The sequence below is a fragment of the Exophiala bonariae genome (assembly GCF_035927105.1).
Source record: "Exophiala bonariae strain CCFEE 5792 chromosome Unknown scaffold_3, whole genome shotgun sequence".
NCBI classification, from domain to species: Eukaryota; Fungi; Ascomycota; class Eurotiomycetes; order Chaetothyriales; family Herpotrichiellaceae; genus Exophiala; species Exophiala bonariae.
The window spans coordinates 1-1,057,810 of NW_027042478.1; the positions used below are offsets into that span (position 1 = coordinate 1).

Below are 1,057,810 nucleotides of genomic sequence, written 5' to 3' on the forward strand. Positions count from 1 at the left end.
TCTCTCTCTCTCTCTCTCTCTCTCTCTCTCTCTCTCTCTCTCTCTCTCTCTCTCTCTGCTTACAGGGGGAATACAAATTTCGTAAATCGCGAACCCTATTTCCTATCCTGTTGCACGGCGTGCTCAACGATCAAAGGGCGGAGTGTTAGCCTGAAGCCCGCCTGGGTGACAGTATTCTCTCCATGATAATGATGACGATGCTAGATCGTTTCAGAAGATGCTTTTCTCAGGACAAGAGAAAAGCCACATCACTGAAAAGATACCATGATGATTCTATCCGTTCTGGCTAGATCAAGTTTTTCTCATGTAGAAATGCTAGGACACCATCGCTCACACCTTGTGGAGTTGGCTTTGATGCGCAGACATCTGCATCAAACCCGAATTGATCCTTTAGATGATCTCTGGTAGTTGGGCCGATAGTTGCGATGACGACAGACAACTGCCTTTTGCCATCGCTGCCACTCATGCTCGGAGATGTGTTTTGCCATCTCCCTTTACCCAATGCTGTCAGATGACCCTCTTCATTAATGTAGCGTAAAGCCCGAAGCATTGCCTCGCAGCCTTGCGGTGAAAAGACCACGACAACGGCGAGGCTATGTCCTGCTTGCCTGACTTGATCGATGTGGGAGCTGAAGTCGTCCTGGAACGACTCCATAATCCCTGTGACATAGACTTCTACCTCGTCGACATCGATTCTTTCATTGGGTGCTAGCTTACCTTCCTGGTCTGTCAGCGTTCTGGGAATGATATCTCTCCTCTGCTCGCCCACCAGGAAAAGAAGAGCCTTCTTCCGAAGTTTCTTATCCTCCTTATCGAAACGCTCTCCACCTGGAGGACCGATTAGAGGTGTGATGGGTAGTCGAGGAGCATCGTAAAAGGTATAAAGCCTTCGCGAGTGCAAGCTGTTATAATGGGAAAGGATGTATTGCGCCAGGTTCGCGCCGTTACCTGTATGTTCCCCGAGAACACTCGGGCGCAGGCGGGAGAATGGAGATGAAGGATCCTGGCCAGAGATCTCAACCACAAGCGTGTTCAGTGCACGCGATGTCGCTGGTCCTACAGAGTAAAGTGGAAAGACAAAGTCACCATCCACGAGACCTTGAGGATCATCGAAGGAAAGCTGCTGAGTCGTCGTCGGATGACTTTTGGTCGGTGTCTCATGATCTTGGATGGGTCGACTCACCCCTGTCACTTTGAGGGAACAGAGCTCCCATGTCAGTAATTACCACTCTCTTTTAGGGTCTGGCAAATCCCATTTGAAGGCGGAAGCGGGCGAAGTGGAGCTGGTTGAGAAGGCGCCGAACGCAAGAAGAAATATCCATACGGAGGAGGGCAAAGGAAGCAAAAAAAAGGGAACAAACCTTACCATGCTTCGAAAAAGTATCCGTATCAACCTCGCTTGTCTCAGATTGACCCTTCATTCTCTTGACAACCTCGGTCCATGCTTCAACGGCCCGCTGACTGGTGAAGATCATCCCCCCATATTTCTGACCCAATTCTTCGCTACGCAGACGATCCTGCAGCCAATCGAGGTTCCGGATATTGGGGTGATGTTCTAAGACAGGGACAAACAAGGGGTGGAAGCTAGGGGTAGCAGAGGAAGCAGCGGTATCCGACGAGAAGGAGGCATCCTGAGTATGAGCATGGCTTGGGTGGCCTGGCGTTTTTGGCAGCTGTAACGCGGAGAAATGATCAAGGTAGGAATCGTGCGGTTGAGATTCAGTCTTGAGTAGGAAAAGAGGAACGGAAGCCAAAGGAGGAAGGGTTGGAGCTGACGACGATGACAGCAGTGGCGTGGACATTTGGATGGCGTGCAATTCCGGCGGGACCCCTGGAGGAGATCTTGTGGCTTAATTTTATTGTCTTTTGACCTCGCCTGCGAGCCGTTTCGATAGTCGAAACGCGTGTAACAGAGTTGGAAGAAAACGACAAGGCTCTGAGGCAGGCGCGTAAGTCGACAAGCGCAGCGACGACAACAAAATTGTCCCGTTTAGGCGATAATGGATTATTTCTTCATTGGATGGTGTGCATCAGTGTAAGACATCCCCAGGGAAACTTCCATTCTAGGGACGAATTTCAGACTGGGCAATATCAGGCGTGGAGACGGTGGTGTGGGTTGGTGGAGGAACTGGAGGGAGAAGTTTGAATTGAAACGGCCGGAAGGCTGACTAGTTGGTGTCCGGATGGAAGCTTATAATCTGCAGTGGGGAGAAAAGTATGCGTGAACCACTACTCATACCTTGCACGACTGGCACGGATGCCGGAACTTGTGGGAAAAGGTCCGAATAATATCATCATCAATAATGACCTACAAGGATTGGTGACGGATTATGATGTGCAGGATCAAAGCTCGACAACTTTGGAGTTTGAGATCTTCGATTTGAGATTTCAAGATCGGAAATGGTCAGGTCGCTGGCTGCCCTGGACTTCTGGACTTCTGGACTCTGGAGGACTCGATGATCAGATGAAAAAAAGCCACGGTTGATACGCGACGACATGAAAAATGCAGGCAGAGCAATCCTGCGACAGAAAAGATGTCAGTGTGGCAGTCAACCGAGGATGTTGACCTCGATTAAACCAGGGTCGTCGAGCACGGACGGTGGTCAGTGGTCACTGCTTTTGCAATATCCAAAGTGGTAATTTCAACGTCATCTCGTGACTGGGGTCTACTCTTTCGAGTAAATGCATCCTAGAGCTCCTGGACCGGGACTCTGTCGCATGTACCAAGGTACCTGCAAAGCTACTCCCTCGCTGGTCGGTACCCACCACGGCGTCTGCAGACGAGGCTTTGGCTTTGGCTTTGGCTTTCACTTTCAAAAGGTCGACGGATCATCCGGCATGATGGGAGCTCTGACGATATATGTATCAGCCCCGCCCCAGCCGACAAAGCCCACCACGACTGCTGACTGCTTGATCCATCCTTATAATCTCGCACTGTTCTCCATGAATCATAACAAGCCTCTGGGGGGAGTAGAGTTTAATCATCTGACCTTCCAACGATTCATCTCAAAGAAGCCGAGAAAAAGCTGCGAATACGAATTGCGCAAGAATCTCACAAACGACTCATACAACCGCCCGCTGAGCCTGCAATCAACCTCGATCTCAATCCGAGCCTGGTAACCCCATAAATTTGTTTTCTTGCCCTGTTCAACGCTTGCACAAGCTGGCTCGATCGTTTAATGATACAGCCCCTTCCCGTTGAATATCGACATCAATCTCTTCCAGCCTGACCTTTCTCATGGGTTTGACGTCAAAATTGCATGCTTTTGATCAAGACACAATCTCCCATCATACTCCCATCGTCTCAACAAGACCATCATGAGGACAGTCATTGAGTCCTTTTGCCGCCGGACGTTCTCCAGCATCCTGTGAATGCCATGTGGTTGCCAAAAGGGGTTTCGACATCGTGTGCAAATCATTCTCTGCCACTCTCCACCAAGGGAGAAGGAAGTCCTTTGCCGAAATAGTTTCTTGCTTGAGGACCTCATTCTCTGTTTCGGTGACGCCTGTTCTTTAACCCTCCAAGGACAGATACATCTCAGGTGTCACAGACACGCGGTTACCTGAAGCTCAATGCTTGGGCCGTCAGCGGCTACACTCGTACTCCCGGCTGACATTTTGACAGGTCACACCACAGCTAACGGTCCGAGTGCGTTCTAGGCCGAAGGACATGTCGTCAAGCGAGTCCTGTACTGGTCGTTTCCTTCTCCTCCCTGGCGCACCACAACCCACTTCGGCCAGGGAATACAGTTGCACATTCAACAACCGCCAGGCAGCAGAGGAAATGCAGTCAAGAATTCCAGATGTTGTTTGTCAGACCAACCTTGGGAAACCGTTGTGGAGGCCCAGACTGTATTTCAGGTTCGTCAGGTGATTCCCCTTCCTTTCCCACTGGTCCAAAGGCAAATACATACAGCCTCACAACGGGGCTCACCTGTGTCAATATGCTCGCTGCTAGAGGGAGGCTGCGTCGTGATAAGTGAAACTGGGAAGGGAATCTGATTGCGTTGAACCTATTCTCCAATGGGTAAATAGAAGAAATGACGAACGCCAAAAGCTTTCTGGATCCACTACGAGGTGTTGTTTGTTCATTATGCAGGTCTTGGTTCTGCTCTCCACGTAGCAAACAACCAACCAGAATGGTGAACACTTCCGCGATTCCGCGAAAAATAGAGAGAATAGAACAACAGCTCATTCTATTCGACTTGGCTGCAGCTTTTGTTGATGAGGAGGGAAAAACCTGACGAGAGGCTGTGTAGAGTGTTGTGGCACGACAGCTGTCATATTGACCTTGAGCAACCGAAGGAGAGGTCGTGATCGGTTTAGGCAGGTACAAAGACCACTGGCAGCAAAGCCAAACCTGGTCGATTGATGATAAAATGGGCTCCGTAAAAGGCACATTTCCCTAGAGGGAACCATCATCTCTCGATCTTCTAAAGTTGCTTGATCGTGGGACCCGATGTGTCGACGGGAAATGAGAAACGGAAAGGTCAAAAACCAAAAAAACCAAAAAACAAGCACTCGGAGTTACAAGTCGAAAAGCCACTAAGATCGGCAAGGCCAATTATGAAACAAGATAGATACCTGAGTAATATGGACTTGTTTGCTGCAGCTCGGCGTGTCAGATGTCTGATAACCAAGGGGAACGAGGGACCTTGACCTCTGTCTCGGCGAGTTAGAAACACGATGATCAACGTCCCTTAGCGCCTAGGTAGATACAGACAGTATGATTGTAGGGCTGGGCCAAACCTTGACGTGTAGCCTTGGGTACCACTGTACCTCGTACCAGTCTACCTGAGGTACCTACCTGTTTGTTCTGGAACGTGGAATTTCGGTACATACGGATACGGACGGTGGGGGTCAGGGATTTAAGATATCCAGGACAGAGGCCACTCGAGGCTGACCCCCTGGGCCTTGGTTAGAGTAACGAATACTGACATCGTAACTCTCGTACACTGCTGTACCTGGCCCTTACGACCTTCTCGTCCTTGGTCCGAGGTCTCCAGATTCAAGACTCCCCCTCGCATGCCAAACTCCATCCCTTGTCCGTCCCATGCAAAGGTTGGGAATCAAAAACACCATACTCACAATCAGTACAATCACATCATCAACGGCGTGCCGGGCGGCTTTCCATAGCCGTTGTCCGGTTTGAAGCTGGTCGTGTTCAGAGCACGCCCTTGCCCTTGCCCTGGCCGGTCCTTGTTCCACATTTTAACTCGCCACGAGGTGCCCTTGCACACACCAAGTGGCATATCGGATACTCGCAGATATGTCAAACTTGCTAAAAGAGCTCACACTTCACACGATTACGGGTGTTTGTGCAGACGCCAGACCACTTCAGCACCACACGCAGGGCCCGCATTGGCACACACTCTCACGCCGCAGGGCTTTTGTCGCGCTCTCTCGCCTCGCCTCGTAGCCTGATTAGTTCCCGCAGGCCAAAAGGTTCGACGATTTGAAAACCGCCCTGGCTAGACTAAGGTAGATGCCCAAATGAGGCTCAGGAGCGTGCTTCTTCCTGGCCGGCCCTGCGTGGACATGGGGAAAAGGGCTTGGGATTGGGCAGCGCTTGTCTGCTGCATCATGGAATGAAAATGCATTTGCCATGTGGATAGTGGATCGACGTAATGCTTGCAGTGCAGTGCAGTGCAGTGTGCAAGTGTTTGCTCTGCTGTTCTCCCTCGCGCCTCCCACTCTCCAGTTCCGCTGCCCAGATTCGGAGGGGAGGGGGTGCTTTCTGGCCTCGCTTGTGATATATAGATTGCGCTGCAATGGCGAACACTCGCCCTTTGTCAACGTTCCGTGACACTCACTCGCTGTGCTCACGAACTTCACACCTTCGGTCCCACCCTCTTCACCCTTTTGCACATACTTTTCGGGCTTGTTTCCTTACATCCTCTCTTCAATCCATATCCAATCCCGTATCCAATCCCCCCAGTATCAACCATGCCTCCAACGCATCCTGTAGGACCCCGAGCCCCCAAAGACGATTTCATGAGGGCCTTGGGTTTAAGCACATCTGATCCAAAGCACGAGGGGCACTATCGAGCCATGCGCGTACGGAAAGACGATCAGTCAGGCAATGGCATGCTATGGTTCACAAAGACTGACAAGTGCAGGAGGAAGCAATTGCTGTGTACAACAAATTGAACTCGGACCGCTCGAATCTGTTAGACGACAAGCGCAATGACCAATCCATCACCCCTCCTTTCTTCTGGCATCACATTCGGCAAGAACGTCGTCGTCAAGCCGTCATCGACACATGGCAGCAAGCTAAGCCCGGCACTATTCAACGAACCCTTTTCGATGCGGGTGCAACAAATGGCGAACATGCTCCCAATTGGGTGACCTTGTGGTTGCTCTACAGCGTCTTTCGGTCACGCGACATTCGAAACAACCGTAATCGTCGAACTGGAGAAGGTAGTGGAGGTGTGTATTCTTCTCGCTTTCCTCTCATTTGGTCTTCATCCCCAGTGCTAATCAATCGTGGCAGGAGCAGGTCAGAATCACACAGCCGCAGACACCACAATCTTCGATCCTGCAAGAAACAAACATGTCCGGCGATGAGGTGCACGAGAAGAAAGGTCCTCATGTATGCGATGGTTCGAAGCGGGTCCAGAAACGCAAATCCAGGCTGTTGTTGACTATTTATTCATAGTGCTTAATCGTCATTCTTGTCGTCGTCGTCATCCTTATCATCCTTCTTCGATTTTTCCTTGCCGTTCGAATTTTTTCGTTCGTCCTTCAACGCCTTGGTGACGGCCGGGTCCTTTTCCTCCGCACGTTCGTCCCATTCAACATCATACTCACTGGCCACCGCCTTAATTTCTTTTCTAATGGCATTGCCTTCTTCAATTAGATTTTCCCACAGCTGAAGATCGAACCCCTTCAACTCATACAGTCGGCTCTGGCGGCGACTGATTGTGAGGTTAAGAGCTGAGCGGTAAGAGACTTCGCGATTATGGTATAGAAACCACAAATAGCCACAAATAATTCCACTCAAGCCCACCAAATACGTTACAGGCTCCATAACGTCCCAGCCAAGGTCGGTTTCAAACGTCAATCGATAGACGAGATACCAATAGCTAGCAGATAGTCAACAAACGAACGAATACTTGAAGGACTGACAGGTGAGACATGAACAGGGGAGGAATGGAAAGGGGAGATTGAACAATGCTGAGGAACATACCCGACCAGAATGCCACAACCGGAGAGTGCTATTCGTTGGCCAGTTTTGTGGGCAGCGGCATCACACTCCTTCTTGAGCTTTGCCATGTCTGAGATCTTGCTTGATGTCCTGCGTAGTTTTTGTCGCAGATAAAAAGTTCGATCATTGAACGAGGGAACGCCGACTTTGATAGTGTCTGGCCTCCCTTCAATCTCGACTTCAAACTCTTTGGCTCTCGCAGCATCCCGAATGAAGTCGCCAATATCAGTCGATGCACTCCATTTCACAAATTCGCCTTCATTCTTTCCAGAACCCTCCCTACCTTCACCACTATAGCTCTGCACAGAGCCTTCCCCCAGTGTTTTATCCGATGAATCTTCTTCGACGTCGTCCTCCTCTGCCTTGCGTTTCTTGGGTCTGATTCCATCATCTTTGGCTTCTTTAGCCCGGAATGTTACTGCAGGAACCCGATTCTCGCCCTTGTCGTTGGTGATAGTGGGTAATTCAGATTGTATAAGTCTCTCAAGGTAAGAGAGAGGCTGTTGGGGATGGACCAGTAAGGCCAGAGGCGCAACATCTTTTCGATCACTATTCACATCGACTGTGGTCAATGGAAGAACAAGTTTGAGGAGTCTTGCCGGCGTCGTCAGCAGCTTTCCTGGGATTTTGGTCAGTAAATGTCTGCATGGTCCAGGGCACAGGATAACCTGCCTTTGGTCATCGCGCCGGCAGATCGTTGACGGCGGACTGGAGGGGTGTCTGCCCCTTGACGATGCCATGGTGCTCGGGTTTGTTTGTCCTTCTCCTCTTCGACGGCAGTATCAAAGTCCGAAAGAGCTTCATCAACTCCTTGTTGATTGAGGTCTCGTGCAGTCTGCTCGTGTGAGATGAATCGTACGCCAAAAGTGACGGAGCCGACAGCGTTCCCACGAGTTGCAGAACTCGGGATTAAAGGTTGATAGATACGTCGACTCAATTGTTGCCCTTGACTAATTGATAAAACGTTTGGCGTCTGGTGAGCGCGGTTGAGTGTCGTTATTAGGTATCGGGTGGTAGGAGCGAGCCGCATCTTGTTGAATCCGAGTCTGTGCTAGCCCGAGTCTGCTTAAAGTTCCGTCGAGGCAAAACAGTTCATAGTCCTGAATGGCCCTGCAGAGCGCGTGGAAGCAGTACATTCATTGCCCTTCTGTTCAATGTCAACTGTCTACTGCAGACATCGAGAAGTAGAAAGCTCCAAAAACTTGATGTTTGGACGTGCCGGTGCGCTCATCGTCAAATAAAAGGAGGACGACGTCACAGCTCAGCGTGGTTTACAACTACTCCGAAGTTAGCAAGGCTGCTGGAGTTTTTGGTTAGGCCTAGGCGGTCGACTGCGCCACTCATGCTGTCACTCCGTGCTCAAAACTCGGTATCTGAGGCGTCAGCCAGAGATGGTTAGGAAGCCGTGGGGACACCTGTGAGCTGTCAATGGGGCGTGACGGGCATCATTATTGACCCCTGCTGGCAATCTCAAGTTAGGCCAAGGAACAATGAAGTGGGTGGCTGATTGCTGTTTCAAGAAAAAAAGCATGTAATCGTTATCACTCTGCGCACGAATCTTGACTCGTGCCATAGAATTTGGAATTGCAATGTTCATCATTATTGAGGCTCACTTCGGATCTTTTTTTCTCGTCAATCTAAATATCTAAAATGAAAATGGTTGAAACATTCCTCCAAGCTGGATCAAAGAATAAAGCTCGAGGGCCAACCTCCTAATACTTACGAATCGTATGTAGATTCGCTATGCTTGTAAATCAGAAGAAAAAACAGGACACAAACCACAACTGTACAGTTGCCTGCTTGACTCTTTTCTAGTACGTTTTGTCGTGAAGGAGAAGGAGATGCGTCGTCATTGGTCATTAATCCGTAACCCAGGTTCGGTTTCGTTTATTCAGTCATGATATCGTTAAGTCGTAAATGGTTCATACAATGAATCGCCTGAGAAGGAAAAGGCGTGCGCGGGCAGAGACATGGAACTCCAGAAGTTGCTGCTTTGCCGTCGACTTGGACCACCAAGAGGCAAATATGCCTTTAATAACGCGTGCCAGCGCGTCGGCCGCTAGAGTAATTTGATTCGTGAGATGATGCTGAAGAGTAGACAAGTCGACGTCCTCCTGATATACGGTGTGGATCAGAGCGACGGCCATCTGCCCAGTCTGGAGAACTACCTCCACTTCGACTCCCAGAACTGTCCGTATCACCGTATCGATAGTCTGCTCTGTGGTCATTCCCACTACCACGGCTATGCCGGCCGGAACCTACGGGAACTGGATTTCCCTGAATCACTCCGCCGTGCGCAAAACCTGTGGGATACATGCCATCGTTGGCAGAGAAATTTCGACAGATATTGAAAGCGATCAAGGCAGCCCCTTCTTTGGCCGATGACTCCGAGGTATGGTAGGTCGAGGTCTGGTATTCACGATTGTTGACTCGGACAATGCATCGAAATCCTGCAGGGGTATAGGATGTCTGATATGATGGTTCGGGCCATCGACGACGCTGGCAAAGACCTGGATTTTTCTTCATCAGTATTTTGGGGATGACAAGCGCGTGGAGCCAAGTCTGGAGAGAGATAGGCGCCCAAAAGAATGCATTGGCCATGACAGGGCAAAACCACGAGGCTGATTGGCGTGGCTAGCCCCTGGCATCCATGGAACTCGTTCACACATTCGACGTTGCCAACACAGATAATATTGGTTTACAGCCATTAAAAAATGTAAGACACGCATCGACGCCAAAATAGAGGTAGAAAGGCGTTGGAGAAAACGTACTGGCCAAATAAACGGTATGCAGCATGTTTGCCTCGACTGACCGAGAAAATTCGAGCCCAAAAAGTTGTGCATCCAACCGTAAAGAAGAGAAAAGCAAAAAAACCAATTCGATGCCGTCAAGTTGTCGACGACAGATGAGTCTTATCAACCGACGGGTTTCCGCTTGGAGCTTTTCTCGCCTGAATCGAAGACGTGGAGAGGATCTCTCCAGGCAAAACAGATGTCAGGTAGCAAAAAACCAAATTTTGTCAGTATACCTAGCCCTTTTTACAGGTGAATTGTAGTGGCACTTCCACATAGTTTAAAGCTCGATGGGAAAGAGACCCTGCACTGACAGCGAAGCATGCGGCACTGTACGTGGGGCAAAGGAAGGATTTCCACTGTGGCCAAAAAGCCGCGCTGGTCAGCGGTTAGGTATTGGTTGATCGCGGAGGAGAGAATACTCTGCTCTTTTGGCATCGTAATGTCTCTGATGTGTTGGCATGCTTTCTAGCCAGTACGGGAAGAATGATGTCGGGACCATTCTTAGCACCCATCGCTGTCGAGAGGCTTATGCAGATCTTGACGCGGGTCATGGTTGGCAGCAGACAATCTTCTGTCTCTCCCCCGCAGACTCGAGCCCGCCAGAGTCCTGCGATTAGACACAGCTCACTGAATGCTCAGGCCTCTAGATCGTTCGTTATGGACTAGCACCTCCACTGACGTGCACGACCGGTGAGTCTTGCAGAGTGGTGACAGGCTTGGGTGATTGACCTGGATCCGGGGAGACGATCAATCGGCATTGCCCAAAGAATTTGAGTTGACGCAATCAGTACGGCTGCAGAAACACCTGGCAGGTGGGGAATGGAAAGATGTGTTGAAAGTCATTGGAGCACAATGCTTTTTCTGGTCGGGCGGAGGATGTAAGGGTGGTTTTGGCTAGGTACTGGCCAAGTACGACCATCCCGACAATATTTGCTGTTGGTGGAGGATGTCATCTTGATAGGTGGCTAAACGCGAGGGATGGGTGCAACTCTAAGTCATGGTGTCAATAGTGGTCCGCCGTGCCATTTGCTAGCAGTGCCAGGAAGCAGTTTTTGGCGTCCGTAATCTAGATCGACTGGAGCGCAAAAACGCTTTCTGGAAGCGCTTACAGGCATCAGCTAACTGCCCAAGGCCTAGTAACCAGGTTGGTAGTCAGTCTTTGCGGGCAGCTTCGATGCGACAGCGAAGACCGGGGCCTGCATGCATAGTTGACTGGCAGAACTCGGAGGCAGACCAAGTGAGCGGAGGCAAAAGACTGGGTCCCGTTCTCTGCTCGTCGACTTTCCAGACTTTCCGATGTATGCGTTGTCAATGCTGAAGGTCTCGAAGCAAGTCCAAACCGCGGCTTCTTGCAAGCTACGCATTATAATTCGGTGTTTCGTATCCAAAGATGGCAACTAAAACCCAAGTCTGGAGAGTTCATTGATGTTGATCGTTGGTGATGATCGAGTCGATAAGTAGATGCCTAATAGGCTGGGTCAGAAAGCGTTGATCTTTCAAGGCAAGAGAAGCACTGGCATGTGCTTAATCCGCCTCAGCATATGGGAAGGTCATCGCTTCCCCACAAGCTTTCTATGATAGCCTGCACGAATATGCTGCAACACAGAGGCACGGACACTGGACGACGTCTAAGTTATTCAGGCTTTATCTGTTGCTGCAAAGTGCATTCCTGCCAACCGCACAAAAATATATCTTGGAAGCCACGGACCAGCGAGCATGGATTCCCCACTTGCCTCAACCCTCACATTTATAGGTTGATGAAGAGGCCATGGGCGTTTATGAAGCAGAATGATTTCGTCATGAACTTGGGCTCAACAGCATCCTCATAGTCCAACCAACTGTGGTCTACAACTTGTATGGTTGATCAAGCGATACCTCGCGGAAACTGTTCCATGACCTTGCAGTTCTCGAATTTGACGGCATATCATGTCGTAAGCTGAATCTGCACGACACGTTCCTTACGTATCTATCAGGTTGACGCAGGCATCTTGTAGTTCCATTTTAATCACCCGAGGTGAGCTAGAGCCTGTGGTGATCCAAGAATGCATGTCTGGACAACGCCTAGCTAGGCATTAACTACCCTCTGGTGGCTACGACTCATTGGGGATTTGGACGAGATGCTCATGATCAAGAGAGTGAGAGCGACTCCATTGGCTCATCCGATGAGCAGCCTCATATGGAATCATAAATACCGGATGGATAGCACGGAGGTTTGCCCCAGTCTCGAATATTGTGCTCCCGTCTTTCTCGCTCGGAATTTGTGCCTCCTCAGATACCCAGGAGAAGGCAGATGAGAATGGATCCGTGAGGCCTTCGTCCGTAAATGTATGTTGATGCTCAACCGTACTGACACCAATCAGGGTGTAGCATGTGTGGTATGAGTCTGGGCGTCTTTTGATGTTAGTGAAAATCATAGCCAGGTCGTAGGAGAGCTAGCTCACTTGGATGGCTTGTCACGAAGCCCGCCATGTTGACCCTGACAACACGACAAAATGTATCTGGCCAGGCCTTCGCTGCTGTAGAGATTCTGCTTGATAACAGCATCAGATGCCAGGTTAGATTGTTTTGGACCGCTCAAAGCGGCCTGGACCAGAGGCCAACATCCTCCAAGCCAGCCACTGTAGCAGCCATCCACGAGTTTATTGGTCCGTCCTGCAAGTCCTCCTTCAGGCCCGTATTGCCGTGTGGAAAGCCACCATAGAAGGGTGTCCATGTCAAGGTACTTTGATATTGCTCTATGGGGTGCATCATAGAGGCATAAGCATGCGACAACACAGAATGCATATGCTCCATGTGCTTCACTCCCCGGCGAACTTCCTATCCCCCCTTCATACGTTTGGCATCTTGAGAGGTATTCGCCGAGGCCATCGAAGAACGTTTCCAATCCAGCTTCCCGAGCAGGCGACTCAGGTGGGAGAGTAAGTGGGAGATCGAGAAGGGATATGGCAACCAAGGCACAGTACGCGCCACGCACGTCTTCTTCACCCCCCTCTGTCACTCGAAATCCACCATCCGGTTGCTTAAGCCTCCCCAGCCAATGCCACATGGCACTACGGTCGACAAGACTATAGGCCTCTTCACCTCCCACCAAGGCAAGACTGAGTAGAGCGGCATAGGTTCCAGCAAGATGTGAGTAATGGCCGTAGCCTCCACCGAAACCTCCGGTCTTATTTTGAGCGGGGTAGAATGTTTTGACGACTCTAGAATCATATTAGCAAGTTTGGTCCTTGGTTAGGTATTCAATTGTTTCTAATCCTGAGTGTCTCAAGGTCACTCGTGTCAGAGAAGGGATATAGTACCTCGACCGGAAAGATGTTATATCTTCTCCTAGCATGTAAAGCGCTGCTAAAGCCCAATAGACCATCCATGGCCGACTAGCATCTATGCCGACAAATGGTGCAGGGAATTCCTCAAGATTGTCGTGAAGAAAGCTAACATGATCTTCGCGTTCCAAGGCTGGAATGCCAAAGGCATTGAAGTCAAAAGGGTTGCGATTGGGATCAGCTAGTGCTCTCAAGAGCGGCAGGCATTCTTTCAGAGTGGCGTCTTGGAGCTTTGAGGTTTCCGTCTCAAGGCTATCCACGATACTAGGCTTTTCGCGGAAATATGAAGGTATTGAGGACAAAGGGCTCTCGGAGTCAGCCATGTTGTTTTGAGAGCTAGAGCTAGGTGCGACAACCACGCTCGGAGTATAGAGCAGACGACGAACTTCAATTCATGTGATACTCATGTTGCTCACCATCAAAAGGCAGGAATGTGAAATAGAGTGGATGTTGATTTAGTATTGTTCACAAATTCCTGGTAAGTTGGCAGTGGTTGGATCCCCTTTCGTCATCAGTGTATTTTGGACTTATCGTTGACGGTTCTTTACTGACTTGGGAGGGCAGATAACCAATGCTGGTGAAGGTCTTCCTCATTCAATCAAGGTTGCTTGCAGACCTACTCTCTTCAATTCGGGCGTGTACTTGAACTTCATCACAATGCCAAGGGTCGGGAGAGTGGTTCATGTAGTACCGTTTACGGAATTGCATGACGCTGTTCTGAGGCGGACGGTCTAAAAGCAGCATTATAGAGCAGCCACTTTGGGCTTAGACAATACTTGATCATTCTTGCTTGTGCTATGAGACTTTAGTCTCAATGCTACATCTGTATAGTCACCATCAATACTTTCCACGACGTTCATGAGACTCGTGCCGACACACTGATGAGAGATGTTGAGTTTATTGCCGAGGAAGCTTGGATAATAATTCGGGCGGGTTGGGTAGAGGATCTCTTGTTGCTGAAAACAAGTCGACGATAGCAAACTGGCCTCCTTTGCCTAGTGATAAGGCTCAACTGCAACATTGTATGATCTGTCTGTGTACGAGTAGCATAGTATGTTCAGTAACGCTAGGCATGCGGGACGAGTGCGTTCAGGAGCACGCGTTACGCCCAACGCCTTCAGCAACTCATCGAGTCTCTAGACGGCGATACCTCTGGCGGGTTTGACTGTTCAAACCTCAACAGCTTTCGAAGCCAATAACTTCGCCAAATACGAAGACGGTAAGTCCACATCTATGTGCATCAACACCCACGAGACTCTGACAGTCTAGATAGTCGTTTTCGTCATCAATTCTTATGTCAGCATGTATAACTTCCTGAAAAACAGTGCGGCGGCCATCGGATCAGGCACAATCAGAGATCTTGAACTCGTAAGCCTCTCATGCCTGAGATTTGCCACACATATCAACTGAACGGTACGACAAGAAGTTCATTGAATTCATGCGTAATGACATTAGTCCGCCGAAGAACACATTTGACGAAGCACTCCCCATCTTCCTGCAAGTTGCTGTATCAGTAATTCCTGTTGGAGCGATGGAGGCCGCTGTAGTCAAAGCGGCGATGAAGTTTTTCCAGAATGTGGTAAAGTTGTGGTGCACGATCCATTTTGGCATTATCTAGGTCGAAAAATGAAGCGGTGATGTTGAGCTCGAGTCAGGTACGAGAGTTCTTGGCACTTGGACACGATATGTTGATTCGTGTTCCCTTGAGCTCAAGTCTGCAATATCCCTGAAATAGAATTCTACGATCTCAGTACATTCTTCGTCCAGGTTCATCATCATTGTTACGTTGGAAAGTGCTACTAGTTTCGAGCTATTGCTGAGACACACGAACGTGCAGGTGGCAGGCTTCAAGGTCCGAGAATGACAAGACTTGACTCGTAAGTATTCCTTACCGCCAGAGTGTTACGGGCAGCTCCCATGAAACAGTAGGTTGTGAATGATCTCTCTTCAAGGCTATTCTCGTGAGAGAATATGCACATTAATGCACTCCTGAGATCTGGATCTTAAATTATCATTCCCTTGCCGTTCAGTAAGGGCCCGAAGCTTTTGCCGGTCCATATTTTCTTGACCGATTTCCACACCGCTCTTCACCATGGCGCCTCTGGATCGAGACGCGTATCAGGTACTCGTCTCGACTTCTCCAGCTGGATGAGAAAGTCCAAGGTACATCAACATGACCCCATTGCAGCCTTGCATAACGGACAGAGTATTTTTGATGACTTCTGCAAGAGATTTCGATGTTTGGATTGTCTGAACACCCTACAACAGAAGATTCCAATGCGGGGCGCAGCGACATTGTTATCTGGTTGGGATAGACAGCAGATACGAAGTCAAGGACTTACTTAGGTAGGACTAGTCGTAAGCACCAAGAGGATTACCTGCATAAGCGTGAGCTTGTTAATTGTTCACGGCTGGTTAGTGGTGGCGATGAATGGTTCAAGACCCTGGGCGAGAAAACCCTGGACTCAGGTGTGTTTGTGACTCGCTTGAATTCGTGAGAGAGGGCTCATACAGTAATCAATGATTTGACCTGCTGTGCCACGGGAATGGAGCCAGAAAACGGCTGCTCAATGCTGTGGCACAGAACCGGCAATGGTCCTACCGCCCCGTCGCATTCTCGCCGCAATGGCTGAGCACGATGAGCAGTCAAGGGAATCGAAAGGCGACCCCGACGGCTCAGAAGTGTTTGTCAATTCGTGTCTGTATTGTTGTAGGCGGAGTCACATTTGATTCTACAATGGCTTAACAAGAGCATGACTTCCCTCAGGCTCGTTTCCTAAACCCTCTCGTACTTTCCATGCTGTATTGACGCCTTTGAGAAATTCGCTGAATGCCCATTCTTATCAATTTCGGGTTCTGCCTGAATCAACGCTGCAAGACGGACTCCGAGAGAATCTTTCTAAACACAGGACGATCAATTGCCAAGCTGAACGGCCTAGTCTCCAGAACCAAGGTCCATCTGGGACCCAACTTTGTGTGAAGTCAAGACTCAAGACCCAAGAGGAAAAGTTCCTGCCACCGCTGAAGCGCCTTTGAGAGATCCCGAGGTTTGCCGAGTGAGCATCGCCCCTCCGGCCTTCAGCACAACCAAACCCGGTTGCAGGCCAGCTGTTCTAGGGACCGTGGGGACCGTGTCTAGCTGGAATGAGGCTTGAAGTTCTTACTATCAGCACACATTCGACCCAGTCAGGGTGGTTGAGAAGTCTGAGATCCAGATTTTCAGAGCAAGCGAGCAGCAGACTACCACCAAAACACCTTTAGCCCTCTGCAGCTGGCCATCCACTTGGAAACAGTACCAGGCCTAATGCACTCTTCACTGGCTGGGCGGTGATTTCGAACCACACAAAAAGCTGCAAAGGCCCTTCAACTTCCAAGCAGCCCTCATCCTTGATCTCCGAATCTCCGACCGACGTGACCAGCCCACGGGTCACGGGTGCCCGTCCCATTGAAGTCGCCATCGCTGCCCACTTTTGTCCCCCGCCAATTCGACGATCCCCAAAACTTGCGTGCGCTGCTCACCGCTTCTTCTCACCCTCACTCCACCTCACTTCAGAGGCCCGCTCCCTCACCACCGCCTACAGAGAGGCGGTCACTCTCTGTAAACTCTAGTCCTCCTCGCCGTCTCCTCGTCCTTCAGCTTCCTCTTCCTGCTTCACGAGGCCAGCTCGAACTCTTCCCTCGAGTCTGCTGCCTTCTGACAGGACCATTCCATCCCATAAGGCTACCTATCTGACTGTGTGATTTCAACATGGACGGAAACATGGCCCTGACAGGCCCTGATCTGACCTACGACCTCGACTCTAGAAATCCAGCCTATTTCCGACATCAGGCGTGGTCAATCGATCAGATGCCTCCCCAACGGCAAGACCCGAGAAGAAACATCTCTCCCATCGAGACCACCACACATGGCCTTCGACAAACAACCATGGCCGAACATCCCATGATGGGTACCTGGCGGTTCGACCAGCAACAACAGACCATCGATTTCCAGGCTCAGCAGACCGCGTTCGATATGCAATACGATCCTCGGTTCCACAACCTCCAGTTGCATCACTCACAGTTGGCCATGATGCCTGTATCACAAGCTCCCATCTCCTCTGGTCTTCCTATGGAGCCATCCTACCTACACATGGACCAGGGCATCGATGGCATGCCTCAGAATTGGCAAGATTTCCAGACCGAATTGATCAACTACACGACAACCGACTTTGGTCCTGCCGTGTCTCCATACCAACAATTGACAAACTCACCCACAGGGTCTCACCTCGAGGTTTTGTCACAGCCCAGCTCCTGCGATGAAAATGCCTGGACCATGGTAGATCATCGAACCTCATTCGAGTCCTATGAGGCCCACTTCTTTGTCGATCCCACCCACACGATACACAACCGAACACTCTCAGAGTCCTCCTACTCGGACCTTGAACCTCATGGCAATGGTGTATTCATGGGTAATCTCGATATGACAAACACTCAAGCCGTCTATTCCCCAACAAGTTTGTCAGATAGTGACTACGAATGCTCAGGCCATAACCATGGCCACCGACTATCTATCGACTTAGGTACCACCTCCATCAGTGTCAACCCTTCCGCTCTAGTCAGACCTATCCCTATTCCTCCAGCCAGGTCGTCGGCTCCATCCATTCGATCTCCTGGCTCTCAAGGTTCTGCAGGATCACCGGGCCGGAAATCGTCGCGAAAGAGCCCCATCGCAGCGAAGTCGACCGACAAAGTGATGAAGAAGACCCCGCCTGCAGCTAAAGTTGAAGGAGAAAAGCGGGTCGGCCGGAGGAAGGGTCCTCTACGACCAGAACAGCGCAAACAAGCGAGTGAAATCCGGAAGCTCAGAGCATGCTTACGTTGCAAGTTCTTGAAGAAAACATGCGACAAGGGTGAACCATGTGCTGGTTGCCAACCTTCTCATGCACGATTGTGGCAAGTCCCATGTACCCGCATTGACATCAAGGAGATCGGGTATTTCCTAAAAGATTGGAAGTTTGATTATGAGAGACATGTCTCCCTTGGCTTCTCGGTTGGAAATATCAAGGGATTCGCCGACACTGAAGAGACACTTTTCATTACCCATGGATATGGCCACATGCTTCCTGTTACTGCCCGTGAAGTATATGTCCGTGATGATTCCTGCCTCAAGATGGATTGGATTGAAGCCAACGACCAGTCTCCTGAAGGATACGAAATCTCCACCGCCAGGCTGTCCGCCGGTATGGAAGGCATCTCGACCACCATGTTGAGTGATTATCTGGACCGACACATTGATGGAAGTGGAACATTTGAGAAGTTTGTCGACGACTACTTTGAGGGTACACCATTCCTCTCACAAATGCTCAAGACTGCATATCGATTCTACTTCCGGACTGGATCCAAGATCATCAAGAAGGCGTTGAAGCTCATGCTTGCCTATAACCTCACGCTGCATGTGACTATGGTTGAAGGCGTACCTGTCGAAAAGAATCTTGCAGGAAGAATCGAAGAAGAAACCTCCAAGTTCTTCGGCAAGACCATGGCTCCCGTCATGATCAACTTCCAGATCAAGTGCGCCATGGCGGATATGTGGCGTGAGCTACACAAAGACGTGCTCGAAGAATTATCGAGCCTGTACTCAAGTGTGTACAGCGGCGACAAACTCAAGAATTGGCCTACCATCTTCATATTGGCATCTGTCTTGTTGGCTGTGTGGGAGTGCATGCAATTCGACTGCCATTACCGTGTACCCGATGCCGTTGCCGTGGACAAATTCTGCAATGATATGGAGACCACTCCTGTCGGAGTTGTCGTTGGCTTGTTCCAAGCCATTTCACAGAAGCTACCATCGTTCCTCGAATGGGACACGAGCAAACACCACACTTTGCTCGGTTCCAATGCCGATGTATGCAGTGCGATGACCGAAGTGCGCGAACATGTTACGAGATATGGTGAGTGTAGTTGATGCATTATAGAGATATCCAGACTAACCAAAATTCCAGAAAACTACCTGCGTGGACGACCCAATGCCAAATTTGAACGAAAGGATTTTGACTCCTTGTCGAACAAGTTTTTGGCCAAGTTGGTGATCCGAGCCAATTGAGCAAGCGAATGCATTTAAACATATTTGACGAGAACTTTGACAGCAGATTTAACGTTCCTTTGACGTTGTGACGATAACACGCCCCTGCTTTTGATTCTTGACGAGATCCGAATGGATGAATGATGAATCTCTACGCTTTACGACTATACATGGTTTATTGCATGAACCTAGTGGTGACCGATTTTTTACGTTTTTCTTATGTCCAAAGAATGCAGAAAGCATGGAAGTGCATTATATGGGAGGTTGAGGAGAAGGGAACGGAATGGATGGGCACGGATTGGGGTGGGCATGTGCGAGCGCGGCGCTTCGGAAGCAGGTGACAAAGGAGCATTTCGCATTCGAGCGTGGCATCGGAGAATTGGCCATTCATTCTACCATGTGCGAACTGGGTGGCTCTAAGCGATTGAATTGATCGAACTTCAACTCAAGCAAGCAATGGGGACATATAGATGACATGGAAAGAGGAAGGACTGTGTTAAGGCCATTTTCTCAGGTAGCCATGTGGTCCACACCGCGGGTTATCGTTGAATGAACTGTGTACTCGATATTAGCACGTCGTCTGATGTGATGGGAGGATGTGTATCATCCCAGGCGTGGTTACAACGTGGTCGGTACGAGTCGGAGACTATTCTGCACTCAGTCTTCCTAAATGGCTAGCAATAAAAATGCAACCCGGCTTTGTTTTGCTCCCAGAAAAGTGCCATCCGAATATGTGCCGGGCGAGGCATTTTGCTTTGAGTTGTTCGTTTTGGGGCACCATGAGCGAGATTCTTGCCCTTGGTGTCATGATTGTCGTGTTGGACATGCTCTGTCTGTGCCTGGCGGGATGTGCATGTGCAGCTCCGGAACTCTCATCCGTTTATCGTTCATCGTGTTTGGAATTTCAAGTTCGCTTGGTATTGCCGGTTGACTCTGACGTACGCCTGCCCCCGACAGAATGGCTGCACTGGTAGCACTGCAATTGGGAAACTGGTTGGGCAGTGGAACTTTCCGAATTATCAAACCCTGCAACAACAGCCTTGAGCTGGTTCCAACTTCCAACTTTGACCCTTGGATTTTGGTCACTCTGGCTGCTCTTCTAACCATCGTACCCCAACCTAGAAACTCTTTATGAAGGACAATCGAACACAGTTTCGGTGCAGTTTTCTTTGTTCAGAAATCAAGGTGCACATTAACCCAATCTACTCCCAATACCAAAACTCAACAAACGGAGGCACCCAGATCTCAACTTCCAACGTGGTGGCTCCACTGGGATCTCGAGTCTACCACTGCAGCGTTTGAGGATCCATTGGGCAGGAACTTGACTACTTCGTTCCATCACGACCAGGGCCTGCAGCTGCAGTGCAGTTACACGTTACAACAACATTGACTGAAGGATCGTAACTTCCTCGACGGAAGCACTTTCCACTCCCGGGTGGTTCATTAACCTCCTCCCCCCAGGTAATACACGACCGTCACCAGCCTCTGCAACTTCCTTCTATTCTTCTTCTCGAACCAACTGGATTCCTTGTTACACCTCTGCAACCATTCACCGCCGAGGATATCACTTATTGATACTGGTGTCCTCTCCAAGCCAATACTTCACCAACTGGTCGTAACCTTTGGTGATTGGTCCGGAAGTTGTCACTGTGAGCCGGCAACTGTCTGTTTGTTCTCGTTTCTTCACATTCTTGGTATCCATCACTTTTACACAACATCAAACCAATATCGCGCACTTGTTCACTTGACACAGAGATCGGTAATCTCCAGACAAGATCGTGGTACACACAAATTTTGAAGCTTTCAATCAATCGCGACAGTCTCTCAACATGCCTTCTGTCACTTCTGAGCCACCCAAGGTGGAATCCCGTTTACTGCTCGTGTCAAATCGTCTTCCCATCACTATCAAACGATCTCCAGACGGAAAATACGACTATTCCATGTCATCTGGTGGGCTGGTGACTGGTCTCAGTGGCTTATCAAAGACCACGACATTTCAGTGGTATGGCTGGCCCGGTTTAGAAATTCCAGAAGCTGAGATCGAGGATGTTACAACGAAACTGAAGGACGAATTCAATGCCGTTCCAGTCTTCATGGCTGACGAATTGGCCGATCGGCATTACAACGGGTTCTCAAGTGAGTTAACAGCCATCGCTTCAGTGTGGACGACATATTCTGACACGTTACAGATTCCATCATGTGGCCCTTGTTTCATTATCACCCAGGCGAGATCACCTTTGATGAATCAGCGTGGAAAGCCTATGAAGAAGCGAACCGACTCTTTGCTCGTGCGATCGCCGAAGAAGTGCAAGATGGTGACCTCGTATGGGTTCACGACTATCATCTCATGCTTCTTCCTCAGATGCTTCGACAAGAAATAGGCACCTCCAAATCCAATGTCAAGATCGGTTTCTTCTTGCACACACCCTTTCCCTCAAGCGAAATCTACCGCATATTACCCGTTCGCAATGAGATTCTCCTTGGTGTTCTGCATTGTGACCTGATTGGGTTCCACACTTATGATTATGCTCGACACTTCTTGAGCAGCTGTTCTCGAATCCTCGGCTATTCAACAACCCCAAACGGCGTCGAGTTTGGAGGCAAGATTGTTACAGTTGGCGCCTTTCCGATTGGTATTGATCCTGAGAAGTTCACCGAAGGCCTGAAGAAGGAAAAGGTCCAGAAACGAATAGCAGTGCTGGAAGAAAAGTTCAAAGGGGTCAAATTGATCGTTGGTGTCGATCGTCTCGACTACATCAAAGGAGTGCCACAGAAGCTACATGCATTGGAGGTGTTCCTGACCGACCACCCCGAATGGATTGGTAAGGTTGTACTCGTGCAAGTGGCGGTTCCAAGTAGACAGGATGTCGAGGAGTATCAGAATCTTCGTGCCGGTGTCAATGAACTTGTTGGACGGATCAACGGCAAATTCGGTAAGTCTCCTCACCGAAAGCCTCATCACCTGTTGTTGACCACACTGACGCATTCCAGGTACCATTGAATTCATGCCAATCCATTTCATGCATCAGTCAGTCAATTTTGACGAGCTGATTGCCCTCTATGCAGTTTCAGATGTCTGCTTGGTCTCTTCAACACGTGACGGCATGAATCTAGTTTCATTCGAATACATTGCCAGCCAAGAGAAACGCAACGGAGTCCTTATTCTGTCCGAGTTTGCTGGTGCTGCACAGAGTCTCAACGGTAGCATCCTCGTCAACCCATGGAACACCGAAGAATTGGCAGGCGCAATCCAAGAAGCCGTCACTATGAGCCCTGAGCATCGTGCCATAAATTATGCCAAGTTGCACAAATATGTCTCGAAATATACTAGGTGAGTGATTTCTAGGTCGTAGTTGTTGATTGACCACAAACTAATCCAGCGAACAGTGCCTTTTGGGGTCAATCATTCGTTGCAGAATTGACGAGGATATCTGCTCAAGGCGAGCGAAAGCTAAAACTCCGCCGTGCTTCTCTGATCAAGCCTCAGCCCACAATTTCAGAAACTCAAGAGCCCAAGTTGGACAACCTCAAGGCAGATGAAGACAAGGAGGCCGGAGAAGCACCAGAATTGGAAAAGGTCCAAAGCCGATCACAAACACTATGAACTCGTTCTTCATTACATGATGAGTATGTCGGTTATTCGGCCCTTTCGAATCTTTGTGATGTCCATTCTCGATGCATCTGAGCAAGCCCTGGATCTCATCGGATGCTTATACCAGTGGAGCTTTGCCGCCCTGGGGCTGTCGACCCATTTCATCTGCTCCATAGCAGAACCTTAGATGTCCATCGCATTGATGATCTTGCGACGCCCCACCTCGTCTTCAAATTTACCCGGATTCCAGATGCAGGATGCCATCGAGAATGGGGCAATGTCTGTGTTGGTCGTGGCGTATCTGGCGTGGACATGGCCACGGAAATAGATTTTGAGTAGAATAGAGGCATTCGGTACTTCACTGCCGAATCGAGATGAAAATGATTCAATTCAGCCACCCTAGGAAGCCCGCAAACATCTAATCCAAAGTGTCTTTCAAACAAATTAAGTAGACTTCCTTCCAACATGTAGTTTGCGCTTATCTAAATCTATATCAAGCTTGCAGTGGGCCACTTTCTCACATCTTCTTCATCCCTAGTTGCGCGATCTATCTACGAGGCCTTATCCTGGTTTCACATTAAGCAGGTGGGAGAGCACTCTATTGATATGAAAGATGGAAGCCGGAGGATTATGCAACTAAGCGAGAGGATCATGGAAGACTGCGAGCATTGTAAACAGAGCCGACAGCCAAGATGTGATGATCTGTTCTAGGTATTGGTACAGTGATATATACATATCTACTTTGCCTTCTTGGTTCTTCAATCAGCTGGATTTCTCCAGCGGATGCTTCTTGTCTCCAATGCGGTCATAAGTATTGCGCCTTCTCGTCCCCTTTCGCCAATGAAAAGGTGGTGGTGTAAGGCCTGAAGCCGTCCGCTGAAAAGATACATCTTTGGACGGGACAGACGCTGACGAAGATAATCATCCTTTTGCTTTCGATAGTCAGACTCGGCAGGAAACCTCGTGTGGTGTTCAAGATATGCTCGCTCACACGACGGGTGTTTGGTCAACTCATGAGCTGTGACGATTGCTGACCCGGTAGACAGCGCTGCGAGAAAGCGGTCGCGTTCGACGAAAAGGTCAAGACGCCAGCTTCACGGACGCTGCACCATCGACTGACGACCTCGCCTGAACGCGTTGCGCAACAGTGGAGCCAAAGGGGGTCAAGACATCGAAGACACAGCAGCTGACCCTGCCCTTGGTGTCGACAGGTCTGCCCTTCTCGAGGCGGGCCTTAGCAATGCTGGGTGGGAAGCCACCGTAGCTGACCAGGTCGCCCTCGACCAACAGGTCGTCCGGGTCGTGCACCAGAGCGTGCTTCTCCCGTGTATAGTATTTCTGCAGGTGTGCATCCCAGACCTGGACGTTGCGGCTCACCCGCACCGTCTTGCGCATCGTCCCTGTCCGCGACACCCGGCCGATGAAGCTCTCGCTCGTCTTGACAAAGTCCTCGTCTTCCCCTCGCCATACCCGGTAGCTGTCGGGCTCATATCCTCGCGGTTTGGATTGCTCGTGGAACACCGTTGAGGATTTCTCGGTGTCGGGCGCGGGAGGGTTCGGTGTAGCAGCAGTAGTGGTAGTGACTGTGGAAGTACTCGTCTCTGCTTGGACATTCCAGGTGGCTCGACTTGTGGAGAAGTGGTGCGGTCGCCCGAGTCTGTTTTGCTGCTGGCGTTGAGAAAGCTGCCATTTTGTCTTGAAATGAGCTCGAGCGGTGCATGAGGATGAAGATGAAGGCGGTAGATGGACGAGAGTGCGCGACGAGGATGGTCGACAAGCACGGAGCAAAACTTGCGCCGATGAGGTGTTCATTTTGACTGCACTTTAGAAGGACGGGATGATTGGGGGCGTGCCTAGTTGATAGGATACATCTTCTGGTGAAGATTGGCAGGAGTTGGCGGTGATGGAATAGATGACTACGAAACTCGGAGGAAAGTTCGAGGCTCGAAGTTGGGTGAGGTTGAAAGTGCTGGTGCGGATGCGACCCATCTCCAAAAATTATTGAATTTGGAGGCACTTGCGGAAGCCCACACGACGCAGTCCCCTTGGTCAGTCATAAGTCGCCTCGCATACCAGATGGACTTTTAGTTCCGAAGCTATTCGTTCTAGGCCGTTCAAGTTGTATTGGAGACCTGATTATCGATCTAGTTCTACAAGTAGGTTTTGGATACTGGAACTCTTGCAGTTCTCACCACCATCCAAGCTGAGCCGCCGGGGTCTCAGAACGCCATCGCAAATCCATGTATGAGATGCCATGCCATGTTACTTTGCTAGAATGGTTCTCATGATGCCCAAACATCCTTGCCCACTCCTTCTATCCAATGACCAAGATCATTCACATTGCTGTCCCATTCTTTGAGTCGAAGTCGCATTCCCTCGATTTGACTGCGTTCCAGAACCTTGGGCTGAACCCAATTGATCCTTGCGATGCCCGCCACCTGGTCAATCTTTCCTCGTAGTAGCCCAAGGCTGAGTGCCTTCATGATCAAGTGCTCAATCTCATCCGGCTTGACATTGGTTTCTTGACTGATGGTCTTGAAAGTCATGGCCCGGTCATGAGGTGGTCGCTTGAAGACCAATTCTGTCAATGCAGAGAGGTTGATCTTTTGCCAAAGGAAATTGCGGTGTGAGCTCAGGGTTTCATCCTTGTTGAGACTGTTTGACATGCGATCAAAAGCAGCTAGGTCTCCTCGATTGAAGGCAAAGAGAAGCTCTCGCAACCAAGACTGAGAATGAGGAGGCTTCAGAACATCGAGGATTGGGTGTAAAAGCAATTCACCAAAGTTGTAGATTGAATCGGACACCAAGGCGGCAATGGCTAGATCGTAGGCTCGATGTTGTTGTTCGATTGGGGACAATTCTGATTCTTCAATACAGGCCAGGTAGAGAAGAGAATTTCGGTAATATGCAGTGTAGTCGCCCTTGGCTTGGAAGTAATCGGCATTGACCCGGTAGAAGGCGGCATGGACGACATTCTCCACAAAATCAAACTGGTCCAATATCTTCTGCGCTTTATCCAGTTGCTCCTTTGCTTTTGATGCCTGGTCCAGTCTCAGATACACACTGGCAAGTTCCGTGATCGCATAAACATAGGCGTCTTCAGAATCAGGCTGCTCGACTCGCCCAGAAAGGGTCTTGAGAAATTGACTTCGCTCATCATCATCTGGACTTTTGTCAGATGGTGCGGCATTCTAGAGGCACACATGTCTTACCTTTGATTTGCGCAGAAGCACTCAAAGCAAGTTTGACCAACTGTAACTGGTTGATCTTGTCGGCGAAACTGATGATGAAAGTGTTGTAAATGGGTAATCTTTGAGCAGTGCTTTCGGGGTTCTGGAAGTAGTCGAGCAATTCCACGGTCAGTTGATGCCACAACTTTCGTTCCCATAGCTCTTCTAATGAGAGAAAGATGTGTTGGAGGTCTGCGGGCGCTTCATCTCGTTGCTCTGTCAGGAAGTTGAGGATGGTGTCTGGGTCTTGGTGTTTTGACATGGTGGAAGATCAGAGCCACAAGAGTTGAAGAGTTACGGGGTCGTCGAGATGGATGGCGTTTATTTAGATTGGGGTAGAAGGTGAAGAGAGAGTGGAGAGAGGGAGAGGGAGAATGCGGTCGTGGTCACACTGTTGTAAAAAGTGATTGATTCAGAAACCATAGAATTGGGGAAGTGACGCGCCTGCGCTCAGCCTGGCCGATGGTGGTACTTCTTCCGTACCTGCGACTTTCAACAATGCCAAGCCATTAACCTGGGGAGCTCTCGGTCCTCGACTGTTCTGCGACAGCAACGTCGAGTTTCGTGACTACTGTCCCCAGTCGCCACAACAGCTCACTCTGAGGTTGTCCAAATCCCACAGAGCATTTCGAATACTCTCCTGTCGCCTGTGGGAGTTCCCAGGGAATTGCATTCAAGATGCAGTCCTGTCGACCAACTACTCTCGCTCTCCGGGCCGCCGCCAGATCCTCTCGACCTAGAACCATTCAACGCCGAAATCTCCAAGACATTGCAATCACAAGAACAGGCAAACCTATCATTCGTTCGCAGGGTGGAAGATCATCACTAGGAGGTCATACAGCTACTGTCTTCGGCGCCAATGGCTTCCTTGGCCGATATATCGTCAATCGACTTGCAAAGAGGGGGGTACAGGTTGTCATTCCATACAGAGATGACATGGGCAAAAGACATCTCAAGGTCTCGGGTGATTTGGGAAGGGTCTCTTTTATGGAATTCGATCTTCGCAATACCCAGTCAATAGAGGAGAGTGTTCGACATTCTGACATTGTCTTCAACTTGATTGGTCGCGACTATCCAACCAAGAACTTCAGTCTCTTTGATGTCAACGTTGAGGGTGTTGAGCGCATCGCGGAAGCTGTTGCCAAGTACGATGTCGACCGTTTTATCCATCTCTCCTCATATAATGCCGACATTAATTCCCCGTCTGAGTTCTTCAGGACAAAGGTATGCTCGAATCCCAAACTCACATCGACAACCTTTTTGACCTGCTGTTAGGCACAAGGAGAACAAGTTGCAAGACAATTATTCCCCGAAACCACAATTGTCCGCCCAGCTCCCTTATTTGGCTTCGAAGACAACTTGTTACATCGATTGGCTGGTGTCACCAACTTCTTGACCTGCAATAACATGCAAGAACGCTTCAACCCTGTCCATGTGAGTCCCTTGCAAGGTCGGCTCTCTTCATTCCCTGACGTTTCCTTAGGCTATTGATGTAGGTGAAGCCTTGGAGAAAATTGGTTATGACGACTCTACCGCTGGCGAGACATTTGAGCTTTACGGCCCCACCAATTACAGCATGGCCGAGATTGCCCAGCTTGTCGATAAAGAAATTATAAAGCATCGTCGCCACATCAACCTCCCCAAGACCCTGTTGAAGCCGGTTCTTCACTATCTAAACAAAGTCATCTGGTGGCCAATCATATCCGCAGATCAACTCGAGCGCGAATCTCTCGATCAATACGTTGACAAATCGGCCAAGACCTTCAAGGATCTTGGTATGCAACCAGCAGAGCTCAGCGAGCTGACATATCACTATCTACAAGATTACAGAAGCAGCAGTTACTACGACTTACCTCCGGCTACAGCAAGGGAGAAGCGAGACTCGAAGAAGTACTTGCATGTTATCGATGATCAATAGTTTGTGTTTTGATTTAGTTGAAACTGGCTTCGGGATTGTACATAGGCGGAAATGGTGAAACACTTTTCCAGAGACTGAGAGCCAAAGGTTGCTTCTCACAAAATCACAAGACTAGGAAATCTATTTTTCTCTTTGTTTTGCCTGTATCTCGCATGGTTGGGCTTACCAGGTGACCATTATTTGACATCGTGACCTGAAGCCGTTCCTGCAATTTGTTCTCCAGGAAGCATGAATCAAGCATATGGCCAGGCTATCAATGCTCCATACCAGGATGTGGAAATGCTTCGAGCGGACGTCGAATCCATTTCATCTCCCCTGAGCAGGAAATCCAAATCATAGTCTCTCCCCATCAAGCCATTGAAACGTAAGCCTGGTTTCCAACCTGTTTGAAACGAGTACAAATAGGTGCTTGGCCGATGGCTTCGGTGTCTAGGTATGTCAAGCTGTATTCTTGTGCCATCTTTGCTAGTAGTTACCTTACTAGGTCACATGGCTTCCCCGATGACAAGACGTATTAAGAACATATCAATAACCCCAAAACGTGATACTCGGTCTTCCCGAGCGAGCTCTACGGCTTTCAACATCTTCTACAGGGCCCATCGCGAGATCCCCGGCTTTCGATACCGCCTATAATGCTCACGATCAGGTGCCGAGTCGGCAAAACTCCGGCACATGTATCTCGACGTATAGATGTCCAAATTCTTCACTTTTTGGACTAAAATGTGTTCTAGAAGGCACAGAATGTTAGTGACAGCATGGCCGAGTGGTCTAAGGCGCATGACTTGAAACTGGGCCCTTCGGGGTCCAAATCCACGATATCATGTCTCTTCGGAGGTTAGTTATGCAAATACGTGTTTTCTGTCGAAATGTATCCTAATTTGTGTTTCAGGCGCAGGTTCAAACCCTGCTGCTGTCGTCTCTCTTCTTTTTACCTTTTTGATGATGAGTTCTATATAGACACGCCCGATTTAGAGAGTATACGAAATTCTTTCCACTATAAACGAAGAGGTCGCGTATATATGGATCTAAGAAATCAAGTCCCGCCATGATATATATTGCTTCGGCTTATAATTGTGAGAATCAGAATTGTCATTTTACATTCGAGCGAGTCTAAACCCTGGAAAAGTGAGCAGAGACACAATATTCAGTCAGATGCCTGGAAAGTGAGACGAGATACAATATTCAGTCAGATGACAAAGATCCAGTCATTGCTCTCTCGCAATCTGTTTTTAGGGTGAATTGTTCTTCTATATCCATGGATGAGTCTTCTGCCTTATGCTCGTCCATTCATGGAGCATTGTAATCGAATCTGCCTCTCCTTTGTCTCTCCCTTGCCTTTGGCCAACTCCACTTCATTTCGACAATCCATGAGATGAGTCCAGGCACAGTATCATTAGAAGATGGGACGGAGACACGAATCTGCATAATTCGCACATCACTGATGTGACTTTCTTTGGTCACGGGAGCATGCCAACCCACAAAAGATCATGGCCGTCAAGACCTCCGTTTCACTCAATGCATCATACATCGGTACCGAGTTACGCGCTTTGAACCGCCTCCTTCATCTCATGATCTCGTTCCATATCAGTGCCTTGAGTTCCTCTTTGCTCAGTTGATCCTTGTTTCGGTCAAAGTCGAAAAATTCCTCTGGAATGGGGTCTGCAGTTGGCTCATCATCCGGGTCATGATAAGGTTCGAGATATGGGTGTTTCAATGCTTCTTCCACCGTAATCCGCTTGACAGGATTAAATGCAAGAAGTTTCTCCAGAAGGTCCAAAGCAAGGTCGGAGGTCTTGGGGAACAATGCTTTCAATGGAATCTTCTTCTTGAAAGGCAGCGATCGAATATACTCCCGGGCACGCCGAGACTTGATGCCATAATAATCCTCCATGGTTGGCGTTCCAAGGACGTCAAGGATCAGGGTGAGCTGATGATGATCTGGGGTCAAGTCAGCACATGATCGCAAAACCAGCCAGGTTTTACTTACAGTCCTTTCCAGGGAACAAAGGCTTGCCGCTCAACATCTCTGCGAGAATGCAACCAACACTCCACACGTCAATGGCTTTGGTGTATTCCTTGAATGTCAACATGATCTCTGGAGCACGATACCATCTCGTAGCAACATATTCGGTCATGAAACCCGAGTTATCATCTGTGGAGGCGGCAGATCGAGCAAGACCAAAATCGCACACTTTGAGATCACAGTTGGCATTCAGGAGCAGATTCGAAGGCTTCAGATCTCGGTGAAGGACATTTGCTGAATGCATGGCTTTGAGAGCTCGGAGAGTTTGGTAGATAAAGTATTGGCAATGGTCATCGGAAAGATCCTGTGTTCTGATGACTCGATGCATGTCGGTTTCCATCAATTCCTGACAGGACCAGATTAGTTTTCATCCTCGGTTCTTGTATAGATCGACCTACTTGGATGAGATAGACTTCTGTGAATGTTTCGTAATTTCGTGGCTTTTGAATGTCGAGAATGGAGATTATATTCTCATGATTGAAATAGCGTAGCAGCTTCATTTCTCGTAATGTGCGCAAACAGAACATGGAATGATCGAATGGAGTGATCTTCTTGATGGCAACCTTCTGACCTGAGGGTTTATGTAGTGCAGAACTGTGCAAAGGAAGGGGTTCAGTGTTGCTCTTGTCCTCGTTGAAGAGATATCACTTACCAAACAACCCCATAAGCTCCTTCGCCAATGACATCCTGAATATCATACTGATCCGAGACGTTGAACGAGATTTTCCTGGAACCTCCGGCTTGGGAAGCCTGTCCTGCTTGTTGAGCCATGGTGTTGTGTATAGAATGATTGTGCGACTCGAACTTTCGAAGTACTGATCACTGACGAGGATGTCGGTGAGTTGAAGAAGCCTTGGATTATCCAAGAGATCGCTCAATATTCAGCACAGTGTAGTCGCGACGAGAAAAGGTCGAGGACAGTCAAAGATTGGGTAAAGTGAATGTGTCTGCAGAGAAATTGTGCAATCTTGGAACGACTGTTATGTGCGCTTGGATTGGCGGCAGCGGGTAATATTCGAGGAATGCCTAGGGTCGGACGGACTTCGCTAATAGTGAAAGGACCAGGCGTGTTGAGAATTTGGATGGAGAGTGGGAAACGCAATCAGGGATTGGACTCGATCCAATGACTGAGATTAAGGTTAGTGTCAAGATGTTTGCAGACGTTGACATTCTTTGTCTGAATGTGACATGGAACTAGAACAGCCTTACATGAATAAAGCAGTCTTTAGCTCGCCTGCGAGAGGTAATGAATATGAGAGGCGGTAAGAGGGAAGAATGGCGAACAAAGAACCGTTCGTCTGGAGGGGAATGTGGTGCGGATGCCGGTGAAGATGTAAGGTGCAGAGACAGTGTAGAGGTAGTGATGGTGGGGTAATATCACTGAATAGTGCGGTGACTGCGGACGGGTGTAGGCTAGAGCCAAGTGGCAGCGGCAGCTGAACTGGAGACGTACGTTCCTGAATATTGGAGAAGGTAGAGTTGATGCTGGATGTGTAGTATGTGCAGATCAACGGCGAGATCGGTCAAGGGACGACCACTAAGTATGTACTGGTGCTCTGGTCGGGAGAGTTGCCAGTCCGAGTGACGAGTCAAGGACAAAGGAATGGAAGGAATGAGGGTAGAGGCGAGAACGCGAGAGATTGAAAGGATACCAAGTTCAACTTGAACCAGCAGAAGCCTCGTTCGAGCCTTGGAGGGTGGTATGCCAATTATCAGAACTTCACAGTGTGCAAGAGGTGATATGGAGCTGCTTGACGAGGGCGTTTGGCTGGATAGGCGCTCTCGGGATGGAGCTAGCAGGGCTAGAGGAAGCCTATCCATGGCCTATCCACCCTCATACCAGCCCAAGGTCACGCTAAATGGGTACTCTTGCGGCCCCTTGGCCCTATTCAGTCTGGCCTGACATCCCTGGGACGATTGTCTCAAACTCCAGAACACCCTTCCAGAGGTCGGATCAGTGTTTCATCTGCTCGTGTCGCAGACCTCAACTCCGAAATAGCTCAGGACCGTCTACCAAGATACCAATACGGATAAGGTACCATGATCGAACTTAATCTGGAGTCTCGACTCAGCGGCTCAACCTGCCTTTGCCCGTCTTTGCCATAATGCCCAGACCAAACACTCGCACGGGGTACGTGTACTCTTGTACGAGTCCCGAGTACGTCCATTCATTGTCACCACTCGTTAGGACAGAGCTCTCGACATGGAGTACCAATACCAGCATTGATACCTAGGTACATCAGCCAGCTTTATCACTCTATGATGATAGTAAACAAATGGAGTATCTCTTCTTGTATTTGTCTATGGACTATTGCATGACCTGGTCGTACTCGTTCGCTGCTCGTGCCCTGGCATCTTAATGTATCGTCATCACTGTACCTTCTCACGGAGCATTCCCATCCACTGTTGAAGACTGACTCCCTGATCCGCACGGTCTTCCACAAGTAATGTTTGCGCCCACAGTCTCAGTCCTGGTTCACCATCTTCCTTGACCACATATAAATGAGGTACTATAATGCTGCCAACACCTTTCGCCCGATGGTCGCGGCTTTTGGAGATGACTGCTCGTACTCGTTCGTTGAAATCATTGTCCAACTCGGGCAAGCGTTGCTTTCCCACTTTCAGTTGACTCTTGTCTGGAAGACCAAAGACGTCCATGATCAGCTGTGGTACGGCATCGCGACCAACCCATAGAAATTGTGTCTGTCCATCGTCGATCAGATATAGTCCATAAGGTGCAACTCTTTCCGAGGACAGGTTCTGTGGCGGCGGGAGAATTATCTCGCCTGTCTTTTCATCCACGGTGCCGGCATCGTCGGGCATGTCATGAAGGGAGAACAACTTGGGATACATGTACTGGATCAGTAATGGAAGTGGCAAAGTTGAGAGGAGGCACAAAGCCGCAGATCTCATGTCGCTTGGAATCTGGGAGGATTTTCGCAATCCCAAGTTCTTGGTGAGCGCAAGGAACAATACCGGCAGAGCTCGAAGATTGGCAGGGAACTGCAGACCTCCTCCACCCATGCTGCCACCTGCGAGTTCTTTCTTGTATGTTGCAAGAAGCTCGATCAACTTGCCCTGTATAAGATCACGCGCACTTTCGAGCCCGCCATTGAGAGTACGCTCAACAGCTTTGTGACTATAGTATGTGGTGATGGCTTGTTGATCAGCCGATGCATATACGTCGGCCAATTGCTGGGTGGTTGGCAAGGCTAGCGTCATGACACGGATTCGTCGCTCGCCATTGCAGGTGGTGTGTAAAACCGCGGTCTGCATACACACCACTGGCTTGGTAATGGTTTCATCGATAGCCACCTCAACCACGTACGCCTGATCCCTGGGGAATGCGGGGAATGCGCATAGGTCAGAGCTGCGGTTGAAAAAGTTGCCATAGAACGTGCTCATCCTCAAACCTGTTGTGGCTCGAACCCGGAGGACTGCTTCCAGCCCAATTTCCGAAGATAGGTAGTCGGAAAATTCTTTGGCAAATTTCATAGCATCATCCTCTCTTGCCGCGTTCCATCCAGGGTAAAAGTACGTTTGTCCACCAGTGTACCTTGGAAGGTTGCTCAGAGATGCCACATCTTGATATTGTGATGAAAACAAAAACATGTCAACCGAGATTTGCTGCTTAGAACATTCAACGGCGAAGCTCTTATAGAAGCTGTTGCCAGTTTGGAGAAGACTGCTTTCTTTGCTGGTTCCTAAGAGCTTCTTGTCCTCGCGCATATCCAATTTACCGTGGCCAATGTTAGGAAGTGACGCCGTTACCACAGTCATCTTCCCACCAACCGGTCCGATTAATTTGTGACCAGCTCGAAGGGCCGATCCCATTGCCGATGCTCCATTTTGGGTATTCTGAAACATTTCTTGCAACTTGTCAAGGAAGCTCTCAATGTTCTCGCGGCATTCAGAAAGGGTCACAAGCAAGTCAGCAGGGGTGGGTAAGAAGGCCTCTTCCAAGTCACTGACTACCAGCATGCTAGTCTGCACATTCTCGGTGCCATCACGAGGAATGTTAAAGAAATGTAGGCTTGAGTCAACAGCGATGAATCCGAGTCGCGTGCGGCGGTCTGCGTTTGGTATCCGATCCAAACTTTCCCTGATACATCTGGCGGTAGTCGCAAGTAGTCCACTCGTGACCGCGGCGTAGCTCACGTCGAAAAGAAACAAGTACACCAATGGCTGTGGAGGTCGGACCATGTATTCTTGTGGAGCAATAAACTCTACCACAGCGTGGTTGAGATCAGGTCTTTGCCATCGATCGAGACTCTTCTGGGTTGTAGCATCCCAGTCAAATGCCTGCGGTACGTCATTCGTGAGATTGCACATGTTACACCGCCATCGGTGACCATGGTCAAGGAAGGTGACAAAAGGATTGATATAAGATCGACATCTTCTGCAGCGAGAGATTACTTGATCTGGTACCACAGGCACTGGATCCTCAACGTCGTGTAATGATGTATAAGGTTGAATTACCAACGCGAACGGAAGCTTGGATTTCTTGAGAAGAGAATGAGTGGTTGGCACAGCGTTCAAAGTAGAGCGAACGTATTTCGGGGGGCAATTGGCATATGGCGAAGGAGTCACACTTGTCTATGAGGGAGTTAACATCGCTTTCATGGATCTGGACCAACAGGACTTACATTGGCTGGCAGAATAGCTGGTGGAGGAGGGTAATCCAATTCGGCCACGTTCAAGGGCTGATTCGATAGGTCTGTTGGGTATAGTTGGTTTAGGACGGGTGCCCGTTGTTGTTGTTGTTGTGGAGGTGCCGCGGCAGGCACCGGTTTTTGACCAAGGTCCATTTGACCAAACTGCTGAGTGAGTCCTCCCAACCCGCTCACTCCTCCAGGGGCAGGATAACTTGCTCCAGGGGGCTGGTAGCCTCCTACTGCAGGCTCTTGACCCGGATACATGGGGGTGGCATTCTCCTGCACGGCTGCGGGATTTTGTTGATAGCCTCCTTGGGGATATCCGGCAGCATCTTGTTGGCTGGAAAACCCGGGATAGGGTGCAGCGCCTCCAGCTTGTTGTTGACCACCTAGACCGGCGTTGGCTCCGGCCCCAAACTCATATGCCTGGCCAGCATAAGCACGCTTCTTTCGGCCGGCTTGAGAAGCAGCGCCACCGGGTGGAGGGGCTACTGGAGGAGGAGAATGGTCATAATTCTCGTATTGCTGTGCAGGAGGTTGTTGACCATATCCATCCTGTCCGGAAGTCGGATACTGTTGCGACATGATTGACGAATCTGGTAGACTATTTGTGAGATGTGTGCGCGGAAGGAAAGCGATTTAAGGAATAGAGAAGTGCGGAGGAGGGATGGAAGAGTCGTTTGTGTGGGTGAGGCTACAGCTGGACTGTGGGACAAACAACGTCCATGCCGAGTGCTGTAGAGACTTGAAAACACAATTCCTCCCTTTGAGACAGTCGGGTGACAGGCAGCTTTTGTTGTTTTGTGATGCTGCTCTGGTGACAAGTGGTCTTTACTTGGTGACCACCAGCAAGGAACAATTTGGAGGGATTCAAAGCACTCTGTCCTGTGCCGTGGGACCCAATCAGCAAGCGGTATTTCTACGGTGGAACTCTTAGTCAAGTCACGTAAGCTCAATTACACTCAACCGTAGTTGTCATCACAATTTTGACAATTGACTTCTAAATATCTTGATTCGCAATTTTGAACGCTCATTAAAACTTCATACACCCAAATCAATTCCTATTCGAAATGTTCTATAAATATCAAGACGCTAATGAAATGTATTGCACAGTTGATCACCGATGTTTGACAAACGCTCATTCCCGTTAGACCTGTGGCTTAGAACTTTCCGAGTCTATCTGATAGACGGCTGGCCCGACTTTCCGACGAGGTGATGTGGCCCTGGGAGCCGGTACTGTGGTGAAGCCGGCCCAGAGGAAGATTCCAACAATGATGGCCTCCATTAAAACACCCAGGCATGCGTGGACCAGGATTGCCTCCCATTCCAAACTCCAGGAACTGAAGTATCTTGGATTGTTCGCGAAAGCGCAAAGAAGACTGAAGCATGTTCTCGTTGCCATGAAGAAGATTGCCGCTGTCACTGCAAAGAGCAGTCGTCGGTCACTCTTTTGAACATGTGAAATGTGGAAGTAGCTGTGAATGGTGATCAAGATATCGGCAACGAAGACCACCAGGAACAAGATCATGGCTACCCTGAAATATGTCAAGCCATTTTTCTGATCCGATGTGTCGTCACTGAATATGTTGATGCTACCGAGGATGCAGAGCACGAGTCCAGCAATACCGGGCAATCCGAGAAGTCTGAAAATTCGAGGAGGAAGGCCATGAACATCCATGCCACTTTGAACTCGCGCCAAGAGGCCCAATGCAGTATAGATGACAGCGGATAGGCCAAAGCTATTCATGATGTCGTATGTGACGGTTAAGCCTGTCGATGGGTGGTGGACGGATGCGAGAGAGGTCGAGGCTCCAATGAGACGAAAGAGACAGATCATCACCAGAAACCGCCAACCCAGCTGCTTGCGATGGCCATGTTTATACACAACATAAATTGATGCAACCAGTCCAGGAGTGAAGAAGATCAGCTCGAGAATATCCAGAATTTCAAAGCCTGAGAGAGTCATGGCGAATCGTAGTTTGGTAGTAGAGAGAGGTTATAGCAAAGGGAATGTTTTTGTTCAAGGGCTTCGGTAGTAGTGTGCTTGAGATGAAGAAAGTGAGTGCCAGCTGGACAGAAAGTCTTACCATATATATGTCCATTTTTCTCAACCGGAGCCTTTACCATGGTGCTCAATGCATTTAGTGACGAGGGCATGGACCAAAAGGACCAACTTGGACTCAAGGTCTGTTCAGTCGCATTCTTACCAAGGATTGACTTCTGGTTGCGTCGCATGCGGCTGAGCAAAGGTGTGTGCTGCTACGGATTGATCCAATATTCCCTCGCATGGCTAAGAAATAAAGTTTCGTGCTAAGGTAGAGGCTTCCGCTTTGGGGTCTTTCGACGAGGCCTTCCTACTTACTACCTTCGAGAACTCCCAACACGAGAATGGCGATGTCTTGTCTTGATCACTACATGCTAAACAGTATGTCACAACCGAAATCTCCAGTGTACCTCACAACCTGAAGACTCTATTTACTTGTTCTTTCGCAGCTCATGTTTCGTACCCAAATTTAGAGTCTTCAAGAACTTGGTCAGGTCATGAGATTAGCATCCTTTTACCATCCCTACCCTGATCTCGAGTGAAAGATTGGCATGCCCGAACGGAACAGAAAGAAATGGCTTAATGGAAATGGAGTAAAATGAAAGCTTAACATGAGGCTTTCTGTTCTAATTGGAAATCATCTTCTTATAAAACCCAGCAACTTTTACAAACTATAAAAAGCACTGACGATCTATAATTCAGGAGCTTGGCAGGATCAACATCTCCAGTATCATGCGGACGATGCATTCCAGTACTGCGGCCAGAGGGTTTGTTCACCACCAGAAAGCGCCTTGTCATCGAAAAGGCAGGGCTCGTCAACTTTTCGAGAGGAAGTTGCTGGATCAACATGATAGTCATTGCACAACTAAGATGAACCACGGCAGGAGACACGTCCAACTAAGTTCGGTGTGGTCAGTGCTCCTGGAGTGACTATCTGCGGGGTTTGAGGCAACCAGTCTTGTCCTTTCGAACCTCGACGCCAGATTGGCGAGTAACAGCGCGGTTGTGTGTTTTGCTATCTTCAAGGGAGCTCATCACATGTGCCGGTCCCACCGATAGTTCCACCACAAGACCATACTCGCTCTCTAGTTGTTAGTGCATCTTCGCCTCCCAAAATGTCTGTCGTAATCAATGCAAAGGCGACCGTATTGTCGACGGATCGGCGCAGACTCATCCTCGACATCAAAACCTAAGTTGCGACTCAGGAAGCGCGCCGCTGTATACATATTAGTGGTTGACATTGAAGATGCACCAGAGATACTGGGTAACGACTGCGTTTCGATCAGAGCGCAAATTCGTTGATTCCTGGTCAATTGCCAATGAATATTACTGGTTTGCGAACTCGATAGCTAACATCTCCCATCAGAATGACTGAAAAATGGCGTTCCTAGGAAAATGCTGTTTGGGTGCTCTATGTTTCCAGTAGAAATGCTGCACCAGAGCGTGGTACTCCTAGAATCTTGGACAATTGCATAGCTTGCTGCTATATAGATAGCGCTAATAATCATGTAGGAAGTCTCCCTACTTCGTACCTAGGTACTCGTAGGCAGCTAACGCCAGTAGTTGGGAACATTCATGTTCAAAATGCTGAGACTCGCCTGACAAAAGGCGCTAGACCCTATCTGTATGTGCCAAGATATTGATGCACTAACCCCGAACGGATTATTCTCTAGGCATTTTTTGCCCACACTGCGAATCTCTTCGAGATTGAGACAACGACGACACTTTCACGAACTCCCCACAACCTCTCTTTCCGACCACATATCTGATTGCGAGACCGTATAGTCTCTATCGTCGCAATCATGGGTGGTGTTACCGTTCGAGATGTCGATGTGAGTGCGAACCACGAACCGAACTTCCCACAGAAACCCTCGAAATTTGCCTATCACACTTGTGTCCAGCTGCGGGCAGACTGAGGCTTTGAGACCGAATTTTGCAACAGGAGGACCTTACTGACATGTTGGTATTATCTAGGCGCAAAAATTCATCATAGCATATGCAGATTTCCTGAAGAGACAAGGCAAACTTCAAATCCCAGGTCAGATCTCCTTGAACCCTCGAAATGCACGCCTCTTTCGACCTCCTTCCGAACGCCCTTGACTTCCATGTGTAATCGAACATCGACGTTTTGGATCGTCGACGCAACCTTTGTAGAACGGCTTGCTGACTAGCTTTCCAGGTTGGGTTGATACCGTCAAGACCTCCCACTCCAACGAACTACCCCCACAATCTCCCGACTGGTTCTACGTACGAGCGGCTGCCGTTGCCCGACATATCTACCTACGAAAGTCTGTTGGTATTGGCCGTCTCCGAAAAGTCCATGGAAGCACCAAGAACCGTGGATCAAGGCCATCGCATCATGTTGATGCCTCCGGCTCAGTTGACCGCAAAGTCGTGCAAGCACTAGAGAAGTTGGGAATCGTTGAGAAGCTTGAGGATGATGAGGAAGCTGGCAGTGGAAAGGGCGGACGAAGAATTACACAGGCCGGCCAGCGGGATTTGGACCGAATCGCCCAGACAGCTGTTGAGGGTGACGAAGAGTCGGATGACGAATAGATTTCCCCTCCACGTTGCGTGTTATGTGTTCAAGATGTGAAAACCAACGACCACGGCAGGCGAAGGTCAGTCTCCAAAAAGGAGATTCCCCCCGAAAGCATTTGCATTATGGGGAGGCAGCCCGAGTCAGACGGCTATTCCAGAAGGCGTGCCAAAAAATGGAGTTCTTTTGCGCAGTCTAGGCAGAGGACTCAATGAAACCATTTCAAAATTCGATTCTACTTCTTCTTTTCTATCCTTGCTCACGGGAAGCCCCTCTCCCTGCTTGCCCATTTTTCCGATGCTGAGGTGCCTAGAAAGTTTCACAACTCCAACTCAGTTACATAACAATGGAAATACCGAGGTACTTCATGAACTCAGAGCAGACAGAACATGCATGACGATGTGTTGTGGTACGGCCATCAGTGAGTATCGATCACAACTTCCACGTGACCACGTGACTGGGGATTTGGTCGGCTGGGACAAACTGCTCGGTGGACCGATTCCTTGAGGCTTGGCGAGTCTGCCTTACCAACTGCCAGGAGAACTTCGCCGCCTGTTTGTTGCAAGGTACATACGTCTAGGGTTCAACTTGACTCGCTGTTCCACTGTGTATCAGCCTTGTGATGGCGCAAGGAGCCAGTCCCAGTATCTAGTGAAGACTGGCGTTTTAAGCCTTCGGCATAGGCTATCGTGTTTCTTTAATACGTAGGCACTTGCTCGCTTGCTAAGCTCGATGCCTAAGTGTTTCCCTCTTGCACAGCCATGCAAGGCGTCGATCACGAGATGGACGGCTGATCTTCTGGGACTGACCGTTAACGGGGAAACCAGGAAGAACAGCCGTGGACTTACACCAACTCTTATACTCCTCCACTTGAGTGCCTAGGTTGCCGTGGATTCACAAATTGACTATTGAAATGCCCTGACTCTGCCGCGCCAGGCATATTTGCAGATCAGTGCTATGTGTGTAGGGTCTGTACAACTTTGACTCAGAAACGAAAAGTTGTTTGGCGTCCAGATGCTTTGGTCAACTCCCCGCTGTGCGTTTGCTGGCTCGAGGCAGTGTCACGTCCATCAGTCCGCCCAGCCTTACCCCAATACCCAATATTTCCATGGCCCGACTGCCTTTTCCTCAATGTTATTCCTCCTTCGATGTTACAAGAGCTTTTACTCTGCATAGCGTCTTTGCTCCTGCTCGTCTCAAGCGTCCGAATTCAGTTGCAAATGGCTGAAATGAACACTGAAGTTTCAGAGCCTAAAGACTGTATCCATCTACAGCCCTGGAGAGCCTTTAAAGCACAAAACAAGTTGCAACCAAGATATGACTGGCATAAATCAAAAGTACCTGCTGAGCTACAAATCGTCCCGGACGAGATCGTACTCCCAGTTAAACTCAAGGAAATTCTCACCTGGTCTTTGATACAGCCTCTACCATCATCACCCACCAGGCCCCAACAAAAGGCTGATGACGAAGTCAAAGATCTGATTATCACTCAGCACGGCGCGGAACATGCTGAGGCTGCCAGTGAACGCTTGCCAACGGAGTCAACCATTAGCGACAATAAATATGATTTAAATTCGCTCGGCCCCTTGGCGGCCGTGGGAAAGCCATCTGGACCCCATAAACGACGACTACACGCGCATCACAACAGTATAGGACAAGGGTTGTTTACATCAACATTAGACTTGATCATCACCTTCAACCCGACGGCTGAAAAGGATGACAGAACACAAACCTCGACGAAGAAGGCACCCCAGGTCGAATGTGTCAGTTGCTTTGAAGAATTTCCTCTCAGTGAGACACCGGTTCTTCCTTGTAGTCACTCATACTGTCGGAAGTGCTTGAAGGAAGTGGTGCTGACAGCCCTTCGAAACGAGTCCAGCTTCCCACCAAAATGCTGTCTCACAGAGATACCGCTGCAGACTGTCTTGCTATCGCTTGATAGGAAACAAAGAGAGACCTACAAAGACAAGGCTGCGGAGTACGCCGTGCCAGTTGAGGAGAGATGGTATTGTCCCAACAGCAAGTGCTTGAAGTGGATACCTCCGAGAAAAGCTTCACGTTTCATGAGTTCCGCCGTGAGATGCGGCCATTGCTCCACGAGAATCTGTGTCACGTGTCGTGGTCTATCACATCGGCGATCGCAAGAATGTCCACAGGACTATGGTCTTGAAGCCACCTTGTCTCTTGCTGAGGCGGAGGGCTGGCGACGTTGTTTCAAATGTCGTGCTATGGTCGAGGTATTCACCACGAACCCTAATCCACTTTATCCTGGGCTAATGTTTTTGCAGCGTACTGAAGGCTGTCGACACATGGCGTGTCGATGTGGTTCTCAATTCTGCTATTATTGTGGCAAGAAATGGAAGACGTGTAAATGCACGGATATGGAAGGAATGCAGCACATTGCACAACGAAGACATCAGACCGAAATGGAAGAAGCGATCGCAACCATGGAAGCTGAGGAAATTGCTCGTGCCATCGCAGAGGTCGAGGCCCTGGAGCAGCGTGAGGAAGAGGAGCGACTAAGAGAAGCAGAGACGCTTCGACGAGAACGATTTAAGGAGGAAGAAAGGCTCAAGGCTGAGAAATTGAAAGAAGAAGAAGAACTGCGACGATTGGAACAGGAGAGACTGGAAGAAGAGGAGCGGAAGAGACTCGAGAAAGAAAAAGAGGAGATAGAATGCCGTCGTGTCCTTCGAATCTCGGTTGACGAGCAGATAGAATTATTACGGACAGCATTTGCAGAACTCCGGCAGTCGCAGCAACACACACTCGATAGCAGACACCTTCTCGCGGAGCAAACCCACGCAGAAGCCTGTGAAGTGGAAACCACAAGACAGAAGCAGAGGAGCAAGGATCTTGTCACCAAAATGGAGGCGAACATTGAGAGACGAACCGCCAGCATTGGAGAAAAACGCCAGTCAATATTAACGGCATTCGAGAAAGAGTCGGAGCAAACAGAAGACGACATGTTTCTTCAGATCCAGCTTCATCTCCAGGGCAAGCCGAACAAGGACGCCCGAGAGCAACGACTACGCGATGAACTTGTGAAGCAGCGAGACCAAAAACTTGAGGCAATCGACAAGCGGTTCGTGTCCGAGATTGCGGCATTGAACCAAAATGCCACGATGGAGATTGGGATACTTGAGCGGACTGCCGAAAGCAGACTTGCAGAGATCAAAGCCAGATACGAACATGAGTTTCGAGATATGCTGGCCAATGTGACCACTGACCGCGCCTGGTACGACTATCTTCTGGAGCGACGTCAGAACATGCTCTTGGAGAATAGCCGATTGATGTTGGAGGCCATTGACAACCATCAGGAAGTCGTTGGTTTGACTGAGGATATTGCAATGACCATCGGGCCTTTCGCTGTTTCAGAGCCATCGCCAGCATCCAGTGTCACGGAGTCGCCTTCTCGGTCCTTCGTGGAGCTAGCTGAGCAATCACAGACCCTACTGCAGAGTTTGGCTCCTGGTGAGGTTATCAGTGCAGGCAACCGTGGAAAGAGGGCCAATCAAACCGAGAAGAACCAGGCTTGGGAATTTATGACATTGGGAAGCGCTCTAGCAAGTACGGGGCCCGTTCAGAGATGGACAGCAGGCGGCAGCCATCCGCAATTGGGCCTCGATTGCCCATCGTTTCCCGTCACAAAAGCCCCAGCATATCAAGGAGACTTCACAATGTCGGGAGCACTGAGTCCACTCGATGAGCAGGCTTCAACATCTCCTATCCATCACTCCCGACGCTTCAACGCCACTCCACCCGTGCCACCGATTCCCAAGATATACTTGTCAGGTGAGGCGCAGCAAGCCGCCGATGCAACCAGCTCAGTTCCATTGTTTCAAAAATCAATGCCGGGGGAAGGAGTATTGTCTGCGCAGTCCGGATTTTCTCCAAGCGAGCACGATGACCATAAATTCATCGTCATTCCCAGCCTGCACTCACGGCAGTCATCTTCGGACAGTTCCGGCGCAATCACGAACAGCAGCTCCACGTCCATGACTAGCTTCGATAGCAGCTCAGCGGCATCGGTACAACAGCGCCATAGCGCTGGAGCGGCCAAGCAGACTGCGAGACGAATGTGGTCGTTCAGAAATCTAACAGGTAAAGGGGCAGATAAGTACACGGAGGAAGAAATCAGAGAACGGATGAAGCGCACCGTGGGCGATGCTTTTGGTATTTAGGATATGAGAATGTTGAATCGTCTGTGGGTCTCTGGGTTTGTGCTGATTCGCGAGTCGGGCCTGACATAGTGTGAGCTTTCTTAATGGTCATAATCAATGTGTACACATCAATGCGTAACCTATGATGATGTTGGTAAGGGTCTGGAAACGGCCGAACCACTCGCAATTTGAGAGACGAAACTGTAGGACCACCATCAAAAGATGGCCCTAAACACACGGTACAATAATAGGACATCCAGCTGACTTCGCCAATACCATGTGCCAGCAATGGTGGTAGCATGTCAACGGGACGACTTAGTTAGTACATCCTTTGAAGCCTTATCCGCTGAGCTCCCGATCGAACGAGAGCCCCGGCGAACGTAAGCACTCTGTGAGAAGCTGAGCAAGTCGTCTGGTAAGTCATCACACAGTGGTATTCCACTTGATTCTGAAGTATGCCGTACTTGCCAGAACACGGTGTGTTGGTCAAAATGACTTCGAGGGGGAGGCGGACAAGTCTGTGCTCCAGCTAGATAGGCCTGAGTCGATCACAGGGCTTGTGCCAATGTGTTGCCAAAAATGGACTGTCGCTTGTGACACGTTGTTAGTCAAGTTGCGATGGTGCATCGTGGTGAGAGGAAAGTGCACCATGCAGCCACTGGCCCAAGTAGAATTTAGTCGCCACTTCTACATAGCCTGTTGGCCGCAGCCATTGAAGCACAGTGCGCCAGATGTTGTGCACACGAGATCTAGGAGAGCCATGTGATCAAAAGCTCCGAATTGATGGATTCGGAGCGAGGCGTGCCTGGGTACTAATGTGCGACGTGACCAGCGGCAACGGCTTCTCATTCTACAGTACTCAAACTGGTTACTGTGCTGCTGGCAACGACAGTAGTTAATGGCGAAGAGAGCCTAGATCCGAATTCCAAGACAAACAATCGGGTTGCGGCCCTGGTGTGCTTGGGTACCTGTCCGATGCACGTTCATATCGACTCACTGGATATTGCCGTTTCTGGTAGTTGACGAAGCCAGCAAGAAGACTTGGCTGTATATCTGAGGGGAATGTATGCAAAGACGACGGACAGTACCAAGTTACCTACATCCGGTCGCTGCAAGCGCTCGCTTAGACGCATGAAATCTGGGGAAAGAGGAGTCATAACCCCGGGGATGAAAGTCTGGGGCGTGCAGCTCTCCTTGTTGGATGGATTGGTGCTCTCTGCGAGGTGTATCTGAACCTGAGGCAGGATTGAATCTGATCTTGCATCGAGTCTCGACCAAGTAGAAGGATGTTCAGCGACCAGATTTTAGATGAAACAAGACTTTTTACGGGAGATAAACCGGGGTGTGGAGCTGCGAGCTACCCTTCCGGGCATGGTTGTTGCCTAGACTTAACTAGAGTCGATCTTCGTTAAGCTCTAGAGCTTGTTTAAATGACCACCCTAATACCTCGGGATATGTCTCATTTTGATAATCCAGCAAGTGATATTTATGACTACAAGCAGGTGGTTACGTTGTGCAAGTAGAATTCAACAACAAATACCTACTACCTAGGTAAATGACTGTGCTTACTCAGTACCTCGCCGATCAATTCGATGAATTTCCCGTAGCGCGAAACCGGCAAGTTTCCTATCGGTCCCCTCAGTAATTCGGACCTGCGAGAACACTATGGATACACGTCTGGAGCACTACATGACTTCCAAAGTTTCGTTGGCAGCCGTATTTGCTGAAGGAAGAACGCAACGTGTCAGATGAACCTTCGCTCACTGCATCATGATCTCACAAAGTCCCTGTTGTCCCCTCGACGGGAAACTTACGCTCAGCTTTCAGTCCTGCCATTGCCACTGGTCTCTTCCACACCGCAATTGCCCATTCTTCTGTCCGACAAGCTTCTGTGGAACGGACATTACGAGACTGGACTTGTACTTCGTAAGACGCGAAGTTAGGTCAGCCTGATGGGTCCAGCTCGCGTTGTCTAGGATTAGCAACATTTTAACCTTGTCCGATGTCCGCCAAACTAGGCCAATGAGGGTAGTTGAGGCCCTCCTTGCTTCCTCTATTCTACACCTGGCACGTCCTTTCTGTCAAATCAGTACCCATTATTTTCGCCACCCAAATGCCCCTGAATCCCTGGCCATCATAGGGAACGCCCCCATCAACCAGACGATGCTAGCATCACCCCGGGTTTGTCAATTTTTACAAGGCTCCTGAACCTACCTTGAGTGAAGTGTCCTTAATTGCCCTTCCCGGACTCAAGATGTCCCAGTGGCATCGTAACTTTCTGATTGAGACCCTAACTCGTACGGATATCGCACCTGGTCTGGTTGCTGCTGATCTAGTGGGCCATCCCTGGAGGTTGGGTACCAAATTGAGAACGAGCACGCTCGTTGGAGAAGTCGAGTAACCATAAACCCGATTGTCATTCGTTGTCGATTCAACAATTTCCCGACCCACTTACGAGTATTCTAGGATTTCTTACATTGAGGTAAGCGTTGACATTGGAAGTTGGAACACGAACCTACTCAGACAGAACACTCTCGACCATGCATGCAAGGTGAGCCACAAGTTGAGTCACTCTTATTTTAATGGTCTCCCCCTTCTCCCTTCGACTGTCACTTCTTCTTGAGCATTCTTTGCTCATATCCCCATCATTCCTCTGTCTTTCTTGTCTTCTTCATTTGTTCCTGTGAAACAAACAACACAATGGCGACCAAAACCTCAGGAGAGGACAACTCCAACCTCAAGCCACCTACCCCATCTGCTCATTCAGTCTCTAGTGCAGAGCCAGTGGAAGGCGAAAAGCCGGTCACCCATCCAACCACCGTAGATCTTGAGCGTGTGGGTGAGACCGAAGGCTACGTACTCGATGAAGCTCAACTTAGAGACCAACTTGGTCTCGGGGCAGATGTGTCCTTGAAGAAGTCAAAGAAAGGTGTCGTCTTGATCCCTCAGCCAACAGATGACCCGGCAGACCCATACAATTGGATCCCCTTGAAGAAGGGTCTTATTCTGGTGGTCCTTGCCGTCAATGCCTGTACTGCAGATTACTCTGCTGCTACAGGTGCCAGCGCACTGCTTCCTCAAGCCCAAGAGTGGCACATTTCGCCCGATGAAGTCAACCATGCTACCGCTGGGTAAGTTGCCTACAATTGTTCTAGCCTACAGGTGCTCACAGAAGAATAGAAATACTTTCATGCTCGGGATTGGAGGCCTCGCAACCGTATGGCTTGGGGCCTACTTCGGACGGTTGCCAGTTCTGTTTTGGTTCAGCTGCTTGTCCGCAGGAACTGCCGCCTGGTCAGCGGCGGCCAAAAGCTTTGAGTCCTATATGGCTTCCCGAATTCTGAACGGAACCTTCTGCGTCGCTGGTGCCGCGAGTGGACTATCGTGGATAAATGATGTCTTCTTTTTCCATCAACGTCCACGAAAGATCAATATCTGGTCTACCGCGATCATCTTGTCACCTTTCCTGGGGCCGCAGTTTATGGCTGCAATCATCAGTGTGGACAGCTGGAGAACTGGCATGTGGTTGAATTTCGGTATCATCATGCTAGGAGTCGCGTTGATTGTGGCCTTTGGAGACGAGACCTTCTACCCACGTCATCTTCCCAAGGAACAGGTCCCACCTCGCAAAAACCGACTGCTCAGAGTTGTGGGCGTCGAACAGGCTCGAACTCACTATACCACTAACACTTTTTTGGAAGCCGGAAGTCGTTTGGCATATACCGCCACCAAGTTACCAGTGTTCTTGATCTGCCTCTTCTACTTTTTTGATTGTAAGTTCCATCAAAGGTGGAACTCATTCTGAATACTGCTGACTCCTTGATAGTCCCATGGACCATCGCGAACAACACGACCATTTCCGTCTTGATCGTGCCAGCATATAACTTCAACTTCCGCAACCTGGCGGCCATCTACACTGCTCCAGTGGTGGGTGCAGTCCTTGGCCTTGTGGTAGGGCACTTCCTGTTCGATCTCATTGGGAGACTATATGCCAGATACCACAACGGAAGACTCGAGCCCGAGAACCGTCTAATCATCTTGTACCTGATTCTCCCATTGAAGATCATCGGATACAACCTCATCGGGGTGACACTTCACAATGCGCAAACCTGGTCCTGGTGGGTTCTTGCCATCGGCTGGGCCATGCACAACTTTGCGACCATTGTAACCACCACAGCCGTCGGCGCCTACCTCCTCGATTCATATCCCGAAGCTGGTGGCGAATGCGCAGCCTGGATCAACTTTTCACGTACACTCGGTAAGTTAGCTCGTCAATCTCGCAGATTGGAGACCCCGATATCCATCTTATTGTTCCCAAACGTTACCAATGCTAACATGTACACCACCAATAAACCAGGTGGCTTCATCGTCGGATACATCCAACTCAATTGGGCCGCCAAAGCCGGCACACAGACAGAATACGGCATCCAGACCGGCATCATGGGCGCCGCATTCCTGATTGTAATTTTCCTGCAGTTCTTCGGCGCAAAGCTGAGACACGCTCAAGGTCCGCTGAATTTCCGAACGAATTAGGTCGCGTATTGTGGATTGAGTGGTGGAGGTAGGACAGGATAACGAATGAGAGGAATATACTTATTGCTTTTTTCGAGAGCGATGGCTCTGCGGAAAAGGGGGGATTGAACCCGAGGCGAAGATCCTAGGAACGCAGATCATGGCAAATCTGACTCAGATCTGCCTTTCAGATCTAGCCATTACTACTATGTTACGTTGCGGACGGACGAGACTTGCGAAAAAAATCATGGACGAGAGGAACTGCCTACAGCATAGCATGCCTGGCCCACCCGTCATCAACCACTATATACCACAGATATTTCTAGCTTGTCAAGTTAGCGCTGATACCAGAATCCAATAATGAAAGAAACTGTACAAAACGAGCCTTGCTCTTGACATGATCATGAGCTTTCCACTGGCTGTTCAAATTATGCGGCGAGTGAAAGTGAGAAGCATGGACTGTCTTGCCTCCACTTCAAATCCGTCCAGTTCAGGTAAACGATGCGAACATACTATGTAATTGACATGGGTGTGGCTGGACATGGTTCAGCTGTATACTGTGGATGGATGGAATGTTCTTCGTGCTGGGCGTAGATTCCGAAGGGATGGATGGTCGTCTTGCTGTGTGGCTGATTCACGAATCAAGTTGTCGGGAACAACGAACGCACCATGACGGGATGTGACACACTGGATATCGAATATGAATTGATATTCATGCACGCTGATCTATACAGATCAAGCGCTGGCTCATCAAGAGGCCAGGAACATGCGCCCTTCTCCTTAAAAGGGGAGAGAGGGCCGACTTAGACAAACACCCATCCATCCCAATCCATAGTCCGACCCGAATGCAAGCTCCCTACACCGTACAGGGTATACACCAAAACGCTCGTGCCACACTGCCTGCCACAAGATCATCGAATCTAAAAGCACAATAACGCTGTATTACTTTTTTGTACAACCCGTTTCCCGCCGGAGAATATTACAATACCGTGATATATTAAGCAGAGACATAGACTTTTTTGAGCGAAGATTCTTTTTGGTGTACGTCAAATCATTTATCGGCGTTAGTAGGTGACAGATCAAGCCATGTTGCCTGCCATTCCCTGCAAGAGAAATCCGGTTAGACCCTCTCCATCAAGACGAGGACTTGAGAAGGTGGTACTCACTAAGAAGATGGCCTGCGCCGCTAATTGCAGACTCCACAAACCGACTTTCTTGAAGCGTCGCAACCGTGCTTGCTCATCTGTAACGTCTCTTGCGAAAGCATCGTACACCTCGGCCGACAAATCGTCAAGAAGAGCCGAGTCGAAGAGTGTCCAGCTCCCATCAAAGTCTGATTGTCGTTTCACCACACGGCAGTTAATTGGGATGAATGTCCGTCGGGAGTTGATGTACGCAACGATGGGACGAATGAGTGCGTTATTGATGTAACTCAGATCACGGGTGAATAGAGGGACAACTGCGCGAACATCATTCAGATGAATTCGAAGATCCATCACAAGAAATCGTTTGTCCTCGTCTTTTGGTCCCAATGATCGAAGAATGCCTTGAGCTTGTGGTGTAGTTGGATCGTCATCCACAGAAGGTGTCACAAGGGACATGTCATGGCGTAGTTCCTCTAGATGCTTTTTCGAAGTCAAGGTCTCTTCTAATCGTTCATAAAAATCTGTCATAACTTTGATCACGGAGTCATCGCTGTCATTGGGAATCATGATGTCAGCCACAATATCGACATTGCCTTCAGTAATCCAGGAAAGAGGGCCTTCTGCACCTCTATTGAGATGATCAATGTTTAATGCATCGACACGAACACGAGACTGTTTTTTCCACGGCTCATTGGACGGGTCATCAGGGTCATTGAGCTGCGCGCCAGTATAGGAATGTGTCTGGCGAGGATGAATTGTGAAGAGAGAACGGTCAAACTCTCCAGTCATGCTGTTGGCAGACAGGAAATCGTAGAAGAGCCACTGTTTTCGCAAGCGTGGCAGGTCTGCATGGTAGATGCTGATGGGAAATGGTCTGAAATCTTGCGGTTGGAGGACTGTGACAAGTAGGTCCTCGATCTTGAACGACTCGATTTCGAAGTCTCCAGGGTTATGCTCATGTCGATAAGATTTCGGATCGAGCTCTTCACCGGTCCAGAACACATGAGTCCGGTCGACGACTCCTCGGACATGTTTAACTTCAACATTCTGCAAGGGACCTTTGGAATTCCACCATTTGTTGAAAGACAGAGTCACATTAATCTCTCCGATAGTTATATCGAACTGAGTGTAGTTTTGCTCTTCGGGAGGTATTGGGTCTTCACGAGAAGGAGCTTGCGCTGCGGCTTCAGGTGACCCTTTCTTCATCTTTGACTTTTGTTGTCCTGGCCTCCTCGACACGAAGACGTTTCGAAAAGTGATGACGCCATCGCCCCATTTGGGTACGATGGCGGACTCGAACACCACTTGGAGCCCGGAGGACTTGGTGAGATAATTACCAATCCAACCGGCTAGAGTCTCTTGTGCAAACACAGTGTTGATAGCCAGGATAGCGAGTGAAACAAAGGTCGTGGTCCCGATCACGATCCAGATGACATGGCCCAGCGCGATCCAGGAGATGAACCCCACGATTTCGTCCACATTGAACGGCCGACTGCTTTTGATAGTCAGCCACTTGAATCGGACTTTCATTCTCGACCAGAATCCCGTTGCGGCTGCGAGTAGCTCTTCCTTGGTCGGACGGTGAAATTGCGGCAGATGAATGCGGTCGTAGAAGTGCTCCTGGTGGGACGGCTGTTGAGCCCCAGCTTGGTCGGGAGGAGGTTTATGTGAGTTGGATGGATCCACAATGCCAGGTTTTTCCGGCTGTTGGTTTGGTCCTTCTCCTTTCTGCCCGTCCAAGGTCTTATCGGAGTGCCTACCACACGAATGGAATGCGCGAGATGGCAGGAATGAAGGTATTGGTCGCCGAAGAGCGACATCGACACACTTGGACAGAAGTGCGCCATCTCTCCGAGTGCTTGCCAATATTTGTTGTGTTGTAGGTCGCGAGGAGTTGGGCCCCGTCGACCAAGTGGACCAATTTCTAGAGAACGATGGAGTTTCGGATGGTATTGGCATATGTAAATATGGAATTGGCTCCCGGGGTAACCGCAGCCTGGTCACCGTGTGTATTGAGCGACATAAGGTTGGTAACCGGTTGGGAAGGTGGTATCGGAAGGTCTGGTCGACAGAGATATGCAGTCTCTGCATGATGGTAGACATCTGTGCAGACGCAGAGAATTTGGAGACATTGCTGATGCCTCGGACAAAGGCGTCCTTCATTGCATCCGACTCATGCTGGATGTGAACCCTCTACCTGGGTAAATGAAACAATCGGGCAGGAGTGGAGGAGATGGAATCTTCGCGGAGTTGGTAAAGCGCCAGGTCACCTTGAAAGTTGGAGGTTGGAAAACAGGCAAGCCCTTTAATTCCGGAGACAGAAGCGCATGTGAAGGGAGCAATAATTAAGAGGAAATCGATGATGCAACAAGCTTGGGTAAGTGAGCCGACATAGCTGGGCAGGTTAAGCGAAGTCACGTGCCAACCACCTCACATCACCTGCTTATTCCCCCTCAAAAGCCTCGTCGGATGTTCTTTGAGAATACCCAGCATGCAATCTCGCTTCTTGACCGACGTCTGTCCAAGGCAGAGTATTTGTCTGGCTGGTGCTCTCACGCTTTTGTTTAAGACCCTTGCAAGTTGCCACTGACTTGGTTGACTGAGAACGATTGACCATTCGAGAGGTTGTGTGACTAGTCTAGATTTCAATGTAGGCATTTCAACCAAACTTTTAAAGTGTGGCCGATAGGGGTTCCATGTTTCGTTCAATGTATTCTTATTGCGGTCTGTCATTTGAAGACATCTCTAATTCTCTGCTTCCAGGTCCAGTGTGCTTGCCTTTCGTCTAGTCATGTCATCAGCTCACGTCTCTAGTTCTACAAGCAAGCAATTCCAAAACATTCATTCCCCGAAAGGCTTTCAGTTGGTTTCAAAGCAATAGTTGATGAGTAAGTGCATGGTTCGACAGCGTCCACTTACTTCTTGATCAAGAGACTCGTGCCGCCCATCTCTTCAGGTTGGTCCAGCCCCATCGCTTCCAAAATGGTAGGTGCAACATCCCCGAGGACTCCGTCCTGCTTCTTCAGACTCCATCCTTCAGGCGCGTTTGCCATGACAAAGGGCACCTTATTGGTGGTGTGAGAGGTCTTTGGTTTACCTTCCTCGTTCAGCATCTCTTCTGCGTTGCCGTGATCGGACGTAACAAATAGTATATAACCTTCTTTCTTGCAAGTCTCATACACGGATCCAATGGCGGCATCTGTGGCAGCCACGCCCTTGATCGCAGCTTCATACACGCCTGTATGGCCGACCATGTCTGGAGGGGCAAAGTTGTTCATCAAAAACTCGAACTTGTTGTCCGAAATTCTTTCGCTGAGCTTGTCAGCCACCTTTTGGGCGCTCATTGGAGGCTCGAGATCGTATGTTGCGACCTTGGGGGATGGGATCAGTTCTCTTTCCTCGTGGTCAAACTGCTTTTCCACTCCACCATTGAAAAAGAAGGTCACATGTGCATACTTCTCGGTTTCCGCGACGTGGCATTGCTTGACGCCCTTCTTGGCCAGCCACTCTGCAAGGACGTTACCCATGTGCTGTGGAGGGAATGCGATGGGGAAGGGATAGTCGGTCTTGTATTGGGTCATGGTCGTGATGGAGATATCCTTAGGATAGGGGAATTCAGGCTTTGGAGATCGGTCATAGTCCCCGAGAAGCTGAGTTACCTCTCGAACGCGATCGGATCGATAGTTGAAGAAGAATAAAGTGTCACCGTCCTTGACCCTGCGGTCATCGCCGCCAATAATGATGGGCTTTAAGAACTCATCGTTCTCACCTTTTTCGTACCTAGCCTTGATCGTGGCCACAGGATCACTCGAGTCTTCTCCTTCTCCCACGACAATACCTTTCATGCCAATCTCGACACGGTCCCATCTCTTATCCCGGTCCATGATGTAGTAGCGGCCAACAATGGTAGCGAGCTCTCCCACCCCGAGCTCTTGAAGCTTGTCGAGCAGTTGCTGCAGGTATCCCGCAGCACTCTTGGGATCGGTATCTCTCCCATCACCGAAGAAATGGATGAAGATCTGGGGTACCTTGTACTCTTTTGCAACTTGGAGAAGGGCGTACAGGTGGTTAATGTGGCTGTGCACACCACCGTCACTGACAAGGCCGAGAAAGTGAAGTCTTCCATTACCATCGATGGCTCGTTGAAAGGTACTTGTCACGTTCTTGATTTTATTCAAATCGCCTTTTTTAATGGTTTGATCAATCCGAACAACATCCTGCCACACGACTCTTCCAGCCCCGATGTTTAGGTGACCGACTTCAGAGTTGCCCATAAGCCCTTCCGGAAGCCCGACTGCTAGAGACGAAGCTTCGAGCTCGGTGTAACCCTGTGCAGTATCGGATCCTTCTTTTGCGAAACCGTCCATGTAAGGAGTTTCTGCTGCAGCAATGGCATCTCCCTCTGGTGGGGATTTCTCTGATGGTATACCCCAGCCATCGATGACAACTAGATGTGCCGTTAGAAATCATTCTTCACAGCGAGAAGGTCCGGTATTGGCAGCATACTGAGGACGGCTTTCTGATCGACCTTTGCCATTGGGTCGGTCCTGGGGATAACTGGAGCCGCTTGCTAGAGTACGTCTAAAACAGAGATGTTGAGATCTCCGGAGCAGGGAAATAACGAAGTGGTAGCTAAGGAGAGTTGTCCTTATGCTATGTGTATGTTACAGGGGCAAAGTGCGTGAGGCTTCTGTGATGGGATTTCTTTTTGTTGACGGAGTGGAGCTTCATTTGGCGAGCAGGTCCCCCGCAGTCAGGAACATGAGGGAGTGCCCCTCTAGAGCACGTGATGACGTTGGGGTGCACTTCATGTGACCCACGTCACTCTTGCCTGTCAAAAGCTACGACTCACCGTAGCTCCTCCTCACCAGAAGCTTGCTTACCTACTATCATTACCTACATATCCAGCACTACTACTTCCACACCTCACCTCGTCCGTACCAATAGTATTTTGCCCTCGGATGCAACTCCAGCTCTTCTGGTAGGCCCTTCCTGCTGGGGCTATGGCTCTTTTTAGGATCCCACCATCTATCGTACCAATTAAAACGTCTGGAATTTGATCCCTAGCTTCTCGTCGTTGGAAGGAAAAAAGGGGCCGATCGACACGCTCGTGCCCAGATATGAAGTACAAAGTATCAGCTAGATGGTCACTCACGGTCTCCACAATAAGACTTCTGCAGAAAACCGACGATCCCAGTGCCGAGGACCGCTACAGATTTTACCGTGCTCCCTCATTTTGCGTGTCTCTACCTTCCTGTATCACATTTCCATTGGACGATCCTCGACCGAAGGCATCAGGATTCGATTCTTGACATGGAATTCCGTCGAATCTTCAGAAATTGCCATGTGGATTCAAAATCCCTCGATCATCATGTTCTTGCACTCCAATCCACCGCTCCGATCCCTGGTCGACGTGGTCATGACACTATTTTACTCCGGAAACATCTTCCGGCTATCCCAAAGTCTAATTTCCTACCGCCACGCGCGTTTCGTTGTCCACGCGAGTCTGACCGAATCAGAATTCTTCTGATGGGTTGACACTACTCAGACCGTTGGAGCGTGCCAATTCCCCGTACAATAGGTCGTCATCTTGTCTCCCATTAGGTTGTGTATTGGCACTAACCGACATACCATATCCCACTTTTCCCTTCTCCCAATGCCGCCTCCTGGGACAGACATGAATATTGCACTTCCGGATTTTATTTCGTCAACGACAAGTTCACTCCTATTCTCGAATCCTATAACGTCAACCCTCCGCCGTGGCTCGTCCAGCAAAGGAATCATTGCCATAGTCTTCGTCTGTCTGGGTCGCATACAAGAACCACCATCCGTGCCCCGATGATCAAGCAGGACACGTTGTGTACGGTAGTTTGATATAGCTCCTGCTAGCATGTCGTCCTCGCAATTACCCGACCTCGGCCCTCGACCTCCTGGCTCAAGTTATGCAGAACGCAGACTGCAAGGGCCGATATTGCCTCAATTGTCTATGAGTACTCCTTCACTGTCTTCCAAGTCTCGCACTTCCCATGCCTGTGATCGGTGCCGCTTGATGCGCACCAAGTGCACGGGAGGCGATCGTTGTGTCAAGTGCACCAAGGACGATGCCGACTGCTCATACGGAGACCGTAAGAGAGAGAGAAATAAGAAGTCTGTGTAGCCGACCTGTCGGAATATGCCCCAGAGATCTGACCTTTTACAGAGATCTGGTCGAGAGCCTCGAGCGAATAGATGTGTTAGAAGGGGAAAATCAACAATTGTTGAGTGCACTCCGAGCGCTGGCCACAAGTCCAAGCTTTCAGCCATCGGAGCACGACAATATCGTTCAGATTCTATCAAAGGTTTGTCTTGGCAATCTCCTTCAGTAGCAATGCCTTCCGCTAATGCTCAGGAACTAGTACTCGTCACAAGAGCAACAACAGGAAAGCCAGGGAAGCTCAAGCAGTTGGGCGCAAAGCAGGCCTAGCCCGACGAGGGAGAGCGTTCGACCGACCACTGGCACGGATGATACGACCGTACATCTACAGGGGTCCCGCAAAGATCAAATCTCCGGAGAGCATGGCGTCTCGTCAAAGGTTGGATCCCCTGGTAGGCAAGATGAGCTGGCCATGGTCGTGAATCTGGACTCTGGGAAAGGTGCCTCGGGATATGTAGGTAAAATGTCAGAGATCACTTGGATCCAGCGGGCATGGGAGCACTTATCCGATCCACCGCGTGGAGGCGACCGCGCAGTCCGCCCAGAAATTGACCACCCATTCTCAACGACGCAGGATTGTAACTATTTTATGGACGATCACAATGTTTTAGCTATCGATGAAGATCATATCGGTGAGATCGATCGGCCACCCCTCGAAACCGCCGTAATACTATCCGAAGCATTCTTCCATGCTTTGCAAGGTGCCTTTCATTTCGTGGGCCGGGATCATTTCCTGACTACACTTCACTCTTTCCCACAACAGGATGTACCACTCGAATGGAGTCAGCGCCGCTGGCTTGCGCTAGCGAATCTTGTGTGGGCTATTGGCTCAAAGTGGCTGCAAATGTCAAAGCTGGACCACATTTACCGTTCTGACTCCCACCTGGTCTACTATGCCAGAGCCAGGAGACTGGGACTCGACCACCGGATTATGTTTGATCATCCGGACATTGAACGCGTCCAGGCGATGGGTATTCTTGCCTTCTACCTGTTCATCAATGGATCAATCGCCAGGTGAGTTCAGATCGATTTCGTGTTCAAGTGCCACAAACTAACCCATCAGATCATGGAACACCCTGGGACAGGCTACACGCCACGCCACCGCACTTGGAATGCATCTCAGAATAGGTGACCCTAGCACCAGAGATGACGAGAAGGATAGGCGGGCACGTACCTGGTATTCTTTGTACAGTCTGGAAGTCCTCATCGCTGAAGTAACAGGACGTCCGAAGTCAGTCTCGCTGTCAGATGCGACAATACCAATGGATGCTTTCCGCAACCTCGATGATCCAAGCGTCACGCCCTCGAGAAGGCTGAGCAGTTCGGAATCTTCGTCGAATTCCCGGAAGTTCTGGTTGGATTTCTTGAACACAGATAGAGACATTCCACAAGGGATGACTGGCGGTGTGATTCCGTGGAAAAATTTCGCCACCGTGGGACGAAACTCACCGGTCTCACATTTTCCGCAAAGACTTCTTCTGTGTCGGCTGAGTGACAAAATCGCATCGGAGCTATATTCTGGACATTCGGAGATGTCATGGGCGGAGATTCAGCGAAAGATTGGTGAACTCCAAACTGAGCTTCGACATTGGGTTGAGAATCTGCCTGATGATCTTGCCATTCAAAGCAAGACTCCAACAGATTCGGACCCAAGGGTTAAAATTGAACTGTCGATGTATTATCACAGTGTTCAGATGATACTGCATAGACATTGTCTATGCGAAATCGTCATCGAAAATGAATCTGTACGATCTCAGGAGTTTAATCGCAGCTGCGCTCGAGCATGCGTCCATGCCGCCATGTCCATGTTGGCCGTAATGCCAGACAATCCGAGCGCGCACGAGGCATATCAACTACTCCCTTTCTGGGCTCTCCTTCATTACATAGCACAGGCTGCCGGGGTGTTGCTGCTGGAACTCTCACTTGATAGTCAGCATTTCCCCAATGAAAGCAACGAGGTGGTCAATTATTTGCGCAAGGCAATGGCGTATCTTTGGTGTATGACCGAGAATTCCTTCTCGGCATACCGAGCCTGGAGGATACTCAGAAAGCTGCTGACTGACGTTACAGAGAGATATGATGATCTTTACGTCGAAGATATCCCGCAAGAGGCTCGGCAGCCTACTGGGTGGATTGAAGAGGACGACGACGCTAGAGAACTTCCTTATATAACATGAGCTGATCTGCTTAGGCGTTCGATCCGGAGCATTTCCCTCGCACGAATGCTACATATACATACCCTAAACAAAGACACCTAGCGCAATTACATATATTTTGGACTATGGAAGAATGGAAACTCGGAAATTTGACTCGTAGATTATACTTGGTGTTATATTCGTATGCAGCCATGACTTGAGGCCTCATGGAGTCACTCCGGCGCACCGCAAAAACTTAAAGGGTGAGCTTTGCACTAATTCATATTGGGACTAGCACATGCTCCAACTTCGGCAGCCACTAAATGTCGCATTGTCCATTCTTACCTGGACTATTGGCGGTTCTTCAATTCATAAGGCTGCGTCTATGAAACCTCTCTTCGTGTTCGGTGGAATTTCAGCAATAGCAATTCGCACCGGATTTCCCCTAGGACACGTCTTCCACCAGATGACAATGACATCGTCCCTTCCCTCCCACTCCATCCAGCCCTAGTCATTGCCGATTGACTTCTCTTTGTCAACATCGACCATGAGGACCACTTATTCGCTCAACAGCCTCAATCGGTGGTCTTGCAAGAGCGGTAACACTGCAGACATCGCATCGATCAAGGGCATTCATATCTACGACTTTGACAATACCCTCTTCTCCAGTCCCCTGCCGAACCCTCAAGTATGGCAGTCGCAAGCCATAGGCATGTTACAAGCGTATGAAGTCCTCGCATATGGAGGCTGGTGGCACGATTCGACTATCTTGGCTGCCACTGGGCAAGGGATAGAGAAAGAGGAGCCCCGAGCTTGGGAAGGTTGTTGGAATGAGACCGTGGTTCAACTTGTGGAACTAAGCATGCAATCAAAAGATGTTTTGACCGTGCTATTGACCGGAAGAGGGGAGACAAATTTTGCAGAACTGGTCAACCGGATTTTGAATGCCAAAAAGCTCAACTTCGATCTGGTCGTGCTGAAACCTGAAGTGGGTCCGGCAGGCCAGCGATTTGAATCAACCATGTCCTTCAAGCAAGAGTTTCTCAAGGAAGTCGCGTTCACGTACAAGAATGCGGATGAGATTCGCATCTATGAGGACAGACCCAAACACGTCAAAGGCTTCCGCGAATTCTTCGAAAGAGTCAACAAGAGTCTGATTTCACATCCTGCAGACCAGCCCCCACCACCTCGAAAGCCGATCACGGCCGAGGTCATTCATGTCTGCGAATTGAAAGCGACCTTGAACCCCGAGATGGAAGTGGAGGTCGTGCAACGAGCGGTGAATCGTCATAACCACGCGGTCGAAACTGGTGGCCCAAACCCCTCACGCTCGGTCAACAAGCGAATGAAGATCGTGGATCATTTCCTCTACTTTGGCTATTTGATCAGCCAGACAGATTCCTCACGCTTGATTTCCCTTGTCAATACTACACCGCACCTGATCGACTCAGGTGAAGTTCGTCTGCTTGCTTCCAGCATCCTCATCGCCCCGTACTTTCCCAAAAAGGACCTCGTCAGAAAGGTTGGAGGGCGAGGCAAGAAAGTGACATGGCAAGTCACCGGTTTCGCCAAATATGAAGATCGGATCTGGGCTGCTCGCGTGGCGCCTATCACGGATACACAAATTTCAACTCAAGATCCAACACCACTTGTTGTTCTTGCTATTCGGAAAGGCTCTAGGCAAGTCGATGCGGCAAAGATTGTAAAGTGGGAACCGGTAGCCCCCGAGAAGGCATTTATGTTTGAAACCACTGTGGGAGACAAGGTTCTGCTCAAAATTGAACCCGATAACATGTCTAGAGGCCATGGAAAAGGTCGTTCTCAGCACGATCGCGGCTTGGCGGACACGCCTCATAAGCGGAAGTTCGATGAACAAGACTATCGTGGCAAAGAGAACTACGGCGGTGAAAGAGATGATCGCTCATGGGTCCCCAAAGAGCAAGGTGGTGGAAATTCACGATCTAATATGCGATACACGAGTAAGGCGCAGTTCAACAACAAAAACAACCAGGCATCAGGTGGCGCGAGAAACATGCACCAAGGTGCACCGGGCAACCCCTCTCGGACACGTGGCCACGGATCTGGTCAAGGCGGTAATAGAGGTGGCAGAGGTGGCCATGCAGCTCCACGCGGTCCTCCAGCCTACAAGAGTCTTGATGACTATGGTCCGGGCAATTTTGACGGTGCCAATGAGTCGAAAGCCGGTGGTACCAATGTGGAAATGGTTATGAATTATTAGGGTTATAACGATATTGTCTCAGAAGGGTGCGGCGGTTCAGTATGATTTCATGTTGTTGGGACTCTTCTCGTTTACATCAGGCGCCTCTAGTTGCACACATGATGCCAGATGGCTGTGGGACTGCAAAGTATGGCGTTGAACAATGCATCGACATGAATCCTGCAAGGTGCTGGATTGGGTATGGAATCGTTACAAACTGTGTATCCACAGATGGATGACTCTAATCAGAAGGAGTGCTTCAGGCCCAACTTTACTTGTGCTATCAGTATCTTAAATAAGACTTGTCCACCTAGATATGCAGACACCTTGTTCGACGGGTACCTAAGTACCTAGGTATTAAGTATATCGGCATCGCCTCTACATTTTCCAAAATGGTTGTTCCCTAATTCAAAGCATACAAAGTACAATTTCTGACTGTAAACTCTCTCTGCTCTATTTTCTTCGATTGCACGAATTCCATCAAAGTTCAAGTCTATGAATGGCGCCTCAATTCTACAAACAAGTTTCCTATGTACATCCCAGGGTCCTTTTTATCCAAAATTGTACATAGCACAATCCCAATATCCACAGTAGCGCTCACTTCCGTCTCAAGAATAGATGCATGACTCCCACAGGAGACTATGTGCACCAGGCACGCACGCACGCACGCACAGCACAGCACAGACCCACCCCTAAGTGGACCTCAATAGCCATCACCGTCCTTCCACTGCCTGCCGCACTCTTGGGCCCTGATTTTGGGATCTGCGCCACGCCGCAGAGCCTGTTCCCTCATCCAGTCGAGCTGCTCAGTGTAGAGGTTGCTCTGGCCGAGTAGCTGCTTGTACTTTGGGGAATCACTGCCGGCTTTGTCCCAAGCGGCAAGGCGCTTCTCGTCGACCCTCTCACGCTGCTTGAGCACGCGCAGCCACTCGTCCAGGCCGCCGTCGCCCTCGAAGCAGATGCCATACCCGTCACAGTAGCACCGGTGCATGTTCGGGCAGAACTCGAAGTTGCCCGTGAAGATGTACTGCCAGCTGTATTCCAGCAGGCGGCCCGAGTCTTTATCGTCCAGGTCGGTCTGCAGGATCCAGTCGCGGTAGTGCACGTAGAAGTCGCGGGGACGTTGGGTGATGCGGTCCCGCGACACGGCAAACTGTGCACAGCAGGGCTGGGAGATGGCGGCGGGGATGGCGACGTCGGCGCCGTGCAGCTCATGGAAGAGCTGTGAGGTCAGCTTCGGCTCCTCCGGTTTGTGCTTCAGGTCCCACCGCCATTGGGGCCGGTCCACGTGGAGCCAGTTCGGGCATCCCGGATCCAGGTGGCAGCGTGAATTGAAGTAGCCCTGCCGCACGACGTGCGCCGAACTCATGAGTTTGATGGTTTTGGCCGTGTCGATGTCCAGGAGGATGTTGTTGTGCCAGGCGTGTTGGTGCGGATGGAAGAAGAGGACGACATCGGGTAATGATGCGTAGTGGTCGATGATGTAGGTCAGGTACACCATTGCCTCGTGTCCTTTGTTGGCCGGGATGGCGCTGTCATCCCCCACAGATGAAGCATTTCTACTCGGGATATCATCCACCGTGTAGATCTTGGTCGGGAGGTCAGGTAATTCTCGGCCCACCCATGAAATATCCTCCGTCGCTAGTCGTCCCATCACGAGGATTCGAGTATAATTCTCTCCCGTCGGCTTGAGAACCCCCGGCTTGAAGACCGTGGGGTTGTATAACAGACCTTTCTGGCCATAGTAACGGCTCCCAAAGGGGTTTAGGTCGAGTTTGTGTATTAATAGAACGATTGTTAAGAGCCCAAGTGTTAATGCGAAGAACGAAGACCGCCGGAAGAGAAGCATAGTATATAAATACACTGAAAAGTCGTTATAGGTGGGAAGTCCCAAGCCAGCATCTCTGGTCCGTCGAGGATAGTGGAATTTGGCGGGGGATAAGGCTGGGGCAAATCTCAGCAGAATCTTCAGGGGCTGTATTCACACCGGGCAGGAAATTACGACGAGTGTGTGAATAGCAATGATGGGGCCAAAAAGAAAATCCAATTGGTGTTGAACTTTATACAAAATAGAAAAGGTGAATTTGATTCGACAACAGATAAAAACCAAAACGATGAATAGCAGAGGAATGGAAAGTAAGTAGACACTTTGTGAAAAGGGACCTTGTAGGCACAAACCCGCCTATGCCACTTACGACTCGTTTGACGTATTATTGGCATGATGGAGGTGGTAGCCGAGTGGACCTCAGGGCTGTCGTGCATGAGACCAGTTTCACATGCTTAATGTGCATATCATTCTTGGTGTCCATTTTAAGTGCTCACGCCTTTTGCACTTTTGAAGGAGGATCCATGAGATGTGTCGAGACAATGCCTGGATTCGATGTTGGATGGCATTCTGATCCTGCCGTGTGAAGTGAGAATTGTACCAAATAACCCATTCTTACCTACGAGTGTAGAGACCACGACCGGCACAATGATGGTCCAGCTGATGGAACGAGGAAGACGCTCACCTCATCAGCAATTATAGTATCATCACTGACTACCTGGGTACTCTGTACTTGTCTGCCTATTCCCCCGGCGACCTCGATCGGTAGATAACCAGGGGTTTTGACTAGTCAAGTCCGTACTCGTAAGACCTCTTTGGGATGTAGTGCGGAGGGTTCGGCAGGGGCCAAGGACTCCGTAGTGGTTGGTTTGGTGTCTGCCTTGCGGGGCTGGGCGGGCAATGGCCTGGGGAGCACCCGGAAGCCTGATTCTTTTAAGTAGACATCCTTACCACCTAGAGACTCAGGTATCCTCACATCATCAACATTCCTACCCACAACGTTGCCAGATGGAAAGATGACATTCCTATCTTCTGTGTTTTCTTGTTGTACATCACAATCTCTCTCTGAAAAGACTGAACAAGAGACTCGACACGCTCGCATTGTTTCCGCAGTTCGACAGCATGATGACATCCAAACCCGGCCTCGCTCCCGGCCCCAGTCTCCTCGATATTACGATGCGCCTCCAAAGTACGGAGATATAGCTCAAAATCCTCTTATCACAATCGATGAGAAGAATCCAGCCGATTTCGAGGAAATCGAGTATGACAACAGTACAGAGGAAAGAGAAGTTCCAACTGAGAGCGACAGTCCCCCACCACCTGTCTCACCACATTCCTCCGTCGTCTCAATACCGAGCACGCGGCTGACCGATCTCACGTCCCTGCCGACTGGCGATACCGTTTCTATACACGGTAGACTCAGCCTAGACAGATATCCCAGTCGAAGCACGCGCCCACCGTCATATTACAACACCCCCAGGCGGACACCAAGCCCCGCAATCTCTACTGAAGATGAGACAGGAGACGAAGTCTGGTTGCATCCTGTAATGCAAAATAATTGGCTCGAGGTCCTTCAGAACCATGCAATAAGGCGAGCGAATGCACCTCGACCAACAAACACACTTGGTGAAAGAAATACTTCGAACCGATGACTTTCTGTATGAAGTACGACCTCATCTATCTCTCCCTCACGACTATCACGAAAAATGACCAACTACGAAATGAGCACTCCTGCTCCTCCTTGCTCCCACATCTACCATTGAACACGCAGACACGAGGGTGCAGATGACGGCCCCGTCCACGAATATATAAGGGGTTACAATGTTTGCCCACCTCAAGCCTGGACTCACGCTCAGGGCTAGAGCTGTGTATAAAACTAGAATCTAGAAATCCCTTCAGGACTGGCAAATAACCATCGGACCGAGAATTAAGTCCCAAGTTTCAATGCCAAAACTAGCTTTTGTCTGAAATCGATGTGCTTGATTTCTGCTACAGAATAACTACAAGCTCTCCTTCCGAAAGCATCCAAGAGATGGGGCCGGCCCAGGGCCTCATTACAAACCAAAACCGCTCCATCTCGAGAGTACCTTCTTCTTGATCTCCTCGGGATATCCATTTTCAAAGTCACAAGTGACCCAACCCTGCTCGCCTTTGTATTCGCTTGGCAAGAGACAATTCCCAACCACTTTCCCGCCCGTCAACTTTGTGCCTATCCCATGAGACATATACGGTACCAATGGGTAAGCAGGCACGTCCTCGAAATGGAATTCATCCACACTAGGCCGACATCGCGAAGCAAAGGCCCAAGTCACGTCTTCGAACTTGAACGGATCGATATCATCACTGACAATCAGGAGACGGTGGATCTGCATGCCACATTTATGGCGGAATACCAGATTTCCAATCTTGTTGCAAAACTCGTTGGCATTTGTGTTGAGCTTTGCCAGTTTTAGTCGGTCGACCTGAACTGCCGCCCATATTACCTGTGATTCGAAAGGAGTGAAGACGTTCATCACTGGAAGTCCACTATCCTGCAATAGTTGCTTGATCTCTGCTGCAGCCAGTGTGCCAATCATCGTGTGCGTCTCGTCTGGCCCTGTCGCTCGTCCCGGTACACAAACAGGCAGGATTGGATCTTTCCGGTGTGTGATCGCCGACACCTTGTACAGTGGCTGTGAAGAGTTCTCATCCAAGAAGCTGTACCCGTGCATTTCACCGAACGGGCCTTCTCGGCCTCTGTCTTTCACTGAAATGGTACCCTCCAACACAATCTCACTGTTTGCAGGAACGTACATGTCATTCGTCTCACATTTGACGAGTTCAAGAGGAGATCCGCAAAGTGAGCCTACGTACTCTGCTTCCGAAACACCTTGAGGTAAGGGCATGCTGGCTGCCATTACAGCAATCGGTGGTGCACCAAGGGCTATGGCGTATGGAACGTCCTCGCCTTTGTTTTGCCACTGCTCATAAATTCGCGCAATGTGCTGGGGTTTCATGATCAAACCGCTCATGCGATTCTTGTCGTGAATCATAGCTCGGGCAATTGACCAATTCGTCCATTTTCCTGCCGGATGAGGGACGATATTGATGCCCAGAGTCTGGATGTAATTTCCGCCATCGGCTTTGTTGAGGAGCGGCACCGGAAGCTTTGTCAGATCAATATCATCACCGAAGATCTTGATCTCTTTGCAAGGCCCGCTGGAGATATGAACCGGTGGGATGGGTGGAGTGCCTTTTGCGGCGAGCATTTTGTCAATCACATCGTTCAAACCAGCTGTTGGTGGAAGGGCAAGATGACGCGCCAAGCGCTTGTATGGATATCTCGAGTCACTCGACAAGCCTCCTGGTGCACCGATGATGCGGAAGAGTCCATCCTTGGCCCCTTTGACGTTATTAAAGAGGGGTGCTTTGGATCGCACTTCATATGCGCGTCGAATGATGGCGGCAACTTCCAGATGAGGGTCAACCTCTGCGTTGATGTCTGCTAGGTCATCATCTGAACGAAGCTCGTCGACGAATGAGCGGAAGTCGAGATGGGGAGCTTGGTTTGCAACATTGTGAGCCAACCTTACATGCCGCTCTCCTCCATAAATGACAGATATCGACGACAGACCCTCCTTGCGGATTTGCCTGGAGAACTGCTTTGTAAAAACCAGTGAACAGCCGGCCATGGCAACGTGAATGACAGTATCTACTTCTGCTTCTACATCGACGTTACAAGGCATGCATCGTCATCTTGTACTACGATTAGTTTCCCCTGTTGTCGATCTCTTAACTGGTTATGCATCCTGATTGGGAATGCCAAGCTGAGTCATCTCGCAGCCTTGTACTAAGCCAGGGTCCTTGAGTTTCAACTTCAACTTGCATCAATCGGGCAAAACGATGATTGAGATAAATGATATTGGGGGATCTGCAGTGCAGATCGCAGCGATGGCGCCCTAGTGATTCGATGGAGGAGACGGTGAAAAGGCAGACCGTCGACGCTTCTGCCTCGCCACCATCCCATTTTCTAGAAACACCCAACAAGCTGTTACAAAGTTGCCTTGCACCAATGTCCCAACGATTAAGTCGTCTCTTCAACCAGACATTCAATGGTTTTGCAAGGTCAGGGTGCGGCCAAGGTCGGCTATCCTGGAGCAAAACCTGTGGCTTACGCAATACATTTATAGCGTCCCAAAAGAGGAGCGTGGCTACTTCACGATCATGTTGGCAACAATGTCCAAACACGACCATCCCACTACCACGGCGTAAGAAACGCGTTGTCGTCGCTGTCACTGGTGCCACAGGTTCACCACTGGCGGTGGCCCTTTTACAACGTCTTCGCCGACTAAACGTGGAGACGCATCTCATTCTCTCGACGTGGGCAGTGGCCACGCTGAAGTATGAGCTTGATGCTCCTGATGACCGATCATCATACTTTGCGTCACTAGCCGACTACAGTTATTCACCGAGGGACGTCTCGGCCTCACTTTCTTCCGGGTCATTCCGAACCGACGGCATGATCATCGTTCCATGCAGCATGAAGACTCTTGCGTCCATCCGTATTGGTTACGATACCGATCTGATCACACGAGCGGCGAGCGTGACACTGAAGGAGAGACGAAGACTTATCCTTGTCGCCAGAGAGACCCCCCTCAGCTCCATACATCTTGAAAACATGCTTAGGGTCAGCGAAGCTGGGGCCGTGGTGATGCCACCGGTCATGGCGTTCTACACACGACCGCAGTGTATCGATGATATGGTGCAGCAGAGTGTGAAAAGAATGTCGGATTTGCTTGGAGTTGGTGAAGACTTCGATGAAGAAGAGGAGCAATCAAGGAGTGATGTTTGGACTGGTTTCGATTGGGAGACGAAGAAAGCAGGGGAGATCTCTCAACGTGGTGAAACTCAGATCGAAGGCGAGGTTCAGAAAGCGTCTAATGGGGCATGATCCCTTCATCAAGTCATCACGCCCAGATATATTTGAATCTGAAAAATTTGCACAAAGCATTATGCTTGACGCGCTTCGACTCTTTCCGACGGATTCTACAAATATCTCTCTCTCCCAATTGAACTAACATCGACGCTCCATGATCCTAATCCATCAAAACGATCCACTACCCATGCATTTCAACGACAAACGCTCTGTCATGTTCGCTACGTTCGCAGCAGTGTCATGAAGGGCTACCAGAGTCCTGAGAGTTGAACTGCCGCAAACACCTGTTCGTTTGACCCGAGGTTCAACATCGCAGATGTGCAGCACCGAAAGACTGGTGCCGCAACGTCACCTACGAGCTCCGATCAAAGAATCAGTTCCGTTTGCTCGCACCTGCTGTTATGTTGCGTCACCTGGGACTGTTTTACTCTTTGTTCCTCGTTGTCCCAATTGCTCGAGAGCGGGCTAGATACCTTTCTCTGTCCTGGTTCGCATTTATCACTAGCTACCACATCTCAACGACCATTTCACGGTATTTTCGTGACAATGGTTGGTCAACAGCATCAGTCCCTATCCCGCGATTCATGTACAAAATGACTCTTCCCCAAGGCGTGGACTCTCCGTGCCGTTGGGTTCGTTCCCATTATTGCCTCGCTTGACACGATAACCCGGGCTTTGTGCGCCACATATCTCTTTTTGTGACACGGATACAATGGGCCTCTGGGAGATGACTTGCTCGAGCGATACTCTGAAGTATTTAAGCCCGCAGCGGTATAAGACTACCTATTTTGTTTTACCAAAATGTTATTTCGACTTCTTGAAGGGTGAAATTCAGCCACAAACGAAGGTTAAATCCTCCGAACTCATACTCGATTCTTGTATTCGACAAGGAGTACACAATCGCACAACGAAGTTCGGTGGCATGTCGATCCCCAAAAAGGCTCCAGTCCGCACGTGGGCTGCTGTAGTGAAAAGTTTGGCAGGTACTCCAGATGTATTGTCAAGATCCTCACGACAGGGCGTTTCACCATCACAGGAAAGCCTATGCACTGAGCCCAGTCCTCCAGCGTCTATTCAAAGCCCAATTACCTCCTCAAGCCCGGATGTGGAGTCCCCCGTAAGCGCTGGCGACTGGGCTTTTGACATCGACGATGCAGTGCTAATATGTATAGACATCAAGTGTCATTGTCGCAACCAGACGTTCGCAGAATTCTCTAAGGGTATCAAACGCTCGGAAAGAAGAGTTTGCGAAATCGGCATGGCATCATTTGACAGTCGAGAAATAACTATGGAAGAAGCCGGTGATCGTGCCCACAAAGCGTGGCCCAGGATCAAGTCAGAAAATCTGGCTATAATTGAGAATAAACACGTTTTCTGTAAGAAGCATCCTTACTGGTGTAAAGTGCGGGACGCGAACAACTTCCAGTTTGGCAAGACTCGCTGGGTGCGGAAGGCCATTGTCAAGGACCAGTTCATCAAGCAGGTCAAAACATGGATTGGCGAGAGCACGGAACTTAGGTCTGCACCGAAGTCCAAGCCTCATGTCAATAGTCGTCCGATCGTATGGGTGTTCTTCGCAGATGCGAACGACCGAACATGGCTTGAAGAACTTGGTATTTCCCTAGAAGACGAGTTTCCAAACTCTCGGAGACAGGACATACAGAATAACGGGCCGAATAACCTGGCACGGAGGATTGCACATCGAACTGGCAAACCACAGATCGGTGCGCCAGTTTTATTTCGGTTCTTAGGCCTGGACTGCGATATCGAGGGACTGCACAATGGCGGCAACGATGCCACTTGGGAATTGAGGGCATACCTCGCTGAGTGTGCCCTCACCGGTGTACAATTCCAAAATGCTCTGAGTAGGCGACTACCTGGGTTGAAATGAATCAAATCGCAGCAGGGACGCGATGGTACCTCTCAATGGGACGACACGACCTCTTACAAAGCTGAAGAACGGTCACAATAGCCAAATCCTTGCGAATCGCGCTACTACCTTCCACCGTCCTTTTTTGCTGTCTCTCGTGTGGAATTTCGGGGTTATCTGTCTAAGCGAGATGGCGGAGCATGGCCAATCCTTGGAGAGGTGTATGCTGTGTTCCGAGCCCTGGTTTCTCGCTTGAATATTGTGTTCTTCTGTCCTTTGGGAAAATGAAGGCGACTTTGATAGTCTGCCTTCACCAGCTTATTGATTAGGATGGACTACTTAGATTCAACTTAATACTTGGGATAAATTTCACATCTTCAACTACTTGAAACCGGAGTAGAAACCTAGTCACCACACGCTCTCAATGCATCCTTCACTCTCAATAACCACCTTGTGTCGCTTCATCGTATCTTGCCTTCACTTATTCTTCTCGATGCAATCTGTCTCCCTTCCATTCAACTGTTCTCCTAACGTCACCCTCAACAGGACCCTGGATTCTCTTCGGGTATCGAGACCGATAACTATTGCCCATTCATTAACTCCAAACCTTCGACTTTCGAACTCATTTTTAGTCTTCGTCTCTTTTTTTTACCTTCTTTCGATTCCACTCCTTCTCATACCTCTTCTACTTCCGATATTACACCTCTTAGAAAGCCGATCCAACCATGGCGGGTATAGTCCCCTCATCGGACGACATGACTGCATTCTTACAGCGCTACCAACAGCAAGGTCTGGCGGCGGCGCTTAAAGAGTTCAGCACTACCATCGCCCATGATCCAAACTTCTCCGAGGCAAGGCCGAACAACAAGATGAACAAAGCGCCGGTGAATGAATACGCCTCCCAGGGTATCGCGCTGATCGTTGGCCCAGAACGAGTCCGCATGATGGTTCATGAAGCCGTGTTGACCAAGCACCCAAACTGCTTTGCAAAGCTTCTCACGGAAACCCGGCGCCTTTCTCATGAGGAAAACAGGCTCACAGTACCAGATGAGAAACCCCAAGACGTTCAGATGCTTCTCTCATATCTGTACGCTGGCGTGTTGGTGTTTCCCACGGGGCGACCAACCCTTGAAGAAATCATCGACTGCCACGTCCTTGCAGTCAAGTACTCTGTGAGCAAGATGGCCGACTGTGCCACCGATCGTGCAAAGAGCTCGTTGGGTATTGATGCAGGCACTGGGTATATCCAGTGGTCTCATTTCAGGCAGTTGGAGGAAGCGGGGCTGCGAGGTGGGAAGATGTGGCGGGAACTTCTGGGGTGTTTATGCACCCAGTTCCTTGACAAAGGTTTAATGGATATTGTGAGCCTTCCTCAGGACTATCTGGAGTTCGAGACTGGCGTTGCCATGGACTTGCTACGTACAATTTTCAATCGTTGGGGATTTGGATCAGCCTCATTAGTGTCTCACGTCACAGCTCGACCTGAAGTTCCAAAATATGACAACAAAGCATCTGACGGGAGCCGGAACGACAATGGAAATTATACGAGCTCGATCGGCTACGAGCCTCACCAGAACAGTAATCCTACGGCTCAGCCGGACCACAGCAAATCATTTGTTCAATCCGCCTGGCCAAATACCGAATGGGGTCGACCATGTGCTGGACCATACCAAGAAACCACTTCTGACTGGCTGCCCCCAATAGCTGCCCAGAACGCAGGCTGGGATTGATGGCAATACGAACCGCTTCTAAAGGGAATTGATTTTGGATCTTCTCGATCGCGGTGCTTGGGAACGGGCTCAACATGGCTGAAAGTATGTGTGTAAGGCAGCAACATGGGCTTCCTTGATATGGTCGACAGAGCGAATGCCATGCATCTTGAACATATACAATTTGAAACGACAGTTTTGCAGTGCTTGAGCAGAACCAAACTCATGAAGTCGGAAACGCAACAGGAATTCCGTACCCCCTTGCACCTTCAGTGCTTAGAAGAACCACAACTGCATTCGCATCAAGCAACACTGAGCTTGATTTCGAGAGAGCCATTTTTTTCAGAGCACATAGGCTTGCAGCTCCACATGGTCCAGCATTTATTCCCAGGGCTCTGAGATAGATGATAGCATCATGGCATTCCAAATCTGAAATTGTGACACTTGCATCCACTCCTTGCTTCAGTATTGGCCATGATATTGGGGATACCGTTCCACAATTCATTCCGTTCATTATTGTTGCAGTAGTTTCGATAGTCGTCCACTTGTCTGCTTGTAGGTTTTGATTCAGGCAGGCTGCCGTTTCAGGCTCGACGGTCAAAACTGCTATTTTTCTTCCTTCAGACTTGGAATATGCAACGACTGCATGACCAAGAGAGCCCACTCCTATGGGTGTCACCAGCACTGTTGCTTGTAATCCTTGAGCAGCAAGCTGACGTTCCGTTTCGAAAAGTAGTGTCGAATATCCCTCGACAATCCATCCAGGAATTTCCTCATAACCCTCGAACGCATTGTCTTGGATCAAGAGCCCGTTAGGTGTGGCAATCGACTCATTTGACGCCGTAGCGACGGCTTCATCGTAGTCTCCAGTAGTGACAGTAACGTGCGCGCCTTCGCCTTCAATTTTCTGGACTGTCTCGTCATCCGAAAATTTAGACATGAATATCCGCGTGGGAATATTGAGGATCTTTCCCATACGAGCGACTGCACGCCCGTGGTTTCCTTCTGTGGCAGCAAACAGAGTGATGCCTTTGCTCCGCGCAGTTTTTGACATCTCTTCAAGCTCGGTGTCCAGGGGCAAACCAGTCTGAGCCGCGATGGCCCGAAACGTGCCCCACGATGCTCCGAGAATTTTGAAGGCTGGCAGCCCCAAGCGGCTACTCTCGTCCTTCACAAACACTGCTTTCACCCCAAATTCCTCTGCTATACCGGACAGAGATATGAGTGGGCTCTCTTGATACCCTGGAAGTCGACGGTGGAATTCCTGGGCCTGGGTTACTCCGGCTTCGTAAGTATGTAACCACACCTTTGCAGATGGGTTGATATATACATCTGACATGATTGCGTGGTGTGGCTAGTCTATCACCTTAGATCAATCTGGTTTTTAAGAAGTGACTAGCAGAGTTACTAGCCCTATATTGAAGAATCAAGGCTTTGAGTCAAAGCTGGATGTGACAAGGCGTATGAGATCCACTCCACCATTTCCAAAGTCTTATGCCTAACCATTACCTAACGCAATGGACAGATAAATCCCAGTCCACGCGTGGAGTACACCGTGCAGTGACCGTGAAGGTAATTTCTGTCAACGTAGAGTTCTCGAAACAGCAATTCAGCTTTCTACAGCTGTGCATGTTTCCAATATTGTACGCCACACGTGTGGCTGAAGCTCATGGGTGGCTCACCAACTCAGCCTTGTTGACGTCACACCGCACGCGCCGAGGCGCCCGCGCTTCTGACAACCTTGACACCGTCCACGCGTTGCTGAAAGAGCTATCATTGACTTGACCAATAGTCCTAAAGAGCCAAACAAAACATCTGTGTTATCAAATCTTGTTCTCTATATACATTCAAATGCCGTCTCTATCTTATCTTCTCGCGCAAGTGCCGATCCTGGGCTCAGTTCTGCAATCAACCCCTGACACTGGAAAATCGATCCATATCAACCAGCATTGCCCCAACCCCGGTGGTATCTCATGTCCATTTCCACCACCGAAAACAACACCCGATGCCTGCTGTGTCAATTACCCTTCCGGACACTTTCTACAGACACAATTCTGGGATACCTCGCCCCCTCTAGGTCCGAATACATCGTTCTCGATCCATGGGTTGTGGCCTGACCGGTGTGAGGGCGGCTTTGATCAATTCTGTGACTCTGCTCGTTCGGAGCATGGAATTCGATCCATTCTTGCCTCAATCGCAGGCAAGGATTCCGAATTATTGGAGTTCATGGATTTGTACTGGCTCTCAGCCGACGGTAATAATGAGCACCTTTGGGCTCATGAGTGGAATAAGCACGGCACTTGTATCTCAACCATCGAACCTAGCTGTTATGGGAAGGACACCATTCCTCATGCGGACTTGTATGACTATTTCGTGCAAACAACTTCCCTATTCAGGACGCTTGATACATTCTCCATCCTCTCAGAAGCTGGTATACTACCGTCTTCTGAACGAACATACGATCTCGCGGAACTGGAGGAAGCTATCGAGAGCTCTTCTCATGGCTTTCCAGTGACACTACGCTGTCGTTCTGGGGAACTAAATGAGATTTGGTACCACTTCTCCGTTCGAGGCTCACTGCGAATTTCCAACAAGGTCCCTTCTTCAGCGGAGTCCTCGTCACCAGCTTTCCCGTTTCTGAGTGCAGACACAATACGAGAGCATTTCGTTCCTGCCAACCCCGATGGCGCCAAGTCAAACTGTCCTGCTCACAACATCAAATATCTGCCCAAGCATTCCTCTAAAGGACCTCAACACCCGCCTATCAAACCAACCCCAACCACTACCTCCTCGGACCCTTCCGCCACGAGTACTCCGTTCAAAGGCAAGGGGCATCTCGAGATCCATTTGGTAGATGACTCTGCCACTCCAGGCGTATCCGAAAGAAAAGGTTGCCTGATTCGCAATGGGCAATGGTATACCTCGGGTTCATGCGCGACCTACCTTGCACAGCCAGATGTAATTGATCCTGGCCATCAGCCTTTGTTTTCTTTATCATCCTCCTTCTCACCATGTTCGATCAATCCATCGACAGACGTATTTGAGTGCACCAAGGCATCCGTTATACAGGGAATTTTCTCCTCTGACCTTGGTGATAGCACTTTGTTGAGTTATAGGAACAGCAGCAAATTCTTTGCTAATGCCTTGCCAGCTAGGTTTGGAAAGGCCGACATCTTTGCAAATAATGATGGTGGAAACAGAGAAATTGAGTTGGAGATCCGCTGGGTACCAGTGTAGCTCCAATGGGGCTTCGAAGCAAGTCCGTGATTCTATCTCACCGCCAGATACTACCAAGCTTGACATCATCCGAAGCTTTGACACTTCATCGCTTTTGGACGCCTAATCGTACGGATTCTACGGTGGAGCACTGAAAATGCCTCATCCCAACCTTATTTTGCCAATAGAACTGTTCTCCTCGACAGATTGGATATGCTCATCCAGCTTTCACTTAGCATTATGTCGCCTCAGAAATCGCAGCCCCAGACTCGTCTGAATCACCGAAAGTCGAGAACAGGATGCGAGCGATGCAAGGTCCGGAAGGTCAAAGTGTGTTCATCTCGAAGGAATCCCATATGTCTAAGAGCGGTTCTGAAAGTCTTTAACAGTGCGATGAGGCAAAACCGGCTTGCCGTTCATGTCAACGTCACGGGGAACCATGTGTATATAACATTTTCAAAGAACCGGTCATGAGCATTCCTGGGGCGACTGAAGAGCGGAACTTCGATGAGCCAATGCCTGATTCTGAATCTATCCATCAGACGCAAGACCAAAGCGACTGTTGCCTGGTTGAAACCCGACAGAGACCTGACATCTGGGAAATAAGCGAAAGCAAGGACGAGCGAATGATGCAACTCGAGCTTTTGCACCATTACCACATGTACATCTGCACACCATTCAAGGTCGCACAAAGCCCAATCGTGGAAGCTACATGGCAGAACGACGTACCGACGATCGCGTTCGAGAACGATAATCTTCTTTACGCTATCTTCACCATCTCTGCAACCTTCATGCTTCGCGCACAGCCGCTCAACACGGAGCTGCAGATCCGTCGTGACAGATACCTAGCTTTGACCCTCCAATGTCAACGCAACGCCGTCGACGAACTGAGCCAACGGAACGCGGACGCCATTTCATTTACGGCATTGCTGATCCAGATGAATTCTTTCGCAATGCTCCATGAACGAATCAACCCCATCTGCGGCCACGAAGCCATCACAGAATGGCTGAAGACGGGGCCTGGTCTCGGCCAAATCGTCGCCATCACCGTCGCAATGGCCCGGCAGAACCCATCCAGCAAGTTCAAGATCATTATGGACGCACCACCCGCATACGCCCCCAACATCGACTACCACTTCCGGCATGCCATCCCTCCACAATCGCGACCTCTCCTGGATGGCCACCTAGCCCAACTCGAGAATCTGACCCCCAGCTCCAGAGAGATCTACGAAAGGACCTTACGATTCCTGGGCACGATCCACCACTCCAACGAGGAGGGAAAGCCGAGTTTCTACGCGGCCCGACAGACGCAGGGATTTTCGCTGTTGGTTCCGAAAGCGTTCGTCGAATTCGTCGAGGAAGGTCGTTCGCTTGCCTTGGTCGTGCTTGCACATTTCTTTGCCCAGGTTGCACTGGTGAAGGACCCGCCGTGGTGGATGGGGGATGCGCCTATAAAGGCGATCAATGCTATATCACAGACACTTCAAGGCAATCACGATACCGTGCTGCAAGAAATGGAGTGGCCATGCATGGTTGCTAGAGACATGCGGCGTGGCTGTTCGTAGGGCGAAGGGCGTCGCATTCGTCTCTAGCGCACCTACCAGTCACTCTGGCAGGGGGGGTTTCCAGAGCGAGTTCAGACGAATCTGGGGCAGAAACTTGATAGTATACACTCGCTGGTCTATTTCGGTAGTTTCAAGTTCGAGATTCACTGACAAGGCCGCTCGAAATAGGATGAGGTGGGAGGAGAACATTATGACCTCTTAACAGGCATGTGCGTCCAGCCACCGCCGCTCTTCCGTGGTCTTCGACCCAGGACTTATCTATCGCTGGACGAGGATAGGTCTTCATGACTTCCTGACCACACCATGCCTCCACCCACCCGTTTCCGCATCTTCTTCATCCCTCTCATTCCAGCCCCAAACAGACTCTTCACTATCTCACCGCTAAACTGTCGTTCTGCCTTGCGACGCCCTCTTTCGAGCTTCTCCGCACCTGCTGTTTGAGCATGCATATCGACTCTGGTGCACACAATACGAGCTGACCGAGCCGATGATTTTGTATCATTTCTTCCTCCAGCTAAAGTGCTCCCGCTAAATGCTCCGCCATTTCTGCCAGTGGCGGGCATTGCAAGGGGATAGGCACGATGCGACTGCGGAGACTGCGGTGTTGTTATGGTCGTACATGGTCGTGGCTGGTTGTCTGAAGTCTTGCTGGTTGTCAGCGACTGCGCCTCCAGTCTCCGCCTTACTTCGGCGACTCTGCGAGCAGCACGATCTTCTCTTTCTTTCATAGCCCGAGCCCGAGTTTGTGGGGAACAGTCGAAAAATGAAGTTCTGCGTCGATGAGACAGAGGTTCCGTGGACCCTTGCCTCGGGGTATTGCTGGTAGTGGTTGTTGACCTCGTTTGAATCATTGGAAGGAGAGAGGCCAAATGGCCAGTTGTCTTACTCTTTGTAATTCCTGCACGTCCATAGAACAGCTTAGGACCAACAGCCAAAGTTGCTTCTGCGTTGACACTTGACACCCGACTCGTCGAGATTGAGGCGGTCTCAATAGACGATGGCGATGTCCAGATGCTTTTGGACTTGAGCTCTGGACCAGCAAATTTCGACACTTCGTCCTGGACTTCTGTCTTCGACCTCAAAGCTTTTGGAGTTAGAACAAAGACATTGGTTTTGAGTTCTTGGAATAGTTGTGTTTCAAAACGTGCAAAGCTGTCCTGGGCTTGCGTCGTCCTGCAGAAACCTCTGAGCTCGTTGATAGCATTTTCAACCCTCAATCTATCCTTGGACTCCCAGAGCCGCTCATCCGATTGGTTGTCGGCAAAATCCATGCCATCGAGTTCTTCCATTCTTAGACGATCACAAACACTCACATAACGGCCTGTCCAATACGCAGAATTTTCAGCACAGTACACCTGACAATAAGTTGTTAGCATTAGTTGGAAAGGAACATATGCCAGTGGAGTTGGAGTTTTACCTCTTTGGGGTTCAAAGATTCCTGTACCGACGAGCTACTCGTTGGCAAGGGGGACAAAGGAGCCAGATCTACAGGATCCGCGCTCTCCAATGTACCATGGGCAGACGTGGCCAACAATGATCGATTCCTGATGGTTCTCCTTGACAGCCGTTCGGTCGAAGGCTGGTCATCAAGTGGCCTTCCCACTCCCGAGATGCACTTTGGTGAGTGAACATCGCTAGTAAAGTCGCTCGAAATGCTTGCTCTCACGTCGGTAGCTGTTCTTAGCATCGTGGGGCCCTTCCCCAGGGAATTCCTCATTCGCGTACGCGTTGCAGCAGCCTCTCTCTGGACACTCTTCATTAACTTCATCTCTTCCTGTGCCATCCTCTCCTTTGATACTTTGGAGATATCCAGTTGACTTTGGGCGTGCTTAGATGGTCTTGGAGTGTATGGGTGGAGTTGTGTCGGTTTTCTGGATGATGGGGTCAACCCTGGCTGGCTGAAGCATGAGATATTCCCAAGTGTCTGGCTCCGAGGCAGTGGTGGTTGAATGGGCTGCATGAGTCTTCCACTAGGAGTTACTTCACGAGATGAAGCAAGAAGACTACCGAAAGTCCTGGACTTTGGTAACTTTGCGTTTGGTGGTGAGCTTTTCGTCGGTGGAGACGACAGGTCAGAATGCTCCGTGGACGGCAAAGAGATTGAGGAGAAGTGTGCAGTGTCACTTTGATGCCATGACTTGCGGTGTAGGTTGGGGATTTTCTTTTGATACTGAACATAGGAAATGGAACCTGATTTCCAAATACGGGACCCTGTGGGGGTGGCCCGACGTGAAGTGCCTGATGTTGGCCGTGGAATGGCCGAAGCAGAGGATCGATTCCTGAGTACATGATAGGGAGCAGAGTCCATGACGGACGGCGTTCAGGGCAGAGCGATACTGCTTGCTTAGAACACCGTTGCTATTTGATGAGGATAAAGTTGAGGATAGATATGACTTTTGGTGGTGGTGAAGGAGTCAAACAACCCACCCCGTTATCTTCACATTCAAATGCCACAGACCCGAAGAATTTAGGCAAGAACGACCCTCCTTCCCCAGAATATATCATGTTACAGCCCTGGAACCATCTGCACCTTCTTTTAAGTTCGATTCGACTTCCATTATTACTTGCTGTGAGATCTGCCAGTGGCCTTTTGTTTAGATTACTCGCCGCCACCAGTAGACCGACTTGACCTTGGTGTCGGCATGGCAGGGCCATTCCTGAAATATTGTGCCGGGAGGCAGAGTAAAGCTGTCGGTTAGACAGTCATGGTATCGTGCTCGACCACCTCTGCTTACTCACTCCTATACTGCCCAGGTACCACTGGTAGTCCTTCTACCGAGTAGGTACGAATGCCTCCAGCTTCAGCCTCGTCTTGGCAACCAAATCTAGCGCTTTAATTCTCGGAAACTGAACCTTACCTACAATCTGGGATGAAATGGCTGAATCATCTTACAGAATGACCAACTCAAAGCACAAGGCTAGGTGAAGAGCTTTGACTTCAATGTGCTTGGGAAGATTACACCCATTTCAGCCTTGCTTTTCTTAAAGGGGCCATTGAGGATGTGGTTGAAACGGAGTTGGCTTCCGCTACTAGTTATGCAATGACGTTAACCAATTACATCACGGTGATGTACTACCGACATACGGGCTTCGCGGTGTTAGTATGTGTCAATTTCAGAAGGGTGATGTAACGGACGTCATAAAGGTGGTGGTTCTTCAGAACTGCAACTGCACAATAAGTCAAGAACTGTAGTAGCATTTACCGCCCCAGAATTCTACGAACAGCCCTCAGCCATTATCACTACAGACGACAATAAAGATACTCCCTTGAAATAGCCAAAGACAACACACTGGATACAATGTCGAAAGAATACGAAGGTCAAGACCTTCGGGACATCGCCAAAAAGGCTGAGCAAGACCTTGCCTCAAACCACCTCAAGCGTGGCGCACAAGACGGCGGATTTGGAGGGAAGACGGACAAAGGTGGAAGTACGAGCAGTAAGCAGAAATCTCTTCAAAAAGCTAGGAACTCCTACTCACCTTATCCTTCTCCGAACAGCCGATGAATCCGGTATCGACACATCTGTGACCAACAAATTCCCAGGCAGCACTGCTGAGTACGGAAGCAAGGTTTCTGGTGCTGGAAATAATCGAGAAATCCCCATAGAAGAAGGTGGCGATATTCAAAAAGGCACAGGTCGACCGACCAAGGCAGGTGACTTCGACCAGGGTGAAGCTGGTGAAGGACCAGAACATGTCGCTGCCAGGTATGCGCAGGACCAGGGTGGAAATGATGATGTGAGGAGCAATATCAGGCAGTGAGCGCACAGGAAGAATCTTGTGTCAGCTCCTTCTCAAGCTCATGACATCTAATCCACATGAGTTTGAGATCACGGAACCAGAACCGTAGATTACACGAGTTCTGTACTTGGACATGATTTTGCGCTCTTTGATAGTGTACATATAGCCGAATCCTCCAAAGCTCTGGAACCAGTAACACCACGCTAAGTCCATCATGTAACCGAAGAATTATCCTCACAGGCTTTGGATCGATTGGAAAAACCGGTTGGCCATTAACTTTTCGTCGTTCTTCACCATTGATCTCATAAGCTTCAATTTCTCGTCCTTGCTTATTTCTTGTCCTTCGACTTGTTCTTTCCACTTCTTGAGCATATCTTTTAGAAGTCTGCTACCTTCTTCTGCTTCCTCCTTCGTGTATTTTTCTTTCTTCTGCGGTTCATCGGTGCTGGTAAAGTCTTCAAGCTCCTCGGCCTTCCGTCGCGCCATGTTGACAACCTTGTCTGGAAATCTCACCAATTCGGCAACATGTATACCAAAACTTTGGTCACTGATGCCTGGTTCGACGCGGTACAATAATGTGACCTCTCTCCGTTTCGTGGAATTCTCTGGGCCCTCAGTCATAGCGACGTCTTGTTGATCACCCACGAAAGCCACAACGTGTAGGTTCTTTACGGCTTTGGGAAATTTGTCAGCCAGAGCCGTAAGTTCATGAAAGTGGGTGGCGAAGCATCCGAATGCCCCGATCTTCGCAACGATCTCTTCACTGATGGCCCAGGCAAGTCCAAACCCGTCGTAAGTGCTTGTACCCCGACCAAGCTCGTCAATTATGATCAATGAGTCCCTGGTGGCACTCTTCAATATATTTGCCGTTTCTAGCATCTCCGCCATGAAAGTTGAGACGCCTTTCAACTGTGAATCTGAAGCTCCAACACGTGCAAGAACACAATCGAAGATGGTCAACTCCGCTTCCGAGCAAGGAACAAAACAACCAATCTGAGCCATGAGTGCAACACAACCAATCGTACGGATGTATGTTGATTTACCACCCATGTTCGGACCTGTTATGATGAGGAAACTGGACTCATTGCGTTTCAGCTCGACATCATTGGTGATGAAACTGATGTCATCCTGAGCTTCCATACAGGGGTGACGTGCTTCTCTTAATATGGTATCACCCGTTCCTCGCTGGTGCATTTTCGGACGAACATATGCTGTTGGAGCATGAACGGATACATGAGCCAGGCTGACCACGACGTCGAGGTGAGCAATAATGGCAGCGAGTTGCTCAATTACTGGAGTATATGATGCTGCGACTGACACGACCTCGGTCACGAGACCTGTTTGTTTGCGGTTGTATGTGTCGGAAAGCTGATCGTGTTCTCGACGAAATTCTTGTAGCGCCTTTGTCGTGAAGTAGACACCATTTTTCTGGGTGGAAATTTCCTGATAATTCGATTTGTTGCGAATGCATCCTGCCTCGGTTCTTGTAAGTCTGAAGCAGTAGCCATGTACTCGGTGATTTTCGAGAAAGAGTTTCTTATCCAGGTCTTGGTTGAGATCTTTCCCGGCTCGACGATGTTCGGCGTCCATTGCGTTTCTCACCTTGTCAAGCTTTGCCCTAATTATGCGAAGATCATCATCAAATTCTGGCTTGATGATGAACTCGTGGCGATCAAGGGCATCAAGATCAACCGTGGTCTCTACCATCTCTGCAAGTTTGCCCAAAAAGTTGGAGAGATCCTTGAGTTTCGAGGTGTATTCTTCTTCAAGAGGTACTTGATATTGTTCATCAACAACTGTCTCCAAGGCTTCGATAAATCCTGGGAGCCTGATCACCACTTGATAAGTACGCACGACGTCTTCTAAATTTGCCTGTTTTCGTTGAAACTTTTTGGCGAGACGATATAGGTCAGGTATGGAGCGAAGATGCTCTTCTTGCATGGTTTGTCGGAGCTCTGTGTCGTTAAAGAATGCTTCCACTAGTTGGTGGCGTTTTTCGATTGCGAGAAGGCTCATGAGTGGTTGTTTAAGCCACTGTGCTAGCAGTCGACCACCAATTGGTGTTTTGCAGTGATTCAAGAGACCAAAAAGACTCATATTTTTGGATCCATCTCTCGGTCCCGGCATCAGATTGAGGGCCCTAAGTGCGGCTGCATCTAGTTTCATGTATTGACTGAGATCGTGTTGGTATAATCGATATTGACCAAAGTTGCTTGGATCTGTCAAGACACCCAAGTATTTGATGAGTGCTGCGGCGCTGCCCATGGCAAGTTTGAGGTCAGTCTGCGGTAGCAACCCCATAGCATTCTCGCCTTTCAATAGCCGAGCAAGATCCTGCTCGATGTCTGTAACCATATAGTCGGAGGCAGGTTTCTCGGTGACAGCAATGTTGCAAGCGTCGGCGATTTGTCGCAGCTTCGCCAGTTCGGGATCTTTTTTCTGGCCATCGGTCGTGATCACGCATTCCTTCACGCCAAGCTGAATAAGCAGGCTTTCGAAGTTTGAGTACAAGTCGTTGTCGAGGAACTCGCTCACTCCGAGCTCCCTGACACTGGCATCTGCAAAGCATACACCCACATTTCTAGCCTCGCCGTTTTTAGCGCTGATCTTCACTGCCAGTATGGTTGGTGCACTTTCTCCCTGACTGTCTAAGCCGGTTCCAAGCTCTTCTTCGACCGCCTGCAGATTTCCAGGGCTTGCCTGTCGAGCAAGTTTCCAACTTCCCCTTCCACCACTTTCCCAGATTTCCACCCTTTTCCCCAACTTGAAAAGAGCTTCGCGAAGGAGGTTGCGGAAGACAGTCGTTGACAAGGTTACACTAGGTAGAGCATTGTCACTTTTCCCCAGATTCCTGATTACGGCAGTAGTCTTGTAGACTGACGTTGCGATGAATTCGGCGTCGTCGCCATGTGCTGAATAGTAGTCACCGCGATCGAAGACTCTGATGGTGCCAGTGCCATCTGATTTGGTAGGAAGTGATCGAAAGGTGCGGATGAACCCACCCTCATCATCGACCTAATCGTGAGGGTCAGCACTGAATTGGACCGTTGAAAATAACACTTACCTTGAGGTCTGGTCTTGAAGCCATGTCTTGAGTCTTAGGGCTAGAGTACACTTCAGCGGTATCTAGACCTTCTCGGAATCTCACCCAGAATTCTCAACACTGCAAGAGATGTTGCCAGCCCTGGGACGCGTGCTCGACGCGTAAAGTGGTTCGCGCTGGGAAAAATTGTCTTGGCACAGTTGTCACTTCCCCACGAAAACCAGAAAACGGGAAAGTGCAGGGTCGGTGTGGAGTGGAGGGGGATTCGGGAAGAGCACAAGACTCATGCAAGTTTTTGGTCAAAGCCTCTACTACTAGCCTGGAGATCATTCACGGCCTTGCTTCTTTAGGCGGTTCCCGGAGTACCTAGGTAGCTAATGAAAAGAGTCGGCCTACCAATTCGGATGCTGTTGCGTTGTGGACCTGTATCTGGATTTCTTGTTGTGACCTTCTTCTCCAACATGATCATTCGTTCCTTAGGAACAATCCAATGTGGTCACTTCTGTTTCAACAGCCATGGCAAGGCGCTACTGCCTTCCAAGAGTCTCAATCGTCATATGCATGTGGCGTGCCTACCTCGCCTTTGCTTCTTTCACGCTCCTCAAGTTGCCGTCAAGCCTCGTGGCTTCCAAAGAATTGGCCTCGTGCTTACTTAGGTAGTCAGCTGCCATGAGATCTTCCCTCTCTTGGTCCACAGCCTCTTCCACTTCGTACATTCTACCATTTATTATCCATCCATATACCCAAGTCAGCAGCTTTTCCATTCTCTCTTCTGCGTCCTATCGTTATCTTTTCTCCCCATCACAAGCTCTCATCACCCATAACTACATCAAACCATCCCTGAGTTCAAAACCTGCTTCCACAATGACCAAATCAAAGGACAAGTCAGCAGATGTTGATCGTCTCGATCAAAAGGTCAATGCATCCCCTCTCGAAGAGCAATCTCGCAAAGACGCCAACTTTGCTGAGATCGAATCCAAACTGCCTGAGCGCTTTTCAAAATCAGACATGAGCTTCATTGATAAAGGCACAAGTAAGAAGGCCAAGCTCCTGCACACCGCAACACTTTACTAATATCTACGATGGCAGGCTTGCTTGGGACTCATAACCCTTTTGGCAAGAAAGCGAATCCTAAAGACAATGAAGTCTGGGTCTTAAACAATACTGCATACAGACCCCAGAAGCCTGGCAATGATACCCTTCAGCCTTGGGAGGCAGAATTCGTTGCTTGCTTCTTCCGAACTGGTCGGAAGGACATCACAAAGACAGTCAGCACTATTGCTGATCTAATTGGCCTGGACGGTAAGGCAGGATTGGACCCGGAAACCAGTAAGCGAATGGAAGAACGTCTCAGACCTTTCGTTCAAGCCATTGCACCTGCTCGCACTGTGGAGGTTGTGCTTCCCTGTTCAGATGGATCCAGTCCTCCTCATAAACGACACCTGGGTCCATCAAATCAAAATGGAATCAGCAGTCAGATCTTGCCGACTGGAGGCTCCGCCGACATGGATGGGAAAACCATCACGGGTGAAAGTGCGGATGGTCAATTTCCAGCCTTGACATTCAAGACCCGTTTCGTGGAGCCCCACGGTTGGGGAATCATCACCGATGTGGACGACACAATCAAAGTCACGCAAACATCCAGTCCTACTGGCCTCTTGAAATCTACATTTGCCGACATCCCAAAAACCACTGAAGGCATGCCAGAGTTCTACAAGGTGCTAGAGGAAGCGTTTGGACACCCGCCATGGTTTTATCTATCTGCTTCCCCGTACAATCTTTATCCTTTCCTCCACAAGTTCATCTCTGAACACTACCCTGAAGGCACAATGATCCTTCGTGATTCCTCATGGATGTATCTTGGGGGCCTTCTGCAATCCTTCACTGAAGGTGTCAAGGAGTACAAGACCGACCGGATTGAAAAAATTCACTCATGGCTACCTCAACGTCAATTCATCTGCATTGGGGACTCCACACAGTCTGATCCTGAATCATACGCGGAGATTTACGCCAAGTACCCTGACTGGATCAAGGCTATTTACATCAGGAAGGTAACCGATATTCCTCACATGGAGGCCAAAAACAGAAATCAGAGATTCATCGACTGTTTCAAGGATGTGCCTGATCATTGTTGGAGGGTGTTTGAAAAGCCTCAGGAATTGGCTGAGCACGTTAAGCATCTCGCTGGACAAGCTCATTCTGGTGTTGTTGGCTCGGTTTTGGGTATGTAGTGCCAGACCGCGCAAGACATGAGACAATCATCCACACCGACCAAATCCCAAAGCCATACTCCTCAGTCCCGAACACCAGAGGCAAGAACACCACGGTCTCCAAGTCCGGTTTACCTTAGAGACACCAGAACACCGCGATCCTCGGGTCCCATCCATGGGACATCCAGTTCCAAGAAGAAGGACAAGTTGCACGTGGGGAGGGAGCTGTTCGTGCACAAGAAATGAATATGTTGAGAGCGGAAAAGGCTACTTGATTGAGAGTCCTAACATGGGATTCCTTCTCGGAGGTATTATCATAGATCCTTGAAGTTCAATTTGTGCTGTTGTCGGCATCATTGGAGTGTTGAAACTGGCGTACCCTCCTTACCTAGAACCCGCGAAGGTGATTGATTACAAGTCTGAAATGTAATATCCATAGGTCTTTGAGGCTGGCACCTCTGAAATCATTGTTCCCACCAGCTTGTCCCATTAGAAGCCATGACGTAGCTTTGCTGTCACTACGTGAAGCGCGATCATGTTCATGTTCGCCACGTTGTATCCGAGCTGAGTTCAATCACATAGTCATGCAAGCGGACACCAGGTAGGTGAATACTGAATTCCGGTACTTCTAAGCGGGATATACAGTAGTATAGTAGTGGAATACATGGCAACCTCCCCTTTGGCTCGAATCTCACGCCAGTGCTATTGCAGCCGGAAAGCCTTGGCAATCTCGCCACAAACTGCCCTTTGGGGAAAATCGTGCACATCCGAGTCGTTGCAGCGAAATTCATTTCGCTGCGCGGAGGCTGCGATCTTTGGTTCATCAGTGCATCCCATTCTCAATCTTCCCTTCTCCAGCAATTCGGCAAGATGCCTCAAGGCTTCGACAAGTGTAAAGAGCGGTCGGCGCATATCGATGAGATCCTAAACGGCCTGAATCGCTACAATCCCGAGACGACGACGATATTTCAAGAATATGTTACCCAGCAGTGTGAAGAGAAATTCTTCGACACGTACGCATGCCTTGCGCTGTTGAAATTGTAAGAATCAGCCCCGAGAAAACACGGCCTATGCTCTACTATACTGTGATGAAGAGAATTTCTATCACGTTTCCTATTACCTGACAATCTCTCGGGAATTATGAAGACTTGAAATATTAGCTCTATCTGAAATTAAGAGCCAGCCATCATGATGTTTCTTTGCTCTACGAAGCCTTTAACAAACGGAGCTGACGTCGTCCACACTAGATACCAATTCAACCCTCAATTATTGCACCCAGAAACTGTCACCAACATCCTGGTGAAAGCACTGACAGTCTTCCCATCTCCATCATTCTCTCTGGCGCTGGCCTTACTCCCACCTTCAACCATCCCCTACCAGCCTGGCAATACTTCAATACCCACCACAGACCTCACAGAGTCGATACAAAAACTTACGAATCTCAACACCCTCCTTGAATCCGCGCAGTACGATGCATTTTGGTCGACACTGGAATCAGACGACCTCTACGCAGATTTGTATGCTGATGTGGCAGGATTTGAAGATCTAGTGAGAATCAGAATCGCAGGCGAGGTTGGCAAGACCTTCCGGCAAATTGACCTGGGTGTGCTGAGTGGATGGCTGGACCTTCGAGGAGACAGTTTGACCAAGTTCGCGCAAACGGCTTGTGGCTGGAAAGTTAACGGCTCTCAAGTCGACATTCCAGCAAACGCAGAGAACGAGGCCAAGAGTGAGATCAAGGGTGAGAGAGTCGGTGTCGACATGTTCGGTAGGGTGTTCAGACGCGGCTATGAGGCTCCTGCCTAGGGGTGCTGCAAACTACGGATATGTGCGGATGAAATGTTATGAGGATTATGAGACATCAACTGGGCTGGGTTGAGATGGGCTGGGTCGAAGTCACATGTTATGGCTCGGATTTGGCACCAGTTCTACGACTGAAATGAATGTGAGTATGCTCATGACTCTTGGCCCCCTCCAGGGGAAATCAAGCGTCCAAACAAGAACGTGCCGTAAAGCAGCACTATTAGCTTGGCCACTCTACGCAAGGCATGTCCCATATGGCCGATGCAATGCCATGACTGAGGAGCGCGGGCCATGCGCACCTGCCTCGATGGTACTTCAAAACAAATAAACACTTATGATGTTGGCCCCGTTTTCTTGATCCCTTGGTAAAGGACTTAGGAAGTCTTTGTACGAAGCAAGGAGAACATGATACTATCATTGAATTGACACAAGGCTGTGTTTTGTGACTGCCGAGCCGTGAGAAGAAATTGGGTGGATGATCTCGCTTGTGGCGTGGACTTATTATGTGAGACGAAGAGGCACAGGCTTTGAACAGGATGCCTTTGGCACACTGCCGCACCTGGACAAGTTGCCCTACGATGCCGGGGGACACATGCCGGGGGGCAAAGGCCTGCTTGGCATTCATGGGGGATTGGAAGCGATTCAGCAGCGTTGCCCCTAAGGTTTTAACTAAACCGTGTTTATGGTATGGCGCAGGTTGGGGTCAAGGCTTATTACACCGCTGCCACGCGCCTAACTAGATACCTGAACATCCCTAACTGGTGAAGTGTTGCTGGCTATCCGGACACCCGTGACCTAACGTACCAGAGTGACAGGGTCCAGGCGAGATGGCAATAATGACATCTTCCTCCACACTTGATTCTCATCCAACATCCATCAACACCCATACGCGTTAACTCTTCAACTTCTTCCTTTCAAGTTCAATTAGAATATCCGATTTCTATATCATCCTCACTTATTGCAAGTTCTATTCTGGGTGCGTCAAACACCAGGCACAGGACATCTCCATGACATCACCCTGAATTAGCACGGTTGGTTAGCTTCGAAGTGATCAGGTCCTCCTCTTCGAGCCCGCCCACCTTGAATATGATCGCATCAACTCCACTATCACTCCTTCTGCTGCACCTGCCAGACGAGGTACTTATCACTATATTCGGCTATCTCGATTTCAATACTCTGAGTGATGCCAGTCTGGTTTGCAAGCATTTCAATGATCTTGTTGAACCGTTTTTGTACCACTCTATCGAGATCCTCAATGGGTATCAGGCCTCCGTCTTAGCCGCCAGTCTTCACGCCAATGATCGGCGAGCCACATGGGTCCGTTCCTTGATGGTATCAGTCAAGTTTGGTGACGATATGGGCTTGCATACCCTGCCACCATATATCAGTCGCATGTGTAATCTTCAGGACCTTTGCCTCGAAACTCCAGATTGCAATGCCAAGTTCCCGGAAGAACGGGTTTCATGGGTCAACTTGCAGGATCGATACGAACGTATCTTTGAGAGCGCCTCTGCAGTTGTACCAGCATCTTTTGGGAGGTTGCTTCCAAACTTGAGGAAATGTGAGCCTTCTTTTCACCCCGACTGGTCGTGTTATTGACCTTTAATCCAGGTACTTTACATTTCGTCGACAGTCAGAAGGAGATCCATTCAATGACGAAATACCCCATGATCTTTTTGCATCCGAATCTTAAATCTCTAACCGTGTCATGTGCAAGCACTGATTATCCACATCGATTACTTGTCGACTTCCAGGACGATGAGGCACTGATGAAATCAACCAACCTGGAACATCTCCATCTTGAAGAGTGTGACATCTTCGAGCCCTCTCTCGCAGTCCTCCTAAGCTTCCCGAAAGCTCTAAAGTCTCTCAAAATTAGTGAGGGAATACGTTATGACGGTGTCTTCAATGCCAGGAGCAGCCGCCTGCATGGAAATGTGTCACCGGGTCCTTTTGTCGATGCTGTCGCTCAGAACTGTGTCGACTCGCTCGAGCATCTGTCTTTGAGCCTTGGTTTCCAGAGACCAGGCCATCAGGAAATTGACCATCGTGGTCAGTTCTTGGACTTGACGCCTTTCCACGCAATGAAACGACTCGATCTAGATAACCGAACCGTCCATCTAATTCGGATGAGAAGACAATGCGATCATGCCACGTGGCGAAGACTTCCCCCGAACTTGGAGACTCTAAAGGTTTTTGGCATTCCCCTCGGCGAAAGACCACCATTTCAAGCCCGCAGAAGAGCTTGGTTTCCTTTCGAGTCATGCTTCGTCACCGAAAAGGCTAAGCATGGAGTGAGACTGCTGAAGAACCTGGTCTGCTCTTATGAATATTACCGCGACGACGACGAGGTGCCACACTTGAGTATCTCGGACGATGAAGATACTGTGGAGGAGGTTAGTCAGGTTCTGATCGCTCAACGTCGGATGACCGACAAATGCAAAGAACTTCAACCCATCTTCAAAAAGGCAGGTGTTAGGCTCGAAATAGAAATGGTTGCCTTGCCCAACGGCTTCATTCCTCCATATCTGTTCCCTGAGGACCAACCGAAATCTTTTGTGTTATGGGAATCTGCACGAAAGTGAAATTGATTCTTCACGATTTCTCGCATGGATAGACGACCCAAAACCAAACAGTTTGGCTTCGAACTTCAGACCTCAGATCAGTTCCACTCGAATATGCAACGCACTCGCTATTCAGTGTGTGCTATCCCCACTTCACCTCACGACTCTAAGGCGCAGCATAACCTGGTCGTTGACCGGATCCACAGCTCATACGGCGGCATGGAATAGTGCAAAGCCAACGAGAACTCCCGGGAGAGTCGCCTGGGCCATGTCGCTGAAAGTCGAAACCCCGGATTCAAGTGTCCAGAGCATTTTAGCATTTCCATTGAGCCTGTGGGATCCATGCCTGTCACTGGCTTGTCCACCTTGGATCCACCCGATGCAGCAGTGGGACCAAGCGGTAGACACACCAATTTTCGACCATCACATGTCAACCCTCTCGACGGCTTGAGTCCATCCTCCTACAGCCAGGTCTTGTAGAAATCTGGTCCGCTTACCGAGACACGAAGGAGGCAAAGGCTCAGTGCTTACATCACATCCACCAGACGTGCTCGGACGATGGAAGCCCTTCCATTCCATTCCGTGTGATGGGTCATGATTTATCACCAGCCATCCCGGCGGATGGGTCGGTCATCATCACAGGAAAATCATGGCTGGCAGGAGGATCATACATCTCTGTCTAGTCGGGTTGTCAAAAAATTGCACATTCCAGCGATGGATGCGAAATCCTTCTTCGCACCATTTCAAAAATGCAATGCTTTACGACTTCCATTCTTCAATTTCTGTCGAAGTTTTACAGATCGCTCGCTTGCTTTTGTGCTCTTGCATCATATTGCGTGTTCTCTCATAGGATAGGCGTGGGATGACTCGGGTCTGGAAAGGGCTATCTAGGCTGTGGGGAGGGACTATTGTTTGCTGTCGGATGAATCTCCTTACGCTCATCTGTCTGTGGCTGGTTGAACTGTGGTGATGGGACGGAGACCACAGACTCTATGATCGAATACCACTTATCAGTGATAGGGAGCCGACTAATGCAGGGGCTCGGTGCTTTCAGAACAAGGTGCTATTAATACAGAGTCTAAACTACTAATCAAGTCATACACTACCTAGGTAATCAATCCCGAATACGATGGTGTCTGCCATCTGCATTTTGCAATTTTCCGCCTTCTGTGCTGCTTCTCCAACACACTCTGAATCCTCTTCATGGTTTCGTTTCAAGAACTTCTTTCTGCTTCGTCCTTGGTGCTCAGCTCCTCGAGGTCTCGGTGTGAAGCCCACTGTTTGTACTTCAATGGGGAGAATCTCACGATGAGATCGGAGACTTCGTCGTTTGTCGTGACCAACCACTCACGCCTTTGTTGCTTGGATCCGTTGTTTTGTTTCGGTGGCGGAGTTTCGTTCCCCCTGCTGTCTTTCCGCCTCTGAATCGTTTGTCTGGACACAGTTGTCATCCGGGGCAGCAGCTCGTCTTTTTCTGGTCGACTAGAGTCCTTGTCGCCCTTCGAACCTAGTCTATCGACGTCATCTTTGGCCTCATGGTTCTCCTTGCGCCTGACCACAAGCCTGGCATAGTCTCTGCTGTGAACTTCAATCTGGTACTCTGAACGGCGATATCCACCACTCAACACATCCCTTCCCGGTGACGTTGGGTTGTATGATGCCGGTTTGTCTTGCGGGTAGACCTTGTCGGCTTTCCATTCATCCAGGACTCGGCTCCGGAGGCGCGTGCGTTTCTTGCTTTTTTCGCGACTCTTAAGCAGAGCTGCATGTTGCTCGACGAGTTCCAGAGAGTCACGTGGCATTGGGGTGGTTCTCTCACCAAGAAATTCGCTCGAGCTGAAATATCTTAGGCTGGTCAAAAGCCTGCTAGGACACAGCTAAAAATCAATAAGCCTCGCTTGTCATGATCTGATTATAATAGGTTTGTGTTTAGAAAGTCGTTGCTGGATGAGTGGACCTTGCGGTCACACATTGATTTGTCAACGCACTGGGACATTTGTAGTCGTTGAAGTGTCTGGAAAATGCGTCGTTTGACATTTCGAGGTCGGCCGCATTGATCATCGTCACCGCCGAAATGGTGTGATCACGAACTGGAGGTTGAGTAAGTCATCTACTACCGCCTGAGATGAAGCTTATCCTGGGTCTGCAGCTCGGTTGTAGAAATCAACAAACAAGGCTTCTCCAAATACGGTGTATTTGTCGTCTATTCCGAAATCCGCTGGCAAAAACGCGGTCCACGGATTGTGCTTGAGCATCCATGAACCAGGCTCGCGAATCCACATTGTTGATGGTCGTGCTTTTGGGTGTGACAAATTTTTGACCAAGTTCACACCTTCATGCCCCAGGATCGGGCTAAATTGAGGCTATTGCCTGCCCAAAATCCCACGTATTGTCCAATGCCTCCTGCTGTGCTTCCTAGGCTCTGCGCATCTTTCAATCTTCGTTGGAGAAATTCCTCAGTGGCACTGAAGTTTGCTGAAGAGTCCGTGGTCATGAACATTTCTGAGCTTGCATAAACCGCTGCCAAAGAAGCCCTCTTTGTATACCACGAGAAGTCCACGGCAGTGTCGCCAGCGAGGTACCAGATCTCGTCCGAGAGCGCGTTTAACTCTTTCAATGAGGCAGGGATGTTGCCGAGAAGTGACATGTGGCCAAGAGCCTGGGGAGAAGAAGTCAGAACTGCGATTTGTACGGGAAGGTGGAACTCATACTCCTTGCCATTGATGAACGATGTCTGTGTTCGCGCGTAGTCGAGCCATGGCCAACGCCTTGACTTTTGAGGTCAAGCCTAGATTGGCAGCTGTGGAGAATTGCACCGTGTCTTTCAGTGCAAGTCTTTTGGTGATCAGATGATAATTAATCAGGTCGAAGACTCCACGTGGGAAAAGCTGAACGGTGACATCCAGGTAGCCGGCATCTTTGGCACCGAGGATGATTGCGTCTTCTGTGAATCCATATTGTGGCACCCTAGCAAGGGCGGCCGACAGGATGCGTTCTTGAGTCGGTGGGAAAGGGCGTGGATCTGGATGGTGGATGGAAAAATAGGTGCGTACAGGAGAATGCGTCTGTTTGGAAAGTGTATGGGCGAGACGGAGGGGTTTGATGAATGACATTGATAAAGGCGATGTACCTGTAGGTACTAGGTATCTCGAACAGGTTTGGTTGGTTTGTGGGATCGATTGTACTTGCACAAGAGAGTGTGAGGTAAGTGTCTGCGGTGGTCGGTTGCAAAGAAAATTGGGTTACGCGACAGGTGATGTAACTAAAACGGACGGAGCCTGACGGACTTAACCCAAGGCTGTAGTGTCTACATCACAGTTTACGTCTGGCAATGAATTACAACTAACTGGAGTAAAAACAAAAGATGCTGATTTTCATGGTGAACTCAATCAAGGTTGATACATGTTATCCTAGAGTCCGAATACCTATTCATCTATCCATAGGTGCAGTTCAAGAGAGCCACACTGCAAGTTCGCCGTGATCCTGTGCTTGGCGGAGGCCGCGGCAATATATTTCCGGTGTGTGATAGCAGGACACTGGTGATGGGGGAATGTGTCTCGGTCTCTTAAGCAAATATGCCTTCTTCTGCTCAACAGATGATCTGCTACTATTCTTACTGATGTGTATTCGAAGAAGTCTTATTCAAAGAGGTTGCTCCAAGAAGGTCACCCAAGACCAAGAATGATGGGCAACTTCGTCCATGGTCCTTTAAAACAGTGTCACCCCAGGTAGAATATCTACACAACTCCAGGCTCATCTAGGAAAATGGAGCTTTCGAAGATCACGGAAGCAGGCGGGCAGACAAGACCTGCAGAAAAGCATACCTAGGTACAGGAGGACCGACGTACTCGTAGTTACGATGTTGAAAAAAAGGTGCTGGGCAGCGGGGATGGGCTGTTCCGCTCAAACCATGCCGACCTAAACACGCCTAAACACAGCTAGGGACGCGCTTATGCCTGCCGAGGCTTTTTGGTCCTTAAGCCTCTCCTGCTCGCCCTGATTATCCGTCTTCCGAACTCATTCAAGCCCCTCGGTCTCATGCACGAAGTTTCGACATCTTTTTTGCCGCCACGACAACAAAAGTTATTTTGTGGCTTGCTGAAAAAGCACACTAAATTATCCCTTGTATTGTCTCTGAAACTCAAACCTGCTGTGAGAGAGGCTTTAGTCAGTCTGTTTACCGTTGTACATGGAGGGATGCTCAAAGACACGTAAAGCTATTTGATTGCTCGTTCAGTCTAACATCTCGTTATGTGAACCGCAGAGCGGTTTGAGAGTAACGATGGGGATGTGGTCAATTATGCAGGACATGCACTACTCGGTACGTTGTAACCTGACGCTGTTAGTTCGAGGACGTTTGAAGATCAGTATCCGCACAAGTAAATGCGCCACTGGCCCTCAGTATGTCTCTTTGACTCACCCCGAGCCTAAAGGGTACGAGTGTGATCCTATGAAGTAGTACACCGTAATGGGTAAATTCAATGCCACATGTCGTGTCCTGATCTCTCAGGCACTGGCAAGTGATTCAATCCCTATCATTGCTGCTTATTCCTCCCTCTGGTAGAAGTCACGACTACGAAGTACGGAGTAAGCTGCAAAGGAGATCGGTTTGGCTTGCGCAATCGGGCGTCCGGAGGTCAAGCCGTGGGTGATCATGCAAGTGTAACTGGAATAATAACACCGGCACCCACTTCTCGCACCAGTTTGGAGGACGGATTCTCGTTGCGAAAAAGTATCAGGGACCAGGGTGTTTCGTTGGCCTTGGTCCTTCGACTTGCAGCTTTAATTACGGATACCAGAGGACGTGGAAGGAGAACCCGGACTCTGAGAAGTATCGGGTACTTGGAAGAGGTGTCTGGTACCTGCTGCAATATTCTCGTCCCGTATCTCTATTACCCTCCTTCAGGGGTGATAAATAGTACCAATTGAACCTGCAACTTGAAGATGATTCGGAGGACCTAGCTGGAGACTTACCTGAGGGACCTACCTAAGCCAAGTAGTAGTGTGTGCAGTGGGCATCTAGGTGGCATCTAAGGTAGGCGCGGATGATGCAACTCGGTGCGGTGCGGCAGTCACAGAAACTTGAATGGAGAAGGTGTGATCCATCAAGATCAAGCACTTGGTGCAACTGCATGACTTGACTAGCGCCAAGCCGCCTTGTCCACTCACGCTGCCTGACTCTGACAACACCTCCCTCAGTCACACACTGCCAGTGGCACTCTCACCCACTCCAATGCAGTCCTGCTCCTCCTTCTATCCCAAATCAATCCAAACTCGTACCTACGGATCCCGTCAAGGCATCAACGATCCCCGTCCTCCTCAACTCGTGAATCTCCAGATTCAGGTTCAGTTGCGGTAGCCGTTCGCCGTTCGCCGTTCGCCTGATTTTCGTCACACACCTGTCATCTCCTACTACTGCACACACTGGCAGTAGACCAAAACACAGAACACACACCCGCGTCTGTAGTGCCTCCGCCTGGCACCACTCCTGCCGCAGGTAGTCGGTACTCTCCCTCCTCGTACCTGCACCTTAATTCTTCTTCTCACCATCTCTGATCTCACCTTACTTGGCTCCCATTCGTTGTTAGCCCCCTGCTCTTGCCAGACACTGCCTCGTTACCTCCTCCGTCCTCGTCCAGCTAACTCGATCGCCTCCCAGGTCTTCCGCACCTCCACTCTCCTCACTCTTGGCTTCCTCATTGGACATTGACACGAGAGCAAGGCCTGCCTGCGCCCTCCTTCCCTCCCTCGGGCACTTCTGCCTTTTCATCATTGGTGAGTGACAAGACCAACAGGCTGTGGATCAAGAGAAAGTCATCAAATCAAGCGTGCGTGGTGCTCAACTTGGTCTCATCGCAAGAGGACACCCGACTGAACGATTTTGCATAGGTTAAGCAAGACAGCACTGTCGCCACAACAAGCGCACCACCACACTCACCATAGCTACCGAGTAAAGCCACACCACAATTCGCGCTCCAACCATAACGCCTCATTGAGTCCCTGCGATCAGTTCCGCAAAGGACTTCTGTCGGGCTTGCCAAGGGCCTTTCTTCAGTCTCCACCAGACCTCGCTGGACCAACTGTAACTGCCACCACCTTTACTCAACTCTGCGCTCGCCCGCTGCTGCTTGACTCGACCCCCGCCTAATCGCTGCACTTTCTCCTGCCGGAAAAAGTTCAATCCGACCAACTGTTCCTCGTGCACAAGCATTTGCGACAAGCGCTCAACGCTCGGCTTCAAGACTCTCCGCTTGAGGCTCTTTCAGATTTCGGGCCACAAGAGGTCCTGTCTGCTTGCCTGTCCGTTCCTCAGTTTCCGCGAACCTGCGAGGCCCTGCTCTGATCTGTCGCTCCACTTGCACACAAATCGAGCTACCCGCGTCCTGCGAACTGTCCGCAAAGGCCCCTTGTACTACTCGGAAAACCTTGTTAGCTGACCTATTCCCCCTCCCCTCCTGCATTTTCGTGCATGCCATCCTGATCTCGTAGACTCAACAGTTGAAACCAGCCGCACGTCCTCTCGGCAATCGATAATCATGGGTAAGGTCTCTCTGTTCATCAGTTCTGCTGCCCCGGCCTAGCCATTCTGGCAGACGCCGTCCTTTGCATGCTCACCCTGTCATCACCTCGTCCTGCCCTACATGTGCTTCTTCACCTTCATTGCATCAACTTCTTTCCTGCTCTTCTCTTCTCACCTTCACCTTTTCTCCCAGTCTTTCCTCTTCCCTGATTGAAACCTTATCGTTGGCTAATTCTTGTGATATAGTAAGTGACACGATTCCTCCTTCGCGCCATTGCCAGACCTCAACCTCTCCGATCCTATTTATGAAGCTGGCCCCGAACTTACCTGGGTCCATTCCCATTTGGCCTGGGTCCACTTCTTTTGCCTGGCGTCCTTCACTCGGATGACTCGAAACTGGTTGGCGAGATTCACCATCTTCCTTTGTCCTCATCTATCACACACACATTCACTGCGCGTGAAACAAACCACGCTACAAACCACGCTAGTGACTCCCTGCACCCTTGATCTTTCCTGACTTCATCTTCAAAATCATGATTGCCACCACGCCTTCCTTTGCTGACCCTGCACAGCGGGACCGATCTCGTTCTCCTCGACGCCGTTCGCGCAGTCCTCGACGTACTCGACGCTCTTACTCGCCCAGAAGCCGCTCCCGGAGCCGTGGCGACGACTACCACCGAAGTGATCGCCGATCTCGAAGTCCCATGAGCGGTGCACCCAACGCATCTGGGGGATACGCGGGGTCAGGCTACGCTGGTAGTAGAGGCGGAGGTCCACCAAGATCTTTCGAAGATCGTGCCGCCGCAAAGGAACAAATGATGCAGTCCGTGCGCGATTCATCTCAACAAGACCGTCGTGTCTATGTTGGCAATTTGGCCTATGATGTCAAATGGCATCACTTGAAAGATTTCATGAGACAGGGTTCGTGTTGTCGACCCCCTACATCAATCTCAGTAGCTAACGCTCCCCACAGCTGGAGAAGTTCTCTTTGCTGATGTCTTATTACTTCCGAATGGAATGTCGAAGGTGGGCGCCATTGTGTGATGCGGCTGGTTTCACTGGTCTTCCTTTTCCTGGTTTTGTTCTTCTTGTTGGACGTTGGATTGACGGGTTGGACCTGGTCCACGGGTTTATGTAGGGATGCGGGTAAGAGTCAACCTTGAGCTCCCACAATCCTTCTCATCTAACGTTTTAAAGGATTGTGGAATACGCAACTAGGGAACAAGCCCAGCAAGCTATCCAAACACTCAGCAATCAGAGTCTCATGGGCCGTCTGGTCTACGTCCGAGAAGTACTGGTCCCTCACTTCCATGTTTCCTTTGGTTACTGACACGTATCCCTCACTATCAGGATCGCGAGACTGAACCTCGATTCACTGGACCATCAAATCGTGGAGATTTTGGTGGTGGTCCTAGAGGTGGTGGTGGCGGCGGAGGCTATAATGCCTACGGCATGGGTGGTGGCGGCGGTGGAGGTGGCCGTCAACTCTATGTTTCCAATGTCTGTGCCTCCCATTTCTGCGGTCCTTTTGAAGAAATCAAGCATGTTGACAATCAATTTGCAGCTTCCTTTCAATGTCGGTTGGCAAGATTTGAAGGATCTTTTCCGCGGCGCTGGTATGGTTCTCTGCATCTCATTCGATCTACTGACCCCTATCTCACAATGTTATAGCCCAGGAAGGAGGTGTTATTCGCGCAGACGTCCATATGGACCCTACTGGTCGACCCAAAGGCACCGGCATCGTCGCCTACGAATCACCAAACGATGCACGCAACGCTATCCAGCAGTTCAATGGTTACGATTGGCACGGCCGAGCCCTCGAAGTCCGAGAAGACCGCTATGCGAGCAGTGGTCCGATGGGCGGAGGCTACGGCGGAAGGGGTGGCTTTCAAGGCGGCTTTGGAGCACGTGGTGGATTCGGGGGTGGCCGTGGAGGCTACGGAGGAGGTCGTGGGGGCTTTGGTGGTGGTTACTCTCGGGGTGGTTACGGAGGCGGCGGATATGGCGGCGGCGGCGGTGGCCCTGGCAGTACCGGTGGGTATGGTGGCAATCCCCAGGAGCAAGCTGCACCGAACCCTTTCACCGACTTCGCCACTTCCGGAGGAGAGAGGAGCACGATCATCTATGCCCGAAACGTGAGAGGACCTTGACACCCACTAGTCAAGCAGAAGACTGACACTTTCTAGCTTCCTTGGTCAACCAGCAATGATGACTTGATCGAGTTGTTTACCACCATTGGCAAAGTCGAACGAGCAGAGATCCAGTACGAGCCTAACGGACGTTCCCGAGGAACCGGAGTGGTTGAATTCGACAGCACTGAGAACGCTGAAACTGCAATCTGTAAGTCTATCGGCCTTTGGTGAGATGTTGCGATTAACAGTGTTCAAGCAAAATTCACCGGCTATATGTATGGCGGTCGCCCTCTTGGCCTGACATACGTCAAGTACACGAATGCCAATGGTCAAGACGCAATGGAAGGGCAAGAGGCGGCAGGCGGAATGACACAAGATCAGATGATGTGATCAGCAGCACCGAATCTTGCACCGGCATCTCTTGCCTAGTGATTTCATTCACTTTACCTTCGCGCGACTCCTCGACAAAGCCCAAACCAGGCTCGACGTGACGACATTCAGATTGTATTCTACGACTTTTCTTTTGATGCTCAGCACACAAACTGGTGCAGATGCTCGGCCCTTTTACTGGTCGTCCTACACAGCCTCTATTTCCTTTCCTATGTCTCGAGGTTACAACTACAATGTTGAACCCATATTCACCAATTCCACCAGTTCTCCAGAAAAAGTTTGTGTTTAGAGCAAGGTAGCCTGCCAGCTTGGGAGGTGGATCAGTGAATGCGTAATGAATGCGCGATCATGAGAGGCCCATGAGGGGCCATTTCTACATAGCTGGAGAGCTGGATGCAATCGAGAGTTGGTGAAAAGCAATAATTGAGTAAATGAAAACCATAATCCTGGGCGAAACACGTGGATCTGATCATGGCTGGCTCTTTCGATGTGCCACACCGGGGCTGACTGCGTACTGATCAGGCCTCAACCTAACTGATGTACTCAGGACTACAAAATAGCCTCTGGGTCAAGGGCTTATGGCTATGGCGATTTGCAGACATCCCTGTCAGGACGCGCACGGAATGAAGGTTGTATGAGTACACTGCTCGATGTGTGAGCACGATGGCATTGGTTTTCGCAGATCAATCAATTCTACATGATCCCTGAACAAGTATTATTATTGACGTTTTTTTGCCCTGCTTCTTTCTCCTGCTTGTGAATCAAGTATCACAGCCCATCGATATTTTATCTTTGCCTCGCTAGAAGCAGCGTCGAGTTGTGGCTCCCTCCAGAGCCAGGTCCCAAACCGGTGATTGTCCTAGTGATTGCGATCATTGGAAACCTTTTACGGATATCTCATGGACTATGTCCGGCACGCATTGATCTAATGTCCTCAACCAACCAACGTAAGGCTTCTGCGCTCTACTGTGCTTTATTCGTTTAGGTAGTAGTACGAGCGAGCAATAGAGGGATCTTTCCAGACCGAGTAGGAAACTTGAACCCATGTGTGTAGTATGCACGTATCCACTGTGATTAGTTTGCATATATTCACTGGACCACTCGGAAGGAGAACGGAAGCGGGACATGGCTGTCAGTGCGTAGTATTTAGTCTGCTCTCGCGCCCTCGCGGAGAATTCCCATATTTGTCTCCATCCGGACTTGGGTACGGAGTTTTACTTGGTCCATTTGAATTGAGTAGATTTCTCCAGACGGATCACTTAGAATGCTGAGAGGGCCCGCGGAGACCTCTCAGTCACCTTGTTACGGATATCTAAGGTAGCTAGATAATGCAGGTACTCCATCCGCATACTTGTGCAGGGACACGCTTGTGTTGAAGAACTGGCTTGGGGACCCACATGAATGATACGTCTGCGATATCATGTGTATTGCAGTGGGGATGGTTATGGAATTGACCGGACTGCGGCAGCCCATCGTAGGAAGCCCATATGCTTCTCTCGACGTTCGGTGATGGAAGTGATGTGCACCAATCTGGCTGTGCGTATGAAAAGACCAACCTATTCTGGCAACCATTCCAGTTCTCTATCAGCATCAGACGAATGTGTTGACCTGGTCGACCATGCACAGAATACGGAAGACTCCTGCAGACAGGGAACAATCACCCTGTCCTTCTCAGTGCTTCTCTCGCTTGGGTCGACTCGGGGACTAGTGCCAAAACTTATCCTCGTTCAAAGTCTGCTATTCATAGCAATTCGTGCACACCGCCATTCTCCTGTTTGACATAAGTAAAACATTCTTGTTCTTCCTCTTCTAGAGGGCCTAGAACTCGCACGCTCGTATGGCCACCATCTAGACTTTGAGTCTCTGACTGGCCCTGATCCCTGGGGGTGGGAGGTGTTCCAACAAAAAGTTTTTCAAACCTTTGCCATGTCGCACAGGGCTGACGCGCTTGACCGGGTCCGAATAGGGTTCTGCCGAACACGAGGCGCTTGGCTCACCTTTTTACTCACTGTATCTAGATAGAGAAAGCGCAATCTGAGTGGCAGTATTTTCTTTTGACCCTTGTACGTCGCCCAGATTCGAGGAAGGGTCTTCCTTCTAGAGAATAAACTTGTGAATAGGGCTCGGCGGTAAGGCTGACCGAGTGTCCACTCGCTTTTCATCGCCAGCTGCATGGGCTCCAGACGAAGAGTTCAATAGGGCCAGATGTTTGAACCGGTGGTCGATCTTCCACTGTCACATACAAAGGCAAGCCCTTGTCGGAATGGGGAGTGCACTTCGACACTCCTTCCCAATGCAACTGTTTGCGGTCCAGTACCAATGCTTGGGCTAAGCATGGATGATCTTCACTACACAGCGGCGCATACAACAGAGACCAGTCAGCCTTTGACACAATCGGCTTCTAGCGAAGATCACCAGCTCTTAAGCATCATATGTGATGACACTTTTCCTCTCATGACGAACCCACCTTGGTTCATAATGATCAAGCGCTCATGATGTTCTTTTTCAAGGCCTCATTGTGAATCCATTTGTCGATACACTCTGACACAGCAGATGAACAACGATTACCCCGAAAAAAGTACATTTCGAAGACAGCGTTCCCGCTTGATGAGCTTTCGCGCTCTGAACAAGTCAGTTGGCAGCTGACAACTCACTGTTGGAAGACTTGCGATTCTCGAAGCCTAGGTCCACGAGCGCTAACTTTCAATACCGACGACACGTGTCGTTGGTAGTGTCGCTGTCAGAAGTACTCGTAAGACAGGAATGCATTCTGCCGGCGAATCCCCGAGGCCTTTCTCCTTCAGAAGCAGCAAAAACCATCAAGACAGAAGGTGGGTCGGTCGCTTGGGCGATCACCCATCGCAACATTTTCCGTACCTCCGGAATCTTCTGAAAGGCTCCAGCCTCATGAGGGTGAAACGGGACAGTTTGAGATCTCTTGGTAACACATATATACCGGGGCGAGGCACTCGTGGCTAGACCTACTCGTGGCTCATAAAAGATGGTTGTAGTATCTTGCATTCGCATTCGAGCCCAGTGAAACCTGATTTCCACTCTCGTCAGCCCTGACCACTATCTATGCTGTTACTTGGGACGTCGGATTGCTCCACATCTTAACAACATGTGAATGGAATTTTGCAAGCAGACCCCAGGTAGGAGAGATTGACTCGTGGGTTAGCGAGGGGAACTGGAGGGTGTTCATGGGGTATTTCCCCGCCTTCCGTTGATGCGGGGTCAAGGACTGGGGATTGGTTGCAGGCTCCGATATCAGGCCCGGCCGGCCGAGCCTGCGGACAAGAATGTCACTTCGACAGTGCTCTCGCTTCAAATTTGCAGCATGTATTCAAGTTAGACATCTGTGTCCCTTGCCCATCTCCGCTTTTGCCATCAATTATGGAGCAAAGAAACGTCGTTATCAAGCGGGTCCGAAGGAAACAACACAGCAGCTGTGATCAATGCAGAAAAGCGAAGCGTGCTTGCGACGCTGCTTTACGGGCAGAGTCTTCTGACGAGAGTAGTACACAGCATTTATCCGCCAGTGTACAGGTGCCAGTAGCAAGTTGTTCCAACTGCCATAGAAGTGGCAAAACATGCACCTTCGAATGGCTGAAGTTGTCACTGCACAAGTCTACCGCAGGAAGCAACAAACAACATCAGGGTCGTTCTAAAGGCACTCGGAACGTAGCGAGACGCAAAACATCCCTTGGTGTAGAGCACATCCTCCCACAATGGTCACCGGTGCAGAAGGAGCCCACCGTTATCTCTTCGCTGAACCAGGACTGGGAGCAATTCGACATTGATTCCCTTGACACCTGGAGGCCGTTCAACAACACCAAAGACCTTCCAGGACAACTGCAGAAGTTCTCGCCATCTATATCCTTTTCTTCAGATTCGAGGACGATATCTCACGAAAACTCGGGCTGCTTGGTGGGTGCTTCCTTTCAGCTTCCTAGTCGCATCGCGCAGGGAACCACAGAAGCCCTCAGTGAGGAGCGACCCGAGAATTCCTGGTTCTCCTTTGATCCAGATTGCTTGACGGAAATGGAGCTCAATATGTTACAATCATCTGGAGAGTCTGCTTCTGCTTCAGCCTCGGGACCTAGCTGGACAACATGTCTCGACCCGACTGACCGACAACCTATCTCACGAGAGAACTCGGAACAGGACGACCCTCTCAGTGTGTTCTCGCCCTCACTTTTCCTGTCTGATCAGGTTTCATCTGCAACAAATCGATTGGCTTTGAGCCAGAATTGGCTTCATGTGTACCATGATAGTCTAGAGAATGCATTGTCATGCTGGCTCACAGAACGAAACTGTCCATACAGTGAAAAGAACTCGGATCGTCTTGTCATCAGGACCAGGCCCAAGTCTTTCGCGATGGATAGCGCCCAGGGAGAGTGGGGACCAAAATGGTCGAATCGTATTTATGCGAGAGTTTGCCGACTTGACCAAGCCTCCTCGAGTCTGCCTGGGAAGCAACTGTCAAGATTTGAGCAAGACCAAGCAGGCAAGGCCTTAAACCTAGCTATCATGGCGTTTGGGGTGCAGTGGGCGCAGTCCGGCGCTCGTGGCAAGATCAAATCACCGCGTTCTTTCTTACAAGATGATTTCAATCTTCAGCAGGACCAAGATCTGCCTGCAGCCGACGCATTTGGCCGATCTATGCAAGAGACCCTGTGGAATCAAGCTCGACAAGCCTTACTGAGTGCATCTGGCGTTCACTCGTATAAGGTCGTCTTTGCCAATCTCATCTTCAGTTTGACACAAAGGCCGCTCGAGATCAATCAGTGGCTCGAAAGTAGAGAGAGAAAGTCACCAGCTGGGATTTTCGGAAATACGGGCGCCGAAAACAATGATCTCGAATCGAGTTGGAGGACTCTGCAGGAGCTCCTCGAGGCTGATGGACCGCCAATCTTCCTCGAAACAGCGCTACGTGAGTTGGCATCTTCACGCTGGAAATGGGACGAACAGGCTAGGAAGAAACTCAAATCAAGATCAGAGGGTCCAGATAAAACGACGAGCCCTTTTCAAACATCAGCAGCACCCACACTGACAGCGGAACACCAAGAAACCTTCAAACTTCTCTCATGGTTGGCGATAATGTTCGACACGCTCTCTGCAACCGTCCTGCAACGCCCTCTTGTCATCTCCGATGAAGATACGGCTGTTGCGGCATCGGACCCCTGGAAAGAAGGCACAGATTCCAAGCCGACGGGCATGGGTGAAGACGGAACGGACGTCGATGCCCTCAATGTCGACCTTGACGGATGGCAGCCGCCAGCCGGGCAGCCGGAGATTGATGTCGAGGCCGCTTCTGGTGATATCTGGGGCACGTTTTTCACTCATGAAGAAGACCTGCTCAATGTACAGACCCTTGAACGAGGAGATTGGTCGTGTACGTTTGATGAAGGTGCCGCTATCCTTTGCGATGCAGCTCCCGTCAAGGTTCTCCTCTTCCGCAAGATTGGTCGTGTTCAAAAGCTCATGTCGAGAAAGTGCGGGAGTTTGGTACTTGAGGCTGCGCTGGAGGATGCCATCAAGGTGTACAGATTTTGGAATAAATCATACGGACGATTTATCGAATATTGTATGAAGAACCATCACGATTTGCCTGCACGGATACAATCCTGGTATGTTGTTCTCGCGGGCCATTGGCATCTTGGAGCCTTGCTGCTTGCAGATGTCATCGATGAGCTGGACAACGCTGGCCTGGGGGGCGTGGAACATCGACAAAAGCGGCGGATTGCCACCCTGTCAACTGACTTGAGACGGAAGAACGCGATTGCCATCTCGGATCTATGCCGGTGCTCATTGAGTGGGTCATCGTTGTCGTTTTCCAATTCACGAGAATTTGCATATCCCATCAATCAATTTGCACTACTCTCGGAGCCGTGGACGGTCGTGCTCGTCCAGGCTTTTAGTAGAGCAGGATATATTTTCCTCGATCAACTCAGCCGGCCTCCAGCTCCGAGAACTAATACGCGAGTGAGTCTAGTAGATGAGCGCAGCATGACGAGGAGCCGTTGTGAACATTGCATTGATGGTTTATCGAATATTGGGAATAAATCTGACATGGCGTACTTGGCCGCGAAGCTGCTGACAGATGCTCTGCAGTCTCTGCATATTTCATAGTTAGGATATAGTTTAGCTAAGCACGAGAAAGTAGATATGCTCTAGTACCGCCTCTAGAGCTCTGTCGAGATGCAAAATTTTATCACTTTCGAATACTCTATGATCTTCACTAAATAACAGCTTTAGCAAGCAGTGTTTGTTTGTCCCAACTTTCTAGCATGAATGCTCGAAAGTGCATGCTAGATGTACGGTGAAGCAAAGCTAGTCTTTGACGCTACTCTTGTGGCTTCCACGACTTCCCATCTTCATGTCTTTCTCCCAGTCACGATACTTGGTCAATGACTGAAACATGGAAGCCATCGGATTCCGCAAGAGACGAGTCTACATGCGGAACTCGAGCATACGTACTCTGTCGAAGCCTTTCTTGACCTAGCCTTACTTGGGCGACGGATGCCTCTGTCCTCTTCCGACCAGCCAACTTCCCCCCATCCAAATTGACCTACGCTGCCAATGGTGATCCACTGGTAAGTCAAATCCCTACGTGTACATCTATGGCTACATAGTTAGGTATGAGTTATGCCATAACACCTTTTTCACAAAAAGGCGGCGGTTCCGCAATTCACGCGGAGTCTGGGGAAGAGGGGGTCATCCTTGTTCATTGTTACTGCCTAAGCCTTTCCCCTTGCGGCAGTGTATCAAACAACGTCTCTCCAACTTGAATTCAATGGTATGAAAGATCAGTGAGCAGTACGCCTTAGTACTTTGCCGTTGTACACACGGTTTTTTGTGCTTCAGCGATGCGGATCCGCATTCAGGGAACTCCGCGGAGCAGAGCGCGGCCGTTGAAGTCTTTGTCGCGAGAGATGATGGGACTCATCACTTCAAGGTATCTATATATGTTCATCCTCTGTCTGTGACTGTTCATGAGCATACCGTCTTCGTGCACAAAGCTTCTTGAAGTTGTCGTATAACGTCATTGTCCATCAATATGCCTATCAAGACTGAGCTTCGGGAGTATGCACAGAGGAGGAGCAAGACCGGCCCATATGCTGACAACCTAGAAGTGGATGCTTTGGTTGTTGGTGGCGGGTTTGGTGGTGTCTTTTGCTTTTATTCGTTGCGCAAGGCCGGTTTCAAGACTGTAATATATGAAGCTGGTAATGATCTCGGCGGTACCTGGAGGTGGAACTGTTATCCGGGAGCGATGGTGGATTCAGAGATCCCAGAATATCAGCTGTCAATTCCAGAGACCTACAAGGATTGGACTTGGCCTTCGAACTACCCTACCTACAAGGATCTCAGGGCCTACTTTGACCACGTGGACAAGGTCCTCGACATCAAAAGCCACACTGCATTTGACAGTGTTGTCGTTGATGCTCAATTCGACACGAAGGAAGGTCGTTGGCACGTCAAAACGGCGGACGGCAGAATCGCCAGGGCAAAGTATCTCGTTGTTGCGGCTGGCTTTGCTGCGAAAAGATATGTCCCGGACGAGTTTGTTGGAATAGATTCTTTCAAAGGGGTCATTCACCACTCCTCTTTCTGGCCGGACCTTAACATCGACGTTACCGGCAAGAGATGTGGTGTCATTGGCACTGGCGCTTCCGGGGTCCAAATTACTCAAGCCTGGGGTCCCAAGGTGATTATGTTCCTATGAGAGCCGTTGTTGTATATGCCGCTAAAAATTCATAGGCGGGCCACCTTGAAGTTTTCCAACGAACACCGAATCTGGCAGTCCCAATGCGAAAGCGAGATCTAACTGCCGAAGAGCAAAACAAGACAAAGCCGTATTATCCGGAATTGTTTAAACTCAGAGAACAATGCTTCGGTGGGTTTCTCTATACCTTCTCCGAGCGCAGTACTTGGGAGGATACCCCTGAGGAGCGAGAGGCGTTTTACCAAAAACTGTGGGGTAAGTGTTAATACGACTGTATCCAGCTCACTGTTCAAATAAACTCACATTGCAACATAGATGATGGCGGCTTTCGGTTCTGGCTTGGCAACTACAAGGATTATCTTTATGATCCCAAGGCAAATCGTGAGGCTTATAATTTCTGGGCACGAAACGTTCGCAATCGTATTGGGGATGCGAAGACAAGAGACTTGCTTGCGCCCTTGGAGCCTCCACATCCATTTGGTGTCAAACGTCCTTGCCTCGAGTATTCTTATTATGAGCAATTCAATCGTCCGAATGTCGAGCTTGTTGATATCAAGAACAACCCAATTGTTGAGTTCACTGAGAAGGGCATCAAATTGAAGGATGGGACTGTGCACGAGCTTGATGTCATTTGTATCGCTACCGGATTCGACGTTGTTACTGGTAAGTCCACCTACATTGAAAGCATTGTCATTATGAGCGCGCCATTTGCTAAGACAAAATCTCAGGTGGTATGACTGCAATGGGGCTTCGCAACATCGACGGGGAATATCTCGCGGATCAGTGGAAGAAAGCTGCCTATACATACTTGGGAACCACAATCAGTGGCTACCCCAACATGTTTCACCTGTACGGCCCTCATGGACCGACTCTTCTCTCCAATGGACCCACAAGTGTTGAAGTTCAAGGACGGTGGATTGTCGATGCCATCAAGCAGATCGAACGACAAGGCTTGAAATACATCAATCCCACCAAGGAGGCATCGGAGCAGTGGAAGAAACATATCAATGAGCTATCAGACATCAGTCTGTTTCCCACGACAAAGTCTACCTACATGGGAGGTAGTAAGCCAGATAAAGCGTTCGAGCAGGTGAACTACGCAGGTGGTCTTGCTCACTACGGGGAAGAAATCAGAAAGGCTCTGCCGGCTTTTGACGGGTTCGAGAAAGTCAAATAGGAATGTTGGACAATATCTGAAAGGGATAGGTAAGCCTGCTGGGCTTGCAAGGACCGATGCCGTGATCAAATTGATAACTCTTTCGTTTCAACTCTGCCACGGCCATTGCGTTGATCCATTGTCCGTGATACAAAGTCGTATACTTTCGTGCCATTCGTTAGCGACCACAGAGCCCACGCCAATCCCTACTGACCATGAGGTATCAAGTCGACGTAGATTTTGCTGATGGTCTGATGAGAGGCCCCATACGGATAGATCTTCCCAACTGTTCCATCGACCTCTTCGTCTTCAGTATATTCCCAGTTATTGAATGACGAGATCCGCTTTGCTTTGAAGGGTGGCGGTGGCTCAGACCAGACTTTCTCAACGCGATCATCAAAGGTTTCGATCTGAACGCCACGAAATCCTTGGTCGGCGGCATATCGCATGACGAAACGAGCCAGATTCGACATGAGTTGCGCTCCTTCGCCATCATGTCGAGTGCTTGTGCCGTTGCGCATGAGGACCTGGTTCGGCCCAGTCGCACGCCACGATTCATCGCGCGGGTCGAGCTCCTCGAGCACATGATAAGCCGTTCCAAACAGGGGCAGCTCACCAACAAAATCGGCCATTTGCGGATAATCCAATGGGTTGATTTGGTCGTAAGAGAGCGCGATACCGAGAAGTGGAAAGTCCATTTGCTCAAGCAATTCGTCCGCTCCGATGTCCAACGTCTTGAAATCCCAATAAAGCTTACCACCGGTGGCTCTGCTCTCCTCCCTTCTGAATTTATACTCGAGATCAAAGACCCCAAAGCTATGGCCAGACTCCACCTGATGCTTTGCGAAATATTCCCCCTTTCCGAAGCAGCGGTATAGTCGTTCCGTCTTATTGTTGGGATACGTGAGTGACCAGACCGTTGAGCAAAAGATGTTGGAATGAAGCATGATGGCCAACACCCATGGTAAGTCCTCAGTGGTCAATTTCCGGATCTCATACCTCGACGGCAAATTGGTTGGGTTTGAGGGGGTCGCGGCTGAGAGTTTAGACATTTTGACTGACCAGAATAGCTTCTCTCAAACGCATGAAGTCCGACAAAAGCGATAGGAGCAAAACTTGTGTATGAGTACAATCTCATGGTGAGGATTGGCCGAGTCTCGCCGTTCATATATGCAAGCACAGTCTGGCAGGTCAGGCCACCAACCTTGACGCGTACTTAAAACCCAAACGCTGACAATGGATGGAGATCGGAGTGGTTTTTGGGATGTCCTTGGCCATCCTTCAAAAGTAGCTTTCAGTAGTGCAGGAAGGATTGCTGACCGTCATGGAGCCGCAACATGAAGTGGGAGGTCCGTCATCTATAACGAGGCCACGTCCGCCACGTCATACGGTCCAGGTTAGCTCTTAGTAGAACTCTGTGAATTTAACTAGTTCGAGGAAGGGGGTCGATCCTCGAAAGGATTTCCTGAAACCGAAAAGCATCGCCATGTGTGCAGGTAGCAGACCTAGTTAAATATTTATGCAACTTCAAATGCAAACGAGTACGCCTCGATAAGCCTGGCTAAGAAGTAATATTTAGCATCTAAGAGTTTGGGTAGTGGTGGTACCTCGCCCGGGCTTCTGGGGCAGTCCGGGCACCCGGCATAATACCTGGCGGTACAAGATGACTACCTAAGTACTCCTTTTTCAACGAACTCGGCCTTGGCTCAGGGAGTTGAGCCTCAGGAAGGCGCTCCCTCCACAGCCTTTCATGTGACACGATTCCAAAACACCTGCAAGTCACCTTTGGTATCTTGCACTACACCACATTGAGGGAGCTACAAGCGTGTAACTGACCCGCACAGATACATAATACTTTCCCAGCCATCATCACAAATGCCTGAATCGCTGATTCTCGTTTTCCAAGATGTCTAAGCCCCTGTCTCATCAGCAAGAGTCCTATGAACCGGATATCACGAGTTCGTCATCTCGGCATAGCTCAGTGACGAGCATGCTGGACGATGAGACCAGAGAAAGTACCCATGAAGCTGTTCGACTATTTCTTGGTCAACACGACCTAGTGCCATGGTCTGCGATATTCTACAAGGCATCTCTCATTTTGCAGGGTGATTCGCCACCAGAAGAGATCGAGAACATTACCCATGACGAACTGCAGGCATTGCATAACGAGGTTCAACGGAAATGGCACCAGCCAAAGGCACTGTACTTCACCATCCTCGTCTGCTCGATCGCCGCCATCGAGCAGGGATGGGCGCAAACAGGGATGAATGGAGCCAATCTGACATTTCCCAAAGCCTTTGGTATCGGCTCCAATAGCAGCCATGACAACTTTCTCGTTGGTCTCATCAACAGCGGTAACTACCTCAGCGCCGGCTTACTGTAACTACTGTCCTTTCCAACTTCTACCATGGTATCTGATACTCACATTTGCAGGGGTGCATGGTTGTCCGACCCGATCAACAATCGACTTGGCCGTCGCGGAGCTATATTTGTCGGAGCGATGTTCTGTCTGTTGGCAAATTTCGGAGCTGCTCTCAGTGCAAACTGGGTACAGCTTTTACTGTTTCGTATTGCTCTCGGTATAGGACTGGGCATCAATGCAAGCACAGTATCAGTTTTTGCCGCTGAATGTGCTCCGGAGAGGATTCGAGGTGGCCTCGCAGTTTCGTGGCAATTGTGGACAGCTTTTGGAATATTCGTGGGCTTTGTAGCCAACGCTGCAGCCTACAATGTAAATGTGGATCCCTCTGCTGGTGAAAGATGCTGATATTTTCCATTAGTTGAAAAGCGAAGCTTGGAGATGGCAGCTTGGTGGTCCTGCCATTCCCACAATTCCCCTGCTTTTGACGGTCTACCTATGTCCAGAATCTCCACCATTTATGATAAAGCATAGCAGCCGTTATGATCGCGCATTTCACTCACTCTGCAAGCTGAGGAACACCGAGTTGCAGGCAGCAAAGGAAGTGTATTCTGCTTTCCTCCAACGACGAGCCAGATTTAAACTGCCACCCACTGAAGTGTCTCTCCTCACAAAGGTGCTAGAGCTCTTCACCATCCCGCGCATTCGACGAGCGACAGCCGCAGCATATGTTGTCCAGCTTTCACAACAGTTATGTGGCATCAATATTATCTCATTCTATTCTTCTACTGTACGTATGACCTATTGCTTGCGAGGCTCTATCGGTCCTAAGGTTGATTCACTAAGATGTTCTGACACCATTTGTGCCTTTACTCCGCAGATTTTCTCTGACGCTGGCTTTTCAACATATGGAGCTCTCCTGGCTTCCTGTGTCTTTGGCTTTGTCAATTGTCTCGGAGCTTTTCCTGCTATATGGACCATGGACACCTGGGGTCGACGATCTTTGTTATTGATGACTCTCCCACTGATGGCCATCACAATGTTTGCCGCTGGACTCAGCTTTCGTATTCCTTCAGAGAGTCCGGCTCATCTCGGGGTTCTTGCCACATTAATCTACTTGTTCTGCGCCCTCTATTCGCCAGGGATGGGGTATGTTACTATTCCCCCGATGCCATAATCCAAACTGACCAGAGTTCCTCGTGAAGGCCCGTTCCGAGCACATATTGCGCAGAAGTCTTTCCGCTTTCCCATCGAGTGGTGGGAATGTCTTTTGCCGTCGCAACGGCGAATTTCTGGGCCACCATTCTTTCCTTGACATTCCCACGCATCTTGACTGCACTCAAGTCTGAGGGGGCATTCACTCTCTATGCAATGTTGAATGTCTTGGCTGTGGTGCTAGTCTTTCTTTTCCTCCCTGAGACTCGGCTGAAGACACTGGACGAATTAGATGAAGTCTTTTCAGTTCCCTCGCGGGTATTCATGCAGTATCAGCTGACAGAATATCTCCCCTACATAGTCAGGCGATATGTACTGAGGAAGGAAGGGACTAGTTTGAAAGAGCTGACACTTGAACGAGAATACCACGAGCTTGATCAGGAGGAAGACCACACGGAGGATATCTAGTCAAGCCAAGTGTCTGAATTCAGGTATTGTGGCATCGTGCTTACCGGCGGCTGGTACATGTCTTTTGATCGTGCGCTGATCCAAAGGGGACATGCAGCAATCAATGCAGAGCAAGTATTCCGCCTTCTTCTTTGCCTGATAATCATTGAAAATCAATTAGTGTTGCGCCTTTTGATATCATGGCTTCACTTGCTGACCTGGCTCTCGAGGTAGGAGGCACCCAGAAGGGCACCTGCTAGTAATTAACACTACGTCATCGATCACGCCTCAAAAGGTCCAGACCGAAAGGTTAGGCTCAACCCGTCCCAGGATCTGACGCAGGGCAACGATAAGCACTTCCCAAGCTCGTCTTTTATGCCGAGAGCTCTGGGGCGTCGTACGATGTCGGTCACCTCCGGCCGCCTCAAACCAGTTCGCAAATTGACTATCTATAACATACAAAGGCATCGCTCTACCTCTGAGCCTTTCTTTTTTTGCTTCTTCTGAACTATTTACTTAACCAGCATGGCTTCTCCTATCACCTGCCACGTTCTGAACACACTCTCGGGCACTCCAGCCAACAATTTGAAGGCCACTCTTACCCTGCTTCCCACCGATCCAGCCTTGGGTAAAAGTGGCGAGAGCTTCGCTGCAACCACAAATGAGGACGGACGCGTGAAGGAATGGGAGGCATCGTCAGGCAACACACTGCTTGAGGTGATGGAACAGTTCGCAGCTGGCGAACGAATTCCGTGGAGCATCAAATTCGCCATTGGGCCTTGGTACGAAGAACGGGGAGTGGAGAGCTTCTGGCCAGAGATCGAAGTCAAATTCTACGTCAAGAAGGGAGAGCGGCATTACCACGTACCTGTGCTGGTCGGGCCTTGGACGTACACAACGTACAGAGGGTCCTGAGATCTTAGACGTCTAAGGCAACCAACTAAAGTCCAAGCAAGAATCTAAGCTGTAGTTGGTCATGTAGGCATTTTATTCACTCAGCCGCGAAGATTGCTATGATATCAAAAGTCCTAGGAAACGCCGCCATAGCCTGAACCAGGGGAAACCAACAACAGTATCGCCGGCAATGCCTGACAAGTATCCACAACGCCAATGCATTGTCGCTTACAGTACAATATTTTGTGCTTTTTCAACATGCCTCGGATGCCAAATTTCAACGTCGACAAATCCAACACCATGGAAATATGGCTTGGGAGCACGCGACAATATTGTCCCCAAGGTAGACTTCCCGGCATTCTGAGTCGATTATGCACAAGAGTTACCTAGCGGGATTCAACTTGGTTCATAAAAGCTCGTTCCGTCCTCAAGTAAAGATGCAAACTCAGAGACGTCAGATGCAGCTCCAGATAACTTCTGTCACCGGTGCCTCCTGCTCCATGAATATGACGAATCTCTATCTCTATCTCGCTCCCTTTCTCTGTCCCTTTCCATCGAACCTCCATTGCGGTCCCTGTCTCGGTATGTCGGGCTATTGCGTCTGCTGATTTTGACAACCACGGGTTCGTTGATATCAGTCTCTGTAGCATCCGCTACTGCTTTGCCGTTCATGCGAATGGTCTGCTGCCGTTCATATTCGTGGGATTGACGTCGGAGATCTTCAATTTGTTCCTTACAGATTTCTTAGTGCTTAACTCGAAGAGATTGCTGTCACAGCTTACCTTGGTAAGGGGTGTTCCATTGATCAAGTAACCTTCCCGGCCCTAGTAGGAATGAGCTTGAGTACTTTGGGGCGGGATCTTATGATTCATACATGTAAAGAGTAAGGCCTTACGGTTGCCGACGGGCCCAAGAAGTATTGCAATTGTCGTAGGACGATATGTCGAGAAAGCTGGTATCCAGGAAGCCAGTATTCGCCCTGGGCGCCTGCCGATTGAGGCATGATTGTAAATAGAGGGCCTTGAAGCGGGCTCAAACGTATTTGAGATGATAGAACTCAAAGTGATTTGATTGCTGAGTTACCTCTTGAACTGCATTTCATGTTTTAGTATTGCCATGATAGAGAAGTAAATTCCCTCAAGAGAAGCCTTGAGGGATATTATAAGGCTGGGAAACGCTGCATCCCACCACTGAACCCAGGCCCTCCGGCGTCTCTCCTGAGGTACGATCAATATGTGTCGGCTCCTCGGGGACAAGCACCCTCCGCCCATAGGCAAGCGAAGAAACAGTGTCAAGTTGTCGAGCAAGCCCATGCAAATGGTTGCCTTGATCTGAGCGGAGAGGTGTCGGTTATCCTGGACAATTCCGATATCAACCAATCAAACACCAGAGATGCACCCGGGCGACGTTGACAAAGTGAGGCGGAAAACCGAGACCTTGTACACGAATCATCCGTCATCTCCATTCCTCAACACTCATTCTCAACACACCCGTAACACCTGACTGCTGTGCGCCTCCCTGTTCCCTTACGCCAGCGTGCTCCACTGAGACCTGCACCATCTTCTGCCAAACCTCCTCTGGTCTCCGCTGTCCGTAGGCGGCAGTCCTGAGCTCTACACGTGGCGACCATGAACCACACTTTTTGCCCTGCGAGTCAAGGAGTCAGACCATGAATATCGCGTATATTCGGAGACGATATTCATGATCAATGCCTGTATAGGTGCCAACAAGGTCCATCTGTCAGTTTTGGCATCATAGACATGACCGAGCTTCTCAGAAGGGCATCAATTGCTTAGAATTCATCACCACTCCAAACACGGGGCAACACTAACTCAATACTGTCCGCAGGCTATCCTATCTCCTGTAAGTAAGACTAACTAATGACTTGCAAAACACATCGTCTTATCAGATCGAGTGCAGACATGCAATTGTCCTGCATGGATTATGCAGTGGGTTCACCGCCATCAAGCAGCACGGCAACGAAGGCACCGCCTCCTCTTAATTCACCTGCTCGCTGCATCTCGCAAATACGGCCTTCACACGTGGTACCTTTGACCGGAGCTTTGAACGGGCAAAGAGTGTCGGCGAAGTGTTGATGCTTCCACCTTGTTGTGGGCCTATGGCCAGTTCCTCAGAACTTGGTATCTACCAACTACATCTGCAATCGTACGGAAGCCGCTGACTAGTGGTAATAATACTGGAGCATGGCACTCTGCAGCTCTCGCTCAGTTGCGAATTGTTAGCATTCGGTGGCGATGAAACACGTCCACCATGACCAGTTACTTCGAAACGAGCTCCTAAGTGGCTGAAGTCCTTTTCTTCCGAGTCACAGATCGGTTATTCACAGTGCTAGACTCACTTTCCGTGGGAAAACCAAGCCCATCGACCTACTGTTCCGTCGCACCCAAGTACATTATTGGTTGTGGTTTTTGCATCACTCCTACCTATTGCCATCCCTGCTTGGGTCGGTACTTGATGGTCGACACACAATTTCGGAACGCCCTCAATCTCTCTATCATCACAGATTGAAACATTGAATTCAATGCCATTGTCCCGAAAGAGTCTCTCGATCTTGCGACACTACGTCATGAAATGCAGAATCGCCCAGTTATCTGGCAACCACCTCTGGAGTGGCTTAAGGAAAGAGTGCTCGAAATCGAGTGGCGCCTGTCGAACATGAAGATCCCGCCAAGAGAACCAGAGCTAGTGAGGTTCTGCAATGGTGCGACAAATGGCAAGGGACAAGGCTCTGAGTTTGGCATTGCAGATCAGTGAGAATCCGATGGCACCATGCTGCTGATCATCGCTCAATGGCCAAGTCTGGCAACAGCGGCCTATGCGAGTGAGTCGATGAGTGTCACTCAGGTTTCGAGCTCCCAGTTGACTTCATCTCGAGGAAGAGATGAGCATCACCTTTGAATACTGCCACAGTAGCTCTCCGCTGATCTGCGCTTGACGATCAATGCATATCATTCTCCCGGCACTTCGTGCTGTCACCTGAGCCATATGATTGAGGAACATATCATCGTGAATCAGTCTGCACGACATGTGCCAAGGCCGTGGGGGACACCGATTATCAGAGCCCTTAACTTCGGATCTTCTCCTGTTCGTCAGATGTGATCGGTATGGATGGGCTTTCAGTCCATAATTCTCGGTTCCATCGCCTGCATCCACACCTGGACCATTGTGTCGGCACCCAGCTGGAGTCACTAAGACAATCCGACCCGCTCTACCTTCGGTGCAGTCATGCTCGCTTGATGATGTCCTTGAGTCCACCAGTTCGAAGCAGGCCCACTTGGGCCCAGCCTCACTCTCAACTGATCAACAGTAGTTCGAACACTAGCGCCATCGTGATTGGTGAGCTCTATACTTGTCGAGTAACTTCTTTCCATTTATCCGTTACTTCGTCCTCACCATTCTTGCCTGACCAACATCTCTCGCGGCCAACCGGTACTTGGTGCAAGTGTGGCGCTTCTATGATTTGGCTTACGACCCGTACCGATAAAACTCGGCCAGGGGTTTCAGAGGTCCGTGGTTAGGACCGTGACGAAACTTTGCACTCCATAAACTCTGTCTCGGTTCATCGTCGCCCTCTGAGCCAGGTGAATGCCTAACGTGAAGCCTAAACCTGCCTTGTTCGCCACTTTCATATAACGGACAAGATCACTTTATATTATGGCGGAAGCCTAACATCTCTGTCCGGGCGCATTGCCGTTCTAACGCTGCCTGTCAACTTTGTTGCTGTCTATCAGCCTTCGGGCTCCTTTTTAACTAGCGCCGCATTGTGAGCAAGGTATAGATCTGCATATAAACTCAACGCAAAGCTATTTAAACTACCGATGACAGTCAGCTCCCACAGGAACGCACACTCAAGTTCGAGCTCCACGTTCTTGCCAACCCTGGATGCTTTTTGACCCTGTCGACCCAGAGGTGGTCAGCCAGAAAGTCCAGATCAGATGGGTGCTTAGCATGCCTCACTTTCCTGTCTCATGGGAGATTGACTTCCGATACCATCTGCACACTGCTTCCCGTGGTCAAACATTTGGGCAGGACCCCTTTCCTCAGCTGCTGGTCCCCTCCCGCAGCTCATGGTGACGATGAATCCCCCGAATGCCAATAAACTAAGTGACACGTTTGTATACGCCTACCGGCCCGACGGATTCAACGCAAATTTCAGACCCTCCCATGTGGTCGACACCTCAATCTCAAAAAGGGAAAGGGCGAGAGTTCCACGTCACCACACATCACAGCGGCTGTCTCGATGGTCCCTATTCAGGGCACGAAGCTCCAGAGTCATCTTGACAGCCTTGGAAAGAGCGAAGCCTTTTGCAAATCAATGATTGGTGCCAATGGAAGTGAGGCTTTACTCCTAAACTACCCTATTTTACGTCACCCATCAATCATTCAATCTTTCCCCCATAGACGAGTCTGTCCCTGTCTGCCATCCCTCGGAAACCAGTGGTCCGTCCCTGTTCGGGCCCGACAGAATCATGCTCTTCATGCCGAAGTGGACTTGCTGGGGGAAGCAGTATTCCTCGACAGACAATATCTCTTCACAGCATGCCTCCTTCTTTCGCCGCCAGACTCGCCCCTTATCTGGAGGTGAGATATGTTCCATTTTGAGGGATGTATTAGACCCGTCTCCGTACATTTTTATCGTGCTGTGCAGCAAGCTATGGCCTCAAAAAGTGGAACTTGTGTCTGGTGCAGTATAACAAATCATGAAACGTGTTTAGGACCGAACTTTTTAGTCTTGAGATTGAACTATTCTATTCTGGAATGGTAGGTATGGCATGTCAGCGGTTGCGAGCGTGATTGACCGACCATGATGATGTCCACGACTGCCACCGTGTTCAGTCAACGTGGGACCAAAAATCTCATCAACGCCAATGGATCAATTTCATCAGATGTCAACTGGACCAATCTCCACCCATTTCCACATCATATTCCAAACTGCATGTTCTTCAAATAACAGGCACAGGCGTGCATAGAAGAAATCTGGTCTTCCCAAGATAAAACGATAATAGTGAATGTAAGTGTAGTGCCAGCGCCATCGCTTCTCTTTGGCCTTTATTGGTATCCGCTCCATTGCTTCGCGTTGCTGGAAGCCGGAGCGAATGGATCGATCGAACCAAAGGACCCGCCCTGGCGCCAACGCTGAAGGTCAAAAAATCATCACGCAAATGAATGGAATGTACAGTCCCAAGAAAATTTTTCATCGCAAGAAAAGTTGTGAATTCCTCCCATTCCCATACACATCACAAGCATATCACAGGTCTTGAACTCAATGCGATCCAATACCAGTCGTTAAAACATGTGGACAAATCCCATTCCTGTCGTAAAATAACACCACTCAAGTCATTGATTAGTGTACAAGCAACGTAGCATACTATGACGAGACCGGTACCCCTCATTCTTGTCATTTCTTTCTATTTCATCATGAGAGATTGGCGAAGAAATCTTGGGATGAAGCATCGAGGCCCATGTCTAAGGATCCATAGTCGAGGAATGTATCGAATTCATTTCTTTCCTCAAGCTTCATGGGCAGCTGCGAAGTGTTTGCTGAAGAAGGAAGACCACTTTGGAATTGGTCGGAGAAATCAAAGACTACCACGTCGGCGGCAGGTGATGAGCTCGAATGTGAGAGGCTTGGTAGGCTTTGTCCAGAAGTTGGCAGAGACAAACCGCCGACCATAGTCATCATGGGTAGACCTTGATCCATGGCAGGTAGCTCTGGAAGCATCTGTGACGAAGTACTGGTTTGGAAGCTTGTCAAATCCCCGAGCTCTGCAGGGGTCAGCTCGCGATAATTCGGGCTTGGTTTGTTTCCTGTTGAGAAGCCGGGACTTGCAGGTGGCGTAAATGAGAAATTGTCGGGAGGGAAGCTCATCATGGGATCGAGAGTCCCATCATTGGGGGCAACGGCAAACAATGGCATGCTTTCATATGGTGAAGATCCTCTGATGCTTAAGCTCTCGAAATTTTCTGTTGGAGGTGAGCCCCAGCTGGAGATTGAACAACTTGAAGCGGACGAAGTATAATTGTCCTGGAAGTCTGCGATCTTTTGGCGAGTGCGGTCAGCCTTGTCGAGACGTTCATCCATTTCTGGTCTATGCTTCTTCGGTCTTCCTCGTTTGATAACTTTCTTGACAACACCATCGAAAGCTCCAATGCACATTCCTCTTTGCCGATGTCTTGTCAAGGCATCGTGACGAGCGAAAGAGTTACCACACAAACAAGGGTATGGTTTTGTGCCGGTATGGATTTTTGCATGGCGTTTTAGATCGTGACCTCGAACGAAGCACTTCTTACAATGATCGCAACGGAATTGACGGTCACCAAGATGAGTCTGAACATGTGACTTGATGTTCTCCTTTCGGCCAAACTTCTTGTTGCAACCTTCGAATTTGCAGATCCATTTGTTATCTGCGCCATCTGGTCCTTCAATATACTGGGCAATGTCGTCCAGCGTAACGTTGGTTTCCTCGATTGAGGCCTCAATGCCCGGTTCGAGATTGAGGTCTGAGATTGACATGCGGCGTGGTGACAAGGCAAGCCTCGTGGGAGAACTACTTCCAGACTTGATTTGATCCGAGGTCAAGACAGGAACAGAGTTGATGTCCAGATTCGGTAAATTAGCTGGGCTATCGTCATTGGAGAAGTCCAGAGCTTCATTAAACACGGCCTGCTCAGTCTTTACCTTGGCTGGTTCCAGTTGTCTATGCGGGGGAGGGGTCTGTCGTCGCCCACGAGGTTCAGGGACGGGCATCTCGGCCAGCTCAAAAGAGGTACCAGCAGGAGTGGCCAAGAAGTCTTGTCGTGATTCGTCGTGTTCGATGATGCCTTGCAGAGATCTACCTCTGGCCATCGGAATGGGGTAGGGTGATTGCAAAGCGGGAGAGGCTTGCAAGGATCTGGAATACTGGACATGCGAATTGTGATGGCTGACTGGAGGGGTGAGAGGAAATTGTGCTGAGACAGAGTGAGTACAAGAGCCATGACAGGACAAGGATTGTGCAGAGTCGAACTCACCAGTCTGAATTTGATTGGAAGGTGTATGGGGTCGCAACTGTGTCTGAACCCGCAGATCTGGTTGCGACATCCTCCGATTATCGAAGGAAATGCCAGTGGTGGGATGTATTTGCAGTACATGATTGTCTTGGAAATACTGGGCATTATTCTCGTCCATAATTCCCATATTTTGAATGTTGGAGACTGGCATGTTCATGTCGGAGTAATAGGGTTGAGTCTGTGAGAAATCTAAGCTCTGGGAATTCTGGTGCATGATCTCGTTCATTGTCATGTTTTCGTACGGGGTTCCAGGTAGAGAATTTGGCATTTGGAACATGCCGCACGCCGGCGAGATGGGCATATCAATGCTCATGTTCATTTGGTTTTGTTGGAATTGTTGATGTTGTGGGTGTTGCTGTTGGTGTTGCTGGCCCGGTCGTGGTATTCTTTGCTGCTGCGCTTCTCGCAAAATTTGTTGTCCGTGGAATTGTCCTATGTCAGTTATACTTACTGTGCTGCCATGGTGGTGCTTCCGGATGGGGCTTCGTTGTTGATCAAACGATTGGCCTCGTCGGTGGAAGTTCTGTCGTTGTTGTGGCAAGCTAGTGTTCACCCTCATGGCTTCAAAAGATGCAACGGGCGTCGAATTCTGCCTCCGATGCATCCTTTGTCGTTGTTGAAGAGACGAGGGTGGGTTGGACATCATCTTGGGCGAGATGAGTTCGAAAATGGTTCTTGTCGAAGGATATAAAGTTGTCGATTGGTTGAAAGTTGACCTTCTTGTTCGAGACTGCGAAGCATATGGGGTTAGTTTTCACGGTCGCCATATTCTTCAAGGTTGGGAGAGAACGAACCTCACGCAGCGCTATGGCTGCGGACCGGGCAGCGGTCTGGTTATTTCAGCTTCACCAGTCGCAGCAGAGTGTGCTGTCGACTATTTAGAAATGAGAAGGGGCCCTCTCAGGGCAGGAAGTATTGATGTTCAGGACTGACTCCCGAGAGGCTTCTCGATTGATGTGGATGTAGTTTCTTGTGTCTTTTGGTCTAGGTCTGAGTAGTGTTGTAGAGGAGTGGGATTGGTATGGACAGGAGGATTGAGATGGAGTGGATGTTGGAGTGGTGTATGTAGAAGCTATCAAGTAATTGAATTGATGGACGTCACCAAAGTGTGGACTGGTGCTGCGTGGAGGCATCGCATCCCTGCCGCGTCAACAAAGGCCCGTCGTCAAAGGCAACCGCTACTACGGAAACTTGAACTCGCACGTGCTAGTCGCTTCATCGTGTATCACGTGATTATATATATATGCCAAGAGTCCCTGGAAAAACACAACCGCCGAACCTCCGACCTGACGAACCATCCAAAATTTGGCAGGGTTCCCATGGGCTCCTTGCTTCTAACGTCACAACTTGAATAATAATGATCAGTGCGTCATTGGCAAAGTTAATAGGTACTGGGCAACCTTTAGCAGCCTGAAGGTGCTTGAGAGGAGTAGGACTTCGTAATTGATGGGGGACAGTCGCGGGGCCGGCAAAATGCTCCTACAAGGGCTCCCAATCTGAGACCCTCCCTCCTGCCCGTGCCAGTGCGAGCGGCCCTAGACTCGAAAGTCCATACTATTATTCAACTACAACTGTCCTGACTCCAAATAATCTCAATAATTACCACTATCCATACTCATTCCCTTTGCTACTGTCTCTACTTCTAGACTTCCTTGCTTTTCTCCCATCCTACTCTCTAACACTATTTTTGACAACGATCGCGGCACTCTCCTCGTTATCTGCAATCACTCTTCGCTGCTTCACCGTGCTGTGTCCTCCGCCACCCCCTTCCTTGCTCACCACCCCACCAACGTTCGTCTACCATGTCGAGGCACTCGAAAGAATCAACTCGAGAGGTCACTCAGATCGAGCTGGATCCCAAATACGATCACTACGAGTTTCCTACCGTCGCTCCCGGGAATCAGCCCGGTCATCCTGGCCACACAACCAAAGAGCAGGATGCTCAGGTCTTCCAGCTGCGTGCCATGTTAGAACAGGCCGGTTGCACTAACTTGGACACCCTGACTCTGTTGCGGTTTCTAAGAGCACGGAAGTTCAATGTTGAGCTAAGTAAACAAATGTGAGTGTGCCTGCCCTCTTTAGTCCTGTTAGGCACTGACACAACATGCAGGTTCCTTAATAATGAGAAATGGCGCAAGGAATTTGGTGTCGAGGACCTCGTGCGCAACTTTGAATACAAAGAGAAACCTCAAGTGTTTCAATATTATCCCCAGTACTACCACAAGACTGACAAGGTGCGTATCCAATTTGGACCATATATTTGTCCTTGCAATCCTACTGATATGTACATCTTAGGATGGCCGACCAGTCTACATCGAATCGTACGGAAAAATTGATTTGAACGCCATGTACAAAATCACCACATCAGATCGCATGGTCCAGAACTTGGTGGTCGAATACGAAAAAATGGCCGATCCACGACTGCCCGCCTGTTCTCGCAAATCAGGAAAGTTACTTGAAACTTCGTGTACAATCATGGACATGAAAGGTGTGGGCGTGGGAAAGATATCTTCTGTTTATGGCTATCTCAAGTCGGTCAGCGCCATCTCACAAGACTACTACCCTGAGCGACTGGGCAAGTTGTATATCATCAATGCTCCATGGGGCTTCAGCAGTGCTTTCAGCTTCGTCAAAGGTTTCCTTGACCCTGTCACTGTCGCCAAAATTCATGTTCTCGGATCGGGCTACCAGACTGAACTCCTCAACCAGATCCCCGCTGAGAACCTTCCAAAGCAGTTTGGTGGCACATGTGAGTGCGAGGGCGGGTGTGAATACAGTGATGATGGGCCATGGCATGACCCTCAGTGGGCTAAGCCTCCGAAATGGCAACAGCAAGATTCAACTCCGGGTCAGACAAGCGGAAACGTGGTTCAACCTGCCCCTACCGACGGCGCACAGGATCCTTTGGAACAGAAGGAAGATGCGGCTCCGGCCTCAGCTCCCACAGTGGTAGAGAATGCGCCAACCGACGGACCAAAGATCCCACTACAGAATCAGTGAGAAAAAGCACTCAGGACAAGGAAAATGGCCAGATGCGAGAACGCTTGGCGGCTTTTGTTGAGTAAAGAAGCAACAAGATTAGACTCAAGCCTCGAAAGTTTCTGATGAGTTATCGACCGACACATTATCAGAGGCTATTAAATCTCTACCTAGAGGTCGATTATTTGTATTTGCAACGGAGAATATGTTGAGCTAGATGGATACATTTGGTGCTCCATAATGACTCCAGTTGTATTTCCAATTGATACTTGAGTTCCAGTGCGTGGACTACAGTGCGTGGGCTACCACATCTGCGTCCTTTTCATATGGATGCTGCGCCCAATTTGGGTATGTCTCGAATGCAAGCATACACAAGATCTTTTTGTTGCTTTCTTCCTTTGTTACTACATACATCCAATACTCTCCCACAACAACCCTCGTAAAAGAATCATAGTGACACGCGACCCCAGTGTGACCCTTCCGCTCCATATCTTCCCTTGCTTGTTTGAGGTGCTTACTGAGTTGCGTTGGAGCGCAACGTGTATCTCTCTGTCGACTGGCCCGACATCCCCACTCCCCCAGTTTGACACTGGTCTAGAGCTTGCACGACGGAGTCGACACCGCCAGTGATTTTGCAGGCTTGTCTTCTTCTCGGCACCCCATATGGAACCGTGCAATGCCTCGTAAGTTATCGATACTGAATAAATACAGCCACACTCGCATCAGATCACCGACATCTGAATTCCCACTTGCTTCCTGGAAGCGACAAGGGTAAGGTGTTGGCCAACGACGCTCATCGTTTCATGTGGACTTTTTCTGGAGCTGTGCGACGAAGATTTATTCCGCAGTAGGCTTTTCGGTAATTATGCTTGAGAACAATTAAGTTACTGTAGCCCATGCCCGGGTACGTCGACTGTTGATCTCGTGGAGGTTGATCGCACCAAGTCCAGTGCCTGAAACATGAGAAGGTTCTCGCGGTGGTAGGCGTGTACAGCTATCAATGCTCATCGGTCTGCTGGCAATTGCATGAGACATTTTGAACAGGCGGCAGTCTTGGTGTTTTGTTTTTTTGGCTCTGTAACCTTAGCGGCCCATTCATTCGAATTCCATGGCCACATTCCTGGCACGTTGGACTTTGCCCACGGTCTCGGTGAGACTGGCACCATTTGCAATCGAAGTCCCGGCCGAAGTATCATTGGTACTGGCTGTTCCTAGCCCGGCAAGACCAGCCAGTCCATTCGTGCCTCGTTCATACATCACCTTGACATCGTCGTCCCAACCATCTCTCTGCGCCCTCAGTCCCAGTGGGTTCTGATCAGCCGTTGCTGCCCTCTCACGGATCGCAGACATCTGTGCTTCGAACGCTGCGTCGTCACTCGCGATATCCGCAGCCAACGCTTCCTGAAACGCGCCGGCACCCTGTTTCGGCGTCGTCCTCCTTAGTCGGCTGACCTGTGCGGTCAAACCCTCGAGCTCCCCGTAGAGACCGGCAAGTTTGAATTGTAGATGACTGTCGTAGGCTTCGTAGACAAAATCCACGCCTTCTTTCTCCTCCTCGGGTGCTTTGGGCTCCGAGTCCGCCTGATTCAACTGACTTGTCGCAGGCTGTGGTAACGTCACGTCCAATCCGTTCACAGTGATATTCTTCGCGGCGCCCTCCCAGGTGCGAGCCATAAACGCGTCGACGAGTTCTCTCACGCGCGCGCGCAAAGGGTCTTTGTCCGCTTCATCGCCGGGGCCAGTAGCCGCGGTTGAGGTGTCTTGCGCGTTAACAAGGTCGGCACCTTTGATGCCATCGAGAGAGATGACCGTGGCGGGCGGTGCAGATGCAACTTGACTGTCAATGTAGGCGGACGGTGGGAAATGAAGGTCAAGTTTCTGGCGCGCGGATTTGGAGAGATTGGCTTGGAGGTATGCAAGGTCGAGTGGTGATTGTAGTTCGATCTTGCGATGATGAGAGTTGGCGACTGGATTAGCTTGTTGATCAATTTCGACTTCCATGATTATTCGCTTCTCCTCTGAGAGGTTTTGGATGTAGAGTGACAGGAGTAGAGTCGTTTGTTGCAGATTTCCTTCAAGACCTGAGAGTTTCTGGCGGGGCGTGGTTCAGGTAAACAAATGGGAAATCCTCGGCTCTTTAATCGATAAAGAACCTCGAACCACAGAGGGGGGATTGGCTTCACAAGCACCCCTTCACCTTCAATCTGTTCAGTCTGTGTCTGCAATGATAAAATTCGGTCGCGTATGGTGATGTTGTTGTCAGGGCTGAAGACTTGACTCTGATACTATCTCTTTAGACCTACATCGATCATTTACTCTACAGATGAAAGAAGATTGTATGGTTCCACAATTCGCTGGCTGATATTGAAACTATCTGAGTGGTATTCGAGACCTTGTGTCGGATACAACTTGCCCGTGATCGAAACCCGTGGCATCCTTTTTCTTGTTCAGAATATCATCAAGAAATATTTGAGTGCCTAGATGAACCCTCAATAAACAATACTTGCATCGTTCAATGTGGTGGTCAGGAGGGAGTCATCGTTGGCGCCGCAAGCTTATTTGGAATCATCGAAGACATAGGTCAAATGGCAGCGACCGCAGTATTGTCGGTTATGCATCGCGGCCATGAAGACGCCGGCACCGCACTCCTTGGTAGGACATTCGCGGCGCAGACGCTCGATCTTGCCATCACCATCGACCTTGTAGTACTTGAGAACAGCCAACTTGGTCTTCTTGCGCTTGTGCTTGATCTTCTTGGGGGTGGTGTACACCTTCTTCTTGCGCTTCTTGGCACCACCACGTAGGCGGAGGACCAAGTGAAGAGTGGACTCCTTCTGGATGTTGTAGTCGGAGAGTGTTCGGCCATCCTCGAGTTGCTTGCCGGCGAAAATCAATCGCTGCTGGTCGGGTGGAATTCCTTCCTTGTCTAAGGAAAAATCGTCAGACTATGCTGCCATGAACAAGAGGGGTGCGCATCTTATTCACCTTGAATCTTGGATTTGACATTGTCGATAGTATCGGACGACTCCACCTCGAGGGTGATAGTCTTACCCGTGAGGGTTTTGACGAAGATCTGCATGATGAAGATCTAGAGTAAAGGCAGTCAGTTCCTTGCTCTTGAGGAGGGAAATGTTGCAAGCATGTATGTGGCAACTGCCCGAGATGTGTGAGTACGAGTGCAAAGGGTAGACTTACCTCGACAAAATGTGTCTTCCTCAATCTTCTATACAGAAGCGGCTTGGTAAGAGGGAGAAGCAGAAAGAGGAGGATGGCGTAAAGAAATGTTAGTGTGCTGGAAGACTTGGCACTACGAGATCTTATCTTATCAACAGTCACGTGATTACAGGGCCTGACGATTTCTCCGGAGGCACTGGCACTCTAACCACATTTCTGAGTCACTCAACCCATACGGAGGCAATCAAGTCGTTTTCTTGCAGAGTGCCAGCCTTGCTCTTGCTTTATTCCCTATTCCGTTCAGATCTGAAGCCTGTCCCAAACAACTCAAAATTACTGCTACTAAGTGATATTGACCATGCAAAGAGATTCGATTCAATTATTACAATTGCAAGAAATCTCAGACACGTAATATTCAGGTTTAGCCCAAAATGCCACCGAAAAATCAGAAGTCTTCTGGTGGGAAGGGTCGGGCAGCAGAAGAAGCCAAAGAAGACCCCCTTTCAGCAGTTGTTGTCGCCGACAGTTTCGAGACAAGATTCCGGCCTTTTACTCTGGAGAAACCTCGATGTTTATTGCCCTTGGCCAACACCCCTTTGATCGAATACACACTCGAATACCTGGCTAGTGCTGGCGTTGAAATTGTCTACATCTACGCTGGGCCCCATATCGACCAACTGGAAGCCTACATCAACGCATCACGATGGCGGGCATCAACATCACCTTTTACAGAGCTGCTCTTTCTCAGGTGTATAGCAACTTGTGTCGGCGATGTCATGCGTGATCTAGACCAGAAGCACTTGATGTCAGGGGATTTCCTGGTCGTCGGGGGTGATATTGTCTCCAATTTTCCTCTTGAGAAGGCTCTGTCACAGCACAAAAGTCGCCGAGAGAAAGACAAGAATGCCATCATGACGATGGTGCTTCGTGAATCAGAACCTGGCGTGCACGAGCACGGCGAAGGAGTGGTCTCTACCTTCGTACTGGACCCTTCAAAAAACAGATGTTTGCACTACGAAGAATCACTGCCTGGTGAACAATTTACGGCTCAGATTGACCCAGAGATTCTGAAAACGCCAGAGATTGAAATCAGGCAGGACCTTATTGACTGCCGCATCGATATATGCACCCCCGATGTGCTCAGCCTGTGGTCGGACAATTTCGACAATCAATCACCCCGCAAGGACTTCCTTTTTGGTGTCTTGAAGGACTGGGAACTCAACGGAAAGACCATTCATACCTTCATCGTCAAGGACCATTACGCTTCCCGGGTTGCAGATTTTTGGTCGTATAATACTGTCTCCCAACACTTCCAGCAAGATATTGTCAGCTCCATCGCAGTCGAGAACAATGTTTTTGGTGAGACTAAGTACGATCGGTCACAATCTGGCTATATCAAAGACCGCGCAATTATTGTCCACCGACCGGCAAAGATTGACGGTGGGTCCATCATTGGTGGTAATACCAGTCTCGGCCGAGGGTGCTCCTTGACGAGTAGTGTCGTGGGTCAACGCTGCCACATTGGGAAGGACACTCAATTGAATTCTACTTATGTCTGGGATGATGTTGCAATTGGCAATAATGTCAAGATTACCCGTGCAATTGTGGGTAACGAGGTTTTTATTGGAGACGACTGCATCATTGAGGAGGGCGTCCTCATCTCTTTCGGCGTAAGGATAGCGCCTGGCACTACAGTTCCCGCAGGATCAAGAGTATGCAAGGGTCAAGGTGTATCAGACGGAGGAGCACGAAATGATGGGCTTGTGGGCGGCTTGGGCGGTGATGGCCATGCGTACTTGGAAGAAGAAGACGATTATTTCGGGTCAAGTGCATCCCGGCTGGTCTTCGACAAACTCGATTATGCCGAATCAATATCTAGCCAGGGGTCTGATTTGTCCGAGGATGAAGCATCATCCTTCGAAGGCTCAAGAAGTCACAGCTTTGCTACATCTATGTCGGATGATGATCAAGGGGACCGTTTCCAACACGACACGGTCGCCATTCTCTTCCAAAGAATGAAAGAAGGGCAGAAGGCTGACGACATGTTGAGTGAACTCATGGGACTGCGCTTTAGTGGTGGGGCAGATGAAACCCAGGTCCGCCATGCAGTCGCTGTTGCACTGATGAAGCATATTCATGGATGCATAGAAGAAAATCTGTCACCCGCAGAAGCCACAAGGAAAACTCTCCAGGCATACAACACCTTGATACGACGGACAGGAGCCACTCAAGCTGTCCACGAACAAGTGTCATTCCTGTTAGATGCTCAGAAAGATCTTACACGACGCAAGGAAGGTGGAAAGACACTGCTCTTTGTCGTCAAAGATCTTTATGACCTTGAAGTCTTTTCGGAGGATGCATTTGTGTCTTGGTGGGCGGATGAGAGGTCTAGCAGTGATGCAGACATGAATGCAGTCAGACAGCAAAGCGCTCAATTTATTGAATGGCTTGAGAATGCAGAGAGCGAAAGTGAGAGTGAAGAGGACGAGGATGATGATGATGATGACGACGACGAAGACGAATGAGACTCCCTGGGAAGGTTTCATCATAGTAACACGTAGATTATCGTGCTTCCAGGGCCGTCGCACGAGGCTGTACTGATAAAATTCTGGACCATCTCCAGTGTCTTATCAATCATCACTTTACCGCCACTGCATCATCATTAAACCATCGTTTTTAGTCGTTGATCTTCTCGTGTTCCATTCACCTCCGAGCGTCATTTTGGCCATGTCCGAATCCGATGCCCTGCAACCTGCGAGGCAGCCGCCACCGGCTCTATTGCGGCAAGTATGGCGAGTTCCGCAGATGCCAACTTCCTATCACCGTTCGAACCCTCCGTCAGTCAACCCTCCAACGCCATCATCACCACCTGCAACTTGCCCGTCTCGTGGTTCTTTAAACTTCGTACCCAGCTCTTTGCAAATTCAGGCACATTGTCTGTATCTTCTTTCAACATTCCTCCAGTCACTCATTCATTGCTTGATCTCCCATTCAACTCATTGCCGCATACAACGAATCGTTTCAAAGTCGATCAAGAGTCCCCCCATCATCCCCCACTAGCAGTCTGTCGTCTCGTCCGGAGACACAGCTGCTCGTCTCAAAGCCACCACGCCACCTCAACTCAAGAAACGAAAGGCTGAAGAGTGCGTCACAGACGCGTCGATTCCATACTCTTCCAAGTCTCGAAAGACTTCCATCCCTCAACTGCAGCAGGGTCCTACCACTCCAATAACTGAACACGGTTCGCCGGCCTTGCAAGCCATGGATTCCGAAGATGACTTCATGTCAGACCCCCCCAGTGGAGATGAGCTGGATTTTGATGAAGGAACCCAGGATAGTGATGTAGGAAGCCTAGGAGGAGGTGGGTCCATCATTTGCTCGTACTTGACGTTCACTGACTAATGGTGGTAGACTTTGACCAAGACCAAGACGGAAGTTTTGGCTACGAGAAGGACATCCTCACACACCCTCAAAAGCCATACGAAGTCGATTACAAAGTCCTAAGTCCCAAAGATATACAAATCCAGCAAACTCGTCAGTTCGAAGAAGTATCGTCGATCATTGAATTACCGGCCGAACAGGCGGCGATCCTACTACGATTCATGCGTTGGAACAAGGAGAGGCTCATTGAATCTTATATGGATAACCAAGATAAAGTTCTTGAGTCTGCAGGACTAGGGTCGATCTTTGGTAACACCCCCAAGTTGCAAACTGTGATGGGCTTCACCTGCGACATTTGCTATGAAGATGATCCTTCATTACAAACATTCGCAATGAAATGTGGTCATCGATACTGTGTGGACTGCTACACCCATTACCTCACCCAGAAAGTTAAGGAGGGAGAGGCAGCAAGGATCGAATGTGCTTTTGATGGTTGTCACCGGATTGTCGACTCCAAGTCACTCAGACTACTGGTAGAGCAAGCCGTCCAAGATCGATACGAAGTTCTGCTCAACCGAACATACGTAGACGATAAGGACAATTTGAAGTGGTGCCCGGCACCGGAGTGTGAATACGCTGTGGATTGCGCTGTGAAGAAACGAGATCTCAGTCGCATTGTGCCCACAGTCCGATGCTCGAACGACCACAGCTTTTGCTTTGGCTGTACCTTGTCAGACCATCGACCAGCGCCATGTGCGCTGGTGAAGAAGTGGATGAAGAAGTGTGAGGACGACAGTGAGACCTCAAATTGGATATCAGCCAATACCAAGGAGTGTCCCAAATGTAATTCAACGATTGAGAAGAACGGAGGCTGCAATCACATGACTTGTCGAAAGTGCAAACACGAATTTTGCTGGATGTGTATGGGACCATGGGTCGAACATGGAACTAGCTGGTACAACTGCAATCGATTCGAAGAGAAGTCTGGGAGCGATGCTCGAGACGCTCAAGCTCGCTCTAGACATTCATTGGAGCGCTACCTCCACTACTACAATCGATATGCCAATCATGAACAATCGGCCAAGTTGGATAAGGACCTTTGGCTGAAGACTGAAAAGAAGATGACGAGCCTGCAGTCGCAGTCGAATATGTCGTGGATCGAAGTTCAATTTCTTGACACGGCGTCAAAAGCACTGCAGGCTTGCCGACAAACCCTCAAGTGGACATATGCATTCGCCTTTTATCTTGCGCGGAACAACATGACCGAGATATTCGAGGACAACCAAAAGGATCTTGAGATGGCAGTGGAGAACCTCAGCCAGATGTTTGAAAAGCCTGTGAACGAGCTGGGAGGCCTCAAAGTGGAGATTCTTGACAAGACGACCTACTGCAATCGAAGAAGAGAGATTCTGCTAAGCGATACTGCAGAAAACCTCAAGAAGGGTGAGTTTTGATACAGGGTTGATCCGCCAAAGGTTGAAATCATGCTAACTGTCAGTCTCAATAGACCAGTGGAAATTCAACGTTGATTTATAATGGCTGGGAACTAGCACAATCGGTATGCACACAGAAACGACATTCACTTTTGCCACGATGTATGATGGGAGCGCGGCGTTTGCATTTGATGGGTATAAGGCTGGCTCTAGTTAAGGGGTGCATTGTAGAGTATACACTGAGAGAATCGCTTCCTTGGCAGTAGCAAGACACAGCAGACACAGCGTCGTGAAGGACGTAACAGCCTCGTTTGTGTTTTAAGTCAAGCGCTAGACTTCGGGATATAGTCAAAGTGAGAATATTGAGAATTGCCTCTGCTGATTCTAGAGTAACTCACCGTGTTCATGTTGCCGAATGGCAATCGTGCGCTTTCGGATACAAAAGCCGTTGTTGATGCAGGTTGATCCCGACGATGAGCAGCCACAGAACCCGAGGCTCAAAATGAAGCACGGTCATGGCTCCCACTCCGGCATGCCATGGAAGCTCCCCACGTGTGAAGATGACTCTCGCATCTATCTCATCGAGACCGAGGTGCGAGGCCGAAGATGACCGGAGATAGAAAGAAGATGTCGAAAATCTACGAGTAAGACGATGGGGTCGTGACTAAGTAAAGGAAAACGGAGGGCTGCCTAGAACAAAGTCGACTTGCACGATTTCGGTAGTGAACAGCGAGGGAGGGAGCGATGATCGGAGGTGCTAGTTAACTCAAGGCCGGGCAGCCGGGGTTTACTGCCCTGCAAGAGGCTAAAAGCTCCCTGGGTGACAGCAGTGGCAGTACTGCCGCGGAGACGGGGACCAGACTGGAAGGCTGGAGCGTCATTGATTGCAGAAAAGCCCAAAGGCGCCGTAAAAGCAACGCCCATAGGCGGTGGCCCATCCCCATTCCGTCAATCATTAGCCAAATGACTATCCCAGGCCCAAAAGTTTAACAAATTCATTTCAACTCTGCTCGATTATTGCCGTCTCTCTTGCGGTATCAGCCACCCTATCCTTCTCTGGCATCCTTCTTCTTCATGTGCACCCGTCACTCTCCCACTGATCCTTAGACATCCAACCGACCCCTCCATCCCGTCCTGATCGTGCTCTTTTGGGAGCATCCCAGCTGTTTCTACTCCGAGCACCATCTACCATCTGCAAACGTGGCGACGTCAGCAAAGTTCCCGGCGGCCCTGACCGCGGAGAATATGACAATATCAAGCAGTCCTGATGTCGTTGCTGATGATGATTTCGAGTGAGTCCACTGCTGAATTGCTGTGGTTGGAGTGCTGATCAAGTTTGGTTGTAGCTACGAAGCTCTCCCACCAAATTATGGGCTCGGACACAACATGTTGGCCGGCGCATTCGCAGGCATCGCTGTATGGGAACCACAATCAATGGAGCAAGAAACCGAAGCTGACCGTATGACTAGGAACACACGGTGATGTACCCGGTGGATTTAATGAAGGTAGGTATTCGCCAAATTTTCCGCCGATTTAAGAAGCATTTCAGCTAAGAGATATCGGACAATTAGACCCGGATGCAAATCATAAACCCGTCGGCGGGCGGTCTCTACAATGGTCTTTCACATGCGGTCTCCACAATCTATCGGTTAGAAGGAATACGAACACTGTGGCGAGGCATGACCAGCGTGATAGTCGGCGCAGGTGCGTTTTGCCCCGGAAGAGATATAAAACCCAAGCCACAAGCTCTGACACGAAACCAGGTCCTGCTCATGCCGTGTACTTTGGAACATACGAGGTTGTGAAAGAGTTTGCGGGTGGAAACAAACAAGATGGCAAACATCACCCGTTGGCGGCCGGTATGGTGTCCTTGACTCTGCAAGGACAGCAAAAGATCCGACACTAATGTTGTATAGCAACGAGCGGAGCATGTGCAACAATCGCAAGCGATGCTCTGATGAATCCTTTTGACGGTATGAACAGCACATTCTGGCCGACGATCTGGAATGCACCTACTGACAACGAAGCAGTCATTAAACAGCGGATGCAGGTGCATGGCTCTACGTATCGATCCCTGGGCGACTGTGCAAGATCAGTATTTCGCGCTGAGGGACTTGCAGCTTTCTATGTTTCGTACCCGACGACATTATGCATGACGGTACCGTTTACAGCTACTCAATTCATGGCCTACGAGTCCTTGTCCAAGGTGATGAATCCTCGGAAAGATTACGACCCTATTACACATTGCGTGGCTGGTGGCTTGGCTGGTGCGTTTGCTGCCGGCCTCACCACGCCTCTGGACGTGATCAAAACACTGCTCCAGACAAGAGGATTGAGTCAACAGGATGAAATTCGAAACGTGCGAGGGTTGTTTCATGCCGCATCTATCATCAAAAAAGAATTCGGATGGAGTGGCTTCATGAGAGGTTGGCGACCCAGAATCATCACAACCATGCCAAGCACCGCCATTTGCTGGTAAGTCGTAGCACTGCGCCCCTATAAGCCCTTCGGGCCTCTCTCGGAATTTCAGGCCTCTCCTAGCCCCCAGAATCTCCCCGCCCCTCCATGGAAAGTCCAGTTCAACGAGCTGACTCGCATCCAGGTCTTCATACGAGATGGCCAAAGCATACTTCAAGCGAACATTACGCGACGAGCACAATGCACAACAAACGAGCAAATTGTGACCCCACCTGCTCTGTCCTTCACAGTACTAACTAACCTTGCACGATTGTTCCCACGGTCGGCCCTAGGAGTGATTTCCGGCCGCGCTCAAAACAGCGCGATGCACACGAGACTCCTATCTAAAAAGTGATACCCACCACCAGGATGATGAGCTTTCCCCCAAGCAGCATCATGGTCGTGATGAGCGGTTTTCTTTCTAGCATGACCCGGTGGTTGATTGAGGAACCCACAGGCCAGCTTGATGTTTTTATTCGGAGAGCGGAATGCGAATTGCGAACTGCATGGTAATGGGCGTTTACGAGTGAGTCCCTGCTGGGCGGGTTTTCGCTATAACCTGATCAGATGCATGATGGATGTATCGGTTGGCGCTGGGTCCAAGGGCTTCTCTGGATAATCTTGTATATCTACCGGAAAAAAGAACGGGGACGGTTGGAGGGCTCGTCAGCTCTCGCCATTTTCATAGACCCGGGTGCACCAGCAATGAGAATGAAAATTATGCCACATAATAAAGTATTTGCTGCTATTGATTGATGATTTTGCCGGTGCTTAGTCGATTGTGGTTGTACTTCTAGGACCGCCCGGACACGTGTCCGGAAGGATAGTCAAGAACCAGAATGTCTTTTGTGTTGTTTATCTGAATTCTTTCTATCCTCCCAGAATACCACCTTGAACGTCGGAAGCCTCAATAAGTTTGAGGCACATCGTATATGGCGTACACGGCGTACTCCTGTATCACTGTGGCTGGAGAAGAGTCACGGGCTGGTCGGGCTCATGTGACGTAAGTTGGTGGAGTTGGAAGACTGGTGACTTGTGCTTGTCCCTTGTGTGCGGGTCAACTCGTCAATGTCCTGCCTCTTGGAGTCCGCAAGTTATTCCAATCCACATCAGAATGAGGCTCAGACTTCAAGTTCTCTCGATCTGCCAGAATTAACCAGGAAATGTCCTTTTGACTGACTACTCATCTTCATGAGATGATTGTGTCATTCCGAGCCAACGACTGCAATCATGATGCGGAACAAGCCCTCTTCTTTGATGCAAAAGATCTACGATGAATCTTATCTGCATTGCTCGACCGCAGTCTTCTTCGAGGGTCAGGTAGGCACTTCTGATCGCCTATCTACGCACAGAGAAGACCGGAAATGCTGACTTAACTCGTGCCCATAGGCAAATGAAGCAGAGGCTCTCCGATCGTGGAAATCTGCCTTGGACGGCATCACCTACTTTAAAGCCTACAAACTGCCCTTCAACTATCAACCCAAGTCCGAGACCGAGAAGGCACTGTACGATTCTCTTCGTCAACTGGAGAATCAATGCAAAGAAAGAGTTGACCTTTTTGAAGCCCTCAGGCTTAGCCGTCAAGATATCGTTAAAGACTCTCCAGATGACAGAAAGTCGGAATCGGGCAGAAGACGGTTGGAGAAGTCAAGAGGAGGGCACGATGTCACACCTACTCCGGAAAGGTCGTCGGCGTCATCATGGCTAGGAGACGAGACCGTAAGACCCATGCAGATGTCGGAACTTCCAGCTCCTACTCCCGCACTTCCTCCACGACCCTCAATCCTCACCAGTCGATCGAGCGAAAGGACACTGAAGAAAGAGGCCACGACGTCCGACTCCCGCAGCCAGTCATCATCTAGTAGAGTGCCTAGCTTGCCCGTACCTGCGACCAAAGTCTCCAGAAGTCCGAGTCCAGAACATGGTAGGAAGACAATGCGAACCACACTTCGCCCGGAGAAGAAGGGCTTCAGGAAGTATCGATCGGCTCCAAATAAAGACAGGCTACCTGATACTATGAGGGCTGCCGGACTGGCGTGGGAATCGCAGCCTCGCCTGAGTGCACAAAGTCATCCCCGACCAGAATCAGACCCATCGATAGAAGCAAGGCTCAGTGCCACCGCCGCTAGACGCAGCATTGACCAGGATGCCGCTTCAAGACCTAGCGATCGCCGACGATCTAACCCTAACCCCACATCACCTACATTAGAGCAATCATCACAGACTAACCCTCGAGATTACTTATATGCAACGTCATCAAGGTCTTCGATGCAGAAATCCATGGAGAGCCTCCAGCTGGGAGAGACGCAACTCGCGCCGTCGGTCCCGAATCTGATTGATTTTGATCCTGAACCTGAACGACCACCTCCAGTACCAGCTCACGCACTGCTGCCAGGCCCAGGTCTGTCCAGGACGAGACCGAGGTCTCCCGCATCTATCCCCAAAGCACCTGACATCGTCTATCGAAAAGAATACCCTGCCCGCCAACATAAAGTCCCACCGACGATTGCAAACAACATACTTGATAAAGCATACCAACGAGACGACAAGCTGTCTCCTTCTATCACGCGGAAACCGGTTGCGAACAGTGGTGCCACTCTGGAAATTCGAGGTCGGTCACCCGGTCGGCGTGAGCAGTTATCAGAGAGTGAGGAAGAGCCTCCGAAATCTACGATCAACAAGCCAAGACGGCCTCGAGCAGGTCGGACCGAAAGCGCAAAGACGATTACCCCACCATCGACAGATGCCGAGTCTCTCGAAGATGAAGGTTCAGTCTCCTCGTCAGAGAAGAAGATGGCACACGTGCTCAAAAATCTACCCAAGGGCTTGGATGAGGGTTCTGCAAAGCAGATTCTGAACGAGATCGTGGTCAAAGGCGATGAGGTCCACTGGGAAGACGTGGCAGGTCTGGATGCCGCCAAGAAAGCACTGAAGGAAGCAGTTGTGTATCCATTCTTGAGGCCTGATCTGTTTATGGGACTGCGCGAACCCGCGAGGGGAATGTTATTGTTTGGCCCACCGGGAACTGGTAAGACAATGCTCGCACGTGCGGTGGCGACCGAGAGCAAGAGCACATTTTTCGCTATCAGCGCAAGCAGTCTTACGAGCAAATGGCATGGTGAATCGGAGAAATTAGTCCGAGCATTGTTCGCCATGGCAAAGGCATTGGCACCCAGTATTATCTTCGTGGATGAAATCGACTCATTGCTGAGTTCGCGAAGTGGGTCGAGCGAGCACGAGGCGTCCAGGCGCAGTAAGACCGAGTTCTTGATTCAGTGGTCGGATCTTCAGAGAGCCGCAGCAGGCAAGGACACGACGGTGGGTGATGCCAGCCGGGTTTTGGTACTTGCCGCGACAAATTGCCCTTGGGATATCGACGAAGCTGCACGACGGCGTTTCGTGCGGAGACAGTACATTCCCTTACCCGAGAAGGAGACACGGGAGGTCCAGATCCGGACACTCATTGGCCATCAGAAGCATGAATTGAGTGGTGAAGATATCGAGAGGCTAGTGGAGCTGACAGAAGGTTCGTGAGCACGGATTAACGTTGAGAACATATTGCTAACTGCCATGAACAGGGTACTCGGGATCAGATATCACTGCATTGGCGAAAGATGCAGCAATGGGCCCCCTGAGGCACCTGGGCGAGGCGCTGCTCTTTACGCCTATGGATCAGATCCGACCCATCCACATGGTCGATTTCGAAGCCAGCTTGGAAAGCATCCGACCCAGTGTGAGCAAGAAAGGCCTGGAAGAGTTCGAGGAGTGGGCACGAGACTTCGGTGAGAGAGGCGGGTAGGCGAGGACAATTGATGGGATTACGGCATACATGATTGGAACTTCAGGATACCAGGCGATTGACGGATTATCATGATCACTTAAGCACAGAAATGAAACCGAGGCTTACGATGCAGGACACGGGTGGTTTGATAATGAGATTCGTAAAGCACGACACCCTATAGAGGGCTGCAGAACATGAGTCTTCATCACGAATTCGGAGACTGCTATATGGAATTGTAGCCTCATAGCCTCGTACCACATCGATTAGGATGAACTCGCACGATGCAGCCACTTCAGCCACGTCAGCCACCCGGTTGCCATACACTAGCCTATCGTGGGTTAGCGCCTCCGGCTGCAAGCTCGCTCCCGGAAAGCTATCGACACCTCCTATCTTGTGAAGGCTGTCTGTCAACTGCCAGTCAAGTCGTTCTTCCGCCTTCTTAACGATGAATCTGCGTAGTCAATTTCCCATCCCTCTATGTCTTTGCTACAGGAGAGTGCTTCATCAGATTCTCTGTATCTTGAGCTTCTAGTATTCTTGGTATGAGACCCAACCTCTGTTACGCTGCCTGAAGCTATGCGGCACCACAGGTGCTATGTGGACGGTGAGAAAATGGGAACACGATATTGGTTGGACAAGATGCTGTCACCATCTCGTCATGGTAGGGAGTTCGTCCTTGGGATACCCAACACGACCTTATGCTTTGTGCTTTGGTCATTTACCCCTGTGAATCTGTTATCTTCTGACAGTGGTCTTGATGGGACCACGACGTTGACGGTCATGTTGACACTATTGCACAGGAGATGGTACATATCACTGTGACTGCCACCCGTTCCCGTTATCAACGATAAGAACAGGGCAGGCTGAGTGATGCTTGCCGTATACAGGGTTACCTGGGGGAGGTTGTCATCCGAATCGTGGAGACCCCCAGACTGGTAGATGACTCTCACTTGTTCGCAATATCACCTTGTATAAGAGGACAAAGAACCCTGGAAGTCTTGTGATTGAGGTAAGTAGTCAACACCTTCACGATCGTGACTGCCAAGATGTGGTGACATGAGTTGCGTGAAGGTCGTCGCGACTGCACGTGAGAAGCGCACCCTATATAACCTGTCGCGACTGGACTTCGCGCATTCCAACCACTCACCCAACCTACTTTACCTCTACATTCCTTACTGGCAGGACCACAACATTGTCATTCCTTGCACTGGATATCCTCCACTTCTGTCCTATCCATTCCTCATCGTTCGAAACGATCACCTAGGTATCAATCAGCCTCGGGATATTCCAAAAGGTAAGTGCTGGTGTTCATTCCGTGTGTCTTCACTCTTCCCCGAGTTCTCCGTTTGCGGGTACCGTGGCGGCCTGCGCGCAGCAGGACTCGAGAGACTGCAGAGACTGTGGACAGACAATCTGTCTTTCATTTCTTCGTTTCTCTGGAAGCGGGTTCGAGATCTTCCATCCTGTTGTCTGTGCTTTGTCGTCTGTCTCCATGTCAACAAAGAGGCAGTGCCGCTACTCAAGCCTACAACCACCGCGCATGGACCCCTTCCGCATCCACTCGCAATCTCTTTGTCCTGCTATATACTATACCCAAGCCGTTTACATCTGCATCCCCCCGTCGACCGTATGGGCTGATGTCTTGGACACTGTGCTTTTGCTTGCCCTTGAACCCTGCTTTCGTGCACACCACTTGAACTTTCTCTGCCTTTCTTGACTGACCGCCGGCCGGTGAAAAAGCTCTCGCTTCTTATCAGACCTTTCTTCGAATATAGGTCCTCACACAGTCGTTGTTCTTTCTATCACAATCATACACCCACTCCTACGACCATGAAGGCGATCTGTCTCAGCCTTGTCGCCTTGTGCGTGCAGGCTGGATTAGCTATTCCTCATGGTAGGTTCAATGCGCTTCTGCGTCGATCCGCGAACTCACCATCACAAGATCATCACCAACATCAGCATCTTCATGCCGCGCGTGCCCAAGTCACTCAAACCAACACCGTGGTCAGCGTGGTGACAGTCACAGCTTCGAACGCCGTCGTCTGGGTCGATCAGTACGGAACTATTATCTCTACCGACTATCATGGTGGTCGACCCAGTGCTTCCACCACCAATCCACCACCTTCTCAGAAATCTGCAACACCGTCTCTCCCAGTCCCGTCAGCTTCTTCCAGCACACCCGTCTCCATCTCAACACCTCAACCACCTGTCAACCAAGCAGCAGGCGATGCTATGCAATTCAACCCTCAACAAGGCACTCGACCAGTTTCAACTACTCAATTGGCTCCGCCCGCTTCTAGTGCCCCACCCGCAGCGCAGCAATCCAGTGCGGCTGCTAGTAATGGTGCACCATCAACATCTGGCGAGAATAAATTCTTTTCAGATATGGGTGGACTCGGCATTTGTTACGAATTGATTGACAATGGTTCCAAATGCAAATCCAGAGCGACCATGGACTCGGAATTCGGCTTCTTGAAAAGTCAAGGCTTCACCAAAGTTCGTGTTTACGACATCGGCTGTCCTCTTGACGATGTTGCAGGAGCAGCTAGTGCACAGGGCTTGGCTCTGATCGCTGGTATTAATACTGTCAGTAATGTTGCAGGTGACATTGGGAAACTGATCAGTCTTTTCGGAGGAAATCTGGGCGCGGTTGACACTATCGTTGTTGGTAACGAAGTCGTTAATAGCAACCCTGGTCTGGTTCAAGCAGTTGTTGACGGCATTGGAATTGCACGTCAATTGCTCTCAGCAGTCGGATACAAAGGTCACGTCGTTACCGTGGATACATTCATCGCTCATTCGAACCATGCTCAACTTTGTGCCGCCTCAGATTATTGTGCCGTCAATGCCCATGCTTTCTTCGACCCGAACACTGTTGCTATTGGGGCAGGCGACTTTGTCCTTAACACTGCCATCGGCATGGTGAAAGCAGTCGCTAATGGAAAGCCTATTGTGATTACTGAATCCGGTTGGCCACACGCAGGATCAACCAACGGCCAGGCTGTACCCTCTCGACAGAATCAACAAGACGCGATCGGTTCTCTCAAGGCCAAAGTTTTTGGCAGCGGATATGGGCTTTTCCTCTTTCAGGCGTACGATGCACTCTACAAGCAGCCTGGTGGTTTAGGCGTAGAGCAGTTCTTCGGTATCTACGACTGAGTATAACCACCTCCCGACCTTTTGGGTATTCTTCTTTGTCATCTCCCTGGATATCACTCTCAGCGCGACACTACTTCTTGAGCATTAGCAGACAACACGGAAACCGTGGGTTACAAGAGTGTCTCAGGAGTGCGGCGATACCAAAGCACGGCACCTGGCATTTGGAGCACTTTGGGATCAAAATTCACTACTGGCTAGGTGGTGATAAACTCAGTATGCATGCCGAGAATGCTCATGTACAATAACTCGAAAACTAGGCATATGCCGAAACATCTCCCTGCTTACAGTCGCAGGAAGCGAGCTAAGGGGCAGACAGTGGCATCATAGCGCAGGCGTTCGTTCGTTTTTTTCCTTCACACACAAATGTCGTCTTTCTTCATCCGAGTTGTCTCCCTTCGATAGGGACAACGAGGGATATCAGACAGACTGTTTCTCGCATTGGGTTGGCTCGATTGGATTGGACTGAACACAACGAAGAACAGATATGACCATTCAGATGACAATTACCCTTCGAGCAATGCAAATCAAAAGATTCCTATGAAATCCTCCTCTTTTCCTCTCTCCTTCTCTCCTTCTCTACTTCTCTTGTGCTCCTTTCTCTATCTTTACGATGTTACGCACATCGATTCTAGCGCGTCACTGTATGTAGTAGACGGAAGTGGACAGGGCTTTCCAGGCGCATCGGCTAGCGGACGCAAGGTTGGGAACTGTACGATCTAAAGCCGGTATGGGATGGTTGGGCGATTACGCGCGTCTCGTCTCATTTCATTCCGCATTCTAAACTAGACTAAAATCGTTCCTTCTTGAGTGATCATCATCCATCGTTGCAATGCATTGCATTTTTTTGGCTTTGGTCTTCCGACTGCTGCTCTCGTTACTCGTTCATGCGAGATTGGAACCCAGTGGTCAGCACGCGATAGACGCAGTAATGTTCGTGTCGAATCAGTTCTCTGATCTCAGCACATGACCTTCATGTTTGCTCCGTAACCATATACCTGCGTGCTCGAGGGCATTCGTGTCTTCGTAAAGAGCTGGCTATTCAGAGACCTCGACTTGAGAAGTTGCTGGGGTGGCATGGCTTCCCATTTCCTGCACACAGGGTAATAAGACATCCCACAGTATGACTGTGACTCTCCTGACGAACAACTTGCTCTTCATTAATCACTCTCAGCTTCTTCCTCATCGGTCAAAAAGGGACTTCGTTCCAATTCGATCTGCGGACCGGGGACGCCGCGAGAGGGCTCCTGACCCGGTGGTGTGAGAACAAGTCGAGGTTGAGGTTGTGGTTCAGGGATCACCACTTCTGGAGCATCACTGACGACTTCTTTCGTCTCGGTGTGCCGGCGGGACATTGGTGGTCGAGGCGGTGGGGGTGGGAGGGTTTGCGATTGCGACCCTAACTCAGGTTGTGTGAGAAGGGCATCGTGGAATTGGCCTGACTCTTCTCCCAATGGAGAATTCGTCTCTGTAGAAGATCTTTCGTTTTGATCACCATCAATAATTCCCTTGCCATCCTCTTTTGTGGTATTCTTTTGTCCTACTACAGCCTCCACAGCAAGATTAACTTGTTCCATGGTTTCTGTGATGTTTTCAAGTGCAATAGCTTGTGCCTTTTCCAAAGCCTGACTTACACTCGCCTTTTCTGGATTTGTGTCGGCTGAACCTGGGTCTGGTGGGGAGAGAGTTTTTTCCAGGGGTGAAAAGGGGGATTGAGCAGGAGCTTGTTGTCCAGAGGATGTAGTTGTAACAATTGAGGGTAATTTGGGGTTGAATCTTCCAGGTTCTCTAGGAGTACTGGCGCTGCCGCCTTCGTCCTCATCCTTTCCCCTCCTACCACGCCATCGACGAGCTTTAGGCATCGGTGGCGGCTTCCTAAAATGTGGCATGTGATGTTGATGATGACTGACAGAGAGCGCCGGAGATTCTATGTGGGAAATGGAAGATGGATTTTGTTTGGCCTGTTGCTCTGCTCCCTTTACGAGATCGCCATGGGAATGTGTATTTTCCTCAGCAATTGGAGGTTGATCTGTGGCATCGTTCTTCAGATCCATATTTGAAGCTCGAACACTTGCAGCCTCCGACTCGTTCAAACTAACTTGCGTTTTCGGCCTACTCCAACCGGAGCGTCTAGCTTGTGGTGGTGGCGGCCGTTCCTTTTTATTGTGCATAATTGCTGCGCGGAGATTGTGCCTGAGACTCGGATTTCGACTGGGAGTGATTACTCCTGGTTTTTCCCTTTGGGCAGCAACCTCCATCATGCTGAGACTGGAATGTCGGGCACCTTCTAACTGCGGTGTTAGATACTGTCCAATTGTAAGGGTCGAACCTTTTGAGGAGTTGCGCTTTTTTAGTTTCCGAGGGGCTGGTAGTGCTGGAGGAATTGATCTCACGGGTGAGATTGGAGATGCCGGGTTTGAATCTGTCTCGGGGGTAGGGGAATCTACACGCTCAGGTGGATCGATTTCGGGATCGATCAGCCAACTGACCCCTTCGCATCGCTTTACCAAGCGTTTTGTCGTCTCATCGACGGCTTCAAAGTGACCCCACGGTGCGTCGGCAAGATGGCCTCCACCCAATACAAGTAGAAGCTTTCGAATGGCGTCTCGTTTATAATGCGGAGGGTATTGTAGCTGAGTGTGTTCGAGCAGGGGATATAGGACGCGCAAGTAGGTGTGCCGCAGAGAGGAAGCCTCCTCGGGTAGATCCAAAAGATTGCGGACAAGAATGTCAACCAACACATGAAGATCGTTGGTGTAGAAGTACTCATAAGTTGGAGGAGTGGTGAAAAGTAAATATAGTAACTTCAAGGTTAGGAGTTGTAACGATGTTTCGTCTACAGTTGATCAGTATGCGGACCGTGTGACTTGGGAGTAAAAGGAGTAGCACTACCCTCTCGATTTAAAAGAAGAATGATATTCTCCCCAAACGTTTTGTATGCACTGCCGTGTGAAGAGAGCACTTTGATGACCTTGTTGGTCAATGGGACAGCTTTCTGAGTATTGGAAGGATCATGTGCAGCGACCATGAACTGTTCATTCAGGACCAACTGGAGAAGGCGTTAGAAGCGACCTCCTTAGTTAGGGCGTCAGAGGCTTACTAAGACACGGATGGTCGGATAATGATAAGGATCGTTGACATCGTCAGAAACTTGTTCTATGATTTCGAACAGCATTTTAATGAAGTCGTCACCAATATGGGCTAGTTTTTAGACGGATAGTCAGTCTAACGAGGTGGGTAGAATCGATACAGGTAGCCGACGTACCGAGATCAGTGAACTTGATCTTTTGAATGCGCGACATTTCATAAAGTAACTCCATGAGGAGTCGGTGTATTCCTTCGTGCCCATGCTGTCGGGGACTTAATATGAGGTCCACCAATCTAGGAAATGCGCCTTGGTCATTCAACAACTCATATGTCTGATCGTGACTTTGTGCATCGGTAAGCAGAAAGATGGTCGATATGAGGATGACATCGGGCTCGTCATCCTACACGACTAGTTAGTGCCGGAGGAGCATAACGACCAATTCACATACCTCTATCAAGCACTGAACGAATTGGCGCCGGATATAGTCAGAATGTGTATTGAAGAGCGGCGAGTCTTGCAGCTTAAATGCGCATCGACCAAGATCATGGTCGCTGGGAAGAAAGCGCTCTGGCGAGTGGTGTATTAGTCTCCAATATGTTCTTCTCCCCTCTTAAAGTATACTCTAGGCTTACCACGACAAGAGCTGATTATGGCTAAGTAGGAGCGCAACGAATCGTCGATAAAGGTATGGTTTTGGCATTCGCGGGCAATGATGTCGTCCAGCGCTGAATTAGAGGGACAGATGCATTAGCCGGATGTCTTGCCAACGTATATCGCAATGAACTTGAACCAAATTTACCTTGCCAGAAGTGATCTTCGTGGTCGAAGTCATAGTTAACCTCGTGTTCCATGCTATGAGCAGCTTCATATCGCCCTGGGAACAGACCGGAGCAGAAAGAGATTCCGGCCTACAGAGGAAGGGCTCTTGAAATGCGGCGTTGCAGGAAGAGGCAGAGGTGGGTGCAGCGCATCGGCATTCATTTCATGATGAGCAGTTGACTTGTGACCAAGTTGAAGTGGGAGGGAAATAGAGTGGAGAGACCGAGTCAACGCAGTTTGGCTTGACTCCTCCGTAGTTGAAGAATGACGATGCCGGTGATACGGTAGTGGAGTGGCAGTGGCAGTGGCACGGCACGTGTGACATGCAGGTGCAGCTGCCAATACTAACTGCAGTAGATTAAGGCGGCGAGAAAATGTCAAAAGGCTGTTGAAGCGGCAAGGGTTCTTATTTTAGAGTGTTTGGTGGCGGCTTAGCTCATTAGCCTGGCACTAAGGAATGCATCCTCCTCCTCGGGCTGAGGGTGCCAAGTCATGCCCAATGTTCGTATCTGAACTTCTCGTCGAACATCGGCAATCTGATCAAAGGGCTTCATCAAATCTGTCGAGAGATGTATGGAGCTTAACTCTCAGATATCAAACTTTAGATCGCGCCTGCCCTTTTTCGTGTGAGTGCTAGAAGATGAGGCGGATCTGATCTTCTGCTGAAGGCTCAGTCAAGTTACCACCCCCCGAACACGATTCGACCCCTGATCATCGGATGTCGTATAAACTCAACAGGATGTCGTCGCTATGTACCCGCTGCACCTTGTTCTGGGTACGAAACTAACATCCATCAACGCCTTCAGCGCAAAATGACAGCCAGCCCTTTTGATCCACGCTCTTATCAGGTGGGCTGGATATCAGCTGTCCAAACAGAGTATGTTATTGCCTGTGAGCTCTTGGACGTGGAGTATCACAGCCCTCCTCAACCTCGCCTATGTTCCGACAGCAATACATACTCTTTTGGCCGTATAGGTGATCACAATGTGGTCTTAGCCTGTCTTCCAAAGGGCAGCTATGGACTCTCTCCAGCCACCGCAGTAGCAAAGGACATGTGCCGTAGCTTTCCGCTCAGGTATTTGCTCATGGTCGGAATTGGCGGCGGAGCACCTTCGGAAGAGAATGATGTCCGACTGGGAGATGTCGTGGTCAGTTGCCCAACTGGTAAATCTGGTGGAGTTGTACACTACGATTTCGGTGTAGCCATGCAAAACAAGGAGTTTCAGCGGACTGGAGTGCTCAATACACCGCCATTCAGTCTTCTGACGGCTGTCCAACATCTGAGCTCTGTTCACGAGCGACGAGGGCATAATCTTTCTGAAAGCATTAATTCAACCTTTACAAGTAACCACAGGCTCAAACAGAAGTATGAACGCCCTCCCCCAACGACGGACATTTTGTATGTGTCCAACTTCGTGCATTCCATCGCAAATAAGCCATGCCTAGGGCTCTGCGATGGTGACCTTGGCCATCAGGTACCTCGACCTCAACGTGAATCTCCGGAGAATGAGCCAATGGTGCACTATGGGCTAATTGCTTCCGCGGATAAGTTGATGAAAGATGCTACAGTCCGCGACCAGTTGGCTGAGACCGAAAAAGTCTTGTGCTTTGAAATGGAGGCTGCAGGTCTTTTGAATGCATTCCCATGTTTGGTTATTCGGGGAATTTGTGACTATTCAGATACCCATAAGAATGACATATGGCAGGGCTACGCTGCAGCTGCCGCTGCCGCCTATGCGCGAGAGCTTCTTCACATCATACCAGCATTGTCAGTAAGTAGCTTGTGGTGCTGCGCTACAGCAGCCTTTGACTGACCCCAGGCAGCAAGCAGAAGCAACACCGCAGAGTGCAGACAGTGCATCTACCACTGGAATTCATGATGCCCTCAAATCCTTCGTATCCGAGTTGGCGGAGTAAAGCTTTTTCACTGCTAATCACTTCGGCGAATGCTAACTTCGAAGCAGAGCTATGAGCCAGCAACAACAAGACATGCGTCGCTTTTTGTGATAGACACGGTGTTAGGAACCATGATCTGACGGTTGAGTCTTTTATTTATCCCGGCAAGCTGACTTCCAGATATAGTAATACCCAAGCTCAATCGCTCTCGCGATTACGATATGCAATACCTCCTCAAGTTCTCCGCCAATAGCCTGTTTATTTATGGTACGCCAAGGGGGCACCAGCTCCATTCTATCTCGAATTTATCACTTCCATGGAGGTCTGCGTATATTCTCATAGGTCAATCACTCTTGCTAAACGAGTCTTAGGTATTTTTGTTCGCTTTGAAGCAGAGATTCAACAGCAACGGAGCCCGGAAAGTTGACAGGCATCAATTCGCCGTCACCGATGTGCATGCAAATCGTGACATCAATCTCATACAGAAGTGGGAAAAATGCTTCCGTCCTGGGCAAGTAGTGAACATGAGTATGATATTTGGCAATGTCGGGGCAAAATCCTCCTGTCCTGGCTGTGGAACTCCAAGCCAAGGCAAGGAAGACGAAGAGACAAAGTGGTAAGTTCATCCATCCGTGGAATGGTGAAATTCAGGATAACCTAAAAACTCCCCCAAGTGACAACTGCGATATGACATACCAGAGGATCACGGTGATAGACTCACCAGATCCATTAACTCCACCTTACGATCAAGGAAATGGATATACGCGGAATCCCGAGTCCCAGAGCGATGCTAATGATCGCATTTCGAGGGGAAGCGAGACTGACACCTCCACCTTGGAAGCTACACCAACTGACAATGATGACGACGACGGCGGCGGAGATAAAATCAGCGAGTATTCTCGAGTCCGACTTCTTGTTCCCCCAGTTATCGATCGGGAAGCAGAGAAGAGAGGTGATATATTTAGCTCAGATTTGCGAAAAGATAGCCAGAACCCTCTTTCAGACAGGAGCGAGAATGGGAATCCATCCTCAACAATTGCACACGTTTACGACGACGCGGATGATGACGCCAACGACGACTGTAAATGCAAGTCTACCGGGGTTCGCTCCCCCCAGCCGTGGAGTCGGATACTGTGTCGGTTGATGAGCAGCAGAGTGGGTTGTCAACATGGGAGATATTGCGGCGAGTTGCACGCAACGCTCGTGCGGGCCGGCCTGAGGCACCCGCTGTGCAAACCGCACAAGAGCGCCTAGATCCTGTTCCCGGCGCCTTTCCATACGACGATGAGAATACAGCGACAACCTCTGGGTACAGTCCCTTCCATGGCTCTACCTCAGTTGCCATGAACGGAGGTCGAGGATATCCAAGTCCGCCAGGACATTTACAAGGAGGCCTCACAACAGCAATGGCACAATTTTCGGGGATGGTTCATCGCGCCAATCGGAATCAATCTAGTATCTTTGGCTTGCAGCAAGAATGGGCTGACTCTAAAAATCCCTGAGATGCAATCACCATTGGTATCATCGCCAAAGACCAATGCGCCGGGGGCATCAAGGTGCTGTCACGGTGTACGTCTCATAGGGCGAAGACGTTCGATCGATGCTTCGAAGCAATGCAGCGAGCTTATTGATGAGTCCCGATGATGATTCTACTGCCTCTTGAAAATGGGATGCCGGGACAACAACAGAAGCCAGTCATCATTCATTGGTGGATCAATCCGCAACCAGCTGGGATGGACGGGAGCATCGGTCTGATATCTGTAGGCAGGAATTCAGCCTTTCGTAGATGTTGATTCTGGAATTCACTCGATGGCCTGTCATTACACAAACAAAACTTTTAATACTGGAGAATGTAATCATGACTGCTGCACCTCACTACCTATCCATCCCCCAACTGTTCCTCTACAGTGACTTGACGAACCAAATCGTCGTCTTATCTCTCCCCTCCTCACCACTCTCGCCATTGTCAAGGATCTGTGGGAATCTGGAAAACCCGACCTTGGGGTAGAAAATCTTAGCCTCTTGATTCGATGCTGCCATGATCAGATGAATGCCAGGTGTTTGGAATCGCTTTGCAATTTCCAAGATTCGTTCAATCAGCCGACGACCCCAACCATGCCTTTGGTAAGGAGCTAGAACATCGATATGCAAATGGCCTGGGTAGCTGTCAATCAAGTCGGGTGCTTCCCGGTGTAAGGCTCCCTCGGGAGTGTGCATTATCTTCTTCAAGGCGCTGGGCAAGTTCGTGTCCCAGTCTGATGGTTCACCTACTCCAGGCTCGAGGTAACCTTCCGAGATCAGATGTGGTATATATACTTCTTTGTATGACTGAACATAGGCACGAGTATCTAGCGCTGCTAGGATGTAACCGACGGCACGTCCATGGTCGTCGTCCAAGACGAAGCACGTTTCCGGTCGTAGCATCAAGTATGGGCGACACCAGATATGGCAAGCCAAGTCAAGAATAATCTCGCCTCCTGCACGCAAGTCAGGTGCTGCAGTCTCGTTGAACTTGGAGAGGTCAGAAGCAGGTCACTCGCCAAATCAGACTGGGTATGCCCACGATGTGTACCACCTCATTCAGATCTGTGGCTTGATACTGCCGGATGAAAGGCATTTTGGTCAATTCTTGTCTCGAAGCCAAAGTACTTTGGTGAACCTGAACCCCATTGATGACAAAGGATGGAACGCCAGATCTTCTAATAAAAGTTGCTTCATGTGTCAGATGGTGTTGACGATCAGAGCTGCCCAGATGTCACGTTCACATCTTGAGGAAGCTTGTCTTCGTTCGTGGCCTCAAGCTCCGATGTTCAACCGGAGGCGCTGATAACATCAATAATATCTCGACATGGTTTCCCTCATTGACTAGTCAAGCGCTCCTAGGCAGAGCCTGACGAGGGTCGAATTTCAACCACTTCCATATCAAACACTTGAACTACGTTTCAGGTTCATGTCGATGCAACTGGACCCGGTGAATATACGTGGGTTGGACCTCATTCCCGTATCGGCCCCCTAAAACACCGCCAGAGTTGACGGAGAATACGATTGGCTCCCAGACGCAATAGTGTCTCAAAGGAGTCTACCGCTGTGTTCTCCGAAGTCGAATCGCTTTTTGGAGAAACAATAATAAGACGATTTGGCTCGAACAGGATGACAGAGGAACATCGATACCTCGGTATATCATCGGCTCGGATTTTACGGCCAAGACACCGGAGGACTCGGAGTTCGTTCTTATTGCCTTTACTAAAAGTGCGAGGAAAGGAAGGGAAGTGCACTCAAACTCTCCAATAGCGGTGCGCCAGATCGACACTGCATCTGTCCAATTAGTTCAGCAAGCGAGTGTGACTCATGCACCGAGTGCTGCAGGACGGCTCGCAGCAGAAGTGACTGTGCATGGAAGTGCCCAGGTGCCTCTGAGTGCTGCATCATTCCTGATTGCTGATGAAACTGACCGCCGATTCAAGCTACAGTACGAAGTATGCAGAGGACGGCGGATGTGCCGAATCGTCTTCGTTCTTCTGAAAGTGTGCCATGGCACGTTAGATAGGGGAATGCAGTGTGTCCTCGTTGGCAGGCGCAGAGATGCCCAACTGTGAAAGTGCTTGCATTGTCACCTTAAGAGACAGACCGGTGTAAGGGGACAACCAGCGAAGGGGACGAGGAGTGAGAACCTCGTGTTCGAGTTCTGAGGGAGTATCTTTACTTCGTAGACCCCACTCGTCGTGACCATCCTATTGGAGTACTCAGTAGATTGCAAGGAAAAGTGTCCGAACGGTGAGGCCAGGTGATATCAACAATGATGGTGGGGGTTTCAACACCCCACCAAATCTTTCCATGTCAACTTATGTACATCCATCGTGAAGACTGCCATGAATGCTTAGAGAGCTCCCTACTCAACCAAAGACATCGCACCTGTGCAAGAATCTCACCACCGTGTGATGGTTTAGAGCGCTGATGATTCTCGCCCGGGCCCAGGCCCAGTAACTTTCTACACGATAGATAGACAGACTCGTAACCCTCGGCCAAGGCGCAACTCGGGTTGCCTTTCGCCGAGGAAGTAAGAGTGATTTCCTTGCCAACCATCAATGATACTTAGGTAACTCTGGAAGCTCGCGATGGCCTGTAGGAGTTATTCGTGCATCCCGGAAACCGTATGTGCTCTTACTAGGGACGAAAATCAACCCAACTAGTGGACAAACATGGAAAAGCATACGAGGGAAAAGGCATCGAGGCCCGCGGAGGGCTTGCTCGCCAGATTCTCGCCAAGTCGGGAACTCGCAGCTCTAATATGATTTTCGCTGTCCTCGAGTCCCCAACTCGGATTCTTAAAGTTCGCAAGTTACTTGGTAGTGATCTTGTCCTCGTACGGTTGTAGAGAATCACGAGGTCAGCAAATTACGATGGGCAAAGGGAGAATTGATATGACAAGCTGAATGATCTTCTTGTACGAATACCGGTCTTTTTGAGCAGGTACGGGGCAGTAGTCGTTGTACGAAACACATGCGACACTACCAACCGAACATTGTCTTCAACCATCCCACGAATCCTTCCTGACCGACAAACCTATAGCGTCCCCATCAAACACAAGTTGCAGAAGAACATTTCCCATCCAGTTAGTCGTACTCGTCTCGACAGATTTTCACAGACCGCCATCGCAAAACATAGGATAAGAGGAAAAGGGCAGCGGATCCCTGTTCCTGGATCACGACGATAATAAAAAAGAACACTAAGTAATGGATCCCTCAAGAAGTCTCAGGGTGGGGCACAGCTGATTGCAAAGAAAACTGAAAAACTGCACCTGCAGGGTCCATCTCCCGTCACAGGCTCGCACGGATCTGTGTCGGCATCTTCAGCGAACAGACGAAAGGGATCCGCTATCGATTGAAGCGGAACCTTGATCCCAGAAAAGGTCCAAATTTTTTGGGGTGAGACCACCAGTTGATATGATGACCCTTTTAGGTAATGCAACCGCCGCACGGGCGGCGAAGCCTTGCCTTGCGTGTTCGCGGTCTTGGGGGGTTCTCAACACATGCCAGGTCTCAGCGTCGTTCAAAGGCCGACACGCCACGCCACGCCACGCTCAAGGTTCTCGTTCCTGATTCATTCCAGGGGGAGGCGGTGTTGAGACGCACGAATTCGTAATGTTCAATACTACTAACAACAATGCCACCTCATTGTCACAACAATGTCAAATGGCTGCTGAGATCCACCACCGAGGTCAACCAAATCAAAAGACCCAAAAAGGTTTCATTGCCGGTCCCGGTGGTCCACCCACGTGGTAATTTCTTCATGTTCTCGTTGGCACGGGCCGCGCGATTATTATTTGTGGCAGGAGGTTTCCGGCGGGTTGGGTCTCGGTGGATGTTGATGTGGATAGGGGATAGGGATTTGAATGGTGCCCTTTTCGAGCTAGCATGCCTAGAAAAATTTTCTATTAAGAGTCATAGTCTTTGGTCGGAGTAAGGCTCTGCTAACTGACGGATGGGAAAAGTGGGACGGAATTTGTGTGCGTGAAGGAGTCGGTCAGCCTTGTTGAGAAGGGAAATGAGATGGTGGTTCCTTATCGGGTGCGAAGGTGCACGCAAATTGGGATGCAAGAAGGTATGGCTACGGTGAATGAGAGAGGGACTATGAAGTAGAATGAAGAATCGAGAGATCGAGAGTAGATATTTTATATTTTATTATATGAGGTATTCCTAATCTATGAGAGAGGGAACTGTTCAGTTTCAATCTCTCAGTTCGCTACAACTGGATTCCTCGACGCAAGCAGATTGCAGTAGCTGCAAGATCAGTCGAACAGTGCAAACAAGGGTGTAGAGTGCATAAGCCTCATCCAATAGCCCTTGCCAACTGCATTATCCTTTTGATCTGACATCGTACTTTGAGTCTGTAGCCATCATTGGAACCAGGAGCTATCACCGGTCCTTCCTTTCTGTGCGAGCTGACCGCATCGCCAGATTTTCCTAGTCTCTGCAACACAACAGTTGCCTTGATCAACGAGCTCATCGTCCTCTTATAATATCGGGACTTCTCAGAAGATCGGGTGGGAGCTTCCACCGAGCGGGCTGGATTTGCGTGGGCAAATCCGCCGGGAGGTCGATCCATAATTTGGATCTGGTAGCAATTTGGGGTATCATCGAGTCGAATAGATTAAAAATGGTCGTAAAAGTCGTTCTTTTGGAAACAATGCAGTCGTCTAAAACCAAAACAAAAGGCGCTGGTTTCTTCAGAGTTCATCTCGTGGGTCTCCGCGAGTGAGTCCGCATTAACGACAATCCGCCCAAGTCTTCCTCTCCGTCGTCTTGGTCGAGAGGGAATCCGTACTCGTCCAATTTGGGTGGTTCCGATATCCTCCTTTCCTGCTCCGGTCGCTTCCGTTGTTGGCGTTCCTCCTCCATCAGGTACTTGTCTTCGGTGGGTGATGTTTGGCGTTCTCGCTCGGTTTGAGCAATGTCTTGTAGTAGAAGTTCCAACAGGTGCTCGTGGCTGAGTTTGAGTCTGAGATCGTCATGGACGATTTTGTTGGACGACTTTCTCCTTGCCGTCTCGGCCAGATGATATGTTTCCTCGCGAGATAGTCGGCGTGTGGGTGATGGTGGTGTCAGATCACGTGAAGGTGGTCGACTGAGCGGCTGCATCATTGAGAGAGGCATGGTTGAGTTTTTGACGATTGATTGATCGGGTTTGTAAGAGATATACAAGGGGACAATGGTATATTAAAGAGTCCCGGTGATGTGGATCGTTGGTAAATTTTCTTGGGTCCCAGTGTGGTGCCCGGAGGATTTAACGTAGTATTGTAGATTTCGGGTAGCCTTGTCTTTTTCACATGCAGTGAGTGGGTGATGACGATAGCCGGATGAACTTTAAACGTTGTCCGTGAGTAATTTCCAATATGGGAGGCGGCAAAACTTTTCCGGAAGGATCAGTACCACAGAAGGGAATGTTCAGGTGTTTGTGTTTGTGTGAAGAGAGTCCAAGACACGAATCGACTTGATGGAGGAGAAGTAGCGGTATGATATATTATCAATCGAAGAATTGACACGGATTAGGTTCATGGATGCCTGAGTCACTGATTTCCTATCACCGTCGTATTCGCCCGTTAAGTTGCAGGGCGTAAAGCCCGTGAGCCGAAGAACGGGGGCTTAGAAAGAGACCTTTGCGGCACCGTGGACACAGGGCGTTTGGCAGTCAGCCAGTTTGACAAGAACAATCAAATCATCGTCAGCCTTTGACTCACGCCTAGAAAGCCAGCGAGGGCAGTGCATGAGATTGGTTGATGGGGATGGCGTAATGCACGACTCGGGTCAAGAATGCCGTGTGAAATGCCAAAAAATGCATAGAGTTTCCCACATTGGCTGCCTGGGAGCCCGAGGGCTCCTTTACCGCAATTGTCAAGAGAACCGGCCGGTGAATGGTCCGAGAGTCGTTTACGGAGATACGGATACAAGAGCTCGTCCGGGCTCGAGTTCGCAAGACAATGGGAAGTCCACTGGGCGAGACGGACTTATCTTGGTGTGTTTCATCAACGGCCCAACCCATGGAGACCTCCGCTAATCACCATGACTACCTGACTCATCCTTTAGACGGAGATATCTGCTTCAATCTGTCCGTAGTATTTACAACCAAACTGTCCGCCTGGCAACGAGACCTCGACTCCGTGTAATTCATGAGCACATGAAACATGCACTCTGAGGACAATGTCGTTATGAATGATGTGAATTATCCTCATACCCAAGCATCCGGAAATACGCCAAGAAAGTCCCAGACTCGGGGCACGAGGCACCCTGAAGGACCCGAGCTCCCGTCCGCGAGGCGCGGTCACGAGTCACATACAAAGTGATGTGCTCGTACAACAACTACTGCCCGTTTGCGACGGGTGAATACACTCTCCGAGGATTCCATCATCCATAATACGAAGTGTTATCACCAGTTTCAAAGTGGCTTATAGCCTGGCGTAAGACGTGGATGACCCGGATGGCAAAAGTCTGATTTCACAGGCAGGCAGCAAGGTAATCCTTTTCAGGGGCCTCGGGGTTGATTTGAATGATTATACGCGTCAGTCAGACGATGCGCAGCAAGCAGCAAAGAACTACCCAGGTACATACGAAATACGAGATGATCGTGAGTGCGTTTTTCGACAAGACCCTCCAAGGCTCCAACTCCGCGGCGCCAAGGAAAGTGGGAAAATACGACTGAGTACGACTCTTCTTTCTTGGTTGCACCACCGAAACTTCCTCAACTTTCATCCCCTTCCAGAACATTCCTTGTACCTTCCCCTTTCGGATCATTTATCCCAGTCTTCAAAGTTCAGCCGGAAACCAAAAACAGCATCAACGCCCTGCTGCTCAAAAGATAGAGCACCGATCAGCTTGACTTAGAACACACGGGAGAATGGCCCCGTGAATCATGGAAACAAGCAAACTACCTTCCTAGGCAGTGTATCCGTACCACCTTGGCTTACAGAACAGAGTTCATCTGCAAGGGTGTGGTGTGTCCCCAAGCTCCGTCCTGCTTACCAAACATCAAAGAAAAAAGTCCCATTATTAATACTCCTCCTACCAACGATGATCGCTTCTCCGCATTCCATCCCCGAACTAGATCATGCATCCATCATCCACTGCACATCATGACTCCGTCGATGATGCTTCCGGCTGGGCGCCAATAGACCTTTGTATTTATCAGCCAGCATACCCGCTTGACCATCTGCCTCAGAGAGTCGACAGTCGTTGTACGACATCAAATGACAGACCGTGTGGCGAGTTCTCGTACTGCACTGCGCAAACGATCTGTGAACTCCATACTCACAACCTACAGGCTACAACTCGTGATTTGCGATGGGTTAATAAGTAATAGACTTCACCAACAGACTCGAACAGACGTCTGATTATTGAATTCTGGGGACCACAGATGATTTCCATTGTCTCTGTACGCATGCTTGGGTATTTATCATTGAGACGTATGATCGATGGCGGCATCACTGGCCCGTAATTCAGCCATGTTCAGTCATCACCTATATCTAATTCAAAAGTCAAAAAAGACACTCTCCTTCCCATCTGCCGTAGAATGTTCAAAGATTCTTGGTCTCTCGATTTTGTGGATATCCAAAACTTGCGGCGGAATTTGGCAGATAATAGTAGATACATATATGGGGGGTTAATGTTTATTTCCGCACGCTTCCACGTCGGGAGAAAAATTTCATGAAGCCTGCCTGGTCCTTTCCACCACCAGCTGAGGTAACAAATCGCTGCGGTGGAGCTTCACTCCCAGGCGGAGGACCAGAGCTCTTCAAATATGCAGCAAGATCAGCCGTGCCACCTCCACCTGACGCCATGGCATCTCTCGGTTCTGCCCGGGTCTTTTGTCGGTTGCGATCAACGTGAGCTGCGTGTGTTGGTTGAGTGGGTCGGTATTTGTCCATTTTGGACCCGACTTGGGTAAGGTGTGGAGAGTCTGCTCGAGCACCGTTGGTGCTTTTGACGGCATTGGGTCCGGCTTTGGCACCCGTTGCACCTTGAAGGTAGTCCCTCAATTTCGAGCTACTCCCCGTTCGCTTCAACATGGACGAGGGATCTGGTTGGGTCGGATTAGGATTCAGCCCGAGAATGGGAAGAGTGGTGCTCCCCGGGGGTGGAGCCGTATTTCTCAAGAAATCAACTAATGATTCTTCGTCTCCTCTCCGTTGTGGCCTTGGAAGTTCCTCCTCAGCTTCTTCTTCTTCGTCACTGAAGTCAATGGCGTAAGGATCACGTATCCTCCGTCGCGTGCGAGGAGGCATGCCATCAGATTCCGGGATCACAGGTTGTCGTGACACGGCTGCAACCCCTGCACCATATCCGTTGCCAAGCTTGCTAGATCCACGGTTCGAAGAATCCAGTAGCCCAGTACGCGAGTTCATCGACGATGGCATCGACTTGATGGTCATCGCACTTTCTTGCGCACTACCGTCAGAATAGCGTCCATTAGTGTCAATATCTGGTGGAGGTGCAAGCGCGTTCAGGTCATCCGAGTCCATGGTAGTCCGGAAAGGCGCCACATTTCTGTCGATACGGTGATCACCAGTTGCACGCGGAGGGCCCTCTCGGATAAAGTCGATGAGATCGGAGCTCTCAGCAGTTCGTGGGGCACGTGCATCTCTCGCCTGGTACTTGAGCCTATTGGTCGTTTTGCTTGATGTCGTCGATGGGCGAGTGACAGTCTCCGCCGACGTTCCCGAATTGTTCTCATATGAATGCCCATCATATCCTGTTTGCGAGGTACCAGGCCGGGCATTGAGAAACTTTGGAAGCTGCCTGTCATTCTCAGGTCCAGTCGATCGAGCATAATCAGCGAGGTCCCGTGTAGTTCCACGTGCCATTCTTGCATCACGCGGCTCACCGAGCGGATTTCTGACCTTGGACGGCGAGTTTGTGGACTGTTGCACCCCTGACTGTGAAGGAATGACCGGCACTGGAAGTTGTGGAGATCCAGGCGGATTTGCTCGCAGCCCGTTCATGTTATCTTTGTTGGCTCCAGACGATCTTGGACGAGCGACCGCTTGACCTGGAGGCGCTGTAGTTCGGAAGAAATCCGCCAATTCTTGCGCTTGAGTCCTAGGTTTGGGTCGGGACAGCTATGCAAGGTTAGATAGAGTTATTCAAGGGTTGACGATATCTTACCTCTGCATCAGCTCTTGCTGATTCTGGAGTCAGTGTGTAGTGAAGTGTCTCGTCGCTATCAATAAGTACGTCAAGGCTTTTCTTGGCTCGATCTGCCTCTTCTGGTGGCGTTATCCTCTTGTGTCCATCATCCGTGCTAGACCGCAGGCGTAGATGCTGGCGTTTCGCAGTGGCAGATCCAGATGTCCCAGGCCTACTTTCTTTTGCGCTCGATGTTCTGGAATGCGAGGTTGACGGGCCTGCCAACGCTGAAGTGGCGTAATGAGATACTGTGTCTTTCTCGACACCCTCGGCTCGCTGGTACGTGGGTATATGTTGAGGAAACCTGGTTTCCGTCGGAGATTGCCTACCTGCTTGTCTCTCCAAAGATGATCGTCTGTCAGGAACCACCGCAGGCCAGGCGGAAGTTGTTGCAGTTCGAGATGTGTTTTGATCGGTGGTGGGGTGTCTGCTGGGGCGGCCCGTGCCCTGAATAATTGCCACTCCATGATCATTGCCTGCTTCAAGATTGCGATAATTTGCCACGTGCCCCTGATAGGGAACCCTACCGACTGGCCTGCTTGCCATGTCGGTATCGTCGGGATTGCTCAGTACAGAGTCGTTTGTTGCAGGTAATGTCTGATCCTGAGGGGGAACAAGGGCATCTGGGAAATCACCGTGATGGCCATGTTGTACGTTGTCTGGCACATCGACCCCGAAGCCAGAATCACGAGGGTTTGCTCTGTCGGCGGGCTGAGCCTCCTCCGCGTCGGCAATTGTAGTTTCAGCTACAACTTCCTCGTTCGTGCTTTCAACTGGGCCTGCGATAAAATTCGAGGTATCTGTGGTTTGCGATCTAACCGGTATGTGAGGTTGTTGGAAGTCGTCGACGGTCGTTGTTGAGGCTTGTGGATTCATTTCGACTCCGGAAGCACGGGGTCCAAGGTCATTTTGGCTGGCCCTATTTCTACGCAGAGCTCTGGAGGCCTCCACGCTCAACGCTCCCGCGATAGTTGCGACGGTCGCACTGTCAACGTCGGAACGAGAGGGTGTGGCCACGCGCTCCGTTTCCGCATGTGTAGCCGCCTCAGCTTCATCGTGCCCTTCCGTCACTTGATCAGGATTGTTGGGACGTGCGACCTCAGTGACGTTGGAAGGTACAGCAATCTTCGACGAAGCGATCTCATCAACACTTTTGTCAAACTGTAGAACGGATGGAGACTGGGCGGGCGTGGGAAGAGAGTGCGATCGAGTCCGGCCCCAAGAAGGTCTATTACCGTCTTGGTCGGTGGTCGTGGGCGTTGGAGGACTGGGAAAATTCCCAGGCATCACCAGCATGCTTGATGGTCGACGTTTTTCGAGGGTGGGTCGCGCTGTCAATTCTCCCTCATCCGGGTTGTCAGGGTCGTGTGCCACTCCAGGAACCTCAATCTCCCTCACATCATTGTCAGACATTGGTAAAGGTATATCAGCTGGCAAGGGGAATGTTACGGGTTGGATGGATGGACTGTGCTCCTCTTGAATAGTGGAGAAAGCTGGTGCAGTCGGGGTCTTCCATTCGAAAGTGGGCGAATCGGGACTGATGGGGGTCATTATGTTAGGTGTTGTAGGTCGAGATGATATGCTCCCAGTAGTTCGAACGCTGCCCTTCCACGATCGCCATAGTCGAATGAGAGGGCCTTCTTTCCCAATTCCCGACATGTCAATGTCGTCCAGAAAGATGACAGAGTTTGCGGACTGGTGAGCTGCTTGACCCTTTGTACTGTTATGTCGCCTTCTCGAGTGTTGGGCGGCGATACACAATGCCTGTTCGGCTAGAAACTCCAATATCGTTGTTAGGAATATTGCTGAAGCAGGCATTATGGTCGCAGCGGCTCTCAAAGACTCCTTGACTCGAGTGACGTGGTATCTCAACTCATCATCTTCGAGGAGATCCTCTTCATCCTCCTCTTCCAGGTCTCCCAGCTTGGCGTAAACCATGCATCGCAATCTTGTCAGCATCCAAGCCAGTTCAACATCAAATTCTATCTTCGGATCCAAGGCTCCCGCAGACAATTGCAGCTCAGCAAGTTCCTGTTCATCGAGATAGTCTTGCAATTCCTCGTCGGCAGCCTTTATAGCCGATTGGCCCAGTCTCTGCTTCAATACCACGGGAATCGCAGCCCTCAAGGCTCCGAGTGAAGTGGAGTGTGCTTTTGCCAGTATGTCATATAGAATTTGATCGAGAAAACCATTCACGGACGCCAAAGCACTCGACGAGACCTTGACAGGAACTTCGATCTCTGCATAGAGCAGGCTCTCCGCAGCGGGTACTGCGACGTAAGCGGGAGCAGGGCTTGCATGAGGTAGGCTTGCTCGCGTTGATCTTGCAGACAAGGATAATACATCGCTCGAAGAACCCATGCTCCGCAGACCTCTGACGGGCGCGGTGTCCGGTCCATCGCTCCGTGGTGTACGTTGCGCCATGTCTCGTGTGTGGTAAAGCGACAAGACTTGATACTGGCTGTCTTCAAAGGCAATCAACAATCCATTGGAAAGGACTTTCGTCGATAGTGAGTTGTGGGAGAAGATCGTTCAGGAGGCGAGGCAGATGTCCCACGAGGGAGGACGCAGCTGTGATTGATGATGTCAACGGCTATAGAGGAAGCGATTTTGATTTTGGTTTCGGTCGAGGATGATGCCGAGCGAAGGGAAGCGATTGGGATCGTTTGAGGACAGCAGGTGATAGCCAATGTTGGTCCGGTGGTTTTGCGATGCTCCGAAAGTGAGAGAGGAAGGCACAGGCAAAGGACAATGAGGTTAAGATGCCGATAATGGAGAGGATAAAATGAAAGAGAGAAGGTAATGGTCTCAGACTAATGAGACGCCGTCATGGACGCATAACAAGTGAGTTTGCAACGATTTTGAGAACCGAGATGGCCAGCTCTGCGTCTGGAGTCTGGGAGTCTTGACCTACCCCGTAAGTGATGAGGCTGGTGTTTCAATGGAACATGGGAGGCAGTTTGAACAGGGTCGACGGCAGAGGCTAAAAGTCAACGACGGTGGCGGACCATAGACCAGAACGCCAATGCAGCCGTGCGGAATCGTGGATGGTGGAGTGTCACTTGGTGGTACTGCGTCCTGGGAGCTGGATGGAGCGGATAGACCTGGAAGGGGTGGGTTCTTGTTCAGACTTGGGGCCTTTAGCGACCAGGTTAAGCCCGTCCGCTGAACTGGCGTGGGATCCGGCGCCCACTACCAATCAAACCTGGGTCGTCTCGGGGTTGGTCCTGGCCTAGCACAGCTCTTCTGCACCTAGAAGCGTGGCTGGAAAATCGTGGCCTTCCTCTTAGGCTCTTCCCCAAGCCTGCAGATATCATACGGGTACCCCTGAGATGCACAGATTCCTCGCTTAGTGCCTTAGACTTCTTGAATGATCCATTCTGATGCTAGCTGTGAATTGATCTGCCGATATGGCTGATCATCCTGACTCCGTACGAGGGTACGAGGTACCATTTCACAATGCAAGCCTTTTTCAGGCTTCGAACAAGATGGGATCGACAATCGTCTACCACTTGAAGAACAAAATGGCTGTCGCAAACTCAAGGTAAACCTTGAAACAGTAACGGTTGAACGCTAACCTAATAATCTAATAATCCATGGATGACAGATCCTACGATTCAGGTCCCAGTCGTCTCTCAAACATGTGGTTGTGCGTCATCTTCAGGGCCACACACTTTCGACTCCATAGTCATAATCCATCTTCAAATGAATCTGACCCAGGCCGAATACTCCTCCTGCAAGGTGTGGCATCAACTGGTATATTTTCCGTACTGATCAATGCAAACTGTCATCAATTGCAGCCGTTGCTTTCTACATACCGGCATATGCATTGTTAGGACACCCCGGGTAGTTTAGCTGACTCCAATTTCTACAGTGGGCCGTCCCAAAGTAGCAGAACAATAACTCGTCATAGTGAAGCTCTATCTCCCTTGCACTAACTGGGCTCGGCGTTATACTTCTCCAGGCCTCCCCTCTGTCCATATCTAGTGTGGGACCGATCACAGATGGATCATCAAGTCAGATCACAACTGCTCTTCACTTTTGACAGGTCCCTTATCGAGGGACATCAAGCACAGACAGCTGTCACTTCTTGATCCACACCATCGACGAGCGATAGGCAACCTCCATACCTACCATCATGACATCGCAGCCTTTGAGGTGACTGCCTGCAGTCCATGGTATCCCCCGAGGGCTACACCATAGTCAGCTTGATGCATATCCGTCAGTGCAGAAGACTTGGTTGCTTATTGCACCAGCGACGACTGGCACGGTGTCTCCCATCCGCTTTTGTCCAATAGCCGCATAGAATCTGTGTTCTTCACACTTATCAATCGCGCCATACCTAGGGATTCACAATATGGACATTCATATAGGCCCAAGGATGCGGACATGGCGCATATTGTCTTGATTTCGAGACATGTTGATGCATTGAGCTTATCACCAGGCAAAAGATCATGGTCCATGGTTCTTGTGCGGGTAGAATTCCATGTATCCAAGAAACCGAATATAAATCTTCAGATCAGCGGTACTACCTTAGACCACCAAGATCTCGTTCAATACCAGAAATTCGGTCTTCTAAGAGCTTCTTTCGGGCTTCGAGCTCTCGAATTTCGGCTTCTTCGGCTTGAAGATCTTCCATAGTGAACGTAGCAGTATCTTGCGAGTCCGCGTTGAACTCCTCGTCCGCAAATCCATCAGTTGTCTCGTCCTCACTTAAGCCTTTGTTTCGACGATCCGACAAAGATTGCTGTTGTCGAACCTTCTCTTCAAGCAAGAGCACGGATGCTGAGATATCTCGATGTCTCTTTCGTAGCGGTTGGATTTTGTCGGCCATACCTGGAACAGTGTAGACCTGACATAGTTTTTCTGCTCCTCGAAGCAAGACTTCGATATTGACACGCTCTTGTGATCGTGCACTATTGCTAGTTGACTGTCTGATCTCTCGTAGCATTTCACTTCCTAACAACCTGGTCACCGCAGATTGTTTCACTGGCTGGGCTGATGGGAGCATGCTCTTTCGACCATGAGTGGCATTTTCAGCAAGAGGATGTCGGGCGGAACCACTCTGAGTAGACCTACTGATGGCGCTAGGATCGATGGAAAACAACGCCCGCTCATGTGGTTCAGTGTCACGAATTAAAGTGGTAATTTCATGTTGTCCAAGTAGCGCATTGGTGAAGCTCTTGGGAGGAGGAAACCTGTGAAGAGCACTTCAGTATGAAGCGGCGGGCTCCGGTTTCTGAACTTACTCCAATTGCGCAATGGACTTTGAGGATAGAGCTATCTGCTCGAGGTGACTTGCGAGCAATGCCATCGTGAGGTCAATTGGCTGATTGGGTTGCTATCGTTTACAAATGTGCAGCATGAACCTATGCTAGGTGGTAAGCCAGAGCCTAGATTGAAAACAGGTGTGCAGAGCAATCGACACGACAATTCTAGATTGTGGAGGATCGCACTCCTAACTAGTCGCGCATCATTTCTGAAGGACAATGTAAGAGTATGTTGTGGTTATCGTAGTTTGGGGGTAGCCACGGTCAAACGCGTGTTAGGCTCTGCCTGCGCTTGACATCCTCGGATTAACACATTTATCCGGAAATCACATCACATCCAACCTCCAACTTGCACTCCAGTCTCCCCAGACACATTTCCACCTTGCCTCATCACTCTAATCAAGAACAACTTCACATTCCTGTTACTCGTTAGTGTCTCCTCTACTTCACTAAGGTCACTGTGACTATCTCACTCTCGGAGGTCAACCTGTTTTTCTGGTAGATAAAGAGCTCTTGCTCATTCGATCTGTTATCTGGCAGCGACAAACTGACATTCAACCTTCCAATTGACAAGATAGTCACAAACTCCGCGAGATAACTCCCTCAGTGTCCCGAACATCTTGGCTGCCGACCATTCCCCCTCCTCTTCGCCATCGAGACCATAGGAGAAATCCATACCTCTCTCCGTAAAGATGAGCGGCGATAAATCTCGCCTGAATGGCTCCAGTTCAAATGGCGTCAATGGTTCAGGAAGCAGTCAAAACAACACAAAGGATTCAAAAGGCTCAAAAGACAAGGATGGCGACGATGAGATGACAGTAGTTGTTCCGCCTTCCAAAGGATCTAACAAACCCACCGCTCCTACTAAAGCAACCGAAGCCGATGTTGCGAATGGAGCCGACGAAGCCGATGCCGCGAATGCCAAAGAAATTCCGGTTGATCCCAAAGAGAAAGCAATCACTGGTATGTGGGTGGTGTCTTCACCTAGATATGTTACTGACTACCCGTTGCAGATATCAAGGCCAATCTTCCGCTGCTTGAGCGAGCTGTCAGTCAATTTGACCCTCGCTTCAGCCTGAGAGTTCTCCGGTCTATACCTTCGGTGCGGAAGCAACTTACTGCAGACGTATTGGCCTCTGTCATCACCGAGACATATCCCATTCCTACCGCGACAGCCATTTCGCTTCTCAGCGCAGTAAAGGATGACCCGTCATTTCCCAGGGATAAGGTCGGGGATTGGCATAGCAAGAAGGACGCTCCTCCAACCAAGACTGCTCAGAAAGACGTTTTACCCGAGGTTGATGTTTACCTGTCTATTCTTGTTCAGGTCCATCTCTACGACAAGAAGTCAATCAATGCCGGGTCTCAATTTTCGGGCGCCCTTGTCGAGCACCTTCGCACGCTGAACAGAAGAACTCTTGATTCACTATCTGCACGCGTGTACTTCTATTATGCCCTTTTCTTCGAGGAATCGGCGCCTCTACCACCATCTCCATCAGCAGCGGTTATCTCAATCCGAAAAAATCTCTTAGATGCACTGAGGACAGCTACTTTGCGCAAAGACCAAGACATTCAGGCTGCAGTCACTACCTTACTCCTGCGGAATTACCTCCTCACGTCACACATCACACAGGCCGACTTGTTGATCTCCCATACTAAATTCCCAACTGCTGCTGCAAACAATCAATATGCACGATACCTGTACTATCTGGGACGTATCCGCGCCATTCAATTGAGGTATACTGAGGCTCATGAGCACCTCACGGGTGCCAGTCGCAAGTCCCCAACATCATACAAGGCCAGCGGATTCTATCAAGCATCAACCAAACTGCTCATCGTGGTTGAGTTGTTGATGGGAGACATCCCAGATCGCGCCGTTTTCCGTCAACCCAGCCTAGAGAAATCCCTGCAGCCATACCTCCAATTGGTCCTGGCCGTCAGCTCTGGTGATGTCAGCGGCTTTCAAAATCTGGTTCAAAAGTACAACTCGACTTTCCGGAAGGATGATACATACACATTGATTCTAAGACTCCGACAGAATGTTATCAGAACAGGTATTCGCATGATGTCGCTATCCTATGCCAGAATATCACTGCGTGATATGTGTTTACGTCTCGGACTGGACAGCGAGGAGTCCGCGGAATATATTGTGGCCAAGGCAATCAGAGATGGGGTTATCGAAGCAAGCCTTGACCACGAGCGAGGCTATATGAAGAGCAAGGAAGTTGGCGATGTGTATGCCACAAGAGAACCAGGTGATGTCTTCCACGAACGCATTCAAGCCTGTTTGGCTCTACACGATGAAAGTGTCAAGGTATGTCTAACATTCTACTTCTGCTTTGTTTATTCAGCGACTTACATGTCCACAGGCTATGCGATTTCCCATGAACCAGCACCGATTGGAACTCAAGAACGCCCAAGAGGCTCGTGAGCGGGAGCGTGAGTTGGCAAAGGAAATCGTGGAAGGTGAACTGGATGAGGATGATGGCCCAGGTGGTGACTTTGACGGGTTGTGATTCGCTGTTCTCAATAAGGGCTTGTGTAATTCGGGCCTGATGTACCAGTAGAAAGTGACACGGCTTTTTGAGGATGTTGCATTGATACAGCATCGGTCTGGTCCGTCTGGAGTCGGTAGGGTCGACTAGGAGTGGGATCATAACACTGCATCCTTCTGCCCTTAGAACATGATCACTGGTTATCAGAATCTTAGAGGTCATTGTGATCATGATCAAGCTATTGCGGGCCGAATTGGTTATCAATTGACTGTGCTCACTCCCGTGTTTCGCTTGACGACCAAGCCTTGGTAAATCTGTAGCCAGCTTCCTCTCGATGCGGTAACTGGGAGTGGCATGCCAGAATTTGATGGAGCTCTGCTCACGATCGAAGCTCAGAAGTTCGATTCGAATCAGGTCTAGACGTGCTTCAACTCCGAGAACACCACATAGAATCCCATTAGCCACCTAGCACTACTTCACACCTCGACCTCTCCCACGCGGCAGGCCACTCCCTCTCCCACCACGGTTGACACCTCTGACAGCCCTACTCGGAATGCCGCCACGCGTTGAGGAGGAGGATGTCGTACTCTGTTTGGCGGTTGAAGCCGTGCTGGGCGTCACTGTCGACCCGATGGTCCTCCGACGTGGCGTGGCCTTGAGACTCGCAAAGCTGGCATCGGCCCCCATGAATGTCGTCTCCGCGTCGCCGGTCTTACCATCGCCGCCGCCGGTCAAGATCGTCGTGTCGTCCACCGCTCCACCCTCTTGAGCTCGCTGTCGCTTCTGGTATCGCTTGATGGATTCTGGGAGTGGTGCCTGAAAGAACAAAACATGCGCTTGGGTCAGAATGTCGGGTTGAATAGAGCATGGATTGGACGAGTACTGTAGATGTATCAAGACGGGAGCAATCCATTCACTTACCTCGGGGAAGTCCACGACGAATGCATTCATGTTCAGTCCGTAGAGGAAACTCGCAAAACTCTCTCCGAACCGGCTGAGGCTCTCGTGCATGAGCTGGAGATGCATCAGGTTCGCTTCGAGGTCGGCCATCGAGTCGCTGAGTTCGGCAAATTGGGGCTCGAAGGCGTCGAGCGGCGATGGCCCGCTGAAGGTGTTGTTCTGTGATGTTCGGAACGAGGAGCGCGATGATGGTCGAAGTGGTGTTGTTGGTCTGGAGGCTACGGGAGAGCGTGATCGAGCCCTTGACGGGAGACGCGTTTGCGAAGGGGCGCGGTTTTGTGACATGTTGGTTGATTTTATTTTTGTTGAGGAGTGTTAGATGCGTTTATGCGTCGTCTTATATCTCTTTGTATGATTCATCGTCCAGTGTGCAATTGTCGTGGTATCTTGGTATGGAGAACGCGCGTATGGGTAAACATCGGCTCAAGCCGGTTGGTTGACTTTCACAGGTACATCTCAGCCTCTTGGCCTTGCGTCGGAGGGAGTTGAACAGCCTTTGTGGAGATGAACTGGGAATGTATCGGCATGCTCTATGTTTTCAATCATGGTATTGATGATGAACCTACTTTCTATGTGATATTGCCCGGAAAAGAGAATCTACAAGTTGATAGTCCTGACCTGGTCCCAGCCCTGGCGTATGACTCGTTGAGTTATTTTCTACGGGGATTAAACTTGACTTGGGACACTTATTGGATTTTAAACTACAACGGAGTGTCCAGTCACAAATATCAAAGATCAGGATGAAGATATAGTGAAGACATGCTGGTATGCAAGGCTGGAAGATCAAGAATAATGCGAGTCTTAAGGCAGGTACTGCCGATCGCGTGGAGCTTAAAATTTAGCGGCTGGGCGGCTCAAGTTTAGCCTCTGACCTCCATCAGGTCATCAGAACTTTTGAAACCAGTATCCCGACATCCATCATTCACTTCAACTGTGCTATTCAACCTGTTGACATTCACCTTCTGCAGAGTGAATCCTATTGTCCCCGCTGCCTTGCTATTGTGCTATTGAGTAAAAGGCCAGCACTCTGCCCCGGTCTTCACTCGTCGAGGTCATCTTGCCAGGGTGGCGGACCTCAATCTTTCACTCCTGACAGATGCTAGATTCCTTCTGGACTACTAGAGCTTCAACTTTCTCTTAAAGCTCACCATCGTAATCATGGCTCTTGCCTTGCATATGCCAATCGCCGGATGCGAGCATCTGGACAACGACAGTATTGAGAAGATCAAGCAATTTCGGCAATCACCAAACAACCTCGACCCAAACTTTGCTCAGTATTCATGTATCTCATGCTCCACCACTGGCAGTTTTCTAGCCCTCGACAAACACTTCTCCAAAACAAAACATGACTTTGCCATTGGTCAGAAATCGGTCTACTGTGGGCGTTGCAACGATCTTGTTTACGACCCTAGCTTCTTTCCCTCCAGCAAGAAACGGAAACTTGCAGAGTCCATTGGCGAGGAGGATGACTCTTACCTGACGGCCAACACCTCTCAGCGGCCATGTGGCCGGAGTGGAGTACGAGGTCTCTTCAATCTGGGAGAAACGTGCTACATGAATGCTGTGTTGCAGATGATGGTGCACAACCCGCTTCTCGCCAGCTACTTCCTCGGCATGGGCCATCCCACCCACACTTGTTCAATATCCAAAGAACCCGAGAAAAAGAACGAATCAGACTCGGAAGACGATGATTCGGAAGAAAAGAAAGAGCAACAAACTTGTGTTGCTTGCGGCATGACTGAATTGTTCTCGGATGTCACCATGGTCGATCAACCACTTCCTGCACACGCTGTGAATCTCTTATTTGCCTCCTGGAAGAACATCCCGGTAAGCTTGCTTCATTCATTCTTACTTGGTTTGCTGGATTGCTAACAAAAGACGATAGGAAATGTCCGGTAAAGGCCAGCAAGATGCGCAAGAATGGTTCATGTGTATTATTGATCGTCTCCATGAAGCGGTCCAGCAATATCCAGCACCAGGTACCACCACCGATAAAGGCTCCACGATCATCAATGGCTCTTCAGACAAACAGTGTGTATGCTTCTTCCACAAGGTGTTCTATGGTCGGTACAACAGTCAGATCACTTGCGACACGTGCCATACAGTCTCAAGTCGGGAGGATGAATTCTCGAGCATTGGCCTCGATTTTAAGAAACAGCTCAAAAAGAAGAAGAAGGCCGCGGCCGCCGAGAACCTCAAAATCGCCATTCCTACCCTCTACGAGTGTTTGAAGTCCTTCACCACTCCTGAACCATTAAGTCCCGAACAATATAGCTGTCAGGAGTGCAACGAGCGAAGATCTGCCAGCAAACACACACGGATCCGCAAACTACCCGCCATCCTCTGTGTGCACGTCAAGCGCTTCGGCATGAAACAACTCGGCACCGGTACCTTCATCCCTGAGAAATATGAAGGAAAGCTCGACTTCCCACTGCATCTCGACATGGCGCCTTGGTCGACCAAACCTCCCGCTCCACCGGGCTCAGCACCAGCCACCAACGGTAAACATAACGGCAAAGATAAGGACAAGGATAAGAAGCCGAGAAACGACTACATGTACGACCTTGATTGTGTGGTGGTGCATCAGGGCGAGCACGCGCAGAACGGCCACTACTTTGCGTTCTGCCGACAGGACAACAAATGGTTTCGCTTCGACGATGAGATCGTGAGCGCCACCACGACCGAAGATGTCATGCGGCAAGAGGCGTACCTGTTGTTCTACTCCCTGAGGAATCTGGATCGTGTTTAATCATGTACTGTATCGCGAGTTTCGGGTGTCGGGTGCTATACTCATCTCACTGGTTTTATAAGGTAGATGAGATACCAATGAGGTCTGTTTCTTCGGTATGGTGGAGGACGGCCCTCCTTCAGATCAATGAATGATAACGTTACCTTTCGGAAACCGTCTTCTATTCACTTTTTCCTTTTCAGTTGACCTTGATGCCAACAAGATCGATCGCCGTGATGGCGGTGGCATTGATCCGAGGCTGGATGACCTCTCTAGCGAGCTCGCCAGCCACGAAGGCTCTGGGATTCCGTCGTGGGGCAAGAGATGCTGGTCAGAAGTTGGTGCAGATGATGCACTGCAGTTAGTCGTGAATCACCTACCTTATGCAAGGAGAGGAGAGGAGGGCGATATGATGAGACAATCTCAGAACGCCGTGAGAAAAAAGAAAATCAGTCCGGCAACGATGGCCCGGGGTGATGAAAACTCCACATGCTCCACGAGTTCTGCAAATGCACTTGAATATCACGACTTGTACTTGCTGTTTTTCGAATACCGATCCCGTGAAATGGTGTTCGAGGCACAGGCCTCAAATTCGATGCATCGGCGGAAAGCACCGATGGCAGGGACGCCGTGGTCATCTCAAATACTGGGAATAGTTATCGTCATGTTTAGCAGGTATCTTGGTCGATGGGCACGCACTCGAACGATCAGGAGATCAAATGTTGGAGGATTCAATCGCAGTCCAACAATGAATAGGTAGCCTGTCTGGTCATGCCTTTGGTGTGCTACAGACTGCCTTGACGCAAGTGTAATGGACCGGTCGTACAGCTAAGATGGATGTTGAATCTTTCATTGTGCATAAAACGATCTGAAAAACGGCAGGAGGGTAGTTAAAACGTACCTACCTATCGAGCATAACTTGAAAGCCATACATGGGATGATGGACCTAGCCAAAAAATTACGGCCCTGTGGCGCATTTTATGCACGCCTTTCGGAAGGATATTGATGCCGCTGCAAGGCTGGCCGCTTATTTTTATGTTCTGCGTGCCGAGTACAGAGGACCGACAGAGAGCCGACAGGCGGTGATGAATAATGCCGGGAATAGTGGTCGATCTGATCACTCGGCGACGGGTCGGGTGTCCTGGTGACCTCGTCAGACGAGCTTGCAGTGTGGACTATCAGTACGTTGACGAGTCTATTGGTGCAATAAGTCACTTGAATAAGCCGAGGGATCGGACAGGAGACCCGGACTACTTGACAAGCCCGCCGTTCGTCATGTAGGGTGGGGACTTGCATTGTCATGGCAGGAGTATGCGGTATGCATGCCCCATTGCTGTATTACTCTAGGAGCATGAATGGAGTACTTACTCGGGAGGTATGGTGTGCGAGCATCAAGTATAGGTGAAGGGCTAGTTACTTGGCTCCATGGAGTCTCCTGTCGCTTGACTCGCGTTTCTCTCAGGCTCTCGTGGATGGAACGGGTTGAACGGCACCAAGCATCGGGTTCGCTCTTACGGTGGCTTCATTCCGGGCTTGGAGTACAAGACATTTCACATGTGATGTGGAAAATTTTCCTCCTGAATGCGAAGAACGTTCTAGTCATTAGTAATGTATTTGATAGAGTCATGGAATAAGCCGCACTAGGTGGATGTTGCTAACTTGATTGCTGAGTAGCCACAGAATTTTAGTCAAGTGTATCAGGCAGAGAGGTGAGATGGTACTGTCATTATCGCTCTGAGAGTACGCTTGCCTCAATTGTGGCCGTTGATTGCACACGCCCAGTGTGGGTGTCGAAGCAAAGGGCGCTCCCAAGCAATGCATAAGTAGCACGACGTGGTAGGCATAATTATTGAAGTATTACGAGGTACTTGGTAGGGGTAAGGCTTGGGTGCGAACATTCGTCGCTTCATGAGGCGGGGAGGCAGACAGGATTCTATTGTTCAAGCTTTCGTCAGACCAAGTCGGCGTTAGCGTGTGATTGCGAATTGGTCTTTCCACCAGACACCACCTCCACTGTCATGCTCAAGCGTGCGGCTTTTTCATGTAGTTGGTGCAGTGATCTGCAGATTGAAATGATGAGGGCTCTGCAGGACATGATAGGCAAAGGCTGAAACGCATTGACGGATAGGCGAGGGACTTTTTAGTACGAACACCGATATCGTAGAGCAAATAGGGTGGAAAGTCGCAAAGCACCCGTGTCAAGTGATCTGATTCCATGGACGCTCGGTTGAGGTAAGTCACCCATCTGGGAAGTTGTGAGCAGGAGATGATTGGAGGACAAGACAATGAAAGGGCGGAAATTGAGGCAGACACGACTCGGGAGTGTGGTCCGCCCGAATACTTCGTGACCAAACGAGGGGAACTGTTTCGAGTAAAAGGTACGACTTTTGGCCGAAGCGAAATCGATGGCTGGGATTCTGGCCTGAAGTTTGATGATCCAAGTCTTCCACGGATCACGATTACTGCTGAAGGATCTGAATGTAGCACATCATAGCCATCATGTTCTTAGGCCGGCCACTTGGAAGGAGGAGTGATCCAACTGATGCTTAGGAGAACAGGCGGGTCCCACAAGCTCAATGCGAGTACGCCAGTCCGAAGTAGTTGGAGAACACCATCACTTGTTAACACGATAGACTCCTGGGCTTCCTGGTCAAGCGAAGAATGCGGGCGTCGATGTCAGTTTGTAAGCGAACGAGTAGCACGCAAATGGAAGCAGCGTACGAGTACAGTGCACAGGGATCAGGCAGTCAGTGCCAGCTTCCACTTTTTAGTGTCCCATATCAGTGTACAGCTGACCATCTCTCATTGCCCAGGGGCTCGGTGGGCATGAGCGCTGAGTCACCAAGGATTATCGAACAAACCACACTGGCACCAACACGTCTTCACCGACTAAAACCAACTGAATTGACCTAATCCAGGACTGGAACTCGGATAATGGATTACTGTCAAGGTTTTTAAGGCCAACAAGTTCAATCCTTATCGACCATAAAGTTGTCACGTCGACTGATGTTAGTCAGTGGCCTGACGGGGTTGATGGAGTCATTGCGATGTGTAAGCTCATGGAGATACTGGCAGGCACTCAAATCTGCGAGATCGATGTCGATGTCGATGCCCTCTGTCAGCTGGTTCATACCAGATCTCATCAGTCCGAGGCATCTCAGACGAAATCTAGCGGGTGTATAGCAAAAATGGTGATTGAGGTGCTGTTGCCTGAACTTGGGCTGGCCAGGGTAGGTATGTGAATTGGCGGTGCATGTTGTGGTGTCACGAGAACAACGGACGAAGCGACGGTCCAGGATGCGTTAAAAAAGTCCTCGTCAAGGAAAAAAAGTTCAGCCTTCTCAGGTAGATCATCGATACCGCGTTGATACCCGACCTTGGATGAGTAACGCAGCCGCAAATGACATCATTCCGGGGCCATCTTGGATAGCGCTCCTCCGAAGAGTCCGCGACTCAATCTTGATAGAGATGATCATATCGATACATCTAGTAGCCCTTGTTAGAAACGTCAGTCTTGTTAGACTCGGCTTTATGTTGAGGCAATCAAGGTAAGGGATCTGGTAAAGACCGAATTCAATCGGGTAGCTCAAACGAGGATGAAAAGGATTGATCAGGCTCCAAGGAAGCGACCTCCCTCTCACCAATAGTGACTACGTTTACTTCGCAGCCTGATGGTACCAAGAGCTTACACGTACACATACGTAGACTACTATACTAGGTACCTAGATAGTCATCCCACGATTAAATAGAACCTTAGTTTAGGAAACCCTTTGGAAGGGCTAATGAGTCTGCGTAAACCCCCGAGGCTGCTGTCTGGCTTCGTAGAGAAGGATAACTGGAGGACTCCACCAGAAGAGCGGAAGAGTAGAAGAGCGGAAGAACGGCCCAGGAGAGGATAGGTACCATAGATAGGTACCTTGTAGTCTATTGCTCGTATGATGATGTGCCTATTCCATTTTCCAGTTGGCAGTGGAAAAAAGTTTAGTCTGACGCAGGACGCTCCGAGGGGAAGAAACTGGCAACGGCTTGGCGGTTTTCGCCGCAACATTCCGCCAATCAAACCCGCGACCGCTCAGGACCACCACGTCGCTGCTCAGGTTCCTCGTACGTCCGGCACGGCGATACCAGCACATGCACATCCGAGAAATCCGGTCCTCCAAATGCAGTAAACCATACCACTATTGCCAGCATGCGCCATTGCTGCATTGCTGACCTATGACCCACGGACTCCCCCATCGCGTACTCGCGCAGACCATGGCCGATGACTCGTGTTTGACCCGTCGCTTTTCTGTTTTTTTATTAATCACCGGAAGCGCCATGCCTGGCGTGTCTTTGCTCTTCTCTGTCGTCTCCAAGTTGCACGTATTGTTTGCGTTCGCATCCATCATAGACATCTGTGGTCACTTGTAACACAGATCGGTAGTGTCTTGCATTCATACCCTGTCTCCATACCCGCATCGCATCGGGTTTCCATCTCTTTTTCATCGTTCCACCGTAAACGATAGGCTATTTTACAACCGCGCGCTGTCTGTGCGACCTGGTCGGTACAATAAGTCAGCTTCGATTGCTCTCGGTCTTCAGAGACCGGATGGGGTTCTCCCGACACAACATAGCAGCAGTGCTGCTGAATCTTGCTGTAGTCGTCCTAGCTCACGGCGATGACGAGCATGATGGCATGGACATGGGAAACGTGAGCAACTCTGAAGTGCCTGACAGGCAACCCGGCACCAAGGAGATCAACAACTATGACGCCCCGAGTTATTATGGCCTCGACTTGCATGCAAATATGATGCTGGCTCACATCGTCCTCATGGTCGCAGCGTGGTTCTTTGTCCTCCCCTTAGGTAAGTCAAGCGACAGGGTATGAATAAAGGTTCTCTAACACGAACAGGTGTAATGTTGAGCGTCGCCAAATCGAGGTTCGCCCTACCGATCCAATTCTTGTTCTTGGTGTTGAATGGAGCCGGCGTCGTGTTTGGAACAGTATACAACGTCGACACTCCGGATCTTTATGAAAACAACGCTCACCACAAAATCGGATGGATCGCGACGTGGGTCATGACCGCGCAGTTGATCATGAGCTTGCTGTTCACCTATTCCGGGCGCGGCAAGAGAGCCAACGAAACAAATTACGAGCGCGCTGCATTCTTGCATCTGCCCGCAGCGGACTTGCGAGAACACACCATGCGACCATATTCAGACTATCGATGGTCGGGTGACAGTGGTCAGGGGACCGAGCGGTCTTCGGTGTCGAACAGCAGAGACATTTCTCCCACCGGTCCACATCGACGAGACACTTTTGATGACTTTGAGAAGCCCGAGCCACTGCCTGCGGATGACGATGACGATGACGATGAACAGGATGACCTCCCCGCAGAGTCGCATGAGGTGCCTCAGTCGCCAGGATCTCGTTGGTTTCGCATCCGTCGTGTCGACGCCTTTCTTTCCGCACGAGTTCCGAACCTGCTCTCGGCCAAGATTTTGCGCTTGATTGAGGTAGTGTACGATGTTGTCGACAGGACCATCCTGATCCTGGGATTCATCGCGTTGGTGACTGGCGGGGTAACGTACGCAGGCATATTCGTAAGTCACGCTTGAACCGTCGCAAGGTCTTTTCCCGGGAGACGGACCTAGAACTAATGATTTGCAGAGAGGTGAAAATGTCTTGAACGGCCTGGCACATTTCGTCAAGGGAGGAATCTTCTTCTGGTACGGATTGCTCACCCTTGGACGTTGGATGGGGTGCTTTGCCGACATGGGGTGGAGCTGGAACATTAAACCGGATCGTAGCGAGGTTGGCCAATGGAAAGCCAGCATGCCCTCGGCTGAATTCGTCGAGTCTTTCGTGATTTGGCTATACGGCTGTACCAATGTGTTCCTGGAGCATTTGGCTGCTTGGGGGGATGTATGGACTGCGCAGGATCTTGAGCATGTGTCCATTTCCATCATGTTCTTTGGTGGTGGACTGGTGAGTTGACAGAATTTGATCAAGTCTGAGACTCAACATACTAACATCTTCGGTCAGTGCGGTATGCTCATCGAGTCCCAAACCATTCGCCGATGCCTCAATGTGAATGTGGAAAACATGTCGGGTCGAACAGAAAAACATTCCGGGGATGGACACAAAGTGCGCGATGGTCCAAAGGCCTATGAGGCATCCCTCAACCCGATGCCAGCCTTGATCATTCTGCTACTCGGAGTCATGATGTCTTCTCATCACCAAGCATCAATGGTGTCGACCATGGTCCACAAGCAATGGGGTAATTTGCTTGTCGGTTTTGCATTTGCTCGGATTGGAACATACATCCTCACCTACATCTCACCACCCACGTCCATCTTCCCATCGCGGCCACCTACCGAGCTGGTTTCGGGATTCTGTCTCATCTCAGGTGGTCTTGTCTTCATGGCCAGCACCAAAGACATCATCCACTACATGGAATCAGCCGATTTGATGGCCATGTTTGTCTTCACTGTTGTGATGGGCTTGACTGCCTTCATCATGGCTTATGAGATCATTGTTCTCTCCCTCAAGGGATGGGCCACACAAAAAGAGCTCAAGCGGGCTTCAACGCCAGGTCGATATTGACGTCTCTCCTGAACTTTTGTTTTAGCAACGACATTGAAAAGAGGAAGGTGAGGAGGAAGTAATGCGTACCCAGGATTAACGTTCTCACGATCATTCTGCTGTACTGGCTGGAGCAACTGTTGCATAGCCTGCGAGCGATACCCCATTGTCGATTCCGTCTGGAAGAGCTTGATTGTCTTCTGACTTGAACAAGGAATCGCAGATTTGGTTTTTTTGGCACGATACCCTGGTGTTTCATGGGATTTTTCAACTGGTGTTGCAAGATATTTCTACCCATTATCTACCTACTTACCAGAGGTACATACCTAGTAATCATAATGATAGAGTTGGATGCAGTTTCATGACAGAACTGAAAAGCCGGAGTATGTAATTTGTGACTCTGCTGGGAGTCTGAGATAACTAGTTACATTGATAGGTATGTTGGATGGACAAAGATCATAGTACTCACTTCGTAGGTGCCGCATGGCGAGGTAACAAGCTTAGCTAGGCGGCACTTTGGGCGCCTCGGGCTGAACAGGCAGGTGGTTAAGGCCGGCAGAGGCGGAAATCAGGGGGGGCTAACATCCACCAAGGGGAATCTTATTTTCTCCACAACTCTAAAAAACAGGTGGACTAACCTAACAATATACGAGTAGCCAACTCTTTCGACTGTTCCAAAGTCGCAGCATCGACAACCATCACTCGTACTCCACGATTGACCATGACTGTTAGGCATATGTGGTTTGCACACATGCTTTAAACCAGAACACCTTCACGCTTACCGCATTCACCCATCTCGATCCAACAGCAATCAACAGCACCCTACGACTGGCGATTTGATTCAACAAGTCCCCTGCTCTCCTAGAGCATAACGACTGCGAGCAAGCAGCTTATATATAATATGGCACCTCCTGCGAGGATAAGCATAGGAAATCTGCCCATCCGACCACCCTCCTTCAATCCCGTGCGCCTACGAACATATATCCTTCGATTACCTCTCTTCACCCGTCTCATCCTCCTCGCAATCATTGCCTTTTGGATTCTCGAGCTTCAAACTGTCTGGAGCGTGATACAATGGGGCGCATTGATCCCCAAAGAAATCGGATTCAGCAGCATGTATAGATTGAATACATTTCCACTGATCCATCTGGGATTCTTCCACATGTTAATGGACACGATATGCTTGGTTCCCCTATTGGAAAGATTCGAAGCGGAATGGGGTACTTTGACAAGTGTTGCTCTGTTCATGGGACGTGAGTTGCCCTGATCTATATGCCCAAAAGATGAATAAAGATACTGATCGCGTGATAGCCTTGGGTCAAATACCGGCCGCTCTGTATCTGCTTTTGGACTATGTGATTCTACGAGATAACACGCCTGTCTTGGGCGCAAGGTATGTGATATGTAATTCAGAGGGAGGTCATACGCTGATAGTCATTGCAGTATCTGGGTTTTCCTCCTGCTTGCATCCGAAGCCATCAAGACGTACCGAGCGAACCCTCACTTCGAGTAAGTTTCCGAGTCAATTGGATACATGTACTGGACCAAGCTAATCATGATAGCATCGCCGGGCAAAAAATACCAACCTGGATAACACCTCTAGTCTTGCTTGTGGTCATTTGGATATTGATCCCTAACACGTCCTTCCTGGGCCATCTTAGTGGCTGCATAACAGGCTATCTATGTGAGTCTTGGGATCCACTGCCTCCGCTGGCGAGAAATGTCTTCTAACATTTGATAGGGGGTCTTGGTTACATACGATTCCTGGCACCACCGGAGAAAGCTCTACGGTGGATTGAGGGCAAATTGAATCTACTCGGACGGCTGCCTTACTATGTCTCTGTTGACCAAAAGACATACGGCAGATATGGTGTACTCCCGTCAAGCTCGACAAGTGGACCCAACGAACACATGAGCCCAATTGGACTGGGCTGGATTGGAAATGGCTCAAGTTCAGGGCCTGGTCAGAGACTTGGACCGTGAATTTTGGAATTCAATGTTTTGAATATGCCCTCTCTTGAGGCGCGCACCCATTGATTGAAAGCCTGCATGTATACAATATTCGCCATGAATCCATGAATAATGTCCAAGTATAAACAAAGAGCCCTTTCGTAAATGTGAATTGCGCTCAGCAGTACCAAATCTGAATGCAGGCCAACAGGCGGATAATATTCGGAGAAATTATTGAGTGTTTCCATTATGGATTTCTCCGTACACATGTCCTTTACCAAGTAGCCAGAAACACCCATTCTTGCACGCCCGTCATTAGGAGCGCGGAGTAAAGCAGGAGCTTCTTATGCGAGTACAGAATGGGCCTTTTGCGTACGTATCTCGGATATCTCTCTGAGGTCTACTCAATCATTAACGTGGTCTCCAGGAAACGCCCTCTCTAACCTCCGCAAAGACGATCCTCGACTGCGGCGCCTCCCTCCTTTCTTGTCCTTCCTCTGCGTCCTTGGGGGCATTGCTTGGGTCCTCCTCCTGCCACTGAACGAGTATTCTCGTCAAACATATATATCCGAGAACGCCTTGTTGCCCGGACAAGTCCACACCTATTTTGGTGGAAGTGAACAGAATGTCTTCCGAGCATACAGACATGAATTAGAGTCCGCCCTGGACCCAGCCCTGGGGGCAAACCAGACGTTGACGCAGGATGAGATTAGAGCAGCAGAGGACAAGAGAAATACCAAGATCCAGGATCTGTTCCGCAGTGCTGGTCTGAAAAGCGCGCGACAGCGCTACTCTTTCACTTCATCGGGTCAAGTCCACGAGGGCGAGAATGTCCATGCAGTCCTCCATGCACCACGTGGAGATGGTACAGAAGCCATTGTTGTACTCGCCGCCCTCAGGAACATTGATGACGTCTCCAACTTGAATGGTGTGACGCTGCTGATCTCTCTGGCCCGCTATTTCAAACGTTGGTCACTGTGGTCGAAAGACATCATATTCCTGGTCACTCCGGACTCCTCGGTTGGTCCGCAGGCATGGATCGATGCTTACCACTCCGCTCACAATCCAAAATACGTCCAGGACCTATCTCTAAAGTCCGGTGCTCTTCAAGGCGCCGTTTGTATCGACTATCCATTTGAACATCGATTTGAGAATTTCCACATTGCATACGATGGTATCAACGGTGCACTTCCAAATCTCGATCTGTTCAACACCGCGGTATCAATCTCAACGGGTCAGATGGGAATTGGCACCACTATCCAGTTCCAGCAAACCTTTACCCAGCAAGACAAGCAGGGCGCCTACCCTTCGCGCGTTCAGACCTTGATGCGAGGCATGTCATCTCAAGCTTTGGGACATGCGACTGGTCCACATTCTAGCTTCATGAGTTATCACATCGATGCCATCACCTTGACTGCGATTGGACAAGGCTGGCAAGATGAGATGGCTTTTGGGAGAACTATTGAAAGCATTTGCCGAAGTCTGAATAACTTACTTGAAAAGTTACACCAAAGCTTTTTCTTCTACCTGCTCATGCAATGCAACCGTTTTGTCAGCATTGGAACATATCTTCCGAGCGCCATGGCCATCGCTGCTTCATATACTCTTATGGCGATCTACCTTTGGGTGGAAAGTGGCTACCAGCGGGTTGAAACGATCTCGTCAAAGCCTGAAGGCAAATTGGAGACACGTTTAAATGGGAAAGATTCTTCAACTAAGGGGACTTCGGTGCCTGATACCAACGACAAGGCTTCAACTACTTTCGAGCCAGTCGACAGGCAACTCGTCCTTCCAATTGCTCTTCTGACTGGAATTCATCTTGCCTCGCTCGGCCCGTTATACCTCCTGACCACGCTCGGCTCCACGTCTTTACCTTCAGCATTTACCCTATTCTCCGTCGTTCTTCCACTTTTGCCGGTATTTCTAGCTTCGAGCTTGCCAAACGGCTCACAAGATCCGTCGAAATCAGCCACTCCTTCCTCTACACACTTCCAATACACCCTTCTCAAATCTTTGAGCCTTTTAGTGCTAGGCCTGTTCTTAACGGTTCTCGCGACACTGAACTTCAGCCTGAGTATGTGTTTGGGTATTATTGCTACTCCACTCGCCATGGTGAACAGGACCCCAGGGAAACCAGTTCTAGCAGTCCTTCAATACGCACTTCTCACCATCTTAAGTCCGTCTGCACTATTTTTCGCTGCCTCATTTCTTCTGGGAAATGACCAGATTCAATGGCTTACACGACTTGCCTTTGGTTGGAATATCTGGGGTAGTTGGGGCGTTCCAGTCGGTGTGCTATGCATTTGGCTTCCAGCGTGGGTTGTCGGAGCGACGGTGGTTGCGAGCACTTGGTTCAAGGCCGAACATGAATCTGTTTTGAGAGTGCCAAAGACGCCCTAGAGTCCCAGCTTCAAGCATCAACCTTTCAAAATACCAACATCAATGGTCACTAGTGACAAGTATGTTGTTACTGACACTGTTCTCTATGCGAAGCACGGCCAAGCATTTGCCCATGCCGAAAACAATAATCAGCTTGATCAGCCCTGATGGCTATCTTTAATGGGAAATCTAGCTTTCGGGGACAAGGAGCAGCTGCGGCTTGAGAGATTCCTCAACATCTCTTGATCTTCGGCAAGGGCCGGACTCTATGCACCAGGGAGCCGCTCCCCACCCAGCTAGAAAGGTCGCTGTGTGCTCGAAGAAGGAGGCAGAAGCGAGAAGCCTGGGTCGATATGCAGTCGCACCCCTCGGAATTGAGATCAACAAACTTTCAGGGAAACGTGAGATGCTGCGAGCAGCTTGAGAAAAACCTTGCGAGTTCAGTAGTGCTGAACACTGTGGAATCGGAATTGTGACGAGTATCGCTTTGATCAGGCAAACATAACCCAGGCGCAGTGGAGTTCTGTGGAAAATCTTGCTGCGATACCTGCGTATTGTGCTCGAAGAGAACTTGAATGTGCGAATGGACGATAGTCGATAGTGTTGGTCCGTATTTACTGCTAAAGGCGCACAGCGACAGTTCTCCGACGAGAAACCTAAAAGCCATCGGAAACTGTACGTGATACTGTTGAATGAATTAATTCGACACAATTTTGACTCTGGCCGAGGGGTGTCTGAAATGTGGAGTTGAATTCCCTCGGCAAATACATATGCAACTCCACTGTCCTTGAGCCCCCAAGGGATACAGCATGAACTGAACAATATACATGGCATTTCAGGTGGCATTCTGATCATACCTCGCATTTCATATACATTCCGTTTTGACCACACTGCCAACCCCTCCCCGATCGAAATGGCGGCAAATACAGCAGTGCACTCCAGCAGGAGCGACAGCGGCCGATGTCTCTGTGGCGCAATTACCTTTACAGTCACCGGCGAGCCCATTTATAACGTCATCTGTCATTGTGTCAATTGCAAGTGAGTACTGTGTTTGTTCATGTTGACCCCTGCTCCACTGAATGCTGGTGAACGATGGAATCATCGTAACCTTCGAGGAAGCCAATGTCGTCTCTGCCCAGGTCAACTGGAAACGATCGAGATCGTGGCAATGTAGTAGCTCGCTAACTTGGTGTCATCTACGTGAGGTAGACGACAGGGCGGGAGTACATTCCACACGGCCAGTATCTTCCTTAAGAACGTGAGTTGATGTCCCCCCATGCCCATATTCGGATCGCCAAGGCTCAACCGCATGCATCTCATCTACCTGCCTCCTCATCTTCTCACCCAATTCCCCAATCTAGCAATATACGCTCCACACCGGCGCCTCTAGCCTGACCAGCTACACGGACCGCGCGACGCAATCAGGCCAACCTTTGTACCGCGCGTTCTGCAAGATTTGCGGCTCCAAGATCTCCGCGACCACACCCCTAAACGAAGACATCATCAGTGTGCCGGCGGGGATTCTCGACGAGGCGGGCCTGGAATGGGTTCCGCAGAAGGAACAGTTCTGCACCTCAAAGGCCGCCTGGGTGCCGGAGTTTGCGAGAGATCTCGTCGCTCAGAGGTTTGTGAAGGGCCCTTTTGGAGAGGAAGTCCGGGAGGGCCATGGGATGCGGGATGGGAAGGGGAGAGGTAAGATGTAGCTAGCTATCTGGGTAGGCGATTACCAGAGAGGGAGGACTGGTGTCAGGAAACCGAGCGGAAGGCCGGAGAAGGAGTGGGAAATATGAGACAGAGATTCTCTGAGGGAAAGAAATGTTCAGACTTGTCGTTGTCGGTAAAGCGTTTGCATAACGATCGAAAAAAAGTAGATGCAAGTTTCAGAATCGGAATATATCTTATGCGCGCCATATTCCGTCTCAATCGAAAGCCTATCTACAGGAAACAAGTGAGCATCTAAAAGTCTTACTAGGCCCCCAAGTGAATAGAAAACTGTCGATCAAGAAAAGCTGGTTCAACAGCACCAGGGGCATCGGCATTCGCTGCATTGCACGCCCACTTGCATCTCGACTTTAGTAATCAGTTCACTAGAGTTTACTCGAGCTCTCCTTCTTCTTCTTCTGGGCCTTTTCACTCCGATTGGCCTCTTTCTTCTTCAACAGCGCATACAAAGTCTGCAACCGGGGCATCTCGATGCCCTTGGCCCTCGCCAGTCGGATCGGGTTGCCCAGGATGACTTCCAGCTCCATCGGCTTCCCGCCTTCCCAATCAGAAGCCATGCTGGGTTTACTCCCGCTGTTGTTCTTCTGTGTCGAGCGTAAGAGAGCCTCGGAGGTGGCGAATTCGGACGGCAGCGGTGTCCCGATCACTTTCGGGGCTGTCTCCAGAACCTCATCCATGACGCCCTTCAGGTGTCTATAAAGTTCGGAGTCCAGAGACATCGCCTGGCTCGCCGTGCCGCCTGATAGCACAGATGACGGGTTCATGGCGGCGTTGATGGCGATTTTGTGCCACCGCACCCATTGGAGTTTCTCGTGTGTGTCGGCTTTGGCGTCTTTGATGCCTCCTCGCTGTAAGAGGTCGACGAGCACTCGATTTTGTTCTGTTGCTTGCGACCTGGCGGCGGTCGAGGTTGGCTCAGAGTAATATGGCCCGATGTTGATCCTCGTCCAGCGGTTGTGTTCGATATGACCGTTGGTTGGCTGAGCCGCGGACGCAATCGTCACAGCACTTAATATCGACGATTTTGAGAACCGTTGGGCATATGGTTCTTCAACACCCAAGCCATTCTGGATCAGAACGACAGCCGTTTTGGGCGTGATCAGGCCTTCGAGCAGTTTTGAGTCGTCTGACACATTGGGCAGTGCTTTCGTGGTTACAACCACATAATCCCAGGATACACCACTCTGACGAGCAGCGTCAGGCGAGTTGAACGTCCTCGTAGGAGTCCATTTATACTCTCCATACTGCGGAGATGTGACTTTGAAGCCGTTGGCCTTGACGGCAGCGTAATTCGATCGACAGATAACCGACACGTTGGTGTTGGGTACCAGAGCCAGTCGAGAGCCGTAGAAGGCACCGATGGCGCCGGCGCCGAAGAACAAGACTTCCAAGGCCATGTCTAGCAGTTCTGGATCCCAGGCATTAATATAATGCTTGTGATTGAGACTTGGGAGTTTTCAGATCGAGGGTTTCCGAGCTGTTGATGAATGGATCTTGATAGCACTTTGAGACAATCCATATTGCCAATGCCGAGGCGAACTCGCCTAATCGTTTTTCCCCATTCGACCTTTCCATTAAGCGTTAGTCGGCCGAGCCACAGTTGACGCTTCGAGGCTTCAGCCACCGTTGCGCACCAGCCCCATGATATGATCTTCTTTGGATTCTTCCCACTGTGATATGACGTGTCCTGCTCAGCTCCCAAGACTCCCGGGATCCAGTCAATTCGGCGTGATCAGCCCATGGTCAGCGCTCACAGGCAGACGAATTCTCAGGATTGAAATAAACATCAGGAGTCAGCTGAACTTCGACATGAGAAGACCTGGCTTTACTCCGCCTCCCTATGCTTGAACCGGTAAAGTTTGCTTTGCTTGTCCCCATCTTAAACGTGTCTGGTGAAGAAGAAACCAGACACAGGTCGTTATTAATTCTCCCATTTCCCTTATTAACCTGGCATGCGTCTATTTGCTTTTCTCACGTCTGTATTTCTCCTGTTCCTCAATATCTGCATCTGCGTTCCAGATTTCATCCCATACTCCCCTTCTGAACGACTAATCGACTTCAGTATGGGCGGAGGACACGGTCTTCGCTCGGTGGTATATTATGTCAACTGGGCGCCATATGGACGCAATCATCATCCCCAAGATCTTCCCGCTGAAAATCTGACACATGTTCTCTATGCTTTCGCCAACGTGCGTCCTGAGAGTGGCGAGGTGTACCTCACAGATCCGTGGTCCGACACCGACAAACACTACGACGGCGACAGCTGGAACGACGTCGGCACCAATGTTTACGGCTGTGTGAAGCAACTGTTCCTTCAGAAGAAAAAGAACCGCAACCTCAAGGTACTCTTGAGTATCGGAGGGTGGACGTATTCGGCCAATTTCGCACAACCTGCCAGTACGGATGCTGGTCGCAAGAAATTCGCGGAATCCGCTGTCCACTTGATGGAAGACCTCGGCTTCGATGGGTTGGACGTCGACTGGGAGTATCCCAAATCGGCGGCTGAAGCTGAGGACTTTGTAAAGCTACTGCATGAGACCAGGCAGGCTCTCGATCATGCTGCTGCTAAACGCCATCATCACCACACCCGCTTTTTCTTGACCGTGGCTTGTCCTGCTGGGGCCACGAATTTTGAAAAGTTGAAAATCCCCGAAATGGATCGTCTACTTGACTTTTGGAATTTGATGGCATACGACTACGCGGGTTCCTGGGATCAACGATCGGGACATCAGGCAAATCTATTCCCCTCAAGATCACATCCGGAGACGACTCCTTTCAGTACCATTGCTGCCCTCGAGCACTACACCAGACATGGGGTACACCCTTCCAAGATAGTGTTGGGCATGCCACTGTATGGCCGAACTTTCACATCGACCGCAGGACCAGGACAATCATACAACGGCGTGGGTGAAGGCAGCTGGGAGCAAGGGGTCTGGGACTACAAAGCACTGCCCAAACCAGGGAGCTCCGAGCACCACGACCCCCATATCGGCGCCAGCTGGAGTTACGACCCTTCATCGAAGACGATGGTCAGCTACGACACTCCACAAATGGTAGCTCAGAAGGCTGCGTTCGTGCGAGACCATGGCCTCTCGGGGTCGATGTTCTGGGAATCATCAGGTGACAAGCCCGCTGGTGCGGGAAGTTTGATCGAAGCGTTCTTGACTCACAGTGGCGGCTGCACGCGGTTGGAAGACGTCAAGAATTGTCTGGATTATCCGGAGAGTAAATACGACAACCTGAGGAATAAGTTTGAATAGGGAGTGTGAATCGGAATCCTCTCGCACACATCTGGGTCACATGGGCCATTGAACCATTTCTTGTCTATTGGATTCTGGTCTGAAGAAGCGACCTGACACTGGAGTTTTAATGATAGAAATGAACGACTCATGCGCTGGCATGGTGGGGTTCATTGAAAAGCTGAAGGTCGGAGATTCGCTGAGCACAGGTCACGTTCACTCGGCCTAGATGCACATGTAATACGCGATGACAGCAGACAGACTGGAGCAATGAGTTACCCTTTTAGTCAAGCTGGCTGAATACAATAGCCAATGCACTTTCTCTTTGACAGCTCGAGTTCATTGTAAAACCATGAAAGCTGTGTCACTCCCCTGGAATCTCGGACATCCAGTTCCGGCAACAGAAACTGCGAGGCACACAACAGTCTCATGATGCACAGGTCATCCGATGGTGTCTTACGGCGACACGGAATGTGGCGATATCTAAACATCGAAGGATTTAGGAACCCCTCTGGTCTATCCTTCAAGGTTCGGTTCAAGGTTCCTAAAGGTGTAAGTTTTGCCCCCGGGCTGCATCCAGTGTTCCTGGTACCTGCCAAGGAGTGCCCCAGGGGTTTGAGCTTTAACGACGGCGAGCGGATCTGACCGTCGGAAGTTTGGCGCCTTGGGGGAGGGTCAGGACTCTCGACGGGGCGACACGTTTTTGAAAGCCCCGCCATGCATCGAGTGGTGCTTGCCACTTGGTGGCCAGTTTGGAGCACGGGATGGTAGCTGCTGACACTAGTTACTACTGGCAAGATCCGTGAAGTTATCAGACTCGATATGTATTCGTAGGGCAACTGGACTACTTGTGTGCCACTCCCTTGCAACTTGGTTAGGTATCCTAGTTGAAACTACAATAATATGGAATATGGTACATAGGTATTTGCCTGTCAGTGATCGCCGATCAGATATTCGTAAGTAGATTAAGCACCGAAAGCGTCGTCCGTGCTCGAGGAAGAGACCCTCGTCAGGAGCATACAAACTTGATGCCATGATTGACAAATACTCGATCTTGCGGCTGCTCCGCATCTTTGTGGAGAGTCTATGCATGTCGCCTCAGGCTAGAAGATCTGCGAAAGCTGGACAGATGTTCTTTTGATCTGCAGCACTAATGCTGCAGTGCTCGATTGGAGGGCTGAGACACAATCTGATCAAGAAGGAAGTCAGACCAGTTTACTCGTGTCGAGGACATCTGTGAAGTATTTGCGCGCGACCTGTTATTCTGGTCTGAGCAAGAATATACAGTATCAGTGAATGGCGTGGTAATTTGGTATAGATTTATTAGCTAGCTTCTATATCTACCCACTAACTACGTATTCTTGAAAAAGGCTACTCTACATAGGATAACTAGAGTATAAAGGATAGATCTTATAAATTTAGAAGAATATAAATAAATGATTCCTAGAGAAATAGGCACATAAAAGTTCGAGAATTCGAGTAAGGGTTCTCACCGTTCGACTTAGGTATTTCGTGGATGGGCGGCCGCCATTTACATCTGGCGTTATTCGTGCTCAGACCAGAACAGACTCCCCAAAGATCAATACTTTTGGTCAAGCATAAGAACATAACTGCCATTCCTTCACTGGCGATGTCTGTATGAGGTACCTTGCACGGCGTATGCATATGCCTACGGAACTCGCCGCTCCAGGTTCCTCCTGCAGTCAGCCGAGTGTCAAAAACGTGCCCTGTCGTCACTTTGACCACTTCTACGAGTAAGGTTCTTCATCCACGATGAGTTCTCCGCCACTTGCGCCGAATCGAAAGACAATAGGGTCAGCCATCTGACTGATTAGGATGCTCATCCGCAGATCTCGTGACTTGATGCCGAAGAAACACAGGAATTGACGTGGACATCAAGAGACCAGCGAATGTTGAAAACCCCCCTCTCGGATCTGAATCCGACTCAAGTGTTTTAGATATGCAGCAAAGTTGTTGCGAAGAAGATCAGGGACCAACAGGCTGGCGAGGAATGCAGGGGCTTTCCTCGTAGAGGTCAAGCGCTAGGCTGCACCGTCCTGCCTCCACAAGTTTTTGTTCATGTGTGAAACTCAACAGCTTGAGCCAATGACAAGGTAAGCCTGGCGGGTGGCTCTGTCCCAACTCCACGCGGGACTCGCGAGGTGGCTGCACTTGGACAGGGCGGCTCATCTGACTATTGAAGAAGCCATGACTATCGTCGTCCGGTGACCTGAACCATCTTACTTGGTACAAATTGCTTGGAGTTTGTGGTCTAACCGACAAGGACGAAAACTCTCGAATGCTCACTTCAGGCAAGGTGCAGATTAAAGCGGTTTTGTTATCTTCGGTTGGAAGATCAACGTTAGCGAAGGTCCGAGCTTGGATAAACGAAATGGCATCTGACGAGTTTATTGGTGTTGAGTCGATGACAGCTGCCACGAGGAGTTCTGAGATCGCTTGACCTCTCACAGCTTCTAGAGTATTTATATATCCGTACAGACAGACAGATTGCTTGCCGGCCAGACTGGAATGTGTAGATTCACATTGGGCATATCGCAACTGAGTGTTACTGAGCAAAGTAGTGGACCACTGAGTTCGCCAGAAGAACGGGAGTGCCGTTCGAGATTGTGTCGATCGTGGATGCCGTGGGTTGAACTCAAGGCTCAAGTTTATGCTTTGATGACGTTCCAGTACTCGGTACGGAGTACTGGACTCCATAATGAAGAAATCTGGAAACGGACCTCTATCGTAAATTGCGTTCCTCAGAGTGGTCTCAGTCACCCTTCCAATGCAGGGCAACTGGGAACCACAAAGCCTCCCCCTCGTACGGGGAGTAGTCCTGATCGAGCCATGACCTCCCAGGAAATCTCATCCTTCCAGTTAGTCTATCTGGAGAGCGGCGGCTAGGTTGGTTAGCTGTTGCCGTGTTGGTGGGTGCTGGGCACTCCTTTCCCGAGATGGATGGCCTCGTAAGTTGCGGGTGCCAGCCTGCCAGGGATGGCGCTGAACGCCCTCCCTGGGCTTCGGGCTTATCGTTCCTTTGGTGGCCTAGAATTGAGTTTGATGCCCCCTGAATGTGACTGCCTCGGCTGCAGTGGCATAGAACCGCTGAATAAGAATGGGTCCGTGGGTGTTCAGGGCTGTCATGGCAAGCCTAGTTGTCCCCTTGGCAGGTCCCTGTTTCTCTGTTTCTCCTCTAACTCGTCCTCTCCTCAGATGTGTCTCCCTTCCGACCATCCACAATCATGCTTGAAGCCTGAGGTGTGCTCCGGACGCGGTACCTCATCTTCACCCTCGAGTTAGCACCATCGTCCACCACACCAACCATCACCACCGCGCCGCACCACCACCTCCATCATCCATCCACTACCCACCACCATCTGAGGCTCAGGCTCAGGCTCAGGCTTCTCCCCTCTCTTTTCTGTGTCCTGTTTTCGCTGCATGACTGCTGCTGCTGCTGCTGCTGTCAAAAGACGCCGACACACTCAACTCTGGCCTGCAGCTGCATCACACCCTGGCGCTCCATGCTCCTCATTGTCCAACGCCTTGTCAACTCTCTCCATTCTCCCTGTCGCTAGCAGTCCAACCCGCAGCCAGTCGCTGCCCTCCTCATCCCTATTCGCCCACAACATCCTCCGCCGTTCCTGGTTCCTGACTGTTTGACTCCTTTGATAACATCTCTTCTTGCAATACCGTTCGCCCATTTCCTTGGGTCTACGATCCAACCACCAGGATCCCTATATCTCTCTGACAACCCGCGTCCACGCCTGACGCATCCAACCACTCGACTGCATTCTGCTGCTGCCCAACCAAACCAGAATCCTTCAATTCCTCGACAACCCTGCCGGTTGACTCTGCAAATTCATATTCTGTTGCCCACCAATACGCTCCTATACTGCCTCCAAGATATCACCATCGCCCCTCCGGTTCTTGCAAACCTTTCACCCGTCCTCACGCCTACCCCCACATCCCCTGCGATAGCCTTGAGGTGGAGTCGTTGCTGGCTTTGCTGTCTCTGCTCACCTTTGGGAATTCCGGCCCCGGTCCCTTGCACGCGCATCGCTTTTTGGAACAATCATCTACAAACACCCTCGGATCCAATCCTGGAAGTCGCCCCGTTGTAGGCACATGAACCCAATACCGCCTGTCTAGACCAGCGTGGGATGTGTTGTATGCCACTGTTCTGCGGTCACTTCTGAAACACAACCTGCAGCACAATCCTCGAGCTTTCAACATATATATTGTCGACCGCTAGTTTATTCCTCGATGAGCTCCTCACGCCGTACCGACGTCCCTAGACGTATCTCTAGCGCCAAGGAACGCTCCAAAACTCAACGCAATAAGAATAGCGAGATGTCGGTCGCAACAATGCTTCAGCCTTCCTCACGAGGCTCGACCTCGACCAATTCCTCTTTTGAGCCTGTCAGTCGTCAGAATACTTATTCGAGTCACGATGGCGCCCGATCCCTCCGACAAAGCAAGCGTGTCAGTATGACCGCCTTGTATGTGAGCATGAGCGCAAAAGATAAGGATTTGGAAATCAGCGACGAGTTGGCAAGAGCACAACGAACATTGCGAGATCTAAAAGGAAAGATTTCCAATCAATCAAAGAAGAATTTCGTCCTGGAAAAGGATGTTCGATATCTAGACTCCAGAATTGCGCTATTAATCCAGAATCGAATGGCTCTGGAAGAGGTAAGTGTGAACTACAGGGCAAATGATAACCGTATTCTCTAACCTATGGACAGCAAAATGAAGTGGCCAGTCACCTCGACGAAGCTGCAGACCTGCAGGAAGGCTCATTTCCCAACGATGAGAAAACCCAAAAATATGGCAATCTTCTGTTTATGCTTCAATCGGAACCCCGCCACATCGCCCACCTTTGTCGACTGGTCACGATGGCTGAAATCGATTCTCTTTTGCAGACTGTCATGTTTACCATTTATGGAAATCAATACGAGAGCCGGGAAGAACATCTTCTCCTAACCATGTTTCAGTCGGTCCTGACCCATCAGTTCGAGACCACGCCTGAGTATTCGTCTCTATTGAGACAAAATACGCCGGTCTCAAGGATGATGACTACTTACACCAGAAGAGGGCCTGGCCAGAGCTTCCTCAAAGAAGTCCTGGCGGAAAAAATCAATTCACTCACAGAACTGAACGATGTGGACCTCGAGATCAATCCTCTCAAGGTCTATGAGGCAATGGTCAAGCAGATTGAAGATGATGGGGGCGTCCTTCCTGAGGACTTGCCCCGGTCTGTCACGGCCGAATTCGCGGCAGAGAACATTCAAGTCCAGGCCATTATCGCTCCGCGTCTGAAAATGCTGACTGAGATCGCCGAGGGATTTCTTTCCGCCATAATCGAATGCTTGGAGGAAACACCATACGGCATACGATGGATATGCAAACAAATTCGGAACTTGTCACGCCGGAAGTACCCTGACGCCCAGGATCAATCGATCTGTACCCTGATAGGTGGTTTCTTCTTCCTGCGATTTATCAATCCCGCTATCGTCACACCAAAATCTTACATGCTTATCGAGAGGGTGCCTGAGGACAAACCCAAACGGACACTGACATACATTGCCAAAATGCTCCAAAACTTGGCCAACAAACCATCCTACGCCAAAGAGCCATACATGGCTAAGCTTCAACCTTTTATTCAGAGGAACAAGGACCGATGCAACAAATTCATGCTTGATCTGTGTGAAGTACAGGATTTCTACGAGAGCCTAGAAATGGACAACTATGTGGCGTTGTCCAAGCGTGACCTTGAGCTACAAATCAGCTTGAATGAAGTTTATGCGACACATGCTCTGCTCGAAAAGCACGCCATCGAACTCGCCAGCGATCCTTCCTCACACCTAGGTATCCTACTACAGGAACTTGGACCTGCACCGCCACAAGTACCACGAAAGGAGAACAGAGCGATCAATCTACCCCTCTTTAGCAAGTGGGAGACGTCTTTCGATGACCTCACCCATGCACTGGACATCACACAAGAAGAGATCTTCTTCATGGAGGCAAAGAGTACTTTTGTCCAAATCATGCGGAGCTTGCCACAAAACGCCCACGTGATGCGTCGACCCCTACGACTTGATCGTATTGCAGAGGCCGCGGGGACTCTCAAGAACGATGCAGTTATGGTACGCAAAGGCATCCGATGCATGGAACTCCTGACTCAACTGTCGGAAATGGGAGCGATTGATCGAGGCGATGATTATGCTGTCCTTCGGGATGAGGTCGAGCAAGAACTCGCTCACCTGGGCTCCCTTCGAGAGAAGGTGGTTGAGGAGACAGGCAAACTGGAGGATGTTTACAAGACCATTCGAGACCACAACGCCTATCTACTATCACAACTTGATACATACAAGAATTACTTGCACAATGTCCGGAGTCAATCGGAAGGCACTCGAAGGGGCAAGACGGAGAAGGTGAGAGAGCTGGGCCCGTACAAATTTACCCATGGACAACTGGAGAAAGATGGTGTCATCACGAGGAGCAATGTACCGGAGAATCGACGTGGCAATATTTTCTTCATGTTCCGAAGCCCATTAGCGGGCACCTTCGTCATCAGCTTGCACTACAAAGGTTTGTTCTCGGTATGCCTGGTACGTGGAGAAAGTGGAATGCTGACATTTAACTCAGGGCGTGCTCGTGGTCTGTTGGAATTGGATCTCAAGCTTGATGACTTGCTCGAGATGCAGAAAGACGGGCAAGACGACCTCGACCTCGAATATGTCCAGTTTGATGTTTCGAAAGTACTTGCCTTGCTCAACAAACGCTTCGCAAGAAAGAAGTGAAACTGATGCAAGCGACTTTGTAACAACATGGATGCTATTTGATGTGCAGCAGCCAAGCATCACCGAGATTTCGACGACGACGACGATGGGCATACGAACAATAACTACCTGGGCATGAAGAAGTTGCAGATTTACGAGAAGATTGCGGAATTCCGAGACGATTGCCTTCTTGATGCATGTGTTAGTACAATCCAGGTTCCCCTTATAGTGTAATATATAGTACGTGGTGGAGAAGGGTTCAGGGTGGCAGGGACGTGTGACTCTTTCAAGCTCATCTCGTTCGCCATAGGTCTAGCAGGCTTTTCGTGTGTGGAAGTGGTGGAAGAACACACCTGAGTGAGGGGTAGGTGGATGGATGGATTTTGTTGTAACAATAGCAGGGTTGAAGCATATTTCTCACAGATTATGCCAAGGCAGGCGTTGAATACTGGATTAGTATCAGTAATAATTGAAACTTTGAGGCTTGTTTTTATGATAGCATTTGGATAAGGCGATGTCTTCCAAGGTTGTGGCATCCGTACCTAGTATTACATACCTATTCCTCCCGATGCTCTGCACATTGTACTTGGTAGTGTGGAGGTGCTCCGTAACTTTGCGTAATGCGGGGTCCTTGTTGCCACCTCTGAGCTAACGGCACTATCCGTGCTAGTCCCCCGGACAGGGCGAATAGGCACCAAAGGGCTTGCCCCTAACCTTGGAACTCCGGCCAAACTAGTCCTAATTAGTCCCACCCTGCTGCCTGGAGTTTCAACTGCCAGTGCCCGCAGCCAGACGTCCACATGGCACCTGAGTTACAACTTACAACTTCAACTCAAACTGCAGCCTTGTTACACTGGCACCTCCTCTGCCGTACCACTCACCCTCACTTCTATTTCATCCTCACTCATCTCTACTTCTCCTCCTCGAGAGAACCTGACTTCAACTCAACCACTGCAACTACGGGCCAGTCATGGCTGACTGTAATAGTCCTAAGCGTCCTTCTTCTCCTCTCCTCCCTGCCTTTGGCATCCGCAATCTCAACGGGCCCGAGGCTCCTCCAGGCCTCATTCAAATCACGGGAGGCCAGTACAAGACCACCATCAAATCCCAGCCTGATGCCACCTTGCGATACTTCGACGACGACGACGGCGATGTCATCACCGTTGGAAGTTCACTCGAACTTCGGGAACGCCTTGATGATCCTGTGAGACGATCTTCGCGCTCCTTTCGTTCTACCCTTTCCGAAAATCAAATGATGCACATATTCGACATTCAGAAATCTGCAGGGAGTCTGGCTGTCTGGAGAGACCATGAGGCATACTCAAGCAAGAGCCTGCGAGAGGACTCTGCATCCAAGGATGACACTACTGTTTCCTCTGTGTCTGCACCTGTCTCGCCTATCTCTTTGGAGTTTTGTCCGCCACCAATTCCTAGCCACTTGAAGTCTGAGGCAAGCGTCCTTGATGACAGCGAGCAACAGCCGCCTCCTGCCGGGAGAAAAGCCGCCGGCCATGTTTCCCTGCCTCATGAACATTTAACCGTTCAGCTCGATAAAGTTCTTGATGATGTCTTCGGAGGTATTCAGACTCAACTCGGGCCCCTTGCCGATTTCCTCGACACAGCTGCCGATGGTTTGCGAAAGGCAGCAGAAAAGACTGCTGAATCTGACACAACTGCCGTTGAAAATGTCTTGACTGGATTCATGGGCATCTGGTCGGAATTAGGACAAATGGGCCGCGAGTTTCTCGAATCCATCGATGAGCAAATCCCAAAAGAGAACGAAACAAAGGATAATACATCCATAATCCCAAAAAGTGCCGACGCTACCCAGTTTCCTCCCCAACAGGAATCGAATGCGTCCCCAAGAACGGAAACAGCCTCAAAGAGGGTGAGCTTCACAGAGTCGCCAGCGATCCCTGTTGGGTGCCATTCCTACACAGCTCCACCTACCCATCATGATGCGAAGAGCACTCTTGGTCCATTACCCTCTTACAATGCAGTTGTACAGAAGCCTATGCTTCTACCCACGAAGCCACCCTTCGAAAAGGCACCTTTCAGACAGAGTCTCTCTGGCAATTCCACAAAGCACTCTATCCTCGACTGGGAAACATCAGACCCCGACTTTTCCACTCGATACCCTCCTCTACTTTCATTGCGTAAAGCTAAGAGTGTTAGTGGAATCCATGGGAGAGGCCAGTTTCCTTCATCCTCCGGCGATAGCCTTCCCGCAGGCTCCGCTTTGAGTCGATTCCCCAGCATTAATCAGTTGGAGCAGCAGAGTAGGTCGCAAGGCAAGCCTCAAGATGCGTCATTGAAGCAGGGGAATGCTTCTTCCTCTGGGTCAACCGGCTCAACTCCTAAGTCAACCACTTACAAGAAACCCGCCGTCGAAGATACACGCACAGCTGACCCTTTGGATGCGTCTCCAAGGGAAATTTCTGTGAAGCAGCTAAATCTCCCACGTCCATCTTGGTCCCCAAAATCACTTCCTGGGTCCTGGCCCGAACCAAAGGGCGGTGATGCTCAATCATCTCAGTGCCATATATCAACCAAACCCATGTCATTGCCAAGTCGCCACATTCAAATCGCCGAAACCAACGACGATGCATTCGTACACCCGTTGCCTGGTCGACTTAGCAGTCCAGTCAGCGAGACATACTCGAGAGCACCCATATTTCCCAGAAGACACCAGACTGTCTCGAGTGCAAATCCCGCTGCAAGACTCAACGGCCCTTTCGATCCTCTCGCTAATTTTCCCGCCCTTCAACCTCGACCCCAGCGATCACAGCCTGACTTGAAACTCCCACACAATATCGGCAATAACAGACCGACATTTGAACCAGGACAAATCCACATCCCAGGTGCCTTTCCACAGCGTAGCCGCACTGTTCATCACACAGAAAGATACAAGCCGCACCCGGGATTCAACTACCCCAACAACTATCCGAGTCCACTCGTGTATGGCCCCAACTATCGAAGCTATGCAAGCAATGTTGCACCATCTCTTTCACCCCTCCCGAGGCTTGATACCACTCGACCCGACTTCCATCGACAAACACCGCCGCAAACCACCTCTGACGTGGCCAATAATCACATGTTCAACCCAGCCCTTCAACGACCCACGCGGTCCGACACACAGCCACAACCTCTGGTGGCAGAAAGAAGTGAACCAAACTTGTCAGACTTTATCGCAAGACCGCCTCCTACCAATGTCACCATGCCGACCACACGCTCTCCATACTTCCGAGCACCTCCAGTTGAACAAATGGCATCTGCCACCACAGCTGTGAAGGAGTGCATCCACACCCTGCGATCGATGGGCTACGGAAATGACGCTCATGAACTGGCACGCCTGAATGTCTATGCGGGAGCCGCCGCTGGAAACATCGAGGACGCCATTGAGATGATCGAAGAGGATCGTGAGGCCGTCAAGGAGCTAGACGACAGCAAAAACCTGGAGCAGATCAGGGACATGGAGGTATGAATGGGAATCCACGGCTTTGAGCATGAAAATATTGTCACCCCCGCATACGAGCAACGAACGGCGCTTGGGAGTATAGATTAGGATCTAACTAGTGGGACGGCGGGACATGGAGTTTGCTGGCGATAGTGATAGGGGTGCTGATGATATGATTTGCTTGCTGTTTATTCCATCACCAGACAGTTTTCTCGACATGGCAGGGGGAAAATGTCATTTAGAGACTAAAGTAAAGTCTTTGAACTAAATGTGCTGGATTCTTTTCGCAAATCAATCGACGACGATCGGTTCTCCCATGTCCAGGTCTCTTTAAATTTGTCCGCCTTCTCCCCCCGCCCCCCCTCTCTGGATTGATTTACGAGTCGACCAGGTGCATACGAATCAATGTCCTTCGGCGAAACAGAGGACACTCGATCGATGCCTTATGAATTGAGAAAAATAAAGAAGACGTGGAAATAGACCGAATATTAAACACATTTTCCAAGGACCCTTGCAGGAGCAAGAGGCCTGTTCGTGACATGTCCGACTGATCTCGCGAACTGAAATAGACTAGGATACCTGGTATTTTCAACTATGAAAAATGCATGACAACTCGAACATACCCCAGGGAAGTATGAACTATGACGCCCGCCCGCACACCTACCTGCCATTATCCTGTGGTGGCAAATACTCCAACTCCAATGCTTTTAAACCGTCCCGGGAAACATAACACGACATGATGGAAAGAGATGGAACATAGGGGAGAAAGTCGTAGGGAACTCCCGGGCTCGTCGATCGAACGACCATGCGAAGCTGAGTTATATCATATATGCTGGGATTTTGGTGGTTGATTCTTTTTTTAAAATGTCTTCAAATCGTCTGCAACCTTGAATGGGGCGTCGGTCTTGCTCTTGACTTCATCGACGGTGACGCCGTCAGCAACTTCGATGAGGGTGAGGCCGGAGGAGAAATCGACGTCGAAGACAGCCTGAAGAAAAAAGATTGGTTAGCTTTTTGTGGTTTTGGAAAATATGAGCGCAGTCGGATGGGTTTTCCATATAACTTACCAATTCGGTGATGATTCTGCTCACGCAGGCTCGGCCGGTCAGTGGGAACTCGCACTGTTTCAGGATCTTGGCGTTTCCTTTCTTGTCGGTGTGTTCCATGAGCGCGACGACCTTGGTTTTCTCGGGGTTGCTGACGAGATCCATGGCGCCGCCGAAGCCCTTGACCTTGCCAGGCAACATCCAGTTGGCGAGATCACCACGTGCCGAGACCTGCATGGCGCCCAACATGCTCATATTGATGCGGCCGGAGCGGATCATGCCGAAGGATTCTTCTGAGCCAAAGCACGATGCGCCTGGGTTGAGTGTCACGGTTTCCTTGCCTGCGTTGATCAGGTCCGGGTCTTCTTCGCCCTTGACTGGGTAGGGACCGAGGCCGAGGATGCCGTTCTCGGATTGAAGTTGGACTTCGACTGATGCGTCAACAAAAGATGGTGCGAGCATAGGCATGCCGATTCCGAGGTTGGCGTACATGCCGTTCTTGAACTCTTTGGCGGCACGCTTGACGATGCGTTCACGCTTGGATGCAGCGTCCCCTTTGCCCAGGCTGTCCTTGACGGAAGCACCCTCTTCTTTGCGGTTCACGTACTTCTCGATCTTCTTCTCAGCTGTAGATTGGATGACCTTGCTGACGTAGATACCTGGTAGATGGATGGCGACTGGGTCAAGCTCGCCAACTTCGACAATGTGTTCGGCTTCAACAATGGTGACCTTTGCATTTCGGCCCATAGCTCCGTTGAAGTTATTGGCTGCGAGTCTGAATTGGCAATTACCGAGCTTGTCGGCCTTGTAGGCCTTGACGAAAGCATAGTCTCCAGGAATGGCTTCCTCCATGACATAGATCTTGCCGTTAAAGACCTTGACATCTCGAGGCTTGCCGTAGTGCTTGACACTGCCGTCTGCGTTGTGTTGCAGAGGGATTTCGCCCGTCTGAACCACAGTTCCGGTGGCGGCAGGGGTGTAGAAAGCTGGGATACCTTTTCCACCAGCAGCACATCTCTCGGCCAAAGTACCCTGAGGGGTAAGCTCTAGCTGGATTTCTCCAGTCAGATACATCTGCTCGAGGACCTTGTTTTCGCCCACGTAACTGGCAATCATTTTATTGACCTGCTTGGACTCAAGGAGCTGTCCAAGCCCGGCTCCTGGAATACCAGCGTTGTTGGAAACAGCAGTCAGGCCGGTTATGGAGGGAGTCCTTGCAACTTCGTTGATCAGGGTGTCAGGGACACCGCAGAGACCGAAACCGCCGCATAGGACGATCGAGTCTGATTTCATGTCCTTGATGGCCTCTGCGGCGGAAGGAACGATCTTGTTGATCTCATTGCGTCGAAGCGTGGAAGAAAACGAGCGGGCGAGGAGGAGATTCCGCTGTGAGGGAAGCCGTGGATCAGTATGGTCTGCAGTTTAATTGAGAATGCAAGGTCCACATACCTGTCGCTGGTCGCGAGTTATATATCTAGCTGTTCGCAATCCCCTGGAGGATGCTCGGAATGAAGACTCGAGAAAGGACGACATTTTGGAAGACAAGCTCCAAGCAGGTTCTTTTAGTCACTGGGGTAGAGGGGGGAGGGGAAGTGGTATAGAGAATTTGTGAGTAAGAGTAACAAGAAAGAGACAGAAGATGTTCCCAGGCTTTAGGAAGAGATTTAAGTCGGCGTTCTGTCCAAGGTGAAAACACGGAGATCTAACTGTTACGATGGTGCTGGGTGCTGGCTACTCTAGTTAGTTGGCTGGGTGAGGGACATGAAGTGAAGGTCCCATCGGCAGGCACCCCGGAATCCAACCGTGGTTCAGGTTCTTGGTGATGGGCAGGAGAAAATGGGACGGCAGCCGATGACAAGGATAGTACGGATCCGAAAATGTGGGGAGGTGCTCGGTCGACGAGCGCGGAATGATGTGCGTTTTTGGACCACCAGGTGAAGGGGGGTGGTTTCGGAAGCGGACTGCAAGAGTCAAGACTTGAACAGCTAGCTAGAACTCGATCTAACAGACTCACAAATAAATTACTCGTGGCGCCTAAGCCTTGGTAAAAAAATTGCTGTACAATTCCACGGTGTAAGCAGAGATCGATGACTCTGTAACCAATACTGGTCAACCCCGGGATAGTAGTAGCAAGTGTCAGGTAGCATCAGTGTACAGTTCACTCACATCTTGTAGCGAGCTGATAGACACCCTACACTGGCAGAGCAGCCAAAGTGATACCTACCCAAAGCAAGCACAGGAGCCCCGGGGGCGGCAACGGCAGCGTTGGCTGACTCCCCGGGCGGCCGATAGGGGCCTGGGGCCCGGGGATACCCGAGCAACCAGTGGCGTGGCGGTTGAATACATACCCATCCGCCAACATGATCTTTTCCGAGAGACTCAAAAATTATGATACATTATTAGGAATACCTGCTTAGTAGGTCAGGTAGGTAGGTGAATGTATAGAAGTCACACAGAAGTGAGCAATGTACACTCCTTCAATCGATGCCCAAGAATCACAAACCAAGGTATCTCATCATAACCACTGCGATTTGAGATACCTCTAATGCCAAGCTGATCTCTGTATCGTCGCTCGTCCACATAATCCCTATGTTGTAACATTTATCCGTCATAAAATCCCATATTCGTGTTCTGTCGCGCCTTTCATCTTTCTTATTGACGGTCTCCCATCGAGGCCGCGCTGCAACTGGCTCCAACAGTCGCTACCAAACTGCCGCTGACTATTCTTTGAGGTTGAAAAACCATGTCTTCTTGTTCTTGCGCGGAATTCCGTTGTATTTCTTGACCCGTCTGTATAACATCAGACATCAAGCTGTCACCCGAGATGGAATCCGAATCTTCTTCCTCGCCTAAAACTTCCTGTGAACTCGAAGTCCACTGCCACATATAGCCTGCTGGTGCCGCAGACTCGTCGGCTTCAGAGGACGTGTCACTCGAGCTGCTGGAACCGATTCCTCCATCAGCACCAGAAGTAGAGCTCGACGTGAAGAAAATGTAACTCGGCGGTGGTAGTCGGGATGGCCGCAAATCCAATTTTTGATACCCAATGATTTGGTAACGGAAAGAAGATCGTGGTCTTTTTGTGATACCGCATCCTCTCCACAGCGGGGCCTTCGACTGCGGCAAAAGCTGCTCTCTCGTCCTAAGGATCTTGACGTCGATCGCAAAGTTCTCTTCAGGCTTCACACCTCCTATGCCCGACGCAGGAAGTTCTGGCGGCTGAGTTTCGTCCTCTCCGGCACTGGTGATAGTACCCAAGGATATGTTAAGTTCAGAATAATACCCCTCAGGAAAGTCTTCAACCTGATCTTGTGATCCGTCGCCGTGGTTGAAATAGCAGGCTTGAGGGTCTCGAAGGTTGTCGTTTTCCAAAAAGAACGCATCACCTAGTCCCAAAACATTCTTTGAAGCCACAAATGGCTCGGAGTCCCCATTACTGAGATCTCCATCGCCACTCAAATCCTCACAAAAGAAAGAGTGATTGAAGAATGTTACGACTCCTTCATGGTCGTCTTTGTTAGATCTTGCGACTCGTGGGCTTGCGCCATTTCCTGCCCTCTTTGAACGTGGCGTATCACTCTCGCTCAAACTGGGAGAATCAAGGTAGGATCGTGTCACATGACTTCGTTTGCCTTTGTACACAATTGGCTTGTAACCGAAGGCCGACGATCTTGAGGGGTGAGATGAAAGTCCAGACTTAGGCAGAGTGGAGTTGGACGAGTGCATGCTCTTGGAATTGCCGTTCCGCGCGACTCTTCCCTCCACGGTCGACATTGAATTCTGCCCATTAAGAGTACTCGTAGCACTCCTGCGACTTCTTCCACCAGTCTCGTCCCCTGGATGGTCTGACATCGATTGTGTCCCTAAGCTTGGACTTTGTTGTAGAGGCGCGTCAGAATTCTCACCGTAGCTTCCCTTCCAACGGATTTTCTGCTGATCCTCCGAGATCTCGAACCGAGAACTTAGCTTCTTCAGAGCTTTGCGAATGAAAGCGGGCGTAACGTTCAGTGTATGTAACTGCGCCATACCGACCAAGAGATTCAGAAAGATCCATGGCTGCTCCTTCTTATCACCTGAGTGGCTTTCGGGAGGTGTCGTAAATCCGAGATGCCGAATATAATTGATATTATCCTCCACGATTTGGGCACGTTCGATATCGAGATCAAGTGGTCGAGTAGGTCGCTGGCTAGGAGAGCTATCTTCAGAAGCACCGGCAGCATCTGATGTCGATTCAGATCCTGGGTCGTGTTTGGGCTTAACATCAGCTGGTCCGCTATTGCATTCATCCCCACCAAGTTCAAGAACCGCTTTGGTGTCATGGGGTAGCATCATCGCTTCACGTAAACCTTTGCCACTGATAGCCCTGTTTTGTTTCATGTCTTCTCGACGGTCCGCTCGTGCGGCTGATCGAGAGATTTTTTGCTGTTGAACCGAAAAGCTGTGTTCGCCCGGGACTGCAGATTTGCCCAAAAAGAGTTGTTCGAGCCGCTGCACCACCAATGCCATTCTCGCATCTTCATTGATAGCAAGAGTGCTCTTTGGAAGAAGAGAGTTGGGAATATCGTGAAGGTAATCCTTTATTTCTCTGTCTCTATTACCATGGGTGACGGGATCCGTAGCATTCGACGCTGGTTTGACTGCTGACGTAGTGTTGGAGGCATACCCCGAATCAATTGCGGATGTAGTCGTAGTGGGAAGCGTCGCTTTCGAACCTGCATGGTTGCTTGCAGGATCGATGAAATCGGTTGCGAACGAAGGGCTAGCCTCGGTGATTCCAAGGGTAAATTTCTTCAAGAGTTGTTCCAGTTCTCGCTTCTTGTCCGGTGGCAGCCCATGCGTACGAATCTCGAGAATTTTATCTGGGCTGGATGTAAAGGTTTTCTTATTGCCAGGCGCATTTTTCAGCAGATGTTTCAACCTCTTGTTCTCAATGGTAAGATCGTCAATCACTCCCCTCAGATCCTCATTTTCGGTGTCGTTCCGGTGAAGGAGTCCAAAGCTCTCACCGTTGGCCGATCGAACTTGAGCGAGCGGGCGGGCAGTGTTCTGTTGGGTGAGGAAAAATGGTTCTTCATCTGCAATAGCGTTAGCTGTCTCAACTGCGAGGAGGAAGTGTCAAATTAGGGACCTTCAGGTGCGGCTATCCTTTGCCCTGGTTTTGCGACATTTTCATTCACCCCATCAAACCATTTTGTTGCACTTTGGTCACTACTTGACTCATGGGGTGCTAAAGGACTTGGAGTATTCGCTGACGGTAAAGATTGTTCGGAACTGATCTGGTCGTCTGTCGGGTCTTTTGAGGCCCTGGAACAATTATCTAACTTTACTCTTTTCCTGTGTCGCAGCGACACAGAGGCGGTCGGGCCTGGGCGGCGGAGAGCCTTCGATAGCGCGGAGAAGGGTCGTTTTGATGCATTCGCCATCGAATCGGGGTCAGCACTATCCATATTGAGACATGGCAGTCGCGTTATTGCAGAAGGTAGTACTGCAGCAATTTATCGAAAGGCAGTGTTGTAAAGAGGTCAGGAGGGCGACTCAACGTGTACTTTGTGACTTAGCACTATGAGTAAATACTCAAAAGTATGAGGTGGTGTCGTGGTCGAAGAAGCGTCGATGCAGTCTTGGATCGATGTAGGCGTAGGGTGATGGATGATAGTTTGTGGTCGTCGCAGTTGGATGAATGATAAAACGAGTCAAAGGCATACTGATGCAGCCAGAGGCAGGAGAAGTCCCCAAGAAAGCCATTGTGGGCACCTGCTGGGTTCGTGGCAGCTGGAACGTGGAGTGAGAGTCGAGCATGGCAATTCTTCACGATGTTTGGCCCGATCTTGAGAGCCTTGTGATGGTCTGGAAAACGAGGGTTCACGATCGAGAACTGGCAGCATGGATCTGCGATCCGGGCTTGACAACGCCAAGCGATCGTTCCCACAATCCGTCCTAAAAGGACAATTCCCGATTCCCAGTCACTCTGGACCCTGAACCGGAAACCTCAAAACAGACTCATCGACGATCTCACAGCCTCCAAAGCGAACTGGATGCACCTTGTTTGCGTCATTGTTCCGGGCCGTGGATTGAACCCAAATCTCAATTCGTGTGATGATCTGAAGGTCTGGACTCACCGGAAATGTTGTCCTTTAGTCCAGAACAAACTTTTCTACCAAACATGCCCCGTTTGTGCGTCCTACAATCATCATGATTTGAATGATCTGATGAAGCTTGGGTCAGGGGTTTATTGTTCACGAGGGGTGCTGTTGTGGTCCATACGGTGGAACTCTTTTTCCGCTACGCCAGGATTCTTGTTAGCAAATCCCAAAGTGTGTCTTCGATCTCGATGCGAATCTTCGATGGCAGTGTCACATGTGCCGGCGTTTCTCACCATCATACAATCCTCCACGCGGTGCTCGGTAAAGATCACGAGATCCAACAAAGCTTCCTCTTCCCCATGACATCATCCAGCACTCCAGCTCTGACACGTGACCTTATTCAATAAGTAGATACGGGCAAGCATAGGGCACCTCTGCTGCAAGACCAAATTTCGTCTCAAGCGCCAGAGTACTCCACCGTACCTGGATCGATGAAGTGCTGACCTTGTTGGTTGATCTAATGCGTCGCATTCGGTATCGTTTGGAGGGAAACTTTCAACACTTCTCGTCAACGGGATGAATCAAGGATACTTCTAGTTCAAAGAACTTCCAAAGCGGCCTAACTGGCATGGTCACTTCGGTGTCTATACACAGGCATTTCAAGTTTATACAAGTCCTCAATGCCGAGGCACGGCCAGATGAAGCAAGGATTGTGTCCATGCGACTAAATCTGTGGTATCGGTACTCAAAGATGATGCTTTCGGCGGCTTCGAAGTTGGATCTTGGGGGGAGGGGTAAGCGTCACTGAATTCATGCCTTAGGGAAGAGAAATAGGCGTGAGGCGTACCCAAGCTCTATCAAGCTCAGGTGTCCCGAAAGCTTAGCTGATAGCCCAGCTACTATTGTGAAGCGAGATAGGCCTCAGGCCTTGAGCTGATCAATTCAGCAGTACGGATATCTACGACAGGAATAATCGCTACTGATTTGAGATCTAAGCATTTATTACTGGAGAAGTGCGATCGCATCATTTTGCCCACTGCGACTCTGCACCATTACACTGGGAATCAATCCTGGTGGGTCTAACTCTAGATAGATACCTGTGGCGATCCGCCAGTCAAAACTCTGCAACCGTCGTCACCTACGGGGTAAATGTTGTCAATCCACCTTCATTACTGGGTAGAACTGTGACACTCCCCTGCGGGCTTCCCGTACCACGAGCTTCCCTAGTACTAGAGCTGAAGATTTCAAGGGGATCGGCACCTAAAACACCTCTGTGTCGTACGTAGATGGCCGACTTAAATAGCTTATAGCTCGCTCCGTATTCTCAATTGTCAGATTGCACTACGCAGGTCTTCCGAGAAAAGTACATCATGTCAGTCGCAAACGCTGGCATTGCCGCCGCGGCAACCTCAGCTCTGGCCGAAGACCCGTTTAAGGACGATAAGCTCGATAACCCCACCGGCCTCGAGGATGAAGACCATCCTGTAGCCCCCGATCAGTTCATCACCAAGTATCAGACATCCAGGTGGGAGCGCTGGGCATACTATTCCTATTATGTCGGCAACAATGGCTTGACTCTCTTCAACTTTGGCCCAACCTTGTTTCAGGACTTGCTGTACGAAGCTGCCGGAGAAAGTGAACGCTTGGTGTTTCTGGGCGCCAATCGAACCATCAACAGCATAGTTCTTCTCGCCAATGGCATCTCTTTCGCAATCCAGGTGGTATTGTTCCTCATTCTAGGAAGTATGGCTGACTACGGCACCTGGAGGCCCTGGATCCTGATATTCTGGTCCATTGTTGCATTCGCTCTCGGGTTTGGCTGGCTCGGTGTACACACAGAGGAAAAATGGCCCATTGCCACAGGTTTGTATATGGTGGGTTTGATCGCCTACCAGATGTGTGTCACATTCTGGACTGCAGCATTCCCAGGCTTAGCAAGAAATACTCCCGAGATGCGTGAACAGGCCCAGAAGTTTGAAAACCGAGAGATTACTCGTGACGACTATGATTTCGCCGACATGATGCAGCGCAACCGCATTTACAATGTGGCCTTTATCTGGCAATCCGCTGGAGAGATTGTCATTCTGGCAATCCTGGTTGGAATCCTATTCGCCTTGGATGTGAACGCGAGCGCTGCCAACAATCTATGGGGTTTAAGTGTGCTGATTGCCTATGCGACTGGGGTTTGGATTCTCCTCGCAATTCCATGGTTCATTCTTGAGAAGCGTCGACCAGGCCAACAACTCCCAGTGGGTATGAACATTGTCAGCGTTGGATTTTGGAATATCTATCGCGCAATCGTTCAGATTTGGGAGTTGAAGCAAACTCTTCTTTATCTCATTGGTGAGTGTGTCGGATCGGGTCCTCCGCGATATCAAACCTGACATCAAGATAGGCTACTTCTTACTCGGAGACTCCTTGAACACGACCGTGACCGTCATCGCGACTCTACAGAATACGGTAGTGTCTTACAATACCTTAAAGTTGACATATCTCCTCATTGTCGGAATCGCAGCGCAGCTGATCGGCATTTATGGGTTTTGGATAGTCCAGAAAAAGTTTGGACTTAGCACCAAAGTCATGTTTGATGTAGTCATGATTGGTATCCTCTTGCTCGATGGTTGGGGTATGGTAGGTATTTGGACCCAGAAATTTGGCTTCCATAACGAATGGGAGTTCTGGCTGTACCAAGTGGTGTACGGTCTCGTGGTAAGCCCCATTGGTTCTTCTGCAACAAGATGTCTGTACTTACCCACATAGGTCTGTCCGTGGTATGCATACAGCCAAACGATGATTAGCGAAGTCACGCCCAGAGGAAAAGAGTTCCTATTCTTCGCTTTATTCAGTATCATGGGCAAGACTAGCGCATTCATTGGGCCCATCGTGAGCAGCGCAATCATTACGGCCTCGCCCAATGGGAACAACAGCCTTCCCTTCTACTTTTTGTTTGGATTGAGTCTGCTCAGTTTTTGTCTCCTTTGCTTCTTCGTGGACCTGAAGAAGAGTAGAGCTGAGCAGGAGATATTCTTGGCAAAGGAAAAGGCGGCGAAAGAGCGAAGAGCAAGCGTGATCAGCGGTACCGAAGTATATTGAGCCTCAAAGAAGTTCAACCATCCGGTTGTGAAGGTAGCTCTGTTTTATAACGTGGCTAGGAGGCAAGTAAGGAGAGATTTGGGTCAAATTATTTCGATCGAGTCTCATGTGTGAGATGACAACGACCGGAGGAGGGAAAGGAAAGAGTCCATCCTGTTGCGAGGCATGAATAGTTTGGCCGCCATGTAACGATTGAATGCACACTTAAATCAACACGGTATGGAGGACAGGATCTCTAGCACTCGTATATCGCCGCTAGTTTTGGATCTGAATATTTACTGAGAGAGGAGTCGAGCACATGTCTGAGTTCAACATAGGAGGTCGAAAAGGGGCCGCAAGCTCTCACCGCCTTTGCCACGTGACCAACCATCTGTCGACCGTGGTTTCTGCCAAAATGCCCACCGCGCCCAAAACTCCTGAACATCAAAACGCCCAAAAGTTCGGGAGACAACTCTGACAGCGGTGCGCTGTTCTTCAAGAAATACAAACCCCCCATAGCCGCTTGTCGGCCGATTCATTCATCTCCAGCCGTTTTATCGGGATTTAAAGTCCACGACGAGACCTCAACATGAGATCCTTTCTCAACTTCGCCGCTGTCCTCCTCCTGCTCCCCTTCTCCGATGCATTGAAATTCGATCTTGTGGCCCAGGCGGGTCACAGCAGTAAGAATGAGCGCTGCGTGCGGAACTTTGTCAACAGAGATACCCTCGTCGTCATAACTGCCATCGTTAGCGGCCATCGGGGCGATGGACAGATGGTCAATATGCATGTATGTCGCCAGACATGACTGCGATGAACGAGCGTTGTGCATTACATGAGGTGCTAATCTATATGTTTCCAGATCAAAGACACAGTTGGCAACGATTTCGGCCGACCCAAGGACGTTGCAGGCGAGCAGAGGACGGCATTTACAACCCTAGCTGATTCCCCTATCGATGTCTGCTTCGAGAACACCTTGACCGGAAGATGTATGATTTCGACTTCCATTCGCTAGCTACGGACTCTCAACTGACCCATGCTGTAGCAAACACTCCCAACCCAACTCGGCATGTCGAACTAGACATCGACATTGGTGCCGACGCACGAGATTGGTCCAGCATCCAGGCCTCTGAGAAATTGAAGCCTGTAGAGACCGAACTGCGGCGGATAGAAGAGACGGTCAATGAGATCGTTCAAGAGTTGGAGTATTTGAGAACGCGCGAACAGAAGCTACGTGATACGAATGAGAGTACGAATGAACGAGTCAAATGGTTTGCATTTGGAACAATGGGTATGTTGGTCGGTTTGGGAGCGTGGCAGATTGTATATTTGAGGTCGTATTTCAGGTATGATATTTTGAACCTCCCCATCTCCAGCATCTCTGTATATGTGTGGCATTTGGACTGCTTGCTAATGTTTTGTTTCACTTAGGTCGAAGCATCTGATCTAGTGGCCGTTCTTTCGGCATCGTCAAGCACATACACTCATCAAAGCATAGCTTTCGCAGGACACGAATCCATGTCTCGATAGAGGACCAAAAGTACACTTACGATCTGTTCATGTATAACTATTCCACTGCCAACTATTTTCTTGCCATGGGAAAAAGATGCGGGATATCTTACCGTGTGTCCGACTTCCCATTTTCTTCTACAAATTGCAGCCACTCGCATCCGTATATTCGATATACGATATTATCTGCGAGTAAGCATTGACTATCCCCTTGTAATCCACTGCTCAGCATCAGGATTAACCGATGAACTCGCGCAGACCCTCCTCTGGCACAGGCTTGGAAAATGTTGTGTGTCTATTATGTATAAGAGTGAAAGCTTTCCTTGTCTTCCTTGTATGCCGTGCCGAGCCTTGCCTTCACACGCTGTCCTCACGAACCAAAAAGCCCCGAAAAGGAAAGTACAAACAGCACATCCGGTGGAATGAAAAGCCTTTTTAAAGGGATGTTCCCGCACCGTCACTATACCCCCAACCCTTTTTCTTTTTTTCCAATTCAGGATATTGCTTCAGAAGCGCCCATTAACTCTAGAATCTATTGTTGTCTGCCTCCAGACTAGACCAAGAAGCGGATGCACTGTTGTCTTCTTGATTGTACTATGACAGTATTTCCAGGATTTAGACTTATCTGCTATTGACGCAAACGTGTGATTTAGGGGCATGCCGTCCCTGGAATGAAGGTGAGGCAATTACTGTCACTAAAGGACGCAGGAAGGAGGTGCTTTGCGTTTCTTACCCAGTCTGGGTGCCACTGCACGGCTGAATCCCCCTTTATCTGCTAAACCAACTGCTGGTTGATTCCAGTTTGGAGATCTCTCGCTATTCAATCCAGCTCAATGCACGCCACAGATGTTTTTGTTTTGAGACCATCGCTCTATATCGTTGTCTACTTACATGCGGCGACAGATTTCCATACTTGGGTTTCGGGTATCTCGATGTCCGTGAGGCTCCCTACTGCACCAGGCTATACTTCTGTTTCGTGTTGATCTCGCCATAGTCCACCGTCGGCCACATCTGTCTCTTCGAGCTGGTTATGTCTTTCTGAGGAGGAGATCTGTCACGTCTATTTTCAGTTGAACGTAGGGTAGATTAAATCTTAAGTCTGATGCTAGTGAATATGCCCACAGAAACACACATATTGTATTCCATGTTTCTGATACCTGGTGACCAACATGACTCTGCTCAGGGGTGTTCAGCCTTGAAGTCCTTTGTTCAGCTTGCTCCATGGAGATGGCATCTGTACGACCGAATTCACATGTTGGAACTATTCCCTTTTCCCGAATGCTATATATTTGGGGCCGAGCAGGACTCTTTGCGTGCTGAATAGATGTCGAATTCCAGGGATTGATCCCTATCTCTCAGCGTCCATTGGACTGGTTAATGTTTCTGTGAAAAATAGACATGTATATGTCCTTCATTGGACATTAGCCCGCAGCGCTGTCTCTGATCGCTCCTTGCAGGCTTATGCGTACATAGCGAAAAGCTCCGTCGTCCATTTGCTAAGTGGTTCTTCTTCTATTGGTCCAAAAGAATGAATATACTTTCTCATCTTCCAACACCTTGTAGCAGCCACGAAGGCCATCAAATAACGTCGTGTAGCTGGAAGGATGGTATTGAGCGCCGGATAATGCTAGTGTAGATGTTCATGAGAATGTTTTCCAATCCAATGCTCCAGCAATTGCAGCCGCGCCCTCCTGAGATCTCCAGGCACGCTGATGACCTCTACCGCCCCTCAATCACGGTTTGGGCTTGGCTGCTTTTATCCAGACACCCGGCTCTTTGTTAAACAGCTTGCTACTCCGATTCTTCTCGTGAGACCATGCATACGCCTCTGACTGTGCATTTTGCTGAGCTTCCACACTGAGTATGAAAAGCACCACTACACTCATGCACTTAAAGCTTATCATTCACCTGAGACATTGAGACAGCATATTCCACGCTCACCATGGCTCCTAGTAATGTCAAATTTCTACCTGGTGGTGTGCTGTATTCTGACGGGCTTCTAGAACCCCGAAAGACTCTAAAACCCAGAACAACCCGAAAGACTCAAGAGATCCGAAGGATCCAGAACCCGGTCCCAAATGCTCTTCGTGCAATCAAAACCTTAACAGCCTTCTCCAGAAGAAGCCACAAGAAAATCGATCCTAAGTGGTAATGATATCGCGGAATTCCTCAAGAGCTATCCTTCTGACAGTGGTATAGTTATGATTGCTCTCCCATCATCACCCTTGTTGTAGGCGGAGAAGAGGTGCAGTTGAAGGCCCACAAAGACCTACTGGTCGTCCAGTCGGCATTTTTCACCACATGTCTGGCTGCAGGCATGCGAGAGAGCTTGGAAAATAAGATAGAATTCCCTACAGACGATCCGATGGTCTTTAGAATTTTGATTCACTGGTTGTATACCAGACGCTTGCCATCGGTTCGAAATGAAGACCAGAATCTCATCATGATGATGGCGTGGATACGAGTAGACCAGCTTATGATGCTCCGCTTCTTTCCAAACGATCTGATCGATGAGATAGCAAAGTATTGGCAAAAGAACCTGGTGTCTCCTCGAGAATTTACCCTGGTCTTAGATCACCTCACACCCCATCATCAACTCTACCGCCTGGCAACAGAATGCTTCGTGCACGACAGCACTCTCAAGCCGAGGCATTACGGCAACAATGACGGTAGCATACAGGCTTGGGGCCCTCAGATGAAAGCAATCGTCTCCAGATCTGATTTGCCGGTGGAAGAGATGGCCAACACATCATTAACAGTATTGAATGTTTCACAAGCTAAACGGGGTTCTAAGAAACCAGGCTATCGCCCTGAGGACTACTACATAAGAGATGGTACGAGGCAGCCAGCAGCCAGATAATCTACTGCTTCAAGACCGTCCACACAGCCTAAAAACCTGTATTCTCAAACAATAGCCAGCAATGATAGCAATTAATGGCCAAAATGCAGGCAAGCTGCCTCCTGAACTGCTCTTTATGCTTCACCTGTGCTTTATGATGACCTATAAGCAAGCCATATACTCTTTTGCCAGCCGGATACTCCATTCCCATGCCTACAAACCACAAAAATCTATCTTTGCCGCGCGAACCCGATATTTCTTGCTGTGGTGAGGTGTGTCCGCGCCAAATCTGTGATGTCGGAGTTGAGCGGCTCGCGCGAGGCTGCAACCCCCTAAATCGGGTTCCTCCAATGCATCTTGCAGGGTCAAAACAGTGCATGCCCTCCACAATGGAATTCTTTGAAAGCAAGGAACGCCGGGAACACAATCCAGACTGCCTTTGGCTACTAGTCATAGCTTGATATCTACGACGGAGAAATGACATCCCAACGTGTCTTTCTCACACAATTTTACTCAATGAACATAACGGGCAACCCCGGCCCATCCGCATAGTTCCAGACTAAAGAACTCCAGACACACAACCAGAACTACCTTTGTCTAACGTTTGCAGCTTGACATGGGTCACAAAGACATTAGAATCCGGGTGGATCAGTCCGATATCTTTTGCTTGATACAGCTAAAATGCCCACCAGAGCTACTTTCAGCTTTGCAGCCTCGTGAGGTTCAAAATATCATCGGAGAATGTTAAGTGGTGCGTTCTGTGCATAAGACTCAAGCCACTGTGACGGATGGGCTTTTCGAGATGATGACGCTTGAAACGGCCTTGGAGTGACAGCATAATCTGTCTTTACAGATTGGAGTGGCAATAAGTCCCTCCTCTTGTCCGTGGTCTTGAAGTCAATCGAGGTGGACTCCATCTACCCATACTGTCAGTCAGCATACCATATACCCATATCAAATGAATGGAGATGGATTCACTTGACGACACCGCCTGCCTGTGAATTGTTTTGTGAAGTTGTTCTTTACAGGCAGTCTGGGGGTTATTGAGGCAGCTCTAAGCTGAAAGTGCCTCAGCATATGCATCTGCCTCAACCACAATATATTCTTCTAAACTCTCGCACAAAATTCTAGCCTTCCCATCCTCATACAATATATCTACCTCAACCTTTTCAAGCCAGGTTAGCTATTTCCCCGAGCAACATTCAAGTGCAACACTCAAAATGGCGTCTAGCTCAGGACTGAGCGCGAAACTCAATGCCGCGAAGGCAAAAGTTAGTCCCTCATCTCTCCCAATGTAAGTACCCCGTCCCAGGAAAACTGGTCAAAGTGAATTGAAGTTAACATGGACGCAGTACATTGGCCACATTCGCAATCATCACGCTCGTCGTCGGCGCAGAAAAGCACGTCTTCACGGCTCACAAGGAGATCTTGATGCGAAAATCTCCCTTCTTTGAAAAATGTCTTTCCTCGGGAATGAAAGAAAGCATGACCAATATGATTCACCTCCCAACAGATGAGTCTGCAGAGTTCAGCTTGATACTGTCTTGGATTTATGGTGATACGGACCTGAAATTTACCGAAGCTAATTCCCAAAAGTACATCGAAACATTCCCAAAAGCGTGGCTATTGGCGCAGAGACTGTGCATGCCGGATTGCCAGGACTGGCTCATTGATTGCATGATGGTATGGCTTCAGAGCTCTAAAGTCCCAAAAAACCTGATTTTGTGGTTGCTGGATCCCGACAATATTGACTTGGAATATGATGAGCTGAAGGAATGCCCATTATTCAAACTGTTTTATGATGAACTGGTCTGGAACTTTCAAATTTACGACAACCACCCCAATGAGGATGAATCCTCACGATGTGAATTTGTCCAGAAACTCAACGAGCTGACAAAATGGTGGCCAGACTGCAAGGTCAGTATTGTACAGCTCGTTTATGATATTGGTGTGGTCTCCAAGAAGCAATCCACAGAGCCGGCAAGGAAGAGAGGATGTCAATACCATGTGCACCCGAAGTACGAGCCTTGTGCCCAAAAGAAGTGAGCCTTACGTTGCGGCAGAGATACCAGACTACGTGTCATTCCATGTCTTCAGCTTTGCACCGTTCAAATCGCCCTCTTCAAATCATAGGTTTATGACTGTCACCGCGAGCTCAATGCCTTCCTTTCTTCAGCTTTCGTCCATAGATAGAAAATACCGAGCTGAGATATTCTCGTAGTCAATGCGATTGCCCACCTCTCTCTTACTAGTACTTTCGTAGTTTTATATCACATCCCAGATTCAAAGGCCGGGCAGTTCGAGCGAGATCACACATTTAGTGACATTCCGTCGCCCATACCATGCAATATCTTCACGATCCTTGAGCAGTGACGTGTCACAGAGTCAAGTGATATGGAAGTGAATTTGCTCTCGAGTGAAGTTCTCTGTTGCAAGTCTGCATTCAACCCACTTCAGGAAGATTCTCTTCCTCAATCTCTCCTCGATCACTTTCTTCCAACCCACGCGGACCATCCCAAAACACCACAAAATTACACTTTCATTGGCGCATTCCAATGAAACCCCAGTCAAAAGTCGTTGCGACGGCCGATAGAGTAGAAGAGAACCAAGCTGCGGCTACATCTTCTACTAAGTGGCTTCCAACGTAGGTGTGGCACTCTGAGTCCCACATCCATCCTCGCTTACCAAAATCTAGTGCCTTTCCCTCATCCACCATCATTACGATCATCGTTGGCTCGAAGAAACATAGTTTCTCAGCACATAAGGATGTGCTGACCGCAAAGTGCCCCTTCTTCGCTAATTGCCTTGCTTCTGGCCTCGAAGAAAGCGTGAGCAACACAGTAACTTTCCCGGATGATGATGACAGCAGATGCTTTCTTCATTTTTTCCAATGGATATATCATGAGGCCGTCCCGGACCTCTATGAAGCAGACAAAGGTGCGCGGGGGCTGAGTTTGGACGTCAAAACCTGGGTGTTGGCCGACAAGTTATGCATGCTAGAATGGCAGGATCGGATCATGACAGAAATTGGAAAACGCACCAAGTTGATACAAGCGAGTAAACTCCTTTGGTTGCTTGAGAATGGTTCGCAGAAGTCCATGATTTTCAGATTTGTCTGGGATCAATTGGTATGGACTCTGGCTCGCTATCCCAAGCACTACCGTAAGAAGGACGAAGCAGAGCATGGCACGGGGGCCAATGGACTTCGGAAACTAGTGTCATCGTGGTCAGAATGTGACATTTGCGTGACAGAATTCCTCCACGACGTTGTTGTCGAGGCGAAATCCTTGGAATCCCCGCGACCAGCAACTATGGGATGCAAATACCACCTACATCCTGCTGACCAGCCATGTGAACAGGCAATGAAATCGTGAGGAGTCCAATGACAACAGTGGCAGGTCACTGGAAGATGCTCGATCCCTGAAATGGCTGCCGACTTTGCTGTTGAGCTTAGGGGTCCAGGAAGGAAGCGGAACCCTCACGAAAGCATGCTCAACATCACTTAACGACATGGGGCAAAGTGGTACTGTCAGATTTTGGCGGAGATATGAAGGTGGTTTGTAGCTGGATACAGAAGATTTGAGCAACCAGCGAGCAGAGTAGCCAAATAGCTCCATAGAAAGGATCGAGCTTGGGGCACAATTTTTTGCTGGTCACAACGAGCTTCCACGCGCTTATCAGGTCCATGAGAATAGACAGGCATGCTTTGCCGCTGCTATTTCCTCATAAGTCAACGCTCTCATAGATTATGTGTCTAGAGTTTGCTTCCTGGCATTGTTGGCACCGATAATGGTTTTGCTCTATGGGTCTACTTGAGCAATTGCGGAGTCGCTTGATCCGTGGCAAGTTGGCGCTCTTCGCAGGCAACGGTATTTTAACTCAATCATCTTGCCTCTAGGAAATGACTTTGCGACGCGGTATACAAAGACGGCGGCAAGGGAAATTGAAAATAATGAGCCTTCATCTTTCTGTCATCTCTCAACTTTTCGCTAGATTTGACTTTCTTTTGAGCTCCTTCTCCCAGAATTCTCGAAATTCAGATCCACATCTTCATTCTCCCCATCCAATCTTCTTGAACCATCTGCACGATGGCTTCGGACAGCACAGTCAATCTTGTTTCAGCTGCGGCTAGTGATACCGTGGATGAGGCTGAAGTGGCAGATGAGCCTGTTCCAAAACAGTGCGTCAATCTGCTAAGAGTAATCGGGCTGTGCTAACAAATTCTCAGTTTCGCAGCCTCTCCGATTGTCACAATCATCGTTGGAGCCAAACGTCACTGCTATGCAGCGCACAAAGAGAAGTTGATCGAGGAAAGCCCATTCTTCAGACTGTGCCTGAATCCTCAAATGAAAGAAGGACAAGCCAATGAAGTCGAATTCCCCGAAGATAGCTGTGTGTCATTTGACAGCTTCTTCCTTTGGATCTACAGCCGGAATGTTCCAAGTGCAGCGACCCAAACAGAAGTGGCCGGAATGATGAAGGCGTGGGTGCTCGCAGACAAGCTTTGTATGCCTGAATGGCAGAACAAGTTCGTGGATGGCTTGGCGGATTTCTGGCGCCGGTGTGTTTTTCAACCTCAGCACCTGATCTGGCTGTTTGATAACGTTGATCAATCATTGCCTCTCTTCCTACTGGGCTTCAGGCAATTAGCGTGGGACTTGTCGAGTGACCCTGGGAGACACCAGGACGACTATGCAAAAGAGCTTGAGGTTCTGTTGGCAAAGCAAGAATATCTTCCTGTCCCTATCCTCTTTGCAGTCGTGAACGCGAAAGATATAGCAAAAGAACCTGCGACGCGGCCTGAGAAATATCACGTCCGCGCGAACGAGCCTCATCAAGCAGGACGGATTGAAGATACCGAGTGGTGATGTCAATACTTCCTGGCTCGTGGTCGCCGATACCGTTGAATAGGCTTCCTCGGCACGACCAGGAAGCGAAAGCACACAGGAGGCGCTGCGAACATCGGCAGAAGTCGAAATGGAGTGCTGGTGAACATGAATTTTCATTAATTAGGCAGTGAGAATTTGCTGGCTGCGTTTGATTTGAAGCAAGGTTTGACGATCAACCAAGAAGGCTGATAGCATGAATCGATCGTCGTGAGCGAGATCTCTCATGGTGACTTGATGGGCTTATGGGATGGGCAAGGTAGTGGAGGCTCGGTCAGCGAAAGGATTCAATTCGTGGAGGTGAATGGCATGACAAACCACGACCAAAGCCAGTTCACAAAAAACAAGAAAAGCGCAAGAGGCTCCTGGAATGGGATAGCAGAACAGCTGATCAGTCATCCTTGCAACTTAATTTGACTTGCCTCATGAGCGCTCGAATTCCAGTCCCCTGAACCAGTCGATGGTCTTCACATTCAGACCATGACCCTCCTAGCTTGGTCTACAACTTTGCTTCCGTTTACCACAATCTCCCAAGGTTGTGCAATTTGATTCATGAGTGAGGGCACTCATCCAATTGTTCCTTAGGCCAGTGATCCCTCTCCCAAACCCATGCATTACCTTTGACCTTTGCTTGGCATGTGTAGAACGAGAGGTGTAGCTATTGTCCGCAGCGATTGTGTATTGGAGGACCGGAAGGGCAGAACGATGGACCAAAAAAGCAAGACAATGAAGGGGAACTGGACACTTTCTGGACCAGGATTGGTCAGAGGCATAGAATGTACAGCATTGATTGCAAGAGAGAAACATTGAATTTATGAATTGTGTTCTCATGGGTCCCGGGATGGTTATTACGGGAGACAAATGCGCTGTTCAAGCCATGGGAATGTAGCTTGCTCGATGGCCATGGGCAAGACAGGAGGTCATTGCATGTGGTAATGTGATGACGATTGTCCAAGAGTCGCCCAACGTATCGTGATGTTTGTAAGAGAAGAATCGTAGCGTTGATGGTGCTGGGTGAGCCACTTAATTTGGGACCATGCACACCCCGGTGGTTCCATGGACATGGTATTTGCAACCTTGCTTCGATGGATTGACAGGAGTGCTTTTGGCAGCAGTGACCAGATCTAGAATCATCCTGCTATCGACGACACCGTTACCGAGCAAACCATCCCAAGTTTCTTCGCTCATTCCCGAATATACTGCTCCCGATAGGGTTCCAGCCGCTCTGGCCATATCGTGGATAACTTGATCTCGCAGAAATTTGCCGAGAATGGAGTCCGGGTTGAGTACGATACTGGGGTCGGCAAGGTAGCCCGGGAAAATGTAATTGTACTCGGTATATCTCATCATTCTGGCCATGAGGATATCCTGGAAGTGAGGCATGCATAGCTTATCCGCAAGAATCCAGGCCTCGATGTTGTCGAGGACATTCAACATGTGAGTGAGAGCGGGAATTGTTTTTCCGTAGAGGTGCAAGGTGAGGAGGTGAAAGGCGCGGGTTGTATCTTCCGGCATTCTGACGATGTTCGCTAGATGTTCTTCCATATTCACTGAGAGACACTTTGCGAAGAATGGGCACGAGTCGACCAGTATGTCTTTATGGAAGTAATACTCGACCTCATCTGGACCCACAAGGACGGTCACGATCTTCGAGTTGATAAAGCTAATTCATTGGAATCAGAGATTTGGAGGGATATGAGTTGCTGTAGTTACCTGCTCATGATGGTGGTTTTTGAACGGCATGAAGGATTGGTCGGAGGTGGATTGCACGACATGCAGCAATTCTGCGTTCTGTCTAGGCTCAAGGAATCCGTCTTTGGGCAAGGTTGTAAAAGCAGAACTCAGTTAGCATGTCATTTCATGACAGCAGTGCTGTTAGGCGCACGTTGTCTTGTGAGTTAGTGGTGAATTTATTGTGCACGGCACTGCAATGAGAATGGAGTTGGACATTGGTACCGGCATGAAGTCAGCGATGTGGTTGCCCGTTTGTTTCACCACCACCGTCACCATTGCTCTTTGTACTCACATTGTTGAAGGATGCTGATTTGTTAGCTTTGTCCAACGACATCTGATCACTTTAGTAGCAGATTCTGTGCGCATGAGAAATAGAAGCAAGACAAGGCTGGCTGTGATAATTGTCATTGCACCTCACCTTGAACCTATACTATAATCGGAGACAAGGAGGTTGAAAACAACTTCGAACAAGAGTGGGGATAGACCTGACTGTTTAAAGAAGAAGAGGAGGAGGGCTAGTTGCTCTCGTGCATGAGTGCTCAACTGAATTGTCATTGCTCAAGTCCTAGGGAGATGGGAGTTTAATATTATCCCTGAAGGGCTATGTGCCCGAAGTCATCTAGACATATGTTTCCTTGCAGACAGAGGAGGGTACATACTCGTCGCTGCTTTGAATTCATCCATGGCCATCAGAGTCTTTGCATCAGATATCTGTGACTGACCTGACGTGGATAAGAACATCCTCAAAGAGCCCTTGTGGCCAATAATGGCGCGACTAACTAATGCTCGACGCGATGGATGCCTGGCCAACAAACAACAACATTGCTGGACCAGGGATCAATGGTGCCTTGCTGGTGGGGGTTAATGATCCAGACCACTTTATCGCAGAGTACTAATCAGTGTTCATCGTTCTGGAACACAAAGGGAAGAATTGAATTATCCTCTCCTCGGCGTCACTGACACTGGCAGTTGATAGAAATTGACGCATCTCGAGAGTCATTCAAGTTTCCCCAATTCCTCGGAACCTGGAATCTCCACAACTCGGCATTGCTGGATGACAGGCGACGGACTGGTCACTGGTTCATGGCAGCTTACCAAACACTTTGATTCTGAACCTGAACCTGAACCTGAACCCGAACCCCGGAGCTGAACCACTGCACGCCTCGCCAATTACTTGTGCCCCAATCCGCACGTCGTCCATCCATGTCAATTCATTTTATGCTCTGATTCTTCCTCTCTTCACTTTCGCGCACACAACCTTTCATCGGCCCATCTGATTTCTTCTCCTCTGGGGATTCATCTTGCCTTATTTATTCTTCTTTACAGCGACAGAGGCTACCAAGGTCTGATCATCAGTTCTTAACCCGGTACTTGCAACCGGAGATCTTTGCCTACCAGTACGGCGTGTGGAGAGAACTTTACGCCATTCCTGGTTGAATGGGTCCCAAGAAGGAGAAAAGCAGCCTCAAGCGGAATAGGGTATTTTACTCAGCTGTGCCTGCCTTTGAAAGCCTCAACCCTAACCGGTCCACTTATAGTATAGTACCAACGACGAACATGATACCAAGAAGGTGCGACGGTCCGAGAGGTTGTCCTCACAGTCTCAAAAAGACCCGAACCAACCTCACAACACACCTCTAAAGGCGCATTACCTCCCATCGCCTTTGACGGCACAAGAATCCACCGCTACAGAGCCTTTCAAAGAGCGAACCGCAAGTCCGCCCGAAGGCCGTCCCAGTCAGCTGCGTCATGTTACTCCCCCATCTCCCCCCCAGCTCTACGCCCTCTCTTCTCCTCCACAAGACACACAGCCATTGTCACAATTTATATACCCGCCCCAAGACCTCCAAGCTGATTTGGACGATGACGACGGTACTTGGGGCTACCTATTTCCCTCCGCCGAGGTTGGACATCGCTTGACCATGAAGAGAAGAGCTTTTTGTCCCGCCCCAATCAAACCTCTCGAAGTTTCTAGACAAACAGTCAAGAGCAAGAAGCGCGGGAAAAAGGAGCTCGCAGGCGACGAAGATCAATATGAAGCCGAGAAAACCGTCCAAGGTTTTCCCGCCGGAGGGTATCTGATAGGTAGACATCCCGAATGCGACATGGTCCTTGATATTCCCACCATCTCCAACCGTCACTGTTTACTCTTCAACGAAACCCGAAACGGCGATGTCATTGCTGTCCTGGAAGACCTGTCCATCAATGGCACGTTTGTACAAGAGCAATTGGTCGGTCGGAATAAGCGACGGGAATTGGAAGACGGCGATGAGATTGCAATATTGGATGAGGCTCGCTTCGTGTTCCGTTATCCCCGCAGCCGGGATTCCAGTGCCTTCAACTCGCGATACCGTGTCCTTCAGCAGCTCGGTAAAGGTCATTTCGCTACAGTCTATCTATGTGTCGAGCGATCCACCGGCTTCAAATTCGCGGTCAAGAAATTCGAGAGGCGTATGGGTGACTCGCAACGCTCACAAACCGAAGGTCTTCAGCAGGAGATCGCCGTCCTCATGAGTGTCAGTCACCCAAATGTTCTGTGCCTCAAGGAGACTTTCGATGAGCCTGATGGCGTCTTCCTCGTTTTGGAACTCGCCGCAGAGGGCGAGCTCTTTAACTGGATTGTAACGAAACAAAAACTCACAGAGGCGGAGACTCGGAAGGTCTTCATCCAGCTATTCCAAGGCACAAAATATCTCCATGAGAGAAACATTGTACATCGTGATATCAAACCGGAAAACATTTTACTGACAGACAAGAATTTGTCGATCAAGCTGGCAGATTTTGGTTTGGCTAAAATCATTGGCGAAGAGTCGTTCACCACTACTTTGTGTGGAACCCCTAGTTGTAGGTGGACGATCACAATTACTGTTGATCATCCCCAGCTAACTATTGTTCAGATGTTGCGCCTGAAATCCTAGAAAATACCCGACATCGAAAGTACTCCAAAGCGGTCGATGTGTGGTCTCTCGGAGTTGTCCTGTACATCTGTCTGTGCGGCTTTCCACCCTTTTCTGACGAGCTCTACTCTCGAGAAAATCCATATACACTCGCCCAGCAGATCAAAATGGGACGTTTCGATTACCCTTCACCGTACTGGGACCCCGTCGGCGATCCGGCATTAGATTTGATTGATCGAATGTTGACAGTCGATGTCAGCAAGCGCATCACGATTGACGAATGCCTCGACCACCCTTGGACTCGCGATATTAGTTACATCAATCCAGCAGACTCGATTGACGGCCTTACTGGTGTGATGAACTCGCTCGACTTCTCTAAGCGTAAAGTTGAGCGTGAGCGTACTCTGCTGGCCAACATCAACGATATCAAGGTGAGCAAAGTTGTGGATATCACAGCGAATCGATCAAAAGGTGAGAATGGCTCCTGCCCACCTCCCGACACAACGCCTGCCCATGTCAAGGTGTGGGACAAGAACCCCGCAGGCAAGAACCGCATGGTCTCTCAAGGCAAGGGGAAGAAGGCAGCGGCCAACGCCAAGGAAGAACATCCTGCTGCGAATCGGCAGGAGATGGAGTTTATGGGCATGGGTGGAAAGGGTGACATGCAACTCTTTGGTGATGATGTCTCGTCCAGATATCTACCTGAGGAAGTCCCAAAGACCGCTGGGAAGAAGAAGTGAACGATCGTCACATGGAATACTGTACATGCCTATACGTGCGCCAGGAGTAATACTTTCGTTGCAAGTTGGAGTTGGCAGTCAGTTCTGGCGTGGAAGATGGTTGGATGTTGAATGCGGAAGGAAGGGACTGCGATCATGGATAGGAGGGGTATGTTTTTGTTATCAAAAGCCATCAGACTTTCGGACTGGACCTGCATGTATTATACATACATGACTTATAGGCGTATATGTGTCCATACTCAAAACAAGCCGTAGTTTGATTGCACATAGGTAGCTAGGTAGTCAATGGGATTGGAAAAGAAAAACATAGTCCGACAATCCTGCCTCCACACTAAACTTGCTGGTCATGCTCTCATCACATTCATGAAGCCCATGTAATCTGTATCTATCTATTCTACCAAAATTCATGCAACAGCATCCATTTCCTTCTCCACGACCCCCTGGGTATCTACCCATCATCAACATCAAACCTCACGACCTCGACCTCCAACGTCTCGGCATCCACCAACACCAACTCGCCCGTGACGCTAAAACTCGGCACGGCGACGAGTCTCACCGTCTGCCCACCGGGCCCATCGATGACGGCCGTGTCAAACCGGGGCTGATTGCCGACGAAGAAAACGTGCGGGCACGCATCGATGACGAACTGGTCGCGCTCCTGGAACGGGTAGCAGTGCAGCGTGTCCGGGGCGGTTGGGGCGCCGCACCGCCAGCGCAGCATGCTCTCCATGACCTCGAGGCGGCCGTCGGCGCCGCTGCCGTCCGGGCCCCCCAGGTCCACGTACTTCAGGATGTCGTCGACCGGCTGTCCGGAGTTGCCCATGAACCGCCAGCCGCTGATGTCGCCGTCCCAGGGGTTCGTCACCGAGTCAAACCAGCCTGGTTGGGTGTTTGATGTGGGGATCGTGTCGAGGGAGGTGATGGTGGTCGTGGAACTGTAGGCACGGGAATGCGGGAAGATGGCGGGGTGGATGGGTTGTTGTGGGAGAGACGTGTTGGCCGGGTCTTGTTCTCCGGACATGATGGTTATCGGGACGGTGGGGAGGAGTTCGGATAGGAAGGCGTCCAGGAGTTGTGTTGGGATGGGATTGTACGAGGACGCGTCGTAGCCGTATTTCTTGTTGGCGTGGTGCGTCGATGTGGCTTTGTCGCTTTGCTGGTTGGATGCGTTGCTGATGATGGCGTCTGCGGCGATGGAGTTGCCCGCGATGACGAGCCGTGTGATTTGTGCCGAGGATTCTTGGTCGATTGTGTCGAGGGATTCTCCCAGGAGGAATTCGGAGAGCAGTGAGAGTTGTAGTGTGTCGGCCGAGGTGCCGGAGATGTTGAGGCCGCTGACCAGCGCAATTTTCTTCCGGGGTTGGTTGTCGAGGTCCATCTTGGATTCCTCATCCTCTTCTTCGTCTCGCTCGCCACGGTTGGGCTGGCGAGGTAGTTCTGGGATGTGGATGTCAAGGACATCGAAGTCACCGTTGGCATTCTCTGTTCCGAGGACGGCTATAATGACACCGGTGACGAGTAATGTGTTTTTAAGCATTGCGCCCGACAGTCGTAATCTCCCAGATTCATCCTCCAACATGATCTGTGTCTCGCCATCTTGAGAGAAGTAGGATTTCCTCGGAGGTGGGCCAGCGATCCAGTGCTCTCTGGATATGTCTTCGAGGATGTTGGGTTTTAGAGCCATGTCGAGGTAGACTGTTCCCACGACCCAACATAGCTGGCCTTGTCGCACATCCAAGACTCTATCGACCCTCTGCGCATGCTCCCCGGCGATCTCAAAGTCTTCCCAATCTGCTTCGGCAATCTTTTCCACCACGGGCTTCAACTTGGCTAGCCGCAAGAAGTACATGTCGCCATATTGTTGAAGGTATTGCTTGGTCTCCCCGCGCGGTAACCGGTAGGAATAGAGAGGGTTGTAAGTGTCTGGTAAACGGGTTTTGGTGCCAAATTTCTCGTTCTTGTCGTGAGGCCGGAGAAGACCTTGTGTTGGCGCCATGGTGGCAAGAGTTGAGAAGAGGGAGCGCTTGATAATCCTGTGAAGGCTTGTCAAGTATCGACCAGGAAAACACACTGAAAGTTGTTACAAAAACGCAATTACTTTTACTGGTCACTCGTCCACACCAAAATCCCATGACGCGAAGTCGGAGATACGACGCGTTGGAGGTCGCGTGCATGGCTAATTGATTTTTGCAAGAGGAATGTTTGCCGAGCGTAGTTAAGTTTGCTTCGCTCCATTTCATGTCCAACTATTCCAGTTGAACTTGCAACTCATACTACGAGTACGTACCTGGGAAGCACCCTAGGTAGGTCAGTTCTATATCCCTCACGGCGATTTCCAGTGTTTATGAGATACCTCGTACCTCGTCACATAACATGGGTAAAGTAGCGAGGAACACGCTGGCTGTAACTGTGTTTGCGCACTCCGGCTCACGCTCTAGCAGCCTCGGCTTGTTCTCAACCACAGCCGACCCCACACTTGAGTCCCTACCAACTTATCTCCAGCATCCATGGATGGTTTTTGGAAAGTCTCCAGTCCCAGATACAAATTCTATTAATTCAATTATCACTTCTTGCTCGAACAACGCTCTTCCCTAACATTGTGTCTCCCACTGTGATATCGAAGCCCCATCACTAACTGAAGTTATATCAACTTCTCGTACAGCACATCATCATGGCATCACCACCAGCCCTCAACACACCGCTAACCAAGCTGCTGGGTATCAAATACCCAGTTATGTTGGCGGGAATGGCTCGAACATCGGGCGGCCCTCTCGCCGCTGCAGTGTCCAATGCAGGAGGTATTGGAACGATAGGTGGCCTGGGCTATACTCCCAAGCAACTCCAAGAGGTAAACATTCACCAAATCTATCAGTACAATCCACTAATTCCACACTCAGATCATCGATGAGCTCAAAGAAAACCTCACAGACAAATCCCTCCCCTTCGGCGTCGACCTAGCCCTCCCACAAGTTGGCGGCAGCGCTCGTAAGACAAACCACGACTACACGCACGGCCAGCTAGACGAGCTGATCGAAGTCACGATCCGCAACGGGGCCAAGATCTTCGTGTCGGCCGTGGGCGTCCCTCCGGCGCGCACGATCAAACGCCTGCACGAAGCCGGCATCCTCGTGATGAACATGGTCGGCGCCCCCAAACACGCCGAGAAAGCCCTGCAAGCAGGCGTCGACATCGTCTGCGCCCAGGGTACCGAAGGCGGTGGCCACACGGGTGACATCGCGAACAGCATCCTGATCCCTGCGGTCGTGGACGTGGCGAAGAAATACAAGTCCCCGTTGACGGGCGAACCTGCTCTCGTCGTCGCCGCCGGCGGCATCTACGACGGACGCAGCCTGGCCAGCTCGCTGATGCAGGGCGCAGTGGGCGTATGGGTGGGCACGCGGTTCGTGGCGGCTGACGAGTCCGGTGCCAGCAGACTGCACAAAGAAGCGGTCGTCAGCGCCGACTTCCTCGACACGCAGCGCACGCTCGTCGTGTCGGGCCGCCCCCTCCGCATGAAGCTCAACGACTACGTGCGCAACTGGGAGGCGCAGCCAGAGCGCATCAAGGAGCTCACTGACAAGGGTATCGTGCCCATGATGTATGATATTGAGCAGGAGAATGAGATTGATATGCCGTTCCTGATGGGTCAGGTCGCCGCCATCATCACGGACATCAAACCCGCCAAGGATATTTTGGAGGATATGGTCCGGCTGGCCGTTGAGCAGTTGCGCCTCGGCGCTACGTATATCGAGGGTGCGAGGAGTAGTAAGCTATAATTCGCTGTGCGTGCAGATGGATACTAGTAATCTTACCCATGTCAACGATTCCAAGTCGATGGAGTTGCGGGTTTACATGTACGACAATAGAAAATCGTTCCTTTGAATAATAGATGCACCAGTTCTTGAGGATCCATTCAACTCTGCTCTCTACTGAAACAGCGCGAGGTATGCAGATGCACATGGATAAGAATGTCATATTTTCTGTACGGATGTGGAGGATCGATTTGAAAATCAAGACTTAAACCCATCTTAATGACAATGACAATGTCAATGCTTAACGCCATTAACCACGCCACTGGCCGAAGCAGATGTCGCACGCTGGCCGTTGGCTTTACCCGCCAGCATCTCCGGTGGTGGTACAGGTCCGAAGACAGGTTTGGCGATTTCGGCGGCCAATTCTTCCTCCCCTTCATAGCTGCCTTCGTCGTCCTCATCTTCCTCATCGTCATACTCTTCGTCGTATTCGCTTTCGGTGCCTTCTTCATCGACCAAGTCTTGCTGGATCGGACCTCCTCGACCTTGTTCTTGCATGGATTTGATGATGTTCCGCATCTGTTGTTCCTGCTTGCGAAGTCTTTCGAGGTCTTCCTTGTCTCGGGTTCGCTCCTCGGCCATTTCCAGAATATTCCGGTTGGTCTGGTCGTGTTTGCGAGTCAGAGTGAGATTCTCCTTCTCTAGTCGTTTGGTCTTTTTCGACATCTCTTCCATCTCCTTGCGAAAGGTGAGGAACAGCTCATTGCTGTTGTTGAGAGTATCTTCCACCTGCTGCATTGTGAGCAAGAATATTTCAGCTAATGTCTTGGAAGAATAAAGTCGGAAGTGGTGACAAGAGTGATTCTTACCTGTTTGAATTTCTCGACGTAGATATTGAGCTGGCTTCTCAACTCTGCTTCGGTGTGGGAGAAGGTGGATACTTGATTGGTCAGAGTACGACAGCGGGCGGCCTCAGCATCGGCTCGTCTTCGTTCCACCTCATGTTTTGCCTGCAGATGAGCTATCTCGGCGTCCTTGTGGCGAAGGATGGCCTTGAAGTGGGTTTCACGGATATCGGCCTGATCGGACAAGACTTTGCACCTCGTCTTGAATCTATAATTGGGTTAGTATGGAAAGGGGAAAAAAGATACTGGACGACATGACATGGAGGGAGATACGTACAATTCGTCGAGTTCGAGGTGTAAATTTTCGGCATGGGTGGTGGTCTTTGAATTCATGGCATCCTGGACATCATAGAGCATCTGATCGAGCTTTTCATTCATCATCTCACGTGCCTGCTTCTCGTTTTCATCCAACTTTTTGTTCTCATCCTTGAGCTTTTTGTTTTCCTTTGTCAACTCTCTGCATAGTTTTTCCAGCTTATCTTTCATGGTGGCGGTCTTGTTGTGTTCAGTTTTTGCCTTTTCCGAGTCCTTTTGTAACTGATCTGCACGCTTCTTGCTTTTGGCATGGTCACGTTCCAGCTTTTTCATGTCGGATAGAAGTTCCTCATACTTTCTCTGGACGACATCAAGACGATTCATGGGGCCTTCGACGCTGCTTATTAGGTCGTTGAGATCTCTGGTTGCTTTTTTCACCTCACGGTCGACCTCTGCCTGCTGATTTTTCTCGCCGGCTTTCTCCTGCTCCAACTGAGATAGTCTGGCTTGAACGAGTTTTGCATTTTCCTCGGCGCTCAAGTGCTTCTCTTTCTTCGCTTTGCCCTTCTTCGCGATAGGAGCAGGGGGAGGCAAATCTTGGACATCGCCATTGGAGCCGGAGTGTTGCAGGACGGGGGTTTGGTGAATGGGGAGTGCAGTGGCCATGGTCCGTCGGGGAGCGACAGATTATGAGGGCCTTGCAATGTGGGTGGAGGTGTTACCAATGAGTGGCGTAGCATGAGTTGTAGAGCCCTAGAACGACGAAGATTGCGCCTTGCACCATGGGATCCGCGGTTGGAGTGGCTTGTAATGGCTCCTGAAATCAAGCGTATTGAAGTGACGATAGATTTGGTGAAGAAACACTGGGGTGATGAAGACCATGAGAGGTCAAAGTGTTGGTGAGAAGTTAAGTTGGACGTGGATGCGGATGTGAGTCTTGAGTGTCGAAATCCAAGTGTCAGTTCGAACTGGAAGTGCAGTCGAAGCCGAAGAGGAAGTGCAGCACTGGCAGGTGCAACTCAAAAGTCTAATCTTGGGTGATCCGCGCCTGCCACCCGCGAGTTGCAAGTTGCACCTGCAGACACAGGGCCTGCCAGATCTGCAAGGCGACTTCCCCGATGAGAATTATTACAACTGCACCTTCCCTAATATCCATAATTTACTACTTACCTGTAAACACTTACGACATTTAATTCCTTCATCTCCCACTGCGTCTCCCACTGCACTCCCCTTTCAAGCCATCAATATCGACAATCAAACACTTCCAAACATACCGAGATTGTCGCTCCTCTCTCACATCCCCTCTGCCGGCGATGCTAAGGCGTGGCCTCGCTCGCCATGGTCTGAAGCCACACCACTCCCGACTCTTGTCTCCATCCGCCAAACTCCATTTCTCCAACAAAAGAGGCTATGCGTCGGTAACAGACCTCAATGCCTATCCTAAGCCTGGAGAAACTCTCCATGGCTTCACCTTGAAAGAGATCAAGCATGTGCCCGAACTCCATCTGACTGCCTTGAGTCTGCAACATGAGAAGACTGGTGCCGAATATCTACATGTCGCTCGAGATGACAAGAACAATGTCTTCGCAATCAATTTCAAGACAAATCCCACCGATAGAACAGGCCTGCCCCATATCCTCGAGCATGTCACCCTCTGTGGCAGTGAGAAATACCCGGTCCGTGATCCATTCTTCAAAATGATGCCCAGATCTCTGGCAAATTTCATGAATGCCTTCACCTCCTCCGACTATACTTCTTATCCCTTTGCCACCACAAATCTACAGGATTTTCGCAACCTGTCGGAAGTCTATCTCGATGCCACCCTGCACCCTTTGCTCACACATTCCGACTTCTTGCAAGAAGGATGGCGTCTAGGTCCGCAGGATCCCCGTGATGTCGCCACCGAGGACAACGTCCAATTCAAAGGTGTCGTCTACAATGAGATGAAGGGCCAAATGTCCGATGCCAGCTATTTGTTCTACATCAGGTTTCGAGAACATTTATTTCCTTCTCTATACAACTCTGGAGGCGATCCCGAAGTCATGACCAATCTCACTCATGACCAATTGGTCAAGTTCTCCCGCGAGCACTACCACCCCAGTAACGCAAAGATATTCTCTTATGGCAGTCTAAGCCTGGCTGAGCATCTGAAATACGTCAATGAAACCATCTCAAAATTTGAGAAATCCACTTCGGATTCAGAGGTCAAACTGCCAATCGACCTCTCCACTGGGCCACACCTTTTCGAAGTCTCGGGTCCTTTAGATACCATGCAGCCACCAGACAGGCAGACAAAATCATCCATCACCTGGATGGGCTGTTCATCTTCCGACGTTGTTGAGTCATTCTGCATCAGCATCATGATGTCTCTTCTGATGAGTGGTTATGGGTCTCCCCTCTACCAGGGCTTGATCGAGTCCGGCTTGGGTACCAACTTTAGTCCTAACTCAGGCTATGATGCTTCTGGTCGAGTTGGGGTCTTCTCAATCGGCCTCGATGGCATGAAGTCCGACGATGTGTCTGGATTAAAGGATACCATTCAAACAATTTTACGAGAAAACGCCCACGAAGCATTCCAACCTCACAAGATAGAAGGCTATATGCATCAACTCGAACTTAGCTTAAAGCACAAAACTCCTTCTTTTGGAATGGGGTTACTAGAAAAGACTTTGCCGGGTTGGTTCAATGGCGTCAGTCCTATGCAAAGTCTGGCTTGGAACGACATAGTAGATGCGTTCAAAAGTCGCCTGAAACAAGAGAAATATCTTGAAAACCTTGTACAGAAGTATTTCATGAACGACCATACCATGCAATTTGTCATGCATCCCTCTGACATGTACGCCAAAAATCTAGAAACTCAAGAGGAAGAACGAAGACTATCGATCCTCGAGGAACTCAAAAAATCCTCCAAGTCCCCGGAAGTTGCCATATCCGGACTTGGAAAACAGGAACTCGAACTTCTTGAAGAACAAGAATCTGCCCAACAAAAGAATCTCGACACCCTACCAACATTACGCGTGGATGATATTTCTCGCACCAAAGAGAGTAAACCACGCCACTGGGACCAAATTGGTGATGTGAAATGTCTTTGGCGTGAGACATCCACAAATGGCATCACTTATTTCCAGGCCAAGCATGTTTTGCATGATCTACCAACTGAACTCCGGCTATTACTTCCCCTGTTCACTGAGTCTTTGATGAGACTTGGTACCAAAACAAAGTCCGTTGGAGACCTTGAGGCCGAGATGCTCCTGAAAACTGGCGGCATATCGATTTCTCCATATGCGGCTCCAGAACCCTGGAGCCTCGACAACTACACAGAAGGCTTGATGCTAAGTGGCTACGCCTTGGATCGGAACATCCCAGCCATGTACGACTTAATTCACACCTTCCTTCTTGAGATAGACTTCTCTGATCCTAAAGCAATTGCGGCAATACAAGAGTTGTTGGAATCCAAAGCATCAGGCGCTTTGGATTCCGTTGCAGAAACTGGTCATCACTTCGCGATTACCAGTGCATCTGCTGCTCTCACACAACGTGGCCTGATACAAGACCAACTGTCGGGCCTAGCACAGATCGAAGCTACTGCCACCTTACTGGATGCTGCTCGGCGAAACCCCGGAACCTTACAAGAGGTCGTCCAGAAGCTCCAAAAGATCCAGTCCTTCGCCATTAGCAACTCTGCTGACCTTTCAGTCCGAATTGTTTGTGAGCCTTCCTCGACAACCACTAATCATTCTGCACTTGCGAATTTCCTCGCTAAACTACCCAAAGGAAGCCAGAAAACTCTCTCTGGTTCAAAATTTGCCGAATTTGTCCCTGGGTCAGCTCTTTCTAGACGTGCTTATTTCGACTTGCCCTTCCAAGTTTCATATACCGGAACTTGTCTCCAGACTGCTCCATATGCTTCTCCTGACAAAGCTCCGCTTACTGTCCTCAGCCAACTCTTGGTACACAATTTTCTTCATCCAGAAGTCAGAGAAAAGGGCGGTGCCTATGGTGCATCGGCCAGCGCAAGCCCCGTCAGCGGCCTGTTCACAATGTCCTCATACCGCGACCCCAACCCCAAGAACTCTTTGAACATCTTCCAGCGCGCAGGTGCCTATGCACATGATAAAGCATGGAGCAGTCGAGAAATAGAGGAAAGCAAGCTCAGTATTTTCCAGGGCATTGACGCTCCAACAAGCGTGGTTGGCGAAGCTAGTAAAGAATTCCTTTATGGCATCACCGAGGAGATGGACCAGCGAATGCGTGAAAACCTCCTAGACGTCATCAAGGACGATGTTCAGAGGGTCGCACAGAAATATCTGGTCGATCTCGCTCCGGAGCTCAAGTCGACCTGCATTCTCGGAGAAAAGAAGGAATGGGCCGAGCAGGAGTCGTGGCAGATCAAGAGCCTAAAGGTGACAGCAGCATAAGGATCATATGCCTAGAGTAAGTGTTGCATGTCATCTGATACTGTTTTCATTATAATCCCCACTTCACGAAGATACCCCGATGGCCGTTGTATATACATATGTACAAAATCTTTCAACCATATTCAATTGTTCGTTTTCCCTTAGCCGCCCCTTCAAAATACGCGCGACTCAGAACAGAGCAAAATACGTCTCCGACCGCAAACCACTACCATGGTCGAAGATCACAAGTACAGAGGAATGTGAAGGAGCAATCTTTCACATTTCTCCCTACGCGCAAGAGCGAAGTTGAATCCTGTTATCTCGGAAGTCATTTGATGCCCTGAGTCTTTCTGATCTCCAGTAGACTCTTGCTCTTTCTTCCGAGAAATTGCAATGATGTTCACTAGAAAAGAAGCTCAGTGTTTCAGTTGTTCTGAAGAGGTGACTAGTATTCAATATGACAGACTTATTTCAGACCTGCCCGTTCGATGAGATTTACGAACTGCAGACTAGTTGTTTGTCAACATACCCAGGTCTTGAATAACATTTAAATTTTGTGCGATCGACCGCATCCTTTCCCTCCTATGAAGATAGCTCTTAAGAGCACTCATGATTTATCAAGTTCTGTTCCATGTCCGTTCATCAGGATACTTGAGAAAAGAGGATGTTCTCCACGACACCTACGTGCATCACTAGTTCATTTCACTTTCGTCTTTATTCACCTTCAGGCAGTGAAGTCCATCAACCTGAGCTAATCCCCTCCCTTTCTATTTCTATCTTTCTTTCTTTTCCCACCATTCCTTCTCCTCTCTCCTCTTGATCTCCTCGTCGTGGATCTCAAAACCTTCTCATCCACTAACAACACCTCTTCTTCTGTTCAGTTGTTGCCCTGCGATCCTCTCTGCCACCACCATGCAGGGTAGACACTGCTTGCCATCAAATACCAGTGAGTCCTATTAGGTACTTCCTCAGCTGATCTGCACACTGTCGCAAAGACGCAAGTCATATCTTCATCGAGAGCCAAGTCATCAATCCCGAGCTCCAACCCATCTCTGAACCACCCATTTTCTTCTCTTCAACGATAAACCTGCCAATCCACCGAGGCCACCAACATGATGCCTCCAGAAGACAGTGACCTCCGTACCTTTAGGTCGAGTCTCAGACAAGAAGCCCAACCTGACTTCACATTGATCATCGGCGACTTCAGTTGGACTGTTCATACCAAGAAGCTCCTGAAGTCTACCTTCTTCAAGATGCTCTGCACTGGCAACGGCGCTAGTATCCAGCGTAACATCACTCTTAGCAATGTCGAACCAGTCCTGATCGGCCATTTGATCCTATGGCTTTATACAGGAGACTACGTCGATGGAAACGGTACGGACGATGATAGCGACGTCGTGTCCAACAAGGCCGGCATCGACATCAACATTATCATGCGCAACGGAAAAGCCAACAAAATTGCTCAACAATCTCACTCATCTCCAGAACTTGGATTGGCCGGAGCACCCTTTCCATTCACAAAGGAAGAGGAGACTTGGCCGATCCCGGTTGCAATTCACGCCAAGATGTACGTCCTGGCAGAGAGATACGGTATCAGCGAGCTTTCCATCATGACCGTCGAAGAACTCACCAACGAGCTCAGCTGGAATGACACCGTCTTCCTCCCATCCATTGAGTATTTGTTCGCAACCCCAAAACAAATCACCAACGGTGGCGACCCATCAAACCCAACCACGAATGGCACGAAAGGTACGAACAGCACGAACGACGACAAATCCACCATCTGGAAGAACCCCGCGAAAGGCTCCAACATGTTTGAGCTGCTGGTCAACAATACCTCAAGCGATGCATCCCGGCTGCACCAGACTTATCTGGCCGACCCGATCTTCCAGAAGGTGTTCCGGGAGAATTCGGATTTCGCCCTCGAGGTCCTCAAGCGCGTGGCCGCCGAACTGCACGACACCAAAGACCAGTTCGCCAAATTGAACGAGACGATTGAGACGCCCAAGGCCAAGAAGGGTCGCAAGAAGAGAGTCGCCAGCACCAGCTTGGAGAAGGAAGGTGGTTGAGTTTTTGAGGGGGTTTCAGCAAGGGAGTGTACTTCCGGTATTTACGCCTGTTGAAGATCACTCACATTGACATGGCTGTGGAGGCATGAGTCGTGCGACCAGAATGCATGCATGGACTGGCCAGAGGAGAATTGACGAAATTTTGGGATCATTTTCTTTCTCTGGACTTGGGTTGGGTTGAATCGGATGCTGACTTTTCGTCGTCGCCTGTTCTAACTTATGAGAAACTGGAGCACAGGAAAGATCATCTGGACGGCGGGAGGACAAAAGTTGTGCGGCACCTTGAGCTTCGGTGGTTGAATTTTGGATCAGCAGGAGCTGGATACCGAAGGCCTCGAATGCAAGTTGCGATGCCAGTGGCTCACTTTCGAGATTCTTGAATCTGGACTTCGGCGTTGCATTCATTGGGAACGAGAAAACAACAAGAACTTCAAAGATTGAGAGCCCAAAAGGACTTGAAAATTGAAAATTGAAAATGAAAGATGCAAAAAAGCGAGGAATTGAAGACAAAAACAATCCAGTTGCACTCAATCTAAGCACGCGCCTTCGTCCATGTAATTAGGTTCGTCTTCTGCGTTTGTTTCCCGTGACCTGACAGATCCTCCTTCCTGACAAATGTATGATGGTCTGTGGGTGGCATACCTTTAAGTGTGCACAAATATTGGAAGAGAACTACTTGGTATCGAAGGACAAGGAGTGTAGGTAAATCTGGCGGGTAGGAGTGGTTCAACTGTGTCTTCACTTCGTCACAATTCATATCATTTCATCGTCCCCAGTTCTACCTATGTGAAGTACCTAAGCTCGACCTGAGAAGGCTAAGGGACAGCATGAACAAGGGTTTCATGCATTTCATTCTCCGTGCCCAAAGTCTCCTTTCCCCTCCTTCAACCATGGTTCATCATCCTTCATCCAACCCAGTTCAAGCCCTCATTAAACGATTTGATCGATTTGACATTTGGTATCGAGGAGAGGGAAAAGAGGATATCCTGCCCTCTCTCACCCTCTCCATAAGTTTCGACAGCAACATAGCAGGTGAGGAGAAAGAAAGTACACAATAATGGTAAGCGGGGGGTCCTGAAAGGATCCGTGTCGCGTCTATGCCGTTCGCTGAAATGCTACTCCAGTCTGGAGAAGTACATGATGCGGTAGCTGTAGCAGGAAAAGAAAAAGGTAGTAATCTTTAGACAGAAAATAAGCGGAAGCTCAATCAAGCTATCCTCTGCTGCATCATTGGGGTATTTTGGTAAACAAAGAGTGAAGATGAGAAGTCTGGTTTATGGTGGCGCGTACAACGTAAAAAGTGGCCGGTCGAAATAGAGTATCATGTCACAGACCTGAGTTTCGAGTTTCGATGCCTTTTTTCAACTACAAAAATAGCATACTGCTCTCGCGTCTCTTGGCCTTGACTGTGGCAGCGTTCTCAGGCGTCATTAATAAGGTCGATCCGGAGTAGTCGACCTGGCCTCCATAAGGTGGCTGTGGTGGCGGATATCGTGGTGGTGCAGGCATATCTTGAGGATGAGAGACATAATTGCGTGATTCGTAGCTTGGTTGCAAGGGCGCAAAGCCAAGATCATCGCTCGGATCTCGATGGTGCTCGGGGGGTGGTGCATGAGAATGAGGATGTGAAGCTCCATGACTAGCGCTAGCATTAGAATTCGCGTTGATGGCATTATTTGCGAAGCTGTGCTGGTTATAAGCAGGGGTTGGAAGGTCGGTGAACATCTGTCGCCGAGGTGATCGGATGTCTTCTGGGGTCAGAGCACCACCAGCCTCGCGCTCGATTTCCGTCGACCGAATTGAATCTCTTTGTATGGGTGCGTCAAAGATTGCTTCGAATTCTGTCAGGAACATCGAGAACACAGGTGCCGGTATGTTCAAAGTCGGGGAAAAAACGATGCCAACGTTCTTAACGCTCATTTTGTTTCTTTCTGAATTTGAGACCACTTGAAGAAGATATTGAGACAGGCTTCGCAGTAAGGCGAAGTTACAGGTGGGTAGGTCGTGTACAAGTCCATTGAAAGCCTGAATCTTCCTTTGCTTGTCTGGAACTTCTAAAACTTTGAGAAACTCCAGATGTAACTCTCGGGTGAGAATCGTTGCGGGCAATTCGCGGAGATACATCTTGAACAGAGAGGCCACGGCGTGAACATCATAATCCTCATCCTCTGCAAGCAGATCGATGTCTCCTTCACTGTTGAATCGATCTTTCAGCGACCGGATCACAATGTTAGATCCACTGAGCCTGAAGAGACCTTCCTCGTTGGCAGCGTCCTTGGCTTCCAAGTATCTAATGCAACGGTATACCACGGCGGGTAAGTATACGTCCACATCCATCGGGGAATAGTGTGTAGTTGCTTCAGAGAGTTGCATGCCAAAAACGGGTCGGATGGGGCCTTGTCTCCGAACTTGGAACTCTGTCTTTTTTGGAGGAGCGGGATGGTGTTGAGATTGGGCTTGATGTTGGGCCAGTTGCTCTGACGATGATTTTCTGAAGTGGAAAAGATTACGCATGCCACGATCTCCTCGGTCACGGTCTTTGCTACCACCAGGGGCAGCTGATCTGTTACCCCAAAGTCCAGCATCTGAGATTTTGGAGCCGTTGATCGGACCTGAAATCATCGATTTCGATGCTGGTATCGTCTCGGGAAGAGAAGGATCGGGAGTGTGACTGGACGCGTTCGATGGCGATGGTGTGTCGCTGTAAGGGTGTCCTAGCAACGGGCTACTAGCTGGCTTGGACTCCGTATCGTCATGGGTATGAGTGCTTCCACTTTTGTGAGTCGACTTGGATTCTTTTCCTTGAGCGTTCTGCACACCTGCTCCATATTGAGCCTTCATTTCGGTTGGTCGCTCATCAATGTAATGCAGAAGAGTCTCAACCCACTCATCTCGTTCTTCATCACTCTCAGCACAGAGAACATGCCGCAGGTGGCTGTTCATGTCCTTACGTTTCGGCTCCAAAATGAGGAAAGCATGGCGATACTGATTTTCTGCATCTCCTTCGGGACGTCCTGGAGGATCGGACTGTGTCTGGCGTCCAATGCGAGCATTGAGCAGTTTGATGGTGCCTAGATGTGCTCCGCCAGGAGCTTCAAAGTATCTCAACTCGGGACTATCCAGCACAAAATATCTCGACTTCCATCCTCCGAAATTTTTGCCCTTCTTGGTGAGATACCCTGACTTGGTGGGGATTCCTGATGACTGTGGAGTGGGGATCGACTTCGCTTGTGTCTCGTCGACAGATTGTTGGGCTGGTGGGCGGACATGATGATCCAAGACATCAGTGGATAGGTATTTACAAATGAATGCTGCTGCCTGTTCATCCATCGGTGTGTCTAGAAGTTCGTCGAAATAATTATCGATAGCTTGTCGCCGAGCATCAACAATGACTGGAGAATGGCCCGAAAATAGCTTTCTCTCTGGCAACTTGGGTAACTCAGTGCACTTGGTTCTGAGTTGCTGTTCAAGGGTAGGGAGTGACATGGGGAGTTTTTCAAGTCGCCAGAGCTCAGAGGCGCTTGCGCGCTCGTAGATCGACAAACTGAAGACTGATAATTCCTCTTGGGGCTTGACGCCGATGACACTGTTGCGGGAAGGCTTCAAGCGAGACGATGCGACTCTGACTTGGATGGAGGGGAGAGCGTTCGGAGGAAGTAGTAGATCAGGCCAGGTTGGACTAACCAGACTGCGATTCACCAAGGGAATCTCACCTGGACTCAGAAGTGAATCGTGGATGGGAGGCTGATCTGAGGAACTGTTGGAATTCATCTTCGCTAGAGGAGACGGACCCAAGGATGGAGCCGGCCTCTTCTGAGCGTCGAGAGTATGCGGAGCAGGAGCATGTGTACCAGGTGTGGTAGGATTTGGAAGTGCTTGTTTTGGTGCTCGTGGTGAGAGAGGGAAGTTGCTTCCACCACCGACACTGCGAGGCGACATGGGTAGTGTAGCGCCGAGAAGTGCCTGGCCAATAGGGCGTGGGCTCAAAGGAAGACCAGGACTGCGTAAAGGAATTGACAATTGTGCTGACGACCCTGCCGACGTGATCGACTGAGGTGACAGTTGAGCTTGCATTCTTGTGTGCATCTGGTCCAGTGCAACAGTTGATAGAGGTTGCGGTGCCTGGCCCTGAATGTCGACGATGTCACTATTTTGTTGTTTGTCTTTCTTTGATCGACTCCGTGCTTCTTGCTCTTTAAATGCAATGATTTCACGCTCACGATCGTCTTCTTCACGTGTCTTGCGTCGTCCGCGTGGGACTGGCTGTCGCATTTCTTCCTCTGCATCGCTAACAATTGCCTCGCCAAGGGGGTATTGCTGTGCGACGGGAAGATTTTCCTTGGCCGAACTGAGCTTCAAAGGGCGCGGAGCAGTCTTTCGCGAGGCCTGGAAAGATTTTGGAGCCTTTTCACTGAGGGGACTTGACTCGGTGACTGTGGCCATCGGGTTTGCCAACTGTGTCGAGATACTTTGAAACTTATGTGGCTGCTGCATGTGGAGTGGGGATGGCATCATGGAAGAGTCCACGGGAGAACTGTGGATGGGCGGACTTGAATGCTTTTGAGGGGTCTGATGGTCCTCATGCAGGTTGGGCCTGGTATCTCTCCCGATGACAGCCTCATTCGATGACACAGACGCACCTCCTTCGGACTGAGGTGAATGACCCTCCATGTGGATTGTGGGTATCGATGGGGCTTTGTCTTGCAGTTCCTTCAGTTTCTTTCTATACCTGTCTCTCTCCTTGCTCGCCCTTTCGAGATCTTTGTTCAGACCGAGCAACAACGCTCGCTGTTTGTCCACCAGTTTCCATAACTGTGCATTCTGTGCAGCGGCATGGCCTTTGTCCCTGAGGAGATGCTGTACGAGATTCTCCGCCGATCCCGCCGTGGCAATCAAATTGCGAACTTCTTGCGGACTGGGGTCCTTTGTGTCGCCGGGCAGTTTCTGCGGCGCTGATGGATTGGAAATATTCGAGATGGCCGAGTCGATGGACGAAGTGCGCGGCATGGTAGCCTCGTGCTGGACGCTCGTCAAGGACGAGACGAAAGATTTGGGTGATTCTGAGATCAGGGATGGTCCCGGCCCAGATAAGGAATCTGCCGGCGCGGTTGTGGTATTGGTACTGCTGGACTTGACAGATCTTTGGTCTGGAGACGGTCGCAACTCGGATCCAGATGGAGGGTTGTGTTTCGTCCTCCCCGTCAGCAGCGCTTCGCCGGGATGTGCCTGTGCTGAACCACTTCTGCCGAGCTCATGTGTACTATTAAAAGCAGGGCTTGTGGTAGAGGAGGGAGCGTCGTCAAGGTTCCGTCGCGGCGGAAAGCCAGGGGATCTTGAGCCTGCCAGTGAAGATAGATAGTCCCTGGGAATAAGATTATTGCTCAGAAGTTGGTGGGCGGGTTTTCGAGAAGCAGAGGCTTGCGAATGAGGATCGACCGGCGATTCATTCGAAACATCAGCGGTTGTTGGAGTCAGACGAGTCTGGGGAGATCGAGGGGCTATGGAATTGCTGGTCGGATGCAGCATTTTGGGCGACGATTACGAAGTAGGCTGCATCAGCACAGGAACCAAGCATTAAGCCATTGGGAACAGGGGCAAACACATGGAGGACGCTGACAGGCCAGCGGCGATGAGCAGCATGAAACCGAGGAGTAGAGAAGAGGGAGTTTCACAGGCCGTCTAAGGTAAGGACGGAGGCGTGTCGAAAAGTTGGATGGAGGAAGCCGTGCAAAAGAACGAGTGGGAGACGATGCTGGAGATGGAGATGGAGATGGATAGTAGTGAGTGGTCCAGTCGAGAGTTGTGAGCAAGCTTCGATATGCCTGTAAGCGCCGGGAAGGATGATTATGGTGATGATTGGACACGCGACAGGCATTGTGTGTTGGCCATGGGTGGAAGTGGAGCCCTGGACTCTGGAGGCTTCGGGGGTGGTCCCTCCCTAGAGGCTACTAACTACGGGCACTTGGACGCTCGAGCAGCTACCTAACTACACTAATTAACCCTCCAGCTTGGAGTGTGGAGTTCTGCCAGCTGTCATTATTCAAGACTGAGATGAGAGGCTGAATCACATCTGAGCACTGTTGGGATGGACACACCAATCATCCCAAGCCACTGCCAGATATTGACATGGTCGAGAAGGAATTGCACCCCCCAAGATTGAATCCGCCACACCATCTTCTGACAATACTTTGATCAAAGCACTCGTCTGCACTACTACTGGCCAACTCGGGTCACGGATATCAGCTCAGGTCGCAGTCATGATCATACGGATACGCGTCGACAAGGAGGCAAGAGCGATGGTTGAAGACAGCCTGGAACGCTGTCCGAGGAATACTATCCTATCCAAATGCGTGCCCCTTTCCCCTGCCTCGACACGAACCGAGATTCCCTCTGACGCGGGACAGCAATTCAGTAAACGGCAGGCGCAAGATTGATGCTGTTGAACCACTATAACAAGAACGGGTACCCCATACGAGGCGGTCGATGGATTCCGATTGTGCTTCATGAAATCGAATCTCTGAAATGAGATGCTCGCTCCGACAGATGATTCTCATGAAACATGCAACCCCTCAGCCTTAGCGACCTCTGGCACTTAACGCTTGCGCTTAGAGCCCTGACTACTGCAAGCCTAAAGTGTGGGTAAGCTGCAAAGGGCCGCTTACTGACTCAAGCCCCCTTCACATTTCTTTTTTGATTGAAACATGCCCCATTAATGTTTGATCATCACTCTCTGCCTTTCAGATCGGGTTGGGATCTTGCAAGTTGCAACTTGACAATGTCCAGAAGGAAGAGCCAGATATCAAGGACTTCCCCTCCGCATTGCCCTGCTGGTGACGAGACCATACCAACCCCCCCCGCGCCATTTTCCATTCTTCAATCACTGCTGATCATCATGCAAATCGATGCTCTGGCCGTTTCAGCTGCAGGAACCCGCTTGGCCCAAACATCACCACGTCCTTCCGTGTGATTGGTGTCCCCCTCAATCCAATCACCAGCGCCATTTCATGGTGTTCGGTGTTGCACGAACTGTTTTCACACCTACCAGATCCTTGGGCGACCAGTCACTGTGTAGTATCCAGACCGAGTGCTTCTCTCCATGACATGGTCTACTCCATTTTCGGGTTCTGCGTGACCTGGACTTGGCCATACGAACGCCACAAATCATTGCCCACTTCCGACCGCTGTACGAGGTACTCGTATACCTCTCTCTCATCTACCGATGAACACCGCGATTGAGGCCACCATCTTCGTCGACGACTCAGACTATGACACATCGTCGCCGGTCTAATATATTGGGATGCATCCTGTGACAGGCTCGCTTAACAATTCGGAGCGCGTCTCTACTCCGCTGGGACTTCGGATTCTCACGAAGCGAGTGGATTACTTGAACAAAATGATTTGTTTGGCATCCCGTTCCTCTCAGCCTCGTTTCCGCTTACTCGGTAGCCCTGGTGTTGAATCCCTGCTGTTGTGGCCGGATGTACCACCTGACGTGAATTCAATAGATCGTTTTCCAGCTGCTGATTGACTTTTCTTAACAGCCTGTTGCTGCTCTCGAAGTGCATGCTGGCTACGCAATAACTCTTCCCTGAAAGCATGAGGCGGGAAGTCTAAGGGATCCCATATCGATGGAGGAAGAGAAGTCTTATACTGATCATCACTCTCTAGCCCTGCCCGATCCATCAAAGTGGCAAGAAAGCTTGGATTTCGAAATGTCGATTTCTTGCCGAGGTCTTCGTTGAAATGGACTCCCTTTGCTTTGAGTTCCAGGAATCGCTTGAATTTCGTATTCAACGCTGGGTCTGGTGATCCAGGTGGAGATGGTGGTATGGAAGTCATAGGGTGAGAAGGCTGTGTCAGATAGCGGACAGTATCCCGTTGGGATAGTGAGTCAAGTTGGTCCCGGGAAGAGTCTTGCTCTAGCTGGGTATCTGTTGTCGTGGGCATCGCGGGACCAACCAAGGGCCCGACCTCGACCTCAGAGTTGCCCTGCGGGTCACTGTTTAAAAGAGGTGCATGGTGCCCATGATCATGCCCATGCCCGTTTGTGCTATGAGTCGAACTGCTGGACACGATTTTTGCACTACTCGTAGCAGTGCTAGGCACAGGTTGTTCAACTGCATCATCCTCGTCACTGCTGCTGTTGTACCCAACCAGTCCACTCATTTCGGGCAATGATTTTGGATTACCATGGATCCAAGTTCTAGCTGATCGAGAGTTTGCCAATTCAATCCTGAAGGCGAAATCATGCAGTGGATGAAAGTGAGATTGCGCTAAGATCCCAAATAATCCGACGAATACGGCAGATCAATTGAAATGGGGGTGGCGCCAATAGTACTCCGCCGTAGCGTGCAGGCCGCATCAGTTGCGTACTCATCGTCCAATATCTGAAGTTCAAAGGTCATTCTACAACCACCCTATACTAAGACAATACAGTTCCTCGCACTCTCACAGTCTTCTGCACCTTTCAGATCTCCTTTCAAAATGGCGTCCCTCATGAACGTCGGACCTATAGCATCAGACCAACCCAGTTACTCCTTCGCAAACACATCAGCACCCAACGAGGCCTCAGGACACCGACAACATGGCTTCTATCCGTAAGTTCACCTTCACATCTCCCCCTACCAGACCCAACTGACCCCAATTATCAGATACACAGACAACGGCGGCTCAACGCTAGGCATTACCGGCAAAGACTTCGCGATTCTCGCAGGCGACACACGTTCAACGTCCGGATACAGCATCAACTCACGGTTCGTGCCGAAACTGTTCAAGATCGGGGATGACGGAGAGCAAAGCTCGCGGATCGTTCTGTCGGTCGTTGGGTTCGCCGCCGACGGCAACGCGCTCAAGGAGCGCCTGGATGCCATCGTCAAGATCTACAAGTACCAGCACGGCAAGCCCATGAGTGTCAAAGCCTGCGCCCAGCGCCTCTCCACCATCCTTTACCAGAAGCGTTTCTTCCCGTACTACGTACATGCCATCCTGGGTGGAATCGACGAGGACGGTCAAGGTGCGCTATACAGCTACGACCCTGTGGGCAGCTACGAGCGTGAGCAGTGCAGAGCGGCAGGCGCTGCTGCAAGTCTGATCATGCCGTTCCTTGACAATCAGGTCAACTACAAGAATCAATATATTCCCGGATCAGGTGAAGGACTGGCGTTGGCGGAAAAGCCCAAGGAGAGCTTGCCGAGAGATATCGTGCTAGGTCTGGTCAAGGATGCATTCACCAGTGCCACCGAGAGACATATTGAAGTCGGTGACGGTTTACAGATCTTCATCATTACCAAGGAGGGAATCGAGGAGCAGATTGTGCCTTTGAAGCGCGATTAAGTTTCTGATTTGTGCAAAAGATCTCAATACGAAAGATGGTCCGACTCGGCACGACATCCTTTTCCCCACGGTAGTGATGGGTAATGGCTGGCGTCGTGGGATATTGAATGTATGCATAGTAGCTCGGCGAACGGGTATTCAAATCACCAAGAAAGTGTACTTTTGAAGAGGCTGGCTAGAGGAGCCCAAGATTCAATCATAAAATTCAAGTGCTACTTGTGACCTTTCAGTCTGTCAAACGTGTTTGAATTGTGTATTTTGGTCGTGTGAAAAGTGACCAAAACTGTTGGACAATGCCGAACGATGAGAAATCTCGACGGCTGATCTCTATAACAATTGCATAACATGAACTCCCCCTGTCCGGTGCATGCAACCATTCATAAATCGTGTCATAAGAGGAAAGAGAGGCGCAGACAAGAAATGGCTCTCAATATCTAAAACCTCTCCTTCATCCGACTCGCCACCGTCCTCAAATTCCCATAGACCTTCCCGGGCGGCGCACCGAGAATCAAACTAACCACCGCTTCACGAGCGATGCGGATATTCTGGAACCCACCGAGAATATGAATCTTACTGTCGGCCAACACCACCCTCGTCTTACTCGTGTTCTCAATCGCGAACTTGGTCTTCCCATCCTTGCCGGCAATTCGGCCAATCGCACGCCCCAGATGCTCGCCTTGCAGGGTCTTGACGTCCTTGATCTCGAACGTCTCGATGTAGAGGTCGTCGAGCCGCAGCAGGGCGATGGCGTCGTCGACGTCGAAGCCTAGCGTGAAGGCCTTGACGAAGTCTTCGCCCTTCTGTAGCGCGCCCGTGTCGGTTGTGAATTTCGAGGTGCGCAGTTCTACCGCTTTCGACTTGATGTTCATCCGCACTTGCAGTTTCAGGTGCTCCACCAGAGGTGGGTAGATCTTGGGCCAGCTGGTCTTTAGAGGCGTCATCCGGTGTGGTGGGATCGGTACTTTGCGAGATTGTATCCGTATTGAGTTGGGTGAGTTGGGCTGTGAGGGTGATGAAGATGTGGTGGCAGCGGCGGTGGAGGAGACGGGTGCAAACCGTGGTCGGCCCTCTTCGTCTATTTGCATCGAGGTGTCTTCTAACATGTGATCTGGTTGGAAAGGTATTTCTGGTTCGGCGGTTATGATTTCGAGGTCGATATTCTCGTCCACTGTTGAAGGTGGGAGGGGGATTTCGTGTGCATTGTGGACATCTTCAGCGAGAGCATCAGGTGCGCGTTGCAGCGCAGTTGGAGCAGGCATCGTGTTATTCTTGGTTGCAGTGATCCAGATATTTGAAGAATAGAGCGTGGGGTCTGACTTCTTTCGAGAAGGGCTGCAGGCTGAAGATTCTTGTTGCTGGCGGGCAAAGATGGTTCGATTCCTTCTCCGCACAAAAAAAAGTCCATGGGTCGGCTAAACTGTGGGTGACAGACACCGAAAGCAGCAAGAGATATCTCCAGTTCGGAATCAGCTATTCGTGTCATCCAACGACTCGGGGTTTGCCAATATGCCTTGGGACCTGACATAGTATCCTAAGTTGGCACAGCATACTACTGAGTAACTATTGTCAATTAGAGAGCAAGTCCTATGTTTTTTGAGCGAAACAATTCCTGTTGTTGCCTCTCAAAGAGGAATGGCTATGGCTCACCTTCGAGGAACCCTATCCGAAAACAGCCACACGCCGCTTTTAAAGACTTCCAGAGCGCCAGACATATGACTCCCGCCCTTCGAGTTCCTTGGGCAAAGAATTAATCAAATCCAACTTCTCGTCGTATTCTAGCGCTTTATACATAGACAACTCGTCAGTCAGTGAATCCAAGGACGTCTCACTCGCGAACGAGCCGCCGTAAGCCTTCTACAGTATCTTCTTTGTTTGGTACTTCCCCGGCTGTAAATTTGTCTCCTCGGTGTCGGACTCAGTATTCCCTGAAATAAAGCATTCATTCAACGAGTCTGCAACATAAAGCTCAGGACAACAAGTCCGGACCCAGAATGTCCCTGACAGAGTCGACGCCGGAATCGGCAGCGAAGGCAGCGTCTTTCTCCGCCCAATCATTGGCAGTACTCCCAGTATCAGCACGCAATGCAGCACTTACATCCATCCATGATGCTCTCTCGGCCAGCAAGGACACTATCCTCAAGGCCAATGCGCGGGATATGGAACTAGCAACACAGGCATCACAGTCCGGCCAGCTATCCCAAAGCGTGCTGAAACGGCTGGACCTATCCCGACCAGGAAAATACGACGACATGCTCAGTGGGATCCTGGATGTGCGGAAACTCGAAGATCCAATTGGCCAAGTCACTCTGAAGACACGGCTGGATGAAGGTCTCGAGCTGGAGCGTGTTTCCTGTCCGATTGGCGTACTACTCATCATCTTCGAGGCTCGTCCCGAGGTCATTGCCAACATTGCCAGTCTGGCTATCAAGTCCGGCAATGCTGCCATTCTCAAGGGTGGCAAGGAGTCTACACATTCATTCGAAGCTATTGCCACTGTCATTGGGAGTGCCTTGCAGAATACAGAGGTCCCCATTGCGGCAATCCAGCTCGTCAAGACTCGCGATGTCATTGATCAGCTGCTGGACTTGGATCGATATATTGATCTGGTGATCCCACGCGGTGGCAACGAGTTGGTTCGATATGTCAAGGACCACACCAAGATCCCTGTACTGGGACATGCAGATGGTCTGTGTAGTGTATACCTGCACAAGGACGCCGATAAGGACATTGCCGTCAAGGTTGTCATCGACAGCAAAACCGACTATCCTGCTGCATGCAATGCGGCAGAAACACTGCTGGTTCATCAAGATGTGCTGAAGACCGTCCTGCCTGACGTAGCAACTGCATTGCTACAGAAAGGCGTGAGCCTACGATGTGATGAGACCAGCAAAGCGGCACTGAAGGAGGTTCTACGTCCAGAGAACGCAGTACTGCTGCAAGACGCCACGGAAGAGGACTACAACACCGAGTTCCTCGATCTGATCCTTGCCATCAAAACAGTCCCTGCCACAGCATTCTCTTCGCCCTCCTCCACTACAAACGGCAACACAAGCTCCGATCCCACCACCACGGACGAAGAAGACCCGTCCCTCAACCTCGCCATCGCGCACATCAACGCCCACTCATCCAAACACACCGACTCGATCGTCACGGCCTCATCCCAAGCTGCCGAGAAATTCATGTCCGCAGTGGACGCCGCCGGCGTATACTGGAACGCATCCACACGTTTCGCGGATGGCATGCGGTACGGCTTCGGCACCGAGGTCGGCATCAGCACGAATAAAATCCATTCCCGCGGACCCGTCGGGTTGGAAGGATTGACCATCTACAAATACAAGATTCGGGGTCGCGGCCAGGGCGCGAGCGACTACGGAGTGGGAGAGGGGAGGAGGGAGTTCAAGCATGAGAGGTTGGATTAGTTGACCTTGTGCATACATTCCTCGTGGGACTAAATGGGAAGACTAGCTGGTGTAAGGGTATGTCACTGTATCTGCAGGGAGGGCGCTCAATTGCAATTCCTCAGGAATGGCGGGGTCGTCAATGTTGTTCAAAAGTTGGAATAATGACAGCGAGCCGAAAATCTAGTACTCGATCGAAGAATTTCGAGGACATAATAACACAGTCATGAATTTCAATGCCCACGAATGAATTTTGAAAATCTTTTGTCTTCATTTCAGTATCTGCCCGATAACGAGGAGTCCGAAGACTCTGATGCTCTGGCTCAACACCTGGTAACTTTGCAGCATAATGAGCTCAATTCTTTTCCCATCCCCACAATCATAAAAAGGATTTGTCACACTGGCGTTGGATTTTCTCGTGCGCCATTGATGTCGACCGAGCAGTGTGCTGTAGTGGTTTCCATGATCATCCACCACATGATCACAGTAACAAGTTTCGCATGCTTCACCTATTGATCCTGATGATTTAGACCTTGAAACCCTTGCTTCGTCTTCGGCCTCTGCCCTTCTCGAATTTGCGTCCCTTGCTCTCGATGTAGGGCTTCTTGTGCTTGTGGGGTCCCATGCCAAAGTGCTTGACGGCCTCACGAGCGTTCTTGGGACCTCTAAGCAGAACAACATTGCTTCCGGTGGGGTGTCTCAGAGCCAATTGATCCAGAGTGATAGCTTCACCGCCAGCCTTCTCGATTCTGGCACGGGCAGTAGCAGTAAATCGTAGCGCGGCGACATGCAATTCGGGGACTGTGGTAAGACGGTTGTCGTCGGTAACGGTGCCAATGATAGCAACTGTCTTGCCCTTGTAGGCCTTTTGAGCGGACTCGGTTTGGGTCTTGCCAACGATGCGCGAGATGGAAACTGGAGGGCGGTTGATGCGGGATTGGAACAGGCGCTTGAGAACGACTTTGTTGAAGTTGGCGTCAGTGCGACCTGTGCATGGGCAAAATTGTTAGTTTCTTGTTTGTTGCTTAAATGACCCCAGCATCGTATCTAACAGATCAAATGATTCCCCGGGACGACAAGAAGAGTGGTATCTGGATACGTACGGGCAAGGAAGCGGTAGAGCTTCACCAAGAGCTTGAGATAGACATTGTCGCTCTTGGGAGCCTTCCGATGGGTGTTTCGGACGTGATGGCGATCGAGATCGATACCTAAATGACAGTAGTGTTAGCCACACCGAATCCTGGCGAAACTGTCCTCATCAAGGATTTCAGATTCAACATACCCATGATCGCTGTATTGTCGGAGTGGTGGTGGGATATAGAATTGGTCGACAACGTCCTCTTTCTCACTACAAAAAGATCTAAATTGCGGAAAGTGCAGGTTGAGTGCGATTGCCAAGAGTGACTCTGCGCTAGAGACTGAAATAGACTAGTGCAAAATTAGAAACTGAAGAGCCGGATCAAGTCACGTGCTGAATTCCATCAGTGCTTGGCAAGATGTTACAATTTGAGCTCCAGATGGCCAGGAACACGATCATCAAGCAACTTGAAGAGAAAGACTCAAGGTGGGGTGCTCTAAGCTCGAAATCAATTGCGCGTGCTCAGCTACCTAGCTATTCGTCCGGCACATTTTGTGATACTCCTGAAAATGCCTCCAATCCCACTCGTCTTGTCTACCAAGTACCCTGGTACCCTCGACTCCTTCTAGATGTCAACACGCCGTAAATGCGACGTGCTCGAAATGTACATAAGCACTATTGAAAATGTGGATGCAGTTCTTCTGGAAGACTTTGCTAAGACTGATCGCCGTTGTCGTTATCGTCAATGCCAAGCTTGCTCCCTCTGCAGCTGCTCCGTAATCCTTGTCCCCACCATGAAACCGTGGTCTATAGGAATAATATGAATAATAAAATCGGGTGTCCTGTTCCGGGATATCAATGTTCTTAAATAGGGTCGGGCTCCTGAGGATTCAAGCTGACAAGGAAATCTCTAGCCATCTCGAAGCTCAACCAACTGCTTGCCATGCTTGGAGCGACTTTGAGAAGATTGGGTACAAGACCCTTGTAGAGACCTGCGATGCCTTCTTGACGGACAATGGTGGCGATGGCGTCCCCTATCGATTTGTACTGGTAACCCATGCCGGACATGGTATTGATCTGGAATCGACGTCGTAATACATCAAAAGGATATGTGCATGTTTGCGCAACGGCTCCTGAAATGGCACCAGCTGCCAGCTTTCGGTACCAAACAGGATTTTTCTCTCCAGGCTCGGTAAAATAATCCCTGACAGACTCATAGACCATGAAATTGAGTCCGACGTAGGGAGCAACCCCGGCCACCGTGGGTATGATGCCACGATAAAGACCGAGTACGCCACCTTCTGTTTTGTACATGGTGACCATGGTTTGCCACATGCCCGGAAGCTTGCCTTCATGTTTTCCTAATGATGCAAATGAGGCTGACTGTATGGACAAGCGTGTTCGGACGATATCGAGGGGATAAGTGCAGGTCACGGATGTGATGCCAGCTAGACCGCCACATACTAATCTCCGTAAAGGATCGAGGTCTGCACCAGGTGAACTCTCCGCAAAGCGTTTGTAAATGTTATAAGCTCCAAACTGTACAGCCGAGTAAGGGACAATTCGAACGCAGTTGGTGCCATTCCCCCTCATAAACCCTCGCCAACCCTCGTCTCGGTACATTTTTCTCAGAGCCTTGGCGATCGACATTTTATATTCACTGCGGCCAGCGTCTTGGATTTGATACAGGATCTTCAAGCGCTCCAGCGGCGAAACGACCGTCCGAGATACAGCACCAGCCACGCCCCCAGCGCAGAATGCGGCCGTGAAAGGAGTTGAAAAGAATTCGGCACATCGCGTGGCGAGAGACTGGGGAGATACCGTGGCGGGATTCTAAGTATATCAGCATAGATCAAAAATTTGCCAGTGGTGTATAGTTCAATCAATACTGACCTCTGGAACATTGGACAGATCAGCTAGGGTAGTCGAGCTCTGTCCTATGCTACCATTTACGGTAGCCGGTTCCTTTTCACCCAACCGCATCTTGATGAGCACTGTAGCAGTGAAGCAAAGGTAATAGCAGGGTATCTAGACACTAAGATGATAAAGAATAACGATATGGGGCCAGCCGATAGAGAATGGAAGAGTGTAACGGCAAGAGAGATTTGTGAGCGCTGGCCAGAACTTCGCCGTCCATGGAAATTTTTATGACGGGCGCTTGCAAAAGAGCATTGTCAACAGTACAGCCTCTTTCTCGGTGAGTCAACGACCTATACCATGCACGATGGTGTATAATCGAGGTGAACTGTTTGCAATAACAATTGGAAGAGGTGATCAGGTGGTCGGGAGAGCTCAAGGAATGAGTGCGGGTTGACCCGGACGAGAGGATGGCGGTGCTGCGGTTGATTTGGGGTGAATGAGCTTGATATTGGTAGATAAGAATAGGAGATGAACGTTCAGCTGTCGAGTTATTGATATGACAGGACCTGAGTACAATGCTGCGTGTGATATTCACAGAGGAATGTGTAGATTGTTAGAGAACGGTCCTAACCATAATGCTGAGGCCAATTTTGTCCTGCAAAGTCGCGAGTCGGTCGTCAGTAGTCGAAGTGAGAAGATTCTGCCTTGACGGATAGGTACTCGGATAGGTATCCTGACTTGGTACCTACCTAGCTACCTAGTTAGGGGTTTCTACTACCCGCAAAGCTGCTCCTTTAGGTAGCGTGGGCATAAGCGCAGGCATAGGCGCAGGCCGTCCCAGGGCTATTTTTCTCTTTCTCCCGCCGGCTCACGCGCTGCGCCTGCCTCTGACAAGGTTAGTGAAAGGTTCACGTGCTATGGTCTTGGCATCAGGATCAAAGGTCAGCTGACCTCAACGTCTGGCAACTTGTGTGACAACCTGAGCCTTTGCCTGACATTCAAACCATCCTTTCACTACAAATGCTGTGACAGCTAAATCACATTTCACTCACAAGATCTACTGTCCTGAAAAAATCATCGTCGCCTTGTGATCTCTCTTGTCGGGCATTTGATCACAGCTTCCTTGTCTTCTGATATCACGCACCTCCCAATCGCACCACAAGCTTGCCATCATGTCCAATCGGTCCGGAACTACTCTCTATGTCACTGGCTTTGGTCATGGCACACGAGCTCGTGATCTGGCCTATGAGTTCGAACACTACGGCCGCCTCGTTAGATGCGACATCCCTGCTCCACGAACTGCTTCCAGCCGACTGTAAGTACCCATCCTTCCCTATGACATACTCTACTCCAGAATTCATCGACTAATTATCCTGAACCAGTTTTGCCTTTGTCGAGTACGAAAGTCGCCGCGATGCAGACGATGCCTACCATGAGATGCATAACAAGCGAATCGGTCGGGATGATCTTCTAAAGATCGAGGTACGAATCATCTTATAAAATGCATCACCTATTATTGACAACTCCCTCCAGTGGGCCCGTACTCCTCCTTCTGCAACATGGCGATATGAAGCCGGACGAGGTCGCGATGGCGAAACTCGTGAGCGTCGCGAAGGTGGTCGTGATAGCCGAGACAGCCGTGATCGTCGCGATCGCGACCGCTCCCCGGCGCGACGTGGTGGCCGTTCACCTTCGCCTCGCCGTCGTGACTATTCCCCACGCAAGGACGACCGACGTGACCGTGGTGATCGCGACCGAGAACGTGATCGAGATCGAGACTATGATGATCGCCGCCGATCACGAAGCCCTGCCGACCGGGATCGTGACCGGGATCGCGACATGAAGGATGACCGAGACCGCCGTGATGACGATCGAGACAATGCCAATGGTGAAGATCGTAAAGGTACGAACATGATGGACATTGATGTCTTCAAACAGGCCAGGTGGATATGAAGCTGACACCCGTATCAGTCCCGGACTCCCCTCCCGCTGCACATGATGAACTGGACACCGCAGAATGATCGATCACATTGAATTTCGGCCCTACATTTATTTTCTTTCCCGATATCAAGGTTGCAATTTCGGTGTGCAGGCTCGAGTATGAAATTGCTATTGGCGAAGGGAGTGCTAGGTTTTTCCTCATCAAAAGCGGCGCTGTCTAAAGTCTAACAGAACAGCATGAGAGGCTTGAACTTTTCGGGCGGGTTTTCAATAGTGACAGATTGACTTGACATGAGATAGAACGATCTTCCGAGCGAACGGTGACAGACACAAATCAGAACCGACAGAAGCATCAGCAGACATCTCCCCGATCAATCCAATCTCTTCGATAGCGATAGCATATTCCGTCGAGGCCTCGATTCGAAAATATCGAACGATAGATTATCACCAAACCAAACGTGTTGATCGCCATCTTCCCCCCAAATGCCCCGTCCCGCGATCCGCCCGATATCCAAGCAGCGTTCCCCCGTCATCCACGTCGCCGTTAAACATTCATCTCGAGTTCATCCCGCCACCCGTTCTTGACCACACCTCCATCCGAAACGCCCCCTCCCTCCGCGCCGGCCCCTCTTCCGTCCTTTTCTCGATTCCCGATGTGCGCCGATACTTATCACCACTGAGTGCTACAGCATCCTATGCCTGGTCCCCGTCCAAATCTTCCGCAATAAATCCTAGCTCCCTTCCCGTTTCGCCTGATTTCGTCCACAGCAACAAATTTCTCCCCCAGACCGGGCTTCCCTCTTTTCGAGCTTGAAAAACTGCCACTATGATGGTTGGACAGTTGCAAGGCGTGATGATGTCCATTGCAACTGAATCCACATCGCAAGTTGACGTGGTTTATGACGGTAGGCAGTAGCAAGTGTATCACTACACATCATTTAGTCATGTTTGGAGTGTATTAATGCGCTCTGCGCCAGTATTCACCTGGTTGAGCTAGACTATAGTCTTATCAGATCTAATATCCTCGTACTCTAACAAAGTTGAATTTCCCAATCTCCAATGGTCATGTTGAATGGTTTGCCACACGACTGCGACAGATCAAGGACCAGCACTTTGTGCCTAAAAATCGACGACAATTCCATGAACCCCCTTTCCCCTCCCACAACTCCGAATGGCTGTCTTTCTACACGAAGACTTTGAAATCGACTAGGGCACAGATCCCAGTGCACCAGTCATGCCAATGAATCATCCATCGAGACCGGCACCCATCATGCTAACTAACGTATCTTGTGCTCGGTAAGCAACCAAGTAAGCAGATCGACCTTGGTAACAACGCCGACGGGTTTCAGCGCACCGCCTTTTCCAGAGCTCTCACTCGAACTCAAGTCACGTTCCGTGACGATGGCGGCGCTCTGCCACTCGAAGAAGCGGTTCAGAGCACTAAGTGGCGTGTCGACGGTAATCTCGACGAACTGGCGGGCTTTGGCATGCTGGTGGTCTTCGTCGCCGGTATTGCCGTTGGTGCGGTCAGACAGCTTCGCCGCGCCGGTAATATCGCCGATGTGGCGCGGGTCGGTGATGACCTCGCTGATCTGCGTGAAGTCGAACATGACGTCCGCAACAGGCGACTTGCCTGTGGCGCGGCCGTGCGAGATCCGGCTGAGAAGATTGCCGAGCGTGACGAGCCCGACGAGGCGTCGGCCGCGGGGTGCCAGCACGGGCAGCTGGTCGAAGCCCTTCTCGCGCATCACTTCGATGGCGGAGCTGCAGGTCGAGTCGCTTGTCACGGTGGAGACCGGTTTGAGGCGGAGGTCCTTGACGCGGGCACCGCGGAACTGGTCATTCTGTCGCAATGAGTCGGTACGGCTGCGGGAGAGGCGGGGACTTTCCACGGACTCGGAGGGTGGTGTTGGTGGGAGGAGGTCGTTGGCTGCCAGCCAGTCGTCGTCGATGAATTTGCTGAGGTAGGAGCGGATGCTGTCGGGGAGGACCACTACCACGACATCGTCCTTGGTGAAGGGGGTTTCTCGATGTGCTGCAACCAGGCCGGCCATCGCAGAGCCACTGCTACCTCCAGCCAGCAAGCCTTCCTCGGCAATCAGACGGCGGGCATAGTGGAAGGAGTCCCGATCGTCGGTCTTGTACCATTTGTCGACAGCTTTTTGGTCCAGTACATCGGGAATGAAGTCGTACCCGATCCCCTCCACTTTGTATGGTTGATCCTTGAATTCATCGTTGAGTTGGGAGGGAAGGGCGAGAATTGAGCCTTGCGGGTCAGCAGCAATGACCTTGATGGCCTTGTTGTGCTTGTGCAGCCCTCGAGCCAGTCCGGTTATTGTGCCGCCTGTCCCCGCGCCTGCAACGATCGCTGTAATGTGTCCTTCGGTCTGTTCCCATATTTCTTGGGCGGTTCCGAGTTCGTGGGCCAACGGATTATCTGGATTTCCGTATTGATCGAGAATATGTGCGTTGGGAATTTCCTTCTCCAGACGTTTTGCAACGCCGATGTGCGATTCGGGACTATCGAAGGCGGCTTGTGTCGGCGTACGAATGATGGTTGCATTCAAGGCTTTGAGGACAGCAACTTTCTCGGCGGACATCTTTTCTGGGAGGGTGATGATGGTTTTGTAGCCCTTGACAGATGCCACGAGAGCAAGACCGATTCCGCTGTCATCGAATCAATAAAAGTCGATGTCTTCGGTTGTTCTCTTTGTGTACTCACGTATTTCCACTTGTGGGCTCGATCAGAGTATCGCCGGGCTTTATGCGGCCAGACTTCTCGGCTTGTTCAATCATGCGTAGAGCAATTCGATCCTTGACACTCCCACCGGCATTGAAGAACTCGCATTTCGCATAGACAGTGGCTTCGATACCTAAGGATTGAGGAATCTTCTGGAGTTTGACGAGAGGAGTCTGGCCGATGAGCTCGGTCACGCTGGCGTGGGTGCCTTTGGCGTGGAATCGAGATGTCGGTTGTGCCATGATTGCAAGACAAGGGTCAGATGAGTGAACGTCAAGATAGGGAATTGAAGCCACCAGTTGAGGGTCGTCGATGGTATGGATTCAATGAAAGATGTATACAAAGGGAATATCCGTGTCCTAACTAACAGTCGCGCCACCAATGCATAAGATTTCAAAATGTTCGAGAGAAACTTTTGTCGTCGCAGTCAACTGAATGGTGGTAGCCGTGGCTAAGCGGCGCTTGGAGGGGAAAACGCGTCAAAAACCCTTCTTGCGGTCGTGGGGCACAACACGTGATCCTGACCCCTCTCCAAAAATCATCGAAGCATCCAGCCCTCAGGCGGGCAGGGCAGCTGTCGGAGTACTCCTGCTTAACGAGGACTTCATTGTCAGGCCAGCTGCTCATATACATGAGTTGAGAGTTTGTGATTGTCTGATTCTCGAGATTAACGGCCACCAATTGCCAAGAGCACAAGGATTTCTCTGTATTGCATACGTAAGTACGAGGTAGATGCTGAGGAGTACCCCGATCTCCACACATGCTCTGTTCAAGGTCTTACTCCCGACCTACCCAGTATATAAGGTATCCGTACGACACCAAAGATCCATCTGTGTCTGGGTTGAACGAGTACCACTGTAGTCAAACTGTATTCCAAGTGGTACCCCTCTTAACGGTCATATTTCCAACAAATCCCCAGAATCATCCTGCCTGAGTACAACTTCCAAGTTATATCATAATCCCTATATTCTACAACCATCCCCTAGCCCGAAATGTCTAGTCCTTCATTCACAAAGATTTACCGACAGGACACTTACCCCGCCATTGATCCAAGCCGACCTGAGAATTCGGTAAAGGATAAGACTGTAATCGTCACAGGCGCCGGGATAGGGGGTATTGGTTCTGAAGTTGCCCTGTCTTTCGCCAAGGCAGGGGCGACAAAGATTGCCATTGTAGGCAGAACAGAAAAGACACTTCAAGGGACAAAGACCGCCATCGGCAATGCTTACCCAAAAACGAATGTTTTTATAGCGGTAGCTGATGTGGGCAAAGCAGAGAGCATGGGTTGTGCTGCGCATGACATTCGAGTGGCCATCGGGGCATGGGATATCTTCGCCAACTATGCCGCAGCACTACCTCCTTTGTCAACAATTGCTGGTGCAGATGAGGATACTTCATGGGACGCCTTCGAGGCCATCGCCCGGTTTCCTTTCCATTTTGCGAAGCACTTTGCACCCAAGGCCAGGCCGAATGCAACCTTCATCAACGCCAACGCAGGTGCCAGTCATCTGCCAGCCGCGCAACTGCCAAAGTGTTCTGCATATTGTAAGTCTCCAAGTCGGCGTGTTCAATCCGGATCCAAGACATCTCTTGATAGCAGCCTATTGATTTACAGACAGGTGCCGCCAAGCTTGCAGCGGCGAAGCTCGACGACTACTTAGCAGTCGAGAATCCCAACCTTCGGGTATTCACCGTTCATCCTGGGGTTATTGACACTTCTATGTTGAAGCAAGTGTTCGGGAATACTGGAGGGAAGGAACTGCCGAAGGGTATCAGTGCTGTTCTGTCTCAAGTCGCTCTCCCAGCACATTTTACCGTCTGGCTGGCGAGCGCCGAGGCGGACTTTCTCCGAGGGCGATATATTTGGGTCAATTGGGATGTGGAGGAATTGACATCGCGGAGGCAAGAGATCGAAAAGGATCCTTTGCTATTCAAGATTGTGTTGGGTGGCTGGCCTTTTCAGGAGACCAAGTCATGATAGCTAAACTGGCGACCACTGAAGTGTCCGCGAAGTTCCAGATTGGGTGAGATTTCACGCCGAGTCCAGGGACATCGGACAGTAGCATGCAGTATATAGGGTATATATCAGTGAGATCTTGCTGGCCGTGTCGGTATTCGGACAAGCAGCACGAGGTACTCTAGTAAGCATCCACTTATCGCCGACTCTCACAGTGAAGTCCCGATACCTGGAGGCTGTGGGCCACGGAATCATCGAGTCTAAAGCACGAAGATCTGCGTCGACTAGAATTAGGGTGGACAATTTTAGACCATGACTCTGATCAGTGTTTGCTACTGCTGACATGAACAGCCTTGGCATGGAAGTTTCGCGGGAAGGATCGCAATGCTCCATCCAGGACTGTCCCATGTCAGCGTATCAAGTAGGTTAGGTACGAATAGGTATAACCTCGTAGTTGTTGGTTTCAGATCTCTGACCTCTCGGTAACGCTGACGAAATCAACCTCAGGTGTTTGGGATTTTGAATGCTCCGTATCGATATAGTGATAGACCCGACATCAGTTGCTTTTTCTTTTCTACATTCGTTCCCATCTGCCGTGGCCAAGGCCCAAGGATCGTTAGATGGCATCTACTCGGTACGAAGCTAGGTGTGTTTTTTGTTCAGGTCGCCAGCTGGCAGCCCGACATCTTTAGCTTTGGGACGCCACCTTTCAGCCCCCTATAACAGAAGTTATAATTGGCCTTAACCCACTAGCTTCACTTGGCGCGCCAGCAGACACCAAAACTCAGCAAGGGGCTTCCTATTTTGCGATGTGCCCTTCAATCTCGGCTTCCACTCCACCTTTCTAATTGGTCTTGAGCACCTCTTTTGACACAGCAGAGCCTTGTCCAGGCCTCTCATCCTTGCCCGCTTCTCGTATTTTGGTTCAGCAAGCCTCCCGCGAAGAAAGCATGCACCTGGGCCTGAAAGAACGAGGTAGCGTTCGGCTGTTCGCCTACGCCCTAGTGAGAACAGGATCCAAGGACCAAGAGTTGATGGCCAAAGATTGCAGAGCTGCGCGGTCCCCGACCGATCTTCTGCCATTACCCGTATTAGAATTCTTGCCCTGAGAATGGCTGAGTTCAAGTCTATGAAGATTCTGTGAGGCCATCCTTCTCTCGATTTATCCCTTAGCTGTCGGCCCAGAATCTTCCATTCCGTGCTCCGTCCTGTCTCTTCATTCGTACTCGTACTGGTGAGCAATCCGAATCCTCTGCCTCAAGAGTCTCGGTTGTTGACCCAGACCCTCGAGACCGCGACTCAGCCGCACCTTGGAGACCCTAAGAACCCTCGTCTTAGCCCAGCTGGAGCCCACCGTTTTCTCGTTCTCTACTAGAGCATTTCTCAACTTCGGGGAACATCGTGAGCGAGCTCTCAATTTTCAATCTCAACATCGATTGCATCTCAATCCACCTGGGCCTGCTCGATCTTGCTTATTCCGGCTACCCATATCGCAACTATGAGGTTGGCTGCTCTTGCACTGGTGGCATTGCTCCAGCTTGCCTCGGGGCAAGATACTGGCCCAACGTCCACAGTAGACTCTGCCGCGGCCACCACCTCCACCAACAGCGCGAGTGGTACCACTGCAACTGGTGCTGCCGCCACTCAATCAGCGAACACCACAACTGCAGACCCAATTACCAAGACCATCGCTGTTGGTTTGGGCGGTCATGTCTTCAGTCCAAACGTCGTACAGCTTTCTCCATCAAACTTTGTTGAATTCCAATTCTATCCGACAAACCACTCAGTTATCCGGGCTGAGTACAAATTTCCATGCATACCCTATGAGATGACGGGTAAGTACAGCCACAGGCAAACTCGAATCTACCAAGATTGATGTTGTTGTTGCCCTCTTTGATTGACGCCGCTAACCTCTTCCTCCTCCCCTAGGTGTGGACAAGGTTGGGTTCGACTCGGGCTTCAAGATCGTCGACGCCATTCTGCCCGATCCGCCAAAGTTCACATTGCAAATAAATGATACTGACCCAATCTTCTTCTACTGTGGAGCTCCGGGATCTTGTATAGACTGGCAAATGGTTGGTGTGATAAATCCAAACGCAAGCGTCAGTCTGGAAGTACAGAAGCAATATGCAGCGAATTCATCGTTCATGCTCCTTCCCGGCCAGGACTGGCCCGACGAGTCAACAGACCCCTTCACTACCTCGAGTACGACTTCTGCACCAACCGGAAGCTCGACGACAGGCTCATCTGCTGGTTCAACTTCGACATCAGGAGCAACTGAAAGCCATAGCCATGGTCTCTCTACCGGTGCTATTGCTGGTATCGCCATCGGTATGTTCGATCCATCTCTTCTCATCTTGCCTGTGTTGACTGATCTCTCTCTTAGGTGCTGCTGCAGTTGCAATCGCTGGAGCGGCATTTCTATTCTTTTGCGGCCGCAAATCCCGTCGCAGCGACAAGAACGGTCCCGCCCCATCGCAACCAGCCATGGCCCCAGCTCCCCCTGCATATGTGCCGCCTGGAGGTTTCGACTATCGCAGTTCAATGCAACCGTCAGTCATGTCGCCTGTGATGAACAAGCATATGTCTGGTGTTTCAGCCGCTCCTGTGCCTATCACCGACGCCTTTGGAAATCCTACCGGGCAGTATGCTCAGCCACAGTACCCTGCTGCTTATCAGCAGCCAGGCTACCCACCACATATGACCCCTCAACAGCCATATGGCTGGCCAGGCTCCCCCGCGCAGGATATTTTCGGTCAAGTATCAACACCACTTGCGCATGAAAATCAACCTCTAGTTGCAGGTAGTGAATTACACTCTCAGCGAGCCAGCAGTCCAGGATCTACTGGTGTTGCTCCTCAACCGCAGAGTGGAGGTATTGAAGGATTCCTACAACGACAGAACAGAATGAGCCCTGCACCTGAGCATGAGCTTCATAATCAGCAAACAACACCGTAAGTCACTCATTGACGCCATCATGCCTGGGATATATGACTAATTTTCTCCTCTCCAGTCTGATGAGTCACCAACGACAGACTTCAGCATCTGGACCTTTCGAAATGTCTGCCAACCGATAATCGACATTTTATAAACAGAGAATGATTCATTTGATGACTACACTACGTCGGCTCGCATAACAGTTTGTTGCTCTACCACTTCTACACTTATTTGTACTTGGCACGCATACAATTTCCAGCTTGGATGAAGTCGTCGCGGCAGGAAGTCAAAAGGGGTGAAGTTTTCTTCCTTGTGCTTTTTATTGCATGTCTTAGCATTGGCGTTGTAAAAATTTGTTCGATAAATCGGTCGGAACGGTGGTCTTCTGCCGAGACGGGATGAATTGACATGTCCCCCAACATGGGCATTCGCACCTTCGTGCTAATGAAACCTCAGATTAAACTAGTTATAATGCCATGAAGAATTTGTATATATATCTACCGCCCGTTGGTGTTGTTATCCTATCTTGTAGATCACCCAACCATATCTAGCCTTCAGTCCTCTAGTGCTCGATCATGTTGGCCATGCCACAAATCTCTATGAAATGCCACCCCTTTTACCTCTAATCAAAGGTTCAACCTATCAAACCCCCATTTTTTTCAACCACATCTCACACACTCACCCCTTCCGCAAATAGTCTTTCCCACCTTTGAAAACACTCAGCACCCCGTAGACCCCTGCAAAGGGCCAAATGCTCCAAAAGCCCTTCTCAACACCAATCTTGGCTCCCCTCCCATCACCAAACAATAGGTCCTTCTCATCGACTTTCGTCCTCACCTTCTCATACACCGTCGGCAGTCCTTCAGCGTGGTATTTCTTCCGTAATGCCTCATACCACCTGCGGTCATAGATACCCCAGAACTCATCCTCGGTGTAGAAAGTCTGAGCGTACAACCACTTCATGCCGCCAAGCGATGACAACTTCGACTCGATCTTGCGATTAATGCCAATTTGGGTGTATCGGGATGGAGTGGGGCCCCAAACGCCGATGTTGAGCAGGATGTCGTCGCGGGTGTTTGCGGCGGGAGCGCTGTGCGGATGCATGCTCACGCTCTCGTTGAGTTTCAACGGGCACAGCCAGCGTGGATAGATGTCGGGGAGTTCCGCATCGAGCCAGTGGGAGAACGCCGGGATGTTGCGATTTGGAATCGCCATGTCTTGGATGATGAAGCGTTGCATCAGGCCCGACCGATGCAAGGCATGGTACATGACGCGTGTGTGGAAGCAGTAGTCGAAGGCGTACCGCATCAGGCGTGTGAAAGGCGTGTAGAAGTATTCGAAAGCCCATCTGCCGGTCCAGAAGGCGCCGCGGTCGTAGCGGAATAGATAGTCTGTCAAAGGGACCAGTTCTCTTGGTGGTGGTTGTACAGAAGAGGAAGTGGTGGCCCTGATACTCTTCAATTGAGATTCGGCGTGCAGATAAAACCAGTCATCCCACGGTCCGGTGAAAGTTGCGACTGGAAGATGTTGATCTTTGTCCTTTTGCTCCGCAAATCGTCCTGCCATAACGACACCGCCGTCCGGAGCGAACATGATCCCATCCAAGAAATCCACACTCTCATCCTCTGCCTGTTCGGCAATCTCTCTCTGAGCGTCCTCAATGCTCCTGACCGCAAGATACGTCAACTCGACATAGGTTTTGGCCGGCACAAGTCTAATCTCAAACAAAGTCGCCACACCCAGCGTGCCAAACGTGCCCGCCGCACCGTCAAACAAATCCTTCCTCTCGGATCCTTCTTCAGAAGAAGCAACCACCACCTGTCCGTCGGCCAACACCATCTCAAACCAATTGATGCATCGGTCGAAGAACCCATGCCGGAAACTCGAGCTCTCGCCCGCTGTGCCGGCATGGCCGCCGCCGACCGTAATGCCCGGAAATTCAGGCACGACGGGACATACTAGTCCTAACGGTAGGGTGCTGGCGACCAGCAAGTCCATTGGCACATTCGGCTCGACGAGACACGTTCGCTTCTCTGTGTCGACAGAGATGACGTGGTTGAGATCCGAGATGTCGACTGTTTCCGAGAGAGTTCTAATGCTCGGTCTGGTTGAATTGGTGTTCCCATGAAAAATCCGAAAGGGAGTTCCAGCCTTGTGGAATTGGGCGACTCGTGCTGAGATTCGTGTCACGGCGGTATTGTGCCGGCTGAGCGCGGATGGCCCATGCGAGTTGGATTTCTCAGGCTCTGAGACGTCGACCATTATGACCTGTCGTTTGGATGTTTCAGGAGCGAGCAGGAGGATGTAGTCCTCTACCCGTCCTCGATCTCAAGCCGTTGGTGATCGAGATGCTTTCTTTGGTCACCTTTATGTCCAGTCCTACGACTATTTCCAACGGTCTTCCGGCCGAATAAACTCTGGTCTTACTATCTCAAAATGGGCCTAGCGCTGCGCCTGTCTTTTTAGCCCCAATTCAGGAACGTTGAAGCCTGTCCTCTACCCGATACTTGATCATTTCCTCGACAAGTACTGCGGCTCTGGCCAGAGGATCTTTGCCCATGGTAAGTATTCCCCGGATGTACCTGGTTGTTTCTGAAACATCCTTCCACTGAAGCTCCTAAGCCACTTCTCAAAATGTCATCTTCATTGTGCCACTATCGACCTCCGACTCTACGCGGGTACTAAGATGAACTCGGGCCACAGCTATCGTAAGACGGGATGTTTCATGCTATGATACCCGTTCATGGCCTGTGTTCATTGATACACCCTTCGTCGTTCTCTTGAGCTCTTAACATCTGTCTGTGAGCTAGGCCTGCCTAGCATGCCCCAGTGTACTGCAGCTGAATGGAAGTGCCATCAACGCCTCATAACTCATCTCTACAACATTCAACGCAAATCATGCAAGGAAGTAGCCGCAATCTTGGCCGCGCAAGGGTTCGTCGTCAGGTAAGTCATTTAGTCGCATGGCTAACTTGACACTGACGCAGTGACAACGAAGTGACCGCATGTTAAGGGGCAAAATCCAAGAATGGGGACTTGGAAAGAAGAACACTCATCCTGAGATGATCACTGCAGTTAAGATTGTGGCAGACGCCGGGCTTTTGCATTCCTTCTCCACCGATCCGCAACTCCGCATACGGGGTCGCCTCGTGCCCTTCTCTGAAGTCAGGCGATATTTTCATCGCAAACATATCCACGATCTGGGTGAGATGATAAAAGGCCCTACGTTTGAGAACTATCAACCCTCACCCAATGTGATGCTCGTACATCAAAACAATGTTGTTGACCTGAATGATGAATTCCCGGGCTCTACCGCTACCAAGCTTCCAGACAAAATTGAAGGCGACAAACGAAGTCCAGGTCTTGAAATCATCTCGAGACCGCTACCAGACTTCAAGATAGCGCAAGTTATGAATAAACTTCCACGGAGTCCCTCACCCCCAACACAATTTGCTAGACTCGAGGATATGCTGAGGCACATCGACTCATACTGCCTCAACTACCTAGAAGCGACACAAGAGCCTGTAAATGATGAACCACAAGTCCATATGCTGACAACTCATGGAAGATTTGCCAGCAAAATTCAGGACACCATCTTTCATATCCAGTATGGAGATACTCGTTCAGGGTTCACTAGCTTCGATACAGCACTCAGCCTGTTATCTGGTTTTCTCGAGGAAGTCAGTCCACCAGCAATTGCTCAAGGTTTCGCGGTGATTTGCGAATTGGAAGTTGCTGCACAAGCATCAGCATCGCGACATCCAAGCCAGGAGATAGCTCCATTACGGGACTTGCATAGAATACTTCTAAGACACCTTTCGCAGCTCTCAATGGTCAAATTGGGTCATATACATCCACTCACAATGATATTGCGTGAGCTTCGCAGCGCAGATTCCTGCACAGACGACCTTGTGCGTATCATGCACAAGATGATAGGCTGTTTCACACAGGCATATGTGGAACCATCTTGGAAACAGTTATATCTCAGAGAACGATATTGCGATTGCCTGTTTTATGCCAACATCACTGGAGAGCGACAGAGCATCCGCCAAGACTTACTCGTTGATCAAGAAGCTCTCTACGGGAAGAACAAAAGCAACGTCGTGTGGACTCTCACCAACGTTGCTGACGACTTCTTGGAGAGCCATCAGGTTCAGCGGGCTGAGGCTTATTTCATGGAGGCAATTAGCCGAGCTGATAGACTCGGTGGCTTCGCCAAAGCAAAAAATCGGTTTGCGGCGCTCGAGGGCCTGGCCAAAGTTGCTCTCGTGAGGCTTCACCTGGAGGAAGCGACACAGACGTGGGCTCGTAGTCGTACGGGGATGTTGCTAGGGCACTCGCTGGGCCCCATGGCCAAACGTCAAAGACTCAACGAAGCGGTGGCCTTCCTGGAACAGGCTGCGACAGAAGCTGAATTATTTTTTGAACCGTCCGGTCGACGATTGGCTCGGGTTCGGCGATTGCGTCAAGACATTTTGAGCCAGATATCTCAGATTGATGAAGCATTTCCCCCGGAAGCCGCATGAATAGTTATTATCTGTACCGATGTGAAACATGTGCTCTGGTGAAGGCGAGGAAATTCCATCCTGGCGACCCCTGAGAAGCTCTATGAGAACGAACTAGCTCTGCAATCTGGCATCGAAACTAGCATCCTTATATGGCTGTCCAGTAGATACAGCTTAATGAATCTACACGAAATAATACCATTACTGCCTCCTTACTTCCCTATCTATTTCTTAGGTAGTAAGGTTCGCAGTGAGATGTCCTGGCACTCGCAAAGATACCACCCATTACCTGTGCTTAGTTTCATGGAATTAGCACCCGAGTCCACATGCGTTAAACAAAAGTACCTCCGATCCTTCTATCAGATAAGTTGACAAGTTCAGAACACCTCTGTTGCCAACAGTTCTTCAGTCTCCTTGTGATGCAGGGCTCTTGCTCGGATTTTGAGCCTTTACATCTTAGCAGAAGCCGTTCTGCGGCGGCGCCGGATTGCGCAGACATAAGGGTGGTTGTCAGAACCTTGAAAGACGATCCCCCACAATCAGCTTCCCCACACTTTCCTGTCCGCGTTAACTCCGCAATATAGTTGAAAACAAACATAATTCTCGACCGAGTGACGGCACAGATTAGGTCCATCAGGCCTGGCCCAAAGCTAGTCCAGAATGACTCGGATTTATAAAGTGGAGCTCTCGGGTCGGTTGACAGTGTGGAAGTCCAATATCTCGAACTTTGTCATTAGTTGCTCAGAGTTGATAACTTTGAGACCACGAAGATGATCAGCAAAGTAACGGCACCGGAGATCGCGATCGTGGGTGGTGGGCCCTCAGGGCTGGCGCTCGCAGGTATGCTCGAACGTGCAGGCTTCGACTATGTTGTCTACGAACGAGAATCGAAGGAGTCTCTTCCTAGAGGTGGCTGTCTGGACCTCCACCTTGGCAGTGGTCAGCGCGCCATGAAGGAGGCGGGGTGTTTTGACAAGATGAACAAATATGGCAGACGCGGAGACGCCACGATCCATACTGTGTTTGACCCAGCTGGGACAAAAGTGGCTACCTGGGGTGAGGGACACGACAAGCCAGAGCTGGATCGCGGTCAGATCAAAGCCGCTTTGCTGACGACCATCCCTGATAGCAAGATCAAGTGGGGCTCCCGCGTGAAGGAGGTCGTCAGAGACGAACAAGGGAATATAGTGCTACAATTTGAGGGTGGAGAGAAGGCCACTGGCTTTAAGCTTGTTGTAGGTGCAGATGGAGCGTTCAGTAAAGTTCGGCATCTGGTATGGAATGCTATCTTTTCCTCGAATCTGCTTCGGAACGTGGGTTCACTGATAACGCTACAGGTAACAACAGCGACGCCACAATATGCCAAAAGAACGTTCATCAACGGTACTATTCACCCGGATAACCCGTTCTATCCAACGGTGCTCAAGAGCGCCGGAGTCGGCCCTCAAGTTGTGATGGGCAAAAAGCTCAAGATATGGAACCAAATGCAAGGTGATGGCCACTATCGAGTTGACCTGGGATTTGAAAGACCGGTTGACTTTACGAGAACTGGAACCTTTGATCTTTCAGACACTGAAGCCGTCAAGAAGCTTCTTCTTACGGAAGAGTTTTTCGGTCAGTACAGCCAATATTTCCAGGATTTGATCAGCGCATGTGAAGGTCCGCTCTTCGCATGGCCTCTGTGGCACATGCCTACCGATAGATTCAACTGGGCACCGAACGCGGATGTTACAGTCATCGGGGATGCGGCACATGTGACACCTCCCTTCGTCGGCGATGGGGTTAATTGCGCAATGAGAGATTCCATCATATTGTCACAGAAACTCAAAGAATTTGGGATTACGAAAGATGCTGTAGCGGCGTATGAAAAGGAGATGTTTGGCTGGGCGACCGACCTCATTGAACGAAGTTTAGAATGCGGAGATCTGTTCTTTGATTGGAATGCGCCAGGTGTTTTTTTCGAGACATTGGCGAAGAAGCCACTGATTGGTACTACAGACAATGTTTGAAAACGATATTGAGATCCAGTTAATACATGGAAAAGCCTTTTTGTGCGCAAATGTATTCCACATCTTTTCCTGGACTTGTTTCTCAGACAATGTTGACGTATGTGACCACGGAAAATTCGAACCAACGGCCTGGCTGCTCGTAAATAAGTATACGACATATTACACAAACCCCTTTCCACGGCCACAATGCGCATCGGGAGGGGGAAAACTGAATTGATCCATCTCCCATCTTCAAGAGCACTTCAAGTGGACATCAATCTCTGAGCTTCTGATTTCTTACTACATGAAGAGGGCGTGCCGCACGATCGTTTGACTAACACGTTGCTTGGCAGGAATTTGCGGGGTTAAGGCGGGTAAATCGGTCAAAGAGAGGTCCATCACCATGTTGGCTGATTAATTACTTATCCATAACTTACTCGGAGTATTTGTGGCGACGGTTTTTTATGGGATTACCTAACATGATTCGTTTTCTCCCCGGACCCCGCGCATGCAATTGAGGGGTTCTGCTTCCTTCCGCGTCATTGAGGAAGGATAAGACTCTTTCAACATCACTGCTCTGATAGTGATAGAGTAGCAAGTTTGGCTCCTCTCCCGAATATGAATCAGCCATCCCAGAAGCGCAGAGGCGATGCGCCGAACAAGGCTGAGCCACCGCCTTCTAAAAGGACCATGGTCCGCAAGCGGGCAACATTGGCGTGTGAAGAGTGTAGAACGAGAAAGAGACGTTGTGATTCTGCTTTCCCTGCCTGTGGTGGCTGCAAGAAACGCAAGTCAGATTGTGTCTACTCTGCAGAGATTGAAGCAAAGCAATGGAACTTTAGGTTGGCTAATTACTTGAGGAGCACTTGCCCAGATGCCTCATTCACTGATAGGTGATGCTGTAGTATGATCCGATCGCTGCGTGCCCATCTTGAAGAACTCGAAAAAGAAGCAGAGATACTGCCAAACGGACAGGAAAAGGATGTGTCACATATAAGGAATGTCCCTCGACCACAGCAACCCTCACAACAGCCCCTGAGGCTTACTCAACTTGATGATAATTGCTCAGATGCCACTCCCACCGTAATCCATTCTCAAGCTCAATTGTCTGACCCAAGTGGACACGGAGCTTCTTCGCGATGTATAGAACCATATGGCTTCGAACAGCTCATACCTCCGATCGACCTTCCTATCGACCAGAGAGCCGACACGTGCGTGAGATCAGCTCTGCTGTTTGACTCGATCGGTTCACCTCAAGTCGGCACACCTCCTGACGATAACAACAACGATGATAACGCTGACTGCAAATGCGATCGTGCGCTCGATGCGATGCAATGCCGCTTGCCGCTGCGAAGACACGCTGATAGCCTCGTGGCCATCTTCTTCTCCAGACACCAGCGTATGCTTCCTGTGTTACATGAACCGACATTTATGAAGCAGTATCATGCGTTGTGGGAGTCAACGTATACCACTTCCCTGAAGAACACACGAAAGCTACCCTCGTGTCTAGGATTGTGCAAGCAGAAGAGTAAGGGCACGCTATTTCCTTCGACGTTAAACGTCGTGCTTTCTCTAGCTTCCCTTTTCGCATCTCGAGATTCGCAACACAACGCTGAGCAAGCCCAAGAATATTTTCGCTTGGCTGAGAGCATAGATATATTTCGAATTCTAGATGAAGAGGTGGGAATTGAGCTAGTTCAACTGGCATTACTGATGGGCTTCTACTTACAAAGCACCGAAAGATTCTCGAAGTGCTGGAATATTGGGGGTTTGGCCATTCGAATGGCTCAAAATATGGGTTTGCATTTCAGCATCCCCGAGGCTCGCAGGAGGGGACTTCTCCCATCCTTCTCAACTCAGTTGGACTGTGAGATGCGTGTACGAGTGTGGTATGGCTGTGTTATACTGGAAACGTAAGTTCCCCCGTATCCCCCACCTTCTGTGCTCAATCCCCGAGCTTTATGCTACCTCAGCATCAGACCAATCGAATTTGCAGTGCAATTTTTTGGTGGTCTCCTCCTCTCTGACATGGACTAATGAACATTCTAATATAGGGACATCTCTATCTCTTTTGGTCAGCCATTACTGGTTTCGACTAGTAGGAAGCTCTTCAAATTGCCCGAGCCCATTGACGATCAACTTCTTAGCGACAAGGTGGGCAAACCGAATGCCCAACCGAAAGACCTCCATAGTTTCATGGAGTATTACACGGAAACGATAAAGCTCTACAGAATTCTAGGCAGGGTCTTAGAGGAACAGGAGCAAGAACTAATTTCCGATTCATCTTCGACTACACAATCCATCTTGGGACTTGATGCAAAGATAATGGAGTGGCAAAGTAATTTGCCCCCATACTTAAAGCAGGAGCCTTTGCCAGCAGCCATGGACTTCTGTGGCGACCATATCTCAGAATTCCTTCTTCCAGAGTCCCTCGGCATGCTTGATTTCCCAGCCTTAGCAAGGAGGTTACACTGCAGGTCAGATACTTGTCTTTAAATGTTGCTAGGATACCATATTGACTAGTATCTGCTTAGATTCCTTCACACTCGAATACTCATCTTGAAACCTGCACTGGAGTTGTTATTCCAGAAACAGCAGCGCCAGAAACCAGATGTTGTTTTCGGACTTTCCAAGAAGGGAATCATCCAGGATTCTCTGGTGCGCAGTACTGCAGCACAATGCGTGCTTCTCGCCATCGACCTGGTAAATTATCTGGCAACTCAGATCCGCACCGAAACCTTTCTATGTTGGTGGTATAACATTAGTTGTAAGTGGTTGAATAATCTCTGATTGATCTCTAGAGTGTTACTAATATCATTATGCGTCCGAACAGTCCTTCATGTTTGCGGTAGTGCACTCTTAATGGGCCGCCTCTGCACATTTGAGAAGGGCGAGATCCCCCCGGGCTCTTTATGTCGCAGTTGGACGCTGTGCCTGCAACACCTTTCCAGATATGAAAAGTTAAGCAAGATTGCAAGAAAATCCTCATATCTGCTTCACGAAAGTGCATCGCGCCTCATAAAAACCCAAGATTTGCAGGCAGCAGAAGGTGACGATAGGGCTCTCCTGAGGGAGCCATTCCATCAAGAGTTCACAGAACCCGTTAGACCCTACGTGCCAACGAGCTTGTTGGGCTTTGAACAATCCTCATACCCAGTAACCCTGGCAAATCAACTCGACACGACCACGGCCGTCGCAAAGAACGTATCCCCACAGACGATAAAAGACTCAGTTAATACGTCCGCACCCAGCTTTACGTTTGGCCAGGACGTGATGGGAGATCCATTTTCGGATCTCATAGATCATGACTTGTGGGATTGTAGACTCGATGGATACTCGTCATGGCCTCTAGTGCCGCCAATATCTCAATTGGAGACGCTTCCACTACAGTTCGATGGGCCAGATAGCTTTTTGTAACGTAACTGTAACTTACCACTCTCTTGGTTCTATTAATCGATCGAGGTCTCCCTTGCTCCACGTTTCAACTATCTTTCAATGATGTATAGAGCCAATATTGAACAAGTTTGGCCGTTCTGGGCATTTCTATCTGTGGTTTTCCCAACCTTAGGCGCTCGTAGATCGAATGGTTCACCTCCACCAAGACACATGTTGGACTTATGAAAGCCCCTACAGTCGCGGCTGTCTGGCTGCTGATAGTGTTCAACTCAGCCATGGACTTCGAGCAGATCCAAGAGCTATGACACATTGGAGGTGGGTTTGCACCGCACCATGAGCATATAATCGATGTATCGTGGACTAGAGAAGAAAGACTTGAAAGACTGGTACATAGGCCACTACGTCATCCTCCACAACACAGGCCACAACACTCAAGGCTTCTCCAGACGTCTGCGTCATCGTTTCATCTATGGCAGCGTGAGTCGAGGAGACTTAAATGCTGAATCATTTTCAATAGTCAAGTCAGGAACTCCAATCTCCTGCGCTACGAATTTACTCAGCCATGTCCTTGTATGTTGGGATTCAACGGGATTGGAAAATGGAGCGGAGTAGGAGAGCCTAATTGGGAACTAGCCGGACCTCCCGCTCAAAACCGTTGACAAGTCCAGAAGCTAACGAGTCTCCTATGGTAAGCGGCTCCTCTGCGGTAATTCCGTGGTATGTCCCGTGAGGACCAAAGCATCTACCAAGAATGGCTCCTCGTGTCCATACCGTCCATGGGACTTGGTAAGGTGCCCATGTAGCATCAGATGCTTAGAAGCATATTGGGCATCAGGTGGGACGACATGTGTCTTATGATCCCATGCTCGATAATCACGCGATACTCAGATCTGGTCAGCCAGGATAACTTTTTACCAATTCGACGACAAACACTGTCGACGGTTCCACAACTGTATCTTGTGCGTCTTTTCCAACAGCTAATTCGTCGTGCATAACGACGGCCGCCATATGCAAACTCGAGATATGGCGATTCCAAGGGTCCAAGCTGCCGTACTTGCCTCAGAGACAGGAGGACCCGAAGTCATGCAATACAAGACTCATGCACCAGTTCCCGAACCTAAATCTGGCGAGGTCTTGATCAAGAATACTGTTTCGAGCATCAATTACGTTGATACATACTTCAGAACAGGCTTCTATCCCTCTACAAAGCCTGAAATTCTTGGTCGAGAAGGCGCTGGTGTGGTGATGGCTCTAGGTCCAAACACCGAACAATATGACATCCACGTTGGCGATCGTGTGCTTTGGCTAGGAACATCAGGATACGCGCAGTACACGGCGGTACCGGCACTGAAGACGTTGAAGCTGCCAGATGCGGTTTCGGAAGAAGTTGCTGCTTCTTGCGGTCTTGCGGGCCTGACAGCACTTACTCTCGTCGAAGAGTCATATAAAGTTGAAGCGAACCACTGGGTGATGCTGCATGCCGGTGCTGGCGGTGTGGGCATTCTTTTGACGCAGATCCTCAAGGACATTGGGGCAAAGATAATTGCCACGGCGGGTGGACCAGAGAAAGTCGCGCTGGTCAAAGCGCTGGGAGCAGACCATGTCATTGATTATCGCAGCGAGGAAGGCAAGGATTGGCCTAAGTTGGTCAAAGAGATAACGGGTGGTAGGGGAGTAGACGTGGTATATGACTCGGTGGCAAAGGATACCTGGGAAGGTAGCTTGGATGTGGTCAGGCGGAAAGGCACAGTTGTCTGGTATGGCAATGCTAGTGGCCCCGTGCCTCCCTTGACATTGCAGTAAGTGAAGATACAATCGGTTTGAGGTGTTCTCCACTAATCGGTTTGTCACCAACCGCAGTCGACTCGCACTCAAATGCATCAAAATTGTAAGGCCAACCTTGCTTGGCTACTTAGAGACGCGAGAGGAGTTCGACTACTACGGAAGCCGGCTGCTTAGTTATCTGACCTCAGGAAAGCTGAAAGCGAGGATTCACAAGATCTATCCGCTTTCAGAAGTGCAGCAGGCCCATATCGTGAGAACTCCTTTCCGCTCAAAGTTTGAAACATCAATGATCAAATACTGACCAGTGGATTTGGTTCACTCCAAAGGACGTTGAGAGCAGGAAGACCATTGGCAAGTTGTTGTTGAAGCCATAGTTGATGCCAAGACTGGGGCCGCTTTTCCCACAGAGCCTTTGGGGCAGTCATAAGAGGAACGCGAGGCTTGGTAACGGGGTCAGTGAGGTATTGAGATAACTGCTACTGGATCTAGTCCAAGTCGTCTCTGACCCAGCCTGTGGTAAAACTACGTCTTTCAGTCCTAATTGCTCCTCACAATCTTGAATGATTTTACACTGGATCGCCCAATACAAGAAGAACTCATCGTAGATCTTACAAGCCAGCGAACTCTCAACTGCCTTCAAGTCTGATCTGTTGCTTTCTCCCATAGTAGTGCCTCGCAAAAACTCTTCGGTTTCAAATTTTCCTCCGCTGGATCTCCTATAACGTTGAAATTGAATATCCCGACAGCGGAGATAGTTAAGAAATCCTCGTAAGCGACTGGCTCGTATTCTATGAGCGTACGATTATCAGCTGCTCAATATCCGTATGCTGTCCCTACGATGGTGCGGCCTTGCTTCTTCTGACGAATCTCCGACCGGCAGAGGTGGGGTGATACTGGAAGAGCACCAATCCTTGAATTAGGAGCTCTGCCCACGAGTCGGGAAAATGAGCTGCAAACATCTGCGCGAGATCAGAAACAAAGTCTGTGTGCTCTGCTTTGCTTCCCTGAGCGCAGACTTCAAGCAGTTGATTATACAAGCTCCGCCCCCAGCGTGTCACAGCCGCGCCTCATTGCTCAACCTCTCCGAACCGTGCAGTGTGTGTTCCCTTGTTGTGAACTTAGTTCGGATAAACTCTGTCGAAGAGTATGTTCTCCTCCAGAGTTTTGTAGCTCGTCTGAACTTCGTGCGAAGCTCATCCGCGTCACATCCAGCCGGACATGTTAGCACATGATACTGCTTGATACCAACATAATTCTGTCCAGCGTTGAGGTGACTCATATTTCGCTCTTAATAGCTTCGAATTCCACTATCAAACAAACGAAGACTAGACTTAATGTCAAGCTTCACGACCGGTAGCTTGAAACCTCGATAACACCAACGGTGGTGATTGTCTTTTCGTCATTGATAGGCGGACCCTCTCCTACAGCGAAAAATGTCTCTAGCCTTCACTATACAGCACCGATAGCATGTATACAAGAAAAAATTCATACACGTATTGATGGAAAATTGTAGTTGAAACCGCGGCATCTGCCATGATTGACGGCTGAAGTGTGCGGACTTGCCGCACTGATTAATTGCGGTGTGCTCTACTGGGGATGGGTGAGCAGTATGAACGCGGGAATGCCATCACTTCACAGATATAGTTTATCTGCAAGTATGATCGCATAATCGTTTGAGAAACATGAGCCTATTCTAGTACATATACTCTCAGGTGATTAGATTGAATTTCGGGGTTGCAGTGAACCGGGTTAGCAGGATTGTGAAGGCCATCATTGCTTTTCTCCATTTCTCTCCTCCATACCAATTACAAAAGGCTTCAAAGTTGCTTCCATATCCAGTCATTATGGCGAAGATTGCTTACCCAACCATCTCGCAAAGGGCAACTTTTGACTCACGCCATTTCAAATCCCCCTTGAAAATAGCTCTAGAAGAGCACATCAGCACCAATATATTCAATCCCACCGAAACGCTTCCGCCGCAAAGTCTCACAGCAGAACTCCCCTACATGAACCCCGACTTTGTGGCGGATACGAAGGATCGTCTCACAAACATTGATGTTCGGGTTCAGGCGATGGATCGGGCCGGCATCGCTCTGACTATCATTTCGCTGACGATGCCCGGAATCGAGGGCATTTTCGATCCTGCCATCGCCGTATCGATGGCAAAGAAAGTGAATGACGAGATCCACAACTTGTATACAACTGGAATCCACGCGAAAAGATTTCGTGCATTTGGAGTCGTCCCAATGCAGGACCCTGAGGCTGCGACTGTTGAGCTTGAGCGATGCATCAAAGAGCTAGGCTTTGTGGGGGTTTTGGTGAACGGATATTCTAATGTAGGTGGGGAAAGTATGATTCAGTATCTTGATGAACCAGCTTGTGCGCCCTTCTGGGCTAAGCTCGAAGAACTAGATGTTCCTCTTTACCTTCATCCACGTATTCCACCACCCGACCAGATGCGCATCTATAAAGGATATGAGTTCCTCGCAGGTAGTCCCTGGGGCTTTGGTTTAGAAACAGCTACACATGCTCTTCGACTAATAGCTTCCGGGCTGTTTGACCGTCATCCTCGCCTAAAAGTCATCCTCGGTCACTGTGGCGAAGGTCTTCCATTCTCACTTTATCGGATTGATCATCGAATCCGTCATTTTCAAGATGGCCTGCTTCACTGCAAGTTGCGGATGCAGGACTACTGGGAAAGGAACTTCTGGGTAACGACATCGGGTGTTTTTAGTGATGGAGCATTCGCGCAGACTTTGAAACATTGTGGTGAAGACCGTGTGTTATGGAGTGCCGACTACCCATACGAGGATTATGATGAAGTTTCTCATTGGTTTGACACCTTAGAGATTAGTGAGCACACTAGGGCGACAGTGGGATGGAAGAATGCAGAGAGGCTCTTCAATCTGAAAGCAAGCGACGCAATCGCATAACTTTTAAGAAGGGCGTGGAACACAGAATTATATAAAATCTGCAACGAAGGGCACTGTCTTGCTTAGTATCTCTAGGTGGTCATGGTCACGATCATTCCTTGAGTGGCTTTTCTGCTGATTGGAAACAATAAGAATATGCAATGTTTGATACTGGTTTGTGCATTGTCAACACTGTCCACCTCAACCTGTCGGAGATTAACTTGTTCGTGGGCTATTTGATATTGAAGCACTCCCGTCTTGCACAGCAATTAAAAATGAGCATCAATGATCCACTAATAGTGAGGGTTTATGTGCCTCATTGAGCCTGACTTTCACATCAGGCTCAGCTAAGTGCTAGTTACCATGCCTAGTTATCCCACTTATTCTCCTCCTTGAAGAATAGTGAATTTTCCCATCGAGTTCCTCTCTTGCCAATGATGGGCCTTCTCTTGAGCTCTTGATCTGTTTCACTTCCACTCCTTACTCGCTGAACAAAGTCCTCAGGCACAAAATCCACTCCAATAGGGTTCAAGGCGAATTCATCTGTGGCCATAAAGGCATGAGCCTCCTCCGCGGTGTCAAAATTATCGACCTGAAACTCGAATTCGTTCCTATCTGGGTCGAAATAGTACATTGAAGTAGAGATTCCGTGGTTGACAGGCCAGTGAGGCACAATTCCCTGATTCTTCTTCTGCTCGTAGCTCGTGGCCAGCTGCTCAAGCGTATTAAGAGCAAAAGAAATGTGATAGATGCCACATGCCGCTCGCTTATCTGGGGGCTGCTGATGCCCTTGATCCGCAATAATCACGATCCGATGATGCTCATCGTCAAACCTGATGAACGCAGCATGGTCCGTTTTGAGGACTACCTTTCCAGCGAAGAATTTGAGATGCCAGTCAACCATCTTTTCGAAATTCTCAGGCGTTGTTCGCAGGCCAAAATGTGCTATCTTCTCTGGCGCAATCAGCTTGCCGTTGCTGCTGTTGATACCATTGACTGTGGCTTCTGGAGAAATCATTGCCATTCTATCCTCTTCTTGAGGCCTATAATATTTCCTAAGGTGGTTGTGGATAGTTCCTGTTACCAGACTCGACTACTTCTCCATGCAAATACTCTTATATCAAAAGTGTCAGCTAATTAAAGCTCAAGCAGAGGTAGAAATGCTCTAGAGTGGTGGCGTGTAAAGCAATCTTCCGTCTAGGCGGGATTGCCGCACCAACTAGATGGAAATACTGCTCGAAGAGTACTATCAACCGCTCATAACGTCTTGCTTAGCTCCCATAGATCTTTCTAGACGGTAAATCTGCCACCCATTCAATCATTTGAGAGCCGCCTGATAGAGATGTCAACTCCGAGTTCGGCGTCATAAGAATTGATGAATTGGCTGTTCGATTGGTGCAAACACTTTCGAGAGGTAACGGTCGGTCGGGTTAGATTCAATACAAAGCCGCAACATTAGCCAAGGCACTAGTGGCAGAAAAGCTCTGAATGGGTAGAGCGGATTTATTGCGGAATTACCCTTCTGCTGAGAACGTCGTACGCACCTCAAGGCTTAGTGTGAAGGCTGATATGTGGAAAAAACATAGGCAATGGATATGCCACGCAGAAAGCCTGCTGCAGGCCCGTGATGTTACAACCACGCTAGTAGAAGCACGTAGGATGCTTCGATGGATAAATGTGTGCTGGGATCGTAACTTCAAACGACAGAAAATACCTATGACCGCTAGAAAATCAAGAATGGCTGATCCTACGATCGAGCATCCTTTACTGGGTAGTATTCTTGGTGTCAAGAAATCAGAGGAGGTTGTCCAGTTTCTAGGTATCCAATATGCCACTCTGAAAGACAGGTTCTCTCGTGGAGTTCTACTCCGCTCCTTGACACGCATGCCTGGTAATAACGTTGCAAGTGTTTTTGACGCAACGAAGAGTGGGTAGGTAAAGCACGGCTGCAGGGTACAAATGTAGTCACTGATCTCTGCTCCCAGACCTATCCCACTGAATCCTCCAAATGCGTGTGCACTGGAGCAATCTATTTTCGTTCAGAAAAGCATTCCTTTTACACCGTGCGAACAGTCGGATACGGAAGGGTTGACGCTCAATATCAGTGTACCAGCAGTCGTCCGTAACTCCAATGGCCTACCGGTCTTCACCTTCGTGCATGGTGGTGGTTGGGTGACAGGCAGCACAGTTTATCCCCAATATGACTTGGCTGCAATTACAAGACTGAGCGTTGAAGCGGGTATGCCCATGATCTCCGTGGGAATCAGGTTTGTTCTTGGTCCATCTAGGTCCTGTTATTGCAGCCAGAATACTCCTGCTAAATTTGATGCTTGAAAAGTTATCGTACTGGCGCCGCGGGTTTCATGCACTCATCAGTGATGGCACAGCACGGCTACTTGCCGAACAATGGTCTTGATGACCAAAGACTTGCATTCCGCTGGATCAAGCAGCACATCTCTGGCTTCGGTGGCGATCCAAACCGTGTGACATTCGTTGGGGAAAGCGCGGGAGCTGGTACGAACTCCTTTAGCATTATCTGATATTTGAGGCTGACGCCAAAAGTGGCTGGCTGGCTTCATTTGCAATCATCCGAGTCGCTCTTTTCTCAGATGGTTTCCATGAGTGGATCATCATTCATACAACCGAGACCTATGGTGATGCTCGAAAAGTCATTCTCATTGGCCGCTGCAGCTTTTGGTGCTGAGGACGTCTCACCCGATGCTAAGCTCCAGAAGTTGCTAGAAGCACCACAGAGTGACTTGGCTGCCCAAGTACTACCTGTGGGGCCATTGTTCGATGGCGATCTCATTCGCAAGATAACGAGGTTCAATGAATTGCTTGAACCCCATGATTTTGAAGATTCTTTTCCGGCCATGCTGCATTGCAAGAAACTTGTGATGGGTGACTGTCAGATGGACGTAAGTTGTGCTCTAACCCAAAGAATATCACTAAATTCCCCTTTCCAGGGCATGGGATTCTACACTCGAGTCAAGACAAGGACCGATGTGCTACCGCAGGCATTAGCTGAATCCCTAGGCATGGAATTTGACCGTACTGACCCCAGCATAACTCTTGGAATGCTGGCGGCTTATGGACTGGACGCTGATGCCTCATGCAACACCCAAGAAACAACAAGGTCGGTTGTCCAACTTCTCGCGGACGTGTTATTCTCCCTTCCATCACGCTATTTAGCACAAGCATGGGCTACCTCTCCCCGCCCTGGGGTTAAAGCGTACCTTTATCATTTCAATTGCCCGAATCCGTGGGAAGGGCCATGGCAGGGTCACGCTACTCATGCCTTGGACATTATGTTTGTGCTACAGAACTATGCACAATATCTTGATAAGGGTCAGGAGGAATGTGCACTACGATTCTCTAAGGACTTGATCTCATTCGTCAACGGCAATGATCCGTGGCCCGCATGTGAGCCTGGTGGGCAATCAAACGCAATGGTCTACTATGCACCCATGGAAGGTGACCTTGACCAATCTAAATATGTCGTGGACGGCAATCCCGCATCAACAGGTCGTAAGAACGACCTAGTTGAGTTAGTGGGGGAAGAGAGGCTAGATAAGCTGGTCGAAGCCTGCCAGCACTTTCTAATTGGCCCTCACAAATAAGAAGAAATCATCAATTTGCGCTGGTACGAAGTGAACAAAATCAAGTACGATCCATACTCTTTCCTATTCGACTCTTCCGGTTCTTGGCGCTCTCAAACCCGTTTTTCGCAGTCTGGAAGTCCATTAAAGCTTGGTGACTAGCCTCATCGCTCGTAGTGACAAAGGGTCCTTACTGTACGATCTTCTGATCCAACGGTGCGCCTGCAAATAGAATGAAGCTTGCGCCCTCGTTAACACCATCTTTGACACTGACCTCGGCGCTATCGCCAGCCTGCTCGAACACAGCGCTGTATTAGGGGCCGATCGCAATAGTCTGTTCTGAGCCATTGGAAAAGGTTACTACACCTTGTAGTGTGTAGGATGGGGAAAAGCCGAACAACCCCCACATGTATATCGATTGAGGGTTCCTGGTGGCTCAATGCCCGCCGCATAATTGGATTACACCCGTCGCGGTAAAGATTTGTAATAGAGTGGAGAATGCCGACTTGAAATCCAGCTTCCGAGCGCCTTATAGGAGTAAATGGCCGGATATCCAGAACGTCAAATGCATTGTGTCTTAGACAACACCCTCATATTGGTCAAAACTATTGCAATTATTAAGCTTGCAGCCCTATGGGCGAAAGAGCCCCCGATGGAAAAAAATCCTGATTACCTGATGTCACCGAGTTTATCTCGCAGTAAATGGTATATGCTCCACCAATAAGTTTGAGTGAACCAGTATTAGCTAGAGAAAACGTGATGCTAGAGGACTCCTTTCGTCACTTTTGAAGCATGGCGGCAAGATATGGCTTTTAAGGGCTTTCCTATTAGCCTGCCTACCTGCTGTATATGATATAAGCAGGACGCCGAGTGGACTGAGCCAACATATACACCTACAGCTCAAGAACTGTCTTGATCCCGTTATTGAAATCACTATTTAGAGGATATAACAGTAACTGCCTGGGAGTTCAGGTTTCAATGGCTGCTGCTTTCAAGTGCAAGGCGGTTGTCCCAAGGTCTGATCAAGCTCTGCTTGATATTGTACCTCGATGGTCAGAAACCTCAGTCGAGCTTCCCGCGTTGATTTTAGAGCCAGAAATTGACGAAGACATTGTTGACGCAATCAAATTCGCAAAGACAAATGGACTTATTCTGGTAGTCGCGAACGGCACCTGCGGACCTTTTGTTCCTATTACTTCCAAAACCCTGTACATGAAAATGAGTCGATTCAACCATGTCGATCTTGACATGTCGTCCGAGACGGTTCGAATCGGAGGAGGTGCCACAACAGCAGCAGTCATGAAGGCGATCACGAAAGCTGGATACTATACATTGTGGCCGAATTCTGATGCCGTGGGATATGTGGGATGTCTCCTTGGCGGAGGTTCCAGCACCATGAACGGTTTGCACGGATATATGGTTGACGCAGTCGTGTCGATACAGTTAATCACGGCCGATGGCAGTAAGCTCGAGGTTGGTCCGTTCTCAACCGGGAAAGAAAGGGACCTCTTCAACGTGCTTTGTGGTGCTGGCTTTGGCTTTGGAGTGATAACATCCGTGGTCATGAAAGCATTCCGCATTTCCAACCTGCACTTAGACAACAACAACAATATCTGGACACGGCGCGTCATATTGCCTGCGAATGCAATTGAGATTGCTGCTAGAACATTCGCTGTGATGCACCAGGTGCCACCAGCTCTGACAATGACTATGGTGTGCACGAGGAGCCCACCGACATCGGAGGCCCCAGGTATTCCAATTACCATGATAACTGGTACTTATTTTGGACCTAGCAAGGAAGGGGAAGTAGCGGCCGCCAGCCTCTTTGACGAGGAGCTCATCACAAGTGCTCTCGAGTCAGTTACAGAACTGGTCTCTCTCGCAGATATCAACCTCCCACTAAAACCGTTGAGTATAAATGGCGGGCATAAAGGTTTCTCCAGTACGTTTTTGGAATCGATCGATGCAAAGGCCATCCAGGAAGCCTTTGATCTGTGGCTTCAACTAGGTGACCGACATCTCGATGCATACCCAACTTCCTTGGTGTTCAACAGATGGAACACCGAAGCAATCATCCGAAATGGACAGGCAGAACCCGGTCGTGGCAAATTCTTCGAGCATCGTACTCAAAGTATGGTGGCCAATGTTATGCGATGGTCCATCAAGAAAGAAAGTGTGCAAGCGGTGGAACAGTTTGGTGATAATTTCTTGAGGATTGTGAGGAGTGGTTCGGCTGGACCACCCAAATCCATTCCAAACAACCAGCGTCCAGATATGGATCTTGAGGAGCTTTACAGCCGAGGCAAGATTGCAGAAATCAAAGAGATCAAATACACTTGGGACCCTCTTGGTATGTTTTGGTGTCCTGTCTAAAAGTCGGTGGTCAGTATTATTTCAACAAGATGCAGCATAAAGCATCTAAGAATTTGAGAACCGCTGAGTAGCCGGTAGCTCTGGGTGCAGGGCGCTTGGTGCCTCTGAGTTCCTTTGATATTTGCCAATGAACTAAGTTATCACACTCTATGCTTATGGTGGCTATGATTGGAACTGCAATTTTCCACTCGTAAGATGAGGTGAATGTGGTCTTAGCATAATCACCTGTCCTTACCCCTATTTTGTCAGCCTCGTGCGAGCACCGTTGTTGCCGCCTTTGACGAGCCGAAGTGCGTCCTCAGTGGGGCAACTCTGAACTCAGTGAGAATGTTCTAATTTCATCAACCGTTTGCTTTTTGTAATACCAGGCATAATTAACCTCGCAAGGCGGATGCAGCGCGATCGGAGAGATCCTAGAGAAGTGGGTGGCACAGCAGACCCTTTGCCCTACACAGAATTTGAGCGGGGATCTGCATTTATTTAAGGTGCGGCTGTTACCAGAAGCGAATCTATATCAGCTATCCAGCTAACTACTCTGCTTTTGTAAATGTGCCCTTAACTCAAATTTCATAGGATGATATGGAATATTGGTAGCCTAATGCTGCGTCGGTGGGGGGGCATGCCGCTGAGAGCCTCCGGATATACGTCCCGTTAGGGCTGACACGCTTTCGGCGTTATCGATAACATCCTGCGCGTGGTAACTTTCCCGCTTTCTTTCTCGTTCTCATTCTTCCTCACCTTCAAACCTCAGTTGACTGCACACCAAGTTGTTCTAAATTCCATATCACCAGCTATTCCAGATGAGATACTGAAAACCGGGCTCTTGCATCGTCGGCGGTGAATGAAATCAGTCATCCGCGTAGGCAGCCAGAACGGAGAGTAGGATTCTCAACATGATCACAAGAGCTGACACTCAAACCGTTATCTACTGTGCATTGATCTAGTCACCTCGGCAGCCGGATATTCAGTCGATGAGTAAGTTCATCAGCACTGGAACGATTTAGCTACATTCGCGTGCTAAAAAAAACAACGACAACATCATCAAGCATTGCTGTATGAATTTTAAAATAATTGTCAAAATCTCCAGATACACTTGTTCCAAATTCACTGTCTTATAATAACTTGGATGCAGAGCACTCGTTAAAGGAATGGGTACTTCTGCAACAAGATATATCAAAAACTCCGCCCCGCCGTTCAAACAAGCAGATGCACATGCAGAGCTTCTAGCATCCCTAACACGAATCAATGCCTACAACCCACCAGTGCAAACGTGCTCGACAGGCTGGAACTTTGGTGGATTCTACCAAGGTCCCACATCCGTGGCATACCTATTCTACCGACTCGGACAGATCTATGGACCGGAGTTCAACTTCAAAGGCCAGTCACTGCTAGACTGGGCTCAAGCGTACCTCGACCTGGGGATCTTTGGTAAGCAGCATAGCGTGGACGCGAATCACTGTGGTATTGCGGCAGAGGTTCTGGCTCAGCTTGCACTGCGTGCTGTCATGGAGGAGGATCCGAGCCTGGTGCAGAAGCTTTGCTCCTATGAAGGTATTGTGAATAGCAGTGATGCTGAGGGCTCGAATGAATGGCTGCATGGGCGCGCTGGGTATCTCTACTTACTACGCCTGGCGCGTAGCGGGTTTGAGAATGACTCGAAGACACTGACGATGATCGAGAAGACCGTACAAGCGACCGTTCAGCGTATTCTGGCTTCGAAGCAACCTTGGATGTGGCATGGCAAGCACTATCTCGGCGCCGCACATGGGACATTTGGGACAATCTGCCAGATTGCACTGTCGGCTCCAAGTTCTGCCTCATCTCTCGAACCTATTCTCTGCCAGCTCCTCAAGACACAACTTACCAGCGGAAACTTTCCCTCTTCCACACCAGTGGGTTCCGACAAGCTCGTACAGTTCTGCCATGGCGGACCTGGAGCAATCATGGCATTGAGATCCATCCGACCGCACTTCCCATCATTAGAAGGCCAGGTCAATACTGCCATCGCTGAAGCACAAAGTGATGTGTGGAGGCGTGGAATTTTGGCGAAAGAACCATGTCTTTGCCATGGGACTCCCGGGAATGCGTTGGCTTTCGATGACGATGAACGATTCCAGCATTTCATGGCGTTGTCAGCGAGTGAGGTTCTTGAGAGCCAGGGGTGGTTGGAAGAGGCTGGTAGGAGTGATGGGTTTGTGGGCTTGTTCACAGGAGAAGCGGGTAGAGCGTGGGCTTGTGCGGTAGCAGAGAAGGGACTGAAGAGGGCATGCATTGGATTTAACGATATATGAAGACATGCTATTCTTATCAAGTGTCAATCAGCGCACAAGCACAACCATTACAATATACTGCTGGGAAACCCCCTGGAGTTTCACTTAGACACTAGCCAATTGTCTGTTCAACCAGTGGAGGAGAATCACGCCGCTATGAAACCCGGCTCCACGGCTTCTGTCATCACCTTCGCTGGAAGCCATATCAATTAGAGGACAAGATACGGCAGATCAAATCGGCGACAAGCAGCCAAACAGCATGCAAGGCAGACTCCGCGCCCACGAACAACACAGGCTTCTCCCAAACTGAAGAAGCTGAATAAGCGAAGTTCCTCATCCCCAGCCACTGGCACGATCCAGATATGCTCGTCTCGTCTGCAGTCAAGGGCGGGCCATGAGGGCTCGACAAATTGACATTTGGCATCTGGTTCGGGTAGTACACTTGTCTCTGGATGTGGACAGCCGGCAACTATGATGGAACCGTCAAGAAGCTCGGGCAACCTAGAGGCGGCATACTGCACCGTGTCGTTTTCTTTGACACTCCAAGCGAGTGACAACAAGTGTTCCATTTCAGCAACATGCCAACTGAGTTTCATTTTATGGCTGCACTTTAATACTTTGTCGACCGGCGAATTAATGAAGCCTTCCGTCCGGAACAATCGCACTTTGTCCGGGCTATAGACACTGTCATAATTGTTGCCTTTGTAGAGTATTTTGCCGGGGCTTACACTGAGGTGGAAAACCCCATCATCTTGAATCTGCATGGTTTCAAAAGCCGCAAAGTATGCGACTTGACCATGAATTTCTGTGGCAATCCACCCAGAGGGTTCTTTTTCGAATTCCAAACGTCGACCGCCCATCATCACTAGCGCATCGGCGAGCAATGTTCCTGTCTTGAAAAGAGGGCTGAAGTCGAAGTCGCCATTATAGATGATGATTTCAAGCAACTCGAATATCGAAAGCTTGTGGTTGATTAATCGTTTGACAACAAACATGGGCTCTGTGTATTCAAACAGTGCATGCACTATCACCAGTGTCGCGATTTTTACGACTGATTCTTCAAAGCGTTGCACCCGACATTGCAAAGCGCTATTCTGCTCATTATGAGGACCACCGCAATCTGAGCAGCAACAATTGAGTTCTTTGACATACTCTGTCACAAAGGTCAAGCCTTGAAGATTCTGACCAGCGTTCAGCTTTTGGAAACTACAGATATCGACATCAGCCTCGAAGTTCTGATGAAGTTTTGCAAGGCTTGCATGAAGCGATGCATCATCCGGGTACATGCTAGTCCGCTGATATGAAGGCTTAGAGCTGCCGTGTGCAATTTCTATCCCATTCACCTCGGACGTAGACTCTGGGGCCATGCGTACGGCATGTGTTACAGTGTTGACTAAGCAGCAGACAGCCTGGTATAGTGTACTGTCGCCACTTTGCCAGTGAGCATAGGCAAGTAGCCACTCGTATACATGCTCAATGGTTACCAAACCACTCCATCGTATTGGAAAATCCTTTGAAGCGGTACACCAGAGTTGGCTTGGGCGCCCGAGGTTGTGGAACACCTCGATTTCGGATCGACCTGGGCGCACAGTTTTCGAAATAAGCAGGGCGACTCGGAGATTTTTTTGGTCAACCAGAACAGATCCGTTTTCGAGGATTATCATGGGTGGTTCTCCCATACACCATTTGATAAACGCGACTACCCATTGACAGTCGGGACAAGTCTTGATCCTCACTTGCCAGACATCTCCTAGACGATCAAGACTCCTCAAGGCGTCGACCAATCTCTCAAGGAACTCGAGAGAAGGACTGTGTTCGGCTTGTCCGAGGATTTCCTTGTACTCGAGATCGACTAGTGGGTGATTCATGAGAAATGTACCCCAACCCAAAATGCTGTCGCCAAACCCGACTCTATTCAATTTGTATTCTAGCACGAGAAGCAGCTTCTTGAGCTGTTTCGCGGTGGGCAGAAACTGATCAGCTCCAGCAGATGATCTGATCATCATCTCAAGTGATTGAGCTGCTCTGAAGGTGTCCCCAAAGCACAGTAAGGCTGCAGCGAGACCGAGGAAGCGCACACCAGCCGATGAGGATGCAAGATGATAAGCCGAGTCGTCCTTGGAGTATCCAATACTGCTTTTCAGAAACCTAACAAATCTTGTATGGCTTTGTTTTGCGGCAATCTCAACTTTCATTTGAGTCTCCTGACACATGGCAAGAGTCGCACCAAATGCCTCAGCCGCCATGATAGCTACTGGTTGGACATCATCAGTGGTAGCAGCTTGAAGGACTCCTTTTGCGATCGAGAACGCAGAATCTGTTGTTTGATTAAGCGACCACTGCAGTGCCACTGCGGACGTTGCAGGGCTTGTAGATGTCATGGGTAAGGATGTCTAGGTCAATTGCTGAGGAAGAGAGCACTGGAGCATGGACAAGGCTGAGAAGATTCAAGATTGGAATTTCCAACAAAGAGAGTCGAAGTTGCAGGCTTGGCCTTGCGAAGGTCTTGCGAACATATACAAGCGATTGGCCAGGTCAAGTAGACCTCATGTCGTGAAGGTCCAGGCCAGTCTGGCTGACCTCGCCAGTCGCTGAAACATGATTGGAGGTCTGTTGATGCGACGGAATCTCATTCGACGTGGCGCCCATGAGGCGGCCTCGCCTGCAGACGCCTACCTGCTTGATACAGCATGGAGGTGATGAGCAGCGGTTCTCAGTCGATAGCCGGGCGATTTCTCCATAAACATATGTCTCGGCTTTTCACGTCCCTCCCAAGTAAAATAACAATAAGCCTTTGTTGTTACGCACCTACATGTTTCCATCAGACTTCGAGAGGACGAGTTGAAGATTCGTTAACCACAGGCGTCCATGAGTCAGATGCGTCTTGCCTAAGTGACGCGCGCGAGATATTTCCCTGCGATCCCGAACCTCCATGGGTGCCTGTCAAGAAAATGTTACAGGCTTACAGCATCATTGGGGTGCACCGCCCAGCGCCACCCCCGGAGTGCCCAGCCACCCCAACCTGCCACCTGAAGGCTCCAGCTACTTAGCTACCCCGTGCCTAAGGTTAGGTAAGTACTGTACGTGTCGACAGCAGGCTCCCCAATCCTAAGGTCTGAAGGCTCGGTCCTTGTCTCATGGAAAAGCTGTTGTGAATACTGCTCACGCTCACAGCTTTTTGAATGACTATCCCAGACGCCGCTTTTGCATCCACGCGTCCCGAGAGAGCTGGCCGCAATGATAATGTTTTATTCGTGCGCGTGAGGGGTTTTTGTTTTGGTGCTGGTCTTACAAAAGTTATGAGCAGTAACTACGTCAGCGAGCCCCTTTGTTTCGTTTCTCTTCTCACATACGTGAGAAAGTCTATGTCTGCTCTTCCACATATCATACCTTGGCGATATGTGGGTATGTCTGGATTTTGCATCCGGGAAAATTGGAAGGCGATGGTCCGAGCAATACTTATTTATCTGTATTGAATCGCATTTTCCCCTACCATGGTATCAGATGGAGTGCGCTATTTTGTGGAATGAAGTGCGGACTCTGCTTCGATAACGAGTACTGTCATTGCCAGAGACTGTCTGAGCATTCAAAACCCTTATCAATGACAAGATGCCCTGGTTTCAAGCTGCGTCCTTGGATGAACCCGGCATACAAATTCTGCATTTGCTGACCCAATCTGTCTAATTCCTCCTTCGACCCAGGACCCTTTAACATAGGTGCATCTTCCCACGCGCCCAACTGGCCCAAGACAAAAGGGATATCGATGCAATGATTTGCCTGGAGTTGACTCCCATTCGGATGCCACCGGAACTCATAACTTGTGGCCCTGCCACCAGCGTGATCCTCGGCCTGCCTGCGAAATTCCGCCGATGGCCAGGCAAAGTAGCTTTTGGTCACCCACCAAGTACCTAGTGACTCCAGAATCTGACCGAACACAGGCAGATTGTACAGGGACCTGAGGGGGCCCATCCAGCTGGCGAACGGACGTCCATCGTGCTTAGTCCATCCAATCATGATTGGGATGTTCTTGAGACGGCGGTTGAGCCGAGTATCCAGGTCTTTTTCCTCCGGCAGAGGATAGTGGCCGATTGCAGGCCCAAAAGGCATAATCTGTAGCCGGACTGGGTTCAACAAGATATTTTTCTGAAGACCTAATAGCTCAGATGTAGACATTTTGCGTGGATCGACGGTCAACAGGTTTGTTGCCTGACGTGCAAGCAAGTCAATCGTGGCAGTTCGTTCACGGATCTCTCGCAATGGAGGACTCATCAGAACAGCTTGGTGAAAAAGACCTTCCGCGTCGTCTGCAGCGAGTAAGCATATGATAGAGTCTGCCCCTGCAGATTGTCCCACGATAGTGACTTTGCCCGGGTCGCCGCCAAAACTCGAAATGTTGGCTTTGATCCATTGTAAGGCCGATCGTTGATCAAGCAAGCCCAAGTTGGCGGGTGAAATACCGTCAATCATGAGGTATCCAAATACACCGAGGCGGTATGAGATATTGACGCAAACAATCCCATGGTCTCTGGCAAGACTGATCGGCGCGTAACAATCAAGGTCACCACTGCCACTAATAAATGCACCTCCGTGTAACCATACCATCACGGGAGCTTGGCTGGTGCTTGCAGAAGCGAAGATGCTAAGGTGTAGGCAGTCCTCGTCCATACGTCTACCTGCGGAGATAGGCCCTAGAACAGACTCTAGGCGTGATGGCAGCTGTGGGCACATCGGCGGGAGTTCTGTGCAGTCCTTCGGTTCTGTCCACGCTGGCAGATGTCTTGGATGCTCAAAGCGCGATGCACCAGCGTATGGGATGCCATGTGCAGCTATGAGATTTTCATCCTTGTTGACAACACATGGTCCGGACGGTGTTCTGATAATTGTTGACTTAGACTGCTCCATTTTGGACTCTCTTGCACAATTAAATTCTAGAGCGGCACAATTCGTAAATCTTTGGCAAAATGTTCAGAAATCCACGCGATAGAACAAGGGTAAGGGCCGAGATTTTGTGATGATGTTAAGGACTGCATCCGAAATCTGCTAGTGAAGTGCTTTGGGTCATGTTATTCACACTACGATGAGTCGGCGTTTCGGCAATGGCAATTTCTAGACTTCACATGCCCTATCTCATTCAGCATCCTTCCACGCCTGCATCCCAAATAACCGGAGTAGAGTGTCCAGGGGCGACTAACGTAGTTTACGTTTTTTGCTTGCATCAGTGAGACAAAATAACTAGGAAGCATCTTCACGTGACATGACAAGCACTGCAACTTCGGACTCCCCGTCTTGCTCTCTTGTTAGGCTAGACAATTAACTTGATGTTGACTCTGCTGTGGATGCCCACTTCCATCCATCAGCTCTCCTATCTCTACAGTCAAAACCTAAATTACAGCTACAGTCATGCTACAATTTCTGCTGGCATTGGTGTAGGACCTGGAGTCAAGTCGAATACCGCCCTCTCTTCCTTAACCCTTGCATTGAATCCTGAGACTTGGAAGACCTGGCTGTCATCACGGAGATTTTCAAGATCATGGCACTCCAGGCACGCAAATCTACTCAGAAGTACTGCTTCATGTGTCCGCTCAACGACTTCGGTCTGGAAATCCTTGAGAGCTTCCTGACGAGATTTGAGTCCCCTCCGCCACTGGTTGAGCTGGTGCACGAGTGCAGCCGCATCATACATTCCGTGGTTGGCTGCTTCCCCACGATCTGTGTAATTTGATTCAGTGGATTGCTTAAGACAAGAAAACACTTGGAAACGGATAGACTCACACATTGTCATGGTATGCGCTGCATCCCCAAGAAGTGTCACTCTACCCTCACTCAACGGCCAAGCTTGGGTAGGCCAGTCTTCCAGTACTATCTCCAGAGCAGGGGTGTCTTCAGGAATGTCGAGAATCGCCTGCCGAAGTAGTGGGAACATTCCACTTGACGCACAAGCAGCTTCTTTCGCTTTTGCTAATTGTTCTTTTGGTGTTTTGGGCGTTTGCCCGTGCTTCTTCGTCAACCAACTCATGTTGAATTGACCTTCGTAGTAGGGGTTCTCAGTTTTGGCGCTACCATTGCTCTCGGGCGTTGACAACATGGAGAAGAAGACAAAATAGCCAGAGCCTGGATGGCAACCCTGCCACAATACAGGATGGATATCCCTGTAAGGCTGCATTTTCTTCGGTGGGAGTTGCAAAGTCAAGCCCATGAAGGCGACAGGTAAGGGATTGAGTCGTGATTTCTCCTCTCCTAACAGCTGGCGTTTTATCCTGCTGTTCTTGCCATCAACACCTAGCAGCATGGAGCCTTCGACAGAGTGGCCATCATTAAAATGGACGACTACTCCATCCTCTCTCAGCTCGACAGACTTGAAATATTGTCCCCATTTCACGGGAATATCTATGCACAGCAGCTGGCGCAACTTCTGTCGATTGAGACGATAGTGATGACCCGATGGCATGGCATATTTATCTTTGCCAGTCTCAAGATCTAGAAATCGGTAGTAGTCGTGTGCTAATGGGCGTGTTGTTAGGCCACTTTTCTATCAAATGCAACGAGGATGGCTCACCTCGATCACCCGCAGCAGGATCAACCTGAATAGAAGGTATCTTATCATATAGCTCCTGAGGCAGACATGCCTGTAATGAGGGTAAGCTCCAATGAACTGTTATGCCCCATCCGGCCGGTCTTGCATTGAGTGATGTGTCTCTATCGTATATCTCAAAAGGAAAGCCAGCCTTCTTCAAACCCTGCGCGAGTGTGAGCCCGACAAGACCAGCACCAATCACAATGATAGGTTTTGAGGGAGTTGAAGCCATATTGTTAGGCAGCACAACTGACAACTGATAAGCAGTCACCTTTACGGACGTGTGACAAGGGACTTCAGACAAGACTCAAATGAGCTTCTAGGCATTTATTGGCTTACTCTATACAGTAGACTCAACATCTTTGATATAGATTTCCATTTTGTGACAAGACTGCCTAGAAATGAGGGGTCCCATCCTTAGGGGGCATGGCAACCGTGGGAAGCAGCAAGTCGCCGACTTAAAACCAAACCTTGGAGGTAAGTAGCCGACTGAACTGTATGGCATTCAGAGTTCTCGCTTAGCTTCAACGATAATTTGGCGCCACCGCCAATGCGCTACTTGCTGCCAAACAGTCACCACCGGCCCGACAAACAAGTTGTGCAAGATGGCGGGAGTACAGATAAGTAGGACTGCCTAAGCCTACCTATGTAAGGACTCAATACAGACGCAGGTACGGTGGACCTCTATCTCTTCCGCCTTATCACGATTCACTAGAGACTATCAAGAAGTCAAAAATAATGCTCACCAAAACCATTAACGGCATCGAGATAGCCTACGATGAGTCTGGCTATACATCAGGACCGCCTATTGTACTTCTAACAGGATGGGCACACGATATGGGCCTCTACGATGAAATGCTGCCACTACTTGTCCCGACATACCGTGTGATCCGGATGTGCTGGCGTGGGCATGGTCCAAACCGCAACGATATACCCGACTTTGGAGTTGAGGAACAAGTACAGGACGTTATTGGCCTCCTTTCAGCATTGGAAGTTAATGAATTCTACTTGGTCTCTCACTCGCACGGTGGCTGGCCAGCTCTCGAACTTGCCGATCGATTAGGCAAGGACAAAGTCTTATGCCTCTTAATGATCGATCAAATTATGACACCACCTCCCCCAGCATTTGCAGAAGGTCTGCAGGCCATGCAGGGCAAAGACACCTGGCTCAGGGCTCGCCAGGAGTTGTTCGAGCACTGGCTTTCCGGCAGCACGAATAAGGCCGTATACGACCATTTCTACTACAATATGGGAAGCTTTGGATATCCGATGTGGTCCCTTTCGTGTCGGGTCATCGCTACGGCATACAAGGCACACGGGAGTCCAATGGACAGAATGAGCAAGATCAAGAACCCACCGCCGATCCGGCATATCTTTTCGCATCCACGCCAAAATACTGAGTATCGATCACTACACGAGAATTTTGCATCAAAACATCCTTTTTTTTCACATGCCGATCTGGAGGGAGAAACACATTTTCCAGACCTAGAGATTCCGGAGAAGACGGTTGAGCAGATTGAGGATCTGATTCAGAGTATTAATGATGGTGCAGTCAAGGTGAATGGCACCAGTTAGTGGAAGATAATTCAAAATGCAGGCCCATTGATCCAGTGTGTAGTCAACCATTATATCACCACTTCTCGATTTATCATACTTTGATTGTGGTCGTGATTTATGAAATCCCTTTTCTCCAATGTTACCTAGTAACTGATATAACTGCAATTGTAATTATAATCTCGTCATCCACTCATACTTCAAACACCAAGCTCAAGCTGTAGCTTCTGCTTCTGCTCAGTCCCGGACCGTGATCCAACGGGATATCATCGACCTGGACCATATCAAAGCGAAGCTGATTTACCAGAAGTCATAGTGCACGGACCGTGTCTCGTTTGGAACATAATCGCGGGTTTGTGTATCTTTGTGGCGGATATCACACGGGTCTTTGTTGGCCCTGGATCATGGACCGTAGAGTCTACATCCCGAGCCTTCAATTTGTGGCCTTCTCCACATTTCAACTTATCAGTGGGGAAATTGGGGTGCAGGCCCCTATCCTATTGCGACTAGCTAGTGAGAGATAAGGAATGGCATTGGGGAATGACTCTGAGATGGACTCTTATCAGCACCTCGAAAGTCAATGATTCAGGTTAACCTTTCTCTGCCTGGACTCCACACAAGTGACCATCCCCAAGTCGCCGATATGCTGCTTACCAGCCCAGCCGACGACCAGAACAACCACTCGACCAACTCGAGGTTCTTCGACTTGTACTCACAATCAAGCTACTGTGTCGCATGCTATGTGCCTATATCAACGGCTCTCGCCCCACGTGGTGTGATTGTCCCCTCCCTGTCACCATAGGATGACATTGGAATACCTGATCACCAGCTTAAACATGTCCACCTCCGCCCCGGTTACTCGCCACGAGACCAATACCACCGAACCCACTTCACAGCACGGCAAGATGGCCACCAGTGACGTTGAATGCGCCATGCAACCAGAGTCCAAGCTCGAGATGGGTTCGAGCATCGAGGTTCCGGAAGAAGGCACCATCATCGACAACTATGTCGCGCCCCAATCACTCAAGAGCTTCCTCAAAAGTCTGGCGACTGCTGGAGTTGAATTACGTGGACTCGAGCCAGTCCCGCTTCACGAGAGAACGCATACCAGATACTACAACATCTTCACGCTTTTTGGTGGTAGCTTTATTTCATTGTTACCGTAAGTTCGAGCTCCTTCAGTCTTTGGCATGCCTCATCACTGACCGCCTTGCTGTGCAGGATTTCGATCGGGACAACGCCAACCTTGGTCTTTGGTCTATCGTTCAGCCATGCAGCAGCCATGATTGTGACAATGCAATTCATATTCATTATGCCCACCCTTTATATCATCACCCTTGGTCCGCTACTTGGCATGAGACAGTCTGTCCAGTTTCGTTATGTCTTTGGGTACGTTGATTCAACCTCCAAACCGAGTGAGAGATAGATCTCCTGGCCTTACGGTTTACTGACTCGTGTACTATGACCAGAAAATATCCAAATATATTCTTCTGTCTGATTGTCGTCGTTGAAATCGGTATATTCGGTATCCTGGCTGCAGTTGGAGGTGCTGAATGTTTGGCCGCAGTCAGACAGGGCACTCTTCCCGTGGAAGGAGCCATAGCCATCATCATGGCTACTGCAATCCTCATCAGCTTCTTCGGGTACAAATGTCTCCATATGGTCTGTCAGTACATTTGGATCCCAAATACCATTTGCATCTTAATCCTGGTCGGCTGTGCTGGCAAAGGCCTGCAAAATCAGGTCGTTCCGGTATCGACCGGTAGTGCGGGTCCATATTTATCGACTCTGGCAATCTGTGCTGCCAATATGGCTACCTGGGGAACCATTGTTGGTGACTATTCATGCTATATGCCTCCCACGGCTCCAAGAAAGCGACTGGCGCTGTACTGTTTCCTGGGCCTGTACGTCCCTTTCACCTTGATGATGTTGCTTGGTGCTGCCATTGGTGGTGCGATCCCGACCAACGAAACCTGGCTCGCGGCATATGGCACAGGCAGTTTCGGTGGAGTTTGTGCTGAAATACTAATCTCCCGAGTTGGAAACTTTGGACGCTTCCTCCTGGTTGTTCTTGGCTTCTCCATCGTCACCACCTCGGCGCGAGACATGTACAGTATTTCCATCTTCGTTGTTGGCATCGTTCCGTGGTTGCACAGGGTTCCACGCATCCTTCTGTTGTTCTTAGTTGCGGGTGCCATGATCGGGATCGGTATTGCAGCCTCGCGGTCCTTCTTGCCCAGTCTCACTGCTCTGGTCAGCATTGCGGGCTATATCACTGGGCCAACAATTAGCATCTTTCTGGTCGAGTGGTTTTTGTTCCGGAAAAGCGATCCCAACAGTATGGATCCGGCAATCTGGAACAACCGCAAAGCCCTGCCATCTGGATTCTCGGCACTGGTTGCATGTACTGTGCCATGGGTGTTGATTGTTCTCTCCATGGCAACAACGTGGTACGTGGGACCCATAGCCAAGCAGTCCGGAGATTTGGCATATTTGCTCGGCGCAGCATCGTCAATCTTGATATACATTCCCTTGCGAGCAACCGAGATCAGATACCGAGGCCGGCTGTAGTCAATAGAGGTGGCAGTGAAACCTGAAATACATGCCTGAGTTTGAGATAATTGACACGTGTTTTGCCTTGGAATCGTGACTACACCTCATACGAGCCATTGATCAAGCTCTGTAACATCCTCGAGCAAGCTATTCCAAGGATACATGAAAGGGATTGGAGAGAAAGTTCCGTCCATGCCAGTGTCGAATCTCAAGTGATCGTGTTGGTCAGAATGCGTATCCTGTGGAGTTGCACTTAGATTTGTGCTCCTAGTAGGGTCGGCAACATTTGGAAGATACGGAGGCAACGAAGCAAGCCCTAGTGCATCATCTTCTGTCCCTGAATGATTGGTGAGTTCTGATGATCGATGGATCTCGTCATGTTGGCCATGTTCCGAGGATGATAGTGCTGGCGGCTCAGTATTCTTTAGAAGCACATCAAGCAGATAGCGCGTCCATACAACAAACGGCCACCTATCTTGCAACTGATCCAGAACAAGCATTGCTAGTCGAGCTCGGCTCTCTGCTACCAGGCGGATGTTACCCGATTGCTTCCGCAGAAAGATGATATGGACGAGTATCGAACAAAAAATTGCCGGAAACGCGACGTACGGGAGTCGAGCCACCAAGACCGAAGGACTCGATAACAGATCTTCCAGCAAATGGCAGATCGAACCTGCAGACTTGAAATACGATTGCATTCCTGTAGAAGCTGGAACGTTCGTGTCGGACAACAACATTCGCTCGACTACGATTGAGTAGTCGAGATAGATTAGATTAAGTAAGGCAGGATAGAAGCCTCGCTCGGTGGTCAAAGATCCGGTGGTATTAGTGTTGTTGGCGGAGAGTGTTTCACAAAAATCCTTCAGTGCCAGCCGAGCTTCGCTTTTCATGTCCGGGCTTGAAGCTGCAGAGTACTTCGCGATGAGACATTTGTCGACCAAAATTGCAAGTTGACAGTACTGAGTCAGGAAGGAGTTGGACTCCTCAGAATTGTTGTTGGCAGGCTCCGATATCTCCATGTCTTCAGGAAGAAGAGCCTGAACATCGGTATACTGGGAGTGAATATGTGGTGGACGACCAAAAACAGCGGCATGGTGAATGTCGTTGATAAACAGCACCCACCAAATTCTGCGCCAGAGCTTCTGACGCTTGTCGTCAAGAATCTGGTAAGATTTCCTGACGGCCTGAATGAGCGGATGCAGATCAAAAGAGTCAGTGGCACTTACGCTCTGTGCATACCAAGTGCCTGAGCCAGGTTGGAGCCCACTCCCAACCAGTACCAGGTGTCTTTCTGCTCCATTGGACCTTGCCACCAGTTCATTAGTAAGATGTATGCTTGAATACTAGCTATACCATCGGTCTCGTAATTGGCGTCGTGGAGGGCCTTGGCACGACGATAGAACGTCGAGCAAGTAATGTAGCGAGAGCCGTAGCCGAGTCTTCTCGTCAGTTCGTCAGGACAGTGGATAGCTGAGACACAGAACAACGCATTTAGTACCAGCGGTGATATTTGACCCCGTTTGTACGCAGCGGAGAATCCCGCTCTGTCAAAAATTGGAAAGAAGGGGTACACATGGTCGAAGAAGACCTTGATTAACTCGTCAATAAGCGAGGCTTCGGGGAAGTCCAAGGCCCCAATACGTCGCAAGTGCTCTTCATCCGTTGTCCGCAGAGCTGCAAGCTTGCATTGAGTTGACGGGGAGAGTCGATCCATAAGGCTTTGTTGCAAATGATCGCCCCAGAGTCTACTACGTCTAAAGTTCTTGAAAGGATCGCCAACCTCGTAAATGAGGTACTTCATGTTGCCAGAGTCTCCCATGTAGACGACACGATCGCCATTCCCTGAGCTGCGGTCGAACACTAGATCTGGGAGAGACGGGCTAGCGAAGCGATTCGCTTCCGGTCCTTGGCCTGGGGATAGTCTGTGGCTTGATGCATCTGGCGAAAATGACAAGGCCGGATTTCGAGACTCAGAACCATCAGCTACGTCCTGTCTCTGGTGCCTTTGCCTTCTAGGCGTTCTTCTTTGATATCTAGATTGTGCGGGGTCAGCGCCTATCTTGTGGACTCAAGGAGAGACGGTGGAGAAACTCGTACTTCCCGCGCTTCGACTCGATCAACTCGCATTCCAGGTTGAGTTGTTGACAGCTGGTACACGTTTGCCCGGAGAACGGGCGATGGCACCTCACGCGCCTCGCATTGCAGTTCTTGCAAGCGACTTTGGTGCGAGAACCCTGCTGGACTGCACCAGCGTTTTGATGAGCGGCCATGACTTCTTCTCGCTAAATCTGCCTGGCCAGGCAGGGTCTACACTCTTGGAGACATGGGCCATGATGCCAGGGAGGGGACATTATGCCAAGGTTTGGGAACTCTGCTCTCAACTCATCCGGTTTGAGAACTAGAGTGACGCCGCCCTGTGCTCACCTCAGGCGCACTAACCCGCATACGCGCAGCCTGAAGCGTGCCTGGATAGCAGGGGCGGAGCCAGTCCCTGGGTTCCAATTTTCCATATACGAATACCTCGGTAACGCATCCCAACCCGTGTCTAGTCGGCTACACTTCTTGCAAAGCCCCTTCTGGACCAAGATGTTGCATTCTGGACCGTTGACGAATGCGAAGGTATTGGCTGGGTATTGAAGCGGCGACAATTATCTTGCCGTTACCACGAGATTCGGCCGATCCCAAAAAAGAATATTCGGCAAATCGCGTGACCGCGCTTGGCCAAGGTTTTGGTGTTCTGCCCAACTACCAGCCGAGATGGCATTATGTTCGACCCGGACTGTCCTTCCATGGGTCCCACCTTCATACCTTACAGAATTGTAATGCCTATGCAGAGACGAAGGGCGCCTAGAGCGTGCATAACCTGTCACAATCGCAAAGTAAGGTGCGATGTCTCGAGTAAGGGCACTCCGTGTTCGAATTGCTCGAGAACTTTGGCTGTCTGCTCCATCGACAACGGGGTGAGAGAAAGAACCATGCAACATCCTGGCAAGACGAATCTGCCTCATGCCTACGTCCATACATTCAGGATTGGTGAGCCTTCGGGTTGTAACAGAGAAAAGGACAACAGTGTCTCTACTGAACTAACCCCTGGTGGGCAAGCCTCGTTGGCATCTCTTTTGGACAATGCTACGCCAGTGGAATGTTGCAACGATGGCGCAAAAGCAGATGCGGCTCCATCATCAGATCAATCCGACCAGCTTCCCAGCTACATCGCACGTCTGCCAGTGGGGCTTGACGATCACGTCGTGCAGTTGCTATTGCACAAGGGAGCTCTTACAGTTCCCAGCAAAACGACGATCGATGAGTTACTGAGAGTATTTGTCTGTCACGTATATCCCTTTCTGCCGGTCTTGGATTTGGGAAATTTCCTCGGTGCAGTAAAAGGTACCAACAGCGACCGTATCAGCCTGCTGTTGTTTCAGGCCGTGATGTTTGCAGGAGTCACTTTTGCAGATCTGTCACATTTGCAACAAGAGGGGCTTCGAACTTATGACAATGCTCGAAAAATCTTTTTCGACCGGGTGAAGCTGCTGTACGAAATGGATGTCGAGTCAAATCCCACGACGATGATACAGGTACTGCTTCTTATGACATACTGGTATGGTCGGCAGAATGATACAAAGGGTCGGTTTTACTGGCTACGGACCGCTTTCTCTTTGGCCACTGATATTGGCTTGGACAGGTGGCCAAATTCTCCAAATCCGTCGACCCGGCAGCGAATGAGGCGTAAGTTGTGGTATTGCTGTCTGATGAGGGACAAGCTTCTGTCTATAACGGAACGGCGGCAGAGTGCGCACTGTTGCAAGACTGAGGACATCGAGGACATCGACCCAAAAGACTTCGAGGACGCGGCTCTTACTCAGGTATTCATAAAATACAATGTGCCTGGTCACGGGATTGGAACACCCAGCCTGAGTCGGTTATGCGCACAAAAGGTCAAATTATGCCTTATTATTGGACATATCTTCAATTCACAATATGAGTTGAGTGGCGTACGGCTCGTGGATTCGAGTGATCCTTTCATGGTCTTGATCCCAAAAGCAAAAGTTCTCAGCACCGAAAGTGCTGCTCGGGACCAAGACCTTCGCAATTGGTGGAGGGAGACTGCTTCTATTAAAGAGGCAGCCTTAGGTCAGAATCATAGCCAGAATGGAAGCTTGCTAGGCTTACATTCTGCAACCCTCGAAATGTTGTATTTGACTGCACTCTGCACCGTTCATCGCCCGTTTCTCCTCCTTGACCCACTCAAAGGCTCTGCCAACGAAGCTTTACAAAGCTTCTCCCGGAATACTCTTCGATCTGCCGCACGTCGAATCTCGGAAATTGCGAGGGAATTGGATGAGAGTCATCTCCTACGGTTCATGCCACCACTAGTTGTGGGAGCCCTTATTGTGGCTTCTGTTCAACACTTGAAAGATGCCCTATCTAGTGAGGCAGAGCTTCGTGGGATTGGAGACCTGTACCTAGGGCAGACTCTCCAAGCATTCGCAGCATTAAGACACAAGTACAATTCCGCAGATTGTGCAATCGGTTTCATCGAGAGCGTCAGGAGCGGCAAAAGCGTATATCGGACTTTCGAGTGGGAGGATCGAGCTAACCCTCGGGCACCTGATGATGAACATACAGTGATGAGCACGGGCAGAGAGTCAAACTCCGTCACCATCGCACAGACAGACACAAGCAGCATTACCTCGCCGTTCATTTCACAAGGCGCCAACGTTGAGTTGCAGAATGGCGTCAGACATCATCCCATGGACATGTTCGGAAGCTCATTCGAAAGCGAGGTGGACTTCAATGTACCCGACTTTCGATCACCAAATTTTAACGCTATTTCCGAGTTGCTACTCTCGGCCCCATTTGATGCCAACAACATTGACTGGGCAAGGATGGACTGGTATGATGTCGGAAGCACAGAGATTTGAGCTGTGAAAACCGTATTCGTCGAACGTCAGAGCTTACTAGTCGGCACTGCCACGATATGTGTCTACACCTATAACATATGTAGAAGTAAAGTATGCTTTTCCCAAGCAAGCACAGTTCTCAGTTGATTGTGATTGACTGACAGTCGAGGACCCTGAGAAGGTGCTGAACATGAAGCATTGGTTGGATCATTCATATATTTAGGATGAGGTTGATGCCCTGGTTAGCCTCAATCTGACCGCTTCACCTACTTATGACGCCAAATGTCCGAATTCATGGCCGAATGACCGCCGTTGTGGTCTGCATTGCTCATGTAGCATCTATGAGGCAGCAGCGATCTTCAAGATGACCTCCGCCACAGCCTGAGGCGAAGTCAGATTGGGTACATGATTCGAGTCCAGCTTATGCACGTCCACTGCCTTGCCAGCCACAGCTTTCATGGTCTCGATATATTGTTCTTGCATTGCTGGTGGCACAACCTTGTCCTGCTCACAAAATATGTATGAAGAAGGTATGTCCTTGAAAGCGGTATAGGTCACCGGGCTAGCAAAGCTGAGAGCGGATTGCATTGGCGCAGCGCTTGCCCACGCGACCGCTCGGTCTTCTGGCCAAACATCATACATGCGGGTACCTGACAAGGCGGGATCGGCTAGCCTCATGAAGCCGTACTGCGAGAGTTAGCTTCTTGAGATTCAGTGATCGAGGGAGTGGCTCGAACCTCATCTGTCTTTATGATCGACGATGGAGGCTTGCCTTGATGGCCCACTAATGATTGTCCTTCCGGCAGGACAATGGCAGCTAAGAAGATTAACCTGATGATACCGCCTTTCAGACCTCTGGCGCCCCGCTCCGCTTTGCGATGGCCTTTGGCTGATTCAGAGGCAACTAGCCCACCATATGAATGGCCGAGAACAACAACATCCTTTCCCTGGTCTGCGATCGTTCCAATGATATTACTGATGAACTTTGCATCATCACTCAAACTTGCGGGAGCTTCTGGACCATTCCGACTCCCTGATGGCAGGTTGTTCACGTACACCTCGTGCCCTGCTTTGATCAGGATGTCCTGAAGAGGGAAATACATGGCTGAATGGGCAAAGGATCCGGGGATCAGGAGGATGACGGGTTTCGAGGCCATGGCTTAGATGTTGGTGGGGGGAGAAGGAGGGCGACGAGATGAGAAGTGTTGAACGCTTTTCCTCATTTTTACTCTCAGCGCGTGCGGCTACGGCCTCTAATAACTCCAGACATCATGACAGGTCTGGATCTTTGTGTGAGAAAACGGATGGAGGGTCGCTTTCCGTATGGTGATTGAACGACACGTCAGTAGCACGTCCGAATAGGCAAATCCGAAATTGTGGACCGTCAACTTGCCTCATTAAGTTTCGGCATCGGTAGCCTGATATGTTTATAACCGATCAATTCTAGTTCGCCGAGGGTAGTCTCAGTCTGTATAGGCTCCATCAAGGCAATATCCCATGGCTTAGCCACTGGAGCAGTACTGCAGGCCTGTCCTCTCCCCATGGGGTATTCTATGGCTTACAACACTCAAACCCTCTTAGCGGCTGTAGGCGGGTTAGGAAGTTCCTATAAAGGAAAAGGGTTCTGCCCATCTGCGTCTGTTCTTTTTATTCTATACCCCCAGTGACAGATACCTCGATATGGCTGTTGCAATGGAGCAAAAGGCCCGACTGCCAGATATTTCAATGGTGCATACGGAGACGATTGAAGGCGTTCCCCAGGATAATGGTGGCTCCTATAACGAGGTTCAGGACTATGAGTCACGGTCAATCGACTTGCGCACAATCCTGGGTCTATTGGTGATAATCCCCGCCGTTTGGACAATTGCAGGACTAATTCTGCTCTAGGCCCTCGGCGTCACCTATGAAGCGTGCGTGTTTTCGCTTACTTTGCCTGCGGCCATCCTCCTCACCATCAACGAAGGGGTCGGGCCGTCCAACAACATTGCATGGGCAGTAACCTCATGGGCACTTGCGAGTGCGGTCGTCATGACTATCGCCGGTAGATGTGGCGACATCTTTGGACGCAAAAACTTCTTCCTTGTAGGGAATCTGTTGGGTGCCGTAGGATGCGCAATTGCTTCCAGGTTTGTCTCCTTAGAAAACTACACAGCTAAGTTCTCAATCAAATAACTAACTGTCAATGCAGGGCGACAACCGCATCATTGATCATACTCGGAGGCGCATTTTTAGTAAGCTGGAGGTAACCTTTCTGGTCATCCCTTGACTGACATTCTTTTGAGGGCCTTTCGGCAGGGCTTCAACAACTCGCATTTGCAGCGGCAAGTGAGATCGTACCAAAGAAGAACCGTGGGCAGTCTTTTGCTTTCATGAGTCTTGTATCGATACCCGGTTCGTCCTTTGGAGGCCCAATAGGTAAGCGAGGTTCTCCCTCTAATTTTTTTGTTCTATTTCGCTCAAGGACTGATACATCATGTCTCTTAGCGAACCAACTGGTCGCCCAAGGGTCGTGGAAGTGGGCCTACTACGTATGCCTGATTGTCAACGTCGTGGCTTTCATTCTCATATTGGTCTTCTACTGGCCCCCTGATTTTCTCGGATTGCATCCAGACGGCAAGACGCGACGCCAACAATTCTTCGAGCTAGATTTCGTCGGACTACTCCTCTTTGGTGGCGGCTTGACCGTGTTTCTCGTCGGCATCGGGTTTGGAGGTAATCCATATCCTTGGACGAGTGCCGTTGTCCTCGCTCCGACAATCATCGGTGGTCTATTCGTCTTCGTGGCCTTTCCTCTTTGGGAGGTGTACGGTCCTAACAATATTGCAAAACTCTGTCCACCTCGAATATGGCAAGATATAAGAGCAGTCGTCGTCCCACTAGTAGTTTCATTTACAGGTGGCATGGCCTTAATCAGTACGGGTATCTTGTGGCCTCAGCAAGTACAACGCCTATTTACGACAGTTCCAAGAACTATAGGTTGGTACAATATGGCCACTAATGCCAGCGCAACTGGTAAGAGAACATCATTCGCTTTATCTAATAGATTATGGCTAACACCCTAGCTTAAAGCCGGTGTTATCCTAGGAGGTCAGTTATTCTCGACAGTTCCGAAGACTAGATATCAGTATATATCTATCGTCATAATGATGACGATATTCCTGGGAGTAAATGCAACGAGCAACGAGCACACTCCCGCTCGCGCGATTGTGCTCGTTGGTCTCGCATCTTTAATGATTGGCGCCACCAACTGCATGAGTATCCTCATTGTGCAACTCGGGGCGCGCGACGAGGACATTGGACTCGCCACTGGCCTGGTCAACTCCGTGCGAGCCACGGGGGGCGCTATCGGCGTAGCCATCTACTCAAGCTTGCTTACGAACCGGGTGAGCAGTACATGGGCCAAAGACATCGGCAGAGCACTAACCCAGGCTGGCTTACCTGCTGCTTCCCTAACACCATTTCTCAGTGAGTTCTATATTGTGCTATCTGTTCTGGCCCCGGCTCACATTTGATAGCGGCTTTACCGGCGGGGGTATTTGAAAATATTCCAGGTGTAACTCCGAGCATTGTCGCAGCAGCATTGGGTGCCCAGAAGAGTGTCTACAGCAATGCGTTTCAATTGGTCTACTGCGTCACTGTGGCCTTCGGAGGCGAGTATAATTGCCGGCCCTTCCAGGAGGAAATCTAACTCTGCTACTAGGTCTTGCAATCATTGCTGCGCTGTTTGTTGCGGACGTGGACAAGAGACTCACAAAGTAAGTCTTCTTCTTGCAAAGGGACGATCTTGGTATGGTATGCTAATCGCTGACGCTTTCCAGGCAGGTCAACATTCAGCTTGCCCGACCGCATCTCGGAGGCAGCGGAAATAGTAAAGCGAAGGTATTACACGAGCCGGAGGATCAGTGCAACAGGCATTAGAATACTACTTCAACACACTGTCTCATCTTACGAATGTGGGGGTGCAAACAGAACCGATCGATCCAATCTGCAGTCGTAGGGCTTTATGTCACGCACTCGCAGCCTAGGTAGAATTGGCGGATCATTCATAGAACTCTCCGTACTTCGATTGATATCATAATTGATCCCTATTAGTTGAGCCTGGTAGTGAGCACAGTGATACTCGACATGTGCTGAATCAATAAGCGGGTTCTCCATACATAAGTTTGTGGCGATGTTAGGGCCGAAGCGAGAATAAACTGCGTCCTCGAACAGCGCCAGTCCACACGTGCATATCACGAAAAGTCATACAATGCTTTCAAGACTTCAAACTCAGAAGGGCCTTATCTACGACTTCGTCCCTACAAGAGGTGTCACGCGAGTCAGGTGTCCCCGGCTTTGTTGAACTCTGCGAGTCAATTCCGGACGACCTCTCTGAGCATCTCCAAATTCAATTCCCATCCTGGCAAGCAAAGCACTGAGAAAGGTAGAGCATCGTCATTTCGCGATACTCTCGCCTCGTTGTCGAGCTCTCAAGATGCCGTCCTCAACTTCACCTTCGCAAATCCCCTCTCACCCGGACATACCACCCTTCCCATCGCCCTCGACCTTCTCCATCCTCCCAGACATCTACCTGCTCATCGCACGGCTCAACATCCTCCAAAACCCCGGCCAACCCAATTCACACCAAACGCACACCCAAGCTCCAACCCACACACAATCCCAATCTCAGTTCCAGTCTCAACAACTCCTCTCGACTCCAACCCCGGCTCTGAGCCAAGCTACCCCCACCGGCACACTCGCAGGCGGCTCAAACACCCAAGCCGCGCCCCCGTCCACACAGTCCACGACGACGCGACACATTCAGACGAGCGGCCCGCCCATCGACGTGAAGGAGCTACCTGCGCACGTGTACCCGATCAAGCAGAAGCTGGTCAAGGCACGCGCGGCCGTGTCGGCGCTGCCGGACCTCGACCGCAGCGTAGAGGAGCAGGAGATCGAGATCCGCCAGTTGGAGCGAGAGGTCGCGCTGCTGAACGGCCGCCTTGCCAAGTTGGGCGGCATTGCTGGGAGGTCTGCTAACGCCGCTGCAGAAGATACGGACATGCTGGCTGTCGATCGCTGAGAGGAGCAAAGAGAGGATGGGGTTTATTTCATCAACGTTATGGCTCGCTCGCTCGCTGGACGAGCATGGTCTACGAAAGGTATGGCGACGAACTGGCAAACGTCCAGCGCTATGCTATCAAGAACCTTTACGTGAAAACGATGAAGGGGAAACTGATTCATGCGGAGTTGAAATGCTTGCCAAAAAGTATCGTTGAAGATACGCCTAATACCCTAGTTTTTGTGGTCTCGGCCTGGAACCCTCATTCATATCAAAGTCCGTTGAAAAAGACAACGACAAGCCAAATTACCCCTCCGACTGCACCGCAATCTCTCCACCAGCCCGAAAACGCCAACCCTGGTTCATATCCATCGTCCAAGATCATGTATGTACCCACACAACTTGCGTCTCCTCTAGACGGGGAGAGGGAAGCTGGAAGCCCACTCGGAGATCTCTTGTCTGAGCTTGAGGATCTCGGGGACCGAGTCGTCAGAGGCCTTGGCCTTGAAGTCCTTGAGCTTGTTGGCTTCCTTGGGCAGGTCACCCTGGATCTTCTTGCAGAGCTTAATGCTGGTGTCGATGTAGCGGGCAATGCGCTTGAAGTCCTCCTCGCCGAGCCCACGCGATGACATGGCGGGCGCACCGATCCGGATGCCGAATGGTGTCAATGCCGACTTGTCACCGGGGATGCTGTTCTTGTTGCATGCGATGTTGATCTGCTCGAGCACGGTCTCGAGGCGGGCACCGTCGACGGCTTGCGGGCGGAGGTCGAGGAGCACCATGTGTGAATCGGTTCCGTCAGAGACCAGCTTGTAGCCGAGCTCCTTGAATTCGACTTCCAGGGCCTTTGCATTCTTGATGACTTGTTCTTGGTATTGGCGGAACTCTGGGGAAGAGGCCTGCTTCAGTGCCACTGTCAAAGCAGTGATGGTGTGGTTGTGGGGGCCACCTTGATGGCCAGGGAAGACGGAGAAGTTGATGGGTCCTTCAAGATCGTATAGGACCTGCTTGCCGGTCTTAGCATCGGTGCTTCGGACACCCTTGCGGAAGAAAATCATGGCTCCTCGAGGTCCACGCAGAGATTTGTGGGTGGTGGTTGTGACAACATCGGCATATTCAAAGGGAGAGGGGATGACACCGGCGGCAATCAAGCCGGAAATGTGTGCCATATCCACAACCAGATATGCTCCGACCTTGTCTGCGATCTCTCGCATGCGCTTGTAGTCGATCAAACGGCAGTATGCGGAGGTTCCGGCCACCAGGGTCTTGGGTCGGTACATGAGAGCGTTCTCCTCAAGTCGGTCATAGTCGATTATGCCGGTCTCAAGGTTGACTCGGTAGGGGAAGGTCTCGAAATAGGTAGATACCGCTGAGATCCTGTTTGGCCAGACATGTCAATACCATCATCACTCCTTTGGTAGCAGAAATCAAATCTCAAAAGCTTACTTCTTCTGTGGTGTCTGATAACCATGGCTCAAATGTCCACCATGTGGCAAGTCCAAACCCATCAACCGATCATGCGGCCTCATGATAGCCTGGTAGACCTGCAGATTCGCAGGCGAACCGCTCAAACACTGAACATTGACGCCCCACTGCTCAGGATCGAGGCGGAATGCCTTCAATGCTCTGGCCTGGCACAACAGCTCGACGGCATCGATGTGCTGGTTCCCGCCGTAGTAGCGGGCGCCCGGGTAGCCCTCGGAGTATTTGTTGGACATGGGCGAGCCCAGGGCGTCGAAGACCGCGCGGGACGTCACGTTCTCGGAAGCGATCAGGATGATGGACTCGCGTTGACGTTTGATTTCTTTTTTCTGGAGGAGAGAGAGAGGCTCGAGTTAGATTGGGGACTCAATGGCATGGGAAAAGAGGATTGGTACATACCATTATCTCTGCGACTTCGGGGTCGGACTCGATGAGGGACTTCTCGAGCATCTGTTGAATCGTCAGTTCACAGTCTTTTTCTATCTTGCCGTTGGTTCTGCGGGCTTCGCAGTAGAGAGAACTCACGTTCTTGTGTTCTTCGGACAGAGCATAGCTGCTGCTAGTGGTAGGGACGGTGACGGAACCCATGGTTGATGGTGGTTTGGGATGACTTGTTGTTGGGAAGTTTGAATTGGTAGATACAGAGTATGTGTACACTTGTAATGTACCAGGTGGTGAAGGGAAAGGAAATGGAAAAGAAAATAGAGGACTGCGGGTAAGCTTTTGAGCAGAACGGGATGTGCAGTCTATGTGTGGCTTTTTCTCAATGCCCGTGTCTTTTTCTTCGCAACTTTTTTTCGTGCAGTGAGTCAAGTCGTCAGTCAAGTGGTTTGTTCTCGTGTCCCTTCCCCGCGGCGTGCGAGGGGTAATTTTTGGGCTGGGCTTGGTTTGCTTTTAACTATTCTTGGTTGGATCTGTTCCTCTGGTTAGGTCACTTCCTAGCCCAAATGGACTAGACTATTGGCGACGAGGGCCTCTAATTAAAGCAGCAGTTTCTAGGGTTCAGCCACCCATTCGAGTGCCTGAACCCCCTTCAACCTCCAGCTCTGCTGGTCTCTTCGCCCCTCAACTTGAGCTTCCATGTACGAATTGTCCTAAACCAGTAGTCGAATCCATGCCATATCGAGGTCGACACCTATTCAATTAAATTGTGGGGTGAAACCAATACCACTCCCACTATCCACCACGGATACATATTCAATGCTAGGAAATGCGATACCTTTCACGCATTTGCGTGGTGTGCTAACCGTCCACTCTCATTCATCCACCAGTCTCCGATTCTTCTTCTTCTTTTTGATGTTCGAATCCGTGCCTCTATCTTCATCCCTGTCTTTCTTTCCCCGTTTTTCTCCACGCGGCGTTTCGGCTGCCTCATTTGTCGATTTCTTCCCGCTTGATCGTTCACCCACTATCTCTTCGGGTACTTTGAACGCTGTGGTTTCCGTGGTCATCTCGACGTCCTCGTCATCCTGGCCAGTAGCATTCTGGGGTGCAGGAGGGGCGCCGAATGGGGTGTATCGCATCTTGAGGCCTTCTGGCTGCTCTCGGGGTTTTCTCGCCTTTCCTTCTTCCATCGCTGTGAAAATGAGGGGTGTCTCTATGTCGTCTTGCGTCTCGTGCGTGGGCTTGCTGTTCATCTGCCGAAGATGAAAGCTCTTCGCTATCCTCAATTCGCTCTGCTCGTATGTCGAATGCTTTCCTCCCGGTAGTAGTAGCACATCGTTGGACAGATGCGTTGGATGCATGTTATAGTCGATGCCATCTTTGGTCAGGATGGCTTTGCCTTGTAATGCTGCTTGGATATCGAGCTCTTTGATCACATCTAGGGGGACCGAGTCTGGGGCAGAGATGTGCCAGACCTGCTTGCCCTGTAGATTTTCAAATAGTGACGCACTTTGTGATGCGAAATCCGAGGTTGACAAAATGACGGGCTCGTAGCCTTGGGGTGCTTTGAAAGCCCTGGGAGCTATTTGTACTGTTGAAGTGGTTGCTGTTGCTGTTGCTGTTGCTGTTGATTTGCTTTTCTTCCGTGCTGGTTGTTCGGCTTCTCTTGCAGGGGACCTTCGCTTACTCGATTCAGAGCTCGACTCCTGACTCCCGGTCTCCTCATCTTCATGTTCATCGGCATCACCTTGGCTCTCGCTTGATTCGTCTTCACCAGACGACGTTGTATCAGAGGGTGGAGGCACAGATTTCTTTTGTTTTGAAGGTAGCTTGGATGACGATTTTGGCTTGTTTGTCTCCCTCAGTGGTAGCTTCTTAGCCTTGGAAGTTAGACCTGACTCAACATCTGAGTCTTGACTGTTCCCACTGCCACTCGAATCATAAATTCTTTCCTCACTCAGATGACTCGGTTGGGGAGTTTGCTTTGATTTAGCCATCGTGCGTAGTCTACAAGCTGGAAGTCAATGTTCGGCGTGTCAGGTATCTGGCTGACACACTCAGATAACTTTTGGCTCACTTCCTGGTCTTCCACAAATTTTTTCCCCCAAGAAGCTGTTCTGCGAATTATCGAGAATGAAAAGAAGTGGGTCAAGAGCACGGAACCGCCCGCCACTAGTGTCTTAGTGTTGACATTAAGAAAAACGTGAATTTATTCATGAACTAGGATTATTGACATGAACAGTTCACCCAAGTATCATGCATGACGTCTAGTAAGTGAAAGACCTACCTGAAATCCAGGCCACAGGCCACAAGCCGCTGATCAATTCACAGATGGGACTAGGTTAAGCGCAGTTGCCAGGCGCCGGCTGCAGCAGGTACGGTCTGGCAGCTCAACTCCAGTAGGACCATCAGCAGCACCTGAATTGGAGAAGAGCCAAACCCAGTCACCCTCGAGAGACTTGACTTCAAATTCTTTACAAAAAACCGATGATGTAAAGCCTACAGAGGAAGCCATTTCTCAAAATCAATTTACACCTCTGGTGGAAGCATCGGCAGTTCATTTCAGTTCTACTCGAGAAATTGAGCAAGTCAACAAGGCGTCCATCAAAATCAAACTTTCTCGATCACAGGTATGCTTTCATTTCTAGCATATATACTGCTTATTGACGGGTGTAGAAATGCTTCGTCCTGGGTATATGTGATCTCTGGGTCAAGAATGGATCTATACTTGTGTACGGCACCACCATACGAGCATCGCCCGCAGTTTATCGCATCTATGCCCCAAGCAGTCATGCCCTGCCCTCAATAGAGGCATGTGAGAAGCAAACAGAATTTCAGCTCGACTCGGTCGGTATTGGTCTCGGAGAGCTACCTTATGTGGGCACAAGGAACATATGGGCGCCACCAGGAGTGGAACAGTCTGCATTGACCTTCTATGTCCTTGGTCACACATTTGACCACGATGCAAAGGCGCCGAAGCGGTTTAAAGAGCTCAATATTGATCCTTGGAAGTCATTCTTGGGTCCACTTGATCGAGGTGGCAGCAATCCCGCATCTGTTCCACCACGCCTCCTACTTTGCGGCCGACGGTCATCGGGCCTTTCAACCTTCTTCCGGTGTTATGTCAACCATGTTCTGGAAACAAGTGCAGGTGGTCCGGGCCGCAGCAATAGACGACCACAACAAGTGACGGTACTGGACCTTGATTCAACCATGCCCGAGTTCTCTCCACCCGGCACCATCAGCCTTGTTCATTTGAGGACCCCTATCTTAGGTCCGGCTCTTACCCATATGCTTCCGACTCAGGGTACTTCAAGTCGGATACTAAAGCTACATTTCGTAGGCGACGTTGAGGCTGCCAATGTCTCCGAGTCTCAAATCGAGTGTATCTTGGACCTACTCGAGGTTGAGAAACACGCTCGAGACAATCTCGGGGGAGCTATCATGGTGATTTTAGCACCGAAATGGCTGAATGAGACAGATGCGGTCACAGCTGGCAAGCTATGGGCTAAGATGGCACCGACGGAAGTTGTCTGTCTTGACAACAACACAACTTCACCGCATCTGCGACCTTGGAGATCATTGGCAGAGGCTGCGGATTGCTCGATCCGATTTTTGCCAGTACAAACCTTTGATAAGCTACCCTTGTTACGGGAACACGACCTTCAGATGCAATCATATTTTCACTCCAAGGCCACTCGAGCAGGACGCATGTGGTGGGATGACAGGCCAATTCTGGCAGACACCGGAGCACAGATAACACTCACTTATCGAGGCAGACACGCGCAAGTCAAAGCTATTGCCCTCGTTGGTGGGTATGTTGGGCTGGAAGACACGTACGATGCTCTTGAAGGTAGTGTTGTTGCTATCGTGGCGGTGAAAGCCAGAAGGAGTCACCAGTCAGATAGTGAGCAGAATCATGTCCAGGATCTTGAGAGTGGCAGCCTCGATGCAGAAGATAGGGATATCTTACCCGGTGTGGCGCGGACCGAGGAGGGGCTTCCCCGGTTAATGACCGGCGAGGAAGGTTATGGCGTACCGGCAAAGAGGTCTGAGTGCATGGGCTTCGGACTCGTTACGAGGATCGACATCGCACAACAACAGATCAGACTCCAAGCCGGTGGTACATTGCAGGTGATTATTCAGGAGCGAATGCAGGGGCAACAGGTAGTACTGGTGTTGCAGAAGGCTACATCGGATGGACGTTACAAGCCGGATTGGGCGAGGAGAGAGATTGAAAAGCCCGGGAAAGAGATGTTGGACAGCCAAGGGACGATTGGTGCTGAATTGAGGTAGTTTCAAGAGAGTAGTCAGGGTTATCATCCGGTCTGTCACGAATCACGACCCGCACAAGGGTGGCCCAGGCATTCTGATTGTCTGTACGGACGCTGGTCCTCCAGCACTGCTATTGGTATGCTAGTACTAGGACGGACAATTGATGCAATGCAGGGCAGGTTGACTTTGAAGCGCGGATGCGGTAGGCTTTTACCGAAGTCGAAAAGAGAAGAAGAAAAGTTGTTCGTACGAGTAGGTAGTTCATAGCCGATGTGCCGTTGTTGCCAACTTTTGAAAGGCGCTGTCTTCCCCGTAAAGCCAGTTGGAAATGTGTGTGTATGATTTGTTGAGACGTGTACAGCCCGGTCTTCCGTTCGGAGTTTAGTTAATCAGTGTCTGTTGATTGGAGGATATCGGATGCATTAGCAATTTAGTTTCTTGGCGAGGCAGTTGTTCCTTGTTCCTTCCCTTCTAAGTTCTGGCCATGTGTGCCCTGTGCAAGTTCCTTTGCCCCCCCGGTCCACCCATCGCCACTAAACAACGCCCAAGGGCTCCTCTGCAGCCTGCCATGACCTGCCTGGGAATAGCCCCCTTAGCCCTGCGTTCGCTGACTCTAGCCTGCTTCTAAGCAACTTGGAATGACATGCTTCCGGCTTCAAGTTGAATAGGCGGTGTGCCACCCACGGCCGCCTTGAACTTCCTACTGGGGGCGGTGCGGTGACAAACTGAGGCGACGATGACTTGGTCTCCTAGATACATACACATACCTACTCATAGTCGTCGTCATCGTCATCTTCACTTTACACCCTCATCCCATCTACATATTTGCCTCCGAGTTCATCACCTCTCCAGAGTCGCATGCCGGCTTACCTAGTTGATTTACTCGATCCACCATCCCGAATCCCGATTTACAGCGTCCCCTTCGGCAACAGCCGCGACACGACGACTTCACTAGATCAAAGACATTTTCTCCCAACAAGCTCCATCTGCTCTGTCGTGAACTGCGCCCACAATAACGACCTCTAATCCGTTGATACTTCCCTCATGGCCGGCTCTGGGACTTCCGCTATACGTATCGCACATCTTCCAAGACCTTCGAATGAATATGAGTGCGACAACAAGTCATAACAGCAAGGGTACAAACCAATTTTAATCTCAAAGACAACCTTGGAACCTATCGCAGTCATGGATTTCACGGTATGTTTCCACCCAGATAAAGTCATCACTCCTCGAGATTGCGCAATCCCTTGTATTGGGCTCATGACCCTACGCATGACCAACAACAATCAGCCTTGGAAAACTAACAGTACTCACAGCTTGCTTTGACCCATTTCTGCGAAACCCACGGTCCCAAATCCGTTCTCTGTACACAAGTCCTCCCAGTGAGATGCGCTTCATGCCTCCCACCTTCACCACCTCTGCGGGCACAGCATTCCGCAGACTCTCTTAGCACCCAAATTCACGATGATCCCTTCGATACCCATCCTCATATGAGCACTCCGCCGCCCTTACGAAAGACCGATACAAATTTCACTCTCCCTACCGATTTCTCCGGTGCCTCAACCACGGTCGACTCAGAGACCGAACCAGATAGCCCCACCATCGAAAAACATCCCTTATTCAACCCTGTTAACCGCAAGCTTGACATTCACTCTCAATATCGCTATGGTCGTGCACAGGGTGATACTTGTGCAAGCTGTAGCCTCTCTGTGCCTAATCGAATCGCCGAGAAACTCCCAGCTGGAGCTCCAGGAAGCAGAAGAACCGATGGTAAACAGACCACCGCCTCATCAGGAGCACCCGTCCTCAGATCTAGAGAATTTGTGTGTCTACGTGAGCGCGAGCGACGACGGACTAATAGCAGTAGCGGCACACAGCCTTCTTCGTTAGGCTCCTCCTTGGGTTCTTCAAATTCAAATACACCTTCCCATATGCATTCTCACCCCGAGGATTGCCACGACCATACCCTCACATATCTGACCGCCAAATCTCCTGACGATCCAGACAACTTTGCTCAACTCCGGGCTTCCGTCATTCGAACTTTGTCGTGTGAACTTCTTCCACGCGGTATATCTGACGGTCCCTTCTGCTTTGGCGACTCAAATACGGGCTATACGATTGCCTACGTTTTCCGTCTTACAGATCCTAAAGCACGTGGCAGGCGGCGCTTATATGCTTTTGTTGCCCTCGCCGGAAAAGATGCAAGTCGTGCGTTCCAAGCATGCCCGATGCTTTGGGAAGCTTTCGCAAGCATGGCTAAGGGGATTGAATCTGCCGCACAGCGCCATCAAGAATCTCAAAGAAGAAAAGAGGAGATCGATGCAACTTCACCCGAACCCAAAACTCGAAATTACACACCCGTGTCGTCATTCCTCACCTCTCGGAGTGCTAATCCCGATGGAAATCCTCGACGAGCTGGACACGCCCCTCCTCGTTCTCTAGCTGAAATTGTAGGGGACGAAAATATATTCACGATCCTTCATCAGTATTTTGTTGCTTTACTTCGATGTCTCGGAGACGAGTTTGGTGGCTTGCCTCTGGTCGAGAAGCCATCAGTATATCAATCACTTGGTGAGGAGACGTCTCGCTTCGCCAAAAGCAGCCCTGTGAGCGCGGAACATCGAAATAGAAGGCGACAGAAGACAGAAGACAAGCTCGACATCGACGTCCGCCACCTTGAAAGTCTACGTGATGACGATGCCACACCTACACCAAAACCACCAACCAAGGGACAAAGTGTGCCTACAAAGCCCCTGTCGGCACCACCCCCGAAAGACGACCTCGAGGTCGCCAAGAAACGAGCAAACAAGGCGTTCAAACGAAATCCTCAATGTGCGCCCCTGGCGGTGGTAGAAACTGCACAACGCCAGGTCCACGTCGGTGTTGGAGGACAAAATATCGCAGTCAGATGAGCTGAGTTGATCTTATCTGACCCTCGTTGAACCCGTCTGACGTGAAGCGGAGGATATTTAATTAAATTTTATGACTAATGATACACGTGTACTATATGTGGGATACAAGGGAGTTTCTTTCGACGAGACTTGCGCATACATGATGCTTGGAGATGTGCTTATATGAGGAGATGAATTAAGTGGCCACGGAACGGGTTTATTATCTCAATCAGATTAGTACTCGATATCGTACCCATGGACCGATGAGAGGAGTGGGCTGTCACTTGGCTAGCCCGCCCTCCCGATCTGAGCTTGACTTGGCTACATAGCTATATCGAGGGGATTTGACTGCTCAAAGGTGGTTATCTACTGTTAGAGAACTGGGGATAGTTTAACAATTACGGCCTTTCTCTCTCTCTTTTCACTTTCCTTTTTCTCCCTGTCGCTGTCAGCTGTCCATTCCTTAGCCTTTCTTTTACTCCCTTCAAAAGCACCGAGATCCTTTTCAAATCAGAAGTCCCAGCAGTAACTAGGTATCGATACCTGGGCAGGCGCCGACTCGAAACCGATTCGTTCGTTGGAACCCTTTAAATACCCCCCCCCCCTGCAACTGTTGTTGTGCTCGTCTGTCGGCCATACCATGTATGTACGGCTATTATCCCCAGAGGTTTTGAGGAGCTCCTAGTAATTGTCGCGGCGGGCGCTATGGGCGCTATATACATATGTATATAGTCAGACCTCCCTCCTCGGCCTGTCACCCGGCAGGGAAGGGCCAGGGCGATGTGCTTTCTTTCTGTGTCATGCATGCAGTAAGTGGTTGCACACTTACACTGCGGACAGGACGCCACCGCGGGCACGCGCACGGGTAACTCCAGCGTTCATGATTGTTGAACACGAATGGAAGCACGACGAGAGCTTCTTTGGCCAGGCTAGACAGACAAATTGATTGCACTTGCTGTCATTTGACGGGGTCATGGAGGTTGCCACTGGAGCTGTCTCGGTGATCTACCTACCTCTGATGACTAGTTGTCTACAGAGTAGATATGGAACAAACATGCATATATGCAGGTCCGATGAAATACTAATTCACTCATCATTATTCACCTCGCACCCCTCCTAGCAGGACCGGCGGATGACCAAGCATCCTCAAAAAGACAGGGCCTCCGCTTCTTCAACTCCCGATGATCGAGATTCAAATACCTCACCACCTCGACACTGCCGGTGCCGACACGCATCGTTTTGCCCACAATCACACTCTCACTCACACCCTCGATCTTATCGACCTTGCCAACCTGCCCGGCCTCGAAGACATGGTCGGCCGTCTTCTCGAAACTGGCCAGTTGCAGCACACTGTCGCGCATCTTGGCGAGGCCGAACCGCGTGATCCCCAGGACTTCGCCTTTGTACGTCATGACGTCGGCGAGTAGCGCCATGTGCCGCGGGTCGATCGACAGGTCTTTGGTGACTTCTTGGATCTCGGTGATGATTTTGGAGCGCGCCGCTTCGATGCCCAGCACTTGGAGCGTTTCGACTATCGAGTTGGTTTGTGTCGTGTTCGAGTCCACCCCGTCGGTGTTCATGCAGTAGCGGAAACCGTAGCCTTCGACCATCACTTTGTGCATTTGCACCGGTTTGGACGGCGCGGCCGGGGCAGCGGTAGCGAGGGTCGATTTGCTATTGCCTGCTTGCGATGGGGGTTCGACTTTGACTAATGGCGCCGCGCCATCCGCGGGCTTTGTCGTGCTCTCCTGCTTGATTTCTGGCTCTGCCGTCGATGTCTCCGAGTTCACGGTCTGGGTTTCGGCTTCGGCTTTGGCGCGTTTCGCGGCGTTGCGTAGCGCCAGGATATCGTCTGAGAGCGGGTCGTCCTCTGCCATTACCACGGCTCGTGTGGCAGAAGGATGGCCCAAGACGTGGACGGCGGGCAAGATTCGACGCAAGGCCTGCAAGCGGAGTAATCCTTCATGTTGTTGGCCTTCCTCATCGATCTTGGCGGCGGAGCCTCGCTTCGCGGATTTGATCGCAAATCCGGCGGTGATCTTGAGTTCGTCTCTGCCCTTGAGTTGGATTCTTAACTTGGCGGCTTTGAGCTGTCTGTGTTTCAAAATTGAGTTGATGATCTCCGGGACGGTGATATCCAGGCCGAGATCGTCGATCGTGTCCATAGCAATCTTTAGATGAATGCAGCTGGGGCGGTCGCGAGAGTGGCTGAGCTGGATGTAGGTGGTGATGTCTTCCAGATTCAAACTTTCAATTCTACCCTTGACGATTCTTGCCAAAGACTCGGGAATGGTCATATCGCGGCGACGCTCCAACCGACATGTGATGACGGGTGTGCTGATATCCTTTGAAGCATTGATGATTTCTTTGATACGTGGTACACCTGCAGTCAAACTCATACCAGCAACACCAGCAAAATGGAAAGTCTTCAGTGTCATTTGAGTACCGGGCTCTCCGATCGATTGAGCACCGACAGCTCCGACAGCGTGTCCTGGTTCGACACGTGCTCGTTCATACTTCTCAAGACAGAGGTTGACGAACGCTTTCAACGTTCTCTCGGACAATTTCGACGTCAGTTCGAAGCGATCTTTTGTTGAAGGTCCAGCAAAGATTTTGACGTATTTATCTGGATGAACGGACGCCTGCTTCTGTTTCTTGGCTGTCTTTGCGGCAGGCTTGCGTGGTGCAGCTGGCTTCCTACCAGAACGTCTCGCTGAAGCTGATTCAGCAGCCTCTTCTTCCTCAGGGTCTGCATCTGCTTTACGTTTTGGTGTGGAAGATGATGGGCCAGACGAGGATGGAGGCAAGGATGGGGGCAAAGCAAAATTCTTTTTCTCAGCTCTTGCTTTGGTGAACGATTGTGCTTTTGCCATCACGAAATCGTGAATCGATCTTAAGAATGCTCTATGACTTTCATGGCCATCGGCCAGGCGGTCATCATCAGTCTCATAAGGTAATTCAACCCCATTCAGATCAACTCTGTTCAATAGACTGCGCTTGGTGGACAGAATATCTTCCATGACAGTATATATCTCGGTGTCCTTGAGCCCAGCTTCAGTTGTATCATAGGTTGTTGCCTCAACATGAGCATATGTACGCTCGAAGTCGACAGGCTTAGCGCTCGCTTCCATATCGACAGGATCGAGTTCATCGTCACCAAATCGAAATTGAACAATGTTTGAGGCTGAATTCCGCACGGTACGGTCATATTGAGTCGATAGATCTTCCAGCGATTTCATCAATCGTCGCGACATATAACCTGTTTCTGCAGTCTTCACGGCAGTATCGACCAAGCCAACTCGCCCACCCACGGCGTGGAACAAAAATTCGTAGGGCAACAATCCGCTAAAGAAGCTGTTGGAAACAAATCCTTTTGAAGGGGGAGAACGCTCATGCTTGTTGAAGTGCGGTAGCGTACGGTCTTGAAATCCATCTTGAACACGTTTACCCTCAATATCCTGTTGACCCAGGAGTGCAGCCATCTGTGTGACGTTGATATTTGAGCCTTTAGACCCTGATGTAGCCATAATCATTGGGGTGTTCCGCTTGCTGAGCTGGGTAGTCAGAACTCCTGCAATATTGGTTCGGACAGTACTCAGCACTCGAACCTGTTCTTGTTCGAGAGTTCCAGCATCGTCCAACCCGGCCTTCCGCTTGAGTTTGCCAGCTTTAGAGTCACGAGCGAACGTATTGCATTCCTCGAATACCCTTGAGATCATGTCGGCCTTGACTCCCACCAACATCTCTGTAGGAGTAACGTCGCTGATGCCAACAGTAAAACCTTGGTTCCCAAGCCATCTTGCACAGAGTTTTGATAGTCTATTCATGCCTTGGGCGGCTGCATCTGGACCGAAGTCACGATACAAAATGTAGAATAACGAGTTCTTCTTGCCTGAGCCAACAGTAGACTTGTCCATACGACCACACATGACCTCGGAGTTTCGAATACATAAGAAGCTGTCGTTTTGAAGATCTCGGTGAAGGTCTGGGTGATATTGCTTATGGTCACGACAAGTAGCATCAAGATTGACGGTGACAGGAGATCGTTTGTTCGGTCGCATCAACACGTTGAAAACTTGCTTGCCAGTCCATAGAAGCTCTGGCTTGATGATCGAAGGGGGTGGAAGGTCGAATGCAGTCTCTGGTTCCAACATCCCAACACATAGCGTAACAAATGTTTTTCTGTCATAAAATTCTTCGAGACTGCTGAGAAGGAAAGATGCAGTTATGAAATCCTGGATGGCCGAGATAATAGGTTCACCGTTCTTTGGAGTCACAATGTTGTGTTTCACACCCATGAGCAAGGTGGCCTCAGTTCGTGCTTCTTCGGTTTGTGGAACATGAAGATTCATCTCATCACCATCAAAGTCTGCGTTATAAGGATTGCAAACACATTCGTTGAGTCGAAATGTTCGATGGGGACGGACCTTGACGAAATGGCTCAGGATACTGAGTTTGTGTAGAGATGGTTGACGATTGAAGAGAACGATGTCACCGTCTTCTAGATGGCGCTCGACAATATCGCCTTCCTTCAGGTCTTTCGCCACGTTCTTTGGATTTCCGAATTTTAAGAAAATCTTGAAGTCACCATCTACCTTCTGGACATAATTAGCACCGGGCCATCGATTCGCTCCATTTCGAACTCTTTGCCGTAGCTTTTCGATATTGATCTCATTGACCACTTCTGGATATGTCATGTTCTTGGCCACCAAGATTGGGACAGCAACTTCATCAATTCGGAGATTGGGATCAGGTGAGATGACAGTACGACCGGAGAAATCAACTCGTTTCCCTGACAAATTTCCTCTGAAGCGACCTTGTTTGCCCTTAAGGCGCTGGACAAAGCCTCTGATAGATTTTCCAAACTCTCCTTTTGCGAGACCTGGGACGTCACTATTAATGTACATGGCCAGTTGCAAAGAAAGATAGTCCCAGTGTTCGATGATGGACTGAACAGGAGCACCCTTCTGCAAAGCCTCATCCAGGGCAGCGTTGGCGGCGACAATATCACCAAGTTTGGCAGTGATATCATCCTCGGTACTGGCAGCTTCTTGCCCTACCGATGGACGGATGCAGACGGGTGGAGCAGGCATGTAAAGCCATAAGAACGATTCAGGGCTGGCAGAGCGGAGTCCAAGGAGCTCGCGATCTGAACGTTTGACACGTTTGAAAAGCTTCAAAGTACGAAGCGGATTCAGGTCGTCCATAGCCTTCTTCATATGCTTCTCCAACTCGGTGTTATTTGATTTGGCACTTTCAAAAGAGCTGTCAAACGCAACTTTCTCGGGCGGAGCAATCTTTTTGGCGGAAGTCGAGGAGTTGAAGGATTTGAATTTGTCGTGGGCGATTTTCATGGAGTGTGTACCCGCCTTGCGCACGAGGCCGTTGATGGCACCGCACTCATAGCAAGTCTTTGTTTTTCGAGCTTGATCTGCGACTTTTCTGATGATGGCGGCTTGTCTAAGACTGTCTTCTCCCGCACGCCGAAGGGCGCCTATGAACTTTCGTCGGTCGGTTTCGGATAACAATATGCAGGAACAGTCTTTGCAAATGCTCTGAAGGATCTGAATGACTTTTTTGAAGTAGCCAACGTGAAAGACTGGCAGGACTAGTTTCACATGACCGAAGTGGCCATTGCAAGTTTGCAGGGGTTCTCCACAAGTCGCACATGAGTCTCTTTTGCCGGAAATTCCCATGCGCCTATCCAGAGGGCCAAACTCGCATAGAGTACGGCGGCCGGTCTGTGGAGGGACTTCGAACATGCGACGGTCGACGAGCTCGACTTGGGACTGGTTGAGGATATCTTGATCGGACAAGACTCCGAAACTGAGTTCCTTGATAGCCTTAGGGACATTGTGTATTACCTGCTCTTTGCCCGGGCCAGGCTTTTGCAGTTCAGTTGCCACGGGCATGGTGCGGTCACCGACTTGGACGGTGAATTGGGTTGTTTGAACAGAGTCGAGATGTTGTAGAGGACATGGAGTGTGGTACGATGGGTTTTATCGGGATGTGAGGCAGTAGAGGAGATGATAGCAGATACTTGATCAACCAAGCAAAGGTTTATGCCTGTGAGGTTATTGTGAGAGATGAGTGGAACAAGTGAGAGTCACTGACTCGTGTGATAGTTGGTAGTGTGGTGGGTGTCGCTCTCCCCGCTTGAAAAATTGTCTCCAAAAAGTTCGAGATGAACTCAGCCTTGTCACGTGGTCTGAGCCTCCGCCCTCCTAACTTCAGGCTGCAAGTAAGAGCCTCAAATAACACACATTGGAATTAATCATGCTTCACATTTCTTCATGTCATGATGCTATAACCACAAGAATCCCATTCGACCCATACTTGAACTCCACGCTGATAGTATGGGACTTCAAATTCATTCTGCCAACCGATAACTGACCATGGTATCGACCTTGTGGTTACTCGTACTGAAAGACCGAAGCTGGACCTTTTCTCCATTTTTGATGTCCTTCGCGTCACTATCTCCCCATTCAACGGGTACATCAGAATCTGCATCTGCATACACCAATACGTTGAAAGTGCAATTGCCATCTAGGATCGGAAGAAAAGTCACAGATGCAGTAATTTGGCGAAAAATGGCCTGGATTTCCTCCTGAATCTGAGCCTCGGTCTTTTCAGGCTCTGCTTCTGCTGGTGTAGAGTCTCTGTATGCAGTCAGTATTGCTTCTGGCATAGCACCATACAGGATTCTTCCTCGTAGTCACATACTCGGGTGCTGTATTCTCCTTGTCTGAAGTCTTTTTAGATGATCGATGTTTGGCTGACTTGCTAGTCATCTGAACATTGAATTGCCATCTCTCAACGTGTTCGCCCGTCTCTTTACTCGTTATGACCACCACTAATCTGGAGATTTTGCCGCCAATCATCCATTTGTTGAGTTGTGACATGATCTTTTTGATATATGCTTTGACTTGGTCGTCGGACGAAACTTGAGATGTATTAGTGAGAGGTTGGCCACCATCTTCATTTCCCATACCGAGCATATTGAGTCCATATTTCTTCACCGGCGTAAAGTCTTCTGCGGGGTATACTCCTCTCTGAAACCTGTTGCCTGTTACTAGATGCTTCTTTTTCTATAGTAGGAGATCGATCCATACAGAATTGTGTTGATGGAGTATTCAAACTAAGTCTTGTAAGTTCGTGTCTTGCACCAGAGGCTCTCTAGGCGTGCAAGGACTCACAAATTCCGCAACCGTCTTTGACGAGCCTATCTTCCCGTTAGAACAACAAATTGATTTCGTAGCTATCCCCATGTTCGGTACTCACCACGCAGAGCAAGCTTATGGACTTGCGATTTGTCTTTCTTTTCAGCGGCCATCTTGTTGGTGTCTTAATTCAAGATTTTGCGTGGGCTGCGGCGGTGAGGGGAAGGATGGGAAAATGGGAAGCCGCGATGTTGACATGGCGAGTTGGCAGGGGAACCTGCCAATTCCGGGCGCGACACGTGCCTGCGTTGTCGATTCGGAGAAACTCTGCGGAACTCGAATAAATGTCTTTTAATTTTGTCAAGGAAGGACCACAGAGGGTCAACGACATGCGTTCGCCATCTCTGTAGATTCTACCCATGCGACAATGGCTGCAGCTCTTTGCACGGCGAGGAGCTGCTACAGGGACCCCATTCGCCTCATCATGCTCCCGTCCTAGCAACTTCCTCCATTCGAAGTTCTTTGCCTCCTCGTCTTTGCGACTCGCTGTGGCCATCAAACCCATTACCGATCTTGAATTACGATTGGCAGCCATTCCCATCGACCGCTATCGGAATTTCTGCATTGTTGCTCATGTCGATCATGGCAAAAGCACCCTCAGCGATCGATTGCTGGAGCTCACCGGCACCATCCAAGCTGGTTCAAACAAGCAAGTTTTGGATAAGTTAGATGTCGAAAGAGAACGTGGAATTACGGTCAAAGCCCAAACATGTTCGATGATATACAACTACAAGGGACAAGGCTACTTGCTTCATCTTGTTGACACACCTGGACATGTCGACTTCAGAGCCGAAGTGGCTCGAAGTTATGCTAGCTGTGGAGGTGCCCTTCTCCTTGTCGATGCAAGTCAGGGAATCCAAGCACAAACGGTCGCGAATTTTTACCAGGCTTTTGCTCAAGGCTTGACGCTCATCCCTGTGATCAACAAAGTCGATCTGCCTCATGCAGACCCGCCTCGTGCTCTCGAGCAAATGAAGGACAACTTCGAGCTGGATCCGAACACTGCTGTTCTTGTGTCTGCCAAAACCGGGCTCAATATTGAGAGTGTCTTGCCTGCAGTGATAGAGAATATTCCTGCGTGAGTCTGCGTACCCATGCATTGTCTCGAGTCATTCCACTAATTATGCATAGACCTACTGGAGACCATCAAGCCTCTTTGAAGCTTTTCTTGGTTGATTCCTGGTATTCAGCATACAAGGGTGTTATCCTGCTTGTCCGCATCTTCGAAGGATCTGTAAGTGCAGGCGATCAGCTTATATCCTTTGCCACCGGCAACAAATATACTGTTGGCGAGGTCGGCATTATGTACCCTGACGAAACACCTCAGAGGGTTCTTCGGGCAGGTCAAGTTGGCTATGTTTACTTCAACCCTAGTATGAGGAACAGCAAAGAGGCAAAGATTGGTGACACTTACACCAAAGTCGGCTTTGAGAAGCTAGTCCAACCGCTACCTGGCTTCGAGGAACCGAAGCCGATGGTTTTCGTTGCAGCTTTTCCTGTGGACCAGGGAGATTTCGAACATCTTGAGGACAGTATCAACCAACTTACCTTGAATGATCGAAGTGTCACCGTGCAAAAAGAATCATCAAATGCCCTTGGAGCAGGCTTCCGGCTTGGTTTCTTGGGAACCTTGCATTGCTCTGTGTTTGAAGACCGGCTTCGACAAGAGCATGGTGCCAGCATTATCATCACTCCTCCCACCGTGCCTTTCCAGATTAGGTACAAGGATGGCAAGGAAGTGACAATCACAAACCCCGCCGAATTCCCCGAAGATGATTCTAGTCGTCGACATATCACCGACTTACTGGAGCCTTATGTGCTGTGCACTTTGATTCTGCCACAAGAATATCTCGGAACGGTTATCGAGCTATGCGAGGCAAACCGTGGTGAACAACAGTCTCTCGAGTACTTCAACTCTACCCAAGTCATTCTCAAATACGAAATGCCCTTGGCTCAACTGGTGGACGACTTCTTTGGAAAATTGAAATCTGGAACCAAGGGTTATGCCACACTTGACTATGAGGAATCTGCATGGCGCGTCAGTAATATCGTCAAGCTCCAGCTTCTAGTAAACAAAGAACCAGTTGATGCTGTTTCTCGAGTCTTGCATCGGTCTCAAGTCAGGCAAGTCGGAAAGCGCTGGGTTGAAAAGTTCAAAGAGCACGTCGACCGACAGATGTTTGAGATCATCATTCAAGCTGCTGTTGGCAGAGAAATTATCGCACGGGAAACGCTGAAACCATTCCGAAAGGATGTTTTGGCGAAGCTGCATGCTAGCGATATCACCAGACGGAAGAAACTGCTCGAGAAACAGAAAGAGGGCCGCAAGAAATTAAAGGCAGTGGGGAATGTAGTTATTGAACACTCTGCGTTCCAGGCCTTCCTGGCAAAATAAAGAAATTATGCTGCAACTTGGCTATTTCGAAGTTTGGCTCCCCAAACAGGACTAATTTTCTTTTTTCCATTCACAAACCCAAGATCATGGTCATTCCCGTTCACTGTCGATGACCCCTTCCAAAATTTGAGTGCTGAGATTTGCGTGAGGCAGGAACTACGAAGACTCGAGATCACGACTTATGGTTCAAATCACAATGACCAAGATACAAACTACAATCTTGGCTTTGACGATACAGGTGCTCTCTTTCGACTGAGTGATCTACTCCAATAAATTTGAGGCAGACCCACACCAAATTTAGACAGCGGATACCTGTTTGCCGGGCGCAAACAAGGCTGAGGCGGAAGCTTCTGCAGATGCCTCTAAGTGTGGTCGACACAGCACCCAATATTCGCAGTCCAGAGCTTGAACATGGAAGTATTGGCTATGGGGCTGACTTGGACTGTGTGGACTTCCTGCAAACTAATCCTGACCAGGGGGCACACTTTGAACTTTCCAACTTCAACAACGAATGAACCCTGTATATTCAGTTCTGCTATGGCTACCCCAGGGCGATTCCGTCCCTTGTGGTGATCCGGACAACACTTTCCATTGGGGTGTATTTTTGTATCTTGATCAAGTGCCGAATGATGAGATCGCTGCGTATGAAGTTCAAGCTTCTGTGTCAAGACCAAACAGCCCAAGTGAAATACCATTCCGGAATTCCCAGACCAATGAACAGCAAATTGTCCTCGCTTGGCTTGGTGGTCGATGGAAGAACAAGATGGCCTCATTCCCTTTCGGTTTCAATCCGACGTCGAGTATGAATCCTTACTTTGAGTATAATGCGACGGTTATAGCCTGCCGCCCTCGTCTCAAGACCGAGAAGTCGATCTTGCGCACAGATATCGAAGGGAATGTGCTATCAGAACTCCTTCAGGGAGATCCTGATTATAACACCGAACATCGACTAAATCTAACGGAATACACTCCGGGCTACTATTCAAGCGGTTGCGTACAAAGAGCCAGAGACGACCGTTGGGTGGCATACAAATATCATCGCTCAGGGTTGGCCAAACTACATGTACAAGATCATTCTCAACACCACTAATATGATCAATCCAGCAAAGCCAGTTCCATCCGTGGAGCTCGCAGGCACAGCAGCCTCGCAAGCTTTCAGTCGACTCTTCGCTGCGCAGCTTTCTCTCGACAGGGAATATCTCCAACCCACAAGTGCGTCGTCGAATGTTTCTCATAGTGCAACCCTTTATCAAACCGTCCGCCGGTTCCGCCTTTCCCGCCCGATGTTCATAATAACCCAGACAATCCTGATACTGGACGTCTTCGTCCTTTTGATATTCAGGATGACACTCCCAAGGCCGTTCCTTCCTCGGCAGCCTTTCACAAGTGCATCTCAGATTGCGTATGCGGCCGCATCTCATGTCATCGACGATGTAGCTGCTGCTGTGAACAGGGCAGGCAACTACAGCACTTCATCTGATTTACAGAAGCAGTTCAAGGGGTATCGATTCGGGTATGGCAAATATGTTGGGAAGGATGGGAAGCCACATATCAGGATCGAAAGGGATCCTTTTGTGCAGGAGCTTAAATAGACCTGAGTTGAAGGCGCCGCCACAGGCGAAAGCCACGGCGTGCTGCGAGCAGCAGGCGGCAATCTTGCAGCACTCGCAACGCCCGAAGTCCAGCCAAGAATACAAGACCCGACATCGCTTGACTGCCTGACTGCCTGACTGCCTGACTGCCTGACTGCCTGACTGCCTGACTGCCTGCCTCTCCTTGCGTTCTCACAGCACTAGGCCAAGTGAACAAAGTCCAGATGATCAGTCAACCTATCACTGACCTGTTCTGTTCTGTCCAGATGCTCGCCTCAGGTCGAATTGACGATCGGATGGAACTCGATAAAACTGGCTACGTCGACTCAGCCAAACTGAGCAGAACGGCTTTGAATAGTGAAGTTCCATGTATTCAGTGATTTCGTTGGAAAAGATCGGCGATTGGGTGGAGGTATAGTTGTGCCTGGTATTGGTGGTCACGGGTGCGGAAACCTGGACATGGCAGGACGATCATGAGAGAGTCAGTGCCACTTATTTCCTGGCTTCGCGTCCACTGTCAATAATATTCAGAGCTGTTCGTAGAACTGAACCCTGACATCTTACCTCACTCTTGAAATGCTTGGCAGTCCATCAGAAAAATACGGCGGAAGGGAACACAGTACGGCGCTCTTGACCATACTCGGCGTATGGGGCAAGCAGATGACAATGGGATCCATGGCATCATAAGTGTAGTCACGATAAAGCGGTCTTTCATGGATATCTCTTATCTCACAGTGCCATTTTCTTTGGAAATATGTACAGGTATTGTTTCCCTTTCGTTCATTTGTCGCTCTTTCCCAAGGTCTAATGTCAACCAAGCGTCGAGGGCTGGATATCTTGTCTGATCAGTGCTGACCGCGGCAAAGGTGGGAAGGCGATGGCGATATTGGGTCGTCTTATGGAGTGATGGATGTGATTTTAAAACTTTGCTGGCTGGTCGGCTGATTTATTTGAATCCTGCATCTCTGGCTCTCTGATCCTCCAGCTTCGCGTAGTAGTTGTCTCGTGCCCGAACGCGGGGCAGGTGATATCCTTGATGCAAAAGTCAGTACTTCCGGATCCGCTGCAGATTCGTATCGGTTGCCAGGTGAATGTTGCTATCATGACCTGGAGAGATTCGTTTCACGTACCGTACCACCACAGATATCCGAAGGTTGTTCCCAAACCTGTAATGAAACTTCGCGTTAGCTCGCCTCTTCCTTCCAACGACCATTCGAATTCCTCCTTTTCAAGGTTCAATGTAGATTTCTTGCTGTCTAAACACGACCGCTCTTGTCCACTTTCTCTTTTTCCCTTCATGTATCCAATTTTCCTTCAACAGGGGATGGAAGTGTCGGCTTACCCCCAGCAATACTTAAATCAAGGACAAGCCCTCGTCGGAGCATCTGTAGAACTGTGTGTCAGTCTTCGGCTCATATCCATAGCGAGCAATATGAGGAGTTCGAGTCTGTTGCAGAGATGGTCGCGATTGGAACGGATGAACGTACTCCTTCAATCGGTTTGATAGGCATGGTGCCGGTTTAGCTCGCGTAGAGCTTGGAGAGTAGAAGGAACAAGCTCAATCGAAGTTGCGTATAGCTTCAATAGACGTCCAGTAGCGATCTGGACGTGTGTAGAGGAGAGTTGAGAGGAGAGGGTGGTGAGTGGGAGCTGTAGAAGCTGGTGCAAGGATCAGTTCCACAGGATCAGGTGAGGTTCAACTGATCTTGGCATCAGGGCCGCCGCTTACCAAACTTGAGAATCAGCTAAACTAATTACGTTAGTGCTCAGGGCGATGCTGAAATTGGCACGTACTGCCTCCCGTTCTGGACTGATAATTCTCGCCGACTTGGATGGAGCCTGGAAATCCGTCTCCGATGCCTAAGATGCATAAATCTAGTTGAAATCCCCACCATACTGCAGCCTGCCTGTGGCCTGAGGCCCTCTAAAGTCAAACAACTGACAGCACTTCTTCACCGAGTATTTCTTGCATAACCCCTGATTTTCCTCGCTTTTGCAAGCCTCTGCCCCTCCTTGTGAATCACCATGAAAGCAAAATGAACACTACCACCAGTAGTAACGCAAAAGATCGCCTGTGGTCTCGACGGCAGATCGAGGGGCTCATAGCTGAGGGGAGAAAGATCATTATCCTCGATGGACGAGTGATCAAAGCCGACGCATGGCTACCATACCACCCTGGAGGTGAAAAGGCCATTTTGCACATGGTTGGAAGAGATGGTACCGACGAGATCAGGGCGCTTCACTCGCTCGAGGCTCAGGCACAAATGCAAAAGTTTGCAATAGGGAAGATTCAAGGAAGATGGTCCAATTTCTTGCCGCCCATCCAGGGAGGGGTTTTCCGACCATTGAAACAAGGTACAGAGGACGAACAAGATGATGTTGATGGTACAGAGGTCCACTTCGAGCAGAACTCAAGCTCATCCAGCAACAGCAGCATACCTCCATCGCCTGTCTTTGATGCGATCGATGCTGCAACTTCAACTACTACCTCTCTGTCTTCGGCATCTTCTATTTCTGGTCATGAAAGCTCAGTGTCCATATCCAGTCCTATAGAGAGTCGTCTTGCGGCAGAGAAATCCTCAGATTTACTTAAATATCCTTCCTTGGATGCTGCTAGCCAGGACTGGATCGTTCAAAAATATCGGGAGACCGAAAGCCGAATTCGTGCTGCAGGTCTGTACGATTGTCCTTACGGATCCTACGGCATTGAATGCATTCGATACTTCATCCTCTTCTCGGCATTTCTCACTACGCTCCATTACTCGTATTTCGCGTTGTCAGGTCTGTTCCTCGGTATGCTGTGGCATCAACTGGTCTTCACGGTCCACGACGCTGGCCACATGGGCATTACCCATAAATTTCACGTCGACACTTGTATCGGCATTTTGATTGCTGATTTCATTGGGGGCCTCTCAATCGGCTGGTGGAAACGGAATCACAATGTCCATCATATCGTCACGAACTCACCAGAGCACGATCCTGACATTGAGCATCTACCTTTCTTTGCCATCAGCACCCGCTTCTTCACCTCTCTTCGATCTAGCTATTATGAGCGCGTCATGAAATTCGATGCTTTTGCCAAATGGCTCATTGCAAAACAAGATTGGCTGTACTATCCCATCATGGCCTTTGGGCGCTTCAACCTCTACAGACTTTCTTGGGAATATCTCCTCCTCGGTCAAGCCCCGAAAAAAGGAATAGCGTGGTGGCATCGTTACCTGGAAATGACCGGACATGTATTCTTCTGGACATGGTTCGGGTACTTTCTGCTCTACAAGTCCATTCCTACGGCATGGGATCGCTTTGTATTCGTCATGGTCTCCCACGTCATCACCGCGCCTCTCCATGTTCAAATTACTTTGTCGCACTTCGCCATGTCAACAGCCGACATGGGAACACACGAGTCATTCCCACAGAAAATGCTTCGAACGACGATGGATGTGGATTGTCCCACATGGCTCGATTTTTTCCACGGCGGACTCCAGTTCCAAGCAGTCCACCATCTGTACCCGCGTATCCCGCGCCATAATCTCCGCGCGGCGCAAAAATACGTCAAGGAGTTCTGTGCAGAGACCAAGATCCCCTATGTCATCTACGGGTTTGGCCAGGGCAACAAAGAAGTCATCAGTAGACTCGGTGAAGTGGCCAAGCAAGTCAAGGTGTACGAAGAATGCCGGAAGACATGCGTCAAGGAAATGGTCGAGGGCCACGGGTTCGGACATTGAGTTTCCTTACCCTAGCAGTTGATGTGGCTACATAATGATTGACGATAACATAAGGAACATAAATCACTAGAGCTAGACAGAATTTAACCGTAGACGAAGCAGATCAGACCACATAGAATGGAATGGCTTTAACGGCAGGCGCCTCATTTGCCCATACATTGGCGAAATCTGTATGACTTAATAGGTAGGTAGGTACCATTCCTAGGCCATATAACACAGGTCATAGAAAAGCAACCCTCCTCCATTTCAAGATACATCACCTGAACATCATGATGGCTTCCCGACTCTGCCTAATTGTACAGTGCATTTATAGCCATTTAAGATTCAATCCGGACTCCAGCCTCAGTAACACTCAAAGTAACATTCCCCGTGCCCCTAGCCTTACCCCTGCTAGAATCCCTCCGTTGCCCCAATACCTCAACAGTAAATCTCCCTCTCCTCACCACCTCCAGCCTCCTCTCGGCATCGTGCAAACACTGCTCGAGATCCATGTACGGCGCGAACTGCGCGACACGCACTCGCTCGACCTGCAGCGTCAGGGTCGCGAAGCGTGTCCAAGGACTGATGATGGGCGAGTCGTTGATGGCGACCCTGCTGGGGTCATTCGGTGTGGCGGCTTGGTTGGAGGTGTTGGCGGTCATGGTGCTCGTGTTGGTGGTGAAGAGTATGGTGCATTCGAAGCGTGCTTGAAGAGCACTCAGGCGTGTGATGATTACGGATGCTTTGGATGTTGGATTGGGTTTGCCGGATGGCTCGCGCTGTTGGAGAGGCAGATCGAGACGCGCCATTTCGGCGTCGAAGCGGTCTTGTGCGTGGAAGGCCGTGGCGGAGTCGAGTATCAGTAGGCCTAATTGGCGGTGGGAGGATTTATGTCGTGTTGGATCCAGGAGGTAGCGTGGAAGGGAGTCCAGGATGTTGAGGACTTGTGTTGAAGATTGTGGGCGGAAGATATGGATGTGGTTTAGAGCTTCGAGGGCTGTTGGGCTCGTGATGCTCGCACCGCCGGGTTGTTGTGTGTTGCTCTCTGTTGAGTCGGTCCTTGCCATAGAGAGGTGATACTCAATCACCTGTGCCAACCGAGAGGCGGAGACACGTCCATCGCTGTCGATCCACACAACGGCTGATTGCTTGCCACTAGACTCGTATGGGAGTGTCGCGAGTCCAGCCAGATAGTACAGTATGCTTGTCTTGCCAGATGCCGAGTGTTGGCTTGTGAGCTCGATGATGACAGGCTTCGTTTTCGTCTTTGCTATGGCCGGTCTCTCTGTCTCAATATTGGCAGCATTATCTTCATAGCTAGCTCCTTCATCGTTGATGGCATGTTCTGGACTTGGTGCTCTGGAAGATGTCCATTCCGGGTACTGAGCTGATGGTGGTTCATCCAAATGCCTAACACCTTCCAACAGGTCATCTAGTTGTTCCAACCCTAGGACGGACTGTTGCCGTGGATATAGTAGGCGTCTAACATCTGCCAGAAGCTGATCATGCTAAATCAGACCCGATATCGATGACAGTGACCTTGACGAGGCTGAGGTGGATGGGGATGGAGGGGTTGTCTGAGGGAAGGTGTAGCGGAGAACCCCCAAACCTCACCACTCAGATTCTCACCAGACTCACCTGTTCTAGACTTTCCTCATGCACGCCATCCAGGAGACTAGATCCATATTGTTCAGCCGACATGATCGCGCCATGACCAGCCTGAGTTTTTACTTGCCAGCCGAGCGCTTTGTAAGATTTTCTTGAAAACAGAAAATCAAGAAGAAAGTGCAGGAAGAGTGGTAGAAACCAAAAGCCATCGATCACCCCAACCATGGCTCCACCCGAGCACACGTTCCCGGTCAGCCAGCTCGAGCAACAGATTCACTACCACAGTGTCAATCAAAAGGTTAAGTCTCGTAAGTTGGGCGATTTCGATCTTCAACGCGACTGCGAATTACTTGAGCTAGTGCAATATAGTTGCACCACACCGGATCAACAGTATGAGCGGGCCTTGAGAAGCCCGACGGGTACGGCGCAGATGGAGTGTTTCCCGTTTGTAAGGTTGTTCAGGAAGTATGGCACTCCTTCCATCTGGTTCTACATTACAGGGCAGAGCATTGACAGAACTTGGTTGGTTTAGGTGCAAGAAAGGGAATCAATCGTTCCATGTCGAAACGACTGCATGGGAGGGCGAGCACGCCTGGTCTCCTCCGCCAAAAGAGTCCCGTTCTGCGGCACTAACAGTAGAGAAGAACTCAAAGAATGCCAATGAATCCAAGAGTTGGTTCTGGTCCTCGACTTGAGCAATTTCTGTACCCTGGGGATATCACTTGTGAAATGTTATACTTTCAATTCCTCGGTCGGCCAACGCCATCGCTCGGCAATACAGTCTTGAAAGCTGAAATCACAGCTCCATCACATCCGCATCCGCCGCGGCCGACCCACGAGACCCAGATCCAGCTGTGGTCTCGACCGGTGCCCGCCTTTTCACCTGTATATCATCTGGCATGCGGTACGCCTTTTCACACGTCACTATAGGACCCAGCTCAAACCCTCCTGGCTCTTTCGCCAGAAGGTCTCTCAGCGTCTCTTCAAAGACAGCTTCCTCGGAAAGCGTGACAGTATTCTTCCATCGTTTTCTGCGCACTGGCTCCGGCTGCGTCACTACTGTTTTCTTTTGCCTGACAACGTCGGACTCCAGCGGATGTGTCGCGTCCAACTTGACCGCTCCGGCCAATTTACGCAGCGCCTGCTCGCCCAATTTGCCTTCCTGAGTTGCCAATTCTCGGATCTTTCGCGTGTCTTTCTCCAATGTCGGGTAGAGGGGGGTCTCTCGGAATGTGTGTGCAGAGGGCAGAGCGGGGAAAATGGATGTGTTGAAGCCGAATCGCTGCAATTCTCCATGCCCGTCGAGCTCAGGACCCAAAAAGTCCGGGGGTAGTTTCACCGTATTGTGGAACGTGTCATCGGGAGGAGGAGTGGGCAACAGCTGCGGGTTTATGGGAGGCTTCGTCGTGTACGGCTTCAACTGATCGTCAGGTCTCGGGATATCAAGAACGTGGATGGCAGTCTCGAAGTCGGTCGCGATCGGAGCAGTTCGGCGAGCCACGAGCATCGACCGCCGGACTTTGGAGAGGAATTTGAGGATGACTATAGGGTGGGACCAAGTTGTCAGTATAGAGTTGACAAAGTCAATCACTTCAACTCAATTGAACAGATCTCATAGTACATTCATCCACCGCAGCCGAAAGTGACTCCAAAGCCACAGATTCAATGACGGGGCATTCTATCTTTTCTTTAACAGCCACCTCTTCGCATATTGTCTTGATGCTGCCGATCAGTAGTTTGTCGACAAGCTCGCGATCGAGCAGGGCGGGTTCTCTCGTGGGCACAGTCGGAGGCTTGTGTCGGAGCACATGATGATGGTGGTATGGAATCTTCCTCGCCGGCGAGGTTGCAGACATTTGTTGTTCGGGAGGCGCGTATGAAGTAGAGATGAGGATTAGGAGGGGACCACGGCGAGTACGGTTTATGAGTGCCGATGTTTATAATATTGGAATGAAACCAGAAGCGAGCGGACTGAACTGCCAGTGACGAACAACTTGAACTTGAGAGGTGCCAAGAAATTATATACGGCCCATAAAGTCAAAAAGCATGCTGCTCTAACAACGGTGATGTGAACTTTATTCAATGTGACTACGAGTACATCGGCTAACGGCTAAGGCTCCCTAGCATTCACGTTGACTCACTCAATGCATGGATGGCACTTATAATGTTGTGCAGAATATATGCCTGTCGCTAGAGGTTACAAGAATCGAGGTAAGCTTTGCTAAACATAGTGGTCGGCTCTGCCTTGTATGCGCCATCCCCTAACTCTCTAGGCGGCAATGCTCTTGTGGCCATCAGTGGAGTGGAATCTCCTGGGTAGCCTAAGTCACCTTTGTTTCCATATCTCATATTCATCTGGTCCATCGAAATCTGTGAAAAGTCGCCTCAAGACTGTGGAATGAGACGTTCATGATGCTCCGACAGTAGGCCTGTAAGTAGTCATTGGCAGCAAAGCAGCTGGCCATCTCATTGCCGAGATATGCACAATATGCCAGAAGTGCCAACGCTACGAGAATGTCGTACTGTTATAAAGGACTGGCTCCTCGGATTAGCCATTGGCATCTGGCGGTGTGTAAATGGCGGTCTTTGCCAATACTTTGGTATAAAGGGTCACGAGGCTATCGTATGAGTCGTCGAGTAGTGACTTATTGACTTCGAATTTCGACAATTTTCCGACGTCTTAACTTAGAAATATAGTAACTTCTTAACTACTAACTTATACTTATCTACTAATAATTACTATAGCTAGTATAATATCACGGGACGCCGTACTGATTACTGCCTAGATAGCCGACGGTTATATACTACGAGTAAGGCCGCGTTAGCTACCGAGAGTTAGGTAGCAAAGGTATTAGAGTAAGGGAAGCACGCTATACACATACTTCCCTCTTACTCCTCAAGTTCGTGGAGTCGCTGTTATCTAGGACTCCAGAATTTTATTAATTACAATTACTACTAGCCATTTTAACTAGGATTTCGTGCTCTAATGCTAGTCGATAATTAACCTAGAACAAGATTTTCAAATACTTCATGGTTACGGTTAAGCTTGATAGGTCGGCTTGTCAGAGATAAGAAGGTGTGTCGAGGACAATACTGGAGGATCAGCTTTGTTTGTGACGTTGTCCAGTCTGGAAAACTCCCTGATATCACAAATAAGGAGTGGAATATCGACCTTGTGTCATTCCAGAGATTTGATTGAGATCGGACAACCTGACGACTATCTCATCTAGGCCTCTGAACTTCGACGGGTAGATCACGCGCAATCTGATTGCCTTTGCCTGATCGCTCTGAGGACGCCAACAGCCGTATGCTGAACAAACCGTCTTAACCGTAAGTTGTCGGCTGTCGGCTGTCGACCTCGACTCGGAACGGCCAATCCACCCGAAGCGGTCTAGAACCCAAACAGCCTCATTCCCGCAACTGATCTAATAAGATATCTAGATGTCTCAAGCTGCCGTTTACCATTGTCAAGGTTGATGCGGCGCGTAGATCATGGCAGCACTTGAGCACGAGTACACAGATGTTAGCCGAGCCGAAACGCGTTCTCACTTCGAGCAGCGGAAAGATTTCAGTGACTCTTAAAGACCTCTATCTATTTCTACCCAGGCACTTTTCTCATTCCAAATGTCCCGTTGTGTGAATTGTCGTTTTAAATCTTGGTTGATAGAATGGCACCTAGAGATTTGAGACCTTCTGTCGAGTTTATCAATGTTCCAGGGTGGGATGCGTCGCCCCTTTACCATCATTCTGCAACGGCCACAGCAGCAGGGCGCCTGGTCTTTACCTCTGGCGTTGTCGGAGCCAAAGATGGTCAAATTGTCAAAGAACTCGGACCGCAAGTCAAGCAGGCTTTCGAGAATCTGGCCTCCACTCTAGCCGCTTCAGGTGCGCGACTGGTCGACGTCCTCCATCTGAGATTCTACGTGGTCAACTGGCGATGGACCGAGACGGAAACTCTTGTCAAGGAATGGATGGATCTCGTAGGACATAAACCTCCCACGGCCCTGGTGCCGGTCCCCAAACTGTTTGAAGACGGGGTATTCTTAGAAATGGAGGCCGTGGCAGCCATTGGAGGCTGCCAGAAGACGTGGAGTAAGCCCGGGCCTTCCGACTTGGGCCTTCAGGCACCACCAACCAAAATAGACGTTATCGTTGTCGGTGGCGGATTCAGTGGCGTCCAGGCCGCCTATGACTTGCACAAGAGTGGCTTGGGAGTCATTATCCTGGAAGCGACTCATCGTATCGGTGGACGGAGCAAAACCATCAAGCTCGCAAGCGGCCCGGGCTACACTGAGCTCGGAGCGACGTGGATCAACAAGACTACACAGCCCAAGATATACGCTCATACCCTACGGCTTGGACTGACGTTGATCGAACAATACAATCCGCCGAATGCCCTTGGAGTCTTTCAGAAGAGGGATGGCGTTGTGGCACGTGCAAAGGTATCGGATCCAGCTTATTCAGGTCCAGAGGTGAGACAATTCGTCCCTTGAGGCTGGCACACGGTAGCTGACTGCATTTCCGATATAGTTTTCCAAAGAGGAGACAGAGTCGGTCAATAAATTCCTGGAAGCGTTCCAATGGGAACTGAGCGAGAATCCAGACATTGATATCAATAATAGCAGCAGCTATCCCACGGGGGAAGATCTCACTGTGGAAGAGTGGGCGAAAACGCGCCAACTGGGCCAGATGGGCGAGCAGGCTGCTGCTGCGTTGTGCCGTGCCAACGTGGGTAGAGAGGCCTACGAGGTGGGGATTCATTACTGGGTCGACTATGTGAAGTCTGTGGGAGGCCTGCTCTCGCTGATCTCAGATGATGAAGCAGGAGCTCAAAACCTGTTCATCAAAGAAGGGACTTCTGCAATTGCCCAAGGTCTTGCTGCCGAACTGAAGCCTGGTTCGGTCTTGGTGAACAGCGCAGTCGATGAGATCAATCAACATGGGGATCAAGTGTTGCTTACCACTGTCAGCGGGTCTCGATTTCTGGCTAAGAAAGTCATCATGGCGAATCCCACCAACACCTACACCAAAATCAAGTTCACTCCTCCGCTTCCACACGCCAAACGTGCGTTGGTGACCCAGACTCAGCCAGGATTTTATGCCAAGGCTTGCATCACATATGCGAAGCCGTGGTGGAGAGAATTAGGTCTCTTGGGCAAGTTCAGGAGCTATCATGGCCCGATCTGCTTTTCCTGGGAGTTGTCGGTTTTTGATCTCGAGGCGTACACGCTGGCATTGTTCATTGCTGGTAAAGCTGCTGAGGATTGGTACAAATTGACCCCCATTGCCCGTGAACAAGCCGTTTTCGATCATCTGCGTCAGTTCCTCGAGCCAGAACAGAGACATCTTGTCGATAATGTTCTCGAGTTTAACGTAGGAACATGGTGCGAAGAGGAATGGATGGGTGGAGCCCCAACATCTGCAATGCCTCCAGGGTTGTTGTCTCGATATGGCGAAGAGCTTCGTGCTCCATGGAAAAATATTCACTTCGCTGGTGGTGAAACTGCGAGAGAGTGGAAGGGCTACCTTGAAGGTGCATTGAGGGCGGGAAGTCGTGCAGCTGACGAGGTCATCTCCATCATGGGCTCGAAAGGGAAGCTCTAATTGTATAGAGGGCACAGGTTGACAGACACAGATACTTGGGTTACAATGATTGCGTTCGAGCGGACAACATATAGTGTGCATATTGTAGGGACTGGCTGTGGTGACATCTTTTGATGTCTTATCTTCGCGATTCGCGGTGCCTCCATGGCTGGCGCTTAGATACCTAGGTACCGATAATATCTCGGCCAAGACTTTATCCCGAGGCAAGATGACCTTGGAAGATCCGCGAGCTCGGAGATAATAATACTTAGCAGTCACTTCATCTCATCCACATCCTTACGTAATTGACACCTCGACGTTGGCTCAGTCAGAGAGGCACACTGCTCTGGACCTCGGTGCTGACGCGCAGAGTCACCTGGTACATTGATGTTGCGGCACATGGACTACCAACCGAGCAAAGAGCGTGCAAGAGTCGTATGTGTACGGTGTCACCAACGGAAGGTATAATACCAGAGCCATGCCATTTCCAGGACGATATTTGTAGCGATATGGGACTGATTCTCCTTAGATTCGATGCGATGTCCAAGATGACCGTGATGGGTGCTGTGGCAACTGTCGCAAATCTCAAGCAGCTTGTCGGTCTGTAAGAAACGAGATGCTCCGCCGTCACCTTTCTGATCTCTACTCTATAGAATCTTTGAAGGCAGACGAAAACTGCGCCAGCACAGGCGCAATCGTGACGCTGATTCCAGTACGGTGCCAAAAGAAATATTCCCTTATGGCGGGGACATATCTGGAGCCAATTTTCCAAGTCCAGTCAAACTCACTACTAGTGGACATGGAAGACTGTCACTAGCAGAGTCCGAATCGGACCCACCAACTGTGCCAGCCGCTCAAGCAGCGAGCACGACTGCGGCGGCGAAGAATCATCAGCTCAGGGCATTCGAAACTTCTGCCAATGACACAGCGTACATTGCGGATCACTCGATCTTGCAGGGGGCGGCTGGTGGTGGGCGAGAACCAGATGTCTCCATGGGAGAGCCATCATTCTTGCCAGACACCCCAAAAACTCTGGCTATGATCCTTCAGGTATCAGAGGCCGACATTCTACCTGCGCAGCCCCTTCGTGGAGCTTTGATAGACTCCTTCTTTGGATGTCTGGCCGACGGTTTCCCCATGATTGAACGAGAAGAAGTTGAATCGCCCAGAGCATCGGTTCTGCTCCAACAAGCGGTTTGCTTCGCCGGCAGTCTTACGCGGCCATCTAGCCCGCAATGGTCTCTCGTCGACACAAAGACGCTGTACGATAAAGTCATGCTTTTGATCTCACTGAATTACGAGAGAAATACTATCACAATTCTCAAGGCCATGTGTCTGATGACTCTTTGGAGTCCCAAGTCTCCTAATCGAGTCAGTCTCGTCGGGCCCTGGCATGTGACTGGCTCAGCTCTACGTCTCGCCATACAGATGGGGATGCATTGCAAGTCTACCATACTAGGTAAACCAGATACAAGTTGTCGCCTGAAAATAATTTGGATGCTCCATGTAAGCTAGGCCCCTTTCTATTTGCTCATACACAACTCTAAACCTTTCCAGGCCAGCGATTGTGTGCTATCCATGATCTTTGGTCGACCCCCGCTATTGCGATCAGAAGACCTCGACATTCCTGTTTTGACCAAAGACGACTACAATGTCCTCACAAAAGGGGCGCAAGTCTTCATGGCAGATATGTTGCTGGCTCGGATCATGGGACAGATCGCAGAATTGACATCCAAGGGTTGTCTGACCCCACAACAACGGTACCATTTCAACCAGTCTCTCAAGACATGGGTGCGTGATCTTCCCCCTGAAATCCGCCTCTACACACAAGGGACCAGGATGCCGTACCACTTCGCCAGCATTGAGGTTCACATAGCATACCTTGGGACCATTATTCTCTTGCAGGTCCTCACGCCTGGGTCCGGGAAACAACCGATATGCTCAATCACATCGATCATCGCCGCTGTCACGATGGCAGATCTTTACGAGGACATCCTCTGCAGGGATCAAGCACCGTATCTCACTGCGGTACACGGTTTCTTTTGCACAGTGGCAGCCATTCCGTTACTACAATACAGAGCGGCGTCACCAGAGTGGGAGACACGACGAGTTGCCAGCTTAGACGTGATCTCCTCTGTCGTGAGCAACTTGCAGAACAAGTTTGGTGTGGCATTTACGGCTAGTCGGAAGATCGCTCAATTGAAGTCTGACAGAGCATGTGCCATTGAGCCTCAACATCCTGCAATCGACACATCTCCCCAGCCAGCCAACCGCAGGCTGGCCGCTCACGAAATTGATGAGCTAGAGGCGCTTTTCCCGTCATTAGGTCACTGGTGCCCCGGCCTCGAGACCATAGCTGCAGGTATGGATGCCGAGAACGTGCAGGGTTCAATGACACCTAACATGGGTTCCTGGAATCTGGACACGCTTCTTCGTGAACCGAGGTCTATCCTCGATGAGCTGGGCGGTCCCTCCGCATTCATGGACACCTTGTTCGACAGCAACGACGCTTTTGGCGATATGGCCTTCGAAGACGCAACGGTGCAATCGTTTGAGTCACGAGGTGACTTTCAAGTGTGATTGTCGAAATTCAAGCCTGGCCGGAATGAGTATTAGTTGCATCAATGGCGCTGCATCTTGTGTGATGCACAAACGACAAGGTGTGACACCAAGTCAGGCAGGGGGCCGTGCAAGCATGAGCACGACACTCTACTTCCGAGAGGATGTTACACGATGTTCTCAGGCTGAATCGCACACCGCATGTGGCGTAATGGAGGTTTTGGCCGGCATTCTTCTTATCTAATCGCGAAAACTCAAAGGCACTAAAAGCGATGATGCTTTCTGAGCAATGACAGAATCTGATGAGACTATGATTCCCCCTTATACTGGCACTGGGGCTTTGAGACGGGTCACACTATGTGGAAGCAATTAATGGGGGGAATGGCTCCTTAATTTGAATTATCTTTATTCAATTCAGCAGTGCGTCTTGGGATTGACTCCGAAATCACTGTCATCAACTTTTTTTTTCTGGCTTTGGAAACTATATAGTATCACCAAGGGGCAGGTGCTAGCTAGTGGTACCCGTTGGTCTTGGGGACCTGGGACGGCTCGTCCACGGAGTCCAAATGAAGGAAATCTGCCAACTCTGCATAATCACATTGCCACAGGCCACCCGAGGAGGCTGGATACTGCGATCGGTACCCGATGAGCCGCTGAGCCTTCTTAGTCATGGTGTTCGCGACATCGCGACTGATCTGGAACGGGTAAGCCTCTTCTGGGGTGAGGTAGCTGAGACTAAAAGTGAACGCGAGGCCTCTGCGCTTTTCGTCATTGGTTCTATTGGCACCTCCACCATGCACTGTTTTGCCGGTGATCAGCAAGGCGTCACCACGGTTCATCTCCGCAGGAATGGTGTTCTCGGGGCATCCCATGTCAGTGAAGTCTGTCCACTTGTTCGACTTTGGAATGACCCGCGTTGCGCCATTGATTTCGGTGAATGGGGTGAGTGCGATGAGGAAATTGACCACAGCCTCAGGGGCCTCAGGGCCGAGTAAGTTGAAGACTCGAAACTGACTCTGATCGCGATGCAGTCTCTGTGCCTTGTTCCCCGGGTGGATCTCGATGGCCTGAGCCGCTGACATCCAGTAAGAGCAGTTGTCTTGGGCGTAGACAATTTCGAGAATGCTGTGGAGGAGTCCTTTGTTCAATATATTATGTCGGAACAACTTGCTGTAGGTGACCAGATTGGTCAATCGTTTCGTTTGGTTCCCGTGGAATTCCTTCAATGCTTGCACGTCGCTGAGAGAACCTTGCTGGATTGCCTCGAATGGAGCGTCGATGTCGCTATTGAGCTCTGTAACCTCGGCAGGGGAGAGAAATCCTTCAATGATGACTCCGCCATACTCGAGCATCAACTCATGAATCTTTACTGCGCCCACAGACGGCTTCACGCGCGGGATTGTGGCGTCTGTCATCTTCGGCTGTGTTGTTATAAAGTTGTGGTCTTGTAGAAAGAGGATACATCAGTCGGAAAGGGGTTCAACTTTGTAGTCTCGACGGCTGAGGGTTTTGGTTTTGGTAGCGATACGTATGACATAGATAAGAATGCCTGACCACCTTGAACGGTCGCCACCAAACTCAGTTACCCGAATATGGCTTGGGAGCGAATGAATGCCCCGCCGACACTCTTTGCCGAGTGCCGTCGAACGCCCAAGATGGGACAGCCGAAACCAAACCTTGAATTCCACAAAGCCGGGCGGCATTCAAGGTTATGTCTGACCTCAAGGAAAGGGCAACAATAGCCGTCCTGACTTCGTCGATCGTTCCGTCCAAGACCCCAGACCCTGCTGTAGAACTGAGGCTCCATAGTTGTTATCACGTATCTATACCGGCATCCGGGACGCACGAAGCTGGTACTTGTATCGCACCGCTAGGTCTCCAAGAGTTCTCTGGTTGGTGTAGGCACTGTCTATTTCGGTGGATAGTGATCGACTTGACGCATACAAAGATCTTGAAGATATTTTTTCTTTGGTCATGTCTCGTCCTTTACAAGGAAAGGTGGCTATCGTCACGGGAGGGTCGCGCGGTGAGTGAAGGCGAACCCAAGACATCAATGGGGCATTTCTAATTCTGCACGCCTAGGCATCGGCGCCGAGATTTCGAAAGAGCTGGCGCGGAGAGGTGCTTCTGTGGCTCTGACTTATGTTTCATCGCCCGAAGGAGCGCAGGCGACAGTATCACAAATCGAGTCCGAGTCTGGTGGGAGTGTGCAGGCCATTGCTATACAAGCGGACTGCAGTCAGCCGACAACGGTGGTCGCGAAACTTGTAGCAGAGGTTGTCAAGAAATTCGGCAATCAGATTGACATTATAGTCAACAATGCCGCAAACGGGAGCGATCAAACACTGGATCAAGTCGACGCCGAGATATTCGACACCATGTTCCACACAAACGTCCTCTTCCCGTTGTTGCTGGTCAAAGAGAGTGTTCCATACTTTAGCAAAGGAGGACGAATTGTCAACATCTCCTCTTCTGGAGCTCGAACGCGTACGTTGTTGTTTCATGCTCGATCTTGCCGAGTTATTTGAGGTCGGGTAACTAACCAACCACTTCTCTCTAGCCATGCCATACTCAATTCTCTACTCGGCAACCAAAGCTGCTCTGGAAAGTATCACAAGAACATTGGCGCAACAGCTCGGTACGTATATGACGACATATCAAGTCTTGATTCACATCATATCTCTAACCCTCCTACCTTCGGTGTTGCAGGCGAATCACACGAGATTACAGTCAACGCTGTCAATCCTGGACCAGTTAAAACTGACATGTAAGGATTCAACGGCGTGGGCGAGAGCGAATGTATGCTAACGATGCACTAGGTGGACTGGAACGGATGGGGTTGAGGAGGTTGAAAAGGCGATTATCCAACGAACCCTAGCGGCGAAACGCATTGGTCTGGTAGACGACATTGCGCCCATTGTAGCCTTCCTGTGTGATCCTAGTGCGAGATGGATCACTGCCAATGTCACTTGCGCCAATGGAGGATTGATCATACTGTAAATGTGGTCTTGGTTCGGTCCCCAAGGCTCGTACGCGTTGATCCGTGGTAGAGGTCAAGAACCTGGTCTTATCCTCATGGACCGTATTGGAATTATGATAGGTACTTAGTATCTTACGACAAAGAATGCTCGATCACATGAGTGCTTCACAGCACTTGGATATAGTGAACGTGGCAGAGATGTTAATCAATACCCACTTTCCTTTCCTAAGTAGACGTTTGATCTTAGCTTACCTTAGTGTGCATTATCTTATCTTATCTAACCGCCGATCTGGCTACTCTAGGTCTAGCGTAATATCAACCAGGAGGAAGTTGCCACCCCCGCAGTTGTCCTTTCTCGACTTGTCCTACAGTAGTCGGTAGCTCCTATTGCGAGTAACACCTGCGCTTCCTTGCACCAGGGGTGGTTATTCTTCTGTAGACACTAGAAAGCTCGCGATGCACTTGACACGAATGCTCATGCATGCGATCGCCTAGAATGAGACCAGATGGTGCTCAAATTGAACACTATCATTTCGACTTCCTCAACACTCATTCAAGCCTTGTCAGAACAAACAACCTGTTATTCTATCTCGTAAGCAACGTTGTACTCGGTAAACTGTTCCCATAGATTTGACTCCACTCAACTTCAACAATGGCCGACCACCAGCCCTGTAAACAACCCAGCCGAGTTCGATATCCACCAAAGGCCATCCGACCTCGTTTTTCGCGAAGCAAGTCGGGATGCCTCGGCTGCAGGATTCGACGTAAAAAGTGTGACGAGCAGAAACCAGCCTGCAAAAGCTGCAAGAAACAGCGACTGATATGTTCCTGGCCGAGTGCTGAGCAATCCATTCCACTGTCGCGCGGATTTGCATGGCAAATCAACCTCAAGGCTGGAGGGAGAGTTTCAAAAACAGCCACATCGATCAGCAGGCCTGATATTGATCAATTCTCGTCGCATGCGACCTCTCAGAGTACACAAAAGTATGCACCTGAACAGCACGAGGTCATTCGCAGCCTTGGTTGGCCTGGATTTTCCCTCGGTGTGCAAGCTTCGCCTGACTTCCACATGCTCCTCGAACACTATGTCAAGATCACCAGCCACGCCTTGACTGGCCGTGGGCATCTTGCCAATCCCTTCTTGTCCCCAACTCTGGAATTAGCAATATCAGATAACTTGGTCATGCACGCTGTGTTGGCTGTCAGTGGCATTCACTGTCAGCACTCCACCAAGGATTCGGAGGTGCTCCTGGCAACGTACAAGCACTACGGGACCGCTCTCAAAGGGCTCAAATATGAGTTGACACATTGGGTGGAGGGATCCTCCTCTGAAAAATCTCTCAATCTTCTTCTGGTGGCTATTTTGATGTGCATGTACGAGGTAGGATGCACCGTTGCATTTCTCCAAGTGACCTACTTGAATTGATCTGATTGTGTTCTGTTACAGGCTCTCGGAGGTAACGACAATGGCGCATTGTTACACCATGTGCGAGCCGCCCGTGAATTCTGCTCGCACCTAATCGCGAAGGAGCCGGTGGTACAGAGTTCGCCACTGGCCGGAATGCTCTTCGAAGCTTACGCCTATTTTGCAGCCCTTTCCCACCTGGAACAACGCCCGATCCTCGAGTTGGCGCCCGAGTACGATCCGATTCTGTCAAACTTTGACTGCATCAAACAGTGTGAGACATTCGGCTCCTACATGGGCTGCGCATATCGACTTTACGAGTTGATCCCGACAATCGCTCGATTGGTCCTGTATGAGAAGCGAAGCATTTCTCGGAACCACAACCCGAAAATCCAAGCTCTGTACGAGGACATGAGAAGAGCCGTCACCGGGTGGTCAGCAGAGGAAGACCGAGTATGCAGTTGTGCCGAGAAATTGGCTGGCATGATTGTGCAGAACGTGCTACTCATGCTCCTTCACGAATGTCGCATTGATGAAGGCCAGGGTCCCCAGCATGTCATGCAAGACATCCAACCCCTCATTGAAGAGACCATGTCTCTCTTCGAAACCATAAGTCAATCTCCCGTCAGTTCCGTCCTTGCATGGCCTATGATGATTACGGGCTCGATGATGCTTGAATCAAACCAACGCCAGCGTTTACTCAGCCTCGTGGGAACACATCATACGCACACTGCGCTAGCAGATCAAATAGTCCGGCTACTCCACTGGGTCTGGGAAGGTGGAGACGAAGGTACGTTCGGGATCACGGGTCTTGGAAAGGTTGCTAGACAACACAAGACGTATTTATGTTATGCATGACTTAAAAAGTGGCTTGTGGCATGTGTGGGCTAAACAGTCCCAGGTTATGAAATTCATGAATGTACCATATTCTTCGTCTTCCGGGCAATAGCTAGAATTTAAAGTGAGTTCTGTTTGACCATCCGAGTCAACCTTTTTGCCTGGCACTGGAACACAGCTGGTCACCACCGAGCCCACAATCTCGGTGTGGTGCCTTCAACCTCAATCCTCGTTTCGGTTCTCCTCGGTGAAATGTCGAGTCGGACGTACGAACCAGTACACGCTCGCTGCTACGAGAACGCCAGCCACGACCACAGAGGCCCAATTCATGTACTCGAGCGTGACGGGAAGGTACAGCGGGAAGCATAGCCACACACTGATGAAAAGGCACCAGATGAGGGCGATACAGGCGATCGGGGTCCCGAAACGATGGAGGTTGAGCCACCTCTGAGCAGGGAGATAGTCTCGGCCCCGGTACAGCGAACAGCCAAAGGTCAATGAGAAGCTGACCGTCCCGAGCACCACAGCTCCTCCCAAGATTGCATTCAGCGCCGTTAGGGAGCCGATTTGGATCGCGCCCAGCGCAATGACGAGGCCCAAGTTGACCACCATGGCGTTGCACGGGAGGCTATCTGCGGCCGACAATTTCGACGTCCACCTCGAATAGGGGAACTGTCGCTCCCGCGAGAGGGACCAATAGAGGCGGCTCCAGCTGGTGAACGTCGACACGTTGGCGATGTAGAAACTCAGGATGACGCCGACGCTGCCGATGGTTGCGAGAGCATTGGAACGACAAGAATCGAACAAGAGCTGGATGATCGGCTGGTGACCCACGGGCGCCAGTAGATTTTCCGGCTTGGTTATAGAGAACGAGTAAACGATGGTCATGGCAAATCCGGTTACCGCACTGATGACCGACGATCCGATGATGACCTGTGGGACCTGTTTCGATGGCCGATCGAGCTCGTCCGTGATGTGCGTGATGGCATCAAATCCGCTGACGCACAGGACAGATGGCAACAGGGCTAAGAAGAAGACGACGCCGTTGGATGACCAGCCGGATTCGTTGACCACGTCTACAAAGACCTCTCTGGGTGATGGTTTGGGCGTGGCCCGTACGAGGAGGCTGACAAGGATGAAGATTGCCGTGATGTTGATGACGCCGAATGCGCCGATCAAGGTCGGCCCCAGCACGTGGAAGATGTGTGGGAGATTGATCACGAAGGCTGCCACGGCCCAGGCACAGTAGACGAGATAGTACTGCCACTGAGGCGGCACGTATCCTGGGTTCAGTGCCATTGCGAGCCCGAGAGTGAGCTGGGCCAGATAGAGGTCGGAAGCAACGCCGATGAACCACCATGTCGCAGTTGTGGTCCAGCCGACGAGAAACCCGAAGAATTTCGCGCATCTCGGGGGTCCAAGGTACTGGACCCAGTATGCCGGGCCTTGTAGGTTCGGATTGTCAGTCTCGTTGAACGAGTATCGATAGAAAAAAACAATGTCGCAGGAGGATGGTGTATCATGTGCCGCAAAGGCAAAGAAATAGGGTAAAGCATGAAGTGTTGAGGCCACAGATCACTCACCAGAAGAATGTGGGATCGCGGAAGCAATCTCTGCCACGGCCAGCCCAAGAACCAGTTGGAAGGAGGCGCCGAACAGGAACGCCCAGATGTAGTATGGCGACCCACCGAGGCCTATGACAAGAGACAGATAGGCCCCGACGGCGAGAGGAGTGCATGTGATGGAGAAATTCATGGCCAAACAGTGCCAGAGGTTGAAATGGACCTTTGGCTGGACTTCGCCGACCATTTCGCCCTCGCCGCTGCGAGCCGAATACCCCGTGGAAGTCATGGCAAGATCTTTCTTACTCATACCGGTGTCGTCCATGTTGGTGTAGGTGTGAACTGTAACAATCGAACCGTTCCAGTGTGGCGACTCTCTTTCCTATGGCACGCATGGTCTCCCATCGAGTCTTTATATTGATCTGCTGAGTACAGGCCGAGCTCGATATCAAGATACGAAGGCTTCGTATCAGCGGTTCAAAGAACCAATCGGCAATTCTTCTCCCCCGCAAAAAGGCAAAGTCGCCACAATGTACCGCATCGGCCATCAGATCTAGCTGTGCGCCCAACGGTTGTTTAACCAAGCCAGGGTATGAGGTTGGGAAGAGTGTCTGTGTGCCCTTCCCCTCCTGAATGGACTTTCTCGCCGAGGGTTGTGGGTTGCCACTCGAAAGCATTGTCGTGGAAGATCCACAGCTGCACTAGTGTTCTATTGGTCAGTCAAGCCCGAAGAATCCGGGGTAACGCTCGTTATCTAACCGCCATTTCCAAACCTCTCTCCTCATCTGGGAGAAGCGCGACATTGGGTAGTTTATGGTGAGTTTTCCAGTCAAAATGCGACATTAGTTGGGTGGGGTCCCAACCATCGATTTGGATCAGCTGGTTACCCCTAAAGATATTAATGATGTGAGACGGGAGAGTAAAGGTAACACTTCCCTTCACACCAAGTCTGTTGTTGAATCCGACTTTCCATCTTTCTTCTCCTCTCATTGCAAATCATGGCTTCGTTCACCGTCAACTGGCCTGCCGTCGTCGTGGCATTGAGTGTGGCCTATGTTACACGCTACATCTGGCTCGAGGCTCAGCATTCACGAAAAGCACGTCGACTAGGTTGCAAACCGGCCTTTGTGCGGCCCAGCCGATTACCTTTCGGGATTGATATTATGCTTCGCTACGTGAGAGCCACTGAGGCACAAGACCAGCAAAATGACGATCTCGCTCTCTACGATGAACTTGGTCGGCGGCCCACCTGGTACCAGAACATCATGGGAAATTGGCACCACTATACCGTCGACCCGAAAAACGTGCAAGCGATCCTGGCAACGCAGTTCAATGATTTCGAACTTGGTCCCCTGCGATCTGGCGCATTCGGGCCATTGATCGGAAAGGGTATCTTCACGAGCGACGGCAAAGAATGGTACGTTGGTTATAACTCCTAACCCCGGTCAGGAGCACTATGCTCATGTCAAAACCCAGGTCGCACTCTCGAGGGCTCTTAAGGCCTCAATTTACCCGGTCACAGGTTGCCGACTTGGCTCTGGAGGAGAGTCACGTCCAGTCTCTCTTCGACTGTTTGGCCGTGGGAGCGGATTCATGGACTGGCACGGTCGATCTTGCCCCTCTGTTTTTCCATTTGACACTTGATTCGGCCACGGAATTCCTCTTTGGACAGAGCGTGCACTCCCAGAAAGCTGCCATGATGCGGACAGAGAATCAAACCACGCCACGAGAACTCGAATGGGCATCGTTTGGGCAAAGTTTTGACAATGCGAACTTGGCGGTGTGCTATCGTTCACGATTGATGGACCTTTACTACCTCTACTCGCCCTCTTCATTCCGCAGAGATTGTCAAGCAGTCCATCGATTTGCGGAATACTACGTGAAACGTGCGCTGGAAACGGATGAGCCGATGAGCAGCTGTGGAGAGAAGAGGAAGACCTACGTCTTCTTGGATGAGCTTGTGAAAGTGACAAGAGACCCTCAAGAACTCCGGGGTCAGCTTCTAAACATTCTACTTGGTACGTTTGACTTCTCCCTCGCCTTCGGTGCAAGACCGTTCCCTCTTCGAACTCGTTCCGTTTTCTCGCTGAGATGTTGACAAATTCCAGCCGGTCGAGATACGACGGCAGGGTTACTGGGCTGGACGTTCTACCTCCTTGCGCGCAACCCAGAGGTTTATTCGACCCTTCGCGAAGCCATCGTCGACCAGTTTGGTGCATACCCTTCCACGGCCGCCATCTCATTCGAGTCTCTCAAATCGTGCACTTACCTACAAAACGTCATGTCTGAAGTCCTCCGTCTCCACCCGATTGTGCCAGAGAACGGGCGACGTGCTGTTAGAGACACGACCCTTCCACGAGGGGGTGGGCCTGACGGTACTTTGCCCATCTATGTTCGTAAAGGCTCCGAAGTCGGCTACAACGTACACATCATGCATCGACGTACAGATATCTGGGGACCTAATGCCAACGAGTTTAAGCCCGAAAGGTGGAGCCATCTCAAGACCGGCTGGGAGTATCTCCCTTTCAACGGTGGTCCACGAATCTGCCTGGGTCAACAGTTTGCTCTGACCGAGGCAGGCTATGTCATTGCCAGAATTGTCCAGAGGTTTGATCGGGTGGAAAACATGGACCCATCGCCCGTCACAAAGCACCGCTTTACGGCGACCACGTCACCTGTCAACACGCTTGTGAAGCTGCACGAGGCTGTATCGTCATAGTGGATGATGAGGAAAAGTCCTTAGGTCGCATAGAAAACGAAGTTCCTATAATTTATGCTTAAAATGTCCAACTCTTTTGCGCATATTCTATGCCCAAGGAATCCTTGATTTTTTCACAAATTTAGCTAGTTCGCTGGCAACACAACCCATGGTGAGTTTCATACTTTGAAATGCATGCCAGTCCGGTTCTCAAGAACGCTTCGCAAAGCTGCGACCAAGGTTCCAACGAGTTCTGCTATTTCAAGCTCGGTGATTGTGAAAGGAGGGCACAGAAGAGTTGTATCGACCGCAGGAGAGCAAAGCCCCAGCACATACTAGAGGGTGGTCTTGGAAGGTGTGACCACTAATAAAGGCTCCTTTCCCAGAGCTATGCTGCTGGAAAATCTGCTGGACTTTATCGCTGACTAGGACAGCAGAAAGTGTTAGGTATCCTGCACCCAAGACCTTTTCCGATTCTTTAGGTCTGGAGGCACGCCGCCCAAACTCTGCCAGGCACGATAACTACCAACACGGCCCATACCGCACATGACCTCGTCAAACACGGTGAGTATTCCATATCGGTGGCACAACTCGATCAGCCTAAGGCAGGAAACGCTCGAATCACAACGTGTTTCTCGTATCCTAAGGTTGTTAGTTCTGGAACCCCCTTTCTCTTAAGCGAAGCTTAGCCAGCGATGGGCATTAACAAGAGCTTGATATTTCTTAATCTAGTAGCTACCACGTCAGGCAGTTGAGCACAATACGGTGCGACGTGGTGGGTACGGGACAAGGATAGAGAGGGTGCGTGACATCTTTACTGCTACCTATTGAGTGGCAGGGAGAGGAAAGCCCAATGGTCCCCCAGAATGCGAGACGAGGCTTGAGAGAAAACACTGCTTCGAGGGACTCCCGTTGATCTTTATGCCAGGCCCTCGTCCTACTTGAGCCCCTTTCCCCTTTTCTTGCCTGGGTGGCGATGCGCAGCAGAAATCCCCAGCTGTTCATGATCACATCTGGTATTTGTAGGAAGGATCGCGATCAGAGATCTCAGTTCCTTCCCTCACATGCCCTTCGTTTCTAGCTGTTGCCTTCCACACCTCTCTTCTAGAGAACAAGACGCGAAGGAATGTCCATCCAATTGCGGCAAGAACAATGCATGCCAAGCTGCAAGCATGCCCAGTAAGAAATTGCGGGGCTTCGTCGAGGATGTATATCTGACCCGATATGACCCCTCCAATATTGCAGAGGGTCAAAGTGATGCCCACAGTGGCTGCTCGTTTCCCCTCAGGCGCTGTATTGCTGGACAGCCATGCAAAGTTGCCGGCTGCACAGCAAAATATGCTGGTCGTGATGAGGAAGCATGCGAAGTAGCGGACTCCCACGGGAACTTTGTCCGCTGGTGCCAATAATATGGCATATCCGGCCATTCCAAAGGGTGTGGTTGGCACTGTGGCCAGGAATTTCTTCTGATACCGATTGGATAGGTAACCGACCACTGTCAGGACGATAGCACCCCAGAGGAAAACTGATCATACGTTAGCTAAATGCTTCCATATTCCCCAGAGCATTTGGCTTACCTGGTACAGCAAGGTACTGTGCCTGCTTGGTATCATATCTGAATCCGTTCTTCAGGATGATAGGAAGGAAGACGGAAAATCCTGCAAGATCAAGTTATTGGTCTTGATCTCTGTCACGATCGACACTCGGGACTTACCATAGACAAGCGTCATACAGAACATGTGGTTAAATGCATACACCCACGTCTTGATATCAGCCATCGCCATCATCACGTCCTTTTTCTTATAGTGCCCACTTCCGCCACTATATGCCCGAGTCTCATCATCCCGATGCTTCATGATCTGCTTATCCTCCTGGTTCAAAAACCATGCACTTTGATAATCCTTGGGTATGAGAAAGAAACAACCAAAGGAGAAAATAACAGTAAAGGCACCCTCGATAATGTACAGCCTATTACGTCTATGAGTCTTCATGCAAATATGATGTGATATCCCCGGGAAGACGCCGGGCTCAGACTTACCATCTCCACCCTGGATACCCTGCGAGACCATTCATATGGAGGATGGCAAACGCGATAAGTCCTCCAAAAGCACTCGATACGGCAATGCAGACTGGCTCAATTTCAGTACGCTGGCTTTGTCAATGATCTTACACGGCATGTTGCAACTTACTGTACACCCAGCTGACGCGGTAACCTAGTTCTTCTCTTCGATAATAGTTTGCCATCATAAGCACCATGCTGGGAAACAAGAAGCCTTCGAAAAGGCCCAGAAGCAGCCGACAGACCACGAGGCCGGCAAAGTTATGGATGAACCCATTCCCGAGACATACAAGGCCCCATGCCAGACTAACACCAGGGATGACTCGATTATATTGCAGCCTCTTTGCCAGGAGAGACGACGGCAATTCCGCGAGAATGTAAAAGATGTAGAAAACCGAGACAGCGACCTGCATGAGAAGTAAACTTCATGACCATCACATGATAATAGGACCTATCATCGAGAAGGAGTCTCACATTCAATTGTTTTCCCTTCAAGCCAATGTCCTTGATCATACCTTGTGAAGCCGCAAAACCAATATTACCTCGATCGAGGAACCCCAAGAGCATCAATATCAATAGGGTAGGCATGAGGTAGAGGTCAATTTTGCGAACCACACGAGCCTCTCGGCGCTTCATCTCAACATCCGCCTCAATTTCGGTTGGGTTCTCGACAATGTCGAACTCCTCCACATTGGCTTTCATATCTGAGATATTCAACATAGCTGATGAAGGCTACAAGCAGAAAGGCGTGATCGTATATCTCAAAAAGTAACTGTTTGATGGCTGATTGCAGGATGAAGCTAAACAAGAAGTGCCGTTCTCCTGGGCTCAAGATATAGTCCTGCGAACAGCATACACTATTCTATGTTGATGGTTCAAGTCGTCCTCATTCTCTGAACTCCGAACCGAACTGCTGCTTCCCCTGATTCCGGAGACAACATACCAATAGAAACTGGAGACCCCGGTTTTCGAAACCTGCATTCCACTCCGCTACCCACATTTTCGGACCTACTGCTCCTCATCGCCCGGCACAATAGTCAGGCATCCGCGTCCACCCGCTTGGGTCTGATCTCGCCTAGAAGGGAGGAAAGTTCAGTGGACCGCATTTTCCAACCGAGTGTTTGCCCGCGCGGGCTAGGGGGAATAGACTCTCTCTAGTAGACTAGTGGGGACAAAGTTCAAACTTCTGGGGAAGCCTGCTTTATTGCGATTTGCAGAAGTGGCCACGGAGGAGGCGCGGAGGTCGCGCTCACGTGTTGAGCCCGAAAGGCATTGCGCAAGGCTGGGATCGTGAAGGGGCATTCGGCTTCGCTGCCCCGCAACCCCGCAGTAACTTAAAGAGAATACGAGGTCCGCCATTCATGCATGCCCGTAACCACCGAACAGAGCGTTCGGCCACAGCTAGCCATTCGGAAGCTCTCAGAATAAATTTCTTTGAGGTAAATTTCCCGTGAACTCCGAAAGCATGGGTGCTATGCCAAATTTCGTCTTCCGGTGGAATTGGAGGCGACCAATATTAGTCACTCCGAAACGACACGGTTCAAAATGGCTGTTGGGCCATCCGCGGGGATAAATCTCTTGCCATCATGTCGGAATGACATGTTTTCCCTGATTGTTTCTTTGTACAGAACATCAACGCACTTCTAGCCGAAAAGAAACTGCTAACTCCTCGTGCCTAAGTCGTCCTACTGACATGAAAGGAAGGAGTGGCACCTCTTTCTGGACGCAGAGAAAGACGATGATGTTCATTTCAAGAATATACAAATACAGCTGTATCAGGGCATAAGGAAGTTTGAAAATAAACTAAGGCTGTCACTAAGAAACAACAAGAACATCCATACAATTTGTCTTAACCTAGCACAACTCACAAGCCCCCCAGACTGAACTGCAGAACCATGGCACAAAGACCAGATTTCGAGGCCGTCCCCTATCGAGGACCACCGCTATCCAACGTCCCTGACGACCTCGTTGTACCGGGAGTTCTCAATTTCGACGATGACGAGAAATTATGGGTGCCGCAGGCGCCCGATGTCTGGTTTCGCCCATTACTCTTCAGCACGTCGCAAGGTTACTTCGTCAATCTGCTGCGCGTGCGTAAGTCCGGCATCCTTTCAAGACATCGACACGCCGGCCCAGTCCACGCCACAACGTTGAGGGGTCGATGGCACTACCTCGAGCATCCCTGGTGGGCGACAGAGGGGAGCTATGCCTTTGAACCTCCTGGTGATATCCACACATTAGAGGTCCCGGACGGGGTCAAGGAGATGATCACCATGTTTCATGTCACTGGGGCGTATATTTATGTTGATCCTGATGGGAATCCCGTCGGAGTTGAAGATGTTTTCAGCAAGATTGACACCGCGAGAAAGCATTATGAGAGTGTGGGTCTTGGTGCAGATTTTGTAAATCAGTTTATCAGGTAGAAAAATGGGCGGACTGTTTACTTCTCTTGGACATTCCCTTTGAAGATGAGTGACGGTATCGCATTGCTCTTGTATCGAAAGAAATGGGAACAGATCCTCTGAACGCGTACTCTGGCTTAATCTTTCGACACAGTGAACTATTGATATTTCTTGGACGGAGCACGGGATCATGTACCAGTAGGCATGCAATATGTTCACTGAGCTTGGGAGAATGGAACAATCGTTAACCGTGAGAAGGCATTTCAGCCATCAAGCTCCGCATCAAGTAGTACATGACCAAAGTATCTAGTAGTGATAATATGATACTGATTTAGTCTAAATTTTGCACCAAATGAGTTTCTACCCTATTCCCTTCTATGAACACAGCCCATATCCCACACCGTACGCGTTCACCAGAACCCAGCATTCTTCGTGAATAACACTCGCTGCCGATCCTGTTGAAGCTTCTCAACCTCATCGGACCTCAAACGCTTCGCCAGGCGAGGGAAAAGCGCAAGCGCATTTGTCCGCCCAATCTTCGTCACATCTCCATGACTGATGGGCAATGTATCTACCCAAGTCGACCCTTCTGTGATATTCTCGAACGGTGTATCTACTGAGAACAGAATCCTATCTATCCCAATTTCCGTCATCGCGTGAACAAGCGCTGGGGTAGAGAAGTGACCCGCTGTCGTCACATATACGTTGTTCTCTAGATATTCTCGTACAGTTTTCTGGCTTGGGAGGTCTTTGCCGCGATTTCTCTTCTCGAGCCAGTGGTCGATACGTCCAAGATGTGCTAGAAGCATTTCACCTGTAATTGCATTAGCTGAACAAATCGCATAGTTTGAGATATCCAGCGCCTACCGAGGTGGCCTAGCACAAGCTTCACTCCTGGATACTTATCGAAGATACCACTGGTAATAATGGCTAGCGCATGGAAACTCGTGTCTCTAGCATAACTGTAGACTGGGCCGAGGAGCCATGGACGAGCACTGTATAGCCTCGAGATCTCATCAGGTAAGGGCGACTTTGGATGAAGATAGACAGGCACGGATAATTGTTCCACCGCGGCCCAGAATTCATCATATCGAGGGTCATCGTAATGATACTCTCTGAGCTGGCCTTTGTCGTCGAGGTAGAGTTGGGAATCATGTAGCAGGACACCAACCATTCCTAGTCGTTCGACTGCCCTCTTCAATTCGACAACAGCGGCTTCGGTGGTGTGCATCGATACAACGGCAAATGCTGCAAATCTCTCCGGAGCCTGATCGACTAGCTCAGACACATAGTCATTGGATCGAGTCGCATAGCTGGCTGCTTCATTAGGATCTGTGAGGCCTTGAGGACCGGGCGTGTTCTGTGAAATGATGGCGAATTCGACTCCGTTGGCGTTCATCTCCTGTAGACGATCCTGGTGCAGGTCGAGAAGAGCGCGGCCGAGATCCTGCGCATTGCTTGACGCAAACTTGCTGCTTTCGACTTCTGCTTCCTCCGGCAGACAGACGTGCTCTTCGAGGATGATTTTGCCGCGCATTATGATACTAGCTCTGTGGAAACGTCGATCTGCTTGATTGTAGATCTCAATTGTAGGCCAATCCCATGTTGCCTGTTTCGTGGCCTGGATGTGTATCGAACATATATGGCCATGGCTCTATGCAAGACAGTGAGACTGGCCGATATTGCCCGAGTGGTACTGGTTGATCTTTCGACAAAGCAATGGTTCAAAGCCAGAGACGAGTTGGTACGAAAGGTATCCGAAGTGTGACACCGGACATCACGATCACATGATCGCACCCGAATCCGAACGTTCTACCACACCTCGGACGGACTTTCAATCGGTGATATTGTAGTGTAACTCCAGATTCCTGAGTGATTTCGTGGAGTTAATCGCGGTTATTCATTTTGCAATATCCGGGATGAAGCTAGCGATCGACCCTGGAACGTCGTACATGAGTGAGATACGGGGTAGCAGATGTCGTTTCAGGAATCGGCGCGAGAACTTGAGTTCAAAAGCGCAAGACGCCCAATCCCCATTGCACAAAGTAACGTAAACTATTCCTCAATTTCCAAAATGATTTCCAAGATCACTGCACCTTCGTATGGAAAGTTGTCTCTGTTCCCTCTCTCTTCCGAGGAGCCTTCTCACCGTTTCGAAGTCCACAACCCAGCTACTGGCGAAGTAATCACTACCGTCCAGGGCGGCGGTGTTGATGAAGTCGAAAAGGCCGTCAGCATTGCACAGAATGCTTTCAATGAATGGCGATGGGTTTCACCTCGGGAGAGGTCTCAACTACTATTCGCTGCTGCCGATCGATTAGAAAGTCACTCAGAAGAGCTTGCGCAATTATTGTCGCTAGAGAACGGCAAACCAGTATCTCAAGCTCGTGAAGGAGATGTGCCTTTCGTTGTGTCAGTATTCCGATACTTCGCATCCCTAGCCGATAAGCTTCCGCACGAACTATACGACAATGGAGGTATCTACTCGCAAGTTATCCACGAGCCATATGGAGTTGTTGTCGGCATACTACCTTTCAACTGGCCACCGATTCACGTCGGAGGTAAATCGGCGCCAGCATTGGCTGCTGGAAACACCGTCATCATAAAACCTGGGGAACAAGCGCCTTTGACCGTCTTGCGTATTGTCGAGATATTACAAGGCGTGTTTCCGACCGGAGTGATACAGGCGATCCCGGCGGCAGGAATCAATGTTCCCCAAGCTCTGGTCGCTCATCCTGATGTAAAGAAGGTTTCATTTACTGGTTCCACGCGTGGAGGGGCGGCTGTCGCGAAAATAGCTGCAGACACGATTACACCTTTATCTCTCGAGCTCGGAGGCAAAAATGCTTTGATAGTCTTTGATGATGCTGATGTCGACCTCGCTGTTGGCTGCACTATTGATGGGGCATTCTTCAATCAGGGTGAAGCTTGTACAGCATCATCGAGATTACTGGTACAAGCAGGCGTCCACGATGAGTTTGTCCAAAAGCTATCAGCTGCAGTTAGTTGTCTCAAGGTTGGCCATGGAAGCGATGAAGATACGCATGTTGGCCCATTGATCACCCAAGCCCATAAAGAGAAGGTCGAAGATTATATCAAAATTGGCCTTGAAGAAGGAGCGACAGTCATAGCACAGGCTCCGAAACCAACAGATCCAGCACTAAGTGGTGGCTTTTATGTTCAGCCAACTCTATTCAGCAACGTCACAAAGGATATGAGGATAGCAAAGGAGGAGATCTTTGGACCCGTTGCGACCATCACTCGATTTGATACTTATGATGAGGCGATTTCAATCACAAACAGCTCAGAGTATGGGCTCACGTGCGCCATATTCTCTCGTGACCAGACAACAGCAATGAAAGCGGCTAGACAGATTGATGTTGGAATGGCGTTCATCAACAACTTCAGTCGGCTGGCACTTGGCACTCCATTCGGCGGAGTAAAACAAAGTGGATATGGCAGAGAACACTGCATCCAAACGCTAAGAGAATACAGCCGACCCAAGAATATGTTTGTGCCATCGGGAGTAGGGCCTATTCCCGGTTGGAGGAAGGTGCCTGAACTTTTGAAGAAAGCAATCTGATTGTCATAGATTCTTGGGTTGTAGCTGATCAACTCGCGATACTAGATTCAAAATCCTCAGGAGTATAGTGATGAGATCCTGGGGCGTTTCCTGAGTCGCATGGACCTAAGCTTGCGTGTAACTGCATCTCTCGTGTCAAATCGTCAGCAAAAGCGGCGTTACACATAGACAATGTTGATATGTGCTCATCTTTGGCCTTCATTGCTGTAGAATACTCCTCACTCTTTAACTTCAGCCCCGCAGAAGCTCCGATGGTTTGGAACGATGAGAGCACAAAAGATGCTGTCTGCGAAATGTGACAGAGAACATTCAAAGCTGTGCAAACAACGGAGAGCATGATTTGGGCAGTGTGAGATGGGATTTCGTTATCTTCGACGCATGTGAAGATTGCCTTGCCACATCTTGATAACACCTCGACCATGTATTCAGGTGTTGGATCAAAAAGTAACCGGCTTCCCCGATGATTCTCCTCGGATGAGTATCTATCACAGCTCAACGCTAGGTTTATGGCGTTGACAATCGAGTGACAAGCTCTTGAACGTGAAAATATGGGGTCCTTCAGTGGTTCTGGGACATATTCAACGGCATTCAAGACGTCTGCGAGGATGAGAGACCCCAGGTGGTAATGTGCAACCAGCAATACTAATGTCATCAGCTTTTGGTTTCCTGCAGTATCAGGGACAAAGTGCGCCTACCGTAGTTCAGCTGACTTGCAGCACTCAAGATCAAATACTCACTCCCACACATTGACAATAGTGGATCGAAGATGTCACGGTATCGGCGAGACTCGAGCCGTATACGTTCTGCCCCCTTCTCAATCGCTTCCTTGTCGTGGTGGAGCAATGCATCACAGAATTGGCTGATGATACCTAAAAACATCGTCTTACAGGAAGTTGCATGCTCGAGAATTGTGACAATGAGATCGGCTGACAGCGAATCTTGGGATCCATGAAGCGATCGAAAAGATTGATCAAAGATGACAGCCCTCTGCAGAATGAACTCCCATACTTTGGCATCGCCATGCTCTCCCAGAAGCACCATAGGAACTTGGTTCACCAAAGAGCGACTCGTATCACAGACAACGCCAATCCAGAACATTGCATCTCTCATTCGTTGGCGGTTTTCGTTGGCTGAGAGATCCTCCAAGACCAAATCCAAGTCATGCTGAGTTTTTCGCGCGATTGGCAAGACTGAAGTGCTGAAGGCTAGTGGTCGTAATTGTCGCCACCTTAGTGGAGAGCGCAGGATGCCAAAATGTGTCAGCAGAACCTGGGTGCATAATTGGCCGGTCCCCGGATGGTCATTGGTCAGAGGCATCTCAGTAAGTGAAAACAAATATAGAGCTAGAATAGACCTGTAACTTGGACGGGACATTGCAGCGGAGATAGTTGTTCGTGCTCGGTGCCATAATTGATCACGGAAGTCTTGTTCCTTTTTCACCGCGCAATCGTAATCATCCCCCATCTTAAGAAAAGCATCCTGCAGAGGAAGCCAGCGAGCTGCATACGCATAAATCGCGTTTCGAAGAGCATTATTCAAGATGCGATTATTGCTAGTTTGATCAGTCACCTCCGGCTTACCGGATATGGAGCTTTTAAGGGCTGCAGTCTCGTCCTCGAGCGCATCAAGCTGAAGCACAAGATTCCATGCGGACACCTTTGTTCCCTTGTAACGGTCCAATGTATTAGCCGGAGAGATTGTACGAGTATGCCCGACCAAATTCATCCATATACTGAACGAAGAAACTCACAGGAGATAATTTCAAAAATGGACAGCAGCTGTCGCCAAACCATATGGCAAACCTGGCTTCAAATGTGGTGCTGTAGATCTCCCAGAGTATGTCATTTAGTGCCGACACCTGAACACGGCGAGATGGAGTGAGCTCGGCATCGAGGATGGATATGGAAGGTGATGGAGAGGTCTGCGGATCAGAGTGGTGTCGAGCCATGATCGGGGCAACAGATCCTATGGGGTCTGCAGCACGAGTGTGTTGCTGATTTTGCAATGCGTACACAATATCCTAAACGCCAATGGTCAGCCACACATTGGGCGCGGATCTTCCAGGAGAAGGGCGAGTAAGGGCAACTCACGGGCGCATCACAGATTTTTCCGCGACGAGTACAATTGCTACATCTATTACCCATCTGGAGTAGCGCATCGCATCCGATGCGAGCCTTACGACATGATTTGCAGCTCGTTCTCAAGCGGCGCGCACTCATACTGATTGTGGGCGTGGCTGAGGCTTGAAAGTGGTTTCGAATTGGGGAAACGTGGTGGCCTAGTCTCGATCGTATAACAGGCGGGTTATTTGATCGTGGGGTCGATTAGGCTAGCATTCACTTAGCATGAGATGGTGCTAAGAGCAGGGAGCCTTTTGTTGCTGGCTGGAGGGCAAAGAGGCACAGATTCGGTGCAGGAGCAGGATATCCTGGAAAAGAAGTCGACCGAAGACGGAAACGACAACCATGATTCTGATTGGACTTTGATGAGAATAGTGTTTGATATTAGTAAGGTGGAATGGGTATTCCATTGTGGGAGAGTATCCCGGAAAATAATGCTTGAGGTAACAAGATTGAATGGTCTCTCCACTGATCCGAATCACGTTGTTGGAAGAAGGTTTGCCGTGGCGACCTGAGGTCCAATTGGCGAACACTTGCCGACTCCGACTCCGATATCATTTCGGACCGAATTTCAGGCACACTGGAAGGGGACAGCATCGGTTCGCATGCCGTGAATGCTCGACATACGAAAGAGAAAGACAACGGCATGGCGAGCTGCTTGGTGTACGAGGTAGTTGACAGGATCTCGAATATATTAATATCGATAGCGGTCATCTGCAAGGAATCGTTTAGCAACAACACCATCAGAATCAACTCACCACATCATCTCCGCTTGTTACACTAGGGCATCATCCCATTATGTCTTCTACTAGTAAATCTCTCGATATTGCCATTATTGGCGGATCTCTAGGTGGTCTCTTTGCTGCAACGCCACTCCTGAGGATGCCACAAAAGCACCGAGTCACTATTTTAGAGCGAAGCGGCACTCCATTACTGCATGATCAGGGAGCTGGCGTTGTAGCTGGGGGCAATGTTCAAAAGTGGGTGGAGCAGTTTGATGTCTTTGGAAAGGAAGCAAAAGTAGGTCCATCACCTTTCGTATAGACCTCCCCCACAGGGCTGACAATATGAATTGCTAGGTTACCTCAAAAGCAAGGACATATCTCAATCGTGAAGGTGAGACAGTTGAGAAAGAAGAGTTCACCCAATGGATGACAAGTTGGGATCTGCTGTACCATCTTGGTCGAGCCAATTTCGATGGGCAACTTTCGGAGCACGTAGCTAGCCAGTGGGCGCAAATGAAGGATAGTCCAGAAGGCGAAAGGGTAAGGGACGCCTGGGGGAGAGCAAAGTATGAATACGGCAGATCTGTCGAGAGTCTCAAAGTCGTCAACGACAAGGTCGAGGTGACTTGGAGAGACACAAGGGAGGGATCGCCCAACAAAGGGGAACAAGGCACCCTCATCGTGGACTTTGTGGTCTGTGCCGACGGACCTTCTAGCGGCATGCGAAAGATGCTACTCCGCGACCATGCCGCACAGAGAAAATATGCGGGTTATGTTGCCTTCCGGGGGACCGTACTAGAGACCGAATTGGAGACTGCTGCGCAAGATGTCTTTGTTGAGAAATTTACCTTCTTCCACACACAAGGAACCCAAATTCTTGGCTACGCCATTCCCGGAGCAAACGGAAGCGTGGAACCTGGGAAAAGATTGGTCAATTGGGTTTGGTACTGGAATTTCCCAGAAGACTCTGAGGAGTTTAAAGAAGTTTTGACGGACTCGAAGGGTAATAGACATCGATACACCCTGCCCACTGGTGGTTATATTGGGGAAGAGGTGTGGAGACGACAAAAGCAACGGGCAGAGGAAGTCTTACCCCCTCAATTTGCCGAGCTGGTTAAGAAGACCAAGAAGCCATTTGTCCAAGCTATCACAGACGTCACAGCGCCAGAACAGGGAGCCCCGGTTGGTAGATTGCTGGAAGGGAAAGCTGCGCTATTGGGGGATGCTCTCGCAGGATTTCGTCCACATACGGCTGCAAGCACCAGCCAAGCAGCATTTGACGCTCTGATGTTGGAGAGGGCGTTTGCTGGAGAGATCACCTGGAGCCAATATGAAGACAACGTCCTTCAATATGCAAATACTTGGCAACGCAAAGGTGTCATGCTGGGGACGTGTAGCCAGTTTGAGAAGATCTCGACTCATTCGACACCCTTGAGCATGATGGCAAGAGACTAGGCAACTCGCGAACTGTAGTCTTTGACGAGTTGAATTGCATTTAAATCTTCGTTGGCAGCCACACTTCATCGGTCCTTGATTTCAAACCAGCCACATGGGAATGTGCAGCTGAAAGTTATTAAGAAGATGCGATCTATCGAAATGTCGATCCTGCTGGTAACATTGTAGATGAGATTGCGAATTATCAAATCATGAAGCATACCTAGGTACTGTAGATACGATCACTTTGCCGTCCATTAAACGCGTCACTGGCGCGTTCTAAAAGCGGCGATTCAGTTTTCCACGTGATCTGATATCAACCGGGATTTACCCGGTTACTGGAAGAGGCGCGAGAAATGTTCAGACGGCAAACCAGTTGCAAATTACCAACCTGCGCCCATACGTGTGTCCCAGCACTACTTTGGTTCAATCGCTTCGTTCGCTGATCTCGGTCAACTTCCTCCACCCTGTCTGACAAGATTCAATGGATGGTCAGGGTGTCTCAACTATATTCTCTGTGCCTCAGGCATAGCGCTCGACATCCTTCAGTCACCAGGCCAAATCTAGGATACGCACCAGCGCAGGTCGTGGGATGGATCTTCGTGAAGCCGCTTTTCGATAGTCCACGACTGATCTGCCGACGCTCTCCAATCTCCTACTTTGCGAGAACTCGATCGGGCAAGGAACATCAAAATCCCAGTGGTAATGGCAAAGAAATCAAGCATGACGCGAGCCCTAATCAAGATCTGATCGATCGCATCAATTCCTTGAGCGACACCCTAGACGATCATGTCCCGTCCGACAAGCCCTCCGAACGAAGCGACGATGTCATTGATCCTGTGGACATATACACTGCTACGGAGCTAGAAACTGGAAATCAAGACACCCAACCCTTTTCGGCATTACACGATGCACTGGGCCACGACCACTACGATGGCTTGAGCCGCTTTTTGCCTTCGAAGATAACCCGCAACAGGAGCAATCTATCATACATGAATGTCATTGAATTCGAGAATGCGCCATTTGAATCGCGGAAGAACGATGCGACCTCTGTGTTCAAAGGTACAGGACTGCGGCGAATTCTGCTCGCCTTTATGCACGATGTCGAACCAGTTCTCAATGCTCAGCCATCCTCTATTGACCCGGAAACTCGTGATATACTACTCGAGGAAGCGTTGCGCTGCGTATTTGATGACAAATATCTGGTAAATCGCAGAACCCTTGCAGTAACACATTATGATGTCTCAGATGTCGCTTGTTGGTCTTGGGTGTTCAGCGCTCCATCAGTTGATCTCGCAGTCTTGAGATATGTTGCTTTGATGGAAAACAAGACGCCTGACCATCGGCCTACCTCGATCCCAAAATTTGTGCTGTTACAGCTCGTGAGGTCTGACTCCATCGGCCTATACGCCTTGAGAAGACTCGTCGAGTGTGTGTTGCGAGAATTACATATCTGTCGTGACCAACGGCTATATGGTTCGTGGAGATCCTGGATTACAAGGGTCATTTTTGTTGTTCGACTTCTGCGCCATGCTCATCAAACCGATCCCAGTCTCTTGAATGAGATTGCCTCGATTGTTCGCATTTTGTTTTTGGATTTCTACCGTAACCTTACTGATGTGAGAATCCCTAAAACCACGGAAAGTCAATCAATCCCCACAACGCCGAACAAGGACGAGCTGATAAAGCTCGCACACATCTTCAATCGCTTCCTGGGGTTGATGTCATTGGCCTCGCGGACGCATCCTTTCAAATGGTCTCTCGAACAGCAAAAGGCACAGTTGAAAATTGTTGGCATCATGGCCGAGTTCAAACCACAAATGCCTGTTACTCGTGAAGGTTTTCGTGCACTTATCAAGGTACAGCTCATTCACAAGAAGACCGACGATGAACGAGCATGGGCGGAAGCGAAATCTTTATCCTGGCCACCATGGAGACAAGATACTATGGGTATTCAGAGGGATCTTGAGTACAGTGGCAAAGAAAGTCGTGCAATGAGACTCTTGCGACGAATGAAAGAGGCAGGCTATTCGCATGGCATATGGGAACAGAATGCGTCCGTTCTTGCGGGATGGGATGTCGATTCCAGTCCTACTGTTCAAACAAGGGCCATTCTACGACGGCCGAGGGTGAAATTCTTCCCCGAAACAGAAGATACGGAATCTATAGACCCGACAGTGTGGGCTGCGCGTGTACGTTCCACACGAACAAAGCTTGAAGCCTGGGCTGCCTTCAGTGCTTACATAAAGTCAACGCCCTTAGCACAACGTCAGTATACGCCATACTATGCTATGCTTGATCGACTACTGGCCCCAATCATCACACCAGGCTCTGTCCGCGGATCAAGATATCTCCCTGGTGATGTGAAAGCGACTTTCCCAGAGCCCAACGATCCCAATCAAAGGGTCTACGTCGAGACCAGGGTTCCATCAAGGCATGAGTTCTACAAGTTCATGCTTAAAGACGGGTTCCAGCCTGCCGGAGCAATACTATGTGCACTTCTAAAATCTGCTATGAATCTTGAAATTGGGTTTCAATATATCGCCGAGAGCAAGTATCATGAGGTGATTCGAGACGTGTTGTTCCATGCCGAGAAATATCCACATGCTATGTTGAAGCAGAATCTCAATCAGCTACGTGCTGACTTTCTTGCTGCGTTTTACGGCCTCCTATGCAAGTATGGCTTTGCATCGTATCCGCAATTTCAGATGCCGGGATCCCTTACCGAAGAAGCACGAAGCCATAGGTTGGTCAAAATACTCAAAGAGAGCGATCAGGGCTTACCAGGTCTGGCTACCGCAAGATATGACGTTCAGCCAGTGGACTATGCTTCCCGGCTGCTCGTCATATCTGGCGAGAAAGACATTACTGTTTGGAACGGCTTCCTCAAAGGTTTGCTCGACTGCGTGAACGACACTCTCGATCGCGTCTTGGGTCAATCACTGACACAAAGCGAGGCAGTCAACATCAAGATCGAGATTTGGCGACGTGTTGAAGAAATGTTCAATATCTCGAGGTTGGAGTCAGAGGGAATCCATCCAGACTACGATACTTTCCAGCATGTCGCCTGGCTAGTCCACAGTTTACTCAGGGATGCACATTTCCAATCCTTCGGCAGTGCTCGTCTCGTCGACTTGGCCAAATCACTATTCGCGGTCGCCTCATATGGTGAGCATTGTGCTGAGTGGGGTGGGAACACCATGCGCCACCGTCCGCTAAGGGTACCTGACCCCCCCACTATCCGAATACTGGTCCGTCTCTTAATCGCATCCCACGACGTCAAGGGTATTCTGAGCGTGATCCAATGGCTGGCACACCACGCCAACTTCTTCGAACCAATGGTCAACAACGATGTGGGAACAACATACTTGACCCTTACCGAACCTCAACACGAGCATCTCGAAATACCACACCTCAGGGGCACTCTGTGCGCGATCCGCCTGTTCCTCGAGGGCGGCAAAGCATTGGGAGTCGACCACTCAAGCAGCTCGCCCGAATCGCCCGATTCTGCAGGGCTGGGCGGCGAAATGTGGTTCGATACACCCTTGACCGTTTCCAGAGAGCAAATCGAACAGGCGGAAATTTCATGTCGACCCTTGCGATGGCCGAGCGATGAGGAGGTTCGCGACTTTTTGGCTCGGAACGTCGACTTCGTTCTCAAGGTGGCGCAAGCGGCAGATTTCACTATTGGGAAGGAAAGAATGTATGCTGACAAACATGAATAATACTGCTTCCGCACCACCGAATCTTTCGCCCCGGCACGTATGAGGGTCCGATACGAACATAACCACAAGTCTTGTGAAGCACAATGAAAGCGGAGCGGACGAGGCGAATATCTCCCAGAGCGGGTGGTGTTTTGAGACGAGTACAAACTAGTTAATTCAACCAACTGTAACATATGAAATGGCATGATTTGAACAGCAGTGCGGAGCATAGGGGTTTTCTGCAGTCAGATAAATGAATGTATTAAAATAAAACAGTGCGAGGGGGCAAGCCATCCGGACAGGATTTGCTGTTGTGTGCTATCTCTTTCTGCAATACGATCCCATTGCGGGTCCTTTACTGATGAATCGAAGCCCAAGCACGACAGGCGCCGACCCATGTTTCTGCCGAATTGTATGCCCCTGAAACGAAAACCCGAAGATGAATGAACCATAACTATAAATTCAACCACAATCAATCATACAACAGACAGCTTCAGAATCATCAATGTTGGTTGAAGATATCTTCGTATACTAATATCGAAGCGACAATGATTCCACCCGATCTATCCTTCGCTCTGGCAAATCACCACTTTTCAACTGCTTGGTTTCTGTTCTCAGAGTAGTGTAGAACATCAGAGCCTGTAAAGCCTCTGAGAGAAGGCACGACATCTTTGCAGGAACGAGACGACGTTGGTACTGCTGCGACATACTCCCTGGTGGGTTAATGCCGTACGCGGAACATGAAAGGGATGATATCATCTGGAACCATGGAATCTGGGTTCCGATCGACAACTGGAACTGGGTGGTAGGCTTTGCTCTTCAGTGCGCGCCTTCCACGCTTCGAAGTGGTGTCGTCTCGGAAGGGGTCTAGCGAACGCTTGTACGCGTTGACATTGGCCGCTGTGAATTCATGGCCGCTGTTTGCTCGTGACCATCCCGCAGCGAGCAGCCCGGAGTAGCTGAAAGCAGCCGTTGCTGCATTTCCTGGTTTTGTGGCGTACATCTTGCAGGAATTGTTGTCGTACCAATACCAAGCTCGACAGTTTACTGCCGAGTTCGTATTCCCGTCAGCGGATGCGATACTATGTGTGATACAGAGTCGTGCACAATCGTCAGCATTCTGGGGGTAAAATCCGTAGGTTGCGGAGAGAGCGACCTCGTCTTGTGGGTTGGTACCCATCCCGATGGCTTTACCAAGGCAGTCAACCCGGTAGCTGTCATATCTTCCGGTGACAGGGAAAGTGACGGAGTCTCGCAGTGTATTGGTCCTGCTGTAGACGGTGATTTCAGCCCTGTCATAATTGCCTGGTGAGGGACCCAGGCAGAGTCCAAGATTTGTATTGTTGGGAAGTAGGTAGCTGCCAGAAATAACCTTTGGATTGGCCGTTGTGATCAAACGAGCTGAATAAGCCCCGAATACCATCGAATTGGGTGTGTTTACCCGCTGCGTAGTAGCAAGCCTGCAGAGTTTGGTGGTAGGCACCCATTGTGCCGCTTGGCATGCAACAGATGTGCATTTTTGGATACAGTGTTCAAAAGAAAAATATGTACCACTTTGATCGACAAAGCCTGTTGCAGGTGCCTGGTAGCATTCAATCTCGTATACTACGTTTGGCGCGTCGTCCAGCGCGACCTTTCGCAGATTGAAATCACCTGGATTAATCCCTTCTGAACCTTGATTCTGTTTGACATTCGTATTGGCGCAGAGAATTCCACCGCCAGAATTTGTTGCACTTGGGGCGGCAGCATAACGAGTAGAGGCCAAGTTCGCGTAGTTCGGAGGGTTTCTGTAAGTCGACATGTCCACTGTAGTAGATGTTGACAGAGTGGTTGCAGATACTAGATAAGATGAAGCAGTTAGCACAGTGCTGACACAACGGTACCTTGGGTGAATGGAACAGAAAAAATTTGTAGAATCAGTTTCACGAAAATGATGCCCACAGACGACATACCCGAGCTTGTCGTCGTTGCTAGTGGGCTTGTTGTGGTAGTTGATGCGAGTGATGTTGTAGTTACTGAAGTCGTTGTTGCTACGAGTGATGTTGTGGTTGTGGTTGTTGACGTCGTCGTTGAGCCCGCTGTTCCTGACGTGGTTGAGCTCGTCGTTGATGTCGCTGTTGAAAGAGACGTTGACGTGGTAGTTGTAGGCACTAAATACAAAAAGCAATTAGTACAATCCTTGACCGGAAAGAACTCGAATGAATGGAAAAAGGAAATGTGGAACAAGTTTCACGTAGAGGATGTCTGTCAACGACATACCCGAGGTTGTCGTCGTCGGTCGTACTGTCGTTGTCGTTGTCGTTGTTGTCGTGATGCTCGCTGTCGTTACCATGAAGTAGCTGTTGTAGTTGTCGAGGAAGACGTCGACAAAGAAGTGCTCGTAGTATCCTGAATGGTTGTCGAGAAAGACTGCGACGAAGAACTGCTCGTACTGCCCTGAATATTGACTGACGATGTAGTAGTTGCAAAAGACGTGGTAGATGATGTAGCGCGACTCATTGATGTCGAGGTCGACATGATATTGGAAGAGCTCGAACTCGTTAACGTCGAGGTCGTCTCGATATTAGAAGACGTCGAACTTATTGACGTCGAAGTCGTCGAAATAATCGAAGAACTTAGAGAACTCGAAGTCGTGGACGTCGAGGGCATTGAAGAGCTCAAACTCGGTAATGTCGAGATACTCGAAGAGCTTAAGCTCGCGGACGTCCCAGATGGTGAACTTGATGTTACTATTGCCGAGGTGGTGGTCGAGGCCATATTCGATGCGGGCGTAGTACTGGTGGACCCAGTTTGGCTTCCATAGGACGAAGAGGAGGTTGTGGTTATCACCGAAGAAAGACTTGAAACAATTGTGCTACTTGAGACAATGTAGCTTGCCGATGTAGAGGAAGTTGTAGTCATAGTTGAGGTGGTTGAGGCTGTACTTGACTGAGTAGTTGTACTGATCGAAGTAGGAGTACTTTCTGGTGATGCAGAATCAGTTGTAGTCCCTGCTGAAGGAGTAGTCGACCCAGCACTACTGGTCAAGCTAGTACTACTTTCCGAGGACGAAGAAAGTGTTGCAGCTGTCGAATAATTCGTGCTAGTCAAGCTTGGGTTACTCCCTGAGGATGAAGACCCAGTTGTGGTCGTTAAGCTAGTCGTCGATGTACCACTGCTTGTTGACCCAGTATTGCTCTTTGAGGAAGAAGAGTCGGTTATAGTTGTACTAGATCCGCTGGTACTCGAATCAGCAGTGCTCGACGTACTGACGCTTGTTGTGGTGCTCGAGCCAGTGGCGTCCGATCTGGTAGTACTAAATTCAGATGTCGACGTCGAACCCGAAGACATTGAACTTATACTAGGGATTATACTAGACCCCGTGGTGCTGGTCTTCAAGCTGGATGATGTAGTTGAAGTAAGAGTAATAGAGCTCGGGGTGCTGGTCGACATGTCGCTCGCTTCACTAGTCGTTGACGCTTCACTCGAAGTTGAAGATGGGGCAGAGGATAACGATAAGCTGACGGAAGTGCGAGTGATCGACGTACCTGGAAATGAAGTTGTCGTATCTGTGCTCATAGAAGAACTTGTTGTTTGAGTGGTCGCTGTGTCAACACTTGTCGTGATACTGGAGGTGCTTGCTGTGAACGACGACATAGAGCTCTCGCTACTTGTCACTGTAGTCTGCGTTGAGGGTAGAATACTCGTGGTCGTGGAGGTGGATGTGCTCGCACTTGTTGTCATTACCATTGCAGTAGTACTCGAGGTAGTAGAGACTGAAGTGGATAGGCTCCCGCTCGTCGTTGTTCCTCCCATGGTGGTGCTGGTGCTCGGCGTGGTCGAGATGGACAAGCTCTGACTTGTTGTTGTCACTTCTGTAGTAGTGGTTATGCTTGTTAGCGTAACGGAACTAGTCATAGATACAGAAGACGAGGTGCTAGATGAGGAGCTCGCATCCCCAGCAGATGTAGAGGTCGAAGTTCTCAGCGATGCAGTACTTGTAGTTGTACTTGTCAGGGATCCTGCAGCACTAGTCGTGGAAGTTGGAACTCCTGTAGATGTCGAGAACACTGTGTTCAATATTGTCGATGTCGATAGGCTGGTTGACGGATTATTGATCGCCGTCGTTGTTGATGTATCGAAGCTCATCGAAATGGAATTTCCAACTGAAGTGGTAGAAACTGGGTTGATTGACGAACTTGTCGTAGGTGTAGGTGTGCTCGTTGTTGTAAAACCCCCGACATTTGTAGATGAGGTTTGTGAGCTTGTGGATGAATGATTTTCGCTCGTTGTCGTTGTAGAAGCGACAATTGAACTTGATGGATTACTGGTGGATGAGGACAATGTACTTCCAAGTAAACTCGTTAAACTAGAAGCTGTACTAGCCTGCGTCGACGTAGATAAGCTCGCAGAACTCGTCCCGGTTGGCACAATTGAAGAGCTCGTGGGTCGGTCATTCTCAGCCGTGGTGGTCGTTGAATGGGAAGTGCTTAAACTCGAGGGGCTAATAACTGAAGTTGACGTACCTCCATTCGAACTCGTCAACGAGGTGCTTGTCATCAAATCAGTGCTCGACAGGGAAGACACTGTCATAGTAGATGCAGTCGTTGACTCCGTCATCGTTGTTGATAGACGGCCAGATGTAGTCGTGACCTCTGATACACTAGTCGTTGTCGAGCCTCTTGTTGAAACACTTGTGCTGATTGAGTGTGACCCAGAAGCCATTGTGGTGCTTGCCTCCGTCGACGTAGTTGTACTACTTGTACCTGAGGGAGAAGATGTTGTCGTACTGGTAGTTATAACAGCCGACGTAGTTGTGCTGGATCCCGAAGTGATGATCTGCGATGATGTCGTTGAAGCCAGAGGCGAAATTGTGCTGCTAAGAACAGAGGAGGTTGTGCTTGGACTTGGGGGTAGACTTGATGAACTAGAAGGGGGTTCCACTGTACCTGTATTACTCGTAGTTGGCAGCACGTCAGAAGTGGTGCTTGATCCACTATTGAGTCCTGAAGACGTCGTGCCGGTGGTTGGGTTTCCGCTGGATGTCGCAACAGGGGTAGTAATCGAAGTCGTACTTGCTGTGGTCATTGCCTGCGAGACGCTGGTCGTACTTGTGGTATTGGGGCGACTCGTTGAGCTGGTGGTTGTGCTGACCGAAGGTCCGTTCGAAGAAGTGCTTGTTATGACTGGAGGCACAACAGATGAGCTTGATGTGGTCACTGGCAGAACGACTGAAGAGGTGGTCATCACTGGTGGGCTGATTGAGCTGGTGGTTGTCCCTAAGGAAACTAGAGGGCTTGTCGTCGTCGTTGGTGATACTACCGATGTGGTTGTGACTGGCGGGGTAGCAACAGACGTTGTTGTCGATGATGATGGGCCTGGAGATGAAGTGCTTGTGGCAGGAGGCACGACTGGAGGCGAAGTAGACACCAGTGGCACGATGGAAGATGTAGTCGTAGATCTTGATGTTGTGGGTGCTGACGTTGGCACAAGCGATGTAGCTGATGATGACGGTGCAACAGGGAATGTAGTCGCTGGTGGTGCAACAACTGATGTAGCTGATGATGACGGTGCAACAACTGGAGTAGTTGGTTGAGGCGGCACAGATGGGGATGTAGTCACTGGCGGTGCTACAACCGAAGTAGTTGGAGAAGGCGGCGTAGCTGGGGATGTAGTCACTGGAGGAACAACAACTGTTGTGGTTGGTGAAGACGGCACGGCTGGGGACGTAGTTGGTGATGGCGGCGCAACCGGGGACGTCGTTGGTGAAGACGGCACAACTGGGGACGTCGTCACTAGCGGTGTAATAATCGATGTGATCGATGTGAATGGCACTCCAATAGAGCTTGTCAGTGGTCTCGATGTGCCAGCTACACTCGGCGAGACAGTAGAGGTCATTACCGGGGACGATGGGGGCACTGGCAGCGTTGTTGAAGGCTTGCTGGACACCGGAGTGACAACGGGGGAATTGGTCGATGCGACAGGCGGGGAAACTATGCCTGTTGTTGATGGCGTTGGAACGATATCACCTGGTGAGGTGGTCATAGGGGTAGGGGTTGACACCGGCGGTAGAGGCTCGTCCGGAGTAGTGCTGAGAGGTGTCGGTGTTGATGGCGGTGTCGAGTCTGGCGTTGCTGTCGGCGAAGTGGAACTCGACGTTGATGTATCGACCGGGGTCGGATCAGGCTGAACCTCGTCTGGGATGTTATCTGTGAAATCAACCGGACAGCTTGCAGCAGCAATGCCTCCAAGAATGACACTGTAGCAGTTGGGAGTAGGAGGATACGGAAATCCAACATATAATGGTCCTCCATCACATTGATAGAATGAACCACCACCTCGATCTGGAGACTCCCATTGCAAGAGACCGTCCACGAAGAAAAATTTTGTTGCGATTTCGTTGTTATTGGAGACTGCAGCTAGCTTGACAGCATAATCAGTTCGGTTGCGTCCGACGGTGTCGTTGCCGCTCATCAGCTTGCCACCCGAGATATAATATCTTGCTGCATAGCCACAATTGTTCAGAGAGCCTCCGGTTTCCGATGAGAACCCATTTGCTGGAGGGCCAGCAAGGGCATCATCAGGGGGCTGACTTCCTTGTCTCTTTACCTTGTCAAATTGCGGAATTGCCATTGCAATCAAGACGGGTGAAGTTGCAGGAATCTCTGTTTGAGTACCACTTTCCAGGCCTTCACCGATAGTGAAAGTGGGCTGTTCTGAAGTCACAGTGATAGTATGGCCTTGTCCGTCCACGGTTACGTACACGAGGGTCACAGGAGGGGTTGGCGTAGCGACTGGAGGTAGAATGGGGGTAAAGATTGTGGGTGGAGGTCCAAAAGAAGTCGTTCCGCCCGAGGTTGGAGGGATGCCAGCAGTCGTTGTGAATGACAGGCCAGTGGTTGTAGGGCGACTCGAGCCAGTTGTTGTTGGCAAGCTCCCGCTGGAGACCGAGCCTGATGTGCTGGTCGTCGATGCCGTGTTAGAGATGACTCCTGTGATGCTGGTGGTTGTCACAGGACTGACAGGATTCGTGATGGTCGTGATAATTGTGCTCGTGATATATGTGTTCGTAATATACGTCGTTCCGCCATTACCAATATTAATTGTGGCTCCATTACCAAAGACATTGATGATTTGCGAAGCTGACTGGATAAAAGAACTATAAACGGCTGGAACCACCACGACTACCGATGTGGTCTCGGGTGGTGGACATAACCCGTTCGGCCCATAGGTGACGGTAGATAGAGCGGATTGCGCGTAAGCGGCCGCGAGATGCAGAGCCAGAGAAGTAGTAATGAATGACATTGACGGCCACATGGTGGTGGCCGTTCTTTTTTGGGACAAAAGCAAGACAGAATGCCAAAGCAAGAAAGAGGAGGACTGCAGAACTCCAACAAACGAGTGACTGCTAGGCACAAGAGATGAAGAGGGAACCAAGACGAGTTTTGCCTTATGAAGCGCGACCAAAACATGACAACAGAAGGATCATCAGAATGCCACATTCCAAACGGGAGATCTCGACGACGAGGCACAGACCTCGTGCCTCAGCATACCAGAAACGATCGACCCAGGGGTCGTATGAATTGGAATGAGCTTGATCTTGCCCATCTTTGAGAAGGGATAATCCAGGTCCACCAGGGCAGTTGTCTGGACCCTTCAGGACGGATGGGGTGGTGATAAGACCTTACGTGGTTGTCCATCGCGGGTATGAGTCGAATGAAGCTCAAATGCAGCGATCGAGACTTATGAAGTTAAAGAGGATTGGTACCTCTTGAACAACATATGCTGTTGTCCAGACATCACGCCTTCCACACGCAGTGTATCTGGATTCGAGCTCTTACCTTGATTGATCATTGTAGCCTGCCCTTTCTCCTGAAACGTGTAGCTTCAGAAGAAAGCAGGTCCATCCATGTGGTTGAGGAAGGTGATTCCACCTTAAAGCACCCTTATATGTGTCTGAGGAGATATTCAGTATCGAGCAGACGGTATATAACATCTAAATCACGTTTATGGGGTAAGATCGTGAATGTCGTTGGAAGCGTACGCGTTCTCTTCAACTCAGACACATGGTGACGGGGGGAAGGTCATCAGTGGCCACACCCACTTGAAACCTAGGCCAGCTTTTGCCCGGGGCTATAACCAATTGGGACTGGAGTCTTGACCTCTAGAGCCTATTTCGATTAAGCTTGGGGCTTGAATTAAGCCCGTGGTGGCCCAGAGTGGCCCCCTTCGGCCCATCTCGTGTGACATTGACGTCATGCCGCCCCGAACAACCTTGGAAGCGATCAACTTGGATGAATCCTTGTATCGTTGCGTTGCTCGGCACTCGATCGCCCAATGTTGACGCTTTCGATCATCTTGCAGCTTGATCATCAACTCAATTTTAGTCTCTGCAGTAGTGCTACTCGTAAGTGGTAAGTCGCAGTTCCAACCAGGAGGTGACATGCCAGTGTCTCTATCCCGACTTTCAAACCCATCACGTCTCACTTATATACTTTCCTCTTCCACTCAGTTGGGTTCCCATTGATACTCCGAATGCTTTCCTCTTCCATCCACAGGGTTGTTCCAACACCATGGCTCTCCCACTACTGTTGACCTTCCTACTCCTCAATGAAGCCCAGGCATCCCCAACCCGCGTCTCACCTCAAGAGATCGCCCTCATTACTCCAGCTCCAACAGCAACACTTGCAGTCTACGCTCATGCCGGAGCCAAGCGTGGTATCGTTGGCGATATCACCTCAAAATTAGACTCTTATGTGAATAGCGTCTTCAGTGAGCTCGGCTCAGCCATTCCATCCTATGTCACCGAAGGCATCCTCCCGAACGAGGTGGATCTACCAACCGGTAGTCAGGTCCTGAGTTCTGCTGGACTCAGCAGTTCCGATATGGATGCTGTTCCTACACAAGTGTTGAATATCCCGGGTTATGGAAATTGGACGAACAACGGTTGGAACCTCCGGGTCCATGGCAACGTCTTTAAACAACCCAATATCTCTCAAGACACTATCGATGACCTGGCAAATTTCTTCCTCATCGACACTAGTGTCGCAGACTTGCCCGCTTCCCAGCAAGCGCAGGCGCGCAATTTGACACGTGAGATTTATGTCGTGCAGCAAGGCGATGTCAACGTTACGGTGGATATCCTCCCCGGGCCGTCAAATGGTGCCAGTGGCCAACCTGGTGGTAGTGGTGGAGTAACGCCTGCCGGGGGTGAGAATCTCATCACGTTGCCTTATCCAACGACCGACGAGGGAGACTTCGATGTCTTTGTTCCAATCGACAACACAACCCTGAACGTACAAGCTGGAACTGGAGACGTCCCCCCGCAAAGATTGAATGTCTATGCCCAAGGGACAGATACCGGGAACGCAACATCGTATCTCGTATCAGATCAGGGCCTCACAGTCATCAGCGACATCGATGACATTCTTCGCATCACCAAGATCTACGATCCAAAAGAAGGTCTCCTCAACTCCTTCGCTCGCCCATTCACACCATGGATGAACATGCCAGACATCTACCGCAACTGGTCCGTCAGTCTGCCCAGCATGCACTTCCACTACCTCACCACGACCCCAGAACAAATCACTCGAAACTACATGGAATTCATCTACAACACCTACCCAGGAGGCTCCTTCGACACGCGGCCCCTCAACTTCAGCGACCTGTCCGCGACACTGAGCATCCGCAAATTCCTGCTCGACAAGATCTTCCTGACCTTCCCCAACCGCAAATTCATCCTGGTCGCCGACACCAGCAATAGCGACGTCATGAGAGATTATCCCGCGATGGCGACCGATTTTCCTAATCAGGTCCAGTGCATATTCCTCCGCAACACCTCGTCCACCGATCCGACCGATAGATTCCCGTACGACACCAAGGGCTTCAAGAACCTCAACCAGCAGAGCTACATGTTCTTCAACGTTCCCGACGATCTGACCGGCTTGGACATCAGCAATGGGCAATGCTACAATGCCAGCGTCAAGCAGAACCTGACTTTCGGGTACCAGGGCTTGCCGTTCGGTATCGATGACCAAGGAGACGGTCAGAGCGGGAATAGTAGTGGCAGTGGAAGTGGAAGTGGCAATGCCGCTCCACGATTACTTGGGGCTGGGAGCGGATGGATGAATACCATCGGCTTGTCTGCCCTTGTGTTTGGAGTTCTCATGTTCAACGGTTTATGATTTTGATGAGTCGAGGCCTGCTCTGGATAGTGATGGCATGGCATTTTGTGTAAATATGGAGTCGGAGAAGCTAGAATACAGTTTCTGTGGAGATCAAAATTATATCAAACTTGACGATACTTGGTACTATTTACTTCCTTGGAGAATATCCCCTGTCCAATACCTCGAACAGTTTTGTGCTACGTCCAGAGATTCTTCTTCTCAACGAATACTTACTTGACTTCCTCCTCAGCTATTGAGATCTTGCGGAGATCAGACAAGGGTTTTGCAAGGCTCAGTATCTCTGTCAGCAGTGTTGGATAATCCCACTCGAGACCTGCTGCGCCAATGGCAGTGAGACTCGCTTGGTTCTCACGTCCTGGTCGGCCAGGACCAGTCATGTTCTTTACAGCGGTCAGTGATCGTAGTAAAAGCTCGGAAGGACCTACCGGTTTCATATTGATGTCAAATGCCGCAAATGCAGATTCACTGCTGTCCTTGAATCGTCTTACATCAACTCGAATCGGGGCAGTGACTTGGAGCAGGCGAGCAATGCGCTCGCACTCTTCACTGATCCGTGCATAGTTGGAATCGCAAGATAATTCTTCCGGGGAAAGTAGTCTTGAGTTTGCAGTGACTGCAACCACACCATTGTATGGCGCTATTCCGTGTTCGTGATTGAATCGCACAACGATAGGCATCGACCAATATTCGGGGTGTTCGTCAGAGGGCGGCATGACAGTGATGGTGCCTTCCTGCCCAGAAAGGTATTCTTCCACCATGACGATAGGCGATTCTTCGAAAAGTCGGGACACGTGGTGGGACAGCTCGGCCTCTGTCTTGCATAACTTCACTCCGTGGCTTCCTCGACCACGGATAGGTTTGGCAACCACCGGAAATGGCAATGTGGATAAATCTACTTGAGACGGCTGGCTCGAATTGATGACCCAGCATCTAGGCATGGTAAAAGAGCCTTCAGCTCGAAATAGATCATTCACATAGTTCTTGTCATCGTATTGTTCGACGAGCTTGGGAGGCTGACCAACCATTTTCACAGCGTCCGAAAACTTGTCTAGTAATGTCGACTTCTGTAGAGGATGGTCTGCAAATAAGATTGTGTTTGCCCACAAAGTAGTCGCACCTTTTCTGATGGCTTCTAAAACACCATCCTCGGTATCAGGAAAGGTCCAACCTTGATCCCGACTGGGGCTTGGTTCTCTTTTTGGTGTAACGACCTTTATGTTCTTTGACTGGAGAACATAAGCAATATCTGCCCCTGAGTCCTGATAACCACCGGGTTTCTGTGGCTTTCGAACACCATTCACGACTGGAGGCTCGCAAGCTTGATGGAGCACTGCGACGCGTCTTTGGTCAGACATGTGTCGCCTCGATGTGATATCCAGTTGTCGAGAAAGTCGTCGACCACCACTTGAGAATGGACGAGGTCTACTTGTGCTGAGGAGGGGGGCTTTCATCCCGACATTCCAAGACAAATTTCAGTATCACTCGGGTCTCCGCGAAAGATATCACTCATCGTGTTACTTCCTTGAACAGGCGTGGAATGGTGTAGAGTGTGATGAAGTTTGGAAAGAGCATACCCAAAGTTACATGACGTCTACAGGAACAACAATTCTCCGAGGAATGCCAAGAATCCAGGTTGATCCTGCAGTCAAACTCTCAAAGACTGGATTATTGCGTGGCTTCACCTTTGAAGTTCAACTCGAGTAATAATAATACTCCCGCAAATGCGCGTTCTTTTCAAGTTGGTTTCGTCTCCTCAGTCACCTGCATTGCTCAAATAATAATCCGTCACCATTTCGGGCCTACTACCTATTAGCCCATCACAAAAACCGTGTCCGGGCCCCATTATTGTTTCTTTGCACCCCTCAGCCTGCAATCTTGAACCTCCACCCTTCCAATCCCCCCTGCCATTCCCGATCCTGCAGATCTTCCTCTTTGACTCTTCGCTTGCTCCACGCCGTCGCATCGCAACACATCGTCAACCATCAGCTCGACACAACCGCACGGTGCTCACTCGTCCTTCACTTGTCGCAGCCTCTCCCTTTCCAAATGCTCATGCTCCGGCACAAGTGTTCCGGAACAGACACTCGTTGATTTTGGGGGGAGACACTGGCATATCTTCACATCGTCCAATAATTCATCTCCGACGCCTCAGGAAAACATTGACGCGCCATGGAAACCATAATGCCCGAAACTAACGGTATTTCTTCCAGCCATGATAATGACACCATCGCAATCGCAACATCTCACTTGGGAAAGAGGAAACGAACTGTATCTCCTGAACCAACCACTCCTTCCGAAAAACCTCGCGATGCTTCACTTCACGAAACACTCCAGAAAGTTTTACATGTATTTCGAAAGTAAGTTGACATCTCCAAATGCGCGGAATAATGCTCACGTATTCGATCAGGCATGACACGAAGCCATCCCTCCTCAAATACCCTCTACCACCATCTGCCTCAGACAGTCCCAGCGTCAAAAAGGCACGCCTCACAGAGTCCGAGGTTACGAACGACACCATCGAGCAACGTATCCTTACGGAACGCTATCACTCACTAGATGCCTTGTCGGAAGATGTCAACACTGCTAAGAACGCCCTTCTCAACGAGTTCTCAAGTGTCACTCCCAATGGACAAGTGGAACACGTCACAGTACCCGATGTCGATCTCAAAATGCAAGCGTCCAATCTCGTCACACTCGTGCTCAACTGCCTGAAAGAACCCTCGCCTTCACTGCTCCCCAATGGTGGAACATCAAGCGGTGATGCCAAAGACTTGGACGGTCCAATTCAGTCAAATCCGCGCAGTTGCCAGGTCCTATCCCTTCGCACCCAGACACATGGCCAGACACCACTTTTGTACTCTGGTTTACAAAATAAAGGAGAGGAAAATAACCATGAGGGAGACACAAGTTCTGCGGACGATGGTCTGGCCTTACCGAATGGCTTCGAGTTGACTGACTTTGCTGCATTGAATGCTGTCATCAAACCGCAAAAGCTGGCCCCCCGAACCTTTGGCGAAGTCTTTGGTTCACATGCCAGTGCCCATGTTACGCCACTGGACGAGCCCAAGCCATCGAGAAATTCTACAAGATCCAAAGAACTCAACTTCTTACCAGTCGCCGGTATCAGCAAGAATCCTTCAAAATCAAAGATTGATTACAAGGATGCTGAATTGTCTATCGGCAAATGGATTACGAACCGCTTTAGCAATTCTCGGAATCCCTCTCTATCTACCACAACCCTTCACAGGTCAGAAAAAGCGTCTCAGGCGCGTTCAGCAGATGACGAGGAAGCGCTATTTCGCAGCGCATATTCTTCCTTTGCACCTACTTCAGACAATACCGATGCTGTCATTTCGTCAGAAGATATGGCTCAATACTGGTGGCGGAAATCAGGAGTTCGAAAACTATCGACCTCATTCAGTACACCTGATACCAACGGGAATGGAAAAGAAGAGATCACACCAGAAATCCAGGACTTTGAGAACATCCTTGAGAACTGGATTCCAGCCCAAAACGAGGGATTTCCAAGTACGGAGGTGAAAGAAATCAATGATGCCAATGATCTACTGGAAGAAGTGTCTGAACTTATCCAGACATTGAGCTCATATCAACGAAACCGGAGCCTAGACGGTTCAGGACGGATACCGGAACCATCTGAGGCCGAGTTTGATGTCTTTGCATTGCTCCGGACCCAGCTCCGCCTCCTCGTGGATGCTTTGCCTCCCTTCGCAATCGCCAAGCTAAATGGTGATCAGCTTGAAGAATTGAACATCTCCACCAATCTCCTAGTCAACGCACCCGAATATGCCGGCACTGGACAGCTTGATGAATATGCATCAAGTAGGAAACGAATCAGTGCAGCAGCCGCAGCCGCAGTGGCCCCTAGTCGACCAGCAGTACCACCTCAGGTGCGACCCAGTTATGTACCACCTCAGGCCTCTACTCCTACCTTCAATGTCCAGGCACGGAGCTACAATGCGTCGATACCTGCGGCAACACCTTATGGTATGAGACCAGCTACAAACTACCAGACACCGGCATCCGCACGGCCGCCTTACACGCAAACACCATATCAAAGTCAGACTACGTCTTACAATGCTAATCGCGCGACGATTCAACAGTATCAGCGGGCATTATCGAATGGTGTCGGAGGTTATGCCGGTACTCCGGGACAGGCGCAGACACCTACCCTGGCGCAGAGACCTACACAACCAGGATATCAACAACGAGCCCAGGATAGCGCCATGGCACTTTTGGGTCGGTCTGGGTCTGGGTCGCCCCAGAAACCATTGATGAATGGACAGACTTACACCCCACGGGGGCTTACACAAACCCAGTACTCTTATCAACGGCCCAATTCAGGAACCCCTGCTACGCCAACGTATGCAAAAGTCGCGGCTGTCAGGTACGAGGGTGCAGTAGATACCAAAAACGGGGATCTCGGCAGTACTGGAAGAGGGCAAGCGCCAGGAAACTCGCAACCACAATCTCCAGCAGTTGCAGCCGCAGCGGCGATGAGCCAGTCCCAGACCGTGGAAGTGTCTCGGTGATGAATTCAGAAACCACTACTATGTTTTCCGTCAAGGATGAATAAGGTTGTATGACTACTATGTAAAGAGATATTAAGTGTGGGGGAATATTTTACTAATTCGCCAACCTGCTTGCAGTATTTTGGGTCGATTGGCGAGGTCATGCTTGCTTTACAGGAATAGTCTACGTCTCGACCAGAATAAGTCTAGAGAAAAAAGGATTGATTCGACTAGTCATTCGGAATTCATACTATTATACCTTTGATTATATTGCTTGTGAAGACAATTCAACACACTTCTAGACCGGATCAATGCCGCCTTGTAAAGACGAAATGTTGACATCCTTGCCAGCAGCCGGGGCCAGTAAAGCCAGTTCTTGGTCCAAATCGACGACCCTCTCTCCACCGCGTCCAGCAGGCCCCAAAGCGGCAACCCGCTCACCCACGGCCGCCGTGACAAAGCGCCATTTAACACGATGCGTCGCCCTGACGGACTCGGACCTCGCCGCCGGCGTCGTCGTCGGACGATGAAAGGGCCGCTGCAAGACACAGCGCAAGAGCGGATGCTTCAGACAGATGTCCTTGGCGGCCTGGCACAGTTGGCGCTCATACGACTTATAGTCGCGCCAGAGGAAGCTGGAGCCGCCGAGGACACGCATGCGCCAGTTGGCGAGGTGCAGCTCCTGGATGCCGCTGGTGGCGGCGACCTGGGCCGGCTTGGCCAGCGACCACGCGAAGTCCTGCAGCTGGTCCCAGTCCAGGACCACATGCCGGATGTGTGCGCTCGTGCGCGTGCTGGGCCGGAGCTGCGTCAGGAGCAGCGGCAGTGCGGACCGCGACGAGCAGTCGAATCGGTTCAGGCTGTATAGGTAGGGCAGGCCCGTGTCGTGGATTTCACGGCTCACCCGCAGGAATTGTGCTGAGAGCCCGTTCTGTGGTGTTTTGGGGCGGCGAAGCGTCCATGATATTGTGGCGGTGGTGGCGGTATCAGGGGAGTCTTGTTCTTGTTGTTCTTGAGGGTCGTCGAAGAAGAGGTCGTGCTCTTCGTGTGTCGACTCGATTTTTATCGGGTCCGGACATTGGAAGAGGTGCCGGAACAGCGTTATGCGGATCTCGAGTGGCAGCGTCAGAAGGTGTAGCTCCGGGCGGTGTGTAAATGGTTCTCCCATTTCAGCTTCCACTACTATTGTTGGAGATGCCAGTGGTTGATCGAACGTCATGGTGAGGTCGTGGAGATAGAGATGCTCCTGCTACTCGTCGCTATACTATGGCTGTTATCAGCAACTACCTCTTGATAGTACTACGGAATATGGCAAGGTTGTTATGTTCGGGTTGAATGACGATATCATTAACTTTGATGCTGAATACTGTCTCCAACTTTACGGTGCGGAGGAGATGAATACTTTTACTCGCCTTCAGCATCATTTTCGCTCTATCGACAATTCACAGTATGGAGTGAGAGATTTCTTCAGGGGTTACAGCCCTCATCTCTAGAATGTTGCTGAAAGGGAAGACCTTGTACTTGGACATCAAGAAAACATCCTATCATCCACGTCCAGAGGTATTGACTGGGTACGTTAGATAAGCGAACCAAGCAAAGCCGTTGAAGTTATGCAAAATGTGATCATACACCAAGTTTTGCCTGGTCAATGTTACACTAAGAAAAAGTATAATAAATGTTATAGAGATCAGTATCCATACATTGGGCGTCTATCAATGGATCTACATATGGGGCTACTCTTATGCAACGACACTATCACTCAACGGTTGGCAAGTTCCTGAATATCTTGTTTATCGCAGATTCGAGACATGGTTTGACGCTTACCGGTAACCGAGATCGTTAGCCATGGCTTGGTGGACAAAGGCATCCCTGCCTCAAGGCGAGGATTCGCCTACGAAGCTAGGCCGAAAAACCCACCCACAGTTCTGAGAACATGGATGTCTTGCCCAGCCACTCTATGACATCGTCCAAGTCGGAGAACAAGCAAACAAGGCGTAATCAAGGAAACCTGGTGATGGAAGATTTGATCACGTCCGAATGTATATATCAAGGGGGGTTGTTTTGCTGACCCCCATCTCGAGTCTCCTAACGCACATCTATTAGTTCTGTATTGTTTAATATTCCGTCTGCCTTGGGCATATACATAAACCCTCGCTCGGATCATCTGATAGTGGACGACCAAGACTAGCCTCACTGTACAACTATACAACACTCAAGAACCACCATTAAAAGAGCAGCCGATCATACCTCCGAGCAAGACATTCCCAACACAACCACATCCCACCCTCGCAGCCACAATGTGTTTCGGCGGCAGCAGCAAAAATGAAGATCGCGTGATCATCAGAAGACACGAATACAAGCCTCGTTATTCACGAGAGTACGTCTCACGTCCCGAAGTGGCCACTTACCGCAAAGAAACGGTGACTCGACGCTCGACATCTGGCCATCGTCACAGCCACGACCATCACCGTCATCACCATCATGATAGCTTCAGCGACTCACCTCGACGCAGTGGCAGCCGGACCAGAGTCATCACCGAGGAGAGAAGGAGCCGACAGTATCGTTCGTGAGACAGTGTGATTTGCAGCAATCATCTCCCTTGTTGAACAGGATGTGAGGTGAATTCTTTTTGGAGGGGGATTGGTGTATGTCCCCCATTGGATTCTTTTTAATGAATGTGTAAACGAAATGACGCGTGTTATGATGAGCGTTGTGAGTTTTTGTTTGTGCTGGTGGATTGCGTGACTGGCAATCCAGGCTGCATAGCGAATGAATGTCAATATGCATATTATCCAGAGCCTGGTTCCCTTGTGAAATACTGTCGGTCAATCATAGGACTATTACTATTATTACAGACAAACAGCTTAATCCTCAAATGCCACGTCAAGAACGGGTGGTGTGGTGCTTGAGGTGGGGGGAATGAATCTGGATCTGGACCCCGCCGCCATTTCCCGTTGGTGACATTCCACATACGTCATGCCCTCTCATCTCATCGCCCAGCTCGCATTCCATCATCGATCGTCCTTGGTCTTTCAAAGGCTTGGGGAATACTACTTTCTACTAACTGACTCTAGGTCTTGCAGCTCAAACGCACGGCCAGCTCCAAGCTCTAATCCCCAGTTCCAGCTTCATAGCCTAGAAATTTCACCTTTCTTCCCTCTATATAGCTCATTCTAAAACATCATCCCGGTTCACCAGCAGTCTGCCCTAGTAGCCTCACCCTGTTGCCAGTATACTCCACTTGCATTACTTCCGTACAGTCAGCCCTAATCCTGCCCACCATGAATCGCGCTCTATCCATTCGCTCCCGCAAGAAGGATGACCATTCCAAAGCTGCCTCGAAGCACACCTTCTCCATATCTACCCTGAGAGGAACCACCCAGGCCGAGCTCTCCAAGAAGCTGTTCAAGATCATCAAGACTGAGAACCACGCGATCAATGCCTACGAGACCGCGGGCCGCGAGCGTTTGTCCATTGCCTCCCAGCTCTCCGATTGGGGCGAGTCGACCAACGATGATTCGGTCTCTGATATCTCGGACAAAGTCGGTGTCATACTTTCCGAGATAGGAGAACAGGAGGATCTGTTTGCTCAGAACCTCGAGGACTACCGAGCCATTCTCAAACAGATCAGAAACATCGAGGCCAGTGTACAACCTAGCAGAGACCAGAAGGCCAAGATCAGTGATGAGATCCAAAAACTCAAGTACAAGGAGCCATCAAGCCCCAAGCTGGTTACTCTTGAGCAAGAACTCGTTCGAGCCGAGGCACAGAATCTGGTTGCTGAAGCACAGTTGACCAATATCGTAAGTAGCACTTGACACATACAGTCCAGGAGAAGCCAGATATGCTAACTGCTTGGTAGACTCGTCAAAAGATCAAGGAAGCGTACGATGTCAATTTCGCCGCGACCATCGAACGAGCAGAAAAGCAAATCATCCTCGCCAAACACGGACGACGACTTTTGAACTTGCTTGATGATACACCTGTGGTTCCCGGTGATGTGCGCCAGCCTTTTGCACAGGTCAACGAGGCGAGACAAGTTCTTGCCGATGCAGAGCACGATCTACAAGCGTGGCAACCATCTTTGGAACCAATTCACTCCAATGCAGGTGGCCTGGGTTCGAACTTGATGCCCACGGAGAGGGCTAGCACACGAGCGACATCTGAAGCTGGAACTGCCGAACCCTCAATCTCAAGCCCTACGGCCGAGACCCCAACGGCGGAGCCTCAGGGTCAAGGTTCACGACTTGAACAAGCAACCGCCTAGAAAGTGGAGGCATGGAACGGGGAGGATGAAGTAACGAGAACTTGGAGACACAGTCAGAGCGATAATACTATCTGTGACCACGCTATGCACCACAGAAATAGTGTGAGAGAAATGCGAAAGAGTCGCTAACTCGGCGACTGGGACGGCAGATATCTCGGGTCATGGGTATGTACAAGGTCGTCTGAATTCCTCAAGCAGTGTTGGGATTGTTGTGTTCGACTGGCGCGAAGAATTTGATCACTGGTATTAGTTTCCCATCAATTATCCTTTTGAAATTCGTTCGGAAATCTTGGTTTTCGGAGTACGAGTAAACAATAGAAACACGGAGTTGCAGGAGGGAAAAACCTCGTATTGTTCAAAGAATCGTAGTAGCAACTCATGGATGAGCTCGCTGGGTATTAGCTTGGGTACCTAGGTATCTACGTAGGTAGTTAGAGGGCAAAGTGCCTAGAGGCTCCGTACCTAATTAACAAAGGGTGCCCGCCGTGGAAACGGGCCTAGGTACCGAGTACGGAAGCCGCCCTGCTGGAAGTCGATTCTTCCTCCAATAAACCCCGTTACGATTACGCTGGAAGGCGCCCAAGGATCAGAGGTGCTTAAGCGCAGTTCGGTTCCATTGCACACGAATCATCAAAGCAGCTTGCCGACCATCAATCGACAATTATTGAATCCCTGCAACACCGCCGAGGTACACCCAGATGCTTGCCCAGTCGATTGCCTCAAGAGCCCCTAACGACTGAACTGTGCCCTAACCCAGGACTGCGCAACCGACCACCTATTGGATCAAGCAATCGTTAATCGGTCTCCTCTAGTTAGATCCTGGTGTGAGTACCCCCGTCTGTGCCTGTATCAACACCACCACCACCTAAAATTGTATGATGCTTGCGAGAATCATGATGGTCATGATGATCAACAATAGTGCCACGATGACGAACAGCTGCCCTCGTGTTTCTTTCCTCTTTCTCTTCTCTCTTCCTCCTGCTGTTCATCCCCATTCCGTGCTAACCACATAAGGGGGCATCTTGTCACGGAAAACTGCCGCCCACGCTCATTCCGTCGACTTCAGAATTAGCAGTGTAAGTACGGAGTACAACTCTTTTTCTGGTTGTGCGCCTCTAGGTTGTCTCTATACCGCCTGATACCAGCGATCGATTGGATATTCTTGAGAGGCTCCGCCGCTGATCGTGGTGGTCTCGACTTCCATTATTTAATCCCTGTCCTCTTAAGACCACAATCCCTTTCTCGTGTGGGAAAATTATAGGGATTGCCCAAACGTCCAACGTCTCAGAATCCTCTTTAGGTCCAAAGAGACCACCTCTCCTCTCTCTACCCTTATTCTTTCATAATCACGTTCCCTGAATATTGTTTCTCTCTTTGCACCTTAGGAACCTGGACAGCTGTGCTTCCTCTTCCTCCTAGCATTCAACAAGGTGACCCACATTCGGATAATCAATCGACCGCCCGACAGTTTTCACACAGCTCGGCCACCAAGATGCCTTCGTTACTGGCCCTTGGGGTTCTGACATTTATCATCTACTATATAACCAATTACTATCTCGCACTGAGTCGGAACATCGCCAAAGCAAAGCGATCCGGGATTCATTATGTTGTTCTCCCGGTCTACTTCCTCAATCGATTTTGGCTGATATTCCACCGCCTATTCCTACCTGTACTGGCCAGACTCCCTCGCAAATGGACCACATGGGTGGATTTCTGCATTCCAGATTTTCCCTTCCTCAACAGTGTTGAGACTTTTGAGAAGATCGGCCATGACACCTTTCTCACCGTCGCTCCTGGTGGTATCATTTTGAACACTATTGACCCGGCCGTGATTACACAAATCACTACAAGGAGGAATGACTTCCCCAAACCCACCAAAATCTATCGCTCTCTCGATGTTTATGGCAAGAACGTTGTTTCCACCGAGGGAGCTCACTGGCGACAACATCGAAAAGCCACAAGCCCACCCTTTACTGAGAAGAACAATCACCTGGTCTTTTCCGAAACCATTGACCAAGCTTCTGACATGCTGACGTCCTGGCTGGGCCCTGATGGTAAGGGTAATGTGACAGTGGATCGCGTCATGGACGATACGATGCGATTGAGCTTGTATGTCATCAGCAGAGCGGGCTTTGGCCGGAAGCTGCAGTGGCCAGCTGCTGATTCCAAGGCGGACGTTGACACCAGCTATGCCGACCCATCGAAAATCCAGAACGCAAAAGATGAGAGAGATCCGGGCCATTCCATGAGTTACACTTATGCCATTCATTGCTTATTGGACAACATAATTGTTCTTTTTGTCTTGCCTCCGTGGCTCATGGAGCGACTCCCTATTGCTGCACTTCGAAAGGCCAGGGAGGCGTACGTCGAATGGGGCAATTACATGAAAGAAGCGGTGGCATCCAAGAAGAAGCTTCTCGGTGCAGAAAATACAAACAACGAATCAATGGATATTCTGGGGCAACTGGTCAAGGGTCAGCTTCAGTCAGAAACGAGCAAGGACGTGCATCTTACAGACTCTGAGATCTTGGGCAATATGTTTGTCCTGATTCTCGCCGGCCATGAGACGGCTGCAAATTCGATCCACTTTTCTTTGCTCTACCTGGCACTCAACCACAAAAGTCAACGAGCAGTTCAACAAGACCTTGACCGAATATTTCAAGGAAAACCACCTTCGGAATGGGATTATGACCGAGACCTGCCCGCATTGTTTGGGGGCATGGTTGGTGCAGTGTTGAATGAAGAGCTTCGTCTACTTCCTCCCGTCATTGGTATTCCAAAGTCAACATTCGGCGTTAGTGACCAAAGGCTCAACATTGATGGGAAAGATTGCATTGTCCCGAGCGACATATACATAAGCTTATGTGCAGTGGCGGTCCACCGACATCCAAAGTACTGGCCATCCGGGAAACCAACATTACCTGGTGGCAGACCGATACATCCGGTAGCCAATACCGATAATGATCTCGAGGAATTCCGCCCGGAGCGGTGGCTTGTGGACGAGGACGGAGAAGTTCAGACACTGGCAAATGGCAAGAAGGAAATGCCGGGCGAAACCGTCACTTCGGATGGTCTAGCAGTTAATGAATCGGCTGATACTTCGGATAAGCTGTATCGACCTCCGAAGGGAGCGTATATCCCGTTCAGTGAAGGCTATCGTGCGTGTCTCGGGCGACGCTTTGCGCAGGTCGAAGTCCTGGCCGCTTTGGCCGTGATCCTACAAAACTATTCCGTGGAACTAGCTGTGGACGAGTGGGCCAGTGATGAAGAGGTCATCTCCATGGATGAGGACGCTCGCGCAGATGTCTGGCAGAAAGCCGCTGCCCACGCCAGAGATTTGATGCTTAATGGTCTCAGCGTGATTATCTCACTGCAGATGCGTGGAGGTCATGTCGCAGTCAGGTTTGTGCCCCGAGGGAGTGAGAGATTTCCTGATGATGCAGACGATATCTGGAAGAGGAATCATCCGGACTTGGTTGTCGGAGCTGTGAAGACTCCTGACTATGTTTTCTGGAATAAGCAGACACGAGCCAATGTTGGCGCTGTAGGAGTAGCATAGTGTGATATCAGAAAGGGCACCCTTTTGAGGAGAAACTGAACCTGGAATACAATTGCATTTTTACGGGAAGTCATGGAAGACCACAGTTTTCGAGTGACCTTTTTCAATTTCTTGCTTGAGTCAGCCGGGACTTTACTCCCTTTCCGATGTGAACCAGGAATCGGAGTCTGACACGGTTTCAAAAACCGAACTCGAAAAGAATATCGGCATCAATAATTGAATCTATATAAGAGTCCAAAAGAAAGGTCGACTCATCCATCATTCGACCTCGGAAAGGTCCGTAGCAGGGAGCTGCGTCCGACTTGCAGGTCCCCTGCCTAAGCGGGCTTTGCTGGCCGAACATGAATGGCTGCCTTCTTTTTGAAAATGTCGACTTTTTCTGCATGCATCAACCCGCTCAGGTTTCGTGCCAGTTCAAGGTCGTCAATTGCTGGATCCTGATTTGACTGTCCTTTTCCGAATTTTTGCGTCCACGTCAATATATCATACGTGCTCTTTTGCTTGGTCTAGGCCGAGGAGAGGAGCCCCTTCTCACCGTGTTCACCCAAAGCTTGATTGATTGATTCAAGCCGGCCCTCTCTGGACACGCTCTTCCCCCACAGGTTTCTTGCCAGCGGTGAATCACGTTCAATGAAAGCTGTTGCTTTCTTATCGAGCCGTCAGTTCTACCGTGTCATTTTACTTCTGGGCTTTTTCCGTCGTCCCCGATTGCCTGGATCCCCTGGGCCGTTGGATGGGAACTACATGGAAGTGGCGATGTCAATCGGGCTTGCGCAGTTCGTTGGCGCTCATCCGGTTAGGCATTGTTGGGCACAAATGTCATCCCAAGCAAGCAGATTCGCTCAGATAAAGCTGTGGGCATTCCTCTGACTGGAGCACGTTTTCCCAGTCCCTCTGCTGCTCCTACGCGGCTTGGGTTGTTGGACCCGGCGTTCCAATCTCTCCTTTCCCTTCCCCTTTTAATAAACCTGTACCACCCTTCTCGTGAGACTTGATCTCTGAGAGGTTACAGGGAGGTGCTTGTTTCATTCGCAGACCTGACCATCTGGGCAAAGGTGGTGTGGTTACTCCAGAGGTGCCCCTCCATTTCTGTCACATCCCCCTTCTTCCATCCCGCGTTTCAACATACCTTGCTTGCAAGCAAGGAGTAACCACAATACACTCATGACGTTCACCACCTTGGTCCTGCTTTCAGCCTTTCTGATTCATCCCATGCCATGCCAGTGTCTTTTTTGAAGCATGGAGAATGAGTGTTATCATTCTCCCCTGTCTATCATTACTACCAAGCATTCACTACCTGTTTGACCTACCAATTGCCTGACGAGGCTGTCGACCTCATCTGACAGGCCATTGAGCCCAACTGCATCTTGTTCCACTGCATGTTCATCTCGGGACGCGATCAAGGCGCTCGCCGACGCCGCAGTCATTCTTACGGCGTTAGCAAGGCCGCCCGGTCATCTAAACTGTCCCTCCTGTCTGCAATTACCAACGTGTCCCATGGCTCCGATGATACGGTGACCCAGGAGTCTTACAAGAGGTCTTCGTCCAGTCCCGTGAGGCGACGAAGGTCCTCGAAGGCCAAGAAGCCGAAAGAGAACATGCCTCTACCGAAGTTCCAACCCGAGAAGATGATCAAGGAGAAAAGCATGTCCAAAGAGTCGGTCGATGTCTTTGCGTTTCTTGTTGAGGATGAGGGTCAGGAAACGCCCGTACCTCGTGACGAAGAGAAATCCGAGGACGTTGTCAAGCCATGCGAGCCTGCACATGCCGAAGAGTCCGATGATGAGAGCTATGTCCGCAGCCTTCATAGCGACTCAGGGATCTCTATGGGATCAAACAGTGTCTTCTTGACCAATGGTGACTCTGCACTTGATGATCGGTTACCTTCATTGCCAGAAGACAGCCAGGGAGATGATGACCACCAAGGTCAACTTATCGATCGACCCACATACCCTCGCCGGTTACGACTGAAATGGCCGGAGGTCCCACGAGCGACGCATAGACATCACCACATGGGTGGAGATATGAGAACACCAAGTCCAGAACAAAGACGTGCCAGTATCCCCAGCATCCCGGAAACTTCTGAACAAGACTTTGCTCTTCCGAAAGAACTTCCCTTATCCGGGTATGATCTGGTGGCAGACAGACTTGCTCATGGGCATGTGCCTCCGGTGTTTCGACGTTTCAAGAGGATCAACTATCGGGTTCTATTACAATTGCAGGATGAAATCATCGAGATGGAAGCCCAGCTGACCAATATCGACATGGCTGATACAAGGAGTCGCCTTAATCCGGATGGCAGCACTTCACCAGCTTCCCGTCGGCTCAATTGGCAGTGGAACCACTCCGAGCTGCATGCACATCGTCTTGAGATCCTAGGCAGATTGTACATCAAAATTGAGCAGTACTGTGAGTTCAAAGGTACCAAAAGGGGGTTTCCCAAAAGGTGGCTAACAAATGGCAGATCAAGCACTTCTATCAGCACAAAAAGTGCAGAGCATGTGCTCCACGGCGATACCGAGCGACATCGAGCAATTCCGCCGTTGGCTACAAACCAACAAACCACTATCAGGGCCGGAATCACGGTTTCTAGACGAAGACGACGATTTGATGACACTACTAAACAACGACGGAGAAAACCCCTGTACTAGAGCCGGACGGACCGCAAGGTCAAACTTGGTACCGACAGACCTGGTGCCATTGTGCATTCTGACGACGACGCTTTTCCCACTGCTGTGTTTCAAGCTCACGACGGGCGTGCTGAACCGCATGATCATCCTGGTCGCCGTTCTGACGGCGGGACTGGGCAGTCTGGAGAAGCTGGATCGGTCGAAGGTGCCGGAACACAAGCAGTTGATTGTGGCGTGTTTTGGGGTTTCGTTTCTGGTTGCTTTGCTTTTCTGAGCTGTTTCTTTTTCTTTCTCCCAAGACTAGATAGATTGAGCGGAAGTGCTCTCTGCGTTTCTGGGACTGCTTGGGTTGTTATTTCCCCGACCAAAGAATAATTGATGTGGAAAAGGTTGCATTGGCATGAGATACCCCACGTTGGAGTCATCCTTGTGATTGCATAAGAGGTTTGACACGATTGTTCACTTTAATTACCCAGGTACTAATAGAGACTATGGGCCTCAAGGACACTCTTGGATAGAAGAACGATCAAGGAATAAATGTAACATAGGCACCTCTTTCACAGTGGCCGGTTAATCTTCGGCTGGTGGCTTCACATCCCCAACTGCATCCCCAGGTTTCTCCTCATTCCATCGTTGATCTGTTGATGATTCAACTTGAACTGGACCCAAGTGGTTGACCTCCGAACAATACAAGCCGATTACCACCGTCTGTGTTGCTCTTTGGGTGTTCTGTAAACCAGACATTCACACTGTAAGGTCTGCTGGTCTGGTACACTTTGACTGTCGCCGCCGACCATTGTTGTCAACCGCCCACCTGCTTTCTGCCTGCGGGCAATCCTGTCATGTGCCTGTGCCTGCGTTCAAGTTGCAGCCACAATCGCGGCAGACTCGAACTCGAACTCGACTACCTCATCATGTCGTGATTTGAGACTCAAATCGCCATCGTCAAATCTAGACCTGCTGAGTCTCACTCAAATCCTTCCATCCTCACGACTCGGTCTTGCCCTGCTTCATCCGCAGGCAACCCCTCTACTCTCGCTTCACCATGACCTCCAACTTCATCTCCAGATTTACAGGTTCTACCAACCCCTCCAACTCCATCTATGAGACCATCCGACAGCACGATCAAGACTCCGATGGGTCGGACCTTGAAGAAAGAGGCGGATTGGCGCCTCCCTCTCAACCGTATCGTGATGGCTTTGAGGAACAGGAGCCCGTCATTGCCAGTTTACAGAATCCCCGCAACCAGTCATCCAGGCAATCTATGAGGAAAGACAAGGGCAAAGGCATAAGCAGGTCAAAATGGAAGAGCTCCAAATCTCATAGGTTGATGGAAGTCGAAGAGGCAGACGACGATGTCCCCGCGTCTCTACTGATCGAGGATGCCACTGGGGTCCACAGATCCATTGCACTTCCACCTCCGCCCAGCTCGATCCCAGATGGACTACCCAACTTCGAAGATACTGGATTTGCAAACCAACTTCCAGACCACCGAACCTCCCATTCCAACCCCCCGAGACCTTCAACCCTCACCAATCTCTGGGGCAGCCTTGCCAACCAAGACCCAAAAGAGAAGGCGATGTATCGTTGGGTCAATGTACTCAATTTGGATAACTTCCTCCTTGATGTATACACCTACTACATCTATCATGGCTTTTGGTCCACGGTGCTCATGCGCTTCTTCAACATTATCACAATCGGCTTCATTGTCGGTTTCTCTCTGTTCCTCACGCAATGTATAGACTACAGTGACTTCAAGGGAAAGACCAAGATGACAGAAATCCTCGTCCCGCAATGTGCCAGCAACATGGGCTTCATCTCAAAATCTCTCCTGTGGCTGACCACGTTCATCTGGCTGTGGAAATCCGTGGGGTATATCGTTGACATTCCACGTCTGAGGCATATGCATGATTTCTACCTGTATTTGCTCGGTATTCCCGAGGATGAAATTCAGTCAATTTCGTGGCAAGAAGTCGTCAGCCGTCTCATGGCATTGCGAGACTCCAATCCGAACACTGCGGAAGCAGCTGCTAGGAAGCGTGGTGGTTGGATTCGAACACAAAGCAAGCAAAGAATGGATGCACATGATATTGCCAGCAGGCTGATGCGAAGGCAGAACTACATGATTGCCATGATCAACAAGGATGTTCTTGATTTGACGATCCCGGTTCCGTTCTTGCGAAATAGGCGGTTGTTCACACGTACACTGGAATGGAGCATCGATCTATGCATCATGGACTTCATCTTCAACGACAAGGGTCAAGTTCGTTCTCTGTTCTTGAAAGACACCCATCGAAAGGACCTCTCGATCGCTCTTCGCAACCGGTTCCTGATGACTGGAGTAGCAAGTCTCATTTTTGCTCCTTTCCTGGCCGCTTTTTTCGTCATCAAGCACATATTCTTGAACTTCAATGAGTATCAGAAGAATCCAGCGCAAATCGGTACGAGAGAGTACAATCCGTATGCTGAATGGAAGTTCCGGGAATTTAACGAGTTGTACCATTTGTTTCAACGCCGGATTTTCATGTCATACCCGTTCGCAAGCAGATACGTTAATCAGTTTCCCAAAGACAAAACTGTCCAAACAGCACAACTTGTGACTCTGATCTCTGGAGCTGTTGTTAGCGTCCTGGGTTTGGCAACAGTCCTGGATCAAGAGAACTTCCTCAATTTTGAGATCACTTCCGGCCGGACGACGATCTTCTATCTCGGTGTGTTTGGTACGATTTGGGCAATCGCTCGTGGATTATTACCGGATGATAACATGGTCTATGACACTTCCAATTCCTTGCAAGAGGTAATCGATTTCACTCATTATGAGCCGGCTCACTGGAAAGGGCGGCTTCATACTACCGATGTGAAGCAAGAATTCTCTCAGCTATATCAGATGAAGGTCATCATTTTTCTCGAGGAGGTTCTGAGCATGATATTCACACCATTTGTGTTATGTTTCACCCTCCCTAATTGCAGCGAGCGAATCATTGACTTCTTCCGGGAATTCACAATTCACGTCGATGGAATTGGATATGTTTGCTCTTTCGCCGAGTTTGGGTTCTACAAGCCTGGAACAAAACCACCTTCAGCTGATCCAACCAAAAATGCCCGAGACGAGTACTTTGCTTCCAAAGACAACAAGTTAGAACACAGCTATTGGGGCTTTATCAACGACTATGCTCGCAATCCTAAAACAGATGTCCGCTTTAACTACAATACTAGTAAGCGACGGTTCAACATGCCACCCCCCGTTCCTGGACTGCCTTCACCAACATTCCCAACTCTCGACCGTGAGAGCACTTTTAACAGCGGCACTCATCGAACAACTGTGCTTTCACCACCACATCGAGCAATCTCTGGAACCCCTGGCTTTCAAGCCCAGCAACATTCAGCTGGCTCACCACTTCAATCAATGTTACTCGACCCACACCATCAGCCCTCGGCTAGCGGATTCGCTACCTCGACACAAGCCCAGAGATTCCCTCGAGGCGGTCAAGGCTCTTTACTCGCCCGACCCCGTCGGGCCCCACTACCCACCGACGTCGCTGAAGAAGAAGGACCCGAATCCTCAAACGAAGTCCAAGGTCGCAAAGATGCCCAGACCTCAGCCGAACGCAGACTCGGACGCAGAGGTATCGGAGCTGAAAGCTCCAATTCCAAAGCCACAAGCGGCAGCGCTGGCCTCGGCTTCCCACTCCAAAACACCGGCACCGTAAATCAAAGTGAAGGCGAGCTGGGATCGTGGAAATATGAGAATGAGTCAGATGACGAGAACACGGGGGCCAGCGATGACGACGATGACGATACTAATGTCGAGAAGCTGACCAGCGGTGGCCCCCTCGGTCTGATACGACAGTTCCAACGTGCTCATCAGGGTGAGGTCAGGAATGCCGGTGGTGTTGGCGGTACGGGTATTTGAGATGAAACTTGATATGGGCTTGGGAACTGTATCTGAGCTTGGTTCTTGCATCTTACAACGGAACGGGGTGAAAATTGCTCGCTGCTGGAACATTCGGACTAGCTGTATTCTAGCGTACGCATTTCTCGGAGTGTGTGGGAACATTCATCTGTGGCGGGTTCTATTGCATTGTTGGCGGTCGATTGCATCTTGTCATGCCATGTCATGCCATGCTGTGCCCATTGCACGGTGTATATGACTCCTACACACGGTCTGCTTGACCAGGCCACACTGTGTTGTCAAGGACGTTTTAATCAATAGAAAACCCCATTCCTGGGTACCGCGAGAGACACATAGTGTAGTCAACGCAGTCAATCGAAAGTGCTTGTGTTCCACGATTCTCGAAACCACCTAATCGATGCATAAATGCATGCATGCATGCATGAGTCCACGAGCATGGAGCTTGCGAAATATCATTACAGATACTCATTCGCCACAAAGGACCACGACCCTGTCCAGCTACGCAAGCGGCAGACGATTTCTACAAGTACAAGGCTGATTTGAGATTTGGGGTTCTTGCGGTAAGGTAAGGTAAGTACAGTCCGGTCATCACACAGTCAGTACCTAGAGAGGAAGAGAGGTAAGGATGGCAATCTGGAGAGAGCCAGCTTTCGGAAAACCTGCACGCGGCGTAGGCGTACTCGTCCTGGTGAAGGTCCCGCTGGGGTCACCGACGGTGATTCTCATCTCAACGCGCGGCGTACTCGTTCGTGGGAAGGTCGAGAATGACCGACTGCGATTCTGCGTCGCAGGCGGATTTTTCAGCTCTTTCAGCTTTTCGACACCTACATACACGCCATAACGTATCTAGGCCCGTGGAGTTACCTACAGATCTAGTGACGGTTTATCACTAGGTGGCGAGATGCATGTAATGCATACACAGGTGCGCGAGGAGGAATCGTTGTGCAGTCGGCCGGACTTGACGAGATGCCATCGCCTTGCGTGGCTGGCTTGCTGGCTAAGTTAGGCAGGCAGGCAAGGAGAGCGAGTTGCTTGTGCAAGTTCTCTCAGTTGCTTCCTGCGATTTCAGTGCTGGTTCAACATACGTGGTGTATGCTCTTGTGGCTTCTGACTTGACTTTGTCGACGGAAAACCACGCCATGGCTCCATAGCGCGTTCCCTTCCGCTGCGTCTGGAGAAGCTTCGATCCGTGTGCCATGCATGCTTGTGGAATCGTGGAAGCGCAAAGGATACGATAGGTTCGGTCCTTCAAAAATGGGAGATGACAGACAAAAAAGATATCACTCTTCTCCTTTCTCTAGTGAGGGTCTGTCGCTGTTGGCTACCCAGTACCTCTACCTGTAGGTACTTGGATTAGCTCGAGACCTGATAGGTACGAGATACTGAAGCGCTCGGTGATAGTGGTGTCATGGGGTTCAGTGTAGGTTAAGCTTGGACACGAAACATAGTTTGATTAGTGAGGCGCTCAGGTGCAAACACGGATACGAGAAGTGAGTGGGCAGGTATATTGTACTACCCGTACAGAGTATACGAGTAGGTAGGAAGAGAAACGAGGATACTTCCTGATTATACCGTCTGGGCGTATTTTCCTTCGCCCGCTCGGTTGCCAAGGTGAGGCTGAGAAAGGCTGAATATGACTTTTCGCCCAAGCCAGGCTGGAAAAAGCATCCCGCCCCATCAGATTAAGGTCTAGGGCGTGCGGAAATCCCAATGCGTAGATGACACGAGAACTGGTGCACCTTTTTAGGTGTGCTTGGCTTTTCCCACTCACAGGAAATTTGGTTCTATCTTACCATTTTTCTTGTTCCTGCTGCAGACTCGTATTCGCCTACACTGGGCTGTGCTTAGCTGTATTGGGAAGAGCTGACGAGAACCGAGTGCCGGATACGACGAGGTCGAGATCAAGCTTCTCTCGCTTTGAAGCTTCGAATTCGATACGGGGAGAGTACTTGGTTCAAGATGATAATCAGTGCGAATGTGAGATCATCATGATCGTAAAAGGGCTGGATCAGGAGGCAGAGATTGGTGAGAGAATTAGAATTCTCTAAGTGGATGTAGAATATCTGTGAAGAAGCCAGAAAACCAAAGAATCACGCGTACCTATCCTTCAATTTCGAGCCCGTACAAGACGTTGATCTTCTTCGCACACCATGTACCCAATCATCCTGCATGGCATTGCATGCTCAAGATAAATATTCGATTCGTCAATTTTCGGATTGAGTTTGGGAAACACGAGTGCTTGCGCTTGGATATGTAGGAAAATTCGTGCAAAAGGACAAGACAGCTTTGCTTTGTGGCCGAATCCGGCAAAGACTCATAGGGCTGTAAGCCAAGTCAAATAAAGGATTTAGAGGCTGCAGATGCTCGACACGAGAAACTTGCTAGCTGTACATCACAACCATTGGGATTGTGAAGAAGCACGTGTCGCACAACTAGCTGCCTCGAGTATTCTCGTAGCTAGGAGCCGACCTCTGTGCGGACGGTCCCTTGGGCAAGAGGAGCTGAGCGTGGGATGTGCCTCTCTTCTCATTTGCAACTTCAATTTGGAAAAGAAAATTGAAATTGAGAATCTGGACTCCGGACGTCAAATCCTTCCTGAGTAGCGAGGTGGACCTCCATGGATTGATGCCTATCTTCGGCCTGTTAATAAGCTTACCTGTTGTGATGGTACATTCTTTCATGAGGAATTCAATAGACTCCTGATTTAGTCCAAGCTGGCGCCCGTTGAAGATGGATCTCTGTGGTTGGTAAGCATCTGCAGTCGAGAGACGTAATTAGCCCTTATCCTGTGTGCTTGAATACGGCCGATGTTAGGCTACTTCTCCACAGGTTTCGGATGAAGCCCGAGATAGGGCGCATGGTGATGAGAGTAAGTTACGCCCTCTAGCCGTTGTTAGATCGCATTGTTGCGCTCCATCCTCAAGAATGAAGTCACGAGATTGCGGCGGCGCTTATGCATTAAGCGGCCTGTGCATTGAACATACCAACATGTAGCTGAGTAGTTGTTGGTGCACTATCTTCAGTCTCGGCCGAAATCATGCTACCCTTGGTTCTGGGTGATCCTTGGAATCCAGCAAAAGAGGCTTTCATGATGTAAGACTCTGTTGGGAGGGTCTCTTAAGGTCTTCCAAGCTCACAGTACGTGTAAGATTGGATGCCTTGATATTGATAGCTCGTATATGCAGCCAACTTAATCGTGACGGGAGGGACTGGGGTGGCAAGAAGATCGAAAGAGCTTCCAGAGCGACACATATGATACTTTGAGCCGCTCAAGTTCTTAGGGCCGCGAACCGAATCGCCCAGCCAAAGCAACTCGGCCGCCTCGAGTCACCCTGGACGCTCGCCAATCAATACAGAGTTCTTAGCTACAAAACTGGTACTTAACTCGCGAGGTTCTCCCAATGCAGGTTATGATTACGAAGTGGCAGGTCTGCGGAGAACGGAGGTCGTTTCAAAGCAGGCCCTGGGCATCATGTATGATGATCGTTCCTGCTGCCCCCTGATTCAACGACAGGTATTGATCTGTCAGACAGCATGAAAGATAAATCATAGAAAATAAGGCCAGCAAGGCCGCCCATATTGTCGCGAAGCTCCGCGTATTCTAACCCACGTTTCAAACAATAACCAAGCGGAAAGCCTGGAGGAGAATATTGATATCCGAATGGACCAATAGAATCGACTATTGCCCGTTATTAACATGCTTCGACTCTCTCACCGATTGCTGTCCCATTCCGTGATTGCGTTGCGAAACCGAAACCGGGTGGACCTAATGACCCGAGGATTTCTATTCCCTAGCACGAGTGATCAATATGCTTCCCTCAAATTCAATAGTATTGGACCCTGCAGACTGATAAGGCCCACCCTTGCAGTCCTTTTGATTCTGCGCCTACCGCGGTTGGCCATTCATGCCTGACTATTCATTTCGGTGATGTCGTAAGACTTGCCTCGGTGCTGACAGAACCACGATACAGTTCACAATCAAGCATTGGGCGGAATCTAGAGTAGCTAGGTGGCACATTCTTGACGTCGGTCTGGGAGGCCTTTTCCTCCCAGGCCCGGCTATTGGAGGGACATCGGTCGAATGCGGTTCAGAGACTGGGCGTCCATGGAGTTTAAGATGATGATCCTTCGTTATTGGGAGGTTTCAGTGCACCGTGGGACACCATAGTTATGATTGTTGGGCATTTCTGGCACAATGGTAGAGTTCGTCTGGGAGCAATTGGCAAAGCTTAGCCTCGAGCCGCCGTTACGCTCCCAAGCCCGCGCAAGGACATGCCGACTTCTTAGGCAGAATATCTCGCATGTTTCAGTCCACTATTAAGGATCATTAGCTTGACCTGAGCCGTGAATAATAATCAATTGCCATCGTCTTGAAACTTCTCCGGCGAGGGAGTTGATCGCTCCACTGCGTCCACTCAACTTAATAAATGTTTAGTTAACTTTTCGGCACCGGTGAAATGATTTGGATGGATGCCACGAAACGTCCCTCGAGGTTGAATCTGATTTGTTCGTGTTGACTGGCGGCGAAAGAGGCCGAGATGGAGATGGCTCGACAAATCATTCCAGCGCCGATCAGCATGCCACCATACTCGCATATGTGGGTGCGGATACTGGATCATTCCGCGGAGTGGAGATGGATGGATGACAGTCGAAAACCATACCAGACTCGGTTGTTGCATTTCATTGAAGTTGCAGAGTGCGTTTTGTTCCCAGTAATGACAAAACGCCATCGACTTCTCATATGGAAAAGCTCACCTGGGGTCAAACTAGCCCGATACTAATCATCCATTTACTCATCCAATAGTTTCCGATCGCTGACAAGCTGGACGCCATCTGAGCCTTGCATTGCACGGTTTTGGGCACTATGCATAAATAATATGGTATAATCCCATCGCTCAGCCTCCTTTGGGCAAGCAAGCTTGTCGGCTTCATTCTATTGTGTGATACTCCCGTGAGGACCACAACATAGTCTTCATGAACGTCATGCACACGAATTCGAGGGCGAAGCAGTACTGGACTTTTGGTTGAATCCGTAGTATCACACGGCCCCAATACAGCGCTGCTGATCCGCGGACCCGGAGATAGGCATTTCCAAAGAATCTGTTGCTCAGGTGTCAGACACAAGAGCTTGCGTTCGAAATTAATGGGTCCATGAGTGACGAGCAGGTCCTTGGTCCCGAAGTGTAAGCGATTTCGAAAGATGTACAAGATCAATCTTGTCGCACAAGGGGCAGGGGCGAGAAACCGAAGAGAAGGGCCATCATACTGGTGAGTGAGACCACTCCAGGGGTTGATCAATCAGCATCAAGACCCTGGTGAACTATTCTCGCCTGGTGAATTTGGTAAAGATGTGCCGTATTATCAGGAGGTCAAGGTCGACTCCAAATAGAAAACTGCTGATTAACACTCATCAACGACAATGATAATCTGAAGCTGGGCAGAGAAATCCTTTGGGCGGTGAGTGAGCGTGCACAGGCCTGCAAGTTCGTGTAGCTTGGCCTGGCTCGCCTCCATTAAAAACTGGGTATCATGTCGACCCCTCACTTGTGTTCTATAGCGATTGGTAGAGCAGTTGGCAACGTGGCTGGCTGCATCTTTTCTACGGGGCACCGGTAAGAGCACTGGGAAGGACGGTCAACCTTTCAGCGGAGATCCGACCGCCTCGCTCTGGAGCACAAGCACACAATAATGCAGTGCACATTGCGACCTCGGAGGTGACGGACAGGGAGTCCGCTAGGGTGGTCATCACGCAAGCATAATGTCGGGGTGCATGTTCTGGATCCTCAAGGGTGTGTGTTCGGTTCCATGCTGTGCTTCACGCTGTGCTCGGTATATGCTACCGTAGCACTTGACATATGCTGAAGCCTAGACGAATGTGCCGCTGCCCTTGAGCACAGCCAGCCCAACAGCTCGGTTAGCTGAGACTTGATTGGGATTCAAGCGGCAGTGACAATCTTCAATCACGAGGTAATGGGAATTGCAGTAGTCGGTTTTGAACAATTGGCGGCTATCGTCTTAACTCTCGTGATGCGACTTGGCAGCTGGAGGTCCAAAGATTCGAGTTTCCTAGTTCGGGTTCGCGTTTTCGGTTTGAAGAGCTCGCTACTACTTCGATCCAGGGTCGCAATGCGTTTTGTCCAGTGGCCAATTCATGCCGCAGGATACCCAGATAGTGATGTGCCGGCTGAATTGAGAACGGCAGGGCTGTGGTGTAGGTTGGTTGAGGTTGTTAGTTGTCCTCGGGCTTTAAATAGTAAACTGGGGTGATTTATCATGTAAGCAATTTAGCACGGACTAAAGCTCCACCGCCCTACCCCTGGATCGACTAGCATCGGCACTGACTTGAGGCTGAGAGCCTCTTGGACGCTACGTTGTTGGTAAGACCTAAGCTGTTAGAGATTCGGAAGTCTGCAAAGAAGGGAAGAGTTTGACGATGGTTGGTGCTGATGAATTCAATATGCACTTTCGCATATTGAGGTTTCTTGGAAATTGTGATGTCTGACACGGCGTCCTCAGTTTTCGTTAGGACTCGCAAAATTGTGTCTAGTGATGATACTGATTATGCTTTGCGTGCGACTTACGAACTGGGTGTTTCCAATTTGATGTTGCACTCTCTCTTCAGCAGGCAAACCCATATCTCGTATCAAAGTATGGTTCATGGCACAAAGCTAGTGTGGAACAGTGTTACAGCCCTACCGGTATCTCTCCATATCACTATGTCGCTATCTGAAATCTAGTGAGAAAAGGGGCTCAGGGAGACCAAATGATCTGTTTTGAGAGACGATCTGCATGGCAAAGCGCGTGGAAAAAGCCACTGTTTGTGACTATGGATGGCCTGGTCAAGCTCCCGAGATTGCGGATCTTGACATGTGGAGTTCCTCGACCAAATTTGTGGAGCGTGATATCAGGCTGGAAGATAATATCCGTGTCAGTGCAGAAGGAGCGATAAGACAACGGGTGTATTATGACTAAACCTCAAAGAGGAAAAGTGATCAATTTGATGCCAGTACTAAGTACTTTGTTGTACGAGGGAGGTGAAATAGGTGACGCTTGATTATTGATGGTTTCATTAACCCGCGGCGGGGGTAAAAAAACTTGTTCTTGAGAGTCAAGACAGCAATCTCCATTACTGGTTACGTCGTACACATGGTCAGATGCTACAAGGTAAATGTCTTGCATAGAAGGTGGATGCGTATTTTTGCATCCTGCCGTTGTATTTGTTCAGAGAACAGACGCTGCGGTCATAACTTCATGACCGGCAAATTTCAGGAGTTGAGGTGTTCCACGCTGACTACTTGCAGATCCCCGCCCACATAACTAATAATGATTACTTGCTGAGTCGTACATTACGAGCAGTCGCCGCCTCTTCGAGAAGAAGCTGCTTCACCATAAATCGAGAAAGCAAGGGTACAAGGATATCTACTACGTATGAAAGCACAAAACCGCGCAAGGAAGTGCATTGCCTTGAGCCTTGTACGGCGTATGAAGTCAACAGTCCTAATGTTTTCAATGCTTTCAGTGCACAGCCATAAGTACTTTGGCTTCAGTATCTTTTGGGGAATTGTCAGAACTGTCATAAAAGTGCTCCGTATCCTCACTCCAGCAAGAGTCTCCATACAATAGGATTGTCTTTGTGATAGGGGGGTAGTGGCGCTTCAGTTCGTGCCGCATCTGGAGTAATCCGTTTAACTCGAGTACGAGTAAGGTAACCTGGGGGCTCGATTTAACGACAGTGGCACCAATATAAGAGCAACGCCATCCGAATTGATGACCGAAAAGGTAAATGGAGTAACCTGGTGGCTTTGTTCGAAATACTGTACCTCGTATGCGGATTATCATCGAGTCTCAGGAGAATTGGATGAAGAGCCCAACCTGCCCCAAGCTTCAAGCAAGTTCAAGCCTTGTCACTCTAAACACTAAGTTGGGCAAATCCGCCATGTCCCAATCTCAACAAGTCGCTGTTTGCGGCTTAGGGAACTGCGGCCCGTACGGCTGAGTGCAACAACTTGTGGGCAAGAGTCAGCCATTCTTACTTTGGGCGTGAAGTAAATACAAAGCTCGTATATGGCTGTGAAGAGCGAGCATGTAATCCTCCATACTCCACATCGACACGGGAAGCCGTGTTGAGTATCGACAGAGGGTCTTCGTGGTGGAAGCCTTGTGATAGCCCTTGCCGCGATGTGGTTCAGCAAGCCAAAGGCGTGCCGAGGCTCAGCGCGGCGTTGGTGATTAGAGATTAATGGTCAACGTCGTTCCCCCAGAGATGTACTGAATGCTTGAAATCTCCTGTACACATAATTGCCCGATCTAGTATCGATAGATGATCAAGCACACATGACCCTAGTTGGTTTGATGCTGAGCCGAAGGGCCGTCGAGTCAGCTCCACGATCGACTAGTATTAGTATTTGATAGCCAGCGTGCATGAGTAGCCTCAGACCAGCAAGTGTTTGAAATCGAACGCTTGGAGATCTTGCTGGGACTCGGGAGTAATGCACGAGTCACTCCGTAAGCAGGCTCACTTTGGGGCCCTTGGTCGGACTGGCGTGGACAGGGTAATCCAAGGATTGTGTCTGACAGGAGTTGAAATCTGATGGGCGTGGATGGGTCCAAAATGGACATGGTCACCAATGTCAATGCCCCACCAATCTTGTTCGCTTTGCTGATTGTGTTGCTGCTAGAGTCTTGGGGCCTGGCTGGCGCTGACTGCTAACCAAAACCCTATGACCCTCGTATCCCACGCGGGAAAGCGATTAAACCTTGGTCCGTGGAACGGCGATACTGGGTACGAAGAACAGTAGCTGCCCGCCCCACCCCTAGGCACAGCTCTAGGAACCCCTGTCACTCTCCCCCCTGGTCCAAAGAATTAAACAACCAGTTCGTAAATGCTCATCCACCATACTTTTCTATTCTAATATTTCAACAGCCACGCCCGTCATGCATATACAAACAACGTGCCCTGTGCCACCAAGCTGAAGCCTGTCACTCTATCAATCTCAACCTTAACACTCATCTAATCCTTCAACACCAAAACACTGCAACCATCCTCCACCTACCTACCTACCCACCTACCCACCTTCACAACAACCTGCCACTTCGACTACGAGTACTATTCGCATATTGAATTGAACTATACTTCAACACTCTTTGACCCCGTTCGACCGTTGTTCTTAGCCACCATGGTTGACCAAGCTGAGTGAGTGCATTGTATTTCCCACCTGACGCACCCTTTTGACAGGATGCTAGGGTGACAGCAACATCAACATCAACATCAACCGCGAGCTCTCCGCCAGTCCTAACAAAATCATCCACCGTCTCGACGTCGTCGACGTCCCCATCAGCTCTCCCCACGCCACCATCCAAGTCGGATGCAAAGCCCATTAAATTGAGAGCCGCGTGTAATCATTGCTTTTCGGCCAAGGTGAGTGAGAGTGATACCATGTCTGTCCAACTCGAATCATTTCTGACGGCCATGGGACAGGTTCGATGTGATGGCAATAAGCAAGGCTGCCGGAGATGCTCCGAGAAACGACTATCTTGCGTCTATAGCGAGTCGAGAGTCGGCAAAGTTGTGGGTAAACGACGGAAACGACCCGTAGACGACTCAATCGGCAACATTAATTCCCAATCATGGATTGTCAACACAGCCCCTGTTCAATCAATACCTTCACCAGCCAACACTCAGGGCTCCGACGAACCAGTGAAAAGGCACTGTAATGTAACCCCATGGACCTCTTTCATCGCCGGTCCGGAGGAACCGGGATTTCTCAGCTTCGATGAGACAGCGGATGCTCTTCATGCCATCGACATGGCCGACAACCGAAGTTTTTCCATGACCAGCGAGATGACCTTTTTCAATAATAGTGGGCTGCCTACGCCAGCTCTCAGCCCACCGCAATTCACAAGGTACCTATCACCGGCCCAACTGGAAACTCGTCCCACTTCCAGGCATACCTTTGTGCAAGCCGATGCATCGCAATTACAGCTACCTCAGCGAAGCCCAGCGGCAACCCGCCAAGTGGACAGCGTGCAGGAAGACGAAGAAATGGTTTGCATCAAACTTCTGGCCCACATCAAGAAGCATGCGAGTGATGAGATGCAGCCACGGGAGTTGCAGATCGATCTTCTTCGAAAGTGCAATGCTGCGATGCAGAGAATTCTGAGAAGTCAGACGATTCGATCGGATTACGCTTGCCATTTGGTACTATCAAGCATCATCACTCATCTCGTGCAGTTATGTGAGAGGCTTTGCGTATGCAAAATGGAGGAGCCTCGAGCTCTGGATTCACAGTTTCTTCAAGACCAAGTGCATTTCGCCGAGGCGATGCCTGGCTTCTTTGATGCAGCCATGTGTTCTACCATGGTGACGGCCGAACAGGACCAGTTGGTCCACCTCGTCTCGGAGGTGATGACATTCGTTTCCGCCGTTGGGGAGATGCTCAAGCAAAAGCCGATGCCAGGATTTCAATATCTGGGCAGGCATGAAACCCTACACTTTGAATTAGAACAAAGATTACGGCAAGCTTCGATGCAGCTGCAATGAGAGCCCTGCCTTGTGCAATTTTGTATTATTGAAAGGAGTGCGCAACAAGAGCACGTCATGAACAAATGGGGGATGGGGTTCGGCGGATCAACAGGGGATAACCGCCCAGTAAAAGACTTGATACCAGATGTGACAACAAATGACTGATGAGAAAAGTATAACGGACGATCGAGACAACTTAATACTATGATTTTCTGTATATGTTCCCACGAGTTGATACTGTACTGAAGTGCCCTTTGAAAACATAAGGTGTCGGCATCGGATAATATATAGAGCCGCTCCGGTCCCCGTCGAATACAGCAGGTACGCCGACATCAGTCACGTGATTCTGTATCCCGGAGAAGGAACAAAATTGTGGAACCTGATTCGCGGACTGGTGTCGTAAGCCTCGTTCCCGCCCAGCCAGCGTGCGATGGTTGAATCCTCCCCATGCTCCTCATGCCCTCGTGCGGCTACAGACTTCGGATTTTGTGTTACATTTGCTTATTGTCTTGTTCCTTGTCTTTGTATAGCTGATTCCTCTTGACCTGGGTGAACTGGCTTCGCTCGTGCTAATCAAGACCACCTGATAATTTGGCTTGCCCGGTTGCAGTATCCAACCATCAATGGGATTTAATTCATGAGTTTATCTCTCTCACAGTCATACCTCCAAGCATTGAAGCATCTCCATTGTTGAGACGCAGTCATGCTACGCCTTCGTCGTTACCGAGTCTTCCTTATCGTGGCGTCCCTGGCCATCTTTACACTATATCATCTCGGTCGGGTCAATAAATGGGACGGTTCGACATTAGGTGCTGCCATAGGCTTCCACCCAGGGAGCGCAAAGCCTACGCCGCCGACTTTTGACTCCCTCCCAACTCCGGTACCTCGACCGGAAGAACCCCTGCTCTCTATTGAGCCTGTGATCCGTCCAGTCTCTTCTGCAGCCCTGCCTACCGAGTCCCGCAACGTAGGACAATCCCAATCGAGTTCGTCCCGTGCCATCGCCCATCCAGATGCACGGCCGACTGTGACGGGCGAAGAGTTCCTGGTGAAACAGCCCACACTAGGAGATGACTTTGGTGAACGAGGGCAAGGTCGATTGGAGGTTGAGCCTCGGCCACAAGGACAGAATAGCGCATATTGGAAGCAGCAAAAGGAGAATTTCCCTGTGCCTTCGCAAAGCCTGATACAAATGCCAACTGGACAGCCAAAGGCTCTCCCCCGCGTCCAACATACCTTTGGTAAGGAGTCGTCAACCAAAAAGAGCGAAAGGCTGCGAAGACAAACGGCCGTGCGAGAGTCATTTAAGCATGCTTGGCATGGCTATAAAAATGTTTCATTGCCTCATGATGAATTGAAGCCCATATCAAAGGGAGCAGGAGACCCCTTCAACGGTTGGGGCGCCACACTCGTCGACTCCCTGGACACATTATGGATCATGGGGCTTCACGACGAATTTGAAGAAGCTGTTGGACATGTAAAGAACATTGATTTCAAGACGACCACCAGGAAGGATATTCCCCTTTTTGAGACCACTATTCGGTATCTCGGTGGTCTCATTGCAGCCTATGATCTAAGCAAGTCCAAACATAAGGTCTTGCTGGACAAAGCTGTTGAGCTGGCTGATGTTCTCATGGGAGCGTTTGATACGCCAAACAGAATGCCCATTGGGTACTACAATTGGGCTCCCTCGTATGCGTCACAGCCACACCGTGCCAGTACACATATGGTGCTGGCAGAGCTTGGATCTCTCTCTGTTGAATTCACCCGACTGGCGCAGATAACCAAAGAGGTAAAGTATTATGATGCGGTGGCGAGAGTGACGAATGCCCTCGAGAAATGGCAGCCGCAAACCACTCTTCCTGGTCTTTGGCCTCTGAAGCTTGATGCTTCTGGTTGCAAGAAACCTGAGGTCGTTCGAGAGGCCTCGACTGAGACGGCATCATCGTCGCTTGTGAATGGTGAAAACAAGGATATCCCTGAGCTCGACGAACCTTCACTTCCCGCGGGTCGTCGCTCCGAAGGCCTCTCCGAAGGTTCTTCATTGTCCAAACGACAAGTACGTGGACCATCACGAGATGTGCCAGATCTGATCAGCCATTCAGAGGAAGCAGTAGGATCAGGCGAAGATCAGAGCGAAGGAGAGCAAACAAAGCCAGAAAAGCCAGTGGTGCCTGAATGGGCGGAGGAGTTCAATGACATCGATTGTGAGGCACAAGGCCTCAACACAGAGCCACATGCGACAAGTCACACTTATGGCATCGGTGCTATGGCCGACTCCACCTATGAGTACTTTCCCAAACAACACGCTTTGTTAGGGGGACTTAATGGTCAGTACAAAGCCATGTACCTGGAGGCAATGGAGGTCGTAAGGGATAAACTACTTTACAGACCTATGACCAAGGAGGAACATGACATTCTTTTCGTAGCGAAACAAATCATTTCCCCAAAAGAAAAGAACGAGTCCAAGCGAAGAACCACCAAGTACGAGGGAACTCATCTTGGTTGTTTCGCTGGAGGCATGTTTGCTCTGGGGTCCAAAATGTTTGACATCCCTAGTGATATGTCGATTGCAGAGAAGTTGACCAATGGCTGTGTATGGGCATATGCTTCTACGCCTGTTGGGGTTATGGCGGAAGAATTTGAACTCGTCCCATGTGGCAGTTTGAATTCCTGCGAATGGGATCAAGCCAAGTGGCATAAAGCCTTGGATCCACAACTCAAAGAGCGGTTTCAAGCTGTCGAGTTATATAACTTGCAACAACAGGTCTTGCACGAAGAGGCAATTGCAAATGCTGACAAGGCATGGGCTGACGAAGATGACGATACTACGTTGGTGTTGACCGATCCCAGCTCCAAAAGGAAGCGTGACACGGAATCCAGCTCTGATGATGCACCAGAAAAGACATCTCCAGCCACTCGTGATGAGGAAGACGATGATGATTTGGTCAAGGTGCAACCTTTTGTTCCTAAAGTACCACTCTCCCACGAAAAGTATGTAGCAGCAAGAATATCCGAGGAGCGATTGCCGGCAGGGTACACGAAAATCAAGGCTCGAGACTATCGGCTCCGTCCCGAAGCAATCGAGTCAGTCTTCATCATGTATCGACTCACCGGTGACGAGTCATGGCGTGAAAAAGGATGGACCATGTTTAATGCCGTTGACAGGGCCACCAAAACCGACATTGCGCATGCAGCGGTCAAAGACGTGACAAGCCAGCTCTTGGAGCAAGATGACACGATGGAGTCATTCTGGCTGGCGGAGACTCTGAAGTATTATTACCTCTTGTTCAGCGATCCCAGTCTCATCAGCCTGGACGAATTTGTTTTGTAAGTATTTTCCCCAACCAGCCAACGACACCCCCGAGGAAGATTTTCACTGACCTTGCGCCACAGGAATACCGAAGCGCATCCCTTCAAGCGACCTGTGTAAATGAAGAATGACTGTCACGAGTACAATATCGTATTTGGGCCAGTTAAATTTGGGAGTTGGCAAGATATGCCAGTTTCGTTTTGGGATATCCTGTAAAAGTGGGTATAGAATCATTGTATACAAAACTTATGACGGCTGAAGGCGTCTTGAATTAAATGAGATTACGACATACACGTCGCACCAAGGTCATCCGTGATGGGCGCCGGGTGCCTTTACGAACGGGAATAAGTACTAATCAACTGTTGAACTGGCTGTTGCTGATCGACGAAAGGGCACCTCATTGTTTTCCATCTTGCTTATGTTTTGACTTTCAGCCACGGCCTGGACAGAGAGACTCATACTTGAACCCAGGTTCCAAGGCGGGCAAGGTAGGTAGCTCGCTGGTGAGAAATTGCGTTTCATCTGTCCAGGACTGCCTGCCTGCCACGCGCACACACGATAAGAAATCACTCCGTGCATAACGGTACAGGTTGGTAGAGAAGCCACCACTGTTGACATGGAGGCAAAGTGTAAAATCTGGTGTTTGTGGCAGGGATCCTGCGATGTGTTTCGTTGGCGCGGATTTATATGTGTTGTGTACGTGATGCGCCCGGATTCCAGCAAGGGCTGCTGCTCGAGAAGGGGGGGGGAGCGACAAGTGAGGCAAGTTGTTCTCGAGGATCTCAACGGATCGGATAGCTAGTGCCCAATGAATGTGAGTTTTCTACACCTGTCTCGCTCTGTCTTCTTCTCTCTGGAAGTGGTGAGGTATACATGGATGGGTAAACTCTTTGAGCTCAAGAGGTTTTGCGGGCCCGAGCCTGATACTCCTTGAAACCAGACGGGACGGCAACAACCAAGGCAGCCAGAATTGCTGCACCCCCGGCGGCGAGTGGAACGAAGTGACTTGTCTTGCAGCCCTGGAGATAAGATTCCAATATGTCATTCGTTTGTTGATGGTTGAATGTTGTTCGAATGCCCGTCACACCGGTTTCTAGAACAATTCTTGGGTTCAAAGCTGGCAGGAGACGAGACAAGCTAGATATGAGGCTGTTGGTGAAGGCTGCTTCTGTGGATGCAATGAAGAGGGCTTGGCCGACTGTCTCGATGAACAATGTCAATGATGTGACTGCAGCAATATCTTCGGCGCCGACTTGCGTTTGGTTTGCGATCATGGGCACTTGTAGCGAGAGCCCTACCCCAGTAGCAACAATAATCTCATACCCAATCCACCTCGGAATGCCAGCATCAGCATCCAAAGAGTGCACCATTGCCAAACCCACTGTCGCGCTTATGGCTCCGACCACGAGGAAAGGGGTATAGTGTCGCCAGAAAGTGAGAATGCCATTTGCGACCATGGTAGCAACCGATACTCCCAAGATGAGCGGAATGAGGCGAATACCACTTTCAGATGCAGTTGTATTTCCCACCGACTGGAATTGGATAGGCAGGGCAAAGCTCAGAGGAAAGAACAGGCCAGCAAGGAAGAAGATGTAAACAAGATTGAGTACGATTGCGCGTTTCCGCAACAGATGTGCTTGGATCATGGCTTTGTCGCCTAAGCGCCATTCATTTGCAACGAACAGGATAGTGAGTAAGGCAGCCCCGACAAGGCAGGTTATGACACGCCAGTCGCGCCAGCTTGTCGATACTCCACCGCGCTGCAATGCTAGAACGAAGCATGACATCGCCGCTAGAAAAACCATCAATGTTGGTTAGTCCTCTGGACTTGAATCCTAGGCATCATTTGTTGCTTACCTGCCACGAGAGAAGCCCCAGGCAAATCCAAGGAGACAACCTTCTCCTTCAACGAATTCGGATTCGGTTGAGCGGCAGTTGGTACCTTCAGTGACAAGGTCATGAGAATTGCAGCACATGCTCCGATCGGTAGATTTACCCTGGGAGGGTGAGTTCTCAGAGTTACATATTTTCAAGGGACATACCAGAAGCACCATCTCCAAGTGAGATATGAATCAGTTAGCACTCCGCCGAGGAGGGGACCAACCACACTTGCGCAGCCGAATGTGACGCCGAGAACTCCCATGTATGCTGCACGATACTGTGGTTTGGCAGTGAGAGCGATGATGATAAAAGAGCCTGTCATGACACCACCTCCGCCGGCACCAGCCACGATCCTACCGATGATCAACATAGTACTGCTATTAGCAGTCGCACTGATGATGTTTCCCAGTTCAAAGACAGTTATGGCAGAGAGAAAGACCCGCTTCATTTGAAAGTGTTTATACTGTAAAGCAAGGATTAGCTGAAGCCTCCTAGTAAAGCTGGCCAACGAAATATGTTAGACTTACACCCTTGCCCCAGGATGACTGGAAAGCAGCATTCGTAATGGCATAGGCACTGCCGTACCAGCCCACATCTTGAACAGCACCAAATTGATCAGTGATTTTTGGTATCGCTGTTGAAATGATGGTCGAGTCCAGGGCGGAGAGGAATATGCTCAAGATAAGTGCGATGGTGATCAAGATGAATCGAAGCCCGGTAGGATATTCCTCTTCAGAAGAAGGAGTAGGAATCATTATTTCTACCTCTTCGCGAACCTCTGAAGCGTCGCGCATCTCCATCGTTTGACCAGCCATCATGTTCAGGTCGATCCAAGTAAGAATGAATGATGAAGAAGCACAACAAGGACCACAACTCCTTCTTGAAGACACAATGTGCCTTTTATCATACAGTTTGCATTACTTGAAGAACTGCCTTGGGTGCTAGCGATGGTAGTCATACGGCCTCTTGTTTGGTCATAATAATGGCTGGCCCAGATCGCGCCCTCCAACGCGACGCCCTGTGAGTGCAACTTCGTACTAACTACAGTATCATAAGGACAGGGGTTACGAGGTACAGTAACTGCTTACCTGGGTAACCAGTCAACGTAGTTAAGTACTACCCTAACCCTCGGGTTCCCATCACGAGGTGCATTTAGTATAGTTAACTCATCACGGGAGGTAGCACCAGGCCTCGGCATAACCCAGGGCACTACGCCCTGTGGAAAGCGCCACCAACATGCCCGGAAAGCCTGATGCTGACTTTTCATTCGCGTTTTGAGATGTACGTCGGTTGTGCTCTTCATCTCCTCGTTACCACGACAGGAGAAAGATAGCATTACGAGGTTTATCTCGCGACCCCATCTAGGCGTCTAAGGAAGTATTTTCGAGGTTGCTCCTTTTGGTCTCGGCCAACGCGAGCCCGGCTGTCCTAAAGGTCATCTGAATTCGTATATTCTGGGTGACTGGGTCAAATTTCAGTCAGAGCAACACGACCCTACTGTGAACATGAATGGTGTCTTACCATCGTCCTGAATCTCACTTGGCTATTTAAACGAGAAGTTACTCAAATCCAGAAATTTTTAGCCCAGCAGATGGATGAGGTTGGCCACTTTCATACGCCAAGGACCAAAAACCTTGCTCGCATTGCAGCGACAGAGGGATGTTGAAAGACAGTCCTGCGTCACGGGCCTTTATTCGGATTTCCATCTTTCTATTGAGGTCCGTAGCTCCATTGAGTACGACATACTGTGTCGCCAGAGTCGCTGGTTGGCGACCATTCGCATCGTCTACCACTCTGCATCTAGTAGATGCCTATGCTGCAATTGAAGTGAGCTTCTACCTACTCTGCCGTTTGAGGAAATGGTGGTTGAATCGTCCTGCTCCAAAACATAACTTGCCCTTTTCTTCTACCGAACGCAAGGCTTTGTTCCTCAGAACATGGGAATCGACACCAAATCCTCGGAACTATCTCAGCCTTTGGTTCAAAGGTGTCCCGATCGAGGACTTGGCCCGTGAGGATGTCAAGGCTTGGATTTCATGGAGGATGTGGAATGCAATCGAACGATGGCCTACGAATGAGGACGATTTAGAGGAGTACCTTGCACACCTGGAAGGAGTTCTCAAATGGAAATTCCCTGATGGCCGATCTGAACATACGTCGATGGCCGTGACGTTTGAGCCATTGCGCATTATCCATCGGCCATTGCTGTGGTATGTCGTAAGTCTAAAGCTCTTCCCAGAATTTGGCATCACAATACTGAAAATCCGTGGAAGTGTTTCATCGGTGGTGCAGACTTTGAGATGTGTGCCTTTATGCGATATTACGGCTTTGCCTTCTACAGCACCGGCTTCTCGAACCTGCTCAAATCTCTTCCCGTTCGGCCTTGGTCAATTTTGACGCGTCACCGTTCTCCGTCTTCACAAATCCCATACTGGTATCTACCTCATGATTCTGCTGAGCGCATTCCAATCCTGTTCATCCACGGTGTTGGCGTAGGTTTGCACTTCTATCTGAACTTCTTCAAGGATTTTCTCACCAAGGTAAGACCGCAAGGTGTGGGTATGATTGCTCTCGAGATTCTTCCGATCAGCTCCCGCATCACTGGACCTTTCCTTCGAGAAGCAGAAATGGCATGTGAGATTCGGAAGATCCTGAGCAAACACGGCTGGACCCGATGCGTAGTCGTTAGCCACAGCTATGGTTCAGTGGTGGCTGCGCATATGCTGCATGATCCAACAACAAAAAGCATGATCGGCCCAATGATCTTTGTGGATCCTGTTGCCTTTTCCTTCCACCCTCCTGAGGTAGCATGGAATTTTCTGAGGAGAAAACCAACTACCGCAAGCGAGATTCAACTACACTACTTCGCTTCCACAGACCCCGACGTGGCCTACACTTTGACCAGGCGCTTCATTTGGTCCGAGAATTCGCTTTGGCGTGAAGACGTCGAGAAACGGGCAGCTACCGAAGACGGGAGGAGTCGAAGCTGCACTGTCACTTTAGCTGGCAAAGACATCATCACTGAGACCAATACTCTAGGACGCTATCTCACTCGATCACAGACCGATCAACAACCATGGTACGAACAGGATGACGCACTCAAAGATGATTGGAAAAGATGCCAATGGACTGGAACCGAGAACTTAGAGGTGATGTGGTTCCCCGAATTGAATCATGCCGAGATATTTGATGACGCCAAAGACCGGCAAGCGCTATTGCAAGTCGTAGAAAGGTACTCAGTTGAATGAGCTTTCAAGGCTCAAGATATCAATTGAGTTGTGTTCATGAGCACTCTGAAATGCTATCCCCTTCCAAGAGAGCCCAAAAGTACAAAGTACATCTGGTGGCTTAGCTAACTAACTTCGACTTACTTTTGACAGTGGCTCGGCTTGGATTGGCCCTTAACTCAATCGTCGAGGCGACGGATCGAGTATTGCCGGCCACTGACAGATGTGCCGCACGATCGGAGGCGTCAGGATGTCCAGAGCCTAGAATGACTGGCTACGTTAGCACCAAACTCGGGATTAACGGGCCTTGCAAGCCGCTGGAAACCAGGGGTGGAGCTTCCAAACGGGTATCCCTCCACGTCGTTGATTTCTGACGTGGCGAAGTACGGAGTAGTGGTGCTCGACAATAGTGAGTTGTAATGTCTGGCTGCACCTAGACTGCAACTTATCTCAATTTTCCATAGTTGTAGGGTATCGGCAAATTCAACTCCAATGACATGCTGGATGATGCTAAGACATGCGAGCAGCATACCCCTCCACCGCTCGTCCTCAACTGCAACTCAAAACAGGTTGCTGTGCGCAGAATATCATCGTGTGAATGGATCGAATTCTTCCATTGATACGGGACAGTAGGCGAAATAGAGATAGTGGCCAACAAACGAAACGCCAGTAGCACTTGTACCACTTACCCTTTTGCTCAACATCAGCGGTCACCTCACCCTCCGAAGTCCCTGGCTGTGAATTTCTTCAGCGTTTCGTCTGAGATCTTCAAATTCATACATTCATTCCCAGGTGCGCCTCACTAACATAGGAGAGTTGCTAGACTGGGAGTATTTGTTCTTGGATTTAGGTCAAGGAGCCGCACGGAGAGGTGCTTCGAGTTCATCAAAACGACTGACAATTTGACGCCATGCCTTCATCTGCGTTGACGATACTGCCGCTGGCTTTAGTTGCTTTCGTGATATATCACGGCCTCAAGGCTTATAGCACCTATCGTAAACTCGCGCACTTCAAGGGTCCCCCACTGGCCGGCTGGACAAGCCTTTGGTTGGCAAAGCAAGCTATTACGGGCAATATGCCCACGGCTCAGAAGGAAGCTTTGCGGATTTATGGTTTGTCGCAGATTCAATCCTCATGTAAATACTTCCAACATTCTGACAAAATGTTGTCCCAGGCTCGCCAGCTCGTATCGCCCCAAATTTGCTTGTCACCGATGACCCGGAGCTTCTGAGGCATATGAGTGCGCCACGATCTAAGTTCACTCGTGGAGGTTGGTACGATGGTGTGCGACTGGATCCGAGGATGAATAATATCTTGTCTGAGCGCGATGAGAAAAAACACGCTGAGATGAGATCAAAAATGATAGGCGCAGTAAGTCTGTGCATTATGAACAACACGGCTGCGAACTTCGCATAACTAAATTCTCGTTCAAGTATTCGGGAAGAGAGGTCGAAACCCTGGAATCCGATATCGATGGGGTCCTCGTCAAAGTCCTCGACCTCGTTCGACGCGAATATAACGGAACTGTCCTAGATATGTCACGGATTGCCTCTTATTTCACCCTGGATGTTTTGAGCCTGATTGCATTTGGAGATTCATTTGGCTTTGTCGAGGCAAACGCGGACCTGTACGACTTTCACAAGATTGCGAACCAGTTCTTCGGTGTCCTCGAATTGATCGTCAATCATGAAAATCTACGGTCTTTCATCCAAAGCGGTTTTATCCAGAAATTAATAGCCCCAAAAGGGACGGACAAAGTTGGTCAAGGAGCCATCATCGGGATTGCCCAGAAAGCTGTCGCTGAAAGATATCGACCCGATGCCAAGGTGAAGCGAGATATGTTGGGACATTTCATTTCCAAAGGTATGACTCAGGAGCAGGCTGAAGTGGAATCACATTTACAGATCCTTGCTGGGTCGGATTCTACAGCGAGCGCATTGCGAATCACCATGATGCTGCTTGTAGCGAACCCTGTGGCATATCGGAAACTTGCCCATGAGATTGACAGTGCCATTGTGAATGGTAACGTCTCGTACCCAGTCATCAAGTACAGCGAGGCGCTGGAATTGGAATATCTCCAGGCTGTTATCTGGGAAGGCCTGAGGATGTATCCACCCCTTTTTGGTCTCCAGAGTAAACGATCGCCCCTTGAAGGTGAAACTATAAACGGAGTTTTCTATCCTCCTGGATTAGAAATCGCTATTTGCGATGAAGGTATCGGACGTCGGAAGGACATTTTTGGCCATGATGCCGATATCTTCCGACCTGAGTGGTGGCTTCATCCAGATCCGTCCATTCGGGCGAGATATCTCAGACACATTGAAGTAATCTTCGGCAGCGGGAGATTCGTTTGCCTCGGCAAAGATATTGCCATAATGGAACTCAACAAGGCCATCGTCGAGGTTTGTTTAATCTATTCGTTAAGTATGACCTTTTGCTAACATTGTCAAAGTTCTTGAGGAACTTCGACTGGTCAGTCGCAGACCCCATCAATGGAGCCAAGTCGATAGCACATGGAATCTGGGTGCAGGAAGACATGAACTTGGTGGCATGGCCTCGACAATAACAGCAATCTCTACATCTTGAGGCTTGGTTGAACAAGTGAGGACACATGATATCAGCGACGGCTGAACAGGTGATCTCACGACTTGCAACTGCACCTCACCCGAAAGAACCATAGAAATTTAGGTGTTCGTTTTCATTCCTCCATTCGCCTGCGAGTGCTGGTTGATTCTCATCTGGTGTCAAAGTGGAGTCCGGACTGAGTGAGAAAATATTCGGGAGGGAGTGGTCCGCAAAGATGAGCCCAGGATCACTCATTTGTGACAGGAAGTCTAATGGTTGATCTGAAGGCTCAAATGACATATCGATGTTATTGGATGAATCCGGAGAGCTACTCTGAGGGCGCTGGTGATTGTCTTGAATTTTATCAATAAGACGCGCGGTCTTCAAGACTGCAGACTGTGCAGTAGAAGATCCATACTTATGGACGTCGAAGAAATCCATCGCGAGCTTTACGTGCTTCATTGTATCTTCATAGTGAATCCCCTTCTCAGAAAGCATCGCATGTGCTGACTTGTTCTTCGCATACAAGAGCAGTGTTATCGTAGCATTCCATAGGTACCCGATAACATGAAAGAGGGCAGCTTGAATTATACCGCTACTTGTAACATGGACAGATTCAGTTGTTGTTTTGACGAATGATAACGCCAGCTGGACGCAAGTTGCCGCCACCGAGACCAATTCGTCTCGAACTTCTTTCCTCTTCTTCACCCTCAGTATGGTCAAATTGAGGAAGGCGCGATACAACAGGATCCGTATGTTTCCGTAACGAAGTCTGAGGATCAGACCGTATGGCTCTCGAGACCACAAATCTGAACGTACCCACATATCGTACCATGTCTCAAATCCTTGATCATGGGTTCGCAGGGCCTCGATTCGATGTTCTGGGGTGGCGTATTTGAAGGGAAGACCATAGACCTTCTCGTAAGCGTCCCATGTCAGGTGGGAAAATTGTCGCATGGCCTCAATGTACTGCAGGCTGGCAGGCGACGTTTCAAGAGTAAATGGCTGTACGTCCATTTCGTGTGGCTGGATAGCGCAGGGTCTTCCTGACCACGTTGCCAACTCAGTCTCATAGATGAAAAGACTCCACCACAACGTCTTGACAGCTGAAAGTTCCTCATTCTTCTCCTGAATGGTTTTTCGATGCAGCCCGATAGCATAACCAACACGGGTCGCGGCACCTAAAATAGCGTACGATTCGTGAAATCGCTGTTGATTGTAGAGCCATACAAAGCCTAAGAACATGCTAACGGCTGCAGAAATGTCGCCACCACGAAAGGGAACGTCGGCAAATGTTGATCTTGCCATCAGAAAACACATCTCGCCATCTGTGCGTTGGAGAGCTTGATATCTGGTAGTAGAATCTGGGTCGACCAAACTGGATTGATGGCCCAATGCAAGGACCATGTACATAATTCCAACCCAGATGTGTCCTTCAGTGGAAAGACCCAACCAGAAGTCATCATAACGCCGCATGAAAGACCGTCTTTCCACAACAGGGTAAATGTTATGTGAGGTCCGGAAGTAAGTCTTTACGTACCAATCGGCAGTTTGCTTCAATGGCAGAAACCAATCTGTCATGTCTGCGAAGCGCAATTCGTCCGCCTCAGCCGACCATAGGTGGTTATCGGCTGACACTAATGCGTCTTCCGGGTTTTGTGATGGTTCTGCTTCTTCGGACGCCTCTACGTCGTTTATGATGGCATTTAGAGACGATCCCCCGTAGAACTCTGGATTTTTAGATATGGTCAAACGGTTGACACCTCGAAGTACTTGATCCATATCGTCTTCTTCAGGTAGCGTTGCACTCTGTTCCTCTACATCTTGTGGACTAGCGCCTTCGAAAGTCTGGATCACATGTGCAGAGGTCCGGTTCAGTCCAAGCCCTTCATAGAGCCGAAGGCGCTCTTCAAGCTTAGCTATTCTCCTGCGTGACTGCCATCAGTCTACCAAAATGAATGCCTGCCCGGGGAAATATTCACCTGACTGCCCGGGCAAGTGTCAATCGTTCTGGTGGTCGAACATAGCCTTCATAACCACATTTTAGACCATTTTCTAAGCAGGTCTGGCAGGCAGGACTTGCCCCATCGCACTTGACAGTCTCAGCTCAGCTAGAGATGCCTGACTATGGGTATAATACCTCTTACCTTTCGCCGAAGTTTACGACAATTAGTACATGCTTGTTCAGTTTTCCTTTTTGGGGCAATCTTGGGCTTTTGGATAGGCCCTAGATTTCCCACAGCACCTCGTGTCAGGTCTGGAGCTATAGGCCGAAGAGGTTCCATGTTGTTGCTTTCAGTATTGAAGAGTAGATGAGTTATCCTCACTGGCACGAGGAATTAGGGCATGCTGCGTACCGGAGGCGAGGAGCTTGGAAATGAATTCGGGCCACAAGGGCTCAGAGAGAAAAGAGGTCAGGTTCTACAATTGTATGCAGGAGCCAACCAACCTTCGATAGCCAAATGATCTGAAGAATTTATGGTGGTCACTGGTCATAGCTATGAAGTCCCTAGGTACCATGCCAACCACATGGCACTCTTAAGGAAATCACACCCGAATTACTAAGCACTAGCCCCGAGTCAGTCACTCGTTTGCATTTGCAATTTGAACGACGCGTTTCTGTTGGCGATCAGGGCCTCAACATTTAGTCCCTTCGTGGACAATCTAGTTCTCAAGCATCGCTCTCTTTCAATAGTAACCTGTTTCCGCCCTACCACAGCACCAACGCTAAAGAGTATGGACATGAAAAGTCCGTGACATCTCGAATCATCTACGCGCGAAGGCGATCAGACTCTACATCTTCGTGTCGGGACATCGCTCGCGGTTGGAGCTGAGCTCCCTAAAGGATTGTACCAATTCATGTGTAACATGATATCCTTGCATGTAAGCGCAGTTCGCCGTTCACCATGGAATCATATGCCTCAGTTGATAGGCCGCTCTTACGCAGCAATGGAGGTCTTATGCCCTTCTAGATGGCGCACCATTTCCGATTTTTCACCCAGAGTCTGTGTGAAAGTCTCGTCCTTTACAAAGAGGGTATCGATGTCTTCCAACGATCGGCCCTTGGTTTCAGGGTACAAGAACCATACTGCACTCGGTCAGAAGGCCAGACGAAGCTAGCCAGGAGTTCGCTCACCTATTGGAAATTGGAATGCAATGAAAATAATGAACACCTAGAGGATTTAGCGCTAAACCGATCACTGCAGAAGTTGACTCACAATGTACAGCCTCCAACCAATGTCAGCCAGGCCAATCGGACCAGTCTTGACTATAATGAAAGTGAAAGCCCACTTTCAGAGAAGCAGTTTTAGTAGTTGTTCGATCATGACCATCATCAGTGTGATTCTTGGCGACTTACGTTTGTGAAGGCATTCATTGCCGAGCCAACATGCCTGTATCGAACTGGACAGAGTTCGGCGCCAATCAACCATGGTCTGGGAGGGTCGTTAGCACCGGATTCTTTATCTTCCAGAATGCTGGTGACTCACACAGGGAGCCATGACCATCCGAACGAAACACATATCAAGCAAGTGCAACCAAATGCCACCCAGAGCTGGGTGTCCCCTCCGGATTTAACCATGGCACAATACACACATGTTGCGATCAACATTGGAAGTGAACCGGAGAGAAGAAGCTTCTTCCTCCCAAACTTCTCGACCGCAGCGATGCCCACAAGGGATCCTAGCCAGAAACACAAGGATGCAACCCCTCCTAGTATCAAGCTGGTGTTCGCAGCAATTCCGAGATTCAAGAAGATACTCGATGAGTAGTATATGACCATCTGATGTATGCGCCATCAGTCATGGACATACGGATGATAACGACGACCCCCGACGACCAACACGGCACCGAAGTGGGCGTCGTTGCGCATCGAAGAGACATTGGGAATACTTACATTCACTCCAGGGAGCTGTTGAATGGCTTGTATGAGGCAGACGAGACCGATGCGAAGAGGAATCTTCTGGCCAGATTTGTCATAAAAGATTGTTTTGATGTTGTACTCCCCGAAATGGTCTTCTAATGCAATAGCTGCTAGGATTTCGGCGCGTTCCGCTTGAACAATTTCATGTTCCAGTGGGAGTGCTTTCAAGGCGCTCATGACAATGTCGGCTTCCTCGTTGCGCCCTTTGGAGTACAGGAAACGCGGGCTTTCTGGCAATGATGGGATAACGCACATAGTGATAAGTGCGAAGACAATTTGAAATGCTACAACCGTTAACTTCACCAGAACACATGCTCTTGTAAGGAGAAATTGTACCGATAGGGAAGCGCCAAACAATCTGTCCGGAAAGATGAAAGAAGCCATAGCTGGAAGGATCTATCAGCACACTTCTTGCACACGTCAAATTTTATGGCTGACTTACTTCATCCAGTAGGCAATAACTATGCCGAAAGCCGCTATGGATAATTGGGTCGCGACCAGTTTGCCTCGACTACGTGCACGCGACACCTCTGAGATATAAGCAGGAACCGTCCCGGTATTCACTTTAGTCGATGTTCTCAGTATGGATATCGTACGTTTTCGTCCCATACCAGAATAAACTCACTGCCATTTCCTATTCCCTAAACAAACAAGTCAGCGGCTGTTCACACAGATATGGAAAAACATACGGATACAACTCGGCCTGCAATCAGCTGCGCTACACTGTAAGATGCAGTTTGAAGGATGGCACCTTCTCTGGTTTAGCAATATGTCATCGAGTGAGCAACTTGCATGCCTACCAACAACCATGATCCCCATTCCATAAAAGATCGTCCGTTTACGCCCGAGGGTACCGCCCCAGACAGCTGCTACCAAGCACCCGACCATGCATCCAATGTCATAAATGGACACAACCGTGGAGATGGTTTCGGCATCGCTTGCCTTGGCACCATTGTTAGCAGCTTGTGATGTCGGATGAAGTATACACTCACTTCGATGTTAACAGCCTGCAAAAAATACGGTGTTGCGATTATGGATCCCATGATACCTTGATCATAGCCTTGGGAACAGGTTTCAGTATCTCTCCCCATTGCTCCATCGGGCGGTCTTACCAAATAACAGGAACGCACTCGCAGATGTTAAGCTGATTGCCCATGAGAGTGCAGTCCCCTCAAGCCCTAGGAAAGGTTTGCGTTGTCCCATTGTAACCTATATTTGAAAGACCAAAGACTCAGCTATCAATCAGCAAAGCAATGCGAACGGAGCATGCTTTACGTTGGACTACCGAGCTGAATGCTGAGTATTATAGTACTTAGAGCCATGCAGACTGTCGGATACGAGCCTACAAAGCCCCTCAGAACCCCTGCGAGTGTCCTTGCTTAGGCACTGGCTCCAGACGATCCAATTGAACATCATTCTGCCTTCGCTTACCCTCCAGGTATTCCAATTGGTTTAAAGCCAATGTCAAATCTTGGCACCCCGGACTAGTCTGAAGTGAGCGATATAGCTGTAACTCATAGCCCAACCCGATCGTCTGGAACCGATTTTTGATCACCAAAACGGATATAGAGCAAAACATCATTGCAATGTGCATGATCCGAGGCCTTGAACCCCACGGAGGACTTTGTGGGGTTGGCGGAGACTCAGCGTTCCATCAGCCTTTCTCACTCCTGTGGTATGCTCGACCAGTTGGAATCTTGGGAGAGGCCGTAAGTAGTACTGGCTAGAGCATCTTAGTATACTTATTATGTCCTTCATACCGCTCATCTCGAAGCAAACTCTCTGCCTCCAGTCCAAAAAGCCTTCATATGGTTTACCACTTGTGTTTGTTGACTTGGCATAAACAACTTTATTCCGACATCTATTACTCGCCAATGGCACCATCACCGAACCAGTCGGAAGAGATTACAGCTCTTCGAGCTCAGCTTAGTCTTCTACAACGTCAAATCTCAGAGATCCAAGATATCCAAGCAGTCCAATGGCTTCTTAACCATTATACGGCTCTCCATGACGATGCGTGTTTCGACCTATCCAAGCGACAAGAATGGGAGAACCTGTTTGCAGAAGACGGCGTCGCAGTGTATCCTTTCGGTCAGCACAAAGGTCGTGCTGGAAAGGGTAGCTGGGCCTTTTCTTCAGTCCAGTATTTCGAAAGGTGTCAATTGCTGAGTAGTAATTTCGACATTACTTTCAGCCCCGACAAAAGTAAGGCGTATGTACGCACCAACTGTATCGCACAATGGGTAAAGAAGAAAGAGATTCATCATGATCATTTCGACGAAGGTACGTTCTAGTGACTACGTTCATCTCCTCTCAATCTGGTTGTATGTTGATGAAGACTTCAGGAGGCTTCTACAACTGGGTCCTCAGAAAGGAATCAAATGGCAGATGGCAGATTGAATACGTGCGACTCACAATTCAATGGACATCTGGGGAGGACCCAACTGGAGTCGGGCCTTCTGCGCATGGAGCAGCACGTCTTTGAGTAGAGGTTTACCGAGCTGAGGTCTGACTTGTTCTATCCCATAAGTGTTTAATGTTTGGCCTAAAGCACTAGTTATCAAGACATCAGGTCAGGGAGTCTATTAAATTACACAGTAAATTCTGCTGCCACTGCTCGCGAAATCATCCAAATCAACCACAGGCTACCTGTTCTCGAAGGCGTTGTGTGAATCTTGGCAAATATTCATAAAGCGATGGTCTCAAAGTCAGGCTGTTTGCAATGAAGCTCACGTTGCACCTCTAGCCAGCTGCCAGCAGACATTGAGGACAGATGAGATCCCGAAAATGTGTGAGAAGGTCCGTGGTGGCGGGACGTCCAAGAGATACATGGGATAGAACACGAACACCTTGGCTATCACATGAAATCCCAAAAGATTTACTAGTAACTGGTTGTTTGGCGCCAATGCCTGCGTCAAAGCAGCAGCGACTGCAAAGCTCGGGAATGTTTCCATCAAATTGCTGTGGGCTGAAAACAATCGCAGTGGCAAACCTCTCATCTGACCAAGATACTGTCGAGGAGTGCTGCTGTCGAGACCTTCCTGTCGAGCCATAGCCTGGCCTGCGGCTGAGCAGGCACCGCTTGCGCCGAAAGTCCAGAACAAGTAGAGAGCTGCGAGTGCTGGTACGGCGCGGTCGGATGTAGTGTTCCCAGTGATCGTACGCACAATTGCATTGGTGAGTTTTTCGAGCATTCCGCCAGGCTGCGCCAGCCAGGAGGTGAGAGGGATCCCAGCCACGTATAGCCCGCTTGCGGCGGCGACCAAAGCCCCGGAAGTATTCTGGCTAGAGGAAGTTCAACACAAGCGATCATACTAGGTCAAGCTGATGGATCGAGATTGTGGACTTACATCCCATCGCTAGCGGCCGCCTGTGATTTCACCTCCTTTGACATGGTAGTATAGTGCTTCCGGTACGGCCTTGAAATACTGAGAGTAGATATTTCTATGTTGCAGTACCAATGTTTGTCATTTCGCAATTAAGCGTTCTTGACGACGTCGTTGACAGATACCTATACTTATACTTCTTAGGCGTGACCCCTCAAAGCCAGCCTTTCAGCCGACCGAGGCTATGTGACGTCAAGATATCCACAGCCATTCTTCATTGATGCTTAGTTGAACCTAATTATATGCTGCGGTGAGCTATGTCGGAGTGTCGGCTCTCGAACACGATGCAGACTTCTCCTAGGATGAGGATTTTTGGAATTCAGGACTTGAATCAGGAAGGAGTATTTCTTTGGGGCAAAATATGGTGATTACCTACCACGCCAGAAATGTAAGGTGGGGGCGTGCGGGTTGATTACTGCCCCTTCTAGTTAGTTGACCTTTTGATCTTGACGTGTAGCAACCTCAGATGAGTCTATGCAGTCGGCCTCTTCATCGACTAAGATAACTGTGATGTGATGTTGGAAGGTGAACACCACGTTTGTGATGCTGCTCTGGTTCACATCCACCAGTCGATGATTCGTGTGTAATCAGGGTATGATTCATGGACGCCATATTTAGCAAGTACCAACGATGGAAAGCTCGAATCATTAGCACGATGTTCATTGTGGTCTCTTCAGTGTACACCCCAGATCATCACTCTGCGTATTTGGGTTTTCGTTGGTCTCCAAACGTGATTTCATGATCCGGCAAAGAGGACTTAACACGATCTCACTGAAGTCACGTGAATTTTGTCTCTTGTCTTGGCGAATTTGCAACAAGGCTGCCACTAGCGGCCCCGGTGCAAGAGCCCGCCCCGGTCTTCACTTCCCGCACTTGGAAGTCGCATTTCCTCAGTCTCACAGCACTATGCGTTATACTGCGACCATCAACATGACGCAGTATTACCGATAGATCCATGCAATGTCCAGCGGTGTCAAACGATCCCTGTTCAGCAAACCCGCTTGGGCGGCTACTGCGCCCGGCACTTCGACCAAGCCTGCCAGCGGTGACTCGATCTTCGGGCGAAACGCAGTCTACGAGGATTTACTCGTAGCCGAGCAGAGGAAGCGAGAGAAGAAGCAGGCGAAAGCAAAAGAGCGCGCTGAGAAGGCCAAAGATATTGAAAGCAGGGACACAAAGAGGAGGCGGATCTCATTAGATGCCGAGGATGAAAATACTGTTACCCTCGATGACTCGGACGTGCAAAGCAATGCATCGAGTCCCGTCGGCAGAGAACGAGAGTCGCCACTAGTGGAGGAGGAACGCCCAGTCACCCGAAGTACATCCAAGTCGAGCAAGAACCTGCACATGGGTCTAGATGATAAAACGAAGATATCTCCCTCTCTATGGCGTATTGTATCCCCGAGGCGCACACCAGTGAATCTTGATGACGATGAACCGGCAGACGACGACTTGATTATGCTAACACCCCCTAACCCGAAATCAGGACCCTCGGCTTCAACTAAGACCAAAGCCCAGTTGGACGATGACGAATCGGATGAGGATGACGAATTCTTACAAGAACTCAAACGAAAGGCACGAGAGAAGGCACGGCGGCAGAAACTTGGTCCAGCAGACTCCAGCCCAGATAGAACATTAGCCCCTGTCGTCAAAACAGCAGGAGCAGCAGCACTACCAGCCGCGTCCGCTGCGAGATTGTCTCCCACAATAGGACTACCGCCCTCGCTCAAGCAAAGGCGATCCGAACAGGACATCAAGTCTAGCGCCGCACAGAATGACAAAGAAAGGGTAAAGATCGATGACCCAGAAGTCCGAATCATGATCATATCCTCGATACCAGACGCGCAGGCACTGATCGTGAAACGCAAAGTCTCACAGCCGCTCAAGCAAGTGCGAGAGTTCTGGTGCACCAGGAACAAACTCGACCCGAAGGTGACGGCCAAAGTCTTCTTCACATGGAGAGGGACGAGGCTATTCGACTCGACGACCATGCGCGGGCCGATCCAGAAGTTGAAGAATGATCAAGCAGCAAAGCAGCGGGATATCTTCGAGAACGGGGACATGGATGACGATGACGATGATGACGGCGACGCGAATTCAGAGGTAGAAGACCCGAGTCATGGACACATTGAACTAGAAGCAATGACACCAGAGATATTTGACGAACGACAGCGCGAAAAGGAGCGCAAGGCCCAAATGTCTGATGACGAGGATGACGATTACGACGAAAGGGAGCAAGAAGCGGCGGCACGGGAAGAAGAGGAGAAGCTGAAGGGTTCGATCATTATCCGCCTCGTCAGCCAATCCTTTGAGCCGATGAATTTGCGTGTCCGGCCGCATACATCGGTTGGAAAAATGATTCAAGGGTTCGCGGCGACCAGGCAACCAGATGAAGGGAAAAGCGTATGGTTGGTTTTTGACGGTGAAAGATTGGAACCCGAAAAAACGGTCGAGGAGATTGGACTCGAGGATCAGGACGAGATTGAAGTTAATGTCCGTTGACGGACACCTTTTACCTCCATCGAAGATATCAGATCCGGGGAGTTGTTGAAGAAATATCTGTTCACGCTCGAACGAATCATGAGGCATGATCTGAAATAATACACTGTTTTGAAAGTTTTCATTGATTCATGATTTGGACCTTGATTGTCTCTCCCAAGGTGTATTCTTTGGGTGCATATGAATCAGTATGACCACACCTCACGAGGTTTGTTTATCATCAAGGCAGAAATCTTCTTTGCAGCATTCAAGTTTCATCCCGTCGAATTGGTTCTTGGTCGGTCCCTAAAGCGCCTGCCTTCCAGTCCGACGACAATCAAGGATGCCATTTCAGTATTCCATTGAATCTTTTGTAGTTCGCCAATGCCATAAAAAAGACCACGTTTAATGAGCACCGGTTCTTCTCGCCTCGGCGATGACTCGCTGCAGTTCGTCAACCTTCCTCTTTGCGCGGCCGAAGGTACCAAGCTGGGGAAGACTATGTTAGTAATTCTGTCCAACAATAAATGTGCATCAAGCACAGCAATGAACAGTCTTCTTCGTCCTTCACAATCAGTTGAAACATCGAAGTCTGCCGTTGATTCTGTGACCCTTCTCTTTATGCCAATACCATACAGAAACCAAAGGTGTGAGGGGTAGAACATACTCGCTTCTTTGCCAGCTTTCTTGCGCGCTTATCCTTGGAGTTTCTCAACAATTCGATGACACGACGCTCATAGGGGGCAAGACCGGCGACCTCCTTGACAATTTCTCGGACGAAAGCGGTGCGCTTGCTGAGGTGACCCTTGGTACGGCTAATGCGAGGCTTTGGTGTGATAACTGTGACTTTCTATTCGAGTGAAGGTAGATTAGCATGTTATCCTCGAACGCAGTACCGGTATAGAGATAAGTAGCGGAAGGTCCATGAGACGATGATAGGTTTGTGATCATGAGATTGTCCAGTCGACCAAATCATCTCGTGGTAATTTCGATCGAATGAAGGGTGAGTCGGTGGTGCATGGGAGACTCACATGGCCTTTGTTCAAGCCGACAGTGAGACCTGTCTTCTCAGCAACTTCCTTCGCCATCTTGGATGATATTGGCGACGGAGACTGAGGGTGTGCAAGATGTCGTCGTTGGTTGTGGGAAATCAATCTTCAATTGATGTTCACCGGGAGGTGCAACTGCAAAAGTTCGGCAGCGCCAAGGAAAATGTGGAAAGTGCGAATGTGGCAGCCCAAAAGGGAAAAGCGCCAGCCATCCCTTGGCGAACGCTTGAGCTCACTCACGAGTAGTACTCCTCCGTATTCGATGCGTGATTCCATTCAAGTCTCAAGATTTTGGAACTGGAACCTACCTAAACTTACCTGGGTACTCGTAGGAGAAATGAGATACATGTTGAATGATACTTTTTGATAGCTCCAGTACTATCTGGAGTTCCATAAGCGGACAATACTACGAAAGCACGATATTTTATCACTAGTAACTTTTCTGGTGCAGCTATTTTCGTAGACTCAAAGCTTCAAGGCGTGATGAACGAGCCTTTTATAGCCATCAAGTGCCTCCTCCAAATCCCCAACCGTCAATCCTTCATCTCTGCCGTGTGCGACGAGGATGCTTCCAGGACCATACAAATACCTCTTGACCTCAGGTGCCAACTCCAGATTTGGTATATCAGTTCCGTAGTTGACAGTAATCGTCTCAAAGCCCTCGACATCAGCATCCAAGCTAATGGGGCCATACCCCAGGGAGAACTTCAAGTCCAGTAGGTCCTCTGGATCAGTAGCCCGAATCGCCTTGCGGACAATCTGCTCAATCTCTTCTTTCTCACCAGCCGCAATTCTGAAAGTCACGTCCGCGGTTGCAAATTCCGGGACGACATTCCCAGCCACACCGCCACGGATGTATCCTACGTTGATAGTGCTCTTTCCGAATTTCTCGCTGCGTGGAAGACCACCCTCTGACACGGGGAGATCGCCCAGTCCGTCTAGAGTCAACAAGGTAGGTAGAATCATGCTGGTTGCACTCCGCCCAAGCCAGGGATATCCGGAGTGCGCTGCCTTGCCATATGCATTGACTCTGAGCCCAAAGACACCCTTGTGTCCCGTAGCCAGTTTTCCCTCAGTTGGTTCGCCAAAGAGAACAGCCTTGTAATTCGTGTTCGTCTTCTGAAAGAGCTCCGAATCGGAGAAATGTTTCATTCCATCCCCACTGTTCTCCTCGCCCACAACAAGCAGAAGCGCCACATTAGAAGGATGAACTTTTGTAGATGGGTCGGCGAGCAAGTCCAAGATTGTCTGGATCTGGACCGCGACGCAAGCTTTATCGTCTACCGTTCCACGGCCAGATACCAGAATATCCTTCCTCGACGCCAACAAGATGTCATTATCCGCCTTTCCGGGTAGTGACAGGGAGTAAGGGATGTGTGGAGGCACAGTGTCGATGTGCGAGGTCAGTAGCACCTTTGGAGACGGATGCGATGTTTCACTTTCGCTACCACCATACTTTAAAGGATCCGGGTACGCGTAGATATTCCATCGTGCCCGGGTAGTATCGGTATCCGTTGTGGTGTCTTGCAGTGGCACACTTTGTGTCTGCACTGTGAAGTTATGAGCCTCCAAGAACGAGATGATGAGCTTTGCGACGGGCAGTTCGTGGTTCGAGACAGATTCAATCTCACAAATAGCCCTGTGCAACGAAAGCAACGGCGATGATGAGATCACTTCTGACAACTTGTCGTGGCTGGCAAGACCCGCATATGGAGCGCGAATGGGCTCCTGGATATCGCTTAGAACATACGTATATGCCTGGCCTGCTAGCAAGAGCAATGCCGGTGTAGCTTTTAGCATCAACATGGTTTCACAATTATATCGGCTTAGAGAAATTGTGGAAGCGAAGAATGCTTGCTGCACAAAACACCCGTAGAAATGTTTTTTAAGTTAGAGATCGGCCAGTACTGAGGGGATTCGTCATTCGAGGTCTAAAACGTATCATCCGCATTGCACGATAGCTAAATCGCTAGCTAGTAATTAGCGATCTACACAGCATATCTCAATCCTTGTGTAGTCGAGAAGGTCGGTACGGAGTACGCCGCTTCCAATTGTAGATACATTATGTTTCGCTTACGATTTTAAGGCTCAGAGTACGATGTGGCAAGATATTCGACTCATCAGCCAGGAACTAGATCGGCCGCGTCACCTGATAGGTATACTTCGCTAATGTCATGCCCTAGCCTTGCCCTTCTGCGTACCATTCGTAGCCTTCGGCTTTTCTCTTTTACGCTCCCATACCATGAGATAACCTTCCCTTGTAAAGAGTGTCTCGGCTTCAGCGCGTTCGACCCAAAGATCTTGGATCTCCAGCCACTCTGGCACATTGGATTTCTGAGAAACTGCCGCGGCTTTATCTCGAAGCTGGACTTTCCAGGCGAATTTCTGCCCGTCGCCTCCCACAGCTTTGTTTGCTGCATCTGCGGCATTCGAATCTTCGCCACCACCAGTAGAGACAGATGTTGTGTCCAAAATGATATTTGCGACCATTTCGTAGTGAATGGGCTCGCCTGGCGGATGGAGGGCTGGGTTTGGCTCCACATATGGCGACATGTCCAGTCCTCGAGGCGACGGGAATGTTACAATGGTCGGGTTTCGTTCGGAGACGAATTTGTTGACTGAGAATCGCTTGATGTGGAAGAAAAGGTATGGAGGCAAAGGATGCAAAAGTCGGTGTCGAATTCGATGGGCTTGTTTCTCAGACGCACTGATGCCATTGTACTTTTGCAGTAATGAGGTCAAGGGTACTTGAGGAATTATATTTTTCGATTCCACGGCGTCACGGAATAGGGGAACTGGGGGTAGGTCGAGTGTGAGTATTAAATATGGCGACACATTGGTTGTGATGTTTGAAGACTCCTCAAATCTCAGACGATCACCAGTGGTGTCTGATTTTGCGGTAATTGCCTGCGATTCCACTCTCAGCTTCCCTTGAAAAGTCCTCTGAATGATGGATGAAAGAGGCTTCGTCTTCGATCCCCCCAAAGCAAGATGCAAGTTGTTCAGAAACCATGAGAGAAATTCCACAGGGTCCGACTGGTGGGTTAATGTGAACCTCTTAGATGATCGCAGCGCGATCTCCTGCAGTAGCTCATGCGGTGAGACATGAGATCGGAAGGCTCTTGAATTCCACAGCTTGCGTATCAATGTGCTCGTTCTGACAGGTAATTGTGGCGTTGTCAGCGGAAATCTGTGAAGGAGAAAGAAATTCCGTAGAGGCGCGATATGTGCAAGGGTTTGTACCACAACATTAAGGTAATCGTTGGCCTTGATATTGTTCATGCCCATGAAGCCTGGACGGTATCTCTTATTCCCTAGATCTGTGCATTCCTTGACTTCTTTGTCCAGCTTCTTCACATCATCTTCGGTGAATCTTGGATCGGCCACATATTTGATATCGTCCAAGCTCTTGTTGTGTACCTCATAGCCTTCCGGCAGCACATAAACCTTTTGTGTTTCCAAGCTGATATAGACGTGGTGATCAACTTCGAGTGCATGAAAGTATGCAATGGACTTTGGGCCTCGTCCTTGAAAGTACTTTCCACACACTAAACATGCATAGACATTGATGTTTGAGAGTGTAACGGAACACAGCTTTTCGAAATCGAAATCGAGGAGGGAACGGTTGACTGTGTCTAGGTACAAGTCGTTGTAGCCTTCGGTGGGCGCGCTTTGCCTGAGAGGAGCTATTGGTGGCGCATCGTCATCGTCATCTGCCGAATTTTGGTCATGGTCATCTCGCATCGGCGCATTCGCACCATCAGCACCGTTCAATCTCGTCCTCTGCGGCCTAGGCTCATCGTCAGATGTGCCAATGGCAGTGATCGTGCTTTCCTCTGGGACGTCTTCAATGCGCACCTTCTTGCTGGGAGGAGGCGGAGAGAAGCCCTCAACGTGACTCTCCAGAGGCTCTTCAGACTTTCTTTTCGCCATTGTGGACAAGTCGAGTCCGCTGCAATTACGAGGTCACGCGGTTCGTTTGTGCAGGCGAAGTTGAGCAAACTACACAAACATTTTGTTGCGTGGGTGCGGGGACAGCCTTGCATGGCTGACTCAGCAATCTCGCAAGGCTGTGCTTTTTCCACCGCCCACTGGATTATCTATTGATCCCATCACATGCAACAGACTCAAATACAGACTAATGGGTACAGCTTCAATCCCAGTCCCTGCGAAATCTCTATTTATGCCACTTGAACCAATGAAATTTGCGCTAGAATTTACCCCACCCATACCACTCTCGCCCAAGGTGCAAGGTCAAGTAAGAACTGCTAGTCCATGTGAGCAGACTGACCATGCCTTGAATCCCGAGACTCAGAAACCAATTGCCCCAGAAGTTTCGAGATCTCAAAATACCAAGTTCTTCTACGCTTGTTCGTGGTGATAAAGGCCAGATGTGAGCGAGTGGTGGACTGCGTCCTGCTAATGCCTCATCATTGAACCTAAGGATCAGAAAGGTCCTTGTTAGTGATCTCAAGAACAGTATCTCAAGCGGTAACATCAAGATTGGGGTGACAATTGAGGCAATATCACGAGCGAGCGCATCTGCAGGATGGTTTGATAGGGTCGTCACACGATAGTGGGTGTCATCACCATCTGCTGTCACTTGTGGCATGGCTTGATGTCGATTGAGCTCCTCTCGTAATGGGCGGCTATCCTCTCCGAGGTCGGTAGGTCGACGGACTGGTCGTGGTGTAACTTGAGGCAAGCTAGCAGATCGTGAGAAACCAAATTCTGGGGTCAAAGGACGTAGTTCAGGGGTTGTTTGGGTGCCTGAGGGTCTCTCTCCAAGAAGAGCTTCAAGAGGCATGATGGGCGCGAAAGCCAATGTCGCAGGTGCATCCAATGGTTCAGTATTCTCTACTAGAGACAACCCAGTCAAAACTGCCAGTCCACTGTTGGCTCTTTCTTGCTCTTCGGCGCTGATTGTATGATCCGGGATCTGAATGGACTCAGTAGCGTCATCATTATGGACATTTGTTGAGGGGTGATCTGGTAGTGGATCTACCAGTTGATCGTCTGAGAAAAGGTCCTGCGGATCAGGAGTTGACGTGGACGCGCTGCTGTCGTCAAAGCGCCTGACTGCTTCGTCTACCCAATCGCCACCAAGCATACCATCAGCCACCAAACCATAGTAGCTGAAAGCGGATCTCACGGCTTGAATGCGTAGCGTCCGGCGTGGGCGACGCTGCTCTGGAAGCAGCCCGCGCTCTTCCTCAAGCAATGCTTCATAGTACTCGGAACTTCGATTGATCAATTCCTCTTCCAGAGCTGGAGGTAGATCCACAAGCATCGTAGTTTCTCGACTCTGCAGTATTCCCTCCCACACTTGGAAGACCCGCGCGAATAGGTCTCTGAAGAAATTAACAAATTTATGCGGTCCGTGATCTTGGTACGCATAATTCTCCTCCCCGGCAACCGGTCTCGCGAAGCGTTGATCAAAGAGAACAGCAGTGTATCCAATGGTCTGCAACGAGACCCGATCCGGACGATCAGGCTTGAGAATAGCTTTTCGTACAAGTGCATGGGTCGATAGATAAACATGTCGCCCACATATCTCTCGAATATATGCTAAGACAAAGGGATGCAGCAGGAAATTTCTAGCAGCACGCAAAAAAGATGGCCATGAGAGTAAGGTATCATTGTCAAAGGGTCTCAGGGGCGGGCCAATGTCGAACGACACCAAATCCGAGACAGATGGGATAGTGTTTTGAGGAAGCAGGTAGAGTGACTGCAGGATAGAGGTAGCATAGATTGGATACTCCAAAGCGAACCATGTTAACTTCAAGCTGAGAAATGTTAGAATGCAATCGCATGGTACATAGATGACCTACAATTGCTTGAGCAGAATCCCAGAAACCCCCTGGAATCGAAATACAGGGTGGAAAATCCGAACTGGATTGGGGCGTCGCTCTAGTATATCATCCCTTAGATCTTTGCTGAGACCTGCCAGAGCGGCCATGGAGTATCCTGGCAGTAGAAATGCTCCTGTTCCGGCAATACTCCATTCGGATTGCATTATGGTGAACACCGTGAGACCAAGATAAGACTTATAAATCTAAATTGATCAGTGAAGAAGCACAGCGAGAGTATCTCATGCTCACAAGTAGTCTCTTACGAAATGCTTTGATCCACCTCAGGGCCAAGCTTTGAAACAAGTCATGGATCTCATTGTAATTATGACCAGCGAGATCTTCGTCCACGACGCAATTCTGCTGTTTGTGATTACGCAGGGATTGCCATTTACTTCGGGTCATTTTGGCTTTGCGAACGACAACTCCAACAGTCTCCAGAGCATCATTCTGCGCTCGAACAAGCCGAGTTTTGGAGTACAATGCCCCGAGATTGTATGGGTGGCCAGTTGAGTCAAATTGCTGAACATAGTTGCGAGCAGTGTCATGTTGTACGTTTGGCCCCACGATGAACTGATCATGATCATCTTTGAGTGGGGGATCAAAAGGCGATCGACCCTAGAAGCACTTGGTCAGACAGTTGATGAGTGAGCAAGGTAGTTCATCCGAAAGATGTCAACATAGACCATAGAGCAGAAGGGAGAAACTCATGTCCCTAGTGAGTTTAGACAGCGAAAAAGGTTTGCGGGCCTACCAGAGCTAATCTTATCAGGTAGGATTGTCTACCCATTTCATAAGATTTATTTTGATGATACTAGATTGAACCATTAGTATGGGTGAAGATGAACTCGCCATTCATCAATCGAAGTCGCTAATGTCGCGTAACATTGGCGAACAATAAGGCACCATAAAGGAGGTGCGAACAGCATAAGTCGCGCAATGTTGTATGACTATGAGAGAATCGCTGATTGCTGATGTACAGTATTGAGGTATCTTGACGGGTGTATCCGGGGACGGATTGCGAGCTACCACTGGATAGAGACTCGAGAGTTTATGTCGAGTTTGGTGGCAGCGGTTAACAGTGGTACTTCATGATATCGGAGGTCGTTGTCTATGCCAAGGCTGTGACGCGGGAGGCGGCAGCTAGTGTACTAGCGCATAAACTCTAAACCCATACATTTTTTGAAGGCGAGTGGTGCTGAGGAAAAATTTGGGACAGGATCACCACCTTTGAAGCCGAGAAATCCAACCTCTCCAGGTGCTTCATAATCCAGAGAACATGCGCGAAATAAACTTCTCCGCTTGTTGTGTGTATTGAGAAGACATTGGAAGGTTTTTAAAACTTCATTTAAATGGCGACCAAGGTCAATTTCAAGACAACTTTTGAAGTTGCCAAGACCATTCAGCCAATCTACACCGGCGGCGATATATCTGGCAATTCCGACGGCTCACTGATCGCTACATGCGTCGATGAAGATGTGCTGGTGGTGGACACGATATCAACGGCGGTTCTCTGCCGGATTGAAGGGGATGGAGAACCCATTACGAACGTATGCCTGTCGCCGGACAGTTCACATCTTGTGATTTCCTCGAGATCTCTATCCCTGCGCATTTACACCCTTTCGAGATCTGCTGACACCGACGACATCTCATTTTCACTTGTGAGAACGCTGAAACCTCACACCACTCCGGTTGTCTCTTCTGCCATCGATGCCACTAGTTCCCTACTCGCAACAGGTGGCGCGGACGGTAGTTTAAAGGTATGGGACGTCCGAGGTGGATATGCCTCGCACACATTTCATGGACATGGAGGTGTCATATCTGCGTTGACCTTTTTCAAAAAGGAGTCAAGCAAAACTGGCTCACAGGCAATAATTGAGTCAAGTCGCAAGAGGAAGATCCGGAATGACGAGCAGCCAGAACTACAATCAACGACATCGAGCTTAATTTACCTTGCATCCGGCGACGAAGACGGCAAAGTCCGAATCTGGGATTTGGCCTCTCGAAAGTCAGTAGCTCTGCTAGACTCTCATGTTAGTGTCGTGCGAGCGATATGTTTCTCAGCCACTCAGGAGATGTTGTTATCCGCGAGTCGAGACAGAACTATTATTCTCTGGAATTCCAATACTTGGAAGCAGCAAAAAGTCATTCCTGCCTTAGAAGTGCTTGAAACAGCCGGCTTACTAGAAGATGGCAGGTTTTGCTATGCTGCAGGCGAAAGCGGAGTTTTGCGATTCTGGAAAACTAGCAATGGACGAGAATTGACCCCAAAGCAAAAATCAAAGTTGGAAAATGATTCAATTTCGACCATCATACAACTCCCCAGCAACAGTCAGCTCTTATCAGTCCATCAAGATCATACCATGCGATTGCACGATATCTCGCATCTCCAGAGTTTGGGAGACAGTGCTTTAGTTGAAGTGCCCGCAATTGTTCGCACTATATCCGGCAACTATGACGAGATCATCGACATGGCATGCGTTGGACCGGCTAGGACTATGCTGGCCCTTGCTACAAATACGGAGAGCATCAAGTTGATTTCAATTGCAGACAGTCCTGGCCAACAGGATCCTTCAGCAACTTCACCTTCATTTGGCAGTGATGTTGCTGTTCTTGAGGGACATGAAGACATAATAATCTGTCTTGATGTGGACTGGTCCGGTCACTGGTTGGCTACGGGCGCCAAAGACAACACCGCCAGGCTATGGAGATTGGACCCGGCATCTTCAACTTACAGTTGCTTTGCTATTTTCGCTGGCCACGCGGAATCCCTCGGTGCAATTGCATTACCGAGAAGCCAACCCACAGACGCCCTTGCTGCAAAGAATCCGGCTGCATATGCGCCCGAGTTTCTACTGACAGGCTCACAAGATAAGACGATCAAGCGCTGGGACACGGCGAGGTTGAAGTATGATCCCACTGTGACTGAGCCACATCGTGGAGTCAAAGCTTTGTTCACACGAGTAGCACACGAGAAGGACATTAATGCAATTGACTCAAGTCCAATTGCTCCATTATTCGCGTCTGCTTCACAAGACCGAACTATCAAGATTTGGTCAATTGAGGATGGGTCCGTTGCTGGTATTCTGCGCGGCCATAAGCGAGGTGTCTGGTCAATTCAATTCTCGCCAGCTGCAACGCCAGCTTTGAACTTACCTGAAGGTGGTTCGAGTGGTTCCCGAGGACTACTGATCAGTGGCTCGGGTGACAGAACCGTCAAAGTATGGTCCTTGTCAACATATACCTGTCTTCAAACATTTGAGGGTCACAGCAACTCTGTGTTAAAAGTGATATGGCTTTCACCAAGGACATCGACTCGTGACAATGAAGCCGTGCCAGACGCGAAACAGCCTCTAATCGCTTCGGCCTCTTCTGATACACTCGTCAAGCTATGGTCTCCGTACTCTTCCACAGACTCAGATCACCTACTTGCGACACTCGACAACCACAGTGACAGAGTCTGGGCGCTGACATCCTCCACGTCTTTTAGCATACAACGAAACAAGTCGGGAGGAAACGGCTCTCCAAACTCGGTTTTGTACCCACTGATCTCTGGCGCGGCTGATGCAAGTCTGACGTTCTGGGCTGACACCACTGTTGAAACCGCCACCCTGGCATCGCAGCGAGCCACCGAACGGATTGAACAAGATCAGCTTCTACAAAACCACATCTTCACCAAGAACTATCGAGAAGCCATAACCTTATCACTTGCTCTGAATCATCCTGGCCGCCTCCTCCGAATTTTCCAGGACGTGGTAAATTTACCAGAATCCGAGAAAGATCCCGGAACTATTATGGGCCTGCAAGCCGTGGATGATGTCCTTGCGACTCTCGATCACCAGCAGGTCTTTTCATTGCTGCAGAACATTCGAGATTGGAACACAAATGCTCGAACAGCAACAGCAGCCCAGCAAACCCTGAACTGTTTATTCAAGAATTACCCGGCAAACACCTTCATTGAAATGGCGAAAGAGAGGAGGTTTGGAGGTGTCGATAAGGGAATGAAGGAGATCCTTCGAGCATTGGAAGTCTATACAGAACGGCACTACAAGCGGATAGAGGAGTTGGTCGATGAAAGTTATTTGATCGAATACACCTTGAGGGAGATGGATGAGATCGCTGGGCTGGTCGTGGGGGCCGATAGCCCGGAATCACAAGATATCGTAATGGTGTAAAGGGCTTTAGCATGGCATTAGGACATATTCTGTAGACTACTATTTGAGTGTGATTCCTCGCTGCATACTGTTTCGGAAAATGTGCCTCGGCTTTTTTCGCCATTCTGGTGACTGATCGAGAATTCTGCATATATTCCTTTGCGACACCCTCCATAGAGTCCAAGGTCTTCATACATTCCCAATACAAGGGAAACAGATATATGATTCTATGGGAGTTCGAACATTATGGATGGAAACAAAGGTTGACGTTGAAACTCTGTTGCCAAACAGCTCTAAAAGCTGCGCTAGCATCTCACTAAAAACTTAGCGCGCTTAGCCAATATCAGCCCGTTCTCACTCCTACACCTTGACACCCATCTCCATCGCCTTTCACCAGACCGTCTTGATGAGTTCTTCGACTCTTGGTGTGCGAGTGTACGTGGTCGCGCCTTCAAAACAATAACGAAAGACAATTGACGCACCCGCAAGCTTCGCAACAGAACAACCATGTCGTTCGCGGCAATCAACTCGACAGGCGTTGTTACGCGTCGTCAAAGCAACCGGTCTTCGATGAAGCAAGGTACGCGTGACGAACTTCAAGTTTGGTCTTACCATGGAAGATTAGATCTGACGCGAGCGACTAGAATCTAGCGATGCTACAGAAGCGAGCTTCGAGGACACGTTGGAGGGCAACTTGAGTAGAACGCAGAATCGCATGGGTGCACAAGATGCCACGCAAAGCTACCAACAATCTACACATCCTCCTTGCCATAGGTGTGTCCGTTCACTACGCTTCCCGAGATCGGTCGGCGTAATTGCTTGTGTCTACCACCATTACACCCCAGGGATTCGATGTAGTCGATGCAAAGATGCTCACAGACCATGTGCCCTGGTAAGAGCCACTGACCACCAGTTCTTTATCACGGATGTTGCTAAACCTGGCAGGTCCCAGCGCGTTTGAGGCAAGAAGCAACGCGCCTAATGGCGATGAATGAGCTAGTGCGCAATCGTGCACCTACGGCTCCTAGTATCAATGAAGTCATTCAGCTTGCCAACTCTATTGGTGCAAGTCTTGGGAACAACCCTGAATACAAAAGATCTGCTCGGGAACGCACGAGTATTGCTCGTCCCAATGCCTCAACGATCCCTGCAATCCCTCAGGTCACCACGAACCTTCGCCCTGAAGATATTCCCCGCTCGCCTGTGTACATGCAGATTCCGGTCGTAAGTCAGCTTCGGGGCATCGGCCGAACCTCTGACAATGGCTCGATCCATGATCCTCCTCCTGCAAGCCCTAGTCCTATCGATGCCGTGGCAGCGTTCCTCAATGGGAGGCCCATTCCTAGTACTGGTGCTGCTCAGCATGAGTGGTCGTTGTCAGAATCAGAAGCCGAACAACCTCCAGCTGTCGATAATCATGCCATGGTGCTAACCAATATCCTCGACGCCATTCGCCAAGGAGTCGAAATATATGCTCGAGTGGCAAGTACACCATGAACGAAAATTCATTGCACATACTGAAAGTTTCCAGAACGGACAACAGCCACCAATTTGGCCGGACAAAGTGAAGTGAGAAAGCCCTGTGATTTATATTAACACCATGTGTTAAAAATTGCAATATCTCGGGTGGGTCACCAGGCAACAGGCCATTCGGAACCAGGTTCGCGCGGAGCACTCTCAATGACAAATTGTGTTCTCTCAATAGCAAGAGCTTCATCAAAACGACGAGTGAGATGCCATAACATCTTAGCAGTTTTGGGCATCTCCCAGATTCTGTACTGCTCGCCTTCAAATCACGGCTGAATTCCCAATTTGAGGCAATGGTGTGACGTAATCGCCTTCACCCCTGTGGACAGACACAAACAACATGAAACTCTGCTCTCGATCGAGCAGATCAAGCCGACAAAACATCGGACGTGGCTAAATGCTTGGTCACATGACAAGCGTTTCAATTGGAATCGTGGCCGTCATAATTGGAAGCTATTATAGCTCGACGAACGACATTTTTCCTTTTGTGTATCAGAAGGTTTCTCGGCTTCATCAGGTGCCTAGTTGATCCCCCCTCTTCACACGAGCCCCAGGATCCACGCCTTTTGTGTGCGGACGACACTCGGTCATAACACCTTGGGTGAGCGAGGTCGCATAGTTCAAACGAGCCAAAAACCATTGGTCAAAGCACTGTATACGATCCTGGGTTTGATCTCTAGTCTCTTTGTCAACAAATTGTCGGCAAGGGTACTTGGGTAAGGCGCACGACCATGCTCAGTGCAGCGTTCGGGCAGCTGAGTGAGCTATGTGGAAAGAAACAGGACATACTCTACATTCAAGGAAATATCTGCCAGACTTTGAATAATATTTGTCTCACAACAAGAACCCCCGAACATGAAAAAATGACATGACATGACATGATGCTCGGTCCCATTTGCATCAGTGCTGTCGAAGATCAGGCTGGTGGTACGGAGAAGACCCGCGCATTTTGTTACCTGGCGTCCATATTCTAACGGTGCTGTCAAACACATTCGTAGGACTTCGACTCCGACACCCTTGTGGCCGCCCACATGCCACCACGTCGGCAACGGCAACGGTAATGGCAATTCGACTTTCCCGAACCGATTCCACGTAGTCACCACACCGCCTTACACCAGCTGACCTTCCTCTGTATGTATGTATGTATGTATGACTACTTCTCACTCAATCCGTTACTCAACGAATACGACAAACGACCACGGCAAAGAAAGCATCCGTGCAGAAAATAGCAAAAGAAGGCAAGGACACGCCTCATTGCACCAGTTACCAAACACCGTTAGCAGAGTTCATCTGCCGCTAGCGCGGACCAGGGCATGCCGCACGACGCGGTTTGTGTTTTGTCTAGAGTTGGGACATTTGGAATTTTTCCCCATATCATGACCCGTGCATGCATGTCTCGAGGTCATCAACTACCACTAGTACTGAGGTGGTCGTGACGGGTGAGCTAAGAGTTGAGCTTTCCTGGGGTCGCATAACTGCCGCAAAGAGAGAGAGGACAGAACAGCTCTCAAATTCATTGTCACCAGGCATGGAGGGAGACAGGGGCATAGAAAAACAATGTCCAGATCAAGAAACACAATTCTCGAATTTTCAAGGTTGAAATATGGAACTCCCTTAATTCATTGGATCCTCAGGCTGGGTATTGCGCTGGCAATCCTCAAGCATGTTGGTCTGAAGGACCTTATCTGGAGTTTTCGGTCGATTTTCGTACAGTAAAATCTCGACCCTTCTGATTCTAGATTCTGTCTTTTTGCTTTCCCCGTGGACCCAGGGACATTTCTGTTCCCAGATGATTCTCTAAAAATGATTCACTCTTCTTTCTTCTTTTCACTGACATCCGCAAAACACCCCAGTCCCCATAAGGATTCTGGGCTTTCTCCACTGCCCTCAACAGAAACTGCTTTTTTCGCGCACAGTTTCGATGAGCAGATCAAATAAAAGCACAACAAAACTCCTCCCCATGCATACCGAGTAAGCATGGGTCTTGACAGACCTCGCTAAGAAAATGACATGCAACACAAAGGCAACACTCCCACAAGCAAATGAGATCAAAAATGTTTAAGACGTAAACCTCTGTCAACGAGAGACATGAAAGTTAGTTAGGAGAGATTCCTCGCTCCCCTAGTTATCGCTGGCTCGAAACATTTTGACCTCTTCCCTTCTCGTAATAGACAGTAAATGATTCAACCGTTGATCGAGCAAAGCGCTTAAAAGCTAAGTGTAGGGACTCTGGGTGCAACTAGGGAGGATAGTTAGTAAAAGATTCAGATAGACAGATTTGATAGCAAGTAGAACCTACCTTCCATGATGGCGGGTCCAAACAGGATGTCCGAATCACTAAGCCGACGGCCTGTGATGTCGACGATGGTGATGAAAACGAAAACCTGGCCACCAATTCCAGTGGGGATGTTGACATTGATACCTCCACGGTTGAATTGCGCAGCGACGGAGATGACGTTGAAGCCAGAGACGAAGGTAACAAAGACCTGGACGATGCGGCTGAAGTCATGTCGAGATTTACCGAAATCCGGAATCAAGTTGATGGAAGAGCCACCAAAGGGAGCAGAGCAGCCAAGGCTGTTCTGGCGGGTGGATAGGCCTCGTCGCTCTGGAGCGGCAGTGGGGGCGGCAGTCTCAGATGTGGTGGTCTCGCTGGTGGTGGTCGCAGCCGCGCCATCAGCAGCAGTGGTGGTCGTGGCAGCGGCAGAGGCCTCGGCACTTAGGGTAGTCTCGATCGCGGAGCTGGTCTCAGAAGCGGTAGCGCTCTCGGTGCTGGTCTCACTGACGACCGATGAGACGGCAGCCAAGTTAGCTGGAGGTGGGGGAGGAGCCTCGCCAGCTGGTGGTGGTGGAGGTGGCCGGCTTGGGGACATGGCGTGACCACGTTGAGGAGCCTGGCCATCAAAGCTGTTCTCACGGAAGCAGTTCTTGTTGTCGGAAATTGCGAGACCGGGGAAAGCAGTGAATGGCAATGCAGGGTTGTTTGATGGGCAAGATACAATGAATTGAGCAGCAAGAGTGAAGACAGCGTTGGCTCCGAGAGGAGTGGCGAATGGGTCAGGAGCGCCAATTGCTCCAAGGCTGTTTCGCTGGAGAGAGGTGTGGAAAGCCTCAACACCCATGATTGATGCAGCAATGCCGAGGATGTCCTTGCTTCCGACGAAGGGAGCGGCACCAAGATAGGCCGATGTGCCAACGGACTCGAGGATGGCGGACAAAGTGACGAAGGATTGGACATCAGTGACTGGGAAGTTGTACTGGCAAGGCTGAACAGGGAAGACGCCAGCAGACTGAATTGCGCCAAAGAGTGTCTCGACGTGGGCGGCTTCGTCAGCAGCAATGAATTGCAAGTTCAGGAAGAAATCCTGGTCATATCCAGCGTCAAGGAAGTGCTGCAGAGTGAAAGTGCGGAAAGCGCTGCGGTAGAACTCGTTCTCCAAATGTTCGAGGGTCAAAGCAAACTGAAGAATAGTAATATCGACATCGCTGAAGCCGCCTTGGCGAGCCTTGAGATCGACAGGGTGGGCCAGCGTCAAGCCAGCGAAAAGAGTGCTCAAAGCAGAGAGAGTGAATGCCTTCATCTTGAGTGATTTGATTGATCGGGTTTAGAAATGATTTCCTGGGTGTAAAAGTGGGGAAAGATTGATGAAAAGGTGGAATGAGAGTGACCGGCACAAGTAAAGAAGTGAACAGACTTATCAAAAGTCGTAAAGATTGAAAGAGACTTATCAAAAGCCTTGAAAGGAATGAAAGACGAGTGCTTTGGAGTTGATGATGGAGAGGATTGGAATAGAACGTGAGTATCCAAAGGGACTATATACTCATCAACATACACACATCCCAAGATCCAGATCAAGGAAGTGGTATCTTCCGAAGTCGATCACGAACTTTCTGCCTGCAAATTGTGATACCGGATAGTCAGCTATGCTGTTTCAACTTGCCTTATGGTGGTGTATCAACCACGAACGCCAAGAACTAAGGGACCTTGTCAAAGATCACACCGGAGAATGATGGGATCCGTGCTAGGCGAGGCTTGGAAGGAAGGTCGTTGGGCACTTGGGAGCTTCAGCCTCCTCTGATCTAGCCTTGAGAAGGAAATGAGCCTTGATTGTTGCCATGATGCGGGCGGGTACAATGAGTGGGCACAAATCTGTGAGAGATCTGGATCTGCGCTTGCAACATGGCCGAGGCTCTCGTTTGTCCGATGAGGCTAGATACCAAATGGGAGAGGGCCTGCGGCTAACGGTCGCAGAACGGTTTCTTCTCACGGACCTCCAATTTGCAGCGTCCGGGTAGGGTAGGGTTTTTGTCTTGAGGAGCTCTGGGGGACTCCCATATTGAGTCAGCCGATGGGGTCAGATATTGCCCAAAATATCCCAATCCAGTCCATTGCCACCAGATCAGGGTGCGAGTTTTGTGATGATGAGACAAATAATGTCTCTCAGTGACTTTCTCCGTCTCCGAATGGCTTGAGAAGGGGGGTTGGTGGAGTCCAGACCGGAGGCTGATATAGCCGGACAATGGTGAGGTGGATGAACAGGCATGAAAAAGGAGCTAATCTGCCCCGAGTGTTTCAAGGAAGGAAGCGATGCCGACTTTTTGCTGGGAATTCCTCGTCACGTGCCCAACAACCGCTTGTGAACTCGCAACAAAGTTCCAGATAATGCTTGGCAGGAGCTTAGGTGAAAGCACTAGGCCTAAATTGGTCAAGCCTGAACCCAGCACAGACATCAAGCTCCAAGTTTTTGGCTGATCCATCGACGTCGACGAGGCCGTCGCTTGCCATCAAAGAGAGACATTGCCATCTCTTGGGGCTTGGTCTTTGTTCGGTACGAGGTATCCGCACGGACTGCCATGATTTGAGATCTCACCTCTTGCCAAATTGGTCATGGCAACCCGACAATCTTCTTTGCTCGGCAGTCTTTGCTAACACTAGGTACCTAACCACTTATCGCGCTGTGACACAGCATTGTCTTGGGCAACTAGGACTCGGCAGGTGAAATGCCGGGCTCAGCATCTTACTAACTGCCTCGACTACTGACTTTCTTTGAGCATACTTTCAGCATACGCAACATGAATCAGTGTCCAACATACCCTAAGGGACGATGCCAACGCCGACTTTGCTAGAGTATTCTTTTGGTGTGCAAGCCAATAGATCAGCAGGATGATATGTGTTGGCAGAACTCTTGGAAGCTCAAGAGCTCGCTCTCCATTCGGACGCTTGAAAGCTATTCCAATGCCAGACCGTATCCGGAAAACCCGTTACTGAACTTTGAAAGTGATGTCGGAGAGTAATGGTTGCGCTTTCTGCTTCGCGTTAAGATTCAGCGAATGCTGATGAGCCAAATAGGTCAGTCCGTCAAGAGCCTATGTACTTACATTGGTGTATAGAAAATTTCTGGACGGCAAAGTATCACGATGTCAAACTCAATGTGCTGCTTCTGTTTCAATCTCGAGCCTTGTGGTTTCGTTGGTCGTGGCATGTTGCGTCCTACGAAGCACAAGCAGCTACCTGAATCTTCAATAAAAATTGCATTACACGATCATCTCCTTTTGCAGCTGGCCTTGTCAGTCATCCTTCCACCTCCGAAGTTTCGCCTCGACGGCATTTAAATGCTAGGTATGACGAATCGATGCTCCGAGCTCAGTGTGCGTACCCTGTTGGAAATCGAGATTGAGAATGATAGCGTCAAGAAGGAATGAGACCATCATGCATGCCATCAGAGCCACCAGCCCTTGGGCTGGTTGGGCGGACGATGGATGAAGGAACAGGAGTCTACACTTGGTGAGGGTTTCGCGAAAAAACAACTGTCTCCCAGGCAGCATACCAACTACAATATCCCAGCCCGAGCCTCTTCAGTGCAGAACATTGTATGCCATGCAGCTTGCCCGAGGAGTCGCAGGTATTTATTTTCATGGGCAAAAGGGACAGCCCTGGCTTTTGTGCACGCGACGGCTGGGGTCGTCTAGCAACAGCAAGAAGCCCAAAAATTCAATGTGTTCCTGCACTGGGTACGGGGAATACCAAGCTAGAAGTGCTAGTAAACAAAAGTACTCATTCATGTTCGTTCCCAATCGGCACCAGTTTGAGTACAGTGACGACCCATTAGCTGGAGTTTACAGCAACAACCTGATCCGATACCTTACGTACTTGATGGATGTCCTGAGCATAGGAGATTGGTCACTCCCACAACATCGAATGGCCTCATAATTTGACTTATAGATCGCATCGATCGGTCGGTTTTTGAGTTGACTTCCGCCCACCACGGACTTTTCGCTAAATATACGAAGCAATCTATCCTCTCAAACTCTAAGTGGGTCTCTGAGGCTGAAACTGCAGAGCATATGCCAGCTGCTTATATGCTGAGGGATGTTAGTACATTCATACGTCAACTTATCATCATCCTCCCGCTCTGCTCTGTACTCAACGAATGATGGATGACATTATGGTCCGCATGATCATAGAGATGTTACCAAACTCGCTTGACATTCGATTCTTGATAATCTAATCTGACGGGAGTACAGTCGCAAAATATTCCCTTGAATGCTTTCACTGGCCTCGGCCTTCGTCGTCTGGTTCACAGCTACGGCCAACAACAGAACAGTACGTCGGCGTCCATCTTCGCACCTGGCCATCTCCCTCTTTGCGAATTATGTTGAACGACGGCTGAGCTTGAAACCTGTCCCGATCATCAACAGTGCCTACAAAACTGCCTACCCCGACATCATGATAGCTCAATCAACCCCCCCTGACCCCGAGTACCGACGAGTAGAAGCTATCGTGCAACGAAGCATTTCAGCAGGAACGACCTTGTGAACATGGCAGCTCCCCCCCGTTTGCATGGTATGCGTTTCTACGACGTTATGGCTGCTTTTCTCGTACCCCAGTCCGACAGCGCGATCCTAAGCCATCGAGCTCGTCCTCCAGAAGGAAATCTACTAGCATACATACTCCATGAGACAAGGGTCGATTATAAGATCGAACCTACAAGATGAGTGCACATGACAAAGAGATTTTAATTGAAGATGAGGGGTGGCCTGTTGAAGGAGTCACCACGACCTGGGAAATCATGCCCCACCTAGCTCCACGAAGAACTCGATGTAGTAGCTTGACGATTTTCAGAACTCTAGTAGCCCGCTACCGGCTTGTAATACAATATTCCTCTCGCTCGTGATTGATCGGTGCATTTATTCTGTGTCGAGCGAGAGCACGAGTGATGCCGAGTAAGTGAACCAACAGATACGGTTTAATATTCAACTGCCACCTTGTGAGCTACGCGAGTGGGAGTCGAGATAATTATGTAAAACTTGATCATCAACATGCTGCACTTCAAAGAGACGTAACACGTACGGAGAAGCTGAATACTTATTCTGCATGGGAATTGGGAACCCGTAAGGATTGTTGCTGTAGTAAACAGTTGGACAACGGGAGGTTGCGTGATTATTTATTCAGCTTTCGGTATTTAATAGCAAACATTCCTATCGAACCTCAACCCCATCACATTGTAAGGACTCGGTAGGTACATTCGACAGTCTACGTTATTTCTCGCTGTTGATCCTGAAACTTCAGATCTAGAGAATAAATGCCGAATCACGCTGCAAGTGCTTAGTTTTGAAATACATAAATCTCGCCGTCGAGATGACCTGAGGGGTAGGGAAATACACATTCTTGCTTGACAGGATGAGCGGTTTATGGGGATATATCTCATCCGCAAATAGCTACGTAACATGGCATCTGCCTTCTCGCCATCGCAGGTGTGGCTTTCCTGGTCCAAAGAACTCAGCCCATGCATGACGACATAAATCATAGCTCACTACCCGATTTTTTTTTATTGAAAAAAAAACGCCAGATACATTCCAAGCCACGTCCGCACTACACCTACTCGCGCAATTAATCCTCCCTTCTAGGCTGACGGCCCCAAACCTCATCGGCGTCCTTCTTCCCTTTCGTCTCAGGAACATACCAGCCGACAAAGACGAAAAATACAGCCGCAAGCCCAGCAAACACGAAGTACACGACACCCAGCCCTAGACGCTCGTTGACGAGAGGGAAGAACTGGGCGATGATGAACGTCGAGATCCAATTCGCCGCGAGGGCCCACGATTGAGTTGCTCCGACGGCCTCAGGGCCGACGAGCTCCGAAGCTAAAATGAAAGGGACAGGGCCCAGACCGAAGGCGAAGCTTGCGACGAAGAGCAGAACCGCAAGGGCGGAAAGGATGGGGATTGCGGCACGCATACCAATTGCGAGGAGGATGCTTGAGGTACCCATGCCGCCGATGCTGGCCAGGAGGACTGTTTTGCGACCGAGAATGTCGGCGAGGGGAGCGAAGCCCGTGGTTGCGATGACGTTGAGGACGCTGACGAGGATGTTGAGTAGGGCGGAGTTTGCAGCGAGAAGATCTGCGAGGAGTGAGACGCCATACATAATGATGCTGTTGATGCCGCAGAGCTGTTGGGCCATCATTACCACCACGACAGCGAGGATGGCCCGGTTGTTGGTGGGAGAACGGAGGACCCCGATAATGCTCAGTGGCTCTTGTTTGCCGGGCTTGGAGAGAGATGGGTTGTCATCGGGGCTAGATAGTAGGGTTCGTTGTTCCTCTGTATCATCAACTTTGTAAGATTGTATATTCCTTGAGATCTCGGAGGCAGAGAGGATTTTATTGGCTTACCATCACCATCATCGGCACCATTCCAACCTGCAGTCTCATCGTCAATGTTGGCCGATTCACCTCTGATTTTGCGTAGATCAATTTTTGCCTGTCTAGTATTTCCATTCTCTGCTGTCCACTTCGGACTGTCGATTGCGCCAAACAAGGCCAAGAATTGAATTGCGCCAATGCCACCCGCAACCGCGAGAATGACTCTCCATAACGAGCCATGACTAAGGAAGTAACCTAGCAACTGCGTCGTAAAGATGCCCATATTTGTCATGATCTGAGTGAATGCGCCGAAGAAACCCTTCTCAGCTGGTGGAGCAATCTCACTGATATAAATTGGCACGACGACAACAGACACGCCAGCACCGAGACCAGACACGAAGCGTCCAAATGCCAACGCGCCAATGTTGGGAGACAACGCTTCAGCCAATGGGCCCAAAGCCAAAAGAATCGTGTTCACACGCATCACATGCAGTCGACCATAGCGGGCTGATAAAGATCCCGATGCCAACGCCCCCAACAAGCCGCCAAGCGTAAAGATTGAGGATACAAGGCCAAGTTGAGTGGCATCCATTGGAATACATTGAGGCAGGTTCAACGGTGTTGATGACGGAGTCTTAGGTATTCCAATCTTCCTTACGCAAGTAAGCACATCTTGTGGTGCATTGAGTTCTGCCTGTTAATAGAAGTTAGCGGCGTGGCCACTAATTTGGCTTTCGGAGCCGAAGAGCTTGGAAAGAGGAATGATTTGCAGATTGTTGTACTGACAAGATGGTATCCGAACAGTAGTGGTCCCAGGGTTGCTGAAAGGAGCAGGTAGATGAAGTAAGGGGTCAACTTTGACGACCAAGCGCGGAATTTCGATATCAACGTCATGGCTGCTCGAATATCATCAAACTCCAGTTGATGTGTTTCGTGGCCTCTAGGAATAGCAGGGTATGTCGATTAACTTTTGGGAATGTCAATGTGTCGTCTAGAGAACCTGCTGGGCGGGGTCGAATAGAGTCCCTCGATCACGGGAAGGCGACTCTTAGTTGAAACTCCTATAAGTGTTCTTCAGTCTAGCTGACTGGAGAAGATGCGCCTGTGAGAAGGGACGCCCAAAGAGTAAGTGAATGGTGGTGGTGGTGTTGTTGTTGTTGAAAGTTAAAGTCAGTGGTTCGCAGTAAGCCGGTCTTCCAAATCGGTGTCACGTGATAGTCTTTGGGCCCGCTTATGTAATGCTCAGATGTGAAGGCGCTTGCTGGGGCGACTAGACTCAGTCAGCAAGAAGAACAATTCCATCTGTGGTCAAAGTGTAGCGAGCTTGCGTTTTGTTTAGTAGATGGCTTATTTGATGTATCAAGCTATGAGTTCTTAGTGAGTCACTATCTATTTCAGCAAAGTGATGCATTTTAATTCTCTCTGAATGCTCACCCGCTGGCGAAATCAGTTATTTCACTCTAAACAATAATACTACTTCAGGGTATCCTCTTTTTCAACCCTGAGACTCAGAGAGCCAGCCCATTCCATTACAGACCCATCAATACCCGAGCGCCTCATACTTCATGATCTGTTGAATTGGAAATTCTGAATCATACACGCAACATAATCCATGCTGTCCTGAATCTTCATGATACCGCTCATGCACTACCGCCCCACTGTTGCAAGTTAGGAATTGCATGATATTAGTTGAGTGGTATGGTCAAAAACTCACCAGCTGCGCAACCAGATCGCTAGCCACGTCAAGATAGGGATAAGGACTTGAGATCTCCTTTTCCAGATTCTTGTATCGCTTGCTAACTGGTCGCCAATATCCTCCCGTGCCTTCCTCATCCACTCGATCGGAACTTGAGTGACTCATTTCTCCAAACCCACTAGCTGGCCTGCTAGTCGCAGGACTTGTGACGGCGCTGTTGCTGTTAGGTGTCTTGTTCTGATTACGGTCCTTCTTGGGATCGTGCCAGATGACATTCTGATAGCCATCGCACTTGAAATCAACCACAAAGGTTTGACTTTCCAATGCGTAGAGCTGAATGTCGAGGAAGACCCAAACCCCAATGTTTTCGCTTGGGATCTTCTTGTTTAATGCCGCCAAACTATCCGGTCGACTCAGTGGTTGTCCTGGACCCGTGAAAGAGTCTTGCCCCAGGGAACCGTAGTCGCCGGGACCAGTATTTTGTCGGCTACTGTGTCCACTGCTCAAGGGGGATTTGGTCTTGGATGACGAGCCGTTCGAAGCGTTTATGCCATTCAGTTGATTTACGCCCAACATAGACTTGAGGTCATCTTCTGCGTACAATCCAAGTTGTTCGATGTGCTTCTTCAATTGATGCTGAGCTTCCTGTGGCAAACTCACGGCCGAGCTGTGGGCTGAGAGAGATGGCGCCTCTCCAGGCATGAGCATTCCTTTCTTTAAGACCCGAGCTCGAATGTTGTAACTATCACGAGGAATGTAATAGTCACTACCCACGAAATCATATCTTTGCTGAAGGATGGTGTGTCTTTCTCCAGGAGCAAGGTCGACTGGTAAGGCCGGGATATTATCTCTTTCGTCTTCACCATCGGCAAAAACGTCTGGCCTTAGCCATGGGGTTATAGCCCAATCTGCGCCTTGTGCGTTAAGTGCTGCATACAAACATTTCATCGCTTCATATGGTTCGTTTCGAGATCGAATACCGAATTGCCATTTTCGAGTCTTGGCCTTTGCAGCAGCGGGGCGTTTCTCATCTTGGCTGGCAGTTGTCAAACCCTTGGGTTTGTCTTTGGTCTCACGCAAAGAATTCAACTGGGTGACAGATCTTGAATGGGGCTTCAAAGCTCTTGAGGTAGCTTCTTGCTCTTCTTTGGATCGGTAAATCGGATTTCCTTCTGCGTCCTTGATTTCCTCAGGTATAGGACTTTCTTGATCCTTTTTGTCAGTATCCTGGGAAGGATGAAGGGCAAGATCTGGATCATCACCCCGGGCCTTGGCTCGTTCGCGGATTTGCATGAGTTCTTCGTGGACGTGGGGTAAGGATGTGGCAAGAGCGCGAACAGTCGACACTCTTGGCTTCTCTATTTCCTTCACAGGTACAGGGGTTTCAGAAAGCGTGCGACTTGCTCTGTGTGCGTCTCCTCTCGAAGGTGTTAGAGGTTTGACCTCCTCAAATTTCCGCCCAGCGAGAGGTGAGCCCGGGAAATTTGGATAATTGGGTTCGACTGGAGGGGAAGAAGCCATGAATGACTCCAACTCGGGATTCTCAGCCAGATATTGGGGTGTGTCGACCATCAGCTGGTTTTCTCGCACAATAAGATATGCATCTTTGATAGCACTCGGTTCATCTTTGCTCAGTGCATCCTTGACATCTTCTTTCGCATAACCCATTGTCCGTCCGAGTTTACCCACAACTGACTCGTGTATCTTTTCAACAACTTCGAGAGACATGCCTGGCGCGAGTTGTCTAGGATCAATTGCTTTGGAGGGATCAACACCGGTATCCAAGAACTCCTCCACTGGATCCACGAGGTAAGGAGGTAGATCCTTGATAAACCACTCATCTTGTCGAATTTCCGGAATGGTGATTCGATGAACGGGATGTACTTGGAGGCATCGTTTGATCAAGTTCACCGCTCCTGGAGGCGTCTGGGAAGGAATGTGAAAGGTGCCTGCCTGAATTTTCTTGAACAGTGCAGGGATGAACTCATCGTCGAAGGGAAGTCTACCAACGAGGAAGACATAAAGGATAACACCACAACTCCAAACGTCCACCTCGGGACCAGCATACAATTTTCCGCCAATAACTTCAGGTGCAGCATAGTTTGGACTTCCACAACTGGTCTTGAGAAAATTGCCATCAGTCATGATATTGCTGAGACCGAAGTCGGCAATTTTGACATTCATGTTCTTGTCGAGCAGCAGATTTTCTGGTTTAAGATCTCGATGAACAATCTTGTGGCGATGGCAGTACTCGACTGCGCAAATGATCTGTTGAAACAGTTTCCTTGCTTTGGCCTCTCCAAGACGACCATGCTTAACAATGTAGTCAAACAATTCCATGGGCACATATTCCAAGACCATGTAGATGTCAGTCTTGGTCGTAATCACAGTGTAGAGCTTGATGATGTGAGGGTGTCGAAGCAATTGAAGATACTGGATCTCGCGCTCGATGCGCCCCGCCATATCTCGACTGATCAATTTCCTTCGACTAATGGTCTTCATTGCTACCTCTTGACCGGTCACTTTGTGTCTAGCCAGCTTCACTTTACCAAAGGAGCCCTCTCCGATATTGCGGACAAAACTGTATTGATGCAGGCGGTTCATCGCTCGAGCGGTACCTGGGGACTCGGAAACAGGTGTTTGCCCTGCAATTGACCTAGCAGGTGGGGAAACGACAGGAGGAAGTGAGGTGCGTACTCGAGTCGAGTCCCCTTGAGGAAGAGACATGGACAGCTCATCATCGTTAATGGTGGACGACATGGTGGAGTAATGGAAGGGAGTTGCTCAAAGGACAGGATATGACCCGCCAGTGAGGGACGGGATTTGGTTTTGGGTTATGCCCTCACTAAGAGAGAAGAGTGTGATTGTTAGAAGCGCAGTTGATTCTTCACCAATAGTCGCTGAATTGGTGCGTGAGCATCTCCAGGCTCAAATCGTAAGCGGCTTGTGGTCGCACGAGGTGCAGGGCACTATCAGTTGTTGATGGGTGAGGCCAAGCCTCCCAACAGGGAAGACTATCAGTGTCTGTAGACGGATCGATCGATGGGTGAATACGAGGTGTGGGCAATGATAAGTTGCGTCAGTGGAGGGTTAGAGGTGTTGAGAGAAGATCAAGGTCAAATAGAACCAAAGATGAAAGCCGCAGAATTGGTTAGGCTAATGAAGTGTCGTGTGAAGCAGGATGACTGCTGCGGCGGGATGAAGCGTCTGCAAGTCATCTCAAAGTGACGAGACTTTAAAAAGAGGTGGGAGGGGAAAATGGGTAAAGTGAATAGTGACGGTGGACTCGAGGCCCGAAGGCTAAAGGACAGTTGGTGTGCAAACCACGCCGAGTGCCTTTGTAATTAGAGACTACCCACCTAACACCACCCATGGGCTTCCAGCTTATACGCTCCTATGTCGGTAGTGAGCCTGGCTCTGAGGTTAACTCTCCACCATGTGGATGGCCCTCTGGGCGGTGCCTTTGCCAACAAACGTCACTGAAGCCTCGCCTAAGTTACTGCTAAAGGCAACGCTTCCACGCGGCACTCATTCTCTCCAGAGGAGCTTGGTGGGGTACTGGTGGGCGACTGGGGGGCATCTCGGCACTAAGTTACTACGGTGGGAGGAGGACCAACTTGAACTCCGTGTTGAGTGTTCACTAAGCTTTGGGAACAAGCCATGGCCCGTCGCCTTCAAACTTCCAATTAGTTGGGCCATCATTTTGTACTCAACACCTCCCTTCCAACCCACTTCACGTTTTCGGATAGTCTCTACCAGAGAGAAAATGATTGTGATTGATCTCAAGTACACTGAGTTCGTATTATCTACCAGAATTGGGCAGTCCTGTAGCATTAATGTCCCCTTCCCCTTCCATTTGGATATTAAACTCTCACAAAGAAGCTATGCTGTTTTAGTCCCGACAAATGACATTTTTGCGCACCCATGTGCTAAAATGAAATCATCCATGTTGGGAAATCTCCCCGACTTGATCCAGTGTTGGTAGAATTAGTTTGCCATGTGCTTCTCACCCGGTGAAGAAGTTGGGTCATCAGTTTCAGCTCTTCAGTCCCCTGCCAGTTTCCAGCACCAGTAATCCCTCGCTCACCCAAACCCTTGAATTGAGTTCTGAACCCCGTTCATATGACTTCATATAATCATCTTTGTGGTTCGTGGGTCTTCCTCTGTATTCTGCGAATCATCGTCATCAACATCTGTCAACAAGTCTTCCCCTTCTGAGTGATAAAACCAGTATTCTGCAGCGTAGCCAATTTCCATCGTTGTAGCCTCGTTTCTGCAGACGGGTGGAACACCACCGACCACCTCGACGCGATAGATGTCCCAAGAATTGGCACGACTGCGTGAATGAGCCCAGACTCCATTGGATGCCAAATCCTCAGGTGGGAGTACAAACTCATAAGGTCGAGCTTCAAACGTAGCGATTTCAAACAGGTTCACGAGCGCAGTATCGTTGATTGTTCCAATTGTACCCATGCAATCCATTGTCGAATTCTTGATGTTCATGTAGTCGAACTGGTACAGCCGCTCAACCAGTGAGTGGAAAGCCTCCTCGTCGACAAGTCCGGGAATGAGAGGTGCTGCGTCGTACAACTGCGTGGATTGTGATTGAACTTCAGGAACCTCACCGACACCACGGCCGTCGCAAGTGTATGTGTAAATGCCACGAGCCAGTGCCAGGTAGGAGAGTGGTTTGTTTGGGGGTGGCGGGGTAAGTAGGTTAGTGCCTGGGGAACATTAGATACATCGTCAAGGGTGGCCTGTAGTGATTTGGACTTACAGAATCCACTAGGAGTGCATGTCGTGCTTCCTCTCAAAGGTACAGTCCATCCTGAGGCTGACACCGGAGGTACATCGGCGACGTCCCCGCGTCGGTTGTGTCTTCTCAGTGATTCTACCCCTTGAAAAGCACTGAGCAATTGAAGGGCGATTAACCACCACGAACGGCGGCAGAGAGTGACCATAACGGCCCACTGGGTTGGAAATGAATGAAAATAGGAAGCAGTCGCGATAATGAGTGATGAAATGAATGACTGTGCACAATGGCGGAAGGATTGTGTCTGAAAAGGTTGTACAAGGTAAGATGACAATGTGTTCACTCCATCATCAGATATAGCAAGGTCATATCAGCTCAGAGATTCACGATATTCACCCTCATCAACCCAGTGAATATTCAAGGCGGTGAGGTTGTGCCATTAATATCAAAGTTGCTGATGATCGTCTGCAAGGTTGATGGTCAGTCCAGATCAGATCCCGATGGTTTTGGGGAGCACTTGCCTTGTCAACGCTTCGAGTCCATCGCTCCTGCCTCACTTAAAACGGAACAATTTTCTTCCAGTGACCAACAGAAAACTCCTTCCAGTGCAGTGGTAAGAGAAATTTCAACCTCAGATTGCAGTTGGTACAAAGAGTGGATCTTATTTCGTGTTTCTACGTCCCACTACAGACTCTCATCTGTGCTGGTACGTCCTGTTCCAACCATAAGATAATAGAGACAAAAGTTTTCCGCCTCCCAGCGCCTTGCTCGACCCAAAATACAGAAAAATCAACCTATAGGTAGTAGTGGTACATGTTCATGTCAGTGTTGACAAAGAACACCTTATGAGAGTTGCTCAATCGGAGTCTTGGTCACCATTCGGCCCTTTCAGCCAGGCCCGTTTATAGGGACCATCTGGGCCTCCAAGGGCTTCCTGACGATCTCTTCTCATACCCTCCAGGACTGCAACCACCCCTCCATTTCTCAGTCTTTCTAATACAACATTCATGCCTTCCTTTCCGTTGATCAAGGCGGTCTTGGTTCGTTTGACGCCGATAAGTTCGACAGTTCTCTGAATGCCAGCTGTGGACCAGGAAGCAAAGAATCCTTGTTTGGGGGCTTCATCATCCTCGGAACTGCTTGCTTGGTCATGCTTCTTGCGACCCAGGAGTTTGCCCTGACCTAGCTTTGATACAAAAGTGACCACGGTCCGGCAGGATGTGGTCTCTTTCGGTTGGGGCCCATCGATTGCCGGAGAGTCTGGGAGACGTTGCCGTCTATAGCTTTGGCGTTCAACAACACTCAAAATTCCAGTCCATTCCATGTTTTTGGATTCAGTCTCCATCCAACCTTCTTTCACATCAATTGTGCTTCTTTCAAGAATGTAACTTTGGCTGGAGCCATTTGGTCCTGCGAGTCCACCAGGGAGAAATTTCAGAATGCCTGCAGGGACTTTCGATTTTTTGAGATGAAGTCTGAGGGTGTGTAACCGCTGGGTATCGGGATCGACATAGCGATCAATGACATCGGTACTCAAGACATGTCTTGAATAAGGGTTCGGGTACCTGAGAAAATAGGCTAAGGTGACGGCGGGAAAGGTATAATCATAATTGAAAGAGCTTTCGTAAAATTTCATGCTGCGTCAAGAGTGTGAGGCAAAGAACTATAGACGGCGCAGTTCGTGGACAACAAGAGAGGGGAAGTTAGGAGATAGAGGGTGATGGTGATGAAGTGATTTTGCCTCTCGCGTGAGCTCTCTCGGACTGGCTGGAGTAAAGACCGAGAAGCCACATGGAAAAGAATTGGCTGCGGAGGTGGAATGCCTGATTCCAGCACTGACCCGGCGCGGGCGATCTATTCCGTCCACTGCTGGCCAAGTCTGGTGCATGATCACGTGCCCATCGAGGCTGAGTTATCCAATGTCGCCAAGATATCAGTCGGGCCTATCCGCGCCCTAAGTGGTAGGAGGGGTGACAGTGACTTTGACCAAAATTCTAGCGGGCCATACTGTGACCCTGCTCGCCCTTGACTCATTCCATAACAATATTCTAGAGCCAAAGTGTAGGTTTTCAGAAGATTAAAGGAATCCATTGTATTCGCAAGCATGGCTACTCCAGCAGATGAGCCGGGTCAGCCACCCAATCTCACCACTTTGTCCCTTGCTGAAAAAGCACCTGCACAGCCGATCGAACAAAAGATCACACCCTTCGAGGTTTCTGGTGGTGTCGACGCGACAGGTAAACTGCTGCCAGTGGACTATGAAAAACTCACAAAACACTTCGGAGCTACTCCGGTCACAGATGAGTTACTAGAACGATTCGAGAAAGTCACCGGCAAGAGACCCCATCGCTTTATGAGGCGGGGTATCGTATTATCACACCGAGATCTCACCAAAATCCTGGATCGCTATGAGAAAGGAGAGCCCTTCTACCTCTACACAGGTCGAGGTCCGAGTAGCGACAGTATGCACGTTGGTCACTCGGTGCCTTTTGAATTCACCAAGTACCTCCAGGATGTCTTTGATTGTCCTCTGATCATTCAGCTCACGGACGACGAGAAGTTCATGCACTCTCCTGAGAAGTTGAAGGTGGAAGATTGCCAAAGATTCGCCCAGGAAAACGCAAAGGACATTATCGCCATTGGCTTCGACCCTGCCAAAACATTTATCTTCTCGGATTTCGGATTCATGGGTGGCCCATTCTACGAGAACGTGACACGCATGGCGACAAGAATCACCATCAACCAGATCAAAGGAACCTTTGGATTCGGCGACAGCAACAACGTCGGCGAATTCTTCTTCTGCGCCATCCAATCCGCAACCGCATTCGCAACATCATTCCCCCATATTTTCGGTACAGGCCCATCGGTGCGGACCATCCCCTGCCTGATACCTTGCGCGATCGACCAAGACCCATACTTCCGACAGTGCCGCGACAATGCCGAGAAGATGAAATACAAGAAGCCATCCATCATCCACTCCATCTTCCTGCCGGCACTACAAGGCCCGGGCTCCAAGATGTCCGCGAGCGTCGACTCATCAGCGATCTTCCTCACCGACACGCCCAACCAGATCAAGAACAAAGTGAATCGCTTCGCCTTCTCCGGCGGCCAAGACACGGCCGAGAAGCAGCGCGAGCTGGGCGGCAACACCGCAGTCGATGTGCCCTTCCAGTATCTGACGTTCTTCCTTGAGGACGACGACGAGCTCGAACGAATCAAGAAGGCCTACGAGTCCGGCGAGATGATGACCGGCGAGATCAAGCAGATCTGCATCAAGTACCTGCAGGAATATGTGGCGGGCTTCCAGGCTCGGAGGAAGGCAGTCACTGATGAGATCAGGGCGGATTTCTTCGATCGGAAACCACTCGTCTACAAGGGAAATCCCAATCCAGTCAAGGTGGAGAAGAAGGAGAAGAAATAGAGTTCTGAAGTAGATAGATACAAGATAAAATTCTATCTTTCTTGATCCGAGTCCATAATTGTGCCGATCTCCCGTTTTGCTTTTGCTTCGTCCAAATGTTGAGCTGTTATACTATGTTGGAGACGTTGGGTCTGAAGTGCTAATTTGCAGTGGCCGCCTGTGCGCGAAATATCTACAGAATAGACTTGCTTTATCATTCCCTTCAGTCTACAATCCATACCTGTTTGTCACAAATATGCCATCTGCTCTTCATTTAGTCCAATAGGAGGATGTCAGTCGCGAAAAGCGGGTCATGGAAAATGAGAGGAGTATATCAGGACAATGTGTTTATTGACGGTGGAGAGCTCCAGGAATCTAAGTGTGCTACCTACATTAATATCCTCCAGGAGGGCCCCGTGCCTGGAAGATATCACCACGTGACAGAGCACAGATCTACCCTTTAGTTCTTCGCACGAACAGTCCGCTTTTTGTGTTCGGCAACTTCCTCGGCTGTTGGAGTCACTCGAGCAACAGCAACACGGTCATCGGAGATCATCTTGCGAGTGTACTCGCCAATGTATGACATCTTCGCAATTCGACCTTTCCTTGCACCTGTCTTGCCGACCGTGGCAAAAAGGCTTCCTTGGAGAAGGTTTCTGTTTACAACAACCCAGAAGTATTCTCGGGCCCGCGTGCTTGAGATCTGATACCTCGTTTGCCCAAGCGTAAAAGCGAATAGGACTTTCCTCGAGGAAAGCATCGTGGCCAGAGGATACATTGGTGGGATCTTCAGGAACTGCGTGTTGTTCTTCAGCGTTTTGGTTATGATCTTGGTCTTCATTGTCGACAGGGAGCGGAGTGGCTTGTAGCGTCTCAATGCCGGTGTAGGATGCATCAACTGCAGAATTTGAAGTAGCAATGCCAATGACGTGTGTACCGATTCGTAAGAAATAATTGACGACAACAGAACTCACTCTTGTCTTGCCGGTGCCTGCTGCTGCCTTGATAGCGGCTGCTCCAGCAACGTTGCGAAAACAAGCGACACCAGCGGCAGCCATCTGAGACTCACTGAGTTGGGCTTTCTTGCATTCTTCCATGAAAATCATGGCCTTTTCTACATCGCTGAACTCCTTGAAAGCTTCGGAAGGGTCATTGAATGGCTCAATACAGGCGTCTTCGTTGACAAATAGTTGGTTCCAGATGGTCCGCTTGCTGGTCATCTCAGACGAGGCGTGGAGCTGCCATTTGATATGACTGTCATCAAGTTCGGCAGAAATAGTGCAGGTAAAAGTAGGACCATCTTGTTTAGGGAAGACAGAGCACATTCCTCTGAAATGCTCGGCTGTCTTGTTGACGACGAGGAGTGCTATTTCATCAGGACCTGCGAGATGGAGGACATCTTCTTTGATGGCTGCTTTCACTTTCTGCATGCCTTCAACATGTGAAATGCCTTCAGGAGTGAACATGATTTGCAGGGTGACATTATTGGTAAGAGGAAGCTTATCCAACTTGACACCATTGACTTTGACCTTGACAAGCATGATGTCACCTTGAAGAGCAACAAAACTGCAATCGTGTTTTCCATCTCTCCAGTTCTCGAACACACTTCTCTGATATGTCCACTCTTGGTATTCTCCACAAGCATGCTGGATGACGTATTCGTTGATGTTACTGAAGGTGTTCTTGGCAGTATACATAGCAAAGTCGTATTCTTGATCCGAGTTGTTGTATTTGCACTTGGCGAGTTCATCAACAGGGCGAATCATTCCATACTGAACGAGAGGAATACCGGTCTTCTCTGAGCGGAAGGGGTTGAAAGGCATGTGTCCGGCTTTGCCTAGCGAATAGATGATCTCTTTCAATTGATCACGCTTCCCTGCGTCAGGAAAACTGAACTTTATTTCGATCACTCGATCTTCATCGGCGAAACGAAGGCTGGCCATCCAATTCAGAGGAGCGTGGGCATCAGGCGTGGCCCAATCATGGTCACGGTTGAAGACATCGGTTGTTGCAGCCTTGCCAAAGAAGTTGCACTTGATGTGAATGTCTCCAGCACCCTTGGCTTCCTCTCACATCTTTGACTTTCCATGTAGTCTCCTTGATAATTTCGATTTCTCTGAAGTAAGGCTTCACGTCAAGATGCCAATCAAGTGTTCCGGTATGGCAGTGTTCACTAGAAGCATTGTTGAATGTGGCAACAAGTGAGACTCTTGCATTGCTAACACCACCACGGCGATACATTCTGAGTCCGAGTCCGTTCTCATCCTTGGAGAATTTGGATGGGATGAATTTTCTTGCAACATTGACTTGTGCTCAGGGAAGCGGCATTCCTCGTAGAGTTCTTTTTATATATACGGCGGGCGCCATATTCTCAAGTGCCCAACAGTTTCAGTCTTCATGGCGATCTCAAGAGCAAAGCCAATGGCACTTTCGATGTACTTTGCACCATCAGCATCATCTTTATTTTCGATGCTGGAAGGTACACCAATATCATCGGTGCCATGGCGCTTGTTGAGATCTGCGCCCTCTTGGGCGATGAGGCGAGATTGTTAGAAATGATGCCATGTTATGAGTATGCAAAGACGAAAGACAGATTTTGATGACGGTGTCCTTTTTGAAGCCAATCGACGAGGCGAAATCGATAGGAATTATGCCGTATTATAAGAAGACGAAAGAGATATGTTGAGATCGGTGTTCTCTTGTAGGAGATATTGAGGCGAGATGAGTACAGATTATACCATGTGATGAGGAGGTGATGGAGATTGAATAAGAACTTGCGAAGAGGAATGAAGTATGGGCAGAGAGAAGGAAAGAAACAATTGATGAGGAATGGACATGTGGAAGGGAGAGAAAGAGGGATTATATAGCCTGAGAACTTCGGACCATGAGAGAGGATGATTCACCACGCCGGGGTGATTGAAACCTTAACCAATCCAGTCATCAATGTGAAACTACACCGTTCATCGTTGTTTGGATCAAACGTCGTTTGTTCGCTTCACCGAAAATCCCGTGCCAACTTGAAGTGTTTGACAGTGCGTAGTGAAGCCTGATGGGAGGCTAAAGCAACTCAGTGAAAAACTCGGGGGAAAGATGCGGAAAGGGGATAATCACATGACTATTGCCAAGAAACTGGGGAAGACCGTTTGACTGGCGTGTCAAGTGCGGGCAGGCACGATCAGGCTGGACGACGCAGGCCCAGCTTGAAACAATTGTCACTTTTCTGATATCATCACCACAAACATCTCCTTCACGCTTCAAGAACTTCTCATCCCCCGTACCGTTTCGGTCCGGCCTGAAACAGGATATCCGTCACTGCTCACCGCCCTCACATCACCAATATCTCAAATCCCGAATCGTTTCGTAACCCTACAGAACTCACCCATTTACATGGCAGCCTCATAACCATTGACGAGCCTCGAGCGTGCTCACGCGACCTGCCTCAATGGATAAGATCCTTGAGGACAGCGGAGCTCTGACTCCTGCTTTGCTTCTCGCAGATGAAGGTCAATTCGAGCAGAAAGCGTTGGACTTGCTGTCGAAGTTGAGCAAACTCTCCGCACAAGACTTCGATGCCAGAGATCAGCTTGATGTATGGCACACGAAGAAAACAATGAAAATAAAAGCTGACCTTATTCATAGGCATTGCAACCCTCCACGCACACAATCACATTCCTCTACTTGCTGACCGTGAGCATCGATACTTCCGCCGCGAGCGGAAAAGCCGCACCTCGCCAACTTCCATCGAGCGTCCTACCAGAAGGGTCTCTTTGGCCATACATCACCCAAATCCTCCTCGACTTCGATTTTATCCAGGTGCGATATTGTGGTACGCAGCTTCTACGTATCATCGACATCGTGACCCTTGGTGCGGAACAAACCTCAAACTACATTCCAGCAATTCAACTACTTCATCAAGTCATTCTTCGGCTTGATAGCACATCTTCAATATTGACTTCCACTCATCGAGCTTTCATTCGGCTCTGTCTTCTGGCAGAGGCATATACGGAAGCAATCCTCATTCTTGATCAACCAATATATCACATTCCTACTGTTCTCGACAATCGCTCGAAAAGTTACCTCTGTTCGAGTGGAGATCAAAACTCTACCTACCTCAACCCAGCCACAGGTCTCACTCAACCCATCACCGTTCGAATTTTCCTTGAGTATTATCTACTAGGTGCGCTGTCTTACCTGGCTGTGAGACGCTACAAGGACGCTTTGTTCTTCTTGGAGATTGTCCTTTCTACGCCTACGGCACAAAATGCAGTAAGCATGCTTCAAATCGAGGCATATCGGAAATGGACACTTCTTAGTTTGATTCTGAAGGGCTCCATCCCAGAATCTCCAAAGAACATCTCGCAGGGAGTTTTGAAGTATCTCAAAGCCCTCGCCAAACCATATGATTGCATTGTCGAAGCTTTTGTGAGCAATGACATCGAGAAGCTGCGGACTGAGATTGAGGCGGGAAGCGCTTTGTGGCAAGAAGATGGGAATTACGGACTCATGGTCGAAGTCTACCAGGCCTTCAGAAAATTCACAGTCATTCGTCTGGGACGAACATTTTCAGCTCTTCCACTGGTCGCAGTGGCAAACAAAATGCTCGCTGATGAACAAGATCTGACCGAGACTCGGGCATACCTTGATTCCCTGATCGCTGAGAGAGCTCTTCACGCTGTCGTCGTCAATTCTGATGATGGAGATCAAATTCTGCGCTTTCTGCCTCCTTCGGTGTCTCTCATGAATGAAAGTGAAGTCGATACTGCGCTCAGTACCCAAACTCTACGCCTCCAGCTGTTACTGAAACACATCCAAGACTCTGAGCACCGCATGGAAACTACCAAGGAGTACATTGAATATCTTAAGAAGTTGAAGAAGGCCAGAGATGATGACAAGAAGGTGAGTGGAAGTGGGAATGGAAGAACAACGACAGTTGATGATGTGGATGAAGACATGATGGAGGAGTTCTAGCCGCACCCTGCCAGCATATTCCAGTTCCCCACGTATGATGATGTATCTTGGGAAATCGGGCATGGGCCTGGGCATGGAAATTCTCCAGACTCTGCATAAGCGGTTGACATTTCATTCCAGTCACCTGTGCGCACATGTCTGCATCGACATCCCCTTTGCATCTTTCACCGAGAACCAAGATGTAATCCGTGCATTACCCGAGCCCGACTCAGTGCAGAAGATTTGGCCAGAGACTTCCGCTTGACAGCCAATGTGTAATGATATGGAGACGTGGCAGTCAGAGATGACCTAGCGCATGGCGAACAGGGTAGATTTGTCGATGAGTCATGAAGACCAACACGAACTTGAAGCATTCCCAGCAAGCGACTGGCGTTTTATGACTTTGCGGGGAGTGGGAATTTGCTCCTCCAGACCTTGCACTTAGAGAACAAAGACAAAATACAATAAACGTGGAAATACAATAAACGTGGGCATGCAATATTCGTGTGAAAGAAGTCTGTCAGACTTTTGACTCTCGATCCCCCATAGACGAGAGTAGCAGCCAGCAGTGCATCACGTCGAGATCACGGTACCAATACTTTTCAAATGTTTTTCCGTATTTCATTTATCGAGGAAGGAAAAGACCTAGCTAAACACCAACTTCATGGGGGAATAGGGTGAGATTCCAGTTCCCCCAAAACCTCCCAAAAGAAAAATAACCACACTGCATAATAGCAAACTCGACACTTTCCAGTGCTGAGAAAGTCAGACGAATAAAGGTATAAGCGAGAGCATGTTTTCAATAACATTCACTTTTCCTCCCTTGTCCTCCCCTCTGCAAGGTCCATGGAGATGTGGGTTGAACGTATTCCCTCCGTCAGTTGCGTGTTCCGTTCTCCTCCACCGCTTCTTTTTGATCATGTACCCGACCACTCCGTTCAGAAAGACCGTTGCATTTCAAATGTGAGGACTCCGGGACCCTGATAGGAGATGAGTCGTGATTCGAGCACCTTTGAAAAATACAGAATGATTGTTTGTTGGAACGATTGACATCATTTGCTCAATACGTTGAAATGTTACAGGTATAGACAGTTTGGGCTGGTTTTGCCACCTGGGTGTTTGTGGAATCGCATGGGTTTATACTGTTGCACTTGCGCCTGCTGTCGTGGTTACCTTTTCGATTTCAATCTTTGGCATCGTTGATGCAGATCCCAAATCAGTTGCCTTAGCACGAGGGTCTGGAAGATAATTAGTCAATTGCTCATCACCTGTGATAAGATACTGCATACTTTTGCGGGTATAGTCTTTGATGGCAGACTTGATAGCATCCTCAGCAAGCATCGAGCAATGGAGCTTAACCGGGGGGAGACAGAGCTCCTTGGCTATCTGCGTATTTTTGATCTTTCCGGCTTGCTCGAGAGTCATGCCGCGTACCAATTCCGTCAAATACGATGACGATGCAATTGCCGATCCGCAGCCGAAAGTCTTGAACTTCACATCTGCGATGGTCTGGTTGTTGGGGTCGACTTTGATCTGGAGCTTCATGACATCACCACAGGCTGGGGCGCCGACAAGACCTACATACAACATTGATAATCAGTATTCATCGTCAAGGAACAATCGGGTCGTCAGCGGTGGAGTGCGCGGCCTTCGGCTTCGGGGATAATAGAGAGACAAACCGGTTCCGACGTCGGAGTCGTTTTTATTCATGCTTCCGACATTTCTAGGTTTTGAATAGTGGTCCAAAACCTTCTCATGATATGATCTTCGTTGTGATGGTTGTGTGGCAGCAGGCCTTAAAAGTGGTGATGCGAGTGAAGGGCGGACGGAGGGTTGGACCGATGTGGTGATAATGCGCGGAACGCTTAGAAGAGCTCTCCGAGACATCATGTTTGATATATGTGGATGTGTATGATGGATTTTATGGCGATTCAAGAGTACTCAGGAGAATGACAAAATTGTAGGTGGGTGTAGAGTGTTGGATAGGTGGGAGGGAATGAGTAATTGCAGTCTGTTTGATAAAGTGAATGATTGACGACAGAAGGCGAACTGCAAGGCAAAATATTTGGGCAAGTCGAGCGAGGAGGGGATTATGATCTGGCGCTAACCTCTTTGAGTGATAGTGCCAAGATTCTAGAAGTATGACGTTTTGGGTTTCACGGGTGTCTTGCCGCGGTATATTCTTTCCACTTTAGGCGCGTCTTTGCAGAGACGCGTTTGATCTCTCACTCCAATATCACCGTCGATCTTGGTTTTACTCAAAGATTGAATCTACTTTTCCACCTTGCCGCCGCTCAACGGCTATCTTGAGAATGCCTTTTCCGTCCAAAAAGAGAAAGTCCTCAAACCAGACTCACGACGACAGTGACATTGACGACGCTCCTGCTAAACGCGGAAAGGCTTCGTCTGGAACCTCGTTCAAGCCTTCTTCTCAGCCTCTCGTCGACTCAGACGGGAATCCATATTGGGAAATCTCGAAAGCTAGACGTGTCACTTTGTCCGATTTTAAAGGCAGGCAATTGATTGGTATCCGTGAGTACTACCAAAAGGATGATGAATGGCTACCCGGCAAGAAGGTGAGTGCTAACAAGTCACTTTGCTCGAGGAGCATTGTTGACAAGCCTCACAGGGAATCTCAATGAGTCTTGAACAATATTCGGCCTTGATGGACATTCTACCTCAGATTGAAAATGCTTTGAAGGATAGGGGCGAAGATGTTTCTCGGCCCAAATATGGCAAACAACAAACACCAGACGTCCAAGATGACCAAGATGACCATGAGGACGAAGACCAGTCTCTACTCAAGAAGTCAAACATCGAAGCAACGAGTGACGAAGATGAGTGATACTTTGAGGAAACCCTTACTATCATAAAAGACTCAGACTTTGATCCATGGGTCTCTTGTCTTATTTCGCTCAACTTATCTCCTCTCATCCGCTTGATTTTGCCGTCGGTTTCATTTGCTTGAGCCTGCCGCCCATCGAATGACTTCTTGGGATTACCATGAGACAAGGAATGAGTAAATGGATGGTTTCAAGGTTCTCTTAGACCTTAGGGATTGGGAGCCCGCCATGTACACCTGGCTATAGGTGACAGGGCATCTTTGGGGCGGCGGTGCACCATCACAGTCTTAACAACTACTCCCGTAATTGCTTGTAAACGACAGCATTGAAAAGAAAATCCTTACACATGTCCGGAATGTATTTTCCACAAATTCGAATAGGAGAGTGTCAAGAACATGGAAGTTTGAGAATCCACTGAACTTGTCAATAGCGTCTCCAAGGGCCAGTCCTTGATGCCAAGATCAGCACAGCCAAGGAAGTGGTCCACTTGCTTCAGGACATCAAAAAATGCCTATTGGAAAGGACCTAAAGTGGAGACTCTCGATCAACAGCAACCAGTGATAGCGGATGAGATGTGTGAAGCAATGGCATTGCTACACTTCCAGAACCTTCAACCAAGCGCAAACAGTCAGGGACAGAAAGAATGGCCACAACCTTCGCTCAAAATACGTCCGAACCCCCAACTCTACAACAAGTCTTTCATAACCATCAGCCAAAGAATCCATCTTTACTCTTGATGGAGGCCATCCACCGAAAGATAGAGAGCGAACGGCCTCCAGATGTAATCTATGCACAGCGCACAACACGTCCCCGTCATTCGTTTAATAGCACATCCAAGATAAACCGATCTCACATTTTGGTTAACTTGCCACCGGGCTGTTCATTGAGATGCAGGTCGTCGACCTCGAGAAGAAACGAAGACAGACAACCAGCTTGCTGTGTCAACCTTACATTTCCCCAAGCCTGCAAATGGTCGTTGTCAAAATCCAGATGGCCATTGAGAGCGTGATCGCATGGAAGAAGGGCTTCTCCAACTGGCGTAGTGCTGCGCCTAGAAGTCATATGGTACTTGATGCGACTCTTTTCGGTGGTATGGAGCAGTCGTTGCCTCAAAATATTCCGAGCAGCAGTCTTGATCTTCTTCAAATCTCTCCTGAGCTCCGCTCGCTTTGGTCTAGGCATATCTGGCGTTTCACGAGCTTGTAGTTCATGATAGGATGATGTGAGTAAGGCATCTGCACGCTCGAGTATACTTCGGTAATCGTCGAGGTATCGGTCGGCGATCTTCTCGTCGCTTTTGATATTTTCTCTCGATCTTTCTGCAATGTCCCTCAAACTCTTCTCGATACTTTCAGCCTCGTTGTTAAATGCATCGCTAATACTCCGAATAATTGTGGGAAATGTCATACTTCGATGAATTATACAACGACGCCTCAAAGCCCCTTGCTGATACTGCCGCAAGTCCCGAGACTGGAAACGTGAGACGAGTTTCAATCTGGCTGAAAGCGTGCTCAACGAAGAAGGGACCCGGAAAAGGCGCAAGTTCTACAAGCGCGATCCCAAAAAGGGCAGATGGGAAATTCACGAGCACTATGCACTCGCCATCTACCTTATTTAAGAAGGCACCGTCCATGATCTCAATGGCGTATACTACCAGAAATATCTCATGTCAAACATGAACAGCATGTCCTGATCTGGTGCACTCTGGGATATGAAGTATACGGAATGGCATTATCTAGTGTAGCCAAGAGGGTTAGAGAGAGAAATATATATAGAGGTATATGCTCAGGAGCGGCGAAGCGCGCAGCAAATGCACTCACACACAGCGATGCAAAGAAGTGGAAATCTTTGTCGACATCGACCACGGATTCGGCGGGTACAAGCACAGCCCCTGTGGAACTCGGAGCTGAGGATCTGGGGTGGTTTCGATCACTACGTACGCAGGAAGAGTCTGACCACCCCATCTTCGAACAATCAGCTCAACAAGATCGGGACGCTTCTCAATGAACCCAATGATAAGGTCATATTCGTTCACCGCCCTGCAATCTGCGAATTCACAAAGGCCGAGCATGAATTTTACCATGGACTCGCTGACATTCATACCAAAAGAAAATCCCGGCATGATCCCAAGACCGACCGGCCTAGCTGGAGTTGGAGACACTACCGCATGCTTCTCCTACTCTTCACATTGATTTACCATATCGAGAAAAAGTCAAAGGCATTCGAGACAGGCAAACTCCTTAAGAAAAACAATCTGCTTAGTACTATGCTTGGGTGGTATTGTGCTGTTAACAAGACACTCAAAGTTCCTGATGGGGATGATGTGGAGGCAAGTTGGTATACTTCGGTGCTCCAAAGATACGCGCTCTTATGAAATTCATCCGACAATTTGTCCTGAGCGACCAGAAAAAATGGGTCATCTTTACTTCTCTCCCTGCCCGGCAAGTGCTCCTATATGCAATACTCCAAGCCCTCAATCCCCTGAACTATCTACGGCGCGCATCTAAATGCGACGGAAAAAAGCAACCTATAAGCCAGGTTCAATAGCGGAAAAGAGCCAATGGTGCGTATTGGTTCCTACGCAGTGTCTTCGTGTGGACTCAATCTACAACGCAGCTGCCATTGGGGGGCATTCTTGGACCCACCACCTTCGAAATCGATTGGTGAGCAATCTGGCGCACGCATCCACCGCGTCGATCAGACTGAGACAGTGGAACTTGTCACGTCTTCTACTAAGGGCTCGTTCAACGACCGTCAGTACTTTTCAAATATAAACAAAGCAGTTCCAGATCTCCTGGCATTTCTGAGTAGAAATGTATTCAGGACTGAAATTCAAACTACCACGGACATCGACGGTGAACTATAACCCGAGCTAGGAGAATCGGTCAAGTGGGGAGTCTCATCCAAGCCGATGACCCTAGGCTTCCTGTGGATCATGATCTGAAGCGACTAACGGATTTGATCTGGTCGAACAAATTCTTGCCAATCAAATGGGCACGCCTCTAGAGGTGAATAAGATCGACGGATTTGGAGACATTCCAGATATTGATATGGAAACTTGGGCGGGTTTCGGTGATATTTGAGGCTGCGGGAGGGACTTCCCAGCACTCTATGCACACCTGTTACACAGCGACATTGGATTGTGCTCACATCTCGAGTTTTGATTTTCACTCTGTGGCTGGTCCACTCGCGAGTTTACACCACGTCTATTCTTTGCGATTTCCCCTTACAACAAAAACAGAAATACCATCAGGACACCAAGAAAAAGGCTTCCATTTGAGTACGGGTGGTTTTTGCACAACATGAAATTGAAAAGGGAGGTCAGCTACAACGATGAATTTCCCTTCTGGCTCTCTCTATTGAGGTCACCAATGATGAACTCGCTGATATGCGGTCCGAGGTCATTAATTCCCTTGTCAATAGAAACAATGCCGTCTTCACCGAGACCACAGCTACCCTGTTCGCGGAGCTCTTCTTTGGTCAAGTGTTCAACGCGAAGCCCGCCAAGCGACTCGCTGATATGGTGAAGTCCGCAAAGGCAGAGAAAGAAGGAGCGCAAATCAAAGTTGTCATCGCTGCACGTCAGGCGTTAAAGTAAAGAAGCCTCACAAAGAAATCTGGAGACTTCTTTGAAATCTGGAGTATTGTGGAGGAGAGCAATATCCGTATCACACCAAAAGGACATCAACAAAGACAACATCAACAGAATTTTCTATCAGTGTGAATAGCATCGCCGCCAAATTCTCAAATTCAATCATATGGGTATCGGATGGCTCGTGGGCAATATGGCAACGAGGGGCAACCGCGCGAAGCAATCGCAAGAAGAAGAAGAAGAAGAAGAAGAAGAAGAAGAAGAAGAAGAAGAAGAAGAAGAAGAAGATGACGACGACGACGACCTTATATACGTTGGTATTGGAGAAAAGGGCTTCTATTTAGATATTTGACTCCTCCTCGGTCCGGTTTCGTCAAAAGTAATCTAGAAAGCAAGTATCGCGTCTGCACCGAGACAAAAAGATAGTAAATAACAATTTTTCTGCCCAATACTAAGTGGAACAGCGTTCTAAGAGTCCTTCCTGATCCATAACTTGTAGTATAGTGAGCTATCTACAGGAAACACTTGGAGACACCTCGTTGCCATAGCATTTCCCAACCACGGCGGTCCTTGTTTGTCACCATCCTTGATACGGTGATGGTGATGGTGATGGTGAAGAAAAGTTGCAACAAACCACTTGAAATCCTCCAGTGAATAACGAGCAACATTTGCCCAGCCCTCGAGAGCCTGTGTGCTTGGTGAAATCCGTAGAGAATTCCAAAGAATATCGCGACTTATACTGGGGGGCCTCCTTGTACCTAACAAGTACTCTGTCGACCGAGTACAGTCCTGTATCTGCTTAGCATCACCTCCTAACCGTCTAAGGATCCCAAAATTTTCAAGAGCTGCTCTCCCACTCCGCCAGTCGAGATCCCAAGCTGCCCTTTTTCCAATGCTTCTCAGGATCTTCTCGGACCGTGATCTTGCCTTGCTCTCCGGGTCTTCCATACCCACCACCTCCAGGAGTCAGGACAATAATTCTCTCCCCAGGACTCATGGCTGCAGTGTTTTTCCCTCCGAGACTACAGGTCGTCAGCCAACTTCTTCGGAGTGTACAATGAGTGCAGGAGTTGAGGGCCCCCGATAATCGGGCGAACTCTCGCGGATATCAGAAACAACGCGAAGACATACCTGATATATTTCTCTTCAAACTCCTCTCCTTCCCCAATCTCTCGTTGTTTTCCTTCATTCTCACCACCCAGGCCCTTTTTCTTGGCTTTCTTAATTTTCCTGACCCAGATATTCTTACCGCATTGTGCATCACCACCGCCGTGCAGGCCATAAGGCCTGTAGGTCCGGCGTTCGCTCAAGATGCTGACTTGCATCGGAACTCGAAACTCAATATCTCGAATAACGCCATCGCCTCCTTTGTTCGCTCCTAGTCCGCCGCTGCCTTTCCGAATGCCAAACTGGCGCAGAATGACAGGATATCTCCTTTCAAACACCTCGATGTCCGTTGATTTTGTGTTAGTGCTGTGGACTTGAACGCCTGAGGTGCCATTCCAGCTCGGTCCAGCTCCTGAGCCACCACAGATAGTCTCGTAATACCCAAGGCTGCCCTTTTGTGGGTTTGCGACTCCTTTAAGGTTGCCTCCAAATCCAAAGGTGAGGTTGTTGCAATCTCCTTGACTTGCAGCACAAGCCTCGAAACATTTGAAGACCACATCGGTCACACGTTGACTGGTCAGTACATTTCCACCGACCACTGCTGCTGTTTCACTTGGACTTAGTAGACTTCCAGGTGGAATGCGCACATCGATGGGCTTCAAACAGCCTTGGTTCAGTGGGATATCCTCGTCGATCAGACAGCGAAGGCAGTAAAGGATCATAGAGTATGTCACGGCCTCAGGTGCGTTGATGTTGCCATACACTTCAGGCCCTGTGCCTTCGAAGTCAAATACGGCTTCTCCCTTTTCGGCATCAATAGTCACTCGTAGACAGATAGGAGATCCATCGTCCATGTAATCGATGGCCTCCAAATGCTTGCCTTCAAATTTCTTGTTGACTTTCTTCAATAGGTCTCGCACGCTTCTTTCTGCGTTATCTTGAATGCCCACCATGTAGAATTGCACAACATCTTCTCCGTAGTCTTGTATAAGAGTGCTGATAAGGTTGATTCCTTTCTGATTTGCCGCGATCTGGGCTTTCAGATCGTTGATGTTATCTGCAAGATTGCGTGTCCCACTGCACTCTGGATATTCCGCTGGGTCTTCGTAAAGTATCTTTGTGATGCGTTCTTCGTCAAAGTTACCTTTGGACACCAATTTCTCAGACTTGATCACCGCCCCCTCCTGGTACAACTCTCTCGAATGAGGCGGCATTGAACCTGGAAGGATACCTCCGATATCCGCGTGGTGTGCGCGACTAGCCACATAGAAAACGATTTCCCCGCTTGAAGAAAAAGCCGGCGTGACCACGGTGATATCAGGCAAGTGAGTTCCACCATACTCTGGGTGATTTGAAACTATCACATCGCCTTTCTCCAGTTTTCCTTGCCATATTCTGGCCTGGGTCCTAACGCAAGTGGACATGGACCCCAGGTGGACTGGCAGATGCGGAGCATTGGCGACGAGGTCACCCTTGCTGTCGAACAAAGCACAGCTGAAATCTAATCGCTCCTTCACATTGGTGCTCACTGATGTCTTTTGTAGCGCCCGACCCATTTGTTCTGCAATCGCCATGAACCTGTGACCAAATATCGAGAGCAAGATGGGATCCACCTCCTTCGTGTCGGCTTTCTTCGCAACACCTTCGTCGCCAATGTTAATGACCACATGTGTCTCAATGACCAACGCCGTTGCATCTGGTGTGACCACAATAGTCTGGGTACCATCCGCGATGATCGCTGGGCCGGAGATTTTCGTACCTACTTCAAGGTCTTCCAACTTATATATTTTGGTCTCTTGGCGTCCGCCCTCAAAATACACCTCTGAGGTCTTATAGGCCTTGTCCTTAGCAACCTGTATAGGCTTGATCTCCTTTAATTGCTGGTCTGGTGTTTTTGACATACCACGGAAGGCTTTACCAATACCTCGTACCCGTACATCATCAACAATGATATCCCGGTTCGGCAGCGTAAAGCCGAACTCCTGTTCGTGTTGCCGGATGAAGGCCTTACCGAAAGCGAATTCATCGCCTTCATACAGATGCTTAGACTCCTCTGCTGACGGCTTGATAACCATTAGTGCAGATTCGGTACCGCGGTAGCGCATGTTCAAGTACTCTTCGTACTCAATAGAGTCATTGTCAAAGCCTTGCTCTTGAAGGCGTTTGCGTGATCGTTGCTTCAACTCCTCTAGCTTCGAGTGCAGGCCGTCACGTTTCCCACCCGAGAGATCCCACACGTGGGATTCCGGAACCTGCGACTCGTCCACGACGTCTGCTAGGGCCATACCATAAGCAGAAAGAACTGAAGAATATCGGTGAATCAAGATCTGGCGGATGCCGAGTGACTGAGCAATTGCGACTGCATGTTGACCCCCAGCACCTCCGAAGGTTGCTAATCTGTGGAGGCTACTATCGTGGCCTTTTGCTTCTGTCAGAGAGCGAATTGGACGAGTCATGGTCTCATTTGCGATCTTGATGAAACCATAGGCGACCTCATCCGTAGACATGTTTTTATCCGTTTTGCGGTTGATTTCCTGGGTAAGTTCCTCAAAGAGCTTCGTGCTCACATCCAGATCAAGACCCTCATCTTCATTTTTACCAAAAATCTTGGGGAAGAAGTCGGGTAGAAGCCTTCCAAGCACAAGATTTGCGTCCGTCACGGTCAAAGGTCCCCCTTTGCGATAACATGCTGGTCCGGGATGAGCGCCTGCGGACTCAGGTCCAACCACGAACATGCCATTCCTGAAGAACAGTCGAGATCCACCACCAGCCGCGACTGTATTGATATCTAATTGGGGCGACTGGATTGTAACTCCCGCTGTCGTAGTCTCGAACACGTGCTCATATCGACCGGAGCCATATCTGCTGACATCTGTACTCGTACCACCCATGTCGAACCCAATCACAGGCGTCTTTGTCTCCGGATCGTAGGATGTCAAAGCATATCCGACGACACCCCCAGCTGGACCTGAGAGAATGGCACGCAGACCTGAGAATTTGTCGACATCGACCAAGCCGCCATCAGATTGCATAAATTCACAACGAGCAGCTTTCTTGTCACCTCCCTGTTCTTTCACACTCTCTGATCCGAGTCCGCCCTCGAATCCAGCCTGAAATCCTGAGATGTATTTCTTGATGGTCGGCGTAAGATACGCATCTGCGCAAGCTGAGGTCGCGCGGGGAACGAGCTTGATCATGGGCATGAGCACATGACTTAAGCTTACGTGCTCAAAGCCGATCTCTTCTGCCAGTCTACCAACCAATGCTTCATGCTCCGGGAATGTGTAGCCATGGACAAGACAAACAGCAACACTCCTGAACCCCTCATCATAAAGACTTTTCAACTGCTCTTTGACTTTGTCCTCCACTGGACGTTTCAAGATCCTGACTACCTCACCCGAAAGACCACGCACTAGCTCGTTGCTCTTGTAATCTTCATGGCTAGCCTCCACCTGGGTCTTGTTTCGCTCTGGATCCTCGGCATAATCCTCGAGCGTGACACGTTCATCAATCTCAATGACCTTCTGATATAACACATCCGATCTTCGGATAGCGAGGTCAAAAATCTTGGGCCGCGTTTGATTTCCGATCACGAGACAATCCTTGAATCCGGCGGTGACGACAAGCGCCATCTTCTCACCTTTGCGCTCCAGCAATGCGTTCGTCGCCACCGTCGTGCCCATCCGAATACTCTCGATCTTGCTCGTATCAAGTGCCTCGCTGCGCGGGATCTCTCGCCCAGTGAACTTGGACATCAGGCGCCGGATACCTTCCAGCGGGGCATCCGCATAATTCGAGGGGTCTTCTGAGAGCAGCTTGATGATAATATCATCCTCCATGCGTCCCGTACCAGGGTTTCCGACGCAATCAGTGAAGGTCCCTCCTCGCTATTTAATGTCTGTGTTAGAGACTCGTTGATCCTCTCCTCTCCACTCATGAATGAGGCATTTGAACACGAGTTGTTTGATTAAGCAGAACAGAAATGAAATTCAACGGCTGAACAGTGGATAAACTCACATCAATGGCAATCCGGATGCCCCTTTCACTACCACCTGCGTCCCCCATTATGCTCGACGGGTTCGGAAACAAGTTCGATGGATGACTGATGAGGACTCAAAGATTCCAGCTTTGATTCTCAAATTTAAAAAACAATCCTGACGCAAGTGCGAAATAAGTCAGAGATATAAATCCGATGATGGAGAAGCCCGCCTCGGCGATTTTGCTCCGGCAAGAGATATTCTGGGAACGATATTGATAGGGAAAATTCTCCTAGCAGCAATAATCAGAAGAGACCAAAGCTTACTCTGAAGTCCCAATATCACGGAACAAGGTTGTTTCTCTTCAGCGAGAAACAGACTCGTGAAATATCATATCAATATAAAATGCTTCCCTGCACTGGGCGCCACCGATTACTTATTGCGTCGTTCGATATCGATTTCTACCTAAAGAGGCAATTCTACGTCTGTGGAATAACTCTATATCGGGTCACGCTTCCGAATGTCTTCGTGCAGCAGATAAAGCCATTGTGATCCTCTCGATTGAGACTTCCCATAAAATGACATGAACGAACTGGATCTTGACCCTTCACACTTGGTTGTTGCTGTGTAGACTCTCAAGCAGCAATTGAAGAAGGTAATCGTCTGGTGAATACTTAGCGGAAGCAGTCTACTATGGCGTCATTCGAACGAGCTACCTGACATTTGGTCAGTGGGTAACCGCCATGATCATAACGTGGTTTGAACCCTAACAGCTCCATTTTCTATGAAAGGTCTTGAGGCATCTGGACTATCCCGGCATTTCTCACCAAAGAACTCATTGATGTTGGTTCATTTACGAGTATGATGGGAACATGCCACCATATTGACGCTTAAAATAATCTTGGCTGTGTCAATCCTGAAGTTTTGGACCGAAGATGGAATGGTTGTGAGTGGTACAGCATTCTCTCTTACAACAGCTCTTGCAGATACGAGGGTTCTTTGGCTTTTGGACCCCATAAGCTTTGGTGCCATAGAAACCTACTCAGGCCTGGTACAGTCTGCGCGATGCCAATGATGCCAAGGTCAAACCAAGACCCGATATCAGCCCATGAAGGTTGATTAGCCAATCTCTTCCCAAGCAGATCCGTTGGCAAGAGCTTGGACACTCGTGCAAGCCAACTCATCTACTCCTAGCCACTTTGCCGGGTTTACTATCCCTCGGGGAGACCCATATACAATACTTGATATATCTACAGGTCACAGTGATTTGTATGATATGCAAGGAAGGAGTGCAATCCGGATGATCTACAAACATGAGAACAGGGTTCACGGTTGGTGGCTTCCAGGGTGACAAGATCTCCGACAATAATGTCTGGGTGAAGACGCCTTGAGGCCAGCAGCTCGTGTTGCGAGGACAAACACGAGGCGAAAGCAGCTCCGATACGAAGACAGCATGTACGCCCGACAAGATACTGTGCTGTGCATCAGCAGCTTAAGATCCTCATCGGGCCCAGGCGAAGCCAGTCACCCAGTTAGTCGAGTATTGAACAGTGCATACTCGTTCTTCAACTTTTGCATACCCAGCCATGATTTCGGACACTCTGATACTATCGCTTCTGTTGGCTATCTTTACGGTCACTATGGCATTTGATGGCGCGTCTCACCACGCACATCAATCTTTCATGGACCCCCTCATCGGTGCTCCCGGGACCACAGCGAAACCATCTCTCCACCATGACCTCCTCCGACGAGACTCTGGACAGATTCTGATGGCTCCAGATTACACTTGTGGCTACATTGACGGCCGAGCTGGTGAGTATCTTCACTCTGCAAGCTCATCACCCTATGTTTATCTCTTCTTCAGGCGCCCTTGTCACTTGTGAGAATTACGGAAATTGTGCTGTTTCCAGCGGAGCAATTGGATGTTGTCCTGGCGGCCTCGAGGCGAAGTGCGAATGGCAGCAGATCTGTATCGATTTCGTTGGCTTTTACACCTCCTCTTTATGTCCACAAGGTTGCATAATGGATCCCAACACAGTGAAATGGTATGCCAGTCTTCACTCAGCTTTTACAAAAGTCCACTAATTCTCTATAGCACAAATCAGGGTTGGCCCTATTGTGTTCCACACACCTTCCCCGATCTATCTGCAATCTACTATACTTGCGAAGACTCAGTCATCGCTACACTCGCGGTTAGCACGAATCCCAATGGCCAAGTCCCTGCACGCGTATGGAATACACTGCTTGACAATGCCTTGTCCTCAGGCGCATCGGCCTCTGCTAGTGCGGGTATCACTACATCAGCGCAGACTCAATCAACTGCGTCAAGAGGAAGCACTGGGACCACGTCAGCGTCGCCGACATCAACGACATCAAGCGTTGTTCAAAGTATAACAGAAGGGACCCTTTCGCGGAACACCATCATTGGCATCGCTGTAGGAGGATTTGCAATCATATGTGCAGTGATTGGTTCCGGAATCTGGTGGTGCATGCGTCGTCGTCGAAGGGCACACCAAGCCAGCTACCGTCCACCACAAGGGTCCTATCACTATGGAGCCCCTCCCCCCATGCCACCACCCTCATTTGTTCCTCCACCTTACCCACATCCTGGCTCGGTGCCGAAGCCCTTTGACGGCCGTCCAAATCCAGGATACGGAGCCGGTGGACCGACGGGCCAGGCCCATTCGCACGTCAATTACCATGCCACCAGCCCAGTCTCACCCGTGGGCTCGCCGCCGCCTCCTCCATCGCGATACGAGCTGACCTCTCAGACCTCAATGTCGGTTCCGACGTCGAGGTCCGAGCTCAGTTCGACACCAGGTGCACCCCGTACCTATGCCGAGTTACCTGCAGCGAGGGAGCTTAGATAGACCGATTACCTGACCTGACGACGTCCAGGGATCTGTATACCAAGATGGTTTCAAATGGTTTAGGATTCGTGGATGGATTGACGGGTTCATAAAAAAGACCTATGGACTCGATTTGTTGGGCGTCTTTCAGTAAGAATAAGTCCTCCCGCTGCATGAGCATAGCACATAGCAGACTATGATACGATGATATGTGAAGCCAGTACGGATATGATTCGAAGGAAATTCTATGATTTTGTACACTCATCCCTTCTCTGTTGCCACCCTGCCTGCCTGCTCCCTTACTGGACGATGCGGAGCAGTATGTCGCCGACCAAGAGAGATGGCAAGCATGTTTCCTCGATTGTCGACTATGTTGGTGTTGAGGTTGTTCATCAGGAGCACGTTGATGCTGCGCTGGAACTTTAGCTCAGGAGTGTCGAGAAATTAATGGATATGATTGACCGATATTTCTAGTTCAATTAGCAAGCAGCAAGAATAACCGAGAATGAGTCCAGAAACTCATTGATTGGTATTTGTTGCTTGTTCACTGTGCTACAATAAAATATTCCGCGAGTCGCTATGATATCCCACGTTCTCTATAAAGGACCATACTGTATGATGGCGAGAAACGAGCAAATATCATATGAATGGTTGAATCATGGTACCATTAAAGCCTAGCACTGGCTGAGGAAGCCCGAATTGTGGCCGTTCACTAATATTGCCTGTCCAATACCGCATGGCGTCATCTATCGGATCTTAAAGAGCTATCTACCTGTTGCACCAAATGGGGACCGGCGTCGAGAATTACGCCAATTCAATCAAATGATTGCTCAATCAATAGTGATAGTAGAAGGAAGGAAATTCGTTACTCGCTGTAAATCTCTCGATCATGATTTTTCTGGATTCGTATCCTTATTCCCCGATGGTCGTCGTTCACCCCCTTTCGTTATGCAGTGCTTGATAATCCAAGGGTGACGCATAACATCATCCAAAGGAATTCTCTTCTCGGGGTCGAGAGTCAACAACTGAGAAATAGTTAGCGTCGGCCTGAAGCAAAAGAAGGAATTAAACATACTCTATGTATCAGGTCCTTGGCTTCTGAGCTGACAAAACTGGGGACCGTCATTTCTCCCCTGGCTATTCTTCTCTGAGTCATGACAGGAGTGTCTTCGAATGGTGCCTCTCCAACTAAGAACTCATATGTGAGAACACCCAAACTCCAAAGGTCCACCTTCTCAGTGTAAAAGTTGTCTGAGGTACCCGGCTTGAGCATCTCAGGGGGAAGGTAATCCAGTGTACCACACATGGTTTTCCGGCGGTTGTTAGGAGCATGTACAGACCAGCCGAAGTCCGAGATCTTGATCTCGCCGTGAATTCCGACGAGAATGTTTTCAGGCTTGATATCACGATGCATAACGTGCTTCTTGTGTAGGTATTTGAGAGCAGCAGCCATTTGGGCGATATATTGGGCGGCTTTCCATTCGGGGAAACGATTCTCCTTTCGAAGATGTTTGTATAGCTCTCCTTTTCCGGCAAACTCGAGGATTAAAAAGACACGCTTACTATCATGGAAATGACCGAAAAGTCTCAAGATATTGGGATGCCTCAAGTTTGACTGAATTTCGATCTCGCGACGAACTTGCTTCTCGACTTTTCCTTGCTGTAGTTCAGATTTGTGAAGCACCTTCAGAGCACAAACAAAGCCCGAAGATCTTTCTCTGGCAAGATAGACACGGCCAAATTTCCCTTTGCCCAAGGGCTTTCCAATCTCGAACATGCCTAGATGGAAGTTTTTGGGGGCTTGTGGCTGGTCGAAGAAGTTGGTGGAACTCGAGTGCCGTTGTTGGGAGTCATCGCTTTCATCTGATGTACGAGAGAATTGTGCAGGCTTTCTAAGAGGTGATGGAGGGAGGGTCGGCACAGTTGAAATGGTGGTTGTTGTGATAACTTGGCCGGCATTCTGTCTAGATTCATTCGAGGCTTGCAGAGCGTACTTGACGAGATTCGCGCGGGACTGGTTGGAGGGGAGAGTCGCTATCGTTCCCTGGTTTGCAGCCTTTGAGGGCAATGTGAGTAAATTGCGATGACTGTAGTGAATTGCAAGGCGACTTACCTTTGATTTCAGAAGCGTGGAGGGAGGTGCATCGTTTTCGTCGTTGACAGAGAGGTGCTCAAAGCGAGCCTCAAGAGTTTTAGAAGCCATGGGCGGAGAAGCGACGGAGGATGATGGCGACCGAGGGTGATGAACTATTGTCGATGTCGAAGATCAATGTATTGACTCAAAATGTGTAATTCAAATTGAAGTTCAAGTCATGATGAAGTGGAAGGTGTAGGCGTTGTGAGTGGCTGCCACAATAAAGTGCTGTCGGCCGGGCAACCGATCAACCGATCGTTCTTTCCCCAATTCGAACTGCCTGGGAGCGCACCTGCTTTCTGAAGCATCCCCCGCATTATCTAATCGGATGTCCTGCGAAGTTCCTCTTGTTTGAATGATTCTACATGATCCCTTCTCACCTTCATGTCAACCTCGTCCGACACTGTACGAAACGACTATTGGACTTGAAACAGTTGCTCTTACCACAGGATTGTCCCTAACTCAGCTCAACTCGTGGTTCTGTCCTTCACTACCCACCCAAACATTGAGTGAGCACTTCACCCACCATGGCAACTAACGGCCATGCATCTCGTACTAGCGACAATCTCGACACCAGCTTTCCCGCTCCTTCTGCTCACGCACCTCGAGTCTTCTCGGTGGAAGGTTTCCGTGTGACGACGCAAAAACTCCCCATTCTAAAAGCCGGGCCCATCGAGGAGATGACTTCCAAGCTCGGGATTGCCCCGCCAGAAATGATCTTCGGCGACAATTTGGTAGCCATTGAACATCCTGCTTCCAATTGGGGGATCAAATTTGATGCCTTTGGCGCTCTAGATCGTGTGGATAAGACGGGTGAGAAGAGATTGAAAGTGGCATATTCCAAAGAATGGCATCAGAGTCGGGAAGACACTCATGATATCAAAGAGGTCATCAAACCATTTGACTGGTCGTACACCACTGACTACAAAGGTGATCTCGCCCCTGGCTCTCCCGAATTCACCACTTCCTCAGATCCTATTCCTCTAGAGCTTTTGAAGAAACCAGATCCCATCTTGTTCTTCGATGATGTTATCCTCTACGAAGACGAACTCGCTGATAATGGCATCGCAATGATTTCATGCAAGATTCGCGTCATGCCAGCACGCTTGCTCTTATTGTGTCGCTTTTTCATGAGGTTGGACAATGTCCTTCTGCGACTTCGAGACACCAGGATATACATTGATTTTGGGAGGAAAGAGATCATTCGAGAGTATGTGGAAAAGGAGCAAGCATATGACACGGTCCGAGAAGATCTAGCAGGCCGTAGGGACGATGTGACTGCGGTGCTGAGAGACTCCAATCAAATGGCCGAACTTCTACCAATTGTCAACAAAACCCTCGAAAGCGTGCAGCTGGGCAAGTGAAGCATGGATATCACAAGGATAATCGCCTCCTCTTCCATACAAGCCCCATCGTTGAGCTACGAACCTGAATGATCGCCACTATCAAGATCATCTAACCGGAGCATCTAACCGGAGCATCTCTCAACGACTGAAATCACAGGCATCTCAGAAGGATTCGAAACAGCACTCTCTCGATGTTGCCGTTTTTCAGACAGTGCACGCACCATTGACGAGATTGCCACTAAACGTTGGCGTGGCTGTGCCGGCTTAATGGGAATGCACGTGACGATGACGCGTCTCCCAACGCGTCGAGGTTTGTCGGGATTCAAAAGACCGACCCTGCACAACGGACCTGAACTGGACAACTCGAAATGGGCCCTCCAGAATTGTTACTACGAAAGTATCTCCCAAGGTCAGGTTTACAGGCGCTACGTACCTGTAGCTGTGACCTACATAGGTAATCACGCCGACGTTCATAATGATCCGGGCATTCACGTCGCAGTGTTGACCCGGCACAATCATCCATCGTTTTGACCTATGCACCAAGCAGCATCATTGGAACGCATCGATAACCCGCACGATATGAGTACCTCCTGTTGTGTAGCCCAAATTAAAATCCTACTATGCTGCTTGAGCAGTGGCTGCTGGATTTTGGGCCCCAAAAAATAATAATAGGTATCCAAATATCCGTAAAAGGGTCTTATCAACCGATGCAATTTCCGTGTGTTCCAGAACAGGAGGAATGGCGTCCAAGGCTGACCAATTATCATCCACCCCAGGTCATCTACTTCTGAGACCATTTGAACCATTTTGAGCCACTTCCATTTTCCATCGGTTTAGCGAACCTGTCATCATGAAAATCTCCCTCATTCTTGATGCCAACCCCAACGCCCTCTCGCTAGGAAGTTCGGAAGGAACATGTTCTCAGCTGTGAGCCTATGGCATCGCCTCATCTACGAGGCACCGCATCCACTGCCGTCCTGAATCCGGGCTCTCTTTCCATACAATCTTATCCTCTTTACTGCAAAGGCGATATGCCATGCTACCGAGTAAAATACGGTAGGTTCTCGTGCAGCTTCTCCTCTCCTTCTCTCCTCCGCTGCACTGTGTATACCGATTTCGCTTCACCAAACATTGCGCGACTGCAGCCGCCTTCACCACTCGTGCCATGGGTGCCATCAATAGCTGCAGAGTCCTTTGGGCTTTGCTTTCCATTCTTTTACTATGCAGCGCGCAGTCGTCTGTGCCCGTCGCAACTCAACCTATTGTGTCGGCCGTAACCGTCACCTCTGTGATTCCTTCAGTGCAGACTGTCTACTCAGTTATCACGACGTCATCGACGGAGCCTGCTGCCCTCTCGATAGCGACCATCACCAGCATAATATCAGGACAGACAACGACCCTTCTGTCGACTTCGACAGGGGATGCCAACGCGCGACCAGTAATTATTCAAACAATTACGAGCACTCTACTATCGACAATCTCCGTCACCACAACCCAAGTTATACAAAGCACCATTGGCTTTACCACCATTCTCGAACCAGGAACCACCGAGTCTACAGTAAGTTTGACTGAAGGATGACTACTCAATTGGTCTTACTGACCTATCTATTATAGACAGATGTTCCTCCCGTTGGCACTGGTACAGCATCATCAATTACTGATGCCCTTCTTTCGACAATCGTTGGAGCGACTAGCCTAGCGTCCACGACCGAGATCCCTTCTGCTACAAGCTATAGCACCGACTTGGTTTCTGGAGGTTCGAGCACATCCACCACCGAACCTGCATCTGCGACCTCTGGAACAGTCTCTATATCTCAAAGTGATGGATCTGGTGGAGGCCTTTCTGCAGGAAGCAAAGCTGGTATTGCCATTGGGGTTATTCTCGGTGTGACCGCTCTTGTCGTTGGCGGTTTTCTACTTGGTCAACGATATACGCGAAGACGTGGTGCTGGGCCAGACCTGGCTGAAAGTCCGCCCCCCATGGAAAAGGACGCCTTCCGAGCTGGTCGTCCGTATGAGCTTACAGGTTCGAATCGATTACCGACTGAAATGTCTGTTGGCAAAATGCACCCGTACTCAATGACTACGGCTGAAACCATCAGTCCCGCCGAGTCTACGAGTGGCAGATCCTATGAAATGCCTGGAAGCAGTGTTTCTCCCTACTCTGAGCCTGCAGAGCTATCTGCACTGCCGCAACTTGATGATAAGGATCCGTCACCCATGTATGTTGGTGTACCTGCTCATATGAGTGGTAGCAAGCGGTGGAGTATGAAAGAGTATGAGAAAAAATTATAAAGCTATTATGCATTCTCAAACCCAACTTTGTTCCAGTTGCCGAAACACCTCGAGTTACAGGCAGCCTGCATCACTGCAGTATTATTGCCAACCTACACAGTCTCGGGGCAAATGATAGCAGAGTACTACTGGCACTGCCAACACGCACAGCTAAGGAGCATACAAAGTTCGGCTTATCGGTTTACTCACAGATTGTCATAGATGATAGCGATCTGATGTCTACCTCTCGGACAAGGATTGATACGGCCGAAGCAATTCTCCTTCAAGACCAACACACTCTCCTCTGGGAGACTTGGCCCATCATACACCAGTGTGTCTCCCTCAATTTGGATCTTGAATGCTATTCTCGGCCGATAGGTCAGATTACTATTCACATTCAAAAACGACCACAGTCAATACCAGCCGTACAATTTTGGCAGGCGACTGCCAATCTGAACAAGATCCCAGTGTCAAATCAAACAAGTGGACAAAGCCAATCCACCGAGTCAAAGCAACTTGAACACTCGCAAATATGGCATATGAACTCTGAGAAGTCAGGGTTCACGCATTACGAGATACGAAATCAAATACGATATGGATAGAGGTACTATACGTTATATATTAAGAATAATTAATACATACAAGAATGTGAGAATTGCAACTTCCAATCATAAATTTAGAATGATTTTCGGAACGGATCAACGTAGTTCCCTCACAGCCAATCGGTCATTGCTCAACTGCCAAGGTGAAATCACTTCGCCCGTTTCTTACGACGACAATTCAACTTTTTTTCCTTATTCCATTCACATCCGAATCAAACACCATTAATCAGTATCGACCATCGAAGCGACAATTCCAAAACTGCGCGGGTGCTGAGGAGATATCCGGTGGGCTGGGCGGTTCACGATGCCGGCGCTATTGGAGGACCCAGAGTCTGGCGTGATTTATCGTGCATCCGGCCAGGGTCCGTACCCAACTGCAGATAATCCACAGATACCATCGTCGATATTCCCAAGACCGGTGACTTTAAGAGATCGGGTCACGATTGCGACTTTGATTCCATTCTTTTCTCCGGATGCTGTTCCGAAGCGCCTTCTCGCCTACCTGGGCGAAAGTCTTAACAGGGAAATCGAGGGCGGGGACACTTATCCCATGATCAATACCCTTCCTCTTGAGACGTTTGGACCTTATTGGTTTGGAAATTTTGGTGCGGTCATGGTTCTGGGTGATATCGGGGGGATCGAGGCTGTTAACGACATGGAGCGTGGAGGTGCCGATTGGAGCAAACTTTGCCTCGGAAGTTTCTATGTGAAACCCAATTATCCAGGTAGAAGTAGCCATGTTTGCAATGGTGGGTTCCTGGTTACACATGCCGCTCGAAACAAGGGGGTTGGAAAGTCGATGGGTCAATGCTACCTGGATTGGGCGCCTCAATTGGTAAGTCCAGATCTTTTTCAGTTCTTACGTATTATCGCTGACACGATGAATTAACCTCAACTAGGGTTATTCATATTCTGTCTTCAATCTAGTGTATGAGAGTAATACTGCATCGACAAGGATCTGGGATTCACTCGGGTTTAAACGCATTGGGAGGGTCCCTGGCTGTGGAAATCTGAAATCTTCCGAGGAACCAGTCGATGCGATTATCTACGGAAAGGATCTCAAATCGGAGAGTGAAAATGTACTATCAGAAGAACGCTTCGACAAAATTCGATACTATCTACGACATTCACTCTATCCGCAAGGAGCCGATAGATCAGAGAAAAGCCGGCTAAGGAGTGCCGCTACCCATTATAAACTTGTCGGAGGACAGGATGGTGTTCCAGAGAAACTGATGTTGAAGGACAAGGAAGTCATCTCGGACCCTCAGGCACAGTACGAGATTGCCAAGCAAATCCACCTCCAGGCACATGGCGGAATCAACAAAACTACAGCCATCATAGCCACCAAATACCATTGGATTCGCATAAAAGAAACAGTCAGCCACGTCATCAAGAACTGTCCAGAATGCAAAGACACCAACAAACCCCCGATATTGCGCTCCGAAAACCGACCAGGACGAAGTAAAACCATTGACGAGCCACCTGCAACACTCCCACAACCTCTCCCCACCCCCGACGTCCTCGTGCAACCCCAGGAAGACCTTACAAACAACCACCTTACCAACCACGACTTCACTTCGATCCAACAACCCATGGATCTTGCGAACGAACATCTCCCGGACGCCGACGCACACCTACACGCCTACGACGACATGGCTATCGACCCACAGATCATGGAGCAGATTCAAGCGCAACTCGACTCGGAGTACGCGCAGAATCCACACAATTTCGTCCCCGCGGGGATGCCGACGTTTGCAGACACTTCACATCTACAGGCTCATCACGATCCTCACGACTTCACGGCCCAGCAGACAGACCACCAGTTCATGCATGATCCCACATCGACCATGATGGGCCATGATCACGTCATGGACGACGGTGGCGCGGGCACCGGCCTCAATAACATGCAGCCCATGCAGCACGTTCTGCCCATGGATTACATGAATCCGCAGAATAACCAACAATACAAACTCGAGCAATAAAAATCAATCCTCCGGGCTAATGGGGTAGGTAGCCATTGCTCGGCCGCGGAACGAAGGGTTTGGAGAAGCATCAGACGAAAACAATCAACACAGCACAAGGAAACAAGCGGAAGACTTTAACCGCCTTTTCGAAGAGGATTTCATCACTTCCTGCTGGGCGGGATACGATTTAACAGGTGTTGAGCAGCCTCAGCACACTATATTCCTGGGCATCTAAGTACATTTTTCGCGAATTTGGGAGTGGCTAAACATACCTTTCTCAGCTTAGACGGGGGTTCATATTATAGACGAGAAGAAAAAGCCTTCATTATTTAAACAGATTCTTGGTGATAATTTTCTGAACGCGTGCCGTGGGTTTGAGACGTGGACGGGCTACCGTAAATGGTATATCTGTGTAGTGGTACTTCAACATGATAACTTTGATTTCATTGAAGATCAGCCTAGAGCTAACTACGAAGTACGAACCAAGCATGCCTTCCCGGCCACAGTCTATTATCTCCATTGCTTCGCGGGGGAACAGTGGCATTCAGCGACAGAATAATCACAGAATAACAGTGAGAGGGGGTGTAGCCGATTTCCGAGGATGGCTCGGCTGGAGTTCCGGATCGTGGCCACAACGAATCTCAAACAGGGTCCTGGGACTAACCTTGCATCTCGACCGGCCCACCGTGTTCTCCAGTCAACTACAAACCCACCCAAAACCTGATCAGGTTGCCGCCATTGTACGCATCAAAACTACCATCGATTACGGGTAATGACCATCTGAAGTAAACTATGAGTTTTGGATGTCCAAATCAGGGCATGCAATCCTCGTCAAACCTGTCATGGCGACCAAGAGGTTCACCAGGCCGCCTCCGAAACTGCGGACCAAGACTGGTTGTAGCACGTGCAGAACGCGACGCAAGAAGTGTGATGAGGTGAGACCGATCTGTTCAGCGTGCCACCGGTTAAACATCCAGTGCGTTTATCGAGAGGCGTCGTCTTCTTCTGAAGAGTCCAGAGACTCATCAGAGCCCACTACTACTGCTGTCGTTTCGCGGCGTGGCTCTGGGTCCGGGTCTGATAGCGACTCGGTCATCGAAGTCTTGAGACCTTCGCCGTTTACTTCGTCGGTGTGGTGTGGCCCCTACGGACTAAGGACGAAACGCGATTTCGACATCCTCCGGTACACGACCGAGACATATATGAATGTTCTGGTCTACCCAGAGGCGGACGTGGAATTTCGGAAACCTTACTCCATTTTCGCGGCTAGCAGTGAAAATGCCTTCGTGATGCATGCCGCCCTTGCTCCAGCTGCTCTCCATGCATCAGCTGCTGGCTTGATCCCGAGAGAAGATGCCATGATTTATACCCAAAGCGCGCTGCAAGGTCTCCGCAAAGTGACGCGTGATTTGGCCGATACACAACTCGAACGAAACTCTTTTCTTGCCGGCTCTCTTTTTATGGGCATCTTCGAGGTGAGCCACCCTGACCTTTGATATGCAATCGTTCGTCTTGCTGATCTGACCGAGGACTTCTATCCTTCGGAAACTAGTTCGAGTTTGACTTTTTATCGCGCCATAGGAAAAGTCCTCGAAGAGAGTATGGCCGATGTTCCGCGGTTTCAACTATCGAAAATGTCCATTTTTGAGCGCACACTCTTGGATAGTGTGCTTTACCACCTGGCAACTCGATTGGTGATGGCGGAAGACATTGAGCCAACCGTTGCTGCATTTCCTACTGGCGCAATTGCGAAGTACATTGAAGCCTGGGATTCAGAAAGTGAGGTCGATGCAGCACGTGCTCCCATCCGTCCGGTCATTGGAGATATCCCACCTGCTCTGTTCTTGATCATCTATCAAATCACCTGGCTTAGTAGACAGCTTCCATTGGAGGAGTATCATCAAGATCTTGCTCTACAATGCCTTGCAGACTTGGATCGCCTCCAAGCCGCCAAGCCCAAACTGTCACATGAAGTTGTTCCACCATTTATCAAACTGTCAAACTGTCAAATTGCCGCCAAGCTCTATGCTCTGGCCTTGAGGATTTTTATCTGGAAAGTCATCGATCCAGAACACATCTCCAACGCTTCCCCCCGAATAGAATCATTGTTAGCAACAGGCCTTGATCTGTTAAAGCGCTATGACGGGGAGCTCCCGTTTGGGCAGTTCATTTGTTGGCCGATCCTCGTTCTCGGTTGTGCAGCCTGTCCTGTAACTTCGGCTGAGTTTGTTCAAGGTGGAAATGCAGGCTCTGGGCAAGCAGTGCGAGCGCATACGCGACAATTGATTAAAAAACTCCTGCAACAGATTTGGAACGTGGCGTATTCGGGCCACGTCACGCGCTGCGAACTTGCCCTTGTAAAGATCTGGCAACTTCCAGGAGTACTAGTCCGCAGTGACAGCCGTTATTACAACGCAAATTCAGGCAAGGAGATCTTGTATGATGGTCTTCTTGCATTGATATCTAAAGGTGGCCCAGGGACTGGCCTTCATCTTGTTTCTTGATCGAGGCCAGTCTGTATTTTTCCACGTCCTAATGACCGGCAGCAGCAAGACATTGCTCTACTTGAAGGAACACCTACTTGAGACAAGCGTCCACCACTCCGGCCGCGACGAGACATTCTTCATCTCGCATGGACCTTGTGACTACTTGAATTGAGCACGGGGCGCCGTCGAAAACTACGGGATCATCTGTGACATGGCTTATCAGCATGGGATGAAAGATATGACCATGCGACTCACAATTTGGTCCCGCCTGGCCTGATTGAATGGTCAGTGGAACATTGTCTTGTTCCTTTGATGCCTTTGAGTATGGTATCACACATGCAGGATACTAGATAGGTCAGTAGATGGAACACTCATCATGAGGAGCATCATCTTACATCCAAAAGATTGAACAGGCAGGTGTATGGTGGGAATCCGAAAGTATCATGTGGCACTGCCGTATTCTGAGCGGAAGGAGCGATGATGGCGTCCAATCTGTGCTCTACCCATATTTTACGCCAGGCTTCAACAAACTCAGCACGCTTCACACTGACTGCGGCAAATTTATGCAGCGTGTCCAAGTCTTCGAGATTTGTGACATATGAATACTTTCCCTGATTTGCAGGTCCGAGGTTCTTCGCAACTGAGGGTACTGGAGGCTCACCACTTGCCTGGATATGTCGAATGGCGGTACCTGGCGCCAGGCTGAACAATTCAAACGCAACCTCAATAGCATCAGATGTCCTGGTCTCATCTGACCTCAAGGTCACAACTTCATGACCCTGAGCTTGGATTTTTGCAACTGCTTCCTTGAGCGCTCTTTTAATCGGAGGGTGTAATGGGTAGGCTGGATCCTCTGGTACCAGGCCGAACCGCAAGCCGGATTTCTTCGGTTGGTCAAGTTTCCGCCAGGGTACATCAATTGCAGTTGAATCAAGCAGTGCCGGGGTCGAGTCCACGACAGCTTTAGTAAATATTTCGAGTGCTGCAAAATCATTTGCGAGCGGACCTGCGGATGCAACAATAGGCTTAAATCCAGCAAGACCCGGAATAGCCTGCCCACCATACGGGACTCGGTTGGAAGTTGGTTTGAATCCATACGTACCGCAGCACAGTGATGGAATACGGACACTGCCTGCCACATCCGTCCCAACACCTATTGGTGAGCCTCGAAATGCCACAAGTGCACCCTCTCCTCCACTTGAGCCTCCGGCATTGAGCGCGGTATTGTGAGGGTTCAGGCAACGACCGAAGATGTTGTTGTGCGATTCAGCGGTCATGAGCGTCATAGGTATGTTTGTTTTGACATAAAGTACGGCACCGAGGTTGAGTAGTGTGTCTACCAAGGGTGAATTCTTCACCGACTTATTCCCTAGGAAGGAGACATATCCGATACTTGCTTCCTTATCAACCAGTTGAAAACCATCTTTCAGACTGACGGGAAGGCCATGTAGTGGACCAAGTGGTTCACCCGCTGCTCTTCTTTTGTCCAAGGACTCGGCTCTTATCAGTGCATCGTCAAAGAAGATCTCTGTGAGACATGAAGTCTGTATCCAGAAAACTTTGTCAGAATCTCTCCACGGCAAGCAGGGGGATATACGGGCGCAAATACCAGCTGTTGTGCGATTGCTGCCCGTTTGCAAAACGCCAGTGTCACTTCGACCGACGTCAGTCCTCCAGACGCTAGCTTTGATAGCAGTTGAGCAACTGTGTTTTGTTCTGTAATTTCCAATTCCTTATCAGAAAGGATACCTGACTTTCGGGGAATATCAAGTTCGATCAAACGGTTCGGCTTCTCTTCCAAAGGGTATGACAGTCCCTTAGTGATCGATTCTGGCAGACGCCATGCCTCGGGTATGGCAGCGAATGATTGTTTTTGCTTTTCAGCAACCTTTATCTGCCAGGATGCGGGCTCCTCTTGATGACCGATTGAACCCATGATCGCCGACGTATGATGGTTCTCGACAAAACACCAGAAAATCGGAGGGCTCTTTCTTTCGTCTATATATGATGAATAGTGATTTATGTACTGCCCCTGTCGAATCTCAGATGTCAGCTTTGGAACTGGAGATAAGTGCCAGTAAGTTGTCGATCTTATAGTTCCGGCACAGACCCCCCAGTACACAGTTATTGGGCATAGCAATGCACGTCATGAACTCAGTTCCTCGGCATTTGCACTTCGTCCGAGACTCTAGAACTGGGGAAGATGCTTCTATGAGCAAATCAAAAGCCATCGCCCTTCTCCGCCAACTCTTTCACCAATCAAAGTTGATTGCGCCCTTCAATGAAAGAGATTTGCGCTGCCTCGTTGTACGACGTTGCACGCATCTTCAAGCCTGTTCACCAGGGCTGACTATTCATGAGATGAGGTTATGATACACTCATTTACGAATTATACCTCCGGCATTCATCAAAGGCAGATCTAAATCGTGCTGCGTGCATACCCGCTCCCAACGCTGATCGAGTATCCCTGGCTCAGCGGACAGTCACAACGAACCATCATCCATTGTAACCAACGCACCTTCCCGCTCGCATCGAAAGGCTAGCCGAGTATAACGCACGTACCAAATCAAGCTAACGGTGACCGAGGGCGCCGTACACGCCAGGCGCCGTCCTATAATAGCCACTCTAGGAGAACAAGCCTTTGCATTCTTACGTCCGTTGAAACCATCAAACAACCAGTTCCTGCAATGGCTTCTCCGGAAATACTCAGGACTTTAGCCGCCCGCCTCGACAAGGACCCCGGATTCCCTGTGGAGAATGCAACGCCCTCCTTCTGGCAAGATCCGCCACATGCGTTCGCGAATCAACGATCCGAGCAACTGCCTACAGAGGCGGATGTAGTCATCATTGGCTCCGGAATTACGGGTATCAGCATCTCACTACATTTGTCTCGGATAGATCCATCTCTGAAGATAGTCATGCTTGAGGCTCGAGCTGCCATCTCTGGAGCCACGGGACGAAATGGTGGACATATCAAGACTGTACCGTTTTCTGATTATGGCTCGCTCAAGGCTAAGTCTGGGAAGGAAAGTGCCATCAAGATCACCAAGTTCAGATTGTCACATCTAGACGTCATTGTCAAGGAGGCTGAATTGCTGGGCAAGGCTGGGGAGGTAGGCTTGGTACGGAGAGTGGAGGCTCTTTGTGGAGTATATGACCCCGTTGCATGGGATGCCTCCAAAAATTCCCTGCAAGATTGGTTCGAAGACTTCCCGGAAGAGCGAAGTAACTGGACGGCCCATGAAGATCCGTTGAAGTTAAAGGTTTGATATTTTGATGGAAAAAATGCTTCGATTCCGAGAGACTGACTTTGAGTGGCAGGAGTTAGGCCTGATTAATGCATCGGGCTGCATTATTGGACCTGCTGGTGCGGCTTGGCCATATCGCTTTCTGGGGGTGGTGCTGTCAAAACTCATCGAAGAGGGGCATGTTACGCTTGAGACGCATACACCAGCTACTGGGGTGGAACGAACACAATCAAGCACACATCCATATCAGATACAAACCGCAAGGGGTAGTATATCGACTAAGCATATTATCCACTGTACCAATGCCCATGCGGCACACTTACTTCCAGCACTCCGAGGTGCGTTGTGGCCTCTGCGAGGTCAAATGACAGTACAGGCCATGCCTCCTGACTTCCCACGTGTTGGAGCCACACGTTCATGGAGTGCGATCTATGCAAATGGGTTCGATTACATCACACAATCTCCAGGTGAGGATGGGTCCTTATACCTTGGTGGAGGATTCGGTCAGGGAGGACTAGAGAACGAGGAGGACATTGGGAGTACCGACGACAGCCAACTCAGCATACATCCACTCAGACATCTCGAAGCTGTTCCTGGAAAAGTTTTCGCCAACGCAGAAGGGTCTAGGGTGGAAAGGAAATGGACTGGGATCATGGGCTTCACAGGCGACTATATGCCCGTGGTCGATCGCCTGACTGCTGATATCTCGGGAAGAGCAGAGTGTGATCCTGCGGTGGGAGGCGAGTGGATTGCCGCTGGATTTAATGGATATGGTATGGTGCATTCCTGGCTGTCTGGTAAGGCTGTTGCGAATCTCTTGACTGGCCGTGAGACGGAGATTCTTGACTGGTTTCCCAGGCAAGAATTTGCCTGCTCAAAGGAGAGGCTGGCGGAGTTGCGTGCAGGGCCCTTGGATCACTTTTTCAAGTAGACAGGGACGGGTCTCTTGATTATGGAATTTTGTCTAAGAACAGTTGACATGGGTACCTCACTAGGTATAGATATATCACCAACCGTTCACAGCTAGGCAGGCACGAGGATTTTAGTCAAGTATCTAACTGTAGTCCACCCTCCTCGTGTCGCGCCTCCAAGCAACTTCCACACGTGCTGATCGTGCGCGATAGACACATTTTCTCCTACCTGGGTAATAGCTGTCTCCCACAGTCAGTACTACAGTCGATCTGCTTTCATCATCTGTACCCTATGACTACTCCGTACTCGGTACTTGATAGCTCACTTGCATCAGTTTTCGTTCATGACGGGCAATCTGGATGGGCTCGCTGACTCGTGCCCCTAGCGGGACCGCCTGCCGGGCTTTAGCATGTCACAGGTGAAGCCTAGGGAATGAATCTAACCGAGACAAGAAGCAATAACCAGTTCCTGCCCCCAATTGGCAATGCCTAGGGAGCGGTGGCCCAAACCTTGATAACCTTCATTGCGAGTCGTCCCGCTCACTTCAGAGCTAACAAGCCTAAGAGGCGTTCTCGACCCAGCGTTAATACAACTGATTGGACCATGAAGGACGTCCAACTCCTCTCGTATTGATTAAACGGAGGGTTTTGGTTTTCTTGGGACTTCGGACATCAGCATCAGCCTTTCCCAACCCCGCCTCCCAAGCCCATGGCGCTGAACTGGCTTCGGACCCTGGGTTCTAAGGAGATGGCCTACCTCGTGGCAAATCTCTCTGCTAATCTGGGGTTCCAGGTCGTCGATGATTCGCGACAAGATGGAAGATAAGTACCAGAAGCGACGGCTGATAACGCAGATTGACAGACCACGATGAATTCGAGTCGGTTCTTATTCTAGGTCGTCGTCCATATAAGTTCTATTACTTTTATCGAGCTCTCCTCCAGTGGACTGCTCCTACCGTGTGGTCTGCCTGCGGCCTTTAAAAGACCAAAGACACTGGTTGCAACTTTGTTTGTTTTGAGAACTTTTGCGTATGCTTTGATTTCCCAACCAGCAACACCGAGCTTCACCATCCACCATGTCATCTCTCGAGAGGCTGCCTCCCGGCACGCAGCGCATCGAAGATTCGGCAGGACAGAACATCTTGCTTGCGCCTCAACCAAATGCAGACCCTAACATGCCCTTGAACTGGAGCAAGCTCCGAAAGAGCGTTCACATGGTCATTCTCTGCTTCTATGCATTGATGGTGTTTGCGACGCTTTGTGTCTCGGTACCTCTATGGCAGATCTTCAATGAAGAGCTAGGGATCAGCTATCCCGACCTCAACAACACCTATGCTACCAATATGGCGGCCCTTTCCGTCGGGTGTCTCATTTTCATCCCATTCGCACTTCGATTCGGAAGACGGCCGATCTATATCATCACCACGCTTATCATGTTGGCTTCTGCAATCTGGCAGGCCAAGATGAAAACCTTGGGAGATATGATTGGTACCAATCTCATCATGGGCATCGCGGGTGCTGTCAACGAAGCCCTTTTCCAGGTCACCGTGAGTGTCTCTTCGAATACTTGATGCATGACGCTACCAGAACAGTCAAACTGACAATGGATTGTAGGTTGCCGATTTGTTTTTCGTCCACCAGCGTGGAACCATGAATGGTATCTACCTCACACTCGTCATTATCGGTAAGTCGTACCTTTAGCTTCGCTATCGAGTCATGTGGTCATGGACTGATGACATTTCAGGCAATTATTTCGGTCCTGTCGCCGCCGGCTATGTCGCGGTTTCGTCTCAAGGCTGGAGATGGGTCTTTTGGTGGTGTACCATCTTCCTTACCATCTGCAGGTAAGCAAAGCTCGTTCCATAATCCTCTTCCTGTCCACTGATCACGATTTACCTTCACAGTGTTGCCATGGTGTGCTGCCTCGAAGAGACTAAATACATTCCCAAAGTTATTGAAGGACACGACGTGGCACCCCCAACCCAGGACGACAACGAGCTCTCGAAAGTCAACAGCGTGACCAAAGCGCCTGTTCGTGGCTCCATTTCCGTGGATGCGACCGAAGCGGCCAACAACGAGCGTCGACGTCTCGTTGAAATCGATCATTCCATCCCCATGGACTCGTACAAGAAACGCCTCGCCTTTTACAGCCTGGACAAGCAGACTACCTCGGAGAAGCGAAGCGTGTGGATGCACGTCTACCAGCCGTTCCAGATTTTGGTCACGTTCCCTGCCGTCATGTTCACCGCGCTCCAGTACGGTTTCCTGATCGCCATGTTGGCCGTGTTGGCCGTGACCCAGGCGAGTTTGTATCCTTTCGAGCCGTACAATTTCAGCGCTGCCGGCGTTGGTAACATGAACATCCCACCGGCGATTGGTGCTATCATCGGTTCGGTCTTTGGTGGTCCATTGAACGACTGGTTTATTGTCCAGGTTGCTAAGCGAAGAGGCGGTATCTATGAACCAGAGACAAGATTGTGGCTGTTTTTGGTCCCTGGTGTTTGCTTGCCCATTGGATTGTTCATGTATGGCTTGACTATTTCAAAGGTATGTCCCACCCTGAAGTCATGGATGGAAATACACCCCACAAACAATGTGACATGTCCAAAACCCCAAGCTAACCCTCGTCTTCCTCATCTAGGGTATGGCATGGCAGATCAACGCTGTAGGTGCCGGCTTCATCGGTGCCGCCATCGGTGGCTGTGGTGATATTTCCTTGACTTACTGCCAGGATTGTTATCAATTCGTAAGTTCTAACTCCCTCTCTCCCTTTCACCGACGAGATACCGAAGTGAACTAACCAATTTTTTCTTCTTCCTCCCACAGATTCTCGGTGACGCACTGACATCCGTGGTATTTGTGCGCAACATCATCTCCACGATATTGGTCTTTGCCATCACGCCCTGGATGGAGGGCATGGGCGTTTACAACATGTTTGTGTTGCTCGGCTGTCTCGGTGTCGCTGTGGCCTTGACATGTGTGCCGCTTATTATATGGGGCAGGAAGTGGAGAGCGAAGCTGGCACCCAAATATGAATATTATGCTGCTAAGCAGTGGTGATATTGACCTGCGATATATCTAATCTATATTTGAGAGAGGTCAGGTTCACGTTATATGGCAGAGAGGAATGCAGGGCAGGGCAAGAGTTGACCTCTTCCGCCTGGCTCTCTTTCCAAAGAATTGGGGGTTCCAACCATTTCCAGTTCTGGTCCATATTAGCTAACTGTCTATGTCACTATTTTACTTACTACTCATGCCAAGTGGACGCATACATGGTTAAAAACAGTTCCTCAGATTCTCGGGCTTCAAGAACAACTGGATAGTCTTTTTGGATCAATCCAGGAAAGTCATACATACCCTTACATACAGGAACCCGAATTCCAGGTCCTCTGCTGTGCTTATTCAAGTGACCACAATGACAACCTCGCTCTCCCCAACAGGCGCCTCCCACCCTCTCAAATACGTGTCGAGCAGCTCCTCACCAACATCGAACGCGGAATCAGCATCCCTGCCCTCGGTCTCCGCCCTCGCCTTCCTCGCACAGATGCGGCGCCACAGCACCTCCCTCGAGGCTTTCAGGTAGACCAGCACGACGCGCGCGCCGGCTTGCTCCGCCAGCGCGCGGTATTCGTCGCGGTCTTCTTTCGCGTAGAAGGACCGGTCGAGAACCAGGTTCGTAGGCGGGGTTGTTTGTAGTAGGCGGATCGTTTCCGAGTGGAAGGTTGCCGCCGCGTTGGTCAGGTGTGTGCCGTACTCTCTGGCCGGGTAGTTGATCTTGTACAGTCCGTGCTGCGCGTGGAGGATCGTGTCGACTGAGAGGCGCGTGAATGGTGGGATTGTGGTTGTCGTGTTACTTGCGATGGCTTTGGCGAGCGTGGATTTGCCGGCTCCTGTTTTTGATGGATGTCACGTAAATGAATGCCTATTATAAATGAAATGAATGCATGGATGTGTCAGGTGAATTTGACCCCAGCATGTTTTAAACATCTCCGCAATGCTCTTTGGATTCTGCCTTTTAGGCATTGCATTGTCTTGGGAGTGTATGAAGAATCTGCGTGGTGTCCGCCTACCTGCGATTCCACAAGTCATGACCACGAGGGGTCGCGGATCAACCTCGATGATTTGTAAGAAGGGTATGAGCACATCAGGGATGCAACTGGTGTCAGCAGAATGGTCTGGCAATGCCATGGTTTATATCTCCTCTTCTGTAAGAGCAAGCGGTGCTGGATGAGCGGCAGGGAAATTGTTGTTGAATATGTTGAAACTGAGCGATGATGTTGAATAGTTGTTACAACACCTTGACAATAGGCCCGCATATGTATCATGCGATGATTCACCTTTCATGACACGTATTCCCATTTATGAATCAAATATGGCCGGCGCTGGGCTGGTTGAGTATGAAGTATGACTCGACTCATTGATATCACCCCTTCGTTTCACGCGTGAATACTCCACCGTTCAAATGCCAAGAGTTTCAATGGTCGAAGCCAAAAAAGTTCTGTGGATTGAGACGCAGGCAGGCCGACAAGATTCAAGAAATCACCCCGCTACCGATTCCTGGAATACTGCTCATTCACCTTTCTGAAAACACGGAACCAACATGGCAGCATTTGGAGGGCAAACGCCCACAATCATTGTGTTAAAAGAAGGTTTGTGGTCCCCATTTACAGACCGTCCTGCCGGGTCGTCCTCTCCATGATCCGCAAGGCCTGCATATCACTAATACTCAAATTTGTTCTTGAACCACAGGCACCGATGCATCTCAGGGCAAAGGCCAGGTTCTGTCAAACATCAACGCATGCCTGGCAGTGCAGAATACGATCAAGACCACTCTAGGACCTTATGGCGGAGATTTACTACTCGTGGATGCCAACGGCAGGCAGACCATTACCAACGATGGCGCCACTGTCATGCGCCTGCTCGATATCGTCCACCCAGCGGCCCGGATTCTGACAGACATTGCACGCTCGCAAGATGCCGAAGTGGGCGACGGTACGACGAGTGTGGTTGTTCTTGCAGGGGAGATCCTGAAGGAGATCAAAGAGCAGGTTGAATTGGGCGTCAGTACACAGACTATCATCAAAGGCTTGAGGAGAGCGTCACAGATGGCTATCAATAAGGTCAAGGAGATCAGTGTCAGTACGAATGAAGGGAACAAGACCGAGACCTTGAAGAAGTTGGCTGCCACCGCCATGAGCAGTAAACTGATCCATCGCAATGCGGGCTTCTTTACAAAAAGTAGGTCTCCTGCGTACGCACATATGATCGGTTGACGGAAGTTGCTGACTAGGTATACAGTGGTCGTCGATGCCGTCCTCTCACTAGACCAGGACGATCTAAACGAGAAACTTATTGGCATCAAGAAGATCACAGGTGGCGCACTGGAAGACTCGCTATTCATTGACGGTGTGGCGTTCAAGAAGACTTTTTCATACGCAGGCTTCGAGCAACAACCCAAATCATTCAAGAACCCCAAGATTGTGGCCTTGAATGTCGAATTGGAGTTGAAAGCGGAGAAAGATAACGCAGAGGTGCGGGTGGAGCAGGTTTCAGAGTACCAGGCCATTGTGGACGCGGAATGGCAGATCATATACAACAAGATGGAAGCCCTATACAAGACCGGTGCCAAGGTTGTGCTCTCACGCTTACCTATTGGCGATCTCGCCACACAGTATTTCGCCGACAGAGATATCTTCTGCGCCGGAAGAGTGGCCGCCGAAGATCTGGAAAGATTGTGCCAAGCCACAGGTGCTACGATGCAATCGACATGCTCCGACATCCTACCGTCTCATCTGGGTACCTGTGGTGTGTTTGAGGAACGTCAAATCGGTGGTGAAAGATATAACCTGTTCAGCGACTGCCCAGAGGCCAAGACATGTACCTTGGTCCTGAGAGGTGGAGCCGAACAGTTCATCGCCGAAGTGGAGCGGTCACTACACGACGCGATCATGATTGTCAAGCGGGCTCTGAGAAATAATACGATTGTGGCGGGTGGTGGCGCCACCGAAATGGAAATCTCCGGCTACCTGCACCAATTTGCAGACAAGAATGTGCCCCATAAACAGCAAGCAATTGTCAAAGCATTCGCAAAAGCATTGGAGATCATTCCCCGACAGCTGTGTGACAATGCCGGATTTGATGCGACAGACATCCTGAACCGACTGAGGGTGGAACATCGCAAGGGAAATACGTGGGCTGGTGTGGATTTTGACCTCGAAGGAGTTCGCAACAACATGGAAGCGTTTGTCTGGGAACCGGCTTTGGTGAAGGTGAATGCCATTTCTGCCGCAGTGGAAGCGGCGTGTTTGATTCTGAGTGTGGATGAGACGATCAAGAACGAAGAAAGCCAGCAGCCTCAAGCACCCCAAAGAGGTCTTCCCCCTGGAGCAGCACAGCGAGCACTGAGAGGAAGAGGGCGAGGAATGCCCAGACGGTGAGAGCATTTGGGCTAGTCGCAGGCCAAAGAGAGGCTCTTCGTCATGAGTGCGTCTTTGGTATGTATAACTTGTCGGTGGTGAGTGTGAGATACCCATCAATTGGGGCAGTGCCGCACGAGCATCATGAGACCAGCATTAGAGCACCAAGAAGACACCGAGTTCGAGGCGAGGAACAGCATGTCTCGAATGTTCGATCAGCCAAATGAAGTCTCGCCTGGAACACCTAAGACATACGCGTCAAGAGGAATCGATGTTCACGTGCTGAAGCGAACCCGCAATGATATCACCGAGGCGGAGTGTTCCTTCTAGACGAGCAGCAATATCCGTATGGCTTTGCTGGAGGCGCGCAACTGTGGACCGGCCCAAGCCACCCAAGGACCCTTTCCAAAAGTACCGGGCTAGCAAGGTCACGAAAAGAACATCGAGCACCTCAGATAGAATAAACACCCCACATTGAAAGAAATCATGTGGAAGGGTCCGTCACAGTAGAAAGTACCTAGGTAAAGCAGACGTCCAAGCCTCAAGGCTATTGTTGCTTCAGAAAGTCTGATTTGAAGTTGAACGTGAGTCGTGACAGAACCGAGGTCGGGCTAAGCATTTGCGATCAACACGGGCTTGCCGATCGATTTTTCCTTTTCCGGCGTCTTTACCGCGTAGTATGTTTTGATGGATCCGATCATCCATGAACATGATGGGAAGTTAGTTAAGGGACTGACAACAGGGTTTGACTGCTGCATGCAACAAAACGACACCGCCCCCGTCAATGCCTCAGATGGCATTTCCGGGGAGTGGGAAGTTAGAACACGACGAACACTCCAGCGTGATTGGACGAATCACTTTCCTCGGGACCCCTTGGGACTCGGTGTGGGCTACGACTACTCGATTTGGCGTGGATCTCAACCGACCAGCTTCCTCGACCGGGTCGCTTGAGGCTTAGGAGTGCCGTGGTGGAATGGCTTGATGGGTTAGAGAGTTACTGTATTGGTTGGAACTTGGGTGGTTAGATGCTGCAGAGCAGAGCTGAGCTTGAGGTTGAGAAGCTTGATGGAGAGAGCCAATGGGGGGTGTGGATTTGGTGGTCGAAGGGACTCAAGGGGGTGGTGGCGTCGGCTGAAAGATTGTATCATTTTTGGGAAATGTCATGGACATGGAGTCGGGAGATGGAAGAGTTGTCATCTGGGAAGCGAAAAGGCTAGGCTCGTCGATGACGGCTCTCTGGCTACGCGAGGAATCTGAGCATGCCACGTGGATGTTTTCTTGGGATGGATTGTCACAGCCACAAGATGGGTACGGCAAGACGTTGTTTACTTGGGCATTGACTCCAAGCCAAAATGATGGGTGATGTGATGGGTGAAGCGCTTTGACGGCCGTCTTGTAGATGAACTTTGCTAAGCACGGTAGATCTGAGATGAGTAGATCGATCTATGTATGAACTACGAGTATGGCAAATGGTCTTGTGTTGATTTCACGGATTGAACCACCTGGGCAGTAGACACCTATTGATGGTCTGTTGATGGTTGTTGTTAATACCAATGCAGGGGACAGGGATAGATCATGATGATAGAGGCCAAGTGAGTTTGGTTTCACCTGGGCTTGTCTATCCCCCCAAACACCTTCTCAAAGAAGCCATTCGGGGGCTGATTTGGGCATTGGTCTCGCCAAAAGCTGACTGCTTAGGGCCTGTGGGAGACTAGACTCGGCCATCACTGATCAGTCATGCCCCCCGTGCTTCGACAGTCAGGGCCTTTCCGAATAGCCGAGGATTGGACCAGGATGACCGTTTTCGATATCGGTGTGCTGGTGTGCTGTGCCTCACAATTATTATTGCTTTCGTCAGCTTCTTCCTCCACCTTCTTGGCCGTGTCTTCGTGTCGATTCTATCTTTTGACTGCGAGGCTCAACTTCACCTCTCTTCTAGGTTCTCTCCCACTCTCAATATTATTAACAGACACGACAATCCTGGTCTTCTACAACTCCTTCTCCCAAATCTCTCCTCTCCTACCGAGGACGACAATAAGCGCCCGTGTGCACACTCAATCGCGTCCCACACAAGTACCGAATTACTCCACACCCAAAGGACCCTTTCCGGTTAAGTGATCAGGGACTTACCACCACTCTTTTGCCCGCAGGATCTTTCGCCTTCTTACTAGTTGCCTATCTACACAACCTCACTCCTGCACATCCAAGTCGATCAGGGATATACAAACACCTCTGCTTACTGGTCGATCTTACATCACAGGCAATGTCATACTATCCAGGCCAAGGTGGCTATGGTGCCCAACAGCATCAAGGCGGCGGCGGTTACGGTTATTCACAATCCCCTCAACCCGGGTATCCTTCTGGAGGTTACAACCAGGGCGGATATCCTCCTCCATCGCACTCACCACAACCCCAATACAATCAGAACTATGGCCCTGGCTATGGTCAACCTCCCCCACAAGTAGCACCTTATGGGTATAACAACCCTCCTCCACAGTCACAAGGAGGTTACGGCGGTTATGGCTCCCCCAGCCCTCAACCGAACGGCTATCCAGGTATGTTCCCTCGAGAGTTGGTAATGAGAGAGACTGACTGACTATTTGTTTCAAGGTCCTCGGCCTGGAATGCCCACGACGTACAACAATTCGGGATACCAACAATCAAACCAAAATCACGGGGGCCGCACCAATCCCCCTCCCCCTCCCAGCGCACCCCAACAGTTTGGTCATGGAGCGCCTTCGAACTACAGTTTTCAATATTCCAATTGCACGGGCAAGCGTAAAGCTTTACTGATTGGTATCAATTACTTTGGTCAAAGAGGTCAACTTCGGGGCTGCATCAACGATGTGAAGAACATGTCTACATATCTCAACCAGAATTTTGGTTATGCAAGGGAAGACATGGTTATCTTGACCGACGACCAACAAAACCCCATGTCACAACCCAACAAACAGAACATTCTGCGGGCAATGCACTGGCTTGTCAAGGACGCGCGACCCAATGACTCGTTATTCTTCCATTACAGTGGTCACGGTGGTCAAACACCTGATCTGGACGGTGATGAAGAAGACGGCTACGATGAAGTGATCTATCCGGTTGACTTCCGGACCAATGGTCACATTGTGGATGATGAAATGCACAGAATCATGGTCAAGACATTAGCACCTGGTGTTCGACTTACGGCAATCTTCGACTCTTGCCACTCTGGATCAGCACTGGATCTGCCATACATTTACTCCACCTCTGGTGTACTCAAAGAACCCAACTTGGCCAAAGAAGCTGGTCAAGGTTTACTCTCTATTGTGTCATCCTATGCTCGAGGAGATTTGGGAGGTATGGCATCGACGGCAATGGGCTTATTCAAGAAAGCCACCAACGGAAGCTCGACATACGAACGCAACAAGCAGACCAAGACATCTCCTGCTGATGTCATCATGTGGTCCGGCAGCAAAGACGAACAGACAAGTCAGGATGCCACGATCGGAGGAGAAGCGACAGGTGCGATGAGCTGGGCATTTGTCACTTCGTTGAAGAAGAACCCACACCAGAGTTATGTTCAGCTGTTGAATAGCATTCGAGACGAATTGGCGACGAAATATACCCAAAAACCACAGCTGAGCTGCTCTCACCCGCTGAGTAAGTGATGATGGTCCTTTCTACGTTGGAAACTCGAGGCTAACATGAAACCAGACACGGATCTATTGTATGTGATGTAAGATGGCAATGAAAGGATATGCGATACCCTAGAGCAGAATCAGGCTCTACTTAGTTTTGGGGGCAGGGAAACTGCATTGGGAGTGGTAGTAAAAGTGCCTTTGGCTTGGCAGTATATTCGAGAAGCATGGGACTATGAATATGATGGCAGCCCTACCTGTCTACTATGCAGTGTACTTGATGTTTGGTGTAACATGAATTAATTCTTCCATGTGACCCAAGCCATCAATTGTCGTCAGTTGATCGACAAGGTCGGCCATGTGATATAAATCCCCTTTGCAGGCTCCCTTTGATACTATTTCTGGAGCATTGGCAACGGACCATGATCTGCACGTGACACTCCCAGACCCCGGTCACTTTTTGCCTGTTTCCTCTCATTCCCCATTTCAAGTCCCCTGCTTATTCCCTTTCCAATGATACTCGGTGCCCCTCTATCGCTTGCGGCTTGACCTATAATCTCTCCCACTCCCAGAAAACCGTCGTCTCCACGGCGCGCTCCGTCGTCATACGAGTTCGAGTTCGAGTTCGATTTCTCCCGCATTTCTTTAGTCTAGTCTGCCTCACCACCAAGTCAGGGCAATCAATACCTCGACAGCTCTGGGGACAACTTGGACCGTTCTTTTCAACAATTGATCTTCTACTAAATGTCGCCGTCTTTTCTGTTCGCCTGATCACAATCTCACCCACTCCGCAGCCCATCATGCAACAACACCTTCTCACATGTCAAAATGAAACCTGATGTGCCTCCCTCTTACGAAAGCGCGGTTAGTCGTGAGGCCTGGTCTATCATTGCGCCTTGGATCCCCTCTCGCGACCTCTGTTCAGCATGCCTCGTCTGCCAGAAATGGTATTCCATCTTCATTCCCTTCCTCTGGGGTGATCCCGCCTCCCACTTCGGCATTGCCAATGACGCCGTCTATGTCGCCCTCACTCGCTTCAAGAGAATCCTGCGTAAAGCCCGATTAACCACTCGGACCCTCACTCACACCCTCCACCTACCCCCTGCCCTGAGTGAAATCTACGGCGGTCCCCACCCCACATGGCTGCGCGAAGTCCTGGAGTTTCTCCCCAATCTGCAGAGTTTGATCGTCACCAAACTGCCTTTCTTCGACCACCACAGCCTCATCGCGCTCAGATCTACCACTATCAATAGAAGATTGTCACAAGGTGAAGAGACGACATTGCCTCCGTTTGGCCTGAAACTACTACTGGCTTCGAGCGAGCCCAACAGCACGTCGCTCGGCTTGTCTATCGCCTTGCCACGATTTCCACACTTGGTCTACCTCGACCTTTCATATACCCCACCGGCTCGTGATGCAGCAGTCCTGGCGACCCTGGCACACCAGCGTGATCTTCAAGTGTTGAAACTACGTGGTGTCGGTCTCAAAGATGGGGAGGCCGAAGTCTTGGCTAATGCGATTGGCATTCGAGTGCGGTTGTTGGATCTACGAGACAATTTCTTGACAGATATGGCCGTAAGATCTTTGATGCAGGCTTGTTTCTTGCCTTCCGAAGCCACCACTCATGGTTCCCTAAACGTCGAAGATTGGCCGGTTGGAATGGCACCAGGTCCGGACTTCTTCAGTCTTGATGCTCTCCGCAGCGAAGAACTCGATCGTGAGCTTCTAAAGCAGCTGACTAATCCACTCACGGGACGACTGGCCTTTGAAGACATCCCTCATCGAGGTCTGACCCATTTATATGTGTCTGGGAACCGTTTGTCTGTCGAAGGACTGTCAAGTCTCTTGAAATCCGAACGCTTACATATCCTCGACGGAGGGACTGTCGATACCGTCAAAACTATTGCCCGTACCATATCTCTGAACACCGAAAGCGGCTATATTGATGAGGTTCGCTTTCCCGGTGCTGAGAAACTCATTCCGGTTCTGGCCAAGTCGGCAAGTAGGAATTTGACCTATTTGCGTGTAGATCATGCTTTGATCACGGCCAAACTTGAGGCTGTCCCAGATGTTCCCAAACCGAAAGGCTCCGTTGTGGAGCTTGCAGGCTCTGAACCACTTTCAGCAGAGCTACCTTCTGAGGAGAGGCATGTTGTGGAAGCACCAGCCCCAGCACATTATGCCGTCGAACTACCACCAGGGGATCAAATTTTCGAAATGGATGCTACTCCGGCTGCACCACGGGCCGAGCTGATCGGAGATGTTATTTACTTTGCCATCAGTCCCCCAGTAGGTGACAGGCCTGAGGAGAGTAGTCCTGTTGTTGAAACACAGACTCCCATCCGAGGAGAAGGGCCATATGCTCCAGAAGTGGTTGGCGATGCAGACCTCGAAAGTGAGCATGGGGGAGACCATGCAACGATAGCAGATTCTGAAATTTCCGACGAGACAGGGACAAACAGTACGACAAGATCTCTAGCTTCGCCTATATCTCCCATGACTCCCCATCCAGGACATGGCACTTTTCAACCATTGATCGCTCCTCTTAATATCAAGTCTAATTCAACTGTTCCGCATGCGGCAAATCCGCTTCCACAAGCAACAACCTCTGCTCCAGCTACGGCTCCAGCGGCATCTTCAAATCCCACACAGATATTACGGCAGCAACAGAAAAAGGCTCTCCACATACCTCAGTCGAATCAGCATCGCCATGCTCGGATAGAAACACTTCTTTCCAAGCGGCCAGCTGGAACTTCTGCCAAGTCTTACCAACCAGGTCAAAAACCGCCGCAAATTACTGCAAATAACTTGAGCATTCTCCACCCCTGCCTTCTCCCAAACCTCCGAACATTGATATTGACCAATGTTCCGACCAAAGTACCGCAGTCGTCTCCAGTGGTTTCAGCTTTGAAAGCGTTCATTTCTTCTTGCGCAGACGAGTCCGCATTGTCACATCTCCTGGCTCGAACAGATTATTCTTTACCACCAGGAAAGGCGCGCCATTTGGCGGAGATTGAGCACGCGCGCTCTTTGTTTGCTCTCCGTACTCTTGTTCTAGAGATGGAATTGCCTGGAGCGAAGAAAACCGATCCCACACAGCGCGCTTGGCAGCACTCACGTCACCGCATAAGCATGAGCAAGTCTTCCACGGGAGACATGGACAGTGAGAATCTCTGGTCTGCGGCTCAAAATGATTTCAGTTTCTTTGGAGAAGATGGTGAGGAAAAGGACGAGTGTGGCATCTATCAGCACGATCCGGAGAAATATTTCCCCACCGCTCGGTTTGATGATAAAATCCTCCTAACACCAGATGATGCCTCGTTTGACAATAGTGGGACGTCCAGTCCACATGGAAGTTTTCAAGGCCATGGCACTTTGAATCCTTTCTTGATGAACTATGGTGGTGGTAATTCTACACTGCAAAGTCCAAGGAATCTACCACTGGGTAGAAACAGAAGGCCTTCGAATGAAAGTCAACGAAGTGGTTTTGGAAACTCTTTCTCCAATGGAGACTCTCGAAATATCGTGTCGGAGATGCAAGGCGCGCCACTGTCACCAAAGTACATGCAAAACCGGATGGCACCAACCTCCAACCCCAAGCAGAATTCTGCGGTCGAAGAAGACGAGCCCGAAGTCGACGTCGTTGCAGAATTGGCAGCTTGGAGAAAAGAACGCAAGCAAGCCTACGAACAAGAGCTCGCTCGCCATCGTGCCGGCAAAACTAACGGTCACGTCAACGGAGGCGGTTCAGGGCCCTCCTCTGCGGCAGGCCCGCGAGGATATGGCTATGGCTATGACGCTGGCGCGACTTCATTCGCAAACGGAGGTGTAGCCGACCCTTCCAATGGCACGTTGTCTACTTCTCGCCCAGCCACTTCTTCCGGACCCGCTGCACCTGCCGAAATTAACGACATCGACATGCAGTTCATCGAAGGGCACTGGAAAGGCGAGATTAAAGTGGTGAGGAACTCAAATCCGAAAGGCCGCACTGGTGTGGTCGACATGTATGGGAATTACTTCGAGAAGGGATATCTGTATCCTTGATCACCAGGAGTGATCGATGAGACGGGACTATCGAATTGTTTGAAATGATATGAAATGATTTATTGGTTGGGAAAGATTGTACTCTTCAATGCTGTCGATGAGAGCGAGTGGATGAATGACTGGGATGAATGATGTGACATTCCCTATGATTATGGTTCTTGGCCACGACCCGAACAATACCTTTTAAGACTATTGACTATTTACTGCATTAGTTACTGTCATACATATATACCTGTATTGAGTTCATATAAAATGTACCTACCTAACTTGAGTTTAGATACCATGAATCTGCATAGCACCTTCCTCTTGAGCCTTCTTTCCGTCGCAGGCTTCGTTCTTGCCCTGTATTCAAACGATATCAGTACCCGGCCCTTCCAGCTTCCTCTCGCCATTCGAATCGTAACGTGAACTCATAGACTTTCAAATGGCTTGCGTATTCGATGCAGAGTATCGACAGCGTTCATTCTAGTTTAATCTGGTTACAAGTGCATCTGGTCCAAATAGCTAATCAAGGGCTGCCCCGCCGACTGAACCCCGGATAACATGCTCCGGCCTTTAATTACTGGCGCTCCACTGCGACATTCCTCAGAACTGCTTGGCGGCTTCGTGTGGTCTAACAAGAGCGCTAATTATCTTTCCTCAAAGAACACCTCAGGTGTGTATAAGAGAACATAAGCTCTGATTACCACGCAATACTCGTTGAGCTCAGGTCTGTCAACACACTGTCAAGATCAACGACGGCATGGCTTTCACTGCCACTACCGATGTTGCGGCCGTGTCTGCAAGCCTACCTACGGAGGGCAGTGCAAGTATGACAGCGTGGAACTCGATTGGTATGATTCGCTATCGCTTGCTGGTGGCTTCTGCTAGCTTGTCTACCTCCCAATCATGGTTGCTTGATCGAGAATACCTAGTCAGGCTGGTCAACTGGGGCAATGCATGCCCAAGCACAAGCTGGCGGGGAATAGAGGCTGCCTCTCAGCCTTACCTGACAACAACGCCTGTACCAACTTGCCCTCCTCTCTCGACCACCTTTCTTACTTCACTCATGTGAACAATTCGGAATTCTGTTTCTTATTCAAGAATCTCCAATCTTGACGCATTGCACTTTCTACCGAAAGAGGTTGAAATCATATTCGACGTCCAACATCTTCGCCAACGATGTCGCCCACGACTGCAGATCTTTCTGCAGGTGATGAGTCCTCGTATCCTCTTAAGTACGTTCACGATTCTTGACGACGCATCCAGTTGCGCTATTGATACTGCTTTATATTAACCTTACCTTGCAGACACCATGATAGGATGATCGTATTGATTGGCTCAACCATGAGCTCGATCAATTCGTTCATTCAGCTATTTGCGACTGAAACGATGACTACTGTTGCTACATTTGTCGGTCTAAAGTGCCGTACGTGTACACTCGAGAAATTCGTCGCAAACCAATAACGTTGCATTATAGCACTGCATCGATGCAAAATGCCACACTCGAATCAAACATTCTACATCCTGCACGCACCTGCATCCGGTGATAGGGTCGTGGCTAGCCTCATTTTGCCGGTATTGGAAGAAATGAGGTCTTTGGCTATCCAGCCTATTGGAGTTCTTTGCCTCTACACCATATACGAAGATGATAGTATAAAAGAGAAGACGAAAGCCTTTGTCGATGTAATAGACATGGCTGGAAACTTACTAACATCGACTGCCATTAATAAGCCAACAATTGCCTTTGCTACCGTCAACTATGCTACCACCCACTTCTCAAACTCAGGCCCAGATGATATAGATCATCTTGATGACGAAGTCAAGTTGCCCATTGCCGAATTTTGGGCTAGAAGTCCTACGATTAACAGTACTTTATACGTTCATGACGGCACAAGCGACTCGGGAGCAGAAATAATACAGTATCTGATCGATCACGGAAACCCAGCACTATATTCCATGTCGAGTGATGGTGCAACTGAGACGGACGACGTTAAAGGAAAAATGGGCGTCCAAGAATCTCCACACTACCAGCAGAGGCGCCATGCCACTGCATTCGAACCTCGGATAAGCGAGGGTACGCCGCGCATGATGCAGATGGAAGACATGGAGCCGCTGTCAAACGAATCTGTGGCCGAAGCATCGAACACGAACCCTTTTCCGAGGGACGAATTCGAGATTGAGAGAAGTCAAGACTATCTCCCGAGAAGCGTCGATACTCTTGAAAAGCACCCCTTCGAGACAGAAACTCCTACGTTTATCGATACCCATCCAGAATATAGAACCGATTGGTTGGAGATGAAGATGCATCTTGCCGAGATGGAAGAGCAAATCATTGAGGTACAAGACATGTGGCGACATGATCATGTAAACCTGAGGCGACGCGTATCAGAATTGCAGACACGAGTCACGTCATTGTCGCCGAAGACAAGTAACCACGAAACAGTACTGGACTCTGGTGGCGGTACCCAGAATTTATATCCTAGTTTTATGTCTCGTCGTTCTGTACTCACAGGGCCAAAAACATCGGGAACAACACTACCAGACTCTTCCACAGTGTTGCCAGATAGGCTAGAGTCAACCACCAGCGAAGTGACTGTACCATTAGGTGAGCTTGCTTCTCATTCCACGCAAGTGAATCAAGTGTTGGCTGGCATTTCAACAGCCAGCAGCCTTGCTTCGCCTAATGGACCTGCATTTGAGAGTCACCCTTTGAGATCACAAGGGCATTCGATGGGGGTTTCAATTGATGATGACCTTCACATCGCAGCAAGATCTACCACTGAGAGCGGATTACATTCTCTTGATGCTGTTCTCAACACGTCACAGCATTATCGATCTCTTGAGGAGCTGGAGCACAGAGTTGTTCAATTTCTTGGTTTGGACAGACCCCGTTGGAGCGAATCTCAAGCATGGTTGAATGCTAACTCGACCGACAACAGCTACAAGCAAGGCCTGGCCAAGCTTGTGGGTGCTTTCTCCATCATTCATGACACGGGATTCTGTGGTGACGAATTCAGTATCCTGATTGAAGATCAAGATCGTAAAGATGTTGCTCTGGCATGTGCTATCACCAGCGATGAACTTCGGTCTCTGCGCGACTCTTTCGCAGCAATGACCGATTCATACTCAGCCAGGGCAAGGGTCACCTTCGACTCTCTAAGTATTAATCTGTCCCGCAGACTTCAAGGTACCACGCAGAGTGAATATATCAATCGTGAGATCAGACCTGTTGGCGAAGTTCCAAACTCTGGAAGATCATCAACATTGAAATTTATTTACAGGGTTTTGGCGCTTGGACTTATATCATTTACGGGTTCTCATGTTTGCAGGTTCGACCAAAGCACTTTGGATGAGTCATGTGAGGGCTTTGATGTCGGAGAGGGCTACAAATTCGTCCTTCGAGATCTGGCTTGCTTGGAAAGATTCATTGGTGGACCTGTATGGGTTCTAGTGAAGGATACTACGATCCTGGAAGCTCCCAAGTTGAAGGTCTCCCTGACATTACAACAATTTGCTGGTCTTTGGGGACCGCTGTGGACCATCAATGGTCCGCAAGACTCAAATCCGCTTAGGTGCCTGATTCGCACGGAACGTGGATACATCGTTCCTTCGCCCGATGACAACTCGAAGCGGGATCAGTCTCGGGAAGTCGAGTGCCATTGGATGGCAGAGCTGCCAGTTTCGACGTACAACGGATTGCTTTCAACACCTGAGCTTAACTTGTTCGAGTCGTCGCAGCTATTGATTGGATCCGAAAACGCTGGGCAAGAACCTTTTCATGTGAATGCAAAATGCTGTACACGGATTGAAATGGCAGGGCAGCGGGTTGCCAAATACCTTCAGGTTTCAGGAACTTCTGCTGCTCACTACATCAGCGACGGATATGAGTTCGGACTTAGTGGGAACCAATATATTGGTATGATAGGGACTAAGACGTGGAAGAGGATTCCCGCCCGAACACAGAAAACTGTGCTCGTTGAGCAATGTACAAAGCCGGAAACTCCACTTGTCCCAATCCTCAAGTTACGTATTGGACTAGAAGTCAGTGCCTGTACTGGCAATGCTCAGAGAACAACGCTATGGGACGCGCTGCGCCTTGCTCAGAAGCGCTCAAAGGACACACTGCTTCCGGCCCCAGGACAACATGATACCGCAAAGACATGCAGTCACGGTATCGGTGATATCGACTGTATGCAGTCATGTTGGAACATTCAGCGAAACCTGGACGGAATTGATGCCGTTCCGAATACTCAACTCGACCAAAAAACTCTCAGAAAGACCATCATACAGTCCATACTTATGCTTCAAGACACTGGCGTCGACCACAATGAAGAACTACAAGCATGGTGGCCATTCACCGATGCACCGATGACGCGCAGAATCCCACAACTCGAGCCCGCAGATGGCATCACCAGCTACTGGATCCCGATTCTGAAAGACACCAGAGATTGCTCGACATTTGCAGTCCTGAGCCAGCGTTGCTTGGAATTCCGGGACAAGGGACTTCGTCGGGCGTGTTATAAATCAAAAATATCGTCATTCACAATCGAGGCCAGCGGTGCTGCCAAAGACAAATCACTCACCATAGCTCCAAACACGTCCGCTCCCATTGACACCAGCTTTAAAACTGACAAAAATCCCAAGGACCCGACTGTTCTCAAAACACGGTTTGCACTTGAGGTACCCTTGACCTCGAAAAAACTCTGGCCAGATCCGACTACCACCATGCCATCCTCGTCCGCAGTGACACAAGCCAAAATCGAGGGACCACTGCTTGGGAAAGGGGCCTGCCTGGAAATCGGCCAAGGCACCATCCTGACCGTGGCCAGAGCCATGGGCAAAGCGCCGCCGCCGCAGCAGCAGCAGCCGCAGACCTTGATCCTCAAGCGTGCCCGTTTGACGATGGATTTCAGCCATGCATCGCGTTGGGTCCAGCACAGAATCCGCGGCAAGGCGTCTCGCGGCTTCGAGCAGATCTGCGACGATGTCTCAACGGGCTACTCTGTAGACGTGTTTGTGTATTAGCGTTGCAGAGTAAATATATAGGTATCTCTCTCGCCCCTGATATTTCCTTGAGGTTATTTATCATCTCGTCCCGGATTGTGACGTCGGAGTTGGTAAAGTTCCTCCCTTCCTTCATGCAGGGGAAAGTATCTCGTCGCCTGCTCCGCTTCGCTCTGCTCTGCTCATTCAGAAATATCCACCCTAACTAGTTTGACAGGTCCGCCTCAGGCTCATCGTGACTAAGTTACTGGACGTAGTTTGTTGTCCTCAAGCCAATGCGTCAGGCATTTCATGAATAACGGCTAAAGGCACCGCGTGCGTGGTTCCATCACCCCCATCATAGGTGTGGGTTCACGTACAGCTGGGGCTAGCGTTGAGGTATGATCTAGAATTTATCACAGCTGATTGACATCCATTGCTAGGTTAGGTTTGTTTTGCACCAAGTAAAAGGGACGATTGAGTGGGGAGAAAAGTAAACCGACCGCCGCCTATGCCTATGCGCCAGTGCTTTCATTCATTGTCTTTTGCTGCTGGAAGGTGTGGAACTTTCAATGTCCATCCGATATCTTCTTGAATACTACTATGTCAATTGCAAAAAGTCTCTCATGCTGCTGATTCGGTCCAGGCCTGTGTCCATACCCTTTGCTTGACACGCAGCAAGAAGATACTCAAAGCCTCCGAACTTGCATTGCCTCTCACATCGCTGTAAAAAGAAACCCCTTTCGTTGTAACTTCGCGCGTTAGGCACCTTCACTACCAAACTCCGCCGTCCATTCTGAATTACGTTTGAGATCTTCGCCTGAGACGGTCGGCCGTGAGGCTTTGATGGCACGGATGAAATCTTTGACAACTAACGGCGGCTCGAGAAGTTTTTCCGAGTCGACATCTACCCACGTCATCTCCATCGCACCAGTATCCCCTGGGGAGCAAGGGGTAAGTTTCTCTTCATCGTCGACAATCACCTGGTTGCGTGGAAATCTTGGTCAGTACTGTACTACTTGAAAGGAAGGAATGAGATCCCCAGGGCTTACCTTTTTGTAGTGTGTTGCGGTTTGGATCTTTCTGACAGGCTGCATCAGGGCGTCTTGGACAGCAATACTGATATCACTTCCTGAATAGCCCTCACTCAGATCGGATAAGGTCTTGTAGTCGGTCTGGGACAATTCGCATTTCGTGTCGCCTACAGCAAGCTCGAACATTCTCATTCTGGCTGGCTTATCGGGGAGAGAAATGTGGACTCGTCTCTGGAAACGTCTTCGGATGGCTGCGTCTAATTGCCACGGAATATTTGTCGCACCAAGGATCAAAACACCCCTCGAATCTTTGCCGACACCATCCATCTGTACGAGCAATTCGGTCTTGATGCGCCTTGAGGCTTCAGATTCGCCTTCTCCTCTGGGACCGCAAAGAGCGTCGACTTCATCGATGAAGATAATTGCCGGTTTGTTCTCTCTTGCCATGTTGAACAGTTGCTTCACAAGTCGTTCAGACTCACCCATCCATTTGCTCACTAGATCTGAGGATGAAACGCTAAAGAATGTACTGTTGGCTTCGGTAGCGACGGCTTTGGCAAGATATGATTTTCCAGTACCTGGTGGACCATAAAGTAGAATACCTTTCCAGGGTTGTCGTTTGCCTTGGAACAAATGGGGGAATTTGATGGGCAATATGACAGCTTCCTTCAGGGCTTCTTTAGCACCTTCCAAACCAGCAACATCCTCCCATTTGACGTTGGGTTTGTCGGTCAGGATAGCGCCGGTCAGCTGTCCTCTCAATTTCTTGCTGTCTGCATCTTCCTCGTCCTTGTCTCCTGCATCACCCTTCCCAGCGCCATTGACGGCCTTGCCGTTGGTACCCATAGCGGCTGGTTTCTTCTTATTGTTTGGATCGTTCGACTGGATGTGTGTCTTTAACTTTTCTGCGCGGTCCATATACTCAGCAGCCTTTGCACGAATCATCTCTTTTGATTTCGGATTCTTTTCCCATTTGAGAGCGAGCATGAAAAGTTCAAGGGCGGCATAGTATTGTTGATATGCTTGTTCATATGACCCCGCGGTGTCCATATCAATCGCCTTCTTTACGGTGTCGATTGCTCGACCGAGGAAGTCGGTGTTGGACATGGTGTTTAGAGGCGCAATATCTCGCGCCTTGACTGAATTGTAACTCCGAGTTTTCTTTGGATGTATATCAAAGCGGTATCTGAGGGTGAAGACCAGCCGACCTGATCAGGAAACACCAAGGCTGCAGGATGAAGTATGGAGGAGTGCGATGGGTCGTTGCGCGCTGTGATCAAAGACGCTATAAAGCACAAACAGGGATGTCAGAGATTCTGTGGGTGCAAAAAAAGGATCTCTGTTTCGGTATGTCGTGAGTAAAGACAAAAGTACTTTGGAGGACGAAGATCGGAACAACTTGAGACGTGGAAGGGCAGATGTTGCAGTGATTACCTGCGGCGACCTTGTACTTAGTCACGTCTAGACTCGATGTTTAGTGGGAAGGTGGGATGTTTAGTTTAGGCGGTAAAGCGGGTGGCTCCTGCCCCAAGTTGAAGTTGACTATAGTGATTGCCCCGCGCTTTAACCAGATCTTGGACGTGTTGAAAACAGCCTCGGGTTAACGCTAATCAATTAGCTAGCCACTAACCAAGTCTGTCACCCCACTGCTACCACTTCAGGCATTCGCCAACAAATCAATTGGAAATCTCGCCGTTCTTCTCAAACACCAATCCTTGGTCAGCGCACCATGGAAGAAGACAGAAAGAAGCTGCAGACTTTGTCTGAGGCTCTGCAAAGGTTTCAAGATGGTTAGTCATACTTGAACATACTCCGGGAATGAGATACTAACCTTCTCACCCAGATCTCCAATCCGCCATAGACGCACGCCAGAAACTCGAAGCCCAACAACAGGAGAACAAGTCGGTCCAAAAGGAATTCAACTCACTTGCTGAAGATGCCGGAATCTATAAACTTGTTGGACCGGTACTATTGAAACAGGATAAGACCGAAGCCACATCTGCGGTTGATGGACGTCTCGAGTTTATTGGCAAAGAAATCACCAGGACAGAGACTAGGATCAAAGACCTGCAGGAAAATTCCGAGAAGAAGAGGATGGAGCTGATGCAACTGCAACAAAAACTACAACTGGCTACTCAAGAACAAGGAGGTGGTTGAAGAATCGCTTTCCTGATCAACTCCACGCTCAAGCACGCGAGTCGACGGGCCTTCACAGCCCACCACAGCAGGATACGGTCGACACCGATTCTCGGCGTGAGATACCTTATCAGCGTACAATCTTGCGCCGGTAGATCCATTATAGACTCTGGACCATTGCCTCTTCATGCAAGCCCCAATGAGACCCGAACGCAACGCGCGACGTGGCCAGTTCTTCCGGTGAGACCTGATGGGTCGGAGGTCTCTGCCTGCTCCATTGCCCCTCATTACGAGGTAAGGACTAGCCCTCTTTCTCAACACGCCATCGGCCACTGGCCTTGCGATTGAAAGTGGAGAGGTGGATGATGAGGTTGGGCCGCCGTATTCCAACATTCAAGCACTTGGTCTTGTAGCCAAGGCCAGTATGCAGGGATGATTTGTCGCTTGAGCAGATTAATTACCAATGATGAGATCCGAAAGAGACCAATCTGGACATGTCTTGAGACCAAGTTTACAATCCACAACCACAGCATCAACCCTACTTTAGTCAGACAATACATGAGGCGAGACTCCTCTTCTACACGTCTGCCAATCTGCATGAGTAAGTTGCTTTAGATGAACCGTTGTACGTACAAAACACCAGTAGTCTCAGTTCAAGATAGCAAAGCCATCCTGGCAAGGCTGTGTCAAAGCCTCGTCTCAGGCGGCGGCGCGGCACAGCCTAATCCGATTGGCGGAAGGATCAATTTCTTGGCAAAGACTTTTCTGGAGAACATCCGTCGAGCCTTAAATCTTGCTCTTGAATTGCATGAAATTGCACCACCAATGCCAGAAGCAGATTTATCCACGCAGATCATCAACTTGTAACAGGTAATCACTCTTCACAACATGCCTCAGGAAAAAAAGAAACGTGGTCGGCGGGAAGAAAAAGCAAGTAAGAAACGAAAGCTCAACGATGTGTCCGAAAAACCTGCAAAACGACTGAAACCGGGGGACCAGCAACCAGAAGATTTTGAGGAAGAACTTGTGGTCAGAGGCGACGCTGGAGATGACTTCATCAGCTTCGATATGCCAGCGCCAGAAGGAGTTGAAGCCCCACCAATCGAAGATGAATTCCATGGACTTCTTGACCCTCAAGAACAGGAATACTACACAAATATTAATAACAAGATTGTAGCAAATGACTTTGAGTCTGAAGAAGATCGAATCTTGTTCATTGACGCTGTCCACCGAGAAACTGAAGGCAAAGAGTTGAAAGTCGCGTCGAGTCAATCTTGCTCTCGATACTTGGAGAAAATCATCCTACTGTCTACACCACTTCAATTGCGAGGCCTTTTCAGTAAATTTTTGGGAAATCTCACATCTCTTGTTCGGCATCGATTTGGCAGTCACTGCTGCGAAACACTATTCCTCGAAGCTGCTAAATATGTCGGTCACGAAAAGCGATCATCGAAAGACGATGCGGAAGATGGTCCGGCATCCTTAGAGGACCTCTTTCTGCAAGCAGCAGAGGAATTGAAACCAAATATGGGCTTTCTACTTACAGAACGATTTGCCTCTCATACCATCCGGGTATTGTTCTTAGTACTTTCGGGACTGCCTCTCGATGATACATCAGTGAAAGCTATGCTAGCAAGCAAGAAAAAGGAAAACATTGAAACACCTGGGACGACAAAACCCAAAGTCTCCGAGACCAAGCGAGTAGTGCCCAAAAGTTTCAACCAGGCGCTATCAGATTTGGTTAACAGTGCTATATCTTCCCTCGATACCACCTACCTACGCGCCTTAGCGACACATCCTCTCGGTAATCCAGTCCTGCAACTGCTGCTCAAGTTTGAGCTCTCCGATTCCAATAAAAGCAAGTCTTCCGAACAGCCGTCTTTGTTCAGCAAGTTGCTTCCAGATGAGTCTCTAGATGAAGATTCTGAGAGCGCCAAATTCCTCTCGGGTTTGATCTATGATCCAACAGGTTCGCACTTGGTGGAACTTCTTGTTCAGAAACTATCTGGAAAGAACTTCAAGAATCTGTACAGAGTGGTTTTGAAGCCAAAGCTGGAAAGTATGGCAAAGAACGATATCGCAGGTTATGTCGCAATCAGAACCCTCGAGAGACTTGGAAAAGATGATCTGAAGGAGGCGAAAGGTCTCTTATTACCAGTAATCCCAACTTTGATCGCTCGAAGAAGAACGGGCTTGATTAAAGTCCTTATAGAACGATCTGGAGTGCGTGGTGTTGATTTGCAGGATTTGGCAGACTTGATTAAGGCCGAGTATGAGAACAGCAACTCTTCGTTCTTGTCCGCAGTACTGAGTATCACATCGGTGGAGAGCAAGCAAGACCAATCGTCGACTGATATTGAACAAGGCCAAACGAAAGCTCCAGTCATTAAGACCGATGTTCACGGTTCGCTACTGGCACAAGCAATGCTTCAAGCAAAAGCAACCCGGGATGTGGTTCAAGACGGTCTCCTGCTACTCTCCACCGAAGACCTGATGGCTCTTTGCCGTGACCCCGCTGCATCTCGCCTGATTCAAGCAGCCCTCAACCCTTCCGACTTAAATGCCTCCTTCCGCCGAAAATTCGTTCCCAAATTTTCTGGTCAGATGGTCTCCTTGTCCCTTGAATTGACAAGTTCCTACGTTGCTGACGCACTCTATCCTGCCACCGATGGTTTACACTTTATGAAAGAGAAACTTGCCAAAGAACTGGCCGGAAGTGAAACACAATTACGAGAATCTCCTTTCGGAAGAAATGTCTGGAAGAATTGGGCCATGGATCTTTTCCGGAGACGACCAGGTGAATGGCGAGGTATGGCAAAGAATCAAGCCTCTCAAATCCAAAGTCAAGACAGGCATGGAGGCGAGACTACACAGGGTGAGACCGCCTCAAAACAGAAGAAGACTCCAATTCAGCTCGCGCGAGAGAGACATGCACAACGCAAATCACATGAAACAACCTCAAAGCCATCGAGGTTTGGAACAGGCTCCAACGCTGTGGTTCCGACAAATGCTTGATGGGTATGCACACTATGCTAGCCAACCATACAGCTGTTTGCACATAGCGTTCTTATGTCACGAGGATGTTGTTGAAATGCCGACCCCACCGCCACAGCCTTGTCAAATGGCATATTGCGTCATTTGGAGAAATTTTACTCCATCGGGCTTTGATTCGGCGAGAAATGTATCGACGAACTTCATGGGACTCATTAGAATTGAGCGATGGAGATTGGAAAAATATGTAACGCCTGATCAACTGTCTTTTGTTTGTACAACAAGATTGAATTTGTCGTCGTAACTATTCCTTTATTTGTTTCACAGGGCTAGGATCGCTCGCATCACTCATCACTGCATAAGATTTGCCAATAGACCATGACCACTCTGCCACACCAAGACCAGAGCACGAATGATCCTCTTACAAACGGGAACACCAGCAATGGATATGGAACAGATAAGTTGTCACGAGCCACTGAAATAGAACTCCTCCTCAAAGCGGTTCTTGCTCAACTAGTTCCGTTTCTCCACTCTGCCGACCAAGAGCTACAAGCGCATCAGGCCAATGATGATGTGGACGAAACCTCTCTCGTAGACACAAAATCACCGTCCGAGCTGAATTACACCCTCACCGATGACGGGACATTATCTCTGCCTAAATATGGTTCTAGTCAGCTAGGTCTACTGCATTCCTTGCGCTCCATACTGTCATATTCAGTCAACACGTCTTCGCCAGGTTTTCTTGACAAACTCTACTCTGCGCCACTTGCACCAGGGATTGCGGCAGAACTGATACTTAGCATACTGAACACGAACGTTCACGTATACCAAGTCAGCCCTGTCCTCTCACTTATAGAAACTCATGTCACCAAAGCCCTCGCCTCTCTCTTCGGGTTTACAGGTCCGAGGACAGGTGGAATAAATGTCCAAGGCGGTTCGGCAAGCAACACGACCAGTATCGTTGTTGCCAGAAATACGCTCTACCCCGAAACAAAGATCCATGGTAACAATGTTAACGGACTAGACCTCGTACTCTTCACCTCCGAACACGGCCACTACAGCATCAGCAAAGCTGCACAACAATGCGGCTTCGGTAGTGCTGCTGTCATTTCCATTCCAGTTGATGAAGTGACCGGTCAAATTATGCCCTCTAGGTTCGAGGAATTGGTAATCGAGCAGAAGACCAGAGGCAAGACCCCTTTCTATGTCAATGCAACTGCAGGTACGACGGTGCTTGGGTCGTTCGACCCGTTCACGGAAATCTCTGCGATTGCCAAGAAGCATGGGCTGTGGATGCATATCGATGGTGCATGGGGCGGGGGCTTCGTATTCTCCGACGCACTCCGACAAAGATGGTTAAAAGGAACGGACTTGGCTGATAGCATTGCCATCAACCCACATAAAATGCTGGGTGTTCCTGTTACCTGCAGCTTCCTGTTGCTGAAGGATTTGCGGAGGGCTGAAAGGGCGTGTACATTGCGAGCAGGCTACCTGTTCCACGATGTTGAGGAGGAACAAGATTCTGAGAACGATGAGACTTTAGAACAGAGGCAGGTGGAATCAAATGGCCAGGACTCTCTTCAAAGCACCGTCGATGACGACGAGAGCGATTGGAACGCACCAACCGATCTTGCAGATCTCACCTTGCAGTGCGGCCGCCGTGGCGACAGCCTGAAACTCTTCCTCAGCTGGCAGTACTATGGAACATTGGGATACGCGTCAAAGATCGAGAATGCGTACTCGATCGCAACGTATTTCGCGGATGTGGTTTCGAAGAACCACAACTTCCTACTTGTCAGTGAGAACCCGCCGCCGTGCTTGCAAGTATGCTTCTACTACGCACCTGGTCAAAAATTGGTTTACGGCGTCTCGAAAGATGCGACTGAAGGCGATAAAACCAAAGCTGGCAAGAAAAACTCGGTGGTGACATCGAGGATCACACGATCCTTAGTCCGGAAGGGTTTCATGGTTGACTTCGCACCGGCATTGGGACATGAAGTTGAGAAGGGGACATTTTTCCGAGTGGTGGTCAATATCAGTACGGTCAGGGAGACAGTGGATAGAATCGTCAGGGATATAGAGGCAGTAGGCAAGGATGTGGTGAGAGCGCTGGGTACTGCTCGTGCTTCAGCTTGAAAGTGAGATTTCTCTGATACATATGGATGATTGATTCATGACTTATATGGCGGTCAACATATGCTTATAACGAGGTGCATACCTAGTCCTCGTACTTAAAATCTAGCTAGAATTAGATACTCATAGAATAATACCTTGACTTGGACGCTGGTGTGTAACGCTGAAGTCTGGATAGGTAAACATAGCAGCCCACTGCCTACAAACAGCTACTCGCCGCCTTAGCCGGCATGAAGGCTTAGAGGCACTAGAACTTCCCCTTAGAGCATCGGCGAATGATGCTCCAGGGAAGCAATTCAAACAGCGTCACCACTAAGCCGCAATCAGGAAGTGACCTTGGCGCTGAAGTGCGCCCGCCACTACATGGCTGAACTGCATGGCTTCGGTGTCAACTGACAATTATCCCCTCGACAAGTACAGCATTACCACGCACAGGGAGCCATTCCAGACCTCCCTCAACCCTCCCTCCAACCACGATAGCACGTTTTGGTATCCCAGGAAGTGTGATTTTCGATTACTTCCCGACTTCATTCATCATTTGCCATGGCACGATAGGCTGCAAGTCCCCCCATTACCTGAGAGAAATTGACGATCAAGACATCCCCATCTACTTCACGACTTAACGACAATGGCGATGAACCGGGTGAGGAGCGCCTTTGCGCCTCCTCGGAAGGGTGAAACTTTCGAGTTGCGCGCTGGACTTGTGTATGTTGTTAAACTCCTCCGCCCTCCGCTTGTCTTGCTGACCGAATGATGCCAGATCACAATATGCCTACGAACGGTGAGCAGCCCAGCGACCTCACTCGCCACCACAACCATCTTCTAACGACATGATTTAGGAAAGAAGCAATACAAAAGACCATTATGGCCATGACCTTGGGTAAAGACGTCTCACAATTATTCCCGGATGTCCTGAAGAATATTGCTACTGCGGACCTTGACCAGAAGAAATTGGTCTACTTATACTTGATGTTTGTTCCGTCCCTGTCTCTCTGACTCCTCTGGTATTGATTTGTTTCGAGGAATTACGCCAAATCGCACCCCGATCTTTGCATTCTCGCCGTCAACACTTTTGTCCAGGATTCGGAAGACCCGAACCCCCTCATTCGAGCCCTGGCCATCAGAACCATGGGCTGTATACGAGTCGACAAGATGATTGACTACATGGAGGAGCCACTACGAAAGACCTTACGAGACGAGTCGCCATACGTTCGAAAAACGGCAGCCATTTGTGTGGCTAAGTTGTTTGATTTGAACCCTTCGATGTGCCTGGAGAACGGCTTCTTGGAGATCTTACAAGAGATGATTGGTGATCCTAATCCTATGGTGGTGGCCAATTCCGTCCAAGCCCTTGCTGAAATTGGTGAATCAGCACCAGAGACAAACGCCCTCCAAATAACGCCCAACACATTGAAGAAGCTTTTGATGGCTTTGAACGAATGTACGGAATGGGGTCGAGTGACTATTTTGAGTACATTAGCAGACTACAAAGCAAACGATGTCAAGGAAGCGGAACACATCTGCGAACGTGTGTCCCCACAATTTCAACACGTCAACTCAAGTGTGGTTATTTCCGCTGTGAAGGCTGTGTTTCTGCACATGAAGTACCTGCCGAACGAGGCACAAAAGTCATATTTGAAGAAGATGGCCCCTCCCCTTGTCACCCTGGTCTCTTCCGCTCCAGAAGTACAATATGTCGCGCTTCGAAACATCGACCTCCTATTGCAAAAGCAACCCGATATACTCAGCAAAGAAATCCGAGTCTTCTTCTGCAAATACAACGACCCCCCTTATCTCAAATTCCAAAAACTCGAAATCATGGTACGAATTGCTAATGAGTCCAACGTTGATCAATTACTGGCCGAACTGAAGGAGTACGCAATTGAAATGGATATGGATTTCGTACGAAGGGCTGTTAAAGCAATCGGCCAGGTCGCAATCAAGATTGAAAGCGCAAGTGAGAGATGTGTCAATGCTCTTCTCGATTTGATCAATACCAAAGTCAACTATGTTGTCCAGGAAGTTATTGTGGTGATCAAGGATATCTTCCGAAAGTATCCTGGTTACGAAGGCATCATTCCGACGCTGTGTAAATGCATAGATGAACTTGACGAGCCCAATGCCAGAGGATCACTTATCTGGATTGTGGGTGAATATGCTGAAAAGATTAGCAATGCTGGTGACATTCTCGGTGGTTTCGTGGATGGCTTTGGGGAAGAATTCACCCAGGTATGTTATAGCCTTGAGGCTATTATTGAGCAATTTACTGACAACCCCAGACACAATTGCAAATATTGACTGCTGTGGTGAAATTGTTCCTGAAACGACCCCAGGCCGCCCAGGGTCTAGTTCAGAAGGTACTAAATGCTGCTACGGCCGAATCGGACAATCCTGATATTCGCGACCGAGCCTACGTTTATTGGCGTCTGTTATCGAATACCACAGACCAAAACGCGGCAAAGAATGTTATCCTCTCCGAGAAACCACCTATCACTACGACTATACAATCTCTGCCTCCTGCACTGTTAGAGCGACTATTGGGTGAGCTCACCACACTAGCATCGGTCTATCACAAGCCTCCGGAGCAATTTGTTGGCCAAGGTCGCTTTGGTGCTGATGCTGTACAACAAGCTGCCATCGAGGAGGCCATGGAAAATGCTCGGGAAAATCCGATTGCAGCAGTGGTACAAGGCAAAGCCTCGGAATCTCAAAACAATATTGAGAACCTGCTTGACATTGATTTTGATGGTGCTGCACCGGCTTCCTCGACCGAGAAGCCTTCCAATGGTCTCTCTGGTCTCGAAGGGCTTGCAGGTACACCTCAAAGGGTAGCCTCACCCACGGTGAATCAGCCTGCCAACAACATGGATGATCTACTGGGAGTGTTTGGCAACGGAGGCACATCAGCTGGCCCATCCGGCTCTTCGGCTTTTGGTGGAATGTCTGACAGTGATATAATGAATGGATTCGCTTCAATGGATCTGTCCGGATCACAACCACCGCCACCAAAGCAACAATTGGAAAATGCAGGGCCTAAGAAGACGAACGAGGATCTTCTCTCATTGTTCTAAGCTCCTCCGGTTATGCCAACTGGCACTAAAAAAACCCAACAGCTCTTTTGGTACCACAATAAGACTTCAGTCCACCAATCGAACAGATGAACCATTCGGACTCATGGCAAACGCTATCCCAGTGACATAAAAGCGCAAACTCATACTGGAGCTTTTACTCTTCATAAGTCTCGGAAATGAAGAAATCCGTCCAGACACTCAATGCCATGTCATTGGGAGGCGACTAGAGATTGAAATACTTGCCCTCTTAAGTCTCGAACCGACCCTTCCCACACAGCCTGAAGTGACGCGGAACCATGGTAGTGGACTGCGCTTCATAGACGAGATCCCAGTGGCCTACTGCAGTAGCAACAATACTTGGGAAAGGTCCCTCAGAGCTAAACTGTACATGGTGGCCGCAATGCCTCAATATCATTTGGCCCCGAAGACAATCGAGCTATATGATGTCTCAAATTGGCGAAGACCCTTTCTGCTCAGCCGGTACGATTTATGAAATGAGTCCTTCCTAGGAGGCTGGTACGAACGTCCAAAGGCGAATTGACGGCAGTGGCGTCAAGAATGCAACTTCTCATTCTCCCAGTGTCAATGGCACCTTCTCTGACTTTGACTCGAAATATTTGATACGTGCCTTCCCATTGCCCTCTGTTCCATAACTTCACACCTTTTCTTTACCTGCCTATCGATCTGATCCTTGTTCACTTTGTCGAGGCTAACCAACACATTTATCTCCACCAGCTTTTCTATCTTAACTTCCAAACACTCCTTTTAATTATCTGTTCGTCGCTCAATTACGCTATATGAATCTGCTGCTTTGCTTTATTCTCGCCAACACAATCTTTGACCAGAACACCCTCCCCTCCCGTACTCTCAAATCTACGGATGCACATCACGCAGTGGCTTTGTCTGTTGAACCTACTTTACCGCTACTTGATCCTAGCATCGTTGGTTAAATTCGAACCCCCTTTGACACAATACAGCCAAGCCATGGAGGACACCGCAGGGTATGGTGCGCCTGATCCGCCGAACACCGAGGAAAACGGTATTGTTGAGAGTCGACTTGGTCTATGGATACTTGCGAATCTGGAAGACGGACCTAGCCACGCCCAACGGACATTTCAATCCAACATTGCTCTTGCTGAGAATCTGGTTATATCTCTCCTGTCAGACAAAAGTACACATTGCGAAGGTTTCCAAGTTACTGACGTGCTCCGAAGGTATCTTGCTACGAATCCCAACCCTGACTTGACCCTTCAATGCTGCGGCCGATACTAGAAGGTTGACCGTGAAAGTGTCTGCAGATCACTGTACTTCGATTTCGTGAGTGACTAGCATGTTATCCTTGAGAGTGGAGTGTTGAAGCTGATTGAGAACTCGGAAACAGAATCACCGTGCGAAGACTCAGAACGCATTGTTGAATCTTACTGATCTCGACGACTCCGAAGATCGGATCGAGACATACATTCTATGGACATATACCCAAAATGTCGAGATCACGATGCTTTTAGTCGATGAGCTTTGGCCTACAGCTCTTGAAGGCTGTCTCGATATGCTCATTTGGCTTATTAGCTTGAGCCATGAACCCGATCGCATTTTGTGCTATGCGCTCGAAAGACGAATCTGGGATTTGTTGGACCATTCAGAAGGAGGGCTGTACGAACACAATGTCAAGACCTTGGCCAGCTTTGACAGATTCATCGATCTGCTCTACTACCAAGAAATGAAGAATAAATATTTGTCGCACTTGAGATACACTGCTGCCAAATGGGTGGTGCTCAGAAGTGATGAGTTTTTTACGAGGTCCAGCTTCATGAGGGAGCTGCTTCAAAGGTTTCCTGGGTTCAAGTACACATTTGCCAAAGTCTGGGTCAACACGTGGCGAACACGCCTCCCTCACGGCTGGGTTGACACACTGCACAAGGTTCCCATCCGTGTGACTGCTGTGGACACGGACTCCGACGACCCCGCCGATTTTGATGGATTTAATGCATGGGAGCAGGACGAAAACCGCCAAATGCTGGACCCTGATTATGTCCAGCCCAATTCGGAGCAACCAAAACCAGCGCCTACTCATGACTTGGGGCACCCGAATTTGAGATTCTTTTTTTTCAATGGCGAGGGGGCACCTACAGAGCAGAAAAGTGTTCGATTCGAGGCGCAAGGTCTACATGATCTCCACGTGCTTGCAGAGCTAGCAACACGACGCATGGAGTCACCGGAGAACTGGAGCGTGTCTGATGGTAGTTCCGGTCTTGAGAACGGATCAAGTTATGAGTTGTCGCCTCAGAATACTGCTCTCATGCCTGACGAGGACTTGGCACCGCTGCAACAATACGCTGTGAGATCCAATCTCATCTCCGAGCTAGATGACGAGATAAATGCCGAGGATGGGTTATGATTCTGGGACGTGGAGATACTTAGACGCTCGAGCTCAGCAAGTTTGTGAAGTCAGCTCATGCCCCATGCATGAACGCTTGCTCATGCAGTGCTGAGGAACTTTCAAACTTGAAACTTGTTGACTAGGTAGCATTTCACAGTCATGTGGCTGCAAGATGACCCGTTCTGATCAGAGTACTCACTCAACCTTTTCACCACAACTTTTGACCTCCATGAATCTTCTTTAAACCTTGAACCTCAAAAGTGCGAGTACTCTGAACCACGAATATCCCTGAGAGGGCGCTTCACTTTCGCTTCCGCTCACCGACTTGGACACGCATATTGGCCAACACCGTCTGACCCACATGGAAGGTGCAGTAGCGGGCGACGGAAGTATCCCAACGGGCTCCTTACTCCTTAGACCTCTCGGCTATTGGTAGCGCGTAGACTCTTTGGACCTTCGAGTACGGAGTACAACACCTCGCGGGTGGGCATTCGCAGTGTGCGTGTCCACGTAAATATCGCTATCACTGTTCGGGTGGTGGTGTTGTCGCCCCCCCCTCTCTGGGTCTCTGACACTTACAGACAGGTACAGATACAGGTCTGCAAAGTATCAGTGTCTTGTCTACTCGTACCTCGGGGACTCGGAGGTACATGTCCAAGAGGGGCCCTGTAACTGTTATTGTTATTACTAGTAGTACGTGCATGCAGTAGTTGACTAGCATTAGGTTTACTGTGTCCTATCCTGGGGCCATCAGGAGGTTGGGCACCAGTTAAGCTAGTTGCTAGTAAGTCCGGGTTTGGTAATCTAATCTGAGCGCACACCGTATACCTCGTACATATATTAGAAAGCTAGGTGAGAAGGGTCTCTCTCTTCTCCTTCTCTTTGTTCAAGGGCGACCGGGGAATAAATCAGCGATGTTAACACCATCGTTGGGGAAGTCCCCGGGAGAGGCAGTTATTTGGCTGCTGGTGGCCATTCTGGCTGTCTGGTCTACTTCTGACCAGTACCAGGCCAGCAATCAGTATCAATACCAACACAAGCACAAACGTAATCAACAACAGCATCTATATCACGGCTACAGCTCAAGCTCAGGATACTCGGCACTGCGTGTCGGAATCATGGTTGAAGCACATCCTTACCAGCCCACTCCGCCAGCGGTCGACGCGACAGCAGACGAGACACGGGACTTCGTCGAATCCCTCTTCACAGCGGTGGCGCTCGATGACTTCGGACAGTCGTTTACCGCTGCTCTCTCCGATAGCCTCGTCTGGACCGTCAAGGGCAGCAGTCCCATCGCCGCAACCTACTCTGAGAAGCAGTTTTACATTGACAAGGTGCTTACGCCGCTCTGGGCGGTGTTGGTTTCGCTGCCCGTTCCGATCGTTGAGCATATCGTTGTGGATAAGGAGTGGGCTGTGATTAATTGGAGGAGTGAGGGACTTGTGGGGAAGTGAGTATTCTATACATCCATCCTGACATGTTTTGTGTGGGAGGAATGAGATTGAGGATTCAATGATGCTGACATGGATGCAATCAGGAACGGAGCGAAGTATGACATGCAGTATGCTGTGGATCATGCGGACGGAGGTGGTGGATGAGAACTGTGCGGTCGGCAGGAAGATCGTCGAGGTCACTGGATTTTGTGATTGTCAAAAGGTGGCGGCGGTCTTTGAGAGTTACACATTTCCTCCGAGTGGGTAGAGATTGAAGCTGGATGGAGGAGGAGGAGAAGTCGGTGTGAAGTTCAAACAGGGACGTGAGATGAGACAATGGCGGAGATGATGTTCCGAGACGGGGAGGAGGTCAGTCGTCTCAGAAAACGGAAAGTGAGCCGAACTCACTAAAATCTCGACGCTAAGCCATTTCGGCTCACGCGTTTGTTCTGCCTCGCGAATTCAAAGTTGGGCGGACGGAACCGACATTGGGGCCCTTTGACTGGCGGCTCCGCAAATATTTCCTTTGTTTCTTGAACTTTGCAACGACATCAACATTATCTGTACATACACCGACATTCTTCACCCATGACAGCAATCGGCTACGATACAATCAGAGACGACCAACAGGTTATCACGACGACCACGCCTTGACGGCCACGAGTTTTCTTTTGTTTGGGATCGGATGGTGATCTTATGAGAACAATCAGTAATACTATTACCAGTAATGACCACAAAAAACATATCCAAAATTTGTCGTTTCTAATATTCTGTCAAGTTGTTTTGGGAGGTTGTATGAAAACTCTCTCAGTCAAGACAGTGCAACTTCGGACTATCTGAGGAATTCCACAACCAACCGCACGCGCACATCATGCAAGCTTGACAAGCAAGAACCATTATCCACGACGAGCGACACTTGCGATTTCTCGTCATTAAACGGCTCACAGGCCACAATTCACACAATGGCCATCTGCAAGTATTTTCTCCAAGGCAATTGTCGATTCGGCAGTAAGTGGCCACAGGCCGTGTCACTGACACTGTTAATCATGATTGTGTACTGACATGCTTTACGCACGAAACAGATAACTGCAGATTCGAACATCCTAGCGGCGGCAGTGGAGGCAACTCCTCACGCAACAGGTTCAGTCCACTTTCGGGCGGCGGTAGCAGTCGTCAGGGCGGTGGAAATAACCCAGGTGTGTGCCCTAATACTCCGAGCGACAGCACCTCATGTCCTCCCGTTTTATTAAATGCTGACCTGGAATCGGCATAAATAGAATACATAATTACCACAAGTGAGATCACAAGCGACCTGACGGAAGGTAAAGGTCGCCCAAAATGGATCTTGAGCTCATGGGGCGTCAAAGAGGGACCGAAATCATTCTTTGAAGATTACAGCCCGGAAGAAGTCAGATGGCGGTTCTACGAGCTTGCAGCCCAAGGGAAAGAAACCGAAGCCGATCAAGAGGCAATTTCGCTTTGGAACAAGGCCGACTCTGAGATTAGGCAATTATCGAACCGTGTCGATGATATCGGTGGCATGATGAGAGAAGCAGAGAAGCAGCACCCCAACAGATGGGACTTTCTAAACTGGGACGGCTCCAAGACAAGAGAGCAATTCATCGCTGGGTTTCAAGGAATGTCTTCGAACTCCGGAAATGCGCCATTTGGCTCGAATTCTACCAGTTCTGGTTCTGGGTTTGGCTCAAATTCGACTTCGAACGCCAACCCTTTCTCAAAGCCTGCCACTTCAACCTTTGGGCAACCAAGCCAACCTTCTGTTTTTGGCGCCAGCCAATCCTCAACCTTCGGAAAGCCCTCTTTTGGCTCAGGTGTCTTTGGTGGCAGTTCTTCAAATTCGTCCAGCCTTTTTGGTCAAACAACCCAAAACAGTACATTCGGGAAACCCAGCTTTGGCGGCACTCCATTTGGCCAATCGACACAGCCAGCATCGACTTTCGGCCAACCGTCACAACCAACATCGTCGTTTGGTCAGCCTTCACAGCCCTCCTCCGGCTTCGGGTCTACCGGCTTTGGTACACCTGCTCAAAAAAATCCTTTTGCTGCAGCCTCGGCATCAAGCGGATTTGGGCAACCTAGTTCAACCTTCGGACAGCCTACATCAACCTTCGGACAACCATCTCAACCTACATCAACCTTCGGGCAACCATCTCAACCTGCATCTGCCTTCGGACAGCCGTCTCAACCGACTTCAACCTTTGGCCAACCATTGCAATCGATTTCAACCTTTGGACAGCCATCATCAACATTTGGCCAACCAAGCCAGCCAGCCTCCACATTCGGACAACCTACACAGCCGTCATCGGCATTTGGACAGCCTTCACAACAGACATCAGCATTCGGCCAGCCCACAACATTCGGCAAAGCCGCATCACCCTTTGGTCAACCAAGCCAGCCCACATCCAGCTTCGGCCAAGGCTCACAACCCACCTCTACGTTTGGTCAACCTACCCAAACTTCCTCTGGATTTGGTCAACCGGCATTTGGTGCGAGTGCCACTCCCTCGTTCGGACAACCATCAGAACCCACCAATCCTTTCGGCAACAAAGCTGTAGAGCAGCAGCCACCAAATGATCAACCTATGGATGCAACCTCACCTGGCACATTACGCCCTGCGACTCGGGGCAACCCGTTCAGTACTCCGGCCGCCAACGCAAACCAAACAACAGCTCCCGCTTCTTCGCAACCAGCGGCTCCACCAAAGCCTATTGTTAACACATCGTCAACCCCACACCCGTTAACTGGGAATCCTCCTGCCGCTGTGCTGATCACACAATCACTTCCATTTCAACCTCCCCAGAAAAACGGAGATCGCTTGGTATCATACCGCGGCCAAAGAGTTGAATACGTGGATGGTGAACCATGCTATCGACGGCCAGATCGCAAAGGATTCCAAAAGATCTGGTTCCCGGACGGAGCGGCTGCCATGGAAGTGGTCGCATTGAACCGCGAAGATAAGCTGGACGATATTCAAGGAGCATTGGAACAATACACAGATGCGGTCAAGGAACAATACAAGTATTTCTTCGATCACGGTAGTTTCCAGAATGGCAGAATTCCCCTCGTGCCTCCGATGAGGGAATGGGCAATTTACGACTTCTAAGCATGCTGTTTATCGACTAATATCCAGTTGGCTGGGCTTTCAAACAAGGAGTTCTAATCATACAAATAGGAAAACGAGAGCGACTGGTCGTGGTATTCATAGCGTTGGGCGTCATGGGAAATGGAAATGGAAATGGAATGTTTGGTAGACAACGTTCTTTTTGAACTTGTAATTCTACCCCGTCTAGTGCGATGGCGCAGAAAGAATGTGCCGCTAGAGCAGCAAATACAATCTGCATTATCCCCTGTCGCCAGCAATTGTTCGTAATCACAAGTAGCCCGTTCCCATTTTCCACCACATGTATGTTTTTGTCCACCACTGGACTATCTCGACTATCTACCACATCTAAGCAGCGATAGTAACCTCGACCTCAACACCGGCCTCGATGTTGATGATGATCTGCTTGACGACCTCGGTTGGCGCATTCAAATCAATGAGTCGCTTGTGGATGCGCATTTCGTACATGTCCCAGGTCTTGGAGCCCTCACCACAGGGTGTCTTGCGGGTCGTGACTTTCAGGGTTTTGGTGGGCAGGCGCACGGGTCCCTTGACACGCAGTTGCTTCGACTTCGCACGCTCAAGGAGCTCCGAGCACACCTTCTCGAGAGACTGCACTTTGCGCGAGGTCAGGGTGATGCGGATCTTGTGGATTTTCTGGAACGAAGGTTTCTGGTTAGCCTCATTCCTGTTGTTTCTTTCTTGTTTTTTATCTTCAAGCGCCGTGCACAGGGAAACATACTGGGCCCTCGCCGAAATCCTTCTCGGGTTTTTGGAAAGACATGATGATTGTCGGTGGTGGGTTGGGTTTTCTCTGAAAAGATTTCTGTTTGAAGCTCGAGATAGTGTGTTGCTGGGAGCGAGAGTAGGCACCAATCAAGACTCGAACTACTGTGGCTCGGTAAAGTGATGAAAGGCTGAAGAGGAGGAAAAGAGAGGTCGTCGAGGTGCTGATGTGCAAGTTGATGTTTAGAAAAAGTTGCGTGTGGGCGGAAATCTTGGCGATTGCACTAACTCAAATACAGGTCTAGCGTGGCTGCACATCAACTTCGGTGGAGCATAGGGAACCTTTCCTTCCACACTGCCGCCTTTGTTAGTCACAGGCGCAACGACAGTGATGACATGACTTATGAGTAGAGAAATTTCGACAATTTACAGAGAGCAGCATAGCGGGACAATTCATTCAGCAAAGTGTATACTTTCATCTCAAATTCTCTCAAATCAATGGAGGAGTTTCCAGGGATCACGGGCGGGGTTCCTCCACTGATCATTTACCCTGGTCGGAATGTCATCTCAAGTCTCTCGTCCTCCGAATGGGAAGGATTTCTCGACTCCTGGCTTCTCAGTCTCGAGTACCGATTACGACTCCCGGACCAGCAATTTCGGAGTTTCAAGTTCTCTCAGAGTGCGAGTGGCATCCCTTTCTTGACATCGTTCCACCGCTCGATGTTGGAGCATCTGGAAGCGTCGCCCTCCTCAGCGACACAGAAGGAGCGACTGTTGCTCAAGCGGGCGTATCTACTACTCAGAAGACTTCTGCTTGTCACTCAGCTGCCATTTGATTACGATAGTGCAGGTCTCGTTGATTTGCTTGGCCGTGCAAGCCAGATCTACTCCGGGGTCGGGGATTGGAGAACAACACTCGATGCTGTGTGGAAGAGGAACAAATCACAGTTGTCATCCGCGATAGAGAGTGTGCAGAAGACAGCACTGAACGACTTGACTGTACAATTGAAGTCGGCCACGCTCTTGGATACGTACAGACGTCTCAATGCTCTCGTCAGATTGTCCGCGGAAACTGGCCTTGTCTTGATGACCGGATCAGATTACCTTGAATCTCTCATGGAGGCCTACGATCGTACCCTAGCGTTATCGGACCCAGCTCTCTTACAGAAAGCATTCACTGAGCATATCTTCTATTGTCTGCGGAGTCTCATGTCTGATGGTTCCCGACATGGCTCAATGCTTCTAGACCATCTCTATCATATGAAGTCTGAATCTGAACGACGGACAAAATCTAAACCGGCCGGCCGGACACTTTGCTCAAGTTTGATCTGCACCACTTCAATACTGAGGCACCTTGCAGCAGACGATGCTGTCAACGGTGGAAAACGAGGGCAAGGCTTGTTAGAATTTTTCATGACTTACCGCCAAAATAACCTTCACTTGCATCCCCCTGCTGCGCCCAGAAAGCGAAAGATCTCAAAGGGGAAAGGAAAAGCCAGCGCAACCGAGGAGATGCACATACACAAAGCGTCACAGATATCACAAGTACATGAACTCTTTCCTGACTTATCAAATCAATACATCCTCGGCCTCCTGGATCACTTCAATGACGACACAGAGGCTGTCATTGCCGGTCTTCTTGAACCAGGATCTTTACCCCCTGACCTGCGTAACCCAGAAGAACACCAAGGACAATCTACATCCTATGATGGCCCGGCTCATGATCTTGCACCTCATTCCACACCACCACTCTTACCGCAGAGAAAGAATGTTTTCGATGGCGACGATTTTGACAAGCTAAGAATATCATCATCTCGATTACATAAAGGCCGAAAAGAGATGACAATTGACCAGCCTCAAGATGCAGGCACTAATGCCCGCAGCAAAGCTGCAATTATGGCTGCTTTGGCGGCTTTCGACTCAGATGACGACGAGAGAGATGATACTTACGATGTTGCTGACGTTGGGGGCACAGTCGATTCGACAATCGACACGGACAGGAGACCACGGCCGGAGACAAATGCTGAAGGCGAACCCCACGAAGAGTCACTGTTCAAAGCATGGAAAGCCAACGCGGAGCTCTTTTCACGTGACAGTAAAACCCGTGTCTCAAAACCACGACAGGACTTGAAGCGTGAAACGGGCATGAGTGATGAGCAGATTGAAGGTTGGGCCATCATGATGAACAGAGATACAAGGTTGCTAGAGCGTTTGGAAAAGAAATACTCTGCATCAAGCACGTATGCTGGCAATCAACCTGCGCTTGCCGCATCTCGTTGGCACGGTGGAACCCCTGACGACAGTGAAGAAGGAGAAGCTTCGCATGACAATCGGCGCATGGGGCAGGCACAGATCCGAGGCAACCGCAGTTGGGGACGTGGTAAAGGGGGCAGTACTGCAGGTCCTTCTGGTGATGTCTCGACTCAGAGGGCGAGAAAGCGAAAAGAACAGGGCAGAGGTAGAGGTGGTGCCAATCACAATCAGAGAGAAGGAAGGGCACGAAAGATGGGCCGAGGCATGGCGGGTCCTGCAGCACAGTAGATGTATAGATCATTACATATGAATCAAAGAAATGATAAGGGAGTGAGTGAAGCCCTTGTGAGCCTGGTGAGCTTCGTGAGTTTTATGACTGGGAGTCGTCTGCCTGGAGGGAGGGAGCAGAAAAGGGGATGAAATGACACGGGTAGATTTCCGTTCTGGGCAGCTCCTGCCGACATGGTTGCGCTAAAATTGTTTGCTGCCTTTGGATGAGAATTGGCCCCCTGGAACCCCAGATTCTATCGTGTGCCATCTGCAGTAGACAAAATAAATCATCAAACTAGTCATTTCTTAGGCAGCATCTGACTGTTCAGTGCTTCATCATTCCTCACACGTGATTGTCTGCCTTCAGATCGTCAACCGCCTCTGTCTATTTGTGTTGAGCTACAACGGTCACCGCCATCGGATTCTCCACCTGCAAATCCTGAGATCTAAGACTCGAACGCTGCCTGATATTGTGGATTGCCAGAGTTCGTCTTGGTTCAAAGCGATAATCTAGCGTTTTGGTCTGCCTCAATATAAAATTCCAAGCGGTGGCGCATCTGATTTGAATCGGTCTCCAGGGACTGCCTGTATTGGTCTCTCTCCAAGCACCACCCGATATGACACCCACCACCTAAGCTTCATCAAGTAGCAGGTTCAAATCGTGTGGCAATGTCAACGGCGCCGGCGACCAATGGTGCGCCTGGTGGTCAACAATCAACCACTTTTGACACCTCAAACATATTACAAGCCTTGGAGATCATCCACAACCCCAGTACCAAGAATGATGTCCGAAGGCAAGCATCAGACTACTTGGAGCAGTTGAAGACCAGTGATGATGCCCCCGAATATGGCTATATTCTCTCTACAGATCGGTCGCAGCCACCTCTGGTCCGCCACTTCGGCTTATCGTTACTGAACTACATTATTCGCCATCAAGGTCACAAGTTCTCCGAAGAACAGAACGATCAAATCCGGAATTGTATTCTTGAACTTGGTCGCTCGATCGACCCGTCAGACCTCGCCTTTATCCGCAACAAGATTTCTGAGTTATGGATCGAAATGGCGAAGAGAAGTTGGGCCTTGGATTGGTTTGATCTGGACGAGCAGCTGGTCCAGTTGTGGTCGCGAGACATGATTCACAAAGATTTCGTTCTGACAGTCCTCGAAAACCTTTCCGAAGATGTCTTCGTACGAGACGATAGTATTGCCATTCTACGTGGTCGCGATCTCAACTCAGCGGTAGTAGAAATCTACACCTCGAGTTCCAATTTTGCAGGCGGCATCAAGATGGGGGATGTCACGCGACATATGAGGTGCGGAGATGAGGGCTGGCTCAGCAGGATCAACCAATTCCTCACTCAGAACCTCGAAACTCGACCTGGCGATAAAATCGTCAAAGAAACCATCCTCAAAGCTCTGGCTGCTCTACGATCTTCATTTGCCTGGATCATGACTGCTTCCATTGTCAACTCTATGGCTCTGGTCACCACATGCAACTTCTTGACAGTCAATGATTCAGATCTGGTAATGGGCGCCGTGCAAGCACTTCTCATTCTATACGGAAGAATTCGTCTTGAGGAAGTCGAAGTACATGCACTTGTACATCCTCTTCTTCAGCCTGACAGCATTGCAACATTGAGACAGCTTTACTCGGTCTCCATCGTCTCAATCGATGATATTGACAGCAGCAAATACGTTCTCTCGAAAAAGCTATCCGAGCTCATGTCGCTTCTGTCGGACCATATCTGTCATTATACAGCACCTGACCCAAATACCCTTGATCTCACACCTTTCCTACACTTTCTAACTTACATGGCCGAGCATGAGAGTCTTATTGTCTCCATCCCAATGATCCACTCCTGGGTCAAGCTGCTTGAGGTACCCTCATGGCGTAAGACGCCTGCAGTTTCTTCTTGCATTGGCCCGATACTACAAGTGGCGTCCGAGCGGTTGATTCAGTATGATCAATTACCAGAAGATACTCAAAATCCTGTTGTCCTCTTCGTCAACGAGGAGATAGAGCTATTTCCCGAACGCCATGGATTCTACCTCAACTACCGTAGGCTTTGTTCTGGAGTGATTGAATGGATCTGCTATGCACAGCTAGAGGATGCAATGCAGGCGGTCATGAAGAGAGTCGATGACCTACTTGATGAGATCCAAGCCATTGAGCAGCAGCTTGACCTTCCGAGATACGAAAGATATTCAATGACATTCCTCAGAGCCGATGCTGATTTCGCCATTGTCGATGCAGCTTTCAAAGGATTTGATCGTTGGCAGTCCGCACACAAAGATGGTTCAACACCCGAACAAGAGCATTTGGCAAATCGAGTCAGAGAAAACGGAAAGAATTGGATGCTAGAGATGATGAAGAAGAGAGTCTTCAGAGATCCGCAGATACGACACCGTCAGATAAAGACTGCGGTTGAAGTATCCAACAGAGCTCTACAGAAGGATACCGAGTTTGCTTTCAATGTGTTGGAACATATTCTCTCCTCCTTCATCGTCGGCCATCATCAACCGCCGCTATTTGCAGAGGCAGTCCATGAACTTCACAGCTATGCTGTAAGCGAGCTTAGAAGGCTCTCACTCCAGCATGCTGATTATTTCGTCACGTTCTACGATCAACTCCAAGCAAAATTCACCGACCTAATCAATCAGCTCGACGCTGATGAACGACTACAGATCGATCTAAAATCGACGCTTTTCTCGGTCGTGCAACGTGCATCAGCAGTCGATTATTCGCAACGTCTCGCGAAGCTGCAAGGATTTCTCGAACCGCTCGCTACAGCATGGGCAGACCAGGGATTGCAGGCGACCCTTCAAAATCTGGAGAGTTTTGCACGTTCGCAGGCATTCGATAAAGTCGCTCCTTATCTGGAGTCGATAAATGCTGCAAACACAGAAGACTGGTCACAAGTTTCATACGACGAACGTGGGTCACAAATCCAGCAGGACATGCTCAACGGATTTGCCAAATTGCCCCTCAGAGAGACTAGGATTCTATTGAGCATTTCGACAGAAAGACTTGAACAGGACTCGCCTCTTCATGAAATGATCATCAATTTGTGGTCCCCTTTGATTCCAAATATGCTTAGCCATGTACTAAGCCTAACGAGATACAATCATCAGCTTCATGATCCGGGCCACTGGCCAAATGTTTCTCCGGTCACGCAGCTTGTTATTAGGAGGTTGTTACGAGATAGGTACTGGCAGTCTGGAATATCAGCAGGGTCGATGAATGAGTTCCACAACAAGGTGAAATCGACACGCTCAACGCTCGAAGGATTTGCGTCTTCAGTCCGTGGCAGGGTTAGAAACAACCTGGAGCAATGTTACAGCATCCTCCACACTCTCGGCAGGTTGGGAGATTCGTTTTACAGCTTACAACAACTTCCTGTCATGATTGCCAACGCTGCCATTAGCACCGCTGATCCATTGAGTCCCCACCACTTCTCGGTGATGCTGCAGATGTTGCCCAAACTTATAGATGAATGTCCGCCTGTTCGACGGCAAGATTTTTTGACACCCATACTGGTAGCACTTCTGCAACAAATGGACACCAAGCTTTCCAGTCAGTGGTCTGCCATGGATCAGAGAAAGCAGACGAAGCACGATGAAGAGAATCTAAGCGACGAGATGAGAGACGACTCAGTTCTCCGACAAACCACTTACAAAGCGGTCAATCTGGTGGCCCACTGGCTGAACCCCAAACGTGAACAACAACTCAGCACGAAGAAATCGGTCGTGAATGGCGCCTACCTGGGCCAACCAAATCAACAGTCGATGCGAGACTTCCTCCTGTCCAACACCGACGTCCTTGATCGACTCCTCGTCTTCATCGACCACTCCCTAGCCTTCAAAGACACACGGTGCTGCTACACGATGCTTCTCGTGGCACAACGCCTGGTTCCAGACTTCGCCACAACGAATTACATCTCCGGCGAAGCAGCCGACGCAGTCCGCGGCTTCATCTCGACAGAAATGCTCAAGACTTCCATTACATGCCTCAACGACGGCTACTTTGCCGACCACCAACAACATTATGCGCACCTGATCGCCACCATCTGGATCTCCTACGGTCTGCCTACACACATCCCCGCTACAGATTCAGCGCCTGCACACGACCGGCCGCCTCTGACGCTCATTCCGCGCGACGTGGTCCTCAGCCTGCCGGGGATGACGGAGGCGAAAGTCGACCACGCCGCCACACAGCTCTTACAAGAGGGGCTGGCCACGCGCTCCAAGAAGCTGCGTGCGATTATTCTATCGCTACTCGAGGGTGTGCGAGGCGTGCGGCTCAGCGAGCTCGGCAAGATCGATATGCGTCAGCAGCAGTCTCGCATTCTGGAGAAATACAAACAGCGTGAGCTGTTGACTATGCAGGGTGTGGACGATGCTGGGAGAAACGCAATAGACGGCGGTGGCAGTGGCGCCGATGATGTCGATCTCGGTGGCGTGGCCGATATGTTCGCTGGCTGATTTGGCGCTGTGCTGGACGGGAAAACTACACCTGTATTGTGTACTGCCCCGATCGCTTGTGGACTCGAGAGAGGTGTGATTAGATGCTTTGGTGCATGGCCGGAGTGGTGCGGTGCGACACCATTAAACATCCAACAAAAACAAAGAAAGTAAGAATGGAGAAAAGGCAAATAGAGAAGAAAGGAAGGAAGAAATCAAACTGCTTGGACTGAGCTGGCGAACAGTCTTGGAAGGATGTTTTGGAAATGGATACTCAAGATATCCCACCGTGTGTGTTCGTGTACATAGATGTGAAAATGCTCCATGCTAGCTAACCTTTGAGCTTCGTGTGAGCTTGGTCTTCTTCATCCCGCCCCCCGTTTCTCTATCTTCACTGCTCCTAGTTTTTATGTACAATCGTGATCAAGCTCAACTAGGTGTTGTCTTGCTTGGCTCCCCAGACATAAGACCATATACCTTGTGGCTGTGATACTCCCTCCCGGACGGCTTATTAGACATCCGCTGCTGCTGCGCATTCTGATTTCTTTAGAAGTCCAAATCGTGCGGGCACATACTGTGTGGTGCGTAGAATTTCTTTTGATCATGCTTTGTGGTTCACTATGAAGTTGTGCTCCGGGGAGTGGGTGCATATGTTGGCCGGACAAATCTGAGGGAGGAGAACTAGTTGTCAGCTTTCAATTCATTGCAACAAAGATACACTGCTTCCATCTTCATGGCGTCTCCGATCACAGATAGACTCGACGGGTATACCCATATCTTTTCCCCCCAACCCATGTCCCAAGGCTCCGCTCAGCGACACACAATCCCCCGAAGTTCCTCTCTCTCCCACACCCAACCAACGTCCCTAACACAACAATCCACGGGGAAAGAAATCGTCACATACCTGTCACTATTATACGCCGTGCTCTGGCTGCCCAGTAACTCCTGCTCACGCGCCAAATCGGCATAATGTCTGCGGACCTGGTCCCTGTCCTCCTCCGCCTGCAACAGTGGGATCAAATGCAGACGGGCCCAGATCTTCTCGCGACCGAGCTCGAGCTTCTCTCGCTGCCCGATGAACGTCTGCCGCCATCCGTATGCCATCACCGCGCCGAACGCGAGCATGTAGTAGACCGGCCGTAGTCCGCGGACGGGGATGTTGCGCTAGAGATTGAAGATGGTCGTGTTAGTTTGCGGTCAGAGATATGGGTATATGGTATGACAGTGCAGGGTGTTCAAGGGAAGAGAGAGGAAATGTGTAGAGGGGTGGACTCTAGAACGGGGATGGCTCCTCGCGAGGCGCGGGAAGGGGAGAGATCGAAGAAATGGTGGGAGGATTGACGAACTCTGTATTGGACGGGCTCGTAGCCTCCGGTGGGCGGGAGATCTTGAGGCATTGTTGTGTCGAGGTAATTGCCTTCGTGCAGTGCAGGTTGGTGTTGGTGCGGCTGCAACGAGGACTTGGAGTGGAAGCTCGCAATTGAAATGATGTCGATTGGCTCGATTGGCCATCTTCTGCGCTAAATTCTGCCAAGAGTTATAGTGGCTCTAAATTCGAGGGTGAGCGCCTTAGCAAAACTATAAGCAAGGCTGAGAACGAGCCTCGTCCCTCGTGGCAGTGTTATCAGCCACATCGGGAACTGGATGGGTCTAGGTAGTCGTTTCACCAAGAAAAGGTATGCCCATTATACACGAGAAGTTTACTACGTCGTACTAACAATCAGATTGGGTATCCGTCGACTATTCTAACTATTCTAACTGTCCTTACTGTACAAACTGTTCTCATCTTGGTTGATAAAGCTGGGATATCACATGGTATAATTCAGCCCAGGCTGGCAATATCAATAATTTTGATCGGTGGTGCAGGATTCCAAATCGTACCAAGAAAGGTCTGGGCAGAGCTTCGCACCGTTCCACAAATAAGCTGGGCTCCCCAGCTACTTCTTCAAATGGCGAGTGGAAGACGACTCGCTCCCAATCTCATCTTCATCAGACACTTTCTGGACCACAGTTGTTGAGATGGTTTTTCTAATGCCACCAAACTCATGCGTCTTTTGTTCCTGTCCCAACTCCTCATTCTCACGATAGCTCTCTGGCTGAGTGGCGGTGATGTGTGCCGAGTATCCCTTGTTGCTGTTGTGGTCCGCTGGCCTCAGTGTTGCCATCCGAGTAGAGCGTGAGTGCGTGGCACCAGCACCAGCACCAGTCCCCGTAGAGGGTCTGTCACCGCTGCTAGGACTAGTCGCCTTGACAATCTTTGCGATGAGGTCGGCGATCTTCATTTCGATATGGAGTTTCAGGAGATAGACCAACGGGTGGAATTGTACGTAGCTATACAATTGTTAGTGATGATACAAATGCCTCATCTCTAGAGAGAAAGATTCGTCAAGGTCGGAATAAGACATACACAAATCCGTTAGGTAATGACATGGTTCCAATAAGAGCAATCTTGGTCGCAGAAGTTAGCTAGGTAATTTCAAAAGTAATAGGATACTTACATCGAGGGTCAGTGATATAGCGACCATGAAAAGAGTGAACCTGAACAACACTGTGTACTTGGTGAGACCATTGGCCAGCAATTTTGCCCGGACCATATGGATGAAGTAGAGACTAAGCCCGGCGTCAACAAACAGGAAAAGAACCTTCTCAATCCTGTCCCAGATTTCATTGATGAAAATAATCTTTTTCGATATCTGTAGTCGTGCAGGAATCCATATGCAAAAAACACTGACATTGATGAGGCCTATAATGAGGGCTACAATCCACTTGAGCTTTGTTATCTGACGTTGGTCATATACCAAAAGCGCGATCCGATTGATGATGATCTGCATGAGCATTTGGACCTACACGCAATGAAGCAGGTCAGTACCTACTAGATAGTTTCGAGGGTCTAGACATGGACAACTTACTTGAACGACCCAAAGGCAGACTTTGGTGGTCAGAGAGTTAGCTAAGGGTCCTGCTCAACTCAAGGGAGAAAATTTCCTACCGAGTAAGAAGTAGAGTTGAAAACTGGATTTCAGTCCGGGTCAGTACGGCTCTTCAGCAGTGGTCGATAGACTGTCCTTACCTTGGTTCAAGGGCGCCATAAAGAAAAAGCCAGGATAGTATCCCCATGGTGCTTGATGCCAACAATTCCAACCAAACCATAAAAGCATATACAGTTACTCGACGAGCTCGTTTCCATGCGACGCTGGTTTGGCGGACGGCTTTGCTGAAGGTGAACATGCCGCAGGCCAGCGTGAAGCCCCAGACAATGCTTGCGATATACATATCCTCGTGGCCCGGAGCCACCACTTCATACCATGGCGGTATGAGAAAGCCCGTCATGTTGGTCGAGTATTCCAGAGCAGACAAGATACAAGTGCGTGCTTGACACTATTCTCTTGGTGCAGAGAATTATCTGAAGCAGGAGATGATGCTGCAAGTTGGTGTTATCATTTATCCAAGGGTAGTCGGTATGGAAATACTCTTTTCTAGCATGGATATGCCTATGAGTGCTTGTGACTGGTAACGAGGCACCTTTCGACGATCCTGGTCTGAGGACGATCATCACTACTGCTCCGTAATGATGAGACGTTGGAGTATTTGTTCTCTTACTCTGGTAGAAAGATCCACAACGCCATGCGACAAGGTCAGGGCCATCATCAATATCACGCCAATGGCATAATCCCAGCGGAAACAAGACTAGGCTTTCGTTCGGCCTACCTCTCTATCGCAGAGTCTTCATTCAGACTAGGCTGGAGCAAGGGATTGTGGCGTCTTTAGAGACAGGGCTAGCAACTTCGTACATTTGGATGCGGCGACTTACGTTATCCCTTCAAGAGCATGTCCGATGATCTTATATCAAGGCTGGCCATTAGTGTGCCAGCAGACCTCGAAGAAGCCTCAAGGAAGCACTGGTGATGTGGACGTGTATGGATACAGTGTAGATCATTGACATTTGAAGAAACAAGGAAATGGCTCGTGTCGACCACTGCCAAGTCTCTATGGACTTGTAGAACGTGGAGTGCAGGGGGTATTTTATCGGCGGGTCGATCGCCCGTGAAATTTGGCAACCTCGTCTCGGGCCTAGAACGCGTCCCAACCAACAACATCCTCTTTCTTCCATTCGTAAGCCCATGAAACCCTCTCTTACTGCTCGGAATCTTTCTTCAGGTCCTTCCGGTAGCAATTGTGGCACCGCAAAGGAGAATTCCGTCGATCCTCTCCACTTCTCGCTTCATTTGTGGTCCTGGGGAAAACAGACCATGCGCAAGCTCCTTATCACCTGAGTCCACTCTGATACAACTCCTCCGTTGTGAGTCGTGAGGTACTATACCTGAGCTCGTATGAGAAATTTGCCAAGGTGCTACTTTGGACTAATATCATCTTATGTGCCCAACCTTTGCCTTTCAGCTGTCACTACATACGAAGTAAGTTCTTCCATCTATCTGGAACAAAGGCCCTAATGGGTACGCAGCGCTCACGTTACCGGAGGAGGCCCATTGCTGAGACTTCCCAGCACAGCCAATTTCGACACGAAGTCTAACTGCACTGGCAACAAATTGGGTTGGCTATGTGCGAAAGTGTTGTCTGGCATAACAGCAGGCGCTCAATTGAACGTGAAACCGCCCTGAAGGTGCATGGGATGTTGATGCAGATCAGGTACGCACCAAAGGATCTCTCCATTGCAAGGAGTCTGGCGAGACTTGGCGCGTCATCAGCAGGGGTTCTGTGGCATGGTCCACAGATTGGTCAGGGTCTCACAGCATGGTGAATCGTTGGGTTGCAACCCCTGATCGAATAATTCAACGGCCATTCTAGACCCTCAGCGCCGATGTGTACAGGAGCAAAAATTGTTATCAGAATTCGACAGACGACAGCTTAGAAGAGACCGCATGTCTCGACTGCGAATTAGCAACTAGCCTTTTTCAAAGGAGGTTTCGCGCCACGACCGGGCTTACCTACTCGTACTTCTTGCATTTTTTCAAGAAGAGATTGCTTTCCTGGGGAAGAATCACTTTCGCATCCCTCTCTGTGCCCAACTAAGGTGAAGGCCCACCACTACGCCCAGTCGCCCCGCGCTTTCCGGTCTACAATAGCTGGTAACTTGGCACTGGCATCAAGGAATGCTGAGCTGCAAATCTGGCATGTGATACTTCTTTCTATGGACTCGATCGCTTCACAAAACACCTGTAACAAGTTTTAGAGAATTGAATCCCAGTCCTGAGAAGGTCAAGGCACTCCACAAGCCTCTTTGCGGAGAGCTTCACTATCAGTGTGCCGAACAGATGTATCATCAACATATCAGGGAGCCATATAAGGACACGGCTTAATTTAAGGGCCCGGAGAAAATCCCGACACTTCACATAATGTTCTGACCAGGCACCTCCATGGAGTCAGCAACAAGGAGAGGTCGATGCCGAAAAGACCCGACTTGGGAAAGTCGATCAACATTCATGAAAGTGGGACCAAGATTCGGGCTTTTGCCTACTAGAGCAGATTGGCGACACCACATTTTACAAGAAATCATGCATATCTTCATTGGACCTCGATTTCCTTTGTGCTCTAACAGATCCCAAAACCCCGAAACCAGAGATGCCCAGCCGGGCTGGAAAACATTGGGAAGGCCGGGAGAGAAACCCTTAGCTCCAATAATGGAGCCCCATGCGCATGATGATGGCTAGCCTATGATAGCTCAATGTGAAGATGTCTTGGACTAGCTGGTCTTCACATCGAAGTATCTCGTGTCCTTGCGCCCATGAAACTGAAGCAGACCAACAATCACTGGCACGCCTGTGTCATCTTTCCAAGCATTCTCTCCGCTCCTGGGTCATGTGAGCGACTTCCCAAGTGGCTGAATCGCATTCTCTTGGACCACAGTCGTCGAGAAGCCGAGGCTTTCTCGTGAGTTGCGTATTGCCAGCTGTAAATGCTAATTAGCACAGCGAAATACCCCTGGTATTGGCGGCTTCGATATCTTGTCTGCACTATCAACTTGATTTTAGCAGGTGCGACTTGCATCAATCATACTCATACGAAAGCACAGTATGCACAGCATCACGATCTTGAACAGCGCCGCCACAGATAAACACTTTTCCCAGATTTCATAATGCAAACCCGTGCGATCTAGTGATTGCCAGGATTCTACACCTCTGCAGCATTGTGGTAACACGGAGACCGAGCCTTGGGCCTGATCGGCCATGGTGGTGCTCGATCCGGTTATGACATGGTAAATTTCGTTGGCATGGCTTGAGGGACTTAGATGGATCTATTTGGATGTCTAACAATGCCTCCACACCATTGACATGAACAATGGAGTTTCACCCAGGTAGGAATTCCCTCGAACTTTATGCCTTACCCCACCGGGATTTTTCCGAACCTCGCTCGGGCGACATCCGTCTCCAAGAAATTGAGGTACCATGCACCAGCAATATTGAGGTTCAGCCAGTCAATGGTATTGTCGATATGAGCAAAACCCTTCCGCAACGTCGCATCTCGAGCTGTGGCTCCAGATAAAGAGTGAGACTGACCAAAAGCCGAGAGAATTCGAGCGGGTTCCCCCTTTCTGCGGTGTGAAGTCCATGGAGGCCAGTCCCGATAGTCAACAAGGAAGACTAAAGCAAGAGACTCTCTATCAGACTGGTATTCCAGTGTAACCTTTATCCATTTCCTCATCAGTTTCTCAAAGTGACCTCACATTGATGGCTCGCAGGGGCGATCAAAAAGTAATTCTCCAAAGCCATCGACTCTTCAGTGACCGAAGGAGCAAGTCGTGCGCCAGGGAGACTTCTAAAGAACTCTGCTACCGCTAATCTCATCTCCATTCTTGCCATATGAATACCTAGACAAGTTCGTGAGCCGAATCCAAAAGGCGAGTACATCGCCTTTGCTACCTCGGTAGACGTTGCTGGGATTCCTCCGGCGGGATTCTCCTTGTTTGGTATCCAACGGCCAGGATCGAATTTGAAAGGGTCGGGGAAGACGTTGGCATCTCGGTGAAGCGTGTAACTTTGTGTCGATACGACAGTTCCCTCGGGAAGGAAATGGCCTTTAAGGTGGGCGCCGTTCGGGGGAACCGTCCGAGGCAGACAGCCCGGTGCGGCACCATACAAACGTAACGTCTCTTCAATGATGCCATTGAGTACCGGCAGGCTCTCCAGTTCCGCATCCGTGAAGTCAGATGCTAGTCCGGCGACCTCGTGCTCGAGGGCATGCTGCCATTGCGGGTGGCAGAGAACTGCCCAAACCAAATACGTCAGCGTCACAGCAGTTGTATCAGAACCCGCCACGAGCAAGCCCTGGGCTTCGAGCAGGACGTCCGTTTCGTCCATGTAGCCCCCTTCCTTCTCGGCCTCTTTGTTTGAATTCGAAAAGATGGTCTTGTCATCGCCTGATGACCTGCTCATCTGCCGTGTTTCTAGCCCATATTTCATTAACAGTCCGGTCGAGTTGAAGACTTCTTGCCAGCTCTTGATAGGGATGTACTTTAAGATGGCTCGAATCCACGGTAATTCGAATCCAATCCCACTGCCCTTCAAATTCGATTGAAGGATACGAATATACTCATTAACCTACACTCGGTGGGATTAGAGCGGCGACAAGGGAATGGAAGGGCGTCTGGTGGACCGACTTACCTCTCCCCTCTCAATCATTTTGAAGGAGTCCCCAAACATCAGCAGAGCAGAGACATCAGTCGCCATGAATGTCCACCACTTGAGAATATCTGCATTTCCATGTTCGGCCTCCGACTTCATCCTAGCCACCACTTTCTGGACCATTGAGTGCACAGTTGACTCATAAGTCTGACGCAGATGTGATTTGGTGAAAGCACGAGCGAAGACTCTCCTCCGCGTGGAGTGCGCCTTGACATCGCTCATGGAGAAGAGAATCGGCCTCGGAAAATTCGTCGACTCGATATACCACGGGCTTTTGACGTATCCAGAATTGATCTTGTGGATTGTTGTCACCGACTCGGGATCTGAGATGGACACCTCATTGGGGCTAACGCGGACGAATTTTCCATACTTCTCATGTAGCGAATGTACGTAGTGGATACGTTGCCCTGTGATAGTGGCAAATTTGAGTGCCCAGTTTGACCATGCTGCATACCACGGTCCTGGTATTGACCTCAAGGGCGACCTGAAGTTGTGAACTGCTTTCTAACATGGGATTATCAGTGATCCGGTCATATTGTCCCTTTCTTGGGAGGAACCAACCTGAATTATCCTTAATATCAGGGCAAGAATGAGCACACAAGGTGCGACGTAGAAGGCATTGAACGATGCCATGTTGCGATATTCCGCGACTGTTTTCTGTGGACTCTCGTTCCGACATGGAACTTGACTGTAAAGTCCAAGTCGTGCTTTATCTACCGCATCTGCCCCGCTTTTTGCCCTCCCGGAGCCCAGATTCTGTTCGTCCGAATCATCATCCTACGGAAGTCACGATTCTGTAGAGGTAGAGCAAACCTCGGGACCCCACAAACTTCATATTCAACTCCGGAATGTGTGGAGACCAATCGGATCACGCTTTGATTTTGGCTGACCATTATAGCATCCCTGTTACATAAGCCTCGAATCTGGCTATTCCCTCGGGTTTGGCTCATGGTGTTACCCTAGTGCCCAGGGAAGGAGATGTATCTGCGCCCAAGACATTTGGAGTCTTCAAACAATGGCTCCAGCCGGTACTGTAATTGTTCAGGAGTCGTCTGAGCTGCATAATACCACGGTCGTTGGTGGCCTGTCCATTCCTGGACCCAACACGCCCAACTGACGGCGTATCTCATCTGTGTCAAATTGAGCTTCGACCGGTTCCAAGTAGCCGTAGGTTCTCTAGTCCTACATCGACGCTGAATTGACCGATCCCTTAACAGCAGTGGAAGAGCCGAAACGTAGAGAAGCCTCAACATGCCATGCTTGGATCCGTGTAATTGTACATACCTACCACTCATTCTGTGGGCTTAGGACAAGTTTGTCGTAATTCTGGTCTTGACTGAAAAAGAAGCCATCTGAGTCACTGAGACCATAATCGTGTTGTTGAAGGACCGTCATATTCATCAGTAGATAGCTTCTGCCGGTAAATAGGGCGCCGGATTGTTGACCAGACTATGAGAGGGTAGGTGCAAATAATTCCCGTTGCCTCACGAAACACAAGAAGAGATGTGACTAGTAAGCACAGCGGGATATTGCGGATCAAGAGCAGATACCAACACAGGCCTTTCTGTCATCAACCTCTTGGGGTGGCGATGAGTTCCAATACCGAGCAGAAGAGCATTGAAGTGGCAATGGAAAGCCACACACTATTGCCCTTACTGGTGCCAGAGGTTTTTCACGAAAAGCACGGAAACCTCACAGCAGCTGGTGTGACAATTGCAGTCTGAACTGTGATAGTGGTGCTTGATCCTGAGAACTTTCGAGACCAGGATATAAACTCGACAGCATTACTCGTCAGCCGAGTGCCGGATGAGAGCTTGGCTCTTGTACCAGTCTCTGCGCCTGATCTTGATGTAAGCCATCTAGACTTGATAGATCCAACAAAGACCCAATATCCTTGATCGAGACTACTGATTGTGAATAAGTTGAGACTTTTGGACGTGGATCTCGAGGCCAGAAACTAGAGAGACACTTGTTGGTTACGAGGCCGAGATAATAGGAGATTGACAGCGAGCAACTGCTGTCGTTGTGTCTTCGCTGGGCTCTCGTTCCTTGGTCTGGGGCCGTGGTGGATGGCGGCACGGGTCTTTAATGGCGGTCAACACCTGGTCAGATCCCGTTGGACCGTTCAAGGCAGCTTGTCTATAGTCAATTTTTGATGGTGCTCCTCACGTACCTTGCATCCTGCTAATGCTGGATTGGACCGCGGCTTTCGCATTCCCACAGGCTCACAGACTTGGAGCGCTCAGCCTGATCCCCAGAGAGGTCGAAGGTTGACATCATGCCAACTCAATGGCCTACAATTCAACCAGCGCTTCTCTGAATATGATTGAAAGGCAACATCTTTTTCCAGCCATTTCCCTGCGACAGCAGAATTTCCTGGTGATGGGTACAAGGAAAATATGGAAGGAAATTGTTGACCCGGCGCTCTTCGTCCCTAGAATGCTATATGGTGTTCAACATATCGAAGACAAAGGTAGCAATTGCAGATGTTGCAAATGTGTCAAATGGGCTCTGCCGTACAGCGCTGCTGCACATGTGAGAAGTTGATATAGCAAGCTCCAATCTGCATAACCGAAGCCGGCTCGCGTGGATCTACTCGCGGACATATTGTGCAACCATACTGCGGCACGTTTTCCCTTTCCAGTGATGCGAGAGGATAACAGCCTCTAGCCCGTTATATGACATGGTCATGATGGGCCTCGCGAGAGCTTCGCAAAAAATAACCCTAACTTCAAAGTAGAAGTAGCATGAAACTCGGAGAATGATGAGCAGGCTCGGCAAGGCTGGAGCGGCGTCTGCTCGCAGCCTCGCCAAGATTGTAGATCGACACTAACACAAATCGAGAAAGTTAGCCGCAGACATTTTTTGCGAACTTCGACGACTCGGAGCATGAGTCGATTGCAATCCTTGGTAGTTCATGATTTCTGTTGAACAAGAGACTCGCCGGCGTCATGGATACTGAAGAGAGGCCTAGCAAGCTCAGGAAGCTCGAGACCCACGTACAAGACACACCAAACTCACAACCATCTGCCGCTCTCTTGCCACGTTCAACGGAACATGCGCCCTCAGACCCAGAGAATAGTAAGCCACAGAAGCATGCTGCTGACGACGCAGATGCAAACGGTTCAGACTCGTGCACTAATTCAGATGTCGAACTCTCAATAAAAGAACAGGCAAAAGACCAAGATCCGCTCACCAAGGACGGCGAAGATGGTGCCAAACCCATGTCCAAAAACCAGCTCAAAAAGCAGCGCAAGAGAGACCAGTGGGAAGCAGGACGGGATTACCGGAAAGCCAAGCGGAAACAGAAGATACAGGAACGTAGACAACGGAAACGAGATGCGAGGGAGGAGGAGCGAGTCCAGCAAGAGAATGGCGGCGCCTCAGCCACAACAGCCCTTACCACCAAGCAACCGCTTCCTCGTCGACGCCCGGTCCTTCTTCCAATCACGATCATGATAGACTGTGGCTTTGACGACCTGATGATGGAGAAGGAGCGAATCTCCCTGGGTTCACAGCTCACACGTTCGTACTCGGACAATTGGCGTGCGCCCTTCCAGACCCATCTGGTGATCAGCTCATGGGGCGGGTTGCTGGAAGAGCGATTCAATACGGTGCTCAGAAAGTACCACTTGAATTGGAAGGGTGTGACGTTTGAAAAAGAAGGTTTCGTCGACGCGGCGCAGAAAGCTCACGAATTCATGCGGGGACCCAAGGGAGGCAAGTTGTTGGGCATCTTCAAACCCGCCGAAGCCGAACCTGAGGGGACGAACGGTAGCGAAGCACGTCAACCCTCGACTGATAAAGTACAGCCTCATCCTTCCACTACTCCAGGCGCCACTGACCCTTCCTCTACGACAAGTACCACATCCGGGAACCTTGATTCCGCACAACTCCAAGCACCACCCCCAACTCCTCCTGAGCAATCGCCCACATCTACGGCACCTTCACCAGACTCAGGCGAGATCATCTATCTAAGCTCCGACTCCCCCGACACGCTAAGCACCCTGCGGCCCTACTCGACCTACATCGTCGGCGGTCTAGTGGACAAGAACCGGCATAAGGGGATCTGCTATCGCACAGCGTGCGAGCGCGGCATCAAGACTGCGAAGCTGCCGATCGGCGAGTACTTGGAGATGCAATCGCGGAAGGTATTGACGACGAACCATGTCGTCGAAATTATGATCCGATACCTCGAGTGCGGGGATTGGGGAGAAGCATTCCTGAAAGTCATTCCTAAGCGGAAGGGTGGGAAGCTGAGAGGCCATGGGGATGGTAAGGATGCAGGTGATGGACATGATGACGGTGAAGATGTCGATGACGACGAGGATGATGAATATGGGGCCCTTGCAGATGACGATGCCGGGCATGCAATGAGTGAGCATATCGAAGGCGTCTCGTCAAGCGCAAACGCAGAGGTTTCGGTTATGGACGAAAAGTAGTATCTACTGGCTGATGTACTCAAGGTGTGGAGTCCATAAACGTTCAGTACAAAAATCCATCCCTCAACACAACAGCAAGCTGATGTTAACGACGTACATGCGTTCCAACGACGCTAAAGTGTTGCTATTTGTACGTCAAGAGACGATCATAATTTCCCACGCTATTCCGTCCGCTCAGAAAATGAACAAAGCCAGACTCCCCAAACGGCCAAACCACTGACAATCGACATTTCATGATCATCACAACATCACATAACCGAACAATTCTGAACAGTCTTGGTCATCGTCTCAAAGTACCCGGCTTCAGCATCCTCGTCCACCTGGAGTGTACCGGCTTTTCTAACAACACCCTTGACAGTGATACTTTGTTCGCCAGCACCATGCCACCATTTCATGATTTGCATGCCCTCACCGTCAACATCAACCACATCAATCCTCCATCGACCACCCGTGACACTGACGTCAATTTTGCCTGAGGGGTAGTGGAACTCTGGGAGGAAGATTTCAGTCGGGACGTCTTCTGTTGTAGGATTCGGTGCCGTAAGGCTGAATTTGAAGGTTGCGCTACGAAGGTCAAAGCCGTAGCTAACAACGTCACCCACCGTAGCGATGGGTGAGGGACGTACATAAGCTTCAGCAGATCGGAGGCCGTTAGGATTCGAGGTTGAGTCGGATGGTGCATTAGACCGTTGTTGAGTGATGGAAGGACTCCGGAGAGCATTCTTGAGGTTTGCTGGTGTCACTGTTGGTTCGGTGAGGGTTGTGTCAGAGGAAGACAGGTTTTTCTGCGGTAGTGAGAGTGTGGAGGGGTTGGCGGATGGTAGAGTTGATGAGCCGCTGGGTAATAGTTGATCGTCAAGAGATACAATGGACAAATCCTCGCCATTCCACATATCGCCCCATTGGTGGTTGTTCTATGTTAATTAGCAATGTCCTTGGATTCGGAGATACATGTGAGCATACCTGGCCAACGTATGTCCACCACGTGAACCCCTGAGCACCTGAACCTTCGACCGCAAAGTGGTTGGCGTCCAACGACGAGGTTTGACTTGAGTAGTCCCCTGTCTTATATGCATATTTGTCGTCCATATCATATGGAATACCAATCTCTGTGAACAATGTGGGATGATTACCCAAGTATTGCATGCCTTCCTCCCTGATAGCGATCAACTGATCCCGGAGGCAGTTTCGAATGGCAGTCTCGCCAAGCCGCACAGCGAACACTGGATTGGAGTAACGATGCCGTAGAAGGCCGAAGATGTCGACGTTGTAAAACTTGTTCCAATGCTTTTGAATTAGTGTAACACCATCATAGTAGTGCGTTGCGAAGATCAATCGTTGATCATCATCAGGCGTGCCTTTGATGTTCGGGGGAATTTCTAGGACAGCTGACTGGACTAGAATGATAGAGTTCTTGTGAATTGCTCGAATAGCATCTCTGTATTTGCGGAAGTGATGCATGTAGTAGAGGTTGGTGAATTTCTCGTAGTCCAGCTTCTCACCAGACTTGGGTATGCTAGCGAAGTAGTCTTTCTTCAACAGCAAATCCTGAGTTGGGTCCCACACGCCATTCTGTGCCCACAGACATTCGCCGAGTTTCCAGCCAGGGTCCCTTTTCCACCCATATTTCGTGTCATCATAATCTTTTGGCAACCAGGCCTGTACACCTTCTGGGTCGATCAGCTCTCTCCCACTTTTATACGGCCCAAAAGTATTGAAAGCGTATACATCAACCTCCACGGCACGACCAGACCCTGTAAGAATGGCTTGCCATGGAGTAGGACATGTGCCTTTCCTCATCTTTAATTCGTCCGGCAAGGCATCTAGGTCCTCCCATCCGACCAGTCCTCGATGCGGCTCGTTCATGGTTTCCCACCCGATGATACATTCGTCTTCTAGCCCACCTGCTTCATGGATGCGTTGTGCGAGGTGTGCACAAGCCCCAATGAAGTGATCTGTGAGGTAATCTTGAATATTCTTTCCGTCAATAATGGCATTCGGCGCCAGGTCTTTTCCAGCATAGAAGAGGGTAAATGTTGTCTCACACGCTAAACGCGTATAATTCGTAGGCCATAGCATTTTGGGATATTCTGCAGGGTTTGGCCATGTATTGTGAACGACGGCAGCTTGATTGACAGTAAAGGTTCTGGGATCAAGACCGCAGGCATATAGGGTCCAAAGAGGAGCTCCTGAGCCACCGCTGAACCTTGACCAGACATCCTGATGTGGGTCCATGAATACATAGAGACCATATGATTTTGCGATTCTCAAGATTTTGATCGTATGCTCGATAAATGGTTCGTCATACTTCCCAGGGCCGGCATGCTCCAAAGCCTCCCATGTGAAAATGTATCGAACAACGTTATAACCCCATCTTTTTAACCTCGCAAAGTGAACGTGTGCCTCCTCCTCATTAAATGGTCGTCCAACGAATGAAACATTCTCGGCACCGTCAAAGAAATCGTCCGACTTATGGGATGGTTGATCCGGATAACGAGGGAACTTGCAATCGCCGGCAACGTTGATACCTCTGAAGGTCACCTCTCGATCACTTGAGTCGCGCAAACGGATGCCATCAATTCGGATGCCTTGAAGGGCCATCTTGGGCGACCAAATATGAGTTGAACGGCGGCAGCATGCGGCAAGTGTGTTTGATGTTGCAACACAGCTTCTTGTCTTTGATTTCAGGAGCAAGCGAGCACAGGATTGTGCGGAATATATTATGTAGAGAGACAGGGCCTCTGTCGTGGTTATATAGTACAAATCAAGTGAACGAGACTGCTAGATCCTGATTAATTTCATGGCCATCGTGGTCATGTTCTTGGATGATGGCATCGCTCCCGTAAATCAACTACGGTTGCGTATTCGTAATCGTACGGTATTTCCGGATATGGTACCAAACTGCGCAGGCCATCTGAATGCTCCGCCACATCTGCATGATCGCACGATATTGCCAGTTTAAGGCAGGCTTCAGTCCGCTTTCAATGTGATGACGACCACTCATCCACTATTCAGGCATGTTTATCTGATATGAAAGTGAAGTGAGTCTTAGGAGACCGAGATTGAATTGTGTAGATTGGACCTAAAAATGTCCCCTGCACTGAACCTAGGCTCCTACGCACCATCCACGTACACCCAAGATTCGTGTGACCCTTGATATCAAACTTTCACAATTTTCTTTGACCCCTGTCCAACTAAGAACTGATACGAAGGTACGTCTTTCGAATGCTGACCGCCTGGCATGGCCCCAGCGAAAGTAGCTTTGAAGGCTATCAAGGCTTCTCTTGATGCCAGTCAATTTGCCAAGGCCGCTGAACAGGCTGAAGACTTGATCAAGGAAGACGGCAACAATCACACAGCCCTGTTATTTTTAGGGTTTGCGAGAGAAAAGCTCGGTGATTTTGATGCCGCAGAAAAGGCAATTGAGAAAGCTGCCCATCTCAAGCCACAAGATGCTCAGGCATACAAGGGTCTCATCACACTGTACGAGAAGCAGGCCAGTCTCAAGCTCAACCAATATCATGATGCTGCTTTCCGCTTGGCAAGTTTGTACGCTCAAGCTGATGACAGGCTCCAATGTCAATCGGTAATTGACAAGTATGAGCTATTCGCCAAGAAATACGGAAGTCCTTCGCAGTATCGTAAAGCCTTGGAACTGATACTGCCAACATCAAACCTCTATCCTATTCTCGAAGGCCGCGTTCTTCAACCCAGCCTAGCGTACCAACGTATTCTCGAATCTGCGCAGGCTGAAGAGAAGGAATGGATCAATTCCCAAATTGGAGAGAGACGAACACGTATAGGCTCCAAGATCGACCAGGTGACCCGACAGGTCAAGTATGAAGCAATTAGCAAGTTTCAAATCGAGCAGAAATACGCAGCAGTTATCGACTGGACCAGAGATGATGATGCCCGTCATGATATCGAACAAAAGCTCTTCCAGCGTATGTACGACAATCTCCTCGTACTCCCAAGCGGAGCCAAGACCGAGCAACGAGATAAAGTCCTCAATATGGCAAATGGCATGGTAATCATCAAACAGCCATATCCACTGGCGTGGAAGATAGCCCTTGAATGGGTGGATGCAGAAGAAATCGACCATTGGGACGTCAATATCTTTCGTGACTACATCGAGTATTTTCCCGATGAGGGCCTCAGTAAAATTCTCAGAGGTTTTCTTGACAGCGATGCCTCACCCTTCCCATACGTGCCTACAGAGGGCGAAGAGTCAAACAATAATGGAGAGGATGCACCCATCCGCCTGTCTGAAGCAGAACAATTGATTATCATGAATGAGGGCTTGGAGGACGCATCTGACTCACTTCTGGGCCATCGACTGCTGGCCTATACCTACTTGCGCCTCGAAGAATGGCAGAGTGCAGTGGACATCGCCCGCAAAGCGCAGACTCTACATATCAATGCACAGACACAATTCTCGATCGACTTACAAAACAGCCTCGATGGAGTCAACCTCATCCTCGCAAATACACTCATCACCTTTCAATCACCAAGGCATCACCCCGAGGCCAAGGATCTCTTCCAAGAAATCATTCACCGTAAACCACTGCTGACACCGGCACTCTTGGGCGTCGGACTGATCTACGAAGACGACGAGGACCATGCGGAGGCCGTCAAATTCCTCGAGCAAGCCGCTCAGCGCGATCCTGATAATGTCCGGATCAAACTGGAGCTGGCGTGGTGTAGAGCGCAAAACGGAGAAGTGCAGACCGGTCTGGACGAGCTCCAGAGTGTCCTCTCGTCGATCGAAGCAGAGAAAGTCAAGAACCAGCCCATGAAATCTGTCACACTGTATCGAATCGCCTATTGCCTGTGGCAGATGAATACCTCTTCAACCGCTCGCAAAGACAAGTCTGGCCCATATCGCTACCTCATAGACTCTATCAAATCGAACTCTAACTATGCTCCAGCCTATACTCTCCTTGGCATCTACTTTCAAGACTACGGCAAGAGCAAAGCCCGGGCACGAGTAGCTTTGCAGAAAGCATTCGAACTCTCCACATCAGAACTCGAAGCCGCACATCGCCTCGCTAAAGCATTCTCATCCACATCGGAATGGGACCTGGTAGAACTCGTGGCTCAACGAGTGGTCACATCCGGCAAAGCGCGACCAGCGCCGGGATCGAAGAAGCAGGCGTACAGCTGGCCGTACGCAGCGCTGGGAGTTGTACAGATGAACAAACAGCAGTACACACAGAGCATTTTGTCGTTTCAATCCGCATTGAGAATCTCCCCGAATGATTACTATTCCTGGGTTGGCTTGGGTGAGAGCTATCACAGTGCAGGCCGCCATATTGCTGCGACGAGAGCGTTTGCCAAGGCTGAGAGCATCGAACATGGTCTGCCAGCTGACGAGACTTGGTTCGCGAAGTACATGCTCGCAAACGTGCAACGAGAAATGGGCGCTTTCGACGAAGCAATCACTGCTTACCAGGGTGTCCTCGCTCTCAAGCCAGGCGAATTCGGTGTGCTGATCGCACTGCTTCAAACAATATCAGAAAGCGCATGGGCAAAAGTTGCGTTGGGGATGTTTGGCGAAGCATCCAGACTTGCCGCTCACGCACTCGACGTTGCTGAAGAGATCGTACTGCAGAACACCGATATCTTCAACCTGTGGAAGTCTGTTGGTGACGCATGCGCTGTCCTCGGCCATGTCAAGAAATTCACTGCAGCCGCTGCAAATCTCGAGACTATCATCTCGCTGCTACAGACTGGAGAAAATGCCAGCTCTGACAATCTTAGCGAGGTGGATAAACTCGATATCGACCTGTTGTCCAGGAAGGACGACAAGGAAGCCGAGTCCGACGAGCTTTCATGTCCTAACAACAACATCGCAGATCAATGGCTCATTGCATCCGTCCTCGCGCACAAGCGTGGCGTCGCTGCATCAGCCAACGACACCCACGCTCGAGCCGTGAGCTGGTACAATCTTGGCTGGGCGGAACACCGAGCACATGTCTCCATGTCCACATCCGACACAAGCTCTCAGCAGGGGAAGAAATCGCAGCGCTTCCTACGCGCCGCGATGAAATGCTTCAAACGCGCAATCGAGCTCGAAGCCGGAAACTCGGAGTTCTGGAACGCCCTGGGCGTTGTGACCATGACGCTCAGCCCGAAAGTATCGCAGCACTCGTTCGTGCGGAGCTTGCATCTGAATGACCACAGTGCAAGGACGTGGACTGATCTGGGAGTGTTGTATTTGATCAACAACGACAATGAGCTTGCGAATAATGCGTTCACGCGAGCGCAATCTGAAGATCCAGAGTATGCAGATGCGTGGATTGGGCAGGGGATCCTGGCGACATTATTTGGCAAAGTGCAGGAGGCGAGAGGATTGTTCATGCATGCTTTTGAAATTGCGGACTCGTCTCTACTCCCTGCGAAACGCTATTTCCCTCTTTCAGCTTTCGACCACCTTCTCAAGGACCCTTCGAGATCTCTGGAAGTCAGCACGCTTCTTCAACCGCTATTCGCCCTGCGTCAATTACACACCCAGACACCCGGTGACACAGTGGCCACTCATCTGATGGCATTGTTCGCAGAACGAGTCAGCGACTTTTCTACCAGTGCCGAAGCTCTCGAGGAAGTATGCGCTGCAGCTGAAGCGGAATACGAGAAATCCGAGTCCAACGAGTTATTAGTGAGATTCGCCCAGGCCAAAGCAGATCTCGCTCGAGTACAACTAGGGAATTCCGAATTCGAACCAGCAATTAGCAATGCGGAGACGGCTCTTGACCTCTCTGGCGACGCGGATGACTTCGGTCCTGCGTACGCTGACATCCGACGCAAATGGAGGCTCTCGGCACACATCACAGCTGGTCTTGCGCACAGCCATCTCAAAGGAGTCGAAAACTCGATCAAGTTGTTCCAAGCTGCGCTCGAGGAATCCGACCACGCTCCGGACGTGGTGTGCATGCTGGCTCAGGTCTTGTGGGCGAAAGGTGGCGAAGCGGAGAAGGACGCAGCGCGGTCTCAGCTGTTTGACGTGATTGAAAGTCACCCAGATCATGTCCAAGCAGTCGCATTGCTGGGGGTCACGGGCCTGCTCGACGCGGATGAAGATGTGCTGGAGGCGGTAGAGGACAGCCTGAAGACGTTGAGGCAGAGTGATAACATCACTGTGTTTGACAAGATCCAGGTCACGAAAGTCCTAGCAGGTCTCATTGGCTGCAATTCCCAGCGTCGCGATGGCTCACAAAGTAAAGAGGATCGAATGGCTGTCGTTACCGACGCGCTCTATGGGATCATGCTCGCGCCCAGTCAACCACAAGGCTGGATGGAATTGTCCCAGGCAGTGGGAGGGGACGCCGCATCCGACTCATCGTATGCTGCTGAGATGGCAGTGCTCAACGGACACAAAATGGTGCCTCCGGGTGGAAGTCTTGCTGCTGACGATCTGTCGAGAGCATATGAAGGCACGGGCCGTGCTGAAGATTTGTTGAAGGCGAAGATGTTGGCGCCGTGGGTTGTGGACATCGCGGTCGATTCATCATAGTTGATGTCTTTTCGAAATATGTAGGACTCGCTCCTGACTTCAAGGTGACGTCCAGGATATTGTATGATTTTACGACCCGGGATCCAGTTCAGTTCAGAAGCTGACGCTGACGCTGAAGTGTATCATCGACCTTGGTGCAACCCACAGAGTCCATGGGTCAGTAGCAATTGACCAAGTACTGGTTTCTAGCTCATTGAGAGTGAGCCAGAACTTGAGTACCCATAAATCCGATTCCCATGTAATCCATCCATCCCTTCAATAACTCGTTTCTTCGTGTACTCCTCCGTGCCTGCCCAATTCCAACCCCATCCCCATATTCCCATTCCCACGATATCAACCCGCCGCGGCACCCGAAGCCCCTTCAACCACCAGGGCCAACAGCCTCTCCTTCCTCTCCGCCTTCCACTTCCTATCCCAAGTATCGACCTTGCCACCCAGCACGACACAATCCTCCGGCCTCAGCATGACGACACCTCTCCGCACCGCTGTCCCCGGCCGAAGCAACAGCTTACATCCGATGAGCATTCCGGGATCCTCGATCGGCATGTTCTGCAGGGGAGCCTGAGCCTGGTTCATCGCTGCAGTAGTAGTAGCAGCAGCAGCCGACGCAGACGCAGACGCAGAAGCGGCGATCGAGAGCGCGATCTTCGGGACCTTGACCACTTCGAAGGCGAACACCTGGGTGCCCCGGGCGTCCTGCACGAGCAGTTTATGCGGTCCACTGGTGAGTTTCTTGGCCGTAGCTGTCGCCGTGGGAGCGGTCGAACCAGACGTAGAAGTAGACGTAGTCGAATTTCCTCCACCACCGCCACCAACATCCTCAGCAACGGTACGGATGACCTCGCGACCACGGACCTCCTCGCCGCGCTCGACGCGCTCGATCGCCTCGACCTGGCTCCACTTACTGCTGCCGACGTCGACGACGTCGAGGACCTGCACGACGACGGCGCCGTCGAGCCGCCGTTCCTTGACCGTGACTTCGGCGACGTCGGCGGGCAAGACGTCCAATGCCTGTTGGCAGAGCGACGTGCGGATGTCGCTGGCCAGGACCCGGAAGTGCGCCGTCGACGTCAGTGCCGGCAGAGGGGGGAGTGTTGCGTTCGGCCCCCGCGACGACAGGAACTCGCTCAGCCATCCTGGCGACACCGCAAGGTGGTGCCGCGTGAGGAGTGACGTGCTGAGCTGCGCGTGCAGTGGGTGTAGGGTTGCTGGCGGTGCTGGTGGTGGTGGTGGCATTTTCCCTCTTCTATCGTTTTGGCCCCTGTCTGCTTGACTGTTTATAATGTCAAGATTTGAAAATTGAGCCTCTTTTGTCCCTACTAATGATTCAATTTCCAGTTCAGCATCAAATCCTGGGTTTTTTTTATGTGAGTGGTGAGAAGAGGCAGCCTTGCGTTTTTCACGACGCGTCGAGGAGGGATGGTACAATAGCTAGCCAGCCCCGCGTCAACCGCTGCAAACTGCCTCCAGAGTTTTTGGTCCGGACATTGTGTGCTTATCCGTCGATAAATAACACTGGAGTTTGTCGTTTCGTGGTATTGCTGTAATTGTCCAAAGATGTCGACAGCAGATTGGAAGCCGGCCGGAGGCACTGATGGTGAATTGAAAAAAGAAGTTCCAGCGAACATACGACCTTGCGGCAACAACCCCCAGGAGAAGGCCTCTAGTACAATTAGGGTTTGTCTTGCTCGGTGGTTCAATATGACTACTGGAGGGGTTGATAACACCACTCAGTGTAGATGAACGACTTCATATGTTAAAGCGAGGTTCACTCTGAGATCAATTGGAACGAGAAGAAGTAAAGTGGTTGATTTGAGCTCTTGACGGTCTCTTCCTGACCTTGGGTTATCTCAACTGGTATCGTGAGTAGACAAATAGCATACTGTCCTCCTTCTATTTATGTTTTATCATAAGTCATTCTCAAGCAATTAACTTTTGCACCCGATGATGTCGTGATATTGTGCCTTGCCTCCAAACTTTTTAGTAGTCATAAACATTGTCATATACATCATGTCTCATCAAAATGACTTTGAGAAGTGATTCCTCCTCCAAACAGTCCTCTCGACTTGCAGATCAACATCAAATGGCAGACCAGAACTCCCACTGGAAGGAATGCCCAACTGGATGAGATCTGTTTCAAGTTGTTCTAGACCAGCGACCAAGCTCTCTCACAACTCTGGTCTTGAACCAGTAGGGCGGAGCAAGAATTAAGCAGTTGCACGGCAGACTCACGTGACACCCGGAATCCTTCACGTGCCAGTGCTCCGGCGGAGGAACCGTAGGCTTTTTGCATGGCTTGCGTCCCGAGATTCTGCCTTGGACGGTTGAACCAAGTGATCTCGGCCACGTACGAAGTATATTCACAAGCCACACTGTCTCATCGTCGATCTTAACCAGTTTTCCACCGATTCTGGCAAAATTTGTGCCCGGCCAATTGTCACCAGGAAAGCTTTTTATCCGACGCAAAATACCCGACCCTGATTGTACTTGGTCCTCGTAATCGTAGATTGGGCATGATGTGCACCAACGTTGCAACACGGAGTTCGGGACGACGTGGTGGTTGTAGCGGAACGATGTGTCAATTCGGAATATGTATCCGCTAAAGTGAGGTTGCATGGAATTTTGAGCCGAAAGATCCAATCAAAATGATGGTGCTTTACCGAGGCGGAGGGAGAGAGAAGAGCGGTGGTTTTCATCCGAACCCACGTCGGAGGCTCCACAAAGCCCTGCATAAGCGTCACAAAGCATTGGCGCCCCCTGCTTCCCACATTTCTTTTCATTTTTGCCAGTTGCACTCATGGGCATTCCTCCTGCCCCAGTGATCCTCCACACAACTGCCATCTTCATGTTAGTCTGGCCGATCTCCAACCAACACAGGCTTTGACCAAGCACAAGATCTCGATTCCAACAGGATCGAAATGACAACAATTGCCATGTTCTTGTCCAACAACGCCCAGTAGGAAAGGGATTCCAAGCTGTGTAGTGATCGCTGATGATTTTCGGACGACTTATCCAGAACCCGACAAAACATTTATCGCGCTGTCGATCGTGCTGCCCCCGGACTCTAACATGTTGCTCTGCAAGTTCTTCCTTTTCAAACGTCGGACCGAGACTTAGACTGGCTGCCAATGCCCCGCCCTTTCTCTTGTCAATATTCAGGCGGGAAAATTCGCGGACCTGTTAGACGATACCCTTGCGGTGTAACGTGTTATGTGAGATCTGCCGGTGGACTGGTCGGAAATTCAATCGGCGATGAAGTCGACCAGGAGAGTGCTATAATTGCGTAGGCGCTTTTCCTCCGTCAATATTTGTTTGCCTCATGGTCCTTGTGAGCAAACCTACTTCCTGACGATGTCTGACTCTTTGGAGATCCGGTTAACATTCCAAGTCGTTCAGCTGCGAAGTCTGGATTTGCCTCATTTAGTCGTTGTAGCTTCGGAGGTGAAAGCTCGCGTGAATTTGGGTCGATTAGCTGGCCATCAGGTGTAATCGATGGCAATCGGGTCAGCATGCCCGCATCGATTGAGAGTCGGGACTGCGATGACGGCATGCCCGGTGCAGGACTCGGGCCAGCCGAAATGGGGACAACTGGGGGGGTTGGGACAGAGTCAAACGTCCCTGGACTGGGTGTTATTCTGGCCGAGACTGCTGTAAGAGGGCTAGGCACAGGTAGAGGAAGTAGTAGTCGACTACTTGAGCTTGACATTGTGGACTCTGATGTGAGAGAAGGCATCGACGGGTATCCTTGCTCAGTCTCGTTCGTTTCAGATCCATTTGAGTTGGCAGCATCCTGATGACCTGTGAGCAAAGTAGACAAAGGGAAGAACGATTGGTTGAAGTCCCTACTTGATCGCGTGCATCTTCAATCAGTTCTCTAACCTCAGTCGACACCATGGGTAGGATTTCGGCCAAGAGCGCCTCGTATCGAGCCAGACGTCGCGACGTGGCAGTGAGATCCTCAGCAGTTCTGGCAAAGAGGATATGGTCAGCACAACCATACAGTAAATTGCAGGATCGCGGGTAAGGATGCGGAACAGAGGGGAGATTGTGCAGCCATGGAAGTATAGGCAGATTTACTTTCGTTTTCTCCAGCCTTTGCCATAGCCATAATGACAAGAAGTTCCGGTGTGTGAACAGCGACGACAAGAGGGACGCTCGCCGTCGCATTTGGTCTTGCGCTCACGACAAGGTTCGCAAGCGTGACTGGTACGCGCGCGCTCAGGCTTTTCCCATGTCGAATTATTTGAGCGGGAGATTGGTAATTGAGGCGGGTTTTTGGTGACACCGGCCGAGGACGCAGCCAAGGGTGGTGATACACTTGCTGTGATGCTGAGTGGCTTCATGGTGCGTCGCCGTGGTGGTATGACGGAAAAGAAATCCGCATCGGCTCAGGAAGGAGGGACGAGGTCGCGGTAGGAGGGATGGGTGATGACCGCTCGACCCAAAAAGATTGATCAGAGACAAGACAGGAGAAAGGGAAAGCAATTCACAACACAAAATCCCACGAGAAGAGAGAAAGAGCGAGTGTGAGCCAGTGTAGTGGGACCCGAGGTGTTTTGTCTAGATCGAACGATGTAGTAGTGGAAGAATATCGGGAGCGGGTCAGAAAGTGGAGAGAGAGAGACGCAAATTGATCTCGAGATGAGTGTGGTAGGGCATGAGAATCAGTGGTAGCATGAGAGTTTTGGAGCGGCAAGACGGGTGTGTTGAACCAACACAGCGCATGCCAGTGGTCCAAGGGTAGCGGCGGGCAGTCGAGGCACGGGATACGGATATGAATACCAACCTTGAAGAATATCATCGAACTGCACTGCAGTGATTGAACAACTACGAGTAAAGTTTTAAGCGGCCCCCAGCGGGCAGGCCACAGCGTATTCCATACCCAAGGCAAGGCGACAGGCTCCAAGCTCCAAGTTACAGGGTGTACTACGCGGCAGTACTCGAAGTTACGGGAGTAACGGAGAAGTGGGTCGCATTTGATGGACTGGGAGAGGATCAGTGACAGTTGAGATCCGGGTGGTGGGATGAGAGTCAGGTTTAAAAAGGATGTGGATAGAGGGATCTTCCGATGGCCAGGAGGCGAGGTGGGATAGGCTGATCTAGACTCCAGACCTGAGAATTGAGTACTCGGTACAAGTGCCGATGGTCTAAAGCTTCATTTCTTCAGCAACCATTTGAGTGTACAAGTCTGGAGAAGGATGAATATCTAGACCCTTCGCTTACTGCCATTGATATGATGGTGCCGAAGGGCGACAGCCTACCGAGTACGGGGAGTTGGTCCCGGGGATCGTGAAGCACGTAATTTGATTGTTTGAGAAATATGGTACAATACTGGACCTTGGTTACGGCGTAAGGATACTCCGTAAGTTCCACTGCCAGTCACGGAATCACGGTCGAAGTGCATACGAGGTACACACATAGACACACATCAAAAACATACTCCGGATAGGGTGGAGGTACCTGTATCTAGAAATCCCAAGTGAGGGTCGAATGAATCTGACGCACGGTGGCAACGGAAAGAAGTCGTCTTGCTCCGGACGCTGCACGAGATTGCTTAGGATTGCCCAGCTGACAAGTTACAAGTTACAATTGACAACCAACGTCCAACCTGACTAGGAAGAGAGTACGAATCTCTCATCTAAAAGCGCAGAAATGAGGGGGGGCGAAGACTCCGAAGAGTCTGGGGTTCCAGTGGGACTTGCTCCATAGCAGAATTTTAGTAGGCTGTCATTAGTGAAAGGAAGAGAAGGAGCTACAAAATACTACCCAGGACCCAGGTATTAGGCAGTGTCAAAGTTGCCGGCGCAGACGACTACGTTAATAATAAGTCACACCCAGTGCAGTGAAAAGGACAATCACAAACTTGATGGGCACGAAGTACCTAGGTATCTAGGTAGGTAGCTACGACGTGATCTCCCTATGAACCCAAAGTATTATGCGGCAGGTGCAGTGGGAGTAAATCTAGACGTCTATAAAATCATCTACAGGCTTGGTTTAACAACTAGTAGTCCTCGTCCCTCGCTAGGCATCTAAGAGTCCTCCCGACACATCCCTCGACGACAAAATACAGACTGTCTCCTTCATTCGTGCTGAAGAAACGGTGAGGACTTCGTATCAATTCACTTCTCCCCCACCATAGTGGATCCTCATCAAAGAACTGCGGATATGCCTCTCCCGGGGCAGACATTCCTCATTGAGCTTAACGTCGGCACAATCATCAAACAACGAATGGTCGCCAGAACTAAAGGTGATGACCTCGGAGACTTGGGTGACGGGGAAAACGAATCATAGCTGAGAGTGAGACGATCGAGCATGCTAGGTCGCCCATTACCCGCAGCTACGGCCTACTGGACGGCGAGAACAACCGTAGCTACCGCTACCTGCTTATTGTTAGTGACACTCTCCAACGCAAAAGAAGTCCAAGTCTCGCACAGGACGCATACGGTTTGCAACGAAATTGTTCCGAAAGCGCACAGAACATGTGGTCAGCATATATCGTCGAGCATCTCATTGACTTCGCCTTCAACTAGTTACATTCGTCCCATGGCTCGAGGTCTCGGTACGAGCTTTCCAAGTTCTATGCTTGATCGACATGACACCGTCGAACCCAATGCTCCAATGTACTCACGATGGAAAGCTTGAAGGTAGGGAGATTCTCTTTTCGTCCATGGAAATCGGAAAACGTACCCCACTTATCGCCGCCACCAATATCTCATCTGTGCGCACAATCCAATTACAGCGTAAGGAGAACTGCTTCCAAGTTTCTCCGTTGCTTGTGATATGTCCAACATGCTCTAGTCGACTGTGCGCCACCGCTGACGCCTCGACTTTTCTCTCACATCTTGGGCAGTGAGCCGTGACAGTCCTGTCTTTGAGCTTAACGCTTTCTACTCCAGGTCTAGTCCGCGCACTCACTAGCTATTGCTCCCACGTGTTAGGTAGGATGAGTTCCTCGTACCTAGTACTCGTAAGATCAGGTATCGGCTATGGACAACCCAATCTTCTTCTTATTGACCAACTATTGGCTACGCGACCGATCCGGTGTGAGATAGAAGGAGGATCCGTCGGCCTTTCAAATCCTCTCGATCATCGATCATCGCCTTGCTGACCCGTACTCCACACCCGAATCCGTGACATGCTTCATAAAAGAGTTCAAGACAGCAGCATCTCTATCTACGAGTATCTAGGTACCTACGGAATATTCCAGCCTCCATGTCCTTGGCAATACTCCATTCTCATACCCACTCCAGGCTCTATCTTTGCGAGCATGGACCCAACAATGTGGCTCAGCTTGTGAATGTGCGCAACATCTGTCCTGTCCGCACAATTAAATAATGCCATGATTTGTGGAATGACGAATGGAACAATCGTGCGCGTCACTTACGAGTACTCGTACGTTTTCGCGATATCCCTGAGCGTCTACATTACCTACGAAGTAGTAGTGCAGTAAGTTTGACATTGATACCTGTCGTCGGCGCCTTAATCCGTATCATCATTATCCTTATTACCTACTGGAGACTCCTGCAGTGACAACCACAATCCCATCCAGGGTTATCCGTAGCTGGGAAAGCTGCAACAAAAACACCCGGCCCACACCCCCGAATCCAACTCTCCTCGATGTCTCATCACTCTGGCAAGTCATGCGGTGTAGTGCAGCAGTGGGGCCCAGTCTCTTTGGAAAATGATTCCGGACATACAATGCAGATCACTTTAGTTGACAACCGTGGAACTTAGGCAAATGAAATCCGCCAAGACTCAAGCCATCAGTCGGCAAACACAGACAGCTTTTAAAGTCCAAAAGCCTTGATCTCACGAGTGGGGCAGTGGAATCGATCAATACTAACATCTATCGCTATGCTGTGTCTGCATTCTCTTCCGCTTCTTGCTTCCGCCTTATGGCCACGCGCCCAGTCGTGGACCGGAAGTAAATAACGAGAGTCTTTGCTCGTATCCGATCCTATCCTACTCTCAATTCTGCAGAGGTGTGAGATCCATGTCATCTCGATTCACGCTTCAAGTCGTTCATTGTTATTGATCGTCGTCGTCATCGTCACTCAAAACGCCCAAATCCAACATCAACATCAGTATTTGCAGTGCCATCCATCTGTGGACAACATGATGAACTCGGACGCAGCCACCGTAACTCATTTCCGGTTTTAAAAACGCCCGAGAGTTGGGGAAAGCCCCACTGCAGTCCACTCCGAACATCTCCTTCCGTACGATGTATGTTGCTGCAAGGTTGCGTGCTCCTTCCTTCCCGGTATGTGACTCGCTCGCCGGAAAACAAGGCCGCTCGACTCCATGACTAAATCCGAGTTTCCCATGAATTGATAAAAGATATCATGGCTCGTACCCCGTGTAACTTCCACATCATCACACACGAGTGATTTGCATTCAAGCGTTTGCGTCTCGGAACTTGCCTTCCACTCTGCACCGGAATAGCGGCACCTGAAAGCTAGGCTTCTCATCCGCGCAGCCATGGACAAAATTCCGCCCAACGGATTTCATTTCCCTCCAGTCACTGCATGCACTGCAGACTATCTCTTGATATTGAGACTACTCTTCCTGGCCGGTTCAACCCCCTGGACGGCTCGCAGCCCAGCAGCTAAATCCAGACTGACCCGAGGGCCACGTCCGCGCGAAGGAACATCCCAGTCTTGGATGCGCTTCTGCAGCTCCGGATCGCTCTCGTCGCCAATAAACGTCCAGTTCTCTTCGATTTCGTTACCGTCATCGAGATCGTTCGTTGCGCTTGCAAGCGCTTCTTGTGTTGCAACCCGTGCATTCACCAAACTCTTCGCGTATTCTAGATCGCGGTACAGTGCTTGAATGGCATTGGCGACTCCGTCTTCCTGTTTCACCGTTAGTGTCTGAACCCAAAAGTGGCATGGATTATCTGTAGGCGTGATCCACAGAAGTATAATCAGGGGAGGTTATTAAACTTACTTTTCGGATGTGTTCTCCGAGCAAACGGGCCTTGACGATCATTCTCTCGCTGTGCACAGCTTCCCATAGGGCACGGGAGAACACGCTGACATTGACTTTCTTGAGACAAATGCCGACGCCAAGATCTTCAACGCGCGACCCGAAGAAAAACTGATCTCCAAAAAATGGCTTGATGACCGTGGGCAGGCCTGCACGCAGACTTGCCCCTGTTGTTCCCGCACCGCCGTGGTGCACGGCGGCGTCAATTTGAGTGAAGAGCCAGTCGTGCGGGGCTGACTTGATCTGATGAATATCCGGTGGTAAGGGCACTTCAGTCTTGACAGCGGAGGGGTCACCCAGTCGGTCACTCCAACCCTTAGAGAGAATGCACCGAACGTCGGCTTTCAGCACGGATTCCACCACTGTCTTGGTCAGCGCGGCAGGGTCTGACACGACGATCGAGCCAAACCCGATGTAGACGAGTTTCTTCTTGTCGGTCCTGGCTTTCTTGATGAACGCAGTCAGTTCGGGGGATGGTGTCCAGTCCTGTGCTTCATTCAGAAACCAGTATCCTGTCACCCGTACCCAATCACTGTAATCCAACGGCGGTACCACCACATGAGGCGAAAAGTTGTACAAGAACGGCACCTTGTTTGGTTGCATCTTGTCTAAATTCGTGCTGCGCAGTCCGAGCTCTTTCTTGCGCCAACGGTTGACCTGACCCGCGATGCCTTTCCAGAAGACATTGTCAAACATGACATACGTGTAGTAATTGTAAGCTCCCCCTATCTTGTGTTCTGGAACGGCAAATGCGTGAGGATAAGCCCGGGTCCGCGTCCATGGCATGGTGAAAGCTCGAAAGTACGGAATTTTCAATGCCTCTGCAATGTGGATACCCGCCATCGCGCTCGGTGACTCAATCAGTAGATCACTGTCTTGACATGCTTCCCAGGCTGAAACGAGGAGCTCGTCGATCCAAGTGCGGAACTTTGCTGAGGCTTCTCGGAGGAAAGAATAGGTAAACATGCCATTCTCCACACAGATCCGCATCAATTCGGCCGGGTCACCATCAATCGCCTTGAAGTCGATGCCGTGTTTCATGACCCATGGCCCAAACTCAGCATGGGTTGCAATTCTCGGTTTGTGTCCCTCTGCCAAGAGTCCCTTACACAAAGCAATGTATGGCTGCACATCTCCCCTGGAACCAATAGTTAAACAGGTGATGCGTAGAGATTCAGTCGGCTTGAAATTGATAATGCTTGCTCGAGGGTCATCGAAAAGAACCGCAGAACGCTCTTCGTGGCTATAAATCGCTTCAGCAGTGTCTGGTAGAACCAGTTGATGGTCGCCAGCAGAGTTTCGGCGTGCTTCCTGGAGAAGACGATGTTCTTCCTTTGCGATTTCTGCATCATCCTCGTCGTGATGTGCAATTATGCTGGACTCGCCCATATATCGAACACTTTCTAAACTGTGCAACAATGTGATGGTGCAGTCGTCGCGGTGCTCTGCCGAATTGAACTCAAAGAACAACTCCTCGTGTCCACGGATCACAAGGACTAAGCCGTGATAGCCAAATCGGAAGCCCTTCTCCTTGTCCACATTTTCGAGATCTTTGAGGGGTAGCACCAGCTTTGTTCTGGTGCCAGGAAGCAGGCTTCGAAAACAAAACTTGCGATTGCTGATGTAGATCTTGCCGTAGAGGGGGAGGACACGGTGTAGGAAGGCAAAGTAAGTCGCCTGCAATTTCTCCGTAGCAGGTAAAGCAAAGTGGGCTCGAAACCTGTCACCATGACCGACGTTTGCTTCCTCATCCTCGGGATCGATGCCTCGATCATCAGGAATGACTCCCTCATTTTCGCCATAGTGTTTTCTGCCACCGGTCCACATCCCAGACACCTTCTCTAGGTAAGTCATGGATTCTGTGGCGAGAAGCTTCCTCATATTGGTTGAACGATTTTTCAAATAGTCTGCAAAGGCTCCTGCACGTTGTAAAGGGTAAGAGCCTGCCTTGACAAGGTCCTGTAGAGTCGGAGAGCTGGAGTATTTCTTGTCCTGGTCCAGATCCCCAATCTCATCCTGTAAAGCGGTGCGACGATCTCTGGGGGAGCGTCCACCTACTTCGATCTGACCTCCAATCGGTATTGGAGCACTGCCATCGGCAGGAGACGTAGAGAGTATTGTCCCTATCTCAGATGATTTTCTGCCTGCATCACTCGACATTGAAACAAGTGTTTCCATACGGTTGACTGCAGGAGGATGAAACATATCACTTCGTGTCAATATCTGACTGGCTGACATTTGTGCTTCGACTGTAGGTGACAGAGGTGCATTGGATGAATCGGTTTCCTTGTCAATTGACTGAACGTATGAATCTTCGGAGTCCTGATGTCGAGCAAGTGGAGACCGTCCAGTACGTCTCAGCTTGCTCACGTCAAGTCGACTAGTACTTCCACTTCTACGGCCCCGATCAAAACTTGCTCGCCCATATTCAGCTCCAAAATCGCCACTAGAGCGCGATGGGCTGTTCCCACGTTGAAACTCTCCACTCATTCGAGGGGACATTCTGCCATCTTCTCCAAGCGAGAATGGCATCAACGTTGCTTTTACAGGTTCCTTGAGTGGAGGGCTAGATACCGCTCTCGAGTTGCTGACTGCGCCTTCTGAAGCAGTTCGTACAGGATTCGGTCTTGTTCTCGGACTCGGGCTATGCTCCCCTCTGCTCGCCGATGACTGTTGGCCATCAGGTGACCGGCCGCTTGGAGCCTGCACGATCAGATCTCGAAGAACACTCAACGCATCAGCGCCGAAGCTGAAAAAAGAAAAGAAATACTGTAACGTCCATTAGTCATTCACTCAACTATGGGGGCCATCTCTCGCTTACCTCGTCAATCGCGTACGAATCATCATTCTCAACGACTCTGAGTTTCACCGTCTCAGCAAATTCCACAACAGGACTTTCCTCGAAGTCGATGATGTTTTCTAATGGTAGAGAAATTTTTACACTATCGCCGTCGTTGTGTGATCGAAAAATAGTCTTTTGTAGAGATTGCACCCATTCCTTTGCACTTTGTGGAGTATCACAACGGAGATTGTATGTTCGGTGGTCAGTGGTAATCGTGAAGTCTCTAGCATCCGATTGCTTGTTCTTGTCCGCAGACACTGCAGCAGCAATCCCGTAACGTAGATCAATATGTCCAGTAGGAAAGTAGAGACTCGAAGGGTCGGAATAGTAGGATAGAACGTCCCCTTTCAATGAGAACCAATATCTCCTGTATCTTGCATTGTTCCGACCTCTCTTAGCCATAAATCCGGTTTTGGCGACAGTGTGAGACTTTTTGGGAAGATAGGCATAAAAGCAAAGATGTTGTTTGGTGATGTACAAGTAGCCTTGTAAGAGCACACTTTTGAGCAACCAGCAGGGGTATTCGGCAACCACTTTCTCCGGCTTTTCAAATCCGAATATGTCCATCAACCTCAAAGCAAGTAGCGTCTGCGGTGAAGATTCACCTCTGCTTCTTGTGGTTAGGCGATCTGGGGACGAGGTCATCTCTGTAGTGGCTTCGGCATTCTCCTGAAATTCTGCTTCGGCTGTCAAGATTCTGCTCATCACAGGTGCGTCCCGTGGATTACTTCTTCTCGATTTCGAAGTCGAATCGCTTGGAGGACTAGGGCTGGATTGTTGGGCCGCTTCCTTTGATTTCTTGGTCAAAGGTCTTGCTGACAGACGTGGGAGAGACTGGAAGAGGTTTCCCGAGAGACGCTTGGTTTTCTTGTCACTAGACGTCTTGCCGGCTTCACGCGGGACAGTTTGGGAGGCTGTGGCAGGCTGATCAGTTGGCACGGTATGGGCTTGTCCTTCCTCCAGTGCCTCATCTTCGCTGTCACTTGACTCGTCGAATCTAGCATTGAAATCGGTTCGAGAGCCAGCAGCGGCAATCATAGAGAACACGGATTGATGCATGTATTGTGCAGGGTTGTTCGTGCCTCTATTCGGAGCGGTTACATCCTCTTGAGCATCATCACCCAGGCGCAAACGAGCGGGAATGTGAGCGGAGGGCAATCGGCCCAGCTTGGGATTTCGTTTTTGGAGTTTGCGACCAGTGGCCTTTTTCGGGGGAGGAGTATCATCGTTGGCCATGGTGGGCGATGTCGTTGGGTTATTCACAACTAGCACAGGTAGGGACAATTGAGGGCTGAGCGGCCCAAGGAGACTGGTAGCAGGCTCAACAGCGGCAAGGCATCGGAATATAAGGGTGATCAGAGATTGGTGAACCGGAACCAAAAGGATCACAGGCTCAGCGTCGTCGGCTCACCTGACGACGGAACTTTGAAAAACAGAAGGCAATGAGCAACAAGGACAAACTAGTCGGCGTGGTTGAGCGTCTGACATTATGAATTAACGCCGAGAGGCTAGAACAGAAAGGGACGCGACAGTAAATCAGACATTAGAGGGTCATGGGCTTGTGCTAATTGAACATATAAAGATAACGCGCAAACCCAACGGCGACAAAGCCTCAAGGGTGTGGGTGTAGGTGTGGGATGAATGGATGGGGATGTTGCTGGCACTGGCATGCGGGATGCTGGGAATCTTTGGGGCAGCCTGAGTAGGCAAGTCACTCGGACTCATCGTGGACTCATGCCACAGGCAGCAGCAGGCATCTCTTGCCGGATGGGTCTCGCTTAATGTCACCCCATCTGCCTCATCTGGGTATGTCACGTGCAGTCTCTTTGATGGCGGCGTCAAAGACCAGGAGGACAAGAGATTGTTCTTCTCACTGCCAGTCTGGCTAAGCTTCTCAGAAGGTCTATGCTGGTTATGATAATAATAATTCCAGACTTCTGATCTAGTTTCAACCGTAAGGCTTTTCAGCTCCACTGTATCAATTCTACTGTATCCATCGAACTCCCTCATTTCTTCGCATTCAGCCTCGCAGCATTCGCAGCAGTCTTCCTCAATGCAACAGGTGCATCGTCTCTTGGCATATACAGCTCGACCAGTTGCAAGTAAGGTGCGCTCGCAAAGTTCTTGTCTTGGAAAAGAGCGTTGACATCGTCCTTGGTCTTGATTTGATAGGTCTTGTAATTTCCCTCTTTGGCCCCAAATGCTGGTAGCAGGTCTTTATAGTTCCAATTCTGAATGTCGTTATACCCCGCATCCGGACCATGAATGAGTCTTTCGATCGTGTACCCATCGTTGCAGATGATGAAAAGAATGGGGTTGAGGTTATGTCGAATCATGGTACTCACCTCCTGGCAGGTGAGTTGAAAACTGCCGTCGCCAGTGAATAAGATCGTACGGTGTTTTCCACCAAGGTCTTTAGCTGCAAGGGCGACGCCTTGGGCTGATCCTGTCGCATAGCCTATACTCCCCCATAGGATTTGACTGATATTGGTGACATTCTTTGGGAACCGAGTATCGAAGATGCCATAGTTTGAAGTTCCTGTTTCGGTGAGGACAATATCTCCCTCCTGTAAGAATTGACCAAGTCTTGGCCAGAACCAGCTGTGAGTGATGACCGATCCTGTAGAATCTATATCCTGGGGAACATTGTTTTGCGGAGGTGTAGGTCCTGGTTGTATGCTGAGTGGTGGTAGAATGTCGACCAACTTCCGTAGCACGCCCTTCATGCCAACACCTGGGTACTCAGAGTATCGCACTCGTGTGGATGTGCTATGGAGGTCAATGGTCTTCAGCTGCGACGTCCTGTATGTAAAACCTGCAGTGTTGAAATCTGATTTGACACTACCAATTGTGATGAGCAAGTCGGCTGTCTCAACACGCTCCTGTACTCCAGGGTTAGAGCCATCGCCAGCATAAACACCTCCAAATTGAGGAATGGTCTCGTCCACTGCTCCTTTTCCCATGGGGGCAACAAAGACGGGAAGGCCTGATTTCTCAATGAATTCGTGAGTCTCTTCCAGCACCCGATGGCGTACAGCGCAGCTGTCGACGAGAATAACAGGGTTTTTGGCGGCGGTGAGGTATTTCAAAATCACTTCAACCACATAATCTTCTTTTTCCGGATCGTTCTTGTGTGGACTCAGGTCGATGTTGGTCTTGAGCCTTTCGCCTTCCACTTTTTTCTGTACAATATCCGTGGGAACAGTGATGTATACGGGTCGACTTTGAAGGAAACACTCACGAAGGGCGTGGTCGATTTGCGAAGGGATATCTCGAGGATCGACCAACTTGGCTACTTCCACGGCGAGATAAGCAGCCATGTCGGCAAATGTATGGAAATTGCCATTTCCTAGCGTGTGATGGAGTAGCATTCCATTGGCCTGAGATTTCGTGCTGGGTGTGCCGACGATATGGATGACAGGGACGAATTCAGCATATCTGCTGCATTCAGAACAAAAGCTTGGAGGTGATGGACGATCAAACTTACGCTCCCGCGATCGCATTCGGAAGGGATAGCTCTCCTACGCCAAATGTGGTGATGACTGCTGATATGCCCTTGACGCGAGCGTAGCCATCCGCAGCATAACCGGCATTGAGCTCGTTGCAATTGCCCACCCACTTGAGCCCTAGGCCCTCCAGGTAATCAAGAGCCACCAAGTTGAAATCTCCAGGAAGACCATGAATGGAGTCGATTCCAATCTGCTTGAGTCTTGTGAATAAGTAAGTTGCCACATCAACGGGCTCTCTCAGCTCCGAAGTGCGAATATCCGTGGTGGAAGTCATAACGAAAGATCGTGGAAAAGAATAAAGAACAATGTCTAGGTCAGTATCAGCCAAAGGAGGGTGTTCAGGTTAATAAATATGCATCTGTGGGTTCACGTCATCATGGGAATGCAGCATGAGACATGGCACAGCAAGGTTTGGAGTACCCAATAACTCAAACTGCTCCAATGAACAAATGGAAGGTGCTCGTGGAGTCTGTCTGTCACAGCGTGAAAGAGCTCAAGATACATGATACATGATACACCAGGGCAAGAGCAACCATGGACAGACCAAGCAAGGGCAATCGATGCACCAATGTAAGTCGGCAGGCAGGCACAGACACTGCAGAGGTGGTCTGATGTGGACCTTATCAAAAGGCTCATGTAATCCGATCAGAAGCTCATGATGGGTGGTTGCGGTCTCTTGTATCTAGATCCGGATACCACCTAGCAACAGTCGTGACTCGCAAGAAACCTGAGAGTAATTGTGAGACATGAGTACCGGAATTGTACGTTCCTCCGGCGTGTATTGAGGACGAGGGAATTTACCTTGGGAAAGTTCTCAAGAGCTTTTAAAGGAGTGCCTCGTCCCTGCCAACCTTACCCATCTTATCTTATCACCTACGCCGGTATCGTCTTCAGTTCTGGTGGGGGGCCATTGGGGAGCCCCTCCAAGGCTTTCGACGTTCAACCGGCCACCCCGATTTCGGCGTGAATTTATGCCCATTCACGGAGGGTACAATTCTAAACAATTTTGACGAGAACAGGAGGCCTCACAGGTGATATTGATATATCACAACGCTCAAGATATTTTATTCACCTCTTCGCCATATTGCTGGTTTCCTCCAACATATACAACGACAAGCTAAAACCCGCACAAGATGCCTACCTACAATATTGTCGTTCTCGCAGGGGATTATGCAGGCCCTGAGGTATGTTGTGTGATATAAAGGATCAATCGTGCTGCGGAAGGATCTCTCACTCCTTGTCCTTCTCTTGGCTAATCAGAAGATAGGTGACGGCTGAAGCAGTCAAGGTCAGTGAAATTCCACGTCTTATTTGTGGTTAAAGGGTGTCAGTGTGAGGGATATGCCTTGTCTCGAAGCATTGCCGTTCCAATTTGCAGTTTAAGACCGCCATAAGCGAGGACTGTGTCGTGCTAACAGAAGGTCTTCCATGGACAGATCTTGAAAGTCGTCGAGAAGTCTTCGAAAGATATCAAGTTCAATTTTCAAGACCACTTACTTGGAGGTGTACGTCTCCCTTTCCCTGTTCCTCCACATATCATGATGTTCATTACAAGACCAGGCTTCAATCGATGCCCACGGTGACCCATTGACCGATGAGGCTCTCTCCGCTGCCAAATCAGCCCACGCAGTTCTGCTAGGTGCAATCGGTGGACCCAAATATGGAGTCGGAAAAGTTCGTCCAGAGCAAGGGCTACTGAAACTCCGCAAAGAAATGGGAACATTCGGCAATCTAAGACCTTGTTTCTTCGCTTCACCCAGTCTGGCCAAGAACTCCCCTCTCAAGGAATCCGTCTGTGAAGGTACCGACTTCATGATCGTCCGCGAGCTTACAGGCGGTATCTACTTTGGAGACAGAGTCGAGGGCAACCCCGAGGATGGCGAGAACGAGTGGGCAGAAGATCGAGAACCCTACTCACGAAAGGAAATCGAACGCATCACCCGTCTAGCAGCATATCTGGCACTGGCAAAGAGCCCACCCAGCAAAGTCTTCAGCTTAGACAAGGCCAATGTGCTCGCGACAAGCCGACTGTGGCGGAGAGTATTTACCGAGACAATGCAAAAAGAATTCCCCCAGTTGGAGTTCGAGCACCAATTGATCGATTCGGCTGCGATGATCATGGTCAGGAACCCACGGGCACTGAACGGCGTGATTGTCACATCAAATCTCTTCGGCGACATCATTTCTGACGAAGCCTCTGTCATCCCCGGTAGTCTGGGTTTGCTTCCTAGTGCCAGTCTCAGCGGTGTACCGGATGGCAAGGGACTTTGCAACGGCATCTACGAACCCATCCATGGATCTGCACCTGACATTGCAGGCAAGGGCATCATCAACCCTGTGGCCGCCATCCTTAGTGTCGCCATGTTACTTCTGTACAGTCTGAACCTCCCCAAGGAGAGTGTATTGGTGGAGCAGGCAGTAAGTCTTGTCATCGACAAGGGTATCACGACAAAAGATATTGGTGGCAGCAGCTCAACCGTCGAGGTGGGTGATGCCGTGGCTAAGGAGCTCGAAGGTCTATTCAAACAACAATAAGCATCTGAAAGGGAGCGGGTTGTCACAGGAGTGACTCATAATATCTCAAAATCAAACCTGATTGTGATTTAGGCGGAGGGGGGGAAGAGGCATGCCTCATGAACCTAACTCGTGTTCAAATTCAAACAACACCATCAACTCGAGACAAAATGGTTTGGTAATCACACGTCTCGCAGAAGATAGTCGTAGAGACAGACCCACTCGACAAAAGTACAAAATGTCATTATATTTGATATCACGTTCATAAACTATTCGAGTCCGTAAAGATTTTTGTAGCCATCGCACTGCACGGCTGGCCAACGTATAGTTCCATTCCATTCCATGTACAGCAACCACATCCTATAACATCCGATTCATTCCAGGCCCAATCACATTTCCACAATTCCACCTCAGCTCCAAGCTAAGTGGTAGTCTCCAGAAGGCCATAAGCTAAGCAGAGCACGATAATAAAAACAGGAACAGGCATGCCATAAATAGTCACAGAATGTCGTAGCATGAAAAACCCAGAGCACACAGATCGCAAAGCAGAAACACATTTCGTGAGTACTGTCGTCGTCGTTGTCGAATGATGTCAGGTAAGGAAATGTAAACAGCAATCAACAAATAACAAATAGTAAGCAGCCGGTGAACGAGGTGGTCCCATCGGAGTAGGACAGCGTCGATAAGGGCGGTGATCGCTTTGCCGCCGCTTTGACGCCGCTTTGCCGCCGCTTCTTGGTTCCGGCCAAACAGCCCCCGGTAATTCATCGAGTCCTTTTCCTCCTGCCAGAGCCGAAGATTCAGCGCCGAGTAAAGTGGTCGGGTGACATACGAGTCGATATCGACACCGGCGGACGACATCACGATAAGTAAGACTGCGCAAGCACTATCGAAAAGTTCAGTGCAACTAAGTGGCTGGCCAATGCAATCCCACCTAGTTCAGTTCGCCACACTATTCGCCCAGTCCTGCAGACGGCGCTGCTCGTCCGCCGCGGCCGCATCTCTGGCGGCATTCCTGCGACGCGAGGCTGTGCCGCGGCGCGTCGGAGTCGGCGGCTGCATCATGTGGTCGTCGACAACGTTCACGTTGCCATTGACCTGCTGAGGCGGCTGCGCCCTCATCGCGTTCAGCGCAGCAGCCACGTCCCCAGGATATGCGGCCGGCCGGTTTTCTCTGCCGATAACGTAGTTCTGGAGGAGGTCGCGCGCGGCTTGCCCGGCTTGCGGCCAATTCGCAGTCAGGGCCTCTCGGGCCTGTTGGAGGAAATTGTCGGCCGCGCCGTTGCCGTTGCCGTTGCCGAATGCGAAGTACCCGTTCTGCGCCGTGTTGGGGCCAGGGTGGGCTCCGGCGTCGAAGACACCCATGCGTTGCATGCGGCGGGCGAGTTCCTCGTCGCGGGTCTCCTGGTCGCGGCGTCGGTCCATCTGCTGTTGGACCAGGGCTGGGTCACCGAGATGGGCGTCGACGTTCTCGTAGTTGAACCAGGGGCAGTCGCAGGACTTCCACTTCAGGCCGCACACCATGCAGAACTCGGCGGTGCAGCGGCACGTCATGTGGTTGCAGCCTTCCTTCAGTTCGACCATCGCCGAGCAGCTGTAGCAACGCTGCCAGCCGGATTGCTTGGCCACCTCAACGAACGCCTTGGTCTCCGGGTCTTTCGGACAGTCACGCGTGGTGTGCATTTTCTGCGAGCACGTTGCGCACACCAGAGTTTTGCAGTGCTTGCATCGTCCGACCTTGCGGCCTTTTTCGGTCGTGATGTACTTCGGTTTGATCCAGGCGCCGCATTTTCGGGCTGGGCAGTAGATGCGGTTCTTAGTGTGATATTCGTCGAATTTGCGGTTCCAGAGGACTTTGAATTTGTCGTCAAAAAGCTTGTCAACATGCTTGAGATCGATATGCTGCTCCGTGCAGCATCTTGGTGGCATGTGGGCGGGATCTTTCACTGACATGGTAAAAATGCGCTTCAAGCATGAATGGCACATTCGATGTGTGCATGGTAGTTTGGCGGATAGATGGATAGGCACATCGTCCGACCCGCAAGTCAAACACGCTACCTTTTTCTGCGGCATCGGTGGTCGAGGGCTCAAGAACGATCCAAGTACCCCAGATGGTTTTCGGCTGTGAACACTCGGGGGTTCTGAATGCTTGCTACCAGCGGCGTCGGTCTTTGGCGATGCCGTCACTGTAGCGTTTCTCTTCAAAGCCGGCCTTTCGTGCTTGCTGGAGGATCCATCGCCCCGAGACGTATTTGTGTGAGTCTTCGCAATAGGCGTGGCCGCGCTATAAACAGGGTTAGCCAACAATAGTCTTGAGTGGTATGAAACAGCGTACCCTTCCTCATCTTGACCACGTCTTGTCTTCCCACGTATCGGCTCGGTATGTCTGCGTTCAGGTTCTCGCCGCGACTCGTCCTTCTTTCTTGTCCCTGTATGACTCGGTGAGGGCCGCCGCGGTCTTCGGGCATCAGAAGACCTCCCCTGGATATCACCATGGGATTTATCTGGGTCTGCTCTTGGATAAACGTATTCATAGTCGTCTTCAGATTCATCGCGCCGTTCGCCGCGCGTGTGTTCCTCTGTGCGACGTTTCGATTTATGAGAGGATCTCGATTCTTTTCGTTCCGATGAACGATCCGTAGTGGTTTTGCGACGACTTTCATTGTCCGCGCTCACATGCGCCGCCGTCTTGATTCGTTTCTCGTATACATATTTCATGTCTTCTGGTAGATCCTGAGGGGTGTCATGAATATGGGCAAGTCTGGCTCTGCGCAAGGCATTTATATCGGGAGAACGGTCGTTTGCAGCGGGGGCGTTGATTGCAGTGGATTCATCGTTGGGAAGAGGATGTGATTTGGAGGATCTCGGTTCACCATGTCTGCGATGTGTCGTTTTCTTTCTCTTCACCTCGTCCCCAGCCATGAACGCCCGTTTAACTATGTCAGCAACCCAACGGCTGAGTGGGCAAGGTGAGGGTAAGGAATTTTGGGCTCTCTGGCACCGGGGCCAACCAATCACTTGGGTGCATGAAATCTGGCCCTGCAAATGGTGAGAGGAATGGGGTGGCGTGGTCCTAAGGCCATGCGCAGAGAATTGAGCAAGTCATAAGTTGGCCACCCTGTTGAGAGCCTTGTAATGGGGCAACCAATAAATGACGGCCATGTGGCAATGCGGCCTGAAGACAATGAAACCTTCTATTCAGTCTGGAGTTTCAGTGTTTTTGTCAGACTATAATTTACAGGCGATCTGGATCATGAAAAGTGGGTGGAAGCCGCGTCAGACATCAGAATATCCCAAAATGGCAATATACAAGTATTTCGGACTCGTGGTGTAAGCACCTTTGGATAATGGACTCTGCGTTGCTACTGAGACTATATCACTGGCAGTATATCAAACTATAGAAGAACTCATGAAGCAGAGTAGAAGCCTAGATTAGGGGCTTCGCTTTGTCCACCTTCATTTTAGGAACCATTCCAAGCTTTCCAATTTCATAATACATCTCGAAGAGAGCCTGTCCTCCAAGTCAGTTATGATGATAAGTGCAAGTGAGCCTTTGTTACTTACTTCCATAGTATCCACAAAGCCGGTCCATCCTAGTCTCTTCGCCTTGTTCATGTTCATACTCTGAACCTTGATGAAGGCGGCATCTCCAAAGGCAAAGTTGGCAGCGACGTCCTTGAAAGGATTATCGGTCAATTGCCCTCCAGAGGCACTCATCAACTCTTCCCATGCTTTTGCGTTCTCAGGTTTCGAGGCCCAATCGACAAGAGTCCACAAAGTACGGATCTCTGGCGCGGGTCCATAACTAAAATCCAAGATCAGCAAACCCGCTGAACAGTCAAGCGATAGCGCGGAAGATCTTACCCCATAGGTGTGTCTTTACCCTTCCTTCCCTCGATGACGGTGAACTTGGAAAGATCTTCCTCCGGGTGTACAATACCCTTTTCCACGCCGAACCACCTCACCAGTTCCTCGTAGAAGCGATCCCATGTCATTGGCCCGCCATCTTGGGAGTTAAATGCTTCGTCCTTACACTTATCCTCTAAAGCAGCCCACTCCGATAGATATCCGGTCAACATCGCAGACGAGTGGTGTGACTCATATTGCCAAACATCAAAGTCAGCAGGGAAATAGAGCGGTTCGCCCTTGTGCGCCTGAACAGCAGAGTAGTATGCGAAGGGTAGCAATGCATTCATCTGTGCATTATTCACAGCACCAAGAATCCAAGCTGGACGGATGACATTCCAGTGCGTGTTGTTGCTTTTACAGTATTCGAAAAGCGATTTCTCTTGTGGGTAATAGAAGTTTGGCTCAAGATGGGCTGGCTGAGGGTCAGACTCAATCGCTGGTGTCCGCGAGCGACCAATGTGAATGCCGTAGTTCTTTGCACCCGTTTGGAGTAGAAAGCGTTTTGGTGTGATTCTAGAGATAGTGAGCGACTTGAGAAAGTTGTCCAGGAGCGCACTGTTAACTTTAACGAGTTCTTCAGCATTGGACCATACGGCGGTACCTGGCGGAGGCTTTGGTTGCAGGTACGAGTAGAAGAAGATGTAGTCCGCACTAACATTGGCTGATTTCATGGCGTCTGCAATTTTCTGTGGATCTTCCAGGAAGTCCACCGCGACATGTTGGACACGGGATCTCTGTGCTTCGCTCAACAAGGCCATCATCTCCTTGGGGGGCGGTCGGCGAGACAACGCGAAAACCTTGCTCCAACGATCAGGGCTCTCGAGCAGTACTCGCATTGTATGAAAGCCTGATATTCCATTGGCTCCGGTGACTATCGCAGTCAGACCTTTGAGAGCCGGATCAAAGGTCGGTAGGTTGTGGTAAATCCCACTGTTCTTAAGAGGGTAGTTTTCGGAGCCCATTGTTTTCGCAAGTACTATCTCGATTTGAAAATCGATGTGGTGTTATCCCTGCCTTATGGATGGATGATAATTCACGAGTTAAGTTGTGGTAGATGATCTGACTGACTGGCGGTTACTCATCAAACAGTGCTTGAGGCAGCTTACCGTTTGAGATGAGGGTGTCTTGGGGAGAGGATTCATATATCAATTTCCCCCCATGTAGCGAGACTCACCTCGGCTATCGTCCACATGAAGATGGTCTCCTTCTGCGAATCGACGACACAGACACGCTTGGCTCCGGTGGAACATCAATTTGCTGCTGAAGACTGAAGCAGACGTTCCGATCAAATCGTGGTTGGAAAGGCGGGGGTTGATGGTCTCCAACGTCTTCGTGCAGGTTTGAGTTCTCCATAATCCCCAGATTTTGACATCATTGTTCATGGTCTCCGAGTTTAGCTCAAACGCTCGGAAGTCTGGATAGGCGAAGTCAGCTTGGCCTTCTTCCTGTCTTCCACAGCGCCGGAACAACGCCGGCAGCGAGTTTCGCGTGCGAGCGAGCACACTCAGTATCATGAAGCCTCAGTTCTGACGTTAGCTACGTAGGTGCTCATCAAGCTGGACATCCGTTATGGTAGATCCATGCAAGTTGGAGTTGAACTTCCAAGTCCTGGGATGCCAAGTAGACCTGCCAAAGTGCATCTATGCTTGACCCTAGTTTATACTGTGGAGTGTTTGGTGATCCCTTCGCGTCGATTCCAAGATTCAACGCGTTGATTGGAGTACCCAGTACAATAATGATAAGTCGAGGGTTGTGCCTTACGATCGCCCTGGAATGATACAAGTTTGGTCCCCTGCTATTCATCATGATCCTCGACTGGCACAACTTTGATGCTGTGTTTCAGCAGAAACCAGACTATGCCCTGGATCAGAAAACGGTGGAGAACATCTTGAGACATCGAAGGGAATTTGGAGACGAATTGTTCTTCGATCGGATATGGAAGTCGATTGGGCTTACCCAACGTAAGGAAGTTGATCAGAGCTCTCGTCAAACTCGACTTACTCTCTACAGCCTCGAGGAAAAACTACCCCGCGAGGTCGAATCAAGACTTGAGGAATGTTTGGTCCAAAATCGTCCAGTCACCTGCGCCCGACGAGCAGAAACTCGCCCTTCTCTACTATGTCCTACTCGACTGTCGTGGGATCACTGGTGTAGACAATGTCTTCGTCCGGAGGACATATCTACCACAGAAATACCAGCTCCTCGTCCAAGGACTTTGGGAACTCGACCATTCTCAGTTCTCCAAAGCCCTAGAGCACCTTACCGATCCATCCCTCGCCCTTCCCTTCGCTGACGAAGTCCTCCTTTCTCTCCTAAAACATCCGAGATGTGAGCCTGCATTGGCAACCGCCTTTTACATCACTGTATCGCCGCCATTGCGGGATCCCAAGACCGTGGATGCATATTTCGATTTACTATCTTCCAATAATCTGCCGGAAGCGTACTATTTCGCAAAGAGACAAGACAAGCTGAATCATAAGTCCTTATTTGAGAAACTGGTTGCAACAGTACATCAGGAAAAGGGAGGCCAGCTTCGTGCGACAAGAGCTACCATTCTGGTCGGCTTGCCGTTCAGCTCAGAGGAGGACGCCTGGTTCGAGGACTTTTTACTTCGCGGCAAAGGAACCAAATTTCCAGGTGCCAAAGACACGGTGATGGTCCGGCGATTAGCTACTGGCAAATCGGTTTCCGCGGTCACCGAAAATACGATGCTCAATAGGTTGAAGGGAGAGAACATCGATGGTGTTAGCTGGGAGACCATTCGGAGATCAATTGCAGAAGCTGCGCCAAGCTGAGTATTGACGGCATCAAGCAATTTTGAGTTTTTTCTTTTGCGAGATGCAACGCCGAAAATAACAGACGCACGAGCCTCGTGCCTGTCTCGGACGGAACTGAATTGGAGTCCATTATTATTACTCGCCTGCGAGTCCACCAAGTGGTGCAAGCTTTGTGCCTCTGGAGTAGGTCAAGTTCAAGTTGCGTACTCACCTGTGGAAAACTCAGGCCCACGGCCGCGTGTGTTTGAGGCTGGCTGATCTTCGCGACTGGATTGGGCCATGCTTTGCAGCAAAGACCCCAGCTGAATGATTCACCCGCTGGGGTTCCAGCCCTTCAGACGTGAAGGTATCCATAGATTTGATGGTGCATATTTCTTTGCGAGGGAATTCGACCTTCCCCGCATAGGTTAGCTGTTACGGGATCCGTGAGACGGGATGTGCTTCCAAGGCTCGCAAACGGTGTTCCGCTTTGGCTCCACTCGTGCAATTTCGACACATCGTGGAAACATTCTTCATCATCTAGCCAAACATTACTGATCTCTAGATCATCAATACAGTGTTTGTCCGCTGTCACCATTCTATATTTGATCTAGTGTATCCATATCTGTCGTTATTCTTTTCCATGTGGTATGTATAGGCTTCAGATTACTGATGCTGCGCCTCTGACCCTCACCACTGAAACAATTGATAAGCTACTGGGTAGCTACCCATCTCTGCTGAAGTAGAAATTCGACCGAGCCAGCATTTCTGTGCCTGATTATGAACTTGAATACCTTCGACCCAGGATTGATCAGTGCATCATTGAGAATGCAAACTTTGCATCTTTCGAGATTTATCTGCTGCACCCAATAACGCTACGTCTAACCACACCTCGCTATCCTGCTTGAAACAGTCAACAGGCGGGGAAGATGGCTTTTTTCTGTCTGTTGTATCTTTTTATGACAGCCGTTACAGCCGTTGAGCCTGTTGTCAGTCTCAAGTATGCAGGATACAGAGGGGTGCCGCTTGAGAACGGGATCACACAGTGGCTCGGCATGAGATATGCTGCTGCTCCATTGGGACCCTTGAGGTTTGCACCACCTCAAGATCCTCCACCTTTTGATGATCAGATTCTTGCCATTGAAGCTGCTGACAAGGTGAGTTCTTCACTTTGTCTACACTATCGAGCCAAAGCAGACTAATCTATATTAGCACGGCCCTATATGTCTCGCCACGGGCGACAATCCAGCGAATACAGCTACGTCTGAGGACTGTCTGTTCTTGGACGTGTATGCACCAACGAATGCTGCGACTGGATCAAGATTACCCGTCTACGTTTTCATCCAAGGAGGCGGCTTCAATTCTCTCTCAAATGCCAACTACAATGGCAGCGGCCTGATAGCCGCCGCCGAACACGAAATCGTCGTTGTGACTTTCAACTATCGTGTCGGTCCGTATGGGTTCATTGCTAGTCGAGAAATTAGCGACTCCCCTTCTGCCACAGTGAACAACGGACTGAGGGATCAGCGCAAGGCTCTCGAATGGGTTCAAAGTTATATATCACTATTTGGCGGTGATCCAGACCATGTGGTTCTGGGTGGCGACTCAGCAGGTGCTGCGTCCATCGCTCTACATCTCACTGCATTCGGTGGCCGCGATGACGGCTTGTTCGTAGGTGCCGCTGCTGAATCAGTTAGCTTCGCAACCGTCCTCACGGTTGAGGAAAGCCAGTATCAATACGACAACTTTGTGGAGCGTGTCGGCTGTGCAAATTCCATAACAGGCAATTCGGATGTCAACACCCTCTCCTGCCTCCGATCCAAAACTTCACAAGAACTTCAAGCCCAGAACAAGAACATCCCATACCCGGGCTCTCAGGGTGCTCCTCTTTTCATGTGGAACCCGGTCCTGGACGACGACCTGATACAGTATTACACATACGACGCATTCGCACACGGTGACTTCATCAAAGTGCCCGTAATCTTCGGCGACGACACCAATGGTGGCACAGTTTTCACTCCACGAGGCACACAGTCGCAGGCGCAGTCAAGCCGGTTTCTGCACGACCAATTCCCCTACCTTACCACCGACCACCTCGAACGCATCAACACTCTTTTCCCCAACCAGGGTCCCAATTTCCCAGATTCCGGCCCATTCTGGAGACAGGTCAGCAACGCCTACGGTGACCTGCGATACATGTGCCCGAACCTATTCATCTCCACCGCCTTCGCTCGCCACGGCAACCCAAAGCAGAACTGGAACTACCGCTTCAACGTGCGCGACCCGGCCCTCACACAACAGGGCCTAGGGGTACCGCACACGGTGGAGATCGCCGCGATCTGGGGTCCAGAAAACGTCCACGGCGGTTGTCCAAACTCATTTCGACCTGGCGCTGAAAATGCCTGGGTCGTGCCTTTCATCCAGGGCTACTGGACGAGTTTCATCCGCACCCTAGATCCTAATCTTCATCGTCAACCAGGCACACCCGAGTGGAAGCCCTTCACTTCTGTTGGGGGTGTGGCTGCTGAAAGTCAAGACACCGCACTGAATCGGTTGCTCTTTGACACGAGTAGTACCAGCGGTATGGAGACTGTTGATGCTGCCAAGAGAGGTGCTTGTCAGTATTTCAGCTCCATTGGAGCCCAGATCCGCCAGTGAGGGGGTGACTGCATCGATGAACTGTGTCATGGAATTTTTTGTCAGATTAAAATGGGACGAGAAATTGAAGGCACTGCATCGGAGGATTTCCTGAACTGCAGATTGTCACTGGGCAGCCCCAGGGGTGATCTTTAACACTGCATTAGAATAGCCATAAAAAAATTGAAACCCATCGCTCCAACCAGATCCTCCCCACTCCCACCTCGCATGCGTTTCATCTCATAGCCATACCTACTAGTATTCCTACTGTACACACCAAATGCCATTACTCGCCACCATTGCCCCAATCCACGACAGAATCCCATCCTACCAAATAGCGAGACACCTCAACTCCAAGCTCTCACGGGGCTCCTCAGCCTCGGTGCCCGGCAGATCAACACTACTATGGAGGGTGCCACCGGCGGCGACGGTCTCGGCGTCCCGATCGGAATCAAAGAGGCCAATGACCAACACCTCCTCGGGCTCCTGCCTAGAGATGAAGTACCACTTCTGGCCCGCAGACCAATGCGCGAGGTAACTCTCGGTGTCGTGGGTGGATTTCTCGCCGGGGATGCCGAGATCCGGCGTCTTGACGATCACCGGCACGTAGTCGGACTCGAGGAATGTGCGCGCATCACCCAGCGCCAGAGGGTCGCGCGTCACCGCCTTCAGTGGCCGCCAGATCGAGAACAGCGCCCAGCGTGGGCCGAGCCCGGAGGTCGCGTAGTCGTCGCGCAGTGACTTTCCTCTAGAGAGGAGGTCTTCTTCGGCACGGATGACGGCGCTTGCGGCGCTCGCCATCATCGGGTGGAATCTGCGGATGTGCGTGCGTGCCCCGTTGGGTGCGTAGTCGAGGTGGACTTTCGGCGCGGGGCTGGCGCCGCCGGTCGTGGGTGAAAATCCGATGAATTGTGGGAAGCCGAGTTCGAGGGCTGTGGCTTCGGATGTCTGCTCCTCTTCCTCCTTGGTTGCTTCAGCCTTGTCGCCGTGGCCGGCGTGGGCTGCGAGTGCGTCGGTCTCTGACCAGATCTCGCTGCGCAGGAGAAGAGATTCGGTGATCACATTTTTGGCTCCAGTGATCTGCTTGACCATTTCTTCCGTTTCCGGGATGTAGAACTGCTTCAGTAGTGCTGGGCTCTTCCAGCTGTCCTTGGTGTATGGCGCAGAGTTGAGTGTTGTCGGGTGTCTGACGGCAGCAAAGCCGTGAGAAGGGAGCCTTGCCGTCCCTTCTGGTGCGTTTGGAAGCTCTGATGTTGTGGGGACGGGTCGCATGTCTATCAGGGATTGTAACCGTACATCTCCAAATTCGGACATGGCTGGCAAATGGAAGTTATGAGGGCTTGCCTTGGGTGTTTGGCCAGGTGGGATGAACCGGAGTTTTCCATAGTATTGGTCGGCTGAGCCTGGCGATGTAGAAACGTCCTGGGTGAGAGTAGTCGTAGTGGTTGACATGATAAACTGAATATTGGTAAGCTTGGAACAATGGGCGGCGTAAGAGTGGATGTTTGGGACAGCTGAAAGGCAAGGATTTTGGGAAGTTCAATGTATATCAAATATACAAAGCGCTGGGGAAGATCAGGAGGAGCGCTAAATCAGAATGTATGATATGCTTCATATATAGAGTATTTAGACTATGATTGTTCATATCACAATCTCTGGCTGCTGTGATCAACCCTAGACTTGGGCGTATCGTGCTACGCGGCGATAAGATCGAGCGAAAGTGTGACAAAGGCCGGAGTAGCTAGAGTCGTGTATGAGGGCGTGCCGCGCCTGGGAGGGGATCTCCGCATTAGCACTCCGCAGATTTTGGTTCGAGATAGGAAAGAGAGATTAGCCTCCGGTCATTCTGAAGTTGATCGTAATTGGATACTTCTTCTCGCTCGATGCAAGGCGTTAGCTCTGGTAGACTTGAACTCGAATGCTCCTAGCGATGCCAAGGCAGACATTCGATATACTATTCATTATTAGTACTCCAGGTTTCACGACAAAACATCACCAATATCGTTAGTGACTTGTGATACCGGCGGGTACTTCAAACAGCAAGACATTGTCGAGACGTTGCAGCAAAAAATCCATATTACGCCAGTGTTCTGCTTGGATACGAGGTCGCCAAAACCTCGTCACAGATGGTCCTTCATTTCCCCAAGTGATGAACTCAGCATGACTGTATGCTCTTCGCTCTGAATGACGAGCTCCATCTCAGTATGGTGAGAACACTGACGAAAGTGCCGCAGTACGGTATGGTGGCAGATGGTGATGGTGCTTACCTTGACTCTAGCTCCGCGTCAATCCAGTGCTAAGACTTGCTTCGAAGAGGCAGAAAGTATGTTGCAATTGGTCCATTTCAAGGGCCTGTGATGGATTTGCAGAGACATCACGTGTCAAAAGGCTATTTCTTAACACGAGGTAAGAATCTTGGTGTTGAAGTGCTTGAAACCGCCATTACAGCATACCAAGTTAGTGGCATCCGTCCCCGGCCAATTAAAGGTACATCTCGCTCTCTGCCGACTCGACTTACTGAATTGACAGGGTTCTGTTTAGCACACAAGACTGGAAACGGGTCCTGCCATCCTTATTATTGCCACGAGATGGCGGTTTACAGACCCACAAGGAGTGACACCCGCCGGTTGCCTTCATTCAGAACAAACCAGAGGCTGGCCAGTCTGTGCCATGGCGAAAACATATAGCCCCTCATCCTGGGTGGCTGGTATAACAGCTGATCCGCGTCTGATCTGATCACTCGCATACATGAGATCCTTAAGCTGCATGCATCGATCAAATCTGGGGTAAGCCAATTGTTTGAACGCAGGACGATATAAATCTCGGGACACAATAGTGATCGCCAAGGGCTTTGACTGATCATCACAGATGCATCGCCATTTATGTTAATCAATTGGACAGGAAATACCCGTTATACTCCTGTGTCGTTGTTGATGCTGGTATTGAATCTGGAAAGCCATCCCAGGAGAGAAACAACGATTTGGAAGATCATCATAACACCATTCAAAGTGCTATCGGTGGCCATCATCAGAATCAAGGCAACGAGATCCGACTCACAACACTGAACCATAGGATGAAAATTGCTAGACAAGTCCATAATTGGCTCACAGAGTAAGTAATACCACGGTTGAGGATGCAGAGGTGACTAACGGCAGGGTCCGGTAGTTGACCCAGAAGATCTCCAGACGTAGTACTCGGATCGAGCATGGGCCTGTTGTCCATGTGCATGCAACATACTTGATTGTTGGAAGCTGTTTGTTAGAGGCAATAAAAAGGGAGTGTTTGGTTGCGTGGAACGTTCGGTTTCTTCGGCAAAACCATATTGCGCTAGACCTGATCCGACCAACATGGTGTGACTTCGTATTGTCAAAAACGCTCTCCAAGAATTCCACATGTCGTCGACCATCTCATGATAGAGACCCTGACCCAATCACGTTGTGTCTTGCTTGTCTCCCTCCTGTTATTTCCTCATGTAAGCAGCGAAACATGCCTGGAGCCATCTATGCCACCAGCAAGCCAGTTCTGCGAGTGGACAGTTCTACCTGCACTATCCCGGGGACCGCAAAACTTACAGTCAGCCTGACGATGCAGATCAAAACATGTGTATGCTGCTTCTGCTTCCTATTGGGGACACGTGCATGGTCGAAAGCTCGAGATACAGGCGGCACGTACCTCTGTACTGTGGCTCTGTGGCAAGAGCTTGAAAGGTAAATTCTACGTATTGCATCGTCCGATCGAGGACGGCAGCCCTCACAGCCGTCGTATTTCTTATATATAGCTACTGCGTCCGTTGTCTGCTTCTCCTTCCTACCTTTTGTCTCTCTCCAAAGGACTTGTCATATATCTTATCACAACTGATCAACAGGAGCTGATCGAAATCATGGCTCCAGCGGCTGACGCAGACGTTGAAGTGAAGAGTATCTCGCCCTTTGGCCAGGCTCGTTCTACCGTTGAAGGCACTCCTCTTAGCAAAGAGGAATTGAAGCTTACCGATGACTATATGAGAGCCAGCTTATATCTTTGCTTGGGCATGATCTACTTGAAGCAAAATCCCCTGCTGAAAGAACCATTGAAAGTCGAGCACCTCAAAGCCCGACTTCTCGGACACTGGGGATCGGATGCAGGACAGGTCTTCGCCTACGTTCATTTCAACCGTCTCATCAAGAAATACGACATCGACGGGCTCTTCATCTCTGGCCCAGGTCATGGTGCTCCAGCAGTCATCTCCCAATCATATCTTGAGGGGGTCTACAGTGAAGTCTACCCAGATAAATCGGAAGATGAGGAAGGTCTCCAAAGATTCTTCAAGCAATTCTCTTTCCCAGGAGGTATTGGAAGCCATGCCACTCCAGAAACTCCAGGAAGTTTGCATGAAGGCGGTACGTTGCGGGATAAAAGGCTCTTTGAACTTTTGGATCGAGAAACTAATGATTCACAGGCGAGCTCGGATATTCAGTTTCACATGCTTTCGGAACTGTGTTCGATCATCCGAATCTGATTGCGCTGACTATGGTCGGGGATGGAGAATCGGAGACTGGGCCCCTGGCCACCAGCTGGCACGGTACTAAATTTCTCAACCCAATCACAGACGGAGCCGTTCTGCCCGTGCTCCATTTGAATGGGTACAAGATCAATAACCCCACTATTCTGGCCCGTGTCAGTCACGACGAGCTCAAAGCTCTCTTTATCGGTTACGGATGGACACCATACTTTGTGGAAGGCAGTGATCCTGAATCCATGCATCAAGCCTTTGCTGCCACCCTCGAAAAGGCCGTACTTGAGATCCGAGAATACCAGAAGAAAGCACGTGAGTCGGGCAAAGCATTCCGCCCACGCTGGCCCATGATCGTTCTCCGAAGTCCTAAAGGCTGGACTGGTCCAAGAAAAGTTGATGGCCGCTATCTTGAAGGATACTGGAGATCCCATCAAGTTCCAATCCCTGATGTTGCTTCCAACCCGGACAGTTTGAAGGTGCTGGAGGAATGGATGAAGAGTTACACACCAGACAAGTATTTCGGAGCGGACGGCAAACTGATCCCTGAATTGAAGGCACTGGCTCCAGAAGGAACCAAGAGACTGAGTGCAGCTCCGGTGGCCAATGGTGGGCTGATTAAGAAACCTTTGCAGCTGAATGACTTCCGCAGCTATGCACTGGACGTCAAGAAAGGTGGTGTGAATGAAGGACCTAGCATGGCTAACATGGCCAAGTTCCTTCGTGATGTCATTGAGAAAAATCCCACCAACTTCCGACTGTTTGGGCCGGATGAGACAGAGTCCAACAAGTTGGGTGAAGTGTACAAAGCTTCAAAGAAAGTCTGGCTAGGAGAATATTTCGAGGAAGACGCCGATGGTGGCAACCTTGCCTTTGAAGGTCGGGTAATGGAGATGCTCAGTGAACATACTGTCGAAGGCTGGCTCGAAGGGTACATCCTGTCTGGAAGGCATGGCTTACTCAACAGCTACGAGCCATTTATCCATATCATCGACTCGATGGTCAATCAGCACTGCAAGTGGATCGAAAAGGCCTTGGAAGTTGAGTGGCGTGCGAAGATCGCCTCTCTCAATATTCTTCTGACCGCAACTGTCTGGCGACAAGACCATAACGGCTTTACGCATCAAGATCCTGGTTTCCTCGATGTTGTTGCCAATAAATCACCTGAAGTGGTTCGCATCTACCTCCCTCCCGACGCAAACTGTTTGCTCTCGGTCACCGACCACTGTCTCCGAAGCAGCAATTATGTCAATGTCATTGTCGCAGACAAGCAAAACCATCTTCAGTACCTGGACATGGAAGCGGCCATCGAGCACTGCACAAAGGGTGCTGGAATATGGGACTGGGCATCGAACGACCAAGGTGAAGAGCCAGATATTGTGATGGCCGCTTGTGGTGATGTGCCCACCATGGAATCTCTCGCTGCCACAGCTCTACTCCGAGAGTATCTCCCAGATTTGAAGATTCGTTTTGTGAACGTCGTGGACCTATTCAGACTCATTCCTCATGGTGAACACCCACATGGAATGACAGATCGCGAGTTCACAGCCATCTTCACCGACGACAAGCCAGTCATCTTCAACTTTCACTCATATCCTTGGCTCATCCACCGTTTGACATATAAGAGAAAAGGCCAGCATAATCTTCATGTCCGGGGCTACAAGGAGAAGGGCAACATTGATACGCCTTTGGAGCTCGCCATACGGAACCAGACCGATAGATTCAGCCTTGCCATCGATGCACTCGACCGGATGCCTAACCTTGGCAATAGGGGTTCAAGTGCAAGGGAGAAGCTGTTGAACGAACAGATAAAGTGTAAGAACGAAGCGTTCACCGAAGGTATTGATCCCAAGGCCTTGAGGGAATGGGTTTGGCCGTTTTAGATGGGTTGAAGTTCGGAGTGGCAGGGACGCGCCCGAGTAGACGACATGCTGATGATTGGGAGGTTAAGTTGTTGGAAAAGCATCGCTTTACCTATAATTTTATGAGTACAACGCTTCGTAGACTTTTCATATGCGTAATTCAGATTTCAAATCAAAGGAAACTACAACATTTTTTAACCACCTGAGGAGAGAGTTCGATTTCTTCCCGCACGAAAGCACGGTAGTGTGCAGTGTTGACCTAGCATCCATGTTCGTACACCTTCAGCCGCCGCTATAGAGATGTGGGGAAGCCGATATAAAGCGGCGCATGAGAATGAATTTTGGGTAGCGTGTTTTCGTCTGGCCCGCTTTCGGCCTCTCCAAGTAAACAATGTCGATGGTCACATCTTATTCCCACCAAAGATTCACATTGCACCACATACTAACTCGACAACAGCATACAGAATGTCGGCTGAGTCTCCGGTACGACCATCGCGTCGGGCGACGCGTCGCCCTGTCGTTGTCGAAGAATCCGACGATGAATTGAGCCTCATCCATGAAGATAATGATGAGGAGTTTACACCTGCGCCGCCAAAGAGAAGCAGTCCACGCAAATCCACCAGACGTCAGACAACAGCCAACATTAGCGATTCGCCAAAGAAATCGGCGAGAACGCGCAAAGTCAAGACTGGGGATGCGATTGAGCCATCCGAAATCTTCGATCCCGAAGAGACCATGGGTCATAACGAACCCGTTTCTCCCACCAAGCGAGCGTCGCCACGAAAAAGACAAAGCACGGCTCCTCCAAAAAGCCGCAGGACCTCGCTTGCACCTTTAGAATGTTCTCAGGGAGTCGAACTTGGCGATGAACTCGCTCCAAGCCAGCCATCCTCTCCTACAAAAGCCAGCTCCCCACGGAAGCGTACGAGCACTGCTCCTCGAAAGGGGAGAAGGTCATCCGTCATACCTCCAGTGCCATCACTTCCGACACCTGCTCCCTCCATGTCGCCAGAGAAGGATGAACCAAGTCCGTTGCATGATATAACAGCGAACGCATTGAACAAGAAGCCTTCACAACCACTGTTGCAAGAGAAAGACACGCGCCCGATGAACATGATGATGGAAAAGCCGATGGATATCGTCATAAGAGCACGAGCACAAGCAGTTCCACAAGTGGAGGAACCCACCGGACCAACCTCTCGAATGGTCATTAGACAGCTGGTAATGACCAATTTCAAGAGTTATGCTGGCCGACAAGTTGTAGGACCCTTTCATGCGTCATTCTCTGCGGTTGTTGGTCCCAATGGCTCTGGGAAGTCAAACGTTATTGATTCACTCTTGTTTGTGTTCGGCTTCCGTGCCAGTAAGATGCGACAAGGGAAAATATCGGCGCTCATCCATAACTCTGCCCAATATCCAAACCTCGACTTTTGTGAGGTTGAGGTCCACTTTCAGGAGATTATTGACCTTCCTGGTGGGAAACATGAAGTGGTCCCTGATACAGAACTTGTTGTTTCGAGGAGAGCGTTCAAGAATAATTCCAGCAATTATTACCTGAATGGTAGAACCACAAATTTCACGACAGTCACGACTCTGTTAAAGGACAAAGCCATCGATTTAGACCACAAACGATTTCTCATTCTCCAAGGTGAAGTCGAGTCTATCGCTCAGATGAAGCCCAAGGCAGCCAACGAGCATGACGACGGACTCCTCGAATATCTGGAAGATATTATTGGCACGTCCAAATACAAGACACCAATTGAGGAAGCCGCCGTAGAGTTGGAAAGCCTCAACGAGGTTTGCATTGAGAAACAAGGTAGAGTTCAACATGTCGAAAAGGAGAAAAATGGGCTCGAGGACAAGAAGAACAAGGCCCTGTCCTTTATCCGGGACGAGAATGAATTGGCTGAGAAACAGTCTGCCCTGTACCAGATATATGTCGCTGAATGCGAGGATAATATCAAGGTGACAGAGGAGGCAATCGGCCAAATCCAAGATCAGCTGAATGCCGAGCTTGAAAAACATGCTGGAAGTGAAGACACAATCAAAGAGCTCGAAAAAGCATACAACAAAGCCTTCAAGCAGTACGAACGAATCGAAAAGCAAGCCCAGGAGTTCAGTAAGGAGTTGGCAAAGTACGACAAGGAAAATGTCAAGTTTGAAGAGAAAAGAAAGTTCATTACAGGCAAGCAGAAAAAGGCAGAAAAGACTGCGACCACGAGCAGATTAGCCGCATCCGAAGCTAGAAGTTCGGTTGAAAAGCACACCGAAGACATTGAAACCAAAGGCTCAGAGGTTGCTGAACTTGAGAAGCATATGCAAATTGAAGAACAAAAGCTAGCGGCAATTCGGGACGACCTTAAAGGCAAGACCCAAGGCTTCTCAGACCAAATCGCTTCGAAACAAAAATCTTTAGAGCCCTGGAACAAGAAGATCGATCAGAAGCAGTCGGTGATCGCTGTTGCGAACTCCGAACTTGACATTCTGAAAGAGAAAGCGAACAGTGGTCAAAGAGCAATTGATCAATCCAACGCAAAGATCGAGGCCATCGAATCCAGCAGAAGCGAAAAGCTCGAAGAAATCGAACAGCGTAAACACGAGAAACTCCGACTAGAAAAGGATGTTAGGAAGATCCAGGATGCACTTCAAAAACTTGCCGCCAGTGAACCAGAAGTGCGATCACAGATTTCATCAGCACGACAAAAGGCCGATGATGCACGGGCTAGTCTATCCGCCACACAAAACCAAGGAAACGTTCTCAAAGGTCTCCTACGACTGAAGGATTCTGGTCGAATTGACGGATTCCATGGACGACTTGGAAATCTGGGCACGATCGACGAACAGTTTGACGTTGCGGTATCAACGGCTTGTGCAGCACTGGAGAATATGGTTGTTGACAATGTCGAGGTCGGTCAACAGTGCATTGAGTACCTTCGCAAGAACAATTTAGGACGAGCCAATTTTATCCTACTTGATAAATTGGCCCATAGAGATCTCTCGCCAGTTCAGACTCCTGAAAATGTCCCTCGACTGTTTGACTTGATCAAACCCAAGGATCCTCGATTCGCTCCTGCGTTCTACAGCATTATGCAAAATACTCTGGTGGCAGAAAATCTCGAGCAAGCGAACCGGATCGCCTATGGTGCTAAACGATGGCGCGTGGTCACCTTAGATGGTCAACTCATTGATGTGTCTGGTACCATGAGTGGAGGTGGTACTCGTGTCGCACGTGGAGCCATGTCTTCGAAGTTGGTTGCTGAAACAACAAAGGAGCAAGTACAAAAGCTCGAAGCTGAACGCAACCAGCTAGAAACACAGTTTGAGGCCTTCCAGACGCGCCAGCGAGAACTGGAAGCGAGTCTTCAAGAGAAACAAGAAGAGATCCCTCGATTGGAGACCGCCATCCAGAAGATCAATCTAGAAGTGGAGAACTGCACTAGGAATCTTGCCGATGCAGAGAAACGTGTTCAGGATCTCATTGCTGAACTTGCCTCAACATCTGCCGATGACTCTCAAATCAAAGCACTGGACAAGCAGATTGACTCTTTGAATAAAGAGCTTGAAAGCCTGCACTCTGAGACTGCGAGCGTTGAATCTGAGATCCAGGCATTGCAAGACAAGATCATGGAAGCTGGAGGTATTCAGCTTCGTAGTCAGAAGGCGAGGGTTGATGGGTTGAAAGAACGAATAGACTTATTGAACGAGGACATTTCTAATGCCGAAGTGGCAAAGACGAAGAACGAAAAGCTCGCCGATAAGCATGAGAAAGCCAAGGCTAGTTCAGAAAAAGAGCTCGAAACACTGTCCAAGGACTTGGAAAAACTCGAGAATGATGTCGAAGCCCACAAAGCTGAGGCTGCAGAATCAAGACAGCGTGCTGAGCAGGCGCAAGAGGAACAGGCCAATCAAAAGGAAGAGCTGGCGACACTAAAGAAGAATCTCGACGCGCAGACTACTGAATTGAACTCAACTAGGGCCCAGGAGATTGAAATGCGCAATAAGCTTGAGGAGAATCAGAAAATTCTGGCTGAGAACAATGGCAAGAGCCGCCACTGGACCGAGAAATTGTCGAAATTGTCGCTACACGATATTGCAGATCTGGAAGGATCTAGTCCAGAGGAAGAACAGCAGCAAGAAAAGGAAGAGGAAATGCCAGACGCTCCCCCCCCAGCCGAAACTGAGGCTGTCGCTGAAGCGGATCCAGATGCTATGGACATTGATAACGAAGATCCGCAGCAGCCGCAAGACTCAGATGAAGCTCCAGAGGAGGGACAACCAAAGACTACACGCCGTCAGCTACAAACATTCACCCGCGATGAACTCCTCGACAAGTCCAAAAATCACTTGATTGCCTCCATTGCCGCATTGGAAGAGAAAATTTCTCACGCCTCGAGCATCGACCTTGCCGTCATCGCCGAATACCGACGCCGATGCGAAGAAGTCGCCTCACGAACCACGGATCTGAAGACCGCCGTCAAAGCTCGCGACGGAGCAAAGACTCGCCTTACAGACCTGCGTAATTTGCGCCTCACCCAATTCATGACGGGTTTCACAACGATCTCATCTCATCTTAAATCAATGTACCAACTCATCACCCTGGGAGGCAACGCTGAGCTCGAATTGGTGGACAGTCTCGACCCCTTCTCCGAAGGCATCCTATTTAGCGTGATGCCGCCGAAGAAGAGTTGGAAGAACATCGGGAACCTGTCTGGCGGAGAAAAGACATTGAGTTCCCTGGCGTTGGTCTTTGCACTTCACGTCTACCGTCCCACGCCATTATATGTCATGGATGAGATTGACGCAGCTTTGGATTTCAGGAACGTAAGTGCTGTATCCAGTCCTCCTATCCCTTTGATTTTTTGAAAACCTATACTTACATCACTTCTGGATCATAGGTCTCAATTGTTGCAGGCTACATCAAGGAACGCACCAAGAACGCACAGTTCATCGTCATTAGTCTGCGGAACAACATGTTTGAACTTGCCGAGCGGCTCGTCGGCATCTATAAAGTCAACCATATGACCAAAAGCGTCACGGTCGAGAACCGTGATTATCTAGCTCTCGGGAGGCAGGCTCAGGCTCAGGCCCAGCAGGCCCGGGCAATTGAGCAACAGCAGCAGCAGCAGCAACTGAATGGACAAATGAGCCAGATGGTCCCGGCGCCAATTCGGTAGTGGAGGCGTTACAACTTTGGAGGTTCAGAAATGATGTTGTACATAAAATGCTCATGGATACGAATAGGTCTAACTAGGTGGTGGAACGTAATGATGACAACGACTGCATTTTGAGTGTTATGGATGGGAACCTGCCTTTTGTTGTTAGCTACCTAATCTAGGCAGGCAGTATTTGCGATTGGTGGTTCAATAATAGCAATACACTGGTGATGGGCTTTTAATCATGGAACCGTATATCTAGTATATCTGAACATCTGTCCGTGAGTGGCGCAGAATTTTGTTTTATTCTGCACCGCTCCTTCAAGATGCAATGAAACCCTCTTGGCCAGTAGTGATACAGACAACAGGATACGTATGTAATTTGGTGGTTCCTCTTTCCGTCGGGTTATTATTTCCTCGGTCACTCACTCACTGCTGGGACAGCTCGACCTTGTCCCACCAGAAATGGCACTGTTCCTCGGCCCACAGGTCCCGGGACATCTGCGCCGCAACACCGTCGCCACCACCGATGAGCTCTTCGTTTCCGGCGCCGAACAGCATGGTCTTGGGCTCATCATGCAGGTACGGTTGCCACGTGGGGCGGTCGCGCCATTCACCCGCCAGCGCGTTCGGGTCGCCTCGGTTGCAGATGAAGCTCGTCATGTACGCGTGCAGGCTGCCGGCGAGGTTGCGCTGGTTCTTGGAGCGCGACACCACGTCCGGGTTGCACGTCTCGTACCGCATGTTGTCGCCGTGGCTGGCGCCGCCGACGACGGTCGTGAGAGGCGTCCAGTGGTAGAGGTATGTGGGCGGGGAGGCGCGGTTGGATGACGCCAGGTGTGCCGTCTGTCGGACCGGCGCGGCGTACGCGTAGTGTGCGTATGCGGCTTCGATGCGACTGTACTGTGATCCGACGCCCTTGATGGCGCTGGGGACTTTGTAGGTTGTGTCGTTGGTGGAGTCCGGATCCGGGTAGAGTTTGTTGATGGTGTCGATGTCCTGGGCTGGAAGTGTTGGCAGGAGGGTTTGGAAGAACTGCGTGAATTCTTCAGCTGACGACATTTGCTTGTTGACGTAGAGAGACCCTTCGTTGTGGCAGAAGCCTGTCATGATGGGGATTTTGTAGTAGTTGCCGAGTTTCCAGGTCTCGAGCGGTGCGCGTGGGATGATGTCGCCGTCGATGACGGGCTGGAATGCCCATCTCAATGATGGATTGTATTTGTCGAAGACGGCGTCTTGCGCTCGCGTGATGACCTCGAGGGGTAGTGACCTCAAGAAAGGAAAGATCTGATCTTCAGGAGTGTCGGCTGGACAGCCGGTTTCTTTCAGGTAGTCCTTGAATTGTTGCTCATGGATGGCGGCATCGTATCTTCGCACAGCTCTTGACGTTGGTGAACCCGACTCGATGATGACTCGATGAAATGGGCCAGGATTATCCTCAGTGTGCTTCATCATATGATGGCCTATCTGTGGACACGTCAGGGTTTCCAGTGCTTGGAGGGGAATGAACGTACCGAATGTGCTCCAGCCGATAATCCTGACAGCGTGATGTTGGATTTATCACCTCCAAATGCCGCAATGTTTTCTTGCACCCACTCGAATAATAGTTCTTGATCTCTCAAGCCCAAATTGAGAACTCCTTCCTTCTCACTCAAGCTGCAGGGGAGAAATCCCAAGGACCCAATCCTGTAATTGAACGAAACAGCGACGAAGGGCTGCTCTGACCAAGAGATCATGGAAGCGGTATTGTGCATCGCCGAACTGCCACGATTGAATGCGCCTCCATGGACGTAAACCAAAACAGGTAACAGGCCAGGAGAACTAGACGATGAACTCTGACGGAACACATTTACGGTCAAGCAGTCCTCGCTGTACGAGTACTTCAAGCCCGGAAGAAGCTGCTTTCCTGGTCCTGCTGGCCCATACTCGGTGGCATGTATTACCTTTGACGATGGAGAGACCTTGACGGGACGCTTGAACCGGAGGTCTCCTACAGGAGGCAAAGCATATGGGATACCAAGAAATGCATCCACTTCTCGATTTAGATTCTTTTTCAATACGGTGCCGATGATTGTCCCTTGAGGGAGTGTCACAGTTGGGCTCTCTTCTGCCTGTATTGATCCCATGTTGAAGCGCTTGACGGAGGACTCTGGATGGGGATTGTTTCGTGTTGTTTTCGATATGTCCAGCACGAGATTCTTTCCGATATTGTGCAAACCAGTGTGATATTTGGTGGCACCGCTGGACATGTCAACCCCAAGACGTTGATATCTGGTCACTGATATGCGAGAACTTGGTGCATGGATCTAGACAGAGGCCACGACCAATTATCCAATCGCAGGCCTGCATCTTCCTGGTTGACAGCGATCGGTCATTGAATGTGGTCCGACGGAAAAGAGCGAGCTTGATGTCTATCAATGGGTAGGGTAACTGACGTCGGCAGTCAGGGGTGGCAACCAGGGCTAAGACAGAGTTTCCCGAGGGCTTCTCCGACTTGGGATTTATTGATTGACCAACTGACCTTCAAAACATCGACGTCCTGTCTCTCGTCAAGAGTGAGGGTATTGACATGAGCAGGCCCATGACCTCGACTAGAGATTGGGATATATCTCTACTGCAGGGCTATCAGGGCATTCACACGTGGGACACCATGTTTAGGAAAACGTGGTTGAAGTTGGACAATTGAAGTACATCGGACAACTTCCGCGGGCCAAGGAGGAGGATACTGGTCTTGACCCACCCAGATTCACATCAGGAAGCTCATAGCGGCAGACCAAGATAAATATCTGCGCTATGAGGTACTTCCGAGATCCCTACTTTGTACCTCATAACTATCCAGGTGATACATTTAGTATGAGCCTAGTATGTTTGCCCCGGCTATCATAACCACCTACTGACTCGATATCGAGCACGATGCTGATCGTTGTTAGCAACACCCAGCCCCTTGGTAAGATCTAATACTTCTCCAGTGCCTCGGAAATGAACAATCTAGGATATACATATGTAACCTGTAGCTGTCGTCTTTACAGAGAGCTCAATCCCATTCAGAACAGAATTCTCTATCTTTCCTGCGATGTTATCATGGGAAGTGGGCAACGTAAGTATACATTCGTTCACCGACCATGACCAATGGCGGTCAATCCACATATCGACTTTCTCGGTGGAGAGATAGCCTCGCATCGAGGCAAGGAGGCACTAAATCGTACACGACGGCCGACGAAACCTCAATCGTCTATCCATGCATTCTCCATATCAATCAGGCACGCTATACTCCGTTTTTAGACTTTCCGACGGGCATTCGGTCCCAGTTCTGTGCCCGAATCAGTCGATACCCATGTTTCTAGGCATCTTGCTTCTCGGCATCAGTGGAGGCTGGTCTGATATCAGCTTTGGAGATAGGATGTACTCGTATCTATATTTTGCGGGGTTGATCGATCAGGTCTCTGATAAGCCAATCCGCAGGTGTATATATGCTGTGTCCCAACGTGTCTCCATGAAGCAACAGAGCTGAATCCATCAGTCGAACTTCTCACGATCGACCAAGGACACCATGGCGGAAAAGTCGCAGGACCTCAGCAAGCAGGAGAAGGCCATCATCGACAACGAGGATGACCAACTCAAGCCAACCCTGACCACGAATGTTGGTCAGGTTGAAGAGCTGGACGAAGCAGGCATCTTCCTGCGAGAGCACAACTTCTCTCAAGCATACCTGGCCGAGCTCCTCGAGGACAAAGAGCTCAACAAGAAAATCATCCGCCGCATCGATTGGACCCTCATGCCTCTGCTTTGCGGCACCTATTTCCTGCAGTATATTGACAAGCAGGCTCTCAGCTACTCGGCGGTCTACGACCTATTTCCCAGCACCAACATGTCATCCAACCAATACTCCTGGTTAGCCAGCATCTTCTACTTTGCCTACCTGGTTGCCGAATGGCCAGCGAGTTATCTGGCGCAGCACTACCCGACAGGTCGCGTCGTCGCCTGTTTCGTCTTCATCTGGGGCTCGATCATGCTCATTACCGCCTCCTGTCACAATTTCACGGGCATGGCGATCTGTCGATTCCTCCTCGGAGTCTTCGAGTCGGTCATCACCCCCTGCTTCATGATGATCGTGAGCATGTGGTACGTTAAGGCCGAGCAGCCGAGCCGCGCAGGCACGTTCTACTGCTTCAACGGCGTCGGATCCATGACGGGTGGGATTCTCTTCTACGCCGTCGGACACGCCAAGGGTTTCCCCATCTGGAAGATCATCTTCGTCCTCTGCGGCGGCGTCACCGTCCTCTGGGGCATCTTACTCTTCTTCTACCTTCCCAGCAGCATCATGTCGTCCAGGGCGTTCAACCCGGAACAAAAAGCGCTTCTGATCGCCCGAAGTCAGACCAACCGCACGGGCGTCTACAACCGCAAGATCAAGTGGTCGCAAATCGTCGAGGCATTGAGTGACCCGCAGGTCTGGATGTTATTCTTCTTCACACTGCTGAATGAAATCATCAACGGCGGCATCGCGAATTTCGGCAAACTCATCGTCAAGGGCGTTGCAGGCGGTGATCCACTGCTTGCAACGGCATATGGGATCCCTCAGGGCGCGTTCCAGGTCGTCTTCGTTTTCTCCGGTCCATGGCTGGCTTCCAAGTTCAAGAACTCCCGCACCATCATCATGGCCCTCTACCTTTGCCCGACAATCATCGGCGCCACCATCATGTGGCAAATGCCTCGATCCAACAAAGTCGGCTGCCTCCTCGGCTATTACATCGTAAGTCCACTTACCCAACACCATATACCCTTCAACTTTTTTTCCCAAACCCATCGATCCTCCAGACCCCCAAAGACTAACCCATTCTTCCACCCAACCACAGACCGGCAGCTTCGTCGCCTCACTCGTCCTCGCGCTCCAACTGCCCGCGACCAACGTCGGTGGCTACACGAAGCGCGTGACCGCCACAGCGTTCGTGTTCCTCGCGTACTGCGTCGGCAACATAATCGGGCCGCACGCCTTCCTTGCCAAAGAGGCCCCCATCTACCAGACCGGCTGCAAGCTGATCCTGGCCTGTGCGGCGGGCCAGATCGCGCTCGCGCTCGGCCTGCGCGCTCTGCTCATCTGGCGCAATCGCCAGCGTGACAATCTTGCTGTAGAGGCCCAAGGCTCCATCAATCTGGATATCGAGGCCGATGATGCCGACTTGCTCAATGATTTGACCGACTTCCAGAACCCGAAGTTCCGGTATGCTTCTTAGTAACTGGGAGGTCATTGAGGTGAAGTTGGGAGGAGCGTACGGGTTTAGTTCAAAGATGAAGAGAGGACCAGATATCTTTCTTTTGGGAGCCCTTGTTATATGTCAGCGGTAAATGAATGCATATCGGGAATTCCGAAGATTTTTCTGCGTGTCCTGAATATTATCGCACCCCCTTACTCCCTTCAAAAAAAGGCGGGGGCCGAGATTTTCCGCGTCATGCCCATGGCTCTGTATATCTGGGACCTCAGCACTGTATCTCCACAAGTTGCCACCTGACAATATCTCGCCCTAAGTGGCTCGACGAAGAAGGCTCCGCACCCCTGAGATAGGTAAAGTGCAGGCCTAGCGGTTTTAAGTGATTGTGGCATAGCTCAAACTCCCATGGCCAGTCACAGTCCCGGGATCTAGTTAGCCCGGCTCGCAGCACATGATAGTGGCAGATCGGATGTTGATCGAGGACGAGTGTATGGTATCACGGAGCTGGGAAGCGAAAGCCAGGTGTTTGTGGGCGATCGCAATGCCTGTGAACGTTGTATAAGTAGCCGCTAAATCACATACCTAGTTAGCTACGTCTTCATCGATATGAGACGACATGGCCGTGCGGTTGACCAGTACACTGTGAGGTTTTCCGGAAGCCTGTTCCCTGGTGATAGCGAAGGTGAAAAGAGTATGAATTGTAGGCATGGCTGTCCCCTCCTAGCTTTCTCTTCCAAGGAATGACAGTCTTTCAATCAGGAAATATCACGTCCCCTACCAGGGAGCTTGCGTTTAGAGGAACAGCGGAGGTTCGTTTGGGACAGTTGATTCAAACAGGCACTGCGTCGTGAGATGACACCCCTGAAAGACGTTTCTCTGCACCATGTCCGTTTGCCAGAAGAGTAAGACAAACGGGGAGTGCAGTGTTACACCAAGAAGCATATAAAATGGAACTGTCGTTTGAGAGATACCAAGATATGTTCGATATCCAGTACCACGAGAGTATCCTTCGCATTGGGATTGAAAACCTAGAGGAATCGAATTGAAATCCCTGATCAACTAGCCACAAGGAACACAGAGTGATCGGCATAAATATCTCTGAGAGACTACCAGACTTTCATTGAGGATGTTGAACTCAATATCGCAAGCCTATAGTGTGCTATATATAATAGCAATTGTCCTTACCACCAACTCATACCTCAGTGCGGCTCTCGCCATTCCGGCCCCACAACATCGGCAGCAACAACAGTCCAACAACACCCTTGCAATAAGAGGGGATTGTAAGGACCAAGGCATCTGTCCACCAGATACATTCTGGTCATCGATCGAAGGCACGGAGACTGGCATGGCAACCTGCTGTCCAGAAGGCTATCAAGCTGAGTGTGGTCCTGCTGACGAACTGCCCAACCTGACCACCTTTTTCTGCTGTTCCGCAAACGCACAGGAATCTCCATGTGCGGCCAGCGAGCGTCATTTGCCCAGTGCCCCTGAGACTTGTCCTTGCGGGTCTCATCTGGTGGGAGCACAGTGCGAGGGAGGAACAGTGCCTCACGCAAACGCCGCGACGGATCTGAACAGCCGATCTGCGGTCTGGCCGTTATTGGGATCACTGGTGTTTGCGTATCTGTTTTGACGGAACAGTCACCTAGGCTGGGGCGCTTGGGTTGACTATCGGCTCAGGGCGTACAGGGGAACCTTCGTGCATAGTAAGTAGCCTGACGGATCATAGATACAAAATCAAACATGATCTATTGTACTTCCCAAATTAATACCTTTTCCGTTGGGTTTGCTCGTGAAGTCGCAGTTGTCAACGCCATCCTGAGATTTTCGTGTTTGGCCATTCCAATGCAGATTTTCCAGTCACTTCGCATTCCCGGGATCTGAAAACCGAAGACTCTACAACGAAACACAGCTTACAAGAACAAAAAGACTGAAGTATTTCGAAGAGTTGATCTCTAATAGATGTTTAAGCATTCTCGTTCTTGGGATAATTAATTGTTTGATTTTGGACAATCGTAGAGGAGCTGAGATTCGTTGGTGTCGGTGTGGCAATCCGGCGAGGCAGCTTAAAAGGGGATTCAGCGCTTCCCCCGGCTGCTTAAGAATTGATGGAAGTTTATGCAACATGCAAGACTTGTCACACCTGACCGAAAAGAAGCTTTTTGAACATTATCGAAGAACATGGGGAGCGAAAGTCTTGATAACGACGACAGAAACTGTTCGCAATCAAAGGAGAAGCCGTCTGCTATGGCAGACAATAACTCATCCCTTCGTGAGCCTGACAGCTTTCTAAGCTGGATAACTGCACAGCGCAGAGGCGCTATAAGCGAGGGACATTGGACCCCTCCTGATGAGAATATGGAGTCCGGTCGATCAACGACAGATGGCACGGCAGGTCAGCCCCAGCATAATGCAGGTGAACCGACATTTTCGAATACCATGGCGACCTCTTCACAACCACAAAGAACACATTCGACCGTCAGATTTGGCGATGGGTACATTGACGCTTGGAAGAAACGACACAGTCCGAAAATGCATTCACCACCAGCCAAAAGCCACGGAAAGTGGGAAGGAGTTTGGCTTGCTCGAGGAACTCTGCGACGGACCGAAAATGAGGGGAAAAGGCGAGCAGAGGACCTCTGGAAACTAGTCTGGAGGAAGCTGCGAACGAAGACTGCTGATGCTGCGCCGGTCGAAGACGGGAAGAGCTGAACGCAAGTTGACTTGTCTTTCTAGTGGAAGAATTGGACGATCCCTTATTAGCGGTCTCAATTCAGGCTTGCGTAGTGCTTGACTCCGTCTTGTCGTCTGCAAAATGGCTCGAGTGGATTTCTGAAAGATTGTATCTTTTGAACGTTTCAAAATCATTTCCAACAATGCTCATGCCGATGATATTTCGATAGACATCAACGAGGATTAGCTTGTCGTAGCCTTTGAGATCAACCTTGTGTATTCCCTTGCCCAGTATTTCGACCTTGGGAGCAACTGTCTGAATCACTTGATCGCGGTCGATCTTGTTGTTATTTCGAATTGTTGGCCGGATTGCAAACTTTAGTCCTTTCGATTGAGGTGTTCCTGCATCATCTGTCGCAGTACCCTCTACTGATCTCTCGTCTTCCACCTTGAAGTGAGCTGGCAGCAGCTCATCACAAAGGGACTCAAGCCCATTAGCCATCGTCTTTCGCACGAGAGACACTGGGGTCAATCTCTTGATATAACGACTGCGAGGTCCTTGAAAGTCCTTGTTCGCTGCTGTTGCGCAGAGAGTACGGACGATCTCCACAGGATTATGTGAGGCGGACAATCCCCCTGGGAAGCGCACGAACGAAACACAAGGGATATCGAGCTCGACGCATGTCAATTTCTGCACTGGCGCATTTGCAGTGCTTCGTTCTGGCTTTAGTGAATCGAGCTCTGCCTGGATATCTGCTTCGATATCGCGATCAAGATCCTCACGAGGTTTCTCATCTTCCGCGTTGCTCGGTGCCTGGCCACTTTGGTCGAATTGCTATCTAAATATTAGTAGATGTGGTGGTCAATGGCTCCTCTTGATGAAGAGCGTACCTCGCCCAGTAAATCGACAAGTTCCTGCAAGCATTTCTTTTCCTGGCCCTTGTCACTGGTGACAAAGATGCCCACATCATTGTTATGTATACCAGAAGCGCTAATGACAAGTGCTTGCCGATTCTTGCCTTTGCCATCTCGCCCGCTCTGTGGGCGATATTTGCCCTTGTTCTGATGTGGTTGTTTGGTGTCTGAAGTATTGTTCTACGGTGCATCATTAACGATGCGTTTGCTTGACGGGGGAAGACCTGATGGTCTGAATACATCCGGTAAGGACTGAATCCACAGAATATCACCTTACCTGGTCCATTTTCAGACGTTTGGCTGGTCGTTCCGAATCTTCAACCATGATGTCCTGCTGCGGAATGGTCCGCACCTTCAAGTGTCAGATTTGGAAGTTCTGGGCGTGCTTCGAGATTCTCAGGCAGAGATCGAGGGTACAACGATTTGAGTGATGTTGAACAAGTCACTGGCAAGCAATGGATTTTAAAGTAAGTTCTCATGTCGTAAGCGGTCGCTCACTCCACCCTATGTGTGTACGGCGCAGTCTTTATCACACCTTCTCGTCACTATGTCTGGGTCACTGTTCGGCGTTCCTGAAGAGGCTACATAATTATCACTTGAGCATTGTTATATATAGCCATCCGATGCAGAGAGGGAGTGTTGGTTGAAATGTATCGTTATCTACAGATAGGCATGATGCGCCAAGGTGCATCGCGCAATTGGCGATCTGTATGACCCGTATGCGCCAGGATCGCAGGGCGTGAAATTGACATATCCAGCTGGCCAGCTGCTGAACAGGCAGAACTCAAAACCAACGTATATAAAAGACGAGCCTTCCTTATTCTTATCGCTTATTCCTTGACAGTTTCAGTGTTATCACAAAGATGTCCCACCCACCAACCATCTCATCGGCGGCGAACACCCCAACAGCGTTACTGCTGATTGACATCCAAGTCGGGCTGAATACTTCTAATGGATACTTCGGATCTGAGCGATCGACACCAAGTTTCGAGAACAACGTTCAATCGTTGCTCTCAGCAGCTCGCCAGTACAACGATAAACCAAGTACCACGTTGCCGATCACAATCATCCATGTTTTCCACAAGTCCGTGAATGCCGACTCGCCGCTATTTCCACACTCGAGCGATCACCCTGGTGGAATCGACTTTCAACCATGTGCTCAACCAGTCGAATCGTCTGAATACGAAACTGTCTTCTCCAAGTCAACCAATTCAGCATTCATCAATACACCTCTGGAAACACACCTCCGGTCCAAAGCGATTGGGCAACTGATTTTGGCAGGAATTGCATCGGATCACTGCGTGAGTACTTCTACTCGCGCAGCAGCGGACCTTGCAGTGGTTGAACGAAGGAACATCTTCATCGTGTCGGATGCAACAGCCGCATTCAACAAGGGCGGATTCGATGCTGAGACAGTGCATCGAGTCAGCTTGGCAAGTTTGGATAAGGAATTTGCAAATGTAGTCAGTACAAATGAGGTCCTGACGGGGCTGGCTTTGGCAAATTGAACAAGCATGAAGCTCGAAGATTTGGACACTCAATAAGTTGGCAAGGAATCTGAGTTATCGATGGAAGGATTGACAGGGCATCACGAATCAACCCTCATTAGGGTTTGAGTCGATGGTCGAAAGGGCCACTGCTCAAAAGCGACGGCTATCTCGACAAACAAATTGGTCGGCAGCGACCTGATTCTTAACATCTTCAGATCATACCATCCACCCTTGGTTGGATCATGGATGTCCTGAATCGTTTGGAGGAAGTTTTCGACGTCACCGGAGATGATCATAGAGCAGACTTCATACACACTCTTTGATGAGTAAATCGAGACAAAACTCATGAGATGACCAAAACAGATCAGTTTCTCTTCAGTGTCAAGCCGATGGTTCAAATCGGCGGTTGGAACGAGATCGAACAAGGCCATCTGGTTAGTTGAGGGTGAGAATTCGTGTTTGTGAACCAACAAAGGTTCTGCCACTCGATTGTTCCACGCAAGAACTCGAGGCTGATGGTCATAGGCTCTGTAGTCGTCGATGGCTTTTTCTGCAAATACTTTGTTGTTCTTGGCCAGCTTGTTCAATTTCGAACCTAGCAGGTCTGCTCGTTCTTGCAAATCCTTTTCAGACAAAGCATCAAGCGAATTTGTCAAGATGGCGTCTTTCCACTCGCGCTCTAGTAGCCTTTGCTGATTGACCAAATCAATGGCCCGCAAGCGTGTTTTGTGCTCTGTGTAAATGCGGGCCAGGAGACGACGCCAATCCCTACCCTTGGGGTGTTCAAGAAGAAATGCATCTTTTGCTTTTACACCAGAGTAGACTTTGGGCTTCTTCGTAACATCAGGTTCGGGCGGTTTGGCCTGGGCCTCCAAGCGTGCTATGGCTTGCTTATATGTTTGAGGGTACCGTGCCCTGGCATAGGAGTCTAATTCCCTCAGTTCTGGCAACCACTTGGCATCAGAAACGAAAGCAGCCTTCTGGCGAATAGCTTTAATTGGGCTTACAGCGTTAAGAGACGGGGGTGGAAGAGGTTGCTGGCGAGATAGCGGTGTGGAAACACCCGAACCCTCTTCGGAAGCCTTGACGCGTTGATGGTCCTCTAGATCAATGTCGGCGAATCTTTGGCCCTGGCCGACGTGTTTCCGATCAAGCCTGGAGGGTGCGGCAAGCTCATGGACAGCTGTGGTGGCTTCCAAGAGAATACTCTGTCTACGGCGAAGGGCTACGGAGCGTGGAACGATGACGAACTTGTCCTCGTGAGGGATCCAGGCGAGGGTTCTGAACATTCCATGTCGGTAGAGGTCGCCGCGCTGGCCCCAGTGTGAATGCCAGAGGTTGTTGATGAACAGCTTAGAGACAGTACCCATATAGCCATGATGAGATATCTTGGGTCCAGAAAGGTTGACAGTCATCAAGACGTTCGGGTTCAGCTGGGTACGGTTTGGAGTGGTAGAAGAAGATGGTGGGTAGTGTGACAGGAGGCCCTTTGCTGGGTCGAAGACATCATCGAGGACTGTAGCATGTCGGTATTTTGAATTGGGAGCATCGAGCAAAGTAGATAGATGAGGCGAGGAGGCCTTGAGATTCGGCAGGACAAGGATGTGACGCCGAGGTTTCAAGATGTCATGTAGTTTCTGAGACCATAGTCCTAGACCTGGGTTGACATCGATGAGATCGCAGGTATCTTCTGCTGGCAGAGAAGGACGTAGACGGGTAAGAATGTTGTCTAGCAATAGAGTGATTAGAGAGAACAACGAGACGGAATAGTATGGGCGAAGCTCACCACATAGCTTGGGGCTCACAATATTCTGGAAATGCGAACGTGATGAGGCCGCGGTGTGAGAGGGATAGGGTAGGGAGCGGATTGCAGGGCAGGCTTGTCGCAGCAAAGACGGCGTGGGTTTGATCTTTACCATGCAGGCTGGAGGAGGGTTAAGGAAGACGGCGTCGCTGGAGAAAATAGTCAGGGTCCTGTCCTCGAGGAGTTGGGAGTGTGGTGTTGGTTGTTGCGCTTAGAGAAACTTTGGCCGTGTTGGAGTTGGAGGATGATGAGATGAGCAACTTGCATGCAGACTCCAGGGAACGCGGTGAGGAGAGTCACTGCAGCGGCTTCTTCCCTGGAGTTGCGCTGCGTGGCGGCCTGCTGGCCACTGGCATGGCGGTTCTAGGTGGGAGCCTCATCTCCAATGCCCAGGCTTAACTAAATCGCAAGGGCGGCCTCTAGGTGGTGTAGGCTTAGTGAGCCCCAACTCCTTAGCTAATCTGCACCCCGCACTTGGCCCTCCGCCGTTGGACCTCTGCCTGCCTGCCCCTCTTTATCGACATTCCCATGACGCTGTAGCTTGCAAGTAAGTGACCTCAACCAGAGTTCCAGGATATTCAAGGAACTTTCTTTTTGTTTTCCAATACCTATCATTCCTTTTGCCTGTCCTTCCATCGTCTACTCCATCATTCCTTTTTACAATTGATTCCTTTTCAACTCGCTCGCAACGATGGCGGAACTGTCCAACCAGCAGCGTTTCTTTCACTATTTCCAGCAGGAGATCACAGGTGGGCCTGGCTATGTATAACGGCATAATACTCTCAATACTGATGAATGATCCTCACAGCCCTTCAGGAGCAGATGGACCGACTCGCCGACACTGCCCTCATCGGTGGCGAACGTTCAGACGCAACTGATCACTGCCTCGCAGGCATCACGCGACTCTCCTCCGAAGTCAAGGATGCTTCGGGTTATCTCCCATCCTACGACCAAAGGACATATGCCCAGGTATGGAGTGCTCTCGCTAGATTCATACATCCCGAGATACGGTCACCAACATGGGAACGGCCACTTACCATGTCTCACTTCTAGGCCGTCCAAGCACTCCAAGAGAAACTCGAAGAATCCAAACAGACCTTCGCTCCCAAACCAAAGTTCTCCTTCAAATCTACCCACAAGAGTCCTTCGGCTCTCTCCTTGAGCGATGCCGCTGAGCTAGCTGCTCAGAAGCGCCGAGATATCCCTGGCTACCTGTCTCCCAGCTCCCAAGACACCCCGAATGCCTCCTTTCCCAACACTCCGCCCAACGAGAAATCGTCCTCCTCGGGTCAGATTTCATCAAGCACCGCGGAGAAAACTGGTATCGACGAGGAAGATGACGAAGGCCTGACGACCAAAGACCGACCTGCACTGTCCACAACCGCGACCTCCATCTCGGTCGCGAATCAAAAGAACACGCACATCATCCTCCCATCCACCGCCCTCCATTCGCATACGCCTTGTAATCTTCAACGCCTCAGCAGTTGTGTCGTCGACCTGTCCGTGCCCAGCACCGCCACTAGCCCGTTCGCGAGCTTGACGATCAACTCCACTACCGCCTCGCTCTTGGTCTGCGGCTCCGTCGCAGGTCCAGCCCACATCACCGGCCTCAAGAACAGTGTACTGGTACTGAAAGCCAGACAGTTTCGAATGCATGAATGTCAGGACGTTGATGTCTATCTACACTGCAGCAGCAGACCCATCATCGAAGACTGTAAAGGCATCCGTTTCTCCCCTCTGCCCAAATTCGAGGTATGTCTCTACTCTAAGCACCCCTATTTCAACCCGTTCATCTTGCAACAACCGCTCACTCTCAACTTGAATAGACCGACCTCCTAGCATCTTCCCAGCCCCACTCAGACCAACAAGCCGAGCCAGCAAATCAGTGGGACCAAGTCGACGACTTCAAATGGATCAAATCAGAGCCTTCGCCAAACTGGTCCATCTTGCCGCCCGGGGACAGCATCCCCGATGAGACGTGGCGCGAAGTCGTACCGGGCGGACCAGGCTGGAGCACCACGCAGATCCTCAAGGCCGTTGGCATCACGGGTTGAGATGTGAAACGTGGCTGAGAAGATATCTAACAAGACTCATGGTTCCAAGGCTTCAAGCACGACCACACGGCATTAAAAAAGGGGGAAATTGTCCAACGTTGTGAACGAAACGGTACAATACGATTCGATTCGACTCCATACTCGGGCAAGGCCACCAGTAGTACAAGTGTAAGGACCCAAACTCACCAGAACGGGACGGTAATCGAGAACAGAGAAGCAGCAGGAGCCGCGCCGCAAGTCAACTCAATTCGCTGTACTCACTCACCCATTGATCCTCTTCCCAAGGTACCTAGCTAATCGATAAGCGGTTCGGATGCTGAGCACCTGAAAGTTGAGTGAGAAAGGCATTAACTGGCTGTTTACTGAGACAAGGCGACAACAGGAAATCACCTACATTAGGTAGACAAGCCAGGTGATGCACACGAGTCTACGGCAAGAGGAAGTAATGGGAAGGTTAGGGTTGTTGGTAGTAGTAATAGTACAGAATACCTAAAGGACGACATGACCGTGCGGTTGGGTTGGTTCTGAACCGGGATGATAGATGGCATGGAATACAAACGGCATCCAAGACCATCAAGCCACCACAGCATCGCCAACCATCACTTCGATCATCCGTCCATCGGTCGGTCATAACTCTGGATATAAATATGAGTAGGTTGGTAGGTAGGTAAACAAGGGCAAAGGGGTATAGACAAAGCCCGTGTCCCAATCGTGACCACGGGAGATCTTCTCACACAGCCGTTCAGATTCCGGAAAAACGCTTCTCTTTTCTGTCTCACCCCAGCCATATATATATCCATCCATATACCCCCCTATACTGTGTCACGGTATTATCCTCAAGATAATAATCTGGGGATTTGGTCGCAGTGGCCATCCCAAGATATATCCGAATGTTCGATATATCCCGATGTGTATGATTGAACCACTGGCACATGAAATCATCCCCACAAGTCCTCGACTGGGTGGTCGTCTCTTCCCTCTTCCTTCTATTCTGAACACTGTCCAAACACAACCGGACTTCGAGTTTGTTGATACAAACCGCGAGCCACCAACGCCTGAGCTATGCCATCCGCCACTGATAAGGAGCGTCTTACTCTAAATAACCCCGTAAGGAAACCAACCGGTAAATAAGAGAAGGATCGTAGTCATTTCAATTGTTACTGCTGAAATGCAAGCAGCCCGTATATTGCAGGAGAATCAGATTGCAGGATCTTCAGATCACGTCGTTATGAGCTTTTGTTGTTGAAAAGCTGTAAGAGGTAAGGATGGGCATCATGTTGGTTCAGTTCCATCATCATGGCAGGCGTTGTAGGCCTCATATGACGTGGACCGTACTCCAACGAGCAGACGATAACAATCGACATCGACCAGGGTGACGAGGTCGGTTATGCTGCCATGCCAGACCGAACTGAATCGCGATCCGGATTTCGTACCTAGAAGAGAAATGTTAGCCACTCAATACCACATCCAGTGATTTGAGTTAACGTACCTGCAAGATCCTCCTTGAGAAGTCTCGCTCATCGGCAATACTGCCAATACTTTGTCGTTGGTGTGAATATATTGAGGGATCCAGTCGTTGATCGGTTGCGGACTTGTCTGACTTGCCGGACAAGAATGAGTTGGCGGCATTACGACGATGCTCTTCTTCGATCTCTTGGTTTCGTTTTCTCTTGATGATAAACACCACCGCTCCGATGATACCTGCCAGTACAAGAACTCCGACTACTACCCCAACAGCGATTCCTATTTTGTTGACGCCGCCATCAGATGATTTTTGTACCGAATCGGAGCTGCCGGTCGGGGTGACGAACACGGTCTCGTTGGGCTTTGTGGGCGCTGGGGCTGAGGTCGAGCTTGAGCCAGAGCTGGAACTTGAAGTGCTGTTGGGAGCGGTGTGGACATTGGCACCGAGACCTGTGAGGTATATTTGATAGAATCCCATGCCTCCACAATCCTCGAGACCGTAGCCCATGCATTTGACGTTGCAATTGTCCGGGTCCACTAGGGTATCCAAGGCAGGTAGCTCGTTGCCACAATAGCAGGTTACTCCCCCTGTGATGGCCATGACAGGCTGGGCCAAGTTTGTGCAGTTGTCTCGACAATAACCCGATGATTGACCAGTGGCATCACCAAACTCTGTCAGTCCAGGCCCTGGGTCTGAGTAGCAGCCCAGTGTCTGAATCGCGCCGGGAGCGATTGTCGCTGACTGTGCCATGACGGGAGCCGCTGTGAGTGCGAGTGTTAATGCCAAAGCAATGGCCTGTCGAAATAGGTGCGACATTGTGAATGTGAGTGTATGTTGCTCGATTAAGATTGGAGATCGAGGACGCGATTTCGATGAGTGATCAGATGCTGGGATATAGAGAAGCCAGCATGGACCGTGATCGAGTCGAGAGTCGCAATGAAGGAAGGCTCAACTCGAAATAAGAGCTGCTTGGGGTGATGGATGTAATGATGGACGAGAGGTCGAAGGGATAGATTGTCGTTCTTTGTGTGATTCAAGGCAGCGACCTGCACTGCTCCTCTGCCGTCTTTTGTTGTTGTCTGAACGATGGAACAGAGAGAATGTACAAAGAGAACAAAACCCTGAGAGGAAGAAGTGGTTGCTGGAGGAGTTTGAGGAGTTGAGCTGGGCGATCTTGGCTGGGAATGCGGGTTGTTTCAAAGTTGACGCGGAGGCCCCTGAGATGGGCCAAAGCAGTAATGCAGCTAAGCGGTGGTTGAAAGAGTGACCAAATAATACGACGTTCCTGCGTTGTTGTTAAAATGATGTAAAACGATAGAACTGCCTCGATGGCGATGTGATGTTGGTTTGTTGAGGTGAGGGTTGGAAAGGAATGTGTGGTGGTGAAAGTGTGTATATCGGCAGCAAGAAGGGAAGGAAGGGAGCAGAGTGAAAACACCTGAAGGACGGAGGAGCGAGTTCAGGAACCAGCTTGCCAGGCACACGCACCCACTCCACCTGCGGGCTCGAATTGGAAAGACGTGGTTTGACGAGGGCACTTGGCGCGAGGACAGACGAGACAAGCTCAGGGCAGGCTTCAGTTGGTGGTCACACTGGTAGGGGTGCCCATGCCATTGGATTGAGGTTTGGCTGGTGGACCTTCCAACCCGGAAGCAGGAGAATGCGAGCGAAGCACAGCCTGGCAAAGCAATGTGAGGCCTTCTGGGGGGCATGAGGAAGAGTCGGAAATTGGTTTCAGAAGACTCCTCCCGCCTAAGCACCTTTCCGGTTAGGTGGCAGGTCACGCCTAACCGTGTCCACCTTAGTGCGATGCTTAGCCAGGTACCACCTAAAGCCACCTTCCCATCATCCGCTCTCAATCCATGTCGGCACTGGCTCTCTGGGATCTTGCAATCAGCTATCCGCAATCTTTTGAGACCTTTTTAATTTTCAATCGCTGCACAGCCTCGACCATCGATAATCTGCTGCTGCTGGTGATGATGAAAATTATGATGCCTATGCGGTACAGAGTTGGGAGTAGACAACAGACGTGGTACCGATAGAGAATCCATCTCATTCGATTGTACTGCGTGAAGAAGCACACTGGGCACCTGGGCACTCGTGGAACCGTCATGTTTCGGTACGGGACATGTCCCTCCGCCGAGGCACCAGAGACGCGTTCCTGCATTGGCGCCGATTATATCCATACAGATAGGCGCAGTGCCAGCCAGGACTGAGGAGTCCCGGGCGGCGCCGCTGATTTGTGTGCGTGTGCCATGACCGTTGCATCTCTCTTTCCCCCGCAGGCCTCACTATCCTCATTTTCTGGTGGCGCCGCCATGGCGTTCCAATGGCGTTCACTAGGAGCATGGCGAGACAAGGCCACTGCTTCAAAAATTCCCGAGCCGGTCACTCTCACCCTCCTGCGTTTGCTTCTCTCCGACCTCAGCTGCTGTCTTCTCGAATCAGTTGCTGATTGTCCTATCTTATCCTCGATATGAATATGGCTAGACATCTGGACCACTTTTAATCCTCTTTGAGTCTGGTGGACGCCACTCGAGGCAGATTTTCACCATGCCAGAGCATCTGACACTCAAGCTCGGGCAAGCATGTGATGCAGACTACCTCGTACTGCAGTCTTATTGCAAATACTGCGTCTAACGTGTATCAGTCCGCAACTCGAACAGGTAGATCAGAAGCCTATACAGGAACACGGATAGCGTTGCTCTCAGTCTCTGTGCTTGAACTCCTTGGGTCCGCGTCGAGTACACGATATCGACAATTCATACTGGTTGCACCTCCCAGAATCCAGACCTGCCTCAGGCTCGCGAAGCTGCAACCGGCTTGCTTGTCCAAGGATTTGGGCAGGCAACGTACTCCGTAATCACAATAATAATCCCGTATGTTATGATGCCCTGTCAGTGTCTGACCAGTGATCCCCATTTATATTGCGGAGCTCGCTCACAAGAAATTATTTTCGTCATGACTATTGCTCTCTCAGGTCCACCATCTCAAATTCCATGCCTTTGGCCTCCACCACATGTCCTGGCCGCAATGCGTCGGTGTAAATATTGTCAACGTCGTGTGGATGAAATATCCCGGGTTTTTCGCAGCTGAGAATGGCTTTCTTGCCCGGAGGGTCCGTCAACCGATACACTCCCCAGTCCCCACCATGGTACGTGTCTCCTTTATTCGGTGCGCATACGATTGCCACGCTTTCGGCTAGCATCACTTGATATCCCGCATGTGTATGCAAGTCTCGACTGCTCATGAAGCACGTCTGGCTCGGATGTGTATGGATCCATCCAAGAATCATCAGGTCTTCTGTGTCCACATAGTCGAACAACTGAGACTCATTCGTCATCTCACAAGTATCCGAAGTGGCGGTTTGTGAAGGAATAATCAGTCGGCTGATGAAGAACGCGTTGGCGATCAGTGTGCCAGCTAGAAATCCACACGTCTCCAAGTTTGCCATTGTATTCTTATGCGCTACCCTCAAAAACGTCGTCCGCAGGGTGGGTGGTAGGAACACCGTCCTGAGTGGAGTTCCGTTTTCAAGATATGCTGCAGGTGCAAAGATTTGGGTCACTTCTGGGGTCGCAGATCTTGCTGGTGGGACACCTGGGACCTTGCCAGGACGCGGCGGTGCGGATAAGCTCGCCATTTCACCCTCTTTAGGAGGAACTGTGGGCGGCAGTGATAGAGAGTGTTTGTATGTCTCATTAAAGGGCTGCCTTTCGGACGCCAGAGGGCTCTGTAATGTGTGTGTATGGTGTGAGGGAACACTGGGATAGCGGTAACTGGCTGGGTTCTCTCGAGCGGACCGACCACCTTCGTCGTGACCCTTGCCCTCAACACGGGCACGAATCTCTTGTAGTCTCCTCGAAAGGTCGTCCCCATCAGAACCTGAAGTCAGTGCTGCTTCTCGGTTCGCTGCTCTTCTCGAGATCTCTTTTTGTGCTATCTTGACGGCCAATTCCTGGTTCTCATGGCCATGTATCCGTTGAGTCTTTCGCTGATCCAGAGAAGACTGGCGCGAGGTATACGTTGCGGAGGCCCGACTCTCCGAATGGGCGGCTCTCCTGGCATCCCTTTCCTTGATGATTTTTTGGAAACGTTCGAATCGGTCATTAATCCTGGGCTTCAGTAGGTCAAGTACCCTAAAGTTGTTGTTCACGTCCTTCTCGGCCTCTTTGAGGAGCAATTTATTGGCCTTGTCTCGTGCTTGAGGATGAGCGGGCAGTTGGGAGAGAATCAGGTGGGCATGACGGAAGAGCAATAGGTATGTTGTTTCCTCATCTCCTTCGCGGACGTAGATGTCTGCCTATATGGTCAATCAGACAACAATTCTCAGGTGGGAGAAGGGTAGTCAGCGAATCACCAACCTCTTTCAGCATGGCTTGCGCGGAGCGCAGCCAGTATCGTAGAGGAATGGCAGCATCATATTCGTATTGTTGAGCAGCTTCTGTAATCTGTTGGACATTCCGGGGATTATGGAGGGCGCCGAGCTCTCCCAGGTTGCCCGACATCCTTTACTGATGGTATTCTTGTTGCACAAGAAAGTCTTGGAGGGGTAACGATTCATGTGAAGTTTTTCGGGGCTCCGTTTGGATCAGCCAGCATCGAAGGTGAACAGCGATTTGGGAGAAAGAGAGGAAGCATGCACATGCTTCTTGATACCAGGAGAACACCAATCCACGTCTGAACTGTATGTGAGGATGATATGACTTTTCATCTTGGGCCAGCGCTGGCTTTAAAGCCTTGTTGAACCCCAGTGATCCCCGAGCCAGGCCGCAGGCGTCACCCATTCGTGCTTGCCACTTTTGACTCTCGGGGAAGGTTTGCCGGAGATGAGCTAAGCTCGACTTGTACTACTGGACTGCTAATGTCGTGGCTTCTCTAAGGCTCCCTCCAGCATGGGAACATGCTCTCCTGCTGGTGGTCTATGCATTCGACGATAGGAGTGTAACATTGCGTGCTGCGATGGCCCGGTTAGGCTGTTATGATCACTGAATAACTTTGACCTCGTTGTAAAGGACATCGACATTCCATCGGCAGGCATCCTCACGCTTCGCAGGAGGAATCTACAGCGATGACCAACATGACGTTTGGTCGCACTGCTCCTCGATTGTGATTCGACCACGCGCATAAAACTTGGCCGAGGTGACACACCGCCGTCAATTGCATGATTCCCTCTTCAAGGGTATATCTTTGCTTTGTGGAGATAGGGTTTGACTTCATCCAGGTTGCATTACCTAGATCTGCCTACCCAGGGTCACCTAGGCTGGTTCCGGCTGACAAAAGACCGCGTTCTAAAGTCCTATCGCGGTTTGAACATGGCCCGAGGTCCAATCTATATATGAGGCGACTTCTCTTTACAAGTGCTAGATATTTCCCTGTCTCTCCATATACTAATCATCTAATACAATAATTCTGGCCCGTCTCATCCATCCATCATGGCTTTCCCCATCGAGCCCTATCAAATCTCAATTTCTGACGAGCGCATCGCCGACCTAAATGACAAGCTCGATAATGCTCACTTTCCCGACGAGCTCGACGCAGCCGAGTGGGACCTCGGTGCTCCTCTTGCGGATGTGCAACGACTCACGAAGTACTGGCGCAATGACTTCAGCTGGCGACAGGCGGAGAAGAAGCTAAATCAGCTCCCATCGTTCGTGACTTCCATTCAATGCGAAGGTTATGAGAGTCTTCGAATCCACTTCCTTCACAAGAAGAGCAATATCAAGGGTGCTATTCCGTTGATCTTTGTCCATGGCTGGCCCGGAAATTTCCTCGAGGCCACAAAGATTATAGACTCCCTGACCAATCCCGGTGAAGGGCAAGTTGCCTTTGACGTGGTGGCGCCATCACTGCCAAACTATGGTTTCTCAGAGGGAAGCAAGAAACGCGGCTTCTCCATGGATCAATATGCAGAGACGTGCCACAAACTGATGATTCGACTTGGCTATAATCAATACGTCACCCAGGGCGGTAAGTTATACCTCCTCAGCAGGGTCTCTGTGTTCAAGTGCTAATGATTGTAGGGGACTGGGGCTACAGCATCACCCGCGCAATGTCAATCTTATTCCCCGGCCACGCCAAAGCCACACACTTCAACATGGATGTTGGTGTGGCGCCCGAATTCTTGAAGAACCCAATACTCGCCGCAGAGAACGCGCTGGTCCCTCTCACCAAGCGAGAAAAGGACGGCATCGACCGCTCGGAGTGGTTTATGAAGGAAGGCTTTGGCTACAACCTACTCCAACGCACGAAACCCCAGACCATCGGGTACGCACTGGCCGACAGTCCCGTCGCACTCCTCGCCTGGATCTACGAAAAACTCCACGACTGGACCGACTCGTACCCTTGGACCGACGAGGAAGTCTGCACCTGGATCAGCATCTACTGGTTCAGCACCGCCGGACCCGCAGCCAACGTCAGGATCTATTACGAAAACGGTCGCAGCGGCTTTTGGGGCAAGAGACTCAGTCGCCGAGAAATCATCTCATGGGTCTCGAACGTCAAGATTGGCATCAGCCACTTCCCGAGAGACATCTCTGTCTTGCGGAGTACCTGGACAAGGACGGTCGGGAATTGCGTCTTTGAGAAGGAGCATGCAAGTGGTGGCCATTTCGCCGCTTGGGAACGCCCACAGGAGATCGTGGAAGATCTGCGAGAAATGTTTGGCAAACGCGGTGGTGCTTATAACGTGGTTTCAGGACGTAGTGGGTATGGACCTTTGGCTTCTCAGTTGTGAAAGGGTTTATCTAGTGGGAGGGAGTTTGATGCTTAGAAAAGTTGATCGTTATTCGGTAGAAATGGGGGGAATAGATGGCTGTTTGACCCCACGAGCTTCAGTTGAGCGAACGGGCAACAACAAACCCCATGGTTATACTACATAACATTTGGACGATGTACAATGCCGTGAACAAGACCAGTTCAATTCAGGCTCTGTAGTATACACTTTTAGTCTTCTGCAATCCTCGTAACTAGCAATCACTTTTTACCTCTCGGCACTCCGCTAGGACCAGCTTCCCCATCGCCACCTTTACCCGGATCACGCATATCATGTTCATCTCTGGGGAGCATACCCAGTCCAAGCATGCCCATCAGATTGCCGCCAGGCCCTGCCATGCCGGCTTGTGACTTCAAGCTCTCCAGCAAATTCCGCGCCAGATTGACGTCGATTTCGTTGTCGATATCCTCGTCATGGGAAGACAGCTCGTCTCCGTCCTCGTCTATGTCTTCCAGTTTCCCACTCATCGTATCCCTAATGGCAGCTGCTTGCTTCCCACGGCTCGACGACGATGACGACTGGTTCAGATCGAGCACGCCTGTCCCTCTCAGTTCCGCTTCCATCTGCCTCATGAACTCCTGCATGTCCTCGTCTTCAGCACTGCCATCACTCAGTCCAGCTTCCAGATCATCTGCATCGTCCCCCTCCCTCACCACCTTCCCAGTGCCGGCCGCGGGTTGACGCAGGTTTGCACGATTCGCGGGATCGTGCGCCCCGGGCCCAAGCGCCCCCGACATGATCTCCTTCATCACCTCGGGCGGCATGCCCATCATTTCTTGCATCATCTTGGTGAAATCGTCTTCGTTGAAGCTGGCGTCCTTGTCTTCTCCTTCGTCATCTTCATCTTCATCGTCATCATCCTGATCGTCGAGTTCGTCATCGTCATCATCACTATCTTCGTCAAAGAGACCTGCTCCGTCAGGTCCCGCAGTATCATCATTCAGGAACTGTTCAAACTGCTTGACGATCCTTTGCAGGTTTTCCTGTGCCGCCTTGTCACCGAAATTGCCCTTCTTGGTCGTACTCGTCTGTCCTTTGCGACCTCCAAGCTCGTTGTCGAGGTCGTCGAAACTGATGTCCAGCCATTTGTCGTCATCCTCTCTTTGATCCCATGTTTCAATGTCGGAATTGGATGGTAATCCTTCATCACCGGTTTCGAGGTCTTCGAGTAATAATTTCATTTCCCGCACAGCTGCCCTGTCCTGGAATTGAGCATCAGATACGAGCATCTCAAAACCACACGTCACCTTCATCCCTGTGTTCGCTTGGGAGTAGGCTTTCGAATCGGTTTTGGAGGGCATGGCACCACTGAATACCGCAGGAGGCGGGAAGTCCTGTGACTTGACTTGGGCATATGCAACCCGCGGAAATTTTATGCTGACGTTGACAAGGTCTGCAGGGACGAATGTCATCTTGTCCTTATTGTCCTTGGACTGTAGTGGTTTGAGCGCGATGGGGTCTCGGAGGTAGAATGCTTCGACAGCAGGGCTAATGTATGATGGATTTTGGTGTAAGAGGAAAGCGATCTTTCTCGGGATGGTGATGATGGCGTGGTGCATATTTTCCGCAATCTGCGCTGGATAGTTTCGGAGTCGAAAAAAAGCTTCCTCCTCCATACTCGTGGAATGCATCAACCGCTTCGGCTCCGTCAAGATGACCGTCCTGGCTACTGGTAACGATAGTTTCTCATCGGTCCGCTTGGAAGTCCGAGAACTTGCCGTGGGCTTGATGATTCGAAGTTCCGCGTTGTTGATCCACACCCGATTCTCTGCCACTTCAGGCTCTAACCACGCCGGAAGCGTACCTGAGGCTTCAATGAGCAAAAACTCGCCATCGCTATCCGTGACCTTGGCCCAGAGGTCTTGGAAACTTTTCGTCAGTTCTCTCAAGATCCAGACGATCACCCATTCGTCCTCGACCGAGTCACCGTACTCGGTACGTCCACGGAGAAAACTCAGGCCTGGAGACCGTGTTAGTCTATTCCCGGCCTTTCTTTGCGCGTCCAAACAGACCTCACCATCTTCTTTGTTCAGTTCTAGGGAGAATCCCTGGCGTTGCCAGATGTAATCTTTCAGGTATCGCTTCTGTAAATCAGTCGCTTGCTTCTGGACATCTCGCAGGCGCAGACGTAGTTCCGAGTCATTGTTGGCATCAAGTGAATCGGACAGTATGTAAAGAGAGTATTCAATGCAGTCGTCAGGCAGAGCGGGTTTTGGTATCGGATGGAACGTCGACTTCAACCATGCCAAATCTTCCTCCGAGGGCGGCATTGTTGCCGCAGTCAAGTCAATTGCGAGAAGAACGATTTGCGAAGAAATACACAAAGACAGCGACGATATTCTCTACGTTTTGCCACAAAATAGTTTGCCGTGCAAAACTGGATGATGCTCAAGCGCCGGCTTATGTAAATAAGCCAAGGGCCGCGGCGGCACCACCCGTATGCGCTTTTCCCTTTGCGGAATATCAATAAACATCCAGGACCGGCAGTGCCATGCATCACCATTCAACTTGTCTGAGACTAGACAGTATGTTTAATTCTAGTCCTTAACATCTTCATCCAAATTTCTTGAGTCAGTCTGTTGAGCGTCACTCTTCCATCGGCGCACCACTCAGACATCATGGCCGATTACATTGGAACACCACAAGCGAGCGAAGCGTCGATCATCACCAGAACACTCAATGGCCTCGACTCTCTCTCGCCGGAGAAGTCTTTCGCGGTCCCAGCACAAGGAGGAGACCTCATCAGCCAGATGCGAAATGCCAAAGGCCGCGGCATGAACCTGAAAACCCCCAGAGCTGGAGCCGGAATTCGTGATCCTCTGCGACTACTTCCAAATGGCGATCATGGTAGATCAGAATTCACTCCCTTGATGAAAAGCGTAACGAAGAACAACATTGCGAGGCGTCTGTCCAGCCGCAAAAGTGGCAGTGCCTCGACGCCGCGATTTTCCCTGTCAAAACCCGGCGACCTCTCCGCCCTCGATCCCGAACACACATCCAGCTCCGCAGGCAATGTCGCCGACGATACGCCCATGCCTCATCAAGCCAGCAGCGCGCAGAGTACGCCCCTGGCGCAACTCCCTACGCGCGATGGCGGTGGTCTCGTCAATGATGGGAACATGATGACACTACGAGAGCAAGAAAATATCATCGACAAGATTGAAAAGGAGAATTTTGGGTTGAAGATGAAGATACATTTTCTAGAAGAGGCCATGTCCAAACGCGGTGGTGAATTCAATCAGGCGGCTCTCAAGGAGAACACCGACTTGAAAGTCAACCGCATCACAATGCAACGTGAACTGCACAAGTTCAAGAAGAATATTGCTCAGGCCGAGAAGGACGCAGAGGTGTACAGACTACAACTAGAGGAATTTAAAGAACGGATCAGACGAAAACAGGTCGACGAAAGTATCCGAATTGAGCTTCAGCAACTACGCTCGGAAGTTGAAGCTAAAGACCAAAAGTTAGAGAAGCTAGAGCGCGAGTCGAGTCAAGCAGCCCGGGAAGAGCAGTCACAATTGCAAAAACTCAAGGACGAGCTTGAGGACCTGCAGGCCGAACTTCGGGAGAAGGACCGAGCGATCGATGAGCGAGACGACCAAATTGATTCTCTGAAAGCAGAGGTCAGCAAAGACTCCAATGAAGTGGTCGAAGTGGAAGAAGAACTGAGATACGCGAAGGAGGAAGTCGAAGACTTGAAGCAGAATCTCGATCAGCTTAAAGCAGAGCTGCAAGAGGCAAAAGAAGATCGAGAAGAGGCGGTTGACGAGAAGAGAAGAGCCGAAGAAAACCTTGACGAACTTCGCGATGAAATTGCCAACAAATCCTTTACGACCAAGGGTCTGAGTCGACAGCTAGAGGAGAAGGCGAACAAATTGGACGACGATTTTCAGGACCTGCAAGAGCGATACGAAGCACTTCAGGGAGAGCTTGAGTCAAAGTCGGACGCAGAGAAGCAGTTGCGAGAGCGAGTGCGCGAGCTCGAAAAGGAAGGTGCCTCTGAAACACGCAAAATTCACCAAGAACTCGAACTTTCCCAACAACAACGCGACACACTCGAACGAAAGTTGAGCAACATGGCCAAACAACTTGAAACGGCGGAGCGAGATCTGCAAGAAAAGACCGATGAGAAAGAGCTGCTTCAATCTCGTCACGATGCCTTGACCAAGGAGTCTGCCGAACTTCAGAAGGACCTTGTGCGATCCCAAAAGGCCGTTCGAGAGCTCGAGCAAAGTCTTGAAGAAGAACGACATCAATCCGCAAAGAATGACAACCTCCTCCGCACCCAGCACAAGAATGAACTCGATCTCCTCAATGAACAGATCGATAGCCTTCACCGCGACGTCAATCGCAAGGAGAATGAGCATGCCGCTGACTTGGAAGAATGGGAGGCGTTGAGGAGTTCGCTCGAGAGTGCTTCCCAGAAAGCCGAGGAAAAGGCCAAAGGGCTACAGCGGACGGTGGACAAACTGTATGACTCTCAGGGTACCTTGTCTGGTCGTGAGACTAAGCTGCAGGAAGCCATGGAGAGCGAAACCCAACGTCATCTACGGGAAGAAAAGATTCTGTCCAAGCAGATCCAAGAGCTACAACAAGACCTTGCAACGAAGAGACAGGCCACAGAAGACAGCCGAAACGAGCTTAACAACGCGCGGGAGGAACTTCGCATTTCCATCCGAGAACAGGCATCACTCAAGGAGAAGGTGCTTGAGCTAGAGGACGAGATCGAGATCCTGCAAGCGGATATTGAACAAGAGCATGAGATGGCACAGATGCAGCAACAAAAATCCTCCACTCATGCCGACGCACAGGTTCAGAAGCTGAGACAAGAAAAGCAATCTTTGCAAGAGCAGCTGGCCACGGCCAATCTGGAATTGAAAGACGCCCGCTCTTGCTTGAAATCTGCCGAGCGTGAACGTGACGAGTCTGAGAGGAAGTTGGAGAAGATGCAAAAATCCAACGACGACACCTTCAATGTTGATCAAGAAAAGCGAGAGCTCAAGCGGACCCGGGTCAAATTGGAAAAGGATGTTGCACGTCTGACATCGGAACGCGACGCTTTGATACAGGCCAACAATGTCCTAGAGAACGAGATCAACGCGGAAATCGAGCGAGCTAGTGAAGAGGAAAACCGTCTCAACGCGGAGATCGATTCTCTTCGGAGCCAGAAATCCTCGGGAGTCGACGTCAAAGACCGTGAGATCTCGTCTGCCCGCAACAAGGTCGCCCGATTGGAGGCCCGTGTGAAAGATTTGGAAGAGAAGCTCGCGAATCAATCACATGTGGTATTGTCCCCAGCGTCGGACGCATCCGGGCTCAGAAACGACCTGACCGAAGCCCGAGAGAATGTGACTGCGTATGCCAAGCGCGAGACGGAGTTGAAAGCTTCGAATCGAGACCTCAAGATGCGAGTCAATGATCTCGAGAAGGACCTGCACGAAGCTCGGCTCTCCCAATACAAGGCTAGATCTCCATCGGCCTCGCCACCACCTTCGCACTCCAAGGCATTGGCACAGATCCGCCAAAACTTGGTCGAAGCTCAAGGGGAGATCAAAGTGCTGTCGTCGGAGAATCGCGAGCTGAAACGTGCGGCACGGCGCTCCTCTTCAAACGACACTGAATTTGCAGAGCTACAGAGTTTGGTTCGATCTCGTGATGATGAAATCCAGACCTTGAACCAGAAGATCTCCGAACAGGACGATCTGATGGGCAACCTTCGCGAAAAGCTAGAATCCCTCCAAGAAGAGGATGCCGACGCACATGATTTGGCCGCGAGCATCCGCAAACGCGACCGACAGATCCAAGATCTCAAACAACAGATCAAACAGCTTCAAGAATCTCAGGAAGAACTTAATGACGTCTCCATCCGCCTTACGGTACGCGATGGCGAGGCTCAGGAAATGAAACGACAGCTCCGACGGCTTCGAGAGGAACGCAGCCGGGCAAACAAGAAATCCGAGCAAGTTGAGACCGAGCTGGAAGCACTGCAAAGCAAGTACGAAGACGTATTGGAGACGTTGACGTTAGCCAAATCCACCAAGGATGACGTTCGTGAGAAGGAGATGAAGGGACTGATCAAGGAGATCATGTGGTTGAAGGCGAGATGCAAGAGGGAAGAGCGACTGAGAAAAGACCTCGCCTGGAGCAAAGGCTTCCTCGAACAGGGCGAGGTGATGAGAGCTCAATGGTATGTTCCCTTTCTCTGCCTCCTGCTTCCCTTCTCCTGCTAACCAAAATTCCAGCAATCAAGTTGACCTTCGAATCTTGGGTGAGATGGGCGTCTCACTGGATCAACAAAAGTATGAGGCAAAGCTACGACCGGTCCAGAAGTTCAGAGCGGGTGTTTTCGCTGTTATTGCTGCCATTCGAATGAGCAATATGGAGGAGTCATGGAGGGATGCCAAATTCATGGGTGAAGAGTTGAGGTTGATGCGTGCGAGGCAGACTAAATCACGGACCAGAGTAAGGATCATGGAGGTGTAGGTGTTTGAGTGCAGCCAGCATTTGCTTATTGCATCCTTCTCTATCAAGTTGGACATTGCATTCGTTCGAGGGTTGGAAAGTCATAATTGTATAGGTTGGTGGTTTCAGGCGTTGTGTGAAGTACAGCATTACGAAGTCACGAACATGCATAGCATCGGAGTATTGGAAGAAGCATAGTTGTCTCCGTTTGAGAGTATCGTGTATTTGACCAAGTTGAATCAGATGAAGGACAAATTTGTGACTGTCGGGGTGAATAACTCGAGATTTGTTCTCAGCCTCGTTGTGCCCCCCCTTCCCTGTGCCAAGACAAGGCTGTGTGATACGGATCCCCAAGCCGTTTCGTCATCGACACTAGCAAAGTACGAAGCCATCCGATTCTGAACACATAACGGGCAACAGGCGTGAATACACAACAAAGCCTGGAAGTAGACAACTACTTGTCTGTCAACTACGTAAGACCTTTCGAGTCTCAAACAACAGTTTAAAGGAAGTGGGGATAGACTGCTGGGGCCGGCAGCGGACAACTCCTGAACGAAGACAGGCTACTCCGCACCGAAGAGATATATTTATTCCACCAAGTCGTTGTCGTCACATTCGGCCATCTACCACCGAGGACTTTACAGGCGATTGACCGCCCTATCTACCTCGACGACATTGACATCTAGTTTGTACTCGATCGTCAGCAAAAATGTCACAACCACCACTCTATGACTCGACCGGGATCGAATACTACACGATCCCACAATTCAGCTTCAGCAACGGGACGACGCTGCACGACGTCAAAGTCGCGTACCGACAATTCAACGCGTCGTCCACGGCGGGCACGGTACTGATCCCGACATGCTACGGCGGACACATCAACACGACGCTGACGCTGACCAACGGGCCTCATGACGCACTGGCGCACTACCGGGTGATCGTGGTCGCGATGCTCGGCAACGGCGAGAGCAGCAGCCACAGCAACAAGGCGTTTTTCCCGGAGCCGGGCGAGCTGCGGTACCAGGACTTGGTGCGGGCACAGCACGCGCTGCTGACCGAACACCTCAAGGTCGAGCGTCTCCTCGCCGTCATCGGTTTCAGCATGGGTGGCCAGCAGGCGTACCACTGGGGCGTCATGTACCCGGAGTTTGTGGGGCATGTGGTGGCGATCTGCTCGAGCGCGCGCACATCCGCGCACAACTATGCGTTCCTCGAGGGCCCGATCGCCGCGCTGACCAACTCGATCGACTACATCGCCTGGCGCGCCATGAAGAAGAAGGTCGCGGACGGCGAGGATGTGGGTCAGAACTTGAAGGACGTGGTGCCCAAGCACGGCATCAGGGCGTTCGCGCGCACGTATGCCGCGTGGTTGACGAGCGCGGCGTGGTTCCGGGACCGCGAGTGGAGTAAAGGTGTTTTTGCCGCGTTTGGGAGCCTCGACGAGTGGATGAAGGCCCGCGAGGACGGGTATTTGATCTGGGATGCGCAGGACCTGTTGGTGCTGGCCCGCATGTGGCAGTTGGGTGATGTCGGGGATGCGATGCCGGGCGAGGAGGTCACGGGCGTCAAGAGCCTCGGGTACAAGGTGCCGGACGATGCGAGATATGAGAAGGCCTTGAGGAGTATCAAGGCCAAGGTCCTCCTGTTGCCGTGTCGCTCCGATCAGTATTTCCCGCCGGAGGACTCGGAGATCGAGGTCGGGTATCTGCAGAGTGGCCGTGTCGAGGTCATTGAGAGTACTTGGGGCCATGTTGCGGGTGGTGGGTTGAATCCTCCCGATACGGCGTTTTTGAATGAGAGGATTGGGAGGTTTCTGGCGGAGAAGTAGTTAGGAGGATTACCGGAGACCGACTGACTGATGAGGCCACGACTACGATGGCGTATTTTATGATTACATAGGGATAGCTTATGCTCAAATTACAAGAGCAAGATTTGGTTGTGATCATACTTCCACGTACTGGATTCAACACATTTCAGAGCATATGCAGAACTGTCATAGTTGTCATCACAGTCGACAATCTTGATAGCCAACTCAAAATATTGTCGCTATGGGCATCCTTGATATGCAAAAGCCAGATGGAAAAGCGGCACTGTAATCCGCTCCGCGCCGACATTCGACTGTACAGATCATCCACATCCCACCGCGCTCCAACGATTTTGGTACCCGAAAACAAAACTCCATGCCAAATGCGTATATCATATCATGTGCAAGGCCATCAGATCAACAAGGAAAGATCCATCAATGCATGTTCTCCACAAGGTGGGCTGGCAGGCATAATTGTCCCATGTCGACATTAAGAAAACACAAGGAAAGTAATGACGGCAAAAGATGACCCAAAGATATCAGACATGGGTGGTTGGTCGTAATGATTTCTTCACGAGTGGCTCAGTCATAGTTCTGTACCTGCCAGGATAGAACCATCATCCACAGGAACAGGACGGCCAAGATGATAGTCCATGCGAAAGAAGCTTTCCAACATGAACATATGTTGTTCTGGGTCAGCCAGGCCAAGGTCTCTATCGAGACACCGGTGTATTCCTGACCCGTGACATAGTTGTTGCAATTTCCGTTGACGTTCCCGCGACCGTACAGCTGGATGGCTGTCTCGATCAGTGTTGTCACCCAGAGGACGAAGAGTATGAATGCGCCAAGTAATATGCCGCCTGGTATTAGCATACGGCGGCCAGCGAGGATGAGGATGATGATGAGGAAGATGATAGTGAGGCCTCCAGTGACCACCGCGAATGTAAATAGCCTGTGAGGAGTGAGTGTCAGTGTTGGAGGATTCTTGAGAAGAGTTGAACCCGACATACCATGGGATCCCAATTCTCATTTGTTGTTGTACGGATATGAACCAAGCATTGATACCCAAGACGGTCGATGCGCCTGCCAGGACAATGAAGATCCATAAATTCAGCTGTACTTCAGGCCACCGGTACCGTCGACGCGTCTCTCGGTATACAACTTCGGTCGCCATGTCGGGAGTTTAGATGTTCTGGAATGGGTCGGGTTGTATTTTTGGTGGATTGAGATATGTGATTGAAGAGGTGCGTTTCCGAGCAGCGGTTTGACGACAGTAGAAAGAGCCAGTGGCTGTTATTGCTATAAGGTGAAGCGCATAAAGTAGGTGGTTTCAGGGAAATGAGGGGTCTGGAAAGTAAAGGCGATCACACTCTGGCGTCGAGTCTTATAACGTGCAGAAGTGATGATGATGATGATGATGATGATGCGCGGTCGCGGAGACCCAGGTTGTCGAGTTGGGTTGCAAGACGGTGAGCTTCAGCAAACGGACAGAGAAGACGTGGTGTGGTGTGTTGTCATTCGTTGATGGTAAGGGCAAAGGCAGCACGAATGCGATGGCATGCGATGAGACGCAGCGTGCGGTGCGGCGAGTGGGTGGCAGCGCTCTGAGAAAACCGTTGTTGTTTGGTTCTGGGGGGGTTTCCAGGGCTCCTCGGGCTCCAGTTCCAGGTGTTGGGTTCCAGTTGGTCTCGCTTGGAATAGCCACTTGGCACTTGTCTGGCCCCAAGTCAACAGTCGACGAGTTGCAATGAGAAAAGTGTTTCCAAGAGTCACAATCGTATGGAAGTGGCACTGCAGTGTTCCAGATATGCACCAACTCAAGAAGAGGTCCGTGAAGAGGGATGATGCAATTGTTGATTCTTCGAGGGCAGGTTTGGGCGGTTGCGGGCTGCCCGGGGCTGCTGGGGGCTGTAAACCACCGCTGCTTCCCGGTTGCCGGTGCAACGCATCATGTAGAAACCTGGAGGTGGGATATATTTGTACTTAATCCGACACCGACTGTCTTCTTGAGAATGGTACCGAGTAGTGTAGTAGCCTTGCTACTTTAAGTAAGCAATGAATCTTGCACTTCTACCAGTGCATGGCTGGTTCTTCTGAGCAAAAGAGGCGGACAAGCCCAAAGCTCAATGGTAATTCTATGCCCCCTTCGGGCCCCCAGAGTTGATATATTCACCATTTCACCTATATATTTTTGACTGCCGAATTATCCCCTCGCATCAAGCCTGTTGAAAGATTCATCCGAAAGACCTGCCAAGTCAGACCTGATGGTGTGGTTGGCTGGAGGGGTTCTCAGAGTATGATCGATAGTCATTGGCAGGTGTACTCTTGAATATGGTGAGCAGGCTGCGTCCTAAGCAATGATCCATGAAAAAGTCCAATGGGCGAGAACTTTGAAAGGTCACCACATATATTTTTTATCGATCCTGGGTTCGAATCTACTCGTCGTCGTATTCTTTTTGCGACGTTTTGCACAATATAATTCACTTCGTAGTAAGTACGCGCTTTCTTGAATGTGAATATTCGCAAGGCTGTGGCCTTTCCCGCAAGGCTGACGGTTGCCCCGCGCAACCACAGCGGTCTTGGCATCAACCTAGGATGATACTACGACTGCCCTGCGCCTTGCTCCCACATATCGAAAGTCCAAGGTTCAGCACAAAGGCATCTTTCCATCACCATCAACTCCCCAGCCCAAAATGAGTGTCCGAGTGGTCGCTCGCATACGACCTCTCCTCAAATCTGAAATCGAAAAGGACCAGATACTCACCACCCACGATGGACCCGAAGGAAAGCCGGCAATCGTCAAGCTTCCCAACCCCAAAAACCTGGCCGAAGAATACAGTTTTCAATTCAACAGCGTCTACGGTCAAGAATCTACTCAACAAGAGATCTTTGATGCCGAGGGTATGTTGTATCGTAGTTAGGTCGACCAAGAAATGCCACTGACACCCATACAGTAACTCCCACGGTCAAACACCTTTTTCTCGGTTATGATGTGACAATCTTTGCCTATGGCTCTACCGGTACGGGCAAGACTCACACTATGAGAGGCGGCAAGTCACTACAAGAGAGAGGAATGATCCCACGTCTCCTCAGCAGTATCTACCGCAAGAGTCGTGCGTTGGAGAAGAGCAGTCAAGGCGACACGTCAGTCTCTGTCTCCATGAGCTACTACGAGATCTACAATGACCGCGTCTTTGATCTGTTTGACGGTCCCGAAAAACGCACGCCGACCGGTCTCCCTATCAGAGAAGCCGAAGGCGGCAAGACCGTGGTGGTTGGGCTCACCGAAGTTCCCTGTTCGTCTCTGAAGGAATTCGAGGTCCTCTACGACAAGGCCAACTCCAACCGCAGCACGGGTGCCACCAAACTCAACGCCCACTCTTCGAGGTCACATGCCATCCTCTGCGTCAAAGTCACAATCTCCACACCCGAGGAAACTAGGGTGTCCACGGCTTGCGCCATTGATCTTGCCGGTTCCGAAGACAATCGAAGAACGGGTAACGGCAAGGATCGCATGGTGGAATCTGCCAGCATCAATAAATCCCTATTTGTCCTCGCACAATGTGTCGAAGCCATTAGCAAGAAACAACAACGAATCCCCTACCGAGAGTCTAAGATGACCAGAATCCTTTCCTTGGGCCAAAATAACGGCTTCACCGTCATGATCCTCAACCTTGCCCCGGTCAAGGCATATCATCTCGATACGCTTAGCTCACTGAATTTTGCCAACCGGACCAAAAAGATCGAAGTCCGTGAGGTGGAGAACGAGCCGATCTTCAAAGGCCCGCCACGTCCGGTCGCGGGCGTGCCGTTGGAAGGTCCGACCATCCAGCGCCAGCCTCTACGGCCTCTCACACATCATATTAATGTCAATATCATCGCCAACCGAGACACGGCGGCCAAGAATGAGAAGCCTCCAAAAGCCTTTTCCGTATATTCGGACCGAAGTAAACCGGGCGTGACCTCAAAAGCCGCTCCCCCAAGACTTTCTCCTCTCAAACGCGCCGCTGATGCCTCGACCTTTTCTGCACGCCCTTCCAAGATCTCACGTCCTACTCCGACCTTTATTCGACGGGCGCCAGAGCCAAAAGCTTTGACCCAGGCGTCCATCGAGAATTTGGTGGAGAAGAAGGTCTCTGAAATCCTTGCAGCACGTGCGATGAATGCCCCAGACCCCGTACCGACGAAGACGGTGTCGGATGAAGTACAGAAGCGTTTGGACACCATCGAGAAGCGGTTGGAGGGACAAGACGGAGAGAGAGCAGAAGGACTGAGCTACCTCTTCATGGCCAAACAACATCAAGCACGTGGGGAGGAATTCAGTGCGTTGAAAATGTATGAACTCGCACAGCCCTACTTCCCGGAGAATACAAAATTGGAGGGCAAGATTGAGAGGCTGAGAGAGCGACTAGCGAGGAAGAAGGAAGAATCCGAAGTCGCCATCCCCGAGGAGGATGACACATTACCTCGAAGACCTACCAAGCAATTGACCATTGATGGCATTGGAGCGGAGGAGGACGAGAGTTACCACGAAGAGGGAAACGAGTCTGAATATCACAGCGACGACGAAGGAGGTTCATTCCGTTCTCGTCCTCGAAGACCAAAGCCAAAGCGAAGACAACGGCCTTCGTCTCCAGATCCCTTGACCGAACCTTCATCCCTCGCAATGACGCCTCGGACACAGCATCTCCTTGATGTCATCAATACTCGAGACGTATCACAGATCAAAACCCTGAACGGCCTTGGAGCAAAGCGGGCGGAAGGCATTGTTGAGTATTTGAACGCGATGTTTGAAGCCGAAGGTGAAGCCGACTTGACATGTTGGAATGATTTGTCAAAGTTGAAAGGTGTGGGCAAGAAGACCTTGGAGACCATGAGGGAGGGTGTTATTGTCTGATCTCTGGGTCTTCATTTCCATCGGAGGCATTCTATTACTTAGCAAGCGACGTGCTTATGAACTTGCGTACCTGATATTTGGTAATCAGTACCATCATCAGTCTTGAGATTAGAGAGTAAACGGCTTTGGTTATCTTGATTATTCTGTAGAGCTCGCAGTGCAGTGCTTCGAACATATATGTGCAGATCTAGCTAAAGGCGGCGTCATCCTGAGCCGCTAACGACCGTTTAACCAGCTGCACTCCTTGGCACCGTCTTCAACTGGAACAGCCCATACGCTCCCCATGCCAGACCACTCTGTCGTCCACCCCTTCCATCCCACCCACCCCATATCAACAACCAACCTCATGACCATGGCGACGAAGAAAGCGGCCCCCACCGACGACGAGCTCCTCGCTCAACTTGACGACCTCGGCAGCAAACCCACGACCCGACCATCCAAACCATCCACACGCACCCCCCGTCAAGGCGGCGGCGGCAGTGGCGCCCAAACATCACAGACGGAACAGGACCTGCTGGCGGAGCTGGGCAGCCTCGCACACCACCGACCGGGCAGCCGGCCTGGCACGCCCTCGCTGAAGCCCAACGCCCCCTCGACGGCCGGCAGTCGCTCTCCTAACCGCGCCGCCACGGCCACCCCGCCCGCCGGCCGCTCGAGCGAGGAAAAGTCGAGCAACGGCCAGCGGAAATCCGGCGACAGCATGCGCTCGTTCCATCAGAGCTTCACACCCGCGACCACGACGACAGAGGAGTCGGTCGAGACCGAGTCACAGCCCGTTACGCCGGCGCCTGCACCTGCACCTGCGCCAGCCGCGGGCGGCGGCTGGTGGGGAGGTCTACTCTCCACGGCGTCGGCGGCGGTGAGTCAAGCTCAGGCGGCGGTCAAGGAGATTCAGAAGAACGAAGAGGCACAGCGATGGGCGGAGCAGGTGCGAGGCAATGTGGGAGCGCTGCGAGGTATTGGTAAGGACAGACAGTTTGAACAATTTTTATATTCGATGCTAATCTCATGCAGGTGGTGACCTCAGATCCATGGCCATACCCACCTTCCAAAACATTCTGCAGACCATCGCCCCTCCCATCTCATCCCATGAACGACTGCAAATTCACATCACACATGACCTCACCAACTACCCCACCCTCGATCCTCTCATCTACCAAGTCTTCAGCCGTGTTATGGCGCAGGTCGAGGGCGGTGACCTGATGGTCGTCCAGAAAGGTCAAGAAGCCGGACCCAAGCGCGGCTCGTCCGAACTCTCGAGACCGTTGGGCTCGTGGCACGACGGACCGTGGTGGAGAAGCGGTGAGAGACGGAGCATCAACGCAGTTAAAGGCGCCGTTGAAGGAAGCAAGCTGGTCCGAGCATCGGCGGAATCCTATGCGAGTGAATACTTCGCTCCCAAAGGAGGCCTCGAGGAAGCGGCCAAGCGCGCCGCGGAAACCCTCTCCGAGTCGAACCCTACCCGTGACAGTCAGATCTTCCTGGCCGTCCAAGCGATTTCACAACCAGTCTCCAAGGACCTGTTCGCCACGGCCCCGAGCTCCGAGAAGGAGCAAGGTCAAGTGCAGGAGGTTGCCGAGGACGAGAAATCCGAAATCATCTTCGCCATCTACTTGCACGACCCCGTCCACGGCATTGCGTTCCAGGCCGTCTCCCAAGCTCTCCCCGGACAGTGGCTCGAGTGGCTCGACGCACCGAGCGGTGGTGAAGGCACTCTGCCCGAGAGCATCGAGGATATCATCGAGAGTGGAGGCATCGATCCCAGAGAATGGGTCAGCGAGTGGGTGGAGGAGAGCTTGAGCTTGGCCGTCGGAGTCATTGCCCAGAAATATGTCGCCAAGCGAATGGGCGTCGGTGAGGGTGGTGGCCGGAAGGGAAAGCTGAAGGCCGACTTGAATCAGCAGGCCATTACCGAAAGTGGCGGTGGTGAAGCTGCTCGGGCCCTGGGGTGAATGGGAAATCTTTGCGTCTTTGTTTGCGGTTGCTGCTGCGGAATCGTTCGTATACCACATGGAGTCTGGATCTGTGGAGTTTGGTGCTGCATGGTTTCCAGACCGTCCTTCCCGTCATGCGGAGTGTATCATTAGGAGATCAGGTAATCAATCAGGCTCCCTTGCCATCGAGGTGATTTTTCCGTGATAGTGATTGCATCTAAGCTTCTTGGCCACCTGCTTCTCTGATTCGCTTCCAGTTGACTTTCTCCGCGTCAAAGCTCTCACAACCGCTTCTTGAATCATTGCAGATGAAGATAAACTTTCGGGATATCGCCTGGTGGAAGACACGACCGAATCCCCGCCTTTTCGAAGCCCAAGATGTCCCTCACTGCCATTGCTGCACCCTTGAGCATACTCGTCTTCATAAACACCAATCCCATCCCACCTCAGGACTTCTTGATGCCCTTCTTCGCACCCTTCGCCTTATCCGCCGCGGCCGCACCACCCGCGGCACCCGAAGTCTTCTTCCTGCCCTGGCCCAGCAATTCGAGATGTCCCGCGCGCTGGCCCAACATGGCCTCGGTCCTGGCCGTCAAGCCGCCCGTGTACTTCTTGTTGATCTTGGCCTGCTTGAGCAGTTTGGCCTTGCGCGGCGTCACGGCCCGCGACCCTTTCTTGGTGACGCCGGAGGTGGACGAGGCGTTTTTGTGGTTCGTCGTGTGTTTGCCGCCGCCGCCGCCGCCTGCGGAGGTCGTGCTCGCGCTGGCCTTTTTGTTCTTGAGGAGGCCTTGTGCCATTTTTCGGTGGGGGTTCGATGTTCGGTGGTTGGGGTGGGGATGGGTGGTTGGTTGGTCGAGATTGCTGGATCAGGATAGATGCTTTAATAAGTAGGAGAATGTCTTGAGAACTGCAGCCTACTGGATCTATCTGGAAATGTGGTCGTAGTACCGAATTTGAGAAATTGAAATTATTGAGATGCGCTCACACAGCAGGGGACCACGTGCGAGCCCCGCATTTTTCTCCTCACACGTGACCCCGAATCTCGTATTCGTATAAGGTCAACCTTGCCGCACTTATTTTCCGGTTTCCATCGCCGGCGTCTGCGCGGAAAAGAAATGTGTCGGCTCTTCAAGACACAGGTCGTTTACAGCGCATCGGATATCGTAATCTGAATGTTGGCTCGGAGTCTTGCTTTAGGATCCGTGTTGATTGTTTCAGCACACTCTACAGGAGGACACATGGTTACGGCTGATGTGCTATATCGATATGGCCCCGGTCGGGTGTGCACGACACTTGGTCGAAGGATCTGGCAAAGAAGGGAGTTGTGAAGGGAAGGTAGTAGCTGAACATCGAGTGAGATCTCGCAATGCATTTCCTTAGCTACCTGAGTACACTCTGTTCTGTTCTTGTCCTTTTTCTCTCCCTTGTGATGTCTTCAGACACGAACCTATGTAGCCACATCCAGGCAATCGACGTCGACTCGTCTCCAGAATCCCTGAAAAGACCTTGAATACCCACACAATCTCAGTTGACCTTGTCAACGAATTCACATCCTAGGCCAACCAACCACGACCAATCCATGTTGGCTCTGATCCAAGACTACCTCCAAGACCATTGAAACCACAGCATGTCCCACAATGTGTTGTGTTGATCCAAGTCTCCAACATTCGATGGACGCTCAGGCATCATCTTTTCCAAAGACCCTGCTCTCACGACGCTGTGCGCGAGCTGCGCGGTTGTTATTCTGCTTGACACGGAGCTCTTGCTTTGCAACTTGGTTCTGCTCGGCCTGCACCTTGGCTTTCGTCTCGTTGGCGCGACGGGTAGCATGACGCTTCGTGGCAGCAGCCGAGATGCGCTTCTCCATGGACTCTCTGAGGTTTATGGGCATCACGTGTGGTGCTTTGCCAAAGGTCAACTTGCCAGGGAACTTTGTCACTGGTGGTGGCTTGCTTCCGTTCTTGATCGACTTGGCGAGATCTGGATCGGTCACGGTAACGTCCAATGCGGTTTGCACATCACGAACTTGAAGGGGCTCTTTATTCTTCTTCTTTCTGGCGACGACAGAGGCCGGGGCCCTGGTGGCGGTCTTGGGAAGCTCTGGGACCGGCGCTGGGACGGCAGCACTGGTTTGAGGTTTCTCCACAATTACCTGAGGCACCGTGTTCTGAACGTTGGCTTGCTCCACACCTTGTCGATTCAGTGCAGCGATCTCGGACTCGGTCATCAGGTCAGTGTTGACTCCAGAGACTGTGGTCCAATCTCGCTCGGCACGAGGGTATTGAGGTTGCACGCCATATCCATAGGTCGGAGGGTGGGCTTGAACTGGACCCATCATACCCGGATATCCCCCAGACTGCATGTGTGGTTCAAACATAGGATGATATTGTGCATTTGATTGAGGAGGAATTGCCGAGTCCGAGTAAGGCAAAAACTCCCGCGTCTGAGCTTGATGATCCTCCATCATATTGAAACCAGGACCGGCGCGGTTGCGCGACCGACCAGTCTGACCTCGGTACATCTGATTCTCACTGCGACTTCCATCTCCACGAAAGGCTCGATTAGCAAAATCAGCCGAGCTTTTGCGGCGACCTCCATTGCGATTTCCGCTGACGTGGCCCTGATCATTGCGTTGACCAAAGTTGTGTTTGTGATAGAGGCGATCATTGGAAGCATCACGCTGTCCAAACTGATAGCCGTTGCTATAGCTTTGAGCATCACGTAGACCATTATTGTTCTTTGGGTAGGAGTAATCATTCACATAACCACGACCTCTGCTTCGCGGAGGGCCAAACAATCCTGGGGGTGGTCCTTGGTCACGATTGGAGTAATGACCCGAATTGTATTGGAAAGGTGCCACATCATGTGGTGGCAATGGATTGAATGTTGCAAGAGTGCTATGAGGTCCGTAGGGGTATGAGACTGGCTGGTACTGGGAGAGACCCGGCGTGACTTGGTGCACAGTCGAGGTGGGCATGGTCGAAGCAGGGATCATCTCCAAAGGCGGAAAGCTCTCCAAAACATCAGCCTCGCGAATAACGGAGCTGTCCACCACAGGCGGGAGGTGCATGCGGGTTTCTCTCGACTCATAATGAGCCGTAGCCCCGAGGAGGGAATCAGAACCTGGCAAGACAGGCGAAGATGCAGGAAAGGGGGAGACGGTGGGCTGACCAGGGGCCGTGACGAGAGCGTGATTGGTGTTGCTGGACGAGCCGACGAATGTGGAACTCACTCCTTCGGTAGGAAGAGAAACACCAGTGGGTGGTCCCCGAAGGTCGGGATCAGTCATGAGGTCTGGGAGACCGTAAGGAGTGTGAGGTGCGCTATGTGTTTGTGGGTAGAGATGGCGACCAACAGGCAGATTGAATTCACGAGTCAACAACCGCATCGGGACCTGTGCGCCACCTCCCATGTTGGGTTGACGAGGCACTTGTGGTCCAAGTCGAGGTTCTCCATTATCTTGAAACTCCATACTGGTGACTCTTGAATCGTAGCCTGAACGGATGGTATCTTTGACGCGTTCCAGTGCCTGGTTCAGATTGACTTCTATAAGTTCTCCTTCGTCGCGAGTCTTCTGCTGGTTCTGATTGATGGTCAGTCTCAGATGTGGGTAGTGAGGGGGAATTGACATCTTACATGCTCGACCTCAACCCAACCTCCCGCAGTGTCGACGCCCATGGTCATGTCACCGAGCAGGAAATCAAAGGCAGCTGCGCTGTTCAAGATACGCCACACCACTTCACCGTCGTCATCCCTACCCGCAGGCTTGTGACTTCCGTCAGATCTGACGATACGATACCACCATGGACCGTCAGAAGTGGTGAAACCCTGATTTGGGATCGGTGGGCGGGCAACACCTTGGATGTGCTGAGCGACTTGGCCGGAGACTTCGGTCAGGAGACACAAAAATTGAGGGAAACCGGTGTTGGGAGCGATATCGATTCGGTGCTCTAGATGTGAGTAGAGATCGATGAATCGAACACTGATCGGGCTATCACGAGGCATGATAACGGGAGACATAGTCGATGGATACCAAGCTCACCGAGCGATAATGATGAAAAAGCTTTTGGGAAGAAGCAAAACATACAATAAGAGAAGAGAACTTAAAAAGAAGAGGTGCGAAGTGACCCGCAAGTGATGTGGTTCTCAAGGTCAGAGGCAGTGAATGAATCAGAGGAGAGTGAGATTTAGGAGTTCATTGTCGCGGTGTACGCCATCAAGAGTAGCGACACTGAGCTGGCCAAGGGAGGGAATGAGATGACCACAAACGTACCTCAGTTCGCGGGCAGATACAGGTCAAAACACACTTTAGCAAAGTCGACATAGTAATTCAAAGTATGCTCGTTTGTGGGTGGGCCTTTACCAGTGTCTTTATGAGCCAACGGGTAGCGACTCATCTTCATCCTGCACGCCGGGGCGCATCCAACAAGACACCAATCGCTGTGATCCTGGGTAGTCTTTGGATACAAACACAAAATACATAACATAATAGTCATTGTCAGCAGCAGCAACCAGCATGAAGCCTTGCAGTTGCAGATATAGCAAAGAGCAAACAAAGAGAGGTCCCGACAGCTACGGAATCTTGGTCTTGTCGACGTGTGGTGTTTTCTGCTGTGGCTGTTGCATGATCGACTTCTTCTGCAGCCGAGTGATTGTATATCAGACTGGTGGTAGAATGTGTTCATGTTCATGTGGTATCAGCATACGAGAAGCATGTTTTATACCAGGAGAGCAACCTTAACTCAACATCGCTTTCGTGGCGGGTAACAAGCCGATGGAGCACTGGTACTTGATCATCAATGGCCTACTAGTACGAAAGGTGATGGGCCTGTACCATAGCCGAAATGTCTCTTGAACCAGTACGCAAGCATTGCGGGATTTTATGGAATTCATGATTACTAGTAGGAGGGTTCTGTTTGATAGAGCGAAGGGAAGGCGTCGGGGAGCGAGAAGCACTCCGAAGGAAGGAGCAGCTCCACTGTCTGACAGAAAGAGTGACAGCACATTCCTGTCACATTTTGTCTCCTTCCGTCGTCTGACAGCACAATAGATGGTTATTCGCGGCTGCCCCTTCGCCAGCATTTTCCCAAACGCACTAGCCGGGTTTGGCTTGCACTGCATGTTGAGCTCTGAGCCTGCTGCTTGATACCACGACTGCTACCGGCAGCACCAACTCGCCTCCGACGACGACTATCTTCCATTTACTACCACCACTCTTTCTATTGTTCAGCAAGTTGGCCTCTTGACTTGTGGCTTCGGTGACATAGAGCACCATTTTCATTTTCTTCCCTCTCGGCCACCTCTCAACTTGTCCCTCCACTCATCCTCAACATGCTCAAGACTTTGGTTCCCAGGACCGGCCGGTCACTACTCTCAACCAAGGTTCCGCAGTTTGGCCCAGCAAACCTAAGGGTCGCCCCAAGCTTCCAGATCCTCTCCCAGAACCAACAGAGAAGTAGAGGTTACGCTTCGGAAGCTTCAGAATATGATGTTCTCTTCATTGGAGGCGGCGTTGCTGGTTATGTCGGCGCCATCAAAGCTGGACAGGAGGGTTTCAAGGTGCGCAGTGGCGTCCGGGCAACCTCTGATTCAAGTCTCTAACCCGCAAACAGACCGCCTGCATCGAGAAGCGCGGTGCCCTTGGTGGTACATGCTTGAACGTCGGCTGCATACCCTCAAAGTCCCTCCTCAACAATTCACATCTCTACCACCAGATATTACACGACACGAAAAAGCGAGGCATTGACGTCGGCGATGTCAAACTCAACCTGAGACAAATGATGAAGGCAAAAGAAGAATCCGTCGCCGGTCTGACCAAGGGCGTCGAATTCCTCTTCAAAAAGAACAAGGTTGACTACATCAAAGGCACTGGATCATTTGTCGACGAGCACACCGTCAGGGTCAACCTCGTAGACGGGGGCGAAGCAGACATCAAGGCCAAGAACATCATCATCGCCACCGGTAGCGAATCCACTCCTTTCCCTGGACTCGAGATCGACGAGAAAAAGGTCATTACAAGCACTGGCGCTATCGCCCTGGAAGAGGTTCCAAAGAGACTCACTGTCATTGGTGGCGGCATTATCGGTCTCGAGATGGTAGGTGAACCCTTCCGGTCCTCCAAGTCAGTGTCCTAATCCAATTCCCAGGCATCCGTATGGGCTCGTCTCGGCTCTCAAGTCACTGTCGTTGAATTCCTCGGCCAGATTGGTGGCCCCGGTATGGATGCTGACGTCGCCAAGCAAGCCCAAAAGATTCTAGGCAAACAAGGCATCAAGTTCAAGTTGAACACCAAAGTCACATCGGGCGACCCGAGTGGTGAAACCGTCAAGCTCGAGGTGGAGGCTGCCAAAGGTGGTAAGAATGAAACTCTGGAATCCGAGGTCGTTTTGGTCGCAATCGGCCGCAGACCTTATACCGATGGTCTCGGCTTGGAGAATATCGGTATCGAACTCGATGACAAGAAGCGCCTCGTCATTGACCAAGAGTATCGCACCAAGATTCCCCACATCCGCGTCGTCGGAGATGTGACTTTCGGCCCTATGCTGGCGCACAAGGCCGAGGAAGAGGGAGTAGCCGTCGTTGAGTACATCAAAAAGGGCTTTGGCCACGTCAACTACGGCGCCATTCCCTCCGTGATGTACACACATCCCGAAGTCGCGTGGGTGGGCCAGAACGAGCAAGAACTCAAAGCGGCCGGCGTCAAGTACAAGGTCGGAAGCTTCCCCTTCACAGCCAACTCGAGAGCCAAGACGAATCTGGAAACCGACGGATTTGTCAAGTTCTTGTCAGACGCCGAGACGGACCGCATCTTGGGTGTCCATATCATCGGGGCTAATGCCGGTGAGATGATCGCCGAAGGAACACTGGCCCTGGAGTATGGCGCCAGCAGTGAAGACGTCGCTCGAACATGCCATGCTCATCCCACATTGGCAGAGGCGTTCAAGGAGGCCGCCATGAGCACTTACTCACAAGCCATCCATTACTAAAAACGAGGGGCGTTCCTTTTGTATGATGTGATTCGAGGGTCAACTGGTGATCTATGTCCGACCGTCAAGGCTGGATGACCATGACCTTCTATACAAATGGCTCCCTCACTTTCCAGACCACTAATGTCACTAGAGCATGATCGTGTTTGGCTGTTGATTCGATGCGGTTAATGCTTGCTTAACTGCAACAGCGGGAGCGAGGTGGAGGCGCGGCAAGGCAAAGCGAGGACTGGTAGTGGCAAAGTACCGATAGCTAGCTACTTTTAAAAGAAGATTGGCCTAGGTCCGAGAAGGCCAACCTGTTCAAAAATGAATGTAAATTATATCATCTGAGCATGTCGCTCCATCGTTGTTTTGTCTTCCTGCGTGTTCTTGGTGCATCGCCGTCTCCCAAGATATAAGTCCATCGATACCTCAAATTGACAGCCAAAACCCGCAAGCGCCGGGACTGAATTCAAGAATGTATTCACTCCTTCGCCGGACGATGCAATACCGTGTGGCCATGACACTCGAGAGTCCACTGATGGAAGGTATCGTGGAGTACCCGCCGGCTAGCAATGGTCTATCTGTTTGCAAGGACCAACACCGGTAGCTAACCACAACTCAAGCTCGAGGCGACACGACACGTACCTACGATCATTGCACTCGGGATGGATCAAGGGACCGACCAGAAACACACCGAGCAGGGGGTGACATGGAACAGAGAGCGTGTTTTTGCAAGTTTTGACTGTAGTGACTTGTGACATTGCTATCTACCTGGGTAGGCGCTCTACGACAAGTAGCAAGCCATATATTCGGCGTTGTTGCTCATGCACGAGAGCACAACTGGCACCAAGAGCTGAGTTGACAATCGTTTGGACAGAGCCACGCATAACAAAAATCCACAATCGATGCGATATTATTGTTGATTCAGAAAAAAACTCCATGGCATCGACCTGTCCCTCCCCTTGACCTTTTTTCATACACATTAAGACTAACCAACCGTGAAGGTTATCTGTACTCTGGCGTTGCAATAAAAGCATCCTTTCAATCATAAGCTTATTTCTTTCCTTCCATGATGTTTTTTTTTGTTTCTGTCGTTTACTTTTTTCGATTGTCCCATGCTCCCGAGACGTCCAGCTTTAAGCGAGAGCCTTGTGGTCGCAATGCGGGCGCTGGGTACCAGCCAGTGAACGCACTTTTCAACCGACACTCCCTTGGCTAGATGATCAGACCGTGGGACAAATCTCCGAGACTCCAACACCACTGGCGTATGTACATCGCAAGCAGATTCGGCGTAGGAGGCAGATATTTAGCCTGTCGCAGAATTAGTACAAGTAAGCTCGCATAATAGAAAAGCTGTCTCATAGCATACGTGATGCAGATGTGTGGGAAGTTGTAGGGGCTCATTTCCCAACATCGAACCCTCTGCTCACTTTTCTACACCTGAGACATGGCTGGCCCACCTCTTCGTCCAAGGCCGCCTCTCAGATTGACACCACCACTTCGGGCTCCAAGGAAGGTGAAAGCCAAGCTTGCCGTCCAAGCGGCAAAGGCAAACCACAAGAACGCGGTCGTGGCTTGGGCCTCTCGGCATCGACCCCCGGTGTTGCGAGAACCGTTGGTGATGTGGTTACTTTCAGTATAGGACTGTTCACAAGTTAGTACAGCCGCAGAGACACTGGTCAGGACAAACAAACCCGATTGCTGCAAGAATGAGCACCAAGCTCAGCAGCCATGGCGACAGCGGCGCAGAAGAAGAAGAGAACATTGAGAGTGTCGAGGACGACGGGGATGATTGAGTGGCCGGTGAAGGAATCGTTGAAGGCGATTGCTGTCAAGTAGAACAATGACAGCATGCCAAAGACGGCCACGAACATATCGTAGTTGATCAAGGATGGGTTGCCGGCGAAAGCGCTTGCGATCATGTTGCCCACCAGGGCCAACACGATGAGGGTGCATAGGAACTAGAACAGAGGGTGATCAGCAACCAAGTTTGGGTCAGAATAGGTGGGGATAGAGCTACCTCAAACCCTCTCAGGCCGAGATTTACTACTCGGGACACCATATTGACGAAGATGTGGTGCAAGCGAAGATACGGGATGCGAGAGAAAGAATGTTGGAGTGTGAAGCTGAAGTGTGAGCGGTGTGTGTAGAATAGCTAGGTAAGTTGGAGAATTTGGAAGATGTGTGTAGCCTGGTAGGAAACGAGGAAGGAAGGAGAGGGAGAGGAGAAGTTGAGGGCGGAAGGCTGTGGGATGATGATGATGTGAGTGGTGACGGAGCTGCCAGTGCTCTTCTCTTTTTCTGCAAGAGCTCAAAAGTCCAAGCTCCAGAAGTGACTCGGTACTGACGCGGCGGGCAAGAGAAGACGACGTCACTGGAGTGGCACCAGTGGGCGGTGGGCGGTGGGCGGTGGGCAGTTGGTGGTGGCACTCGGAGGGGGAAGACGCTAGTAGCCGGGGGGTGTTGACTTTGGTGGCTTCAGCCTTAGCGATTTCAGGAACGAGCTCTACGAAGGAGGTGTACCTCCGTAATGCTGTATGGAGTCGGTATGACAGAGGACCAAGAGAACGTGCAGGTGGATATAGCCAGTGTGCAAGTCGTTGGCAACACAATTCAAACGATTTATTGTGTCAAACACTACTCGGTACAGTATTTTAATCGAGACTTGTTGATGTTCTGCAATGGCCCAGCAACCCCGTCAACCCCCCCCCCGAACGGGCACCCCTGTAAAGAACTACCCAGGTATGGATACGGATTATCAACACAAAACCGCACAACAGGACCATAATCACGTGCCTAGATGCCCCCAACGACCACACCAATCCCGCCAGCATCCGGCAGCACGCCCATTTCTTCGTTTGGAGCGTGTCGCCCAGAGAGACGCCTATTTACCAAGTATTGGCATAGAAACAGCCCCAGACTTTCCTATTTTCCAGTTTCACCAACCGCCTGTTTGAAATCTGGTTTATCAAGGCACGATGTATGGGCACAAGTAGATACGGATGCACAATTCCCTGTCCAACCCTTTTCTCTCTCCCAATCAAGTCAGGTGGCATTACCATCTTCAAACTTTCCACTTCTTGTTTTCCACTGTATTCTCTCCACCCGTGCCAATGTTGCATGTCATAAAGCTCCATCCGTCGATTCAGTACTCCGTAATGATCAGCATGCAGGAACCACCCACTCCACCATGATTATCAACACTTTTTCTCCTTGTGGCGTCACTGAAATTGACCATGGTCCATCTGCTCCTTTTAGGTTCACAACTTCTCAAATGTTGGTGTGCGCTTCTGCAATCCACTCAGGATTGCTCGCGTCACGTCCGAGCTCTGCACCATGGCCGCATTCCATACTGCCGTGTAGTTGAGATTGTCCTCCACAGTCCTTCCCCACGCCGCATCCAGGATATTCTTGGTTCCTTGCACAGCCACAGGGCTTTTGCTCGCCAGGTATTTGGCAAAGTCGAGTCCCTCGTTGATCAAATTGGCTTTGCCCTTGACCACTCGACTCACAAACCCGTGTCGCAGGGCCTCTTCGGCGGAAAATGGTCGTGCCGAAAGCGTGACCTCCTTGACCCAGCTGGTAATTCCACCGACCACTTTAGGAAGGCGGCTCAATGTGCCAACATCAGCAGCGATGCCAATATCGACCTCCTTGACGGAGAAGTTGGTGCTGCTCTCGGCGAAGCGAATATCGCAGGCCGACGACAGATCAATCCCCAAGCCATACGTGTAGCCGTGCAGAAGTGCAATCGTCGGTTTCTCACAACGCGCCACTGCCGAGATAACGTCTTGCAGCTCGAAGACATGTCGTCTTATGTTGGTTGCTTGCCGTGAGGGATCGCTCTTCCCATCACCGCCATCGGCGCTGAGTGGACTTCCAGACTTTGCCGCTTCTTGTACGTCAAGCCCTAAGGGTGCATCGCCAGTCAGTATACCTGCAACTCCATTCCCAGAAAATAGAGGTTTGTTACACACCTGCGGTAAATGCTCGATCTCCTGCACCTGATATCAGAATGCACCGGACCTCTGGATCTGTAGATAGCTGCTCGAAGATCCTTTTGAGCTCCACCCACATGGGCTCATAGAAGGCATTGAGTTTTTCAGGTCTGTTGATTTCCACGTGTACCACGAATGGTGCCGGGCTCGTCACGTTAAAAAACTTGATGTTGGACACTGGTTTGAACGACATCGTGTGACGTTTTGACTGCCGCACCTGGAGAGGGGAATTCTATCTGGCAGCTGCACACGTGGACTCTTTGACTTGACAGTGATGGATGGAAACAGTTGTCAGTAAAATATTGTCAATGCAAGAGCATCTTTTAACAAGCTGAACTGGCTAGGCTTTTGTCCTCGAAAACTTCAAGTCGCTTCTTGAGGTCAACACTCTGGCCGAGCCTGGGCTTAACCGACGTCGATACGTACGAAGCGGGAAGAGCCTCGGCTCACTCACGAACACGTGCTTCGCCACTCCCACCACCACCTCTACCTTTAGCTACTTCTACAGGTATCCCTTGCTGGTAAATCATGCTTCATCAATGCTAATGTTCTTGTTGAACCGTTGGACGATCATAATGCCACCTTCTCCAGCTGTAACCGCTTCACTTGAGATCTCACACAACCCTCTCCAGTGGTACTATTGCTTCTGTGGTACCCTCCTTTACTAGCAAGCTTTTGGTCGCTAAGCCCACGCCCTGTGTACCCACTGGTTTTGGTACAGCGCACAATTCTCATCTTTGTCCTCAAGGTCGGAAATGTATCATGTCCTATGATCAAGAATCTTTGCCAAATTTCCGTACAATTGCGGATCTCATCTGGAGTGGTAGAGATTCCAATGTCGCCATCTGCTTTAGGAACAAGCCATTCCTTGTCCTGTATCACGAACGCCGCCGGGCTCTGCTAGATTTGATCACCTGCCGAGACCCCGTGCTTACCTCAAGTATCCATGGATACTGGTCTAATTGAATTACAGGTCGGTTCGTCGCCGTCAATATCATGGTGAATCCAGCGAGACAAAATCATCAGACACTCCGAGCCGCGCATGGCTACAACATCTACAGGCTCAAGACCGTAAACGCTCGTCACTCTACCTCGACCGTCTTGTAGGAGGCGTTTGAGCTGATCGAGAAGTGTTACAGTCCCAAGTTCCCCCAATCTCCCAGCTTCCAAATATCGTGCAGCTTTACTGGCCCAGATTAGTCTACCTGATATGGTTGGTCTTCCTGCCGCCAAGATCGAATACCGGAATTGACATTGGAATGAATGTGGCCAGAGGGTCCATACTTCTATCACCATTTTACATTCGCATCTCTAGGTATGGCGCTTACCCGGCCCTCCCAGCCTAAAGAATTCAGCAACCTAGTAAGAGCTGCGTTCAGGAACTCTGAGCCTTTCACAAGCCATTCGCCTACTTCGATGATCTTGAGGTGAGGATCAAGCTCTTCCACCGCAAACATGGTCCAGATCTTGCGCGATGTATCTTGAACTCATCAAGTCTGATCAGTATACCTCGTCCACGTCGTGCTACCTGCACCGATTGGCCCAGTTGAGCACGACCCAGGTTCACCCTTGAGCCAACATCATGGTTCAGGCGTATTGACTGGCTTCTTCATCGCTACACGTCGTATTTTGTGTTGTCCAATGAATGGATTGCATTCTAGGATAACTAATACATTCAAGCCAAAGGTCCGTGCCACTCTTCATATCATGACCCTACTTCACTGCAGAAGTCTCTCCGTCATGTTCATCTATTCTGAATATCCTTGGGACCCAGAGGAAGCAAAATGGAATCAACGTCGAAGGCTTAATTTGCCACATTCCATTCCACCCTGCTTGACACGCTGTCTCCTCTTGTTTTAGGTGATACGGGCTTTTTGTCTCGTTCATTCATATGCGTGTAATCTTCAAGGCAGTAGTTGACCTGTCGATGAGCATGTTTTCCATCTCTGGCTTTGAACGATCGATCACTCTCATGGAACCTTACCAGCCCTGGTCAACCCTTGGGCTTGTGGCCGCGTCTAGGCCATGCTTATGGCCATTGACCACACGGTCTAGGTCACGCCTTCCAGTACACCACTATACGCAGACCATACCGTTTTTAGCCGACACCTCAATAGCCGACATTTCCGTGTGGACATCACGGTCATGTTTGGGCTTCGGAAAGAGAAGGTCACAGCTGGTCTCCTTCGTATCGCACCTCTCCCTTTCGACCCTTTGGTCGTGGCACACAACCTCCTCGTGGATTTGAGGTATTTCAAATGGGTGTTGCGATCGCACAAACCTCAGAAGAGAGATGGTGTATGTCATATGCATGGCGAACGTGGCCATATAAATGCGAGCCTATCTGACAGTCCTGGCAAAAAGCAGTCGACTTCTCAATCTCATCACAGTTCGACAGCGATTTATCTTCGACTTTGATTTCAACAATCTATCAGCAATCCCCTCGTTATTCCAGCCAACACACTTACATCTCACTCAATATGTGTGAACATAAAAAGCGATGGATTCAATGCACCGGTTGCGCCGGACACCCTCCAAGGTCAGCCATCTCACTCATACTTGGAATAGATGCAGCTGCACTCCAGAGATTTGATCTGACACTGACAACCAACTCAGGAACAACAAGAAATGTACAGAATGCGATGGAAAAGGAGCCTTGGTCAGCCCCTGTCAGCAATGTGTACCAACACGTGGCGGGCCAGCTGCATCGACAGCTAGTCCGCAGAAGCGCGCCCGGATTTGATCTGCACGAAATGACATGGCATGAGACCTCCATCGATCATAAGTGCCCCGTGTGAGAATTCACCATAGAAAACGGCGTCGTGGGCGGAGTTATCGGCGCTTGTGTCCAAAGCCTGTTTGTGTACGCTTGATCTTGCTGTATGACTAGCCAGAAGCAGCATGTTCTATCCACGGCCAAATACACAGTACTCTGGATTGACCTCCATTTCCGTCGCATAATTCGCGACTGTATCTTGCAATGACGAGTTGTATCGGGTGCAACGCTACAGACACTTGCTGTCTACACATGCCCAAGACAAGCCCTAGGTCATGAAAAGACCTGGCTCCAAGGTCGACGGAACGTATCCTTGTAACTTATCTACCTTCTTGCGGCCACACATTCGTTTTGACTCGTGAACCTCTCGCCGGGGTGTCTTCCTGAGAGGGGGAACCCCTAGCTGTACCAGTCCAAAAGTTCAATGCAGTGTCTTCCTCCCAGAGAATCGGGATTTTGTCCCGGATGCAACGTGTCATCAACATTGACCAGCCTACGCTCAAGCTTCACATTGTGCGATTCATCAACAACTAAGTGGATGGACATGTAATGAATCTATGGGGTGACTCAGACTCTGTTCCTCGTATCACAGCCTGCAGGTCAACTTCGCGGGGAACCGGAAGGGAAGCCCACGGATGGACTGTTCCTGCCTGTGCCAACCATCCTCGGCTCGGTCGCACATCTGCCATGTTTACAAAAGGTCACCCTTCCGATTCCAGATAAATTCCATCACCAAGCCAGTTGTCAACGCGTCAACTGCCTCCCTGAGCCTCGAGTTTGGGAAAGGCTCGTACCATAATTTCCTTTACAACGATGACACAAATTATCTCATAGTATCGCAACCGGAAAGACGGCCCGCGGTCAGATATATGCGACACTGACATGGCGGTGGAATTGGAACTCTCAGCCTGCCGAGGACGAGGATTCGTCCTAGCAGGAAATAACCCAACCAAACAATAACCTTCACCCCTGGTATGTCTGTGCCACCAGCTGACGTCGCGACGGAGATGGGAGTTGCACGATCTCACAACACATGAACTCGCATCCTCTGAAGAATACTGGCTCTCTAGAATCACTTGCGAGCCTGAGATCATATCCCAGTCAACCTTCAACACTCACATTCGCACGGCCAAGAGGATCATTGCTCCGAAGGGTCACATGCTCAACATCGCTGTTCGGGCGATCATCCTCCTCGCAGCTATGCCATCATTCTTTCATGGCGTCTGACGATCTGAACTTAAGGCAACGTCGCTCAGTGCCTGAAAAAGGCGGGTGTGCGGCACCTTATGCAGCGTTGTAACCCAGTACTCTCCATGGTAAACATGATCCAAATTGACTCCACTCCGGTGAGAAGTATGATGTTGAAACATATCTGTCATTGTTGCTGAGTTTACCAGTCCGACCACACAATCAGGTTACAATAATCTCTTTCTTGATTGTTCCATCACGAGAGCAATGCTCACGGGACTCGATGCTGACGCGGCATTGGTTTGTACTCACTGTGGTGGATGGAGTATCTCATCATTCTTCGTCACAGCTACAACGACAATACTGGGAAGTCAACCCACGACGGTGATAGCTCTGCTATTCTGGCACAGATCATATCGGAAATGGCTGATCACAGATGTGAAGAGCTACGATCGCCTCACCGGCTTGGCTTCCATCCGGAAGAATACCTACCGTCACTAAGGTCGCATGGTAAGCCAAAACAATTACAGGTTTCAACATCATCTCACGCTTGCAGACAGCGTACAGGCCTCACGATTTGTAAACAATCACGAGAGTCTCATGGCATGACCTCTTGATGCGTCTCAAGCTGCGCCTGGTCAGATGACACCGTTAAAATCACGAACGGCTGATTTGAGCTGAGGCCATCCGCTAAGTGTGAGACAAGAACAGTGTGAAAGTCTCGTTGGAGAACCATCACAACTACCGAGCAATGAGAAGCGTTCTATACCTGGTAAGCTCGCGCGTCATACAAAGATCGTAATCATTCGGTGCCCAAGGGTCCTTTCTGTTGCTAAATCTCTTTGTCTAGGTAACCTACTGCGGACTCAAGATCAAGGTCAATGGACATGGAACACAGACCTCCGTGCAAGTGATTTGCAATCTTGGGTCACAACAGCGTATCTGGTTTGAGGGACCAGAAGTCTGCCTTGCGTATCTCGTATCTCGTATCATCGCATTGAAGCTTGGGAACTCTTGAATAGAAAGCGAGGCTGTAATACCATGCCAAGCACTTGTACCCCTTTTCCAGGTCATCATGAAAAGCCAATCACGTGTCCGTCCGTTTCCTAGAAACTGCTCTTGGTTGACATGGTTGACATGGTTGACATATGCTGTTAGTCAGACATACTTTTAAGACTGTATAGGGAGGTAGAACGGTATGCCATTTACGCTGTAGGCTAAAGCTTGAATGTCGATGATGAAAACATTGTTAGGGGTGTGTTCGAGATGGTATTTAACATGAAATCGAAATATAGAAGAAAATATAATTAATAATGCATGATTAAAACTCATTAAGATCTGGGCTCCAAACTTCGTTACCTCCACCGATAAAATAATAATCTTAAAAAGTCATCAAGTTGACTCCAGTTAAAACTGTGTACAGCGTGTTGCAAACTTCATCTCAAAATCATGCGAGCCAGATGTACACTGAGAAATTGCACGAGGCAGAAATTATCATCCCAAGTCATGATGAAGGTAGCAAACATTCCCAGCGAGGGTATTATGATGTCAACAAATATCGTTAATATGTTCAGCAATGGAACAGACACAAAAATCACTCCGAAACGTGGTGTAAAAGGTTCCAAAGTCGGTTTTTGCCAGGCATTCCGTCACAATCCCATCTTAGACCGTAGGCGCAGCCGCAGCATTCTCCGCCCTAGGACTAACATGATCGTGAGACTGCAAGCCAGGAGTGCCGTTACGACCGACATTCGGGAGACCGCGCTTCTCGCGCTCGGCGGAGCTCAAACCCTCATTGCTGAACTCGTGGATCCGCAAACCCAAGCGCGCGGGATCGATATTCCAATGTCCCCAGATCAGCGCGGCAGAGAAGCAAGGCTTCGCGAGGACGTCGAGGATGCCGTAGAAGATCCCCTCGGAATCTGGCGCAATGACGTTGCCGCCCTCGCTCAGGCCCCACGCGATGGGATACAAAGTCCAGACGACGAGCGTGAGCACGCCACAGCTGACGTAGACGCGGTGCACGTCTTTGCCGAGCGCGAGGGCGTGGCGCCGCGCGACGAACCCGAGCTCGTAGAAGATGTACAGCATCGCCGCACACCCGAACGTGTAGAAGCCCCACTTGTAGCGGGTGCGCACCAGTGCGCCGAGCAGGCCGGTGACGATCATCAATTCGTCCAGTCCGATGACCCAGAGAATCGAGGGCCACGGCATCCCCGCGGTAAGGAGCAGGTCGGTCAGCAAGAGCGGTGTCGTAATGACCCTGAATTGGAATGTTAGACAGCATATTTGAGTTAGCTTTCCAGTGTACTGAGCTCACCAATCGATATATCTCGCATAGAAGATCTGTCGGTTCCTGCCAGCGACTTTGGGGTTGCTGCGTTGGAACTCGACGTCGATGGGTGTCCATCCGAGATTGGAGCCCATGGAGAAATAGGCGATACAAGCGACGAAGCAGAGCGTGGAGGACAGGTAGAAGAAGATTCGGTCCGTGCGGGGCTTGCGCCTGCTCAGCACCATAATGGTCAGGGCAGTAGCCCCCATCAACGCGCACACGGCGTAGTACCAGTCGGCGCCGCGGACCGTCTGGTGGATCACCACATCCCGGTCGTTGACGCGGAAGGGATTCACCGTGGTGGCATCGTTGCGCCGGTCGAGGGTTGACATTGTGTTGTGAGTTGGTTTGGCTGATGTTGGTGCAGCAGGTGTGGTCTCGAAGGTTGACCTGTAAACGCTGGGGAATAGCTGGCAGGGAGGATGTACATATACTACCGCAAGATCTTTCGATGCTGTCATCAAAGCCCGGATGCACGGATATGCTTCGACATGGAAAGGCAGAGTTCGAGGTGACGTTTTAAGATAGCGATATGGTTAGAAGGTTTGATGGCCTATGGATGAGGCGGCAGAGACGGTGGGCAGACATGTGGATCTGCCAGATAAGTCATGGTCACACACGAAACTACTCAGATGCCATATTGCCCCCATGGCAAAGAATCAAACGGGCCACACCACGTAGTATAGACTTCCGCGGGAGTCTTGCTAAAGGAAATTTGAGCCGTTTTCTGATGAGCTCATACATGAGTGAAGCGTCCGGGCCATGCTCTGCGCGCGACAAGACACGGATCACATTGCCATAGGACCTGCATGGTCGAGCGTAGATTCCAAATCCTCAGGGAGACATTCGAGCACCCCTGGAGCAAATGGTGGACCTCCATAAGCCATGTCATTCACCGGATCAACCACAGACGAAAGCTCCGAGCCTTGATGCTGGCCCTGTATGATGCTTGATTGTCGTCATGAACATACAAGCATGAACTAAGCAAAGCTTGAATCTCATGAAAGGTCGGCATGGAAGAGATCCCTCCCAGTTCCACTCCGGAATCTGTTCTGGCCTGCAAGCTTACGCAAATCTTGCAAGGCTGCGATATCATGTCGTCATGATCTAGAAGCGGACCAGATCACGTGAGAATCTCATGGGCTTTCCATCCGAGGGACTTGTTGGAAAGTGGATAAATGGTATGTCATTTCGGTACGGTCCGGGTACTATCTAGGAAATATCCTGCGTCATGGAAGGATAGAAAACGTCAAAAATTGTGGATTTATCAAATCTCATCCGGCAGCGTATGTGCTTCGCTCTCTTAGTCCCTCACCATACTTCCAAAGCAAAAATGGAGACGGAATACCAATTGCGATACCCACGAATGCGAGGAGCGAGTTTCCCCAGTTGAGGTGGAGCGCCGAGTACAGGTAAGGTGCGAACAGCGGGAAACCAAATCCTGCCAACGAACGGAGTACAACTGCCGATGCAACTGCTGAAGCAGCAAATCTAGGGTACGCATCGACGATGTAGGTTTGCGTACACTGGAAGCCCATGATAGATCCAGCAGAGAAGATTACTGCACCAATGTTGGGTGCAATCCAGTGGATGTTTCTGTTTGCGGTCCACCCATAAATGAAGAGTCCGATAGGCACTGTCGTTTGGTTAGCAATTCCCACGACAAATTTCGGATGGCCACATACCAAGCAGCGCACCAGGAATCATGAGTGGCACTCGAAACTCTGGCCGTCCGATGTTGTTATTCCGCTGTTTGAGCTTGATGTAGATCTTGTCGTTCATTCGTGCAGTTGATTGTGCACCGATGAAGAAACCGACCCCCAACGAGATATAGTTCAACCCACCGATGCCCACCGACTCGTGATAAATGCCTTCCCATACAGATGGGAATGTCGATAAGACGAGGTACAGGAGACCATACAGGTAGGCCATGTACAGCGCCAGGACTTGGATGATGATCTGTGTACCCAGCAAACGAAAGGGACGAACGAGACTAGTCCTCAAGACCTTACCAAAGGTTCGATCGGGGAGTTCCCATTCGGTGTGAAGTTTGGGGTTGCCAGTCTCTTTGCGAAGCCGTTTGGCCTTGATTGCTAGGATCTTGGGTGCATATGTCTCGCGAAGATAGATCAGACCTAGACATTGGATTCCAGCATCTACAAGGGATGTTGACCAGAAGCACCATCTCCATGTTGTCTTGAACCAGTCAGATATTGAAGATCACTTTAGGGGAAGACTCACATTTTCTGCTATGAAACCACCTGCGATAGGCCCGACTATTATTTGCGTCAGTAGAGATTTAGTTGAAGGAGGCGGCTAGATATCACTAACCGGCAGGTCCAAGTAGTGGAGCAAGAGAATAAATGCTGATCGATTTCCCTCGTTCCTCTGCGTGCCAAACATCAGAGAGGACACCACCGCCAATACTCAGAGGAGCACTGCCCCCTAAGCCGCTTAAAAACCGAAAAGCGATCAATTGACCTTTGGTTTGAGCAAATCCACATCCAATGTTGAAGACGAGAAAGAACAAGTTCGCTAACTGAATGACAATCACTCGGCCATAAATCTCTGATAATGGTCCCAACAGTAGTGGCCCAACGGCGTAAGCAAGAACGAATATGGACAGGGTGAGTGATTTTTCGATGTTGTTATTGATACCAAGATCTTCACCGATCACATTAAGAGCTGGTGCTGTCATTGATGAGGAGACTGGTGAGATGAAGGTGAATGCCGAGATAATCAACGTTGCTGCCCATTTCTTGCGATAGGTCCAATTCTTCGGGTTTTCAGGATCTTTGTCAGACTCCCAACTGACCTGTGATCTTTATCAGCACGGTAGTGAGGAGAAGTACGCAAGATTTCTAACCAGTGTTGCGTCCTTGATGGACTTGGTTGACTTTTCCCTTCTTATCTGCGGACGATTTGCCTCGACATCTCGGTCTTCCTTGTCATCGATGTCTACGGTTTGGCTAGAGGAGTCAGAAGGACTATCCTCATCGATGATCTCGTCGTCATCGGAGTGAAAATGATAGCGGTGCGATCCATGGTCGTCGAGCTTAACGTACCCTAAGTCAGCTATCACGCCTAAAGAAATCCAAAATGCGAGACAATGTAGCACTTTTTTGCTCACTGCAAATGACGGGACACCTGCTGGCTGGGTTCGGATTAAAACTTACGAATTGGGGTGGAAACAGTCGATTATTGGTTTCATCCTCTGGTGTAGATCTGGCACGGCTCAAGTGTTGATCATTTTGAGCGTGCTCCGGACTCTGTTCAGGAGCCGTGCGCGTTCTTTTCAATTCGGTCGTCATGTCCCATAAGATGGCAGATTCGAGTCAAGGGCACCAAAAATGTTGAGTATTGCAAAAAGATACCACGGTCAAATCTTTGGGGCAACGTAGTAAGAATAAATAAAAACATTCTGCATCACTATGGGCGTGTGAATAAATTTGTAGGGGTCGGATATAGCGGTATTATTGCCACAGTCCGCATCTGGCCTCCTTAAAAAGGCATCCGTGGACGTTGAAAAAGATAAATTCATGCCTGTTGGGCACTTGAGGCACCAAGTTTGTCTGCGCCACCTTCCCTTTGTAAAGGTTGAAGCCTGTTTACTCGGAAGTCGGCACAACTGCGATGTGAGGCGATTGGTGGACTTGCCTAGGTACAGGCCTGAATGGGCTGCGTTGTGGGTGTTCTACCAGCCGGCCCGTTCTTTTCGAAAGACTTTAGATTTTCTTTGTCGAAAGCCTGATGATTGTTACCAGAACCACGTAGTATCGATGAGTATCTCGACATGGCTGATCCCAAAAGCACATATCAAATGCCTTAAACGAGACAATTTGCATTCAAGGACCGAGTCGGTATGTGAATAAGTTAATAATTGCGAGCCGGTGTGTTGCTGGACATTTTTGCACGACCGGGGCTGGTTATGACATCATGAAAGCTCCGGAACCGGCCATGCTTCCTGTACCGGCGTCTTTTGTTGTTGGTTCTTCACTTACCTAGGCAAATACCTAGGCATCTTGATTGCAGAAACGGGATGACCTATACCCCGGGTTCATCACTTCAACACGCAGCAGAACATATTGGGTGCAGACCCTTCAATGGTATGGGAGATGGTCACAGTGCACTTCCACATCCAGCGCGTTTCGATCAAGGTGAGCAATTTCAGATCGAGACAATCCTCATCTCACATTTGGTCGGCGAAAGAGGAAAAGGACTCTATGGAGCAGGGCCTTCGAGAAAGAACAAACCCGTCATTAAGCACCAGCTGATGACAGATCGCGAGTCACGCGTCACAACTCAAATGTTGACGAGCTCGAAAGCCACGTTGACCTTTGAAAAGATCCGATCGATGGTGGCGTGCTCGTAAACCTATCCCCTTTTGACGAACAAAAGTGCAGGGGCCCTCGGGCACTTTCTGGGCACCATCACGCTTAACGCTTACCGAGGTCTTAAGGGTTTACGTAGGTCACCGCAACTTTAAGTCGAGGCCTAGGACGAGCAACCGAGATTCAATTGACCGCCAGCTCTTGTGAATCTGATCCCAGCATGCTGACCACCGCTCCTTGCAGGAGACGAGATGGGTGGTTTGAAGCACCTTTGTGTTGCTCTGAAACTCACCCGTACTTGAGTCGGGTCAGAACTTTCGGAGCACATGCACTCAAATAAAGGGATTCGACCGCCTCACAATTTCGTCGAGGGTCCAGACAAGCGAGCTTCCACAAATCCAATCACATAGAGCTTGCCACGCCTTGATTAGCGCACATGTGCAAGCGAACACCCACAAGGTGCATTCGGGCATTTAGCTCATGCCTGCTCTCCAAGAACCACGACCTACTCGGTAGAGTTCCCTTCCACACACACATTCACCTCGCTTACACAATGGTCCAATTGATGAAGTAGCATCGCTTGGAGAAGCCTGGGGCACCATATCCAATGACTGGTCTAACTTCGGGATGCTCATTGTGGCACGGCTCTGTCATTGCACCTCGAGTCTCAAGAGTCAAAATGTCACTGCACCTCTTCATGCGGAAATCGATTCATCTTTCATCCCACTCGTGCCGGACAACTCGTTCTGATGACCTAAATTGAATACCCGGAGTGCTCATGGGAATGAGGCTTTCACTGTCCAAGCAGTGACTACGATGAAGTCTGGTTCTCGATAGACTCGCGCCTATTGCTGACTTCGTCATGGCGGAGGGCGAGGCTCAAGAGGGAAGTATTGAAGCCGTGGAAGCAAGACAAAATTCTCATGAGCCAGTGTCTACTTCGTCTATCAGCGAATCGCCCCCCAGCGGCCAACCGCCTAGCCTAGAAACTTATCAAGTTCATGTCAAAGTGCGAAGTCTCTCCATCAAGGTCGACCCAGCAGCTTTGTCGCCATTCTCGTCCCTGAGCGCATTACAAGCCAAGCTGTTCAACCAGAGTGCCAAATTTCCCCCTAAGCACATCCTACGAGATGTCTCGGCAGATTTACAGGGCGGCAGTCTTACCGCGATCATCGGGGCAAGTGGTAGTGGAAAGACATCTCTCCTCAATGCCATCTCTCACCGAGTCAAGGATAAAGCATTTCAGAAATCGGGAAGCATTTACTATGAACCAGTGGAGCCATCATCGAACAATCAACTGTCCAATTCCCGCACCGGAACAGCATACGTGATGCAGCAAGACGTACTTCTTCCCAGCCTGACCGTTCGGGAGACATTGCAATTTGCCGCTGACCTACGCCTGTCCACGACCAGATCGAAAAGCGAAAGACGATTGATGGTCGAAGATGTGATCCAAGAGCTTGGTTTGAGTGCATGTGCTGCCACCAGGATAGGTGATGATGCTCACAAAGGCTGCAGTGGTGGTGAAAAGAGGCGCACCAGTATTGGAATCCAGCTGCTGGCGGACCAGCCTGTCCTCATTCTTGATGAACCGACAACTGGTCTGGATGCTGCTTCTGCACTGCAAGTGGTTGAGACGCTGAAGGGTCTTGCCCAGAAAGGGAAGACTGTCATCATGACCAGTGAGTTTACACTCCTGCTGTGACCACAGAAATGTCTAATCATCCCAGTTCATCAGCCAAGATCAGAAATCTGGACGCTCGTTGACCACCTTATCCTCCTCTCTCGAGGTGAGGCTGTTTATTCTGGATCTGTAGCAGGTTGTCTACCGTATTTCGAATCCCTCAATTATAGGATGCCCGCCTTCCATAACCCATTTGATTTCGTCATTGATCTTGCTGCGGTAGACCTTCGATCACAGGACTTGGAAAAGACATCACTCGAACGGGTGCATCGCCTTCAAGAAGCCTGGAGAACAGCTCCATCCCATGCCTTGGAGCAGGTATCTACTGATTACACTGTTTCCGATGTCAGGAAGAGCACGAGCTCGGGCAACAAACTCAGCGGACTTTGGCACGAGACAATCACGCACACGCGTAGGACATTTATCGTCACATGTCGAGATCGTCTTGGTCTCCTCGCCAGCATGATCGAGTCCCTGAGCATGGGAATCATGAGCGGTTGGATCTTCTACCAGCTTGACACCGACCTGGCGGGCATCAGATCCAGGCAAGGAGCGATGTATTCAGCCTGTGCGCTGCAAGGCTATCTGATTTTGCTCTTCGAGACCTATCGCTTGACGATCGATATCACGACCTACGATCGCGAGCGGATCGAGGGTGTTGTGAAACCCATCAGCTTTATCGTCAGCAGGCGTGCATCTCGCTTTATCCTGGAAGATTTGCCCGTCCCGTTGTTCTACTCGATTTTGTTCTACTTTATGGCGGGGTTCCGATCTGAAGCCAGCCAATTCTTCACTTTTTTCGCCATTCAGCTCCTGCTTCATCTAATTGCTGTCAACTTGGCCACCGTCTGCGTTGCCTTGAGCCGGCAATTCATGGTTGCGTCACTCTACGCAAATTTATCCTTCACACTTCAGAGCACGGCCTGTGGCTTCTTCGCCAACACCCATTCGATCGCAATTTGGCTGCGCTGGATCAAATGGACGGCTTACACCGTGGGTGAAAATTCCTCATTTGATCGCAAAATGTGCTAACTCATTTGACAGTTCTATGCATTTGGTGCCCTTTGCACAAACGAATTTTACAACAGAGTCTACGATTGCCCCAGTCCTGATGGACTTCTCGACCCAGTCTGCAAGGAGTATACCGGAGCGTATATCCTGGCCTCACTAAATCTACCCTCAAACTGGCTATGGCGACCGATTGTCGTGCTGTTTGGCTTCGTCATCTTCTTCTTCGTCTTGTCGGGAGTCATACTGCACATCCAAAAGACCGAGGTGGAGATGGCGAAAATCCACAGCAGTGAAGCTCCAGAGTCGTCCGAGGGTGTGCAGCTTGGACGAGCGCTCGGTGCGGAACACGGGATCAGGGTGAGTCTCGAACACTTTGGGCTGGAGGTGGATGGTCTACGGCTGTTCAATCCCAAAGTCACGAAATGTATCTTCGAGGACATCAACACGACGTTCGAACCTGGAGTATTGAACGTCATCATGGGTCCTTCAGGGTCAGGCAAATCTTCCTGCTTGAATGCGATGGCGAGACGCTTGTACGATTCCTCACTTGTCAGATATTCGATTTCGGGCAGGATGCTTCTGAATGGTTCTACAGCCACAAATGAGGTCGTCACTTCTATCTGCTCCTATGTCCCACAGGACGATGGCGGCCTGCTGTCGTCGCTGACGGTCCGGGAGACGCTACACTTTGCCGCAGGTCTTCGCCTCCCGCCATTCTTGAGCCACAAACAGAAAATCGAACGCGCTGAGTCGGTGCTGCTCAAGCTTGGCCTGAAAGACTGCGCAGACACTCTCATCGGAAGTGACCTGGTTAAAGGTATTAGTGGTGGTGAGAAGCGACGTGTCTCGATTGCGGTCCAGATCCTGACTGACCCGCGTGTTCTCCTGCTGGATGAACCGACCTCTGGTCTAGACGCGTTCACCGCCTTCTCCATCATCGAAGTCCTGAAGGGTTTAGCGAACGAGGGTAGGACAATCATTTTCTCCATACATCAACCACGCTCGGACATGTTTAGCCAGTTTGGTGGAGTGCTCCTCCTCGCCAAAGGGGGAGATGTCATGTACAACGGACAAGCATCGGATATGCTCTCAACCTTTGCCAACCAAGGCCACATGTGTCCAGAGTCGGCCAACCCGGCTGATTTTGCGCTTGACCTTGTCTCACGCCGCAGTTCGGGGTCTTTACACGTTCAAGAAAAGGCAGTAGCCCCGAACCATGAGGCCTCTGACATCGTATTGGCACCCCCTCGGTCAATGACTTCACCGGCCCCATCCAAAGAAGCCCATTTGACTCTGACCGCCGGCCTGGGACTCTACATGCGAACGCAGATCCCATTCAGCCATGCGTTCCCCATTCTCTTGCAAAGAGGGATGAAGAACCTGATCCGGCAGCCAAACCTCCTCCTCGGGCGAATCAGCCAACTGGTCGGACTAGGGATCGTGCTGACGGCCTTCTTCGCACCGCTCAAAACAGACTACTACTCCGTGCAGACGCGAGTCGGCTTCGTGCAATCCATGTCGAGCATGTTCTTCATCGGCATGCTGAACAGCATCGCGCTCTACCCGGCCGAGCGCGACATCTACTACCACGAAGACCGCGACGGCACGTACCCCCTCGAAGCGTTTTTCCTGTACTACTCGGCGATCGAGATCCCGATGGAGCTGATCGCGTCGTGCATCTTCAGCCTGTTGACCGTGTTCGCGGTGGGGTTGAACCGGACGGCGAGCCTGTACTTCCTGATGGCGTACACGTCCTTCTGCGTGGTGTCGTGCGGCGAGAGCTTCGGCATCATCTTCTTCACCATGTTCTCGCACACGGGGCTGGCCGTCAGCGTCATGACGGTCGTGCTCTCCATCTCGGTGCACCTCGGCGGCGTGCTGAGCATCGGCATCGACCGGTTCCTCTCCGCCATCAACCACATCAGCCCCATCAAGTGGCAGGTCGGCGCCCTCTCGAGCTACAGTCTGCGCGGCATCCACTTCTCCTGCACTCCGGCGCAGGAGCTCGGCGACGGCCGCTGTCCCATCGAGACCGGTGAGCAGGTGCTGGATCTCTATCAGTTGGACGTCGATACGACCACGTTTGCACTGGCGCTGTTGGGCGTCACGATCGGGTATCGCTTGCTGGCTTACGCTGGGTTGAAGGTCAGGAAGGTGCACTGGAGGTCGCTTGGCTCGAAGTTGGCGACGACGGGCAAGTCGGCTACAAGTGAATGAATTTGAGATCCTCGGTCTTTCCAGGTTTGAGTGATGTGAAATGATATTACATGAAATTGAATTAGTCAGTCGAGCATATGAGAGCTCTCTTGGCTTTTGTCGAAAAACTGGAGACATCGATAATCGATTTAATGATATGCTTACATTACATGAAAAAAGCCTTCTACATCGTACTCTAACGTTGTTTCGCATGTGCTGCTTCCGCCTCCTTGAGCTTCTTCGCAAAGACGTCCAGCCCACCTATCTGCCGAAGTGTCCCGTTGAATGTTCCGGACGGGAGTAAAGTGGAAAGCCACACCTTGAACGCGCCCGTGCCCCGCCAGATATGCGGAGGAGGGTTCTTCTGACTCAAGTCCTTGACCACGTCACGCGCCCAGATGTCGGCATCCAGCATGCTCAGGCTGACGTCTCCACCCATGACCTTCTCGATTTTTTCGCGCGCAAGCTCGTAGGCTGTGTTTTCTGGTAGTTTCGCACCCGAGCCACCAAGGACGTTTTGAAAGAACTTGGATTGCACACCACCGGTCTTGAGATCCACCACTTTGATGCCGAATGGTTCGATCTCTAGTCTCAGATTTTCCGAGATCATTGCCGCGGCGGCTTTCGATGCGTTGTAGATTCCTTGCATTGGCACACCAACGACACTCGCTGCAGAAGTGTTGTTGACCAATAACGCTCCATTTCTGGAGTTGCGGAGGAGAGGGAAGAACACCTGTGTCGTTCTTAGGACGGAGAAGACATTCAGGTTGAACACTTTCTGTGCCTCCGCCATGTCTGCATCTGTCATCGGCATCGAATAACCAGCACCGGCATTGTTGACCAAAACGTCAAGCGAGCCGTTTGTGAGAGTTGAGACCTCTTTTAGAGACGCCTGGAGGGAGTCTTCAGAAAGGACGTCGAGCGTGAGGGTTTCGATGCCTTGGGATTTGAGATGTGCCATCTTGGAGGGGTTTCGTGCTGTGGCCAGTACGCGATCGCCGTGGTGGTGAAAGGCGAGCGCCAACGCAGCGCCGAGGCCACCGTCCGAGCATCCTGTGATTAGGACAGTTCTAGGCATGATGTCCTGATACTTCTCTTGTGATGACAACAGTGAGGGAGGCTAGGAGCTGAATTGTAATTATGCAGGGTCGGTTGTTGTAAATGCAGCTAAACACTTCTACTTCGACAGACAGAATCAGGTTTGAACTGACTACTCGTGCTGCTACTGGCAAGACTGAAAGATACAGCAATATGTAGGTAGCTCACTCTAGCTGTCCAAGGCGAAGAATTTATTTCAACCTCCCGTCGAGTCGGCACAAAGTGTGGCCTCGTCGTGGTCTGAGCGCGGATAGTTGTGAGTCCGACATGGCGAGGGTGAGGTCTGAGAACTTTTGGCGTTCGTTTATCCATTGGACGTTGAAGCCGAGATACCATATGGTCGGCGACACTGATAAAACCCGAGAGCAGGAGAAGCCAATTGAACCCTGGCTGGCAGTCAAGTCTCCGCTTCACGGATGGCTGGGCAGTATGACTAGTCCAGAAAAGGTAGGTGGAGAATCAAGCCACGCTTGACCTATTTCGATAGAATGAGATCCGCGGAGTAGAACATACGAGCATATAACCAGCCACATTCAGCGCTTTGTAATGCCTCGAGGGCAGTTCACAAAGTCTGCTAACCTAGCATAGTGAGGGCAATTTTATCCCGAGATTGCAGTATCTTTCTGAAATGCAGGCTGAAACCGGTCAATGTCGCCGGCCAGAAAAATTGTCGTGGATTAGCATCATTGCTAGCGTTCGACTGATCTCTCGGACGGAATATGTCCGCCAGAATATGTGTAATGGGAGTTACCCGTGCAATTCCACGTGCGGCGCGTCACACATCAGGACTTGAATAGTATCGTCAACTGATTTGCAACTCACCTTTGCCTCGTGAACATTGAGCACACCTGATCAGATTTCGGGTGTAGGGGCGCAAAAACCCTACTACCGCATTCGTGAGTTATTTTGCAAGATTCTGGCCTGGTTTGAGGACACCTCTGTCGCCGCCGCCTCCCTGCCGCCAGAGCCATAGAGCCTCGGTGGCATAGGCTTTGGCACTGGCATGGCCGGATTGACGATTGGCTTCACTCATCATAACCTCGAGTGGCTTTTCATGCTCAATGGTGTACCAAAGCGCCTCTTGAAGGTCGCTTCCGCGGGCGCCAAAATCACCCCTCCCTATCCTGTACAAGATTCGCCCCAACACTTGGTATGCCACACATCGCTGGTTCGGTAGAGAAGATCTGGCCAGTAGTGAAAGCTCGGGAATAGTATACCCAGCGCTGCTCGGTGCGTCACCATGATGATGAAGACCCTGCTTCACATCGATATCTAAGCTTTCTTTTGGGGGAATCAGACGGCCGTTGAAGCCAAAACGCAAAGCCGATGGGGGAAATGAATCCCTCTCAGGATTGTATAATGATTCTTGTTCTTCCGTATCCGTAGGGTCTTGGAGCCAGGACAGCGACTGTGGGTCATGAGATATTTCGGGAAAGTAGTGGGATTTGAGTTCAGAAAGGAAAGAAGGGTCGTTGGTGTCTAGGGGAACATATTCCGACTGCAATCTTGGGGGCGCAGGAAAATGGACTGTAGGACCTGAAGATGTCTGGTCAGGCTTTTGGACAGGAGGATCCGAGATAACGTTCTCATGAGCCGGGTGTCCTTGCAGGACATTTTCTGCGTCTTCGGGCCATGAATTCTGGTTCGAAGAGTCTTCGTCGATATTGGCTCGCTTCAACAGGCGTTCGAGAAAGGCAGGGTTGAGTGTTTTCATGAGCTCAGCACGCGCTTCTTCGATATCTTCTGAAGACATTTCAGCAATTCGTCTCTTGTTTTCCTCTTCTATGTCCGCTTTCTGCTGTGAGTCAAAATCGACACCATATTTTTTGGCCACCTGATGGGTAATGGCTCTATCAGAGGGTTCCAAACGAGAAGCGGCTGTTGGGGGTATTCTCGCCCTCGCACCCTCTTGTCTCTGCTTGAAAGAAGATGCGTTGAAGCGAGATTTGTGTTCAGGAAAGCCCGACTTTGTAGACCTGAAGACGGGGGGAGGTGGAGGAGACTCGGAGTCGTGTTCTTGCAGATCCTTGATCATGGAAACAGGGCTCGAGAAGTGATCATGCTCACTGAGAGGCTTTACGGTAAAATCATTTGCGTCCAGATCCAGTTCGAACCGCTGGCCGGGGATCGCCATTGCACGTGGCCGAGCTGTAACCGTTGTAGAATTGGGACTGGGATGGGAACTCGTGAACTTCAACTTCAACTTCAAGTTGGAGCGCAGGCAGATTCTGGGTGCCAAGACATGTCGTTTTTAAGGTTCTCCTAATCGAGACTAGGTACCTCGTCCCTAGCTCGGCATACCCGTTGTTCAGTATCCCCTCAATCCTCATGCAATGCCAGACAGGTGACATGTGGGTTGGTTTCATATCGCTGAAGCTCTCAGGTCGCAGCGACTGATATCTATGAAATCGGCGACCCCAAAACCTTCAGCAACTGTACATGATCCGAATTGGAATGTTCAATTTTTGAAACCGAATATGGTAGAATACCACTGTCACTTCCGGAGTGGTCTCCATGCGGAGTGGATTTCCGGGACCTGGCATCAAGCCACCGAAGCAGGGATTCTCTGGATCTGATCGGTGGGTCGGAGCTAGGTCCCTGTTAGGCATGACTGGGTATTCTGAGGAACAAGACAGAATATCTAGGTAGACACTGATGGATGGGACAACTATCGAAAGATGTAAGATATATTAAAGGACGTCTCGTCATGCGTGTCTGGAGAGTGATCCATGGATGTCCCCTACATCGAGACTTGCACGGTGACGATGACGCCTATATCTTTTGCTCATGCCGTGGGTGCAACAGGTCGAGCGTGAAGTTTAAAAAGGGATCATGACTAACCCAATTCTCCAAGTACGGAGGACGAGTAACAGAAGCCTCGCTCTCCTCGTAGCCCAGGCTCGGGCTCGTTCTCAGACCCAGGCTGCGCATGCACGTCTTTTGATTTTCCACTCCTCCAATTCACCTCTTGTGTGCCTGGAGCCATTTCGTCTTTTTGATGTGTACCATTTTCATTTCACCCTGGGTCCTCAGGCTTCGGCTGATAGCTCGTCCATCTTGACTCTATCGCTGTATCATTCGGGGCACTTCCCATACGGATATGCCTACTCGTTCGTTCCCAGTATGCCTCCATCTCATTCCTTTCCTGCCTATCCCTTCTCATGCTCTTTGCCTTTCGCGCCCTCGGTGCGCCTATGATGATTGATCTTACGCTTTGCTTTCACTTTCAGAGCTGGCTCCTCTCCTCGCTTCACCCACCGCGGTGTTCTGCAATTCCCTGGATCGTATTGCCACTGCCACTACCACCACCCTTTATCCACTTTACTGTCTGGTCTGTCAATTATTCAAAGTCTGGTGTTTCGTTGCCTTCGTCCTGCTTTCTGCTCCAGTCCCCCTTCTTCATTTCCCCGTCCTTCCGTCGTCCTTTGTCAATTCACTAAACCATCTTGTCTTGTTTGATTCTCCGGTTACTTATAGGTTATCCCTCTTCCATGCACCGTTTCCTCTCTTTTAACCTCCTTTCTCCCAATCTTTCTCACTTCTCCCTCATCTTCGTCCAGCTACTTGGTGTTCCTGCTCGAATTCGAACCCATCTCAGCTTCCGTGTTCGTCTCACGTCCTTTCACCTTCCGCCATCGCATGACGTGTTGCTAGCCTTCTCAACCGCTTGACTGCACATTGACTTCTCTTGACCACAACTTTGAACTGTGCAATAATTTCGACGTGCATAACAATCCATTCGGGGTTTGTAAATCAACCACGACTGCCTCCTGTCCGACTATCCACCACTCTCGTCGTCCTCAAAGAGAGAATTTCCTGCATTCTACACCTTATCCATCTCACCCTCTCCCGCTATCCGGTGCTCTCGACACCCTTTGAACTGAGACTTGAAAGCCGTGGCTTCAATGTGCTGTGCAGCTGCCTAAGTCTCGATTGGTTGCAGATCACTAGAGCTGCAGGACTAAAAATGGAGGTTGGAGATGGAAGAAGCTCCTCCAACGACTTATCAAGTGCACCGCCCAGTGACACCGAGGGCACACCAGCACTCGCTGGCCATCTCAACTCTCGAGATACAGGCATGACGACAAATCTTGGTGTTGCTGGCAATTCCAGCACGCGGACTTCCCTTGCCAGCAATCTTTCTCCAGCCACAGTTGCAGGCTCACGCCAAGACCAACCTCCAGCCACAGGCGTCAAAGTGCGCAAGCCGAGAAAGAAGCGGGAGCCAAATGTTGGTGCTGCAGATCCAGAAAAGAAAGAACGCGCTCCTCGAAAACCACGAGTCGCCTCGAGTACGGTCACGACCACCTCCCGTAAAAAGCCCAAGATCGAACAGCTGGACAACAAGAACACAATTGATATTCCTCGTCACTCGGCTCCTGCCTTGCAATCTTCAGTTCTCAACCAGCCTGTCATCTTGAATAATTCCCCACTCCACAGTTCTATCAGCAACTTGAAAGGCAATGAGGTCGCCAAGACTGCCGAATCCGGCGTCTTGACACACGATTCGACGATGCCACGCCCGACCATTCACCACCCCCAGCCTTATGAGTACAATCGTGACGCTCCCAAGTCCCTGCCATTGGCGTCAAACAATTCCCGCTCGACTCCCATGTTCGATCCCATCCGATCGTCCTTGCCCATTTCAATCTCCCAACTGGTTGATCCTCCACCCCCTGCTCCGTCCCCACAAATCCTACATACACCACCAAGACCGACTTACAATCCTAGTACATCACCGGCTATCTCAGGAATCATCGACCCTCCATCGCAAAAGACCTTTCCACAATCAGCAACGCCGACCAATCATTCACCATTGATCACATCGGCACAGCCTCAGACAAACGGGAAAGCGAGTCACTCCCCGCTCATGAATGGCCACGCATCCAGCATGGAAATCGACTCAGGCCCCATCGAACAAGGCTCACGGAAAGTGATCAAAAAGGTCCCATCCGAAGTTCCAACTCGTGCCAGCTCGCCTAAACCAACCCGAGCCAAGGAGCAGCCGCCTCCACCACCACCTGGGTCTGGTCTTCTGTCTGCCAGCTTGTTCGGAGGTGATGCAAGCATGGACGGTGCTGCCAAGGACGGCGGAAAAGCACCCAGTATTGTGCTTCACATCGACCTCAAGGGAGCAAACAACAGGGTCATCAGTTTTGGTCGGTTAGCAGAAGAAAAGTACGGGTTCGCTGCCTTGTATCCTCGTCAGGCGGCTCAGAAGGAACGTTTAGCCAAGGTCGCCGCAGCAGGAGCGGCATTGGAGCGATCGGCATCGGGCAGCAAATTCGGAGGGACGTCGGCGGGCGAGAGTGGCGACGAGGATCTCAGTGTTGACATTGAGCGTGACTCGGACAACGACGGCGATGTTGCCATGTCGGGAATCAACGGTGGTCAGGAGACGACTAACAGTGGCACTGACGCACCGGGACCCAAACGAAGACGAAGGCGCAAGCAAGAAGAGTACGACCAGGACGATCCGTTTGTTGATGATAGCGAAATGTTGTGGGAAGCGCAAGCTGCGGCTAGTAAGGACGGGTTCTTTGTCTACTGTGGGCCTCTTGTACCAGAGGGAGAGAAGCCTGCTGTCGAGAGGTATGTATCCCACATCCTAATAAAAACCCCAACAGCAGCTGACGTTTCACAAACAGAGCCGATGGCACCATCAAGCGCGGTCGCGGTCGCGGTCGTGGAGGTGGACCTGGCTCCCGTGGCGGACGAGGCGGAGCAACTGCTGGTGAAGGTGGTTCTGGACGAGGTGGTGGTGTTGGATCTCGCGGTGGTGGGACTACACGCAAACCTCGGATCACCAAGGCAGAACGGGCGCAACGAGAGCAGGAGAAACTTGCCAGGGAAAAGATGGCACCGATATTGGCCAAGCCCTCGGCATATCCAAGTTAGCATGTATGATCTTGTGGTGGGGATTCTGTGATGACAACAATCGTCCGGTATGACATGGACGATGCATGAGCCTGAGCTGGAGTACTGGGGAGCGTGGCTCTGTACTAATAGCATCGACACGAACGTCGATCATGTTGCTTTGTGCCTCAATGGTATCTATCTAGCTAGTGAGGACATCCGCTAATACAATCATATTGTCGAAGTGTTTTGGTTATCCAAAAAAACTCCTGGTAAAAGCCTCGGTGCTTGGGACGGCGGCCAGAACTTTTCAAACGCGAAAGAGTGGTCGTGCACTGTGGTATATTCAAAGAGCAATCTCCAGCTTGTCATGGGCAGTCAAATATTGCAGGTCCCTCACGTGTCATTGATGGGGCGCCCACCTACGTCATAGAACTTCCTTGGTGCAAGTCGCCGTTTGGGATGCAACGTGGTCAGCCACCGAGAATTAAGATCTGTTTCTCGTGAAGGATCAATTCCTGGGAAGCGTTATTGAGCACCTAGGTAATAATGTACTCGTGTGATGTATATGATTGCAATGCAATTGGAGATGAACCAGCCCTCGAGGAAAAATTGATGGTCCATGATAAATAGAGTTGTGGATGATTTACAGGAGCCACAGATTGAATTTATCCCTCGCGCTCCACAGGTTCCTCCCAGATTCATGGGTCTTTGATCTACCAATCTGGGTCAATTTGACTGTTGGTAGCAACCATGGAATCCGGATTCATAAAACACATCCATCTCTACAACCACAAGTAAATACCCAACTTGGGACTAGCAATGACTTACTCAGTAAATCACAACCAGGGCTCTTTCGAGAGATTCATAGCCATGCAGGCATGACATGCACATCCCCACCTCAAGCACGCTACTGCTTCACTGGCACGAGCCTACCTCACCACTTGCTGTTTAGCGAGCAATGGTCGGAGACTGCCACTTGGTTTGTGCCACAATTTGAACTCCTGCCCAGACTGCAGGGTACACTCGGCCCCTCGGCCCCGGGCCCCTCAATGTCTCTGGGTTAGGCCATTGGGGCTTCTCTGATCTACCTGGGCAGAGAATCCCTAGCCTAACACACCAGGCTTTGGGCTTCAAGCTTCGGGCTTTGGCAGCTCACTGGGGTCTGACAGACCAGACACAAGCGTTGGCGCTGGCGTTAGTGTTGGATGCGAGTGCCACAAGCCTGTATGCTCGCCTTTCCACTTCCCAGTGTCTAGTTCTCCATCCCGAATAATTCCCCATCTCTATCTGGAATCTGAATCTCCATCTCCATCTCATCGCCGCCCACCAAATCACCCTCACTCACAATTTCTCTATCTCCACGTCGCTGCTTCATACACAGGTCTACACCACGCCTTCCTATCAACCATCTCCCGCAACGTCCCTTCGCTCGAGTCCGCCCTTCTTTTGCTGGAGTTTCGTCACTGCAAGCATGCCGCAAAGTGGGACCTTCCAACTCTCTTCCCAACGTCGCTCACTTCAATGCTAATCACCGTCGATACGATCAACTCCCTCGACCTCCCATCTTCCACGTCTCACGACTGTATCTGTTTGTCACCTTTCAAGGTTCAAGAGCTGGACCGACGGTGTCTGTGTGAGCGCAATCATGAATGGCCTACCAGGATACTATGGGCAGCCTTATCCAATCGTGGATATGCAGTCCATGGAAGGTTACAATCAAGATGGCAACATGGACGCTGTTGACCCTTCCACCATAGACCTGGATATGGTGGGTCAGCCACAGAGTCTTCACCAGATCATCAGTCAGAACAATGCACAATTGATGCGCCGGCGCGCCTTCGAATCCGACTTTCCACAGACCAGCCGTGACCACACTCGAAGAGCGTCCATGCATGAATTTGGGTCTTCTACCAACACTGACATTGCCAATTTTCAATTCGACCCAAATCCCAATGAACTAAACCCCTCCATACCCACATCCATCGCTGGTGTGCCTTCAGCAGACATGACATACCAACAAAAATCTCTCGATTCCCTCAGAGGTCGGCTTCACGAAGACTTGTCTTTGGACACTCGTTTTTCCCAGATGAATACTCGTTTCGGGGACATGTCGGCGGCTAACACCTATTCGCCAGCCATGATGTCCAACGAACCTTCTCCCGCCTACATACCCCAAGCCCTAGATTCCAGGGTGGATTACGATGCCATGGCGCAAAACACAATTCCAGCCCGAATGGGCGCAAACTCGATACCGGGTCCGATGTACACAGCCTCGCCCATCGCCCCAAGTTTTCCCGTGTCTTATCTGCCACCAAATACCGGAACTGCAAACAACCAGAGGCACGCATCAGTCGTAGGCGTGGATGACATGGTCCCAACCACCATGTCGCAAAACTTCGTAAATCCACAAATTCCGCTTCAGATGCAAAGCGCGATTTCTCACTCCGTGCCCGCGACATCCGCTCCAGGTTCATCGATGCCTTCACCATTACACACGCAAAGAGCCCCAGCGAGACGACAGTCTCTCGGCATGCCATCCCGAATGCAATCACAACGTAAGTTGACCCTGTATAACACCGCAACTTTCTGCTCATCGATATATTAGCGACTTCCAGTGGAGCCAATTCCATCAACCCTGCGGCTCAGAGTATTGATCAGAGTTTGACAGCATTCGGACCTCCCGGACCGCCCTCAAAATATGCCAATGCCTATTCTTCCAGCGGTTTTGACATGCTCGGCGTCCTCGTTAGTTTGCTCATTATGATTCTAAATTCTAGCTGACAGTCACAGATGAGGGTTGCGACCAGGCAAAAACCCGAGATCAATATCGGCCCGGTAGACCTCTCCTGTGCGTTTGTCGTTTGTGACATCGAGAAGCACGACTTACCCATCGTGTATTGCTCGGAAATGTTTGAGCGCCTTACTGGCTACACGAAACATGAGATTCTCGGACGGAATTGTCGATTCCTACAAGCCCCTGACGGTAAGGTACAGCCGGGAGTGAAACGGAAATATGTCGACGATGGGTCGGTGCTCTATCTAAAAAACCAAATCAGCAAGAGACGAGAGGCCCAACTGAGTCTGATCAATTATCGAAAAGGTGGACAGCCATTCATGAATCTGCTTACGATGATACCAATTCCTTTCGACTCGGATGATTTCAAGTATTACGTTGGCTTTCAGGTTGACTTGGTTGAGCAACCTAGTTCCGTTTCAGGGAGAAATCCTGGTAAGGGTAACAATCCGGCAAAAGGTCCAGATCATGCTAATGTAACGTTCCCAGACGGAAGCTATGCCATCAACTATAACCGTAGCTCACTTCCCGCATACGCTCTGCCGCCAACTCCAGATACAACGCAGGCCATCCAAGAGATGGGTCAAACGATTCCGCGAGACGAAGTCTCACATGTTTTGACCACAGTGGGCCGTGGAGAGACCGAACTCTCGCGACGCCTCTGGGATAAAATCCTACTGGAGAATACTGACGACGTGGTGCATGTTTTGTCTCTGAAGGGCTTGTTTTTGTATCTCTCACCCGCCTGCCGCAAAGTTCTCGAGTATGATGCGAACGAACTTATCGGCATGGCCTTGTCATCCGTCTGTCATCCCAGCGACATTGTCCCCGTCACTCGCGAATTGAAAGATGCCTCTAGCTCCGCCATGGTCAACGTCGTCTATAGAATTCGTCGAAAACACAGTGGCTATACCTGGTTCGAAGCTCATGGTTCCTTGCACACCGAACAAGGCAAAGGTCGAAAGTGCCTGATTCTCGTCGGTCGCGAACGACCAGTCTATGTGTTGGACCGGACGGAATTGGCATCTGAAGGAAGTCTGGGTGAAAGTGAGCTCTGGACGAAGATTTCGACGGCGGGATTGTTTTTGCACGTTTCTTCCACATCGCGAGTCTTGTTGGACCGTTTGCCAGAAGATCTCGTTGGGACGAGCATGCAAGCTTTGATGAGACCTGACTCTAGACCAGCATTCATGAATTTGCTGGAAATTGCTCGATCAGGACAGAAGGCTACTTGCAAACACGATCTTCAGAACCGACGCGGACAAGTTCTACACGCACAAACAACCATCTACCCAGGCGATGCGCGACCGGGATTCAAACCGACATTTCTCCTCGCTCAGACGCGACTGCTAAAGATGACACGAGCTGCCTTGTTGAACCACAAATCAACTTCTTCCACTGCCCTATCTCCACGCACGGATCATGCTTCAGTTGGGTCAGGTACTCCAGCAACGCACGTGTCGGGTCCCTCTACACTCAACAGGGCGCAGAAATCGAATACTACCATCTCCACCACCTCGAGCTTTGCAAATCCCAACCCTGCAGTAACGAATGCCGGGACTTACGGACTCAGTATTGGTAACCAAGACGAAGCATTGGCAGCTGATGAAAACATTTTCGACGAACTGAAAACGACGCGAAGCACGAGTTGGCAATTCGAACTCAGGCAGATGGAGCGACAGAACCGAGTACTGGCTGAAGAGCTCCAGGCGTTACTTGGCAGGAAAAAGAAGCGCAAAAGGAGAAAGGGGCTCGGACAGCTCGAAAAGGACTGTGCGAACTGTCATACACGCGTAACTCCGGAATGGCGTCGAGGACCAAGCGGAAATCGCGACTTGTGCAACAGTTGTGGACTTCGTTGGGCAAAACAGGTGAGTAGTGCCATTCACAATCCTTCCCCACGCCCTGTTGGCAACAAGGCTGATGTGACTGTCCATCTTCAGAATGGCCGTGTTTCACCCAGGAAATATTCGGGCATGAGTGATAAGAGCTCTACCTCACCAGCTTACAGCACCCAAGTCCCTGCATCCAACGGTGATGAACGCGCTGGCGCCCAGTCGGGGAGGAATGACGGAACTGGTCGGGGAGGAAGTGTCCCAACACTGATTAAACAACAGAGCACTAGCAGCAACGGTGCTAATGATTCATGGCGAGGTTCTCATCCACCCAAGATCGAAGAGGCTCCTAATGAAGCGAACGTGCTACCTACTTAGCAGTATCTGGATTCAGTAATGGAGCAATCGGAAATGCCGCGCCACCACGTCAACAGTTGATTCCGGCAGAGCAATGGTGCGATTGTTCTGGCATTTCCACTCGATTCTACCATGCTGGGCCAACATCTTCATGGATGATAAGTCTCAGCAACTGAGAAAATTGGCGCCCTCGAACGTCATGACTTATCCCTCTAATTAGCTCCCTGGGAGTCTTGCTGAGGTATCCAAAATTCGGGTCTAATTCTCAAATCGCGCATGATTCGACTACAACAACCGCAGTATACGCCTGCCGACACATTATGTCCATCACGCACGCGTGATCGGGTACCAGCGAAGGCTGATGCACTTGCCAATATGCTATCGGCATAGCCGACACATGAGCATGGAAGATGTGCGTGCGTTCACGGAAAGCAATCTCCTCATCACAACCCCACAACAAAATTTCCGAACAAACGACTTTTGGGTAACCGAACCGGACAGGACTGGACTGCACGTGTGCGCAGAGGAAATCGAGGAGTCGTCTCCCCCGTTTACACTTCCTTAACGACGATAATGGCATTTTGGGCGGCACTTGCGATGGGCATATAAAATATAAACTTACTGATACGAGCTGGGATCGACACCTGAGGGTTATTTAGACTTGAAGATGCTTCGCATCGGGTGGGGGCGGGCCAGGTGCAGCCTTCTTCTTGTTGTCGTTGTTGGAATGTAGAGCAAAATCTGACCCACGCACGGACGTCGATGTGTCGTCAGATAGGATGTGCCCCACCTACCTACCTACCAACCTACCTACCTACCTATCTCCCTACCTATCTACCTACCTATCTACCTAGCTAGCTAGCTAGCTAGCTACTTGGTGTATATACGAAGATGAATATAGCTCCTTATAACCCGTCAAACATGGCCAGGGTACCATTTTCAGGAATGGATGGCGACTTGTGAAAATCATGAACACATATGTACGTATATCTGAAGCAGTGAGCTCTCGTACTGGTAGCCGCTGTGCTTCCACTTGTTTTCCTGTGGTACAATGACGACGACAACGACCGCGCGTGGCTGAGAGAAAGGCGGTGAAGTGAAGTAAGTCTGCGAGAATACGTGATGTTATAGACTTTCAATGACATTTTTCTGATTTTTATTCTAATTCTGTCGGTTCCTGGAAAAGAGAGAACGACAATCAGGTTTTTTTGCTTGATGAGGAGGGCTGGGATATATCATAATAATCTTCATGCTATCTGTGTTACTCATCAACTAGGAAGGTTGAGACTGGACCTGAGACTGGATCTCTTTCGATCTGTCTATCTATCTATTTAAATGTTGGGTATCAGTATTATGTCGCTGTGTTGACGGCAGGTTGTGTTTGAGGGTCATGTTGCTGTGGCTGTGGCTGTCGTCTGGGTGGCAGACTAGCCATCGGTATACTCGAACTTGCTGGCTGAGACGGAGGGTTAGACCTTCGCTTGCGGAAGTCATTATTCACCACCGCGTTTTCCTTTTGCTCAGCCCTCTCTGGAGGTGTTTCCGAGTCCAATGTCCAGATGGCTTGGTGGCGGCGCAGGCGCACTAGCTCCTTATTTGCCTCGTCGACAATTTGGCTGACTTTATTGGATAGCGATTTGGAAGGGTGGCCTAGTGCTTGCGTTGATCCGGCGAGGAAATTGAGACCGTCGCCTGCATAGCGATAGAGGAGTGGGATAGTTGATTCCTTCCATACCGCCATGTGGCGGACGTGTGTTGCCAAGATGGTGGCTGTCAGACTTGCGATGCTGAGAACGAGGAGTGCCAGCGGGTAGATGAGCCAGATCCAGCGAACTTCCATGACGACGTAGTTACGCGTGGCGCTTCCTGACACGGAGATTGTGGCGAGTTGTTGGAAGCGGCCTGTGAGTGCATGGCCGACGCCTTCGACAACCTGGGCGAAATTGTCCGCGCCGTCGATGGCTTGTTGACCGGCGGAACTCCAGGGGCCTCGATTTTGTGAATACCCAGTCCCTTCGTAGGAGGTTGATTCGGATTCTCCACTGGGATAGTGGGTACCCAGAAGGCTGTACGTAGTGTTTCCCTCGAGCGCGATGCGCAAGGCTTGGATGAGAAGATATGCGTGCCCTTGCACGTTAGCGTAACCCATGCCGAACGCGACACCACCAGTATCAACGATCTCGAAATCGGTGCCATTCACCGTAGCTCTCCAACCACCAGCGAGACTGATACCGTCCGGATTCTGTTCCGCAAAGAAAACGGCACCATAGTCAGTGTTTATGACCTTTGACTCCACGATGCCATTGATGACTTGCGTAGATACTGTGCGCACACAGGGATTAAATATACACTCTGTGGCACGCTGAATGCGGAGAGCTGAGTTATCTTCGGTGACGTTGAGATCGAGATAGCCCATTGCAAAAAAGGGAGCAGGATGGTCGGCATATGTGTCATTATCCCAGGTATCAATCCAAGAGCTATCGAGCTCTGGCCCGATGTTAAGGGGCCAGACTCGCCGCCTAGGGTAATTTAGCCCCCACTGGGTATTTGTGGATTGTGAATCTGAGCTTTTATCCATTCTGAGGCCGAAGTCGACCGTGAGGTTGTTGCCTCTGGGGAAGGAATAAGTTTGATGCCATTCCTGATAGGAAGAGGATTGATTTGCCTGCTCGAATTCGAGGAAAAGTGAACTCATATCCCAACGCGCGTTGTCGACCATAACCTCCGAGGTTACATCTTTGCAGATGGTACACAGTGCCAAAGTATTATACTCTGGCCATGTGCAGTTTCCTCCAGTGCACTCGGGAGCTATGTTGGTGCCATTAGCACCACCAAAGGCACCAATTTGAGCATTGAGAGACAAGCTGGCTCCCCCCAAATCTCCCACAACAGATTCATTGTATGTAGTCGGGGTCTGAATCGAGGCGATTGCACCGTCGATTAGGACGTCACGCGTGGAAAACGCAACGAGTTGCTGCAAGAAAGGCTCGAAACCGAGAGCCAGGACGAGAATTGTGGCAGCTAGGAACGGTCGCAAGCTGTGGAACAGGCAAAGGTGAGCTGAAGACACGGAAATCATGGGAGAGGAACCATACCTCCCATGTAGCTTGAAGAGGAGCATCAAAGAACCATATGGACCTCGACTTGCTTCTTCAAAAGAATCAATAGTGCTTAGGGGTCGGGGACGATCGATAAACCACAGCCATTTTTCCTGACGAAGGATAGCCGCCAATATCAGAGTAAGAGCTCCCTTTGCTATTGTAGATAGGAAAGCGATGATGGCGTTCATCTGGAATGGAATTGAGCATTAGAAAGGTCAAACAACCATGCGCGGAACGTGATGGTTACCGTCAAGCCAACAGGCAGTTCAGGGACAGGTTTTTGGTCATAATTGATCAAAACTGCCACAATAGCAGCGAGGGCGCCAACACATAGAACTGCAGCGGACAATTCCCATTCCCAATGATCGACGCCGAGTCTTGACCACCACGAAGGAGGGGATTGCTTGGTCGGAGGAGTGGATGGAGGCAATGAAGCTGGAGAAGGTGGCGGTGATGTTGGTGACTGCTGAGCTATATTGATATGGTGAGTTTGCGATTGGCAGGTCGAAGTGCGGTCAGTGGGTGGCATCTTGTACGAGGGTTTGTCTTACTTGGAAGGAAAGCATGGTGGTAGAAATCCTCGACGGTAATATGGTGGCATATATGTCATGAGTGGCAGAGTACTCCTACCTGGTATGGGTTTTGGCGCCTGCTCATTGAGACAGCGAGGGCTGAAGGCGAATGTCAATGCATGGGGGCGGTCAGTAACCAGTCGAGGACTGCAGATAGTACTCGGTACGTCGACGACATCAGAGATGGGATTGACGTGTGGCGAGCAATGTTGCTGCCTTCGCAACTTGGATCGGTTTGAGTCGAGGCAATGAGGCTGTAGAAGTGGATATAGAGACACATCAGTGATGATCAGCGGAATTACTAAAGCAGGTGCGGCTCAGGCAGTCATGGAGTCTGGGGAAAGGGCTGGCTGATGTTCAGAAAAACTCGGGTGCCTATCGAGGCCCGAGGCGCGGGTCAAAAGATCAATGCGCGTCCATGTGGCTGTGGCAGGCTGGCAGCCTCGGCGCTTTGAGGGGAGGGGCGAAAAGAAGAAAGAAGTCCGATAATACCGAGTAGTCGTCGCTTGGATAAACCACGATAACAAATGTTGAAAATGTGACAGACGGTTGGGACCAGGTAGGCATGCAGGTATCTACGTAAAAGTACAAGGGAGAGATGCTTTGCTTCAAGGGGTGATGCACCTGGCTTGCTGGGCCTCGGGCCTGGATGTGTGGGTATCTATAGGCAGTCCAGGCCAGGGAACACCTCGGGATAATGTTATGGGTTCACCATATTATACGCTGTAATGAGTACCGACAATGTGGGATGTGACAGAAACCCACCGGAACATCAACCATGAATCCATGATAAAATGATGTTCTGCTGATCCCTTGGGAAGGCGTGGTTGCTAATGAGGCCCTAAAGGTCAATGGTGGCCCCTGGGCTGCACTTGGGCTCCCCTGCTCGCCCTGACCAGCAGGTGTGATGATGATTCGGCGTTTCATTTGGGAAGGTTTAACGGCTAGCATGGGCCCCTGGCTTCCCTGGGCTCCCCTGGAACCGACCTGCTTCCCCGAAACCTTGCTTTTTAGCGACCTCGAGTCTTCAAACTCTGAAGACTGAAAAGTCGTCGGTTACGGAGTTTCTATCCCAAAGGTTCGTAGTTGAACCGCTCCTCCGTGCTGAATTCGAGTGCGAGAAACGAAAAGAACGAGAATATCATGTTGGACCAACTTCTCGTTTGGTGCTTTTTGCCAACTCCATGGCCAATCAATGTTGCTAGTCGGTGGAAGTCGTCTTTTGTTGCAGATCTTCGCCTCGCTGTTGGATGCTACTCTACTAATGACGACTAGTTGCAAGATTGGGCATCGTTGAGGCACGACGGACGAGGGTGACGCTTTTTCCAGCCTCGTTCCGTGCCCATCCTTCTTGGTATCTCTTCGAAATGACTATTATATATCTCGGCATTGCTACCTGATCGTCGTGTGGGAATATTGGGTTTGGGTCTTGGTTTTGATTTCAGAGTCCACGCTTTTTTCCAAAGGAAATCCCCCATTATCTGTACATTTACATCATCCTTTTAGACTTTCTCCATCACTATTGAAACCCCTGTTCCTCGCGAGATCAAACCCACTCAAACGCCTCCATCATCAGAGTCCACCGGCACTGGCATTGGCACTGTCCCTGAATCCCATCCCACTTCCCTTTCCCTGGTGGACTCACAAACCTCTTTTCCGGGTCCTATCCTGTCCACTTGTCTCATCGCCTTAAGATACGGAGCAGCAGCCAGCGCCAGCCTTTCAAATTCCTCATACAGACGGATAACTTCTCCCACTCACCCTCACACTCACCACGGTCCTCCTCGTCACTGGTACCATTTCTGCTTCAAATCAAACTTCATCCCGCATCACTCCTCCCCCTTCCTCTCCTTCAAGTTCCTCGCCTGCATCCCTCCCTCCTCTATCATTCAATCACACTCCCATTGTCGCACCTTCTCAGTCATCATTGCAATATCGACTGCTCCCCTCAATCACGCGACTCATCCGTATCCCTTCATCCTCGCTAATTTCGATCGACGTCCTACCCAACCTCGTAATCCCGATAAAACATCCGCCTCTGTTCCTCCACAACTTTCCCGATTATTGCATTGCATTGCAGAATCACTCGTTGCTCTCTGCATTGACCCCATCTTCTTCCCTTCTTGCCCCGTCGTCACCCGTTACGACTCCAATTTCATCACTTCTATCTCGGTGCAGAGTCGACTTTCCGACCTCCAACGCGAAAATAGCCTTGCTGTCAACCACAACCTTGACACGGCGTCCGTGCTCCTGATTCACTTTCGGTCCCTCCCTCATCACTACCCTCGCGCCTGCTCTCCCCTCCTCCACTTCCCGCCTTCCCGTCAAATATCGTCGGTTCGCTATTTGTTTACCCTTGGACGCGGCCTTCGAGATACTCCTGCGCAAGACGAGCGCCAAAGCAACTTCCACGGATCAACATGGCAGATAAAATATCAATCACTATTTGTGGTGATGGCGGTTGTGGTAAATCTTCAATTACCCTCCGTCTCGTAAGATCGCAATGGACTTCAGAGTATGTTACTCCCCCTCTCTTACCAACCTAGACTAAGTCCCGCCAGGTACGATCCAACCATCGAGGATTCATACTCCGTCACCCGGACGATAGACGGTCTCAATTACTACCTCTCCCTTACCGATACAGCTGGCCAGGAGGAATATCGGAGTCTGTGGGCTGCCTCCAATCTGCAGTCGGATGCTTTTCTATTGGTCTACGATATCACAAATTACAATTCTCTCGAAGGTCTTCAGTGGTTTCTCGACATGATCGACATCGAGGCAGAAAATCGAATCGAGGAAAACAACCGCTTGCTAAAAGAAAAGGGTGTCAAAGTTCGCGGCCGTCGTGAGCTTGGCTGGAAATTCCCTCCCATCAAAATCATTGCTGGAAACAAATGCGATCTGAAAGACGCTCGCGTGGTCAGCAGCAAAGTCGGCTGGGAATATGCAAAAAGCAAAGGTTGCGGTTTCATGGAAACCAGTGCTCGTGAGATGGTTAACATTGAAGAGACTTTTGCCCGTATGTCCATCCCGCCAACCTACCCCTTGTCGAAGCTAACTTCCTTCTCCAGTCATCGTTCGCAGAGTCGTCGAGGCGAGAAGACAGCATGGTGGTGCTGCTGACGCTGTCCCCCACCCTACACCGTTCGCATCCAAAGGTCACACTCCCAATGTTAGTGGTGCAGGAATGTCAACATACCAAAACCCTTCCTCCATGCAACCTAACCAGCAATTTTCAGCACCCAATGCCTCTCAACCGAATGAGAAGTCGGGTTTCGAACACGACGGGAACAGTTCACCTTGGTGGAAGAAGATTTTCTGTTGTCGTTAAACCCACCACCCATCATACCGCCACTATCGGTCCATGTCCACAATGACAACCTGTATAATACGGCGGTTTTACTCCTCCATGTGCCCATACTGTTAAAATTATTACCGTGCAGGTGGTGACCTGATTTGCTGTACACACATATGACATTAGTGGGTCTCGATGAGAAGGTCCTCCTGGACAATTGAGCAATGCTCTCAACTCCAGGGCCACCAGTTGCTGGGCGCGCTCCGCTGCTGAACAGACCCACCTTCGGCTACAAATCATTTTCATCAGGGCGTGTCGAAGTCATCGACTCATGCCACACAATCGGAGCTCAAAATCTTTGACGAGTGTGTAGCTCAAAATGAGCTTTGTCTTTCATACAGCTCGAGTGGCCTCGAAATTTTGCAAGAGAATCCACTATAGGAGCGGTTGATCCATTCTTTTATCTGAGCACTCGTTCGATCTAGACAGACAGGTGTCTATCGAACGTTCTTACTCCACCTCCATCACTCTACACTTCGAAGCATTTTACCCGTCAATTTAACGATGGGCTATTGCTTCTCACTCCTCCTTTTGTGTCATCAATATTGACTGTTTGTGGCGAAGACTACTTCTCTGACACAGTCGACATATAATATCGAACTTCTTGTCAGAGAAGAAAAGAAAAGAATATAGACGAGATGGTGTTATGGGGTCGCGAGACCTCCCGAACAAGAAACCCCATCATTTTTTCCATGGTATACTCATTTATCTATTACTTATCTGTATGTGTTCAAGGGGAAGAAGGTGATTGCTGAAAAGCGATTATTAGAGCGACTTTTGCGGTAGCTGTGTTATCATGTCTGTCGTCGTGCAGTTGAGGAGAAGAAGGAAATGAGACGCATCATTTCTGAGTCACTGTATCTATTGTAAAGAGGCAGAGAGCATGGCAAGAGGAAACTGTGAACTCTTTACTAGTCCCAGGCAGCTCTAAAGACGAAAAAGCTAGCGAGGGACAATATGTCTTGTCACCTAACGACCTAGATACTGTCATTATCAAATCAAACTCATAGCTGATGAAAGCACTGGGAACCGCTGAAAGGTGCGCAAAGACTGCTATGCACAATCCCCCCACCCAATCTAGTTACATAGTTGCCTGACCTCCTGCACACAGTGTACACATCCCATAGCATAACAATAAGGCTGAGTAGAAAGTCCTTAGAAATCCGGCTCCCTGAATCCCAGATTTCCAGCGGTGCTCCGTATCCGTCCTGTCCTGCGTGCGGTGGTGGGTACGGGGTATGTAGCATGTGGCATGAAGGGCTTCAGGAACAGATCCTGATCGGTCGTTGCATCTAGAGTATATAGAGTAACATGCCGCTTGCACTGCCGCGATGTCCCCCAGCCGCGCCTTGCATACTCGTACTGTACATTCCCGTACACTCTGCAGAACCGAGTAGCCGGGGGTCGCAACTTTCAAAGCGGTAAGTGCGAGTCTTGGGAACGAGGGGAAGAGTCTGAAAAGAAAAATGAAAAGAAAAATCCGAAAGGAAGTAGGACTTTTCGGATTCTGGCGCCTGAGGAACCTGCAATGCTTGTCATGGTTGTAGGATATGGCCTTTTGGCCTCTGGCCTCTAGCATTTACCCTTTACGGGTCCCCCCAGGTCTCTGGATTTCTGGAACGCACATGCCGTTTCTGGGTCTTTGCAGGGTTCGAGGTATGTTCGTGTGTGTTGAAAGCAAATAATTCGTGACCAAAGTACGTGGACCTGGGTATTCGACACCAGGGATTTTTTTAGCGATGGGATTGAGGACAAATTGGGAAGCCGCATGTTGGGCAATGTTGTATTATACCTTGCCTTCCGTGTCGTCCGTGTGTCGGGCGTGGTGGTCGCTTTTCCAGAATCGATCGCCGGAGGTGCGAGTGCGGTCGGTCCGGCACGCGGTAGGCATAGGGAACCGGTACGTCCGTGTGCTAGGCCTCAAACAGGCAGGACACACCATGTCGGCAGCAGCGACTTGTTACTCTTTTTCACATAACGAAGTACTCGGTATGTTGCATCGAACGTCGTGGATGAGCCTGGGCCCCAGGGAAAGGCTAGACAAGGCTCTTGTGCATTTCGTCGGTGTGGACTGGTATTCTTGTTGTATGCTACGTCACCCGTGGAAAATCCATGGTAGAATTTCGGATTTCGGTCTGTCCAGGAACTGAGCCAAACCAACCCCTTGTTGACGCGGTCCTCTGCACCCTGACCTTCTAGCTCACCATGGAAGGGTGGTCGTTGCGCAGATCGATGCTTGAAGAAGTCCTTGGAACACACAAGTGTTCATTGCGGAGTTGCGACAATTCATGGCTTGGGGCCGGGTTGCCAGCAGCTTAGGCGCGGATGAGGGAGCAGCATTGTTGGCTCTCCAGATCAGCCATGAACAGGTCTGTTACAGCATGTCACTCGTAATCCGTTATCCAAGTTTGGCAAGTCTGCGTTAGTCCGGTCTTGGACATCTTCGAGATCGTCTGATGGACAACGCCAAATTGATCGACCAACCCTTACAATTGGCAATCGGCAGTTGATCCGGATGCTGGACAGAGCTCTCATCATACTTGGACTGCATCCCTGATGTCGTCAGAGAGATCAGCGTGGGGCCTCGCCGAATCTTGCGTGTCATCTTGGTGAGGAAGAACGAGGCTGTCTGTGCATCCCATAACCCATCACGTGAATGAGAGAGTGAAGGATGTGCGAGGAGCTCAAAAGCCTTGTGTCGTGTGGTAGCCGATGTAGTCTTAGCACCCACAAAGTAGATGACTGCAATGAGGTGCGATGAAAGTGTGTATGTCCTTTGTGGAGTTGTTGTCCTAGGTAGTATCCACGAGACCGCATCGGAGGCAATTTTCAAGTCCATCTCGAGATCCGATTTGATATTGGCAATCATTTCTGATGTCGGGGCTGAAGGAACTCCTGTGTTTAGAGAAAAGTCCATGGAACAGTCCTTTATCAGATGGTAGAAAGTATGGTAGTTGATGCGAAGCAGAAGATACCGTTTCCACTGTTGTCGCGATCTCTCATCAAATCCGCCCGAATGCGACGGTGGGCTTTCGGTGGAGTAACCAACCCACTCCGCGAAAACATCCAACAGATCCCCATAATGCTGGAGGTCAGCAACTAAGAGCAATCGCTCTTGAATGAGGCTTTGTGGCAAGTCCTTCAGAGGTTTGCCTTTGAAAATCACACTTGACACTAAATGATGAAAGACCCTATTCTGTAGCTTGATCAAGATGAGCTCGGCATGGCCAAGGTCGAGTATCTGTTCCGGCACAATCGAGGCCCTGTCATTCAATTCAGGTGGTGGCGAGAGGACAAGAATTGGAGCACGCTGGTCATCAAATGTACATGCCTGACAGTCAAGTTGTTCAAAGAGAGAGGTCAGTCGGGGCACCAGAGGATCGTCTGAAGAAGTGGCATCAAAGTTCCCGCTCAGCTGGCTCCGCTTGAGGAGGACCAACCCTCGATCGAGATGCCATATAGCTTGCTGAGAGTCTCCTAGCAAGGCCTCGCAAATGAAATATATCACGCTGCATATCAGTGCGACATCGGCACTGGCGTCCGGACGAGAGAGGTACCGAGCCAGTTGTCGATGTGACTTTGCAATCATGGTCAAGCTCGCCGGCGAAGCCACCAGGCGGTGAGCTCGCTTGAGTTCATCGACCACAGGAGGTGCTTCGCATTGAAAATCCTTGTGAAGAGAGCTCAGCGCCACCAATGCATTTCGAACAACAGGCTGGTGATGGCATCGTTGGAGAATCAGCTCTGTCCAAAGAGATGGATCAGAATAGCTGGCCAGACTCAACGCGACTTGAGAGCAATAGTAGTGAAGCAGTTGACGATCGGCCTGGCTTCCTGGAACCTTGAATGGTATGTTATACGTGCTTATGGAATCGTTTGCGGGTGCCACCTGAAGTCGATATGAGAGTGAATCAGGATAACCTGCGCACTCACGGCCGGCTCGAATGCACCGGAGGCATACTGGCTTGGCCTCGTCACATTTGACCCGGCGCGATCTAGATGCGATTGGCAGTCAGAAGCGTGCAGATTCAGATGGGTAGACCAAATGCGTCGTGTCAACACGTCGACTCACTTGCATGTGAAACACCCAGAACGAACTTTGGGCTTGCTAATCCTCGCGCGTGCCATCTCGACAACGATATCGATAGTCTAGCTTGTCACATACGATGCTAAAGTCTGCTGTCCAAAGGAGGCATTGGGATACTTGCTTGCTGTGTTGGCCAGCAAAGCATGGAGGGAGGTATCATGTGTTTTGCTCACAAAGAGTGAAGGATGTAGATAACCAAGCTCCATTCCAGGTCGTTCCAGGTGATACCTAGGTATGCTTTGCTTGCCAAACTGGACACGTTGGATTACACACTTCCTGGCAATGAGCAGCCTTGTTATACGATGATACGAGCGTCACGGTCCACTGCTGACGGCAAGCTTAAATTTACGAGCTGCTCTAACCTCATCTGGAACACGTACCGGTTTCCACTTCGATTCTCAATTGATGAACACTTTGTACGCGGCTTAACTGGTGTGCAAAGTACTTTAACATATAGAAACAGTAGTGCTGCAAGTTGACCGCTTGCACAGCAGTGACTTCGCAGAGAGTATCTAACTAAGAACGCAGGGATTCAGCGGAACAGAACTTCAATCCCTTGGAACACCTTCGTTGATTCCCATGCTTTGTGGTTTACAATATACAATATACATGCGCAAGGCTATCTTCTCTGATAATCGAAGGATAGTCTGTTCTATCTGCTGAACTGCTAAAGGCACTAGCATCGAGACGAGATGTGCCTTCACAGTGCACATACCACGTAGAAACATACTCCCCGTGGTACACCGCCTTCGCCTTCGCAAAAGTTCTTCAAACCTTTCCCATTCCATCCATAGATCGCATTGACCAGGAAGTCAACCAATAGCTCTAACTGTCCTTCCTCAACTACTAAACGTTGTATGATCAATGCTGCGCTGAGAATAATGACTTATTTTTCCATGCTATGTATGAACCGTGCCATGCTCCTGTGCTGTGCTTCTGGATGTGTTTATGGTCATCAATTAAATGCTAAGAAGAATATCAGTCAGAGCTGGCAACCACACAATTAGGAGACCCATGGAGCGACTCACTATATTTCAATCGGACTGATTTGGTCGAATGGAAACAGCCAGTTACTTCCGGCCTCGACTTTTTCGAGCCTGAAAATGGGTTTTTTTAGCCACGATGAGAGACAAATGGACCCAGATACGTACCAGTCGTAGGGCCAAACAATAAGATGACCCTGAATGCAGCCTAGCAGTTCCTCTGCCTCTTCGAGGCTCGGCAAATCATCAGTGGCGCTGAAGTCGCGTCTACTGGATCGAGTGGTTGCCCTCCTACGGCGCTTTCCACTGCCGTTATTAGTGCCAGTGGCCGTTGAACCCTGTGCATAGTTTTGGTTCAGTGCATCTGAATAGCCCACAAAAGTGGCATTCGAGTTCGAGGTCGTTTCAGCAAGTGCTTTGTCTTGCTCAACTGCAGTATCGTTGCTTGGACTACTCGTAGGTGGAGAGGTGCTGACATCGTCCTCTTCACCACTCCCTTCCTCGTGAATAGTATGGCCTTCGTGCACAGTCTGCAATCCAGATTTCTCCTCAGTCAATGTCTCCTGCCTATGGAGAGCAGGGAACGCCTGTCGTTGAACTTGAGCTTGATTTGCTTCAGCCGCCCATTGCCGCAATTCATCTTTCTCGTTGTTTTGCTTCTCATTCCTGGTCTCACCGCCCAGTGTGTGTTTCACCTTATCTTTCAATTCACCTGTGCGTTTCTCCAGATCACTTGGAACTTGCGTCAATGCCTTCAGCTGTGCAGCGGGTGCTCGGGATCCAGCACCAGGCGGTCCACTCTTGGTGTCTTGACCGTCGCGTCCTGGATGTGGTATTTTGGTGTTGTCCGGTATCTCATTTCCCTGCATGGAATTAAATCTTTGTTCATATTTCATGTATTCATGATAGTCTTCCCAATTTCGAACTAGGTTATCTGGCATACAACGAAAGACAGCGCGGAAGATTTTCGTGTTGTTCTCCGCTACAGCATGCCATGTGTCAAAGAAGAAAGCGTCATGAATAGGATCTGTCATACAGTCTCGATCAACAAGTGGTCGCCGGAGATCATTCATCAGAGGGTGGCGGGTACGTATAGAATCTCGAGAACCAAGCTTAACAAGAGGAGGTCCACCAATATCAGTGTCATCTTCCTGTGGCAAGGCAGGAAGTTGAGATAGCATGGGAAGTCCTAATTGTTCGGTATTCATGCGCTCCCCAATGGATGGCCTAGGAGGCAATGGTGGATTTGGAGTTTCGAGTTTGACCACATAAGACGGTAAACGTGTGGTTTCACCGTGCTTCCTAGGGTTCTGTACAGGGGCTCTACCCTCAGTGTCAAGGTTCGAAATTAGCACCTCTTTGGCACCACTGGCCAATGTCGTATCTCTGCCTACAGCAAACCCTGCAGCCTCTGCAATGGCCATGTTGTCGGCTCCATAACCCGAGATATCTTGCCGGTGGGTTGCATTTCCAGTTACTCGAGAATCCTCAGTGAGCTTGCGGTTGCTTTTGAGGTTGGGATTATCCTGCTGTTCCCAATCCACATCATGGTTGAAACTTTTCAGATCCTCCGACCGCTGAAGCAGTTCTTCCCGAAGCTCGGCGTTTCGTCTATCAATTGGACTAAGCATATCGTCATCTTCTGATTGATGGCTTCCAAATCCGTCGCCCCGAGGTTGCTTCCCATGGGACTCTTTGACGGCTTCGGTCTTCCGATGTTCAGCCTCCATGACTTGGGCATCTTCCATAATCTTGTCAACATCGAGGCCAAGATGCTCCCGCATCAACCGCATGCGAAGTGTATGAGGGAAGCGTCCGACTTGGTACGGCTTACCATTCATTGTTGACCACACCATATCAGTGTCTCGAACAACAGCCGCACACTCAGAATCACGATTGCCCAGCATAGAACGTTCATTGATATTGGCAGAACCAATAAGGGCAACCCGGTCATCAACGACCATGCATTTTGCATGAATGTAAAGCTGTTCTGTTACGAGTGTTTTGCGAGGACCGAGTCGACCCCACTGCCGAAGACTGTAGAACTGGATGTAATCTTCAGGCTCGATGCCAACACTTTTGAGGCGACCAAATATTGAGGACTCCCCTCGACAAATGCTTCGATATTGATATTGCATAATCAGACGGACACTGGTCCCACCTTCTTGTTCAACCGTATTTTGAAATCCTGGAATCAAAGGTATGACTATCACAGCTCGCCAAGCCTCATCGTTCTTTGATGCTCTGGTGATTCGCTCAACCAACGCATCGCCGATCTTGTTGTGGACCGTGGCGCCCTCGGTCTCACAGCTTGTGATGAAGAATTGATTTTCCATATAGACAAAATGGTCGGATTCTTCAATGAGCTTGACGTATGCATTCATGATGCTGTGCTCTGTTTTCTCGGGTGTTCCAATTGACCAAGGACCTGCAGAACGTAATATTTGGACCTCACATGTCCCATCGAGGCCGAGAGCTTCTAGGTCTGCAGGATTGAAATCTGGGGGCGGTAACAGAAACGGTGTCGGCCGAGTAGGCTTCCGCTGTCTCAGAATATAGTTCCATCTTTGCACAAAATGTCGGGTCAAATCCCGAGCAGGCTGTCCAACGATCTGCATAGAAATATCATGCCATGGCATCCGCGCTACCTGTTGACGGTCGTACATTTCCTCGTATGGTTTGTTAAGTGCATAAAAGTCTTGTATCCGCGGATTCGAATAGTCTTTACCGGGCCACAGTTGACAATGATCCGCATCCTTGGGCTGATCACTCGGTTCAAATCCAGTTGGTTTATCATCCACAAGTGTGTGTTGTGGTGTGTCCCACCTGCCAAAACATAGATCAAGACCACCAACGAATGCGAGGGTGTGATCAACAATAACGAGCTTTTCGTGATGAGCCCAAAAGAAGGTGTTTTGCCGGAATTGATTAGGGGATCTTTGAACGAATATGTTGGGATGAAGATCGAGCAAGGAGAACTTGGTGTATTGTGAGTCGATAGGAATGGCGGATTCGATGTTGCGGTAAACGATGACAAAAATCTTGACACCTTCTTCGGCTTTTCTCTTAAGCAATCTGTCAAGTCGCCATTTTTGGCTGATGGCAGGGGGCCTCCTTAAGTACAATTCAGGACTTAGCCACCAGTCGTGGATGTAAATCACGTCCTTTGCCTGATTCAGAGCACGAGATACGACCCACATATAATCTCGACCATCAACGAGCCACTGAGCGAAACAGTTTGGCCGGACCGGGGCAAAGCTGTCGAATCTGTTGGTCTTTGCCCAAGGAGACGTCTCGATTGTCGCCCGAATTGAATCCTCAAATTGATGCAAGTGTCGTTCATTTCTAGCCAGCAATTTGAGCTTTCTTTCTGAGTTGACTAATTTCAGTCGATGATGCTGCCCAGTGGACTCTCTTGCAACACCAGCTAATTCTTTGGCTCGCGGATGATTTTTCAAACGTTGTTTGGACGTTTGAATTTGAAAGTCTGAATCGAATAGAAAGACATCGTATATGTGCATTTCTTCGGGCGAATCAACACAAACAACGTAACTATGCCTAACCAGAAACCATTTCGGTGTGTGCCGGTTAGTAACATTGGAAGGGGTAAGAGCTCTCCGGAAATCCAGCCCTTTCGCTGAGCGAATTGTCAAGAAGCCTTCTTTTCCATGATAACTCCCTTCTGCTGCAAGGCGCATGCCCATCGCCGAAACCTCGAGAAATTTGCACAATCGATTACTCTCTGGGCGAAAGAGTAGAAACTTCATCATCTTCTGCAGATACTGCTCCAGCTGTTTTCGTTGTCTATCAGCGAAGCGGACATCTCGTTTTGCACCACCAGGAGTTGCAGGGTCTGGGATGCCTGCGACACTGGACTTCCGTCGGCTGGGCATGAATGAGGGACGATGTTGAAGCTTGGGGGTTCTCAGCTCTGTATCAGTGGCATTACCACCATCTGCATCTTCCAAGTCGTCCTCCCCCTCATCAGACTCGTCGTCAAACCAGCGCCATGATTTAGCATAAGGGAAAGCCTTCCTTGGAAAGCTAGGAAATTTGTCACCCGTGTCTCCTCGACCTCGTAGCCTCTCAGAGCCGTAGAAAATTCTATACTTTACGTGAAGATTCCAGAAATCTGAAGCTGTTCGTTTGACGACCCATTTCATCCTGTTGATGCCATTTCCATACTCCAATTCGATACGAAACACTAAGTGTCGTTCACCAGCGGTGTTTGGGTCCGGGTCTTTATACTTTGAATCCACTTCACTATCTGTGATCTGGATCTTAAGTTGTTCGAGGAGGACGGGAATTCTTCGATTGTCATGCTCATCCCGTTGAAACATGCTCGCGAGCATCAGAGCGGCAGGTGTTCCTGCAGCAAGTTCCGCCAGGAGCTCGGCCGACTTTTCGTGGTCAGGGGTACGTTCCTTTTTCTTGCTTTGGCCCAGTAAGCGTAGACTATTCTTCAACTGTTTCCACTTTGCTGCGCTCAACGTCGTGCCTCTCTCCGTCATCAATTTCCGACGCGATGGTGTTTTGGGAGTCTGGGACTCACTCTGTGCTCCTTCTCGTGATGACGTGATTGTGGCGAAATTCAGCAGCGTCAACGGTCGTCTGGAGCCTTCCGGGGTCGAGTCACCAGGTTTTCTCTGCCCACCATAACTCAGGCCACGTAACGGATGGCGGGGAGTCCAGGCACTGTTGTCGCGCGACAGCTGTTTGCGACCTTCATCTTCGGACATGCCTTGGTGAGTTTGACTAGGACCCATATCTGTATCTGTGGCTCGCCGAGCAAGGACTCGAGGACGTTCAGAATCGAAGTTGAGTGGGTTACTATTCATGCCAGTACGCATGGGACTATGTGGCGATGAAGGAGCGGTCTCAATATCATCGACACGGCGCGCTTTCCTCCTACGCTTGCGCGGCGCGGACAATGTTGGCTTGTATTCTGCTGCACTCTCCTCAGCATCCGCGTCTGCATCAGCTTCCGCGCCACTATCTTCTTCGAGAGTCGCCGCAAGGACACCAGATTGTGGGGTTGACACCATATCTTGATCCTTGCCATCCGGTGTCCTCCCAGTGATGGACATACCACTGGCTGTTCTCGTATGAGTGAAACTTTGAGGAATGGCCAGGGCTCGGAGCCTTGCCATCAAAGATTGAGGCTTGTCCTGATCCGCACCTTCGCCACGTTCTCCCGAAGGTGTGGTCTGACCAGCATCATATGCGTCTATCTCTTCGGTATCCCGGGAAAACTGCACACTCTTTCTCCCTACTATGGGAGTGCCTGTGATGGGAAGGGCGGTGTCTGAATCAGTGACATCTTTCTCTAGAGGATTCGATGGTTGCTCGGTCAGTCCTGCAACGGAAATATTAGGACTGGGTTGTGAACTCTTTTTCAACACGCCGGCGATCTTAGAAGAGGTCGAGTAGGGCGTGAGCTTATCCGGTGAGTGATCTCGCTGAGTGTTCCCTGGGTCAGAGGCGTGGTGTTCCGGTGAGCCATTGGTCTCAACCGCTGGTCCTGGTCCGCCATTAACGTTGAGGTCAGGGATTGTGGTGCGAGAATGAACACTTTTGCCATGGTTGGAGGTATCATCAAGCGTTCCGTTTGTGGTGAGTTTCTTGGTCGCAATCATCTCAGCCATAGTTGTTGCAACCGGGGCGATTGAACGTCCAGAGCCAGCAGTCCACCAGGCAAACAGGAGGTGTGTACGACCAACTATCACCGCACAATGATGATCATTATATCTTATTCATGTCATCCACCTCTTGGTTGTTGGTTCTGCAGAAGGTGCCTATGGCTGCCAGTACCAGACTGGTGCACAAGTAGCAGGGAGCTGCGGGAATCGAGAAGTAGACTGTGGATGATCAATCGATGAAGATGGTGTGGGAATGAGTTATTCTTTGGAATAATGAGCACCTTTGTCGAATCGGATAGAACAGTCTGAACCTGAAATATCTGTGTAGTAAGAGTACGGCGAGTGCAACGGGTGTGGCAGCAGTTGCAAGTTGGAAGTCGTGGATGACTTTGAGTGGCTCATGTCATGTGTAGACGTGCAGTTTCTCCGTAGGTGGTGTTTGGTTCGGATATGGACCGTTCCAGTTAAGGCATAAGCGCCAACTAGGTGCTGGGGGTGCAACCCAGAACTGGGATGGTTAAAGATTTGCTCCGTTGGGTTTCGGGTAGGTCTCTCGGAGACTTGATGAATACCCATATGCTCCAAGTGGACATGCCTGCGGCGATTAGTTAGTGTTTAGTGAGCACCACACAATCCTTTAGGCACTCTTCTAAGCGAACTCGAGCCAATTGGGCGGCCGCCAAGGCTCACATCTCCTCCCTAAACCCCACTGTTCTCCATGTGTGAGATTGCCCTTGGGTCTAGATACGAGGCTGAAACTTGCCTACAATTACCCAGTTACAATAAAACCCCTTAGCGACGACCGGGCATTTGTCGACCGTAGTGCAGTTCTACAAGGTGAAGGTACTTATCGTGATTCATGATTCATACTTTATTAACAGTTGGATGTTACACAATCAGCTATCCCAACACTGGGTTATTATGCAACATCCCCAGAATAGTGCTGCCACCAGATACCCATGCAAACACCGACCACCAAGTCACACATCTTAAGTCCTTCATCTTCAATGATGAGCTTGCCAAGTTTTGCGCTGTTCCCTTGAAACCCTCCACCAGCTCTCTCTCGTCCGAGATCCAGATTCATCCGCTCCTGGTCTTGACCATTTGCACACTGATCATCAGCTGGACCTCTTCTAGCACTTTCGGGCGTCGCCGATCGGACATTTGAGATATCAGTCTTGGCCAGCTGCACCCGAGCCTTGTCAGTGAAGGTTTGGAGACTCCTCCTCCAATGGTGATCTTTACTCGCAAGTGGTGGTCGAACAGGCTGTGAGGTGGGAGGATACTGTCGATCATTTTGTGGCTTGTTCATGTCTCTTGGTCGGAGCTTTGCCCAAGGGAGGTTGAACCGAACCTCGGCGATATCTGCAGCGAGAGCAGGCATAGAAGGGTTGGCTCCTGGAAGTATGTGCCGGCATCGCAAGCTTCTCCCATCTATCCCATTGATGAACGAACACGTCCCCTGCCAAGGTGAGAGAAATGAATATCCCTGCCGAGGCTTTCGCGTCGCTGCACTGGCTGCCGTCGAAAGTAATTCCGTGGAGTTGCTTCGTTTTGTCCCTCCATTGGAAGGCTCCGAGTTGGGCAGCAACATGTACCCAGTCTTCCTCTGGAACGGTCGACCTGCGGTTCCGTCGTTTTGAGCGAAGCGTCCATAGCCTGGTGAGGTGAGCTCGATTTCAAAAGGCTGTAGAGGGTTTTCCCGTGTAGACATGCCGGACATGACAATTTCCCCAACATTCCACTGACTTCCTGAGGCAGGATCTCGACGTATGAGCGTGATCTTTAGACCACTATGTGGTAGGTTGGGGAAAGCAGTGCTCGGACTGGTTCGAGTGGGAGAGGTGGTAAGAGGGCTGTGGTTCCCGAGCTCTGCACGACCTGTGACTCGGGGTGTTAGAATGGGCCTCGGAGGCAGTTGGGGCTTTTGCGACTCAACGCCCAAAGCACTGGCAGAAGCGATGTTTTCTGAACTGGTATGACTTGAGGCATTCCCAGGACTAGTATGGCTTATCATTGGCCGGGCTCCAATTGGTTTTCGAGCAACATGATTCGATTTCGATGGATCTGATGTGTTCAATCTCAAATTGGTTCCCCGATTTGAATACCGGTCAACTTGTGTCGCATTGGGTAAGTCAGCCAGGGGTGGTTGGAAGTGTGGATAGCTTTTGGGAGGAGTTGGAGGTCGCTGGGATGCAGGATAGTTTGCATATGGCGCATTCGGCAGAGGCTTGCGTTGAATGGTCCCAGCAACGGGAGATCGGTTTTCTACAGCTTTGGTAGCCTCAAATGACTGTCTGAGCTCCTCATCCTCAGGCCTCTCTACGTGCAGGAAGTAGAGACTTGACTGGACCGCATCGATGCTGATGGATGCTTTGGTGGGAGGTTTGAGAGGGGTGAGGAAAACATCTATATACTCTTTAAGACCCAGTCTTTTTCAGGTGTAGGTCTCTCACCTTGACTACCTGGTACCCGAACAATGTAGAGGACAAGAGGGTCGCGGACTTGATGCGTAGGATTTCGAGGATACCGAGGCGGATTCGCAAGCAGGTCACTCAGCGAAGAGAATGACTGGGCTTGGATAGGAGCGCTCATACGTGATATCTGATAGATATCGTTCGCGACCGAGCCGAGTGTTGTTGAAGAATGGGGGAAAGTGGGCAGTGGTTTGGTTTGAGACTGGGATCTGAAGGTGGGACGTGCTCACGTGGGGTATGATACTTTGTAGAATTCGGTGTCCGTATTGGTATTGTCAATCGATGACTGCCAATGTGTTTGGGAAGAATGGGATTCAAGTGCGTACGACCCAACAAGGAGATACTTCATGGTCAATATAAGCCGGACCACGCTGGCGGTACTCGATACGAAGACATCAAGGCTGCGCAGCTGGGAAATTTGACTGCCTGAAAACCAAGATCCAAAAATATTTTTGGAGAAGTGACCGATGACGATGACGACGACGACGACCAAGGTCTGAGTGGGTGAGCTGAGTCCATGAGCTGAGTCCGTGGGTCGTGACGAGTTCGATGGCTGAAGCCTGTGGCTAATTGAAACAATTCCGCCCAAAAACCCAGGTGTTCGGACGTGACTGGTTCGCCTATTGCTAGGATTTCATGGAGTGGCCCCCCCGAAATGTATAGTTGATTAGGTACCTAGGTAGCCATGCTGTGTGGAGGGAACATACCAGTATTTCTAGCCTAGAGGATGCCCGAAAGACCCTCCTTCTTAGCCCCAACGTCTTCACTTGTAAATGACACCACTCCTGTTGTTATCGGTATCCGAATATGGAAAAGCATGGAATGACCCGTGCCTCAGGGTTCAAGGTCACAATCAACACCAGATGTCACCCCGATATCCTTTAAGCACAAACGGCATGCAGCTAACGGCTTTAGCTATCGGGGTTCTCTTCCTTCGTCCTATCACTTCTGTCGAGACACCGGGTGCCTACTAAGGCTAAAGACGCTTATTGACCACTGGGAGCCTTTATTAAAGACTTCCTCCACCAAGATCTGCTCATGGCGGCCGCCCTATTGGTAAATCAAAGCCACGTTCCTGGGCGAGCGTCATTCGGTTCTACGCCTAGCACTCTGCGTGGTCCTCTACCCTTCTCTTTCTCAACGACCACTAACATCTTCGAGTGCGACAAGCATCAGCATCATAATGCCTATACCCGGTCAGGCCATGGATGGCAGGCTAGTCCGTTGATATAAGCCGTCTCCATACACAAGAGATAAGAGAGCGACTTGAGTCTTGGTATACTCGCTTCCCCATCTTTGAAGTTTGGTAATCTCCAGAGGATTTATCCATAATCAGACAATCGCCCTGAGTACTCCTTTCCAATATCTGTTTGCTTTATATTGGTATAAACACGCATTGTTGTGTTCAGCATTGGTTGCCTTCTCCACTGCTTTCGAGAAAGTCGTCAACCCATTGATGGTACCCAAAACGGCCAAGCTATCATATATTCCATACAACCATATACTCTTTGATTACCATGGCCATCGAACAGGTCGCCACTGGCGAGAAGCAGGTGGAAGCTATGGATGATGCGCCCCAGAACGTCATCGTCGCATCTCAGAAAGACCTCGAAAACATTCCCGAAATCGACCATGTCGCCGAAGCAAAATTGGTCCGTAAGCTTGATCGATTTATCGTTCCGCCTGTCATGTTACTGTATCTCGTTTCGTTCCTGGATAGAGTCAACATCGGCAATGCTCGCCTTTATGGCCTCGAGAAGGACTTGAATCTACATGGATCCCAATTCCAGTGAGTGAACTTCCTTTGATGCCTAGAGATCAATATCAGTTCTTCATGCCTTGTTTAATCGCGATCGTGTTGTTGAGACTGGCAAGAGCCAACAACTTGACGCCCACGTTCGAAATCCTTCCACGTGTTGGCACGGGTTGACCAGCTACTCCTCAGTAGAGATTCACACCCTTGAATCAATAATCAGTGGGAGTGTGCTAACGACTTTGACAACAGAACCGCGGTCTCGATCCTATTCGTGACATATGTTCTACTCGAGGTCCCATGCAATCTCCTTATCAAAAAACTACGACCCTCCCGATTCATCTCTGCCATTACAGTGGGCTGGGGTATTGTAGCAACGCTCACTGGTTTAGTCCAGGGGTACGCCGGACTGATTGTCTGTCGCCTTCTTCTTGGTGCTTTGGAGGCGGGCCTCTTCCCTGGAATGACAATCTATCTCACCATGTTTTACACAAAACGCGAACTCGCCCTTCGGGTGGGCTACCTCTTCGTATCAGCTGCGATTGCCGGTAGCTTGGGAGGCTTACTGGCCTATGGCATTGGCTTTATGGACGGCGTGGCGGGCGAGTCCGGTTGGAGATGGTAGGCGCCCGGTTCTCAAGTTCTTTATCGACCCATGCTTACTGGCCACAGGATTCTCATCATCGAGGGTATACCCAGTGTCATCCTAGGTTTGAACAATTGATCCATTTCTGCTCTCAGAAGTGGCTAATGGTTTTGATAGGAATTATCGTGTTCTGGTGGTTGGCTGACTCTCCTGAGACTGCATACTACTTGACGCCCGCGGAAAAAGACCTGATGCTGGTCAGAAAACGTCGTCAGATAGGCCATACTACCTCCGGCGATCTTCTACACAAGGAAGACGTGATCAAAGCATTCAAGGATTGGAAGATCTGGCTGTTTGCTGCTGGACAATTCGGTGTTGACACGCTTTTGTATGGTTATTCGACCTTCCTTCCGACTATTATCAAGGGATTAGGGACATGGTCAACGCCTCAAGTTCAGGCTCTAACTGTTCCATGCTATGCCTTGGGAGCTATCACTTATTTGACGGTTGCATACTTCTCGGATCGCTACCAGCAGCGATTTCTGGCAATCCTCCCCTTTGCAATCATCAGCATCATTGGTTATGGTATTCTCCTGGCTGATGTTGCGCCAGGAGTTCACTTCTTTGGCTGTTTCTTGGTCGCCACAGGTCTTTATGTCTCAGGCAAGTCACTACACCAACGATATACAGTCCTTTTCGTGCTGACGTTATTGTAGTGGGAATACCACTCGCTTGGTTGCCAAGTGGTGAGTAACTCTCTCGAAGAAGCCCCTTTCTATAGCTCTTTGGGCTGGCTGACATCCCATATTAGGACTTCCAAGATACGGCAAGCGAACAACTGCAACAGGGATGCAATTGACTATAGGTATGGGGCTTCAATCCCTTCACAGACATGACACGGCTAACCCACACCTTGAATAAAGGTAATTGTGCTGGAATTATGGCACCTTTTGTAAGTCTAGTCGACTGAAGTATTGACCACCAACAGTTATTGACCATTCTCGATTAGCTCTACAAAACCAACGAAGGACCCCGATATACTCGGGGCCACGCCGTCTCACTGGCAATGGTTGCAATGGCCACCATATTCTACAGCATCTTATGGGCCTATTTCATCGCTGAAAACAAACGGCGCAATGCAGGAAAGAGGGACGGGAAGATCGCCGGTAAGACGGAGGAAGAGATTGCGGAAATGGGGGACGAGAACCCACGATTCATGTTCACTCACTGAGGTGTTGGTGGGCACAATGAGCACCCCCTCTATCACGAGGCCCGATGGGTATAGATACCAAATCAATTGAAGCCGTGTCTTGTTCACACTGGATAATGTCATGAATGAACTTACGGCTGGTCAATCCCACAAAGAAATAGGCGTCAGTGACAACCTATTTTGTTGACCCGTAAGAGGCCCCCCACACCGTCCTGGTTTCCGGTTTCGTATGAATCTAGTGCGAAGGTAACGACTAGACCATCGCTATTGTGCCCAACGACCTCCAGTGTGACATGATGTATAGTGAAGTGTTACTCTATTGTAGGTTAGTATCGTTAAATGGTTTCCTTCCTCTTAGCTGCGATATAAATAGGGTTCTTAGATTAGGATACCGAATCATCGCCGTTGAAACCAGGCATTCTCCACGATGACAAGTTTAACTCACCTAGGTAGGATCCCTACGAGTCCTTTTGATATATATTCGCTATATGCATAAAGATTCAGTCCTAATAGTCGCACTCATTGTATTATAAAAGCTACGATACAGGCGGGCCCCCAGATGAAAAGACGTGATAGCTCCGACTTTCTACGGTGATACACCCATGAGAGTTGCAGAGACCGCTTCCCAACCAGGAACAGTTCTCGACCTAGTATTGAGCACAGCTGTCAAATACTAGTCCGCTGAGTACCAAGTATCCTTCCAGGTAATGGCAATTCTTGAGGACAGATGCCTGAAGCCACCTTTGTGTCCGCTGTGTAACAGCAAACTTGAATTCCACATGAGGTTGGGTGTGGCTGGACGTGTGCCTCATTGTTGACCCATCCGTGACTGACGTGTCACACAAATCAGCCCAAATGACTGATTAAAGGCTCTATCGCCATTCGTCGCAGCGTGCTCGAGCTTGGTCACCGCCAACGTTGTACACTCGATGGCCTGGGCGTGCGCCCGAGCAACAAGTCAGCACCTTCGCCGGTTAGCACCATTGGCTCTGACATGCTGAGTTGGAATCGACCTCTGCTAGTTAGTGGCACCATCATCGAGGATGAATGCCAAATCAAGCACAAACAGGGTGGTGAGCTCGTAGACCCCCGAACAAATGAACAAACAGAGAACAATGGGGCTACCAAGTGTCTTCTGTGATAATCAGAATCCTTTGCCCGGTCTGGCTCCCTTTTGTTGTCGTGCTGGTCTGAGGCATATGCGGGCCCTTGGGCATTTCACATCACAGAGTACTTACCTCAGACACAAGTGCGATACGATCATTGGTGCAGCCAACCTTGGGGCAAGATTAGTCGGGCTCACTTGGATGGCTTTCCCTGAAGGAGGCTGTGGCGATCTTGATCGTGATCCCGATCTAGACCAGTTGAGACAAATGAGAACGAGAGGCCGGAGCTCGAAGGAGCAGAGCAGCAGAGCAGGCAAAGAACGGTGGCAAAAGAGTATTCAATCACGCTAGTCTGGATGTGCTTTGATCTCAACGTCCAAGGAGGATTTGATTTGCGAGGACTAAGAGTGTCACTGGGGCGGGTGCCAGGCATTGGCTGTGAGGGAATTTAGGCGGTCGGACTGGGGCCATCGGGGCCCATAACAAAACTGCCTAGCCACCCCTGATTTGGCCACGGGGAAGAGCAACACGAGGCACAGCGTGTATCGGGTTCAACTTTGTGGGCAACAAACAGGCAGAGTCTCAGACTGAGAGAAGAAAGAACATCAGCCTGGGGAAATGAGTAATGGAGGGTGATTCGATACAAAGCATGATGATTGTTGACTCAATGGAGCCCAACGTGGAGCATCAATGAGCCCTGCCTTTTTCCTTCTTCTCATGTTGCTTTTCTTATATCATTGACGCTGGCTGGCGTTTTGGAGCCCTGAGACTGAAGCCTAAGACCTAAGACTACGTGTCTCAAGCTCGCCCATTATCATCCAGAGACATCACATCACCACCTGGGCAGGCTTCAGGCTCACTGCAATCGGCGTTTCTAAATACTCATTATTGACTTTCCTTTATTCCCCGTGATCAGGTCATAATCACCCGATCGTCGGTCAAGTTCATAAATCCCTGCACATTCCTCATCATAACTCTCAGTCAGATCTGGGCAGGCCATTTTTCTCCATTCCATTTTTCCCTGATTATCAACACCTAAAAGAGTACGGAGAAGTATTATCCAAGCTACGACTACCAGTGTGTGTACAAGTACCACTGCTGCAGCACTCACCTAAATCTCGAGTGCAGTGCATGACTAGTTAATCCCCAGCCCGAAGCCCAAGGAAGCTGGTGGTCCCTGTCATCGAACCCCAGAGTGTCAACGCTCTCTCTGTGAGTGCCAGTGTGGGCACAGGGCACCGACCCCCAACGCCTCCTATTCACCACAGCTTTGCTAGCTGGGCCGAGCCTATCAACCTGCAGCACAAGTGCGCATCCCGGCTGTAGTTAAAGCACGGCTGCGCCCCCCCTGCGTGGCGAGTCCCTACGAGTACTCCGTCCACCAGCAGCTCTCTAGCTACTCGTACCAAATTATTCCCCCTCCACCCAAAAGGGCACCATCTGCGGATTGGGACGGGCCCCTAACTTACCAGAGCCGTCCCGCTAAACCAAAACGCGTGTCCACTTGTACCAAACATCTGCAGATTCACTGCCTGCATCTTCATATCATTCTCGTTTCTTCGATATCATTCAACTCGCAACTTTACTGGTATCTCTCTCAACACACGCGACGATGCCATCCGCGTCCATCATCACGCCCTACTGCAGTCCTTATACCGTCACCAACAGTTACAAAGGGTAAGTCATTATTCCCACCAAGCTTGTCACTCAATAGTCTGAGACCACTGACACGTCTCACACATCAGGGGTTTCTTCATGCGAACATATAGCCGGAACGTCCGTCGCGCATGGGATGGCGTTGACTACCGACCTCCAAAGAGACAACGCCTCGACAATGTTTGGAGCGCGCCTGCTGCCACCTCGAGCTCGACCAACAATGAAAATACCTTTCCCGTGGTGCTAGACCTCGAGGACAACCTTGAACGCGCCATACGCGAAACCAGTGTTGCTGCAATGTCATCCTCACCATCACGCAAGAACAGCACCATTTTCTCGGCAGAATCACAGGAGGATGAAGTAGGCTCCAGTACCATCACCCCGCCATCATCCCCTCCACCTACTCTACAACTTACGCCACAAAATGTGAAGGCTCGCAAGCCCACCTTCTCATTCCTCGAAAAAACCAAGAAGGATCAAAAGAACGCCAAACGGAAACGCGATGCCGCGTCGGCCAGCTTCGTCAATGTTATGGAAACGCGTCAGGACTCGGAACCTCTTTCCGAAATATACAACTCAAGTTCACGCGCGCAAAGCTCTCAGCCAGTTCTGCTGAACGCGACGGCTCCTCGTGAGCAAGTTCAAACACAATCCCATATTCATCCAGCACACCAGCCACCTAGGCTTCTAGTTCCGAAACAAAATCTTTCACAGACAGTGCTAGATTTTGGCCAAAGCCTCAATCCAATCACATGTCCACAATGTCAAATGTCATATACTCCCTCTGTGGCCGAAGATACACAGTTGCACAACATGTATCACAACAGGGATAGCAGCGGTATTGAGCTTGGAAAGGCATTTCTGAAGTCGGCCATGCGTTGGTGCTATGAAGTTCCCAATATCCCCGGCAGTGTTGTGGTCGTGGATCGGAAGATTGCACTCCCGGGTAGACGCGCCGTTCAGAAAGCATTGGAGATTATCAATAAGGAATTGGGGAGTGTCGATATCAAAGAGGAGGAGCTTTGGAGTCAACGGGTACCGGAAGGCGAAAATGACTCGGAACCACTTTTGAACAAGAAGTGTGACAGGTACAAGGTCTTTCTGCATATTGTGGACGATAAATGTGTGGGCATGTGTCTTGCAGAACGAATTACGAATGCACACCATGTGAAGCCAAAAGATACTGCTTCAGGCGAGATTATCCCATTGAATGGCCACTTCCGGATCACCGGGCCTGCGACTCCCACAGCACTCGATCCAAGCGAAGAGACCACCGCAAATGTTCCTCCTAAACCACAGATTCCGACTCCAATCGCCAGTCCGACATCTTCTTTCCATTCCTCAATCAGCATCACAGAGGAGACATACCCTGCAGTTGTGGGTGTGAGCCGAATCTGGACCAGCCAGGCTTTTCGGCACAAAGGCATTGCAAATAACCTTCTTGAATGTGTTATGAATCAATTTATTTATGGGATGATGATCGATCGAACCGAAGTTGCATTCAGTCAACCTACGGAGAGCGGAGCTGGTTTAGCAAGATCGTGGTTTGGGGAGGACTATGACTGGGCTGTTTACAGAGAGTTGTGAAGGTCACGCCGGAGATGACCTTAGATCATATTCTACGGAGAGGAGCATAGCACGGGGATTTTTTCATCATCGTCATTAGCAGCAGGGAAATGAATGCTGTACAAAAATGTAACGGGGGCCAAATAGAGGCTAGGGAGAGGAGGCTCGCAAACGCCATGGATTTCAACATAGGCTTGCAAATGTGTTGGAGTAGTGACATCAACAGAAGACAGGATAAACGGGAACAGGCCAGGGGTTAGTTCGACAGCACAATGAATCATGCGTTATAGTGAGTGATCTCTAAGATTTGCTTCATTCGGCTGTCTTTCAATGATGAGGATTGAGAAAAGTGCAGATTGTTCATGACTCTATATATGTGGCTTTCCGATTGAACGGATTTAAAGCGAGTACCAGTACCACATCTAGATTTCAGCGAGACCACAGTTTGCGATTCTTGTTTATCATTTCATTATAACAGATCCCCTTGTCGGTACGATAGGCCGAGATTAGAAATAGGGCGGCCACTGATCCAGTTGCCTAGGTACTCAACACCACCGGTTTTGAACAGGTCACCAACGGACTGTTGCAGCGAATATGCCTATATACGCAAGTACGTATAGCATATATATAATTGCTTGCGGATTTCATTCCACTAGAGAAGCCTATCCGGGTTTCAATCTTGTTGACCTCTGAATGCATTTGATCGCCTAACTAAACCTTCTGAAGGCCATCCAACACACTTACAACACCAGACTCCCATTGATCTTCCTCTGCAGCCAGAACACCGAATCTTGCGCCCAGAGCGGCCACTGGCGTATCTTCGACTGGCCCTCGACATTACGGGGCATGTAGATCCGTCCACTGCGTGCGGCCAGCACCTGTTCGATGACCGCATCGCTAACGTTGGACGCCGGGTCCATCTTGATGCCCACGCTCGCAAGTTTATCCTCGTACGGCTTCACGATGCCGGTCGCGTGCCATGACGGGTGTACGGATGTCGTCTGAATGCAGGAGCCGTTCTCATAGCGGGTTTGCAGCTCGTTGCGGAGGCCTATGAAGCCGGTCAGAATTTTGTGTCTCGAACCGAACAAGGGGAATCTTGAAGGATCAAAGGGCTTGTCCTCACCTTCCGATAAATATAAAGCGGAAACTTTGGTACAGCAATAGTCTACCAACCCGGCCCCGGCGATGAAACTTGCCATCGAAGCGATGGTGACGACGTGGCCTTTCTTTGCCTTCAGCATGCCTGGCAGAAATTCCTTGATCAGGATGAAGTGGGAAGCAATGTTGACTTTGAAGATTCTGTCGGTGCCCTTGGCGGTGCTTTCAAGGAGGGTAGTGCCATTGGCTAGAAGGAAAGGAGACTGTGAGCCCTGGCATCAAGCAGAATGGACGGGGAGAGTCTTGTTCGTCTCGACTCTGGAAGGTGTTGTGCACTTACCAATCCCGGCATTGTTGATCAAGACCGACGGATCACCATGCTCTCTGCGGATCGTCTCGGCGGTTGACTCGATGGCCGCAAAGTCCGTGACATCGAGTTGATAGTAATGAACACCGGGTACTATGCACGATCTATTAGCGGGGACGATCCCACCATTTCTCCCTCGTCCCAGACAGAAAGAGAAGAGAAAGAGAAGACCTCAAACTTACGCCGTTCCAGCTCAGTGGGCACCGGACTGATATCGAGAATCACCACTCTCGCATATTTGGCAAACCCCTTGACCATCTCATACCCAAACCCGCTACACCCGCCCGTGACAACGACCAATTCAGCCTTCCTCTTCCCATCCCAATCGAACGGTGTGCCCTGCTTGGTCAAACTCCAATTGTTCCACGCCAATTTATTGAGCGCCTGGTTCACGCGCCTCACCACGCCGATGGCGAGCAGGTATTTCAACGTCTTGATCAGGCGCTCGATGTGGAGGGCGGAGAGGCCGCCACGCTCGCTGAGCAATCTCAGGAGTCGTTGTCGGTATTCGAGCGGTGCGCGCGTCAGCGCATAGAGGAGGGAGCCGGCCACTACCGGTTCTGCGGCGGTGTATCGCACGGCGGAGATGGGGAGTTTGATCGCTGTGCCGATGACGGCTGTTGCGAGGCCGAAGGGGCTAGATGCTGCCATTTTTGGGAGGGGACGGATTTTCTACGAATGCCTTTGGAAGTCGTTGTTTAGGTGATGCTTCGAGGGATGAATGAATGAATGGAAGGATCTGTTTGTAAACGACGGAGCAGTTTGGCGGTGTTGAGTAGCGCGAATACGAAGTTCACAACCACCCCTCGCCGTGCTGATCAGGCCAACAACCGCGGCTTTCTACACTGGTCTCGCTTCTTTCTGCAGGTAAGACTGATGCCAGTCGACGGAATGAACAAATCCTAACCTGTTACAATCACGTAGTCAGGCCAGGGGTGCAGAGTCGTGTCAACCCACCCAGGGTGTCATCTAGCCTGATTCAGGAATCATGTTGTGGTGAAATGCTTCCGTACCTCGGTCTCTGTCAGCTCATGTGGAGAGCAGCTTCCCCGCTCTGCGGAGTACTTCATGCATGTCAAAGTACGACGGAAGACGACGGATTGGGGTCTGGGTTTGTTCATAAGCGGCAAGCTTTGCGACGCTGGGATTGGTGGTTTGTGTCTATCAGAAAACATTTGTACAGTGTCCATGTCAGGGCGTGCAGAGTCGATAACTGCCAAGTCAGCGCAAGGCTGCGGCGAACAGGAGGTCGCCCTATGTCATTGGTGGATTGGCCTCGACGAGGCTGTGGGCTGTCTACGAGGAACTTCAATTCTCATGCCTACAAACTCGCGAGAGGAAGCTAACACATCCATTGGGAGTCCATCTAGGATAGAGGGTAATGGTATAATTTACAACTAGGGACAACTATGATTGGAAATAAAGCAAAACGCTTGGTGGGCGGATGATACTTACTGAAAGTTGATGTTCTGTGTAACAAGGGTCAGTCTTCTTTCGTGTCATCGTCATCAAGGTCAAGGGATTTACCCAAGACGGTGACGATGTTCTCAGCCCAGATGTTTAAACGATCAATCTCCTGGGCCATTGCCTTCATCAGGAGGGGCATGTCCAAAGGTCCACGACAAAGTTGACAGCCATTCTCGTAATGGTTGATACTCGCCCATTTGATGGTGCAAAATATATGGGACGGCTGAGAACACGTCGAGCACACATACAAGGGCGGGTCAGGAATTAGCTCAATCAATGGGATGTGAGGCCTTCCGCTGTCGTAGTCAGGGTCTTCCTTCAAGGGCATCTGACAGACCGCACAATCGACAGTGTCGGGTTGGGCAACTGGGTCCTCTACCTTATCAGCTTCGGCTTGCTCCATCAAAAAACTGCTGTTTGGCTTGGCCCAAAGGTACTCATGCAGGTAGCTACGGAGCCATGGACGTTCGGCAATTTCATCAACTCAGGTCACAGTGAGGCAATGTCTGCGCCATCTTGCTGTTTCGAGCCGGATTTCACCGGCCACTTCGTGCAATCCAAATTCGGTGAATAAATGTTCAAGAATTGTTGCAAACTCTGCACTCAATGTTTGCGACAATTTCAGGCAGTGTAGGGCTCCTTCAAGGTGGGCTAATCGATCGATTTCCTTGGTATAGCCATGGTTTTGGTAAGCATCCAAGTATTCGAGGAAACGACGACGTGTCCTGGTTTGAAGCATTTCTGTTTTCTGGGCCTCCACATAGAGTCTGTGGCCATGCTCTGACAGTGTCTCTTTGTCGTCGAAGAAATCCAGATATCGCCTCTTCATGCTCCTAGCGAGGTTAGCTGGCTGGTTCATCGAGCGTAAAAGCCGATCAAGATCGATCACCTCGTCATATATGTGCAAGTCGTCAGCCGTATCTGCGAGTATGTCCACATGGTCTACGGGAATTTGAGCCATGTTTTTGGATTTGTTGTATATGAAGATTTGTATAAGTCAGGGGTTCGTTTCGAACGGCAATTCGTTGGGTTGGTCGAGATTTACCTGGTTGTTTTGGTGCATGTTGCTCTCAGTTATAGGGTGACGGGCCTTGTGAGATGCCTCTGTCATCTTTGTTTGATGTTAGAGTATGCAGGCAAAGACCTTTTGTCCACCAAGCATACACCACGACCGATTTCATTGTTACACATCTATTCCGACGATCTCCTTGACCCCGTGGTCTTTGTGGTGTCATCCCTTTTTGTGTGTGTTTATGCTACTTGTTTGTTTGTGGGTGGACGCCGTGGCCATCAATCCATGTACACCTTGCTGAAATCGAGATAATGCCTTGGCGAAAGTGTCAGGTACCTGCAGCGGTACGAGTGTAACGAATCCCTGGTTGATGGACGAATAAGACCACTTTCCAGGATATATGTCCATGTATTCAAGCAGCAGCTTCAAAATCTAGCGCTCGTCACGCGTATCATATCGTTCCTGCGAGGCTACCTCCATGATCGACATCATGAAAGCTTGAGGGTATCAACGATAATCCGTTGCAATGGACATGAAATGGTACTGCCAGAAGTTGGAGGACTTGAATGGCTGACCGGGCAATTTGGCCGAGCACTGTGATCTGAACTTCTTCGTGTTCCAACCAACCCCATGCTTCCAGGGCGATGAGAGGAGCAGGCCAAGCGTCAATATGTTGGAGCCAGCGGTCTCCCCACTGCTAAACTCGCGGGTGTTGTAGATAAACGGCTCGGGTTGTCTCTTGGGACTGAAGAATACCCGATTCGTTCACGGTCCAAGCATTCGGCTAGTCGACGTGGAATTTCATTAGAAGGGCCAAAGGTACCAAAGTCTTCGAGGGGAACCATCTGGACCGCCCGGAGAACTTGGAACTCGGGGAAGGACGCCAATTGGTTTGGTTTGGGCTATTGCACTCATCGACGTAATCTTCTGCATCCGTGAGTACCTATCACTCTTCTGGCTTGAGACAGGTTTCCATACACTCTAGGTGTTGTGTGGTTCGACGGTCCTAGTGAATGTCTTGTCAATTCCCCTGCAGTCTCCCGGGATACATCCACTGGGACCTGTCTTTTGTGCATTTCTAGCATAGTCCAAGCCTAGGGCCTGGCATTTAATGAGTTGTAGACTTTGTGGCATGTGTGAGAATCGAGGATTGTCAGGATCGAAATCTAGACGTTGGTAGGCTTTCATGGTCTTTAGTAGGCTGAATTCTAGAATTGTCGGTTTGGAGTGGGATCCAAGAACGCTTTCCCAATCGCCTTGTTAGTCTCATCGAGGTCAGCCACCTGTGCGATAGTAATATGCTACTTCTGCTTGACTCTCTTCAAGAGCTTCCCGCCATTGTCGTTCTTCGTGGCCAAGTACGTTAACATCTTTAGACAACCCCGCAATCTGTTTGTCCATAACTTCAGGTTGGTTGAATCCAACGTCGAGTTGTTTGATGAGATGGTACTAGGTATTGATGGTAACGATCCTTTTTGTGTCAAGCCCTGTTTGCTTATGCTGCCATGACACGCTTGGCGAGCGACCATGGAGCTAGTGCCAGTCATGAGCTAACAATGAGGTCAACAAAGGACGAGGGTGCCATCAAAAACAGTATAGATATATATATATATATAATGTTAGACTCTGTGCCCGGCGTACGCTACAGCGCCAGTAGAGGCTGGAGGAAAGCCGTTTGCCTCTCGAGAGATCTTCAAGTTGGTGGAGGTAGTGCTCGCATATAAGTAACTTACAGGACTTGACATCAGCGTGCTCCAACGTGGCAAACACCTTCTGACGATATGGTGCAGTGACTGGAACAAAGGAAACTCGTTGGAGTTTTGCCTCTAGGGCTGCCTGCAGATAACCTGAGCTCTGCACGTCTGTGACTTTCACTTCGGATTTTCAAGATGTGGTAGGGGATCAGAAACTAACGGGTTTGGCTGATGATGCTGGAGAGAACTGTGAATATAATTTCGGATATCCCGAAAATATATTAGGTAATCTTTGCTCATGTAAATTCCACCACAGTGAGCAGTTTTAGACCAGCTATCTTTCTGCCACCAGGCACTAGATAGATACTACATAGGTACCCGAGTGATCATGGAGTCAGTCAAATATCCTGCATAATAAGTAGCCAGGCATACACTTCGCCGGGAAAATTTCCAATTTCATCAAGTGCCAGGAAAGAACCAAGCAATCAGTACTTAGTATTTAGTAGGAAAACATGTATGTACCAACTCCTGCAAACCGTTATGCTTGCAAGGTACCTGATACTAGTTGGTACACTGGGAATTTCGACACGCGACATAGCTACCAAGTACTCTGTAGTCACTCGCTCGAAAGGGAGAAAGGGGGCGAGCATCAGGTTGCACGGCAGGAATACACTCCGACCATCGCTACCATTTGATTCATATAGTATGGGTAGTGAAACCTCACAAGAATGCAATCTTTTGTTGACGGGGAGGCCTCTCCCACCATCGCTACCATAATGTTCACCCCATTGGGAATATAGGCACGGTGAGAGGATCAAAACTGTGGTTGAAGGCGAGATAAGATGGGTAACGAACCTCGTTCAGCACCCATTAGCACGAGAAGAGAGGAAGACGTAGAAAGTTCATTAAACACGAGACACTAATATGAACAAGGATGTATAATTTAAAGGTGATACACGTCATGGATTGATTTTGGTAGCTGAGTTCTGTACAGATGAAGCACTAGCCAAGAAATCTTTTATGCCAACAGCATCTTTGATGGGTCCTCTATGTATTCCTGACATTGTTATTAGTGAAAAGATAACCAAATATGAAAATTTCATGCTTACCTTTATCTTGACCAGGAAGGTCACTGCTTCCCGTCCATCGAGCAAACGGTGATCATAAGTCAAAGCAAGATACATCATCTACCACAGGGTCAGTCGAAGTCAAATGAAGCGGTGGAATTACTCACAGGTCTGATCTCGATTTTGCCATTGACGACCATAGGTCTTTCCTTGATTGCGTGTAGGCCGAGCACCGCGGTTTGTGGAAGATTGATAATTGGCGTACCCATCATGGAGCCAAAAACGCCTCCATTGCTAATGGTATATGTACCGCCAGCCATATCTTCAATGGTCAACTTGCCATCTCGTGCCTGTAGAGGTTAGTTTTGTTGTCCAGTTTATCCAAGGTCAAGGAAGAAAACTGTACCTTCTTGCCGAGTTCAGCAATTTCCTTCTCAATCTCGACCATCTCAAGGCTTTCTGCATTTCGTACCACGGGAGTGACAAGACCCTTGGGAGTTGCAACAGCCACACTGATGTCGACGTAGTCTCTATAAACAATAGTGTCACCGCCTCCAGGTCCCTCGATCGACGCGTTGGCCGCAGGAACGTCTCTGAAAGCCAACACGCTTGCCTTTGCGAAAGCACTCATGAAGCCGAGTTTGATGCCGGTCTTCTTCAAGATCTCGTCCTTGTACTTCTTACGGAATTCCATAAGAGCTCCCATGTCGACCTCGTTGAAGGTTGTTAATGAAGCAGCAGTGTTTTGAGATTGCTTCAGTCGTTCTGCGATTCGCAACCGCATGCGGTTCATTTTCACCTGGATTGATTCAGCACGGTTATTCACCAACAATAGACAGCAGAGGACCTACCTTGTTCTCATTCCTGTTGCCCTTACCAAATGGTGAATCAATACCAGCTTTTGAGTCTTCAGAGGTGGACTTCTTCTCTTGCTTGGGTGGAGCAGGTTTCTTTTCCTCCTTCGGAGGTGCAGGTTTGTCTTCCTTCTTTGGTGGGGGTGGAGTATCATCCTTCTTTTCTTCCTTCTTAGGTTCTGGATCCGAGCTCGTGGGCTGGTCCTTTGAGGCGGGTTCTTTGGGCTCTGACTTGGCCTCTTCGGCACCGCCGCCGCCACCCTCACCAGGCTCAAGCTTTGCGATTTCCTGTCCGACAGTAACAGTGTCGCCCTCACCAACGAGGAGCTCCGTTATTGTGCCAGCCTGGGGAGCATTGACAGAGACATCTATCTTGTCAGTCTCAATCGAAGCTATTTCTTCATCTTGCTCCACATAGTCTCCAACTTGCTTTGAGAAGCTGCTCAACGTTCCTTCAGAGATGGACTCTGCCATTTGTGGCACTTTGACCACGGTCTCTGCATAGTGGGCAGGAGAGGTGCTGAATTGCTGGAAACGTGATAGGGAGGTGTATGTAGTTGCGGCAGGGAGTGGGGAGCTGGTGAGGCATTTTTGCCTGGGTGTCGAGGACGATCTTAGTAGGGAGAGTGAACGAAGTTGTAATGAGGTTGTACGTCTAGGAAGTGCAATTCCAGAACCAAGCGTAGGGGCACGTCGTAGTCGAAGAGCCGCCATGTTGAGAGGAAATATCTTGAACAGCTGGTCGAGATGTACGTCAGAGGACGATCAACCGCTAATGCTTCACAACGGCGCAGTGCTTTGTCCTGCCGGTGTAGATGGCGGTATGCCCGCCCGCTGAAAGACAAAGGAGAGAAAAAGCACAATAGCGCAATGTAAGAGTAGGAATATAGACGGGAAGGGAGAGTGGAAGAACAGTCTCAATAATCGCGGATACTGCTCGCGAACTGGAACGTTGCGGCGGAGAAGGGCAAGCTTAGGAGAGCTTTTGTGAGTGCCCAGTGGCTTTGCTCTGCCAAACTGGATCCGCGGAAGCGACACCATGCAAGCCCCAGTTGGGTGTTTCCTTAGGTAGGAGCTGCAGCCCCTAAGTCATATTAGGCGACACCGACTGACGCTTTAGTTGCTCTAAAGCCTGCTCTGTGCCATTATTTCGAGCAGTTAGTAAGTGCCTACGACGTTAGTCCCCACTAAAGAGCTCTGTCTGTACCGTCCGCCAAGCCATGCCTTGACTCTCAAACCTCACTTCCAATCGACTTGCAGGAATTACAGATTCACATCAAGTGCTTGTAAACCACCGCCACCTACCTTCGAGGAGTTGCGACTGAGACGGAAACCTACGAATCCGTCCAGCCATTGTCTGAGGACGTTCATTTCCCTGCCCTTGAGCGCGAGAGCGCCTGCGACACGACGTCATGTCTGCCGTCTCTCCTCACGTCAAAGCAGTCCGGTATTGCTCCTCCATCCTCCTGGAAGCTGTGAAATCACTGACCATAACTGCACAGGTCTCTGTACCGACGGTCTTTAAAGCTTGCCCTCGACTGGGCCGTGCAGCGGAATCTTTGGCGAGGCCAAGCGGTCTACATTCGCTCCTTATTCGATGCCAACCGAAACATCAATGATCCGAGACATAAAAGAGTACGGGTACCGCCTTGTGAATGTTCGAAGCTCTCTGACGCGTCGGTGCAACCAGATATTATTCAATGAGACAGAAAAGTTATTAGCAAAATGGAAGCACCCCGATCCATACAGGCCACCAACGGCTCCTGGAGGTACTTATCAAGGCCAACCTCAAACCCTTGCCACGAATCTATATTGACCATCGTTGCACAGGTTCGAAGTATGAAAGAAATCTCCCAGCACCAGACATACCTCCTCCATCAAGGGCGTATGTTAAGAGATTATGAAGGAAGCAAGGGGAAACAGATCATACTGTGATTGTACATATTAGCAAATGATCGAACGGCCACGGTAGAACTCATGGCTTGTTCCAAGCACAAATGCGAAAATGCTTGAGACTTATTGCCTCCAGACTTCAGTGCATCTTAATAGGTTCGCCCTCGTTGAGTGTTGGGTTCAGGACCGGAGATATCGGGCAACGCGATTTGCAGAAAGATAGCACGTCACCGGGGTTCCCAGATGCCACGATTGCTACACGAGCTTCTTTTCTTCTTGAACCTTGCATTTGATGACTTTATCTCACTCGCTCTGTGTTCGAATATATTTGCGAACGATCCAATTGTTCTACAGTTCTCAGACAAAACGATGGGGGATGATTCACTCCTTTGAACTCGCGTTGCTTTTTCGACGTGTCTGTGTAGACTTGCAAGAATCTCCAATGTCGAGGTTGAACATTAAAGAGACTATTCGTTCAAAGAACTCAGGATGAATTTTCACGAATACTAAATGATGGAACGAGAAGAAGTGCTTTGATGATTTGTTTTGCCATTGACATTGGATCATTGACTAAGTTGCCTCTGATGATCCAGATTGCAAAGCCTGTCGGCCTTGCCTTTCGCATTTCCTCATACCCCGTGTTGCACTGCTATCCATGATCATGATGATACTAAGCATGGATGTAATGTACAACCCTTGAACCGTAAAGCAAAGTCTGAAATGGCCCGATTGTTTGCCAGGACCAAACCCAACCCCATAACCCCATTGTGCGATTGCATGTCATGAAAACTCCCTTTGAATACCCGCTCCAGAAACCAAATCAAGCCTATAGCTCTTGGCTGGGGTTCTTGCCCTTGGCAGTCTTCTTGGGCAACAGGTCTGGAAGAATGAATGTTAGCACAGTGGATGGATGGACCAGACAAGGTGAACTCACTTTGATGAATGTTGGGCAGAACACCACCTTGTGCGATTGTGACGTGTCCGAGAAGCTTGTTCAACTCTTCATCGTTTCGGATGGCAAGTTGCAAGTGGCGAGGGATGATACGTGTCTTCTTGTTGTCACGAGCAGCGTTGCCAGCGAGTTCGAGGATTTCAGCAGCCAGGTACTCGAGGACAGCGGCCAAGTAAACTGGAGCACCAGCACCGACACGCTGAGCGTAGTTGCCTTTTCTCAAGAGACGGTGGACACGACCGACTGGGAAAGCAAGACCGGCCTTTGAGGATCGGCTGTGAATGTAGTTAGCATTGGTTGTGGATGGAGAAGGTGGATGGGTTCAGAAGACGCGTCATCCAAGGGAAAGGACCAAGATGAAACACGTTCTTTTGAAGGCGCACGAGGGAGACTTACGATTGAGCGCTCTTTGAGCCAGAGGCTTTGCCGCCAGATTTTCCTCCAGTCATTTTGATGAAGTTTGTTTGGATTGGGGTTTGGGATGGGAAAGAAGAGTGGAATTAGTCTGGGTAGACGTGAGTTGATGAGTGATGAATGCTTGGTTGAGGATGGATGAAGAGAAAAGAGGAAGGAAGGCGTTGACGAGAGGGTGGGAGGGAAGCAAGTTATAAGAACATGGACAGGCAGGCGATGCGGGCAGTGGGAGAGCAGAATCGCGCCTCCAGATCAACCCTGCAGTAGACGGAGAACGGGGCTACTGGGAGGGAAGAATCACAATCAGAATCAGAATCACGAATTATTGGATCATTGAGTCCACTGCAGCCAATCACAGGTGGCGCTTGTGGATGATCAAAACTGACCTTTCTGTTGTGTTTTACAATACGCCCATGTCATACGCGGCCGTACGATATCTTACTGCCAAGACTACTGATCCTGCATATCTATTGGACCAAAAGTGCTCAAAAACGACACGATAACAATACAGGCAGAAATTGATCCAAGTCCGTTACCCAGATCAACCCGTCCTCCCTGCCTCTGAGCACCTCGCTCTCTCTGATCAACCCACACCTCCCTCTCCCACTTGCGCCTGGTATAAGACCATCCTCCATCCGCACTTCGCGACTTCCTCTTTTTTCTCTCTTCATCCATCCACAACAACTCACTCACAAGTTCACTCTTACTTCTCAATCACTTTTCATCTTCATCTTCATCACCTTTACGCGTTTTCGCACTTCCATCATCCAAAATGCCTCCAAAAGCTGCTGAGAAGAAGCCCACCACCGGTGGCAAGGCCCCGGCTAAGGCTCCTCCCGCTGAGAAGAAAGAAGCTGGCAAGAAGACCGCCGCCGCTCCTTCTGGAGAGAAGAAGAAGAGAGGCAAGACGAGAAAGGAGACTTACTCTTCATACATCTACAAGGGTGAGTCCTCAGTCTATCGCGTTTGATTCATCGCATTTATCACATACTGACGCGTCATTCATAGTTCTCAAGCAAGTTCACCCCGATACCGGTATCTCCAACCGTGCCATGTCCATCTTGAACTCCTTCGTCAATGGTGAGTTCAGTCTGAAATCGTTTGATCTTGTTTCATCTTCTAACTTCTCATCAAGATATCTTCGAGCGCGTTGCCACTGAGGCTTCCAAGCTTGCCGCATACAACAAGAAATCCACCATCTCTTCTCGAGAAATCCAGACCTCCGTCAGACTCATCCTGCCTGGTGAACTTGCCAAGCACGCCGTGTCTGAGGGCACCAAGGCTGTTACCAAGTACTCTTCCCAAAGCAAGTAAACGTGACACAGCCATGGAGGGTTCCAACATGGGGGTCGTCACTCGGGTTCTTGGGTTTTTGCGTGTGTGATTTCTTATGCAATGGGGTTGAGGCACAATCGGATCACAGGTGTTCTAAATGGGTTTTGAAGAACACAATTACTTATGATGCGTCATGGGAATGGGGAAATACCGAGATGAATTGCAGCTCATGGACATGAGTCCTGCCTTTATTCATCACATCAATCATCAATGGTCATGCTTTCAGGAGCCTTTTCCTGCTTTTCATCTGACATGGTGGGAAATATGTACAATTATTTCACCAGGCTCAAGGCATGACAAGCACAGCATACTCCAGCTTTGACCTTTTGAGCAGGTCTGGATATGATTACAGAAATCCAAAGCATGAAATCAAAATGACTCTAAACATTCAATCCTTTTCCTTTTTCCAAAGTAGATTACAACATTGTAAACACTTGACTCGAGAGCACTGGCACATCAAATTCCAACAAAGTATTCGGGTGGTGATTGAAATTCATTTGTTTTGGTACGCGTCGAGGCCACGATGACGCGCTAGCACCACGAGGCGGCGAGGCGGGCGAGGCGGGCGTGGCACTGGCACGCGCATTCTGCTCCCCACCCACCCGACCAGATGGCCTTGGGCGGCGGCTGGGCTGACACGTGAACTCAACGGCCACCGGCTTTGCAAGCCAAGGCAAGGATGACCATCTATACTAGGTGGTATGATAGACGACATACGGTTTGTGTGACTGAAGGGGTCGGTTGCAACTGAGCTACGGGAATTCAATGTGTCTGTGGAAACTGGAGAGGGGGAATATCACGCGACTTTCCCCTGCCTTCTACAAAATGAACCTGATATGATTGATACCTATATTGCATTGCAGTCCTGTCTGCGCGCGACCAAGTGGAAACCAAACACCCCAACGTGATCCTGTTCAGAAAATTATACTCATCCGTCGTTCATTCATTCCTCACGTCTTCATCTCCGTGGCTGGAGGTATAGCGGGTGCTTGGGCGGAGCCAGAGGTGACCGCAGCAGGTGCATCAGAGACCGGACCTAGTACCTCAGCTTTGGCCTCGGCCTCTTCCTTACCTGTGACCGTGACGGTCTCATCATCTTCGTCTTCATCGTCAAATGTTTCCACTTCATCGACGGCTTCTTTCCTTTCCTTCGTCTCTCCAGGTACCGGTGGTTCTTTGTCATATACGTTGACGATAGCCTTGCCCTTGACTTCCTTCAGCCTCCGCTTCCAGTCCTCCCAGTCTGCCTCATCCTTGATCAAGAATCCGATCAACATACTCGGATCCATTTCTGAAATCCGTAGGCCTCGCAGCCGACGTGTGTGGCAGGTTGCGATCTCTTCTTCTGTGTATTCTGATGCATTGGCGTGGAATGGGAGAGAGGCGCGGGTCTCGTGGGGGTCAAGGTAGAAGAACATGTCCCCTTGGCACCCAATGAAGTAGTGGGAGGATGAGGGGCGTCCACCTGCTATGCCAATTGATTGTGGGTATTTGAGAGAGCTCTTGAGAGCTTCATGGTACACAGGTGTGATTCTGTCAAGCCCGAGCCTTATACCCAGAAGAATGAGCGTCGGCTTGATGGTTGCATCGGTTGCGCTTGTGGCCGCAATAGTGCGGAAACGATCTTCGTAGACTTCCGATGCCGACGGTGTCACATATACACGTAAACCTGCCGCAGCACATTCTGCGGAGAGTTCCTTGATACAAGAGGCCGTGGCTGATGGGCCAAACCACTGCCCAGGATGCTTTCCGCACGCGGATGCACCGTGCTGGACAAATCGATGAATAGAGAAGGGGGCGTCGGGGGAGTCGGCAAAGAGCGAGAGAATGTGGGCTTCAGATTGCGAGGAGGCTGGGGTGGAAGTGTTTGCAGATGGAGCTGTAATCGCTTGGGGCCGCCTCCATTCACGACCGAGTTGTATCATGATTAAAGCGTTGGCCAGTAGTGATTGTCCTGACCGAATCATGCATCCCCAACCTGTGTCGCTGCTGAACCCTTCTCTTTCAGTCAAATTGCGAAGTCGCACGGAGAATGACATCGAGGAGCCTGAGGAAGGATCTTGTGAACGGGGGATAAGAGTGAAATTGGATCGATAGGTCATCCATATTCGAGACTCGAAGTCATCTAAAAAGGCATGTGGCCACCCACCATCGGCAGGATCATTTGATAACGAAGGTAAATCGTTACCGGAGACATGTTGTGCATCATCGAAACTGCCACTGCTAGTGTTTTGTGTTTGTTGGGGCTGTATCTCGGCTGCCGTGGACTCGCTGATATCTGAAGGGTCGTGGGACTCGTTCGATGACTCGACCTCAACGACATCATCATGATCCGTGGTACTAACAGGCTTTGGTGGTGTGGATTTGTATTCCTCTCCTAGTAGCCACACTGGAGTACCGGACATGTCATCATACTTGGGCGGAGGGTCGTAAAAATAACGCACGAAGCGTTTGTAGTCAACTCCGTTCATGATGCCCTGAACGGGGAGGGTCTGCAAAGTATTGGACAACGCATGCAGCAAGTCGATTGGATTGAGTTGGTGCTGCTGATTGTGACCGGAAGCCAAACCCTGCACCAGAATGTATGTGGTCGGTTCTCCTGTCAAACTCGATGACTCCTGGATTTCGAGGCTTGGTGGGAGGTAGCCAGTAGCGGTCAGTTGATGGGGGTGGTAGAATAGAGCTCGGAGGGTTTCCAGGGTTGAAAGATGTTAGGGATGTGTGGAATACTGCTAACGGAGTTTGAAATTTCAGAACCCAGGAGTTCCAATGTCCTCGATTGAATGATAGAGGCACAACGATGATTTGGATCCGTAAGCCTGGGTTTCGTTTGAACTGTAGGTTATCGATGGGAAGACGTCAGCCTTGCCAGGCGGGCGGCGAAGAGGGAATGATGCGCAGGGAGGCGCCTGGAAACGGAAGGTCAGGTTGTTCCGGGGGTTCAGAGTCATTGCCAAGCGTTTAGTGGATTCTAGATCTCGTTAGCGTTTGTCGCATTGGACTAGTCTGATTTTAGTAATTTGATCGTCATTGAAACCGCTCAGTCACTTTGTCTCGTCTCTTTCATCGTTCGTGACTCCTCCTGACACAGAGTCGATCATGTTATTCAATAATGGCGTGTATTAGTGCTGAGTACTGGTTTCGCATATCACTTGCATCATACTGCCAACAATCAATCAAGCGTCCTGTTTAAGAGAGCTTTTCACCCCTCGTTTGACAGAGTAACAGATTCTGAACACAAACCGCCACTTCACACCCCGCCAGATGGGGGCCCGACAGCGAGCTTTTGCTCGAAAGAGCAAGAGACCCAACCCTTCCAATCGACCCCCTCCATCCAACGATTGGCAAGACTTTTCTGATCCAAAACCTCGTGGTGGATTTAGCATGTCCCAAGAAGCCCGCAACACCGAACGTCATGCTGGTTGGGGTAACACAAAACTCAGAGATCAAAGAGTCCTCTTTGTCAGTGCAGGCAATTTGACTCGGCAGGAGGCCGAGGTAGAGGTAGAAGAAACTATAGGCAAAGAAATAGATGATCGAGATAAAGTTGCAGTGCAGAACATCCCAGACGACAAGGAAGACACGGCCGAAATCGTCAAACGTTTAGGATTGGCTGCACTCTCGGACCGTGTCGACGAACCTGAACAGTCTACACAAGAACCAACGAAACACAGAGAGTCATTCTCGTCAGAGGTGTCAGAAGAGATTGTATTCGCTGGTCGGCTGAAGTCCACCTTGACTCCCGTGACCGGCTCAAAACCCTCGTCACGACCAAGCCACTCTCCTCTTCCGAAATCAGAGTGTAAAGTTGCAGACACCACACCGTCTAGTCCCCCAGTCGTGAGGGCTGCCTCGCCGTCAGTACCAGTGAAGAAACACGCATATCCAAGACGTGCAGTCGACCGAAGAGGTAGGCCGAAAATTCGGAAGCCCATCTCCGACAGTGACGAAGCCATCATGCAAGACTACATCGCAAACATGGCTGTCGACGATGACGATGACGATGATGGAGATGACCACGGTGCGAAGTCCGGTCCTGCAGCTGGGGTCAAGGAACATTTCAGGTTCTATGATGGTTCTGCAGAAACACATGTCAAGGTGCAAACGAAGTTACGAGATCCCAACACCCGTCCATTTCTCGGTATTGATCAAGCTATCGATTGGGATTCAGCTGATCTTGGTGATTTCGATGATCTACCCACCACAGATGATGATGTGGACGAGATCTCCCAGGTTTTACGACACAGAGACCGCCCAACTGGTCAACAGTATCTTGTTACTGCAATCGGTCAGACCGCAAGTGATGCGAAATGGGTTTCACGCCAGAGGCTGATTTCTCAGACAGCCAGATCTGAAATCCGTATCTACGAAGAAATACGTGCTATGAAGGTACAAGAAACCAGTGGCGATACTGATGTTGACGAAGTGGACGAAGAAAGTACGGACGATGGCCTTGAGGATCTGATTGATGATATCGAGTCAGAGGACGCCGAGAATGAGCGTATCTTGAAACACACGGCTCGTATGACAGATGAACAGATTGCTCGTGCGCTGGCTAAACAAGAAGAGCTCGGCATCGGCGGAGATGAACTCTTGCTGTTTGATGATCAGATTGACGGTGCTGGCGATGACGACGAGTTCCTTAGCAAGGCAGATTTCATTCCGTTCTCAACCAAGAAGCATGTCTCGAGCCGGGTCAAATCCAAACGCAATAGGCGGACTCGTGACAGCTTTCCACCTGCTGAGGCCTTCGCTGATGCACTGGAACAAGATCCATATGGCGCATTCGACATTATGGATTTCGATCGTCCCAGTCTCCGACCTAAGAGGAAGGGGCGCAACATGAAAGATCTACCATTCGAGCTAGGTGTGGATGATCCAGAGCTTGCCGCGCAGTTGCAGAATGCCTGGAGCAACGACCGCGAGAAGAAAGCTGCCCGAAAGCGCGAGCGTGAGGTTCTTTTCCTTGAGGCAGCAGAACGCAGCAACCCTAGTGCAATCAAGGCTGAAATCAGACAGTTTCTAGCACAGGAAGTCGACACTTTGAGACTGGCCCCAATGGATTCTACCTTGCGAGCTTCCGTCCATCGCTTGGCAAAGGCGCTCAAGTTACACTCTCGCTCGGAGGGCAAAGAAGCAACCGGTCGATTTCCGGTCCTAACAAAGACAACCCACACACCAGTGTACACAATTGATACTGTTTGGGAAGTGGATGCGTTGATGAACACCAGAAAGTACTTTCCGAGGCAAGGCGGCGGTCGAACTTTCACTTCTGTGAAGGTGCGGAGAGGAGGTGGTGGAGGTGTCATGTCTGGTGCAACATACATGAATGGTGACATTGTTGGTGCATCTGCTCCAGAAATCGGCACGGACAACAAAGGCCGGGCTATGCTAGAGAGGATGGGCTGGTCGAGTGGTATGGGAATTGGTGCGACTAATCAAGGAGGTGTTGATGTTATCAAGCACGTTGTCAAGACCACCAAAGCTGGTCTGGGTTGATCTGGCATTTTTGTGGTTATCGCCTCGGTGCTATTGTGTTTCGGCCGGGGTGTGCTGGGCCTTTTTCGATTCATGACTCAAGAGTGCTGGCCTTGTATGGATTGAACACGGTTACTGTTCCTCTTCGGACGGTGCATGGCGAGGTTCCTCGAAGTCAGCCAGTTCGGGGTTCATGGTATTGTAGACTAGACTCAGGTACCAATGTTGGTGCCTGTCGGGGGGCGTCCTGGGTGGCTTACTGCTCCCGTGGATCATTCGTTTCATTGATAGAGAGAGCTGTGTAAATTAATTCATCACCGACTTCGGCATCACGAGGCCGCTATTGTACCACTCTCTTCTCGCTTTTGTTTCCTCGGTTCGTCGTGATTCGCACTGGAGTGGTGGCTGGATGCAACAGCAGTGCTCCCCGCAGTTGAATATAACATTGGAAATTGGGCTCTGCCTGGTCACCCCTCCAATCACAATCCCGCAAATACGACCACCTTCCTCTTCTCGACACGCAGCTAGCAGGAACACGCACTGGTTCACATGACATACGAGCACTGTTTAAAAGGGGGAAAATCCACAGGCCAAGTGAATTCTACATAAAGGCCTACGAAGGACTGCTATGATGCCTCGAACAATCGAAGAATCGGCACTACACTGCGACATGAAGAGTACATCGCAGAGACACACAGAAAGCAAAAGAACTGCGCACTGAACAATGAAGATAATAATACTCGGTGCTGGTGTTGCTGGACTTGCATCGGCAATCTCGTTGTCGAAATGGAGCGACGAGCCACCAAGCATCACCGTCGTCGAGGTTCGACCTGAGCCATCCTCCATCGGAGGTGCAGTGGGCCTGACACCGAACGCACTGCGCTGTCTCCATCACCTCGGAGTCTTGTCACGCATCCGAAAACACAACTATGGCGCCGACATCGATAAAATCGAGCTCTTCACCATTTACACAGGAGCACGACTAGGCGAAATCAAGTTTACTGGGAACACTGGCAAAGGAGTGGGTGACCCCGCATTCAAAGGACTTAGGATCATGCGGTCGGATCTGTTACAGGCTCTCTCGGAGACGGCATTGGCTCTGGACAACATTGATATCAAGTATGGTCTAAAAGCAACCAAGCTCGAAGAAGATGACAGCAGGATTACCGTCACATTCGACAATTGTACCAGTCTCGCAGGCGATATACTCATAGGCTGTGATGGCATACACTCCTTCGTCAGATCCAAACTGGTAGACACAGAGCGGACACCGGAGTACACGGGTATCGCCACCGTATTCGGCTTTGCATATCTCGCAGAAGGAGATAAGGTCCCATGGCAAGATACAGGCCTCTGTCAGTCCCAACGTGGAAGCCTCATGACTTCCTACCTCGAGTCAACCAGGAAGCAGCAATTCATAGCAGGGGTCATGGAGACCGCGGACGTCGTGTCAAGGGAGGGCTGGAAGGCTCGAGGATCTGAACAAGAAAGCATTAAACGAAATGTGCATGACCGATTTGGAAATAGTGCGATCAGGTTCCTCGACCCACTTATTGAGGCGACCGAGCATTGGTCCCTATATCCTGTCTACAAACTCGCACCCAGAGGCAACTGGGCATCGAAGCGTGCTATATTACTCGGAGATGCCGCGCACGCAATGCCCCCGCAAGGTGAAAGTACGGCATATGCGCTCGAGGACGCCATTCTCTTCGCTCGTATTTTGCAGAAGTATCAACCAAAAGGCGTGCAGCTAGTCTTTGATGCATATCAGAAGAAACGAAGAGTACGAATGGATGCTGCATATGACGAGTCCGTCTGGGGTTGGGAAACGCAGAAGGACTGTGGGTGGCTTTCGTTCTTGCTGAGAACTTGGATCACATCAGGCTACTTGTGGTGGACCACTTCCGCGAGACAGAAACGATACATAGAAGATGTCGGTACAATCGATCTAGACTAGGTCTAATGCGAACTGCATCTATGCTCTCACATCACGAGACCACAGCAGTAATAAGTCTTCGACTATCCAAAGGAAAATGAGTTGGCCCTGGCGACATGAGCAAGGACTCTTTGAGAGCTTTAGATCCGGTTTCCAGAAATTGGGCTCCACGGCATGGACCCGCCTTGGTCGAAAGAAAGAGCATCACCGACTGGCTGCATAAATGCCATCCATGAGAGCACATAATCACTGTACCGAGACTTCAGCCGGCATAAGCTACTTTGTGATCAATGGCAACTATGAACTTTACAAGTGAGCGTTTCATGTCCAGCCAGGTGTGGCCCACAAAAACACGTTGATGGGCCTTTCCTAGCGGGATCTTGCTCGTCTATCTAGGATAAGCCTTTCCACCGCCTGTTTCAGAGCATGGATGAACCCCGGCTGGCCTCCGACTGGAAGATTTCAGGATCAAATTATCAAATTCCCGGTACCGATACACTTGTGCACATTTCGACCAAAATTAACCACACTCTTTTGGCCCAATTCCTGGTCGTCTCTCCCTTTACCTCATACCCCTGTGCTTTCTCAACCCGTACCACGTGTGCACTCGAGTTGAGTTCTGAATGGTGGTGCGACAATTCGTTCAAGGGTAATCCAGCTGGCTTCGCAATACAGATCTCGCTTGGAAGTTGCGATATCATACTCTTGAGTGATGACGGCCTTAAAGACAGGGGTAAGGATCTAGGTAAGCCGCTCAATACCTTGGTACTTAGCCCATGTTTGTACGTATGTGCCTTGTCCCCTGAGGTTATGAGCTCATTCGTTCGCTGGGAACAAAATCCACAGATGGTAGGTAGGTGATAGATGTTAGTATATATTTCCATCGTTCGCCTTCTTCGGCATTACCTGAGCCTCCCAAGCATCCAGTCACTCTTTTCCTCGTCGATCGAGATTCATTCGTTGTCTTCAGTCATTCGTTTTCCCACGCTCAGTCGAGAATTCCGATCGTTACATCAACTCAATTGATTCAAATCCTACTCCGCAAGCCGGAACAAAAGCACACACTCATTCAAGATGCACCACACCACCAGATTTCTTCTCTTTGCTGCGACAGCTATTGCATGCCCAGCACTTTCTCAAGCCGTCCAAGGACCTTGGGAGCAATGTGTGTACCCAGACTCTCCCAATCTCCTCGAACACTAATTCGTCTAGGCGGTGGAATTAGCTGGACCGGAGGCACAACATGTCAGACAGGCTGGAATTGTGTGGTCCAGAATCCATGGTATTCTCAATGCCTCCAGACCAACAACGCACCAAACCCTCCAGCGACATCGTCAAAGCCCGCCCCGCCAGTGACGTCCAGCACTCCACCGGCAAACACCAAGACTAGCACTAGCAAGCCTTCAACCTCAACAAGCCCTGCTACAGGAGGCGGAATTACCTATAAAGCCTCATTTACCCACTATGGTGCTGGCGACACATTCGGATCTCCCAACTGTAATACGAACACTGCTGCCTGTGCATTCTACACCTGGCCAGGATTCAGTGCCGCCGCCAGCGAGAATCTGTTCGGCGTTGGGCCTGGTGCCGGCGCCGGTCCTGCTTGTGGTACCTGCTGGAAGATTACCGGCCAAACCGATTCCTCCGGAAACAAGTTAAGCAACGCAGGAACCAGCATCGTTGTCATGATCAACAATCTGTGCCCCAAGCAAGGAAATCCCTTGTGCTCCCAGAACGGTCTCAGTGGCACCAACCAATATGGCGCCAATGTCAATTTCGATCTCTGCAGTGATAGCGGTGCCCAGGCTGCATTCTTCGGTAATAATGGTGTTGGCCTCGCCATTGGCACTGCGACTCAGGTTGACTGTTCTCAATGGTCGGGCACCATTGTGCACTAGTAGATCATAGATCAGTAGGTTCAAGGATGTTGTCCCCATCTGTGAGAACTACAGCAACTTCGTATGTTGCATGCTTCGTTAGGCAGGGACAAAGGACCGACCAACGTTGCGCAGAAGCCTCGACATTTTCCATGTCTCCATTGTCTTGTGAGCACTAAGCAAAGATTAAAAATGCAGAATTTGATATACTATCGTCTCTTTCGTTCATTTCGCATTTCGACAGAGTACGAATTCAGTTAAGGACTTAGTACTTCGTACTTGCTACCAAAAACTTACTAGTACGTAAACGCCGTTCGTACTCTGGCTCACCCATGGCCGAGCCTGTCGTGCTATTGACTCAGCAGAAACCCGCCATAGATCGTTGCAGGATAGATTCTCTTGATTGTTAAATCTTGACTGTACTATTTTGACTATGGATACTAAGTAGTTTTGAGCTGCATAAACTTAGTATCTCTGTGGGAGTGAGAACACGTAGCTTCTATATAATGGAGATCTACTTATCCACGATTAAAGTAGTAGTACCGAGGATTAGAATATTAAGTAGTAGTCTAGTTGGTGGTTTCTTAGTATACTAACTAGAGAAGGTAATTTTTGTGTAATCTTTAGCCTCGCCTCTCTAAGACGATAGGTATTGAGTACTTAGTACTTACACTAGTCTTTATTGAGTTATAGATTTGTTAGTACTACTTACGTCGAAATATAGTTACTTGTACTCATAGATAGATCCATCATCGCTAGTACTAAGTCCTTATTAGTATTTTCAGACGCTATTCTATATACATAAAGTAACAAATACTATAAATATAGTATTACCACCTAGACCGTAACCACGGTCATACGGTATAGGCCAGCGAAAGAGGGAAGGTGCGCCGAAGACAAGGGAGCCTTATCACGAAACTTGGAAGAACTCTATATCGCCCAGAAATGCTCTATATAGAGCTCGACCCTAGTGGAGCGGTAGTTTACCGGGCTCTACAAGCTCTATTACAAGGCGAAATAGAGTATATAGATCACGGAATTAATATATATATAGTTATTACACTAAATAGGACTATTTGTAGTCAACTTCGTTATCAATCTAACCCCTACCTTTTAGATACAGTCCGACGAATAGGGATTCCCTTTACTTCTCTGGTAAACCTCTCTAGTACCCACCCTACCAAGGAACCAACTTGGTCAGACACTGGCAACAGTTCGAATCATAACATATAGTATAGAATTACTAGTACCCTTCTATCGTAGTAATATACTTAGTACGTACTTCAAGAAGGAAGTTTTAGTACTGAGTAATTAGTACTTATACTTACTCAGTCCCGTGCTAGAAGTATCTGAGCGACCTTGCCGATTTCTAGCATCAACCGCGTGATACTGTCGACAAGTGATAGCTGAGCTACCACAACATCTTTTATAGAAACCGACTGCCGAAGAATATTAATCGCAAGATTCATTGCGGCGCAAGGATTTCTCAGTGGACAAGCCATGCTCCCTGTGCCTGCTGTGGAAAGCTCTTGGGGTGGATTGGTCGTAAACTCTTGTAAGGTGGGTACACCCTCAGAAATTGCGATAAACCTGCGGACAGCCGGGCTGAACTCTCCCCGATTGAAAAATCCTAGTGCTACGTTTCAGTGAACACTACAGTATAATTGTGAGTACTTACATAATGTACTTCTAGTACAGTACTAGTACTAATATACTAATGGTATTGCGATGTCCTAAATCGGTATGAATACTAAGTAGTGTTAAGCAGCTATAATGCTAAGGTTTTATACATACAACTACTTAGTTCTTAGTACTAGTTCTGACATCTACTAGCATTTAGCATTCAATGATTTATCTCTTATACCTTGACCAGACGGCCCGAATCAAGCATATCATGCACATATCCATGCAGCTTGATGCTTTTCGCAATATATGGTGACGATTCAAGAAACTTCAGGTCATCTCGTACACTTTGTTCAAGGCTGGAAATTAGTAGACATGAAAGTTAGCGTGGACATCGACCAGCAACCAAGGGGAAGCAAGCAAGTACTGACTCTCTGATTTCGCCAAACTCGAAAGTGTCGACCTTGTCATCTCCAAGACCTCTACTCTTGAGGCTCTCACGAATTGCTGCATTGGTCAAATGTGTCATGCCACAATCTAGGAGATACTAAGTATTAGCATGAAACACTGTGTACTAGTCCCAAGAATTGGAGATGAAACTTGAAGTTGAGAGCTTCCCCTGATCGCAACGGGTGACATACCAACGTGGTGTATGATGACAACATCTGTGATGGTCGTCATGGTGCTCAAAATCACGATATCCCTTACCGCAGGTTCAGCGCGACCGCCGGCGTTGCGTACAACGACGTATTCTAGCCCGTCACCCATCAGCCTGCATGATACAAATTACTAAGTACCTCGAGCCAACATAGTTCCTACCTTCACGCGAGAATATTCCGTATTCTTCTGGAATCAAGCGAGGGTCACAGCAGGAAACTGCGTACAGTCAGCTACGGAGTGCCGAGTCCTCCGGCTTCAGCGGGTTTCGACGAGTGGAGATCTAAGTACCAATGATGACGGATGGGAATTTCACAACACCGCGTGTGACTTCGTCCACAGAATGGCTCTTGGTGTAGCCTTCAGCATACTTGCTTTTCGCCGGTCAACGCTGGCCCTACTTCGAGAGGTTTCCCACAGCAATGAACATACCTGTTTCGGGAGATGAGGTCTTCCACTGATGGAGGGTTTGAAGCCATGATGATTGTTTCTGCGTGCAAGAAATTCTTCGAGTTCTTACTTCAAGTTCCTGAGTTGTAAGGACCAGTACTAGATTTTATGGACCTCTCATGCCATCTCAATCGTATATATATCCGTCGTCGAATACAGCAAAGTATTCTACCATCACTGTCTGGGCTTCAAAGAGCCTCGTATGGCTTGTCATCGTGCTGCATTGCATGATGACCGAGCATGTCCACGGCTACTTGGAAAGGATAAGCTTTAACGGTCGTTGAGCTATCCCATATTGATACCAAGATAGACGATGGCCTGGTTGGTGGGGGCTTGTCAGGTGGCGTCGTTTGTGCTGCAGTGTGCCACAAAGGAATGAGAAACGAGGGCCGCTTTTAGGAAGACGTATACCGTAGCTAAACATGTCCTAGCCTACGACGGATGTCGCAAGTGTTACCAATTTGTGCGGATGATTCAAGAAGCTGATGACTGCTCGAATCATGCGAGTCGAGGTTGTCGTTAGTAAGTACTAAGTACTAAGTCAAAATGCTAAGTTAGTAACTCGTAGGTTAGTCCATTTCTCTGGAGTTGCTATATACTTACTTAAGTACTACCATTCTCCAGATAATGTTCCAGGACTAACAAGGGGGGGAACAGAGAGGGGTGTTGGTGGCTACTACTAAGCCCTAAGTGGATGTAATTGGGTTTTTAGATATTGGCTGTTGCTTCATGAGGCTTTAATGCTATCCTCCTTAGAGTAGTATTTAGCCGGACTTCTAATTATTTGATACGTCGATTCAGGGACGTCTCCCTGGGGAATTCATTTATCTCTTAGAGGTGACTTTCTGTACAGAATACTTACTCCGGGCATTCACGCTTTCCAAGAAAAACACTAGACACTTCAGGTCAATATCTGGATCGAAAAAGTCTCTAGATACTTAAGTACTAAACAAGATAGTGCCCTGGAAATCAAATATGCTATTAATAGGAGCGAGCGCCTTGGCGATTGCGCGATTGTCGTCCGAACAGTACAAATCTTGCAACTAGCTTAGATCAGAATCAGAGGACTCATGTTCTCGGGACCGTCATCCAGTGGGAATGAGATGCAAGGGCGACTTTAGGCCGTTGAGTTGCTAACTTAGAGGATTTAGATGTTAGTCAGCGCAGCAACCTCGGTCCACATAAGTGGGAAAACCGCCCCCAGGGTCCAGTCGTTGACGCAAGCTACTAGTACTTACTTATTACCTTGTAGTCACCCAGCTACACCGCTAACAACCGAAAAGGCTTACCGAGATATCAGATCTTCAAGATGGCCGTTGGATCGAGAGGCCCCTCGGGAGTTGAATTGCGACGCCCTCTTGGTCATTCACTCTATTACTACTACCTCAAGGAGCCATCTGGATTTTTTTCTGATTAGTATGCACGTATCCAATCTCAAGTTGCGGGATCGCTGCATACATTCGGACTGAAGACCATGGATCTAGGTTCTGGTGATGCAATTTCCACCAGAGACACCAAGAGCCTCACAGGCTACATATCCAACTTACAACCCCCGCCACAGAAAGCCAAGGTGCACGACGAATTGCTCTTCATCAACCAGCATTATGATCGAGCCAGACAGGGACCCAGTCGCCGTATCATTGGCTCTCACGTCCAACGACATATCCATAAAAGGAAACGTCTGAACTCGAGCCTCAGGTTAAGCTCCAAATCTGAGCATTCTCAGCTGGAAATAAAACTTCCTAAAAGCACCCTTCCCGACCCAATTTCTTTTCATAAAGACGACTCTACTAGCACGTCGGAGACCGACATTGGGATATGGACTGCATCAGAAGCGAATTTCCAAGAACACAATTCAATTTGCCAAGAGCCACCCTCGCATCAGGCCGAAGCACCTGGGCCGTATGACGCGACTCTCCTACCGACTAAACTCCCAAGAGATAGACATGGCTTTCGGTATGACCCTTTTAACTCGTACCCAATTGAGTTCCGCGAAAGTATACCTGCCGCGATAGACTACTGTGAGTAAACTACACCAGTTATGCCGCTCGATTCGAAAGCTGCTGATACAGGGTACAAGTCCTCCACTACTATGTTCCCTTCCATAAAATTCGCCCTGACATCTTCACGCCCGATGGCGGAATGCGAATCGTGAGGAGTTATTTTCGCTATTCTCTACAACATCCGTTGATGTTCGAGACGATAGTGACGTTATCCCGGGCACGGTTGGCCCTCAACAACTTTCCTCAAGGTCAAGTCGACCATCTCACCATGTACCATTATGGACAATGTCTTGGAAAGCTTCGGAAGCTCGTGGATGATGGCGAGTCCGACTTGGAAGATGCGACGCTATTTGCAATCCTAGCATTGATATGTGTTGAGGTATGATTGAATCCCAGGATTGCACTTTCGATTGCAAGTACCAGTACTGAGAGCAATATCAGTACATCAGGAATGACCTCGTGGCATTCCAGGTTCACCTCCACGCACTGAGGAGGATTGTTTCAAGTAGGGGCGGCGTCGATGCTTTGGGTTGGCCCAAGCTGTTGAGACCAAGCATCGTCAGGTCAGAAGTCTTTCACAATGCGGACGTGTAGCACGCTGATTTGATCTAGTCTCGAGTACTTTTGGTCTGATTTTTGCCAGCAGACAGACCCTGCGAACTCGACTCGGCCAGTTCTCGAGATTCTCACACCAGGAGAGCTGATCGACTCCATACCCTCCGGTTTCCGACTCCTGGCTTTGCAGAAACGGCTCCGGTCGGACATCATCGTGCTTCTGAGCAGAGTTCGGGATATGCACCTTCCGACCTCGAATGAAGACTCTCATGACGACGATCCCACGACAACAAAATGGCACGAAGTATCGAGCCCACGTGATGATACGAACATTCCACGCATGGCCACAGATTCAAGTCTATTGGTTGTGCAGTATTGTCAAAAGCTCCTGGGCGAAGTAGGTTTATCAAAAATCGAGCGAGCTTGTTGTATTGCACTTCTCATGACCCTTCTCGCGGGATCCTCCGACGAGCCATGCTGGGAGATCTCTACCCAGAACATTGAAAAATACATACATGAGCTGATGCCTATTTCCCTGGAAGAGCATGACGAACACGCCGCAAATCTTCTGGCTTGGGTATGTCTCAGCACTGCGACGGTCGTGATCTCGCCACGCGAGAATACGCCAGGTTCACCCTTTGAATGTGAGCCCATTTGCTGGAGTATACTCGAGAAGGTCGTTCTCTATTTCTGTCGGTCGAGATCTTTGGGCGGCACCAAAGTGATCATGAGACGATTCATCTTGACCGCTGCATGTGAGAAGGTGCTCGAAAGTGCCTGGAATGGTAAGGATCGGCCTCTGCTATCTTAACTTCCTTGGATTGGCAATGGTGGACTTGACGCACGTGAATGAAAGTGTGCAGAGACGCAGTCAATCTCGAGCATCCCAAGACCCCGTCATCAGTCTCAGGGACCCGTGCCGTGGTTAAAGTCTAAAGCTATTGCACGACGAGCATACCGTGCTGAAAATGCTTGGAAGGAAGGGGACTGGCACGCCGGACGACGCCTGAAGAGGCTGCTTCGTGAAAAGAATCGGGGCATTATGCATGAGAATCCGAGCTTGTAAGACTTTGAAGCACTTTCGCACGCATCGTAACAGCAAGTACATAGTTTCAAGATACCCAAAATCTATCATATTGTTTTCCAGGACAAACCTAGTTCGGAATCCTGAAACCCCTTTTACACCTAGCAAAATTCGGACGCGGCATATTGACGCTCTGCCATTCATGAAACAAATGAGTCGTGCTCTTAAAAAACACAAGTTGTAATCTAGTATCTAAAGGGGCACCGTAAATACCTCCACTAGTACAATATCAAGCGAAGTAGATGACCACGACAGCCAGATAAAGGAAAATGGCAATGCTGCATACCGGGCTATCTAGTATTCGAGGGAGGCGAAGCGACGCAGCAGATCCCATTGGGACGCTCGAGGTCACTGCGGCAGAGGAGGACGGTGTGACAGCGGCGGCAGTCCACGTGCCACTGGAGCCATCACTGCCATCTGAACTGTTCCAAGAAAGGGAGGAACCATTCGTCAGTGCGAGTGTCAATGTTGCCGTCGTGGGTGCCGCGCCTGCTGCCCCAGACAAGGGGAACGAGACGGGGAAAGTGTAGGGTTGTGCTTGGTGAATCTGATCCGCTCCTGGTGGGCCTGACCCTGACCCTGAGCTGGCACGAGCCTGGTACCACGCTTCCACGCTCGTTTGCAATGCTTGAATGTCGTCTGTGCATGGGATCGTGAGTGTCGTGAGTGTTTCTTGGTCGTCCGCGCTAGCAACATCGTGCCAGTCGTTCCAGTTGCCATTGTCGTGGCTCTCAACTCGTGGTGAGTCCCATCCATTCGAGCCAGGCTGACATGCCCTTCCACATGGCACGACAGTCGTTGTCATGGGGACGCTCGGCTCTGGGAGATTAGTGCATCCGCAGTGAAGAGCTGTGATGGTCGTGGTGAGACATGTGGGTGTCGGTGTCGGACAGATTGAAGGGTGAATGGGGCAAATCGTTATCCAGGTTGTCGATATCACGGTGGGCCGTAGTATTGTCGAAGAGATGGTTCCGGCAGGTGAAATGGTCAAGGTTGTCATCAGAGCCAATGTAGAGGATGGTGACTGAGAATCGGCGGTTGCCATGGTGCTCGCTGTGCTGCCGAGATTGGGATTGATCACTAGAGATACTGATGTCGAGATCGTTGCCGATAAGCTTGTGCTTGAAGTGCTAGGAGAAGAGGATCCTAGGACAACTGAACTTGAGGGTGATCCGATTCCTGCTCCGTTCGTCAATGAGCCGCTTGAAGTACCCATGACTGTTGCTGCTCGAGTCGAGCTGGAGCTGGAAAGTCCAGGCTCGAGATCGACTGCCGTGCTATTGTAGACTGTGACTAGAATAAACTCTCCCTCATTCTCGGTGGCAAACCGCCTTTTCTCTCGCAGTAGCGCCAATGATATGGAGGGTTGGGTTGATGAAATAATAGCGATGCCGCCACATTTCTGAGATGGATTGCCCGGACATGGTGTGTTGCATGCAGAATCTGGGTATCTGATATAATCAACCTCCGGGTTGGGAATGGTTGCGTTGTACGATGAACAATAGCATTGCCTATAAGATGAGTCGGTCAGTACTGAACCCGCGGTTGATATCTTTGGAGATTTGGCGGAAGGAAGTCCAACAAGAAAAAGGAAGGAAACACTTACGTGGCATAAATGGCTGCATAATAATTTCCACGAGAACCGCATAAGTCGACACATTCGTTGATAGACATTGACAAGGAAATCTCGTTGATCACAAACGAATTCCCGAATGCTGAATTTGGACGTGGACCCAGACATCCTGCATAGCGGAAATCATCTACCACCGCAGGACCTGGTAGAGTGGGGGTAGGAGTCGGACTCCCATTTCCCGTCGTTGTCAAGCTCGAGGGACTGATAGGAACAGTTGACAGCGGGGGTTCGAGGGTACTAGAGTGTGGTTCAAGGCTGCTGCTCTGTGTCACTACAGCTGTTGTGGTTGAGGATCGAGGTCGGATTTGAGAGGTTGTTGGAGCGAGTGTTGAGAGACTGCTTGACGCTGGGCCGATCGAAGACGCCGTACTGGAGCCTAGAGGCACTTGAGTCGACCCAGGTGGTGATAGAATTACAGGTTCCGATGTAGTTAGTGCGACAGACGAGACTTTGTTGCTTGTCGATCTGGAAATGATGCTGATTGCTGTACTCGTCGCGTCTATATTCGTTGTTGAAATTGACGGAACCACAAGAGATGATGAGGGTGGATGTGTAGTGGAAGCTACTGCTGTAGAGGGCCCTCGGCTGGAAGGCGGTGGCGGTAAAGAGCTGGTACTTGTCACAGGTGCTTGTGTTGACAACGCTGTCGGTGAAGAGCTAAACGAAGACTGGGGTCTAGTTGTTGGCGGTGATAGTGTTGAGCTAGACACCACAATCAAGGTGCTCGTGGGAACTGGTGAAGTTGGGAAGACATATGGGGTGTTAGAACTTGGAAAGAAAGTGTTGGAAAGCGATGGCGTAATTACAGCCGTAGCATGGCTCGTTGTCGATGGAGCTGTTGATGTCGCACTTGTGGGGGCCGAAGATCTACTGCTTGTTGTACTAGGGTTAGCAGCGCTTGATGCGATGGAGGCACTCATTGAGGAAGAGGTCGCCCGGAGTGTAGTTGAGGGCGGAGAAGGGCTTGATAACGATGACCGCATTGTGGAAGTCAGCGTTGTCGATGTGGTGGACATGGTCGTGGGAGGAATTACGATGGTGGTCATTGGGGGACCAGGATCGGAGGTTGTCGTCTCGCCTTTACCTACACCATCAGTAAATGATCCGACTGGTGTCTCTGAGATGAGCGAAAGAGAAGTAGATGTTGATACCGTTGGGTTGGCATATGTTTGTGGAGTGACCCTGGTAGAGACGAAGGGGGTGGAGGTGCTGCTTGATGTTTGACTGTTCGGGTTGTCCGTGACCTGAGGATATGCGTAGTATATCAATCGAGCACCGTTAAAAGCTGGATTTGCAGGTGTGTTTCCCACACTTCGTTTCCAATAGCAAGCTTTGTTGCTGATTTGATACGCAACGCCGCCGCAGATGTTGGAGGTGATGTTATTATTATAATAACTACATCCCGCGACACAGTCCTCGAATGAGTTGACCACGAATCCCGAATATGGCCTGGGTAGGTCAGAACCAGAAGGATTCACACCACACTCGATCTCATATTTGAGGGCGCCAGACTGTACGACGGTAAAGTTATATGTCGGGCAAAGTGAGGCAGTCGGGGTCGGGGCGGGCCCGTTGTTCGATATCTGGGTTGCTTGTGTGGGTTGCTGGCTTGCGACATAGGGCGTTGAATTGGAAGGAGAATTCGTATCCACGAGTTGATACACTCGGATAGAGTTCACCTCCCAGTAGCTGAGTTTATGTTAGCTTGTTCCATAGCATTGACATTACTAGACTCACGATGCTTGGAAAGCACCTGGAACTCCCGCAACATATGCTGAGCATGTCGAGAAGCCGGTGGCAGTAGCGCAAGAGTTTGTAGTTGAGTTCCACACACTGGCAGCCCCTGCATATTCGCCACAAAACGCATTGTTGAGGATGATCTTGTGAGATTGGAAGTGGTCATCAATCACGCAAGCACCTTGCATATGAGCTTGTGGTAGACCCCAGTTGGAAGGGTTTGGGTTGGGGCTATTGTTAACGATGTCACTTGGTATCTGCCCCCTGGGAAAGAACCAGATTCTGATGTATTCAGATGTCCATTGCATTGCGTATACGCCGCCACCCATGGCGTTGAATTCTGTCCCGAAACTGGAAGGCCGGTTGTCGCTAACGCCACACCCAACATTATAGCCTGGCTACACACAATCAGCTGGAGGTGAGACCAGTTGCAGGACCACACCTACATAGTATGCACAATTGGTTGTCTGAAGCTGGCCTGTCATCAATCTCCGGTCACCAGCGATGGTACAGTTGGGGGTGCTGCTGGATTAGCTTTCAATCTCAGACGGGCTGGTTCAATTCTCACGTATGCAAGGTCATGCCGTTATGATTCACAAGATTGACTCCCTCCATGATGTCAATTTCTCCATTGTACGGCCAATTTGGTCCCAAAGTCCAGACTAAGGAGCGCAAGCAGTCAGCTTCTATACAAAAACATGCTTTTGAATTCAACTTACAAGCAGGCCAAGTACCGCAGACTCCAGCTGGCGAGTGCTTGAAATCGCCGATGAAGAGGCCATGAGTCCAAGACTTTTTGGTTGATATTCTCACGCTAGGCCGGCCGGCGGCCTGTGTTGATGCGATCAGGCTGGTGAAATCAGAGCCGATATATGCTGGCCGCCCATCTGTTGCATTGATCATCCCAGCCAACTGGGCTGAAGATCGACTGTAGTATCTGCCAGAGATGAGCATGACGCTGGTGGTAGGAGGAAGTATGGCGCTTGCGTGACAAAACCACCAGTCGGATCGCCGCCCTATACTGTTAGGCTTCACCATGATATTGATGCCGTTTAGAATTACTCACCGTGTAGAAATCCCAGCCATCGAAGAAATTATTTCCCGAGTATTCAGCGTCTAGCTGATAGGTTGAACTTGTGAGAGCCGAAGCATACTGAATATATACAAAAGAAAGGAGTAAAGCCGGAACTCGTAACAATCTAGCGAAATGAAAGTGCAAAGCCATGATCGGGGACGATTGTACGATAGCAGGTCAACGAGAGAGCGCGTGAAGCTGAGAAACCATTGCGATATTGAATATTGCAAAATCTTGGTCGGAATTCCAACGCGAGGCTCGCGAAGAATGTCTGCCACAACATAATTTTAAGGAAAGGGGTGGCCCCTTTTCAGTGTGCAGGACGTAGGGAATCACGACATACCTCGCAGACAAGGCTGTGTCTTGAGTCTGGATCATTTGAGACTGGTGATTAGCCTGAAGGTTGCTTTCTTACCTCTTGGGCATCAGGCTGTGCGCACGTGTTTGTCAATACTGACCCAAGCGCACTTTCAAGTATTGGAATTCTTTCCCTACAGATCACTCGAACCACAGGAGGAAAGGTAGTTGCAACGCAGAAAAGATCAGGGATTGTCAATGGCCGAACCTGATGCGATTGCGGTTTCTCGTCATAGTGAATGCTCAGGTGCCCTTCTCAGAAACTTTCGGGACCGTGTGAGTTTCTCCGTCTGCCTGCACAGCTTCTTCATCGTGCACACTCTGGGGCACGGCGTCGGGCAGTTCTTTTCGCATTTTAGCCCCTCCATGCCAGCCCACCCAACCTTTCTCATGGGGTCCTCGAATCAAGCAAATAATGAGTGCAAGAACGATGCAGGCAACACTTGCAGAGCCAGAAGCATACCAACCTGCAGATGCATAGAGTGAATTGCCGACAGCAGTCCCCATCAACTGGCCTGAGAACACGCTGACCATGTATGCCGTATTGACCCGATTTCTCGCTTTCGCCGCAACGGAATAAATCGCCGTCCGATTTGCAATCTGGCTTGTCTGATTGCCAATGTCGATGAAAATACCCTGAATGATAGGTCCAACTATCGTATGTTTACCACTGTACGTACCAATGATGACTCCAGTTATGCATATGATCTCGCCAATGATGATGGAGAATAATGGCTCGTGTTTCTCCATGACCGTTCGGGCGAAGATAGGTCCCCAAATCATACTACCCATGCCACAAAGAGCGAACAAGCCGATAACAACCGAGTTGAAGCCATAAGTAGGCCCAGAGAGGAGAAAGGTGAGGGTCGTCCAGTAGCTCGTGAAACAAGATGAGGTGAAGAATCCAATCAAGCACGCCTGGACGATCACTGGGTGTTTGGCCGCGAGCCTCAGTATATCCCACAACAGGGATGGATACCTCTTCCAGATTGTCTCGTCGGGATTGGTGGCTGGATAATCTGGCATGAACAAATAAAGTAAGATCAGAATCAGATATTGCAACCCAAATGCTATCCAGTAGATGTATCGCCAGCCGATGAATTGAGCCACGATTCCCGCCAAGAGTCGCGCGATGAGCATGCCTAGCAACATGCCCGAAACCACAATTGACAGGGAGGTCGCTCGGCGATGAGGCGGTGCCAAGTCACCTACCAACGGTAACATCAATTGAGGTGTTACCGTTGTGGCGCCCGTAAGGAAGGTGAGTGCTCCGAACAGGGCAAATGACTTTGTCACACAGAGTCCAATCCTTGACCGCCCATTAGCTGCTGCTCTTGCAATAATACACGACACATGGTCACTCACCACAATGTAGCCGTGAACCAAACAAGCCAAAGTGTGTAAGCTCTCCTCTTGACCAGGTCACCCAACGGACACAGGAAGAGCAAGCCTGCAGCATATCCTGCCTGCGCCAGAGTCGGAATGTAGGAGGCCTCTTGGTTTGTGACCTTGAACTCGTCGGCTAGCAGGTTAAGGATAGGATGCGTATAGTACAGATTCGCTACTGTGAAACAACCTGCGAATGCTATGAAACATTGAAAACATGTGTCAGTGTATACGTCAAAAGATGCGGATAACTGATTCCCAGTCTTACCGAACAGCACGTTCAATCCCATGGAGAACTCAAACGGTTTCTGCGGATCATACCGACATCTCGCTGGTATGTATGTGAATCGATCATAGATTCCTTGAATGGTCTTCCTCTTCCCATGGTCTTGAAGATCTTGAGAAGGCATGCCTGCGTGGTGGGCCGGAGTTGCTAACTGCTCATCCATTGCCGGTGTTGAATTTGTCTGCGCCATGATTGAACAATCTGGCCATGGTCCAGAGTAATAACAATGTAAGGAGCGGGAAGGGTCCGGTGCGTTTTCGAATTCATGATTCACTGAACCCTTTTACTAATGTACTAGTCGAGGGATCGGAGACGCAGTCATCGCCTCGTGCAGTCACCTACCTGCCGTTACAGGACGACCGTTAAGCATGCACGAATTCTCCCGGCAAAGTGCTTGTTCTCCAAATGACGCAAGATTGGATCGGATGAAGCCCGATAAGTTTTGACCGGGATCGGCTAAGCGATCTCCCGGGGAAAGATGCCGTGTTTGCCGATCGCCTATAGGAGTCTGGAGATAAAAGGCATTATGCTACCTTCGTACAACTCAGGATTTTGACCGGAGAGTCATCAAAAGTTCTCCCCCAGCAATGGAGACATCCGAACGCGTGATTAGTGGTTTTGTGATATTGATAGTCATTAAAATCTGGGGTAGGCATGGAAATGCAGCAGCAAGACTTTTGCGCTTGGGAAATATCCTTATCTGCCAGTGAAACCACGTATTTGCAAAGAAATCCTATTTATTAAAATCTGCAAGCGCTTTTGCTTCGTAGAGCTACGCGCTCCCCAGGAACTACATGTCAGAAATTTTCGTGGCTGATCCGTGAAGCAAGTTGCACAAAGGCTGAGCTGAGAAGACAGGCCAAGAACTGAAGAAGAACAATCAACAACAAGAAAACCGGGTATTCAAGGACGAGACCTCCTCCTTGCGGCGCTTGCTAATGCTGGAAAGACAATCAAGATGAAGTAAGACAATTTAGCCACCTTTGTCATCATCGAATCGTCATATCATTATGGTCGTTAGGTCATGAATCAGCGTCGTCAAAGGCTATTTTGGTGCCTTGCGATACTCTTCGCCGAAGTCTTCGATGGTACTGACAAAGTCTTCGGCATCTAGAACGAAAATCAGTGTGATGGACTCGACCATGGTTCAATAGCACGACCAACCTTCAATCGTCTCAAAATCGAGAAGTTGTTCCCCGTTTGCTGCAACGTGGGGCGTATATTCTGAAGAAAAGACGTGGCGTCTCAAGTCGGCAAGGTATACAGTCGAACTGTTCTGCGGATAGCGACACCAGGTTGGAGAAGTGATACAATGAGTAATGAAGGCTGTCCAGATGGGCGCACTGCAACAGGGATCAGTAGTAGGCCAGAAAAGACCTGGGCAAGCGTACTCTTCCATATCGCCTTTTGAAACGGCAGCTTCCAGTCGAAGCGCATCGGTACTTCGATCACGATATAGGCGTAGAGCGTGCTTGTATCCGCTATCTCGAATGGTACTGAACACATCAGCAACTTAATTGAAATATCATGTATATGCGTTCACACGAACCCTGCAAAATAGCTCTTTTCCTCCGCGATATCATGGTCCGTTTCATTGCCAACATGCCTGCTGCTATCGTGTGATCGTAGTGATAGGAAGGTGCAATGATAGATAACAAGCCCTGAGCCTATGGTTAGAGACTTGTTCTGGCGATGTCAGAGCAAGCTTACATTCAATTGCGGTGAATTTGAGGCATGCCCAGACCGTGTTTGCAGCCTCAGGAGTGGGTCTGCACAGATAGAGAAATGGTCCACTTCTCCTCAAGTGCAAATCGGTGAGGGCCATGCAAGACCATCGTTGCCCGCGCTTGCCCTCTATCCACTCGCATGTGATCTTGGAACGAAAGTCTCGAGCTCTCCAAAAGAAAGTCGTTCGGAGGCCACCAGGGAACTTCCTATAGTGAGTGGTCAGATGTCGATTGATTCCGAACACCACAGCCTACTTACAACTTGAGTATCGGTTCGAAATCGCTCTCCGGCCAGCTCCTTCCAATTCGGGCACCGTCTTTTATGACGCAGCGGGATCTGATAGAGTATTGTTAGCTCTCGTCTGTATTGTTCGCGCATCTCTGCTCCTTACATGTCGTTTGATTCTTCCAATGGAGTCGAAGGTAGATTGGAGAAGATATGAAAAGCCCAGTGACTAGATTCATTCTCGACGCTCGAGGCATGGCTGGTGGTTGAAAATGTGGTTGAAAATGTGGTCGTGGGAGAACCCGTAGGTGGACTAGGGGCCACCTGGTATTTGAGAGAGTCATAGCTGTCGTTGGAGGTTGTAGGTGACATAGGACGCTGATTCTGTGGCCTCACGCGTTCTTGAGATCGTGGTTTGTGGAGGATTGCTACGCATTGTCAGTTTAACTATCTGTTCACTATCGTGCGGTGTGCCGTACCAGCTTGGGCTGGAACCAAAGCTAGGTTAGCAAAAGCATCCGTAGCAGAGATTAAGCGTCTGTTGTCACGTTGGAGTGATTGAAGGTCGTTGATCTCGTGACGTAGAGTGTCGATCTGGCTTCGGCTATACACTTGTCTGGAAATGTGCTCTAAGCATCAATCGCACGAGATCGGCGAGATGTTCATACCTTTTTAGAACTTTACACAAACCGTAGATAAATAACTGATAGGTTTCGAGTCGCAAATGAAGAGACTGCCTTCCCATCTCGGCACAATATTTCACGACATCCTTCCAAGCTCGCCGATAATCTCCTCCCGTCGGGTTTTTGGGTATCTTTCCTAGGATCGTCCAAACATCTTGAAGAGTAAAAGCGACACTGTTCTGAAGAAGGGTCAAGTCATCGGCAAAGGACCTGGAGACCCTGCCTTTGGCGGCGTCGATTTGGCCCGCGAGTTCACGAAGCGCCCAGCTGAGGTTGTTCAATCTCGTAATTGACAAGGTAAGATCCTGGATGTTGACTTGATCGTTGACTCGAATCAAACTAAGAATGTCGGATATGTCCTGGGCCCGAGCAGCCTCTCCGTCGAGTATTAACTCCATTCATGGTAAAACCAGGGATGACTGAAAGATGAAAAAGAACCTCCAAACGAACAAACCTTGATGATGAGGCTCTTTTTGTGCTGAGATTGAGCGAGGAAGCAAATGAGAATAGTGGCGGTATTAGTGAGTGTTCGTGTAATACGTGGAGACGAGTTTCATGCGGGCGGTTGACGTGTCAAGCGGACAGTAGGCTAGATCAATGGCTTGCTGCCGCTGCTGCATGGTCTACTGAAGGCCTGACATGCGCCGATTTGTTACACTTCTCGGTTCCCATGGACCATCCCACTGCAAGCACTTTGCTGATTCTTGTCATGCTTTGTACCAAGTTTAAATGACCTCGGCCCCCAATGAGTTGCAATTTTCTCCTTGGGAGATTCGCGGATGGGAAATTGTTGCTGTTGTAGAACAGAAATAGGTATCCGTCCGGCTGCAGAAATTGGTGCCTAAGCCTACCTGGTAGGCGTTGGCGGGCTCTCTGGAGAACCACCAACGAAGCGAAACCTCTTGGGGGGTTCGACGTGTACTGTCAAAGTCTCCATTGCAATTACCTACCTCCAGATCCGTTGGCGTCTTGCGGCACTGTTTAGCATTTAGTGAGCCAGCATGACAATCTGCTTTGCCACGTCTCTGATAGCTACCAATAAGGTGATGCGTAGTCAGTCGTGCATATTAGAGTTAACCGGTGAGAGTTTCCGGATTCCAAGCCAGTAGGAAGTCAGGCGATAAAATCAACATTTGATGATTGTGATGGAAGGTCTTTAAGAGCCAGAATACTGTGATGAAGAAGAGGAAGGAAGAAGGCTTTAAGTGTTTGGGAGAGGTCAAAACAAATGCCTGGCTTGCGCCTTGCTGGTGCCTGAGGCAAATGGCCAAGCATTGAGTCACAAAAGGGGCCGAAAATGAAATGTGACGATTAGGCAAAGTCGATGTGACAATCTACATGTTCAATGAAAGCGGCTCTTCTACACGTGGCGAATGCGAGTCAGTCCGCTTGAGCTACTCGTGGCTTACCTTTATCCGAGATCAAGACACGGCACGATAAAAAATTTGATGTAGTGTGGCAGATGTCACATTGAACAAGAGCTAGTATACAGCAGGTCGTTTTAGTTATGCCTCGTCATATTATGCAGACGCAGTGCTCATGATCTCCTACGAACTTCATCATAAACGACTCAGTGTTTTCCATGTGTTCGAGAGACTGCATTCTCAGTCATGTTGAAGCATAATCAAGGACGACGTCTTTCCGGAACCCCTTTGACCAGCCCACCAATGGTAACAGACATGAAGACAATAGGAAAACCCCCAACTAATTCAATACCATCATAGCGAGACCGCGTTGCAGTCGAATGAGGCAAGATGAGTTGTTTAACCGGAGTCCTCATCATCTTCTTGGGCCTATACGTAGTTAGTCCTGAAGAAAATGGTGGATTGTTGCTAATGGGGACTCACATTGTACTTGGCCTTCTCATCTTCATATCGCTTCTTGTCAGTCGCGGCCTTCTTCTCATAGGGCTCTCGCTGTTTCTCGCTGAGGGCCTTCCATCTGTCACCGAGAACCTTGCCGACCTGACCGAAGCTGATGCCGGGGTTCTCCTCACGAACATTCTCACGTTGTTCGTTGGCGAAGAACATGTAAGCGGAAAGACCGCGCTTGGGAGCATTGGGGTCTTTAGAACATTAGCCAAGCAGAACGTAAGTGTGATGGAATAATAGCACCAACCCTTCTTCTTCTTCTCAGCACCACGTCCCTTAGACTTGGAGGTCTTTGCGCTGGCTTTAGGCATGTTGAAGTGTTGTAAGTGGAATATGAGAATTCAAGGGTTCTGGAATATTTCTTGACTGCGTGATGGTCAGTTCGCTGATCATCTGGCATGCGCTGAGAGGAGAGTAGAAATCTTTCAGAACAAGGGGTAAAATGATCGTAACGTAGGATGGGAGATGGATGACAGCTGCGCGATTGCAAAGAAGCTGGCGGGCAGCAGCAAATGGTAGGTGATGATGGCGTAGTGCAAGCAAGCAGAGGTTGGAAAGTAGGCTGGAGTCTCGCGCCTTGAGAGCAAAACGCGTTGTTTGACGCGTCAATGCATTGCAGCCATGGGCAACAACTTACCAGCGATGCGAAAACGCGTCGAGTCAAAGAAATTGAGGTGGTTGAAGACTGGGTGGTGGTGATTAGCTAGAGTCAATGGCGCAGTGAAGGTGACGGCGACGATGAGGTCGGATGGAGCAGCAATCACAGTGGAAAGATGAGTACGTGAGCATTTTGAACGGGAGTTTTGACGGGAAAGAAATGCGCAAGTGATGTGAGGGTGCAGGTGGTGAAGTGGAAAATTCAAGTGGACGAAGATATTGATAGTGGAATAGTACTTACTATGTGGATGAGTAGAGAGCGCAGAGCAGGCGAGAGTACCAGTGCAGAGGAGTAGCAGTAGGGAGTCGGGTACAGCAAAGTTGTGTGAGGGAATTGGGAGTAGGAGGGAGAGGGCGACACTGGGAGGAGAGCAGCAGCTTTTGGGTGCGGCGGGCCAAACTCCCTGTGAATTCTGTGATCTCAGCCCGGCAACTCTGCACTGACTACGAGTGATCTGATCTCCTCACGCCTAAATCAAAGGGGCCATGTCTGACGTGGATATTGGTGGTGGCATCACCGTGGTCACTGGTGGTCTTTTGTCATTCCATTTCAATCTCCTCTCCAAAAGCCTGCTCCCATCACCACACATACAAACACGCGCACCATTGGCCCTGCAGCTGGCTTGTTATTGCTCTAGCACCCACCTTGATTTCCTAGCAACTGCACGGAGGACGGATCGCTGTTACCCATCCCAGTTACCAAGTCCTCCCTTCCCTTCCTTTCCCCCTCTGCTTCCTGCCATTCTCCCACCTATCTTTCCAAGTTTGCCGTTGCACTCTCATTTCGCTGGCATAACAAGCTGTTCCTCAAGCTCTGAGGAGTACTCGTAGCTACCGATTCTTGAATTCATGATTGCGCTGGTTCTTTGCACCATCTGTATTGTACGAGTACCTGCCTCGGTCTACGTACCTGCCTAGGTATACGTGTCTACATAGTAATATGAACTCACAGGCGCACTTTTGTCACACGTACCTTGCTCTCTGACCACCTAACTCTGCGAGTGTTTCTATCACCCCTTTCTCACCCTAGATTTAGACTCTCGTGTCTCCTCTTCCACCACCAGAGGTGCTACCTTCATCTGACATTGGCTGCCACCCTCCAAGCGACGTGCGCTTCTTCGAACTATCAGGCCAACCAAAGAACTCTTTCTCCAGTTGCCGTCTCCACCACAGCAGTGCAGATGCATGAAAGACTCCGTGTACTGTACTTGAAGTTTGTCATCACATGTAAATATTCTTTGTTAGGATTATCGCATTGCCATTTTGTGCTTTTGCTTCCCCCAACAACCTCTCTGGCGCTGCTTTCAAGGTATTCGCAGTTCTGGAAATCCGTCCGCTGCATCATACAGTTAACTGCTGGAAGTGCAATTGTTATGTCATCCTTCTCCTTGCTCTGCAGTCCTAGCACCATTTTGTATGACGTCAAAGAGGGCAGAAGAGGTGTACCCTTTCCCGTAACTTTCAGCCTGCATGACTACCTAGGTACCTATACCAGGAAACTTCGTGTGAGCAGTCTCCATCCATGTTCATGTCCAACTGCTTGGGGAACGAGTGCTCGTCGTAGCTCCCGGCGCGGGTCTTCTTCCCCGACTACGGGCGTCAATGGCAAGCGTTCAACCAACGAAGTCTCAATAAATAGCACCTGACAACGGCGGTAGGCCTAGTTCTCAGCCTCTCCAATTCCAGCCACTGGAACCTTGACATTTCCGAGACGCCTCGGTTGGGAGTGCTAAAGCAGCGTGCCCTTCAGATCAGAAAACGAAATTCTGCATAACATGGGACGATGCGGATATTATCTCTTTCTGTCACCCCTTCCAAGGTTGCCAAGTGCAGCTGCTGGCTGGTTTCAGCTGGTTTCATGCAGCGTTTAAAATACCCCGCACCCCTTGGAGGATGTTGGAGTTCTCGACTTGAGTAGTCGTCCATCCCTCGGGCGGTGTGAAATTCTGCCGGTCTTACTTTCCAACATCTTGTATGAAGTCCGACTGTCACGCAGTCCCTTAAATGAAGTTTACACCCCCAATCCCCATCTTTCTATCAAAAGATACACGTGCTAACTCACTCACTAAGCCACAGCCACAGACCAAACACGGTATCCTCTAGGGCTGGCGAGTAGTCGACCAGAGGCAGGCTCGCATGGCTGCCTGTGGCTTAGCTGTACTCTGCGGTTTGTGTTCGGGGGGCGGCGTGATGAGCAATATGGGCTCTGTCCCGTTACAATCTTCCTAATTGGGGTTCTTCAACCCAGAGGACTCTGCCAATGATAACGCTGGGCATTCCATGCGGCCATGCAAGACCAAATGAGACGACGAGGTCCACGGGCCACTGGTGATCAATTGAGGATGGCTGGATAATTTGCAAGGCGCGAAACAAGTGGTGTTCATGTACTCGAGTCGAGCAATCCTGCACGCGAAGAGGAAAAGAAGCACGAGCCAGCGGCCGCGAAGCAAAATTAAGCTTTTGGATGGGAGTCCTTGATATATATCGAGTCTACAAATCTGCTGCATCCTTCTAACAGAGTTTCAGCGAATAAGCATGCCTGAATCTGTTATATCAGTTAGCATATTTGAGCGGTATCCGTAGTTCTTGCACCGACACGACACGATGCATCCAACACATACCTACTTGTATCTCCTGTCCCGTCATGGACCCGTTCTTGGCAGTTGCAACGAACGCATTGGCGCAGTCTTCCAGATCGGTCTAGAGTAGAAGGCTGCGTTAGAAGTTTACGCAACAAGAAGAGAGCTCTCGAAAACATGCTCTTTGGACCCCGGACTCACGACTCGTTTTAAAGTGGCTCGGTCCGCCATTACTTGTTGCTGCTCGTTGGTAAATTGTTGGCCCTGGATGGCAGCGATGGTGATCAGTTTTCATGTCCATACGCCAACAAGGACTTGGTACGTACCCATTCAGTAAGCAGCAGGCCCGGTAAAATTGCGTTTACTCTGATCTTAGGTCCTTGTGTGACAGCCAAAGCTTTCATGAGGTGCAAGCCTGGATACGCCGGTCAGTCGTTAGATACCTACTATGCACTCGATATATGATCATTAATTCGTTGTTCTTACCTGCTGCTTTGGTCACAGAGTACGGTAGTGAGCTACCAGAAGGAGAGACGGCCTGATGTCCAATATCAATCACAGGTTGCGATGCGACAGCAGGGTGTATGTGATAATACATACCGCAAGTGAGGAAGTGATCAGGAAGACTCCGCCTTCCTCATTTCCGTTGAAGGTCGGCGCTGCTTCCCGAAGGAGATGGAGATTTCCCTTGACATTGACCGCCCAGCACTATGCCATACCACATGTCAAGGCCAAAGTCGACGGTGTGTATCAGAAAAGAGAGCGGTGACTGGGGACACACCTTATCCCAGTCTGCTTCTGTCATGGCGTGCAGGTTGCCGAATGCTGTGAATTTGGTCCACCCGGCATTCGAAACAATAACATCTAACCCGCCCAGAGCCTCTATGGTCCTCCGAACCATATTCACGCAGTCATCATGCACGCCGACATCCTGTTGCAGTTAGTCAGCACTTGTCTGTATCTATCGAACGTTATGCCCGTCGCAACTTCTCGAATGAGAGCATACTTACACCTTGCACGACAAAAGTCTGGACATGAAAATCGTCTTGGATCGATCGCGCTGTCTTCTCTGCCCTCTCCAAACTGGAGATGTAATTGATGGCCACGTTACATTCTTCCGCAGCTAGCTTGCGTGCGACGAGCGCACCAAGTCCCCTACCGAGGTGAGTGCACTGTCAATTTTCGGACCTACGATTTCAGAACACCAGGCACCGTGTAAACCATACCTGGAACCTCCAGTTACCAGGACATTCCTGCCCTTGAGATTATAAGGCATTCTGTGGGGCCTTTCCAGGTGTTTAGGATGGAGCTTGTGCGCCTTTTCCTCTCGACTTCAAGATAGCATTCCATGATAAAATAGTCTCTTCTACCGAAGCGACAAGGTTGGAGACCGTCCCGGACATCTCATGTCAATCCTGTACGACTGGGACTTGTCCAGAATACTGGGCGAGGCTAGTGTTTGAATTACTTGGTAGGAGAACTTCGGCACGGGGGCGGGGTGTCGTCATGAATCTATGGCGCTGCGAACCCGACCTTGATCGTGATGGACGTGGCGGTCATTGTAATGTTGGGTAAATGTGTCTTAGGGGAATACGAGCGCATTGGACAGCTGATTCTGCCAGGCACACCGATCATTTTGACCAGTATCCGGAGTTCCTCTGCTATATGAGCGATTTCAAAGCAGCATTTATCTGCGCTTCAGATTAGCCCTGGGCTGAGCTGTAATCCAGTGGCCGATTCGTTGTGGGAAATCGATCAGTTCTCACGGTCCCCACGGCGCACGTTGTGGAAGATCTGGAGCGCCTTGCCTTGGACATCTGAGATTGGCCAGACGGATGAGCTACACAGCACTCGGGAGCCTTCGTGAATCAGACGAGAAACACCGTCCACTCCTAAGATACTGCCCACGCCCGCCAAGCATGGTCGCATCCCAGCACCATCTTGCAGCCAAGAATCGTCAATCTGCGGGCCGCTAGGGTCATCGAGGCGGTATGTCGGCGCATTATTCACACCCTCGCCCAAGACGTTGGACCCAGCATTGTCACCAAATGCCCACAACGATAAGCAAGCTATTAGCATTGCACGACCTTCGTAGTAGCCATGCATTCTGGATTGCCGAATGGAACCAAAGAGTTGGCCAGCGTGCCATGCCACCTGTCTAGCATCTCTCTCATGCCGAAGAAACCATGTCTTCAGACGCTGTCGGCAATGCATGATGTCAACGCTGGTCACCCTATAACCCATATAGCAGAAAAGTTCACTCAGTGGCAATCGTATGGCAATGCCAACCGCATGACAATGATGCGCGAGCACCGACTCCAGCGATCTGTCGTGAGGAACCGCTTCGATTCTTGGACATAAGATCTGCAAGAATTCGAGACTTCTTTGAGCCACGGCCATAGGGATTTGACGGAGAACGGACTCGCCAGGATACTGCCTGGGATCTTCCATAGTAGCAAGATGAGCGCCGAGGCCAGACCTCGAGCTACGCCACACATCCATGGCGTCGCGGAAAATGCCCATCACAAGCATGAGAGTTGCATATACGCCCAGTGTCTGCCGGCACGTTCGAGTTTTGTAAAGCTGATGCAGTTCTTTTCGAATGTTTCCTGGAAGGTCTTTGTCTATCAAGTCACGTCAGCGAGTGTGCACTAGACGCAGCGGACAAATGTCAGCTTGCCATTCTGTCCCAAGATCTTGCGCCACGTCGGTGCTGTCATGGCGTTCCACAAACGCTCATTAGATGGCAGGCTGGTGCGCAGCAATTCCGTTGGGAGCAGAGGACGTTGATCAAGGAACAACATGTATTGGCTATCTATCAGCTGAAAGCAAAGTACTGTCAGACGGTGCCTCACGGCGTCAGCTACAGAGGTGACGATAACTCACCCAGATGGTATAAGCCAATCGGCGCAGTGTCTCCTGTCGCACCCAAGAGATCCATGCTGCCTGGTCGTTTGCCAGAGACTCCAAAGCTGTCGAAGGTCGCGCGGCCTCTTTGAAGCAGTTTACCTTTCGACATATTACATCGAGGACACTGCGTAACCCTTGTGCCGTTTCCACGAGTCGAAAGTCTTTTGAGAATTGCATACCTATCTGATTGAGCAATCCAACTTGAGCAAGCCATGGCTCACATGTCGACTTATACTCCTTTTCAACCTGTACACCAGTATCAGTCAAACCATCGTAGAGTACTTCGGGGGTTCGAGATTTGAGTGCTAAGTGCCAGAACACTTACAGTCAGGTCAAATGCTCTGCGGACAAGCTCTTGCAAGAGATCCGCACATTGGACAGCCTTTGCCACTCGGGAAAAGCGGCAGCCTATGGCAATAACAGCAAGCACCAACTGCCAAGGCTCGTTGGCTGGGTCAAATGTTCCTTGGTGGATCATGGGCAGGGTAGGATTGAAGCTCTCGAAAAAGAGCTGTGTGAAAGCATTACATGCTGATAGACAAGGAAATTGTCCAGTCGCGAATTGGGTAATGTGATTGTTAGTCGTATTTAGATCCCTGAACTGTGCCACAATGAAGTCATACGTCACCCTGTTTAACGTAGGAACGCGAGCTAGATTCTCGGGCTCCCACAGCTCTTCATCGTCGTGGGCAAGGTCCATAGGGAAGGCCCCCAAGAGGGGTGCATCAGATATCTTTTCGTGCAAGCCATGGTGATGCTGAGAGGTCTGCCCCGGAACACACTCGGCCCGTTGGTCAGCAGTATGGTAGAGTTGCTGTCGACTCTTGAATGCCTTGCGTACATAGCCTTCAAATTTCAGGGCCTGACCCTCCTGCGGATCCGGACTCGACCTGGTATCCAGAAATGTGTGTGGAGGAGGAGGGGACAGATCAATGTCCAGCTCGTCCGTGCTGGGATCCAATGTGATGTCATGCTCTGGCTCGCATTCGCTTGATGTGAGTGGGAAGCTGAAATCGGCAGACGTACCGTGATAAAGCGCAGCCAGGTCCAAGCCGTCATCCCAGAAACTGCTATCAGCTGCTGGAAAGCCAAAGGAAAACAATTCAGTCGACTGCAGCTCGAAAGCTGATGTGCCCGTGAGGACGTCACCGGATTGGAAGCCTGGTGACTGGGTGCTGGTCATCACACAAGCTTCAAAGGAAGTACCCTTGGTTCCTTGCCCACCCAAGGGCTGTGCATGGCTGGTCGCTGCCCAAGACTCATGAACTCTGTCTGTTGCGTTTTGAAACCCTGACAAGATTGTGTAGTCGGCCCGTACGTTGTCTTCCTCACTGGCGATAGGCTGTGTATCGATGGCGGGGCCCTCGTTCAGCCGAAGCCCGTCCAGATTGGATTTTTCGCCTACCGAAAGAATGGTTTCTGATGTATGCTGCCATTGTAGAAGGGGGTCGTCGTGTCCATCATTGGCTTGGCTGTCAGGGAAAGCCGTCTGCGCAGTAGTTGGGCTTTCAATAATTGCATAGCTGCACACGATTTGCTTTGCGCTGCACCTCTTACAAGGTGCAGCACCATCACATTTGAGCTTGCTTGTGGAACAGCGCAAACAGGCGCGTTTGACTCTTCGACCCGGATGGACGCGTCTGGTGTCAAGTTCTACGCTCTTCTCATGTACTGTCAGGTGCCGTTGCAACGTATCCCTGGAAGCGTGGTGAGGATGACTCGCTCTGGGGAATGGGAGATAATAAACACCCATGGACTCACCTTCTCGAAAAGGTCCTCTGGCACTTTGGGCAATTGTATGGTCTTTGACCAAGGTGAAGCAAGTTGTGTCTGGCCAGGTGTTCTGCTCGTTGGAAAGACGTGTTGCAACTTGCGCAATGATGAGTGGGCATGGTTCGTGGCGTGCACCATCGCAAGTGCACGGGTAGAAATGACTAAAAGGCAAAGAGTGCACAAGAAGAAAGTGCTACTGAGGCTCACATACGCATTTGGCCAGCTTGAAAACAACTAGAACGACCCCATGGGGCCCCAATAAGTTAGAAGTAACATTAGGGGGCTATTGTAAGCGGAGTTTCTCCAGGCTCCTCAGTTTTAATAAAGGATAATCGTGAGTCTTCTAGCTACCTAAGTTAGGCATGTGGGGACTTTAGGACCTTGCCGAGGTCACTGGTTCACCAAGCATACAAGAGGCTGCTGACTCTACCAATGAATACGCCCATAATGTTGCCGAGACCGTCGAGCCCCTAATAATATCCCTAAGGTAGCGTAGAACGATTGGGAGGGCATGCAACGGCCTGTGAAGCATAGCGATTATTCAACAAAAGCCCCCAATTACATGTTTGCATCTTTTCTGCGATGGTTCTCGGAGGTGTATCAAGGTGCCAGACCTGTCTGTGGCTACACTACGACCAGAACCAGGTCGCTCCAGTGCTATCATAACAATTGATGTGGACCATGTGTCTCTTAGCAAATCGCATTTCGTCTGATACCATATTTGTTTTTTGCGACAACACCCTTCAGCACGTCTCACAACAGCGGCATAAGTGCGGGCTCTACCTCGCAGCCTGTTCATCTTTCCGAATCATGCAACACCTTCCAGGTTCTTGGGGTGTGGTCTCAGAGTCGAGTTGGTATTTCTCGTCGTTCTTGGCTTGTTGTCTGTCGCTTCTCTTGTGACTTGGGACTGGGAAAGGAAGTGCACTTTCAGCCATATCCACGTATGGTTTTGGTTCCGACTACGATGAGAAGCCTGAATCCACCTGAACTTTGCCGGCGTCGGGCTCCCAATACTGGTCGTAGAGCATTGCTTTTTGCCTCCTTTGCCGAGCTTGTGGATGTTCGTATCGACTTCGATATCTGCGGGCTCGTTGCCATCATGGTCACTCAAGCTGATGAATAGAGATGAAGCCTGTCGTGATTTTTTGCTGTTCAAGGTCCCACATCGCACCAAAAAGCCTCTCAATCCCTGATGACCGATGACATTTCGGTGCTGTACCAATGTTCGTACGCACTAGGGATAGAAATTGATACTCTAGCGACTCTTTCAGGCCCAGAGACTAGGCCAGAGACTGGGGCCATCTGCACAACATTTCCAGCATGTAGAGCAAGCTGTCGCCGTGCCTGGGACAGGGATACCAAGGTCCAACCACATTCAGTTCAGAGCTTGCTGTGTTTCGGGTCGCAAGGTTTCCAGGAAAATAGCTGTGCTGTACCCCATTTCCCATTGTGACTGGTATGCCCCGTCCCTTTTCGAACTGCTTAGGTACACAAAGACGCCGGCACTATGTTGACTAGTATACGACATCAGCGCTCATTCTCGACCAGGTCCTGTGCAGGTATACCGGCCCCGAACCATGTTCTCGAGGGGCGTCTCAGCAGTTGGATGGCTACCCGCTCGGATGCGGCATGGTTCTGGATTGTATGTCTCCCCCGCCCCCTCTTCCGAGCCGAAAGACCAGCATTCCAGCCTTGTATCCGAAGCAACGAAGGTTTTGCGATAGGTCACATTACTACATCGCGCAGTACTGTCGCCAACTTGCGCGGTATAAAGAGAGTTTTAGTGTAAAATACCAGACTTCCGACGGCGGTACAATGCTGAGCCCTTGTACGAAGTTAAGCATGTCCTCCCGAATTGGACGACATCTTAAAAGAATTAATGCTCTGCTCTAGTCTGGGTGCGCAGATGAATACACGACGACGTTTCAACAGTGCAACCCTGCCAAGGAATCAGAGAGCAAAGCTGACCTTATGGCTCAACTACGTAAGTCTTCCCGTTCATGGTGTGACAGAATGGTGGAACTCTGGCATGACTTGAATTTATGACGTTGGAGCACTGACTATCGCATTAGCGGACTGGGATGATCTTCCTGAAGGTGTGTTCGGAAAGCAGCATCAGAAAACCCTCTTTTGGACCACCGCTGATATCTTCAATCAGTGAAAGGGATGCCCAAGGGCTGCACATGGGGTTTGTTCGACAAAAACGGGGTTAAGGATGTCTTTGGCACCCTTAACATTCTGACGAAAGACGTGGTGCAAGCCGCCTTTGCAGAAGCCAGGGACGGGATCTCAATCTCGCTGAAGTGAGTTTGGCTCGTCTTAGATATGTTCGTGACGCGGTATCTCATCAATCAATTCTGACCGATATAGCTGGCCACTCGGGGCCATCAAGACTCCTGGTTTCGCGCGCAAGCCATCAGAGCACAAGGTCCTCGCATTCTCCGAGTCTCCCTTTCCATGTCATGCATTTGACGACGAGGTTTCGTTCAATACACAGACTAGCAGCCAGTGGGACAGTCTGGGTTGGTACATCACTATGCGAAGTGTCTTCTGGTCCCCAATAGCTAACAAATATAGCTCATTATCTCCATCAGGCCACCCAACAGGCATACAACGGTGCCAAGGTCACCAAAGATGCGCTGGTTCAGGGTTTTGGAGATGAGGATAAGGAGCATCAATATCCAACCTTAAACCGTTAGTGCTGGTGCCCATCAGGACTACCCAATGCTTAACTTATTTAGACTGGCATGAAAGAGGTGGAGTAGTTGCTCGAGGGGTCTTGATTGACTACAAGGCCTATGCCGATACTCACGGGCTCAAGTATAATCTCTTCAACAACGACCAGATCAAGATCGAAGACATTGAGAAAATCGCCCAGCACCAAGGAGTCGAGTTTAAGCTCGGTGATATTCTTATCGTGCGATCTGGCTTCACCGAGGCCTTAGGTGCCATGACAGCAGAGCAACAGGACGAGGCAATGTCAGCCCATCGGGTGATAGGAGTGGAAGGAACTGAAAGCGCAGCTAAGTGGGTTTGGAACAAGCACTTCGCAGCAGTGGCGGGTGACATGATTGCTTTCGAGTGAGCTTGCCCCCATACCCTTCATGTAATCGCTCGATGACTCGGTCTGGCTCACAATTGCACCAGGAATTTGCCACCCATTGTAGATGGTAAGGAGGGCACGGTCAAAGACCTAGGTACGTATCATAGCCCCTCGTGGCCGCATATATTGCACATGTCGTTGGGGCTCGCACGCTGACTCCTTCGCTGCATAACAGTGCTCCACTCCTACCTGATTTCGCTGATGGGCATGTCCATTGGAGAGCTCTGGGATCTGAAGGCCTTGTCCGAGCACTGCGCAGAGGTAAAACGATACAGTTTCTTGTTGACATCCGTGCCGCTGAACCAACCGGGAGCTGTGGGGTCGCCACCCAATGTGCTTGCTATCTTCTAGGCACGAAGCATTGGTCTGTTGAGAACACCTGCGGTGCCATAGTCTTTTCGGTCTCACGACGACGATTGGTGTAGATATCAGTATAAAAACGACGTCACAAGCGACACCTTTGATTATAATCTAGCGACTCAGCATTCTGTAAGCTCGTAGTGGTGTTCATTCGAGGCCTTTGTAGCTAGCTACCATACCGTGGATGACCAGAACTAGAAGAATGGGCGCGTATAGCGTGTGGTAGAATTGGACCACCTGACCAGGGGCAGTATCAACCACCAGGTCAGCCGAGCTGCCGCATCCAGATTCCAGAAATTCGTCAAAGATACACGTCAAGCTACAAAACTGAACACTTCTTACGTGGTACAGTAATTATTTGTCAGGTGCTCGGAGATAAATCAAGCGGAAACATCACAATCACTGTCGTTACGGCGGGCAGGTGCAGTAGCCTACCGCGCTCTGGTGCCATTGTGTCCAGGGGTATCGGAGTACAAGGTGCTAGCAACATTGTCCGTCCACGTCGGATTTATCGCGTGCCGAGCGATCTTAAGCCCTAGGTTCTGAATTCGCAACGAGAAGACATTCAAAAGACGCTCAAGAGCGTCGCCATCTAGCAGTCTGAGCTCGGTCTAAGCCGGTTCGTGTTGGGCCGATTCATTTCACATAGAATCCGGAAAGCATACAAAAAGACGAGTTCCTTGTACAAGATTCAAAATGGCTTTGAGCACGAAGAGCGAAGGTGCTGTCGAAGCTCTGGTGAGGTATACTGGCGGGCTCGACTTCGCCGATTCAGAACAACTTGGGTCGGCTTTCACGAGTGATGCCATTCTCGATCTCACCAAATTCTCGAAGCTTGGTATGGAAATACCGATCCTTCAAGGCCGGGAAGCAATTGTTCAAACCTGCATGCAAACCGTCGGCATTCCTCTCGATACGACCCACTCCCTGAGCAATTTTCAATTCTTTCCTGGCGCAGATGATGATCAACTGAGGGTCAAATGTTACGCGGAAGCTCAACACTTCAGAAAGGGCCAAGGTCTGATGCAGACCGACAAAGACCACTACTGGAGCAAAAGCCTATATGTGGCCTTGTTGACCTGCGAAGCTGGAGTTTGGAGCATCAACCACCTGGTAATCGAACCAGTCTGGAGTATTGGGAACGTTGCTGTTCTGTCTGAGTTAGCTTCTGGGTCTTGACAAGAACTGATGCGGTCAATGCAAGTCTGTCTCATTGGTTCGATATAACTTCCGAGACGCATTTTTACAGTGGTGTGACGATAGCAAGCTTTCCTAGGGCGGCATAGCTTGCGTAGTGGGTTGCGACTACCATGTGTTATGTGATCCGAAAGCGCTGGGGAAGGAGTGTGTGTCTATGCTTTATGAGACGAGAACGGCTCACCTCCATCATATATAACACGCTCTAACAGTGCGCAGTCAACCTGGGATTCATTGTACATGTAGCTCATGTTTTCGGAGCCATGAGTGCAAGAGATCGACTACATAACTCACTGCCGAGCGACTTTGTGTGGTCATTAATGCCAATTGATACTCGAAGAGGACTGTCAATTGGCGCAAAATGGATAATTATGAATACTAATACCATTATAGATAACTTCGAATACTTAGTGCTATAGCACTGCACTCTCTAGACTCAATCGAGAACTCTGTGCTACTTTCGTCGCCGCAGGCAAGACCAAGGCTCATTCCCGAGACAGGGCGCAGAACTGCAGCTATGCTGGGGGCTCTCTGGTGTGATCGAGATGATAGAGGTAACTACTAAGTATATCGTAGGCCGGTCTAACAGCTCCAGACTATCTAGTGATTACTGGGAGCAGTATATACGAGCTCGTTTCTCCACCTAGGAAGATTGTGGTTGTTCCTCCGAAAATATCCTTAGGGCGATCAGTTTCAGAGGTATGCAAGAAAGGCCCTGAGCCCCTGGCCCCCTGCGCTGCCCATGCAAGCTCCGTCTCTGCATTCTGAGCAGGGCGTTCGAAGTCTTTGCCAGAAATCTGTAGAGCTAGGGTGAAACCTTTGGGCAGGATGATATGGGTGGGCAGCACCTCGATGTCCAGCTCGTAAGGCTTTCCCGGTTCTAGTGGCTGTTGCTCATCGTGCGCGAGAAATGGGCGATAGGGTAACGACTTCTGCATGTCAAGCTTCCGGTGAGATGCGCGTAACCACCCTTGTGATAGGGGTGTCCGCGGATCCAATGTTCCTTCAAAGTCGACTTCGCGACCATTGGGCGCATACGCCCGCAATGTCAGGAAGAGGTCCATATCAGAGGTAGAAGATGCCGCGAAAAGCTTTGCTGCCATTGGACCTGTAATCTCGAGTTCCTGTTCTAGTGGCGCTGAATGAAACACAAGTTCTCCCGTACTGGCGTTAAAATTGACACTTCCCTGCTTTCCAATAGACAACCAACTTAGTGTAGACGCTTGACGGTCGTCGGTACCTAGGAATATCTTGGTCCATTTTGTGTTGGGCAACGGCCACGAGGCTTCATGCCTAACGACAGTGAATTGGTCGTCAAATGGTCGTCTCTCTCTCAGTGTGACTGGAGGCGTGCTCTCCCACCCATTCTGCTCGCCTTTTAGAAAATAGTCAAAGAACCGTTTCTGTAGATCCATCCCTTGGTCAAGGTAGTACCACTCCTCATGACGCCCTGGATGACAGCTTAACCACTTATACTTACTGTTAGCGCTCATAAATGCCTCGAAGTTGCCGCGAGGATGTAAACCATGTCCAGCTAAATTGGCACAACTTAAGAATGGCACTTCAACCTTGTTCCATATTGCCGATCGCTGCCGATAATAGTCGTCATCTAGAGGTCGCTCGGATATATCCCGACCAGGGTCCGCACGGTTCTGATCTAGTTGCTCTTCGGTCAATATATCTGGACCGCTTGCTCGTTCACCCAACCATGGATCAATTATTGCTTCCGGATAACCGTGCTGTACGGATAAAACTTGATTTGCAAACCATCTCTCCATAAAGACATTACTTTGTATGCCTCCGTGACGACCAACATCACGGTACCAATCCGCGAAGCCTTCCCATGCGACCATCGCTTTCAGATGCGGCGGCTGTAGACTAGCGACTAGCCACTGGCTAGCAGCGTAGTATGAAATACCGCTGAGGCCAACACTGCCTGTGCACCACGATCGATCGGCAATCCATTCAATGCAGTTGTAGAAATCCTTCATCTCGCGTGGAGAGAAAATATCTAGATACCCTGGGGACCGACCGGTGCCCCGACTGTCTATGCGGAAGCAGGCGTACCCCCAGTGACACCATATCTCTGGGTCCGGGGTTTCCCACACCATATACTCTTTCGAGGAACCCGATAATAAGTTCCGGTGCTTCGACGTCATGAAGTTCCACTGAATCGAGTAACCCTCACGCCATGGTACTCCTTTACCATAAGGGCCACTTGTTACCAACACCGGACAAGGTTTTTCATCCGAGGACACAGGCCGAAAGATGTCGCCTCGAAGAACAATGCCATCGTCCATCGGAATGGCGACATCCCGTTCTATGATCAGTCTGTCGCCGTTTCCAGCATCTGTGGCCGAAATCATGGTGTCTGTAGTGTCGAATTTGGGATCACTGTGCCACAGATCACGCTGCATTAGAAGGCTTTTATACTTCTGACCGTTCTAGTGGCGGCTCCACATCAGAGCAACGTACATCAATGCCAGGATCTTCTCTTGAGCCGACAATGTCAGAATGCTAGTACGAGGTACAGGATATGATACATGAAGTTTTCAGGAGTGTCATGGCGCAGTTGCGTGGGATCTCCCACGAAGCATGGATGGGTCGGGTACGGGGAGGGGGTGGGGGCATCATCCGTATGCTGGCCCACATGCTTGGTTCGAATAATGTAAAATACAAGGTAAAAATTTGGAAACAGCAAACAGGTACGATACTTGCGAGTACGACTGTACGATATTTGGAGGCATCTCACGCAGGTTGCAGACTAATTGCCTTGCCGTTTACACGAGCGCTTCGAGGAGCTACAGAACTCGCAATGTTGGGCAAATCCACACATATATTGCGGGGAACCGAAGGTTAGAAGTGATCGGGTCGATCAGATCCACGAGCTCTCAGCATCCCGTCATGACAATCGAGTTCCATGAGCAACCACATCTCTACCGACAATCTCTTACTATATATCGATTCATCCGCATCAGAGTTGGCACTCGCTGGCCATTGGTGAAAATACGGCGAGACACACGATGCCTTCAAATAGAACTCACGAATCTTCAGGTCAGCGAAAAAGCCAACAGCCAGATATGCAACAGACTACCGCCGTCCATCTCGAGGAGTCTAAGGCCGCCACTCAAGATATCAATGAAGAAGACCTTGCTGCAGCACACACGTTCGTGGAAGTGAATACGACTCTAGCAAGTCAGATAATCCGGAAGACCGATATGCACCTTTTGCCCTTGTGCGTTGTCATCAACATCTTCAACTTTATTGACCGCAGCAATATTGGGAATGCTCGCCTGCTAGGCATGCAACACGATCTACAACTCTCTGGCAATAAGTACAATATTGCTGTTATGTGCATTTTCATAAGCGGGTCGGCTGTTGAAATTCCAGCAAATATCATCTGCAAGAAAATTGGCACCAAAGTCTGGTTGCCGATGATAGTGTTTACGTTTGGTCTTATCACTACATTAATGTCATTGACGCACACTGCAGAGGGTCTTTATATAGCAAGGTTCTTTCTTGGAATACCCGAAGGAGGCGTTTCACCTGCGATTATCTGGCTACTCTCTCAGTTGTAGGTTTCGTCCCCTTGATCGAGACTATCCTAGATATTGCTGACAAACGGTGCTAGCTATCGTCGTGCTGAGATGGGACTTCGAACAAGTATTTATATATCTGCTGCAGCATCTAGCGGAGCATTTGGCGGTCTCTTGGCCATAGGGCTAAGCAAGATTCCTCGATGGGGACTTATACATACGTGGAGAAATATATATTTCTTTGAGGTGAGTCGAGTAAATACGCCGTCAGAGCGCACTATGTGACTAATCTAAGATTAGGGACTAGTTTCTATCGCTATTGGTATTATAGCTTTTCGGGTTATACCTAATGGCCCAGACGATGCCAGATTCCTGAGTCAGGAAGAACGACAAACGGCTCTGAATCGTCTACAGGTCGATGCTGCTGGTACAAACGAAGGTGGTAAAACGAAATGGAAGCATATCAAGCAGGCCCTGACAAGCCCACACGTTCTCGGCAGCGGCTTAGGTCTACTTCTAGGGAAGTGAGTAGTCTAGAGATTGCGTATAGCGTGTGACTGACCCTTGCCAAGTATAGCACAAAACGCTTGTGCAGTCTTCATACCTACTATAATTCGAGGATTTGGATATACGCCTGAGACATCTCAACTCCTTTCGGTTGGTCCTTATGTATGTATACCTGCTACTCGTAGAGACATCCGATACTAAGTTATTTAGGTCGTGGCTTGTGGCCTATCGATATTAATCGGGTGGCTCTCGGACAAATATCGGACACGATCACTCGGAATCATCTGCTGTTGCCCCTTGTCAATTGCGGGCTTTCTGATGCTCGAATTTATTTCACCCGCTTATCCATGGGTCAAATACGGAGCTATCTACTTAGCACTGCCCGGCTTGTTTGCATGCCTACCATTATATATCAGCTGGTGCATTAATAATTGCGCTACAGCTACAGTACGTGCAAGCGCTTCGGGTACGCTCTTTGCTATTGGGAGTCTCAGCGGCATCATCTCACCATGGGTATATTTGTCTAAAGATGCCCCAGCTTACAAGACCGGAAACGGCATAATGACTGGAATGGTCTTTGCGACCTGGCTGACTGCCATCATGCTACGCCTCTACTGTCAGTGGGAAAATCGCCAACGGGATTTGGGGCGAAGGAATTACTTGTTGGAAGGACTATCGCCAACCGAGGAGGTGGAATTGAGTTCCAAGCACCCGGCTTTCCGTTACATGGTCTAAAGGCGTTTAATTTCAGCTGGTGCAATACCACTCACCAATAGATCGTTTCCAGGACCATGACCACGAAATCTGTCGAGGGCCCAGCGCTTCAGGGATGGCCCACAGCACTAAGACGTGCGTCTGAACAGTATATCCGGTGGCCAAATTGTAAGCCTAGCAACAGAAATCGAGGAGATGCCTCATGTCCATTTGTTTAATACAGAGACCGGGGCATGCTTGAGCGATCTGTTGGCCGACGCGTCCCCTTGTACAAAAGTTTATGTCTTTACTGGCACTCGGGCAACGGAGTGTGTTTCAAGATCTTGCCATGTGCAGTCCCATTGTGCCACGCTTCTAGCAATCTGCAAGCATTTGCGAAACTGCTGCTTGCAAACGTTGCCAAAAGTACACAGTAAGAAAATCTATGGTGAGCATTCGTTACGATCCTCAGATTGCCTGTCCTCATCAAATTTTGTGAAATAGAGTTGCACTGAGCGACAGTCACGTAGCTAAGACAGCTCCCGAGCTCCTATAGATAGTCTCAGGAGTTCTCAGCCTCATCAACGATGGCCTCCCTGTCTTCATCAAATTATCCCTAGTTGAGCTAGCGCTACTCGAATCAACCCATATAATATGAGGAGCAGCGAGATTCGCAGTCGAGGGCGAGCCTGATATCAGTGTACGCTGAGACAAATCACCAAGATATGCTCGGGACGTTTGCCAGAGCGAGATCGGCTCTTTCTCAATGGGGCTGAATCTGCCTCTGGAAAGCCGACCATATCTGCTCCTTTGTGTATCAAGACAGCGTGGGGTCACGGCTTAGCCAGGTCTTGATCATGATTACGATCAATAGGATATGTCTTGATAATGTGCTTCTCCGGCTCGGGAGTCATGAAGGTATTCCTTTCGACGAGAACTGGCGTCACAAATGCTTGACCGATCGGGCGTAGTACGCAACACAATACGGCGAAACGGAGAACACAAGTAGAGCAATTCCCTCTCAAGTCGCTGAGATTCATCGATCCAGAGATTAGTCGCAAACCACCCTTCTATCGAAGACGATGGCCCTGTGTCTCGGGGCCACTCTTCGAGGAAGCAGATATTCATATCATTTGGTTGAAAAACTCGGTGATAGAACTGTCTTCAGCCCTGTCTTCAAAGCCGAGGTTCTGCGTGGCGTTCAGGCTCGTCTCCCCCAAAGTTCATGGTACGTCCCTGAGTTGCATGAACGAGGATGTACTGATCCTCGTATTAGGGCGGTTGTGAAAAGCATACATCTTGAGAACTAGATCTAGAGGGACGGCCTTTTACGGGAATACAAATGTTACAAAATCCCCGCTGTTGAATCGTCTGGGAATTTTCGAAAGTTGCATGATATCATCAATGATCCCTCAGATTGGACGGCTCCAAAGCCCTTTTGTCTAACATTCGAATGGATGGATATGACTCTCAAGGATGTCTCTTCCAAGAAACATGAGCAAGACCCTACATTGGTCGCAAATATTGTCAAGGTTTGCTTGGGGGCATTTGCGGAACTGAAAAAGAGCGTCTGGTCTACACTGGTATGCGCCTTACCTAGAGAGATTTTCTTGACGCCATCTACTAAGGGATAGCAGACTTGAAACCACTCAATATTCTGATATCCACCGTTGATGGGCTACACAACAACAAAATCGGAGATTTGGGACAAGGTATAAGGCACACGCCGTAGAATCGGATTACGCTGATTCTTGATAGTGCAACCAGAGGGCTTCAATCCTTGATGGTGGGATGGGAAACCATGAAGGGCCTGTGCATAAAAATTGTCGTGCGCGGAACGCTCAAATGGCCATACCCCTTTCATCTAGGTGATGAGGCTGGGACAACGTCCCAAACGCTTTGTTATGCCCAACCATGAATGCCGTACGTTAGAATCGCGCAGGTGTGGCGTTGTGGTATCTGGCCACCAACAATATTGAGACGGGAGGAGGTCTCAACTCTGCTACCAGTTACGCTTGATTCGTCTGCGGCAGGTTTTGGTTTGGGGGTGCGCCTCCAGGCAAGACAAGTTCAATGCTTAGCGTTAGCGTTGTTTCATGGACTTCGAAAGCGAGCAGCCATGGGAAAGTGTGAACGCATCTGAGCTCGGGACGGCTCTGAATGTCGTCTCTGAGTGCTGGGACGAAAAACGCGATTTAAGTGTATGGAATGCTTGAGACTCTCTATGTCCTAGGGTGAACAACTTGAAGTCTGGGCAGGAATAATGCAAAATCAGCATCACCTAGTGAATAGTTTTTACTTCGGCTGATCTCCCTGTATGCGGTACTCTTCCGAATGAAACTCAGGGGAGGTAGATACTCCCAAGATCACAACGTGACAGTATCTGCAATGTACACCCACCCTGGCCCAAGTCGCCCGAGGTATCTTGCTGACTAATCATGCTTGGACAGTGGAATTAAAGTCACGTGACTCACTCTATCCAGCGTGAGTTCGAAAATAGGAAAAATACATGTCAGAAAGTAACACAAGAAATAGGGTTATTGATATCCATGGTGAATGGCAATGTCCCCAACGTAGATTCTTGGTGAAGTTTATGTTCATGAATATTCCTGGTCAGAAGGGCAAAAAGTCGGGGCTTGGCAAGGGAGAGGGTCAGCAACTTGAACCACCGCAACCCCGCCATCTTGACTCAAAGCTGCAAATTTCAACCACTTTTCCGACACCACATTCTCCCACCAACACCATCCTCGTCCAAATCTCTGTCCATACCATTACCCACCAATCATTTCTTTCATCGCATGCCTCTTTCGGCCAACCCAGCCTCTCCAACAACGACTTACGATCTATGTCGACAGTTCTCTTGAAAAGCAGCTGACAAACTGCCTGTCTAGGCCTCCAGGAGTCATCAGCATCACCACCGTTGACTCATCGATCTCTCAGAACCTGGAGTCACTTCACTGCCACCACAGTCACGTGTTTGACTATGGTTTCCAGCTCCATTGATTTTCTTCAAGAAACTATTCTGATTCCTTGACAAAGGAAGACCAAGTTCAACATCTCAGGCCAGGTTCCGCGCTCACCATGCCGCCCAAGGTCGCTCCCAAGCCTCGTGTTGGCTCGATTCGTCGGCCTGTCTATCGAGGGCGTATTGATGGCAGCCCTATACCACCCTTACTCCGTGCCACCACTCCCATCGGACTGCGAGCATCTACACCTGTAGCCACTAGACCAACGGGATTGAAAGCGATGAAATGTTCTAACCCCAGCTGTCCTCGTCCAAACATTGTCGAAAGCGAACACGGCTTGATCTGTGACACTTGTGGTGCCGTTGCTCAAGAAGACTCTGGTTTAGTCAGTGAGCAAGGTTTCGGAGAGACAGATTCGGGCAGGATTACTGCTCTTGGTGTCCACGTCGGCGAATCACAAACACATCAAAGGACTTATGCCCCTGGCGGAGCCCTGGGTAATGCTGGTCGAGAGCCTACCGTCAATCGTGAACGATCAGAGGCCCATGCACGAACCATCATGATATCTTATCAAACACTATTGAAGATCCGATCTGCAGAGGTGGAAGCTGGTATGCAGATCTTCAAGCTTGCCTGGGGCAATTCTTTCGTACAAGGGAGGACAATTGACAGTGTTGCCGTTGTCTGTCTCTATCTTGCCTGTCGACGAAAACATGAGCAGGTTCAGAATGAACGACGACCACTATATAGTCTCATGATGATCGACTTTGCCGAAAGACTCAACATGGATGTCTTTGCGCTTGGAAAAATGTATCACGACCTTGTTCGAAGGTTATATGGTCAGACGGATAGTGGTGGCATCCAGGCAGATATTAGTGCGGACCTCCTGGCACATGGTCCTGAAGTCCTAGTCAGCAGATTTGTGGATGCACTCGAGTTCGACAAGGCGCATCGTGAAAAGATAAAGATGGATGCCATCAGAATCGTCAAGCGGATGAAGCGAGATTGGATGTCAACTGGACGACGACCATCTGGTGTTTGCGGTGCTGCAATTTTACTAGCCGCGAGGATGAACAATTACCGCCGGACCGTGCGAGAAGTCGTTCTTACTGCCAAAGTCACGGAAATAACCATCAACAAAAGACTGGAAGAGTTCTCGGACACACAGAGCAGCAAGCTTTCTGTTACAGAATTCCGAGATAACAGTGTGCTTGACGCCGTGGTGGCCTCCGACCCTCCCTCATATCAGCGTGCTCACAACCCAAAACCAAGCAAGAGGAAGCGCGGACGCCCGAAGAACGGACCTCAACCAGAAACAGCTGCGGAAATCGAAGGCGAAGACGTTTCTACGAGAGACATAGACCCATCACAGCCACTTTCCAAACGTCCTCGACTAGATGCCGAAGGTTTTGCCATTCCAGAAATACCGCAGAGGCCGATACCAGTTGATCCTGCAATCACTGGAGAAGTAGAAGCGCCTCAAGCAGCCGGAGCTGATACCGCCAAAAGCGTGTTAGGCAAACCTCGCCGTGCTGCCAATTGGAAGGCTCCTCCACCTTCAGAAGCTGAATTGGTGATCGAGAAGGAGATTGAAAAAGACATTGCTCAAGCATTTCGAGAGAATGAAGAATTGGCCCCAGAATATCAATACATGGCTGAAGATGACGACGACGACGGTAGAGAGATTAGAGCTGAGAGCACGGAAAGCATGTCAGCTACCCCAGCTCTCACATCAGATCGATCATCTGTCGAAGAAAATTCTATCCAAGGCACCAGCGAACCTAGCGTCGCTGGTCAAAGCCCGAGTCCGGCCCCGAGTGCCCCAACTGTGGTCGATAGCATGCCCAAGGAGACCCCTAAGCGCACCAAATCTGGTCTACCAGGGCCACTTGTCAACACCAACACCGGGAACACAGGCAACGTGTCTCTCTCCCCAACTCTTAAACCCGACGAATTTGACGACGACGACGACGTCTCTAGCTGCCTACTTTCAGACGTTGAATCACGTATCAAAGAACGAGTCTGGGTATCCATGAACGCAGACTGGCTACGGCAAGATCATGCGAAACGAATCAAACGAGAGTTGAAAGAGGCCGACATGCGAGCACGGGGTCTTGACCCGGCAAAAGAAGCTTTCAAGCTGGCGCAGAGCAAGGGAAGGAGAAAGGACGGGACGAAGAGACCCGGACGTAGGGGTGATGTGAGCTACCTCAACGAAAAAGGTAAGGCTCAAGGTGACGGTGATGTTGCCGATGGAGATGGAGAAACAGTGAAGGATGGAGCAACGAACAGAGAGCGCAGTGCTGCAGACTCTGTGCGAAAGATGTTTGAAGCACGCGGCACATACTCGACACGTGTGAACTACTCGGTTTTGGAATCCATTTACGGCGTCACCGGTGATGAAAGTGACAGCTCGCGAGCTGAGAGTCAAAGCCGTGAAGCGAGTGTCCAGCGAAGCGATCGTGAAGGCAGCATTGCAAGCTCCGTGGCATCTGTGTCCAATGCAAAGAACATCTTCCGCGGCAATGCACCAAGGGATTCGGGCAGATTAAGGAGCAAAATGTCCCTTGCCGCCGAGAGAAGAGAAGCTGTGAAAAAGGATCAGCAGCAACGGTCACGGAGTGAGTCGGTGGGCACTGCTGAGCAAGCTGGTACCAAGCAACGAGTCCGTGAGGCTTCTGAGGAAAGCGTCGCTCCTGGAATCGATCAATCTCAGCCACAACAATCAATATCATCCCCGATTCAGCCTCAAACGTCCTCCAGTATCCCAAGTTCCCAGTCGACGGCTGCTACCACTGTGATCAACACCCCACCTTCATCACAATCAGCAGCCACAAAGCCTCCCAGCTCCTCCAAAGCTCCTACTCCATCAGAACTCCACTCTCCGGACCTGCCCGAAGAAGAAGCCCTCGGCCCCGTGGCATCGTCACGATCCCCGCACTCGCAATCCTCCAACAGACGAGAACCAGAGGGCGAGGCTGTGGATGACGACGAAGCAGTTTCAGACGCTGACGGTGAAATATCACTTCTCCGTGAGCGCCCACTTGGCGAATACAACGAGGACGAGGACGACTATGACAGCGAAGGTGACGAGGACGACTACGTGCGTGAAGGTGAAGGGGATTACGATGATGAAGACGATGATGAAGACGGAGGCGACGAAGACGTCGAAGCCGCGTTCAACGGCAGCTATCGACACCGTTCATGACCGGCTCATTTGTGAGGGCGAGGAGTTCTAGGAAAGAGGGAACGGACATCCCATTTTCTGAGGAGAATGTCAGCTGGAGTTCCTGCAGGGCCTGTAAAATACTTTGTTGCACCGTTCATGCATCCAGCGTCTCAGGGTCGGGTTTCCTTCGTCGTTGGCGTTGGGAGAGGAGACGGGTTACAAAGGTTGGGATGTGTGTTAGAGCACATTGTCAAGGCGGTACTTTACCATGAATCGTGTTGGGCGATTAATCCAGAGCTCACTAGACATTGAACGAATGGGAAGGACAGAACAGAACAGGATCATGTTTTCACCAGCGGATTGGGCGTCATGAGTGGCTACGGCAGAGAAAGGACTGGATGGAAGATACCCACACTGGCAGGGAAAACAACTGCATTTGTACAATCAGAATTACTTACTTACCAACATAGTACCCGCCTATCTACCGATGAATTGCAGGTAGCAACGGCGCAAGAAATGAGAAAACTAGCTAATCTACCCACCTAAGTATGTATTCGTTAATCTGAAGAGGGAAGAGAAAGAACAGTCATAAAAGGTTTCCGTTACTGACTTCTTTCCCCTTCGAGATGAAAGTGACCCTGTTATAGATAGACATCGTAGATATAGTATACATCGTCTTTCTCGAGTACTACTTGCTACCTACGTACGTGAACGCACAGAAGACATTCTCATTCTTATTTCGGTCCCGTCTTGCATTTCCTTCCTGGGGGAGCCGGGGACGATGTCGATGGCTCCGGCTTGCTTGATAGTTTCGTCTCTCTGATGCAGGACCATTTGAAATTTGCTGCGGTACCGTGTTCATCTCCCTTCCTTCGAGTCTGTTCAGTTCATTCCCGCGCGCTCGGGTCCGAGGAGGAGGCGGAGAAAGATCGGCCTGGCCTTGCGAGGTGATCTGCAGTCTTTGTGAATGCTCACATCTCCAGACACAGGTCGGGAGATGTTCTTCCGGCGATCGGCTTGTTGGAACAGTACTTGGTCACTACTTGAATAACACTGACGGACAATGATCGCCATCGCCTGCGGCCAGAAAGTCCATACAAAGGACTCGCTTGGTTTTCAAGTATAATCCACAGTTTTGTCGTCCTGCAGAGTCATATCCTGAGGCTTGGTTCTTCTCTTTCTAAAGCATGCCTTTGCCCAAGTTGATGTTAATATGGCAATAATTATTCTGTTGTTCGTTATAAGTCATAGCATCATCAATATTCATCAAACACCTCGTCCCTCAAGTTGAAGAATCCCCCTTCTCATCCTCGATGCTCTCCTCTTCAATACTTTGCGTACTCAATGATTTCTGATGTCTCGCACCTCTGGCACCTCTCCTATACTCGCCCGAAGTAGCGTCAACATCATGACCAGAACCACTTGCTCCAGGATTCGTTCCTGGACCACCAGTAACGATATCTCGGAAACTCATTCTACGATTCCGATCTCTCAGACTCGGTGCCCGTGGACGGTGTTCGCCGCGTGCCCGGCCACCCCAGATGGGGATCTCATGCCATATACGGCGGAAGATATAGTAGAGGAGGTCGTACAGGATGGCGAGGATCCAGGGTGCGATGTTTATGATTGCGAGGATTATCTGGTGGGCACACAGAGAAGGAGGCGTCAGTAGAGAGGGACGGCAGAAGTACGAATATGTGCACCAAGCAGAGTGGGTGCGGATGATGTGTTGGGATAGAATGGGAGGTGTCTTAGGTACGCACGAATGCCCGAATGATCCATGTTTCGTAGATGGTCAAATGTGAGGGGAGGATGGAGTACCACGCCATGGTTATGGCTGATACCAGGAAATGTCAGAATCCAGTGCCGTGGTACCCTGACAAGGAGATTTGGTCGGGTGGAGAGGAAGCGTTGGAAAGGTTATATTATGATGTCTGGGATGGAGGTTGTTGAGGAGGATGGGGTCGTGACTCGTACCTGCAGGCTGCAGCTAATAGGCCCGAGGGTGGTGCGGGTGTGGGTGCAGGTGCAGGTGTGTGCGTGACTGACCCTCAAACAACCTCAAACCCGAAGGCAAACAACCGCACTTTCCGAGTCCGCAAGGGCAGGATCAAAACGAAGAGTCAAGGAAGGTGCGACACTGGCATCTTTTGCGCTATATAAGAAGATCAGGCACATGTTTTTTCCCTTGGGTCAGATAATTATGGAGATTTCATGGTGGATACAGCGTGACATTCGGCGGTGGCAGAGAGAAGAATTCCAGCAGGCATGTCCCTCCATTTCCACATGCTTTGCAGCCTTGTCGAGGCTATGGGTGGCGCCACTTACGAGGACGCCGGGGTTCCCTCGTTCTATCTTGGACCCTTTGGTTAGACTTATCGATAGCCTCGGGGTCTGCTCTTTATCAGACACTCTGCGATTGATGAGGGTGGTATCATTGACCACAGACTCCAGTTGCGGATCAAGACATGATTTGAGAAGAATTTCACAAAAGTCATATTATGAAAATTGTCATCTTCATTGAGAGCTAAATATGGGTCTATGAGAAAGCATTGCATGCAAAAAGTACACTGACACAAATCGTGCTCAATAATATCCCAATCTTTCCTGTCTCCACAAACACGAAGATAAAGTGCATGTCCTTGTTTATGAGTATAGGTAAGTAGTGAGCGACCATTTGGTTCTTTTTCACTCATACATATAGTTGCAATTATTGCAGTCCCATTGCTTTTCTGGGAGCTTCTCATCCCGTGGTCTTTTTCGTATTTTGGGAAAAAAGTCGTAACAAACTCAAACAGGAAAAATGAAAAATGAAAATCCTGTGTTGCCAGGATACCCACCGCTAGTGTCGCGATCACAAACGCCTGTGTAATAATGATCCTTATTGCAATACAGGTCTCACCCAAGCCGGCGAGAAGGCATAAACAAGACATGTCACGAAGTGAAGCCGGCCTGATTTTTCGTTTCTTCATATCTCATCAAGTCATGAGTCTGCGTCTCTTCACAGGAGTGGCAGCTTCAGGGGTTTGTTGTTGATTTGGATCCCGAACCCGCTGAACTGGTGTCACTCCTTTGTAATGAGACGAGGTATAGGGAGACGAAAGATGTTTACGCTTCCGACGAGGAGCCGGTGTCGAAAACGGTGAGCTGAAAAGCTCCATGTCATGGAAAGATGGTGTATTGCTGAATGCAGCATAAGCTGGATCAGCATTGCGTCGGAACGCTGTTACATTGTTGTTGTTGAGATGTGCAAGACCACTATTCATGTTCGTGTAAGAAGATAGTGCGTGATTAGGTGGCATGAAGATGGGAGAAGTCGGCATGCTCTCATCGTCTGTCTCCTCGTCAAACTGAATTACATCATCCAGATTGATGACATCTTCACCAAGGTCATCATCCGGACGGAAATTCTCTTCAAGATCATCAGGATCTAGGACATAATCTCCAAGGAGAATGGTACTAGATGGGTAGAAAGCTTCCAATGGCCCAATGGGTTGTCCAAGATTGGACGGATCATTGATGGCAGAATTCAAGCTTGCCAACATGATATCTGCAGTAGGACGTGGAAGCATATCATTTGTTTGATCGCCTGCGTCGCTGTCTTCAATGAGCTCGGCAAAGCCAACGTCTGGACTCGACGTCTGAGATGCTCCATAGCGTCGGGCAAATTCATCTCCCAACAAGTGTGGATTTGTCATGAGAATGATCTTGCCAGAAGAATCAAGAATGCCCGAAGGCTTTTCACCGTCATCGATAAAGATCCCACGAGGGGGCCCTCTACGACGAGGAGTCTTCTTGGTTGACTTCTTGGATGGCGGTGAGACGGATGGAGACATTTCTTTGTCTGACTCGGCACGATTGGACGGACTGTGATGTGCTTGCTCAGGAAGACAATCATCTGTCAGGTCGGCTATATTGTGTTAGTCATCACACATTCCCACTAATCAAAAAAACACAACTTACAGTCCTCCAACTCATCACCAAGCATGCTTTTGTCCATGTGTGGTGAGATGCCATTGTCCGGAAGTGCTGATGGTAACAGAGCGCGAGTCATGGTAGGGGATTCAGATAAGCGCATGAAAATTGAAGGATCTCCTTCCACAGCGAAATGGACTCTGCGCTCGGTGATGGTTTCGTTGTCACTACCTTGGGATGAAACAAGACGATGGATACTCGCATCGCTGTCATCACCGAAACCATATGCAGAGAGACCGTCAATTTGATTGAGAAGATCATCCGCCTCACTGTTGTCCTCCTCTGAAATCATGGCCAAGAGTTCTTGCTCTTCAAGCCGGTCATTGTCATAGTCACCATCGGAGTCGCTGATATCGTCAACGGCCTGATATAGTTCGTCGTTGTCATCGTCGGAATCAGCAAAGACTTTATTCTCAAAACGTTTTCGATTTTCCTCGGGTGAAAGTCTTGGGTCATCGTCCTCATCGAAGTAGTTATCGTATTCACCAAACATGCTGTCCAAGCTGCCAGCAATAGACACATTGTCCATTGAAAGAGTATGGGATGGTCGCCCCGCCTCATTCAAACGATGTGAACGAGACGGGGCCGGGACAGCTGGCAGGTCATCTTCATCATCTGCGTCTTCTTCACTGTCTTCATCGGAGGCATCATCTGCTGTATCGGATCCGTCGATTGAGGATAGTTCTTCCTCCGAGGTACTGTCTGCCCTCTTTCTCTTGTTCTTTGCACGGCTGGAGACAGTGGCTCGCGGGGCTGGCTTAGACTTCTTGCTATTTAGCTGTCGCTGATAAGCCGCGCTGGGGTTTTCCTTGGTCTTGATTAGTTTGGGAGTGGAGCCCATTGTTGGGGGGCGGCCACGGGCATTGCGGGTGTAATTTCGAGACATTGTGGATTAGTGTAATCGGATAGGGTTAAGAGAGGGGTGTCGAGAGAGAGTCGTGAGTGATGAGTGAGCTGTTGAGGGTTCGAGTTGTCCGAAGCACCCGGGGTCGTCAGGCGACACAACCAAAGTGCTTAGATGAGGGTTTTGCAGAGCAATTTCAAAGGCCAATCTGTGATGGGAAAGCTCCTACGCGGGTAGAGGCCTCAGAAAGAGTAGATATATCTGAACGAGGATTTGCTTGCGGCTACTTTTAGAGAAAAGCACGAGAGACCCTCTGACAGGACGCCAGAGAGCCTCCGGGCAATCTAGAAAGCAGCGGTGGCCATGAGCAAAAGATGATCCTCGAACGATATATGTATGGGTAGTGATATGGATGCTCTGAATAGTGGTATAAGACTCGTTGGGTAAGATTGTTGTTGGTTATGGGAGAGAAGAGGAAGAAGGGAAGAGAGGGAGAAAAAAGGTTAATAGTAATATCTTCACAAACGGTGGCAGTGAGCGCCCATGGCCCATGCCCAGGTGCCAGTGCCGGAGGGCCCAGTGGCAGCCAGCCAGCGGGAGCGGTACTGGTAGTTGGTCGCCCTCCCCACTTGGCTGTGCTACACCGCTCTTCATGTTTCCGATACAATTCACCAGCAACATCCCACTACTGCCTACTCGCTACGTTGGTGCTGGCCATTGGTTACATTATGCATTGAAGCCCTAGATCTATTACAACACATCTGTTTCATCCGTGCAGTATGATTTGGGCATTCTACTTCTTGTCTCTGATCCGAAATCGACAGTTGGCCTCGTGCCTGCCCATTACCTTACAATTTTTTTTTTTCAATTAAGGTTTCCCGCCGAACCCTGATCACGTGTAGTTCCCGGTGCGATCCGCCAATCAAAAGGTACAGCCTGTCGCCGGTGACTCAATAGCCTGACGGGTGCCCCTCCATTGTTTTCAACTGACACCCACCGACGCCATGGCCACCTTGCAGAAAATATACGCATGCCCTGCCAAACTTCCACTTCAAGGGAGAAGAATAGCGAGCATATCTGTCTGTTGTAGTTCTGGCCTGGCTTCATTCTGAGTCACTACTTTCCATTTGACTCAGAGGTAGGTACGAGGCAAATCAACGGATTGCAGTGCAATACTCGTAGTTACTTATATCTCACAATTGTACCCCTCCTTGTGCTACGTCAACCACCGACACTGGTTCTGAAACTAATTATCCATACCGCTAAGTAAAACTCTATAAGCCAAAACTTGAAACAAAAAGGGTAATAATGAACAGAACTAAAAGAAGAAGAGAATAAAGAGCCTCCACTCCTATCCAGCACTCATCGGTCATTCTTCATCAATCATTGAACAACATAAACGCTTGGCCCCCCACATAGATCATCATGGTCATAGCCATCTTCACCTCGGGGCTCCAGGAATTGATGTTGGAGGCACGATCGCTGGGTCGACTGGTCTGTCTGGCGCCAATCTAGCTTCGGCAGCGGCTTTTGCTGCTTCAACCTCCTTAATTCCTGCCTGCACGTCTTCCATTGATGCTCCCTTCTCTGCTGTGGTCGTAGGAATCTCGCCTGCATGTTTGGATTTGAACTCGGCGTCCAGTTTCTCCACCTCTTGTTCTGTTAGCTGACGTTCCTTTTCCAACCGCACCTCCTTTCCGCGCTTGTAGCAGTACCAGAACACGAAAAGTAACACTGACATCAAGTTAGCCCTTGCGAAGAGAAGCCACAAAATCGTGCTACTCACCAAATAGTGCCAGGGACCATAAAACATTCATGCCCATGAAGGCTGGGAATCGTGCTCGGAGATAGCCCACGATCGACCGCAGCATACCAGTGATGGCCGCCGGTCTACCCACCAGTTCTTTTAGTGAAGGTGTTTTGAACCCCATCTTAGATGCCACTGCCGCCGCTTTTCCTGCAGTCTCCATGTTGATGCCGCTTTTGGTGGCTCTCTCAGAGGCAGCTGCCATCATCTCTGGGGCGAAACCCTTGGTCATCGTCTCTGGCAGTCGCTCGATCAGCTTCTGGAGAAAGCTTGGAAGTGAGTTGAACGTTCCCTGTAGCTGCCGGTCCCCATTTTTCAACAAGGACTCGAGGTCATCGTAGGCTGTGGGAACGCCATTGATGAGATCTTTGAACACGAGGTTGAACTTTTGGAGCAGCTCCTGGGTGTCGTCACTGATTGAAAACACCCTGTTATTGACAGCTGCGAGGTTGAGTCGCTCGAGAACAATTGTCATGTCTTCTTCCTCCCGTTTGGCCTGCTTGGTGTCGTCGCTATCCTCTTGCTCGGCTTTTTTGAGGTTCGCAGCAATGGCGTCCAAACCAGAGGCCGTCTGTTCACGCTGCTGGACTTGGACTTCGCGACTGTCGCGTCTGAGCCAACTCCAGGTAGTCTTTGCCTTGGTTGGAGAAGTATCAGCAGCGCTCGTCTCCGAGTCTGGTTCTGCCACAAGTTCTTTTGTGGCCTCATTACTTGGAGTCTCCGGGAGGGGTATGTTGTCCGCTCCATCCATCAGCGCAACCTGAGCGTCTTTGATCTCCACGCTGGTCAAGCCTGGCCTGGCAGGAAGTGGAGGTGGATTCTCCTGAGAAATGATGTGATCCAAGAATTTTTCATCTTCCTCAGATAGAACAGGAGTGTCCGACTTGGAGGTTGTTGCGAGGCGAGCCTTGGACTTGATATAGTTGATGTACTCCATAATTCCTGCTGTGGCTTCAATGCAAGTGAGAGTCACACTCGATGCTGGCGATTTGCACTTGTCGCATCAATTCACATCGAACTCTTGAAATCCTTTGTAAGCTAGAAATGAATCGTCCACAACAGCCTACTTTAGGAGCCACTTTTAACGATAATCAGACGATGACAGGAACTCGAGGGCCCGGGGATCAAAGAACAGCACATGTTTGTCGAGTAAACCAGTTTGTATGCGCCACATGTACGTCATGAGTGTTTTTGGCACTGCCACCCACTGACAACCCCACGTCAGTCTGACGGCACACTGGGGAAATATATAGTTGGACTATCAACACCATACGATTGGTATCAATAGCTGAGATATCAGGAACTGTGTTGTTCTCCTGTGACTAGAATCCAATAAACTGTTGATTCCTTCAACTAATTTCATGATTCGATAAATGGACTTCTGGTAACCGCCGAGGACAAGAGCACTGCCAAATATCCTTTTACAATGAGTACGAAGTATGTATTGCCTTCAATGAATGATGTGCATTCCAGAGTGTCAAACTGTGATCCGGATGTGAACATCATTCACTCTATTCATCACTTTGGAATGGGCGGCCGCCTCAAGGTAAATCAATCTATTGTCACGTCTCGCGTGACACTGCCTTGCACAGTCACCGAAAGCGTATACCCTGTTTCCCAATTCACTGTCATGTCGCAACTGTGAAATAGCTGCATTTAATCTACCAGTCTCTTACTCCTGACGCGACTCTTTCCACAAACCATCCCCACCTCAAGTCTTGCGCTCCCAACAAAACTCCTTTGATATCTCACCAGCGTGAGGTCTTGACAAACTTGAATTACGCGACAATGGGGCCTCCGCGGCCAATTTACCACTCTGCTGGCCAGTCCAGTTCCGGTGCTCCCCAGTTTGATCCCTCTGACCCCATCGATCCTCGATTGTCAACTGCAACAATCGGTCGTGCCATAATGAACAACCAACCTGTCAGAGAGCTCGCCATTCGCCACCAGGCCGCCGAGATCCTCGATAGACCTGCTCCAAAAGTTGTCTATAAGCAAAGTCAACGCACCCTCCCATATTTCAGTCATCAACAACTTGACCTTGATTACTTCCCCGAATGTGAGTTCTTATTCCCGTGGCATAAACAAATCCAGTTGAAAGTAAAGGCCTTGACTTCTCAAGTTGTTGGTGCTCCCATCTGTGATTGCCCTGGCAGCGGCGAGGGTTGGGATGCGGATGGAGACATAAGCGCAGACACTATCCTGGACACTGATGATGCAGCGGACGCTGGGTCTGAAGCAGAAAACAACGGTAAGCCCAAGGTATCATACTGTCCAAGTGCTTCCTTCACATCTCGGTACACTGACAATACTCCTAGAGTACAAAAGACAAAACCAAAGTCCGCCGCAAGCGCAAAGCGAAGGATACCCCACAAGAGACCGATGGACAATCGACAAAGCGCATGAAGGTTTCCGGTGGCCGACCTGCAGTGGCTAAGAAGGTGACGGCAGATCTTGATTCTGATGATGAATTGATCGTCCGCATGAAAGAGGCCCGCTACCTGGAGAAAGATATCGCACAAGCCTTGATCGATCAAGGTCGTACCGCGTACAATCCCAAGACCATTGGTACACGTTGGAGACGATTGAAGCAAGCTTTGGCTAAGCGAAATGACGCACTGCTTGACGCTGATTTGACTGATTGGCATGAGGGTGATGTAGGTCATGTGGTCCAATCTGTGCACTTAGATTCTAACCAACTTGAACAGGATGATGTTCTGATCAAGGCTATTCAAAAGGCCGATAAAGAGATCAGACGCTTGACGGCAGACATCGAATCCAAAAAGTGGCGTATGGTTGCTGACGCAATGAAGAACGAAAAGGTCTGTCGATCATTCAACATTTGTTATACTTTTGATACTTATTAGACATCTTTTAGCCTGTACTCAATTTCTCCCAGAACGCCTGCAAGAAGCGATTCGAGGATCTGAGAAACGGAACAGCCAAGCCGACCCCCGAGTCTGTCGAAAATCCCACGCCTGAGATAGTCGAACGCATCAGAGCCCGCAAAATGAGGCAACTTGCACTTGACGCTCAGCATCCTCAAGATAAGCTCGAAATGCAAAACGTCAAGGGCAATGGCTGGACGAGTCGTATGCGCACTTACTACTAAGCGAGCTCCAGGGTGCTGCGATGATTCATTCCTGCAGACTTGATGACTGGGTTGGTGGTTTTTGCATGCTCTGGGTGGAACTTTTGTGTCTATACCATGCAGGATGCAATGCGTCGAAGGTTGATGGTTGCATGGGCCAGAAGTTTTGGGTACGTACTCTTTCAATGGGTGTTTTGCAAGGCTCGTGTGCTCGTGTACTGCCGGGAATGGAATTCTGCAGCGGCACGATCATCCCTGATGTTCCCCGGCGAATCAGATGGCATCTTTAGACAGGAATGATCAGAATTGGGAAATGATGTGAGCTGGAATTATCATCGGAACAGGTAGCTTGCATGACGACTGTCATCGGTCAACCTCGAGTTTGAGCACAGGCACATTTCAGGCAGGCGCGTCAAGCTACGAAGCCAGACGCGTCCACATGACGCGGTCAGGTGATCAACTAGTTGGCTTTCCATCAATCGATTTCATTCACGAATCTGGTGTAGTACAAGAACTCTTCTCCCGATTCCCATTGCTCCGTTGATCCCCGGCAGTGCAACGACTAAAGATCTCTCCAGAGATGCACCAGTGCCTGAAGGATCAACTTGGGCCTGAGGAGCCTAAACCTCCTGCAAGATGTGATTCGACCGCTCAGCCTCGTTGCCTTTTGCCAAGTCGCCCTAGCCGCCTGCGGATTCTATATCAATTCGTTTCGCTTCTCTCACGACCTCTCCCTTCTTCTCCCCTCACGCTCGAGCAGGCAGAATATAACGCGACGTCCGGCCATCTTTGCAATCAACCTGCAAAGATCCGTACTTCGTCGAGTCTTTCCGCGTGGTCTTCCTTGTGATTGTCGGCATTTGTCTGTTACCGGATGAGGCTGACGATCGAGGGAGTCATTCAGAAGACTTCGCAGCTCCCACATCATCACATGTCCCTTTTGTGATTGTTGTCATCGCGTCACACTCTCTCAGAAACCTATCACACTCTCTACTACAATAAAACACTTAGGTTCTTCTGCCGATCGCTCCTTTCCTCTTCCACCCCCTCACTCGTTCGTTGACTTTGGCATTCGACAATATATTTAATGCGCTCTTTCGACAAGATGTTCAAGCGATCTTTCAATACCAGGGAGGGTCGCATCGTCAAGTCAAAGACCACCAAGACTACCTACCCCGAACATGTGAAGAGAAAGTTGCAGGACAGCGTTGAAGACTCGGCGGTGGCTAGGTAGGCCAACATCCGTCGCAAGACACCTGACACCTCCCGGGCGCAAGCTTTGCTAACCTGATCATAGTACGCTGACGAGTCCCATTGTGACGCTGGTTGTTGGAACTGAGCAGCGTCTTTTCGCTGCCCACGAAGACATCCTCTGTCATTCATCATACTTCGCAGCTGCTTTGAAAGGCAAGTTCCTCGACGACAGCTCGAAGAAGGTGGAACTGCCCGATGAAGAACCTGAAGTCCTATCCTGCGTCCTCGAATACCTCTACAAGGGTGACTATTATCCCCGCTTGTTGCACAATAAGCGCCGAAACACTTGGGACCTTGAAGACCAGGATCTTAAACACGGGGGTGGTCGCGGAGGTACTAGCAGTGCTTCCACAATCTTCCTTTCCGGCGCGGCAGGCGGTGAAGTCCTCCGGGATACCGTCATCTACTGCGCAGCCGAGAAGTACGGCCTGGACGAACTGAAGCGTTTGGCTCTTCGGAAACAAGGGTTGCAGTCTGGTGTCCAGGTCGACGTGATCTTGCGATCGGCTCGGTATGCGTACGAGAACACGCCGGACACGGAATCACGACTCCGCGCTCATTACCTAGCTCTGATCATTCGAAGTCGTAAGACTTTCAAGAGGAGCGGAACCATGCAGATGGAGATGGAGAATGGGGGCAAATTGTTTTTCGACCTGTTTGTGGCCATGTGCAATCATATCGACGACATTGTCGAGATCAGGTAAGAACAAGCGTGGGCTCTTGTTGTGTGACGTTCTTGCCGTTATGCCACTCCATTCCTTGTAGTGTACTCTTTGAGGGACAAAGAAGCTTACCATCTCCATCTAACGTACAGCAACAGCCGCTCTCCCAAGGTCATCTAAATGTGGTTGTGTATCATCCATAGGCAGTGTTCGACGGGTTTGGAGCTAGCTTTTGTTGAGGTAGGACAAGTATGTTTTAGCCAGATCTTTGTTGGCACAAAACACAGCAACGAGTTTTCCAAACCGGAACGCGTGAAACTGCTTGGATAGCAGCCACAACAAACTCCACTTCAGACAACTCGAGGTTGGCCGACCGAGACTTACTGGTTTATCGAAAACCCTACTCTTTTCTAATCAGCTCCTTGTTTGGCGCAATTTCAGCTTTCCACTCTTTCCGTTGGATTCGTTGATCTTTCTCTCTGGCCAGAGAAAAAGGGAAAAAATGCAATCAAGAAACAACACATGGTGTGCGACCTACCAACTCGCAGCTCATTTGTACCAAAGTTGAATATTTTCCTCTCGACTTTATATTGGTTTTCGGCAATCTATCTGCCCATATGGCGATGCTACTATGTTTTCGACTCGATCCTGTGGATTTGGGAAGGAACAGACCTCTTTATGATTCAGAAATAGGAAATTGAGAGATTCGGCCACCTCACTTTTGAGTGTCTACGTGCTTTTCTGTTCCACTGACCTTTCTTTCTTTCCTGCCTTGTTCCCATGCTCTCTCGCGCAGAGCATGTGCAGATCCGTCCCTGGTCGCTGGCATGAATTCACATCTCGTCACGGACGCTGACGCCGCTTGATCTCAATCTTTTTCATCCAGGGTGAAATCAATATTCTGATCACTATCTCACTTGAAGACCTTGGTCAGTCGTTGTCTGTCACATCCCAATTCTTTCAATGTGTTTGCTTCGTTTGCTACATCCATAAATCGACGGCACTGAGACTATTCGACCTTGACTCACCGTTCATGATTTCATTCAATTTCCGGTCGTCCATCTTATCACGACCTCACTCAAACGGTCTTGATCTCGGTCACTTGCGTCTTGTCTTCTCCTTCTACGAGCGTCTCTATCATTTTACCACATCGCAGAGACCAAGTGAGATTATCTGACCTTCAATCATCATCCAGACTCTCACCTATTCTTCTGCCAGCCTTCCTACCACTACCATACCTGATCATCGCGGATATTTTTTGTCTCTCCCCTCCCAGTTCTACTCACCTATCTGTTTCTTCTGGCCACGTTCCAACATTCTTGAGCTTAACCAATACTCAACCTCGAACCACTCGTTGTCCTCCAGAAAGAATGGCCCGACGAATCCTACCCTCCGACTCGCGCACAGCGAATTCCCGTCTCAGACAATTTGAGAGCGATCTATTCTTTCCCCAGGCGTCAGGTGATGTCTCCATCATCGATGATGACGACGATATCGACATTCCTCCACGATCGGATATCACTGCAAGTGCGAGCAAGAAGCGAAAAGCACCGACCTCAATGTTCCCAGAGCCACTGACACCCACACCAACATCTCCAATTGACAGTAGAGGTGTCATCATCAATCGAGGTCCGAGGATCAAATCCGAGGAAGAGACGAATGCATTCAAAGCCTTAGCGGCCCGACCAGCAGACGAACGTGTGAAGATCTTTGTGGGCAGTATCAATCATGAGTTCACCGTCGGTATCGATACACTAGACAAATCACCCGTGCTCCAGACACTCTTAATTCGAGATAGAACTGGTGAGGAATCATACATCATGCATCCACTTCTGACCAAGGTCAATACCAAGCATTTCGAAGCTGTGGTGAGCTTTCTAGTCATGGATGAATATGATCCATTCATCATCAGCAACCCGAATGGTGCCGACAGTCTCCCCAAGCGACTAGACGGGGTTGTCAGCACTGAAGATTATCGAAAAGAGGCACTCCGATCCTGCAGCATCTACGTTATCGCAAAGCAGCTAAACATGGCGTCTCTCGAGAAATTGGTCCTGCGAAAGATCATCGAGGCACAATATCGACCCTATGGTATCCAATGCCTTCTTGAAATGTCGAGGATCGTCTTTTCCAGGAAGGACAATGCAGGTATTGTAAAGATGGGCAAGATGGCAGAGCCACCTGGTCAGAGTCACGACGAAGACACCGGTGCTGAAGGGGAGGGTGACAAGCTGGAGGAATGGTTGATCGGAAACTTGACTGAAAAGCTACAAGCTGTGCTTCTCACGAATGCACAGTTGTTCTTTCAAGTCGCGAACCTCGTCGAGTGCCAGAAGCGTGGATTTGCAATCAGAATCTTCCGGACCAAAGTCGAGGCTTGGGAGCATGATGGCCCAAACGTCGTTGCTATCGATGACGACGAATAGCTTCGTCCTTGGGGCTCCTGATCTTGGAGGTACATGGGGCAGAATTGAGGTTGGATATGATGGGGAAGGCGCTTCGGAAGGAGCTAAAATGGCGAGCGAGGCAATTCCTGTTGCGAGAGTCAATAGTGCCTGCTTGATATTACCTGCTAATTCCATGGCTTTTAACTACATGCTGATGAACTTCTCTGAGTGCTTGACGGCTGACTTGACCTCGGCTGGTGACATATACGGACGAGTGTACAGGAAGATGTGCTTCTACACTAGTGGACCTCTGGCCTGCGGGACATAATATTCGGGAGACGGAATACGAGGAAGCTACCCCGCGCGCCACACCTCCATCTGAGGAACTCGAAGGGCTGAACATATCCGTAACCGAGCTAAACGCTGACTTCGGCTTGGGAGCTCACCTGCATGAGTCAGTGCAAAGTACAATTTGGCCACCTTCTACACCACCTACCTTGCGATCATGACCATGGCAAGGGGAGAGACCCGGCTTTTACCCCATTATTCGCCAATCGTCTGGACTGTAACCCCCGGCATCTCGTGTCCTTGAGGAACAAGGTCATGCACAGTGTCGAACTTTCTGACTCGTCCACAGCTCGGGGGTAAACATTGTCTTTCGCGCTCCGGAACACAGAATGGCCGTTGCACGCGGTGCTCATATTCGCTTGCCGAGTCTTAGCCAGCAACATCCGCCGCTTCCTCCACCTGATACGGTTGGCCGTCAATAGAAGCACTGCATGAATGCTACTACCCCTCACGAAACAAACCAGTGAGTTCCTGCCTAGGGTGGCCAGGTGGGTGATGTCTTCGTGCTTGCTCAGGGTTACGCTTCGTGTCGTAAGTGCGACTGCCATTTCTAGGCCTTCCTATCCCCTTCGTGACCTCGGCCACCTCATCCTGCTCCATTCTACCGTCTTCCAAACGTCTTCATCTTGTTCTTGAAGTCCCTACAGGACTATCTTTCTCGTACTGACCCAGCGTGCATCATGTCCGACCCATCTCCAACCTTTGACATTCCCAAGGAAGGCTGGGGCGCCGTCGTGGTATGTGGTGAACCTCCCAAAGTCCAAATGACAGAAGCTTACATCCGTGGTAGAAGAATGAGGGGCCAGATTTTTATGTCGAGGTCGAGAAAGTCCCGGTGCCAGAAGTTGGTGAGTCTTAGCTGCCTACCCTCTGCTGCTTGAGTGTACAAGGTCTGACCAGTTTGTCTGCAGGACCCGAAGATGTCTTGATCAAATTGAATGCCACGGGCCTCTGCCTTAGCGATATCCACTTCATGCTCAACGACTGGGGTATGCCCAAGATGTCGGAGCTAGGAGTCAAGTGTGCCGGTCACGAAGGTGCCGGTGTCATTGTCAAGGTTGGTGAAAGAGTCAAGGGCTACAAAGTCGGACAGCGTGCGGGCATCAAGCCCATTCTAGACGTCTGCCATACATGCGAGTACTGCAGAACGGGAAGGGAAACTTACTGCTTGGGAGCTATCTACACCGGGGGCCAAGCTGATGGTCCGTCGATTGTGAACAGTACTTCGAGGTGGCATTGACTGACGAGACGAAAGGCTCTTACAAACAATATATCACATGCCCAGAGCGGTACACCACCGTGAGTCAATTGATTGGAAGATGCAGGAGCAACACTGACTCTTCTCATAGCTCATTCCGGACGTATGTATCGACCTAGAACGTCACCAGGTCATCCATCCTGACATGAAATTTCTAGGGTGTTTCTGACTACGTTGCCGGTCCGGTCATGTGCTCTGCTTCAACGACCTACAGTGCTATCAAGAATTCGGAACTGAAACCTGGTGACTGGGCTGTTTTCCCCGGCGGAGGTGGAGGTGTCGGTATTCAAGGTGTCCAACTTGCGCATGCGATGGGAATGCGTCCAATCGTGGTGGATACAGGCGATGAGCGACGGGAACTTTGCAAGAAGCTTGGTGCCGAGCATTTCATCGACTTCAAGGAGGAGTCGGATCCCGTCAAGAAAGTGGTTGAGCTTACTGGTGGTGGTGCACATGGTTGTTTTGTCACAGGTGAGTCTGCTGCACTTTTGTACCAGTCAATGCCATGGCAGCTAACCACCATCTAGCCGTGCAGTCGTATCCGATCGCCCTCGGCTACCTCGGACATCGTGCTAACGCAAAGGTCATGTGGTAAGCAAGATCTCTCTCGGGAGATGTATGGCATGTTGACCAAGAAACAGCATCGGCATTCCTCCGGCAGGCAAGTACAACATTGAAGTTGCCCCTGCCTCGTTGATCTTCCGAGGTCAATCAATCAGAGGCACGCTGGTCAGCACCCTTGCCGAAATCGACCAGACTCTGGAATTTGCCCGACGAGGTAGGCGTTCTTGAGAAAACCCACATGATTCATGACTGACAAGGTTCCAGGCAAACTTCGACTGGAACCTACCGTGGTTGGATTGAGCAAATTCAACGAATCAGTGCAGAAATTGAAAAACGGCCAAGTCGCGGGGTAAGTGCGAGGAGGCTGACTGCTTCTTGATGAACGGGCTGTGACTGACTCGCGTGCAGACGAATTGTGGTTGACTTCAACATTCCGTGAGGTTGAAACGGAACGACGCATCCCACATGCAGTTCGCACAGCTTAGAGCGACTGGTGAAAGGGTATCATTGTATGCTTTAGCGAGACAGTGTTGATGGACATCTGAAGCATTCTTAGATTGATAATGATCAAGATATGATGGAGTAGCTTAGTCGTGGTTAGCTTGAGCTTAAGCCTGGCCTGGAGCACAACCAACAGAGTACTCTCCTCGTATTTGACCAGATATGCATCTGTAGCCTTTGATTTGCTGGCCTCGGACGGCAGTGGGGGAGGCTGAAAATAGCTGGCCCAATGACACGCACCCGTAGGCGCCGGGTTGGTTTGAGCTTCCTGCAACCACATCTACACTTCTTCTCTCTTTTCTCCCTCCATCCCTCGTTCATCTTACCATGCGCTGTCTCATTGGCGCTCCCACTGTGACGAATCTCAATGACTTGCATTCTCTACTATCTTGAGCCGGTAGACGCTCGCCAAGGCAATATCCTTCAACACCCTCCATTATTGGTTTCTCCCCTTCCACGAACTCAATCAAGGTAGGCCACGTCTGGGAGTCCCTTTCTCTCACCGGTCCCAGCCCGACATCAATGCATGTCCTTTCCTCCATCTCCATTCATGCGTCCTGGTTGACCTTCCTGCTCCTGCACTTCTTCTCTGCTACCCTGTGTATCTGCTGGCCATACACGACGTCCGTGATTTTGTTGCGTTTCGCAGTTTCCATTGTTCGCTTCTCCCAACCTCTCTCCTCCAACCCGATCAACTTGTTCGTTTCTGTTGTTCGTTGCAGCTGGTCTGCTGTTGCTTATCCTCTTGATCACCTAATTATCCGTCGATCCAACGTGAAATCCTGCGACCGAGCAATATATTCGATACAATGGTCGCCTCCTCAGTCCAGGGCTTCTCGCTCTTCCCCAGCACGGTGCCCAAAATCTCAGTGCCAAACCCTCACAAGAGGGCACCCAGTCTACACAGAGTCAGTGTAATGCCTTCGTCAGAAACCAGTCTTTCGCCGGGCGGAGAATCCATAGTCATCAAAATGGATGATCAACCCCCCTTACCTCAGTTTCCCATCCATCTCCAAGATGTACGGAGAGACTCAACACCTTCACCAGAGGACATTGGGCGGGCGGTGACCACGACTTCGCCCATTGACGGCAAGACACCCTCCCAACCGACGATACAGTCACAATCACAATCACAATCAGCAGGAGCCGCAACATATACCCCTTCGAACTATCAGCCATCGACATTTTCACCACCGCCTTCGTCATCTCTGGGAACCGGATCTGCTACGACGTTGGTGCAGAGCCAGAATCAAAGTCATCGAGGCTCATCCAACGGAAAATCCCCAATGAAGGACCCCTCCCCAATCGTACCGATCCGCTCCATGTTCCCCACGTACGACCCCTCCGTCCCACTCAAGCAGCAGAACTATGTCCCTCCCAGGCCAATCCCAGCTTACTTGACTGGCAACCTCTCTTTCGGCCCTGGTGTAGCGAGAGAGGAGTATCGAAGTAGCCTATCTACACCATTCGCTGCTGCTCCCGGTCTAAGGAGTGGCCCACCAAGTATGCTCAACTTTCCGACCGATGGTACGAGCGTCAATGGGACGCCGATGATCTCGACTCATCGGGAGCTGGAGAAACTGTGGCAGGCCTCGCACGGGACGGAGCCCGACCACAGGATCAGGGCTTTTGATCTTGAAATGGCTCGGTAGGTCGAATCATTGGACTGAAGATGGAATTGTTGATTTGCCTGGGAGTTTGAACGCTAACCTCCTCTACAGAATTGATGAAGCAACCTTCGTCTTTGGCGCCCATCCCTCTCTCCCATTTTACACTCTACAGACATACGATACCAACGAGATAGCCGTGTCCAAGACGTGTCCTCGCAAAACAACTTCGAGCCGTGATATTGTGCTCTGCCCCATCGAGCCCGCAGCGCGCCGACTGCCACCCAACGACGGACTTGTCGCATTCATCTTCCCCAAATTGGCCGCCATGCTCGCCATTAATCAATCCGCCGCTTTGGCCAAGGAGCATAATTTAGCACCAACTGACAGAGACGACATCGAAGCCCAAGCCGTCCGTCGAGCCGCAAGACAGGAAGCCTGCAATCTACGATTTAACTCCCGGACTGGGTTTTATGAGCTTGAACATCCAGCTATCGGCCGTGGTTCGATAGCAGGAGACTTTGCAGTGAAGTCTCCCATTCCGAGCTCCCCTATGACGATTCGCTCCATGACAGGAAAACCTGTCCTGCATATCGCCATCAGCACGGATGGCCCGCTACCCTGCATCTCAGTCACAGATCCAAATGCGTCGAGTCGTACTGGCGGCATCATGTCTCCACCAACATCAGCTGGCGCGGGACTTCGCCGACTTTCCACAATTCCTCAGACTGATAATTCTCCTGAGCATACCCCACTTGCCTCGCTCGATCTTACGACCGAGATCCTCCATCTTGACGCCAATGCAATCTTAGAGTTGATGCCCTCACTCTTCAGTATCGATTGTATCGTTTCTGCAATACTGGCTGTGGCTATCGGCGATTCAACCACCAATCAGACACTTGGTGCGATGGAGGTCTGGAAGCCACGGCCCGCACCACCCAGCAGGTTGGGCAATTCAGGACCTTCATCAGTTCATCATGGTGTCGGTCCGCGCAGTGGAGCAACACGGCCGGGAAGTGTGAGAAGTTATTCCGGAAGCGTGTTCTACGCCACGATCGCCGAGCGCCAAGACGCCGAAGAAGAAGCCAAACTGATGCGTCAGAACCACGAACGCGATGTCAGAGGTGGTGGACAACTTGGCTCGTCCCAGGACGGTAAAGGCAAGGGCCGCACGTGGTTCGGCCGCTTCAGACAACCGCTTGATTCCCCTGATGGGGACCTTGAGGAAGCTCGCAGCCCAGAGGACTTCGAAAAGACCACCATGACTGCAGACACAACAACAAGCAGTAAGAAAAGTAAGAAAGCGTCAAAGAAGAAAGCCAAGGCAACGAAAAAAGTCGTGGTCAGCGAGTTCGATCTCGAGAAATTGGGTCATTATCAGTCTGGTGACCGCAAGGGTCAGGAGTTGCCAGCCGTGACGAGATCGGCATTGGGTGGTCTCGTCATGGCTCTGAGGCTTTTCGTCTGGTTGCTCACGAAGTTTGTTCATTTTATTGCGTGGTTGTTAGTGACCGTCTCGAGGGCAGTTACGAGTGAGAAGTTCTGAGTCGGTAGATTTGATGCTTGATGGTTGAGTCTGATTGTCGGTGCCGTCTTTGACAATGAGAGTCTGTTGAATGGGTCACCTCTCCAAAATCGGCGAACAGTCTTCCCTACTCTTTTCCTTCTCTGCTCAATCTCTTACCTCCTCAGCTCGAGCTAGATAAAAGGCCTGTTTGAGAGAAGGACAAACACCACACGGCTCCCTCCTCGGGTCATGATCTGACTCATCTTCGTCTTGATTGGATGCAGGCAGGCAGATCAATACCCATTTACACGGTGTTTATGTTCGCGCCCTGGTCTCATGCCAGGAACTTTTCTTCAAACCTTTGCTGGGGCATTTTCTTGGCGGTGTATGTATTTACTCTTCAGGTGTTCATCAACAGGCACACAGAGCATGGAAAGAAAGAGAGATCTCAGGAAGCAGACACAGCTGGTTCATCAGTGCCAGTCGATTGGCGGGATCACATAGTTGCTCTTCTCCGTGGGATCGGGAAAAATGGTGCACTGTTCTGCGGGACGTAAGGGCTGACTAAATTTTTGATGTTTTTGGGGTTCACGGACACTTTATGCATGGTAAAGAAATGGAATGAGGTATGGGCTTGATCGGAACTTGATGATAATGGGTGGATGATGAGAAGGATGGAAGAGGTGTGGCCAAGCAGTGCATCAAGTTCTAGGACGATTGTCCGTCTTAACGAGAGCATGGGCATGCTGCAGCGTGGATGGAAGAAGCAAAGGAGTTCTTGCTCACTGACCACCAACCTGAAAGAGCTGTTTCTTTCGTCGGTTGATCGTCCGATTGTATTTGGCTGAAAAGAACGAGTATATAGTCAGGCAACTGGCCGCATGATGCTGATGGCGGATAGTATTATATTCTTGAAGCAAAGAGATGATACCTTTTTTTCACACAATGTCCTTCCACATTCTAGTACCTATGAGCGTCATTCTACATCGCCTTTACTTTTTGTCACACAACGACATGTACCACCAAAGGACATCAGATTCTCTGCATCTGCAGTCATAAGCACTGTTATTCTTGGAAGGGCGGTGTCACAAAAGCACTGCTTCGACGAAAGGCTCTATGCTATGCACGTCGAACAATGTGACCGTGGAAGGAACCACGGCACTTCTTCCTTTCCCCTATAAAGGAAATCTACTGACTAGGTAGCAAGGGCTCTGGCTCAAGGGATCTCGATCTCTGTCTATGCTCGCAAAACAAGGATGGAATAAAAAAGCCATGTTCAGAACGAGACACTCACAATCCCGTCATTCACCGATCGACCAACATACAATCACAACACACACCCTTTCCAACCTCATCACACGTTCACACTCAAACTCACACTCACACTTTAAGCTCACGATGCTCGACTTCGAGCGTCTTGTGCTCGGCGCCCGCCAAGTCGGCATCGTCGGCATCTTCACCCTGCAACTTGACGTTCCGGATGACCTGTTCTCTCGCGCGCTCGGTCGAAACGCATTGGTATTTCGCGAATTGGCGCGTCGGCACGCGCTCCTGGAACAGCTCGTCGATCTCCTCGAGTGTGCGGTTGCGCATCTCCGGGAGGAAGAAGTATAGGAAGACTATGTGAGTGGGAGGGTTAGTTGGAGTTGGTGATCAGGAGTGTTGAATAAGGTGTGGTGTTGGCGGTGGTGGTTTCTTGGAAGGGAGGGAGAGGGGGGGCCACGTAGATGGTAAAAAGCTTACTGAAGGTCACGGCGTTGCTGCCAGCCCAGACGTAGCCGATTTTCGCGCCCCATGCCAGTTGCGTCGGGTTGATGAAGTATGGCATTGTGAATGCCGTGAGCCCTGTGGAATGGTGGTCAGTCAGAAGCTGCCGGCTGGTGGTTGGTCGGCAGTTGCTAGCTAGCACAGAGGTGGTGGTTATGAGGAGAAGTAGCAGGGACTAACTAACATGCAAACACCATATTCACAGCGGTGGCCGTTCCGATCGAGACGACACGCAACCGGGAGCTGACCAACTCGTTGGCGACAGGATAGCTCTGCGCGCCCGAGAAGCCATTGTAGAAGAAATGGTAGCAAAACGCACATCCAACGATGGCTTTACCTGCCGCTTGCGTGCCGGGTGCTACAGATTGCGCGATGCCCATTCCCGCCATGAATACAGCAGAGGTCGAATGTCCAATGAGCATCATGGATCGTCTTCCGAGCTTCTTGTATGAGAGGTAGATGCCGATTGCGACGCCGACAAGGCCCATGAAGGACTTGAGGATCGTGGCGACGAAGGGGTTCTGGACACCGGCCATCTGGAAGAAATATGTCTGCAATGGGGAGGTATGTCAGTTTTCTGCGAATGGTTTTTGGTGGGGAACAAGTCCTTGAAATACTTACTCCATATGCCACAATCAGAGAAATGCCGGAAGAGGAATGCGACAGGACAACCGCCCAGCAAAGAAATGTCCGACGACGGTCAGTGCCTTTGAACATGTCCATGAAGGATGACGCTGTGGCCAATTCCTTCTCTCGCTCGATCCCCTCCTTCATTTCCATGAACTCTTCTTCCAGGAGCTCTGGGTGAGCGGCGAAAGAATCTCCCCGTAGCTGTGAAAGCGCACGGTGGGCTTCTTCTGATCTTCCATGGACCAGTAGCCATCTCGGAGACTCGGGAACGAAGAACATGAGGATACTTAATCCGAGTGGGATAGCGAATAGGCTTGCTAGAGGTATTTGGTAGCAGAGTTTGTTGGTGTACGATTTCGAGTACTGGTTGGCAATGGCGCCCATCATGCTTCCTGTGGCAGTTGATTAGTCCGGGAAGGAAATCTGAAAACCTGTAACTACTCACCCATGCTGACCCAGATTCCAAAGAAGGAGACAATAGCGCCACGAAGATGGGACGGGCTAACTTCTGCGGTGTATATATTTGCAAAGGTGATGAAGAAGCCGTTGGATGCCCCAATAAGTAAGCGACCAAAGTAGAGTCCGATGAGATTCTCAGTGCCAACTTGGAGACCCGCTGCAACGAACGAGACAAGCGAGGCGGCCCAAATCGCAGGCTTGCGACCATAGTAACGAGCAAAGAGGTGCGTAAGTAAAACGCCGATGATGGTACCGATTTGAAGGAATGAGCTGATGAGCTGTTGTGGAACAGTCTCTATGTTCCATCCGATCTTGGATTTAGGGTCTTTGTATCCGTAGACCTTCAGAAAGCCTACCATTGCTTGAAATCCGGCCACGGTCGCTGTATCATAACCATACTGGCAATTGGCCAATGACATAGCAAAGCATATCATGATGCATTTCCAGTTGTCTTTGACTGGAGTTTCTCTCACCTTCCTCCGGCTGGGGGCCGTTGTTGCTACTGCTGAACCCATGATCGAAGTGATTTGAGTCTGAGGGTAGTGAGAATTGAGGAATGCTCAGGCGCTTCTGTGCGAAAAAGGGCGCAGTGACGACAATTTAGCTGACACCAACTCCTACCTACCTCAGGTAACCACGTCTCCTCAAAGCCAAGGAGCCCCATAGTGGAGGAACTCCGGGGTATATGGTAGCACTTGATGCCTTTTCCGTAGGCATTATCAACAAAGAATTCTGCCAAGCAAGCCCCGCCACCGGCAAGATGCTATTTGATGTCCAAGAAGTACAAGCTCAGCAAAGATCGCCTTGTCCTAAGGTCTTTAGTACTTTGAGAGTGGTGAACCGAACCAAAAGGACTTCATGGCCAAGCATTGGCATGGAGAGGAAATCTCCAAAAAGTTGGGGTATAGGAGTACAAACATGAAGCGCTATCTCAGTTGTGGCTCTAGTATACCATTCTGAGACATTCGGTGAGGATAACGTAGCTAATGCTTGGATTTTGATTGGGCGTAGCTCCTGGAGGATGGTGCTACTGTTTGAGTGGTGGCGGTTATGATCAACACCCCTAATTGCGACATAGCCGTGCCAAGATTGGTGGATGTATGCGACAGTTTCCATTTCTAGGATATTTGTTGCTCGCGAGAGAAGTACGCGAATAGTGAATGCGGGTGCCCCACGATTTAAGATGAGAGAGATCTCGCTTTTGTCAAATCTCGAGGCAGCCCCTCTTCGGTACCTACCTGCACAGTGAAAAACTGCGTCGGGACGTTCGCCGAACAACCTATCATCAACCATGATTTCGTTGTGAAGGGCGAAGGCGAAGTCCCGTTGACTGAACGCTTAAAAGGCTGGGTGGAAGGCCGCAGCAAAGAGGATGACTGTACAGCGGTCGTCTTTGCGCACATTCGGCACTTCAATCTGTACGGAAAGCGTTTGTGGAGGACGTGTTATCTCTTGGAGATAGTAGAACACTAAAAATTCAAGTGCTCGATCATATGGAATGCGGTCGAGTTCAAGCCCATGGACTTATCCATCAATCCCCCTCTCAGATAGATGCTTGGACATGGTGAAAAACGGTCGCTATTATCACGTACTTCGCTTTTGTGATCAGGTGATCGGATATCCTTGCTCGGATCATGCCGACCTGATCTTGACAGGTATGTTAGCTGCCAGAAAGACACGGTTGTATATGTTTGGCGTGAAAACCTGACTTTATGATTGCTAGATTAGACCTGGTCAGAGAGCTGGCAGTCTTGAACCGAGAGTACTTTGGCTTGTGTTTGTTTCAAGTTGTCGGAGATTCCGCTACGGCAAGACTTTACGCCACTGCCACATTGCACTTCCAGGGTTAAGGCTTCACCGAACACAAGGCACATCAAGTGAAGGCAGATGCCCCTTTATGACCTTTATCTACTTGTGGTCGATGTAGTAGCTTAAGAGTACAACACCATCAGCTATGCTCACAATACTAGTAACCACTCAACAAATTGAACTGAGCAAATGTGATTTGAGAGCTTGTAGGTGATTCGATCTACGTTCGTAGGTGTGGATCTGTTGTTTGACTGTGAAGTTAATCCGACACTGACTCAGCGCGCTTCACTGTGAATGTAACGCTTTTATTGACGCGGAGTGTGAATACTGCCACATTCTATTGACCATTGAAGACAAGTCCAAGCTTGGTTAGTATTGTTCTTGCCCCTGGCCGTCAGTTGTGACCGTCGCCATGGGGACTTGGGATGGTCCTCTACCATTCATCTCTGCGGCAGAATCGCCAACGCATCTTTGTCTCGTCGTTTATGCCAGGGCGCAGCAACCAGAATCGCCTTCTTCCAGGACCACTCGTCACTGGTACACCCCTTCTCCCTCTGCTGCTGTTGTAGCAAATCTTATGAGTCGTTCAGCTTCCACATCAAACGTCATTCTCCCACACTTTCGACTTTTCGTCTAGCCATGGCGTTCTTCTTCGACCTAGGGGCAGACCCCCGGAACCCCTTCAACCAAGGACCAACCTTGTCCCATCAAGCATTACAAGAGATTCCGTATGCTCCACCCCGTGCGACTTCTGTCAACCATGAGGAGGACGTCCTCGACCAGTTATCTGCACAATTGAATGACCTGACACTTCTCGCCGAAGAAATCGTTGCACAGCAACCGCGAACGACACAGGTCAGATTAATGCTGGAGACGAGGAAGATGTTTAACGCATACAAGAAATCGGGTTCGATGATTCGCCTGGAGAAGAATGTCGATCAATTTTTGAAAGCTGGAGATTCAGATGGGCTACTGACCTTCAAAGCCGTTCCCAATCCGGAGTCAAAAGGTCTGCCTGTACCCAGCAACCAAGAGCCAGCCCACTATGGACGAGCTTTCAGGCACAATTTCTCATCAGCAGACGATGTATACGAGCACGCTGTCCTTCCAAATGACCGGAGGAATCCTGGGCCTGCGATCGGTCTCCAGAGTCTACACCCACTACGAATCATCGATCCCAATTCAATCTCATACGTGACCACCCTTCCTTGGGATCCAGTGGGAACCCTGCTACAATGGCCTGAGGGTCTAGACTTACCTCATGGACTTCTAGGCAAACTCAATCAAATACTCAGCATTGTCGACTATGATTGCCGTGTACGCCTCTTCCACCATGTCTGCAAGTATGGACCATCACCCGTCTTGAGAGTCGGGATCGAAGCGCAAGTCCAGAGCCATTACTCCTCCATGATCGAAAGTCGAACCAAAAATTATCTAGGCATGACTCCGGAGACACGAGTCTTCCTCCGCAACATGTTCGAAAAGAAGCCAGCCCTCAACCTTGCCGAGAGCCGTCTCCTCGCCAGAGTCTGCAGACTTAGTGTTGACACGATCAACCTGCTATGGGATGACCTCACACAGTCTCGGAGAGCACACTTAGCAATGAAGGTCTTCATCACTGCGAGGGAGATTGAAAGAGCGAGACGATTGAGACATCGTGAGCATCAGGAATACCTGCAAGAGCAGAGAGACAAGAAAGTCAAGGAATTGGAGAGGCGGAAGCAATTGGAGGTCGAGCAACAATTGAAGATGCGTCACAGACACGTTCATGTGGGACCTTCGAGTGTCGGAGTACCAAAAGGTCCCAATGCCTTTGCTGATCGTGATCCCCAGAGACGGCGTGGTCTAGGAGCATGAGAGTTCGAGGCCTCAAGTACTAGCATATCATCCCGCCGAGACCTGGCTTATATCTTCGATCGCCCTTTATTTGAGTGGAAGTTACGCAGGGAGTGAGATGGTCAACACTGCACTGTTAGGTAGGCATCAGTGCAGAATTAAGTTCAAAGCAAATTCTTTTTCACTACGATCGAAGTTGTCGCATCTTCTAGCTAAAATTATCCCTTGCGTGACACCTGTCCCTAGGCAATCCATACTATGGCAGATAATAAATATTAAGACCTCTCGAGAATGATGCTGTCCCTAAATCTACCACCCCACCGATCACAACACATTGGTATCTACCTGTTTTCAAGCCACGTGTTCTTACAAGTTGGCGATCTCTGTTCCTGCTCCATCTTCCACACCATGCAATTTCTAAACCAAAGCCAAAGCACCAATAAGACCCACGGCACCAGCGAAAAGACCATGTACCTTCTCAGTGGCTCCTTCACCCATAAATGTCGATTGTCGTGGGGCACCCGTACCTGTAGGTGGACCGCTACCACTTGGATGAACGGTGATAGTACCAGTGGTGGTCAAAGGTCCCGTATGAGTGCCGTTCCCATGCATGGTCGAAGGGGATGTGCTTTCGGTAGTCTTTACTGCTGGAGTAGTCTCCGGGATGATTGTTGTGGAGGTCAAGGTGCCGGAGACGGTGGTGTAGGTTACATCCACATCGTTGTTAACGCTTGGATCTGGTGTGGGTTCACCTGGAGGTGGACTGCTGGTGGTGCTCGAGACGGAAGGAGCTGCGGCGCAGATGGTCTGTCCGGCCGCGATGGCGGCTGTTGGTTCATGTCAGTGTCCAGCTACAGTCGATCTCAAGGGGCAATAACTCACCATTCACATCTTCAGGACTGCAGGCGCCTGCAATGCTCGTACCAATGTTGGCAAACGCCAGGGAGGCACAGATACATGCAGTATCACTTAGGGCACATCCTGTTGAGCCCAAGGCTTGTGTAATGGCGCCTGACTGTGAATGATCTTGTCAGTTTGTGCTTTGAACACGAAGAAACCTCTGAAGAGAAAACTCACAGCACAAGGTGGGAGAGAGCCCATGCCTTGAGCATAAACCATGGCGAGGCCGGAGAGTGCGGCAGCGCCGCTGAAACCTTTGGAATACATTGTTGAAGTCGTTAATAGTTTTGAAGACTCGTCAAACTTACACGACTTGGTTATGTTGAGATAATTGAGTCGAGACAAAGGAAGAACGAACAGGTATATCAACAAGTTGACACAAATAGGTGAGCAAACCATGCGTGGAATGTGGTGTTTTGGACGGCAATTCACAGCAGGAATGTGGGAATTCCTCGAAGTCCTGGTGACGGCTCGTGCATCGACTTCCTGGCAATGACTGTTAATACTCACGTTAGAGCACCTACCTACGGTAGGTACGTGTAGCCTGGTATTTTGAGACACTCGGCGAGCATTGCTGGCTCTCCATGCCTACCAACCAACCAGTTAGACATCTGTAAAACCGGAGTTGACATCCGATTATAAGTATTGCGTTAATATCGAATGTACAAGCACGTCGGATTAAACATCGCCAGCTTTCAACGAAGGCTGTACATTTGCAATGTTCCACGCTTGAAAGTGTGGAATATATGTGTGATGATGAATGAAGAGCCTTAGCCCTGGAGAGCCTTACGGGGATAAGGCTGAAGAAAGGAAGGATCTGCCAAGACTTCAAAGCGATGTCGGGCTTGGCAATCAAATCTAATCAGATACGATAAGATCTCTGCCTGCTCAGTCTATCAATCTGCAGCCCGCTCTCTCTCTCTCCTCCCCTCGAGCCTCCAACTTGACCAACAGTCCAGGCCATGGACGAACTCCATCCTGCGGAACTTTCAAAGATCCTTCGATTGCCTCTGAAATCTACAGGCACTCTTCTCAAGGCCCTGGAAGAGAGCGGAGGCCATGGTCCTCCGAGCACCCTCGATCCGGAGCATATCCGCAGGATCATCGCAGCCATCCTCTGGCATCGCAAGTTCATCCTCACGTACTACCTCGCAATTGGCTCTATCATAGCCATCTCATGCTCAGTCACGTTATATCACAGAGCCAGACGATGGCATAGAAAGAGGCAGGCACATAACGCGTCAAATATCCTCGCTACCTCGTCATCAAGCACTTCCTCCTCCTCGAGCAGCACTCTTCACGAGGCGTCTATATTTCCTGCTACGAAGAACACCGAGACGACGCCATTGCTCGCCTCCGAAAAAACTGTCCTTCGTCCTCGTCCTGCCTTCCTCAATCGTCTCAAGGCATGTCTGATCTATCAACCTCGTCCTATCTATGCTTTGACATCCCGGGTAAACGTCTTGCCGGATAATGCTACAACAATATCAATTCTCTTGTTCGCGGCTCTGAACTTGTTCTATCTACTTTTCCGTGCTCCCCTGCAACTAGAATGGATATTCATCATTGGAGACCGGGCAGGGCTCCTCTTCGTCGTCAATCTGCCTGTACTCTACATTCTGGCGGCGAAGACGAATCAACCGATCAAATTTCTGACTGGCTGGTCTTATGAGGGCCTCAATTTGTTCCATCGCCGGCTAGGCGAATGGATGATCATATTTTCTGTGATTCATATGTTCGGAATGCTCACAGTTTGGTATACTATACTTCGTCCTTTGGGCTACACCATTATTATCTACCTTACTTCTCCGACAGTCTACCTCGGTATTGTGGCAATTTTGTCTTACTTCGTCATTTATGCCACTAGTACAGGTTGGTTTCGTCAGTTGTATTATGAAGCGTTTCTCGGTTTGCACATAGCTTTTCAAGCAGCTGCGCTTGTTTTTCTGTTCTTTCATTATCCCACAGCAAAGCCTTATGTGGTCGCCACCTTCCTAGTGTGGGCGATTGACAGGGTCTTTTGGCGGAGTACTCTGTCTAGCAGGAAATTCATTGCTACATTGGAAGTGGCTCCAGATGAGAAAACTGTACTAGTTCATTGCGACATTGATTTACAGCAAAGGACTTTTGGTATGCGAACAGGACTTCATCATGGCTGGCAACCTGGCCAGCATCTTTTCTTAACAGTACCAAGCATGGGCACGAAGCATCGCTTCCAGACACACCCATTCACTATTGCTTCTCCTGCTCCCCCAGAAGAAGTGGGTATAAAATCATGGCCACTGCAATTGATCATTCGATCAATCGATGGGTTCTCACTTGACCTGCTCAACTATGCACGTCACCATCAGCACTGTGAGGTAATCCTAGAAGGCCCTCATGGCGCAATGCATGCACCGGAAGCTGCAAATCATTCTGATCGTGTATGCTTTGTTGCTGGTGGAAGTGGAATTGCTGTGACATACCCCTTGGCTTGGCACCATCAAATCAAGAAGCAGAACCAACACAATGCAGTGGTCAACCTGCGGACCGTCTACAAGGACGGATCGAAACACACGCCAACAGTGCTTGATTGTGGATCTGTCTTTGACACCAGAAAATTCTCCCACTTCTGGGTTCGCCAAGATCCAAGACATAAACGTTGGATCTCCATCGTCCCGAAGGCGAGTGCATTCGGCTTTGACGGTCGGAATGTGAGGCTTGATATGGAGTACACAGCCAAGGAGGATAACCTTGAAGAGGTCACCAACTTGATCACTCGAACGTACGACACAAGGCGCCCAGGACCAGACGGCGGAAGACCTGACATGAAGAGCGAACTCTGGGAGTGGGTTACATCTATTGGTATATCAAGCTCTTCATCTACAACAACCCTCGATACGTCGACCCACACTCTGCTCGGAGAACAAGAAGATGCTCCAACGAGCTCATCGAGCTCATCTTATCACTCTCTCCCTCCCAAAAGCATCAAAGACCGGAAGAGAGAAAAGATATGCGTCATCGTCTCTGGACCTGACGGTCTTGTTCGCGATATCAGAAACATGGTTTCTCAACTAGCCTGCGAAGGGTGGAATATCGAAGTTTGCGTGGAGAAATTCGGGTGGTAGCATTTACGAAACCACATGGCATTTGATTCGAGCGGCTATCGAGATACATTATAATAGAGTTTGGTGTTCCAGTATCATTTTTGGTATTGGTTGTACAGCGATACACGAAGATTTGATGTCCAACATACACTAGAGGAATATCTGGTACTTTCTGTCGTGAAGTCTTTAGCACCTAACGTTTGGTAATTTGGCTGCTTAAGTCTTCAGTGGCCTGGTTGATTAGTACTGCAGCTCTTGCGCTGAGAATGGATTTGTGTTTAGTGTGGTCGTCGTCCTCTTTGAGCACGCGCCAAAGTCATAATCATCTCTGACCTGTCCGAACATATTTCGCATTTTGTACACCGTGGAATTGTTGTGATAATCGGAGATGGTTAATTAACCCGTTGACCAAAGCGGAGGTGGCATGGGTTGATCTCACAGAACAGGACATGAACTGTTGTAGACTTGATTGATTGGTTGATTGATTCCCAGGCCCCTCCTGGAATCGAGTAATGAGTATCTATCTATTTGAAGTAAACAAAGCTATCGCATCATTAGGCGGTCCCGTGACCTGCCGGTCCTGTGGTCCTGCTGTGGCTCCAACAGGGGGAGTATGATCCGACCGGTAGCAGGACTCATAATGCCTTGTAACATGAGTGCTGGCGTTGAACAAAACCTTTGCTATTGATAGTTATAGGGACCTGGTCCTTGGACAACATTCCCGTGGGCAGAGTGTTGCTCATTGACTACATGCCCCGGCAGCGTTGGATTGACCACAATGTATACTTCACGTTGTTCACCTAGGGTGGCTTGCGACTCAAGCTGTGCACTTCAAAGATGTGATTTGGCGCGACCTCTGTTAAATGAGTTCTCGAAGTCGGAACAGTTGCAATTGACTTCATCAAAGATGCCTTCACTTAATATGTGAGGCAGATTTTTCAGCCTTGTCATGATCGTGCCACAGCCAGGCGAAGAGCAAAAAGTCCTGGGCCAGGATTGGGCGAGAGGACCGCTTGTGCATTCCGGCACGGAGCCTCTCCAGGTAGGAATCTTATGTAGATAAAGATGGCGGGGCCAAATTGAGCTATGTGACTTCCAAGGCCGTTTGTCAGGAGCAGTGACAATCGTGGCACAAGGTACGTAGCAAAAATAATTGAATGATATGTTTCATGCAGATGGAGATCGAATCACAGGACCTAGAGTCGATCGTCGTAGCAAACGCAGGAGGTGAAGCGTACATTTCTTCACAGAAGGAAAGATGCTCCAATGCCACCAGCAAACATACTAGCCACCGTCACGAAGCTGCTCAGACTCATAGTAGCCATGCCACTGATACCGTGGCCGCTGGTGCAACCACCAGCCATTCTGGCACCAAAAACCATGACAAATCCCCCAACAATTGCGGCGGGTAGGGAAACGGGTGACCCGGATTCACTGGCCGTTGGAATATATTGAGACATAATTTTAGAACCTGTGACGACGCCAGACGCGAAGATGATGTTGGATAGGCCGGGGCCAGCCGTGCCGTTGAGGAAGCTCCAGATGTATGCACCGATGTCTGCGTAAGCGCTGGAGACACCCAATGTTTTTCGTGTAAACAGCACCGATGTCGCTTGCGCAATGCCGATCAACAGGCCGCCAGCAATAGGGTTCAACCAGTGCTGTCTTGTTGGTGCAAGGTATGTGGCAGCGGTAATCATCAGAAGACATAGAACCTCATAGATGAGGACTGTAGAGGTCGTTGACAAGCCAGTTTTATCCTGGACGGTGTGTTTGAGAGGGACAGGATTTCGTGATGATGCGGTAGACCTTTTCATTTGCTTCTCAAGTTTGATGAATGCGATACCTCCAAGGATGCAACCCGCCGCGATATTCCAAGCATTGTTGATCCCTAAAGCGAGTTGCGCAAGAACGGTTCCAGGACATGCGCCAGTCAGAGTCATCCCCAGACCCTGAAGGAGACCACCGACAATATTTGCATCGTACCTCGCAAACCACCCGTATGAAGAATCAGATCGGTGCTGCAGCTTGGCAAATCCGCTTCGATTCGCCCCAATGACTATAAGTGCACTACACGCGCTGGCAGCCAGAAACGATTTCAACATGTGGAAGTTGGTCAGTCCCATCTGCGAAACAATCACCGATGGCAGGTAGACGCCGGACGCGGTAATCGCAGAACCAAAAATGGCGCCAGATGCTGCGCTTAGGAGGAGAGACCCCATCTTGATTCGTGCCGAAGGGAAGATCGATTCTGACAGAGGGAAGGACGCAGCACAGGTCTGACTTTGGAGTTGATGTTGACAACGAAGGACTTGCAGGCAGCTTGAGATCTTTGAAACATGTAAAAGTCGAGCTTTGGTGTCTCACAAGGCTTTCGTCGTCGGTGATCAAAAAATCAAGAGATGGAAGGCGGAGGGGCAAGGTGTACGTTCTTCCCCGATGATCACCGAGAGCACGGTGGGCATTTTTCTTGGACGTTACTGGGAGCAATTTGACGTAGTCATCTTTCTTGCCATCAAATCTCGGTGGATGTCGCCATCAGTGGTAGGCGTGCAGCAGGACCGGTGATTGGTGGGGGTCACTGGGAGCAATTCTCCCGAAGTGTGGTGCTCTCCAATTTATGAAGATAGGCTTTTCACAATCCTGGCGAGTGTCTGGCACACTGGTTGTGATCAGTAAATATCGGATTTAGGTTTGCCGAGGTCATTGCCTGTCACACATCAAAACACGAAGTGGTCCCCGATGAAAAGCGACGTGGCTGTTGCTCAACTCCATGTTGTCCATTTCGTCAATTAGTAAATATATCAATTATACAATACCAGCATTATCATTATGTTTCGTTTCCCAACGGCCGAAATCAGCCGGCCCCTGCATCCATCTTCACCCTTCCCTTGATACTTTCCCACTTGGGAGTAAATGACACAATAAAAGACAAGCATCCACACGCGATACAGATTGCGAATGGAATTCGGAGACCTTCCATGTATGCCGAGATGATTCCGTCGATTTGTTCGGCGTCGAAAACATGTCGTAGCTCCGAAGCACCTGTTGCGAGGACCTGAGCTGGATTGACACCGGGCGCTTTCTGAGGGAGAACTGCCAACATCCTGTTTGCAAAACCCGCCTGGGCTGCCGAGATCCAGATGGAGCCTCCCACTGTCTGGAAGAATAGCACGATCGCCGAGACTGATGACAGGTCTGAGGATTCGCATATTGCTTGACACACGATGACGGGGATCTGAAAGACGAGGCCTAGTCCTATTCCGACCAAGGCTTGGTAACCGATCCATTTCCCAGACGTAGAATCGGCATCGAGAGTGTAAATAAGGCCACAACCGACGCTGGCCACTGTAGACCCAAAGATCATCATTGGGATATATAGCCCCCAACCGGATAGGAGGGCTCCTGAGACAATTGAAAATAAGGAGACTCCTAGCACTAAAGGTAAGTTGTCGATTCCTGATTTCGCTGCCGAGACATTGAGTGCTGCTTGGAAATAAATCGGTAGAAAGTAGAGGAGGGTGAAAAAGGCACCAGCAACGATGAATATGTAAGCGCACATTGCCATTATGGTACGATCCTTGACGAGTCGGCCTTGCAGCAGAGCCCTCTCCCCCTGGTAGTATTCGACGGCGATGAAGGCGACAATCAAGAGGCCGAACAATACCAAAGTGGCAATAACAGATGGGTCATCCCACGGCTTGGTTGTTCCTGCCCATTGCATCGCCAGTAGGTAGCAGATGATGGCGGCCATTAGAATAAAAGTTCCAGGAAAGTCCATTTGAAGAACGATTTCTCGTCGGGTTGCTGGCTCTGGCTGAACTGGTGCATGAAAGAAGGCCACAATGATAGCCGTAGCTACACCACCGATTGGGAGATTTATGTAGAAGCACCATCTCCACGAAAGTTGATCGGTGAAGACGCCTTTATTGTAACGTCACGTCAGCAAAAGAGGTCAAGATGTACTGAAGGATAGGGATTTGTTACCTCCTAAAAGGGGACCAATGACCGACGCAAGACCAAATGTTGCGCCCATAATACCCGTAAACATAGCACGATACTTTGGTGGTGCCGAGAAAGCGATCACGATGTATGCACCTGATGCAATGCCTGCACCACCCATTCCTGCAATGGCCCTTCCAACGATGAGAGTAGTGGAGTCCTTTGCAACGCCACATATCAATGATCCGACCTCAAATATGGCGATACTAGCTAGGTATGAGATCTTCAACGGGGTGTACTTGTACAATTTCCCCCATGTCGCCTGAAAGGAGCCGATGGTGAGGAAGAACGCACTTCCGTACCAACCGATTTCGTCAAGGGAGTGAAACTCATCGGTGATGGCAGGAATCGCAGTGGCCACGATGGTCATATCGAGTGCCACAAGGAAGATACTACACACCAATGCAAGTGCGATCATTCCGAGTGAAAATGGGGATATATGCCTAGGTCATGTTGAGCACATGAGATCCAATGAGATGGGAGTACTTACCACTCTGATGGCTCGTCGGCAGCAAGAGCTATGTCGATACTCGTACGAGTTTGTGACTCAACATATGAGTATTTGAAGCTTGGTAAAGTCCATGTCATATCAAGCATCGCCAAGTTTTTCTGTACAGTCGAGTCGAGCTTGGGCTCCTCCACATGCTGATTGATGTCGAGGTCCGGGTCATACATTGATAAGCCACGCTCCATCCGAGGATCATAGACTGACGTGAAACGTCGGGGTAGCGTGGCTTCTCTCATCTGGGGTTCCTCGATCTTCCTGGGCGAGCGCTGTGAAGGTCTTCTCGTTGGCCAGAGAATCGCTTCACCAATCCAGGCGAAGCCAGCGGAGAAACTCCTGGACGATTCTGGACGTCCAGATCTTCGCGATTCGGGTCTCAACCCATTCGACCATCGTGATTCAGGTCTCGAGTCTCTTGAGATTGGTCGGTATGAAGCTGATCTTGCTGGAGGAGGCCGAGGAACTGGCTTGCGCTTGACGCGGAAAGCTTGGGGTCTCCGTGAACCATTGCCCAAAACCGAATCAGGCGGCAACGGTGAGACGATATCCTCGTCCTGAGTCGGACCTTGGCCATACTTTGCGGCTGGGATAGAAATTGGGGATACTGGTGGTGGCGGCATGGCTCTCGACGAAGCAAGGTACGATCAGCCTCTGACGCGGATGAAAAGACGTTCGAGAAACCACTATGAGGGACATGGGAAGCCAACATCCTTTAAAGACTACCAGATCTTCACGATCAGATGCCGGGAAGATCGGTCGTTTGATCCGCTCTCCATGGCAGCTGGGAGGCACTCGTAGTCAGGAGTGGTTCATTCGCAGCATCCAACGGTTCTGGCTCGCCTGAAGACGAACATTGGGGCCAGCCATGTCGGACATGTTGAATCTTCGCCCGACATTTCAGGCAGGAAGAGAACAAAGCCTTCCAAGGGTTTGAGAAAGAGCCTCAAATGCCGTCAAGTGGCCATTCAGCGCTCGGTAGCCCCAATCAGCACGTAAAGAGGCAGCGAAGCTCACTACTTTGGGATAGGATCATGAAGGACAGGATCTGGGATATTGGGGATCCATCAATGTGGCTGTACCAGTGGATTGGAGCACTTGGAAGCCTTTTGAACAGAAGTGTGGCTCCAGTGGTTCAACAGGTCCAATCCCCCCGGCTGGAATTGTTGATACCGACCTGTATTTGTCTAAACGATGGCAAAATCAGGTAGCAATGGTGATGATCCTTTGGCTGAAAAGGAAGTAGTGGGCGGTTAAAGCTGCTAACTTTAGGGGCCAAGCACCGCCGGACTTGAGGCTTGGAAACTTTCCACGGACGGACTTTACCAATCCTATCGATCAAAGATACCTACCAGGTATGTAGTACTCGTTACAGGTATCTCATCCACGGACATGAGATGAGACGACCAGGCACGAAGGATCTGTTCGCAAGAACATGATCGCATCAACTTCCTAATATTGCGACCACACTGTAATCCCGTCTTTTGACAAACAAGCCGGTTTCGACGGTGTCTAAGATCCGACTTTCCTGTCGATGCTAGCAAATCTGCAACGACGAATTATACACATTGCAAGAGGCAACGCTATCAAACTTCAACACGCGAATAATGGTTGTTACGAGTTATTGATCACCAACATCTGATCCAACGCTTGTGGAGCCATACACACATGGCCGGAGTCCACAATCGGCGGCCGTTTCGAAGAAATCACGATTTAGAGGCGCGAGGCCCCCAGTTGGTAAGCCATCCCCATGTTTGTTCCTGCCACTGTTGTAGCCTTACGAGGTACTCGGTATCTACGGAGTAAGTCTGAGACTCGTGTATGATTTTCGGCGAAAACCTAGTCTCACCGACAACGACTCTCCACAGAGTAAGTACCTATGTTTCAAGATGACACCAGATTAGGCCTTTGCTTGACACCAACATCGCTAAAACCGCAGAAGAATCTGTAAAAGCCGATCTATTTTCGTGTGTGCAATGCCTCAATGGGAGATGTCGCAACACTTTGCTATTTTCGATGGGTTAGGACCGCTCAGATTTGAGGGAATCGGTGTTGTCGTTAGGCCGTGGTTCGCACAACGTTCGACTTATGGAATTAGAAAGCATTCCCTATCCTGATGTGACTCTGGCGGCAACCAGGCTCAATAATACGAGTTTCCATTACTCCCAGAAAGTGCAACCAGTTTGGAGATTTTGGAGAAGTCTTTCAGGTCCAAAAACTAAACCCAAATTAGGATGTCAGACAACATAGATGTCGTCATTCATTTTGGTGATATTCAGTCTCATCTAAATACTTACCAGGTGGGCCATCAACATATCTCACTATTAGTTCCATCAGCAATAATCATGGCCGCCAAAGCAAAGCTGAACGTGCACAATTTCCCTCGACCCCCGTTGTTAGAGTTGACAGCAAGGCGACTGGTCATCAAATGGGGCAATGAAACCGTGACCGATACAACGGCAGCATATTGGGCGTTGGAGACGACACATCCACCAAGTAGGTCTGAACGAATATTAAGATGAATGTTCAATCCAAGCTCTCGAGTCATGATCGCTTCCCATGAGATCGTTGCTTGCAATAAGCACAGTAGTAACAGGGTCTTTTATAGCCTACTACATCCCCCGAGATTCCATCACCTCATCCTTCAAACTGACAAAGATACCGAACAAGGCGTCACTGTGTGAATGGAAAGGCAAGGCTACATATTGGAGTCTCACCAACAAAGCCACCGGAGAGCAGATCGATAACAAGATCTGGAGCTATGAAGCACCGACTCCGGCGTTCAAGGACATCAAGGGATACCTCTCCTTTTACGCCAGCGGTGTTCCCTGGGATTGTTATGTGGACGACGAGAAAGTCGCACCCCAGGAAGGTCAGTTTCTATGCTGGGATTCCTTTGGCTTATTGACGTGCTTCAGGTGATTTTTATGGCGGTTGGGTGACGAGTGAATTGGAAGGTCGTATGAAAGGTGGTCCGGGGACCTGGGGATGGTAGTACATATGTTCAACTGTCCCAACGACGTGTTATCTGCTTCTATCTACATACAAACAGTGATGTGTCTGAGCGAAGCAATTCAATCTATGAAAATCATAAGCAAAGCGGTCATCAAATGATGTTTGCGACCTCATGTCGAATTGGAAACTCATCCACAAAGTGGTATGACAAAACCAAACCGATGAGGCTTCACAACCCGCCGTCGCCAAATATACTTGAGTGCTCAGTAGATTCGACCATTCCTAATTGAGCGCGGACTCATGTAGCTCCGCGCTAGAAGCTGGCACATCTGCGGCTGTACTCCGCCCGGTCTCGTCATGGTTGTTATTGGGTGTTGAACGACTTCTTTCATCCCATCCGAGGCAGGTTGAAGCTGTTCAATCCACTTCTCAAGTTTCCATTACTTGCAGTCGTTGAAAGCCTACGTCTTGAGATCCATTCATCTCGGGATCTGTGGGCCTGTGTTCCCAGACAGGTGCGAAAACGGTGTGCAAGACACGGTTGCGTTGCAAGGAAATGAGACCGCGCATCATTTATTGTCTCAAAGGGACATACCCCATTCTACCCATCATCTCCTTCGGGTTGCATGCCTGTTCAGGTTTGTACAGCCATTAAAGAATCATCAACAATCCCTGGTTTGAGACACAAGTTCTTTTCTTTCCTACTCTCAACTCCCACTTGATTGTGATTTGTTCTTTCTCGCCCTTTACAATGGGAGACGTATCTGGTCCAGAGAACACGCCTGTCCGCGCCGAGGTCATTGACCTTTCACTCGGATGGTCTTTCAAGCTGACCGACGATGTCGGCTCCAACTCCTGGCTACCAGTCAAGAAGGTCCCTTCCACGGTGCAACAAGACCTGATAGACAACAAGAAACTAGCGGATCCCTTCATCGGGTTCAACGAAATCAAGGCCGAATGGGTGGGCCTGAAGTCGTGGACATATCGGGTTGCGATTCCGAGACTATCGTTGGCGAGTACTGCGAGAGCCGTGCTCGCGTTCGATGGCCTCGATACGTTCGCGACTGTCAAGCTCGGAGGCAAGACAATACTGGAGAGCGACAACATGTTCTTGCCTCATCGCGTGGATGTCACGGATTTCGTTCATGGCAGCGCGTATGATCTGGATCTAGAGATCGAATTTGCGTCAGCATTCCTCCGAGCCCGAGAGATCAAAGACCAGCATCCGGACCACAAATTCGTGGCGTTCAATGGTGACACAGCCAGGCTGGCCGTGAGAAAGGCCCAATACCACTGGGGGTGGGATTGGGGCCCGCTATTGGTTTGTGCGGGTGTTTGGAGACCCGTGCGCCTGGAGATATACTCTGTCAGGATTGCCGAGTTGAGGACCGATGTCAAGATTGCGGACGACTACAAGTCCGCCACGGTCGACGCGAGCATAGACGTCGAAGCACATTCAGAGCATCCTCACCTCAAAGCAAGACTGACAATCAAGCTGGGAGATCAACTAATCGACTCGACTGACACAGAAGTAGGAGCGAACGGCAAAGCTTCTGGCCAGCTCAAAGTCGACAATCCCGAACTCTGGATGCCCAACGGCTACGGCAGGCAGAGCTTATACACCGTCAGCGCGAGCATCTTCCACGACGCGACGGAGCTACACGCAGAGAGCAAGCGGATCGGCATCCGCAACGTCCAGCTCGTCCAGGAGCCCGATGCTCGGGGCAAGTCCTTCTACTTCCGCATCAACGGCGTGGACATTTTCTGCGGCGGCTCGTGCTGGATTCCAGCCGATAGCTTCCTGACCAACGTTACCCCGGAGAAGTACCGGGCGTGGATCGAGTTGATGGTTCCTGCGAACCAGAAGATGATCAGGTATGTGGGGGAGAGAGAATGAAAAGCCCTACGGATGCGCTCCACCTAACCATTGCTCCCCCCTATCCCAAAAGACGCTACTACTGGATGAGTTCTTGTTTGCTGATTGAATTATTTCGCTAGGATCTGGGGCGGAGGGATCTATGAGAACGACGAGTTCTACGACGTGTGCGACGAGCTCGGCATTCTGGTGTGGCAGGTACGTGACGAACACGATGGATACGAGAGAAAGAAAAACAAAAATCTAATCTCCAGCTCCATTTCCCCGGGCCTGCTCCCGGGACAATGAATTGAAGATGGATCCCCATACTAACGGTTGAAAATTTGCGGGCAGGATTTTATGTTTGGCTGCGGCAACTACCCCTGCTTCCCGGATATATTGGAATCGATCGAGCGGGAGGCGGTGGCTAATGTTCGGAGAATTCGCCACCATCCGAGCATTGTGATATTTGCCGGGAACAACGAAGACTACCAGGTGGCCGAGTCGGCGCATTTGACCTACGATTACGAGGACAAGAACGAGGAACACTGGCTGAAGTCGGATTTCCCGGCGCGGTACATCTACGAGTCGCTGCTTCCAAGAGTATCGGCGCGCGAGGCCCCGTGGATTCCCTACCATCCGGGGTCGCCGTGGGGAGATGGGAAGATCAGCTCGGACCCCACCGTGGGCGATATGCATCAGTGGAATGTGTGGCATGGCACGCAGGAGAAGTATCAGATCTTTGACTCTCTGGGAGGACGATTTAATTCCGAGTTTGGGATGGAGGCATTCCCACATATTGCCACGATCAAGTCGTTTGTGGAGAGAGAAGAAGATCTCTACCCCCAGAGTCATGTGCTCGATTTTCACAACAAAGCAGATGGACATGAGCGACGGATCGCCACTTACCTGGTGGAGAACGTCAGAACGTCAACATCACTCGAATCCTACATCCACTTGACACAATTGATCCAATGCGAGGCTCTCATGTTTGGCTATCGTGGCTGGCGCAAGCAGTGGGGTGATGATAGACACTGCGGCGGAGCCTTGGTGTGGCAGTTGAATGATTGCTGGCCAGTGACCAGCTGGTCGATCGTCGACTACTACTTACGGAGAAAACCAGCATATTACGCGATGGCCCGTGTATTGGCCCCCGTGGCGGTTGGAGTCCGCCGGAGTCATCATGATTGGAGTGTGACGCATGCCCGAGAGCCCCGAACGCAGGACTGGGAGCTATGGGTGGTAAGCTCAAAGTTGATTGACATTGTTGCTGACGTGGAGGTCAAGTTTGTGTCGGTTCGAACGGGGCAGGAAATCAAGGAGAAGATTGTGCAGAAAGGGATCCGCGTCAAGGCCAATGGTACTACGGACGTTCTCAAAGGAGTGATAGATAACGAGAAGGAAGAGCCCCATGTCCTCGCAGCACGAATCTGGTTGAATGGTAAATTGGTGGCCCGAGACACCGACTGGCCCCAGCCACTCAAGTACCTTCCATTCCCTTCACGCAAAGTGAATGTGAAGGTCGTTGGCAATGAGATGCATGTGAGTGCTGAGCGGCCAGTCAAGTGTCTGGTGTTTGAGGAACGTGAAGGATGTCACCTTAGTGATAGTGCAATCGACATAGTGCCGGGAGATACGCAGACTATTCAAGTCCGCGGGCTCAAGGCTGGCAGTCAACCTCTAGACTGGACATACTTGGGCGCAGGGGAACAATGAGACAGGGGAGGCGAGAGATAAAGTTTCGCAGTCTACTTCGTACGGAGTACGAGGTAGTTGGCAGTGGATGGCATGGCCACAATACGGGGTCCAGATTAGCCGTTAGGCAGAGTTGCATCGCATGTGATGGAGGGAGTAGTTAGTCAATTCAGGGCGGGACTACCAGTATTGATTCAAAGATGAATCGCGAAGGGATGAGAATGGCCACCTGAAAAGACAATCTGCCCAAACAGGATGTCCCCTGGGGCCAGCCAAATGGTTTGGGAAGAGTAAGATGAGTTGTGTATTACTTGCAGAGATTCTCAAAGGATGACATGGTCTGACTTGATGGTGTTTGTGGGTGGAAGGAGTTCTGGGTGGCGGTTGAATATCGGCGCTCGTCACAAGTATGCGGCCGATTGGCAGTCGTGCCTAAAAGCAGGGTCGTTGCTCACCAAATGTGCACTCTGTCCTCGCGATGCCTGGACCGAGTATTCGTGGCCTACGGAGTAGATACTCAACTCTCAACAAGACCCATGAGATGTGTCTGATCTCAAGCCTTGCTTAGTGTGAGTTGGGAAGACAGGCCGTGGCCGAAGCTTCCAAACGAGCAGAGCAATTGAGAATTGGGAGATTTTCGGCAGTGGAGCGAGCCTCGGGAGAATGAGTCTGGTTGTCGGCCAGTGGGGACCATTCGTTGTCCCTCATGGGTACAAGCCTACGAGGGACAGGGCAGGGCAGGACAGGGCAGGTAATAAGCCTAATGAGCCCTGGCACTGTCGAAATTAACCAGGATTGGTAGGGAATCTCTTATTACGATTGGTGGGAAGGATGATAGATCAAGCCTGCCTAACGAAAGCGAGGCAGGGTAGGTGTATCTACGAATAGTATCGTCGGTTGAGAAGGGTCATGGTGCAATGTCGATGTCTGAGACTGTCAAGTGATGAAATTGGACTAGTTCGATGCACTGGGTGAACAAGCTTATGGGGCCAGAGAATGGAGTATTGAGGGAGAGGATGGCGATGGCAAGGGCATTGATGATTGATGACGCTGGGAGTGGGTTAGGGATCGTACAGAGAGGTCATGACTGCCGGTGGATGCAGGCCAAACCCAGTTGCTGTATGGCTGATTTTCGGTTGCTGAGACGTTTTTGCTAAATTCGAGCCATGTGGTTTGAGGTGGAGGCTGGGCATGGAACAAGGAGCATGGAGTACGAGTCGGGAGCAGGGAGCAGGGAAGTTTGGCCATATGGCAAAATCAAATACTCGGTATAGTGCACTAGATTACAGACTATTTTACTTTAGGCCTGGCCCCGAGGACGAGACCCAGGTTGGCTGTTGTAGAAATTGACTGGCGCGACTCGGACGCGGGAGTCGGGACATGAACGGCAGAATTCGAGAAGGAGCGAACAGAAATGAAAAGAAAAGGAAGGAAGGAAAGCCTGAGGAACAAGCACGAACTGGAAGGCACTTGCATCTTGTGAGCATTATTGACATTTAACCAACGCAAGTGCAAGTGCAAGTGCACATGCAGGTGCGGATGGCATGAGGAAAGAGCCATCCACCGAGCAGTACTAAGTTAGCCAGACACCAGGCTACTAAGAGATACATTAGTTCATCAACAATTAACGTGTCCTATTCATGTGCTGTGCTGTTATTGTTCGGCTGAACCCTGGTCATTTAATTCCTCTTATTTATGTCCTCGTACCTACCGTACCTACCGTACTTACTAGTACTCGTATCTAGACTTCGAGTTCTTAGTTAGCCGCCGTTGTGACGCATCTATTGACTAGCTTCCTGCTGCCCATCTTCATTCTTCCCTTCTCTCGACCTTCTCTGCATCTTCCCATTCCATTCTTTCTGGAATCCTGGCATCTGCCACTGCCAGCCTGTTTGTTGCCAGGCCCGCCACCGGCCACTCAACTTTCAAGTTGCAGTCAAAGCTCCATTCTTCATCCACACCACTTTACTCCCCTTCTGACCTCCAGAATCAAGATCACTTCCTGAACCCCTGTCCGTTCTACACTGCCTCCACTTTCACATATCCCACCACCTTCGTCTCCAATCAAATTTTAACCAGAACGAGGTTTCGTGTCTACTGCTCGATTCCCTTCGTCATGTCCCTCTGATGTCTTTTTCAAACACACCGGCTCCTCCCCTCAATGCTGGTCGACTTCGGTCACGCTAACCCTTCATGCGGCCGATCATGTCAACCAATTTCCCCGGATTCTTGATACCATTTCAACTTCCACCCGTCCAGCTATCCACTTTGTGACCGGGTTGTTGTATACCTCATGCTACTGTCATGCTAGTCGCGCAGTCTTGTCCCCTGCCTATACGGTACCCTATCTCTGAACTCGTACAAACCTATCAATAACTCAAAAAGATCCATTGCTGCTCCTTCAAATGTCTTTGATCTGCTTCCCTCTTCCCTCTTGTCGTACTTGCTCTACCTGTCTCTTGCCCCAGCTCACTTCGCCGTAACAAGATCTTCACCCAGAATCGCCCATGAGCTTATGCTAGATCATCCTAGTTGGCCCCACCGTATCACTCCCACCCAACCTTCAAACACCAATTTCCTCCGCCAAAAAAGTTCGATCCTGTCGCCCCAAGTACAAAAGTAGCCATCGTCATAGATGGTCTTATTCGCCAGGGCCAAACAACCCGAACCTCACCTCAAAAGCGCCTGGGTCAGCATCTGCTTGCAGATTTTCGTCTAACCACCACGCTTGCGCCTTGATACTACCCTCGCATTCGACAGGCTTTATCGCGTCTTCATGCCAAGATTACATACTAACACTCTGGGATTGCAACCCTAACCATCTCTGACTTCTTCACCTCTCAGTTCACCATGTTTCACACCTTTGAGACCGCGCAATATGCTAGTCCTGAGCAAGCTGATCAGACAACCTCTTCCGCGGCCAAGAGACGAACTTCAACAGTGCGCGCTTGCGAACCTTGTAGGAGGCGAAAGATCCGGTGTAATGGCGAGCACCCGTGTGAGACCTGTCAGTGGTATCGCAAAGCTGCATCATGTCATTACACCGAACCACGGCAAAGGCAAATGCCTTCAAGAAGGTCAGTCATCATTCTACAAGTACTTGATCGGTTCAAAGCTCATTTTGTGACTTCCAGGTCTGTAGAAAAGATTTCACAAACACTCCAGGAATATCGAGCTGTTCTACAGAAGCTGTTTCCAAACGTTCATCCTGATCAGCTAAAGGACATGTCGCGCGATAGGCTCATAGAGCTCATTTCAAAGTCCAACAACTTTCACCCACCATCACCCAGAACTCCAAGTGTGGATGAAAAACCCCCGCCGGTCAATCCCGATGCTGGCAGCCTAGAGCAGCTACAACCAATGCCCGATGACACCAACGATGCTTTTGAATCAAGCAACCCTGCAATGCCAGGCATTACTGACGATGTTAACATGCTCTCCTTGTCGGTTAAACAAAACTCCTCGTACCTCGGCATTTCCTCCGTCATGGCTGTACTTCGAGTCATCACATGGCTGGATCCAGAGTGCCTTGCCAAATCACCAGAACGAAGTATCGTACCAAGCCGGGCAGCTTCGCCTCCTCCAGAGTCCCAGCTACAAGGAAAAGATGCCGCACGAGGAGAGGACTCCTCATCTTCTGCGTGGGATGAAATTCCCATGATCAATGCTTATTTCACCTACGTTCATCCCTTCATTCCCTTGATTGAAGAAACAACTTTCCGCGATACCTACATGGCCGGTCAAAGGACAGATTCTCGATGGCAACTCTTACTGAACACCGTGTTGGCCATGGGCAGTGTGGCAGCAGGTAATTCAGAAGACACGACTCACCAGACATATTTCAATCGCGCCAAACAACATCTGGATATGAGTACACTGGATTCAGCCCATCTTGAAACAGTCCAAGCACTGGCTATCTTGAGCGGGTTTTATCTCCATTACTTACAAACCCCCAATCAAGCCAACGCGATAATGGGTGCCACACTCAGGATTGCCACTATGCTAGGTCTCCACCGCGATTATACGGAGGGAGTGGGGCCTGCAAAGTTGCAAAAAGCAGCATTTTCTATTGAAATGAGGCGGAGGATATGGTGGTGTGTATTCATGCTCGATGCTTGGGTGGGAAATACCCTAGGCCGCCCAAGTATGGGACGCATGAGCTTCGCCATTACCGCAAAGCCCCCTCAAGAATCCATAGTAAGTACATATACAACACCAAACGTTGTTTCCATGCTAATATGTCAATCGCAGGGCCAGTCAACTGCGTTACTAACACTCGTTCAAGAGAATGTTCGTTTTGCTGTGATAAGTACTCGGATGGAGGATAGTCTCGCTGTTTCTCCGCTTCTGGATGAGCATGAACGTCACGCACTTGATGCGTTGTATCTGGAATGGTACAAGCATTCTTCTATCCAGACCCAGTCTCCTCAGCCTAATATGGCTGAATTACCTGGTGTTTCTGTCCTCAAGAACGTCATGAGATGGCGTTACCTGACGAATCGTATCATTCTCCACAGACCTGTCTTACTCTGGTATTCGATGAGAAAGATTACCTGGGAGAAATTATGTGAGGAAAAGAAGACCGCTGTTGAGCTCTGTAGAGAGCTCTCCGCGGAGCTCATCAACGATATTGCATCTACCTGGAGGGCACAGAAAGCTTGCCAGATATCGGGATGGAACGCCACTTGGTTACTCTATCAAGCAGTCATGGTACCGTTACTCTCGCTATATGCAGATCCTCTAAATCACGAGGTTGTCGAACAGAGTCGACGTCAAGTGGAGTTGGCAACGGGCATTTTGGCAGATCTCCAACCTTGGTCAACTACTGCAAAAAGGTCACTGGAAGTCGTACTCAGACTGTGGGAAGGCAGCAGAAAGCATATTCCCGAGATCTCAGAGAAGCAAGATCAATGCTTCCAAAGCAGCATGAATACGCCAACTTCTATGACCAGTCAAATGCCGGCGCCGTCATCTGCAGCACCCAACTTCAAGCCAACCTATATTGATGTTTCATTTGCCAACACATTCGGTAGTGATCAAGTGCTGAACACTGCCAATCAGGAGGTTTTTATGGACAACATGTTCGACTCTTTGAATTGGAGCAATAGTTGGGACAGTCCTATCGGTGGGCCTCAAATGATGAACCGGTGGGACTACAACTCAATGCAAAATTGGGCTGGCATTCAACAATCAGAAGAATATTTTGATACGGGTTTCTCAGAGGATCCTCAACATCTACAATATATGGACATGCATCCTACTTCCAACCCTTCAGACGTCATGTCCTACGGGCACCTGGAGCACGGTCACAGGATTTGAACATCCACTTTATTACTTCCGAGAAAGCAAATGCATCCAAAAGGTATTACCCACCAGTCAAGATGACAAGGGCATTGAAGAGACTGAGTTGCCTACAATTACGACTCCCAGCGACGATATGCCTTTTGGCAATATCTTTTCAGCAGGCGTGACCACTGGAGAGATACCGCTTCCCACGTCTCGGGAATCGTTACCCGGTGGCAGCTCTATACAAAACCTCAAATTTCCCAGCACTTATTTCAAAGTCCAGTGAGAGGTGTTTGCTCTGTTCGAACGCAACAAATGCTTTGACACTTTACGAAATGTAACCACATTAAAAGGTGTTTTGTGCATGTATTACGATGTATGACACTACCAGGCATCGGTGACGTTCTTATGAGACAACCACCGTGCGCAATTCCACACGGGCAGCGAAGCATTGCTACTGTCTTGTTGAGTACCAAAAAGTGATTGATATAGCTCAGCCAGCTTTTCAGGCAAAACACTCGCTATACAATCTATGTATTTCTCTATACCAGAATCATTACAATGCAGACTTCTCAGTAGAGGTTCGATACATCCTAGACTGGGAATTCACCGGTGGCGTGCTGCTACCCTCGGAGAACGTGACACTGGTCTGCTGGCAATGACATTCGCAGTGGCAGTGAAGGTGGTTCAAAGTGTAGCTTCGAATTAGCAGGAACTTCTAAACTCACAGAGGTCCCCAACGGAGCACTCGCTTAGCAGTGGGCATGGTTATTTATCACACCCTGGTCGGTGGTCAATGGTTAGCGGTTGTAACCTGCCGTTACACGTGCATGCGCCTACTGGTAAGCTATCGATTGGCACGCCTAGCTTGCGACCAACAAGTGCTAGTACTCGAAGTAATTGTTCTGGCTCTCAAAGAGGTGCTTAAAATGGCCACTTGCTGTCAGCACAAATGATGTTGCAATTGGCAACTCAAATACTTGAGATCGAACCTCAAGTCTGGGTTTGTTCAAACCTATACACATTCAGAAATAAGGTCCAACCCCGATACTTCTCCCGAGTATATCTTCCCCTCACTCGGCCAAGAAATGGAATTTCCTATTGCGGTATCCACTACGAAGACCAGGGGATTGTATCTATACATAGATAGAGACGCGAGACACGCGACAAGAGTAGTACGTACATTTATGGAGTCTTGTTCATTTCAATCTCGACTTTCGAGCAAGAATGTCGGCCTCGCTTTCCAAGCGGTTTCCAGCCCTCATAATCATGAAAGTTTAAAAGGAGGATCGATCTCGAGTGACGAGCAATGATATCCACTGCAACGGTCAAAATCGAGAAACTGGAGAAAAACCGGTGTGTTTCTCGATGGCGGTGCTACCGGGGGAGCCAGTCGGCTCACCACGAATCATTCACCCCGGGAGGAGCATTGATTTGAGTTAGATGGAAACCTTAGAAAGGGTATACCCCGGAGTGCCGGCGGAAGTCTCAAAGGAGGCTCGCTGGCCACTGCAGCAAACAAACAGAGTTTCGTAGCTTCTGGACAAATACGATCCGCAAACCGTCCCTAGCAATTACCTAGGTATAGTTCTCCCAACGCCTACTTGACTTAGCTAGAGCTTGCGGGATAGATCATGGCGAGAAAGAGAAGCGAGGCAACTAAATGTATCAGGTACCACGGTCCCTGGGCAATTTTACGTGAGGATCAAAGTCTTTGCTGCAGCAGAAACGCGGGTACAAACCCTACCGAGTATCCAGACAGTGATGAGAGTACGAGGTACCTACCTACATAGGTAGGGTTTCCTCCCCTATCAATCTGATGTAAAACCTTAACAGAAGTCAACCTGCCTGCAGTGTCAAACACCGAGGCCATCTCCGAGTCCGACTCATCTCGAGAGAGTCAGGCTCTGGCTCGCTAAGAGATACGAGGTAAGGAGAAACAAATTGAATCCAAGGAGAAATCGAAAAATCAAAAACATGTGTGTCGCTCGCTCGCGCCCTTTGCCAGCACTGAAACGGGTACTGTTTAGCTTGCAACATTACTACGGGTTGATGATGGCCGGGGGCATCTGCTGTGCTGTGGCTTCTTATGCGTCCCGCGTGAAAAAGGAGTGTCCATGGACATTTCTCTTCGCCTGGTCTTCTCCTCCTCCATGGACCATGATGCGGCACAAAAGGGCCATATGATGCCAGACACTTATTTCTCCGGACCCCGACCCCTCCATACGGGGTAAAAAGTAACGATCGACCATAGCCAAAGATCGCGACTCTTTGAGGCTGGTGCAATCTGCAAATACGTGTTTCCCTACAAGCATACACGCCCGGGGACCCTACCCGAACAACACAGCCTTCCAACTTTCTCATGTTCCGGTGGCAGGCTGATTGTCCTTTCCTTGGGTGATCGATTATTCCCTTGTCTGACTTAACCAGAACCAGCCTCAGACTCACCTAGACAGTCAAGTAAGACTCAACTTAGGCTGACCATTCTCGCTTCTCGCTCGCTACATACGGCAGTCTTGCGCAACGTACAAGTACCTTTCAAACTGGCCGCCCAAATTCGGCACTGCTTTTTCCTTCTCTCCTGTCTTTGGCCCCCCAGCCTTCTGCGCGTCCAAAAACCCCTGATTTCTCTTACGCGTGTGAATAATAGCTCTTCTCCCTCCCAGGCTTGATGATGATGACAACCCCTCTCCCCAGGGAGGACTCACCTGCCGGCTGCCTGAAGATCATGATGACCTGAAACCACAGTGTGAGATACTAGATGTGGTCAAAACAGGCAATTTTGTGTCCTGTGCCGGTCCGAACACTCCAATGACTGCCAGCATGAACCAGCCCCAGGGGAGCACTTCACGAATTGATCAAGATGATGATTTTAATTTGCACACAACTCAAATTTATCAGGGGGTTTCTTGCTTTCCTCTGGGGAGCCTGCAGAGGCCTGCCTGCCTGCCAGTTCGGCAGTCGCCTTTGCATCGTATCCCGACGAGTGATCTGATTAGGCTACCACTATTGAACAGCCTCGTATTACTTTCTTTCCAATATTTATTATTGCTCGCTGAGGCCCTGCATGCTGCAGGCCACAGCAGGCCAGGGTATGGGGCAATTCGCCGGCACTGCCGAAAGCCTCGCTGTCGCGCTCCACACTTTCGGAAGAACTGCGGCGGTCCTTTCGGGCCCCCGGGGCTTTGGGGATTTAGCCATTATTACGACGAATTAACTACGAGTAGCTAGCTAGCTTTCCACCCCAGACCCGAGTCCGCCGTGGAGAGTGGAGTGGAGTGAGTGAGTAAAAATGAACAACATATGCCGAGTTGGGATACGAATGTTTGCGCTCTAAGCCGTGCCTCTTATGAGTCCTGGATCACGAGAGAACTTCGGGGAGTCCTCAGGGATTGACATTCATCGAGCGATGATGATGACTTTCTCGTGGGGCTTTTCTGTGCTGGGGGATCCAACTAACATCAACTTCGTGATTTCCGGAAGAGGGAAACCGTCGTCGATAGTAGGTAGGTTCTTTGAAACGTGAGGGCGGAGCGAACGTCTTCATCCCCTCTAGTAAATTGTTGCAAAGTACACCACGTCCATATTGTATTCCCTACCTATGAGTAACGGACCAAGTATACTTAACATAGTCATTCATTGCCGTGAAACCGAACACCACAAGTACGCTCCAGCACAGATGTTCCTCGACAGCCTTGATTAATTAAAGCAAGTAGTTAAAATGCAGTCGCGCAACAACCCAAGCTTCCTCGTAGCCTACATCTCCGTCTGAACGTGAGCGTGAACGGAAACAATAGAAAAAGAAAACGCCTGCCTAGTTAGGCTGGCAAGGCCTGGCTACCTGGCCAGCCTAAGGAACCTGTCCGTCTGTTCGTCTGCATTCTGCCTATTCAAACACTTCTAATTATCTTTGGCGGTGCTGTACGAGATATTTCCCCAACGAGATGAGAGAAATGGACTGGCTACTCAAGGTATTCACAACTATGCCGACACATGTATCCGACCGTGACTACCCTAAGCCACACACAGCTTCCATATGTCCGTGCGCGCGTGCGCGTGTGCGTGCATGCGTGCATAGAAGCCCGGGAGAAACAAAAAACAAGAACAAGAATAGAAGATGGGCAACCCCCCTGGCCCCCGGGTCCAGATGACTAGTTACTAACCAGGGTTGCTACTACCCCGGAAAATCATTGTTTTGCACTGTCCTCTCGTATCCGTCTTTGGACATCATGGTGGGGCAGATCCTCCACACTTCCTGCATCCACATTCCTGTTGACATTCTGGCGCGCTGGGAAGGGAAGAAGGTTGCTCTGGTCGCATGTAGAACAAGTGGTAGAAGTAGAAGCAGAAGCAGAAGCAGAGGAAATGAAGATCACCGGCAATTCTCTGATATGCTGAAACACACACACACACACACACACACACCTAGTACAAATCATTCCAACGCATTCCCTATTCGACTTGATGGTCCCCGGGGCTCAAATACCACTGTTACGTTGCGTTGCCCATTTCCCATTTCATTTACAATTGCCGAAGAATCAGGACATAGCAAGACACGCGCTCAATCAATAACGACTGCTTCAACAGCGCTGGAGATAGTTACTCGGCACGAGACCAATCCCACCTCCCCTTACACCCTTGACGCTTTCCTTCACCTCTGCTTCCCACCAACCGTCGTCCTGTAGTCTCATGACGGCGAGGATGTCTCCTTTGCTGAAACTGAGTTCTTCTGGGATCGCCGCTGGATATGAATACATTGCACGTGCTGTAAAATATCGTTAGTGAGTCTTGATAAATTCATCCATATGGGGTTTCGGCTTGGAAGAAAGGGGGCCTTACCATAGTACAACGGGGCTTGTTGTTGTGGGGCTGGTCTGAATGGAATGTTGGCCAGGCTCTTGCTCCTCTCTCTGCGTAGTTCGATTTCAACACTACCTCTGCCTCTTGGATCTCTACCATTGTCATACCCCTGACTCTGAGGCTGTTGGTAACGATCACCACCAAAGCTGGAGGTTGGTCTCATGTTCTGTCTGTTACGTCCACTTCCCGTTCCATCGTACCTCGTTACATCTTGTGAGCTGAGTTGCATCTCCATACCACTTCCTTGCCGTGACGCTTGGTTTGGTGGACCTCTAGGTTGTCTGGCGTGGGGATTCGGGGAGGCTGCCCGATATTGGGAGCTTTGAGAACCTGAGTTCTGATGCATCATTCCAGGGGCTGGGCTACGGGCGCGCATGTTGGGATTTTGCTGATAGTTTTGAGGGTTTGGACTAGCTGCTCGCTGCATTCCAGGTGCTGGACTTCGAGACCGGTATTGTTGAGGTTGTGGGCTTGCACCTCGAGCGACCATGCCGGGAGCTGGACTCCTTGACCGCTGTTGATATTGCTGAGGTTGTGGACTGGCAGCCCTCATCATCCCGGGACCCGGGCTTCTTCGTCCATCACGTGTTCCAGGTCTTGATTGCTGGCTTCCTCTGGGAGCCGAAACAACAGAGTCAGTTCCCCAGGTTTGCGTTCGATTCAACATCTCCTTTTTAGTGTGAGCAGGCTGAGGAACTCCCAGAGCACTTTGAGCTCTTCCTCCTGAAGTATCATACGCTGGAGGTGGCGTCCCACGTTGAGCCGCCATTCTAGCCTGACTTTCCGCACTCATGATTGCTGGTCTTGTGGCCACTTCTTGATCTGGAGCTGGAGTTGCTACTCCATGGTAACGATCAACTGCAACTCTTGTGCTAGCTTGTTTAGACATTCCTGTGCTACCAGAGGTATTCTTGAGATCTGCAAGGGCTCGTGCAATTGGATCGTGCATGTCATCTCCGATAGACGAGGGTGGAAGGAACTGACTTCGGCGACTGTTCTGTGCACTCGACTTGGGTGTGGACTGTTGACCATCAGGACTGGCTACATCAAAAACGTTGTTCCCAACATTCAGCTGAAAGCTAGCTCGAGGATCTGCGGCTTCTTCCCCTTCAGGAGCCACAGCACTGGCATTTCTGTTGAATGGATTCTGGATCTGACGAGTCGGAGATTTTGTCGGACTAGATTGTGTGCTAGATACTGTTGGATTGAGGTTGATTCGACCGTTGCCTGATGAAGAAAGATTCCACGTGTTCCGATTCGAAGAGCTATTGGTGACTGGGTTTTCTTGTTCCTTCCGTGATTTTCGTCTGAATGGGCTATTAAAGAAGCCTGATCTCTTCTTCACCACACTTTTGTCTGGAGATGTCATGCCTGGTAATGGAATTCCATTGATCGGGGCCATCTTGGTCGGAGAAGTGGCTCCCGAAGTAGGTTCTGCACTCGTGAATGAGCTAGGAGCCGAATACTCACTTTGGCTGTCCCTACTTTCTGGTCGAGTGTTGGACGACAATGCAGAACCATTCACCGAGGGGGGAAGATCAGTTCTGCAGAACATGGTCATCCCATCAGTGGGATATTGATTATGTGGCACACTTGGAACATGACCATGCTGTTGAGGAGAATAGTTCGGTGGCACATTAGGCGTTGGTTGTTTGTAATTCAACGGAGCAGGCCGCCCACTGTTGGCATTGGATGGAGTTGGCATATCGTCCTCGCCCGGACCCGTTGGCTCTTCGGACATACGCTGAGGAGTGTCGTCCCGAGTGCTTCTGGTAGCGGCATGAGAATGTGTGGGAGATGAAGATCTGAAAGCTGGGTTGGTGGTTCTTGAGTATTGGGCGACTGTGTAGTTGTCATCTTCATCAATCTCCGAGGCCGCATCGGCATCCCCACGGCAGAAGTTGATATAACGAGGAGCACCACGTATATCCTGGCCGGTTCCACAACTCTTGATGAAGGTGATGATGTCCTTTTCAACCTCACAATTCTCCAAAGCCAGACGGATTTTCTCGCATGAAGAATCGTCGGAGACACATACTGTTGAAGCAATATTTGCAAAGGCCCAGAGCGAGGACTTTGTGAAGTCAAGTCGCTCCTCTTCCAGATCCTGAAACTTATCACATGCTGCTCTCCACTCTTTCGTCCATCGGGCGGTTGTTTCCTCCAAAACTTTGACTGCCATCTCATATTCATTCGAGTTTGCGGCCATGTTTATCTGGGTCTTTTCCAACTTTGACTTGTTCTTACGTTCCTCTTGACCCATGACCATATGTCCCTGAGCAAGATAGCCTTTGATACGCAAGCAGTCCTGCTCGTACTTGTCTCGGCTTTTATAGACATGTGCAGTCTGTTGTTGTTTGGTCTTTAGCAGTCTCTCGATTCCATTCTGCACAATCTTCCTGCGCTCTTTCATGCCTCCAGAGAACGCCGCCAGCGGCTCCTCCAGCTCGGTTCTCATTTGATGGGCAATCAATGCATGCTGCTTGCCCATCGACTCGGTTTCTCCACGGGCCACATCGAGGCTTGCTCGTAATGTACCCTGTTCGGTACTTCCCAGAGGTTTCCTAGACAGGGCGATCAGCTTCTTGGCGTAGTCTTCCTCGAGGGCGGCGCGCGCGTTATAGAAGGCTTTGACTTCGTCGCAGGTGGTTCGGGCATTTTGCATTCGTGTCAATAGAGGCTCGACTCCGGCATCTTCTCGTCCCCAGAAGTTGTTGGAGACTAGATTATGGTCAGAAATCGGCTCAGTCGATCAGTATAACAGAACGACTTACAACACAAAGGTACAGTCGGAGGCCCATCTAACTCGAGGGCGGCGCCAGCCGGCATCTTGCCAGCGGTTAATGTATGTGTTGCTCGGTTTGGTGTGGATTATTGTTGTGACCGCAAGCTCGAGAGACTATACCGGACAGTCAGGCTGGTCAGAGGGCATTAATAGAGTCTGTGCTCTATCAAGTAGGAATGAACTATGATTAGCAAATTGGATATTCGGATCTTGACGGGAGTGGTTGTACATGTGAACTCGAGGTGACGATTGTTTGGGTGTCCTCCGTTCAATGGCGTTGGCCCAGCAACCACATTATGTAATTCTGCCAAGACGTCAATTTCGTATCACGTGAACGTTGCTGGAAACATTATGTGGACTGAACTTGAATACTACCTAAGTACCGCTCGGCGATCAGATCGATGTTGATGGCGTCTCTTTTATCTCAAACAGGTGACCCCAGCCCTTGACGAGCCCAGTATCAACTCCAACAATCCTTAACACGCCCCAGACCACCGTGCTGACCGTATCGAGAACCACGATACCATGACAATTCTCCCAATATTCCACCCGGTTTGCTGCATGCAGATTGGTGCAGAATGTAGTCACTGTCCTAGCCCCTTGGTCTCTCACTTCCAGGACCATCTGGTCCAAGGCCCGGTAGCTAGTATCACCAATCTCATTGTTGTCCGTAATTCCCAGATGGCGTTCTTGTGATTTTCTAATCACGATATCTACTTTGAGATAGTTTGAGCGTATTTTATCGTTGAGCTCCTCCACATACGGTGTTACCAACCCAAGCTCCTTCACTGCGAGTAATGAAAGTGCCTGGTTGAGGGCAGCGTTGAAGTGGTTGCTGGAATTTTGGTCTCGGCTTTTATGGCGGCACATAATCTCTCATCAATATTGAAGCCAAGCCAACCTGCTGATGTACCGCCCCAGCCAATGACATCGACGTGTGCATCTGCGAGGAGTCGAGCGGCTGCCAATATCGTCTCAAGCTCGAATTGTGCATCAGCAGATTCTGAACTGTCGATCTTAGTAACGTGAAAGCGCGAAAAATGCACTGATATGGAGATATCTTCTGACTGAATGGAAGATAATATGGCATAGACCAATGGCTCTAGTGCAGTGTTGGAGGATGGAACAAGAATTCCGATGCGGATTTTTCTGGTCATAATTCTACTCTTCATCAGTAATAATAACTGATAGGTTTGTGAAAGACAGCTTACAAGTTCATTTTGATGAGATCCAATTAAAGTCCAATAAGACTGGTGTTGCTCGGAGTTCCACGTCCTTGCCTAAAGGTCAACTCCGAACGGGTTCCATTGTGTTTCTCTGTATAGCCAGGCTCCGTGAGGCATGAGAAATCGAATCACTGATTATTTCGTAATAAAGGCCCTGCCCAGGCTTCACATATCCCCTATCCATATAACCCCGATGCAAGAATCCTCAAACTCCCGTTCATTCATTGTCGACAAACGAATTGGCGAGATGGCCGAAAAATGGAACCTCGAAATGATCCAGATTTTCTACATCCCGGTACGCATGTAATGTCAAAAAGCCAATCAGACCCAGGTCAACGATAAAAAGAATCCACGAGAGGAACCTCGACCAGGACAGGAGTAAATGCAAGACGAAGATGGCGGAGAATAGCATGCTAGACTGCCATGCATGGAATCGTACATAGTCACTCTTGTGCTCGAGAATGAGCAGAAGTACACCTCCGGCCGGAGGAAGCAGCAAGTACGCAAGCATGGCTTCGTGATCCAGACGCATTGGTAGACTCGTCTGGAATGCTTCAAGATTTTGACCTCGCTCTTCTCGCGATAACGAACCGCCTAAGAACGCATCGTTGGAGAAGGAGCTCGGCGGCGGAAGGGATTGTACATCTGAGATGGCACGTGTGATGCCTTGGGAAGGCCTGTTCTGAGGCGGAGGAGATCGAACTCGTGGTGATTCCAAGGAGCCTCTTTTGCCGGGTGGAGGCGATAGAGCGCGCTCCCTAAATGGCGTCTTCGTTAGTATATTGAACGAAATGTACTATGGGATACTTACAACTCAGGAGACCCGTCCTGGTAGGGTGCAAAGTCCATTGTTTACTTTTGTTGCGTAGTGGTCTGATCTGATAATGGGGATATCGTTGTCGCGCAAACAGCCACGAGATTGTGCGGGCTGAAACTTAGGTGTCTCTCGTTAAAACAGCAGACATTGAGCCCCTAATCCCCTTCTTTGTTTTGTTTCTGCGGTTTGACGTTGCTGACCAGCATTGAAAGAAGAAGAGATGCCTGCGCCTGCCACCCTAAGGTGGTGAAAGCGGCAATGGGTCTATTCTCCTTTTGGAACGGAGTTGGTGCCGCCCTGTGCCGTGGGTCGATCATGGAGATACAGCCTTGTGATCCCAGTCATCATTGTAAGCGCAAAACTCAAAGCACCTCGTTTAAAGTCCTAGGCCACGAAAAGCTCGAGCCTCGAGCCTGGGTACTTTTTGGAACGTCCTAGTCAAGGAGAATCCCTAGCTTAGTGCATCAGGCGTTGTCACAAATCTGGGATTCACATGCATATTCTATTTGATGGTATGCTGTTTTATGATTCCAATGTTCCCCTCAGAAGTTATACCGACTATGAAGTAGTCTTATTCATTGAGTAAGAAATTCACTCGAATAAAATCTACTGGAGATCTGCCAAAAGCTTCTCTTGAAGGAATTCGCCACTGGCTATTGGACCACTGTCTTACAATCACGACCTTAGTGTCTAGATAGCAGTACTTCAAAATGGCCGTGACTAGCTCGCACTACTTACCCTCAATTCAACTAATCTCTCAAGCCTCTGGGATCGTTCTCCCTTCAACAGTCTGAGCTTGGCTCTTCTCACGGTGTTCGACATCTCCTACATCCGAGCCAACAACCACTTCGTCCTTCGTATGGTCCACATGAACATCTGCAGCAAAGACTGTCACCTGCTCTCGCTCGCCGAACAAAGCGGCAATCTCTTCAAGAGGTAGGCCTTTGGTTTCCTTGACCTCGAAGATGGCCCATATCACCGCTACCGTCGTAGCGCAGATGAACACCAGGTAAAATTTCCAGCCAATCGTTCTCATGGCCGTAGGTGTGACTTGGAGCAGGACCTGATTTCACGTTAGGACGGCTTCGATCAACATGTCCCCTGTTGAACTCACGAGATCGGTCAAGGCCAGGGAAGCGATGCCCAGAGACATTCCTTTTGCTCGAAGGTGGTTGGGAAACAGCTCTGGTATGTAGACAACAATCGCCGTATCGAGACATGAAGCGAATATCCAGATATACAGGTAGCTATTGACCCCAGTTAGTGTTTGCTGCTGCTGAATATCTATGCTTTGTCTTTTCAGGAGACACTTACAGGAACGCGACTGCAGTGCCTAATGCTGCCTTGTTTGGATTCTCTGGGACAGGGCTTGCAAAAGAGGCAATCATCGCTGCTACTATAATCAAGCATCCAAGCACGCCTGAAAACCCAAAGATAATCAGTGGTCGCCGACCCCATCCATCCATCAGCCATGCACCTGTGTGATGATTGTTAATCAAGAAATCCCTGATTGTTCAGCGTTGAGGATAGCTTACCTATCAAGGAAGCGAAAATGCCACCAGTGATCCAACCACAAAGTAGAATCAAGGTTTCCTCAACATCGAAGCCCAAGGCTGCATAAATCATGGGTGAAAAATTATTGATGACGACCACTGCCGACGATTGACTGAAGATACCAATAAGCATACCGGTGAGCGCTCGTCTTCGGTAGGATGGCGTCGACCAAAGCTCCTTCCAAGACGAATTCTGCGTTCTGTCGAACTCTGCCTGTGTGCGCATCTGATAAAATTCACTTCGGACAAAGTTATCATCAGCCCCACCACGATGGAGCTTCCGAACCACATTTTCAGCCTCTTCAGTTCGGCTGTTGAGTAAGAGCCACCGTGGAGACTCCGGGAAGATTGGCAGGAGTAGTAGCATCAATACGGGGAAAAGCATGGCCAAACCCAATGGAGTCCGCCACTGAACCGCCGGAATTGTTGAGTGGAAGAATGCTAGCCCCATATATGCGGCGAGAGAATATCCCAGCAAAATGAACACACCACACAAGCCGCCGAAGAACCCGCGCAAAGCAGGAGGTGCAAGCTCAGATACATAGACCCCAGTCACAGGGACGAATGCATTGGCTCCTATTCCCACGACGAAGCGAAAAGCGATAAACATTCCCACGTTCTGAGCCGCACAGCACATTGTGCCGCCCACTATGGCAAGTGTGGAGCAGAACATGATTCCGACCTTGCGGCCCCATCTGTCGCTGACATAGCTGGAGGTGAGAGCGCCGATACACGATCCAGCCTGTTATCATTAGAAGAGAAACATGAGCTTGTGGCAACCAAAGCCACGTGAAGGACCAAGGAGACATACGAAAAAGATACCCGAGAGTGCTCCTTCAAGTGCGGAGGCGTTGTAGGTAGGCAGGAATGTGACCGGATCTCGGAGCTTCATGTACAACAAGAACGATGGTTGTCCCATGGTGGTCGAGATGATTGATGCATTGTAGCCGAACGCCACTTGACCGAGAGCTATGAGGAAGCAGATCCAAAAATTGTACCATGTAAATTGCTTCGAGTTCCCGAAAGCGGGCTTCCGTTTGGTCTCGATGTTGTTGAACATTTCGACAACACAGCTTGTGTATCTCGGTTGAGCAGGACCATGTGGCCTGGAGAACCCCGGATTTTATACGCACATTTCCCCCAAGAGCCCCAGGTCGATAATGGATCTCGATTGGCGTTTCGGGGTCATTTTTCACTGCAAGGCTCCACACCTTAGCCGGCGCACAATTTCCAATTCCCCAATCTCTGGAGAAGAGACTTCAAGGGTCGAGTCCGGTCTGGAGCGTATCCATGGTTTCGGGGCGACAGACGGGGAAGACCCAAGTCTTCGGCACAGCGCTGGATATCCACTGGTAAGGGGATGAGGAGCGATAATACTCACGTGAGAATCGATACAAGGATCTACATTCCGGCTGTGACATGTGTGTTTGTTCTTGAAATGTGGAAGTGAATGTTTTGCGGAGGAAGCGGTCGTTTCGGAGATCATGGCTTTCTGGAGATCGCGGATTGTTCTTGCCGAGCATCATTACGCACTAGATCCTGAGGCCTGCACCTTTGCGGACTTCCCGGAGTCCTGCAACGCAACGAAACTGCATAATGCGAAGACCATGGGTTCTCAGATTAATGACACGACGAGAGCCGGTCGAAGGCTATGGCCCATAGTCTCGAATATACGACTCCCGAGGGGCTAGTCAAAGGCGGTTGAAGGACATGCCAAGGTCCGCGAGGTTAGGGGCAAAAGCGCTACCCCATAGGAACATCTAAGCCAACCATAATACTGGCTGATGTTCGACGCAATTGATGATTCGTACGTTCAGGCTTCGGTCCGCGTTACTCTACGACAGGAACGGAGATTGCTTGGAGCACTGAAACCGTCATATGATGCCGTTCGGCGCGATATCTGGGTTGGGAATGACGACCTGTGTACCTGCCATAGAGTCGAGATGATACTGCAATTCGGAACACGTCAGAGGGGCGAAACAGTTTCATTCGCCTACAGCCGTTCTTTTCGAACAGCGGCTGTTGATATATTCGGAAATATCGGACTGTAATCAATTTGCGGTTGGTGTTCCTGAAGATCAACTGAAGACTGGTACTCGGAGCTGCTGACTACACATTTGGACGACGGAATTGAGTGTAGGGAATTGCCAATATCTTGTCAAGATTTGCTTATTAAGACATGAATGCCGCATAAGAGGGTGACTTACAGCAGCATGGAAATCCGCTCCTAGAATCCTATCAGTCCATCAACATGCCATACACGTCGCCGTGGCCGGCACTTGACATACCGAAATGCAATATTCTGTCGTATCTCTTTCCCCCAGGAGTATCGCCTTCAGAAAAGCCGATATGGATAGATGCCACAGATACCTCAAAGAGCCTGTCGCCAGCTCAAATGTTGTCCTGGATCAAGAGGTTCGCGGTCGGGCTTGATCGACTAGGCATCTCGCAACAAGAGGCCATCATGGTTTTCACCCCCAATCACATCTTCGTACCGATGGCATACCTCGCGGCGGCAGGCTCGCAACGATTTTTCACTGGTGCGAATCCCGTGTACACAGTCCATGAAGTCGCACACCAGATGAAAGCAATCAGTGCAGCGGTGGTGCTCATTCATCCGACGTTGCTGGAGACCGGGCTCGCCGCAGCAAAATCAGCCAATATCCCACTTGAAAAGCTTTTCCTTTTCTCGGATTCGGCACAACCCACAACTTCCGGTGTCCGTGACTGGCGTGTAATAGCAGCTTCTGAGATCGACGCTGCAACATGGGGGTGGGATCTGCTTGAAGGCGAGGCAGCGTTACATACCACTGCGGTGATCAACTTTTCCAGTGGGACGACAGGTCTCCCAAAAGGTGTTTGCATCACTCACCACAACCTAATCGCCAATTCCGAACAAACCATCTATAGTAAATTTGAGGGAACAGGATATTCCATCCAGAATCCTGGTCCGCCTGAACGATGGCTAGCGTTTCTTCCTCTTTATCACGCATATTCACAACTCTTCACCATGAACATTGCATGCAGATTGCAGATTCCAGTCTATGTCATGCCCAAATTTGTGTTTGAAGATTATCTCAGAAATATCCAGCAGTTTAGGATAACATCGATTCAGCTAGTGCCACCCGTCTTGGTCATGATGGCTAAACGACCTGAAATATCACAATATGATATTAGCAGTGTAAAACACTATCTTTCAGGGGCAGCCCCATTGTCGAGTGATCTTCAAAACGATCTGATGAGTCGGTTTGATGACATGGTCATTTGTCAAGCCTGGGGAATGACAGAGACGACCTGCGCTGGAATAAAAACTCCGGGATTCACAAAGGACTTCACGGGAAGTATAGGAAGCCTCCTCCCCAACACCGAAGCTCGACTGGTGAATGAAAACAATGAAGATCTGATCGTCGACGGGGAGCCTGGAGAACTATGGCTGCGAGGTCCACAGATCATGCTAGGATATTGGAAGAACGAAGAAGCCACGCGAGAGAGTCTGACCATTGATGGTTGGTTCAAGACCGGTGATGTAGCTGTGGTCAAACAAGGGAAGTGGTGGATTGTAGATCGCAAGAAAGAGCTGATCAAAGTCAACGGACTCCAAGTTGCTCCTGCGGAACTAGAAGCAGTGTTGCTCGAACATCAGGACATAGCGGATGCTGCCGTGGTGGGTATAACTTTGCACGGTGAGGAGTTACCACGGGCGTATGTCGTCCTCCAGAAGAGTGCAACGGAAAGAACCACGGCCGCAAACATTCAGAACTTTGTTGCTACAAGAGTTGCAAAGCACAAAAGACTAGCTGGAGGCATTGAATTTGTTGACGAAGTCCCTAAATTAGCCAGTGGTAAGATCGTGCGGAAGTTGATCAAGGAATGGGCCAAAAGAGACGCAAAAGAGCTGGAGATGGTCGTCAAAGCCAGACTCTGAAGTAGTTATTCCTCAGCGCCCGAACTGTAATGTCGATAGACAGAAACGCCATATCCAGAGTTTATGTCTTGAGATACATATCGGATCTTGGTACAATTGGCTCTCGACCATCGCGTGTCATGGGAGAGTAGAGATTTCCAGCGGCCAGGAGCATTTTCTCACGATAAAATGAAGACATAGATTGTTCCATGCTGAGAAATGGATCCGCATGATCTTATGCCAGATCTTGAATTAGATGAAACCCTTGTATTTCGAAGTTGATTGATGGTTGGAGGCCGGGCTCCCCCGCATTGGCGCGTATGCCCGCGGTCGTGCTTCTGGTGATCACTGCCAACTTTGTCGTGATAATGCAACATGTCCATTGCATGCAACCGTTTCCGAAGGCAAGGTCCGAGGTCGAAAACTGACCAATCCTGTACTATCAAGTAGGTCTCCTTTTGCCCTGGTACTAAACATAAAATCCCTGATATTGTCTTGATACCCATCAAGACAGGGGCGATTCAGGAACCACACACGACACCCTTCGAGCTCAGTGGCCTTTTCAATTGTTCTGTGGATCAAGGAATTATTTTCTCAACCACCAAAGGGGGATAATGTCGTATTATGATGATAACGACTCATCTCAAAAAGCGAACAGGACTGCGTTGAAGAAAGAGGTGCAGACAGTGATTGTGATAGGATTGGGGCAAATGGGACGTGAGTGGTACTGTTTTAGTGATATTGCGATGATTTGGCCGCGGAGCATGCGACGAAAAGCCTTGCGCTAACTTGCTAACAGATAGCCATGCTCTGGCCTACCATCAAAATCCAGGATTCTCTATTATTGGGCTGGTGGATCGTGGTCAAATAACCATTCCCGAGGAGCTGAAAGAATATCCCCTGCTACCTGACTTTCAGACTGCTATGGAACTCAGACCAGACGTTGTTTCAATAAACAGCCACACCGACTCTCACGCAGACTATGCTGTGGCGGCAATGGAAGCTGGTTCCCACGTGTTTGTCGAGAAACCGCTTGCTCCCACAGTCGCAGATGCAGAAAGAGTCGTGGCGACTGCACGTCGAACCCGGAAGAAACTTGTCATTGGGTATATCCTGCGACACCATCCGAGTTGGATAGAATTCATCAAGCAGGCACGCTACCTCGGGCCACCGTATGTTATGCGAATGAATCTCAACCAGCGCTCGACGGGCAATGCTTGGGTCATTCACAAGCGACTTATGCAGAGTGTAAGTCCTGTTGTTGACTGTGGTGTACATTATATCGATGTGATGCTGCAAATCACCGACAGTCGTCCAGTGCAAGTGCGTGGCATGGGTGTTCGATTGTCGGACGAGATCGATCCGAATCAGGTCAATTATGGCCATCTTCAGGTGACTTTCGAAGACGGCTCAGTAGGCTGGTACGAAGCAGGTTGGGGACCCATGATTTCCGAAACCGCATATTTCGTCAAGGATGTTTTTGGACCACGAGGCTCGGTTTCCATCGTTATGGACGAGGGTCTAGGATCTTCAGACATCAATAGTCATACGAGGACTTCTCGGATCCGAGTGAACCACGTTTCTGATGGAAATGACAAGATGTTGTCCATGGCTGGTGAGCCTGATCATTATGGACTTTGCGCTCGGGAGCAGGATTTCCTGCTTAAAGCAATTCGGGAAGATCATGACTTAACCCAGCACATGAATGATGCTATCCGCTCTCTTGCTGTGGTGCTTGCAGCAGACCGATCGATGCGCGAAAAACGTGCCATTGATCTTGATCTGTGATTTCATTTGGTACTGGGATTTAGACAGGGCGTGGGGCAATCTCAATCGACGGCCATATAACATTCTTTGCTCTTCTTCGCACGCCTGTGCTCCTTAATGATATGGAGAGTATGCCTTTCCATGATGCAGTATTGCAACATTTGCTGCTCAACCAGTCTCTCGTACAGACACCCCCTAATGAAGACTGTAGAATGGCATGTTCAAGCACAGTAAAGGCATTTGATAAGGTAAATATGGTGCATCTGTTTGCCTAACAGCTGTGGAGTTGCACAATCGACGATGCTCAACATCTGTGCATATTTTTGGACAATAGTCTGAATCACAAAGTCTCTGTCTCTTGCAGGACTAGGATGTGAGATTCTTTGATGAGTTGCGGTTGGGTGTGCTCCGTTAGATACACCAGTATTGGAGTGGGAACGTGTGAGGGACAGCGAGAAACTAGCTCACGCAGAACCTCTACCGCCACGGCCTACACCTACTCGACCGATACCAGAGGTGACTCTTCTTGATGAACTCGTCCCTCTTCTGGTGCCAGTCGTAGTGTTCGTTGAGCCACCCATTTGGACATACGAAGTAGAAGTTGATGAACTCGAACCTCTTCCTGTAGTGCCAATCCTGCTTGAACCTTTTCCCCTGGTGGGTTTAGACTGTTTAGCCAGCAGGTCAGCCTTGCGTCTTTCCTCTTCTTCGGCTCGTTGAGCGGCCGCGGATCTTCGTTCTAGTTCCTCAGCTTCCTGGCGTGCCGCTGCTCTCTGCTTCTCAGTTGCTTCTTGTTCAATATTGGCAATATCCTGGGTCGCGCCATGCCAATTTGGATCAAGTATGAGACGCTGATTATGCTCCGTCTGAGAAAGAATCCGAGTCCAAGTATTGAGTAATGTTGATGCAGCACTGACTGTGGTATTCACGGCCTGTCTCTTTATTAGCGTTTGGTTATTGTGTACTGACTCCGTATTTGCGAACCTTAATATTGGCTTTGGCTTTTCCAAGGCTTTCGATGACTCCCTCTATGGCTTCATTGACCTTACGGATATTTTCGAGCTCACGACGTAGTTCCAAGTCCCTGGCTTCCTGTTGTTCGTAAGTGGTTCGTGGTTTATCCTGACTAGGCTTGATGGGTGAATCCCAAAGGCTGGATTCCCCTTCTTGATCTTCCTGGAAAGTGGAGGAATCTGGATCCATGATGAACAAGAATTGATATATTTATGGGATCGTCGACCGGATTTATTATGGATCACCAGGAGCAACAGTTAGAGGGGTACTCGATCTCAGAAACTCATACCCAACACTCTACGCGAGTCACGGTAGTGAGCGCGTACTCGAGGTCTTGGCATATTTGCAAGACAGGCATTAGTACTGTTTGCACTGTTTGCTTGGTTTGGCTAGTTTGCAATGTTCCCAGCCCCGTGCAATTTGAATGCCAACCTCCGGCTATTGCGATGGTCGATGGTGTTGGCCGCCCTCGACCTTGCTGTCGTCCTATCCTTAATCGCACTTTCTTGTGTGTCCCTATAGCCCTGATATACCTTGGTATTGCTGTCAGCGCATTTGGATTATTTTGGACAGCCTTGCGCTGACTGCGTGTGACAAGATTTTTGACCATTCACTGTGTTGTCGACAGCGCAACCACATTCACTCACAATGGCTGCCACGCCTCCCCTACAAATTCTCTCTAGTCCAGCTACACCTCCTAGTCCCCTACATGGTGCCAAATACGATCGGTCGAGCTACTTTCCTACCAGGCGCTCAACCCGCGCTGCGACCAAAACCACATCAAGAAGCCAGCAAACTACTCCAGATCCTCCTCGCCGCAGTTCCAGAGTCGAGCAAGCAACCACCCCCCGCTCTCCGAAGTCCAGGTCCAAGACACAGACTGCTGCAGGGCTTCAATCACCAGAAGTGACTCCCAAGACAAGGAATTTGCGCCGCGTTCAGATCATGTCCCCCCCCTCTCCTAATCCTACATCGCTGTCCTCCGCTACTCATCCCCCACCCACTAAATCCAATTCACACCTTCAACCTCAGTCGTCTACAACCACAGCAATCCTGGACGGCATGTTACCTACTCCTGTGAAGACACCCAAAAAGAAAAGCGTCAACGCAAATGCGACAACCACTGCGAGAGCTTTGTTTCAAGAACCGCAAATGACTGCTCAACTGGCACCAGTTCAGCCAGGTCCCCGTCGCTCTCGTAAACCCCAGCGCTTCAATGGCTTCTCACTTGAGACAGTCTCTGGACAAAACGATGTCGACGGAGGTCAAATTCAGATATTCACAGACTCGCGCGATCGTGTGCCGCAAGCTGATCACACCCTGACCAATCCATTCATCGAGCGCAAGCGAGACCGCGAAAGTACGACGCCGCCTACAGTTGTGCGAACTTCCAAACGCCGTAAAGTCAGCGCCAGGACGAGGATTGACCCCCAAGTTACTGATGCCATCGACAAGGATGAAGGCATGGTTTATGTATTGTAAGTTCTTATTGCTGCAGTTCCAACTGAGATTTACTAATCGTTGTTAGTCGCGGTAAGAAGGTGTATCGACGTTTCACCGATCGAGGGGATGAAGAAGAATCAATTGACGAGGAAGATCTGGGTCTTTTGGAGTACACCGCCAATGGCGCATCTGAAGTGAAACCTCTCAAAACTCTGTCTCGCCGCTCAATCAAACCTAAGCGATTGTTCCAAACTGATGCTCAGAAACGCGCAAGAGAGGAAGAAAAACAAGAAGAAGCAGCCACGGATATCGAAGATGATACTGATGATGCAAGAGACGGTCCTTCGACTTCCACTTCACTTGAGTCTGCATCGAAGCTTGGACGTGGAATGAGAACCAAAAAGCGCACGCTGGCAGCTCTTGACCGCAGCAGCCCTGAAGAGCAAGGTTCGAGAAGTTCACAGAAGGGAAGTCCATTTGACTCGTGGCCTAGGCTGAAGCCTGGTCGAGGTGCTGGATCCCAAAAGGCAAAGAAGCGAAGTGCAAATGAAGTGAATCCTGACTTGGGCGCTGTGGGAAATGCTTTGGAAGCGAAGAAGGCTAGGACTTGACGTGACGGTTTGGGTTATGTGGAATTGGGCTTCCTGAAAATGATTCTGCTTCTATATTTCAATCAGGCCTGTGTGACAGGATGGTTGGATCTTGAAATCTCGTGCTCGTTCTTTTTTCAGCGAGGGGGATCAATCTTGAACTTCGGACCAGGACTATCCATGTGAGCAAGGATGGGTTGATCATGAGATTCTACAAGGTAGTCTGGCCAAGACCTTGGAGTGTGAGTTTATAGGATAGGAGAAAGTTGCAATGACCACCACAATTGAAATTCAATCTCACGTGATTGAGATGGTCCTCAAATGGATACAATGCACCCTTATGTAATAGCAGTCACGTGAGCCAAGCCTTCTTCAGACCAGCAATCCTCGCAAGTGCCAGCAGCGTCTCTATCGATTTGTGGAGTTTCTAGTACAGAAGTGAAAGAACAAGTCACAACTAACACTTGCCTCTACCTTCACTATCAATTTCATCTTCATCTCACGCTATTAATCCTCACTTCACGCGTTTCTCCACCATCTTCACCTCTTCTGTAGAATATCTCAGACCTCCCTCCCTCTGCTCGTCTCTGCTGCTCCCGCGCCCCGCTGCAGCAGCCTCCCGTACCATCACCCATCTTTTCAACAAACATCCACCTCCTCCATCCACGTCTGCCTTCTCAGGGTCATGATCGCTTCCCATGAGCTTCGATAACCCCTCCTCTTTTTCGACTGCTTCTTCTTCCGATAAAACTTCTTCCAGGCAGTCACGACCCCAGCAGTCGCCCTGGGGACAGCCGTTTTCTATCCGACGTCCTTTGACACTAAACACCACTGCACCCACGTCCGCAACCTCTGCAAGTGTCAGTGCCAGTGCGACGCGCAGGGAACACATTCAAACTCCTTCCGACGCTGACCTCTACAACTCTTCCATCTCTCCTTCTTCCAACAACTTCCCTCCTTTAGTGGCTAGCTCCACTGCTCGCTTTGGCTCGCGCCGAGGCACGCCTCCAAGTTCATCTCATTCCAACTCGCCCATCACCGGTCTTCAAACTGGCGCTCATCAGCTGCAGAGTTATCAATCCCGCTCCATCACATCCCCCAGATCCAGAACGATCACCCCGTCCCAGTCGATTGTTGCAGGCACTGCAGGCACCTTCTCTCAACCAGCCCTGGGGGCCGGAGGTGGTGGTGTTTTCGGCAGGAGTGGTGCATACTCCCCTTCTTTGATTGGCAATACTGGCGTTGGTTCGCCCACTGCTCTCAACTTTGAGCGCTCTCCTAGCATATCTTCCAACGTGAGCTCAGCAGCTGCACCCCCTTCTTCTCTCTCCAAGATCTCGGCCACTCAAATCCTTCTCTTGCTAGATACTATCAGTGAGAGGGAGGGCAAAGCCAAGTGGGACAGTAAAGCAGAAAAGGTCAGAAAACTCCTCGACTCAAACGGCATGGAGGTCTTCGCACAATTCTTCCGCCGAACTGTCATCCTCAACTCGGCTGCCATCTTCTCCGGTGCCAAAGACTTTGATCAGGGCAGCTATAAACTTCTCCGACAGGAACTCGACAAAGTGCTTTGGGACTACGAGCAGTCCTCCAAGATTGCTGAAGCAATAGACAACTCGAAAGAAGATCTTTTCCGAGATTTTGACCTTACTACCTTCATTCAACACTTCTTTAATGACACACTACCTCAAGTCATCTTGGCTATTGCCTTTACAAGATGTGGTCGAACTGATTTACGAGCCAAGGCCGAAGCTTTTCTGATTGACTTTGCCGCATCGTCGCTTCGTACACTCGCAGAAAACCGTGGTAATTCTCAAGCCTTCTCCATTGATTGTATCTGTTCAGTCATCGAATACTATGCTCTCGCGACAGGTATCAACACTCAGCAGCAGAAAATCGACCTTTGGACTGCCTTATCTTCACGTTATGCTGCGTTAAAGCCAGACCAGTTCAGCCCTGCCTTGACGTCCTCACAACTACTACGCTTGCCAAACGATGCACGGGAATTGGCACGTGCTCTACAGCGAAGTGGCCCTAAACCTCTAGCAAGCAAGCAAGCGGCTCAGGATTTTATCGGCACTTTTGAGAATGGACTTTTGAATGAGGCCGAGGTTGCCAATGCAATTTTGTTTCTAGTTTTCTCATTCAACCAGCAGTACGAAATCAATCATCTGGTGACTGCCCTTCAACCAAAGAAACTGGATTGGAATATTGTCGTGCAAGGATTCGACATAGCTGGACTTCGTCTGCGAAGGGATTGCTTTTCGCGCCTGTTGAATGCACTGAGAGGGCCTGCAGCAGAGAATTCATCCTTTGACTTGCAAAAGTTGTGGGGTGGCCAATGGCAAAATCCTGATACTCAGATTTCATTCTTGGGGGGCTACCTGGCTGGTTCACCAAAGGAGCTTCAAGTCACTAAAATCCCAAACCTCCGTTCCAGTCTTTCGCTGGAAGAGTTCAACAATCAATCTAGCGAAACCAAGCAATTACTCGACGCAGAACTTGCGAGTCCTTATGTCTCTGCGGACGCTTGTCAGGCAATTTTTGAGATCGTGCTTGGACCAAATGCAGCACCTGATGGCGAAGATCGTCTAGACATCTTACACGATGTTTATCAGTCTCATGCAGCGATTTTTCTGCTGTACTTGTCTCGCATCAACGCAAAGCCATGGGCTGCTGATCAAGAGAAGTTCATCGCCGAATGCTTCAGTGTCTTTCTTGAAAAACAACGACCTGGCTATCAACCAGTCCTTGATACACTCTCATCTCAAAATCCGCAATTCCTGTTCGACCTCTGTCACCTTGTCTTTCAGCTTGATCCTCGGCAGACAGAGACGATCTACGATCGAGCTGAGGAGTTTGGGTGGACTGAGAGCTTTTTGAAGCACTGGTCCAACCCATTGGCACTAGACATTGCTTGTATTCGAAACAAGACGGTGCCAGACTTCGACCTTGACAAGTACATTTCAGAGGCAGCTGAGGCCCAACCCAATCTTGGCATGATCCTATGCAAATATCTTCGAATAAAAGCGGACGATGAGTTCCGTGTTCAGAGAGGCGAAACCGCACCACAGTCAACCCCACTCAGTTTGCGGACCGTCCATACATTACTCGAAAAGTTAGAGGACTATCTCGACAACCGAGAACTTCTTGAAGCTGCCCAGACCACCTGTCTCCAGACATATCCGCGGCTGATGAATTATGGTGCTGGCTTCGATGATGTTCTCGAAAAGAGCAGCGAGGAAAAAGGAAACAAGCTTCCTGAAGCAATTGACAAGCAAATGTCGGAACTCTTTGGAAGGATGTATCGATCTGAGTTGTCCATCCGTGACATGGTCAATGAGATGCGAAGATTCAAAACATCTCGAGATCCCGATCAACAAGATCTCTTCTGCTGCATTGTTCATGGCCTTTTTGACGAATATGTCTGCTACAACGAATACCCGGAAGATGCACTTGAGAAGACTGCACTGTTGTTCGGCAGCATCATCAAGTACAAGCTACTTCCTTCCATCCCACGAGAATTTGGTCTTGCTCTCATACTGCGAGCTGTCCGCGACCATGAAGGCGAGTCTCTCATGCACCGGTTCGGTATCGAGGCGCTGTTGCAGATTAGTGATCAGCTTGCCGAGTGGCCAGGCCTCTGTAGTTTACTACTGCAAGAGCCTTCACTTCAGCATCCAGAAATCCTGCAACGGGCAGAAGAAGGCCTAAGAGCAGAACAAGCAAGCGGCAATGGTGTGGGCACGAATGGAACCACCAAAGCAATCACAACTAATGGTGAAGAGCCCACAAAACTTGATACTGGTCGAGGATTTCGAGGGTTGCGTGCAGATCAACCACCACCTCGATCAAATTTCCGAGATCCTGATCAGAAAGTTCAAGAAAAAATTCTTTTTGTCATCAATAACCTTTCCAAGGACAATATGTCAACCAAGTTTACAGATTTGAAGGAATCATTCAGTTCGGAACACTACCAGTGGTTTGCATCATATCTCGTCGAGCAACGTGCTAGGCTGGAACCCAATAATCAAGAGATGTATATGCAATTCATCAAGTTAGCCGATGATCCTCTCCTTCTTTCAGAAATCATTCGAGAGACCTACGTCAGTGTCGCGAAGATGATGGGTGCTGAATCGACAATCAACTCTGCTACAGAGCGAAGTCATTTGAAGAACCTCGGTGGCTGGCTTGGTTCTCTGACTTTGGCACAAGACAAGCCGATCAAACACCGCAATATCTACTTCGTCGACCTTTTGATTGAAGGTTATGAGACCCAACGGTTGATACTGGTAATCCCATTTACCTGCAAAGTTCTTGCACAAAGTGCACGCTCGGTCGTGTTCATGCCCCCAAATCCGTGGCTGATGGAGATTATCCAGGTTTTGGTTGAATTGTATCATTTTGCCGAACTCAAACTGAACTTGAAATTCGAGATTGAGGTTTTGTGTAAAGATCTCTCCATCGATTTCAAGAAAGTAGAGCCTGCCACACTCATAAGAGACCGACCACAAGCGGATGACGAAATCACCAATCTATCTGGTCTGCCGGACGGCCTCGAGTCTTTTGATGACATGTCATTGAATGGTGCCATCAATCGTGGTGTGCGTGAGCGGTTATCAGCTCCAGAAATTATGGCGACACTTCCGAATTTGGAAGAGGTGCTCAAGTATCCACCTACTTCAAACAACCCTGCCGACCAGGCCATGGTCAAGAACATAATCTATCGGGCCTTTGATCAAGCCATCCAAGAAATCATCGCGCCAGTGGTCGAGCGATCGATCACCATTGCCTCGATTTCTACAGCGCAACTCGTGGCAAAGGATTATGCCCTTGAACCTGATGCAGACAAATATCGCGAAGCTGCTCGCCACATGGTCAAAGCTCTTGCAGGAAGTTTGGCTCTGGTCACTTGCAAAGAGCCTCTCCGAATGAGCATCTCCAACTATATTCGCCGACCAGCGCAGGAAGACTTGCCTGAGCAACTCTTACCGGAAGGTGCCATTCTTATGTGTGTCAATGACAATCTGGACCTTGCCTGTAGCTTCGTCGAGCAAGCTGCTGAGCAACGCGCTGTCCCCGAGATTGATCAAGTCATAGAGCCTGAACTGGAAGAGAGACGTCGATTTGTTGCCGAGGGTGGTGGTCGAGACTTCATTCCTTCTGGCATTAACCGTTGGTCAGCTTGGATCCCTGAACCATACAAGCAAACTGTGGGTGGATTAAACGATGCCCAAAGAGCTGTGTATGAAGACTTCGATCGCCGGGTTCATGGAATGAGCGCCAACCATGTGCCCAATCCATCCGTGGACTCTACTGGACGACAAATACCCGATGTCTTGCAGGAAGCCCTATCCATGCCAACTCTGTCTACACCAGCTGAACAACCTGTTCTGCCACACCAGAGTCCTCTACTGCAGCAGGAAAACCGTATTCTCTCGGCGTTGCAACAGCCCCGTGTTAATGGGTTTCCTGAAGCACTTCCTCCCCATGAGAGAATATCCATCCTTATCGAAGATGTCCAGAAAGCGGCCCGCGCATCCGAGGCGACCCGATTGAAAGATTTGGAGAAGAACAGTTCCATATTTCAGGATTTCCGCCAAATCCTAATTGTCCTTACCTCATCGACTCGCCCAGCAGTTGATTTGCTGGCTAGGCAAATTGCTGAGAAGATATGCAACATATTTGTGTCCAAGCCACCGCAGGGATCTCTCGAAGCGGAGGTCTTGGCATTTTTGTTGTCCAAGCTTTGCCAGCTTTCCGAGCTCATCATTCGGGATGTTTTGCGTTGGATGACAGCCAACGAAGACCTTTTATTGGGAAGCTCGAATGTGGTGGTCTCTCTGCTGGCTGTGGGTCTCATGGAGTTTGCCAGAGTCGACGTCGCCATCTCGACGGTACTAATAGCTCGCAATCACCATGGTTTACAGGTCTTCGCAGACATACTGGACCAGACCTTGTTCACCGATGAGCCAACAGCGCTCCGTGCTGACTTTGCCAACAGCATGATTGCCATGTCAGCATGGCTCAAAGAAGACTCTGAGGTCCCATTGGCAACCGAAATCAATGAAAAGTTGAAAGCACACGGGTTTTCACAATTTGTGAGCGTTGATGTCCCCGACAAAGTCAAGGTGAAGCAAGACCAAATGCGCTACGTTTTCGACGAATGGGTGGGAATCTTTGAGAACATTGGTCCAAATGAAGGTACCTGCGCAGCGTTCCTCAAGGAGCTTCACAAAGAGCAGACGATCAATAGCACTGAAGATCTCACCGAATTTCTGCGCTTGTGTCTCGAAGCCTGTATTGATTGTTACGAGCGTGAGGCGCAAAGCCTTCGGGGTAGTGTGGACGTTGCATTCTCTCATGCCGACGCACTCGCTCGACTTGTGATCTTGCTGGTTAGGTTCCAGGGGGACAATAACGGAGCTGTCCAAATCAACAAAGCCACATATCTTCAGAATATTCTGACAGTTCTGGTGCTGATACTCAATCATCATCAGGTCATGCGCGGGGTGGCTTTCCACCAACGCCTCTTCAATCGCCTGTTCACCAGCATGCTCTATGAATATTCCTCAGCTAGACTGGAGGAGACACCCGATCACAATGATCTCATGCTAGCTTTTGCGAAGTGCTTCAAATCCTTGCAGCCAGCATGGTTTCCCAGCTTTACGTATGGCTGGCACAGTCTTGTGCTACACCGAGTATTTGTCGGTGGAATTCTCAGAGCGAACAATCAACGCGGGTGGGACAGCTATCGAGAACTTCTCGGGTTACTGCTGTTGTATATCTCGGAATTGTCGAAGACGCCTGGACTTGATCTTCTGAACCTCGATCTGTACAAAGGTACGCTCAGAAGCATCTTGGTCTTACTCCATGATTACCCCGAGTTCCTCTGCGAGAACCATTCGTATTTCTGCTCCAGAATCTCATATGGAATTCCACAATTGAGAAACCTCATTCTCACGGCCAAGCCATCGGCCTATCATGACCTTCCTGATCCCATGACGCCTGGACTCAAAATCGAGCGGCTGGATGAAATGAAGCGAAACCCGATTCTCGCTCACGATCTTGATGCGCCACTTGAGCACGAAGGGTTGAAGGAAACAATTCACAATATCGTCCAAAAAACCATGGATATTGAAGCCGGGTTGAAACAAATCAAGGCCGCGCTTCAAGTCGATAGCACACAAGCATCAGCGGTTGCTCCACCCAAGAATGTGGAAATCATCACGGCTCTGGTCCCTTTTACTGGCCAAGAAGCTTTGAACAGCGCGCCTGGAAGATTCGATCCCAATTCAGTGCATGTTTCATTCTTGATGAAACTTGCTTTTGGACTGGACTACAGCGGGCGATATCAGTTGGTGAACGCGATTGCTGACCAGATCCGCTACCCCAACACTCACACCGACTTCTTCTGCAAATTGTTGCTTCACTTGTGGGGAAGTGGGACCGTGGACGAAGCACAACGAGAACTTCGAGAACAAATTGCTCGTGTTGTGTATGAAAGACTCACGGTTGCGCGGCCACACGTTTGGGGTATGAGCATTCTCTTCCTCGAATTGCAGCAAAACACCACGTATGGCTTTTGGGAGTCGATCACGCCTGATAGCAACATGCAGCAGCGTCTCCAACAGGCCATGCGGACTTCTCTTTGAACCGGTGATTGGCGACAGCACAGCGCATGATCACGGGGACGAGGTTGTAGCATAATAATAGGTTGAAATCCAAGCAGTTGGAGGAAGGGGGCAGCCAATACCGACTGGACATGAACCAGTCAGCTTCTTGTACAAATTTTCTTGCGCGACGTCTTATGCCAGGTGAGGGCATTTTTCCATTGGCTGTGCGCTGCATATCTACGATGGAGTGATGGGTTCAATGTGCCAGGGTTGAGGATTGGATGGCTGTCCACTTGGAGCCCATTGCAAGGAAAGGGAGGAAAGAAAAAGGATGTAATTGCAGCATGAGCAATGAGGGAGTTTTGCGGTGGCATTCAAGATAATGGATGTTGCTAAAAGTGATGTTATCTTAATGGCACTGACCCAAGACCAGGCAGCATAGGCGTTTTCTTGTCGATGGTATGGTGCAAGACTGTGGGATAGACCAAAGGGCTGAGGTGCATGCAGAATGGGGAATATGCACACCAGCCTCTGGGTTTGTCTACGATGAATTGTCAAACTTATCCACCACACCTTTTTTGTGTACCATAGAATGGTTTGAATGAAGGTATATTTTGAAGCAACGAATAACCGAGTTTCGAGGTGGCTCCGTAGTGGCTGTGGCTGTACATATGTTCAGCGGTCTGAGCACACCGTTCAGTATGTGGCGTTTGAGCATTGTGTCCTACTCGGTATGTTCAATTTCTGATGGACCACAGGTGTCAAATAGAGCAGAAGCAAATTGGTCGAAAAATGAAGACCATGTCAGGCTGAACAGTGGCCAGACCCGTCGATACAAACCAACCAAGCTGAGATGCCAGTGGTCCAAGCCAATGTGAGATTAGACTGACTGCTTAAGGTTAGGCGAGTGGACTAGTGGTCCATCACTTCTTCACTGGGCCGACCGCCCCCCCCCCCCACATGTGATACTTTATTTTCGCTGACGGATAATCTTCGAGTGCATCCCGAGTCCCGACTCGTCCAAATCCCTTCCATTTCGAGTCTCTCCTGTGAGCCCGATATGCTTTGAATGGACGGATTCTCAAGGATGTGGCCTTGGGGAGAGAGAATCAGCAAAGACGATTTCCCTGGTTTGAAGACCAGATCCCGACACACAAAGTGTCAAAGTCAATCGAGTTAGTGGGTGGACATGATTCGTGTGGAATGACACCCCGGCAAGAAGGAGCATCCACCGTTGACATCACCGCCTCCATCTCCGAGAAGGAGCTTCCGCCTTGTGCCCTCTGTCCAACTTTTTTAACGTGTCACCAAGCAATGCATTCCGTCGATCGATCCCTCTCCGTGTCCCTGACAGCCACTGTTAATTTGCAGATTTCGGTTTTGGCACCCCTGTAGAATCCACATTGCTGCGTCTGACATCACCGTAGGACGTCTTTCCTGGTGCCATTGCCAGCTGAAGTTGTTTAGCATTCAGACCACAAGCCTCAATCCAAATAGTGGTTGCTTGTCATGATGGAGCCACACTGGCACAGCGGAAGTATACCTTCGTTGACTTGTGAAGTTGTGACAGTCACCGATGTGATCAGCCTTGGTGCTAGCTTTCATTCCTTCCTCTCAAGCATCGTCATACCGTTTCTGGGCGTGCGCCATCAATGCTTTTGCTTCCACCCCAGTCTCCTTCTATATACATATTTCCACACACGCCCAACCACACTCGTGGCGCGCCTTCTTCTTCACCTGGCCCATCTCCTTTCCACTGCCAGACGGTTTGGAGTTTCCATTCCCATCCTTTTTCTTTCATCATCGTTTCGGTTTGAAGACGTGGTCAGCCTTCCACCACATACACTCTCATCATGGATAGCACACGGACTCATGTGTTATATCCTCGCCAGGTAACTTGACTCATGCCATAAAATGATTTTCATCCTTCTGACTCTCTTGACATAGTCGCAAGGCAGCAATCGTGATGGCGGCTCGAATTCTCTTTCTGGCATCATCTCAACCTTGGTTCCAACTCTCATCATCGCAGCAGTCGCTTTCACCTTGTTTCTGATTCTACGAGCTCGCCAAGCACGTGTTTATCGACCAAGATCCGATGAGCGCCTCCTGATCCAAGAGAGAAGAACTCCTCGCACGGGAGCAGGCTTTTTCGGAATCCTGACAAATCGCACTGCTCTTCCCGATTCCTACGTGTTACAGCACAACTCCCTCGATGGCTATCTCTGGCTACGCTTCTTCAAAGTCCTCATCGTGATCAGCTTTGTCGGCTGCTGTGTCACATGGCCCGTGCTCTTCCCCGTCAACATCACGGGTGGTGGAAATCAAGAGCAGTTGGACAAACTCAGCATGAGCAATATCGCCAATCCAATCAGATATTACGCTCATGCCTTCATGGCTTGGGTTTTCCTTGGTTTTGTTGTTCTGTTGATTGCCCGTGAACGTATCAATTTCATTGGCTTGCGTCGGGCATATTTCCTGTCGGCTGCCCATGCACAGAGACTTTCGTCCCGAACCTTGCTTATCATGGGCCTGCCTTTGGAGTTCACCGAGGAGAAAGCACTCCGACAAATGTTTGGAGCCAGTGTACGAAAGGTGTGGATTCCAACAGATTGCAAGCAGCTCGAGAAGGACGTCAAATTGCAAACAAAGACTGCGTTGAAACTTGAAGGTGCCGAGATGAAGATGATCAAACAGGCCAATGCTGCTCGTATCAAGCAGGAAAAGAAGCAGAAGAACGACGCCCCAGCAGCAAACAATGATCCCAACCACTGGATTGATGCCAAGAAACGACCATCCCACCGTCTTATGCCCCAACTCTGGAAAAAGGTCGATACTCTCAATTGGTGCCGAGGCACCCTTTCGGAATTGGACCGACACGTCGGTGAACAACAAACCGAGCATTTGGATCTGAAGCATGCCAAGTTGACAGCAGCGTTTATTGAGTTTTCTTCTCAATCTGCCGCACATCATGCTTATCAGACTGTCGGTCGAGAGTCCAGAACCAAGTTTGATCCACGCTACATCGGTGTTCAACCCGAAGAAGTTGTCTGGAAGAACCTGAGCGTCACCAAAGCCTCTCGAAAGGTCAAGATCTTGCTTGCCACAATCATTATCTGGTTGATGATCTTGTTCTGGACCATTCCTGTCGCCTTTGTCGGTATTCTGTCAAACATCAATTACCTCACAAACAAGGTGCCATTCCTTGGCTTCATCAACTCTATCCCCTCGGTCATTCTTGGTGTCGTTACTGGTCTTTTACCTGTGGTCTTGCTTGCCGTCTTGATGGCATTGGTTCCCATTTTCTGCCGGCTCCTCGCCAAGTTCGCGGGTGAGCCTACTCTCTCCGCGGTAGAGCTGAAGACCCAGTCATGGTACTTCTCCTTCCAGGTCGTCCAGGTTTTCCTAATCACGACATTCAGTTCAGGTGAGAAGATTTCCCCCGTCAAGTTTGAATTGATCGACTAACTTTCTTCCCAGGTGCCTCCGCTGTGGCCTCACAAATTGTGCAGAACCCAGGCTCTGCTCCTACTCTTCTGGCTGAGAATCTGCCAAAAGCCTCCAACTTCTACATCAGCTATTTCATCCTCTTCGGTCTTATGCAGGCAGGGCTTCAACTTCTCAACATTGTTCCCCTGCTGATGCTTAGCTGGTTGGGTCCCAAGTTCTTGGACAAGACACCCCGCAAGCGATTCAATCGCTTTGTGAAACTTGCTGGCATCGGCTGGGGGTCGACTTATCCCAAGTTCACGAACTTGGGGGTTATTGCAATCTCCTATTCGTGCATTTCGCCTCTTATTCTCGGATTCTCCACGATTGGGTTCTGCCTGCTCTACATCATGTTCAGATACAACTGGTTGTTTGTATTCGGAAATGACATCGACATGAAGGGTGAATCTTACACTCGCGGGTTAAAACAACTCTTGGTCGGTGTGTACTTGTCGTCAATCTGTTTGATTGGACTGTTCGGCATTGGCATCAGCAAGAGCAGAGCTAGCATTGGCCCATTGATCGTCATGGTGGTCTTCCTTGTGGCAGTCATCATCTTCCAGATTCTTCTCGACCGAGCCCTTGCGCCACTCGAACAACACATTCCTATGGATCTGCTAAGTGAAAACAAATTCAGCAACATGTTGATAGATCAGAACTTGGACGATGAGAACCAAATGAAACAAGAGCAACCAACCGGCGAGCCATCAAGCAGGGAGCATTCAGCTACCACCGTACCTGAGAAGATTCATGTTGATGGCAAGGCTCCTCAACCCAAGACCAAGCCATTCAACGCTCTCAGCCGTCGTCTGGAACCATTGGTGCAGAAATACTACGAGTCCAATAAGTCTATTGTGCCACAAGCTGATGCTGAGATGCCGATGCCAGCCTACACCTCGGAAGAGTATGAGCAAGCCTACCTGAACCCTGCCATCACATCTCCTAGACCTATCATCTGGTTAGCACAGGACAAATGTGGAGTTAGCAAGCTATTAGTTCACGACAACAAGGAAGCTGGACTACTGAGCACTGATGAGCACGCCGAGTTTGACGAGAAGAACAAGTTGGTCTGGAACGAAGAGACACTGGCACAGGCACCTATCTGGGAGAGAGTGGTGAGGTATTGAGGAAAACCCCTGGGTGATCAGACTAATGTTACAAGTGCTCGGATGGTTCAGTGACTGTTATTTTCAAGCATGAGGAGTTAAACTATTGGGCATTACTTCTGCGTGGTATCAGCAGGACGACCGGAATACGGAGCATGCTAAACGGAACACAAAAGGCTCAGGCTCAAAGTACTTTAATACGATTAAATTAATGTATGTTATAAATTGTTTCGTCGAGTTTGTCTCGCAGTTTCTCGTGGAAATGTGCCCAAAGCATAGTGTGACTGACCACGTGTTATGACGTAACGACTCGACGTGTCGCGTCAATTGCGCGGGTCAATCAAGACTTCAACTTTCACATGCACCCGGGGAAAACAATCCTTGACAGCATTGCATTCGTCTGTGCTTGCTTTCCGTCGACGTAGCGCGGACTCAGCGACTATGGATCTGTTGGGGAAGATGGCAGTTGACTGAGACTTCGATGCACTTTTCGTGTATACTCGTCTCACAATGGCGGATCAATCTCGCTACAGTGATGATGGGGAGATGGAATCCTCTCTGATCCAGCGCGCAGTGGTAAGCAACAACCATAAAGACCCTTACGAAAGGTACAACTGACAACATGGCGTAGGATTTGTCTCTGGCTCCAATTCGATTGCTTACCTCCCGCACCGCCATCAAGGCCTATCTCAGCACGCTTCTCTTTCTAACCACATCAACCGTCCTCCTGACCATCTCGTCCACCGCCTATGGCTTCTTCTACTACAACTACATCCCCCAGATTAATCTTGAACGCGTTCTATACCTCCAGTATGGCGATCATGGTCTCCATCCTCATGCCACCACAGACCTTGACACTTCAGCGTTGATCCCACAACAAGCATATGACATTGACCTAATGTTGGACATGCCACGCACACCAGTCAACCTTGATGCTGGCAATTTCATGCTAGATTTGTCTCTCCTGGGAACCGGTACGAATGCAAAGAATATACCCGATCCACTGTTTTCATGGTTGACCAACATCACCGCGGACAATGTTCTACATCATTCTCGGCGACCTGCAATCCTTCCCTACGCCTCCCCAGTCGTCTCCCTCAGCCACACTTTCCTGCATCTGCCGTGGCATCTGCTCAATTTTCGAGATCTGGACTCGTCTCATCTCGTCGTTCCCATGTTCGAATTGCTGTCTTTTCCACGAGGGTCGAGAAATGTTCCATCCCATGCCCGGCTTGAACTTCAGTCCACGAGTCTTCTTCAAGTCTACAGTGCTAAGCTCGTCTTCCGGGCCAAATTCCAGGGGCTACGTTATCTGATTTATAATTATCGTGTGACGGCTTTTGCCATTTTCACTACTCTCTTCTATACGATAAGCATTACGACCATGGCCTTTGCTTGGGCGTTGATTTCGTCGTTTTTAGCCGCGGGGAAGGATGACGAATGGCAGCCGAAGCAGATCAACCAGGGATCTGAGGTCAAGCAGATAAAGACAGACCAAGAATCGGATACTGGTACAAAAATCAAGACTGAGGAAGACGACACGGAGCCAGCAACGCCCAAGACTCTTGATGAGACACCGCTATCGGCGATTAGCAGGGATGCAGACAATGATGATGCCATCACGCAGCAAGTCGGCGCCGATGAGGTTGCCGACGATGAAGATGACGAAGGCGACTCGCAAGAGATTCGAGGAAGGTCGTTTCATCCAGATTCCGGCATCGGTACGAGTATGGAGAGCGAACATACCACTTCAGGATTGTTAAGGCGAAGAAGCTCACGAGGGCTGTCTGCCAAATGACGCAGTCATATATTTCTTGTATGAGATACAACAATCTAACATCAATTTTCATTCAAGATTCCATCCACAAAACTTGCCAACAGAGTCAGATTCTCATCCTCTTGTTTCATGCCGATCAATTGAAGAGCGGTCGGTGCGCCCTTGTAATCTTCAGGGCCGGTATACAGTTGATATATCTTCTCATCGTCAGCGCCATATTTGGCGGCCTGGTCGACCACATCCTCTGCCTCGACTTTCCCAGTTGGAATGATACAGCTAGGGTAGTCGACCAGATTCCATATCGCCTGAGATATAGACGACCAGGTATCCAGAGGGGGAGCAGTGTGTGCGGTCAGAGGGTTCAGAATTGCGTCGAGGTCGTTCTCGAGCCAGAGGTCTCGGTACTTGGTCTCGATCTTGCTGCGTGTCACATTCCACGCGAAGAGTTCTTCCATGGTCATCGATTTCATCGCCACCAGCCCGATGTTCTGCACAGATTGAACGTATGGTTCCTCTGCCGCTCCGATGTATTCCAGGACCGTCTGTGATGTTTTGTCAGTGTGTGCAGTGGTCAAATGGGTTTTCTTGGGTAACACTGACCTTGCAGCCTTCCATGGCGAATGAAGCCCAGATTGTCGCGCTATCTTCTTTTATACCTGGCAATTTGATATCTACAATCTCCACACCAGCTCGAGCAAGTTTCTCCCTCGCTTGCCTCAAGGTCCGGCGTACGGGAGGCGTAGCAGTAAGGATGCCATCATCTTCGACGATCCCAATTCTCAACTTGCTGCCCTTTTCTGGCGCCGCAATGCCTCGCCATGGAATATGCAGACAATCGACATCGATTTTCCACGGCTGGTTGCTCATCACGACCTGCATGAAATAATTGCAGCTTCTCATACTGGTCGCCAGAGGACCCGCCACGGGTAGGATGCCTGGGATCCCGTCTGCAGCTGGATTTGTCTGGCCTGCGTACGGGACGATATTGGCGGATGGTTTGAATCCATAGGTGCCACAGCAATAGCTGGGAATGCGAATGCTGCCAGCAATGTCGGATCCAATCCCCAACACACTCCCACGCATCGCAACTAATGCGCCTTCGCCTCCGGAACTCCCCCCAGCGGTCAATGATTTGTTGTTCGGATTCAGCGTCCTCCCGAACACGTTATTGTCCGAGTCCGCCGTCATCATCGTCTGCGGCACATTTGTCTTGCAGTAGAAGACCGCTCCGAGCTGATACAGCAGCTTCGGCAGGGCAGAATACTCGGTCGCCGGCTTCTCAGCGAAGAGGATCATCCCGGCCGATGCGTCGAAGCCAGGCACCTTGAAGCAGTCCTTCAGCGAGATCGGAAGTCCCCACAGCGGAGGCAAGGCCTCATCTGGATTCGCCGCGCGGCGGGAATCGAGTTCCTTTGCACGCGCAATGCCCGAGTCGAAGAGAATCTCCGTCACGCAGTTTGTCTGGTGAATTTCACGATTAACATCACCAGGCAACCAAAATGCAATGTTCGAGGAATCCCGCAACGGACGATTTCGTCACATACCAACTGCTGCGCCAAAGCGGCTCTTTTACAGAACGCGACGACGACTTCTTCCGAGCTGAACCCGCCGTCCTTGGGCCCCTTGCGCAACCTCTCCAGCAGCGATACGGCATCGTGGTTCTCCGTTATGTCGAGCTCGCGCTCATTCAAGATGCCGCTTTCACGCGGCACGTGCAGCACGTTCGCCGTGGGCGACGATGTGTATTCCGCGAGCTTTTCGGCGGGGAGCCGCCATGCTTCGGGGATCAGGCTCTGCCGTTCCGCTTGCTTGCGTGCTGCGATCTTGTCATACGAGTCGCGCGTTGTGCTGGTGGTGGTGGACATTCTGATGGCTATTTCGACTTGACTGTAGGTAGTGTACACGTTCCCCGGTGATTGCAATCTCAGACACTGCGGGTGACGACCTAGATAGACCCAAGGGGAAAACTCGAGCGAGACTGAGCGAGCGAGATATTACAATCAAAGATCACCTCAAGTTGATATGCTAAACCGTTAGACCTCGGGACAAGACAAGCGTCTCCTTCTGATATCACAGGCGTCGAACTCCTAGTCCGAAAGTTTAAAGTGGACTGAGTGAGTGTCTTGACTCTTGGAGGGCATAGAATTTCTCCATTCACCACCTTCATTTCTAGCACAACGATAATGGAATCTAATTAGCCTGGCCATCCTAGGGTTCTTCCGTTGTTGCATAGTCTCATTGAGATCGGCGAAGGGAGTCAACGCTTCCCCCTTCCCCCCAAGAAGTCATTGGCCTTCGGAGTGTGGTGGGAGCAAACGCAGCCATCTCGACAGTCCTATCTCGGAAGTAATGCGGGGGGGCCATTTACTAGTGAGAACGTTCGTGTCGGGTCGGTTAAACTACAGATATTTGCCAACTCGAAAACCACGATACAAACCTACTTCTTCGTGACTCACCCTCCTCTCACCTCCTCTAAGATTTCCCAACTCTCAAACGCAGAAGTGACTGGTGCTCGTCTTGATTTTGCGGTCTAGGGTCGCCGCACGCCTTCAACTGGCATATCATCCTCCTCCACCAGTACCTGGCACCGAAGCCTGGCGTCTCCAAGGCCCATTGCTGTGTCCTGACCTGAATATCGCCGTCAATCCTCTTCTCGAAATAGAACCTCCAGGTCACTGTTCCGAAACCACTGTACATTCCAACTTTCTACATTCTCGAGGACAGCTTTGCCATAGACAGCAGCCTCCCTTTTGTGCTTGTCGGCCATCCACCGCTATACGACAGAGTGAGTGTTAGCAAAGCTCCAAAGCTCCCGTCGCGCCTGAGTCCGTTTACCTACATATACGGTTGGCCAGAAGCAAATGTGCGTTCCAAACTGCGCGAGGACTCGTTCCTTTTCTTCTTGTCGCAACGGTCTTTCCCTCGAATATGCTCCCAGGAAAGCATCCAGTAAGCCCCTTCCCCCGCGTAGCCGATCTAGGAACCATGCGTCGCCTGCGAAATGCCCAATGTCCGTTACAGCATTGCCTCTTCGCGCCGCTTCCCAATCGATGACCGTGACTTGCGGCATGGCGCCGTTGCCCACAGTATCCCCAAGGAGGATGTTACCAGGCCACATATCCGAGTGGCACACACAGACATCATCGGTGTCGAGCAGCGCCCCGTATTTGGCATTGATGCGCTCTCCCAAGGCCGAGTCAAATCCGTATTTCTCCAGCGCGCCCGCCAGATTTTCATAGTTCCACCGATACATCTTTTTCATCACGGGATGCGTGAAGTGACATCGGATACTTTCGTCTGTCGTGACCTTGTGGAGTCGAGCGAGCCACCTGCCGATGTTTTCTCCCACCAGCCGCACATCGAGCCGTGGGTCGTCATAGCAATCATGCAAGCTCCTTTGACCGGCATCCTCGAGCCTGAGGACGTGGTTCTCCTCGTCGTAATCCAGCAGCCCAGGAAGTCGCACCGTCTCGTCAGCAGGCATGAGGCCAGGGATGGTCCTGATGGCATGAACTTCAATGTCCATCCTGTACAAGGGGAAAGCCACATCACGGTGTGCCGCGAGGAAAGGTTCGGCGTGTTTGATGAGCATACTCTGACCTTCAGTGGTAACGACGCGCCAGACATAATTCGAGCTGCCTCCAGAGACAGGCGTGATCTTGCTAACACGCATCTGTTTAACAAGGAGATATTGCTCGAGCTGATCTGTCGTGGTGATGGCCATTTCGTTGTCCTCCCGAGATCTGTCTAAACCTGTTTCTGCCATACAGACACCCTAGCGGTCTATATGCCCCGAAATGCACCAGAGGAAGGTAGTCGATGTGAGGCACATCGAGTCACACATTCGGGGATTTGGCTGATCCCTTGATGGACACTCTTGGCGGAGGACCGGACGAAGTCAGAAACACAAAGAGTTTTCCACATGCCGTTTTGGGCGATGCGGTGGCAGTGATTGTAGAACACTGACGCGCTTGTTAGATATCTTGGCGAACGGCCTCATGCATGAACAGAAAGGCGCTATTTTGGATTTACAACAAAAGTACAGGTTTAGAAGTGGCACTAAGCACGGTTGATGAGATAGACAAATAGATGAAGCTTAGGCCTAAGTAGGCTAAGTAGCTTAAGAAGAGCCAGAGTTGAGCTAGGTCACTTTATAGTGAAGTAAAGTAGTAAGACCCAGTCCTAAACGGGTACCTGGGTTGAGTACGGATTCACGATTGAATACCAATTTATACTAGGGGCACGAAACCCTTGGTGATAAACCACTTTCAGGAACTTTTAGAGGCGGCAAGCTCAGCTCTATGGTCCTTCAAAGCCGCTTCCTCCATGAGCTTCAAGCGTCCCGCCTCCCGCTCTTCCACAGCGAATCGAAATTTCCGCGGCGTGGAGATTGACACGCCCGTGTAATCATAGAACGGAATGTCAACCTCCTTGCCAGCTGAATCCCTCGCTCGGTTGATGTTACACGCCCAGAGCAGGCTTGAGAACTGGAGGAACAGTGCCTTCTCCGTGACTTCCAGACCGGGACAGATCCGACGGCCGTGGCCGAAGGCGACAAATCGCTTCAAGTTCGGATACTCTGTTAATGGTTCTTGGTAGGTCAAGTATGATGGTTCAAGCCATCGCTCGGGCTTGAAGGAGTCGGCGTCCTGATATTGTTCCTCGTCGCGCAGAATCGACCATTGGTTCGGCATGATTACTGCCCCTTTGGGGATATGGTATCCTTCGTACACGTCGTCTTTGGTTACGGAATGTGGAAATCCTAGATGTTGGAAAAGTACCTCGTGTGTTAGTGAGATGATCATCATGCCAAAGGGTAGGGCTTCATGGGACCGCTTGACAAACCTCCAGAAAGAACAGGCCTCCACCTCATGGTTTCCTTGATCACTGCCCTGACCGTGGGCAAACTGCTGGAGTCGTTGAACTCAGGCAGTCGCTCATTGCCCACGACTCGTTCTATCTCATCCTGTACTCGCTTCTGCCAGTCTGGGAATAGGCACATGTTCAAGATGAGTGACTGCATTGCAGTTGAAGAAGTACCCGCCGCACCACCATAGATGCTTGCGAGAGCCCAAACGATCTCACGGTCGTCGAGATTCCAATCTTTCTTGTTGTTCAAGAATCTTTGAGAGAAACTCTCAGGCTGTTCTGGATGGTTGGTCTTAGATTTGGTGGATTGTGTCTGCACCAAGGGCGCGAGGTAATCCCAGTGCTGTTTCACCAGCTGCTTTGCTTCCTTCTTGAATGGAGCGAGCCAGGTAGGCAGATGAAGGAGCCCAGGAATGAACTCCACCAGATAGGCACCAGGAATAGCAACTCGTTCGATATTCTCCATGAAGCCGCATATTCCGTGGACATGCTTCTTCTCCACCGGTCCACGTTCCTCATCAAGCCCATATATCTGCTTGATGGAAACCATGACACCGGCGCGTTCAAGCCAATACGTATATTCGTCAGGGTCTTTCATCAGATCGACCACCATCTGTCTCGCCTCCGTCGTCTGCTTTGGTATCGATTGCTGGATGTTACTCGTGCTCAGCATCGACTGCGTAAACTTTCGAGCCCGTCGCCAGTAAGAATCCCAACGCGCGGCACCGAGAAATCCATTGTCGGAAATCAGGCCGGGCATGATCAGCGGCGGTCGATCCGAGTAGATTGCTCCACGGAGACTGAGAAGATCATTGGCGATGGATTCCTTCGAGATAACCACCAACGTCGTGCCAAAGGCTTGGAGCTGGTATATCGGCCCGTATTCGTCACCCCATTCTTTGAACTTCAACCATGCGTGTGAGTTTGGGATCGAGAATGCATTGCCCACAATTGGCCAGCCTATAATGTTGACGGTGAGTTGGATAGTTGGTCGGTCCAGTGCGATGAATCCTCACCTTTGGGACCTGGTAGCGGCTTTGCACCTTTGGGAATGGTTTTCTTTTCCCTGAGAAAGCTTCGGACGATCACGCTCAAGAGAATTCCAACAGTGACAATGAGTACCAGTCTGGTAGGAGAGGTCTCCAGGATGGCAGATAACAATGCCATTATTACAAAAATGAACAATTCATTCACAGATAGCTCTCGTCTCTGCCAAAGAGTAGGACTCACATGAGCAGACGAGTACTATTTCCCAAAGGATCACTTTATCACGATTTGATAAGGCTCAAAGACTATTCGTCGCTTTGTAAGACCACCTCATATCTCGTCGGGTCGCATGCGGAGCGAGTCACCAGATGTTCACTACCCCGGCCTGATGGATCATGACCAAATGGTGATGGATGGGGAAGCACACTACCGGAAGCTTCGGGCAAAGAAGTTCGTGGTCGGCCGGACAGAAATCACACTATCTCGCTTCCCCAGATGCCAACCCTGGTTTTCTTCTCGGTTCTGCTCTTCATGCTCCGTATTCTCTCGTTGGGTCAGATGCGCCCAAGTGTGGTCAGACTTCCCCGCAACAAGGCTCGACCTCCTGAAAACTTGTGCGGGGAAACCCATCTCGCTTAAAGACCTCGGCGAGCCCATTTCCCATTATCTCCGTCGTGGCGGAAGGACGGAGTCCTGTTCGTTCATTTTGTCTTCTTCCTTAGTGAGATTAACGGTTGGGTGATATCCGAGTCAGATGATGGGGATTTTCAGATTGTGCAGTGGTCGGGAAAGTGGGTCTCATAATTCCTGATCAAATGTTGGTTTCACGATCTGCTCTCGGCTGTACTGTCTCACTTGCTATTCTGATTGCAGATACGCGGTTGACATATTCAGGACGGGGGCATGGGAAGCCAGCCGCTCGATTCGCAGATTGTCAGTCACATGCATAAGGCTCAATAAGCTAGTAACAGAATCGAGGTCTCTGTTTTGTATGTAGTCTGCCAAATCCAATTCAGTGTTCGTTTTCCCTACACACTGATCCATGAACAACGTCAACATTTATGAGAAAGCTTCGTTGAACATGATCTCATGTGTCATTGTCGATTTCAGGTCTGACATCCCATCTCCTTTACTATCTTTCATGATTTCTAGCCCATTACGTGACCTTCATAACCGCAGGATTTCCCTGCACCCAAGCCGGCGTGATGGAGAAATGCCTCATCCTCCACAACTCTCCCTCTCTGACAATGCTAGCTTTATACTGATTCCCAAAGAGATAGTAATCCTGATACTCAGGACTAGGTCCCTGGCCAGCACGAAAATGCTGCGCCATGACACAACTGGTCAGTTCGGCGGTGTCGCCCGTGACGGTACAGCGGATGTTCGTAGCGCAGTGTGTTGTGTCGAGTGGTTTGCCCACAGCGTCCATCAGGCGCTGCACGATCGAGTCTCGTCCTTCCACTGCGCTATAGTCCATGCCAATCTTCTTGAAGGGCGTGAGATCCATGACAGCGTCTTCCGTCAGAGATGAGGCCGAGAGCTCGGGATCTGCTTCGTCCAGAGCGCAGACGAAGCGAATCATCGCGTCGATGGCCGCCTCACGGTCGGTGAGACCTCCGGCGTTGGGCATTTTTCTCGTGGGTTTGAGATCCAGAAGATGACTGTGTGTGTTCTTGAAACGAAGCGGAAACAATGGTTGGGCTCAGCAAAGACTTAAAGGCAAGCGACGATTACCACTAGGGCGAGCTTGTTGGCTTTGAAGGAATTAAAATCGAGGCCTTTGAACGAAAACTAGTTCTTCTTCGTTTGAAATAAATATGATAGCACTGAGTCTCTGGTTGAAGAATAAATTTCAAGAATGAAGATCTGAAGTGGGCAGACCATCCTCTGGATCGCGTCGGGAGTTTGACAATTGGGGTCATGGCTTTCACATGGTTCTTTCCCATTGTCGACCCACTGGCTTGAGCGAATCAGTATGAAAGACCGAGGACTTGTATCCGCCTATGCATTTGTCCACGCGCACTTGCATCTGTTGGGGAACATCGAAGGAGTGTAGAGTCAACATGAGCTGGAAGGAACGTGGAATGAAATGACCCCGCCTCTCCGCTACTCTCCCGTGGCAAAGGAACAAAAGATGACGGAGATGACGGGCAGGATTGTTACATGAATCGGATTACGCGGCGATTCCCAATTTACTTACTATGCAGTTTCACCAGGAATTGCAGAAAGCGTCTGGATTTCAGTACTGTAGCTACTGCCGTTTTCTGCACGGACTGTGTCAAACCACCAATCGTTCTGCTGTAGAATCAACGAAAACATTAAGTCATGATGGCGGCGTGTACGATATTTCATTAAGGCTTGAGAGTCTCTCGGGCATATGTTACTGCAATAAATTTGTTTTCATAGATCATAGTTTACAATGTTTCTCAGAAATGCTCCTTGGGCTCATGAGGTTAAGTTCCACAGTGTAGACATAGGATCCGTGAGAGCCAATGATGTCGAATATGATATACCTTGTGTATTCGCTGAGGAGTCTGGCCCACTCGAATTGCCCTCTTCCATGATCGACTGTTCAGGTGTTTGCGTTAGCTCGGTTCGAGTAGCAGAACAAAGGGGTTCAACAACTCACCGTTGACATATCTGCACGATCGGGCGTGATCCAGTCGGCCGAGCTTTCAAGTTCTGGAAACATCTGTGGGATAAAGGTCCCAGGCGCACCGTAACCTGAATCTTGGAGTTGTGGCCAGCTCGTGAGTATATCAAAACTCGACGACTCTATCGTACCTGGTCTTTTTGTAGCCAAGTATTCTGAGCTAGTGCTTTGAGCCAGACGTGATGGCGTACGCGATGGCTGCTGTGTGCTTTTGTGGCCGGCAAAGTCTAGGTTTATTCCAGAACTTAGACTAATGATAGGAGATTTGTTGGGTATATCTGAAGAGCTGGAAAGTAACGTCTGACGCTTGGAAGAGACATGAGGTGGTCTCATGATGTTGGATTTTGAAACAGGCCCTTGACCCAGGTTCTGTGGTCCTTTCGAACCTCTCATGTAGTTCTGATCCCCACCCTCGAACTTTCGTACAAGCATGTCAAGGACATCTGCTGCTTTATAGGCTTCCATGCTTTGATTCTGCATCTGACCAAAGATTTGTGCGCTCAACCTCAACGCCTTGATCATCTCAGACCTCGTGGGTACACCGGGCAATGGTTGTTGATTCGTCGCATTTTCCGAGTTACTCGAACTCAAGTCTGCCGCCAGGATTGTTGCAGCAAGAAGGTAATCGTGTATCGCTAGGGACGTTTGATAATTGGTCAGACTTCGTAAGCCACCATCCACAGGAATCTCTTGATTTTGTATAGCCTGAAACCTGAGTATTGACATGGCGGAAGTCAGACACACTCTTCTGGAGTAGATGAACTTGCTGTCGAATTTTGCAATCTCCAGAAATCTACTATGCACGGTGCAGAGAGATTTGTGATGAATACTGGATAGAACAAACCGACAGGAAACCAGGACCAGAGAATCTTCGGTGGATAACTGACCGATCTTGTAGTAATTAGGCACGTTGTCGTATATTTGTCTCAATTCTCGATCGATTTCAAGTATTCGTTCCCACCCTATTGGATCACTGCCAGTTATCTCGTCCAAAGCACGGGCTAGTCCGAAGGCTAATTTCGCTTTTGCGATTAGATAGGATACTTGTGTTGGTTCGGAGTCGGGTAGTGCTGGTGGAAGGATAGAACAATCCTCATTGAAGCTATCGTCGTCATGGATATTTCGTGGAAGAGGCGCTTCGAGCAAGCGTGGAGTTATCATAGAAGGAAGACCCATTTGAAACGATACGAGTATGTCGCATTGTCGGATGAATGCCCACGCTCGGCGCCTCATCTCTATCTGATCCAACGGTCAATATTATCTCACAAGAAATCATTAATTGACAATCATACCTGAAATGGACTGCAAGGTAGATTTGGTTGCGACTCTTGGTGGTAACCCATACGCATCGCCAGTCTCACGAGCATTCCGCTGAGTACCCACATACTTGATTTGGCATCCCTGGTCCCAACATACTCGCCGTATTGATGCATGATTAGAGCTTCGATGAGAAACTCTTGCGGTTGAGTATAGTCGGCAATCAGCAAGCAGTCTGTAAACCGATTTCGATAAGTCGACGCAAGATCATGACATTTTCCCTCCCACTCAACAGGCTCATCACCTTCTCTTAGGTAGTCCAGCATTGCGATCCTCAAAATTGCGAATAGGAGAGCAATCCAGGCAGTTGGACTGTTTTCTGGGTCGCTCCAAAATCCTTCGTACTAGGCAAGAGAAACTCAGCCAACGACGAAGGCATCTTTTAGCATATGTCTTACCTGCTTGTAAAATGTTGGTCCATGCAGGACATCTGTCCAGAGTCAGCAAAAGGAGAACATTCGTGACAGACGACTCTACTTACAGATTGCTGGATACATATGAGAGAAAAACCTTGTAACCATGATGTCTGAACTGTATCGTGAAGGCAGTTGCGAAAGGATCTCCGACCGGCTCGCGTGTCCCGAGGAACCGAAGAGCAATGTAGGTCCAATATTCTCTGATGACCTTCGAAGTAGGTGAGATATTCTCTTGGTCTGGTCCTTATATTCTTGTTGCTGCGCTCGTATATGTGAACGGACTTCACCAATCTGCGATAATTTTGATGTCAGAGCTGGCTCGCTAGAATTGCGCATGCGATCAACAGACCTCATTCAGAAGCAAGGCCCAGTGACCATCATCAACAGACAGGGTCTGCTTGTGGTCTGCACTAATATTCAAGGCCGAACTAGGCCTCGCAGTGCTGATGGGAGTTTGTTTATTGGATAATGGTGTATCCTGATGGGCCTCGGAAGGATGGTTTTCTTCGTCATCGTTTGCATCATTTTCGATTTCGATGCAACTTGAAGGGGTTTCGACCTGACGCTGTCTCTGCTGGTCATTCTTCAGCAGACTGAGTACCAGACTCTCCAGGTGATCTATCCTTGCTTGTGCTGCATCCGAAAGATTTGACGACTCTTGCGGCTTTGAGCGTGCTTCTGATTTTCTTGGAACATAGCAGCAAGCTGTGATGTCGCCACGATTGACACAATTACCACATGCTGGCAACGCACGATCACATCTCAACCTGGTCAGGTAATTAACACAAAAACCGAAACCACATTCAACGGAGTGATATACTTCCGTCCCCGACATGGTAGGCATGATATTGGTCTCCTAGCTCTTCCATTTCGTGACATCGTGTGATCGTGATGCTCTGCTTGCCCTCGAAAAGGCATCTCAGAGGACTCCCAGGTTTCAATGCATCAATGTGAATCCCAGGATTCTCAAGGCTCCGACAAGGAACACTCCTTCACCACACTGCATTGTGCGACCAAAGAAGTGTCGTGAGGCCTCGGTGGGGTTGAGTAAATCTGCTCGGACTGGGAGCCGGGGATGGAGGTCCAAGCACGCGGGGTACATTGGTGCCTCCCGGAGATCGCGGCGAAGTGAACGGCTTTACCATTTCTACCAACCTAGCCAATCAGAAAGGATACAACCCAAAAGGGAAGTATTGTCTGTGTTGTAGTGAATATACAAAATGCTTTCAATGAGACTATGAAACCTGGGTTTATATGTCTGATGGACATCTGAACACACAGAGTTATTGAAGTCCAATATAAATCTATATCTCCGGACAAGTATGATTGCAAACGGTCACAATGACAAGCAGCGGAACATTGAATTCCTGTCAGATGGACTCACCTTGAGTGGCTTGCTACGATTGCCCGAAGGTGAAACACAACATCCATTGGTCATCCTGGGACACGGACTTGGTGCTTTGAAAGAGTGGACTCTTCCTGAACTTGCCGATGCTCTCGTCAAGGCCGGCATTGCAGCACTGTGGTTTGACTATCGGAATGTTGGTGATAGCGAGGGTGAACCACGTGAAGAGGTCGATCACATAGGTCGGTTGGAGGACTGGCAGAATGCGATCAGCTATGCTACAAGCCTGGCGGAAATTGATTCGCAACGCATTGGGATATGGGGGACTAGCTTGGGAGGCAGAGATGTCCTGGCAGTGGCCGGCCTCGATAAGCGAGTCAAAGTTGTGGTATCACAGACACCAGTTATCAAGTGGTCCTCCATGACTGGTGCTCGTATGGGTGGATATGGCGACGACATGGATCGCTACCACCAGGAGTTGGCCGAAGACCGCACGAACAGAGCTTTGGGGAAACCGGCCCGATATATCCCTTTTGTGAAAGAAGCGAACGACGAAGTGAAGAAAGCGTATATCGACCAGTTGAGTCCGGAAGAGACTCGCAACTACAAAGGGCGCCTCACCCTTCAGAGTTACAAACCAACGATTTTCACTGATGTGACGCCTTTTATCGAAATGATTGCACCAACTCCGCTCTTGTTCATTCTCGCTGAGAGCGATTTCATACCTGGTCAAAGGGAGGCGTTTGACGCAGCAAAAGAGCCTAAATCCCTCCAGATCATCAAAGGGAACCACTTCTCGCCCTACACGACTTCCAAGGAGGATTCCATTTCACTTTCGAGGGACTGGTTCGTCACATATTTGAGTTCCTGATAGCCATTCATAGTCAACATCATTCTATCTGTTTTTCACCGAGAACCAGATGTTATTAAGGCCTGTTTACTATGGCGTGTCAGATTCGAAAAGCTGTGACCATGATGAATATCGTTCTTATATGAGATCCCTAGCAGGTTCGCTCTCGCCTGCAATGAGATTGATCTGGCAGGATATCAATCGTCATTCTGGCTACTATGTACATTGCCCCCGTTCTTGTGATCCGCTGTCCGTCTATTTTGACTTTCCACCATTTCATTAACACTGCTCTCAAGCTGTTCTCTCCTGCAGAATTCGCACGGTGACTTCTCCATCGCTCACAGAACCGCCCGCTGTGCCCATAGTAGCGTTAAATTCCACGTGGCTAAAATGACAAGAATAGATAACGTTGGTTCCGGCTGCAAATGGAAAGCCCACGAAAGATTGGCGAGGGCTCTCTCGAATCAATCATGTATGTGAAGTACTGTCATGAGCTTTTGGATTCCCTGAACTAATATGAAAGCTCTCTCTGTGGTTTATAGAATGACAACCTCATGAACCGTTCACACCCGCAAGCGGACTTTGAGGAGGTCCTCCTTGACGATCACATCCTTCTTAGCCATAAATTCTTCCATGTCCCATTTAGAGTCCACGTATCTAGATGCTAACCATTCTCTGCGCTCCCTTGTCAAAAAAGTCAACGTATCTGCGACTAACCGTGGCGTGTCCGGAAGTAGATGATGAAGATGTGCAGGGAAAGCATCGGATGACATATCGGTGAGCACACCACCAGGAGCTATGGCATATACCAACAAGCCCTGAGACCCGTACTCAGCCATCAAATACTCGTTGAACTTCAAGACGGTGAGTTTCGTTGGTTCGTATCCTGATCCTCCTGCGACAACGTGGTGTGCTCCGATGCTGGAAAGGACGATGATCGTTTTGTCCTGCCCTTTCAGAATAAGCGGTAAGAAGGTTCTCACCATGAGATATACTCCTTTGACATTCACTTCGAAGTTGCGCCACCATTTTTCAGGATCAGATTCAAGGACTGGCACATAGACCGATCCATATCCAGCATTGTTGACCAAAATATCCAGGCTTCCGAACTCCGAGGCCACTGCTTTGAGCGCGCTTTCCACAGAGGCTAGATTAGTAATGTCTACTTTCAGACACACTACCTTGGGCAAGGATCTTCCGGCTGCCTTAGCGCTTTTCACAATGTCTTGTTCGACATGAGCAGAGTCTAGGATATCAAGAATCGCTATCCCTGAGGCGCCCCCTTCCGCATAAGAAAGAGCCATTTCGCGGCCCAAGCCCCGAGATGCACCTGTTATTAGGACATTTTTGCCAGAGTAGTCAGATTTCGTGGGATCAATTGCAGGATATGTGTCATTATGTTGAGTTGGGACAAATCCGTACACTATTGGAGAATCAGTCTACTTCTCAAGAGCACATCCATGAGATGCAATACCTTGACTCTGTTCCATGCTGATAAAGAATAGACGCTATTGTTATTTTGCTCACTCTGTGGCTGTGGCAACAACTAAATCATCACCGCCCTTTCTCGGGAGTTGATATAAGCAACAGTAGGTAGCATTGGACGGGCTAGGGCACAAGGGAGTAACTAGTCTCCCACATAGCATCAATTTGAGGCCCCATGATTTCCCCGGTATCTTTCGATGTATTCACCTCGGGATGTGGGCGATATTGCGGGCAGTTGGGGTAAGCCAAGCTTGACAGCCGGAACGAAACTCATTCGGAGTCCATGGACTCTCGGTTCCTCTGAGATTTCTCGTGAAGGGCAAGTCCTGCGTGTAATTCTTCGATGGCGAAGACGGCCATCGGAGTTTGCCCGATTTTGATCGTTCTTGCCTGGGTTTACTTTCCTGCTCTTTTTACAAGCAATTTAGATAGTGTATTCACGAATTCATGCATTTGATAGACTCTTCGATGTGTTTGAAGCTTGGAGCACATGACTTCGCCCTACTAGAGGGCCAATGCTTCATTTTTGGCGTATCAGATGCCATAATCCGACGATGAGTCACCCGACCGCTCTTAGACACCCGTTGTATCTGCACCAGGATGGGAAATGGTTTTGCTGCAAAGAGACTGAAAACACCAGCAATTGAATCCTACTTTGAGAAGTAGATTTATTCGATATCTGAGCAAGCATGGCTGATCTCGTGTAGCACCTTGCTTGCAGTACGGGATAGTGATAGGTGAAGAGACTCTCGAGAGCTGTACCCTGAGTCTGACTGTTGAAAGATCCAAGAGGGAGGGAGATTCGATCACTACAGGACATATCTCCAAGTGCCAGATTGACCTAATCCGCACTATCACTGCTAGTGGTGCTCACTAGTGCCCACTAGTGGTCATTAGCACGGACTATACTAAAACAAGACCTTGGCAGGTTGACGACGACTTCGCTTGGATCTCTTGGTCCTCAGCTTGGTGCGTGGTTTGTTCCGGCGGCCGGCCGCTTGCCAGGAGGCGCAGTCTCTCCAGTCTCAAGACCCGATCATGGTGAGACTATCGTTGATACTATTCACATCATATACATCGCGAATCAATACCATGGTCGCTGCCTTTAGACCTGATCCTTTATCTGGCAACAATAAAACTCCCTACTGATGACCCAACAATAAGCCCGAGCCCGAGTGCGTCCTTCGGGACATCACTTGACACCCCCATTCAGCTACTGCAATCATGGACAGTAAATCACGTTACGAGCACCTACCAATCCCCTCTTATGAAGAAGCCACCTCCTCTCGACCTACCTCCTCCCAATCGAGAGTCGGCCCTGAAGAGATCAGTGACGATGCCGAAAGACAAGGCCTTTTGCGCAATGATTCCCACGGGAATTACCAACCCCCGACCGTTGAGTCTGCTCGGGGCAGTCTGGATTCGTTGGACGGGCTTGAGCAAGAATCGGAAGAGGAACGACGTCGAGATATAGAACAGATGGATATAGAAGATCCTCTGAGTGACACATCCTCCAATCGTTCCCTCTTGCGCTACCAATTATCCAAACGATTTTCCAGTATCACCAACTCCTTCTCATCCCTATCGCTGCCTTCCTTTCGTTCGTACTTTTCCAACATACCTTGGCCTCAGATAAACTACCAGCAACTCGACTCAAACCGCGTTGTCATCATCGGTCGACTCTTTGGTGTTTTCTTGATCATGGGCATTCTTTATGTACTTATAGCTTCCGACGTCTTGTCATTTACGAGAAACAGAATGGGAATGGGTCAGATGTTCGATCCAGAATCTATAAGATTGTTTATTCAGAACCACATGAACGATCGCGGAGGTATTCAGGCGAATCTCAAACACATAACAGACTTTCCGCATATTGCCGGCACCGAGGGGAATTATGTCCTCGGAGAGTGGGTGGCCGAATCATTTAAAGCTTCTCGCCTCACAGAGGTATCTATGGAAAGATTTGACGTCTATTTAAATTACCCGAGAAAGGATGGTAGAAGAGTCGCAATCGTGGAACCTGAAGAACTGAAATGGGAGGCATATCTTGAGGAGATTCAGGAGCAAGCACTTGTCTTCCATGGACATTCAAAATCCGGAGATGTCACTGGTCGTCTTGTGTACGCCAACTTCGGTTCGCGAGAAGACTTTCAAACACTTGCAGATAAGGGCATATCTGTTAAAGATGCCATCGTATTGGTACGCTACTACGGTTCACAGGGCGACCGAGCGTTGAAAGTCAAGGCCGCTGAGCTGGCGGGAGCTGTGGGTTGTATTATTTATTCAGACCCTTCGCAAGACGGATTCGTTCAAGGGCCTACTTTCCCAAATGGTAGATTCATGCCCGATGATGCGGTCCAGCGAGGAGCGGTCAGTCTTATGTCTTGGGTTGTGGGTGATGTTCTGACTCCCGGATGGGCATCGACTCCCGCCAACAAAGAACATTTAAGGCCGGAGGATAGCCCAGGTCTAAACAAAATCCCGTCACTACCGATTTCCTGGAATGACGCAAAACATCTGCTAAACTCGATCAGAGGGCACGGTGTGCAAATGACAGAGCAATGGAAAGGCACTCCACAAACTGAGTACTGGACTGGAGATGGAACCTCGCCCAAGGTCAATTTGAAGAACCTTCAGGACGAAGAAAAGAAACAGCCAATTTACAATGTCGTTGGCCAGATCAAGGGCTGGGAACAACCTCAAAAACGCATCATCGTTGGCAATCATCGTGATGCGTGGTGCACAGGAGCTGCCGATCCAGGTAGCGGCACCGCTGTTATGCTGGAAGTCGTCCGGATTTTTGGATTGCTTACCGAACTTGGGTGGATACCACGAAGGACCATTGAGTTCGCTAGCTGGGATGGTGAGGAATACAACCTCATTGGCAGTACTGAGCACGTCGAGAATCGTGAAGCCGAGCTTCGCAACGAAGGTGTTGCCTATCTCAACGTTGATGTTGGCGTTTCAGGAACGGAGTTCCGCGCTGCTGGCTCACCCGTCTTCGAAAAAGCCCTCGTCCGCGTTCTGGACCGAGTTTGGGATCCTTCTGGAGCAGGTTCGATTGGTGGGGCTTGGAATAACAGCGTTCAAGGTTTAGCCGGTCTCGGGGCTGGGAGCGACTATGTCGCTTTCCAGGACATTGTCGGTACCTCGTCCATTGACATGTTCTTCAAGGGGGAAGAGTATCCATATCACAGCTGTTATGACAATTTTGAATGGATGGCCAAATTCGGTGACCCGGAATTTTTCTATCACAAAGCGATGGGCGAGATTTGGGCGCTGCTTCTCTTCGAACTAGCAGACAAACCCATCATTCCATTCGATCTAAACAGCTATGCAAAAGCCCTCGACAAGTACATCAATGACTTGGAAACATACGCCCAAGCAAAAGCCAACTCTCCACAGAAGCGAGATTCCCCATCACTCGACCTCAACCCTCTTCGCAATGCCGCAAGCGTACTCACAGAACAGGCACATGCCTTCCACTCCTTTGACGGGACATGGCGAGACTTCTTCTTCGGGTCCGGCGGCTTCGAGTCCGGATCCCTGGCGATACAGCGCATTGAGCACAACGAACGCCTCGCGCATTTCGAAACCGACCTCCTCGACCTGGCCGAAGGCGGCGGGTTAGCCAACAGAACGCAGTTCAAACACGTTCTCTTCGCACCCCAGCTGTGGAGCGGCTACGACGAGGCGTTCTTCCCTGCCATCCGTGACGCTGTCGATGAGGGACACTGGGATTACGCCGCTGAGCAGGTTAAGAAAATCGCGGGGATCATGGAGACCGCGGCACGAAATCTGAATCGTGTTGTCGAACATAAAAAGCCCGACCGCTGAATGAGCATGTCTAGAGCTGATGGAGCTGCTAGCGTTGCGCTGAGTCCCAAGAGCAATCGTCAGAGGACGCATGTCGAAGTGCAGTCAGATGGTGCGGTCAGAGTCAGAAGAGAGGAGCCTGGCGCCTGGACAATACTTTTTCCCCTCCCATGCGAGGTTTCCTCGTTTTCCCACATCCACATATGTGCTATGCTATGCCACCAGGGCCTGGAGTTCTTTCAAAGTATGAGTGTCTGTCCATATTTTCTTTTTCTACTAGATATGTCAATGTACGGAGTAAGGTAGTTCGTGAAGTCACTCAGTAGGTGCCTAGGTAGATTCGACGATTGAGAAGAAAAGTCGTTTTCATCCAGTATGCTTCTGCCATGTCGTCTTTCATTTGTAGTGCGTATGTATCGATGCATTGTGCTGGCCGTGTTCCATGTTTCATGTCTACCTAGGGCGAACTAAGTCGCCCACGTGGTACTCCCGGTTCATTCTTGTGGAAGAGACGGAGAAGGGAATCAACGAGGATGTTTGTTTATCTTGTTATGTAACTCTATTTCACGGTACAGGATCTGATGAAGTGGGCGATGTTCAAGTTCATGCATTGCGTAAGTAGGGCCTATGAACAGCAGAAAGGGAATCATTGATGGTACATAATATGCCATAATTGGGACAGCAGGCGGTGAGTGATGTCCCTGCTCACTACCTGATGGAGATATGTGATTGGCGTCGATCGTGTAGTATATTCAAGTGTATGGTGTCGGGACTGTCAATGCTACCCAGTATGTAGCGCATTGCCGCCAATTGACATTCCGTCCATCGGCCTCTCTCTGCATCTCGCTCGGCACATTCATGATTACAAGACTATCATCAACAACCAAATCAAAACTCGTCCGCCGTCCACGACTTCGCAATATTCCAGAATTCAGGATATTTGGCCCTGGTCAGCACATCCTTCGCATGGGTATCGGTCTCACAGACGCGAGCACCAAGCCACTTGCGGAATTGGCGCTGCTTGACCTCTCCGGAGAAGATACGATCACAGCGATTGAGACTTAGGTCGCGTAAGTTCCCATCCTCATCCTCCGCCTCCAGCCACTTCGCCAGGGCTTCGCGATTGCCCTCCTGCACCGCACGGGGGGCTTCCATCTCCGTCCAGTGTACGCGTTGCATCATCAGCTTGTCGTAGTTGCGGATGCTGTGTTCGCCGCCCTCGACAATGACGAGATTGAATTTCGGATGCATGATGCATACACCCGTCAGCGCGTTTTGGTCTGCATTTACGTTCACTTGGTACCGGTGTTTGCCGTTGGCAAGGCTAGAGATCTTGTAGACACGCACGTGGATCCCGTGGGCGGCGTCTTCGGCCTGTTGGCGCGCGAGCTTTTCGTGGCGTTCTTCCTTTGTGAGTTTGCGGTCGGCGTTGGCTTGGTCATGGTTTGTTTTTCGCTCGGCGATTTCTCGATTTACTCGTGCTTCCACTGCAGTGGGATCCTTGACGGCTTCTTCGCCGAGTACGCGCATGAGGTTGCCTTTCTTGACTTTGGGTGGTGGTGGAGGTTCGAGACCCAGTCGCACCTTAGCTTGGACTTCTTTGAGGTCAGCCATGCGGCGTTGGCGACGAAGTTTTGCTTGTTCTTTGGATGTCAGATACATGGGTTTGGGGGCGGGATTGTTCTTCTCTTGTGGTGGTTCAATGAGGACAGGATGTTGAATGTAAATGGTTATGATAGAGTCGGTAGTGTCGATCTTGAGTTTGGATGGATCGGAGATCACGTCGTAAGACTTTCCATCTACCAAGCCTTCATCCCACCACTCGATATCTGGAGGGGCAGGAATTAGGAATGCTCTGTCCGTGTCCAAATCTTCCTCCAGACCAGCTTGTCTCGCACGCTCTGCAATTCTCTTCTTCACAGCCTCGAGTTGAGCCTGTCGACGAAGCGCCGCGGCTTGTTGAATGTATTTGCCCTTCTGATTGAAGATGAGTTGTTTGGATGCCCTCCCTTTCGCCATGGCCTGGCCCAGACTAGGGTCGAAATAAGGATTGGCTTTTATTTCTTCAAGAGAAGGCCCAGAAAGATCTAATGCTGCCTTCTTGTTGGAACCATCCACTTCTGCTCTTCGATTTCCCATGGTGGTAGCAAATTTAGGCTGCGGCATTCGTGTCTTTGATCGCTGTGTATCTTGCTGAGCATCCGCCAGTAATGCAGGGTGTAGGCCAATATCCAGTCCACCTCGTGCTTTGGATATATCATCATTGAAGACGGGTGGTGTGGACGCGGACGTCCTTTGCGTAGCCGAAGATGATTTATTCGTGGCGCTTGCGATTCGAGCCTTGAGAGCAGCTATTCTGTCGGCAGCAGAACCAGCACTTGGCAGAGAGGATGGTGTTGATTGTGCACTTGTTGTTGAAGACTTTCCAGCTCCCAGTTTTGCTTTTAGTTCCGCAGCTCTGGCTTTTGCGGCTGCCAGCATCTGGCTGACATCTTGCTTTGGCGGCGCACTCGGGGTGGTCGGACGTGGAGATCCATCGTTGGATCTGGCACGTTTTTGTGTTCCATCGCCGTCTTCAGTGTGAGGTCTCTTCAGCAAACTGCTCGTTCTGTCTGCCATGTTGTAGGCTGAGAAGAAAAGAACTCACTGTAACCAGGAGACTCTTGTCCCCTGTGTTATACGACTGATCTTTGGACAAGCCGTTGGATGCCACGAGCTGATATGCTCGGTACGATCCTGAGGACGGCTATGTTTGGCCTGTATGCAGTGTTGATTTCTTTGGACTAGGCAGTGCAGGCAATGGACAATGATGCACTTTATGTGAGGCACAAGTTTGCGGGATCTGCTCGCAAATTGATACGGTGGGCCATATTGCATGACTTAACATCCTACGGTCGATTATTGTACCGAGCTCGGCAAGGCTGTTGGTCAGCCTTGTTGGTGTCGAACCACACAAGAAGACACCGATTGAAACAAGAGTGGTCAGGTAACTATGAAGTGAATTTTAGAGACAGACCATGTTACAAGCAGCATTCTTGATACAACCACAATAAAACAACCAATGACAAACTCCCAACTCCTATGTATCACAATGACCCACCAAAGCCACGCATGGCGTCTCCTGGTTCTTCGACAAATAAATCCTGCGCGGGCACTCGCCATACGAGTTCGACGCCCTCAAAAGTCTCCAGTGTTAGAAAACGCAGCCGCCTGGTCATGACACTTGCCCAATAAATTCGTTCCCTTCCAATTTTCTTCCGCGTCTGCGAGTGGATTATCCCATCTCAATCCCACACCCCAGATGCGATCCATTGGAGAGCCTTCAACGAATTTCCGATCTCCAACATGACGGTACAGCTTCTTGAGCTCATCTTCGCATTCAGCACGAGCGATACATACACTGACCACGATGGGGACACATGAAGTGCTCCATATGTCAGGTGAAAAGTTTGGGATTTTGCGTCCCAAGCCTTTCTGGTGGCGAGGACTGGAGTTGAGGAGAATCTGCCACAAGTACGTCTTACGTGCTTTCGCCAGAAGATCGCTTGCACTTCCAAGATTCCTGGGCAGGCTGACATCCGAGAAAGCTGCCGGGTCTTGGAAAACGTCGAAGAAGGAACTCGGGTCGGTGAGTTGCAATTCCTCAACGTCCTGTTCCAGCACTGGGCCTTTTTCAAACAACCAGGCTTTGCAAGCCATCATGGCCTGTTCACCGCAGACAAAGTTATGGTGCTCGAGCAATTTAGTACTGACAGAAGTCCGACGTGGATGCTCGACTCCATGCTCAACCAGACGCGGAATGAGTAGTTCCACGAGTCTGCTGCCCGGAAACGTTGATCCCAAGTTCCAGTTCGACAACACACTGCCCCAAAAGAGGATATGTTTGTCAGTAATTCGTATACCTCGGTCACTTCCAGATTGCTTTCTCGGTGCTTTTCTACTTGTTTTGACTTGTCTCTCTTCTTTGAAAGATGAGTCCATCGTGCCTAATTCGGACTTTGATCCAGGCGGCTTTGGCGACACGGCTTTGCGCTTGTGAGAGGCCTTGTGAATGATAGATACGGACGCTGTAGAAGTTTTATTGCTCGTTGTTAGTACTTCTTTGCGATTACGTCTCGGGTATCGCCTTGTCGTTGTGGTTTCCCGGTCATTATCAACATCATCTGACGCAGACCTCAGCTTGGAATCTTGATTATTCACACCACCAGCCGACATCTCAAGGGTTTGCGAGTTGCGCTAGGCCCGCGGGGGGTTTTCAAGACTCCAGATCTCAACAGTATTGATTGCGGAACGCACTTCAAATTGAATCCACTGGTTTGTAATATCCAAACAATTCACCAAGTCGCAATATACCAATGTCGAAAGATGCTTACCTGCTCTCATGAAAGGAAGGATGAACAAGGAAGACTCGGAGGGATCATAGCAGACTTAGAACTAATTAATCGCAACAAGATTGCTGCACTATTGGCGCGACTAATATCGAGTCACGAACAGGCGTCTGTCCCACTGCTAACATGACTCACGAAAGGTTGACTAGTGGAGGCGCTGTATGGCCATTGCTGGGCTGTGCTATTTCTTGAGACACTCCGCGTTCTCAGTCGCTAATCTCCTGGAAGAGATGATTGTTATGTTGAGTCCACTGTGCCATACGTGATGCTGCATACAGGAGCGAGTCATAAGAATGGCTTTGGTCTTGTTAGACTGCCTAACCTGCAAGCTGCCATAGTAGGCACCCAATAGGAGAGGATCGTTCAAAGTTGTTGATGACGTAAGAGAATACTAGCCATGAGGCCGAAAAACAAAATGTACGGATTGGTCCCTAATGCAACCGATGATCTTGGTGGAAAAGCTGATCTAATCGTTGAGTTGTGTGCTAAGAGTAGATAAATTATAGAAAATCCTTCTCGTTGCGTCCTTGCAGATTTCATGCAAGCGCTGGTGAATGCATCTCTGACCGATTGGTTTGTTCATGTTGGAAAGAGATACCTTCGCCAGTCCACATCTTCAATCTATGTAAAACGCCAGGAAAATGCTTTTTCATTCATGTCCAACTTGGAAACAGTTACACCGCCCAATGCATAAAGGGGATTTGCCCCATCAGATCCTGGGAGGAAGATGTGAGCATAGTGGGTATGGGGGTAGAAAATGGGGTCGACCAAAGCCATCTCCTCCCCTTGTTGTCCCGATCAAAGTTCGTAACTCATCACGTCGTAAAAATGGTGTAGCCACGAATTGGATTGAGATAGGCGGCAGTTTGGGCCCGTCAGGCATTTACTGTGTCTGACATTGTGCTTGTTGTGGGCCATCCTCATCCTCCCACTGGTTTGGTGCTTCATCACCACCAATATCATCAATATCGGCAACCTCGAAGCTGACTTCGTCTGTCTCCTCTGCTTCGACGGCCTCTGGTGGAGGGGGCAGCAATTTCTGCAGGCTGTCCAAAGCTGCAGGGTCGGTAAAGAAGCCATCTTCGGGGAACAAAATCTCGATGACAAGGTACAGGTCGCCTTTGTGATCGGTCTTTTTCAATGGCATACCTTCCCCGTGGACCTTGAGAACCTCTCCAGGACGTAGAATTTGACCGGGAGTTTGAGGGTGGTTAAGTTCAATACCACGACCATCAAGGTGTTTCAACACTACACGGCGGAAGCCGGTCAAAGCCTCGGCCAGAGAAATCTCCAACTTGGCCGAGAGATCATTACCTGTGCGCTGGAAAGTTTCATGTGGCAGTTCCACCAGGTGAAAGACAATGTCTCCGGTCTGTTCAGCACCGGGAATCTGGTCGGCTTCGCCTTCTAGACGAATCTGGTCACCCTCTCGTGCCCCGCGTGGAATGTAGAGTTCAAGTTGTTTCTTCTCCTCCACAGTTCGCTTGCCTTTACATTTTTTGCATTTGTCTTTGGGATTGAAGACCTGTCCTGTACCTTCGCAGGCACCACACTCGACCATCCGTTGGGTCAACATGCCGGGGCCAACCTGACTCAAGACTTGTTTGACGCCCTGACCTTTGCAAGCCGAACATTCTTTTGGTTTGGCCTTGTCAGCACCACCAGTACCGGTGCATTTGGAGCAGATGACATTTTTGGTGGAGGAGAATTTGACCGTCTTGCCCTTGTACAGATCTTCCAGAGTGACTTCGTATTTCTGGTTCTCATCTGGAGAGCGGCGCATTTTGCGAGGCCCACCACCACCCATGCCACCCATGCCACCCATTCCTGGTATACCTCCTCCCATACCAAACATGTTCAGAATATCCTCCATGTTGACTTCTCCACCCATACCTCCAGGTCCTCTTGAGCCATCAAAAGCAGCCATGCCATGGGCATCGTAGAGGTGTCGCTTTTCGTCGTCATAAAGGATTTCGTAGGCTTGGGAGGCAGCCTTGAAACGAACTTCGGCCTCTTCGCGCTGTTCGGGGGCAACTTTGTCAGGGTGGTGTGCGAGAGCGGCCTTTCGATACGCTTTTCTGATATCTGCTTGAGAGGCATCCTTCTCGACACCGAGAATGGCGTAGAGATCGATCTCTTCGGTAGGGCCGGCACCGTTCATGTTGAGTGAGTTATGAAGCGTTGGAATGTGTTGATTGAGAAAGAGGAAAGGAGGGCAGTGTTCACCAAGTAGGTCAGATTGGAAGAAAATCAAATAGACAAGGAAGTGGCAGCAGCCAGGCAGAAATTGGGGATGAAAGTCAGATGGGGAGGGGGATGAAACTGATGAATAATTTTGTAGGTTTGGGGCCAGCAGGAAAGAGCCGGGGGCGCAGAGTTTGTCATATGCAGACGCAGACTCAAGGAACGTGGCAAGGCTGAGCCCTCGGTTCTCGCCTTACGAGGCTGCGCCATGAAAGTCAAACTCGCACCTTCCTTTTCACATCTCGCATTTTCTCGCCCCTTCCATTTCCACTTACTAGAGTCTACAACCCACTACAGGCTATCCCTAATCATCAACTCGATGATCACATCCTCCGCTTCCCCTGCCACTCGATGGATATGCAGTTCCTGTCGCGCCACTGCCCACACTCGCCGGAGTATCTGGGTCACACGTAAACAGCCTTCCCCCTCTGTGTCGGCCCGCAACTGCTCTACCACACCCTCTCTCTCGACCCCTACACCCTCCACCAAGCGAGGGAAGCTTCCAATTTCCCCAGCTCGCACTCGTTTCGCTCCTTCTCCCACCGGCAATCTCCATCTTGGTTCCATTAGAACCGCTCTATTCAACTACTTATTGGCAAAAGCCACAAATGGTCAATTCCTGCTTAGGATCGAAGACACAGATGCGAGAAGAACCATTCCCGGAGCTGAGGAAAAGCTGTACGAAGACCTAAAGTGGGCCGGTTTGCAATGGGATGAAGGGCCTCTCGTTGGTGGTCCACACGGTCCCTATCGACAGTCTCAGAGACTGGACCTCTATAAAACTCAAATCCAACTCCTTTTAAACTCGGGCCATGCGTATCGGTGTTTCTGTAGCCCCCAGAGACTGGATGAACTCAACCGCATTCGCCATGAAAAAGGTCTCCCTCTAGGTTATGATCGGAAATGTACCCACTTGGAAAAAGCGGAGGCCGATGAGAGAGCATATGCCGGGGAACAGCACGTCGTCCGCTTCCGTGCCCCAAACATCTGGCCCAGGTACAGGGACATGGTCTTTGGCTCAAGCGGTCATGGCCAGCACGCCTTCAGAAACCTATCGCTTGATGAACTCGTCTACGCAGATGCAATTCTGATCAAGTCGGATGGTTATCCGACCTACCACTGGGCCAATGTGTGTGATGACCATGATATGCAAATCACCCATGTCGTTCGTGGTTCCGAATGGATGTCTTCCACACCACTCCATGTTGCTTTGTATCAGTCTCTCGATTGGACTCCCCCCAAATACGCCCACGTTCCACTACTGGTTGACGAAAAAGGCCAGAAGCTGAGTAAACGCAACATGGACACTGATGTTGCCAACTTCCGCGCTAGAGGTTACCTTCCCGAGGCCCTCATCAATTTTGCTGCTCTACTGGGATGGTCCCACCGACAAAAGAAAGAAATCATGAACGTCGAACGTTTGATCGAGCTGTTCGATATGAAGCTCACCAAGGGCAACACCATTGTTACTTTCAGCAAACTTGATTATCTTCAGAGTCATCACATGAGAGCGAAAATCGAGGAGGGTGGTAAAGCTTTGGACGGAATTGTCGGAGATCTGGCCAATGCTCTGAATCAACAATACGGGACTGAGAAATTCCTGGCTTTCGCTGGGGGTCGGCCATTGAAGGATCTTCTGGAGAACATGTTACGCTTGAAATCCTTGGTTTATTTAAATCCCTCTGATTTTGCCACTCGACTCTCTGCTTTCGTGCTCGGCCCGCCCAAAGTACTACCAGACTTGTCCATCAGTTATGGTCAACCCAATATGTTGCACCATCTCCGTGTTGCTGCCTCCACCTTCATGCTCATACCGGAGGAACAGTGGACTGAAACCACCCACAGTGAAACCCTTAGACTGTTGGGGAAATCACCTGACGAGACTGTCTCGGGTAAAACGTGGAAAGCGCTGCTGTATGAGTATCTCCGATGGGCCTTGCTGGGCAGCACGTCCGGCCCACCAGTCTCACACAGCATGGAGGTTTTGGGCCGTGACATCTGCGTGACAAGGATTCAGGAAGCCAATCTACAATCGAGAGAGATGGAGAAGCGTTTGACGAAACTCAAGCTCGACGAGCAGGGGTGGAAAGGTGATGCGGATGGCAAGAGGCGAATCGACAAGGAGTGGAATGCCTATACTCTTAATGCCCAGGTGGAGGAGAAGAAAGACCCTGGACAACCAATACCTACCTAATTAGTCAGATACCCCAGCGATGTACGAGTAGGGACATGAGTTATCTTCTTCTACATGTTTGTATGATTGTGTTACAATTTCTATTCCGTCTCCGCATCAATGCCGGATCTGTGAAACTGTCTTTGGCTTCATGAATGTCCACATACTATAGACGCATCTCTCAATCATACGTATTCCCCGAACGAGGTCCGCCCACTGCGCTCGGCTCATCAAACTCCAACTTCCGCCACCTCAAGCCGTACTCAATTTCCACTTCGCCGCATCGGACTGGAACAGCTCCCAGAGCCTCGACAATCGCGGCAGCCGGCAGATTAGAATTCCCCATGTAGCAAGATGAGCAAGTACCTAGGTATCTAACTCGAACTCCATTTTCAGTGCCTGTCTTTGTGTAATCGGCTCATGAACATTGGGGTTCTGTGGGTTGAATGTATACTTGACGTGGAGCATTTCTATTCTAACCACGGTCAAGATGCAAAGTTGCCAGATTTAGTTCGACACTTCCTTGATACGAGTTGTCATCTTAGGTAGAGACCAGTTCTCCTTGTCCATGGTATGGAACTTTTGCGTACAGCCTCGTTCTATGATAGGGGAACAAACATAGGGTGAATCTCTAGCATTTTACATCTCCAGCAGACTTTTCCCGATGGCTATTCCTCTAGTGCCACCCTGTGCGTCATCTTTTGGTCCATCTCCCGAGCGCTACTCAGTGACTTCCCTTACCACCTCCCAGTTCCCCTTTAGGTCTTCCTTCCATAGTGTCACCTTATTATCACCGCCGGAAACAGCCAGTATATTGCCTGATAGACTCCAGCTGACACGCCATAGAACAGCGTCCAGCTCGAGAGATTTGGCCAGGGCCCAGGTTGAGGGATCATTGGGGTTCGAACTCGTCCAGATCTTGACACTTCGGTCCTGACTGGCTGAGGCGATGTAAGTCTTGGATAAGAGCGTGGGACTCCATGCCACATCCCGCACCCAGTCACTATGACCTTGTGGGAGTATCAGTGTGTTCTCGTAGGATTGCGTCTGTGTATTATAATCCCAGATCTTGACGGCGTTGTCGCTGCCTCCGGTCACAAATCGGCGAGTTGTGGTTGATGCTGATGCGGGATTTGCAGTTGCTGTGCCGGTATCTTTGCGGGCAATGGCACCTGGTGCACCTGCTGGTGCCCAGCTCACAGCATTAACACCCATGCCGTGGGCAGGGAAGATGATGTGAGACCATTGGTTGTCGCGAAATTCTAGGACACTGACATTCCCGTCGGAGCTAGCACACGCCAGAAGACATCCAAGCTCCGGGGGTGCCCATGCGACCATGTTGACACTGGCGGTGTGAATGGTGGAGGTAAAAACGAGAGACCATTGAGATTGAGCAGATTGTTGAGTCGTTGAGGTGGCTTGTGATGAAGGTGTTTCTCGATAGATGTGAACACGGCCGTCATATGAGGATGAGGCGAGGAGGGTGCCAAATTTGGGATGGGCCCAGGATACACACCAGACTGCTCCTTCATGGCTATTTCATAAGGCCGTGGTGTTAGAGGTGTGCCAGAAAATGCGGCTCTTGAGGTAACGCGGAACTCACCCTTTCAATGTCTCTGTTAACCGATGTTGATCGCCTTCAATCTCAAAAATCTTGATGGTTCGGTCACTCGAGCATGTTGCTAGACGGCGACCATAGTAATCTAGAACGGCATCATGCTGGAAATGTCGAACGAACGGTTAGTAATATTCTTCTCTTGTCTCGCTTCGAATGTGGCTTAAGGATGACCGTGGGTTCTATAGAAATTGGGCCTTCGCCAGAGGAGATCAAAGGATGATCTAGGAGTGGGACATACAATCATGTCATCGTGGCCGGAGGTGGAAATGACTTGCGCCTGTAGAAAGAGAAAAATCAGTACTGTTGTTATCGTCTTTAGACTCCCCGGTTCAGAATGACAAGAACTGCACTCATGCGACACGTAGGATCATCAGCTTTGGCTCAACGTACCATGTTTGAAGAGAAGGCAGCCTCGGTGGCTTTTAATGGTGACAACAGGGGAAATAGGAAAAACGAGGAGTGATGTGGTTGGACTTGCAGCTGCTCTACCGCATTTCTATTGCCAAGGTCGAGAGAAGTAGGAAGATACCGGGGTTTCTCTGAGAAGGTTGTGTGCGAGGTAAGGTGGTGGAGATGTTGTTGTTGAGTTTGTGATCTGGCATCAACTTCAAGTTTCGCCGGCAGGGTGCAGGTGGGAAGTCGCGACCGCCAACTTGATGCCACTGTCATTTGATTTGCCCGCAACTTCCACGATTGCGCCCGCACTCCAGCACATCTTATCTTATCACTTTACTATATACTGTATGTAGTATGGGAGCCTACATGGATGATGTATGTAGGTAGGAACCATGGTATACAGAGTACATACAATTCCCCAATCCTCCACAAGGTATCTAGAACGCATCTGGGTCATTCTTCTCCCATCGGCTCAATCCTACCTACAGACAGCGCCGTTTTCAAGCCCCAAGTAGTGTTACAGGCATGAGCACACAATGGCTCCCTTTGCCAATTAACTAGTAGTAGCATGCCCGTTAATCAAGAACGCCTTGCTGTCAATCCCGGGCCATTCCAAGCCATAAAACCCTCTTCCTAGGATGGTCTTCGCGCTACCAAATGCCCATGAATCCGTGAAGAGTGATGCAACCATTGTCGTACCCAAGTATCATCGTCCCAGCGGCTGTGCTAATCGATGTAGTTCCTTGGACCACACCGGCAATCTCCTGTCGCGTTCGTAAATCAAGCCGCAGTTGTTGCAAAGTGTCTGTTCAAACATCAGTTAGTGACTAACACGTCCTCAATCATGACAACGTCAAGTAATAACTCACTCTTGGTCCAAGTGGTCCATCTCGCACTGCCCAAATGGCATTGCCCCATATCAGACAGTGCTTGCACCGCCAATTCTGCTTCTCATAATCTTGCAATCGATTGCCCTCGCCACCCCAACCAGCACCCGCCGAACTTCCTCCTTCTGGAGTTTGCGCTTTTGCCACAGGACTGAGGGATCGGAATCGTCGTTTCTTCTTGCTCCGCTCGCCACGACCCATGAGAGGAGTTTCATCGCCTCCCGTGCCGACACCAGTATAATCAAAGTAGCTTCCACGTTGTTGAGCTTCCTGCTCTCGTGCCGAAAGTACCATGCCCGAGGTCGAACTGAATTTGGCCGTCTCTCTACGTAAGCGGCGGAGCTGTCGTTCTCGATCACCTTCACGCTTCTCAATCTCTTCCTTACTCAACGCTTCGAATTTGGGCTCCCACTCGGCTCCAAAGTCATCAATGTCATACCTCCACCCTGCCCCTTCTTCGTGTCGCATCGCTTGATTGTCGAGCTCTCCACCACCCCAAGTGCCTCCCCCAATCATGATCATCCCGCCTTCGCACGCTTCCTTCTTCAGCCGTAAGACAGCCTCATAAATGGCATGTGTGATGGCCATGACCCATTCACCACTCAATCCCATATCTGCACACGTTTGTTTGGCAAACACTTCTGCAGCCCCCGGCGGATGGAGCAATGACCATTCAAACTTGTCCTGATAGAGTTTGGATGAGAGATATATAGACAGTGTTATGATGCAGCGGTAGGTATCATCGGGGTTGAGGTAAGGGTCGTATGGCTCTTCGAGTTGGTCGGGTGCAATCTCTGGGGCAGGCATAGGCGAGGCAACTGCTGCGATCGTCGCCCCATGGGGAAGTAAAGGAGGTCGAGGTGTCTGCGGAGCTGGCGTTCCTGGTGCCGTTGAGGCAGGTCGCGAAATCGAGGCTCCAATCAATCTGGGAGTTCCATCTCGAGAGCTTCCATTCTGGAGGACTGAAGGTGTGGGGGCATTTGTCGTCTCTGCCACCTGACCTCGCCGCTTCGGCTGAGTATGAAACAACGGATGCATGGCGACACCGGCATAGTCCTCCAATTGATTTCGAATCTGCTGGCTCACATTCATGGCGGCGGCAGTTTGATTTGGTAAGTCCAGATCCCTGACAAAGCACAATGCAAAATCATCCGGCGTCATCAAATTTTCATGGAGATTCCACAGAAAGATATCTCGAACTTTGTAACCAGGTAATGGATCAGGTCGTCGGAACATAGGCATGAGTGAGGCAGCAGTTGGGTCGATGGTGCGCGGCATAGGGTATGGAGGGTCTGGTTGATGCGGACCAACATCAAGATCGATTCGAATGGGGATGAGTGTCAGAGGAAGTTGGGCTTGGATATGTGATTGAGCGTCCGTCCTACTAATGCAATTCTTGATCAGTCTTGATTCACAACAGTTTCTTCTCAGCGCGCGACTTACACTGGTCGGGCAGTCCTCCTAATGATCCAGTCTCTGTATATCGCTTGGAGATCAACGGGGTGATGTAGTTCTCGCCCGAGTCGGACGGGCGGTGCGTCTTTCTTGTCCGGGTCATCCCTTCGTAAGGATCGCAATCCAGTAGGTCGTCGAGGTCCCTCGCTGTCCTCAAAGTCATCTTCATCATATGCATCGTCGGCGTAGTTGATTATCGTAGTGCCTCTCTTCGTAGTTCGGCCACCAGGGGCGACATTCTGTGTTGGTGGTGCAGGTTGGAGAAGGGTGTTGGCGTATTGTCGAACCCGCGGGGGATAGCTGGTCACAAATGATTGCGCCGGAGCCATGGTGGAAAACGGCAACGATCGCTACAACATGGCCAGAATGATAAGTTTAGGGAGAATAGACGCTCATGCGCTCCAGAGATGTCAACAGTGGCACCGTGTTTCGTTAAGACTTGTGAACGGTGGTGTTGGTTTCTCTCACGGAAATATCGACATTCAAAAGTCGCGACGTCGGCTCGCCTTTAGAATGCCAAGCCTGAGATCGCGACTATTATGTAAGCCACGTCTTTGTGATCACGTGTCAGGACGACAGGACTGCAGTTATCTAGTCGGGAATAACTGAGCGGACAATCAAGTTAGACGAACGTCGTTCGGGGCTCGGGATGCTGAGTTCTGAGTTCTGACTTCAATCCCGCAAGCATCCTACTCCATATATACCTACCACCAGAGTCCCCAACATGTTCTTAGCGTGGGTTATCTGTAAATATTAAAGACTGTATAAAAGTTTTTCAGATCCCGAGTCCTCTCGCTGTAGTTGAGGATCGAGCACTTTGGCAGACCCTTAGCCCTGTTCAATGACGCCGTTGTAAGGAGCATCGTTCTCGGGTGTTTCAAAATGGGTAAAGCCATATCCATTCCAGCACCACAGACGCAACAAATGCTCCCAGTAATGCCTTCCAATGGGATATCACTAAATCGATTTTGAAGACTTCGCACTTCTTGAACCAACCGCAACAAAACAAAGAGAGACAGTGTTCTTAAGATCACCGTAATCCAATGACACTCTGTAAGTCATGTTAGCATCGAGACCGATTTCCAGATATATTGTGGGATGCTCACCATCTCCAAAGTCCATACTCTTCGAATCCACACCTTGACACTGCCCTCGACTCCTTCAACGTTGTCAAGGTCAACTCCTTCCCACCAACATCTTCGTGCTGGTTTCCGCCAGAAGAGCAGAAGCTTTTGGGCCATGCCAACTGCATTTCCCCCAGCTAAATCACCTTTGATATCGGTGCGTAGTCGAGCAAGTGCTAAACTGCAGATGACGGCCTTGTTGGGTTCCCCTGCCCGGTGACCCCATGCGTCATCGTGATTGAACCCCCTATTGACCGTTAGCTTGCACACAACAGTCGACGAGTCTCATTCAATTACCCAGCAGTCAGCATTTCTATCAGATGCTGTTCAGTGGTGCCAGCTTCCTCACTCCGTTTCAGTCCAGAAAAGATTCCATTCTGTCGAAGTAATGATTTGCCCGCCGCTCTCTTGACTTCGGTCATCTCAGCTTGTTCAATATCTGGCTTGGGAGGAATGACATAGAAATCGAGATCCTCTCTCAGGACAATGATACCTGCTCGGTCTTGAAGCATGTCTTTGGTGGATGACATGGGAGGTTCAAGTGTGATCTCCCTGGCATCGCCATCGGGCGGTGTGGTTGGTGATGGAGTTGTGGATGGTATGGATTGAGCAACGTCTCGAAAGAAGTTTAACATATACTGAAGCGATGCTGGGTCATACTGCGAAAAATACGTTAAATCTCCCATGTAATAATAAGGATTGCTAAGAATGGACAAAACGTGTGCAGGTGTAATGGTACCTACATCAACAGGATAGACATCGCCATCGTGGAATGAGTTCATATGACCGTCTGGCAGGAGACCATTGGGGAATAATGATAATAGTACAAATTCGGGAAGTGTCAGTAGCTCATCGCGAGATAATGTGAATTGCGTTCCTCTATACCGTGTCAGTTAAAGGTTCGATTGCGTACTGGGTAACTGGCTTACCTCAAATCCAGAGTGATGTGCTCATCCGTAGCCTCTCCGGCTGTTGTATGACGTTAGTATGCCTCGCACCCCGTGAAATTAATGGGGACAATATATCTTACCTCCCAGAGTATTGATAGGAGGACCGGCACTTTGCTGGACTTGTGTGATGATACTCGCAGGACCACCGGCAGTGGCCATGACGTAGGAAAACGAGTCTAAAGGACTCGAACCTTCGGTATAGGGAGGTGGAGGTTCTCCTTCGTCGACGACTGCTTTTGAAGACTGGGCCTTTGAGTCCTGCGGAAGGGTGGCCTTTGAATCGGCTTGAGCCTTGGACTCGGCTTCGTCGTCGGCGAGAGCCTCCTCAAAGGAGGGCGCCGGAGCAGTTACGAGCGGATTGTCGCAAGCAGTCTCGGCAACAGTGGCCCTCAGGCGATCAAGTTCGGCTGCAGAAGGAAAGTAGAGGGAGGAGAAAGGTGGAGGTCGTGCTGATAGACCTGAGGAAGAAGCGACGTCTGAACCGGAAAACTGAGGCGGAGGAGCAAAGTCAATCTTGTCTGGATCAGCGTCGCGATTGTTGATGGTCGTCAACGCCGTGGTGGGCAATTGGTTTGGTGACAAAGGGGGGCTTGGGCTTGAGTTGATGAGTGATAGTGAGACGAGTCTAGTTGAGGGGAATGATTGGATTGAGGTGGACTGGACTGGAAGCGCGCAGTGGGAGCAAGTCCTGTGTTGGTTGCCAATGGGGAATGGCGCGCCAGGAACTTGTTGACCGACCGCTGGTAACAAAAAGGCGACCTCGTTCTGCTGTTCAGGTTCCTTTAGAGTTGCTGTGAGGTTTCACTCTGATAAAACGGTAGGACTTGAGTGACGTCGAGCTCTGCAGATGATAGATGGCAAATACCCCGAGCACTGGCAGTGGGATGGAGAACAAGATTGAAGAGTAGTGGTAGTCAGTGCAGTGTCAATCATCCATTCCAAGTTAGAGAGCGGATGCGGCGAGGCGGGAGCAGGATTGAGATCCCTACCCTGCCACTTTTACCCAGATGGCACTTGCCCATAACGGTGCACTAAGGGCTTCTAGAGGGAGTCTGACCGCAGGGTTAGCGCCCCCAAGTCACACTTGGCCGCTACTAATTCCACCTAAGATGCCCCGTAGCTTCTGTTGCTTAGGCACTAGCACCCCTAGCTTCCACTCGGCGTCACGGTGGCCACTGGCCACAAGGTATTTCAGCGTCTTTTACAGATACCTTCCCTTCCGTAACATGCAAGACGAAGCAGCAGGATAATACCCAGAAATTGAATAAATAATTATCATATCATACAGTTCATTGCATTATTGCTTGAAAATCACCTTCTATCATACCTGGTGTCCAGTCCCGATATGCTCATCATGGAGACCAGATTACATCATCATCAACATTCTCTTTCCCCCAACCTCGGCACCCTCTGTCACTTCAATGGATTCAATTTATCAACCAGACTCTTCTTCTCTTGTCGTTCTCGACCAACATCTCCATTTCCCTGACTCGGTGTGAATTGTTCTCCTCCAGAGCCAATGATTGCATTGCTCTTTCCACCTTGTTGCATGCCAGCCGTCTCGGATGAGGCTATGGACCCGGATCCTAATGTGTCTGCTGCCTTGTTGATTGCTCCTGCGTGTCCGCTGGTGCCAATGATTCCTGTCCCGGGACCGGAACCTGCTGTAGTTGATGGTCGCTTCTGTCCTGTGAGTCCGAATAGCTCGGAATGCGAGGCTGTTGTCTCTGGGGCTATTGATTTATTAGTCAGGACCGCCCCTCATTGCTCAGGGCCGCGTGGTCTGCATACCGTTGAGGGTGCTTGACATTTTGATGATGTGACTCAAGATCTTGTGCCTCTCAAGGCTTTATGATGTCAAATACTAGTACTTGGTATGATCGTTGGAAGATATCTCGTTGAAAGTGTGATAGGTTCGGTCTTATTCAATGGTAGGTGCGCTTGCAATATAGTTATCAGAATGGAATACCAATGATCTAGATAATAATCAACAATGCCATTACATCCGGCTCGCGACCTCCTCTATTCTTATACCCCATGCCCAGCAGAACACCCAGGCACTCCTTGGTTTCCTTGAAATGCCATGACTTCACCCAAGTGTTGCACCATGACGCTGCCGAGGAACGAGGTGGGCATGCCCAGGCTCGGACTCAACTTCCGGGCAAAAGATATCGACCACCACTATGCACAGCCATAATCTTTGGCGTCTCAAAGATCGAGTTTCCAACACCCATGGACGATTTTAATGAATGGCATTGGAGTCTATGGTACTAGTAACGCTTCACTTTCCCTTGGCTGCTCAACCCTCGTGGCAAGGGTGGCGGGTCGGGTTCGATGTCTCGATTTCCAACCCGCGGACAATCCGTCCTGAGACCATCCCTATGTCTGAGCTTTACATCACTTCTTGCCAAACAATTTGACAGCATTTTTGTTTGCAAGCTTCTCTCTATCCTCCTCATTGGGAAAAACCTTGGGCATGTGGGTGTCATGGTCCCCAGACAACACTCCCACGGCTTTCGCCGGCGTGAAGGGGTAGTCACTGCCATACAACATTCTATCCACTGTGACATACTCAAGTAGGCCCTTGATCTGATCCGGGAAAGCCCAACCCGCCGTGTCGAAGTAAAATTGCGAGTTCAGTCGCTCCTTGACCCAGCTCGGACTCACATTCCGGTCGACATTGGGCAACTGGAGCAACGACCCAATCGTCGCAAATCGATTGATCAGTGGTGGAAAAGTCCCTCCCATATGCGGCACGATGAACTTGATATCTGGACACCGACTGACCGTACCGGATAAGAACAGGTTAATGACCGCCCGCGCCGTATCGAAGAGAAACTCGAACATGGGACGTGGGAAATCTGTGATGGGTGTCGCCGCCGTGCCGTCGAGTAAGCAGGGTGTGGTGGGATGCATAAAAACAACGGCTTTCCGTTTATTCAACTCATCAAAAATCGCGTCAAAGTCTTTGTGGCCCAGATACCGCCCGCCGAAATTCGTCATGACCACGAATCCGTCTGCATCGAGCTCGTCCAGGGCGTAGGGCACTTCTTGAAGGGACCCCTCGACGTCGGCTAGGGGTAGAGAGGCGAAAAATCCGAATTGCTCGGGTCTTCGCTTCTTGAGGTCGGACGCTACCTCATTGACGTGTCGTGCAAGATCTCGTGCCAGCTGGGTCTCGCCGTTCTTCAGATAACAGCCCGGGGAACTGACGCTGATGATTGATTTTGTGATGTTCATGTCCTTCATCATCTCCAGGTGCTCGTGCTCATCCCAATGCTAGATTTGGGAACAGAGATGGTCATTAGACTTTCGTAGTTGAATTGAGTAACGAGTGACATGAGTAGAGTAGAATAAGATGTGTATTCACTTGGTCGGAGAAGTAGTCAAGCAGAAACCTGGATTCAACTTACAGGAATGGCAGGCATTCCATCTGGGTTCTTGTGGCCATTTGCTGCAAGTGCTTCTCGGTATTTTCTAGGTCGAGGATGTCAGCCTTACTGTCCAACCTTCAGGGTATGGTTGAAGAGAATACTCACTCCGGGAGATAGTGGGAGTGGCAATCGATCTTTGCGTAGGGGCTCGTCATATTCGGTGACTAAAGTGCACGGGAAGAATATAGTTAGTATGTAAAAAAGAATCTCGACAACTTGGAGGCGTGTTAATGAATGCCCGGGACGAATTCGTGCCTTTTACATTTCAAGTTGTCGGACGTCGTACAATAATATGCCTGACCGTTCGGCTTAGGTGGGGTTGATCGGAGTGCGGAGCAGTGTGAACCAGCATCCATTTCGTGCCTAGCAACATCCCTGGACTCCGCATTTTACATCGTTAAGTCCTGGTGGTTCCTATCTTTCCCCGATTGGCATCTACCTAGGTGTCTAAGTAATTACTACGCTGACGGCCTGAACCGAAGTGTCTTGGGCTTGGAAACCCGATCTGAATACTTCCTATGGGAACGATGAGTATACAGTACCTTAGTTACGTATTTAGGTGGTGAGTACTTGATCAATGGTCTACCCCAGAACTCGCTTTCTCATTTGATATCCGAGGATACCTCCGAAGCACGCTGCCTGACAATTTAGGCGTGAACTGGGAGATTTCATTCAGTCTGATTCCCACAAGTACCAATGACCAAAAGTGGCTCATAGTCTGAACTGCTGGACATAAGACCGGTGTTGGACATGTTTTATTGGATGACTTGTGAATACGTGCACAGGAGGGTGTCCGGTCCCACGGTGGGAGGTGGGATTGCACATAGCCTGACTGTTCCCACTGCCAATGTCAGCCTCGTCCCATATTATCCTCGGATATCCCGCTCTTCCAGATCGAGTTCAGGTGGCGTTTTCGTTTGGTCTCCTGCAGTGATTCCAAGATGCTCTCATCTTGCTTTTATGGCGTATGGACGACCTGATACCTGTGCACCTGGTATTCCCGGTACATACGGCTTCTATACGGGGAGAAAGCGCGATCCGAAAGTAAGCCATCTGGGTGATATTGAAGATCTTATTATCCAGCAAGGGCTTTTCCCACCAGTTCCTTTGCTCGATCGCTAAGATCCATTTGCAATGCTAGATCCTGTCCACGCTTTCCCATCTTGACCCAAGTCTTTTGCAAGATTCCGATGATTTTCTCCTCGTCATGGCCCTAGCAAGAAAAGATTGGTTAGACTGCCCACAGAATCCGGAGAAGCAGAATCCTTAACAACACATACTGACCTTTTCAAATTCGTCAAATTGATCATCCAAAAACACGAGACATGCAACATCCTCAATAATCTGAGCATCTGCATCGCCTTTCCCCTCACCTTTCTTCAAATCCTCCTTGGCGACTAGAGCCGCCACCTTATCTGCCTCTGCCTCGCTGTAGTTACAATCCAAGCACAGCTGCCGAACCTGATCAGCTTGTCGTTTCTTGAGAAAGGTTCTCCAAGCAAAATAGCCAGGTTTCGTCCTGGGATACGAATCGCGAGGGACCTCCCATCTCCGAAAATGCTGCGCTCGTGCTGCTGTAGCCAGTAACGGGTCCGGATTCGGTGTATGAAGTTCGAGGAATTTGGACATTTTCTTGGCGTAGATCAGTTCATATGGCGTTGGCTCTCCATCGATGTCGACCTTGGTGGGGTCTTCGCTATGAGCAGCATCAATCCGTTCAATCGCTTGGGAAAGATTTGGTGCCATCTTCGTAGATAAATATGTACAGCCTTGATAGAACGAGGTGAGTTCTGGCCTCGCTGCTATGTTCTCCGGGTGTGAACTGCACAACTTGAACCTCGGACCTTACGGGAATCTCGTCAAAAATCACACAGAACCAGAGTGAAATTAAACGAGTTGTGATAGGTGAGTTGCTGAATGGGCCTCCCAGGAAGCCATGTACGATGACGTCACATGTTCTTTTACCTACTTTGACAACTTGAACTCGAAGCCAAAGAGACATGGCCATCAAAGAACATCATGGGGGAGAAGTTCGCTCAGGAAAGGACACATATATGTAGATATCGAGTTGACTTTGCTACAAACGTTCTAAAATTACAATGCTGCGAGTCTCACCTCTAAGCTTCGCCACCCCAATATGTCGTTTGTCTCAGAGATTTGAATCCGTGGGCGTGGTCGTTCGCCTTCACCAAGCTCCAATTCAAGAAGAAATGGACTCGGGTCTTTAGAAAAGTACTCAATGCGAAGGTAGGACAATCTCATGCACCGCCTTCCCTCTTCGCATACTCCTCCTCCATCCTCTCCTCATACAAAGCATCGGCCTGCTGCTGAGTCAGGCGCTTCTGTTGCCCACCACCAACTTGAGCTGGCACTCCATTTGCAATAGGCTGCTGTTGTTCATAACCCGCGCCGGCAGGAAGCGTAGTTTTTGTCTTGGTGGTAGTTGTCTTTTTGTGAGATGCATTGGCACCCAGTGAGAGACTGCCAGATACTGCACCAGCAACAGACGCTCCAGCAGATGCAACTGCCTCAGATGTCTTTTTGAAAAAGCCTGCGTCTTCAGACATGTTTGATGTATATGTTTAAGGTAGAGTGGTTGTTTGTTGGGGGAAATGGGGCTGGATCAAACTCTGGGAAGACGACCTTCTTTGATGTCTAAGACGTTTTAGTTGGAGATGAGAAATCAGAATAGGTCGGGAAAGAATTCCAGAGATGTTCGCATAGATATACCCGATACTTGTGCCTGGCTACACTCGAAAAGCACGGTCTACAGAAACAGGTTTTCAGACCTAAAGGTTGCCCTGTTCAGGCCACATCCATGCCTAGATCCCCCAGGCATCAAGACATGTGCAGTCGAGTCTGGGAATCGAAGTCCAAGCCATCGACATCATACGATCTACAAAATGACAGCTCAAACTGGATAGGTATTGGTTTTTCGTGTCATTAGAAAAAGTGGCTGGTGCACTTGTCACAAAACCGTCATGTTTTGTTACAGCCCCGTCAGGCTTGGCCTTCATTGTCTAAATCAACCTTGAGGCTGAAGCATTGAATGCGAGACATCAAACATGGGTGAATAGATAATCATCTGTCCAATAAATACAAGACTGGCGAAGGGACTACAGCATAGCCATTCTATATCCATCGACTTCATCATGTTGTGTGGCCTCTGCTTGAATGCTGGTGGAGATTGTCGGAGCTCATTACCCGGGGCGGGCCCCTGGATCGCGAGCCTCGTCCGTACAAGGACGACCACCAGCATCAGAACAATCAGAATCAAGGCAAAAAGACTCAAAGACCAAAGGATTGGCCATGAAAGAGAAGGTCTTGATGGCATTCACAGTGTTTATTCGTGCTGCATTGTTCAAGACGGCGGCCCATTGTCCTTCACTGGCGTCGACTTTGTCGCGGCAACCAATGCTCATTCACGTGTGAAAGTGGTGACTCTATTCACAAAGACTGCCTCACTGGTGAATTTATTACACAGGCAGTGAATGAATGCCTGCATTGTTCAAACGCTTCACACTAAAATCCCAGTCTCTGGCATTTTCCCTCTCTGTCACACTCCCACAAACCTTTCAACCATCCTTCTCGTTTACCAAATCGACAGATAAACCATCATGCTACCCTTGTTGAAGCAACAATTTCCAAACCAAAACACATCTTGTCCCATTGACAATTCAAACAAGACAACGACTCTTCTCTCGAAAGAACAACAACAAATTGACCCTTTCTCTCTACTCTCTTCGTGGCAACCCAAGCCCCAGTAAAGTGGACACCGGCATCTCTATCGTCCATCACAATCCCCACTTCGCAAAGATGAAGTTCCTCTCAAATCCCATCCTCCTCCTCTCCCTCCTCTTCTTCTTCTCTCAAGCAGCCGCCGCCTTTAATATTGCTCGCCTGGTGCAATACGCAGCACCTCTGGCGCAACAAGGAGTGCAATATGGAGCGGTCGTGGTTCAAGCCGCTGGCACGCCTGCAGGTCTTGCAGGTCTGAGTCTCGGTGTTTCTGCCATTCCGTTATATCAAATAGGTACAAACCGAGGCTGGTATCACTTCTTCCAGTCCTCGAGCCCCAATCTCACCGACTTCAGCCCTCCAGTGGAACAACTCACCTTCGACGAACCAACCGAGAAAGACGTTGACGTCTCTGAATGGCTCGCACCTACCAAAACGGTCATAACCACCACACAAACCGTTGGCCAATTTCCGACCGCAACAACTTCTGTGATCCACTACACAGTCGTCTATTCTGGCAAGGAGGAACCCGTCATGGAAGTCACCTCTGAGGTTGTCGATGTCAGCACCGACACTCCAATACCATCCGACCAGTGCCTAAACATCCCTCTGGCCTACTTCACACACCAATCGATCTGTCCTGCTGTGTTTCCTGTCCTGCACAAGAAGCCGTACAGACCCGACAACTCAGCTGTTCTACTGCCAGCTGCCCAACCAGATGACGACGCGCCGTATTTACTGGCAGCCGTCCGAGTCTTGTTGACAAACAGTCCTGATCCAGCAACGATCAGTTCTTGGTTTGATGTCGTGTACGACTTCATGATCGAATTCCAACACCAGAAAGGAGAATTGTTCGTGGTCCGGGTCATCCAGGTAGTTTTGTTAGGGTGCATAGGGTTACTGGCGCTTGTGAAGTCCATAACCTTCACAATCCTCAAACTGTGCGATATGATCTCGAGTTGCTTCTACATGTGTCATCAAACTTGGAATACCAGACGTGACATGGCATTTGAGAGGAACACCGAGCGACTCGAGCGACGCGAAGCCCTTGAAATTCGTGCCCAAATGGCGAAGTTGAGACCGCAAGTTTACGTACAAGAGCAGCGTCAGCATCTAGAGCAGCAAGGAACGCTCGAGCGCGAACAAACAGCGCGTGCAACAAAAATAGCTCAAGATGAACAATATGAGCCACTTGAGCACAATAATGCCCTCGCAAGAGTCCAGCGAAGCAGACAGACTGTGATTCTGGAAGAAGACCTGGAAGATATCAAGTCCAGCCGGGCAATCCAAAGAGAAGTTAGAGGACAGGAGCTGCGCCAAGCACTGGCAATTGACAATGGTCCAGCACCATACCTTCAAATCGAGAATAGACCAGACTCTTCCGCAGGTGGTCATGGCGGAAAGGGCAAAGACAGAGCCATCGAGGGTCTTCCCGGTGGTGAATCTTCTGGATCGAACACAGCCAGTCAAGTTGATGGCCCAGAGCCGACGGATGATCAAGACAAGAAGGACGCGATCGGGTCCAAACCTGCCTCTGAGAATGAAGATGAAAACTCAGATGACAAAGGCGACAACGATGACGACGACAACGATGACGACAGCAATCCACCACCTCCAGGTGCAGAGAGTCTAGTCCGTCGATGTCTCCCTCTAATGCCTGACCTCGATGATGAAAGCGACGCCGAGAGTCCCAATTCTTCTCCCAAGCAATCAAACGTGGCTGCTGGGAAACGCCGAGCTGAGACTCGAACCGTATCTGTTGGCAATGCTACTGTACCCCGTCTATTGCAGCGTGTGGAAGATTTCAAAAATGAAGCATACCAGCAGAAGCCGCGCCTGAAAAAATTTAAGTCTCGGGATTTTAGCACTGAATCGTGTTCCGAAGGCGAGAGCGGCGAAAAAGAAGGAGAAGCTCAAGACCTAACTGCAAATGACGATGAGACACAGCATCCTCCGGAATTGTCAACAAATGAAGAATCCCAAAGATCTCCAGAAGCAGAGACTTCGAATACTGCCCCGATTAGTGCCGATAAGTCCAACAGAGAGGTCTCTAAATCCACAGGAGAAGACCCTCAATTGTCTGTTGAGTCAGAACTTGAAAACGAGCAGAATGGAACCATCTCTCCAAAGCTTGAAGATGGCAATACAGACGCCTCAGCTCAAGCCACTGTCGAAGAATCTCTTCAAGACGAGGCTGAGATTTCTACTGAGGAGGAAAAGGAGTTCCCCGCCCAGACGGAGGGTGCTGAACTTACTGAGGAGATCCAAGAGGCCACATCTCTCGCTGGAGCCCACGAGCAAGATGACAAACTGGTCGAGAACACCACAGATGAGACAAATCCATCCGCCACAACCGAAACCGAGCAATCTCCGGCAGCGCCAACTGGAGACGAGGCTGAGGAGATCGATTCTCTGTTTGACGAATCAAAAATTGACGAAGAAAAACTTGCTGCTGACTCGCACGAAAATGCTGAGGCGCAGGCCCATTCTACTTATGGATCTCAAGATGACCCTTCGGACGATCAACCTAAGAAGTCTCACGATGAAGGTGAGCGACAAAGCATCACCTCACCACCTGAAGACGCGGAACCACAAACTGCAGCCTTGACTGAAAACAGCAAGGCGCAGACTCCTTCCGCTCATGGATCTCAAAATGAGACCAATCCACCAGCCGCACCCAAATCCGACAACCCTCCTCCCACCTCGACTGAAGAAAAAGACGATGAAGACGATTGGGAGAGCGACTCATCATCTTCTGCGGACGACGGCAACCTCACTGCAGCCTTTGTTCAAAACAATGTGGCGCAGGCTCAAGAAAGATCTGTAAACGGGAACCAGGATGAGACTTCGAGCGAGCAATCAGGGCAGACTCAAGAAGCATTCTCCTCAAATGAATCGGCTGGTGGTATTGTCCCATTAGCTGAGAACCAGAATATCGAAGTCGCTGCTCCAGTACCTCCACAAGCGGCTCTAATCAACGAGCGTACATCGAGAAACTCACGCCCTCAGGGTGTTCGAGAACCCTGCAATGCGTGGAGTCCGTATGGTCGAAATACCCGCACAGGTGGAAGATCTGAGCGAGGTCCCGCTTCACTGTCATCGCGTGTACAAGCAGGGGCTAGAGGAAATAGAGCTGGAGAATTGACCAACGTCGATCGACCATCGCTGTTCCAACAAACCATGTCCGAAATGGACGCTGGAGGCAGCAATACCCATCAAACTTCTCTCTCGACACCTCGTCCTGGTACGGGATATAACTTCAACTTTAATTCTATGGTCCAACAACAAGCGCCTACACCACCGGCTGCTCTGATGCTTGGACCGTACACTATTGAAGTCCCATCTCAACCAGCAGCACCTGCGACCGCCCCTTTCACTCTTGGAAGATACACCGTTGACCCCCCTCCACAGGCCCAACCAGAAGCAATACCGCTTCCTTACACTTCAGGAGATGATGCAGTTGATTTCCCCGATTCTCAACAGGAGGCGACAGTTCCCGCACCATCCAGCTGCGAGTCCACACAGGCTGAGATCGATCCAGCGCAAGTGCCCCTTCCTTTCACGCCAGGGGATGACGAGATTGATTTCCCAGTCCGTCGACGGAAGGCAAGAGAACCGGCACAAACGACAAGCGAGACTCTCCAAGTCATTATCGACTTGGAAGCCGATGAAGAATCTAAATCGGCGGCTCCAACGCTTGGAAACCACACTCTTGAGGCACCTGAACAACAGGAACAAGAATTCTTCTCGATGCAGGCCATGACAGATGTACTGAGCCAAATGCAGTTCCAACTAGCCCAAGAGGATCAGGCTGCCCTACAAGCACAACATCTTCAACAGGCTCAAGCCCAAGCGGGACAAGAGGCACAAGCACGAGCGCATCAGGAGGCTCAAGTACGATATTTTCGAGAGGCTCAAGCACGATATGTTCAGCAGGCTCAGGCACAAGCGGAACAGGAGGCACAAGCACGAGTGCAACAGGAGGCTCAAACGATGCGATTAGCAGCCCAAGATGTTCCTCTACAAGCAGCGCATACTCCACTGCCTCTGCTGTTTTTCAATCCTCCTCAGGAGCCTCAAGACCAAGAGATGTTCATCCAAGATGCAGCAAATCCCAGCCCGCAATACAACAATGACATGGAACATATCCGTGACGGCCCGTCTGCTCCTTCCAATCCACCGGCCACAACTCTCCCTGGACCATCTGGGGGTCATCACGGCCCGCAACAAGCTCCACGAGTTCACGCCGAGGCTCACTCTCGAATAAGCTATGATCCAGCACAAGATGATGTCCTGATTGATGAGGATAACATGGAAGCCATGTTCGGAAATGCCTACGGGACAGACGCCAGTGCCTTCGACCACCGATTCGGGTATCAACCCACCCTGCCTACAAACAGTGGCTTTCCCTCGGCTACCACGGTGGAAGCACCAGTTTCAACGGTGGCAGAACAAGCCGTGGCGTTTCCAGGCTTTGGCAGACCTCAGCAGGGCATTGAATCTGGAGACTTGTATGGCGATAGAAACTCCAAGCAGGGCTCTCCAGAGCCAATGACAGTCGATGGAAATGGCGATGAGGATGGAGACTGGCAAGATCCTGACGTGGATATGGATGACGTTGACATGACTCAACCAGCTGATACTGTGCCTGCTATGATGCCGCAGTTCGACAATCAATATGTTGGTGACATGGGTGACTTCCAAGAAGCACAACAACCCCTGGAAGACTTCCAGGAAGACGACCGGTGGAATGAGCCAAACTATGGACCGGTGGCTTTTACAGACGAAGAGGTGCGGGACTTTTATCAGCAGGGTGGATTGTTGATCAACAGCACCCCAGTCCCACAAGATCAGACTTTGCATTCGGCATGGGATCCAGTTGCAACCGTGGCCAGCCAAGATCGGTTCGGCAATGCTTTCAGACCAGGCGCCGATCCCAACGTTTCTCTAAGCGGACGTCTGAGGAATGATCAGGTTCACCAAGACTGGTTGAACAAAAGCGTCTATGCGGACGCCGATCAGTTTGAGGCACCCGGTCCTGCAGGTGAATGGCTTGACAACAATATCCCATTTGATGAGGATGAGGGTCCCGACGCCAACAAAGCAGGGTGGACTGGTGAAGACGCCGACTTCGACGACGGGTCGCGAAGGGAACTCGATGATGCCGACAAAGACTTGAGAGCGCTCCTTGACCACGATGACAGTCCTCGATCTGGCCCTTCCGGCGACAATGGTTCGAGTCTGGGCAGGCGGTCCCCGCCAAACCAGAATTACGCCGATGATGATGGCCAGGAGCACACTGCATACGAGTCACAGTCGGAAAGCGATGGTAAACCATACGTTGTCTCTGATGCAGGGGACCCTGAAGCCCAGTTCCCGAGTCAAGACGGATCAAATGCCGGCGAAGACTGGGAAGATCCCGATCAAGATCTGTCGGACACAGACTCTAATGCTGAAAGAGAAAGGCTATATCAAGAAGGCTTGCAACAGATTCGGAATATTTTGGCCGAACACCAAGTTGCTCCCACTCGTCCAGATCTTCCTCGCGAATTCGAGCCTGTTCCCGGACAAGGCAACCAAGAACGAGTCGCATATGACTGGGTCGTACGAAATCCGGGGTGGTTACGCACTCCACTAGGCCAACATTTCTTGGAAAGCGATCCCACGTTCGCTTCTACTCGGAGCGAGCTTGTCGTGGCCAGGTTAAGATATCCTGCAACTTGGGAGCTACCTGACCATGAGTCGGAATCGGAATCGGAAGATGAATCTGACGAGTCCGAGGAAGAATGAATGAGACTGTCTTACACCCTAGGGCAAGAAGCAGAATATCACCATCCACATGATATGCCAAAAAGTTGACAACATGGGGAGGTTATGAGATGGAGAACAGGCTTGAGGGCGTCAGCCGGGGCACTGTGTCTAAGCTGAGCAGGAGTAACGTGAACCACACTGGAATAGAGATTGGCCAGTCAAAGACTTGAGCACAATACTAAGCACTGAATGATAGGATGAATGATAGATTCATCCCTACCCAAGTTGAGAGTCAACTAACCGGTTGCTCTCGGAGTGATTGAATGTAGATCCACAAGGTACTGATACAGACCACAATGCGAATGCAATTTCTTACATAAACAACCCAGTCCAATCGCTGCTCTTCCCATGTAGACTTCCAGCTGTACTTACCTATTAGCGACATACTTCTTCTTCCTCTCTTTCGAAAACTCCACTTCTGCTTCCATGGACGACCGGGATCGCCAAGTCTTAAGTTACAAACAAAGGGCACAAGAGAGCCCTTGCCACCTACCTCAAAAACGATCGTGTGGACCACACGACTCACGTGGCAGCAACAGAGACCCTCGCAAGTCACACGACTTGAAGAACAAAGCAAAGGAACAAAGACCTCAGGCTCATCTGCAGAGTATTTTCGTCTCGCAGTCGATGGACGAGAACGAGAGAACGAGAAAAGGGAAAGCGTAACGCGGTATCCACCCCAGGTGATCAACTCACCGAGTGTTCCACTTTCCACGCTTATCGATCTCGACTCTCAATTCAATTCCTTCCAGACTCCAGAACCTGCCCATGTAGCTTACCGGAAATGATACAGGTATCCATACTGGAAGAACATGACAGGTAGGGAAAAATGGCTCAGCCGAACGCCTCGTTTCCCACTTGCTATCAGAAAAAAAGGTCCCAAGTGGGGAATCCTGGGAGAGGGCTAGGCGATCCAGTTGAGATGATGGGAGGATGACCATTATCTTTCGGTCTTCTAGAGCGAGGATGTGCGGGCGGCGTCGGGTAATGCTCCATTGGCTGGGGAATGCATCACGGCGGACGAATGGTGAGCAGGTAGAGAGGGAAAGGGAATTTACAAAGCACGAACAGGGGATTGGAAATACGGATGGACGTTCATTGATTATTCTTCGATGATGGATGGAAAACAAAGTCCGTGGAGGTGGACGACTTACTCGACCGATAGCTGTGTGACTTTGCATGGCTACCTATGGAGTCTAGGGACTTTGATCACCCCGTTTGTGCGGTGTCTTTCGGCCGAAACCATCCTTGGTTTTTCTCTTCCCAAGGATTGAACGTCAATCTTGGGAGGTTGGAACTCGTTCGCTTTACCATGTTCAGGATTGCTGGTGACTTTAGAGCCTGTGGTTTGTCAGAACAGGGCTGGATCAGACGAACCCTTTTGGGTCTAGATGAGATCTAACAAGAGGTATTCACGATGAAGCAGGGTTCAGGTTTTGGCCCAAATACGATGAACCATCACCATTGAGAACTTGGGATATCGGGGTCGGGCTGTCGGACCTAGTTTGAGTGCGACTGATGGCTAGTGAGGTTGTTGGTTTCCTGCAGTTTCCATGTCTACAGATGGAATGTACGAGTTACTCGGTACCATTCGCGTGCCGTACGGATGGTTGGATGAAAGATGGCCTCGTTCAATCGAACCACCCGGACGGAGACAAAGTCGTCTCTCGGGCGCGGCGGAGATTTCGGGGACTATTCACTCCGCAATCCGTCGACCATGCAGAATGTGGATCTTTACTTTTAGACTCGGTTTGAATACGCGGAACGGTAGTTGCAGCACGATCGCGATCAAGCTTTGTCGTGGATGGCCAAGGATGTACTCGTATTGACCGATGACCTCAAGTCAAGGTTCAGCACCTGGCAAGGAGTATTTGGTGATCTACCTACCTAGCGAAGGTTTGACCCCGTTTCTATCACATGGACTCGGAAACTCCATGGATGAGGAAGAAATCGGTCGGGTGTAGTCGTAGAGTCGGCCTGTCGTAGAGTTTTGAGTCGACATTTAGAGCAAACCCACACTCCATAATGTCAAGTAGAGAGCAGAGGACAGTGGACAGATGCCGACTCTCGAGGCTCGAGCCAAGACAAAGAGCCTCGACACATGGCACCATGGGAACGACTTTGGGTTAGACTCTCGCAACAGTCTGATACGGCTGATACAAGGATGCCCGAAAAAATGTGTGGAAAATCAAGCCTGATACACGTTCTGTGCCATGACTTAGTCGTACCTCCATGGATCAAGAGGTTGCTGTCATCGTTAACCCCGAGAGTCAGCATAGACTACGTCAGGAAATGCAAAAGAATGACCCTGAAATGGTAAAACCCAAGCGAGGGGCTAGCATCACGTCCCATCTGAGCATGGTTACCATCTTGGGCTGGTCCAAGCCAATCTTTAACCAGAATGTCCTACCCAAGAGTCACTAGTGTCGCCGGGACCACGCCAGGATTAGTGCCTGACAGGGGACAAATGTAGGTGCCTGGCTGCGCCATCTTGAGGCCTGAAGCTCTGCCGCGACGTTTCAGAGTCGACTTGCTGTTCTTCCCTTCAGGGCTGCCACCTGCAGGAAACAGGGCTCTCGGGCACTCTAGTTAGAGTCTTCACTGCTTCAGGCTCCGACCCTCGTCATTCCATGCCCACACCATGCCCACACCTTAGGGAAATGGCCTATCCGCACCCCCGTGCTCCCCTCCCCTCCCTGCACCCACTTCAATCGTATGCCACTGCGCGGCGGCTTGCCCAGTTCACCCCTGGTCCTGTTCCGCCCTTCGTCTCGTAATTCCTTCGTATCGCTTTCCAATGCCACTTGGATGCGTTAATAATTCATACCACATCCAATTACTTCCCTGGCTGCGGGTTTGCTCTGCTTCAGATTCTCTCAAACTTCCGTCTTGCCTCCGTTTCTCCCTCCTCACTATGAGTTCGTGAGCTTGGACTTCTACTCATGCCAGCACCGGTGCTTCTATTCCCCCACCCCAAGCCCACCAGCACCAACAATTGTATTTGCAGGTTGCTCGACATCCGACCCGACCTTGCTCGCGATTAACTTCCTGTCGATTCAACCTTCTTCCCTCTTCCTGCAGGATGAGCCTGTTGGCTGGTCACGCCTCATAGTTGACGTTCGAAAGACTGTATCCATCTGTTATAACGAGCCTGACTTGGTCATCGTCGGATCCAGACCCGAGCAGGAGCAAGAGACGGCACCCGAGTCACCATGGATCACCATCGTGGAAGTATCGATGCCATGGGCTATGATATAAATCAGTTCGTATCGCAGCAACCTCCTCAGATATTCGGCGCCTATCATCCCGACGGAAGCCCTATACCTGCGACCCTACCCCCCGGGAATTACTTTGGCGATCTCAATGATGGTCTCGACGATAATGATCCCAAGCGCAGGAGAATTGCCCGGGTATGATTTCTAAACATCTGCAAGTTCTGACAGAACACTCTTCTCATTTTCAATGTAGGCTTGTGACATGTGTAGGAAGAAAAAGATCAAGTGTGATGGGAAGATGCCCAAATGTGGCCATTGTATCAACTATAAAACCGAATGTGTCTTTACCCAGGTTGAGAAGAAACGAAATCCTCCCAAAGGGTAGGTCTTGATACCGAGGAAGACCGTACAAGTGGGGCTAACTATCTTTACAGAGCAAAATATATCGAAGGTCTAGAGAATCGACTTGGTCGCATGGAATCTCTGCTGCGCATGTCCGGTCTGTTGACAGAAGAAGAAGCCGGCAGGACAGATCTTGGAACGTTGGAGAAACGACTGGCCGAGAAGGCCTCTGCCGCATCCAAAGAAACTCCCGTCAACGGGACACACTCTCCCGCCGGCGTCAAGAGTAGCACAGCCTCCATGGCCGAGGGATCTCCAAGACCCGGCTCACAACCAGATTCAAACAATACACCCCGTGACACCGTGGGTTCCCCGAGCACCGAAGGTGAAAAGACTGCTCAAGAAGTGGAAAATTTGTCAGAGGCCATGTGTTCACTGGTCACGAACAATGTTGGCGAGACAAGATACATTGGTGAGTTTCGCATGTAGTACCAACCATGGACCAATAGCCTAACACGTTCCAGGCTCATCCTCGGCTTTTTCAATATTCTCATCAAAAGGTATCGAGTGGGTCAATGAAAAGACTGGAGATTCGTCTTTCCAGGAAACGATCCAGAACGCTGTCAACGAAGAAGACAACAAGTGGCAATATTGGAAACCCGAGGTGTTCGGAGACATCTTTGTTCGCCGTGTCTTCAAACCGCTCCCACCAAAAGAAGAAGCCTTGTCATTGTTCAAGGACTTTTTTGAGAACTTCAACTGCATGTTTCCTTTGTTCCACGAACCCACTTTCATGCACCTCGTCGACAAACAATACTCCAAAGACCCTTACGAAGGCAGTGGATGGTGGGCCAGCATCAATGTTGCGTTGGCGATAGCTTACCGAATCCGGGTCATGAGTAATGTGGTCCCACAAGAAGATGACCAGAAAGCTTGGCTGTACCTGAAGAATGCCATGGGAGTCATTACTGAATTGACGATGCGAAACACTGATCTTCTCAGTGTACAAGCCCTCCTCGGGATGGCGTTGTTCCTTCAAGGTACACCTAATCCCCAGCCCTCGTTTTTCCTCATATCAGCCGCCATTCGATGCTCACATACCATCGGTCTACATAAACGCGGTTCCGCATTCAACTTGAACCCGATCGAGGCTGAGCAGCGCAAACGAGTCTTCTGGATAGCATACTTACTCGATAAGGATACTTGTCTCCGTGCCGGTCGACCGCCTGCGCAAGATGATGACGACATGAACGTTGAGCTTCCTTCTGAAGATCCTCCGGATAATATTGGCAATGTTCCATTAGCAGATGGCAAGGGCAAAATCAATTTGTTCCGTCTCATGTGTGAGTTTGCAATCATATCATCGAAGGTGTACCGTCAGCTGTACTCCGTCAGAGCTTCGAAGCAGAGTGATGGCGAACTCCTGAATACCATAGGAGAACTGGACAAAGAATTGGAAGCATGGAAGGACAGTATCCCACTCGACTTCCGACCGGAGCACGAAATCAAAACTGCTCACGCACCTCTCATCCTCCACATCGTTGTCCTCCACTTCTCCTATTATAATTGCTTAACAACAATCCATCGAATGTCGGTCCATCATGGCTACTGGACCAGCCGACTGTCAGAGTATGCCATACAGGGGCTCAACGCTCGACCACTCAATCCAAGAGTGTTTTCATCTGCTGCACTCTGTGTTTCAGCTGCTCGAGCTTCTATTCATCTGATCAAATATATTCCACAAGGAGACTTTGCTTGTGTCTGGCTTGTCTTGTACTTCCCAGTCTCTGCACTGGTTACATTGTTTGCCAATATCTTGCAAAACCCGCAGGATACTCGCGCCCGGGCCGATATCAAGCTCATGGATCTTGTGGTCAGCTTCCTAACGAACGTCTCTCATGATGAGGATACTGGTTCACTCAACCGCATGCTGACAGTATGTGGAGAATTTGCTCGTATCGCCCGAGTGGTTATCGACAAAGCGGAGAAGGAGGGCTCCAAGCGAAAGCGCAGGTTAGTACCTGAAGAAGTTCTCCGAGTAAATCAGTCAGCCATGTCTCAAATACAATCACAACTCAATGGGCGTGCGGCTGGTTCACGAAGGTCAAGCGCGAATGGAGGGTCACCGCGTACCGCTTCCACTCTGCCATCGACTGCCATACCTAACACACCGATGAACAACATTCATATGAATGGTATGAATCCTGGTGTCACTTTCTCCAATTTGGCACCTTTCGACAGCGACTATCTTGATATGATGACCAATAATGGTCTCAGTCCTGACATGCAGAATCAAACCTTGCCAAGTTCTACCATGTCACCAATTAATTTGGGCTCTTTTCAACAACCTTTCGTCCCTCAAGATCTATGGCAGATGCCCATGACTTTTGAATGGGATTGGGCAGCGGAGTTTGGTCAACAGGGCTTTAATGATTTTATCTTGAACGATGGTCTGAACGAAGGAATGATGCCGAACCAATGAATATGACGGCCGTACTGTTCCCAGCATATATATGATGAGATAGGCTACATCTCACTACAGGCGTTTAGGGTGCTAAGTGGTCTGGATCTTTCGCACCTACCTAGGTAGGATAAACATGGCATTGCCTGTGGTTGTGGCAGTGAGTGTACAATATCGATACCCCATTCCGAGACCTCGAGCTCATCGGTTCTTTATTTTATTTGTTTTCGTGCCATCATTGTCTCTCTCTTCATGACTGCCCACATTGCACTCTTGGTAATTGTATATTGACTACCCCCTTTTGAGCTGAAGCCTTGCTGCTTGAGGCGGATGATCATGAGTATGGAATACTTTGTCTTCACTTTCAAGTTGATGGTTCACTTCTCCAGGCAGTGAAAGTGTCTTGTCGCTCACTTTTTCCTACCTTTGTTCATCTCCTCCCTCTACCACACCTTCCACCCAACTTGTTCTCTTCCGATCTTACCAACATCTTCTCTAACCCATCCCCTCCGATCCTGACAACTGACAAGATCATCGTGTTTGGGCCCTGACTCAAGACCACCTGATCTGTACTGCTGTCCTCTTGCGACTTTTCTCTCAGATATCTTGAAATTCAAATTCAGAACAATCACACAACAACACAATCGTCAGCCTCCATATTTTTGGGGAAATCCACACAAAGCACAAGTCTCACTAGCATTGTTGCTTATTTTGAGACATCAAAGACAAGGCTACTACCCCAGTGCTCTTCCTTGAGCCTGTGGATGCTAGTCTTTGTCCCTCGCTCTTCGTCATCCTTCTTGACCCCTTTGTCGCCAGAACAACAAGCCTGACACAATCACCCTCATCAACGAGATAAAATTCCGCCCACACGTTCGCCTCACCTCCTCTTCCTTTCCCCAGAACAACATCGTTACCAATATAAATCATAAACCATGTCATTAATTTCACGCCTGTCGCAATTTGGAGTTATTGCTGGCTGGGCCAGCGTCGTCGTCTTCAACGGCTGGCTGTGCCCTGCTCCTGACTTCACCATCCAAGAGAACAAGATCCTCAACCCTCCTGAATTGGAGAGACTCGATCATCAAACCCCTTACTTCCTCGAGCGCCGCGATATCTACCCCTCAAATGAAGGGATTGCCGCGCGCCTCAATTTGATCGAAACTTGTGCACTCTTCCCAATAGAGCACACCATCTTTCAACCAATCTGCCCCGGTGTTCAATTCCCGTCACTTCTCGTGTTGCACGACATGCCCTTGAAACCGTTGACAGTCTCGACTGTCGACGTAGAAATCGACACGGTTTCAGAGGTCAACGACGATGGTAACTCGACAATCAACCCGACAATCAGCTCAACAATCGATCAAAAGATCGTCTCGAAAATCAGCGCGATACTCAGCTCGGTAACCAGCTCGACAATTCGCTCGATACTCGAGCAACGTTTGGCTGCTGAGCAACTTCACCTGGACGCTCGTCGCAAAACTCCCAATCAAGTTACTCTGATATTCTTTGCTTCTGTTCTCGTTCTAGCTATCGCCCTGGTATTTTGCTCAATCCAGATGATTGACCTTCGTGCTATGCGGAAACTTCTTGAAAGAAGACTGGGGGAAGCGCAGCAAAGCCTTAAAAATCAAACCCGGCTACACAAGGAACAATTGGTTGAAAAAGAGCAATTCTGCCAACAAGAGTCCCCTGCACACAACGAAGCACGGAATCAACTCAAAGCCGAGATCAGCCGTCTCAAAGGAGTCAATGACAAGCAAGCCGTTGCTCATTCCGAACAATTGTCCAAACTGGGCACTGAGGTTCAACAACTCCAAGAAACTAATCAAAAGATCCTCAACAGGTCCACTGAGCAAGAAAGAGCTGTCAAAGATCTCGAAAACGAGAAAGCAAAACTCAGCGCACAGCTGTCTACCACCGAATCAGTCCCAAAGGCCGACTTTGAGCAATTGCAGGCGGAAAAGGAGAAAGCCCTGGAAAAATCCAAGAAACTTGGTCAGGAGCTCGACGCTGTGAATAAGCAACACAAGGCACTGAAGGAAGTTTCTGGTCGTGACAAAAGTGCCCAAGCCAAGGCAGAAGAATCGTTTAGAAAGAAGGAGTCGACCGCCGCAATCAAGATCAACGATTTGGAGAAGCAATTCGAAACCATGCAAGCAGAGTTCTCTGCCCAGCAAAATAAGGAAACCAAAACTCAGGATGAGCTTTCTGCGGTGACAAAGCAATGCGACAAATTGAGAGGTGAGCTCGAAGATACTGGCAATGAACTGGGTGAAGAAATGCTCAAAGGGACCTACAATGAAGATCTTCTCAAAGATTCCGAGAAGAAGCTCAAAGAAGCTTTGGAGCTGATCGAGGCAAAGAATGCCGAGATCAAAATGTTGGAGGATAAGGTTCAGAACATGCAAACATCTCCTGATTCAAAGCTTGAGCAAGATCAAACCAAAGCAGCTGTCATTGGACCTATCAAATCCGAGCCAGAGAAAAGTCAGGATTCAAAGAAGACTCCGGTAAAGACAGTATCACAGCAGGCTGTCGCCTCTGAGAAGTCAGCACCAGCGCTCGGCTCTTCAACTCCCAAGCAAGGCGAAGTCAGACCGGCCACCCCTCAGAGCCACAAGTCCGAACAAACAAAAGAACCAAAATCCCGAAAGCCTCCGGCCGAGACGACTTCACAGACGAGGAGCTTGCTCTCACAGTTCCTGGGGGAGATTGAGCGTCCAGTGGAGACCGAGGTATATCGTGGGCCATCGAGGCGAGCTGTGAACTTCCCACTTCCCGTTCCCAAATCCGCCTTCGCTCCGAAGCTTGAGTCGATGCCGGAGCTCAACATCAGTGCGAAGAATCCGAGCGAGGTTGCGGTTGCTCAACAAGCCTCTCGAAGATCCTCCGCTCAATCTGGCGCGAAGATCCAACCTGGCCGTGGTCGTATCCCATCAAATGCTTCTCCTCGGACCGGGTCCGCTCTGGGTAATATCTGGGCATCGACTGGTGCCAAAGCAGAAGACCCCAAGCATCCTACCACCGACTCAAAGGAGTCCACCATTTCATCAGCTGCTGTTGTCAGCGCTGGAAACCCTCCCCCATCCAAATCAGCTGCTGTCTCCAGCGCTGAGACCCCTACCCTATCCAAGACTCCTGTAGATACCACTGTCAGCACCGAGAAACCAGCTGTCTCAACGACAAGCTCAACTTCACCCTCTAAGCCGAAAACCACCCCAGCTTTGCCTCTGATCGTCACTGGCAGCAATGCCACACCGCCCACAACAACCGCAACCGCCACCGCTGACTCTCCAATAGCCGAGAAGATCGCGGATCTCATCCACTCCATCAGCAAGGACAAACAGGACAAAGGAAAAGGCAAAGAAATAGTCCCCGATCCTTCCAAATCGCTGAGAATAGACATTGAGACGGCCCAAATCCGACCACTTGATTCACCTGCTTCCGTGGTTACCCCCGTATCAGCTCGCTACCCTCTGTCTATCTCTCCTTTCAGGACTACACCAGTTGAGAACGGCAGTCCTGTCGAGGGTAACGAGGAAGGAGAAGGAGAAGGAGAAGCCGACGACGACGACGACGACGACGACGACGACGATAAAGAAGCAGAAGAAGAACAAGGCTCACCATCCGCCTCCTCGACCGGGGAACCCAAGAAGAGAACCCGCCCACGTGGCTCTCGGGCCGGGCGAAAAGTCCAAAAGCAGCGTGTCGTGTATGCCACCAAGGAAGAGGAACGCAAAGCCGAGGACCGGGCTATGTGGAAGACTCAGAACAAAGACGCCAGAGACGCCCAAACGGCTGCCCGCAATCAGTACCGGAAGCCTGGTCCGCAGTGAGTGAGCGAGCGTGTTCGATCAGATCAGATCACGCGTGACATAGGATTTTCTTCCGAAATGGATCAGAGTGGAATGTAGCTATGGATGTCAGAATGATATGGCTTTTGGGATCGTTGTCGTGATTGATGGTTTTCATTATCACTCGTCACGGTCACATATGAATGTAAATTGATACCCATATTGCAGGCTACATTAGGTAGTCTTGACGATTGAATACTGAACTTTGCAACCGAAATTGAAATTGAACTTAAAATTAACTTGGAGATTCAAGGAATGAACGATCCCTCACGTGAACTGTGATTTCATTCCGTATCATAAATCCCAACCTTTAAGCAGACCGGAGCCCACTGAAACAGTCGACTCACACAAAGATTCTCGAAACTCGGAGGGACGTTACAAAATGGCCACTGCGATCTTGCTTTTATGAGAAATTCAATACGTATCAGATTTCAAGTGGTCCATCAGTGTCTGCCCTTGTTAAATAAGTAAATACACCGTCAACAAATCCTTCACAATGCCAGTCAAGTCCTTACTCAAGAAGCAAGCGAAGCATCAACCCCCTGGGCAAAATCTCGACACGAGGTCGCAAAACCCCAGGTTTTGGCCGAATTGAACTCGATACTCTCCTGACTGCTCGTGGGACTCGTCGTACCACAACCGTCCGTCAGTAGTATTGCGTCGTATCCTTTTGAGAAGGCCTGGTGGAGCAGAGAAACTCAGTGTCAGTACGAAATGGGATGGGAACGAGAACAACGAATTGGATCGAATCGAATCAAAGTCGATGTTGCCGGGTGAACTTACATCTTGCAAACTTCCTCCGACACATTGGTCGGTGTTGACACCGGCGAACAGGAGGGTTCGAATGCCTTGGTTGTCGAGAAATTCTGTGCAGGCGGTGCTGGAGCCCCAGAGGCCTGACATGCGATTCTTGTGGATCCAGACGTCGGGGACTTTGGTCGTGGACGCGAGGCCCTGCCGTTCATAGTTGTCGCGCAGTTCTGGCGTCAAGTCTGCATTCCACGTGTCACGCATCAACAATCTGCCGGCGGGCACCACGGTCGAGTCGTCGAGTGTGACATCCCCAATGTCGGAGCCGAAGCCGCGGTATAGACGGGGATCTTTGGTGGGTCTGGAGACTTCGGTCTTGACAGTCTGTGCTGGGAAAGTGTGGCATCCTTCGTTGACGCCGTGGGAGTCGATGGTGCCTTGTCTCTGCGAGGCGTCGAGTTCGGCCCACTGGGCGAAGTGCTCCGCTGGGACAGACTCGAAGCCGAGTGCCCGCAGTGTCCCAGGCGGCATGTTGGTGAGTTCCGTCTCCATGAGACCCCAGTTCAGCCAGATGATTTGGATGCCGGCTTTGCGCGCCGCCGGGATGGCGTGGTCGAGGAGTTGCTTCTGTGCGAGCATGCCCTTGGAGTCGTTGGGTCGGCCGAGTGATTGGGAGAGAAAGAAGTTCTGCATGTCAACTATGACGAGCGCGGATTTCTGGACGGAGATGGTGATGGGGAGTGTGGTGGTTTGGAGTTTGACGGTGGTGGTTCCCGAAGCCAGGGGTGTTGTTGGTGTTGGTGGGTGGGTGAGGTCGAAGCCATCCTTGGAGTCATAGAGCCAGAAGTTGTTGGAGGCGGGGTTACCGATGATGCCTTTTCGATGGGTTGTGTCGGTGTTATTCATGGTAAGGTAAGTAAGTTTGCTACGTTGAAGGTGAGGTGAAAGGCGAGGCTGGACTGGAAAAGGGGCAAGGGTTGTTCCGTTCTTTGGTCGCTCTGAAATAGAGACACAGGTACCCGACTGTCTCTATGCTTCACAATTGAGCGACTTGGATTCTTAGGGCAATCGTATAATACTTTTTAAACAAAAGGGAGGTTTCATTCATCAAAGAAGCATGTAATTATCAATTGTTATACCGAAGGCCATTCTGGCATTTAAGTTCTACTGGAGATACCCCGCAAGTTATCAGCACTCGAGATAAGACCCTGAATTGGGCAGGAGACTGGCCACAAGTCGCTGTTCTCCGCCCAGACCTCATCTCGGGCATCTGGTGCTATCTGAGTATATGGACTTGACTGTGTTGTACCTGTGTACCTGGACTCGGTCACAATAGCCATTGTTGGTGAGATTGGAGCCTGAGGTGGTGAAATGGAAGGCACGACCCCGCACTCCCATTAGGTACCCATTAATTGTAAACCGGAACGGGTAGGAGCGGTCGGACAAGGAAGGAAGGGAGTCGGCAGACCCAAGAATGTGGCAGGCACCGTTTTGTATTCAGAGCAGCTCTTCCATCTTAATCTTTTATCTATCTCTCAATATTCAACTACCGACCTAATCAAATCTTCCCCCCGCCGTAAGTAAATTGATCTCAGTCAAAATGAACCCCTCGAAAAGTTGGGATCCAGGTCCAGCTCAGCTGTCATCTGATAAATGTTCAAGATCATGATGCTTAGCTAAAGCCAGTCTGTTTACGGTTTACCCCACAATGAGATGCCACCATTTTCCATCCTCCATACGAACAAACATTCTCAATGCTCCCAATCTTGAACATCCTCTCTACTGTGCACACACGACCTCCTGCCCTCCCTCCCACCACTCTGTTGCATTCGAATACCACTTCTGAACCTCCCTTTCAAGTCCTGCTCCTTGCATAGCGCCCATCCGTGAATTTTACCCTTTCCCTCAATATCAAGTACCTTTCCTTGTGGCATTTCCAAAATCATGGCACTCCTTCAGGCTCGAGTCAAGAGTGTCCTCTCTGGTGACACCTTGATCATCACTAACCAAAAAGGTGCCGAACGTACTCTTTCTTTGGCTTATATCTCTGCTCCAAGATTGAAGAGAGAAGGTGATGAGGTATCCTCAACCATGGCCCCTAATATACCCTCGATGCATGCTAACAATTTCCCTCCCAGCCATTTGCCTTCCAATCTCGCGAGTTCATTCGAGAGCTATTATTGGGCAAAGTCATTCAATTCCAAGTCCTCTACGCAATACCCACCACCAAGCGAGAATATGGTCGAGTCAAGCTTCCCAATGGCCCTGACCTACCCGACCTGGTTGTCCAAGAGGGCTGGGCCAAGGTTCGAGAAGATGCAGGCAAGAAAGAGGATGACGAGACTGCATTGGCATATCTTGATAAGCTGAAGTCACTCGAAGCCGAAGCAAAGTCAAATAACAAGGGTGTCTGGTCAAAAGGTGGACAGATAGAAAACTCCTCAGAGGTTTCAGATCCTAATGCCCTGGTCGAGAAATTCAAAGGGAAGAAAGTCGAGGCCATCGTTGAGCGTGTCTTGACTGGTGATCGCCTCATAGCTCGAGTGATCTTGAGTCCAACCAAGCATGTTCAGACCATGCTAGTTCTAGGTGGTGTGAGAACCCCCGCAACCAAGAGGACCACACCCGAAGGCAAGGAAGTTCCCGCAGAGGCATTTGGCACCGAAGCACACGCTTTTGTGGAAGAAAGACTACACCAGCGAAAGGTACAAGTCGAACTCTTGGGAGTTACACCCCAGAATCAACTCATCGCCAATGTACTTCATCCCAGGGGCAACATTGCCAAATTCCTACTCGAAGCTGGGCTGGCTAGATCCAATGATCAGCACGTTACTCTACTTGGGAATGATATGGCACAGTTCCGTCAAGCAGAGAACGCTGCCAAGAATGCTCGAAAAGGTGTGTTCACCGGTACTTCGGCTTCCAAAGCTTCTGGAGTCCAAGATGCCGATTTCACAGTCTCAAGAGTTCTGAATGCCGAAACCATCTTCATTCGAACTCGCTCTGGTGATGAACGAAAGGTGACCCTCTCAAGTATTCGACAACCCAAGCCGTCGGATCCCAAACAGGCACCTTTTGGAGCCGAGGCCAAGGAATTCGCGAGAAAGAGACTGATTGGCAAACACGTCAAAGTCAGTATCGATGGCAAGAAACCGGCCTCGGAGGGCTTTGAAGAGAAAGAAGTTGCAACTGTGACGGTCAATGGTAAGAACATTGCTTTGGCCTTGGTAGAGGCCGGATACGTCTCAGTGATTCGACATCGCCGAGATGACGATGACCGTTCTCCCGATTATGATGCTCTCCTTCTTGCCGAAGAGGCCGCTCAGAAAGATGAAAAGGGTATTTGGTCATCCAAACCCCCTGCAGCCAAGCAATATCAAGATTACTCGGAAAGCCTACAAAAAGCCAAGATGGAAGCATCAGTACTACAACGTCAAAAGAAAGTTCCAGCTGTGGTCGACTTTGTGCGGTCTGGTGCTCGATTTGTGGTACTGGTCCCTCGAGAGAATGCCAAGCTGACGTTCGTCCTTTCTGGAATTCGCACTCCCAAGCCTGCTCGTCAGTCAGGTGAGGCAGCTGAGCCATTTGGACAGGAAGCTTTGGAATTCGCGAATCGCAGAACTCTGCAAAGAGATGTGGAAATCGATGTGGAAACCACGGACAAAGTCGGCGGTTTTATTGGAACCCTGTACGTTGGACGCGAGAACTTTGCTAGAGCACTGGTGGAAGAAGGATTGGCTGAAGTACATGCTTACTCTGCTGAGCAAAGTGGCAATGCGAATGAGCTGTTTGCGGCCGAGAAAAAGGCCAAGGAAGGACGCAAAGGAATGTGGCACGATTGGGATCCTAGCAAAGATGCGGAGGTGGAAGAACAACCAGTGCCTTCGAATGGAACCAATGGAGATGCTGCCGAGGCCGCTCCACGGAAAAAGGACTATCGTGATGTGGTGGTGACCCATGTTGACGAGGCAGGAAAACTGAAGATCCAACAAGTTGGCAGTGGAACTGGGGCGTTGACGGAGTTGATGAATGCGTTCAAGTCATTCCATCTCAACAAAGCCAACGACCAGCCATTAGCAGGACCTCCCAAGGTTGGAGATCTTGTTGCTGGCAAATTCACCGTGGATAACGAATGGTATCGAGCCAAGGTTCGAAGGGTTGATCGTGAAGGCAAGAAGGTAGATGTGACGTATCTCGACTATGGCAACTCGGAGACGGTACCATTCTCTCGACTACGACCACTGAGTCAACCGCAATTTTCGACACAAAAGCTCAAGCCTCAAGCGACCGATGCAGTGCTGTCATTTATACAATTGCCCACCTCGCAGCAATACTTACCGGATGCGGTAGGCTTTATTGGGGAGGAGACTGATGGTCGAGAGTTGGTAGCGAATGTCGACTATATTGTCGATGGCACACTCTACGTTACGCTTTTCGACCCTAAGATCTCTACCAAGATTGAAGAAAGTATCAATGCTGAAGTGGTACGCGAGGGTCTTGCTATGATTCCGACGAAACTCAAGGGATGGGAACGGCAGGCAACTGAGACACTGAGCCAACTGGGAAAACTACAAGAAGAGGCCAAGAAAGCACGTCGCGGTATGTGGGAATATGGAGACTTGACTGAGGACTAGATGAGGTTTCTTTTCAGTCCGTGGAGGCTAGGGCTAGCCATGTCCAGACCGTGGTTTGGAACCCGGCAGATGCGAACGTGCATGATGCAGGTGCCTGAGCTAGACGATTCCTCTTGAGACAGGGATGACTAGCAAATGGGCCGGTCCGGAGAGAATTTGACCATGACTTTGAACGTGATGATGATAGTTATAATTAACATGAGATTGGGTTGGTCCGATTTCTGCATGTGGCCAGCCTTGCGTGAGTGAGGCCTCCCGAGATTCCGAGGCACCAAACCTTTGGGCTCCCATAACAAGGTTGCTTACCTCGTTTCTCGGGACTAGACCAAGGTTCATGACTTCAGCTGACAGGCGAATGAAAAGTCATCGCCAGTTGACTTCAGCTATGAGCCATTAATCTTGAGTTTTGACATTCTACGAAATGAATCGGAACATGAAGGTCCTTCAAATAAATGGAAATGGAGTGGGTAAATTATGCAGGCTGGATAAAAGTCGATATGGTTGTGCATTGCATGGATGGCATGGGGAACCGGGACCATAATTGTTGGTGCTCCGAGACGGCGGCTGTTGGCGGCACGATTGCCATGATGATATCAGCAATCACAGAGTTTTGACTTCAAGTTGTTCCATGAGCTTCCTGTCGATGACGTTGACGCTGATACCTACTTACTCTCCCTTCCACTTGTTGCTCGTGCTGCACTCACCGCTCGGCTTTTGCTTGGGGCTTCTTGGGCCTGTATAGTAATAATACGTGCAATTCCGAGATGAATGCCCCAGGTGTCCCCATGCCTGCTCTGCCTATCTCATCCCCTCTCGTCCTTACTCGTAGAACCGCCCTTTGTCCGCGGCCGGTCACTCCGAACCATATAGTTTAACCATGATGGACACGAGGTGTTTGTACTCGTCGGTCTTATCTGTGGGATCTCGTGCGAGTCAATAGCACTTGGACATCCATCTCTTCTCATCTCATCTCACACTATCCCGTACCTAAGCACCATTCCTCTCTAGCTCTTGGGATCTCCTCGCATCTGTCGGCACGCCTGAATTAGTTAGTTTCTGGGACAATTACCTAACTCTGCTACATTTAGATTCTTGACATCTTGGACTTACTCTTAGTAGCAATAACCTCATCTGTAATCCTGTAATAATCCTCTTCTTCATTCTTTCTTGTGTCTTCATCCTCCTCCTCATCCTGCTCCCTAATTAAATCCTGTTGAAGCCAAGCACCGCTCGCTCCTCCTCTCCACAGGTTTCCCCTCCATTAAGCCTCCGCTGTCGCTGTCGCTGTCGCTGTCGCTCTTCTCCTCCCGTTCTTCGTCGGCGGCTCTGGAATAGAAGGATACGAGGCTCAACGGCGGGCGCACCCAACGGCCGAGAGTCACTCAACTTTCCTCCGACAACAATTCAGAGTTTCGAGTTGGTCTCGAGCTAATTTAGATACTCCAACTTTCCCACTTGACTGGCTTCTCCACACAAGAGGGAAAAACACCACGAGACTGTTTGGGAAACATGGCGACGAATCTATACAGGACCCTCACCAGTCAGTCCCAAAAGTCGCATCACTCCGAACACTCGACCGCCACCGTTCAAAACACCTTGACCAAGACCACCACCACCGATCCTCTTACTGGGACACTAAACCATCTTACGCCTGCACAAGAACAACGACTGGAAGATTTCAAGGCGCAGTTGGAAAAGGGTGGCTGGTGGTCGCCTGACGGGATAAATGGGAAGCCCACGCATGACGACGGGACGTTGCTGTAAGACCTCATTGTGCAATCCCATTTCCACACTGGATACTAATTGCAAATCTCCCCAAAAGTCGTTATTTGCGAGCCCGCAAGTTCGACATCGCAGGCGCGATTGGACAATTCACCGACACCGAGAAATGGATGAAGGAGCAGCGCGTCGTCGAGCTCTACGATCACTTTGATGTCGACTTCTACGAGCGAGCCCGTCTGATGGTGAGTGCAATCTTGCGAATCCACTGCGCTTTCTGGGGTTGTGAGCTAATTCATCCTCAAAACAGTACCCTCAGTGGACCGGCCACCGCGATAAGCGAGGCATTCCCATCTACGTCTACCACATCAAGGGCCTCGACGGCAAGAATGTCGCCAAATACCAGAAAGAGTCGCAAGCATACAAAGACAGCCTTCCCTACCACAAGACCCTCGCCACTCCTGCAAAGTTAATCCCTCTGTTCGCTCTCTACCAAAATCTACTTAATTTCGTCATGCCTTTCGTCTCAACCCTCGAACGACCCAACCCAGAAGTCCCAGTCACGAACTCTACCAACATTGTCGACATCTCCGGTGTTGGTCTGACGCAGTTTTGGAATTTGAAAGCCCACATGCAGGATGCCAGTGTATTAGCCACAGCACACTACCCAGAGACACTTGACAGGATATTTGTGAGTTGAGCGAGCCATCTCTCTATCATTCTGAAACTAATCAATGGACTCGACTAGATAATCGGAGCACCCGCTTTCTTTCCCACCGTCTGGGGCTGGATCAAACGATGGTTCGATCCAGTCACCGTCTCCAAAATCTTCATTCTCGGCAAACATGAAGTCAAATCCACCCTCTCCACCTTCATCGATCCCAAGGACTTCCCCAAAAGATACGGAGGTGATCTCGAGTGGAATTGGGGCGATCTACCACACTTGGACGACGAGACACGAACGGCACTGGAAAGAGATGGAAACAAAGGCTGGGTTAAAGGCCCTGCTCTCTGGCTCGATAATCAAAGACTGGTGGTTGGTGCTGAGAAAGGCAAGCTGAGAAGACCAGACAGCGATGTCGAGGCCAAATTACCCATCGTCTATGCAGCAGATTATACCGAAGTACCAGTCCATCCAGATCGCAAACTGTCCAAGGGAAGCACGAAACCAGCAAAGACGAATGCAACCGCGCAATCACATCAACAAGCCGAAGCTGCAGCGGAGACGGCCGCACCAGGAGGAGCGACTCAAGCAGCCATAATAACCGACAAGACTGAGCCCGAAAGCCAGACTGCAGAATCGCCGACTTCGACATCGCTAGCACCTCCACCGGTGACACAACCAGCCAGCACAGAGCCCGCAAAGGAAGTCGACACCGAGGGCAAAAATCTGCGAGCCGCAGCTGACGGTTCCGCCGTGCACCTGCCCGATCACCAACCGGCCCATCCAGCCGTGACGGCCGAATATCTCTCCTCGAAGAGCAACATCTCAGTAGCACCCCCTGAGACCGCACAACCACAACAAGAACCAGCAGCACCCACCAACCCAACACCAGCAGTCGCCGCCGTCCCAGCACCACCCACAACATCATCAGACGCCCAACCCCAGACGGAAAGCAAACCCCACGCCCACCCTCCAGCACTCCCGCAATCCGGACCTCTCCCAGAGCACGTCAAGAAGATGAATGAGGCAGTCGCACAGGCACTGTCGCAAGAGTCCGTATCCGAGATCCCCGCGACGGCCAACGGCCACGCCGCCCACCCGGAAGTCCTCGTCGCCAGCGACGCCAGTAAAGGCCTGGCCATCGAGTCGGAGAAACTCGGCCGGCCCCCTATCGAGCGCTTTGTCACTGCGGCCGAAGTCAAGTCGTGAGTCTGTGCGGTCTGGTAGATTGAATGGGAAGGGAGAAGGGGAGGGAGGAGGGAGACTGGGTTGACGTGTTTTTGCTGTCTGTCCGTCTGTCAGTCTGTCTGATGTTTGAGAACGCAGACCAGAGCAGACCTGAACTGAACAGAACAGGCGACTGCATGTCTGTAGGTTCACGTCGAGATACAGCTGGCCGGTAAGGATTGGACTCTCTCTGGATTTGGCATTGGAACCTGGGCGGGGGTTTACGGGGTTTCGGTTGGATCAGGATCTGCCTATCTGTCTGTCTACTTTGTCGAACCCGGACAGCAACCGCACTGGCACTGCGATGGATGACACCGTGTTTGCAATAGCCCCTCTGTATGTAGGTGTGCTCGGTTATCCCCCATGGACGCGAAATAGGGTGGGGAAGAGTGACTGACCGAGTCACTGTCTGGTTTGTTGGTTGGTTGCGACTTTGGTCTGAGATATGAGCATCTTCGATGAGAAGGGCGGAGGAAGAGGAGGAGGAGGAGGAGGAGGAGGAGGGACAGCAACGACAGGATTGCGTGGTCTCTCTCGCTCGTAGTAGCTTGCTCCGACATCGTTCTATATACCATATACCATTGTTATTGATATATTTTTTGTGGAGTGCCGGACCGGACTCTTGCTCGACATTGCACAGCTGCTAACTACAATGTTAATTGTGGATGGAGACCCTGGATTGTGTTTTGATGACCTCGATGTCTCATCCAAGCAAGAGCATCCCATCTCTTTTGTTAATCGTACCTCCATTGGTGTCATGAAGAGCTAAAGTTTGAAAAAGAATGTTTCTTTGTATATAGAGATATATTGTGTTCAACGACCATTTTGATATTTATGTTGCTTGCTATCTACCGTACAGAGTTTGGTACACAAGGACTAGCTTTTGATGTGTTGTCGTGAACATTAGGACATAACTTCTCAAACAAGACAATTCTCTGGCACAGAAGTGGTCATCCAGCGTTATCTGTAACATCTCTCTTTGGAAGTTGTACACTGCTTGAGACTCAGATGGAGATCACTCGGAGACAAATTCCTGACAAGTTGCATGTTGATGAATGTGTTCCAGATTAGGTGGGTTTATGCGGCGAGGCCAATGACACCGCAGGCGGGTCGTGGACCAGCGCTGCCGGTCTTCTTGCTCTCCTCGGTCCCGCCCTGGCCGAGATCATCGGTGCCAGCATGGGTGACAACAGTGCGCTATAGTGCAAATATTAGCTCTCTGCACTTCCAATCCAAAGGAGGTTTCAAGTTGGGAGAACGTACACCTAGGACGCTCTGTTCACCAATGAGCTTGATCAAGCTATCGGTGACGCTGCCCTTTGCATTTCCCTGGGCATCGGTCTTGATGTTGCCTAGATCACCAACGTGACGTTCAGTGTCGGATGGAGCACCATGTGTCTTTCCATGTGGGTTATCTGTTGCAACTGTCAGCCCATAACCTCTCTCGTTTGTAGTCTGTAGGAGGGTTCGGACATACAATGAGGTCCAGCACTGGTGCAGCCATTCGTGTTGTCACCGAACTGATGAATATGGAAGCCTCGCTCGGCATTTGGGTCATGACCGGTGATATCCCAGCTAATGGTGGTAGGAGAGTTCTCGTCGGCTTGCTCGAAGGTTACTTGGCCAGTGACCTTGGAGTCTCCTCGGAGAACGGCAACTATAGGACTTAGGTGTCAGAAGTTGCTGAACTTCCATGGCTGATTGGGGATTTAGAGCCAGGGAAGAGGGATTATTGAGTAGGTTCGGTGTCAATGGTTCGAGAAGACGTGCTGACAAAATGCAGCCAGCAGCATCTCAACCCTAGGAAGTGCGGGGATGGGAGAAGGAGGACCGAGACTCGACTGACCTGCTTTGACCATATTGTCGGTATGTTTTGGTAGATTGATTTTGATGGATTGAGGTATCAAGAGTGTGTGATGATCGAGAATCTAAGAAGAATTTGTGTTTAGACGAACAGCAAAAGGAGGACGAGAGAAGGCGTAATCCAGCACCCACAATGACAATGGAGGAAAGCACGGAATGAAGTCAGTAGCAGCAGCAGTAGTGAGGGGAAGAATCGGCATCGAATTGAGGGGCACTGTCATTTCCGTGCCAAGACCGGACCATTTACTCTCCGGTCTTCGGCCGACGATTATGCTTGTTAGGGGGTCTCAACAAAGCCATTCATTAGGTACCTAGATAGCTAAGGTAAGTAACTGACATGGAGGCTAAGAAATTAGAGCCATATCGACAACATTGAGTCGTTGTCTAGAGTAGAGCGCTCCGCTATATGAGACCAGCAGAATCTGCATCATCTACCCATTTGCATTCTGTCCTCTGGCAGGTATCAGATTTATGCAGCCCAATAAGTACCTAGGTCTCTAGGTAACTACTCCTTCATCCAATGCAAACCAGTCTTCCGCCATCATGATTTTCGTAATTATCCGAAGCCACATAGAACAGGACCCAACCATAGGACCAACAGTGGCGACACCAATCTATCAATCATTTCAAAGTCATAAACAACCCAAAGAACTTCAGAACCACATTAACCACCAGGGCCGCAGCTGCGAGAACGACAAAGATCTGACCGATCTCCAACCAGCTGTTGAGTCTGATTTCAGTTTCAATAAAGCCGGTCTTAGATATACCTTTTGATTGATCTGCAGAATTGACGTCGCTTGGAAAGAGACCTGTGTTATACCACTGCTCCAACAAATCATCCTTCTCGCGCCATCGAGCTAGCAACCATTCGTCAAACTCTTTGGCGTCGGAGAGTGGAATGCTGGAAACGGCAAATCGTCGCCAGTACATATTCGTGCACTTGGGAGGTCGGCCTTGCAGATAGGTGGAACGAATGGTGAAGTATTCAGGGGCAAACCCCCCTTTTCTATGGGATAAAGTCAGTCCGGAACTTCGGATAGCAAGAAGACAACTTACGGAGTGCCTTCGTACGCGATGGTACAATCGTACACCCAGTCAACTGTGCCTTTTAACTGCTGCAGACAGAAAAACAGTCCAGTGCTTCGTGGAAGAAGTACATGTCTGGTGTTGGGAATGCCCTGCTTCTCGGCCCACTTTGCACTACCTTTGACGGTATTGCGGGACAGATTGGTGCCTTCAGGAAAGATCAATAGCCACATGGGGTCCAGACTTGAGGAACCGGACAGCGGGCCGCTATGTCGAGTTTTTAATTTCTCCAGGCGATGTTGTAGACGTGGTTTGTCTGACACCCATTTCCGGGCCATGAAGATGAATCCATAAAACATCATACCAGGACCGAGAATTGGGACATACTTGAGAGATTCCTTGAGGATGATGTAGATGTGTCCGTGCATGCGGCTGGTGTACGCTATCCACCAGAGATATAGCCATTCTGTGTAGACTTGATGATTGGCGACATACACCAGTCTCTCTGGGAATGATGTCTCCAATCGACCCGTGCTCGAGACGCGAAATTGTCCCTTTAATTCTGGGTCCCAACTCACTCGAACTTTGGTCGGGGCAAATACTTTGGTACCTGCAGTGCCACAGATTCCAAAAGATTGCTTTGTTAGAGCCATGTATGCGTAGTAATAGTCTCGGTTGTACCAATACAGAGGCGCACCAAGGAATTGTGTGGCAGCGATGCTGAACGTACAACAATTCAAGAATGTTGTCAGGAGAATTGCCCGAACGATCTGTGTCAATGTTCCATGCTTAATTTCTCCTGCGGGATGACCATGCTTCTTTAGTAGATCACTCGTCACTCCATTGGTTTTGGGTATATTGTCATGCCCGTTGGTTTTCGCAGTGGACTGAGAAGTGCGCTTTCTTAGCGCATCATCACTGGTGGTATCCATGATCGTCTGGTGGTTTGGGTTTCAAGGGGGTAGTTTGACAACAAGAAGAGGCTACCAGTAAGGAGATCGATAGTTATAGGAGCAGTATCCTCGAAATGTCTTGCACTGAGGTTTGGTCTCGGGCACGTGGGTGTGAGGCATCTGGTGGAGGCTGTACCAGGCACCAATCTGTAGGCGGAGTTAGGCACTAAATGTGTCAGGGAAGAGATGTCATTGTTCGAGGTTTGTGTTGCAGAGGAAAGCGAAATACGAGGAGCGAGAAACGATAGAGACGTCAAAAAGAATGAGTCATTATTCTAGAGAATCGATAGTTTGTCAATTTGGTAGAAGCTGAAAGTCTGAGTGTGTCTTGTGCACGCTCCATCAATGTTGCCGGATGCCACGCAGTGATGAGGCTGCGGACAGACGACGTGCAAGTGGTGGTCATCGTCCGCCTGATCCGCACGCTTATTATTCGGCTGCATTCTATCCGTGACGCCGAACCCGGCTGACTCAGCAATGAGAAATGTCACGTGATAGAATCATGTGACCGGTGTCATCACCTCCTCGCGTATTCTGAGATCGAAACTCGACACTATTTTCAACCTGTATGCTTTGATATATCTCCTTGGTTTTTGGGTCGCTCTTTTCACTAGATCGTTTGGATCGTTCTTATGTACTATATTAGCAATTCGCGCCTTGCCACTTGGTCTGGCCTTAGTCGCTTTCGCCGCTGGGGATAGCTTGGCCATTGCAAACCATACTCAACTTCGCTTCTCTGAATGAACCATCAACGACCAGAACTACACTTTCGTGACACTCCTGATGATGACCAGGCGCGCGCCGAAATTACGGATCTCGACACTCATATGTACTAGATCTCTCTTCCCCAGCACTCAGCGTTCATTTATTCCACGCAAAGACAAAGCCATCTTCAGCGCATCGTCTCTACTCTCATCATCGCAATATCGACCATTCTCTTCCACTATTCCCCGCTCGAACAAATTTCCATTCAGCGGTTTGCCTGATCGTGGAGGCTTCCATTTGAAGCAAACTCCTGCCAATGAACTCCTCTGTCTTGAATGGCATCAGCCTCCTCGGAACATCCTGTTGATCAAAAAGGACTGCTCAGACGATGCTACCGACGCACTCAAAGAGTTCGCCAAGCATGTCACCTCCACCTATCCAGACGTCAATATATTGGTTGAGCCACAAGTAGCGGCAAATCTAGGCCGCGACTTACCAGCTCAAACATTCACCGCGGCGAACAACACTCAATCCGCAAAAGAAATCCACCGGAAAGCAGACTTGGTCGTCACCTTCGGAGGTGATGGCACCATTTTGCACGCTGCTTCTTTGTTTGCAACCTCAGATAAAGTTCCCCCAATTCTCTCATTCAGCATGGGCACCTTGGGTTTCTTGGGAGAGTGGAAGTTCAGTGAACATAAACGAGCTTTTCGCGAGGTATACATGTCCGGATCTGCTTCTGAACGTCAGGCTCTCATCGAGAATAAAGATCCCGACTTGCCAGAATCAAAAAGCCATTTCACGGGTTGGTCCTCTGTAAGGGGCAAGTCAATGGGCTCAACAAGAAGTGCTCGAATCTTGGTACGACAGCGTCTCAAAGTCGGGGTGTTTGATGCCCAAGGCAATCGATTGAGCAACAACGGGGATGTTTTGCATGACATGCATGCCATGAATGAGGTAATCTTGCATAGAGGGCGAGATCCACATCTTGCTATTGTCGATGTGTATGTGGGTGGCCGCTTTCTCACCGAAGCTGTTGCCGATGGTATGATTATTTCCACCCCCACTGGTAGTACTGCGTACAGTCTCAGCAGTGGTGGTAGTATCATTCATCCACTGGTGTCTTCTCTACTATTGACTCCAATATGCCCAAGAAGTCTGAGCTTCAGACCGCTTGTCTTGCCAGCAACAACACCTATTACTCTGAAATTGAGTGAAAAGAATCGTGGTCGAGAGGTTGAAGTCAGTGTTGATGGTGTAAGACGCACAGATGGTATTGGCGTTGGCACTGAACTCCGGGTCTCAGGCGAGACTGTGAGGAGCGAAGCCGGGATTCTCACAGGTGGAATACCCTGCATCATGCGGCGAGTTAATGCTGGTGCTGATTCTGATGATGGCTGGGTGGGGGGTCTGAATGGGTTGTTGAAGTTCAACTATCCTTTTGGTGAGGAAAGTTGAATAGCCATGAGCATGAGAAAGCTTCTGTATCAATACTCGACCAAACAAAGATTTCTGGGTTCTGGGTGCTTACTTATATGATTGCCGGAGCTCACAAATGAATCTTCCTCACGTGCTCATGGTCACAGCTGTGAGACGAAGCTGCGGTATTACGATCGATGCTTGCATTTACTTCATTCAGGATTTCCCCTCCACTGGTTCAACGTCGACGAGCACCAGATCAGCATCTGATGCGCTCCAAAAATACCCAGAGCATACCCCTCTGCATGCTCCGCTCACGCAAATACCACCGCCTACCGAACGAAAGTCCATAGAATTGGGGGTGCTGCAGTTGTGGACACTGATCTTTACAAGGCGTCCTCCCGGAATGTATTTCAGTCCGACAGAAATCACGCAGGAAGCCCGCATTGATAGGGCGATTCAATACGGTTGATTATGGAAGGAAAAGGCTCCAACTAAACCGGGAGCGCGCTGCCCTGAGGTCCCTACCTACCTCCCTAGGTACTAGTAGGAGGTGGGAAGTGCCATCAGACATGCCAAGGGTTTGCGGGGACAACGAAATCAAAGAACAAAGAACAGTTCTCTCCGGTTAGTCATTTTGTTTGATTGGCTATGTGAATCAAAAGGAGAGATGTTTAGCTTGTGTTTTTCCAGGTTCAAACCACGCCTTGTCTTCAAATCCTTCGCTGGTGAGTGGCGATATCCCAAATTCCCATATCTCCGAAGTAGTCACCAAAGCTCAAATTCGTGTACAGGTTGTCGTCAATCTTGTGTCGAACAGGTGGAAAGCCATGGCTTAGATTGGTCGCCACAGTTGCCACATTGCTTGATGCAAAAGCATGAGAGAGCATTTGGTGTGTTGGGTGCGGCTCTGAAATTGTTCGCAATGCCAGCAGTGAGCTTGATTTGTTTGACGTCGTAGGTCTGGGTCCGCATCTGTGAAAATCCAATGAACGGGTCAAATTGGACCCGATGATCGGTGTCTGATCTTGAAAGAAGGCACGCGATACTCAAAGCCTGTATCTTGGCCATGACAACACTCTGCTTCTGTGATGTTGACTTCTTCCAGAATTCAATCGCTTCCAAGATATCATTGCAAACGGGGTCGAATAGTTTGTACATGAAGTCGGCATCTTGGGTCATGTTCTGGATCGTCTGACTGAGGCGAGGCAGCAAATAGAAATCTTTGGGAATCACAACCCCGTTTTCATTTCCATCATCGGAGCCAACTGCGACTGATCGACAAATGTGATCAGCCTCAGCCATGCTGCGGTTGAGTGCTGCATATCTTCTCATCTGAGCTCCTAGTCGCACGCTCCAATGGGCTGCCATCACCTCAATGTCATTGTTGACTTCTTCGATTGTGATCTTCGAGGTGTCAAGTCTCGAGTATTTGACAGACATATTTGCAATCATGGTCTCGCCATCCAGCCATGCCTGGGTTCGTTTGCAGCAACTTCAGTCACCCATTGAGTTGACTGATTCGCGCATCACGAACTCAACTTGTGCCATGACCAGTGACTAAGCGTGACCGTTAGTTACCTATATATACTGGGAAGGGGAGTCTTATCATTGAGCCCCATAGTACCCTCGATGGCGGCGAAAACGTACCACCTCCCTCTGGAGACCTCCTGAAAGAAGCTGGCAATCGAAAAATCACAATCACCATCTACGGGCTGTACCAATACGCCCGTGATGTCCCTGGTCCAGTATGGGCAAAACTTCTTGTCACGAACGCCGGTACATGGGAATCACTCCATCCAGTTCATCAAGTCGATACGAGTAGTTTCTCCAGCACAACAAGACTGGCATATGAGAAGGACAAAACTAGGAAGGACATAGTGAAGAAATACCCAAATCTTGGTGTGACTGAGTGTGGTGTCAGTCGCCCTCTTCAATAACTTCAGACCGCATATCGGCGAGCTCATCATTGCTGTCAGTGGAGAGAGCCATCGTCAGCGTGCTCAATTCGATAGTCTCGTCATTATCCTTGTCATTCTTGTGGCCACGACGCGTTGAATATGTAAGGCCAGAATTGTCGCCTATAATGTCGTCCTGTTCAGAATCACCGTCGGAGTCACGCGATTCATTATTTTCAGTCTTCTTCGTCGTCGACCACTTTTCCGAATGGTTGAATTTCAACATCATTGGAATCTGCTGCTCTCAGAATGCATCTGTGGTAAAGGTTGAGTAAAACTTCTTTCTCGCCGATCGGCATAAGAGGAGCTTTCAAGTTTGGTAAAGGATGAAAATTGTTGAAGGAGAGGAGCTGAGAGGGTTAAGGAGAGAGATGAGATGCAAAGAAAGTAGCGAGGGAGGATGAAGAAAACGAAGAGGGAGGCTTGAGAAGGAGGAGGGGGAGAGGGGGAGAGGGGGAGAGATGGTGTGGAGAGAGAGTTGGAAGGAGAAAGAAAATGGGAGGGAGAAGATGAGAGTTTATATAGGTAGACATGGAGGGTAGAATGACGAGGTATGTGGTGAAGAACAAGTGAAATGATTCACTGAATGCAAACCACCGGGATGATTCGATGAGGTGAAACATAACCACATCGACCGTCGCTTATGTGGTTTGTCACTGATTGTTTCACGCTGCTCATTTGAAATCAGAATTCACCTGCAGAGCTTCTCCCAGTGAGACCCTGAAATCTCAAGGTGGAAACGAATGTGAATGTTCCCATGGGCATCAGAATCGAACTTACCGGGCATGCTTGGTCTCGGGTCGCCACCAGAGACATTCGACCAGTACCGTAGAATTCCTAGGTATGCATTCGCAACAAGATCAGCCACGCAGCCTCACCCATGAGTGTTGATCTCAAACTCCTGCCAAGGCCAGCCTTATCAGGTGACACCACGGTTGCTCCAAATGATCAAACTTGTCCACGTTCATGAAACAGCCTCTTTGGGGGATGTAATACATGCCACAAAGATCGATGACTAAAAGCACTATCTCTAGATCATAAAGCTCCTTGACTATTGATATTCTGAAGCATTAGATCCCCGATCAGGTGCAATGGCAACTGCAGAGGGGACAGTCAATGACGGGGCTAGTGATGACCAGGGGACGAAATTCCTGAACTGAAGCTGGAAACCAGAATTCAACCACGGGTTTTTGCAATGGGTGCAGACTGGATGATTCCAAGTTTTTCACCGCTTTTAATGTTCGGCCTGTCTCAAGAGCCCAGCTCCCAATATCTTTGTTGCCAATTCTAGAGCTTCAATTCAACCTGATGACATCTTCGTTTGCAGGCACATCTCGACCATTTGCAGATTCCTCCTTCGGGTTCTCACTAGTACCATTTTCACTCCTGGCATCAGGCCTGGCTTGACCGACATGTCCCAGCTTTGTTTCCACTTCCACCCCCTTCAAGGTCTGAAGAACAACGCAATATCGTTCACTGAGCTCTATGAGCTTCTCCGCTTTCGATTGGTGCTCTTCGTCAACTTCCAGTCGGACAATCAATCGGATCTTCTTGAAACCCACAGGCACAGCGTTGCCCTCTGGATCCTTCACACCCATAGTCCCACGGAAATCGAGATCTCCTTCCACAATGATTGTTCCCCCTTGCAAAGGTATTCCGAGGCTGGTGGCTACCGCACGGACTGTGACTCCGAAACAAGCGACAAGAGATTCGAGGAGCATATCTCCCGAACAAAGTTCTCCCGAGGCGTCAAAGCCCTCTCCTCCCGCCGCCTTGTGCAGGCCTGCAACCTTCCTAATCGCTGCTCCAGTTGACAATGAACATGTCAGGCTAGTTGATGTGGGATCAAGATTCCCAGAGGAGGACAGCGTTACGAGGGCCGACGAAGGCTCTGCTCGATACTTGTCCTTGAGTGGCTTCTGCTTCGCCCGTAGGGTATTTGCTGCTGCTGTGGCTGCATCCGACATGGCGCAAGCTCTTCGAATCCAAAACGGCGACTACTTTTCTGTACAGGTTCTGTTTCTTGAAATCTTGGGATTATATACAGCAGGAGGAAGCTAAAAGAAAGCTTTCTGGCAAGTAAGAACAAGGACTGAAACAAGCCTGGAGGTCCACGAGACATGTATGTCGTGATTCATAATTTTCCTGATCCCCGAACGACAAATTCAGACTTGTTCATACCAGAATTACCCCTCATCCAGAGGGTTGTGGAGACCTAAAAGTTCCATCAGGCCGTCGGAGACGGACATGAATCCGTTGACCTGCCCAATGAGGATAATTCTTGCTTCCATCTGAAGCTCTGTCGTAGAGAAAGTTTCAGATCAAGAAGGCCATCAGAAAATGGCGGCGGTTGAGGCTCGAAGCAATACTTAAAGGGGTCGCAGTCCCAATCTCCCAATCTCATGTCGTCTCCGAGGATGGCGTCAGTTGTCCTCATCCTTGGCAATGTTCTTTATCTTTCTTATCTCCACGTGAACCCGGCTATCTTATCCGTCGTCTTGTCTGGTCACTTTCAATGTACCAGGTACCAACGCTTTGCAAAGAGCACCAAATCGAGCTGCTGAATATCCTCGAAGCATTGCCTATTCAAAGGTATCATTATTCGCCAGTGATTGTATGCTTCTGGCCCATGATGCTGTGTGCGAATGTTCCTCGATGAATACGACGGCGGATCTGCGCCTTGCAAATTACGTCAGGACTGTTGAGCATTAAAGGCGCCCAAAGGTCAATTCGGACATCGCACTTCTCATGCGAACATGAGCACGGAGCTTCTTCTCAACTCGATAATGAATAATGCTACACCTGCTTAGAATCACAAGTTATGTGCATGAGAAATAAGGTAGGACTTTGGACAATCGACGATCCAGGCTACATGGAAACATCTGGCGTCTCGTACATCAGTTCTTCGGACTGCCTTTGACACGAACACCGATCCAATTTTGCTCAAAATGCTCCTCTGTTAGATCATTTATTGTCGATCAATCAATATCCCGGACTGATAGCCATGGCGCTTGTAACGGTGAATGGAGAACGACACTCTCTGCCAGCCTCACACATTGTTCTATTCGAAGCAACCCTGTGGGCTCTGGCTTCTATGGATTTTCCCATGAACCAGTCTTTCTTGGCGCCCGTATCTGTGGTCGATACATGACGTTATACATATCCAATCAGCAGCTTTGGCCGTTGAGGGCGCCCCATTGCGGGAGCTATACCGCCCCCATCTTTACAAGGATGTCAGTGCCACTGACGTTGCTTACCACCATCAGAAATCCTCCCTCCTAAATTCCCATCAATTCATTGCTAAATGAATGCTTTTCCATTGCAACAACCGCGATTGAGACTCTTTAGCCCCTGGTCCTAGTCGAAATTCCCCGCGTCTCAAACGTTAGCTCATCTGCACAGAGCGTTCGTGCTGCATGCTCTATCACAAATTCGTCGAGGCTACAGGCCAAGAAGGCCTGAGTGGCGTGGTCATATTGGTAGTCTCTGGAAACAGTGGAGCAGCCATTCTTTGCCATGCCCACCACGGGATGAGATTCGAACACTTTTTCCGTCTGGTGATGTGATGCTTGAGATAGCGGAGCCTCGGGTCGCATATGAGCATACTACTCATACATAAGCAGAGCGTTTGACTTTGATATCGTGCGCTGATGCCTTGCCCCTCTCATCGTTCTTCTTCACCTAACTGTACCTGTTATTCTCCCTCCCATTACAATCCTGTTTCCCCAGTGACATACTTCGTACATAAATTATCAAACATCATGGATGATTTTGACAAGCAAAAGCATCCTACCTCTCACCCGCCTGTCATCCGCGCCCAACATTCATCATCCTCATCGCAACCAGCCAGCGACGAAGTCACTTTTGCACACCGCGAAGATGATCAGCATCTCCGCAAGAAGAGTACCAATGACTATCCTTACCATGCAGAACACGGCCCTCCCATTGATAATACCTTGAAGTACGATGAAGCCGAGGAGGACTATCAGCACCACAAAAATCTGTTCTGGAGTCGAGTGCGACATACACTACGAGACCCATTCGCAGAGTTTATGGGTACATTCATCATGATCCTGTTTGGTGACGGTAGTGTGGCACAAGTCATGTTGAGCGCAAATCCAAATCTTCCAGCATCGAGTCAGAACAAAGGGGACTATCAAAGTATCTCGTGGGGGTAAGTCCATCATTCCAAATGGTCTTGAGCATTTGCTAAACCTGTACAGATGGGGCATTGGTGTGATGTTAGGAGTCTACGTTGCTGGCTGTGCTGGGGGCCATCTCAATCCGGCGATCACGTTCGTCAATTGTCTCTTCAGGAAATTTCCCTGGTGGAAATTCCCCATCTACGCTTCCGCACAGGTGCTGGGCTGTTTCTGCGGTGCGGCAGTCATCTACGGAAATTACAAATCCGCAATTGACGAGTTCGAGGGCGGTCCTGGAATTCGCACTGTGCCTGGCTACTCCGAAACCGCCACAGCTGGTGTTTTCAATACATACCCACAACCCTTTCTCAGCAAAACTGGTCAGTGCTTTTCGGAGATCATTGCAAGTTTTGTGCTGGTCTTTGTCATCTTCGCCATGAAGGATGATGCCAACCTTGGTGCTGGCAACCTGATTCCCATCGGATTATTCTTCCTCATATTTGGCATCGGCGCCACTCTCGGCTGGGAAACTGGCTATGCGATTAACCTTGCTCGAGATTTCGGGCCACGATTGTTCACGTATTTTGTGGGATATGGCCATGAAGTGTGGAGCGCGGGTGACTACTATTTCTGGGTACGTCAACCTCAGTTCGCCTGTTCTCAGGCCTTCTTATTGAAGAAAGTTTATACTGATATTACATTTCTATCAGGTCCCTATGATATGTCCATTCATTGGCTGCACCTTCGGGGGCTTCATGTACGATCTTCTCATTTACACTGGCGAATCGCCAATCAATACACCTTGGATCGGTCTAAAGCGTGTGGTACGCCCAACGAGAAAGGGAATCAAAGAAGCTATCATGGGCCATCCGGAGAAGCAGGTCTAAGTGGGTCATACCAATATTTGACGTTTTCAAGACAGCATGATTCAAAAGTATAATTTCACCGTCGGGACGGTGTCCGCAAGGAAGTATTCCAACAGTCTCGGATTAGATACCAGTGATGAAAGCATGACACATGATGAATGACATTCAGGACATTGTGTCAGACCCTTAGGATATGACTCCAGACACCCAAGACAAACTTTCGGGCATTTTGAAACCCCCGTGAAGTTCAAGCAAGACTAGGTGCAAACCCTTTCAGAAAGTCACAGACTACTCGACTCGGGGGCACAGCAAGGAGCAGCCTCCTACTGTTCCACTTTTTTGAAAGAGTGAAATCATGACTCTTATCTAACGCAGGAGATGGGGGTATGGATCTACTTGGACATTTGGGATTTGGATATTCTGGCTTTGGAGTTGCATTGTATGAGTATCGTCTTTGGGATGGGAGACATTTTTATCGTCTTGGATCTTCGATCTTGTACTCGATTAGCGGCTGAATCACCATGATCCACGCTTTCTTGCTATTGAGGAAGGGACGTTCCAATCACATGCATATGTACGAACTTTGGAGCGGATAAAAGTCATAGCAAAACGAGCTACTATGTATTAATGACAGCACCGATGTACGGGGCGAACTTCGAATTACATATGCTTCTCTTTTCCCTTCTCGAGTTACAAACACATGCCCGTTTCAGAACTTGACCTTCTTCTTCTTCGGCTCCTTCACATCCTCATCCTCATCACTCAACTCCGCATAGATCGTCTTCGGCTGCGTTTCCTTCCACGCATTCGTGAAGAGAGGGTCATTCTTGGCTTTATCCGCATACTTGAGCAGCGCCTCGCGGGGATCCTCTTCGCGCATAGAGCTGAGCGGGATGCGCTCCCTGATGGATTTTTCGTCGGGCGCGTTCTTCGAGAAGGGCGTCGTCGCCGGAATGTGCGGCCGTCTCGGGTCGCGTGATTTCCCCGACGCTGTGAGTCCGATGGTCGGGTGGCGCGACGAAAACGTGCTGCGGCCTTGGATGGATTCGCTGCTTGTGCCCGGGTTGATGATCGCGTCGCCAGATACGCCTTGCGACATGTCGGTTGTGAGTGTTGGGTCGTCGTCGACGTGGTGTCGTTTCGGCGCTTTGGACATGATCATCAAGGCACCGCCCTTTTTGGTGTTTGGAGGGTTCTTCGGACTGAAGAGTACGTGGGTCTCTGCATTGGCACTGCCTGTTAGGATTTGGTCGAGTTTCTCGTGCCAGAGGACTGTGATGAGCGAGGAGCCCGGTGTGATTGGAGTGGCGAGTTCAGGCTTGAGTGTTGCCGGGTTGAGGATGTAGAGATCGCCGGATTCGGAGCCTGTAATGATGGAGGATGAGTTGGGCGCGAATTGGATGTTTGATGTTGGGTACTGGCTCGATGTCGAGGTGTGTGTGGTCGTGTTCACGGGTTGTTTGAATTTGCGGGTGTCCCAGAGCTTGATTGTGTCGTCGCCACCTCGCGTGACCACCAAGCGACCATCAGCACTTATGTCGATGCCACTCGTCCAGGTGTTCGGCGTGTGTGCGTTATTAATTTCGCCGCTTGGTCGCGTGTACGGTCCTTCTCCCCCCCACATCAAGATTGTGCCATCTAGGGCCGCTGCGACCAGGAGATTGTTTCCCCCATCAACTTGACTGCCCCATGCCACGGCAGTCATTCGACTCCGTCCAGCAGAACCTGCCAATTTCGACTTGTGGACAATGACATCCTTTTGCTTCATTCGCATGTTGACATCCCAAACCCGTAACGTACTGTCCGTTCCGGCTGTGACACAGAGATCGTAATTTGTTGGATGCCACGTCCCGCATGTGATCTCACTGATATGGCCTTTGGTCATGTTCATATCTCGAAGGTACATGTCACCCTTGACGAATTCGACCTTTGTTTCACCGTCGCGAGACAGTATCCTTGCTTGAGGGGTGGCGGATATGACAAGTACTTGGCTAGGTGAATTGGGGTTGAACTTCGCGATGTGCACTGGATGAGTCTCAGAATTTGTCGCCGGTTTGGTCGCCGAGGGATCGACAGATTTGAACGCCCTTAGAGTGTTCGGCGTCATTGTAGCAAAGTCGTGTAGTTTGATGGTACAGTCCGTCGAGCCTGTTATCATCCGTGATCCAGATGGATCTACAGTGATTGTGGTGATGGGGCGATTATGTGTTTTGAAGACAATCTCGTGACTTGTGGGAAAGTCATCTTCGTCGTCGTCGTCGTCGTCTGAATCATCATCCGAGCTGTTTTCGTCCTTCGAACTCGTCGACTTGGCGGGTTTCAATGTTTTCACAGCCCCAGGCACTTTCCGCCTCGCTGCCTCGATCTGTGCTTCTGGGTCAAATCCACCTCCCGAACCTCCGAAAGAGGTTGGGAGGAAGTCCCTTAGCTCGTCCTCGTCCATGAGAAAGACGCAACGGCAAAGTCTTGCTGCACTCGAGGACTTCTCAGACCAGGTCTATGATTTCTTCCACAGCGTTGACACGCGTCCAATTCAAGCAAGAGGCACCCGGCTTGCTCGCCAAATAAGAAATCTCGGCGGTGTGAGAAACTCGGACGACCGATGATCAAATACTCTCTCACTTACTATGTAGTATCTCACAGCGTTCTCCCTTTCAGACCAATGCGATGATTGTTCAGGGAGATACGAGATCTCGAAGTAATCTTGTGCAAGATTCCAAAGCATTTTCCTACGAGGGCACAGTATTTGGAGCAGACCCGACCTTAGCCTTTTTAGCACTAGCGCCAGCCTTCCGGCCATATGAGCTTGGCATTTTTATCGTGTTTGACGGACACCTCTAGATCCGAGGCTGAGCCCTATCGACTTGCAGCATTTTTAGATAACCGCGGAGGTCTGATTTCTTTTGTCATATTGGAACGTTGCCAGGATATGATAGCGGGTATATTGCTACTTTCAAGTGCTTGAATTCCCAAGCATATTACCAAGGTAAACTCCGCGGCGGTTAATTGACCACCGCGACGAACTCGTATGGGTGGTGAAAGGTCCATGGCCCCCGCACGCCTACCCCATTGATGACGGTGCGATGAGCAAGAGGAGCTCGCCGAGGTGATACAAACATAGGTACCTCCATAGATGGTGAACAGACAAATCAGTCAGCGATGCGGAGATATCCATCGGTCCATGGCTTTTCAAGATACTACTGCGTATATAATATATCTGAAGGAGAATACTCTTAGTACCCCCCAGAGTGTTACTGACAATAAACTGTCTTATGTGCGATAAATAAACACGTGTCAAGCAACCATCAACCAATATTCAAAGTCTTTGACGTTCTATTGAATTAAATTTGAAATCGAAACCATGGCAAGCGCACTGAGTATTGATTCAAGCCTATTCGGCTCAGCAGCGATATCAGATGAAACGCATGCTTTCAATCAGTCATTGATGGATATCATGTCCAAAGGACCCAAGTGGTATGAGGTAGGCGTCCCTCACTCAATTAGCTCACTTCAACGATGCATAAGTTGATACTTACATTGATCTGTCGTGTTGTCTCAAAGGTTGGTGCCAAAAGGTATCGAGAGATGCGGGCTGCAGGCGAAACACCCTTGCCCAAGGCCACGTATTTGGACGCAGCAGAGCAAACGAGCATTCCATCTCGGGACAAAGGTCGTTCAATTCCGTGTCGAATTCTACGCCCGCAGAATGGGAAACCGATAAAAGCGGTGTTTCTCCACATCCACGGAGGCGGCTGGGTGTTACAAGATGAAAAATCCCAGGACCCCTTCTTGCAGGACATTGCCGACAAGACAGGCGTTCTGGCGTTCTCAGTTGGCTATCGACTGGCACCTGAGCATCCTTTCCCGGCCGGGCCCAATGATTGTTACGATGCGGCAGAGTGGTTGATCGACAACGCACAGGAGCAGTTTGGAGCTCCCCTGGGTTTCGTTGGCGGCGAAAGTGCTGGTGGACATCTTGGTGCGTTGGTCGCCCTGCATCTCCTACAACATGCAGATACTCGTTACGCGCAATTCCGATTCAAGGGTCTTCTCCTACACTTCGGGTGTTATTCCATGATCTGGACACCTTTCGTGTATAACTTCCAGAAGTCGGAGATCTTGGTACTGGATCGGGACTTGATGGACCACTACATTAAAGTGTTCCTGCCAGGAATGACAGACGAGGAGAAACGGCATCCCTCTGTCAGCCCCTTGTTTGCGGACTTGGAAAAGCTCAGGGGTAAATTACCCCCAGCGCTATTCACCTGTGGCACCGAGGACTGTCTTTTGGACGATACCATGTTCATGAGTACGAAGTGGTTGATGGCGGGTGGTGAGGCGGTGGTCAAAATCATTCCCGGGGGTCCCCATGGGTACATCATGTTTCCACGTGCCACGAAGGGCAGTGGAGCGGACGAGGGATTGAATACAGTAGAGGACTTCATGCTTTCGAAATTAGGAGGATAGAGAAGAATGCTGTATTTCCGGGCAAGGGACACACCAAGGACTGAGAACTGAGGACTGAGTAGAGATACGAGACAAGTGTGTTGCACTGAAGCGAGGGTCAGCTCTGGCAAAGTTGTCTCGAGAACAAGTTGTAATTGTGCGCGCAGCAGTGAATTGGTTGTGACTGCATTGCCGTCGATAGCTCTCCAAAGGCTGAAAGTTCCACTTTTCCACCCCTCCGCGGTATCGTGTTATTTTCCAGGCCGTCGATTTTCAGTCTCATTACAATACATGCCGCCGTTATCCTGAAAGTCTCGTCGATAAATCAACAACTCGGATGAATTTTTCATTCAATCATGTCAATGTCATCACCGCCGACAGGTCCAGAGACAGTCGGGACAGCGCCTATGCCAGTTCCGTTTTCGGGTTTAGTAGCACCGCCGCCCCAGTAATCGTCCATTTCAGCGTCAAGCTCTTCAGCAGTCTTCCGAGGTCTCCCATTGGACGTCCTCTGACCTTCATTGTCTCGAGTCGAACGCTCGCGTCTTTCACCTGGGCGTCGACCACCACCACGATGACTAGAACTTCTCCCTCCTCGTTGTCCAGGAATATAACGATCGATACCATCAGGTGCAGGCTTTGTAACATCACTCCTTCTGTCTCGCGGCCCCGGACCTCGTCTGCGTGCACCCTGGTCATCATCAAGCTCTCCAATCGGACTTCCGCTTCTTCTTCGATCGCGTCCACCAGGGGCCTCGATTCGGTCAAACAAACTTTTCGGGTTCTCAACTCTGTCAAATGGATTGTCGCGGCGTGGTGGTGGAAGCAGTGTGATTCGGATTGGTTGTCCTTTTGCGTTGGCGCCATCGAATTCACGTATTGCAACTCTAGCGTCTTCCACATGTTGGTAAGTGACAAAGGCAATGCCATCAGATCGCCCAGCTCGATCATAGCGAAGCTTCGCATCCAGAACCGGAGCGATACGGGTGAAGAGATCCTGTACTGGTCAGGATGGTCATGAGGAAGGACTTGCACGGATTGCCATACGTAGATATCCTCCTCAGTCAATTCGTAGTTCAGATTTTCAACTCGGAGTTTGGCATGGGGTGGTTCTCTAGACATGGGTGAGCCTCAGCAACCTGCAGATTGGATCGACAAGACCAACTTGGTGCGCTCGTAATCGTCTTCGCGACGGTCATCTCTGCGATCCCTTCGCTCTCTCGGCTTCTCATAGGGCCGGCGTGATGCTAAACAGTGTCAACATGTGATAGCAGAATGCCACCGGAGTGTTGCATACTGTCAGGGTCGTCTTCGTATCGGTCATGAACCCAGTCGCTGAGCCAGTCAGCAGTGCCTATGTCGTTCAATATGGATTTCCCTTACTTATCGAGGTTTGTTCGGTCATCCTTTGTAGACTGTTGTGGGGGAATACGTGGTTAGCTGAAAGTGAAGGGCAAACATGCCTGGCCTGAAATAGGGATCGAAAGTCGAAGCAACACATCAGAGGATGTTGGAGATGAAGCGGCAATCAACCCGACTGGCAGGACAGGTGGTTGTTATGGAGGAAAGAGGAAGAGGAGGTTCGGACCTATGCAAAGATTGTGAGAACAAAGATCGACGAAAGGCAGACAGAGTGTCGAGGATGGTACCTTTCTGATGCCATCGCGAGGATAATTGCGAGAATTGGAGTTGTAGTCTCTGTTGCTGCGTGGTGGTTGGCCTCCTCCACGACGAGGGCCACGCGGCTGCCTCTACATTGATGTTAGACCAAGGCTCTAGTAGCGTATTCTAGGCAAGAGAAGAGGAATCCAACATACCTGTCGTTCAGCTATTGTCTCATCCAGACTGCGGTCCATGTTGTTGGGGTTGAAAAGGAAAAGACGATTGCGTTCTTGGATGTGAGAAGTTTGGACAATGTGGGTCTAAGGAGAATGAGAGAAGTGGTCAACGGGACAAGTCAATTGAAGCCAGGATATGGTTATTGTACAGTAATAAACCCTGTGTACAAACTGAACTGTTTGTTGGAGGTCATCGACGTGGTACGGGATGCGCAGTAGACAAAAACCATCTCCAACTGAATGGTAGATTCGGCTTCGGTCACGTGCTGATCTGCCACAGCGCTTTCGTCGCCTCTATTACAGTAGTCAAATATCTAACCAGGTTTATCAGATCCACTGGTAAAGCAGCGTTGATCTCACTTCGCGGCAGAATACCATACTTCGATCCTGTTGTACCTTTTCCCTACAAGCCGTCATATGGGCTCCTCGTACCATTGCTCTAATCAGCCGAAGGACGACAGACATCTCGTATTTCATCCTTTCTGATTATGTTATCGCAGTATCAAAGCACATGCTAATACTAAAGAGACTTGAGCCCCACTTTGTATTTGATAGGGGGGTTCACTTGATAGATTCCGTTAAAGGGCCACTCTAGGCGTCCACGTATTAACAGTAACTCGGAACCCATCACTTTCCTCGTGCCCCCAACATATCTACTATCTCCGCCGTCAATCGCTCCACCATTCTCAACCCAGGGTCGTGGTCTGGATTGACTTCGGCTATCGTCAACCCAATAACTTTGTCACTCCTCAGGAATACACCCAGGGATTGCATCATCTCATCAAATGTCACTCCTGTGAAATTCGGTACATTCGCGAGTGGAAACAATTGCGGATCGATAGAGTCAACATCCAAGTGAACCATTATAACATCAACCTCATCCTCCAGGTATTTCAGCGCCTCCCGCGCACGTTGCTCCGGGGCCCGTGCCACGGATGCCGAGCTGACAACTTTGTAACTGTTGTCGAAGAGGTAGGCAAAGTGCTCCGACTTATTTCCCGAGGCAGACATATTCATGCCAAAAAGTACAATATTGGAGGGATCGCAGACAGGTTCGCCCGAAGAGCGGGAAAACTGTTCCATGCGCCGCATAGCGCCAGACGTCCGGAGAAGATGGGTCATATTCATGCCCGCGAAGATCCCTGTGCAGCCAGGGTCAGTTGGAGATGAGAGATCAGTATCTGCATCGATGTAAAGTAGCCCAACTCGCTGTGGAGGTGAAAGAGAATCCGCATGGTGCCACAATGCGGTGAGAATGGCTGGTGACATGCAACATTCACCACCAAGAATAAGTTGGAATGGGATCTGGCTGGAGGAAGATTTCAAATTGCCTGCAATGGTGCTTCGTACACGCTCGCAGACAGAGATATTGGCATCTTCATTCCGAACACCGCCCGGGGTGAAACTTGTTGCGATGTATGTTGCCGGTCTGTCTAGTGCGTGGTGCTCTTCAATGATCGTGAAACCTGCTTCATGAAGTCTCTCGACGATACCGACATCTTGGAAGGCCTTGGGTGCCTTAGACTTCCCAGGGATGATGGAACCACAGTCCGCAGGGACATAGGTAATGGAGATTGAACGTGATGTTGCCATGATGCCCACCAGACTCGCAAGTGAAATCTTGACCTACCTGCTTTTGAAGCCAACACTGGAAGTTAATCTGTTATATAGGGGAGGGATAACTATCTGTCTTGGTAAGCCATTGCAATCCACGTCGAACTAAGGGCGTGGAGGATTCAAGAAACATGTTCGTATCATCGTAGAAGCAGTCGCTCACTGGCGAAACAGGCAAGTTACGCCTTTGCTATCCCTTCTGGTTTTAGCTGTAAGTATGACGTACTTCGCTACCTCTTGGTTGAAGCCATCAGTAATCCTGGGCCTGAACTTGGAGTGGGAGTTTGATGCGAACAAGTAGTTCCTTCGCGTCCGGGCGCGGGCCCAAAGTTCCTCCGTATTGCTTGGCAATACTATGCGTTCTTTGCTCAGCGATCGGCCGTACCTGCTGAATCAGGGCATGCTCAGGCTGCTGGCCAGTGAATTTACGTCCCTCCAGCACGCTTCATCACAATAAAGCATATCATTCAACACAAAGAATGCGTGGCACACCCATATCGATGGTCAGCTGGTATACGATGCTGCTAGTCTGAACGTCTTCTGAGCGATCTCGAAACTAGCATCCCCACGTCAAGTCGTGAGAGCGCTCTGGAACTATTTGCCGTATCAGTAGTGGGCATTGCCTGCTCAACGTTCCTATATATCGTGCCCATCCGCATTTACCATCGCATGCTTCACCATGTCAGACACTTTATCCGTTCCTCGGTCCAAATCCGAACCTCCAGCTTTCGATGATACCACCCCGCCAGACATCTCAGGCAACGTTTCAGAGGCTCCAGACTCACATACTCCAGGCTACATGTCTTCCACTCCAAGCAGTCCCTACCTCTTGTCGAGGAACTCGTCCTATATCGGGAGCCAGTCCCTACAGGAAGACTGGGATGTACCTCTAGATAGGCTGACCTTCTTCGACATCTTCGATAACCTCGCCTTACCGTCGAAACTTGATCGTTGGCAGGCTACTATTTCCGCACAAAAAGAGAAGTTCTCCAAAAGCCAGGAGAGAATAAGGACAACTGGCAACAATGCAAAAGACCGTGCCGTGGCTGAATGGCGGAAACGAGTTCCCTCCACCGACGAGCAGCTGGCTAAGTATCGGAGCCGGATGAAGAAATCTGTTGACAATATCAACAAGAGATGGAACGATACAGCGACCATCTCTCTCAAGGAGAAAGTCTCCTTCATTTCCGCCGTCCTGAATGTCTTCATCAGTGGTTATCTTATCGGTGGTGTCCCCCAATACTTCTACTTCTGGTTCACTGCTCAGATCGCCTATTTCATGCCCATTCGGTTTTACACCTATCATCGTAAAGGTTATCACTACTTTCTGGCAGATCTATGCTATTTTGTCAATGCGCTATGCTTGTTGACGATCTGGGTTGCCCCGAGGTCCAAACGCCTTTTCATCAGCACGTATTGCTTGGCGTATGGCAACAATGCGGTGGCTATTGCCATGTGGCGCAACTCGCTGGTGTTTCATTCCTTGGATAAGGTTACGAGCCTCTTTATCCACGTCATGCCACCCGTGACTCTTCACTGCCTTGTTCATCTCACGCCGGCTGACATCCTTCGTGACCGGTTTCCAGCGGTTTATGATATCAAGTTTAGCGAAGCTGGTTCCCCTGAACACTACTCGCTTGGTGCGATGCTGATATGGGCCACCGTACCTTATGCTATCTGGCAACTCTCATATCACTTCTTCATCACTGTTCGCAGGCGCGAAAAGATAGCCGCGGGACGTCCCACGTCTTTCACCTGGCTTCGGAAGTCATACGCAAACTCTTGGATTGGCAAAGCGGTTATTGGACTTCCTCCAGTCTTACAAGAGCCAGCATTCATGCTGATTCAATACTCATATGCGCTACTCACCATTCTCCCATGTCCAATTTGGTTCTGGTCTCGCTGGAGTAGTTCCGCATTTCTCATGACCGTCTTTAGCTGGAGTGTTTGGAATGGTGCCAATTATTACATGGAGGTGTTTGGCAAGCGGTTCCAAAAAGAGCTCGAGCAAATGAAACGAGATGTTGCAAAGTGGCAAAGCAGTCCAGACGCTGTGTTCAGCCCTCCCCTGGGACCATTGGATGCCGATGGAAAACCCCAAGAAGGCGGTCACGGTAAAAGGAATAGCATCGACCGCATTCCGCTGCTAGATGAGACCAAGTCTGGCGCAGAATCTGCGAAAGCTACGGGGGCCAGTGTCATGAATGACGCGGACAACAGCCTTGTTGATAGGAAGGGAGTCTCGGCCTCGGAAAGCTGAAAACAGAAAGGTGGTCTGTGCTTGGGGTGGATGCGTTCGATCACGGGATTAGGCTTGCTGGGGACATGGAATGAGTTTATGAATTTTCACGATTCTGGACTGGCAAATCGCCAGTTTCATTTGGACACTTTGACAAGGCTTGTGACTATTTCAGTACGGACGAGGTTGATACCCATCAGGCGTTAGTCCAATGGAAAGCAAGTCAGCACTTGGTTTCAGGGTGACTCGAGAGTTTTCCAATAGCACTTTCTTTACTCCAACTACCATGGTTGTTCCTGAAGTTGCATTCCAAGCAACGGACAAATTGTTCTTACATTCCACCCCCTTCCCCCGCGGTCATTTCAAATCTTGCCATTCTGATCCTCGACCCCGTTCAAGTCGTGTTCGTCTGCAGCAGCCGTTTCTAACGCACCCTCTTGATCCCCCGCTTGCGGAAGCAACCACTCACCCACTGCGCCAAATTTCGTGGCTGCATATGATCTTCTCGGATTGGCACGCCATCCGAAGGCGCCAGTGTAGGTCGCCATCACAAGAGGTCCAGTACGAACATGACTCGACTTTCTATTACCCCGCGCTTGTTGATTCTTTTGCTGCGGTTGTCCTTGTCGTTCATATTCGGATCGAAAGTCGCGATAGGTAGGGTAGTACACCAGTCCAAGCAGTGTGCCACCTGGAGAGTAGATCGCCGTGGGGATCAGATCGCCGGGTTTAGAAGGCCTATTGTACTGTGCATTAATGTCGTTCGCGTTCAAGTTGTTGATCATGATGTCGCGCTCGCTCTCGCTCTCGCGAACCAGGTCTTCAAGAGTCGTGATGGCATAGTTGTGGTTGGCTGGAACGACTGTCACGGTGCTTGGTCCACCTGAAGAGCTGATGTCGCTGTCTGAACCTGAGGCGTGGGAACAATCTCTTCTAGGACCACCCATAGGATCGTTGTGTTCGGCCTCTCGATTGATTTGACTGAGAAGGTACTGCTCAGGAGGACAGTGAGGATTGGTCTCCAGCGCTGTTGGGTTCAAGCTAGAGCTGATATAGTGACCAGGTTCGTATGCCTCTGGAGGTGCATGCCCCTGACCTACGATATGGCGGAGTTGAAGTAGGCGGTTGACTGGATTAGGTCGATCCCCTTGAGGCAGTACAGCCTCAAAGTCGTCATTGGTCGGGCCTGGAGGAATGTAAGCTTGTTCGAGTGCATTATTGGGGTGGCCTTGTTCTAGTTCTTGTGATGGATATCCAACGTGGGAATGACTAGGTTGATAGTAATGGCCGAAGGGCACGGCCCTCGAAATCGCAACCGGCATCGAATTCACCTCTACCGCAAGCGGTGCTCGTGGGATGAAGGGCGCTGCTTTTGCACATAGTCTGGAGTGGGTTTTGTATCGCTCCATGATAGGCACCTCAATCTACTGAATTCGAGAGTATCTGTGTGATTGGTAAGGGTCTAGCGACTTCGAATCCTCATCCACAGATAGTGAGAAGGGTTGTTAGAGACAGTGAAGAGTGAGATCTGGGACATAGCCTAGTGGATAGTCTTGCTTCTGCAATGGCTCGGCGTAAAGCACTCGGTGTCCACGATAATGGCATCCAGAAGGATCTCGTTTTGTCTCGGCGTTGAGCTATCACGGGGTAAGGCCATCCCCATGCGCTGCGACCCATGGGAGACAATAGTGGTCAGTATAACTGTCCAGATGGGCTTCAAAACCGGGCGAGAAGGGCGCAACCTAATATACAGGCTTCATCAATGACTTGGGATCAGACCTGTCCCTGTCTCATCTTCTACAAGCAAATCAATGTCGTGCTTCCCCGGGCTGTTGTCAAGGCTTTGTCTTAGCGTCTGAGGTGGTCATTTGTGCTGGTAGGCTACCACCTCTGAGGCTCAAACAAAGCCATATGAATAGCCGTGGGCGAAGCTGAACGATCAAGCATTTCATACTTGATTGTCCTTTCTTCATAAAAAATACATCAATTCGACTGTGGAAGACCATAACCAGAGCTGAACCCAATTGAAGCTTCGCTAGAACAAGGCCATACTCTTACCACGAGCCATTGCTGGTCAGTATTTGGCCATACAAAAGCAACAAGTCATGGCTAGATAGGTGTCGCACGCAAGAGAACCAGAGTTTGGGGCATGGGACATAGGGACATCAGCTATAGAAAGTCTTGCAACTTACAATAGATGATGAGAAGAGTCGCAGAGAGAGATATAAAAGGCAGACAACATGACAAGATGACAAGATGGCACTTCATGCCCACTGCAGTGAGGCTATCAAGCTCACGAACTCCGGTGGCTGCAACGCCTGCGTTGATTGTCAGATGCCGAACCTCGTGCAAGGCTTTCAAAGAAGTGAGTGGGCCTTGACATTATGATGATGTGCGGAAAGACGCCCGACTTTACTAACCCGCAGCTGGGATGTATAAACATCAATCGTTGCCTTCGAATATTGAGCCATTGTCCTTCACCGGACAAGGACACGCAATTGCAGCTTATCATTATCTGCCCAGTCATTTCTCTGCGACAAGAATACCAAAATCTGGATATTGCAACCAGTCATCGAAGTAGCGTTCCGGCACTGGTTCTGCCATATATGAGTTGACCTCGTCGTGGTTACTTGGGAGCGAGATATCCTCCCAAGAAAGCTGGCCCTTCATGTTTCCGGTTCTGGCCGCCTTCTCGTAGACACTTTTGGGTAAGAAATAATTCCCAAAGTCCACTGGCGGGTCGGTACTGAAATATAAATGCACAAGATAACCAACCTCTAGCTTCTCTTTGAGTACGACTTTATATCCGTACTTTTTGTCAAAAACGGGATCGAGCTTGTTTATGCACACCTAAAAGGACTTTGTGAGCGATCTAACCATCATGATATGTTAAGCCACAGAGCTCAAACGCCACACACGACTTACTATCGGGTCTTCTTCTGGGTGTGGCATCACTGTGACTAGCCGACCCCCAGGTTTCAAGTGCTTTGAAATGTTCTCAAAGATAGCGGCCGCTGTAGCTTCATCTGGAGAGTAGTTAAGCAACCATGCTGCGAACACAAGATCATATCCTTCTGCGCCGACGTCGAATGGCTGTGTGCAGTCTGCGACCATGAACTTGGATTTCGATGCATCAGGTGTTGTTGAAAAATCAGCTTGTGCAATATCTATCATTCCTTGCGAGATATCAATTCCGACAACTGAAGTGGCTCCCCATCTGAGAAGATGACGCGTGAAAAAACCTGTCCCGCATGCCAGCTCTAATACCTTTGCACCTTTGATGTGTGGAGATAATACACGCTCGACATTGATCACGATGGCTTTTGATATAGGCAATCCATTCACGGCGTCATATTCCTTAGAAATTGAATTATATTGTGTCGATGAGAAATGGGCCATGGTAAGGACAAAGAATTTACAAGATATCCTAGGTCAGCATCAATAGCCTGTACATCTGATGGTGGAAACGGATGATGGAAGGTGAGGTCGACCAGATAAAGTACTTTTGACATGTGCTTGACTTGATTGACTAACATGCTTGACAACGACCCGATGGCAGGCCTGAGACTTGGGGCGCCTCGACCGCCTCCTACCTGAAGCCATGCCCCTGTAAGTGGATCAAGCGGGTTTTCAAACCCGTGGTCGGCTCGGAGTCTCGGACCACCTGGGCAACCCCGACCACTTTTAGGGAGTAAGCTTCCAGTCTTTTCGACCTCAGGTAGGGAGGTAGTTAACCACCAGCTTACGCCCTTGCTTTGATGGATACCATAGAACTATCTAGTTGGTCGCAATCTTGCCGTCTCCCATCAACAATATCTGCTCCTCGACATGATACCCAAGAAGATATTCATACCTCCGACATCGCTGTAGAGTCGCGGAACTTTCATTTCCATTACTTACCAAATGCGAATGAGAATGAGGACCATGTGGGTTCAAGACTCATGGCGCCAATGATGCCGATCGAGATCCAAACATAGTCCACGAATACAGCAACTAGCCACAGACTGAGACTATTCTACAACCGCGTCAGGCGAGGATAGCTGCATGGAAAAAGATGTCACAAGTTGGGCGGCTTATGGCCCTCAATCCGAAATCGGCAATAGCATTCTACATTACTGTCTAGTAGGTAAGCAGTAAGCGCCACAGCTCGCTTATTCAGCTATCAAAGAAGGCTCTTGGAAAAAATCAGTACAAGAAGATCAGGGCTGTCCAGCATGCTCGACTTCGACGGAGTTCGCTGTTTTCCCAAGAGTAGCACTCTGGAATCGTAACTGACTTCAACATCTGGCCCTGTATGGCGCTCTCAACGCCTACTGTTGCTATCATTGGATTGGGTAGGTCCACCTGTTTCATGGTCACTCATGTTGTCGTTTATACTGAAATGGGATCCTTTTGGAAGGTGCACTCGGCATTGTCACGTTGAAGAACTTGCTTGAAGAGGGTTTTGATGTCACTGGTTTCGAGAAGAATGATTCCATTGGAGGGCTTTGGAGATTTACAGAAGCAAGTCAAACATCAGCACTAGAATGTGAGCTTGTGCACAGTGGCTCTGTATCTTAAGGACTGATTGGAATCAAGCCACCATTGTAAACATATCAAAAGAGAGAGTCAGTTGGTAGTCCCTCCAAGTCGACCTGTGCATTGACGCTGCTAGGGCTGCTTTACCGACTTTCCTTTCGCAGATGGTAGTCTTCCCTAGCGACTATGCTACCAATGTCCATTACCCCTGACGAGTCGCAGATATTCCCTCGCACCCCTCCGCAGCGCAAGTCCAGCAATATCTCGACAATTATGCCAAGCACTTCGAGCTTGAGAGCCACTTTCGTCTAAAGACTGAAGTCCTCCGAATCGATCGCGTTAAGGAACAGCAGAAATGGACTCTCACTTTGAGAACATCTGACGGCAAGGAAGCTCGGGAGACATTTGACAAATTAATCGTTGCTAATGGTACCAATAATATGCCGAAGATCCCCACACTCACAGGACAAGAAGATTTCAAAGGAGAGATACTGCACTCGAAGGACTTTAAAAGGTATCATCCATACTGAGATGTTTTTATTTAATCAAAGACTCTAACGGCAGCTGTGGGCCACAGACCAGCCATGTTCCAAGACAAGAGAGTCGTGGTCGTTGGAATCGGGAATACCGCAGCCGACACAGCAACAGCTCTTTGCGGCATTGCTTCACAAGTGTACTTATCGCACCATCATGGTGCACTCGTGGTAAAGGCCATACACTGTATTTTGGCTCGGCATCTCTGATTATTGCAGATACCGAGAAAAATGCCAAATGGAAATATCCTAGACCAGGGTGTCACATATCGAATGACGAAGATCCAATTTTCCATGGCCAAATGGGCACCCAGTTTCGCCGAGAACATCAGCAACAAGTACGTCAAGAAGCGTCAGGATGAAGCATTTGAAATCAAACCTGAATGGAAACTCGACTCCCCATCCATGATTCATGCATTACCCATCGTGTCCGACAGTCTCATTGCAGAACTTCATAGTGGCAGAATTGAGTCAGTCGCAGGGCTCAGGAAGGTAAATGGAGAACGGCAATTGGAGCTCGAAGATAACTCTGTGATTGACGTCGACGTCATTGTCTGGTGCACGGGGTATAGCTGGCGATACGATTTCCTGGGGGAATACGACCCGACGCTGGAATCGCACGAAGGCCACATCCCCACAATCACCGGCAAAGCAGGACCGCATCAAAGGGCTATACCTAGGCTATACCGCAACGTTTTCTCTATGGATCTTCCAGAGAGTCTCGCCTTTGCAGGACTCGCAGCGTTTCATACTCCCATCTTTGTGAGTGCTGACTTGGCATCACAGGCCATTGCACAATACTGGAAGAAGCCAGAGTTGATGCCCTCTAAAGAACAGCGACAAATGTCCTATGCAAAGCACATGGCCTGGGCGAATAGGATCCTCGCGCATGGGAAACTGGATCCTAGGTTTGTTGATGCGCAAGTGTGGACCGAATGGGCTGAGAAAGCGGCTGGCGTCCATATATCCGATCATCTTGGTTACGGGTTGACTGGGTGGAAGTTCTGGTATGAAGACAAGGAATTCTGTAAGATGTTGATGGATGGAATATATAGTCCTCATTTTCTGCGACTGTTCCAGAGTGATAGGAGAAAGGCTTGGGGAGGCGCGCGTGTGGCGATCGAAAATGCCAACGAGAGGGTTCGAGAACGAATCGCGAAGGCTAGCGAGGCTGCCCTATAAATCGTGGATCTTGTCATGGCTGACACATTCAACTGCCGAGAAGGGGAACACTTTACAGTATGTCGGCGGGCCTACCAACTACCTGCTTTGGCATATCCTCAGTGAGACCGAGCGCTCAAAAGGCCCTCGGACTCGTAAAGAATGCCTATATAGGTAAGCATGGGGCAGTTATTAAGTTGCCTATTCCGATTGGGCCGCGGTTCGATGTTTCTCATTGTTGTGATCAGATACCGGGGTCAATAGGGCCACCCGTTTTGTCCGAGACTGGCTCATCTGCGATATCAAAGGCTTCACAAAGCTAGGCGAATACATATGAGGACTACTCCTCGGGTTTATTTACTTGTGATTTGAGATCTGTCTACTCAATAACTGCTAAGCACTAGCACCACTCTGAGCATTGTAATAATTCAATTGTGCTATTTATTTGTACGGCACATCTATGGCAAGTACTACAGGTACGAAAGTTGCAGTGGTGGGGGTCAGTTCAATGATCGTGACATATCATTCGTGTTAGATTTACTAATTTTCTACAGCCTAATGGGACATTGGGACAAGTAGTCGTCAAAGAATTGCTCAAACTTGGGTATTCGATAACATTGGTGACCCGGGACGCATCGAAAACAAGGCAAGGGTTCACCTCAAATGACCAGATCACCATTGTCGAGGTTGACTTCTCCTCGACCGAAGGTCTCACGGAAGCATTGAGAGATCATCAAAGCGTCGTCAGCCTCATCAACCGTGACCAGCCAGATGCACAGATAAAGGTGATTGATGCAGCACTTGAAGCAGGTGTTGAGCAAATTATCCCTTCCTGCTTTGGACTGGACACGAGGGTCCCAGAAGTTCATGGCAACCCTTCTGTGGCAACGAAGGCCAAGATGGAAGATTACCTATTCTCGAAGATCCCAAGCTCGGACACGAAGACGACTTACACTGCCATCATGACTGGCCTGTTTCTGGACTGGGCATTGGGCATTGGCATGATAGTTAATGCGGTCGGAAAGGGTGATAAGCCGACAATGTTCTTTGACGATGGTGAGGCAAAACTCAGTATGACGCACCGAGAAGACATTGGGAAAGCAGTTGCAAGTGCCGTTGAACATCGCAACGATGATCGATTCAAAAATAAGAGGTTGCTGATCCACACTATCGCTGCGACACAGAACGAATTCATTGCATATGCCAAAGAATTGGCACCCGAGAAACCATGGCCGATGTTCAAAATCGACACCGCCGAAGCCGCTAGGAAAAGCCAGGAGGCCCTGGATAAAGGTGACACATCGGCCGATGCTGTCAGAGGGTTTCTCATGAAGATGAGCTTTGGTGACCGACTCGGATTCTTTTCTGAAGTTGACAATGACCTCTTGGGCGTCAAGGAACAAGATGGTGCCTATCTCAAAAAGCTGCTCTCAGGGTTTTTGCAAGGACAATGACCGCCAATCTTTTTAAAGGTCCGGATGATACCATGATCAGTGATCATGCGCTCAAGTCCAGCCCACATCGGGAGCTCTCCTGCTTTACAGTGCCCACCTGATGCTGGAGTTTTCCGCAGGAACATCATGTTTGATTAAGATTCAACATCATTTGTAGGCGCGTGAATCAGGTCTGGCAACTACTACGGAGTTTTTTAAAGCCGAATGCAATACGAAAGACTTGTCCTGACTTGTCCTGACTTTGTGCCCCTTGATTCGCTCTGGTTCACTAACATATCCTACCATTGCTGGATGAAACTTATATTGTCCGGATATGGCACTACTGTACTCTCAGGAGTGGTATTGTCTCACCCTCGAACTCATCTATTATATGTTTCGGCACTGATTCTAAACGAAATGGTCCAATAGCTCGACACCATCTTGGGGGGCTCTAAACTAGGTCGTGGTTCAGAAGAACAAGATGAAGTATGAGCCACCCTACGACTCGACAATGGTACTGAACCACTGGCGACAAGCTCAGATCTCGAAGTGGAAATGGACTATGAAGAGGTAAGATTGAATTACAGAGTGTAGTGGTATGAATCCATTTCTCGTGCCGTTTATCCTTCAAATACTAACAGGGATCCCGAAATCGAGACGCTGATGAGATGGAAGAAGAACAATGTAATTAACTTGACCATTGATACAAATCTTGAATCTACGGGCCAGCTGAGAGACAAATAAGCTCAACATGATCATGCTAGCAATTCCAACTTTCGAGAGGAGTATCACAGTCTGAGATACTTAGTATTGATAACTTAGCATGCGGTCAAGCCTTGTATGCGGTCTCCGAGCAAACTCACGAATCTGAGATGGTCTCATGTTAGCATGGACAGATCACCTAATCAAGGAGTGCTTCAATGCAATGACCACCGCTTCTTTGTCTCCTTCAAGTATTCTATGAATGATTGAGTTTTTGGCTGATTTCATCGACGAAGATCAATATCCCAGCATGATGATGATCCTCAAATCAAGAATTAGCCGCCGCCGTTATTTGATCTTCAAACCCCGGACTAGAAGACTTGGCTCCAGTGGGGTTGGAAGCCTGCATTTCCTCAAAACGTCTTCATGTTCCATCGAACGATATTACACCCATGTCCTTGTTGAGGTAATGTCAAACTCTACCCTACCACAGGCTGTCGTCATGTGCCTATACTGAGGGAGTGATTCCCAGGCGAACAATCATTACACCGAAAGGGCCGAGATCCAAGAGCAACCCCCCTGCTTTGGCTGCCCAGTGAGCACCTTGAACAACTCAATCATGAGCTTACCTGCAGGCTGCGGCCGCTCTCCTGCTACTTCAAGAAAAATCCCGGTATAGCGGAGATGGTTCTGGAAATCTACGGTGTCTGGGTATGGACGACTCCTCCCTCGTCACGATAACCGTCAGATGTTACCATATGCAACTAGCCATGAGTATCATGCAACAAACCATTTCCACTGTGGTCTTTGAAGCTCCACAAAACAGCCTCTCAAAGCAACGGCAGATAGAGTCAAGGCTCCGCTCGATAGACAAGAACGCGGGGTTGTCCACAAGCACATCTGGGGGGAAGAGACCAAGATGTCGATCCTACAAAAGGCCAAGGATTCAGGTCTTTGAACATCTCATTCAGATTTCTTTCATCTCTTCATCAGTCGGGTGCCCCTCGTCTTCAAAGTGTCGTTTCAAAAGACCAGATAGTCGCAATGGCCTTCGCGAAGATGCTTTCGAAGCGATCAGCCCTTCGCACCAAGAACACAGACCTTACTGTCGCTGCACAACTCACTTTGCGTCAATCTCTATGGCCATTGACCATCGTGACGGTCCTATTCTTCCTCTGGGGCTTCGCCTATGGACTGCTCGACACCCTCAACAAACATTTTCAAAATACCCTCGGAATCACGCGAACTAGATCGTCAGGACTTCAAGCGGCGTATTTTGGGGCCTATCCGCTGGTTTGACGAAGAATTTGTTAAGAAATGGTGTAGACTGACTTTTGGCAGGCTTCGCTAGGCTATGCCAACTGGATGCTGAGACATTGGGGTTACAAATCAGTATTCATCTTCGGTCTCTGCCTCTATGGCATTGGGGCACTGATGATGTGGCCGGCTGGAGTCTATCGCTCCTTCGGCGGATTCTGTGGTGCCACATTTATCATCGGCTCTGGTCTGGGGTCTTTGGAGACCGCTGCAAACCCCTATCTTGCGGTCTGTGGGCCCCCGCGCTGGGCAGAGATCAGAATCAACTTCGCGCAAGCATTTAACGCGGTGAGTCAGTTGAGCTTCTGCTGTACAGACAGATCTAATGCTTCCTAGGTCGGGACAGTCGTGGGCCCGGTCTTAGGCTCGTATGTGTTCTTCCAGAAAACGGAGGACTCTGTAGCAGCTTTGAAGAACGTCCAATGGGTGTACCTAGGCATTGCGATCTTCGTATTCATCCTGGCGTTTGTTTTCTTCGCCTCATATATCCCAGAGGTGACTGATGCGGACATGGAGTTTCAAGTAAGAGAGACCCATGTGGAGGGATCTGAACTGCCATTCCGGAAGCAATATCGTCTCTTTCACGCTGCTTTCGCGCAATTCACCTATTGTGGAGCCCAGGTTGCGGTGGCCAGCTATTTCATCAATTACGTCGTCGAAACCAGACGTAATACCGATAGTGCGTTGGCTGCAAAGTTCCTGGCGGGCGCTCAAGGAGCCTTTACAGTTGGACGCTTTTCTGGCACGTTGTTCATGGCGTACGCCAAACCGAGAATGGTGTTTCTTGCATATATGTTCGGTGTGGTGATCTTCCTCGGGGCCGCAACTGGAACCAGGGAGAACACTGGACTGGCCATGCTGTTCATGGTCTTGTTTTTCGAGAGCGTCTGTTTCCCAACGATCGTCGCTCTCGGTATTCGTGGATTGGGCCGCCATTACAAACGCGGCTCGGGCGTCATTGTCGCAGGCGTCCTGGGCGGTGCTTGCGTGCCCGCTTTGACTGGAAAAGTGGCCGATATATACAACGACACTGGCAAAGCCATGGTGGTTCCTGAGATGGTAAGCTCTCCCCCAAATACCCACTGCAGCGTTAGTCGTATGAGGGGCTGTTGTGTTTGAAGGCACTTACTAATGTATCATTGAATTTAGTTCATGGTAGCCGCCCTGACCTACGCCATGTGTGTCAATTTTGTCCCCTACTACCGCATTCCTGCCGATCTAGTCGGTGAGAGCGATATTGGGATCGTCAACACAGCAGACTCCAAGTTGGATGAGGAGAAAAATGTCCAGACTCGGGATGGTCGAAACATGGGCGGCGAAGTCCATGAAGTTGAGAAAACTTAAAGGTCGAGAATACATGTCACTCTGGCTGTGGAATGACCAGAACTCTTGTGGGAAACGTGCCTCTTGCCTTTTCAACTTTACAATCCACCGAGGCAACGTCTGAAATCCCACTTTTGCGGAGGGGAGCATCATGAGGCATGACAACGGGAAGCAAGGGGCGGAGGATCGGCAAATATTGTAGAGTTTATTCTTCGTAGATGCGAATGGCTAGCCTCCCAAACTCGTGAGAGATGGGAAGAAAGTGTAGACGGATTGCGATGAAAGAACAAGGGATTTAGTACTTTATCATTCCTTTCATTGAACCAAGATCACAAGGCTAAGCCCCGAGCACCTTTTGTCCATCGATAGAGAGACAAGGCTCTGCGCCGTGCAATGATCTCCTCTTCACTTGTTGGACTGGTGCTTCGGACGCTGTACAATGTGGAGCGGAGCACCTTGCGAAAACGTTTCTGAAATTCCGTTGAGAGAGTTACCACACACACCTCGTGAGCACGAATGATGGTCTCGCAGGCCTTCTCGACGGACTCATTGGGGCCAAGCTGCGGCATGCGATCGGCGAAAAGCAGGAGTATAAAGCTTCCGTGTAACAGATAGATGCCGAAGAGGTACGGCATGAAGGTGAGTTCTGGATCGCGGCGGAGAATCTGTGAGACGGCAGACGAGGCTGCAATGGCGTGGAAGGCACACTTCATGAATTCCACCGACGTTATCCAGCCGTCGTCGTTCTCGAGCATCGATACCGCGTCCCATTTACCATATAGGAGGACTCGAAGGACATGGATGATGAACGTGGCATAGGCTGTAACCAATTGCGCTTGCGTGCGTGATTTTGACCTTCGCATATTGATCGAGGGATCGTGTGGCTGGCCATCGTTCGGACTCGGGGTGAGCAGCTCCCCACTCGGCGTGCTCTCATCGGTTCGTTCGACTCCATAGCGAGTAGCCAGATCGTTGACACTCCTAGAGCAGTTCTCCAAGAGGTTCTCGACTGATGAGGTTGCCGCTTGGTCATCAAGTGCTCCAAATCGTGGATGATTCTTGAGATGATGTAGAAGGATGATGTCGCCGAGTATCGCCATTAATGGTAAAAAGTACTCGAAGAATCCAATACCAGTGACCGAGGTGCTCGGCCCGTATGACCGTCGTGTCAGCAATTCCATCGGGATGGTCTCCAGGTTCTCCCACATCTCATCGGGTAGAGGTGTGAAGACATCGCACTCGTCGTCCGAAATCGCCATGGTGGCGTTGTATGAGAGAGCCAGATGTCGATCGAGGCAGAACAGTAGCCAAAACACTCTGCGGCGCTCTTCTTGTGCTTCAATGCTTGCTAGAGTCTCCGTCGCGCTCGGCTTGTGCGCTGAGCAGGAGATCTTGACACAAGTGGCGCTGGATGCATTACACTTCTCGTCCTGTCGATTGAGCCCTAGGCGCTGGGCCGACCTCAGGGCTTTATTCCACCATGGGATACAGTCAGTCTTGAAGTCGCCGCCGGATATGACGATGCATAACAGGATGAATGTGAGTACATCATCGATCACTTCATCTGGTGGTCCAGTCTCCCGATTGTGGTAGCCTTCACTTCGAAATTCCCGCCTGAAACAGTCCTGCTGGTAAACGAGATGTCCACCTGCAAAACGTCAGCCCAATGCCGCCGAGAGCTACACAAGGCCAGTTAGTTTCATGTTCATACCTGGAGCTCGATGCCAGTGATCTCTATCTCTTTTCTCTAATAATTCCATCCATAGCCGGCGCAAGGCATCGCATATCCGAGGTCTTGATCCGGGTATGAGAAGGACGGCAATATCCGCTGTTTGTGCGCTGACCCACATCATGGTTACAAGAAGAGCTGCGGTTGTCTCACGAGGCTGTGTTGGGTGCAACAGCGACTGCTTCCTCAGCACGTGTGTCAACACGTAAGGCGATGCGACCCGGAACAGCGAGCTACCTGCCTCATCGAAGTAGAACTCCAATAGCTCGCATGCTTCATCCGGGCTGATTATGCCCACAAGGAGGGGCAATACAGGCGCCAGACATTTCAAGGGGCTTTTGGTTGAGCCAAATTCTCTGGAGCCAATGGGGCGACTTGATATGGACGAGGCACCGAACGATTGGCGCTCACGTCTTGAGCTAACCAGACCTGTATTTGTTGGTAGAGGCGGGCTGAGGACACTGCTGATATCCTGCATGAATTGACTCGTTCGACGTGGAAGCTCTGTGGGTGAGTCTACTACTTGTGGAATGGCAGATCCAAGATTACCATCCTTGTCGCCCACTGAGGACTGGATAATGGTATCGTAAGACGCATTCCGGTACTGCAAAAATGGAGGTTGGAGCTGCAGGCTTCTGCCATCAATACTGGTACTCTCGTGATCGTCAGCGGGATTCGAGCCTGGATCTGTGGCGTCGTGGTGTTCTTCTTGATCAGGGTAAATGATGTCGAAATCGATTTGGGTGTGGGTTTCTGAAATTCGACCATCGTGCATGTCTATCCCATCACCCGGTCCTGGTCTGACGCTGGGTTTTCTGCCTCGTTTTCGAATATCTCTGGCATAGTTGCATTCCTGGTCATATTCTAACCTTGCTTGTCAGAGCCATTGTCTGCTCAATCCCCTGTCTCTTAGGACTGGGTATGCCTACCTCGACAACGCCGACTTCACGACAGACCATCAGCTCGATCCCTCTTTAGTTTTGGAGAGCATCTTTCAATTCGCTTACCAAGGAGCATCTCCATCACACCGGACCCTGAGGCTACTGCATTTATCGCAAGCTCTGCGCGTTCTTTTGCGAGGTCTGGCAGCCGTCGCGGTTTGCATATCGATGGCATGGCCCAGTGGAGCCGAATGGCTAGGGGGAGCCTCCATAAGGAAAAAGGCTTTCTCTGCGGGGATAGATCCGCTGGTTAATTGGTAAGGATGGTGGAGAGTGAGTTTCGATGAGGGCGAAGCTTATCATTCATAAATCATCCGCCGGGTTAAATTGAGGAACCCTGGTCCGCCAAGACGTGGTATTGAGGCTTCAGAACTGGAGTCCTATTGGACCACCTCCCTATCATTTAGCCTGGACATCCTCTGTGAGTGATTGGCACTGCCGAATAATTGTCCGGCAACTCATGATTGAATATGCGAAGCTACATACTCGGTTTCCCAAGTGGCTAGATCGAATAGCAAAACCCCCTTCACGGAACGAATCACTAAGGAGGGGAAGGTCTCTCAAGCATTCTAGCAATGCCCGAGGCTATGCCGGGCAAGTTCGAAGTTGTGCAAGACAAGACGAGGTAGCGTGTGCACATGTTTCATGATACTGAGCTCTCTAAATTATGCGGAGACTGTTCGATTTGTTCAGTGAATGATCTGGGAAGAGGCACCGAGTCATCTTTCTGGCGCACCTCAACTTGCGACGAGCACAACCTGGCTGGAGTATGGGTTCCCGGGGTGGAAAAGAACGATACGGGTGTGAACAGGAATGTGACTGTGGATTGCAGATAAGCGTATCGAGTTCTGAGATTGGCATCGATATCTCTGTCGACGATGGCGACTTTCAACCACCGTTGTAAAGCGGTCCGTTTACCACAGCCAGACACGATGCAGTCTCAGCATATCTGGACTGCCCGTTGTGTACGAGCGTATTCAGCGGGATGAAAATAATGTACGCTGGTGGTGCATGATGGTCTGATTGCATTGTCCCTACCTAAGCAGAGTCTATAGACGGCTAGTGATGGAATGTGAAGGCCCGGAAAGTTCCCCATTGGAAGCTTGGCCTCTTTCTTCCGACGAGTCTGTGGTGGCATGGGGTGTGGAAAGGTCAAAATCTAGCCAGGATCCCAATATCCTCTTCACTCCCTCATACAGTCTATCATCTCGTTTGATAGCCTCGTCGTCTAGAGTGTGAGATTGATCAAAGGCAGAACGCTTTGAGGCTGGGTCATCGACATCTGCATTCTTGCTTTTGAGCACTTGTCGGGCAGTGGCCACGTTCTGCTCCACCTCCGATATCGAACTCACTCCGAAGATAGTTGAAACTGTGAACCCCGGATGAGAGTTTTGCAGAGCTTTAGCGATTGCAAAGCGCAGGGCCACTGACGATAACACATCACCCTGAGTCTCTACGAACTCAGCTGCTCTTTGTGCCGCCATTCTTAGCTCAGGAGGCGCAGGATGCCAGTTTCCAAGTGCTCCCAGAGGGACTCCCCCGTTCCTTAACAGTCCAACGCCCAGGGGGCTTGAGCTAAAGACGGCTCCAACACCCGCCTTTTGTAAAGCGCTCAGGCCTTTCTGCTCGAGTTTCGTGTTTTGCAATGTTAATTGTGCCCAGATCTGAACCACATCAAGCGGCCGACCGTACTTGATCTGGACTTTCTGGGCCACCTCAATGATGAAGTCGATGTTGTAGCCCGATATACCGACGCATCTGATCACTCCGCGATCTGACAGTTCAAATAATGCTCCAACTGCTTCGATAGCTTCCTGGAAGGTGACGAATTCGACATCATGACAAAAGACCACGTCCAGATAGTCCGTTTTGAAACGATGTAATGAACGAGCTATTGATTGATTGATCCAGGTCGGAGAGTAGTCAAATTTATCCACTGTTATTCTGCCAGCCTTGGTAATCAAGATGTAGTCGGTTCTTTGATATTTGCTGGTGATGTCAGGATGACATAGGGCAGCGCCCATTATCTGCTCCGAGGGCTCATAGTATGGCGAGGTGTCGATAGCTCTCAGGCCTAGATCGAAGCCTCTTTTTATGATCTCCACGGCAGGTAAAGACTCTGGGTTCGAATTCAATTGATAGCTGAAGCCGGCTCCTCCCATGACCAATGGAGGGAGACGAGCCAGCACCCCCTCAGCTTCTACCGACCGAGTCACCATCGTCGTTGGTGATCGGGGAGATGAAATGATGAATTTCAAGATCTGAGTTGGTCCCTAAGACGTTGAGAAGGATTTGTCAATTGGGACACTCGGGACTTGTCCTGCTGAAACGCATATGAGCTGCTATCGTAAGAAATTCCGTGATGCAAAAATTGATGATAACAGGAAATCTCTGGGTCCGCTAACAATCTCCGAACTATCGGGTCGCTGGTAGCTTCACCGTGCCACGTCGAGTCCGTACGTATAGTATATCGTCTTAAAGCAGGATCTCGGGTTCAAGGCTGCCGAAACCATATGTGACCCACCGGAGAGGGTCTGAACTCGTAGTAGTCGTCCATGGTTTGCCCCCAACATCACAATACCGTCGGCTATTTTGCTTCTGTCAATGATCAAGAGCCAATTAGTGTTTCTTCATCATTCCGGGATCCATCGCCGAAGGTTCGACTTGAGCTCATCATGGTTTACTTCTCGAAAAACTTCGACTGCTCTGTATGCCCCATCGATATACACATCCTGCACGGAGCTTTGTTCCTAAGTACTCTCGTTAGGTGCCTCGAAGTTGTAACGTGTTCAATGTTGCCCACGAATTTCCCAGAGCGCGTCACGGCGTATGCTTTACCGGAGTTGAAGGGCAGAGCATACGCGCGTTCTTTTGAAGCAGCCAACTTTCCAAGTTCTCCAGACAGATTTGGATTGCATGTGATGTCCACGCCTCCCTAGCTCGACCGTTAAAACGATATCGTAGCTAATCCACAGGTGGGTCAAATCATCATTGTAGAGCGTGTGAATGAATGAACTCGCAAGTGTCGGTAGAACACCAGCATCATGGACCAGAAATCAAGGCCACCGCCGCCTCCCCCAAAACCCAAAGCACTTTCATCTCAACCAACTACAGCGACGAACTCAAGCAAAAAGCGAGGCTTAGGATGGCCGTGGAATGAACCTGCAGCCCATTTTCAACTCTATCAGCCATACATCACCACCGGCAAGATAACATGGCTTTTCAACTGGGAAGTCTGGGTGCCTGAATCCCTTCCGTCTCAAGTCGAGTGGGTTCCATGTGTGCGAACGCCAGCAAACGTCAAGGACGTCGACGCGTTCCTCAGCGACATCATCAACAATCGAGGCTTCAAGACATCAGCCCTCCTCGGTTTCAACGAACCGGAGATTCCTGAGCAGGCGAACATGACCGTGGAGCAGGCGGTCGAGCTGTGGAAGCAGGTCGTGCTCCCGGCGAAAGCGAAGTTCAACTTCCGCCTCGGTAGTCCTGGCATGAGCAGCGATGTTGGACGAAGTAAGCCTTGGTTGAATTCGTTCTTGTCACAGTTGGGTGGCCAAGATGGCATTGACTTTCTCGCTGTACATTGGTATGGGCTGTCGTTCAACGACATGCGCGCTTTTCTTGAGGACTGGCATTCAACCTACGGCTTGCCGGTTTGGCTAAATGAATTCGCCTGCACCCGCATGGGCAATGGCGAAGCTACTGTTCAGGAAGTGGAGGCTTTTATCCGAGATGCTCTACCGTGGTTGGATGCTTGTCCATGGGTTGAGCGGTACGCATATTTTGGAAACCATGATACTGGAACTTGGGTGGGGAGAGCTAGCAACTTTACGGAGTCTTCGGGAGGTCAAGGGAGTCAGTTGACGAGTGTAGGAAGACTTTACTGTGAACTGTAACGATGAAGCACACTGGGCGCTCCTTCAAAGAATTCATGGCTCTATGACTCAAATGGTTCGAGATCGAGATCGAGATCGAGATCTGTTCACATGGAGTGAGATTTGTGCTCTATGGTGGTCTAAAGTGGTCTCCGCATAATAGCTACCCCCTTGGTGCTAAGCACCCTCTAGAAGATCTCCCAACTCATCGACATAGTACGCTGGTCTGGTGTCGCCCTCTAGGAATTCTTGCTTGGTGGTGACGCCTGTCAGCACGGCCAGTGTGCCTCCAAGCTTCCCCTCGATACCAAACTTGATATCAGTGTTGGCACGATCACCAATCATGACAGCACGACTGCGATCGAATTGAAATTTACCCTCAATGGCATCCATCATGGCTTGATTGGGTTTGCCAAATGCCATGGGCTGCTGACCTCCCAGCATGGCGATCAAAGGTGCAGACATGCTCCCCGCGCCTGGGAAAAGAGCTCCAGCAGATGGGAGCGTCGAGTCCACGTTGGTCGCTAGGAAGATGGCGCCGCGTTTGATGTAGTGGTAGGCATAGCACATCTTCAGGTAGTTGAAGTGAAAATCTAGGCCCACAAGGACGACTCCGACGTCTGGGTCCAACACCGAAGGATCGCCTGCAGCCAGTAGTTTGTAGTCTTCCGGGGTAACATCTCTTCTGTAGGCAGGATCTGTCCCTCCGATGTGAGGGATACCCTCAGAATCCAACTCGGTTTCAATTCCTGCTTCACCAACCACAAAGACTTTATTCTTCTTCTTCAGCTGGGGATGTGATTGTGGCAAGATCCTGGAAATGTAGATGCTCGCAGAGTAGGACGAACCAAAGACTTCTTCGGTGGTCGCAGGTATTCCCATGCTCTCCAGCTTTTTTCTGTAGTCACCTCTGGACTTTGTGGAATTGTTGGTCACGAACACGACCTGCTTGTTCTTCTTGCGCAGCATCTCCAGCGTGGGAACACTGCCCGGGAACAGGTGGTCGCCAGACCAGAGAACGCCATCGCAGTCAAAGAGGAAGACCTGTCCATGGCTATTAGCATCTTTCTGTGGAGGAATAGACGAGTGTCATGAATTGGGTGTGGTTTTGATGATTGCAAGGTATGGGGCAATGACAGACATCGTACTTGTCTAAGAATTGCTTCAATCCAGCTTTGTCGCCCTTGAGATACACTGGGGCAGACATGTTGCCGGCGAGAGATATGCTGAAGGGAAATTATTGATTCTGGGTCGGTTGACGGCTTAAGATGCCCCACCTCTATCTCAATCCTCAACGGTTATCTAGCTTTACGACTCCCGCATTTCTGGGATCTGATGTCGTCCATTCGCTAATGAATGTGGCTATCTTGCTGGCGGGGGCTATTTTGTATTGTGTACTGAATTGTTCTCAAGTCCTGCAGTGTTCAATATATCGTAGGCTCGCAGTAGCCCATCATTCCCCCTCGCCATTGTACACTGCCAGTTCTGTAAGATCTCAAGAAACTACCAGAAGCATTGAGAAATAAGCAACGAACAAAGCTGTTCAGAATCTAGCATGGGACATATCAGTCTACGAGTGGTTTCCAGTGTCTTTGGTCTTGCAGTTTGTCCCGTCCACGCCGATAAGCCGTCAAAGACTCGCCTGCCTAAATCGCGATGATCGTCCGAGAGGCACGAGAGGCGAACAGGGCATATATTCGCAAGAAACCTGTGTCATGGATTGCACAAGAATTTCCATCAAATTAGCTGTCGACGGACCCTAGTCAATTCTGCTCATCCTGTAACCACCTTCCCTAGGGCGGGATACTGGTGGTCGCACGTAGCACCGAGCACTTGTCATACAGAGGACTCGGATTAGTCAACCAAAATGGTCTTCTCCAGAGCTGAATAGTGCTGGAAGAAACTGCTGAACAATCGAATTGCATGGTGTACATCATCAGCACCTCCAGTTTCACGGCAGCTGTGCATCGATAGCTGAGGATTGCCAAGGTCTAGTGTTCGTGCACCGAGATGGGCAGAGAGCATGGGCCCAATTGTGCTTCCACAACTTGAGTCGTTCCGTACTACGAATAATTGCAGTGGAACACCCTCGGGATCGCTAGCAATCATTTTGCTGGCCTTTCGAGCAACCTCTTGTAGTAACACAATGCCTGGGGAATTTGTGGCATACCTGGCATTGGCGTTGACCTTGATGACAGGGCCTTGGTTCATTTCGGGCTTGTGGTCATTCTCATATTTGCCACCATAATTGGGATTGACGGAATGTGCCATATCAGCGGAAAGTAGGAATGAGCTCGACAAAGTCTGCTCATAGGCCGTGGAAAACTCTGGCTCGCCGGCATGATCATACGACTCCTCGGACCCGTCTTCAGCAAAGATCGAAGACGGTAAGACAGAAAGTCTGCGAATGATGGCGGGAAGCATCACAGAAAAGGCACCTTGGGCTGTCATACTTCCAATCTCTTCATGATCAAAACATGCAACCAGGCGAATAGATGATTCATCCTCGAGAGCAGAGGAGGAGCTCAGAGACTCTATCAAGCCCATGGTTGCACAGTATGTCTGATTGAGATTGTCAAGCCGTGCGGAGAAAATGAATTCATCGCTGAGACCTCCAAGAACAGCCTTCTGGGTATCGTAAAGGACTAGTTCAAAGTCAACCACATTTTCTGGGGTAACTCCGGCATCTGTAGCAATGAGCTCGACGATATGAGGGTGATGTCGGGTTGTAATGGCTTTCAATGGAGAGAAGGGTTTGCTCTCGTCTTCTGATTCATCGGGTGAATTTTTGTTCTTCTTATCATCCTGACGCTGGAGTTCTGCTGAGACTAGACCGGCTATAGGGAACAGTTGGGTCTCTTTGTTGAAGGAAAAGGTTTCCTGACGGTCAAGGTGGACAGCTAGGGTAGGAATGCGCAGGATAGGTTTGTCAATATGAACGAGTTTTTGAACCACATTGCCATCTTTTCCTCGTACCATAACCCGTCCTGCCAGCCCAAGGTCTCGATCGAACCAGGTATGCCATAGTCCACCGCCATACGTCTCAACGCCGACTTGGAGGAAACCATCGCCTTGCTTCTTGCTCACTGGCTTAATTCGCAAGCAGGGCGAGTCGGTATGGGCACCGATCATCGAGATAGGGTTTCCTGGCTTCCACTTTTTGCCAATGGCAAATGCGACGACGGTAGAGCCATTTCTCGTGAGGAAGTATTTACCACCAGGACTCAAGGCAGACGACCATGATTCTTTCTCCTGTTGAAGGATTCAGTTGTGACAACTTTGCTCCTTGGGTTGTTTGCTAACTGACCTTGATCTCTCTGAAGCCCACTTTGCTCAATCTTTCCTTGACAGACTTGACCGCATGGAAAGGTGTTGGAGAAGCATTGACGAAATCAAGGAAATCGTTCGCAGCAACCTTGATGCTGGCAGGGGCCATGGTGGAATATGGGCGGGCTGCGGGCAAAGATCTCGACAGAAGCCGCAGCAGCATGTACGAACGAGAAGGCGATCAATGGGATGTCTATTGGAGATATATGCACGTACTTCTGGACTGAGTGGGATTGCAACCAGGCTTCAAGGTTGCAGGTGATGGCGTGGGCGTGCACCTGGCCCGCAGGTGACGCCGGAAAAGGCAACCCCTACCAGCTAGAGGTTAAGTAAGTCCAAGCTTGAGCTTCCCCATCATCATGATCATTGTTAATAAGGCCATCGTCTTCGGCAGCCCCAAGCGCCTAACTTAAGGAAATTCCCGGTCTGAGCCTCGCAAGCGCCAACTGGCTGGAGAGCCATCTGAAACAGCCCTCTCGCCGAATCATTCATCAGATCCGCAAGCATCTCTAAAACACTGTCTAAGGGGGGACAAAGATTGTTCCATGTTATTCAACTTGCCGCTTCAGACATTCTATGGGAACCTCGAAGTACTCAGTACATCATTAGTGTACCAATGATCTCTTCACCTCCGTACGAGCACTAACAGTGGTCGCTTCAACGGCCGCGTAAAGTGTTTTTGTTATGATTCCTATTCGGGCCAAGAGCTGGAATCACCTAATTGAAGCTCTTACCATCGATGAAAATATGTGTAGATGGGAATAATAGTATCAAAGTAGTATTCCTGTAGTCCAATGTCTGCCCAAGGATGGATTGTACATGATAAATTAGATGAACCCTCTGAATATCGTCAAGTTAAGCTGTAAATGAGACTGGAAACGGCGTGCCAAGGCTTCTGGAGGCGATCCGGGAGGCAAGCGTGCGCTGAGGACAAGTGGGCAAGTGCGCGTGGTGGATTGTACTCCGTCGGCGGTGGCAGCTGCTCTTGCCGTCCCCTACTGAATGCGAATAACTGGAAGGTGCTCCTGCAACCGCAACCGCAACCACATCAATTCTATCCCATCACTGTTGATTGTGATCGTCAACCACCACATTCAAGCCACGCTGCCTGCGCCATATCCTCATCACGTCCCTTGATCACTCATTCATACTGTCGCTACAAATTATCTCGTCCATCATGCCTTCATCATAAATATAGGGAAGCAGGCTTCTAGAAGTCGACCGCCACGTCGAATCTGAGCCATTGTCCCTCGCCGCTGTTTCCTGGAATACATGCTTCAACAACTGTTGCTTGTATTGCCTCATCACCAACCTCGTCTAGACCGCCTCACTCTTATTTCATTCGTCCCTTACTGTCTGCTCACCTGTATGAGAGTCGATCGAACCGCTTAATCCCGTCCCCAAAACAACAACTCACCAGTCAACATGGCTGACAACCAACCCTCCTCCATCATGATTACAGACGCCGAGCGCCCAACAACACCCTCTCTACCTACTCCAGTTGGCTCCAAGACCCCTCCGACAATTTCAAGTAGGCGGCTTCTAGATAAACTTGATAGCATGAGTGCTGTCCAACGAGCCACTGAAGCCATGGAAGCCGATGCCTTGAATCGAAGGTTGAAGGAAATAGAAAACGCTGGGAGACAGCGAGAGAGGACTCCAGGCCGAAGTCCTAGTCGGAAGCGACAGCGCGTGTATGGAGACAGGTGAGTTCGAAGGTCTGGTTTCGTGAAGTGCCCGGCTCATGCTCTTTTTAGATTCATACCCAATAGAGACGGACAAGATTTACAAGCAAGCTACAGCCTTCTCCATGATGATGGATCACCCGCAACCCCCTCAAGATCAAAAAAGAAGACGCCCCATGGTGAACTCCACTTCCAGAGAACCGAAGAAGCCAATAGAACCTATTCAAAAGTCCTCCGAAATGAATTAATGGGCGACTCCGTTCCCCAGGACTATCGATCTCTATCACCAGACGAGCTTTTCGGTCGACGACAAACACCTCCTGGTCAACCATCATCCGCCACTGCCGCACCTACTTCCATCACCCCCACAACCCCTCACAAGAACATGTTTTCATACAAATCTCCTCAAAAAGTGATAGGATCTGGTCATCCGACACCGTCATCTAGAACTGGCAAGCATCCAGGAATAATCAATCTGAATGCCAGGTCTGATTTATACTCCATCTCGCCTATAAATTACTCATCACAATCCATTCTACAAACACCCCGCAAACAGCCTCGTCCCATAGCCAAAGTTCCCTACAAGGTGCTGGACGCTCCTGAACTGGCGGACGACTTCTACTTGAATCTAGTGGATTGGGGCTCTGCCAACATACTTGGTGTTGGCTTGGGCTCTTGCGTTTACATGTGGAACAGTGCTACTGGCAAGGTGACACAGCTCTGCAAGCTACCCGACAATGATTTGGTGACATCGGTGGCTTGGATTCAACGTGGATCGCATCTTGCTATTGGTACTCACAAAGGATTTGTTCAAATCTACGATGCCGAAAAAGGTAGACGACTACGGACCATGACGGGTCACTCCGCTCGTGTTGGAGCTCTCGCTTGGAATGATCATATCTTGACATCAGGTTCAAGAGACCGCCTAATTTATCATCGAGATGTCCGAAGTCCTGATCAATATCTCCGCCGTTTGGCGGGCCACAAGCAAGAAGTATGTGGCTTACGATGGAACACCGAGGATGGCCAGCTCGCTTCAGGTGGAAACGACAACAAACTCTGTGTGTGGGACAAGCTTTCGGAAACACCCTTGTATCGATTCTCCAACCATGTGGCGGCGGTCAAGGCCATTGCTTGGAGTCCTCATCAACATCACCTGCTGGCATCTGGTGGCGGAACTGCCGATCGGTCTATCAAATTTTGGAATACCTCAACTGGAACTCTTGTTAAAGAAGTTGATACAGGAAGTCAGGTTTGTAATTTGGCCTGGAGCAAGAACAGTGATGAGATAGTCAGCACTCATGGTTACAGTCAGAATCAGATTGTGGTCTGGAAGTATCCAAAGATGGAGCAAGTTGTCAGCCTGACTGGTCATACTTACCGTGTTCTTTACCTGAGCGCCAGTCCTGACGGAACGACTGTTGTGACCGGAGCTGGGGACGAGACTCTCCGGTTCTGGAGAGTCTTCGGCAAGAAGGGTAACGAAGGAAGAACTGGTGATGGAATGTCGGGTGGCAGACTGGGAGACTGGGGTTCGATTCGATAATGGCACGATCCCAACGACAGCAACTTCATCTGTCTTCTCTCGACACCAAAATTTAACGATCGAAGTCTCCGAGTTTACGAGACATGTGCAAATTCACAACACCAGTAATTCTTTTACCCCAAAAGTTTTTATCACAAGAATTCCCAGATCTCAACGACGAAATATTCCATGACACATATTGGGAAACTTGTACAGCGGCGCTTGCGTTTCCTAAGAAACAGAGATTGGCGCACCTGGCTGGCTAATTGGATTGGGCGAACACCTTATTTACATTCATTCTGTGGTTGAATCTTGAGAGCGAACACATCACAGCTTTGCGGCATCACAACGGACGGAACAGCAGTGCGTGCCCAGCGAGCGAGCGAGCGAATGAAAGCAGATTGTTATGATCATCGTATGACACGACCTGGAGTTAGGAATGCTGATGGGCATGGCGCAGGGATGGATCACAATTGGAACTAGGTCTTGATGAAGTTGTTCTGCTATTACTGGGCATAGGTTTTCGCGAGCGTTGGCGCATGGCGGGAGACTTGACTAGGAGATACTGCCACATAGCACAGTGATAGAAGAATTCATCTCTCCTGGCACCAGATATGATCTCGGTGAGCTAGTCGACACAATGAATGCGACACATTTGAAGACCTAGAGTCAAAATCCATTGCACAGTTCTACTTTGCGTCTATTGTAGTTGAATGATTTCTTCACGGTCCGCACTTGGCTAGTACGCTCCTGTTTCTCCAAAGCCAACTTGCTGTTAATAATATTGTACTACACGGACGAAGCCAAGCTCACACCTGGTTCTTTAGAATTTTGGCCAACCGCTACGTAAAGAAGAAGTCTCCCAATCATCCATATACGCGCCAACCTGTCCGCTGGGAATATCGAGCTCGTATTCTACCAGCCACAGTCCGAGAAGCATGGGATGTGGGACATTCACAACACCAGTTTACCAGGCTCGACTTGTAGGACGGTCTTGACGCGTTCGAGGAACGTGCGCGCGCGCTTCTCCTCTCCCACGGGCACGGAGAGGCTGAATACATTCACAGCACCGTCGGTTGTGGTGGTGATATTTCTTGCCGGGCGGGGAGCGGTGGAGCGTGATGACGCCGCGGTGCGTCGGATGACTTTGCCGGAGAGGATGTCGATGATATCGGGGACTTTCGCTCTGGATGGCCTTGAGACAGCGGGAGTCAGGGGGATTGAGAAGGCGTCGATCTGTGGTAGGTATGCGGCTCTTGATGTGGTGGGGATGGTGTCGAGGCCGAGGACGGCGTTGAAGAGGGCGTCTGCTGAAGGTTTGGCGCCTTTAGCGAGAGGTAGGTCGTCGTTGGCAAGATCGATGGCGCGGGCGAGGAAGGTGGAAAGGGGTACGGAGAGGCCCAGGGTGTCTTTGATTCGCTTCTGGACTTTGAGGACTTCCGAGAGGGAGATGTTCAGAGCGATAGAGGTGGTTTTGGGCTGCTCTGGCTCCGATGCTACTGCTGCTGCAGATGTGGCGGGCGACTTGGCTGGTGGTGCTTGGATCTTGATGTTGCTGAGGTCGAGGTGACCTAGGTGGGTGATACGTTTTGATTGCTCCGCGGGATAGTCTTGCTCAATCGCTCCAAGATGGGCTAGGATGTCGCCCTTTAGTAGACGATTGTTCGGTCCTGTGGCAGGGATCTTGGCCACGTCCGCGTCGGAGAGGTGATTCTCGTGGACGAGAGCAATGACGGAGGGGTATAGGGGATATTTGGGATTCTGGCCTGGCCCGGTCGGACTTGTCTTAGGCTTGTCTTTTGAAGGTCTCTTATTCTGTGGTGTCCCCTCGACTTCCTTTTCAACACCCGAGCTCTCATAGCTAGAATCCTTGCCTCCTTTCACATTGTCGGCTTCTGAGGATACCGGTTTCGCTTCGTCTGCTGGTATCTCAAGACTCGAGATGTCATCACCGGGTTCTGCAAGGACGGCTATCCTTGTGCCAACCTTCACACCCTTGGTTCCGTCACTGGAGAAGATCTTAGCCACCACGCCGTCTTCCTGGGCCTCCACATCCATGGAGGCTTTGTCCGTTTCGATTTCCAGCAGGACATCGCCAGTAGAGAAGGAGTCGCCCTCTTTGACCTTCCAACTTGAGATATTGCCCTCAGTCATAGTGGGAGACATTGCAGGCATCGTAAAATTCTGTGCAGCCAGAGAGGCAGGGGTGTAGGAGAAAGCCCGGCGAGCTTGGGTTTGGGAGTGTGAGCATTGCGAAGTGATCTGGCGTGCAAGCAGCCGAACGGACTGTCTGGCCGCCATTGCGGCAGAAGGAAAAAGAATACGCAGACAACTGAGGAAGGGGAGGGCTTCGTAGGGATGTAAGGCAGGTTAGATAGCGTGAGCAGACGGACGAGGTACGTTGATTAGGATTAAAACTAAGTCAAGCTGGTGGTGTTGAGAAGTATCCCTGCGGCGTACGAGTGAGCGAGTTGAGAGCCCCAGCTTAGCTCCCGCTTCTGGACAGTACAACTCCGAAAAAAGTTGGGTTGTTGGGCGAGCTCACGTGGTAACTACTACGCTCTACCCATACGAGATCCGCAGTATAATCCTACGGCAGAGTATTTCACCGATTACCGTCGCTACCATCCTGTGCCCAAACTATCGTCCTACTTCAGATTTGGCACACTGGCTACGGTACCCCCCCCTTGAGCCTCTTGTGTCTGTTCATATGAATGCTTCGTCTCCCTATGTTGCCTATTTGTCTTCAAGAGTATTAACATATCAGTATCAAGAAGCTGTTATCCATTTTGGGGACATGCTATTCTCAAGCTCCCATCATAGCTTCTCTTTTGCCACGGATGGTCTATTCCCCTGTCCTCAGAGTCATAGCAGACTTAAAAACCACGGAACTTTTGTTCGCAATTCGCACGTGCTCGTATTTCCATCTCCAGGTCTGCTGAATACGACCGCGAGCTTTCCCCTATGTGGTTGTTCCAGACCATGATCAATGAAGAGCCTACTAGGCAAACCAAGGGGAGGTGATGAATTAGCATAGGTCGCTTCCCCAAATTGACCTATCCCCATCTCGAACTCGTATTTCAGGCCGCTTGTGCATGACCCTTCAACGACTTAGCTTTCGGAGCTGGTATCTGGTTCGTCTTCCAAAATCCGATCCCTGGCTTCGTTGTTCAACTCTAAACGGCGAAGACTTGAAGATAAGTTCTGCTGATTCAACGGCTATGCGTGGCATCTGGTGCCTGCTTGAATACGCTCTATGGGCATGTCTCGTCTCTCGTGCCCGTCTATATAGAACCGATAGAGTAATCGATCTGCTTTCACTATTCACCAATCTTTATCTTCCTTTTCCAAGGCCACCTCTCAATTACAATCCATCATGAAGGGTGTTGTATTCACTGCTGTTGGCGCAGAGCCCAAGGTTGTCGATGATCTTCCTGTACCAGTACCCGGACCTGATCAAGTCTTGGTCAAGTCTATCTGGACTGCTATCAATCCTGTGTAGGTCAACGATTTGCCCATGCGGTGCAAACATCGTCTCTGGCGCCATAGGTCGACATGTGCTAAGATAAGTTACTGACAATCACTCAGGGATGCGTTCATGAGTCAATACGGTCTTCTCGTTGTTAACTGGCCTCTTGTCCTAGGAGTCGATGCTGCTGGTGTCATCACCGATTCCGGAAATGAAGCAACAGAAAAGTATGGACTCAAGGCTGGTGACGAAGTGTTCGGCTGCACCAGACTAGGTTGTAAAGGGTATTCAGCTGGACAAGAATATTACCTGATGGATGCTCGCGTCACCATCCCCAAACCGAAGAATATATCTCTCGTGGAGGCATCTACCTTGGGTGTTGGTGTGGAAACAGCATGCTTAGGTTTGTTTGCAGGGCTCAATATTCCCCTTCCCGATCCCAAGAATCTTCCTGCAGCCTTGGACGAATGGGTCGTCATTCTAGGCGGCGCGAGTAGCGTTGGAAAGGCTGCTATCCAATTGGCAAAGGCAAGTGGCTACAAGGTTGCTGCATCATGCTCCAGCAAGTCTTCTTCTGTTGTCGAAGAGCTAGGCGCAGTTCCGTTTGACTACAAGGCTCCGCTCGAGGAACAATTGAAGAAAGTCCTTGACATCACATCAGGCGAAGCCTCGAAAGTCTTTGATGCGGTGGCTTCCGACGACCCAGCCATTTGCAAGCAGTTATTCAAGGCAATAAAAGCCTCGGATAAGTTCTTTGCGACAACCAATGATTGGAACCCAACAATCCACGACTTTGAAGGTGGGAGAACTTACAAAGTTCAACTTGGAGAAATTGGTCGACCTGAAGGTACAGAACTAAATGACAAGATCGAGAAGTACATCCCACTCATTGTCGCGTTGATTGAGACCGGCAAACTGAAACCAAGCGAGTACGAGATTATTGGAAAGGGTGGCTTCGATGATGCTCTTAAAGCATATCATCACCAGGTATCGGGTGCAGGGGGCTCTCGCAAGGTGGTGGTCAAAATTCAAGATCCGTAGTTGGGTCTGCCACTGGTTGTCAAACTCCTATCCCAGAGGATGCATGTGTCAATTGGTTTACGTAGAAGAACGAAAATTTAGGTTGCAACCCGTTCCTTAATCTCTTTCTTCACTTTCATACCAAAGCAGAATTAACTCCTGGCTCAGCACTCGGTGATGGTGGCAGAGCACAACTCTCTATCCAATCGTGCCTAGCATTTCCGGTATGAGGCTGCTAGGTCCTACCTCGATAGTGAGACAAGATTGCAAGTCGAAATTCGAAGCACCACAGCTTTTAAATCGTCCTGTATTGAGCAAGTAGCCTACTGGGTATGAGAGAAGAAAAGTGTGCACATTGTGCAAATCATCTTGGGGCAAGGTGGTCGACCCTCACAGCACGGGATGCCGTGCTCAACCGTTGAACTCAAGAATGTCGTAGCCCAAACTGGCTTGCAACCATCATCTAGTTGGCGAGGAATTCCTTTTGGTATGGAGAATGTTTCCAATGTGTGACCTCGTGACATTCTGGGGGACCACATACGTCGCAGACAAGGTATTGCTTCTTGCCAGTCCTTGTGACCTGCTAGAGGGAACACTGCAGTTGCTTTTGCTTCTCCTTGCCGAGACAGTGTTGCTAAACGGTGTAAGCTTGGTACAGGTTTTTGTCCGAAGTCGAGTAGGTTCCCGTGCCCTCGCCCTCTCAAAGCAGCGTGAGTTTGAGCGAACATGCGCTCTGTGCCATGATATTGCCGATGCTGAGGCATTGTGTTACTCTTTGACAAGAGGTTCACAAGAGGCCCGAAACATCAGAGTGAAGCAGATCGACTGGGCGATCACTGCCAGGTTCTTAAAGGATATTCAAGAATCAAGACACAATAACAGTCAGCCTCCCTCTAAGTAGTTCAGATAGCGCTGGTTGATGTCAATCCGGCTCCACTGCGCCTCACTCTGAAATTGTTTATTTCCATGGAAGCTCCGCCAAGGAAGTGACTGCAGTGTGGCGCTCCGAATGGGTATTGTTTTGGACTCACAGGTAGGGCTAGCATCGAAGTTGGGTATCAAGATCAACGGGCACCATACGTTGATCCAGAAAAGCGGGAGCAGGGCATACTCGGTACGAAGTACGGAACTTCGTAACAATATCAGGAGATACCTTGCAGGTGTGGATAACTTGAGCGTCTGCGTAGCCGAAAGCCATGCTTTCAATATCGCCCGGTGCCCCAGGTACCATTAGGCGGTCCCACATTCCTTTTGTTTGTCCATGATTCGCTCTGGTTTGCAGTCATTCGACGCCTGCATCTGTGAGGATGATTTTTATCCTTCTCTGAGATACACAGATGTTTTTTCCCTTTCCAAAATACGAATAGAGAGCATCGGGAGAGAAGCAGCGAATGTCTTGGAAGCTCACGCCTTGCTTAGATTTCCCTCATCCCTGGGTATGGATGATTGGGCCACTCCAGTAATCTCCGTGCAGCCATTAGGGAGGTTTGGACCCCGACGCGATAGATTAATCACACCGTGGTCCTTCCCATCCGGATGCCGGGGCAGGGAACCTCTTCTAAGCTTCAAGACTTCGGTGGGTTTTCGTAGTGAAGCAATTCTTTTCTCCATCTCTCATGTTATTCCTGGTTTTGTTACAAAAGCGTGTTTGAAATCTGGGGCAGTGTTAGGGGCACGGACCAGTAAACGGCCTCCAGACGTCTTACTTCGTACAACCGTGTTTTTCTTGTTTGGTTCTATTATAGCCATCGGACGGTGCATCGCTGATTTCCACGTCCTTCACTCGGTGTATAATAGCGCGAGCCAGCCACGACAGGAGCCTTGTTCTACAGCTGGGCGGCTTGTGGATCCTATCCAGAATCCCTTGTCCAACACTCCTACCTACATAACCAAAAGCGCACCATCGGCTCCCAGAATGAAATGATTCGACGGTCGATCCCATCCTGATGAGGGCGTTCGCCCTGTTATTCTGCGTGACGATCTTTTACCATACATGAAGGAGCCTGAAGAATGCGAGAATGCGATGCAGCAGAAGCCCACGAAGAAGATCGTGAAAGTGGCGCTGAGATGGAGAACAAACAAGCCAGGGGCAGTGCTTCAAGAGGGAAGAAATCGCCAACATCATCAAAAAAAGGCGACCTCGTTACAAATACAAGACACCAGCATGCCACCCCTTCCAAGTCGCATGTCCCGTCCTCTAAAATGAAGCAGAATGCTCACGTCCAGCGTTTCACCCACGCAGACAATAGTCAGGATGCGACACTATACTCACGACGGCAATACAATACAGGAACTCGTAAGTTCCCGGAAGAGCAGTCTGAACCTCCTCAACCCAATGAAGTGCGGTGCCTGCAGCCTTCGACAGCCGATGTCTCCAACAAGGAGATCGCAAGAGGTGGGAATGAGCCCGGTAATCGGATCATCATTCCTCCCTGCATATCCAAAGCAGACGTGCAGGCACTCCTGAACGCGCCATATCAGCCTCCTGTCACGAAAGCTTCTCTGCGCGAATTAGATTTAACATTGATACAATCGAACATAAATCTAAGAGTCGATTTAAACTATGACCATGACCTTCACTTCACCCCCGTCTCTGGTCTCAAAGGGGAAAAGAAGAAACTGAAGGCAGTCCTGTATTGGCAGAGCCTTGTGGCTGAATTTCGGATAACACAACACTACAATTCTCTCCAGACATGCAGTGAGTGTAAAGCGATATCTAAGTCTGGTGGAGATGTAAGCACTGTTGAGAGTAAATTTTATCCCAGACTTCCAGACTTATTCCTCAATCTCAAGGAGCTGTTGACCATCTTAGTCCCCGATAGAGATCAAGATCAGATATCAGAGTACCTTGACATCCCTTTGCTTACCCAGATGGCTACCTATGGCGTCATAAATGTGGTGGGCTTAGGGAAATGGTTATGCGAGCTTCTTACTACCCACTGTGCGCCAATGCGCGATATTTATGCGCAAGAGATGGCGGAAAAGATCAGAGAGGGGTTTGAACAGGGCTCCATGGAGGCGCTCGTGGATGGTATCAAGAAGCTGTTTGACTTCCTGGAGGCCATGAAGCTTGACGTGGCCAACCATCAAATTCGCAGCTTTCGTTATCATCTCATCGAAGACACGGTTGCATTTCAGAAAGATCATTTTCGGGTTCGCATTCGAAACAAGAGATTCAACGTGAAAGAGCCCAGAAAATGGTTCCTGAAGAATGTCAACGGGCACCATCAAAGTTGCAAAAACGGCGACGAATTCGCGCGCACGACACCTTTGCACGCGATGCTTCACGGTCTCGTTGACCTCTGCGTGAATGCCGATTCCAACTTCCCAGAGACCCTTAAACACGACGTTCCTCGTCTGGGCGCGATGCGAGACCAAATACAAGACATCATACACATCAACATCTGTCTACTAGTGTTTGACGAACAGATTAAGCGGCTGGTGGGTTCACGATTCAACCCTTCCGATCTACATCCTATCTTGGGGACCCGCATCAAGGATCTTCAAAGTCGGATATTGGACTTGACCGACGGACACATGAACCCCAACGAGACAATGGCGCAGATGTGGTCTCAACACTGCGGGGCAATCGCGCTGGAGCTCACGAACGCAGCCTTCAGTGTCTGCAAACGCGTGGGGTGTTTTCTTCCCGACTCGGAAATTGAAACCACAGCAAGAAACTTACAGATGCAATTTGATGATGAAAGATTGAATGGTTGTCGAGCACAGGAATTTGCCACAGTCCTGGAGGGAGCTGCACAGGCGCATGCACACGTCTTCGACAACATGACGACCTTGAACATCTCGGAAATACAGAAGCGTCACCACAATATTCGACAAGGGAGTCAGCATGAGTTCCAACAGTGGCGACAGATGCCGACTGAGGATGATATGGCTAGAAAACTGGCCCACATTGCGGTCATTCACATGCGAGTTTGGGCGGATATGGTGTATTTGACAGCCGATGGCGAGCAAGATGTGGGCGTTGAGGTTGAATAGGACGAATTGCTCGAAGACCACCGCATTTGTTATTTTTTTGGGCATTGCATTGTATATAGATAGATACCCCGTCCTTCACTGATGGAGTACGCGGTTATCATCTTGGTGGAGAGTTTGATTTTAGGAGTTGATGTGCAGGGGTTTTCCATTTTGCCTTTTATCCTCTTCGAGTCATATAGTTCTGACAGAAGTTCATCAGGAGCTTGCGAAGACGTCGCATCCGGTGGGATTCTTTTACTCATTTTAATAGAACTCTTCACGATCCTTTCTCTACCGTTCAATTCTGTCTGAGGCCCCCTCAAGTAGTGGCTCTTGTCACGTGGCGACGCGTTTTAGAACGCGTCGTGAGACACCTTTGCTCTGCACACGTACTGCGCACTGGTGATCCTTATCCAAAGGGAAACTACCACGAAATCGATCCCATTAACAGCACCGAGGAATCCTCAATCTCTGGGCTAGGGCTTCGATGCCAGCGCAAACGTCATGGCTCGAGAGTCTCACGCTTGTGAAACTGCAGAGATTGGCCACCATCATAGGCTCGCCATCATCAGGCACCAAAGCAGTCCGTATTGCCGGCATACGCGAAGCGATTGACAAGGCAGCTCCTCTTGACAAGACATCGACTGGGTTGAGTCTGCTGAGTATTGACATGGGAATCCGGAATCTTGCGTTCGCCCATATCAAAGCCCCGGCTATATTGGGCTCAGATGGCTTTTATCAATATGGACAGCCAATGATCGAGACATGGCAACGTCTATCAGTGTCAACGCCCGAGGGGTCTACTACGAGTGTCCAGGCAAGGAAAGCTGGCCCTCCTGTAGAAGAAAATGGGCTTCGATCAGGGCCCGCACCAGGTGCAAAAGCAAAGAAGGAGTCTTTCGAACCCATTGATTTCGCTGCACATGCTTATCGGTTTATTGATCATGTGCTGAAAACACATAAGCCGAATCAGATTCTGATAGAAAGACAGAGGTTCCGAACGGGCGGACAGGCCAGCGTGCAGGAATGGACAATCCGCGTGGGAGTGTTCGAAGGTATGCTTTACGCAGTGCTGCGCGCACTGGCAGGGGAGCGAAAATTGAATCTGCATATCGACCCTATGCAGCCTGCACGAGTGAATGGATCTTGGCTAGAGGGCTCTGATTCCCCGAAGACGGCCCAGGGGAAGAGGTTGAGCAGTCGAGATGTGAAGCAAGCCAAAATCGCACTGGTTTGCAGAATGCTGGAAGGGAAAGCAAAACACTCAAGTTTTACTGTCAGTGAGCAACTGCAGCCTTTCACGGAAGATTTCACCTCTGTATGGAAAAAGGAGGCTAGGGATAAGAAATCTGCAAATGGTGGGATTGGGAAGCTTGACGACCTAGCAGACTCACTGCTCCAAGGACTTGCTTGGATCAATTGGCAGAACAATCGCATACGATTGAGATTGTTGGGAAAAGAAGCATTTGATCTCGACACTAGCTGAAGATTGACCTACTACTTGTCTTTGGACTGAGATGAAGTGCATGTCTATCCCGAGTGATGACGATACTATTGACATTGACGATGACATCAAGACCTCGATCTTGTCAACACTACAAATGGAATAGAAATGAAGACATGTTATCCCGGATCTCCTGAACCTAAAGGCCGAACACAAAGGATTACAAGCCAAAGTGGCCGCACCTACTGAGAAGACGCTACAGAACTTGGCAGGTAAATGGAAGCTCAACGGAATCCAGTCTGATGAGTTCAGCCAGGTTCTCGCGATGCAAGGTGTAAATGCACTTTTACGCAAGGCAATCAGTGTAGCATCAGTGCAACTCAAAATCAGTCAGCCGTCCAAACAAGAAATCCACATGGAACAAACTGCCACCGCGGCGTCAATTCCTGGGACGACCGAAGAATACATCCTTGATTGGCAGTGGCGACAGAATCACGATGCTTTCTTTGGTGATATTGAAGGCCGCAGCCGGTGGATTAGCAACAAGGATGTCGGCGCCAGCGGCACAGACGGTATCTGGCTGGAAGGAGACAGTGAGGACATGCTCATCCAGGCCGTCGGCAAGAAACCAGATGATGCATGGACAGCCACTCACTTGTGGGGTTTCGAGGAGATTGACGGAGAAAGGAAGCATACACGCCGAGTCAATGTCACCAGTAAGAATGGCGAAACGGTCAATGTTCGGATGGTCTATGATTATGATGGTGATTGAAGAGCACCTGCTTGGTAAGTTTCGCTCTCAAATCATGCCGAGTAAGAGCGATGGCCTTGCACAAGGGTTTTGAAAGTAGACCTCTGCGTTTGAAGCATACGGAGACTGACAGATAACGGAGGGAAGGGAGGATATTTGCGATGACGACTTAGACTGACAATGTAGAGCCGCCCTTCCAAAGTGATATATCAAATTTCTAGATATGTCATTCGCATGGTGGGCCTTCCACAATCTATTCGGGACCTGGATATTCAGAGGGTATCCGTCGCAAGAGTCACACAGAACATGGGTAACTGCGACTGTCTGACTGCCATGAAGCAGGACCGCGGATGCATTGACGAGGTACATACCTTGGTAGGTAGGAAGGATCGAGTTTGGAAGTATACATTCGATCATTGCCTCCATGATTGTGACTTTATCACTGAGTCATCTACTTTCTCCGACTCATCCACGACTTTGTCTTGTTGTCAATTACACAATCGATTCACTTGAGCACTTCAACGCAGGGCGATCAGCAGATATGCACTTCATCAACCTTCTCCTTGCTCTCGTTGTCGAAGCCTTGTTGGTCGCGGCCATCCCTCGACTTGAAGAAGATGTACCCACGACTTCGAATGCCAGCTACGCAAATCACACAATCTATACTACTGTGTACAATTCCACCGGTACTGTTTCTGTTGCCCACACTACTCGAACAACGGAGCCTTCAGCAGAGACCACAAGTGGTGCTGTGAGCAACTCGACTTCAACCATCAGCTCTTCTCAAAGCCGCCCAACGCTTCCGTTCTCAGCAGTCGCCATTCGGTCAGGTTCTCCAATACATTTCCTCCCAATCAACGCTGCTGATTTCCGGTTTTGGCTCGGTGGTCAAACTAAATCGTACTGCCCAAAGCTCGTTCAAGATCTTGGTGACTGTCCTCCCGGAGACTTAACCGCCTTTGGTCTTTGCGGCATGGTAAGTCAAACCCTTGCGCCGCGACGCGAGTGCAAGACTAACGTTGAACTCCAAACAGGACGTGATCGTCCCTGGTGGACAGCACATATTCGCTCTGCCCAATGGTGAAATCGGTTACACAAAGCCCCATTCAGGCTTTCCACCATTGGATTCAATCGTTTGTCCCTTCCAATACACCACTGATGGAACTCCGAATTGGGAAGGAATTGGCCATTTGAGTGCCAATGCCACCAGAGCATTTGGACCTCATGGGCTACAAGCATGTCCACATAACGATGGCCGGTATCAAGTGCTTTTGGACTTCTCCAACTCCACTGGGTCAAATGTGAACCGGACCGGGTGTCTACCGTTCGTTGCACTAGCGGTTGATTACACTCAGGGAGTGGCCGCATGGGAGTATATCTGAGGACTGAGAAGCAACAATATCAGATCGCGGTTCGCTGGAGATGATCCGTGTAATAATGTTCGTAACATCCTACTGGGGCCAGCTTATGGGTGCTTGTGAGAGAATAGTGGATAAAAGGACGCTCGATGCAAATTGGACCAACAAGGCAGACACGTGTATGAAATAGCTATTCCCGGCTTCCTGTGGTGACCTGAAGCTGAATAGACCAAGAGAGTGGACACAACCTTTGAGATGAGCCTACTTCTATGTCCTGTATGTTAAGGATGGTCCATCAAAGGGTCTTCAGAAATGCAAATGAGAACTTACCAGCCCGAATTTTCCCGTGAATCATGTTCTCAGCTATGCTCGGTATTTTGAGTACGTCCCTGTGACAAAGATGTCCTGATTCCGTTCTCTAAGATCCTGGGGATATCTCAAGCAAAGAGTCTTGGTAATTACGTAGCTGTATCCATACCGAGATCCAGGCAGAGCACCATATTGTAGGTCTGCAGCAGGGTACTTCGTATGAACCGCGTTGAATACCCCTTTGATCTTAATGACGAAGGCGGGGAAACGGGCACAGTCACACGTCAACAAATGAACCCAGCTGGTCGAGCTCATAGGCTGTAGCAGAAGAATTTAAACTTCCCGTAAATGGCATAAACACCTACCGATCGTACTCCATAGGTGCTCCGTAGGAACCTAGATAACTTCGCATCTCGCCGATAAGATTTGAAGATACGGATAGAGGACGAGACCTGAAACGTCCGCGGCGGGTGGTCACTCTCACGACTTTCGAATCCTTTGGCTGATCGGACCTGGGTATCCATGGGAGGCGGGGTGGCAGTGGATGTCTCTGTCAGTGCGATCAACGTGAATGATGGCAAGCATCATTGTTATCGATGCTGCCAGCAGTGCCCAATCCTGACTCGCGACTCCCGGGTCTTCCGCATAGAAGAGACGCACCCCCAAAAAAGAGGCAAATCTGACGAGAGATTACTCCCCCACCGGTGACGAAGTGATCGAGACAGGATAAACAGCGTGGCCTGTGAGAGGAGGATCCAAGAGGGCGACATCGGGTCTGACAATTTACTCGTACACGCTGAAGGAGGACGGCCATGGAATCCTCGCTATGGGGACAGGGTGAGGTCAGTTTTCGTCAAAGACGAATGTCTATCCTGACTTAGGGGTGTGAAGAGAGATCTGGACTGTTTCAGCCGGGAGCGTTGGCGAGGCTAGTTACCACTGTGACGAGCGAAGAGATCCGAGCCCTGGCTCGCTACGGGTTCCGGGTATTCATCACTGCTGAAGAACATGTCAATCTCAAATGCTGTGGTTGGACTATGCATGCAGTTGCTCCCGAAACTTATACTACTGCAGACTGCAATGCAATGCAATGCAGTTGAAGTTTCGGAGAATTTGTGGAAGGCGTGTGCGTCTACATCTTGAAGAAGTCTGGGGGTGATGGTAGTGGCAGATCTTTGTTGGACCATTTGGGAAAATGCCTGCTTGGTCCCAGGTCCCAACTCCCAAGACAGGGAGAGACCCGTTGGAATTGATGCCATCTGCTTGATTTTCCATGCCTTGGTCGAAAATAGAATCATTTCCGTGTTCTAGCCTTTAGACTCAGGAGTTGAGCTCTCTGGGAGATTTGAAGTCGAGGGAGCCAAAAGACAATCAACGACATTGTCTTGGCAAGCAGTCCGCCGGCTGGCGGGATATTGCACTTTCTGGGCCCTGGCATCTCCTGGCCGGGGTCCTTGCAAGTCCGGCAAGGTTTATGTCAAGCGGGACCACCAGTGGGCAACAGAGGCCTTCTGGGTCCTTCGTTAGGCCCGCCCGTTGCCTATCACGCCTAGTGGCATGATCTCGCTCCAGGGGACCCAGGGCGCTAACTTAGGCTACCGGGGCCTCGATGGGAGGCAATACGGATCCCTGGTGCCCATTTTCCAGATCCCAATTTCCAGCTCCAATCACACTTCCCAACGTCCCTTTTCCACCTTCACACGTTCTCAATTCAAACTTCATCATCACCCGAAATCGAGCCTCGCTTAGCCAGCGACCATGTTCCTCATACGAGGTATTGTTGTGATGCTAACCTCATCTCCAGCTGGTCAGACAAGCCACCACTGGCAACCCTACCTAGCCTGGCCCACCCACAAGATAGAGAATTACCCTTTCATCGAAGGTCAGCTCCAGACTGAAACCTCATGCTGACTACCACTCGTTGATCTCTATGAAACTTCGCCCTCCAGTCGGTCGCGATGCACACGACCGCTGTTGCTGTTGTTCTTACAGCGCCGTGACATCCTGCCTTTCCGGCTCTTGCCCGTTCGCTGATCCTTCTTACTCTGCTTCACTTTTTGCTCCCGGGCCCTTACAGTGACTTTCATGAGATTCGTGTTACTCGACTATTCACTTCTTATCCGGTGCTCTCTGTGTGACACTGCAACATCCTCACTTTTCTTCCGAGCTGGATCATTGTGATCAAGACACTTGAACCGAATCATCCCCAGAGCACCTCCCAATCCGAACCAACATTGTCCGTCGCGCCGCACCGCCCTACGGGCTGGAAAGACCAGCTTTGAGATTCAGACTCAAACCACAACTGCGATGGCTGCTACTGGCAAGAGGGTGCCATTGTCTATCGGCACTGGGGTAAGTTTAATCCTCGTTCAGAACTCCACTACAACACATCTAACCCCCAGCCAGTCGAAGACTCATAAAAAGTATCTCGGAGAACCGGACGACCTTCACTACGTCCCCGATTCGCCATGGATCGAGCGCCAGTTTTTCTCAGACGAGGACGAGGCGGAGCTGAAATATTCGTGTACATTGGTCCTCGCCCATGTCCCACATTCGGATGATATGTCGGACGATCCTCTCAAATATATCGCAGCTCAAATCCAGGAAGGCAAGGCCGCACAACAGGCTCTGAAGCAGTCGGAGCGGACATCTGCACCGGCACAAAGAATCGATGCCTCCAATACCGAGAGTGTCACGCAACATTTCCTTCATCTAAATCCAGATACCGCTACTCCCTCCCTGTCCTCACACAGGGACACAGTCTCAACCCAAGACTATTCAACCCCTCTTACAAGCGCTGGATATACGCCAGCAGACTCTGCACGCCGATTCTCAGACGCCGCCCGCAAGTCCTATAATAGTTCTCAGAAACCTGGAAACGTCCACCGCAACGACCCTCAGTTACGGAGCAAGAGCAGGAAAACTTCCAACTCGGGCCTACACAGATCATTTGACACCACGAATCCATCTTTAGAGACAGAGGCCATCAAGCGAACTCTTCGTCTGGTCACCGACGGCTATTCAAGACCTCAAAGTGGTAGCAGTCTGAGATCCATGGACAACGTCAATTCACTTCGGTTCTCAGCGCCAGATCTGAACAAATCCCTTCCTCCACCGCCGGCAGATCCGATTGATAATTCGGAAGATCCAAAACAACTTCACATAAGCCGACTGATGAAGACCATTCGCAAGAAAAAGAGTACAACTGCTCTCGACAAGGGCAGAAGTCTTTCAACATCTAACGCTCCACCACCTTTACCGGTGACGACGAAAGCCCGCCAAGTACAACCATCCAAGGCGGAAGCGCCAAGGACTCCATATCCCCCAGCTCGCGACGAAGAACAGACCAAGAAACGATTCCACTTGCGGTTATTCACGAGAAGGAATCATCGACCTGTCGATGTCCTTGTTACATAGGATGATTGGCCTGTCGGTTTCGTTTCGAGCAACATATTTTCTTCATTGCTGTTGTGTCAGTTTCACGCACATATATTTCTCTTCATTTGCGCCTTTTTCTCTACCACGAAACAGCATGAGCGTCGGCGTCAGAGCACGATTTTATTCTCTTGGGAGCAACAAAAAGCGAGCTTCGACAACACCATGTTGTTTTTTGTCATGTTTTATTAACAGCCATCATCGACCTACCACTCAGAGTTTAATGACTTAAGATCAGCCCCGATTTGTTGTAATGCAAAACACACTTTACTTCTTGGGCGAATATGTCTTACCATCCGCCAAGGCCAGCATCGTTCCCGTTCAAGGCATCTTCTTTACGAAGCATATTGGGAGACCGCATATATTGGCTTCATTTATCCCCCTTTTCCCAATACAGGGGGCACGAGTTGAACGAAGGGATCAGAACAGGGATTGAATGGACGTGAATTGATTGATTGATTGATTGATTGATCGAATTGAGTTGAACGACGCTACATGTCATGTAGCCAGATGTTTTCCCTGCACCACAGAGCAGGATGGTTTTCTACTTTTGGAGTGAGGGTGAGATACAAAGACAGAGGAGGGCTGCGCAAGCAGGATCCAGGAGAGCCCATCCCCGGTGATACTAGGCCTCAATTTACGCCTTTCAAGTACAGAAAGATCGGCCAGATAGATCCCGAGGGGCAAGAAATAACATCTATGATTTCACCGTCTCGAAACTTCTTCTCCTTGTTTGTCAGTGATTGATCAGTATGTGCTTTTCGTGATTAAGAGGGTTCAAGTGTATATATCACTTTCACAACTTCTCATCATGTATTCGTCGTTGACATTCCCGTCCTTCACGACAGAGCTATCTAGTTCTCGGTGGACAGTAAACGCCTACCACTGTGCTGTGCTATGCTCCAGTTAGGTGGGTGGGTATCTGTGCCTGTGGCTCGGTACCAATCTCCACCCCTGCCCCACGCCTGACATGGTCTATGTCTACAAGCCCGATCCCTCTATGACCCGATTCCGCATCGACCGCGGCCGAAGGATATGTAACCGTTAATTGCAATTGCTTAAAATGAAACGCTGCATTCCCGCGACTGAAAGCGGGGAGAAAAGGTTGACCAGAGGAGTCCGGACTGATCTTGGTGAGCCTTGTTGTTGTGTCAGTCATTCGAGCAGGAGTAGCGGTCTTTCTCAACCATTTCGACGTAGATATTGAAATAGTTGAAAAGTCCGAAAGGGGGTCATATCCTGTTTGCCTGCTCCGAGCGCCGATAATAGCGAGTATATTCGTGCACCTCCTCGCTCGCGAAAGTTTCCCTAGTGCTTAGACTTGGAAAGGACCCTCAGTGACACTGCAAGTCTCCCACGCAGCGATCATCATTGATTCTAGTCTGGAGACAGAACATTTGCTTTCGTCATTCAGGTGAGCATAGCGCGACCAGGACCGGATCCAGCTAGCCCAGCAAGCCCGCCAAATCGACCATCACCTTCATCCAAGCCGCCGAAGCCACCTGTTCCGCCTCCGCTTTTGGAGCCCAAACTCCCTGTACCGCCACCTCCACCCAGCCCAGTGGCTCCAAGTTTGCCTACCTTGGAGTTTCGGTGGGTTTCCACTGTAGCGAACTTACGCCCAAGCTCACTCAAGGATTGAATGTCCTGGCCGAGTAAAGAGAGCACGCTGGCTAATGCGACATCGTTAGATTGAGCTTGTGTGGCGGCGGAGAGTGATTTCATAGCAGATGAAGATTCCACAGGCGTTAAGAGTGAGAGGCGGGTCACGAGAGCCTGAATATTGCGCAGGTGAGGAAGATGTGAAGGGTCAGGTGCCTCGGAGGATGCCTGATCCGATAGATAGGATGGGGGAAGGGATTGAATGAATTGTCGGAGGAGAGAGATACGTGTCTGAAGCATCTTGACCGAGTTGAGCCGCGTGGTTATGCTAGCAATCTGATCTTCTTCCTCCGGTATCAGTGGATTGGCTTCAGAAGCACCGTTGGTCGAGTTCTGACCAGTCTCAGATGTTGCGACTGCAGCAGCTGATGGCGTGTCTGCGCGCTTCTTGCCTTTCTTATCCGTCACAGGCTCTGGAGGTGGAGGTGGAGCGGTGATGTCTGATGTGGTCTCTACTACAGCTGTGGCATTTCCTGCGCCTTTGGCGACATAGTCAATTGCGATCATCTCAGTCTCGTCGGTTTCGATTGTGTAAGGCAGTGGGCGGAACTTGATGTCTGATGAGCTTGACTCGTCGCCGTCAACCTGCATTGAGCCCTCATCCTTCTGATGTTCAACTTCATCCACACTTTCGTATAGTGACACAGGGAGACGGGCATTAGTTGTATCAGCTTGAACAATAGCTTCCGGATGCAGGGCTAATAACACGGCGCTCTCATTATAGAAGGTGATTGCTTGTCGTTGTAGAGGGACTATTGCCGCTGACGGGCCAGACTCTGGGAACAGAGTGTACCATCCCACAAATTCCAGTGCAGGTGCTTTATGAACGTCTCGGTCTATATCAACGTTAATTGGGGAGTCGACTGAAAACTGAAGATTGACCATTTACACTTCTGCACCCGGTCCTCCATCCAAGCAACATCGAAAAGCCATTGACCCTCGGAGTTCTGGACTAGGTCTGTGGCGAAAGCGTATTCTGCTGTAATCTCTCGACCCTTCTGTTGGCCAAGAAGTGCTCCAGCAATTGGACCCTTTTGCTTCCTTACTGAATGTCTGGTGAAATGGTCGGAGACTGTGAGGAGGACGAGAGGATGGAGGGAGACGGTGAGACCAGCGTCAGATGGCTTCGTCGAGAGCAGGGGATTCAGTTGAGGGTCGGCCATTTTGGAAAAGTGAGGGAATCAGTGATAGAGTGAGAACCACGAGGTGCTACACTTGAGATGGTGATGTTTCCCTTGAGGGATATGGAATCTATCTAAGTTCAATTCGCAGGCAGTGAGGGCAGCCAACGTGAGTGACCAGGCTGAACAAATTCTTGGCAGTCGTGAGAATGAGGGGAAGGCGCGGAGTGGGGAAGGGACAAGGCTGCCATTTCACGCGCAACACCACCACGCCTAGAAGATAAATCCCTAGGGACACAGAAATGCTATCGACAGTCTACCCTTTTGAGAACCATGAGATGAATAGCTCGGTAGTGAGGTCACAGTAATGGTTGGGTGATGTTTTCAGCTCAGTCAATCCTAGCATCCCTCATCTAAATTCATATCACCATGGACACCTATGTGGAAGACCAAGATGCCCTATTCACTGAGCTCTTTTCTCATCTCGAAAAAGTCAAAACAGAAGGCGTGACTCTTGATGAAGATGTATTGAAACGTGCAGAAAGGTCAATCGACACTTCAACACCCAGATCAACCTTGTGGCAGCTACTCAGCACGGGTGAAGCCCTACTCCAGGTGCTACAACAGGACCCTCGCTCTTTGACTCGGCTTCTGCAACGGGACATCTCCCTCATTCCCTTCGACGAATTGAAGCAGTCTATCTCGGCTGAGAAGCTCGAAGAAGGTTTACAAGCACCTTCGGTTGCTGTTCAGCTGTTGTGCATAGCGTACTTACAGAAGGCTGCGGATACCCCGAGCGGAGCCTCGTTCGTTGCGGCAAGCTCAGACCTCGTTCAGACATTACTCACTCTGTGGTTGACCTCCGAAAACACCGAGGTTGCAGAAAGAGCCCTGGAAGCAATCGAGGCACTACTTGCCGTCGACAGCACGAATAGTGTTACAGTCTTGTCTGCTGGAGAACGTCTAGGAGAAGCACAAGGGCAAGGGCTTCTCTGGCGGAGGATATTTCACGATGCAAAAGTCTATGCCATTCTTTTTGAGTGGACTTCACTTTCAACCACTCAACGAGACATCAACACGAAGAAGGGTCTGCATCTGGTTACCATCTCCCAGGGAAGACTATTCGATTTCATTGCTAGAATCGCTTCACTTGGCTGGGCCACCGTCACGACCTCAAGCTTGCCCGATATTGAGTCCAAATACACCAGAGGCCAGGGGGACGACCAACCATATGGAGGTTTGCTACGTTATGCAGCATCTTATATGATTGATTCCAGTGACATCCTTATGGAGGTATTGCGGCAAGATTTTTTCGTCCAACTTCTTGGGATTGTGGAGGACAACAACAGTCAGGGCATCTCTCCTCGACTCCTTGAAGCAATTCAACACGATGCGGGTGTTGAGACCATCAAGGGGCCAGGAGACTCCGGGTTGCACCTCTAAAATGGAGCTGCTGAAGCTTGATGAATTAGATGAAGCTTTTGCGGTAGCATAGTCCACAGCAAAAATATTGTGTACAATGCCCAAAAGATCTTGGGAACTCTTAGGAAGAGTTGGTTGGGTGTGTAGAAGCCTGTCTAGACCGGATCTCACATTCTTCATCATTCTTTTCCAGGACTCCTAGAACAGTAGTCCTGTATTCAACGTTCTTCCGAGTTTCCGGCTGTGACAAGTTTAAGGGCATTTAAGTAGCCACCTAGGTAGCTTTGGTGGACAAGTGATCGTCTTCTGTGATGCCTGACGATCAGCTCGGCTCACCTTCCTCTAAAGTCCACGTACTGAAATCCATGGGCACCATGTCCAGTACTCCAAGTGGTATAAGAATCTCCAAGAACTCCGAGTCTACCAGACAGATTGAATCGATAATCGTTTCTGAGTTCGACATCTCACCAGCCATGAACGAGCAGTAACTCGGAGTTGTTGTCGCATGAACTACGTTTCCTCCTCCTCCCCCATTGCATAACGGGCTCGAGAAAGTTCGCATCGTCGTTGTATTGTCTCGCCGAACCTTCGTCCTCATCCTCCACCCCGGACCTTAAAAATGTGCTCCATATCACTGTTTCGTTCAGCTTTCGCTCAGTGTCGCGGTACTGCAGGCCATGCTCGGCAGTTCCAGACATCAAGAATACGTGCTGCCAAACCAAGAAAACCACAAATTCCAACAACCCCTGCACGGACAGCGCCTACAGACAGAACATCCCGTATCAGGCCTAGAGATGTCAATTCCACTCTACCATCAGCCTATGAACAACTCGAGAACGACCAGTTGAAGAAGCGCTGGTTTGCCACACATCTCTACAACAAAGGTCAAACAAATATTTACAAAGCTCCTTCACACGTAGGCCTTTATGGGGCCTCTTATATCATCGCTGGAAGCTGTCTCCTCAGTGCTTGTGGCCTTGCCTTTCTCAACTACGATGCATACGATCCTAACAGCGAGCTTCATTGGTTTGTCAGTGTCGCGTGGCGACTGGGGATCATCACTTCCACCATCATTGGTGGTTACGCCTTCATCAGGCCGCTGAATATGGTTCGCTCCATAGACCTCGTTAAGACACATGATACTGTGAAGCTCCTCGTCTTGGTACGAAGACCTGTAGCATTCATGCGGCCCAGACCCCACATCGTTGATCCCTTTAATCTCAAAGTAAAACAAACTCTCGTGCGGCCTATGGAACAGATTTCTTCCTCCCAGTCATCCAATCCTGTTTCCTTCATCACCCAATCAATCAGTCACGCGATATACTATCCCTTCTTCTGGGTGCGGAAGTTAATGACTTCGGAGGGTATAATGAAGGTCAGCCTTGTTGAGGGAAATAAAACGACAAAATGTTCTCTGGATGTTGATGGCGAATGGTCTAATGAGGGTCAAGACTTTGTACAACTCACCGAAATTGACCTTGCATAAACGATAAGAGGTGGTTGGAATGATAGATGGTCTTCAAGTCGGAGCAATAACTCTCGTCTCCAGACTTATCAACATCCTGGCTATCGGAGGCGACACTCATGCTATGAGAACCGCAGGTTATTGCGGCTCTGCAGCTTTGCACCATTTCAAGTGTCATGTCACACTTAATCCGTCTACGCACGTTGTGCATTATACCAATTCGAGCAGGCACGAACCATTTGATTCTAACGGCTTCAACACATCGTGGAAAGGCAGCTCTCTCCACCCAAACTATCTTCGCTATCCCACTGCAGGATGAATTCTGACAGCCATTCCGATCTAGACTTGCATAGAATGTTCGTGGCAGAGCTATGTATAACATTATTACACAATGAAGCATTTTCTTCGTTGTCGGGAATTTGGAGCTTACAAGGGTTGCTGATCAGTCCTTTCAGTCTGCTCCAATATTGCTCGCGAATGTGTGGAATCTCAAACACTCCATAGTGATTTTGTTCGTTGCAATTCCCTCCTCTGCCTTCTCCTCTACGCGCACAATGACAAGATTACGAGCATGGGAGCTGACGTAGGACCCTGCAGACGATATACTGGAGAAAACTGTTAATGGCGCTGAACAACTCTCACATCACTGGCTGGCGTATGACTGCTGAGTCGAGACATAGACACCAGCGGTTGTAGAACAGAGTCGGTCTCTGTTCCCTGCCCCCGTGAGACAAGCGCGCGAATGCAAGGCTGGGAACCCTGGAAATAGCTCAAGGCTGAGATTATTTCGAAATTGACGTCATTCTCTGTCAGCATACTAAATCGCTCAACTCCAATGGAAAATCTTTTGTACAACCACTTTTCAGCAACTCCGAACTTCCGGCAAGCCTGGCGACCAAGCTTCTCGTATTGGAAAGAATTGTTGCTTAACTTTTCTCTGCGAGCTTATTCATAGTCTCAAGACCTCTTCCGACTGAGACATTTTTGCATACATTTTCGCGTCGCGATGACGCAAGTGTGACTACATTCAGATTATGTATGAAAAATAAGTATATGTAAACACGTCGCACAGCAGACCAGAACATACTTGGCCTCTACATCTTCCATGCTCATCACACCTAGACCTGATCAATAGCAGTCTGATCACTCAAAGCTCTACTACAACCGGCACAAGCATATAGCAAAGAATAAACAACCCATAAACTCTCCCAGCAACACCACAACAACCTCAACTTCCCCTTATCATCAAATCACTACTCAAGCACTCCTCCGAAACTCTCTTCAGCAAACATGCAATTCAAGAAATACATCCCAGACTTCCTCCTCCCTACCGACGAGCCACAAGCGCCCGTCCGGATCTACGACGTGCCTCTGCGTCGGGGACTCTTCCAGAAGGCTCAACCCGGTAACGAAGAGACCATCACAGCCAGCCGTAATAACTCCGTCGTCGACCAGTTGTCGGCCGCTCAGCCGGAACAGCGCCGCTCTAGTTGGCATCCCGGTATGGCTTTTGGTCACTGAATAGTTTATCCATGCCGGAGATGCGTGGTGATGTGGAGCTGTAACAACATTTCCTTGTTTTACCAGGGTGAATCATTAGCGTGGGTGGGAAGTTGTATTGTTGAGTCTTGTTTCCTGTTATGGGGAATATGGATGGGTCAGTTATTTTTATTGTATTATAGGAAGATACCCTGGAACGCGAAGCAGTTTTTCTATCCTTGTTCGCATAACTGCTGAATGAAGATTCAAAGTCAATCACAATCGCCGCATTCACGTCTTTTGATCTGTAACTTAGATGTCGCCAGGATGTGGGTTGATTCCTAAGAAGATCGCACGAGTCATCGTGAGCACGGCACGAACATGGCTTTAGAATTCCTTCTTAGGCGCATCACCAGTCCCATCGCCGTACTTCCTAACCGTCTCTTTCGCGGCATCTTTATCGCCAATGAATGCTTCGACTTCCTTGCTGTCCATCCACTTCGCCACGTTATCTGCCTGCCACTTCTTGAAGCTGAAACCAATTCCTTCATCTATATTCGACTTTAGTAGGATAAATGTGCACAAATCTGGGTTCATAGAGGTCTGAGAAGACCAAAACTCACGTGAATAATCCTTATCATTCGCCTGGTCCTTATGATACTTGATACGAATGAAATCCTCGTTCTCACCCACACTATCCGGGTCCAGGCTCAGACTAACCAAGGCGTTGATAGTGGCGGTCTTGGGGATCAGCTTGAACGTCCAGCTTTGCTCGTTCTTGAACTGGATCAGGTCGCGGTCGTTCTTGATGATCTCGTAGCCTTCGTTCTTGGAATCGTTGAACAGCTTCGGTAGTGCGAACCACTGGCCCGCCATCTTGTACCGGTCGTTCGCATACACGAACTGGTCGTCGTATACACAGTCAGGTGTGTACCGCTTGACGCGCTCGACGGTCGGTTTGCATGAATACAGTGCAATGATGTCATCGACGAGGGCTTGTCGCGCCGGGTTGAGCTTGAGAGATTTGGATGGATCAGGTTTGTAGTCTTCGCTTGTCGCTGTCTGGCGGACTTCGAAGGCTTCTCCCGGTGTTGCGCCGGTATTTTTGGGGAAGTTCGTCGTTGCGTCGACCTTTGTGCCGGACGGGTTGGACATCTTGTGTGCCTCAAGCTTGTCGGCTGTGCTGAAGGGCGACTGAGATCCAAGGGATTTTGTGGTCGAAAATGTGAGACCTTGCTGCTTGGGCTTGATGGAATCAAATTGAATGGCTCGGTGCACGAGACTAGTGCTCTTCGATTGGAGGTAGCCTAGTATTCTAGTGGATTTGTGCATGGAAGAAGAGTCTTGTGACAAGGGACTCTGCAGAAATTTGGATAAATCTCTGTAGATGGCGAGAGTGCTTCAATTGCTAGTTCACGAATATATATCGCCCAAATACCTATATCTCTCGAAACGTGATTTATATCTCCATTCCAACCGCCGTTTCGGAGATCGGATTGGTAGAACAAGGCATATATTCCTCTGATGACGAGTATGAGTGACGCATCATTGCCTGATACTCACACACTCATACAACCATTGTGGAAGCGATCCTACCTATGTTTCCCCATGGCTCGTGGAGCGAGTGAGAGGCGTCTTGAACTAGTATTAACGTCATGACTCAATGGAGCGGAATTTTGCACCGGACAAGGAGATGTCAATAATGTGCCGATTACTGGTTGCCGAAGCATCGTCCGGCATCCCACGATTAACAGATGCTGGCAATGTCGAATATTAATTGATAAATATCTTACTGGTTTTGGGACAGGAATAGCACATGGACTTCGACAATTTGGTATAAGGGTCATGAAGGAATTGGTGAGGATCGAGGTGGACGATATTTTACGTCGGATCAAAGAATCAAGATGGACAATGATTCTACGTCGGATCAGAGACACACTGCCGTTTCACTACGAATGCGAGAAGACGGCGTCCCACTACCCAGAACCCGAGCATCCCAACCTACAGTATCAACTACGATTGTTACCCTACTGATAGACTCTCCCGAGAACATGGCTTCATTATTGCCCAAGTGTGATCATTAGGGCCATAGCTCTCAGGTGTTTGAACGAATCGAAATGTTCTACTCACCCTTGATTCTTTCGGGGTTTGCAGGCAGGTCTCAGTCCAAGCGGGTTTTTGACAATCCACATCCCATGTGAGCAACCATGTCGGGCCGAGTAAGCAAATATCCAACCAGACATCAGAGACATATCCCTGAGCTGTTGAAATCCTCCCCGCGTTGTCTTGTGCTTTGATGGGTCGTTAGTGCTACTTCGATGGCTATAGGACAAGGTATAAACATGCGAGCTTACTAGAGGGCGGACCATATCCGCTAAGTAGTCAAGAATCCTCAGTTCTCAAGCATTGCATGTATTCTTTCAGGTGTCATTACGCTCAGAAACCGAAACCATGCCGTCAAAATCAGCTCCTATCAGGAAAGTCATTGTTATGGGCGGAACTGGCTTGACAGGAGCCGCCGTCGTCCGGGCTCTGGTACGAGCAGGCTTCGAGGTATCGATCCTCAGTCGCGACAGTTCTACAGCTGCAGAACGAGCCAAATTACTTTCAGGATTCGTCCTGCCTCAGCCTGATATTGCTCGACTAACCAATGATCACTACGGGGCACAACTCATCAAGACAGACTACTCTCATGAGTCTCTCGTGGCTGCAATGCAAGAACAGGACGCCGTAATTTCCTGCATTCAGCATTATCACCTGGACAAGCAATATTCAGTGATAGATGCTGCTATCGAAGCCGGTGTGCGGCGTTTCATCCCTTCTGAATATGGATGCGACACCTCCGAGGAGGACATTGTGAAAATTGTTCCACAAACAGCAATCAAACGAGAGGTTATCAAATATCTCAAATCCAAGGAGGACACAGGTCTCTCCTGGACAGGAGTGGTTGTTGGAGGGTATATTGATTCCATGTATGATATTCCAGGAGTGTTTGGCGTCGATCTGCCTGCGAAGACTTTAACAGTCTATGATGGGGGCGAAGAAGCCTTCGAAGTCACATCCATGGAGCAAATCAGCCGAGCAATCTCTGCCGTTCTATCCGACAAGCACTTGGATGAAACGATCAACAAGTATATCCATATCAACAGCTCGACCGTAACTCAAAATCAAATCTTCAAGATTCTGCAAGATGCGACCAGCAATGTTTTCGACATTAAGCATGGGAGCAAAAGGGTCCTTCATGATACTGCCCGAGAAAAATGGCAATCTGACCCTGGGAGAGGTCCCACATATCAGATGGCTATGATAGAGGCCATTATGGTAATGATGATGAATTATGGCGGGTTTTGTGCATTCTCTAAGAAGAAGGAATTATGGAATTCAAGACTTGGTTTGCCTGATGAGAACATTGAACAAATTCTTTGTGACGTGCTCAAGTCTAGAGGTCTCCTGGCGGACAAATAAGAATTTGTTCAAGAACGGGTACAAAGATCCAGTAGACCTGGATAGCAAGCCATTACATGGCAACATGGCAAATGAAATTGGACTCGCACCCTGCAACGCTATTAATTCCATTATCGTCTCCCACTCTCCCGCACAGCATCCGATCCATATGCCCAGCATTGCTTTGTAGTCTGTAATGTAATCTGTCCTCCAATCGCAACAGCCGCGAAAGTCGGCCTCGAACGTCCAATCGGAATTGAGTTTTGCACAATCAGTGAACAGCGATCGCTTCCATGGGCCTCAATTGAGGGTGTATATCAGGTTGCCAGCTTGCTGCTTCTATCTCATGTTGCGGAAACGGACGATCTGATTACAAGGTTTAGTAGTGTAGGGCATGGAGCTATTCCTAGATTTCCAAAAGAAAAATGACACAACGGAGGCTCTCACCCTGTTCTTTGGTGGTAAAAACATCAAAAATGGGGACTATATACCTCGATCAGGTGCGTACGGCATATTATGTCCGGTCCATCAGACGGCTCACATATCAGCACATTAATAGATGCTGCCTCTGCTCCCAAAATCTCGTATGCAGCGAGATCGCCAACCGCCAAATATATTGTGATCTGCCTCGACTTTGATGCTCCATTTCCCTGCCTACCGTTTCTTTCGCCGATACTGCATTGGATTCAGTCCGATCTCCAGGCGCCAGGGTTGTCAGATACATTGACTACAACGACCCCCTTTATCTCAAACTACGTCGGACCGGAGCCCCCATCAGCCAGTTCCGCACATCGATATGTCTTCTTCCTGTATAAGCAGCCAGCCAACTTCAACTACAAAGATTACTCTCCTCCACCTAGACAAGAAATGGGGATCTGGGCGCGGGTGCGGTGGAATTTGACCACTTGGGAGAGGAAGGCGAAGCTGGATTACCCGGTCGCAGTGGGTCATTTTACGAGTAATTGATCAGTAGCATAAGTGCTTACATTGACATAATAGTCATACACAAAGTCTCTTACACTCACGCAAATGTGAATTTTAGTTGAAAGAATAGCTCTCAGATCAGGACTCCGACGAATGAATCCGAATATCCCATAAATATCTACCAGAAATGGTTCAAGCTGCGACCTCCGTCGACAGGAACGACCATCCCGGTCAACCAGTTCGCTCCCGATGACAAAAGCCACATGACAGCGTTTGCAACATCGTCCGTTCTCCCTTTCCTCGGCAGTGGAACACCACCAGGTAGTTCGGTCTCAGCTTTGGTGATCATAACCTCACTGGCAGCGACGCAATTGACCCGAATATTGTCTTGCGCGAAGTCACACGCATCAGTTTTAGACATTCCGACTATCGCATTGGCGATAGCTGCCACGATAGGGCAATTTGACAAGGTCGGTATCGGCCCATAGTCCACCACGTTGACGATGCTTCCTCGACAGCCTGTAGCGTCTAGCACGTCTTGTTTGAGCATTTGCCGGAGCAGGGCCCGTTCGATAAGGAACAGCTGGTCACACAAGAGTCAGCTAGAAGGTATCCATGGCAGGTCTTTGTCTATCACGAACTCCTCTCTGGTATATAGCAAAGTTCCGATCGTACTGGGTGATATCCAGTGCTGTGGGCTTGAGATCCTGGCAAGTTCTAGCCTGCGTTTGACAGACCACATTGACAGCAAAGTCAATACGAAGGAACCGTTCTCGGATTGCTGAAAATACACGGTCAACGTCATCTTCGATTGACCGGTCGAATGCCTCGACATGAACATCGGCGGAAGGGTACTGCCCAAGCACCTTGTCACGGAAGCTTTGCAACTCCCCCGGCGAGCCATCCGCAAGAATGATCTGCTCACAGCCGTGGTTAGCGCACGCCAGCGCAATGGCAAATCCCGTGGCTGTCAAAGGCAGAAGTTAGTACTGACGGCAATATGCGATGACGGACCATGGGGCAAGACCTGGTCTTGATACCTACGGGAGTTTGCACCAGTGATGAGTGCACATCCGTTCCTTAGAGACTGCATATTCCTCTACTTTGTTGTGCAAGATAAGAGATCCGTTCAAGCAGTGTACGGAGTGTCATCTGGTGGAGCTGTTAGACTGAGTTGATAAATACAATGGTTGATGCCCAGATTGAGATTCCACCCAAGACTCTACTAAACTAGAGCCGTCAACCCGAACCAATATGCCTCGGTCAACGCGAAGCACCGATAGGCCAATACTCATCGGCTGAGTACAGAACCTACTACACGAGGCTTCCTTGAGGTTGATGCGTTACAAGTCAAGATTTCGGTTCTACTTTGCCCTTCGACTATAGCAGAGCATAAAACATGTACAGGTTACACACCGTAGTCGACTCCAAGAGAATTGAGACTATCTTTCTTGGTTATATCAACAAACTCGTCTACGACTTATGAAGGTTATTAGATACATCGTAGAAGTGTGTTACCACAGTCTACGGGTAGATTGACACCAGTGATTGCCGTTGCCTTGGGACCAGCCAGGAAAAGTATGGCGTTGACGATCTCGATAGGCTGTGCGTATCGATGCATAGGCGCCATTTTGGCTCCCAACTCTATAAACTCCTTTGGCAGTACACTCTCCGATATCATTGGTGTCCAGGTCGCAGCAGGCGAGACGCAGTTGATTCGAATGGCGTCTTGTGCATGCCTCAAGGCGTCGCATCGCGTTAACGCAACGACGGCATGCTTGGAAGCGGTGTAAGCCGAGGCCGTGGGGATGATACAGTGACCGGCGATTGACGCTGTATTAACAATGACTCCGCGCTGGTTACCGAATGAGACGTCCTGTCGCATCATTTGCTCGAGCTCGTATTTCTCGCAGAGAATGACCTATTGAGGGATCAGTATTGAACCATCAGCCACCACGGCATCCTTGCACTAAGAACTATCGTGCGCAACTTACGCCCCGTTCATTCACCGCGCATATGAGATCGAAATCTTGTACAGAAATGTCGGTTGTTCTTTGAGAATTGCCACTGATTCCAGCATTGTTACACGCGACATCGATTCTGCCATAGACCTCCACACAATGCTCCATCATACCTCTTACTGACGCCTCATCGGAAACATCTCCTTCGTACAGTTCCATCTGAGGATAAAGGCCGTCGTTCTGTAGCAGACCTTTGGTGTTCTCGAGCTTAGATTTCGAGAGATCTGCTAAAAATAGTTTCTGACAGCCATGCAACGCGAATTCATAAGCCGCACATTGTCCAATTCCTGCGGAACGCCGTACGGGTCAGCCAGAACATATCCCAAACCCCCCATATGAGCTCCATGCACTTGCCGGAAGCTGCACCGGTGATCAGAACCACTGATCCCTCAAAGTCAAGTGTTTTCTGTGTGCGCAATTGCTTGCGGAGGTGTGAACTTCCAGGTTGAAGCTTTGCTGCGTCCAGAGTTGAAGTCAGAGACTCCATGCCTGTCTGAATATGCCCTAGATGGACTCGAACGCTGATTTTGCTCTAGACTTGAGACTGGAGCTGAATACTGGTCTCACGAGCCTGGTTTAGAGAGCATATACAACAGCTGTTCGATGATGACAGATCCAAATGGGTTGATCAATGAATGGCTCCTGATTCGCTATGGGAGTTTCCTTTCTCTGAGTAGGGAGTGTTATGATGCAGTGACAGAGCAGATATCATTCATTCCCCACATTCCTGAATCGTGGGGGTTTCGGGGTCGGAGAAGATTGCTCCTAGATATCCAATTGCTCCCCAGTCATCCATGGCTGAACTGTCCAATCGGTTCACGGATTCCCACAAGCCCAATCGGGGAGATAGATGCCTCAAATGCTCTGCGCTCCAAGACTCTAGCATTGTGATCGACAATGGATGTAACATGGTCAAAATAGACGTCAACGCCTCAAACATCATGCTAGAAGACAGAGAAAATATTTCCATCCTTAGAAGTTCGAATCTTCGAATCTTGCTGGCTGAGACGAAAGCACTGTTTCACTTGGCGAAAAATGTTCTCCACCTTGGTGCAGGTGTCGCTGGTGTTTGTTCCAAGCCTGGTGATATGCCAGCTCTTGTTGAACTACTTCACTCCCGGACTGGGAAAAATCCCTGGGCCGTTTCTGGCACGATTCACCGACGTATGGCGCTTTGTCGACGCGTGTCGAGGGCATCGTGAACAAACGATTTTGCGATTACACAAAAAGTACGGCCCAGTCGTGCGATTAGGTCCCAATTGCGTATCTGTGGCGGATCCGGAGGCTCTCGACTTGATCCTGGGACTGAAAAGTAATCTGGATAAGAGCGACCATGTCAAGCCCATGCAGAATCCAGTTGAGGGTGAAGTTCTTCCCATGCTCATCGCCGCGATTGATTCAAAAGTCCATGCCCAGCGGAGACGACCAATTGCTGGAGCCTTTTCCATGAGCACGCTCCTCGGTTACGAAAATATTGTGGACGAAAACATTAATAGGCTTACCCGTCGGCTGAGAGAAGAGTACGTCGAAGGTGACACTAAGCGGATATGCTCCATCGACAAGTGGATGCACTGGTTCTCCTTCGATCTCATCGGACAGGCCACTTTCAGCAAGCGATTTGGATTTCTCGATGCCGCAAAGGACATCAACAATATGATGTTCACTTTGGATATGCAATTCATATATATTGGCACCGTCGGATTCATGCCGTGGATTGACTACTTCCTCCTAAAGAACCCTTTGCTATTGGCACTGGTTAAGACCCCAAACTATCTAGTTTCATTCACGAATGAGCGAATTCGAAAGCGGGCCAGTGGGGAGGAAAAGGGTGACTTGGAAAGACCGGACTTTCTTTCAAGGTTCCTGGACGCACAGCAGCAACATCCAGACGTGGTCTCGGACTTGCAGGTGAAAGCCTACGCGAGTACCAATGTGCTTGCGGCGTCCGACACGACAGGAGCTGCTCTGTCGGCTATTCTGATGTTCGTACTACAGCAACCCACGGTGATGAGCAAGCTGCAGAAGGAACTTGACGACAACGCCCTGACATACCCACCCCGGTATAGTGAGGTAAAAAAACTGGCCTACCTCGACGCGGTCATCATGGAAGCGCTTCGTATCCATCCCACTGTTGCAGTTGAATTGGAGCGTAAAGTGGGTGCTGGCGGTCTGGTGCTCTCTACCGGGGAGGAATTACCGCCAGGTACTATTGTGGGAGTGAATGCATGGCCCGTCCATCGTAACCAGGATGTTTTTGGCAAGGATGCTGATACATTCAATCCGGAGCGCTGGCTGCGAGGGGCCGACGAACCTGAGGCGGAGTTTGGTGAGAGGCTTCGCGGCATGCAGAGGAAGTTCATCGAGTTCGGCTATGGACCACGAGCTTGTATAGGCAAGCACATTGCTTTGCTTGAATTGTACAAATCAATATCAACGCTATTTGGGCTCTTTGAGGTACGTCGCCTTCCCTCCAAATGTGAGTCTATAGCAGACAACTAATACAAACGTTCCAGTTGAGTTTGGCCGAACCAAATCGGCCCGTTAAGGTCCACGCTTTACTTTCGGCTAAGATTATCGACCTGAACATCTACATTCAGGAAAGGGATAGACCAGTCCCAGTGCTAGCTGCTGCTTAGGGCTTCGGTCTGCTATATGTCTCTTTTCACAGATGGAATTCTCGAACGCTAGGCTTCTTCAGTACTGAGAAAATGCAGGCGAAGAGACAAAGAGCCTTTCCTCTGCATCACTAGTCGTTATTCAGATCCAACAAGGTCAATTTATGATAGCCTCGAAGAATTGAGATTCGCCTAGGACCTGACATTAGTGTATGCTTTGAAAAGTATTTACACACCACTGCAAATTTTTGGTTCGAGTGTGTTGCTGGGAACGCGAGCGCTTAGCCACAACGCATTGGCAACAAGCATGATTTGGAGAGTGAAAGGTGACGAAGAGCACCTTGACAGGACATTGTGTTTAGGCCGTAGTTCATGTTCTGACTTCATGATCATATTGTATTGCAGTTATTGAGTAGTGAGCTCCTTTTCTCATTCTCGCCGTACGTGACATTTGCTGGTTGAATCCATGTCTGACTTATGAAATTATTTATCTTTTGCCGTTACTCCTTTGTACCTACAATGCCACATCAAGATCGGGTAATGACATATCGAACGCCATGTTGTTGAGGTCGAAGAGCCCAAGATCCCATGTCATACTCATTTCTTGCCCGTCTGCCCTCAGCATGGGCGTTAAAGTCAAGCATGGGTCGACTCCTCTTCTGGGCTCGGAACATGTGGTTGACGCAGCTGGTGAAAGTGGCAGTCCAGACGACGATGGACCCAAGTGCGTGCCTGGCATAAACGGAGGTGGGAGTGATGGTGCTCCTTGGCCACCGTACATCTCGCGCCAGAGCCATAGTGAGTCTTGCACGATACTGAAGAACATTCGAGTTTTGAGACTAAGGCGCGGAGGCTGTTTGCAGTCCTTGTCTAACCCTTGGTGGATACTCCACAGTTGCGCCAATGTCTTGCTAACCCGACCGGGCATGTCATTGTCTTCAACGCTGCATTGCCGGAAGATGTATATGCATGTGCTGAAAGTCTGTCGTCCTTTCTCGGTGTTGACTAGCTGGCTATAGCTTGAGTGTATAACTCTCGAGACAAGGACGGCGGCTGCAAAACACACCATGGAGGATAATAACGTGAGATACTTGAAGGAGTGGCCACTCTTCTCCCTCGATTCAATGAGGGCCACTAACTCGATCGCAGTGTCATACGCACGAATCATGCCTTCTCGACGGGATGACGACTCTTGGTCATCGAGCAGCCAGTAGCCTCGAAGCTGAAAGGCCACCAGCAGGAGGCCAATTTGGGCTTGAGCTGTTCGAGTTTAATGATTGGGACCTGCGATGAGGATGATCGTACCTACGACAGTCAAGTTCTCCGGACTGGCGCTCTATCTCCTGGAGCTCGAACTCCAGTGATTTCAATAATGAACTCCGATTAAGGTGGGATGCCGTCCCTTCCAGCCTGTCAACGTCGGCCATAGCCAAATGGATTCTGTTACAGAACATTTGCATCGAGATGGTGCGATGTAAGGATTTTGGTAGTTGGTACTGGTTTGACGGAGTTGATGCCTGCTCGATCGTACGATCTGTGTGGATATATGGTGGTTGGCCCATCATAACAGCCACGCTGAAGGAAGAGATTTGTTATCAGTATGTATGCGATCATCACGAGGGATGAGGAAATGCCACTGATTTCAGTGATATTTACCTTTCGATAGAGATATAGATGCAGCACCAGACTCGGACCGCATCACGTATCTCAGTCTGGTTGAAGAAGTGCATCTGCCGATAGAAGTGAGGCAATACCTCCGGACGGTGCAATCCGACTTGCCGAGCGGCCGACTTCAGAACGCCGCTTAGTATGTAAGTAATATCCTGACTCCATGATGAAGCCGGTAAAGGCCAGACACATAACACAGTCATGGCTTGTAAAGATGGTAGCACGTGTGGTGGTCGGGCGACCGTGGACCAAAGTAAGGTCTTCACCGCCGGCAACAAGGATTCCAGCAGAGCCAAGTCCGTTCTATCATGGCGGGCAGCCGTGATAATTATCGTCCAGAAGAGAAGAGGTGAAACCCCGTAAAGGGCGTCGGCAGAGGGTGAAGGACTGAGAATGGGCATCGATGGGTGATAGTACAAAAAATACCTTTGATCGTAGTTTTAGCAACGTCATGATTGGGCAACAAATATGTGCTTACACCTTGAAAAAATGGCGAATTCTTTCAGCACTGATCGTTACCGAATCAATTGTACGCGCGCTTTGGGCACCCGAATCTTGTAGAGAAGCACCCTCATTCAGATCTTTCGAGACTGGAAGCCCCGAACTCGTCGTGGCAAGGCGGTCCGAAGTATCTGTTGGCTGACAGGGGCTGCCTGAAGCATGACTTGTTGATATCCATGCAATGTCGGACGCGACAATTGGTAGAATTTCTGGTGCGCTTGCCAGGTTGCATCCATATATTGTTGGGTCTGGCGCTGTTGTAAATTCAAGTTGGGCAGTCTTGGGCAGCTCTCGAACTGGTTGGCTTTCTTGACTTCTTGTGGGATGCGATACCCTACACAGCAGTGTCATGACAATGCAGAAAGAGCGTAGATAGAGAGTCATACGTTCTCTTGACCGTGTTGCCGTCGGCGTTGACTATGCACGGTCGGGAGAGCTCGCAACATCGTTGACATGGCCTTTCGCCGTTGGCTGAACCCTCGCAACGAAGCTGTGCACGATAAGTCAGCTATTGCGAGGCAAGCTGACGAACTTCCCAACGAGCGAGCCTAAAGATGCACCCAAATCTCTGATGCGTACCTACTTTGGATTGTCTGCATGACTGACAGGCGGTTCGCCTTCGCTTTGCAACTCGACCGTGACTCGTTACATCTCCGAAGTTGTCTGGTGCAGATTCAACAAGATTTGAAGAGGGGCCAATGATGCCAGGGGATTTTGGACGCTTCGGAGCCAGTGTTCGGGCATACATCTTTGATTAATGGCTTCAAGATCTGCTGGCACGCGTCGCCGCGGCGGACAATATGGGGATGAAGTGGTTGACGGTTGGTTCAACTGATCTAGAGTGGCACATAGAGGTATTTAGAGGTGCACAGACGACCTCGGGAGCGGGGGAAGCAACTCCAGGAAACCCCAGATACTTAGCCCCATGCCTAGGCATGTACCCAGTAGGGTTGACCTAATTACCTAGCCTAGAGATAGTTAACTGGTTACCCAAGTTAGACAGTTGCTCAAGCCTAACTACGCGAGCCTAAGTGTTTGTCCGAGTGTAAACCGACGCGAGTCCGGTTCTTAAATGCCTACTCGTACTAATTACCTAGGTACTGTAGGTAGCACTTCCAATTCAAGTGACAATCAAGCAGTACCTCTCAGCACCGGATGTACGAGAACTTGACTAGATTTAATGATGCTGCAGCTTGACCATCAATGGAAGTTATTTTGTCTTACTGGCATAAGTCAAGTGTTATCGCAACATGTAATGGGAGCGATGGGAGAACGTATCCTACGCTTGCTTCTTCAGCTTGTGCATCTACCTACAAGCTCTGTCTTCTAGATCAATGGCCATTGTCCGTCTTGCGACACACGTCACCTTCACCATCCGATACGCATCTCTATGCGTTGCTCTGGAAGGCTTGGCTACCGGCGGAAATATCAAATGCTATGAGCTCAGAGAGACCGCAAACCTCGAAGAGTGCTCTGGGACCCTTGGCCAGGATATCTGTCGCCCGAACCTTTCCGTTGTCCTTGAGGTATTTGGCCGCGCCTAACACCGCTTCATGAACTGGAGCCAAAGCGAGAGTTGGGAACACGATCATCTTGAAACCCATCTGCTCTGCTTCCTTGGCGGTCAGATCGGGTGTCTTTCCCCCTGGCACCGCGTTCAATATCACCGGAGTTGGCGCCAAGTCATGACATATGGCTTTCATCTGCTCAATTGACGTCAAAGCCTCCATAAGAGCGACGTCTGCCCCAGCGGCAATGGCTTTCTTTAAACGACCGACAGCAGCATCATAGCCCAGACTTTCCAATGCATCTGTCCGCGCAATGAGGACAATATCGCCATGTGGCATCTGATCTCGGGCGAGCGAGGCTGCTCTGATTCTTGAGATAAACACATCCTCATCCACAAGCTCCTTATTCGCAAGATGTCCACAGCGCTTGGTTTGGACTTGGTCTTCAAGGTGCAAGGATGCCACCCCTCCCTTGATATACTCCTGTACTGTCCGTCTCACCATCAACGGACCGCCGTATCCAGTATCAGCGTCCGCGATGAGTGGAATCGATCGATTGATACCCGCTATCATGCTCGCATTGTCTGCCATCTCGTTCATCGTTGCCATTCCCAAATCTGCCATTCCTAGTCGAGACATGGATGTGCCAGCTCCAGTCATGTACAACACGTCGAAACCTGCCGCCAGTGCGAGACGAGCCGTATAACCATCATATATTCCTGGGACAACGATTATACTTTCTCCTAAAAGCATACGACGTAGATTTGCGGCCGGTGTGTCTTCCATTTTCCTTAGAATATCAGATTCTGGTAACCTGACAAGCATCACAGACGATAACGCCAGACATCACCAATCTGTTAAGAGCCATGAGGACTCAGGATACATCTAGCCTTGGTGAAGCCCGGCAAGTGTCGTATGCTACTCCCAACAAAGTATGTAAATTGATAGGGCGCCACACTCCGGCCCGAGGGCAGAGCCCAATCGGCGTGCAGCCTTCAGTACATACACCGGGCCAATGAGGGTACGCCTCACGAGTGATACGGATGACACAGACCCATAATGTACAAGGCCTTTAACATCGATTCAGTGCCACGGCAGTAAGTCTCCTGTGCCAGGAGAATGGTTGTACAGCAACCAATGCTGGTATCCCAATATGTCAACGCCCTTCTCAGGCAGAAATGTCATCATTGCGCGGCCTTTTTCGAGACAAACACAGAGCATAGTCAAGCTGCTGAAGGACAGTCGAGGGATCAATGTGGCCGAGAAATATGAGGCGTCGGAAGGTGATATTGGGCTTCACGAAGGGACCGATCTTCTCAAACAATTGAAAACTCTCGCGTTCACCCTTCACAATCATGGATATCCCCTCGAGGCCAACGCTTTGCTGGAAGTTCATGAATTGGGCATGACATCTACACAATTTGGCGGCCTTGGCTTGCGTCAAGATGACAGCGAACAATTCTCTGAACAAGACACGGCGGAGCTGCTTTTCCTAGTTTCAGCCCAACTTGAGGCCTTGAATTCGGCCGATAGGGCCAGGGAGCCTGTGGTTCCACTGCCTGTCCGACCAAGTGGGCGGAGAGGGATGACTTTGAGCGAGAAGATCTTTGCCGCCCACGATGTCGGTCGCAGAGGTGAAGTCCAGCCGGGCGATATGATTCGAGTGGACATTGATTGGATCATTGCATCCGAGTTCTCTTGGAGGGTAAGTGCACCCCTGTACTCAAGGTGATTTACAGGGCGACCGAGACGGCCTCTTGCCACTAATCGTCTACCCTACTAACTAACAGCGGACAGGGTATGGAAAGATGGTACGATCGCTTAGGAAAGCCTGGCATTTATCGAAACGATCGCTTTTGGCTTGCTGGAGATCACCTCGTCGATCCTCGTATCATGGAACACCCCAAAATCAAACCCTACGTTGAGTCGGCCGAGCGTGCGAAAAGACAATTCAGGATGACAGAAAACCAGGGTATGAATGTAGGTCTCTAAGACGACTAATATAATGCCTAAAAACGCTGCTACAGTTGGACTAAAGCTAACTCGCAACGATTAGTATACAATTATGCACACCGAATTCTGCCGCGAGCGGGCCCAACCCGGGATGCTCGTTATAGGATCAGATTCTCACACATGCTCGGCCGGATCGGTTAGCTGTCTTGCGATAGGGCTTGGAGTTGCCGATGTACTTTTGTCCCTGGTCACGGGCGAGACCTGGTTTAAGATTCCAGAGACAGTCGAGATTCGCTTCGTCAATAAGCCAAAACCGGGTATATCAGGAAAGGATATCATTCTGTATATCCTCAAGGAACTCAAGCGTAATACCGTGGCTGCAGAACGTGTAGTGGAATATACAGGGCCAGGGATTGAGTATCTATCGTGTGATGCTCGATTTGCAATTGCAAATATGACTACAGTGAGTGTTCTAAGTAGCCAGAATGAGCCGAGTCACCCACTAATCGACTGAATAGGAGTTTGGAGGTGTAACTGGGATCTTCGTCCCAGATACAACCACGCAAGAGTTCATCAACAAACGAAAGAAACCTAAGTATCGATCACATTCGACATATTTTCGTCCAGACCCGGACGCCCAATATGTCGAGATGCACGTTATAGACCTTGCTCAGGTTCAGTCGTTCGTGGCAAGGTATCCGAAGCCCGATGATGTTGTCCCGGTGGGTGAGGTCGCTGGGCTTGAATTGCAAGGCTGTTTTATTGGAGCATGCACGACGGCAGAGGAGGATCTCGTACTGGCAGCATTAGTACTTGAGGAAGCCATGAAGCGGGGAGCAAAGCCGGTCAGGACTGGAATAAGAAAGATGATTCCTGGATCTCTCCCAATCCTACACAAACTACGCAGCACCGGACTAGTCGACATCTATCAGCGAGCTGGGTGGGAGATTGGCGTCCCAAGCTGTAGTTACTGCGTTGGTGCTTCCGCTGATAAAGCTGCCAAGGGGGAAACTTGGTTGACAAGCCAGAATCGCAATTTTGAGAATAGGATGGGCCCAGGTATTACTAGCTCAACTCCTCTCCTTGCAGCAGATCCAGAATACTAATTGAAATCTGGTAGGGGCTTTCGGCAATCTGGCGTCTGCAGTTACCGTGGCAGCCAGCAGTTTTGATATGAAGGTGACAGATCCCGGCTCACTGCTTGACGCCATCGACATCCAACGGCTACATGACTACATGACACCTGGACTCCAGCAGGACCCACCGTCAAAGCTAGGTTATGTCGAGCCCGGAGCCAAACCCAGTATATCAACCGAAGAGATGAGAGTAAAGCAGAGCAGCACAGACGAGACCACTGCGTCCAATGAGAAATCCCACCTGCAGGTCAGTCCTCTCGCAGACCTCGATGTGCGAGTTGCGTCACCCGATGTCGAACCAGGATCCTTGTCTTCGATGATTCGCGGAAAAGTGCAACTCTTGGGTGACTTTATCGACACAGACGCACTCGCACCTGCGGAAGGTGCGTTACACGCCAATGTCACGAAGGAGATTCTCGGCAGCTACTGCCTGTTTCATACACACCCGGGTTTTCGTCAACGCGTCAAGGATGGCCATACTATAATCGTGGCCGGCGAAGCATTCGGCTGTGGTAGCAGTCGTGAGGACGCGGTCTTCGCACTCCAGGGTGCTGGTGTGCAGTGTGTCATTGCAAAGTCCTTTGCATTCATTTATGCGCGTAACCAGCCTAATTTGGGCTTGCTAGGATTCGAGATGAAGAGCCCGAGATTCTGGGAGTTGGTTGCCGACGAAAAGGAAATTAAGGTCGACATCGATCGAACTGTGGTATATTTGGATGTTGACGGGCAGGGCACTTGGGAGTCATTCCCCTTTCAATTAGGCACAATGCAACGCAGACTCCTGGATTGCGGCGGCGCCGAGAACGCCTTTGGGAGGTATGGGAAAAGTTTGTGGTCTAAACTTGCAGCACCTGCCTCGAGTGACCCGGTCACAGACCTCTCCGAAAAGCCCTTGATGCTTCCCCAGCTAGAACAAGGCGCTGACAAGGGCAAGACGGACTGGTAGCGCTCAAGGATGGAGACTTGACAGGCCAGAATATCATACAAGTTAAAGGTCCACGCGTAATTAGTGTCGCTAGAGTGCTGGACTGCGTTCTTGTCAGCATTCTCAATACTGGCCGTCATGGAATTCAGGCATCCTGTATAGCACCAACTACGAACACGGTCAAGTTCAAGCTGTGAGTTTGGTGTACACAGTGGTGTGTACAATTGCGTCATTCTCTCCGAACGTAGGATATCTCAGGACCAGGTAGCTAGTTACCAACTCACCATGAGATAGCTTAGGATGGTAGAAAGCTTAACTACTTACCTAAACTTCACTGATCATGTTTGGGTGGCACCAAGAAATCAGTTTTCAATTACGTGGTACCTGGGTAGGCTTCGGCAGCCTTCTTTAATGACTGTATCTAAGATATTTATCTGACATTCATAGTTTCCGAGTAGGTTGAATACCTAGGTAGGTACCTAGATACTCCGTCATGTACCTAAGTTCGGTACCTGCCTGGGTACCTACTCCGTATAGGTAGGTCACGTTGTCGAGGACTCGGAGTAGACTGAACGGTCACGCTGCCAAGGAGCCCCAAATACCAACAACCACTATACGCGTCCTGACGCGCCGTGGCCCCGCGCCAAACCAAATCTTTCTCAAGCGTTGGAGAAATCCAGTTTCCACGAACGCAATCGCAGCGTGTATTCATCGAGAAAGCATCCTCCAAATTGACTCACAGAAATGTCCGGACAGCCTGAATCGTCGTCTGCAGGTGCCAAAAAGGCCCTGAAAGCCAACGTCAATGGAGCCACACCTGAATACGAATTACCATGGTGAGAAAGGTGCACCTCTTGAGGTCAATCCGCTGATTGAGAATAGGGTTGAGAAATACAGGCCAGTATATCTCGACGATGTTGTCGGCAATTCAGAAACCATTGAACGCCTCAAAATCATTGCAAAAGATGGCAACATGCCCCACGTAATCATATCAGGGATGCCAGGTATTGGCAAGACTACGTCTGTCCTGTGCCTTGCTCGAACCCTACTCGGCGACGCGTACAAAGAAGCGGTCCTCGAATTGAACGCCAGCGATGAAAGAGGTATCGATGTTGTAAGGAACAGAATCAAAGGCTTCGCACAAAAGAAGGTGACGTTGCCTCCCGGCCGTCACAAGTTGGTGATATTGGATGAAGCAGACAGGTATGTCATGATCGGATGAGCTGACACACGCGCAAGTTGGGTCTAACTGTTGGTGGTAGCATGACATCGGGTGCACAGCAAGCCTTACGACGAACCATGGAGATCTACTCCAATACGACTCGGTTCGCGTTCGCATGCAATCAATCAAATAAGATCATTGAACCGCTACAATCGAGATGCGCCATTCTGAGGTATTCGAGGCTCACAGACGCGCAAGTTGTCCAGCGACTTATGCAGATCGTGGAAGCAGAAAAGGTGGAATATTCCGAAGATGGTCTGGCCGCCTTGGTATTCAGTGCTGAAGGAGACATGCGTCAGGCCATCAATAACCTACAAAGCACTTGGGCAGGGTTCGGATTCGTCAGTGGTGACAATGTGTTCCGAGTCGTGGACAGCCCACATCCAGTCAAGGTGCAAGCAATGGTCAAGGCCTGTTGGGAGGGCAAGATTGATAGCGCGGTGGACACGCTGACAGAACTCTGGTAAGTGATCACGAGGAGAAAGTCCGCAGAATGGAGCCGCGTCACTGACGCTGCATGCATGGAATGTAGGGATCTAGGATATTCGTCGCACGACATCATCAGCACGATGTTCCGGGTGACTAAGACAATCCCGACACTTTCAGAGCACTCCAAGTTGGAGTTTATCAAAGAGATTGGCTTTACACACATGAGAATATTGGAGGGGGTTCAATCTTTTTTGCAACTAAGCGGATGTTTGGCGAAATTGTGTAAGATCAACATGAAGCCGGATCTGTTTGAGCACCCATGAAGAACGGGAAAAGGGCAACTTCAAAGGTTGAACAGCTGAAACCGGACGAATTTCCCATCAGATGAGGAGCGCGGGGCCAAGAGGCTGCCCGTTGGGGAGACACAGTCCTCCGTACCACCAGAGGATGACCAGGAGTGACAGGGTCCGCGACAACCACCCTTGGCAATGCAATGTCCACCAATCCCATGTTGTAGATCACGGGGAGGTTGGCGCGTCAAGTCGGTGGTTGTACACCGATATCCGATCCGAGGCAAACGAAAACTCCCACACTTCTTATCATCGATGGTAGATCGGGAAGGGCACATTTTGCAGCCCAATTTGAGTCTTGCGTGTCACTACTCGGACGAGTACCCTGGTGATCGTCACTAGTTAGACATTGGCATTGGCACGATGAGGAAGCTTGTGACGAATTTAATGAGCAAAACTACCGAGTACTGTGTCCGTCCTTGAGGGTATGTCGCCCGAGGATTCGATAATAATATTGTTGACGACAAGATGTGTGTGTCCCCTCGTAATGACTTACGCAGCGTTCAAGTTGAGCTTGACTTGCGATCGGACATATTCGTGGTTGCACAACGCTTCTGTTCTTGGCTACTCGATCCCACCAAGTACAATGCAATATGACAAGGAAATCAGAGAGGGATTGCCTGATACGAATAATTGTTTCCACCAGCACCGTCTGATTTGCACGGAGTGGACGGTGTATCGCCTGTCGCCTGCTTTCCTCGCCGTCCATCATAGCCTCATTCTGCGGGTGAAAGCAATAATTCCAACTCCCTTGACCTGTAGGCTTTGCATGTGCTTGTTCTCGTACCCGTTTATCTCGTAGTCGTAATAAGATATTGCCAGCTACATGGCCGTCGAGTACCTCATAGAATTAATCTTTGGGTCAAACTGAGGCTGAGAATACGGTTCCCCAGATTCCGCAAATAGCAGACGAATGAAACGACCGAAACAATGCAATCATCGCCACTATCCGGCACCAGATTGGGTCTAGAGGTGCTAGATTTAGCTTGTCGGACTTTGGCAAACCCAGAGCTTGGGTTCGGGCTGTCAGGCCAACCACAACAGGCCTGTGAGATAGGCTTTCCCGTCCCAAGAGTCCTCAAATCTTCCGACCTGTTAGGTGCCTGGGTATGCCCCTTGGTGCCCTTGGCTCCCTTGCTTCCCTTGCTTATCACCTAGCCCTTCTCGTTTAGACACACACCTGGCGACGCCCACCGCTTGCATGACGTGTCGTCCTCCTAACACCGACCACCGACCCCTTACGCACTAAGGGCAAAGTTTCTAACTTCGGAGTCCAAGCAACGGCTGACTGCCCTAGCAATGCACTCACTGCGGCCGCTCAAGCAAGGCTGTGCCGCTCACAACACGAACGGCCAACCTCTTGGTCGGCTTGCCTGAGCGGTGGTACGGGGGCTTCAATTTTCTATATCTTTTCCTCCTCTGCTCCATACTCTCGATTTTGTTTCTCCAGCAATTTGCCCACATCTCCTCAAGCAATATTCAAGACATAGACTATTCTTCTAGCGTCTACCCATACCTCAACCTCGTCTCACCCCATACACCATGAAGTCTTCCGTTGCTCTCCCTCTGGCGGCAGCCCTATTTGCTTCCTCTGCTCTTGCATGGCTTCCCTCCTGCACTGTATGTTACGCAGCTTTCGAAGCTTATCATTTACTAACTCGTCCTAGTTCACTGACTGTCTGGGATCTTGGGATGGCACGTCTTGCGACTCCTCCAGTGGTTGGGACTGCGTTTGCTCCAACCAAACCGCCATCTCTCAATTGAACACCTGCGTTGCGACCTCATGCACAAACCAAACTGATCAAGAGGGTATGTCGCCTTCACTCCCAACTTTCTACACAGTGCACCAAACTAACATGAACCCCAGCCATCTATGGTGCAGTTGCACAGCTTTGCGCAAACGCCGGTGTCACCGTCACCAACTCCCAACAAGCCACATTCAGTGCTACATCAGGTGGCTCTGCCTGGCCCTCTCAAATCACCGCCGGTCCCGGCGCCGGCCCTGGCGGCAACTGGGACTCGTCCCAATGGTCAAGCTGGGTCTCCGCCTGCTCAACTGGTCTTCCCGGTGCTCCCAGCGGCTGGGGTGGCTCCGGCCCATGGGGTGGCCCAGGTAACTGGGGTGGTCATGGAGGTCCCGGCGGCCCAGGTGGCCCAGGTGGCCCAGGTGGTTTCGGGCCATGGGGAACCAAAGCCAACGGCATCAACTGCGATCAATGGACAACCTGGACTGCTGGATGGGGCCCCTTCTCTTCGTGGACTGGCACATGGTCTGGCTGCAGCTCAACCACCGCCGCTCCTGTTCCTGCCACCATCACCACCACCGTCACCACTGGTGGCTCGACTCAAGTTCTCACCGGTACCACTTTCGGTATCCAGGCTGTCGCTGCTGCCACAACCACCGGCAGCTCTGGCAACAGTGCTCCATCAATTCGCGGTCTCGGTGCCTGCGGTGCTTTGATCGCTGCTATCTTCGCGACTATGGTTGCGTTGTAAACGGCATCGATGCACCAAATTTCTGTTTATTTGCGAGCTCTTTGGATACCATTGCATTGGATGGAGCATAATTACAATGGGGGAAAATCTGCCAGCCACGAGATTGATGACACTACTACTATAAGACTTTGATGAAGGAGTGTATTCATAGTTCTTTGGGAAACCAGACGGAGTTACTTAGGTAATTCTAAATGATATAAACTAAACATACTCCAAAAATCGTTCTCATCTTCCTCCGGTCTCACTTGTGAGAGAAACTCCGGGAGTCATGGATGGCAGCTGGGAGTTACTGATGACCACGTTGGAGGTGTGGACTGATGGTCACACGTGATGCAAGACAACCCGCTCATTGATACGGCGAAACCATTGAAGCGCAAGTGTAGCGTATCTCCACTATCGTGTCACTACGTCATACGAAGTCTGTAAAATAGAGGGTGCTGGTGGCCCATGCTTCATGCATCTGTGATTCTTCAGTGAGAGAACAATCCTCATCATAAGTTAATGCCCCGCTACAATTGGGTCCTGATTGATTCACCTTGACAGTCGGATGGAAAGAGACTGAGTGGCGCCTGCCAATGATGTGCCTTTGATACCGATCTCCCAACTTGAGAACAGGACGTACCGCTAGGTGCGAATGAATGCTGCCTGGATTTCCATCCAATTCATATCCATACACTCCTCCTGATCCACGACCTAGACCATATCGTCACTTTCCTAAGAATACCTACGCACCCTGATACACTCTTATCGGAGGCTCCAACATCGGCTACTATTGATTCTGACCTTGCATGGCACCAACGTAACAGATGAATTAGAGTTCCCTTCGTGTCAAAGACCAAGAAAGTCATGATGTTGATGCATATCTTGACGCTGTCACTCCTGGCTCTTCCTGGTCTCGCTCAGGACGATGTCGATCAATGCGCTGTAAGAAACCCTTGGCGAGCAGTCCAAAGTTGGATATCAAGCTGACTTGAATGCAAGCTCTCATGTATTGCAAACGTGAGCTCAACGAATTGTAGCCAGAGGTGAGGCTTAGCACTGACTGCAAGCTCAGAAATAAAACGACTGGACTGACTTCGTGTCTAGTGAATGGTCCTGTCTTTGCGCGAATGATGTGTATATTGAGCGGATGAACAACTGCACCTTCGCCTCTTGCGATGTTGCGGACCAACAAGGTAGGCAAATCGATGGCCCCCAGATACTAAGTAATCATACCCACCAGCAAAACTCACTACTGACCAAGTATAGATACCTTTTCCGTGGTGGCTGAGCTTTGTGCAATCTTGGGCGTGCCCATTACGATCGGACCAGAAGCGACTATTCTTACCACAACGTCGAACCCTCTCTTGACTACCGTTGCGATACCAACCCAGTCAAGCCTTCCTCCGGTGCTCAATGTTACTGACATCTCAACTTCCGGATATGATTCGAAGTCAATCAGCACTTCGGATGCGGCACAAACGTCCATGGCAAGTTCGAAAGACCCTTCAACAACAGGTCCTCAGCAAAGCACTATGGCGAGCTCCACAACCAGCGCAAGCGCAACGGCGAATCAATCATGTCGGTACATCTTGCCGTGGCAGACCTTGATGATGTCGGGATTCATCGCAGTCATGATCACCGTTCAGGCGTTTTGATAGCCGCAGGGTACCCATGCAGAATGAAAGCCCCGTGTAGATTGCCAACTGGTGAAGGAATGGTGTTTTTTGAAGCGAAATCAGTCCAAGGACATCCGGAAATGGTCATACCGCATACGAACATTGAGATGGACAATTCGCGAGAATGGTTCATGCACGTTGATCCGCTCGCAAGGCGACCAATAACCGAGCCAACGGGTCTGCAGCCACGCAAGCTAGCGCGACGCGGCAAGGTGAGTTAGAGAAAAGATTTGATCTGCAGCAAAATGGAACACATTGACAGACGATGGGGTAATGCTGTCATTCTGGGGAAAGCCATGAAACTCCTCATCAGTCCACATTGATTCGGAAGACATGTACCCGTCGATGCTCTCCCTTGGAGCAATCATACTCGAAACTTGAGCTGCAATGAGAAGAAACAAGGTGGTCTCGTTTTTTCCGCGATGGAGTGTGCCTTGACAATCGACTCCCCTTTCCAGGGAGGACAAAGTGGAAAGATTGGCACTGACTAAAGTTCAATACTTGGGCAGCTTTGCACTTCCGCAGGAGCCTAGTAAGTCCCCAACCAGTACAGTGGGAACCGGGCACGGACGTAGACGATTTAATTTTCGGTATAGCAGCCGGATAGTTGTAGGCAAAAGGTGATTAGCAATTCTCCGTATGCTCTCTTAGTGGTTCACGGCTGGATGGGGGTCCTACAAAGATCCTGGAGACTTGATATGCCCCTGGCATAGATATCCCCAACAGGTGCAAGTGAAGATCTCTTGAGTCTTGAGGGTGGGCAGCATGCCGGAAAGGGGATGAAGCGATGAGACTACGGATCGCTTGGGGGGAAGAACAGTTGGCAATTAGTCGGAGGACGAAGAGTGTGAACATGGATATGGTGAGAAGTGGCTCAAACCATGAGGGCAATTGGTTCCGGGCGATGGTGGCACACACACGAACTCACGAGTCACGCCCTACTTATGTACGAGTAAGGTAGTCCGTACCTGGTCTGGAGTTCTCATATGGACCTGAATGGAATATGTTCAGAAACCAGGCAAAAGGGTTCTTGACTTCCTCCTATACTAATAGTTGTCATTCCGCTTCTGCAGTAGTTTTTTTCCTCAGATCCAACTTGAAGTCCAGACCAAGACCTAGACACAGACTACAGTACCTAGGTACCCCGTCCCCGTACTTTTCGGGCTTGTTAGGCTTAGGCTTAGGCTTCAAGCTTAGGGCACACCCACACTGACACTGACTGACACCGGAACTTTCTCGCCAGAATGTCCAAAGGTCTGGATTTCTTGGATTGATCAGAGAACTTTGTCGCCAACAACTACGAGGCACAACCAGTATCACAGCAGCATGCTCTCAAAGAGTGTCGGCGTCTACAGTATCAGGAACACGACCAGGAATAGGGACCAGAATTTGGCTCCAGCTAAAGAATTGTTCCTGCATGAATCCATGCAGGCGTGGTTAGCCTCTGCCCGCCAACCGCCGCTGCCGCTCCCACAGGCACCACCGCCGTTACTGCAACTTCCACCTGCAATTTCCCTCTCGTTCTCACCACCAAATTCAAGCCCATCACCATCACGGATCCCACAACATCAACGTCCTCATACCTATCACCGAGGGCGCTTGAAAAGCAACCTGCCAGAGATGCTTATGCTGTGAACTCTTCAGTAAACATCCCTCCCACCTCATTCGATTACTCCTCCTTCTTCTCCACCGCCAATCGTCCTTCTGCCACTCCCTACGACCCACCCGATTTGACGCTGGCGCAGCCTCAACCGCCAGTCCAGAGGAGATCTTTCCTCGAAGCTCTGCTGGTTCGCCAAAAGAAGGTCATTCCTCCCGACAATCGTTCAACCGCGTCCAAGGTCCTTTTCCCAATCAATTACATCCCTCGCCCAACTCCGGTTCCAGTCCAACATCCCTCTCATCATAAACGACAGAATTCGTCCCTTGACACCGGCACCGGCGAAGTTAACACTCTCCTCACCCTCCCAGAGCAGCGCCGCTCCCGCCAGCATTCTCCCACAGACCCCATAGTCGAGCATAGCCCCCGTTTAGGTCCTCCTGCAGGTGATCGAACCAGTGTCCCTCTTCCCTCAAATCAGCAACGCGCGAATCTCCAAGACGATACACCCTTGGGCGCCGGTCTGATGATTGAGTCCGAAAAGCCAGAGGTCAACGGTGTTCGAGAACCCGACCGAACACATCTATCTACCTCAAGATATAATCCACGAGATCGCGACCTAGAAGCCCAGCAGGCCTCAGTCCTAGGTCAAAGCTATGGTGTCAATCCACTAGATGAGGCTCTACATCCTCCTCGTCGCATCACATCGCATCGATCTCTGAGCCATGCTCAGTCAGCGGCTTCACTGCATTCTTCCGCCTATGCTGGAGGAAACCTGAATGGCCACCTAGGTGGCAGCGGATCTCAAGAGGACGATACACGACCATACACTGAAGATAATGAGGGCAGCGTCGCTGAAGAGCTTGCATGGGGTCCATCTCACCCCTGCTTTCCACACCTGAATCCCCATGTTCCCCTCGACTCGCGCGAATATACCGCAACACGAATAATCCGAATCCGAAGAGATTGGATGGTTGTTGGTGACCTAGCTCCTACTTTCTCAAACATTTACCCCGAAATCCTCGACCCATTAATGCAGGAACAAGAGTTTCGATATGTGATTGAGCATATCAATCAGACCTTGTGTGTTGCCTACGATCCATTTTCGGCGTGGAATTGGTTCGATGGCTTTCTTGGACTAATGACGGGTTGGTTTTGGGAAGATCTCAGACCAGTTGGTGTCAAGAGCCAACTGAAAGCGTTGGAAGAGTGGCTAATCGATTGGAATCACACGGTTGGAGCAAGAGATGGAGTCAAAATAATACCCTTACGCAGAACAGGTTATCTAAACCTCGACATCCAAATCCCTGACCCACAAGTCACGGTAGTAGCGGACCGCGACGGCGAGTCTCAGCACCCTCCTAATACAGCTCCGACAGAAAGCACGATACCGAGGACAGCAACTGAGAAGGACAAACTGCAGTGATGTTGAACACTGAGCAAACTGGCTTTGATCGCAGAAGGACACAAGTTTGACTGTGGTTCACTCTGTCGATCGTTGTTGGGCTTGTTTTTTCTTTCCTTTTCATCATGGAATTTGAAGGCATATGAGCGTTTCAAAAGAGCATGGCGTTATGACGAAATCCTCCTGGCAGGCATACATCACTTGGTGTAAGCATGATGGAGGTAGACACATCCCCCGGGGCTGCTGGTTGGCCAGTGTCACCATTGGCTTGAACAGTGGAAGGCGTAGAAGCCTTGGGAAAAGGGATGCACGAATTCAGCCAATTTCAACGAGTAAGATTCATATTTGGCTTTTTAACTCATTTGGTATACCCGGCTTTACAGTTTTTTAATTTGTATAGTATGGTGTCAATGAAGCATGGTTGGAGATTGTACAAAGTTTAAAGCTGGACACAACTTTTTCTGTTGCCTGAAGTTCAACATTGCAGTCAAGAACTAACCTGATGACGATGAATGCACAGGGCTGCTGCGTAGAAAGATCAGAGAAAACGATAGAGCAATGAAGGACTCCGCCCGAGACACGGAAGCAGGCAGCTCCCAACCCTGGGTACACGCTCCTCCTGCAGTACTTCTTTTAGAGCCGTTCTAGAGTCATGAGCGCAGCGCATCTACTCAGAGCTTGGTGCTGACGGTAGATCACAGGGTCATCCATTGACGTACCCATTCCATTCCTTCGCGGAACCACTCTGGGCTGGGGACTGACCTCTGCCTTTCATCCTCCTCCCGTGCCGCTCTCTGCCTTCTTATCTGGCATATCAGCTTTAAGATTCTTGGACGTATGTTCGAGAACCAGCGAAGAAGGTCGAGAGTCATGTCGCATACATAGCTATGCACGCAGCGCGGCGATTCTCTGGCCTTCCTGCAATCCGACACGAAATCACGGTGGAAGGGGGGCGCTCAGGGGACCGCTCAAGGAGTATTTAGTTACCTGTTCCTGTTCCTGTTCATTCCCTAACCCCGACGGTGTCGTCTCATTATCCTGCACCCGTTTCAGTATAATCCGTTGCCTCGCGGGCAGTCAGTCATGTGTAGATCAGCCCTGGCAAAGGAGAATTCGTGACTCATGAACAAACATCAGAACAATCGCAAAGTAGAGCACCGCCTCTCACCTATCCAAGCATCGTCCCATCCTCACTCATCGTTTTCGTGCTCTGCGTAGTCTTCTTCGCCTCGTGGCCGCCATGGCTATCTCGTAGCCAGCAGGGACTCGGCGAGAGTAATATATGGCACCTATTGATCGACCTGCCAGGCAGAGCACCAGTGAAATTTGAGTCGGTATGCGGAACCCCGCGATACAAGTACATAGATAATACCGATGGGGATCGAAAGAAAGCAGTCAATCACATGCCAAGTTGCCCTGAGTACAATGGACATCGTTGTTAGTGACTGGGCCAGGCTTGATGGTCCTCGGGCGTTGACAAGGCTGGCGTGTGAAAAGGGGGCAAGGCAAGGCTTCCATCTCGACATGCCTCTAACGGGTGATAGACGAAGAATCAGGTCGCATGAAGCACTCAACGAGTAACCCAAATGAGTTTGGTTGACCATTCAATTGAACGAACTCCTTCCCACCGACAATCGTATTACCTTTTGGCAACAAATATTCCATGTCAGTACTTAGGCATCTGTCAACAATAATGGAAGGATTTCCGTCCCGTTTTGACCTACTCCAAGATCAGTCAGACATTCTCCACCAGCTCCGTGCCCGAAGAAGCCATCATAGCCAGTCAGTCACACTCATGAGGAGCGGAGCACAGGGAAAACCGAAGTCAGACTTTGTGCTGTTATCATTCCATTCTCCTGCCTACTTTGTACTTCGGACGGATTACCTTTATAGTGCAAACAAGCTAGCTGTCTAGTTGCAGATCGCTAAAGACGCAATACCCCTAGTCGGCTCGTCTGTCAAATTGGGACGACGTACGAACGGAGGGAGTTCCGTGGTCAAAGACGCACATGATGTGAACTGCTCGTATCTGGTCTACGACACGATTCTCCGTTACATGTTGTGGCTAGTAGTCAACGACACCGAAATGATCGGGAGTGCCAGCCATCATGAGGTGACAACGAACGTCGCGCCGAGGTTATTGTTGCCAGCCGCCGTACTAGTTAGCGTAACGATGGCGATGGCGGCATGTGCGACCTCCCAAAGCTCCGCTTCCCACGACTTCTAGCCGATCAGCCAGGTGAGGACTATGAACGACTCGTATGATGACGACCTCGGGGCCCTCTCACAAAGCCAAGTGAGTAAGTGGCAGAAGCAAGTATTTTAGCTTTTGTTTGTTGCCGAAGAAACCGGGCACGAGAGAAACTTCGATGCCCAATATCATCGGTTGGGTTGGTAGACATCCATACGTGTCATTGAGTCCCCTTGGGCACCCGTCTAGATCCTACTCATACCAGATGCCTACCCAGCGGAGGCAGGTCTTGTCACTCCTGCGATCGATGGTCTCAAGTCTTGACCTTCGCAGAATCCAAATCCAGGGAACGTGGGCACGAACACTCCACTCAGTCGGTCGAACGATAATACGTCGTGCCATTGTCGTGTGTGCTGAGACCGAGTAGAGGAATGCCAACTGAACACTGTGCTTGTGCTCGGCGACGTGAAGTGAAGTGAAGTGAAGCGAAGCGAGGCAAGGCGAACGATACTACTACTGATCGGCTTTAAGGTTTTCCTCTCCGAAGGGACAACGGCAAGGTTTTTGACTCCTGAGCTCACAAGGTGAGGCTGGTACTTCTTGGTTCGCGCTGGGCTACCGAGCGATCATCGGCATGGATCCGCAATAGCGAAGTGGTCCATAGCGATCGTGGCTAGCTAACCAACTTGGGCACGAAGTAAATCTTCAAGTTTTAGCCTCCAATTGAGGCGAGGCAGCTACTCGCACAGAGAAAAAAACATGTCCGGAAAAAGAATGCAGGGAGGAAAGAGGGAAAAGAAAAAAATTGACGGGCATGCCCCGGCCAGAAAAATTCTCGTCCGTTGAAGCCCGCCGCCGCCGGTGTCCAGGGATATCCCCTACAGCGCTCGCTGGAAGTGAACCACCTAGGCAGTTAGTCTAGAAGCGTCCACCGAGTCATCTGGTCTGCTCAATCCCCTGCAGTGCTGGCTGGACCCCTATCCCACACGAACCAGGGGGTTTTCCATCACGTCTTCGACGTTGTTATCTATCGAGCATGTCGGAAAAGCGTTTGGAAAGCAAATAAAATCAGGAGCAAAAATAGAACCCAAGGCGATGATAAAATGTCGACATGGTTCAGCGATCAACAGATCCGCCACCAGTGTGTATCTCATTGCTATCTTCTTCATCCGCGTTGCTTTCCAACACAACAGTAACAAAAGAAAGAAAGAAAACCATCCATCTTGAACCATCATTCGTGAACGAGGTATAACATATGCTTTCGTGTGATTTTCGTGCCTGCCCAACGTGTCCTCTTTCCTCCTCAAGTTTTGCAACACGAGGAAGATTTGAGGAATCAAACAAAATGCCGAAAGGTGTTAACACACGAGGCCAGCCAGAGAAACAATAAAAGAAAACCCAGCTAATATACACGGCTCCTTTTCTTCCTGCATCCCCAATTTTATAGACCAAAACAAAGCTCGTCACCGCGAGTCAGGTTCCTCCCAAGAATATCTCCATCCCAGGTGACATGCTTTTGTTGGCGAGCTATAATTCGATGCTCGCTCAAACAGTCATAATCGTACATCATGCAAAATGCGAAGACCGTGCTAGTCATACAATTCATATATCATGCAGAGGTATAAAATCGTCAAACAATAATCCGTCGCAAACAAAGGGAAAGATAGTGGATGTCATAACACGGATCGTCAGTTTCGTCGACAAAAGGAAACAGTATTGTATCGGTGGAGGATGAGAGCGATGTGAGGTCGTTTTCAAACGGGATCTGCTTGTGCTCGAGTTGTTTGGGTGGTGGAGGCATTGCGAGGTAGGAGGTCAATACACACGCTAAAAATGTTGGTGATTTGCTCTTCCCAGATTCCCATTTCGAAATCAACCAGTCCATAAGGTTCGAGAGTATCGCAAAACACTATCAGTTCGTCGACCAGATTTGTTATCGCTTCAGCTGAAAGTATGTCTGCAGGCTGTCTTCGTGTTCTCAGTGCTTCTTCGGTGATGTCCTTTTGTTTTTGACCAAGGGCCTCCCAAGACAGGTTGAACTCTCGCCAAAGCTCGACTCGCTCGTTATGCCGATTCTCGTCATCGTGATGTAGTCCTGTAACTCATCAGCAAACGTCAGGTAAGATTCGTGGGAGAGATTCACTCTCACCAAGAGTCGTGACAGAGTTAACTAGCCAGCGAGAAACTACCAAAATTTTCTCACTCGCTTCTGTCACTCTACCACCAATGATGGAGTCGAATGTAGAACGCAATTGCTGCTGATATTCTCTCAAGCCTTCATCCAATGCTTCTTGGGCACTCTGAGCACCGGTATCTTCAGCTTCTGGTGGTTCAATACCGGGATAATCCGCTTGAGTCGCGCCGTATGGTTGAGGGAGTGACGGCCGCGTGACTGCCACCGAACCGTAGGTGCTTGTATCTGCTTGGGTGGTCAGGTAGTGGGCTGGCGCCGTACCAACGCCAACGCCAACACCGCCATGTTCAGTTTGGCCGACGTATTGTGGTACAGCTAGCTGGCTTGCCATGACTTCGATTGCTGCAGACTGCCGTTGTTGGTAGCTCATAGGATCGTAGAGCGAAGCTGGTCCCACGGGAGGAAGTAGAGAACTTTGAGCATACTGGGCAAACTGCTGTTGATGCTGCGACGGGGATGCTTGTACCGACTGCTGCCTCGAGGCATCTTGCATGTAAGCAGGTGAATACTGCATCTCCACACCTTGCATCGGGCTACTGCCCTGCATCTGGGAGCTACTGTACTGCTGATCTGGATAGCCGTAGCCTGCGTAACTAGGAAGATACGGCCGCGTCATTGAAGATCGTCCAATATCACTTCGGGCAGGTGTCGTCGGTTGTGAATAGCGATCACCAGATGGTGGACCCATGGGCTGTCCAGGCAGTGGTCTTGACTGCGCTTGCGAATGGTATGGCTGTCCATACTGCGAGCGCCGACGGTCATTGCCGTCCATGAAGGAGATCTCGCGCTGCACGTTGACGCCAGAATGACCACAATGCCAGCCTACTTCCACAACCAGTTGCAAGTAAAAGTGAGACCCTGTGATAGAACCTCCTTCTCCCGGACCACGAGTGCCTCTCCCTTTCCACTGGCAAAGCCTTGCTTCTGCATAAAACAAACCCCGAGTAATCTTGAGGTGGAGATCTGCAAATTGGGAGGATCTGTCGTATCAGATCGGAGGTGGAATTCTGGAAAAAGTTTCTTTCCAGCCAGACAATGGGACCAATCCTCATCCAAGTCAACGAATTCCTCTGACAGCCTTCCTTCCAAACTCCAGGAATAGGGTGGCAGATTGTCTCGAGTGGTAGACTCCCGCAAGGCTATACACGCCTGTGGCGGTTAATGATAAGCGGTCGAAATACAAGGCTCCTAGAGAGTGGCCGTGTATCGAGCGGGTTTCAATGCGTCGATATCGAAAGCATGGACCAATGACTGCAAAATGCCTCGTCCCAAAGATAGTTCCCAATCGAATGAGAGAACGATGCCCCAGCCACCAGTCTACAATTGTCCTGTGCAAAGATCGTATGGTCGTAGGGCATGAAACGTGACGTTGAGGGCGAGTGGGGGATGGGTGTCTCAGAATACTGGGATGCGGCGTAACGACGATGGAGTATTAAGAGACGAGTGTAAGCACTCAAACAAAGGAGCGCACGAAGGAAATGAAAAGAGCGTTTTCGTAAGTCAAAAGAGAGAAAGTTGGGTAGGAGAGAGACTAGGAAGGAGGTATCATGGGAGGTGGAAGGACGCAACGTATACAAGGTGCAGTTGCAGCTGCGGTGGCAGGCGGGAACATAAAAGAGTACACAACACAACACAGGAATTGAGCCCAGCTCGGGGAACTTGTTAGGGAAAGGCGCATTGGATCATTCTAGCAAGACAGAAAGAGGGCCGCTTGTCCTGCTACGTGAAAGTTGAGTTTGCAAGGACTGCAAGGACTCCTCTCAAACGCGGGCGACATGTTTTCAGCAAGTTCCTGCCAACAAGCAAGGCGTGTGAGCCTCTGCCACTGCCGGAGCACAAGGGAAAACGGACTCGCCTGGCGTTGGGCGAGCGCCACAAGAGGGACTGTGCTTCTGGGGCCGAGGAATCGAGGACTCAGACAGGAAGGACAGTGGGCTCCATCATTCAAAGTGGCCTGGCTGACGCCGGTCAGTGGTTGCTGGCCGTCCTCGTAATGGATCTTTGGGCAATAATGGTCCCGGTCGTATAATCCGTAGGGCTTGGTCTTGGGCTGGCAATTCTACGACTCGAGTTCAAGGGAGGTCTCCAAGTGGCAGCTCTGCCGCTGCCCATCATTTCGATTCAGGGTTCATGGGTGGACAAAGTGATGACACCCTCGTAGTTTAGTCCTCGTAGTGGGGCAGCTTGAGAAGAGTTGGAAGGCTTCCATGGAAAGATATGGGAAGAACCCTCCCAGGGCTCCAAACTTGAAGTGGGCATAACGAGGATGATGAACCCGAGATGGGTCCATCCCCGCTGGCGGTCGGTCGGTCGATGGATGCTTGGGCAGATTGTGACTTTGTTAAGGAAGTCTGAAGGACCTTGCTCACGAGTCACCACTCGGTGCTGTTTGATTGAAGTCACTGCCACCGTCCATGTCCACAGCCAGCAAGCTTGAACACAGACAGGCCCAGCCCATCGATGGTCCGACAGGCTTTGTCAATTAGCTTTGGCACCAGTTACCGGTGCGTCAGGCGAGAATTAGAGTGTGGCGTGCCAGGACCACCAGCAGGGGACCATGTCCTTCTCCAGAGGGTCAAACAGGCTAAGGTTGTAGACCATACGCACTTGGGAATCAGTATCATCACAATGCAAGCTGAGCAGCCTAGAAAATCGAGCTAGGGATTGGCTGCCTTTAGTCCTTTCTGGGAGCCCCTACGGAGTACACACGATCGAATCTGAGGCGCTTCGGAACAAGACCCCGGATCGCTGTTTCCCTGTTTCTAGGCTAATGACTGGAAACAATTGTCCAGAGGGACCTGCGCTTGATTCAAGATCCGTACGAGGAAACTGTCAAGGAAAGCCTCATGGTGACGATGATTGGTAGAGTAGTTGGTCAGTGCAGCTGCCATCGATCTCAGAGTATCACTTGATGTCTAAAACAAGTGCGGAAATCTAGTTGACTCGTCAAGATGATCGCTTAGCTGTGAGATGAGGGATTGTTCCAGCGTCGGAACTTAAAAGAGTCATGAGAATGGATATTTCCGATATGTTGGATTGCTCTGGAGCCCCCAAAGGGTCTATCATGCGCAAGTGCAATTGTGGCTATTGGCTTGGGACAGTAGGCACAGCACTGTGGCTAGACCCTTACTTACCTAGGTACCCAGAGGAGCCTTCACTGGAGTCTAAGCAACAGTAATTTCAAGTATGCTGCAGGAGCCGGCGAAAAGGCTGGTTCAAGTTTAGGCAGGGTGCAAAGTCGCCGATTGTTGCTGCAAGGTGAGAACCAGACCAATCCCCTACCTTGGCTGCGCTTTCAATCTTTGAGACGATTGAGTTACCTGGCCATGAGGCAAGCAGTGTGAAAGTGATGCTCACCACCTTATCCAGTTACTGCTCGATAGCTACACAGTGGTGGTGATCTTTGCTGATCCGTCGTGGGCCCTCGGTCCCCAGAGCCAGAGGCATGGTGGTGGCTGAGGGCTTCTTTGGGGCCAGAAAGCAAGTGACGCCTTGCCGTGCCGAGCCAGTCGGATAGCGGCAACCCGCATCGAGACCCAAGTTGATGGACTGATGGTCGGATCTTTCAGGCTGGCGGCTTTCGCTCTTGTTTGTTCGACGAGGGATTCAAGTACTCGTATGTGGTGTCGGTGTCACTGGTGTGCCATGACATGTATGACATTTCCCATCATATCCGAAACCTCCACGTTTGACCTGTCAAGAATCAATAACTTTGTTGGAGAGATCATCTCTCCATGTCTCTGGCACTCGTGAAAGTGATCGATGGATGGACAATATCATCGTGTGGTATCCATCGGGGCTGAATGGCTTTGATCCAGTTCCGCCTCTCTTGTTCATTTCCCACTAGGCTCGCGTGCCCTGTATGGTGGTCCATAGTCCAAGGGAGACTGCCAATGAACACTTGGGCATAATCTCAGATGCATCAAGAAATTCCCGTGCAACGGCAGCCAAGGGTGAACCAAAGGAGTCCTGCAGCTTCATTTGTTTCAGACCTGGGGTTTTTTGAGACTAATGGGCTCTAGTCGTCGAGATACCTCCGCAGGCCCGGCCGAAACCCTGGATCTGACTTTTCACGCTGGTGAACACGCTGTTCCTTGTTGGGCCTCTGTCAATTTGATGTGCTGTTCAAACCGGTGGGTTCCAACAGAGTTCCCCAAGTGCCGAAAGCACGTTTGGCGAGGTTGTTGATTGCGTATTCGTGCTAGCGTTGCTGATCCTGCTTCGTAGATTGGTTTCTACTTGGTACGAGGTAGTGGCTTGGGCATCTGGTTAGGTCTGAAGTGGCTTGACCGGGCGTGTTTCAGGTCTCCAGCCTGTTTGAGCTCCTGCTTACGAGGTACTCGGTACTATGAGTCTGCGAGGAATGGACACCTCATCAAAGATTTGCCATCGACCTCATCTCTCCAGTACCCGCAACTCGTACCCAGGAGAAGTGGCTTGACCATCGCTCTGTCATTACGTATACGGATACTCTGTATCGTCATGCATCGACCAGGCCTGGTGCGGCACCATTCTGCGCTTTCAACCCAGTCGTTGGTCGTCCGCGGCGATCATGTTCATGCTTGTTCAACACCGATGACACTGATTCCGTGTGGGAATCTGCGAGTGCTCCCGCGCCATCGAGCTATATTTGTGGCATTCTATCCCCAGCACCTCGTATCCAGCCTTCTCTCACACTCGATCGTGACTCTAGACGACCAACCGCGCCTGGAGGATTTCTAATCTAGAAACATCTAGAACTCCGACTTCTGCGCTCGCTCATAACATGAGCACAATTCCTGCTCATGTGCACGAGGGTCTATCGACTTGACATTAACCCTGGCCATGCAAATCTTGCGTGCATAGGACCCGCATTTCAGGAACGGAATAACCACAAATCGTTGCATGACTCGACTCGCGACTCAAGACACCTGCATATGCTCATTTTATCTAGCGGGATTGCTCAAATAACTTGGTGGTCCTAAAGGAACATGTAAATATTGGAATCTGGAAACGGCCGCGGCATGCGGTATGCGAGCTCTGGTCTCAACCACAGCCCTCGGCTTCTACTCGGGAATACATATGGTATTGATGTGTCAGATGATTGAGATGCCACTCTCTTGTTCTCTCTAAAGCTAGTACGATCCGCCTTGGATCAGATCCAAAGACCTGATGTCTGGTAAGTCAGATTGTGTGACACGATATGCCTGACCGTCAAATGTCGTCGGCGTGTGAACGTCACACATAATAAGCCAAGCCCGTGCTAACGTTTTCTTTGTGCTCTTCATCATGCTTTATTCTTCAAAGGTGTCACAGCGGCACAAGGCTGGTTGACGCCCGGGGAGGCTCAGAGGTGATGCCATGCTCACAGGAGGGTTGTTTTACGCGAGGTACCATTAATAGCTTGTCTCTCTCTCCACGAGGCAACCGGCCAACAATGGAGACCAACTCACTCTGGGCAAAGAAATGATCTCAAATCAATTTCACAGGCACTGAGCATCCGCCCAGGAAAGGAAATGTAGACAAATTGGACTTGCAACAAGATTTCAACATGGTACAAAGTTTAGTATACACACAGGCGAGAAAATGTGGTACAAGAAAGAGGCACCAGGCGCCAAATGTAGCCTCTTTCTCATCGCTTGACCCAGGTAGGCATTTTTCGTGCCTTGACATGTCCGGGCTTCTTTCGTTCAACACGTCTCGCATCCGAAGTGACACAACCAGCTGAATTCCGAATTAGTATTTGATGTACAAGTTCCAGGAGAAATCTCGCTTACCTCGTCGCAGCGCCGGTTTAAGGGCTGGCTCGTGTACCAACAATGCCTTGGCCAATGCTAAAGTGATGGATTCTGCTTGTCCGGTTGTGCCTCCACCCTCAACCAGGGCAAACACGTTGTACTTGTCCACTCTCTCCGTAATGGTGAGAGCCCACAGAGCACTCTCTCGATCATGGAGCCGAGGAAGAGCATGGGCGATGGTTTTGCCATTGACCAAGACTTCGCCAGTACCCTCTACTAACCACACCCTGGCCGTGGCCTCCTTCCTCCGGCCAACTCCTAGAGATCTGCCGCTCTGATCAATCTTTCCAGGTTTCGCTTCCGACACCCTGTCGATTCCGGGACGGTGGAAGCTTTCCATGATCGTGGAGACTTCCTTGGGACAAAATGATGGGTGAATTCTATTCAACTGATTTAAGAGTTGGAGAATCTTGGAATAGCTGGAAGCAGATACTCTTTCTCCATGTGAGGAACGATACTGGCCCAACGACTTCCAATATGCTCTAGGTGTGTGCTCCGAGGTGACCGTGGGTACGTGGGCGTATTTCTCGACCAAAGATTGCAGTAAAAGGATATTGTCATTGAGCTGAGGAGATCCAGTGAAGTAGGACGGGGACGATGGTATGATGCGAGCAGGAACTTGCTTGGGAAGGTCGGGCTTGTCAAAGTCGATTTCAGGGGCGGCGCGAATCTCGTCCTCTGCTTGGATACTAGTATTGGCTTCAGAGCGTGTAGTCGTCGAGAATGCCTGAGATTGTCGCCATTGAGGCCGCAGTGAGGCTGATTGGGATCGGCACTGGCAGCAAGTCCATGAGAGCCTGGAGGTGGAAGAGAGGTGCTGTATGGATGTTTTTGTCATGTTGGATGGCGCTGAGCAGGTTAAACTGTCTGCCAGTCTTTGGGCAGAAGCAGTACTAAAGCCTTGCCCCAGGGAACCGTGTTGTGGATCGTAAGGGCTGGCGACTTGAAGCTGCAGAGCCAGAGAGAATGAAGTTGAAGTTGCAATTGGAAGGCGCAGTTTGCTCATCGATCAATTCTGCCAAGCCTTGCCCCGTTCCTGCCTCCGCCTACCGCCTCAAAAATATTTGCAACTCAATCACCATCCTACCTCTGTGACTGAATTACTTTGATTGACCACAACCTCACCAACCTCAAACCCTCACTTGGACTCTTAAACATCCTTCACCATGTCTTTCGGAAAGCTCTACGGCTTCAAGGTGCGTTTCTGCTTCCCCAATAATCATGACACCGTGAATTCAAAGCAATATCCATCGACTGACTCACCCACTTCTTCCAGGACAATGCGCGCTCAACTGCTCTTCTAGTCGTCGCAAAGGAGAACAACCTTGACATCGAGCTTGTCGAGACTCGTCCTCCCAATGTCAGCGCCGAATACCTCAAGCTAAATCCCTTGAACCGAGTTCCCACCTTCGTTGGCTCTAATGGATTCATCTTGACTGAGGCCATTGCCATTGCTATTTACTGTATGTTCACTTCCGGCTCTCTCGAATCTTGTTCCTCCCTGTCAAAGATGAGCCATATTATATCAAACAGTTATCCCTGTCTGAATATTCTTGTTGACCACATCACATTCTGAGACTTTCTTCCATCCATGGCCTCTCTTCTAGTCCTCTTCATATCTTTCAAGTCCTCCCACTGATTCTTGATCCTCAATAGTTACCTCTCAGAACGAAAAGACCACTCTCCTTGGCAAGACAAAGCAAGACTACGCTTCTATCGTCAAATGGCTCTCCTTCTCCAACTCCGAGGTCCTACCAAATTTGTCTGGTTGGTTCCGTCCGCTCATTGGAAAGGATCCCTACAACAAGAAATCGGTCGACGATGCAAAGAAGGCTACTCTTGATGTCATCAAGGTGTTGGAGAACCACTTCCTCGTTCACACCTTCCTGGTCGGTGAGCGTATCACACTTGCAGATCTCTTCCTTGCCTCTCAAGCCTCTCGTGGCTTTCAATACGTCTTTGACAAGGACTGGCGCGCCGAGTACCCCAACACCACCCGGTGGTTCGAGACCATTGTCAACCAGCCAATCTGGAAGGCAATCATTGAGGAGCCAATCTTGATTGACGAGGCTGTCAAGTACACTCCCCCAAAGAAGGAAGCCAAGCCTGCTAAGGCTGCCACTCCTGCGGCCCCCAAAGCTAAGCCTGCAAAGGAGGAGGAAGAAGAAGATGAGCCCAAGCCCGAAGTCAAGGCCAAGCATCCTCTCGAATCTCTCGCCAAGCCATCTCTTATTCTGGATGACTGGAAGCGAAAGTACTCCAACGAAGACACACGATCCGTTGCGTTGCCTTGGTTCTGGGAGCAATACAAACCGGAGGATTACTCGCTGTGGAAGGTTGACTACAAGTACAACGACGAGTTGACACAAGTCTTCATGACTTCCAACCTCATTGGTAAGATCTATTCCATGCTGTTGAGCACACCGTTGGCTAACACGTTAATTAGGTGGTTTCTTCAATCGTCTGGAGGCTTCGCGCAAGTACCTCTTTGGTGCCGCCTCGGTCTATGGAGTCGCAAATGATTCGGCCATTCAAGGTGCCTTCTTGGTCCGCGGTGATGAAGCACTCCCAGCTTTCGATGTTGCCCCAGACTGGGAATCCTATGAATTCACCAAACTTGACCCCAGCAAACCTGAGGATAGGGCTTTCGTTGACGATCAATGGTCGTGGGATAAGCCAATCACTGTCAATGGCAAGTCATACGAATGGGCTGATGGAAAAGTCTTCAAGTAGACTTGTGAAAAAAATGTCCAGAACCAACCTGCCAGGTTACAGTGACATGCAGACGTGAATTGATGATAAATGCAACGAGAACGATGTATGATGGAACCGGAGGGGCGGGGCTTTTGGAGGAGATGAGTCCGTATCCGAGATCATTCGTCCATTTTCAGCCCTCCTTATTGAGCATTCCAGACCATGAACCCAAGATGCAACGATCTAAAGAATTCCCAATGCCAAGATTGCAGGGAGCACACCCAAACGGGCAATAAATCAGTAGAACGAATACAAAATCTTCATGGCTCGTAAAACGTCTTCCTCTGTATTCCACATCGAACATCCAAGCCACTTTAACTTTAATCCTAAGAAATTAGTGACGTGCAGTAGAAGCCTTCCAAGGCCGAAAATAAGACGCCGTTGCACTCGCTGCGCTTGCCAGCATGCACGATCCAGCAAAGAGGATAACAGCCTTATATCTGCCAGCGCCGTACTTGACCGTGTCGACGGAATTGAGCAAAAGACCACCACTGATTGGCCCAGCGAGAACGTTTCCTAACCCCTTGCCAAAGTTGAACAACCCAAAAGCAGCAAATGCGGCAGTACCATCGCTCGTGACGGCCGTCCCCATGCGCGCCCACATTGCCGTATAGCCGGCTCCGAAAAATCCATAGATCATAGTGAAGACACAAAGAACAGGAAACTTCCGTGCCAGACCCCATAAGGTTAGAACTGCAATGGCCGTGACGGACGTGGAAGTCAAGGTCAAGACGTTGACGGAGAAACGGCGGTCCGAGAGGTAGCCGAAGCTCAGCTGGCCGAGGACCTGGGACACGCTCATGATGGATAGCAAGAGTGCGCCTTGCGTGGCGCTCATACCCAGGGCCGTCGCGTACGAGGGGAGATACAGCGCCGGGAAGAAATAGCCCAGCCCCTGCATCAGGTTCGACACCGTGTAGATCCAGAACAGCGGGACGCGCAGGAAACCCCAGTCCGTCGTCGATTCTGGCACCGAGTCGTCCCTAACCTCAGTAGCACGGGGACCCGAAGTATCCCTCTCCCCTACCGCCCTCGCCGGCTGCTTCCTAGCCTTCAACAACGGGATCAGTGGGCCCGTGCAGACAGCCAACCCGACCGCCACGGCCCTCAGCGTCGTTGGGAGCCCGAATCGTTTCAGTAACGCCTCGAGCGTCAGCGGCATAAAGATCCCGGAGAAACCAGACGCACTGCACAGCACTCCGTACGCCATGCCCCGTCTCGCTACCCAGTACTCATTCACCATGCCGATGATGGGGTAGTAGAAGACAGTGAAACCCACGCCATACATGACGCCCTGGGTGAAGATGACGGTGGGCAGTGTGCGGGCGAAGGAGCTCGCTAGGATGCCGAGGATGCAGATGCTCCCTTTTCCACTCTGCCTGTCAGTTGGTGTGTACTTGATTTTTTAGGAACCGGGTGGACTGGGGAAGGGGCGGGGCCAGATCTCGAACTCACATCCGACCCATATCATGTAGACACGGTATTTGCCCGTGCGCTTAAGGAACGGGATGATGATCGGGGCGCCCATGTATGAGATGCCTGAGGCGACGGTCCCGATGACCGAGACGTAGGGCTGGTTGGCGTATTCGGGCAGTTGGGAATAGTAGTTCTGGAACACCCCGAACGATAGTGGGAAGCCTGGAGGAGATCAGGTTGGTAAGTATGGATGATTCACTTGGTGGAACTTCAACCGCAACGCTGTGACACCAGAAGGAAGAAGGGATGGATGATATCCCTGACCATGGTCAGGTATAGGACTGCATCGCCTAGTGTTCTGCACTTACCCCAAAGTAGGGACTCGAAGATGAAGGCGGAGAGGAGCATCCTCCACGCTGCACGGCCACGGTCAACTTGATCGAGGCCGGGGCCGTCGTCGTTCTCTTCGTGACCCTCAAGCGACGGTTGCTGGAGAACTTGCTCATCTCGTCTCAGAGACAGAGTTCGCAGCTGTGTGCCGTTGTCACCGTTGTCACTTAGCGAGGCCATATCTATTGTTCAGGAGTTCGCCGACTCCAACGTATCCGAGAAGCCGCCAGAGTCTCCTAGTTTCCTATGGTAGGCATCAGCAGCGAAAGTTCGGCATGGCTAACAAACAGGATCAGAGTTGCAAACATATACTTTCTTCTTCCCTAATTGCGAAGAACCGGCCTATCATCGGCTTTAGTATTGGTGAAATGCACAGTGCATTGCGTGACGTCTTCCACATCTATCGCACTTCAACCGAGGTACTTCAGCGTGGACTTTCCCGTCAAAGTAAATAGTTAGCCTTTTGGGGAGATCTTCGAGCTCCAGTATGCTAGTGGTCTCGTGCGAAAGGAACTCCAATTATGTAGCCCCTGTCCGAGGCGTACAGTGGTGACTGCTGGTCGGTCGCTACCCGGAAGATCGAGAAGCAAACACTCAGTCCGAGGCTCTACGAAATCAAGTGTAGTGAAATGATACGTGGAGCAGAGGTCAATAAGAGATTAGAGTGTAAAATTTGAGTCACACGACGACTACTTGGACCAGTAAGTCGAACAGGACCAAAGAACCAGGGTGGAGACTCTGGTAGACGGCAAAATATCACAGGACAAGCAAGGTAGACAAGACAAAGATCTGGGAAGTGAGGTTGTCTAGCATGAGTATCAAGTAACAACACCAGTAAGTGAGGCGAATGAGATGGAGATACTCGTAGAACGCTTCCTGGGAAAACTCTCGAAGCATCCCCAGTGCCGTTGTTAAGCTCCAGGCATCCGATCAAGACGATAATCGCCCCAAAGATCTCCCTGTGATTGACCGATAGCTCCCGGGAGGCCGCCCTCCCCCCAAAAGAAAGACCTGGATGTCGTCGAAATTTCTAGACACATCGCGGGCCGTTGAGATGAAGCTTGCTTGGAATATCATGGAGTTGTGCTAGAGGCGGTTATGCAGATTCCGTCGGAGAAGGCAATCAATACAGTTCAAATAATTGATATGTGATATCAAACATGAAATGCAGTTGGTCGAATCTTTAGGTGTTGTGAACAATGTTGAAAGAGCAATCTATGTTGGGTGATGGGCATAGGCGAACAATTTCTTTGCCAATTTTGATGCGTAACACTGGCCCGCCGTCTAACGCCATCCGCTATGGCATTAAAAGTCGAACTCGAGGAGAATCTTTGGTCGATAAGGTGTATGGTATTCATCACACTTGCCATGTGACTAGTCGTGGGCTAGAAACACTGAGAATGATGTGCTGCGTTCCAAACCGAAGACATGCGTGAGATTCGTAGACTTCGCGTGTGGCAAAGTGTTTCCGGACACAACATTACAACGGTGTGTTCAGGGTCTACCGGATTCAATTGGCATCCGTCCACTCAGGTGTTTGGCAATTGAAGCTGGAGATATGTGCATGAGTAATCTTTCTGCCCGAGATTGTTCATTTGTGCCCCGGCACTTTCAATTCCCACTTCGGATAGATGGCGACCCAGTTCCACCTTCCTCTCCCTTACGAGCCGAGACACCTGATTAGAAATAGTAAGGGTGGTTAGGCAATTGTTCTGAGAGTGAGACTCTAGATACTGCTTTCATCGCACTTCAGCCGGCCGAGCAGCCGCGGCAGCGACATCACCATCAATGTTTTGTTCAGCGGTATCTCTTCTTCGACGTTCGAAGAGTCTGACCCAAAACTCCGGAGGGTCCATAGGTCTCTGGCCCTCATGCATGCCGGGCCAGACATCAGCAAAGAAGTAGTAGACATGCCCCACAATGACACCCATAATGTCGTCCTTGGGGATGTTACCGTGCATAAACATGTTGAACGCCATGAGCACCCATGGGAGGTATGGGGCCGTGAAGACAAGAACACCGAGGAAACTCAAGCGAGTATCGGGGTTTCTCCTTGACCAGATATAAACCAAAGTACTTGACAATGCTGAGCCAAGGAACGGGATGTAAGTGGTCAATGAGCTGAGGGCCAGGAGTGATGTGCATGCGTAGAGCAACAGCCAAGAGAAAACAGCAGGAGATGGGCCCGAGCCTTGTTCTAGTAGTCGGGAATATCGCTGAAGGAAGAAGACATGGAATGCAAGATCCATGGAGGGCGGGCCGAAGTAAATGAAGGTAGTGAACAGTCGCCAGTACTAGACCATAGTTAGAGAGATTCAATAGTCCACCCCACAGCCATAGCGTACCTGAGATTTGTTGTAAACGGCTCTAAAGGAATAGAACAACTGAAATGGTGTGAGGACCTTGCATTGCAGGAGGATGGATGTAACGACGGTCGCGGTGGTCCAGTAGCGCGTGCAAGGTGGCATTTCAAAGAACCATTGTTCCAGAGGAAACTGGCCCAGTTGACCCAAAGCCTCTTCTCCACCACCGAGTAGAGCTGCCATGGTCCAAGGTATCACTTGGAAGAAGGGTAGGATGAGGCGGGAGAAGTCTTGGAAGAATTCGGGGTTTTGAACCAGGGTGTAGATGGGCGCAAGGACGGACTGAGTCAGAATGGGTGAGCGTAAACCCGAGTAATCATCATGTATCTTGTCTGGTGGTGGAATGGGAGACAAAATTGGAAAAGAAAAATTCATCTACGTTCGAAGGAAGAAAAGTCTATGATGGTAGGTGGCCTCTATGGAGGATGGCCGTTGAGAGTTGGAGAGGGTGTCACCCAGGAAGGAAAGAATGGGGAGAAGTTGCGAAAGCCTCAGGCGGCTTAAAGATAATCGATAGAGGGATAATTGCTAGTAGCTAGCGCGAACGCTAACATTGCTGGTCTCAGCCAGTTTAAGGCACTAGTATGACACTAGTGGAGACCAGCCACTAATCGCGAACACTTAATTGCGAACGCGCCCACGACGCGACTTTTTGAGAGTACCCTGGCCAACGAAAGAGCACTCACACATTCCAACAGCATTCCACGACTTCCATTCCACCTCTCCCAGCATCGCAACTCGCTATCTTAAAAAGAACCACCGACACCATATTTTCTGATCCGCAGCTACCTGAAGTCCCGAGACCCCCACCTACTGGGTATCAAACTGGGCGCAAGTTGACTCTCATCCCCATTCCGCCGATGATCGCAAAGCGGTAGCATCTTGTGTAAAGACCTCCCAACATGGCACAGACAAAGAACACCCGCCGACGTTCTGGCGGAGCTGGCACACCCAAGAAAGGGCAGGCGTCTCGAACCAATCCGTCTCCAAGGTCAAGGACGGGAGGAAAACGCCTTCCCCATTTCCCACAACGTACGTACTCAAACCCTGGCCCTTTCCTCCGATCTACCTCCCAATGATACTGACTGCATAAAACAGCCGGCGACCCAGTCCCACGACGTAAACCGCACCGCTTTAAACCCGGCACAATCGCACTACGAGAGATCCGACGGTACCAGCAATCGACAGACCTGCTGATGCTGAAGCTCCCCTTCTCGCGACTCGTCCGCGAAATTGCACAGTCCATTCTCCCGTTCTCGGCAGGCCGTGAACTGCGGTGGCAGAGTCAGGCGATCCAAGCCCTACAAGAAGCAAGCGAGGCTTTTCTCGTCCATCTATTCGAGGACACTAACCTGTGTGCCATACATGGGAAGAGAGTCACGATTATGCAGAAGGACATCCAGCTTGCCCGAAGGCTACGGGGCGCTTGGGGCGGTCTGGGTTAATTGTGGTCTTGAACTACAAGTTTTTAAATGTATGAAATGTCATCGTTTGGTCATTGGCGTCTTGGGCGGGCAGGTGGTTGGTCCTATTTCTGCAGGACTCTGGGTATGGTCATCCACAGCTGGGTCGGATTGTGTCTTTGCGGGTTTTGAAATTAGGGTGGTTGAAAATCAATCGAGGGATCCGGTCACCGTTGTATCTACATCAGAGGAACAGCAGAACAGCCAAGGCTTATATTGCATAATTTCGCACAAGCGAAAGGAAAGGCATATTTTGTTGATATTCAAGTGATTAGCTCACGGCCTTGCCTTTAGCTACTTGCTGGAAGCTCTTTTGTGTCACGCTCAACCGCTATTCGCTTTCAAGCTCAAAATGATCTCTTCTCGCCTCATTTTCTGTCTCTCGACTTGTTGCTGCTTTTTTCTGGCTGCATTGTACAGCGCATTGGAACCCAGGGGAAGTTCTTCGCTTTGCAGCAGTTTTCTCTTCAGAATTGGCTTCGCAGCGACAGCTTTGGGCGTGGATGTTGCCACACGGGGCTCCGCTGTAGCTGCCCTAGAGCGCCCTGGAGATACTCTCGACTTATCAGGAGTGAGCTTCTCGGCAAAAAGGTCGAATTCCAACTTCGACCTCATCCTTTTCTTAGGGCTGTACTCAGCAGACGTCTTGTCCACAGGCGCTGTGCTAACCAACCGGGACTGTTTTCCAATCGGAACCTTTTGAGCTGGAGGAGATACCTTGGACAATATGCCGGGGAGCTTGTGGGACTTGACTTCCGTAATGGCTGTTGCTTTGTGGTTGTTTAAGGCTATGCTCCCATTGAGGCGAGTCTCGATAGCCAGTCCATGACTGGCGCTGGTGATGCTACCGGAGTCTCTCACGAAAAGCTCCGAGTGATTCAGAGGTGGCGTGCAGACTCGCCCTGATCCGTCCTACGAATGTCGCATACCTGCTGGCTCGATGCCAGTCTCGATTGAAGGATATATGTCGTCATTCTCCTAGTTGTTGACATTGGAACCTAGAACCCCTTTAGTGCTCGTAACATCTCCACTTCCCACGCTACCCTCTGCCCTTCTCTCACAGGCTTGTCTGATCGCCACCGCAAGAGCTTTGAAAGCACTTTCCGCTCTGTGATGGTTGTTGTGCCCGTAGACAGTCTTGACGTGCAGGGTGACGCTTGCTGCTTGAGCAAAGCTTTCCAGTCCATGGGTCAGCATCTCGGTGCTGAGGTCACCAATTTTCTCCCTTGTGAAGCCAAAGTCGATTACACTGTATGGCCGGTTGGATAGATCAATGACAGCCCAAGATAAGGCCTCATCGAGAGGAGCATCGCCTCTGCCAAACCGTACGATGCCAACTCGTTTGCCCAGAGCAGCATTGAAAGCAGTCCCAAGACCGAGAAAGACATCTTCAGCTGTATGATGGTCATCTATGACAAGATCTCCCTTTGCTCGAACAGCCAAGGACCAGCCGGAATGTTTCGATACGGCGTGAAGCATATGATCAAGGAAACCAATGCCTGTTGAAATGGAGATTTGCTGGGAAGCAGTTATTTGAGTTGCATGATGTGATTTGGGAAGAGGAAATTCGACATCTGGATGAGCCTTTTGCTGGGCTGCTGATATGGGTTCCGTGAAGTGCTCAGATGTCTCGAATGGGAGCAAAGGGCCTCCGTCGAGCGAAATCGAGATTTGAACCTTTGTTTCATTTGTGATACGGGAAAGTGTGTGAGTCCTGCGGGAGCTCATCTGGGGCACGGTTCGCTCAACTGATCCCATGGTTAAATACAATATCTGAGCGAGGATCGTCTGGTTAATACGAATGCAAAGAAATGAATGCGAGTGATACTGTCAGTTGAAAAGGCTTGGAATTTTAATTTCTCATTGAAAAAAGCTTTGAGGTCACGCTGGTTGACTGATGAATGGCAGAATAAAAACATGAAGCTCAGGGCGGTGTACAAGTAAGCGTGAAGAAGCTGCGACCACTAAAATTGGAGGGGTTACGAAACAGAGGGCGGGCGGTCTAACTAGTGCCATACTACAAGTATTAGCCACCATCCTTCCCACAATACATGCAGGTTTGCCGGGTGGTTGAAGCTCCACTTATCGAACCTCAACTTGGACTTCGCAGGTTGAGCGTGGCTACAACTGGTTCTTGTTCTGGCTTCTCACGACCATTCGAGCTCTGGTATGAACTGCGATTTCCAAAAATGACGATCAATCCAACATACCTCGCGCAGATGACGCGGTCATGTGAGTTCAGAGGCTCTCGGGGGAGTCAATCTCGATCCAACGTAGCTAATCGATGACTTCAGCAATTAATTCAGCAGATGCGCGCCGGAGAGTCCTGAAGTCCTATAGAGAGTGGCTAAGAGCGGTATGAAATCCGGGGGGACGAGTGATCAAAAGAGACGGCTTCACTGACAATTCGACCTCAAGAGCCCCGAGATCCAAACCATGTACTCCTTGAACATGCCCGTTTCCAAGGTCCGAACGAAAATTAGACAAGAGTTTGAGAAGCACAGATATGTGAACCACCTACAGGCAGTCGATGTGCTTCTGGCCCAGAACCACGCCGAATTTCAAGTAAGGGCACCCATCATCTCACAAGGTGGAGAGACTGTCAACTGACGCGGGACAATCGACAGGAAACACTGAACTTCTGGAAACAAAGTACACATGTGATGAAATACTTTAGGGTGGAGGAAGACGAAAATGCACGATTACCGAAGAACTTCATTTCTGGTTTCTTGGAGGTACGATGTCGAGTCAACTGTTGCGTGGTATTTTGTGCTAATCGATTTCTAGGGACGGAATTGAAGCATCCTCCCAACCTTTTTAAACCCAACCATCTGTACATAGCTTTGAAAAGAGAGACTCCAAGGCGCCACCGCAATGCACGTTGGCAGAATAAAATAAAGGGAAGCCAGGGCTTAGCCCCATTCACGAATTTTGAGCATTGAATTCGTCTCGAGCGTCCGCGAATTTCTCAGAAATGACATCGCATGCCTCGATCATATCGGTCAACCCTTTACGGAGAGCATCTGTCGCGGTGGTACTGGTGTCTTCTGCTAAATGGTTAGTAAACAGATGTTGCGGGAAATCTAGTCTTTCGACATCCTTCACTTACCCCATGTTTGGATTCGGATGTTCATCTTCGTTTCGGAAGGATGTGGAATCGTGTACCCACAGAACTCGACATCGGGGCTAGTTCAAACACGCTTTGGGTCAGCAGTCGAACTGATCCGGTGTTGGGTTGGAAAGCAGACATACTTCTTGTTGACGAAGTAGCGCAATGCGTTGCCTAACGTATGATCCTCCTTCTCAATTTGGAACGACGCTGCATGAGAAGATCCTCCTGGAAGCTGTTTGTCCAATCTGTTAGTCACTCCATGAATCATTCATTGTCAAGCCCGTGAGCCTCCACCAAGTTCGACATGACGTTCGGCCCAGCGCTAAGAGGAACATCCAACACAGGCCACCAAATCAGAAGTCCAGGTTTCAATTGCGGACAAGCCAAGGGACCAGAAAAGCCGGGAAAGCAGCACTCACCACAACCAATTTCTTGTTCCCACCTAATAAAATCTCCTCGCCGTGGTCGTAGTTGATGTCCTCCGGCTGGTCAAGCCTGACGTCGTCCATACTATCACCACTCATGACTGCGGGTTCTGTTGCTCAGTGGATGCAGTCCAATTCCCGGGTAAGTAAATGTATCGCCAGTTGAGAACTTGTAGTTATGGTGAACTATAGTCTGACATCCCAATAAAAATCCTGGTGGCACTTTGAAGTTTGGATGTGAACTTATTCTGCACTAGTGCATACTGGGCTTAGTGGTTTTCTTTGCTTACCTGAGCCATGATCGAGCCTGAGGCTGCCAGTGTCAGCCAGTCGACCTCCTTGGGTATCTCTTCGCTATCGACCCTCGGAAGACATACACCAGTCTTGTGACGATCAGACGTAGCAAGAGACAGAGAGTACCCTCTGACGCAGACTGTCCATGCAGAATTTGGAGATCACTGATGTCAAGCGAAGCTTGCACATGTCATTCATGATCATGGAATATTTAATTCGAATTTTGTGAAGCTCCGCAACGTCATCGTTCCTGACATCCGATCGTTGACCCGAGGTCAAGTACTAGCTATTGAAAACAGCCATTCGCACACATACACTACTAGGTACTTCCATCCCATCAATGATCCAATTTCCCCCAAGACCAGCAAATTGAGAGACTCTGATTGAACCACTCCCCCACTCTACTATTCCTGCACTCGCAACCACCGCAGCGATTGAGATTCCACTTCAGCGGACATCTGACCCTCGCCATCCAACATGGCTCAAATGAAAGCCCTCGTGACCATCGAAGGCAAGACCGCCGCGGTACAGAGCGTTGAGCGACCTCAGCCCTCGGCCGGCGAGATCCAGGTCAAAGTGCACTACGTAGCGCAGAACCCGACGGACTGGAAAGCCATGGCCGCAGTGCCGGCAGGTCGGATCATCGGGTGTGACTTCGCAGGCACAGTCTCGGACACGAACGGATCGTCGCGGTGGCGCGAAGGCCAGCGCGTCGCCGGCTTTGTGCAAGGCACGACGGTGCAGCCGACGCGTGGCGCGTTCGCCGAGTATGTTGTCATCGAGGATAGTTTAGTCTACGAAATCCCCGAGGGCACGTCGTTCCAGGAAGCTGCGGTGCTGCCACTGGCGTTCGCGACGGCCGTGCAGGCGTTGTTCCAACGCTTGCAGCTGCCGGAGCCCTCGAAGCCGGCCAAGAGTGCGTTTCCGCTGCTCGTCAACGGCGGCACCTCCAGTGTAGGCAAGTATGCCGTGCAGCTGGCGAAACTCGCGGGCCTGTTTGTGGTGGCGACGGGCTCGAAGAAGAACCATGACCTGTTGAAGTCGCTGGGTGCGGACGCCGTCGTCGACTATTCTGAGCAGGACTGGCCCGACAAGGTGCGCGAGCTCACCCACGATGGGCTACAGCACGCCTTCGACTGCATCTCCGAGAAGGGTACTCCCCAAACAATTGCGAAGGCCCTGAGCAGCACGAAGGGCGGGCATATCGTGACTCTGCTCCCCATCGGCCACATCCGCGACTCTGGAGAGATCCAGAACTCGAAAGTCCGTCTGGAAAGCACAATCGTGTACACGGCGTTCGAGCGACCGCTCAAATACAAAGCTTTTGACAACTGCGGTGATGCCACCCCCAAGGACAAGGCATTCTGGGAGAAATACTTGAGCATGCTGCCCGAATTATTGTCGTCCGGAAAGATCAAGCCGAATCGTGTCAGAGAGAGAGGGGGCGTCGATGACATCCTGTCGGGCTTCAAGGATCAGCAGGACGGAAAGGTTAGCGCAGAGAAGTTTGTCTACAAAATCGTGTGAACTGTGTGACCAGGTACGAATTAGTGGCACCAGGTGGCTCCGTCTAAATTCACGACTATGATCAGACAGAATAACGAAAAAGGAAATGAGATATCCAATCGCACATCATCATTACATACTATGGTTTGTTCCGCTAGTCCGTTCTTTGCCAGCTGTAGTATCCCAGAGAGTAAGACGTCAAAGAGTGAACGCTCAAGCACAACTCCATTGAAAATTGAAAGAGGGCTACCGTTCTCCCAAAGGAAACGCTGTATCAGTAGTAGCTGACAATGCTAGTGGCCTCTACCAAAGGTCTGAGAACAAATCCATATCCTTGTCGAGCTCAAGACCATCTTGCATCACAAAATGCAGGTTCGAACATCCCGACAGGATGCCGGACGGAAAAATGCATCGAGGACATTATTGAGTCCAGGAACTTCCAAGTTGGATACCTCACTCAGGTCCAGGTTGCCCGACCTCCGATTTTCTCCAAACACCAAATGCTATGCCCAAAATGATTATGTTCGCTTGGGATTGGTCACGCGAAGGATTTGAAACCAGTTCCTCCATAGGTTTTTCCTGACGTGGATGATAATCCGTTGATCCACGACAGTGCTCCTGTACCTAACCGTGAGACGTGACGTCGTAGCTTTTGTACAGCCACATGTGGAACTTGAATTAGACAGCCTCAGTATCGCTAATGGCACCTTCTGGGATATCCCCTCGTTCTTGTTGAGCCATGGCTTGGGCAGATACAATCTCTGCCAGTCGTTTGAGTCGTGGTGTTTGAAGCCCTGTTTGAGATGTCAGTATCGTGGTCTGTTCCGGCACCGAGCACGAACGAGAATGGGTGTAAACTTACATGAGGGGGTATATGTTTCAAGTGCTGTAATGACTCGGGGCTCAGCAATTTCATAGGGTCCACTGTCCTCCATATCCACAGCAGCCAAAAGTAGAACGTCGCTCTTTTCAGTAACCCTCGAGGCCACCGCTTTCATGATCTCACCATTAATGGGTTGTTCGTAATCGGCAACAAGGTATTGATTCAGAAGTTTCTGAATTTGATTCGGTGATAGCATCCAGCAGATATCTTGGATGATCTCAATGTCGTTGAGGGTGGCCTTCTTCAGTTGAAGAAGTTTAGTCGCTTGCATGAGATGCTCCAGTTGGAGTGTACCTTCAGGCATATCATGGCTTTTGCACCACTCTTCAATTCGTGTGATATTATAGTTGATTTGCAAGCCTCTCTTCCACGAGAGGAAATTGCGGCGCATGAGGAGATCGTTGAATGCGGTCACACCAACCAGTCGAAGGAGTTCGGTCACGGTTTGGGTGATGATGGAGTCTTCGAGGTAGTATGCCTTCATTGCCTTGAAAACATTGTTCAACAAGCTTAGGAGGTTGTCCATACTGTATGCAGGGGTATTGTTCGAAGGAAGCAGCTTTCCGAGAAATCTGTTACTCTCGTTGGTGACGAAACCTGGAAGTGATTGAGATTCAATAATGGCAGGAACGATCATCTTCTGAAGCTTCTTCTTCAACACCTTCATCCATGTGTGATAGATGTTAAATTCCAGACTTTCGAGATCATGTTTGACAATCTCAAGCAATCTGTCGTACTCGTAGTTGTCGGTCTTCTGAGCCTCATACCAATCCTCCGCCAAGAAGACGAATGATAGCATTTCATGAACATTGGACAGCCAGAAAGCACCAGGATTGACGGCTTCATCGCCGTCGTGTTGCATGACTTCTTGTTGAATGGATTGCATGACGTTTGCAAGGAATCGTTCTGACTCCTTGACGAACCCGTTGTTCCACATCTCGGAAGTTACCAAGTTGATGAGATAGGATGGGAAGAGGACTTCTTTGTCTGTTGGAGCAGGGTTAGCTCCAGGCTGTGGAATCTTGATACCTCGAATGAGGCCCATTGTGACTTCCTCATTGAGTTCGTCTTCCTGTGCAAGGAGATTCTCAAGTTCCATCTCCACACTGTCCAAACCTGGATTGAAGGTAGAGCCAGAGAGAGTTTTAGTGTGCATGTCAATGGCCATCGACATAGGTCGAGCATTATAGGCACCACTGTACCTATCCATCTCACTTCTCTCAGCCGCGCCAGCACTTCGTCTCTTGAGAGGCTTCTTGGACGAGACCAAATTAATAAGACCACTGGCTGGCTGGCCGTTGCCATTGGCGGTAGCATAATCGCCATTGACACCGTTGGTGCTGGGTTGCGGAGGCGGGGGTGCTCTTCTTGCGATTTCCAATTGATCTTGCAGCTCGTTAATCTGTTGACGTAAGGAACCCCTTTCGCTCTCATGGGTTGAGACAGATTGTCGAAGTTTTTCGAGCTCATTATTTGACGTTTGTAAGGATTCCCGGAGTTTCTTGTCTTCATCTTGCAACCTCTTTGCATTTCCCATGTGTTCGTCATGACTGGTTTGCAGCTTGGCATGTTCTTCCTCAAGTGCGCTGAGACGCGCTGCTACAATACCGGCTTGATTTGCTTCTGTTTGTAATTCTCTTGATCGTGTTTCCAAAGCAGTGTGTCTGGAGCGCCAGGACTTTAGTTGACCTTCGTAGTTCTCCAACTGAGAAGTCAAGGTCTTGTTCTCTCGTTTCAGTGTGCCGAGACTCTGAGTCAATTCAACAACCTTATTCTCAAGCTTGTATGATATTTGCTTAAGATCGCGAGCTTCCTCACGAACCTTCTTGTAGTCACGTCTAGCAACTTTGCCACGCCAGAGATTTTGTATGATGATGACCTTTCTGCGATGTTGTCTCCACGCACGAAGTGATCTCCACGAACGGAAAGCTCGTTGAATCGTGATTGCAGCATTTCCGACCCGAGTTTCCAGGATATTCTTCCTGCACAGAAAACCTTTGGCCATAGATTCGAATGTGATGAGATCGTCTCTAATTTGATTGTAACGCTTGCGTTCCTTTTGTCCCCTCCAAAACCTTTGAATGTCTGTAGCCGCTTTGGTTTGTTTGGTTTCTTCGGCTTTCCGGCGCGCAATGAACGCACGAGTGGCAGATTGAACATCGATGATCGATTGGCGAGCATCCAGATATCTGTGTCGCCAATATTTTGCCCGCAGATTCTTTTGGATCATAATGGCACATTGTTTCAGTCGAGCAGAACGTTTGTCCTCCAAGAAGGCTAGCATGCCGGCTCGGAAAAAGATTTTGGTGAGACCCAACTGATACTTATCGCGCTTCTCTGAAGCTGTAGAACCCAGTGCCTTGACCAAGATATTCTGGGCCATCTTACGGATTTCAGTGGTCCACTCGGATGAATGACACAACATGTAATATCGCAGCGCAAATTCCTCATAAGTCCAACGAGTAGGGTAACCGGCAGTACTGATTCGGACTGTCTCAAGGACACCACAAGCTCGAAGCTGACTCAAAACCATAGGTCCTTCAAACTTCCAAGATTCTTTTGCCTCGTTGGGTTTGATACAACGAATGTAGTGCGCATCAGTAGAGTTGATAGTTTGCATCAGCTCTATGAGAGAGCTCTTGAATATGCCTCCAAGGGTGGGCTTGCGATTAACAGCCACACCAACTCGTCGACCACCGCCAGCTGCAACAGTCTTGGAGGCTGTTTGAGCGGAGTCCTTTTCTCGCACCGCCGCAGCGACCTCCAAGACTTGCACTAGGAAAGAATTGGAGGAGTTCTTAAGCACCTCCATCTGCTCATCTGGTACAGTATCTCGATTTTTGTCAATGAATCCATCAGATTCATAGGTGACATCGAGGGCATAATGACAGACGGTAAATGCAGACTTTCCGAATCTTGGTTTCTTGTAGAATTTCTGCTTGTCTGCAGCGAAATGATGGTGAAGCTTGGTGACGAATTGTTCATCAGATCCCATTGGTAGCCTCGACTCTTCGTCAAGGAGAGATAGGACACCAAGCTTGCCTTCTATAAGATCAATACACGGTTGATTGTCAGAGAAGTCAATAAAAGTCCAATCAATTTGTTCACGCATGTATTCTTCTTGTTCAAGTTTGAAGACATGCTGATTGAATTCCTGCTGAAGCTTCTCGTTGGCATAATTGATGCAAAATTGTTCGAATGAATTTTTGGCAAAGTGTTCGAAGCCATAAATATCGAGAACACCAATGAAGGTGTTCAGTCGTTGTAGAACCTCTTCGGTTGCTAGGCCATGGTTGATTGTCTCAACTAGCCAATCGAAAAGACTTGAATAGATGAATTTTGCCACCGAATCTCGAACAACGGTCGCTTGTTGCTGGGTGAGATTTGAGGTGATTCTCTCTCCGCGGGTAATGAGTTGTTTCTTGACCGTCCACTTGGCGAAATTCGTCGCATCGATGCCCAAAATTTGGCATGCCTGTACCAGGGCAGGTTCGGTTGCAGAAAGAGTAGAGTCTGTTCGTGTGGCAGTGATTTTGATGTTACCGAAGTGTAGGAGTGCACCGAGGATTCGGAAGATCTCTCTTTGTGTGGGTTCCGAGATGTTGATGGTTGTCATGGACTTCTTCGTCGCTATATACTCTGCAGCGTCATCCACTCCGTCAATCACTGGATCATTGCCTTGATTTAGATAATCAAACTCTTCGACATTCAGAAGACCGAGCTCCTCCCGTTCTTGGGGAGTCGCACCAGCCACCAGTTGATAGAAGATATGGTAATTTCGCTCCTTCAATGGCTGGAATACCAAACGAGAGCGTTCGAGTAAATATGTTCGTATGCGGGCACCAATAATGTCTGTATTCTTATCAAACATAATCTCGATGTATTTTCCGAAGCGAGAAGAGTTGTCATTTCTTGTAGTTTTTGCATTACCAAATGCTTCCATGACAGGATTCGTTGCCAGAATCTGTTCCTCGGTCTCGCTGATAGCATCGGCTCTGCCTTTGGTGCTCTTTGAGGACTGGCCAGGGCCTCCACGAGTCGCGAAATATCGCATGATATACTTGGCACTAACGGTCTTGCCTGCACCGGACTCACCAGAGACTACAACAGTCTGATTCCGGGTGTCTCGTAACATGTCTGTGTAGGCCTCTTCTGCAATGGCAAACAGATGGGGTGCTTGGGAGGCTCTCTGCTTGCCGGCATAAACTTGTACCATTTGAGGTACATAGAGAGAGTCGACTCGGGCAAAAGGGTTGGTTGCAATGAGGACAATACCAGAGTAGGTGTATATCTCTTTCTGAGCATATCGAAGCTTGATGGCCTGCAGGATGGCAGGTTCGTTCAAGTGGGAGAGATTGGTCAAGTCTTCGGCGGCTTCGAACATGGGAGGATTCATCAGGGGAGGAAGAGCGGCACTCTGGGTGTCTTGCAAGGCATCTTCGGTGGTCTCGACCGTGTGCTGAGACTCATCGGCGAGATTGAAAACAAGGGTAATCTTTCCATCGCCAACTGCCTTTCTCGCAGCCAACTCTCCAGGAATGAAGCCCTCGGCCTGGTTGGGGAACCAGGCCCGAGTACCTATTTCCCAACTGGCCATATTGGGCAGTGGAGCTGAAAGGAATGGGTTTAGGAATCAAATCAACTGCTGTTTGCGATGGGAGCCATGTAGTCGGATTGGGCGATTCGGGGATCTAAGCAGAAGACGTGTCAACAGTAATTCGGTGACGATCACACCAAATTCGAGGAGTGCGTAACTGTGTCAGCAGAGAAGAGTGAGTGTAAATAAGCATACCGTGGGCTCAGAGATTCGAAAGATAGAGGGATGGAATGTTGATAGCTGATGGCTGAATTGGCATCAGGTGCGGCTGGCCGTGTTAGAATCTTTGGGGAACATGTCAGAAAGTCTTTCAGGGACTTTGAGAGAGACGCGCCGGAACGCAGCCAGAAAGTTAGCAACAGTTGGAGGCTAGGAGGCTAACCGAAGTCAGGCGAGTTGAGCGGTGATTAGTGGTCAAGAGGGGAGGTGAGTGGCACCCAGTGGTGCTCTTTCAGGTATCCGCAAGCCCCGTGCCAGTGCCTATACCAACGAAGGTGACTGCCCGCCCAGATCCTGGCGCTGTCTGCTCTGTAGTTGATTCTCCCGGCGCCGATGGCAAAGAAACCAACCCCGACTGGTACGCCATTGACGCTATTCCTCTTTCATCTCAACGCGCCCCCTACTACCCTTTCCCCTGGGTGTTGAACACCTGGGCAGCCAAGGCACTCGAGGTCAAGGCATCTGCGTACCGCTAAAGCCTGAGTTCTTTTGCCCTAGTCCCTGGGCTCCCAACGTAGCCACCAAGAAATCGTTCGTAGCATCACTCACCGCCCACCGATGGAGACTTCTCTCACTACCTAGGTACTGGGACGAATACCCCCTTTTTTACGGAATAAAATAAACTCCATGCACCCTCAAGGGTCCTTCATTATTGGCATGTCTGGCCTTTGGGTTATCTCCTATTGAGACTGCCTAGGTACAGCAGAGATACCCGAAACGTATAAACAAGACTTTTGGTATTAATGCCCTGTTCTTAGTAGGGACTTCAATAGACACCACTACCTGGGGGACTTTCGCAATGGCGGACACGACTGTGGTACTGGATAGTCCCTGTTGCTGGATGGTTCAATACTGCTCAAACGCCACCACTGCAAAACTGAACAACTAACTAAAAGGACCGCCTGGGCTTAGTACAATCGCCTGTTACCTTTGCTTCCCTCCACATGCGTTTCGGTTTACGGATGCCCTCCCCAGCATCTCAAACGCCGATTATGCTGAAAGCGGGTCAAAGATGGGGTCTGGTCATAACAAGACCACAGGCCTGTCGATCGCTTGCTCCTTCGTGCTTCAACAACAAGATTGCTGCTTCTCGGCTTCAGCAATGCGAGGCAATCTCTGCCCAAGCTGTACGAGTAGAATTACATCCACGATGCACCATTTGCATTGATTCAAACTCGATACACTGGCCTACTGATTCTTGCACTCGGACTGTTGTTGAGATCGGGGTTTACCACCTTCTTCTTCATCATCCTCGTCGGACTCTGCCTCTTCGTCGTCCTCCTCGTCTTCATCATCTTCGTCGTCAAATTCGGCATCCTCGCCGTCCTCGAATTCTTCAAAGGCCAAGGCATCACCCGTGAACCAATCAATGGCACGAGGGATGAGCTTCTCTTTGATGTCCTCGCCTAACTGATAATCGAGCTCGAGCCGCTCTTCGATGTCAGAGGCGACATCGTCATCATCAGTTGGGGCAACTGGAGGAGAAAAGAAATTGAAAAAGGACTCGGTGGGGACCGTCTTCTTGATCACTCGGGTTTGTTTGGTGTCTAGAAGTACGTCAGTAAATCCAACTGCATCCAGAAGGGGAAAGGCTCTTTCTTACTCTTGTTTCTTTGCTTCTTGCTCTCAATGCGTACGGTGAGATCCTTTCCGGCCTTCCAGTCAATGTTTTCACCTTCTGCATGATCGTAGATGAAATCGCCACCATATCCGCTCTCTTCTCTATAGAAGTATGTCTTGGAAATGGTCTTGTTGGTGAAGAAATCGTTTGCAGTAAACTCGAAAATGAGGCGGAAGCCTGGTCGATCGAGATATTCCATGCGGATGTCGGTCAATGAACGGAGAGCTTCCTCATCACGATCAGTGATGAGTTCAGCGAGTGAGATCTGGTTCTTGATGGCGGTAAGCCAGAACTCTGGAATGCCCTTGACGTCTTCTTGTGCCGCCTTGTCTTCTTGATCCACGTCATCCGCGGCTTCGTCTTCCTCATCTTCATCGTCGACTTTCCCGGCTTCAACCTCAGCATCAGTGGGCTCGACTTCACCATTGACAATAGCCGACCGTTTCTCATACAGGGGAGTAAACTTGGCAAAGTATTTCTTCTCAAGTTGGAGGACTTCTTCTTGGAATTCAGACTCGAGTTTGGCATGGTCTTTCTGGATACCCTTCAAGCCGCTGACACGACGACGAACATTCTCTGGTAGGGACTCGATGTAACCGGAAGGCCGGCCAATGAGAGAACCAAGCTTCTGCTGCATCATGGAGACTAGAGCCGGGTTTTTGGCAAATATGGAAGCCGCGGCGGCACGGTCAAGATCCTCTGCGGGCAGTCAGCATTTCGTAGACGAATATGACAGCTATATTTCTCACCTTCCTGGATGTCACCGATCGTAGGAGCCTGCGCATGAGAGGATATCGGCGCATTGGTGGCGGGAGCTAGAATGGGTGAGTGAAAGAGTGCGGGTGGGCGGACGAGGGGGAAAACATACTGTTCTGAGGAGTTCTGGATGGTAAAGCCATGTTAGTTGAGGATCACGAGAGGGACAGAGAGTGATGAAGGGGGATTCAGGATGGACTCACGGTGCAGTGACCTGAGAGCGGCCTTTTGGAATTTCTGAAGCCATGGTTGTTGGGAATTGAGTAATGGCGGTGGAAAGGTTTGGTTGGCCCGCAGGATCTGTTGGAGAAAAATAGTGGCTCAAACTCTGCAAGAAGGGCTGGGGTAGAGGGAGTATAAAAGCAGATGGGTCTGCCCTGGGTCGTGGTGCAGGATAAGAAAGGAAAAAGAGATTTTTGCCAGAAGAGGGAGAGGTAAAAAGGGTTGACGTAGAAGGGAGGAAAGAATTGTTGTCAACTCGGATGGTGGTCGTCGTGCAATGCAGTGGTGACTAGTGGTGGGAGAGGATGAGGGTATTCCTGTGAGGAAAATCTCAAGTCCACCCACCAACACAGACTTCTAGAAGCCAGTGGGCTCCCAGGTAGCCACTACTACGTCGACGGAGCACTTTTAGACTACTATCAAGGCAGTTCCTAGGGGATATTCTGCTAATGCTGCAACACCATTACTACCTTGCTCAGAGGAATCGCAGGTACCCGGTACTTCTTGCAGAAGAACTGGGAGGATACTGGCCTATCCGTCGACCCGTGACGGACTTCAATGCAGTTTGTAGAGTGGGATGGACATCCACCACCAACACCATCACTACGTGAGTCAGTGGCCACTCTACCTAGGTAGGCGATAAGAGTCTGGTGAAGAGAGAGGAGAGGCGAGCGCTTGGCATTGTTGGATTAGGCTGCACAGGCCCCTCGGGCCCTGCGATTCCCCCAACTACAGCATGCTTGACGCCCACGGCCAACTTGACTACGGGGTGCGTACCTGGCCAGTCAGATTGACCACCACCCACGGCTTATCGAATTTCTTGCATCATAGCTGCGTCCCGCCTCCACTAACACCTCTCCTTCCACCAACCATTATTGTTGTAGCAAAAAGGGTTTCCAAACCTGAGTACAACTCACTCGATCACTGCACGTACAGAGGGAGAAAAAGTTCCTGACCAGCACTGCAATCTAGCACATCGAATAATCTATCGATCTGTACTTCTCTCCTTATTTCAATCTTTGCTTGTTCGACTGTACCATGTCTTGAACATTCGAATCCCCGTGCCCTCGTGGTACTTCTGTTCATCGCCATGGATATTCCTGAAAGACCTTCATCTGCTGCGCTCCGGCGTAGCAGCTCTGCGCGCCGAACAATGCGTCGCCGCGACTCCAATATGAGCAAGTGAGCTACTTGTTCACAACATCTAAGCAAGGCTGTTGAAATGCTAATCATTGTCATAGTGCCAGCTTCGTCTCCGAGGTCGAAATGGCTACCGATGAGGTCTGCTACTGCACTCTCTTCTATTTCTTTCGCTTATGCTGATCCCACCTTCCAGCTATTCTCCGGGCCCATTTCTGAAAGCGTGCCGAGTAGCATGACTGGCTTCGCATATCAACGGCCGAGGCAGCGGAAAGGATCGATATCCAGCTTTACCTATTTTCAAGACGAGCAAGAAACTCCCGAGTATTCCGACGAGGAAGCCGTTTTAGATGTCAGTGATGAAGAGGATGGAAACATAGCCATCACGGATCACGATCTGGAGGCCGGGGAAGTGGACTCTCTGCGACGAAAGTCGTCTGGGAGATTACGATCGTCCTCCGATCAGCCTCTACTTAGACGCCATGAGTCCGCTCGCAGCGACATTCAAGAACATGATGATGGAGGTAGCTTCAGTCAAAAGCTGTACATTGAGACTGAAGACCTCACCATGGTCATTGCCGGCTTCTCCACATCCTCCCTTGGTTTCATGCTTTATATCGCGATCTGCGTCTTAACTGCTGGCATTGGCTATCTCGTCTTTCGTTGGGTCCCTAGCTGGCGTATCTCCATTGTTGGCTCCCCCGCGCCCCTCAAGAAATGCTCTTGGGTCGTTGTAGAGGTGAGCTATGGCCCGCCACAGAAACTGCTGCGAAGAAAGACTAAACGACTTCAGAACCAATGGGGCGAATTTTCCATCCACTACATCTCAGAACAAGAGTATGGCCATCCCCTGTCCACGGTTTTCACCCCATCTCAGAAAGAAAAGACCAACAGCTATCGCTACGATGACGATCAAGATTTACCTGTCCTACGCTCCCTCAATTATAGATATATGCGCCTTCTTTTTCACCCTGTTCAAGACAAGTTTGTCCTCAATAACGATTGGTGGGATCCACAATGGACCGACGTCAAAGCTCTTCGAGAAGGTCTGGACTCTGAGGAGAGAGATCCGAGAGATCAAGTCTTTGGCAAGAACATGATTGAAATTGAGCAAAAACCGATTGCTCAACTGCTTCTTGACGAGGTTAGCCCTATCGGCTTTATGTCGCTCGTGACGCTTTCTAATCTTTTTAGGCATTTCATCCATTTTACGTATTTCAAATCGCCAGTCTCATTTTGTGGTCGGCCGACGAGTACTACTACTACGCAGCTGCCATCTTCCTCATCTCGGTCTTTTCAATAACTACCACTGTTATCGAAACTAGATCTGTAGGTTCACAAGCTCCCCTCGGCTGCAATTAGACGCTGATCCCGACAGACAATGGAACGACTCAGAGAGATTTCACGATTCGAGTGCGATGTGCGTGTCCTGCGCAACGGCTTTTGTAGGTGAATTCAGCCCCTTTAGTATGCGAACTATCCTTACATCTCCTCAGGGCGTTCTGCGGTGTCTGGCGATCTTGTACCGGGCGATGTGTATGAAGTATCTGATCCGTCATTGTCTCAACTTCCGTGTGACAGTCTCCTTCTTGCAGGAGATTGCATCATCAACGAGAGCATGTTGACAGGTATGATTTTTACATTCATACACTCTGAACATAGGCTTATCAAGTCTAGGGGAATCGATTCCAGTATCAAAAATTCCAATTACGGATGAAGCACTACTTTATGTGGATCTTGGAGCGACATCCATACACCCCAGTGTTGCCCGCCATTTTCTATTCTGTGGTACAAAGATAATCCGTGCAAGACGTCCGCAAGACACAGACGATGACGAGGCTGTTGCACTTGCGCTGGTTGTTCGGACCGGATTCAATACTACCAAAGGCGCCCTCGTCCGTTCGATGCTCTTCCCCAAACCCTCTGGCTTCAAATTCTACCGTGACTCGTTCCGCTACATCTCAGTCATGGGAGGTGTTGCGACCATTGGTTTCATCGCATCCTTCATTAACTTCATTAAACTTGGATTGGCGTGGCATTTGATCGTTGTCCGAGCCCTAGACTTGATCACGATCGTTGTTCCACCTGCACTGCCTGCAACTCTTACTATCGGGACTAACTTTGCATTATCTCGACTCAAAAAACAACAGATCTTTTGCATCAGTCCGCAGAGGGTCAATGTGGCTGGGAAACTTGACATAGTCTGCTTTGACAAAACCGGCACGTTGACTGAAGACGGTCTTGATGTGCTGGGAGTTCGGCTTGTTCAACATCCAGAAATTCGGTTTGGGGACATTCTTGAGGAGGCACACGAAGTTCTTCCACCAGCATCCTATGATCGCGATCCTACAGTGGATTATCGCGTCAACAAGAATATGTTGTACACCATGGCATCTTGCCATTCATTGCGACTTGTGGACGATGAGCTGATCGGGGACCCACTCGACTTGAAAATGTTCCAATTCACCGAATGGTCCTTCGAGGAAGGATCACGAAATACCAGCCACTTTATTGAGCCAGGCACTCATCATCCGGCTCCCAGCGTTGCTCGCCCACCTCAGGGTTTGGAGTACGACCTAGATGACTCCCAAGAGACGAGTAATCCAATTCGTGTTGAGCTTGGTGTCCTTCGCTCATTCGATTTTGTTTCGCACCTTCGAAGAGCCAGCGTCATCGTCCGCCAGTATGGAGATCCTGGTGCCAATGTGTATGTCAAAGGTGCACCAGAAGTGATGAAAGATATCTGTACGGCTTCAAGCATACCTGACGATTTTGATGACTTGCTCAGCTACTACACGCACAAAGGCTTTCGTGTTATTGCATGCGCCTCGAAGTATGCTTCCAGAATCAGCTCCGAGGAGATTCAACTAATGGATCGCACGGCTGCTGAGTCACGACTACAGTTGATCGGGTTCATAGTCTTCGAGAACAAGCTCAAAGATATCACGACCGAGATCATTGAAGAGCTGAACGAAGCTCGGATTCGCAATGTCATGTGCACAGGCGACAATATTCTTACCGCTATCAGCGTGGCAAGAGAATGTGCTTTGATTGATCGAAATGCCCACTGCTTCGTCCCTCATTTCATCCAAGGAGACAAAATGGATCCGAAGGCATGCTTGACATGGGAAAGTGTGGACAATCCAATCTATCAGCTTGACGAAAATACTCTTCTCCCCGCACCACTGGCCACCGAGGACGACAATGCAGCTCCTTATGATGCATTGGCGATCGGAGAATATACCCTAGCCGTCACAGGTGATGCATTCCGATGGATCGTCGATTTCGGCTCGAGGGAGATTCTGGAGCGCATGCTTGTGAAGGGTGCTGTCTTCGCTCGCATGTCACCAGATGAGAAACATGAGTTGGTCGAGAAGCTACAAAGCATTGACTACTGCTGCGGCTTTTGTGGCGATGGCGCCAATGACTGCGGTGCACTAAAAGCTGCTGACGTTGGTGTCTCTCTCTCAGAAGCCGAAGCCTCTGTGGCAGCTCCTTTCACGAGCCACATTTTTGACATTTCTTGTGTCCCAGCCCTCATAAAAGAAGGCCGTGCAGCTCTTGTCACCAGTTTCTGCTGTTTCAAATACATGAGTCTGTACTCGGCCATCCAGTTCACATCCGTCAGCTTCCTATATGCATCCGCTTCTAATTTGGGCGACTTTCAATTCTTGTTCATTGATCTGGCCTTGATATTGCCGATAGCAATCTTCATGGGCTGGACAGGAGCATATCCAGTCTTGAGCACTAAACGCCCGACTGCGAGTCTGGTCTCTAGAAAAGTACTCACACCACTCCTTGGCCAGATTTTACTCTGCATCCTGGTGCAACTCGTTGCATTCCAGACTGTGCAAAGTCAACCGTGGTATCAACCTCCTCAGCTGGACAAGGAGAAATCAAGTGTCGACAACTCGCAAAACACTGCGCTATTTCTGGTGTCCTGCTTCCAATATATCCTCTCAGGAATTGTTCTCAGCGTTGGGCCACCATTTCGCCAATCTATGACTGCTAATGTGCCATTCGTTGTCACACTAGTCGTAGTACTACTCATGTCACTGTACATGCTTCTCGACCCGGCCAAATGGCTAGCAAATTTCATGGACTTGACCGAGATGTCACTCGACTACGAGTTATTCTTGCTTGCACTTGCGACCACAGGCTTTGCTGGCGCATATCTTGCAGAACGATATTTCCTACCCGTCCTGGCCAAATATGTCGGCAAGTTAAAATTGTACCTACGGCCTTCACATCCCAAAAAACGGAAACTGTATAAACTAATCGCGGAGGATATTCTGGTTAGCAAATAAGCCAAAGGAATGGGATAAAACGAAAACGAAAAGTGATGTCCATTACCCAGCAGCCGTTCATCACATGTTGAGATGATACGATGGACTGATCACTCAAAATATATCATGATCATCCAACATTTGCCCATTGGGCCACTCCCGGCCAGATTCACAGCGTGCTGATACTGTATGTACATCTCATGGACAAGAATCAAGGTGAGTGCCGTAGCCCCTGCGTGAGAGCCACTCATGAGGAACACGGGTGGTTCAACAACCTGTGAGGGAAAAGAAGGAAACCACGAGGCTGCGTTTGCCCCAATCCGATGAACAACGACGTCATCACTTTCCTCCTCCGAAGCATTTTGCACATGGTCAAAACTCAAGACAATATCGAGACTACTAGGGTTTCATAAGCTTGTGAAGACATCTGAGCCCTTGTGTGGATCCTATCGTTGCCATCCTCCATCCTCTAATTGGAATCAGATTTTCTTCCTCAATTGTTCATCTCCTTGTAGGACCTTGTAAAGCAAAGCACAGTATTTTAGCTAGCCCATCTTTACGACACTTGGGAAATATATTGCTCTGGCAATGGATCCCACAGGTAAGCTACAGCAAAATGGAGGAACATTTAGCATCAAATCTACTCTGAAAGAACTGAACTGAGTTCATGCAGAGTATCTCATCGACAATGGCTGGCTGCCCGCCAGTGTCATCCGACTGGGTATCCGCCGACAACTAGCCGACCGAATACAAACAATCAAGTCCGAGTCTCTGTCCAAAGCCTGGGAGCGTAAGATGGCATACGTGGCCGCATTACGCAGCCGGCCCATCGCCATCGAGACCGACAAGGCCAACACGCAGCACTACGAAGTAGGCACGTCGGTGCTCCAGGCGTGCCTTGGCCCAAGGATGAAGTACTCCTCCTGTCTGTACCCAACGGGCGGCGAGACGCTGGCACAGGCGGAAATCGCCATGCTGGAGACGTACGTCGAGAAAGCGGGTCTGAAGGACGGCCAGGACATCTTGGACCTCGGGTGTGGGTGGGGCAGTGCGAGCTTGTATCTCGCAGAGCGGTTCTCGAAATCCAACATCACGGCCTTTTCCAACTCGAGGACGCAGCGGATTTACATCGAAGGCGAGGCGAAGCGGAAGGGCCTCACGAACCTGAAGGTCGTGACGGGCGATGTGGTGACTCACGAGTTCGAGGCGAGTGTGTATGACCGCGTCGTGAGCATCGAGCTGTTCGAGCACATGAAGAACTACGCCCTGCTGATGCAGAAGCTCGGCCGTGCACTGCGACCGGGCGGAAAGCTGTTCGTGCACATCTTCGCGCACAAGGACACGCCGTACGATTTTGAGGGAGGCTGGATGAGCACGCATTTCTTCACGGGCGGGACGATGCCGAGTGCTGATCTGTTGCATTTCTTCCAAGATGACCTGACGCTGTCGAGGCAGTGGTGGGTGAATGGGAAGCATTATGCGCGGACGTGCGAGGATTGGTTGAGCAAGATGAACGCGAGCAAAAGGGAGATTTGGCCCGGTTTGGAGGAGACGTATGGTAAAGAAAAGGCCGGGATGTGGTTCTATCGCTGGCAGGTCTTTTACATGGCTTGTGCTGAGTTGTTTGCCTACGAGGGTGGGGATACTTGGGGAGTGAGCCATTACCTGTTCGAGAAGAAGAGTCCAGGCAAGCAGGGTGAATATTTGCAGCATTGATTGTGCTGGCCGGAAAGCATGGTGTCAGGAATCATCTCTATTCTGGTAGAATATAGAACTTGTAGATTGGGGATCCAAGTTGAATGTGTATTCGAAGCCACTTCCCTGTCAGAAAGACGCTACCGGTAATAAAGTCAGCGGTCTGACGACCGGATCAGAATTGCGAACAGTGGTATATTGAGCTTCGTCGATAGTATTCCTGATCAGTAAACCGGAGTTGCGGGACGATGCTCGGTTCACAAGGAAATGTTCGTGGTCGGAAGTCCAGTTTGACAGGCGATTGTATATTCCCTTGCGCCTCATACCATGCCCTGGTGAATATGTACAATGATGTTTTTTGCTTCTCTCGGAGTTTATGTTCATTTTCTCTTCATCGTAACCCTCCTGCTCAATGGTCCCAAGGGTGTTTTAATCCAAGCAGTGCCGCGCCATCCTGCTTCGCTCTGTAGAATAACTGCATTGTCTTGGTCAGCCAAGTTGCCTTGAGAGCTGGTATCTCAGGCGGAGGGTCTTACAAAGAACCACATGGCGGCTCCGAGGCCAGTTGCGGCAAACCGATAAAGTGGTCGTTGCGGGTTGATCTGTCGGACGGGGTGGTTGCCCTTCCAGATGGGCTTGCCGTGCGTGCCTCCGGCCATTTCCTAGAATTCAAATCTGCGCGAGATGTCAGTTGAAGATTCGATGACCAGAAACCCCAGATAGAGGCGTACACTTAAGGCGGTTGTGGTTGTTGGTGAACGTGATCGCTGTCAAAGGACCATCCCACTGAGGTCTCGACATGCAAGTTGAGCTGCGAGATCGATGCTTGGCACGGCACGTGACTGTGTAATAAGCCGAACCTCTATCCCGAGCGGTGGGTTTCTCATTCTCTTTCCTGACTATATTACGACATTGTCGAGTAAAACATAGTATCGCCCAAAGTGTAGAAAGGTGGTTCTCAGCCCAAGGCAATATCAGGACCTCTTTAGTATCAAGTGACAAATGTATTTTCATTACTTATTGCTGCCTTTGCGGCACCTCCTTAGGCTACAAAATCATTACATCTCAAGCCATGGCGCTCACTCGCGCTTTGATCCGAGTGAGTCCAAAGGTCATGGAGTCTCATCAAACGTGTTGATCGCCCGGATTTGTCTGCTGCGCTTGATCGCCTGATACCGTTGTTGAAGCTCCGCCACGAATGCGACGACAGATTCGTCGTACAGCCCGTGAATTAATAGCCACTAAGGTTAATACTGGAAACAGAACCGGAGAACCTGTATAAACTCCCCAAATAAAATGCCACCAAAATATGTCAGAACAGGCGACAACACAGATGAAAAAAAACCAAATGAACCCATTCTTCGAGCTCCACCTCCCATGCCAATCTGGGAACTCAAGAAGACTGTACAGTCCAAAATATGTAAACGTCATGCCCAGGTATAAGGTGGTGGGTAAGGATATACTCAGGCATGCATTGATGCCGCCTCCACATATAATGCCCCAAAACAAAGAATGTCCAAGAGAAACTGGCAGATTCTTGAAACCGTCCCGAATCAGTAAAATGAAATGCAGGACGATTCGTGGCGGCCAGCGTCGTGGTTTCCGATCAAATATACGATCAATCTCAGCCCTATTACTGGGAAGAGGTCTATCGTTCCAGAACCAGAGCCCTACGAGCCAAAATGGGGCTATAATGCCTGTCAACGATGGCAAGACAAGTTCGGCTCCCATTTCTCCAGATATGGCTCGCGAGATACTGGGATATGAGGCCCAAGAACGCCCAGAAATGTCGAAAAGGATACAGCCCACCAGGATTGATGCGTAAACAATCCATCGTTGCAAGCGCCTGGTCTTCTTTGGTTTTCTTGCTTTCCGAAGAAGCATGATCAAAGCTAACAGAACCTGTGGCATTCCTAGAGCCCATGCCGCGATAAAGCCTTCAAATATGCTGAGCGTAGTGGAGCCGCTTATCGCAACAATGAAAACGAGTGTTATCCATATTTCTCTGTGATTATAGGAAAATTGAACCGTCTCTCGGAAAGCACCGCCGATTAAGAGGGGTAAGAATATGGCGGCAGCTGTCACAGAGACTGCGATATACCAAAAGTTTTTGAAGGTGAAGAGATATGGGCCTGGCTGACTCTCGAGAGCGTCAATGAAAGCCTCGGCAAGGGTCGTGGTAGCTTCTGCGACCAGACTGGACGTCGTAGACGTTGTGATCGCTTCAATGGCTGCGACAATATTTGTCGTCGGATTCTGGAGACTCGGTTCAGTGGCACTGCCTACGGCCGCCGTGGTTATGCTCATCGACTGTGATGCATTTGCTTGCCACAAAGGGTCTTTGACATTCATTCCAAACAGGGCCTAGATCATTAATGTTGGTTGCTCGATCGTAATTACGAGGGGAGATGCACTTACAGCTACAAACGAGAAGGGCAAGTAAACTGCAGCGAGAAGAGCAATAACACCGGAGTATGTGAGCTGTTGTAGGTCAATCTGGAGCTTTATCTGTGATTGATATGTCAGGATTTACATATGAGGTGTACAGTTTGTGACCTTTGTGCTACTCACCATGTCACGAGTCTGCATCAGCATCCCTTCGAGGCTGCTGAGGTCATGTTCAAGATTCCTCAGGTTCGTACCGAGTTCATCACATCTTTCACGTATACTGTCTAAAGCCTGCGAGCTTACGGACAACGGCCGTTTCGCAAAGTCTTCAATGTCGTGTACCAGATCTCTTGCTCTTTGTAGACCTCGAAGTGCGCACTGCCTGTGGTCATCCAGATGCAAGAGGAAATTGATCTTGTAGCGGGAAGGGTTTTTGCGACCGCTCAACCTCTGACAAAAGCAGCCATTAGCATATTTTTCTACACCACCGATCGCAAATGAGGCGCATATGTAAGACCTACCATGTGAGATATGCGCTGAAAGAAGGAGTCTCGGAACTTGGTATTGCCATCACAAAGAAGGAAGAGAATTGATAGCAATAGATGGACTGTAGCCACCTGGGGTGATTTCAGATCCAAAGATGTTGCATCAAATGCTGTTCGAGAAGCGATTAAGAACTTTCTCACATTCGAATATGATTCGTCCTGAGTCTGTTTATAGGCGAGCAACACCTGGCAGCTGGGATTCATTTGTTGAATGTACAAAGTAACCTTTTCGACCCCTGGTTGAGTGGTATGAAATGCCCAGATGTACATATTGAACCACCAAGTCCATGCTGGGGCAACGCAGCACCATTCGAAATCAAAAATGGTCCACCCTTGATCGCGAAATAATGATGTGCGGTCCGAAACTAATGGAAAGTTGTCAAACCGATTTGGAATCGAGCCAGGATGGCCTTACCTAGAGCGTGAAAGTCTTCATTTGGTGTCAAGACGTCCAATTCTGTTTCTGTCAACCCGAGCAGATCTTCCCGAATCTGATTGCCAAAGAGCCAGTACTCGTCAATGGTAAGGATCACACCGACTCGTGGAGCTTCGTGCTTTCGGCGGATACGAGAAGGTGTGCCAAATATCTTGGACCTCAATGACATAATAGCATCGACGTCTGCAAATGGGGTTGGTGCCAAACAACTATGGGTGGTGTTGTCAGCCCCGCGTTTTCGAGGAATGAATCTGGTCTACCAAATACTCATCATCAGATCACCAGTGTTAAAAAGCTGTTCTCTCAGATCGGACAGAAAGTCGTTTAAGTGTACGTCACCCAGGGTAAGCCGGTTTACAGGATTGCTTGAGTGATCCGCAACTGTGACGAGAGACAATAGAAGATCTTGTGCTCGCAGCCTCGGTGTTTCTGAAGTTGCATTTCGATTTTGAAGGCGCTTTTCTCCAAAATGGCCAAAATCATGTACACTATCTTCCAGATAAACTCGTAAAGCATTGGAAGGGTCCGTCTGCTTCAATTGATCCACAAGCCGCTTGACATGTGATCGTAGATTGCTGGCTTGGGAATAGAAATGACCAGCCGGGCCATAGGCTGGGTGTGCATTCGAGTTGAAGCCCTGCTGAATGACACTTGTCTCTGCCATCAGCCCCGTGAAGATGAATCGGGATGGGAACGAATCCGAGGTTACTATAATAATCAGAAGCAAGACCTTTGAATGACAAATGATGAGAGAATTCCAAGGTTCCGACTACCCCAGGGAACTCCAGACAATATATAAGTCCGCCGCAACAACAGGGGGTGCTTAGGCTCAGGCATATATCGCCCATCGATGTATCTGGAACTTTCTTGCTTCCGGCTTCACTGCGCAGCCCTGGGGGCGTTTTAGCTCTGTGGACGTGTTGTTGAAAGAAAATCCAGTGGCCAACCATTGTTCAGCGCAACGCAGAAGAGGGCTGTTGCTCTGGATCGGGCTGTATGCCGTGTAACAGTACCAGATGGGAAGAAGTCTAATTGAAGGGGCTTGAGGCTATAAAGACACGAAGCGGCTGAAACACAAGCCAATAGTAGATGGCTATCCGGGAGTGCCAGGGTGACAGGTGGAGAGCGAGGCTTGCTGAGCCTCTCTGCAATGTGCATGCTCCTAAAAAGCCCTGTCCCTATCCAGTCGTCTTCAGTTGCATGCCTAGACCAGAAAAAAGTCCAGCCTGAAGCGCTACTTGCAGGCTTTGAGGCTCTCCGGAGCAGAGGCTCCTATTGTGCTGGCGGCATCAAACGTGTGGTTTGCAAAGCCTTCATGGTGTGACCAAGGAGGCCTACATCAGTGCATATTAGACATTGGCGAATATATTGGAGCAGAGAATTAGTATGCTGAATCACCCGAAATTGAGAGCTGCACACGTTCGTCATTTCGTGTCGTGGACATCAGGTCGAGTGTATCAGGCTGAAAAAGCGTATGGGCATTAGGCTTGAAGCCCTCAAAGAATAGTGAGCACACGTGACCGGAGAGGAACAATGATATTCCAGGTCATAATCTGGTCGATCGAGTTGGGGTGTGGCAGGCGCATGCAAAACGTGTGGTGGAGCCCGGAAGTGGGAGTATGTACCGATGTGAATGTCAAAACATCGACATTGAATAGACTGCCCTGATTCACATCCTTCACTCCATACTGCCTGCGCTTGACTTAACGATTTTAGTTTCGTCTCACTTGCCACATAGAGATCTTTCTATCATCCACGATCCATTCCCACCCATCAATCTGAAAATCTCCCGCCAATCTGAATCATCTCCAAGCCTCGCTCTTGGGCGGTGCAAGTCGACATAATCCAAATCTCCCACCATAGATCATGATATCGTCTGCAGACAACCGGCCGCGGCCAACTTGACAACCACCAGCAAACAAATTCTCCAAGACAGCGGCGACAGCGACAGCAAAAGCCCTCATAGGTTCAGCTCAGCCTCATCCATCACCATTTATCCACGCATCCTTTCTTCACCTACTTCGATGATCTGGTGAACGCCGACTTCGAGATTACGCTCTGCTACCCAAGCCTCCGGTTTCGCCATGTCTCGCGACGCGCAGACCTCCAGAAAAACTCTCGAAAGGCTTGACGATGGGAGAGCCCGATTCCATGGCTGCTCAAGGATTACAGAGTACGAGTACCTGGGGAAACTCGGTGAGGGCACCTTTGGAGAGGTCTCCAAGGCAAGGTCCAAGAAGAGAGGAAATTTGGTTGCCCTGAAAAAGATCTTAATGCATAATGAAAAGGATGGCTTTCCCATCACTGCGCTTCGAGAGATCAAACTTCTTAAACAACTCGACCACATCAATGTTCTGAAACTTGAGGAGATGGCAGTTGAAAGACCAAAGAGCGCTACCAGCAAACCAAGTATGTTCATGGTCACGCCGTACATGGATCATGATTTATCTGGCCTGCTTGAGAATCCCAATGTCCATTTCACCGAACCGCAAAGGAAATGCTACATGAAGCAACTCCTCGAAGGTTGCGCCTACCTTCACGAGAACAAAATTCTACATCGAGACATGAAGGCTGCAAACTTACTCATCAACAACAAGGGAATCCTCCAAATTGCAGACTTTGGTCTTGCTCGCCCTTATGATGACGAGCCTCCGCGCCGTGGCCACGGCGGCGGTGTCGCAACTCGAGAATACACTACCTTGGTTGTCACAAGGTGGTATCGCCCACCAGAGCTGTTGTTACAACTTCGCAAATACACTACTGCCATTGATATTTGGGGTGTGGGATGTGTGTTTGGTGAGATGTACAAAGGCAAGCCGATCTTGGCTGGTAACAGCGATGTCAATCAAGCACATCTCATATTTGATCTTGTTGGTTCTCCCACTGATGAAAACTTGCCCGGATGGCGCTCGCTTCCTGGTTGTGATGGTGTGACTGAATTTGGTAATAAGTCTCCAACCATCACTAGGGTTTTCTCTGAGCTCAGCCCTACTGCACTCTCTTTACTCTCTGAGTTGTTGACACTTGATTGGAGGAAGCGAATCAATGCCATCGACGCTCTTGAGCACCCTTACTTCCACACGGAGCCATACCCTGCAAGACCTGGTGATTTACCAACCTTCGAGGAATCACACGAACTCGATCGTAAAAAGTTCAGAGACCAGAAATCAAAACCACCACCAGCACCAGCCGGCGGCTCTGTCGGTGTTGGTCCCGAGGGGGAATGGGGTATCAATGGTCGACCACTTCCTCATGAAGGTGGAAGAGGCCCCCGTGTGCCTGGAGGTGGGGGCAGAAATTATGGCAATGGCCAACACAATCATGGGAATTACAACAGACGTCCTCAAGGACCACATGGTCAGAATGGCGCACATGGCGCAGATTATCGAGGCCCTCCACCTCAACGAGATCACTCTTCGTATGGCCATGGCTCTCGACAACAATACGATCAGCCACGCACACACGGCCCACCACAACCATACGATGATAGCCATGCCCGTCGTCCTCCCGTGGAATATGCCCTGCCTCCTCGTCCACCTGTGCCCGAGGACACATACCGCCACGGCCCTCCAGATGCGACTGCTTACCGCGATGATGGTCGAGGACCACCAGCTTCACGGCCACGTATTCCAGGAGGTGCCCCTCAAGGTACTGATTCTCGGCGTCCCAATCATCCACATGATCGAGATACATATATCCCACAGTATTCGACTGCTGATCCCGATTCAAGAAACATTCCTCCCAAACCTCGTCGAAGAGATGACCATCTGCCATATGGCGAGGGTCGTAGAGATGGTCCAATGCCTAGTTATAATGAGCCAATTCGCTATGAAGACAATGGTTCAAGTGTTGCGAGAGATAGAGGCCGCACACATGAGTCTGATCGTGCTCCTCACCCTCCTCCAGGCGTGTACGATCGCCGCCCGCGAAGCCGAAGTCCAGTTCGTGACTGGGAACGAGATCGCGATCGCGACAGAGCACTGGGCTACCGAGAGCGAGACAGAGAATGGGATCGTGAACGCCACCCACATCCACATCTTCCACCAGATAGAGATCATGGATATAATGGTGGATCAGGAAGTGAAAGTGGAATGCGAGGAGGCGGGCCGCCGATGGGTTTACAAGACGCTTACAACGGACGGAGGTAGGAACTCCAGCACGCGCTCCCACAGAAACCTATCATCAACATGTATTATGGTTCACCATACCGGCAACCAGTCAAGGGCGGGTTCAGCCACAACTCTGGCTACCAACACCATGGCAGTCATCGCCGCAGCAGCTTGAGGACACAGTGAGCTGGTTATGCTACAAGTTGCAAGCATTTTCTTTTTTTCCCTTCCCCTTTTCGGCATAGCGATGGAGTATGCACAAGCGGTGGGTGCATGCTATGAGATACATGACGTGATACATGCTACATTATTATACACCAATGGAGCCTGGGTTGTGCTTTTAGGGTGGAATAGCAAAGCATGTGAGCTCGGCCCGCCATTTGGGTTGGGAGGTTCATCAAGTGTACTCTATCGAACTTTCTCTGTCGTTGTGAGAACCCCATTGGGAACAGACCTTGGGTCTGGTGACAAGAAGATCAATTCACCAAGCATTGAGTTCAACTCTACTTCGTAGTTACTAAGGTAGTCTACTGCTTGAACCTCAGTATGATCAACTTGTTTTTACCAACAGATCACTAACCTCCTGAACCATGCGTCTTAATCTCCAAACGTAGTTCATCTCCGTTTTCTCTCATAAATCATCCGTTCGTACGGCTTCTTCTCGATCCCAAATACTTCGCTCTCTTGTGGAGGATCAAAACACTATGTTATGCGTCCTCCACTGCTTCTAGACCAGTGTGTGCTGAACTGCCAAGCCAATCATTTCATTCCAAGGATGACATCAGGTCCACCGAGAGGAGGGCAACAATAGCTGGGAGAATAAAAAAGTCTTCGGGATAGTGACCAGCTCCCTGTTTCTCTGCCTTCCATGGCTTTGACTCGTTCCTCGGATTTTGTCTTGTCCGGTTTTCCAGGGCGAGGGCACCCATGCCAATGATTCAGTCTTCTTTGGTACGGCGATGGATCCTTCAGTGAGAGGGGTGAACGATGTGCAGAGAAAGAAAATCCGAAAAGACCAATCTCTCATGGGTCTCGCCATTGTAATGAGGTGGTGTAAGGGTTGTGTTTTCCGCGACAACATTCATCCAAATCCAGCGAACATGTCGTCAATGGCGTTTCTCTTCTTCTTGATCTTCTTTCCCATGCTCTTGCTGTCGCTGCGCTTCTCAGTTGACTGTCCCACGTTCTTTTCTGGTAAGTAGGGGCTGTTCTGCTCGCTCGGTCTCTTGTGCTTCTTCAACACGTTCGCCTTGACCGTGGGAGTTGGTGCGCTCGCCTTGACGGCTGCTGGTTGAGACTTTGGTGTTGAAGATAGAATGGTAGGATCATTGTTGTTAGGTTTGGACGATAGCGGAGGAGGACTTGCGGTAGGTGTACTCTGGGAGGACCTGGTCGATGCTTTGGTCAGTTGGTCTTGCAGAACAGGTCTGGCTGTCCCTTTGTTCTTCGGTGCAGAATTCTTGGGTTTGCTAGCGGCTGAACCATCCGCAGACTCCTCGACCATCTCGGCATCGTCATCCTGTGACTGAGAATCATCCTTTGGCCACTGATCTATTGCCGTACCCAATCTCGTACCTTCATCCACCACGGCTTCTGCCGCAGCAGACAATGGTGGCAGCCAAGTGTCATCATCTGTGTGTCCTCTTGTTGTAGACCCCTTTCCCTGGGGTGAATCCTTCTGCCGCTCGACAACTTCACCTAGATCGTCACTGTCATACACCCGTTCTACCAGATTTCCTCTGTCTGGTCCTGTGACATGTAGACTGTGTGCCGTAAGAGTTCTCGCCTGCTTTTTCGTAGCCTGTGCATGCTGCATTAAACTCTCTCGCTCGTCTGTCTCTGCTGTCCGACTTCGCGGAAGCCCGACCACGCCCGCGATTTCGCTCAACACACCCATCAACACAACACCAAGATTCGCAAATTGCGTGTCCGCCACAACTCCCGAGAACACGACATAACACCGTGGACAAAGCACTTCGCGGATCCATTCGCCCACAATCTCTCTCTCACGCCTTACTTGTGCCTCAAGCTCAAAGCGGCGGCGAAAGTCTTTTGCGGCTGAGACTGGGGCAGTTGCATTAACTGGAGCTGGATTCTGAAGCTCAGTCTCTCGTGTCTGGAGACTCACAAATTTCCGGGTGGCATTTCGAAGTAGGCAGAATGGCTTCCACCAGAGTTGATTGCGGTGTTGGTTCTTGTTGCGCACGAAGAGCGAATTGAGAAGCTGGAGTGAGTCGGCTAAATCTGTTCGATCCACAATTCTACTTCTGGCCACTGGACTTGAGGCTGATGAGGCTGTGACACTTGATTTCTCTGTCTGTACGATACTCGGGGAGTACTGGATCTTGCGTCCTCTTGGTGGATGGAGTCTAACTTTTCGTGGTGACCCAGCTTTTTCACGTTTGGGCTTTCCACGATCTGAAGTCAATGAGACACGTGCCCGGCGTGCCACACCTGCCATGCTATCAACTCACTGAACCACCACAGTGGTCGTCCCATAGACAACGAGAAAAGCCTGTTTTGTTGCAAGCGACCTTATGTTGCCATCGGAGATTGGCAGGGTATGAAAGACGTAAAAAGCTGGCCTGTAGTCGTTAAAGTCAAGTTGCAGAATTGGGGAATGAATCCCCACTCTGAATGCAGGCACCCACTAGAGACATTTGTGGGCCGCCGGCAGCGTGATGCCGGTCTCTACGTGCAAATCATCACCAGGCAGAAGACAGGGTTTGGTTGCAATTTTTTCATTATCATTATTGCGAACTCTTTTCTTGCATCTTTGCAAGTTGCTATGAACTTTGATGTCCTCAATGGGCGAAAAAGACAACCCAGCTTTGTGAAATGACATAGGAAAACTTGCAGTATTAGGGGAAGTGGGTAGCTTTCTTGAAAAACAGGGGGATCATGGATGAAGATTGTGCCTTTCCAGGAGACAAGATGACGGTTTCCAGGCTTCATTTCTCAACAACCTCCAAAGACACCGAAACCCAACGGCTGTGACCTGAAACGTTATGGAACGACCAGCGCCACGAATTATGTTGAGCTAGTATCTTGGATGATGAAAATGAAAGTTGTTGTTCATGGGTGAGAGGGCTGGATCCTGAAATCTGAAACGCTGATTCATTCCAAGCTCGATGTCTGCGCCAGGTGTACCCCGATCATATTGAGATCGACGACGACGTTGCTCTTCACGATAGGCTTGACCTTGCCTAGGGGCGAAAAGACCTGAAGGGAGAGTAAAGTTAGCCTTCATTCACATGTGTAAGAGGTGAGGATATGTTGTGCTCACGGAAGAGGACGAGTGACGATGCCAGAGAAGGGATCAGTTGGGCAGTTGGTGTCGACATAGACGGTTGACTTTGCTATGGCCTTGATGGCACGAGCAGGGGGCGAACACCAGCCACGCTTCTCCACCATGGAACACTTTGTGCATTTAGGAGATGGGGCTGGGTATGGAAAGGAAGTAATTGCCAACAGACGATGACGCTTCTCCAACACCAAACACTTTGCGCAGCCTTTGACAGGGGTTCCGGAAACTGGAGGTTCAAGGGAATCTTGAAGAAGACGAGAGGGATACAGACCAACATGCTCAGCGTTCTCGACAGAGCGACGCATCTTTGAGGGGTTGTCTGGAGATGGGAACTTCTCCTCCTGACCAGCATTTGGGTGGCCACGGGTAAAGAAAAGCTGGAAGACATTAGTGCTGCTCATTGTGACTGTTAGAATTGTGCGTACCTTTGGACGAAAAGCAGGGTGCTCAAGCATGACGGACGAATTGCGGAATTTGGAAACAAGACAGTCTTTTCCCTGGATGGCTGTGACATGTTGTCAGAGATGTCAACCAAAGGGGGCAATAGGGATAGCATACTAGCATAGGAAATCTCTGCAACCTTGTCGGAGTTGAAGCAATTCCAACGTTGACCAGCACGGGCAATGACGAACTGTGAAAGGTTAGTAAAGTCAAACTCTCAAAAATGGCAAAGTTTCATACAGAAGGGATGAATTGAGCCTGTGGAGGAGGTTAGCAATTGCTTGAGCTGAAGTGAATGAATGAGACTCACGTCGATGAAGTTGATGAAAGCATAGCCAACGTTGCAATTATTGGCGAAATCTAGCTGAGATTAGTGCGCATCAAAGTCAACACAGGAGATACACTTACCAATGCGCAAGTACATGAAATCATAGCAACCAGCGCTGGTTTCATCAATAATTGCCTTCAAGAGGGCTTGATCCACGCGATTGGGGATGTTGCGGAGCATTATCTGGCAAAGGTTAGCAAGAAAGATGGAAAGGACGAACAACACTCACTCACGGTGGTGCGCACGTCAACACCAGCAGTGATGCGATTGATATCGACAACATTGTGATTGGCATTATGATTGACGCGACGACCATCACGATTGGCACGCTGGGCACCACGCTGAAGAGCAGCAGCAATTCGGTCATAGTCTGGATCAACAGGAACAGTTGAACGACCAGTGACACTGAGGGTAGTGAGAGGGGTGGTGAACGCGAAATCCTGGGGCTTGCGGCCATCGAGAAGGTGAAAAAGATTGAGAACATCAGGAGTGTAGGTGCTGGCATCAATGCGGTACTTTTGCACATTTAGTTCATGTAACATGACAATGAATTGCAAGAGGGGCACTTACTGTTCCATAGTCTCCAGTCAGGACATCAACGGCGGCTGCAACAGCATTGGTGCTGTAGAACTCAACCACAAGCTCGCGATTGTCCTTGGGAACCTCATCAGGACGCTGACGGGGAGCAGCGTGGAATGCTTTGATGTCACCACATTGACTGAGAAGACGTCTGATTTCGCTGAGAACACCCCGAGCCATGACATGATGCTCGCCCCAGATGACCTTGATCATGACTTGAGCATGGAAATCAGTTTGAATAACTGAATCCTGGCCGAGGTCGGCAGCAAGAGTCTTGGGGCTCAGGTAGTGTGCATAAGCATCATGGTGAAGGTATGAAACAATAGCGTAGGCTCTCTGAGCATCACGAAGATCACCAAAGGAAATCGTAAAGGCACCATCACGAATGACCTGAACAGCATTGATGTACTTCAAGGATGGAAATGCGGCAGGCTAAATGGTCAGTGGAGGTACAAGAAGTATGGGAGGGAAGACATACCGAGAAGGTTGCAGCAATGGCAGCAGTGGGAAAGTCGTGCGGAATACCAGCGACGACAAAGGAGCGGAAGACGTGTTCATCAGTGGTGAAAGAACCTTCTTGAAGATCAACGGTGGCCATCACATCTCTTACAACTCTATGGTTGACGCGGAGAGCCACTCGCATGCCCATGGCACTGATCTTGGTACGCATGTCAGACTCCTGTCGGTAACGAACCTCGGGTGTGAGAGCAAGGCAGTTCTTAGGACTGAGAGCAGGTCCTCCAATCTCAGCTTGGGTGTAGAAGCGCTGAAGGAGAGGTTAGACAGGCGGTATGGTCAAGGATGGTGTTGAGGATTGGACACTTACACGAACAGGGGTGACAACGTCAGGAACTTCAGCATTGACAAGGTCTGCATAGGGAAGAACGAGTTCACGCCAGGTGGCTACACCATCAGCATTGACGGCCTCGGCAGGAAGACTGAAGTTCTTGTTCTTCATGGAAAGTTGACGATAATTCTCGATGCCTTTGGTAAGCAAGCTGACTGGCTTGACGGGATTCTTGACAGGAGTGACACGCTCAGTGACGAACTCGGTACGCTCAACTGGAAGATTGAAAGCAGCTTGGCCTGGAGTGAAGGCCTCTGCAGTGGGAGACAATCTAGTGGCGGCAGTAGGGGTTGGAGCAGACAAGAAAACGTCATCACCAGTCCTATTGAATATCAGCAAATGTGAGAAGAGTGGACGAATCTGTAGCCAAGGAGCTTACCTAGCAGTGTCCAAAGGCGCAAGGTTGCGAGGTCCACGACGCTCGTTGCCAGAGGAAGTACGTCCAGCAGTGCCAGGAGGAGCAGCACCGGGAGTGAAGGCAGTGATGTTGGTGGATGGAGTTCCAACAGAGTTGGTGTCATCCGAAGCAGGAGGGCTGGAAGCCATGGCAACACCGGAAGGGCGAGACATTGCTGCTTCAGGAGCTTCTGTTAGATGAATTTGTCATGCACACGTTGATACTGGGACAGGGGATACTGTTGTTGATGGGTTGTGTCGATAGCCCAGTTCAGCCTTTCGCAAGACCGACTGTCAGAGACCAAGGATGACAATCCACTCTGCCACAATGACGAGGTGGTGTCTCAGGAAGGGGGATGAGGACGATGCTTTTGATGGGAGAAAAACAAACTAGAGGGTGCTTTGGACATGAAACTTGCAAACCATGGAAAGGAAGGCAAGTTGCAAGAGTCAAAACACCAGATTTGGACTTACCTTGAAGTTGACCTGAATCCCACACGAGTTCTTGCTCAATGAGAGATGCAGTCTTCAGGGAAACAGGGATAAAGAGTGTGATGAGATAGGAAAACCAATGATAGAGCGGATGCTCAAAGACTGAGGGTACAGGGAATGACTGAATGAAAGTGGTAGAGGATGAGAAAAGTGGTTGGAGAGGAGAAGAGAGAGGGACAAGGTGGGAAGTTGAGTAGAGGAAAGAGCGGCTGGGTTGTGTGGCCGCCGAACGGGGAATGGTGCGATGACAATTCACAACAACGATGATGTCGCCGACCAACTGATGACATGGAGAACTGGTTGTCGAGGGCGATGGCTTCACGCAGACCACGAGGGCGTCGGTGGTGTCAGGTCTTGCGCACACAAATTGTATGCGAGCGACCACCAAAACTCATGGGATCGCGACGCTGAGCATAGAGAATGCTCTATCAGCTGCTGCGTGCCTGCCATTTTTCAACCTCACAGCTCCTGTTACCTTCCCATTCTGCAGTGCCCATGGCTTGGCAGCTTTGGCAAACAGCACTCACCTGACCAGCGACAACATCGCCGAGGGGATGTTCCGCTTAGTCGTCAAGAACCTGAGCGATGCGTTTTCTGCTTGCGAATGCTCAGCCTCTTGGAACATGGACCATGACCATTCCACGAAGCCAATACGGCTTGTGCACAACATGTTGAAAAAGAGCAGCAGCTCAACACAAATGAACGCAATATCAATTCTGTTTTCTCCTGACTAGCACGCACGCACGATCACCAAACAAGTACTGGTGATGTATCTCAAAGGTATGTTGCAGGCTGTGGTCAGTGGGTTGTCTTTTTTGGTCCTCACATAGGTCAAGATGACTCTCAAAGTCGTTCAGTGATTTGATTCTCTGTTTCCCACTTGTGGACAGTGCACACGTCCTCTCATAGTCCCGCAGCCCGAGAGAGTTGACCAACATGTACGACACATCCAAAGATCCACGCACCTCCATGGTCGGATCATATAACTAAGTTGTGATGATTATGACGGAGGTGAGGGACAAGAGAAAGAAAATTGTGATATCTACATCTGAGAAAGGAGCTGTCGTTGACGCTCGGGCCGAAGTTCTACCGACACGCTTGGCAGACGCTAGCCGAAAACGCGGATAGCGTGGGACTACTGTCAGGCGTCTCTCGCCGTTCCGTGAACTACAGAGAATTGGTCAAAGGATCTCTGCGAGGCTACAAACATACAGCACTCAAGACAACGTTTTTGGCAAGTCATTTTGTAAGAACACTTTTCCATGACTCTGAATTGCGCAATTCGAGGGAACGGATTGATTCAACACCGCGACAAGTGTGACCGTGCAAAGGAGCGAGATCAATAGGGGTCCACCAGCAAGTATCCAGTTGAGACGTTCAACCACTCGGGACTTGAGGGTATTTAAGACCATCAATCGTGTTGAACACAATGCCATCAATGGCCCCATACAGGAATGACATGAATAGCGTCCTGCAACAAGTACGCCATCGCCATACGTGAGCTAAGGGCATTTAAGCATCTGCTGACAATGAGAACAGATTGTGACTTCCTCGTCAGATGCAGACACACTGGAACAGCTCATTCCCTACATCAAGGACTATAGCTATGGCAATAAAACCTCACACCTACTTGGGCAGCTGTCGGATCTAGCAGCAGCCCGAGAGGCAGAGATCGAGAGGCAATGTAACACGAACCACCAAGAATTCGTGAAATCTGTTCAGCAATTGCTCCGCATTCGTGAAGGAACGGTAACTTTGACAAATGAAATTCTGCAACTCAACCAGTCTATCCAAGCAAGCACCGAGACATTAGTCGAGCAGAAAAAGGCATTGGTAGAATCTCGAGGTGTTAGGCAGAATATTGACGAGGCAAGTCATGCCTTACAAGATTGTTTAGAGGTCCTTCGGTTGGCAAACCAGGTTCAGGAACTACGTGACCAGAAGAAACACTACGCGGCATTGCGAGCTCTAGATGAACTTCAAAGCGTCCATCTACAAAGCGTGACACAGTATCAATTGAGCGACATCATTCAGTCTTCTGTGCCCGCTACCCAGAAGTCAATTGCCGAAGCCGTCATGGCCGACCTGAATACCTGGCTTTTTCGAGTTCGCGAGATGTCTCAGTATTTAGGAGAGCTGTCGTTCTATCATACAGACCTGCGCCAAAAGAGGCACAAGGAGAGAGCTGAGAAAAACCAGTACTTGGCTAACTTCAGATTGAACTCAGCCATTGAACTTGTGGCGGATGAGCGCGAAGAGCTGAATTTGCTGAAAAGTGAGGATCTCGAGGTTGATTTCACACCGCTTTTTGAGGCTTTGCATATCTACAGATCTCTGGGCCAAATGGACAAGTTCAAAGAAGATTATAGCGCCAGTCGCAAAGCACAACGAGACTTATTGCTGCAAAATTCAATATCCCTTGTCGATGAAGAAATGGGTGACCTGCATTCATTACTGGAAGATATCGCTGGATTTGCAATCATGGAACGGGCTACGATGAAGAAAGTCCCTGACCTTCGATCCACCACAGACGTAAGTAATGATTCATGGATCTCGATCGAATATACTTGTCCGCGGACTAACACAAAATCTAATTAGGTCGAAGAAATTTGGGACTCACTTTGCCAAAAAGCAATCAGTCTGATGTCCAAAGCGTTAGGTGCGGTCGACAACGCCGAGCATCTGTTAAAGATCAAAAACCTCATCTCGCTGTTTATTCAGACCATGAATTCCTTCAACTTCAACACGAGCGCCATTTCCAAATTCGTCCTGATCTTGTTCGACAGCTATGCCAAACTCCTCGAGCAACGATTCAGTGAAGACTTCGTCGAGATCGTATCGACCGACGACTACATGCCAATGCCCATACAAAACGCTGAAGAATTCGAGAAGGTCGTCAATGTGTCATGGTACACACCCGACCGACCAGTCCAGGAGATGACCTTCCCCACAGTTTTCCCATTCTCACAGATGTACCCTCTGTGCTGCATCGACATCCGCAATTTTCTCAACCAATTCTACTTCTTTCACTCACAGGACGATGCTCCGGGACCACTAACCTCCAAGATTGACGCTCAGCTCTTGGCATCTCTGGACGACCTGCTCACGACCAAAGTGTGCGCAAGCCTGGTCTCAAAGCTGTCGTCTCAGTACCTGGGGCAGATTGTGCAGATCCTCATCAATCTATCCCATTTCACGACCGCATGCCACGAACTCGAATCTCTCCTCTCCACCGCCCGTGCCTCCTCACTGAGCCCCGGCCCAGCCGTATCGCTGCGTGCCACATCCCAGTTCTTCACCCATCAGAAGACGGCCGAGAATCGGATATTCGAACTCGTCAACAGCAAGGTATCCGACCTGATCGAGACGGCCGAGTACGACTGGCTGAGCCGGATCCCACCGTCCGAACCCTCCAACTACATCCTCACCTTGACGCGATATCTCAGCAACATCATCAACTCCGTCCTACTCTCGCTCCCGTCCTCTCTCAAAGACCTCATGCTCTTCAACGCCATCTCATACACCGCGTCCTCGATCCTCTCCCTCCCGCTCAACCCCTCCATCGAGCGCATCACCACAACGTCCATCTCACAGCTCTCCATGGACATCTCCCACTTCCGCTCCTACGTCGAGACACTCCCCAACAACTCGATCCTACTGGAGTCGCTGGACGAACTGGTGCAAACCGTGGCGCTCATGTCGACCGACCAGCCCGACGAGTTCTACGACATCTCTCTGCGCAACAAGAAATACCGCAACGTCGACCCGCTGAAGGGCCCGCAGCTGCTGGAGAAAGTCGTGCACGTCGACGTGCGCAGCCCGACCACCATCAGCGATCGCGGCAGTAGTGGAGGGACGCAGAGTCCCGGACTCGGCCATCACGGCAGCACCGGGAGTAGAGCTCCGGGGAATACTTTTGCCGCGCTGCAGAACCGCTTCATGCACAGTGGGAGATGAGCGGGATTGGCCGGTCCGGGATGTAAAAACATATGGTCATGTCATGCGAGGGCGTTTTGTGTGCTAGTGATAACTTGGGACTATTTTCGATACGCTTCGGTTTAGCGTTGACATCGGTTGATAGCAGAATGTCTATGGCATGTATCATACCAAGGACTGTTCCAAATCCTTCCGTCTGCGCTTCTCTCGAGTCATGCTTTGTCGTTTGGGACACAACGGCCCCCAAGCAGGCGACAATTTAGATAGGAGATGTTCATCGGCGATGGCGACATCATGCAGAATACAGAGGTTTGCAAGAGTTTTCAAAATGACTTAGAAACCAAAAAGATTATCATTCTTGTTTTTTAAATGCATTTTTCCATAGGACCGCCATTGGCGAATCCACTTGTACACTGATTTCGAATCAACGAACCAATCAAAGTACATTCTTTCAGGAACCCATGGTATCATCTCAGTTGTTGTTGCAGTCGCAGAAGACAAGACAATTTATGTGGAAGGAAATTCATATTCGCAGTTGAGCTCTTTTGCAGCTCACCCAGGGCCATATGCCTGCTCATTGACCTGCTCGTTCCTGCCTGCTGTACCTGGCCTCGGTCCTCCGTAGCCTTGACTCTGTGGACGTTGCCCAGGAATCCCAGTATACATCTATAGTTGGGAGAGCAAATCAATTTTGATTCAAAGAATCAACGAGTAGGAAGATGAAGATTCGCAGTGCTTAAGAACGAGGAAGACTCACCTGTTGTGCACCGGCTCCTCCAAACTGGCCTTGATAAGGGTTGTAAAGATCGCCACCAGCAAACATCGGGGGGGCCTGCCCATAGCCTTGATTATCTTGTTGTGCATCGGCACCCATGTGTCCAGGATACATCTGAGGTCTTCCATATTGGTTATCTGGCGGTCCCATCGATCCGTGTTGTAGACCGTAATCTGGTGGGGCCATTTGTGGCGGCTGCTGCTGGGGAACTTGGGTTGCTGTAGCCTGTCCACTGGTGTTTGGGCGTTTTGAAGAACCTCCGTGACCACTGCTCTCCTCTCGGGGGACGATATCAATTAAGAAATCGAACATATCACTCTTTCCCAATGCTGCAGCAATATCGCTCCGCTGTAGTGTCCTTCTCTTGTTGTCTTCAGCATGAATCCATGCGCGCATTGTCAATTCAGTGATGAAGATGTCGCAGCCTTTGGCGAAAAGAATGGGGGCTTCCGCTGAAATCATCTTGACTTCTGGATCAGCCTTCATGACTTTCTTGATGCGGGCAAGTGGTAGCTGGTGGATTTTGAAATCATGGGTGTCTGTTTCAAGGTGATTGATGGTCTGTTGCCAATATGTTGCCAGGATTTCGCGAGAGGGTCCGGTCAGACCTTGATTGATCTAAGTAGATGGTTTAGTCCTCTCTCCATGATCTGCTGGAGGCTGGAATTTCTCCTTACGTTTGACCATAGTCCAGAGTAGAGCTCAGTATGGGGTACGTAACCTTGCGCCGACAACTGTGATGCCTCAGAGTTAGCTTCTTGTGATGCGGGATGCTAAGAATACGAAGGGAGTGGTGGATGATGCTCGATTGGCAATTCCGCATGGGTCGCGCATTGCCCACGGCATCGGGCTTTGAGAGCTTTGGGAGCCAACGAGCAAAGATTGCAAGGTTGGCCCCTTGGTGTCTTTGTTCACAAAAGAAGGGAGGTTACATACTGCTGCGCTTGCTCCTGTATATCCACATAGGTCAGTCTTTGTTCACACCTAGACAATACCATTGTCCTTGACTCACCATAATGGCCCAATCCACTGCCGGGATCATATACTGGAGGGTCGACCTTTCGCTCAGCCATGATGAGGTTGAGCTGCGACTGCAGAGCTCGAGGTAGAGTATCCGGACGATTGCTGTCTTTGGTCCGTCAAATGCGCCGGAAGTTATGGTAGGCGCAAAGGCGTGGAAACGGGATTTGTAGGACGATGGAGACAATCGATAGACGTGGAAGAAGCTGGGTATGGCAGAAACAAGGGACAATGGAGACCAGATGGATGACGGAAGAGGGAAGCAAAGTCGGTGTGCGGCTGGAAGTTACGATGAGTGCGTGCAAAACTCGGTGCACCTGGAACTCGCAAGGCAGGAGCGAGAGAGCGAGGCTCAAAAGAGGCTGGGGTTCGGTGGTAGTATAATAAAGAGCGGGCACAGGCACAGGCACAGGCACAGAGAGTGCAGTGGGCGGGGTATTGCTTCTTCAGCCAGCGTTGCCAGTGCGGGCGCGGGCGCCTCTCGACTTCTGTAATCTCCAGCATTGCTTCTTATATGCCTTTCTCTCGTCCTTTTCCCGGGCTGCAATTCATCGTCTACTAGTACCACTGTCACCAGAGCCTCGTTCACTCGCGATGGCTTTTGTAAACAAACCATTCTGCGGCCAATCGGGCGACCCAGTTCAAAGACCAATGATGGAGACAACTTGCCACATCACGTCTGCTACTGGCTCCCACTCCGCCCTATAGACTTGCTTCACTTTCCAGGTTGATTTGCTCAGGTGATGGCTTCCAAGGTTGTTTTCAGGTACAAGACGACCCGGGTTCGCTACAGAAAACTCTGCCAGCCACGTCGATTGAGTCAAGACACCATTACCGCAACAAGCAGCACGGGTCCTATCATATGACATGAGGAGTGCTTTCCTTCATTCTGTGCCTTACGTATGAACCCTCTTGTCCCATGTACCTGAGATGTGTTCCTGATGATCATGGTCCATCGTGGATTTCATCAACTCTAATTTAGGTACATCGACTATGGAAGCGTTGATGCTCGACTCGTCTTTCCAGACCTGGGAAAAGTCCAATTGTTGAGACTTCATATCACACCCACCGCCATCTGTACCATAGGCAAACGCCCCAGAGTTGTTGTGTGATCTAGTTTGGGAAATCAAGTCGCTTCATTCTGACCGACTTTGCGAGGTAGCTGAGGTCGTGTCGCTATCCATGTAACGAGGCTGCATTCATGGCATCGTAGTTGGGCATCATTGCAGATGACCCTGGCACCGATGAACACCGCCTCAGGGCTATGCGTTGTCATTCTACTCCAGCTCGATCTCACCACTGGATTAGGTAAGCATGGATTTGAAGTTGTACGGCTGAGCAATAGATTATCAGGCGCAACAAACATACCTGTCGCGGCTTTTGCCTGGTACATACCCTTCAAGGTTATCAGCTTGAATACAATTTGACCACATGGGACGGCTTGACTGGAAAAGTTGTAATTGTCAATGTGTGCAATTCTGCTTGTCGTTCTGCTGGGGTTCGATACACCTTTTGGGTGGCCCGGGATATAGGATGGAAAATGCACAGAAACTTTGCTTCTTGGTGCTTGGAATTGATCATGGCGATACTGTATCCTCAAAGATGTACGTAATTTGCCCAAGACCTCAACCACATTTCACATTGTGAGACATCACTGCTTCCTATCATTCCATGTGTCAACTGCCCGAGATGATTGTCACCACAAAGAGTGAGTCGGTGGGGTTAGACGCATTATGGATCGTCGATACCCCTCCGATGGAATAGCTTTCTATGCCAAACTCCATCTGGGCATTTCATTTGTGCATGTCGGGCAGAGATTGCAACTCCATACCCAGACTTTAAGTTCTCAAGACCAGAGACCTGGGTTGTTACTGGGAGGCTTGCTAGGTTCGGAGCAGGATGGTAAGTGGTAACTTGCTATTGAATCCTCAGGCGAGATAGTCACAGTAAGAGGATTCTGGCATGCGAAGTGCCCAGAGGGTACTCGTGTCTCTAATCTCTTTGGCTCCAGCAGTGTGAAATACCGTGGTGGCCTAAGGCCACTGACCTAAAAACCCGGGATTTCCTTAGCCTGATACCATCTATCTAATGAAGACTGGGACTCGGTACAAATCCTCATCTATATTTCTGGAAACAACTGCGTCTTGAGCTACTTATCCGCCAGATCCTCATACCTGAACGACACGTCTGATTGGTGATCCCGAAACGCGATCATCAAGCTCATGTGCCAACCCTCCTTCGGGCGTGGCGCTGAGTATATAGTAGCTTCAAGTTGCAAAACGGAGCGGAGCGGAACAGAACAGTACTTCTCGCGCCGGCAGTCTGGAACTCCTGCGCGACTTCATTCAAAGCAATAGTGCGAGCATAAAATCCTTTTACAGGGGCTCTAAATTCAAGTTGGGCAGCCTCGTCAGTCACCAACCACTTGTAGGCTTCGGTACGAAGTAGGATTCGGGGGTATATTTAGAAACAAATAGTCTCATCACGTGATGTAGATTTTATCGGCAAACCTTCCCACCCAACCACTCGAAATGCCAGACTAGACTCCACCCCGCCACGAATTAATTTTTGAATCCAGAATTTGGCTGCAGTTGCAGTGGAAGCTAGCACAGAATCTGAGCAGGACTGCTTATGTTCCCAGAGTCGAACAGGATCTACTCGCATATCCATGAAGCCCCTTGATCGTGCTTCGCAATGACGACTGACGTCCTCACTGATGCCCAAATCGATCAATTCTTGCTTGATGCAGAATCACGATTGCGCGAAAAGGCAGGTCAAGTTTTGCCCACTAATGATGAAGACGAAGTCAGCATATCGACGGGTCAAGCTTCAGTGAAACACAGAAATCCGTGCGTATCTTCTCTTCGATACGAAGAGTTCTTTGCTGACACCTCCTCCCAGTCTGCCGAGATTGCAACATGGGCTTGACCGAACATCCTACCTGAAGGACAAAGGGGGCGTTATGCAGACCGACATACAGGCACTGATCCGGCCCTGGTCCGCCCATGCGCCACTGTCAACAGACTTGAGATCTCTCGAAGCACCGAAGAGAACAAGCAAGATCGTACGTTCACCGTTCACCTTCGTTCTCATCAACCACATGAGGAAAATAATACCCAAATTTCTCCTTGACGCAGATTAGCAGTCCTTTTTGGCCTGCCCTGCCATCATGAGAGCTTCTTTTCATAGTTACTCTGACTTTCACTTACTCCTGATTTCAATGTTATCACTGACCATACGTTGGATCTATACTGATTGTACCAGAACGATCAGCTGAACGCCGGCCCCGAATGGTTTGGGCTCCCGAAAACGGATCTTACTCCTCAATTAAAGCGAGACCTCCAGCTCATTGAAATGCGATCTGTTCTCGACCCACATCGACATTACAAAAAGAACAACCGCAAGGGGAAGATCCCCACTTTTTCACAAACAGGTACGGTCATTGAAGGACCAACAGAGTTCTATAGCTCAAGAATCAACAAGAAGGACCGCATGAAGAATTTTGTCGAGGAAGCCATGGCCACCGAGAACAAGACCGGCCGCTTCAAGCGGAAATATGCTGAAATCCAGCAGAAGACGACAAGTGGTAAGAAGGACCACTACAAGAAATTGATGGCCAAGAGGAAAAAGCCTTGAGTGTGGGATGGCTGTGTTGAGTTCCTCAAACTTTTACATGCACAAACTACACAGAAGCGAAGCCTGTCTGGCGTGACCATCCCATCATTGAGCAACATGTGGGCGTGATGCCTTTGTTTGAAGACTCCTCCCTTCTGGCCCGGTATGATCGGCTGACTGATAAGGTTGCTCCCATACATACAACCCCTTGGGTAACACCGCCGGTCAGCTTCCACTCGAGGCACACCGTTCCTGGAAAGGCTCAAGTGCGGTAGGGCGATTACTTGCATCAGTCTTGATCTATGACCGCCCACTCAAAGCCAAATATCTGTGGTGTCACCGACTCTCTGGAAGAAAGGCTGAACTTTTGGCCATCAGTTCGCAAGCTCAGTCTCCTCCGGCGGGTTGAAGACCTACAGAAGAAGGCCAAGCTCTGGTCAGAGTCATCACATTTAGCTGGCGATCGAACACTCCATATCACATAGGACGTGGAATTCTAACATTGGCCAGGCCAATGTGGCTTGCCTTGTGGGAGCCACCCAGGAGCTACGGACACCATTCAATGCATCCGAGATGCACAGACGTCACCTTTGCCCATGCAGCTGGATGATGTTTAGTCAGGCTTCGTTTGTTTTATCATAAACAATGATGTTCAGGAGAATATCGGAGATTGTGGTTGGCCATATGGCTTGCCTCGGTGCAATAATGGAACAACCATTATTTGTTTAATTCTTACTGCTTACGGACTCGGTTACTCCGTAGGTACCTAGCCTAGGTGAATGACTAGTACTCCATAGTCAGACAAATGTAATCCGTTTTTAGTACATTTCAGAAGGCGATAAGCGAGCCAGTGACTAACAACGTTGTTAGAGTCCTTTATTGAAAGGGGGAGATTTGGCACCGACACGTTGTCCATGGCTTCATTTTGGTTCCATTTCCTGACCGTTGATCCGCCGTGATGGCCTGAGAAATGACCCCCCTGGGCGCCTCCAATCTTGTCCATAGGATTTGTCGCTGAACAGCACGGCTTACGGAGAACACTTCTGGCACAGATCTGACCTGACTTGATCCGAAGTCGTACGAGTAACGTTGCACATCAAGATACTCGGGACGAATACGCTATGGAAACCACCGACACTCAGACACAGATACCGTGATTTGTAGGTCAATACTGGGTCAGGCTCTTTAGTGGCCTGTTGGATTTTGCCTCCACCGTCCTGCCCAATTGAACACAATGCCATGCGAAGGTTCCTGGGCAAAGGCAGATCCCGTTTCTGAAGTGATGTGCATATGTTTTACTTGCCACTTCCATTTTCGCATTGGATAACCTCGAAACTTGCTTTTGGAGGCATCTCGAACCAGGTACCAGGTACAATGCAAGAGATAGGGTTTTCTCCTCAGCCGTGTTGCATGATTATTACTATTGACAAGCTGGGTTTTGCTTTGAACTCAATGCGAGGTCTCTCAACTTTCAAGGACGAAGTAGCAGAGGGTGGACCAACCGCTGGTGGTTCGGTAAGCGGTAATAACGTGATCCTCCTCACTTTCGGTTAAGAAACTCCGCACTCATTTCAGGCATTGGGTGTCCCACTGAGCGACTGTCCATTGCTCACGGACCACGACAGGGCTGGCTGTTGTCACGCAGAGTCAAGCCCAGCTACGGAATCCCGACGCCGGTAATTTCTACAGGTACGAGTAATCCAACGCTACATCTGGCAGAGTCGCACATTCTCCCAAAAAGGATGGTAGATTAATCAAAACGGTCAATCATTGCAGGCTCTTGCCAGCTGAGGTCTGCTGGATCAGTGGCTCTCACGACACCCGTGCACGAAATCGGCTCCTCTGGCCGGCCTTGTGGGACAACCAGAAACGAATTGTGAGACAAGCGGTCTGCTTTTTAGCGATCCCCAAGTCCCCTAAGCGGAAGGACAACAGCATGCTCAAGAAACGTGCATGTTGCTTCTCCCAGTTAAACCCTTGGCTGACCTTTTGGCCTCTCGTGTTCCCTGCCACCACTGGAGTGCTAACAAAGCCTAGCTTTTAAGGCTCGCTAGCCATGTCATGGGCTCTGCTGCAGGCCTAAACTGTGCGACCCCTGTAACTTCCGTGGGTCAACCGTCTTTCGACCCTGGTCAGAACCCTACGAATGGAGGGCGCCGCGAGGCAGCCCTCCCTCAGTGCCAATCGCCGCAAGGTCGAACCGGCCTCCAGCCAGATTG

General features: G+C 49.9%; 380 protein-coding genes across 380 annotated transcripts; 206 read left to right on the forward strand and 174 right to left on the reverse strand.

The window, feature by feature from the left end:
- Positions 1-286: 286 nt before the first annotated feature.
- LTR84_007520 (uncharacterized protein) lies at positions 287-1,802 on the reverse strand (the record flags this gene model as incomplete). The annotated part of the gene is made up of 2 exons (XM_064851073.1): positions 287-1,191; positions 1,367-1,802. The coding sequence occupies 2 exons, from the start codon at positions 1,800-1,802 to the stop codon at positions 287-289; spliced, it is 1,341 nt and encodes a 446-aa protein (XP_064710076.1).
- A 4,144-nt stretch (positions 1,803-5,946) lies between these two features.
- On the forward strand, positions 5,947-6,567 carry LTR84_007521 (uncharacterized protein; the record flags this gene model as incomplete). The annotated part of the gene is made up of 3 exons (XM_064851074.1): positions 5,947-6,057; positions 6,120-6,429; positions 6,494-6,567. The coding sequence occupies 3 exons, from the start codon at positions 5,947-5,949 to the stop codon at positions 6,565-6,567; spliced, it is 495 nt and encodes a 164-aa protein (XP_064710077.1).
- A 94-nt stretch (positions 6,568-6,661) lies between these two features.
- Positions 6,662-8,237, reverse strand: LTR84_007522 (uncharacterized protein; the record flags this gene model as incomplete). Its single annotated transcript, XM_064851075.1, has 3 exons — positions 6,662-7,085; positions 7,190-7,826; positions 7,880-8,237. 3 exons carry the CDS (start codon positions 8,235-8,237, stop codon positions 6,662-6,664), a joined length of 1,419 nt encoding a protein of 472 aa, XP_064710078.1.
- Positions 8,238-12,439: 4,202 nt separating this feature from the next.
- LTR84_007523 (uncharacterized protein) lies at positions 12,440-13,648 on the reverse strand (the record flags this gene model as incomplete). The annotated part of the gene is made up of 2 exons (XM_064851076.1): positions 12,440-13,202; positions 13,302-13,648. 2 exons carry the CDS (start codon positions 13,646-13,648, stop codon positions 12,440-12,442), a joined length of 1,110 nt encoding a protein of 369 aa, XP_064710079.1.
- Positions 13,649-17,073: 3,425 nt separating this feature from the next.
- Positions 17,074-19,407, forward strand: LTR84_007524 (uncharacterized protein; the record flags this gene model as incomplete). The annotated part of the gene is made up of 2 exons (XM_064851077.1): positions 17,074-19,255; positions 19,307-19,407. 2 exons carry the CDS (start codon positions 17,074-17,076, stop codon positions 19,405-19,407), a joined length of 2,283 nt encoding a protein of 760 aa, XP_064710080.1.
- Positions 19,408-21,215: 1,808 nt separating this feature from the next.
- On the forward strand, positions 21,216-22,990 carry LTR84_007525 (uncharacterized protein; the record flags this gene model as incomplete). The annotated part of the gene is made up of 4 exons (XM_064851078.1): positions 21,216-21,522; positions 21,576-22,319; positions 22,378-22,717; positions 22,774-22,990. The coding sequence occupies 4 exons, from the start codon at positions 21,216-21,218 to the stop codon at positions 22,988-22,990; spliced, it is 1,608 nt and encodes a 535-aa protein (XP_064710081.1).
- A 1,068-nt stretch (positions 22,991-24,058) lies between these two features.
- On the reverse strand, positions 24,059-24,790 carry LTR84_007526 (uncharacterized protein; the record flags this gene model as incomplete). Its single annotated transcript, XM_064851079.1, has 1 exon — positions 24,059-24,790. The coding sequence occupies one exon, from the start codon at positions 24,788-24,790 to the stop codon at positions 24,059-24,061; it is 732 nt and encodes a 243-aa protein (XP_064710082.1).
- A 470-nt stretch (positions 24,791-25,260) lies between these two features.
- LTR84_007527 (uncharacterized protein) lies at positions 25,261-26,470 on the reverse strand (the record flags this gene model as incomplete). The annotated part of the gene is made up of 2 exons (XM_064851080.1): positions 25,261-26,141; positions 26,191-26,470. 2 exons carry the CDS (start codon positions 26,468-26,470, stop codon positions 25,261-25,263), a joined length of 1,161 nt encoding a protein of 386 aa, XP_064710083.1.
- Positions 26,471-26,886: 416 nt separating this feature from the next.
- Positions 26,887-28,126, forward strand: NUO40 (NADH-ubiquinone oxidoreductase 40 kDa subunit; the record flags this gene model as incomplete). Its single annotated transcript, XM_064851081.1, has 3 exons — positions 26,887-27,432; positions 27,484-27,642; positions 27,692-28,126. The coding sequence occupies 3 exons, from the start codon at positions 26,887-26,889 to the stop codon at positions 28,124-28,126; spliced, it is 1,140 nt and encodes a 379-aa protein (XP_064710084.1).
- A 1,561-nt stretch (positions 28,127-29,687) lies between these two features.
- LTR84_007529 (uncharacterized protein) lies at positions 29,688-30,920 on the reverse strand (the record flags this gene model as incomplete). Its single annotated transcript, XM_064851082.1, has 4 exons — positions 29,688-30,064; positions 30,114-30,495; positions 30,548-30,743; positions 30,802-30,920. 4 exons carry the CDS (start codon positions 30,918-30,920, stop codon positions 29,688-29,690), a joined length of 1,074 nt encoding a protein of 357 aa, XP_064710085.1.
- A 1,599-nt stretch (positions 30,921-32,519) lies between these two features.
- On the reverse strand, positions 32,520-35,389 carry SEC24 (COPII subunit; the record flags this gene model as incomplete). Its single annotated transcript, XM_064851083.1, has 2 exons — positions 32,520-34,745; positions 34,796-35,389. 2 exons carry the CDS (start codon positions 35,387-35,389, stop codon positions 32,520-32,522), a joined length of 2,820 nt encoding a protein of 939 aa, XP_064710086.1.
- Positions 35,390-35,951: 562 nt separating this feature from the next.
- On the reverse strand, positions 35,952-36,770 carry LTR84_007531 (uncharacterized protein; the record flags this gene model as incomplete). The annotated part of the gene is made up of 1 exon (XM_064851084.1): positions 35,952-36,770. One exon carries the CDS (start codon positions 36,768-36,770, stop codon positions 35,952-35,954), a length of 819 nt encoding a protein of 272 aa, XP_064710087.1.
- A 1,880-nt stretch (positions 36,771-38,650) lies between these two features.
- Positions 38,651-39,404, forward strand: RPS19 (40S ribosomal protein S19; the record flags this gene model as incomplete). The annotated part of the gene is made up of 3 exons (XM_064851085.1): positions 38,651-38,680; positions 38,823-38,886; positions 39,028-39,404. 3 exons carry the CDS (start codon positions 38,651-38,653, stop codon positions 39,402-39,404), a joined length of 471 nt encoding a protein of 156 aa, XP_064710088.1.
- Positions 39,405-40,607: 1,203 nt separating this feature from the next.
- Positions 40,608-43,571, forward strand: LTR84_007533 (uncharacterized protein; the record flags this gene model as incomplete). The annotated part of the gene is made up of 1 exon (XM_064851086.1): positions 40,608-43,571. The coding sequence occupies one exon, from the start codon at positions 40,608-40,610 to the stop codon at positions 43,569-43,571; it is 2,964 nt and encodes a 987-aa protein (XP_064710089.1).
- A 2,679-nt stretch (positions 43,572-46,250) lies between these two features.
- On the forward strand, positions 46,251-48,083 carry LTR84_007534 (uncharacterized protein; the record flags this gene model as incomplete). The annotated part of the gene is made up of 3 exons (XM_064851087.1): positions 46,251-46,681; positions 46,731-47,323; positions 47,377-48,083. 3 exons carry the CDS (start codon positions 46,251-46,253, stop codon positions 48,081-48,083), a joined length of 1,731 nt encoding a protein of 576 aa, XP_064710090.1.
- Positions 48,084-49,141: 1,058 nt separating this feature from the next.
- LTR84_007535 (uncharacterized protein) lies at positions 49,142-51,370 on the reverse strand (the record flags this gene model as incomplete). Its single annotated transcript, XM_064851088.1, has 1 exon — positions 49,142-51,370. The coding sequence occupies one exon, from the start codon at positions 51,368-51,370 to the stop codon at positions 49,142-49,144; it is 2,229 nt and encodes a 742-aa protein (XP_064710091.1).
- Positions 51,371-52,122: 752 nt separating this feature from the next.
- Positions 52,123-53,744, reverse strand: LTR84_007536 (uncharacterized protein; the record flags this gene model as incomplete). The annotated part of the gene is made up of 2 exons (XM_064851089.1): positions 52,123-53,654; positions 53,714-53,744. 2 exons carry the CDS (start codon positions 53,742-53,744, stop codon positions 52,123-52,125), a joined length of 1,563 nt encoding a protein of 520 aa, XP_064710092.1.
- Positions 53,745-55,097: 1,353 nt separating this feature from the next.
- On the forward strand, positions 55,098-57,577 carry LTR84_007537 (uncharacterized protein; the record flags this gene model as incomplete). Its single annotated transcript, XM_064851090.1, has 4 exons — positions 55,098-55,354; positions 55,407-55,545; positions 55,603-56,414; positions 56,464-57,577. 4 exons carry the CDS (start codon positions 55,098-55,100, stop codon positions 57,575-57,577), a joined length of 2,322 nt encoding a protein of 773 aa, XP_064710093.1.
- A 505-nt stretch (positions 57,578-58,082) lies between these two features.
- LTR84_007538 (uncharacterized protein) lies at positions 58,083-59,774 on the forward strand (the record flags this gene model as incomplete). The annotated part of the gene is made up of 1 exon (XM_064851091.1): positions 58,083-59,774. One exon carries the CDS (start codon positions 58,083-58,085, stop codon positions 59,772-59,774), a length of 1,692 nt encoding a protein of 563 aa, XP_064710094.1.
- Positions 59,775-60,456: 682 nt separating this feature from the next.
- Positions 60,457-61,602, reverse strand: LTR84_007539 (uncharacterized protein; the record flags this gene model as incomplete). Its single annotated transcript, XM_064851092.1, has 1 exon — positions 60,457-61,602. The coding sequence occupies one exon, from the start codon at positions 61,600-61,602 to the stop codon at positions 60,457-60,459; it is 1,146 nt and encodes a 381-aa protein (XP_064710095.1).
- Positions 61,603-63,632: 2,030 nt separating this feature from the next.
- On the reverse strand, positions 63,633-65,249 carry LTR84_007540 (uncharacterized protein; the record flags this gene model as incomplete). Its single annotated transcript, XM_064851093.1, has 1 exon — positions 63,633-65,249. The coding sequence occupies one exon, from the start codon at positions 65,247-65,249 to the stop codon at positions 63,633-63,635; it is 1,617 nt and encodes a 538-aa protein (XP_064710096.1).
- Positions 65,250-65,629: 380 nt separating this feature from the next.
- PAD1_2 (phenylacrylic acid decarboxylase) lies at positions 65,630-66,508 on the forward strand (the record flags this gene model as incomplete). The annotated part of the gene is made up of 1 exon (XM_064851094.1): positions 65,630-66,508. The coding sequence occupies one exon, from the start codon at positions 65,630-65,632 to the stop codon at positions 66,506-66,508; it is 879 nt and encodes a 292-aa protein (XP_064710097.1).
- Positions 66,509-67,415: 907 nt separating this feature from the next.
- LTR84_007542 (uncharacterized protein) lies at positions 67,416-68,384 on the forward strand (the record flags this gene model as incomplete). The annotated part of the gene is made up of 1 exon (XM_064851095.1): positions 67,416-68,384. One exon carries the CDS (start codon positions 67,416-67,418, stop codon positions 68,382-68,384), a length of 969 nt encoding a protein of 322 aa, XP_064710098.1.
- Positions 68,385-69,088: 704 nt separating this feature from the next.
- On the forward strand, positions 69,089-70,093 carry LTR84_007543 (uncharacterized protein; the record flags this gene model as incomplete). The annotated part of the gene is made up of 1 exon (XM_064851096.1): positions 69,089-70,093. The coding sequence occupies one exon, from the start codon at positions 69,089-69,091 to the stop codon at positions 70,091-70,093; it is 1,005 nt and encodes a 334-aa protein (XP_064710099.1).
- Positions 70,094-70,295: 202 nt separating this feature from the next.
- Positions 70,296-71,411, reverse strand: LTR84_007544 (uncharacterized protein; the record flags this gene model as incomplete). The annotated part of the gene is made up of 1 exon (XM_064851097.1): positions 70,296-71,411. One exon carries the CDS (start codon positions 71,409-71,411, stop codon positions 70,296-70,298), a length of 1,116 nt encoding a protein of 371 aa, XP_064710100.1.
- Positions 71,412-71,923: 512 nt separating this feature from the next.
- LTR84_007545 (uncharacterized protein) lies at positions 71,924-73,309 on the forward strand (the record flags this gene model as incomplete). The annotated part of the gene is made up of 1 exon (XM_064851098.1): positions 71,924-73,309. The coding sequence occupies one exon, from the start codon at positions 71,924-71,926 to the stop codon at positions 73,307-73,309; it is 1,386 nt and encodes a 461-aa protein (XP_064710101.1).
- Positions 73,310-73,758: 449 nt separating this feature from the next.
- On the forward strand, positions 73,759-74,853 carry LTR84_007546 (uncharacterized protein; the record flags this gene model as incomplete). Its single annotated transcript, XM_064851099.1, has 1 exon — positions 73,759-74,853. The coding sequence occupies one exon, from the start codon at positions 73,759-73,761 to the stop codon at positions 74,851-74,853; it is 1,095 nt and encodes a 364-aa protein (XP_064710102.1).
- Positions 74,854-75,107: 254 nt separating this feature from the next.
- Positions 75,108-76,540, reverse strand: LTR84_007547 (uncharacterized protein; the record flags this gene model as incomplete). Its single annotated transcript, XM_064851100.1, has 2 exons — positions 75,108-76,208; positions 76,271-76,540. The coding sequence occupies 2 exons, from the start codon at positions 76,538-76,540 to the stop codon at positions 75,108-75,110; spliced, it is 1,371 nt and encodes a 456-aa protein (XP_064710103.1).
- A 1,612-nt stretch (positions 76,541-78,152) lies between these two features.
- LTR84_007548 (uncharacterized protein) lies at positions 78,153-78,615 on the forward strand (the record flags this gene model as incomplete). Its single annotated transcript, XM_064851101.1, has 2 exons — positions 78,153-78,291; positions 78,353-78,615. The coding sequence occupies 2 exons, from the start codon at positions 78,153-78,155 to the stop codon at positions 78,613-78,615; spliced, it is 402 nt and encodes a 133-aa protein (XP_064710104.1).
- A 213-nt stretch (positions 78,616-78,828) lies between these two features.
- Positions 78,829-81,682, reverse strand: MSH2 (MutS-like protein; the record flags this gene model as incomplete). The annotated part of the gene is made up of 2 exons (XM_064851102.1): positions 78,829-81,609; positions 81,659-81,682. 2 exons carry the CDS (start codon positions 81,680-81,682, stop codon positions 78,829-78,831), a joined length of 2,805 nt encoding a protein of 934 aa, XP_064710105.1.
- An 819-nt stretch (positions 81,683-82,501) lies between these two features.
- On the forward strand, positions 82,502-83,868 carry LTR84_007550 (uncharacterized protein; the record flags this gene model as incomplete). Its single annotated transcript, XM_064851103.1, has 2 exons — positions 82,502-82,670; positions 82,727-83,868. 2 exons carry the CDS (start codon positions 82,502-82,504, stop codon positions 83,866-83,868), a joined length of 1,311 nt encoding a protein of 436 aa, XP_064710106.1.
- An 849-nt stretch (positions 83,869-84,717) lies between these two features.
- Positions 84,718-85,653, forward strand: LTR84_007551 (uncharacterized protein; the record flags this gene model as incomplete). The annotated part of the gene is made up of 2 exons (XM_064851104.1): positions 84,718-84,887; positions 85,095-85,653. 2 exons carry the CDS (start codon positions 84,718-84,720, stop codon positions 85,651-85,653), a joined length of 729 nt encoding a protein of 242 aa, XP_064710107.1.
- A 1,083-nt stretch (positions 85,654-86,736) lies between these two features.
- Positions 86,737-88,235, forward strand: LTR84_007552 (uncharacterized protein; the record flags this gene model as incomplete). The annotated part of the gene is made up of 2 exons (XM_064851105.1): positions 86,737-87,211; positions 87,262-88,235. The coding sequence occupies 2 exons, from the start codon at positions 86,737-86,739 to the stop codon at positions 88,233-88,235; spliced, it is 1,449 nt and encodes a 482-aa protein (XP_064710108.1).
- Positions 88,236-89,428: 1,193 nt separating this feature from the next.
- On the reverse strand, positions 89,429-90,210 carry LTR84_007553 (uncharacterized protein; the record flags this gene model as incomplete). The annotated part of the gene is made up of 2 exons (XM_064851106.1): positions 89,429-90,050; positions 90,203-90,210. 2 exons carry the CDS (start codon positions 90,208-90,210, stop codon positions 89,429-89,431), a joined length of 630 nt encoding a protein of 209 aa, XP_064710109.1.
- A 330-nt stretch (positions 90,211-90,540) lies between these two features.
- On the reverse strand, positions 90,541-91,327 carry LTR84_007554 (uncharacterized protein; the record flags this gene model as incomplete). The annotated part of the gene is made up of 2 exons (XM_064851107.1): positions 90,541-90,873; positions 90,926-91,327. 2 exons carry the CDS (start codon positions 91,325-91,327, stop codon positions 90,541-90,543), a joined length of 735 nt encoding a protein of 244 aa, XP_064710110.1.
- A 3,940-nt stretch (positions 91,328-95,267) lies between these two features.
- On the forward strand, positions 95,268-97,256 carry LTR84_007555 (uncharacterized protein; the record flags this gene model as incomplete). Its single annotated transcript, XM_064851108.1, has 8 exons — positions 95,268-95,655; positions 95,708-95,774; positions 95,932-96,025; positions 96,085-96,234; positions 96,299-96,350; positions 96,406-96,869; positions 96,921-97,074; positions 97,123-97,256. 8 exons carry the CDS (start codon positions 95,268-95,270, stop codon positions 97,254-97,256), a joined length of 1,503 nt encoding a protein of 500 aa, XP_064710111.1.
- A 3,393-nt stretch (positions 97,257-100,649) lies between these two features.
- On the forward strand, positions 100,650-103,388 carry LTR84_007556 (uncharacterized protein; the record flags this gene model as incomplete). Its single annotated transcript, XM_064851109.1, has 1 exon — positions 100,650-103,388. One exon carries the CDS (start codon positions 100,650-100,652, stop codon positions 103,386-103,388), a length of 2,739 nt encoding a protein of 912 aa, XP_064710112.1.
- A 928-nt stretch (positions 103,389-104,316) lies between these two features.
- Positions 104,317-106,162, forward strand: LTR84_007557 (uncharacterized protein; the record flags this gene model as incomplete). The annotated part of the gene is made up of 4 exons (XM_064851110.1): positions 104,317-104,967; positions 105,021-105,240; positions 105,301-105,648; positions 105,714-106,162. 4 exons carry the CDS (start codon positions 104,317-104,319, stop codon positions 106,160-106,162), a joined length of 1,668 nt encoding a protein of 555 aa, XP_064710113.1.
- Positions 106,163-106,347: 185 nt separating this feature from the next.
- LTR84_007558 (uncharacterized protein) lies at positions 106,348-107,193 on the reverse strand (the record flags this gene model as incomplete). The annotated part of the gene is made up of 1 exon (XM_064851111.1): positions 106,348-107,193. One exon carries the CDS (start codon positions 107,191-107,193, stop codon positions 106,348-106,350), a length of 846 nt encoding a protein of 281 aa, XP_064710114.1.
- An 854-nt stretch (positions 107,194-108,047) lies between these two features.
- On the forward strand, positions 108,048-110,123 carry LTR84_007559 (uncharacterized protein; the record flags this gene model as incomplete). Its single annotated transcript, XM_064851112.1, has 4 exons — positions 108,048-108,520; positions 108,575-108,872; positions 108,922-109,649; positions 109,706-110,123. 4 exons carry the CDS (start codon positions 108,048-108,050, stop codon positions 110,121-110,123), a joined length of 1,917 nt encoding a protein of 638 aa, XP_064710115.1.
- Positions 110,124-110,627: 504 nt separating this feature from the next.
- On the forward strand, positions 110,628-111,017 carry LTR84_007560 (uncharacterized protein; the record flags this gene model as incomplete). Its single annotated transcript, XM_064851113.1, has 1 exon — positions 110,628-111,017. One exon carries the CDS (start codon positions 110,628-110,630, stop codon positions 111,015-111,017), a length of 390 nt encoding a protein of 129 aa, XP_064710116.1.
- A 5,416-nt stretch (positions 111,018-116,433) lies between these two features.
- Positions 116,434-118,626, reverse strand: LTR84_007561 (uncharacterized protein; the record flags this gene model as incomplete). The annotated part of the gene is made up of 2 exons (XM_064851114.1): positions 116,434-117,968; positions 118,029-118,626. The coding sequence occupies 2 exons, from the start codon at positions 118,624-118,626 to the stop codon at positions 116,434-116,436; spliced, it is 2,133 nt and encodes a 710-aa protein (XP_064710117.1).
- Positions 118,627-119,869: 1,243 nt separating this feature from the next.
- Positions 119,870-121,067, forward strand: SEC14 (cytosolic factor, phosphatidylinositol/phosphatidylcholine transfer protein; the record flags this gene model as incomplete). The annotated part of the gene is made up of 3 exons (XM_064851115.1): positions 119,870-120,126; positions 120,178-120,301; positions 120,363-121,067. The coding sequence occupies 3 exons, from the start codon at positions 119,870-119,872 to the stop codon at positions 121,065-121,067; spliced, it is 1,086 nt and encodes a 361-aa protein (XP_064710118.1).
- Positions 121,068-122,141: 1,074 nt separating this feature from the next.
- On the reverse strand, positions 122,142-123,047 carry LTR84_007563 (uncharacterized protein; the record flags this gene model as incomplete). Its single annotated transcript, XM_064851116.1, has 1 exon — positions 122,142-123,047. One exon carries the CDS (start codon positions 123,045-123,047, stop codon positions 122,142-122,144), a length of 906 nt encoding a protein of 301 aa, XP_064710119.1.
- A 1,604-nt stretch (positions 123,048-124,651) lies between these two features.
- LTR84_007564 (uncharacterized protein) lies at positions 124,652-126,745 on the forward strand (the record flags this gene model as incomplete). The annotated part of the gene is made up of 1 exon (XM_064851117.1): positions 124,652-126,745. One exon carries the CDS (start codon positions 124,652-124,654, stop codon positions 126,743-126,745), a length of 2,094 nt encoding a protein of 697 aa, XP_064710120.1.
- A 736-nt stretch (positions 126,746-127,481) lies between these two features.
- On the forward strand, positions 127,482-129,055 carry LTR84_007565 (uncharacterized protein; the record flags this gene model as incomplete). Its single annotated transcript, XM_064851118.1, has 2 exons — positions 127,482-127,581; positions 127,632-129,055. The coding sequence occupies 2 exons, from the start codon at positions 127,482-127,484 to the stop codon at positions 129,053-129,055; spliced, it is 1,524 nt and encodes a 507-aa protein (XP_064710121.1).
- A 1,365-nt stretch (positions 129,056-130,420) lies between these two features.
- LTR84_007566 (uncharacterized protein) lies at positions 130,421-131,718 on the forward strand (the record flags this gene model as incomplete). The annotated part of the gene is made up of 5 exons (XM_064851119.1): positions 130,421-130,493; positions 130,730-130,738; positions 130,798-130,893; positions 130,951-131,509; positions 131,637-131,718. 5 exons carry the CDS (start codon positions 130,421-130,423, stop codon positions 131,716-131,718), a joined length of 819 nt encoding a protein of 272 aa, XP_064710122.1.
- Positions 131,719-132,721: 1,003 nt separating this feature from the next.
- On the forward strand, positions 132,722-135,290 carry LTR84_007567 (uncharacterized protein; the record flags this gene model as incomplete). Its single annotated transcript, XM_064851120.1, has 3 exons — positions 132,722-132,811; positions 132,881-135,017; positions 135,070-135,290. The coding sequence occupies 3 exons, from the start codon at positions 132,722-132,724 to the stop codon at positions 135,288-135,290; spliced, it is 2,448 nt and encodes an 815-aa protein (XP_064710123.1).
- Positions 135,291-137,102: 1,812 nt separating this feature from the next.
- On the forward strand, positions 137,103-138,431 carry LTR84_007568 (uncharacterized protein; the record flags this gene model as incomplete). Its single annotated transcript, XM_064851121.1, has 1 exon — positions 137,103-138,431. The coding sequence occupies one exon, from the start codon at positions 137,103-137,105 to the stop codon at positions 138,429-138,431; it is 1,329 nt and encodes a 442-aa protein (XP_064710124.1).
- A 1,157-nt stretch (positions 138,432-139,588) lies between these two features.
- LTR84_007569 (uncharacterized protein) lies at positions 139,589-142,367 on the reverse strand (the record flags this gene model as incomplete). The annotated part of the gene is made up of 7 exons (XM_064851122.1): positions 139,589-141,264; positions 141,321-141,477; positions 141,529-141,629; positions 141,694-141,916; positions 141,965-142,083; positions 142,149-142,241; positions 142,316-142,367. The coding sequence occupies 7 exons, from the start codon at positions 142,365-142,367 to the stop codon at positions 139,589-139,591; spliced, it is 2,421 nt and encodes an 806-aa protein (XP_064710125.1).
- Positions 142,368-143,420: 1,053 nt separating this feature from the next.
- LTR84_007570 (uncharacterized protein) lies at positions 143,421-144,252 on the forward strand (the record flags this gene model as incomplete). The annotated part of the gene is made up of 2 exons (XM_064851123.1): positions 143,421-144,107; positions 144,160-144,252. The coding sequence occupies 2 exons, from the start codon at positions 143,421-143,423 to the stop codon at positions 144,250-144,252; spliced, it is 780 nt and encodes a 259-aa protein (XP_064710126.1).
- A 1,881-nt stretch (positions 144,253-146,133) lies between these two features.
- LTR84_007571 (uncharacterized protein) lies at positions 146,134-146,848 on the reverse strand (the record flags this gene model as incomplete). The annotated part of the gene is made up of 2 exons (XM_064851124.1): positions 146,134-146,742; positions 146,795-146,848. 2 exons carry the CDS (start codon positions 146,846-146,848, stop codon positions 146,134-146,136), a joined length of 663 nt encoding a protein of 220 aa, XP_064710127.1.
- Positions 146,849-150,464: 3,616 nt separating this feature from the next.
- LTR84_007572 (uncharacterized protein) lies at positions 150,465-150,884 on the reverse strand (the record flags this gene model as incomplete). The annotated part of the gene is made up of 1 exon (XM_064851125.1): positions 150,465-150,884. One exon carries the CDS (start codon positions 150,882-150,884, stop codon positions 150,465-150,467), a length of 420 nt encoding a protein of 139 aa, XP_064710128.1.
- A 2,507-nt stretch (positions 150,885-153,391) lies between these two features.
- On the reverse strand, positions 153,392-157,331 carry LTR84_007573 (uncharacterized protein; the record flags this gene model as incomplete). The annotated part of the gene is made up of 2 exons (XM_064851126.1): positions 153,392-154,840; positions 154,887-157,331. 2 exons carry the CDS (start codon positions 157,329-157,331, stop codon positions 153,392-153,394), a joined length of 3,894 nt encoding a protein of 1,297 aa, XP_064710129.1.
- Positions 157,332-159,435: 2,104 nt separating this feature from the next.
- On the reverse strand, positions 159,436-160,221 carry LTR84_007574 (uncharacterized protein; the record flags this gene model as incomplete). The annotated part of the gene is made up of 2 exons (XM_064851127.1): positions 159,436-160,105; positions 160,157-160,221. 2 exons carry the CDS (start codon positions 160,219-160,221, stop codon positions 159,436-159,438), a joined length of 735 nt encoding a protein of 244 aa, XP_064710130.1.
- Positions 160,222-160,869: 648 nt separating this feature from the next.
- LTR84_007575 (uncharacterized protein) lies at positions 160,870-162,693 on the forward strand (the record flags this gene model as incomplete). The annotated part of the gene is made up of 3 exons (XM_064851128.1): positions 160,870-161,140; positions 161,191-162,491; positions 162,547-162,693. 3 exons carry the CDS (start codon positions 160,870-160,872, stop codon positions 162,691-162,693), a joined length of 1,719 nt encoding a protein of 572 aa, XP_064710131.1.
- A 450-nt stretch (positions 162,694-163,143) lies between these two features.
- LTR84_007576 (uncharacterized protein) lies at positions 163,144-163,917 on the reverse strand (the record flags this gene model as incomplete). Its single annotated transcript, XM_064851129.1, has 1 exon — positions 163,144-163,917. One exon carries the CDS (start codon positions 163,915-163,917, stop codon positions 163,144-163,146), a length of 774 nt encoding a protein of 257 aa, XP_064710132.1.
- An 873-nt stretch (positions 163,918-164,790) lies between these two features.
- LTR84_007577 (uncharacterized protein) lies at positions 164,791-166,381 on the forward strand (the record flags this gene model as incomplete). Its single annotated transcript, XM_064851130.1, has 2 exons — positions 164,791-165,459; positions 165,518-166,381. The coding sequence occupies 2 exons, from the start codon at positions 164,791-164,793 to the stop codon at positions 166,379-166,381; spliced, it is 1,533 nt and encodes a 510-aa protein (XP_064710133.1).
- Positions 166,382-170,948: 4,567 nt separating this feature from the next.
- LTR84_007578 (uncharacterized protein) lies at positions 170,949-172,946 on the forward strand (the record flags this gene model as incomplete). Its single annotated transcript, XM_064851131.1, has 4 exons — positions 170,949-171,204; positions 171,252-171,943; positions 172,011-172,328; positions 172,386-172,946. 4 exons carry the CDS (start codon positions 170,949-170,951, stop codon positions 172,944-172,946), a joined length of 1,827 nt encoding a protein of 608 aa, XP_064710134.1.
- Positions 172,947-173,826: 880 nt separating this feature from the next.
- Positions 173,827-174,908, forward strand: RBD2 (putative rhomboid protease; the record flags this gene model as incomplete). The annotated part of the gene is made up of 5 exons (XM_064851132.1): positions 173,827-174,178; positions 174,237-174,318; positions 174,369-174,434; positions 174,488-174,609; positions 174,667-174,908. The coding sequence occupies 5 exons, from the start codon at positions 173,827-173,829 to the stop codon at positions 174,906-174,908; spliced, it is 864 nt and encodes a 287-aa protein (XP_064710135.1).
- A 99-nt stretch (positions 174,909-175,007) lies between these two features.
- LTR84_007580 (uncharacterized protein) lies at positions 175,008-177,275 on the forward strand (the record flags this gene model as incomplete). Its single annotated transcript, XM_064851133.1, has 2 exons — positions 175,008-175,015; positions 175,274-177,275. 2 exons carry the CDS (start codon positions 175,008-175,010, stop codon positions 177,273-177,275), a joined length of 2,010 nt encoding a protein of 669 aa, XP_064710136.1.
- A 1,147-nt stretch (positions 177,276-178,422) lies between these two features.
- LTR84_007581 (uncharacterized protein) lies at positions 178,423-178,957 on the forward strand (the record flags this gene model as incomplete). Its single annotated transcript, XM_064851134.1, has 2 exons — positions 178,423-178,427; positions 178,654-178,957. 2 exons carry the CDS (start codon positions 178,423-178,425, stop codon positions 178,955-178,957), a joined length of 309 nt encoding a protein of 102 aa, XP_064710137.1.
- Positions 178,958-179,341: 384 nt separating this feature from the next.
- On the reverse strand, positions 179,342-180,373 carry LTR84_007582 (uncharacterized protein; the record flags this gene model as incomplete). The annotated part of the gene is made up of 1 exon (XM_064851135.1): positions 179,342-180,373. The coding sequence occupies one exon, from the start codon at positions 180,371-180,373 to the stop codon at positions 179,342-179,344; it is 1,032 nt and encodes a 343-aa protein (XP_064710138.1).
- Positions 180,374-181,039: 666 nt separating this feature from the next.
- On the forward strand, positions 181,040-182,236 carry CHIB1 (Endochitinase B1; the record flags this gene model as incomplete). The annotated part of the gene is made up of 1 exon (XM_064851136.1): positions 181,040-182,236. One exon carries the CDS (start codon positions 181,040-181,042, stop codon positions 182,234-182,236), a length of 1,197 nt encoding a protein of 398 aa, XP_064710139.1.
- Positions 182,237-186,481: 4,245 nt separating this feature from the next.
- LTR84_007584 (uncharacterized protein) lies at positions 186,482-189,021 on the forward strand (the record flags this gene model as incomplete). The annotated part of the gene is made up of 3 exons (XM_064851137.1): positions 186,482-186,910; positions 186,964-188,809; positions 188,867-189,021. The coding sequence occupies 3 exons, from the start codon at positions 186,482-186,484 to the stop codon at positions 189,019-189,021; spliced, it is 2,430 nt and encodes an 809-aa protein (XP_064710140.1).
- A 949-nt stretch (positions 189,022-189,970) lies between these two features.
- Positions 189,971-192,484, forward strand: LTR84_007585 (uncharacterized protein; the record flags this gene model as incomplete). Its single annotated transcript, XM_064851138.1, has 1 exon — positions 189,971-192,484. One exon carries the CDS (start codon positions 189,971-189,973, stop codon positions 192,482-192,484), a length of 2,514 nt encoding a protein of 837 aa, XP_064710141.1.
- A 3,671-nt stretch (positions 192,485-196,155) lies between these two features.
- LTR84_007586 (uncharacterized protein) lies at positions 196,156-198,950 on the reverse strand (the record flags this gene model as incomplete). The annotated part of the gene is made up of 2 exons (XM_064851139.1): positions 196,156-198,602; positions 198,944-198,950. 2 exons carry the CDS (start codon positions 198,948-198,950, stop codon positions 196,156-196,158), a joined length of 2,454 nt encoding a protein of 817 aa, XP_064710142.1.
- Positions 198,951-200,956: 2,006 nt separating this feature from the next.
- Positions 200,957-202,679, forward strand: LTR84_007587 (uncharacterized protein; the record flags this gene model as incomplete). Its single annotated transcript, XM_064851140.1, has 3 exons — positions 200,957-201,929; positions 201,982-202,295; positions 202,347-202,679. The coding sequence occupies 3 exons, from the start codon at positions 200,957-200,959 to the stop codon at positions 202,677-202,679; spliced, it is 1,620 nt and encodes a 539-aa protein (XP_064710143.1).
- Positions 202,680-203,247: 568 nt separating this feature from the next.
- Positions 203,248-204,103, forward strand: ERV25 (vesicle coat component; the record flags this gene model as incomplete). The annotated part of the gene is made up of 4 exons (XM_064851141.1): positions 203,248-203,448; positions 203,521-203,647; positions 203,704-203,949; positions 204,090-204,103. The coding sequence occupies 4 exons, from the start codon at positions 203,248-203,250 to the stop codon at positions 204,101-204,103; spliced, it is 588 nt and encodes a 195-aa protein (XP_064710144.1).
- A 2,006-nt stretch (positions 204,104-206,109) lies between these two features.
- On the forward strand, positions 206,110-207,027 carry LTR84_007589 (uncharacterized protein; the record flags this gene model as incomplete). Its single annotated transcript, XM_064851142.1, has 2 exons — positions 206,110-206,315; positions 206,367-207,027. The coding sequence occupies 2 exons, from the start codon at positions 206,110-206,112 to the stop codon at positions 207,025-207,027; spliced, it is 867 nt and encodes a 288-aa protein (XP_064710145.1).
- A 1,199-nt stretch (positions 207,028-208,226) lies between these two features.
- LTR84_007590 (uncharacterized protein) lies at positions 208,227-209,052 on the forward strand (the record flags this gene model as incomplete). Its single annotated transcript, XM_064851143.1, has 2 exons — positions 208,227-208,300; positions 208,359-209,052. The coding sequence occupies 2 exons, from the start codon at positions 208,227-208,229 to the stop codon at positions 209,050-209,052; spliced, it is 768 nt and encodes a 255-aa protein (XP_064710146.1).
- A 509-nt stretch (positions 209,053-209,561) lies between these two features.
- Positions 209,562-211,874, forward strand: LTR84_007591 (uncharacterized protein; the record flags this gene model as incomplete). Its single annotated transcript, XM_064851144.1, has 3 exons — positions 209,562-209,650; positions 209,702-210,232; positions 211,235-211,874. The coding sequence occupies 3 exons, from the start codon at positions 209,562-209,564 to the stop codon at positions 211,872-211,874; spliced, it is 1,260 nt and encodes a 419-aa protein (XP_064710147.1).
- Positions 211,875-212,915: 1,041 nt separating this feature from the next.
- Positions 212,916-213,613, reverse strand: LTR84_007592 (uncharacterized protein; the record flags this gene model as incomplete). The annotated part of the gene is made up of 2 exons (XM_064851145.1): positions 212,916-213,555; positions 213,606-213,613. 2 exons carry the CDS (start codon positions 213,611-213,613, stop codon positions 212,916-212,918), a joined length of 648 nt encoding a protein of 215 aa, XP_064710148.1.
- Positions 213,614-215,063: 1,450 nt separating this feature from the next.
- On the forward strand, positions 215,064-217,263 carry LTR84_007593 (uncharacterized protein; the record flags this gene model as incomplete). Its single annotated transcript, XM_064851146.1, has 3 exons — positions 215,064-215,105; positions 215,165-216,470; positions 216,524-217,263. 3 exons carry the CDS (start codon positions 215,064-215,066, stop codon positions 217,261-217,263), a joined length of 2,088 nt encoding a protein of 695 aa, XP_064710149.1.
- A 448-nt stretch (positions 217,264-217,711) lies between these two features.
- On the reverse strand, positions 217,712-219,259 carry LTR84_007594 (uncharacterized protein; the record flags this gene model as incomplete). The annotated part of the gene is made up of 1 exon (XM_064851147.1): positions 217,712-219,259. One exon carries the CDS (start codon positions 219,257-219,259, stop codon positions 217,712-217,714), a length of 1,548 nt encoding a protein of 515 aa, XP_064710150.1.
- A 675-nt stretch (positions 219,260-219,934) lies between these two features.
- LTR84_007595 (uncharacterized protein) lies at positions 219,935-221,039 on the forward strand (the record flags this gene model as incomplete). The annotated part of the gene is made up of 2 exons (XM_064851148.1): positions 219,935-220,111; positions 220,161-221,039. 2 exons carry the CDS (start codon positions 219,935-219,937, stop codon positions 221,037-221,039), a joined length of 1,056 nt encoding a protein of 351 aa, XP_064710151.1.
- A 270-nt stretch (positions 221,040-221,309) lies between these two features.
- LTR84_007596 (uncharacterized protein) lies at positions 221,310-222,841 on the reverse strand (the record flags this gene model as incomplete). The annotated part of the gene is made up of 3 exons (XM_064851149.1): positions 221,310-221,804; positions 221,885-222,128; positions 222,198-222,841. 3 exons carry the CDS (start codon positions 222,839-222,841, stop codon positions 221,310-221,312), a joined length of 1,383 nt encoding a protein of 460 aa, XP_064710152.1.
- Positions 222,842-223,488: 647 nt separating this feature from the next.
- Positions 223,489-226,593, forward strand: LTR84_007597 (uncharacterized protein; the record flags this gene model as incomplete). The annotated part of the gene is made up of 1 exon (XM_064851150.1): positions 223,489-226,593. The coding sequence occupies one exon, from the start codon at positions 223,489-223,491 to the stop codon at positions 226,591-226,593; it is 3,105 nt and encodes a 1,034-aa protein (XP_064710153.1).
- A 1,094-nt stretch (positions 226,594-227,687) lies between these two features.
- Positions 227,688-228,641, forward strand: LTR84_007598 (uncharacterized protein; the record flags this gene model as incomplete). The annotated part of the gene is made up of 1 exon (XM_064851151.1): positions 227,688-228,641. One exon carries the CDS (start codon positions 227,688-227,690, stop codon positions 228,639-228,641), a length of 954 nt encoding a protein of 317 aa, XP_064710154.1.
- A 1,365-nt stretch (positions 228,642-230,006) lies between these two features.
- LTR84_007599 (uncharacterized protein) lies at positions 230,007-234,167 on the reverse strand (the record flags this gene model as incomplete). Its single annotated transcript, XM_064851152.1, has 1 exon — positions 230,007-234,167. The coding sequence occupies one exon, from the start codon at positions 234,165-234,167 to the stop codon at positions 230,007-230,009; it is 4,161 nt and encodes a 1,386-aa protein (XP_064710155.1).
- Positions 234,168-236,060: 1,893 nt separating this feature from the next.
- Positions 236,061-236,807, reverse strand: LTR84_007600 (uncharacterized protein; the record flags this gene model as incomplete). Its single annotated transcript, XM_064851153.1, has 1 exon — positions 236,061-236,807. One exon carries the CDS (start codon positions 236,805-236,807, stop codon positions 236,061-236,063), a length of 747 nt encoding a protein of 248 aa, XP_064710156.1.
- A 318-nt stretch (positions 236,808-237,125) lies between these two features.
- On the forward strand, positions 237,126-237,974 carry LTR84_007601 (uncharacterized protein; the record flags this gene model as incomplete). Its single annotated transcript, XM_064851154.1, has 2 exons — positions 237,126-237,238; positions 237,293-237,974. 2 exons carry the CDS (start codon positions 237,126-237,128, stop codon positions 237,972-237,974), a joined length of 795 nt encoding a protein of 264 aa, XP_064710157.1.
- Positions 237,975-238,408: 434 nt separating this feature from the next.
- On the reverse strand, positions 238,409-239,233 carry PNO1 (pre-rRNA-processing protein pno1; the record flags this gene model as incomplete). Its single annotated transcript, XM_064851155.1, has 1 exon — positions 238,409-239,233. One exon carries the CDS (start codon positions 239,231-239,233, stop codon positions 238,409-238,411), a length of 825 nt encoding a protein of 274 aa, XP_064710158.1.
- A 732-nt stretch (positions 239,234-239,965) lies between these two features.
- LTR84_007603 (uncharacterized protein) lies at positions 239,966-241,393 on the forward strand (the record flags this gene model as incomplete). The annotated part of the gene is made up of 1 exon (XM_064851156.1): positions 239,966-241,393. The coding sequence occupies one exon, from the start codon at positions 239,966-239,968 to the stop codon at positions 241,391-241,393; it is 1,428 nt and encodes a 475-aa protein (XP_064710159.1).
- Positions 241,394-241,898: 505 nt separating this feature from the next.
- Positions 241,899-242,658, reverse strand: LTR84_007604 (uncharacterized protein; the record flags this gene model as incomplete). Its single annotated transcript, XM_064851157.1, has 3 exons — positions 241,899-242,359; positions 242,476-242,580; positions 242,655-242,658. 3 exons carry the CDS (start codon positions 242,656-242,658, stop codon positions 241,899-241,901), a joined length of 570 nt encoding a protein of 189 aa, XP_064710160.1.
- Positions 242,659-243,314: 656 nt separating this feature from the next.
- LTR84_007605 (uncharacterized protein) lies at positions 243,315-244,433 on the reverse strand (the record flags this gene model as incomplete). Its single annotated transcript, XM_064851158.1, has 2 exons — positions 243,315-244,283; positions 244,344-244,433. 2 exons carry the CDS (start codon positions 244,431-244,433, stop codon positions 243,315-243,317), a joined length of 1,059 nt encoding a protein of 352 aa, XP_064710161.1.
- Positions 244,434-245,482: 1,049 nt separating this feature from the next.
- Positions 245,483-246,331, forward strand: LTR84_007606 (uncharacterized protein; the record flags this gene model as incomplete). Its single annotated transcript, XM_064851159.1, has 4 exons — positions 245,483-245,625; positions 245,693-245,792; positions 245,844-246,213; positions 246,282-246,331. The coding sequence occupies 4 exons, from the start codon at positions 245,483-245,485 to the stop codon at positions 246,329-246,331; spliced, it is 663 nt and encodes a 220-aa protein (XP_064710162.1).
- Positions 246,332-247,528: 1,197 nt separating this feature from the next.
- LTR84_007607 (uncharacterized protein) lies at positions 247,529-249,233 on the reverse strand (the record flags this gene model as incomplete). Its single annotated transcript, XM_064851160.1, has 2 exons — positions 247,529-248,918; positions 248,974-249,233. The coding sequence occupies 2 exons, from the start codon at positions 249,231-249,233 to the stop codon at positions 247,529-247,531; spliced, it is 1,650 nt and encodes a 549-aa protein (XP_064710163.1).
- A 750-nt stretch (positions 249,234-249,983) lies between these two features.
- LTR84_007608 (uncharacterized protein) lies at positions 249,984-250,969 on the forward strand (the record flags this gene model as incomplete). The annotated part of the gene is made up of 2 exons (XM_064851161.1): positions 249,984-250,536; positions 250,611-250,969. 2 exons carry the CDS (start codon positions 249,984-249,986, stop codon positions 250,967-250,969), a joined length of 912 nt encoding a protein of 303 aa, XP_064710164.1.
- Positions 250,970-252,446: 1,477 nt separating this feature from the next.
- LTR84_007609 (uncharacterized protein) lies at positions 252,447-254,025 on the forward strand (the record flags this gene model as incomplete). Its single annotated transcript, XM_064851162.1, has 4 exons — positions 252,447-252,783; positions 252,878-253,279; positions 253,335-253,902; positions 253,962-254,025. The coding sequence occupies 4 exons, from the start codon at positions 252,447-252,449 to the stop codon at positions 254,023-254,025; spliced, it is 1,371 nt and encodes a 456-aa protein (XP_064710165.1).
- A 538-nt stretch (positions 254,026-254,563) lies between these two features.
- LTR84_007610 (uncharacterized protein) lies at positions 254,564-256,147 on the reverse strand (the record flags this gene model as incomplete). The annotated part of the gene is made up of 1 exon (XM_064851163.1): positions 254,564-256,147. One exon carries the CDS (start codon positions 256,145-256,147, stop codon positions 254,564-254,566), a length of 1,584 nt encoding a protein of 527 aa, XP_064710166.1.
- Positions 256,148-256,890: 743 nt separating this feature from the next.
- On the forward strand, positions 256,891-258,411 carry LTR84_007611 (uncharacterized protein; the record flags this gene model as incomplete). Its single annotated transcript, XM_064851164.1, has 1 exon — positions 256,891-258,411. The coding sequence occupies one exon, from the start codon at positions 256,891-256,893 to the stop codon at positions 258,409-258,411; it is 1,521 nt and encodes a 506-aa protein (XP_064710167.1).
- A 749-nt stretch (positions 258,412-259,160) lies between these two features.
- LTR84_007612 (uncharacterized protein) lies at positions 259,161-260,399 on the forward strand (the record flags this gene model as incomplete). Its single annotated transcript, XM_064851165.1, has 2 exons — positions 259,161-259,664; positions 259,728-260,399. 2 exons carry the CDS (start codon positions 259,161-259,163, stop codon positions 260,397-260,399), a joined length of 1,176 nt encoding a protein of 391 aa, XP_064710168.1.
- A 597-nt stretch (positions 260,400-260,996) lies between these two features.
- LTR84_007613 (uncharacterized protein) lies at positions 260,997-263,149 on the forward strand (the record flags this gene model as incomplete). The annotated part of the gene is made up of 5 exons (XM_064851166.1): positions 260,997-261,220; positions 261,284-262,291; positions 262,433-262,855; positions 262,913-263,081; positions 263,144-263,149. The coding sequence occupies 5 exons, from the start codon at positions 260,997-260,999 to the stop codon at positions 263,147-263,149; spliced, it is 1,830 nt and encodes a 609-aa protein (XP_064710169.1).
- Positions 263,150-264,797: 1,648 nt separating this feature from the next.
- On the forward strand, positions 264,798-265,577 carry LTR84_007614 (uncharacterized protein; the record flags this gene model as incomplete). Its single annotated transcript, XM_064851167.1, has 1 exon — positions 264,798-265,577. The coding sequence occupies one exon, from the start codon at positions 264,798-264,800 to the stop codon at positions 265,575-265,577; it is 780 nt and encodes a 259-aa protein (XP_064710170.1).
- A 1,826-nt stretch (positions 265,578-267,403) lies between these two features.
- On the forward strand, positions 267,404-268,492 carry LTR84_007615 (uncharacterized protein; the record flags this gene model as incomplete). The annotated part of the gene is made up of 1 exon (XM_064851168.1): positions 267,404-268,492. The coding sequence occupies one exon, from the start codon at positions 267,404-267,406 to the stop codon at positions 268,490-268,492; it is 1,089 nt and encodes a 362-aa protein (XP_064710171.1).
- Positions 268,493-268,838: 346 nt separating this feature from the next.
- Positions 268,839-269,495, reverse strand: LTR84_007616 (uncharacterized protein; the record flags this gene model as incomplete). Its single annotated transcript, XM_064851169.1, has 1 exon — positions 268,839-269,495. The coding sequence occupies one exon, from the start codon at positions 269,493-269,495 to the stop codon at positions 268,839-268,841; it is 657 nt and encodes a 218-aa protein (XP_064710172.1).
- Positions 269,496-270,208: 713 nt separating this feature from the next.
- Positions 270,209-272,091, forward strand: LTR84_007617 (uncharacterized protein; the record flags this gene model as incomplete). The annotated part of the gene is made up of 5 exons (XM_064851170.1): positions 270,209-270,402; positions 270,457-270,738; positions 270,810-270,985; positions 271,034-271,389; positions 271,438-272,091. 5 exons carry the CDS (start codon positions 270,209-270,211, stop codon positions 272,089-272,091), a joined length of 1,662 nt encoding a protein of 553 aa, XP_064710173.1.
- A 957-nt stretch (positions 272,092-273,048) lies between these two features.
- On the forward strand, positions 273,049-274,443 carry LTR84_007618 (uncharacterized protein; the record flags this gene model as incomplete). The annotated part of the gene is made up of 1 exon (XM_064851171.1): positions 273,049-274,443. One exon carries the CDS (start codon positions 273,049-273,051, stop codon positions 274,441-274,443), a length of 1,395 nt encoding a protein of 464 aa, XP_064710174.1.
- Positions 274,444-275,591: 1,148 nt separating this feature from the next.
- Positions 275,592-276,734, forward strand: LTR84_007619 (uncharacterized protein; the record flags this gene model as incomplete). The annotated part of the gene is made up of 1 exon (XM_064851172.1): positions 275,592-276,734. One exon carries the CDS (start codon positions 275,592-275,594, stop codon positions 276,732-276,734), a length of 1,143 nt encoding a protein of 380 aa, XP_064710175.1.
- Positions 276,735-282,111: 5,377 nt separating this feature from the next.
- Positions 282,112-283,519, reverse strand: LTR84_007621 (uncharacterized protein; the record flags this gene model as incomplete). Its single annotated transcript, XM_064851173.1, has 3 exons — positions 282,112-282,422; positions 282,486-283,214; positions 283,270-283,519. The coding sequence occupies 3 exons, from the start codon at positions 283,517-283,519 to the stop codon at positions 282,112-282,114; spliced, it is 1,290 nt and encodes a 429-aa protein (XP_064710176.1).
- Positions 283,520-284,025: 506 nt separating this feature from the next.
- LTR84_007622 (uncharacterized protein) lies at positions 284,026-284,862 on the forward strand (the record flags this gene model as incomplete). Its single annotated transcript, XM_064851174.1, has 1 exon — positions 284,026-284,862. The coding sequence occupies one exon, from the start codon at positions 284,026-284,028 to the stop codon at positions 284,860-284,862; it is 837 nt and encodes a 278-aa protein (XP_064710177.1).
- An 815-nt stretch (positions 284,863-285,677) lies between these two features.
- LTR84_007623 (uncharacterized protein) lies at positions 285,678-287,412 on the forward strand (the record flags this gene model as incomplete). The annotated part of the gene is made up of 3 exons (XM_064851175.1): positions 285,678-286,003; positions 286,063-286,230; positions 286,311-287,412. The coding sequence occupies 3 exons, from the start codon at positions 285,678-285,680 to the stop codon at positions 287,410-287,412; spliced, it is 1,596 nt and encodes a 531-aa protein (XP_064710178.1).
- Positions 287,413-287,498: 86 nt separating this feature from the next.
- On the reverse strand, positions 287,499-289,195 carry LTR84_007624 (uncharacterized protein; the record flags this gene model as incomplete). The annotated part of the gene is made up of 2 exons (XM_064851176.1): positions 287,499-288,570; positions 288,621-289,195. 2 exons carry the CDS (start codon positions 289,193-289,195, stop codon positions 287,499-287,501), a joined length of 1,647 nt encoding a protein of 548 aa, XP_064710179.1.
- A 1,174-nt stretch (positions 289,196-290,369) lies between these two features.
- LTR84_007625 (uncharacterized protein) lies at positions 290,370-292,319 on the forward strand (the record flags this gene model as incomplete). The annotated part of the gene is made up of 1 exon (XM_064851177.1): positions 290,370-292,319. One exon carries the CDS (start codon positions 290,370-290,372, stop codon positions 292,317-292,319), a length of 1,950 nt encoding a protein of 649 aa, XP_064710180.1.
- Positions 292,320-292,637: 318 nt separating this feature from the next.
- LTR84_007626 (uncharacterized protein) lies at positions 292,638-293,455 on the reverse strand (the record flags this gene model as incomplete). The annotated part of the gene is made up of 2 exons (XM_064851178.1): positions 292,638-292,985; positions 293,036-293,455. The coding sequence occupies 2 exons, from the start codon at positions 293,453-293,455 to the stop codon at positions 292,638-292,640; spliced, it is 768 nt and encodes a 255-aa protein (XP_064710181.1).
- A 568-nt stretch (positions 293,456-294,023) lies between these two features.
- On the forward strand, positions 294,024-296,216 carry LTR84_007627 (uncharacterized protein; the record flags this gene model as incomplete). The annotated part of the gene is made up of 10 exons (XM_064851179.1): positions 294,024-294,137; positions 294,186-294,424; positions 294,487-294,529; positions 294,581-294,713; positions 294,783-295,211; positions 295,303-295,310; positions 295,361-295,385; positions 295,464-295,763; positions 295,999-296,053; positions 296,117-296,216. The coding sequence occupies 10 exons, from the start codon at positions 294,024-294,026 to the stop codon at positions 296,214-296,216; spliced, it is 1,446 nt and encodes a 481-aa protein (XP_064710182.1).
- Positions 296,217-296,772: 556 nt separating this feature from the next.
- Positions 296,773-297,360, forward strand: LTR84_007628 (uncharacterized protein; the record flags this gene model as incomplete). Its single annotated transcript, XM_064851180.1, has 1 exon — positions 296,773-297,360. One exon carries the CDS (start codon positions 296,773-296,775, stop codon positions 297,358-297,360), a length of 588 nt encoding a protein of 195 aa, XP_064710183.1.
- Positions 297,361-297,752: 392 nt separating this feature from the next.
- LTR84_007629 (uncharacterized protein) lies at positions 297,753-299,409 on the reverse strand (the record flags this gene model as incomplete). Its single annotated transcript, XM_064851181.1, has 4 exons — positions 297,753-298,716; positions 298,786-299,150; positions 299,221-299,271; positions 299,347-299,409. The coding sequence occupies 4 exons, from the start codon at positions 299,407-299,409 to the stop codon at positions 297,753-297,755; spliced, it is 1,443 nt and encodes a 480-aa protein (XP_064710184.1).
- A 668-nt stretch (positions 299,410-300,077) lies between these two features.
- On the reverse strand, positions 300,078-301,202 carry LTR84_007630 (uncharacterized protein; the record flags this gene model as incomplete). Its single annotated transcript, XM_064851182.1, has 1 exon — positions 300,078-301,202. One exon carries the CDS (start codon positions 301,200-301,202, stop codon positions 300,078-300,080), a length of 1,125 nt encoding a protein of 374 aa, XP_064710185.1.
- Positions 301,203-301,465: 263 nt separating this feature from the next.
- Positions 301,466-303,501, forward strand: LTR84_007631 (uncharacterized protein; the record flags this gene model as incomplete). Its single annotated transcript, XM_064851183.1, has 3 exons — positions 301,466-301,475; positions 301,537-301,835; positions 301,882-303,501. The coding sequence occupies 3 exons, from the start codon at positions 301,466-301,468 to the stop codon at positions 303,499-303,501; spliced, it is 1,929 nt and encodes a 642-aa protein (XP_064710186.1).
- Positions 303,502-304,665: 1,164 nt separating this feature from the next.
- On the forward strand, positions 304,666-306,392 carry LTR84_007632 (uncharacterized protein; the record flags this gene model as incomplete). Its single annotated transcript, XM_064851184.1, has 2 exons — positions 304,666-304,677; positions 304,911-306,392. The coding sequence occupies 2 exons, from the start codon at positions 304,666-304,668 to the stop codon at positions 306,390-306,392; spliced, it is 1,494 nt and encodes a 497-aa protein (XP_064710187.1).
- A 1,079-nt stretch (positions 306,393-307,471) lies between these two features.
- On the reverse strand, positions 307,472-312,283 carry LTR84_007633 (uncharacterized protein; the record flags this gene model as incomplete). Its single annotated transcript, XM_064851185.1, has 1 exon — positions 307,472-312,283. One exon carries the CDS (start codon positions 312,281-312,283, stop codon positions 307,472-307,474), a length of 4,812 nt encoding a protein of 1,603 aa, XP_064710188.1.
- Positions 312,284-312,741: 458 nt separating this feature from the next.
- Positions 312,742-313,704, reverse strand: LTR84_007634 (uncharacterized protein; the record flags this gene model as incomplete). Its single annotated transcript, XM_064851186.1, has 6 exons — positions 312,742-313,030; positions 313,095-313,314; positions 313,363-313,430; positions 313,484-313,509; positions 313,568-313,593; positions 313,653-313,704. The coding sequence occupies 6 exons, from the start codon at positions 313,702-313,704 to the stop codon at positions 312,742-312,744; spliced, it is 681 nt and encodes a 226-aa protein (XP_064710189.1).
- A 246-nt stretch (positions 313,705-313,950) lies between these two features.
- Positions 313,951-315,986, forward strand: GUF1 (Translation factor guf1 mitochondrial; the record flags this gene model as incomplete). Its single annotated transcript, XM_064851187.1, has 2 exons — positions 313,951-314,669; positions 314,723-315,986. 2 exons carry the CDS (start codon positions 313,951-313,953, stop codon positions 315,984-315,986), a joined length of 1,983 nt encoding a protein of 660 aa, XP_064710190.1.
- A 763-nt stretch (positions 315,987-316,749) lies between these two features.
- LTR84_007636 (uncharacterized protein) lies at positions 316,750-317,578 on the forward strand (the record flags this gene model as incomplete). Its single annotated transcript, XM_064851188.1, has 2 exons — positions 316,750-316,980; positions 317,033-317,578. 2 exons carry the CDS (start codon positions 316,750-316,752, stop codon positions 317,576-317,578), a joined length of 777 nt encoding a protein of 258 aa, XP_064710191.1.
- A 2,036-nt stretch (positions 317,579-319,614) lies between these two features.
- LTR84_007637 (uncharacterized protein) lies at positions 319,615-321,303 on the forward strand (the record flags this gene model as incomplete). The annotated part of the gene is made up of 1 exon (XM_064851189.1): positions 319,615-321,303. One exon carries the CDS (start codon positions 319,615-319,617, stop codon positions 321,301-321,303), a length of 1,689 nt encoding a protein of 562 aa, XP_064710192.1.
- A 317-nt stretch (positions 321,304-321,620) lies between these two features.
- On the reverse strand, positions 321,621-322,983 carry LTR84_007638 (uncharacterized protein; the record flags this gene model as incomplete). Its single annotated transcript, XM_064851190.1, has 2 exons — positions 321,621-322,790; positions 322,921-322,983. 2 exons carry the CDS (start codon positions 322,981-322,983, stop codon positions 321,621-321,623), a joined length of 1,233 nt encoding a protein of 410 aa, XP_064710193.1.
- A 703-nt stretch (positions 322,984-323,686) lies between these two features.
- On the reverse strand, positions 323,687-324,746 carry LTR84_007639 (uncharacterized protein; the record flags this gene model as incomplete). The annotated part of the gene is made up of 2 exons (XM_064851191.1): positions 323,687-324,432; positions 324,512-324,746. The coding sequence occupies 2 exons, from the start codon at positions 324,744-324,746 to the stop codon at positions 323,687-323,689; spliced, it is 981 nt and encodes a 326-aa protein (XP_064710194.1).
- A 1,812-nt stretch (positions 324,747-326,558) lies between these two features.
- Positions 326,559-328,494, forward strand: LTR84_007640 (uncharacterized protein; the record flags this gene model as incomplete). Its single annotated transcript, XM_064851192.1, has 2 exons — positions 326,559-327,362; positions 327,421-328,494. 2 exons carry the CDS (start codon positions 326,559-326,561, stop codon positions 328,492-328,494), a joined length of 1,878 nt encoding a protein of 625 aa, XP_064710195.1.
- Positions 328,495-329,021: 527 nt separating this feature from the next.
- On the forward strand, positions 329,022-331,053 carry LTR84_007641 (uncharacterized protein; the record flags this gene model as incomplete). Its single annotated transcript, XM_064851193.1, has 3 exons — positions 329,022-329,077; positions 329,127-329,844; positions 330,031-331,053. The coding sequence occupies 3 exons, from the start codon at positions 329,022-329,024 to the stop codon at positions 331,051-331,053; spliced, it is 1,797 nt and encodes a 598-aa protein (XP_064710196.1).
- Positions 331,054-331,544: 491 nt separating this feature from the next.
- On the reverse strand, positions 331,545-332,447 carry LTR84_007642 (uncharacterized protein; the record flags this gene model as incomplete). The annotated part of the gene is made up of 1 exon (XM_064851194.1): positions 331,545-332,447. The coding sequence occupies one exon, from the start codon at positions 332,445-332,447 to the stop codon at positions 331,545-331,547; it is 903 nt and encodes a 300-aa protein (XP_064710197.1).
- Positions 332,448-333,006: 559 nt separating this feature from the next.
- Positions 333,007-334,032, forward strand: LTR84_007643 (uncharacterized protein; the record flags this gene model as incomplete). Its single annotated transcript, XM_064851195.1, has 5 exons — positions 333,007-333,058; positions 333,115-333,519; positions 333,593-333,670; positions 333,742-333,799; positions 333,852-334,032. The coding sequence occupies 5 exons, from the start codon at positions 333,007-333,009 to the stop codon at positions 334,030-334,032; spliced, it is 774 nt and encodes a 257-aa protein (XP_064710198.1).
- Positions 334,033-335,081: 1,049 nt separating this feature from the next.
- On the forward strand, positions 335,082-336,275 carry LTR84_007644 (uncharacterized protein; the record flags this gene model as incomplete). Its single annotated transcript, XM_064851196.1, has 2 exons — positions 335,082-335,393; positions 335,460-336,275. 2 exons carry the CDS (start codon positions 335,082-335,084, stop codon positions 336,273-336,275), a joined length of 1,128 nt encoding a protein of 375 aa, XP_064710199.1.
- A 201-nt stretch (positions 336,276-336,476) lies between these two features.
- Positions 336,477-338,141, reverse strand: LTR84_007645 (uncharacterized protein; the record flags this gene model as incomplete). The annotated part of the gene is made up of 2 exons (XM_064851197.1): positions 336,477-337,699; positions 337,838-338,141. The coding sequence occupies 2 exons, from the start codon at positions 338,139-338,141 to the stop codon at positions 336,477-336,479; spliced, it is 1,527 nt and encodes a 508-aa protein (XP_064710200.1).
- Positions 338,142-338,814: 673 nt separating this feature from the next.
- Positions 338,815-340,535, forward strand: LTR84_007646 (uncharacterized protein; the record flags this gene model as incomplete). The annotated part of the gene is made up of 3 exons (XM_064851198.1): positions 338,815-339,233; positions 339,293-339,834; positions 339,925-340,535. The coding sequence occupies 3 exons, from the start codon at positions 338,815-338,817 to the stop codon at positions 340,533-340,535; spliced, it is 1,572 nt and encodes a 523-aa protein (XP_064710201.1).
- Positions 340,536-341,521: 986 nt separating this feature from the next.
- LTR84_007647 (uncharacterized protein) lies at positions 341,522-343,293 on the reverse strand (the record flags this gene model as incomplete). Its single annotated transcript, XM_064851199.1, has 6 exons — positions 341,522-342,039; positions 342,092-342,172; positions 342,229-342,482; positions 342,553-342,643; positions 342,704-342,980; positions 343,048-343,293. The coding sequence occupies 6 exons, from the start codon at positions 343,291-343,293 to the stop codon at positions 341,522-341,524; spliced, it is 1,467 nt and encodes a 488-aa protein (XP_064710202.1).
- A 1,175-nt stretch (positions 343,294-344,468) lies between these two features.
- Positions 344,469-344,996, forward strand: LTR84_007648 (uncharacterized protein; the record flags this gene model as incomplete). The annotated part of the gene is made up of 1 exon (XM_064851200.1): positions 344,469-344,996. One exon carries the CDS (start codon positions 344,469-344,471, stop codon positions 344,994-344,996), a length of 528 nt encoding a protein of 175 aa, XP_064710203.1.
- A 389-nt stretch (positions 344,997-345,385) lies between these two features.
- Positions 345,386-346,512, reverse strand: LTR84_007649 (uncharacterized protein; the record flags this gene model as incomplete). The annotated part of the gene is made up of 2 exons (XM_064851201.1): positions 345,386-345,789; positions 345,843-346,512. 2 exons carry the CDS (start codon positions 346,510-346,512, stop codon positions 345,386-345,388), a joined length of 1,074 nt encoding a protein of 357 aa, XP_064710204.1.
- Positions 346,513-347,049: 537 nt separating this feature from the next.
- LTR84_007650 (uncharacterized protein) lies at positions 347,050-348,558 on the forward strand (the record flags this gene model as incomplete). Its single annotated transcript, XM_064851202.1, has 1 exon — positions 347,050-348,558. One exon carries the CDS (start codon positions 347,050-347,052, stop codon positions 348,556-348,558), a length of 1,509 nt encoding a protein of 502 aa, XP_064710205.1.
- A 2,918-nt stretch (positions 348,559-351,476) lies between these two features.
- LTR84_007651 (uncharacterized protein) lies at positions 351,477-352,858 on the forward strand (the record flags this gene model as incomplete). Its single annotated transcript, XM_064851203.1, has 2 exons — positions 351,477-351,698; positions 351,758-352,858. The coding sequence occupies 2 exons, from the start codon at positions 351,477-351,479 to the stop codon at positions 352,856-352,858; spliced, it is 1,323 nt and encodes a 440-aa protein (XP_064710206.1).
- Positions 352,859-353,325: 467 nt separating this feature from the next.
- Positions 353,326-356,562, forward strand: LTR84_007652 (uncharacterized protein; the record flags this gene model as incomplete). The annotated part of the gene is made up of 1 exon (XM_064851204.1): positions 353,326-356,562. The coding sequence occupies one exon, from the start codon at positions 353,326-353,328 to the stop codon at positions 356,560-356,562; it is 3,237 nt and encodes a 1,078-aa protein (XP_064710207.1).
- Positions 356,563-357,262: 700 nt separating this feature from the next.
- Positions 357,263-358,342, reverse strand: LTR84_007653 (uncharacterized protein; the record flags this gene model as incomplete). The annotated part of the gene is made up of 1 exon (XM_064851205.1): positions 357,263-358,342. The coding sequence occupies one exon, from the start codon at positions 358,340-358,342 to the stop codon at positions 357,263-357,265; it is 1,080 nt and encodes a 359-aa protein (XP_064710208.1).
- Positions 358,343-360,409: 2,067 nt separating this feature from the next.
- Positions 360,410-362,116, forward strand: LTR84_007654 (uncharacterized protein; the record flags this gene model as incomplete). Its single annotated transcript, XM_064851206.1, has 2 exons — positions 360,410-360,734; positions 360,822-362,116. 2 exons carry the CDS (start codon positions 360,410-360,412, stop codon positions 362,114-362,116), a joined length of 1,620 nt encoding a protein of 539 aa, XP_064710209.1.
- Positions 362,117-362,369: 253 nt separating this feature from the next.
- On the reverse strand, positions 362,370-363,825 carry LTR84_007655 (uncharacterized protein; the record flags this gene model as incomplete). Its single annotated transcript, XM_064851207.1, has 2 exons — positions 362,370-362,390; positions 362,542-363,825. 2 exons carry the CDS (start codon positions 363,823-363,825, stop codon positions 362,370-362,372), a joined length of 1,305 nt encoding a protein of 434 aa, XP_064710210.1.
- Positions 363,826-365,093: 1,268 nt separating this feature from the next.
- On the forward strand, positions 365,094-366,704 carry LTR84_007656 (uncharacterized protein; the record flags this gene model as incomplete). Its single annotated transcript, XM_064851208.1, has 1 exon — positions 365,094-366,704. One exon carries the CDS (start codon positions 365,094-365,096, stop codon positions 366,702-366,704), a length of 1,611 nt encoding a protein of 536 aa, XP_064710211.1.
- A 212-nt stretch (positions 366,705-366,916) lies between these two features.
- On the reverse strand, positions 366,917-368,062 carry LTR84_007657 (uncharacterized protein; the record flags this gene model as incomplete). Its single annotated transcript, XM_064851209.1, has 1 exon — positions 366,917-368,062. One exon carries the CDS (start codon positions 368,060-368,062, stop codon positions 366,917-366,919), a length of 1,146 nt encoding a protein of 381 aa, XP_064710212.1.
- Positions 368,063-368,888: 826 nt separating this feature from the next.
- Positions 368,889-371,257, forward strand: LTR84_007658 (uncharacterized protein; the record flags this gene model as incomplete). Its single annotated transcript, XM_064851210.1, has 2 exons — positions 368,889-369,064; positions 369,115-371,257. 2 exons carry the CDS (start codon positions 368,889-368,891, stop codon positions 371,255-371,257), a joined length of 2,319 nt encoding a protein of 772 aa, XP_064710213.1.
- Positions 371,258-371,534: 277 nt separating this feature from the next.
- LTR84_007659 (uncharacterized protein) lies at positions 371,535-372,455 on the reverse strand (the record flags this gene model as incomplete). The annotated part of the gene is made up of 1 exon (XM_064851211.1): positions 371,535-372,455. One exon carries the CDS (start codon positions 372,453-372,455, stop codon positions 371,535-371,537), a length of 921 nt encoding a protein of 306 aa, XP_064710214.1.
- A 2,062-nt stretch (positions 372,456-374,517) lies between these two features.
- LTR84_007660 (uncharacterized protein) lies at positions 374,518-375,503 on the forward strand (the record flags this gene model as incomplete). The annotated part of the gene is made up of 2 exons (XM_064851212.1): positions 374,518-375,039; positions 375,099-375,503. The coding sequence occupies 2 exons, from the start codon at positions 374,518-374,520 to the stop codon at positions 375,501-375,503; spliced, it is 927 nt and encodes a 308-aa protein (XP_064710215.1).
- A 1,492-nt stretch (positions 375,504-376,995) lies between these two features.
- LTR84_007661 (uncharacterized protein) lies at positions 376,996-379,062 on the forward strand (the record flags this gene model as incomplete). The annotated part of the gene is made up of 1 exon (XM_064851213.1): positions 376,996-379,062. One exon carries the CDS (start codon positions 376,996-376,998, stop codon positions 379,060-379,062), a length of 2,067 nt encoding a protein of 688 aa, XP_064710216.1.
- Positions 379,063-380,441: 1,379 nt separating this feature from the next.
- On the forward strand, positions 380,442-381,966 carry LTR84_007662 (uncharacterized protein; the record flags this gene model as incomplete). Its single annotated transcript, XM_064851214.1, has 2 exons — positions 380,442-381,471; positions 381,527-381,966. 2 exons carry the CDS (start codon positions 380,442-380,444, stop codon positions 381,964-381,966), a joined length of 1,470 nt encoding a protein of 489 aa, XP_064710217.1.
- Positions 381,967-382,737: 771 nt separating this feature from the next.
- On the forward strand, positions 382,738-385,605 carry LTR84_007663 (uncharacterized protein; the record flags this gene model as incomplete). The annotated part of the gene is made up of 1 exon (XM_064851215.1): positions 382,738-385,605. The coding sequence occupies one exon, from the start codon at positions 382,738-382,740 to the stop codon at positions 385,603-385,605; it is 2,868 nt and encodes a 955-aa protein (XP_064710218.1).
- A 9,176-nt stretch (positions 385,606-394,781) lies between these two features.
- Positions 394,782-396,145, forward strand: LTR84_007664 (uncharacterized protein; the record flags this gene model as incomplete). Its single annotated transcript, XM_064851216.1, has 2 exons — positions 394,782-394,798; positions 394,849-396,145. 2 exons carry the CDS (start codon positions 394,782-394,784, stop codon positions 396,143-396,145), a joined length of 1,314 nt encoding a protein of 437 aa, XP_064710219.1.
- Positions 396,146-396,830: 685 nt separating this feature from the next.
- Positions 396,831-399,560, forward strand: LTR84_007665 (uncharacterized protein; the record flags this gene model as incomplete). The annotated part of the gene is made up of 2 exons (XM_064851217.1): positions 396,831-399,457; positions 399,524-399,560. 2 exons carry the CDS (start codon positions 396,831-396,833, stop codon positions 399,558-399,560), a joined length of 2,664 nt encoding a protein of 887 aa, XP_064710220.1.
- Positions 399,561-400,336: 776 nt separating this feature from the next.
- LTR84_007666 (uncharacterized protein) lies at positions 400,337-402,136 on the reverse strand (the record flags this gene model as incomplete). Its single annotated transcript, XM_064851218.1, has 4 exons — positions 400,337-401,232; positions 401,298-401,437; positions 401,483-401,784; positions 401,849-402,136. 4 exons carry the CDS (start codon positions 402,134-402,136, stop codon positions 400,337-400,339), a joined length of 1,626 nt encoding a protein of 541 aa, XP_064710221.1.
- Positions 402,137-402,980: 844 nt separating this feature from the next.
- Positions 402,981-404,569, forward strand: LTR84_007667 (uncharacterized protein; the record flags this gene model as incomplete). Its single annotated transcript, XM_064851219.1, has 2 exons — positions 402,981-403,538; positions 403,595-404,569. 2 exons carry the CDS (start codon positions 402,981-402,983, stop codon positions 404,567-404,569), a joined length of 1,533 nt encoding a protein of 510 aa, XP_064710222.1.
- Positions 404,570-405,458: 889 nt separating this feature from the next.
- On the forward strand, positions 405,459-407,114 carry LTR84_007668 (uncharacterized protein; the record flags this gene model as incomplete). Its single annotated transcript, XM_064851220.1, has 4 exons — positions 405,459-405,660; positions 405,723-405,919; positions 405,982-406,950; positions 407,001-407,114. 4 exons carry the CDS (start codon positions 405,459-405,461, stop codon positions 407,112-407,114), a joined length of 1,482 nt encoding a protein of 493 aa, XP_064710223.1.
- Positions 407,115-407,209: 95 nt separating this feature from the next.
- On the reverse strand, positions 407,210-409,398 carry LTR84_007669 (uncharacterized protein; the record flags this gene model as incomplete). Its single annotated transcript, XM_064851221.1, has 3 exons — positions 407,210-409,040; positions 409,096-409,205; positions 409,261-409,398. The coding sequence occupies 3 exons, from the start codon at positions 409,396-409,398 to the stop codon at positions 407,210-407,212; spliced, it is 2,079 nt and encodes a 692-aa protein (XP_064710224.1).
- A 654-nt stretch (positions 409,399-410,052) lies between these two features.
- On the reverse strand, positions 410,053-412,238 carry LTR84_007670 (uncharacterized protein; the record flags this gene model as incomplete). Its single annotated transcript, XM_064851222.1, has 12 exons — positions 410,053-410,201; positions 410,250-410,286; positions 410,332-410,403; positions 410,472-410,547; positions 410,926-411,332; positions 411,391-411,421; positions 411,478-411,598; positions 411,661-411,676; positions 411,725-411,786; positions 411,836-411,977; positions 412,028-412,095; positions 412,148-412,238. The coding sequence occupies 12 exons, from the start codon at positions 412,236-412,238 to the stop codon at positions 410,053-410,055; spliced, it is 1,272 nt and encodes a 423-aa protein (XP_064710225.1).
- A 671-nt stretch (positions 412,239-412,909) lies between these two features.
- LTR84_007671 (uncharacterized protein) lies at positions 412,910-413,329 on the forward strand (the record flags this gene model as incomplete). The annotated part of the gene is made up of 1 exon (XM_064851223.1): positions 412,910-413,329. One exon carries the CDS (start codon positions 412,910-412,912, stop codon positions 413,327-413,329), a length of 420 nt encoding a protein of 139 aa, XP_064710226.1.
- Positions 413,330-413,764: 435 nt separating this feature from the next.
- Positions 413,765-414,429, reverse strand: LTR84_007672 (uncharacterized protein; the record flags this gene model as incomplete). Its single annotated transcript, XM_064851224.1, has 2 exons — positions 413,765-414,320; positions 414,386-414,429. 2 exons carry the CDS (start codon positions 414,427-414,429, stop codon positions 413,765-413,767), a joined length of 600 nt encoding a protein of 199 aa, XP_064710227.1.
- A 952-nt stretch (positions 414,430-415,381) lies between these two features.
- On the forward strand, positions 415,382-416,923 carry LTR84_007673 (uncharacterized protein; the record flags this gene model as incomplete). Its single annotated transcript, XM_064851225.1, has 1 exon — positions 415,382-416,923. The coding sequence occupies one exon, from the start codon at positions 415,382-415,384 to the stop codon at positions 416,921-416,923; it is 1,542 nt and encodes a 513-aa protein (XP_064710228.1).
- A 381-nt stretch (positions 416,924-417,304) lies between these two features.
- On the reverse strand, positions 417,305-417,987 carry RPL36 (60S ribosomal protein L36; the record flags this gene model as incomplete). The annotated part of the gene is made up of 3 exons (XM_064851226.1): positions 417,305-417,388; positions 417,567-417,749; positions 417,931-417,987. The coding sequence occupies 3 exons, from the start codon at positions 417,985-417,987 to the stop codon at positions 417,305-417,307; spliced, it is 324 nt and encodes a 107-aa protein (XP_064710229.1).
- Positions 417,988-418,413: 426 nt separating this feature from the next.
- Positions 418,414-419,754, reverse strand: LTR84_007675 (uncharacterized protein; the record flags this gene model as incomplete). Its single annotated transcript, XM_064851227.1, has 1 exon — positions 418,414-419,754. The coding sequence occupies one exon, from the start codon at positions 419,752-419,754 to the stop codon at positions 418,414-418,416; it is 1,341 nt and encodes a 446-aa protein (XP_064710230.1).
- Positions 419,755-420,120: 366 nt separating this feature from the next.
- On the reverse strand, positions 420,121-421,881 carry LTR84_007676 (uncharacterized protein; the record flags this gene model as incomplete). The annotated part of the gene is made up of 1 exon (XM_064851228.1): positions 420,121-421,881. The coding sequence occupies one exon, from the start codon at positions 421,879-421,881 to the stop codon at positions 420,121-420,123; it is 1,761 nt and encodes a 586-aa protein (XP_064710231.1).
- A 277-nt stretch (positions 421,882-422,158) lies between these two features.
- Positions 422,159-424,587, reverse strand: LTR84_007677 (uncharacterized protein; the record flags this gene model as incomplete). Its single annotated transcript, XM_064851229.1, has 4 exons — positions 422,159-423,734; positions 423,780-424,003; positions 424,050-424,415; positions 424,552-424,587. The coding sequence occupies 4 exons, from the start codon at positions 424,585-424,587 to the stop codon at positions 422,159-422,161; spliced, it is 2,202 nt and encodes a 733-aa protein (XP_064710232.1).
- A 562-nt stretch (positions 424,588-425,149) lies between these two features.
- LTR84_007678 (uncharacterized protein) lies at positions 425,150-427,972 on the forward strand (the record flags this gene model as incomplete). Its single annotated transcript, XM_064851230.1, has 1 exon — positions 425,150-427,972. The coding sequence occupies one exon, from the start codon at positions 425,150-425,152 to the stop codon at positions 427,970-427,972; it is 2,823 nt and encodes a 940-aa protein (XP_064710233.1).
- Positions 427,973-428,458: 486 nt separating this feature from the next.
- Positions 428,459-429,448, forward strand: LTR84_007679 (uncharacterized protein; the record flags this gene model as incomplete). The annotated part of the gene is made up of 4 exons (XM_064851231.1): positions 428,459-428,531; positions 428,596-428,725; positions 428,831-428,843; positions 428,897-429,448. 4 exons carry the CDS (start codon positions 428,459-428,461, stop codon positions 429,446-429,448), a joined length of 768 nt encoding a protein of 255 aa, XP_064710234.1.
- Positions 429,449-431,685: 2,237 nt separating this feature from the next.
- LTR84_007680 (uncharacterized protein) lies at positions 431,686-433,059 on the reverse strand (the record flags this gene model as incomplete). The annotated part of the gene is made up of 2 exons (XM_064851232.1): positions 431,686-431,717; positions 431,778-433,059. The coding sequence occupies 2 exons, from the start codon at positions 433,057-433,059 to the stop codon at positions 431,686-431,688; spliced, it is 1,314 nt and encodes a 437-aa protein (XP_064710235.1).
- Positions 433,060-437,369: 4,310 nt separating this feature from the next.
- Positions 437,370-442,579, reverse strand: LTR84_007681 (uncharacterized protein; the record flags this gene model as incomplete). The annotated part of the gene is made up of 3 exons (XM_064851233.1): positions 437,370-438,094; positions 438,154-438,817; positions 439,838-442,579. The coding sequence occupies 3 exons, from the start codon at positions 442,577-442,579 to the stop codon at positions 437,370-437,372; spliced, it is 4,131 nt and encodes a 1,376-aa protein (XP_064710236.1).
- A 2,849-nt stretch (positions 442,580-445,428) lies between these two features.
- Positions 445,429-446,208, reverse strand: LTR84_007682 (uncharacterized protein; the record flags this gene model as incomplete). The annotated part of the gene is made up of 1 exon (XM_064851234.1): positions 445,429-446,208. The coding sequence occupies one exon, from the start codon at positions 446,206-446,208 to the stop codon at positions 445,429-445,431; it is 780 nt and encodes a 259-aa protein (XP_064710237.1).
- A 468-nt stretch (positions 446,209-446,676) lies between these two features.
- LTR84_007683 (uncharacterized protein) lies at positions 446,677-447,993 on the forward strand (the record flags this gene model as incomplete). Its single annotated transcript, XM_064851235.1, has 1 exon — positions 446,677-447,993. The coding sequence occupies one exon, from the start codon at positions 446,677-446,679 to the stop codon at positions 447,991-447,993; it is 1,317 nt and encodes a 438-aa protein (XP_064710238.1).
- A 439-nt stretch (positions 447,994-448,432) lies between these two features.
- Positions 448,433-450,213, reverse strand: LTR84_007684 (uncharacterized protein; the record flags this gene model as incomplete). The annotated part of the gene is made up of 3 exons (XM_064851236.1): positions 448,433-448,584; positions 448,637-450,005; positions 450,046-450,213. 3 exons carry the CDS (start codon positions 450,211-450,213, stop codon positions 448,433-448,435), a joined length of 1,689 nt encoding a protein of 562 aa, XP_064710239.1.
- Positions 450,214-451,414: 1,201 nt separating this feature from the next.
- Positions 451,415-452,940, forward strand: LTR84_007685 (uncharacterized protein; the record flags this gene model as incomplete). Its single annotated transcript, XM_064851237.1, has 2 exons — positions 451,415-451,561; positions 451,612-452,940. The coding sequence occupies 2 exons, from the start codon at positions 451,415-451,417 to the stop codon at positions 452,938-452,940; spliced, it is 1,476 nt and encodes a 491-aa protein (XP_064710240.1).
- A 1,116-nt stretch (positions 452,941-454,056) lies between these two features.
- Positions 454,057-454,809, reverse strand: LTR84_007686 (uncharacterized protein; the record flags this gene model as incomplete). The annotated part of the gene is made up of 2 exons (XM_064851238.1): positions 454,057-454,496; positions 454,599-454,809. The coding sequence occupies 2 exons, from the start codon at positions 454,807-454,809 to the stop codon at positions 454,057-454,059; spliced, it is 651 nt and encodes a 216-aa protein (XP_064710241.1).
- A 422-nt stretch (positions 454,810-455,231) lies between these two features.
- Positions 455,232-455,764, forward strand: LTR84_007687 (uncharacterized protein; the record flags this gene model as incomplete). The annotated part of the gene is made up of 2 exons (XM_064851239.1): positions 455,232-455,495; positions 455,549-455,764. 2 exons carry the CDS (start codon positions 455,232-455,234, stop codon positions 455,762-455,764), a joined length of 480 nt encoding a protein of 159 aa, XP_064710242.1.
- An 847-nt stretch (positions 455,765-456,611) lies between these two features.
- On the reverse strand, positions 456,612-457,169 carry LTR84_007688 (uncharacterized protein; the record flags this gene model as incomplete). The annotated part of the gene is made up of 1 exon (XM_064851240.1): positions 456,612-457,169. The coding sequence occupies one exon, from the start codon at positions 457,167-457,169 to the stop codon at positions 456,612-456,614; it is 558 nt and encodes a 185-aa protein (XP_064710243.1).
- A 1,981-nt stretch (positions 457,170-459,150) lies between these two features.
- On the forward strand, positions 459,151-459,360 carry LTR84_007689 (uncharacterized protein; the record flags this gene model as incomplete). The annotated part of the gene is made up of 2 exons (XM_064851241.1): positions 459,151-459,155; positions 459,186-459,360. The coding sequence occupies 2 exons, from the start codon at positions 459,151-459,153 to the stop codon at positions 459,358-459,360; spliced, it is 180 nt and encodes a 59-aa protein (XP_064710244.1).
- Positions 459,361-460,192: 832 nt separating this feature from the next.
- Positions 460,193-464,526, reverse strand: LTR84_007690 (uncharacterized protein; the record flags this gene model as incomplete). The annotated part of the gene is made up of 3 exons (XM_064851242.1): positions 460,193-460,376; positions 460,486-464,348; positions 464,479-464,526. 3 exons carry the CDS (start codon positions 464,524-464,526, stop codon positions 460,193-460,195), a joined length of 4,095 nt encoding a protein of 1,364 aa, XP_064710245.1.
- A 1,594-nt stretch (positions 464,527-466,120) lies between these two features.
- Positions 466,121-467,308, forward strand: LTR84_007691 (uncharacterized protein; the record flags this gene model as incomplete). The annotated part of the gene is made up of 3 exons (XM_064851243.1): positions 466,121-466,250; positions 466,477-466,483; positions 466,534-467,308. The coding sequence occupies 3 exons, from the start codon at positions 466,121-466,123 to the stop codon at positions 467,306-467,308; spliced, it is 912 nt and encodes a 303-aa protein (XP_064710246.1).
- Positions 467,309-468,174: 866 nt separating this feature from the next.
- Positions 468,175-469,490, reverse strand: ARK1 (Serine/threonine-protein kinase ark1; the record flags this gene model as incomplete). Its single annotated transcript, XM_064851244.1, has 3 exons — positions 468,175-468,312; positions 468,363-469,343; positions 469,401-469,490. 3 exons carry the CDS (start codon positions 469,488-469,490, stop codon positions 468,175-468,177), a joined length of 1,209 nt encoding a protein of 402 aa, XP_064710247.1.
- A 458-nt stretch (positions 469,491-469,948) lies between these two features.
- Positions 469,949-470,785, forward strand: LTR84_007693 (uncharacterized protein; the record flags this gene model as incomplete). Its single annotated transcript, XM_064851245.1, has 1 exon — positions 469,949-470,785. The coding sequence occupies one exon, from the start codon at positions 469,949-469,951 to the stop codon at positions 470,783-470,785; it is 837 nt and encodes a 278-aa protein (XP_064710248.1).
- Positions 470,786-471,932: 1,147 nt separating this feature from the next.
- LTR84_007694 (uncharacterized protein) lies at positions 471,933-473,062 on the forward strand (the record flags this gene model as incomplete). The annotated part of the gene is made up of 2 exons (XM_064851246.1): positions 471,933-472,325; positions 472,382-473,062. 2 exons carry the CDS (start codon positions 471,933-471,935, stop codon positions 473,060-473,062), a joined length of 1,074 nt encoding a protein of 357 aa, XP_064710249.1.
- Positions 473,063-473,947: 885 nt separating this feature from the next.
- LTR84_007695 (uncharacterized protein) lies at positions 473,948-475,625 on the forward strand (the record flags this gene model as incomplete). The annotated part of the gene is made up of 2 exons (XM_064851247.1): positions 473,948-474,478; positions 474,543-475,625. 2 exons carry the CDS (start codon positions 473,948-473,950, stop codon positions 475,623-475,625), a joined length of 1,614 nt encoding a protein of 537 aa, XP_064710250.1.
- An 824-nt stretch (positions 475,626-476,449) lies between these two features.
- LTR84_007696 (uncharacterized protein) lies at positions 476,450-478,111 on the forward strand (the record flags this gene model as incomplete). The annotated part of the gene is made up of 2 exons (XM_064851248.1): positions 476,450-477,082; positions 477,137-478,111. The coding sequence occupies 2 exons, from the start codon at positions 476,450-476,452 to the stop codon at positions 478,109-478,111; spliced, it is 1,608 nt and encodes a 535-aa protein (XP_064710251.1).
- Positions 478,112-478,184: 73 nt separating this feature from the next.
- On the reverse strand, positions 478,185-480,029 carry LTR84_007697 (uncharacterized protein; the record flags this gene model as incomplete). Its single annotated transcript, XM_064851249.1, has 4 exons — positions 478,185-478,297; positions 478,349-478,439; positions 478,489-479,637; positions 479,703-480,029. The coding sequence occupies 4 exons, from the start codon at positions 480,027-480,029 to the stop codon at positions 478,185-478,187; spliced, it is 1,680 nt and encodes a 559-aa protein (XP_064710252.1).
- A 751-nt stretch (positions 480,030-480,780) lies between these two features.
- LTR84_007698 (uncharacterized protein) lies at positions 480,781-482,272 on the forward strand (the record flags this gene model as incomplete). The annotated part of the gene is made up of 2 exons (XM_064851250.1): positions 480,781-481,356; positions 481,415-482,272. The coding sequence occupies 2 exons, from the start codon at positions 480,781-480,783 to the stop codon at positions 482,270-482,272; spliced, it is 1,434 nt and encodes a 477-aa protein (XP_064710253.1).
- Positions 482,273-483,328: 1,056 nt separating this feature from the next.
- LTR84_007699 (uncharacterized protein) lies at positions 483,329-485,312 on the forward strand (the record flags this gene model as incomplete). The annotated part of the gene is made up of 6 exons (XM_064851251.1): positions 483,329-483,799; positions 483,867-483,936; positions 483,997-484,096; positions 484,157-484,799; positions 484,894-484,998; positions 485,079-485,312. The coding sequence occupies 6 exons, from the start codon at positions 483,329-483,331 to the stop codon at positions 485,310-485,312; spliced, it is 1,623 nt and encodes a 540-aa protein (XP_064710254.1).
- Positions 485,313-485,654: 342 nt separating this feature from the next.
- On the reverse strand, positions 485,655-486,440 carry LTR84_007700 (uncharacterized protein; the record flags this gene model as incomplete). Its single annotated transcript, XM_064851252.1, has 2 exons — positions 485,655-486,142; positions 486,323-486,440. The coding sequence occupies 2 exons, from the start codon at positions 486,438-486,440 to the stop codon at positions 485,655-485,657; spliced, it is 606 nt and encodes a 201-aa protein (XP_064710255.1).
- A 412-nt stretch (positions 486,441-486,852) lies between these two features.
- Positions 486,853-488,689, forward strand: CCT7 (T-complex protein 1 subunit eta; the record flags this gene model as incomplete). The annotated part of the gene is made up of 3 exons (XM_064851253.1): positions 486,853-486,901; positions 487,002-487,490; positions 487,551-488,689. 3 exons carry the CDS (start codon positions 486,853-486,855, stop codon positions 488,687-488,689), a joined length of 1,677 nt encoding a protein of 558 aa, XP_064710256.1.
- A 2,242-nt stretch (positions 488,690-490,931) lies between these two features.
- LTR84_007702 (uncharacterized protein) lies at positions 490,932-492,312 on the forward strand (the record flags this gene model as incomplete). Its single annotated transcript, XM_064851254.1, has 2 exons — positions 490,932-491,223; positions 491,279-492,312. 2 exons carry the CDS (start codon positions 490,932-490,934, stop codon positions 492,310-492,312), a joined length of 1,326 nt encoding a protein of 441 aa, XP_064710257.1.
- A 798-nt stretch (positions 492,313-493,110) lies between these two features.
- LTR84_007703 (uncharacterized protein) lies at positions 493,111-496,326 on the forward strand (the record flags this gene model as incomplete). Its single annotated transcript, XM_064851255.1, has 1 exon — positions 493,111-496,326. One exon carries the CDS (start codon positions 493,111-493,113, stop codon positions 496,324-496,326), a length of 3,216 nt encoding a protein of 1,071 aa, XP_064710258.1.
- A 1,476-nt stretch (positions 496,327-497,802) lies between these two features.
- LTR84_007704 (uncharacterized protein) lies at positions 497,803-501,333 on the forward strand (the record flags this gene model as incomplete). The annotated part of the gene is made up of 1 exon (XM_064851256.1): positions 497,803-501,333. The coding sequence occupies one exon, from the start codon at positions 497,803-497,805 to the stop codon at positions 501,331-501,333; it is 3,531 nt and encodes a 1,176-aa protein (XP_064710259.1).
- A 719-nt stretch (positions 501,334-502,052) lies between these two features.
- VPS4 (Vacuolar protein sorting-associated protein 4) lies at positions 502,053-503,432 on the reverse strand (the record flags this gene model as incomplete). Its single annotated transcript, XM_064851257.1, has 2 exons — positions 502,053-502,274; positions 502,344-503,432. The coding sequence occupies 2 exons, from the start codon at positions 503,430-503,432 to the stop codon at positions 502,053-502,055; spliced, it is 1,311 nt and encodes a 436-aa protein (XP_064710260.1).
- Positions 503,433-504,054: 622 nt separating this feature from the next.
- LTR84_007706 (uncharacterized protein) lies at positions 504,055-504,482 on the forward strand (the record flags this gene model as incomplete). Its single annotated transcript, XM_064851258.1, has 2 exons — positions 504,055-504,115; positions 504,169-504,482. The coding sequence occupies 2 exons, from the start codon at positions 504,055-504,057 to the stop codon at positions 504,480-504,482; spliced, it is 375 nt and encodes a 124-aa protein (XP_064710261.1).
- Positions 504,483-505,349: 867 nt separating this feature from the next.
- LTR84_007707 (uncharacterized protein) lies at positions 505,350-507,476 on the forward strand (the record flags this gene model as incomplete). The annotated part of the gene is made up of 1 exon (XM_064851259.1): positions 505,350-507,476. The coding sequence occupies one exon, from the start codon at positions 505,350-505,352 to the stop codon at positions 507,474-507,476; it is 2,127 nt and encodes a 708-aa protein (XP_064710262.1).
- A 354-nt stretch (positions 507,477-507,830) lies between these two features.
- Positions 507,831-509,588, forward strand: LTR84_007708 (uncharacterized protein; the record flags this gene model as incomplete). Its single annotated transcript, XM_064851260.1, has 1 exon — positions 507,831-509,588. The coding sequence occupies one exon, from the start codon at positions 507,831-507,833 to the stop codon at positions 509,586-509,588; it is 1,758 nt and encodes a 585-aa protein (XP_064710263.1).
- A 625-nt stretch (positions 509,589-510,213) lies between these two features.
- Positions 510,214-512,656, forward strand: LTR84_007709 (uncharacterized protein; the record flags this gene model as incomplete). Its single annotated transcript, XM_064851261.1, has 5 exons — positions 510,214-510,290; positions 510,346-510,366; positions 510,425-510,556; positions 510,608-511,814; positions 511,865-512,656. The coding sequence occupies 5 exons, from the start codon at positions 510,214-510,216 to the stop codon at positions 512,654-512,656; spliced, it is 2,229 nt and encodes a 742-aa protein (XP_064710264.1).
- Positions 512,657-513,640: 984 nt separating this feature from the next.
- Positions 513,641-515,051, forward strand: LTR84_007710 (uncharacterized protein; the record flags this gene model as incomplete). Its single annotated transcript, XM_064851262.1, has 3 exons — positions 513,641-513,870; positions 513,955-513,973; positions 514,038-515,051. The coding sequence occupies 3 exons, from the start codon at positions 513,641-513,643 to the stop codon at positions 515,049-515,051; spliced, it is 1,263 nt and encodes a 420-aa protein (XP_064710265.1).
- An 896-nt stretch (positions 515,052-515,947) lies between these two features.
- Positions 515,948-516,487, forward strand: LTR84_007711 (uncharacterized protein; the record flags this gene model as incomplete). Its single annotated transcript, XM_064851263.1, has 1 exon — positions 515,948-516,487. The coding sequence occupies one exon, from the start codon at positions 515,948-515,950 to the stop codon at positions 516,485-516,487; it is 540 nt and encodes a 179-aa protein (XP_064710266.1).
- A 941-nt stretch (positions 516,488-517,428) lies between these two features.
- Positions 517,429-519,590, forward strand: LTR84_007712 (uncharacterized protein; the record flags this gene model as incomplete). Its single annotated transcript, XM_064851264.1, has 3 exons — positions 517,429-517,474; positions 517,549-517,662; positions 517,744-519,590. The coding sequence occupies 3 exons, from the start codon at positions 517,429-517,431 to the stop codon at positions 519,588-519,590; spliced, it is 2,007 nt and encodes a 668-aa protein (XP_064710267.1).
- A 345-nt stretch (positions 519,591-519,935) lies between these two features.
- On the reverse strand, positions 519,936-520,371 carry RPS20 (40S ribosomal protein S20; the record flags this gene model as incomplete). Its single annotated transcript, XM_064851265.1, has 2 exons — positions 519,936-520,244; positions 520,330-520,371. 2 exons carry the CDS (start codon positions 520,369-520,371, stop codon positions 519,936-519,938), a joined length of 351 nt encoding a protein of 116 aa, XP_064710268.1.
- Positions 520,372-520,811: 440 nt separating this feature from the next.
- On the forward strand, positions 520,812-522,854 carry LTR84_007714 (uncharacterized protein; the record flags this gene model as incomplete). Its single annotated transcript, XM_064851266.1, has 1 exon — positions 520,812-522,854. One exon carries the CDS (start codon positions 520,812-520,814, stop codon positions 522,852-522,854), a length of 2,043 nt encoding a protein of 680 aa, XP_064710269.1.
- Positions 522,855-523,505: 651 nt separating this feature from the next.
- LTR84_007715 (uncharacterized protein) lies at positions 523,506-527,318 on the forward strand (the record flags this gene model as incomplete). Its single annotated transcript, XM_064851267.1, has 1 exon — positions 523,506-527,318. The coding sequence occupies one exon, from the start codon at positions 523,506-523,508 to the stop codon at positions 527,316-527,318; it is 3,813 nt and encodes a 1,270-aa protein (XP_064710270.1).
- Positions 527,319-527,915: 597 nt separating this feature from the next.
- Positions 527,916-528,694, reverse strand: LTR84_007716 (uncharacterized protein; the record flags this gene model as incomplete). Its single annotated transcript, XM_064851268.1, has 3 exons — positions 527,916-527,964; positions 528,202-528,461; positions 528,644-528,694. 3 exons carry the CDS (start codon positions 528,692-528,694, stop codon positions 527,916-527,918), a joined length of 360 nt encoding a protein of 119 aa, XP_064710271.1.
- A 540-nt stretch (positions 528,695-529,234) lies between these two features.
- Positions 529,235-530,627, reverse strand: LTR84_007717 (uncharacterized protein; the record flags this gene model as incomplete). Its single annotated transcript, XM_064851269.1, has 6 exons — positions 529,235-529,628; positions 529,705-529,745; positions 529,796-530,140; positions 530,207-530,226; positions 530,287-530,309; positions 530,368-530,627. The coding sequence occupies 6 exons, from the start codon at positions 530,625-530,627 to the stop codon at positions 529,235-529,237; spliced, it is 1,083 nt and encodes a 360-aa protein (XP_064710272.1).
- A 3,329-nt stretch (positions 530,628-533,956) lies between these two features.
- Positions 533,957-535,570, reverse strand: LTR84_007718 (uncharacterized protein; the record flags this gene model as incomplete). The annotated part of the gene is made up of 3 exons (XM_064851270.1): positions 533,957-534,853; positions 534,917-535,441; positions 535,499-535,570. The coding sequence occupies 3 exons, from the start codon at positions 535,568-535,570 to the stop codon at positions 533,957-533,959; spliced, it is 1,494 nt and encodes a 497-aa protein (XP_064710273.1).
- Positions 535,571-537,888: 2,318 nt separating this feature from the next.
- LTR84_007719 (uncharacterized protein) lies at positions 537,889-539,379 on the forward strand (the record flags this gene model as incomplete). Its single annotated transcript, XM_064851271.1, has 1 exon — positions 537,889-539,379. The coding sequence occupies one exon, from the start codon at positions 537,889-537,891 to the stop codon at positions 539,377-539,379; it is 1,491 nt and encodes a 496-aa protein (XP_064710274.1).
- A 248-nt stretch (positions 539,380-539,627) lies between these two features.
- LTR84_007720 (uncharacterized protein) lies at positions 539,628-541,980 on the reverse strand (the record flags this gene model as incomplete). The annotated part of the gene is made up of 2 exons (XM_064851272.1): positions 539,628-540,293; positions 540,343-541,980. The coding sequence occupies 2 exons, from the start codon at positions 541,978-541,980 to the stop codon at positions 539,628-539,630; spliced, it is 2,304 nt and encodes a 767-aa protein (XP_064710275.1).
- A 640-nt stretch (positions 541,981-542,620) lies between these two features.
- Positions 542,621-546,892, forward strand: LTR84_007721 (uncharacterized protein; the record flags this gene model as incomplete). The annotated part of the gene is made up of 1 exon (XM_064851273.1): positions 542,621-546,892. The coding sequence occupies one exon, from the start codon at positions 542,621-542,623 to the stop codon at positions 546,890-546,892; it is 4,272 nt and encodes a 1,423-aa protein (XP_064710276.1).
- A 333-nt stretch (positions 546,893-547,225) lies between these two features.
- On the reverse strand, positions 547,226-548,128 carry LTR84_007722 (uncharacterized protein; the record flags this gene model as incomplete). The annotated part of the gene is made up of 1 exon (XM_064851274.1): positions 547,226-548,128. One exon carries the CDS (start codon positions 548,126-548,128, stop codon positions 547,226-547,228), a length of 903 nt encoding a protein of 300 aa, XP_064710277.1.
- Positions 548,129-555,429: 7,301 nt separating this feature from the next.
- On the reverse strand, positions 555,430-559,955 carry LTR84_007723 (uncharacterized protein; the record flags this gene model as incomplete). Its single annotated transcript, XM_064851275.1, has 3 exons — positions 555,430-555,744; positions 555,839-558,646; positions 558,699-559,955. 3 exons carry the CDS (start codon positions 559,953-559,955, stop codon positions 555,430-555,432), a joined length of 4,380 nt encoding a protein of 1,459 aa, XP_064710278.1.
- Positions 559,956-563,361: 3,406 nt separating this feature from the next.
- LTR84_007724 (uncharacterized protein) lies at positions 563,362-564,763 on the forward strand (the record flags this gene model as incomplete). Its single annotated transcript, XM_064851276.1, has 4 exons — positions 563,362-563,412; positions 563,496-563,516; positions 563,650-563,733; positions 563,789-564,763. 4 exons carry the CDS (start codon positions 563,362-563,364, stop codon positions 564,761-564,763), a joined length of 1,131 nt encoding a protein of 376 aa, XP_064710279.1.
- Positions 564,764-565,681: 918 nt separating this feature from the next.
- Positions 565,682-567,664, reverse strand: LTR84_007725 (uncharacterized protein; the record flags this gene model as incomplete). Its single annotated transcript, XM_064851277.1, has 2 exons — positions 565,682-567,026; positions 567,078-567,664. 2 exons carry the CDS (start codon positions 567,662-567,664, stop codon positions 565,682-565,684), a joined length of 1,932 nt encoding a protein of 643 aa, XP_064710280.1.
- A 505-nt stretch (positions 567,665-568,169) lies between these two features.
- LTR84_007726 (uncharacterized protein) lies at positions 568,170-569,613 on the reverse strand (the record flags this gene model as incomplete). Its single annotated transcript, XM_064851278.1, has 3 exons — positions 568,170-568,253; positions 568,307-568,547; positions 568,607-569,613. The coding sequence occupies 3 exons, from the start codon at positions 569,611-569,613 to the stop codon at positions 568,170-568,172; spliced, it is 1,332 nt and encodes a 443-aa protein (XP_064710281.1).
- Positions 569,614-570,455: 842 nt separating this feature from the next.
- Positions 570,456-571,446, forward strand: LTR84_007727 (uncharacterized protein; the record flags this gene model as incomplete). The annotated part of the gene is made up of 2 exons (XM_064851279.1): positions 570,456-570,612; positions 570,662-571,446. The coding sequence occupies 2 exons, from the start codon at positions 570,456-570,458 to the stop codon at positions 571,444-571,446; spliced, it is 942 nt and encodes a 313-aa protein (XP_064710282.1).
- Positions 571,447-572,366: 920 nt separating this feature from the next.
- LTR84_007728 (uncharacterized protein) lies at positions 572,367-574,065 on the forward strand (the record flags this gene model as incomplete). Its single annotated transcript, XM_064851280.1, has 2 exons — positions 572,367-572,564; positions 572,620-574,065. The coding sequence occupies 2 exons, from the start codon at positions 572,367-572,369 to the stop codon at positions 574,063-574,065; spliced, it is 1,644 nt and encodes a 547-aa protein (XP_064710283.1).
- A 306-nt stretch (positions 574,066-574,371) lies between these two features.
- LTR84_007729 (uncharacterized protein) lies at positions 574,372-575,496 on the reverse strand (the record flags this gene model as incomplete). Its single annotated transcript, XM_064851281.1, has 1 exon — positions 574,372-575,496. The coding sequence occupies one exon, from the start codon at positions 575,494-575,496 to the stop codon at positions 574,372-574,374; it is 1,125 nt and encodes a 374-aa protein (XP_064710284.1).
- A 2,428-nt stretch (positions 575,497-577,924) lies between these two features.
- LTR84_007730 (uncharacterized protein) lies at positions 577,925-580,419 on the forward strand (the record flags this gene model as incomplete). The annotated part of the gene is made up of 2 exons (XM_064851282.1): positions 577,925-578,423; positions 578,483-580,419. 2 exons carry the CDS (start codon positions 577,925-577,927, stop codon positions 580,417-580,419), a joined length of 2,436 nt encoding a protein of 811 aa, XP_064710285.1.
- A 444-nt stretch (positions 580,420-580,863) lies between these two features.
- LTR84_007731 (uncharacterized protein) lies at positions 580,864-585,572 on the forward strand (the record flags this gene model as incomplete). Its single annotated transcript, XM_064851283.1, has 2 exons — positions 580,864-585,219; positions 585,294-585,572. 2 exons carry the CDS (start codon positions 580,864-580,866, stop codon positions 585,570-585,572), a joined length of 4,635 nt encoding a protein of 1,544 aa, XP_064710286.1.
- A 408-nt stretch (positions 585,573-585,980) lies between these two features.
- Positions 585,981-587,800, reverse strand: LTR84_007732 (uncharacterized protein; the record flags this gene model as incomplete). The annotated part of the gene is made up of 2 exons (XM_064851284.1): positions 585,981-587,018; positions 587,066-587,800. 2 exons carry the CDS (start codon positions 587,798-587,800, stop codon positions 585,981-585,983), a joined length of 1,773 nt encoding a protein of 590 aa, XP_064710287.1.
- Positions 587,801-589,101: 1,301 nt separating this feature from the next.
- LTR84_007733 (uncharacterized protein) lies at positions 589,102-590,785 on the forward strand (the record flags this gene model as incomplete). Its single annotated transcript, XM_064851285.1, has 2 exons — positions 589,102-590,304; positions 590,408-590,785. 2 exons carry the CDS (start codon positions 589,102-589,104, stop codon positions 590,783-590,785), a joined length of 1,581 nt encoding a protein of 526 aa, XP_064710288.1.
- A 2,749-nt stretch (positions 590,786-593,534) lies between these two features.
- LTR84_007734 (uncharacterized protein) lies at positions 593,535-594,674 on the reverse strand (the record flags this gene model as incomplete). Its single annotated transcript, XM_064851286.1, has 3 exons — positions 593,535-594,269; positions 594,326-594,529; positions 594,627-594,674. 3 exons carry the CDS (start codon positions 594,672-594,674, stop codon positions 593,535-593,537), a joined length of 987 nt encoding a protein of 328 aa, XP_064710289.1.
- Positions 594,675-595,212: 538 nt separating this feature from the next.
- LTR84_007735 (uncharacterized protein) lies at positions 595,213-595,857 on the forward strand (the record flags this gene model as incomplete). Its single annotated transcript, XM_064851287.1, has 1 exon — positions 595,213-595,857. The coding sequence occupies one exon, from the start codon at positions 595,213-595,215 to the stop codon at positions 595,855-595,857; it is 645 nt and encodes a 214-aa protein (XP_064710290.1).
- An 80-nt stretch (positions 595,858-595,937) lies between these two features.
- Positions 595,938-597,758, reverse strand: LTR84_007736 (uncharacterized protein; the record flags this gene model as incomplete). Its single annotated transcript, XM_064851288.1, has 1 exon — positions 595,938-597,758. One exon carries the CDS (start codon positions 597,756-597,758, stop codon positions 595,938-595,940), a length of 1,821 nt encoding a protein of 606 aa, XP_064710291.1.
- Positions 597,759-598,334: 576 nt separating this feature from the next.
- On the forward strand, positions 598,335-599,697 carry LTR84_007737 (uncharacterized protein; the record flags this gene model as incomplete). The annotated part of the gene is made up of 4 exons (XM_064851289.1): positions 598,335-598,392; positions 598,452-598,612; positions 598,697-599,395; positions 599,470-599,697. The coding sequence occupies 4 exons, from the start codon at positions 598,335-598,337 to the stop codon at positions 599,695-599,697; spliced, it is 1,146 nt and encodes a 381-aa protein (XP_064710292.1).
- A 1,385-nt stretch (positions 599,698-601,082) lies between these two features.
- Positions 601,083-601,978, reverse strand: LTR84_007738 (uncharacterized protein; the record flags this gene model as incomplete). The annotated part of the gene is made up of 2 exons (XM_064851290.1): positions 601,083-601,130; positions 601,187-601,978. 2 exons carry the CDS (start codon positions 601,976-601,978, stop codon positions 601,083-601,085), a joined length of 840 nt encoding a protein of 279 aa, XP_064710293.1.
- Positions 601,979-604,127: 2,149 nt separating this feature from the next.
- LTR84_007739 (uncharacterized protein) lies at positions 604,128-605,670 on the reverse strand (the record flags this gene model as incomplete). Its single annotated transcript, XM_064851291.1, has 2 exons — positions 604,128-605,465; positions 605,527-605,670. The coding sequence occupies 2 exons, from the start codon at positions 605,668-605,670 to the stop codon at positions 604,128-604,130; spliced, it is 1,482 nt and encodes a 493-aa protein (XP_064710294.1).
- Positions 605,671-606,597: 927 nt separating this feature from the next.
- On the forward strand, positions 606,598-607,898 carry LTR84_007740 (uncharacterized protein; the record flags this gene model as incomplete). The annotated part of the gene is made up of 2 exons (XM_064851292.1): positions 606,598-607,132; positions 607,186-607,898. The coding sequence occupies 2 exons, from the start codon at positions 606,598-606,600 to the stop codon at positions 607,896-607,898; spliced, it is 1,248 nt and encodes a 415-aa protein (XP_064710295.1).
- Positions 607,899-608,137: 239 nt separating this feature from the next.
- LTR84_007741 (uncharacterized protein) lies at positions 608,138-610,207 on the reverse strand (the record flags this gene model as incomplete). The annotated part of the gene is made up of 1 exon (XM_064851293.1): positions 608,138-610,207. The coding sequence occupies one exon, from the start codon at positions 610,205-610,207 to the stop codon at positions 608,138-608,140; it is 2,070 nt and encodes a 689-aa protein (XP_064710296.1).
- Positions 610,208-610,555: 348 nt separating this feature from the next.
- On the forward strand, positions 610,556-614,420 carry LTR84_007742 (uncharacterized protein; the record flags this gene model as incomplete). Its single annotated transcript, XM_064851294.1, has 2 exons — positions 610,556-614,124; positions 614,180-614,420. The coding sequence occupies 2 exons, from the start codon at positions 610,556-610,558 to the stop codon at positions 614,418-614,420; spliced, it is 3,810 nt and encodes a 1,269-aa protein (XP_064710297.1).
- A 688-nt stretch (positions 614,421-615,108) lies between these two features.
- LTR84_007743 (uncharacterized protein) lies at positions 615,109-616,227 on the forward strand (the record flags this gene model as incomplete). The annotated part of the gene is made up of 1 exon (XM_064851295.1): positions 615,109-616,227. The coding sequence occupies one exon, from the start codon at positions 615,109-615,111 to the stop codon at positions 616,225-616,227; it is 1,119 nt and encodes a 372-aa protein (XP_064710298.1).
- A 558-nt stretch (positions 616,228-616,785) lies between these two features.
- LTR84_007744 (uncharacterized protein) lies at positions 616,786-617,377 on the reverse strand (the record flags this gene model as incomplete). The annotated part of the gene is made up of 2 exons (XM_064851296.1): positions 616,786-617,155; positions 617,214-617,377. The coding sequence occupies 2 exons, from the start codon at positions 617,375-617,377 to the stop codon at positions 616,786-616,788; spliced, it is 534 nt and encodes a 177-aa protein (XP_064710299.1).
- A 1,519-nt stretch (positions 617,378-618,896) lies between these two features.
- On the forward strand, positions 618,897-621,100 carry LTR84_007745 (uncharacterized protein; the record flags this gene model as incomplete). The annotated part of the gene is made up of 2 exons (XM_064851297.1): positions 618,897-619,104; positions 619,158-621,100. The coding sequence occupies 2 exons, from the start codon at positions 618,897-618,899 to the stop codon at positions 621,098-621,100; spliced, it is 2,151 nt and encodes a 716-aa protein (XP_064710300.1).
- A 352-nt stretch (positions 621,101-621,452) lies between these two features.
- LTR84_007746 (uncharacterized protein) lies at positions 621,453-623,052 on the forward strand (the record flags this gene model as incomplete). Its single annotated transcript, XM_064851298.1, has 2 exons — positions 621,453-622,062; positions 622,115-623,052. 2 exons carry the CDS (start codon positions 621,453-621,455, stop codon positions 623,050-623,052), a joined length of 1,548 nt encoding a protein of 515 aa, XP_064710301.1.
- Positions 623,053-623,480: 428 nt separating this feature from the next.
- LTR84_007747 (uncharacterized protein) lies at positions 623,481-623,831 on the reverse strand (the record flags this gene model as incomplete). The annotated part of the gene is made up of 1 exon (XM_064851299.1): positions 623,481-623,831. The coding sequence occupies one exon, from the start codon at positions 623,829-623,831 to the stop codon at positions 623,481-623,483; it is 351 nt and encodes a 116-aa protein (XP_064710302.1).
- An 881-nt stretch (positions 623,832-624,712) lies between these two features.
- Positions 624,713-627,039, reverse strand: LTR84_007748 (uncharacterized protein; the record flags this gene model as incomplete). Its single annotated transcript, XM_064851300.1, has 2 exons — positions 624,713-626,617; positions 626,671-627,039. The coding sequence occupies 2 exons, from the start codon at positions 627,037-627,039 to the stop codon at positions 624,713-624,715; spliced, it is 2,274 nt and encodes a 757-aa protein (XP_064710303.1).
- A 1,326-nt stretch (positions 627,040-628,365) lies between these two features.
- DLD1 (D-lactate ferricytochrome c oxidoreductase) lies at positions 628,366-630,020 on the forward strand (the record flags this gene model as incomplete). The annotated part of the gene is made up of 3 exons (XM_064851301.1): positions 628,366-628,593; positions 628,647-629,129; positions 629,181-630,020. 3 exons carry the CDS (start codon positions 628,366-628,368, stop codon positions 630,018-630,020), a joined length of 1,551 nt encoding a protein of 516 aa, XP_064710304.1.
- Positions 630,021-631,439: 1,419 nt separating this feature from the next.
- On the reverse strand, positions 631,440-632,067 carry LTR84_007750 (uncharacterized protein; the record flags this gene model as incomplete). The annotated part of the gene is made up of 3 exons (XM_064851302.1): positions 631,440-631,649; positions 631,700-631,966; positions 632,026-632,067. The coding sequence occupies 3 exons, from the start codon at positions 632,065-632,067 to the stop codon at positions 631,440-631,442; spliced, it is 519 nt and encodes a 172-aa protein (XP_064710305.1).
- A 1,198-nt stretch (positions 632,068-633,265) lies between these two features.
- Positions 633,266-634,196, reverse strand: LTR84_007751 (uncharacterized protein; the record flags this gene model as incomplete). The annotated part of the gene is made up of 2 exons (XM_064851303.1): positions 633,266-633,915; positions 633,983-634,196. 2 exons carry the CDS (start codon positions 634,194-634,196, stop codon positions 633,266-633,268), a joined length of 864 nt encoding a protein of 287 aa, XP_064710306.1.
- Positions 634,197-639,629: 5,433 nt separating this feature from the next.
- Positions 639,630-640,634, reverse strand: LTR84_007752 (uncharacterized protein; the record flags this gene model as incomplete). Its single annotated transcript, XM_064851304.1, has 2 exons — positions 639,630-640,230; positions 640,288-640,634. 2 exons carry the CDS (start codon positions 640,632-640,634, stop codon positions 639,630-639,632), a joined length of 948 nt encoding a protein of 315 aa, XP_064710307.1.
- A 942-nt stretch (positions 640,635-641,576) lies between these two features.
- LTR84_007753 (uncharacterized protein) lies at positions 641,577-643,613 on the reverse strand (the record flags this gene model as incomplete). The annotated part of the gene is made up of 6 exons (XM_064851305.1): positions 641,577-641,938; positions 641,988-642,498; positions 642,544-642,578; positions 642,634-643,117; positions 643,169-643,357; positions 643,479-643,613. 6 exons carry the CDS (start codon positions 643,611-643,613, stop codon positions 641,577-641,579), a joined length of 1,716 nt encoding a protein of 571 aa, XP_064710308.1.
- A 1,882-nt stretch (positions 643,614-645,495) lies between these two features.
- On the forward strand, positions 645,496-649,545 carry LTR84_007754 (uncharacterized protein; the record flags this gene model as incomplete). Its single annotated transcript, XM_064851306.1, has 3 exons — positions 645,496-646,315; positions 646,364-647,310; positions 647,362-649,545. The coding sequence occupies 3 exons, from the start codon at positions 645,496-645,498 to the stop codon at positions 649,543-649,545; spliced, it is 3,951 nt and encodes a 1,316-aa protein (XP_064710309.1).
- A 175-nt stretch (positions 649,546-649,720) lies between these two features.
- LTR84_007755 (uncharacterized protein) lies at positions 649,721-650,602 on the reverse strand (the record flags this gene model as incomplete). The annotated part of the gene is made up of 1 exon (XM_064851307.1): positions 649,721-650,602. One exon carries the CDS (start codon positions 650,600-650,602, stop codon positions 649,721-649,723), a length of 882 nt encoding a protein of 293 aa, XP_064710310.1.
- Positions 650,603-651,523: 921 nt separating this feature from the next.
- On the reverse strand, positions 651,524-652,756 carry LTR84_007756 (uncharacterized protein; the record flags this gene model as incomplete). The annotated part of the gene is made up of 1 exon (XM_064851308.1): positions 651,524-652,756. The coding sequence occupies one exon, from the start codon at positions 652,754-652,756 to the stop codon at positions 651,524-651,526; it is 1,233 nt and encodes a 410-aa protein (XP_064710311.1).
- Positions 652,757-654,589: 1,833 nt separating this feature from the next.
- On the forward strand, positions 654,590-656,520 carry LTR84_007757 (uncharacterized protein; the record flags this gene model as incomplete). The annotated part of the gene is made up of 2 exons (XM_064851309.1): positions 654,590-656,214; positions 656,271-656,520. The coding sequence occupies 2 exons, from the start codon at positions 654,590-654,592 to the stop codon at positions 656,518-656,520; spliced, it is 1,875 nt and encodes a 624-aa protein (XP_064710312.1).
- Positions 656,521-658,126: 1,606 nt separating this feature from the next.
- Positions 658,127-661,488, forward strand: LTR84_007758 (uncharacterized protein; the record flags this gene model as incomplete). The annotated part of the gene is made up of 4 exons (XM_064851310.1): positions 658,127-659,036; positions 659,087-659,226; positions 659,272-659,710; positions 659,765-661,488. 4 exons carry the CDS (start codon positions 658,127-658,129, stop codon positions 661,486-661,488), a joined length of 3,213 nt encoding a protein of 1,070 aa, XP_064710313.1.
- Positions 661,489-662,818: 1,330 nt separating this feature from the next.
- On the reverse strand, positions 662,819-665,097 carry LTR84_007759 (uncharacterized protein; the record flags this gene model as incomplete). The annotated part of the gene is made up of 3 exons (XM_064851311.1): positions 662,819-664,505; positions 664,563-664,756; positions 664,816-665,097. The coding sequence occupies 3 exons, from the start codon at positions 665,095-665,097 to the stop codon at positions 662,819-662,821; spliced, it is 2,163 nt and encodes a 720-aa protein (XP_064710314.1).
- Positions 665,098-667,560: 2,463 nt separating this feature from the next.
- Positions 667,561-668,471, forward strand: LTR84_007760 (uncharacterized protein; the record flags this gene model as incomplete). The annotated part of the gene is made up of 3 exons (XM_064851312.1): positions 667,561-667,655; positions 667,702-668,159; positions 668,212-668,471. 3 exons carry the CDS (start codon positions 667,561-667,563, stop codon positions 668,469-668,471), a joined length of 813 nt encoding a protein of 270 aa, XP_064710315.1.
- Positions 668,472-670,917: 2,446 nt separating this feature from the next.
- LTR84_007761 (uncharacterized protein) lies at positions 670,918-672,623 on the reverse strand (the record flags this gene model as incomplete). The annotated part of the gene is made up of 2 exons (XM_064851313.1): positions 670,918-672,490; positions 672,568-672,623. The coding sequence occupies 2 exons, from the start codon at positions 672,621-672,623 to the stop codon at positions 670,918-670,920; spliced, it is 1,629 nt and encodes a 542-aa protein (XP_064710316.1).
- A 986-nt stretch (positions 672,624-673,609) lies between these two features.
- On the reverse strand, positions 673,610-679,210 carry LTR84_007762 (uncharacterized protein; the record flags this gene model as incomplete). Its single annotated transcript, XM_064851314.1, has 2 exons — positions 673,610-673,679; positions 673,734-679,210. 2 exons carry the CDS (start codon positions 679,208-679,210, stop codon positions 673,610-673,612), a joined length of 5,547 nt encoding a protein of 1,848 aa, XP_064710317.1.
- A 913-nt stretch (positions 679,211-680,123) lies between these two features.
- Positions 680,124-681,799, reverse strand: LTR84_007763 (uncharacterized protein; the record flags this gene model as incomplete). Its single annotated transcript, XM_064851315.1, has 2 exons — positions 680,124-681,613; positions 681,661-681,799. 2 exons carry the CDS (start codon positions 681,797-681,799, stop codon positions 680,124-680,126), a joined length of 1,629 nt encoding a protein of 542 aa, XP_064710318.1.
- A 1,399-nt stretch (positions 681,800-683,198) lies between these two features.
- Positions 683,199-685,251, forward strand: LTR84_007764 (uncharacterized protein; the record flags this gene model as incomplete). Its single annotated transcript, XM_064851316.1, has 8 exons — positions 683,199-683,470; positions 683,687-684,055; positions 684,107-684,123; positions 684,198-684,683; positions 684,737-684,766; positions 684,832-684,885; positions 684,944-684,972; positions 685,030-685,251. The coding sequence occupies 8 exons, from the start codon at positions 683,199-683,201 to the stop codon at positions 685,249-685,251; spliced, it is 1,479 nt and encodes a 492-aa protein (XP_064710319.1).
- A 2,697-nt stretch (positions 685,252-687,948) lies between these two features.
- Positions 687,949-689,579, forward strand: LTR84_007765 (uncharacterized protein; the record flags this gene model as incomplete). The annotated part of the gene is made up of 2 exons (XM_064851317.1): positions 687,949-688,013; positions 688,082-689,579. The coding sequence occupies 2 exons, from the start codon at positions 687,949-687,951 to the stop codon at positions 689,577-689,579; spliced, it is 1,563 nt and encodes a 520-aa protein (XP_064710320.1).
- Positions 689,580-692,977: 3,398 nt separating this feature from the next.
- Positions 692,978-693,454, reverse strand: LTR84_007766 (uncharacterized protein; the record flags this gene model as incomplete). The annotated part of the gene is made up of 1 exon (XM_064851318.1): positions 692,978-693,454. The coding sequence occupies one exon, from the start codon at positions 693,452-693,454 to the stop codon at positions 692,978-692,980; it is 477 nt and encodes a 158-aa protein (XP_064710321.1).
- Positions 693,455-696,217: 2,763 nt separating this feature from the next.
- On the reverse strand, positions 696,218-697,834 carry KGD2 (2-oxoglutarate dehydrogenase complex E2 component; the record flags this gene model as incomplete). The annotated part of the gene is made up of 5 exons (XM_064851319.1): positions 696,218-696,256; positions 696,309-696,386; positions 696,434-696,616; positions 696,673-697,065; positions 697,118-697,834. The coding sequence occupies 5 exons, from the start codon at positions 697,832-697,834 to the stop codon at positions 696,218-696,220; spliced, it is 1,410 nt and encodes a 469-aa protein (XP_064710322.1).
- A 2,005-nt stretch (positions 697,835-699,839) lies between these two features.
- HTA1 (histone H2A) lies at positions 699,840-700,414 on the reverse strand (the record flags this gene model as incomplete). Its single annotated transcript, XM_064851320.1, has 3 exons — positions 699,840-699,892; positions 699,948-700,240; positions 700,362-700,414. 3 exons carry the CDS (start codon positions 700,412-700,414, stop codon positions 699,840-699,842), a joined length of 399 nt encoding a protein of 132 aa, XP_064710323.1.
- Positions 700,415-701,151: 737 nt separating this feature from the next.
- Positions 701,152-701,693, forward strand: HTB1 (histone H2B; the record flags this gene model as incomplete). Its single annotated transcript, XM_064851321.1, has 3 exons — positions 701,152-701,323; positions 701,388-701,459; positions 701,515-701,693. 3 exons carry the CDS (start codon positions 701,152-701,154, stop codon positions 701,691-701,693), a joined length of 423 nt encoding a protein of 140 aa, XP_064710324.1.
- A 971-nt stretch (positions 701,694-702,664) lies between these two features.
- LTR84_007770 (uncharacterized protein) lies at positions 702,665-704,185 on the reverse strand (the record flags this gene model as incomplete). Its single annotated transcript, XM_064851322.1, has 1 exon — positions 702,665-704,185. The coding sequence occupies one exon, from the start codon at positions 704,183-704,185 to the stop codon at positions 702,665-702,667; it is 1,521 nt and encodes a 506-aa protein (XP_064710325.1).
- Positions 704,186-704,978: 793 nt separating this feature from the next.
- Positions 704,979-707,213, forward strand: LTR84_007771 (uncharacterized protein; the record flags this gene model as incomplete). Its single annotated transcript, XM_064851323.1, has 1 exon — positions 704,979-707,213. The coding sequence occupies one exon, from the start codon at positions 704,979-704,981 to the stop codon at positions 707,211-707,213; it is 2,235 nt and encodes a 744-aa protein (XP_064710326.1).
- Positions 707,214-707,916: 703 nt separating this feature from the next.
- On the forward strand, positions 707,917-709,149 carry LTR84_007772 (uncharacterized protein; the record flags this gene model as incomplete). Its single annotated transcript, XM_064851324.1, has 1 exon — positions 707,917-709,149. One exon carries the CDS (start codon positions 707,917-707,919, stop codon positions 709,147-709,149), a length of 1,233 nt encoding a protein of 410 aa, XP_064710327.1.
- A 1,053-nt stretch (positions 709,150-710,202) lies between these two features.
- LTR84_007773 (uncharacterized protein) lies at positions 710,203-711,026 on the forward strand (the record flags this gene model as incomplete). The annotated part of the gene is made up of 2 exons (XM_064851325.1): positions 710,203-710,293; positions 710,341-711,026. The coding sequence occupies 2 exons, from the start codon at positions 710,203-710,205 to the stop codon at positions 711,024-711,026; spliced, it is 777 nt and encodes a 258-aa protein (XP_064710328.1).
- A 1,837-nt stretch (positions 711,027-712,863) lies between these two features.
- Positions 712,864-713,764, reverse strand: LTR84_007774 (uncharacterized protein; the record flags this gene model as incomplete). Its single annotated transcript, XM_064851326.1, has 6 exons — positions 712,864-712,987; positions 713,060-713,165; positions 713,270-713,380; positions 713,448-713,504; positions 713,577-713,659; positions 713,718-713,764. 6 exons carry the CDS (start codon positions 713,762-713,764, stop codon positions 712,864-712,866), a joined length of 528 nt encoding a protein of 175 aa, XP_064710329.1.
- Positions 713,765-715,209: 1,445 nt separating this feature from the next.
- Positions 715,210-717,104, forward strand: LTR84_007775 (uncharacterized protein; the record flags this gene model as incomplete). The annotated part of the gene is made up of 4 exons (XM_064851327.1): positions 715,210-715,756; positions 715,816-716,117; positions 716,180-716,301; positions 716,351-717,104. 4 exons carry the CDS (start codon positions 715,210-715,212, stop codon positions 717,102-717,104), a joined length of 1,725 nt encoding a protein of 574 aa, XP_064710330.1.
- Positions 717,105-717,606: 502 nt separating this feature from the next.
- Positions 717,607-721,701, reverse strand: LTR84_007776 (uncharacterized protein; the record flags this gene model as incomplete). The annotated part of the gene is made up of 6 exons (XM_064851328.1): positions 717,607-718,888; positions 718,984-720,699; positions 720,748-721,145; positions 721,194-721,269; positions 721,316-721,409; positions 721,467-721,701. The coding sequence occupies 6 exons, from the start codon at positions 721,699-721,701 to the stop codon at positions 717,607-717,609; spliced, it is 3,801 nt and encodes a 1,266-aa protein (XP_064710331.1).
- Positions 721,702-722,422: 721 nt separating this feature from the next.
- LTR84_007777 (uncharacterized protein) lies at positions 722,423-724,041 on the reverse strand (the record flags this gene model as incomplete). The annotated part of the gene is made up of 3 exons (XM_064851329.1): positions 722,423-723,488; positions 723,545-723,764; positions 723,834-724,041. 3 exons carry the CDS (start codon positions 724,039-724,041, stop codon positions 722,423-722,425), a joined length of 1,494 nt encoding a protein of 497 aa, XP_064710332.1.
- An 855-nt stretch (positions 724,042-724,896) lies between these two features.
- LTR84_007778 (uncharacterized protein) lies at positions 724,897-726,885 on the reverse strand (the record flags this gene model as incomplete). Its single annotated transcript, XM_064851330.1, has 9 exons — positions 724,897-724,961; positions 725,016-725,194; positions 725,243-725,347; positions 725,401-725,512; positions 725,562-725,785; positions 725,838-725,915; positions 725,971-726,232; positions 726,284-726,420; positions 726,473-726,885. The coding sequence occupies 9 exons, from the start codon at positions 726,883-726,885 to the stop codon at positions 724,897-724,899; spliced, it is 1,575 nt and encodes a 524-aa protein (XP_064710333.1).
- Positions 726,886-728,250: 1,365 nt separating this feature from the next.
- Positions 728,251-728,669, reverse strand: NHP1 (High mobility group nhp1; the record flags this gene model as incomplete). The annotated part of the gene is made up of 3 exons (XM_064851331.1): positions 728,251-728,280; positions 728,335-728,552; positions 728,606-728,669. 3 exons carry the CDS (start codon positions 728,667-728,669, stop codon positions 728,251-728,253), a joined length of 312 nt encoding a protein of 103 aa, XP_064710334.1.
- Positions 728,670-731,537: 2,868 nt separating this feature from the next.
- On the reverse strand, positions 731,538-732,870 carry LTR84_007780 (uncharacterized protein; the record flags this gene model as incomplete). Its single annotated transcript, XM_064851332.1, has 9 exons — positions 731,538-731,560; positions 731,637-731,715; positions 731,796-731,858; positions 731,921-732,009; positions 732,081-732,132; positions 732,195-732,302; positions 732,376-732,525; positions 732,605-732,749; positions 732,821-732,870. 9 exons carry the CDS (start codon positions 732,868-732,870, stop codon positions 731,538-731,540), a joined length of 759 nt encoding a protein of 252 aa, XP_064710335.1.
- Positions 732,871-733,349: 479 nt separating this feature from the next.
- Positions 733,350-736,415, reverse strand: LTR84_007781 (uncharacterized protein; the record flags this gene model as incomplete). Its single annotated transcript, XM_064851333.1, has 5 exons — positions 733,350-734,218; positions 734,275-734,416; positions 734,481-734,750; positions 734,830-735,993; positions 736,266-736,415. 5 exons carry the CDS (start codon positions 736,413-736,415, stop codon positions 733,350-733,352), a joined length of 2,595 nt encoding a protein of 864 aa, XP_064710336.1.
- Positions 736,416-738,251: 1,836 nt separating this feature from the next.
- On the forward strand, positions 738,252-739,734 carry LTR84_007782 (uncharacterized protein; the record flags this gene model as incomplete). The annotated part of the gene is made up of 8 exons (XM_064851334.1): positions 738,252-738,264; positions 738,353-738,376; positions 738,439-738,583; positions 738,651-738,802; positions 738,858-738,974; positions 739,022-739,361; positions 739,428-739,477; positions 739,559-739,734. 8 exons carry the CDS (start codon positions 738,252-738,254, stop codon positions 739,732-739,734), a joined length of 1,017 nt encoding a protein of 338 aa, XP_064710337.1.
- Positions 739,735-740,439: 705 nt separating this feature from the next.
- LTR84_007783 (uncharacterized protein) lies at positions 740,440-740,922 on the forward strand (the record flags this gene model as incomplete). The annotated part of the gene is made up of 1 exon (XM_064851335.1): positions 740,440-740,922. One exon carries the CDS (start codon positions 740,440-740,442, stop codon positions 740,920-740,922), a length of 483 nt encoding a protein of 160 aa, XP_064710338.1.
- Positions 740,923-741,536: 614 nt separating this feature from the next.
- LTR84_007784 (uncharacterized protein) lies at positions 741,537-743,357 on the reverse strand (the record flags this gene model as incomplete). The annotated part of the gene is made up of 1 exon (XM_064851336.1): positions 741,537-743,357. The coding sequence occupies one exon, from the start codon at positions 743,355-743,357 to the stop codon at positions 741,537-741,539; it is 1,821 nt and encodes a 606-aa protein (XP_064710339.1).
- A 606-nt stretch (positions 743,358-743,963) lies between these two features.
- On the forward strand, positions 743,964-745,004 carry LTR84_007785 (uncharacterized protein; the record flags this gene model as incomplete). Its single annotated transcript, XM_064851337.1, has 3 exons — positions 743,964-744,514; positions 744,572-744,722; positions 744,777-745,004. 3 exons carry the CDS (start codon positions 743,964-743,966, stop codon positions 745,002-745,004), a joined length of 930 nt encoding a protein of 309 aa, XP_064710340.1.
- A 488-nt stretch (positions 745,005-745,492) lies between these two features.
- Positions 745,493-745,718, forward strand: LTR84_007786 (uncharacterized protein; the record flags this gene model as incomplete). The annotated part of the gene is made up of 2 exons (XM_064851338.1): positions 745,493-745,496; positions 745,522-745,718. 2 exons carry the CDS (start codon positions 745,493-745,495, stop codon positions 745,716-745,718), a joined length of 201 nt encoding a protein of 66 aa, XP_064710341.1.
- A 3,039-nt stretch (positions 745,719-748,757) lies between these two features.
- On the forward strand, positions 748,758-751,850 carry LTR84_007787 (uncharacterized protein; the record flags this gene model as incomplete). The annotated part of the gene is made up of 1 exon (XM_064851339.1): positions 748,758-751,850. One exon carries the CDS (start codon positions 748,758-748,760, stop codon positions 751,848-751,850), a length of 3,093 nt encoding a protein of 1,030 aa, XP_064710342.1.
- Positions 751,851-753,093: 1,243 nt separating this feature from the next.
- LTR84_007788 (uncharacterized protein) lies at positions 753,094-753,640 on the reverse strand (the record flags this gene model as incomplete). Its single annotated transcript, XM_064851340.1, has 2 exons — positions 753,094-753,450; positions 753,575-753,640. 2 exons carry the CDS (start codon positions 753,638-753,640, stop codon positions 753,094-753,096), a joined length of 423 nt encoding a protein of 140 aa, XP_064710343.1.
- Positions 753,641-754,789: 1,149 nt separating this feature from the next.
- LTR84_007789 (uncharacterized protein) lies at positions 754,790-756,672 on the reverse strand (the record flags this gene model as incomplete). Its single annotated transcript, XM_064851341.1, has 2 exons — positions 754,790-755,721; positions 755,775-756,672. The coding sequence occupies 2 exons, from the start codon at positions 756,670-756,672 to the stop codon at positions 754,790-754,792; spliced, it is 1,830 nt and encodes a 609-aa protein (XP_064710344.1).
- Positions 756,673-758,071: 1,399 nt separating this feature from the next.
- Positions 758,072-759,374, reverse strand: LTR84_007790 (uncharacterized protein; the record flags this gene model as incomplete). Its single annotated transcript, XM_064851342.1, has 2 exons — positions 758,072-758,364; positions 758,417-759,374. The coding sequence occupies 2 exons, from the start codon at positions 759,372-759,374 to the stop codon at positions 758,072-758,074; spliced, it is 1,251 nt and encodes a 416-aa protein (XP_064710345.1).
- An 851-nt stretch (positions 759,375-760,225) lies between these two features.
- Positions 760,226-761,549, forward strand: LTR84_007791 (uncharacterized protein; the record flags this gene model as incomplete). The annotated part of the gene is made up of 4 exons (XM_064851343.1): positions 760,226-760,699; positions 760,756-761,094; positions 761,146-761,259; positions 761,316-761,549. 4 exons carry the CDS (start codon positions 760,226-760,228, stop codon positions 761,547-761,549), a joined length of 1,161 nt encoding a protein of 386 aa, XP_064710346.1.
- A 1,084-nt stretch (positions 761,550-762,633) lies between these two features.
- LTR84_007792 (uncharacterized protein) lies at positions 762,634-763,486 on the forward strand (the record flags this gene model as incomplete). The annotated part of the gene is made up of 2 exons (XM_064851344.1): positions 762,634-762,758; positions 762,826-763,486. 2 exons carry the CDS (start codon positions 762,634-762,636, stop codon positions 763,484-763,486), a joined length of 786 nt encoding a protein of 261 aa, XP_064710347.1.
- A 1,328-nt stretch (positions 763,487-764,814) lies between these two features.
- LTR84_007793 (uncharacterized protein) lies at positions 764,815-765,870 on the forward strand (the record flags this gene model as incomplete). Its single annotated transcript, XM_064851345.1, has 1 exon — positions 764,815-765,870. The coding sequence occupies one exon, from the start codon at positions 764,815-764,817 to the stop codon at positions 765,868-765,870; it is 1,056 nt and encodes a 351-aa protein (XP_064710348.1).
- Positions 765,871-766,859: 989 nt separating this feature from the next.
- LTR84_007794 (uncharacterized protein) lies at positions 766,860-768,440 on the forward strand (the record flags this gene model as incomplete). The annotated part of the gene is made up of 10 exons (XM_064851346.1): positions 766,860-766,916; positions 766,970-767,027; positions 767,091-767,381; positions 767,435-767,478; positions 767,529-767,540; positions 767,596-767,908; positions 767,965-768,028; positions 768,079-768,215; positions 768,266-768,350; positions 768,410-768,440. The coding sequence occupies 10 exons, from the start codon at positions 766,860-766,862 to the stop codon at positions 768,438-768,440; spliced, it is 1,092 nt and encodes a 363-aa protein (XP_064710349.1).
- Positions 768,441-769,473: 1,033 nt separating this feature from the next.
- On the forward strand, positions 769,474-771,655 carry LTR84_007795 (uncharacterized protein; the record flags this gene model as incomplete). Its single annotated transcript, XM_064851347.1, has 2 exons — positions 769,474-770,150; positions 770,224-771,655. The coding sequence occupies 2 exons, from the start codon at positions 769,474-769,476 to the stop codon at positions 771,653-771,655; spliced, it is 2,109 nt and encodes a 702-aa protein (XP_064710350.1).
- Positions 771,656-772,996: 1,341 nt separating this feature from the next.
- Positions 772,997-774,987, reverse strand: LTR84_007796 (uncharacterized protein; the record flags this gene model as incomplete). Its single annotated transcript, XM_064851348.1, has 5 exons — positions 772,997-773,235; positions 773,360-773,461; positions 773,568-773,934; positions 774,005-774,405; positions 774,459-774,987. 5 exons carry the CDS (start codon positions 774,985-774,987, stop codon positions 772,997-772,999), a joined length of 1,638 nt encoding a protein of 545 aa, XP_064710351.1.
- Positions 774,988-776,920: 1,933 nt separating this feature from the next.
- Positions 776,921-778,138, forward strand: LTR84_007797 (uncharacterized protein; the record flags this gene model as incomplete). The annotated part of the gene is made up of 1 exon (XM_064851349.1): positions 776,921-778,138. The coding sequence occupies one exon, from the start codon at positions 776,921-776,923 to the stop codon at positions 778,136-778,138; it is 1,218 nt and encodes a 405-aa protein (XP_064710352.1).
- Positions 778,139-778,534: 396 nt separating this feature from the next.
- LTR84_007798 (uncharacterized protein) lies at positions 778,535-779,284 on the reverse strand (the record flags this gene model as incomplete). The annotated part of the gene is made up of 3 exons (XM_064851350.1): positions 778,535-778,944; positions 779,000-779,132; positions 779,195-779,284. The coding sequence occupies 3 exons, from the start codon at positions 779,282-779,284 to the stop codon at positions 778,535-778,537; spliced, it is 633 nt and encodes a 210-aa protein (XP_064710353.1).
- A 695-nt stretch (positions 779,285-779,979) lies between these two features.
- LTR84_007799 (uncharacterized protein) lies at positions 779,980-782,124 on the forward strand (the record flags this gene model as incomplete). The annotated part of the gene is made up of 1 exon (XM_064851351.1): positions 779,980-782,124. One exon carries the CDS (start codon positions 779,980-779,982, stop codon positions 782,122-782,124), a length of 2,145 nt encoding a protein of 714 aa, XP_064710354.1.
- A 1,223-nt stretch (positions 782,125-783,347) lies between these two features.
- On the reverse strand, positions 783,348-784,325 carry LTR84_007800 (uncharacterized protein; the record flags this gene model as incomplete). Its single annotated transcript, XM_064851352.1, has 1 exon — positions 783,348-784,325. One exon carries the CDS (start codon positions 784,323-784,325, stop codon positions 783,348-783,350), a length of 978 nt encoding a protein of 325 aa, XP_064710355.1.
- A 635-nt stretch (positions 784,326-784,960) lies between these two features.
- LTR84_007801 (uncharacterized protein) lies at positions 784,961-787,230 on the reverse strand (the record flags this gene model as incomplete). Its single annotated transcript, XM_064851353.1, has 3 exons — positions 784,961-786,027; positions 786,091-786,548; positions 786,596-787,230. 3 exons carry the CDS (start codon positions 787,228-787,230, stop codon positions 784,961-784,963), a joined length of 2,160 nt encoding a protein of 719 aa, XP_064710356.1.
- Positions 787,231-788,952: 1,722 nt separating this feature from the next.
- Positions 788,953-789,602, forward strand: LTR84_007802 (uncharacterized protein; the record flags this gene model as incomplete). Its single annotated transcript, XM_064851354.1, has 3 exons — positions 788,953-789,103; positions 789,216-789,479; positions 789,526-789,602. The coding sequence occupies 3 exons, from the start codon at positions 788,953-788,955 to the stop codon at positions 789,600-789,602; spliced, it is 492 nt and encodes a 163-aa protein (XP_064710357.1).
- A 711-nt stretch (positions 789,603-790,313) lies between these two features.
- LTR84_007803 (uncharacterized protein) lies at positions 790,314-793,133 on the forward strand (the record flags this gene model as incomplete). The annotated part of the gene is made up of 3 exons (XM_064851355.1): positions 790,314-791,437; positions 791,561-791,636; positions 791,772-793,133. The coding sequence occupies 3 exons, from the start codon at positions 790,314-790,316 to the stop codon at positions 793,131-793,133; spliced, it is 2,562 nt and encodes an 853-aa protein (XP_064710358.1).
- Positions 793,134-795,990: 2,857 nt separating this feature from the next.
- LTR84_007804 (uncharacterized protein) lies at positions 795,991-798,431 on the forward strand (the record flags this gene model as incomplete). The annotated part of the gene is made up of 3 exons (XM_064851356.1): positions 795,991-796,189; positions 796,255-797,309; positions 797,364-798,431. The coding sequence occupies 3 exons, from the start codon at positions 795,991-795,993 to the stop codon at positions 798,429-798,431; spliced, it is 2,322 nt and encodes a 773-aa protein (XP_064710359.1).
- A 4,547-nt stretch (positions 798,432-802,978) lies between these two features.
- LTR84_007805 (uncharacterized protein) lies at positions 802,979-806,087 on the reverse strand (the record flags this gene model as incomplete). The annotated part of the gene is made up of 3 exons (XM_064851357.1): positions 802,979-803,163; positions 803,238-805,979; positions 806,033-806,087. 3 exons carry the CDS (start codon positions 806,085-806,087, stop codon positions 802,979-802,981), a joined length of 2,982 nt encoding a protein of 993 aa, XP_064710360.1.
- A 741-nt stretch (positions 806,088-806,828) lies between these two features.
- Positions 806,829-807,262, reverse strand: LTR84_007806 (uncharacterized protein; the record flags this gene model as incomplete). The annotated part of the gene is made up of 2 exons (XM_064851358.1): positions 806,829-807,204; positions 807,255-807,262. The coding sequence occupies 2 exons, from the start codon at positions 807,260-807,262 to the stop codon at positions 806,829-806,831; spliced, it is 384 nt and encodes a 127-aa protein (XP_064710361.1).
- Positions 807,263-807,486: 224 nt separating this feature from the next.
- LTR84_007807 (uncharacterized protein) lies at positions 807,487-808,118 on the reverse strand (the record flags this gene model as incomplete). The annotated part of the gene is made up of 2 exons (XM_064851359.1): positions 807,487-808,027; positions 808,081-808,118. 2 exons carry the CDS (start codon positions 808,116-808,118, stop codon positions 807,487-807,489), a joined length of 579 nt encoding a protein of 192 aa, XP_064710362.1.
- A 725-nt stretch (positions 808,119-808,843) lies between these two features.
- Positions 808,844-810,699, reverse strand: LTR84_007808 (uncharacterized protein; the record flags this gene model as incomplete). Its single annotated transcript, XM_064851360.1, has 5 exons — positions 808,844-809,149; positions 809,201-809,333; positions 809,401-809,563; positions 809,622-810,381; positions 810,451-810,699. The coding sequence occupies 5 exons, from the start codon at positions 810,697-810,699 to the stop codon at positions 808,844-808,846; spliced, it is 1,611 nt and encodes a 536-aa protein (XP_064710363.1).
- A 1,191-nt stretch (positions 810,700-811,890) lies between these two features.
- LTR84_007809 (uncharacterized protein) lies at positions 811,891-813,564 on the forward strand (the record flags this gene model as incomplete). The annotated part of the gene is made up of 1 exon (XM_064851361.1): positions 811,891-813,564. The coding sequence occupies one exon, from the start codon at positions 811,891-811,893 to the stop codon at positions 813,562-813,564; it is 1,674 nt and encodes a 557-aa protein (XP_064710364.1).
- A 689-nt stretch (positions 813,565-814,253) lies between these two features.
- Positions 814,254-815,331, forward strand: LTR84_007810 (uncharacterized protein; the record flags this gene model as incomplete). Its single annotated transcript, XM_064851362.1, has 2 exons — positions 814,254-814,260; positions 814,343-815,331. The coding sequence occupies 2 exons, from the start codon at positions 814,254-814,256 to the stop codon at positions 815,329-815,331; spliced, it is 996 nt and encodes a 331-aa protein (XP_064710365.1).
- Positions 815,332-815,774: 443 nt separating this feature from the next.
- On the reverse strand, positions 815,775-816,513 carry LTR84_007811 (uncharacterized protein; the record flags this gene model as incomplete). The annotated part of the gene is made up of 2 exons (XM_064851363.1): positions 815,775-816,242; positions 816,295-816,513. 2 exons carry the CDS (start codon positions 816,511-816,513, stop codon positions 815,775-815,777), a joined length of 687 nt encoding a protein of 228 aa, XP_064710366.1.
- Positions 816,514-816,972: 459 nt separating this feature from the next.
- Positions 816,973-818,378, forward strand: LTR84_007812 (uncharacterized protein; the record flags this gene model as incomplete). Its single annotated transcript, XM_064851364.1, has 2 exons — positions 816,973-817,802; positions 817,853-818,378. The coding sequence occupies 2 exons, from the start codon at positions 816,973-816,975 to the stop codon at positions 818,376-818,378; spliced, it is 1,356 nt and encodes a 451-aa protein (XP_064710367.1).
- Positions 818,379-819,055: 677 nt separating this feature from the next.
- Positions 819,056-826,012, forward strand: LTR84_007813 (uncharacterized protein; the record flags this gene model as incomplete). The annotated part of the gene is made up of 1 exon (XM_064851365.1): positions 819,056-826,012. One exon carries the CDS (start codon positions 819,056-819,058, stop codon positions 826,010-826,012), a length of 6,957 nt encoding a protein of 2,318 aa, XP_064710368.1.
- Positions 826,013-827,826: 1,814 nt separating this feature from the next.
- Positions 827,827-830,586, forward strand: LTR84_007814 (uncharacterized protein; the record flags this gene model as incomplete). The annotated part of the gene is made up of 3 exons (XM_064851366.1): positions 827,827-827,865; positions 827,921-829,397; positions 829,451-830,586. 3 exons carry the CDS (start codon positions 827,827-827,829, stop codon positions 830,584-830,586), a joined length of 2,652 nt encoding a protein of 883 aa, XP_064710369.1.
- A 489-nt stretch (positions 830,587-831,075) lies between these two features.
- Positions 831,076-832,363, forward strand: LTR84_007815 (uncharacterized protein; the record flags this gene model as incomplete). The annotated part of the gene is made up of 2 exons (XM_064851367.1): positions 831,076-831,141; positions 831,197-832,363. 2 exons carry the CDS (start codon positions 831,076-831,078, stop codon positions 832,361-832,363), a joined length of 1,233 nt encoding a protein of 410 aa, XP_064710370.1.
- Positions 832,364-832,404: 41 nt separating this feature from the next.
- On the reverse strand, positions 832,405-834,207 carry LTR84_007816 (uncharacterized protein; the record flags this gene model as incomplete). The annotated part of the gene is made up of 3 exons (XM_064851368.1): positions 832,405-832,884; positions 832,943-833,803; positions 833,887-834,207. 3 exons carry the CDS (start codon positions 834,205-834,207, stop codon positions 832,405-832,407), a joined length of 1,662 nt encoding a protein of 553 aa, XP_064710371.1.
- A 776-nt stretch (positions 834,208-834,983) lies between these two features.
- On the reverse strand, positions 834,984-836,108 carry LTR84_007817 (uncharacterized protein; the record flags this gene model as incomplete). Its single annotated transcript, XM_064851369.1, has 2 exons — positions 834,984-835,115; positions 835,182-836,108. 2 exons carry the CDS (start codon positions 836,106-836,108, stop codon positions 834,984-834,986), a joined length of 1,059 nt encoding a protein of 352 aa, XP_064710372.1.
- A 502-nt stretch (positions 836,109-836,610) lies between these two features.
- On the reverse strand, positions 836,611-838,378 carry LTR84_007818 (uncharacterized protein; the record flags this gene model as incomplete). Its single annotated transcript, XM_064851370.1, has 3 exons — positions 836,611-837,104; positions 837,188-838,171; positions 838,228-838,378. The coding sequence occupies 3 exons, from the start codon at positions 838,376-838,378 to the stop codon at positions 836,611-836,613; spliced, it is 1,629 nt and encodes a 542-aa protein (XP_064710373.1).
- A 976-nt stretch (positions 838,379-839,354) lies between these two features.
- LTR84_007819 (uncharacterized protein) lies at positions 839,355-839,828 on the reverse strand (the record flags this gene model as incomplete). The annotated part of the gene is made up of 1 exon (XM_064851371.1): positions 839,355-839,828. The coding sequence occupies one exon, from the start codon at positions 839,826-839,828 to the stop codon at positions 839,355-839,357; it is 474 nt and encodes a 157-aa protein (XP_064710374.1).
- An 815-nt stretch (positions 839,829-840,643) lies between these two features.
- LTR84_007820 (uncharacterized protein) lies at positions 840,644-842,665 on the reverse strand (the record flags this gene model as incomplete). The annotated part of the gene is made up of 5 exons (XM_064851372.1): positions 840,644-840,766; positions 840,828-842,090; positions 842,144-842,512; positions 842,567-842,598; positions 842,650-842,665. 5 exons carry the CDS (start codon positions 842,663-842,665, stop codon positions 840,644-840,646), a joined length of 1,803 nt encoding a protein of 600 aa, XP_064710375.1.
- A 1,241-nt stretch (positions 842,666-843,906) lies between these two features.
- On the forward strand, positions 843,907-844,800 carry LTR84_007821 (uncharacterized protein; the record flags this gene model as incomplete). Its single annotated transcript, XM_064851373.1, has 1 exon — positions 843,907-844,800. One exon carries the CDS (start codon positions 843,907-843,909, stop codon positions 844,798-844,800), a length of 894 nt encoding a protein of 297 aa, XP_064710376.1.
- Positions 844,801-845,342: 542 nt separating this feature from the next.
- On the reverse strand, positions 845,343-846,269 carry LTR84_007822 (uncharacterized protein; the record flags this gene model as incomplete). Its single annotated transcript, XM_064851374.1, has 2 exons — positions 845,343-846,202; positions 846,254-846,269. The coding sequence occupies 2 exons, from the start codon at positions 846,267-846,269 to the stop codon at positions 845,343-845,345; spliced, it is 876 nt and encodes a 291-aa protein (XP_064710377.1).
- Positions 846,270-847,488: 1,219 nt separating this feature from the next.
- Positions 847,489-850,101, forward strand: LTR84_007823 (uncharacterized protein; the record flags this gene model as incomplete). Its single annotated transcript, XM_064851375.1, has 1 exon — positions 847,489-850,101. One exon carries the CDS (start codon positions 847,489-847,491, stop codon positions 850,099-850,101), a length of 2,613 nt encoding a protein of 870 aa, XP_064710378.1.
- Positions 850,102-850,968: 867 nt separating this feature from the next.
- LTR84_007824 (uncharacterized protein) lies at positions 850,969-852,699 on the reverse strand (the record flags this gene model as incomplete). Its single annotated transcript, XM_064851376.1, has 1 exon — positions 850,969-852,699. The coding sequence occupies one exon, from the start codon at positions 852,697-852,699 to the stop codon at positions 850,969-850,971; it is 1,731 nt and encodes a 576-aa protein (XP_064710379.1).
- A 558-nt stretch (positions 852,700-853,257) lies between these two features.
- LTR84_007825 (uncharacterized protein) lies at positions 853,258-854,295 on the reverse strand (the record flags this gene model as incomplete). Its single annotated transcript, XM_064851377.1, has 1 exon — positions 853,258-854,295. The coding sequence occupies one exon, from the start codon at positions 854,293-854,295 to the stop codon at positions 853,258-853,260; it is 1,038 nt and encodes a 345-aa protein (XP_064710380.1).
- A 1,056-nt stretch (positions 854,296-855,351) lies between these two features.
- On the reverse strand, positions 855,352-856,629 carry LTR84_007826 (uncharacterized protein; the record flags this gene model as incomplete). Its single annotated transcript, XM_064851378.1, has 1 exon — positions 855,352-856,629. The coding sequence occupies one exon, from the start codon at positions 856,627-856,629 to the stop codon at positions 855,352-855,354; it is 1,278 nt and encodes a 425-aa protein (XP_064710381.1).
- Positions 856,630-857,031: 402 nt separating this feature from the next.
- On the forward strand, positions 857,032-858,906 carry LTR84_007827 (uncharacterized protein; the record flags this gene model as incomplete). Its single annotated transcript, XM_064851379.1, has 1 exon — positions 857,032-858,906. One exon carries the CDS (start codon positions 857,032-857,034, stop codon positions 858,904-858,906), a length of 1,875 nt encoding a protein of 624 aa, XP_064710382.1.
- A 699-nt stretch (positions 858,907-859,605) lies between these two features.
- On the reverse strand, positions 859,606-863,570 carry LTR84_007828 (uncharacterized protein; the record flags this gene model as incomplete). The annotated part of the gene is made up of 5 exons (XM_064851380.1): positions 859,606-860,419; positions 860,489-860,604; positions 860,742-860,780; positions 861,769-863,170; positions 863,230-863,570. 5 exons carry the CDS (start codon positions 863,568-863,570, stop codon positions 859,606-859,608), a joined length of 2,712 nt encoding a protein of 903 aa, XP_064710383.1.
- A 701-nt stretch (positions 863,571-864,271) lies between these two features.
- On the reverse strand, positions 864,272-867,125 carry LTR84_007829 (uncharacterized protein; the record flags this gene model as incomplete). The annotated part of the gene is made up of 7 exons (XM_064851381.1): positions 864,272-864,292; positions 864,348-864,612; positions 864,663-865,244; positions 865,295-865,334; positions 865,396-865,910; positions 866,733-867,048; positions 867,107-867,125. 7 exons carry the CDS (start codon positions 867,123-867,125, stop codon positions 864,272-864,274), a joined length of 1,758 nt encoding a protein of 585 aa, XP_064710384.1.
- Positions 867,126-867,712: 587 nt separating this feature from the next.
- On the reverse strand, positions 867,713-868,904 carry LTR84_007830 (uncharacterized protein; the record flags this gene model as incomplete). Its single annotated transcript, XM_064851382.1, has 3 exons — positions 867,713-868,594; positions 868,729-868,792; positions 868,855-868,904. 3 exons carry the CDS (start codon positions 868,902-868,904, stop codon positions 867,713-867,715), a joined length of 996 nt encoding a protein of 331 aa, XP_064710385.1.
- A 920-nt stretch (positions 868,905-869,824) lies between these two features.
- LTR84_007831 (uncharacterized protein) lies at positions 869,825-870,495 on the reverse strand (the record flags this gene model as incomplete). The annotated part of the gene is made up of 2 exons (XM_064851383.1): positions 869,825-869,962; positions 870,034-870,495. The coding sequence occupies 2 exons, from the start codon at positions 870,493-870,495 to the stop codon at positions 869,825-869,827; spliced, it is 600 nt and encodes a 199-aa protein (XP_064710386.1).
- A 512-nt stretch (positions 870,496-871,007) lies between these two features.
- Positions 871,008-871,316, reverse strand: LTR84_007832 (uncharacterized protein; the record flags this gene model as incomplete). Its single annotated transcript, XM_064851384.1, has 1 exon — positions 871,008-871,316. One exon carries the CDS (start codon positions 871,314-871,316, stop codon positions 871,008-871,010), a length of 309 nt encoding a protein of 102 aa, XP_064710387.1.
- A 1,249-nt stretch (positions 871,317-872,565) lies between these two features.
- LTR84_007833 (uncharacterized protein) lies at positions 872,566-878,277 on the forward strand (the record flags this gene model as incomplete). The annotated part of the gene is made up of 1 exon (XM_064851385.1): positions 872,566-878,277. The coding sequence occupies one exon, from the start codon at positions 872,566-872,568 to the stop codon at positions 878,275-878,277; it is 5,712 nt and encodes a 1,903-aa protein (XP_064710388.1).
- A 3,233-nt stretch (positions 878,278-881,510) lies between these two features.
- On the forward strand, positions 881,511-884,337 carry LTR84_007834 (uncharacterized protein; the record flags this gene model as incomplete). Its single annotated transcript, XM_064851386.1, has 4 exons — positions 881,511-881,708; positions 881,866-881,894; positions 881,948-882,327; positions 882,380-884,337. 4 exons carry the CDS (start codon positions 881,511-881,513, stop codon positions 884,335-884,337), a joined length of 2,565 nt encoding a protein of 854 aa, XP_064710389.1.
- Positions 884,338-888,688: 4,351 nt separating this feature from the next.
- On the reverse strand, positions 888,689-889,829 carry LTR84_007835 (uncharacterized protein; the record flags this gene model as incomplete). Its single annotated transcript, XM_064851387.1, has 2 exons — positions 888,689-888,853; positions 888,957-889,829. 2 exons carry the CDS (start codon positions 889,827-889,829, stop codon positions 888,689-888,691), a joined length of 1,038 nt encoding a protein of 345 aa, XP_064710390.1.
- Positions 889,830-890,867: 1,038 nt separating this feature from the next.
- LTR84_007836 (uncharacterized protein) lies at positions 890,868-893,557 on the forward strand (the record flags this gene model as incomplete). The annotated part of the gene is made up of 2 exons (XM_064851388.1): positions 890,868-891,002; positions 891,062-893,557. 2 exons carry the CDS (start codon positions 890,868-890,870, stop codon positions 893,555-893,557), a joined length of 2,631 nt encoding a protein of 876 aa, XP_064710391.1.
- Positions 893,558-895,066: 1,509 nt separating this feature from the next.
- LTR84_007837 (uncharacterized protein) lies at positions 895,067-897,149 on the forward strand (the record flags this gene model as incomplete). Its single annotated transcript, XM_064851389.1, has 4 exons — positions 895,067-895,317; positions 895,380-895,521; positions 895,587-895,967; positions 896,025-897,149. 4 exons carry the CDS (start codon positions 895,067-895,069, stop codon positions 897,147-897,149), a joined length of 1,899 nt encoding a protein of 632 aa, XP_064710392.1.
- A 1,095-nt stretch (positions 897,150-898,244) lies between these two features.
- LTR84_007838 (uncharacterized protein) lies at positions 898,245-899,026 on the reverse strand (the record flags this gene model as incomplete). Its single annotated transcript, XM_064851390.1, has 4 exons — positions 898,245-898,364; positions 898,431-898,582; positions 898,645-898,824; positions 898,942-899,026. The coding sequence occupies 4 exons, from the start codon at positions 899,024-899,026 to the stop codon at positions 898,245-898,247; spliced, it is 537 nt and encodes a 178-aa protein (XP_064710393.1).
- A 625-nt stretch (positions 899,027-899,651) lies between these two features.
- Positions 899,652-900,988, reverse strand: LTR84_007839 (uncharacterized protein; the record flags this gene model as incomplete). The annotated part of the gene is made up of 2 exons (XM_064851391.1): positions 899,652-900,036; positions 900,087-900,988. The coding sequence occupies 2 exons, from the start codon at positions 900,986-900,988 to the stop codon at positions 899,652-899,654; spliced, it is 1,287 nt and encodes a 428-aa protein (XP_064710394.1).
- Positions 900,989-901,795: 807 nt separating this feature from the next.
- LTR84_007840 (uncharacterized protein) lies at positions 901,796-903,172 on the forward strand (the record flags this gene model as incomplete). Its single annotated transcript, XM_064851392.1, has 1 exon — positions 901,796-903,172. One exon carries the CDS (start codon positions 901,796-901,798, stop codon positions 903,170-903,172), a length of 1,377 nt encoding a protein of 458 aa, XP_064710395.1.
- A 762-nt stretch (positions 903,173-903,934) lies between these two features.
- On the reverse strand, positions 903,935-904,684 carry LTR84_007841 (uncharacterized protein; the record flags this gene model as incomplete). The annotated part of the gene is made up of 2 exons (XM_064851393.1): positions 903,935-904,609; positions 904,676-904,684. The coding sequence occupies 2 exons, from the start codon at positions 904,682-904,684 to the stop codon at positions 903,935-903,937; spliced, it is 684 nt and encodes a 227-aa protein (XP_064710396.1).
- Positions 904,685-906,386: 1,702 nt separating this feature from the next.
- Positions 906,387-907,058, reverse strand: LTR84_007842 (uncharacterized protein; the record flags this gene model as incomplete). Its single annotated transcript, XM_064851394.1, has 1 exon — positions 906,387-907,058. One exon carries the CDS (start codon positions 907,056-907,058, stop codon positions 906,387-906,389), a length of 672 nt encoding a protein of 223 aa, XP_064710397.1.
- Positions 907,059-908,852: 1,794 nt separating this feature from the next.
- On the forward strand, positions 908,853-910,120 carry LTR84_007843 (uncharacterized protein; the record flags this gene model as incomplete). Its single annotated transcript, XM_064851395.1, has 3 exons — positions 908,853-909,265; positions 909,315-909,867; positions 909,944-910,120. 3 exons carry the CDS (start codon positions 908,853-908,855, stop codon positions 910,118-910,120), a joined length of 1,143 nt encoding a protein of 380 aa, XP_064710398.1.
- A 688-nt stretch (positions 910,121-910,808) lies between these two features.
- On the reverse strand, positions 910,809-912,542 carry LTR84_007844 (uncharacterized protein; the record flags this gene model as incomplete). The annotated part of the gene is made up of 1 exon (XM_064851396.1): positions 910,809-912,542. One exon carries the CDS (start codon positions 912,540-912,542, stop codon positions 910,809-910,811), a length of 1,734 nt encoding a protein of 577 aa, XP_064710399.1.
- A 918-nt stretch (positions 912,543-913,460) lies between these two features.
- Positions 913,461-914,566, forward strand: LTR84_007845 (uncharacterized protein; the record flags this gene model as incomplete). Its single annotated transcript, XM_064851397.1, has 2 exons — positions 913,461-913,580; positions 913,661-914,566. The coding sequence occupies 2 exons, from the start codon at positions 913,461-913,463 to the stop codon at positions 914,564-914,566; spliced, it is 1,026 nt and encodes a 341-aa protein (XP_064710400.1).
- Positions 914,567-914,891: 325 nt separating this feature from the next.
- Positions 914,892-916,401, reverse strand: LTR84_007846 (uncharacterized protein; the record flags this gene model as incomplete). Its single annotated transcript, XM_064851398.1, has 7 exons — positions 914,892-915,542; positions 915,593-915,659; positions 915,711-915,792; positions 915,843-915,880; positions 915,929-915,960; positions 916,195-916,296; positions 916,363-916,401. The coding sequence occupies 7 exons, from the start codon at positions 916,399-916,401 to the stop codon at positions 914,892-914,894; spliced, it is 1,011 nt and encodes a 336-aa protein (XP_064710401.1).
- A 609-nt stretch (positions 916,402-917,010) lies between these two features.
- Positions 917,011-917,976, reverse strand: LTR84_007847 (uncharacterized protein; the record flags this gene model as incomplete). The annotated part of the gene is made up of 1 exon (XM_064851399.1): positions 917,011-917,976. One exon carries the CDS (start codon positions 917,974-917,976, stop codon positions 917,011-917,013), a length of 966 nt encoding a protein of 321 aa, XP_064710402.1.
- A 700-nt stretch (positions 917,977-918,676) lies between these two features.
- On the forward strand, positions 918,677-920,257 carry LTR84_007848 (uncharacterized protein; the record flags this gene model as incomplete). Its single annotated transcript, XM_064851400.1, has 1 exon — positions 918,677-920,257. One exon carries the CDS (start codon positions 918,677-918,679, stop codon positions 920,255-920,257), a length of 1,581 nt encoding a protein of 526 aa, XP_064710403.1.
- Positions 920,258-920,598: 341 nt separating this feature from the next.
- LTR84_007849 (uncharacterized protein) lies at positions 920,599-921,645 on the reverse strand (the record flags this gene model as incomplete). Its single annotated transcript, XM_064851401.1, has 1 exon — positions 920,599-921,645. One exon carries the CDS (start codon positions 921,643-921,645, stop codon positions 920,599-920,601), a length of 1,047 nt encoding a protein of 348 aa, XP_064710404.1.
- A 1,114-nt stretch (positions 921,646-922,759) lies between these two features.
- On the reverse strand, positions 922,760-923,635 carry LTR84_007850 (uncharacterized protein; the record flags this gene model as incomplete). Its single annotated transcript, XM_064851402.1, has 2 exons — positions 922,760-923,086; positions 923,162-923,635. The coding sequence occupies 2 exons, from the start codon at positions 923,633-923,635 to the stop codon at positions 922,760-922,762; spliced, it is 801 nt and encodes a 266-aa protein (XP_064710405.1).
- An 895-nt stretch (positions 923,636-924,530) lies between these two features.
- On the forward strand, positions 924,531-926,469 carry LTR84_007851 (uncharacterized protein; the record flags this gene model as incomplete). The annotated part of the gene is made up of 5 exons (XM_064851403.1): positions 924,531-924,570; positions 924,636-924,764; positions 924,977-925,268; positions 925,332-925,425; positions 925,507-926,469. The coding sequence occupies 5 exons, from the start codon at positions 924,531-924,533 to the stop codon at positions 926,467-926,469; spliced, it is 1,518 nt and encodes a 505-aa protein (XP_064710406.1).
- A 439-nt stretch (positions 926,470-926,908) lies between these two features.
- On the forward strand, positions 926,909-927,902 carry LTR84_007852 (uncharacterized protein; the record flags this gene model as incomplete). Its single annotated transcript, XM_064851404.1, has 2 exons — positions 926,909-926,947; positions 927,003-927,902. The coding sequence occupies 2 exons, from the start codon at positions 926,909-926,911 to the stop codon at positions 927,900-927,902; spliced, it is 939 nt and encodes a 312-aa protein (XP_064710407.1).
- Positions 927,903-929,627: 1,725 nt separating this feature from the next.
- Positions 929,628-931,244, forward strand: LTR84_007853 (uncharacterized protein; the record flags this gene model as incomplete). The annotated part of the gene is made up of 4 exons (XM_064851405.1): positions 929,628-929,876; positions 929,925-930,188; positions 930,237-930,959; positions 931,050-931,244. 4 exons carry the CDS (start codon positions 929,628-929,630, stop codon positions 931,242-931,244), a joined length of 1,431 nt encoding a protein of 476 aa, XP_064710408.1.
- Positions 931,245-931,552: 308 nt separating this feature from the next.
- On the reverse strand, positions 931,553-933,727 carry LTR84_007854 (uncharacterized protein; the record flags this gene model as incomplete). Its single annotated transcript, XM_064851406.1, has 2 exons — positions 931,553-932,871; positions 932,935-933,727. 2 exons carry the CDS (start codon positions 933,725-933,727, stop codon positions 931,553-931,555), a joined length of 2,112 nt encoding a protein of 703 aa, XP_064710409.1.
- A 1,215-nt stretch (positions 933,728-934,942) lies between these two features.
- LTR84_007855 (uncharacterized protein) lies at positions 934,943-936,112 on the reverse strand (the record flags this gene model as incomplete). The annotated part of the gene is made up of 1 exon (XM_064851407.1): positions 934,943-936,112. One exon carries the CDS (start codon positions 936,110-936,112, stop codon positions 934,943-934,945), a length of 1,170 nt encoding a protein of 389 aa, XP_064710410.1.
- An 825-nt stretch (positions 936,113-936,937) lies between these two features.
- LTR84_007856 (uncharacterized protein) lies at positions 936,938-937,789 on the forward strand (the record flags this gene model as incomplete). The annotated part of the gene is made up of 1 exon (XM_064851408.1): positions 936,938-937,789. The coding sequence occupies one exon, from the start codon at positions 936,938-936,940 to the stop codon at positions 937,787-937,789; it is 852 nt and encodes a 283-aa protein (XP_064710411.1).
- A 156-nt stretch (positions 937,790-937,945) lies between these two features.
- On the reverse strand, positions 937,946-938,975 carry LTR84_007857 (uncharacterized protein; the record flags this gene model as incomplete). The annotated part of the gene is made up of 2 exons (XM_064851409.1): positions 937,946-938,812; positions 938,910-938,975. 2 exons carry the CDS (start codon positions 938,973-938,975, stop codon positions 937,946-937,948), a joined length of 933 nt encoding a protein of 310 aa, XP_064710412.1.
- A 647-nt stretch (positions 938,976-939,622) lies between these two features.
- LTR84_007858 (uncharacterized protein) lies at positions 939,623-941,204 on the reverse strand (the record flags this gene model as incomplete). The annotated part of the gene is made up of 2 exons (XM_064851410.1): positions 939,623-941,020; positions 941,076-941,204. 2 exons carry the CDS (start codon positions 941,202-941,204, stop codon positions 939,623-939,625), a joined length of 1,527 nt encoding a protein of 508 aa, XP_064710413.1.
- A 1,316-nt stretch (positions 941,205-942,520) lies between these two features.
- On the forward strand, positions 942,521-944,326 carry LTR84_007859 (uncharacterized protein; the record flags this gene model as incomplete). Its single annotated transcript, XM_064851411.1, has 2 exons — positions 942,521-942,801; positions 942,853-944,326. The coding sequence occupies 2 exons, from the start codon at positions 942,521-942,523 to the stop codon at positions 944,324-944,326; spliced, it is 1,755 nt and encodes a 584-aa protein (XP_064710414.1).
- Positions 944,327-945,259: 933 nt separating this feature from the next.
- On the reverse strand, positions 945,260-946,606 carry LTR84_007860 (uncharacterized protein; the record flags this gene model as incomplete). Its single annotated transcript, XM_064851412.1, has 1 exon — positions 945,260-946,606. One exon carries the CDS (start codon positions 946,604-946,606, stop codon positions 945,260-945,262), a length of 1,347 nt encoding a protein of 448 aa, XP_064710415.1.
- A 1,075-nt stretch (positions 946,607-947,681) lies between these two features.
- On the forward strand, positions 947,682-948,815 carry LTR84_007861 (uncharacterized protein; the record flags this gene model as incomplete). Its single annotated transcript, XM_064851413.1, has 2 exons — positions 947,682-947,803; positions 947,894-948,815. The coding sequence occupies 2 exons, from the start codon at positions 947,682-947,684 to the stop codon at positions 948,813-948,815; spliced, it is 1,044 nt and encodes a 347-aa protein (XP_064710416.1).
- A 2,181-nt stretch (positions 948,816-950,996) lies between these two features.
- Positions 950,997-952,793, forward strand: LTR84_007862 (uncharacterized protein; the record flags this gene model as incomplete). The annotated part of the gene is made up of 1 exon (XM_064851414.1): positions 950,997-952,793. One exon carries the CDS (start codon positions 950,997-950,999, stop codon positions 952,791-952,793), a length of 1,797 nt encoding a protein of 598 aa, XP_064710417.1.
- A 466-nt stretch (positions 952,794-953,259) lies between these two features.
- On the forward strand, positions 953,260-954,258 carry LTR84_007863 (uncharacterized protein; the record flags this gene model as incomplete). The annotated part of the gene is made up of 1 exon (XM_064851415.1): positions 953,260-954,258. The coding sequence occupies one exon, from the start codon at positions 953,260-953,262 to the stop codon at positions 954,256-954,258; it is 999 nt and encodes a 332-aa protein (XP_064710418.1).
- A 31-nt stretch (positions 954,259-954,289) lies between these two features.
- On the forward strand, positions 954,290-954,988 carry LTR84_007864 (uncharacterized protein; the record flags this gene model as incomplete). Its single annotated transcript, XM_064851416.1, has 2 exons — positions 954,290-954,294; positions 954,391-954,988. The coding sequence occupies 2 exons, from the start codon at positions 954,290-954,292 to the stop codon at positions 954,986-954,988; spliced, it is 603 nt and encodes a 200-aa protein (XP_064710419.1).
- A 520-nt stretch (positions 954,989-955,508) lies between these two features.
- On the forward strand, positions 955,509-956,349 carry LTR84_007865 (uncharacterized protein; the record flags this gene model as incomplete). The annotated part of the gene is made up of 2 exons (XM_064851417.1): positions 955,509-955,943; positions 956,002-956,349. 2 exons carry the CDS (start codon positions 955,509-955,511, stop codon positions 956,347-956,349), a joined length of 783 nt encoding a protein of 260 aa, XP_064710420.1.
- Positions 956,350-958,941: 2,592 nt separating this feature from the next.
- Positions 958,942-960,051, forward strand: LTR84_007866 (uncharacterized protein; the record flags this gene model as incomplete). The annotated part of the gene is made up of 2 exons (XM_064851418.1): positions 958,942-958,986; positions 959,041-960,051. The coding sequence occupies 2 exons, from the start codon at positions 958,942-958,944 to the stop codon at positions 960,049-960,051; spliced, it is 1,056 nt and encodes a 351-aa protein (XP_064710421.1).
- A 1,428-nt stretch (positions 960,052-961,479) lies between these two features.
- Positions 961,480-962,894, reverse strand: LTR84_007867 (uncharacterized protein; the record flags this gene model as incomplete). Its single annotated transcript, XM_064851419.1, has 2 exons — positions 961,480-962,567; positions 962,621-962,894. The coding sequence occupies 2 exons, from the start codon at positions 962,892-962,894 to the stop codon at positions 961,480-961,482; spliced, it is 1,362 nt and encodes a 453-aa protein (XP_064710422.1).
- A 387-nt stretch (positions 962,895-963,281) lies between these two features.
- On the forward strand, positions 963,282-964,295 carry LTR84_007868 (uncharacterized protein; the record flags this gene model as incomplete). Its single annotated transcript, XM_064851420.1, has 1 exon — positions 963,282-964,295. One exon carries the CDS (start codon positions 963,282-963,284, stop codon positions 964,293-964,295), a length of 1,014 nt encoding a protein of 337 aa, XP_064710423.1.
- Positions 964,296-964,893: 598 nt separating this feature from the next.
- On the forward strand, positions 964,894-965,760 carry LTR84_007869 (uncharacterized protein; the record flags this gene model as incomplete). The annotated part of the gene is made up of 1 exon (XM_064851421.1): positions 964,894-965,760. The coding sequence occupies one exon, from the start codon at positions 964,894-964,896 to the stop codon at positions 965,758-965,760; it is 867 nt and encodes a 288-aa protein (XP_064710424.1).
- Positions 965,761-967,029: 1,269 nt separating this feature from the next.
- Positions 967,030-967,260, forward strand: LTR84_007870 (uncharacterized protein; the record flags this gene model as incomplete). Its single annotated transcript, XM_064851422.1, has 1 exon — positions 967,030-967,260. The coding sequence occupies one exon, from the start codon at positions 967,030-967,032 to the stop codon at positions 967,258-967,260; it is 231 nt and encodes a 76-aa protein (XP_064710425.1).
- Positions 967,261-967,605: 345 nt separating this feature from the next.
- Positions 967,606-968,550, reverse strand: LTR84_007871 (uncharacterized protein; the record flags this gene model as incomplete). The annotated part of the gene is made up of 1 exon (XM_064851423.1): positions 967,606-968,550. One exon carries the CDS (start codon positions 968,548-968,550, stop codon positions 967,606-967,608), a length of 945 nt encoding a protein of 314 aa, XP_064710426.1.
- Positions 968,551-969,669: 1,119 nt separating this feature from the next.
- On the forward strand, positions 969,670-970,683 carry LTR84_007872 (uncharacterized protein; the record flags this gene model as incomplete). The annotated part of the gene is made up of 1 exon (XM_064851424.1): positions 969,670-970,683. One exon carries the CDS (start codon positions 969,670-969,672, stop codon positions 970,681-970,683), a length of 1,014 nt encoding a protein of 337 aa, XP_064710427.1.
- Positions 970,684-971,764: 1,081 nt separating this feature from the next.
- Positions 971,765-974,094, reverse strand: LTR84_007873 (uncharacterized protein; the record flags this gene model as incomplete). Its single annotated transcript, XM_064851425.1, has 5 exons — positions 971,765-972,169; positions 972,228-972,553; positions 973,087-973,507; positions 973,581-973,834; positions 973,911-974,094. The coding sequence occupies 5 exons, from the start codon at positions 974,092-974,094 to the stop codon at positions 971,765-971,767; spliced, it is 1,590 nt and encodes a 529-aa protein (XP_064710428.1).
- Positions 974,095-974,642: 548 nt separating this feature from the next.
- LTR84_007874 (uncharacterized protein) lies at positions 974,643-976,243 on the forward strand (the record flags this gene model as incomplete). The annotated part of the gene is made up of 2 exons (XM_064851426.1): positions 974,643-976,061; positions 976,121-976,243. 2 exons carry the CDS (start codon positions 974,643-974,645, stop codon positions 976,241-976,243), a joined length of 1,542 nt encoding a protein of 513 aa, XP_064710429.1.
- Positions 976,244-979,779: 3,536 nt separating this feature from the next.
- Positions 979,780-980,685, reverse strand: LTR84_007875 (uncharacterized protein; the record flags this gene model as incomplete). The annotated part of the gene is made up of 1 exon (XM_064851427.1): positions 979,780-980,685. One exon carries the CDS (start codon positions 980,683-980,685, stop codon positions 979,780-979,782), a length of 906 nt encoding a protein of 301 aa, XP_064710430.1.
- A 367-nt stretch (positions 980,686-981,052) lies between these two features.
- LTR84_007876 (uncharacterized protein) lies at positions 981,053-983,934 on the forward strand (the record flags this gene model as incomplete). Its single annotated transcript, XM_064851428.1, has 5 exons — positions 981,053-981,604; positions 981,697-981,879; positions 981,956-982,315; positions 982,371-982,911; positions 982,973-983,934. The coding sequence occupies 5 exons, from the start codon at positions 981,053-981,055 to the stop codon at positions 983,932-983,934; spliced, it is 2,598 nt and encodes an 865-aa protein (XP_064710431.1).
- A 723-nt stretch (positions 983,935-984,657) lies between these two features.
- On the forward strand, positions 984,658-985,602 carry RFC4 (replication factor C subunit 4; the record flags this gene model as incomplete). Its single annotated transcript, XM_064851429.1, has 3 exons — positions 984,658-984,749; positions 984,796-985,116; positions 985,176-985,602. The coding sequence occupies 3 exons, from the start codon at positions 984,658-984,660 to the stop codon at positions 985,600-985,602; spliced, it is 840 nt and encodes a 279-aa protein (XP_064710432.1).
- Positions 985,603-987,456: 1,854 nt separating this feature from the next.
- On the forward strand, positions 987,457-988,410 carry LTR84_007878 (uncharacterized protein; the record flags this gene model as incomplete). The annotated part of the gene is made up of 3 exons (XM_064851430.1): positions 987,457-987,534; positions 987,582-987,723; positions 987,782-988,410. 3 exons carry the CDS (start codon positions 987,457-987,459, stop codon positions 988,408-988,410), a joined length of 849 nt encoding a protein of 282 aa, XP_064710433.1.
- A 2,984-nt stretch (positions 988,411-991,394) lies between these two features.
- LTR84_007879 (uncharacterized protein) lies at positions 991,395-993,094 on the forward strand (the record flags this gene model as incomplete). The annotated part of the gene is made up of 2 exons (XM_064851431.1): positions 991,395-991,422; positions 991,500-993,094. The coding sequence occupies 2 exons, from the start codon at positions 991,395-991,397 to the stop codon at positions 993,092-993,094; spliced, it is 1,623 nt and encodes a 540-aa protein (XP_064710434.1).
- Positions 993,095-997,018: 3,924 nt separating this feature from the next.
- LTR84_007880 (uncharacterized protein) lies at positions 997,019-998,230 on the reverse strand (the record flags this gene model as incomplete). Its single annotated transcript, XM_064851432.1, has 2 exons — positions 997,019-997,359; positions 997,468-998,230. 2 exons carry the CDS (start codon positions 998,228-998,230, stop codon positions 997,019-997,021), a joined length of 1,104 nt encoding a protein of 367 aa, XP_064710435.1.
- Positions 998,231-1,003,069: 4,839 nt separating this feature from the next.
- Positions 1,003,070-1,004,073, reverse strand: LTR84_007881 (uncharacterized protein; the record flags this gene model as incomplete). Its single annotated transcript, XM_064851433.1, has 2 exons — positions 1,003,070-1,003,161; positions 1,003,215-1,004,073. The coding sequence occupies 2 exons, from the start codon at positions 1,004,071-1,004,073 to the stop codon at positions 1,003,070-1,003,072; spliced, it is 951 nt and encodes a 316-aa protein (XP_064710436.1).
- A 328-nt stretch (positions 1,004,074-1,004,401) lies between these two features.
- On the forward strand, positions 1,004,402-1,005,968 carry LTR84_007882 (uncharacterized protein; the record flags this gene model as incomplete). The annotated part of the gene is made up of 4 exons (XM_064851434.1): positions 1,004,402-1,004,431; positions 1,004,512-1,004,698; positions 1,004,892-1,005,629; positions 1,005,682-1,005,968. The coding sequence occupies 4 exons, from the start codon at positions 1,004,402-1,004,404 to the stop codon at positions 1,005,966-1,005,968; spliced, it is 1,242 nt and encodes a 413-aa protein (XP_064710437.1).
- A 355-nt stretch (positions 1,005,969-1,006,323) lies between these two features.
- LTR84_007883 (uncharacterized protein) lies at positions 1,006,324-1,007,975 on the reverse strand (the record flags this gene model as incomplete). The annotated part of the gene is made up of 3 exons (XM_064851435.1): positions 1,006,324-1,007,354; positions 1,007,445-1,007,627; positions 1,007,774-1,007,975. 3 exons carry the CDS (start codon positions 1,007,973-1,007,975, stop codon positions 1,006,324-1,006,326), a joined length of 1,416 nt encoding a protein of 471 aa, XP_064710438.1.
- A 1,559-nt stretch (positions 1,007,976-1,009,534) lies between these two features.
- On the reverse strand, positions 1,009,535-1,010,341 carry LTR84_007884 (uncharacterized protein; the record flags this gene model as incomplete). Its single annotated transcript, XM_064851436.1, has 2 exons — positions 1,009,535-1,010,089; positions 1,010,141-1,010,341. The coding sequence occupies 2 exons, from the start codon at positions 1,010,339-1,010,341 to the stop codon at positions 1,009,535-1,009,537; spliced, it is 756 nt and encodes a 251-aa protein (XP_064710439.1).
- A 719-nt stretch (positions 1,010,342-1,011,060) lies between these two features.
- HH3V (histone H3-like centromeric protein hH3v) lies at positions 1,011,061-1,011,603 on the forward strand (the record flags this gene model as incomplete). The annotated part of the gene is made up of 2 exons (XM_064851437.1): positions 1,011,061-1,011,190; positions 1,011,257-1,011,603. 2 exons carry the CDS (start codon positions 1,011,061-1,011,063, stop codon positions 1,011,601-1,011,603), a joined length of 477 nt encoding a protein of 158 aa, XP_064710440.1.
- Positions 1,011,604-1,011,945: 342 nt separating this feature from the next.
- Positions 1,011,946-1,012,236, reverse strand: LTR84_007886 (uncharacterized protein; the record flags this gene model as incomplete). Its single annotated transcript, XM_064851438.1, has 1 exon — positions 1,011,946-1,012,236. The coding sequence occupies one exon, from the start codon at positions 1,012,234-1,012,236 to the stop codon at positions 1,011,946-1,011,948; it is 291 nt and encodes a 96-aa protein (XP_064710441.1).
- Positions 1,012,237-1,012,599: 363 nt separating this feature from the next.
- LTR84_007887 (uncharacterized protein) lies at positions 1,012,600-1,013,379 on the reverse strand (the record flags this gene model as incomplete). The annotated part of the gene is made up of 1 exon (XM_064851439.1): positions 1,012,600-1,013,379. One exon carries the CDS (start codon positions 1,013,377-1,013,379, stop codon positions 1,012,600-1,012,602), a length of 780 nt encoding a protein of 259 aa, XP_064710442.1.
- A 1,164-nt stretch (positions 1,013,380-1,014,543) lies between these two features.
- On the reverse strand, positions 1,014,544-1,015,257 carry RPC19 (RNA polymerase subunit AC19; the record flags this gene model as incomplete). Its single annotated transcript, XM_064851440.1, has 4 exons — positions 1,014,544-1,014,668; positions 1,014,731-1,014,807; positions 1,014,874-1,014,965; positions 1,015,153-1,015,257. The coding sequence occupies 4 exons, from the start codon at positions 1,015,255-1,015,257 to the stop codon at positions 1,014,544-1,014,546; spliced, it is 399 nt and encodes a 132-aa protein (XP_064710443.1).
- A 672-nt stretch (positions 1,015,258-1,015,929) lies between these two features.
- LTR84_007889 (uncharacterized protein) lies at positions 1,015,930-1,016,979 on the forward strand (the record flags this gene model as incomplete). Its single annotated transcript, XM_064851441.1, has 1 exon — positions 1,015,930-1,016,979. One exon carries the CDS (start codon positions 1,015,930-1,015,932, stop codon positions 1,016,977-1,016,979), a length of 1,050 nt encoding a protein of 349 aa, XP_064710444.1.
- A 657-nt stretch (positions 1,016,980-1,017,636) lies between these two features.
- On the reverse strand, positions 1,017,637-1,022,438 carry LTR84_007890 (uncharacterized protein; the record flags this gene model as incomplete). The annotated part of the gene is made up of 2 exons (XM_064851442.1): positions 1,017,637-1,017,752; positions 1,017,821-1,022,438. 2 exons carry the CDS (start codon positions 1,022,436-1,022,438, stop codon positions 1,017,637-1,017,639), a joined length of 4,734 nt encoding a protein of 1,577 aa, XP_064710445.1.
- A 1,407-nt stretch (positions 1,022,439-1,023,845) lies between these two features.
- On the reverse strand, positions 1,023,846-1,025,281 carry LTR84_007891 (uncharacterized protein; the record flags this gene model as incomplete). Its single annotated transcript, XM_064851443.1, has 5 exons — positions 1,023,846-1,024,204; positions 1,024,261-1,024,977; positions 1,025,028-1,025,093; positions 1,025,147-1,025,160; positions 1,025,238-1,025,281. The coding sequence occupies 5 exons, from the start codon at positions 1,025,279-1,025,281 to the stop codon at positions 1,023,846-1,023,848; spliced, it is 1,200 nt and encodes a 399-aa protein (XP_064710446.1).
- A 1,065-nt stretch (positions 1,025,282-1,026,346) lies between these two features.
- LTR84_007892 (uncharacterized protein) lies at positions 1,026,347-1,030,703 on the forward strand (the record flags this gene model as incomplete). The annotated part of the gene is made up of 6 exons (XM_064851444.1): positions 1,026,347-1,026,438; positions 1,026,498-1,026,537; positions 1,026,593-1,027,540; positions 1,027,775-1,027,841; positions 1,027,893-1,028,024; positions 1,028,074-1,030,703. The coding sequence occupies 6 exons, from the start codon at positions 1,026,347-1,026,349 to the stop codon at positions 1,030,701-1,030,703; spliced, it is 3,909 nt and encodes a 1,302-aa protein (XP_064710447.1).
- Positions 1,030,704-1,031,270: 567 nt separating this feature from the next.
- LTR84_007893 (uncharacterized protein) lies at positions 1,031,271-1,032,398 on the forward strand (the record flags this gene model as incomplete). Its single annotated transcript, XM_064851445.1, has 2 exons — positions 1,031,271-1,031,283; positions 1,031,356-1,032,398. 2 exons carry the CDS (start codon positions 1,031,271-1,031,273, stop codon positions 1,032,396-1,032,398), a joined length of 1,056 nt encoding a protein of 351 aa, XP_064710448.1.
- Positions 1,032,399-1,032,786: 388 nt separating this feature from the next.
- LTR84_007894 (uncharacterized protein) lies at positions 1,032,787-1,037,063 on the reverse strand (the record flags this gene model as incomplete). Its single annotated transcript, XM_064851446.1, has 9 exons — positions 1,032,787-1,032,852; positions 1,032,914-1,033,039; positions 1,034,187-1,034,741; positions 1,034,796-1,034,885; positions 1,034,949-1,035,215; positions 1,035,287-1,035,675; positions 1,035,726-1,035,955; positions 1,036,007-1,036,454; positions 1,037,042-1,037,063. 9 exons carry the CDS (start codon positions 1,037,061-1,037,063, stop codon positions 1,032,787-1,032,789), a joined length of 2,193 nt encoding a protein of 730 aa, XP_064710449.1.
- A 767-nt stretch (positions 1,037,064-1,037,830) lies between these two features.
- LTR84_007895 (uncharacterized protein) lies at positions 1,037,831-1,039,894 on the forward strand (the record flags this gene model as incomplete). Its single annotated transcript, XM_064851447.1, has 1 exon — positions 1,037,831-1,039,894. The coding sequence occupies one exon, from the start codon at positions 1,037,831-1,037,833 to the stop codon at positions 1,039,892-1,039,894; it is 2,064 nt and encodes a 687-aa protein (XP_064710450.1).
- Positions 1,039,895-1,040,936: 1,042 nt separating this feature from the next.
- LTR84_007896 (uncharacterized protein) lies at positions 1,040,937-1,042,316 on the reverse strand (the record flags this gene model as incomplete). Its single annotated transcript, XM_064851448.1, has 1 exon — positions 1,040,937-1,042,316. The coding sequence occupies one exon, from the start codon at positions 1,042,314-1,042,316 to the stop codon at positions 1,040,937-1,040,939; it is 1,380 nt and encodes a 459-aa protein (XP_064710451.1).
- A 656-nt stretch (positions 1,042,317-1,042,972) lies between these two features.
- LTR84_007897 (uncharacterized protein) lies at positions 1,042,973-1,045,927 on the reverse strand (the record flags this gene model as incomplete). Its single annotated transcript, XM_064851449.1, has 11 exons — positions 1,042,973-1,043,077; positions 1,043,159-1,043,667; positions 1,043,721-1,043,793; positions 1,043,844-1,043,861; positions 1,043,914-1,043,963; positions 1,044,012-1,044,114; positions 1,044,165-1,044,446; positions 1,044,502-1,044,942; positions 1,044,989-1,045,276; positions 1,045,337-1,045,679; positions 1,045,737-1,045,927. The coding sequence occupies 11 exons, from the start codon at positions 1,045,925-1,045,927 to the stop codon at positions 1,042,973-1,042,975; spliced, it is 2,403 nt and encodes an 800-aa protein (XP_064710452.1).
- A 1,756-nt stretch (positions 1,045,928-1,047,683) lies between these two features.
- On the forward strand, positions 1,047,684-1,050,202 carry LTR84_007898 (uncharacterized protein; the record flags this gene model as incomplete). The annotated part of the gene is made up of 3 exons (XM_064851450.1): positions 1,047,684-1,047,725; positions 1,047,785-1,048,777; positions 1,048,844-1,050,202. 3 exons carry the CDS (start codon positions 1,047,684-1,047,686, stop codon positions 1,050,200-1,050,202), a joined length of 2,394 nt encoding a protein of 797 aa, XP_064710453.1.
- Positions 1,050,203-1,050,733: 531 nt separating this feature from the next.
- LTR84_007899 (uncharacterized protein) lies at positions 1,050,734-1,052,029 on the reverse strand (the record flags this gene model as incomplete). The annotated part of the gene is made up of 5 exons (XM_064851451.1): positions 1,050,734-1,050,847; positions 1,050,939-1,051,574; positions 1,051,634-1,051,690; positions 1,051,893-1,051,906; positions 1,051,969-1,052,029. The coding sequence occupies 5 exons, from the start codon at positions 1,052,027-1,052,029 to the stop codon at positions 1,050,734-1,050,736; spliced, it is 882 nt and encodes a 293-aa protein (XP_064710454.1).
- Positions 1,052,030-1,054,670: 2,641 nt separating this feature from the next.
- On the forward strand, positions 1,054,671-1,055,612 carry LTR84_007900 (uncharacterized protein; the record flags this gene model as incomplete). The annotated part of the gene is made up of 3 exons (XM_064851452.1): positions 1,054,671-1,054,825; positions 1,054,878-1,055,040; positions 1,055,241-1,055,612. 3 exons carry the CDS (start codon positions 1,054,671-1,054,673, stop codon positions 1,055,610-1,055,612), a joined length of 690 nt encoding a protein of 229 aa, XP_064710455.1.
- Positions 1,055,613-1,057,810: the final 2,198 nt, after the last annotated feature.